At 40.3% G+C, this 1,005,636-nt stretch overlaps 2 protein-coding genes across 5 annotated transcripts; both read left to right on the top strand.

The window, feature by feature from the left end:
- Positions 1–21,702: 21,702 nt before the first annotated feature.
- Positions 21,703–48,312, top strand: ACTR3B (actin related protein 3B). The gene is made up of 12 exons (XM_033009728.2): positions 21,703–22,129; positions 29,633–29,688; positions 31,550–31,674; positions 32,666–32,776; positions 33,163–33,258; positions 33,414–33,521; positions 34,828–34,971; positions 35,587–35,760; positions 38,334–38,426; positions 46,106–46,231; positions 46,681–46,764; positions 47,364–48,312. Exons 1-12 carry the CDS (start codon positions 22,086–22,088, stop codon positions 47,457–47,459), a joined length of 1,257 nt encoding a protein of 418 aa, XP_032865619.1. The 5' UTR covers positions 21,703–22,085; the 3' UTR covers positions 47,460–48,312.
- A 371,205-nt stretch (positions 48,313–419,517) lies between these two features.
- DPP6 (dipeptidyl peptidase like 6) lies at positions 419,518–978,958 on the top strand. 4 transcript variants are annotated; one of them, XM_033009667.2, is made up of 26 exons: positions 419,518–419,800; positions 803,399–803,513; positions 811,836–811,934; positions 835,096–835,190; positions 838,079–838,153; positions 857,893–857,945; positions 874,621–874,702; positions 892,934–893,054; positions 922,243–922,397; positions 923,511–923,608; positions 928,457–928,580; positions 929,469–929,507; positions 935,456–935,563; positions 936,148–936,239; positions 937,827–937,874; positions 939,992–940,110; positions 960,872–960,919; positions 965,127–965,225; positions 967,545–967,614; positions 969,560–969,754; positions 970,496–970,550; positions 971,460–971,565; positions 972,421–972,479; positions 974,948–975,020; positions 975,120–975,193; positions 976,719–978,958. In XM_033009667.2, exons 1-26 carry the CDS (start codon positions 419,741–419,743, stop codon positions 976,863–976,865), a joined length of 2,409 nt encoding a protein of 802 aa, XP_032865558.1. In that variant the 5' UTR covers positions 419,518–419,740; the 3' UTR covers positions 976,866–978,958. The 4 variants fall into 4 exon arrangements, with proteins under 4 accessions (XP_032865558.1, XP_042657723.1, XP_032865557.1 ...); XM_042801789.1 differs by lacking the exon at positions 419,518–419,800 and adding an exon at positions 481,800–482,077; XM_033009666.2 differs by lacking the exon at positions 419,518–419,800 and adding an exon at positions 566,941–568,012.
- The last annotated feature ends 26,678 nt before the right edge of the window (positions 978,959–1,005,636 follow it).

Genomic DNA, 1,005,636 nt, shown 5'->3' with positions numbered 1-1,005,636 from the left:
AGGGCCTGTCTTTTTCTAGGATGGTGTTTTGGGTTTGTTTGCTTTTTCTACTCCTGGTGAAGTGGGGGCAGGTGGCTGGGTCGACATGACTCAAGGGATGCTCATCTGTGACACTGGGGTTGACGTGACTCAAGGGATGCTCATCTGTGCGGCCGTGATTAAACTCTTGACGCCTGCGAAATTGCCCTTTGCAAAAGCCAGCTATCAATTATGGCTTGGATTAAAAGACGTCTGGAATATTTTACATATTGTGCTTTGAACGAACCGGGCTTGTGTGGTGTGTGATGCCCCAGGGCAGGAGCCAACCACCCGGCGAGTCCCTCACGTGGGTGGCAGTGCGCCCGTGGCTGGCAGTGGGACCTGCCTCTCCCGACGACCACGGCCCATCATCTTGGCCGCCGCAGTTGTGTAACCCAAGGCAGCGAGAGGGACCAGCACAGGGAGAACACGGAAAACCTGTTTGTGTTTTTCATAAGCTAAATGCAAAACCAGCAGGATAAGAATAGCAACTCCCCATATCTGCATATCAAAGAGCAGTAATGATATCATCCCTTTGGGTTTAGCGAGGTTATCAGTATACTGCACCTTCTTACAGTTAGAAGGAGAAACTGGTGGTGGAGTTCCTTGTTTCTTCAAAGAAACCATGTTTGTCTATATTAAAAGAGTTTCTCCTACCTTGGTCCTGAATACACCACAAATCAGAAAAAATCTAACCTCAGATGTAAGGCCATGGCTTTGCTTATTCTTCCAACCCTCTTTCAGCCCCAAATATACTGTTCCCTCTGTTCCAAACACCCTGTTGTTGCCACCTGACTCTAACTCAAGGTTTTTATGGATGCCACCAGCTGCCACAAGGGCAGCCAGATTTAGCCCAACTCAAACCAGTACTTTTACTATCAAGTCCTAATGCTGTTCATTAAAGTACAGGAAGAGGATGGTCTCTTTGCACAGCCATAGTAGCCTTTCTTCTTCTCTGTGTATGGATACACATGCAAAATCATCACCATCGTGGAAGGTGGTTCTCTAGTGAGAAATACTTAGATGGCTGCGAGGGGGGGACACATACCACAAAAATGCAACTACAGTACTACTGGTTTAATTTTCCGGATGGAAGTTTCTTTCTGCCTTGCATTTTGGAAGATGTCAACATAAAGGACAGACAACCTTAAGAGCTGCATGTCTGACTATTGTTATATTACCTTAGAGGTCTGGGCCACGTTCCCTGGAAGAGTTCAAAAGACTTGCTAATTAGAAGTGATTGCCCTTGAAGCTGACAGATGATTGAACCTAGTCCAAGAGTAGAGTGTACTCGCTGTGACTTATGACAAAGACACTACTCACTGCATCGACCACATGATTTTTTTTTTTTAATTATATGTTCTTTATTGCTGTACTCCTCTAATTAAAGCCATTGCACTAATTTTTTAAAAGTGATTGCTACTTGAATTTGGAGACATAAAATATACAGGACACATAAATGCCAGTTGACTGAAACCCACTCCTGCCTCATCACTTACCACTGCCTGTATCCCACTAGGGTCCTATGGGAGCTCTTCTACTGCATGGGTGAACACAGTTGTGGTATTACAATCTAATGCAAGATGAAGTATCACAGTTCAGTGGAGATCAAGCAACAAAGATTCAAAAGAGAGAGGGTAAAAACATTGAATTCACCTGAGCAGTAAAAAAACCAGGCGTTTAATTGCTTGACATATTTAGTAGATAACAGACATATGTAAATCAAATACACTGGTTGCCTTGATAGGCAGATTGCCGTAACCACCTCTCATATGTTACCTTTGCATTCATTTGCTTCATAAAGTGTGGCTGGCATGATGAAGTTAGAAAGTCGATCCTTACATTGTCGACACACTGCCTTAATAAAGATTCACATTATGCTTTTTTCATTGTCAGTACTATTGTTTCTCTTCTTCGCAGATCAAAAGCGAGATTTTGGCAATGATGCATGCTTCAAACTTTTACCCCAAAGCAGCCTTACGTAGATCTTTGTCTATCTAAACCCCTGCCCTCTGCACTTCAGCAGTCAGCATCGCTTTCTTTCATACTTCTCTGCAGTGTTTTTGAGTGATAATGTGTGATCCAGGAGTACAGGATCCTACCCACTCCTTACTCTTCATTCCTAAATAGCAGAAACCTCCTTAATGCAGTATAGCTATAAGTAGCTCATAGTATCCAGGGACTCTATGCCCCAGCACTCCTGTTTCTACAGGAAGAAAATTAGTCTTCCTTTGTTTGGCATGTGGGGAGCCTGCGAGTGCCCCTCGAGCCGCAGGCACTGTTTATGTAGCCATTCCACAGCAAGAGCAATGACTATTCTAATAGCAGAAAGATCAGACTCTAGGGGTGTGCATCTCCATTTTTATGAAATGTGTATTGTGGAGAAAATTCCTCTTTCCCAATCTTGATTTTAAGCATCTTCCACACTGGGATGCTGTGTTTTCCACTGCACATGTTTAAGAACTTCATCGTAGGATGAGAAAATGACAGTGCAAGAAAGGAAGGTATTTTAAGTGGAGTTGCAGCCCTGAGCAAAATGATTTTTTATATTTTTTGGGGGGTATTTTCTCATTCATATGTTCATCATTGCTAATTTCAGCCAACAGAAGGAAACTGGGCTGGGTTCTGGGGAAGGAAGTACTAGCCCAGGTGCCCCGGGGCTGTAGAGAACCAAGTCTACAGTTTATAGAAACATTTAATTTCTTTTTAAGAAGCAAAGTCCTAACTTTAAACTGGCAGTTGGTCTGTAATACAGAGCCAGTCTAAAGAGTTAACATTTTATCCTGGAACGAGGCCTGAGGTACGAGCTTAAACAAAAGGGAAAAGCATGAAGAAAACTGATGTGGTAACAAAAAATTTAGATTGTGTGAAGATGTTTGCAAAAAATACATGAAACTTTTATATTTAATTAAGTAATAGCTAAATTAGAAACTGGAATGTAAATGTTTCCTCCTTTAAAAGTTTTTTTTCAGCCACAGAAATTTTGCTCCAACATAAGCTTCATCATTTTGAGCATATTGTCACTTAATGTTCCCTCACAAGATTTGTGTGGGTGACATTCCAGCACAAACCAGCTCCAAACAGATCTTCTACGTTGAAAACAGTTTGTCTCTGTTCGTATAGCTGAATTAAACTTTTTCAGTTAAGTCAACTTTTGTTTTTCTAATTAACCTCTAGACTCTTAAATACCTTCACTCCAAACATGACGAATTGACTATCCAAAAAGTCATTAAACAGAAGAATTACTCCAAGAAATAAAATAGAAAGGTCTTGTTTTCTAGTTCTGTCTTATCTACTCCTTTGTGTAGTAATGCTCAAAACCCAAAAGGCTTACCAGCTAAAGACCATATCAGAGTTGTAAACAGACCTCAGAAAGGATTAAAGAGAATAATAATAATAGTAAAAATTAACACTTAAGGGGGATGTTGAATCTGCATGTGGTAAAGCAAATTGTGAACTGCCCACTGGATTATTTACAGCCTCTCTGTTGTGTGACTCCTCCAGCTTCAAGTTGCTGACTTCAGCCCGACTGTTCCAAGTTTCTCTCAGCGAGTGAAGTGATCTGTCACTGTGTTTTATTAGATTTTTTTAGAGCAGATGGCTGATTCTTTTCACCTGGAGAGCTGCCACTTTCTTTAGATACATCTTAGGTTTTATGGTAGACTAATTTATCTGTTTACTTGAGAAATAAGTAACTTAAAGTACAAGGGTGTTATAATTTCACTGACCTCAGAAAAGGTGATAGATTTGCTGCACAACCCAGAAAAAAAAACACAAAGAGAAAATAATTTAATCCATTCTTAGATGGACTGCTATCCATGAAAAAAAAAAAAAAAAAACAGTTTGGGTCATTATTAAGTTCTGGCATCTGTGATAGAGTTTCATAGCTGGTTGCTGGATATTCTGCTTTACATTTCAGCTTGCAGATTTACATCAGGAATAAACTTGCTCTGTATAGCTATTCACATGTATTTATGTCTAGAATTCTTATTTCTGCAGGTTTCCTTTTACCAGCTTATATTATTGAGCTGGAATTCTCCTTGTTTGTTTGTACCAGGTTCTTTTTCTTCTGCTTCTTCTGCCTTATATGAATAATTCTGCACTGGCTCACTGTGAAGCTGCCAGATACTCCTTACTCAAATGTTAATCACAAAGATAATGACTGGTTTTGTACTGGTGACCTGGCCAGGGTTATTTTCTTGCTTATTTTTGGGGCATAGTTTAAGGTTAGCAATAAATAAATAAAGGCTTACAGAGTGGTTTGTAAAGACACCTTCATAGTCAGAGGTGACCATAGATGAAGTTTCATTTTAAGTCCTTGAGCTCTGACCTGAAGCCCACAGAGGGAGAGGTCTTGTGTTTGACCTCATGAACCTCCATCACTGCTCGTACCCCACTGATGGGAATAATGCAAATTTTGCCCCAGTCAGACATGCTTGTGAAAATGTTCTCTGCCTTCTACAGAGCTGTTCAATGAAGTATGAATGATCTTTCTAAATTCTACTCTTGCGAGTTCCTCTTTGCTTGACTCTTGATGCCCTTACAAACTCCATGTTTTACACGGAAGCCATGCCGGCAGTATGACCTTGCTGAAAAATAAGCACAAATCCTAAGCCTGTCAATAGGAATGAATCACTGTTTTAATTAATTAGCTATGTATGCCACGCTGGGTATGCTGATAAAAGATGCATTACAGGTAGTTGGCACCAAGTTTAAGCTGACCAGTATTCCTTGGTGAAAGCAAATTTGCCTCTGTGGTACAGAGAACTGATGGTACAGTTCAAGTGTGCATTTCTAACCATAAGATAAAGCCAAAGAAGAGGAACTGTATAATCCAGGCCTTTTTTTTTTTTTTTTTCTCTATTTTTTTTAAAGCTGACTAGGGAATCCCCATTTTATCCTTTTTTACACAAATTTAGCATTAAAGTTTCTGTATTCTGTAATCCCCACAGACCTCCTGTCAGCGTGGAATATACATCTATTTCTTTTCTTTTTGATCTTAACACTTGTACGTAATAAATAATTGATTGCCAAAGGAATTCTGGGAATATATTCAGCCTTAAATTGAGCACTAAACTATTTGCAAATGTGCTTAGGCACTAGCCTAAAAGATACATCAAAAGAATGTCAATTGGATATTGGGAAGTGAAGTGCCCTCATATGTTAGAATTAGGAAGCATAAAATATAAGTAGAAGGATAACAGCTGTCAGATCACTTACCAATAGTAATAGGAAAAGATACGTTTTTATAGAAGGCTATAAACTTTGGTTCAAGCTAGACCACACTTTCACTTCAGTAATGACACTCCAGACCCTATTCAGGGAATGTCTCATTTTTGACTGTTGTCTTGAAACTGTGGCTTGACAGTGTACTCACCCCGGAGATATCTACAACTTAAACTGAATGGTCTGTGAAATAAATCTATTAGAAAAAACTGAGGTATATTTACTGCAGTGACTGGACATCTCTGGTACTGAAGACAGATTTCCTATGGCAGTCTTATTTCACCATGGCTACAAGTCCCAACGTAAGCTTGGTCAGTAAAGCTATAGTCTGTTCTGCTGTGGGTAGACTGTTCGTAGGGTCTGAGCTAACCGGACTACGCCTTCACTGCTCTGCTTGCAACAATGTCATACCCCAATATCTGGGTATCTGTGAATAAATTTAAATGTCGTATGATGTTGGCCTTGCCACTGCAACTGACGCTCAAGTCTGCTCTTCACGGAGCACATCCTCTTGGAACCCATTTAGAAACACAGAGACGACAAGAAGGTAATGACAGGGAAGAGTGAGAATGGATTTATTTACCAATGGTAAATCATGCTTGACCAACCTTATTGCTTTTTATGGTGAAATGGCTGGCTAAAAAGATGAGAATGATGGATGTAATATATCTTCTCTTCAGTAAGGTTTTTAACACCATAGCATTCTTACCTGGAAGCTGAGGAACTATAGCTTGGATGAACAGACTGTTAGATCAGTTGAAAACCTCCTGGACCATGAGGTTTGAAGAACAATTATCAATGGCCTGACGCTCAGTAGTTGTGTACCCCGAGTTTGATACTGGGGCTGATATTGTTCAGCATTTTCATTGTGATCAGTGGGAATTCAAACTCAGAAAATGTGTTTGTGGTGATAAATTAAGGGAAAAGATTAGCACCCTCAACAACAGAGCTTCAGTCTAGAGGGATCTTGAAACACTTGTGGATTGGACCTTAAGAAATTCACTAAGGTGTGCAAAGCTTGGTACCTGGAGAAGAATAACCTCATGCAGCAATACAGACCGGGAACTTACTGTGAGAACTGGAAACTGAAGAAAAAATTTGAGGGCAAGGGCCACAGTCTGCATCTTTGGAGATTCAAACTGGACATTATCAAAATTTCTTTAGTAGAAGGACAGTACAGCACCGGAATACATTATTTGGAAGAGTTGTGGAATCTTGATCCTTGGAGGTTTTCAAGACTCAGCCAAATAAAGGCATGGCTGATTTGATTTAGAGTCAGTGATAGTCTGTCTTTGAGTGGAAGGCTGGTTCAGATGGCCTTCAGGAGCTTATTCTAGTTGCTCTGATTCTGTAATCTTTGTTTCCAAATAGCAGCTAGAAGAGTTGCAAGTGAGTCTGCTTGTGACCTCCCCAGATCTGTTAGGTTTTTCTTGCTTAGAAGTTTCTTGCATCTGTGCAAAATAGACATCTGTGAAGATGGGTGTAGATCAAAGATGGCTTTGCACGGCTTTGTCAGAAGCTGTTCTGTCTTCTGGTACTATGGAAAGCTGCATCATCCGTGATGTGTGTTACATCAGCCTCAGAGATTCTCTTGAGTAAGGCAACTTGCAGTAACATGAAGTTGCATACATGGAGTGTTGCAAAGAGAGCATGCTGCACCCATGTTCATCTGGCATGCCTGTGGTTCTTCTGTCATGATGATGGAAGATGGTCATGGGAGCAACATAGAACTGAGTCACTCAACAGTTTATTGATTGGCAGTTTTCCTATCAAAGAAAACAGACTGGCAGAAAACAAAACGTTCTTGTGGACTCTCTTTTGACTGAATGCAAATGGGTTGGATGGATTTCTTCAAAACTTCAGTGGGAGGTTTTTTGAAAGTTGTTGAGACATCATCAGTTAGCAATTTCAATGTGAAAACTGTCCCATGAAACAATTTTTCTGATAGATCTTAAAGTTAATTATACTAAGATATTTGAATGAAAAAGGGCCATAGTTGAAATTAAACATTTAAAGAATGTTCTTGTTGGCTCACTGGTGGATTAGAGTACAAGACTTCGCTCTTTCAGTTTTGAAATACTGCAACTACTCTAGGTTGGGAAACCTCTTCGTACTGTTTGTTAAAGAAAATAGCCATCTAATGTTATATTAGGTTAGGGTGGCACAACCATTGCTGTGGCTTGGGAATATCATCCTGTAGTTTGATTTCTATACTCAGAGCATCCTGGCACTAGTGCAAAAAGTCACTTTGGGATAAGTAGCATTTCTCTAATTTTTAAATGTATTCACTTTGCTTCTCTTCTGTTCATACCTATTTTAATGCTTGATTTTCTGCAAATGTTCTCACAATAAGGTGCTGATAGGAATGTTCACTGAAGCAGTGAATTTGTAAGTGAACATTCAAGTATATCTGTAAAAATTAATTCTCTCTCTCTATAAAAAAAATATATAAACCACCAGTTTTTTCATCATCTGTATGATCTGTGCACTCGCGTAAATAGTGATGGCCTGAATTTTCTGATTGTGCATGTTTATAACAAACTTGCTGAGGGATAGGTTACAAAAAAAGACTTCTTACAGAAAAGTTTGAAAAAAGGTTAGAAATAAGATTTGATAATGGTAGTCTCTGGAGAAAAAAGAATAACATTCTTTCTCTGCAAATGGGGTTTTCTGACATACTTTCTCAGATTATGTAGATCGTGAAAACATGGTCACCTTTTTCACCGCCATAATCTTTGATAAGCAGTGCAGCAGTGAATAGTACTGTATTGAAATATTAGCTGTGAAAATTAAGCACTTCACTAAACCAAATCTGAGTAATTTAAGATTTTGAGTGTGCAGGCTAAGGCTGCAATTGCCTGACTGCTTTAAAGCAACATAAATTCAAGCTGCTCTTGCAAGACTTGATCCCTCTCTGGTCTGTGCATTTGTGCTGCCTCCTTTGGGCTGTGCTGGTGGTCATGTACTGAGCCAGCTCAGCCTTGGGACCCACCTGGGAGCTGACAGAGGGGAGAGGAAGGTCTACCTGGTTTTCAGTGCTCAGTTCCCTGATGTGGAGATGGGAATGTGAAACCAGAGGTGAGAGAGAACAGGACTGGCTCATGCTGGCAGCTTGTGCTTAGGTTGGCCAACAGAGCCAGTTGCAGGGAGACCTCAAAGCACTGGTTAATCTCAAAGGTTAATTTCTTCTCTGTGAAATTTACGGTCTCAGAAACAAAGCCTGACATTTTGAAGCACAAAATGAAGCATCCAGAGGAAAACACCCTGTTGCTAGGCCATCTGGAGGTGATCCAAAATGGTTTTTGTGGCCGACCCAACACAGGGCAGTTTCTACCCTTGAATTTGTGAGGGAATTGCGATAGACCTGTAGGCTAAAATAATTCTGTTTAAGTCCTCTGACAGCAGCAGAGTTTCAACAAGAGTGATTTCACCCAACGTAGCAACTGCAGCAAGAAATGTGTTACAATGCTTCCCAAAGACCTGCACGCAAGCACAGCACTAGCTTGGTTTTATTAACTGAGTGGTCAGTAACAAAGATGATCTAAGACAACACAGAAAGTTGGGAAGCTGTAGCAGATTTGTGGGAGCTGCACAGACCATGACCATGGATTTCTGAGAACTCCACATCCACGTGGCATTTCAGAAGTTACCTGTAATATTAAAAATTACTGTAAGGATCCTATGCATCAGGACCAGGGTTTCTGACACATTATAGCCATCAACAAATGTCCCTGAATTTCCAAGAGATCGTTGCAGTTTCCAGCAAATCTTTCTGTTGCTTCTGGCCTCCTACAAGCTGGTTTGTGTCTCTGTTAACTGGAAAATTTGCTTTTTAGGAAGAGATGCAGTTGTGGGAGGAGAATGAAACATGGAAACACCTGCAAAATATGTGCATCACTTTGGTGGAACCACTGGTTTGACTGGTACTAAGGATGCTGAGAGCAAAGGACTAAGGAAAAACAGGACTGGTTTGCAAGAATAGGGGGAATTTGTCTGATATGGTTAGATGTCCAAGATTAACACCACAGCTTCTAATTGAACACAACAGCCACTAATATTGGTGATTTTTCTTCTGAATTTAAGGATAACATGGATTATTTAGAGAGTGGCAGAGTTATGGGGACCCAGAAAAGCTCCTCACCCTATAATCTGGTGTCTTCAGCTGATTGTTGTGTTTCCCTGCCCTTCTAAAGTGAACCTAATCGTTCCTTCAAAAATAGCTTTAAATAAAATATGCAGAATCTTTCTCTCCATTCCCGTTTCCCTCTTGCCATTGGAAAACAAAGCCCCAACAGACAAATGCCTTCACTACTGTAATCCCCAACCCCTAAAATTAACTTAGAAGGTAGGATGGAGGTAAAAAAAAAGGTGTGATTTGGGTGATTTTACCCATTATTATAGCCTGAGACTATATGAGCAAGTGTTCTTCACCTTCTCAAGAAATGAGGTGCTTCTAAGGAATTAAACAAAGTTAGACAGATGCAGAATCTCAGGAGCAGTGAAAGGGAACACAAATAGGTCAGCTTGTCTTGCTAATAATCTAATGCAGACATAAATCAGGGGCCTGAAGAAGGAAAGGGAAACAGTCCTGATAAGCGACAGCGGGACTATCTTTTGGAGGTAGAATTCAAACTTTATCTGCATCTTCAGTATTGTCCTCTTTCTCTTGGGATCCTGTCTTGGAAAAAGTATCACATTTCACAGTCCAATAGAATTAGCCAACAGCTATGATTTAAATCATTAGTTACAAGCATCTCTACTTAAATGCGACTATTCACTGACCTTTGTATGGCTAGATGAACTCCTATACGACTGCTGCTTTCTTGCATCATTTTATCACCTTTTATGATCAGTCTCTTTCATCCTTGTGGCTTGTTGTCTTGCTGTGCTTTGCCTGTGGGATATTTCAAGCCAGGTAGCAGCCGTGTGCTCCCCTCTTCACAGGCAGTTTTTTGACTTGTGGCCTTTCGCACTGCCATGCTCGGTGCTCAGTGGCAGCCATGACTTGGCACAGAAAATGATGGCTGGCAGGTTATCATAACACCGTCTTCACAGGGGCACCCAGGTGTTGACCACAGTGAGAAATAAATGTTGATTTTCTTTTTCTCAGGGTCATCCACTCCCTTTCAGTTAAAGAAGGGGTGAACCAGGCCCAGCCAGTGCTGAGATGTCTGCTGACGTTCTCCAGCTGTGCATTTATCATCTGCTTCCATTCTTTACTTTTTTCCTTCCTCCATTTTTCAGGATGAAAGTAATGACAATGTGGGATTCTAAATATATCTGAGCCGCTTGCAGGTTCTGTGATTGCGGTGTAGGCTGTGTGAAATCTGCAGGCAACAGTACGCCCGCTTGCAGTGTTGCTTTAGGTGAGAATCTGTTTAGTGCCCTAAGACAAAGTTAAGAGACATATAAAGTCCCAAAGGCTAACACACTGAAGATGTTGGCAGCGTTAGCCTGAAACCCTCTGTCAGTTAGCAGGTAATGTCCCTGCTAGAAAATAACGAGTGCATTCAGCGGTAGTTCTCCGTCACAGTGAATTAGACACTCACTAGCACACAAAGGTTCATCAAGTGAAGCATTTCAAGGAGAAAGCATATCCATCCTCACAAGGGCACCCTAGGAGGACTGGATCTCAGTGAGGTAGTTATTTTTTTAGGCTGGGGCCTCAGACCCACTGAAGCAGTCCCTTCTGCTCCCTCACCTCCTCCTACTCCCAGCCATTCCCTTACTCCTCCTTCTGCTATGTTGGCACAAGCATTTGGGCATGTGGTGAAGTGCAAAGGGAGAGCTAATCTGGCTGAAAAAATCCTGGCTGAAAAGGAAGGGGTGGAGGGGGTTAGCCAGCTCAGCTCTCTGCTCTGATTTATTTGTAGCAACCTAGGAGGTACAAGGAGGAATGATGTAGGACCAGGGACTCCTTAAGCAGACAAAGCTGCTGGAAAGAATGCTCATCAGGCTATGATAGGATTTCCTTTTTGTGATGACTTCTTCCTGCCACCTGTAAGAAGACAAGACAGCCCTGTTACAGTTTGCTTGGTGAGAATGGGGAAGAATTAACCTCCTCACAAGTGTTGGACTCCAAACTGGGTATCAAAGGAGAATTCAGAAGAAACTATCAGGTGATAGTCAAGATCTTTTATATTCTTGTTTGGCATATAGTTCAGTTTAAAAAACAGTTTTTAACTAGTGATGATCTTCATGGTTTGAACCCCATTACCTCCAGAGGAACTGCCACTTAGTTCAAAGCACTGATAAGAGAAACCAGTGGACCATTACAGAATCATCTATCTAAAGGGAAATGTCTCCTTGGTTTATATCAAGGAGTACCTCATTTGTACTCAGAAACTTAATGGTGTATGTAATTTGTAAGATATCTTTCTATGCTTTTTTATTGTGGTGTTAAATATTATCATTATGTTTATGTGCATATATATATATATTTCCTCTCCTCTTTTATTTTTCAATCCTGCCTACCTCTTGGCCTGAAGAGATAACTGGAGGCAGTAGATGGCATTTTCAATGGACCAGTTTGAAAGTTACTCTGGGGATCTGAGGTCACATAAGTGCTTTAGAAAACATGACTGAGGACTTGCATATACTCAGCAGCTTCAGGCACCAAGTTAAAGTGAAATAATGCTTCAAAGTTAAGTCCTGGCCATCAGACAGTGATTCCAAGCAACTCACCCAAGTCCTGTGGGTCTCCACATAGTAAGTGAAGACAGAGAGCTCAGAGGGCACATCAGTGTGCAGAGGCAATGCCTCTCCTTTTTGTGTATAATGAACCTATGGGATGATGAAGCCTGTGGGCTGAGGAAGAAGCTCCTGGACTAGCTGATGAGAAGCTATGGATGAAGATGTGTCTGAGACCAGGTGCCTGACTTGGGAGTGCCTAGGGGGTGTCTCTGTCCCTTACAAATCAAGAATACTGGGCTCTAGGAAGGTAGGTGGATGGATAAGTGGACTCTTAAATGGAAAAATACAAGCAGTTCCTGAGTGAAAACTGGATTCTTGCCTTCTGGAGATGTTAATCAGTAAGGAGTCAGATTCATGCTTGCTTTCTCACTGGCCCATTGAATGTTGTCTTCTTTGCAGCTCAGTGTGCTAGCTGCAGTATGAGATGTATGAGAGTGGGACTGAGCATTTTATATTCTGATGGTTGGAAGGTCTTGCTAGAGAAGTGGAACCTGTGGGAAAGAGGAGTCTGGGTGTTTAACATCTCAGGAGTTATGATACAAAAGGCTACCACTGTCATCTCCACCTGTGTTTTGCACTGAACTTCCATAAAAGACTCACTTGGAAATACTAAGATAAACTTTTTTTTTTTTTTTTTTTTTTTTTTTTTTTCCCAGGGAGTTTTGCAGAAAGCACAAAAACTTCACAGCAATTTTGAGGCAGCCTTTTAGGGGCTCAGCATGTTGAGATATATATATACATACATATGTATGTATACATTTAGTTCCTCTGGGAGCTATTTGGTACTGTAGTAAGCGGTCAGAATCACTATCTGAGAGCAAGTTCCCCCAGACTGGCTGATTTTCTGGTGACGTAGGTGGGGAAGATCTGGCCTTCTGGCTATTAAATCAGGCAGGCCTTTTTTTTTTTTTTTTTTTCTTTTTTGAAAACTGAATTGTGTTGGAGAAGTACAATATAGAACAAGCCCCTTGTGTTTCACTTTTTTCTCATTCCAGTGGCTGTGGGCAGGCGTGTGGTGCTGAGAGATGAGCCTAACTTTGTCATTACAAAGTAAGTAAAGGTTTACAAAGTGATGATGCAGTGACTGTGTTCCTGCGGTGTGCTGGGTATATTGTGACTGCTGGATAATCTTTAAACTATTGCCTCACTCTATGTAACTCTGAGCTCCTGAATTACATTAGAATCTCATATTTCATCCATAAAGCTGTGAAGCAGATACATTTTTCAAACAGTAAGAGACATTTTTCTTTCTTATTTTTTTCATACCAATTCCATACCTTTCCTGAAGGAGCTAGAATGCCTGGGTTAGGTGGGAAAGTAATAGTGGGTCTGCAATAAATACAGAAGGCAAAAAACTTGCTCTATTGTAAAGGGTGCAGCCGCTTAACTCCAACTGCTTATTTTGTCAGTGTGTGAGATACACTTTCTTGTTGTCAGGCTTTGAGAATATTAGTACTGAATCTTCACCTCATTGCTTGGATCTACTGATAGTCTTTCTTACTTTCAATCTCATGATGTGATAGTCTTAGCTACTGTAATGATAGCTGACTTTATGCAAAAAATCCCCCACAAACAACAAAACAAAAACAGCTAAGGAAAGGCATGGCACCCACACAAGTACCAGAGAAGTACTTCTTTAGTTGCTACAAACCTTAACATTTCTGAGAGTGGGAGTATAGGCAAGAAGAAATTTGGTATGCAAGGACTCACAGAAGAGTGGAGTGGCCATGCATGTCTGCCTCAGTTGGGGGTCTGCTTGTAGTGTGGGTAAATACATTCAATTTAGCTTTGATCTACTTTGCTTGGGCAACAAGCAGGGTGAAGAGATCAATGGAAGAGCCACCCACTTGGTTAATCACCCACAGCCCACTCCATGCTGCCGCGTCGTCACTGGTACCCATAGCTGAGATATATAGATTAGGAACAGTTTGTGTATGTTTACAGGTGCTGCAATTGTATTTTTTTTTTCCAGTTGCAGAACAGACCTGTTGTTCTGTGGTGTGTGTGAAGGTATTATGTGAAACCAGGTGTCCACAGACTTCAAAGTCTTTGTTTTCGCAAATGCTGATGCTATAATATAGGAGACTTGAAACGTGGGGGTATGCCTTTATAAGGTAGCAGTATCAAAACATTTTGTAATTCATGTGCAAAATTCTATACTTCATGGAAAAGACCTAGTTTGTCTGTTAGTTGATATATATTTCAGCCCCCACAAACAAGTGAAGCTGGATGCAGGGAGGTATTTGTGGAGACACAGGTGCTGAGGGGGGAAGAAGCAGCAAAGAGTATTTAAGAAAATTATCTTTTTCCACATAGTAGAAGATGAAAATACTAGTTTGGGAAGCTGGGTTTCCTTGGATATCTCATCTAGAGAAATAGTAAGTTTTTATGGTAACTGAGGTTGTATAACTTAGAGACGCTGAGGATGGCATAAACCTTTATGGTGCTTGAGGCTGAGAAGCAAAATAAGTGTAAATCAATTGACAGAAAAACAACTACCATAGGTCTGAGCACTCTGCAGTGGGTGACAGCTGTGAGATGTTGGACCTGTGAACTCAGAGTCAAAACAACACTCCATACTCAGCATTTTTACTGCGGAATGGATGAATACCTGCAGTGAGTTAAGTCCAACTAGAGATCTGAGGGATTCTTGATCAGTTTTAATATGCAAATGCCTACTAAAGCTCTATTTGCTTGTAGTTAGAAGTAAGGTCCAGCCCGTTTTTGTGAATCTTTTTATGGGAAGTCCTTAGAGAAGGAAACAGCCCATTCCCCTGCTGGCAGAAAGAATATGCCAGGATTTTTGTGTTACTGATGAGAATTAGCCCCTGGCCTCTGTGGAAGGCTGGGTTCCACCTCCAAGTACTGTGTGCCAGTACCAGCCTCAGAGCCCTTCTGGTGTGTGACTTGTTGCAACCTGAAAAATTCACAAGATTTTCCTCAAAAGCCTTTTTTAAAAGCAGTTCTGCTGCTTGAGAAAGTTAAACACAGACTTGGAAAGATATTTGGTATAAATAGCAGGGATTTAGGAGATGAGGAATGGCATGTTGCTTTTAGTGGTGCTTCAGACCAGCTAGTGCCCTACTCCTGTGGCAAGGCCTGGGCAGACCCCTTTTTGTGCCTCTGGGGTTGATCCTGTCACATGAAGTTTGGATGTCCATGATTCTGGACAGCTGTATTCAGCTACTCTAAATGTTTTCTTAAAGCCTGATTAGATCAAAATGATGCTTGTGGTGACTCGGAGAACCAAAGACTTCATCTCCATGAAGAGGCTTCTTGATATCTCTGGTTTGGCTGATTAACAAATGCATTTAGTAACTGGAAAAATATGTTGCTGCTTTGTTGATGTGTTGACTCATTTGATGTACTTTAAAAGAAAACAAACAACAAACTGATTTGCTTGTCCAAACGAGTCTAGCTGACAGATCTGCAGAGGTAGGCTGGGCTGGAGGATGTCAGGATCGTCTCTCATCAGGTTATTGTGATTTGTTGTTTGCTTCATGGTCCATATGAAGAAATCAGTTCTGTATTACCATCAACTCTTCCAGGTCTCAGATGAAGTTTCATATGGCATCGTTGTGACAAACAGATCTACGCTTTATGAACAGCATGTTATGGGAAACTTACCAAATCATTAAACTTGAGCATTCTTGATATTGATAAAAACTACATTGCATAAAAGTTATTTGAATGGTATTTTAATGACTTGGATAGTAATAGGAGAAAATACTCCATTCAGTGCACAGGAGACAAAATGTGCTGTTTTCAAGCTAGAGGGTGTTCAATCTGCAGGCAATTTTATTTAAGGATGGAAAGCATTGGATAGGAGGTTCTGCACATACATATGTGTGCAGTTGCTTTTGAATGACGCATTTCTCATAGTGGGGGTGGTTCTATATAGTGTGGAGCTGGGTTATTGTTTGCATCCTGAAGTACCCCTGGAGGAACTTAAATCTCTCTCATTTTCAGTGTGTCTAAACAGCCTGAATTGCCATTTTTGGAACTGGCTGTAATGCATCTGTTTCCAAGCAGATAAAGATTTGGGTGGCCATACGTGCTCCAATGATGACAAATTCATCGCTGTGTTGCTGCTGGCTTTCTGTAGCTGTTTTGGGCAAATTAAGCAAATAGTCTTTTAGACAGTGACACCTGGGAAGTTGCCTCTGCCATGTCAATTTGTTGTTATCCAATAATATAGCTGTGCTGATGCTGCAATCTCTCTGTGAGGGTGATACGGGCCTTTCTCTGTAAGCTTCTCGGCTATTTTCTTTACACAACTGCTGGGCATGTTGACATCTTTCAGGCCTCTACGCTTGAGTCAAGCTTGGATGAAGTTGACCAGTGAGTTCAAGTCAGAGGGAGCGAAGAAACTGTCAGCTAATACAAGTTTTTTTCCTAATAATGCCCAACTGAAAGCCCAAAGATGGAATTTGAAAGTGAATACTACAATTAGTATAAAAACTTGACAAAAACAGCTGACTTCATGCTATTTCCATGTTCAATATGGGCAGTCTTCTATTTTTTTTTACTTAAATTTACAATTCATAAGTGTATCACTGGTATTGTTTAGGAAGATAGGGATGAATGGAGTAGTTCAGACCTTCCCTAGGTACTAGCTAGACCTTCTGTTGTTTTCCAGATTTCTTCAGAAGTGCAGGGGTAGAATCCCCTGATGTAAAACGTAGCTTCTGATGTATTATTTTAAAAATTAGAGGTGAAAAGTTTGGAAAATTCCATGCTTATGCATCACAAAGTACACAGAAATGATTATATAGAACAAAATTTTGTGTTCTGTTTTAAAATCATGTAATGCAGTTATGTCATTGTATATATACATATACACATATATATGCAGGGTTTTACTGTATACTTAATAATAACCAGATATCAAGGTAGACAGGCATGTTAACATTATGTGAAAGTGAATATGAGAATTTACTGCAAGTCTTCTGGCTTTGCTTGAGTTTGAGGAACTGCTGAATTATGAACGTTCTATATCATAACATTTCTCTTTGAGTAAGAGAACTATCAAAATAAAAGTGTATTATTTACATAGGTGTCAGAGTTACTGCAGCTGATATTCTCAGATAAAACTGGGTCCCAAGTCGTGCTGGACTGTCTTCAAATTTCAGACTGTTATTTGCAAAGTGCAAAAGGGTAATTTCTCAGCTGGAATAAGATGAAGTTGTTAGAATTCAATTTTAAAGGCAAAGGATCAGAGTGGTTTAAAAAAAGCTTTGCATAGCCTCTACCTCAAAGATACTTTCTAAGGCATTCAGCTACCATGGTGATGAATGTGGTATAAATAGAAAATAGGTTAGATAGAATCCAAAATGTTTCCGAGTAAATCTAAATTCACGGTGGCCATTCAGGAAATAGAGGTAGGAAGTAACTGTGCAAAATTTAAGAAAATACACACCAATAGTAAATCTAGAGTGATTTACAGAAAGAGGAAGGTAGGAAGCAGTTGGTAATATCATGGCTGGTAATACAATACCAACAGGAGTATTGGATTCTGATTCTGTTCAACCCTAGCACAGAAAAAGCAGACACAGGAGATGGTTTAGAAACTTGAGAAGCACAGAAAGATTTTTACCTGGGAGACAAAAACCTCTTTTGAACCGACAGGTGCAAGAAATGGCAATGTTTCCCCATGTATCTATGAAGCAAATAAAGGATCCCACAACAGTGGGATACACAACTAGGAAAGACACTCAGAAATAAGTCACCTATTCTGCAAAAAATATGTCTGTCCCCTGTCAGTCAAGCCCTCTTTAACTTGTCTTGTAATGTAAGAGCCCAATATAATTTAAAGACAGCAAGTACTTTTTAGTCTGTTTGCATAAGTTTTCTGCCACAATATATTAAGGTCAACTGGTAGGAATTAAAGCTTGTTTAGGCCTCAATTCACAGACTTATTTAAAGGACATACAGGTTTAGGGACACAGATAATTCTGTTGTTTTCAGTGGAACTATTCATTTGCTTTAAATTGCAGGTGGACTGAAGTACCCTGCTGAAGAATGGTCTTAGAAATAGGCATGTACAGGTCTATGTAGACCTAAAAAAGATACAATAGGTTAATGTGTGCTCTACAGATATGTCTTTGCATTAATAGGTTGCACTCTGTTGCTGCTTTTTGGTTTTGCTTTATTTTGTCTGCAGCCAAGGGGAAAGCTTAACTTCTCCAGCAATTTACTTTCCAGTGATTAAGTAATACTCTGTGATTGCTAGTGTGTGAACACCATTACTTGGTGACCTTTCCTAGTGATTGTATGATGACAACTGTGTAACAGCTGCCCTTAAACTAGCCTCATGTTTGAGATGATCAAGGGATTAAAGACCTGTCTTTCGTGCTGCTACTTTTTGAGCTTCTGAATTGAGTCTTTTTTGTAATCATCATTTCTGCCAGTTAGAAAACAAGTCTTCAATCATGTATTTGTAACCAAGATGTAAGCAATGGTTTTGGCTAGTGGTAGGGTGTAGTTTATCTAACTCAAAAGGAATTCACTGAATATGATCCAATTACAATTCTCCACTACTTACCAAAAATCAAAATTTAATGGAAGAGTGCTCACCAGCCATTTATTTAGAGATTGAAATTTTATATTTGAAAGTAATTTTTAAAAATGCATAGGTGAAATTATTTTGGATGGATTATGATAGCTGGACAGAACAGAAACTTCAGGAGATGTGTGACAGTGCTCACTCACCCTCATGTTACTCTATTCAAGACACTGATGACTTCTCTGTGAGGAAGCAGAGGTGCAGAATGTTCTCACGGCCTCTATGAAGGTGTCCACTAAATAAAGAGTGATGGAATATACCCTTCTAACTATCCCATTAACTAAAATTCACCACGAACATGTGGCCTGCAGGTATGTTGTTTGGGCAACGTAAACCTAAATGCCAGCAGTACAGTTCTTCAACAGATCTTCAGTCTTACCAGTACCACTGAGATAGCCTTGTGCTTTTACAGATCGGCTCAGCAATGAAGAAAAGCCGACTGAAGCTGATCTCAAGCAGGGGAGAGGTTATGTAAACAAACCCTTTTCTGTAGTCTCATTTCTTTGAGGGTATGCAAACACAATTGGTTAACTTGCTAATTAATTTGGTGATGTCCCTGGACTCTGAGCTGTCACTAAACTTTTGCATGCATTTTGCTGAGGAACCCCTGTCTCCTCCTGGCAGATTATGTATGTAACCAAAGCTGGTTTTCCATTACCCCTTCTCTGAAATAGCAACGTGATATATCTGGGAATGACGTTATCAGCTTTGAAGATGCATGATCTAGAACACGATGTGCAGTTCATCTTAATGACACAAAGCTAGCATAAATGCATCAAAAGCACCCTCTTCTTGCACACTGGCTTCTAATAGCTAAGTGCAGGCTCACTTTTTCAAAGTTTTTTGAGTTTCTTGGGGGCTGCTCTGTTACTGTTGAATAAATTTTCATTGGAGTAAAGGGTTATCAAAACTACACCACCTTCTACTTCTTTAGATTACCTTCCTTATTGTAAACATACAGTAGCATCAACACTTTAAGATAAAAATCCTAAAATAAAAAGTAAAAAACCAATCCTCTCCTGCCTACACAGTTTTCCCTTTGAGACTGAAATGAAAGAATGGCAGATACTAGCCACATCAGTTAACACATTCCTGGAAGGCATTTGGATGCTGTGGTGAAAAGGGGTGTAGACAAACCAATGTAAAACAGCATAGCTTCAGTTGTGTAACTCATGGCAGGCTCTACAGACAGCTGCGGAGACCACATATGCTTCTTGGGTGTCCATTTCCCTTTTAGTGTATCTTAAATTTGGCTAACTGTTGTGGCCTATAATGGTGCTGAGAGCGGAAGGACGTAATAATCCCTGTGGGTTTAAAGCATGAAACAACAACAATGGTTGTGTTCTGAAGGAGAGGCCAGGATACCCTCCCAGTGCTGCATGGTAATGGTATTGTAAGAATCTATCATTCACTAAGCTGTATAGATCAGGTGACTATTCCTTCCTCTTCTACTCGAGGAACTAGTTATCATTATTGTCATTTAAATAATCATTAGATACTTGATTTCTGATATATCACCAGGATGAATGAATATTTTCACACTTCTCATTGCTGTAAAACCATCAGCTAATATATGTTACCATAACTTCACAGCACAATTTTTGTTCCAGGTCCTCCATGGACTTGTCTCTGTTACTTAGAGTACAGACAGATGTCCTCTCTAGATCCAGCTGGAACAGCTTAAGATGTTACTGGCCTTTACCCCTCCCCTCCCCTCGCTTCTGCTAACAAAGCAACTTGTTTGAGTACTCCCTAACCCACTTCAGGCACAATCCAATTTAAACTGTTTAAACTATCTCAGCTGATTCTGCTTGAAGTGGGTTAGGGAGCACTCACACAAACATCTGGGAGAGCTACAGGGGTAGTAATCAATGCCCAGGGGACCCTGATGAACAGCTTGAGAAGAGAAGGGCAGGGCACAAATGTTTCAAACCTCTGCAGCTGTTTGCAAATGGAATGCCTTTACAGAGCCTGTATGTGAGCTATGGTAATACCCCTGTTTCCAGATGAGGTGCTCTCAGCTGTAACAGCTAGTGATGTCTTAAAAAAAGAAAAAAAAAGAAAAAAAAAAGTTGTGAATTATAAATGATAAGAAAGTTTACAGTGATGTGCCCATATAGCATATGAGCAGATATTCTCTGAGCCCAGCACAGCATATTGTGCAACAGCATGGGAGAGGGGAAATTTTGGCCAGGAAAGTCAAAGCATATTCTTTATTTTATCTGTTGGATGCTAAAGCAGTGACTTTCATGTGCCATTTTGATTTGACTGGCCTGAAGAGCAGGGCAGACAATTTCTATCAAGCTTCAATCCCCTGTCCTGGAGCCTACTTATTAGAGTCTGAGTGTTAGTTGTTTCAACCCACAGATAAGGGAGCCCTTCCAACAAACAAATTGGGCTGCCTTCCACCACACTCTGTATCTTCCAGAATCTCTGAGGGGAACATAGTGAACAAATATGTTGATCGAGTGTGCTCAGTTTGTGGTAAATGACTGAACAACCCCCTCAGGACATATGCCCAGTCTATAGCCATCACACCAACGTTGGGGCTGAGGACCAGAGGATACATCTCGTTAATTTGCTTATACAGGCCCTTAGTCTGCATGAGCTTCTGGTGTAGTGATGCAGAGCTGGGAGAGGGTGATAGAAAACTACACCCTCATGGGAAACACTTTGTTCTCGCGGTTCATGCTTGGGCCGTCATCTGAAGGGTCTATTTCTGGCATTACCACGCACTCACAATCTGACCAGGGTTGAGTCACATATGAGACATCATTAGCCTGTATGTAAATTAGGTATCAACAACTTTGCAGGTGATGTTTGTTGCAGCCTATTTCCGCCCCCCAAGTGCTTTAAGCATAATAATGTGTTGTATTCTGGGCCTGTTTATGTCCAATCTGGAGCATTTGTGGGCTGCAACGTGGCCACCTGCACCCAGAGAAACACAGCTTTGTATTTTTTACAATTGACTGGTTTGATGTTGGTGCTTTTCCCTGGGGCAAACCCCACATTCACTGAAACACGAACTGTGAGGCAGGTCTTGCTCTGAAGGGCTACAGCACCTGCAGCACTTGCTGGGGGGTGCTGAACCCTTTCTTTCCTCCCCCCCCACCGTATCCTTTGTGGTCATACGTGGCCTGAAAGGAGCTTTTAAGCTGATATAAATCCATTTTGGCTAGTGTATTCCTGCTGGGGCCAGCCCTGGCTGACAGGCCTCAAGGCACCCGCCTGGATGAAGGCACTCCCTTCAGAAAGAAGGAAGGCACATACACCACCAAGCCCAAAACAAGATAACGACCCCGCTGCCACGCACGGCCTTCCGACCAGCTTCTCCACCCATCCCCAGAGCCCACGACAGCGGGCCGGGACCGCCCGCACCCACCCCGCGCTGCCCTGACTCAAGATGGCGGCTCGGGGGCGGGCGGGCGGCGCATGCGCCCCGGGGGCGGCGCTGACAGGCGGCTGCATGGTGCCCGCCGCCCCGCCGCCGCCGATGCGCTGAGGCCGCGCCGCGCCGGGCTGGGGGAGCCGGCGGCGGCCTGGGGGGTGGCGGCATTGGGCCCGCGTTGCCGGCTCCCCAGCTATGGCGAGCTACCTGCCCCCCTGCGTGATAGACGGAGGCACCGGGTGAGTGCGGGGAGGGTGGTGGGGGGGGTGCAGCGGCGGTGCCGGTCCCTCTTTCTGGGGAGTGTGTGTGTGGGGGGGTGTCGGGTGTCTCCGCCGTGCCGGCGCCCCTCAGCCGCTTCCCGCTGCCTCAGCGGGGAGTCCCTTCCCCTCTCACGGGTCCCGGCTCCTGCCGTGTGTGCCGGTCCCCTCACGGCCCTGGGGCACAGGGTGTCCTTCCCCTCCGGGCCTCTTGGCCGCTGGGGCGGCTGCTGCTGCCCATCGCCCTCCACCGAGTGTCCTCCTCCTCCTCCTCCCGCCCTTCCTTCTCGTTGGGAGCTCGGAGCAGGGTAGTCCTGCTGTGCCCCGGGCAGGCCGTGTGCCTCCGGAGATGGTGTGTTTCTACATGCCCTTTTCTCCTCTTGGATCCAATTTTTGTTCATCTTCTCTGACTTTATCGTATGATTAAAATGCTGAAATTGGGGATGGCTTGTTTCAAGTGACTGCCTGGAGAAAGGGGACATGTTTGCTTTGCCTGGGAGCTGTGAACTGGTACTGACTGGGGTCCAGAGAAAGGTGAGGTGTGTTTGCTGGGCTATGGTTTCCCCTTCATGCACAGTGCTGGGACCGCAGTGCAATCTGCCAGATTGCATCTGGCTGTGCCTCTAGACAGCATGTGCTACATCTTGAACCTTTCCAGGTATTACCTCCAGCCAGCAATGGGATGGGAGGTGGCTGTCTTGTACTAGTGGTATTTCTTGGTCCTTAGGTCATCCCTTCTTCGCTTTTGTCAAATCAGTGTGAGATTTATTCTACGTTTAGCCAAGCCACAAGTTCTGTAACTCAAGTCTTTTGAGGATTAAAACGAACCAAAATTGGAGAGGCTGTCCTCAGGAGGTGTTTCAGGAACAGGTCTTTCCTACCCGTCTGTGGCTAGAGAAGACCCATTCATCATCTGATAGACCAGTTCTGCTGTGCCTCAGGAGTGGAAGGTGTCAGAGCTGTAATAAAGATGATGATGAATATGTGGTGTGCTTTTACTAATATCTTTCCTTTGGCCCAAGTTATGGACAGCTCTGAGGAGGAGAGGAGACACTAGTCCATGTGCAACTATTCAGCCAGTAACTTTACTTGTCAGACTCTGCCTCAGTGTCATAGATTGCATGAATTTATTTCAATAATAGAATTTTCTTCTGTGGGGAGTTTGCAGCATTATTTTAATTTCTTTAATGCTTGAAATGTTACCTTTAAAATTTCTAAAACTGAGCCAACTGAAAAAAAACAAATACAAAACCAAACCAACCAAACAAGAAATCCAACCCCCTAGATAGCCAGAAGAAGCACTTTCCAAAGATGTGGTGTCACACTGCCTTCTCCTTAAAAAGTGTTTCATGTTTTGAAATTAGTCTGTATTAAACGGTCACAGAACTTTTAGAGGTCTCTTGTCCTGTTTCTGTTACTTTATCCTATGAGAAATCAGCTCTATCCCCTCAGTGGGTAATACTGGAGCCCACAGCTGGAAACTGGGAGTAGAATAGAGACTGGGTTCCATCTTGCATGGAATTCTGCCTGTGTATTACATGTTCTTTGGTAGTTTCCCAGGTGCCTTCTATTTATTTGCTCAAGATATTTTAAATATCTGTTCTCCCGAGAACTATTGGTGTTATAGGTATATTACTTGACAGTTTTGAAGAGTTTATCAAGGAGAGAAATGAGAACTCTAGGTGGATTCTTTAAAAAGGCTACAGTATGAACTACAAAATCCAGAAAATGCACTAAGTGCAATGTGTGTCCTTTGCAGAAGACCTCCTTTTTCTCTCAGTTTGTCGAGTGATTTGAGTGTTGCACCAGCAGTAGATATTGCTGACCAACAGTTGTACAAAATAAATAAGGATAGAAAACGTGTTCTTTCAGAGAAATAACAATTTAAGTAGAATTTCTAAAATCTATGCTCACATGGGAAAAACTGGTGAAGTTGGTGTGTGAGGTTGTGTATACCAGTTTGTTTCAGGAAGTATTCGGATAGTTCCCAAATGATGTGACTTTGCATTTCCATGCCTCCAAATGATCTTAATTAATATGAGACAATGTGGTGTCTCTGCTGATGGGTCTTTTGCTTGGCTTTGCTGCAGGGCACTGAAATGTGAAATACTTTTCAGCAATGAGACTATTGAATTTAAAATAAATTATTTTGCAGAATTCAAGAAGAATTAAGAGTCTGAACCAAAGCAGCCAGAAGTAGTTTGACTCATTGATGCGCAGTTTCTGGAATTTTCCTCTGTGTGGGCTGAAAACCTTCTTATTGTTAGAATAAATCTACTCTGGGTTACAAGCTTCAAACAATTCATTCAAATTATTCATGAAAGGGCTTTCAGATTAAAAACTTGGAAAAGCATAGGGGAAAGGAAAAGGTATATGCAGACATGCACTGTGGAACATTATGTATATAAAGGACTCTTTTTGACTTGCATCTCAGATACTGAGTGAAGTGCTTTGTCCAGGCACTAATCCTTCTTCTTTTCATGTAAGGGGACTTAAGAAGTTTGTGAAAAGACACTTTTTTTTTGTTGTTTTATGTGTAAGGAGCCTGGTTTAATTTACCGTTGTTTGCAGCCATAGGCCTTAGTCCTGGAAAACACTGGAATTTCTCAAAAAAAATGGAACTAGTCTATAGAAAATAGGTACAGACACTCAGCAGAAAACATACCAGGACATGATAACATTCTTCTTCTCTATTGGCTAGATGACTTGAACTTTTTTTGTCATAAACGGTTCACTCTTTATTCATAGATTTGGCAGAAAATGGCAATAATTTGCCATAATATTTTACATTACTATTTGAAAATGATATATTCTACTTCAGTTTTGAAGCACTACATCTTCATTTTCTTTTCATGAGGTTTTCCATGTGATCAGTTTACGCATTGCTATCGGTCTTTTTGTGGAGAAGGGCATTCTATTTTTAGTTTCCTAGGAGTACCAGGCCTTTTTGGTGTTGCTGTTTTAAGTAGCTTTAAACTTCATAACTGGTTTTATTAACTGGCATTTAGCTGTGGGACATCAAAAAGCTAGTAGGTGGGTGTGCGAAACAAAGATGTCTTAAAATATCTCTCTCTTCAGCGTGTGTATTTGCAGACACTGAGGAATACTTCTATTTTGGGTGTATTTTATTGAAGTCGCTCCATTTTCCTTTTAGTAAAGTAGAATTATTTCTGCAAAGTCTTACTGATGAGCTTAAATACTTGATTTCTGGGAGAAGTGAGCTGGACTTGTATTAAAACTTAGGGTGTTTCTTGTTGCTGATCTATTAAAGATAGCTGGAGCCTCAGTGTGCGCTATATTTTTTCCACCTCTTACTGTATGTCTGATGCTAAATGGATGGTTTTAGCCAGGTATTACCTATGCTCTTTACACGTGTGAATTGTGAACAGGCATTATTGTAGTTGCTGTTCTGGGTCTAAGGAGACTGGGCTAATTTAACTGTTGTTTATAATCACAGGCTTCAGTCCTGTAAAGTGCTACACTCTCAAAAAGAGCAATAGCTCTAAGGTACGCTTTATTCCTATAGTGGCTGCTGGTGTTCTTAGGTAAATTGGGCAGACGTAACAGTTTTTTTTTTTTTTGTTTGATATTTCTTCCTTCATCCTTTCTTTCTTCATTTCCATTCCTTCAATCACATCCTCTTTCATTTAAAATGTACCTTTCCACATCTTTATGAAGAACTTGTGTTGTGAGTTTCTCAGGCATATTTGTAATAATGATAATACAGTCTGTTTGTGGCAGCATGGCATCACAGGTGTTCTGGCAGTAATAACTTAGTTATTTAGCATCTTGGCTGTCAGAGTAAGTGTTCTCTTTCGAGAGGTTGTTTTTTGTTTGTTTACAGGACTTTCTTAAAGCATTTTGCTGTTTCCAGTCACTTCATATGTATCTTTTCAGAGCTTTTTTTGTGGATGTAAACACATTGTTTTAAACATCTGGACCAAAAAGCAATAGAAATTGAGGAAATGGCAAAATGTTCACACGTGAGCTTTGACCTTTTGAATACTTGTCAAGAGAAAAAGTTGGATGTCATGTATTTTGTGATGGATAAAGCAACTGCCTGAGTTTGTGATTTGTATATGCCTAAATTCTGTTGTACTCATGCTTTAGTAAGAATTTTCCAAAATACACCCCTGCTATTTAAAATAGTTGAGATTGCAGTATCTGCTTCCAAGTTCAGTCTATTTGTACATCTCTGCAGTAATTTTTCTACGTGGGATTTTCTGTTTTTTTCATGGTAGGACCTCAGAAAAGAAGGGGTTTAGGACTTACCACTCCTCAAGCAAAAGCTAGTGAAACTGATTTGTTTACTAATCACCTGGGGAAAACAGGATGTAGTAGGGAATTATCTTTATTTTTAGAAACTGCTGTTTCAACAATATATAATTTTCAGATGATTTTTTTTTTTTTAAATGAGTAGTCCTTTCAAATCCCCTTGCATAAAATAGCCTTAGTCTATTGGATCAGTTTTCTACTAATCTTTAATGCAGTCTCTAGTATCCTGTATTTTGGAGAGTTTCCAGTAGGTTCCTATCTCACTGGCAATAAATCTGTTACTTTTAATGAAATTAAGTTGGAATACTGATTATCTACATGTTCCCTACAGCTGTCTCTGTAATTTATAGATCACAAGACGTTGCATTACCATTAGCCTGCTAGGCTGTAACCCAGGAGAAAGAAAATAATGTTTTAGATGCTTAAATATTCATTGGAGAAGGGACCGGAGACCAGGTAACCTCTCTAACTGTTTAAGTCCAGAGCCTTTCAGGTCAATGAATATTTAAATATCTTGTGTAAAAGGGAACAGTCTCTATAGGAGGTCCTGGAAATGGCTCACCCAAACACTTTAATGTACTCTTGGGTACGGCTCTGGAAAGTGGCATGTCTTTGGGTCCTGGTGGGCAGAAAAAAAATCTGGGACCAAGACTGCCATGTCCAGAGTGAATAGGCTACTGGATAACAAAGGGCAGCACAGCTGCATCATCTTTTTCCTTCTCTTCCTCAGTGGTTTTGAGAGTAGTTTGAGTTTCCCTTCCATCTGTTTTTGTCAAAACACCTGAAATAATGTCTGCTTGTTCAGGTCTGTCTCTTGTTTGATCCTAAACAGATTATTTTTTTTTTGAATAGCATTTTTTTCCCCACTTCCTTGCTTCAACATTCAGCTAAGAATTTAGTTATTCTCATAGTTCTAGTATGGATTAACAGCATGCAAAAGCAATCTTTCCAGATGTTACCTTCTGTGAGATGTGTTCTATGAAGAGAACTATCTATCATTGATCCTGAGAAATAAGCTTATCCCGTAGTTTTAACTGGGGTTAATTCAGCTAGTGAAAAAATAAATCGGCAAAATATTTGACCTATAGACCTTTGGTAACTTCTTAAGTTATTCTAATAGGGAGATCTGATCCCTACTTGAGAGGTAGGGTAAAGCTATTGCAGACTGATAGTCCAGATTGACTTTTAAAGAGTGTTTTCTTTTTGATACTGTGAGTGGGTGTGAGTTTAGCATGTGTGTAGAGGGGGAAAAGATGGTAAACTGAATTTACCTCTCAGCCAGAGTTTAGTTTAAGAAATGAGTTCTGTTTATATCACAGGAACCTTTAAATTTTTTAATATATGTATATGCACACATATATATAAAAATGGCATACAAAAAATATATATACATATTTACATGCTTAGGTATAAGTGTATATATGTATGTATTGACCGTTTCTGCCTGATTGCCATTTCTAGTCTTAGAACTAGGTCCTTGCTATGTGCATTTGAGCAAAACCCATTTTAGAGAGAGAACCAAAGAGGAAGTATCTTGTAGTGCATCTTAAATCCAAGTGTAACACCTGTTGTTGCTTGTTATATTTTAACAAAATTACCCAAGTAGGCCTTATTCTAAAATGTGAGGAAACTATGCAATAATAATAATAAAAAGAATTCTTACTAGTGATGACCTTCTTTACAAATCAGTCTAATGCCCTGATTATATTTTTTGGCAGCCACAGAATGTATGCATAAACATTTTGGATTACACTGGAAGCATATGCCCATATAAAGATCATTAAAAATACAACAAACTCTTGCCCCCAAAACACAGGCCTTGTCTTTTTAGCCTAGGGGAAGAAGACTTTTTAAACTATTATTTGAAGTCTATTGGAGCTATGGCTTTGAAGAGATGATGAAAATATAGTGTTCAAATTCCAAGGTCATTGCTAATTCAGTTTTGATTTAATTCCTTTATCTAAGCAAACTGACTCTTAATGAGTGTTTTTCTACCAAACACTCCATAAAGGGAAACTTACTGTTTAAGCTGTTAATGAAGAAGCAACCCTCTGCTTTAGCAGTGGCATAATATTGTTTGCAAATATTGAGAGTAAGCTGTAGACAAAGATCCTAAATTCAGTTTAGGACATAGGTTATGATTGGTTCCATTTAAGAATGTCAAGGGCTTAGGTTTTCATGGTAAAAATGGATGTGAATAATGCTAATTTGCCTCAAATCATGCTATTGTACTTCTATTCCAGTCTAATGACAATATTAGAGGAAGACTTCAGTCTCTGCAACAGTTCAGTTAGTTTTGTTGGATTTTTTTTCTGTTTTTTTTTTTTTTTTTTTGGAAACTGTTTCTGAATTATTTAAATTTTCCTATAGGATTTAGAGCTGGTTTTCACAGTCTAGGATGTTAATTACTTCTAGTTGCTAAAGACCTGAACTAGCCAGTAACACTGCAGAGATTTTAGTTTTTGTGTGAAAATTCCTTTTATTTCCCTCCCTAAGTTACCAGTTCCTTTTTTCTCTTGATCATTTACTTGTTAAAATAGATATTATATGTATATTGGAAGAGATGGATGATGCTTCATACCATCTGCTGCCCATTTCTAAAGCATTTTATCAGTGTATGCTTACTTTAGCATAGTGTGTATATATTACCACACACAGATAGTATACCTGTGACAGAGTGCTTTGCTTAAAGCACGAATGGGTTTTGTATCAGGATTGCAACTAGAGTGCTGAACTGTGGTTTGTACTTAAGATATGTGATTTTTTTTTCATATGTGTGTTTGAAAATATTAAACAAATATGCAAAGTCTAATGACATCTTTGGTCATGGTAGCTTTCTGAAAGTACCATCTGCACAGCCCTTGTTTTACCAAAGGGTAGAATGTGGCACCTCTATCTTGTCATCATAGCTAGTCAACAAGATGGAGAAAGTAGGAGCCGAGTTTTCAGATTCCATAGTTCAGAAACAACACTACCAAAATTTGTAAGCTGAAGGTGTCTGAAAAATAAATAACACCTAAATTATTTACCACTTCTGAGTTTTCTTGTCAGCAGGATGATACTTGAAAGCATAACCCAGAAAATATAGATGTTGTATGCAATTGTTGGCCTTCACTTTAAAAAGTGTAGTGAATTGAAAATTTTTTTTTTTTTTTTTTTTTTTTTTACATCTAAGTGCATCTAATGACCTTGTGATCATTCTTTTTGTAGGTATACAAAACTTGGCTATGCAGGAAATACAGAACCTCAGTTCATTATCCCATCATGTGAGTAATTTTTTTGTCCATCCAAATTCTAATACGGCTATCACTGAGCAGTTTCATGAGTAAATGGCGTGCTTTCCAACTCCCAACTCAGCCTTCATAGTCTCTTGTCCATCTGGGAAGTGATAGTCATTGCGTTAGCATCTTTGGCTAGAGTGTAGCTAAACAGAACTCCTTGTTTGCAGTTAGCTGGGACTGTTGCTCATTAAATCAGCTCTAGGTTGCTATGACAAAGATGAAGAGAACTCCAGTCCAATTTCCTTTTTATCTCCATTATTTTTCTGCCAGGACTCTTGAGCAGACAGAATGCAATTTACCTCCTGTCTACCTGACACCATGGTTACTGCCTGGATAATCTGGGGAAGGCTTCCAATCGAATTAAGTACTAAAGTGCAGGTGGTGTCTGCCTGATTTACATTGTCTGGGACTGTAGACAATTTATTATTGAAAAAAGTTGTTCCTATTAGAAAATGTTCTTTTTGGGTGTGTGTTTACCAATTAAAATGGTTTTACCCATTTAACATGCTTTTGTTGAGCAGATTTATTCTTAGTTTTTTTTGTATGTTAAACTTGTTTAAAACATACCTTTCTGGTGTTCTTGTTTTTAATTGTTGTCTTAATAGTTTATCTCAAACGTGATATCTATTTATAAATAGTGTCACTGACTATGTATTTATGTCTGTAATGATAACCGTTATCTCATGGTTATTTCCGCTTATGTTAAAGATTGCCTTTTACTTTTTGTGGCCTTCATCAATTAATTACTTATTAATACATCTGGGCTGTCTTGTAGCTACTCACAGTGGAAGGTATAAAAATAAGGAAATAATAAAGGTAAGCAGGAGCCAAAGAGGTGGACACCCCCCGCCCTGAGGGGGACATGCTCTTTACCAGGTGTAGCTGCAGTACTGGTTATAGTCTTACTATTTTAAGTATTGTAAAAAATTCAAATCTAAACCACTGGTAAAGATTTAAATGTCTTATGTTAAAGAAGTGGGATAGCAGGAGTTTCCTGTGAATTTGTTATAAACCCTGTGTTATAAAACTATAAAGTTATTGGGGCTTAGGTGTGTTTCCAAAACAATTGTTTGCCTGTCAGTTTTTGGTGCTGATACTACTTGGCACATTTGTGGATGATGCATGGCTACTCTGCGTTTTCTACTGTATGTTGTTTAGATCCTGATTATGACCTATTAAAAGAAAACTGTATATAAATAAGGTTGTGTTTTAAGAGTACTTTATTCCATTTTTATTTATAGCTTGCCCCAGATTTGATTTTTTTGCTGTCTCATCTTCTTGCCTATAGCAGTCATCATCTAGTAATTTTAGTGATAGTTGCGGCCTGCTAATGGGAAGTGTGTCTCCAAAGATTCTGCTGTAGCACTGCAAATTGATTTCTCCCCTCCCCCTTCCTCCTCCTCACCACCTGGGATAATTACTCCAATAGTTATTTCAGAGGTAGATAGTTTATTTTCTTCTCTTCCTGTTCTCTCTCTCTTAATTCTAGAATTGAAACTCAGAAAATCATGTTTCTTACTGGCTTAAAGAGTATCTCCAGTGGAATGCTGCACTTGCATAGGTTTAGTGGCTGCTGTAGTCTGTAACAATACATTTTTAAGATTTCCTGTGAGTTATTATTTACATTAATGAGGGATGAGTGACCAAAATCCTGCGTGATGCAGTGAGAATGAACTCTGCTATATTGGCTTGCCAATAGATCGCCTATGTAATTTCTACTTTCTTGAAACTGTTTTCTGTATCCCAGTTTTTATTTCTGGAAAGGAATCCTTAAGGAAATAAATATTGATTACTTGGTATTTAACTGTTTTCATTTTGTTTTGATTTGTTTGGGTTTTATTTTAAGGTATTGCAATCCGAGAATCAGCGAAAGTAGGTGACCAGGCTCAGAGGAGGGTGATGAAAGGTGTTGATGATCTGGACTTTTTCATAGGAGATGAAGCCATAGATAAACCTACCTATGCTACAAAGGTAAGCATTGAGTATTTTTAAGAAGTGTTTCCAAAATTTCACATTTTTATTATATAATGTTCTAGGACTTTTTGACAGTCATTTAAAATACATTTGCTTTTTTGTGAAGTATTTTTGTTGCTGTTCACAAACTGCATGGTTTAGTTCCTGGCTTTATCTTTTTTTAAAAGTGTGTTTTATTAGTGCTGTCCGGCATGATTGGTGCTTGAACCCTTGAGTAAATATCCATTGATACAGTGCAGCTGTTCAGTTTTCAAAATTATTAGCTATTAAAATAATCATAAACACTGAATATTTAAATTCTTGCTAAAAGTGTATCATCTTAACATGGCATATGAACTGGGGAATGCATTGGATACTTTTGCTTCAGGGAATGTCACAATTGTTTTGTGGAGGGCTGTCTTCAATGCAGCTTTTCTGTGAATCATATTTTCCATACCCTAGTAAAGGACTGCTTGTACTTACAAAATGTTACTGGCTTATGAATTATGTGGAAAAAAATCATATTTTATACATCCTACTGTATTACTTAAATGTCAGCTGTGTTCTTAACATTGAACAAAATGTAAACATAATCCCTGCCAGAATTTTTGTTGAAAAATATATAGCCTATATGGTCTTTATTTCTTTTTATAGATTGGAAAGCATATTGAAGCCAAGTATGATTCTCAACTTTATAAATGATAAAATTTGTAGAAAGATTAAAACACAGTGCCACAATAGAGTAATAGCAGTATTAGGAATAGAATCTGGCTTCTGGCTTCTAGTCCTGAAAGATAGAATTATGTTTTGAAATACCTGGGAGCAGGAGATAACTTCAAATAGTGCCTTTAAATTAAAATTAGAATGGAGGATTTCATCACATAATCGTGAGATGAGATGTTTTCATTCTTGCAAAAGATGGAGGGGTTTGGGGACTTAAACTGTTCCTATTTCTGGGTTTGTTTATCCTTGGTATGGTCTAGAGTGTTCACAAGTTTTCTTGCTTCAGTGGCCTATACGACATGGTATTGTTGAAGACTGGGACCTCATGGAGAGATTCATGGAGCAGGTCATTTTTAAATACTTACGAGCTGAACCTGAAGATCACTATTTTTTAATGGTGAGTTAATGAGACTGGGTAAGAAAATATTTTTGTAAGAGGAAAACTAAGTAATGTTCCAAGCAAAAGTAGCTCTGTTGAAGGATTTTTCTCTCTATATGTCTTTTATTTCTTCAGCAACCACGGTGGGGGGTGGGAGGAGAGGGAAGAAGAAAGTAATTCATAAAGCTGCATTATAACTAAATTCTGTTCATTCTGTGATGCATGCTACTGCAGGTTGGATTTTGTTTTTTAAAAGCTTCAATCACTGTTTAAGTTCTGTTTGAAATTTTTTATTTTGAGTGCATTGAGGATTTTAAAAGTTTGTTTACCATACCAAGCTAATCAATGCATGAACTGTTAGGACTCTCTTGAGGTGCTTTTTCAAAACTCTTCTTTTTTTGCAGACAGAGCCTCCGTTGAACACACCCGAAAACAGAGAGTATCTTGCAGAAATCATGTTCGAATCTTTTAACATACCAGGACTCTACATTGCTGTTCAGGTGAACAAAGTGAATATATACTTCTAAAGTATAGTATAGCTGCAGTGTGTATAGTTGTCTTTATGCACATGTCTAAAATGTTTGAAATAGATTTTTCTGAGATTGTAAATTAGCACACTCTGCCTGCTTCTAAATGTAAACTCTTTCTCATGTAGGCAGTGTTGGCCTTAGCTGCCTCTTGGACATCACGGCAGGTTGGAGAACGTACTTTGACTGGAATTGTCATCGATAGTGGTGATGGAGTGACCCATGTAATTCCTGTGGTATGTAGCAGGATGCAATTTGAAGTTATCAGTGGTTTGGACAAGTACAGGATTTGTTTGCTATAGATTTAAAAAAGAAGTGTCAAATTAAACTTTATTTTAAAATTTGTAGTGCTGCTTGGTTATTTGGGATTTTTTCTTCCCTTATGATTGTTTAGAAAAGTATGTATTTTATTATGTGAACTTACTTATGAAATTAATTTAGCACACAGACTATAGTAAGGTCACAGTAAGGAATCGTCAGGCCATCTTTTAAAGGCTATTTCTATGTAAAACCTTGTCTTCCATTACTGTGATGCCTCAGTTCTGTTTAATGTTAACGCTTATCATGGTTTTAGATCTCCTGCATACCACCAATGTCTGACAAGAAATGCCCTGACTTTGATGTCTTGTGTTTTGATTGTTTAATGTAGCTGATAATGTGTGCTTTTTATATTATTGTATTGCATTTTTAAAGTTAGTGAACTCTGCTTGTGTGGAAACAACTACAAACTTGTGTAAATGCATGTTCATATAAATGATTGATCTCATACAGCTTAATTATGTTAGGATGTTAAAAATATAGAATTGTCTGGGCATGCTGACTTCTGTTGATGTCATTTCATATATTTCTGAAGCATATAGTATGCTTGAATGATCAGTTACTTTAGAAATGAAAATTATTCTCTTTAACTTCATCTTGCATTCTGGTATTAACCTGGTCTTCTCAGTATTTTCTTCATATGGAAAATGCTGGGAAAAAACAGCATTTACCATCTGAAATTCTGAAAAGCTTAAAAAAAGCAAGGGAAGAATGTAATGTTGGCTCAGTAATACCAGTGTTTTCAGTAAATACATCCTGAAAAAAATTCAGCAGAGAGATGTCTGCTTTTGTTGTTTATACTACTCTAATTTGATTTTTCTTGTCTGAGTATTTTAATAAATTTTATACTTTTTCCTATTATTTTTTCACTCTCAAACAGGACACGAGTGGTCTATTTATTTCACGCTTGCTTTTCAGATCATGCCTAAAAGGAACCATCTGATCAGATTGTGTCCTAATGTGTACAAGATTTTTTTGTCAATCACTTGTATATCTATTAGACAACCAATATCTGTTTGTGTGGTAATTGAGGTCTTTTAAATAAAAATAATATCCACTCTGCAGTGGATTGCACATTTTTATAGTAATTTTGCAGTTTCAAGATTTTACTTGAATTAAAAATCAGAACAATGTATTATAAAAATGAGTGTTAGTTTTGCTGTTAATTATTGATACACAGTAGGTTTTTGCTGAATATTTTTTTTTTCCTCTCCTCCTACATAGGCAGAAGGCTATGTAATTGGAAGTTGCATCAAACATATTCCTATTGCAGGTAGAGATATTACTTACTTCATTCAACAGCTCCTAAGGGAAAGGGAGGTGGGAATTCCTCCTGAACAATCTCTGGAGACAGCAAAAGCCATAAAGGTACACCCTTCTTTATATCTTCTTAAATACGTAAATAAAACTCTTTGAGCTGATTTTTTGGCTTTAGCAAGTTGCCAGTGGCTCTCTTAAAAATGCAAATGTAGGCAGTGTATTGTAATTACTCAAGCTTCTGGTGGTTTATCCAATCAAGTGCGGGGGAAGGAGAAAGAGGAAGAAAATCTTAATGCTAGACTGTTTGGAGTGACTATGTTCTGGAGATTAAATTAGCATTTTAAACTGCAGATTTGTTTAAAATTTGCTTTTTAATTTAATAAAAAATAAATGAATGCAATATCAGTACGGTGATTGTGGGGGTCTGATCTTGCAATGAAAGCTTGCCATTGAACTCTATCATCACAGACCTAATGGTTGTGATGTTTTCATTTTGAGAGGCACCAATCTATGTGCGTCAATGTGCAATCTTACTGAAACAAATAGGCCACGTGCATTGTCTTGTAGGGCTGAGTCTTCAGTAGTCGTTTCGGTGAGAACATCTATTGAACAGCCCCATATGTAAGAATGCTCACGTATTCTTGTTTTCTGATTGTGTTATACTGTAATTCAATGATGGAATAATAATTCTGGCAATTTTTAAAGCGTGGTATCTCTTAACAGGAGAAATACTGTTACATTTGCCCTGACATAGTGAAAGAATTTGCCAAGTACGATGGAGATCCTCGAAAATGGATCAAACAGTATACTGGCATCAATGCAATCAACAAAACCAAGTTTGTTATAGACGTTGGTTATGAAAGGTTCCTTGGACCTGAAATTTTCTTTCATCCTGAGGTAAGAATAGGGACTAGCGATATGGGAGTTACAGAAACTTTATTGGGTGGGGGGGGGTGGGGGAGGGAGGTACTGTCATCTTTGGTGCCAGTGCGCCATCACGTGGAAGGAAGATACCAGTAAGTTTCTGAACTGGAAGCCATGGACAGCCTCTAATAACCAGCACAGAAAAACGTGAGCACAGCAGATAAATATTTTTCTAGTGTCCCGTATAATGTTTAAAACATTTTATTCTGTTTCTTTAAAGACAATCTAAAATTGAGGAGGAATTGTTTGAACTTGCAGATTTTTATATAGTATTTTCCTTCGTTCCTTCAGCATTGGTTTAAACCAGTATGTCTTTATACTGTGTATTTGATTATGGTGCTAATCTCTCTGGGCACTACTCTGGTAGCATTGCATTGATAGAATTCTAAATATTGGACACTGACTCTTGATACTGAATCAATTTATAAAGCATAGATGCTAAATTTGTCTTTGAGGGAAGTCCATTGAAATCTCTGTTGGTGTGGTCATAAGTAACATGTACAATTCTGGGAAACATTACAATACCTAGTCTGTCTGGTTTTTGGTAGTTTAGTTTGAGTGAGCTTCAGGATATTGTGGGAGAGGAAAGGGTCAAGTTTTAATATGTTACAGCATAGCAGAGAAGGTCCCCTCCATTCCTACGCACTCCACTTTATTGCAGGCGCCCATAACCTGCAATGCTGTTAAAAAATTGAATCAAGATGCACATTAACACTGGTGAAGTTTCCCTTTGTTTATCCTCCTGCTACTGGAAGAATATTAAAAATCCTCATTCTCTCCTATGTTGTCTAAATTCCAACCTTAATCTCTTTGTGGTCAGTTTGTGGCCATCTGATCTTGTGCCAACATTAAACCTCTGGACTAGATAGTTTCTCCTCCCTGCTGTTTACCCATGTGATCTTACAGAGAGATGTTGAATTCCATGTCAGACATCATTTTAATAGCTCCTCTTTCCATAGTCCCTGCAAAGACTGTTAGGAACAGGATAAAGGACTAATTTCCATTTTCTTCATTTCTTGATAGTTTCTTGGCTCTGTATTGAAAAAAAAAAAAGTGAACTGACTTTCTAGACAAGAAAAACACACTAGATGATACGAACTGCATCCAAAGAGAATTTCTCGCTGGACTTCATTAACTCCTCACTTCAAAGTGTGTCAAGTTAGCTAGGTAAAAGCTGCCTTTGGTAAAGCTGTCTTGTAATCTTTTCCTCTTTTCAGTTTACAAAATTTATTCTGAAGTCTTTAATACTCTTGAAGTTAGGCTTTGGGGCTTGTAGTCATCCAGATTGTTTCTCTGCTTTGTCAATTAGGTATTTCACTTGCTGGTTTCCAACCATATGGTATTTGCTAGCAGACTGCAATTTCACATGTCACTTCTCTTGTCCCCATTCTGGGAGCATGTTATACTCTGCTTTGGATGCCATAACTCTCATTTCTACTTATTCCTTTTGCCCTGCTATTTTATCAATATCTTTCTGGAGAGCTCATGTGAAATTTTCAGACTGTAGTTTATTAAGATGAGAACTCTCCATGTTCAAGCAACACTGCTTCTTTCTTCTCTTTTAATTTATGTGGCTTCATGTTTTAACTTCTTGCATGATTAATTCTTATTATGGAAATTAGCTTGAATTCTTGGGGATTTTTCACATCATTCTTATGGCTCCTGATCTCCAAGCCAACTTCTTTTGCTAATTTCTCTTTCAATTCAATGTATACTTGTGTTTTGGCTTTTGTTATTCATACAGTTAGATACTTCATCTTGTTTAGGATGTAAACCCCAAATAGATTCTACACCTTTGGGAAAGTTTTAAAGTTGTATAATAATATATGTATAATATTATATTATTATGTATTGATAATTCATTTAATTTCTCAAAGTTTAATCTCTGAAAGGACAAAACCTAGGCTACAAACTGTTCTTTTTTTTAAAGCTCACATTAAGTTTTAAGTGGAAAATTGCCACTAGTCCAAGAATGTTTTCTAGCAATAGCAACCCTGACTTTTTAGTATTTGTAAATATGGACATTTGCACTGATGGGGACTTCCACTCAAGATCTTACAGTATTTATGCCTTTTAGAATATTAGAGATTTTGTGTGCTTGGAAAAAAATCTGACTTTTTGATGGGAATTTAACGTATTTTAGTAGGGTTGAAAATTTCTTACAGGAGAACATGCCTATTTGCATACTAATATTTTTGATTTCACTTGAAAGACAGGCCTACATTGCACAGGAACAGTATGTTTTTAATATTGCTGGAGAACTCAAACTCATGTCACATGCAATATTAGGTCCATAGTGCATAAACAGTGAATTTATGACCAAGAGAATCTGAATTTCTCAGCAGAAAAAGGACTTCTCGTTTCCCTTGTACAAAAGTGGGTTTGTTACAATGTAGAATAAGTGGTGAGCAGGATTAATATGACTTTGATTCCTACACACCCCCTTTAAAAGTGCTATTACAAAATCTCTCTACAGTCTCACTTCTGCTTTTTTGGTTGTCCGTTCCTGGGATGAAAAATCTAATGCCTGTTCTATATCATTTTAGTTTGCTAATCCTGATTTTATGGAATCCATTTCGGATGTAGTTGATGAAGTTATACAGAACTGTCCCATTGATGTCCGGCGTCCATTATATAAGGTATGGTCTTCCTGTTGTAAGACTAAATATCAGCATCAGTATCATGAAGCATATGGGTAGCTACTACTTCCCCCACTGTGAGAAACGTGAAATTTTGAATAAAGTTAAATTTGAACAAAATGCCACTTCTGAATGAAGAGTATTTGATATTTGCTGCTTTTTATTTTCAAAAGAAGGGTTATCTGTAACAGTGGCTTGATACATAGGTAAGTTTTTCCCCTGAGGAACTGAGGCAGAGGGATGTTATTTGTATCTGATGTTTGTAATGTGAATTCTTGTGCATGAAGGCCTTTGGCTTTTGCTCATTTTAAGGGTTATGTCATGGTTTCACCCCTCTCACACCCCTCTCCTGCCTGCTTTATCAAGCAGAGATTTCAAAACCATGTATTTTTTTCATAGTCCTGACTTGTATCTGCCCACAGTCTGAAGTTTTAACCAGGTATTGAACCCAGTTTTAAAGTACATGAACATGTAAAATCTTTCAGGAGACAATAATTAGGCCTGCTTAAAGCTTACCCAGGGTGTATTCCAGAGAGTACATTGTCACTGACTCTTTAAGAAAGAGAAAGGAAGGGACTGAAAGGCATAGCCTATGGATAGCTCTCTCTGTATTGGCAGCACATCCAATGCTTCCTGGTTGTTTTTTGCTTCTGCAGCAGCAGTGCCCTGTTGGAAATAACGACATAAAGTAATGGCATGGAATGGTTTACTTGCTCATGTAAAAGATGGTAGTTTTCCTCACCTATTAGAATGACCGTTAAGTTCCAACTAAGTTGTATCTCAGGGTAGTTTATAACTATTAAAATTTTTCAGTCTGTTTTACTTGTCTAGTAAATATACTCTGTAATCTAGAATGAGACATCCTGCTTCAGAGTAAATCTGTGGAGCAGGTTAAAATGGGAAATTAAACTACTCAACAAGCTCATATGGAGTGAATTTTGCAGTGGATGTCTTCAAAGGCTTCAAGTTCAGGTATGTCGCAGAAGATTTTAGGAAACTCTTAGTGTCAGGTTGTGATTTTTTTTTTTCCCTGAAAGACCAAAGCTGCCATAGAGCAATAGCTTCATTGCTTGGTAGGGTATGGATTAGTACTGATTTCCAGAAAGTGGTATTTAAAAATTGAGGTTAAGTTACTCTTTCATCACCATAATCAGTAGGCAATTATTTTTTCTTTGGCTTGCTACTGATTGAGACTTTGTTTTGAGTAAGTAAGTATAATGAAAAAACAATGTAACAAGGTTACACAATTACCTGATGAATGTAACAAGAGATGTCAGTAGTTCTGAATGCTAATAGTTGCTGTCTTGCAAGATCATTGCAAAGGGATGAACACTTCTCATTGTTTAAAACAGTGTATAGGTACAAAAATCCACTCATACTTTCTCTTTGGTTTTGTGGTTTATCAGTTTCACTTGCCCACAGTGCTGCATGGTGGCCAGCCAAAGCCTTGTTTTACAACTCATCTTTTGATGCCCAATGGTATTTGTCTTTTTTAGTTTTATTGCCAGTATCCCTGTTTCCCAGTTTGATCAACATGTCTCTTAGGAGGCCAGTTATCTTACCTTATGTTGATGTTAGGACCAGTAGGACTTCTTCAGCCAGATCCCATAGCCTGGAACTGTTCAATACCATGTACAAACATTCTTTCACACCTGGTGAAGCCTTTTTAATTATATAACAGTTGCCAGCAATGCACTCTTAATTTCCCCTGATTACACCATCTTAATGTGATTGTTTGGAAGAATTGATTTAAATTCTTATTTTGTGCCTCTCAACACTGAGTTGAGAGTTCTGGATTGCTTGGGATGAGCTGTTTTCTGCTAAAATGGAAGAAGATAGGTAGGCTTCTGGGTTTGAAATCATTGCATTGAAATTTGAAGAAATAACATGGATTTTTTTTTTTTTTTATTTTTTTTTTAAAAAACAAACTCAAATCTTCTGAAAGTGGAATTAAATTTAAAGTGGGTGCTCAGATGAAATGATAGAGGAGTAATTCTGGATTTTACCACATGCTTGAAATAATCTGGCACCCTTTCTATGTTGATCATGCCTCTGTGTTGAATTCCACTGAAAAATGACCCGTCATGCACGCAGCTAGAAATGCGATCATACTTTTGAGGGATCGGTGCAGCATTGCATCACTCTTGTCATTCTTTGGGAAGAATGGTGTGTAGTTTGTCTAGTTCTTTTTTTTTCTTTTTGAGAATTTGTCTTCCTTTTTTCTCAAAATATTGTTCTGCAACTTTTCCTTATACTTCTTATATTTATATATATATATATATATATATATATATATATATATATATATAGTATAGCTGATATCACACAAATGCAGAGAAATTAGAGGGAGAGAGCAGTAGCATGATGGGGACTATGCTCTGCAGAAGAATGTGGTCCTTCCCCTGGCTTTCAAGTTACTACGACCATACTACTAAATACAGTGTAAGTAATGCACACCCAGCTTGCATCAGTGGGGAACATCTGCTCTGTGGTGTAGCCACAACAGATGCTAGTGTTGGATGCTTTCAATACTAGCTGCTATTTTAAAATCTCTTTTCAACCTGGAAATGCTCTGAAACTTGTACTAACATTTTGTCAGTTAGGGCATGAGTTTTGACACTTAGTGTCAAAAAAGAGTAGCTGAATTTAACAGTGAATATGGTTATAATAATTTTAAAAGTGGACAGAGGGATTTCAGAATTTCTAAACGGTATTTTCTGTTGGTAACAGGTTCAGAAACTGTCCCTTTTACTCCACACTCTATTTCATCTTTCTTTTTCCCCATCTGGAGTCTCTCCCTAGATACTTCCAGAGTTTAGATGGTAAGAGATGAGAACAGTGCTGACAGCTCTGAGGTCTCTTCCTTCTCCCAGTAGAACAGATAGAAGTGTAGGGTCATTGACTGTCCCAAAAATTGACTTCTTTCAACTTTACTCTGCTGTGTCTTTGGCACAAATATATGGATGAAAGAATTTAAGATCAGTGACATCTGATACTGGGTAAATGCTGCCAGAAATATCTCTGAAAGATCCTAGCCAAGCATATTTAAATATTCATGCTTCAAATCATGATGGATCAAGTAGTAATATCCTTTACCTCAAACTTTTAAGCTAGCTTCCTGAGCTGAAAACTTTGCATGAGGTGGGGACTGTAGTGTATTGGCAAGTGTTGTGTTTTATTATAGATAAATCGTCCAGGTTTTCAATGGAGATGCAGGTGCATGGAGACAGAATTTTGACGTTATTGGCTCTTTTTTCCTTACGGAAGATGACTTTTTATCTGGGTGTGCAGCTGTTGTGCACAATAGTGAATTTGAGCTTGCTGATACAATTAAGATTCAGACTGCACTTTTATCAGTGTTCTCTTGGAAGGTTAAACTGTTGTCTCCCCAGCTCGTAATGAACCATCCTCAAAGCCTGGAGAGATGTGGGAGGCTCAAGGGGTGGTAAACATCCCCCTAACATCTCTTCTAACTTGAATTGCTGGTAAATTGTGTGAAAACAGCTTCCTGTGCGCTGCGTGGTGTGTAGATGGCGCTGTCAGACTGCTGTGCGGCGTCCAGCTGGGCATCTGCGAGCTGCGGAGACAAACACAGCCCATGGTGGTGCCCAGCTTATTTGCTGTATCAACCCCTATTCTTGCCTTTCCTCCCTGAAATCGTAGGTATCCTCAAGAAGAAGACTGGATAGGGTTCAACTGCCTTTTGCTTATCTGTGCTTCAGCATAATGACAACATTTGCTGTTGATTACTAAGCGCAGAGCGGGGAGGCTCTGTGGGTGAGGTAAGGCTGGAGAGGCTGCCAGGCCATGAGATCTGCATCATGTTGGCACTGATGATAAGACCTGGGAAAGGAAAGGTACTCCTGCTACCTCAAGTGGAAGCCCCAAGTAATTAACACTGTTAGTATAGCACAGCAGTACTGAGGAGAAGCCCTGTTTATTCCTGTCACAGCTGTAATTAAATTTATAGCCTTACCCATTCTGGCTGGTTTAACAGCAGCTCAATAGGTCTGCAGTATTTTGTGGTTACTTTTGTGTTTCAGTGCAGGCATACTTCTGTGGAACAGCTTGACCATAAGTCATGCTGAAATCTTTTGCTGTTACTCGAACTGTTAAATGAACTTTGAAAATCGATTTTAAAGAAGCAGAAATTGTTTCTTCATCATTAAAAGTTAAACTTATTTTTAAAAGGTGTTTCTCACAATGCATTCACTTTGTTGTAATGTATTTATTCTTTGATATGTATACTATTTCTCCTTATACTTTCCATGCAATGTTGGCAAATATTGCCCTTTTTTAACTAAATTAAGAGGCATGCAGATTAATTGATTAACTTGCTCATGGAGTGCTTGGCTTCAGCTTGTGAACCTTCCAGTTTTTACCCACAATAATTTTTACTGACAGTCCCGTATTGCTCTCATTACATCTCTGATGGTGTGGTTGTGTCATGTTAAACAACTTGAATTTAGGTTATCATTTGGAAGGAAGGGAAACTGGGATGCATTGTTGAAATTTGTATTTACCAGAAAAGCAGTGGATGCTTCTCAGTTTGGTGCTGCAAAGTCTGCAGTGTCCTGCTGAGAGTGTGCTGATACCATGTTACAAAGTGAGGTGTAAAGATGCACAAACCAGTTCAGCACCTGGTGTTTGGTAGCACTGAGTTCTGCAGAAGCTGATTTAACTTTTTGGAATTTTTATTTAAACTTTATTTAGATAGAGATTTCTGTTACAGTAGTTGGGTTGTTTTGTTAGACAGCTTCATATCTCTGCAGCATACACTGTGCAGGCATAATACAAGAAATGGTATGGGGAGAAACTCAATATCCTAGAGTTCATAAGAAGCAAGGGGTATGGATGAAAGTGAGAAATTTCATGCCAGCCCTCTGAGGTGATTGGTGTGCACACCCCACCTTCCTTCCAGAAATGGAAAAATACTTTCATTATTTATTTGTTGTGGTTAACTTTTTCAGGTGTGTGGAAGGTCTTCATCCTTCTCTTCTAAAGGAATGCATTCTTTTGAAACAACTTAAATTTTCAACTAGTTAGCTATAAAAGTAAAAATCAGCTGGAGCTTCTTTCAGGTGGTATGATGATCAGTGTTGGCTGTGAAATCTGTGGTCTGCTTAGAGCTGCTAAACCAGTGAAGTGAGTTTGAGCAGAGTAAGATCAGAGTAAGTCTTGTTTAAGAATCAGCTGGAAACGTACTTAAATCCTAAATTCCTTAATGTCTTTTTTTGGGAGGCCAGAGAATTCCCAAGCAGGCTGAAAACCCAAACATCACTAGTAAGTTTTCTGCACAGATGTATTTAGCATACTTCATTGTTATGTTTTTCATTAAGTAGTTACTGGAGTTATTGTGTTGTTTTACACTCAGTTATTTTAGATAAGGTATTTTCTGCGGGGTGTGTGTGGTTTCTTGGTTGTTTTTTGGTGTTTGTTTGTTTGGTTTTTTTTATTATTATTTTTTATCTGACCTTTTCCCATCTTCATTGGGTCCTTTGTAAGTGTTGGATGTGTTGGGGGGTGGGGAATGTGTATGGATTCTGCTTTCTTTGTGAATGAAGACTACCTGGCTTCTGACCTGCTGACTTGTGATAACTTACTGAAGCCCATACATGAGCAGTCTTCTGCTAAAGACTTAGCACAGATCTGGCCTAATGCTGACAAGAAGTGCAGGGAGCAGGGGAACTGGAACTGTATAATTAACCATCTTATAATTGCAGTTGGTGTCACCTAGTTACTTATCCAAAATTCTGCTTGGCCTGGCTTGTCCTGATAGGTGATAATGCGATGACTAAACTTTTCAATGAGTGTACTCTAGTGCTTCTGTTCCTCTTGACCAGTATTATTGTTAAACTTATTTCAGTGTATAGAAGTACTTTAATAATCATAATCTGAGGAAGGTGTGACCTCTTAGCTTCTAAGCCTGGAATGATAAAAGATCCTCCTAGTGTTACTTCTAACTCTGTAGTTGCATGAGTTGATCTCAGATGTATTTAAACAATTATTCTCAAGTGTGTTCTGAAATGCGTTTTTAGTGTTTGCATTGTCCACTTTATGGAGTATACTCGAAGTTTAATTTGCTTTGAATAGAATTACTGCTTGCACTGTCTTTGCCAACTTCATTCTCTCCCAGTAATATTTTCTGATGGCATCTTTTTAATTGCTCTTTCATCACTGAGGTTGGTGGTTATATATTAGCAATTTTTTTTTTTTCTCATGTGGAGTGCATGACTACCTTGAGGCAGGGGAAGAGATGTTCTTGTGTATGAGGGGAGCAGGAAGAATCTCCCTCCTACTTTAATTTTAGGACCAACTGTGTTTTCTGGCTCCTTCTTATACATCTGGCTCCTTTCCTCTTCTCTGTCCTCCTCTTTCTTTTGGGAAATGCTTCAGTAATGTTACGGGGCTACGTGCTTTTCTTTTAAGTACACCTGCCTTGTTATGCACTCTTTTATACTGTAGATATCTGAAGCTGTGAAGAAATGAGTTTTTCCTACTGTAATGGATTTAGTGTGCAGAGATTTTTTTTTGTTAATAAACCAACAGCTTTTTTCTCACTTTACAAGTTACAAACAAGATTTTCCTTGTTATCTGTTGCTTAAAATCCAAGCAGTTACTTCTGCACCCTGCAAGTGTGAACGCTTATTATGCAGGTCTTTGACTCTCCAGATCTGTGTGCAGGCTTCCTGACTGAAAACAGTGGTTCGGGGATTCTTTCATTACGTGCACAGTCTTGGTCTGCAGTGTCAAAAACCATTACTGAATGATAATCCTTTGACCTGTGTATACTGAACTCTTGATCTCGGTTGAGTTGCTTGTGGGCATGTGTCTAAGGCATATAAATGGTTTTAGTAGACACTAATTGGCACTTTGGTTTGCAGTTGCAGCAATATGCAAGGGCATGCCTGCAGTTTTGTCACATCGAGTTCATTTTTCTGATTATGAACTGTGTTTTTGCTGCCACCAATGTTATGTTCCAGGGTTCCTGTTTTGAATCCTCTCACCTTTAAAATGATTTCTGTGTTAGTCTATGACCCTGCAACATTATCATAATTAAGGATGTGACATGTTAAAACCCCTATTCAAAATCCAAGTACAAGTCTGAGCTAAGAGGCTTTTGGTTCTGCCTGAAAACTAAGGAATACCAGGCAAGCAGGTGTAGACAAGAGGAATGAAAGGCATTTTATCTTTCTCTGTACTGCAATCCTCTCTGGAGGTGTTGTACTTTTTTGAAGAATCATTGGACTTGCTGTTTTCTATGTTTAGAAGTTTAACTCTTAAAATTAAAAAAAATGAGTTCTAGATAACTTTAGAGCTTTTGCAGAGACACTAATAGTAACATGATGAGGCTGGAGCCTTATTTCATATGAAAGCTAAAACTGCTTACTGTGAGCATCCCTGGGAAACTTCTTGATGTAGTGTCTTATTTGTGCTCACCATTTTAACTGAATCCTGCTCTTCTGTAATAACATATTCTATATAACTCTCTTCTTTAAAGGGGGGGGGAAGAAAGTAGGGGACATGGACCTATGGAAATGAAGCAATGCTTAAGGTGTTCTGTGTAGCTTGTCAGCTTCCTGATGATGTTAAGTTCCAAACAGTCACCTCTGCAGTGTTGGCTTTTGGGAAACTTGCCTGAAGATGGATTTAAAGAATCTGTATTTAATTTCACACAGAATGTGGTCCTCTCAGGAGGATCCACGATGTTCAGGGACTTTGGACGACGACTGCAAAGGGATTTGAAGAGAGTAGTAGATGCGAGATTGCGACTTAGTGAGGAACTCAGTGGTGGTCGGATAAAAGTAAGTAAGCATTTCAAGTACATTAACTGCATGAGTAGTTAAAAAAATAAGGTTCAAGACTTTTACCTCACTAGTGAAAATGCAGTGTTGTAAAGTGAGTAGTATATATGTATGTGTTGTTAAATGTGGTGGTAGCCTTGTGATGTGTGACATGTCTTTACAGGAATCTTAAAGTGACTGTGAGCAGTCTCTAAGGGTAATTCTGGTTTCCTTTCTAGGAGATATGTGATCTTAGCAGTAGGCAAGAGGGTTTTAACTGTTGTGTCCTTCAGCATACTAATCATGAAGACTTTCATGACTTGGTTTCCTAGGGAACATGGCAGACTGTGTAATAAGTGTGAGAGAGCAATGTGAATGGAGGGGCAAAGATGTTTGGGTCTGAGCATGTTCAGTTTGTAAGGATCTTGCCAGAAAATATAGACCAACTAAATACGAACTGTTTTTCTTAGCCCAAGCCAGTTGAAGTTCAAGTGATAACACATCACATGCAGCGTTACGCAGTTTGGTTTGGTGGTTCCATGCTGGCTTCAACAGTAAGTCTTTATCAAAATTGTTCTTAACTTTTTTTATTGCATGTTGTTTTTTGGCTATATTTGATCTGAGTACTAAGTTTTAAACCTTTTCATTGTGACAGCCTAAACTGTGACACATTCTGAAATCCTTACCCAACTTTTATCTCAGTAAAATTTGTACAGGGCAAGTAGAAGCTTTACTTCAATAAGGATGTCATGATTTAACATAAATATGAAGTAGTTTTTATATGATAGTTACAATATAGTTCCTTTATTCTTTAAGTCAGCACTGGGGATTAGTTAGGACTTCAGGAATATAAGATCCAAATCTATGGTCTTAAACCTGAGAGAGAAGCACATACAGGAAAATGAGAGCAATTCCTGTTTCCAAAGTAGGATTTCTTATTGCCGTGTTTAAAAGCAGTCTTCTGTCCAGACAAACTTTTATTGATTAATTGTATTAATATCCTAATGTTTCTAGTTTTTGATCTATTTCAAAAATGTAATACAATATCATAAAGCTGCAACCTACAAAAATGTTAAGGCAGTAGTTTATTTGTCATTTTTTCTACTTGATATATTCTTACGCTTTTGAGGGCATTTGTTTTATATTTTTATAGCCAGAGTTTTTCCAAGTATGTCACACCAAGAAAGACTATGAAGAGTATGGCCCTAGTATTTGTCGTCATAATCCTGTTTTTGGAGTCATGTCATAATGCTCGTCTAACGGAAACAAGATCTCTGATACCTTGCTGGTGAAGAAACTCATGTAAAGCAGAGGAAGGCGGCAGATACTGTAAATACTGAAGCAAGATGTGGTTATCTCTTGGAAGCATTTGGATCACCACCGTGCACTAAAGCACAGCTTGCAGCCCCAGGTCATTTCAGTAAAAGCCATTTCTCTGCTGACTACTTTAAAGCCTATCCTTTCTTCCTAAATGTGGGGTAATTGAAAATAGGTAAGTCTTGGTTTAGGAGGTTGTGCAAATACTACTGAAACTGAATCTAGAAGAATAAGGCAGTGTTTTACTGCTTGTGGAAAGATTTAAACCTTTCCCACTTGTGCCCTGATTTTGCAATCAAATCTTTAGCAATGGAGCACTAAATACCACATTGCCTTCAGGGAAGTTGGAATGGATGCAGATACCTGCCCAAAAGGATTAGATTGCAGGATTGGGACCGTACTTTGTAAAGGTAGGTTTTTCATATCATTTTGTATTTTATGATATTGGTAGGGTGAATTGATGACTAGTTCTAAGCACGAACAGCTATCAATGTCATGGAGTGATGTTACGCATTTCCAGGTGTGAGGCATGTATTGGAGTTGTGCTGGTATTTTTTCTGGAAAAAAAAAAAAAAGCCATGTATGCTAGAAACTGATTTGTTCATGTTTGGATGACACAAACTAAGTGATTTACAGTATTGTATGGAGTTTATTATAGCCACTGTTACTTTGTTCTGAACTTTCTGAAAATGTTTTATAGAAGATGATGTTTTGTTTTGATGTTGGTGAGTGGTGGATGACACACGGGCCTTGCACCAGTGAAATAAAAGCTGTTAACATCTTTATGAATGTTTGCGGTAGTCCTGATTTACATACTCTTCCACTTCATCTCACAAGGTTAGCTTTCCATTTATATGTCAGAGAACGTGGAATCATAGTAACACTGAAGTTGGAAGGGACCTCTGGAGTTTTCTGGTCCAGACTCTTGCTTAGTGCAGGGCTCACTTCAAAGTCAGATCTAGTTGCTCAGGGCCAGTGCAATTTCAATTTTCTGTGAATGGGGGTTTGTGAACATCTGAGCAACCTGTTCCAGGGTTTAACTACCCTATTTTGAGTACATGTTCTTGTGTTACGGGCACAGTGTTTATTCTTCTATGGTTTAAATCTAAATAGAGTAGGAAATCCTAGTTATTCTGTCTGTGCTGATACTTATCTGATCTCTGTCAGCAGAGGTTTTATAACAGTTTGTGTAGCCCAATAAGAATTTTGTAAGACACTTCAAATTGGTTTTAACTGGAACGGAGCGATCGAGACCGAGCAATTATTTGTTCAGCATAAATTAGAAATTAAACAAAATGGGACTCCATGGCTCAAGCCTGGTTCTGAATGCTTTTGAACTTAAAGCTCAGTTCTCAGGAGAAACACACTGAAGCATACTTTGCTTAGTCCTTTCACTAGGAAAGAAATAGATAATCTAATACAATGGGTATTCTTTCAGCTCGTTCCAGTGTTACATCAACTTGTCTGTGTTAAAATCTATGTTTCCAGTTTGTCACTGCACTGCTCGCTACTTAGGCTTTTGGCCTGTACAGCAGAATCGGTAACAATGAGCACAACGTGGCTGGAGTCAGGCTTCAGAGGAAGATTTACTTGTTTAATGCACTGAGCAAGCGTGGACTCAAGTAGTGGCATGCTCACTTGGTGCTATAAAATAGGGTATGCTGGGGCTGTGGCATAGTTACATGTGGCCCGTAACCAGTTTTATCGAGGCATTGGGATATCTTAGAGTTAGCAGGAGGTGGTATTTTTGCTAACCACTTCTGACAAGGCATGGGCACCCTTTTTTGGGGGGGGTAAAAAAAACTTCTTTCAAACAGTAAACAAGACTTGTGTTGAAAACAGATAAGGAAAATGTGTTCATATTCTCTCTTAATAAAAAGCATTAATAGTAAGAATACTAATACAGGATGTTCAAATGTCCTGAAGCTGAGTCTCTCTGTTCTTCAGCTTTTTGGTAGGCTGACCTACTTACTACACTACAGACCCGTGTGAGTTTGAAAACTCGATTGGGTGGAAAAAAAATTCAAGGTGAGATGTCAGAGGGCAGATGCAAATGTGAGTTGTTAGCCCTTTTTCTTCTGTCTTGCTGGCTACTGTTGGGCTAATATAAGCTTGTTGGCAAGTAAGCTTGCCTTTTCACTGACATTTTGTGGATTCCTTGCAAACAGTTAATGAATAAGCACAAGGATCTGTGAACAGCAAGTTGAAGATTGATTCCCTAACCTGCTGTTGCAGGTGCTCACCTGAGAAGGAGCATATGCATTGGATTTGAATCCTCTTGGGCAGAGGAAGGAGTTGAACCCAAGGCTTAAAGCCAGAAGGGCCAGCAGGTATCTATTCTGCCTCCAGACACACACCAATATTTACTGGTGCACTTCTGCAAAGCCTGATTTCTTGAGGAGTACTCTCTCTAAACATAATGCGTCAGGGCAGATTTTTAGAGCCTGGTGAGGATAATAATTTGCTTCTCTAATTGCTTGCTATCGGTGAAGTGGTTGTGGTACTGCTTTGTCCCTGGAGCAGGCTCTGGTGATCACAGAACACTTCTGTGAGAATGACATGCTAATTTTGCAGAAAACTCTTCCTCACTTCTATTTTCCTGAATGCAGCAATCTGTTAGATTAGCTCACCATGCTTGGTGAAATTGCAAGTTTACTGAATAGAACAATGAACCCGGACCTAAACTGATCTTGGGTTTTGCTGCTGGTTGCTTAATGAGACTTGTGAAGTTGATTCCTATGGCTTGTTATTTTTTATTGGCTTGTAAAATGCCTTGAAAATTCATTGTAGAGCACTGTAAAGATCTAGGTCAACAGCACAGCTCCAGTAGTGGGACTGTATGCCAACAGAACACAGGTAAGCTAGACTGCAGCAAGAAGTTCAGTCGGATCTGCATAGTTATAATTGGGGCTTCTGACTTTGTTGAGGGTTTATGGTACCATATGCCCATTAGAAAAGGGGATTACCTGTCCCTACTAACCATGTGTTTTATCCTTGGTTAACTCGATTGAAAAAAGTGGAAGGTACTGTTTCCTGCTACCAATCCTCTGAGTCTTTTCCTTTTCTCAGTAATATTTAAAAGAACTTAAGGCTTTTATGAACCTGAAGAGTATTGCACGTATGTTCGGTGTGGTACTTTCAATTAGCTAAGACTAGTGAAGTCTTGACGTGAACTTCCTGTAAATAATTAATTCTTTATGATCACTGGGTTCTCTCTCATCTGGAAAAATTAATGTTGTGCCAAACAAGTGTTGGAGATGAAACAGGTGAAAAGCTTACTTAAAACCACCAGGGATACTGAGCAGAGGTACGCAGCCTCCTGCTTAATTGAAAAGTACATTGCATAATATTAAAAAGTGCTGCATGGTGGCTGTCAGATAATTACAGGGGATGAAAGCTCAGGTAAAACTATGGCAAAGGAATAGCCAGTTACTTCATTTTCATACGCCGGTCTTCAGCAAGAGCAATTTTGCAAAAGGTAAAAACCCAGAATGTAGCAAAGGGGAGTCTCCATATAATTTTTCAACTTCTTAGGTTTCTTTTCTGCAAGCTAATTGTATGTGATAGATGAAGGGCAGAATAGTATGTATTCACATCTTGCTTCTGTGGCCACTTCTGTTCTTGCTGTTTCACATCTGATGATTCTCCTGTAAACAGGGCCTGACCCAAAGTCATGGGAAAAGACTTCTCTTTGGCGTTATTGGTCCTGTCATGTTCTAGGTTCCTTTCCACTTCTTAGTGCCACCTACCATGTCAGTCTTGATCATACTGCATCTTTTTTGGCAAGCCACTTAATTTCTGTATGATTTTTCCTGGCCTTTTCCTAAGGACTGCCTCTTAGACAATACCTTAACATTTGTCTGTTCTGACATAACTGTCAAATCCTTAGGTGCAGGTATCTGATATAGTCACTTTGGCTTCAAAGAGAGTAGCAGAATTATATCTTGAGGACAGGTCATCTCATCCTAGGATATGCATCTAAAAAAGGATGATTGACTTATACTTTGGCGGTGCTTTCTCCATTCAGTTGACTGTAGAAAAATCTGTGCAGTCTAACACAGATGTTGCATCTGATTCTTAAAGGCTCAGTTAGAGGAAAAAAACCCTAACAAAACCCACCCTGATTTGTGGTCTCTGGGCTCTACAGGCGGTACACACTAAAGCAGTGTGGTTGAGGGAGCAGGCTCGCTGAGGAGGAAGGCTGATGCAGCTCACTGCACTGTACCCATGAAAAGCGGTGAAGGATGAGTGCTATGCTGCTTCACTCGGAGATTTTTTTACCTTAACGTTATTTAGGTTAACAAGCTATGTGGTCCTGCTTCTATGTTCACAACTGTAGTCTAACTGTGCCAACCTGTTACATGTTAGTTATACTTTCCACCTGTTTTTATGAGTGATTTAAGAGTAGATCCTGCAAACTGCAAGGTAAGGGTGTGCTAGCACAGCAGTTTTGGTGTGCCTCAGGAACCACGGAGCATCTCACAGCTGCCATGCTGCGTTCTCACAGCAATCAGCACCAAGCTGCTGTGGGGCAGTGGCTTCCTCATGTGCACCAGCACTTGTCACGTTGTTCAAGAAGGAAATTTTGTCCACTCTATGCGGTGCAGTTTCAGTGGATTCGTGTCTTGCAGCGCTCTCCTGCCAGGCCGATGAAAAGCTCTGGAGCCAGCTGAAGAATGTCTGCTGCCCTCATCTGTTGTTGAAGTAGAGGTCAAGCTAAATCAGGATGTCTGTATTATTTTTCAGCTTTCCCTCTCGTGGAGTTGGGAAGAAGGGGCACTTTGTAATTCTGTAGGGATTTAAATGAAACTCATTTTTTACTGATACATTACAATACAAGCTAGGTGTCATAGTGTGGAGAGGCATGGAGTTCATAAGTACCTGTAAATAATTAAAAAGACTCCCTGTCACCTCTTCTGTTTCTTTAATGCTATTTCCCTTCAAGGTCTCGAGTTCAGGTGATGAACTAGGTTATATTATTAGTCACTGCTTCTTACCTATATTTAGTTTGAAGTTTGGTGCTGCTTTGCTTGTGATCCCAGGAGCCTCTTACATCTTCCCAGTTACATCAGTTGTTCCAAAATTAAAGATTTTGACATTTCGCAACAAATACGGCATCTCATGTTATAAACGAATATATGGAAAATCATGAAGGAATTTTTTCCTCACTTTCAATTTACCTTCCTCTGTAGCTAGAGGAAAGAAGTGACAGGGCTACCAGTAATGGAAGGTGTTTAACACTTTGACTGCCTGGGAAACAATAGGCTGATGTGGATTTGAAAAGTCAGAAAATAGAGGGTATTTATAAGGAATGATGGCCACCACATGGAGTTTGCCCATGTGCATCTTGTATTTGTGATGCCTGTGCAATTATGTGCATCTACACTTTAAGAAGGGCTGCCCTATTATGTCTGTTGTACATCAGTAAATTAAGGAGCGGTGTAGTTTAACTGGGAGGCTGCATTCAACCCGAGCAATTTTCCAGCAGTTTGCTCTGCTATTGTTTTTCTGGCACCCTGTGGGGTAATAACGAGAGTTGCAGCCACTTTTACAAAGGGAAAATTGTTCGCTGCTCTTTGACAGGTGGTAGATACTGTATATGAAAGAGAGATATTTTTAATGCAAAGCTGTATTGCCTGTAATTCAATTTCTACTGGTAATCTGCAGTTTGGTACAGGAGACAGATGCTTTGGGTCAGTTCCAATAAGGGTGTAGTCAAAACAAAATAGAAGATACGTTGCTGAGGTGATGGGCATCTACCTGGCCCTCAGAGTAGCTCCGGAACTGGCATCTGGGTGATAAGGGTCCCCTGATCTGGACTAGGCACTTAGGGTGCTTGGAATAAGTTTATGGGCAGGGACACAACCAGCCCCTAGGAAATACTAGGCATAACTCTCTCCTAATCCTGGTCCTTGCTCTGGAGCATCAAAGTGCTTTAGGCACACTTTGGATCTGGAAACAGAATGCATTTTTTGGGGTGGGGGTGTATGTGTTTACATTACCCTTCTTCAGAGTTCACTGACTTGGCAGGGCTCAGCCTTTTAATGCAGCTGGTGATGCCTGGCTCTAAGGTACCAACCTGGTGGTGGGAACAGCTGCTGAGGAAACTTCTCATCAGGTTGAAGTGGTCTCTCCTACTTTTGAAGTCTCTTGCACCAGGAGAGGATGTGAGAGGCTGGATCTAGCATCCAGGAGTGGAGTTGGCAAGTTCTAGTTTCTACACGTAAACTGTTTAGGCTTTTGTAGTAGTAATCATTGGTTAAAAATACAAGTAACTCTTGGACTGGCAAAGAGATTCATGATCACTGCTTTACCTACCTGAGAATAATGGCCCGGTTCCAAATTATATTTCCCATTAAGCTTTTTCTTTCTGATCCCGTATGCTGTATATGCTCTTAAACCTTTTGTTTATCTACAGTCTAAGCAAACCCTTTCAGCTTCTTTTGACTCTCATTTTCCAAGGTAGAAACAAATTGTTGAAAATGTTAATGTGGAGAATATAAAGAAATGAGCAGAACAACAGGCCTCAGCAGCACTTGGCTGTATGGTCTCATTTCATTCCATTTTGAACTGGGTTAGCATCTATTGCAGTTTAAGTCCTCATAACGTCATTCCAAAGAAATGCTAAAAATCTATTTCTGCCCTTTGCTTGATAATTGATTGACATAAGTGGCAATTTATGACAGATTTCTTTCAGTAGTTTTAATTCGTGCATTCAGTAAGGTACTCTAGAAAACCAACTATTGGTGCAACAAATATACAAAGCAAGAGTAGAAATATTTTGTATGCTGTGTATTCTGATGCTTATTAATCGTGCTTCTTGTTTAATAGCCTGCATCACTGGCTATGCTATCGCTTTTACTGTGGCTGGCTTGCAGAATGTTTTAGTACGTTTATTCATCTAGTCATATGGTATGTCTATAATGCATTAGATGATATTGGCAATTAAAGGATTACAGCTAGGATATAATTATGGCCCTGTGGAATAAAGTTTTCAAATTATTCTGCTGCAGTCTATAATTATACTGTGTGTGCCCTGATGCCAAGGATTAATAGGGGGATTACAAACTGTTTTCCTGTAACATGCAGTTCACGGATATGTAGTTTACAATTCACTGGCTTTAAGGAGCTCGTGACCTCTCATGGGAAATGTTATTAAAGGATACTGTCCAGTGGGATGTTTTTGCGTTACTTGTTTTCTTCCCTCACCTTGAGTTTATCATGCACATAACTCATGTTAGGGTAGCTCAGATCCTGAGTAGACAACCCTTAAATTGGAGTAATAAGGAAGTGAAAAGAGCCGAGCTTCAGAAGACAGCCCTGCACTGTTAAACTTGCTCCTCTCTTGTGCTCTTCCTTCACATCAGAGACATCTCAGCTAGATGCTCTGGATTCTCCATCTCCGTGGAATTGGAGTCTTCATGATATATTATGTTACACAAGTAGTGGGATTTAAACATTTTATTTCTGTATATCTGAAAATTATTTACTCTAAGAACCTCTGCAATCAATGCTTCTCTGAAGAACTGCAGCTGTTTAGTTGTAATGAAAATAAACCCATGTTGATGCTATTTAAAATGGATGAGAATGTAACTAAGGATTGTCTTTGAAATAGCAAAATAGCACTGAACTGTTAGTTGAATCCCCAAATGGGAAACTTAAGCTTCTTTTTGACAAATTACAAGTGAACTAAATGCCATTTAATTATCTGTGAGCTTGGATGACTCTTTAAGGGTACTATCAAACCTTATATTAACTTTGAAATGCAACATCTTCCTTCCCTTGTCAGTTCTGAGTAGTTGTAGCAATGCTTGTGAACTAAACATGCTCAAACCCCTTCTCTGGCACTGAGACCCACTTGCATGAAACGGCCTGTTTTTACTAAACTCTTCTGACTTTGCCAGTAAAATGACCACATGTGGACTGCTTTTTGGGCTGGTCTCTAGACTGTTAATTCCCAAGCTGTGCTCTGCCATTAGTTGGCTCGGTGACAATTTGCTATGGCCAAAAATGATGCTATGGATCACGCTTACAATTTAACAGTGTAGTTAATGGCACTCCAGTGCCTGGGAGAGTTCCTTGGCACTGTTTAATTTAGCAGCATAAATTGAACCTGTGTATTTTCAGTGGCAGAGTGATGCCAAATATTTCAAGTAATGGGCTATTTTATTTTCTTAAGTCCCCAGATCTTTGTCATGCTGTTTTTTACATGATTTATATTTTAGGAGAATGCTTCTATAGTTGCTGAGGCAATGTGAACCTTGGGCTGTGATATAAGAATGTCAAATAAACTGTCCAGTTTGTTTTGAAAAGAAAAAAAAAAAACACCATTTTTAAGGCAGTGTTACAGTTCTTAATGTCAGAACAATATTTAAATGTATATGTTGTACATATGTAAGAGTACAGGTCAGCTTATGCTATTAATATTCTGTAGCATGGGGTAGTGGGTTTTGCAGTTTTTCATAGTTAACAGGGATTTTTCCTTAGTCTTTTCACTTCACTGTTTTGAATGAGTTACCACCATGTAACCTTAGTAAGGTGCTCATTACAGAGGTGTATCTAGCATCTGATTTCTCTTCGAGAATCTTTTCTCCTGGTGGGAGCATGTGAGAAGGTAAAAGAACCCAGCTTGACTTTTATATTTCTTTGGATGACTTTACGGAACTATAAATCGAACAATTTATTCTGGAGTATTGCCACAAATAAGGCTTGGCAGCTGGAACTAGCCTGCTATGTGCATTGCATGAACATAAAAGCTCCTGTGTCTTTCTCTTCAAGCAGAAAAGCTGCTTTGAAATTGTAGTCAAAATTCTTCTTTCAGCTTTCATGTCTGTATGGTGTTTTCCCTGTTGCCTCCTGCCCCAGTTTTCTTCTGTCTTGGACCTAAGAAGCTTGCATGCATGTTTTGATTAAATGATTAAGTTAACAAAAAAGATTGGCTTTGACAAAATGGCACATTTCAGTGGAAAGAGGAAGACTTTTTAGGCAACTCTGCTAAAATTTATTTCTTTGCATAGTCATTTTTCAGAACAAGGAATACAATTCCCAGTATTTGTCAAGGTGCAGTCTTTTGAACCTGTTCATTCCCAAATGGGTCAAAGTTAATGAAATTGTAAAGCAGAATTAAGTACTCTGCTAGATGCAGTTGCCATTGTAGTTTGCACAGCAGCAGAATAGCACTGAAAAATAAATTGTTAATATCAGCAGATGACAGGTTTAGTTGTGTCATTTTTTTCAAAGCCAAGCATTGCTTGCTTTTTCATAGGCTGGGCTGTACGTTCATAATAAAAGCCAAAGAAAGCATATCTGTCATAGAATAGTAATTTAAATCTATGCTATGAATTAGAGGCACTGGGTCATGAGCACTCCTAAGTCTTAATAACTGAAAGTAATGCTGAAATTAATTCCCCTTTCCTCTTCTGGGGCTAAATGTAATCAGGCAACAGATCAGTACTATCATCAGTTAAACTGCACACAGTTCTTTCCCCAGGGAAGGTCTGCTTGTTCCAGTCATGATTTGTGCCACAAGCTATTATAGCAGGACTGCAAAAATCTTATAAAAATTGTATTAAAGTAGGATCAGCCACCCTTAAGCATATTAGGCTTCCAGCTGTGAGCAAATTTGTCCCAGAAGCCCAGGAAGTTTTGTGTGAGGTTCCTAATTTTCTTAAAATCTTTCTTTAACAGTGTCTATTATTAAAGCTTTTTCTTCCTCCTGGGTGTGTACAGAGAAACAAGCAACTTGCGATTAAATGCATGCTGGGGTCCTGGCCATAGCACTTACTGATTCATGAGCCATTGTGTCTTCGGAAGCAGAAAGACAATTATGCTCCAGAGAGCACACTTTAATTGTTCAAATAGGTACATTAAACTTTTACACTTGAATAATAAATTATGTGGAAGTAGATCTGCCTCTTTGAAGCTACCTTTAATCTGTTCCAGCCACCACCAGACATCACCAGGCAGATCAGCAGCCCATGGAGATTGTTCCGGTAGCTTCTGACCATGTCCTGTGGGTTGGTGCTCACAGGTTGCCTTTTTCAGGATTGCATTTTGGCTTCTGCTGCCTTCAGAGGGATAACACTGTAGCTACTTGAAGTGAGATGCTTGAATTAAGTGTTAATGTTTTCTTTAAAATGCATTTAAGAAAAGAAAAGGGCTGGCTGGAGTGGAAAAAAATAGCAGTGAAAATGGCTTGACTACTGCATTTTATGATCAGGCAGAAGTGCAATAAGGCCCAGCGCTCATGGGGTGGAGAATGATCATAACAGGCAAGAGCACATGTACAGTGTGGACATCAAAGTAAAAGCTACCTTTCTTTACATGAGGCAAGTTTAAAATAAATGAGAATAATCCATTTTCCTCATTCACCCCATTCTGGGCTCTTCTGAAATTCCCCATAACGTATCCAAGCAGCATCAGCTATGAGGATGCTTTCTGGATTGGCACAACTGGGAGCTGAACTGGGATCAGATAGGTCATGGGAAAAGCACAGTCCTTGAGGAGAACCCCGGTAGCTTTGGCTGTCCCAAAGTAATATCAGTTCAGTGAACAAGTCTTAAGGATGATTCATGATGGACTGCGTGTCATTTTCTCAGCCAGATTAAGTTAGTCCAAAAAACATTTTTGATTAAGCACCTTTTCATGAAAGGAGTCTCTGTGTGTCAAAAATAAAGCATTTCAATCTCCAAATCCTTTTCCAAATGATTATTTTAAGTATTATAAATCAGGTACCACTGTTAAGCTGTACTTTTGCTATGATTTGCTCTAGTTGGGATTTACCCTTCCCTTGGGACTACAAGCAAGTGCTTCCAGGATTTCTCACTATTTTTTTTAACCCATCTTTTTGTGTTTGTTTTAGCTTTTTTTGAGAATAAGTTTTAATTTAATTTGAGAAATCTCAAAAGAGTGTGGTCAAAGTGCTCTTTTGGTTTTGTGAGCAAAACTCCAATAAACCTAATATTTTGGCCAGTATAATATATTGCCAGAGATGCACTTGGTGTGCTACCAGAACTTCGGAGCAATAATTAACAGCAGGTACTAATTTTCTTCAACCCAGATGATCTCTGATATTATCATGGGAATGGTGAGCACTGACTAGGAAGGCAAACATATAGCAGCCTGGCATGCCTTGTCAACACTAGCATCTCTTGCTCTACATCTCTTTTTTTTTTGTTTTGGTATTTTTTTGTTTTATTTTGTTTTGTCAACCATGGTGTGACAGTTTTTCAGTGCTCTGGACAGCTCTGTGAAGGGCAGCAGAGTGGAGCTAGATGTGAGCAAATCCACCTGAAATGGGAGGTATTATGAAAACTTGTTACTTTACAACCATTCCTTCTCCTGAAGGTGTCAGCTTTCACGTGAGGAAAACAGTCTTCATGTTTGATGTTGCGTGCTGAGAAAATGGGGTTATAATCCTAAAGTGAGGTGCTATTTTTTTGGACAGAATTCATCTGTTCTACTTTATGATTCTCAAAGATACCTGAATCCGAGCTCATCAGTTTTGGCTCTGTTTTATGATGCAAGGAGAGAAGTATGTGCCTGTGTGAGTGCAATTCACACAGGTCTAAAATAGATCAGATGAATGGCTTCGTAGCACTGCTGTTTGTTTGTTTGTTTGTTTGTTTGTTTGTTTTTTTTTTTTTCCATGAAGAATGGACTCCACTGATCAAAATATGTAGCTGAACTTAGTTGAGAAGAGTTTTCTTTCCAGAAACCCAAATCTGTGTCACAAGCTTAGGCTCAAATTTTTTGGTGATTTGCGTAGTCTCTGACAAGAATTGATGTTTCCTAATTCTTCTTCAGAAACATTGTTCTTTTTCCCTGAGTCTGTGAGCTATCAGGTTAAAACTAAAACCCCTGGAAGGCTGAGAAAACCTTCCTAGAAGCAAGGAAAGACCCTACATTTCTTAATGACATTTCTGGTAATCTTTTCACATTGTCCTGAATTTGAGTCAATTCAGACATCCATTTACCAATTACCAACTGATAGTAGCACTAAATTGAGTGTAACAATCACAATCAGATGAACTCCGAGTGTTTATTCTTTCCCTGCAACCTTTCTACATTATTCAATTATACTTTGTGATGCTGTATATTAACTGCCTGGTGTAATTTGTGTGAGTCTGAATGTTACATGTTTTCAAAGGTGCTGAGTTGGTATGCAGTGTTAGAGCTGTGAAGGTTCATTTCACATTGCTGCTGTTTCCGACTTGTGCTTAAAGATCTTCTTTTGATACCTCTGAAATCATCTGATTCCTGGACTGTAGCTGCTCTTGGGTTCTTCTTGTTTGTGTTTCATGATTCTGCTTTTGAAGTTATTTTGCTTCTTATCTTCACTGAACTATCAACATCTCTTCCTGTAATGAGCAATGCTGCAATGACTTGCTATATTGTGATTTATCGAGTGCTAAGGACATCAAATGAGGCATTTTTTATAGCTTTGTAGTTCAATAGTAGGGAGTTCAGATTCCAGGATTCTGTTTGATTGTCTTAAACGCTGTTTAAAAGCTTAAAACAGCTTAAAAGCTGTTAATTGATTAGAGATTGTAATTCCTGTTCCTGGGTCTGTATCTGTTGTCACTGAAGTCAAAGACCAAACTCCTAAATAGCTTTATGAATTAATTTTGTATCATTTGGGATTGCTTTAACCTTTTCCAAAACAAAAAACAGAGATTCTAAGAAAAAGCAGACAGAAGAGGGGAAGAGCAATGTGTTAGAGTGTACACTCAAACATGCACACTGAATAAAGATGGGGACTAGAAGCCTGAGCAACCGCGTGGAGGGAAGGAGGGCAACCAGCTCTCCAGTGGAGCCTGTTTATCAGTGTTTGTTTGCTAAGTAGATACTAAGATAGAAGGTGCCATAGGGTCGAAGGGGCACTGTTACTTTGAGCCTGATATTTTGTTTTTATTTTAGTCTTAATGTGAATTATTAGACCTGAGGCAGCCATGATGTGGCTTCACTGCATGTGGCCTTTTCAACAGCCCCTTGTACTTTTTGACGTCTTTGATTGCCGTTGGTATTGTTGATGGATGTGACTAGTATTGACAGGGCTTTGAATGACAGTGCTCAGCTCAGCAGTCCTTCTCATGTTCTTCCACAAAGCAGGTGATGTGATGTGTTCTGGTTCCTCTGGTGTCAGCTAAAGTGCCTGTGCGATCTGTTAGCTGTTGGTGTAGCATAAACAGAAGTAAAGAAGAACTTGGAAGTCCCAAGTATTCCCTTCATATAAATTTTAAACAAATAAATGACTAGGGACAAATGAATTGGCCAACGGTTCAAAAATCACTTTTGCCAGTCTGAAGCATCACCTGTGGTTAGCTTAGCACTTGCACTTCAGGGTGTTTGGACCAAGCTACAGCTTGGTCATGTTTTCATTGTTGCTATAAAACTGAATGCAGTGTTTCCACTCCCTGCTCTTAGCTGCCCTATGATGTTTGTTATTACACAGTGGCCATCTATCATTCAAGCTATTCAGCTGTGCAATATCCAGCTGTTTGTCTTGCATTGAAAATTACTGCCGAGCGCCCTGTTGTTTCAGCCATGTTTGCTTCTCGTAAGGTCGCTACCTGTCTGATCCACTTATGTTCTGTAGTGGACAACAGCAATTGCCGTTGACATCAGAGTGCTGTAAGTCAACCGACTCTGAATTTTGAGGTGCATCCCAAGTTCCTCATCACAACATGATTCAAATGGTGAAGGTAAGTTAACCCGTTAAGAATGACTTTGAAAAAAGTGGAAGGCACGTGCTGTTACCTGCATTTATTTGTACCATTATACCTGCTCTTCAGACCACATCATGAATTGTATGGTAAAAAAGGGTGTGCTCATAACAGAGAACAATATATTCCATGTCACAGGAATCGCACCTTCCACTTACATGCGGGTTTCCTTTTTGTAGGTCAAGAATTGTACAAGGTGGCTAAATATTTTTATGGCCTCTTCACAGGTGGAAGAACAAAGGCAGAAGACAGTGAATGTCTTGCTGTAGAGCATACAAAGGATCAGTGGCTGTGCTGAAGTATCATAGGCTCTTCTCTTGAGCCCAGACTGGAGCATTTCCCCTGCTTACACGCAAGGCTATTAATATTCTCTCGCTGTGGGCTGCCTTTGTACTAGGACATTACTCTGAGGATAAGCTTCTAATTAAATTGTTTACAGATGAGTGATTTTCTAGACTACCCACATGGTGTCTTAATAAAACTGGCTTTCCTGAAGGTGTGAGGTGTACAGTAAGAGAGATACTTCAGCTGCATTGATTGTGAGTGCTGACCACATCACGGGGCTTTTAGGTTCATCGCAGGAAAATTTCCCCTGTGAATACACCAGGGGAAGTGTGGCAGCTCAGCCTCTGCTTGCTCTTTCTGAATTACTGCCAGAAGCAACACAAGCAGCTCAAATGTTGATCCTTATAGTGTATATTGATGCTTTTCAGGATAGCACCATTTTCTTCAGCTGAACACCTGGAAATCCACTGCATGGATTTCCTTTGTGCTGAAATGGTGTCTTTTGAAAGCGTACCATAGCAACGGGATGGCAGTGGTTGTAGCAGGGCCAGTATGTCATGGGTGAACATTCCTGAATAATGTTCATCTATTTGGTTATTTGTTGGCAGCTTTAAAGCAGTTTGTGAGACACCAGCACGCACACAGGGGCAAATGTCTCCTACCTCCTTGGCTGAGAAGGATCTTGACAATGGAAGTTTCTGGCATCAAGGGAGAGCTCTGGGGTGCTTCAGGAGGAGTCACCTTTAACTACTGAATGTCACTATAAGGTCTCCCCAGAGCCTTCTCTTCTCTGGGCTGAACAACCCCAACTCTCTCAGCCTGCTTTTTCCAGACTAAAAATATAGGAGCAACATCAGTGGCTGCAAACAGGATCTCCCATCACTTGCTGGTACTGGGGAAGGTGTCTTCAGTTTATCCTCTTGCTTGGGAGCACAGTGCAATTCTGTTAGTCAAGCTGTTGTAATATTTCAGGCATAACTGTAAGAGCTTCCATAGGGAGTCAAAACTAGTGTTAATTCATTCAAATGGCTGCGTTGCTCTGGATTGTGTTGACGTTTGAACACAAAATGTTGTGGAGCACAGAGGGGTGGGGAGGAGAGTTCTGCTGACATTTAGTATAAAGCCTGTGGGCATCTGATACTATTTTCTCTGCATGCCTTTACTCCACAGGTACGTGTACCTGCTGGGTGAAATTCTGTATCCATCTTTTGGAGATTGCTAGGTTTATTCTAGCATTACATTTTGTCCTGCTGATTACTGCAGTACTTCTGGTAGTCCTAAGCAAGAACCTGAGTTGCTGTGCAGGTTCATAACATGGGAGAAGCTACACTGTTTTTTCCTATATGATCACTAGGGAAAGTATTTTTCTTGCTCTGTAATTTTATCTAGGGAAGCTGCTAAAAGTTCACATGCTTTTAAAAAGCAGATTTACATTTCCCTACTTGTTGTTGTCTTGCTTAACTTGAATAAGAATTTGAAAACATTTGTTTTTCTTAATGTTGATTAAAAAATTTTGTAGGAAAAAATTCCCAACCACCATCCACCACCACCGTGTTGAACAGTGCCCACTAACCTGTCAGTTCCTGCTTTCTAGTCCATTTTGGATCCTTCTTGTAGTGTTAAGATCCTGCCATTACACTTGATAATTAAAAAAAATTCAAGCCAGTTCATTGCATGGAGTTTTAACCGATGCAAAGCTTTTACTCTTCAGCTAACATTTGTATAAACAAACTAAATTGGACCACTGTGGTTAGCCTACAAGGTGCAAAGTCATAGCTATTAGGCAGCAAATTCCTTTAATACTCTGATTTTTCTGTAGGTAAAGTAATTCTGGTATATTGCCAACCATTTTTTTTTCAAGGTCACTTCTATTTAATTCATCGTACTGCTTAATTCTGCTATAGCTTTCCCTGAACTGAATTATGAATCCCTGTATCCTTTTGAAAGCATACCTTGGTTATACTTTTCACAATATTAAAATGGCCAGGTATTAATAGGGGTGCTTTTTCAAGGGTTTTGAAGATGGTAAAAAAAAATCTGTCATTCAGGTCTTTGTTGAAATTTAACTGGGGCACTGGACTGGGAGTGTGGAGGCAGCCTGGGTCTGGACTTGATTTACTTTTTCCATTTCAGAAGTGAGGGGGAGTCAGCAGAGGAGGTGCTTTCAGGCAATGTTGGTAATTGGGAATCTGATGAACAGATTTTGCCATTTTTATGTGCCCTTTATACAGTGAAAATGTCTCTCATCAGTCTTGGCAAATCCCCACCTCTCAGTAATAATTCTACCTAGGACCATCCAGTGCTTGGTGTCCCACTGGAGATCAAATACAGAATATAATGTTCAGCAGTGAGTTAAAATGGGTTTGGGAAGGCTACTTGTTCCTCATCATCTATTTTTGTCATCTGCAGAAGAGCACAGTTCAGGAGAGGTGGTGGGGTAGGAAGATTCAGTATCCAAGGGGATCTTGCAGCTTATTTGGGAGAGAGTGGTCTCAGTTCTCCTCTACTGTCTGTGCAGGATTCTGAACCTGGCAGGTGTAAACAGCAGCTTCTGGCCAGTGCAATCAGGAGAAACTAGAATACAATCCAGTGTTTGATGCACAGCTACAATTTACATCCCATTTAGGTTACATATACAGTAACACTTAAGCACAGAAATGCTACAGATCACATAGCCTATTGCACCTTTTCCCAATGACAGAAATGTCTGTGTAGCTATTAGCTCCTATAAATAACATTTATGTCTTTGGTTAAATCAATCTGGTAAGAAAACCCTTTGTTAAAATAGTTAGAGGTGGCAGGGTGGTGTGTTGTGCTTTTTGCAGGAAACTGTATTTAGAAAAATTCAAAATTCTGAAGCCAAGATGAGGAACTTTAGGGTGAGCAGCCCAAAAAAGCAGGGAGAAATAGCTCAATACCCCTGTAGAATAGCATGTTTTAGTTCTCCCTGCTTGTACTGACCAACAGCTCTTATTTGTACCTGCCTTAGAGTCTGCCAGTCTGTGCCACAGACAGAACACACTGCCCACTGTGTTTAACAGCATCTCTGTTGTTTTGTGCATGTATTCATCCTGTGCTACTTGTCAGCCCACAAACCACGCTCATCTAACACCTCATTAGCATCCAGGTGCCCAGGCTGAGGGATATTCTGTCCCAAGAAAGGTGTGATGGTCTCCATTACAATCAGAATTGTCCCTTCTAGGATTCCCTCTGTCTTTAAATAAAACCAGTTAACTTTGGGAAAGCTGCTGTGTGGCAGCAGAGATTTTCCATTTGCTTTGCTGGGCTGTGTAGAGAAAGAGTGGCAGGAGGGGAAAAACACAGTGGGTTTGTATATCCTAGTGTCTAATTTCTTGCTTTTTATATATTTGACTTTTTCATAGTTTGGTACTCAGGGATGACACATGATCATAGAATCATAGAATAGTGTGGGTTGGAAGGGACCCTTAAAGGTCATCTAGTCCAGCCTGGAGAAGAGAAGGCTCTGGGGAGAACTTACAGCGGCCTTCCAGTACTTCAAGGGGGCTACAGGAAAGATGGGGACAAGCTTTTTAGTAGGGCCTGTTGTGATAGGACAAAGATATCTGAACAGAGAGCTAGGTCTGGATCGCTATCAGAGCTGGACTGAGCTGTGATAAAGACTGAGGAGTGTTCTACATTAGGAGCAGATAGGTTCTTCCTCCTCCTGCATAATGGAGCACAGGCCATGATGGGGGGTGGTTGGGGGTCTGTAATACCATAAATCTACACCTAGACAGTGGCAGGTACTTCAGTCTCTGCCAGTTTTAACCCTTTGTTGAGTTTCCCCAAATACAGACACTTTCTTAGAAGTCACCATGGTTGTTCTTGATTTATGAGCCATGAAGAACTGATAAAGTAAATGGAAGTAGGGCTTAGAGTAAAACAGTGTCTTGAGACAGATCTGTGTCTGCCTCCTCCCAACCCGCCTCCAGACTTAATTCAGTGTTTCTCTTCATTAGGGCAACGCTTAACCAAGTAATTAGAATTACCGTAAAACTTTAGCTTATTCTTTATATAACTTTCCCTGAGATATAAATCCTACTTAAAGAGAAGAAAGCCAGGAAGGGAAAAGTTAAATCTATTAATCATCCCAAACTGCGTCCAGACACTTATTTTTAGTTAAAGCTCATCCTCTGTATGAGTGTGAGCAGTGCTCAGACTCAAGATTGCATGTTTCCTTGCCTCAGAACAAAATCCTGGTCAAATACCTGCTCCTAGTCACAGAGAGCTTTATGCACAGAATAGCAGTTGGACTTCAGAGAATAACTGCAAAGAAGTTTCCTTCATCTAAACTTAATTAATGTGCATCCTTATCAGGTTTTAGAAAATTGCTGAGAAATCACAAATACTGTACAGAAATGTTTCTAGAAGTATAAAGGTCTAGGATATCATTTCTGGTAGAAAATAAAAGATAAAAATTTGCGTTCTTATATACGCTCTAATAGTCTAATAAACTGCAACTATCTGATTTTCTATTAAAGGCCAAAAGGCAAGAATTCAAATAGGAATGTCTTCTATCACTACGTTCTGTGCATAAAGTAATGTATCGATGCAATAAGAAAGTTAATTGGTTTCATGTTGCTTGGAGTGCACATGGAAGAAAATTAAAAGAACTCAATTGCTATCTCTAATTAGAATTTCTGAGGAACAACATTGTAGAGATGGATTGTAAGCTTCCTCAGGCACTTCCTACTCATGCCAGTCAAATTTATGCACGCCCTTTCCAATTAGTACTTTTAATTCCCCTCTCATAACTAACAAACTAGTGCTGGCTGCTAGTTTATTTTAATTCAGAGAGTCACAGGGATGCTAACACCTATCTACCAAGGAGCAGCTGGCTGATTGGGTAGATCACTGCATTGCAGTGATGTTGAAACACTGCTACATGGTGTATTTCTATTATGAAATTAAACCCATTGTAATCATCACCTAGGAAGCCAGGGTACTTCTGGTTAGAGGAGAAGAGAAACGGGTGAAAGATACAAAAAATGTTTTGCAAACAATATGGATGTTGTAAAACATTCAAACACACGAGAAGGTTTCCATAAATACCTTTGCTTTACTCTTAGGGTCCTTTGGCAATTTGGGCGAGGTTTGGTTACAGTCTGCTTCTACTGCATTGAATCCAAACAGGAGGTTCTCAAGTCAGGCACAGCATAAGCTGGGCAGAAGGGACAGCTGCTGGGTGGGGTGGGATGATGTGACACCTCACCTCTGCCAGGCTGTAGTTCACATACGCGTTCCTGCCTGTCTTCAGTCAGATCAAAAATATAAGTTTCTTCATTATTCCATTATAAAGAAGCTTCAACTTTAAATTACCATCCAGCACCATTGCCAACCATATCCTGGGCTGCATCAAGAGCAGTGTGGGCAGTGGGTCGAGGGAGGGGATTCTCCCCCTCTACTCTGCTCTTGACAGACCCCCCCACAGTGCTGTGTCCAGCTCTGGGGACCCCAGTATAAGGAGGACACAAACCTGCTTGAGTGGGGCCAGAGGAAGCCACGAAGATGCTCGGGGGGCTGGAGCAGCTCCTGTGAGGCCAGGCTGAGAGAGTTGGGGGGGTTCAGCCTGGAGAAGACAAGGCTCTGGGGAGACTTTAGAGCAGCCTCCCAGTGCTTAAAGGGGGGACAGGAAAGGTGGGGATAAACTTTTTAGTAGGGCCTGTTGTGATAGGACAAAGAGTAATGGTTTTAAACTACGAGAGGGCAGATTTAGATTAGACATAAGGAAGAAATTCTTCCCTGTGAGGGTGGTGAGGCACTGGCCCAGGGTGCCCAGAGCAGCTGTGGCTGCCCCCTCCCTGGAAGGGTTCAAGGCCAGGCTGGACGGGGCCTTGAGCAACCTGGTCTGGTGGAAGGTGGCCCTACCCATGGCAGGGGGGTTGGAACTAGATGTTCTTTAAGGTGCTTTCCAACCCAAAACATTCTATGATTATTTGCAGCAGCGTGGTCCAACCTTTGCAAGTGCTAAATCTGGGGAGTGACCCAATCCCCAAGATCTTTCTCTCCAGGGATGTAACCTTCCTTGCTCTTCAGAAAATCAGCTGTTTTCATCTCCTCTCCCACGTTCCCCTGCCTCTCCAGCAGTGATTGCAACCATTCTCTGGTACCTATTTGTACCTGAGGATGGGGGGAGGAGCGTGGGTCAGAGTGGGATGGTTGCTGCTACCTAGCGCACAGTGCGGGGATGTTGCTGCTGGGCACATGGGTGTTTCAGAAGCAAACAAAGTCAGACCCGTGTTGAGTCCCTGCAGCCTCAGGAAGGGGTGTTAGGTCAGTCACACTGCTTTCAGACCTGTGCCCCATCTCTGCTGGGGACAAGGCAGCAGATCGGTCAGTAGGTTGGCTCATGGACCAGGACTCAACCCTGAATTTGTCAGCATTCAGAGGAATTTTGAATAGGTGGAATCAATTTTTCTGGGAATGCAAAATGACATTAATTAGCATGGCTGCAGTGAGTGTGGGCACTGCCCTCATTGGGTTCCCAGGAGTCTGTTTTGCTGAAGGAGTATTTGGCCTTTTCTCCTGGCCAGTAAGTAGCTGTGTATCGCAATTAATCTGTTTCCAGTGTGTTGGTTATTGGGGGAATGCTGAGTCTCCCCATTTGCTCTCTGAGAATGGAAATCATCCTTTGGCTAGTGCTGCCAGATGCATTTGAAGAGGTCCTGCCTTGCCTCACTAAAATGGCTGTGTTTCAGAGGTAATGGAACAATTTCTGCTTAGCCATCTCCTCCTGGTGAACCTGGAGAGAAAACGTTGGCCGCATTACACTGATTGACATAACAATATTGAGAGTTGTGATTTTTCATTTTTTTTGTTAAGATGCCAAGAGAGTTACAAGAAGTGGCAAAACCTCTTTTAAGCCAGATTGGATTTAACATTAAGGAAGTAACCTCGGAAGTGACATCTCAGGAAGCTGAACTTAATGGCTTGCTTGTTCATATTTATTGCTGTTCTCTAACCTATGGGGTGATGAGAAGTAGGCTTTCATACTGCATATACCCTATACTGCAATATTTTCTGTAAAGTACAACTTGTGTATGTGCAGTGTTGCTTTGCGGTGCAAGAAACAGTTTTGTGTTCCTGAACACTACTTGATTAGCTAGAGGGAGCTCTTTGTCTAAGATATATGCCATTTCAGCCCTGCTTTTTCTCTTCGTTAAGCAGTAATTTTAGTATCACCAACCTGTCACGACTGTTGTTTTTCCAAACTAATTTTTAAATGGTTTTCTGTATAAGAGTTTATTTGCCTGTCTGATCTTCAGAAAAAGTTTGGTTACCCTGATAGGAGAATTTTTCAGCTTCTCTTTCGATGAATTCATGCTACAGTGGAAAGGCAAATAATGCTATATCTGTTTTTAAAAATTCTCCTTTTTAATATCTGAAGTTGGTAGAGCTGTATGTAAGTAGTGTTTTCCAGTGAGAAGCACATTTGCTCACGGGATGCTCACGTGCTTGCTCCTTAACAGCCTGATCCAAAGCTCTTTGCTGTCTGTGGGATGACACTGATTGACTTCAACAGTTTGACCCCAGTTATTTCCTGCCGGAGTAGTGGCTTCATACAGGAAGGGTTCTGTGTCTGTTTTCTTTAAAGGTTTGTGAGGACTCTGTAAGTTTTCTCTTATAACAGCTTCTCCCTCCTCTCACATTTGGATTTGGAAAAAAGTTTTGATGCTTTCTGAATCTTGAATTAGCAGTTTTTCATATTCAGATCATCTTGCAACTATTAATGAAATAAACCCTACAGCATCCCATTAGCCCAGCAACGCTGGTGTTCCTGGTTTACAAGTGGAAGAACTGAGGTTGAGCATGAGCCGACAGCTTACATCAAGACACACAGGATTTCTGTGACAAACCCACTGAGCTCTCAAACCTTCCTGTTTTCCTGCCTTTACTGTGTGGCTTGGATTACAGGCTTGCAGGATTTTAGATGTTTGCACATATGTTAAGAGTGCAACTTGTGATCCTTTTCCTTTCTGGTCAAGACTTTTGCTGGTTAATTTCTGAATATCAGTACTTCCATGAAATTCAATGTGCCAGAGGCCAAACAAACTGCCTGACTGCCCCATACCTCAAAATCCAGTTTGTTGAACTAAAGCGATAGTGAAATGTCTCAGATGTGTGTGATGGATTCATATCTGTACATCTTTTACAGCAAGCTGGTAACTTGATCCAAAAATATAATGTCTTAAAACTGGACTATTGATATTTGTAGTTCCAGGCTGCAGGATATATTTTTGTGTGTGGAGATAATGGGTATCAAGTCTAAGACTCCTGCTCAAAAGCAGCACTAAAATCAAGTGGAGCATGGAGTACTTTTCGGTGCCGATGGGATCAACAACTCTTTCAGCTCCAGCTGCCACATGTAATGTCCCAGCCAGGTTTGTGCAGGATGATGCTGATGATGCTGGGAAGACTATCATAGGCAGAGGGTTAGGCCCAGTACCTGACTTTGAGGAGGATCAGGAAAAACTGCCTGTGTAACTCCACCGTTGCCATGAGCCTTCTTTCCCAGTGAACAATTTTTTGTCCTGGGCAGGACAAAATATAATTTCCATGTTTCCAGTTCAAAATAAATATATTCAGGTTGAAAGATACGTTTAGTGTAAACACAAACCAAAATCAAATAATTTAAAAATAACAGGATAATTTGGAGCCCTTGAAAACTACTTCATTTTTCCTCCTCAAAATTATTCAAATAAACTGATGCAAAATTTTAGTCCCACAGAGATTTCCGTTGTTAAGAAGGGAATTGTCTGGAAAATTTTGCCCAGCTCCAGGGTTCAATCTCTGCCCAGCATTACACAGTGCAGGTGCACACTGCCTAAGAATCATAGAATCATAGAATTTTTCTGGTTGGAAAAGATGTTTAAGATCATTGAGTCCAACTAAGCATTGCCAAGTCCACCACTAAACCACGTTCCTAAGCACCACATCTGCACATTTTTCAAATACTTCCACGAATGGTGACTCAACCACTTCTCTGGGCAGCCTGTTCCAATGCTTGACAACCCTTTCAGTGAGGGAATTTACAACCTCCTATCAGGTTACAGCCTCCTTTCATGTAGTTGTAGAGAGCGGTAAGGTCTCCCCTCAGCCTCCTTTTTTCCAGGCCAAATAATCCCAGTTCCCGCAGCTGCTCTTTATAAGACTTGTGCTCCAAGTCTTCCTTGTAGTGAGGGGCCTAAAACTGTCCCTTGTAAATGGGCATCACATTTGCTAACTTCTAGTCAATTGGGACCTCCCTGGTTAGCCAGGACTGTCGATAAATGACTGAAAGTGGTTCGGTGAGCATTTCTGCCAGTTCCCTCAGTACCTTTGTGTGGATCCTATCTGGCTCCATAGTTCTGTGTGTGTCTAAGTGGTGTAGCAGGTCACTAATCATTTCCCTTAGATTACAGGTGCTTCATTGTGAGCTCAGTCCCTGTCTTCAGGGGAGCTCCAGCTTGAAGGGGGAATGCTGCGCCTCAGCTGTGAAAATCAAAATCACAATTTGAAATACTTCTTCTGAACAACCTGGAAAGGTGAGGGGTGGTTTGGCCTTTCCTGTCCCTCAGGTGACTTTTGCAGGACTTGCTTTCTAGATGTTCTTTAGGAACATCAACCAGTCAGTTTGGTCTGTAGGGGACCACAGATGAAAACAAAATTTTCTTCCTCATCTGCAGTCAAAGATACTTCACTTGGCAGCTGTTGCTGAAGTCACTTCCAATCTCATCTTGCAGAAATACGCTGCCAGTTAATGTGCACTGGCTTTCACTTCTCCCCGTTATGGACACAGCTGCCAGGAGCTGGGGCTGGTCCCAGTGGGTAAACTGGCCACCGAGTCTGCAAGGTGATGTGTGTGTATAGAACAAGAGAGAGAGGATGAGGAGATTGAGGAATGCTTTTTTCCTATCGGTCTCACCCTGGACTGGGGATCCTGGACATGGCAGTGATTTTTTCTTTTGTTTGTTGGTGTTGAGTCTGTTTTGCCTGTAAGTACCTGCCCAGGGACTGCCTCTCACTGTGTGTTTGTGCAGGGCTCAGCATTTCTGTAGCATGAGAAATGAGAGCAGCAGTCTGGAGGCTGCTCAGGTTGTGTGGATAGAAGTACCCATATGAAACTCCTCTGTAGGAGAGGAAGACTGTGACAGCATTCATCACAGCTGCATCTGTGGATTGTACATATGAGAACAGATTTACAGGGGACAGGCTAAGAAAGGTACAGTCCACCTTGATCAGCACCAGATGCTGAAGCATGTTCCCCCATCACCTGATAAGGACACAGCTATGTAGCTGTGTGGTCCTCCTGCTTATATCATGATGCATATGGCCTTGTGGAAATGTCAGGAGGATTCCCAGGACTACTATAATTGCTTTCTGGCTGGTTTGGCATTGAAACTACTCCACAGCCTTAGATTTAATCTCTTTAAAATTCTCAGGCCTGGGACATCTGCCATTAAAAAATCCCTGGCTGAAAAGTTCCTGCCAGGTTAATGATTTCAGGCCAGCATAGGAGTCTTCTGAATTGTTTGTGGTGTAATATACACAACAAATATACAGTGTAAATAACTGCTTTTGGGGAAAACTTTTAGAATGCCATTGTTAAGAGTTATAAGCCAAGTGGTGTAGGCTGGAAATCTGGAGCTGCCCCAGAGGCTTGACTCCTGGTTCAGTGGAAAACAATGAAAATTATATGGGGATCGTTTGATATCTGGTTTAGATCTCAAGGATTTTGTGGCTACAGTGTAATCATCTGCAAGCAAAGCAGATGTCTAAGATCTCATAACTGATGAAAATGTAGGCAAAATAGTCAGTGGAGATGTCTGCTTTACACTGAATGGAATAATTTTCTGTACTCTGTTGATTGACTGTCAACCACATTGGGTTCTTAGACACCTGGCTTCCATGCATAGAGCTATAGGTAGTCAATTACATATAGGTTCTTTCATCTGGATCTGAATCCTACTGTAAATTAATACAAAATATAACCTAGAGAGATTGAGAACAACACAGTTACTTAGCCTAAATATGAAAAAACTGAAGAGAAGCAGTGCTAGTCTTCAAATACACAGAGGACTGCCACCCAGAATAACTTGTTTTCCAAATCCCTGGAGGATAAGATGAGAAATGATGGGTTTTGGTTGCAACAAGGAGGATTTAAGATTGACATCACAGAAAACTTGATAACGAAACACTGAGTAGATTTACTGAGAAGGATGTAGAGCTGTCAACATTTGAGGTATTTGTCAACAGATATAGCCAAGTATCTCTCAGAGGAGGTTGGTTTAGATTCCTTCCAGGTCAGCGACTGAAACATAAAATCACTTTGCTATTGCAATATAATTGAAAAACAATGTATAAAACATTACACAAATAATGTCTTCATTTACAGAGGCAGTTCCCCCCACCCTGGAATTGGGGAACTTATCAGACTGAGATGGTCCCCATGTGTAGGTTACTGACTGTGCTTACAGTTTCCTGAGGAGCTGCTGGTGTGACAGCTAGAAGAGATACATATTTCTGGAGCAATGCAAAGGCAGTTTGGTTTTCAAAGACTTAAGCTACTTACAGAACAAAGTCTAAGTCATCTTTAAAGACAAGTGGTATGAGCATTTCTGCTAGCATTTTGCCCATTAAAAGCATCCATTAAAAGCATCCAAAAAAATGATGGCCTGTTAAAAACCACCATTTCAAAACTGTAGGCCATCGTGTTCATGCAGAAGCAGCTTTTGAAGCAGCAAGAGTCCTAGCAAAACCTGTGTGATCTAGAGCACATTGCACCATTTGTGCTCTATCTTAAGGCTGAGAATTTGCAATATGCACATAAGAAGTGCTAGGATGCTGGATTTTCCTGGCAAAAATAGGGAAAAATGAAATCTTCAAAGACGTTTGACATGAAGCAGTTTAAGCCTTGTGAAATGCTGAAACAGCATGTTTGGGTAGGGCTATCTACTGTAGCTATTACAAATATCAAGCGATATATTACTGTGGCTATATTATCTCTGACAAGATTAAGTGCACTTCTGTCAGAGAGAATTTTCCAATAAAGATTTCATTGCCTGTTCCCCACATACAAAATGATAAGTGACCCTGATATTTCTCTTCTCCACTTTATCAATAAAAATTGTTCTGGTTGGATTATTTCTGTTTGTCTTGTAATGAAGTGACATTTTGTGATGTGTCAGTCAATCCTGGAACTGAGAAAGACATATCAATTTAAATCCACATCCTAAAAGTGGTAGATATGTACCACACTCTGAAATATGCTGTGCTGTGCTTCTAATCTGCTTTACTCATAAAAGTATAAATCACCCATTAAAAATAATTACTGAGGTGAGGGAATAGATTATTTGACGAACCAGATTGCTCACTGTGAATCATAGTAACACTTGCTGAAACAGACATATGATGGTATGGAACTGGAGACATCAGAACTGATTTAGGAAGAGACACTAGCAATGTTAAATCAAAGTTACTGCTTATAGAGCAGAAATATATGGTTTGCTGGGTAGAGATCCTGAGGACCGCATGGGGTCCCATGAATATTAAATATTCCATGCCACATGTGAAAATGCAACAGAAAGGTCTAAAATATGCACAGGGACCTGGATTGATGACAGTGGCTGCCGCATCAAAGTCTGCCATTGTGACCTTTTCGTCACTCACTCATTCTAATGCATCCATTTCCAGGGAAACTCAGCAATGCTGTGATGAACGCTCCACAGTCAATTGGGCCCAGCACAACAAAGGCAGTTGGGATTCCCACATTGGCACAGGTGAGTTTACCCAGAATAAAAGTTACCCCTTGGCATCTGTGTAGGTTGAAGAAGCTCCTGATGGCTGAAGCTAGTTTCCAGGGATTCTTCTGAAGTGTGAATCCCATTTTAAGAATATTTTTAGCAACTGACATGTCTTGGGACATGCTAGAAAGAGTCTGTGGTCGAAGTAGGAGCTTAGAATATCTGACCATTCTTGATTTGGAGTGTTAGGGAACTGCTGCAGGTGGTATCTGGTGGAGATTGCAACTAGAGTTACACCTCCACCAGGAACAGACAAAGGCATGTGTTAGTCCCCAGGCATGTGAAGAAGAATGTGGAAGAGCATTTAGGAAAGGCTGAGGCTGGTGAGATTGTCTCTGATTTAGAGTGTGGAATTTGATACCTAAACTGAGGCATGGAGCAAAGGAAAGCACCAAGAAAATGGAGCAGTGAGTTGTGACTAGAGAATTGACACCATGGCATGGATGAATGACTGATTCCTCCCTTCCAAACAAAGACCCATTGGTTCTTCTTAGACCACTGGCTGTTCTGATGGCCTCAGACTTCCTGAGTAGCAAGACCACAGACCAGGAAATTCGATGTGAGTCTGCAGCAGTTAGTGCCGCTAGTTCTAAATGATCTGCAGCTGTTTTCATAGGTGACATAGTTTTCATTGCCCATTATGATGTCAAGTGTGTTAAATTTATGATGCAATGTGTTTATTTTAATGAGCAATGTCTGCATTTCACCAGCCACATGTATTTCAGTCTTTAATGTAGCCATCTCATTGCATTATAACACTCTTGCATATATACTCACAGTCTCTCTGAATGGAAAATTGAGTAGTATCTCATGGCATTTTACTAATTAAATAGATTGTGTGTTTTGCTGGCAGTGTGTTGTGAACATTAACTTCTGAAAGCTTTTTCATTTGTCATTGTCTCATTCCTTGGCATTATGATTACTGCAATTTTATATGTGATAAGACTTTACAGCAAGTTAGACTGTGTGTCAGATATTCCTGCCCGCAGCAATCTGCTCTGTGAGATAGAAGTGTAATGGGATTCATAATGTTCACTCACACTCTCTCTTCATCAACATTTCCTCCCTCCTCTTGTCTGGGAGTTTTATTTGTGTCTCTCCCTGTTCCATTTGGACTGGGGAGGAGGGCAGTGCTTGTTTTTTATTTCCTGCTTTAACCTTGACTATGAAACACTCTTTCTTATCAGGAAGCTGCTAGGTGGTGTTTCAAAAAGGCCTGGATGCTGGAGTAGCATATGGCTGTGAATAGGATCTGTGCTTCCACAAGCGCTGTTGAAAAAACCCTGCCTCCCAAGGTGTGAAAGTAGCTACTCCATCCCTAAACCTCCAGCTCAGTGGTACTACTCTGGCAGGGTGTGAGGCATAAAACCACACAGCTAAGCACTTGCTTGCTCCTGGCTCTGAGTGAAGTTTACGTAGCGGTTTATAAATCCCCATGTTGGCTTTAGGGTTGGAGCTGCTGTTGCAGCACAGTGGTGTCAGTACCTGTTTGTGCCCATTTTCTACTGTAGAAAAGCCATGGCCATCAGTCTGAGTGGTTGCATCCCCTAATTTAGGATGTCTACATTGTAAAAATTTGCCTTAGCTATACTCCAATAAGGAAGGGAAAAAGGATTAATCTTTGGAAAAGAGATGTATTCTAGTCCTGATTTCAGAAACTGCTGGTGGGGTTTGTTTTGCCCTAAATTTAGGGCTGTTTAAATTCTGAGATCAAGGTGGCTGTGTGTGAGCCAGGTGCCTGAACTCCCATTTTAATCCATGAAGATCCAGTTGGTGGAGCCAGCAGAATTCAGAGAGCAGTTCAGCTCTGTATGGATGTAGGATGAGATGAATACTTTCTAGATTTCACTAACTGTATGGGCTGGCTCTCTATGAGATATAATGGGAGCTCACACATAAACATCTCCAGGTGTAGACACTGTCAAGATGTAGTGCCCTGAGGCGACGGTGCTGGATGTGGAAGATACTGTCCTGGCTGCAGACTGTGACCATGATATTGCTCCTGGGGAGATTTCAAATGGACACGAGAGGAAAATTTTTCACAACGGGAACAATCAGCCATTGACATAATCTCCCCAGGGAAGGAGCGGATTCCCCCAACACTGGACTCTTTTAAGATTCAGCTGGACAGAGTGCTGGGCCATCTGCTTTTGCCAGGAAAGATTGGACCAGATGATCCTTGACATCCCTTCCAACCTAGTATTCTATGATCTGTCCCTAGGGATGGCAGGGTCCTTGAAAATTGCCTTCTTCAGACACCTCATGTTTTCTCATCTGAAAAACAACCCTTCTAAAAATGCTGTCAAGGTGAACCCAAGCCTGGACATGCTTCTTTCTTCCTAGTTGATGTTTCCAAAGACCACAGGCTTTGTGTGTGGCAGACTGCTACTCACCTGATCAATGGACTGTACACAGGAGTGCACATGATGCACTGCTATTTCTGCATGATTATGGTACCTTGTTGCCTGTTCTCAGCTGCGTCTCCAGGAGCAATCAGTAACCTCCAATCTGATGAAGTACATCCTTCTTTCTCCCTCTCCCAGTGGCTTCATTGCCTGACAACATGCCTACTCGTGTACATATGTGTTTTGGAGCTCCTCTAAGCACTCTGATCTTTGACAATTTTTCATGCTTGTTAGGCCCTTCTATTTCTTTAAGATAGGGAGCTGCTCTTGTAAGTTATATTTTTTGAATTGATTTTTTCTCAGGCAAAATAAGATCAATCAAATCATATGGCTAATAAAATTGATAAAGAACCAATAAAAGCCCAGTGACACACCATCTGGCATGCTAAAGATGAACGACGAGAAAACCAAGCCACTGCTCAAATCTTAACCTTCCTTATCACATTAGAAGCTCATTCACACTTCATAATAGCCCAACATTTCATTTCAGCTACTGAGATTAATGCCAAAGAATACATAATCAGACAATAATTCTCTGTAACTTTCTATCCAGATGCATCGAGTGGAGTCATCAAAATAAACAGATCAGCCATTTATTCCCCCTCACCATATTCACTGTAACAGCAGCAACCAAAACAGAACCTCTGCAGGAACAGAGGATCCTGCTGTTAAACAAAAGCAGCTGGAAAGAGCAGATTTTCCAAAGCATCAAAATTATTTAGGAGAACCCCTGCTAAAGTCCACAAAATTTCAACTTGTAACTCATGGGGCGTCATGCTGTTGAGCCATCAATGGGCTTTTGAAATTTCCACCTGACCCTGCCAAGAAGGATGTTATCACAGAATATAAAGTTGAGTCTCAGGTGGAGATCTGAGGTTATAGCACCACATTGCAGTCAATGGAGTTGTATCTTGCCAAGGGCTGATTTTGGCTTTCAAACTTCAGAAAGAAATTGCAAGAGCCAAACAGGGGTTATTGGAAGTTGTAACACTGAACAACCACATTTATAATGTGAATGACCTTTTAGAAGCTCCATATGCATGTATCCTTAATATGGATTTTGACCCTGATGCACCCTGAAAATACGAAGTATTATAACAAATATTGACAATTTATCAGTATAATCATACCGGACAGGGCTGGAGATTTGACTGCATATTTAAAGTACAGATTGCTAACGGCTCCTCAGTTACACCTGTCCCAGTACTGACCATTCCTCTAGCAATGTAGGAGATCATGTACCTATCTGCTGAAGTATTGTGAGTTGTCCAAGTGATGGGTTTCAGTCATCCATCACTGCAAGTCCTAATCAGAGTGCCACTCTGCTTGTGATATGTTGGTGTAATACATCTGCACAGAGACACAGGTGAAGATTGCATACCCACACATCTGGCAAATACATATGCCCCGTGTGTTTATAGATGTGTGTAGAGGTATGTATGGCACATGCACATAGCTGTGCACTGTTGATATCTTTGGCTATAGATTAAAATTTTATTGATGTTTACAGCATAGCTCAGGCCTCCCAAAAGAGAGGGATATATATCTCTTGAGGTGTCTGTGGGCCAAAGTAATCCTTAGTGTATCTGCCCTGTGGGATGACATGAATTGTGACCAATGACTTTGGAGAGAGCATTAGAACAGCTCAGTGATATTAAATGACCATTAAACCATTTATAAAGCCTCACAATAAATGGCATATTAAAACATGCAAAATGTCCTAAAACACTGACTTACCAGGAGATCTCAATGCGTAGTTATACATAGGGTATAGCTCAGTGCAATGCATTTATTAATTAGATCTTTATTAGTGATTTAAAGGAAAAAGATGAGCTCATTACTAGCAAGGTTTGCAGTTTGGAGCAATAGCTGGCAGTGGTGAATAATGGTAAAAGAAGGGAAGTTATACATTGTTTTGTAATCTGGAGTGATTTAAATAACAAGTGCTTTTAATGTAATCAAATGCCAGCATATGCTTCTGGGAAGTGGAGATGTGCATAGAGCTTCCAGGATGTAGGGCTGCCTCCTGGAAGGCATTGACTTGGGGAGGGGATGGGAGGTCATGGTCAATAAACAGCATATGATAGTTGTCCAATACAATCATGTGGCTAAGAGAGCTAATGGGAGCCTCAGATGTATAGCCCCAGGAAAATGGAGTAGTAGGAGGAAAGAAATATTACTGCTGTTTGCTACAATAATATGCCCATTGATCAGAAATGATCCCGGGGTCTGAATAAAGTGCAATGCAGTAATTACTACTAGAATAACTCCAAATATTTTTTGAAAATTATCTGAGATTAGGAAAAAAGCTTGTAAGCAAGAGGAAGGTTACTCTGAAATAAAGATGCGCCTTACTCACAGACTATAAGCACCTATGCAGGAAAAAAATTACTGAAGGAAGAGGACTGGTGAAATGAGCACATAAAGACATAGTGAGAACCTGTGCCTGGAACTTCAAGTTGGACATATTCAGGGTAACGACATACAGGAAGATTTTATGGGGTAAGAGCTCTGGTAATACTACATCTAATGATTCAGTAGATTCTTCATCACTCCTGGATTTCTCTTGGTAAGCTTTACTCTGTTCAAGCAGAAGTAATGCAGGAATTACCAGGTGAAATGTTATGCCCTGTGTTATGGCACTGTCATACTCACTGATCATAATGTTCCCTGCTGGTATTACAAATCTATGAACCTAAGAAATGCAAGACTGAAGGACAGCTATGGTGCATCTACTGCATTCTTAAGTGGAGAAAGCTATCTGGGTCATATCTTGGGGAGAGAGACTGTGTTATTCTGAGGAGATGGGCAGAGGTGAGAACTGACCTTTGGCTTGTTCACAGTGACAGGAATTGCAAATACACTTTCTTTGCAAAAATACACCTTTTCCTGCTAGTCCTGGGAAACCTTGCTTCTGCAAAGGTCTGCTATAGACAGTACCTGACTTGCTCTGCACTAGACTTTGTGAGGGGGCACACAGGGGACAGGCATTTTTGTAGGGGAGCATACATAGGGGTTGTAGTAGAGGAAAATTATTTGGGAGGCCGCTGAGCGAACCGGATTGTTTCTACCCTATTCAAGCAACATTTCAGGCCTGTGTTACCCATATTTAGCATTGTGCCATCTCCTGCCGACAGTGTTTCTCATAATGCAGCCCAGGATACCATTTACCTTCTTAGCTACTGTTTTGCCAATTGACGGGATTAACACAAAGGACACAGACACCAAGCTAAAGAAATAGGCTTATTTTACTTTAGTTTAGAGCAGCAGAAAGAATAAGCAAGGTAATGCACGTAGTCATTACTACATAAAGTTAACTATAGTGATTAAGAAAGATCCATCACCAATTGCCCTCCTACTTTACCATCATCCGGATCTGTGCATGAGCTGGGGAGCCCCGTCACAGCGAAGGGTCGGAGAGCCTGTCCCGGCAGCTGGGAAGTCCCACGCAGGGCGTCTGCTCGTAGGTGAGGTCTCTGTCTTTGCTGTGAGGGGGCCCGGCTTTTGTACAGTTTAACAAACAAATCTATACAAAATGCACGGGAGATATCTGGTAGATTGACATGCCTCACTCAGGTGTGTCCGGATCTGACCAGAATCCGGGCACATCTGAGAAGCTTCTGTTTTTATTTACTTTTGGGATTTATAGTTACTTCCTGTTGTTTACTTGTAGTTTTCAGGGATTGTTCCCAGGGTTGCATTTCACGCTGATAAGATGCTGGTTGCTTCGTGCTGCTGGTGAGATGCTGGTTGCTGGTCAGGGGATTCACTCAGAAGTCAACTTTGGTTTGAGGCCTATTGTTTGGGCCTTTTTTGTTTCAGCTACAAGGGCACGTTGTCATTGAACTGGTTCATGTTCAACATGGTGTCCACCAGCACCTCCGGGGTCTTTTCTGCAAAGTTGCTTTCCAGTCAGTCGGCCCCCAGCATATACGGGTACATGGGGATGTTCCTCCCCAGGTGCAGGACTTTGCACTTGCCTTTGTTGACTTACATGAAGTTCCTGTTGGCCCATTTCTCCAGTCTATCGAAGTCCCATCTGGTTGGCAGCACAGCCCTCTGGTGAATCAAGCACTCCTCCCAGTTTTGTGTCGTCTTCAAACTTGCTTACCAGTTGATTAGCTTCAGTAGCCAAGCTGCTGGTGGACATTCTGCCACACGAAGCACATCTATCAAGTGTTTCATCAATGCAAGGAAGGCATCGTGCCCAGGTGTTGTGGTTTGGGCCTGATCAGCAACCAACCCCCGCAGCTAATCATCCTCCCTTCCCCCTCCCCACCTGGGAATGGGGGAGGGGATTAGAGGGGCGAAGGGACACTTGCAGGCTGAGATAGGAACAGTTTAATAATGGCAATAAAACGAGAACAATGATGATGATGGGGAAAAAAAGAAATATATAACCAGGCAATGTACAGCGTAATCGCTCACCACCCGCTAACCAATCCCCAGCCCGTTCCCGGCCAGCGACCCCGAGATACCAAGATCCCGCAATCGTAATCCTGGAAGCGAGAGAGAGAGCTCCTTCCCAACCACCCCTCCTTCATATAGTGAGCATGACGTTCCATGCTATGGAATATTCCACTGGCCAGTTAGGGTCAGGTGCTGTGGCCGTGCTCCCTCCCTGCTCCCTGTGCCCTTGCGCACGGGCAGGACATGGGGAGGTGGAGAGTCCTTGAAGTCTCGGTAGCAGCTGAAAACATCAGTGTGCTATCAGTGTTCTTCTCATACCAAACCCCATGCTGAATCCAAAACACAGCACTCATCTAGTCCCTGAAAAGGAATATTAACTCTATTTCAGCACAAACCAAGACACCAGGCAGCATGATCTCTCCAGGACTGTGAGCTGAATGCCACATTTGGGACACTTCTACAGAGCAGGTTTGTGTGACAGCAGCCCCCTTCTCTTACACTGGTAAGTGGCAATCAGTGGGCCAGGGACACAGGTATCTAGGAGAGGATTTACAGTTCCTGTGCTTCATTTTTGCCTGAGCTGTCAAAACTGGCCATGTCTCCTTAACCCCCTTGCACCTCTCCCTAGTGCAAAGCTACACTAGAAGACCATTGTTTGATCTATCTAGCCTTTAGTGATAGCTACACCTTGTAGCTGATTTCAGTGCAATCATCAGCAGGTTAATGTGGAGTTATCTGATGCAGACACGTGTCATGTGAGCTATTGAGTCATGCAGAGATACTAGCTCAGACCCTAAGAACAATTAATTGTGCTCTTAGCACAGTGATAAACCCAAGATGATAATCTCTGCCTTTTAGCAAAACTAATGTACTCAGAGGTAGGGTTGTGCTGTTCTGGAGCCTGGATGGTCAACATTTGTCCCGGCATTTTTACTCTGTTTGTCATGGTGTGATGCAGATGCACTCTTAGGTTCTTTTCAGACTCAATATATCATAGCAGTTCCCAGGAACTGAACAGGGAGTTGTGTTTTCAGCTCCCCGGAAAATTAGGGCTGTTATATTATCACATCAACAATTGGACAGGAATTTTTACAGGCAAATAATAACAGATCAGATGGGGAGATTGAAAGGTGCAACCAATAAAAAGAACAAAACAACAGGGATGGGAACTGTTGCAGTGCAGATTAATTGCAAAGCAGGTACAGATGTAAAGGACAAGGCAAACAAGTCAGGTAGGCAAAAGAGAGCCTGATAGATAAGGAATAAAATGCAAAGTACAGGAACAAATGCAATTTCAACAGGAAGTTTTATGAGGAATTAATGCCCTGAGGTAAAGAATCTGAGGCTGCAAGAAATAGCCAATAAAGCAGAAAGTAGTTTATTACTTGAAGAGGTTAAGGTTTAGGAGCAACATCTGTGACGGTCCTCTAACACCAGTGGAGATCTGAGTGACATTATTCCCCTGGGTAACCTTGAGACAGCTCTGGGGCTTCTCCAGCCTACAGAATGAGATGAACAGTAGCCTGCTCTGTTCATGAAATGATTGTGGATCCCTCTCCATAATTCAACAACAGAGGACAGTGAGGAACTCAGAGATAGAAAATGTGAACCTGAAGGCTGAATGAATTTAATGAATACTTAACTTGTGAAATGTGTTGCCCTGGACTGTCATGGAGCCCACCACATTGAGACAATTCATTGAAAAAATAGTAATAAAGAGAAAGGCTACATTATGCTGACAGGTTGTTGTTACAGGTGAGCCAGCCTGGCACGGGCAGTGTGTACCAGTTTTTTCAGCTACTAGGCATGTGATGACATTAATAGTTATAGAGAAACTTTCTTGGATGGACAATTCAAGGATGGAATTGGTGATTTTTGTCTTCCTCAGCTTGTCTCTCAATAAGGCTCAGCTCAAGCTTGATAATAGGCTTGTTTTGGGGTCCTCTTGGGGCAGCCAAGGTCAGTTGCCTTCAGCCATTGGCATAGTACTGATGTATTAATTTTCCTCATTGCTGCAAAGGGTTCCAGCACACAGTTAAAGGGGTTGTGTATGCAGGATTTGTGTTTGCAGGGAAAGATGAGTTTGATGTCATTCCCTCCTGGTGTCTAATGCAGAAGATTGAAACCTTTCACATATACTGATGCCTGATCCAAAACCCACTCAGCCAATAGCAGTCTTCTGATGAAAAGCATTTTATGGAAGGTGCTTGAAAACATCCTAAAGTTTACCAGTGTCTTGCAGACTTCATGCTGCCCTGTGCTAGATGAGGGTCCCTGGAGAACTTACCCAACAACTCTATCACTTCATAGGTAGATGCCTGCCTTATATACTGAAGAGCTATCCAAAAAAGAAAAAAGAAAAATACCCCATTTATATCTTTTTGTTTTGTTAACTTGTTAATATGAGGAAAACAGTGCTGACTATTAGTCTGAAGGGAGGTGAAATAGTTTCTACTACAAAATTTACTGAATGAACAATTCATAAGAACATGAGAATGACTGTACAAAGTCAGATCAAAAGTTCATCCAAGACTGTTTGGCACAGCCAATAGAGCTTGCATAGTGAAAATGTAGAACAAAAGAGCAAGCAGACAATATACCCTCTTTGCCACCAGCACTCTGTGTTTTCCTTATACATACACTTTTTTTTTTTTAGTGGTTTATTCTCTTACCTTCACAAACACAGATCACAGTGCTGAAATCAGTAGCTATACTCTAGCTTTATATAAAAATGTCTGCTGCTGTCATCAGGCTGGGGTCAGTAATGCAAGTCAGCCCCAGGCAGACCTGCCACATTGATAAAAAGTCCTTTTTGCAGGAAGAGTCCAGACCTGGAAGTATTCAGTGGTTAGAATTAGATACAGTTAATGACTAGATAGGTTTGACTGGCTCTCTGGGAATTGAGATACTTATTTGACATTCTGTAAGAGTAAAGATAGTCCTGTTTGACCTACCAGGGATTATATCTTACTAATAACTTAGCTTTGGTAGTGAATTCCCTCAAATAGCTGTCAAAGTTACACATTGGTGTCTCAGTAAAAATCAGAAACCTTGATGATATAACAAAGCTGATGTACTAAAGCAAATGAAATTTTTGCAGGTGAATGCTTGGGGTTTAGCTAATCAATTCTTTAAAGCCAAGAGCATTTATTCTTTTCATTACCGACTTTAGTCATATCATAACAGTAAATACAATAAAACTTGCTATAAATTGTGCTGGTCGTGTATGGCCAGATTATTTGTAGGAATGATTGCTACATGGACCAGAATTACATTACCTTAGGTTATTGGATTACATATCATGTCCTGTTGAATTTTAATATAATTTTGTTTAAATGCAAATGCTAAAATAAATGATAGCTTCTGCTTTAGGGCTGTGGATTAGTTATTCAAGATGATATTGCTATTAACTGTGCAGGAAAGATAAATTGGTTAAATGAAAAACTTGACATCTTATCAATTTTTTGTATATAGAGGCTTTAGTGGAAAAAAATGCTTGTTACAGCATTTTCCTTTAAGTTCCTTAATCATTTGTTAAGTAAGTATGTACTAGGAGTTTAATACAGAATTTTAAAGTGCTTTGACCTAATGAAACCATGCTGGACGTCGGCATTGTGGCAGCAGCAGGGCAAGGTGGCTTACAGTAGGAACAGCCCAAACAAGTCATGTCAGTGTTCCTCCTTCCCAAAACCGTATTTACCAAAGCATTTATGGTGCCTGATGGCACCAAATTTGGATGCCAGATATTCACAAGAGAGGCAGGTAAGTGCCGTGTCCTCCCAGGGAGGGAGTAACACACAGTTGTGCACCTGTCCCAGAAAACAGTGATATTTTACAACTCTACAAAACTTCTGAGACAGCAAATTGGGGAGATCAGAAAAGAGGACAAAAAAAAATGAAATGAGAGGCAGTTCAGAGAAGAAAAACCTGGCACAAAACCCAGATTCAATGGCAGTACCAAGTGCATATGGAGTAGTAGGAAGGGGGTGGGAGTGAGAGCATAGCTGTTGTGGCAGGGAGCCATGGGATGAGAAGGTATTGTCTCCATTCTGCCTGAGCTGGTGTGCCTTGAATTTTCTGGTCTCCCTGGTCAGGTCATAACCAGGACACACTGATGGACTGGATAGAATTCAAGTACAGACAATAATAAGGGCTGTACAGCAGGATTTATGAAGAAAAGTTAAGCACCAAATGTGCACAGTTTGTCGCTGTGACAGCCTGACATTAGAGCAGTGTAAATACAGATGAAAAGGAAGAGGTGTCATTTAACATAATAGAAGGATGCTGTGAGCAAGGGCTTTCCTCAGTTCTTACTTCAAGGAAGTCTGCACATTAACGAAGACTAAACTCAACCCCTTTTGCATGCTTGGCTGCTGCTGAGATTCCCCCCATCACAACTCCTCAGCCTGTGCCCTATCCTTCCTCCCTGGAGGGAATTCACTCTCAATCACATCCAGGTGGGATAAAGAGGGAGTCCCTCCCTCTCCTGGGAGTCAGCAAAAACTTCCTTCCCATTTCTCCAGAGGCTCAGTATAAATCCCCTTAGTCAACATTATGCTGTGTGCAATCCCTGCTCTCCTATAGCCTGTAGCTCAGGTTATGTTTCTGTTGTAACTATTGAGGTTGTTATCTCCAGTTACCTGAGAGCTCTAATCAAACACTGTTTGCTGGGTCAATGGCATGTAAACATCTGGGTACACTCGGACAGAGAAATAGGTCACAAAGTTACCAAACCTCAGGGAAAGCTTTGGAGACCATCAGGTAAAGAGAAAAACCTCTCCACAGGAGCTGTGCCTTCTCTCACTGTCTGCAGCTCTTTTTCGCCATTTCCTTGCTCAAGGGTAGCAGCTGTCTGAAAGCTCCTACAGCTCAGAACAAGGCAACTGGTGCTCAGCTATCAGGAAAACATCCAGAAGTAGTAATTTACCATTATTTCTTAGATTGCATTTTAATTATCGACAGGCAGACGGCCAGCATTGGATGGTGATGACTGCCGAGAGCCCAAAGGCATTCTGTAGTAGGGGGTTAAATTTTGTTAATGATCTGAGTTTCTGCCAAACTCGCTGCCGCATGTCATGAGTGACACTAACTAGACTTGGAGGCTATTTCAGTTAAGTGCTTGCACTTTATTTACATGAGCCATTTCATATACTGCCACTCAGAAAATACAGAAGAGCACAGAGAATAAATAAGGATGGGTGAGTACCTCTGGATGGCTGATCAATTTCCTTCCCCACATTGTGGAGTTATTTTTCTGCAGCTGGGGAAGAAATTAGCTCTTTCATTGTCATAGTAATTTAAGAAAGCTCCCTCTTTCTACTGATACCTTATCTTCTGCCTCCCACTCCAGGAAAGAGTTTTACTAAGTAGTTTGGAAATTTTTGTACAAGAGGAATGTTATGATTTTTGAATTCCTTTCTTAAATTCTAATGTGTCTGTTTTATTTTTACTTAGCGCTCCAGCCCAAATAGTCACACACACAGTTTAGATTCATTACTTCCCTCAACAAAGTCTCTTGTGACCTTCAACTTCCTTTCCCGTTTCCAAATCCATCTTCCACCACACCTATCCCTTATTTTCTTTAAGGTGCAGCTCAGCACACCTGTATTTCACTTTTGCCCTTACCCCTGGTGTATTAAATGCAGAGATCCAGCTACTCATTTCAAATTTATTTTCACCCTTCCTTTCTCCACTTCTGGGAAACCATCTTGCACTACTCAGGGGTTTACAGCAAACCCTTATGGTATCCACCATTACCAGAGCTCTTGGTAGTTTCTTGTGGGTTAGTTTCTTGTGGGTCTCACATCAAAGAGGACGGTTCTGGTCTCACCAATTTCTCGGCCCTGAGAAGGTTTTCCACTGGACTTCAGTTTTTCTCACCTCCTACATTTCAGAGGTCCAAAATAAATGAATATAGCCCTGACAGTGTGTTCAACAGGTGAACTGAATGCACGTGGTATTGCGACAGGAGATGATGATGACAGGATGGTAATTTCAGCTCATCATTCATGTGGCAAATATTGTTGGGACTGGTTGGCAGAGGGAATAGGGACTAAATTGTCAGCCAGTCCCATTCAGTGTCAGCCTTGCATCTGGAGAGCTTGCCTGAACCCGACTTCTTCCTTGAGCAGTGGACACCTTTGCAATACCTTGCAAAGTGATTTCTTGGAGATTGAAGAACATCTAAAATGCATGGTTACTGCCTATACCCCCACAGCTTGATTACAAACCCCAAATTCTTATGTGGGATTTAGGACTGAGAAGTGCGAGAAGTTGTGTGACTCCTTACTTTAAATCAAGAAAGCAATCATCTGTCAAGGCAATCTATTTTCCCTGTTTTATCTTCTGAGATGAAATGTATGGCTGATAAATTTATAGAAGTTAACATAAGCAGACAATTTTAAAGGAAATATTCACCACCCTCAGGAAATCCTTTCTTCTCAAGTTTGACTGGACATCAGATGTCTTGCAGAAGGACTAGTACTGACTGTTTTAATTGTCCCTCCAGTCCTCCACAGATACGCATTCTCAATCCCTCTCTTCAGATTAACCTCCACTTTATTCTGAAGGGTGCACAACTGGGGAGAGGAGCTACATTTGATCAGTACAAGAACAGGCAATCCACATATATACTAAATACTACAAAAGAAGAGGCAATGTATATCCTGTCAACTTGACTTAAGCATGATGGGAATAATGATGAATGTATGAATCATCATGGCCATTCATTCATTAATGTTTCTCTCCTCAGTACTTACTGTGCTTGCTCTATGGCTGATCTGCTTTATGGCTGATCTGCTATAAAGAATGAAATGGGGTTTCCTCTGCTGGCAGCCTCAGTGCTCCTGCATCTCGACGCTGTCCCTGGGTTTCTTTGGCATCTAGATCTCTGAGTGGCTGCACCACTTGTACTTACAGTCTCTTCATCTTCAGTAGTGTCTACCATGAAGCATATAGCCAGAATGGATCAGATGAACCATTAAGTATGCAAACACACCAGAGTGATAAACTCAGCTTTAAAGACCTTCACTGTAGATATCCAAAGTCTTGGTCCCTTGTAGCCCCACAAATATCGGGTCTGCACTTCTCACTTGGTCAGTCGCATCTGAAAGGGTGGTCTCCTCTTTCTCCCTGGGGGAGCTGTCCATGACCTATGAGAGAGTCCTACAGGGAATATAAATTTAATCTATACCTCTTGCTCAAGACAGCAGGAAAGAGGTGAAAACTGTCACTTTTCTGAGGTAAGCTGACATGCTGTACTCATGTGGCTACAATAGTCTCAATAAACCCAGCTATTAATGCTCTAACTCTGGTGGGGTTTGTTAATTTTCTTTTCTTTTTCCACTTCTTCTATAAATAAAAGCCTAAGTGCAATGCATCTCATTAGTGATCTTGTTTTATATTAGTTTAGGTAAACCAGGAGAGGACATTGTATAAAGCATTGTAATAGGCTTAGTACTAGCATACTGGGCAAATAGAAAAGGAAATTCCCATAAGGCTCAGTGCTTTGTGTATAGCTCACTACCTTACCTAGTTCCTTATCCTGGTAATAGACTCCCAGAAAAGTAAAATAATACTTAATAAAACTTACACTTGAAAAAGTAATTTGTTTGGGCTATTGATTTCATGACCTTGAGTCCATTTGTTTAAGCACTGTTTGTGTTTTAAATGCATAGCACAGAACTTACAGAATAATGCTCCTCACTGCAGGTGAGTACTGTATACCTTGCTGCAGTGAGGTAAGAAATTTTGGTGAAGAAATTTCCCTTTGCATGTGCCCTGTTGAAAATCTAAGAGTGGAGGCTAAAATAATCCACCAGTGGCCTTGGGACCCGCTTCAAGACTAGGTTGATGTCTGTCTACTGGAACACCTTTGCATGGTTGGTTTAATGGAACATGTAGTTCTAGTAGGGTGAGTTGGCAGCTTTACATCAACTCCCTCTCTTTTTTTCTTAAATTTACTCAGCTCTATTATTTTGTAATGCCAATATCACTTAATTAGCTATGAGTCACACTGTTCAATAGATCTGATGGAGTAAGTGTTCTTGAAAACCTCATCTGTGAAGGATCTCTGGGTGTGAGGTGGAAAGATCCTTCTGTTCTGCCATTTATAAAGCGGAATTGCACTTTCCTACTTGGTTTAGTGCTGGGAAACAGTCTTCAGGTGGAAAAAGCAGCAAGTAAAAGAAGGTAATTTTAGGAAACTTAACCCTTTAGTACAAGAATATATAGACAGGTTGCCTTGGCTCTATGGTTGATAATAAGGGATGAGAAAATGTCAGATATCTCATTTTCTCTGTATCTATTTTTAAGGCTGAGATGTGGAGAGTGCTACTTTCAGCAGTGGCATTCTTTGTTCCACTCACTCTGAGCTGGGAGTCAGTAGTGTTCTGTAGGAGTGTCTTTAAAAACTATAGAACTGATTAAAAATAATATTTCTGTAAGATTTCACTGGGCTAGTACAGAATAAAAGTTGTGGGAGAAGATTACAACTGCTTATTGAATTCTGTGCATCACTCTTGTGGGTATGAGAATAAAGAATTGCAATCACCCTAAATTACTAAACTTTCTTTGTACAGAGAGTAGAAATTAAAGAGTGTCTTCCTCTCTAAGCACTGCAGAACAAGGTATCACAACTCTGTCATCTGAGGACCCTGACAGGGTCCCAGAGTGTGGCTACATCACTTAATTTTTGCCTGGAAGGTACTTCAGCCCAAATTTCCATTCATGAAATTTGCCTAAATATAAAGGAGGGTTTACACTCAGATTTTGAGCAATAAAGGTGGTATGAGAACCTGAATAGGATGGAGTTTAAAAAAATAATGTTTTTATTCTGTTTCCTGTTTAATGAACCGTATTCTTAATGAAATTCTGTTGTGGTTTAAACCCAGCTGATAGCCAAACACCATACAGCTGCTTCCTCACCCTCCCCCATCTGGGGGATGAGGAAGGGAATTGGAGAGGTAAAGGGAGACTTGTAGGTTGAGATAAAAACAGTTTAATAATTGTAAAAAAATAAACCAATAACAATAATAGAAAGTACAAACAGGTAATGCACAATGCGACTGCTCACCACCTGCCAACTGATACACAGCCCATTCCTGGCTAGTGATCCTGAAATACCAAGATCTCGTAATTGCAATCCTGGAAGTGTGAGAGAGCCCCTTTCTTCTCAGACACCCCTCCTTTACGTAGTGAGCATGATGTTACATGATATGAAATATTCCATTGGCCAATTTGGGTATGGTGCTCTGACTCTGCTCCCCCCCAGCTTCTTGTGCACCTGCGCACGGGCAGGACAACAAGGAGTTGGAGAGTCCTTGATCTCTTAGCAACAACTGAAAACACCAGTGTATTGTCAGCATTATTCTCATACCAAACCCATACTGAATACAAAACACAGCACTATTCTAGCTACTAAGAAGAAAAATTAACTCTATCCCAACTGAAACCAGGGCAAACTCAGAAGGTGGTTTTGATTTTCTTCTTCTAGCATGATAAATTGTGAGTTTTGTCCTGATGTTTCATTTCCCTCCTCAGCTGCAGAGTTGTCATTTTATACCATTATTCATTATTGCTGAAAAGGGGAGAGGGATAAGAAACTGCCACAGAAATCCGGAAGACCCTTGATGTCTGTGTTTAGGTTCATGTAGCTAAGTGGACAGGTTTATGGCACAGCTAGTAACCTCTTCTCCTTTGACAGTCAAAGGAGATATACTCCATCAAATCAATGAAGTACATCTATCTAAACATTCTCATTAAGTTTTGCAGTGAGGGCTTCATCACATAAGTGGCTGATATTTCAATTCATTTGGAGAACTCTCAGCATCCTTGAGGGGCCTGATGCTTGCAGACTGCTGGCCTTCATGGTCAGTGATACTAATGCTCAGTCAGTTATGAACAGGTTAATGCCCAATTAGTTATAAGCAAGTTCATGATCTTAAAAAATGCTAATGTGTTTACTATCAGAGAAATTATTTCACAGTCAGCAAAGGTTTGGACAGGAAAAACTGTTGGTATTATTATTCTTCTTGATTTATATTCTCATGGATTTTGTAAGTGTTCTGATTAGTTTATATAACTCCCATTATTCAATATCTTTATGCCTAAGAAGAACTCAGAGCAAGAAGACACTGTGATTTATTATATCTATTTCCTAACATGAAAGATATGTCAGAAATTTTTAAGATTGCAGATCCAGATGTAAAGAACTTAGGAAATTCCAGCTATGTCTCTCCCTTCTTGTGTGTCAATTAATGAGACATACATGGAAAAAAATGTGTGAAGGTGCAGTTAAAGATTACATCATGATGCATTTCAGGGACAGACTGCTTGCCTTGTATGGAATTTCACAGGGCTTTTGTTTTAAAAAGCTGAGATCAAAATTTAACTCTATAACCACTAGCATGACATGCACTGGAGCTCAAGACAAGATCTGAACATTGGGAAATTGTTGCTTCCTCATGCGTATCACCCTGTCATCCTCTGGAGCTTTGAAACATGTTCTAATGGGTGCAGATATTCTGTTTTTCATAGAAACATAGCAGTATATAAGCTCTAATGTAAGAGCTGTTCAAGATGCAGTATAACGTTACAAACTCCCTCATCCATTCTATGTACTGCAAGCCACTCTGCTCCTCACCAGTTCAGCTGTGAAAGCACCATTCACAAAGTTACTGGCCGTTCTGGGTAGCATTTCTCTTGAAGCTGTACCAGGGGGGAAACAAAAAGAGAGCTGGGGGACTGTTGGGACCACATTGATTGTGTGCAAATCTTTCTAAGTGCTGTTGAGAATGAGAATAAAGAAAAGGAGCAACTTTTAAAGAATTAATAATGATATTAATTAAATAATATTAAAGCAAGTAAGTGCTAGTGTTGTTTTGGTTATTTATTAATTTATAAAAAGAGGTTATTATCTAGCCACGCAGAATTTTTACTGCCGTAATGAAAGGAATCATAAAATCTATAATGTGTCCCCTTCCACCCCATCACCTCCTTGTTGAGCTGTCTAGGACGTACTTGGTCAGCCGAGGCAGCATACTGATACTTTTAAATCCAGGCCATCCATCTTGTAATTGGTCAATCAATTGGGTCAAGAAAGCTTTGCACTATCAGCTTTTTTAGGCTCAATACATGTAAAAATATTAAAAGTCCATACTTCTGAGATGAAGAATTCATTCAGCAAATTCTTCATTTAATCACAATCAAGCCATATTTCTATTAAAACGCATTCAGCACTTGACTTCACATTATAAGAACCACAGTAAACAATGAGGTATTAGTTGTCTTTTTTCCTTTCTTTTTCCTATGACCCTTAAATCTCTACAATATCCATTGAGTGCAACTAACTACAATCCATGAATTTAATCTTAAAATGTAATTAAAACAAAGAAGTGTGAAATGAAAAGCAGTCAGACAGAAAATATGGACTCCAGTCAGACCACTTCTGTCTTTTGGGAATAGAAAATGGACTGATTGCGTAACTTGGATCAGTCTAATCAAAGTAGTACTGGAAACCCAAAACAGCTTTTGAAGGGAAAACCCAGATGCAATCCATAAATTTTCCACTGTATAGTGGACAAAAACCAGCCAACATTGCAAAAGTCTTCTCCGACACTGAGACAAGCTTGGACTATAGGGGAAGAGTCTGTGCTGGGGGTCCGTGGGAAGGCTCCGATTCTCACTTTGCAGGGGAGGCAGCAAGTGCCAGCCCTGGCAATTTGGTTATCACTGTAACTGCTGAGTCAGAAATTATAGCAGTGGGCATGTACTCTCAGCCAAATGAACAACAGCAATGTCTGTTTTGGTTTGGCATGTTTCTAAGGTCAGATCTTAGCCATATTCTCCTTTGGATTTCTATCTTATCTGATCTTCACTGAGGAGACTTTACAGCCATTAAACAAATAGTTTAATGCTTAATCTTTTCCGTGCCAGAGTTTCCAGTTTGCAAAATAGAAAAAGAAAAAAAAAGAGAAAATAATTCCTGGGTTTGGGAACTCTTTGGGCAAAGTTTGCATGCTCTCTATGTGTACAACTCCCAGCTTAGTGGGCGCTTCATCTCTCTTGACTACTTTCATGTTACTAGGATCCATATAATAAATGAACTGTTCATGAACATGTTGTTTTTATGCTATAGACCTGCCCATTTGACTCAAAGAATACGAACATCAGGTACTGGTACAGATAATAAAGCTCTCAATCATCATAGCTAGGAGTGCTTTATGAAGGTGGTCAGGTACAGCAGTAATTAGTCTGCAGACAAGGCAAATGTGTAATACTCAATGTTCTCTTTCTCAAAATAACAGAGACAGGGGTCCATTTGTTCTTATCTCCATCCTTATTGTGCATAGCTGGGTTATAAACTGTTCAAGTGACAAATTATTTTTTTTTTTAATCAGCGTTATCTACAGTCCCACAGTGGGAAGGCATCTTGCAATATTGCATAGATTGTTTTAAAACAAACCTACCGTGTTTCCTCTCAAGAAATTAAAATGAAAGGAAGTGTCTCCATCACCTTTGGCAGATTTTGTTCTGTTGGTAAATTCACTTCTGCATTTGGCATATATCCACCACCAGTCTTTGACAGAATTAGGATCAATTCCATTTGCTGCACCTCTTGAATGGACACTGCAGGGAAGTGTGTAAATATCCATGGAAAAATATCTTTCTCAAGGGCTATTTTTATCTTTATTTGAATCAGGATTATGAAAAATCTCACCACTGTGTTGTTCTTCCAGGCTGCAAATCTAATTAACATGAGCTCAAGAAGTTTGGGGATTAATCCTGCATTTGTCTATTGTTAGGTATAGAAGATAAAGTGTAGAGAGCTGTGAAGCAGCAGGGAAAAGGACATCCTCATCACCTTGTCCAGGCTGGTACAGCTTGAGTTCAGGGAGGATCCTGGGAGGGAAGAGCTGCTCCTTCTCAGCCAGCAGCAGAGCTCACTTAACTAGGGAACCCCACCTTGATGTAAGGACACAGAGTGCAGGGACTGGGAGACTTGCAATGAGGATGTAGAAGAGGAAATGACCAGGAAAATCTGAAAGGAGTCAGGGAACAGACCCACATTCAAGCCTTCAAGGGGAAGGAAGGAAGGAGACATTTCCTACAGACCCTGGGGGATGCAGAGTCTGTTGAGCACCAGAAGTTGCTGAAGATTGCTGGGCTGAGATCCAGCTGGGAGGAATGGACCCAGCATGTAAAGACTGGGACAGATCTGCTTACAACCCGTTTACTTTCTGGTCCTGGTCCATCACACCCATAAGACCCAAGTTTCACCTAAAAGTGACTTCCTTCTAGTGTGTGCTCTGACAAAGTGCAGAACTTGGGCTTTAAAGACCTCTGTGTGTTTTTGATGGGGAAGATGGAGGTAGAGCCCTCTCAAAGCCTGAAGCCTTCACACAGCACTGGAGAGCCCAGCCAGGCTTGCGTTGGGTGTCAAGCCATGCTGTCCAGCAGGGACTCCACCCTCAATCTCCCCAGCACCAGACACGAGGTGGTGGAGGAGAGGAGTTTTGCATCTTGTTTTCTGAGAATACCATGTGCCTGGGAAGGGCTGGGAAACATCTCGGTGCAGCCAAATTTCTAACCACAAAGCCAGACCTCCGCCAGTAGGATGGACTAGAGAAGAAAGAAATCCTGAAAAGTACCAGCAGTGCTTTCCAGCTGATAATTTCAGTCGTTTAACAGGAGGGATGACTCTATCTTTCATCAGGTAGTTTTAACATGCCTCATGGCTTCAGCACAAAGGGAGGAGAAAAACAGGTGAAATACAGTGTTGAATGGAGTGCTGCTCATTGGCAGGGTATGTGGGCCACTGACTAGAGGAGAGCTGCTGGGTTTGGTAAGGTCTCTGACTACCCACTTCTCCAGTCTGACAACTTGACAATGACACAAATTAATTGATGTTCCTCATTCTTCCCACTTCTGATTGCGCTCTTCTCCCCTTTCCTCTCTTCAGTTTTCCTGCTCTCTGATGCTCTTTTCAAACTTTAATTCTCTCATCATTTTCCTCCCTGCACTGCCAGCACTGTTTCCTAAATTCTCCTTTCATGGAAGCTCCCTCTTGTCTTCTTTTGAGACCAAATTACTTTTGTTTAGTACCGCCCAGTGTTCTCTCACCAGCTCTATTCCTCTTTACAACCCAAACTCTGTTTTCCCAGGAGGCCTGGCTCATCCCAGCTCTTTGGATTCAATTAATTGATCTTCATCAGCCAGATTGCCGTTGGCAAAGAAACCCAGCACTCTCCCTGCCTTTATGCTTTAACTTCTGTTTTATCCTCATTTAATTTGTGCCCTTTGCAGCTTACTGAGCCCTAATTACCTCTGCTACAACCTCACTGTATTCAATTATAGCCTTCATCTCACTGACCTGACATCTCTGTCCTCATCAAATCTCACCTCTCTGACTTTGCCCATTATTTTTGTACAAAGCCAGTACCCTCCCCAGGGACCTCAGTTCTTCCCATTTCACTGCATTTTCTTGACTACTCCCAAGCACAAAGGACATGCATGCTTTACGTTTCCCTGCCTTCACCTCTCCCAGCTATTGTGGGGTCCATGAGAGCACGGATGGACCAGTGGCACTCAGACGGTGCCTTCAACCACTGTACATTGGCCTGGCTTGAAGAAACTTGATCTATAGACCAGCACTTCATAGTAAAATTAAAACACCTCCCACACCCAACTGAGATAAACCCTCAGATGCCCATACAAGATTATTTAAATAAATTTTTCATAACACTCTTCTAGTGAAAGCTAGCCCACTGGTACCTGAGTACCTCCTTTTCTGCTCCTTTCATTCCTTTTCCTATTATTTCTTCTCCAGCCATCCCAATCCAGTGCTGTCAGGTCACAATCCCTAGTTATGTCTCTTTCAAATGGTCTAAATTTCCCACATCCTTCACTCCCTGACCTATATTTGTTCTGTTCCTTCTCCTTTCCTTCTTACAAGCTTGTCTATAGTGTGGAAGGGAGCTGCACAGTGGCACAGCAGTCTCTCACACCTTCTCTCACAGCTTTGCTCTTTCACCTCTCTCTTCATTCTGCTCTGTTTCTTTATGATTTTATTATTTTCTCTGGGAAGGCTGATGCTTTTCTTGTAGTTAACATCTTTTCCTTTCTTCCCTTTCTAATTTTTATCTTTATTTTCATAAGCCCTGGCTCCCATGATGGTGATTTCTGAGTGATTTCTGGGCTGTTGTTTGGAAGTGATAATGGTTCACCACTTGAAAGCCTGTTAGCCGCAACACAGAAATGCCCCTGAAGGTTTACTTGTTACTGAGTTGATCATTCAAAATGTCTGGGTTCAGCCATTTTCCTTCTCTCCATCCTTTCTTACCTCTTGCTCTGAAGTCCCTTCAAATGGCTGAATTGGGCTCTGGGTTATGCCCATGGCTCTGTCCTCTTTCAGCAGGTTTCTTGTCAGTGCTTGTATCTCTGTCAGTCCCCTGAAGCAAATTTTATCTACTGATGCCAGTATACCATGGTCCATGGTGCCTCTGTATCTGTTAATTGCACTCACCTCATTAGTGTTTCTTGAAAATAAGAAATTCTGTGACTGACAACTGCTGCCATAGTGCTCCATGTCAGGAATATTATGAGAGAAGATCTGGGCGTGAGGTCCTGCTGCAGGAGCCCAAACTTATTAAAAAATGCTCATTTGTGTAATTTCTTTCTGGTTTTGTAATCCACCTCAGAGGTGAGGAGGGCCCGGGCACTTACCCTTTCTAGGTTACATGAGTCCCAAACTCATTAATCAGGTTTCTGATTCCTCACAATGGTCTGAATCCCATTTTAGCTCATTTCTCAGATGTTGGGCACTATCACTGATCCCAGGAGCTCCACACCTCTGGTTTGGCTGAAGAGCAGCGATGGTTTCTCACAATGCTGATGGTGAGATGTGGCCATGAGGACATCTGCATACCACAGGTGTTGGTGTTGTACATAAAACTCACCTGCCTGGGTCTTTTGCAGTGCACAGGGAGCCAGGGGCCAATGTCCTGCAGCTGAGTCCCACCCCAGGGAAAGTCTCCAATAACTATTTTGAGCTTTTCTTTCCCACAGTGAGAGCTATTGCCCTGGGTGGGAGGGTGTCTACTGAAATCACATGTAAACTCACCGGTTGCTAGTGCAACCTCGGATGAATATTTGCCTGCAAGGGAATAGACTGTGAGATTTTCCCTGAGTTATTTTCTTGGGGCTTGCTCCAGAGGCAATGAGAGAGTTATTGCTCTATCTCTCACTTGCAAAGGAGTAAAACATGGCATGCCAGGTTCTTCTTCTGACCTTATGTTAGAAGAGAAAGTGCTTTTTAGTACCTTTTATTTTTGACATGAGTCTACTCCTTTGTCTCCTTCATATCCTTCCTGAACATTAAGCTCCTATTGCAATCACCTTGCTAACCACAAAAGTCCTTTTTCCCTCCTTCCCTTCACTCTGCTGTGCTATTAGAGAGATACATAAGAATAAAACAAAAGAAAGTGTAAATTTGGAAAATACTGAGCTGTTTTGATTATCTAGTTGCTTTTGTGCCTTCCTTGAAAATACTATTTCTGCGTAGGACATTGGGTTTTTTTAAATCAAAAGAAATTTCTGCTCTTGCTGTTCACTGAGATGTTTTGTGGTACACACAGGTACAATAATAAGACAGTAGAGCTTCAGGTATGCTCAGATTCCCATTTATCCCAAATCTTTTCTTGAAAGCAAAGTATTACAAAGTCATTGAGCGAGTCTCTTTCTAAGGCTCCCAGAGCAGACAGTCTGAACTCAATCCCTTCCCAGGGCACAATGAAATGAGATCTTCAACCCTATTGCAATATTTATCCCAAGGCATCAGAGGGGAACGGCAGAGCTTAATACTGTAAGGTATTACAGTAGCATTTTTTATCATGTCCAACTTATGTCTCAGCTTTTCTTTAATTTACTTATCTTTAAATTCAGTGTATTTATGATTCAAATGTGCACTGTGGCTATTTCTGCCTGGTAAAAAATAGATAATGTGTGTGCTTCCAGCTTGTCATAAATGTGTATAGAAATACATTATGAAGGTCATATTTTCAGCAGATACAAATCAACATTATTTCATTAATATGTTTGTAATATCAGCCAACTTCCATTGCTTAGAGCTATTTATAGCCATTTTCCCCTTTATGCAATGCATGGGTGTCAGGGCTGTAGTTACGAATAAAGCAGTGAAGAATTGGATCAGACTGGAACGTGTGCACCTACTGCAAGACAAATAAACTACTTAAAACCTGTGGTGGTGCTATAGGCTCCAGTCAACATATAAATTGGTGAGTGGTAAGTGTGTGGGCTTGGGACCTTGGTGTCTGGAAAGAGGGATTCGGAGTTTTACTGCCTGTTTCCTTATGGGCATGCTCTACGTGAAGCAGAATGATGCAGTGATGATGGCACTGGGTGGTTTACCCAAGGTGTTGTGCGATTTGGGGCACATCCTTCACCTAGATACAGACTCTGCTCATTGCGGTGAAATGAAGGTACTGATCTTCTCCTCTGTACTGAGGACCTTAGAGAAGAACAGCTTTTATTTTTTAACATAAAGCCCTCATTAAGAAAGACAGGTTGTATCTGTACTGATGCATTGCCTGTGAGGGTGAGCACCAGAGCTCTCCTGTTTTGACAATGAATCATAAGCATTCCTGCCAATTTTTGGGTACCCTAGGGGAACAGGTAGAGGAAAATCTCTATGACTTCCGTGAATACTAAGGTTTTTGTGAAATCTGCTCCCTTTCTAGCCTGGTTAAAGAAGGCTCTGCCTTGCTATCATGAAAGACACTTTTATGTGTAATGTGTTTTTGCCCCCCCTGCTCCTCCTGGCAATTTTCTTCCACAGCAATCTCAGAGCGGTAATTTGGGAAGTCATGCTTTAAGTTTCCAATTCCTCTGTTGACAGACCTCTTTCAGAGTCCAGGTCACTCCTTTAATGACGATTCACCTTTTGCTACCCTGAGCAATAGGTTTACTACTTCATAAATTTAAAGTAGGCTCAAAATGACCCCTTCTCTTCTGATGTGCCGGTAGAGCTACAGCAGTGAAATACAGCAGCAAACCCCAGCCTGTCTCTCATTTAGGAGATCTGCCATCCTCCAGAGTAGGCGAAGGGGTGTTTCTTACCTTTTGGGACAGCTTCTGCATTTTAGGCATCTGTGATGCCTTCAGACCACTGCTGCACTTTGTGACCTGTTTCCTTTTAGGGTGGATGCATGGGAGGGCAGTGCAGATGGTGAAGGGTGTGCTGAGCATGGGGTTTTACTGCTGGGCTTTAGCTGGGAGCATTAGTTGCATATTGCTCTGGAGCTCAGGCTGGAATGAAGAGGAGATGAGGAAAGTGGGCATTTGGAGATGCTAAGGATAAAATGGTGAGGAAGGGACACGATTATTAAGCAAGGGACATGGTTCTCCATGCAGAGTGTCTCCTGGAGAGCACTGCACAGGAAAAGGGATTGTAAGCAAAATGAGAAAAATATCTTTAATTTGAATGGAAGACCTTAAGGAAGCTAGGAAAGCCACTGATGAGTGAGAAAAAACAGTTCAGTCCATTTTTGATATCTATATTAATTACCTGTGCCTGACAATGTCTTGAGACCAGGCTTGCTTTTGTGCCTGGGGGGGTGCAAGGACCTGAGAGCCAAGACTCAAGATTTCTTGTGGCTGAAAGATAGCTTCATCCAAGCAGGCAAGACCTGGGACTTTCTTGAGTCTCTCATTGACTTTCCATGTCCTGTGTTCAGCTGATAGTGCTTTGGGTGGCATCACCATGTACACACAGCCGAGTTCCCAGTGACTACCCTGGTCTCCTTACCTGGCTCCTGTTTGCACATGACTTAGTATGAAGGGTTCATTAATTCAGTCTAGAGCTTGTTCATCTTTCTCCAGTGTTGCTGCCAATAATGTCTGAACAAACTTAAAGGCTAGCCTGCAATAAATGAGACTTGCTAAAGAATAATTCCCAAACTCCCCAGGATCATACCTCGCTGAGACTTTTCTTATCCTCAGGGAAAATGAAGACTTATGTGACTGGTGCTAGAACTGTATACAGGGTACAGTCTGTAGCTCCTCATCTTCCTGGGAGCTTTGTTCCAAGACTACGGGTAATTTCTCCAAGGGTGATGATGTTGAAAATTAATAATCCCCCACTTGAATTAATTAATGTATTTCAATTGTCTTAGTATTAGGAATGTAATGAAGAAAAAGTGGATGTGGGGGAGGTGAACCCAATTAAATTGTAATTGTTTCGTTCAATTCACAATCTTCCATTAGTGAATCTGTGAAAAGGAGCTTTTATAATTAAAAACAAAAGTAGGGTTGATGATGACCACCACTACATTGGGAGTCCATCTATATTACAACAAAAAGAAATTCAAGGCCTCCGTGTTTAGAAAGAGCACTTCTATGTACCACTCCTTTCTGACTTGCTAAGATTTTATTAATCATTTACATGTGAATAGAAAAAGACAGTCAAAGAAGAAAATATACAATGATCTTTTACTACCATTTCTAATACTGGAAATATGTAACACATCATGGTGGGGACCCTCCTCCAGCATGGTAAGGTTTATAATCTGGATGAAATGACTACCTACTAACTAAATTCCATCTGTTCAAAATTCTCCAGGAAGCACTGTATTGCACTAGATTTTGGCAAACTGTTATATGAGGTTCAGCCCCATATTAGCATTTTAATTGCTGGCTGATTGCTTTTATGTTGCAAAACTCCGTTCACAACAGTATGCAAATTGCAATTAGTTTTTACTGTGTGATTCATTAGTTCCTATAAAGCATGTCATGCTGCAACATTTAGAAAGTAATATGCTAGAAACATTAGCACTCACATTAGAAAGTGTGGAGTGGTGTTGAAAATGTGCTGGTCCTGCCTTTCACAAACATGTAAGCTCGCATTGGTTGGCAGGACACATTCTCTCAAATGAGATTTAGCTGACAGCTGCAGATAAAATTGTTTGCTACTGACAGGTTTTCCATGTAAACAGCATTTTGGTCCTGCAGTCTGCTCCGTATGGGTTTTCATCTGCCTGGGATTTGACCAGAATTGGTGAAATGGACACAGGTGTGAGAGTTTCCTTCATGAGAGTTTGGCTGCTGAGATCAGCCTGGTTTATGATATTCCTCTGGGGAAGTATCTGACATCTTTTTCATGCCTCAAGAATCAGCTACTTTTTTTGGAGATGCTGTCTTGTTCACTTTGCACGTTTAATTTCCATTAATCAGTTCTGCCTTGAGAAAGGGGGATAAATTAAACAGCATATTTAAAACCTTTCTACCTCTGCCATCCTGTATTCCTTAGTCAAAAGAGCGGATGTTTTGATTGGGTTAAAAATGAGCCAAGAATTATTGGCTTCATTCTGATAAGAACTGAGGTTCATGTTGCTTTGTTCCATCTCTTTTGGAAACTGTTGGGTCTGGCAGAAAATTTCAACAAATAATGCATGAGGCCATGATCAATGAATTTTCCATTGTTATGTGCATGGTGTGACAGCTTCTTGAGTATCCATGTCAGTCACGTTTATTTTTATCTTCCCTGACTGGATGAAACTACCCTGGAAAGATTATTCTGCATGTGGATGCTGGTAGTTCTGATTGTAAATCCAGGCTGTGAATGGTCTGTCTGGGTGGTGGTGCGTTGTCTGCTGTGCCACACTTCATTGCACTTCAGCACTCACTGTTAGTACCTCACTGAAGGTATAAAGCTCAAAATGTAACCTATGCTTTTGATAGGGTATTTGAAATTGTCAAGACTGATTAATAAAGAATGGATACAAAGAACAATAGTTGAAAAATCTCCCCTCTGGGCAATTTCCCATGGGATTTTCATAGAATCATAGAATGGTTTGGGTTGGCAGGGACCTTAAAGAACATCTAGTTCCAACACCCCTACCATGGGCAGGGACACCTTCCACCAGACCAGGTTGCTCAAAGCTCCGTCCAACCTGGCCTTGAACCCTTCCAGGGAGGGGGCAGCCACAGCTTCTCTGGGCACCCTGTGCCAGTGCCTCACCACCCTCACAGTAAAAAATGTCTTCCTTATGTCTAATCTGCATCTACCCTCTTTCAATTTAAAAGCATTATCCCTTGTTCTATCCCTACACTCCATGATAAAGAGTCCCTCCCCATCTTTCCTGTTGGCCCCCTTTAAGTGCTGGAAGGCCACTGTAAGGTCTCCCTGGAGCCGTCTCCTCTCCAGGTTGAACAATCTCATGTTCTCATTGGGGAGGTCCTCCAGTCCCCTGATCTTCTTCATGGCCTCCTCTGGACCTGCTCCAACAGGTTTATGTCCATCTTATGTTGGAGTTCCCAGAGCTGGACAAAACACTGCAGGGGTGTGGTCTCATGAGAGTGGAGTAGATGGGAAGAATCACCTCCCTCGATCTGCTGGCAACACTTCTCTTGATGCAGCCCAAGGTATGGTTGGCTTTCTGGGCTGTGAGCACACATTGCTGGCTCATAGTCAGTTCTCTATCCACTAATACACCCAAGTCTTTCTCTGCAGGGCTGCTTTCAATCCACTCATCACCCAGCCTGTATTTGTGCTTGGGATTGTCCCAACTCATGTGCAGGAGCTTGCTCTTGGCCTTTTTGAACTTCATGAGGTTTGCAGGGGCCCACCGCTCCAGCCTGTCCAGGTCCCTCTGAATGGCATCCCTTCCTTCCAGCGTGTTGACCACACCACACAGCTCAGTGCCACTGGGGAACGTGCTGAGGGTGCACTCGATCCCACTGTCCATATCACCAACAAAGATGTTAAACAGCACCTGTCCCAACACCGACCCCTGAGGAATGCCACTCGTCACTGCTCTGCACTTGGAAATTGAGCCGTTGACCACAACTCTTTGAGTGCAACCATCCAGCCAATTCCTTATCCATGAAGTGATCCATCTGTCAAGAATCCTTTTCTCTCCAATTTAGAGACAAGGATGTTGTGTGGGACAGTGTCAAAAGCTTTGCACAAGTCCGGGTAGATGACATCAGTTTCTCTTCCCTTATCCGCCAGTGCTGTAATCCCATTGTAGAAGGCCACCAAATTCATTGGGCTCAATTTACCCTTAGTGAAGCTGTGTTGGCTGTCACCAATCAGCTCCCTATTTTCCATGTGCCCTAACATAGTTTCCAAGAATGATCTCCATGATCTTGCTGAGCACAGAGGTGAGACTGACTCACCTGTAGTTTCCTGGGTGGTCTTTTTTCCCCCTTTTTAAAATGGGGGTTATGTTCCCCCTTTTCTAGTCAGCGGGAACTTGACCAGACTGCTGTGACTTCTCAAATTTTCTAAGTCTTCTTTCTCTGTTTTCACAAAAAAACTGAAGATTTTAAGTTAAACGTTTGTTCCAGTTGGCTGCCAGAAATTTTATATTGGGAGCATTTGCCCACTGAAGAAAAATACTACTTATTGCTGCAGAAATATACTTAAGTCAAACTGAACTGGTACATTTGTAATTACACAACAAATTAGATAAAATAGAAACCTTCAAGACTTCACCTCAGAGTGTATTGACTCACTCAGAATTCTAGCACATGCTTTACACCTGTAGGAGTCAAAAGCACCTGCAGCTATTCAGCCTTCCCCATTAATTTAGAATAATAGGCAGCTGCCTTCTAGCATAGATTTCGATCCCTGTTGTGTTAGGACAGAATGACTACTGAGTGTGAATGCAGTGGTCAGATGTACTGATGCAGCCAGTTGAAAAGCAGGTGCGGTAGGTAATTCTAAAGGTTATGTGTTAGGTGTGAGTCAGAAACTCAGGGTTTACATCTCTTTTCATCTTTGCTGCCTGGAAAGTGGAAACCATAGGAGCTGTACTGACATCAGCAGAGGTAACACCAAAGTGGGAAAGATGCAAATCTTTTCCTTGCTGCCTTTTCCTGTTTTTATAGTTTATGGTACATGGAGCCCAACCAGTCAAAACCTTCACTGGAGTCTTGGTGTGTAGTTACTGTTGGCCTTCTGTGTTAGCAGTCTCCATGAATAATTTCTGTTTGAGCTTTTGTGGAGTAAGAGCAGGTTGGTATTTCCTGAATATGGGTTTGCCTTGCTCAGCTTAGAGGACCAAGTCCCACTTGACCGGCATAAATCAGCTGCTCTGATTGCAGTGAAATATGAGTGACTTTCCTGTGTGGCTGCACTTGATGTATTTAAAGTCTTGCTCCAAATGTAAGAATATGTGAAGCAATGACCAGGGAAATCAGAAGTGCCATTTGCTCTGCTGATCTGCTCCCTGCTGCTAGCACGGTGGTGAACTGGTGAGGTTTTGTACAGGTTTATTCTTTCAGTGGGAAGGTGGAAATATATGGATAGTGAAGAGCAGGTAGTTTATATAGGGGAAAGGAAAGTGATGGGTAGGGATTTGAATGGTGCAAATGCATATTTGGTGGTTCCTGAGTCTACTGAACTGCTGGCTGGTCTGGTTGCCCTGGATTTAATCATGTAAGTGTTACCCAAACTCCTGGGGATGTTGGTTATTCAACATCGAACAGAACTGATCTGGAGTATGGTGAAGACTCTTGTGTATCATGAAAATGTAACTATGAGGATGTAACGCCCTTGTAGATCTTCCTCTGTTGTAGTGAAAATATTATTTTTTTCCAGTACCTCTTATACTGGTTAAAATGGCAAGCTAAGCTGGAAAAAAGGCCACGTTATGCTAGAGTAGGAGTGTCTATGGGGTATATAACTGTAAGTAACTGAGAATTACATGGTGCATTATAGTGATCAAACTTTACTGCAGAAGTAAATCCTTAAGCTGGAGTTAGTAATGTCTTTGTTGGACAGCATGGCAGGAAAGGAGATTTTTCCACAATAATTTTTAATGCATAATCTGCAAAGGAAAATGGTGACTTCTTTAATGTCATATAAACTTACATCCAAGAAAAAAACTGAGGAAAAAAAAAAAAAAAAGGAACAAAAGCTGATGATAACACGGGTGTTGGTACATACTTTAAAAAAAATATATGGCAGCCCAGTGCTGCTCAGATTTCCAGCTTGCTTCTCTTAGCCTTTGCAAGGACAAGCTGTAAGTGGGGGAAGTTAAATGGAGGTGGAAGAGGCATCTTATGAGAGTCTGTGCTCCTTTTAACATACCCCACACACCACTGGCAGCGTTAACCAGCCCTGCTGCTTCTGTGAGACTTCTGCTGAAAACTTTCTGGATGCTCAGATATTCTGGAGAGACAGACTTTCTATTTCAGTGTATCTTAGAGACTGTTTTTCAGATATTGTTTACTCTGGCGGACAAATGAAAAGCTTGATTTCTTTGTGACTCAATATTTAAATCATATGGCATTGTGAGGGGGGAAGAAGTATTCACGGTCCAGTTTTGCAAATGGAAAGTGGGTGCAAAATTCTGTATATGGGAGAAGAAAACTTATTTCTTGCTTGGATGCCGCTGTGGACTGGGAGAGAGGACATTGAGGCAAGCCTGGGGTCAGCTGGGCATGGGTGCAAGGGAGTGTGTTTGCTGTCTGCTTTGCTCTGCAAGACCATGCTAGGTGAATGGAGTAGACGCATCTTCAGTATTTCAGTGAAATTAAAAAATTCAGCGTAACAGACAGTTTAATAGGAGTTAGTAGGAAACTCCTGCTCTCCTGGAGGAAATGGGAGCAGAGGAAGTTGTACCTTTAAGGAGAGTCTTTATGTATAAACATCAGATCAAAGATGTCATAAAGCAAATGTGTAGGAAAAATCCCCACACTTCTAGCTGCGGAGTGAGATCAGCGGTGTGCCCCAAGATGCCATAGGAGTGCCTAGTGATGGCAAAAGCTTACGGTAAGACAAAAATAGACATGTAAAAGTCACTTTCAAATTAGCGAACTAGCTGATCTCAGTGCTACAGGAGATCAATTAATGGTTGATTTATTTATTCATGTATTTTTCTGGCACACTTGGCCACTGTTTCTGGAAAAGCAGAACATTTGTGTGTTTGCAGCATGTAGGTGTTGATTTGCCAGTGGAGCTGCTCAGGATGTTAGTTAAGTACAAAATAATTTTGTGTATTTTACTAAATGTAATTCATCAGCAGCTGTGCAGATTAACTGGGTAGAGCTACACTGAACACAATGGCATCTGCAGATAAAAAAATGACAAATGATGACACTACTCCTGCTCTGTGATTCATTGGGAAGAACTCAGAAGCCAAGCATTTCCTTCAAAGAAATTATTCAATGAAGACTGAACAGCGACTATAAAACAACAAAAACACCTTCTTTACAATGGTTTTAAATATTGTTGTACATAAAATCTAATTTATATGGTATTAAAGGCTTTTCTTTGGACTACAAATCATCTTTGGAAAATGCTGTCCTCTCAGTGCTTCATCAGACACATCTCAAATACTTTTATGATTATTAGTAAATGGAATTAGAGCACCTTGTAGTAGTTTTATTACATTTTGCACAGCTGTAATGGATTACAGAGAGGCTCACGCTGCTGCAGTTCAGGCTGCGTGTTAGCTTTTGAGTCAATACGTGTTTTTCATAGGCTCTTTGCTTTTTGGGAAGATACAGCACTTTGCTTTGAAATGATCCATGCCGGATCTCAGCTGAAAGTGGGAGCAGTGGAACTTAACTGCCTAGGTTCATTAAGAAAGCCCACTAGGTGTGTAAATGCCTGGCTTTTACCACCTGTTTTTTGTTTCTTGCTTTATCTGGCAATTAGAAGGAGATCTGTTGCACCCCATGGAGCCATTAACAAGGTAGAAGGGTTCACCTTGGGTAATGCTGGGTGTTGGTTGTGTAGGGTTCATGGGATCTCCCTCCCTGAGGTCCCATGGTATGCAGCTGTGCTAAGGGAGTGACTCCAGACCTGCACCCTTCCAGTGTGAGACTCCCGTGTCTATGGGACAGAATCTAGCCCTCTCTGCAGTTAAGCTAGTCAATGTAGGCCAGGCTGGAGAGAAATAAGTATGTTTAGGGCATGAGTCATCTCAGTTTAGATGTGTGCTTTGTGGTACATTAGTCTGCAACATGAATGTCTTCATGAGTTTTATAGAGAGACAGGTAGCTGGGATGGGCACGTGCATTTGGTACAGATGAAACCAATGTGTTTAATTTAAACTAGTTGTGTGGGCTTTTCAAATAACAACACAGAGTGATTCATCCTACCTTTATTGGAAAACTTTGGATGGGATGAATTGGTATCTAGAGATGTTCTCCTTTGACTGCAGAGATATCCTGGGTAACTTGTTTAGACAGCATAGCTTACCTATAGCCAGCGCAGGTCAAATGGGATGAATCCTAACTTACAGGGCTGAAGAAAGATTTCTGCTGCCTAGAGTTTGCAAGTTTTATCCAACTACACACCATGTAGTAAAGAGTAATATTTCCTCCAGAACGTGTGTATTTTTGTCTTAAATCACCATAGTTACAGTATCATGACTAAGTCACTCTAGAAACTGGTCTTGGCTTTTGACTTATAGATAAATTTGAAAAAATAAGCCATTACCCAAGTAATACAGTATCTCATCCCAGTAGTGCCTGGCTCAATAGCATTGATAGGACAGTTCTTATAACTCGCATGTTTTTCTGTATTCACAGAAGGACCTATGTGCATGCTAGGTATGTGTTGAAGTTAAGTGCACATGCATAAGTGCTTTGCTGAACAGGGATTGATTAAAATACATGCTGTGGGGCCTTAATTAATTATGTGTCAGGGACAGCGTACTTGGCACTATACTGAAGGCATCTAATAGTTTTCTTCTAAGAAATCTGTACATGTACAGCAGTCATAAACTATAATTTAGTATGATGACAGCTTCAAAGCCCATGGAAAAAGCAGGAAGATGTTTGAATCTCTGAGTCTTTGTGAACTGACTGATTTAGCGATTGCAGTCTCTAATCTGATAAAAAGCAGCTTCAGTGTATTTTACTATAGAAATAGCTTCTTTCTTGAGTAGAATCAAGGAGCCTCTGCACAGCTGGAAGGTGCTGAGCTTCTCCAGGTAAGAAAGTAAATTTTCAGCCACTAGCCAGTCATGCTGACAAATAGTGGCACAAGATAAATTCACTGCATAACTTAGATTATAATGTCTTAAATAAGTTTTAAATGGTAGTCCAGTGCCTGATGTGCAGAACATTCACTAAAGCTTGGGTACAGTAAAATACATTAAACTATTTCTGAGCCCTCTGTTCTGTATTTTCAAGGTCACTAGAAAACTACTACTCTAACAGCAGCTATAGAGCCTCACAAAAGGTGCATATTTAATAAGCACCTTTCCTTGAGACCCATTTTCTTCCCTTTTTTCTTGTAATACAGAAAAAGGCAAACTTTTGTGCTACCAGAGTGCAGGCATGTGTTGATGCCCCCACTGAATACAAGCAGAAAGAGAAATGAGAGAGACCATAGTGAAAGGTGCAAGCTGTGATCCAAAAGTTGTGTGGGTCAGCTCTCCAAATAAGAGTCCTGGCTGTAACTGCTGATTTGTCGTTCTTAGCTCCAGACGGGGTTTACAGCTTCTCTTCCCTGCTGCTGTCTGTCTTCTCTCAGTTATTCTGTAGGGCAGCTCTAATGTCTATATGCTGATGTGACCCTTGCTGAAGAAAGCCCAAAGACTTGTAAGATGTGTTGTGTTGGGGAGAAATGTGTTTGTCTTTGCAACTGAAAAGGCATTGATGCGTATGTCTGAATTTTCTTGTGTGGTTCTGGAGCTCAGTTTGTGTGGTACTGTGTAGTGCAGGGAAATAAGCCTGTGCAATATTAATACCCCTGTGGCAGGGGCTGCATGGGGGTGCAAGGTCCTCTTTACCTCTAAGAATCTGCAAGTAGACAGGTGAAGCAAGAAGTCATGAGATGTAAATTGCCAATTTTCTTGACAAATTTAAACAAGAAAAGCTTTTGGATATGCACCATAAGTGGGAAATGGTTGCTCTGAAGGATAACTTGCTACTTCCACCAGCCAGAGCTTCACAACTCATGGGAAAGAGGGGTCTGTCTGGCCTGAGCCCCATCGATTGATATTTGTCATGGGATTCATCCCACCAGCCCACATTCAGGGCCTTGTTAAGAATGTTTGGTGTGGTTTTTTTGTTTGTTTGTTTGTTTGTTTTTTCCCATTTGGGGAAATGATGACTTGATCATATATTTCTTTCCTGTTAATTTACAAGAAGCATTCAAAAACAAATCCTGCTCCCCTAAAGATTATAGATGTATGCAGTAGTGGAGGCTTTTACTACTAGCTGTTTCTTGTTCTGCAGCAGTCCATCCACGATATGGTCTCTTTCCTCACTCAAGCTTATAGGAAAAATATTTGGCCTATTTTCAATAAATCTGAAGGCCATTAAGTAGTGAGGGATTAGGTTTACATGGGAATCTATGTGTCGTCATAAAATGAGGGGAGAAGGAAAGTTTGTTTTGTGCACATCTAAGTCCTACAGTGAGAATACTTTTCTGTGGGAGCAGAGATTCAGAATCAGTGCTCCACTCTAAATCTGGCAGAAGGGATATTTCATCAGGTCTTCGCCTGTACAGGGAATGACCTTACCTGCTAAGCTGTCAGAACTGAAGGGTCACCTGGAATGCACCAAACACCCTTTCTTATGTTTCTACAATTAATACTCTTTTTGATCTTCCTGCTCCTTGCTCAGGCCTTCAGAAAGATCAGTGCTGTGCATGGTGGCAGTTTTGAACTTCAGGGCTCCATGCACGAACAATGTAATACCAAGGCCAGAGATACTGGAAGTCTGTATCTGTAATGAGAATTAGGAATGGTCTTCACATTAGAAACACTCACATTTGCCACCAACCACACCTTGTATGTTGGTAGTGATGTAGAAAGCATTATTTTTGTGTGTGGGAAACCAAAACAAAAAAACCCCAACATCATCATCTTGAAAATGGATATATTGCATTGCTAAGATTTAGTTATATCGCCTCCAGTCAAGATTGACCAGATGAGCCACTGCTTGATGTGACCTTACACTGTCACAACACAAGGAGATCTGTCCGCCAGGCCATTTATGGACAAAAGCATCCTTGGGTGTTCCTGCTTGCTTCTGAAGGCATGAGCACAGCCTTGGGTGAAGTTGAGACTTCCTGAGTGGTGACCTAGAAGACCTGAGAAGATTTGGACATGTTCATTGTCCAGTTAATAGGGCTGTTGTGTCCTCATAGCTGCTGCATGCTACATGTTGTGCAATGGGAAGGGGCAGTGCAGACCCATTCCACCTCCACGGGAACGTCTACAACTTAAAGGTCACCCTGGTCAAAAGGCACTTCGAAACTCCTGTGTAGGCTGCCACATAGCCAAAGTGCATGTACAGTCAAACATAGATTCCAAAGTTTAGAAGTGTGCATGGCTGTCTGTCTGAAGAGAATTTCCGGATGTGGACTGGCTCAGCTTGCCAGCAGCAAACTGGTGTGAGAAAAGTGGCAGGAGGCCTGTGGAGAGGGCAAATGGCACAGAACTGCTTATGGCTTTGTGTGTTAAAGGGAAAAGCTAGTTTAGCAAGAAAAAGCATTTGCCAAATTCTCCCATATTTGTTATATTTCTAAGCATTTAAGATACCGAATGTATGCTTTTCTTCTCTTTATTATGACTTCTGTTGTTTAGATGAAATCAATTTGTTTAGATAAAATTAATTTTCTGTGGTGTTTCCAGCACTCTTCTTGCAGTGTGTTTGTACATTAGTAGGACCAGCTTGTGCAAAAGGAGGTTAAATAGCTTTGCTTTTTTTATTAACGTACTGCTGACATAAATATTTTAATATCATTAAGTGGCTGTTCCTCTTCATGAGAGTGCTAAATATCATGCAAAAATGAAATAAATGTTATATCAGGGAACTCTAGGAAGCAGTAAGAAAAAATAGTTTTTAAAACAGGAGCAGAACAGTAATTTATGGTTTTACTTAATTCTGGTTCCCAGGAAATTACCCAGTTGTATAGTATAAAGAGAGTGATCTTGTCCAAAGGGGAGATATATTTTACTAAATGTTATGTAACCTTAAAATCAGGATTTACTGTTTCTTGAACAAGGTGGAACAGATGTTAGAACAGCATAAAAGAAAACAAAGCATCTTTGACAGTCCCCTAAAGTTCAGCAAATGGTAAGCAATTGTTAAATAGAAGGTAGGAAATAGGACATAATTTTCAAGTAGGGTTTCTTCAAAAAAGACCGCCCCCCACCCCCCCCCAATTTCAATAGGTTTGGGAAAATTGAAAGCTATAATACAAAGCACTGTAGTTGTCTTAACCAGAAACTGTTGTTTTGCAAGACAAAAAATAAGGTAGGCACAGATGCAGGCAGTGATCTCATCTTGTCCTTGCTTGTCAGAGCTGGTGCCTTCTCTAACTTAGGCAGCACACAGCCAGTTAAGGTAAGGTTTCTTTGCATGAAACTTTGGAGTCCCTCCGTGACCCCTTCATAGTCAGTAGAAATTCAGTACTTAATAATAGAGACTGGGTCACCATGATAGAGTAAGTATCTACAGCAAGCCAGAGAGACTGTGTTCTTAAGGTCCTTTCATAGGAAGATAGGAAAGAGAGGTATTTTGGGCTGATGGCTCAGCTACAGCAAGTTCCAGTGGGCCCAGCAGCTGTGGAGTGGGTGGAAAGCTTTGGGACCATGCTGTTCACTGTGTGCCATATCTCATACTTTGGTGCTGAGCTTTAGTGCCCAAGTGTGAGTGGTGCTTGAGAGAGTGGGAACTGCATGAAGGTGTGTGGGCAGGGTACAGGGATGTCTCCAGACCCTCCTCACCCCTCAGTGCTGCCCAGGCACTTTGTTCAAAGAAGTATCCCATCTATCAGTAAGAGCACATGAGATGAATGGCAGGCATCTAAATTTAATGAAGGGTGTACTGCAAACAAAGTAGGAGGAATATTAATTTAATGATAGTTAAGGAGCTAATAGAGAATCACAAAACTTCTGGGAATAGACAGCGATGAGGATTAGAGAGTTGTGAATTATTAACTTCTTTCCGTCAGATAATGAGAGGCATAGTGCAACTGATCCTCTCCACTGCTTCTTCTCTGTTATGTGTGACTTACATCCAACTTAGATTACAGAATCTGCCATAAAAATGAAATCTCGTTACTAAGAACATTTCAAGGGCAAAGACAAAATACTGAAGGATGCTCCCACCTCTGCAGATGCTGGTGCTCTGCAAATAGTGAGAATTCACTCAGCAGTTCAGATTTGCACCCCAGGGATTTCTGCTGCAGGTTGGTGACAATCTCACTGTTCCTTCAGCTCCTGCATCTCCTTTGCAGAAATGTCCCTTCTGACATACTCTTGCAAAGACAAACACTCTGTGTAATCGAGCATAGCTCTATCAGAGATGCACTCTTTTGTAGCCAGTCCAGGTGAGATATTCCCAGCTCCTTGGCAATCCTTTGGCTATGTGTCCCACTGAAATTGCTCCTCTTCAGGTACCTGCATGCTGCTCCCCTCTTCTTGCCAGCCAGATGGGATGCTTTTGTCCAGCTTTGCCATGAGAGGGGATCTAAGTGCTGTTAACAGATTAATCCCGTTAGCTGCATGTATCTGGAGGTACCAGAGACCAAGAACCCAGATCCCTCTCTTCCCTACATCCCAGCTACCTGCTGTGTTTGTCAGAAAGTGAGCTGAATCAACAAATAACATAAGACCCTTTATTTTCAGCCGATTTTTCAGCTGTCAATACACCCTGATGTAGCCTGAAAGAATGTCTTGAACTGCTACTGCCCAGCCTGGCACTGAGATGCCCGGACAGACAGTGCAACCCAACACTTGCTCATGAGGCATGATTTTGAGCTTGCATGACTTTGCCTCTCCGCTGCCTACCATGCAAAATCTTCTCCTTCGTGCTGTTGTTACCAAAAAGCAGAGTCAGGGATTATTCTTGCAGCAGATTTCGGGCTGATAACAGTCCCTTGACAAATGGTGCTAGGTAATACAGAGCTCATTTATGTTCTGCTTTGCTCAACTCTGCTATCAACTACCAGTTGGTTCTGGTTTCATTATTATCAGGCTGCTGCAGAGACCTTAGCGTGAGATGTAATGTAAATTAAAGACAAGGAGGTATACCCAATAATTCATTGCCTTTCTCACTTCTAATTTATCATCAAGAGAATATAACTTCCTAATAAAATAGTTGGTGCCTGGCCAAATACTAAATTTAGATATTCATTGTCCCCTGTTTACCATTTGCATGCAGAGATAAATATTGCTTGTTGAGTCACTGTTATTACCTTAGAAATAGTTCAGCTGCCCTTAAAACTTACTCTTTAATTGAAATGGGCAAAAGGTGTGTCAAGTACAGAAAGTAGAACAGCTAGAAGAGGTTATGCCATGCCCTTTCCTTGTATACAACTAGATTAATTCTTATTGTTTACTGCCTGGAAGGAAATGTTGTGCATCACTTCTAGGTAAATATTGTAGGGCATGACTTCATTTTTAATACTGGAGGCTATAACACTGCATTTATTATCACATTCTTAGCTATTGCAATTTGTTTTTCCTGACAGGCACAGATCCCAGTGTAGTTTATCTCACAAGGACATTGATAATGGGGAAATGTTTTTTTCAGGATAGGAACTTGTTGTGAGAAGATTAACAAAAGAGCTTCTCCTTACCACAGTTCCCTTCCTTTACCGACTCTGACAAATAAATAGCAGGGGTTGGCCACAGCTTGTGCGCAAGAATCTTCTCATCTGCAAAGTTGCAGGGAGGTGTGGGTCCAATGAGAGCCTATAGCTATGGGTATAACATAACCAGTGCATGGGGGTTTTATAGGAGACACAGGAAGATTTGTGTATGATGTTGCATTCCAGATATTTCCATGCAGAAACACATTGGCTATGGACATCTCTCTATGCTTTGTGACTAAGGATACAACATTTAAGTAGCGAGTAAATCATAGATTGCCCCAGCAAGTTAACACATTTGTGACTGTGGTTTACAGTGAGCAGCCGCTACCTGTCTTGCTGAATCATATCAGCTCATTTATACCTTGTACTCCTGCACCTGTACGTGTGGTGTCAGCTCCCACTCAGTGCAATGCTCAGAAAGGACTCCTGTACCCTGTTGCCAGGGCTCTGTTTTGGTTGTTTCCTTGGTTTTCCTTCAACATTTTTGCCTGCTTCTGGGTCCCACGGGAGCTGCCAGACATGCATTCCTCCAGCAAATAATGTGCAACTTTTCTCAGCACCCATATTCACAAGACTTTCCCCCTGACTGCCTGGTCAGAACTTGGGACTCTTGGCTCCTAGCACATCAGCTTCCTAATTCATCTGAAGGGAGGATGGTCACCTACTCGTTGGCCTTGGTGAACTGTCTCCAGTTTCCTGTATTTTTTTTTTAATATTTTTTTTATCTCTCCCCCCCACACACCTTTTTTTTTTTTTTTTTTTTCCTCCTTGTCTTTGGTATAAAGGTTATCTTTGCTCTGCATTTTAGCAGAGTCACCCACAAAGGAGGTTTGCTTCTCAACAGAGGCCATGGCTGCTCCTGCAAGAGGGTGACCCATGCGTGGTCCTTCCTGCCAGAGTAGGCATCAAAGCCACAAGCTGATGTAAGTAGACAGCTCAGGCTGTGGCTGTATCCCTGTCACTTATATTCTTAGCTGCTCTTGTGCAGAAACAATGCTATGAAGATGATATAGTGTTAAGGTATGGACTCAGTTTTGCAATGGTTTGTACTATCGAGCTATTCAGAAGCTGGAAAGTGAATTTTGCTTGCAAACCACGCCTGCCTCTTGCTTGCTCGTTCGGCTGGCAGGCGCAGGGAAGACACAGGCCACTTGTTCGCTTCCTAGTTTCTATGCAAGAGCATAATGACATCTATTCTGCTTGATGTTGTGCTGTGTGCAGGATGCTGAAACATGGATTTTATGACTCCTGCCTCTTTGAGAACTCCAGGAAAATTAGATATTTGTCTCATGATGTTCTTCTGGGGGGATAAAAATATTTAAATAAATGCACAAGATTAGAGTGATGCCCCTCTTTTCCCTGAAGACAAGAATGGTTTGGTTTGCTTTTGGCCCTTCACTTCTGCTGTGCATATATTTTGTCTCATACCCAGGCTGACAGTGATTACTGACAAAGAGAGAACAGGCTGATTTCCACAGTGCTTTGGGCAGTGTTTACAGCAGTGCTTATGTACCAGTTTTAACACCAAATAAAAGCAGTACATGGATATACTTAGGTTTATATGAGCATCACAGAGCAGTGAGAATGGCTCTTTCTGCATACACCTGTGCTACTATATATATGCCTGTTAATTATTGGCCTGAATGAGTTAAATTTAACAATAACTGGCTATGTCTGTGTTAGGAAAGACAACTCGGGAGCTGATGCTGAGCCTTCTTCTATGGTGACATATTATGATGGATTTTATTTCAGACTAAATTTAAGCCAGTGGAATGAACATTTCCACCTTATGTGTAGCTTGAAGCTGTCCAAAAGACCAGCCCTTGGTTTGGATTCCTACACCCCATTTGGGAGTGGGGTTTGGAGTGCATTTGGTGAACACCTGGGGAAGAGCTTCTGCTGCAGCCTCCTCCATAGGAAATTTGTTTCGCCCATGCCAATGTTGCAGACAAAATCAATGCGTTGGAAGTCAGGATCATTTGGGGACTCACTTCAAAACCTCCCTGCTGCTTTGAACTAAAATATCCACCCTAATGCAGACATGACATCCATGAATTAAACATGACTGGGAGTTTTTTCACATGTGCCCTATTCACATTAACTAGAACAAATCCACCTGCTCCCACCTTCCCTGTGTTTTGGCTGCAAATGGGAAAAAAGTAGATTAAAAAATGCTGTTGCAGTGGTACATAGGAATTGGAGGTGACTTATAAACCCTTTCTTTATGGCTGGGCTGGATGAGCTGTGGTCTTGAGCTGAGGAACCTTGAAGTTGTACGGGATTTGTTAGCTGCAGCCCAGCTGGGGTCTGGCCCAAGTACCAAGACACAAGAAACAGCACCAAAACCCACACATGAGACTGCTGAACCACATTAGATTAGAACCTGTCTTTTTGGGGCAGATTTTGTGATATTATCTGCCCTCCCCTCTGCCCCTTTGATTCACACTGGTTTAAGCTTTTCATTTAAAGTTTGAAATTATTCTAAGAGAACACTTGGAATGATCACAATTTCCCAGTATAAGGCCATTATTAAACATTTTTGATCAGCCCTGTTGATTGTTGAATTCTTAAATACTTCCTTTCAGCATGGTAATTCAGACTTTAAAAAAGAAATTTCTTGTAACCAACCACTGAGTCCTTTCATAAAAAAATGCAAACAGATGTGGTTAGCAATAAAATCGCACTATGATGTCTTTTAATTCCATATTAATACATAATTGTGTAATAAAGTAATAACCTAATATTTTACATGCTACAGTTCTACATACCCATAATTTAGTCTGTAAAGTTACCTGGCTTTCTTAATCTCATCACAGTATAAAATTGGAATTTTATTATTGGAATTAAATTCTATTTCTGCTACACTTTATGTCTGAGTCTGCCAGGCAGTACTGAAAACCTTCAGGACAATTTACTAGAAGCTAAAAATGTTGTTTATTTTTCAGCATAAGACCAAGATTAGACAAAATTACATCTTCCAGTAATGTGGATAATATACAAAAGCTGATCTCTATTAAGAAAAAAAGAGGGTTTTATAATTAAGAGTAAGATAATCACAAAGCCTATGAAGCTAGCATCCAGAGTAGATACTGAGATGTTTATGCCACAGATATTCTGTAGGTTTTTTAGGAATCTCTAATCTTTCAAAAAACATACAAAGCCTTGGAAGCTTTCTAGGAGAATTGCTTACCAACCTATTTTGAATGTAACAGAAACAGGTTTCAATTACAGTGATCTTTTGGTGAAGCTTCTCTGTTGCCTGTAGAATCAGTTCCTTCTGGCTCACTCTCATATCTAAACATTTCTATGTAGAACAATCTTCCTGGCTTGAATGATAAATAAATATATAATTGGGTGTATTCCTGTAAATCATGACCATTTCCATAGGATGGAAAGACCACATGCATGATTTGTTTGAAAGTGGTGTTAACACAGTGACTGCTGCTGCTTTGAGTGCTCTGCACACAAATTGTTTTTGGCTTTGGCAAGAAAATTAAATTAAACCAACAAAAATGAGACCATCAGATAATTTCAGGGCTCATTTGTTATCTCTAAACTGGGCTTTTTAGAGATGCCTTAGCTAGGTGCAACATTTCTAAACTGCAGAAGATTTTATCCATTTTCAACAGCACATTAAGAAAAAAATAGAGCAAATATTACATGAATATTTAATTAGTGGATCCAGAAAATTATAAATACTGCATTTAAAAGCAGAATTAGATTTGATTTTTAACAGGAGGTGGTGTTTTCTGAAAAACCTTGCTAAAAAACGAGGTTTTCCTCTGAAAACGCTTTTTCAGCAAAGCCATGTTGCCAAAAGCAAAGGCTTTGGGAAGCCCCTTGGGCTCTGGGTACAACACTGTAGGATGGAGCCTGGTCTAATGTGTCCTCTGAAATGCAGCCTGCGACTTTTAGGGACTAACTGACTTTTTAACATCAGATCAGTCATGGAGAGTAAGTCAGATCTAGGACAGAAACATGGAAAAGTGTAGAAAAAGGCCTTAATTTAGACAATTTTCCAGGAAAATAACATTTCTCTTGGTATACTGCATGTTTTTTTATCTCAAATGTATATTTCTATTGCCTTCAGATGTACTGTTGGTCATCACAAACCTCAATTTATTGGTGAAAATGCTACATGTTATCATTTTTCATATATTTTGATAAATTTTGTTTTCATAAGCCTACTGATAAAAATCCATACCTGTTCCACCGACAATTTTAATAGAAGTTCAGACTTAGCAGAATCTGTATTTGGCAAGCTGCTGCATCTGTCCAAATACACTTGCAGAGAAAAATATTCTTTCTGTTGCTGCATTAGAGATAGGAAAAGATGTAATAAATTCCACATGTTTTAAAAAGGTCGAGGAAACCAATGTCAAAGGTTCTGGAAGTTTGTGTGTACTCACTGTACTGTCACTAGGTACGAGGTATTTCTAACGCATAAAGTTCAGATTTAACCTTTTATTAAAGTTTGGCCCATCATTACTTGGGATAACCTTAAAAGTCAACATTTTTTTTCCACAGAGAAAATGACTGATTCAGGGTAAAATTATCTTATTTGCTGTGAAATTAGGTATCCAAAAGTCAACATATATCACTGAATTAAATTATTTTCCATAGTTTATTTTTTGCTCTGAGATGTTTTTATACGTTATACTTCTCACTAAATAATTTGTTCTGATTTTTTTTGTTATAACTTGCTCTTCAGTGAATGCTTTATGTCATAGACTTGAGTATAACCCAGATAAGACTATCCTACTTCTAAGACAGTGCCTTGAAATTTTTATCATACAATTTTAGCACATAATTAGTATTCAGTCATCAAAATTGTCTTTCCACTATCTTTGCCACTATGAAGAAAGGGTAATTCTTACCTTGTCTCTAAAGAAAGTGATCATTGTTGGAAAATATTTAAGATCGTTTCAATACACAATTATCTGCATAGGTGTGCCTCAACATTTTGCTGTGATGAAAGCTGACAAATGGATATCCTACAATTTTGAAATTCTCTTGGCAGATGAAGTGACCAAAAACTTATGTTACATAAACTTCCAGATCAAAGGATGACTTTCGGATCATGCTGTGCTGTGTTACACAGTATGGAAGTGAAGCACCTGGCTGGAAGCAAATATTTATTCTTGTTTTCCTTTGAATAGTAGACATATTAAAATTAGCAGCTCCAAATAAGGTTGCATTTTCAAAGTCCCAGCCGTTTATTTGATTGCAGTAACCTTTTTACATCTGCAACTATTCTAAATTAAGTTTCACTGCTGCCTGGCAGATAATCAGACAATGGATTGTTTCCCTTTGAAGCACAAAGAAACAAGCAGATTTTTGGAGACATTCTTCTGTATCCATGATGTCCAGTATTAGAAGCTGCAGAGAGAAAAAATAAGCTATTTTCAGCCATTTTATGTATTGGGTTTTTTTTTCAGTTGGAAAGATATTTCAGCTCTTCCTCCATATATGTTTATATATTTTTTTGGCCATGCACAAACCTACTGAGATGCATGCTGTTATCTCGAAGTTTTGTTTTCCAAGATTCACCCTTAGCTTTGCAGTTACTCTTGGGGTATCCATATGGATGATTGTGGGTAATGTTAAAGGACACTTCTATCCCTTCTGTAACCTTGACATTTTCTATCTCCTCTAAGCTTCTTGGCAACAAACTGTTTCAAGAGTTTTGCTTTTATTATGAATTTTATTATTATTTATTATGACCTGCTTCATTTGCACGCTTCCTTCTGATGATCTACCATGAGCAACTGAGAAACTCTGCCTGCATAAACTGCAATAAGCCTTGAGGCAATTATTGCTTTCCTCAGTGATCCCTGGAAAATCATATTTCTAATCATTTAAGAAAATGCAAAGCTTTTCCTTCTTTTAGGGTTTATGTCTTGCCTTGTTAATGGGATGATTACATCTCTGTCACTGTATTGGTCATAAACCCGTTAAGTCTCTAATGCAACCAACTGTAAATACATAAATAATCCACTGATTTGAGTTTAGCTCAAGTTCACTTAGTCTTCTTGCAATCCCTCTGTGTTGGCTCATTACTTCCCAGACACTGTGTCCAATCATGATTGATACTCACCACAAAGTCACTCCGTGGTTTAAATAATTTTTGGAAAGTAAAAGAGCATGTGCATATGGTAAACTTTATACATAAATTTTTTTTCTGGTGAGGTTGAGGTTATTCTAAGAAATTGTTTCATAGTTGATTTTTTTTTTTTTTTTTTTGCATGTCAGTAGTGGTTGAAATTTTGTCAGTTTGAAGATTCTAGTGATGTTTATGATCCATTGCCCTTAAAAGAGTTGCATGAATAAATGATTTTGTCTAGGATCAAAAGTAGTGGACATGTTACTGGTTGATAAAGTGTCTCAGGGGCATAATTCAGTCTTCCCTAAAGCCCATCTTTTTAATATGTGATATAATTGCCAGATGAATAATTTTTTTCAGGATAGTCACCTAGGCTGTGTCCTTTATTTTTTATACATCTAATATATTTGGTCTTATTTGAAAAGGTACCAGTAAACTTGCTGTGCTGCCTATAATGTAATTAATAATTTTAGATTAACATATATGTGTCATCTCAAAAGGTAGACACTGAAGAAGGAGTCAGTAGTGTTCCCGTCCTAACAGGGCAGAATTGTCACTTCAAGAATATTAACTGCCCATTTAGTGTCAACAATTGATGCAATCTGACTGGATATTCTTCTGAGCTTCCCGGATCCATAACCGCTTCCATCTCCAGGTGCCACCAAAGCTCTGTTAAAAAGTAAATACCACAGATTTGTTGAAGTGCTTTTCTGGTAAAACCACTTTTGAAAGGAATCAAAAAACCTGGGCTTTAGGATTCTAATGGGGGAAACCTCAAGGAAATCTGAGATGGGCTGCAAGTTGATCAACAACATAGAAGCTGGAGTACATCTCTCTGAAATAAAATGTGTACTTTAAAAGACAAAGCACTAATGAACTGTTGGGTAAGTGCAATACATTAGGTGATGATGGACAAGTGGAAAATAATTTGGCTAAGATGATGGATGGAAGGATTCCTGCAATTGCCCATATAAATACTGAAGAAGGTGCCTGTCCCAGTAGTTATTATCACTGTACATAAAATAAAGGACAACAAAACTGGACGTGTAGAATACTGTTAACAATAATATATACACTGTAATAGAAAATGTTTCACCCATCAGAAATTAACCTTTTCCTAATGGCTTTGTAACTCCAGATTTCACAGAAAGATGAGTTGAAACTTCACAGGTAAGAGACGACCTCGAAATAGAGGAGATGGTGTCCTTGTTTTGAAACATTGCAGTCAATCATATCTTTTCTTCTTGCAAAATTGAGAGACAAACAAAAGTAGTTCAGCAGCCAAAACAGAGGTAGTAATAAGTTATTTCAGTGATGCCTTATGTAAGTGAAGGTGGAAAAAAAAAAAAATCTACTGAGAGCATATTTTGCTTCTGTTTGCTCTGGTCATTAATATGGATTTTCTAAAAACAGTGGTACCATCATTCTCTTACTAAATTAATGAATCACCTGTACTCTTCTACAGGATTTATCCTTTGGAAGTTAGGATTTGTTTCAGAACAAGATGTTATATTTACAAGAAACATTAATCTTGTGTGTTTGCTACTCCAGCTTGGAGCAACATAAGTAGACCGGAGAAGTGAGTGAGTGTAGGTGTTTAATTCAGACTGAGTTGGATAACTGTGTTGATTGACTTTTTTTACCTGGCTGTAAATACTGGAAAGAGTAAACAGAGAAAAGTCAATACCACAACACAGTGGAAGAGTTTTAGATTAATGTTTTAGGACTTTTGCTTTACAGATACTAGAAGAAATTTCAAAAGCTGAGGGGGAGCAAAGAAGAATAATCTGCATGCTTATATATATCCCCAAATAATTCTATTTGCTGGCTATGGGTCTGTACAACTACTAGAGCAAATGTGGTTGAAACAATGAGTGGTGTTAACAAGACATTAACCAAATGGGATGTTTCTGATCATTAGAACTCTGTGAAGATGCAGAAAGTTGTAGAATTAATGTAGTGTTAGCATTTACAAGGAATTGTCAATTAAAGATGCTGAAAAATTAAACAGGGGATTAAACACAAACATTTATTTCAAGAACACAAGTGCAGGTTACAAAATCCAATCTATAGTCTCATCAGCAAGTCAAGCCTTCCCATGTTCTAGCTAGAAAAATGGGGATAAAAGAAAAAAAAAAAGGCTAGAAAGATGTGGTGTGCAAGTTGTCTATAGTACTTGTGAGCCCCTCTGATTCCAGTTAACTTAGAGCACTGAAAGGAAGGAGAACTTCTCCACCTGTCTCCTGAAGACTCGTGCTGCAGTGGTTTTCTGTATGCACTGCTTGCATCTGGTAATGGATACAGAGCAGTCAATCAGGGCTGAAGGAACAAGCAGCCTTGGGGGCTCTGCCTTGTGTTCAGCAATGGTAGTCACTGCCTGGTGTGTAAAAAGTTGTAAGAGACTTGGACGTGGTTTATTGACATTATTGAGTTAGCATTCTCTTTTGAAACTGTTGCATGAAAACCACTGTTTTTCCTGCTTGACTTTTCAGGGGCGTTCAATGAGTGGGATCTTATTATAGATCTTGCTGGTAAGAGAAAGCTGCTAAACTGAAAACTTTTGCAAAGACAGTGCCAGTGAATGCCTTTACTAACCCTCCTGTGCCAACAAGAATAAACGTGACAGTAATCACCCTATTCCTGCACGTGTGATGTGCAGACCATGAACAGGCAATTGGGACAGGCTCCTGACAGTGGGAATGTGATGGTTCCCAGCGACAACTACGCTGCTGATGCCAGTGGAGTTTGTTTAGGTAGGCCATAGTAACCAGATGTAAAGCTGCCTAAGAGACTATGAAATGCATCTGTCTCCATTTTTGACAAATCAGTGAGTGCAAGTGTGTTAGTAATGTACTTGAGTGTGCCGTGATGCACAAGGATTATCAATCAAAATGCTGATGCTGAAGAGGAAAAGAGAGTATTAGATCATTTCAATGGAGATAAGGAGGAGGAAGAGAATTACCATAGTGTTTGAAGTATATATCAAGTGCCTTGCCATATGTCTGATTTTCTTTTATCAGAAGAAAATACTGGGTTATATATGTCACTTTTAAAAAGGAATATATTATATATTTTTAGTTCATTGTATGTATATAATACCTCTCTTTTGAGTAGTAAATAGTAAGATTTAAGTCCAAAACTAATTTTATTACAAGATTAAAGGTTATCACTGTTCAGATTTCCATACTGCTTTTGAGCTATCCTTCAGGGAAGGGTGTCATACCTAAACCATGTCTGTGGTCATAGATATATTCAAACAGCATTCTCAGTATCTGCTTTAACATGTAAAGTCCTAGCAACAACTAATTTTTCTGAGGCTGGTTCGTTGGTGACTTCCAGAAGTGTTGCGTTTTGTTTTGTTTGTTTTTGTTTTGTTTTGTTTTTTTGTTTTTGTTGCGTGGCATTTGCTTACTGAATGCAGGAGTATATACTGGGAGTAAGTCACGTTTTCAGAAGCCTTAAATGGGAAGCTAAACCCTTATTTTTTTGTTTAGGTTGTCATTTCAGTGTAGAATTGGATAATTTTGTAGATAAAGAGCTTTCCATTTTTTTCTTCCCATCACTTTCTTTTGGAGTATTGGGTAGACAATCCCCTTTTCTACATCCCAGCCTCTGACCTAGCTGTACTCTTTGCTGGCTTGGACAGCAAACGCTGGGTTGTCATGCTGCACCTGTGGTATATGGACAATTCTCTCTTGGGAGCAGACCAGAAACTACATTGCTATAAGTAAGTGAATAACATCTTAACATGTTTATTGGATGTATGTCAACTGTTCAGTGGCCTCAGGTCTAACCTGACTTCTGTTTTCAAAGGACTACTGGGACCAATTACACAAGGCATATTGTAAATGTGTTGGAAATACCACGAAGCCATTTATCTCTCTCTTTTTTTTTTTTTTTTTTTTTTTTTTTCTTTTTTAAGCATTGCTGTACTTAAGAGCAAACTCCCAGATTTTGAAGGTCTGTTTCTGTCCCGTTGAAGATAATGGGTGTTCCGTTATTGATTTCCACAGAGGGAAGACTGAATTGTGCAGCGTGCAGCTTTGGTTGTGTTGCTTCATCTTCCCACTACTGGCAGAGGGACGATGTGGATGAGATTCTTTGTAGCATTTTTTTACCCTGCCCAATGTATTTGCTGGCTACTAAAAGATCATTTTTTTAGCATGTGGTGCTATCAGATACAACAAACTTTCATTTCATTGCACTTGTTCTGACAGCATCTTTTCCCAGCATACTTCTGTTATGTGTGGGGAATTCCACTTTAATTTGGCAAGAGTAAACAGCTGCAGAGCTATTTTAAGATGAGTTGATATTAGCACTTTCTCCCAGTCTCTTTAGGATTCTTGCTTAGTTCTGTTATCACTAAGAGAATATTAGTTTTTTGCCTTTAGATGGAAAACAGGAAGTTTAGGACAGAAATAATTAAATGTTCTTTGTAAATTATTATTATTTTTAGTTTATTTTTTTAACCGTAAATGTTGTTTTTTGTTGTCCATGGCACTGATAAAAATGAAAGATCAGCCATAGATCACAGAATATTATGATGTAATAGATAATGAATTAAATGCAACTGCATTTTCTTTTATTCCGAGTCAAGTTTAAATTAAATGTGACATTCAGATCAAAGAGATAATTTGATATTAAGTTTCCCATTATAACAATAAATACTGATGTAGGTATTCCTAGATAGTAACTCTCTCTAGAATGTAGTCTATCTGACTGTAGAATACTTTAGCTTTTAGTTCATAATAGCATTTAATATGTTTGTGTGTGTCTTGGTTTTGTCTGGGATAGAGCTAATTTTTTCTTAATAGCTAGAATAGTGCTGTGTTTTGGATTCAGTATGGGATTTGGTATGAGAAGAATGTTAATAATATACTGATGTTTTTAGTCGTTGCAAAGAAATCAAGGACTTTTCAACTTCCCATGTTCTGCTAGTGTGCAGGTGCACAAGAAGTTGGGAGGGAGCAGAGCCAGAGCACCAGACCCAAATTGGTTAATGGACTATTCCGTTCATACAGCATCATGCTCACTGTATGGATGAGGTTTGACCGGGAAGCTTGGTCTTCCTTCTTGGATTGTGGTTTTGGGATTCTTTCTTTTCTGGGATCTCTAGCCAGGAATGGGCTGGGCATCAGTTACTGAGTGCTGAGCAACTGCATTGTGCATTATTCGTTTGTATTTTCTATTATTACTAGTATTATTAACGTTATTGTTTTAATTTTATTTCTATGATTACTTTGGTTTTATCTCTACCTATGAGTCTCCTTACCTTCACCCCTCCAATTCCCTCTCCCTTTCCCAGGGTAGGTGAGAGTGAGTGAGCAGCTGCATGGTATTTGGCTGCCAGTTGGTTTAAATTATGACAGTGTGTTAACACAATATTTTAAGATGATTTGATCCACCCTTAGGGAAAAGCAAATGACAGTTGAAGATCTCTCCGTGAACTTGATTATCACTCCTACTTAGTCTCTACAAGTTTTTTTTTGTCCGAGAAGGTACTGAAATCGGTATGCAGTTAGACTTGCTAAATGAACAGCAGAAAACATGTAATTTAAGTGAGTCACAATAATGAAAAAAATAGACAGCATAATTAGACAATAAATAATAACATATTTAAACAGGAAAACAATGACACACCTTAATGCTTCCACACCTTGGTTCTCTTTACACACACAAGAGCAGGAGGAATCCCTCTTAAAGTGGAAGTGCTAAATGTGCAAGATTTGAGTGAATGTTGGGTGTTCTATCTACACCAGGGTTGACTAGGGCCTCAGAAGAAATTGGAGAACGTTGGGAGCTCAGTTAGTACCATCCAATTTGCTGCAGAGCAACAGCTGGGGATATAGGGCTTTCAATGAAAGAAGGTCTCCAAGGAAAGGAAGTCAGTATTTTTTTGAGTACTCCCAAGGCTGAGATTGTAGCCTACATAGGACCATCCCTGCAAGAGGTACACTGAAGGGAAATCATCTTTCTTCAGGACTAGGTGGCTAGAACAGGTCTTGAGGAGGGCTTCTGACAGGGTAAAGAAAATGCAACACACCAAATAGTAACAATGGGTTATCCTTTAACTTGTGTCTCTTCAAACCTTACTGGGTCCATTTCTTAGATGGTGTGAATTATTGTGTGTTCCTTTTTCCTTGGGGGAGTGTATTTTTTGGACTGTATCATGTTTTTACCTTCTAAATTCTAGGCAATTACAGTCTACCTTGGGGAGAGCACAGCAGTATCATTAGCCTAATAGACATGCAGTGCTATGGTATAAGAATTGGATGTGTAATTGTGGGGTGACACAGGCTCAGTGTATCTAGGACTCAGTAGAATCAGAGACCCACCACCCAACATAAACCTCTGCTGTGAGTCACTTCTGAGGTCTTTTAAATCAGACTCATGGACAACATTTAGTTGGTCATGTGTATTCTGTTGGGGTAATCCTCTTCTTGAAGTCCAAGTGAGAAAGCTATATTTGCTTGGGTCTAATCCTATTAAAAATCTTCTGAATGTTACAGCTATCCATTGCCTGCAAACTTCAAAGTCAGGCTGACTTCAAAGACAGAATGGATCTGAAGAAGTATCTGACCAGGACCCAGCCTCAAAAAGAAAATAGATGTGACTGCCTTGTGCCATGATCTCCTTTTCCCTGAGGTTCCTCTTGCAGTTCTTCCAGGGGTGACTCCTCTGTGTCACATATTGAACTCTGAAGGCAATATTAGTGACAGAAGTCAGAAGTCACATCCTGCTGAGTACAGTCTGGGAAGTCCATTCAACAGCAGCAGGAATTCCTCTACTTTAAAAAAAACTAAAGCTGAGGTTAGAGAGCACTTCAATTTTAACACCTTGTAAGACACAGATCAACAGATGCATTGTCTTAAAATGATTTCCCTCTACTCAGCTGTTTTCAGTATAGTGGAGGAACATGATTTAGACAGCATTCATGGTTACTACTGTGTTATCAGTAGACAAATGTAGTAAATAATATATAACAGCAATGCTATATATTATTTATATATCATATAAATATATTTATATATCTCAAATAATATAAATATACATATTTATATATCTCAGATCTGCTGCACCTAGTGCTGCTAAATGAGACATACCAAATTGTTTCACTTTTTGTATATTCTGACATTTTTAGATTTTTGATCACATTTTCTCCTTCCTAAGTGTCCGGTTTGTTTTCCCATTGAATAGAATATGAAACGAAACGAAGAAGGTTTGCTTTAGATTCACTTTGGGGTTTTTGGATGCAACACCAACAAAAACAAAGGTTGGGCAGCCTAAGCCTAATCTTGAGGTCTGTGGTATTCCCAGGTTTAGCCTAATGTTAACCCAATCCTCATTTGTTGAATGAGAAGGATGGTACTGAGTCAAACCAGTTAAACCCCTTAGGTATGAAGAGTTTTGTCTGTGAGTATTGTATCATGACAACTTGTTTAATCAACTAAAAAGAACATATGGGATACTTTGTTTATCATAGGCATGCACAAGACTGAGTATATGTATCCTCCACTGTTGCCTGTTACATCCATTAAGCACATAGCTAGTGTCACATCTCCCGTCCAAACTTTGCTAAATAAGTTAACATGCTCAAACCTTTGATTCCATTGTGTATTAAATGTGGCTAGCCTGATCTTAAACTCTTGTCACGTTTTGATTAAGGAGTGTATTAGACTGATCTTGTGGTGCAGCAAGAAGGAGTAATAGTATGAACAAGTGAGTTTCTGTCAAAATATGTAAAGCATGGCTTAAGTCTCATATCTGACTCTAAAACTTAAAGGTTTAAAGAAATATGTGCATATCTTTGGCTTATGATCAGTGGGCAAAACCTCAATTCCAGTTATATGTTTGGATCCAAAATAACTTCTCTTAAAACAATAAAGTAAGGACTTGACTTTGCTGAAGATATCCCAAATTTACCAGGGTCAAGTGAAGAACAGCATCTCTCCTAATGAAGGTATCTAAAGGACCAAAGTAAGCAGTCACTGGGACTTTGCTTGAGTAAGTGAAAGAAGAGTTTGACTGAAAAGCTAAGTACACACCAAGACATGTAGTTACAGAAGATGAGTTCATATTATTCATCTTTCCTTACTTTATTTCAGTTTACTTATAGCAGGGGAAGGAAGGGAAATTAAATCTTTTTTTTTTTTTTTTTTTTTTTTTTTTTTGAGAAAATAGAATTGTTCCTTCTGAAACTTTTCATTCTGTGGCACTATTATTTTTCTACTGGAACTAACATTTTGACTGACTGATCATTCCTCTGGCTGACAGTTTATACTGCAGCTCTGTATATTTGCTTTTAGTGAGAGCTTGGTGTATAGTGTTGTGGTCCTGTTTCCTCACTGAGTAGCTGTGAATGTGTCAACACTGACTTTAATCCACTGTGCTAACTCAATGGCCATCTTAATCCCCTTTGTACTCAAGTTGAGGCCAATGTATTCTGAAATGAAGAAATTGATAGACAACTGATGTCTTGGAGGAGATGAGAAATGAAACTTATGTTATGAAAAAGCATTACAAGATATACATAAATATGATGGTGAAAATGGCCTTAGGCAAAATAGCTTCAATGGATTTGCTACACCTTTCCCAGAGAACTGGTGATTGATGTGTGTTTGTCAGATCAAGCAGATTTTTCTGATAGGTTTGCACCATATCTTATACTTAATGTGATATTGCTCAGGTCACTGTCTTTGTCAGTTTGTCTTGGATCCTTTTCTCAATTTGATGTGTTTTAGTAGTTCTTTATCATTTGCCTGCTATTCAAAGACTGTACATTGTTCTGAGCCTGCCAATATCTACTCTTACCTCACAACTTTCTCTTTTTATCTTTCTCTTGCTTCTGGCATCCTTCTACCTTTCATGCAGTACTCCACAATTTTTGAATCGTTATCTTGTGTGCTAATTGCGATTCTAGTTCTTTAAATCTCATTTTCTAAAGCTCTAATAAAAATCCCCTAGGCTCTAACAAAACCTTTTGAAACTGGCTGGTGCTTCTTACATTGACATCAGCAGTCTCTGGATGAGTCTAAACTGCTTTTCCTTAATATCTTAATTCATTAAACTGCAAGATCCTGCTGGTGAATAGCTTTCTTGTGTTCTAGCCTGCAAACTCTAAATATTAGTAATGTTGGCTTATGAATGATTAAGCGTTAACTTGCCAATGCTGAGCCTGTGAGCATTGAGAAGAGCTGAAGAAGTGAGATCCAGGCAGGTTTAAAAATACAACAGTTTTCTCTGTGACCAAGGAAACTGAAATCTTAGTTTCCTGTTGCTTTATATTGTGTGGTTGGATTATCCTCCATCAAATTAAGTGCAGGGTCTGACTGAAACTTTTCCCGAATTTGTAACAGCATTTGCAACAGTCTGCACTCTGGGGGATTCTCTGATGTCTAACTCCATAATTAAACTCATGCTGAACTAATTTAAGTTTCTTTCCTCTGCATTGGAACCTCTTCACAAAACTTTTAGGCACTAAATGTATCTAAGACTTCAGTTCCTCTCCTCAAATTTTCTCTGAAACTGGCTGAGCAGTTCAGATGTTAAGAGGAAACATAAAGGCAGTATGATTGCCCAATCCTCTTCTGTCTCAAATCAACCTTAGAGAAATGATTGGAGCAGGACTTATGATCCAAATCTTTTGAAAATCGATGGCATTTTCCTAGTTATAGGAACGGAAGGAGGATTGCCTACAAAATTCTCTGCTTGTCTTTTAGTGTAAAGTGTCAGTAACACTAAACAGATATTCTCTGAATTACAAACATACTGTCAATAACTATCATCCATGAGCATGAATTAAAAAACATCTTGACGTGTCAGAAGATGTAGAGAACAAGGTTTATTCTTGTTTTACATATAACTTTTTAAGACAGTTTCATTCTAAGCAAACAATGGGAAATAGAACTTTGTAGCAATGCTAAAATATCTACCCTTTTAACAGAGACTTATTTGTAAAGTGTATTCCTGTAGAATTAGAAAACTTGGACAACTTAATACATAAACGATGTGAAAATCAAAAATGTAATTTGCTTTTTGGAAGTTCTTAGAAAGCAATACAGATTTTTAAGCAGCCAGAGGGAACTTGTATGCTTGGCTTTTGGAAGAGACTGTGTTTATGTGGGTAGCGTACATGTCTGTCTTTTATAGTTATTGGGCAGAACAGAGGGGCATGATCACTTTGATGTAGGTAATTGTACTATACCATCTTACTTTTTGCCCTCTCCTCTTGCCTGTTTATTTCACAGAAATTAACATTTTGAAGTAAGAAGCACATGTTTAAGGATAGAATATTCTTCCAAGAGATCTTGCTTTCCATTCTTCATTGCTTCCCAGCCAAGTCCCAAGAGCCGATGAAATAGCAATCACAGATGATTCAGAGAAAGCTAGTAGGCAACTAATTCGTATTCCTTGTGACTGCATTGTGTGATCCTTATTCTGGTATTATCAGGCAGCAGAGTTAAAATGGTTTTTCTACTCACCAAATATATGATTAAGCCATGGAACTTGTTGCAACAGAAAAATGTGAAAACCAAGTGGGATGGGACAATTTCATACAAAATTTCTCCACTTTTGGCTATTAAACACAATGATCAAGCTGCAACCCTCAATTCAGAAAATTGCTAGTCATCTTTTTGCTGGGAGTATGTCATGTCTTCCTGTGAAGGAGACTTCTGCAGAGTTGTCAAAGCCAGCTTAGTAGGCTTCAATAGCCTGCAGATAAGTTTCTACAGCACGTGGTTCCTGCTACTGTCAGCTTTTATCATCACTGCTAATGGCAGAGAGACACATCCCCACCAAAAGGTGTTGTGAGCTTCAGAGCTACAGAGATGAAAGGATTTCAAATGAAATCAAATGAGAAAAATGGGCTTGTAATGACTGCAAGACATTTGTTTCTCAGCGTTGCTTGAGTATCAAGAAGTCCCTGTGACCTCTGCTCTGTAGCAAGCAGTGTCTCTGTTGCTTCAGCCTATGCTGGGGATACATGGTTCAGAGAGAAATAACCAGAGGTCTACTTCTGGGTTCGGTCCCATCAGTCTTCCCTTTTTTAGCATCACTCCAGCACAGCACATTCCAAGAAGGGATTTCAGTAATGGGAACACTGTTCAGGGACCTATCAAGTTTCTTCCTCTCTCTGGGCAATAAGCAGATATACTTTCTCATTATGAAGCTTTGTTGTTGGCACACTAATCTGAAACCAGGAAGACCAACAAGTACTAAGGGTGTTATGGGATTTACCGATGTTTCACGAAGGCAGCTAGATTGCTGCAATACAGCTGGGAAATAGGAATATTAAAGTCTACTCTAAACTCTCTTTTACTGTAATGATTCATAAAATATTGGTTCTTTGCTTTAGGTGACTGTGGCTGTATACTGACTATGCATTTCTGGAGAAAGTATCTCTAAGCTGGGCACTAGAACTAACTTATCAAATTGAGAGGAAATGAGTGAAAGAGTTAGATTATTTATTTTTAAGACCAAATGTGATTTTCTGGCCCCAGATTTTTGAGTTAAAATTGAAGATAAATCTTAAGAAATGAAAAAATAGTCTATAAATGTAATAACTTGCTAGAGCAGTTTTATGAACCCTCAGTACAAACAATATTTCTTGTGATAGCTTTGAAGATGGAATTTGGGTCGTATTTCATGTGCTGATGCATATAACAGTAGCTGTAGTATGTGACAAACATAATTTTTTTTGGAGAAAACCTACATCCCATCAGTACAAAGATCTACCACCTAGAACTCATATTGCATTTTATCTTGTTCACTATAAATCTGCAAGTGTTTTGCTGAGGGGAAACAAAGAAAAACAAAAAGCTGGATTGTAATGTCTTTCATTTTAATTGATTCTTTTGTTGCACTTGTTGGACTCTAAGTTAAAGTGGACTCTAGAAGTGCTGTTTGAAATGAAACCATGTCAAAGAGCCAGGTCTTTAATTCATGAAAGTAATGATGCTCCACGGGTGCAGCTCCACAGAAGTCAGCAGAATTGCTTCAGATAACCCCAGCAGAGGTTCTGCTCCATCTGTTCAGTGTCAGAACAACTTAATGCAGGGTTGATAACATTCTTCCTAGGTTCAGTTACTGTACAGTTATTAAGGGTGACCTCATCCTGTTCAGCTCTAGATGTCTGTAATCTAGTCATTCGCAGCTGAACCCAGCTGGCCTGTGTTCCTTTTAGCCAATAGGTCAGGTGAATTGTACCTTAAAAGTGTCTGTTCCAAGGAGCTGGATGAAATATGAAATAGGGATTTAACCTTTGCAAAGGAGGCAGAATACAGATATCTTAAGTCTTTTGTAGATATTTATGAGCTTGTTTTGCTCTTGATCTGCATCTGAAAGCAATGTACCTGTGTTAGAGTGAATGTATTCTGCATTTGAGCAGGCTATACACCTGGGATATACACCAGGTACCCACAGCTGCTCGGATCTGAGTTTGAAGCAAGAGAAGAGTGAGCATATCTGCCAGTCCAGGGCCCCTGAGGCTGCACCCTAGCTATTGCCAACCCCAACCTGTGCAAAGACCCAGCACGATTTACGTGTGTTAATACAGCAAGCTGGGTGAGCAGCTGAGCCTGCACTACCCAGTGTGCCCCCGAGCTGTGTGAATCCACAGCTAGGTAGCATGGGACATGAGAAAAGCTGTTGCAAAAGTTCCTTCTGGTTATTTTTACATGTGGACCACTTTTGTGTTTCACAGACAGCATCTATCACATGTCAGTCATTTGAAGCAGGTATCCAAACAGGGGAAGAAAGATGCTCAGTGCAGAGCCCCTAGGACTAGCCTGCTGATAAGGAGAGAGTACACAGCTAGATATCACGGAAGTTCCCTTATTTAGCCTGCATGATTTCCTTTCTCTTGTTTTGCTGCTATGAAATTCCAGCTTAAGGAGGCTGCCCGTGTCTCCTGTTGCCGTAGAGCCTGCACCGGCCAGGCAGCAAAATTGGAGTTGGGTCAGAATAGCAATTTTTGGCCTCTTGTGATTACTACAGTCTAGTGAAAGGCTGAAGAAGCCTGAAATCTGTTGTAAATGTGAGGGTATTGTGAAGGAGGCCTGACAGTCATCTTTTCACATTCCCTTGTCATTTGTGCTATTTTATTTTGCTGCACCCCATAATCCAGCTCATAATAGCTGCTCAGTGAACATGCTCAAATACAGCTCAGAGCTCTCAAGTAAAGGGATGAATATCAAGACTGACTTTACATTGCAACAAGGGCCATGGTGCTGTGCTCCTTGCAATATTGTGGTGATGGGCAACATCAGTGCCCTTAAATTTGATTTTACCCTAGAAGAACATCCTGGACAACAGTTATTGCAGCAGGCTTTAAAGGGTATGGTAAGAGTGGCAGATACTCTGCTAGACAGTGATTTCTGCACAATTCACCCTTGGCACCTTCTCTGTTTTTCCTGGCACAGCTCGGAAAAAGCATGAGGGAGAAGAAGCAGCTGCCCCATGGGAACCTGCGTATTCCTGCCAGGGCTGTGAGCTGGGACAGTGGTTCCACTGCTGAAGGAGCAATGTGAGGATGCATTTGTAGGTACAGATGCCAGCAAATTGTAGCTGGTCCTGTCTGTTCCCTGAGCCACTCAGAGTCCTGAAGTTAGAAGCATAGTGCAGTGGTGCTGCTAACACAGCCTGTCTCCTGCCAGCTTCCACCCAATACGGACTGTTTTTCTGGAGTTAGTTACTTAGAGAAAAAAAAATGTTCTCTTAAAAAAAAATCTTTTAATCTGTGTCCAGAGATAGAACAATAGAATAGTGTACAAGTTAGTCTACCTCAGGAACTGGGCAACAATCTAAATCAGTCTGACATACAACAGCAAAATATTCAGTGAAAAAAACTGAAGAAATATTTTTTTCTAAGCAAAGACTCCAAGGTACTGATAACATTTAACCTTCTTTCCTCTTCTGTAAATATGTCCCCTGAGAACCCAGACAATGGTTTAAACCCAACTGTTTGGTCCAGCAGAGCTCCAGAGACATCCTGCTGCTCTAAAATGATGGCTGAAACAGGATGGCAATATGTTTTATTGTAAAAATGATGGCTGAAACAGGATGGCAATATGTTTTATTGTAAAAATTCCCTGTGCTACCATTTAGGAGTCAATTTAGTATGCAAGAAGTGTCTTGGAGCAGGATAGAGGCTCTTCCATTTTTCATTCTCCTCTGTGATATTGTCTGTGTGGGAGGCAGCTGTTGGAAAGCCTGCAGGAACTTGAGAATTTGACTGAAAGCCATAAAGTTGCACAAATCTATTCAAAAGCTTTGTACAGTTTCCATTGGAATCTGGGCTGCAAGTTTATGATGAAACCAGAAAACTGTCTGCCTATTTCTTTTTGATGTGAATGTTTTGATATGAATGTTTTGGAACATCTAATTTGAAATATTAAAATATATCTGGAATAAGGAAGAGGTGTAAATATTTTCCTGGAATCAATTCCCATGCAAGAAATTAATTACAGAAAGGAATTCTCTGCAACAGCTATCCGTACGTCTGTTTGGATCCAGGGCTGTTTTTTGTTGCCATCCAGAGGTAGTTTCAAAGTGTTTTGCACTATTGTGTTAATTAGGATGATGTTTTCATTAGTTTCAGTTCACATATTATTTTAATCTAGAGTTTGAATAAAGGGATTTTAGCAGATAGTGGAACGTGGGCAGGCACGGTGGAGGCTACAGGGAGCTCATTACCCTTTTCTCAATTCATTGTATTTTCATCAGTCATTAATTCCATTTTAAGCTTCCCTGTTGCTAGAATGTACATTGCGAGTGACTTTATTTTTCATATTCAACAATGTGCCACTTTCCATACATAATACAAAGGTAGAATGCAATTATTGGCAGCATTAGACTACTTCAAAAGGTTTAAAGATGTGGAAGAAGGCTCCCTGAGGAGGATGCGTTTGAGAGTGTTTGAGGTAGCAACACAAATAACTTTTTAAGTCTCAAGAAAAGGCAGAGAAGAAAAGGGATGATGTAGAACTTGCTCTCTCTTATCATAAAGTCATGGAGTGAGTGAGTGAGTTAGCTTGGAAGAGCCCTCTCTGGTCCAAGTCCCTGCTTAAAGCAGTGCTAACTTCAGTGTTAGGTTACTTTGCTCAGGGCCTTTTCCAATTGGGCTGTGAATATCTCCAGGGATGGAGATTCCCCAGCCTCTGAGGACACCGGTTCCATTGACTACCATCATGTTGATAAGCTTTTATTTATATCTAATAGGAATTTTCCTTGTGACAACTAGTATCCTATTGCAACTAGCAACCCCTTGTCCCATTGCTTTTCACCTCTGAGAAAAGTTTTGGTGTGTCTTCTCTCTGCAACCCTGCCATTAGTTAGTTAAAGATAGTAATAAGATCCTCCCTTGGATCCTCTCTCTTTTCCAGGCTGAAACAACCCAGTTTTTTCAGTTTCTCATGGTACTTTATGTGCTCCAGGCTCTGGAGCATCATGGTGGCCATCTGCTGTACTCACTCCAGTATGTCTGTGTCCCTCTCATATATGGGAGTCCCCAGTAAGATGCAATACTCCATATGCTGTCTTACAAGTGCTAGAGAGAGAGGAAAAATATCGCTTCCCTTGACTTGCTGTCTGTGCTTTTACCCAGCACATTGTTGGTTTTATTTGCTGCAGAGGTGCATTGCTCACTTGCGCTCAGTTTTCCACCAGGTCCTTACCTGTGGAGCAGCTTTCCAGCTGGTTGTCCTCTGGCCTGTGCCACCATGCGGTTTATTCCTTCCTGTGTACAGGGCTTTGCATTTGCTGAACTCTGGGAAATTTTTGCCAGCTCATTTCTCCAGTCTGTTAAGTCCCCTCAAATGGCAGTCCTCCAGCGTATTGACTTCTCTCTTGTTTGGTATCAACTGTGGAATTGCTGATTGGAGTCCATGCTTTTGCCCAAGATGTTAATATAAATGTTAAACACTGCCCCAATATCAACCCCTGAGTAATACCATGAGCAACAGGCTTCCAGTTGTACTTTTAATCTCTTACTACTACTCCCCGTGCCTAATAATTTGGACAGTCATCCACTCACCTTTTACACAACCCATATGGGACACCTTGCCAAAATCTTTGCTAAATCAACATCTGCTGCTCTTTCCTTGTCCTTTTATTGTAGAATGCAATCAAGTTTGTCAGGTATGATTTACTCCTGGCAAATCTGTGCTGACTGGTCTGGTACAACCAACCTTTTGTACTCTGGCTGGAACTTGCTTCAAGCAGGATAAGCTCTATAGCCTTTCCAGGACTGGGGTGAGACTGGCCTGTCATTTCCCAAGCTCCTTTTCTTGTCATCCTTGAAGATACATGTGATGTTTGCTTTTTTCAAGTCATCAGAAGCCTCCCCAGTCACCATGACTTTTCAAAGACTGAGAGGGCAGATTCTTAACGACATCAGTCAGTCCCCTTGGATGCATCCTGCCTGGTCTCATATACCTTGGTATAGGCTTATGTAGTCCTTGATTTGGTGATCTTCTAGCACAAGTAGTACTTCAGTGCCCTTGACTCTATAAGCACAGGGATGTGGGAGGGCTGAGAGAAGACCTTTCCAGTAAAGACTAAGGCAATGAAAGCACCAAAGAATTCAGATGTTTCTTTGTGGAGGATCAATGTCCATACCCACATAAATTTACACATATATGCTCGTATCTACGTTCCTCCCCCCACCTGATTCATACACAAGAACCAAAGGGTGCACACATACAAAACCTTAGTCCTGACATCCCTGTCTCCTTATAACCCTGCAAATGGACAGTGTATGTACTAAGGTACTCACCTAGGAGCTGGAAACAAGCTTCCCAAAATGGATTGAGCTGCTTAACAGATTTATGGCTGGGCTATGTTTTATTAATAAATTTACCACCCTCTTTTGGTTGCTTATGAGGTCTGACAGCTTGGTCAGAGCCAGAATTGAAGGGTTCCTTTCGGAGTGGCGGAGGAACGACACGCAGAGACGGACTCAATGTGGGTGATAGAGCATCGTTCTTCCTTTATTAGTCCAGGGTACATATATTTATACAGACAACGATAATTATTATGCCTACTAGTCACTAGCTGATTGGATTAAGCTCTAAAGGTCGTAGTCGCACGGTCCACCTACTTGCGGTTAGCTAACAGCACAAGCTTCTCATAACACTAAGTTTCTCATGCCACTATTTCTAATTCCTCTTAACTTGTTTTCGATACACAACGGTACCATAACACAAAGTTTCTCAGGCCAACGTTAACATAACACTAGGTTTCTCAGGCCACTATTTCTAATTTGAAGGCCAAAGCATCCTTGACATTCTTCATGTATCAGCAGCTGCAGGAAAACCCTAGTGAGGCCCAGCATCAGCCCCTAGAACAGGCTCTGATTGTACAACTGCTCAGTGGGCTCATGACCCTTGTCTCTGAGCCATTTTCCAACAGGTTCCCCTAGAAAAGTGACGTGTTGGCTGGTTATAAGACAGTTCTCAAGCAGTTGTATGCAAAGGTAGGACAGAGCTACCATGAGAAAAGCTAAAGTATAATCCTGGAACAGTCCTATAACTCACAGAGCATATTAGGCACTGAAATTCTTATTCCTCATTTTCTTGACAAATGATGCAACAAGAGCAGAAAATGGCTAATATGAATCTTGTCTCAAGACTATGATTGCAGCAGTAATAAGGAATGATGTAAACTTAACTCGTTCTTGTTACAGAGTACTGAAGAGAGTGAGTTGGACTACAGGAGCAGTGTGCAGCCAGTGTAGAATTTTGCTATGAAATACCTCTTTAATCACCCTTCTTCATAATTTTTGAATTCTGTTTAGCAAGAGCGGTTCTTGTGTAATACTTAAAGTAACAGAAAACAAATGTTTCTTGGCGGTACCTTTTGACCATCAAAGACAATTTTATTTAAAGGAAGGATATTTTCTCAGGACTGTAGAGTCAGAGAATCATAGAATGGTTTGGGTTGGAACTGACCTTGTCCTGGTTTGGGCTGGAATAGAGTTCATTTTCGTTTTAGTAGCTGGAGGAGAGCTGCAGCACCCTGAGACCCCAGGGGCTCCCCAGGTCCCAGTGCCCTCACCTGTGTGCGGGGGTGGGGGGAGCACAGCTGGAGGGCTGGGCCCCGATTGGCCGATGTTCCATGTCATGTGACCTTGTGCTCCCTATATAAAGGCAGGAGTGGGCCGGGAGGGGCTTTCACTTCCGGGAGTGTGGCTGTGGGGCCTTTGTGTTGGGGATCGCTGGCTGGGAGCAGGTGGGTGTCGGTCGGTGGGTGGTGAGCAGCTGTATTGTACGTTACCCACTGATACTGGTATCAGTGTACTATTCTGTTACTGTTATTAAACTGTTTTTATCTCAACCTGTGAGTCTCCCTTTGCCCCTCCGATTCCCTCCCCATTCCCAAGTGGGGGGAGGGTGGGTGAGCGACTGTGGGGCGTTTAGCTGCTGACCAGGCTCAAACGAGGACAGACCTTTAAAGGTCATATAGTCCAACCCCCCTTGCAATAAGTAGGGACATCTTCAACTAGATCAGGTTGATCAGAGATCCACTTGACCTGGACTTGAATGTTTCCAGGGATGAAGCATCTATAACCTCTCTGGGTGACCTGTTCCAGTGTTTCACTAAACATTATGGCAAAAAATTTCATAGTAAAAAAATTTCATAATAAAGAATTTCTTCTTTATATCTAGTCTGAATCTGCCCTCAAAAGCTGTGAAACACTTGTTCACAGGCAACATATTCTGGCCAGGCTCAGTGCTGGTTTGCTTTACTTGAACATGTAATCCTGCAGAAAACACAATATATGATATAGAAATCAGTGGAAAAGGAGGCTACTGTTCCTGGAGAACTCTCTTTACTGCTCTGACTATTGATCCCTTTCTATATTTTCTAAGTAAAATATTAATAAACTAGCAAGTTCTAATGAATCCAATAACTGACATCGCCCTTTAGTTTGCTTTCATGCAGCTTTAATGTGTCTTAGTGTCTTAGGAGGGGGCACAGCCTTTCTAAGCCACTGTTTTGCAGTCCTGTGGGGCAACACACTCCTGAGTTGTCAATGCAGGGATTATCAGGTGTCTGCCCCTTTCACTTGCTTCTGTCAAATTTTGAGGGCTCTCAGAAGCCTGATTCCCTTAAAGGTCTTGTCTTCATCTCTCATTAGTGACTGTGATTGAAATGATTCTTTCTGCAAGATGATAGCTTGGTTTAGTGCTGTCGATTTTGCCAAATTCTTGCCTTTTTTGAAAATATGTAGAAACACTTATTAATTTTTTTATTTAAATGTTTTGTTTTCAGCATCTCTGTTCTTTTGGTACATTAGTGTTTCTTTAATGCCTCCATTTATCTCTGGCCAAATGAGAAATACCTTGTTTTACTGGGATTTTCTGATTCTGATATTCATTCTGATATTTTCCTTTCCATCACTGTAGTAGTTGGCTTGTTCAGCTCTGAAAAGCACCTCAGACAACAGCGTTATTATTTTGATAGTAGAAGTAAGCACACAAACTGATTCTCTTCTATTTGCAATGTTTCTTCTTGAATGATTCTTTTCTGGTTCATCTTGCAGACTTGCAGATTCAATGCAAAACTTTTTATCGTATTTGCATGCAGGTTTACTGCTTGTTTCAGATCATTAGGTGCTCTTGAAAGTGTTTGTGCCATTACTAATGGCACTCAATCTGAACCTCAGTTGTGATGAAGTACTTCGATATTTGCAAAATCCTCTTTGGTGATACCTGTTAGAGTTTCTCTTTTGGATCTTGCAGACAGTGCTCATTGATTAGTTTCTGGTTTGAAACTTCAGCTCCGGAGGAAACTTGGAAATGTTATTCATAGATCCTCGCTTAGGTCAAAATAGCAAATGTACAATCTATTTCAGTTTGTGTACACATCTTCAAGTAGCTCTTATGCCTGTGGGTGTGTAAGAGGCTGCTAAACAACCTGTTTAAGATTCTGCAGCACTACTGCTCCCAGGCCTCCCTGCTCCTTCTGTGAAGAGAGTTTGATGTCTTTCAGTAGGTCAAAAGTTGGTGTTTGCTGCTGATGCCTAAAGGTGGTTCTTCTATTGGGCTCTTCCTGTGCTGTAGCATCAATGCCTGTTTGCTAATCTAGCATGGGTTCTGTGGACTTTGCAGGGAGCTTACATTTGCCCCTGTAATTTTTGAACCATTTTATCTTCCAGTCTTGGCACATGCAATATTACTGGAAAATGAGATTCATGAGACAAGGTTTTTTGCATCTGAGAATAAAGTGGCTCTTGCTTGAAAGTTAGGTTTAGTCTTTTATGGCTTAAGTCCCTTTGCTTCAGTCATTCTCACTGTTTGCTGCAGCTCAAATCACTAAGCCATCAGCATGCCCTTTTAAATTTCTCAGATGCACAATGTCCGGTTGTTGTCCAATGAAATTTCTTTGGAGACAAACATACTTACAGAATGCTTAAATTCTACTTTACAATAGTGAGGTGGGCACATATATAAATGCTTCAGCTCTGCTCATACATCTAGCATCCTGCTTTTTCAGTTTCCTCTCTCTCGTGGCACAGAAGTTGCAAAAGTGTAATTTTGGATTCTTTGCTGCATCCTGTGGCCTTGTCATGAGGGAAGGAGAATGCTTAGCTCCTTCTCTTATTAATCTTGATTCTTCCACATCATTTTGAACAGTTGCATGTCAGAAATAAAAATTGTGCAGTCCAAGATAATAGCCCAAAATTCTTCCAAGGTGAAGAAAATGGTGTCTACTGCAATAGCACATTTCCCTTGCACAATAACTTCTACAGGGCCATCTCCCTCTGATGGAGTTGTATAGGCACAGCCAGGCCATCTACATATGACACTTGTCTAACATGTTTTCTAAAACTCCTATATGAGGAAGATTCAGCAGCTTCACTGGTAAATGAAGAGAAATTGAATCTGTTGATTTGGCTCTTCTCTGAATGATATCTTCTGCTTTTGTATAGCAGATGCTGCAGGCTCCACATCTTTTCTGAACTGCTGTGATTTCACCACTATACTGTGTTTGGTCATATTTATATTCTGGGCTTTGTATAGGATACTCTTTTTGTGAAATTTAGCAGTTCCCAATGTGTTTAATTTGGTTACTTTCTTCAGCTCTACTTGTCCCTCTGTGTCCATCTTGTATGTGTTATGTGTGTTATTGGAATACTATTTAATTAACAAGATCTCTTGTGAACATTGCTTAAAAATCCCTTTATGTGTTTAAAACACACATCTCATTGACTTTTCGGTACACTGGAGCATAAATATTGCACAACAACACATCCTTTTTTCCATTGCCTGTGCTGTTGCTTGAATAGGGACATTTCCTGTAGTTGTGCTGATTGGTGTGTTACTGGCATTGCTTCCTGCTTTTCATCCTTTGCAAAATATATCAAATACATATCTGTTGCATTTGCTTCCCAATTTTGTTTACAAATGCTTACCAATATATCTTCTTGGCCTTTCTCTAGGGTTCTGTGTAACTGTTTTTTTTTTCTGCTTGATATATGCATGTCTGTATATGTCTTGACTTCAGTAGTGTCAAATCCATCCAAGTAGAGCTCAAGGACTTGTTTTTTAATAGTTATAACCTGTCTAGTTTTTAATAAGAAAATCTTTTATGACCCCATCTTCAGAGGAAAGAGGTCCTTAAATTTGCCTCTTCATTTCATCTCTACCTGATTGCAGTTTCTTAATAAGGAATGCACAGTACTATAGACTTGCTATGGATCTGTAAATGCATTTCCATCTTTACTGAGTTTTTGTATTAGTTTTCACACAATTCATTGCATTCACAGGATGAAGAAAAAAAAAAGTAAATAAGACTTTCTTCAAACAACTGGCAGAATCCTCATATTCACAAATCCTAGACCTCATGGTGGACGTAAGCCATTATGATACCTGCTGGGAAAGGTCATGCAGCAGGACACAAGCAGTCTGGCAGTTTTCTGGAGGGGGCTGATGACAGCTTTTTGACACAGGTGATTGAGAAGCTGATAAGTAGGGAGACACTCTGCTGACCCTTATGCTTACAAGCATGGAGATAGTGCTCATGGACGTGGAGTTTGGCGGAAACCTTGATGGCACTGACTGTGTGATGGTTAAAGTCACTATTATGAAAGGAGGGAAGAAGGCAAAAAGCAGGATCACAGCCCCAGAATTCAGTGGAACAGACTTTGGCCTCTTCAGGGACCAGTGGCTTGTCCTGTCCAGTTTGAAATTCTCCAAAGCTGGAGATTCTCTGAGCATCACTCTCCCTGTGAATGTCTTTTCCCTCTTCCATTGTCCTGTCTTCTGTCCTTTCATGGTGCAGCTGCTGGATCATCCTGTCTCTTTTCAGTAGCTAAACACTTTCATTGAATAGTTGAAGTCATTTAATCTGCTGTGGTCAGCTTTCAATTTCAGTGACCTGTTCAGGTTTCCTGTTTTGCGGGGATTTTATTCTCTCCAGTGAACATTTAAGTACTGCAGGTTGAAGTGGTCATAAGGCTGATGGGGACAGGCAAGGATGAGAGAAACAAGGTCACAGCTGGTGTTATTGTCAGCCAATTCAGTCTGGGGTCAGAGTACAGGGAGCAACAATATGCATCTTGGAAGTAAATGCATACCAGGAGGCCTTTTTTTTCCTCATTTAAGAATGATGTTTGACATGGTCATGGGCAAAAATAGAGACCAGTGAAGATCTCTGACTTGAAACTAATCAGTGCCAGAAGTAGCATAAACAATGATGACTTAGATGAATATGAAAGCCAGGCTGGGTTGTTCTTCATAAAGTCGTAGGACTGGATAGAAATCACTGTAATGCAAGAAGAATGAAGAATAAGCTGAAGGAGCTGTAAGTCTTAATGCAGGTTATTAATTACCCACGTATCTGTTGCAAAGAAAATGTATTTCAGAGAGAGTCTGTTTAGCAAGTTCTTTGAACATGCTTCTGATGGACTTTGATAAAGATGATTAAGATAACTAGCATAGGGTGAACTTTGATTAGATACTGACCAATAGGAAGAAACAGTTTGTTTGACAATGTCTAGACAAAGGCCAGGTTAGGCAATAATGATCATGAAATGATACATTTATGATTCATAGGACCTGAAGGAAGATAAGTAGCTATCTTCCTTCATAGAAGATAGGGAATTTAAGCAAGCTGGCAGTTCCTTAAAGAAGAATATTAATAAGGCACTTTCCTTGTGGAGGGGAGATAAGAAGTCAGTAAGAGATCAACTTGGCTAAATTATGAGACTTTCACTGACTTCAAACACAGGAGGAAAGGATACAGAAAGTAGAAACTAGGTCAGGCTACTAAGAAGGAGAATAAAGGCATTGTAAGAGCTCTCAGTGACCTAATCAGAAAGGTCAAGACATAAAGCGAGATGAAATAGCAAGGTGCATTAGTTATAAGAAGTCTAAATGTTGACACTTAATAGACAGAAGATTTGGAGAAGCCTAAAGCAATAAATGCTTTATTCTGTATTGATCTTCACTTGCCATCAAGTAGACAGCACTATTAATACCAGTGTGTCAAGGATTGAAATTCCAGCCTAGAGCAGGAGAGAAACACAGCAGAAGCAGATTTCAAAATGATTATGCAAAGTTTTTTTGTCAAAACAATTTTAGCAGCTCTTAGCATGGTTTTTTTATTTTTTTTTTGTTGTTGTTGTTCTGAGAGTGCATGGAGATAAATAAGTTATCCAGTGGATGTAGAATGTGAATGGACAGTAGTGAAATATGGTCTAGAGGAAATGACTGTAGACTGGTTAGTACTCTCAGAACAACATAGCACACAAGCATTTCATGTTGAAATGAAAGATATTGTCAGTGAAGTTCTTCAAGGGTCTTCTCTGAGTTTGACTGTGCCCAGTGTTTTTGTTAGTGACCTGCACAATGGAGAGCATACTGAGATGAGAATCCCTATCAATACACTGCAATACAGGCCATAATTCAAAATGATCTGACAGACTGGAGGTATGATCTGAAAAAATAGAATATTATTTAATAGGGAATGGCTGTATCTATGTAGGAATAATCAAGTATGTGAATGGCTATATCTATGTAGGACTAATCAAGTATGTGAATGTAGAACAAAAAGAAAAATATCTGGGCATTCAGAGATAGATGAAGAGGTTATAGAGGACTGCAAATTAGACATAGGTGAAGGATGGCAAGCTTTTGCAAACCCGTTAGTGTCACAAGGGCTGTATGAGCAGGAGCAGTCTGCAATATGATGATAATTCTACATAGCAAAAGGATGGCCTTAGATGGAGAATTGTGCTGTTTTCAGTGTTGCCCTTCAAGAAAGAGATGACCTATTCTCTAGCTGAGACCAGCTAGAAACATAACCTACAAAGAAATGTTAAAAGAATTGGACTTTTTCAAGCTAAACAAGGAATGCTGAAGAGAACATACTCTCTTCCTTATTTAATTTAATTTTCTTATTATTTTTTACTCCCTTTCCCCCTGACACGCCCCCCAGCCTTTCTCTAGTTAAAGGAAAAAGGAGAGTATCTTTAAATGCATTTTGAAAATGGAAAAAGGAAAGGATTGGACCTGCAGCATGGAAGATTCAAGTTGAGCTGTGGAGTCTCCATCATTAGAGCTGGTTTAAGAGTAGGTTTGACAAATATTCATCAGGAATGTCAGAAGGAATCCTGCTTTAGGCAGGGAGCTGGGTGGACCAGTTAATGCCTCTCCCAGCTTAATTTTCTATGGTGTGATGAAATGAGATTTTTATTTGCATGACTATTTGGAGTCAGTGACCCTTCTTACTAATGCCATGCTGACTTGTGAACAGAATGAAATGAGAATGAATAGGAATACTGCTGACAGTAAGAATTTGTTGTTGTCCTACCTTTAATTTGAGACACCTAATCACTGAAAAGAGGGATAATCTCACATGCCATAGCTAACTACTCACTTTATACAGACAGCTAGTTAAATTCATATATAAACCTTTGATTGAAAACTATTTAGCTCTGTGTGTAAAGTGTAAATACTACATTCTCACTTCCCAATTGATGAGTGAGCAGAAAAATAAATGTCTTTGTGATCATTTGTTCATAATACAGACAAATCTGTTCACAAGATGAAATGAAATCAGTTGTATTAGCTTCTGAGTTTTTTTTTTTTTTCAATATTTGTTATGCTTCAAAATAGAACAAATTTGAAAGAGCATCTTAAACAGGCAAAATATAATTGCTAAGGTGGTAGTTGGCCAGGGAGTTAGAACTAATTTGTCTATAATGTCATCTACCAGTTTTACAGGGGGCATAGATGGCTCTACTTAGACTCTGAGATGGTTTATGCTAAGACAAAATTTGATGTGTTCAGTGGCTTTAAAACTGTCCGTGAGGCAGTATGTTTCAGTCTTGTGTACTCTCAGTTCTCTAAAATACTTGTAGATAGAATTTCCTAGAAAGAAATGTGGCTGTGGGTCAGTTAATACATATGAACCCAAAGCTCCCAAAGATTGGCAAATAAGAAACTTCTAAGGAAACAAGGACAAGAGTGAGACTTTTCTTCTTAATAAATCTGTTCTCATGAGCTGTGAATACTTCTGATACTTGGGATGAATTTTTTGGGGAAAAAACCCATCATGTTTCAACATATGATATGGCTATACTTACTTGTCATTTGTTCCTGTATACAGAAAATAGCTGTATTCTGTTGATGAAGCTAGTTCGAGTACAATCAGAATGTGTAATAATTTTTTTTTTTAATATTTGTTATTACTTGTGGAAAGTTATGCATAATGCAACACGTGAGAATACCTTTTACACTGCTGCTAAAGAAAATAAATTTTTTAAAATCTTAGGATTTAATGAATGCAGGAATGTGTTATTCCTTGAAGTCATTATTTTGAAGATTATCCCAGGTTATTAGATTTGATTAAAGGATTTTACGCTTGGCTTGCTTGAGAGCTGAGGATTATGCAATAAGGAGCTTTCTCCTATGCTATCTTTGAGCTTATCATTTCAGTACTACAGGGCTCTGATTACTTACACATTTTTGTAAAACATATAGATTTTGTTCATTTACAACTTTTTAGATCAGTCAGAGCTATTAAGCCTGCTAGGTGATATCCTGGTTGACAAGTCCTATTACAGGCTAGATTTGCTTCCGTTGGTTTGACCAATATATGTCCTTTGTCACTACAGAACACTCAGCCCATGTGGCATCTACAGGGGCTTCAGAGACAGTGGGAATTGAATTCATTTCCCTGTTAGCAAATACACAGAAAATTTTGGGATCAGAAACTTTTTTGTTTAACTAATATGAAGGACTTGACATTCTTCATTTTTGTTAAGAGATAAGGACAGATACTAAGATGGTTTGGGGGGATGCCTGGCTGAATTGTTTGTCTACCTTACTGTAGAACTACTCCTGATCTGCCTTTGCACAAGACCAGACTTCATGTTGTGTTTGGAGGGAAAGGTGAGGAATCCAGATGCTTACTTCACTGTTACAGTGGTTTCCAGGCAAGAGAACAAATGTATCTCCCCTGTACGGAGGCTGGAGACAGAGAGTATAAGTGTATGTCTGTATGTCCCCTTTCTGAGGCAGTACAGAGATGGTCAGAAGTGCATGAACAGGGTCAGATCACTGTGAATTCCACTCCTGAGGAGGAAAAAACATCCTGCACATGGTTCTGCCTCTCATGTACGAGGACTTAGAGCTATAAAAGGTCTTATCCAGGCCAGTGGGTATGCCTGGCTGTTGTGATACATTTGCTCTCATCCACAGCAGTGTGTACACAGAGGGTGTTCGGGTGGGAATGTGATCACTCACATCCCTCTCAGATAAAGCTGTTGCAGTTTCAGCAGATGCTCTGTTGAAGGCATCTGTGCAGCTCAGTCTTCCCAGATACTCTGCCAAATATCAGGTCAAATTCAAGGATGGGGGTTTGTGTTTTGTGTTGATCTTCAACACCACTGGATATATCTCGTGTAAATATGGTCTTTGTCCATAGAAAATGACTTCCCTTGTCCCTAGACAGCTACCTCAAGGTTAGAGCTCGTGTTTCCCCAACAGTTTCTTGTGATGGTCCTTCAGCTCATTGCCAGTATGAGATGAAGGACCTTGGAGTTTAGAACAAAACAAACTATTGCTTCAACCTAACTTCCCACAGAGGGATTACCAATAGAAGTAACCAAGCAGGCTTCCCAGGCTGCTTTTTGATATTTCAAGACCCTGCATGGTTATAGATTCCTTGGATGTTCTTTTAAATATGTGGGTTGGTGGTCACTTTAGTGTTAAACTTAAGTGTACAGAAGCAGATAAATACAGTTGCTGAGCTTTCACAGTCACTAATGCGTCTAATTGTTACTGTCCCATCTGACTTGATGCTCCCACTTTGGTCTTTGACTTTGATTTTTTTTTTCCCAGATTTGACCTCTTTTCTATATCAAAGAGCTGAAAAACAGACACCATTCTTTTACTTTTTATTCCCTGAGGTCAGTTCATAACTTTATTCAGCCTATTAATTGTGTGTTGCATTGTGCTTGGCTTATCTTTCTTCAACTCATTTTCATAGTTGCTGTTCAATCTTGTTTCTAGAGTTCTGGTGCTAGTTCTCATTTAAAAAGACTTAAACCTAGTTTCAGCAGAAAACTGTGTCTATAGCTAATAACCCGTGGGAGTGCAGTGAAAGCTCTGGACTACCCAGCTAGAGTCAGCTTCTAATATGTAAGGTCGTGCAGGTGGTTATGGGGGCATAGGAGAAGTAAGTTATAGTAATGCCAGTGGAGAGGCATGAAAGGAAGCCAAGACATTTCTAATGTTGTTGATCATGTATATTCCTTTGCTTTTCTTCCTTGCCAGGACCCTCCTTATTCTTTACATATTATCCTTGGTAGAGGTATTTTGACAGGTTAGATGGCACAAGGGTGCACGTTTCAACATGAGCACAATGTTCTGTTCAGCTGCTTTCCTCTCAGTTGTGCCTTTGCAAGTTTGGGAGGGATGGACCTGGGTAACCTGAGGGAATGGTGAACAAATTACAGTGACTAATAATTCAGAAACCCTTCCTGGCTGAAACACATCATATTTGTTTTTATTTTGGTATTGTTTTAATCAGCCAATTAAACTTATTAAAATATGAACCATATTCACACATTAAATGCCTTTCACCTAAAACAACTTTAGATAGAACAATTTTATTAGTGTTCTTAGACCTCCAATGAAGTGTAATGATGCTAAATCATTAATATATAATCTGCCATTTAAAAAATTAAATCTGTGCCATGATGTGTTTTACTGTTTTATAGCTATTATATGAAGCCCCCTGGGATGTTCTCATAAAAGGTTCTCCATAAATTTTATATAGCCCTGTACTGCATTATATTTTATTGCAATATTCCAGCTTTTCAGAAAACCTCCAAGGTATAATTTTTTCTCCCGAAGGCCTCCATGGGAGAAAGAGATCAAAATTTGTGTTGGCAATTCTAGTGAAAACACCTACCATTTGCAATTGTCATCTCTGTTCTCAGTGACATATTGCCTTCTGTCATTTTCAATGGAAAAATGCTTAGGTGAAAAAGATACAAAGGGAGCTAGAGCTGCAAGAATAAGGACAATTTCTTTTGTATGTATTTCTACTGTTTCTGATTACACATCAACTGGTTTCTCTCTGCTTGTTTTGCCCTCCCACTGATCTGTAGCATGCTCTCCCACAGTTTAGCTACTTCTACAAAGTCAGAGAAAGCCACAATCTACAGGGGAGGAAAGAGGCAGCTGATGGGTGTGGTCCACAGGTTCCCAACTCCTAATCATTGCCCCTGGGGCAGCATCCAGTCTTGGGGATATTACCCCATAACTTCTCTTGGAGGGAACAGAGATGCTGATTTTGTCAAGTCTCTGAATGCTTGTAGACCCTACAGAGGAGAGGAAGAATGGTCTCACAGATGCTAGCCTGAAATCTAGTACATGAGCTTAGTTCCTATATATGCCACGATATACTGTCTGTATATTAGTGTAATATTAGAAGTGAGTAGGTTTTTATTGTTATTTTGGAGGCCTAAAGATGCAGATCCTCTGTGTGCTTTTAGTATGGGGATGCTGCAATATTCTGTGATGCTTAAATGATAAAAAATGGAGATAGGTGTGTGGAGGAGACTTTGCGACAGATATCATCTCACTCTGAGTGTGCAGTGACCAAGGCTGTGGTGCATGAAGGGAAGGGAGTCCTGCAGGAAAGCAGTACATCTGCAGTTCTCGCATTCCAGAAATGGCAGCTGCTCCAGCTCCAAACTCCGACAAGGAGGAATTGCAGAAACCCAGAGGCTCAAAATAGACTTTTGCAGACATTGGGGAATACAGAGGAACTTCCTCTACACTGTGAATACTCTTTGGCATCACATCAGTTGTATCTTAATGTGGAAATGAGTTTGCTGTTACCACTCTGCTTAAGGATTGAAATTAGTATGCTTAAATTACTTTGGGGCATGCAGGAAGGAGATACTTTCCAGGTCTTTCAACTTCTTCAAGAGCCATCAATGCTCTTCTTAAAGCCTCACTTGCAATATTTCTTAGTTATCAATTAAAATGTTTCCTTAGTTTCCATGTCAAGATCAGAAAACTTTACAAATCATAATTCTTAAAAGAAAAAATACTTTCAGAAGGGTCTCATGAGTTTTCAAGCTCCTGATGTTTCTGAGCACTTGTCAGTCTCCTCAGTTCTTTTTGGCAGAACCAGTGATGTGCCAGCTAACTCTGCCCATTGGCAGATCTCAGGCAGTACAGGACATATAAGAGTTGGTGCCTCTGAGTGAATTTCTTGAAAAGTAATATCTCTTTTGTTGCAGGTATCTTCTACCCCCTTTGACACCTGCTTCAGCTGTGATCTAATTCAAAGAGTGAACTAAAATCAGAAAAGGAAAGAAGGTTTCGAAACATGCTCACTTGTAATTTTGCCTCCTGAGTTTTTCCCTTCTGATCTGGTTTTGCTGTTGTATTAGGTGTGCTGCTGTTCCTAATGCTTCTGTAAGCCCATTTGCAGTCCCACTATCTGCTATGCTTGATTCTGTTCATCATTATTTTCCATCCTTGTCAGCAATTTTAATCACACTGATGAAACCAGATTAAAACTATTTAAATATGCTAATATGGTGACAGGCAATTGAATGGCTTCTTATAAATGATACAAAATCAAACATAGCTTCCTCTGCCTTGCACAGCTGCACCTTATTAGCTTTCATATTTCTGCTTGTCAAATACATTATATTGCCACTTACTTTCTTTGTGGTCTGACTTACCTTTTTGATTGCTCTCCATTTATTACATATTCTTCCAAAATTGCATTCCCGCATTTCTCTCATCACAAAGGTGGCTTTGTAAAACTGCATCACAAATTGCACCTAATTGTATTTCTTACACATACAGCCTACCAGAAAAACAGGTGATTGGCCATGAACAATCACTGAAGGGCTTAAAAGACTAAATCAGGAATTCTTGGCATCCATTTTGCAACTAGCAAAACTAGAGATTTAAATTCAAACTTTAGAAACCACTGACTAGCAAGATGTAGGAATACAATGGTAGCACAGAGTTGCCAAATCTCCTGGTGAGGAGTTTCGGCACTGTGTCAAGATAGTTACAGGGTTAATTCTATTGCCAAGCTTAATTTGGTCAGCTAGAACTATGACTTCATTTCATGCTCCTGACTAACCTAATTATTGTAGCAAAACATCGTGCATTAGCAGTCTCCAGTGTAACCCTAAATGAAAAAGGCAGCCCAGATCCCGACAAAGAATCTCGCCTGTTTTGTAATTCTGGCAGAGTTAGAGGGAGTGGGAATAGAAAAGCAGAGTGTCTGTTTTGTGATTGCAGCAGAAGTGCTTGTCCTAGGTGGCGTTATGTGGGGGATGCAGACTTCGGTAGAGACTGGGGCCTCTGGACAGCTTTCTTCAAGGAGATGATGTTTTCTTCAGTGTCTAAAATCCAAGCTAGTAAATAAACTGTTTGGCAATTCATAACAGAAAAAATGAAAATATTGGATATATTTGGGTCTAGATTGCAATGTTTAGAGAAAATTAATTTGTGAAATGCTAGAGGGGAAGTTTTTCCAGATATTAACATTTCAGAAAAACTAGGAAAGTGTAATTTTATGTATTACATTTTGGTGACATCTTCATGACCCCTGGTGTACTGTGCTGTGCTATTGTAAGCCCATATGTTAGGCTGGGAGATGTATATACAAATGCTTATTTGCAGGAGACTTTAAGTCCATGCACATTGTAGTCAGCAGTGGTTAGATCTTACCTGCAGTGATATATAAACGTATTGGTAAAACATTTAAAGAAAATGCTGAGCAGTTGTAGAGACTCTGGACAATGAACTCCAGAAGAGAAGTCCTAAAATATGTGACCTATCTTCAATTTGCTGAAAATAGGGAGTATGAATTTTGCAGTACCATGGGAATTGGACAAGGAGTAGTGAGCTTAACCCACAGAAAATGGTATTCACGTTAGAATTACATTCAGGTTAGGAAAAAGTCTTCTTGGAAGAACTTTGTGGGAGATGTACAATGTCCATTACTGGAGGTCTCTGAGAAGCACTCAGCTCAGCATTGCTTGGGATGATAAAAGCACTGCAAATCCTCAGCTGGGACATAGCCTATAGGTCTACTAGAGTCCCTTGTTTTCTAATTACTGAATCAAATGGGGTGATAAGGAAGTATAAAAACACAAAAAAGTCACAATAATTTATCATTTCAAATAAAATACTAACACAAAATTAAAATAATATCTGGAAGGCCAGAAACTCTTATTTCAAATGAATTCCCAATTCTAGACTCTGGATAAATGAATGGTAGATGAATTCTGTGAGTAATGTGGAAGGCACTGGGGAGATTAAATAACATGCATATCATTCTTTTATAAGCAGGATGCCATTTGCATGCTTTGTATCAAAACAAATATAAAACTTCAGTGGGTTGCAAAGTCTGCCTTCACTCAAGCAAAAAAGTCTCTTACTGACATTTACACCCAATATAGGCTCTTTGAAAGTGAGCTGGGAGAGAGTGAGTAACCTTCAGCAGAAGGATGTCATGTGTTGAGGATATCTTGGGATGCCTTGTCTTGTTACATCACCATTACGTGCAACTAAGAAAGTTTTTCAAGGGGTAACAAAAATAGAGCTCTTACAGGGATTTACAGTCCAACACGATGAATCACGTTTGCTGCCCAGGCATGAGAATAATCTTGGTGAAACTGCTACTACTCATAGAATCTGGAGCTTGCTTAATGTAGGAGCAGACATCAAAATTGGGCAAATAATTTTAGTAATTTTCTCCCCTGGTATGCATAAATATAGCAAATAAACCTACATAAGCAAAAGTACAAGATTTGCCTCTGAGTTTAAAAAGCTAATGGAAATAAGTCAGTGTATATAAAAATGAGTGAAATGTAATTAATGTCTCTTAGTGCACTCTTCTCCAAATAAGAAACCTCTGGCAGAAACTACACCTGCAAGCAACTGGGTAATGTAAAGTGTCACAGCCTTCGTTAATGGAGCTCTCAGTATCTAAAATGATGAGCTCCTAGACATAAGGTTTATTGAAGATGTTAAATAGTTCAAAGCACATGAACACAGGCTGAGCTGAACTTGCTGCTCAGCTTTGCCAGATGACCTGCAAAAGGAAGATTTAAATGGCACATGGCAGAAAACTTCTGCCCTGGATCCTATCACCTCCCCCAACCAGGGCAAGGATCTTTAGAGTACGTTTTCTAATGTCTGTCTATATATAATCTGTGATTGAAAGGGACAGATCTGAAGATAACAACACGTTTTAAACATAGCTTTTAATCAATATAAAATTAGTGTTGGGTGCTGATGTGCTGTTATTCCTTTGTTGAATTATGATAGTCTTGCTGAGTTAGACCAGACAGAAGATGTTTTTCTTTTTGTCACATTCTGCAGTATTCTGCGATTAGAGCAGGTGGCAAGCTGCATTTCAAAATCTGCCAGAAATCTTAATGTAAATGGACTTAAAAAACATCATTCTTTTTGTCATCTTTTCACTGACACCCCCCCTCCAAATTCTCAGGTTCAGCTTTGAATTTGTCTACTTAATTTTTACCTATTTGTATACTAACCTGTAGCCTCAATAACACAAAATAGTAATATTTTATGTCTTTCCTGTTCTTTCCATTTTGTATGTCCCAAAGCTTCAGGGCCCAGCTATGAAATGTGGCACCAATTTAAATTCAGTTCCCTGAAAAATATAATTTGATTGTGGTCTGTAGAAGATCTGCTTTCTTGAGTTTCTGTTTCATATGATGTAGTGTTGGAGGGGAACCTCTTTCATCTCTAGGAATGACTAGTACTAGGCATAACAGAATCTCAGTCTTGAACCCAGTCTTCAGGATTTTTTAAGTAAAAATAAATAATAATTTAAAAAGTGGTAAGAGGAACAATTACAGAGCTATTACTCAGCATCTGCAACCAAGTGCTTTCCCTGCCATCATTGTTAATAGTGTTCAGCTAATCCTTTGGAAGACTATTTACTGCTTATACTCAATTCAATTTGTTTTCCATTTTCATTTCTATTTATCTGTTTTTATGATAATGAAAGCTTGATCCACCATTTATCATTCCCGGACTTAGTATGATCTGTTTTTGAAAATTTTAATCTGATTATACCAGTGATGTAGCTCAGGGAATTAGCACAATAATGTGTGAGCAGCAGGACACTGACTGTCTTTTCTTTTGTGTGGGTAATTTTTTTCAGGTGGTATTTCTACTTTTTTAATGAAAGCAAATGAAATGACAATGCTAAAGGGGAATGTAGGAGAAAGAAGGATTAAGTACAAGGTTAAAAAAGGTTAATAACAGTCAGACACAGTAGTTGTGTGAGAGCTTATCAGCATCACTCCCCCTCCCTGGATGTACAAAGGAGCCTGAATTCTGTAACCATTCAGGCAGGGATGGCTCCCCAGTGCTCTGGTGATTTATTTTTACTGTCTCTATATAAAATCATAGAACTAGGAGAAAATTTAGAAAAGAAGATATTAGTAATGACCTCAAAAGTGACAAGCAAGAGAAGAAACCAGACCTGGTTTTGATGTTACATAGACAACCCGAAGCCAATGTCTCATTGACTTACAAGAAGAGTAAGACCTGAAGGTTGGTGGTTGTTGGCCAAGGTAGTTGTATTGATGAGTATTTGACTGGTAAAATGCTGGCAACTTATACTGGGGAAGAAAAGTTTCTGCTGCTACAGCTTATTCCTTTCTCTTGGGCAGCACAGTGGCAAAATTACATGTGCAACACAACCACACTGCAAAGCTTTTGTCAGCACAGCTGTTGGTCTCAAATCACAGTTTATCAAGTGGCTGGGTGAAATAAGTATTGTAGCAACAGCTGGTGACAAAGATCTCTACTAGAAGAAGTCTTGTCCCTCCAAAAAACCCCTCCTGCTTTAGCAATTCTGGCAATACAAGTAACCCAGACCTTGCTTCTCTTATGTCAGTGTAGATGTTATTAAAAGCTAATGTTAGTTAATTATAGACCTATTTTATTACAAAACTGTTCCTCTAGATTGTATTGGGAACTAGCTTACAAAGCTTGAGCTGAGACAAGGTTGAGGCAGTTCTTCATTTGGACACAGTTGGGTCACTTCCCACCAGAACTTTTTAAACCTTGCCAGAACCTTTCTTTGCTGTTCAGTCTTAATAGTTAGATGCTCTAGACCAAGCTATAGATGTTTATGAGAATAATGCATAATACAAAAACAATACAGGTTATTCATTACACAAATAATAATAATAATAATAATTAGTTGTTACACATGGAAACTAAAATAATGGCCATTTCCCTGTAAAGCATCTTGTAACTTCTGCTGCACAGCCATATCCTGGTCAGCTCAAATTGCCACTTTTCTCTGTGACACAATAAGTTTCATATGTGACAGACTGTTTCCATAAGACTGTTTTTTCCCTCTCATGTTTGCACTTATTACAGAGTACTTGTGTATTTGTGTGCCCATGCAGCAGACATCAGGGTCATTTTGCTGAAAATCCCCAAACTACCAGAGCAAGGTATGTGGCAAAGTCCATTGTGTAAAGCATATGCATCCATACAGGTTTACTATCACCAACTTCCCACCAGCTAAAATACATTAAAGACATTATTGAACAAGGCTTTAAGATTCTCTTTGCCTCAAGTCTTTTATGGTATCAAGCCTTCAAACTCCCTAATGATTTTTCACAGTCATTACCCCCAAGTCTACCTTAACAACCTCACCCTGTAACACAGGGATTTGGAAAACACACAATTTACCTGGGGAATGACAGTGACAACCCATCTCAAGGTCAGCTAACATGTTCCTAGCCTGGAAAAAAATGTGAGGGTAGAGTGATTTAGCTTCACTTCTGCCTCCACAGTTCAAATTATCTTGAATTGCAACACGTTTGTTGCAGGTTGTGAGTTGCCTATTCAGAGCTGGGAATTGAGGGAGCATGTCCATGTGTTCAAATCCTCCTGTCAAGACTAGAATAAAGATGAATTCAGATGTGGTAAAAGTGAAAATCTGGGTAAGCCCCACGTGAAGAAGATAAAGAATAGAGAAAAGAAAGGAGTAAGTTAACAGGCATATCCGTGAGAGTAAGAAGTTGCTCTGAACATCAGTGCAGGGAATCTGCTTCAGCAGGGTCAGCACAATGAAGCTGCAGATGCTAAATAGAAATCTTGGGGGGCACAAGTTGGGTGGAGTGTAGAGGCATGAGAGAAACAGCAGGAAAGGGATCGTATTGTAGGCAGATTTATGTAGGAACTTTAAAAAAAATGTGGGACGTCTGGACTTGATCTATTGGAAAAGAATACCTGGATTCCATTGGACAAACAGTAGAAAGGAGATTTATGGACCTCTCTGGACAATGTTCAAGACTGTGGCTTGTTGTATGTCACTTCAACTAGTCCTATTTCCCCTGACCATCATATACTGAACTTACTAGGAAGCTAATGGAGAGATGCCAGAGCACAGAGAAGTTGAAGGGCAGCTGGGGTAAGGCTAATGTAAGCGTGGTAAATGGAGGAGGCAAAAGCAGAGCTGCTGAGATCCTTGAGCCAGCTAATCAACATCTTTTTTGTAAAGCTAAAGGCTCTTAAAAACGGTCTCTATTTGATGGGCAAGTGGAAGAAACCCTGCAAACTGATTAATCTTTCCAAAAGAGGACTAAAACCTCATACAAAGGCAGAATTATGTCCCAGCTCTTCTGCCATGAGCCACTGAACTTACAGTGAAATATGAAAGTGCCATTTTTGGATAGATTGGAATAGTAAAACAACTGTAACTATCAGCAAAGCTTAAGGCAGTGTGAGATACAGTTATCCTATGGAAAATAATGTGCTGCAATATAAAATGTAGATTAATTTGACATTATTGATACCTAATGGCTTTGAAACTGCTTTTGTTAGAGCAGTGTGAGGGGCTTATGAATAGGAACAAAAATGCTTTTGTATATATTAACTGTGAAATGACTTAGAGATCATAAAGAAAAAATTTTACCTTGGTAGGAAGTTCTTTCTGTCTGTCTGTGTTGGCTTCTTCCTCCATTATCATGTTGTCATAAATATGATGAAAACTATATGTTAGGTGAATGGACAACTTGCATTCCAGCTCTGTCACATTTAATTTCTCAGGACAATGTTCCACCCAGGACATGACAAAGGACAGTGGTACCTCAACCCAAATTTTCAGAATAATTTTGTTCAAGTGGAAAAAGAAAGTTTTCTAAAATAACATTATTACAACCTCATATTGTTTCCATCAAGAGGGAACAAAGCAGTTTCATCCATGTCTTAGAGATGTGTAGCCAGCTCTGCCTCTGAATTTGCCACAGTGCACGGTTTGTTGGGTTAATGCCTGAAAAGCTGCCTTGGGCACATCAGGAGGCTGGGTCTGCCTGGAAAGATGTACAGGGAGTCACAGTAACAGCAGATATGGAAATGTGGTTATCAGGCCTGGCTTGGGGGCTGTCTGGCAGTTCCTCTACTGCGCATAACATTTCCATGGTTTCAAGTCCTGACCTACTGACTCCTTGAATTATTAAAGTAGTGTTTTTTTTTATCCTGCATTTATATTTCACATGCATGCTACTGTTCTTCATAAGCAAACTTCACAGTATGGACAAGGTAAAGAACCTGATTACTTTTCCTCTTGTTTCTGCTGTGTTTTGTGTCAGATTGTCCTCCTGCAAGGCTGTAATGTGCAACTGGGAGCACTGTAGTGGGATATTAATTGAATTGTAAAGACTTTCTACTGGATTAAAAAAGTAATGGAAACATTAGACTCAGGTTCTGCATAAAATTAAATTTCAATATAAATGTTAAATTTTAATAGATAGTATCTGTGGTGCTTGGGAAGAAAGAGTCTTCTGGACTATGAGTATATGGAAATATTAGCAGTTGCCTGTGCAGCTTCCTAGTCTGTGTCAATATATCACAATGGATCCCGAGATCAATACTTACTTGTTTTGTATACTTGCAAGGCTGAATGATTAATTTAGCAGACAAACACAACAGAATGACAATTCCCTACTGGAGACCGTTAGAAGAGCAGCATGATTCCCTTTTCAGTAGAGTTGGAGGCTCGTGTGTTTTGTTACATCTCGTTTCCAGATAGTTCTGCTTAAGTGCATGCATGACGGGTCAAACAAGAAGTGATGCATGAGGGACTCGCGGTGCTCACAGGTGAGGGATTGTGTGACCTCTCCCTTCTTTCCACTGGATGTGGAGGATGGAACCAGGGTTATCACCTCAGTACACTGCTTGCTGAATCCTTCTCTGAAGCAAATGATTTTTCTCAGAAATTCCTGTACCACCTTTATGTTTTCTGATGATTTTCTTTTATTGCACAACTTTCAGCATGTTACTCATTCATTGTTCAGCTGTATTTGAGATGGACAGTGCATCATTTTACTATGTTTCTGAGTCATTCAACATATGCTCCTTATTTATAGTCTCAGATTCATAGAATCATAGAATATTTGAAGGTTTGAAGGGACCTTTAGAGGTCATCTAGTCCACCCTCCCTTCAATGAGCAGGAACATCAACTAGATCAGGTTGATCAGAGCCCCGTCCAACCTGACTATGAATGTTTCTAGGGATGGGGCATCTACCATCTCTCTGGTTAACCTGTTTCAGGGTTTAACCACTCATTGTAAAAAGTTTCTTCCATATATCTAATCTAAATCTACCCTATTTTACTTTAAAACCATTACCTCTTGTCCTACCACAACAGGCCCTGCTAAAAAGTTTGTCCTCATCTTTCCTACAAACCCTCTTTAAGTACTGAAAGCCCACAATAAGCTCTCCCTGGAACCTTCTTTTCTCCAAGGTGAACAACCCCAACTCTCTCGGCCTTTCTTCATAGCAGAAGTGTTTCATCCCCCGGTCTTGTCCACGGTCCTCCTCTGGACATGCTCCAACAGGTCCGTGTCCTGCTTCATTCTGCCTTAAACATCTCCTTCTATGTTCATAAATCCTTTTTCTCTGTGGGACGTATGGCTGACACAGCCACTCTCTATGAACCAAACTAAAACCACACCAGAATCCTGAACTAATTAATTTAAGCTATCCACACAGAACTACTCCTCACAACCAGCTTTGTGTCTGCTGTTGAGCTTGTGTGTACAACACACCTTTGAGTGCTCAGCTCAAGTTGGTTCTCAGAGTTGGCCGCCTTGACTTTCTGTAGCTTTCAGTAGATGACAAGGTTTTCAGTAGGTGACAAGGTTGAGTCTTCCCCTAGAAACTCATTTAGAGTCCTTTTCCATTCTCAGTCTTTTACATGGGGCTTTGCTCCCCTGTAACATCACCTTCTTGGAGATGCTGTCCATGCCAGGCTAACAATGCTACTATTGCTCCTTTTCCACCACCTCTTCCCCTGGCTGCTTCTCAGCATCTCTGCTGTCAAACCCAGCTGCCCTGGACTCTATTACAGACTTTGAAGTATGGACTGAACAGTGTTATGCAGAGGCTGTTTGGCACTGAAGTACATAATGAAATGATGATAGGGAAGCTAGGTTTATTGTTGTTTTTATCCCCTGCTCAGGGTGACTGTAACCCTTAGAAAATGTATAGAAATGGGCACGTATAATGTTTTTATATATATAGGTGTATATATAATGTATAGAAATCGGTATAGAAAGAGTAAATACTTAAATGACATTCAGTTTCCAAGAGGAGAAATGAAAGTGGTGGTATCTGAGCCACTTGTTATGGTAAGTTCTGTACTCTTCATAAAAATGAGGACATCAGTGTCCACGCGTATGTATTCCTTCTGGAATCTGGGTGGAGGATGTCAGCTTGAACTTTGGCAGAAACAGGTTCAAATCCCAGCCTTGCCTACCTGACAACAGTGCTTTCCTGTTATTGTCATCCTGTATCTGGTAGAATGAGGGCTGAATTTATCTCTTCAGGCACCCAGCTCCACTAATAACTGTGTTTTCCACCCCCAGCCTCTGGTGTGAGTTGCAGGAAACTGCAGAACTCTTGCCAAATTTTATTTCTGATCAGTTCTGTACAGAGGAGATATTACAAACAGTTCATTTCCCAGACACATGGAGTAGTGGAAATAGTACTTTCTAATTAAAGATGGAATTGCCACTTAGGTAGCCAGACAGACATTAAGCCACCTTCTGAGCTGAAGTAAATGGCTCCATGTCAGAAAACAGGCATAAATCAGCTGGAAATATAAGCTTGAGGTGGTTTGCTGCGTTGAGAATATAAAGAACAACTCTTAGAGCTTTTCTAAATAGCCTGTATTTAGTTAAGAAATAACATGAAATACTGAAGGGATATGCTTTAGACAAGCACTAATTATTCAGCTTGATGTGGAACTATATCAATAAAGGCAAGAAATTCTGTGGTCAGGTGATATAGGAGATAAGAGCTGTTGTTATGATTTGTCTCATATAATGTTACAATCCATGAACGCTTCAGGGAGAGGGAGAAGACTGATACTAAATCTGCTTTGGCAGACATCTGAACCCATGAATGTCAAAACTTGAGGAAAACAATCGAAAGTTTAATTAAAAATGGGAAAAACATTTGCATTTAAGATATCTCAGGTATTTTTCTCACTCTCCAGTTAGCTGCCATAACATTATTGAAATATTAAGAAACACAAAAGATACTTACCATAGGTCACATCTCTATCACTTTGTTAGTAAAAGATTATTTCTTTCAGAAATGTCACTGTTGTGAACTACTGCTCCAGTGCTGTGCTCTGTGGATAAGTCCCAGTGAAATCACAATATATCAGTGGAGCAAGGTAAGAACAGTAATGGTGATGGAATTTGTCCCATATATCTGAGGTTTAAAGTAGATTGCTAATCAGATGGGTTATGTCACTCATGGCCTTAATTCCCTCACCGTTATTCATGGTACATATTGCCTCCTGCATGTGTCTTCCCAATGAACCCAAAGGCAGTTTGTTTTTGTTTTGTGTGTGTAGGCTTCGATTAGTGCAGTGTGGAGGACAACAGTGTCTAAGGGTTGAGAGAGCTTGTAGGCTCTTCTGTGAGTAGGCTGAGACAGAAAAGAGTTGCTCTGTGTTTTTCCTGTGCTCTACTGGCAGAAAATACCTTTTTGCAAGTTGTCTAGATCCATTAGCATTTCAATTGTATTACTATGCTTATTTCATGCATGTAATCACAGCCATTGCCACTGCTTCTCTTAGATTTAGTGAGAGGAAATAATTATCAAAGGGAGGAAGGAGACCTCAAGGTCATGTTTCTATCTGAGTGCTTTGTATTTCAGACACCAGCAGTGACACAAGCCCAGGGACCTCTCCCCCATGAACCTCACCAGCCTAAAAATAGGTGTCTTGGTGGTGGAGAGCAGCATATCCACACGTCCTTCATACAAGTAGAGTAGTTTAGACATCTGCCTTCACCTTGTCACTTCCAGATGGTTCCTTTGGGGTGGAATGAACCCTTATTTTACTGATTAAAAGGAATTTTCTCTGCTCTCCCCCAAAAATGTGGCTTTCAAAGGATTAGTGAGTTTGTTGTTAATGGGACTTCTCTATGCCCAGTACAAGTCAGTCAGACTAGAACTTGCAGTTTTATATATTTATATATTTAAAAGAAATTTACAGGTAGGTAAACCAGTATGACACTGGGCTAGATTTTTTTGTTTGGGGCTTTGCCTAATTTTTTCAATCTGTGGAAAGTGGGAACAAGCTTTGTTATTCTAAACTGCACTCAGTTCTCACCTTTCAACATGCAGACAAATGACATATAGAGCAGGGGAAAATTCAGTCCCTTAAAACTATTGTATGGACACAAAATAGTATCAGTTCCTTATATGATGGCATCTCATTAGCTGTGCTGCACAAAAGGGTGTGATGGCCCGTTTTCCTGACACCATTAAAACCTCCTCTTTTTTCTTTAATACTTCAAGCTGCATCTTCCCTGGGTGGTTGCCTGTCAACTGCTGTGTCCATTGGCTGGTAGTAAATATTTTTCTCTTTATACATCAATCAGAGGGGAGGGAATTTTCAGGAGAAACAAGTGCCAGATGGAATTTTTGGTAGCTTTTTGTGGACTCTTCTAAGCCCGTGTCTTTCTCCCTTCCCTTCATCTGAGAATCAGTGAAGGTTGTCTTGAAGATCTAGTGTTGTTTGTACTTACCCATGTGGAATAACAGGGCTCGAAAATTCACTGGTTTTACTATCATTGTGGTTTGAGATACGTGCTGTGAGTATAGGGACTCGACATAACATTTCTTTTCCTGTCATCTTTGATGATGCAGATGCACAAATGAGGTTCTAGCTGTTTACTTGCATGTTAATTTTAAGCTTAATTAGTAACACAAGGGGTGCAGGGAATTAGTGTTTGACAAATGGAAAAAGACATGTTTGATAGGAAAATGAAGCAATGTGTATTTTTAAGCTCCTAAGAGGCTGTTGCAAACTACGAAGAGAAAAGGAAAACAAAGTTCAGCTATAGGAAAAGTACTTGAGAGGGTGTCCTTTCAAGTACACCTTCCTCTAATTTAAAAGGATAATGATTGCAAATATAAGGAATGCAGTAATTTTTCCCTGTAATTCATTTGCTAGAGGAGCAAGAGCCAGTTTGAACCTGGCTGTTCTTTCCCCGGGGAAGACATGGGACTAAATTACAAGGAGGAAACATTGACTATAACTTATGCGCTGGTTACATCTTCCTCCTAAAAGCAGTGAATGTAGTTGTCTGGTCAAGTTGTTCAACTGCAAGAGAAAGTTTTACATTTAAAAGATTTTTAAAGGTTTTATACTTTTCCTAGAAGTTTCTTCAATTTTACTTTGAAAATCTTACCGCATCCATCAATGACATAGAATCACAGCGGAGCACCTGATGTGTTTTCTCTTAGGGCCTACATGTCTGGGTGCTCTTTCCTGTTTGTGACTGTGTCTTTGTCCCAGAGCTTTCTCATCTTCTTCTCTTGGTGTTGTCTAGGCATGCAAGGCTTCTGCAAGTTAAATGGATTTCATAAAATAAAATCGATGCTTAGGAGGTTAGTTTCACTTATAAAACCTGTAGCCCCAATGGACTGAATCTGCTTGTCCTACTTTTATTTTGCTTTCTCTTGCACTGACCTATTTGTTCCCTTCTGTTAACTGCATTCAACCCAAAGCCAGTCTTTGGGAATTAAGAAAAGTGGATTTCTACTGAAGGATGTGCTTGATCTCCCTGTGTCCAGCACGTAAGTCACAAGCTACAGGGAGGGACTGGTTGAGGATCCAAGCTTCCCTTTCACATGGCTAACAGCCATCCCACCCCACTGTCCTGTATGTACCAAGGGTGTAGAAATGTATCAGGGGAGCCTGAGAGCTGGAATAGCAAACGTTGGGCTGGGGTTTAAGTCAGAAATAATGCAAAAGGACATCCCATATCCACTGTCCCCTCCGTGATTCCCGTAGTCTATTAATGGCTTTATTCCAGCCTTGTGTTGGTTAAACAGTCAACAGAAGATGTTGTTTCCTTATCCCTATCTAGCCGCTGCTGAGGCACATGGAGAATGGCTTTAAAGACCCCTGCCAATCTGCTTTACCCCCAGTTTTTCCCCTTCATAACTGAAAAGCAGCTTTTGCAAAGAATCTCACCTGCTGTTATTTCTAAACTCTTAGACTGCAAAATCATGTCAAGGATCTTTTTAAAATTGATGGAGAGTCAAGACCTGGTCTGAGGGGTAAGATGTGTACAAGCACTAAGCAACTGCGTTAGGTGATAAGATTTAACACTGGCTCATATGGTTTTGTTGTTCCCAGTGTGTTTAGACACAATATCTTACCCTTTCCTACTGTACATGCCACTTGCTTACCTGCAAACACGGAGCAGCAAGATCAAAGCATGTGAAGCAGCTACATAGTGCTTGCAAAGTACTTTAAAGTTTTGCATCTCTGGTCTTGCAAAGACTGTAAGCTCTCAGTTGTACAACCTCAGCAAAACACGATGGCTTTGCTCCACAGCTTGCTTTTGATTTCTGAGAGATTCTAGAGGGCAAGCACTTGATTTGCCGTCTTTTCCTCCAACTCTAAAAGTTCAGTAGGAGCAGGTGAAGGGTGGGAATTACTGTGCAGCTCATGCGTGAAAGCCAAGAGGTCACGGTTCCTGTAGCATTTAAGCTTTGAATGATTATCTCTTCAGAACAGTACTTGCACAGGAAACTTGTCTCCGGTCCTCTCAGCAGCTGGAGATCCTTCTGGTTTTGATTTGCTTAAAATGTCATTCAACAGCTCTAATGAGCAAGGGCATTTGAAGAGGGCATACTCAGTCACCCATGCTGAAGGTCATGAGAAAAAGCTCAGAACTTCTCATCACCAGAAAGGGCTCCTTCTACCACTGGCCTGCAATAGGATTCTCTTTTTGTTGCATTTGTCCGGTTGTGGGAGCACCATGCAGAGTTGCCCTGCGAGGCCTGTTTTGATTTGTTTTGCCTGGTTTATTCCTGGGTGTTCCCCTCACCTGTGCTGATTCTACAGTGAGAGGGAAGTACAACAGCACCTTATGGTTTTGCTGGTCCCTGGGAGACCTCTTGTAGAGACATTAGGGACTTCTTTCATTTTTCCCACTCTACAGCTCTGTCATTGAAACTTCAATGGTGAATTGTTAAGATTTAGTATAAGCATTGGTGTTCAGCATATTTCTTCTTGCAAGTACAATAAGTTAAAGAGCGTGTCTCTGATAGGTATCTATTTCTGTATCAATCTGCAGATCAGATTTGAAGTCCATGTATGTTGATTTTTGAGCGAAGCACCTGGCCCTGCATAGATCTATCTTCATTGCCCTGTATGAACTGGTCTATACAATTTTAATTATGCTGCTTTACACCTGCCCTGAGAAAACATTTGCTTTTCCTTGAAATAACAAGGAGTGCAATGGAAATTGAATTGGTTCCCAAATGCCATAAGTTTTTTTCCTGGTTTTGGGATGGACTTTCAAAATAATTGACTAAACTAAAAACAGAGTTAAATAAACATTATACACCTACAAGCAATCCGCCTTTAATGTTTACACTATGTTAGCTATCTTTATTTCTCTTTTTTTCCAAATCTGCTACAATTTTTCTTATAGCCTCAAGCTGTTAGTGCATTCTGTAGTTATTTACGTATAAATGTAGTATATGGCATATGTGGGGAAATAGTAACCTTCAGCAGCTGCTGCTGAGTTGCTTAAAAGGAAAAAACCCTTTCTATGTTTTAAATGTACCAGCTTTAATAAAAATAAAAGGTATAAAGCAACTTCTCCTCCTCCTTCAGACTGATCTGAAGCCAAGTATTTTCTGTCTTCCATAAGGGACTAAGTGAAGGATGATCAGAGATTCCTCAGCAAGGTTTCCCAAATCACATGGGAGGGTATCATTATCATGAATTCAAAAGGCATCAGCGCAAATCCTAGTTCTCAAACCAGCACTCACCAATACTTTTCTCTCTTTATGAAGGCAACTCTACCTAGATCAAAGAGGGACTTTTCTAGATCTGAAAGGCATGTAAGGACACGCGTTCTGGTTATATTCTCTATGCATAGGTTACCTGATGTTGTTCCAAAATGTTTCAGGATGACTGTTGCTATATTTATATTGCTGTTTTTTATTTATCCATTTCTTAGCATTATTGACTTAGTTATTTCAATGAATTGTCAGGATGAAAATTCTAATCCTATTTTATTCTCCTGCAAATAGAATGGTAGGTTTTGAATTTTTTTTTTGTTTTATTTATTTTTTAAATTTATTTTAAATGTCAGGATATAATTGCTTTTTTGCTAGCAAAGCTTTGGGTCACAATCATCTTTTGAGTCCATGGCTATCATAACTGAGTCGAACGTGACAACTTTTTGTCAGTCTTCTGCAGCTGGATAATAATTCTATTGAGATTCATGTAACAGTTTAGTCCTACTGCATCTTCTTTTGCCAGTCACTCACGCTCAAGTAAATCTTATTAATAAGATATAATGTTAGAGACATCTGCTGACTTTGTTTCTGTTCTGCTTTAAGGATAACCCACACCCCTTTCCCTGTGATATCAGTTTCCTGGTTTTTGTGCTCCTACAGATAATATACTGTATGCTTTTCGTTTTTGCATTGGTCTTTTTGCTGTACTTTCTTTATGTATTGCTTTTGTTTATTTATCCTACCCACCTGATTAAGATTATTATTGCAAAACTTCTCTGCTTGTCTCTTTTCATTTTTATGAAAGTTCATATCGCTCCCCTCAAAGAGACTCTCATCTCCAATTTGCACAATAACTTTTCCATGCACTTAAATTTTTCCCATAGAAAAGTAATTTGTACCCTCTCTTAAGATATACATTAAGATTTTTGTCCTGTTCTATCCATTTTAATTATGAGAATGAGAAAAGATAATTCAACTTGATCCAGATGGAAAAAGACAAAGTGTTTCAAATCCAGAGGACATTTCTGTACAGCTTGTTACTGAAACCCATCCTTTTTAATGATATTCTACTATCTGGAAGACCATTTGGGGACTAAGTTACCCCTCATATTTTTTAACATATGTGGAAACAACTGTTAGTTTCCCTGCTGGAGAATGCAGTGTTATTTTTAATTTTGTGCATTCATGCCTTATCTTCATCATCTTTCTAGGTTATTTATGGAATAGGATTTCTACCTACTTTTATAAAAAGAAAAGTGATATTTTCTTATTTTTTCTTTCACCCTTGCTTGCTTCCTCCCTTGATGAAAACCTAGCTGTTTGCATTCTTTCTCTTCATGTAGGAATTTGCCTACTTACTCCAGTTCTTATTTTAAGAGAGATTTGCTGCTTCTGTGTTGTCTAACCCAATAGTTCAGGTGCCTCTTATTAGGCTGGTTGGCTGCATTCCAGTCTCCATATGTGATGTTACAGTGCTGCTTATCAAGATGGTAGATGAATATCCTGGCTCTGTGTGATCTGAACAAAACTAGTAATAAGTGGAAGGGAGGATTAATGAATAAAATTAATTTAATGAAATAACTTCTAGAATAATGATATTTCTTGGTATGCATTCTGTGTGATATTCCCTTAATAGAGAATATGTTATCCTTACATATTTCCCTGTTATCCAGATATCCAGCCTTTTCTTCCCACTGAGGTACTCTGTCTGGTTTCTGTGTGGCTCCACAGAGGAAATCCACATGGACCAGGAGCAAGAGCAGTGGATGATTCAGACTATATGAGGTTTTGCCTAGTAGAAGGCCATGATGCTCTCTGTGATGAGTGAGCTAAATTTATGTGATATTTTGGAGAGACAACGTGTGTGTGTGTGCGCTGTGAGAAAGGGCTGGCAATAGAGCAGGACAGCAAAGCCTTTTCTCCATAGACCAATGCTAGAGCTGCCTGGTCTTTCTAATTACACCTTCCTCCGAGCCACTACAACAGGCTCACCACCTTCTGACAGTACTTCTGGACCTACACAGTTCATAGATAATGGTCCTTTGTATGAGCTGAGCAAAGCCGTTTTATCCTTTGGTATCTTGTCTTCCCTGGGGCAAATCTAATTTGCATTTACTTTTGCTTTCCTATACTGCTGTCTTACCTTATCATGGAGGAGCCTTGATACATTTCCAGTGTCTCTTATCTAGGTGTGTTGAGGAGACCCAAACAACATTACTTCCTCCTAAATCTTCTGCTGTCACTGGTAGTACTCTAGAGGTACTGGAGTACCTCAGGCCTAAATGTAATCCTTCAATGGAGTAAATCAGGCCTGATGACTTTTCTTTCTCTGTTGTAATACACCTGACTCCATTAACTTCAGAACATGAGGCCCCATCTTTCAAAACACATCACTAGTTTGATGTAATCAGGGCCTGATGTGAAGAGGCTGGTGGTGAGGGAGGAAGAGTGCCACATCCCACCCAAACTTCACATACTGTTTCTTCCCTGAAAATGCTTGTGCTTACTGATGTTGATAATGAACATGGGGCAACTCCAAACAAGGAGCTCAGCGTGAGCTGGAAAACAGCAATTTTAAATGAGAGACAATTTCCAGCAGTCAGCAGCAGCTGTAACAAATACCTCAAGGAGGCACCTCTCTCTTCCTACACCATTAGCATCAAGTGCAGAGAGAGCCACAGCGCAAACAAAAGAGTCAAACTGTCTCTCCCATGGACTCTGCTCCTACCTTCCTAGAGGCACAAGTAGCCTCAAGCCCTGCCTTGCCTTCCAGTCTCTCAATGTGGACGAGGGCTCTTTCCTGCTTCTCCCCATTTTATATCCAGGACCAATCCCAAAAAGCTTGGGAGATGAACATAGGCCTCCTGGTTGAAAAGTTGCTACTGATTTTGCTGGACTGTTGTCCTTTGCTTGTCTTTTCTCCAGTTACTGGGCTTGACTTCTTTTTAGGATGCACTGAGTAAGCAAACATTAAAGAATGAAGAATGTGTAAGTGTCCTGATTTGTAGAGATAGAAAGAAATACTTTATCACAGTTCTTCTTTCCCCTGCTGTCCCACCTCTGCTTTTTGAGGAGATCGTTATAAGACAGTTCAGAGTCTGGCCCACACTTTGCAAAATGTAGATTGTCTTTCCCTGCAGTGTGAAATGGGTTTCTAGGAGGAATCTCTTGGATTCCCCTGGGATCTCTAATTTTAATCTTCCCACTCCTCAGCTCTTGTTAACATTACCTCTCAGCTTAGGGAAGGACTAAATGTCTGTAAGTCACTGGCTAACAGACTCTAAAGTCTTTAGAGAAACATCAGAAATCATATTCATCCCTCCAACATAAAAACCTGTTTGTATATCAATGCTTTCTCTCACTACCCATCTGGAATTGTGACACAAATAAATATTTTTATCCATTTGAGAATTTTAACTATAATTTACTGGTGCACACATAGTAGCAGTAGGGCATTTGTATCTGTGCCTCCTTCACTGTATTTCTGTACTTGAGCTACAGCAGCTGAAACAAGTAGTGATGTAACATAAATGGAGCAGCTTGATTAGGGCGTGCTGGAAGCACAGCTGTCCCCAGAGAAGCATGGAGCACTTGTGTGATGAGTTTGTTGTTCTGTGGTGTTGTACCAGGACTAGGAAGTGTCTGATAATACCCTAACTGCCTCTTGTGAACTAAAATGCCTCTGGTTTGTCCGCCTTGGAAGCAGCATCTCCAAGTTTGTCCAAACTCACTGAAGACAGAATTATCTCATTACAGAGAAGACTACCAGAAGCATGTCTCTAGCAATACTCTTGGCACTTATATCAGCAAAATGGTGGCAGTTTCACAATGTGAATTATTTCCTAGCTCAAAAAAATTAATAATAAAATGAGTGGGTAAGAATGAGAGCTTAAAAAAGTGAATCTCATAAAAGTAAATTGAGTTCAGTAAAGTCAAATGAGAAATGATGGTCTTTTATTTTTTGGCTCCCCCAAATCTTGTTAATTTTAGGTCCTGGTCACTGAAGTATTTTACATAATGAGATCACTAAAAATAATTAGGTATGTGTTGCTGATGTAAAGGAAATTCCACCAGCAATTGTATATAAACTGATAAAGAATTGATGCTGGTAGAGTTCTTGGAAACTGGCATTGGAATGAAGGTAATTATTGTAGAAATCTTGTTCATAGTAGTCAGCGGTTACATAAAACTGTCCTGATCTGTTAAAGAGAAACCAATTTCCACAGAAATAGGACAATATTTTCCCAACAAGGATATTGCTTGGCATTGCTGATGGCATTCACCTAACAATGCCATCCTTTCATAGAAGGAGAAATATAATGGGCTGTGTCTGTGCATATGGAGCTATAATTTGGATAGGACTCTGTTTCAGATGAGAAGACAAAAGACACCTAAATAATCAAAGCCGGACTCATGGTTTTGTGTAAATTCTTGTATTTTCCTGCAATTATCAATTATTATGAAAGGTGCATCTCACTTCATGCCATTTCTATCTACAAGATCACAAGGGGCTGGTAGCTTGCAATTATGACCAAAGATTTGGGGAACAGGGTGCAGAGGAGGTTGAGGGTACAAGTTTCATTACAGAAGCCTGTAGGGCCATGACCTACCTCTGGTACCAGCCATCACCTCCTGCAGGATTTGGAGGCTGAGCCAGAGCCATAGGAAACCCTAGGGCATGGCCCTTCATAGACCAAAGGCCAATTTTCTGTGGTGACCACCTTAGGGACAGCCACAGGGGCAAGTTCAAAAAACCCCAGAACTCAGACTAAGTTTTTCCTGCTATTTTTTTTTTCAAAACAGCTGTACCAGAGGGTGATTTGCCAATAGCCTACTTTTTTGGGAACCAAGGATGACCAACACTCTTGGGTCTGTGTTCCTCCTACGCAAAGGCTGATATCTGTCAGGTGAACATCTCAATTTCTCCTTGTGCAGAGGTTCCAGGAAGGCTTCAGTCTTGACGGTGTCCTGCCAAGATGCATAATGAACTGAGTAGTTTTGCTTTGATTTTTGATGGCATTTTGAAAGTAAGGCATAGTGGTTCTGTCTCTGCTGAGGAGTCAGGCAATAACAGCTCTGTGACGGAGGTATTTTGTTTTGATGTTTTTTTGCCAGAGGGAGGGAAGACTTGAGAATACTAGCACAAAATCCCCCCTACAAAGACAAGGTTCACAATGAAAACATGGAGATTCCATGGGGGCAAGAATATCCTTGTGGCAAATGCTGTCTGGTTGCAAGCAAATTCCAAATTCCTCCTCTTTGCACCTCTGATCTTGGCTGCTACTAACCACTGATCTTGGTGTGACCCAGTTAGTTCTCAGCCCTGAGAGCTGGACAAAGTGCTTTGAATCCTACTGTCTGCTGTACAACAACTGTTTTTTTTTTTTTTTTTTCTGTTAGCTTTCATACAGACTGATAACGGCTTGTTGTTTGGAATCAGAAATGCTCTATACCTTGGGAGCCTTAGGTTCACTTCTTGGCAGATAATTGAGTCTGAGTGTCACTGAACTCAGCTTCTTAAAATGTTTCAGTTTGATTCAGTGCTCTTCCATGAATTCAAAACTATTCTTTTGTTTGCTTCACCTTTCCTCTAAAAGCCTGCACACCTTCAAAAGCAAACTCCAGGTAAAATGCTATTGTTAGGAGTGCCAAAATGTTGTGTTCAGTGTGGGTGTTAAAAAGATACTGCAAGCAATTACACTAGAGCTAATAAGGGTAATTGGAATTGTTTGGCTTAGGGGGAGCCATGGTGGTTTTAAAAGCCTAAAAGCTACTGAGTTCTGCAAATAGAGAGATCATCCTCAACAGGGAATGATTTCATTTATTATACAGATGTGAACTCCTACCCTGGAGAATAAGTACTGAAAACAACAGGGTTAGAAATGCTTTGGCTTTTAGAATAATTGGCCTAATAATTTGAGTCATAGAAGCTATTTGACTTCCTAAATCCTAGTCTTCAGATAAGCTTTGTGTGAGTTCCACCATTTGAGAGACTTTAGAGCAATTTCTATTAAGAGGCCAGTTACACTGAGCTCATGCTTATAAGGAAAACAGAAGCATGAACTGAAATCCTCATTTCAGTAGTAATAAAACTTCTGTTTGCTTAGTGGGAGAAATTGCTTCTCTGACTTATGTTAGGAGAAGGGTGATGTGGTTTACAGTTACTGTAAAAAGTGATTTCTTGTGTAAAATTAAACCAAACTGTCAAAAACGCCCTCCTAAAAGTCAGTGAAAAGGCTGTTGAAAACCAGTCTAAACTTAAGTTCATAACTGAAGCATAAAATGTTACTCTGTCTATCTTGAAAGACAAGAACAAAATAGCAGAAATAACTGTATTGGGAGCACTCTAAGTCCTGGTAAATGTGATATAATGAGGCTTAAGCTTCTTCCACTGAGATGAAAATAACTTGTATTACACTGTACTTGCTGTGGGCAGCTGTGCCTGTGGATGGTTATCAAGGCTCAGCTAGCTGATGGTATGGTAGCTATGCTATTCCTCAGTAACCTGACTGTACATCTGAACTTCACAAAACAGAAAAAAAAAAAAAAAACAACAAAAAAACAAAGAAAGTTAAAAATGCTCTGAATGCTTCATAAAGTACCAGGGCTAGTGGGACTGGGATTTTATTTTATCATTATCTGGAAGATCAAAGCTGTTGGCTGTCTAGTTTGTCTTCCCCTCTCATAACATGGCAAGCATCCCATTTACCCCATAGGTATGTAACAGATGATCAAAAGCTTTTATGCTTTTTCTGACTATATCAGCTAGTCTAATAAAAATAGTCATCTTGCCCTGTGCACACTGCTTCCCTTGTATCCTTGAAAACCTACAGCGTAATCACTGCCATATCCTTAACACATACAAAATGTGAGGGGGAAACAAGAACAATGGAGAATTAACCCTGTATCATTCCTGCCTGATTGAGGATAACCCTGTAACATTCCTGCCCATTCAGTTAGGACAGTCCTCTAATGATACTTCATCTACTTTAGTGTTAATAGTATTCTTGTTTAATTGGGTAAAATATTGCCTTTTGATATTTCTTCTTTGGCCCTGATCTGATCCAATGATGTCTCTAAGCTTCTGTGTTGGCTTTATCAAGCTCCAGGTGAAAACCATTCAGTGGGTGGTAGAACCTGCTCAGAACCATCTGCAGTTCAGGTAGGAGATACTCTTGTCTGTAAATATTTACTTTCTCCTTTATACCCTGCTGTGGCTGTCATCTGTTGCTCTCTGTTCTCTTTTTAAAGCCCAATTACTAACATTGGGGAGCTCAACATAATCCTGACTCCTTTTATATTACTGAGCCAGTGACTCCTTTTGTAATATTGAGTTAGATAACCTCTGATCTATTAATATTAAACTATAAAATTCAATAGCTATGCTTTAAATAATTGAACACAGGCTAGCAGGGTAATTAGATATTATGAAATGGGGTTGAAGAAGATCTAATAATCTGGGGAGAGACAGAAATCCATAGAGAAAACATCTCTAGAGAATGAATCCTTTTTCATTTAGGGACTGCTAGGCATGCAATGTGTAATACATATGCCTGCAAACTAGTCTGTCAATACTGTGTAGGTTCAGGGGGAAAATACGTGTAATGACATGATCAATATGGAATATGTGCCAGAGTCCAAATAATTTGGATGAATATTTCTTAATTAGCTTAGGAAACATGTTGTAATTCAAATATATGAACACTCCTAAGCATCTTCATGATTTATTCATGGCTATTCCTAGCTACTATGGAATCAAACCATGCCATTCTACAAACCTCTTAACTTCCTGTTGATAATAAAACCAAATCCAGTGGTAATTAACTTCTTGTCAAGTTGTTAGTCCTGGTGTCCCAGAATATTTTTCTCAGGCAGCACTGCAGGGAAAAGGTCCAGATCTCAAATGTTCCCTTATGTCTGATGGGGTCAAAATACTTGGATCTTATAGGATCACTGCAGTTGGAGACCCCAAAATTTAGGGCAGGGAGATAAGGTCTCTTGGTAGTCACCAGAGAGCTCCTGTTGACACAACTGTTTAAAAATCAAGCTCTTGTTTTCATGAAAGCCACTGGTGCTTGGATCTGAACGTTTTCAGGGAAATTCTGAGAAGTTTGGCAAGTAATTCTCGCTATTCCCTCCTGACATTTGCTTGCAAGGGTTGAGTCAGTTTGCAGGTACTGTTGAAATTGCCTACAATTATCCACCAGTTCACATCAATTGTTCGAACTGTGTTAGAGAACAATATTTCAGTATGATTGAGACAGTGTCTTACTGGGCTAATGCATTTTGAACTCAATAGGACTGCTCACGTGGTTAGAATTAAGTGTCCATATCAGCTCCAAAAATAGTAGACATTGTCTAGACTTCACTATAATTTTATTCACCTCCTTTTTAAGGGCATGTAACCAGATATGCAGATTGTGCATCTCAAAAATGGTGACTATGAAGGGCACCCTCAAGTAGCTTTGAATCTCTGTCAGCACTTCATTTTAAAAAACTTGATTGGAAAAAGGGGTATTTACTGCTTGTGAAAAAAGCAATTAATCTTCTTGAGCACCCACTGTTCCTAAAGAGGAGAGAAAATCCTCCACAGATGAATTATTGATACCTATAGATGGACCTGTCATTTCATGCTCTTACCTTACTATCTGAACTGAGATGTGCTGAATCTCTCTGTGATTCAGCCTACTTTGCGTGTTTGAGTTGCTACATGAGCTCATTCATGTTGCCAGCTGTATCCAGGGAAGATACACTTGGACTGTTTGCAATGAGAAGCAAAGAAGAATTCAAGTTTATACCCTTTTCTGCTCTCCTTCAAACCTCTTTCTACCCAGGGTCCCAAATAAAAAATGGGGAACTCTTCATCTTCAGCAGAGAAAACACAGATGTAAGTGCCAGCATAGCAGCTATTCTTGTTCACATAGGCCATTTGGACAACTGTTCATATTCAATGTGTATTCATGACTGCCTAGTGACCTCAATAAAAATCCTGAGGCCCCTGGGTAGTACACAAGGCAGAAACTCTTGTCTAAAATTAAATCTATTTGAGGCTTCCTCTGGAGTCCCAAGTAAAATCAGAATGGGGTCAATGTCCCTGGAAAGCATGAAGAGACAGCTTTGGAGGTAAACTCAGCATCTCAGCTCAGCTTTGGCATTTATTCATTATGTGGTAATTCCCAGTGAGGCTCTTACAATGTTCTGCCGGAAATACACACAAATGGATATTCTCCAAAAGAGGGAACATGGATGCTGTTTATAGATTAAAAGTAGGTTATCAGGAAATTAAATTATTTTAGTAAAATTTTGGCTGAAAATCATCAAGGTCTCTTGGGCTGAGATAAAAAAAAAAAAAAGGAAAAAAATTGCACTGAATTATTTTTATCAGTAATTTCCGATGACTTCAGTCGTCTGTAGAATTATGCATTATGCCCTCAGTGTCAACAACAGTGTCATACAGATCCAAATGAAAAAATATTCCTTACTTTGCAGAGCAGACATAAATGCCATAAAAAGAGAAATAACACAAAGTGTAAAAGAAATTTCCCTCTCTCTTTTGTATCTATGCTACAAGCTTTGCTGCGAGACCCTTCATACTGATCATTTTATACCCTCCTTTCACAGCTTAAATAGAAAAATGAGTGATTCAGCTTTTGTGCCCACTCCAAATACAAATCTCATCTGCTTGTTTGTGAATCTTTTCTTTGCTCTCTCTTAATTGCATCCATGTGTATTAGCAACCACTAATGTCTCTAATAATGTGGCAAAACTTAAAAAGGATGAATGCCAAGAGTAGAAATACGGTAGTTTGAGTCTAATTGTGCTACCACTGTGTTCTTTTTTGTTATGTGGGGGTGGGATTTTGTTTTTGCAATGTGCTGCAGAAGTGGCATCCCTCAGGGATGAAGAGATTGCTTCTTGTAACCCTAGCCAAAAGAAGAAATAGAAGTAAACAATAAGGTTTTTCCTTTTTATTTATTTTTTTTTAATTCTTTCTAAGGTTGATTTTGTGTGAAATAAAAACTTGCCCTTGTAATTAGTGCTTTATGTTATATTTAAGCAGTAAGACGTGTCAGGCATCCAGTTTCGGGTGAAAATAGTGCACCTTAGGTGGCAATTTATTTATTCATTTATCCATGTGAACACTAACAGAGCACCTTTTCCTGGATCTAGATACCTACAAGATACTTAATAATTCAACAAAATTAAGACAAGAAAGAGCACTAGCAAACTAGGAGAAGCTTTTCTGGACACTAAAATAGCCATCTGCAAAAAACAGATTTTTCCTTCTCGTGTTTCCTTCAGATCATCTCAACCCTTATGTACAAACACACACCCTGGACCTCTGAAGCCCTGTAAAGACCATCTCCAATGGGATTTTCATGTGCCCTCAAGAACAACACACCTGTGGTCCTTTGGAAGCAAAGAAAATTAGGATTACCAGGTGCAACATTCTCAGAGAGCATATTCCAGTAGTAGCTTCATTTCTTATGTTCAAAGCAGGGTTGTGCACTTCTGTTGGTTTTATCTGTGGGAACATACATATGAAGAGAGAGTGCCTTGGCTTAGAAAGAAGCTGTGAAGTGAAAATAGACAGGTCCAAAGATGTAGAAGTGTTGCCAAATGCTGAAACAAAATACTTCAGACTGCATGGAATTATAAAACATGTGCCCAGACATTTTAAAAGGCAGTCTGGATATACTTAAAATTATTTCTTGTTACAAGAAACCATGCAGAACTCACACTCTACCTGTATGCATGCACATTTAAAGCTATTCAAGTAGCAAAATTGGTATCTCAAAAAGTTAAGAAGTGTCAGTATAAGAGAATCATGCTCGATCTTTTTTTTTTTTTTTTAGTCACTTTGTGCATACACTGTCATTCTATTGACTTTAGTAACTTGTAAGCATAGTTGATACTTTAATTTCCACAGAATTTCTATTTCTGTGTTTTAAGACCAACAGCTTTCCCATTTCTTTTTGTGCCCTTAGATGTCACCTGACTGCAGAAGGAACAATGAGAGGGAAAGTTTTGCTCAAGTCCTGCAATCTTGAGTTAGACCCTTCTCAGTACAAGCAGTATATTCAGAAATCAAAGTAGATGCACATACATGGCTGCACACCTGCATGTGTTGTAATCTCTAACCAGATCCAACCTCTAAATTCCCTTGATCATATGGGCTGGAGTAAGGTAAAGTGAATTTTGCTGTGAGGGGAGCCTGTGGGAAATGTACACCATAGATAGATATCCTAGGCTGACACCTGAATTTCCTCTCAGGATTATTTAGCAAAGAGGCAGGAGTGCGTCATGAGTATATTTTTAAGTATACAATGCCAAGTGGGGTCCTCTATGACTGTTTTATGAGGCACAGAAATATTTCCAATTCAGGTGTGATTGCTAGTCAGCAGAAAGTATAGTGAATACTTATAATGTCATGTATTTTACAGCTAATTTCTTTCTAACTGATTGCATGAACTATGTAATAATGGGTGTAGGCGTGTTCTTGTATGGTAAAATAATAGCTCTGTAGTCTTCATTTCACTAAAAGCAGGTACATTTTCTGAGCAGCTCATTAGTCACAGAGTGAGTGAGAAATAGGAATGTGACATGCAGCCTCATCTGATTTTGTTGTGAGAATGCTGGGCACAGTGGTGGCTGGCTGAGCAGCTAACTGTGTGGCAAGTGTGCAAAGAGCAACTTCAGGTTGCAATGAGCTAATCCCAGCAGAGCCTCACGTGAAGAGACACCTGAAGTGGCCCATAAGTTACAGACCTGCTGCTGTCAGCTGGTGGTACTATATGTGGGTTGCTCCTAGTGCTACCTGCAATATGCCAGAACTTTGCAGAGGGTCAAGACTGGACAGTTTCTGGGTTATGGACCTTAGATTACTCTTGGGTAACCAGTCACTGAAGCCAACAACCTTTGCACAGGAATTAAGAGGGAAATGGCTTTAAGGAGAACAAGCCCATGTGAAGAGCAGGGTCTGGCAATTGGAACAGGACATCAAGTGGAAGTAAGTCTGGATGGTACTGTACAAGTAGCTGGAAAATGGGCTGGGCTGGCAGCAATGTCAACGGGAATAATGTAATGAGAAACTCATAGAAGAAGGAGAAATAAGAATGACCATTTTATTTAACCTGAAATATTCTGAGTTATATGAATAGCAGACTGAGAAATCTTCCTCCTCACAGAACCCAAAGTACTTGGAGGACCCACTCTTCTTCAGTTGGCCCAGAAACAATGTGCATTAGAAAGTCCTAATCCAGTTTGGATTCATCTTCAACCTCTTGTTTAAAAAGTTGTCTGGTTTCCAATTCTGTGCCCTAATATAAACCAACAACATTCTTCCCGTTAAGATCAGCAATCAGATCAAGTAGCTGAAAGACTGTGACACCCATTAGAGACAGAGATGTGTCACTAAGACACCTCACATGAAGGCTATTTCCCTTTTCCTTGGCAGGAGTGGCTGGATGCTAATGATGCAAATGGCACCCTTAACTAGTCTGTGCAACAAAAGAGGTGAGTTTTTGTTGTTAGTTGCACCTATGAGAACCCAAGGAAAACTGCCCTGGATTTTCAGCATGACTCACAAGAGCAGAACTTGATCTACTCTTTGTTTTTGTTCTTGTTTGCATTTGTCTTTGTCCTACCTGCTTTCCTCCATGCTCCAAACCCACTTTCATCTTTTAGAGCATCTTGAAGCATTTCACAAAGGTAGGTTAATTAGCAGTTTCAGACCAGCCTTTAGAAATAAGCCAGAATCCTTTATCTAACACAAGAATGCTAAAGTGGTTTGCCCTGTTTGCTTTGAATCTGAAGGATGAAGACTGTCTACTGGACAAAATGTGTATGTGCTTATTAAGGCTGACACCATGAATTATTTATTTTTTTCCTCTCGTGCAGAATGAAGATTAGCCACCATGTTTTTAGAAACCTCTAATGATGACAGTCTACACCCCTCCTTGCTGTCTGTTCCAGCTCTTAAATATCCATACAGTAAGAGAGTTTTCCCAGCGTCTAAACATCCATTTGAGTAGCTTAAGCCTCTTAGTTCTCCTAGTTGTAACAGACATGAAGAACAGTTTATTTCTGTCTTTTTTGTATATATCTTTCATGTTGTTGATGTTTGTTTTCTCAGCTTCCTCTTTCCAAACTGAACTGACCCCATGCTCTAAGTCTTTCTTATAGGTCACATTTTCTAGAGCTCTTGCTGTTTTCCTCTACTGTCTCTGATCCATGTATTCCTTGAACTGCAATGCTCAAAGTAAAACATAGTGTTTTCTTAGCAATTTTGTTAGCTTTGAGTTGCAAAGAAGGAATTCTGTTTGTATTTCAAGAGTTATTTTATGGTTTGTTTTTTTGTTTCCTTTTTTACATTTTTACAGAGTTTACATTTACTTCTGTTTACTTTGTGATCCTCTAGAAACTCCAAATCCTTTTTGTAGAATAGCTGCATAACCAGCTGCTTCCCAGCTTTTATGTAGTTGATTATTGTATGGAGTTTGCACTTGTGCTCTGCAACTTGTTCCTTGCAGGATGCTTTTCCAAAGGGATAATTTTATTAATTCTTTACACTGAAGGACAAACATCCTATCCTTACTTTATAGATATTGGAACCATATGCAACGCACTTCTGATTGGTTTAGTGTTCAGGAAAAGCGTGCCTGTATCTGCAAGAAATTTTGAAAAAAGCATATAATTTTTCTTTACCTTGAGCATCTTTCATCTTATTCATGTATAATATATATATGCACCATTAAATACTGACACTGAGCCATTTCAGGACATAGCAAAGTTTCAGATCTGAAAGGATAAGGGGGAATGTAGTTCATTGGAGCCCTTTTTCTCATGGAGTTTTATTGAAATCTGTAGGAACATTCTGAAATTGATGTCCTGGTATTTCCTGAGGCTGTAGAATTTCCCACCAACTCTATATCAGAGCTGAATACAGAAGGGCTCTTTTCACATTCCAAGTTATATAGGAGATTTAGGAACTTCCTGCTGTCTCTTTGCATGATCATGAGGATGTGAACTACTGGTGATTAGTAACTAATGGAAATTAATACATGACTAATACAGGGAAATAACTGATGTCCTTCTGTAATGAACAACACTTGCACTTTCATGATTGCTATTATCACAGTGTGAGCCCTGATAGAATAAGAGAACTGGGGGTGTAGGTCAATTTGTAATAAAAAAAAAAAAAATCAGTCTTGAGGAAACCAATTCAGTGATTGAAGTATTGTAAACAATTTAATCAAAACGTGGTATTATTCACTCAATGACTAGGCTAAGTGTTGATGATGTATAAGCCATAGTATCACAGCTCTCATTCTCAACAACTTCCAGTAGGACAAAAGTACTACAAGTGAGGTTGGTCTTCTGCAAACTGCATGTTTGTCTGAATTTTCACCTGCTTGTGTAATCTTTCTTGGATGTAGTTTTGCGCTATTCTGTACTGCAGCTCCCCTGAGCTACTAGTTTCAGTGAATACAACACTTCTCTGAGCTCATAGGGTGTTCCATGTTGTCTGCTGGCTACATGTAGTGTCAAATCAAATTACTACAGCTCTCTCTCAGGCGCCAATTAAAAATGATCCTAAAATGTGTTGTGGTACATAGCCTGAGAAACCTGAGAGAAATCTGACAGCTGTGTTATGAAAAGTAGGAAGATTAGCCTTCTCCCATAATCATTAAGAAATCCCCAGTAGCACAGTATTTGTGAACAATGAATATAAAAAATATATGCTTTTCTTACACATATGTTTTAAAATATGCAAACTATTTGGGAGCTGGAATTAAGTCTCTAAAATCCCTGTGAACTCTGCTTCACTTCTTCCCATTTCAGTAACATAAATCTTACCTAGGGGAACTATTTGCAAACCCAAGCAGGGGATTTCAAGCCTATGTGAGCACCTCCTGCCCATCTCACAGTGGATCAATCAATACCACAGCAACACAATAATGCTCTGCATCAAAAATTCTGCAGAAACCTTATCAAGACCTACCAGGGAATGAAGCCATAAAGTGTTATTTTGAGTGCAAAGGCTGGCCACACATTTTGAGTGTGAGGTTGTTAATCTCAGAATTGTCAAAAAGTATGGTATCTGGGGAAGAAGTAAAAAATAATATCAGCTTGCTTTTGTTTTTATATATATGGCTGAGGAATGCAGTATTTCCTTTTCTTAATCCTGCTTCTACCTTCCTCAACAGATTTCCCACCATCATGGTGTAATAGGTCAAGTTAATAACTGATAGTGTCACTTGACTTGACTAGAGGAAGGCTTATGGGTTTTTTTCTCTTTCTTTCTGTGTACTTTTGCACATCTGTCCATCTGTAGTACTCATATTTCACAGATTACCCTGCAGGACTTGGTTCCTAAGGCAGAAGAAGAAAAACATTGTTATGGAATATTCAAATCAGTTATGCACATTTTGGAGATGACTCTCCAGCATCTCGTTGCAATGCAGCCACTTATCCCTGAAAACTAGCTATAAAGTGTCTACTGCAAATGCAAATAGCTGTAAAATCATGCAAGCCAATACACTATCTAGCACTGTCACTCTAAAGTTTTAAGAGGGAGGAAGTAAAATTGTGTTTTAACCTACAAATCATGGCTTGCTCTTTCTTCTGTTGGGGAAGTTATTGTCCTAATCTCTTCCAATAACACTCTTATTAGTCTCTTATAGTATTTATGTTAATTGGGGCCAAACAGCTGACTTAATGTGATTCATGTAGAAATCAAGACCATCCTGTATCTCTTATCACAACATCAGCATGATGAGTAATTAAAAGCTAATCAAGTGGTCTCTGAGCTTTTCTGGACCATAACTTGCCATTGTAGCCAGCATGATGGATTGAAACAGTAATTCTGCCTGATAAAATAGAATCCATGCTGGTTTTCCTTGTTTTAATTCAAATAGTAGAATTTCATCCTTTTGGTAAGATAGACAATGACTTTTCAGAATATTGTATATTTGTGGGTAGACTTAGCAGGGGAGGACCTGATAATAAGGCACTAGGAAAAAGAGAAAGAGGTTGTTGGTAGAACAATAAAATGTAGACAGCACTGCAAGGTGGGAAAAATAGCAATCTTAGGGCTCAATCCCTTTTGAACAAGCTGCAGTTTGGTACAGCTCAGCCTGTGCATCCTCACGGATGCTCTGAGAGCTTGTGTTGAATTTTTTTCTGACAGAAGGGTTCCAATACACCTTCTTTTTCCTCCCTCCTAATTTCCTACTTCCTATTTTGTACTTTTATACTTTAAGAGAGTCTTAATAAATTAGAAAACAAAAGTCTAAACCTCAGAACCTACAGACTAGTTAGTGTAAATCATCATAGTACCTCTAGAGACTTGTTAACTGTGAATCTGTTTTGTGATGTGTCTGTGAATAGTGAAACTGTTTAGATTGATGGGGATGGACATGAAAGTTTGCACTGATTATCCTATTGACTCAGTATTAACTTGGATTTGCCAACCCCAGCCGTTAGGTACCGTCGTCCATTCTCTAGTAACACAAATGGAAACACAGAGCTAAACCCTTGAGGCTGTTACATTCAAGAATCTTCTCCTTAAGTTAAGGTAAAAAACACACAGTGCAGACTAATCATGGGAAAAGTGAATTATTAAGAATCCAAGCCTCTTGAAGGCCTTAGTGAAGTTGTGTAAGATGTGTCATCCTACTAACATTAAAAACATACTATGTTAAATTAAAATATATAATGCTGATTGTTATTTAAAGTGAAATGCATACTTCAGAGAGGCTGATTTTCACTGAAACCAGGATAAGCAGGGCTGAAAAATGATAGGTTCACTTTCACGCTTCATCATGACTTCTCAAAGTTGTTAATGGCAATCTCTGACAAGAACATGCCTTTGCTATCTGTCCTCAAAGCAGTGTCTTTGGACTGCTTGCAGCAGGGAAGGAAAAAACACTCTCTTCTCCTCAGAAAACTGACTTGCCTGCTGTTGGTAAAAATAATGCACAACACTGAAATGTTCAGGATGGTATCAGTGCTTGTCTTCAGTGAATGATATGACCTTGAATTTGACTCCATGACATTTGTCATTAGTGATAATTAGACATGTGCTGCATCCTGTAGCTTACAACTTTTCTCTACCCAACATTTTCTCTTCATTCTCCTTCATTGCTTAATTTTCCAGAGTTCTTCCTAGAGCATGTTAGACCAGAAATACATGGTTATAATCAAGCTTTTACTTCTACTTGACGAAGAATATGAAGCACATGCTTAACTTAGATTAGACCTGAAAATCATAGAATCGTGGAATCATTTAGATTGGAAAAAACCTTTAAAATCATTGAGTCCAACCATAAACGATCAACTGCTAAGAAGTTTTTAGATTTTACTACTTGCAGTTAATGTAATTAATACCTTACTGTCTGGAAATACTTCAAACAGTACTCCTGGAGGGATGGTGCCCTAGCTGCCAACTGCCAAGTGTAAATAACAGGTTACATTTTTGTTCTCTAGTGTCCTCTTTCCTTATATACTTCTCCTACTAAACTGAGATACAGACTATTAATACATATCTTTCTTTTTAAGCAGTAATGCTAGTAGTGGATTTGAAAAGAGAGAATTGCTAGACTCCTTGAAAGAGCAGCTGCAGCACAGAAACTTAATGTTTCTATAAGTCAGAGCAGAAGTCCCTCTTGCTCACTACTGTCTCTGAGAGTGGGCAGTAGTAGATGACTTATAAGACCAAGCAATGTGGAGTGATATTTCCCACCATATTCTTCCAGCCTCTCATGGTACTTGGCTCAGCAAATTCCTTAACCAGAGGTGGTAGATCTTTGTCTTTAACATCCCTTTCTCCATTAATTTGTACTATTGCTTTGAAATGTATTTGTACTAAATGTCATGTAACAATTATTTCCACAAACTCCAGAGGCTAGACAGCTCCAGATAGCATCGGATGCTGACCTCTGTGACGTTTTACTCTGGGATGCAAAGCTCTCTTATATAGAGGGATGTAATCTGGGAATGAGGACATTGACTATGTTAGATTTTAGTATTATAGTGAGGGAGTTTGGGATAGGCATTGTCCTTCTCCACAGTAGGGAAGTGGCCCTTCTCCATTGTTTTGTTGGCTCTGGCCAGGCTTGTGTGGTGGCCCCCAGTGACTTCTCATGCTCCTCCTGTCATTCACCCACGTGAAGAAAGAACATTTTATGGTGAACCTCTGTATTGCTCCAACAAACTGCACTCATTTCTCAAGTAATTTATTTTAATATGGTTCAGTTCTGTGCTGATTTTCTGCCTTTCCGTAGCAATGACTGGTCTCTTAACAGGCAGTAATAAAACTTGACCTATAGCCCATTTTTCTCCCAAATAGTGATTATATTTTAATGTGGAAGGAAATATTCTTGTGGAAAACATTTCTCAAAAGGAGAAGGAATAAAACTAAATAAATAAAGAATGAGAGAAGAAGGAGTGGAAAGAAAATAGGACTTACTTTGCTTATTCTGCTCCCTATGACCTGACAATAATTTAAGTGTGGTACTAAGTAAAAGAAAAGTTGCCATAAAGTTGCATATTACCTCCCTCTTGAGGGAATAATAATTGTAAAATTGCAAAACCCAGATCCAGTTTACTGTTATAAATGGATTGTATATATGAATAGCTTTTGGAAGTAAGTGGTGAAACTGTTGCTTATGAAAGTCTTTATTTTAAATTGCTTTTGCATGCAGGGCAATCATTCTCCACTTGTTTGTGATTTTTATTAAATATGATGGCCACTCATATTTTATGAGAAATGTTTATGCAAAGTAATCTATTTGATTCAGCATCTCAATATTTACCTAATGAATATATATTGCATATGATTAATCTTCTTATATTTTACTGTTTCAGGCATTTAAAAAGAATATAACCAGAGTGGGCAGCTTCATGCTATGCAATAAACTGCAAATGAATAGAGGCTTTTAGCAAAGGTGTTTGAACTTACTGCTCATGGCTGGCTTGCAATGTTTTGCTTTCAGAGAAAATTACTTTTTTCAAAGAATTCTTTTTTCTTCCTCTTGTTCTGACCTAAACTGAACTGAAATGCCTGACTTGTAGCTGATATGATTTAAGCATTTGAACTGTGTAATTGGATGGGGTCTGCAATTTGATTTCATCCTGTGGTTGTGTTTGTCTCTTCTTGTTTCATCAGGTACTGCAGAGGGGAAAGCTAGTTTGCCCTCTTCATAGTGAAACAGAAAACATTGAAAATGTTTACAAGTTTGGGCCCCTCTTGCAAAGCCTTTTTATTCCCTAGTTTGTTCTTATAAATTAAAATGTAGTGGAAGTTAGTTTTTCTGTCTGTTACTGATAGCAGGGGAAAGGATGGACTTCCTTTAATACACATTGGCATTCTCTCTTAATCATTTTATCCCCAGAGGTGGAAGTTTCAGAAGCTTTGCAGACAAGTGGCCAAGGAATGATATATGACGTGTTACATGTCACCCTTTGTCTTGGAATCAAAGTTGTGTAATGGAGGTCTTGGTCTGTCACTTCGTCTCCTATAGGTTTTGGTGCATTTGGCCATTTTCACTCAAAACTGATGGAAAATTAAAGGTCTTAATGATCTTTTAAACTTAGGTAAATAAAGGACAAGAATGCCAAAGAAGGAACGTGATGAATCCCACTGAAAGAGGCATTTATAAGCTCATATATCCTGAGAAGAGCCACCTAGCCATCCTTCACTGGCCATGTCACATATGACCCAGATAGGTCTACGAGAAAGAGTGGGAAGTACTGGTTGAGGTGGATGGGAAAGAAGACAGAAAACCTGACTTGTAGGGCATAGAACACAAATCTGCGAGTAAACAGTAATTTTTAACTTTATCATTCATTAAACAGCTTGTTTATTTTGGGGATGGATTGAACTTCTGATATGGTTGAAGGCACACTGAGAATCTCTACTGACAAGCAAGATATGTTTTGTTGATGACTGAAGGTCCCTATATTGCTGTGTGAGATAACAGCTTTGAAGAATCAAGTCTGTGGCAAAATCAGAGTGCTGGGGAAGCAGAGATGCTGATTAAGATATGGATATTATCCCAATAAGGAGGAAATAAAGGGAAATAATTCTTTTTCCTATAGGCTGGCAATTTAAAAGGTAGAATATCCCATTTTTTTCACACTTCCTCTAGTTTTCATACAGATGTACAGCAATTTATTTTAGTGGCACTTTTTTTTTTTTTTTTTTCCCTTAAGTGGGTAAAAATAGTATTATTACAATATAAGAACCAGCTTTGTGGGCTAGACAAAAAACATGTAGTCTCCACCAATCCTCCACCAGTTCACATGGATGAGGATTAACAGGTCATGTATGAAGTTATCTTTATCTGGTATATCCTACCAGCTCCTGTCAGACAGCAGTTAAAAGAATTTCTGAGCCAGCATTAATATGCAATGACGTATTTTCTGTCAGTGAGTTTAAGCTCTTTTACGAACCAGATTTTGCTTTTGTCTCTACAGTTTCCTGTGGCAATGAGTTCCACAATTTAATTATAAAGTATATGAAAAAGTAATTTCCATTATTTGTTTTGTTTTTTTTTTTTTTTTTAAGCCTTCCTTCTGATCATTTTATTTCAGACAGCCTATTTCTTGGACATCATGAATAATTATTTTCATTTTTTTTGTCTGCATGTTTCCTAGCTATACGGACCTCTCCTATCCTTTTTTGCCTCTCCATAATTCCTGTAACCTATAATTTTGTATGTCTGGTTATGGGTTTTTTTCCCCCAAATGCATTACTTTGTATTCATCAGTATTGAAATTCAACTGCAATCTTATCACCCTGTCACTCAGCATTGTGAGATCCTTTTGTGAGTCTTTGAAATCAGCACAGAATTGACTATTCTGAATAATTTTATGTTATTTATTCCCCTTTCCAGGCCATTTATGAATATGCTGAGCTGAACAAACTCTGGGACAAATCCTTGAGGGACTTTCCTGGCAACTTTCCTTCACTCTGAAGTTCTCCTTTTCTTTCTTGTATTGCAAATTTATATTAAGCTATGAGGAGAAAGTTTGTTTTGTTGGTCTGTCCATGCCTGTGTTTGCACTACATTTCTTCCCATCTATATTCACATACTCCTGCTCCAGCTGAGTTTTTTTCACAAAGTGATACCTTCCCTGCTGATTACATGGGAGTGAACTGGGAGCAAGGCTAGTAGAGTTAGGAGCAGCTCAGCAAGCCTAGAAATCCCACTGATAAAGGAGGTCATGATGCTTTTCTCTTTCCTTCATCACCATCAGAAGAGAAGAACAATTACAACTACTGCAATAAATGCAGTAAGTGCAACAGTAAGATGAGGGGAGGGGAGAGCAGCAGACCTGGCTGGCTGTTAATTGAACCTGATAGGTGTTTACACAAGGTATCAGACTGGCAGTGGCCTAAACACACTGATTTATAAGGGTATTGATTAGCACTGACCCTGTAAGGAAGAGCAATGGCAAACTGCTGCTTCAACACTGCCCATAAGAGCAAAGTTCAGTGCAAACAGCCTATGTGTGTGTATTTATAGAAGTATCCATACACTCATTACCATACCAGACTTCTATTAACATATCCATACTTTACAACATCTATGCATTCACCAGACCAAACCCCCACTCTGTTATCCTTCATATTGATTAGGTTTTTACATACATATTGAGACAGATGTACTAGATGTACTTGTTTTTAACTGATACATATTTATGAAGACAGACAACTAAGTATGTACCTGTGGTCATGGTTTATCTTTTCCTGCCTTACTTTCCTAGGAATACAGCACAGCTCTCTTCAAGATTACTTCCCTTTTTATTGGTATTAAATCTTCCACACTGAAGCTGCTTCAGCCTCTGAAGCCCTTCAAATTATAAATACATCTTAGCACTCCCTGATGTAATGCATCATATGTATGCATGTCACACTCCAAGTATGAAATATTCACTTAGTCTACTTGGCTTACTGTACATGGAATATTTTAATATTGTACAAATCAACTTTTTTCAGGCAAATATTTTTTCATCATCTTAATATTGGAGGACTTTTTTCAAATGTATTAATAAATTCAGTGTTTTAAAATCCTTATATACTAATGCTTTTGAACATGAGATGCAAATACAATGTAAAAACAAGAGGTTCACCATTCGCTCTTTCTCTGATAGCACAGAGAAATATTCTATTTCAAGTCCAGTTTCAAGTCCAGTGAGCTGACTCAAATGCCTTCAGTTCTGATGAACTTCCATCTCCTGAGAGGACAGAAGGCTTTAAACAGAAGATTCCCAACCAGTTCTACTGACATGCTCTGTGTCTGAAGCACTGCAATTCTCTTTCTCCATCTGTGCTGTATCTATCTATTTACACATAGAATGATGAGAAATATCACGGATGCAGAACCCAAACATGTTGGAGCCCTAGGGAGCCTTCCTGATAATATCACCTCTCCTCATTTACACAGCTCATTCATATTGGTTGTTAATCATATTTATTATTTTCCTTCCTCTCTTTTCACAGCTTGGCAATGCTCAACAACCATGGGGATGATGGCTGGGGAAGCAGGAGTAGTCAGGGGGAACACTACAAAGTGTAATGCCCTTCTGCACATCCAGGCTTTCCCTGGCCATCCATCAGACAGGAACTTCTCCCAGTTTCCCACCACTAGGTGAAGGATTTTTTTCTTTCTTCTTCTCAGGTGAATCTAACTTGAGAGTACTGATTTCCATGTGCCATTGAGTTACTAAGTCTCTCTGGGAGAGACCTAGCTGCTGGCATGTGACTCTTGAGAGATGGTTGTTGGAAGTGGTGGTCTGAAATCACAAGATCTTCCTTTCAGAAGCAGCATTGTAGATACTAAAACCAGCCAGAGCCAGCAGCTAACACAGCAGGGTAATATCCAGTTCAGTATGGGCACACTGCTTCCTGGGCAGCTTTTGGAGTCACCATCAACATCTGGGACTAAAAGCAACTCAGATGTCAGCACACTGTCCCTACAGGGTAGATGCATTGTCATGAATCTTTGCTTGAGGCACACAGAGGGACCTGCCAGTTCAGTTCATTATGGCAGCTGGGAGCTTTGGGGATGGGTGCTGTAAAGTGCAAAATGAACAATGTCTTTAGTAAAGAGTTGAGAGTTTGAAGTAGGGCAGTCATCAGCAAAGAGAGGACACAGTACCGTGAATGCCATCTAGCAAAACAAGTGAAAGCTTAGGCCTCTTTGTTAAATAAATGAATAAATTAGAGCTTTTTACTGTCAGAGCTCTCATTTGTACAGAAACTGTGCTGACCATTAGTCTGAAGTTTCCCTTGGATGTTGCAGAAAGAAACAATTTAAAAGACAGAGCTGTGCAAATGGGCTTGAGAAGCTACATTATTTTGTATTTGTAAAGACTCATATTATAGCAATACTTTAATTGGTCTGGTCAGAGAGTCCATGAAACAAACCCACTTCTCTCTCTGTCCCCTCCATTCTGGCCTGTTGTTGCAGCTCTCACAGCTCCAGACATTAACATCCTATTAACTGTGTTAGTCCCCCATCATCACCTAGGTAAGGCTGATCTGTGAGTGGTTCCTGGGTCCACACCACTAACTATCTTCTTCTGGAGAACTAAGTGAGCTTTCTGGGAGACAGGAAGGAGTCAGATTTGCTCATCCATGAGCACAAGGACCTTTTCTAACTGTCTTTCACTCTTCTACTAGTTCTACAAATATCTTTGTAGGAAGTAGTGAGTTCTGCAACTCTATAAATTGTCCTGGCAAGAAATCAATAAAGACTAAAGCCTAATGAATGAGATTTCCACAACAGATTTCATTAGACTCTCCAGATCAGCCAGGTGTTTAGATAGGCTTACCTTTAAGCATCTGATCAGTCTTCTAGTCAGCTGTCCACTGTCTTAGCTCCAGGGGTGCAAGCAGTTCAAGTAAAGATGTCTTGTTGGAATAAGTTTATGTGCATGGTAAATCATGATAAATGAGATACATGCTTTGTACTTTCCTGAGCATTGACCTAAACAAAAAAAAAAATGGCAATTACTGGTTTGGTTTTGCTCTGAAAGACCTTTGTATAGTGATGTCTCCTATTAATTTGAGGTATGACTAAAATTCACTGGGCTGCATGAACAGAAAAATAACTTGAAGAATTTTCTAACACACATTAGCTTTAATGCTGGGGAAAGTTCAGAGACAGCAGTCTGGATCTTCAAGCATCTGTTCTAAATGCTGGTTTGAAGACTTATGAGCAAGGTTTGGATTGCACTTTTCTACCCCTCTGCTGCCTCTACAGCACGATAGGCTTGAGTGATGGACAGCCATAACTTTTGGTCTTGGAGGCTGTCTTACACTTAACACCCTTTCAACCTTTAATAATTCCTGAGAATTACTAATTATATTTCTTATTAGTGCCCTCTGAGAGCCACAATTTCTTTAACCGGGAAAGGGTGTTGGAGAGAGGCAGGATTTAAATGAACAGTGAGAATGGAGCTGGAATAGAGAAGCTATCCTAGTTTGCAAAGTACATTCAGCTGTGACAGTTGTTTTGCATATGTCATTCTTGGTTTGCAGATAAATAGCAGCACAAATGGATTCACATGTAAATTTGTCCCATGATGATGCTATGTAACAGAAAAGAACATGGCTCTCCAGGGCCCATCTGCTTCAGTTCAAGAGGTAGCAAGTTCCTCTGTAAAGCTGGCTGATGTGCTCAATGTTTGCAGCAGTGAGACCAGAGGAAAGAGTGAGAAATCACATAAATTCTTTTTTTCTACCAATTTTGTGAAATTGTGAGCTAGCCCCTCCATCAGATTAACAGGATACATCAATGTGTGTGGAATAAGGGGACATATTTCTGTTAGGAGAGCTGATTTCCTTCAGAGCATCTGCACTTCAGAACTAACAGTCCATATCACTGTTTAATTGCTGAGGCTCACCCCCCCCCCCGGGTGCAGAGGGCAGCCACTGCCTGTCTAAGGGGAGCCTGAGCATCTCAATGTTTTTAAAACAATACAGACCCAGCTCTCCTGGGCTGAGTGATGGCACACTTCTGTCTGCAGGAACATTTAGTCAACTCCTCCTGAAAATAAGCTGTTTGTAATGGAAATGCTGATATCTTATCTGCAGTGGCAATAATGGAGGAACCATGAAATATGTCTGGGGAGCCTCTTTATTGGTTTTAAAGTGAAAACGAAAGCACATTCACAACTTTAATCTACTCAGGACAGAAATTTGCTCCTTGTTATCTGTGAGTCCAAATTTAATGTGTTTTTAATTGCCTATTCAACGCACCTAGCAATTAAGGCAAAAAGATATCTCTTCTTTTGAAAAATGTATGAGCCTTACAATTAGAAGTAATTGTCCTTGATAATTGAAAGTGCAGCTTTATTTTCTGTTGATTGTATTTTATTATTTTTTTTTTTTAATCAAAAGATTCTAAAGGCTTTTGAAATCCCATTAAAGGGCAAATGCTACCATGTGCTTCCACTGTAGTCACAAAGGACAAACTAGGGGATCAGTTCAGCACTTCTGGGGCTCTTTAAGCTCTGTGAGTACTCAGCATAAAGTTAGTGGTGTTTAAATATACTAAGCTGTGCTGGAGTATAACTTTCACACTGGACATCTTTTTCTCACAGTAATCAGTAGTACTCAGACTCTTGTCTCTTGGGACACTATACATTACTACATTACGTATATGTGCTATTCCATGGAAAAGCAAACCCTTGTGTGCTGCTGGTTGATGAAGGAAGATTAAATATAACTGCACTGCATGCAGAAGAAGACTCTTGAGGAACACCAAGAATTTTGGAAGGCCTAGAATATTGGACACAGGGTCAGCAAATCTGTAACTGGATCAGGGAACCAGCCAAAATGGACCACACCACACAGGAACTGCAGCTGGTACTTCACATCAACGTTGCAGGAGATAGGTATGATCAAGATGCTTTTCAAATAAGCATCTCATTCAGTGTACAAGGGACAATTCCTATCTGTTACTCTCATATTGCATGCTGGGAATTGTCAAACTAAAGGAAGACAGGAAAAATGTTGAGCTCAGATGAAAATGTTGAAGAAAATACATTTTGGAAATGGAAACACCAGGGCAGTCCTTGTATGAACTGAATATCTGACTCCATATGCAATGATATATATATATAATTTAAGATGCATCATGATTTTGATAACAGCATCACACCTCCAGTGGAGGAATTAGGACATCTTCAACATCCAGGCTACCCTGCTTGTCAGTGAATGACAGAATTAAACCTCAGTGCATGAAATCAAGCCCCACTGCTGTGCAAAGATCCCACACAAGACCCTCAGAGTCCCTTTTCACCCTTCAGCAGAGAGCTGGAGCGTGCAGGGGTGCATTGACTTACATCCAAATTAATCTTTCAGCTGCTCTTGTTCATGCTTTTGCAAATGGGAGCAAATGGACATGGACAGATTTTCTTCTGAAAACTCTCTGCCTTATTCTGCATGTCACCTTTGAATTACTAGATGCTGTGTTTCACAGAGCAGCTCCAAAGAAAGACACAAGGCAACTGCTTCGTTTAACATTGCTTGACAAAGTGATCTCTGTGACCTCCGAGCAGAAACCTTCTCACTCATTTTAAGTACAATGTAATTGCTGGGTGTCTGACTCATCTCGCTGCCTTTCAAGTGCACTTCTATGCCTACATTTTTAGGCATGACTTTAAAATACTTTGATAAATGCTATCTGCTCATATTTCTATATTACTCTGGTGTTCTGGCTGGGATGTCTGTCACTCAAATGGATGCTTAACCTTTTCTTCCGAGGGGAGAAAATAATGTGGGATAGTATACATTGGTTTGTGAAAAATGAGTACTTGAATACTGCATGCCTCTGTGTACTTGTTTGAGTGTAATTAGATTTAATGGGACAATGTTTGGGTTGCTTCTCTCCAGACCCGGCAAAGAGCTCAACCATTTGATTTTTGACTTTTTCAGTCAGGGTCCATTTCAGCTTTTGAGTGGTTCCCTGCTGCTCTGACAAGGGATTGTGTATTCCCAGCAAAATACTGGAGAATCCAGACTCACTAGTAACAGGAAAAATGGAACTATGGTTGTACTCCACATTAAAGCACAAATATATTGTTTGTGCTACATTCATATCCGAGTCTCTCACCAAAATCATGATCCTATTGAAGGTGACAGGGAGTAAGCAGCATCCCCAGAAGGTAATTCATCCCGTCTTAACAGCAGTGTCTGAGTAAGGGGCATGTATTACTCTCAAGGGATGTCTCTCTTCCCTTTAATTACAGTGGAAAGATTGACAACTAGCCAAGCTAAATAGTAAGTATTAGCTGAAATGAGTTCTCATCATGCTCTTTTTGTAATCACAATGTGAATAATGTGTTGGAAAATACTCCATGTAGAAAACCTTATTTATTCTACAAAGGAAATTCATGCTGATTCATCTGATGTCTACGTTAAGTTGGGCTGAACAGTTCTGTCAAGGTGCCCTTCTCCCCATCATTTATTCAGTGAGCTCAAGAGTGGACTTCTAGGTAGCCAGAGTAGAGAGAACAACCCTAGTCTGGCTTGATGAGCCATGGTTGGCCACCTATTCCTTAGTTACACTCTTTATATATAGTTAATTTTTAAAGTTTTGGTGAATATATTTAGAAGTTTAAATATATTAATGGAACAAAGTAATATAATACAATTTTAAAACATTAGTAATATTTCCTTAAAATTATTTCAGGGCATTCCAGCTCATGCTACCATTTTGCATTAAAAATAGGTGTCTTTAAAATCCGTAGTTCTGTTGGGGAAACTGTGGATTTAATTTGGACCTTAAAGATCGATTCTTGGCTGCTTGTAAATGGGTACCTGATCCTCTGTCTTCAAGTTATGTCTTAATCTGGAGATAAAATGCTTTTCAACCCTGAGCACATGTAGTCCAGTGGCAGGACACTCGGAATTCTTTCCTTCTCATTGCTACTGGTCTGATGAGGCTAGTTGGATGCTGCAGTTTTCCATCTCACATTGCCTCCAGGTGAAATACATCTATCAAAGGCTTTGCTCCACAGGGTCCTGAGTGCTTTGTGGGAGCCACAGAAAGCAGACCTAACTTCAGTTGTCTCTCATAAGCACTGAGAGTGTTGAGTCCCTTCGAGAAGGGATCTTAAAGAGTAGGGCTTGCCTCCTTTCATTTGTCCTTGTTGATCTCATTTTCCCCAGCCTTCCCTCCTGGTGTAAATGAGACTTGATCCCTAAAACCAGAAGACAACTTTGCAAGAAAGTGATTATAAAAGGTGTTGTTTGCATTAAAAATTGTTAAAGTATGATGAGAATTTGGGGCGAAGAAATCTGGCTACCTGCTAAGGCTTGAATGGTACCTTAGATGAATTTACAGTAGCTCATTCCTATGTTCTATAATTCATATGTATTTTTAATTCTCCTTCAAGAAACACTGCCTACAGTGATGTGTATTTTTTACCTTATATGTTTGTCCTGCCATTCCCAAACTGATAAGTGAAGAGAAGGCATCTTTGAGGCATAGACTAGCAATTACCATGTCTATATGTAATTTAGCCATGAGCAGTAAGGTATGTCTGACTCAGTATAGACACTGCAATGCAGATGAACCAGTTGACTGAAGCCTCCCAAGGTAATAGTGTGTGCTGGTTTTGTCTGGGATAGAGTTAATTTTCTTCATAGTAGCTATTATGGGGCTATGTTTTGGATTTGTGCTGAAAACAGTGTTGATGATATAGGAATGCTTTAGTTACTGCTGAGCAGCACTTACACAGGGTCAAGACCTTTTCTGCTCCTTACACCACCCCACCAGTAAAAGTGGCTGGGGATACACGAGGAGTCGGGAGGGGACACAGACTGGACAGCTGACCCCAACTGACCGAAGGGATATCCCAGCTTTTGCTTTACCTATTAAACTGTATTTATCTCCACCCACCAGTTTTCTCACTTTTACTCTTCCAATTCTCTCACCTATCCCACCGGTGGGGCGGGGAGTGAGTGGACACCTGGGTGGTGCTTAGTTGCTGTCTGGGATTAAATGAGGACATGATGTCAACGTAGTACAGGATAAGATTTGTGTCCTCCTAAAGTAGGTACTTAAACTAAATCAGATACATCATGTCTCTTTCTCTCCATCTACTAGGAAGAGATCTAAGAAAGAGTCGTTCACCTTTACAGTGTCTGTACTACACTGTGTCTGAAGACTACAGTGTATGAAGTTGGATACAATAACACCCCTTATCCTCTATACTCCACTGTCAGGTCTCATGTGATAAGAGTTTACTGGGTTATGCGCAGTCATCATCTTGCCTCTTGTTAGGGTTCTGTGTCTCAAGATCATAATTTGGCAAAAGCAAATGGAAGTTTTGTAGTTCCAGAAACTACAATGCAGCTACTGATGGGAAAGAGTGAGTCAAAGTTTTTTATGTGGACATTCATTCTCCAACTTGCAAAGCCGAATAGAAGTCTAGAGTTTTCATTTGGTCTGTCCCCAGAAATTTCTATCTTTGGTCTTCTGTGAGGACTGGACTCTATTCCTAAGGAAAAGACTCTGAACTGCCATAGCTCATTTTCAGGGCACAAAATCACAGTTTATTGGGTCCAAGTTCAAATTTGCTAGGAGAGAAAAGTGTGTTGTAGAAATTAGTTGTCTTTATCACTGCAGGAATGTCCAGAGACAGCTTTGAGTTCTGAAGCATGGCTATGATCCCATCTCACACTGAGGATAGATGCCAGACATGGCTGGTATGGGTGACCTGGGAGTTTCAACACTCCAGTCTTTTTTTGCCTTGGCTTGGGATACAGCTGCTAATCTTGAAAAATCATCAAAAATCTTTCTTTTGCTTATTCATGGTCTAAAGGAGTTGTAGAGTTGTTAATTATGAATTATTTAACACTACAGTATATATAATACAATTCCAATGCCTTCAGAGAAACACTAAGCAGGATGGGGAGATGGCAGAAAGAGAACAGAAAGGGACTGTGTATCACCACTGGGGGAAAGCCTAAAGGGACAGTTGTCTGTGATCAGTTGTCGTCTAACAAGAAAGACCTGAACCATCACAGATCCATTCCCTCAGTCCATAGTGCAAAGGGCTGCAGAGGTCTATGAGGACTATTGCCTCTTCATCATGCACTGGTGGGAGCCAGGCATGAGGGTGATGGAAAGTGGTCTCTTAGGAGAAAGAATAATAACCCCTATCTAGGTTTGGCTTGCTGTGCCAAAAGATAGGTAAGGTAACCCTGAATGTGGGGAAAAAACATTGAAAAAATATGAAAATGTCAAAACTAAAGCTTAAAAGCCAGCATTTTACAATTCCCAAGTTTTCCTCTTGCAGCAGCTTCCCTTAGTTTTTTCTGTCCTTTTCCATTTTCTTGGCAGATAACTCTAATGTATCTTGCTCTCCTGTGATGTCTTCCCATACAGGAATGGATTTATTCTGATTTGTTTTTTTAATGATTTCTGAATATTTGAATGTAATGATCACAGCATGGTCTGAGGTGAGGAAGTGCATCTGAACTGAATGGTTGGTAATGTGGCTGATCATGATCTGAATCACATTGAGTGTTGTTTTCAGAAAATGTCAGCCTGGCTCCAGACAAAGATTTCTTATTGGTAGGAAGGAAAGAAATCGACTGTCTTGTTTCATTGATTTGAGACTACTCACTATGTGCAATAACGTAACAGCAAAATATAACAAAACAAATCATCCCCTGACAACTATTCCACTTTTCTGCCAATTGACAGTGTTGTAAGGCTTCCTAGCACCATACTGGAGTGAACTGATGTAAAGCTATTCCCTTTGCTTATGATGCTAAATTAGTGTTTTACTCATATTATGGTTATGTTGTCCATAGAGAACAGGGGAGGTGGTTCCAATTTTAGGATGTCATGATGGAGCTGGAGAAAATAACAGTTGAAAAACATCACCAGTGACATCATTTAGTTACAAATCTGGGGGTGATTTCTCACCAGAGGGCAGTTTTTTCATCAGATTGAAGGTTGCTGGGATGAAGATTGAAGGTGTCTGGGATAAATTTCATTGTGAAGGGGTGAAAAAAGAAGATAAACCAGTTTTACAAATTGAGATGGAAACATCCGTCTTCTTGGGCATTTTCTGGTAGGGTTGTGAGGACTAGGGGTAGCTCCATTTCTTTTTAAACTGTTTGTTAGACATAGTTTCTTCTTGCCTCAATTCTTGCTTATTCCCATTTTCTTTTACACTCTGAACTTCTTCCACTCCTCTGATATTTCCTTACTGTTTCTTTTCCCTGTGATACACATCTGTTATTCTGCCTCTTCCTATTTATTTCTTCTTCCTACCTTCTAAAATCACTTAAAATCCTTCCCTCTGCCCCTTTTCTCCTCTGTCAGCAACCCTCAGGCTTTCCATCTATTGCTCTGTTATCCTGCATTTTGTCTTCTATTATTTTGTTGTCTTAAGAGGGATGTTTAACTGTGCAGGGGACTTGTCATTTCAGCACTGACAAATCACAGGGCAGTTTAAATGTCATGGATATGCTTTTCAATAATAATCACCTATAATGTTTATATTTGCGTGGCAAAATAATAACTGGAGGCAAGTTGGAGGTGTAAATCCTGCAAATTGCAGAGGTTTCTAATTATGTGGCTATGACGATGACTTAATAACATCGATGTCAGTTCTGTTCTTTTTGTGTATGATGTGAGAAAACAGGTAGCAGAGAACTGTTATAGATATTGCCTTTTACCTTATTTCACCCTTACCAGCAGAAGCAATACCACCCAGTTCAGTATCTAGTTATTTTTATCACAAATTTCTGAGGTCAGAACTGTCCAGCATTTTACAAAGCATAAGTAGCTTTGTTATAGTACCATATGGCAGAATATCAATAAAAAAAGAGTGGAAGCAAGAATTTATTATTTTTTTTAATATACTCACCATGTAGTAAACCTAAGCTCTAAAGATTTTAAACCAGCCTTTTCTTTTATTACAAGCGCATGTTGACCAGCAATGGGCAGACCCCATACTCTCCAGAGTACAGGGAACTCTCACTGAGTCCTTTACAGCAGGTTGGCTACGTGATGTGTAAATGGTGGCACACCATCTCTACTGAGATTTTCAAATATGTCTCAGGAATAAATCCTTATGAAAAGCAGACTCTTAATCATTCAGCTTCTGCTAATATCAGGTCCAAATTAAGTTCCTGGGGACACTCTTGAAAGGAAAAGACATCAGAGTATAAGAATGTGGTTTTTATTGCCACTTGAGTACCTAAACAAAACATGGAGATATATATGTTAACAAACAGTTTCAGCACCCCAGCATAAAAAACACTGCTTACATAGATGCATGAGTGACACATGTGTATGCCCACACTGGCATGTGTACATAAACCCCCACACCTACATGGGAGGAGAGAGAGGGAGAGGATATTTTTGCATCGTTACTCTTAAAGATATTTTAGAGAAAATTCAGGGATAAGTTAAGCTTTGTCTGCCACATTAAGCTGATGTGTACTAAAGCTGCAATAAAGATGCAAAGACATCAGTGAGCACAACACCTAGTGCAGTCAGAACTGACAGGCTTAGTTCTTTGGAATATGTGACTTCCTCCCTTTCCCTTTAAAGCTTTTTTGAAAAGTAGCAGTGAGCATAATTTACTGTCCTAGCAAGATATGAATTGTTTTCTGAGAAAAACACTGGGCTTTCACTGACATATTTCATGAAACTGTGATTATAGAAAAATAGGTTTTAGGGAACTGGCCTCCTCTGATTGCATCCTTGTCATAAATACATTAATTTCCATTTCTTTGTTTTGTTACAACTGCAGAGACATTTTGTGGTTTTTATTTTATATCAATTAACGTTTATTTTTAAATCAAAACAAATCTGTCATAAGAAAGTAATTCCTTTTAAATGAGATTGCTTACCAAAGTTTTACCTATCTTTTAATCATTTGTTTTCTCTCTCAGCATTGAATCTTACCCCAGTACTCTCAGATCAAGATTAGCTGTCTTTATAGGGAGATTAACGAATCACCAGTACGGATGTTTTGGTTTTTTTTTTTTTTTTTTTGTTTTTTTTTTTTTAACAAAAGACAAGGCAGACTAGCTTGTGTCAGGAATGGCAAAGACCCTTCTGATTCTGTGTCTAAGGGTCTCTCCCAGTCTTATTTTCCATGATTCCGTGCTAAAACATCACTTCATCGAAGAAATACCTGGACTAGTGTTCTGGGAGTGAGAGGAAACGGGGAGTGATATATCAGAGATGTACTTTGCTCTGTCATGCTGTGTGTGAACCATGAAATTCTGAATGTTAAGAAAGCTTACAGGGGTGAGCCCTGACAACCTCATTCAAGAGAGTCTCTATTCAGAACAAGGTCTGGATAAGGACAACCTACTGATCATGCTCCACAGTGTCTTCCAGGTAAACAGTGTCCAGCCTCATTATGCTCTTGTAATATATTGCAAAGCCTGAGTACAAATACCAGATCCATAAAGACCCCAAAGCCTCTCAGAAGTATGCAAGAATTCAGGATTTCTCCTTGATCCCTGGTGGAGCAGACTGGAATGATAAGATCTATATACCTGCCAGTCAAACACGTGACAGAGTCCTCCCTGCTGTCACGTCTATTACAATGAATATTCAAAATACCAAAGTGATATAGTTCTTATTAAAAAAATAAGGTTTGGAGCAGTAACCATCTTACCCATCTGCTAACCTCACAGCCTTACTAGTCTTCCATCCTGAGGAAGCCCTCCTCAGAAGCAGAGCTGGTTGTCAACGTTGTAGGAGGACTTGTGGTGGGGATATATGTGTGTCTGCAATATACAGCAAGATGGTGGGTGCTGCTTCTGGAGCTTTAAGCTGAAATACATTTTCAGATATGGCCAGGTAAGGCTGTCTGAAGGCTTTGAGGGCTGCATGTACCTCTCTGAGGGTAAAATTAGGCCTTCCGTTATGTTCTGCACGGAGCCAAGACTAAAAGTGGTGTGTGTGGCAAGATGCACAGAGCTTCAGCACATGGAACACAGGATTTCAGGTCACAGTGTCAAGGATCATAAGCTTAGCTTACAGCCTGGACTTGCTGGATAAATTACTTCTCTCCTCTGTTCCATAACACTATTACAATAGCTGTTACTACAAGAGATGAAACACTGAAAAAGCCTGGCCACTCTTGCGTCTCAGGGTCAACCAGCATGTTCAGTTTTGTAACTCCCTGCATCTACAACTACTTCTTAGGCATGGATAAAACCATGCTCAAGCCCCTTTTTTATAACCAATAGGTCTGATGTTGCTATTTACCTATATTCACCATAATTATTGATACTTTTTATTACAATATGGTGTGCAATTTACATTTTGTTGCTAATTCTGAAGTTGAAAGGAAGACTTATCTTCTACTGAATTAATAACATTATCATAACAGTGCCCTTGGAAGGGTAATTTAGAGCTTAAAACGCACATAGGTCTGTCTCTTTTACTAATGGATTGAGTATTTAGTGACAGTACAAATTCAAGAAATCTTTCTTTTGAGGCAGCCAATGGGGAGGTCAAAGAGATACTTTTACTGATCCATAAACAATGGAAAACTTGGAGCCTTGGAAATAAATTCCTTCTAAAAGAACTATCTATGGCATGGAATCTAGATACTTTCTTAATCTGAGTGCTTAGTAAAATTTATATAATGCATTAATTGTGTACGGAGATGTTGAGAAAAAAACAAATCAAACTCTCACTGCAGACAACCACAAAACCATTCACAATTCACTCTGCCTGGACAAATTAAGTCATAAAATAAACTCCCTGCTTGCAAGAGCTTCCCCAGAGGCAAAACATCACCACAATAGCAATATGGCCTTTATTCAACAGTCTTGTATCCAGAGAAGTTATAAATATGGGTGTAACAGAGTCTTTTAGTTCCTCTCACAGTAAGAACAGAAGAAGGCTGTGTCTGTGCTAGGTAGGTAGATAAATAATTAACCATCGTTTGACACTTTATGAAAATTAAAACAAATTGAACTTGGGGTTTTTGGGATGTTCATAGCTACTTCTGGGTCTATTCATTTGAGAAATAACTATCTTTGAGCTCTTTAATGGGAAAAGACAAGTCCTTTGGTGGTAATGCTCCAGTCTCAAGTGTTTTGTTTGGATTTTCCTACATAACGAATAGCAGGGAGGAAGGCTGTGTTGAGAAAGATAGGAAGAAAATCATGTTCTGCTTAATTATGGTACTTAAATAATTTGCTTTTTTTTTTTTTTAAGCTGAAAATTTGATTCATCACAAATATAAAGAAAATGTAATTAGAGGGTGTAAGCTTCTGGCATCGTATTTTGTACAGTACGCAGCCATACCACAGGGAAATGTTGTAAGAAAGGTCTGTTTGTGTTCTACTTACTGGTTTTTCATCCTTGGAAAGATTCTTTGATGATAAATGTGTTTAAAAATCCATTACAACTGGTACATTGGGTTGTTTTCAATTGGAAAGGGGGAAAAAAGCAGCATAAACAATTTTATATTTCAAATGCAACTCATGCTGAAACATTCTGCTGCAGCATAATTTAAACTGCAGACAGATTGGAACAAATAATGCAGAACTGCTTTGTTTTAAAACCTTGGTATAGATAAAAAATGTATTATTCAAGGGAGCTCTTTGGACTAGTGCTGAAATAGCAAATAATATATGCAGATGGTCTTATATACATATGTGAGAAATTTGAAGAAGCAGTAGCACATGGGACCCAGCTGTGATCTCATCAGATGCTCTACAGAGATGCTGTCTAGCCTGTAAAGTCTATTTTTCCTTCTTCCTCTTCCAATTCCAAAGGCTCTGGTAAATATTTTGCATCTTTTGTCTTCTCTACCTACCTTATTTAATTTTCCCTTGACTCTTCCTTCCATATAAGAATATGATCATTGGTCAACTTGCTTGTACTTTGGTTTCTCCTGTTTAGTGTCACTGTTTTTGAGCTCTTCATCTGCAATCTGTCTTCAGTGACCACAACGGAGATAACTTCTCCGTTCTCTACTCTGACCACCTCTATGCCTTGTTAGAATGTTTTTTGGTCTGCTTGGAAGAAATCTAAGACAAAGGCTGCTCTGAGGCCTCTGCAACACACTCATGCTATTGCTTGATCTGGAAGGAGCCAGTGTACAGTTCTTCCTTGCAATATGGCGGACATTGTTTCTTACACAAAAGCTCTTCCTGCAGCCTCTCCATGAAGTTCTGTCATCAAGAATTTTAAACAATCTTGAACATCTTGTGTTTGTTCTCAGTGAACAGTCCTGTCCATCAAGCAGGTGGAGTACGTGGATGTTCTCCATTTTCAGAAAGCAATGGTGACATATACAGTTGTGAGAATAGCTCTGATAGCTGTAACAAGCTTCATAAGTGGAAACTTGACAGCAATGATACATTATATTTCTACCCTAGATGCTACTGGACCTGTTATATCCTGTTATTTTTAAAGCAGGGATCACCAACATTTTATTTTGCAGCATAAACACTTCAAGTGGAAAGCAACAAAGTGCAGTTTGTTCTTAGCACCCACTTATAGTAAATCTTTAGCTTGTAGCTCACAGAAAACGTGTGTTAGCTGTTGACGAGGACTGCATTGTGGTAGGTGTTGTATGATCTGAAAACAAAGAGACAGTGTGTCTGCGGGAGTTTGCAGTACTATCCTGCTTGAGGGCAATAAGGTGCCTGAGAGGTTTTCTGGCATTGCTTGCGGCCAGTGGAAATGGCAGCATCAGGGTTCAGGGCTGGCAGAGAACATGATGGTGACTGCAGTCTGCTGCTTCCTCCGTATGGCTGCCCTTGAGCCAGGAACAGCTGAGCCTTCATACCTAACACCTATCACCAAGCACATTTCCCTTTCCATTCCCTGCACATACACAGTATTGAGAAAGGAGCTGGGATTTATATTCTCCATCACAAGCATCAGAACCAGTGCTAGCAAACTCTCAGGGTTTATGCATGCTGGTGGCTCCCTGTAGACAAGACCTGGGGGTTGCAGGGGACCCCTGAGCCAGCAGGGCAGATCTGGGGGGAGCTGGAGACAGCCTCAACCCTGGGCATCAGGCACCTTCACAGAGTCAGGCTGAGGCCAACTGGCAATACTGCAACAAAAAAAAAGCTGCTTCAGACTTGCTCTGGGAGAGACGGAAGGCATCTGCCACAGGGCTGGCAGGTATTTTTTCAACCTTCTTCATGTCCGGCAGCTGTAGATAGGCAGAATTATCTCAAACTCTACAGCCTTTCTCTAACCTCAGACAACATATTTATCTATTCATGAGTCAGTTAGCAGGAGGATAGACTCCAGCAGGTGTCATCACTGCCCCTTGGGCAAAAGTTATAGTGACTTCCAAGGAAAGCATCAGATGTTGCCATCTGTGGTCGCCTGAGTTTTAACTTTTTCATCTCCTGTCAATAAATGGCAGCCAAAGCTTTCTGATCACTTGAGATGCTCAAGACTAAATAAATCCACTTGCCATTACAATCAATTTTGAGGCCAAAAATATAAGGCCAGTGCTTTAGCCAGGAAAGGTATGGAGCATGCCCTAGGCATGATTCACACCTATTGCCATGTACTGATATCAGATGAGGCTTAATTTATTCTGGACTGTTGTGAATGAGGGGTTAAAATTTTCAATATGCCTAAAAGGTATCTGTTGCAAGGGACTGCAAACCTTATAGGCAGGGAGGAGTCTCTGTCTCCAAAGTCAATATTGTCATATTTGTAGAAGTCTGAGAATCTTGTGCTAGTCCTTCTTTTGATGTGTGAGTAAGAGAATATGTGGACTCAAGTACTGGAGAAAAAAACTCAGTACACAACACCACAGAAGCCAGAGAGTATAGTTAATTTCTGCTCTTGAGAGAACTGGTGATGGGAATGACGTTTCAAAATAAAGACTGAAAAAGTTGTTATATTATTTCACCTCCCTGGTGTTATTTTCTGTACATGTTTCTTCTACCTTTTCAGCCAAAGAAACCGTACGTCAGGTGACATTTTTTATAAAAACAGATCTCAGTAAATAACCAGATAATGTTGAGGGACGTCTCTAATATCAGTGATGTATGTAAGTACCTTTAATAGGCATAGCACTAGTTGTAAAAGTGACTGCTCTCTATGAACACCTCAAATCGGCATATTCTGTAGGGTCCTTTTGATGTGTAGATATAATCCGTCTTTGAGCAGTAGTCATGCAGCTCACACAATGGTATTAACATGTAGACCATGTAGTTTGACTCTGCAAATGCATTCTGCTGCAGCAGATGGAGTAGCAGCTTGTTTTTGAAATTGAGCTAAAATGTGAAAAACTAGAGGCATTTATTTTTTTGGTGGGGGGTGGTGCTACTGACTGTAACTTCGGAACTTCTCAAGATAACAAGATCAAGCACCTGGACCCTTTTTAGCTAGAACTTTTATCACCATGAGATAAAAATGTTGACTCATTCTTCGCAATATCAGCATTTAGATTTTCAAAACCAACCAGTTATTTCTGGTGCCCCAGTTTCTTGTTTCCTAGTTTTATTCCACTATACAGAGACCTATTTTTGCGAAGAGACGCTTCAGAAATCAAGCCTCTTCAATGAGATTTAAATTGGACACACAAAGTCCCTAATTATTTGTGAATAATTCAGGCCTAGATAATTCTAATATAAATATCCATAATTTATTTGTATCAGAATCAGTTAATATCAGAAAAATGGTTTAAACTGATATCAATTCATTAACATTTTATGTGTATGTAAAAGGAAGGAATAAACTATTCATCATGTCTCTGTTGGACAGGACAGAAACTGATAGGATTGAATCCAGTGTTTTAGCTTAAATGTGAAGAGCATCTTCCTAACAGTAAGACTGTTAGCACTTGAACAGTTTATTGGGAAGCTGGGCAATTTCTGTTATTTGAGGTTTTTGTGAAAGTCTTAGATACCTGCCAAGGATGATCTGTTAGACCTGGTCCAGCTTTACAAAAGACTGACTAGGTGAGATCACAAGGTCTTTTTCAGCCTAATTTTCTATCATTGTATAGATATATATATATCATGCTATAAAATGTATAATCTGAACATCATGCATATGATTTAATAGATGTAACTGATTCTATTACCACATATATATACACATATACAAGGCTCACAGACTAATTTATATTAATAGTTTACACATGTGGCCTGATCAATGAGTAGTTTCATATTTGGATTTCTAATTTTTCACACTGTGGAATGAAAGGCTAATCAGGCTAATAATAATGAAGGCCACTGTATTTACCAGGTTGGCAAGAAGCGAGCAGATGCAGAGGTTTTGCTGAAGAACCCATTCTTCCTTTTCAGCTCCAAGAAAAGTCTACAGCGGGGCCACAAGGTGGCAGATGAGCTGCAAAGATTACAGATTAATAGCTACAAAATAAAAAATAGATTGCAAATTACAAGTTAAAAAAAATCCAACCAAGCGAGCATTAAGGATAGAGTCATTACTGTGCTTTTGGGCGCTTTCCTAATAAACCAGCAGTGGTTCCTATCCCATAACAAAGTAAATCAGATACCTCCATCCCCACTGCAACAGGTTTGGTTTCTAATTGTACTCAATCATAACTAAATCAACCATGGCCAATTTTTGGATAGGCTCCTTGTATTGGGGATTATTCAAAAAAATTTTACCGTGTAGGTCATTTCACCAATGTCCAAAGTGAATCAATTCAAGCATGAGTTAATTTTTATCTGATACTTTGGAACTGTAGTGAAGAAGAACAAGAGTTTCCTTGAGACTGCAGCATATACATTGTGTGTTTGTACTGGAGCCTACATGTGCTTGTTTAAATGCTTTTATATAACTGATGATTGTAGCAGAATAGTGATAAAAAATTGGCAGCACCTATTTTCAGCAGTTCAGAACTGATGGTCAGAAACAGTGACCAACAGTTCTGGTCTGAGTGATTTCTTCAGTGTCTAGTAGATTTATTCTCTTTCTGGTGGCTTGACAGTGTATTGTCCCTGAACTACAGAAAGTCTGTTCTGCACAACTTACAACCAAGCTCAAAAAAAATCCTCCTGAACTGCTATTGTTTTCCTTTTGGGACAGACTAAATTATAGCTACTGTCTGAACTATGCCCCACCTTAACAAACATGAAGCAGACAGGAAACATCCTAAGCAAGCTCTCATTCATTTCATCCTTTCTCAGACTACACAAGCTAAACCCCATCCTGCACCTTGAATGCATTCAAGGGAAATTAATAAGCTTCTAGGTTATTTATGACTGCTTTAAACTACTGCTACAATTTTCAGGTGCTATAAAACCCCATGGCCTTCACAGAGGGACCTGCTGTCAGCATGTGCCTGGTTGGTGTCCTCTGTCCCTGGCCATCGTGGGGATGAGACCAGGAGGCTCCTGCAGGCCACCATGTGTGTACTGTTATGAGGATGCTGAGGTGCTGAATCTTCAAAAGAGGTTGTTTTATTCCACCCATGGGGATTCAGCATCCTGGAGCTGCTGTGGGGGTGAACAGCCAGCATTGCTTTGGGCGTTTTGCCTGGGGTCTAGTCTGTGGCCAGATCAGATCAAACCAGCCTCTGACAGAGACGCAGACTGAAGTACCTGAGAACACTACAGATATCCTGGCTCCTTGACACCACCAGGTTGGTCATCTCCCCTCTTTGCTTTGCAAGTCCCGTTTCACTTGGTTGATTTAAAGAAGACTGAGTTCTCCTTCAGATTTTTCTCTGAGGCTGGCCTGACTCTGTTCTTGTAAGAGCCATTTGAAGCACGGAGTAGCTTTCAGGCAGTGACAGCCCCTCACTATCAGTAATAAACCTAATTGGAACAAAGACATGCTGCTTGTTAATGGAAATGTTAATAATGGTTCCATTGTTTTTGTAGTTTTAAATCCTTTTGTTGAATAAATAAACAGTAATTTATTATTTTTGTTTATAAAGCAGTCCCCTCTTTCTTCAGCTTGCTTTTATGTTATTGATTTTTCTGTGTTTGATCTTATGTTTGTTATAAGGAGAATATATACTGAAGTACTTGTAGAATCATCGAATCATAGAATCATAGAATGGTTTGGGTTGGGAGGGACCTTAAAGATTATCTAGTCCCAATTCTCTGCCAGGGGAAGGGACACCTTCCACTAGACCAGGCTGCTCAAACCCCCATCCAACCTGGCCTTGAACCCTTCCAGGGAGGGGGCAGCCACAGCTGCTCTGGGCAACCTGTTCCAATGTAATAGATAAATTAATTTTCTGCCTGTGGTCTTACGAAAGGCTTTGTAATTATATGAGTGAATCTTTTGTCATAAATAATTCAGTCAGTATTAATTAAAATTCTTGTTTAGTAATTGCTGGGTTCCATATCTTCTGTTTATTAGTTTTCCTTTTATTACAGTAGTCTCTCGTAAGTTATTGTCATTAAAGGAACTTTCCAAGTATATTCCAGAGGGGTTTGGTCACAGTCAGAATAAGTGGCTGAAAAAAATTCCTGTCAATTATTTTTTAAAGGTTCTTCCTGTTTCTGTTACTTTTCTTACCTCCTTATCCTAGGAGCAAGAATAGACAAATTTTCAGAGTGAAAAGGAGAAATCTGCACAGCACTTCTTGCTTTATGGTTGCTTATGGTGGTTAATCATAATAAAACAAGAATATTTAAAGATTAATCAGAATACGGCAAAATCAATAATGCTTTTACACTTTCTCTTTTTCAAAGGATAAGTATGAATTAGTAGCATACACCTATCAACAAATCCAGTTTATCGTAGTCGGAGAAAGAAAGAAAAAAGATGTCATGAGATACAGATTTCTGGAGTATGTAAGCTGAACAACAAGAATGGTAAATTCCTAGTTTTGTGGAGATGTATCTATAGGTTTGACTGGCTTGGGGGGGAGCCAAGGGCGTTCAGTGCATCTCAGGTGTGGGCACAAGTTCTGGAAGCATTAACAGAAGAGTCTAATGGCTCCTTGCTGGAACTGTCACGGCAGAGACTGAAGAGCTGATTTTCTCTAAGCTGCAGTACTTACACTAATAAGATAAAATAATTTGATTGAGGTAGTGTTTGTTCACTCTTCTTTGCATTTCCCGATTTATCTTGGTTAGTTATTTTTGTCCCTAAACAACGGTTCCAACAAAGCCTCATCACTGCAAAGGATGTGTTTTTCACATTTGTCACAAATCTTATAAAAATCAAGCGCTCTTTTAAAATTACCTTCTTTCTTCAAAAATGAACCCACTGGGATTTGCCATTCAGTGAATTATTTTCTTAGGGGAAAATGACATATATTATTAGCTTTATTGACCACATCACTTTGAGTACTTAAAAGTTTAAGCAGCAGGGAAATGTCAGTTATGAAATTAGGAGTGCACTGTTTGTTAAACCTTCTGGACATTCTTCATGATTCTCTTGAATCGTGTTTCAAATTTTGTCTGACGACCTGAATGAAGTCAATATTCTTTTGGAAAAGCTCAAACAGCAGGACCCTGAGTACAGGAGTTACTTGCATAGATGTCTACATCTGAACTCATCATCCTTGCCTTCCTTTACAGACACCAGAGTCAAAACATGGGACTCGTAAGGTGTTATTCTTCTTATCTTAAAATAATTTAAATTAATCACATCTTTGAAACATCTAATTCTTCCTGCTGACCATAAAGAGACACTGAGGTATTATTTTGGCAGCTGACATCTTCTCTGTGGATGTTTAAAGTGAGATGAAATCCCACCCACATAGACTTTGTGAGACAAAGCAGGAAGACTTTGTATAATATGGCACTGGGAGAACTTAAATGGTATAAAGCTAGATTAATTGTATGAGTCAGTGATGCTATTGTCAAGATTTGTAAAATAGCTAAATCAACATCATGATTACAGTATCAGACTTTTTGCATATTTATAGTTAAAATACTGTGATTAGCTATAATATTATGCCATAGTTACAATAGTAATATTATGATTATGAATTATTATGCTATGAAGTATTTCCTAGGTCAGAAAAATGAGGAGAAGCCACCACTAGAAGACTAAACAGAAATAATTACTGAATTTAAAATATATGTGCTTTTTTTTATGTATCAGGTCTAAACATAGTATTTATAATTTAAAATGGGCATTTATGAATTTTAGCTCAGAGTCCTATCTGGGGGATCTCAGGTGTTTCATATACTTGTTATAAAGTGCTAATGTGATACCCCACTTGAGGACTGAAGTGGAGAAGCTCTGGCCTGATAATAACCGTGGCTGAACATTATCTTCATTTTATAACCTACTGTGTGTTAGCTACACATTAAAGTAAATGGATATAAGAATTTGAAGGGAAGTTTATTTTGCCATTATAGGCCTGCAGTGCAAATAAAGACCTGCCTCGCTAATGGGCAGTGGAATGGAAACAATACCAGAAAATGGGGCGGACAGTCCTGTTTCTTGGCAATTTTGGTAGAAGACATCTTGAAAATTAGGTTATTGCTAAATCTAGGTAACATCTGCATTCTTACAACTGCCTACATAGAAATGAAAGCACAAATTCAGGAATCTGTGAAAGGAATGACATAGCCTTAGAAACTGCTACAAGTGAAACTTCGAAGAAGGCAAGGTGAAGGAAATGATGGATTGGGAATATGTTCCCACTTGTCCTCACAACCTGTTCATGTCGGAATCTATCATTACAGAGCATTTCTTGTCTCAAACTCCCGTTTATCTTTCCCGTAAGGAACCTGCGAGAGAATACTCATGGTATATTGTAGCAGATGAGAGATTGCCAAGGTTGATTAGCTGGAGTTAGCCTTCTCTATATAGTTTTTATCAGAGTCCTGAAATTAATTTTATGTCCTTTGGTATTGTTATTTCCAGTGACAGACAATACAAGAGAGGGGATTTTCACAGATATGGGGTATGTTGTTATGACCCACACTGACAGCCCAGAGAGTACAAAGGTTTCGTGATCTCCTTGGGTTAAACTAAGATGAAATGACACCAAGCAACCGATTAAAATATTTTGCTTGTGGCAAAACCAACTTAAATTTGGAAAAGGATAGGATAGTAAGCAATGTGGGCTCTTATTGATAAATCTATAAGAAAGAAAAGAAAGGAAGTAACAGAAAAGGAAGGGAGAGAAAGAGTCAATGAGTCCAGATCACCACCCCTAGTTCCAGCATTGTCTCAGGTCTGGTAATCTTGGGTTGTGTGTGCACACCCAGCAAAGCTTTCTGTGCCTTTTAAATTCTTCTTATTGACTGATTTGCATACTAGACAAAGACAGGCAGGTATTCCACAAACTCATTTCCATGAGAGATGAGGAGAAGGTGGAGCATGGATTCTGTGTGTGTGTTGAGGGCAGGTGGGGTGCATTAACCCTTTTGTCCAGCTGAGTCAGTGGTCATGATGTCCCCCTGCCACCTTCACCTTTTCATCATTTTTTGATTCTTGGGCAATTATCCAGCCTTTGGCTGTATCTGGTGCCAAGTTTCTCTCTTATCAACCTTTTAGTTCATCTTCAAGGATATGGTTGTAAATTAAAATGTAGACATTAACCTGAACATATAGTTTTACTCAGCCTACTCCGCCCTTTGAGGATTATCTAGGGAACTTGGCATTACAACCACAAGGCAGTGGAGCCATGCACCCTTTGATGCACTCTGCGCTTCCCTAAGCAGATAGTTCATTCCTTAGACTAACCACAAAGGCCACAACTTGTCCTTGAGGCTTTCCATGTTAATGAATGTTAGAAGCCTTAACTCCTTCAGTTCCTTACATATGTATACCTTTCCTTCCTTCTCTCTGGATAGATCCTTTTTGAAGTCAATAGTGTTTCATCCAGGTATGAGCTGGGAAAGCTCTACACAGTGACTCTATGAGTTGTACAACACTGACAAGACATTATCAACAGCTGAATCAGTAGCATATTGGCTTTTCTTTTCGCATCCTACCTACACTACAGACAAAGTTACATGTCAGTTGAAAACATGTCCATTTGGTGGAGAAGGTCTTATATAAATCTTTATTATTTGTGATTTTTTTTTGTTTGTTTGGGTTTTTTGTTGGTTTTGTTGTGTTTTTTTTTTTTTTTTTTTGTTGTTGTTGTTGTTGTTTGTTTGTTTTTTTTTTTTTTTTTTTTTTTTTCTTCTGTATTATTCTTTGGTCAAAACCTCCTCAGCCTAGTTTTTATAATACAGAAAACGTTGACCAGAAATTACAACATTCTTCACTCCAGGGTAGCTGGCCACTCTTCCAAATGTAATGATACCACCTGTAACTGACTTCTACAACAGGACTTTTCCTCTGGGACTGTTGCTGGACGAAGACATCAAGAGACAGATTTAGATCATTTGCCTGCAACTAGTCTAAGGAAATAAACTTGCCTGGGACTGGCACAGTGTTCAAGTGGCACAAAACAGCCCATGTCCATATTGCCAGATTCTCTTACCCTCCAAAGTAATCTGCAAGGAATGGCCAACTGTGCCCAGGAATCTTGTGAGATTCTGGGAGACTTTGGTCAAATGTGCCCTTGGAAGCACTCTGACAGTGTACCAGGATGGACAACATTTAAAAGTCTGGGAACGTTTCACATCATTCTGCAGTTTAGCAGTAGAGATACAGCTTTTGCAATAACCACAGTTACATATATTTTGATATCACAAATGACAGTATTCAAAAAGCTACCTCTATCAGCAAGGTATGAAGAGTTATGTGCCACTTACATATGCTGCCAGTAAAAAACCCTAGGTTTTATAGTGTCTGAGGCTTAGAGAAAGAATACGTTTCAAGAGTTCAGGAACTAAATCATTCTATTAGATAGTATCCCTTTTAGGCATATACCTCTAAAAGCCAGAGTTCACATTGTTCCTCAGCTGCTTCCACACACAGATACAGCTGCCTCCTTTCAGACATTGTGGCTATTAGTGGGAATTGAATCCATGACCTTCAATACCAAAAGAGTAAGATCTGAGCCAAAAAAGCAAGCCTTTTATCTGTAGGAAACCAGTGGACTATTGCAGACACTGGGGCTTGCTGTTAGATGAAGACATGATTATACACTAAACCAGCATATTATTACACTTTCATTTCCTCTGCTGAAAGGTCTATTATCCTCTCTGTGAGCATGATCTAATGTCTGTTGAAGTCAGTGTGAGCTTTTCATTGAGTTTAATTGGCTCTGAATCATGATCTAAATGTGTAAGCCTGTTCATACCAGCTAGCATTAAACAGAGTATAAGAAGTATGAAGAGGTGATCTTTAAATGTCTGTATATCTATCTCTATATCTACCTCTATCTATACATCTGTTTCTCATGTAAACACTCTTTTGATGTAATAAAATAACTATCTGAAGGTGATAACCCACTGTGTGAAGGAATCCAGGCTAAATTTAATCAAGGGATTGTAAGGGACAATTTGGGTAAAACTGGTAGAAAGAAAAAGGAGATTTGTGGGTGCAAGGAAAAGAGGAGTTGGGAGTTCTCAAGAGTAACCTTCCCAAAGAAGGGAAACAGGTGGTTTTCCTTATGTTGCTCTGAATAGCTTGACTGTCCTAGTTCTGATAAACACTTTATCTTTACAACAGTTTCTTATAATCAGCATATATTTGTTTGAGGTTTATTTTCTACTTTTTCTTTCTCTGTTACTGAAATGAATATTTTTTTTTTCCCTCTCTGAGTATTTTCTTCAGATATTTTAGCCACTGGTTTCATCACAATTCTAAAGAGAACATTAGAGGGGGGACTCATCTCAACTGACTTTAGCCATATAAAGTAAGTCATCTGTTCTAGGTGAGATATCTAAGCTCACCCTTTAATCAATGGAGAGTGGTATTGGCTCCACAGAAAAATGTATACCATACACCTTAAACACTTAAGATGAGATGAAACACTTTTTTTGGAAGATGTCTATCTGCTTGCAGAAGGTTCATGTGTCACTTATGCCTATGAGAGGTCACATGCTGGTTCTCTGCTTCTACAGCTGTGAGCTCACAGTCTTTCCTGTTCTACCCTTTAAATATCTAACTCATATCTAATTGAACAGCTCCTGCCTATGAGCCTACCTGAGCTGCCTCATCAGTGGGCTGGTTCGCATTTGCTGCTTTACCATGCACTGAGCTTCACCGTGAATGCCTTAAACACGAAAAACAGCGAGTGTGACAGTTGTCATTGAAGACTGGCTCTCTGAAAGTAGAATGGGTCTAATCCATAATCCATCAGCAATGAATCAGCACTCTGAGGCTGTTCAAATAATATGGAAATTTTTCCCATCTTTCTTATCCCAGACCATGTGAAATAGACTCCAGAGTCTGAATATTTAAGTGTTTGAGATTGTTGCCAGTGGACAGTGTTCTTATAAAGACAAAACTGGGGATTTAGGACAGTTTTGTATGGCAGGAAAAGTGCTGTCAGTCATCTTCAAGTACTTAACCTGAATCTGTTAGGTCTACTTATACTACTGTGTACAGGAATTGCCACATTAGTCAAACCAAAGGTTTGTCTAGCACTTCATTCTATGGCTGACATTCGATAGACACTGATACTCAGGAAACACTTAGAATATAAACATAAACTGTACATAGAGCTGTCCTGGAGTATGTATGTCTTAGATTCTGTTAGTCAACAGTTTAGGAAATTTCTGAGCTGTAGGTTTCATAAGTACTCATGTTTAACAGACAGTCTCAGTCCTCCCCTCTGGTGTTCTAGTTAAATTTTCCAGAAAAGTAGGGGATTTTCTAATGTATTTTTTCTTCTTAACAACTCCAGCTCATTTACATATATTCTCATGGAAATTCATTGGTGAGCAACTAAGTTAGACTGTAAAAGGACCTGTACATGCTACAGTTCTGCCTACACGTCGTATCTTGCCACTTTCACCCACTGGTATAACTGCACAATTACAAATCTTTATTGTAACAGCCAAAATTTCTATTTCCACCAGTGGAAATAACCCCTGCTGGGAAGCAGGTGAAGATATTATCCTGTAAATTGTGGTTGATTGCCATAAGGAGTCTATCCAAATGGAACTGCAGTTGTGCAGCTACAGCAATAGATGGATCAGTTTAAATCTATAGTATAGACAAGTATGGACTATAAATCAGTAAACATTCTCAGTAGACTAGCTATTTCAGCTACAATTATTTACTGTAGTGGAGATTAACATACATTTGATGTGTATATAAAAGGCAACAGAATATACCAACTGAGAGAACATTACATGGCATAGGGCTGTGGGTTGCATACTGCTGGGATCAGATTCTTCTTTGCATCAAACTTATAGAAATACTGACACAACTAAAATCTTCCATAGTTTGTCACTGCCAATAGAGAAATCATCTGGAGAGTGTTATACGCTCTGTATATAAAGGAAAACTATCATAAATCAACCATTCACTTTTTAAATAAAAAAATGTATCTTAGTAATAACACAGTGCTGACAACCTCAAGCTCTCTGAAGGACTCACAGAGACTTGCATCCAAAACCCTCTGCAGAGAGTAGAAATAACTTTCAAGGATTTGGGAACAGGCTTTCTGAATTTCCCTGTTTTCCCCTGCATCTCCCAGTCATCTGGCATCACATCAATTACTGTACATACTGCAGGAAACAGGACTGCTTTTCATACCATATTATTGGTCTATTAATAATATTTTGATTAACTGAACCTGGAAACTTAAAACAGATGCCAAACCGCTTGTTATGTAACAAGAACACCGGTGCAGAATGGGAAACACCGGTTTGCATCTTCTTTACTTTCTCCTACCAGAGTAAGGGAATGGCCATAGCACAAACCCAGAAACCATCTCCCTGAGGATGTGGTTCCATCCTGCAACTTCCCTCTTTCCCATGCTTCTCTTATCACATGACCCAATGTGGGTCCCTCTTCATCACTTGGTCCAAAGCCTAAGAGGCAGAGATGCAGAAAGTAGTGAGAGGAGACTGGAAAATGGATTGTCTGGAGGTCCAGTCCATGTTTGCATGGCACAAACTGTGTGCCATTTTGGCATCATGATCTATAAGATGTGTCTATTCTCTGTAGCATCTTCAGTTTGCCCGATATGCAGCTAGAATAGCTTGGATTGTGACATGATAACACCAAATTTGTGTATGAACACTGCTCTTTTGAGAACAGCATTAAGTTTCTGCTGTGGAGAACCAACTCATCAATTAAACTTTCTACGATAGCAATGTGGCATCCCTAGGGGGGTGGTTTAGACAGGAAATGCAGATAAAAGGAAAGAAAATGTAGGGCAACAGTCTTTTTTTTTTTTTTTTTTTTTTTTTTTGACATTACCATTTTGGTGTACTTAGTAGGAGTGGGCAGGCTGATCAAATTTACATTTGACTTAATGACCTTAGTCTGCCTTGATATCAGTGGAGACAAGTAGGCACTGCTAAGGCATGTCTCATCTCCTGAAAGTAGACATCTGAGTCAGATGAAGCCCCCAGAAATATCTATTTTTTTCATTGATGGTATGGGTCAGATATAAGTGCTCACATTACAGATATATAAAGTTGGGGGGTATGAAGCCCCCCATAAAGACACTAAGTACAGAAAAGTATTTTCAACCTGTCCATCTACCAAGTACAAAAGAGGTCAATCAATTGTATGGTTAAATCTTTCAGGCAGGAAATATCTTCCTGACATGCTGGTGCAGGTACAAGTCTTGGAATAGAAGTAAAGGTTCTCAGAAATATCAGAAGAGAAATAATAATCATTTATGTATCTTTGGGCTGATATGTCTTTGGGCTGATATCTGATTTCTGGTGAGATGTGGATGCTCAGCATTTTACAGTACGGAAACTCAACCTCTACACTGAGATATGTCACAGAATCTATGAAATGCAACTGACATTAAAAGAAATTTAAAATAAAGAAGGGTAATTTGGTAACCTCTTAACTATTCTGGGTGAAATTAGTTTTTATCAGTTTAGAGGATTATGTTTCCACATAAATTTTTATTGGCTGCACCATCTTTATTACTCAAATCAAATAGAGTCTGGTTTTCTGGATTTTATTTTGGTCTTGCAGAGATACTTAATTTTATTAGATTGTTTGATCTTGTCTAAGTGCAGCTGTTAATCAGTCCTTTTCTACATCCTCATTTCTTCCTCTGTCTTTTCTGGAAAATTATTTCTGTCACTAAGACCAAACTCTGATAGTCTTAGTAAAAATCATATTTTCCATTGTCATCATAGGAAAACTTTACATATCTTCCAGAGACCCAGATGCTTTCCATAGGACTCACATCTATCAGGTAGCTGAAGGAAGGTCTTGATGGTTTTGGGCAACCTTGTTATACTTGCCTCTGTGCATTGCTTTAGATTCACTGGTCATTAGCCCCACATATAATTTGCACAGATTTACTGAGGAATTAGACCTTGCTGCTTTAATTACATATATAAAATATCACACTATTATATATTTTTTTTTTTTTTTTGGTATATAACACTTAAGTATAGATGAGTGCTGTCAAAGGCGACAGTTGTGGGATAACTTCCATTTTGTGCTTCTGTTCATATACCGATTTTTTCAGAGTTTAACCTGCTCTCAATCTTTCTGAATCTTAAATATTTTCTAAATGTTTTTTTTCTGTCTTTGTTTATGCAAAAATAAAAATAACTTGCTGCAAAAAAGCAGGTATTTATTCTTTATAAATATAAAGTTAGTTTGTTGTTTTCTAGGTTGTTAGCTATCCACTGCTACGCAGTATATAAATATATTACCAATTTATGCAGGAAATCAAGGAACATGAATCAACAAAGAGGATGAAAAGAAAACTGATATTGGACTGATCTGTTTTTTCAGCATCTATAATTGGACATTACAAAAATCCTAATTTATTTTTACACCACCATGGGAATAACAAAACTAAAAATGGAGTTAAATTAGCCACTGTGTTTCTCTATAATACACTATGTGCATGTATAGTTTCTAAGAAAGCCGCAATGCTCAACATATAGAAAAGGATTGAAAGGTATAGCTGAGACTCTGATGTCCGGAATTGGATTAGATTCAAAGGAGATAATGAGATGATACGAAGGATGCTCTAAAATTGTTCATTTCCAATTTATTGTAGACCTTTAAGTACTCCCAGAGGGTGTTGTTAGTGGATAAGCAGTCAGTTCCCATCATCATCAGGTTATAATTTTGTCCTTTGAATCAGTGGACCTGCCTCAACAGGTTTATGTCCTTTCTATTTTGGAGGCTCCATGGTTGGACACAGGACTCCAGGTGAGGTCTCACAAGAGTGGAATAGATGGGGAGAATCCCCTCCCTCGACCTGCTGGCCACACTTCTCTTGATGCGTCCCAGGGTACTGTTGGCTTTCTGGGCTGTGAGCGCACATTGCTGGCTCACAGTCAGTTTTCCATCCACTAATACACCCAAGTCCTTCTGTGCAGGGCTGCTCTTAATCCACTCTTCACCCAGCCTATATTAGTGCTTGGGATTGCTCCAATCCATGTGCAGGACCTTGCCCCTGGCCTTGTTGAGCTTCATGAGATTTGCATGAACCCACTTCACAAGCCTGTCAAAGTCCCTCTGAATGGCATCCCTTCCCTCCAGTGTGTCAACCACACCACACAGCCTGGTGTCATCAGTGAACTTGCTGAGAGTGCACTCAATCCCACTGTCCATGTCACCAGCAAATATGTTAGACAGTGCCAGTCCCAACACCAACCCCTGAGGAATACCACTGCTCCCCATTTGGAAATTGAGCTGTTGACCACAACTCTTTGAATATGACCACCGAGCCAATTCCTTATCCACTAAGTGGTCCATCCATCAAACCGTCTCTCCAATTAAGAGACAAGGATGTTGTGCAGGACACTGTCAAAAGCTTTACACAAGTCCAGGTAGATGACATCAGTTTCTCTTCCCTTATCCACAGATGCTGTAGCCCTGTCATAGAAGGCAATCAAATTTATCAGGCACAATTTGCCCATGTTGGCTGTTACCAATCACCTCCTTATTTTCCATGTGCCCTAGCATAGTTTCCAGGAGGATCTACTCCATGATCCTGCTGGGCACAGAGGTGAGATTGACTAGCCTATAGTTCCCCAGGTCTTTTTTCCTCTCTTTTAAAAATGGAGGTTATGTTTCCCCTTTTCCAGTTAGAGTGAACTTCACTGGACTGCCGTGACTTATCAAATATGATGGATAGTGGCTTAGCTACTTCATCTGCCCATTCCTTCAGGACCCGTGGATGCATCTTCTCAGGTGCCATGGACTTATGCACCTCCAGGTTCCTTAAATGGTACTGTACTTGATCTTCTCCTATGGTGGGTGGTTATTCATTCTCCAAGTCCTCAGCTTTGCCTTCTGTGACTTGAACAGTGTGGCTGGAGCACTTGCCGGTTAGGACTGAGGCAAAAAACTTGAGGACCCACATTTTCCCTAGTCTTTCTTTTATCATGACATACCTATAGGAGCTTTTCCTGTTGCCCTTGACATCCCTGGCCAGATTTAATTCTATTGAAGCTTTGGCTTTCCTAACCTGATCCCTGGCTGCTTGGACAGTTTCTCTGTGCTCCTCCCAAGTTACCTGTCCTTGCTTTCACCCTCTGTAGGCTTCCTTTTTGTGTCTGAGCTTGTCCAGGAGCTCCTTGTTCATCTATGCAGGTCTCCCGGCACTCTTACCTGGAAGAAGTGATGCTCAGCTGCAGTGATCCAGCAGCGTGTGCTCCTCTGTCAGCACACTGGCAAACAAATAAACACATACTGTCTCTCCCTTTCAGGATATCTCCAAATGCTGATCATTAGACCATAGACTCTTGCAGCCCCTGTATCATATGGTTTGTGCACATAATAGGCTTTTTGCAGCTAAGAATTGGGTCTAAAAGGAGGAATTACTGCACCAGCTCAGTGGCATTGCTTCTTCTGTAGCTCTATTTCTCTTGTCCTTACCATTTCATTTCCCTCCAGAAGCTTAGCAGGCTGAGCAGGTCTGAGTTTGAAAATCTCAGTTGTGCAAAATGCAGTTTAACAAACTGTGAAACTCCCAACAGTACAGAAACAATATTAACAGTAGATGATGATTAGAGCTATTGGAGCCCAATTGTTAATTGGATTGTTACAAATGAAACACATGGACCATTAAAAGGACATCAAACATGGTGGCTTGAAGTAGGGACAACAGGCTTTGACAAAGACAGATTGTTCATTAAGGCAATATGATGACTATAAGTAGGAGTTGTTAACACCAAATTTCACTGCAATAGGATGCTCTTTGGTGCCTGGCTAATTTCCCTTCTTTTATTCTTGTGCTGCTTTAATGGGCTTTTTCTTTTCTTTTTTTTTTTTTTTTTTCTTTTCTTTTTGGTGTGATTTCTTTGGATTTGTCACTGTCAGCTGTACCCACTCTTGCCCTGACAGTCTCCTGACAGGTTTTCTGTTTGCCAGTTTGTTTGTGCAGCCATTTCTTAACTAAGTTACTGACATACACCAGGAGACACGTCAGTCCTTTTTAGCCCAGTGGGAACACTTCAGTGCACATGAAAGCCCCCTACTACTCTTTATTATCCCGTTTGTTTCTTTTTTCTCTTCCACTATGGCTATCTGCACAGCCACAGTGGCAGACCTAGAAATACCTGTTGTTCTGCACACAGACTGCTTCTTTTCTCATTTACCCTGCCCGTTTCTGAACCAATTCCACCAAAACAATAGAGTATAATACCAACATAAACAAAATCAGGAGCAAGGCCTCGGTAAAGGGATCCTCCACACATGCCACGGTGGTAAGTTAGTGCTCTAAGAGAGTTGGTTCTGGGGAAACATTTCAGCTTGCATTCCTTATGTGTTGTTGACTAATTTCAGGATGGACCTTTATTTTTATCATATTTAATTTCCAGAGGAGTTCTGCACTAAGCAGCATTTAGCACGAGGCAACTAGTGGCAGCATCTGAGCTGAGCACTGAGCACATCTCACCGTGTGCCCTGAGGTCTTGTCTCCCTGTTTCCCACATCAGTACCCTAGCTCCAGTGCCAGGTCTTGTCTGCAGCTTCTCGTGGAGGTGTTTTTTCCCTCAAAGGGGCAAGTAAGGTGCATGTTGGAAACTCAGGCTTTGTGTCAAGACCCTACACTCAATTTGGGATATAGCTATGATATGCACCCTTTTTTAAGGCCTTAGAAATCCCCAGAGTTTGACTGCTTTTTCCAAAGTATATTGGCCATATACTGACAGCAACAGCCAGTGACTACACTATCTCTTCTTCAGACCAACTCATACAGTTTTGCCTGGTCATGCAGCTCAGTGCAACACTAGATTTAGCACATTCCATTATTCAGAACATCCTGGTACACAGTTTTACTGCTGCTGAGAGGGTACATGGATGTATCCAAGTCCCTAAAACCCCAAGCTCAAAGTATTAGAAGTTCTTCTTTGTGTATATTTGACCAGTTGTTTGTATATTATGTAGTATTGGGAAAATCATCCCAATGGTTCTCATCAAGCATCTGTTGTGCCTGTTTTTATTGCTTAATTACTTTATACACATTCCTAGCACACACACTAGCTCCAGTCTTTAACAACATGAAGTATTTAATTCATACCATATATCTTTAAATGCTGTATTTGAACATTTTCCCAGTCTATTCATCCTTCTCCATACAAATACCACACGTGTCTTGTGCAGACCTTCATTAGTCCTCTGATGGACAACAGGCAGCCTGCTCATCAGTCCTGTATTTAATTAGTTATCTCTCACACTCTCAAGATTTCTATCCCTTGAGTTGCACAGTTACTTTTATTGACCTTCACCTTTTTTCAAGCCTTACCAGCATTTCTTTAGCCCTTGCTTGGACAGAGGAAGCCTCAAAACATTCTTAAGGTTATGGTGCTGGTCAAGGAATGAGTGAAGAGGGGAGGGATGCTCTATTCCAGCTTTGTCCCAAATAGGTGAGGGACTTATGGGTCTTTTGACAATGTACTCTGAGCTTGATTCAACCTTCTTTAGTAGCTTATGTTGTATTTTTATACCTAGCAGGATCTGCCTGTATGCAGTCCTGCCTGTGTGCAATCTTGTGCAGACCTAGTGCAGGTAGTTTTGTGAGTTGACCAAATGCTTATGTGCTTGTGCAATCTATGGGGAGAAAAATAACCATTTACTGCTCTGGGAGAAGGGCTTGTTGGTTTGGCATGTAGCTTTGCTTGAAAAATTAGGTTGAATAAATTCATACAGATGTTCTGTCAAAGAGCTGCTGCAGCTGTGTAGCTTTGAGGAGTTTGAGAGCCATTGGTGCCCTTCAGAGACAAGCCTACAGCAGACACATGGTGTGATAACAGCATCCATCTCCACACAGACCTTGCTTCTGCTGCTGATATTGTGAGCAGAAGCCTTTTCCCACGAGAAAACCCTCTGACATAAAGATTTTTCAGACAGGGCCATCTGCAGGCAGGTGGCAATATTTGTAACACGGTGGCCTGTGCTCTATAGGGCTAGATATGACTTTGATGACAGACTTACTTTCAGTAAAGTCTAAATGATGTTTCTCTCCTGTTGGTAAGATCATAACACCATAACATGGTAAAATCAGAAGTATTCTAAACACTGTCACTCAAGCTGACTGGCTTGAATTTTAGGTAATGGAAATGACATCTTTTCCTCCTTTCTGCTTACAGTACTCTTCAGTTGTTGAAGAAATAGCTTTTCATAGGAGACACCACACTTTGTAAAGCTTTAACCTTTGTAAACTCAGAAATCTGAGTTTATAATTGCTCCCAATTATTTCTTAGAGCAGGCCTTTCTAACCTTAAGAAGTTGTTGATGTAGTTGTTTTTGTTCCTTGTTAAGAAAATGATATCCTGTAAAGTATCTTGAGCAAAATTAATTGCTTCATCTTTTATTGATCTGTTTGGTTCATGCAATTGATTTAATTTTTATTACTGATTGGCTGATGATATTCACAATACAAGCCGATAGAGAAATACTTTTCTTGTTCAAAGTATCAAAAAAGAAAATGCCTACCAATATCTTTTTCTTTGCAATTGAAGTTTAACTGATACAGAAAGGAGATCTTTCACAATGAATAAAAATCAAAGGCAATTTTTGCAATAGGGAGAGATAATTCTTGAGAATTGAATATGACTTCTCTGCTCACAGGTAGACCATTCCCTATGAAAAGTACCCTTCTCCTTAAAATACCCTTCTCTTGTAAATTTAACTAATCATCAAGTTCACTAAACCAGTTGTGGAGAATGAATGATGGATAATGAATGCAGAATGGTACAGCATGTGAAGCTTTTCAATTTTATGTGAAATTACCTTGTGTAATGTCACTTCTTAAGGATATCCAAATTTATAGATAGTTGTAAATTACATCATTGTTGAAAGACACCACTTGAAGGTAAAGCCCTTTAGCTGCTCTATTGCCCTTAGTCAGTCTCTTCCAAGCCATTTGGTAAATGGGGTAAGGACTGAGTCCATCACCCAGGGTGTGTAAGGACAGCTCTTGTTTGACCTAAATATAGCATGTGCCAGAGTGTGATGTTATCAGTCTGCTACCTCCTGTAGCACTATACTCTGTTGTAGTGCATCATAAGTAAAAGAGGGTTTGGAGTCTAGTCTCTTGGTATTTAGTTCCAGTTGTGCTTGACTTGCAGCAGTTTGAAGGAGGAAGTGGGGGCTAGGGCTTCACAAACATACCTTGGTGGCTTTCAACCAGCATGTCACTGAGTCATAGGAACTACTCAGATGAGACACGGTCCATACACATGAATTGCCTTCTAAAAGATCCATGGATTGTGGCAAAGAGTGAGTTTACCTATGCTGTGTGTCCATCCGTGTATAGGAAATTTCTATTTCTATATCTAAGAAATATCTACGTCGATCCTTACTCCCACTAAAAGGAATCTACCAACCTGGAGAAGTAAGACAGTTTAAGAAGCTGGAAAACCACTCTGTCCTTCCATTTCCTTTTGTAATAATCTTCATAATCATCTTTTAAATGCAGAAGAGATCAAATGCATATAGATATGTACAAAATTTTTTTGAAAGCAAAAGGCTGAATAAAAAAAGCAAAGCCTGGAGTATCGTGCAACATGGATTCAGTTGTGAAATGTGCTTGGACCCACTGTCCTGTGCCAGTCCAGTGATGGGGGACAGAAAGAGGTTTGGTGACCATTGGCTTGTGAGCATTTTAACTCACTGCTCTAAAGTAGCAGGCTTGGAAAAGAAGTTGGTAACTTCTACCACTCCGAAACAAGAACAAAAGATGTTTGTGCTCAGTACTCAAACTGTTGGTAGTTTTCCCATCTGTAGAGCATCACAGGGAGCTAGAATTCAGGTGCTAAGTATTAGGTACCATTTACATGTGGTTTTAAGGGAGGTTTTGGAAAACAAGAGGGGGCTATGCTGTTCATAAAAACACAGCTTGAGAATCAGGACTCCAAACCAACCTGCTCATGCTGAGGTTAATAGTAATTTCTGCCTTCTTTTTTGCATGAGCAGGACACAAGAAAGCTGCTTCCACAGGAGTTACTGAAGGTAGGAAATGATGAGATAATCAGAATTGGTCCCTTTGATTATTTTATGCTACTCTCTTCTAACCTTTTAACCTGCTGCTTCTTTTCATCAGAAAATACAGAACAATATTAATTTGTCTTATGCAAACCACATGTTCTTATTAAACAGACTCCTACACCTGGACTGTTTCTCCTCTAAAGCTCCTTTGCGTATCCTGCTCTCTAATTTCCACTGACCTTTAAGTGTTTTGTGCAAAATGCTGAAGAATGACCAAGAGCAACGTTTTAATAACTTCACTAACATGTTAAAATATGGCAAAAAGCTACTTTATTGTGTGGAGCAGCTGGTACTCATTCCAATAGGATTTACTGAAAAACTTTTTTACTTCTGGCTTTAGGATGAGTCATAATTGATCCCAAGGGGAAAGCTCAACTAATCTCTGAATAAAACATAATTATGATAAGTATTTTGGAAAATTTAATTATTCTGCCCTGGGGAACCTGCAGCCTTTAGAAGAGATCATCTTCTTACCAAATTTATTTAGACTAGTGATTTGTAAGGGGACAAATAATGTTTAACTCCCATCATAAAACAATCTTAATTTTGGTCTCACTAAAAAAAAATAATTAATCAAGGCACATACTCTTTACTGCAAATGACACTGGTGTGTGGGCCAAGACCCAGGTTCTCAAAGGCATGCAATTATCCAGATAGGAATTAAATATCTAACACTCATTGATTTTGATGGAATTATTTACTGAACTTCCTTTGTGGGTCTGAGACTAAATCCTAGTGGGGATCGGGGCTTCCAAGAGACACTCACAAGCACCATTTGGCGTATGTGTTGCTGTGTAGATCCTGATGTTACACAGCAGTGGCTGAGATACCAAGAGAGAAGCTCTGACACAATTGTCTGTGGCTGATAAACATGGAAAATTAGTGGTTTGGGCAGCAGAGGCTGAAAACAGAGCAACGTCAATGCAGCCAGAGAAGGGTAGTGGTTTCACACAAGGGGAGCAAAGACTGTATTTTAACATTTTTAAGTATTAGAAGAAATTGGCCATAATTCATTATTGCTCAAGGATATTTCAAACATCTTCTGAATGGCATCTGTATTTTGTGGGTTCAGATGTCCTTTAGAGCATCTGACAAAAACATATTGCAGCGAAGATCAGAGCTGGAGAGGTTATGTATTAGAGTAATAGCAAATCTTGCTCAGTCAAGTAACATTTGGATTTTGGTTTCCAGAACTACTGCTGGAGGTGTGATCCCACAAAAAAGAAATAGTTCTTCCAGTGAAGGGTGACTGGAACAATATATTCCTGGTTTGTTTTAAGGGGGAGCTCTCAGTGTTAAATCTGGTTTTTGCTCCTAGGCTCCAGCAGAGACTGTGTAGAAATATTTTCAGGCAAAAAAAAAAAAAAAAAGTGTTTGCAAGGTACAAAGAACACCTTTGAAAAGGAAAAAAACAAAACCGAAAATCATCAACCAAAACACAAAACAAAGCAACAATAAGGAGAAAACAAAGATATTTTATACTGACTTCAAATGAGCATTCAGTCTTTCTGTCTGTGGTAAAATAGTCAAAATACTTGAAAGAATCTATCTTGATGTCCCACAAAAATGTCTCCTTTAGTTAAATGGTGTAAATATATTTTTGTTGCTAGGAAAGATTTTATTCTAACTCTAGGCTATTTTCTCAGCTCCCTGAGATAGTCTTAATAGGGGACCCTGAAGCTAAACAAGTGCTCACACTTATCAAATTAATTTTCACTACATACCTGACATAGTAATGCTTTAGAATGGAAAGAGGTTGGTGGGCATAAGTTTATTCAGTCTACTGTGGAGTGTGGATTTAAATGTTGTATCACTAATTTCCATCATACAAAAACTCAGGGGATTATATCAAGTGATAATGTTGACACCAAAAAAGCTATGGACTCGGACTCTGATTCATTCATAGCACTATTACTGTACAGAGTGGTGTGTGTGCACCATCAGTTGTCACCTGTTGGTGTTCTGATATAAAGAGTGCTGAAAGGAGGGATGTGTTTCTGCTGTAAGATAATGCCAGGTCCAGTTAGAAGCTGCAGAAATCGAAGGGACAATTTGGAGCCAGATATGGGAATCCAGTTGCTCTCTGTCATGTACACAAACTGCACCGGTGCTGCTAGAGATAACCTTTGTCATCATCTGGAGGGTGGAGATGGAAACATCCTTCCGAGAAACATGCAGCACTTCTGATTCTATTAAAGAGGGAGCCAAGCCTCATGGATTCAGTTACTTGGCCCCAGGTTTGGGGAAAGCAGCAGCTGTCTGCAGGTGAAAGGCCCTGCAATGTCTATGAGCTGCAGTGCTCATTGTGGAGAAGGTGTTTTGCACCCAAGGGGTTTTGTGCTGTGAATGTCACTGCTCAGAGCATTTTAAAGATTGTTAGCTAGTAAGATGTGTATGTATAATTGTGTATGCATGATTTTTCTTCAGTATGACTGTGCTTTAGTGGGGAGGGCTATAACTTTAAGAAGCTCCCATAAACACTGCTTGCTGTGTTGTAGAAAATATTCACATTATTATCACTCTGGAGAGCTGGAGAAAGTGGATTGCAAAATAGAAACGTACCAGTTGGTGTTTCATAGACCTCTCAGTGAATTTATTTGTCTTGCAAGTAAAAGATTCGTGCATTTATTTCTGCTAAATATCAAGTTCAAATTCAGACTTAAATCTGGAAACCAATCTCTAGACCCCTTCCTATTTATCATCACTAGTAACAGGAGTTCTTTGAGTCAAGCTGCCCCTGTACAAACCTATTAGCCTTCAGCTGGATTGTAGGATTTCTGTATCTGGGCTCAGTGAATAATTCAGAGACAATGGAGTTATACAATTAAAAATGTAGTGTACATACATGTCTGACTTCTGCTTTTGATCTACAAGATGATCTTTACTGGTGAGCCATCTTTTTCCCTTACATTTTTTCTTCCTCATTGTTTATAAGGATTTCAAACAGCTTGCTTTCTTTCTTCATCTTTTCTGGTTTTTGGTTTTTTTTTTTTTTTTTTTTTTTTTTTTTTTTTTTAAAAAAATGACACTATGTGTGGCTGTTGTTTAAATGAATAATTGTATGGATTCAGGGTTAAATATTGATTAACTGTTAAGGAGTCTGGGTTCAAAGCGGGCGGCTGTACAAAGGGCTGGTACATGAGAGGAGGGAAATGCCAGGAAGGAAAAGATCATATTTATTGGCTGATTTTATCATAAATTGCTACACAGCTTTAAAAAATAATGCTGCAAGATTTTCAGCTCCAGATCTGACCCTGTTGTAAAAAGAGAACATTATTTTCCCTGTTACACTGATACAAAGAAAGAATTATGTTACGTGATCATGTCTACATGCAGAGAGGCAAAGAGAATCCAGCTACCACATCCAGATATTCTTGTCACATGATCATGCTGCCTGATTGTACTTGAGGAATGGTTGGTATATGAAATCCAGATCGATTTCCCAAACTATATATTCCTCACCAGTAAGGCTCCAATGGCCCTGAATGTTCAAACTGTGGATGATTCCTAATATACATCTATATATGGAAGCTTGGAGTCTTTGAATTTACGATGCAGCTATGTGACTCTAATGGCAAATCCTTAGTTGAAACAAACAGTCCATGTCCTGTTTAAACCAGGAAAGTCACAGTGGTTTAGAATAGAATTCGAATAAATTTGTTTAGCAGAAGCAGTTAATGAAAGACAGAAATATCCTGTAGGATGTTTGCAGCCCAATGGATCACCAGTTTTAGGAAGCATAAAAATCAATCAATTGCAGATTTCCCGTCCTATCTCCTGCATTACCATTTCTTGCAAGAGAAGGTGACAACTGGTTGATAAGGGCAGTTACACCACTGAAATCAGTGGAGTTGGTTTAGATTTACTATGATAAAAGTAGGATCAGAATTTGTTTTCCTCTTTTTATACCTTAGGTATGTGTCAGTTCATGTGTTTGTTAAGTCTCTGCCTAGGTGGAGGTTGACCAGAAAGAACTAGGTTTAATAAACAGATAAACCCAATCCTAACAGTAAACAGGAGGGGAAAAAAAAAAGACAAGTCTTCCACTTGCTGATCCGTACAAAAAAGCCTATTTTTCTTTCATAACAAAACCAAGGAAGTGATTTTCATTCTGGAGGAAACTTCAGAAATGATGTGAAAAGTGCTTTTTCCAAGGATTTTTCTCCAAGGCAGATGCACCTCGCATTCCAATGATGACAGAGGGCTGGTGAGATGTGCAGTCTCTGTGTTCCAGAGGAGGGTGGTGTAGATTAGACCTGAATTACAAATGAACAAGCTATGTCCCCCTGCTACATTCAGCTCAGGGTGATCAGTCCGTCCATCAGTCTCAGCGACTGGTGCTGCTGCTCATTGTTATGATACGTTAGCACTTGCCATGCAAAATTCACTGGCAACAGCAGTTTCTGACTGTTCCATTATCATTCATTTCACTATCAGGCTGCAAACCCCATGTGGCTAAGAGACTTGGAGAGAGAATTAAAGGATCTCTGATGTAGTTATCTGTTTTGGTGTATCTAATATGCAAGCCTGGACATACTGCTTCTGGTCACATTAATTTATCAAATCAAGAGATGTGGAGTCACTACCAGAAGTTCTTTGCCTGTATGTGGAAAGTCAAAACAAGGAGAGGATTCTGATTTTGGATCTTTTTGTTACATATTTTTGTTGAAAGTGGTGATCTGAGGCAGGCATGAATTTTAAGGGGAAAAGTAAAATTGCAGAGGCCAGTGCTCTAGAGATTTCTGCTTCTCAGCACAGAGTAATACATTTCCACAAGCCAGCGCATTGGCTTCTAAGAGGGGGGAACAAATAGGACCATACAGATTAATTTTTCTTCCAGACAGCAGTGTTTGCTGTTTTGTGGGCAGGTTTGTAACCCTGTACAACAATTGTTTTTATTATTTATTTGTCTACTCTATGACTGGTATCGCTGCCTTCTTTGCTGTAGCTTGGCTTCTTGTGCTGTGAAAGATCTGCACTGCCAGGGTGAGAAACAGACATCAGGCTGGAAGAGACAGCTCCGAGGAAGGAAAATAACCATGAGGAGATGTTTAGTCTTTTCAACAGCTGAAGAAAGATCTTTGTGTTTGTACTTTCAGATAGTGACCCCATGCCTTGTGGTTTGATAAACCAATATCTTCAGAAACAATCTGGCCAGGTCTGGATATCAAACATGCCCAAACAGAAAACTGCTTCAGAGCTGTGCTGCATACCAGGGGTGAGTGGAGATGTCATTTATCTACATCTATACATTCAAGCAGAGCTGCCCTGTAGCACTGCTGAAACTCAGCACAAATAAACTCTCTACTGTCCAACTGAGAACTAAAAAGCTGCAGTAAAGATTGCCTGGTTTTAAAAGAAACAGAATTAAACTAGCACTAAGTGCTTTCTAAAACTTTAGCTTCCCTTGAGCCTTTTTGACAGTTTAGATCCTGCCTTTGATGTGCTTCTTGCAGAAATGCTTGTATCCAGTATTAGTTCGAAGAAACAGCACTTTTGCTCTCATGAATTAGAAAAAGTGTTAAAATGTAGGCTTGGATCTTTGCAAACAGCCAATGCAAGGTATCACAAGAGTGTAAGAACATAAGACGGGCCATACCAATTGAGATAAAAAGTCCATTAATCCCAACAGTGTATCCTGTTGTTGCTCTCCCAGCTTCTGTGCTCAGTTCCTGCAAAACCCTGAAGTGGAGGGACTGGCTCTAAAAAAACCTGTGGCATGGCTGTATCATGACCACTGGGTTTGAGGGGTTCAGCCAGTTGTGTTGTGTTTTTCAGCCCTTTGCTGCCATACAGACAGCAGCCACCAGTGCTGGTGAAATGGCTACAACAGCAGCAGCTTCTGGACTGACTACCCAACCAATGACTGAATATGAGAGGAGCCAAATCTGAAACAAATCACACTGAATTGAATATTGCTACTTGTGTTCCTTATTATAGCTTCTACAAACTTGCCTAGTGCAGCTAGCAGACTTTCAGGCTGTTAGTCATTCAAGTCCCTCTGTGATTCTTATATTTTCCACCCTCTACAGTTCCCAAGGAAGCTTTAAGTGAAAGGTTAAATGTTGCCATTGGTAATTCAGCTATTTCACTGCTGGGCTTACTTAGAAGGAGCAGATGCCATGGTCAGTTGCTGGTGTTCACTTTGCCTATTTGTACTGTCACCTCTTCTGTGATTACTTCAGTCTCAAACATACTTACAGGCTACCAAAGGATATACAAGACTCTTCCTGGTTTCTTCTATAGCAAACACCAGTACAAAGAATTTATTAACTGCTTGGCAATGGCCTTGTCTTCCCTGAGTGCTCCTTGTCTGCTGGAATTCTCAGTTAGCCCTACAGACTCTCTGGGCAGGTTTTTTGCTCCTGTGTAATGGAAGAAGAAATTACTATTTTTAATCTTTTAGTTGATTGCTTCTCAAACTGTTTTTTCATCTGTCTGATTTTATTTTTGTGTTTACTAAACAGAGTTGTTGGTACTTCACTATTATTATTATTATTATTGTTATTGTTATTATTATTATTAAGATTGGGTACAGTTTCAGTCTGTTGAATGATGTCTTAATTCTAATAACCCCTTTTTCTTTGCTGTGTCATCATGCTGGTTTCCTTTTATCCTTTTTTGAGACTTTCTTAATTGGTGGCATTCACTGGTGCTGTGCTCACCACTTCACATCCTTCAGTAATCTTCATACTGCCTGAAAGGTTTTAATTCCCCTAGCTGCTTCTTTTAACTTTTGAATGTGCTTCCTCATTTTTACTGAATTTGTCTATTGGAGTTTAGCTCTATTGTACTGGATTTTTGTTGCTTTTGTAAGGATATTGAATCTAAGTGCATTTTAGTCACTGCTAAAATGTAGGGCTTCCACTGTGCAAGTTTGAATCAGATCCAGTGCATTGCTGAGTATCAAGGCAAGGGTTGCTTTTCATCTCACCATCTGCTCCAATGAACTATTGCAGATAACTGAAATCCCTGATACATTAAAAATCTAATTTCTGTTTCAATGAGGTCATTGCAATCGCTATTTTAGAGGATCCACTCAGGCAAGCTGCAGGCATACAAAGTTCAAACCCATGCTCCTGAGATAATCCCATTTACAGCTAACTTTCATCAGTGGGGTGGAGAATAACTTGAGGAATGGGAGCTATTCTTCAATTTTGGAGCTTAATTTCTCCTTCCATGCATCTCAGTTCATCAGCAACCAGCAGTTGGTCTTTGCTGGGAGCGATAACGCTGCTCACTAATTCACCCCCACTGGGCTATTTGCCAGCCTTGCACAGGCATCCTGTACCCGCGAGGTGGCTGCAAGGTGAGAGAGGAGGAGATCTTAACAGTGACACAGAAGGAAAACCCCCTCCAACTGCAAGCCAGCTACAGCCTTTGGCGGTGTGTTTGTACCATATGGCACTGCACAGCTCTAAGAAACAAACCTGACAGAACAGGCTTATGCACACACAACCTAGTATGTTGTTTCTTGCTGTTATTTCACACTTCTTAGGCACAGCTCCAGGAAATCTTCAGCATATGCCAGCACAACCCAAATATGTATTCTGTCTTTTTTTTTTTTTTTTTTTTTTTTTTTTTTTCCTGGGGTCAGTAGTATTAGGAAGAAGCTTTAGTGTGAAGAACTAGCTGACATCAAATTTACCTTATTCTGCACTGAGTTAAAGTGATATTCTAATATCATTTACAAATGTTTACAAACGTTTATATCTTATTCTGTATGCACTAGTGTCTGTGCTAAGATTTTAAGTGCTTTTAGGAGGAGCAGGATTATGGGACAGGGCGGGAGTAGTTTTCGCACGAGGGAAAACCATGTTTCTGAATCATGAATGCAGGGAGTGAATCATCACAGACAGTGGCTCTTACCCTGTACTGTTAAACACTGCTATGAAACTGGCTCCAGATACAGCTGAGATGAAAGTAGACTGATGCCTGATGAACGTATGACATTTTTATTCTTGCACTGTGAGTATCTTCAGATGAGATGAAAACTTATCAAGGACTGAAGACGTAGGTACGCCACCCTGGCAAAACCCACAGCAAGAGGAAGGTATGTAGGTAAGAGGTGCTAAATGAGTGAAAACATTATTCTTCTCCTGAAAAGTCCTACGTTTTGTTTGAAAACAAAATAAAAAATCGAAGCCCCAAGAACAACAAAAACAATGCATCACAAGTATTTACCTCTCCCTCTTACTATGACTGAGCAAAGACAAGTCCCATCACTGAGTTTCACCCGTACTGGTTTTGGATACAGTTTAGCAATAGTGTCACACAATTGACAAGAACTTAAATGAACTTAGAAACCCATGGAGATACCTAATGACACATTATAATTTCTGAATGTGTTTGTCCAGTGGCTTGTGCATTCTTAACCATTTATTCCCCTGACCAGCTCTTGGCACTGACAGCTCCTGTTGTAGGGCTGGCCACTCAATGGAGCATAATGGAGTGCAGACATCCGAGAAACACAAGTAAAACACACACTGGGATTCCCACTGTATTTCTCTGGGCTGTCAGGTGACAAATATTTAATCAGTCCTAGATCAGTAAAGCACATATCCCACTTGCCAAGGTCTTTATTTGGAAACAAAGCCTTGAGAAGTAAGACCATTGCAATTCAACTCATGTTAAGAGTGAGTAGGACATGGCTGTTGTTGGCAGTCTTATTTGCAGCCTCCTGTAATTTCATTAGGATATGATTGTTTCTCGTAGACAATTTTATGAGGCTTTTTTGTTGTTGTTGCCATAGATTTTTAGAGAAGATAGCAATATTCTGTCAGGTGTTACAAGAAGTGCTCTTATGAACTCTGGATGCTATGTACACTATTGGAAGCTTTTCCCCTTTACAGTGAATTGCAAAGCTGAAATGGGAGAAACAAGTTTGCCCCCTTTATTACTTCTTTATGATGCATAAAGTCAGTCTCAGTGTCTATTCTGCCACTGGCCTTTCAAAACAAATATCAAGCTCTGAATACCTGTTTTTTGCTCATAAGCTCTGAGGAGAATAGGTTCAATGGAACAGAAATGTTCAAATGAATGTTCAACAACAGAAAGAAGCAGAACCTGCCTTTTATTCATCATTCAGCTCCTGAACTGCTGTGTGACTCCCAGACTCTATTTTCACTGTATTGGGGTCTACCACTTTGCCAAGATTGATTTCACCTAACTTTAGGTGTCACCCTTTTAAATCAAGGGAGAGAAACAGGTGTGTTTAGGGAGTGGCTAATCTGACCTATTTTAGATGTCCTCTTTAGCTTGAGAAGAATCACACCATTGATCCAGACGTGCTTTACCTTGTCATAAACAAGATGTCCAGAATAGGTCAGATGAATCACTTAAACTTATGGAAGAAAAATCACTGACAGGAGAACTTGATGCCACCTCAGCCTTATTTGACCATAAACTCTTCAACTTCTCAACAGAGAGAGTCACCAAGGCCACAGAGGCCTTCATCTGTTTCCCACAATCACATACTGAGCAGCACGATCTGATTCCCAGGGCACAGTTCTGCTTTATTTATGAGTCTAGTTATTTTAAGCCAGAAAAACATCAGAACTTCTTCTGAAGAAATCCTCCAGTTTTCCATCCAAGAGTAAGAAGCTGCTTGTAGATGAAGAAAAACATCATCTTGGGAGATGGAATACGACAGTACATAAACATAAGAAAAGCAATTCCAGATATTGTGTGGATAGAGATGGCTGATGGCACAAGACATGGTGAACTTAAGCCCTCACCTGAGCAGAGATAACGAAGACACTCTAGAAATAGATGGTGGGTCTCATATGCAACTTGTGTTTAATTCTATTTTGATTTCTACCAAATAAACCCCAGGCTAAAAAGATAAAAGCAAACTTGCTTATTCTTGGTAGATAACAGGAAAAATACTTTATTCTGACTAAAGGATTTGAAGGGGCATAGTGACAGGCATGTGAAAGACTGACCTAACAGCTGATCAAACACTTCCAGTATGTTAGAAAACATTCCTGCAGAACGCTGGTGCTGATACACCCTTGGGATATGTAACAAGGACCAGATGAATCTAAATGTATGCTGGAAAGGTTGTACTCTGAGCAGGGGAAACCTGTGCATCATGATTGCCTCTTGTGCAGATCACAGCAGCTGCTGGTGGCAATCTGCTGTAGATAACAATATATCCCCACACCACACTGTTATCCACACCTACATATCCACCAGTATTTTATATTCCCACATTACTTACACAGATGTATGGAAGAAGGACAGGGAAGTTAATGGATGGTTGTGTGTCATCTTTGTCAGATATCAAGTGGATGTCCAGTGTACAGTGGCTGGGTTAGGCTCCCAGTGGCTATTTTCTGTGGAGAATTGATTCAACCCACAGATATATCATGTCTGAATATGAAGGAAGCCTTGAAACTTGTTTAAATTAGACAGGTAGACTGGGATCAATTTGAGTACTTGAGTTCTTCCTCCCAAAGACAGAAACCATTTTATCTTACTTTATCTCCCTTTTCAGTCAATTAACAGAAAGGAGCAATTCAGAGGATGATGTATATGATTGCCTAGACATCTGCTTTAGGGTGAGATAAATCATAACGCAGATTCCCTTGACTGGGCATGAAGACAAATGTTGAGTCATGTCTAAGTGAATGTGAGCCAGACCTTACTGAATCTTTTCTGCCCCAGCTCTCCTTTTCTTTTCTTCCTGCTCTGAATGCATTTCTTCTTGCTGTTTCAAGGGCAGTAGTTAATGCAGTAGAGAGTGGTGTCAGTCTAGCCAACAAAAGCATCAAACCCAGCAGTACTAAGGCATCACCTTCTAATAAAAAATTGGCAGACAAGCCCGAGGAATGAGTGGGACTGTATGAAAGATACCTATCACACTGCATTTTGGAGGCAGCACTGGAGCATAGCTTCCTTAGAAAAATAAAATAAATGTACTTCAGATTTTAGCTTTGGGTTGAAAAGTCAACATATGTAGCTGCCTGGAACCAGTAGCTTCAGTTTGCTATGTTCACCTCTGGAAAATTGTTGCTCATCCAACTGTGAATATCTGAGAGAGAGCCAGACACCCCTGAGGGCACCACAGAAGCAGTTTCAGCGGATACTAGTATGTCATCGGCATACACACGCCAAGCAAAAGCGTGCTGGTGAGACGTATTCCCGAATGATGGCAAGTAAATCAGAAATATCATAGGCCAAAAGATTGCATCTCTGGAGGTTGTTGTGATGTAGTGAAATGGACAGAAGATGAAAGTGAATGGCCTTCAGATGTAAGGAAATTGAAGGCGGTATCTTGGCTTAATAAGGTAACTCCTGAATTGGAGAGGCAGGACTCCAAAGGGCCCATAGGGATTGGGATCTAGGTAGCACCAGCAGGCACCATGGAGATGGGATTGATGCGGTTGGAGGGGAATTAGATTAGCTTTTGTGGCTAGTGCATGAGAAGGGTGTCTCTGGACAGGGGTGAAACGAATGTCCTGCACCCTGCTAAGATAGTATATAGATCAAGTGAAAGAAGGCTAAAAACCACTTGCACCATGAACTGACTGCATTAACTGAAAATGGACCTGGGAACAGGGTGTTGGTTAGAGGTGCATCCAGAGACACCCATGCCCACCTCAGGGAGAATGTTTTTGTGCTTGCACAAAAAAAGGAGCATGGCTGGGAGGTGACTGAGTCTCAGGCTGACCCAGCTATCTGTGTGGTGTAGCCCACAGGGAATGATGGTTTTCTCTTGGTTCAGTGGGGCATTTCCCCCTCTTCATTCTTATCTAGCCCTTCAAGGCTTAACCCCCTTCAAGGGGCTAGCTAAAGGCTTGTTCTAGCAGGGAAAATCTGGAAAAGCCAGAGTATAATCCCAAAACCTAGAACTTGGTTTCCCATGCTAATGAAATATTAGTGAGTTTTACCTGACCCAGGCCAGCTAGTGTGGGGGGAGTGACAGAGGCTATCAGGCTTTAAGGAAAAGACTGTGTTTTTGGGGTGAATAACAGACTTTAGCTAGACTTAATCCAGTTAGAGTCAGGAGATATTTTATTTACCAGTACATGCACAGTACTTAGATCAGATGTAAGAGAAGGGAATACAGGGGAATTGTTAATGAGGTTAACTATCCTGTTGAGATGGTCTGAGAATACCAACAAAACATTTTTCTCTTCCAAATGTTTAGATTTAGCAAAATTCAGATGTTTCCATGGAGATCACAGACTTTACTGAAGCTCTAGAAAAACAGTGACCACCATGTACTTTTCTGAACCTTCTTGTGCCCTTTGTGCCCTGCCACAGACATGCACTTTCCTGGTCTGTGATTTTGTGACACAGCCAGCCTGATAAAATTAGTGTTGCCACTTTAACATTTACCTGGCCCTGCCTAGCTATTTCCATCCTCCCCCTTGCATTGCCACTGCTGTTCATCAGATCCTGAAAAGAGCTGTATCTTCCACTTGCTTTCATCATCATTTAAATATTAATTTTATTTTTTTGCAAGCAGATCATCAGTCCTCTCTTATAAATTGTCTCTCTGTGGCAGTCTCAGACAAGTTGTAAAGACCACCCTAAATTCTTACTCAGTTTTTATTGTCACTATTATGCTTCCAGTCTCATCCAGCAGACAAATGGTGCTGGAGGTACAGTTTGTAACTGGCACAGATTAGTTCTGGCATCTAGATATTAGGGAAGAGCAAGAGCAGGGCCATGCTGTGAGCAAAGGAGAGATGATTGTGAGAGCAGGGCTGGAAGGGGATGTGGATGGAGTCTGAAAACTTCTTGTACCTCTCTCTCAAACTTTGCTGATTTCAAAGAAACCTGATCCAAGATTACAGGTGGTATCACGTGGGAGCAGACCTTGAATGCAGGCAGCCAGACACCTCAGAGGGGAATGGCAGAAGAGGTGGCAGAGGAAGATTGCACAGAAAGATGGTTACAGGTTGCTCTGGGGAGTTAGAGCCTGTTGGTGCACGCAGGGCATGACTCTACATGTTTCTCTCACAGACTTTCTGAGTAGTTAAGTTCTTTTGGATCATATTTATTAGAAATATCTAAGTGTATCAGGAGCCTAACTTACAGTCAGAAAGGAGACCAAAGGCTCTTTATTTCAAAGTTTTTTGAATATTTGCTCTTAATACTTCTGTGTGCCTGTTCACTGGAGAACAGGGGCAGTTATGCTTCCTTACTCCATGGAGGTCTTGTTGAGTGGCTATATCAGGACTAATATGGGGAGCTATGGAGTTAAGTTTCCAGTATGACACAGCTTGCTTGCAGGAGGGTGTTTTGCAAGGAAAAAGGGCATGTTTGTATATTTTAAAGTAGAGTTATGTTTTATAGCATTCTGCATGACATCTCCCCCAGGCTAGTGCTGATGTGTTGTATCTGCTAGAATCACCTAAACAGAACTGTTTCTGTTGCTCAAGAGAGGGGGGAATTTGCATTATTTTGTACTTCAGTCAGAGTGAGGATCCCACTGTGAAGGTTTAGAGAGTCTCTGGGGGAAATGGATGGGGAGTTTAGTTATCACCATGTTCTGGCTGCAAATCTGATAGCAACTTCTGCATGAGGAACAGCTTTGAAGGATTCCACATTCCTGTTTATCTTCCTTTTCTGCACTGAAATCTTTCACAGTGAAATAATGTGCAATGTCTTATAAATGGAATTTATTTTAACCCTATTGCAGCAGCAGAAGTGATTAATGCTGTCCTATGATGTCTATGCATGTGAGTCGGGCAGGGTGCTTTCCATGCATCATCTAGACCCATCCTTTTGCTACCAATGAGTCCAAAGTAGTTGTTATTAATACCATTTGAGGCACGTGCCGTGATTAATTTACTCCAAAGCCAGACCGTGTCTTGCCACTGGGAGGGTATGTGAGAATAGATTGAAGTTTCCTACAGGACTTGCTCTTCAGTTTTAATAAATCCAGGGTATGAAGGATTTGGTATTGGGCCCTGTTTTCTGAAATCTGAACTCACTCAGTCATTTGAGAGCATTTCTGTTTCTGCAGCTGAAGCTCCCCAGGATCTGTCCCTGTTGCATCTGGTGGCTGTTGGAGAACCCCAGAGGTGATGCACTCTGCCCAGGGACTCCCACAGGACACAGTTTTCCTCCCCATGCCCTAAGCACAGCTCCTGCCACCACATCCCAGAATGGACACTGTGTCCCATTCCAGGGGAGCTGATGGATCGAGCTTCTCATCCCTCGTTAGTACTCTTGACTGCACATTAGATACCCAACTCTTCTCCAGTCTTCATCACAGCAGAGGCCTGGGGAACCACAACTGATCCCCTGCCTTTGTCACTCTCTGCCATACCTGAGCAAACTGATCCTTAGTGAAAAAACAACGAAAATCATTTATGTGTGAAGTGAATATCAAAGATCACCGTGGGCTGGAAAGCTCCACTGAAGAGCATGAGCATGAAGGAAGACAAGGCAGCAGGGCTGCCTTCATACAGATTCACCAGATATGCTGTAGCCCTTTGTGCCCACAATGAGTTGTGTTCAGTGAGTAAAACCAGATATCAAATTCATGTGAATCTAATAGGCTGAGCTATAAAATTGCTAATATGATATGGAGGTGTTACTCTGGTGTAATAGGCCATTTAGAAAAAAATGGATATAGATTTTCTGTCTTTTACCTGATCCATTTCCTTTCTCACAAAGAAAGAGCTAAGAAGGAAAATGCTGTGATCTTGTTTCATAACTGTTCCTCTGATGCTTATGGTGATGCTTTAATGGACATGCTTTTAATCATTTGCTTTAAATTGCTGTTACCTGTTATTTTCATATCCACTTTCCATTACAGTTAAGACAAGCAGCCGTTTAGTAATTCTTACCCAAGGCCATGATCAAACAATAGCAAGATATTTAGTGTTACTAAGAGGGTTCGGGAACTTAGTGTATGTGTCCATAAACTGTACAAATATTTCCGTGAACCAAATGAGTTTGCACACATGGCTGGGATTTGTGCTCAGAGTTATGGTGGTTAGTTGTGCAGGACTCTTGGCATCTGTGCTCCAGGAGGAGGTGATTTCAGTAATTTATTAGAAAATGCTGCATTGTAAAAGGTGTGAACACATATTTAACACAAAAGATCGAGTGTATGTAGCATATCCTCCTTCAAAACCTTATCTTCAGGGAGGTTAAGGTCACAGCAACCACAAGCAGAAGCAAATCCTTCAATGAACAGTAAAACTCATGGATGTGGCCCTGGAGATCCTTAATACTAATGTCAGAGCAGATGAATGATGGGGTTGCTTCCATAGTTGATTGAAATTTCCTATTATTATGACTTTCTGTCAAAAAAAAAATATGGTTTTACCCAAATACAGATATAAAAAAAATTAATCAGGAATCTATTACAAAACAGGAATCTGTCACTGAAACCTGTCACAAATGGGGTCCCCCAGAGATCAGTGTTAGTTCCAATGCCACTTGATATCTTCATAAATGATCTGGAAGATGGGATCAAGTATACCCTGATGAAGTTTGCTGATGATGCCAAACTGAGTGGGGAAGTGGACACTTTGGAAGGGAGAGCCACCTTGAAGGAAGACCTGGATAGGCTGGAAGAGTGGGCTAACAAGAACCATATGAAGTTCAACAACGACAAGTGTAAGGTCTTGTACCTGGGAAAACATAAAAAAAAAAAAAAAAAAAAAAAGAGTGCAGCACAGGCTGGGATCTACCCATCTGGGGAGCAGCTCTGTGGAAAGGCACCTGGGGATCCTGGTGGATAACAAGCTCAAAATGAGCAAACAGTGAGTTGCAGCAGCAAAGAAAGCCAATGGGATGCTGGGTTGCATCAAAAAGGGCATCACCAGTGAGATAAATAAGTCATTATCCCACTCTACTTAGTGCTTGTCAGGCCACACCTGGAATACTGTGATCAGTTTTGGTCTGCACTATACAAAAAAGATGTGGACAGGCTGGAGAGGATCTGGAGAAAGGCCACAAAGATGATCAAAGGACTGGGAAGCCTGCTATGTGAGGAAAGGCTGAGGGAATGGGTTTGTTCAGCCTTGAGAAGAGAAGTCTTAGGGGAGACCTTATCACCGTGTTCCAGTATTTAAAGGGGGGCTACAGAGAAGATGGAGACTTTTTTTTTTACAAGGATTCACATGGAAAAGATGAGGGGTAATGGGTACAAGTTACTTCTGGGAAGGTTCTGATTGGTCACAAGAGGAAAATATCTCACAATGGGAAGAATCAGCCACTGGAATAATCTCCCCAGGGAGTCAGTGTATTCCCCAACATTGGACACTTCTATGATTCAGATAGCCAGAGTGCTGGCCATTTTGTCTGGACTGTGCTTTTGCCATGGAAGATTGGACCAGATGATCCTTGAGGTCCCTTCCAAACTGGTATTCTATGTTTCTATGATTCTATTATTCTATCAGCTTCAACAACATGTAGCTCAAAACAAATGTTGAAGCAAAAGCTTCAAAGCAAAAGCAAAAAATGCTCTAAGATACCCTGTCTCTCCCTATCACACCTGGTCACTCCCTGCAAACCTAAGGAAAGAGTTTGAAGGCAGCAAAATGTTTTGCTTTTGACATTTTCTGAATGCATCATTTTTCACTGTGAAGTCATCTCATACTTTAGAATTTCCTGAACCTTTGAGACATATTAAAAAAACACAAACAAAAGCAAATAACAACAGCAGCAAAACAACACATACTTCACTGAATCCTTTAAATAAAATTGTTTTTCTCATTTTTTCTTACAGGTAATGAGTCCATTGAGTTGATTTGTTCTCCTCTGAGTGCTGAGGAATGTGGAAAGTTTGGGACTTGGGGGAAGAAATGGTTTGGTTGCAGATACCCCAAGCAATCCTTCACTCTTCAGCCTCTGGTAGAGGTGCCTTTAATTATTTAGTTCTTCAGACATGCCACCATGTGTATATAAATAGCATATCGGCACTTATCTACATCTTATAACCAAGGAGTGTTAGAAGTGGGATCCTGGGGAATAGTGGGAATCTACATCGTAGTATATTGTATAGCATAATGTACAAAGCAAGGGACAGGTTAACTGTCTTTCAGCCACTCTCAAGGCAAAATCTATCAGCTGTGTGCTGTGGAAATGACTAGGCTACATCCCCTGACAAAGTGGCTGTTTTATCTGTAGGTACCTCATCACTTATATTAAATTAGGTGCCAATTCCAGGCCTCTTTCTAAACTTAGAAAAGAATTAGTTGGATACAACCAAATGCAATTTGAGTAAGTCCAAGAAAATTAATGATTTGTCAAGTCTGTGTTTAGTAAACAACAAAGCAGAAATTAAGAGACTGTCAAAAAGATTTGCTTCATAAAGTAAGTAAAAAGGTTTCATTATAAAGTGTAAATCAAACCCTTTATGTTTTACTAATTCATACTGTCATGCTTAGTGTTTATTATGTATCCTGTGGTTTTCCCACTACCTTACTGTTAATTCAGTGAGACAAACTTAGTAGGTGACTGATTCAGTAGCAATGTAATTAAAACCCCATAAATCATATTGGCCCAGTGTTTAGCAGCGTTTGGCTTTCAGTCTTTTTTGAAAACTTGTTCCTGAAGCATTAGGACATGATTTAATGGAGATGAGGAATTAATCTTTCTTTACTGTTCGTTTTTACAAGACTATTTCAAAAAACATATAAAAAAAAGGTTGTCGGAGTCACATTATAGTGATAACACAAAAAAGCACAGAAGAAATTATTCTCAGCATAATTGTTGCTGAAACTCCAGTGCCTGGTCCCACCCTGTTTATTGTACAGTAAGAAAACTCTGCTGGAGTTGTGTGATACAAAATTCTAGTTCCCTTAGCTGTGCACAGTGGGGATCACAACATACTTGCTCCCTAATCACTCCTAAAGGATATAACGTGTTCATCAGTTTGATCCTTCAGCAATCCCTGAATTATACACCCTGGATTTCAGAGAGTCCTCAGACAGCTCCATTTCTGTCAAAATTTCACTCAGAATTGGGAAATGTGCCTTTCTCATGAGCAAGCTATAGATTGCTCCATATATCAAACTGAGCACAGATTTGTCCTATGCTAAGAAAGTCCCTTCCCCTGTAAGAGTCTGGTACCAGTGGCAGCTCTGGACTCCCATGGGACACCCTTGCTCCGTGGGCCTGTGATGGAGCATGTGCTGGGATGGCTGGTACTCAAGTCACTTGCTCTGAAGCGGGTCTCTCCCTTCCCTGCCTTTAAACTAAGCCCAGTTTGTTTGGAGGAGTCTTGTAGATACTATAGTAATGTTGCTAATCTTGCAGAACAAGCATGTTCTGTCCTTGCAACTCCTGAAATAACTCTAAAAGTTAAAGGATTGAAAAAAAAAACAGAGATAGATAATTTGAACCCAAGAATTTTAAGGGAACTGGCCAAGGTGCTATTCAATTCATTAAAACTGATGGTTAGCAAGGCCATGAAACTGCAAGAAAGTGAATACGCCGATGTTTTTAAAGGATAAATATAATTACTTGGGTAATTACAGTTCTTTCAGAATGACATTGATCCTGGTGAAGATAATGGAACATTCAATCTGGGATTTGACTGATAAAGGTTTAAAAGACAGTAGGATTATTAGAAATAGATCTTGTCAAACTGAAGTGGATAACTTTACTTGTTGTCTTTACAAACTGTGTTGATACGGGGAATAATAGCAGTTTGTGGACTTAGACTTTGCTAAAACATTTGCCTTTGTCCCACACAGAAAAATAAGAAATCAACACGGATGCATTAAATTGATTAAAAGCTGCTAATGGGAAGAACTCAAAACATTCCTGTAAATTGGGGATCGTTACTGGGCAGGTGAACTGCTAGTTAAAACTGCTATTTAACACTTCTGTCAATGATTTGAAAGAAAGCATAAAATCCTTCCTGATAAAGCATGGTGATGGCAGTCATATTGGGGGAGTGATAAATAATGAGAGGAGGGGTGACGGAAATGGAGTGGTCTGAATCGATTGGTAAACTGAGCTTGGCCAAGCAATGTGCCTTTTACAACAGCAATTATGAAGTCATATATCGAGCAAAGAACAAAGGCATTGATGCTGGATGGAGGCTGCTGCTCAGGAAGCTGATTCCCTGAGAAGTCTGGTCATGGTGGATAAAACCGACTCAGGGTGGCCTCCTGGCTTGGGGTCTCACCAGATGATCTGAAGGGTTCCTTAGATTATCAAATAGGGGACTGTCCAATCAGTACAATGAGATTTTAACAACCCACTTCCAACTAGGTTGTGCCTGAGGCCTGTTTGTTTTTTGTTTTTTTTTTTTTTAATTATATGCCTATACATAACTAAAACCTTTATTTTGCAAGATACATAGGGCCATGCTAAGTCCTTTCTTCCATTAAGCATATGCTTAAAGAGTTTGTTGAGCTGGGGACCTTCACCACAAGATACTCTTCCATTATCTTGTGGTTGTTTTTTTTTTCCTCTTCATTACATAAACTCATTTGGATGCAGTGGTTTTCTGTGGCTTAATTTACTTTCTCTGTGTTATTATTGTCTCCAAACTGTGTATATTTACAAAAGGAATTAAATGAGTACTATTTATTTTACAGCCTGTAATGGCCCTTTTGGAAGGAAGCCATTATGTAGATACTTATAACATACATCTTTTCCTATTAGAGAGCTCTCATGACATAAATACAGCAAAACAAATATTGGGCTCAGTCCTGTGAACAGTTTCTCGCAAAACAGGCTTTATTTCCAAGAACAGCTCTGTAAAAACACTGAAGTATTCATTCAGCTTAATAGAGTCTGGGAATGTCTCCTGATTTTATCCCATTAAAGCAGATGTTTGGTTATAGACGTCTGGGTAAAAGTGTCATTAAAAAATGAATGTGCTTGTGTGTGAGCAAGTGCATGCACAAAAATCTCAACCAATTTCAGTAGGACTGTTCCTGTAGCTCCCAGTTTCAGCTCAGTAAGAAAACTTAAGGTGATTTTAAAACCTTTTTGTGCTGCAGAGTCAGTACAGAAAACCTAAGCAGAAAACTGAATCTGGACCAATGTATTGAACTTTGCATTAAAATGGTGAGAAAGTATTTCTGTTAATTGAGGAGAATAGAAGGAGAGGGAGAGGGAAAAAAATGAAGAAATGACAGGAAAGAAGCTGTTTCCTTTCTGCCAAATAATCTGATAAATTTGTTCTGGTTAGAAAGCTGATAAAAATATCATTAGACACCTGCAAATATATTTTCCTCTTTGAACAAGTATTTTAAAATCTTGGAATAATACAGTCTCTAGCGCAATCTTCTGCTCAAAGCAAGTCATCTTTGAAGTCAGACCACGTCATTCAGGGATTTATCTAGTCAGGTCTTGAAAACTTCCAAGAATGGGAACTGCATAACCTCACTGGGCAACCTATCCCACTGCTTTACTGTTCTTACGGAGAAAAACGTCCCTCAGGATAGCAACCTTGCCCTCAAGTATATCATCTGGTCATTCTAGTTTTGTATCATATGTAAAATTTTGAGCAAGTACTCCATCACCTCCGCCGGGTCATTGATAAAGATATAAGGATGGGACATTTCCCAGGATACACTCCTGCAGTACCTCACTGACTACTGGCCTCCAGGTGGATTATGACAATGTTCTGAGGCTAATCATTCAACCAGCTTTTTCTCCAACTGGTTGTGTACCCATCTAGACAGTAACATCCTAACTTGGATACAATAATATTATATGAGATGGTGTTGAAAGCTTTGTAAAGTTGAGTTAAATGACATCCGTTGCTCTCCTCTTGTCCACAAATGCATTCGTTTTAGCATTTGGCATTTGGACAGATCAGGACCAAGATGGGCTCAACATTTGCCTTTCTCCAGTCATTGGTGACTTCCTGTGATTTCTGTGACCTTTCAAGAATTATAGAAAGTGGACTTTGTTATGAGATTGGCCAATTCTTTTGACACATTCAGATGATCCCTTGTACTTGTATGTGTTGAGTTTATAAAATCCATGGTCTGTGACATGGAGGCTTCTTTAAGAAGGCTTCATCCCCATCCACATCCAATCTTCTGGTTGGTATCATTCTCTCACCCCAATAGCATCCTCATAGACTTCTCTGATCCCAACCCCCAAGCTCTCACCTCCTATCAAGTTCCATACAAGAGCTCCATATATCTGAGCTGCTGCTTTACATAGAGGGTAATCCCCTCCTCATTTTCCATACATGTGCCTCCTGAAAAGTCTGTATCTATCCACTACACTACTCCAGTCATGTGAGCTATCCCACCACTTTTCAGTTATTCCAGAGGTGTTTTAATTTGCTGACAGATGGCAATAAAAGATATTAAACTGTTTATGATACGTCTCCTGGAAGCACTTATATCCTCTCAGTGTTAAGCCAGCATCCCAGAATGTAAGATGATGTACAAATGCAAAGCAAAAAGTACTCCCTGCCTTGAAAGCACAAGGCAGTCCCTACCCCTGGCTTGTTGGCAGCAGATTGATTGGGAGAATTTCACATGTTCCTCACAGTCACAGGAACCAATTTAACAGAGGGAGAGAAAAGTACTAAGTTGCCTGCAGTGGGTGCCTTTCTCCATTGCCTTATGTCAGGGGCAGTGATGACTGCTTTTTGAAATTTTGGCTGGAGGTGATATTAACCCCCTTTGTCAAAAATACATGTCTGCTTCAGTCTGGATGAAATTATGGTTTTTTTAAAAATGAGTGTACTGGGGAAGTATTATTGAGTGAGTATAATATCTTCTGCCTACAGTTTTGAAAATAATTGGTATAGGTTTAAATGCAATTGGTCTACCACAGAAGAAGCCAAGGGGCCTTATATTAAACATAAAAATTGTCTGAATATATTGACCTTAATGGAGCAACAATGATTTATCCCAACTGAGTATCTAGCTCTGCATGATTATTTATTTCCTTTGTTTTCCTTCTCTTCCTTACTGTTCCTATACTTTGCTTCTCTCATATCTCCCTGCTCCTTTTGCACACAGACATATGTATATAATAGACTTGTTTCTTATTCATGGATTTTTTATTTTGCTATCAAGCTTAAGGCTGATTTCTGAACAGGGACAGGAATACTTCAGATTTTAAGCTCAAGAAATTTTTCATGCTTTATGCTACTCAAACCCAACAATTTGTACGGCATAAAGGAAGGTAATGACTAGCCAGGCTCAAAGATTGTTTCTTCAAAACATTTTAATGCCAGAAATCTTGGTTGTTTTATTCCGGTCATTGCTTCTATATGGACACAGGAAGACGGTTTTATTCTTTTCGTATGATCTGGAAAATCAACCCTATTTTCTTTGAAAGCCTTTCTTGCCAGATTGTATCCCTTTGATGCAAAGCCTGATATGATGATATTATGCCTAACTCACAGCTGGGTACAAAAGACCTTGAATAATTTACTTCAGAACTCAGATGAAACATATTTATTACCTACTGAACAGATATTTCATGGAGAGCACTTTTTTTTTTTTTTTTTTTCTTTCATGATACCCTCCCAGTCTAATCCTGAAACTAGAGCAACTTTTCTTGTCACAGCCACATTGATCAGTTGAGACACTGGAGTCATCCATAGGACTAGTACTTTTAATAGTGATAAGTTGGCTAATTTTATTACTTTCTTCTGGCCACATCACATTGCTTCTTCAATCTTGGTGACTTTATTTATTATATATCAAATCTTTTAGACTCTGCACAGCTTCTTGTCTTATCCCATGCTCCAACTCAAACATTAGACTTTGCCCAGGTTGCGGCCTATTCCACTCAAGAAAGCAAAAGCGTATACAAAATTAGCTTAAGGAAAATAGGTAATGTGATATATTTCCAAAATGATTTCTTTGTAATGAAGAGTTCCAGAAAGGGATGAAAAGAATAGTGCTAGTATAAGTATTGCAAAGCATTTTGACCAAATTATTGCAAATATAACAAGTTACAATTAAATGAGCCTCTTTATATTTCCTCCCTCTTACATGTGTTGGATTGACTCTTACTTTCTCTTCTCAATGTTTTCAGGAGCTCCCCATCTGTTTTGATTTAGCTGTGCAGATCTTTGAGGTTCATTTCAAGGATCAGGTACCAAGAGCATTTTTTTGTTTCTGCCTTAGTTTGAAATTCACTCTGACAACACTGAAATCTGGTGGAAAGGGAACAGATGAAAGAGTCGAATTCCTTCAGTCCTTGGACACTAGCTCAGTTCAGCCAGGGGATCCAGACTGTTCTCTGACCCATGAGACAAAACCAAGCACTTGGCATAGGGACGTGAGGAGCAGAGGCAGATCAAGGCAGGTAGTGCCTCATTTAGTTCTGTGATATTTCCCATTCTAACTCCAAGTTTCATTTGCTGGCAAGTTTGTCAGACTTTAATTGTTCCAAGTGAGTTCTCCAAGCAAGATGCCACCTCAGGTTGATGTCTCTTTCCTTTTTTTTTTTTTTTTAAATTATCATTTTCGTTGTTGTTTTTTGGTTTTTCATTTCTATTTTCAACTAAAAATATTCAGAGAATGACTCTAGGGGGTAAAAATATCATGTTAGACTTCTTTACAGTAATGCTGTTGAGAAGCTGTAACCACTTCTGTTTTGAGCCAAAGACTGAAGTCTGCAGCTAGAAGGTCTGTATTTCAGATCTGTGCTTTTGCCCTTCCTCTTAAAAATCTGCCAATGTCAATCTTGGAAAAACTGCAGTTTGTACATGTTTCTCATCAAATAACAAGATCCAAGGCCAACAGCAGCAAAGAGAGTAGAGTGGAACAAGGACTATGGGCTGTGAAATGCAGGGGGGTAGGAGATCAGATATGGGTCTGGAGCAAGAGAGGTCTAGTGATGGGATATCTGAGATGATACTTTGTGGGGAACAGCAGAAGACAGCACCATAACCATTGCAGTGCACTTTGTTTGTAACCCAGCTTTCAGAGATCAATAATCTCTGGCTGATAGCAAACAATTATCAAATATAGTAGTGAAGTGTGTACCTTAACTGCATTAGATGTTGCTTCTGTATAGGTTGATGGCTGCTAATTCGGTTAATGCCACTATCTCATCTGAAAAGCTCTATATGGGGTGAAGGTTTCAGGTGAGATTTTACTTGAAGTCTAAATATTTTTCCCTTTGTAAGAAGAAAGGGAAAAAAAAAAGAGAACAAATTAGCCAGGAAACTGATGATTTCAGAGAGCACAACTAGGGGAAATTATTGCATAAAATTGAAAGAGAGGAAAAGATGATATAGCAGAAAGCAGTAGAAAAATTCTGGTGACCAAAACATTGAGTGAATACAGGGGAAGAGCCTTACTGTCACAGTGGCTAGAAAGCCAGAAGTCCTCATTGGGAGAAAGACAATAATATTTTAGTTGCTGCTCTCTATTATGAGGCTAGCAGGTATTTGCTGATCAGTTGGCAGAGCTTTGAAAATTCCTGTATGTTATGCACTGGATCCAAAAAATCCCTAAAGAGTTATTTTAATGGTGCCATTAATTCAAGACTTTGCTTCATACCCTTACAGAATGGGGAGAGCAGGCAGATTCAGACCTTGTAAAATCAAGAAATTTGTGGGCAAACTGTTGCCTTGGAGGCTGGAAAGAGATCAGAGAATCTAAAGGACTCAGTCTTAAAGGTTTTGCCTTCCTCCACCTGTTTGACCTTCATTTAAACACTTGTATAATGTAGAATTCCCTGTGTTTGTAGACATTGCTGGGTTTCATCTTTCTGCAAACAGCACTGACACCTCCAGCTTATAACAAAGGCTACTTTCATGGCAAACTGGCAGCCAGACTTGAATCTGAGTAGTGAAGAAAATTAGAAATTTAACAAGTTAACAGGGGAACTGATGGCTTTGCTGCCTCCTGCAGCCTTTAAAACAGGACTGGATGCCTTTATGGAACCCAGGCTTTAGCCAGCCAGTAATTATTTGACTTAACATAAGAGTAACTGGATGGAATGGGATGATTTCTGTTCTGCTGGAGTGTTAGGTGGCTCCTGCTGATGTTAAAATGTACAACTGTCTAACAAGCAGGCACAAAGAGACACTCAGGTGATGTGCTGCTGTCAGCCTGTTGCAAGTGTGGAGTGTTTGTGGAGAACAGGAACTTTCTTTGCTCTTCTAGATGGAAATTTCACTGTGGCTTTGGCAGAGCAGTTCAGCTGTGCTCCATTGTGCTTGTGCAGTTGGCTCATTGTCTTCTGTGAGGCCTGAAGCGGGACCACACAGGTACCATCATTGTCAGTGTGCTGATAACTGAAGCAGGACAATTTTAGTATCTTATTATAAGCTTAGCATTTCCTTCTTTCAGTTATTTACCTTGAATATTCCAGAAGGGCCCAAGGTATAAATAGGCAATCTTTCTTCAACATTTTTGGGGGCTATAGTAAACAGTATTAGTTACCTAACAAGTCATTTTAAAGGGGTTAAATTTAACCACCAACCATATTTTTGTAACTGCGATAGTAAGAGTTTTGTCCATACTGACATTCATGGAAATTTTGCGTTATTGACTTCAGTAGGATTTGTACAAGACCTGATGACCATCTGCTTCCATTCTTACAGTTAATAGTGATGTTTCATTGTCAATAGTGGGGACAGAAGGAAGCCATGAGGAAAGTTTACTTTTAAATTTATTGTCTTTAAATGAGTTCCACCCCAAAGCATACCAGGCTATAGAACCGCCTTAGAAAAATGGCTTAATGCTGCAATTAAATGGGTGCAACTTTTTTCCTTGTACAATACTCATCAGTCTCATTAATCTAAAGAAAATAAATGCTCTAAAGCATACTTTGTGGCTTCATGGACCGATCAATGGATTAGTCAATATAAAAGGGTTCAGGATCTCTCACAAACATTTCATTCAAGTAGCTGTTGATCACCTGCCTACGAAATGGTTACAAAATTCCCAGATGCATCTCCTGCATACATTTCACTCTGTTCTAAACAGTGAAGGAAGGCGTCTCTAGGATGTGGGGATTAGGCTGTGGATTTAACAGGTCAAGCAGAAGGAATGGCCAAATCTAAGGAGAAGGTTTGGCATGAACTTTGTTAAATTATCACCCTTTTTTTTTTTTTTTTTATGTGAAGTCCAAGCCCAGGGTATGGTTGATCTGTTGTGCTTTATAGGTTAAAAGATACCTGGCATTTATAAATGCTTGGCAGAAATTCAATAGCTACTGTTTATGTTCAAGGTCATGGGCCTGGGAAATTGGAAACAACCCACAGCCCTAAGTGTGCCCTCAACTGAGGTAGGTTGGAAAGCTTTCAAAGAGAGAATGGACTGCCTTTTATAACAGCTTCTGGAGAAGTACCTGATCTCTGAGCAATTGCAGAAATGCTTTTCTTGGTTTGTTTCTGTTTTATTTAATGCATGCATTGCAGATTACCACAGCCTTCAGATTTTTAGGGAAAAAAAGGCATTAAGAGGTAACCATTCCACATTTGTAGGATGGTTCATTGGCAGCATTTGCTCTAATTGATCCATTCAGGAGAGTTATGTTAGCAGTGTGAATATAATCGACCCACAGCAGATTATTATTTCTGTCACAGAGCTTCTCTGCAGATGTGATAGAAAGTAACTTTGGCAGGGGCTTACGGGCTTCGGAGAATCTCATCAGCCTTGAGCAGTACACATACTTGTACGCTACTGAGATAAACATGAAATACAACATTCATAAATACCAGACCCTCAGGCTCAGAACACCTAATGAATGTGGAATGGGTTTCTTGTATTTAAGTAGATGTGAGGGAATGCTACATACTAACTGAAAATAGAGTACTATTCATGAAACATCCTTTGTAAGAATGTGTATTTATGCTTATCCTTACTTAATACATTACAGTCACATCTGTTTATATTAATTTAGGAAAATTATTGTCTCACATACAAGTTATGTGAACAATTATAGTTCTCTGACTGACAGCTTTCTAGAAATGTTTACATTTTATGCTTGTATCATGACATGTCTGACAAATTGTATCTTACTAGACCATTAATATTCAGCAAAATATCAATAATGTCCTTGTTGAAAGAGATTTATTTATTTTTGTCATCCACCATACAGAAACCAAAACCAAAATTAAATGAGATTTGGCTCAGGTTACCATGAAAACATTGTACATATAAAGAACAAACTAACTGAAATGTATTAAAGAGATTAATTAAAGAATATGTCTTGCTGTTGGACTTAATACTTTAATCAAGTCCTTTCTGAACTCGTGGCATACATGCAATCCTGCATTTATGGTGATGACAGGGAAATACCTTCAGTGTTTCACTACAAGTAGATTTTACAGAATCTGTGATTTGGCAACAGCTCCTCAAATCCTGATTGTATTCTCTTCCTAGCTACCATCAGTACATTGCCAGAACTTTTTTGTATTTAAATTAAAAATGAAAATACATCATGTGCAAGTTGTGAAGCAAGCCAGTATATGAATCCTATAAACTGAAATGTATACCACTCCAGAAAGTGTTTTAGAGCACATTTCTGAAAAGAAAATTGTTTAAAAGTATGACACCTTCTTATCCATAGATTTGTGGCTTCCTATGTTTATTTCAAGAAGATTGACTAGTTTTGGTGACAAATGCATTTGAGCACTGTTGAAGCCAAGACAACTGCACAGCAAAGAGACAATGAACTGTGCATTCAATTCTTTGTGTGTGCTATGATCAGTCTCTTTCCTGCCTCCAAGAAGTTGTGCCTGTGCAAAGCCATTAAAAACAATGGCACTGAAAAAAAAATGTTTCTGGGAGGAGTTAAGGCTGAAAAACTTTTGTCTTTACTGCAAAATTAATTTAAAATTTCTGGCTCTCAGTTCAAGCCTTGCACACACCAAATAAACTGAGATGAAATGAGATGGTGCTTTTAAGTACACAGAGTAGACTAGTCATTATAGGTCACAGAAACCAGAGTCTAAGTTCATGCAACTCATCAGATTTTGCAAGGCAATCATTTTGTGGCTCCACACAAATCCTACAAGTCTGTCAATGTCTTGCTGAAATAATATCCCACTTTCTGTTCCACCTGACCAGAGAGGCAGAAAAACTTCCCTCAAAAGGAGGCATAGAAAGACAGTTTACAGCAACACCAAGAGTCTGACATTCTAGGTCTGGGACCAAAGACTATCTCTATATCATCAGATGACTTCAGGATCAGTCCCTGGCTCCATGTTAATCCACACCGTAGTGCTCATTCAGGCTGAACACCATCACATCCTGGCTGGCCGTCCTAGCAGGGTGATGGACTCTCAGCAGTATGCAAGGTCTGATAAGTTGTATGGCAGCCAAAGCGTCGACCAGTTTGGATCTGTATTAAATGTGGTCACTCTTTAGCCCTCCTTGGCACCCCAACAGGCTCTGCAACCTCCCATGTTCACCCGTGTACTCCATGCACTTTCCATCACAGACCCCATCTTGCTGACCTTTTGCTGTCAACTCCCTTCAGAAACACCACAGATGAGCACTGAAGTTGTGGAAACTCACGTCTTTGTGGCGACAGCATGGACACTCCTGAAATGTTGCCACTGGCAAAACCCTTAGGTGCCAAGCTTTGATGTGGGATGTGATCTGTGACATATCCTGGGAGAAAAGGGTGAAGAAAGGCAGGAAAGGGGAAAAGGGAGTAGGATAAATGCAAGCCAGAAAATTCTAAGCATGCATACCTGTATGGCTGAAAACTAGAGGCTGGAAGCTTTCATGTTTGCCTGTGTATGACATAAATATGATACTCCATAGCCTGTCTTGCCCCTTCTTAATCCTCCCCAAGCTCCAAGGGATCAACTGAATCCCTCCTGGGCCACGTGTGTTATAGACGGTTTGCAATGAGGATGTTTTACCATGAGAAATGAGCTCTTGGCAAGAGTACAGGGTGTGATGAAGACCTTGGTGAGTGCCAGATTTGCCCAGAGGCAGCCTCTGACACTTCTTGATCTGTGAAAGTCACCCAGGCCATGATCTTCAGGGTACTTTCATCTTCAAATGTGCATCCTAAGAAAGGAGATGTGTACTTTCTTGGGTGACACCTCTGCATACAAACTTAACTACATCCTAGATGAGTATGGATGAAGCCACAACATGGGAAAACTATCTTATATGTTGAGATGTTGGTCTTGGGGCCACCATAACCTCCAGCATTATTTCTGGAGGGCTCAATTTCTCTTGGAGTTTTTGTTTTGACTCTCCAGCCAGACTGATATTTCAATTTATCTGGGCTCCAGAATATTTTACTGGCTCATGGGAGGACTTTTTTAACTCTGTGGAGTCTGAGACTCCTGCGGGAGACTCTACAGAGAAGAAAAGCCTTAATTTGTCTTCAGAATGGTTTGTGGGTTCATCAGCTACACACTGCATGGTTTTTGCTTTTCATTTGTCTCCTTCAAGAGAGTGTGTTTGAGAGTAGCCTCATGTGAAAATGACTCAGTTCCTGAGTCCATTTAATTTGTAAACCACTGAGAAGCAATAAACACAGAATCTCACATTGGCATTAATGCAAAACCACCTTATAGAGCGGTTGACACTTCCACACTTCAGCTGATGCCTTTTATGAGCCACTGACAAGTGCTATTTGTGGAGATAATTCAGCATATTAACTGTGTAGGGAGAAAGAAACATGGTTGCCTTCTTTTTATCAGATTATTTAGCATAAAAACATCATTTTTGCTTCTCAAATGTTGACTTATTCCTCTTGCTGCTGCTTTACTCAAACAGATTAAGTCAAATTTGTATAGCATGCAATTTTGACTCGAATTCAGATAAAAGCTACCTTTAATCAAGTACCTCAAATTCTGTAGCTTCCCAGCCACTCTTTATCTCTTATTTGAGCACATTGCCTACTTATTTGACATTTTAATTTTGCATCAACAATTGCCAAGATCGGTTGTCACTCTCCTCCCTGACTAGCAGATACTTTATCAGAAATTATTTAGGTTGACCAGACTCTTTCAAAAATAAAAACCAAAGCTTTAGAAATATTTGTTAGTGTTTAAACTGGTCCTTAGAGCCTTTTGGCAAGTGAACAGAGTTCTGATTTTTAGATAAACTCTCAGTTTTTCAGTGCCTTCTCTATTTTCATGTGAGTTCAAAGACTTTCGCTGATAAAGTGACAGAATTCTGGAAATGTTTCTCTTTAGACAGATGTTTTTGGTCCATGTAACCCTGGAGAGAAGGAGAGGTTCCTCTGGGTGGCAGAGGGAATCTCCCAAGGAGGTACATGTCTGGGTTTTGAGCTACTGACTTTGCAGGGGACCTGAGCATTATGCCTCTCACATGTAAGCTTTCCAGTAAACAGAAATACCAGCAGGGCTTCTAAAGTAGACTGTAGGACTTTGCTCAAAAGGAGTATCTCTGGTTTATTTGGGATTTTTTTTTTTTTTGTTATGAACACCACTAAAACCTTTGTTAGCATTTGCCTTCATATTTCCCACTCTTGCACCAAGACAATTCAAATGACAGCAGTAGGAGACACAATGTTTGCAGAACTACTAACATCTAAGCCAGGTATTTGAAATGGAGTTGGTTACTTCAGGCTGCTCCTTATTTCAGAACCTAGACTGGGCTGTTTCAGAGAGAAATAATCTGATTTGATTCTCTGGATAGACTTATTATGTTTCAGGTTATGCAGTTGGTAAAAAAGGCCTTCAGAATCACCATCAACTTTAGAAATTGCGGAACAGTAGCTGAAAATAATTGTCACTGAAGGTCCCACTGCATATATCCCTATTGGATTTTCCCTCATTTTCATTGAGATATGGTGGGAAATGTGGGAAAGAGTGTGGTTAACAACGCAAGCAAACACAAATCTACCGTCCTCAACCAGTTAATGAGATATGATGACAACACAGATCTGCTTTATAGTTTTTGAGACTTAGTTTCTTTCCTCTTCTCAAAATATGTTGACAAATTAAGGCACAAAACAATCTGTCTGGGCTGTGATTTGGATTGCAATGTTTTGAGAGACATATTGCTGCAACCAGGACATTAGGAAGAGACTAGAATGCAGACACCTGTCAGTGGTAACTGGTCTCTTTCTAATAATACCCAAATATTTGCACTCTTGCCTTCTGAGAGTCCATTGGAGAACCAATTCTTTCAGAGAAAGGATCAGTCCGGGCACCAGATACTTCAAAAAAGAAAAAAAAAGAAGAGCAGTTTTGAACTACTAGATGTTGAAAGCAGATATTAATAAATGTAAAATTACCGATTTTGATGTAAAGTATTCAAACTCTCTGAGGCCAAACATGTTACTTTAAGAGTTTCTTTTGTTCTTGACCTGTTTGCAGTGCATCTGGAACAGTCTCTGAAAATGGGAGGGCATCATATAGATAGAGAGTTACACAAACAGTCTGGGCTGGAGAGATACAGAAAAATCTAAGCTTCACTATGGGCAAATCATGCCTGATGAATATGGTGGCCTTCTAGAATGGGGTTACAGTGTTGGTGGATAAGGGAAGAGCAACTGATGTCATCTACCTGGACTTGTACAAAGCTTTTCATGCTGTCCTGCACAACATTCTTGTCTCTGAATTGCAGAGACATGGATTTGACAGATGGATCACTTGGTGGATAAGGAATTGGCTCGATGTTCACACTCAAAGAGTTGCCGTCAACAGCTCAATGTCCAACTGCAGAGCAGTGACAAGTGGTGTTCCTTAGGGATTGATGTTGGGACTGGTGAAGTTTAACATCTTTGTTGGTGACATGGACAGTGGGATTGAGTGCACCCTCAGCAAGTTTGCTGACAACACCAAGATGTGTGGTGTGGTTGACATGCTGGAGGGAAGGGATGCCATCCAGAGGGACTTTGACAGGTTTGAGAGGTGGGCCCGTGCAAACCCCATGAAGTTCAACAAGGCCAAGAGCAAGCTCCTGTACATGGATTGGAGCAATCCCAAAAACTAATACAGGCTGGGTGAAAAGTGGGTTAAGAGCAGCCCTGCAGAGAAGGACTTGGGTGTATTAGTGGATGGAAAACTGACTACGAGCCAGCAATGTGTGCTCTCAGTCCAGAAAGCCAACAGTATCCTGGGCTGCATCAAGAGACATGTGACCAGCAAATTGGGGGAAATGATTCCCTCTCTACTCCACTGTCATGAGACCCCAACTGGAGTACTCTGTTCAGCTCTGGGGCCCCCAACACAAGAAGGACACGGACCTTTTGGGGCAAGTGCAGAGGAAGCCAGAAAGATGATCAGGGGGCCAGAACACCTCCCTTTGAAGACAGGCTGAGAGAATTGGGGTTGTTCAGCCTGGGGAAGAGAAGGCTCCAGGGAGACCTTATAGTGGCCTTCCAGTACTTAAAGGGGGCTACAGGAAAGCTGAGGAAGAACTCTTTATCGGGGAGTGTAGTGACAGGGCAAAGGGTAATGGTTTTAAACTGAAAGAGGGTAGATTCAGATTATCTTTAAGGAAGAAATTCTTTCCTGTGAGGGTGGTGAGGCACTGGCACAGGGTTCACAGAGAAGCTGTGGCTGCCCCCTCCCTGGAAGGGTTCATGGCCAGGTTGGATGGGGCTTTGAGAAACCTGGTCTGGTGGAAGTTGTCCCTGCCCATGGTCATGAACTAGGTGATCTTTAAGGTCCCTTCCAACCCAAACCATTATGTGATTCTATGATGTATGTGTTCTGATTTTCAGTCTATGATCTAAGGTCCCCTGGAAGGAGGATGAAGGCTGGGGGCTAAGAGGGTCTGTGCTTACTTCTTAGGCATCCTGAAGGAATAATTAGGAAAAATAAAACCCAACTACATACTAACTTCACTATTCAGGTGTTCTTGTCTCTGTGAGAAATATCTGAAGGTCTGCAAATTAGGAAAAAAAACACAAGTGCTGAAAACCTCTAAAATACACCAACATTGGAACAGCACAAAGTTTCCAAACTTTGTTACGAATTTACTCGCTTCCAGTGGATGCTGAGTGAATCGTGTGTAACAAATAATTTATTTGACCTGTTTGTTTTTTCTTCTTCTTCTTCTTTTATTCTGTCTGTATATTGATCACAGTTTTCAACTATGCCTCTGGGCTTGTTTGTAAAATGAAGGCCCTAATGCTCACCTATCACAGAAGGGTCCTATGAGCATAGCTGGGTGAACTCCACAGAGCCTGATGGTGCAGCCCAGTGCTGCAGGCTCTTTGAAGGTTCATGAACTTCAGTGTTGAAGAGGCCAGGTGGGATTTGCTTCATATATCTATGTAAACAGCCTTGCTCTAGGTCTGACAAGGCTTTTGAGAATGTTACACTGGGTTCTGTGAGTGTAGGTCTACCTTGTACAGATTCAAGGCTTTGTACAAATATTTAGAGCAGGCCTAGTTGCTAGACTTTGTTCATTCACTCTGTAAAGTCCTCTTGATTAAAGATATTACCGGAGTGCATGATAAATTATTAATTCATAATAAATGTACCTAATTTTAAGTGTACTCTGCACATAAAAAGGACATATCAAGTATAAAAAAAAAGAGGAAAAAAACAAAAAAAACCCTAGTACTTTGAAGAATGGTGCATGTGTAAGGACTGTATATTATTATCAAGTCACATAAAACATCCTGAGGCTTTCTTCTGTGTCTCATATAAATGGGAGTCCTGGGCTAATAGTATTCTCCCAACCCATGGGGTAATGATAACCATGGCTCACAAATCACCTGCAAGACTTATTGACAGCTTGATCATATGCTTATTTGAATAAGCAGAGCTCTTCCTGATGGGAAACATGTGGCAGGAGGTTTAAGTTCTGGATCTTAACAGTGGGTTAAGGAGGACATTCCCAGAGGTCTTTTTTTTCTGGGAGAGTTCATCACTGGATTACATCCTTCTCCATTGTGTACATCAGTGTAATGGTGAAAAAGATACAGTCTCATAGATAATGCCACTTACCTTTCAAATGCTTTCTTTTGGGAAAAAAAATCCAAAACCACAAACATGTAATTTTCTATTTATAACTAATTTTATGTAAAAGAGACTTCTATAGGATCAGTCCTCAAGAAACCACACCAGAAATTTCAGAGGCAGATCTTTTCTGAGATTTTTGATAAACTTTTAGTTTGACTAAGCATCATGACAACAATCTCTCTGAGAGTATTTTTTACTGTAATCACAGACAAATCAAAAGCTATAATTAAAAAAAGCATGAGAGTTCACAGTATTCTTGTTTCTGGCTTTATTCCACCAGTTGGATATAGGTCTATGTGGCTTTTTCTCTCTAATCTGAGTTGCTGACCATTATCAGTCAAAGACTGCACCCATCTGATGGATTTATTAAAAGAAATGACAGAGGTCTGCATTTTTGCTTGAATGTCTCAAGTTTAACTTCTCTTGACAATCACTCAATTTTGGTCTTAAAAAAATTTGAAGCAAATTTGCCCACAATTCCTAACTGCTGGCAAGCCAGCTCTAGTCAATATGTCTATCTCTTTGAGGAAAAATATTACAGTTTGTTGTCATGGTTTGAGCCTGGTCGGCAGCCAAACACCACACAACCATTCACCCACCCTGCTCGCCCCCACCTGGGAACGGGGGAGGAATTGCAGGGGTAAAGGGAGACTCACAGGTTGAGATAGAAACGGTTTAGTAATGGTAATAAAATGAAAACAATGACAGTAATAGAAAATATAAATGGGCAATGCACAATGCAATTGTTCACCACCTGCTGACCAATACCCAGCCTGTTTACGGTTAGCGATCCCAAAATACCAAGATCCTGCAATCGCAATCCCAGAAGCGAGCGAGAGAGAGCCCCTTCCCAACCACCGTTCCTCTATATAGTGAGCATGATGTTCCATGATATGGAATATTTCATTGGCCAATTTGGGTCTGGTTCTCTGGCCGTGCTCCCTCCCTGGTCCCTGTGCCCTTGTGCACAGGCAGGACATAGGGAGTCACAGAGGCCGTGAAATCTCAGCAGCAGCCGAAAACATCAGTGTGCTATCAGCATTCTTCTCATACCAAACCCCATGCTGAATCCAAAACACAGCACTATTCTAGTAACCAAAAAGAAACATTAACTCTATTCCAACCCAAAGCAGGACATTTGCTGTATGTAAAAGTCTTGGTATTATTTTCAATGAAAAAAAAAAAAAAAAAAAGGCCAGCATAAAATAACATAATGTATCTGGGAGAGATATGATGAGGATGTTACTTTTAATGATAGCTCAGCTAAAATAAAATGTGCAATGACTCTAGGAGGTTATAATTTGAGAATCAGAATCTCACCAAGACAGAAAAAGGGCAGCATGAAAAATTGATCATAGAGATACTTATCTCACACAGAGGACATTTTTCAAAGACGAACACCTTTCATGCATTCAAAGGAAGCCCTACCACTTGAAAAGACATTTATCAGAGATGGAAAACAAGAGTGTTGTGAAACTTGAAGCCTGAAACTGAAAACTGCAGAAACAGATTCTTAGTTTTGTTGCAAACTTGAAATTCTGGATATATTCAATGGAAGCTCTGGGTAAATTTGTACTAATCTTTGAGTGAATCTGGGCAGGTTTATGAGTGTCATTGAAGCCTAGTAGTTGCAGTAAGAGAACACTTTTGTTTTCCATATCTTGAAACATCCCTCCCAATATACAAATCTTCATAGAAGTCCTGGCCTTAGCCCTGATGTTTGGAAAGGGCCTGTGTGAGGTACCAAAAGTACTACCTCTTCTCTTACATGGGATACTAGGAAGTACCAAAGTGACCTTATTACTGTATGAAAGCAATGCCCATTAAAATCAGTAGAAGCAAAAAACCCTTAAGAACCTCAGAAAATCATATTTACATATTTTATTCCTACTTTTATTTTGATGCAATAAAAAAAGCTAAGATAAAACATGGACTATACCTCAGTCTGTTCCTTGATTTCATCTCAAAGCCAAACAAGTCTTCAAAATCAACTCAAATTGGCCAGGTCTTTTGGTCAAGCTCAAATTTTTAATCTTTAAAACCCATTTAGATTTTCCCCTCTGAGCACATTAACAGTTGTGACAGTCTGGGCCACAAAACTTCACAGATTTTGTAGCACTGCTGCTAGATCTGCTGTTAGGTCTCCTGGAGATGCTTCCAAAACCAGGATGTATCTGTGTGATATTTTAAAGGCTGTTATCAATACTGTTCTTGAGCTTTCTGTGAACAGTTTGCTCTCACACTTGTACACTCTCTGTTTTCCTTGTGTATTTGGTTTGGACTGGTATAACAACATTTGTGGATTATGGTGATTTTTGTGTCAGATGGAAGGTGCTGGAACTTGGGTGTATTTCATGAGTATCTGAGACTCTTTTTCATCACAAATCAACATTATCTCAGCAAAAATTCTAGGGATCTGTCTCTCTATGCAGAGAACAAGCATTTTGTTGAGCCAAGCTCACATTCTGACAACTAATGGAATTAATGTTTTTGCTATGCACACCATTGCCAGAGTAACTGATACAGCACACAACAGTGACCTATACCTTGTCCATTCATCAAAATCTGAACTGAACAGTTTCATGGTGTTTTGTATACAACTGCATAAATGGCTTGATCCAAACACCACTGAAATCATTGACAAGATTATATTAACTTGGCTGGGATTTAGGCTGAACCCACAGAGGTTAGGGATTTTTGGAGGGCAGATATTTTTGTATGGCCTTTTGAAATCTATCCTTTATGACAGCTATTCTACATAGAATGTGTGCTCAAGGTTAAACAGTACAAGTCATCACAACTTATTAGGGCCATCACATGGAGAGTGCTCATCAGAACTAGGTATTTTATAGTCTCTAGACTCTGAAAGTCCGTTCTTGTAGTTCACACTTGACTTCACAACCCAGGGATCCATGTTCAGCCCACACTGCTTACAGCCCACTGATGGATGTACTGTTAAAAGTCATAGTTCACTTGCTATCAGAGATGAAGTGATACCCTGAACATGTGCATTTTAAGGAATAAGTAAAACAGACCAATTGTTGGGCAATTTCTAACACCTGTACTGGATACTTAAAAATCCCGTGAAGCTAATTATATCCCATGCAGCCTGTGGCAGTCTGCATCCTGCCAAGAATACAAATGCCTTGTGGTAGTGCCTATGCCTCATGCTCATTGTCATGTCAGGAAGTGAATGCATATGGACTCTTATTTGTTGACTACCAACACCAAGTTTTTGACATAAATTGCAGTTTTGACATAAATTTGCTTTTGTATATCACTCCAAAGTCAGTGAATATTTACACAAGGCCAAATTCACTCTAAGGACAGTGCTGAACTGAACTTAGCACAGGTTCAGAGAAAACAGGAGCAGGAGCAAAGACACACCACTCCTCTTCCTTGTTTATGGTGTAAAGTCTGTAGACTAATTCAGATTTTCATACAAGCTACAGCATCTTCTTCAGAGTCTTTGAAATCCCAGAACTGCTCATATGAAAAGTTGGTGTCTTCTCTATTTGAAGTCCCATCCCAGCATTAGGGGAAAAAGCCCTCACTGGTAATGAGTAGCCAAGGGTGACCGCTCCCCTAACCAGCAGTAACATCCCTGAAGCCGTGAGAGCATGAACTGCTGAGAACCAAAGTCAGGAAAATCACTGAAGTTTTTTGACAAATGACCAGGCAGATGGCTAAGGAGCTGGGGCAAGGTGACAGGAAACCAGGTCTCCAAAGCCACAGGTCAGGTAGAGCTTGGCTGGCAGTCAACCTATGTTCTGTTGGAGCATCTTCAAAACTAACAAATCCTTGCAGAGCTTTTCCATTCCAACAAATCAATAAGGCCAAACAGCATAGTATCTATTAATACATATGGCATCGATCTCTCTCTGATCAGACATCAGTTTTCTTCTTCTCACAGTTCAACTGTGTCTCAGAGTAAGGTCAATTTTAATTGCAGTCTAATACTAGACTCATATCTTTCCTGGAGCAGAGCTTCAGACTGATGGAAAGTTGTTTTATTTCATAGATTATAAAAGGATTATATTTTTATTCCACCATCATTTACCTGTTTATTCTTCCAGACTCCATTAGTGCATTTGATATCATATTCATGTTTATGTGTTTTATTATAATCTGTAATGACTTCTTTGTCATGTGCATGACTTGCAGTAAGATTAATGTTTTAGTATTTTAAACTGTAGTGAAAGGTAGAGAAAAGCATAGAGAGAAGAAGACAGAAGTGTCTGGCTTACCTCAATGGCATTTAGTAAAAATCTGAGACAATCCTGGTTCATTTTTTGAAAGTGAGAGTTACACCCTTTAGACTTAGAGAACAACAATGCCATTAAACAAGAGCTATCTCTCTAGGCTTCTACCAGATGTAGATCCCTGTCATACTAAACTGGAGAAAGGAAGGAATAGTCCTAATCTTCTCTAGAGAAGAAAAATATTTTGTGCTTAAAAAAGTTACTTTCCAGATCTGAACTGAACAGAGATGTATAGGGTTAGTTACTCAGCATTTTTATTTTACAAATGAGGAGACAATGTATTCATTTCCCCAGGGTGAAAAACAAAATGCTTTCTTCTCCTTTTTTGTCCTTTGGAGAAAAGCTGCACGTGGATGTTGTAGGAAACTGTTGTTGCCTGTGAGTATAACAGAGGAGAAACCACAAGTGAGGAGAAAGAACTGTTTCAGCCACAGACCAGAATTGAAACAACACAAAATTACTATAAATTTTCCATGAATAAATTTAGACTGGATTTCTCTAATCAACAAACCTACATTTCAGTTAGTTTAATAAGGGCAAGGCAACTTGTTAACTCTTGAAGCAGAGCTCAGTAAGCTTGCAAGATAAACTACATAATGTGTCAACTGCAGTGGGAGCTCTGCAGCAGTGCCTGCAGTTGGAAGCAACTGCAGAGGTGCCCCTGGGAGGGACCTTCTGCCTGGCAGAGGACAGCCTGCAGCATGATGTGACTACTGGACACAGGTGGCCAAACTCCTTTCCTCGGGCACATGCACAGCCCCAAGCTGTTGCTGCTGCCACTGTCACCATGAAAGGTGGCATGGAGGCCTGGCTTGTTTGAAAATGTAATTCATTTTCTTTTTCTGCACATAGTGCAGGTCAGTTTAGTTGCAAGCACACCTGGGTCCAGTCTCCTGCCCAACTCGTATCACTGCAGGAGGAAAGTCTTCTGCAGATCTTTTGTCCTGCCTGCAAGACTCCTGTTCCACATGCTCAAGGGCATTTTACATCCTAAGTACACATATGTTTAGGAAAATAATTAAAACCCCACACAGAGGTCTGTCTGAATAAATCTAGATATCTACAATGCAGGCATTTGTATGAGCTAGTCAATATGTCCATTTACTACAGCATGACTAAATCTATTGAGATTTAGTCAGTATAAGTCACTGGGATCTATGGTGCAATTAATCTTGTCCTGAAGCAGATATCTAGAACTGGTCATATGACTCCCACTCTAGAAGTGCCAATTTTTCTCCATTGACTATAAAGGGAGCCCAGCATGAGGTGGTCTGATATAACCCTCCAATTTTCAGATGACAAAAGTTAAGTGAGCTCAATTTATTTCCTGGTGTACTGGTCATGTGTGAAACCTGATGAAGCTCCCCAGATCCAAGAGTTTCTGATTGGAAGAAGGAGAGGTACAGTTTTAGTAACTTATGAACCATTTTTGTCCAAGTGATAGGATCATCTCAGCCATCCACAGTGGTGGTAGGCAGATTAATGACTCACAGTGCCTAGCTCAGCTCAGGTGAACTCCCTGAGTCTGACTGCCAAAACAGCAACTGAAGCTGCCCACATAAACAACTATGGGTCAGCTTAGATATCAGAGTTGAAAAATTGATTTGTTAAGCTGTGCAAGTACATTATCCTGTCTCTTAATAACATTTGTGGTAGTTACGGTATTTAAACACTATGCCTTTTTTCTCCTTAATCCATCAGTGATTGTTTGCAACCCAGAGCAGCACAGCTCTGCAGATAGCACTGTTGCATGTTTCCCCCAATATGTATGAAGGCAGAATTAACTGATAGAAGCAATTATAAGACTACAAGATTCATAATCGACCTCCTTTGGAGTGACTATGTAAGAAAAATTAATATGATGTCACTAAACTACTCTCTGATTATCCTTTAAAATCACAAACACTCCTCCAGGTAACACTTGGGATGTTATGTAGGAACATGAATACAAAATTCATTGATGGCATATTGATTTTATACAGTGACTCAAAGCATTCATCTTAGCTCTACTTATTACTTATCTTAACTCCAAGGATGGCAGCAGAATCAGATTCTCACTAATGGAAAACATTTTTCAGGTTTCTCTGAAGAGAGATACAGATTGTTTGGACATAGTATTTTGCATAATCACCTGTTTAAATAATTACCAGCATCATCCTCCTGCTGATGTTCTATAATAAACATAATGATTTCTGAAAACATTGTATAACCTTCTCTAACTGGCCCAGACTTGTCAAGGTTTTCTGGTCTAGCAGTCAGCAAGGTGAAGAAATCGTGCTTAGCATTCTTAAGCCTTTTTCCTCCAGTGTCAAAGCCAAATGTTTTGCCAAACAGCTTGCTCATGTGTAGTGTTTTCACATATCCACCTGATAACTGCCCTGCATCACAGAGCATTTGGGTTGCTTCCTGGATCAAGAGAGAGAAAATATTTTTTGTCTTTGGGATTAGTGTAGTGATTAATCTTTTGAGTTTTCATTTTGATTTTTTTTTTTTTTCATATAGGGTAACTATGGTTATTTGATGCTGTTTGAATTTGTGATATTTATGTAGTCTTTTCCTGTTGGGTAAGAGGGAAATCGACTCCTCAGTACGGTTGAAAGTGTGCTTAAATCAACAGCAGTATAAAACGCAAAGCATGTTATGATTTTATTTTGTCATTGCTTTCAAAGTAAAAGGAGATCTGGAGAACGCGTTTCAGTGGAAAACTTACTTTGTTCTAATTATTGTAACATTTAATCTTAATAGAAGCAATGGATGGTGGCATGTAAGAATGTTAATAGATATGCAGATCTCTTCTGTTGATTCACAAGTATGTGGACCAGGTAGGTTCCTTCAGTGTCCCAGAGGCGCACGGTGTAGAAGGAACAGATGTTTGCCCTTGAAACGGTGAGACTGTCTGTCAGAAGGAGAGATGGTCCTCAGTGAAAACAGCCTGGAAAGAGTCAGTCTTAGCCTAGAGCAATGGTTGACATTTGCTTAATGTTTCAATCAACCCAGAAGAAACCTCCCAGAAAAGGTGGACACCATAATAACTCAAGGAGTTCCCAGTCCTCTAAGGGCAGATAGCTTGCTCCTACTCCTGCTCTGGAATACACCTCCTTCAGTTACACCTGCCAAGCTATACAATGGATCAAACAACAGATCTGGATAAAAATATCCCCCCCTTTTTTTTTTTTTTTTTTTTTTTCTTTTTTTGTAATTTTTAGCGTGACTCAGAAAGCCCCATCTCTATTTGTGACACCACCATTGAGAAAGTGGTGTTTTATATCAGGGTAGTGGAAACCAGCACTGCAATACCATCACTAGTGACTCCAATAACATCAAACCATGGTTCCAATCTTGACACGTCATGATGGCAGTGATACATTCCTTTTTAGGTCTTCTTGCTTGGTGGTTCATTTTACTGATACTTGTCCTTTAAACTGAACAAAGATGAGATATTTTAATTATCCTTCTCAGTTTAGTGGAATTGAGATCATTATTTAACTGTTTAATATTTTCTGTATCAGCTTCATCATTTTTTCTGATAAATGTCATTAACTTCTGTTGTGCTTTTAAAGTCCTGAGAAGATCACAGGTCCGCTGTAGGATGATACTTCAAATATACTGATGTTAAAACCTACAGATATAGATGAGCCAGGATTAATGCTTAAATCTCAAGGACTCCCAAATGTTAAAGACAACATGGGAATTGTGCAAGGACCTAATCTGAAAATTTCCAGGAAGACTGCCTGTTAACAAACACTGATTTTCACTTATTCCAAGCATTTCATTTAAAATCCTTCTCCTCAGAAATTAACACTTTAAAAACTTACATATTACTTCAGTTTCTGGGAGGATTTGTTACACCACTGAGTGGAATTATCATTCCAAATCTGTTGCAAAACAAAGTACTTAATGCTAAAAGCATCGGGGATGCTGGGTGTTTGAGAGTCCCTTTTAAAAGCACATTGTTCTGTATGTGCTGGAGTTAATGCAGTCTGTTTTCCTCTAGGTTATATCTTGTGGTTGGCTGTCTAGTGTCTAATGAAGTGTGTGTTCACATTGTTTCTTCCAGTACTTTACAAGCTTTCATTGGCAGCCAATTTTCATGAAACATCTTGGAGAGCTCTGCTCTTCTGTTGAACGTGGTTTTATTATAGCAGGACTGTCACACAGTTTCTCTTGCACACACACACATGCACACACATGCTTACAGAAAATAGCTGCTTAAATTCTGTATCCTTAGGCAAAGAGTTTAAGAAGTCATGGCTGCAAATAGTTAGGATAATTCTGAATTTGTTTGCTGGGTTTGCTTGTGTGCAAATCACCACTGCAATGCTCAACTTCTGTATTCACCGGTTGTTGCACATGTCCATGCCTCAACCTTCCAGTGATGTTCTTGCAGAACAATGTTGTCTTGGGATTGTTTGCATCAGGAAAGTGTGAAGGCTAAGAATGCTATTGAAAATAATTTACTGGTTTGGAGGGTTTTCTTTCTTCAAATTAATGCTAGGGGGTAACACTTTGTAGTTTGTACTTTAGCCTGCTGGTTGCAGTGAAATTACAGCTCGTGGCAGAAAAAGTTGATGGTTGTGTCTGAGATGCAGAGTCAGAATATTTGAGTGAGGTTTTAATAAGGCAGAATATTGTTACCCAGCCCTAGATCCAATAGCTTGTCATCTAGTTGTGAGCAGAATAATTACCAGTGATAAGGATTCATTAAAAATGTAACTTGCTCTTAAAAGGAACTGCTGTCTGAAGTTCAGCCTTTGGGCTATCAAGCCTCTGAGTTCCATGCAGGGGAAGGCAATGAGATGGCAGTCAGTGTGGGGCTTGGAGCATTGGGATGGAGAAGAATGATTTGTAATGTCACCCTCCATTTGCTAAAAAAGCACAATGGACAGAAATAAGAGGAATACCCAGTTGTAAAAACTGCAGTGGGACTTATCACTCCCAACCTTTTTAACTATAGAAGATATGAAGAGCTCAATAATATCTGGCTCCACAGATATGCACAGACTAAATAGCAGGGACAAAGGCAGCAAATTTGATCTGAAACGAGTCAGAGGGGAAAAGCATTTAGAACAACAATGACTCCAGGACCTTCAGATGTGAAGAGGCTTTTGGGGAGACAGGGAGAAAAAGGAAATCCTTTGTCCCTTTTAGGGATGATGTCTTCACAACTGCTTTTGCCCTTCAGGTTTGTGAAGGAGTGATTTGACTGACTGGCAGAATAGAGAGAGCTGTAGAAGTTGGCCTCTGTGCACTTAGGAGAAGGATCAACATCATTTTTTGCCATCTCACTGATCCACTTGGTGAGAAACTTATGGCTAAATACCTTGAGACGAACTCAGGACCAAGTATGCTTCTTTTGAGGTTGGGAATACATCTTCCTCCACTGCTGGATGGGACTGACTGGAGGAAGGGTACTGTCATTTGTGGAGAGAGCAGGTTCCCTTCCCTACAGCAGCCCGGGTAAGCAGCAAGTGGGTAATGTGAGAGTATGCTCATGTTCTCACAGCATGGTTGCTTACTGCAACTGGGCCATTCAGTTTGCAAAGTATTTCCATGTGCTCATGACAGGAGACAAGTGGGTGTGATTTCACCAGCACTTTGATGGCTGAGAGATGTGTAAGCAGCTCTCCCCACTCCAGTATGACACAAGTTGGTGCAGAGACAACAATTTGCCTTGCTTGCTTTCAAGGTTCAGTTTTCTGCCCTGGAACCACTGCCCTTCTGCCTTTGCAACACTGAGGCCTCAGTACATTGAAAAGGATATTACCTCAAGAGTCCCCCAGCTCAGGTTTTGGACATGATTTCCCCGACTCTGCTCAACCCACAATCCTGTTGGTTCAGACACCATTAAAAATGATCTGCTATGGGCTTTTTCTTCCTGTTCTGATCATTCTTTCCTGTTGAAAATCTCAACTCATGACACATTTTTCCTCTGGATGCTAGTATGTCTGTGGAAAGCATGGAGGCTAAATTGAGGAGATAGAGGAAAAGCTTTGGGGTTTTTAGACATGTTACTCCAAAATTTACCAAATTTCTTATTCTCACATTCACAATAGACATGGACAAAGACTCAAAAATAGGATAGTATTATTATATACTCCTTTTTTTTTTTTTTTTTTTTTTTTTTTGTACATTGATATAATTTTACTTTATTAGCAGGTTAAGTGTATGGATTTTTAGTAATTCTCTAGGGCAAAATTATTTTCTGAGCTCAGTGTAGTTATGTTATTTCCTTCTCTCTACACCTGGGAAAACTTTTGATGTAGGTAATTTAGGGAGGAAGGGGACGGCACACCCCTGCACTCTCTGCTCTTGGGGCTTTTCTGAATCCTTCCTCCTGGGGCCACAGGGTCTCTTCTGCTGTCTATTTGTTTACCACTTTTATAGCCCTTTCAATACTCTTCCAGTGAATGTGTTGTGAACCAGAGACCCACAGGAACAAGGCTGTCAGAATTTCATTTGCATTTCCTGAGACTGTTCAATGCATTTTGGTTCTGTTATTCCAAGTACTATTTTGCACTTAAGGTTGAGCAGTAAAGCTGAAACCCCTCTCCTTCTCTCTCTTTACTCTCGTGGCATTGTAAAGCACATTTTAAGGCATATTTTTGTGCTCTGCCTTAAGAATACAGCACTGACCAGGGGCGAATGGTCCCTGTGGCTCTATTAATGTTAAATGAGGCTTTTCATAAATCATGACTGAATTCCCTATATTACATTACTCCAGAATTTCTTATTTTAGTGCTCAGTGAAATTAAAGTAACAAACAAGGAATAATATTTAAGTTGCATATCTTCCTAAGATTCCATTAAAAAGCTGAAGATAAATAAACACATTAATTTATATTATTATCACTAAGTAGGAATACAGTATATTTTTAATGCTGAAAAATGTTTATCTGGCAGATTAATTAAATATTTAGAACAAACAGAAAGAACTGAGATCTAATTTTCAAATGCTACTTGGTCACAGTTGGAGAAAGGTAAATATACTTACATCTGTCTGCCTTTCCAAACAACAAAGTTGCTAGCTACAGGGGACCATTAGAAGATTTAGATGTCTCTTTTTGTCTTTCATCTACCTAAAACAAATAAAATTCATGCTGCAGCTATAATGATGGAAGTAATAAGGGAAATGGTAATTAAGCAGAATTTAACACTCTGCAACTGTCTAGAAATGAATTACTTTAAATGAATGTTTAAACTGTGTAATAATTTTATTGGAAGATTTGAAAGTAAGGACTTATCAGATGTTGCAGATAGACAGATGGCAAGCTAAGAGTCATCCTTTTCCATGAGTTCAGCCCTCACTGATGAAAATGGTCCTCCCACTGGCTGCTGTGACTTGCACACCTCATTCTGCAAAGCTCAATCCCTATTTAAATCTTTACACTTGAGACCTCACCATGCTCATAGCACTTTGAGACTGATCATCTGCACAGCCTTTTCCTCTTACTTCAAACACGAGGTTTACATTAATTGATGCAACTGTCCTACACTGTCTAGCTCTTGTCCTCCCTGGTCCCATCCTGTGTCTAGACCCTGGTCCTTCTGCTAAGGGAAGACAGCACACAGATGAGTGCTGGGACTATTTACAGTTTTTATTTGCTTGGCTGAGTTGAAAACATCTCCTAGGGCCAAATCTGGAGCATATCTGTGTGGCTGAATGAGTCAGAACCATTTGATTGAGGGGGAGAAAGGAGTGCCTTGATTCTCTTTTGCTCTTTACAGTCATTTGCACACTCATCAGTCAGTATGGGAGTACTTCACACCCATTCAGAGTGGGAAAAATCACAGCAGAAGATACTGGAGAATCCCAATTTGGAGCCCTTTATTGTCTTCAGATTGTAAATAGGGTAGGACAAGCCTTAACACTTAAGTGTGAGATGAATAGAAATATTCTGCAAAACTCTGGTGTCTCTGTACCCCCTGCTGTAACTCCCACTGTAGAAATTCATTTTACTGAAGGAGAGCAATGCAACTTCAGAAGAAAAAGAGTTATTACTAGTTGCAGTCAGCAAAAGTGGATCCAATACTGTGGGGCTGGTGGTGCACTCATCTGGTTGAAGCTGACACATAGTTGAAGCTTTTTTCCTTTCTTTATGTTGCCCTTTTCTGAGAGCACTGAAGAGCTTTCCTGACAGAAAATTCCTCATGAAAACATGGCTCATTTTGGCTGCCCTTTCCTCATGGTAGATACAAACATGGCCCGGGGAAAGATGCTAACTGGCAATATCCTGTTCCTGCCACATCCATGTGGATCTGCAAGACACAACTTGCAGCAGCAGTAGGGCTGCTCTAACTTATAGCTGATCCTGAGGGGGTACCTGTTGTCATCTGAGACATCTTTGCTCATTTAAGCCACATGCATGAGGCTGGCATATATTTTGTAAGACATAAGTAGGACCTCATTGTTCCATATGACAGCCTTCATATATGAACAGGCTGTAATAAAGCATGTGGTAATATTTTTCCGGAGTGTTGGCCCCAAAAGGGAGGTTCACCCATAGACTGGAGTCTGCAGACTGTGACAATGCACACCTGGCCATGCAGAGACGGTGTGTTTCTCTGTTTCAAAGCAGTAAATTACTGTTTGGAAAAGTTCAGTGGCCTTATAAAGAAATGTTTCAGCAAGGTGAAATCTCTCTGGCCCTCTGTTATTTTTGTACTTTCCAGCCTTCCCCATGGGTGAGTATTTCCTCCCCTCATTCAGAGGCTTAACAAAAGTCATTAAAATTGCCACAAAGCTGTCTGTTTTGAGCAATTCCTCTTTGTGAAAGAAAATAGATAGGAGGATGTTGGAAGAAATGTTTCGTTTTGAAAATCCCTTTTCATTCTGCCCATCTCCTGGTTCTCTTCAATCATGTGAAATAGAAACAAACATCTAACTAATAAGACATTTGTGTAAAATTACTTTTTTCTTGCTCTTGTTTTATATTATATGAATCCATCAACTTTTCCTGAATAAACAAACAAGATTAATAATTCTTGAATGTTTGAGAATATATCTACCTCTTATCATCAAACCCATTTAAGTGATTAAAAGGAATACTAAGATCAGTATTTCATGTTGAATAACATGCGTTTTATTTGGGCATTAATGCACTGTGGTCCTTCCCAACACCCTAAGCAACTAAATTCTCATGAGGTAGATTAGCCTTTGAGGGCTAATCAGAAACCCAGCAGAAGAAGATCTGAAGGGGCACATATTTCAGGAACTGGCAGAAGGATGGATGTTAAGAGGTAGTTTTGAATACAAGCTGCTCAGAGCATAAAGTGGTTTGTTGCCACCAGAAGTGAGTGTGAATCCATTTTCCCGTCTCATGAAAAATGTTGAAGCTTGTGCCAAACTCACGAGCATTAGTTACCTATCAAAATGTTTGTGTTTCCTTATTTATTTTTCCTGAGAAATGAGGAAGGGAGATTGAGGGACAGAGGAGACTTGGGAGAGCAAATAGCTTGGTAGTTAAGTCCCTCTCCTGTATCCCTTTTCTTGTTAGGAGGGAAGGGGCTCTTTCAACCTCCCCTCCATGTCTGATACCACTCTGAGTAAACAGCGTATATAATACATTAACACATATTTGAATAGAGTGGTTTGTATCTGCTTTCTCTACTCAGCTACTGATTGGTGATTTTGGTTTCTCATCTTCTCCAAGAAAAATGACCTGGTCTTGGGTGCAAAAAAAAAAAAAAAAAAAAAAATACACAAAGGCTCTTGTTGATTCATCATTTCCTAACAAGTAATATCTTTCTGAACAATTTCCGATCTGCTCTGTGACAGGAGTGATGGCACTGCTGTGATACAGAGTATAAAAAAGTACTGCTTTGCTTCTTGCAACATAGTGAGGAGAGACTGAGGCATGAGCGGCAGCATTTTGTAAGCTTGGGATGAGTCTTGAGCACTCACCTAGAGTCTTGAGAGAGCAAGAGGGAGGCAGAGGACAGACCCTTCAATCCTTCCAGAGCCAGACCCCATGAACTTAGTTTGAATCAGAACCATTTCTACTTAGGTGAAATACTCAGCTATACAAACAAGGGTAACAAGGCAAAAGGACAACCACCCTGTCAGCATCAGGAGGAAAGGCAGATAAGGTAGAGTCCCCTCTCCCCTCCCCACCCCATCCCTTGGCTCCACAGCTTGTAGGTATCAGTCCCTATCCAGAGGGTAAACCCTCTCGGCAGCAAATGCATCCTTTTGAGTCACAGCAGCTGTGACAGAAGGTGAAAGAAATTTGAGACATGGCTGAGTACTGAAATGCACTGAAGAGGACCAGAGTGACCATTTTGGAAGTGTACCATTAAATGGGCAAATTTCTACTGTTCAAGAGCATTCAGTGGGTGTACACCTAGTTTGAGACCATCACTCCAGCCAAGCAGGCACAGAAACACGGTGGTGTTTTTCTATTTCCACTTCTCTTCCTCCTTCCACCCCACTCTCCAAGTTCAGTGTTTTAATGCTTCTGGAAACCTGAATTGAAGAAATTATCAGTGGGTGCTGCTGACCTGGTATAAACCTGCAGTGGTCTAGTGGCCCTCTGCAGCCCACTCTGATATATTCAGAGCTTCAAACATCCTTGTCCTCTGTCATATTCTTATTGCACTTGGTCTAAGTCACAAAGTCCATTGTGCTCTCTCTTTTCTTTTTAATTATTTTCTCTCTCTCTTTTGGTCTATGAATATGGGAAATATTTTATGCTGGATTCATCTTCAGTTCAGCCTTCATTAATAAATACTATACAGGCCAAAATTTACCAAAGAAAACTTATTCTGTCGGCACAAACATTCATTCAAGTCAGACCTGCTCGGACAGGTGGATGAGGGGAGCACTGTGACTGACTTCAGAAGGGTTGCTCCGGCAAGTGTCACAGCTGCTTGAATTTAAAACATCAGAGACTTGCTCCAGTTATATGTCCTGCTGGGCACCAAAGCATGTTGAAAAACCCTAAAAGACAGCTGGAAAGGGAATACTGTAGCAAATGTCAGTGTGTTTTAACTGACTGGTTTGAGCAAGGAAGTCCACAAAATACTGAGAGGCCAAATACTTGCCCTCAGATAGTTGGCTTCAGGAGAACTTTCAGGTGCCTTCAAAGTGCATGTCATGCATCCCTGTTGTCTAAGAAGATAAGAGTCTAATGCAGGTGGTGAAGTTCAGCTTTGAGTTTGAGAGGTGTAGATCTGTGTTCAGCTCCACAGGTCAGGGGTTCAAACCTTGCTAATGACTCCTGAAGAAGCAAATCTCACACATCTGTGGCAGAAATCAGCCCCAGAAGTTTAACATCAGTGAGTTGTCAGTAATCTGTTGAAAAGTAATACCACGAAGAAGGGAATCTTTCTGCCTTTGAAAATGCAATCTCCACATCTTGCCGTATCTGAAAATGTACTTTAACAGTGGTGGAAATGTTGCCAGTGCTGAACCCATTGCATTGGACAAACCTGCTCAAAGCAGATAGGGATCATTTGACATAATTCAGTAATAGGTAGAGATTCTCAGCACTCAGTGCATATGAGGACTTTGGCTGAGCTAGACTTGAGACAACACATCAAGGAGGTCTGTTCCTATTTTCTGTAGTCATCTGTCTCTTCACACTTGTTCATTACTTTCTCCTAAGGAAAGTAGAGTCTGTGATGAGGTGGCTTACACTTCAGAGAGAAAGCAGTAGAGCTAATATATGTCTCAGATGTGAAGATGTGCTATTAGGGAGCTAAGGACACAGGCACAAGCAGGATGGCACAGGTCAACTCATCTTGACTTCCTTTTCAATCAGAGAACTATGAAAGCTTCTGGAAAAAAAAATCCCTCAGGTAACCCCTTCTGACTTGATGCTGCAATGCTTTTTATATGTAACTAGATAACAATAAGGCCAATGTGCAGTGATAACTTATTTCTCTCATTTCTCTCATGCTGAGTTTTTGCTCACTTCCACATATGGGAAAGAAAATAAAAAGTTCATTTGAGCTTTATTTCTAATAATACTTTTGTGAAAGACGTTCTAATATCTTACAGAGCAGCAATGGCTGATGGAGGATGGGCTAAATAGCTTAGATGCACCTTCCCCGCACCCAGGACGTGCAGCATGTCATGATGTTCATTGGCAAAGACAGACAATATGGGAGAGGGCAGCAGCAGCCAGGGAAATTTCATAGCAGGCAGAAGGAGCTTAAGTAATTTAGAAAGAAGATAGGAATACCTATGCCTTGTGAAAGTGAGAAAAACTACTGCAAATCCTCTAGCATGATGCAGAAAGAAATGAGTGCTGTACCTTGTGGCACAGCCCTTCAAACAGTGAAAAAGATACTCTTGCTTCCCTGAGGTTTACTTCAAATAAAGTTCTGGTTTTGACCTGTGAAGAAGTCAGCCACCTTGCTCCTTTGCAGCCCTGCTCCCATGTGTGTACATATGCTGTGTGCTGAGAGGAAAGCTCATACTCCCACGTGGTGCATCTGCCTGTGACAACGCTCAGGGCAGGAAGAGAATAGCTCAGCTTTCAACTGGGGGTGGAGGGTTAGAACAGAAACATAACCTGAGGGGGTTGGTATATTTTTTGTGTTGCAAAAAGCATCAGGCACTAAAAAGAAATTAAAGAAAAATCCACTTCTGTCCCCAGAGGTCCAGTAGTCTAAACAGACAAGTGAACAAAAGGGAGAAGAGGAAAGGGATGCCTAGAGAAGTGAAACGGTGGCCCAAAGCCACAGCACCAGGGCAGGGTTAGCAGAGGAGTTGAAGCTTTCCCAGTTACAGCCTATGTCTATTTGTTGGACGATCTTGACTTAAGATGCGATTTTCAAAGCTGAGTTAGCAACTATAATTGCACTCCAGTCATCTTTATTGCATTCTTATAGTTTACTCAGACAGCCTCAGGCACAGCACTTTATGGACCTCTAAAATGGCAGGTATCTGCTGCGAGGAGCTCAGTTTAGACTGCGCTTAGCACTGTAAAATAATGGTAGACAATAAACTAAAGAAGACAGATGGGAGGGCTGTAACATTGAATGTGCTGATATATGAAAGAAAAGGTAATGAAATCCTACATGATCAGATCATTCTTCATCCGTAAAACAGGACAGTTCACAGGAAGGGAGGATTACATTTGAATGCAACTCTGCCTTACTAACATTTCTTGGCCAGCTTCCCTTCTCCCGCCTGTGCTGCGCTGACCACTAAAGTTCCCCTTTGATCTCAAGCTGAATGAGTGAACAAGGAAAGAAGGAGATTTTTATAATCTTTAGGGGTAAACAAAATATAGGTCAAAACATAACTGTTTACCTAGCTTCAATTTTCAAAAAATTGGATGAGGCTGGACCTGGAAGTAAATGTGTTCTGGGCAGTGAAAATGCATGTATGGAAAGATGCATTGCTAAATGTGAGGGAATAGTGAACACAAAGAGATTAATGTCGTCCTCTTGGAGAGACTGAAGAATTACTGTCCTGCAATACCAAAAGCCAGAAGGGTGAAATTGCATTCCCAGTAGCAATTCTATAAGTGTATGCTACAACTGTTGGAGAATAGTGTTGTCATTAACAAAACAAACAAACAAAAAACAAAACCAAAAACAAACCCAAACAAAACAGGGAAGGTAGTAGAGACAACTAATAATCTGACTTTAATTGTACCAAATATTCTTGAATCAGTGTAAAATCAAGGAACAAAGAGCAGAGGAGGTGAGCAGAAAGCAAACTAAAATCCAATATAGGTTTATCAATGGGAGAGCATGACGTGCTGCTTGATACCTTCTTTTGATAAAGAAGTTTTATCCATGGGATTTCTTTTGTATAAAAAATCAAAAAACATTTGAGGCAGTGCCACATGGGAAGCTATCAGTAAAATCAGAAAACATGAGGGCCAGTGCAAGAACCTTATAGTGAATAAGGAAATGACCGAAAAGGAGGCTTTTGTAGTTGCACAGAAAGGAGCTTTATTAGTCTCAGGGAAGTTACTGACAATCTTTCTCAAGAATCCTTGCAAGACCCTACAATAGACAAAGGAGAAATGGTAAATAAAGAGAAATACCTTACTTCACAAGATGGCTATGAGCCACAGATGCAACATGGCTATGAAAAGTCAAATACCACGGTAGGCTGCACTGGGAGAAGCACATCCAGTAGAGGTAGGTAAGTAGTGACACCACTGTGTAAGGGGCACTGGTCAGGCAACAGTAATTGTAACATTTTTCTATAAAAAATGTAAAATTCTGGCAATCTACATTCAAGTGAGATTAATCACAAACTGACAGAAATGAGAAAGTGGAGTGGATAGGAGCAAGAGAGCATCTTTTACAAAAAGAGAGTGGAGGAGTATAACTCTCAGAGCCTAGAAAAAAGAAGGATGAGCAAGTGTATGACCACTGTCAGCAAATATGTGAGGATGAGCAAATGCACAGCATGGGGACCCAGCACCAGGGAAGAGAAGATTAGTGCAGGTGAAAGAACAGACACACACAGACCAGCTAGGGGTATTCTTGAGTTAGAAATGTCTAATCATCAGAGGAGCCAGGCTCTGGAACAGTTTCTGGATGGGGTCAGGATACAAGACTAAACTATTTTCAATATGGCACATAGTTTGGATGCCTGCAACAACAAGGTCTAGACACAATGATGTGAGGAATGTCTTCTTGCCCTGAGCTCCTCTACATTAAGGAGAAATGGACGATGTCATGAGGGAATATAGGGAAGTAATCTTCACATGAATTGTTATTCACTGCCCTCTGATGAGGATTTTATTTGGCTCTGTTGGCAGTGTTTGAACAGTGGCTTATTGAGTCTTGGACGTGATACCTTTTGGAGTAATCTGCACACCATTCTCCACAGATCTGAAAGCATGTCATCCAGCAGGGAGTACATCTCTGAGCATCCTGTCTTCAAAGGGTATGTCCAAAAGAGCTGGATGTCACTGGGAGAAGGCAATGAATCATTGAGGCATAAAGGCAGGTATGCAGTTGTAAGAGATGCTCTGTTTTATGTGTCTGCTGTGGGGAAGAGGTAGTGTGCAAAGTACAGAAAATAAACTGTGGATAGAGCACTGCTTTTACAATTACTAAGAGACTTCATACTCCATCAATTCTAAGAAGACCTCTGGTCTTTAATCCAACAGCTGAGGCTTACAAACAACCTGCTACCATAACTCACTAAATCTTCATGACTCTGTGGGTCAGAAATGCAGCCCTGGTTATTAGAATTCAATAGAACTCCACCTCTTTACACCATAATTAGGTCTGGCCCCACAGTCATCCTGGTGGCGTTTGGCTTAGACTATGTATTAATTTAGATACAACATTTATCTGTGTAGTTCAACAGAGTAAAGTTATAAGTTATCTGAATAATGTAATATGAAAGGGAAATACAATTTCATTTAGAGACCTGCAGGATTAATTTAGTGTTCCAAATAGCCTCTTGACAGATACCTGAAATTTAAAGGTTATTTTTTTCCTCCATGTAATAACAGAACCCTCCTAGATGCATCTATCTTAGTCAAAAAAAAAAAAAAAAAAATTAAATATCTAATTTAGCAACTCCCCTTACAGTACTGGAATATTTATAAGCAAGTAATATCTGAATTATTTTAGCTTTTAGTAAATCTATAAATATCACTTACAGATTACAGACACTGAGACTTCTTCTGTGAGATAGAATCAGTAGACTACAATTCAAATGCTCCTTGAACACCCTCCAGCAACTGGGCTTCAGATTTCTCGCTCCACAAGGAGCTACTAAATATGGTCAAAGCCAGATTAATGATTCTGATTTATATTAGTTGTATACAGTGTCTCAGAGCATATTTACAGACCTATCTCAAGATTTTCCTAGTTAAAAAGATTATCACCCTGTGGGAATAGGTCTGTCCCTTCTGCGACATATGGAGAAAAGCTGCCAGATCTGTCTGAATCCCATCCCAGGAGCAGGAGCTTTGCTCTTCCTAGCCCAGCCGATTTCATTATTCAGTGCCTAGTTCTCAGCCAGGCTATGGCAAAGACATGCTCTCCAGAGCTCTCCCTCTCAATTTTCTCCACAAGCATCTGGGGAGACAATGTGACTTCCTGAACGTGGCAATTGATCCAAACACTCTGAAGGCCGTGACTGTATCTGAACTTTTAATGGTCTGAGTTGCATTCTCATCTGGGAAGAAACACCCTGAAGCACAGACCAGCTGCGTGAAACCTAGACTCCTGACAAGTACTGTGTAAAGACTCTAATGCTACCTTGTTCCTTAATTGGGATCTTTGGATGGTGCCATAGTTGGAAAAACAACCAGGAATCTTTCATTTTGTAAAGCTCTGATATTAAGGGTACAGAGACTGAATTGGCCAAGCCTTATTTCCAGTGATTCTCTTAGATTGTGCTGCCAACAGTGGCACAACCTCAGTTTGGAAGGATATGAATGTGTCTTGGTGCTTATCTGGGGACAGCACTTAAAGAGAGAGGAGCATCACTTGAGAAACAGAAGGCAGCTGCTGGAAATGAGCAATCATTTCTTATCATGACATTGTACATTTATAAATTTTGTCCTTGATTTGACCTGCTGGCCTGAGAAGTTTGTACAAACAAAAGTAATTTGTATGGAAGTCTTGTAAGACTTCAAGAGGCCTTCTGAAACCTGTATCTGGATGTATTTCAATTAAAATGTGAATATGAGTAGTCAAAAGAAAAAAGACAGAGTTGCTTTGCCACTGATAATCATTACCCAAGAAAGATAAGATAACTTCTGAAATAAAGAGTTCTGTTCATTGACATCTAGGCTTTTACACAATAAATTTTTGCCAGCATAGTTACTTTGCTGGTCAATGAAATGAGACTGATTTTATCTTGAATTTGGTGTCTAGGCAAAGGACAGTTGTTCACCTGCAGTTTCACCACCATTCTGGTGGTACAGTTTATTTCAAGATGACTGAACTGTTGGAGGATAAGAACTGAGACCCAGATTCTTAAAGGATGCCACTCAACTTTTCTTCACCATCTTACTGAATGACAATATCAGTTTGTCCACTTCTTATGTTCAAGCAAAAAAAACTTTTCAGTGGCAGCATATAGAGCTCAGACAACATGCATCTCCTGATCAGTTATTCCCATCATACCTGTGCCTTCCCATACCTCTGAAAATTACTTGCTTCAGTGGCCTTCTTTAGTGTGCTGAGTGGAAGTATTTGATTTGTACTAGTATTTTGTATCTTTTTTGGCCCAGATGCAGAGGACTCCAAGCAAAGCAAAGGCAACAAGTAATTATCTTGTATCTTGAGCTTAGGGTATCTTTAAAATAACCTAACTAATTTCTAGAATCTGAATAGAAGGTCACAGAGATCTACATCTCAAGTAGGAGATGCTTGTTTTTCTCACCAGATAACCAATGTGTTTAAATAATAAATTCCTAGATTAATAACAAGCTCATTTATTATCACTTGTCTGAGTTACATGATTGGGACACTGCTCTCTGTAGGAAATTTTCCTCTCTCAGGAAAAAGAGGATGGAAACAGTGCTGCTTCCTGCCTGTGGCATTTCCTTTCCTCCCTGGGATGTAAACTCCTCTGGATCACTATCAAGCAACATTTCTGCAGTCTTTTGGTTCTCTGCTCAAAGCTGAGTTTCAGACCAGATCCCAGGAAACACTGAACATTTTAAATTCCTGTTGAAAAGGACACATACAGTGAGAGTCTTAACACCTACTCAGGTCAGGTACTTCTTTGATTCTGCTACAAAAGAAGGAAGCTGTGAGCTGCAGTTCCCACAGAGTTATTCAATGTTTATCTCCAAAGGGGTATGGCATTTGAAGCTTAGTAATGAGCACCTATCCTCCTAAGTAGACAAAGCTAAATGCAAATTTCATGGCAATGCAAATGTACAATTTCCATTTCATGCTTGGAAGAAGGGGGTGGATTTGTATGACCTGATCCAATTTCAGAGTCTTCCTGAACTAATAGATCTGATCTGATCCACACTAGCTGCTGCTGCCCTTGAGTGCCTGCAGTCTTTGATGTCTTCTTTCTGTTTCTGTATTTCTCTCCTGGAGTCTGATCCTCTGCCTTTCCTTGTCCCGCATCACTGACTGTATTTCTGTGCTTTGTGAAGTTCCTCCTTCTCTCCCATTGGGTTCATTTAGGAGCCCACATTACTGATCTAAACTCTTATCTTTGGCCATTCCAGGCCCACTCCAACCTCTTCAAATTCTCATGTCTCCCTGTATACAGCATTAACACCTCCATTGCCTATCCCATGTCAAAGCACTGAAAACACTTCCCATAGGGGACACTCCTGCTGGCTGGTAGCAATTGCATAGGTAGCAGGTTGTGGGAAAGATAACAGTCATTTAAGCTGGTTGAGTAATAAATTTTTAGTGTGGTACCACTTCTCTGTGTTCAGCACAAAGCCTTGCATGTGGCACCAAGAAGGAGCAGACTCACTTAGGAGCCACGAGCATCTTCCCTGCAGGGTTGCAAGGAGCAGTCAAGAGCTTAATATCAATTATGTGTCCTGAAATTAGGGAGTGAAGCTTTCCCAGCCCCTGTCTCAGTTTGTCCACATTTTCAGGAAAAGTGGAGGTGCAGAAACCTGCTCTAAGGCTGCGTCCTGTCAGCCAAAACATGGGCTAGAGATAAGGGAGAGTAGAGAAAGAGTCTCTTCTGCCCAGAGTAGCTCATGCAGAGCAGCAGGATACCCTCCCCATCTAGTGCACAGCACACTCTTCTAAAGCTCTCCTTTCACTTCAGCCAGGGCAATGTCACAGCCTTTAATCTAATTCCTCCCCTGAGCAGCCATGCATACAGTCTGGGTCCTTTCACTGCAGTGCTTTGTTCCCACTGAGTGTATGGTACCTGCGTAAAGCACTGTCTTGTTAACTATTCCTCTCTTAATAAATTATTGATAAAGCTTCTCCTTGACAGACTGTAAAGCTAGGGAGCCCTAGGCAATTCTGCTCCCCCCCTAAAATGTTCTAACACTTGTATTTATCTGAAGAACATATGCATGTTTTTCCCGATGACTTTGCAGCTTTTTTGAATTGTCTTCTTCAGGAATACAAATGCTTTTGGCTTCGTGCAGACAGGAAAACCACTTTCACCCTTCTACACTCAACTTCTCATATTGTTTTGGGGTTTAATAAGGAAATACTCTACTGGAGATGTGACCGGACTGCTCACTGACAGATCACAAAGTATTAACTCTAGACTGACAGTTGGCTTTGGTAAATGTTCAACAAAGAAGCAAGTCAACACACAAATATTATTTTACAATTGCATCTGACTTGTGTTGAACATTGCTCTCTGATCTTACTGGCAAGGGATGAAGGCAGTACTATCGCCAATAGGCTCCTTAAGGAAAGCCCTGTTGGACAACATGAATGAGCAGAAATCAGTGGGATGACTACAAAATATTTAAACTCCTTGGTTCTAATGCTGCTTTCCTCCTGTTTGTATGTGCTGACCATGTATATACTCAGTTGTCTACTCTGCAGATATATATACAACCTTCTAGCAAACCACAGAAATGATCCATTGGCTATGGCAATAGTTCAGGGGTCAGGATTATCAGGTTTTATTCAGGAAACCATCCTCACGCCTCTGTGTGATACAGGAAGCTCATAGAGCATTTTCTTGACCCAGCTAATCCATCTAAAACACCAAACAGCGTCCAATGACTTTTAAGTCTTAAAAGCATTAACAGATAATCTAATTAACAGATGTGTGAAGAATGTGTGGCAATTGTCAAAGGAGAGGCCAATGCCAGCAAGATTGACATTGTTACTGGTTTTATTATTACACCTGGTTCCCACTGGGACCACACAGTTTTTCACTGGGGTGGGACAGTATTTCTTGGGTTGTGTTTCTGTATAGCTGCATATCTGAAGAGCCAAAAAACTTGGGATCATTTAGGTTTTATAAACACAGGATGTTCTCAGGACAGTAGGAAAACATCATAGAGTTTTCCCAAATACAGGCTCAAATGACCACCTGGGAGCCAGCATGGCAGATACAAGTTGCTTGGCGATATGCCTGGGGGGTTGTCTGCCCCAAGTCATCCTTGTATACCTTAGACCATTAAAAACATGAGGCAGAGCCATATCTGTGCTGGAAACTGAGTTCCCCAGGCATGCTCTGATTACAGTAAGTTGCCTTGAAGGTCTGTTAGCAGCCAAAACGTGACATCTCTAGAAGCAGACAGAGTAATCTGCAAATGACAATGAAGATAATTTTTACTGTTAGTAAAGCCACATACAGCACTTGCTGTCACAGCCACAACCAAGGCTGAGCTAGATTCAGGGTACTCTTTGCAGTGCTTGAGCCAGACAGGCAGGCTCGGGGCAGGCAGCACTGCTGGAGCCATGTCAATGCATGGGTCATCTCATGTTTGCAGGGCCTTATTGGTTACTGAAAGTTGGTTTCTTGGAGTTTTTAAGAAGTGAGGTAACCATCAAACTTGACATTCTTTCCAATTTCCCTCAAATCATCTTTCTAAAATTCTGCATCCATTTACTATGCCAAAATATTTTTAAATATTCCCTTTTAAGTCAGTAAAATAACCTGCTATTTCCATATTTAACTCCGGTGTTATTTTTATCTACTCTGTTTTGTGCTTCTAGAGTCAGGTAGGACATTTGTTCTCTTTGAAAGCTGCAAATACTCCACTGCTGGTCTGGTTTTGTGCTGTCTCTAACCACTGGCTTCATGGAGAGGGTTCTTTCAAGTTCCCCAAGGAAGGAAGTGTAGAAAAGAGGAGGGATGGTAAAAAACAGATATAGGTTCTAAGATGGTCAACACTTATCAGCTGTTTCTGTGAGTGGCTACACATATATTCTCATTTGAAGAATTCAGAGCTGTCAATGACAGTCCTTGCATGGGAAGAACTTCCACCTTTAGGGTTTTCTTTTTTGAATTTGACATAACTTTTATCTCCATAGGTCATCAGATATCATACCCCAATGACCATTGTTTTCTCACATCAGAGAAAAATATAAGCTAGTTTTCCTTCAGTACTCCTGTTTTACAGGGCCAATCCTTGTTTCAGAATATGAAGTATCATAAACTTTATGTAAGACTGTAGTTTTCCCTGTATTTTTCACTATTACCAATATAAGCTTTCAAGCAAAAGCCACATATACTAACAAACCTTTTTTATTACGTCTTCTTCCAGACCGGGTGGTCTGGTTCAGTTCTTGGTTTGTGGATAAAACTTAAGGGTATTATCTATTAACCCCATTTTGATTTTACATATCTCCTTTGCTGCCTGGGACCTGCATTTAAAACTTTAATCCAGAGTGAATTGATAGAAAAAGCATTGACTGTTGACTAGAATGGGCATTTCTAATCCATCTTCATCAAAGGTATGCCTTCCTTAATCCTAAATTACAACCATTTTCTACACCTCTGGGAAAGACAGTTAATATTGAAAATAAATTAACTGGAGTGCCCCAGGGCAACATCTATGTTAGCAATTACCTTCCCAGTGAGGTAATCCCTCCGTTCAGCTTTTAAATGTTATAGTTTTCAGCGCCAGGATCTTTTAAAGTCTTCTGTCAGGATTATGAGTCTTCAGGGGTCTTGCACTCTAGTTGGGATCTCTTTATATAACTTTTTTTTCATTACCAGTGAATGTTTTCTAAGTCACTAATGAAATGATCATGCAAAAGACGCTGTCCAAAGTGGGAACTCAGATGCCCCTGACCTGTTAGAGATATTGCAAAGCACTGTCTCTAACTATCTCTAACTATGAACTCAGTTTCTGGGTCCTGATCTTGGAAACAAGGGGCTTATTTCTGCAGATAATTTTGTAAGATTAATCTAAATGAAATGCTCCAGTATGATCATCCCAAACCAAAATCTATTCTAATTTGACATGTTTTGGAGAAAAGTTTCTCAAACTTTTTGGACCCCAGAAAGGTCTCACAGTCCCAACTGCTCCTCATCCATTCGTACCCCTGGGACCATAACTGGTGGACCACTGGGACTGAGTCTCACTGGCATGTGCTGAACAAACTGAATAAAAGCAAATGCTGAATGACAGTCTTGGTCCCCAAGAATTTGCAACCCAGAACATAAGTACTTAATTCCAGGGACTTTTTCAAAACCGAAAGAGTGATTTCACTGCCAGTTTTGTGCCTCAATATCCTAAATTATGGCATGTCAAACTGCATGATAGAGTACAGGGAAAACAAGGACCAGCAGTGACCCACACTGTGAGAAGATGCTCGATGTGGTCTGGCAGCCATAAAGATGCTCAGGTCCTGCTGATCTGTCTTACATTTCCACAGGACTTATTAACTTATATGCTGACACTTCTACACCATTTCTATTTCTGGTACTACCTTGGTCATTGGTGGCTCGGGGCTTGTGGGGCCACTTGATGGACAGCATTATAGAAGCTGTTGAGGACAATGTCCTTGAAATTCATGCTCCTGTCTGGTAGGTATGGAGTGTTATTTTACAAGGATAACAGACAGGATTTCTAGAAACTTCTTAATTCAAACAAAACCAGTGCAAATATGTGTTTCATTTCCATACTAAGCTCTTGAAAAACTAGTTACCCTGCATCAGAAAATTTCAGTTTGTGGGACGTAAACATGTCACAGAGAAAGAGGGGATTTGTCCTAAAAAGCCACCATATAAAAATAATTTTTTTACATAATGTGTACACTAGAAGAGCATAAAAAATGTAGAAGCATAAGTCTTTCGCATTTCCTAGGGATCTTGCTTTGGATTATGTTGTATTGCAAAGCCATGTTTTATGTCTGTATAACAAAGCCATCAGCTATTCTATTCTACCCATGCCCAAGAAATCATGCAGTTTTGATGGTATAATGGTGCGCCAGAACCTCTGGTTACCACATTTGTGACAATCATAGAATCATAGAATAGTTTAGGTTTTTTGGGTTGAAAGGGATCTTTAAAGTTCATCCAGTCCAACCCCCCTGCCATGGGCAGGTACATCTTTCACTAGCTCAGCTTGCTTAAACCTCATCCAACCTGACTTTGAACACTTCCACTAATGGGGAATCTACAACTTCTCTGGGCAACCTGTTCCAGTGTCTCACCATCCTCATCATATGACAGTACAGGAGTCTGCCCATGTCTCTTGAGAACACAGCTGGGAGCAGACATCTGTAATGCAGACTGAAGCTTATCCATCCAGTCTACTCCCAGCACTGCTTCCTGTGCCTGAAATATCACAAAGGCAATGCACCCTAGAGCTAAAGGAGGAGTTGGCTGGGAACCTTCCCAGGGACCATATACTTTTCAAAGGTACCTGGATGACTACATTATTCTTGAAAGTTGGCCAAGGCAGTTGGCAGATCTGGTCATGAATAAGGGATAAAGGCGTGGCTGATTCTGCCCTGGGACATCAAATCCAGACACCTTTCAATACCAGTGACAACATTGTAAATCCTGTTCATAATCTGGCTGAGATCTATCTTGAAATCATCTAGATTTCCTTTCCCCCATTACTTTTATTACTGGGGCATTTAAAATCCTCAGTCTTCTAATAGAAACTGCCATATAATTCTCAGACCAAACTAACAGACTGTTAAATCCCTGTTCCAGCGCTTTTTAAATAGTCCTCCCTCTATAATTTATATTCAGCTCTTCATCTCACATTATACAGAATGATCACCTCTCTTACATTTGCTAAACCAAACAAGTTAAATATAAGATAAATGGCTTTAGATTAGAGGAGACCAGACTTGTTGTTTCACAGAATTGCATAGCAAATCTCAAGTACCTCTTCCAAACCATTCTTGTTGTTCTAGATCATGGGGGAGTGGAATTGTGCAGTGAAGTATTAAAGACAGGGATTTGCTGATTCCTATGGAAAAATACTTGTCCTGCTGTACCATTACTGGAAATAACTCATCTGAAAAGTCCCTGGCTCACAGTGACTATTTTCATGCTGAATTGCCTCCTCCCCCAGCCAAGCTATTTTCCAGTCATGTGGGACTATTCTCAATCCAGCAATCTTTTTATAGTACCTGCTATCAGGGTTGGATTTTATGCGTTGTTTTTTTCAGCATTCTAGGCTGGAGATTTTTCAGTCCCCTGAGTGTGCCGAGATCTCTGGACTTGATTTTTACCTGGGATACCACTGTACTCTTCTACATGTGCTCCATTCTCCCGATCATCCACGTTTTACAAGCAATCCTATATCTTCCTCCTTATTAAAACAAGAAACAATGCTCATTTCATGTTTTGTCTAGGGATTTAGTCTGCTCCCAATCCAGCCTGGCCCTGCCTCTTTTTGTCTTCTTCCTTTTAATAGTTAGACACCTTTCACTACCACATATTTATTTCTTTTGCCAAAAATAACTCAGCTTGACTCTTGGCATTTCTCATCCTGTTGACAGCAATAACAGATTGAATATTTTGCTAATGCTTCTGAGAGGATGGTCCCAATTTACCTTTCTTATTCAGGTTGGATTATAGTAGTCATTTGCTAAAAGCTAATAAACAAGAACCCTTTACTTGTAAACAGAAATCAATTGGTAATGGAATAATTTAGAGATAACGTCATGGTGCCCTTCTGGCATGAGAGGCACCATCACTTGCATGCTCACTGATCCCATTTAATTTAGATGGCACACAGGCTGCAGCTTCCATCAGACCTCTGGAGCCCACCATAGCAAGGTCACTATATTTGACACATGCATTTAATTTACCATCCCTCACAAGCAACTGACCCTTGATTTCCCATTTCCCTGTCTCCCACCTCAGGTGACGTGCAAGTTCTGCTGGTCAGGTGCAACTCATCTGTTTGGTGTGTGGACAGCATCCAGACCAGGAGGAATGTACCTCACCACAGGACTCTTAGATGTTGCCATAGTGAGAAAAATAGTGATGCTTTGGTCCAGTTTAATCATGTCTCTCAGTTTTGTGAACATTAAACCCATCCAAAGTATTTCTATGTAAGTCTAGCTGACAGCTTTTTTTTTTTTTTTTTTTTTTTTTTTGTGAATAATGAAAAGAAGTAGGGTGAAATTAAGTACCTCTAAAATGTTTTGTCAGTTTTCCCTCTGTGTTCCAACTCTGCTTTGAACTGACAGACAAATAAGATGCATATGAATGTAAAATCACCAATAAATAACGCATTTCTTCTGGAGAGCATGTAAAGTCAGGAAGATTGTCTTTACCATTTATGAGTTTAAAGTATGAGTAATTTAGCAACATACTGTCACACTAAATATATATTTGTGGTACTGCTCTGAGCAGAAGAGATTTTAAAAGCACTGAAAACAAACTTTAATTTGACCATAAAGATATAAATAGGAGATTTACAGACTGACTTAAGAGGTTTAGGAACATGAACTTCAGTTGTAATAGGATTTCTGCTACTAAATCCCTGGGTTTCTTCTGGTACTGTCCTCTAACATCCTGTGTGGTTCCTAGATACTTACATTGGTTTGTCTTGATGTGCCTTCTACTTCTGGCACTTTTTGAACACAGTATGTGCTGATACTCTGGAATCAATTATAAATACATTTCATGCAGTTAAAAACTAAATCTGTCATCCTTGACTAGCTTTTCTGAAATTGGGCTAACAATCTGAGCACTTGTTTTGCCGTGTGCAAAGCAAACTGCGATCGGCCCTCTCTGGAATAAGCCTCTGGAGGGAAGATGGGGGTGGAAAAAGAGGATAGTGGAGTCTATTTGCTGTAAATAGAGAGGAAGGAACATGGTGATGTATTTGCTACCATGAGGTTTTCAAAGATGAAAAGCAAACACCTAAAACCCCTCAGGCAATTTAGTGTCTTTACTTTCTCTCTCTGTTCTCAGATGTCACCATTTGAAATGGTACTTAGGTTCCTAAATCTCTGAGTTACCTTTCTGTATCAGTTTACAGCAGTTTACACCATGATTTTAAGAAGGAGCTGACTGCATGTAATTTTAGCTGGAGACAAACAACACAGGTAAAGCTGTAAAGAGAGATCGTATTTTAAATGGAGAAGTACAAGATGCCAGAGCTATGACTGAGCATCCATGTTTGCTGTCTGAGTCATATTAGGAGCATCTTTTCAAGAAGCTTTCTTCATATTGTTCATTTTGCATCTCCCTTTTTTTAACAATCTGATCATATTGTTTTCCTCTGCAAAGTGGTACAATGAACACCACATTTTCAAGCTAGTAAATGAGCTGCCTGCATTCCACAATGTTACATTTAAAATCAGTTACTGTCAAATCTGCCATGTGAGAAAAGTACCTCATGAGCCTAATAGTTTGTCCATAGCAGAGTCTGAGAAACCCAGGCTCCAAATGCAGTTAGTCCCAGGACAGCTGCAAAAAAATTAAAATGTTTGGGAAAACCATGAGATGGCTTTCTGAAAGAAGTGTCCTAGTTAAAAGTTAGGGCATGCATACAGAAAACATTAGATGGCATTCTCTACCCTGTGTTATAGCAGATGGTTGGAGTCAGACTAGGTAATAACAATGGTCCTTTGTGGCTGTGTAAGCCATAAATGGCATGAAGATAGCAATGTATATTTATGTTAAACCCATAAAAACTGTTTGAAACCATCGCTAGGATTGAAAAATCAGGCACACAATGATTAGGGAAAGCCAGAATTAAGGGAAGACTGTTAATTTATGCACAGCCACTATGTCTGCCTTTTCATTTCATAATCAATTATGCACATTGCTTTGTGATGTGAGGTTTCAGAAGGAAAAAAATCTCTCTTCCAACTTCTCCAGACCAAGCCAGCATGACAAGACCTGTGTAATGGTCTGCTGGGAACACCTGCCTTTGGGTTTGGGAAACCTGGGAGCAGGGATGTGGGCCTGGGGTTCCCCTTTCGCACTGCCCAGAGCAGGGGTGTAAGGGTCTGAACCCCTGCAGCATCAGGAGGGGATTGAACTTGGGCTTTTTTCTTGAATGAGTGCTCCAGCTGGCATGACTCTGAGCTTCACCCCTGCAGACAGGCTTATGGTGATATTTAACCCTGCAATGCCCCACTCGATCAGTGGACTAGACCTCAACCTTAAGGTCTTGGCTGAAAAACAGAGGCAAGGGCGTTTCTCTGGTGCACAGGAATGCTGCAAGGGCAGAGAAGTCCATTACAGACAGATTGCAACATGCTCAGATAGCAGCAGTTAAATAAATGGAAAATGTCTCACACAAACCTGTCAGCTCCTCCACTGATCTTCAGAGCAAAGGCTGTTAATTATAGCCCTGTACATTAAATTAAATGGTGGGTTTGTCCAAGAAAGTGTAAGTTAATTAATTTTTACTTGTTCTCTGTAAGATTTCAACTGAACTCATTTGTGTTCAAAGGACAATGCCTTAACCCACTGCCTTAAGTGCTTTCTACTCTCACTGTCTTGGATTAGCTACAACTCAAATCACATCATTGTGAAGCTTGTACCATTCACTGGCTAAATGCGTAAAAGCTGATTTTTTTCTTTTCCCCACTTTGCCTGGTGGTAGGTGACTGCGTATCTGAAATTACAATCATGGTCTTTGTTTACTATTCTGAGTATAAATTTTGCCTGCTTGAATTCCCTCTTTATTCCTGACATGGTTTCAGGCTCTTTAATTATTCGACACAATGAATATTTTCATCTTCACTTCATAACTCCATATATTTTAATTTCTTCTCCCCTTCTAAAAAAAAAAAATTATAATTTGTTTTTCCATTTTGAATAAGCAGTCTTCTGGGGGCTTGAGAGAGAGTTCATCTTTCATCTGTAGGTGAAAACAAGCGGCTGCCATGAGCTAGTCAGTGGCACATGCTAACGCCAGCAGTGTTCACAGTGGGACAGCTTTCCATCTTCTGCCTCTGAATCCTCTTTAACTTCTTGCACAGTCATCTCTTCAGTTTGATGAGCTAAAGGCACTTTCCTCAGCATAGCACTGCATTCGCTGGGTGATGCTTACAGATTTTCTTGGCAAGGGATACTGCGGTACATACCGGTGTGGGAAGGTGGTCACAGTCCATGCACTTTCACACACACCAGTGCTTTGGGCAGCCAGGCCTGTGGTAGCTTCTGAAGGAGTGAGTGACAATTACTGCTGGGGAGGAGGAGTGTTGTCCACCTCCACCGCGAACAGCACATAGAGCTTGCTAGGACTCTCCTCCCATTTCCACTTGTGACTTTTCTTTGTCCCTGCCCTGTGGCAGCAGGAGTCTGGCCCAAGCCTGGCACCTCTGTGTGGGTGGGGTAGCAAATGCATCCCAGAAGAGCCAAGAATCTGTGCTCCCCCTCTGCCTGCTCAACACACACTGTTTTCTGCCCTATAGACAGACATTGCCGAAAAGTCCAGTCCCAAGCTACTGGTGATTTTACTTTTGTATCTGTGTTTTCCAAGCTCCAGGTCTCGCAGGTAGGCTCAGAAATGACCCTCTTGAGGGAAGTACTTCTATTTCGTCAGAGTCTGGATCTGGCTGTAGAATATGTCCTCAGCAACAGAGGCATCTAAAAGCTTGGTTACCTAAGTATGCATTTAGAAGTCAGGCTCAACAACTCATTCTCCTGGTGAAAAATAATTTCCTTTGAGAAAGACTTAATTTTCTTCATTTTGGGTATATCGATCTTTCTTAAGGACCACCTGGATTTTATAGTATGGCTGACTGCAAATGTATAGAAAATTAATATATACAGAACTCAATGAAGGTCCAGTCAAGAATATTTGAAAGTGAACTTAAACAACAGGAAATGAACTCCTGAGCCACAGTTTGCAATTACTTAAATAAATGTATAGAGTAATTTTTGCCTTAGTTTACATTATCAAAAACTGTATTGCAAATGATTTATCTACATCAGCGTAACTCTTTTTCTGTGGACGAAGAGAAGTGGTTAATAAGCAGCTTTTTATGGCTTTCTGGATATAAAAGACAAGGAGAATGTTCCAAACTTTTTAGTGAAAGAAGAACCAATGACAAAGATGTAAGAGAAACCCACAGCCCACAAGTGCCTTTCATCAAATACTGCCTAATCAATACAACACTAAACAAAATTTAGACCACTGGGGTAAAAATAACACATTCAAGATCACTTTGGAAATTGGACTAAAAGTAAAGATTAGGTTTTGCTTTGGGATTAGATGGTTTAATCTTTCTTTCTTCTGTATTTTTTATTAAATTACATAGAGGTTTGTTTAGCTGGGGTCCTTTGTGGGAGGGACATGTTTAAAAAAAAAAAAAAAAGTGTTAATATCAGGGGACCACATAGGGAAAAATAGAAAATGTAAGGAGAGGCAGTTCCCAGCCCTGCCGCCCTCCCCAGCCTACCTGCAACAGAGCCTTGCTTAAGGCAATAGGATCAAGCTTTTGGAAGGAGCTGGAGTATTGAGCTTTCCGGATGTGACGTCTGTTTGGTTTTGTGAAAATTATAACTTTTTGGCAGTGTTCAAAAAGCCAAAATACATCTGGCAGTTTAGTCACCATCTAAAACAGTTGCTGGGGGGGGGTTGGTGGGAGCAAGGGGGTGGATAAACTTGGCTCACTACTCCCTCTGTCATGGTCATGCAGATTATCTCCTACTGGATGAACTCATCAGAAGGAATTAGAGCATCAAAAGTGCACTGGCTCTGGCACTTTTCAGCCAGCCCCTGTTTGGTTGCCTCCCAAGCCTGCCTTGGGATGGAGATGGCTTGGAAGTCACTGTTGATGTAAATGGTTTTACAACATGTGTCTTCAAAAAGAATGACAGCCAGCTGAGCAGGGAAGATCTGCAGAAGTGATGAAAAATACCTATTTTAAAATAAGTTAGAAAGGAGGCACCATACATGACATATATATGGTGGGGTCTTACCTGGAATACTGCATCCAACTTTGGGACCCCCAGCACAAGAACACATGGACCTGTTAAAGCAGGTCCAGTGGAGGGCCACGAAGTTGATCAGATGTCTGGAACACCTCTCCTATGATGCCAGGCTGAAAGAGTTGGGGTTGTTCAGCCTGGAGAAGAGAAGGCTCCAGGCAGACCTTATTCAGGACTTTCAAGACTTAAAGGGGGCCTATATCAAAGATGGGGAAAGGCTTTTTACAAGGGCCTGCAGTGTTAGGACAAAGAGTAATGGTTTTAAACTAAAAGAGGGCAGATTTAGATTAGATGAAAGGAAATTTTTTACTATGAGGGTGGTGAGATGCTAGAACACATTGCGAGAGAAGTTCTGAATGTCTCATCACGGGAAAAGTTCTAGGTCAGGTTGGATGGGGCATTGAGTAACAACCTAGTGAAAGATGTTCCTGCTCATGGGGGAGCTGGAGTTAGATGATCTTTAAAGATCCCTTCTGACTCAATTCATTCTGTGGTTTTATATATGCAGTAACTTAACAACAAAAAGCAGAAAAATAATAGGGATAATAAGAGGGGAGCTGCTGTGAGAATGCATAGGAGGCAAGTGTTCTGATGAAGTAAGGCTACTACCTCGCTGTGGGACTGCAGAGAAAAAAACAGATTGAATTTCTGTCCATGATGTTACCATTAGAAATAGATTTTAACAGTAAAGCACTAATTAAAGAGTGATCTATCTCACGGTGAGCTGGGAGAGGAGGGAAATGTTTGATCTGCCTTTGAGTAGCCGAAGTGAGACTTTTCCTTGATTTTATAATAAGAATTTCTTCATTAAAAGAATTGATACACAACTAGAAAAGTAGTGACCTTAGTGAGATGATGAACAATTTTTTAGTATCAAAGGAGATTCTACAGAAACATGAAAGCCAATCTGCTGCTGTTATAAACATCTGTGTCATACAACCAAATGTGTATTGTAAACATAAAGATTTTATATTTTGGCATAATTATATTCCTTCTTACTATTGAATATCCTCAAGGCATTTTTTTACTATTTTTTGCTTACTTTGTTTTAAAAAAATGTAAAATGTGAAGTTTTTATACCTCTTAGACATAATTTTTATTGCTTGTTATATATTCATGGAAAACAGGAGCTGTGCGTGAAAAGGAATGATAAAATAATCTAACATAGGACCTTATTCAGTTCTACCACAACCTCATAGCATTTGGAGACTTTATTAAAGCTACAGCAAGGTTAAATTCAGTCTACTTACTTAAATCTAGAGTGGACTGCTTAAACCTTCCAGTGTATGCAAATGCATTATTGAGTTAAGTAGTTATAGATATAATCTGCCAGATAGCACACATACTAATACAAATTTCGGCTACTAAAATATCTTCTATCTGGTACAGCCTGTACTCTATTCTTTTCCATTTGACCAACTTGCTGATATAAGACTGTAATATTTTAAACATAGACTTCAGTATTCTTTTAAACTTTTTTAGCTCTTACCACTGCCCACTTGCTTATCAGTCTCTTATTGCAACACTACGCATACACACTTGTGTACTAAAATGGGATCTATTAGCTAAATCTGATTCTCTTTCACTCCTGTAAATATAGAGATCCTGTGAGTTGCAATAGATTGTCATGATTTAAAGGGAGCAGAATTTGATCATTTGTATGTGGCTCCTAATTTTCTGTGGATAAATGCTAAAGAAAGTTAGCTCTTCTCCAAAAGATTCATATCCTTCCAACCCACATCCACTAATTGATTCTCCTCTATAAATTGTTGTAATATTTGAGATAGCTTTACTACCTACTGAGGTTTCTGATTCACTGCTTTATTTGAAGTATTACTTTCTATTTCAAGATACTCTGATTCAAGCATTTCTGAACTTCTTGTATGAAAAAGGTTATTTTGATCATCATTGCCTTCATGGAAGTCAGAGTGCTAAGAAGACACTTCACAAGTTGGGTTTGTGCTGCTGCCTCTCATTGCCTGGACCATGTTCAAACAATCTGAGTTGACAAATGTTTCAGAAGTTCAGTGTCCAAATGGCCCTTGTTCACTGCAGTTTCTGGAAGAAAAGTTATCTTTCTTTACATGTGGAGGTAGAGACAGGACCTCAGTGGCTTCTGGCTTCTGCCATTAGAATAGAGATGAAGGTACTTGTCTGGAAATACAATGTTTGGGTAGTAGAAGATAATGGTCCAGCTGCAGGGAGAAACAACATCTCTCCAGTGAAAAGTAGGCAATGGCTAAGCTGAGGATAGACCCTGAAGAACATGGAAAGACAAATGAAGAGGCTTATATCTGGTGGGGTACAGAACAGAAATTGATAGAAAAACACATAGAGTTAAGAAAGACAAAGTGGTGGGGAAAAGCATATTGTCAAGATCATGAGGGGCTATTACTGGGCAGAATTACATTTGCCTAGAACAAAGCAAAGGGTGTTAGAAGGACCATATGATGAGAAGTAGATATCTCTCTTCCCTCTAATCGGTTCTGTTTATTTATTTATTTTTTTTTTGTAATGTTACAACCAAATGTTTCTTGCAGTTAAACTCCTCCTTCTCTGATGATAAATTATAATGGAATAGTTGTGACATGATTATGAAATGTGATGATACTGAGAAGAACAAAGAAGAGGTTAACTGTTATTAGAAATTACATTATGGTGGTGAATAAGGTTTCTCAGCAGTAGTGATGTTAAAGGCACTGTGCAAATTGCATGCTGCAGTTTTATGGTGACTGTGGAGTGAAAGGAAGACATATGACTTACAATTTCCTGCAAGAAAATTGAGTGGTAAGGTCTGTCCTAAACTCCTGGGAGGAGTAGCTGAGAAAAGTCATCTGATTTCTCAAATTCATAGTATCATAGTGTTGGAAAGGACCTCCAAAGGTCAGCCAGTACATCCACTGCCCAAGGCAGTGCCACCTTTATCTATGTTAGTCCTGTCAGATTTCTTCTGGCAGATGTCCAGTGCTAAAGAGTCATATGTTCTCCAGACAACCCATTCTTTTACACCCTGACCTACACCGTTTTATAAAAAAACGTCTAGAAATCTTTTTTTCCAGATTTACACTCTCTTGGTTATTAGCAAAATATTTTGACCTCCTGTTTTGAAGGTCACTTTGTGAAGTCGGTGAGATGGACTTGTCAGGACCACAATGCAGACCCCTAACTCCCGTTGCAATACATTGCCACAGAGGGTTTACTGGTTTAGCAGATGTACCCATGGCACAGAATTATGGTGGCATCACACTATAACGTATGTTGTGCATACTGCAGTTTGGGAGCTCAGTAACAACATCTGTCCTGTAGCTCTGATGATACAAATACCTGACTTTTTTTTTTTTTTTTTTTTCCTGAGAAAAACAAATCTGGAGGCCCTGACCCTGCTCTTTTAATCCAGAAAATAGGGAATCAAATGTGGTTTTGCTTGGGTTGCTCTCTGGTTCCCAGAACCTGCAACACTTCTCAAATAGTCACAGAGTGAGTAGTCTGGATGATAACTGCAGTCTGAGTCATGTAAAGAGTGAGAAAGATTGTTTCAAAATTTTGTTGTGTATCCTTGTGAGATTAGAGTTGATTCAGTCCCCATGCTTCTTTCTTTTTTATTATATAAGCACTACTGTAACAGGTCTGTAATTTTTATTTATTTTGTTATTTATGCAGAAACAACACATTGAATTCAACAGATTTAATAGATCCAGATACTGCAAAATGGCATTCTCAACATAGAAAGAAATGCGGGAGTTAATCCCTTTATATTTGTGCAGATATAAGGAGAAATTACTTATCTACTTCAAGAAAATGGGAAAGCAAACAGGGGATAAATATTAGGTTTAACATTTCATGTAAGGTGTGAGCCCCTTATGTCAAGAACTCTGACTAAGTGCTTGTCTCTAAAGCACCTCATGAAGTGTAGCACAGCTTTAGATGTTTTCTTCTGACTATTGTATTAATATCTAATAGGAATAATAAACTATCTTTGTATCTCTCTGCCATGATCCAGGGCAGGCACAGCAAAGCCAAAGTACCAGCACTATATACATATTTAATAGACAGTTACTGTTTCTAACCAGTGAAATGTCTTTCTGAAGCATGAAGAACTTAGCATTCATTTCAAACAAAACTGTTCACAGTTGTGGAGAACAACTGCATCCCACATATTTGCCTTAGAAATCTGAAATCAGTGGAAATGCTGAAATAGCAAGTACTGCAGGATTGCATGCTGGGTGAATTTTGTGTCAAGAAATGGTACAGGGACTCGAGGTAACAGTCTAAGACTCTTATGCATGTGCTGATATAATTGCAGCTTGCTTTTCTTCCTTCCACCCCTAATACACACTGTTATCAACACTTGAGAGTTTGTGTCTAGTTTCTGCTCTTCCTCTGTCTTCCCATGGTTACTTGGGCAAGTCATAGCCTTTCTTTCTTCGTATCACAACTGTCTTTAAAGTAGGCAGCAACTGCTCATGGGTGAAAGAAAGGTACTGTAGTAGGTGAAACATTTATTGGGGAGATCTAGTTTCCTTTCTTGGGTATGGCCTATTTGGTGTCCTTGGATAAGTGTCATCAGCTCTCCATGTCTCATTTTCCCCAAGAGTAAACAGAGATAGTAATTCTTATCTTTCTTTTTGCAAATCATTTTGTTGCTTGCCAATGAAGGATATACACAACAGCTAGTCATTGTTATTATCAGTGTTAATACTAAAGATTTCATACGTATTTCAGGGAGGACAAAAATAAATGTACACTCCCTAAAAAAACCCAAACCCTGTTTTTAGAAGATGGATTGTTTTGAACTGGAGGATGTGCAGCTATCTGAATCTGGTCCCCGTATCCTCCTGGATGGAGCTACATGTCTTGTGCTCTCCTCCAGGCCATTGACTTCTGTCTTCCGTCTGTGGCTAGGACAAAGTTCCTCTTTCAAATGTCCGCTGAGCACTACCAGGATATTTCAGAAGTGTATTGAGACAGTTCATCCAGGAAAATGTGATTTCACAGTTAGTAAAACATTAGACATGGTGATAAAAGACTTAATATGTGTTGTTTGTTTTTCTGGCAACAGTGATTTTTTTTTTATTGCACGTTTGAAGCTGAGCAAAATGAAGTCTCTATAAGATTTTCTGAGTGATTTGGTTTTGATTTTTATCTGGAAGATTATTGTTTCCTCACAGACAATTAAAAAAAAGAAACCCCACAATACAACTGTTTCTCTGGGTTTTTGACAATAACATATGCAAGCCTTAGACACACCAGCCTTGGAACTTGTCTGAAAAACACATCCCAGGTAAACAACCTCTTCAGACATAAAGGGGTGCTCTGGTGTCTCTTTGTGTTGGCCTATAAAACTATCAGATGAAGAATGTAGTTTAATAGCTGGCTGAAGTCCGCACTTCTTTCTGCCCCAGCAGCCCGCCATGACCTCAAATCATCCCTCCCAGCACAGCAGGGACTGCCGCAGGAGCCTGATCCAGCACGACGCTGATGCAGCCAAAGAAATGCGGCTCCATCCAGACTGGCTCCCTGGGACCACACAGCCCGGGGCAGGGGGAGGGATGGGACCAGCACTTTTGACAGCAATATCAAACTGTGTAACCATATTTTCAGGTTTTCAGGCAATTAAGCCAGGACAGCTGAAGCCCAGGGAATTAATATAAACGGTAGCTGGTGGTGATTTACATTAATCCAGGGGCTGTGAATTGTAGCAGTTCAGGAGTAGCTATAAAGTCAGTTTGGATACCACTGTGAGGAGGGAGGCAGAGAGCCTAAACTTCAGCCACCCTTAAATTGACTGTGAAATGTGAGTCAGAGCCTTGATTTAATTCTTTATTATGGCAGAGAGGTTCAAAGCGATGCATTACATTTTACCTCCAAGCTCTTAGCACCAAAGGCAACAAGTCGGGAACAGCAAGTCAAGCACAAGGCAGGGGGATTTGAGTGTGTGCATTGTGTTTGGAATGAAACATTTTGCTCACCTGTGGAGTGTCAGTTATCTTCTAAGATGCTTCCTATGTTTGCCAGTGTCTCATTATTTTCCCTGAAAATGGATGTCCAGAACTAAGAAGAGTTTTATGCATTGAAATTGTCTGTCGGTACCATGTCTCTGTGGAGGCAGGACTGAGCCAGCAGAAGTGACTGCAGGCAGAACGATCTGTCAGGAGCTGCTTAACACTACTGGTTTAATGCATAACGTTTGGGATCAAATCAGTGTCAGCTGAAATGGGGTGGACCAAAACCAAAAACAGCAAGTGAGGAATGAAGTGGCCACAGAAGCAGAGCTGGGCTGACAACCTGCTTCTTTAAAAGCATTTCTGCTCTTCCTGCATTTATACCTGGACATGTGGGCCCTCTACATGCAACTCCAAGAGCTTCCCAAAAGTGAGAAGGGAGAAAATCTCTTTGGACCCACTGGAAACCAAAAACATGAGAGAAAAAAAATATCTTGATCAAGGGCATCAAAGACAGAACACATTTAAAGGAATGGGAACAGATGTGTGACTGCAATCTATCATCAGGAAGATGCTCTAGGCTGTGGCTCTTGGAAATGTCGTTTCATGAGAACAAGCTGAAGTCTCACCTGTCCAGCAAATTTCAGGAAAAAACAAGAGGTCCTGGAATTGTGAAGGATTTAACCTTTTAACCTTAAACACATTCTAACCTTTGTTTAATACCCACCAGTAGACATGTCCATTAATATGGTTTATGACTAATATGGTTTTCAATCCATTTATTCTTCTGGTTTGTATGATATATCACAGCAATGAGTTCCACAATTTAAGTGTGGCATAATATTTTGCAGACTACTTATTCTTGTGGCCTACTTATCATACTGTGAGAAATCGTCAACACCTTAGCCTTTAAGTGCAATAAGACTTTCTAGCTCCTCTTTTACCTACCACCTTAGGGCAAAGACAACTCCTGTAGGATAGGAACAGTGGGGCAGTTGGGATCCTTCACCAGCATTTTCTATTTCTTTGAGATTTTTCATATCCTTCACTTCCCTTTTATTTCTTTTGTTGCCATGCACTGCCTTCAGATACAATCTATGTTTCTAGTGGGTCTTAACACATTTCAGTACTCCAGACTGTCCTTTAGAGTTTTGCTTTGGTTCTCATGTTGTTCATGAGACATCCCTGTTGTAGAAGCTCACAAAGTGAATTCAGGCTGGTCATAATTTTTTAACAGGACCCTTTACTCTATGTAAGCAGTTCCAGATGGCTTGGTGCACAGTCCCTTAAAAGTCCTAAAGCCAGACATAATTTTCAGTGGACATGACAAAATGTGGATTATTTCATTAATTAGCTGCTTGTACATTATCAGCTTCAGATGTCTTACCAGTATATAACTTTGTCAGTCCATTTATCTTACCAGTTACTGCATATAGTGGTGTCTCTTTAACATTCCCACCACTGCAGAAGATATTTATCTGTATCTTTGCAGAAAATGTCTTTCTCTGGCATCTCATTTTTTAAACCATTGCAAGCCAGTAGATTCTTGAGTCTTATGAGAAACATGCTAGCAATATACATAAAATCAAAATTTTTGTTCAAGGAGATAAATCTAATGCAAACAAAGGAAGCAAAGATGTTTCTCTTGGTAACAGGTTTGATTTCTAAGGTGACAGACCCTAATTCAAATCAGGCTGCTACAAGTGGATACGAACCTTCTTGGGCAGTAAGGATACTCAAACGCTATCCAAATGAAGGTATTAGTTATGAACGTAACAAAATACTTCTCTGAATGATGGAAAAATCACTTATTGTGTATTGATAGAGAGGTTGTTAGATTATTTAGAAAACATACAATGCAAGAATAAGTGGCAGTATGCTGATCAAGGCTCAGGTCTATTGGTTTACGACAGCTATAAAAATTGAAATGTTATTTACTGTTCACAATAATGCTTTCTGAACAAGTGCTACTGCAAATTATAATAAAATGTGTATCTCCTAATCAGATATACTTCTCATGTATATACTTCTTATGTAGCTTATACTTCTTATGTGGCTTATTTACAGTCCTCTAACTACCAAAGAAAATGCAATAACTTTGAGCTGGAATGAGCTGCGTTATTATTTCTTGTATCCTAACTTGGGAAGGCCAAACAGGCAGAGTAAGGGGAGTCAGACCTATGCTGCTTCTTGCATATGTACCCTCATTGTATGCACAGATGGCTAAATAAGCAGATCTCTGACAGAGCTGTTGAGTGTACCATCATGGTAGCTGATGGTACAAGCTAAAGTTGCAGATGTGAATGTATACCTGCTTTAACTGACAGATCTGTCCCACAGACGATGCTTCTGAATAAACATTGTTTTAGCAGTGAAGTGGGGAAACTGAACTAGGTTAACATTTTTATGAAGAAGTCTTGGCTCAGTGTCTGTTGAATTCAATAGAAGCTTAGTGCCTTAACTTATTTTTCAGTTGTTACTATGTTAGCTGTGAAAACCTGAAATTAGATGTTCACCCAAATAGTCAAGGTTCTGCAGTCCTGCAGCCTTTCCAGCCCTGGTATCAAAGTGGGGTAAAAAACCCATCCCAACAGAAATTTAGTCCTTGTGAAAATGGTGATGATGAAATTGAATGAGCTTAGAACACCACCTTGGAAACATGCTTCAAGTTATTGCAGGGAGAAAAATAGTTTAGTCTGGCCCACTGGTACAATAATTACAGTGTGATAGCTCTGATGTGCCTGTCCTTCCAAATGTTTAGCAATGGAAAGCTTTTGACATATGAATGCACTACTGGGGAATAGTAAGTCACTCTGTGTCAGCTGCTTCATGATCATTACTCAGGTACATGCACTTCTCTTAGAGGACCTGACAGTAAATGTCAGGGATTTGGGCCTAACACACTTAATGAAAAAGGGGTGTGATAACTGATATTCACTGGGGACCGAAAGCATGAATACAGGTTAGCTGCTGTAAAGTAACTGGTGTACACTGACTTTTTAGCCTATGAAAGGGATTCATATTTCTATATAGGTGCTTTTAAAACCCGTTTCTGAGAATCAGGGTCCCCTCTGTCTGAGAGGACCAGTACTCTGCAGTATATAATAATGCACATCTCCATTTTATGATTATATAGTTTTTTTTCCCTAATGACCAAACAAAGTCTCATTTTTGTCTTGCTTTCTGGCTGAAATTTCAGAAGGGAAATTGTTAATATTTGTATTGAAGTGTTTACGGGGTTTATATGTGTCTGGCTTTATGGTTACTGTGACAAAGTTGTTTGATGATTGTTATCTGGATGCCCAACTGTAAAAGCCTCACAGGCACCTCATCTGCATGGTTTCTTGAAAAAAACAGTCCAGTGAAGCATTTGGGGCTGATTGCCAAAGTTGTTAGAAAATGGTGGTCTCTGTATGTAGTGGACATAATTTCAGAAAGTTGATAATACAAGTGTGGACATGTCAGGGAAGATTGTGTCTAAATTAGACACATAGAGCTGTCACGTGCTTAAATGCCCATTTCTTGCCATCATCAAGGGAATATCAGAGAAGATGCTTTACACTCAGGGTGGAGGACTGTGTGTCTACCTCGTGTCTCCTTCCTGGTTGGGGAATGGATCATCAGTGGGGAAAAGGAGAAGGCAACAGTATTGAGAGAGCTCACACTGTCCAAACCCTGCTAGAGAGAGGTATCTCAGGCAAAATAGTTGCAGTAAATCAGGTTTGACCTGGGAATAGCAGGCAGTTAATCAAGTCTTGGCTTACTGAATATGTTCACTGTGATTTCCAAATGAGAAGAGGTAGCTTTTAGTACTACTCAGTGCAAAGTGCTCATTTATGCCATAAGATAAGGGAGGCAGACATGAATTGGAGCAGTTTTTTTCCTTTCTTCCTTTCATGTTACATCTGCACCGTTTTCTCAAAACCCATTTTTATACCACTGGGCCTTTTGCCGCCTTTCACCATGCCCAGCCTGATAACCCTTTGGTTTACTTCCTAGTGTAATATAAGCCTTAAATGTAAAAAGCTTTAAGTACTCAGATCTAACTGCTCTGCCTGTGCTTTTATGTGTTTCCCTTTTCTCAGCATCTCTAGGCTGAAGTGTTTTCATTAAGGGCATAATATCTGCTCTTTTCAAATGTATGCATCAAATTCATTAGCAACATCTTCAAATGAGGTTAAGGACCTAGATCATGAAGTCTTGATCCAAAGATCACAGGGAAAATCCCCATCTTCTCTCTTTTTCTCTCTATCTTTCTAGCTATACAGCAAAAGGAAAAAGGAAAATCCAAGGCAGAGATGCTGAAGGATGATGAAACAAAATGTGTTGAAACTTTCCCTTTGGAGATATGAATTCTAAGCATGGAAAGGGTTGAGACGCTTTGACCTACACAAAGTCTCCAGACACTCAAAAGCATTTCCTTGGCTGCTTGCAATAGGTGTCTTTCGAAAATATTGCCCCATTTAGAGTTTCTGAGCATCAAGAGTTTCTGAACATTGAGCTCAGTGGAAATGAAGACAAAACATCACACAGCTTAGTGCTTACAAGGAGGCAAACTTCCAAACAGATCCCATTGCCAGATGCTGCCTATCTTGCTTCTTTTATCAGCTATCACCTGATTTCATAGACTCAGTGATTAATGTAGGCCATCTCCAATCCTCAGGCAGAAGTTGTTGCAACTAGATTAATATTAAATACTTCTGGTTTATTAGCATAATAATTTTTGGCTTGCCCAATTAAGATCTGTAAGAGATTATATATAGTTTTCTCCTCTCTGTATGGCAGCCTTAAGAGCTCGATAGTTGTTGATCAGCCTTTTACCACGAATCCTAATGAAACCACAAGAGCATGTGATACAGCTCTGATCTGTCCCCGCTTTGCTAATGAATACACTTCAAGCAAATGAGATTAGCTTCAGCTTTATGTAGCTCATATAGAAGCTTTGAAGAGATACGAAATAAGAGTCCTCCTGATAATTTTGATGTTATTAGAAGTAAGAGTCTTATCATGACCTGGGGTAACATCCTAATTATTTTTGAAAGCTGTCAGTGTAAACCTGTGTCTCTCTTCTGAGTTAGCACACCATGTTTGTTTTGTTCTGCAGCAGGAGAGATCATCAAGAGATACTATAATACCATCACAGCTCTGGGGGATGGGGCAATGGAAATAACAGCAAATGATGATCAAAACATCTGTATTAAAGCTCGGTCCTGTAAGAGTTTGTATCATCTGTTCAATTTCTTCCTTTGTAAAATAAAACACTGTCCACTTCAAAAGGTTCTCATGAAGCTCAGAAAAGTGACACATTTTGTTCTGCTTCTGGGTGGAGGGGCAAGATTAGAAATCGTGGCTTGACATCTGTTAGCAGAAAAGGAAAGAAGAAAAGGGGACCTTTGCAACTAGTCTTTCTAAGACCCTGCAGGAGAACTTCTGGAGTGATAGATACTCAAAAGGAGCCTTTAATTATGTTTCCTATTTGATTGTGATGAGATCAAGTCCAGCCACTCTGCAGACAGAGTATGGAAGGCCAAAGAAGCAAAGTTTGTCTCTAGATGGTTGGGAGGAGGCTTCTTGGGATCCGTTCCTCTGACAACTAAACCAGCTGTCTCATGTCCAGTTCTGAATATTGAAGTTTGATAAACATTTCTGACAATGATGTCTGAGTCGACCTCTAGTGTGGTGGCAGTTCATAATCCTCTTGAGATTGTACATGATCTCAGCTCCTGTGTTGAGAGCTTGCATTGTATATGCACATTTTCTTCAACCATCAGCAACTCAAGTCTTTATATTTTACACTACTACATCTCTAGAGTGGTACAAGGCCAAAAAATCCTTAATGATTGTCAGATCTTCCCATACTATGGCAATAAAGCCATATTAGTTGGCAGAAAAAGTGTTGGCAATTGACTGGGGTGATGCAGCATGAATTGGATGATAGTTTATTTTTAGGTAAGGTGTTTTCATCCATTTTAGCAACATTTCACACTTGTTCTCAGAACCCTGAAACTCTAACAAGGACCATTTTAGAAATTAAAAATGTATGGCATGAGGCTATTTGATGCTACCATTAAGGCACTTCACTGATGTATTCCTGGATCATCATGGGAGGAGGAGGAGGGGTGCCCTTCAAATTAACAGCAGGCTGCACATTGCATAGCTGGATGGAGGAAGCCTGAGTGCCTTTTACTTGGGGAAAAAAAAGGTAGTGGTGGTCAGAAAGAACTGCCTTGTATAACAGAAATGGCAAACAGCCACTGGGTGTGCAATCAAGAGGGAGAAAAGCATCTGGATATGACATGTCAAAACACAGGCTATTTTGCCACTGGATCCTAGTCACTAGAGAGCCCAATGGCAGCGAAGACATCTTCCCGCATATGTGTTATTTGTTTTATGTGTTTATCCTTTCTTTCAGGAGGATATCATGCTTTGCCTTTCAGTCACACACGTTTGGATGTGTCCTGATATTATAAAACCTCTAATTAGTTTGCAGATAGCTTTTCTGTGATTTCTGTGTCATGATTGAAGAATAGAGTAGGAAAAGTCAAGGTCTGAGTTAATAATATGCTGCTGTTATGCAGGTGTGCTCAGCACTTCCTTTACATTCTTTTTGGAAAAAGTGTTCAAAGCCAGGTGGCTGAAACTGATCTGCTAACTCCACATTTAAATACCTAAATGTAAATGGCTTGACTTGTGAGAAATGAAGGATACCCACAGAAATTTCCCATCCTTCTCTGAACACATTTGGGCAATTCTCATAAAATGACTACAATATTCATTCCCACTTCTTCCAGCTGGTTAACCCCGAGGGCTTGATTAATGCTGACTGAGCTCTGTGGCTCCTTTGTTGGGTACACATATTTATCATAGGTGAGCTGGAACGTGGGGCAAGAGGAGGTCAGGACAAAATTCATGCCCTGAATTACTAGCAGAACTGGAAGGAAAACACAGCTGTAATCATTCTGTTTCTTGCTCTAACTCTCCTTGTGGTAAAGCCTGGCTGATTATGGATTTTTGGTGTTCCTTATTGCTATTATTTTATTCTCTCTACTTCTGCAAGAGGTACCACAATCACTCCTAGCCTGACTGTCTAAAGGAAGGGAGATCAGAGATCCCAGTGTAAGACAGGGTAAATAACCTTTACTTGTCTGTGGGTGCTGGATCACCTTCTGGAGAAATGTGCAGCTCTAAGCCTATGTCCCACCTGATGGCAATGGACCAGATTCACTCAGGTTTTTATAAATGTTCCTCAAGACTGCATCCAGGGAAATTAAGCTTTGTCAAGTACTTCTTACTGTTAACATCACATTCTGGTACCAGGGACATTCACAAATTAGCATCCTGGGGTTTGACTGAAACTGTCTTGAATGTCCATTTCCAAGAACAGCTTTAAGTGAAAGTAGATGAAGTTTGTCATCTTAAAAAGGGACACTAGTAGTCAAGAAAAAGATCTCTGCTGTAGACTTCAGTAGGAAGATTCTGATTTGTAGAAGATAACAAATATTTCAACTTTAAAAACTGACTTACATTCATGTTTATATGAAGAATAGCTCACCAGGATGTGATAAGAAGAGCATCTCTTCCCAACTCAGTGTTGCCATATGATGTTTCATCCAAAGCTCCTTAAAGGCTCATAGTGGTATCACCTGGTGCCCATTTTTGCACCCCCTGCTTGGGATGGCTTAACTCCACAAGAAACTCTTCTCATGTTTTAATTTGGCCCTGAGATTTTAAGCTGAAACAGTTTCGGTGCATTCCCTCTGCAGTGGTAGGACATAGAAGCTGCATTTACTATGAAAGTTGTGATATAGTAATTAGTCCAGACATGAAGCACTAAATCATGGGAAGGCAACAGGAAGGGTTGCACTGTGACTGCAAAGTTGTTAGCACTGCTGTGACAAACAGGTCATACTTAGTTAAGCAACCTCTTTGTTTCCAATCTTCCTGAGCAAGAGGTCAAGAGAAGTTCAGTGTAATTAACAGTTAAGAGATACATGGGATGGAAAAGTATGAGGCAGTGTTTATTTAACGAGCTATAAAACCAGCAAAAAAAATAATTTTCCTACCAGAGAGGGAGCTATTAGAATCAGCTTTCATTAGGAATGTTTCTGTAATAAAGTGTTGTGACTCCATAAAAGAGTGTAAAACTGTCTGAATAAAACCCAAGGAACAGATTTCTGCAGCCCAGGAGTCACAAGGGACAGGAGCACCAAGAATTGCTTATAGCTCTTTTACCTGGGGCTCATGTGCATGTGGGATGTTACGTTCCTGCAGATGCCCACTGCATAATGATCTGCTATTGTCCAGTGGCTGAAACAGAAATTTAGAAGTCCCAGTGGGGAGCTACCCCTTCTGCAGCACCTGTGTGAGAAATGCTGGACTACCTTTATAGTACATGTAATGTAGCACAGCGCATTGCTCTGCATTAGTTCGTTCTGGCGGCAGCTGTAACCTATGGTAATAATGTTAATAACTGTGATGCCATGACTGATAATGGCCCTTGGAAGGTGTTTCCCAAGATGCAAACTTTTTTTGTACCCTGAGACTGTCCACTGTTACGGGCTGTTCCTTCCCCTCCTCTCCTGGAGCAATCTGATGGGAGAGGAATGATAAGTGTCAGAGCCACAAAACTCAGAGCAGCTGGGATGAGCCAACACTGCAACCAAAATGGGTATGGGGGGCATGCACAGAGCCTCAGGGCATGTGGGAGTGCTACCAGTGCCTCCCCCGTGGATCTGTCGAGAAGGGCAGCAAGCATACTAGAAAGGACAGCACAGGACACTGACCCAAAAACTATCTAGCTAGTACAGTTCCAGCAGTAGCACAGCTGTGTTTAACTAATTTGGGGCCATTTGTTTTTATTTTAATTCAGAGCCAAAATAAAAAATATTTGAACAAAGGTGGGGTTTTTTTTGAGGGATGCTCTTAAACACCTTTCATGTTCTTGAGGTCTCCCAAAATGCTGGTGTTTACTGGTGATCACAGCCCTATTATTCTGGTTGGGAGTTGGTTTAATGTTTAATTCCTGATAGATCTCATTTTTAAATTATTTCTCTTCCCTCCCATACATTATCAATCATCTCCTAAGGTAGCTTTCTTACTCTAAAGCATCAGAAAACAAAAATAATATTTAAAAATTACTCAGTTGAAATTAGGATAGGAGTAATGTATTGGGTTTGAGTGGCAAGGTTTTGGTAGCTGGGCAGGCTATTGGGGTGGCTTCTGTGAGAAGCTGTTAGAAGCTTCCCCTGTGTCCTATAGAGCCAGTGCCAGCTGGCTCCAAGATGGACCCACCGCTGGCCAAGTCTGAGCCCATCAGCGATGGTGGTAGCGCCTCTCAGATAACATATTTAAGAAGGGGAAGAAAAAACCTGCACAACTGCAGCCAGAGAAAGAAGTGAGAATATGTGAGAGAAACAACTCTGCAGACACCAAGGTCAGTGAAGAAGGAACAGGGATGTGTTTAAATATGTGATTCATAGAGGTGAGGTGTTGACTGTCAGTTCATCTTATGTTGTCTTTGAGACTCCTTCCTCCTCAGGGGGAGGCGTCCTCAGACTGCGCCTCCCCATCCTGCTCCAGCATGGGGTCACTCCTGTGCAAGACAGTCCTCCATGAACTTCAATATGAGTCCTTCCCATGGGCTGCAGCTCTTTACGAACTGCTCCAACGTGGGTCCCTCCCACGAGGTTCATCTTTCAGGAGCAGACTGCTCCAGTATGTTTCCTCCATGGGGTCACAGGTCCTGCCAGGAGCCTGCTCCAGCATGGGCTTCCCACAGGGTCACAGCCTCCTTCAGGCTCATCTACTTGCTCCTGCGTGGGGTCCTCCACAGGCTGCAGGTGGGTATCTGCTCCACTGTGGACCTCCATGGACTTCAAGGGACAGCCTGCCTCACCATGGTCCTCACCATAGGCTGCAGGGGAATCTCTGGTCCAGCTGCCAAAACCTTGCCACCCAAACCCAATACAAGAAAACATATTTCAAACTTAACAAAGGTTGAATAATAGCCTGACATCATTTAAGGTGGGCATTAGCTCCTATCCATGGATCAAATTATCTTCTTAGTTAAACTATTTGTTCTGATTTTGCTCCTTTTCAAGCACTGAACACACTTCTTGGTGCTGTAAAAATAAATAATAATAACTATCCCAATCAAATGTCACCAAATGTAGGAAATATGTCTTATCTGAAAATGGACTTTTAAGACTGTAGGTTTTGGCTCACCGTCAAGAAACTTTTTCTATTTTCTATTTCATTATATGAGCTTTTGGATTTGTAAGGAGAGTACAGATTCTAAAATAAAACCCCTTATCTCTAAAAGCTTAGATTTCATACAGAGTGCTTTGCCATTATTGCTTAGTGGGATAAATCTCTAGCTAAAACTTACACAGCGTTTTATAAACCTCATAAGATGTTTTCTATGTCCCAAAGTCCCCTGATCTTAGGAAAAAAAGGCAAATCATGTAGTTCAGGGAATATAGGAACCCTGCCACCTGAAAACAGACCTGAAATCCACCTTGTCTAGTACCCTGTTTCTGACACCGACCCATAGGAAGTAGTTCAGACTGAAGCCAAAGAGCTTGGCAGGATACAGACAGGATTATTTACTTCCCCATACTGGCCTCTAATCACAGGAGATTGGCTTAAATCCTGATGGGTGAGGTTTCAAAATTATTGAGCAGGAAGCACTCTCAGGACAGAAGAGGTGGATGGCAAGGAAGGGATGAAGTTACGAAGCTCACGGGAGTCCTGTGTAGGGGAACAGACCTCCATGTAGGGAAGTTGCTAAGGAAACAGATGGGGTACAGACATCAATATTTTCCATAGATTACATGTGGACACTGGAGGAGAACCATAAATGAATCAGTTCAGGTGACACTGGGAGTCTTTTGTCGGCCTGCAGAAGACCTTCTGGGGTCCACCTCAGGACTTGTCCTCTATACAAGACAGTCATTTCCACCCAGATATCAAACTGAATCAAAGTCATATACTGGAGTTGGTATTAATAGTGAAAACATTCTCATCTCACAGTCTGTGTCCAGCTGGATGTACTGATCAGGTTCAGATCACCTTTTATTTGTTTCAAAGCTATTTTGATTTCATATATTTCAGGAATACTGAACTGGCAGACAAGTCACAGTTTCAAAAAAAAAAAAAAACAGGATAAATCCAGACACTGAATGAATATCTTTCATTTGAAGAAATTAATATGAAGAATTAATTAAGAAGGAGTCGATGTTCAAAGTATATGAAATCATTCTCTGAAACTGTGTTTGAAGGATAATTCATATATTCTTTATTTTCTCCTCCCTTTCTTTTTTAGTAACTCAGCAACCTCTAGACCTGAAGATACTGTGAATAGCAGTATGGACAGGTTTAAGAGCTGTTCCCTGGAAAGCATTCATATTCACTCCTACCCTTGGAAAATACGATGCTGTTGAACCCTGTTCAGTGGGGTCTGAGGTCATGACCGCTCCTTCACCATGAGTACATGGCTACATGGTGGCCTGTATGACTACACAACAACATCTCACCCTCCCCTCTGTGTTTGTTCTCACTGCACAGTAAATGTTGAATAATTTGAGGTACTTTCTGCTCTACGGATGAGCAGACATATGAGCACACTGCCGGCAGAGAGATGGAGAGAAAGAACCATGTATGGGTGTAACCAGTGTGCAGTGCTGATGGTCTTGGTGTTCACCTGGGCACCACCCATGCTGGGTACAGGAAGGAAACAAGGCACAGTATGATCTTCCTGAAGTTTACAGACTTCTAGAGGGAATTGATCCACAGTCCCTGGGATAAGACCTGCCAGTGCAAAAAAGATGTTAAAAGGCAGAAGAGAGTCCTGTAGTGGGGCCTTAAAGTAAGTCAGGGCCAAAAGTATGAAGACTAAGCTTATAAGGGGCAATGCACTGGAGCAGGGACTCAGAAAGGTTTCAGACTCTCCATCCTTGGAGATATTCAAAACCTACCTGGACAAGACTTTAAGGAACCGCATATAACTTTGAAGGAGACTCCCTTTGTGCAGAGGATTCGACCAGATAAACTTGCAGAGATCCTTTCCAAATCTGAACTTTCCTATAGACCTCTCTTCTAGACCCTAACAGTCAAATTAAGGATATCTTGGATTATAAATTGCCAAGAGATGTAGAAAGGATCACAGAGGACTTGGAGGTATACAGTATTGTCTAAACCACCCAAATGTCTTTGGGGTGCAAATTCTTGATACTTCCAATAGGAGATTGCCAAGGCAAAATAGCTGCCTGGAAAAATGTATCCCTTAGCTCATTAATCTCAGGGCAGTAACTTGGAAAGAAATTAAGGCCCAGCGTAGCTTGGGACTTTGCTTTGATAGGTGCTCAGCACTTGATCTTGATCTCAGAATCACTTCAGCCTGAGCCTTAGTTGGGAAGTATGATTACTGCCATGTTTGAAGTTATGCATATGTTTATGTGCTTTGTCAGATGAGAGTGACAGTGCTCAGCACCAGCCAGAATTTAGCCATTGCATAAGCTTACTTTTGTGGCAGGGATTTCTTAAGCTAAAAAACCAAAGTCTCTCAAAGACAGAGTTACTTAGATTTATTTACACTGTGGGAGTATTTACAGAGGTATGTCATGGGGAATCAGAGAGTCCTGAGTTTTTTTTGTGTGTGTGTCTTGTATCTTAAAAAGAAACAGAATTTGCCTTTGAAAATAACTTTTGAGAGTGTTCACATCAAATTAACCTCCCTTTGAGGTGCCATATGAATGGTTGTCACGTACGGGTGCAACAGATTTGACACAACTGTGTAAGAGGAAATATTAAGTGAACATTTTTTTGAAAAAAAAAAATGTTTTATTTTATTTGTTTCTTCTACTGGGTTTTATCATGAACAGCCATGACAGGAACAAAAGTTTTCTGTAGCTGAGTTCACATTTCCATTTGTATTTGCAAGGGTAGAAGAAGAAGGGACAGAAATGTTTTAAACCAGAACTATTCGGAGAAGGGAAATTCCATACTGAAGGAGATGTCAATGTACTAATATCTGCTTGCACCTCAAAATCAACCAAGCTTGTGTTTCAGAAATGCACAATTTCTGAAAAATGTTGATTCAAAAATTCTGGAAAGGATTTTTTTCACAGTTTCTATGAAAATAAACATGCTGTTTGGAAGTGTCAGTATTACAAAATATAGATTCACAAGGAAGTACTTTGTTCTGAAGTCCCCATCAGAAAATATAAATTAATCTTGTATTCCCTAGGAAGAACTCTCCTATTCCATTAATTCCTCTGCAGCCTTCCTCTTCCTCCTTTTCCTCACTCATTATGAGGAGCCATTGTGTCATTGAAGAAATAAAGAAATAAAGAATTAAAGTTATTTGGAAATTAATGGCCAGCTCCACTATTACAGTTCACACACAGCAAGTCACTGCAACAAAACCAAAGAGCAGATGTGTTGGGGGATGTGTCCCTCTTGTATGCTTCTGGGCTCCCTACAGCTACCATCTCTTGACAACACAGACAACTTCCATCCCAACAGCCCCAATAATAGCTTCGTGGATGATAGGCACGTTAAACTTGAGCTCTTATTTACCTTTTATTTTGTTTGCAGTGAGCCAGTAAGAGTCTTGCTTTGGATATAAGTGAGAGTGATTCCAGGTCCTGGAAGCACAGTCATCTATGAATTCTTCTTTTTGCAAATGTGTTGAATTTTCATGGCAGGCTGGAGATTATTCTTTGTTATTTGCCAGCAGCCTGCTCAGACTGGGAAGCAGGACAGCTGTACAGCATGGATTGCAACAAGTGAAGGTTAAAATGGGGTCATCTGTTAACCTGGTTTTAACTCCAGATCTTAGTTTGACCACATCACTGCTAACCAGGTACGTTCCTGGGCCAGAATTTTATTACAGTGGCTCATTATTTCTTTCATTTTAAAATAAATAAGAGGACATTTTCCCCCCACTTAGGATACTGTTGTGGGATCCTACATACAAGAAATAGCTTCTGTGGCTCTACTCATAGACAGAATAATTGATATTTATGTAGTTCTCAGAAGAATGTGCAGTTATTCCTCTATGGCATAAAGAACTCTATTTTGGTCACTATAAAGCACACTGAATTTGTGCTTTCTCTAGGAATCATAGCTGTTGTAGAACATCTGAATCACTGTTGCAGTGGGTGTTGCACTGGTGACAACTTAAATCTGAGAGTGATTGATCCACAAACAATTTATTAAAAATGAATTTGATGCCTTGCGTAATGTTGGCTTCAGTTCTGCTTTCTCTGAAGTCCTGCATCCTTTGAAGTTTTGTCACTGCCTTTTTCAATATCAAGATCAGATACTTTTACATAAGTGTTGCCATTCAGGACAGTGCTGTGTATGACCTGTTTCCCTGATCAAGATCTTCTGTTGACCTCTGCAATCAATTTGTATCTGTTATCCTGCTGAACATCTATAGCTCAGCCACACAGCCTGGAAGAGTTTCATGTTTTGTTTGTTTGTTTGCCATTTTGAGAATGTGGCATTTGTTTTGCTTTTTCAACGTCCTGAAATGGTTAGAGATACTATAGTTGATAATCTGAATGTAGTTAGAAAGGATTTTATGCTTCACATCCTTTATTCTTATACTATGCTATCATGACCTCCCAAGAAAATCCCCAAGTATCTTGATGTCAGTTGACAAAACATACATCATTTTGATTTATTAGACCCGTCCAAATGGAATAAGAATTAGAAGTCTGATTTTCTTTGTATCTTTCTCTCTTAGTCACAGAGAACAAATTCATATTTATCAAACACGCCCCGCCCCAAGTGACCAGTGTTGCTTTGCTGTTTTGCAATTTCATCAGTTTATGGCAGAACACTTACATTAGCGTGATTGTTTCCTTCTTCCAACTTTCCTTGTTCTGAAAGTATTCCTCCTTTGGATACTTCTGCTTATTATTGTTATTATTATTATTTAGATTGCTCTCCTGAGGCATAACAAGGCATACAAGTGTGTGTGTATGTGTGTAATAATTTTTGAAACATTGCCCGGTTTCAGTCAAATTAGTGAGAAATGACAAAGTAGCAAGAATAATAAAATTCCAAAAGGTTTTGTGGAAACTGGCACCAAGATGAAGTCTGTAATTGCCCCATACAAGTTAAAGTCTGCAGCCTCAAGTCCCATGGTATTGAGTATCAGAGATCACAAACTGAAGAAGTGCCAAACTGAGAGGAAAGTGAGGGGAAGAGACCTTTTCTGTACTCCAACCATAAGAATTTCTGAGTCAGGGTTTGCACTTTCTTTAAGACCAAGCGAGGCACACACAAGACAAGATGGGAAATGAGACTCCAGTCCTCACAGAATTGTGTTGCTGCACAGTTAGTGCATAGAGTAATACACAGATGTCGCGGTTTAGGCCTGGTTGGCAGCCAACCACAATGCAGCAGCTCTCTCTCCCTTCCCCTCCGGCAATGAGAAGGGACAGAGAGCCAGGCTTGGGGTTCAAGATAGGACTGGGATGGGGAAAAATCCCCACTTTTATGATCACGAGCAAAAGGCAGACTCGTTAGGGGAAGAAAAAAAGAACATACATTTATTACAGACACTAACAACACATAACAGAGAAGGACAGTGAGAAGCATTGCCACATCTTGAGAACACCTTCCCCCCACCCCTCCCTTCTTCCCGGGCTCAGCTCTGCTCCCGATATCTCTACCTCCTCCCCCAGTGGCGCAGGGGCAGGGAATAGGGGGTGCAGTCAACGCTGCCACTTTCTCCATCTTCAGTGAGGAGAGTGTCCGAAACTTGTTCCTCCTGCTCCATCGTGGTCCCCCTCTCACAGGAGACAGTCCTCCACAAACTTTCTCCGACATGAGTTCCTCCCATGGGCCGCAGCGTTCCCCACACTGCTCCGTCATGGGTCACTAACTTCCTCCGACTGGATTCCCTCCCACGGCTGCAGCCCTTCCTGAGCTGCTCCAGCGTGGGACTCCCCCGCATGCTGCAATCCTCCCAGCGCTGAATTACAGCAGCGGAGCTGCCTTTTCCCATGAGACCCCGGCCTTCTTTGGGCACAGAACCTTGATTATCGAGCAGGAGCAACAGGCCATAAATCAATGTCTGCTCCACCGTAGATCTTCATGGGTGGCAGGGGGGGCCGCCCTGCCGTCTCACCACAGGATACAGGAGGGTCTCTGCTCCGGCACACCTCCCCCCTCCTTTCTTCCTCCGTTCCTCCACTGACCTTGGTGTTCATGCAGCTGCCACAACTACTCCTCACAAGTCCCACTGCCCATCACCACGTCTCTTCTTAAATACGTTATCGCAGAGGTGCAGCTGATTGGCTCAATTTCCCAAACAGAAGTGGAGCTGACGTGGAGCTGGGGGAGCTTCGAGAAGCTTCTCACAGGGGGCCGCCCTGATAGCCCCCTCCCCTGCCACCAAAAATCTCCACCACTCACTCAACCCAGGACAACAGAGCAGGACCACCACCTCATTTCATTTGTCCCTGTTCAATCACCTGCTCTGATGAGGGGACCTCATTGTACAAGTAGATATTACAGATATAGAAGATAGAGCTATAGGTGGTAGTATGAACAAGGAGATTAAATGTGACAATTCTGCAAATTGTCTAAGTCTAGGAACTTATATTCTCTAACTTTTGTTGATGTATTTTTGAAACTAATTTATCTATTTCACTCCACTGATTTAAGGTCTGCAAGGATCTGAATGTTGGAAAACTTTATCCCAGGTACTTAATCCAAGGTCACATGTAAAGACTCTATGTAAGAGCTGGGACCAAATATCCTGAGACCTGATTAGCTACAGGACTATGCACCTTTTTGTTTATTCTCTCTCCTGTGGTCAGTGCAGCATCACACAGTCTTCTCAGTTATATTTGGCTACTGGAAAATTTATCATCTAATACACTGAGGATATTGCTTTGTCTCTCATATTTCAAACATCCCAAACTACAAAGCTAAAGAGAAAAATGTCTTCAGCTCAGCATTTATCATTTCTGCTCTCACAGGATCTGTCAATGGAGAATTTGTCTTCAAAGTGAGTTAAGGGAAAAATCCCTCCTGATTGCTAAACTTTTCTGGTTCTTATTAGTTGCAATTAAACATATGCATTACTTAGATGTCTGTAGTTTATAAAAGATTGTCATAAAGCATCTTTTTAAAGCACTTCAATTTTTAGTGATACCTTTTCCTTTTTAAGGATAATGTGATGACAACATAAGAGGAACTTGCCAAAAATGCTTTCGGGGAGGGTAATAAATCGATGTGGCAAACATCAGCTCAAGTAATATTGAAGGCTAAAATCTCTATGAAGATTTGCAATAAGTAGGTGTGTTCTCATCCTCATGGATGTTTTGTTTCTACAGCTACCATATTTCACTTCCAGCATGTTATAATCTGAATCCTTTTGAGACAATAAAAACAACAGTCACGCTCATTGCTTCCAAATAGTTCACAAATTGTTCAGTCCATTTTGCCATTTCCTTGGAAAATCAATTCCATGTCTCTATTTTAGCACTGGTGAGCACAAAGACAACCATTTGGAAAAGTGCTGGTGTGCCAGGATATTCTGTGGCCAAATACGATCAGCACCTGTCAAAACCACGGTGTCTTTCCATCCTTAATCTTTATATATGAACACACCTAGCAAAGAAATGCAAGAATTTATTTGTCTTCAAGGAGAAAAGCATTATGAAAACAAAATGTGGTTACTAGCTTGCAAGTCTATGGATAAAACAGAAAGCAAGAAATGCACCTTTGTGGTGTGGGTTTTTTTTTGTTTGTTTGGGTTTTTTTGTTTGTTTGGGTTTTGTTTTTTTTTTTTAATTTCCTCTGGGTTAGCATATAGTGATTCGTGTCAGTTCCTACAGCAATGGCACACAGTAAATTACACAACTAGCACTTGACATCTTTTTGTGACCTGAAGAATCAGGTTACAGATTATTTGGCTGGATTGGTTTTGGCATAATCCTTTATAAATATGCAAACATATTTTTTTATCTTCCACAAGACATTTAATTTGCTTGCCAAAGTTTTAAGGCAAATAAAGAAGAAAAAGGGAATTTTCAGAAATGCTTTCCTCATCCTTGGGAATGGTGAAATCTCTACAAATGTTAGGCAGGTTTCAAAACTTTATACAACATCTTAGATATGAACTGGTTATCACTAGATGTGGGCAGTTTAGCTCCTGTGCTTTCACACTGAAAACTTTCTCTATCCAAGTACAGCTTCTGCTAGGATTTCCAGCTGAAGAAAGAGTAATTTGTTTCCTACCAACTAAAATCTGATATCAGCTTTTTAAAATTTTATTTAAGTAATCTGGCTACACAAAGCAAGGAGTAAGGCCCACATACCAGACTAAATGTTCCAACAAATAGTTAGCAACCAGTGACCCTCTGCTCCAGTCATACCTTGAGGTATGGCCAGAACTCAAAACAGTAAACTATGACCCACAGTTAAATTCCAGCCACAACAGGAGCAGTATTTTCTCTATGGATTTGGGATTGAAAGAACAAAATGGTTAGACAACGTAAAATAAAGTTGCAACATGGTACCATGTTAAAAACTGCAAAGCCACAGCAGGAGTAGGAAGAGTTGCAGAGGACCTTGAGTTTCACTGTGAAATGTCAGTATTTCTGTCCAGGAGAAGACAGCAGCTCACAATGTTACAGGCTGTGTTGTGTGGTGTGCAGCAAGATCATGGGCACAGGCTGAGATTTAATGGAGCAGAAGCTGGAGATGGACAAGTAGAAGTATAAGATGGACCAGATTTAGTTTCATTCTCACAGCTCCACTGTCCTGGGCATCACCTCAGACACACAGCGAAGGCTGTAGGTCTTGGCAGACCTCTTTCATGGCGATGGAGTCTGTTTTTTTGAACAGCTCTTTACACTGTAGTCATAATACTTGTTTTGAAATGTTTGGCTGGACCGTAAAAGCGTTCTGGTTTTCCTCTGTTCTTCAAATTTAGATCTGTTTTTGAATGGAAAATATGGGTTCCAAAAAGGTAACTCAAGAGCTTAATTTTGAAAGCTGTTAAAATGAAATGCTCCATCAAGTTAAAAAGGAAATAATTTATTTGTGAAACTTGGAAACAAAACTTCAATATTTGTAAAATCCTTCATTTTTTTTTCAACAGAAACAAACAAAAATGCTCTAGAAATTAGATATGAATCTGCAGAGAGTTTCATTCAAATAAAGTTGCATTTCACTGAAGCTCATTTCTTCTTTCAATTTGGTTGCTAAAAGGAAAAAAAAATACCGTCCTCTCCCTGTTTAATGAAACAGACAGAAGGGAATGACAGCAATGTCACTTTCAGGCTGGGCCAGGGACTTAGGAGGTGCCAACATTTTCAGTCTTTTTCCATTTCTCATGGGACTTTGACAATGGGATTTTAGCCAGTGGGTTGAAGATGTCAGAGATATCCTTGAAATAAAAGCAACCTGATTTTCAGAAATACCCAATGCCTGGTACTTCTACTGACTTCTGTGAAACTTCATTAAACTGAAAGAAGGAACATTTTTATGTAGGTGCTTGGCCCACTAACACTCAAGTTACTTTATTCATTGGATGTCAGCTATAAGGCATAATTTATGTTACTAATACCTAGTATATTATCTATAAACAATCATGCAAATGTATTTTGGAAAAGTGGGTAGTCTCTCAGAAAAAAATATGACATTTTCACTGATGTTGAAAAAATACTACATTGTTGCATGTGTGCAGCTCCTATTGGACTCAGGACTAGCAAAGCAAATACTTGTGGAAATTTGACACCAAGGCAGTTGTGTTAGAATGTTCTTTTTAAAGCCAGATTTAACAGTTATCTCTTGTTTTTCTTAATTTGTATTAGTCAATTGCTTTTCAAATCAAAATGAATAGAGGCAGAGCTCCTCTGAGACTCTGGGAGTGTGCTGGGAGCACGTTGTTTTACATCTGCTCACTTCATTTTGAATTGCATCAGATTTTGGAGTGTAACAGACTGTTAATGGGTGCTATCACACACAGTTTGACGTAATCATATCTCTCCATTCTGAATTCAGGCCTGATCTTGCCCCCACTGGAGCCATGAGAAGAGTTTTAGTCCTCTACAAGGGGCTTCTTTTAAATCAATGTCTATGAATTTTGCAAGCGCTTTCTGAGGCTGCACTACTGCATAGCTGTCATTGGACAAGTTTTATTTTTTTCATCATCATAGGCCTGTACCAAAGCTGTCAAAGCCAACAGTCTATGAATCCATTCCTTTCACAACTGCAGATCCCTGAGTGCTAGTGAAGGAGCCAATTTGCATCACTGAATTCAAAGAGAATATCACCAATAAACAGCATAACAACGTATATGATCACAGTGTGTAGGAACAACCAAAAGAATTCATGAGAGGCAAGAGGCTTTAAAAGAAATCTCAACAGAGAGAAGGGTTAGAACAAAGAGTGTGAAATAAAACTGAGGAAGAAAGAGGAATAGTTGTGTGCATAGGGTTGGATCAAACATATAAGTGACATAAGGTAAAGTTCAGTCTATTCCACAGTAAAAAAGAGAAAGCAGATGGTTTACAGCAGTTGCAGATACTGCAACTGTTCCTGCAAGTAGAAGTCACTTTAGCAAAGTTGCCTCCAAGATCTCAGGAGAGGAACATTGGAAAGAGGAGGAAGATGTCAGGAAAGCATCATAGGACTCTTTAGTCCCCCAAGTAAGGAAAGATCTCCTCTGCCTCTAACACTGTTAATTGTTGATGCTACCACTCCCCTTTCCAGTGACTCAAGAGATCTTTGCTCTTTGAAGATGTGCATGGGTAAAAAAGAATCCAGGCTGAAAACTGGACCCCTAAATTATATTTTAAAAATGAATGAACTACTTTAAAGAGGTGAAAGCTATCACTGGATCAGTCCATTCTGGAGAACACTGACCTAGATACTTATACAGTGAACCAAATTCTTGTCTTCAGCAACATTGATTTCAGACTGAAGTTAGCCAGTGGAGTTGCTCTGAACTACAGTTAATGGAAATGAGAGGCAAATCTGATCTAGAATCTCATGTAGAAACTGGCAATATAGATTGATTGAGACATTATTTTAGAAATATTTCATGGTCAATACCATGACTTCAAAGTTCAATGTCATCTCAAGTCTCCCTTCTGGCATGGATACATGACATTTATTAATAGAGGTGCTGAAGGACTGGCATCCAGTTGATGTCATCAAACAAATTACTTCTCCATTACTTATTGATTACTGTTCTGCCTGGCAAAGAGTATGTGCTTACTTTTCATACCAATGGGAAATAGAAAAATTCAATAGCTGACCACTTTAGGTAATTATCCAGTTCTTGAAATGCTTCATCTATGGCCAGATAGGAACTGCAGCTTTTCCAGCACCCAGTAATCTGTCTTCTCAGCAGAAGAGTCCCATAGATCTTATTGATCTTGGGTCCTTCATATTTTCCTGGATCTTTTCCATTATATAATAGGTTTAATTCATGTTCCTGTCCTTATTTTGCATAGGTGGGGCACAGTTAATCAAAGTATGATTTTGTTATATCTGACCCACAAGAGAGAATCATTAGTAAGGCTTATGAAAAAGTTTAGATCTATCAGGTTTCCATAAAAAAATCTTGATTATTTAAATAGAAATGCTTGTAAGAATGTGTCATTTTTCACATAATGTGACAGGGAAAAAACAGTGATTTTTTTGTCCTCGTTTTGCTTTGATAAGAGAAAAATGCTTTGTTCAGACTATATTGTCCAGATTCGTTTTGTCTAGACAGCTCTATCACATGCCAATATATATTTTTTACAGTGTTTCAAAGACATCACGTAAGATATTACCTTATCTCTGCAAAACATTTTGGCACTGTCGAAATTAAATGCTTCTGTAGTCTTGAAATCAAACAGTAGATTGCCATGTCTGAAAAGTCTTTTTGTTTCATTTTGTTTTCCCACTTTTCATTAAACCACCTAATATGACCGCAGATGTTACAGTATGTTCTGGTGACAGAATAGTATAATCTATTTCCTAGTCACAGTTGAGAGTATAGTTAGAAGATCCAGACTGATTCCTGTTCTCAAAGAGCTGATCCTTTCATATGGAAAAAAAACAGCACAACCCTCCTTCCCATGAAATAAGCTTGCTGTCATTCCTTCTGTGTAGAGGTGATGTGGAGGTGACTATTTATAGACCTTTTAATTAAACCTGTGATAGGGTAGGCACAGCACTGAAATAGGAATGCTAAAGGACAGCTCATCAAGATGGGTACGTCTTCAGGGTGCAACCCATTGAAGAAAGGATGGAGAATGACCAAGTGTCCTTAGAATGGTGATGAAGGAAACACTGTTTCTCTACTAGCATAGACAAAAAAGGGATTTGACTTTTCCAGAGTCTTGTGAGTCACTGCTAAAGATGCAAGAAAATTCACTAGGCGACTGTGACTAAACTCAGAGCTTCTATCCCTCTGTGAAGACCAAAGACGGTGAACTAGGATGGACAGTGGCACTGGGGTGGAAAGAGAAAACTGAAATTCATGGGAAACATGAGGACAGCCAGCCTCTTGGTGCCAGATTTCAGCAGTGGCCCAGGAGATCGTTATTAACATATTAGTGTTTCCAAATATCTCCTTAAGAGGAAGAATGTAAAGAGGCATTTCTACTGGAGCTAAGGAACAGCTACACAAGAAAACACAGAAACTACTCTCCCCACCTCAACAGTGCTGCAAGCACCCATGGGTGTGCTCTGCAGGTCTGTGAAAGAGCAAGCAAGCTGTTCACTTAAGACCTCTAAAAATTACGTGGAAAGGACTTTGAAGAACCCTGCCCTGATTTATACCTTTCACAACTCCAAAATTTCATCCAACTTCCACAGGGAGTAAAATAGAAAAGGATTTGTCCTTACTGATTATTTAATTAGTCTGCAGCTGCTTAGTAGATCTCTAGATTGTCATACAGTGTCTAGGGAGCTGCAGGAGCCATCTTGACTTCTTGCAGAGCATGAGGTAATTAAAACCAACTCTTTCTTTAATCTACATTCTCAAGGGCAAACTGGTGACCTGCTGGAAAAATGGTCAGTGATCTGGATTTCATCAATTCGAAAAATGCTGCTCACAGTGTTTGTTTTCAAGACTTCTTGTAACTACAGCTCCAGGAAGTTTGCAATCTTACACTAGTCTGTATGACATCTCAAATAAATAAATAAACAGAATGATTAAAGAAAAAAAAATTATTTAGATCTATGGTTAATGTTTACTTCACAGAGAAGACCTCAGTATCTCTAGTTGTCCCACAGCATTCCCCTTCCTCAGGCAACAGTGAATCCGTGGCCAACTCCTGCTTTCCTGCTTCCCAAACAAGAAAGAAGAAACACCCCACTGGCATGCAGTGAATATCTTGGTTATTTTGTAGTCTCTGTTTGGAAAATTTCAGATAGTTTCTTGACATCACATGATTATCTGAACACTGTGATTATTTAATATTATGGATGGGAAAATAGGATCACCCATAAAAAGCTGAATGAACTCTGAATAGGGTGATACTTTCTCCATTCATGAGTAGGATCAGCCTGATTTTGCTCTATTGACTCCAGCCCTTTTGACCAGGGTGACTTTTCCTCAGCAGGACTGAAGTCCTGGTCCTTTCCCATTTGCACAATGAGTCCTGTTGCTTCTATTACAGTCACATACATTTATCAGTAATAAGAAATAATATATGTATTTGTCTATATCTGTACTTGAGAGTTACTCATACCTCCCAGTGCTGAGTGAGCTAGCACTCAGGCCATCTTTCAGAAGATAAATAAATGAAGAGACATTAGCTTTTTATTACTTCTGCGATGTATGTAAGTGCTTTTGGTAACTGACTACTCCAGATTTAACAGCTGAAAGTTGAGCAACCTTAAAAGAGAGTACAGTTTTGTGTTCGCTGAAGTAGAAAGGATAACTTTTCTGGCATGATGGAGATTTCTGAATGTTATTACATGCCCTGTGAGCAAGTGGGGTTTTGAGATTACAGTTGCAGAACTGAAACCTATTGAGTGATACATCAGGGACTTGAGACTGAAACATAAGCCATGAGTAGGTCTTTTGTCAAGGATATGGATGTATGGCATATAATTAGCATCCAAAATATGTAAGCATGTGTCTTGAAAGGAAGTTTGCTGCAAGTTCTAATAGAAGTGGTGGAGATATGTTAGTGTTTCCAGAGAACTTCCCTTCGTGAAAAACTGAGAGCATACTAAAACTACATGAATCAGGCATGCATCTCTTCCTCCTGTGGCCACCACCCTTCCCTGGTCTCCTCGCATGGGCAAGCAGGCAGAAAGAGGAGACTGAAATTCTGTTTCTGCAGGCTGTGGCAAAGCTTCTACCAGCCTCAGCATGATCAATTTCACTCAGTTACTGCACCTTTTAGGAACAAGAGGCTGCACTAACTGCCTCCTTGCCTAGCATGAGAAGCTATGTATCCAAAAAGGCCATGGCATGAGGTATTTGGAGGAGGCTTGTTGTTATGTGCCTGTGCAAATTACAGAAACTAGTAACTGGAAAATGAACCCTAAGGGTGGGACTCACTTCACTTAATCTAAGCATGTTAAGTAAATAATGCAAAGTTCCTTCTACATTCAGTGCATAGAGAAGGATACCTCCAAAGTACAATTCAGCATATCCATTTTAGTATGGAAAAAATCCACTGCATTGGGGTGGCATTGGATGGGAGGCACCATGTGGCATCTTGGGGAAGAAGTAGATGTTGTTTATCTTGACTTTAGCAAGAGTTTTGACACGATCTCCCATAACATCCTCATAGACAAATCGATTAAATATGGACTAGATAAGTGGACAGTGAGGTAGATTGAAAACTGACTGAACTGCCAGGCTAAAAGGGTTGTGATCAGTGTCATGAAGTCTGACTGGAGGCCAGTCACCCGTGATATGCCCTAAGGGTTGTTATGGAGACAAATATTTTATAACATCTTTGTTAATGACCTGGACACAGTACACTCTCAGCAACTTTGCAGATGATAAAAAAACAGGAGGAGTGGTTGATATGGCAGATGATTGTACTGCCATTCAGATGGAATTCAACAGACTGGAAAAATGGGCAAACAAGCACTTCATGAAGCTAATCAAAGGCTATGCTTCAGGAGCTTCCACCAGAGAAAGATTATTCTTCCTCAGTCGACAAATTCTGGACCTGGGGGTAATAACACCACACAGAAATGAAGGTTGGTGGGCCAACCCACTGGAAAGCAGTTTTCAAAAAGGGCCCCCGTTCATTCTGGTGAAAAACTTTACCGTGAGCTAGCAATGTGTCCTTGCAACAAAGAAAGTCAACAGTCACCTGGGCTGCACTAGTAGGAATGTTGCCAGCCAGCTGAGGGAGATAAACCTTTCCCTCTGCTCAACACTCAAGTTCTGGGTCTGGTTCTGAGCTCCCCAGGACAAAAGAGGGATGAACATACTGGAGTGAGTCCAGTGCAGGACCACAAAGATGATTAAGAGACTGGAGTAGCAGACATGAGGAAAGGTTGTGAGAACTGGGACTGCTCAGCCTGGAGAAAAGGAGACCCGGTGGGATTTTATCAGTGTTTACTAATACCTGAAGGATGGGAGTAAAGAAGATGGATCCTGGATCTTCTCAGTGGTGCTCATGGACAGTTCAAGAGGCAATGGACACAAACTGAAATATAGAAAATTCCATTTAAACATATGAAAACACTTTTTTTCCATGAGAGTGGTCAAACAGTGGAGCAGTTGCCCTGAGTTACGGAGTCTCCATCCTTGGAGCTATTAAAAGCCTGAGAGGACTTGGCTCCTATCAATTCACTCTGCCTGGCTCTGCTCTGAGCAGCGGGGTTGGATTAGACAGTCTCCAGGGGTGCCTTCCAGTCTCAGCCAGCCTGTGACTGCATGGGCGCTTGTCTCTTTGTACTTTGGATTGCTAATGTGAGGTGAGAGAATATGCATACATACACTCACCCTTGCCTAACAGCACGATTACTCTGTGAAATCAAACAATGTGCAGAAATTGCTGAACAAGCCCTGATTAGCTTGGCCAGAAACAGGAGCACATTGGTTCTGTCACTGTGGTGTCATGCCCAGATGTTGCCCTATGTATTACTTCTCACTCTGCAGACAGGAGAGTGCACTGGTGCAAGACTGCTGGCTAACGAGCAGAAAAACCTCCTCTTCATTTTTGCAGAAGGACTCGTGGTGTTTTGGCTGACTTCATCTTTATTGTTCAGAGCTCAAAGTAGAAATAATATAAAGGTTTCAAAATGGTGGATAAGCAGACAAAGCAACATAGTCCATGACTTCCCAGTGCTGTTAGCTTCATCAGTGTGATGATTTCCACAGACTGATGATTCCCAGTTTTCACTGTACCTCTTTGGGTAGGGTAAATTGCATAGACATTCCTGTTCCTGTTTAATAGCACATTCTGCAAATTGCTTCCTTGAATTAACATCTTGCCTTTGTTTAACTGTCAAAAATAATTCTTGCAACAGTGCAAAACATATCTGAGGCAAATAATAGCACAATCATGAATAAAAAACATGTAGCATTGCACTGCAGGTGAAAGAAATGGAGAAGGAGATGAAAGAATTACTAACAACAAGTACTGGATATGGATTATTTTCTTAAAGATAAACACAGAGTGATAAATATCAACCTAAAAAGAAAAAAGTGTATGCAGCCTGGAAACAAGGTGTAGAGAAGCAGAACACAGTCATCCCTTAAAGCAGCAGAAAAATAATTAGAAAATGTCTGGCAAGAGAAACTAAGTTATCTTTAAAGAGTGTCAACAAATAATACATAATTCATTTGACTTCATGCTTTGCTCTTTGCATACCCAGATCTTTTGGTAGTATCAGAGGGAGATCTGGCAAAGTCAAAGGAGTGAAGTGATGCCCTGAACAGGAATACAACACAAATTCTGCATCACTTACATCATTCCCTGCCCTACATAGGCTTATAGGGTTTTATAGCATTGCTCATCACCGTAACATCTGAAAGCTGATCTCAGCAGGACTGATCTACATAATATTACATCTGAGTTTATTTATCTGGAGCAACACTGCGAGTTTGGTTGAGACTTTTGATTTTTGTTTGTTTGTTTGTTTAATGTACAATTACATTAAGTATATGAAGTGTTCACTTTGAAAAAAAAAGAGAAGCAGAAGATTTATCAAACTCCAAGAAACAGAATTTCACAAGATGAATTTATGCGAGTCCTTAAATTCCTCACTGTTTAAAGCACAACTTAAGCTTGTGCATGATGCAAAGTATGTTTTTTCAGCCCATTGACAACAAGGTCAAGTAGATGTATTTGCCTAGGAATTTTTCCTGGTGGTACAAAAGCATATTTTATTAGAAAGGTTCCTACTTAATATAATATCCATTTTTTCTGAATAAAATGTTAATACAAGGCAGAAGTGGGAGTAAAGGTCCCTTCACAGTGAGATGCCCTCAGGGTGCATACAAGGGAGAGATCTCCCAGGTGGTAGTCATGCTCCAGAACAAAATTCTCCTAGTCCATATCAGCAAAGGACTGGGGAGAGATAGCTCAGACCATGATACACTGTTTTCTAGCAGTAGATAGGCACCCTGACCTTTGCAGTCACACTGGTGACTGGTGGTAGTGGTTAGGGCAAACATGAGAAGGGCAGCTCTCATTAGCCTGGTGAAAATCAATTACTTTTTTTCTTAATTTTAGTAGTGCAAAAAATTTCATTTTCCAAAGGAGGTGATCCATTTTGTTTTCAGAGGAATTTTTAACCATTACATTTTAGAGGAATAGAGGTAGTTTTGATTCAAGAGCTCCACTTGGAAAAACAAACCAAAAACCTGATTTTTTTGCTGTCCATGGACATTATGCTTATGCCATATTAATCACTTGCTTTGGGACTCCTCCTGGCCATCTCAGGAGCCAGAAATATTTTGTTACCCCATTTTTAAGCCATAGCTTGACTGCTGAGAGTGAAAAAAAAAAAAAAAGAAGAAGAAAAGAAGAATGATTATGGGTAGAAACATGTGATAAGGAGGATGCATTGGATGTTCCCAGTGTCATCAGTCTTTATAGCCCCTATTATTGTGTTTTGTCTGCACTGATTTTCCAGAAGGGATTTCTCTCTTAGGTTTGTTTGTGAGAGAGTAGGAAAGTGGATTGATTTCCCTTGTAGCATGTGTTGCAGTTGCTTTCCTAGGGTACTTGGGGAAAAGTACACCACAAAGGATAAAAGGTACTTAGCAAGTCCTGTGCTAGAGGAGACATCCAAAGCAGAGAGGCAGCAGCCACGCTCCACTGCGCATTATGATGTGGCAAATTACTTGTGTGCATTTTGGTTTCCCATTCTATGTCTTTGGCCAACACAGGGTGTTAAGAAGAATGTCTGCAGTGTGAGGACAAGTGTTCTCTCAGCCAGCTAAGAAAAAAATCAGAATGTGTCATTTAGAGTATGTGGCAGTGAAAAGATTGGCATTTGCCTTTTTTTCCCCCACCTTTTTTCTTTTGACAAATTTGACCTGAACTTGCAGATAAGGGTGGGGAAGATCAAAACGTTGAGCCCCTTTCTGAAAGGCAAGTGTTGTACTCAAGTTCATTTGTCTCTTCCTGACCTACAGAGCTGTTCAGAAACAAGAAACTGCCTCTTTTTGGAAGCAGAAGAAATAATTTTCCACTAAACTGTGCCTTTCTCGTTTAGAAAAATTACATGTTTTGTCTATGTCTAAGACAAAATGCAGGCTGGGTATTAAAACGCATTTTTGTGTATTGGTATTGAATGGGGTTTGCAAAGCACCTTGATGACTACTTTTCTTTCATTTCAATGAGTGCCAGGTGATTTAGAAAATGCTGATAAGTACCTCTCTTCTTCTTCTATAAATATCTTAAAATATCTGACCTGCATGACCCAGATAAAAGCAGACAACACAGTTGCAATTTGGATGTCTTGTGGATGGTAAATGATCCACACTGATTGTCTGGCTCCTTTCCACACTAGAGTGTCTCCTCCCACGGTGGCCCTGAGAAGGACAGGACTTTCTGAAGTTAATCAAATCTATATGCATGAGTAAGGGAGTGGAACTGTTCAAAGAGGGAGGACAACCTCATCTGAAAGACAGGAAGATCCTCCTAACATTGTAGAGGTAACTTTGGGAAATGTTCCTTCAGGGGACAGATCTTTACATCATATGAGTCATTTAAACCAAGACTGGAAATAATGAAGTCTAATCTAAACTCTTCTGGAAGAGAAAACACTGTGGGAGTTGCTGTGTTTCCCAGGCTGCCCTATTCTTGCCTCAGACACACCTTGAAAATTCAGGACCTGTATTTATTTGCATATGCATTTGACAAGGTGTCAAATGGATTCTAATACATCATTTGAAGATGTTCAGATGATCTAGAGGTTCTCACCATGATGTTCTCACATCCTGCCATGGAGGGGTAGGAAAGACTTTGTGTGCTTCTTCCATGTTCAATTCTGTTCTACTTTTTGACAAAGTCTTATAAAAAAAAGTTTGGGATTGCTTTGGCTTTTTGGAATTGAGGAATTTCAGAACTCAGATTAAAAAATCCTCCTTGAATTCTTTAAGCCTGGGGGATTCTTTCCTTTGCTATCAGATGTTTTGGGGAACAATGATAGGAAATATACTTTGCTCTATCAAAAGATAGGAAATATTTTGTGGAGGACTGAAAAGGAAGTTTCATTTAGAGAACATTTTTGAGAAGCATACATCTCCAGTGAAGAGGCCTCACTTAATTTCACTTAAAATCCATCTCTTAAACTCTCTCACCTTTTTTCTTTTTACCAAAATATAGCACTCAGCGACTACCGCCAGCTGGTCTGTCAGGAGATTGGTGCCAGGCGCTATTAACATTTACATGTCCTTGAATGTGGTAGGGAGTGTTTCCTTGATATTGTGGTGGGTTTTTTTTTCTTGTTTGATGATCTAGCTTGTAAAACTGATGATAGCAGACTGGAAGAGAGTGAATGTTTCAATTCCTTTTAAATTCTTATCACTTGTTGTCAGAAGCCATAATGTGTCAAGCTAAATGCCACAATACTGAAGTGGAGATATTTTACTTCTACAAGCTCTTTTTATTCTTCTGCATTGCCAGATCATGAATTGGTGTTTGATAGTTGTGCCCTTCATCTTGACTTTTTACAGATCCTCTTTAATTGTGGTTAAGACTTTTCAAAGAATGCCACAAAACTTTCACTGAACATGCACCAAACACTATACATCAGTATAAAATTGTTCCTACTATTCTAGACGTTTTGGAGAGAATAATTAAAACCAACCAACCAACCAAACAACAACAAAACAAACAAACAAACAAAAAACAAACAAACAAACAAAACAAACAAAACAAACAAACAAACAAAAAACAAAACAAAACAAAACAAAACAAAAAACAAAACAGGGTGAAGAAAAAGAAAAGAAAGATAAGATTGTTCCTAACTCCTGGCAAAACTTTCAGAGACCCCCTGACTTTCTGTCCATAGACATTCTGGTTATTAAAGCAAAAGTTATGAGTGCTAATTGTGACTTGTACAGCATCAGCATGGAAACAATGAAGCAAAATGCAAGTAAGCTGGAGAATTAGGAAGCTTTGTGGAAAAGTGCACCATGGGTCAAAATTTTGAATTCAGTGAACTTTTGGCCATGCATTTCTGAAAGGAGACTACCACTGAGTTATCCAGGTAGAACCAAGGCCTCCAGAGCACAGAGTCCACTACAAGGTCTAACCTAAGTCAGACTTAAGGATTGCTCCTTCTCAGAAATGGCACGAGGCCCCCAGCTGTGCAAGACAAATTCTATCTGGCAACAACACAAGAGCAGGATGTGGAAGGAAGGGCAAGACAGCAAAGACACTCACATGTGGGGAATATAGAGCCAGAAACAGGCAAGTGGAGAGACCCAAGGAGCTCCTCCCATCTTTGCTACAGTTGGGGCTGGCCAAGTGATGGTGCACTGGGAGTGGACCCTGACGGTGTTGTCACTGTGAGAAATATTCTCCCAATGAGAGCAGTAGACGCTCCACCACCTGAACTCTTCTACACAGCCTGGATTAACCGGTGGAGCTATTAGCCCATGATCTCAGAGGCTTATCCACACAGTAGCCATGCCAGAGCACATGCTCTGGACCTGAAGCCAGCTGGTGCAGTGCTGCTTGTGTCCATACAACCATTTTCCTCAAGAGAGTGGCTTTTTCCATACTGCCTTTTGAGACCAGTCACTGACATATATGATCTCCCAAGAGACTAATACTCCTGCTATACTGCCCTGTGGAAGTAGGCTGGGAGATTTCCCAAGTGAAAACTGTTCTAGGATTCCACCATCAGTGGCAAGCATGGATCTGTGCCCAAGCCTTGCTTAGTTTAGCTGCAGTTTGAAGGGTTATGGTCCTGTAGGCTTAGGAACTGATGGAATGTAACAAAAGTACAGTCTTGTTCCAGAGACTTCATAGCACTTTCAGAAGTATTCTAAAGATCGGTAAGAGATGAATGAGAGAAGCATACAAGAAAATAGGACTGATACAACAAGTAAAGATATATGTTCCACAAGACAGTCATAACCCTAATTATTAGACACCTGGCCCTCTCCACCACCTAGGGATAATCTCTTCATTTGTTTGCATTAATAAACTTCAGTAAATTCTCTGCTAACTCTGGCATGGCACTGGGGTACAGCAGCTAGAGAAAAGACTGCATAGCGCTGCTGCTTTGAGCTCAGGATAATTCAGGCAAATTTGCATCATTCTCCTTGAGCAGAAGGAAATGTGTAGAGAGCTTCAGGATAGGACTTGGTTTGGGGGGAGAAAGGACACGGAGGACATGTCTTCTTCCTCCTCTCCAAGATTTGTCAGGCCTGAACTGACTGAGGCAGAGCTGGTTTGAAGGTGAACCACACCAGTTTATCCACTGGTAAGGAACAGCTGTGAGCAAATTAATTTTTGCTTGGGATTCTCTATACAGCCCTCCAAAGTGTAGATTTTCATAGGCTCATGGGTACTAATGCCAGCAGATAAGCACCTTACTGTTCCTCACGCATGGGAAAACCAGTTCTTCTGCCTGTGGATTCTTGGATGAATTTGCATTTACTTGTGATAGAGTTGTCAGTGGAGCAGTGCTTTTAGTTTAGTGCTGTAATAAAATATATGACAATAAACTCTTATGTATTTATCAGTGCTCTGTTTCCATCAGAAACTCCCAATATACCTGACTTGAAAAGATAAGGTTCTTTACCTGGTAGACTAGGTCAGTTATGTCTTGACAGTAAATACTGCATCTAATATCACATCTATTTTTACTGGAGGCAAAATTATTGTTTTAACGCATTTCTGGTTGGTGTTTTTGACCTGAATATGTCACATTAAAGTGTATCATTTAGCATCCAGGTGTCGCAAAAAACATAGATGCAAAGAAGCATGTCACCTGCAAAAATCAAAACAAATGAACAGAGCCAGGTGCTTGCTGATTGTCTCACAGGCAATGTCCTAGCGAAGAGCTACATCCTGTCCTTGGTGTCACCAGTGTACCTTGTAACAGGAACATTGGCAATGAGCATTTCCGTTATATTTTGGTTTAAAGCAGGACAGTGAATGTGGTACTTGGGAAGAACTTTGTGCTTGAGTATGTGTCCTGGGTTGAGTGAGTGGTGGGGTATTTTTGGTGGCAGGGGAGGGGGCTATAGGGGCAGCCCCCCTGTGAGAAGCTTCTTGAAGCTCCCTCAGCTCTGAGTCAGCTCCACTTCTGTGTGGAAACTGAGCCAATCAGCTGTGCCTCTGCGATAATGTATTTAAGAAGTGATGTGGTGTTGAGCAGTGGGACTTGTGAGGAGGAGTTGCTGCAGCTGTGTGAACACTAAGGTCAGTGGTTAAATGGAGGAAGAAAGGAGGGGGGAGGTGTGCCAGAGCAGAGACCCCCCTGTATCCTGTGATGAGACAGCAGGGCGGTCCCCCCCTGCCACCCATGAAGATCTACGGTGGAGCAGACATTGATTTATGGCCTGTGGCTTCCGCATGGATAATCAAGGTGCTGTGCCCAAAGAAGGCCGGGGTCTCATGGGAAAAGGCAGCCCCACTGCTGTAATTCAGCACTGGGAGGATTGCAGCATGCGGGGGAGTCCCACGCCGGAGAAGCTCGGGAAGGGCTGCAGCCGTGGGAGAGAATCCAGTCGGAGGAAGTTAGTGACCCATGACGGAGCAGTGTGGGGAATGCTGCGGCCCATGGGAGGAATTCATGATGGCGAGAGGTTGTGGAGGACTGTCTCCTGTGAGAGGGGGACCACAATGGAGCAGGGGGAACAAGTTCCAGAAGATCCCCCCACTGAAAATGGAAAAAGTGGCAGCACTGACTGCACCCCCCCCATTCCCTGCCCCTGCGCAGCTGTGGGGAGGAGGTAGAGATATTGGGAGCAGAACTGAGCCCAGGAAGAAGGGAGGGGTGGGTGGAAGGTGTTCTCAAGATGTGGCAGTGTTTCTCACTGTCCTACTCTGTTACGTGTTATTAGTGTCTGTAAAAAAAATATGTTCTTTTTTTTCTTCCCCTAACGAGTCTGCTTTTTGCTCGTGCCCATAAAGGGTGATTTTTTCCCCATCCCAGTCCTATCTCGAACCACAAGCCTGGCTCTCTGTCCCTTCTTATTGCCGGAAGAGAAGGGAGAGAGACTGGCTGCGTGGTGGTTGGCTGCCGACAAGGCTCAAACCATGACAGTATGGGAACCCAGTGTATGGAGCAAAGTGCTAACTGAATCAGTGAGAAATGTGGATGGCAAAGGTATAATGTGGTTTCTCACTTGGCTTAAATACAGGATGCCATTGAAACAGAGAGTGTCTCCTCATCTCTACTGCTCTCATCTGTGTGGTTCCTCTCCTTCTCTTCATGGTTCATGCAGTTTTACTGGGTGAGTGAAATTTTTGGCCAGATCTGTGGACATGTGTTGTGATGCTTAATTTGTAATTTCCAGTCAAGTAGACTAGGGAACTTCTCAGCTTCCAGGTCCAGATATGTGCCTTCATCACATCATGACACAGCCCAGGAGAAGATGCAGATACTCAGTGGCCTCTTCTGCCTCATACTGATTTCCATGGGAAAGAAACCTAGATTTGTATCTAGGTAACTCTCTGTGGTTGACCCCCATCTGGACATCAGGGCCACAAAACCCTGGGGTAGTGAAAGCATTTACTCCTCAGATAAGGAAACACAGAAAGAAATGCATGGATTTGTAAAATGCCGTAAGTGAACTCTGCTGCAGAGCTGGAGATAAATCTCTTAAATACCAGTCAACAGTCTCAGTCACATGGTCTTGAGAAGTCTTCAGCATTTACCACTGAACAGAGCTCTGTCTGAACTGGGCGGGATTGATATGACTGATGACTTCTACACCAGCAAGCCAGCCAGCTTGGCTTGAGATCAAACTAGCCAAAGGAATATCACTGTCAATAAGTTATGGTTTCCAGAAGCCAATGTCTTTTAACTATTCCACCACAAGAGTGCTACTGGGACGTGTTTTCTATTATCTGATTTGGTGAAGCCCATCTTATTTAACATTATTTTGAAGTTTAATATAGTTTGTCTCTTTTTAGGTCACAAGACCCACAAATCAATATGTATTGAGTTAGCCAACCGCAATGAGATAGTTAATTCTCATCCACCACACTTTGAGTACTACCTGCATCGACTAGAGAAGGCAGAACTGACTTCTTACACTGAAAAGCAAGGAAAGAAACCTACTAATGACATTGCCAAGAACTGACATCAAGTTAAGTTGGAATTTTCACTGAATTAAACTATCATTTCTTGCACATTGAGCAATGACTTTTTCAAATAAGCTCATAGGCATGCATTTGAAGTTTCTAGCTGTACTGCATGGTTTATACTCAATGGCCACTTTCAAATACATTAAAGGCAAGAATGATACAATCTGACTTATACAGACACTCAGGTTTTCTCTGTTGTATGAATTGCATTTTTTTGCATTTCAGTAAGAAGTTTCTATACAAACCTTGGTACCAAGGGTCAAAATAAATTTACTGCAGGGTGTTTGGCAACTAGACAACATCATAAGCCCATCTACAAAGCTTATTTTTACACGTAAGCTTTACCAGCTAGTAGCAGGTGGTTATCCTACCTGTAACAGTGTGAAAGGGTTTAGCTCTAGAAAGCACTAGTTGTCATACACTCAGCATTTCCCTTCAAATGCTAGTGTTTAGGTCTGTGTGATCATGCACAGCTCTTCTCTCCCTCTGATTAAAAGCAAATACATTAATAGTTTTATGATTAATGAGAAAAGCTTTATTCACAACTTAAAACTCAGAAGATAAACAGTAATAATCCCAATGCATTTGACTTAAAATTAACAGAGTAATATGCAAATAAGTATAAGTTGAAAAAACATAAACAAAAAAACATTTTCAGACTGTCAATTGCGTGGAAAGGCAATTTATGGTTCACTAAGAGGGTGGCGGGACGTATTCTTCTTAGACTCACCATGGCTGGATCCCAAACCCAGTCAATGATTACTTAGCATTACTACAACACACATAGATAACATAATTTTTCTAAGTGCAGCATTCGGAGTCTTAGCATTGTTTAGTAACGCTGAATAGAAGATAATGACTAAAGCAGCTTTCAATCTCTGGGGGATTAAATGGACTACTGCCCAAATCCCTATCAAATTATTACTTTGAGGACACCTACCACACAGTGAGAGACTAGAATGAAGTCATGCCCGGCCTTGGTGTAACATCCTACAACACCACAGGCAGAGCAGTGCCACGGTGTGACTCGCATAGCAATGATGGCACCCAAACCTTGGCGTGGTCATTCATGACCTGGCACAGATCCAGGAGCTGCTTTCCCTGTTTGTGGAACCAGACCCCACAACCACCACTGATGAAGGAATCTGAAAAAAGATGAGGGGGGGGCTTTTGTTTATGCAGAACTGGGAGTACAGCCATTTTAAAACTCCTTCATCAGTTCTTTACAACCTTTTCAATCCAAATTTTCCATGTTCTGTTTTGCTTCAAGCTGCATTTATGGAATGCTTTTGGTTAAAGTAGTTCTGCTCTTTCAGAAAACAGAGATGAGGAATTATCTCAGACAGTGTCTATTGAGACATCTCAATATTTTTAAGTACTTGGCTTTGCTATCTGAATTTTTTACTGCATCTTTGTTCGACAGTCTACAATGAGGCAAAGACCATGTACAAAGAGAAATGCAAGTTCCTTGCATTTGTCAGTTGTCTGGATTTGAGTGAATTTTTTTCCACCCTCATTTATGAACAAAAAAGCAATGAAAATCATGATGATTCAGTGACATGAAACTTATCCCTAGGAACCAGCATTTGTAATGGAATCAAGGCAAAACCATTGCTAAGTTGTTTTTGTTTTTTTTTTTTTCCTAACATTTCTCAAGTAAGGGAAGAACATAAACTTGCTGCTTATTTTTTCCAGCATTCCCCTATGTCACTGTCTTTCTGTCTTTCTCCATGATTATTGTAATTCCTATTGAACTTTTTCTGTCTCTTATATAAGACTACAGAGCAGTTTTCTGGAAATTTTCTTGTCTTTCCCTTGTATCAAACTCTATGAAGAAGAAGGTACTACACTCACATATATTCAACTGTCTTCCTAGAGAAAGATAGCAGAGAAGACAGCAAATAAAACCTTGGTAACACTTTAAATAAATGTCTTTTAAGGGAATAAGTTGCAGACAACTTGTTGATATGGGTAGTTAGGTTACAGTGATGGCATCAACACCATGTGGCTATGACTATGTATAAATCTCTTCATCACAACTTAATTTTTCCCACTTGCAACATGAATTAGTATCAAGTGCAGATGGTACTGTTGAGAATTAACTTTTAGTTACTTTTCTGTGCAGTAATCCAAATATGTGCAAAGACCTGTACTAACCTTACATGTCATTAAATATTCCTAACACACTACCTTATGTTAACTGTCAATACCTGCAGAGAGACCTTTTCAAGCAGAAGGTTCTCACTTCCTTTTAACGTTATCAAAGCGGTTCTAAAAGTTTTCTCTCTTCCTTTGGATCTTGTACCTCACTTAATACCTAAGCTTTTTTCTTTTTTTTTTTTTTTTTTTTTTTTCCCAAGCTGCAGTTAAATAAAATTTAAAGGGACCAGCAAACTCAAAGATTTAATGTTTCATGCATGTGTCATTTCCTGAATGGATTAGACCCTCTCTCAAAATCTTTGTACAATTTTGTAATCAAGTCCTCAGAGTTTAAGGGTGAGGTTATAGAAGGTCTGTCTTGCATTTCTTCTACTTTCAACAGACAGTTGTTCTCTTACATGGTTTCTGGTTTTGGTTCCATATAAGATTGTGAATTTTGGTTAAAAGTGATGAAGACTCTTGCAGTGATCTTTATCACTCTGCATCTTCAAAATTTGGACACAAATGCAGTTTTATCTAATCGGTCTCTTTTATTATGCCCTGTTATCTTCAGTGTCAAATATGTACTCTTCCAGTGAGACCTAAAAAGGGAGGGTCCACTCGTCCTTGTTCACAAAGAACAGCTGAGGTGGAAGAAAAATTATCATTAAAGTATTTTCCTGGAGATCTTCCAGGGAAAGCCCCAGGACTGAGTGGATGAGAAAGGCAATCTTCATCAGTTACACCTGACTGTTTGGAGAATTAAGCTTATAATAGGAATGATAACAAATGCATTTTCTGTCAGTGGGAGGATTGCTGGCAAGGACAGAGCCAGAGGAGGAACATTAGGCTGTACCAAAACTACTAAATGCTAAGTTTAGTGATACAGTTAATACCTGCTGCAGCTTGTTTTGAGCTGTCATTCATGTTTCCTTGCTGGTGCTGGCAGTGGTGTGGTGCACTCTCCTCTACCCACCAAAATAGGCTAGTGATGTTTCCAGGAGCCATGCTGATGTTATGAAGCCCAACCATCAGTTTTGGTTATGTCACTGATCACCTGAATAATGCAAACTAAGGAATTCTGCCTAAATGGGACAAGAATCATTAAGACACAGTCTTGCCCACACCAGGGAGAAGAAAGGGGCAAGTATGTTGCACAAAGGACTATAAAAAGAGTTAGGAAAGTAAATTTGTACCTGAATAGCATACAATGATTGCAACCTCTAGTGCCATTGTAATACAGTTTAATCACAAAAATATTTGAGCATAGCATAAGCCAAGAGGAGGGAGGTTGAACCTTAGTAGAACCTCTGGTCCCACTACCACTTCTGTCGTCAAATAAGCAGAACTCTAAATGGATGAAATCAGAAACAAGAGCACCAGAGATGGAATTTTTCCCATTTTTCTGGTACTTCCCACAACTCCCTGCAATACTGTTTATGTCTTGTATCTCCCTGCTATGTGGGTCACAGACAGACTCGCTTGCTCCTAAAAAGTCATTACATTCTTTTATCTGCCATCAGGACCAGTCACTCTGATGCATATCTACCTGCCCCCTACCTTTCTGTGGATCACAATCATTAATTTCTCCAACTCATGAGATGAGGAAGAAACTGCATTTAGGTAGCGGGGTAGTCATCATAGGAAGAGTGATCAGATTTGTCTGCAGCAGAATATTAATTTATCTGCCTGCCCCTGGGCAGCAGAGACCTCTCTCTGCTCAACATCTCCTTGGCAGCACCAGCTCAGGTCTGTTCACCTGCTTTGCTCCCACTGGGAAAATTGTCTTTTTTTTTTTTTTTTTTTTTTTTTTTTTTTTTCCAATCCTCTATTAGAAAGGGAGAGAGTGTGGCATCTGCACTTCTTAAGGGGTGGACACCAGAAAAGGGTGAACACGGGTGCTTCCAACACGTGTACAGATTACAGTAAGGATCAAGGCTACCAGAAATACCTGCAATGCTGTTTATTAAATTATTAAATCAGTGCTCTCCACTTTTCAAAATACTTTTCAGAATAGGCTGTGAGCTGATTAGATGTATTGCAATTGCTTCCATGTATTCCTCCAGGCAGACACACAGGTTTTATTTATTGTAATGCATCAACACTGGCCAGCTGATGGTTGTACACAAGAGGATGGGAACAGGGGGGATTTCCCTGCCTGGCTGGCTGGTTCTTTTGCAGAAGCTGATTTCTGTTTTCAGTCTGGTTCCCTCCAAGCAGGGGAGAACATTGGCTAAAGACTTATGCATTGACCTCCAGCTGGTCTAGGTCAGAACACAGAGGACGTAGAAGTTTGCCAAGAAAAGAGAAGGAAGGGCATTGCAGCCTTTCAAATGTTGTTCATGACTCCAGGGTGGATCAAAGAGTCTGAGAAGTTGTTCAGGCATGTCACTAACAAACAGGCATTCAGTCAATCATGTTGCATTTGAGGTCCTTTGCCTAAATGGCGAGAAAGAGCTAAGAGAAAAATGAGCAGTCGGCAGAATGCATCCCTCGGTGTGTGAACTCAGCCATTCCTGCCCTTGGTGCATCAGCTGTCTGTCTCGCCTGCTGAAGGACAGAGCTGCAAGACATTCTCACTTTGCATGATCTGTTAAATCCTTCAGCCGAGCTCTTCATCATTAGTAACTATTACTAGCTAACATTTACCCAAAGGCATGGATTTGGCAATGACATGCAAAGTGAGAAAAGATCAACAGCCTTGAGTGATCCCTTCTGTGTCCAACTATCTCCCCAGTAATGTGTGTTTAAGAATAATTTCAGCAGAAATTCTACACTTTGGAAACTCCTCTTTGATCCTCTTTTTACATGAGCCACCTTTTAAGCACAGCCCGTCAGTGGCCTCTGGAGCTGTGCAGAGCCATTTCTGTGGATATCGAACTTCTTTTTCTAGTGCTGTTCACTTTTTTCTTTCAGCTTGTACACAGGCAGTAAACATATTTGAATCTGCAGGATATTTTTGGAAAATTAAAAAGAAAAACATTGTGTTTATTTTGAGAAAACAAAGAAGGTGGCACATGTTCTGTAATGGAGCCAAGGTGGCAGTTTAAAATATTGATACTGATACAGAAGGCCTGTTGACAGAATGATAGCTCAGCTTTACCTGTACTTGTCTTTCCCTTTGTTCTCCAATGAGACAAGTATGTTTTTTATGCCAGGAGCAGATTGCATTGTCCAGATAAAGGCACTAAGAATGAATAAGGAACACACTGGACAGGTGAGGAACACGCAATAGCTCTCCTCACTGGAGACTGATGACTTTAATTTAACATGGGTGGGAGGGAAGAGCTGTCTCTTGAGCTCTGCCATCCTCAGCTGCTTGGGGTGGATTAGCTTGAGATATCTATAGCATCATCCTGGGCTTCCCTTACAATAAGTAAGAGAAATGGACATCTACACCTGTTTTATAGATGCCTGCTTTCAGAGGATGTGACTCCCCCCAGACACTGCTCACTCTCTTGTCTGGATCTCTGCTGACTCTGAAGGGAGCCTTGGGGGACTAGTGTGGATGGCGATATTTAAGTGCAGGTAGCTACATTTAACCAACTGAATGCATCCTTGGTGTGCAGAAGGGCTTTTTTTCTTTTATCTACTAGAAGCTCTCTTTGCTGTAAATGCATATATTCCAACTTTTTATCTGCAACTATTCCTTGGAGGGGAGGATGAATGTGTAGCAAGTTTAAGCCTACTGAAAATAAGCTTGTTTTTCTTATTTACCTTTCTCTGACACTGTAGTCCTCTCGCTTGCCAGGCTCCATGGACGACAGAGTATAAACCACTGAGTTTTAGAAAGTGTATTGTGAATGAAGCTATGAAAATAACCTTAGTGACACTGCTAGTGGCTTGTGGTTTATGAGACAGTGAGGCACCTCCAGAGAAGGTAATAAAAAATTATGGAGGATGAAGAAATAAGAAACAAAATTCTGCTCTCTCTACACTGATAGAAGTGTGGAAAATGCTTACCTGGCAGTGCTCATGGCAGGTTTCATGGAAGCAGTTGGTGCAGGCCTAATTCTCCTCCCCAATAAGCCAGGTTTTGACCTTCATGACAACAGTTAAGGCAGACTAAATGTCTACTACTTTTCTCCATCACTAAGATAAATGCCTCTGGCACCAAAAGGGTTACAAGGATCCCAGTCCATGTGAACAATTTTGCTGCCCCTAGACACAGATTGGTTTTATATTTGGGAAATATTTTTTCTCCAGTTACACCCTGTAATGGTGGAAAAGAGACATCACAGGTGCTTTTCATAATGCCTTTCCTTGTTTTGTACCTATAGTGTTCAGGAGGACTGCCTTGACTGAAAAGTACATATTTTTTTCCAGGAAATTCAGAAACCACTCCATTGCCTGCTGGAGATGAAGAATAACTGTCCATCTGTTTTGCAAAGAGACAGAAGCATTCTGCTGTTGCCCCATTAAAATAATGACTGGCATAGAGGAAAGATTTTGAAAAATCAAGCAGGGGGAGTGAGAGTGCATGTGAGTGTGTGTGCATGTTGCATAAAAGGCTGAGTGAAGATTAATAATGTATTAGAAATTCAACAACTCTGAATCACTGCAGTTTTCATTTAATGTTTCACCAAATGACTATAACCTTAAAAGTCAAATACATGACAGATGCAGTTAATTACCTCACTGTAAGAAAAATAATGCTTAGGACCGTTAAATAGAAGAAATGAAACATGACTAAGCTGGCATTTGTTACAGTGCCTAGTTTTAGACTTTTCCAAGCCATTTGATGGTAAGGCAAGTCTGTAAGCAGTAGGTAGTTACTAATGCCTTTTCACGTTCAGGGCGATGACAGTCATGGTCAAAGTAACACTTTCTGTGCCACTCTCCATGCCAGGCATGGGGTGGGCTAGGTCCTCACCAGGATGCTTGTTCCAGAAGAAAGGGAGAACTGGGATGAAGTGAAACGTAGAGCCTGAGAGCACCAGTCTGTCCTCGTCACTGTCACAGCTGGAACTGGGAGAACCATCCTCTCCAGACCAACACACAGTGTGAGGTGACCAAGAAATCAATAACTTTGTGAGATTTAAACTAAACAAAGAACAATTACTATTTTAAAAATGATTTATTATGGTAAAATGCAGTACCCAGTGCCTCACATGCATGGTTCAACATTCAAGTTGCACCAGCAAACATAGCGTGTAGTTTTTGTGAGCAAACATAGCTGAGCGTCTAATGTAGAGAACATTACCAGAAGGGGGAAATGTTGTTTGACATAACTTCTATTCATCTTTATCTGTTAAGAATCATCTCAATTTCGCAAAAAACCTTGACACTAATTGTAAATCTAGCCATAGGCTGCAAAAATATATCTTGTGAATGCCTTTGTCTACTCCATCAGAACACAAGGCTTCTGATTAGAGTACTTTTTAATGTAATGTTTCTTTCTTCTTCTCCTTCTCCTTCTTCTTCTTTACTCAAATTTTTATTCAATATGAAGTCAAAAACTGTTGAGCTGAAAAATGATCACGTTTAAATTTCTTTTTTGTTAAACATGTCATTGAAGCAGCAAAGTGCTTTTTGTATTTCTCCATTGCCGAAGGCATTTCTTAAAGCCTTTTCTCGTGAGCTACTTTTACCCAAATGCCTGGGAAAAGAAAAAAAATTCTTCTGAATGAATTGATTTATGAATACAGCTATTGGTTTTTAGCACATGCTTCATTTTTTGTCTTTCTCTCCTAGATGAAAGATACTTAGTCTATGAATATTATTGGTTCTAAAACCCCTCTCTCATATATCTCATATAATCACTGAGATTGGAGATAGAGAAGACTTATTGGGTCATTTAATACATCCCTTTACCATTACAGCACTGTAGTCCAGAGTATATACAGTACTTTGTTTTGTCCAAATCAAAATAATTTGGTAGATGTGAGCTCTGAAAATTCCTAGAAAATAATTCTGGTGTCTCATCATCTGACCAGGATCAGTTGAGATAGCTCGCCTTGACTAACACAGTCACAGCACGCCTGCTTTTGTGTACAGTCACAAAGATCCAGTGATGCCACTGCCACCACATGTGGCTGCTGCCCCAGCCCAACCATTTCTACATGGCTCAAGTTGGTGCAATTTTTGATGTGAGTCTACAGCAGTGCTCATACTTGCACCTTTGTATTCTTCCATCTCTACCAGCTTGTAGGCTGGGAACAGGAGGGAGTGTGGTAAAGCTTTCATGTCCTGATTTTTAAGGATACTCTGCATACCAGCTTGCTCCAACAATCCTGCTTAGAAATTTCAGATATACCTTTCTGGATGGTGTATATATAGCTACCTTCTTCTAGGTAGGTAGATACTGTGATTTTCATTTCTGGAGACTGCACCTTTAAATCCCATGGAGCAGAGTGCGGCAGCAATTTGCTTGTAGCAGATGGAAGATGCACACCAAGTACTCTCTGTATACCAAGGACTTTGCCTCAGTGTCTTGCTTGTTCTCAGAATGTCCTAGGTTAAAACTGCTCTTTGCTGGTTGTATCCTGACTGTAATTGGATATTGGCATTCTCCTTACCATGAGCTGTTTTTTAGGAGCAGCTGAGATCTGAGTTGAAACATCTAATTGTTCTATTGAATGTGAGTGCCTTTGGCATATTCAGATACATTTATTTTTTAATCAGAAATTCGTATAATATCCTTCAAGGGCTGAGTAAGCAATTTGTATTTGGTCCTGACAAAATGTTTTGTTTCTGAGTGGAAAACATAATATTGTCCAAGCAACATAAATGTTAGCTAGGGTCAGTATCTTTTCAACAATATTTTCTTTTGAGGTTTCTGTCATTATTACAGTTTTCGAATGAAAAAAAAACTCAGAGATAAACATTGACTGCCCTATTTCCTTGAAGGGACTGGAGCCAGATTCATTTGCAAACTCCATCACTGGCCTGAGTTTCCTGTTATGCATGGGGCTGGGGCACAGGTCCTCTGCAGAGCTGCCACAGTTGTGTTTGCAGCTGAGAAGAGGGCTCTCATGCTACAGTGTGTGACACAGCACAGTGGTTACACTGAGCCTACACCAAGCAAGGCCACTTGTTCAAATACCAACTAATTTTTAACATTTGAAATATCCAAGAATGAGGATTGAGGAAAAAAAGAGCAGAAACAAAGCCTTTCCAACAAGAGGTCCTTCGGGCAATATTGTATTGAGGGTAATGAATGGAGTGCTCAGATTTTCCAACTTTACTGTTTGTTTTTGTTTGCTTGTTTGTCAATATGAACCAATAGAGCAGCTTCCACATATCTCAACCAATTCCAGGGGGGTGCTTTTAGGCAGTAAAGTACCTGTTCCTATTTTTCAGCTGAAGTCTTTCATATCCTTTAGTGGTTATTGTAGTAATCAATTTAAGAGTCTATGGTGAATACTTTTTTAACTTAAACTCCTAAATGCATATCCAGGAACCAAAGTAAGTGCCTGGATTTCCACGTGCCAATGCCCAGGAGCTCACATGGACACAAAGGACTGAGAAAAAAAAAAAAAAAAAAACAAACAAAAAAAACAACAAAACAAGGACTTTATAAAGGTACCTAGTTTCATATAGTTAATTTGGGGAAAATAATGGTCTAGGAACATCAATACTTACCTACACACACTCAGGCACACTTTTAAAGCTCAGACTCACCTATAGCACTGACATGTGCATACTGGATAGGTGCCATTCACTGTGGGTCCAGAGAGATCTCAGAAAAAGGGTCCCTCAAAGATAGATCCACCTTAAAATTTTGATGTCCTTAGAGAGTGCAGATGACTGTGCAAATGCAAAGCTGTCTTGCTGGTTCAAGGTGCTCTGCATTGCAAATGGCCACATCAGTTTAGTCCATCCAGATTGCCATTCTTCTGACAGCCTGGATCTATCATCCTTTCCTAATCCCTCTAGTGCTGCACCCTCCAAAGGCTGGCTCCTGCCTGTCAGCTCCATGCACCAGTCTTGGGAATCACCCCAGCTTGGCTCTTTCCAGCTTTGGTGGTGGCTGCTGTAAGGTGAACACAGCGTGTTTCCAGGATGCTCCTCATGATCCCTCCAGAATTCTGGCCTCTGCAATAGACTTTGCAGCTTTCTGCACTCTTTTGTGTGAATCTTCTACCTACTAGATCACACAATGGGGCTTTCATATCACTTTAAAAGAAGCTTTTCTTGTTCACCAGCTCATATGATAAAAATGTGATGTATGCCAGTGATATGGCTGGGGCCAAGATTTGAAGCAATACATGTAGGTTTCTAGCTAAAGGGAGTTTCTCTGAAGACAAAGCCTTGCCATTCTTGCCTGCAACACAGCACTATGGCTTCTCTGCTGACTAGGACCTCACATATCAGCTGTATCTGACAAGGGACATCCTGAAATGGGAAAGACCCTGCTGACCTTCACCTAGTGCCTTCCAGATTGGGCTGTTTGGCAGAGGAGCATGGGGTGAAGACCTTGTTCCAGTACAAAGGTTGTGGTGAGATTCAGGAGAAGATGATGGGCCATCTCTTCCCATGGAGTTACTCTGGCCGGGCTCCAGAAAGAGGAACTTTCAGAAGGAATAAGAAATTATATATTATAAGTCCTGCAGACATGTCTTTCCTATGTACGTTCTCATCCTCCCCATATCTAAATTCAACCACTCTTCTTTGAATATTCCATAAATTAGGAGAACTTCCTGCTTGGAAGTTCTTCCTCAAGCTATCTTCTTCTTCACCTTAATTTCTGCTCTCTGCTCTGTGTTCTGCTGCCTTTGGTTCTGATGCAGGAGTGAACACTGAACTGGTGCATGTCTATGGGAGAGACAAGAAGCCAGTGATGATTTTGTGAGCTACTGTGGTGCCAGTAGGAAAGTCCAAAGCTCTGCACTTGACCCCTCTGTTCATGTGCCATGCAGATGGTGATGGAGGGACAAACAATTTGGATAGTTTCATTCATATTGTAATTGAAAGAACAACAGTAGAAGAGACAGAAAATACTAACATTAAAAAATCCAACTGAAAAAAACAGAAAGCTTAACTTTCTGATGAGCAAAAGTATTTTGTTTATTAGGATGTTAACTGGTAGAAGAACTAGGAAAACTGGTTCACAGCTGGAGACTATTCTTCTGCAGAGCAACGCTCCACTGAATACCTTTTTTATAACTTGCTCATTACACAGATTATGAAAAGTGGAGGCTGAGAAGAAGTGATCCAAGCAAAAATTCTAAACCTATTATTTAAATAGTTACTTCTCTTAATCATGTGAAATAAAAAGCTTTGGGTTCCAAAGGCTCATGTTGGGAAAATTGGAGTGTGAATACTTCTGATATATTTCTTTAGACTTGCTGGGGCTTGGTCTTCTTTCAGTATGGATTTTCACCTGTAGCCATCTATCTGACATTGCCACTGTCAGGGGAGTTTTTGAGGGTAAATAAGATGAGAATCTGGCTGTCAGTATTATAAAAACCTAGTATTAAATTCATCTGGCTAAATTTTGTCCTTGGCCCAATTACAAGATTCTGCCCAATAGCAAGGGTAGATAGAGAAGAATGAGGGAGCAATTGACATTTCCTCATATCTGTTCTTCACTAAGGCACCACTGAACTCTGACACAGACATTTCTCCATGATTGTGTAGCAACACAGTTGCCCAATTTTTATTAATGTTAGTGAACAACTCTTCACTACCCTTGATGCTTACTGTTTTGACATTTGGGGGCTATATCCATACCACTTATTTAATTTTTGGCCTAGGAGACAGTAAATGACTGGTAGGTCTCAGCACAATCTGTGTCAAAGCATAGGGTGTCTGACTGTGCTTGTGCTAAATGTTATTAAAGGAACAACTGCCAGCACATGCTGGCTAAAGATATGGCTTGCTTTACTTTTAAACAGCCTGCAAGGTACAACACCCACTCATCCTACTCCAGTAAATCATGTCTGCTTAATGATAATCAAATATCTGTGAATAAATTAATTCAAACCTACACTTCTATCTGGATTAATACTTGCACTGCTGTACCACTTGGAAGCCGCAGTCATAAATCCAGGCTCTCTATGTGCTAGGTACTGCACAATGGCAGGAAAAGGAATTTTGGGGTGTTGCTAATGTTTGCTTGGGTCTGCAGTGTCCTTCATCCATGTTCACCCATCTGTCAGGTAATCTCAGAACATTCCTAAGCAATTTCTGTTATTTCTTGGGAGGGTAGACTTGGTTACAATCCACTCTTGCTGCTTTAGACAGTATATTAAAATATTAGTAGTCTAACAGTATGTGGAGACAGATGATCCTTGGTATTGCCCTAAAAATACTGTAATATTTGGCCAGCCTTATCTAAATAAGGATGGAGCAGAAGGTCACCAAGTAGAAAATCAAAAACAAAATACACAGTAAGCAAGAATAATAAGAAGAATGATTGGAATAACAACTAAGCAATACAAAGTTAATGGGCTCTCCTGTTAAAAGAGGATGTGCAATACAGGTTTTTCTACTAATCTTCATTATTTCCTATGAAGTGTCAAAGAAACTGAGGAAGGAGGAAATACTGGAAAAGCAGTGCTCCCAGTCCTGTTTGAGGGACAGCTTAAAATTCTGCTTCCTTCATCCATCTGCTCATTAGTGCAGCATGGGACTCCAAAACCATGTCTGTAATTCAGCCTCTTCAACTTGATTCTAAGCAGGGTGCTGACAATATCTGGGTAATTGCAGATTACTTGCAGCTATTCCCCTGTTCTCCGCTTAAGGTCTCTCACAAAACCAGAAACAACAATAAAATCGCTTAGCTTGTTACTTCAGAAACACTCAGAAATCACTGGTCTGCTTTCCAAGATGCTCCCCTGAAGCACAATATTACCACTGTTTGTGTGGAAGCACAATTAAAAGCAACAGTAAGTGTTGTGACATACATCTGTAGTGGAGAAGTTTTGAAGGGGGTATGGAACATGGTTACAAAAAAGAGAGACAGAATAAATGTTTTCTGTAGCTCTTTGTTGCTGTTGTGAATAGCATCACAATATCTCTTAATGAAGCAGATGTTCAGATGAACAATTTGAAGCTACAAATGCTAAAAAGTAGAAGCTTCCACAGGCCTTGAGTTCCATCTCTGTTTCCCTTGTTAATCCGTTGTCATGCTTTGCTTGACACACCGCAAGGACAAAGGCATCTAGGGGCTGGAGAATATTTTAGAAACAGTGCCACTACAGTTTCTTAAGCACATCTTGCTGTGGTCTCCATCATCTTGGATGAAAACTTAGGTTTTCAGACTTGTGATCCCAATTGTTTTTTCTCCTTTCCTTCTCATGTGGTGAATCATGGCCCTAATATACTGCTGTTGTAAAATTGGGAAATAAGTTTATGTAAAACAGATGAGTTTTGATTTAATTGCTTTTTACTCTAATTATGTGTCAGCACTTGCTAGCTGGGACTGTGTCAGATAATCTCCAAAGCCTTATGAAAAAATTGTTATGTTAACATCCACATTTGGTAATACTCTAAAACAATTACTTTTGGGAGTCTTGCTCATTTTTGGATATATAGACAACAAAATGGTAAGGTGAAGGGGAGAAGATCTTTTGGAGAAGAGGTCTGGTTTGTACATTAAGTATGGGGTAAGAAGGTCACACCTTACTTTGTAGAAACCTGGATCACCTGTGAGTCTCACCATTCCCAAAGTGAAAAACAAGATATGGCTTTGGAGACTACTTCAGAGCACACAGAAGCTGCTAAAAAGCCTTGATGAACCTAGAATTAGGTTCAGGGCAAAGACAAAAAGAGCACTGGGTCAAAACCAGCATTTGCACTGGGAACATATGCTCTAGGTTTGAATCAAAACTTTTGTGACCTTCTGCAAGCCAGAGACTTGGGCATAAAGTCCAAGCAGCCACCTGAGGACTGTCTATCAGGGGATGTCAACCAGAGGTATGGGCAAAGGAACAAATCGACCCTGCACACGTTGCTTAGAAATATGCACTTATTTTTAAGCTGCCATGGTTAATTTTGAAGTGGCCTGCCTGGCTCATAGACAAGCAGCAATTTGGCAACTGGAAGCATAAAACTGGCTAACAGGGAAAGGTGCGGAAATCTCTGCAAAAGCAATAGCTGCTCTGTGAAATCCAGAGGCAAAGCAAAAACTATCATGTGCACTGAGGTATAAAATGAACCAAATAAAAAGAAAAATAGGACTGTAAAGGGCAGCAACAGTGACTATAGTGTAACTGTGCTGCTTATGGCTTCCCACAGCCCATGTTAGACAGCACAGATGCTGTAATCACTCCTCCCATGATTTTGACTGGGGAGCCAAGTATTTTCCTTGTGGTGTGGACGAGCTGTGTTATGTGGTGGTCAAGACTGTTTGCCAGGACCTGCACAACTGCCTTCATCCAGCACACAGTGAGATAGTGCATGTCCTTGTGAAAGTGATATAGAAAGACACAAATCCCATGGCTGCCCTAACTTAAATTATAAAGTAATAAGGTCTTGAGTTACAAGAGCCCTGCAGTGAAACCTCTGTGGAGACAGCTGGAAACAGAGTAATTCTACTACAATAACAAGGAGTGGGAGTGAAAATTAAAGCTTCTGAATACAGCAGTGTTTGTGCAGACTGCATGAATATGTATGTGCTAAACTCGACGTGCCCCAGAATCTGCAGCTGAGTGTGGGTTTCTGTCCACAATGTGGCTCCTGGGCAAGGCAGGTGCAGGAATGGCATCTATCCTACAGGACCTGGAATGGTAAGTAATTAGGCAAACAAAACTCAATTTAGCAAAGACGGAAAGGATCATGAAAGCATAAGATGTTATAAAGTGTAGAAGTCATGTGGAGTATGCCAAACTTTGAAAAGCTGGTGTTAGGTTTTCATGCTTACTAATACATATGGATGCTTGGAGATCCTATGAAGACAGACTGTATGCTGGGATTCACTATGGACAGGTTTCGTTCCACAGCCACAAGGACATAGTTGTCTAGAATCCACAAATACAGGAAAGGGGTTTGTATGGCCAGAAAGCAAAATTTTGTCCTATGGCTCCTGCATCTTCAGGCCTTTGCCTCTAAAGACCACATACTACTCCTGGGCTAAACTAACACACCTTGGGGAGATGGCTTTCCTATGTGACTCTCTGTCAGGAACTGCAGCACCATATACCCTTTTTAAATTATTTTTGTTAGTGGCTTGAGATGACTCCAGAAAAAGAGGGTATATGAGTAAAAGGACTTTGTAAGACCTAAGTACAATCACAAAGGAATTGAAATAACTTTCCCCCTTCAGGCTTATCAGGAAGATCTGCCTCTATGGGACTCTTTGTTGTCAATGGAGAGGAAAAAGTGGTTGAAGAGTGGAGGTCATCTGACCTATTTTAGATGTGTCTTTCAGTACAATGATTTTCCCCCACCTCTGTCCCCATTCACTGGATCTCCATTGACTTTAAAGGTTCCTACAGTAACTAGCTCAGCTACAGATATCTCCATTTAGTCAGCTAAATCCACAGGCTGATACAAAGAATCTGGTTCAGAAATGTCAAGTGCAAAACTAATAAAGAAATGAACATATTCATCAAACTCTTCTACTAGATGAAAATCTGGTGCACTAGCAGCAGTACACATCTATTTCTTCCCTTTTATTAAAATGTGCTTAACTTGGATTGCTATTCAGTTAAAGATCCTCCTTCACATTTCACCTTTTCTCTTAGAATTAGTCTTGGGACTCACAGCATTTTCTCTGAACATCATGATCTCAACCTGTACTAAGAGCAGGTTATTTTTTACCAAGATTTCTCTTGCCTAAACAATGTTGTATATTAACCAAAATTAGGTCAAGACACTAATTCAGTTTCCTTATTTGGGAAGGGCATTTGGGATGTTTAAATGATGTTGCAAACCTAATTAAACAAATCCAAAGGACTCTGAGTTTTCCCAGTTAAGAATATTTCCTGTGCTTCTTCCACTGATGCTGATGGTCCTCTCAGTCACCTCTGCATTCCCCAGGAGGTGTGAAGCTTTGCAGAATGAGCCGTTTTCATAGGAAAATTAAATGTACTCGGTGCTCACGGAAGTCTCCTAATTGATAATATACCCAATGCACAGCACATGAACTGCTTTCTCTTCTTTGGCTGGGTGCTGGGTACCAAGCACTGTATGGAAGTCTACAGACAGTGATTAATCTGGATGTCTCCCCACAGTTGTGGGGGTGATGAAAGGAAGCTGTTGGAGTCTAAGTTGGGAGCGCAAGTGCGGGTACTCCAACACTAATAACAGACCACTCTATTTCTGTCAGTGAAGACTGTCTGGCAGTGCAAGTTAAGATCTTTTCAAGTCATTTATGAGGAGCACAGGAGCCAACAACATGAAGAGAGCTGTCAGGGAAAATCCTTAATAGCATGAAACACAATGCTTAGCCAACAGCCTATAATTTCAGTTCCTCCCAGCCCCGGCACAATGTGACATGACTTCTGTACTTCATTTTTGTCCAAGTGCTGCAGTTTTCTGAAGGCCAGAAACAGCTTGAGAGGCCAGGTGAAGCATGCCAGTCACAGGCACAACTGACTGCAGTCTTGGACTAAGTCTGTGAGGAGTAGAGTATCCCGCTCAGCTCCTGTTGACCTCTGAGGAGCATCAGCAATCCTGATTGCTGATGCTCCTCAGAGGTGTGCTCCATGCTTTATGGAGGAGAGCATCTGAGAGGCAACCTGTCTGTAGCCAGAGGTTCTGTAAATCCGTTTGCTGCCTGGTCTCTGGATTTTAGGTGATGGGGCCCTGGCATGCAAGGCTGATGGCAGCAAAAATGGCTTTAGGAGTTCCTCAGTTTCCAACCTGAATACCTGTCCATTATCAGTCCTGTGTGAGACCTCACTGCAGTAGTTTTAATATAACCTGTAATCCCTATGAACATGCAGGGTTTAGGCATGTGCCCCTTCTTGCTGCTGTGTGCCAGAAATTTTTTCTGGGTATCACTTCCCACCATAAGTAATTTCTTCATCCCTTGAGTCTCTCCATACCACTCACAAGCAGTCTCGTGCAGCTCCCTTGGAAGGTCTTACCATGATACTGCCTGCATGTGGGCAGTTGGGGAGCTGGGAATTTTCATAAGTTATTGACAGGATATATTTGATAAGATAGCATCCCAATGTTAAGATTTTCTACTCTTTTTGTAATGAAAGCCCTTTGTGTCATATTAGCTCAGTAGTAGTTTTGTTCAAGGTGTAACAACAGAAATACTGTTTACTTTAAAAAATATACATTTGTAGTTTTGGAACCAAGTTACAGAAGAAGGTTAAACTGCAAAATAAATCACTGATACCCTTCTTGGCTATGTCATCATCTCACCTCTCTCCCTCTAACTTATCTACTTAGTCTCTTTGACTAAAAGGGCTCGTTTTGTTTCTGTGCTTCTCTTAAGAGTCCCAAGGGAGAGTTTACAGCTCTTTCTTACTCCCTGATAAAGAAAGTTAAAGCCTTCTTTGCGGTGTCACTGCAAGATTTTGTGAGTACAACCCACTGTCTTGTTTACCTTCCTTCCTCCTGCTCATCCATGTTCTGTTGTAATGTTGTAATGTTTCTGTTGTAAAATTTATTTGGTACTTTTCTAATCTCAGATAATTCAGCCTCTCATCTGCAAACTGGATATAATCTTCTGAAGATATTTTGGTAAGACCTTAAACCTCACATTATAAGATTTAAAGGCTCTTCATTTTCCCTGGCTTCACACCAGTTTTGCTTTGCAGATATCATTGATTAAACATTATGCTCCAAATAACAAAATTGGTATGTGGTACTTCGGTTCAGTAGCAATCTCAAATCCTTTGAAATCATTGGTTGTATGTGATCTCTGCTCACCAGAGAGTGTCAGTCTGAGCAAGAAAAAAATAAACAAATAACTTACCCAATAGTCCAGTGGTTGTGCCAGACTTGGACCTAACTAATGTGGCATGCAGACCATAGTTTGCTGCACTGCACCACATTTTTCTTTTCAGTGGCACTTACTCACTACTGACTGACCTGTGAATTTACCAAACTGTTGCTTCTCCTGCTGATCAGCTTAGGTTCCTTCTGCTTGTCCATAAATCATAAAGTTGCCCTGAATATTTCTACAGTGCATATCACAGATGGAGCTGTGACCCATGCCTGAGGTCATTAAGACTCTTATAATGCCAGCAGTAATAATAACAAGCTTGAAAGAAATCTGTGCCTTCCTAGAGGTGCAGGGAAAGACATCTGCTGTAAGCGATTCTTTCATACCAGTTACAAAGAAATACTGTGAAAGCTGTGCTTCTGATTTTTCACTGATTTCTGTGCCATCGTTACCCTTTCTCTAACCCAAATATTTTCATCTTCAGTTGTTCCCATATTGTTAATCCCTTTATTGTCATTGTTGTTTTCATGGATGCAATTTCTCCTTATAAGTGACTTTTCATTGTTACAAGCATTGTTTCATCACCATATTGTGTTGTACAGCTGCTATTTTTCCTAAAATTGCATTCTTTGTCTGTACTTTCCCACTTAGTACTTAGCACAAATCCCTATTGTCCTTGCCTATAATTTTTGCTTTTTTCCCTCCTCAGTCCAGTTTTGCTCTTGTCTGTGATTCAGCCTCCACAGACGTGTTTCCTCTAGTATCCTTTTCCCTCTCTATAATCTGTATCTTTTACAATATTCAGTGTGTTCCTTTCCCATTTCAAAGGCAAGTTGAAGCACTGTGTTAATCAGATTCTCTGTTTTCCTACATGCCATTCTGTTCCACATTCAGCAATCCTTCCTTTTTCCCCCCATTTCCACTATCATATTACCAGGGAGCTTCTTTCTTCTTTATTATAATGCATTATTTTCTGTGATTTTTATTCTATTACTTTCTGCCTGCGCCTTTTTAATCTGTGGTGTGTTTTTCTACTTGCAAGTTTTTGTTCTCTTTACAGTACCACATTCTTGATTTACTTCTGTTTTACCCACTCTCAAAAATAATTTCTGATACTGTAATGCTATTACAACTCCAGGCTCACACCATTTTTATGTGCTGGTCTGCTCTGCAGTTCAGCAGGTTCTGGTGGCCATGTGCTGAGTGAGACCAGTGTGAATCCAGTGCTCAAGGACAGACTCTGAGCCCACATCTGTCGGTGGGTGAAACAGCACCACTGCCAGCAGCAGGACTGGGCTTTTGATGCCCACCTGGATGCTTCAGACCAGCTGCTGTTGAGCTCTGAGGGCTAATGGGGCTGGTGCAGGAGGGTGACTTTAGGCATTGGAGGGCTTTCCCCGGCTGTGGGCAAGTGGTGCAAGTGAGTTTAGGCCTCCCCGAGGCAGTCAGCAAAGCTGTGGAGGTTTGCATGGGGAAGGACCTGGCTGTGTTTGCAAACTGGTGTTCTCCCAGCCCGCTGCATGCCGTAGGGCTCCCTGTGGGCATGGCATTTAATGGTGGGCGGGAGATACAAATCTGCACTGCTCCCTTCCTGCCAGAGCATCACCTGCATGAGACTCCTGCATTTCCCAAATACATCAGATCACTCTCTCCTTTCCCACAGAAACCTGATGACTGAGCACTGCCTCTCACCTACCCCCTTATTGCCCCCCATCAGCCTGGTTTTCCCTTTCTTTGCCTCTCCTGCCTGCCCCTTGCATCTCTCTCATTGAGCTACTATGTGTCTGTCTAAGCACTCTGAATAGCAGGGTCTAAATAATTATTTTGCTGTCAAATGTTCCATTTTCTTCTCCTTCTCCGGTCTATAATTCTTCTGTGAACAGTGACCGCATAGTTAATCGCAATTCATTACATGGTTGTCGGAAATCCAAGCCCTCACTTCTCTTGATATATTCAATCAGTGTCCTTGGCTTGTGTGCAGTAATGTGTAGTGGGCTTTAGATTAAATTGTTATTGTTTTTTAACAGCTTATACATCTTCCAATGCAGTCGTTGCAAGACCTTGGGGGCGCTTGGATGGAGAGACAGATAGAGTGAGCAGCAGGAGAAACAACTGCTCCTGAGTGTGATCAGAGATGTAACACCAGTGGTGGCTGAACCAGGGCTGGTGGGAAGAGGCTACTGCCTGGTAGCTGTCTCTTACATTATGTGGCCAGGTGGGGATCAGGGATCTTGGTCCAGGTTGCAGCTGAAGCAGATGGCACTCTTTTGAAAAGTCATGGAAAAATTTAGTAAGCTTTGAAGTGTGATGAGCCAAGGGTGTAAGTGAAGCAAGTTTTATGGAGAGAGGTAAACCGGTTTTCTGGATTGATTGTCAGCACTGGCCAAAATATGGAAACTTCTAGGTTTTTTAGCCCTTCTTCCAGCCCAAAGAAAAAGCTCTCGCCCTCAAAACTAAATTGATGGTACAGTTTGAACTACCTTGCTGCTACTGCCTCAGTCATGAAGGGTGTACACTAGTATTGCACCCTTGGTGGCAGCCTGTCCTGTGTGCCTACAGCCTGTACTAAGGACCTGACAGAATAAGGCCAGCCTATAGGCTGGCTTAGATATAGTGCCAAGTTCATCTTTTTAATAGCCCTTGCCAGCACTGTTCCTCCAGAGTGTATGAACAGAAGTAGCCACCAAGGTGGCTCCACACTATAACAACTTTATCTCTCAATGCTTAACAGGTTTAAACAACCATAGTTTGTAGCCAACTTTAATCAGCATTTTACCTGAGAAACACAGATGGTACCTTTATTGTCTGAGCTGAAAGCTTGGATTCCCCCACTGGTTTCTACAATAAATTTAGTACACTTCAGTCCTCCATCAAACTGTCTCTTGAACACTGTTCTAGCAGTATCGAAGTCCAGCAAGCCATGGTCAGCATAAAAATGGTAACCAAAAAAATATGTTATATAAAAATGTGCAAGCAAGCACACCCACCTACGCAAACCCAGCACTCATCCAAAACATATCAAAAAATATATAATAGACTGTCAGGTTTTCAACACCACTACATCTGCTTTAAGGTGAACCATATCCCCTTTGACAGCCTAAAGAGGCTGCTTACCCAGCAAATATTTTCAACAAAGACAGCAAAATATGATGCAACTTTTACATTTTCTCAAAAACCCACTTCCTGAACCTTAAGCCACACTACAGATCACTAATCTCAACATTAAATGTAATGTACCACAGAATAACGTGTACCAAGTAGAATCAGATTATTCCTTGAATAACATGTATGAAAATTGTCAATATATGTCCAATCTTAAAAATACCCCTGAATCCTATGCCTGTTCCTCCCAAAACATAATATACTTCACCCACTACACGATGTCCTTATAGATATTTTATGGATGAAACAATCCCCATGAATCAGAAAAAAACTTGCACAGGCAAAACAAAAGGGTAAAACCAACCAATTATTAGTAGAAAACAAACTTTTACAACACAGCCAGTTGTCACTCTCTCAGTCTTGATCCTGAAAAGAAAGCTACAAAACTATTTCCGAAGGTGACAATCAAAAAACATTACTCGTGATAAGAAAAAGTCACAGCATCAGCAGAGACAAACATTTATGGCACTTTATAATTCTTCCCTTTCACCACCACTCCAACTCACTTCCCAGCAAAACCATCCAGGAGCCATGAGTTATAAATTCTCACTCCCTCATTTCTCTCACTCTGTGTATCTCTTTCCAGTAGGAGATAACTGCCATCTCACCTTTCACTTTGTAATATCCTTTCTTCTATACCACAGGTACCAACATTTTTTTTTCCCCTAACTGATCAAGAGAACCTAGTTAAATTCCATCCTTTGTTCTCAGCTCATACTCACCTTTGAAGTTTGGTGAACCTATTCCTGGCTCAGCAAAGAGTTTTGAGTCTAAAACCTGTCTGTTGTTTCAAAGTAAATCAGTTAGTGTAACAAAAGATGCTACCTTCTCCCTACAAACTTTGCCTAGCTTAATAAATAACTTAGATCTGTGCTAAAAAAATAACACCCCAAATCTATTTTGTTGCATAAATATTATTTAGACTTGATTTTCATGGCTCAACTTGTAATTCAATTTTTTTTTTTCTGTATTTTTTTTTAACTGGGTGGGAACTCCAGTGGGATAATACTGTCTGTCTTATTAGGAATTATATGAACTGACTTACTTAATCTTTAAAAGGTGTGTGCAGATTTATGTGTATAAAATCACCTCTGTATTGACCTGGATGGTTTGCTGTAGCAACACAAGACTTAATTTCTGTTCTTTTTGTAATGCATTAGAGGTCATGTTTAACCACCTCAGCACCTTTATGTGAAGTATCAGGCTTTTAAAGCAATATGTCTGTATTAAGCTATAAGTTCTGTGTTTGTGTATCATCTACCACAATGAGAATGATTCATCATTTGGTCCCCTAGGTACTGCCACCAAGGAAACTCCATGCAAGGTCTAATCTTGCCATTCACATGGAGTGGTGGCTTGAAATTAAAATTGACGAGGTGCTAGATATGCTGCTCAGCATGAGGATTGCAGATAGAACTGGGCAAAAGATCTTTCTGAAGCATGAATACATGAATCAGAGGAGTGCTGGGTTCCTCTTAGCAGCTGGTCATAGATGGAAAGCCCTCAAGTGATTTGCATAGTCTGGTACATCATGGTGAGCAGCATCTTTGAAATTGAGATGGTTTTGCTCTTTCTCCCATTGAGCACGGCATGTGATGTCAGTGCAGAAACATGCCTACTGCTGTTCAAGAGAGTGAAATGGTTTGATAATAAAGCAGCCAACAGGCATGAACATTTGAATTCAGGCATGTAATTTATGCTACCTTTGAAATTTAAACTGGCTAAGTGACTCCTCCTGAATTGCTGCTGTCATTCCACAATTATTATTTTTAGTTCCATTTTTTATTTTTAAAATATATTTTATATTAAAAAAAAAAAAAAATTTGTTTCAGTCTGTTCTGGTTCAAGCTGGAATAGAGTTCCTGTTCGTTTTGGCAGCGGGAGGAGTGTTGCAGCACAGAGACCCCAGGGGCTTCCCAGGTCCCAGTGCCCTCACCTGTGTGCGGGGGGAGCACAGCTGGAGGGCTGGGCCCCGATTGGCCGATAGTCCATGTCACGTGACATCGCGCTCACTATATAAAGGCAGGAGAGGGGTGGGAGGGGCTCTCACTTCTGGGAGTGTGGCCGTGGGGCCTGTGTGTTGGGGATTGCCAACTGGGAGCAGGTGGGTGTCAGTTGGCGGGAGGTGAGCAGCTGTGTTGTACATTACCCGTTGATACTGCTGTCACCGTATTATTCAGTTACTGTTACTAAACTGTTTTTATCTCAACCTGTGAGTCTCCCTTTGCCCCTCTGATTCTCTCCCCATTCCCCAGTGGGGGGAGGGTGGGTGAGTGACTGCAGGGCGTTTAGCTGCCAACCAGGCTCAAATGACGACACAGTCAGTAAAAGCCCATCAGACTATAAATCTCTTCTGTACTCCTTGTGTCTTTAAAAATGACATATTATCTCCTAATCTTTATGTACAGCAATGTGCTAGAGAAACTCTCAGGGACTGAAATTCCAGGGAAACCATTCTCCAGGTGAAGTGAAGCAGATGGGATGGAAACTTTTACTGAAACATCTACCATGAGTGACGTTTTATTTCAGGATAATATGTACCCAGGCCTCTTAGGTGTAAGCTACCTGCATTGCAAATCTGACTAATAACATATTCAGTCCTGCTTTCTTCTATATTAAATTAATCCACCACAGATTTCATATGTGTGACTCTGTGGCATAGTCAAAGTCATCTGAATGCTCCCAAGCTACAGAAAACACCTGGGGGAAATATAAGTTCTCAAGAATTGATGGTGCTTTGAAATTGGTAAATTTCTAATGTCATTTTGACACATAATAGCACCAAAAAAAGAAAAATCCTAAAAACTCCAAATGTGTATTTGTCCATTGTTTATGGTAGGACTTGCTCCTATATGAAATACAAAAAGGATGCTATTGGAGATTATTTATTTATAAAAATATGTTAGATGCAGTAGCTCAGTAAAGACAAGTGCCTTGTTCCAGTTGGGTAGAGGGAATAAACTGCACAAAAACCACTATATAGGGAGTGCTGGAGTGCATAACAGTGCTGCAGAAAAGATTTTGGAGATATGAGTAGGTGCTATGGCAAATGTGTCAATGGGGTCATAGAATTAGGCATCATGCTGGCATGTTTAAAGATGGTGTCATGGGTGACCTTCCATTCCCTGCTGGAAAACTACAGATTCAGCTCCACCGCTGCATTCAGTCCAGAGCACTCCAGTAATAATGTGGACCACCTGTGGAAGATTTGATGAGTTAACTGGAGTTGTTCAAAGAAAGATGAGGGTGATGCAAAAAATTATTATAAAAAGCAAGGGATAAGCTAGTCACCCTGTTCCTTGTGGGTAGAAGGGGAAGAAACAGCATTAGACTGCAGCAATGGAGAGTCTTGTTAAGCATTAGGAAAAACCTTTTAAGGTTGCTGAAGCACAAGGAGGGACCAGCATCTCCTCCTGTGCAGGTCATTACAAAGAAGCTGTGCAGACACCTTTCAGCAATGATATGTTGATGATTCTGAGCACAATTGACCTCTGAAGGTCTCATCTGCTATGAGTGGGAAGCCAGTGGTTTGTGTAGTGCCCATACATAATTTAGGAAGCTTGCAGCTGCTGCCTATGGGTTTCCAAAACCAGCAATGCTCAAAAGTCCTTGGCAGCACTTTGCTGTCTTTCTCAGTGGCACCCAGGGGTGTATGTGAAGGGAATTCATTTTTTTCGGTCTGAATATCATAGTCCTCCATTCACTTATCCTTGTCAAACCTTATGTGTTCATTGGTGATGTAAAAGACAATAGTTGCATTTTGGAAAGCTAGATCACTTGCTTTGCTCCAAATACTGGCTTGGTAAAACCGGATTTTTATTCAAACATTGGTCAAACCTAAAAAGAAATGTCCAGGAGTCATTAAAAAACCCCAACATCTAAAAAAAGGTTTCAGCCCATTAATTGACTTGACAGTTTTTCAACAAGACATTTTATTTTATCCTGGTGATCACGGCTTTCCATTTTTTTTTCATCAAGTTCTGTATTTTAAAACAAAATATTTATGGAAAAAAAATAATTTTATCAAGTCATTTTTCCTATGGATGCCCAACATTTTTTGAAGTTGTCTGGACACAAGACGAGTCCATGCCTTATTTTCACTTACCTCCACTTCGACTACTTTAAGGTGCAGATAAACATCTGAAAATCCCATTCAGAGCCTTCTCCACAAGTTCAAGTTTATGATTGTCTTAGAAAGTTAATTTCTTGTTGATTTTCCCACACAGAAAGTAACCAGTAAAGCAGGGTGCTCAGGCCAGGTGCTGAATCACTCTTCCTATAAAGAAATTACAGGATTTAGATTTGATTAGAGAAATGCTTTATTCCACTTTACTGCTGGTTCTAGCAGTCTCATAATATCTTAATCCATCTTTAACTTGACACCACTGGTCTGATGAGCTTGACCATACTTAGAGAACAGACAAAACAATGCTACAGGACAAGACATGCAACACTTTCCTCTCTGGTGAAGGGCTATGAAAAAAGCTGGTAAAAGATACCTCTAACAAAACACATTTCTAGAGCCATTAGTGCTACCTGAAGAGGATGATGTCCTTGTAAAATTACAGATTCCTTTCTTAGTCCAGTATGTTCAACATTTACAAGTTCATCAAGAAGTTGTTAAATAATGTATTCAGTTCCTAATTATTCTTGCAAATGAGAACAGCTATATCACAGCCACCATGTAGTCCAGCTCTGCTTTTCCTATAAGCATTGATATTTGCTTAGCGGGTTTCCCAACTGAATGCTACATTTTCCTTGTTGTGTTTACAATGAGCATGAACCTGGAAGGTCTTATGATCCTTTTGCAAACCAACAGCTTCTGTGCATCCTGACTCATTTCTGGAAAGCAGAGAGGACTGAGCCCCTCCCAGGGCCAGATTTGCACACAAGTGGAATAATTTAGCATGAAAAATACTGTTGTAGTCAGCAAAATATTTCCCTCTAGGATTAGTGAATGTAAGTAACAGGAAAGCAAAGGAAGCTAATGTTTGCCAAAAGGGAAATGAGAAAGCTCCCTAGTATGAGGCTCAATTGAGCAATCAATCTTGACTGTGCAACCCAGCACGCCCAGAGCCAAACACCCTACTCCTTCTCCCCAGCAGGAATTTTTTTAATTTGAGACACTTTCCATAGCTTTCTCTCCATAGTCTATTTTCATATCTTAGAAGTGTTCCTGGAGGGCAGGCACTCTAAAAGTGTGATTTGATTAATTGTTATATTGCTCCTTGAGAAAAGCAAGTGAGGAGCCACATGCGCCCCTTCCTCTAACCAGGATGGCTGATCCACAGTAGCATGTATTTTCATCTGAAGAGGAATGTGGCACCTATATGCTTTTGGTGGAGGTGCCACCCGTGGCTCTGAGGATGGTGTTGCCTCCAGGAGTTTGCCCCAGGGACACTGCTGAGTGTGGTTGTGGGTTTTTGACCTACAGCCAAGGAGAACCTGAACCAGCACTGCTGGCTGAGTGCAAATTTTGAGACTGATTCTCCCTCATTGTCCTGGGCATCTACTGTAGGCCTTTCAGGAAATATCTTAATAGTTCAGGGCAGCACAGCAGAGATAGCGATTATTTTTATACAGTAATAACTGCTTTATTTAGGATCTCTTTCACTTGTGATCAAGGGAACTGATCACCTCTGTCTCTGCTGTGCTGTGATTGCAGATGATGAGACTTGCATTCATCTCACTGACCCTTGGGCTGGTTTCAGGGGTGGGATCACCTTTCTTAGCTTGGGATTTCTGCAGAATGAAAGTTTCCATCTGAACCAGTCACCTTTATAGTCAGAGGGGATGGGTAGGCACAGGCAGGATATAATTCACCTAGTCTCAGTTAGACTTTTCTTTTAGATGACTCACTCCAAAAGCACCTACTTCACCAATGATTATAATGGATGTCATGGTCTCTCCATGACTCCAGACACCTGCATTTGGTCAGAATCAACCCTGTCTGTGGAATTGTGCCACATGTGGATAGTCTCTGGGGACAGGACAATGTTTCTGTCCATTATACAATGCCTGACAGTGTAAGGAACCGTATTCCTTACTGAGACCACCGGTTCTGACACCAACCTAGTCCAAAGGTTCAATAATTAACATGCCGCTGCTACAAACTGGTGGTCAGTAATAAACGTGCTATTTCTATCAACTTTGTTTCAATTTGTTTTCTGAAGAAGGATTCCCAAGGCGGTAGCAAACTGACCAGAGGCCGGATCAGAGACATTGTTGTCCTCCGTTTGCTGCTGCCACCTCTAAATCTTAAACACCCATTACAAAAGAGACCGTGACATCGTTTCAAACAGCCACTACTTAGTTTGAATGATGCTGTTATTTTTAAACCTGTTTGTAATGAATGCTCTCAGCCTGACAAATCTTTATTTTGTGGACTTGGTTAAAGATTTTGAAAAACATTTTTCAGGAGAGGATTGCTTTGATGATATACTTTGCACATAATACTTGAACAATCGCTATCTGAAAGCTGTGTTGTTAAGATATCATTTTACTTCTGATGGAAGCAGGGAAATGCTGATGGATTGTCTATAAGATGCATGAGTAGAGGAGGCAAATTAAACAGTGGGGTCTGGATGAATAATTACTTTGTGTGCTTACCAGAAGAAATTGATTATCAGACATTCATGATCAATTCATTTTCCCTACATCTGCTTTTTTCACAAGAATGAATATATTTCATCATATTAAAATTTCATGGTCTAGGGGAGCTTTTAATACTGTGAACTAATAATGCCAATAAACTGTTAATATGAACTGTCCAGCCTAGTAGTGATGTGCAGAATCTTCAAATGTGGAAGTAAAACATTTGGAAAAGACAGGGAAAGCAGAAACAGCTAAATAAAAAGAAAGGTTTAGTGAGTGGTAAACTTCTTTGCATCTACCTCCTTGTGTTGTTCCTTGATTAGAGTGTTCTGGTTATATCTCTGTTTGGAGCTGTCTCCTTGCTCTCTAAAGCATTGTGCACACATAAGGTGAAGAAGAAATTCTCTATCAGGAATGTCACAATGATTTTTGATACCGTCTTTGCAAAATTAACCACATCTACCCAGTGTTGTTACCAAAACTCTGGGCTGTGAAATTTGTAGCTTAGTGCCTGGAGCCCACAGAAAGCAGCAATACAGTGAGTCATTAGCTCAGATATTTGTAGAGGGGACAGGAGACATGCACCTTGGCCTGTTCAATGCAGTCAAGAATCCTGAGCTCTTCCATCTACCCAGATGCCATGGCTTGCTCCATCTGGAGTGGTGACATGACTCTGCATGAACCTGCAGGATTGACTCACCCTCTCACTTTATTCCTGGCCCTTCTTGTTATCTTGCCAGCTGTGAAAAGGTCCATAGTTTCTACTTGGACACTGACATCTTTCGCCCTTGTGTTTGTCAGCATTACCAGAAGCAGACAGAAATCTGGCCCCAGAGATGATCTTTCACTCCTGCTTAGAAACTACTGGTGGTGTGAAAGGATTTTCTGAGTAACTATTTAATGCTTGTAGCTGATTTGAGATACTACTGAATGTTAAGCAGGCATAATGTCTACTCTGACTTCAATTCTTTTTATTACAGGGTTTGTTTTGGTTCAGCTGTGTCACCATCCAGAATGGGAACAGGAGCCAGAGTTTGCAACCTGGAAGAATGCCTTACTGTGATGTACCTGATAACTACTGTGTGCCTGCTTCTGCAGGATCTGCTGTCCTAAGTGGGGAGAGACCATTCATGGGCAAGGAAGGAATTGAAACCTGGATTTACCCAGTCTAGATTTAGTATCCACTCAGAGCACCCAAGTTGGAAGCAAACTTAGTACCTACTCATTGGAAAGAAGTGGCACTACTAAATAGTGTCTTGGATCCTAGTGTATCATTTTGGTTTGTTCACCGGTCAGGAGGCCCAGGCAGACACTGGCGGTTGAGTGAGAACTATGGAAGTCAATCAATTTGACTTGTAGCAATAGCTGTGGTGCAGCAGGCAACCAGGGCTGCGCCTGTGTGCACACCCCATGCAATTATGTTATGAATTCCTTGCATGGTCAGGGTCTCCCCAGCAGCACAGATAAGACAGTGGTTAAAGTTCAAGCATTGGATCAATCTGAAATAAGGGGACCAACTTCATTTCTTGTCACCTTTCAACACAAAACATTTCATTATTCAGCATTGCTCTCCAGGTGAGATTTTTGGACTGTCCCAAAGACTTCTCCGGTGTCCTGGGTTGAGTGAGTGGTGGAGATTTTTGGTGGCAGGGGAGGGGGCTATCGGGGCGGCCCCCTGTGAGAAGCTTCTCGAAGCTCCCCCAGCTCTACGTCAGCTCCACTTCTGTTTGGGAAATTGAGCCAATCAGCTGCACCTCTGCGATAACGTATTTAAGAAGGGACGTGGTGACGTGCAGTGGGACTTGTGAGGAGGAGTTGCTACAGCTGCATGAACACCAAGGTCAGTGGAGGAACGAAGGAAGAAAGGAGGGGGGAGGTGTGCCGGAGCAGAGACCCTCCTGTATCCTGTGGTGAGATGGCAGGGCGGCCCCCCCTGCCACCCATGAAGATCAATGGTGGAGCAGACATTGATTTATGGCCTGTTGCTCCTGCTCGATAATCAAGGTTCTGTGTCTGAAGAAGGCCAGGGTCTCATGGGAAAAGGCAGCCCCGCTGCTGTAATTCAGTGCTGGGAGGATTGCAGCATGCGAGGGAGTCCCACGCCGGAGCAGCTCAGGAAGGGCTGCAGCCGTGGGAGAGAATCCAGTCGGAGGAAGTTAGTGACCCATGACGGAGCAGTATGGGGAGCGTTGCGGCCCATGGGAGGAACTCATGTCGGAGAAAGTTTGTGGAGGACTGTCTCCTGTGAGAGGGGGACCACGATGGAGCAGGAGGAACAAGTTTCGGACACTCCCCTCACCGAAGATGAAGGAAGTGGCAGCGCTGACTGCACCCCCCATTCCCTGACCCTGCGCCACTGGGGGAGGAGGTAGAGATATCGGGAGCAGAGCTGAGCCCGGGAAGAAGGGAGGGGTGGGGGGAAGGTGTTCTCAAGATGTGGCAATGTTTCTCACTGTCCTACTCTGTTATGTGTTGTTAGTGTCTGTAATAAATGTATGTTCTTTTTTTTTTCCCCTAATGAGCCTGCCTTTTGCTCGTGATCATAAAAGGGGGATTTTTCCCCATCCCAGTCCTATCTTGAACCCCAAGCCTGGCTCTCTGTCCCTTCTCATTGCCGGAGGGGAAGGGAGAGAGAGCTGCTGCATTGTGGTTGGCTGCCAACCAGGCCTAAACCACGACATCCGGGCAGTGCCTGCTGTGGCTAGGCCGATTTTTATGTTTCGGAGCAATCTGTACATTTTGACATGTTAATACTCTGGTTGCAGAACCGGGACTCTATGAGGTAGTTCTCACTATAAAATCAATCAAATTGTACCTAGATAAGAAAATAGACCATAGAAACTTCTCTGGCACATACAGAGAGGATCACAACGGACAGGTTTTTGTTTCTCTGGCCTGTTGTACATTTTTGCTAAGAGATGTTTGTCCGTACTTTAAGATAACAAGAGCTGGGATATTTCGTCACCACTAATAAAAAAAGTGAAAGTGATGAGACAGTGTGTATGGAAAATTAAGTCTCTGGGACAAAACAAGCTGGTTAGCTAGAATGGGAGCCAAGCAACCCGGAGACAGTGACACTGCGATCATAAAATATCCCCATTTTTGGCTAGCAGGTTCTTAGTAAATGCTCCCTTTGCTTCAGTGTTTTGTTCTCCACCTTCTGTCTATTCATTTTTTTTACCCTGGAATAAAGCTTTCCACTTCATTTCTGCGCTTCAGTTTTGAATTCCAGCTTTCTTAGAATTACTCTGTCTTGTGATGTGCTATCTGTAGCTGCCAAAAATCTCCAATGAAGTATTGCATAAATTTAGAAATGGCAATAAATTTCTCTTTCAGGTGTTTCCCTAGTAATCAGCACAAAGGCGCTTTGGTCCATGATAGAGCTCCTAGGTCTTTCTGCAGACAGGTCCTGTCTCTTCTAACCATCAGCCTAATTTATTATAAGATCTTGACTCTAACAGAGTAAGAACTTCCAAATGTTGGTAGCCAACATTGAAAATGTAGAAACAAACTACCATTAATGAGAAAAGCCATCTTAATCATGAGGACAGTGTTCAATCTAGAGTTGTTGGTCCAATATTTGTTCTCCCTCCTTGAAGACCACATTCAGGAAGGGGAAGGAAAGCCCTTCAAACTTAATTTTATGAAGTCTGGCTTAACACTGGCAAGCAGATTCTTAGATCTGAGAAACTCTTTGTATTGGTTTTGTGTGGCAAGGTTTTGGTAGCAGCGGAGCTATTGGGATAGCTTCTGTGAGAAGCTGCTAGAAGCATCCTGTGTCTGATAGAGACAATGCCAGCAGGCTCCAAGATGGACCTGCTGCTGGCCAAGGCTGAGCCCATCAGTGACAGTGGTCAGGCCTGTGAGATAACATATTTAAGAAGGGGAAAAAAAATGTGGGCATTAGCAACTGCAGCCGGAGAAAGAAGTGAGAATATGTGAGACAAATAACTCTGCAGACACCAAGGTCAGTGAAGGAGGAGGGGAGGAGGTGCTCCAGGTGCCGAAGCAGAGATTCCCCTGCAGCCCATGGTGAAGACCATGGCGAGGCAGGCTGTCCCTCTGCAGTCCATGAAGGTTAATGGTGGAGCAGAAACACACCTGCAGTCTGCGGAGGACCCCACGCTGGAGTGAGTGGATGCACCCAAAGGAGGCTGTGGCCTCGTGGGAAGCTCACGCCAGAACAGGCTCCTGGCAGGACCTGTGGAGAGAGGAGCCCACATGGGAGCAGGTTCGCTGGTAGGATTTGTGACCCCATGGGGGACCCACGTTGGAGCAGTTCATGAAGAGCTGCAGCCTGTGGGAAGGACTCACAATGAGGTTTGTGGAGGACTGTCTCCTGTATGAGGGACACCATGCTGGAACAGGGGAAGAGTGTGAGGAGTCCTCCCCCTGAGGAGGAAGGAGTGTCAGAGGCAACATGTGACGAACTGACTGCAACTCCCAGTTCCCGTGCTAGAGCGGCTCTGCTGAGCACCTGGTGTCCAACCAGGGTCAACCCATCACACTCCTCCAAAGTAGGCTGGTGCAGCAGTCCTTCAGTCAACATGATTTATTGGAAGTCCTGTGCTACACAACATGCACATATGTAATCATAGGCCAAAACCTTCCAGGATGACTGCACATCAACCAGACCTCATCTTCTGAGCATCCAACTAGCATTGCAAGGACTGTGACTGTCACAAGATACTATTTCTAAAAACAAAACATTCACAAATAGGTTGAAGACTGGTTGCTGCTGAATGCTTATGGTTATAATTATTTTTAATTATAGAGCTTGTCATGGTGAAATATTTATGAGGCTCCCAGCTTTCACTGTCAAATGGAACAGGAGAGCTTACTCCTTTTATGCCACTGGAAAAACTGGCACAGTATGCACTCATCAAGTGGAAACAAGGAATTAAGCATCAGTGGTTTGCCAGGGCTTTGGTGACAGCCTTCTCCTCCCTCTTTTCATTGCCATGCTAACAGCCAATAGATGCAGAAGAAAAAGCAAAAAGAATCCCTTCAACAGGAAACAAAAAAGAATCACTTTAGAATAAACATAATTCCTCAGCCATGAAGGGCAATTAAACTTATTTTACTAGTGAAAAGGGGAGCTTAATAAAGTTATGAGTGTTTTAAAACTCATAAAAGCAATTTTTACATTCCCCCTTCACAGATGAGCTCTCACAAGTCACAAGTTTGTGATCTCATTATCAGCTGCCATTCAGGGAGCAGCAGGCTGTTAAAGTGCTTTGTCAACTCTCTTGGTTTCCAAGCTTTTCAGCATTAATTCAGGAGTGCTTTTTTTTCCTTCCATCCAAGGAATTCAAACCTAATAACTATTATGATTAAAACAAGACAAATAATTCATTCAGATGCCCACCTCTGCTCTTTATCAAGCTCTGTAAAATGATCAGCCAAATAATTGGTAGATTTTCTGGTTTTTGTTCCTCCCCCCCCCCCAGTAGCTGTTGAAAAATAGGTGAAAATATGTTACTTAGGCTCTGAACACATGATGGAAGAAGCAAAGCTCAAAGTAATGCGATGCAGAAAATCCTGAAATACAAGAGTGATAAGGAAATAAGCAGGTTAAAGATAGCCATTTGAAAGCCTGGAAGGTTTAACACTGGTTCACCCGTGAGCATAATTGCCACTGTCTGAGCAGATCTACATCACTTTGAATGTTTACATCATGTCTGGGGTTTTCTGCATTATTTGGATTTTCTTCCTAATCTGGATAACTTGACTTGCCACAGATTGATTTATTTTAGTGGCTCTGGCCTAAAATTAATTCGGATTTACAGACTGAAATTGCCTTCTTTTTCGGTGCATATACAATCACACTTATACCATTGCACGTACAATGGGGGGGAGGAGTGAGCTGGGAGGAGAGTTCTTGATTCATTTCTGGTTCCTAGGAGCTCCCATACAATAGAAATGTACCTTATCTGTGACCTGCTGCATTAACTCCTGAATCTGTGAATGCTTCACATAACTAATGCAATTCCTACTATCTCAGTGAGTGAAAGCTGTATGCGAAAGTCCTGTCTTTTAAAAGCAGCTATCTTGTGCCTAGCAATATAAAATAAATAGTAATCTGTGATGCAGTGCTTCAGTCATACCTCCCCTTTCTGCGGTGAAACATGTGAAAGGTACCGTCTCAGATGAAAATTTCAGACACCTAAAACAATAGCACAAAATAGACATACCCCAGGTGGTATTTCCAGAGGGGTGAGCATACAAGCAGTTGCAAGGAAACTGCTAAAAGCTGAGCTTTCATTCAGGCTCCTCCATAAGTGGCCACCTCTTAAAAGCAAGCTGCTTTGTTCCTGTGTATAAAGTGTTGAAAATGTCAAAGCTTTCAGACGTTACTTATCAAGACAACAACATGGCAGAAAAATCACACTGCCTACAAAGTGCCCTCCTGACCTTTTGTTCAATTCCACTGTCTTGCAGTTCTTAATGCATTATTTTAAATGCACTGTAATGAAAGGTCAATTAGGCTTCTGCAGTGGTAGTGGTGCAGTTGCCTACAGTTGCTTCTGGAGGATGATTCAGCAATGCTTTTGCTGGACCATGTACCATCAGATTTATTCTCTGAACATCCTCATCAAAAGTCCCCAGAATTTGGGCACTGGACAAGCACACATGTGTGCACATGTATATTTTAGAAAGCAATTCCTCTTTGAACCCTCAGGTGTCCGGATTATGGGTATCACTTTTGTTCTCCAGGACAAGTATATTGTGTGCTTGTGTCTTGCTTATTAAGCCAGAGGTCATATCAGCAAACCTACTGGAGATATTCCCAATGTTAATATAATTTGTTTTTAAACCATACCACAGGAAACAATTTTTGAAAGAAGGTGAATTAAAAAAAAAAAAAAAAAAAGCTATCAATTATATATTTTTACAACCTTAGCTCTGCTGCAAGAATAAATTTGCATCTAAGCCTACCCACACCAATATCCTCTGCAAGTTCCATGGGTCAAGGTAGAATCAAATCTCAATATTCAGCCATCTGCACGGTCATTGCAGAGTAATACATGTATCAGCATCACTTATAGCACCAAAGTCAGAAAGGATACGCTAGCACCAACTGCACATTAGCAGAATAAACTTCTGAGAATTATACATATTTTTCCCACTTGCAATGGTCATGTTTTTAACAAATGTCCCCTACAGACACAAATTCAATAAGCCTTTGATATTCTGTGTGGTGCCTAAATATAATATCGTTATGTGATACACACCATTTTACTGTTTTCTAATATAACAAGTCTCAAGTGTGAAATACTGTTAATGATCAGCATAAAATACCGATCATTTTAGTACAGTTGTAAATCAAAATTTATTTTGTACCTGGGCTGCCATGAGGGTGTGATTAACTTTTATAAAATGGGCAGGATTTTGGGAGCCATTTGATTGGTCAATATTAGCTCTAAGCCACAGGTATAAATCTTTATGACTAAACAGGTCGAAATTCATTAGCCCCGTGCCCCTCCTTCATATCACATTGCTGTAAAATGGCAAGGAAAAAAGTGCCAGTGGAAAAAACAAAATCTTTGCGTTCATTCCTTGATTTATTTTCTCACAGAAGAATATAAATATACTGCGGGTTTTGGGTCCACACTTGCTGCATGATGATTTTAAAGGTCTGTTACATCCACAGGTTGGCTGTCTTTGGACAATACTGTGAAGGTTGCGCAGCTTGGAGGGGCTTGCAAGAGTCAGCATCCTGCAAAAGGTGCTCGCCCCTCTCAGCCAGTGCCCAAAGCCATCACTGCTCCTTTCCTGTGACCAAGGCCAAGACTGAGCAACACGAAGCCACCTGGTGCTGCTTGGAGAGCCAAAATGAGGAGAAAAACTTGGCATAGATTGAACAGAAGTCCCTGATGTTATCATGCCTCAGTCATTGCATTGTCCATGGCCTGGGGAAACGTCAGGGCAGCTTCTATTTAAATTAGAGGCTCTTAATTTTGCACTATGTGTTCCTTTTGTGATTTTAGTTTTCCTCCCTGTTGTCGTTTGGGCTGAAATAGAGTTAATATTCCTTTTCAGGGACTAGATGAGTGCTGTGTTTTGGATTTAGCTTTGGGTTTGGTATGAGAAGAATGCTGATAGCACACTGATGTTTTCAGCTGCTACTAAGACTTCAAGGACTCTCCGACTCCTCATGTTCTGCCCGTGCACAAGGGCACAGAGAGCAGAGAGGGAGCACGGCCACAGCACCTGACCCTAACTGGCCAGTGAAATATTCCATATCATGGAACGTCATGCTCACTATATAGAGGAGCAGTGGTTGGGAAGGGGCTCTCTCTCGCTTCCAGGATTGCGACTGCGGGATCTTGGTATCTCGGGGTCGCTGGCCGGGAATGGGCTGGGGATTGGTTAGTGGGTGGTGAGCGATTACATTGTGCGTTGCCTGTTGTCCTGGTTTGGGCTGGAATAGAGTTCATTTTCGTTTTAGTAGCTGGAGGAGAGCTGCAGCACCCTGAGACCCCAGGGGCTCCCCAGGTCCCAGTGCCCTCACCTGTGTGCGGGGGCGGGGGGAGCACAGCTGGAGGGCTGGGCCCGGATTGGCTGATATTCCATGTCATGTGATGTTATGCTCACCATATAAAGGCAGGAGTGGGCCAGGAGGGGCTCTCGCTTCTGGGAGTGTGGCTGTGGGGCCTTTGTGTTGGGGATCACCAGGTGGGTGTTGGTCGGCGGGAGGTGAGCAGCTGTATTGTACCTTACCTGTTGATACTGCTGTCACCATATTATTCTGTTACTGTTATTAAACTGTTTTTATCTCAACCCGTGAGTCTCCCTTTGCCCCTCTGATTCCCTCCCCATTCCCAAGTTGGGGGAGGGTGGGTGAGTGACTGTGTGGTGTTTATCTGCTGAGTAGGCTCAAATGATGACATCTGTTTATATATTACTTTTTTTTTTCCTATCATCATCATTGTTCTCATTTTATTTCCATTATTAAACTGTTCCTATCTCAGCCTTTGAGTCTCCCTTTACCCCTGTAATTCCCTCCCCCATTCCCAGGTGGGGAGGGGGAAGGGAGGGTGACCAGCTGTGGGGGTTGGTTGCCAACCAGGCTCAAACCGTGACACTCCCTAGTGCACAGACATCAAAGTCTGAGGGAGACAGAGGATTTCAGGTCTATAGCATTCACATGCAGGTACTGCTGCCCAGAGCCATCTACACCAACATGGCTGTGCTGGAAGGAAAAAAAGGGTCTGCTTCTTGCTTGCTTTTTGATTTTCTATCTCCCTGGCCAGGCAGGTGTGGATGATGAGCTACTTGGTGGATTGTAATAAAAAGGTCCTGAGGACAACTCAGCCCCTAACCAGGGTGGTGAGGCGCCTGCCTGTACCAGCCACTGCATTTGTCAGAGGTGCTCATGGAGCTGGGAAGTATTTCACTTCTTTCTCTCCCTTTGTGGAGGCATAGAGAATATCTCAATGCTTCAATTGAGACATTTTCTTTCCTGCATAAAAAACTAATTAAGAAACAAGAAGCCTTACTACCAAGAGTGGGCACCTCCAGAGGTTTAACCCTCCTGATGCTGCTAGGTAACTATCCACCAGCTATCAAACTATTGAAGAGACCACAGGTGGAGCAGCATCACAGGAATGTGTCCCCAAGAAGCTAATTCCCACACCTTCAGCAGTGTATGGGCACTGACCACTGCTTCAGAGCAGCAGCCATCAGCTGCCTTAGCACCCCCACGGAGCTCACCTCCAAATGATGGTGATAAGGCCACACGGAGAGGCTGTATCACAACAGGAGCCTGACCAGGACCTTTGTCACTCCTGTGTGTCACCTGTCTGGCAGTAAAACTGTAATAATTGTCTCAAGACAGTTAATGATGTGTTTATGTACCAGAGTTTCTAACACTCCATAAAAGATTATCATCCCTTTAGACATCTTTCTTCAGCCATTTTAAACTGCTGTTCCCATAAGAACTATAAATGAATATTATTCATCAGTGAACAATGTTAGTGAAGGAATCCAAACAGAATCTGTTGCTTTATATTTGAGAATTAGGTGGCTTTATTATGGAAACTCTTCTGAAACTTTAATTACAGTGAGTGTTACTTTTGACTGTACATATTAAAAAAAAATATTTATCTCTTTTAAATGCTAAAATATTGGCTCCAAAAATTAGTCCAAGAAAACAACAGAAAATATCTAGTGAAATATTTGTTATTTTGTTTTCTTAAAGCAGTCAGGGCATGACTAGTGCAGAGTTAGGATTAGGATAATAGTAAAACCCCTATTAGATGGGAAATAGCTTCCTTTGCTCAAAGGAAACCTAAAGAGATTTCCCCCTCTAACCAATGAATTTAAATGAAAGCTTAATCAAAACTGGAAGGAGCATGCATGCAAAACTTATTAAGCAAAGAGGACTCATTTCTCATCTGAGTGGTCAGAGATTTACCCTGTCTGTGAAGTAAATATCCTCTGCAGAAGATTTTAGCACCTTCCTGAACTGATGGCCAAAAAGCACAGCTGAGCAGGTGAAAACTTGCTCACCACTTCCCAGACACTCACTGCTTCTTGTTTAGATAAGAAATTAGTCATCTGCAATTTTAACAGGAGGCATTGCTGGCCTCATTGCACAGATTTTTTTTAACTTCAGAGGGTACTTCCCTGCCTCAGGCTTTTCCTTCCATGGGAGGGTGTGATGGAGCAGCATCAAGCACAGCACTGTGCTTTGACAGATCGTGGATTCTTCAGAGTGATTTACTCTGGTTTGAATTGATTGCTTATAAAAGAAAACAGACAAACAGCTATGTTAAGTAAAAGATGTTTCCCTTACAGACTACTATTTTGGGAACAGGAGAGCCTCTTCTTTCCGAGCAGCACAGATGGGACACATTTAGCTTCCCAGATCCAAGGGGCAGCCCCCTTAACTGGGACTCATACAACAGCACCATTAAGAATTACCTAATCCCCAGTACTATTTCCGAATGGTGTCTCTTCTCCATTAACACAGATGGCTGAGTGCAGGCTGGGCAGACCTTTAAATGTTCTTGTTTGACTTGTGCCCTCCCCATCCAGTGTTGATTCAGAGTCTTTAGTGCCTTCTCATGGCCATCTGTTCTCCTGGCTGGCTGCCCAGGGACAGCTTGCTCCTACCCTCACCCTCGGATATGTGGCATCAGTGCTGAGCGAGGGCAGCCCCTGTGGCAGGGCAAGAGGTGGTGAGGGCGGGTAGTTGGGAAATTCAGGGAAATTCTCCTTGACATTCCTCTCCATTCTCAGTCACTGCTATGGCAGGGAAAGGGGGAAAGCCAGGCTGAAAAAAAGCTAGAGACAGGGAGCCTGAAGGTCTCCAGGGTCCCTGGTTGCTCTGGCTGCTCCCAGGCAGAGGGGACCCAAGGTAGGTGACCTCCTTGGAGCAATTTACCCTGAGCTTCATTGTCAATCTACAGAGCTTTTTGAGTTATCAGCCATCTGACTTGCTTCAGACTGTGTTCAGGTGAACACACCCAGCTGGGAAGGGAGATGGGGAGGGCTGGTTCCCGTTAGACACCCTGCCTGCTGACATCTACCTGTGGGCAGGTAAGAGCCCCCGCTTCCTATAGGCTTCACCCAGTAACAGCTACCACCAGATGCTGTGGGGAAAAGACATTCTGGAGGGAAGCACAGCCCTAAGGCACCCACCTTTAAGGCTGGATTTGCATTTTGCACAGTTGGGTGGATGTCATTTTAAGTTCTGGATAGCACAGCATCAAAAACACCGCTCCAGTTCTTCTGAGTGCAACCTGTGGAAAGATGACATTCCCCAAAACCACCTTCCCTTTAAGAGCAACTGCCAAAAAACATCTCCCTGAGAGATTTATTTGCGTACAGGCTGGCAGAAGGCAGCAGGTCACTCTCACTGCATGACACACGGACAGGGATAATGAGCTCCAGGCTTTCATGCTTAGGGATGATTAGAGCAATAGAGCTCTTTGAAGGGAGGAGATATTCCTAATGGGGTAGGAGGCAGCAGGTCCAAATCAACAGGGAATTAAGTCAGTACTTCTTCTAGAAGATAGTCGATTTAACATGATTTGTCATGTGTATAATTCAACAATTAGTGTGCAGTTCTGTTCATTCAGTAGTGCCTTCTAATGGTTTTTGGAAGGATTTATTTACAAAGGCTTGTTGTGGTATCTTATTAATTTTATTTCAACATTTTATTATGGACAACAAAAGCTGAAAAAATACTCTGAAATATTGTTACCACGTATTATGTTCATAAATGACCCTTGACTAGAGAGTGAAGTACTAGCTGTTATACAAAAAAGTGAAAGCAAATCCTTGCTTCATGGTTCACTAAAGATTTGGAAGATTCCTATACCCAAACCATACTTTAAAGCTGTAAAGTTGGAAAAAGTGACTCAAAATAAAGCACCCATAATGTAGATTTAGGAGTGAGTTTATAGATTAAACAGGCCCAAATTGTTATAACCAGATGATAGTAACTCAAGCATTCAAATAGTATTCAAATATGAAATTGAGGAATCACTAAGTATTGTTCAACTGAGCCTTCCTCTCTGAGTAACGCAGGGCAATAAATACAATCTCAGTGGCAAATATATTACTACTCTTTAAAATAGCTTTAGGAGTAGTCTAAGGATCCAGAGATTAGTGATTCTGTCTTTTGCACCAGACAGAAAGGTATAAGATACAATGAAGAAAAAAATTAGAAAAAGCTGGTATGAAAACCTGATATATTACAAAGAATTAATGGGACTTTTGTAAAAAAGCAATGATGTCTTGCAAATCTCTTAGGATTACTTGCAATGAGCCAATGAGCATGAGGATAAATACTGTTTTGTCAGTGCAAAGAAGCTGGAATTTCAAAAAACTTAGTCTCACCAAAGTGTTAAAGAAACTAAGTTCTCATGGGATAAGAAGGAAAGTTCTGCTCCAGATTAATTACTGAAAGCAATTAACTAGGAATTGCTTAATTAATTAAGCAATAATTAATTAATTAAGCAATAGGGTAGGAATGAACAATTTGTTTTCACACTAGAGCGCAAGAAAAAGTGGGGTACTACATTAAGGATATCTATTAATGTCTGTGTTGTTTGTGTATTCACAAATGACCCAGGAAAAGGGGAAGATACTTAACCAAATCAATGCCTGACTGATGAACTGTGGAAGAGTCTTGTGTCATTCTGCAATTTCAAGATAAAAAGACATACTTAATTAATTTCATACTCCTTTCCCAGCTCTTACTAGCAGGCATGTGATGTGGAAATCTCAGACACACCTTATCCTTTCTGTGAGTGGTACAAGGGAGGTCTGATGGCTGAGGTGTCTTTACTACAGAAGTACTATATGGCACATGGATGCCTCCTGAAGCCATAGGAGATATTTCTTTGGAAAATCCTGTCCTTCAACACCAGACCTCTGGCCAATGTGTGATGTGTATGCACATGGTGCATGTCCTGTGCCAGAGCAGTGACAGAGGCAGTGGGAAGGAGAAGTAGAGGAAAACATTTGGGGTCACGAGTGGGATGCCCACATACCCCAAAACAGTCATAGGACCATGGGCTTTGTGCACATGCAGGAACCCAGCATAGACAATGAAAACACCCTTCAAAAGAAATTCACTGAACTTTAATTTTATCTTGCAGTGATCACTTAGCTCCACATATAAATACAAACTAATAAACAGAGGCAGACAACTCATCACTAATAAAATAAGTCAAACTAGATGGAAAAGGTAAAGCAATATCACTGCAGCAAACGTGAAGTCCAATAAACCAAGATAGCAGTGATATGAATATATTGGAAAGAATAATTATGAAAGTTGATACTGTAAGTCCTTTTAAATCTATCTCAGTTCTTGGCAAAATGGAAACCTGCCCTTTCTGTGGCTCATTGTCCTGGCGCCGCACATAAATTCTCCTAGGCAAAAAAATGATGCTGAAATTTTCTAGGCTTTTAAAATTTCTTTAGTCTTAAACAAAACACAAGTGTCTCCCCATGCTCAATCTGTAGGCAACCAGTTTTCAGATTATGAGCTGGAAATTGAACCGCTTGACAGCACACACCACATAAAGCCCAAACAGAGGAACTTTCATTCCACATGAAGGGAAGGAGGAGGCATCTTCAGTACAGTCCTTCACCATCTCATGTTCAATCAATTTTCCCACAGTGCTGAACCAGTTCTTTTTCTCTATTTCCTGTTTTTCCCTTATGTAGGGTGAATCAGTCCCATCCAGTATTTATGACAGCCCTTATTTCATTATTGATTACTTTTAGCTCTCAGTATTCAGCAGCAGCAGAACTCTCTGTTGAACTTCAATGTGAAATCTAACTAGAACAACACTCCTGTGATAATTATTTTATGAATTAATTACAGGTAAGTGGCTGTGCATAAGGGCAATTGTAATTATCTATATCATATAGTGAACTCCTGCAAACTGTCATGCACTTGGGCATGTATACTTTTCCCTTTCCTTTTAAGAATAAACCCATCGAAGCTAACAGAACTCCTTGCACCAAAAATTGGCTCACAGGCTGTGTTTATTGAATGCAATATTTCTTAGGCTTGTGGGGTTTCCCATGAAGATCCTATTAGCAGCTTTTTCTTCGTTTCTGTAGCTTTATTCAGTTTCTATGTGATGCAAGTTTCAAGATCAGGAGATATCAACATAGGCCTTCATTCCAACATCCTTTATTTGGGTAACAATCTCATCAAAATGAATCAGGAAGGAGTGTGGAAGCATCTTTCTAATAGTGCTTGCTTGTTTTGGGAATTTGGCTGAGCCCTGATTAGTCATATGGTATCTCATGTCTTCTCCTCTGGTCCATCTTCTGAACATTTTTAAAGAGAGTGTTAAGACTGGAGCTAAACAATCATGAAATAATAAAGGCAATAAACTCAGAGCTTATGCACATCTCCCCTCACACATGTTCAATTGTGGTTTCATGTCTCAGAAACCTTTACTGTTTGCAAAGGTCAAGAGCAGAAGAACCGGGTGTCGCTGGTGCGTCCCAGCAGGGAGAGGTTATTTTTCCCATATCTCCATAGGGCCAGCGTTAAAGCCTGAGCAGGATCTCCTCTGCAGTAGCTGAGCCAAAGGTGTCTCTCATCCCTGCCTGCTCTGCCTGTGGGCTCACATCAAACATGGAAAATGTTTTAACTATTTCTCATTGGCACAGGTGCTTGCCATCCCTGATCATTGCTCCCCACATTCCTTGTCCTTCTTCAGCCAGTGTTCTTCTGGGCAGGGCTACATATGCACAGATTTAGATACTTCATTCCAGTGTGGAGCGGGGAGATTTAGGCATCATTACAGATCTGGGTTGAAGGAAACCATCCTTCCCCCAGTTGGCTTGTCTGTGAACATCTGTAGGAGGGACATTCAAGCTTGTCCAACATAAACTGGGGCAGAACCTGCAAAGGCAGGTCAGGGTTTAATGAGGCACTCACAGGTATGCAGAAACTATCAATATCTTGCACAACTAGTATGGAGTGTGTGTAGGGATACCGAAAAATTTTTGCTAATTGGGTAGGTACACCTGGGAGATGGGCAAGATCATAGCTCAGCCCTTATCTGATGGCTGGAGGATCCATTTGCTCTCCTCATCTCTCATGGGGATATCTGCACACATTCTGTTTAGCCCCCTAAGATCAGCTCCAGAAGGAAAACTAGTTTTTTAAATCAGAGAAGATGATTTGTGTAGGAAGAAGAAAAGATCAAAGACGAATTTACTTAGTTCTTAGGAAATGAACCACAGTCCAAGCAAGAAAGAAACTAGGAAAATAAGAGAGATCTCAGACTGCAGAATTCAGATCTGTAGAGCTGAAGTACTCTGCACAGTCTGCAGTGAGATCAAGAGGTCTTGTAACATTTCAATAACAAATGTGAGATAGGGTAAAATGGAAACACTTTTCCACAAAACTGGTTACAAAACAGTCAAGGAAAGCTAAAGAAATGTATAACCTCTGCTAAGCACTGTCTCAAATGTGCAATTTCTTTCAAATAGAAAAATCAATGTAAATTATGAGGAATAGAAATCATTGCCCCAAAAAGTAACTTTGAGAACATTTTGGTTACAATGCTGGAAGGCACTGCATGTTAACTCCTCTTCAGCCCTTATTCAAGAAGTTCTGTGTTTAAAAAAAAAAAAAACAAAAAAACCAGTGAAATTTAGGAGAGCTGTAGCATTCTAAACAGCTGCAAAAATCAATCTTTCAATGTTTCCATCTTCTGGCCATTGTAAAACATTTTAATAAAATTTCTGAACATCCACATGGCAAGTAGCTAGTGTCCTCTTAACAGAAGAAAACCAGTTTGTTGGACTTTGATTCCCCCCAGACCCCCCGATCAGAGCTAAAGAAGAGAACCTGGACTAGTAAGATGCATGGGAAATGGTTAAACAGAGAAAAGGCTGAAACCTGGATCTGAAACTTCTATTGACTTCCATGAGTGCAGAACAACACATCTGCTCAAGAGCATGAGTTTAATTTTTTAATAGGATTAACACAGCTGCTTTGAAGGAGGCTCATTTAGTCCTAACTGTTTTCAACTTTCTGGCAGTCTTTCAGACCTCATTTTTGATGTTGAAGTGGCTAGGAAAGGGCCAAAAATCCAGCTGAACTTTGGATCCCACCCTCAATGGGGTGATGAACCTGCATTTCTAAGAGCAAAATTAGGAGCTGCATTTGCCAAGACAAGACTCAGAGGGCAGAGCCTTTCCCATCCATTTTGCAGGATGCTCCTGCCTGGAATGTGTTTATCGAGGGGAAAGTGTCCTGGAAGTATGAAGCTGATATTTTGCATAAGCCCTCACAGTCACAGTCTTATGATCTTGTCAAGTCACAGAGTTTGGGGGAGTTAACACCACAGGTAGGCTAAACACACAGCAAAACCCAAAAACCTCAAACTTGCTTCACAGGCCTCTGACGTTTAACCAAGTTGAGTGTTTAGGTCTTCTGAAAATCAGACAATGAAGCTGAAATTCATCTGTAGTGTAGACATCAATATCTGAGCAAGTTGATGGAGACCACAGAGGGTAGGGGAACAGCTAAGCAGCCTGAGGTGGAGATTGTGAATAGAGGTGATAAATCATGCCCCAAAAGTGCCTATGGTCTCTCCAGTGACCATGAAGAGTGATTAGCATGGTTCATAAGCTAGGTGAGATGAATCACAGCCCTAGTTAGCTAGAAAAGTGTACAATGCATGAAGTAAAAAGCTCTGAGACTTTTCTGGTTTGGTTGTCAACAAAGATATGAATTCCCGGACTGTCTCCTATAATTGCTGTAGACTCAGAACAACTACTGAGCCCAGTAAGGTTGCAGTTCTGCCCTCACCCTCTAAAGATCTGAACTGCCCTACAAGTACTGATGAATGGTGGTTTCCTGAAAAAGGTAAGACAGAAACATAGTGACATCAGGAAATCTTGCAATAGTCAGGGAATAAACGGTAGCTGCCCTTGCTCTTCTTCATTTCTGTCTCATGGCTGCCCATTAAACCATTTTTTCTACTTTCTGAAATAAGCGGCAGGACACAGCCTCCAGAAATGTATTTCAGACTGCTTGCATGATAAATCACCTTTCGTTGTGAAGGGTGGAGAACTGACAACCTGGTGTCTATGTTTCTTAGCCACATCCTTTAGAAAGAAAATTGCCTCCGTTCATTTTGAACTGTTTGTTTAAATACTGGAAATAAGAAAGATCTATTTACATGGAAGTAAATTTCTTTTCCATCCCTAGACACATCCATAATCTTGTCTTCTACTGTGGTTGAAGTGAAGTTCAAAAGTGATGTGTAGCCAAAGACAGGTTTATGATTATTTCCTTAGAATTACCTATTTATTTATGAGCTAGGTTAGCCTGGCTTAAGTAATGTATTTGGCAGTCCTGGATCTTTTGTCAGGAATATAAAATACCATGAGTGTTTGACTATTTGATTCTTATTAATTCTCAACCCTTTCAAAAGTCAGTTTTACTGCTGTCCTTTCAAGTATTCCTCTCTAAGACCAGGTCTGACTACAGCAGCTCTCCTTGGGAAGTTATCAAAGCCACTGAAAGAGAATACTTTACAGGAGTCAGCCTGAGAGAAGGCACGAATTACAGTCAGGCTAACTCAGCTGCTTAGAGATAGACAAAGTGATATCTGCCTCTTCCATCTCCTTATAATCTCAGGTTTGAGTGGCTCCCATATCTTAGTTTAGATCACCCCTTTCCTCAAGGCAGAAATGTGGGGTTCTGGTTAGTGTCCCAGCATGACCTTGGAGAAGCCATCTAGACATTTATGTCTATAAAATAATCTGTAAAGCTGAATTCTGCAGAGACTAATCAGTATAAGCTGTGGGATCAGGGGAGGCAGAATACATATCAAATGTGGGTCTTTCAAAGATTTTACACCCTCCTGTTAAGTAAATCATTTTACACACCAGAGCTTCTTTGCAGAGTTGTAAAATGTAATGTTTTTCCAAGTTGCCAGTTTCTGTTCTGCTATTTCACCTTGCTCTCCACACAGGTGAGCCCTGGGGGCTAAAGAATCAATTCTCATCTTCAAAGATGTTAAAGCAGCTAATAAGATTGATAGAGTTACCTTCATCTCCAGATAAAGCTGGCCAACTTTTACTCACTGCTCTGTATGACAAAAATTTATACACCTCCTTTAAAAAAGAAAACTAAAAGCTAAAATTTATTCTTGACCCATATCCTATAAACATCTCAAAGTTGGCTGAATAACAATTGCTTCAAGGATTAATTCAGGTGAGGATCCTGCTCCAGCCGGGGTATGCAAGCTCTCACTAATGGGATTCAGAAAACGGAGAATGAAAAGCAGTGGAAACAGTCTCATCTTGCAAACATTTGTTCAGAGAAGCAGTTCCACTGAACAGCCATGTCAATAAAAAAAGAGATGGCAATAGCAGCCATTGCCAGGACTTTCATGCTTTGCTTAAGCTTCACCTTCAGTCCTGCACAAAATCCCTAAAGCTACCTGACAACGATACCCTACCTCCTGTGAATGGAGCTGTTTTAAAGGAGAGATCTGTTTCTAAAGGACACAAAATGCATGATACAGACTCTACTTCGGAAACCCCATGTGGTTTCATAAAAACAGGGTTATGCTTCACTAGCTTGTTAGAACATGTTGAGTTTTACTGTCAGTGTAAAGGCCTCTGTAATGAAACTGATCACTACACTGGGTAGGATATTCATAAAGCTTTTAACCCAATTCCTTGGTTTCCAATTAAAATAACATCTAAGAGGCAAAGTTATAAAGCCATGAGATAATAGTGCAGTGCTTAAAATTAGGCTTAATTCTAGAAACCATCTCTTTAGAAAAAAAAAATTAATGACCATGAGAGACTCTGCGGAAGCCAGCTGTGGGATGTGAGCTTTGTTATTTTTTATATTAACACTGGGTATAATGACACTGAAATCAAGGTTTTCTGGTTTGTAAATTATGCTAAAGACCAACAAATGATAATGGGCTTTGAAATTAGACTCTGAAGTAATATCAAATAGTGAATGTGATTAACTATAGATAAACAGAGAACAATCAGTCACAGAACAAGGAACCAAAAAAGCAATTGTGAAAATGGAAATTTACTGCTGCAAACTGCCAAGAAAAGAGGTTTCTCAAAGAAAGAGAAAATGTATCAGAAGATGTCCTGAGTTCAGACAGCAGCTTCACTAATGAATGCAAAAAGGACTTTGTCTGTACTGCCAGGGAATATAATAATTTGTAAATCAAAAGGAGTAGTAGTACAGTGTTTCTGTACAGCGTACTAGTTAAAGACCATCTATAGTAACTGTCATTATGCTTTTGAAAGAATTTGATTTCTCTTAATGGGGAAAAATAGAGATGAAGCCTAATATGATACACTTCAAAGATTTGAATGATGAAGAAATGTAATAAAAATTAGACTTCTTCCGCACTTCCTGATAAAAAAAGTCCATATACATAAACATTCTCACATTGAATTGATAACATTGCTCCTAAGAAAAAATACACATGGGTAGGTGTAAGAGAGAAGAAATATAATCACCTCCAGTAACTTTTATGCAAATGCTCTCCATCCCATGCCCTGCCCTTGCCAAACAAGGACAGCACTGGGTGCTGGGGAAGTTGGCAGTGAAATATTCAGAAGGCACGTGCTGGTGAAGGTTCCCCTCTGTGATGTGTCCTCGGTGCAGCTGTGGAGGTGCCAGAAATGTCCTGAGGACACAGCAACTACTGTTACACACCATTTGCAAAGAAATGTGCTCTGCTCTAGAGAGCTTTCAATGCCCATAGGGGTAACACAACCAGGGAAAACGAGACGTTTATAGTGACTTAGATGGGTGGTAGGAGTAGAAACATCATCCCCACACACCACAGTTTTGTGGGTTTAGAAATACACCACTGTGTTTAGGAGGTGTAGAACCTATGTGCCGCGAAGATTAATTCTGTTCAAAGCTTTCCCATGGACTTTTTCAGCAACCGTGCTTCTTTTCATTTCTGACCCTCAATTTCCAGATCTGCTGTGTGCCCCTTTCTTTTATTGGTGCTGCTGTAAAGCTGAGCTCTCTAATGCATTTAATATATCCATCCTGTACAGCACAAGCTGTTCAGCATGAATGTATTGCACTTTGCTTGTCTCCCTTGTGTTCCCATGACATTGTTGTTGACAGGTTTTGAACATGTCACAGATAAAGAGGAGGGGAGCAAGAAATGAATCAAACTAAAATCCCAGGCAGTGAGCTTTCTTGCTTCTGAAACCTCTTTTTGCTTTATGTTTGATGAGAGAGTTCATTTATTATCCTGTTTTTAAGTGAGTTGCCTATTCTACCTTCAGGATCCTAATTGCTTTTCAGATTGTGTATATCATTAATACTGTATATCTTCATTTTCTAGCCTAGGTAATAATCAAGCATTCAGTCATTGTTATACTCACCATTCTGCCAACATTTATTAAAACTAAGCAATTAACTATTGTCTTAAATGGAGTTTAGAGGTAAGGATCATTAGTTTTAGACCCATCACAATTAAGTGGGATGATAAATGTAAAATTATTTTATCCCAGCTTTGTACAGGAACCTTGTTTGATTATGCAGTGCCAATGTTCACTTTGTGCGGCGCTTTTGCAGTTCCTCTGGCCCCATTTTATGAAAACACTACATGGACACTTTTAGAACTGAGAAATCTCAGTCCATTCATAGACCCTGTGTTTGACATTGGAGCTGTCCTGACTCACAGTCAGTAGAAGGCAACACTGCCTGGTGAGAGATCTGCCGCCTTCTGAAAGCAGCCAGACCTTCCAGTCCCAGGAGTCATTTCCTTCTCTATCTTGGCCCCTTGGTGTCTGATTTTTCCCTTCACTACTTATGAGTACAGCAGCTAAAAAGGGCCCATGAATTAACACGAGGAGGTTGATATTCCTCCATTCCCATGGTGAGTCTCTCCATGGTACTGTGAGTAAGTGCTGCTCTCTCTCTGGGTTTGCTGGTTGCGGTATACAATATCCTACTCTCCAAGCTATGGCCCTCAAAGCATGTTGAAAAAGATTATACACAATAAGAATTTGGCAAGACACTAATGCACTCCTATGGCTGGTAGACAGAAAGCAGCACCCTGTTTTCTGGAGGACAAGACCTCCAAATCCAGATATCTGAAGCTAAGGTCTGTCACACAGAGTGACCTGATTTCAGAGACTGATTTCCCCCCTGCACGCAGCTTAGCTACGAACCTTTCAGATGAAGTTCTTTTCTAATTAAGGTCCTTAGTGCAGATGAACCTAATGATGTAGCTACATGTTCAAGAACAAGGTCAGAGAGATGAGGACTCATGATGAGGTCCAGGAGTACACAGGGGCATAATGTTAAGGCACATGATTAAGTACGTTGTTGAATGAAGACCTCAAGACCTAAATGTACTCAGCCAGGCTCCTCAGAGGCCCCATACCACATCAACTCAGACCTGAAGATGATAAAGCTGCTTCACTCCTTGAAGTTTCTCCTTTAACACATAACTTCTAGGGTAGTATTTAACCATATTTCCCAGTTTGGCTTGTTCTTTCTCTAATGACACAGGGGGAAAGAATATTATTAATAGGTGAGCTAAGCAAATCTGGGGAAAAAATAAACAATAATCATAGACACAAAATACTCCCTTAGGGCATAAGTCTAAACAGTATAGCTTTTCTGTACTTCTGGCTAGCAGCTGAATGGAACACTTTGAAAGTGTTTGCAGTTCTCAGAGATGGGGTATTCTTGTCCAGATATCCAAGTATAATCACCCTTGCAAGACATACTTTCTGATGCAGCTTTCATGTCACTCAAGGTAAATTGCATCACCACTTTGCTTATATTAATTTTAGAAGATGGAGGAAAGACATCAAAATAGGGAAGGATATGGATCTGCCTGGCTCCGCACATCACTAGCTTCCTCCCCTATCTCCACAAAGAGATAAAAGCGGCACAGTTGGTAAATGCCTCTTTGAAACCTGCCAGACTTTCCTCTTGGTTCATGACAGCTTTGAGAATCCCTGGGCTGGCTGCAAAATTGCTGCTATTGTAGTCCTTGCTCCTATCTGCTCGTGGTTGTGAAGCTGCACTGCTAAAACCAAGGGGAGTCTGGCTTCTACCTTCAGGGAGGTCATGATCAAATACCTAAGAAATGCCTAAGAAAATTGCACTGAGTCACAAATAATCTTGATCATCACAGAAATACCACTTGCAGACAAGGAGGACTTTGTTCACTCACAAATCCATCAGTGAGTCCCCAGGATGGACAGGGGAGCTGTATCAGGTCCTCAGAGGATGCCCAGGCTGTGGATATGTGCTCTGGGGTGTCCGATTAGTCAAGTCAGCTTCTGGAGAAAAGGAACTGTGTGAGTTTCCAGAAATAAACCTCATTTTGGAGTGTCTTCTGGATTCACAGTTGCTTGTTAGCATAACTGTGCAAAGACCTGTTTTTTCAGTTCATTAGGCAAAATGAAAAACAGGGCAGAGAGCAGCGGGAAAGAGGAAAGCATTTATCTTAGTTGAAAGTCAAAACCTTTGCAAATGGGAAAGTAACAAATAATTCATGTCACATTGGATAAAATCTTGTACTTGGTCCAAAACAAAATGCTTATGTGAGGAGTCTTTTTAATGTTTGAATGTTTAATAAAAACAGTTAAATTAAATCTGACTTTGAATTAAGGCTTCTTCTTTTTAAAATTGTCAGAGTAAGGGGTGAGAAGGCAAGCCAGAATTCTGCAAAGTACCAACAAAATCACAGAAAGGACAAAAGCCCAGAAAGGACTTCTGGAAGTCTTTGGTCTAGTCCTCATCTCAGGGCAGGGCCAGCTCAGATCTGCTTGCTTGAGGCCATGTTCAGTTGAGTTTTGAATGTCTCCAAGGATGGAGATTTCACTGTGTGTCGAGACAACAAGTAAGACAGTCATGGAGTACCACTCGACAGGCTTCTACAGGAGGGGAAGTCAGGAATGCAGACACATGATGCACCATCCACCCGGCACTGCTCAGCAGCAGGACAACAGTCATACTGTCCAGCATCCAGCCTATTTAACATTGTCTGGGCTGCTCTATAAATGAAGAATATAAACAGGTTTTTTCAGATGCTCAGAGAAAATCAGTCTTCTAACCTGGCCACCACTCACACATTTTGCTAGTGAGTAAGGCTGAACCTGTATTGTGCACAGGTCACATCACTGTAATAACCTTGGCACCACACCAGCTAATGGTGCTGATTCTCAGCATATGAATTTCATGAGGAAGGCTGGTGCCTTTGGAAACCTGCAGAAGGATTCACTAGTGTTTCACTAGATCTGAAAACAGAGCTTATAAAATGCTAAATGTGATCCAAAGTGAGGCCAAAAAGGCTAGTTTGGGGCTGTCCAGAAACTCAAATACCATTTAAGTATTTGGAGATGATATAAAACTTACATTATCACTTTGGTTTGTAAAATCCTTTCCTTGAGATCCTATCACCTTAACCAGTTTTCAGTCATAATTTTTTCTATAAAGTCAAAGGCTTCACTTTGGTCAGTGGTTTGACCAACTAATTGTAATATGTAATACAACATATAATTTAAAATAGCAAAATAAAAACAAACAACTGCTGATTAAACACAATTACCTGAGGACACAATTACCACAATTTTAAGGAGAAAAAAAAAAAAAAAAAAAAAAACCAACACAAACCATGAACAAATAACACTGAGCTTGTGTTTTCATCATGGTATCAGATTAAATTTCAAATCTGAGAATGCTTCTTGAGTCAGAAATTTTGATTTTCAGCTTGTTCTCACTTCCTGGGAGAGTTGGTGAGGTAGCAAGGCAGACTGCAGAGAATCCACAGCTACTCAAACAACCTGTAAGTAATATTCCAGGAAAGGTCCTTTGCGGTTTTGTTTTGTGCGGTAACACTTTGATGTAATCAAGAAGAGATTTTTTGCCTTTCTGGGGAGCTTTCACAGAATCAGTCGCTGTCATTCTTCAGCATCAAATCCGCAGGAGCCAGCAGATTCATACTTTCAGCAAATAAATAAGATCAACACTGAATTATTGGCTTCAGCAGTAAACTTCCAGGCAGCAAGTCTCATTCCTCTTGTTTGGAAAGGGAATTTAAATGAATGAAATTCAAAGCATCTGACTTACAGTGCCACCCTGAAAATGACCTATAACTCTTGTAAGTCACTTTCAATTTCCAGCTTACTGGAGAGTTTCTGCTCATGATACATGCACTCTGATATAAAAAACTCTGCTAGCTTCACGTGTAGGAAGCCCAGGTCACCTGCCTTCACCCACATGTCCTGTGTTTACCCAGAGAATAATGGTCATGGGTGCACTGATTTACCAGATTAGACAAGACCCTGCTTCATATCTCGCTCAGAACAGAGTGCCTGTGATTAGTAGCTATCTGTGAAATGTTCAAAGTGTATTGAGATTTAGCAGTCTCATCTGACTCCCTAATGGTCTATAATCCCTCTGCATGGGGGTTGAGATGAGTCGATGTGACGTAATTTGTAATTAGGCAGTTTGAATAGCAGAGAGCCTTCAGCTAGCTGGGTAAATCCTGCTTTCTCCAGGGAGTGTGTTTTACACAGCATAAGGAAAAAAAAGCAGCAAAGCAACCACATGGCTTCCAACAAAGCCAAGAAACAGCCGCTCACACTGCCCATGGCTCCTTGCTTTGCTTTCCCCTTTCCTGCTGCAAATAGTCTCTTTCCTAGGAGGTTTCCTATGCTTGATAATGTGGCTTGTTTCCAGAAACTGGTTGCTTCCTGTATCAGTGATGTGAATATCCCAATCGTGGCTCTAAAGAAAAGGAAAACAAGACTACATTCATTCAGATCCTCATTTCATGCCTATTTAGACTGCCACTGACTACAGTAACCCTGAAATAATTCTATTCTTGTTTGTAGCAGATTTAATGGTTGGTTGTCACTCTATTTTAAACATTAATAGCACAACTTCTATAAATGGAAGACCCAGGTGTTTTCTCAGGATTAAAAAGGCCTTTTTCATGTTTTTTTTTTCTCTTTAATTTCCTGCTAAAATTCAGGAAGAGCTGGATCCTACGGCTCCTGACTCAATCCTTGCTAGAGTACTGGGGGTCTGTGCTGGGGCTCCTGGGGATCTGAGCCTTGCTCTAGAGAGAACAGTTTCATATTGCAAGTTCATTTTAAGTCACTCCATTGCATTTTCACTGTTCAGTCTCCAAGATTATCTTCGCCCATCTGTTATTTATCCTAGTGACTAGATGACCTGTGGATCACTCGGCTTTTCTTTTAATATCTCATTCTGTTTATGTCCATTCGTTACTTGCTGATTTTTTGTCAAAAAAATTGCCAGGATGCAGTTTTACCTGAAGCAGTAGTAGGATGCATAATGTACAACAGAAACACTCGTGCACACATCTGAGGCTATGTTTGTTACTGTCGCCTCAGCTCCCTGCCCTGCCGAGTGTGATCTCTGTGTTACACAGGGACAACAGAAGTCAGGAGGAGCACACAAGTATCTGCTGCAGCCCCTGAGGAAGTCCAGATGGCCATGACTTGAGATTTTGCATGTGCAATGTTTCTTGAAGAAACGCATACCCATCAGTGTGAGCTGAAAATTGATATTAGAGATTTACACTGATTGTTTTTTCACTGGCCTCTGTAATTTGCACTCACAATCACCTAATGCTGCCTGCACATGAGCACACAGCCTTGCAACAGTAGTCTTTGGTAACCAGTTGACTTAGGGAGCAGTTTTACCATCGTTCCTGAATTGTTGTACTTCTGCCTTTCTGGGTTGCAAAAGGCTTTTGACTATGCCTATTCTAGCTGAGACATATGGTGGATGTTCTAGTACTAAAATGCAACCTTTCACCAAAAAAAAAAATCCCTCCCTCTGCAAATATTTCTAATCCAGCTACAGCTGTTGCACCTGAAACATGAATTAATACAAAGCTGTACCCTGGACTCACGTTACACAGAGTTCTAACAAGTTGTTCGCAAAAAGTCCCATCTGACTTTAAAGACATTCTTCCTGTCTTTTTCCATACTAAATAATTTCTCAGGAGGGAGACTGAAAATGTGATATTGCTGTTACTGATATGCACTTTGCATCACATTGGATCTTTAAAGCTTTACCCAGGGCTGTGTCCCATTCTGTTGGGAACTGTAAAAGCAGAAGGAAAGTCACTGTTGACCTCAGGGAAATCAGCTGTTAATTTAATAGCATAAAACAAGTAGCTGTGAAAACTTGGGGTTGGCAAGGCCTGGGAGCATGGTGTACAAATAAATGGGAAGGCTAATAGGAGTATTTCAGACAGGTGGGGAATATATGAAAAGTTAAACCCTGATTTTTTCCGTTCTAACTCCTCTCCACTACAGGCCCTTGTTTAGGCAGCTGTAAAAGCAGAATTAGTCCCAACTGTTTTGTTTCCATTCCTAGGTAAAATATAAAATGTTTATTAGGGTTTAAATGTTTTGCATTCTTTAAATTCTTTGTTCTTGTAAAATTGTTGATATTACCTGGTGCTGTAGCCATCCTTTTGGTCAGGATCTGGATATACCAGACTAGTGACTTACTTTTTGCAGAGGGCTACTGCAACCAGGACTCGGAGCAGTCTCTTACACCCAGACCCAGCATGGTAACCACCAGCTGTACTCTCTGTTGCTGCCCTTTTCATGTGTGTGTACAAGTTTTTGCTACCTAGACAGCAACTAATGTTAACCCTGGGGAAAACACTGAGGTGCCTGGCATCAGCTTTGCCCCTCAGTGGAAAAGGATTGATGGATAGGGGAAGAAAAAATAGGAAATGGTGCTAGGATAAATTACTTGTGTTACGGATAGGCTCTAATTGCTGAGCTCCTGGGAATGTCTTTCTCTGTTGCACATGAGGCCAGACATCCTCTTCCAGGCTGGGGAAGGAAACAGGAGGCCAAGACAGGCTGATGGTTTCCTCCAGGCTTGATTCCCTCCATCTCTTCAGTCATGTAGTATTGTCCTAAATGGCTGAAAACTGGTAGTCTAACCAAGTTTTAATGGGCCACCCATGGAAAAGAAAGTGCTATTGGATTTACCTGTTACATGACACACAGAGAACAAAGACACATTTCTCTTCTAAGAAACCTTAGCTTACTACTGTCAGAAAAAGAGAAGTCATGATGTCAGTCTCACAGCTGCAGGAGGATCCAGAGCAAGTGACTGTCTTCATGTTCCCTAAACCCTTATTCTCAGAGATCCTCAAAATATTTACTGTTGCTTGTGGAAAGGAAAGGGAGCCCCCATGTCTCCTTGCCCCATTACTGCCTGTGCCTGTGCAGAGGCAGATGGATTCTGGTAGCCATGTGCAAAGACACGTCGGAGTGGAAGAAAAATAGCTTTTCCACAACACCAAACTAAAGGCAACTTCTTTTTTCTTTTTTTTTTCCTAAGCAGAATTTACAAGCCATTACCCATCACATCCAGAGTATTACCCAGGCTGTCAAGAGAAAGGAATCAGTGTAGAAACATCATTCCACTGAGAAATGTAAAATGGCAACAAGTTGGTCCCTCTACAATATGTCCAACGCTTAATATAAAATGATGTACAACTAACTTGCAATGAGTTCTGTGCAGGAACTCTCTTCTGGGATGCTTGTTTGTAATTTTCTTGCTTGTTCAGAAAAATAGCTTCTTAAAAAAAAAAATCCTTTTTTTGACCTTCTTTTTTTCAGTACAGACTAATGACGGTGAGTGATTCAGCTGCTAATGTGATCACGGAGGGGGATATGTTTCGTCATTTATGATGATTCTATGGTGATTATAACTCCCTCTCAGTTATTTTCCATGCCACGCTCTCTACAACATGAGTAACAAGTGACTTCATGCACTTATTTTCTGGGGAGGATGAGGTGTTGGTTCAGTGACCAAGCCTTCTCCTCTCCGATCTGCTCTGTGTCCTTAATGCTTTGTGCCCTTCTCTCTTCCATTTGCTTTCCCCTCATATACTCAATCTCTTCCCAAAATTTCATTTTAAATTCCGGCTTTGATTAACCTGTGGAGGTGCATGGTTAATGCACCCAGTGAGGGCTCAGAGACACTGGAAAAATTTATTGAAAACATTTTGCCCTGTGCTCCTTCAGCTATGACTTCAGGTCCCAGATTGAATCCTACCCTAGCAAACCATGGAAAAGTGGCTAACAGCTGCAGCCTCCCCCATCTTTCCTTCTGCATGATCTTCTTGTCTTTTTTTCCTTCATTCTCCCTTACTTTTCCCACTCTGAGGTCTCTTGATTATTTCTATTCCCATTTCTTTTCTCCCTTGATAAATCCTGCATTCCCAGCAATTGGCTGCCTTTATTTCTTTCATAGCTTCCTTTTCTGAAGTGGTCTACTCCTTCAATACTCAAATAGTTCTGAGGGAAAAAAGCAGTGTTTGTAATGCTTCACTACCTTAGCTAACTTTACAAGCCACTACCCATCACACCCAGCACATTACCAGGGCTGTACTCACCTGTTTCCCTAATAACCTTATCACCTCCCTGGTTTTTGTCTCTGCTTAGCTTTCTGGGAATGCTGATGACAATGAAGACTTCAAGTTTATGTTGCCACAGCCATTTTTCTGGATTGCTCTTTACCCAACTTTATCTTGTCCCACAACACTCATTGACAACTTACTTTCTGGCTGTGTCTCTAGGCCTCTGTTCCCTCCCCATCCTCCCAGATGCTTAAGCTTTTTCCAATGTTATTTCTCACTCTTTTTCAACAATTTATGGCCTATACTCTCCTACAGTAGCAACTCTCTTCTAACTATGCTTGTATTCATGTCTTTTTCTTCTGCTTTTTATATAGGTCTTAGTCTGATCACTTCTGTTCTGTAAGTGGTGTCAACTCCATTCCTCCCTTTACAGTCCCAGGAGTCACCCACATGTTCAGTTTTCAATCAGCTTTCTCTGTCACCTCTCCATCATGTTTCTTGGCACCCATGATGTGTCATGGTCATCTTGATTCTTTATACACAAAAAACAAACAGGATGGTGGCTGAGGAACAGCTTTCCATGGGAGAGCTTTGGTGTTGAGCAGCTTTCTGTGCATTCTGCACTTCCATGTAAATTCAGATGAGTTATCTGTAAATAAATATTGCCAAAAAGGCATTTTATGGGTGATCCAAACATTTGTAAAAGTTAGGTCATAGGCAAACACATCTTTACACTACAGCAGAAGTTTTACAACAGGAATTTTCCAGGGCCTGCTAGACACTATGTCCTATTAAGATGATCTGTTGTAACCACTGTTCCTCCCTTAGGACACAGTAAAGAGTCATTCCTTATATATTATTTACACTGAGCTCTGGCCTGGGTAAATATATATGGTAATGCTGAGTGTGTCATTTTGTACCTTGCTGTATTCATGTTACTTTACTTGCTGTGGTAATACACTTGCTTGCAGTGACTGTTTCATCAGCATATCCTTCAGCTGGGCTAGTATCACCTCTCAAGCTGTGGTGTATACATTTTTTGAGAGATAGAGGGAAAATTGAAATAGAAGAGATTATTTTTTTAAATTCCAACATGTTTGTCACTTAGGCTGTAAATCAGCTGTGCATTATACAGATACATTACTGCTTTTTAAAGTGTTTGTATTTGAAAATCAACTATGGAGGAAGATGTAAACTCCCTCTGGATTTCCTGACATTAGATTATTTTAATCATGTGGCAGCTTCCTCCTCATTTTGAATACAAAGGGTCTGATTTACATTAATGTTAGAGACCCCAAGATACTTTCTAGCCAGAGCAGAGACATGTTTCCAGGAGGAGCTCCTCACCCTTGTTCCCACCAATCTGCCAGCTTTCATATGGCTGGGGAGAAAGGGACAGCTCTGGTGACCCCAATAGGCAATGCCAGACCAGATGCTGAACTTCAGCGATGTTGTAGGTGGAAGGTGTGGCTGGAAGCTCCTGGGAGCACAACCCTTCAGAGGGCTGTGGGGTCCCCATGGGTGGGAGCAGCCCATGGTGACAGTGCCTTTGCGTGCACCTCTGAGGGCTCAGAGAGGGCGGTAGGCTGTGGTGTGGGTTTTTGCACACAGAAGAAGGTGGCATGGGACTGAGCCTCTGCTCTGGTTTTGCTGAGGTGTGCAAGTCATCTTTTTTACTGAGCTTTATTAGTAAAACTCTCTCCTTAAACTAGACAGTAACTGCACAACCTCCCCTCATTTTGGGGTGGTATGAGGAACAAATTGTGCCCTGGTCAGTGTCTTTTTTCCTTTCCAAGACATACAGAAAAATATATTTGATGCCATTCTTGAGTGCTGCACTCACACAACTAGAGAGGAGAATGTGAACAGGCAATGAAGCTGCCCCACTGCACTTGCCCAGCCTCCCACTGTGCCTGGTCCGGGGAACCCTGAGGACTGGTTTGGTACCTCTGTGCAACAGCATTTCATAGATTCAGTCATCTCTTTAAGTCTATACAGACTTTTAGCATTTACAACACTTGTACCTCTGACAAAACTATCACAGCTTAAATATTAAGTGTGCAAAAAGTACCCACTCTGTTGGTTGTTTTAAACCTGCCACCTCACATCATCTTCTGGTGATCTCTAATTCCTGTGTTATGAGGACCATGTGCAGTCATCACCTTGCCACCTCCACCATGACATTTGCAACTTGTATCTCTGCTCAGTGGTTCCACTCAGTCTAGTCACATGTATGGAAATAATTTCGTACCTCTGTTCACTTTTGCAACCTTTTCTGAGCATTCTCCAGCTGTCTGTATTTTTTTCAAGAGGAGGGATTAAAATTGCAAACATTACTTCAGACGTGGGATCATTTAATGGATTCATAAAATGGCATAAAGATGTTTTCTGTTCTATTTTCTATTCTTTTGTTTTTTATCTTCTGATTGCCAGTGAGTATCCAGCTAATAGGTGTATGAAAGTGACTTTTCTAACCTCAGGATGTTTTTCTTGAGTGGTAATAGCTAGCTCAGAGCCCATCATCATGTATGCAAAGTTAAGATTGTGATTTTAAACAAAGTGTATTGCTTCACACTTAGGTGTTAAATTTAATCTGGCATTTTATCATGTAGTCACATAATACTGTAATTCTGTAATTCTTTGCACTTAGCTTGTCTTTTACTACTCTGCATAATAAAATATCAGCAAGCTTCCCCATTTTATTGATAAGACTCTTCCCCACATCCTCTATGTATAATTTGAAAAGTGCATGTGCTGAAAACAACTGCAGGAGAGCATTGGTGACACTCACACGCATTCCTGTCCTTTTATTGCTACCTTTTAGCTAGTTGCTCATCCATGCAAAGACCTTCTCATTCATATATGAAAACAATCAAATTTTTTAAGAATTTCTGGTAAAACAGTTTCTCAAAAGCCTTTAGGAAATATGAGGAAGTCTATCACGTGACTAGAGTTCTTTGTCCACAGACAAGATTCTTTCAGAGTACCCTAAGAGACTTGTGCAGCAAGATCTTTTTTCTACAGAAGTCTTGACTTTTCCTAATATATCCCTGTTTTCGTCCATGTGTCTGATACTTTTATTCTACACTACAGCTTCTACTAGTTTATCCAGTATGAATGACATCCTTCCCCAAAGGTAAAATTCCTTGATTCTTCTGACACCATCTTTTAAATCAGCATCATATTTGGCCATCATTTGGCCATTTACTCCTCTGGTATTAAGACAGTTTTAAACAAAAGACTAGTAGCTCACCTCTTTTATACTTCAGTAGCTTCAGGTTTTGGTGAATACCATCTGGTCTATGCCTTTTGTTTTACTTCACTAGGTCAGTGCTCTTATTTGGCCTTATTTTTTCTAAGAACTTTAGTTGTGCCTTGATCATCTTTTGGCACTCCAGGCTTCTTGCAAATGATGCATCTGGAAAGGTTATTAAAAAAAATTAAACAAAAAGAATATTAAGTTATTATTCAGTATGGGTTTTGGTTTGCATTCTGCTTGTGCATTTAGTCTGACAGACATATGTTGTTTGTTTTTCTTTTAGGCGCAACCTCAGCTTGCTAAAAAGTGCTTTTTTTTTTTTTTTTTTTTCTAAAAGCTTTCTTTACCTTGTTCTCTAACCAAGCTGGCATTACTTCTGTTTTTTTGTTTTTTTTTTTTTTTTAAATATTTTGATAAATAATATGCATTTTATCTGTATTTGAGTATGTTATATTTAAACAATTTAAACATTCTCTAAGATGTGTGACAGCTTTTTATCTTTTCAGATGAAACTAAAAGCTAAAAGAGTAAAATGCTGTAGGCAGGTTGGGGATAGAGTGCTCAGTCTCTCAGACAGGGGATTGATCAGCTACTTCTCTAAGCACAGTGACTTTACAAGGATTGCATAATCTAGACAGGTTATACATTCAGTTTAACAGAATGTACTAAGCTGTCAACTGAATTCAAAGATCTCTGAAACGTTTCATTGATATGAAACTGTTGAGTGGTTCACCCCTCTGTCTTTACAATCTGTGCTCAAATCTCCACTCCATCCTAGCCCTCCTGGATATAAGGTGATCCACTGCAATGTATAGATGTTCTGCTCAAGTGGAATGGCAACAAGGGTGCCTTCTCTCTCATGGGCCGCTGTATGTGGACTGAAAACCAGGTGTTACTCTGTGAAAAGTAATATTGGTGAAAAATCCACACATATGTGGAGTCTGCAACTTGATTCAGAAGAGCAAGAAAGTAACAGATGAACAGGTAAAGCCAAATTATGGTTCAGGTGACGGTTAATTTGTTCTTCAGAGAGATCCAGGTGGTGCTTCTGAAATACCTGGAAGGAAATTGTGCATCTTGAGTGCCAGAAAGCTTTAAAATAGGGGATCAGAGAACAGAAATACAGGTGAGCAGGTTGATGGTCTACCTGTCTTCTGTAGAGCAGCTGCTCTGTTTTCAGGATTTGACCAAGGCAGCGACGGATTCCTGGGGTCTAATGCATTGTGATTTCCAATAATGTCATTCAGTTGGTTAACAAAAGCACACTGATCAGAAAGCTGCAGGGAGTTCACACTTCTTGAGTGGGGACCAGGGAGATGAAGGTGTATATGAAACAATTATGCTGGTTTTACATCTGTAGGTTTCCTTATCTGCAGATCTTGTTTCAAATCCTAACTCTAAATACGTTGGTTATACGCATCTTGTATTTAAAAGGCAGCAAAACAGGTTAGATGGTTTATCAGAGCCTGCTCTTGCAGCTGAATTCCAGCTGATTCAATAGTATTTCACAACTGAGTTAGTTTATTCTCTTTTGATGTTTTTTTTTTTTTTTTTTCCCTTCGGAAAAAGTATAAGCTTGAGATCTGCAGGAGTGATGTTTTTGGGAGAAGTAGGCAAGAAATACTATTATATGACCTCAAACTTTCACTAGCTCACTGGTCCATTTAGTAATTTTCCTTTGCACTGCAAAATCCATGTATTAGAAATAAAGGGTGTGCACAGCTAAACGCTGCTGAACCAAAAAATTACTGTCTCCTTAAACAGTTGCACCCCAATAAGATAAACAGTCAAGTGTTTCATAACACGTAAATTATCATCTGAAAAATATAGCCTTTGATTATTAAATCTTGGGAAGATGTGGAAGATCTGTGGGTAATAGCTCAGGGAAAGTAATGAATGACAGGAAAACTTTACTGTATGATCTCCTTGTACATACACAGGCTGCTTAGCAGGTCTTATTGAATGAACTTTCATTATTTAGTATACAGCCTTTATAATAAGGCTACACATAAAGGTCTCCACTGGTGCAGGGTCACACTGTGCTGAGGATTCTGAATAGAAAACCCCTGTAACAATGGAGCAGCAGGAATTAGTAAGCTTATAAAATCAGTTATGAAGTACTTATCTTAAACCTTCTGTGAAGTCAGAAGGATTTTTAATGCAACAGTCCCTTGAGTTGAAGTACAGTCCTTTCAAGACATACTACTTGCTTCTGAAAGTTGCTACAGACTATTGGATCAGATAGTCTTATTTCTTACATAACAAACACAAAAGGCTTTAATTTAGCTGCTCATGTGGCATCTCTACAGGGAGCCTAAATTTTAGATAATCTTTAAACACCTATGCAGGAGCAGTGTCTTTCTCCTCTGATGCCGTTGCTGAAGTTCTTGTGTGTAGAGTACTTGTAGGCCATAATCAAAACTTGCAGCATCAAGTTTCAATCTCTTCCTTTTCAGTTAACTCAGTAAAACTCTTCCTCTGGTGAAGAAGCTGAGGGAATAAACTTTGAATTTCCAGAAAGCTAGAATTGAAAACAGTGAGTTCAACTTCTTTCCAGTAGCAAGGATGACTTAATCTAAACTGCAAAGGGATAAGCCGTATTGACTCACAAGTTACCACAGGGAACCATCTTGTGCATTAAGAGTCAGTGATACTGTCAACACAACTTTGCCAAGACTTTGTCTTCACTTCATCTCCATTTACTTGAACAAGATGATACACTGAAATAAGATGCACCCTGGAAATGTAGGAACTTACTATTTAATACTTTGAATATTGTCCATTCCTCAAAAAGCATTTTCTGATTTTCTAAAAGAAAAAAGCATATCTCCCAGAAATCAAACAACTTGAGAGGCAATAAAGAGCACCACTGTTATTTTTTGCATTTTTAGTTCTACTAGAAAATCAAAGTGGAATTGTTACAAGCTGTTCTCAGATCCTCTAATATGTTTATTAATAAAATGTTGTCTAGCTTTTTTCCAGTGGGTTGTAATAGAAAAAAAAAATCACAATCTAACATCAAGAGGGAAACTTGGCCCAAATTCAACATTGTCTAAACATCTGCTTATGATACATTTGCTGAAAAATTATGTATATTCTTAAATGTGTAGTTGAATCAGGACTTTTCCATGTTCTAAGATATGTTGCATTCAGCCTTTTTTCTCAACCACAACCAGAGTTTGAAACAAAAGGATAGGTAGGCTCATATTTAACCCTTCCCTCCATTCAGAATAATTAACTAACATGCCTAAGAGTAGCTGGCTCAGCCACTGGTGGAAATACCTCACTCCTCTGGACATGGGCAGCGTAGGGCTACAAATCTCCATACACCATCCCCCCCCCCACTGTCTCAGGCCCTTGGGTCTGTAACCGCCTGTTTTCCAGCACTGGGAGAGAGAGGTATGAGCCACACTGGGATCAGCTTCCCCAGCACCAGTGAGACCACCCATCCATGAAGACCAGCAAATACATACGATGCTGCTGACCCAAGGGGAGGGTGCAAAGAGCTGCTGCTCTTCCTAGCACTGTTTTTGCCAAGCCGGCACTGCAAACCCTGCCTCCTCCCAAAGGCCGTGTCCTTGGAAACCACTTATCCCAGCGTTATCCCTTATCATCCTGTCTTACTAAGGAAGTTGCTATTTTGCCTGTCTTTTGTTAGGAAGATATGTGATGATAAAACTAAGGTTTCCATGTTCTTACCTCTCCATCTATCACTACTAGATTAACAAAGATACAAAAGCTTAATGCGGGGAAATAAAGATTATTGAAATTAATAGCAACTGAGCCTTCTCTATCTGATTTTACCTTGCTCTGTCTCCCTCCTCTTTTCCCTGTTTACTCTTGAGAGTGGAGCCCTGTCAATTATCAGGCATCAACTGAATCAGAAAGAAATCATCGAGGTATGTCTATCTGCAGCTTTCTTTGTATTGCTTGTTCTCTCCCCTCTCTGTGCAAACCACTGGCAATTTTTTTGCAGCTCTTGTCTGTCACTGTCTATTTTGTTTTCACCAGATTCACATCTTCACATGACATCTGAAATTTGTTTTCACCAGCTTCACATGGCATCTGAAAGCCATGCAGGATATTTCAGATACCACACAGAGAGCAGCAAGCTCTCAAAAGTGAAGGTAGCAAACACACAGTGCAGGAAAAAAATAACAAAATATGATTCCTTCAGTGGCAAGCTTTGCCCACAGTGTGAAACAGACTCATTTCTTCAGCTTTGGATAAAATATTTCATGCTTAGAATGTCCCCACAGCTCTTTTCTGCCTGGTTCAAAATGTAGATTATGGACATTTTGCTCCTGTGGTCTGCAGTTTCCATTTATATCACGTCACTTAACTTCCCTTCATTAATTGTATTTTGAGTTGGTCACACTGGAACTGCAACTCTAGGGCTCACTCCATGATCAGTACCGGTGAAGGGATGATCTGCGTACAAGTGACATCTCACCCTGGTGTCCCTAATTCCAGAGACCAGGAATTAATTTCCCATGGGAAGAGAAACAGGGGAATCCATTCCTCTCCCCCTCTCATCATCATCAACTTCATAGGAGGAGGGAGGAGAAGGGATTCCACCATTTCCCTTTTCTTCTTTTATCCCCTTGGGAAGGACATTCTCCCTGCTACCAGCCGGGAGAAATGCTGCCCGGCTGCCTATGGGTGTGGACAGGGGCCATGTGCCTGCAGGAAGGACACAGCACACAAATCCACGTACCAGCTGCTGAAGGGGGGACTGAGAGGTGTTCTGCCCTGTCTGCACCTTGTTCTGAATTAATCTTATCTAATTTGGGCATTTAGATATGCTGGGAGTCCAGTCATTTCCACAGTTGGTGCAGGACACATTACATGTTATTGCTCTACTCAGCACAGCAGGATCTTTGGCCTATTAGTTTTATAGCTTAGGGTTTTTTAGGTAAGTATTTTAATCTGGGGAGAGGGAAAAGTGAGGACTCTGGCCCTTCGTTCCTGAAGAGAAAGATTTGATTTTTTTTCTGTGAGGGAAGTGGGCAATATTACTTTAAGACTTAAGTGAGGGAAACTGCCTAAGAAATATTCCTTTAACTTCCTCCTCTAACCTATATATGATAAGGGGAATAAAGTGTGAATACAGACCATACTCCATGTAAGAGTATAGAGTAAATAAATTTCTTCTAAGAAAGTCTGAGAGTAGATATGTACTGAAGAAGCTTGGCTAATATTGCTGCTGTAAAACGTAGAAGTGGATGGGTCATAAATCAACTTCATTGGAGCCGTAGGAAAACTGCCTGGAAAAACAGATTCTGATGCAACTTCATGATGGCAAAATTGCATGAGAAACCTCAGGCAGCTCAGCTGTAACTTCATAAGAAAATTAGATATCTGTTTTCCCTAGACCTCGCCTTTTGTCCAAACCAGAAGTCACTCAAATTATTCTCTTCAACATCTCTTGCATACATTAAGTGGATACACACATTTTGACATAGACTAAACAAGGATGATTTACCTCAGTGATGCTGATATGCAGGTGAGGATATGTTACTGAAGACATTTTTAGTAGAAAATTAATTAATACACTGTATTTGCAATCAACTTCTCTCTGTGATGTACCTCACTGTAGTAAAGTGGTTCTAGCAAAATGTATCTAGAAAAATGCAGTAGACAAAAATACCATTGCAAATTTGCTTTTAGAGCCTTTTAGATGTATTAATTTTCCTGAACAGCTTAATCTAGGAGGTAAAGAGAGTAAAATGGGTGATACATTTATCAGAAAAAGCAAATTTCTAATCCTCCATCAGATTTACATATAGCTTACTACTGTACTATCTATTACATGAATTGCTAAGAGTGAGGTTGAAGAAGCATCTAGTTATTACTCAGCCTATACTTATAATTAACAGTGCAGATTTGTGTGATTAGAACTATTACACCTCATTAGCTGGAGTGTGACTATGACCCCATAGCCACCACTCCATCATCCGAGTCATTGGTTTGTTGGAATACTCTGGGTAACAGCAAATCACAGGTCCACCAGTACCCTGGGATGGATGGGGTCATTCAAGCTTATTAGTTTTGTTCCCTACTGACCCCAGGCCCAGGAAGGCTGCTGTGTATTTTTTGCTGCACTGTGCTCTTCACACTCTGTGTTCCCAGAGGAATCACTTAAGAGCCAAATTACGGTGCAAATACATGGGACCAATCTAAATGTGGCCTCGTAACTAAGCTAACAAGGCAGAGCCTATCTGGATTCAGAAGGACTTTCTGATCCAAACCCATCAGTTTGGGACCCAAGCCCACTTCTGTAGAGATGCTGGGGTTATGCCTGTACCAAGGGATTCAGGAGAACTTTCCCAGTCTCAGTCCCACATCCTGACTGGATGGCACCACCTGGCAAAAGGCATCCTTCTCTCCTGTCCCTCATTTCCCTGGTCACAGGGGTCAGTGCGCTCCAACCAATCTCCAGATGACAGCCTGGCTTTCCTAAGACCACTCATAGCCTCGTTGTCTTGCACAGTTGTCTTGAAGTTGATTCTGACAGAGGGTTTGTTATCTTGGTTGTGATTCCTAGCAGGAACTAGGAAGATGCATTTGTCTTGATCCATCATGGTTGGAACCAATGATCCAAGCTCAATCTGAGCCAATTGAATGTGGAAGCATAGGGTGGGGTCCATGCGCAGGAGGGGCACTTGTGCCAGTTCTAGATAGAGTGATTTTTATTTCAACCAGGTTTTTAATTCAAGTTGGCACAGCCCAAAAATAAATGGCCTGATTTCTGGCCCTGGAAATAATACAGCTGTATCTCTATGTGCTTCGTCAAACAGCACAGTTAGAGCTGAGCCAGCTCTGAAGCTCTGGCATGGATAACCCACAGCCCAGGTAGTTGAGACTCAACTGCACTCAGCAGTGCATTATCCTACACATGCATTTTTCAGGAGGGCAGGAAATCGGTTAAGTTTTGGCATTGTAGACTTCAGTAGAACAACACCTTTGATGTCAGCTAAGTAGCTAACCAAATGATATCCTCTGGGAGAGCAGTTAAAAGGAACAAAGACATTATGTGAAACCCAGAACAGTGTCCTGGGTTGAGTGAGTGGTGGAGTTTTTTGGTGGCAGGGGAGGGGGCTATCGGGGCGGCCCCCTGTGAGAAGCTTCTCGAAGCTCCCCCAGCTCCACGTCAGCTCCACTTCTGTTTGGGAAATTGAGCCAATCGGCTGCGCCTCTGCGATAACGTATTTAAGAAGGGACGTGGTGACGGGCAGTGGGACTTGTGAGGAGGAGTTGCTGCAGCTGCGTGAACACCAAGGTCAGTGGAGGAACGGAGGAAGAAAGGAGGGGGGAGGTGTGCCGGAGCAGAGACCCTCCTGTATCCTGTGGTGAGACGGCAGGGCGGCCCCCCCCTGCCACCCATGAAGATCTACGGTGGAGCAGACATTGATTTACAGCCTGTCATTCCTGCTTGGCTGATCAAGGTTCTGTGCCCGAAGAAGGCCGGGGTCTCATGGAAAAAGGTAGCCCCGCTGCTGTAATTCAGTGCTGGGAGGATTGCAGCATGCGGGGGAGTCCCACGCCGGAGCAGCTCGGGAAGGGCTGCAGCCGTGGGAGAGAATCTAGTCGGAGGAAGTTAGTGACCCATGACGGAGCAGTGTGGGGAACGCTGCGGCCCATGGGAGGAATTCAAGTCAGAGAAAGTTTGTGGAGGACTGTCTCCTGTGAGAGGGGGACCACGATGGAGCAGGGGGTAATAAGTTTTGGACACTCCCCTCACCGAAGATGAAGGAAGTGGCAGCGCTGACTGCACCCCCCCATTCCCTGCCCCTACGCCACTGGGGGAGGAGGTAGAGATATCGGGAGCAGAACTGAGCCCGGGAAGAAGGGAGGGGTGGGGGGAAGGTGTTCTCAAGATGTGGCAATGCTTCTCACTGTCCTACTCTGGTATGTGTTGTTAGTGTCTGTAATAAATGTATGTTCTTTTTTTTCTTCCCCTAACGAGTCTGCCTTTTGCTCATGATCATAAAAGGGGGATTTTCCCCCATCCCAGTCCTATCTTGGACCCCAAGCCTGGCTCTCTGTCCCTTCTCATTGCCGGAGGGGAAGGGAGAGAGAGGTGCTGCATTGTGGTTGGCTGTCAATCAGGCCTAAACCACGACAAACAGTAACCCTCACATTAGCAATACAGATATTGAACAGGTACAGCTTTTCAGGTCCCCATAATACAACTCCCACTGACATCACTGCATGAATGTTTGCACAAAGGTGGTGGGATCAAGGCTGTGGTGATCTGAGAATCTGTAAGTGGGAGCTGACTGGCTTTTTTTAAAGAAAAATGATAGTGCACAAGTCACGTACCATAGTTTAAAATGTTCAGCCTCACAGAATACCAGGAAAAAAAAAGGATTTTTCATCAGAAAATGGCTAGTCAAAACCATGTCTCCTGTACAGAAAGGTTGACTCTCAGACAAAATGAATAAAAAATATAACTATGTTTGGAGCATCCAATATCCCAATGGTCAAAGCTTCTTCATGGCCAGAGAAGAAACCAAGGGAGAATGGTAGTTTAACTCAGGTGGGAAGATGGATCACCAATGTCTCAGGTTTTGAGCTATTATGAAGTTTCTCTGTTGAATTTTTCTATATAAGATCTCATTTTTTATTCTGATCCCAAACAAAACATTCAAAACCTCTTTCTGTGTGTGTAAAGTACACTGGTTTGTTTTTCTGGCCAGGCAAGGCTGTCAGTTCCTTTGAGGAGCGGAAAGAGGGAACCCACACAGCATATGGTAATATTTGGCTGCATTGCTGTTCCCAAAGAAAGCTGTCTGGCTCTCCTAAAATACGGAGAGCCAAAGCATGGGAGGAGAAGTACTGTGGATTGGCACTGATATGCTGTGTTATCTCAGACACCACATTTTTTTTTTCTCAGAATAAGGCATAAAGACTCAACAGGACAAGATACTTAAACATATACTTAAACTAGTAAGTATTCCTGTGTGAATCACTGAAATTATGCAGTCTAGTAACCTCCCATATTAAGTATGCTTATATTGGTATGCTGAATTGGGTATGACTATATTGGTATGCTAAAATGAAAGTCTACCTATGGCCTCTCAGAGTTCACAGACACAGTTAAATATAAGGTTCAAAGAATGGGTGCAAGAAATGCAACTCTGAATTTCCACTCCACTTGGTCATTAGCTGGCTCCTTAGCTCTGCCATGGGCCTCCCTAACTTTCTCTCTCTGACACAAAATTTGGCATGATTCTAGGGCTGTACTCTCCAGAGATGGTGCACTGGAAGCTGCATGGACAAGGCTCCCTTGTTTGCTCTCTTCCTCAGAAATGGTCTTCCAATAAGCCCCGAGCCAGGTGGTGGATGTAGGTTTTCTCTAACAGGAGCTAACCCCAAGCAGAGTGCACACAACCTGATCTGTGCTGCAGGGACTAGGGATCAGAGGTTACTGCCTGACCTGCTGTTATTATATATGCTAAATTATACATTTATAGTAGATATGCTGGTACATTCATAGCCCCAAGGCACATGCTAAACGGATATCATAACCCTCAGTCTGAGTCCTAATCTGGTTCCTGTTCATGAACCACCTTGAGTAGTGTCTCACCTAGTCTCTAAAACTCTCTGCCTCTTTAGGATCACTGCAAGGAGAGAACTTGCATCAGATTTATATGCAGTGTAAATGTACTTGAACATGATTGCCTCAGGCAATCTCGTTCAGCTATGCTCCTTTAAAGGTAGTGCTGAGCTGTGCTGATTACAAATGCTCCCTGTCAAGTGTATTTACCAGTAGCACTTGTTCCCAGACTTGCTGGTGGTCAAATACCTGCTGAAACACCAAGAAACCAAGAGCTTTGCAGTTTTAATTCAAATGCTAGTGTCACTGAAAATTATCAGCAGCCTCCCTACCCCTGGTTATCAAAAGGCCCTGGGAATAAATACTTTAGTGATAGCCAACAAAAGCTATCTGAAATGCCCTGCTCCCTGCCCTTTGCCTTTGTCATGACTCACCTGGTGACCACTGACCCTCTGATTTAAGTGTGCAAGTTGTCAATGCTGCAATTAGTCAAAGAGTTTAGAGCAGGGCAGGGATTTTGCCTAACAGCATGGATAAGGAGCTGGAGGATTTTGTTAATCATTTAAGTGGATTAACTACGTGCCTGGTTTTCTTGGTTCTCAGGCAATCTTAGCTGCAAGTACAGTTTTAGATAAGTTGAGGGGAAATACAGGTTTTCAGAGATGATTCATCCGATATATTTTAGATGTCTATTCTACAGTGAGATTATCATGTTTTAAAGTCCATTGAGTGATAGATGAGACCGACACTGACTAGAAAGTGAGCCCTTCGTGTAACTCAGAGGTAGACAACTCCACTGTAACTGCTTACTGCTAGGCAGATGAGTCCCATACTAAATACCTGTGCCAGCAAATTCAGTGAGTGTGAACCCCAGGATTTTTGACTCAAGCCACATGTGAAAGGTGAATGTGTCTTAAACCAACAGTTTGGGGTCCCTTTGCTTACATTTCAGTAATATTGCTGTCAACAGAAGAATGGTTGTTTCATTTCATTAAGCAATTGAGTACCTGTTCTGCAGATCTCATTTTGGGGAGAAAACAGTTGGGTATCAAAGCACTATAAATCAGTTTAATCACTCTACTTATCTTGCTATATGGAATGGCTACAAAAAAGAATTTAGCTGACCATCTTTCTTCGGCTGTCAGCTACTCTGGAGCAGTGGAGAGATTTCTATCCTTTAGAAAAAGCTCTGCAGCTGCCAAATGTCTAAAACAATTCAGGCACCTGTCTATAGGCTTTCCCTGTGGCATCCGTGAGTGAAGCCTCACTACAGAGGGGAAGGAAGTGAACATACTGTTGCTCTTTTAGTATGGATGTAATCAGCATCATTACCCAAGGGAATTGAGCTGTAAATCTAATGTCAGCTTCAAGGTTAGCATCATGCAGAGGACTTCCTAGGGAGAGACGGGTTCACTGTGATGAAGTATTTTGACTTACTGCTGTTGTGTTGCCTTTGATTATGTAGCCCTGCAACTACACAAGCTGTTACTTCTGTGACCATTTCCTACCTGTGTCCCCTTATGAAGGTGATTTTGAAGTCTAAGACAGTGTGCAATGAAAATCCACTCATCAGAGAAGGGGTTGAAGTGTAGTGTTGGGGGCCAGTGTTAAACTGCAGCAATCCTAAATCCAAAGGAGAGGGTGGGTTTCCTGTGACAGAAATTTCAGGATGAATTTCAGTCCTGGCCTTTCCTTCCCCTGCGATACCACCTTCCACTCGCCTGCACAGCCTGTGCACAGGGCCTTTCTGCATTAGCAACGGGCCTCCATTTACACATTCTTGTGATGAGATTTAACCAGCATCATCCAGACCTGTGGCCAACGTCAGAGTAATGTGAGCCAGTGAAATCCTTCATTCTGTCTCCTTTGCTCTGCCAACTCTTCTGGAGAACAACCTTTTCCTCCTGGTGCTCCTTCAAGTTTCTTGGGGAATTCTGAGGACACATACATGCCTCTCTTCCTTTTCCAGATGTCTGTCCATGAGTGGGTGTGTGTCTTTCCCTCTAGTTTTCCTTATCTTTTCCTGCAGTTCTTCAGGAAAAGTTGTGGTCCCTTAGCAACCTCAGAGCTCCAACAGTCTGTCAACACCACCACAGCCAAGAAGGCTTCTCCAGAAGACCTTGTGCTTACTGATGTCATGGGAGCTCTTGTAGAAAGAGTATGGGGATTATTTACAAATCAGAATAAACAAAAAATAATCACAGACCCTTAAAGATTTTAATCCTGGCCTCACACTTTCTCATAGCTCCATGCAGTGTTATGACCATATGGAGTTATGTGGCCACAATACCCAGATGCACATGACTTAATCCTATAGGGTAGAGTCTTTCACATTTTAGAATGCCTTCAGCTATCCTCTTCCTTCTCTGAATTATCTCCTGCTTCCCAGCATGGTGGGCTGATGACAGATGTCTTGAGCTGACTTTTCCTCAAACAGTCTTTAAGATGGGCTCACATGTGGCCAAAAAAGGATTTGACTCTTGTCAAAACCTTTAAATACAAGCTTAATGATGACAGATAGATAGGAGTATAAAGACTTGTTAAAACTAAGTTAAAACACACAGTTCCTTGTTATATGATATCTGGTCATGAATTCTATCGGAATGGTAGTATTTCTGAAAGAAGCCAGAGAGGTTTCTTCAGCATTGCTATTTCTAAAAGCTGCATTCATTTTCTTATGAGCCCAAAGCTACACCTTTCTAAATGTCATTCTGGTGAAGGTAAGAATTTTAACACACAGAGGTGTTACAGTCAGTGGCCTGATATTTATCGTAACAAACACAGGCACTCCATTGAGCACAGGCTGCAAGTGGCTATAACTGTAGGTAATACAGGACGCTGGTAGGACCCTCCCATGGAACATAGTTTTAAAATACAGATCAAAACACAAGGCTGAGCAAAATAATCACAGCATAATCAATGGTGCTGTTAACTAGCAAAATCCCATGAAAGAGACATGTGGGGATTTTGTTCTTTTTCTGAAGACTGCTGAATGTGCTTCCTCTTTAAGAATAAAACCTGGTTTATTTTACTAACACATCTCAACCCTAAATTGGCAAAAAGGCTCCAAATGTTCTTTCCCATTCCTATCCCCTTCCCCACACGTTTCCTTTCCCTTCTATTTTCTTCTCCCTATCTGAATAACTTGAAAGAGAATACTCATATTTAATCACCTATGATCGAATATTTTTCCGTCCTAACTCAAATTAACCTGTCCCCAGTACATGACTTTATAAACTGCCTTCAAATCTGAATACTTGCTGATGTTGGGTGGACATTACAAAATCCTCTGTCGAATTTGAACTGCAATTTCTAAATTCTCAAAATAAATTATCACAGCAATTCCTTGCAATATGACTGTAATGTTATCAATTCCCCCAGTAAGAACATTCTAAGAGGACAAATTTTCCTCTTGTTTTATTCCTGTGTAAACCCACAGTCAAAATTTCAGTCAAAATACTTCAAAACAACATCTGGGTAACAAAAGTTTTAAATTTTTCAGAGCTCAGTAAGACCTTGCAGGATCAGATTTCTCTAATCTGAAGCCTGACCCTAATGTATATGTATGTACATGGAAGCTCACCACTGTGCAGCCAAATCATGTAAACTTCTGTTTCTATATGATAGGATTTATACACGTAAGGGCTATAGTTGTTCTTGTAAATAAACAGCTTATGAAGGCACTTGCAATTATGTGCAGGGATAGTAGGTACCTTTTCAAGCCTGCTGGTTTTTGCTACCAAATTTGGGTGAGAAATAGACTTCAGCATGGCTTTTTATAACCCTTTTTATCATAACTGCATGACTTCTTCCACTGTCTTCAACTGAGATGCTGATTGTGCACCTCAAGATTTTGGACTATTAGCTCTGCTCTCTGTAAAGGAAGTTTAACATCCTACAGCTAGGCTGAAAAATGGGTGGCATGCATGTTTCACTGTACCCTCCTAAGTTCAATTTCTGCTATATAATTTCAATTTCTGCTATGTAATGCAAACTAATAAGACTAGAAACTGCTTTTGCAGAAAACCAGATAATAGCTTCTCCCTATAATGCATCTTGGCATAATAACTTTATTTGGTGGCATCTCATCACAAGACTGATGAGGCCATGCCTCTTTGTGCAGAATGGATAATGAAGCACTGCAAAAAGGCACTGCCACAGTTTAATTAGCAATAAAATACATTATATGTTAACTTGTAACATATGGGACAGGGAAGAGATTTGCAATGTAACACAGTTCCCCATTTCTTTCCTGTTACTTTTTTAGTATATGCACTAATAACCTGTAACACATAATTATAATAATTAGAATTGTAGTGTGTAACAGGCATGAATGTAATTTAAACCAATCAGAGCTGCACAGTGACAGAAAGAAGTCTTAATTTTCATGATGAAGTATAGTTGTAACAATCACCATGCACATGTTTGTGTGAGTCCTAAGGAAGGTTTAAGGTTACATATTACTGGAGTCAGCTCTATCCTGATAACGTTCTGTACATTTGTAATAATTATTGATGATATAGTGCTAAACAAATGAGGCCCTATCTTGATGTATCTCTCACCAAAATCATTGTATTGGGAAAGTGCCTACTGCCTCCTACACTGATGCCTTTCACAGGTCTAGTGGGGACAGTGCTGACCCATTTTCTTGCTTTGCCAAGGATGTCTTGAGAGGTGGGAGCAGCCTTTCCATCTCCCTGGCCCACTAGGCCCATGAAGGATTTGAATACTTGATCCTTGGACTTCTAATTGGCCTGGAATCATCTCGCTGTCCCATGCAACACCTGGGGAAAGCAAGAGCCTCAGAAGGGAGTTCACAACCCAAGTAGGAAGGTGCTTGAACCACATGACAAGAGATGCAGTAGACAGATGTGTTTCTTAAGTCCTGCTCTCTCCAAAGCTCACGCACTTAATGCATCACTTTCCTCCACTCAGGATTAATTCTTGATCTCTATTCTTTCCTTGAGCAATACAGCAAAAATCAATACTGTCTTACAAAGGATAGACAGCAGTAGTGACAAGGCTTATGTATCACACATACTTCATGTTGGATAATTCAGTAGCCATAAGGCACCAACATCACCTTCAAGCATATTAAAGCCTTTAGTACCCACTGTCTATAGAGTAGTGAGCAAGCCAGTGGCCTCCTACTTCTCCTCAGCTACTGCAAGTGAGTGCCTAAACCAACAGCCACTTGAGCTGTGCTTTTGGGTCTGGATGATCTTTACTCAGAATGCAACGAAGAAGCTGCAACAAGAGCAAATGAGAGTGACTTTCTTGCTTCCCAGCCCTCTGTCCCCAAGAAGGAAAGCCATACACATTCCAGGTTCACCTTTAGTCTCAAGGTAGGAGATGTACCCATAATACGATAATTCTATGATAAAAGAAAGCTGAACCCAGGTCCCCCAAATCCTGGTGGAATGTCTTAAGAAGCTGGTTATTTCTGAAGAATGGAGACTACACACCCAACTCAAGTCAGGTTTTGAAGAAATGTGACAAGTGATGCTTGTTTTTTTGCAGGCTAGCCTCAGCAAGATGCCCATTCAGCCCAGGATGTGAGAGGCAGATGGACAAACACAACTTTCTCCATGTTCTTCAGGCAATTCTCCTAAGTGTACCCCCATGGAGAATTGGAGACATGTTGGGAATTTTAACATTCAAATTAGAGATGTTCAGTCTTTCACTACCTTCGGGGTGAGGTAAGAGGGCAGCAGTGAGTGATGAGGTTTTCTTTGGATATAGTCCTGGGTGTCTCCCTCTCTAACAGGGGAAAAAAAGTATTTTTGAAGGTAAATATGCTGAAAATTACAAGGATTATTTAGATGCAGTGGTAATTGAAGCACTGTCTCAGTTGAGCAGAATCAGATTCGGGCAAACCTGTCTGCCAGAGAAAATCTGAAGAGAAAACCAAATCAAAACCATGAAGAAAACAGAATTAGAGCGGAGAAAAATCTAGTCTGCCACTTCCCAGACCTTATAAAAAGAACACGTCAATTCAATACTCTACTGAAATGGTATTAATTTCTTATCAAACTGAAATAGAATGTAAAGCCTATGCTTTTATATATACGCCCTGGGTTTGAGTGAGTCATGGGGGGTTTTGCTGTCAGGGGAGGGAGCTACAGTGGTGGCCCCCTGCGGGAAGCTTCTCAAAGCTCCCCCAGCTCCAAGTTGGACCCACCTCTGCACCATGGCCGAGCCAATTAGCCATGCCTCTGTGATAACGTATTCAAGAAGGGAACCTGGGAGGAGGAGTTGGAGTTGTGAGGAGGAGTTGTGATATCTACATGAACACCAAGGTCAGTGGAGGAACAGAGGAGGAAAGGGGGGGGAGAGGTGTGCCGGAGCAGACACCTCCCTGTATCCTGTGATGAGACAGCAGGGAGGCCCGCCCCTGCCACCCATAGAGGTCTATGGTGGAGCAGACACTACTGTCTGTGGAGGGCCCCACATGAACAATTAAGGTGTCTGTGCCAAAAGGAGGCCAGGAACTTGTGAGAAGAAGCAGCCATCACTGTTTTAGTTCAGCGCTGGGAGGATTGCAGCATGTGGGGGTGTCCCACGCCGGAGCAGCTCAGGAACAGCTGCATCCCATGGGAGAGACTCAAGTCAGAGAAAGTTTGTGGAGAACCCTCTCCTGTAAAAGGGAGACCATGCTGGATCAGGGGGAAAAAGTTCCAGAAGTTCCACCACCATGCCCACCCCTCCAAAGATGGAAAAAGTGGCAGCACTGACTGCACCCTCATTCCCTACCCCTGCGCCACTGGGGGAGGAGGTAGAGATATCGGGAGCAGAGCTGAGCCCGGGAAGAAGGGAGGGGTGGGGGGGAAGGTGTTCTCAAGATGTGGCAATGCTTCTCACTGTCCTACTCTGTCTGTTAAGTGTTGTTGTTGTTAGTGTCTGTATTGAATTTATGTTCTTTTCTTCTTCCACTAGTGAGTCTGTCTTTTGCTTGTGACTGTAATGGGTAATTTATCCCTCCTTGTCCTCATCTCAAATCCCAAGCCTGTGTTTATTTTCTCCTCAGCACTGGTGGGGAAGGGGAGAATGAGCAACTGTGTGGTGCTCAGTTGCCTTCTGAGCTCAAACCACAACAACATAGAAACTCTATTTGTACCTTTTTTTTTTTTTAAAAAAAAAAAAAAGCGTGCAAGTCCAGCAAGAAAAATATGTTGAATTTCACTTTTTTGCTGGAACAAATAAAAGGAGTGACTGAATCCCTATAATCTCTACTATTTTTTATTTATTTTTCTATTCAGACACCCTTTAAAGTCAAAAATTCTGACCACATAAGTTCACCTAAAATCAGATTGTTACATAAATTTAACTTTCTTTTGCTGCACCCTAATAAACATTTACAGTATAAAGAACTTCCTGTTCAGTTCACAGCTTCTGCCCTAGTCAGTCAAGTTTACTGAGTTCACAGAAATGTTGGACATCGCACTAAAGCTGTCACAGTTGACAGCTAAAAACTGCTTAGCTTTAAAATCTGAATTTAAAATAACTTTTTTATACGAAATTTGAAAACTAGCCAAAGATGAACTGCAGTTTAAATTCCCTACCCACTCCACAACTCCAAAGGTAAGACTCAGTAAGAATAAAGGCTTTGATTACCCTCCAGAGGTCAAAATAGGTTGGACTTTGTCATGCAGAGATCAAGTAGCTCAGTAACAACTTAATAGGCTGAAATTAAGATCACCCACTGCAAGACTCACAATAAATCTATATCATCATTACCCATCAGAAATTAGCAACTTGAGAAGAAATGAGATAGACACTGGCAGCCACATGGTTGATCCTTCAACTCAGTTTGTTAAATATATAGATATAGATAAATATAGATATAGATATGATCATACTGTGCATGTCTGGGTGCACGTCTCTGTTTATACATATACATTGGTCTGTTCATCCATAAAACCTTTTGCAGGAACTGGCCATTTTTGAGCAGGTTGGATGGAAAATGAAGAGTCTCAGAGTTATTATGAAACTTATGTAAATATTTATCCTGAGAGAAGAGGGATTGAGACTGTAGGAATTCATCACCCAGGAAAGGGCTGCAACATGAAGCTAACTCATACTAGAGAGCTCAAATTGAGGAGAGCTGTGGTGAACATCCCAGCTGGAACAAATTCTTCAGCTGATCTACATGCCCTATTTTGGAGACCAGAAAGCTCCCTTCCTAAAATTGTCATCTTCATTTCCTTAATGTTTGCGTGCCACTGTCTCCCCTGATGTCCCCCATGTTCTTCCATTAGTAAACTTTCTGTCTTGGTTGTGCTGCATGTTATGAGAGAAATACAAAGATTTTTAATTATCTTGGAAGAGGAGAAATGTAACACTATTGAAGGATCAAAATGAACTATGAGGAGAAAAAGAAGTTAAAAAAAAAAAAACAAAAACAAAACAAAAACATTCTGAAGGTAGATTCAAGTGGTGGGTTGTTTTTTTCAGGGAGTTTCACTTCCCTTTTCTGTTTCAGCATGTTTCTTTTTCATAGTGGTATTTTTTTCTGATCTCTAATGTTTAATTTAGGATCTGTTTTCAAGAACTTGGTGTGGCCCTCAATGTCAAATGGGTGTTTTAATTTATTGCAGTCAACATTTTGGAACAAATAGTAAGAACAGTTGTGTTGCTGATTGTAACACTAAAGAAACATGTGCGGACTCACTCTTGACAGTCCTTGACCATAAAACTTAGGTTAGCCGTGCACACTACTGATATTCTTTGGATCACATATCTGCATTGGACACAACATATATAGAAATCCTGATCCCCTCCTTTACTTTCTTTCACTACCCCATAGATGCATCCTGACATGGCCTAACCAGAAGCCTTTCCTAGAAAGAATGTAAGACCTGGCCCAATGACTTTAAAACAACAACTGGAATCTACTTCTCTTGCACCAAATAAGCATGCACTTGCAATGATTGCTAATTCTGAGTGCTGTTTCTGTCTAACTTTTAATGAAGAAAATTAGTTTTATATTTGCAACAAACAACTATTTTAATAACATACCTCCCAATCAGTCCTGCACTGATTAATTCTAAATGTAACCTGTCAGCAAGAGCACACCAGTGCCTTAATTTATTTGTCAAATTAAGAGTATGCATGCGTTGCTATAGAACCACCCATGTGTAGTGCGAGGTTAATGTGTAGGGCTTGACTATAACGCTTCAGTCCATTGTTTTTATTTTTTTCATTTTGAATAATTCATCACTAAAAGGATCAACTTAATTTCCCCCTCCCCTTCCCAGACAGACTGTAATTAACAGAGACCACATTCCTTATGAGGTTTTACAACTTTAAGTACATAAGCTACACTGTGTTTTTGGCTTAAAAGACAGCACAGCATTGCTTTAATATTAATTAGAATTAGGTAGTGTCTGCTTGTATTGCAAGCTTTTTCTTCTTATTGATGAATTCTTTTGTGTTTCTATAAAGCATAATAGTACAAATTATTCCTCATTGATCTCTTATATGGAGGTGGGGGGAGAGCCTAGACAGAGTCTATGTTTCAAAGTGACTGGCTGTTAAATATTGATCTATTTAAGTTAACAAGAGCTTTCTTGTCAAGTTTTCTTGTCAAGCTTCTATATGATTTGCACTTTTATTTAGGAGTCCGTATAAAATAACTTACTTCTGTACATGGTTTGATAAAGACACCAGAAATAGCATGCAAGAGAAAAAAAATATGTAAGAAAAGGCACCTACACCTGCACAGCAACACAGTATTAATTCTGCTGGTAACTGCTATAGCAATGATTGCTTCATTTGCTGCCCTTGATGCAGGGAGAATCTGTCATCTCTAATTTTTTTTCTTTCTGTCTATGAATTCTCCTGAATGTGCCTGCTGTGGGACACCACACTTGTCTTCCCAGGCAACTAAAAGCTGTTCCCATGCAGCAATGCCACAGGTAACTACCCCTGGAGAGGTAATATAGCCTGCTTTAAGACAAAAAAACCCAAAAAACTAAACCCAAAACAAACAAAAAGTAAGCCCCACCTAAACCATAACAGATGTAGAGGCTGAAATGCCCTGTTAAATATATTATAGTGTGTATTTTCAGGGTTTGCACTATAAGGGTATGTTCAGCTATAATAGTTTTTGTAGATATCTGACAGCCCTTGGCAACAGGCTTTGTAGACGCTATTAACTTGGAGTTAATTATGGGGTGCCTGAAAATGCCACCTTATTGCGTTGCTGAAAGGGCTGACCTAAGGCACATGGAATCTAAGGGCTGATTGCAGCCTCAGGTTTTTTTGGAGCAATAGACCTGACCCAATCACCAGGCCCTTCCCTGAAGCTGGCTGGGTTGGACGTCCTGTTGTAACTGCCTGCTCCCAGGTAGGAAGCACTGGGGTGAGGTGGGGATTGCAGCTGAAGAGCAGAGGAAGGAAGGGACCCAGGTAGATAGTCAGGCTGGGTGAGTCTGAGGGATGGGCTCTGAGGATGAGATGAAGGAGAACGTGCTCAGAGCTGCACTTAATCCAAGTTCAGACCATAACAAATATGGAGCTAAAACCAGGCTTCAGTAGGAAAATATGGATCGTAAGATACACGAGAGTGCCTTGTCTGGTTGATGAACAGCTAAATCTTGCTACCACAAGCTGTGCTTGAACTCTTCTGAGGCCAGCCTTGAAACTCTAGAGCTGCAGAAGGTCTTGTGAGAAAAGAACCATATAGTGCAAAAAGATTTTGGCTGCGGTGAAACGTGGCTCATCTCCAGCTGCCTTTCAGGGTCTACCTTTGAGGTCAAATTCAGCATTCCAACAGAGAGCAGGAGCTGCAGTCCTGTGTTGGAGGCTCCCTGATCCCATCTACTTGTGCAGCAGAGACGTACGTCCTGCTCTTCCAGATGCTTCCTCTCTGTGCAGGAGTTAAGTGAAACTTGCCCCAGTGTATTTAAGGCTAAATCCTGCCCTCTGGTGCACTGCTGCTGAAGGGGGAATGAAGGCTTGATAAAGCTTTATCTTTCTGCATAAAATTGATGCACCTCATTTAATCCTGATTTTTCTGTCCATCAGGTTGCAGCAGTCATCACTAACTTTCAGCAGATAAACATGTTTTGTAAAGCAGAACATTGGTATTAGGGAGGTCTGTAGTATTTCAGTTATGGTTGCCAATGTGTATCTCTATCTTCGAGCTCTTCCTGTGTTTGGGGTTTTGCTGTGTTTGGTTTTTTTTAAAGTCTCGGTAAGCATTAACTTTTTTTGTTGTTGCTTTACAGATACTGTGTATGTGTATTCAACATTTCTTGTGATAATTACAAGGCAAATTACATCCAAGTCAATGATACTTATACTGAAAGTGCAAGGTAAAATGCTTAAGAAATGGTAGATGGAAGATAGAGTGGATTCCTGGGCAATCACTCCAAGCATTATGTGACAATTTGATAATTTCAGTGCTGTGTAGCTTTGTGTGCCTGCTATAGTGTTCACTAGAAAGGTGTTTTAAGGCTCTTTGACTTCTTCAGAGCTTGTGGTGGCTGTGATGGGAACAGGACACTAACGCAGGGTCCCAGTCCAAGGCTTAGACCACTGATTTGGGTGGTTTCACAGTGTTGAAATGAGGCGTAATGGATATTCCACCCCAGCTCGCCTCACATCAGCCACAGCTGTAACAAACAGACCTAATCAACCCTCCATCACTAGAGACATACCACAAAAAGGGAATGCAGATTAAATGCTTCTGTGCAATTCTTACTGGTTAATGTCAAATTCAGCAGCTTTTTTGTTTCTGTACACCTGGTGGTGGTTTTCAAATACTGGAGTTTAAATCAACTTCAAATTGCCTTTTTTTTTTTTTTTTTTTTGGCTTGTAAAGTTGGAGGGTTGAACATCAGGTCTTGGAAGACAACAGGCAGTTTTTACATGGAATTAACAGGGGTTTTATCACTGACTAACAAATGGGCAAACAGACATGGTGATATTGTATTCATTTAGTCAAAAGAGAGTACTTTACAGAAATTGTATGGGTTTAGAGTCTGGGGATGAAAAAGGTTTTGATTCACTTAATTTTTTAACTTTCTGACAAGAACAGGAGGGCAAAAGGAGGGTACATTCCCTTCAAACCAGAAGGGACCACCCAAACAGAGGTGTGAGGGTCTGACTGTCTGCTGAGGGACTATGGTACAGGCCACTGCAAACTGGAGGGACCTGCTGCAAGCTGGTGGTTCGTATCCTCTACTTTGATTTCCACTGCAAGTTGACAAAACAAATAGTTAAAAATGCAATTCAGAATTCAGAAGCTGCTATCCAGTTCCTTCAGAGCCTAATGCGAGTCTCCTTAAAAACACCTGATTTTAGGCAGTGAAAGCTCATGGCTCAGCACTTTGTGAAAAAGAGGAAGGTCTTCAGGCTGGTTGGTCCAATAACTGGAGCATTCGGAATAACTTATCTGGTTTCAAGTATCTTGGCTTAAAACATCTTTTTTTGTTATTCCTTTTTCATCTAAGCAACTGCTTTAGTTGCCTCGGGGATACTGTGTGTCTGTGTTGCACATCCTTCATGCTAAAAAGTAGTTCACACAGAACTAAAATGAAAACTAAGGCTGCTTGGGAATTTTCCATCAAAATTGACCATTGAAAACTTCCTCATCTTGTCAAAGAAAAAAAATCTTTTTTATTAAGGGTGTGAAGAAATAATTTAGTATTTTTTGCTGGAAATTTTTAATGTTCTGATTTCAAAATATTATTATCCCTTATAAGAATTCTAATTTGGTGGATCCAAGTCCCTTTATTCTTCTCTGATGTTCAGGATCCACAGAGGGACTGCAGACCCCATGCTGGGTTTCTGGCTGCTATTCCAAAAGACAACTATTCTGCAACATGGCAGATGAAGAGCAACTGAAAATTCCAGAGAAATAGACTTGAATTACTGCTTCTGTGAGCAACTCTGCAACTGTCTTTCCAACTACTTTTCTTTCTTTTTTTTTTCTGACATATTGTGGATCTTGAACTTTTAATGATTTTTTTTTCTGAAAAATTTGATTTGTTTTTCTATTTTTATTTTTATCTTTCAAAAACCTTCTTCTCTAAGCAAAAAATCTCCCTTTCGTTTGCTCTAAAGAGAAACTTTCTCTAAAGTATCTAGTAAAGATTTTTTTATTATTATTTTTTTTATTAGTATGGATTTTGTACACTGTTTGACGGCTGTCAAAAGTGATCTGAAGTTTTAAAACATCTAGGCGGTGACCAGTACAAGGGTCAGTGATGCTCTTTGAACTTGTCACCCAACTCATCCATGGCCAAAATGTTGCACCATCTGGTGGTCAGCAGTATTATGGCATCACTGCAGAAATCCCTCTCACCCGTATGAAGGTAGTACTAGAGCTTTAGCTAGCTAGATATGCTGAATTTCCAATACAGATATATCAATCTTTTATCTGCTTCAAACAGCTTTTTTCTTCTGCAAATGTAAGATTTGAATAAAATTGTTTCTCATTAATTTATTAAATTAAAAGGCCTCATGTAGCCTTAATCTAGCCTCAAGAACATTTGATGGCAGAGTTTATTGGATGATTCTTCTTATGTTTATAATCTATATAAATTATGCAATATTTTTGTAACATGTCATATATCATGATGTGATTTAATATCCCATATATATTCTTGTGCCTGAAAGTAATGTGGAGAGATGTCTTTGAAAGGCCATTAAGTATAAATAAATTAGAGTGAGAGCTAGAGTGGTACTGATGAATAACATTCCTTGATAAGGAGACCTCGTAGACTAAATGGGATGAGTAAATTATTACTTAATAATGCCATGCTTAAAACATTCCTAATAGTTAGGGCATTCACCTGGGAGTGTTCATGCATCTGACCAAAGGACTGCTTATCCAGCAGCTGCATAATGTTAAATAGAATGCAGTTCCAGAATCATATGAGCCAGCACAAACCCCATAAATACTAAGAAAAAGCCTTTATCACCAGACTGTAGATGATATTCACTCTGTACAAGTGCTCTCTAGCCTTATAAACCCTGATTTCTCTGCTGGGCAAGTTCACAGCTTTCGAGGGATGGAGGTTGAGTGCCTCAGCTGGGGCCTTCTGGGCATCCCTGGTTCCCAGGGAATTTAAGAGCCTGTGGGACCTACAAAATACAAAAGTGAAGCTGGCTGTTTTCTAAGTTGGGTGTTTCACTTCCACTAAAGTCCTTTACCAAATCTAGCGTATTGCCTGTGCTCTAAGGGTCTTGGAGCAGCTACTTGGCTGACTTGTAGCTGGAAGAAAATGTGGATAATCCAAGGAGCTGAAAGGACTCCGTGGATCAGCAGCTGAGCCGAAAGCAAAGCTTGGACCCTAAATCCCATGCTTGTGCTCAAGTGTTTGAGCTACTAATTCCTCCTGAATTATAATAGTGGCATGAGATAAGTAGGCAGGGAAAGGCAGAGGGAGTATTGTGGGCAAGCAGAGAGGTCCAGCATCTGTGGAATTAATCGTTGGTTGCTTTTTAAGCTCCCTTTTGACATCATGTCTTGGGGGAACAACAGGTCAGGCAAAAGAAATGTTGGAAATTGTGACTGAGGAGATAGGATGGGCTCAGTCAAAGTGGGAGCTGCTATGAGTACATTAGGAGAACGATACCAGGAAAGTGTGGAGTTTTTTCACTCTCGCCCACTTCTCAAATTTTCACTGGGTCAACTTCTTTCAGGAATGGCTTTGCCACCACTCAGCACTGCAGTCTGCAGGGGACTGCAGAGATGCTGTGAGCTAGCTCTAAATGCACTCACTTCAGTACTGAAATTCATTCTTTCTGGGGGGAAGATATTGGACCAAGCTGGGCTCTGTGCTGACAGCAACAGCTTGGGTATTCACCCTAAGCTACAGTCAGCATGGATATGTCCTGATAGAGTCTGCTGAGCAAAGATTCTTCTTCATGATCAAGGTTTTGGGAACTCAAAACACCTCTTTTTCCCTGCCTGTTCACAAAGCCTGGAAGTCCATAGAGATGGCTCTGTTCTGGGGGGGCTTAATGTTCGCATCAGTGTTAGTCTACGCTGGCATTTTCCCCATCATTACATTAGCTTTGATTAACCTCCACTGCTGGTAGCAATAAAAGGAAAGTGAGAGTGGAGACTGGCTCCCTGCAATTTCACTGCAGATCCACCAAACACAACATGGACAGAACCAGACCAAGCGCTGTTGGGCTTATTCCTGATTTCCAGCATTTTTCTGAGTCCACATCAGTGGTCCCAGAAGCACAGCTACAACAGGAGATGCTCAGCCCTGTCTGCAGGTGTCATCTTTCTGTAGTGTGAGAGACCCCTATGTGTTCTAGTGGGTTTTTACCTATATTGCTGTAACAGAGACTAAAAGGTACTGTGAACCTCCTCTGTTGTTGCTGTGATGAGAACTGCAACGATCAAGCCAAACTCTGCATTAACTGTGTCTACTTGAGTGGATTCAAAAAGCTCAGTCAGGCTCCTGGCTATGACTAAATCATCTAATTATAGCCTTCCCATGCTGTGCTTTTTGCATTCGTTCCTGATCCATCATTGCATTGATTTTTAGAACTGTGTTCTTCAGCACTCTGTGGTCTCAATTTTCATATCCTCCTTGTCTCCTGTGCTCTCAACTTCTCCACACTAGCTGCATGTTGACTACTCATCTTTCTAAGCGTTTTCCTTACACCAGGCTTTTAATCACATTTCTTTTCCGAGGTGGAGAGCAAGGTGAACCTTGATGTTTTTTGCAACACTTTGACCTTTGTACGAATGCAAGTTCACATTAGACTTTCTGTGACCCCCGTACTGTGGCTTTTGACCTGTACAAAATGGATGTACCTTTCTGGCTAAGTCACGAGTGATGTCAAAAATTGCAGAGTGGAAAAGTGTTAGACTATCTCAGTCAGCTTTCTACTGAAAATATCGGTGAAGGAAATCAGGTGTTGTATCTTTGCCATATCATTGTGAAAACCTGAAAACCTCTGGAGTTCACAGAGCCATGATACCATGCCCCAGACAGCTCAAACTTAGATCAAAACAGGCTCCCAGGAAGAACTTATAAACATGGGGAGATATTTCAAAGGTCTTCATCTAAGTCTAAGCTGTAACTTGAAACTATCTGAATTTAACAGTGTTGGCAGTCCTGCTGTTTTATCTTTGAGTTTTGTGACACTGGATGTTTCTCCAAAAGCCTCAACTTTTGGAGTCAGAATAAATATGTAAAGCTCTTGATTCTGATTTTCTTTCAATTTTACAGAGCTCATCTGTGAAGTATGAATTTGAAGAACTCAAAAAAGCACTCGACACATTATTAAATTTTATGACATAATTTTGGCTCTAAAATTTTGTTTTGTTTTTAAATCTATGTCATGATTGCATGAATTCCTTGCATCCGTTTTGCATAGCTTTATCTCAGCTCCAAAAACAGATTAGCTCTCTTACTAAATGTTCCAAAAAAGTATGACTGAGATTCCTTTTTAATACTGTTCTCAGCTGAGCTTATGTATAATCCTTTTCAAAGTGTAAAATGCCAAGGGATGTTTATATGCTACAGCTTATATGACAGTATATTGTTGCTCCTTCACACTTTACTGAACAGTCTACGAATACTAATCTATAAATCATTCACTTTTCTCATAGGCACTTGAAAACTTTGTGCCGTTTGTGGCATTGTCTCTTCTTTTCTAGTTATATAAACCAGTTCGGCTTAAAGAACAACAGACTGTAATGATTTCACATTTGGTTTTCTGCAGTGGTTGGGAGTCCTCACCAAAACAAGGGCCAAATTATGCTGGACTCTGTAGGACTGCACGGGTATGTCGTGCTTTAGGGAAGTTGTGAGTGGATGGGCAGAGGTGGGATCTTCCTCAGTGCAAGAGGGGCACTTAAGGGCAAAGGAGGATGGTGGTGGGTTTTCCCCCAGGATCATGTAGAGAGGCCTGGGCAGAGTCTGGAATTTAATCAATTCCTCCTAGATTTCAAAGGTTGCACTTCTGCTATGCATTCAGCAACCTCCTTTCAAGGGTTAGTAAACATCCACATGCTTACTCATATTTTTGAAAGCAAAAGCCTTCTCCTCTGAACTCTTCCCACTATCCCCGTTGGAAGCTGCCCTTTTCTATACAGAAGGGAGGTCCAAAGACATACAGCTTGTCTTGGTTTTAGGGGAGAAAGGAGATTCCCATGAGTGAGGCAGGCATTAAGTGGAAAAAATGAGAGGAAGGAGACTTTCCCTGGCCTTTCTTGTCAGGGCATAAGACAAAATATGCCCTACAGTGAAAATAGACTCCCTGCCTGCTCTAATAGACTGGCTGCAGAATGAAGAAGAAGCTGCTCCTCAGAAAGGGTAGTGGAGTGGCGTCTTTCATATCCTGCTTTGCTTCAGGACAAAACTGTGATAAACCAGCATGGGGCAACAGTCTCACAATCAGTCTGTGTAATGAGAAGAGTTTGTTGTATGAGAAGGAATGTATAGGCAGGAATACTTTTTTTTTTTTTTTTTTTTTTCTCCTGAAGAGTTTGCCTTTAGAGGTGGGACAAGAATACAAATTTGTCACCTACTCTATGTAGTGGCCAGAAGCGTTTGTCATGGATTTAAAATCTCTTTGGGCAATTTTGCTTGTATATCTCTTTTTTTTTCAAAAATTGTTCTGCATGTTTGTACAACTGCAAATAATTGCAGGGACTTCTGCATGTCTCAGTGCAACATACTATTCTGAGAGAATAATACAATGCAGACAAGGCCTATCAAATATGCAACTCAAAGTCTATAACTGGATTTATTAGCAGATATTTTGCTTGGGAAGATATGAAAACCAAACTATTGAACAGAGCAGTCAGAGCAGTAAACTTCAAATCTTAACCAGTACAAAAAAGTAAAAGCCATCAGAGGGCTGTAGCAGGCAATAGTAATAATGTGGTATTAGGGGCTGAGCATGCTTGATAACTCATGGAGGTTTGTGGCACACTCGTCCCTGAGGGGGACTTACTGGCTGCACTTCTGAGCTAAACATCTTGTTTTAGCAAAGCAAAGGGAGCAGACACTGCAAGATTAAGGAAAAGTGTGGGGTCATTACAATACTTGAGCTCCTCAGAGAGGGAAGACTGACCCTGAAAAGATGGTCTCTTCCCTGCGGGACCAGTTTTTCTTACCAAACCAGTCCTTAGGTATCCACTCTTCTCTCAGCATCGTTGTGCTCTGCTGACCTGACAGGGCGGGATGATTGACAACACACTGTGGCTTTGGGATGCCTCTTCTGCCTCAGAGCTGAAAGGCCAGTGTCTCTGGGTTTAGCTTTTAACTATGCTTTCTTCCACTATCTGCCTCTGTGGTGGTCTCTCGAAATCCATTTTAGACACAGAGCTGGAAGGTGCAGCCAGTTAAGCACATAATGGGATATGTACCCTTCAGAAATGAAGGAGCTGGGATTCTCCAAAGCAGTGTTGGTTCTGGTGCATGATGAGCGACCAGAGCATTTCTGTTCTTCTTACTTGAAAAAGGAGCCACATCCCGAAAGGATTTTATTTATTTAAAGGTTTTCAAGTATGCTGTAGAAACATAACAAAATACTCAAAACAATCCATTCTGATAGATTAATCCTTAAGAAAAATAAAAAAGATTTTATAAGATGAAGCACGTATGCTTTTAGCCTTGGCTATCCAGATCATCTTACTCAGACATAAAGTGGGTTGTTTTGGGGGTTTTTCTTTGTGGTTTTTTTTTTTTTTTTGGTGCTTTTTTTTTTTTTTTTTGGTGGGGGGTGGGGGTGTATTTGTTTTGTGTAGGTTTTTGTTTGTTTTGGGTTTTTTTTTCTTCCCTTTTGCTACTCTGGGAACTGAATTTCACAAAGTTCTTGTTGCAAAACAGAGGCAGCAACATCTGGCCTCATGGGCTGAAGTGGAAGGGTGGAACAGGAATAGGAGAAAATACTTGGATAATGACTCATGACATGGATTTTGTCTGTTTGTTTTAAAAAAACAAACTTAAACACCAAATTTTTACCAGCAAAGCAGAGTCAGTTGTACAACCAAAAGAAAACACCCCAATCCTGGACTCTAGCACACCTGGAAGAGAAATTATGCAAAAAAGTAAGACCCAAATCCTGCAGCTTGTTAAGTAAACACCTGTCAATCAAATCACAACCAAGCATTTATTTCAGTGGAAACAGCTGGATTCACTACCCCAAGCACCAGCGGGTCAAAACCCCACCCCGGTGGAAACCCGGAGAGTTTTCAACGCGATTTCCCATAGCCCGCGTCGCGGGAGGGGGGGGGGATTAAGACAAAATAATGCCGGAGAAGTGAGAGCTCCCGAGGCAAGCGGGGTGGGGGGCGAGACCGAGCCGGGCTCCGGGGCCACCGCGGCGTGGGACGGAGCGCGCGGGACTGCGCGTCCCGCGGAGCGGCGCGGACCCTCCCCACTGCCGCGGGGGGCGGGCGGGACCGGGCTCGCCTCGCCTCCGCTTTGGAGGGCGGGGGAGGAAAGCCGTGCCGGGGAGGGTGTGTGTGGGGGGGTGGTGTGTGTGTAGAGGGGAGGGGGTGTTTCGGGGTTTGTTTTGGAGCCGGGAGCGCCACCAAGGCGCAGACCCCGGCGGACGGGGGTAAAGTCCCGGTGCGGGGGCAGCCCGCCCTCTCCTTCCTTCCTTCCTTCCCTCCCTCCCTTCTTCCTTCTCTCCTTCCTTCCTTCCCTTCTTCCTTCTCTCCTTCCTTCCCTCCCTCCTTGCCCTCCTCCGCCGGCCAGGCTGCGCGGGGTGCCGCGCCCGGAGCCCAACTTTCCCGCCCGCCCTCCGGCCCCAGCATGAACCAGACGGCCGGGGTGTCCAACAACGTTCGCTGCTCCGGTGGCAAAGGGCCCAAGGTAAGAGCGGCCGCGGAAGCTCCGCGGGGCGCGCAGCCCGCTGGCAGCGGGGTTCGGCGGGGCTGCCCGGCTCCCCCCGCTACCGAAACCTGGGTGTCCGTCCCCCCCCCCCTTCGCCCCGGGCAGCACCCCCGAGCTCCCCGCCAGCCCATCGCTTCGCGAAGTTCAGCGTTTCGGCTCCCCGGGATGTGGAGCCTCCCCCCCCCCCCCCCGCAACCCGCGCAGCGGTGCCCGGGGGGGGCAGGTATCGCTCTCCGCGCCCCTCCGCGCAGGGCTGAGCGTCCAGGCTGCGGCTCGGGGAGGGGTTGAACCGGGGGCTTGGGGACGGGGGATGTGCTGGCCCGCTCCGAACTCGCGCTCCTGCTTCAAACGGGTTAAATGATTCGAAGGTAAAGATTTGTGCTGGTGTCTGATGTGGGGTCAGGTATGTCCGTATCTGCCGCTCTTGCTTCTTGCCTCGTTGTGTTTGCATAGCCAGCATTAAAACAAACAAAAAAAAAAAACCCAAAACTGGGATAAAACACCTTATTGTGCACTCTGCTGAATTCAGCAGAAATGTAATTGCGTGCTCGCACCTGATCTAGATCAAATTTGCATTAACCTTTTTCTGATACTAATGAACCTTGCATTAGCCTTTACAACACTGATACACTGGAATATAAACTAGAGTTGGGTAGGCGTATGTGCCCTCTTGTAGCCAATTCTGTTGATGCTCCTTCTACAACTCTTTGAAGTGTTTTTTGGTGTTTGTTTTATGGCGGATTCCCCCCCCCCCCCCCCCCCCAAAGATTTCAAATATATTTTTGAAGCTAGCATTTTGTAAAGTGACGTGCATAAAGAAATGCAAAATTTACATTTCACCAGAAATGGTGCAGTGCTAACTTCTTTTTTCTTACTTCTTAATATTGACTTCATGTTCCATCTTCTAGATCTGATGTCATGTTCTTGTTTGAAATGCTGGTGCTGCTGATCACCTGGTTGGGTACTTCATGTCTAGTCAGTGCAGACCTGATTCTGCAAACTCTTAGGCACACAGATTTGCCTCATACCTCTACTGTAAAGTGAATACAGTTATTCCTCCTTTTCTCGTATGATCTTTTCAGCATTAAACCTGCTAATCATAAGGCTGGCTATGTGAGTATTAAAAGATTCAACATGATGAGGGCTGTGGAAGTACACAAACAGATTAGATGAGTCTGCTGAAATTATTTACTTAGCTTCATGACTAATCATATATTTGAAGTTAAACCCATGCATAAGTTCTTTGCATAATTTGAGGGCCTTAAATTGAAGGTCCTCCATGGATCTTGCCTGTGATTTCAATCTTGGGCCTCTGTTCTTTGCACTTCCTTGTTTTCTTTGAGTTTTGGGTTGAACAGCTAAGGTTATTACATATCAGTAATAATTTATTGTATCAAGCTGCTGACCTAACACTTGAATGCATGAGGAGGAGATGAGGTTTGAATGTGTATATTCTTAGCACATGATAATTGATACATTTGTGTTTGTCTTGAAGTCATCTTCATCTTATTTTCAAATGCTGTAGGGTGAGGATATTTTTTTCCATTGGAAATAAATATATTTTTTAAAGTCAGAAGATTGACATGATTGATGGTTTCAGGTTATTAATTAAAACACAAAAAGCTCCATGCATGACTGATTCAGTTGCAAGGAAACCTTGCAGAGTTCAGAAATGAGAGTGTATCAAACAGGGCTGAAAAAACAACTGATCTGTAAGAGGTCTGTGATGAAGTAGACAGGACACAGAATAGCCAAGTTTGTTGTGATACTGACTTCTAAAGCACAGAAATGCTTGTGAGATGTTTAATATCTGCCTTTTTTTTTTTTTTTTTTTCTCTGAAAAACAGCCAACCCCCCCAACCAAAAGTAAAACAACAAAACCACAAACAGGACTTGTCTGACTTTCCTAATTTCCTAACTTCTGAACTCACTGGCCAATTTTAACCAAAATTGATGGAACGAGAAGTGTTGCAAATGTCAACTTTCTACAAGTGTCATGGAAATCAGTCACTTCATAGAGAACAAGGGGTTATTTATTGCCTGAGTAGAGGGAGAAATCTGCCCATACCTCCTTTACTTGCCCTGTCCCAGCAACCCAGTCAGCACATGGCTGTAGCTACATCACAGAGTGTCCTATGCCCGTTACAGGCTGTGTAAAGACTGGGAGGGAACAGGAGAAAGATAGGAGAAAGGAAGGAGGTATAGAAGGAACTTCCATACGAATTGGAAGTTTATGGTGGAAAAGAGGCAGCCATGGGTGAGGGCTGGGGTATTTTCAAGAGGGAGTAGGTTGAGCAAATAATTCCGAGCAAAAATCCATCATAAATCAAATACTGTTGTTTCCACTGCTCAAGAAACAACTTGTTAGGTTTTTTCACCCAAAGAGCTGAGAAGGTCACTCTTCTTCCTGGCTTTGCTGAGTTTTCCTCTTGCTAGGCAATGAGCACTCAGACTTAAAATCTTTGCAAGATTTGCAGCTTTGCACAGTTGTGATGAGCAAGGGAGAAAATGTTTTGAAGGAGGGATACAATTAAAGCCCTTAATTAGATAGCTTGATTGTAATTCCAAACTCTATTGTAATCCCAAACTCTAGTAATGTATGCCCACTAAAACATATATATATTTTTGACATTTCTATATAACTCTTTTTTAGCCATTTCTAACCAAAATCTAGTTCTAAGCCACTTGAGTGCTGTTGAAAGGCTGTGATTTATTGGCTACAGAAAACTGTTTTTGAGAAATAGTTTGTGTACATTCAGCTTCTAATGCTCATTTTTGCTGCCTGTGACTAATCCTATTGCCTTTCCTAAGACAATTTGTGGGAGGAAGGTGAGAGGATTCACCTCAGATACAATGCTGTAATGATAAAGCTTCATTGTAGGAACATTTCTGACATGTTCAGGTGGTTGGGGTGGTGAGCCCTACAGCCGCTGAGAGTCTGTACAAAACCAACCACCTCTCTTGTGTGGGCTGGGAGCAGGCTTCAACTCTGATTAAGAAAGTGCACATTCATAGAATCATAGGATTGTTTGGATTGGAAGGGACTTTAAAGATCATCTAGCTCTAACCCCCCTGCCATGGGCAGGGACAACTTCCAACAGCTCAGGTTTCTCAAAGCCCCATCCAACCTGGCCTTGAACCCTTCCAGGGAGGGGGCAGCCACAGCTGCTCTGGGCACCCTGGGCCAGTGCCTCACCATCCCCACAGGAAAGAATTTATTTTTTCTACCTAATGTAAATCCACCCTCTTTCAGTTTAAACCTGTTGCCCCTCATCATATCCTTACACTCCCTGATAAAGAGTCCCTCCCCATCTTTCCTGTAGCCCCCTTGAAGTACTGGAAGGCCCCTGTAAGGTCTCCCCAGAGCCTTCTCTTCTCCAGGCTGAACAACCCCAACTCGCTCAACCTGTCCTCACAGAGGTCATGCTTCAGCCCCCTGATCATCTTCATGGCCCACATTATTGGAAGGTTATTCAGATTCTGGCATAAGAATTTGGGGTTCAGTTTTGAACTGTCACATTTCAACAGATTTCTTGAAGGAATTAATGAGGGCTAACTCCATATGGGGACTCAGACTTTTCAGCACTGCATGTTGCAGCTCCTGGCTTTTGGCTTTTATTCAGCAGTCCATAGCCCAATGCAAGGCGCAGAAATTGTGTCTTAAATTTAACTTCTTTTCTTAGATTAGTACCAAGGAAGATGCTGTGAGAAGGCAATTTGTTTTGTTTTGGGACTCCCAATTTCATCTATCTTGAGGGAGGAACATCTACAGAAAACATTGGGAGTAATTTATTTCTTTAGAAAATGCTCTGTTTGGGGTCCTCTATCTGAGGACAGTGAGCAAGGAGGTACCCCAGGGAGCAGGATTTGTGGGTCTTGTGTCCTTCTATGTGTTGATGAGGATTCAGACACCTACCAGCTCCCATCCTTCCGTGGACTGGTGTATCCACAGCAGGACCTCTTCTGCCTTTCCTTTTGGAGAGGGGCCAGTGCAGAGCACAGGGCTGTTCTTTGGAGTGGGGAAGGTAGAAAGCCACAGTGTCTCCTGGGGAGAGAGGGGATGCACTGTCTCTTCATTTTAGACGAAAACCCATTTAGCCAAACCATTGTCTGGCATGCACAAGCTGGAGGGTACAGTCTAAACCCCCAGATTTGTACAACAGCCTCAGCTGTACATTAGTACATACTGGTTGGCACAACACTGCTGCTGATTCAGTCTCTTTTGACCTCTCTGACCAACGTTTCGAATTACTGTAGCTGTTTTAGCTGTTTTGTGTGAAGCTCAATCGTGGACATGGTCAGTGGGTTCTGGGTTGGGTCTCCTAACTCAGAGATCTGTTGTCCTGTGGGATGTCAGTACAGCTCCTTTGACATACACTCATATGCAGCTTGTAGCCCCAGTAGCACATCACTGATGACTACCCAAATAGCTTATGTGTGTTTTGAGGGTAATGCAGTCATTTTACTACCTAAATTGCACTGATTTTTTTATTAGACATTTAAATCTTTTTGTGAATCCAGAATTTAACCTCTTCCTGATTCTGATCCTCATGTGTGGGTAGGAGACAAGTGTTTTCCTGTCCCAACAAGAGTGATGGAGTCACTCAGGCTGTATGGTAAAATAAAACAATGCTGAGTTAAATCTGAGCAAATGATGAGTGTTTCCATCATAAATTTCCTTAATGTGGCTTACAGGATGCATTTTGGGCTATAGCAGATACCAAACAACCACCCTTCCTCTCTCAGATTTAAGTATATAAGCATTAAGAAAAGCTTGATTAATCAAAGTCATGAGGTTAGTACATCTGCCTGAATAACTGTAACCTGATTTTTAATCAGCAGTAATGAATACTCGAGGATAACAGCAAATCATTTGGACAGATCATTTGTTTTTCTTTTAAAGGAGAGACAATTGTACTAATTAACAATATTGGTATGTAAGAAAGTGGGTGTGAAAACAACTTAATGAAGTAATTTTAAGTCTTTGTTAAAGTAAAGTACACTCAATTAAGCTGAACTGGAAATACAGTTTTGATTGTACCCTTGGTTGCTCTCCCATTGTTTGGAAAGAACAAAATTAGCCTATAAGAAAAGCAAACTGCTGATGTGGGATGTTCTCACAGAATTGAATCTTTGTAGGGAGTTGCCTTGATCTAAAGGGGCAGTGCTGTGTTTGTGGTGCCGTGGTCAGCAGGTCAGTAGTGTTCTTCTAACAGGATATGAGAGAGACTGTTTTTTATAGAGGCTTATTCTATAAACGATTAATAAGAGATTAGTGAATCTACAGTGTGTGAATCCAATTTTCTTCTCTTTTACATGAACTATTCCCCTCATGTGATTTCCACTGATTTCAGTTGAATTACTACTTATTTATGTTGGTTTAATTGCAAAGAGATTCAATACCTCTAAAGTTATGGAAGCAATAGAGCCACATCATTTCTAGCACTCTTAGATGCAGAAAATTAAAATAAGGAAGCTATGGTAGCTCCTCTGTACTATTGCTGAAGCAGAAACAAGTTCAGTTTTACTTGCACACTGCATTTTACTGTGTGTGGTAAGGTACCATGTACGGGCACAGCTAAGCAGTATATTTTCGAGTTGTCCAATTTTAAAACTCTAGTGGGAATGCAAGGTTGACTTCCACACCTAATAAGTATTAAAGTAGGACTTGATGTAGCTGCCAGGGCTTTAAAACATGATCATAGAGCTATCTTCAACATCCACCCTCTCTCAGAGGGCAGTCCCTTAGAAATTACACTTCCATCCCAAAATGTTAGCCTTTCAGAGTACCCTAATACAGCATTGCATGAGACCCCCAGCCAAGATCAAGGCCCAGTCCTGCTGGATGCTGTAACCCCATAGAGACAGAAATGGCTTTGCCTTCCTTGTGTTTACAATTTCAGTTGATAATAGGAAACAAAAAGCTGGGAGAAGGGGAGAATTACTCTGGTTTTGCAGGTTGGTTTTGCAAGGAAGATGTAAGCCACCAGCCCTACCAAGCTGGACTGAATAATAATGACCTCAAATTATGTGAAAATTGCAGGCGAGGTAGATAGACTGGTAGACTGAAGTTGAGCTTGTCTGCCATGGAAAATGAAGGCAATACTAGCCATTGTCCATTTAAGAGCCAGCTGGCTCATAAGCATGTGCTCCATACATCCCACCAGCATATCCCTCTCTATGAAGCATGTTAGCCCTTGGCCCGTGTAGGGGTCTCTAGACTTGGGTCCTCTGTCCTTTAAGGAAGCCAGGTGTTTGTTTGGCTCCTTATGGAACAAGGTTTTGTTTTGCATGTGGGATGGAACTGTGTGATGTTGATTTAACTCTTTCCCCTATACCTGTTTGTACAGATCCTCTATCTTCTCTGTCCTTTGTGGGGAATTTTTCACAAAGCTGCAGAGGCAAAATCTGTCAAGACTAGGAATAGTAAACAATAAATCCAAGAAAAAATTCCAGGGAATTTAAGGGGAAGTATTTGAAACTGACTTTTATCACATTCTCTGTCTTTCTTGTAAACTGTAAGTTTTCAGTTGACATTATCTGGTACAGGTTCTGAATTAGTGAGAGAAGTTTTGCTTCTATTGATGTAAATGGAAAGAAGATTTTAGAAACTTCAAAGACCTTAAGCAACCCAGCCTTAAGGATTTTAGGAGTAATGGCTGTGGGAAGTTCTTGAGCAGATCTTGTATGATTTCAAACAGTCAAATCTGCTTTCTCTATAGTTCTACCTGTAAACCTGATGTTTTTTGTCAGTTAATTCCAGCTGTGTTCTCTTGAGTGCTTCCTGGGACTGAGTGCCAGCTGTTCTGTAAAGTTCCCATTAACAGGAAATTTTGCAAGGAGGATGATGGCGGGTTCAAGACTAGAAATTATAGTGGAAGGCTCAAATGCCCCTTTGAAGGATGGGAAGATAAAGGGAGCTCTTGGGGATTGGCAATGCCAGAGCCATCCTGCTCCCTGTTTATTTGTGGGTGCTGCTCTCTGCTGCTGTTTTTCATCTTTAATGAGAGCTGAACACACCATAAAATTTTATTGGGTGTTTATGCTAACAAAATTAACTAACAGTTGGTGCTTTAAAAATGCAGCCGGAGCTCTGAGCACTATAACTGCAGTCTGCAATGGCTTTTTAACTGGTGTAGGACAGAGCAAATGTATGAGCACCAATGTCTTTTAACAGTAAACCATTTTATATTAACTTTTTATTGGCCGGAACTGATTAATTGAAATAATAGGAAAAAAAATTTAGCACAATATGTGCTTAAACAAAATCATGTTTTCAGGCATTAGATAGCTAGAAGCTCTGTCAAAATTGTGCGGTTAATTTATAATACCAAGACCAATGGGCTGATAATCAAAACAAATTAGCTTTGCCATTTCAGGACTTTAATGCTTAAATCAAATAATGTGAAGGAGATTTATTTTAGCATTTTGATTATTGTGTTTTGCAATAAAATGGAAATAATATCATGCTGTGAATGCTGTATGGATCACTTGAGGCCATGACTTCAATGAGAGTACAAAGGACATATAGGCTACAAAAAAAAAAAAAGCAAAGGAATTAACTTCAGACTTAATTTCTTGTTCATTAGAACACATTTGGCTTATTTCTATATTGGTGCTGTTAAGTAAACATAGGAAAGTAATTTTCGTTCATTTATTTTCAAGCAGTTTGCTCACACCTAGTCTGGATAGAGTTTGATATTTATGATCTTTACATTATGCTGGGGATTTTTATGCTGGTTTTAAAACAAGATAACCATATTGACATGCTAGGACATTTTTTTTGGTGAATAAAATAGTTTGATTATCAGTTAGCATTGATTTACCACATATTACTTAGGTATAGGTAGGGCTGATTTGCATTTCATGGCATTGACAGAAATACAGTCTGGCTAAAAGACTTGTGCTAGCACTTGAGGAGAAAGATTTGATTCCTGGATTAAGCTCTGAGTTACACTGGGACACTGGCCATGTGGTTTAGGCTTTACATTTTCGCATTGTCACTTTAACATAGATATCAGCTGATTTTCCAGGCCAGACACTGCTGCCATATAGAAAACCTTCTCCAACCTGCTTTTAACCTCCCAGTGTAAGCATGGTCTTGGGGATCCAATGTGAGCTCGTAGCAGTCAACAGTAGTTGCACCATACTGAGACTGGGGCAAATATTCTGCCCATGCTTTAGTTTTTTCTTTTGGTAAAAATAAGGAGGAGCACTTCCCTTGCATGGTCTGTGAGCTCTTTGGTGGAGGATAATACCCTGGTAACCCACCAAATGGGGTTCCCATCCTTACAGTTTTCCTTATGTTATTGTGCTTAAAATCTGAGAATTTAGCAAACTTTAATGTCATGAAGAACATATTCTCCTTTGGAATGAAGTAAAAAAAGATGTAGGAGGGACAGAGATACAAGAGGTGGCACAGTCCCTATACCATGACATGCAAACCATGGTCCAGAAGGTGACCTTGGTGGGATGTGTAGCCAAAGGAGCGAGTTGTGTTGCAAGCACAGAGCACATGGAGAAGAGGGAAGAACATCAGTGTTTCAGCTCACTTGGAGAAGGGAGGTTATTAAAATTATAAAACCTTGGGAAATTTAAAAAGAAAGCATGTACAGCACTCCCTGATGTCGTGCCTTCAAGGAGGCAGAATGAAGTATGCTGCAGCAAAGCCAAGGCTTGTCCTCAGTGAGAGTCCCAGGGAGAGGAGAGGGTTGGGGGCTGGCAGAGATGGTGGGTGCTGGGCTCCTCTCAGAAATTCTGGCAAGTTGAAAAGGGGCAGGACATCAGCATTTTGAGGTCAGCTAACTTGCTTATTTGCAGATGGCAATTAAAATTGGAATGCTAGAAAGAGGCTGAGATTACGGCAGACAGATATGTGCTGCTGGTGATTTACTGCTACTCAGGGCAGTGGATACAACATATGTGTGGTTTTTTTTTTCTTTTATATATATATTTTACTTTGTGCTTCTAGGCTTTTGAATTTTCTTGCACTTCCCCTTAGCATCGCAGCATCCTGGTGTTTGCAGGGTTTCAGTGCAGTTTTTTTATTCAAGTCAGATTTCACTGGATAATGACCTCACAGAGAGCCTTTGCCACTGCTTTAACTCTGTTCTCCAAAGTGAAGGATCAGATAGTTTTTCATAAGTAACAAGTCCAGGAAAGGTCCAGCAGCAGGGACTCACATCAGTGTTTTTTCTATTGAAGTACTCTGTAGGAATGCTAGTTGCATATTGGAATTCAATTGAACAAGAGGCTCTCTAGCCAGAGAGCATAATACTGCTTCCTACATCAGAGAACTTACATTTTAAATTTGTTCACTAGTTTATGGTCATCCCTCAAACTAAGGATTTTATTCTTCACTTTATATTCTCGCTGCTTAGCATTGATTTTTGTGTGCGATCCCATTGATTGTCATGGGGCTTCTCTTACACTGCTTAATGTGAATCACGGTTGCATCTGGGGCCCAATGAAAGCCCACAATATAATACATACACAGTATAATAAATTTTCCTTGACACGCTGCATTGCCTCACTGCCAGTCCTCTTCTCTGACCACGTGTTGCACAATTAATCTGCCAGCAGAGAGGCCACCAAAGTTTTTCAGTCACTTACTCCAAATTTAGCCACTCTTTATTGTTACAGATCTCTTCTCCAGCAAATCAGGACTATTCTTAAATTTCCCAGGTCCTGCTCTCTTCATGCTCTGTACCTCCATATTTTCTGATTTGTTCCAACTTTAGTCACTTGAGTTATCTTAATATTGCTAAAATTCTCTAAGGCTGCAGCTGTATTACAGACTGTATCTGCACCTTGCCTGTGTCTTTCATGCCCTCATTTAGGATCCATTCCTGCTTCCCTCCTGTACTGTTTTGTTTTGGTTTGTTTTTTTATGGCAGGGGAGGACACTGAATATTCTACTTTTCAGAGAAGTTTATTTACTTCTGGTGAATAAAACCAGCTGTTTTACCCTTACTTTAAGTAGCAAGGGAAATTTGCTTGTGCTTTTTGTTCATCTGTGAGAATTGTTGCCCATAAAGGGCGTTTATAGCATAAAAATATAAACTGCCTTGCTGGCTTATCCAACTCAGGGACACTGAAGGACTGATTTGCATTGAAACAGATATCTTTACCTAAGACACTGAAAAGGTAGTGATGGCTCTTGGTCGCTGCAGCTTTGGCTTTTACGAAAATATTTCAAGCTGCCACTCAGAAACTACACCTAAAATTTCCAGCCATATATGATTATAAAGGAGGTGATGAAGATACTAGTCAAGGCTGAAGGGATGAAATAAATTTTTTATGGACCCCCAAACTATTTATGGCAGTAATCCAAGTGTTTGGGTTTTTTGGTCTCTTTTGTCCCCTTTTCTTTTCTTTTCAGAACAGTAGAAAACTTCAGTGCTTTTTTATGACTTTAATGGAAAGTAATCAATGCTGTGCACCATCACAGTATTATGATAAAAATACCTCAGTTAAAACTATCTTTAACAGCAAAATATTGTAAGTGACCTCCAATAGTTAGCCTTCCTCAAGTACTTTCCTGCTGTAGCTTCACTATATTTTATATCATATATTTCGCACCAGAGAAATTTTGACTGGCAGCCAATATGGAGAAGCTGAAAGAGAGGGAGATTATTCTGTCTGGGTTTTTTTTGTTTTGTTTTGTTTTTTTTTTAAGCACAAGAGGGATGTCCACGTCTAACTTCCAGTAATGTCAGTAGAAGTATGTCGTGGTTTACTTAAATTTCATCTGCTGATGGAAGAATTGCCTCTAAAGATTTTCAGTGTAAAGCATAAAGTTTATTGAAGAACTCAGTAATGAAGAACTATGGTTCCTGGTGCTTAAAATTTTAGTGATTGTACAAAAATGAGGTCTCCTGCACTTTAAATTATAGTTTGTAGAGACATTACCACAAATGACTTATTCTTTCTTGAAAGCTCTTGTCTTACTTCCTTGTAAGCATTTGTTAAATTTGGATTTTGATATGGAGATCATCCAGAAGAAAAAAAATAATCAATATTTTATTCAATAGAAGCTGTCACTTAAATACTCTCATGCTTTGGAAATAGAAATTGAAAAGAGTCAGGAGAAAGCTAGCAAATTACAACGTGGTCCTAACATTGTTATTCCCAGATTTAGCAACTTAACTAATATAACTCTGTTAGTATGAATGATGACTGTATTCAGCTTAGAAATAGCTGATTTTTGCAGAGACTGAAGCACACAGATGCACCCAAATACTAAAATGAGATGATAAAATGTAGGTGTTATCAAAGTAAAGGTGTATATTTACACTGTTGTAGAAAGGGTATCTGCTTTCCCATGAGCTGCTGGAAAGCCAGTATGCATGATCTTGTCAGCAGCACCAGAGTCCAAGTGATGGTGTTTGCCAAAAAAGGGATTGTTTTGGTGAGTGGGAAGGGTATGCTGGAGCATTACCGAAGAGGCGCCTTTTTTCTGATGTGTAAATGTGAATGAGTCTTCACATTATGGCTACATGTTTGTGTATGCTGTAACAACACTCCCAAGCACCACTATAACAGCATTCCTGAGCATGAAATTTCATGTATTTTCCAAGATTTCCAATTTCTTGTAATAAAACAAAAAAGAAAAGCAAAAAACCCTCAAGTTTATAGCCAGTATTGCTGCAGAGGTGGAAAAATACCATCAAAATGATGCAGAGGTGTTGACGAGCCCTCAGATAGTCTGAAACTCTCTCTCTGCATTAACTGGGTAATCAGTGTAAGGTGATCCTTGAAGAATAGGACTCAGTTTAAGGATTACAGCAACAATATTTAGGCATCTAATTTGTGTTCACATATAACCTAGGGGCAGGATTTTTCTTCATTAGTGCTGTGTGAGATGTGCCAGGTATCCTTTCAGCTGCTGTACAATGGGGATATGAATTTCTTCCAGGTCGTGAGTTGTGTCTGCCAGCACCAGCAGTATGCCTTGGAGATGCTGGGACATTTCAAATGATGCTGGATATCTTCATTTAGGCACTGGAATTGGACAGGCAATACCTAAGCTCCCATTGTAGTCAATGGGACACAGCAGAGTTTAGAGAGCGATGAAGCTCACTAAGGTTGCTGTGGGCTGGCTGCTCCTTGACTTGCTTCTTACAATCCATTGACTTTTTTAACCAGATCCCTGTTGACTATAATAGTTTAGACACCTGGCACTCATATAAGCACCTGAACGTGGGCATCCTAATCTGAAATTGCATCCCTCTTGTAGTGTCAGCCTTGTATATTGTGTTACTAGTTGTCAGTGTAGGTAAGAAAAGCTGAGAAGAATTATGGTATTAAATTCTTGCCTGCCATTTCCCAAGACTCAGGACATTTCTTGTGGGTCAGGATGGATGGCTGAATACTTGAGTGTAATCAGCATACCTCAGATTGATTTATCTATAATAATACAAGGCACAGCAGTCAGAGCTTGGGGGAAAATGACTGGTTTTATTTTCCTAAAATTCAGGTTTCAGAAAAGCTTGCGTTATTCTGATCAGGGTAGTTGTGGCAGCAGATTTAGGTTGGTGTCTGCATTTCAATCTTGATGAATCCTTAGAGAGGCAGCCTGTTGTCTGGACCAAGAGAAAAAGGATGCTTATGTGAATTGGGAGATATATTTTTTCCTTTTTTTTTTTTTTTCTTTATTTATTTTCAAAAGATTAGACCAGCCAAGCCAATCCTTTTGAATGGCTGAATAAGGGTTGCAAAAATGCTGATATCAGTGCACAGAAGATTTATGAATCTCTATGTGGAGTGGAAGGCAGATGTAGATAAAGCAGGCAAGGCTAAATCATGCTTTGCCTGTAATTGTGAGTGTGATATCAACGTCGGTGTCTTTGACTGCAAGGTCCTTTGGGAACCCTGTAGGGCATGGTACAAACATTAGCTGGTCAGCTACTACTCAGGCTGTGCCTTATTTCATAAATGTTGCTCTAAATAAATTTAATCAATAATGAGAACATGTATTGAGAAATACACTGCTTTTTGTTGATACCATATATTTTTTGGCGTAGCTGATTCCCCTTCCTTTACCGCTGTAAGAACTAAAGATGGAGTGTTTACCTCAGTGTTCAAAATAAGGGCCAAAGCTCATTCTCCACTTCCTTAATGTGGGTTTAATGCCAGAATGGTGACATTTCCCTTAGTCCTGTTTTAATAACCTCAGTGGACTTAATCCAACATGTGGTTGATGGTAAAGAAAATCAGGCTATGTCACTATTGCTAACAGCTCTTGTTAACAGTCTTAGCATCCTACCCTGCTTCTTTCATATTTACGAAGTCAAAACTAAATTATTTAGACCTTTGAGATGAGCAAATGTTTGGAAGGTTATTTTTTGGGAAATATAGCTAGATTTAATCTCTTTTTCTGGTAGGTGGTTTTGGCTAGTTACATTTAGAGTTTTTTTTTATTTTAGTTGTGCTTTTTAAAGAATATATATTTTTCCATTTAGAAATAACTCTATGGCTAATTGACAGAACAATTTGTAAAAATCAGTGGGGAAAACATCAACTCCTGGGGGAAAACATGGACACATTAGAAAGTTATTTTCAAAACTCTGCCAAAATTTAGTAAACCATGTTTTAGAGGTATCATCCTCAGATGGGAGGAGATTAGGAGTGAAGGAAGAGGCAGTCATCAGCTAGGATATTTCTGTGAACGCCATTGCTGTAGTGTTTCAGCTCCTCAAAACCTCTAACAAGGTAACTACTGATTGCTGTTAGATTGGATCAGATTACATTAGATTAATGTTACTCTGGTTTTACAGACAGTGGAACTGAGACATGAGGAGATCAGGGACCAGATTTTGAAAGATATTTAGTCACTTATGTATTAAAACATGATGTTTGGTGATCTCTGCACAAGTGTCTGCCATTACATGGGAGGTGGGAGGTCTTTGTAGAGTTTTTTGTGTTGTTGTTGGTTTTGATTGTTTATTTCTTTTTTTGAGCATCACGGTGGTGTCTTCCTGGAATTTAGGCCATGTAATTTTGAATTTTTTTTGCTGAATGCTACTTGGCACCTATTCACAGAGGAGCTGTTCCCCAGCTCTGTTTATGGGTGGAGAAGCAGAGATACCTGTCTTAAACTCTGAGGTCTCCTCATTCAAGCCCAGGTTTTTGTTCACTTGGACTCATATACACTATGCTAATCACTAGATTGCTCTGACACTCCTTAAAATATTATGATAATGATGTTTTGGCAATTTTTTCTCTTTGTAACATCCTGTTTTCCAATTTCCTTCATTATATGAAGGAAAAAAGGCAGTGAAAGTTTTTGTAAGACATGCATGCTTTATTTTCTGCCTTGCTGTGGCTTGAATTTTAGATTTTTAGAGCAGTGATACACATCATTAGAGTCTTGCTGTCTGACCAGGCACAGTTCTTCTGCAAAGCTGCCTCTTCCTTCAAATAAAGATCTGAAAAATAGCAGACTGAGAAAACAATGCTGTTTAAGAACTAGTAGCATGTTTTATTGAACCAGAACAAGGGGGCTGCAATGATGTACTATTGGTGTGCATCATCTTCACTTGTGCATTGGTTGCACTCATGGATTGATAGCTGGCAAAAGTTGGCCAAGATCACAGCCATGCCCTGTGCTTGAAGACAAAGTTTCAGGAGAAAATGTGAGTGTTGTATCAGCAGTTACAGCATATTTTGACCTTGGTCTTTGGGTATAGCCAAATATCACAAAGGAAATTTGGGAAAGTACAGGGAACAGAGATGGCTCTAAGTCTGCACAAGCAGGCACTAGCTTCCAGCATCCCAAGAAACTACTGCAACATCCAAAGATCAGCAGTAAGGGACCAGTTGAGTCTCAACACTCTCATGATGCTGGAATGTTTAAGTTGGGACACTGGGTACCTAACTGTGCCAGGCCATTCCCAGCAGAAAGCTACCCTTTCTCCTCCCCTCTGAGGAAGGAGAAACCTCCCCTTTGTGTGTGAAGCCTTGAGGCCAAAGAGGAGTGGCAGCACTGTACTTTTGCAGCTAACACAGCTCTTCTCAGCGGGGCCCTTCTTGTTCCCTGGGTGGCTGCTAGACACTGCAACCCCCTCCTGCCACAGTGTATCATGCAATGCATGTCCACGCATTTCCAGCTTAGCAAAATCCCAGTGCTCCGGGTGCTTCACAGCAGCCCGGTGATGGAGATTCTGATCTCTAGGGGGTCAAGTCAAGAAGTCTTCACGTGCCAGCGGCAAGTAGAGGCTGTTGCATGACGTGCAATATTTAGCACTCCATCCACCTCCTGTGCTACTTTTAAGACTCCTTCTTTCCACCTGCTCTGAGCAGGTGGTCTCAAGCCTGGCTGAGGGTCAGGACTGTTCTATCTAATTTGGTTTTATCTTTTGGCAGAGGCAAATTAACTCTTTTCTAATAAAACCCGGATATAATAGTAGGTTGCATACCAAATTCTGCGTCTTTCTCTTCTTTAACTTTATTTTTTGTTCTGTTATGGAAAAGCTACATGATTTTTTTTCTCTAAGGAAAAAAAAACATTGTTGGTCCTATTTCATTTTTGCCAGCCCCTTGATTTGTAGGCTGTGCTGTAGTTTCAGTTAAGTTTGTGCTGATACGTTTAGCACTTGTGGTGGGTTTGCATTTTTCATTCATTCTCTTCAGTTTTTCAACTCAGATCATGGCCTTTCTTTGGTAGGTTGAATGGCCAATATTTGCATGCGTTGACTGCTGTCTTGGCATCTGAGGAGTTTGGGTTCCCAGCCTGAGATTCCTCCTGTGAGGGGACTGTTTCCAGAAGGGCTTTAGCCTCCCACAGGAGAAGAAAGAGGTCATTTATTCAGCAAAATTAGGTAGCTGCATATCACTTTTTAAAAATCCTACAGAAAGTACATATACATTTTTTTTTTTTCCATTGTGGAATTCATCTATTTAGATATTTTTTTAAAACAGCTCCCTTTCATAAGAGGAAAACATTTACTGTGACATCCATTTCATCCTGCCCCTTTCCATCTGAAAAGGCTTGAGCTGCAACCTGTTTGGTTTTCATTTACTTCTGTAATTCTCTTTTAAAGTTCCTCTCACGGTGCACTGCAGAAGGAAAGAGAAGAGGACACAGATTTTATATGCTAAGGAGGCCACTTCAGACAGAGGCAATTAACTGGCGTTGTACAGCTCATACAAGAAAATCGAGAGATGTGAACTGAAGAGTGGTCTTTGAAAATGTGGTTAACAGTCAGACCTTGAAAGACTCCTGCTGCAGCAGACCAGGCTGAGGGCAGAGTGATTTGATCCTGAGTCCTAAGTAGTTTCCTTACTGCAAACTGAGACAAGGAACTTGGTTCCTTCTGTCCTCAGATTCACAGGTATTGGGGTAATTTTGCTCCATGCTGGATGGAGGCAGACCAGAAGTTTCTTACATAAAGGTAGCCTGTGATGATTTTTTTCTTTTATTTTCTTTTTTCTTTTTTTTTTTTTTCCATACGAGTACCTACTGAATTATTTTTTGGGTATTTATCAAAAAAAAAGAATGCAAATACTTCCCATCATAATGAAACAAGTTCTCTAAGCTACGTTGAAGGTCCCTGACTTTTTAAATTCATTACTGCTGTGCAAAGCTGATGAGAAATGCTGCCAAACAGAAATTCTTCACTGCCTGGGAGCATCCTGTTTGAGAGGAATGAGTGACTTCCCGCAGGTGCATGGCTACTGAAATCAGCCCTATGCTTCTACTGACCACAAGCTTAGGATTGATTCAGCTCACTGGCTGGTAACTCAAACATAAAGAATAGTACCCATTTGTATCATCATTATTTGTTTGTGCAAGAATCACATGTGACCAAATTCTTTGCTGGTGTTAATGCTGCTGGGATCAGTGGAAATGTGCTCGTTCACACTAGCAAAAATTTTGGCGTAGCTTCATCGTAAACAGTCAGATACTCTCAAAGAGGACTGCTGAGAGCTGCAACTGCTCAGCACCAAGAGGAAAAATGTCTGTGGGGGTGGAGGACTGGTTGGACCTACCCCAAAGTCCAGTCATCTAACAAATGAAATGATAAGATGGAGAAAAACAGCTACTAATGCCTCTGTGGATTAAAATACTGGGAAAAGGTCCTACCCCAGGAGTAGCAAAAGTATACAGATCAACTTCACTATGATTTAGGGGCCTAAATTATTTTTAAGCATCTGAGCAGCAGTCCAGTAAAGGCCAGATTAGTGCTCTACATAACAGATTTTCCCTGGTTCATCCTGAAATATTGCATTTCTGGGGCATATTTTATGCATAGGAAAAATTGCTAGGAAAGCCAAGATGGAAAATTCACAGTTACCTTCTCAGACAGGAGATGGGAGATCTCTGTCTACATGTGATTTTTCTAACATATTTTTTTTCCAGACTCAGAAAACCAAGCATAAACCCAAAAGCTTAAGGTTGTCATGTAAATTTGTGACACCTTGCAGACTGGTGGGTCTATAAGGCAAGAGGTGATTCACTTTCTTTCATCAGTGCAGTTTTTCACTGTGAGAGCAATTATGTGTCCTTTGTTTCATACATAGAGTAGTTCAGCCTGCTACAGTTAAAAATTAGGGATTAGCTCAGGCTGTAAAATTCCTTTAAACTGAAGGACTCGGGTGATGCAAAGTGGCAACACTCACACCATTGCAACCAACTGGGAAATAAGCCAGGCCAACCAGAGCTGCGACAAATGTTCCTTAGCTGCCTCCCAAGATGAGAACCAGAAGACCAACCACCTCAAATGTATGTATACCACTGCACACAGACCGGAGAACAAACAGGTGGAACTGGAGCTCTACACCCAGTCAGAAAGTTATGCTATCATAAGAATAACTGAAACATGGTGGGACAACTCACATGAGTGGAGGATAGTGATAGATGGCTGTTTCTTAAAGACAATCAGGGAAGAAGAGGAGGGGGAATCGTGCTCTATGTTAAGGAGAACTTGAATGTATAGAAGTCAACTATGGCAATTGTGGAAGCCCTATTGAAGGCCTGTGGGTCAAGATCAGAGGGGTTGTCTCCAAGGGGAATCTTACAGTACGCATGTTCTACCAACCTCCAAACCAAGATGACAAGACCAACAAATCAATATTTGGGCTGCTTAAACAAGTTTTGGGCCAAAAGAACCTGGTTCTTATGGATGACCTCAACTACCCAGACATTTGTTGGAAGAACAATACAGCAGTTCACATGTCATCTATCAGGTTCCTGGAATGCAGAGTACTGCTTCCTCATACAAATGTTAGCTGTGCCAACCCGGAATGAGGCATTGATGAACTTGCTGACTACAAACCAAGAAAACCTGCTTTGTAATACCTCGATTAGTGATAGCCTTGGCTGCAGTGATCACAGTATTGTGGAGTTTGGGATCCTGCTGAGCATGCTGAAAGTTAGTACTAAGACAAAGGTCTTAGATTTTAGAAGAACAAACTTCAGCTCGCTCAGAGCTCAATTGGGACGGATTCCGTGGAAAGCTTCCATGAAGGATATAGGAACCAGAGAGTGCTGGGAGTTTTTCAAGAACGTTCTTCTAGAAGCACAAAAACAGTTCATCCCCTTTAAAGGTAAGGGAAGTAGGTGGAGCAATAGACCTCCCTGGCTTAACTGCAAGCTTCTGAGTCTGCTCAAAACCAAAAGACAAGCATACCGGGGATGGAAAAGCAGACAAACACTTGTTGAGAACTACAAGGGAGTTGTCAGAGTGTGCAGAGATACAGTTAGAAAAGCAAGAGCTCAGCTCAAATTGAAAATGGTCAGAGATGTAAAAAACTACAAGAAAGAGTTATTCAGGTACATAAACAACAAGCAGAAACAGAAGGAAAATACTGGCTGGCTGTTAAACAGGAGAGGTGAATTAGTCACCAACAATGCTGAAAAGACAGAGGTTCTCAACACTTTCTTCACCTCTGTCTTTGCCAGCACTGTTGATCCCCACACATTGGGAACAAAAGTCCAGGTCGATGCAAACACAGACCCGCCATCAGTTGTTGAGTTGGTGTGCAAACTCTTACAGGAGCTTGACCTCTACAAACTGATGGACCCTGACAGTAGGCACCCAAGGGTGTTAAGAGACCTAGCTGATGTTGTTGCGAGGCAACTCTTCATAATCTTTGAGAAGTTGTGGAGATCAGGGGACATCCCAGAAGACTGGAAGACGGCTAATGTCACCCCCATCTACAAGAAAGGCTTAAAGGAGGATCCAGGAAATTATAAATCCATCAGTTTTACTACAATCCCTGGGATAATTCTGGAATTAACCTCCTGGTGGCTATCACAAGTCAAATGAAGCATGTGATTGGGAAAAGCCATCACAGATTCACTAAGGGCAAATCGTGCTTGACAAACCTGATCACCTTCTACAACAAAATAACCTGCTTGGTTGATATCAGGGGAGTGGTGGATGTTGTCTATCTGGATTTCTCCAAGGCTTTTCTCCCACAGCCTCCTCCCAGAGAAACTGATGCATTATGGTCTAGGCAAGTGGTCTATGCAGGGGGTAGGGAACTGGCTAACAGGCTTCACCCAGAGGATGGTGGGAAATAGCTCCTTTTCAAATTGTCAGTCCATCACAAGTGGGGTCCCCCAGGGGTATGTATTAGTCCCAACGTTGTTTAATATCTTCATAAGTGATCTGGATGATGGGCTCAAGTGTACCCTGTCGGAGTTTGCTGATGATACCAAGCTGAGTGGAGAAGTAGATGCTTTGGAAGGGAGAGCCACCCTGCAGGAAGACCTGGATAGTCAGGAAGAGCTAGTAAGAACATCATAAAGTTCAACAAGGACAAGTGTAAGGTCTTGCACCTGGGAAAACATAATCCAGGAGTGCAGCACAGGCTGGGATCTACCCGTCTCAGGAGCAGCTCTGTGGAAAGGGACCTGGGGATCCTGGTGGACAACAAACTCAATATAAGTGAGCAGTGTGCTGCAGCAGCAGACAAAGCCAATGGGATGCTGGGTTGCATCAACAAGGGCATCATGAGCAGATAAAGAAGTCATTATCCCACTCGACTTGCATTTGTCAGGCCACACCTGGAATGTTGTGTTCAGTTTTTGTCCCTGCTATACAAAAAAGATGTGGACAGGCTGAAAAGGATCCAGAGGAGGGCCACAAGGATGATCAAAGACTGGGAAGCCTGTCATGTGAGGGAAGGCTGAGAGAATTGAGATCGTACAGCCTTGATGAGAGAAGGCTTAGGGGAGACCTTATCACCATGTTCCAGTATTTAAAGGGTGGCTATAAAGAAGATGGAGACTCCCTTTTTACAAGGAGTCACTTGGAAAGGATGAGGGGTGATGGGTAAAAGTTGATTCTGGGAGAGGAGCACAAGACAATTGGAAGACAATTCCAACTGGACACACGAGGAAGATTTTTTACAATAAGAACACTCAGCCACTGGAACAATCTCCCTGGGGAAGCAGTGGATTCATCAACTTTGGACCCTTTTCAAGATTCAGCTGCACAGGGTGCTGGGCTGTCTTGTCCAGGCTGTGCTTCTGGCAGAAAGGTTGGATCAGGTGATCCTTGAGCTCCCTTACAACATGGTATTCTGTGATTCATCTTTTCATTCTTAGGTTTTGCTACCTGATGTTTTACAGGGGCTAATGATACCCATGGAGCTGGCAGGGCTCAAGCACTGCCTGGTTCAAGTACTGATGAGCTATCAGAGGACATTGTCCCCTTTATCTTGCCTCAGAGACGTTTTGGGCTTCTCTGTCATTTGTCCTGGAATGTACCCTCTCTTGAAAATAAATATCTGGTGTTCTAAAAACTCTCTCTTTTCAATTTTCTAATTAGTATGGTTTTTCAGGTTAATTACAGAGATTTGTGGTGGTTAATTATGCAGGTTACTTGCTCAGGAGTTGTTGAGCTGGAAACATTACTTCATTGGTAGAGTCTGAGTCTTTTTAGGTTGTTGTGTTTGTTTTTTTTTTTTTTTTTAGCAGCTCCCTCTCAACATTTAATCTGCACTGTATTAAGTGTGGATTGCTGACAGGTTCAGGTCTGGTGATTTTAAGGGCTACTTCTGTTAACTGAACTTGTCCTCTTTGTTTCTATAGATGGGGCTTGTGCTTTGGGAACAAAAGGCTGCAGGTTCAGTGCCACCTTTTATAGGAGCTTCTCTAATTTCTAGTGTGTTTTATTCAGGGATTTAGATAGATGCCACTCATAACAGAAACATTTCAGTACTTTTTTGAAGGCTGCAGAATAAAGTCAGGCATTGTCACATTTGAACCTGTAATACAGGCTGTCCATGCATTAACATAGCTAATGGAATACAAGAGACTCTGCATCTCTCAGAAGGCAAGTGCACTGCATTGTTGTGATTCAGTGTTGACTAAACTGGCACAGTTTTGCTTGAATTATTTGAAGACAGAGCTCTGTTGACCAGTCCTGAAGTTTGTCTTGCAGCACTGCTCTTGCTCTAAGCACACCAATACACATGGAAGCAACCCATACCCCTGCCATGCACATAAATCTAACATATTAGTAACATAGAGATTTTTTGTTGCCCTCATAATATTGAGAGAGACCCACTTCAAGTCTCATACCAGCAGACTGCAGATGTGATTAATGGTGTAATTGGATCCAGCCCTTTTTTCTGCTCATTCAAGCTTTTTACACAAGGAGCCAGAATACGTAAAAATCTATAAAGGATGAGGTTTCATTTCTGCACTTTTTTTTACATGCATGAGTCGACTGCTGAGACTGGAGCTGATTAAAAATCAGAATTTACCTTGCCTCCAAAATTTTGTCAAAATTGGTATGATTGTGTAAACAGAGCTAGTTTTTTCAATCTGGCTTTTCCTGATGGAAATCTGTTCCAGTGGAAATCTTCTGCCAGATTTTGTTGAAGAACATATTGATCCTAAAACTTCAGTGGCTGGGAATGAGGCATGTGTCTGCTTGTGCATTTAAGAAAAGAATATATATTAAAAAAAGTCCAAAACAACAACAAGAGGAACTGCTGTTTTGTGTCTTATCATCTCTCTATTCATCTCCAGTTTTAGCACTCGGTCTGAGCAGGATTCCTGAGCACTGATCTTTATTTCTAGGAAAACAGTTTTAGCACATGTGTAGCCATGTACATCTCTCTGGAGCAAACAAAGCATTACACAAAACTAGATTCAATAAAAATTAAAATTAAATAAAATAAATACATTTACTGCCTGTGATGGAGAGCTGTAGGTGTATGAGAGGCATATTCAAACTCAAGAAGCAAAGCCTGCTATCAGGCAGCTGAATGTGCTGCCAGATGAACAAAAAACACTGTTGAAGGCAGCACATTCATAGTAAACATTGAGAGAGATAATATATTCCAGATAAAAGATAAGCATCCTAATATATATCCTTCAATTGCATGCACCAAATTAAATCACAGAAGTATACTTTCTTACGATGAATATATGTATTTTCTTAACAGCAATGCTCAGTTTGGCTTATTGATTCAGTTCCATTCTTTTTACTTGTTCATGTGAATAGTATTTCTAACACAGTTAATTAAGCAGGTTAGAGTTTATGGGGTTTTGCCAGCTTCTGTAGCACATGTCCCAGCACAAGTGGTCACTGACTAAAAATCCTCCAGGGAACATCAAGTGTTGGCAGGAAGAAGTCGCAGCTCCTGCAGGGGCTTGGCTGGGGCCTCGACTTAAAATGGAAATGTCACTGGTTTGCTGCAGTAAAAAAGCAAAGATGCTTCCTTCCCATCACTGACATGCCAGATGTGCTTCCCACATTATTTGAAATTCATGGAAATTTAGATATTTATAGCACCACTTTCATTAATTCAAATAGAAATGGAGTCCCAAATATAAGAAATGTTTTCATCTGTCATGTGCTCCGTTGCATCAGCCTATTCTTAGTTTATTCATTCCAGGTTGTGATCAAACTGGATTAAGACGTGCATTCATACGTAGTGACAAGTTTGATGCAGTGTCTTGAAAGGTAGAAGGATGGTTAACTGATTTCCACAGCTATCAAAGTATTTGCTTGTAATTAGCAACCAGAAGCATGAAAAGATTTTGTTGCAGCGGGGATAAATCTTTAAATAATGCTGTATATTTCCTGAAGTTTGCCTTATTCTGGCCTCTGGAATAGAATTAGAGATGAACCAAAGGTAAAAGTGGCACTGGGGAGAAAGGAGCAAAAATCAAGTATTTTTTGAGATGTCTATCACAGAATTGCTTTGCATTTGAATCTCAGCGAGCCTTTTATTAGAGATATGTGCTTGTTGCTTTTTAAACTGCTGTAAGAGAACATCCCTACTGTTCATCATCCCCCCAAATAAGCAACAAATAACATGTGAAACATGGAATTAGAGAAGCAAAGTGTTTTGCTCACTATCTCATTGCAGGTCAGTGTCAGAAGGTGGAAGGAGGCTTGCAGATCCCCAATTCCCACTGCTTTAGACATTACTGGATCTTCTTGGTAGCTGCTGTTTGGAAGGGGACAGTGGAGACCCAGCTGGCTTTCCTGGGGTGTTTTTGACCCTGAAACCTCTTGCTGATGGATGGCAGGGATGACTCAGGTTCCTCTGGCTACTGCTGAGCTCAGAATGGCAGGAAGATGCAGCTTGGAGCATTCAAACAGTCTGTGTTTTGGGGGATGCATGTGTGCTTTGTGCCCCGGAGTACCAGCTTGTTATGGGAGGTCTTATACAGCTGACTGCTAATTGTGGTAGGAGGTTTTTCTGTGCCAGGAGAGGACTGTGTCCAGCTGACCATAAACTGCAGGGGAAAAAGTCCACTTGAGTGCGCAGAACAGATTTCAGCTGAGCTCTGGAGAAACATGGGTGTTGCTCTCAGCCCTGGTGCAACTGAGGGCTCTGGCATGGACCAGGAAAGCGGAGGCCCCTGCTTTAAGACACCAGTATGTTAGGCAAGATGATGACCATCACTTTAAATGAGATCTGATCTCTTCTGGGCCAAATCTATTGGTTTTCTCTCAACAGAAGACTGAATTATCTGGTATGGCCTAAAATCTGGGTGCCAGCTGCTGGCTGGAAGTCCTGTGCCACTGTAATATGACTCGTCCCTTTCTCTGCTGCACTCCTCACATTAGAGCACTCTTCAGATTGCTATCCTGTAATCTGCCAGCAACAGCTTTGTGGATCCACTGTTAGTGGGACTGAATTAATTGTCTCTGGTATCCCCAGGCATAGTGCTCCCTTCTCTGCCACTGCTTCCCTACGTGGTCTCTTCTGTAATGCCTGGTCCTTATGGAGAGGCGGCAGGAAAAGGGTACGTGATGTCCTTGTGCAGAACAGCCTGCACATTTCTGCTTCCTCAGACTGATGAGCTGCCTCGACTCCAGTAGATTAAGTGTGCCTGGGACAGTTCTCAGATGCTGAAGCCATCTGGCATAAACTGCTTGCATCTCTATGGCTAACCTCTTGGAGCCTCCCAAAAAGGATGCCGATTGCTTTTCAGCAATGGGTCAGCACCTGTGTTAATTCCCAAACTGCACCCAGGAGATGCCTGGGGGGCACTAGGTGGCAAGATCCAAAACCATGCCTGTGACTGTGTTAACAATTTAACTTTATAAAGACCTCGGTACTAGTGCCCACAAAGGGTTTTTGACACTGGTTTATTAGCACAGAGACACATGGCCCTTTCCCTTTTTTCTTTCAGGAGACCAGTCTCCCAGTCATGCCCAGTGCTCCTGGGTGCACAAGGGGCAGGAAGGTGCCAACATCGTGAGGCCTTAGTGAAAACAACAATCTTTTCTTAAAATCATGCAATTTCCCGATTTCTCTACATGGCTCCAAGCTAAGACTAAAATAGGGAAGAAAACTTCTCCTGAAGTGCTTCACTTACTCTCACAAGTCAGTAAGTAGTTTCATGGCAACTTTAGAGAATAGCAAAATGAAAGGACTGAAAATGAACACTGGCATCCCAACGGCACGTTGGCTTATTTTCAGTGTCTTTTCAAGGTAGCAATTCTGTTCCTTAGATATTGGAGACGCTTGGGCAGAGCTTCTTCTTTAAAGACCCATGAATGGATAGACTATGTGTCAAAATGTAATTTAAAAATAAAAAAGGCACATAATAAAAACAATATCATTCCATAACTCTTAGTACCATTAAACCAGTCAGCAGGGGATGTAGAAGTCACCCAGGAAAGAAAATGCATGATAATTTTTTAGAAGAACATAGGCTGCTAAATTACTTTTCAGCTTCCAACCATCTGGGGAGAAAAATAAAGTACGCACATCCCTGCCTGAACTGATGAATTGAAACTGCAGAAAAGGCTGAGTTTTTGTATTGTTGGTCTGCATGTTAATTCAGAGCCTGGACCTGGTGGATTCTGCATTGACTGAGCATAGTTAGCACAGCGTGCGTATTAATAACTTGCCTCTGTGATACAATCTGAATAATTTCATTCTGGTGGAAATGGTTGCTCAATGGCATGTACAGAGAGTAAGATTTTTAGTCTGGTTTCCTGGGGAAATGAGGTGTTATGTGATCACAATGTGTGTGTGAATTCAGACTTGCTTCTCCTTCTCCTCCCCAGTAGTTTTTTGATTTAACTGGCCAATATCAACCAGATCTGATGAAAGGCCCAACAATCTTTGTGAAAATCAGTGGCTTCATAGAGGAAAGAGAACCTTTTTGTGCCTCCACCATATAAAAGTCTGCAGTATGGATTTGCTCACTTGGACACTGGAGACATTGTACAAAGCAGGATTAATAGCAATGCTCCAGCCACAGGAGAAGTATCAGTGGAAGTCGGTACCTTGTTAGACATCAGAGAATCTAGCTATGAGCCACAGAGCCATGGAAGAGCAGACTTCGGTAGCTTCATTGCCCAGGGAGCTAATTTTTTCCCCCCTTGTTTTTCTTTCTCTCTGCTCTTCCAGCCAGCAATATAATTCTATTTTAAGGCCTTTGGGTCACTAAAAAGTAAAGAAGATATGTCATCCTGTTTAAGTCTTCTGGAAAGCATCCCAGCAAAGAAATAACTAGCAAAGAAACTGCTATCTAGAGCATGCTGCCTTCCTGAGGCAAAAATGTAATGGTGAAGCATAAGATCTCTACATCTGACTTTGAACTCATGGGCATTCCTGCTGTAAGAAAGGTTGGGCCCTTTGTGGATGAGAAGCAGCTATTGTGGTGAGGATTGGCTGTGACATGACAGGGCTATGGACCTTTGGTAGCACAGCCTGTGACTTGTGTCCTCAGGACCAGCAGATAAAAGGGAAGTGCGTAGTCTTTAACAGGTCTTGCTCATTTTTGGAGTGAGCAGGTTATTTGTAATGTCTAATGAATTGCTATCAGGGGTGGGATTCCTTGGGTGAATGACCCCTGTACAAAGCCCCAGGTCTATGGGGCTCATGGTGACCCAGGGGAGACTGAGCCAACACCCACTAATGACTCCAGTGACAGCACAAGTGCAAATGGAAGGGAGGCAGTTTCTATAGGAGCAGTTGGGCAGAAAAAAGGTATCTGTGTCCAGACATAGCATCCTCTGGTGCCTATCAATAGCATGGTTATGTGTGCAAGAATTAAAAGAGAAGAAGGAATGAAAACAGCTGATGAGCAGTTTGAGCTACACTCACAAGTTGTGATTATACATGTGAGCGCCATTTACCTGGATACATCTTCAAATCAGGACTTCCACACTTTGTTCCTTTGAATGAGAGGAGCTCTGTGTAAGCATTTATGAAACTATCCCACTGTCATCATTTATTATCCTTCAAATTACTGCTCCTTATCATCCTTCATTCCGTTGCCTGTTTCTCTCCTCTCTGTCTATATCTGTGTGCTGTCTCCTCTCTGGAATTTGGCTTGAGATTTTTAGTGCACAAGCTCTCTTTCTGTTCTGATTTATATAGCATGTTGCACCACTGGTCAGAGCCCATACCTGATGAAAATATGTTATTACATTTATAATAGTTGTACTTTACACACATGGTTATTTACTCTTTTTTGGAAATGAAAAGAGAAACGTGTACTCTCTGGAATTTTGGTAAAGAATTTTTGAGGTAGGTTTCATTCTGGGTTTTTGTTTTATTTTGTGGGCTTTTCTTCCTCAACTACAGAGGATGCTTATCTAGGATTTTAGTGTTTCTCTTTTAACTTGGGCCTGGTTGGAGTTTGGCTAGTGCTTGAACAAGTCCTCAGTTCTGTTCCTGCATTATTTATTGAATCTTTTTTAGCATTCGTATCATTTTTGGTAGTCACCTGACTAATTCCACCCCCACTGTATCCATACAGCACATTCCTCTCCTGCTTTCAACAGGTAGCTTGGATAACAGCAGCAGCGTTTTACTCCTGATGCACAGACCTGATTCTTTTTGCCACAGGGAGTTATGTGCTTGGGTTCATCCATACTTACTGACAAATTGAGGTGAGAAGGCTGGTCCCCCGCAGGCTGTCTTTGTAGTCAGTGGGGTTTGATGGACATGCCCAAAAGTAATTTTTCCCACCTGATATATGAAACATTCTCCACAGGCATCTGTCCCAGAGCTTCCAGCCTTGGCCTAGGCAGTCTCAGTGTTTGGCCATTGCATTTCTTGTGCTGAAAAAGGTTGCAGAACACTCATACCTTAGGAAAATAGAGTAGTGACATTACTGCTCTTTTGATTTCTATTATAATAAGAGAGAAGGCATTTAGCAATGAGGTTTTCTAATGTATTGATTGTGTTTTATGACTACATTGCTGCAGTTCATGTGGCTAACTGTGTATTTAACAATCTTGAAAACAAGTCAATAGATCAACAAATAGATCATTAATGGGGATACATCAGTTACAAATGAAGAAGCACAAACCCAGATCTTTAGAGTCACCTGAATTGCAGTGAAAATGAGGTGTGTGAAAGCCGATCACCCAGGGCAGAGACTGGCTAGCTGGCACAAGGTGCTGATGATGGAGTAGGGTGATTATGGTGTTGGATTGAAACTCTACCTTGGCAGATGGGCTGTAGTTTGAGCTCTTTTGGAGAGGCCGTAGCTGAACTCGCTGAGGGAAACCATTCCTGGGCATAGACTGTAGTTAGAGGTAGCTGCACTCCCAACTTAGTCCCTTGAGTCCAGAGCCAAAAGTCACGTGGGATGACTCTGGATCATTCTTTATCTTGATGTACACACGAGAAAACTAAGATCCACGTCCTATGATTTTTGCATAAGGCATCCATTCCATATTTTGCATCCCATATTTCTAAAACCTATCAAAGTACATCTGGGTTGAAAAGGGAGAAGCTGCCAATTTGTCAAGAGAAGTAATGTTTCATTTAAGTTACTCTGTTGCTGTTTAATGCATTCATTTTCACGTTACTTCTGGAAAGTGAGGAAGTCCTCCTTGCCCTTTCTGCAACTGGAAACTGTGGCATGAATTTCCTTGTCCAAAGAATTTCGGGAGGCCTCTGCTGGAAGCAGGCTTGGATTGAGGTCCAAGGCTCACTTCTGAATCTATATAAGATGAGATCTCACTTGGGATCTTTACTGATGGGTTGGGACTGGCTACAAAGGTGGGTTACTTTTGACCAGGACAGATTCAGGACTTAGAAACAGCTTGTATTGTAACTTAAGAAAGATGGTGGACACTGGGATGGTTAGGAGCTGTTTGTGGAGTTCATTGATTTCAAGAAAATGCAGGAATTTAATAATCAAACTTTGAGGCTGACAGGCCTCAATAGATTTTTTTTTTTTTTTTGATGTGAGTTTTCATACTCACATATGTCAGTTTTTGTCTTGGGCTGTTTGTGAGTTTCTCATCCAAACTCTTTTTGCAGCTAATAATTTAAATTTTGCAGGCTTGCTGTTCACTTTGTTTAGGTCTGCACTGCATTCTTTGAAAAAGCATGGGAGCTTTCCTCGATATGATAACCAAGACCAGGTATAATATACCCAAAGAAGTCTTATCACTTCCTTACAGTATATAGCAATTATAGCAGCACTTTTGATTTATATTATATCCCCCCTAGCAACCACATATTTTCTTTGCCATCTTCATTTCAGCTGCATATTGGACTAACAGCTTTGGGATTTTTTTCTCACAGAAAAAGTCTTTAATCTCTTAAAGAGCTCCAAAACATTTTCCTGGTCAGTGTGCTAAAACTTCTAATTTTTATCATGTTTTTTCCTTTATTATTATTACTGCCTTTTTTTTTTTTTTTTTCCCACCAACACCTGTTTTTCATTTTTGAATAAACTTTAAGCTCTGCCACCTTATTGATTTAATACCTGGCTGTACATTTTTTCATATTTGAGAGGCTGATATAGGTACTCTGTGTCTACTCCAAGCTGGTATTTGCACACTTACCAACCCTATCCAAGTCTTTTGTGTGGTGTGAGTGCTGGCACACAGGAAACATTTACTCCATCCACAATACTTCCACTGTTTGTGCTGCTGTTGAATTTCTGCTGTGAATGCCTTCAAGGGAAAATAGCATTTTCTCCCTCCCACTATCCACTGGGAAGAGAAGAACCACGCGGAAGAGTTAATTTCTGTTGGGTGGGTGTTAATTTATTATGGTGTTCTAAATTTATGTATAAACAAATGTTAATTTGAGAGCAGGCGGCTTTTATAGTGACAGCCATCTGTAGGGGACTGATTCTAATTTCATTTCTTTATTTCTGTTTCTATTTCTAGAACATAGCTATCAGTCAGTGCATCATCAGTGCAAAGGGGGGGTGGGGTGTGTGCAGCCACAGGCAGGACCCAGCAGGTGTTGAGATGCAGCCTGGCTGCAGCTAGCAGGGAGCAGTTTTCACACGTGAATTGCTCCAAAGGCATTTCTCCCAGTCCTGAACTCTCCTTGCCATAGTTAATGTCCATAGGCTCAGACCCTAAAGCTCCATCGTGACAATATTTTGGCAGGTGCTAGTCCTGCAGAGACATTGGGAGAGTAACAAGAGCAAATGTCAGTGTGTGAGTTAAACCTGAACTTCGTTTTCCCACCTCCTTTAATGATCTAATCCCATGCGGTGGAAAGGCCAGCCCAGGATCCTCTCATAAACATATACTAATCATGAACTCAGGGCTTACTCCTTTCTCTTGTTTATCCAGTGGGAGCTGGACTCTTTGAGCCTATTTCAGCATCAGAGCAAGCAGCAAGCTTGGATCGGGCAGCAGGTTGGAGCAGCAGTGGTGCTGAGCAAGGCGTGTGTGTATGAGGGGTGTTTGGAAAGTGGAGATAATAGGAAATTACCTTTAATTTTGTGATTCGTGCAAAACTATTGTGATTGTATTGTCTTGGGAAGATTACAAGCAAATACGAAATCAACACTTTTTGAAAATCCATGTTAAATGTGAAAAGCAGCAGGGAATGAAGCATTTGGGTAGAACTGGGTATTTTAGAACAGTTTTCAATCCAGGAACCTGCGTCCCTCAAGCAGAGGTCTTTGAGAAGTTTTCTTGCTCTGCGGGGCTTTCAAGGAGTGGGTTTTATCCCTTTACAGTGCCATTTGTAAGGGCATGCCCCTTGGGCTTTTTTTTTAAGAACATCAAAAATAAAACTTTGGTAACTTTAGCACAAGATTTAGGAGTATGTTCTCTTACTCTGCATGTTTCAGACTGTGACTATTCTGATTTTTGCAAGTGCTTCGGATGGATTAAAATACAGGATGCAAGAAAACAAGGAAATCAACAGGTAAAATGTAATGTTAAAGCCATAGTAGGAAAACACAAAAAAAAGTCTATGCAGTGTAAGAAAACCAATAGTTTCTGGACTGTACCACCACATGGGCATGTGACATGACGGCTATAAACAGGCTAGGCAGACTTATCCCATTTCCCTCTCTTTGACTGTGTCTGGAAACAAATAATTTCCTTTTCATACTGCTCATTTGTGTTTATAATTGGTGGCATTTACACTATCAGGAACAAGAGAAGTTTTGCAATAACTTTGCTGAATTTCAATTAAAATTAAGTCTACATTACACTAAATACAAAATATCAACACTTACCTTTATTGTTCATGAGAATACATTTTTTCCTGTGACCTTGTCATCTCAGATAGTGCCCCAGGACATTTTTCTCTCATCATCTTGGTTCAAGCAAGATGATTATGGGGAGAATTTTCTGATTTATATAATAAGAAAGGAAAATGAAACCTGTATAAAAACTTTGGGCAATCTCGGACTTAATAATAAATTACTGCTTGATGTAAAATATATTACCAGAGAACATATTTGTGAAAGATGGGCATGTGAGAGATTTCACCCCAGTGATGGTGACATGGATCCCAGCTAAAAAGTTACAGAAGAAATCTCAGATGCATGGGAAATTTATTTGGCAATGTTTCCTGTGCTTCTGTCCAGAATAATCTTTGAAATCATGTTATAGAAAACACCTCTGGATGAGGTGCTACAAATTTTGAAGTAATCATCATCAGCAAGGTCTTTAAGAGACAGTGCAACAACCTGACACAGTGAATGGTCCTGAAAATCTCACAACTTTAATTTGTAGATAATTTCCTTGGAGCGATCCCCTTTCCGATGAGTGTTTCTGTGTATTGCAGGAACTCAAGCTTGACTTCTTCCTGCTGGCTGATGACTGGCTTCTTTCAGCCCAAAATTTCAGCATAGATGTGGAGTAAGACCTAGTATTGCTTCAATACCAGTGGACTCCTGACCAAATATCTATCCCACTATCTTGGTTGTTTCCAACTAACTACCGACCCTGAAATTCACAGCTCAGATTAGACAGATTAAAAACCAAGATGAAGAAGACCATCAGATGCTCAGGTGCAAAGATGCTTTTCCACCTTTCACCCATTTCTGCTGCCCTTTTCTTCAGTCAGCAGGAAAAAATATGGAATTGTAAAGCATTTAGTTGTATTAATCTCCTGGGTAATTGCATATGTTTCAAGGCCCAGAAGTTCTCAGGGCTTTTTAACTCATGCAGTGTCCTGGTACAATGGAAGTATGATGATTCAAGGTGACATATTTATGAGGCAGTGACTACTAGTTAAGTGAAGTGAGTTTGCCTTTGGCAAGAGCCAGGTCACATCAATGGTACTTTTGAAAATCCCACCCTTGCTCTGTACCAGACATAGCCTTCAAATAACTATCACAAGCAGACAAAAAAATCCTGAACATTATAAACCACTGATAATCTATGGTAACATTAGCTTTTTTATCTTTATAATTTTGATATTTGGATGGTTTCATTGAATTTGAAGTGTTTGTGAGAGTTGTGCTTGGTGACTGGAACTGCAGAGTTTCAAGCATATACTTGAAGAAAACTTGGATTTGGCCACATTGGCTTTATAAATACCGCAGTCTGACTTCAAGCCAGGAGGCAGACTGGAAAGAGCAGTGATGGATGCACCCTTGCTACTTCTCTGGAAAGGAGCAGACTCTTATTCCCAGTTCTGGACCTTCTGCAACATACAGCATAGCTGACAGTGCTGTTCTGCTGTCCTACCAAAGGATGGTGGCAGCACTCCAGGAAAATATTTTGTAATGATTGATGCTTTTCTTTGAGGACTGTGCACACAGTCCCCCAGCCCTCTCTGGATTTCCACAGTGCTGTAATCTGTCTTCCTCTCCACTTCCCATAGGAGAAGCCACCTTACCACCCTGAACTCTGCAATACATCCCATTCTGCTTCCCAGGTGCACACTGCCTTTTCTCTCAGATGGTCTAACTGATTAAGATACTTTGTTAAATTCTGAACAGCTGTTCTTAGCTTAGATTTGTTTTTGAAGATCAGCGTTTCTGTGTCAGACCTGGAGAAGGTCTTTATGTGTCCAAAAACTTGACAGTTTTTCCAACTTTATCTGTTGGTCTACTAAAAATATCCTCCCTTGCAGAGAGGCAGAAAGGAAAAATCAATGGGAGGTGGTCTTCTGCCTATGGCAAACTGTCAACAGAGTCTGAAATTCTAAGTTTTCCTTCCTTAACACCCTCTTTCTCTTACTTACTTATTTACTTACTTTCCCATCTCTGGGGAGCTATGTGCCATCTTTGCTGGAAATAATGCAGGCTTGATGGCTTGACTGTACACTAAACGCCTTCAGTACCTACCACCTCTATTATTGCAGCATACTTTATCTGACCTTCAAAAGAATTATGTTTTTATGCCCAGGAAAAAAAAAAATCATCTAGTTCAGAATGGAGCTGTAAGCTTCCTCAGAAACATGGATTACTGAAATCACATCACCTCTGTGCTCTGCTCACTCCACTGACTGCCTATATAGAGCAGCAAAAGGATTATGCAACTCTCTAATAGATTTGCTGTCATAACAAGACCCAAAATCAGGTGAGTTTGGTCTAAATTTGGGTTGTTGTGAATACTTTTCGGATAGTTCCCTGTATACAAATCCAGATCTCTCAGTCTGAGGAAAATGGAGATTCATTAAAACTCAACATCAAGATTTCTGATCTGTTTTTAATAGCTATATTATATATAATTACATTTAGACTTGAAATCCCTAGTAGTCTCTCTTTTATAGTTTGTCTTAATTAGCATTGATCTGGACATGCTGAGCAAAAGCTGAAATTTTAGCTTTGCCTTGTTCCGTTTTTCCCTTTACTAGCGTAGTTTAAAGGATCAACTTGTCAAAAAGAATAAAAGACTCTCTCATGTTGAGAGTTCTCATAAAAGGCCCTAAGAGCTTCTATAGAGCCATTACTGTCTATTGTGCACAGCAGCTCTGTAAAATACTGACATGGGGCTATATTTAATGCACTGAACTCTGTTAACATGATTGGAAATCAGCATGTTTTCCTGTGGAATTGGGCATCTTTAGCCCCTGTCTCCAAGAAAGCCCACTAATGTGTACTTTCCATTACTTACTTTATTGCTTTGAAACTGTGCGTTTTGCGGAGGAAGAAAAAATGTAAAAATATGGGGGAAGACAGGAGACACTGGCATTACAAGTATGAGTAAGCTTTGTGCCATGACAGTATACATATTAAAAAGACAGGTTAAGGAAAATTCATTTCTATTAAGAGTGAAAGACCTGAATGAGATGCATAAAATTGCAAGAGATGGAGGAAATAGTGGGTGTCACAAAACTGCATCAGTCTGAAAAAAAAAATGCACGGAAGGGAATACTGAAATTTTGAAGGAAGATTGATGTGACAAACTTCAGGTAAATACTGAGGAGAAAAAAAGTCACTTCTACACAAAGTACTGCAACCCTTGACTTTTAAATCAGTTTACAATGGCAGGCATGCATAAGGGAAAAAAAGAGGATTTGTGTAAAGCTAATTAAGATAATTAATAATGATTTTTTGGTAGCCTTGATCACTGAAAACTTTGAATTTATAGGAGAAGTTTATACTTTGGTATTATTTTTGCAATACCCAGACTACCTCAAGAAAGACGGGACAAGGCCATCTTGTACACTGTCAAATCTTGGCAGTTTTTTCAAACAGCTCCCCCAGCAACCAACCCTATAACTGCAAAAAGAAAAAGGAAATCGATGCCTTATTAAAAGAAATTAAAATTCCTGCATCAGAAAGACATTTTGTCAGCAAAGAGAGAAGTGGTTAAAAAGCCACAGAGTCCGTTAAGAATTTTGCTATTATTGCCAATTTTTTTAAGTAATGCTCCAATACTGTGTGGACCTAAGAAATGCTAGAATAGCTAAGTGGAACTAGTCAAGCTTAAAATGAAGATTAGCTTTTTATGTGGCTAATGAGAATACCCACTGTTAATACATGAAACACTACACGCATCTTGGTTTTTTCAATTTCTTTTCTTGTTTGGGGTGCAATTTATTTCTCCTAACTGAGGGCCATGAGAGTTCATTTCTGTTGGTGAACTAGTCACTGAAGGGGTGATACTCAGGAAGAAAGACACCTCTCAAGGATTGCTTATCACCAGCTGAGACATTTAGATGAAAACTGCTGGAAATGCCCATTGCTATCCATTGACAATATCCGACATTGATGCCTGAGGTTAGGGTGTCAGAGGAAATGAGATGAATGCCAACATCAGCCTTCGTACTTAATCTTAGCCATCATGATGTTATAATTATGGGCTTTCAGGCTGTAGTTTATGCTGCTGGTGCAGGTTTGTTTCAGGCTGTGGTTTATGCTGAACGGTGTCCAGAAGCAGGCATAGAATAGGGGAAGAGACTATAGCATGGCCCTAATGAAAAAAAAACCAGATTCTTTCATAAATTTTTTTGCCCAAAAGGGAGGTTCAGTATTGTGACCATAGAACTCCTCCTTTGAATTGTATTTCAGGACATTACCTTCCCACTGTGCTCCAGGAAAAAAAAAAAAAAAAAAATGTTTTGTGACTTTTTTTCTGTGAATAATCAGAATTATAACAGGGAAATATCTAACTGTCATCCACCAAAACAAAACATTGAAGATTGTCTAAGCACTTAGATCAAAAAGAACTTTTAATTTCTTTGGTTTTGACCTTAAAATTCCTATAATTGGTTTCTGATTTTTTTTTTTTTCTAGTTCCTATCTAAATTTCCATCTTCAGTATTGCTGTCTTTTGTCTCCCAGTATTGTTAAAGTTGTAAATCAGGTGATAGTTCCTAGTGTAACAACTCAGCTTCATTCATTTCATGCACCAGTCACTGTGTTAGTTGAAAATAAATGGAAAAACAGCTTATGCTTTTTGCATTATCTAAATGTAGCTGTTTCAGAATGTATTCACCTACAGCATCAAGAATTTGTTCCTAATGCCTTTTTTACTGTTTGAACAATTTATGTGTGTATAGTTGAAGTGGTTGCTGCCCTGTTCAGAAAACTTGGTCTCTCTAGTTCATTTGTCCATCTCAGAAGTTGTGTCCTTGGTATAACTTGTCCTCACCTTACAGTGAGAGAGTAGAACCATATCAGTATTTTTATATTTCAATAGCTTATGGTCTGTTCCCATGCAGATTCAGCAGCTTAATCTATATGCAGAACATATTACATACAGTGCTACCTCACTAATTCATCTGGGGGAGGTCTGAATATACCGAAATTACATGTTTTTTCATGGATAGGCTATTGCTAATTCTTCTCTCTGGAATAATCCTGTTTTCTGAGTGTCCTTTGTGCTACAGAAATTTGAATTCATCCAAGCCTGCTTTCAGATTTTTTAGGCATCGCCGCTGTCACAACAGTGTAGCCGAAGTAACCTGAATTAATTTAGGTCTACTGGCTTTAGGAGAAATCTGCAGTAATTGATGATCTGTCCTTTATGGTTAATGATTTTTATATGTGCCTATTTAACTTGCTGCATTAGCCTGGCACCCAAATTGAAACAGGAAGAGTTACATAATTTTGTAAAACTTTGCCTCATACATACTGGTCATTTGACAAAATACTAGATTTGATCTGATCATCCTGCCATTTACCTTGCTAAATACAGTTTCTTTCAGTACTTCCTAGCCTGACTACAGCTAAATAACTTCCTCTCACTTGCAAAAGTTGTCACTTCCAAGAATATATTCCCAAATCTGTAAACAGAGATCTTAGGAAAAACCTCTTCCTATCCTCACTATGCTGAAAAGTGCCATGTATTCTTACTGTTTTATTTTTAACCAGTTTCTAATCCACACAAGCCCACTGAAGTTGTTGTGAATCTCTTTCCATTGTCCTCGGAGGGTTTTGGATTAAAACCAACATTTTCCCCATAGTATCTTCTGAGGGATTTTCTAAAAAAAAAAAAGCTATGATATCATTGTTAGTCTTACCTGTTCTGTTACGAAAGCACTGTGTGACTCCAGAGGTCTCACTTCTTCCTTCCAAAACGCCTGATGTATTGAGCGCATCTGTGCTAGTGGCCTGGCAGCCGCTCGCCTTGTCCATACTGTTAGCATGTTAGCAGAGCTGCTGGCACAGGTTGCATCTGTCGCTATCCCCAGAAGTGTTTGGGCACAGCTCCAGCCGCAGCAGAGGCTAAAGACCTTTCCCAGTGGGCTGTCAGCATATGCTCCCTGTTTTGGAGGAGCGAGACACTTCAGCTGTATGGATGGGACTATACTGTTTGGCCTGTGGACAGGAGACCATTCAGTGGGTTGTTTTATCTTTTTGCATAGACATAGCTATGCAAACTGGTAACAAAACAAGCAGTTCTAAAGAGTGTATTTTGCAAAGCTTTGTGTATCACTGTGGGTTGATGCAGAAGACAATGTTATGCTTGATGCATGAACAGGATGCCAGGGAGTTGAGTGTCTGCAGAAAGGTTGGCAGGATTGCCATGGACTACTAGATACTAAGAGGCACAGAAGGAAATGGGAATGAGTTTTGATGTCCTGTGCTTCAGTCTTTGTCTCCAGACTGCCCTCCTACTTGTAGCTCAGTAGGCACAAAATGTCCTGGGCTGAGATTATGATGGGATCATCCTCCAGATGATCTACAAAGGATGTTCAGTGGTGCTTTTAAAACTGATGGTTGCCTTTTTATTTAGTTGGACATTATGTGTAGGCGGTTGGCCGAGAGGAAGATGGTATCCTTTACATGTATCCTTTAAGGGAAGAACTTGTTATTTCAGAATTTAACCGCAGTGAAGTTCACTGTCAAGTGATCCGCATATAAAAGCCCCCACAGCCCCAAGCAAAACCACTATATAAAAACTTCAGACAAAAACCACAATATTACAGGGAGTTTTCAATTATACAATTTCACTTTTCAGAGACAAAAGTTAAATACCAGAGTGACATTTAGACAAGAGACCATCCTTGCCCCAGAATAAGTCTGTTTATTAAGTGCAATTGTCTTCTGTCCTTAAATGCTACATCTGTTGAAAATATTTTTGGTAATCCCTTAAATCACACAAGGTGCATTTTTAATTCCCTCTGAGAAGGAATTAAAAAAAACCCAACCAACCAAACAAAAAAACCCCATTAAAAACAAAAGCACAACAAAAAATCCCCAACTTCCTCCCCCAAACCCTGAAAAAAGAGAGGCTGCACCCTGAAGGAAGGTCTGCCTTGGGCATTTCAGAGCATGTGAAAGAGCAGAGTCCTTTTCTCCAAGACTTCTCAGCAAACCTGCCCACCTCCTACAGTGCTTTGCTTTGGAAGATGGTCTGAGGAAATAAGACATTTCAGTTCACCAGACTCACATTTTTGTAAAGTAGTCACTGATGTGGCCAAAACAAGTTTCCATTCATCAAAACAAAACAAAAAAATTACAAGAAACTCTATTAATAGGTGGGATGAGAAGTTCATGGAATAGATGTAACTGTGCTCTTCTATGTACACCTCCACAAAGGCATCAGCACTTATCAAGGCGTAGGCCAGTGCAGCCAGGGTGTATGACTGGGTACCCAGAAAAGATCTCACCAAAGTGGGAGGTAGGAGGAGAGCTGCCTTCTCATGTAGCTGGAAGTGATGAACAGCCAGAAATGAGTAATCAAGAACAGCTCCTGTCCTCCAGAATGCCACTTATCTCCATCTCCTTTACTCAGGAATTTATCAGCCAGATTACTTCACAATTTTGCTTAAATCTCATGGAAACACTCAACACTTGGTATACAAAAATATGAAATAAGAAGAAAATGTTAAGAGTTGTAAGGAAGTGACATGGTTTGCTTCCCTTAAAAAAGGCCATGCACTTCCACAAGGATGGTGCTCTTGCCTTGGCTTACCTTTGTCTTTCACCTCCATTTCTTATACTGTAAGCATTTTAGCACCATACCACTTCACTTCTGCTAATGATCTGTTGTGTGTGTCTTAAAATATAACTCCTGTATGCAGGGACCTTTTCTTGGTGTTTGGAAAATAACATGCACATCAATGACACTGCATAATGGAATCCCTCAGGAAAAAAAAAAAAAAAAAAAAAGAAAAGAAAAATCATTTTGGATTTAGAAGCCATCGTGATATACCTTTCAATAGGAAACTGAATTAACACCTCAAATTACTTAAGAATATGGGGTTGTAAAGGACATCTGGGGCTGAGGCCAGCCCCCTGCCATAGCCAACCTCTGTCAGATAAACCCTTTCATAAACTAATTAACTGATCCATCTTAGAACAAATTAGGTCATTTGCTACCATTACTCCCACTGGGAAATTGTTCAAGAGCCTCACTTCTCTGTTGCTTTGAAACATTCTTCTAATTTTCAGCCTCAATTTATTCATGGCCAGTTTATATCCATTTGTTCTTGTGCCAATGTTGTCCTTTAGCTTAAATAGCTCTCCTTCCTCTCTTGTATTCCTTGATGTATTTATAGACAACATTCATATCCCCTCTGAGCTTTTGTTTTACTAGGCTGAACAAGACAAGCTTCTCTTTTCTCATAGCACATGCTCTGGGTTGGCATGATCATCCGCATCGTTCTCCTCAGCACCTGGTCTTATTTGGATTTGTTTCACCTCTATGTATATGGTGGCAAATACAAATAATTGATAATAAGAGCAGGCATGTACATCCAAGGTTCAATACAGAAGAAATAATCTGCATAAAAAATGGGAAATGATACCAGCAGTAGGTGAGGTGGCAGTATTTCTTATTTTTGGTAGCATTTATAAAATTCTGAGCTTATTTCAAACACAAAAGAAAACCCATTCCACGCCCTAGAAAGTTTACATATTGCTTTCTCCCACTATCTGTATCTAATAGTATGGGGGTTTTGCCACTTATAGCTGATGTTTTCTCCTCTCAGGCACTTTTTCAGGCCATTGGTTTCTTTTTAGTGTCTGGGGTTGACTCAACTGGGGGAGTGGGAGAACTTGTGCATCTATATGGCCATGTCTCTTCAGTGGACTTTGAAAGGACATTTCCTCTTTCTACCCCTTCTTCAAGTGCAATTGTATGCCATAGAAGGAGCTGCTCTGTAGTTTTGCAGCACACTGACTCGTTACAGCTAACACCATCGATTTCCTCCTGTCCTGGCGCACAGGTTGGTGGCCTGAGCACTGCCCTCTGCTCAGAAAGGGGGAAAAAGATGTGTCATGCGACCCGAGACATGTGGCATGCCCTCACATGGAGCACGGAGGCCACTTCGGTCCCTTGAGTAAATCCAAGCCTGTAGACTGGCTTCATCTTTTGTTAAACAGATATAGTTCTGTTTCATGCTTTCACATACTCCCAAAAGCATGTCCTGAAAGCTTCACTATTTATTATTGTAGTTATCACATCGTGTTTGTTTTAGGATAAGAACCAGAGATGTTGACAGCAGTGTATGAGATACATATGAAAATAATTTCAGGGAGTTTACATTCTGATGCTTCAGTACTGCATAGATTTAGGTATCTATTTCACTTTAAAAAATATATGTCTTCTAAAAATACGTGTAACATTTAGAAATATATGTTCATCTGTTTCAGGTTAAGCAACTGTGAAAGCCTTTGAAGAGTCAGAGCCTAAAAAATGCACACAGCCAAGGTGCTCTGGGAGATGCAGAAAAGGTGTTAACACATTTATTAATGCAGTTACACAAACTCTCCACATGCTCTTCTCTTTATACTAAGAAATGTGACATTTATGTGCCTCGCTGGTGAAGTAGAACTCTGGAAGGGACTTAAAACCTGGTGCTTCAGGTGTGGGAGGTCATTTAATGTGTAGGAGCTAGTGAGAATGCATATACAATATTTCATACAAATTTCTGAAATCGTGTGTTATTCCTTTCTCTCTTCATATTCCTGACACATGCCATCATCAGATGGCCATTTCACATACCCAGCATCCAGTCACATCTCTGTTTCTCATCTAAAGTACTTTCTGTTTTGAGCAGTTTCTAGACTTTAAGAGTTCTCTCAATTAGAGATGATCAAAACCATTTCAAATTTAACAACCATCAGGAAATGCAGTTTAATCGAAATAGACACATTTTGCAGGAACAAATTGGTTTCACTTTTGATAGAATTTTAAATGGAGAATGAATGTAAATGAATCGTGTCAGCTTTGTTTCATTTAAATATACAAAATATTTAATTTTTACTTTACTGTTTTGGTTGACTTTGTTTCAGCTGTCATACTGTCAGTCAAAACACTGTTCATATTGCTGTTTATTGTGTATCTATTTCTATTTAATATTTCATGAAAATGCTTTGGACTTGGAACTTTCCTGTATTGTGATGGGCTTTTTTTTCCTTTAGAGTTTTGTGTTGGTGAGAAATTTAGATGGTCAATTTTTCCTTCAAATGCAGAAATTCCTACTTCCAGCAATAAACTTGCAGTGAGCCTCTTCTCCGTATTTCTTACACTGCGCTGCGAATACAGCTTCCCCACATTTTGATTTCATTACCAAATGATCCAGATCAGTCCTGCTCAGACAGCATTTGGCACCAGCGGGTTCATCCAGATGTCACTGAGTACCAAAAACTGGCTTGGCAGTTACAGATCTGCATTTCTCCAGGAGATGATTCACTGTGTGGAGGACAGCAGAGGGTTTTGGAAAAGGCAGTTCAAAGGGTGTCTCTAAGAAGCAAGGGTACAAAGACTGAGGAAAGGCATGCTGAAGGAGCTTAGATGAGTCACGGGCTATCAGACAGTGCATTTAACAAAATAATAATAATAAAAAAAAAAGTGAATTATTGTGACATACAAGTTTTGTAGCTAAGACCACAGCATGGAAGGCTGGAACAGCACTACCCAGGTCTGGGTACTTTTAATGGGGATTTAGCTGTCTTTGCCATCCAGTGCCCTGTGAGCAGTTTATTATCTGGAAAGTTTGAGAGCTCTGTATTTCACTGATAGTTATGCATCAAGTGTTGCCTTGGTTCCCAGGCTGTGCTCAGACATCTTTCAAAATTATGGTAAATATTGATTTAGTGCCCTGCTTAAACATGCATCTCTGGTGCAGACTCTTCAGCAAGTGTGCCTGTGTCAAACCGAAGAATTAAATTCACAGCCAGAGTTCACTGTAACAGCTGTCTTATTCATCTTGTGCTTGCCTTCTTGGAAAGCATCATGTTGTCATGTGTGTCTCTGAAGTACATAAATGAAATAAATGTATTAAAATGTTAAGATCTTTGACAGTGAATTATCCCCAGCCCCTTAATGCTGGAAAAAGCACCTTTGAAAAGTGACTGTAAAAATGGTGTGTTAGGACTATATGTCTTGGCTCCTAAGGGAGAGGCTCCCATCATACCTTCCTCCATTCTCAAGTCATACTTTCCTTAGTTTCTAGTATAGTACTTTCAGCTGGCAAGGTCGGTACTGTAATGACCATTTAATCTCGCCCAGTATCAGAAGTAAAACAGACATCTCTAGAAGTAACAGTGCTCTTGGGTTCTGCAGTGACACCACGGTGTCCAGAGGAGATGCAATGGAGCAGTTCGATATTCTTTGGTGTGTGGTGCCTGATATGGAGTCCTCTTCACCAGCGATGGGCCAAGTTAACATCTGTGGGTAGGTAAGCTTTTCTGCTGAGATTAACAGAAAAGTCAGCAGTGATTTATGTGACTAGTGGTCATGGAGAGCTTCTATATGACTCCCTGAGAAGCACTCTGATGTTACTAAATGGTAATCTTTGCTAACTCAGTCTAATATTAAAATGAGTTTCCAATTCCTCAGTATTAGCTCTCTTGACCATAGTTTTTACAACAACAAAAATTACTTATGTATGTAAAATAATACAGAAAAATAGAGGAGGGTTGAGATGGTTGTCTGGAATGGTTTGAGGCACAAGAAGGATTAAGCAGACTCAATTTAAGAAAAAAAAAAAAAAAGCTAACTTCTGCTTCATAAGAAACTATGTTAAGTTGTGCAAATCCCATCTAAGTTTGTTTTTTTTTTTTAGTGCATATATGAAGCCAACAATATTATTCTCTTTGATGTTGCATAAAGCCTAGCCACTAGCAGTAATTACTAGAGGAATTAAATTTTCTTTATGAAAAACATACCTATGTAATATTACATATTATATACTGTTGACTGTACTGGATATGACCATCAGTTTCTGGCTATCAGGGTGTTTGCTGCTGACCAATTTTGCCTCTGCTATTAACTGATGAGGATCAGCAACATCCTGCAGGAATGGCACAGCCCTCAGCAGACCCATGAGGACATTTGCCTGATAGTGGCTGCTGCTCTGCTTCCACAGGACCTTTTGTTAGTCCTTTCCTTTTATGATGCCACCCATGACCTGCATTCACCAGTGGCTTTAGTGCTCAATACAGCATCCCTCCTAGAGCCACATCTTTTGTAATCTGCCTACACGCAGTGAAATAAGAGCAAAGCCTTACTACTTTTTATTTCTGTGCATAAAAGGTGTAAAAATATGAGGTTTTGAAGTCCTTCATTCTGCAGAAAGCTCACGCATGGTGAAAGGAGATACTGGAAAATCCAAAATGCAGGGAAGCATCTGTGATTATAAGAGGAGCAGGCAGCAGAGGCCAAACTTGAGGCCTTTTTGTGGAAAAGTGGATTGTAACCTTAACTTGTGTATCAACAGAGGGTGTAAGAAGTGGTAGGTATAACTGTGAGAATAAAACTGAAACCTGGAGTACCTTGCTGTTACTGTGTAGCTACTGCTTTTCTGCAGCATTTGTTCTGGGATGGAGAGTTTTGACACCATTATACACATTCTCAAAACAGAGAGCAGATATTGGCCCATGTCTGCTTGTAGGTTAACTTTCTCATTAGACATTACTTCTCGGCTAGACTTCACACTGAAAGGACAAAACAAGAAAACTGGGCTGATTCTGAGCCCTGCAAGCAGCCTTCTTCTTCTCTGAAAGAGGAAACACAGACCTAGATCAGCACAATATTTGTGCTGGTTACATTTCTTTGTCTGCCTTTCTTCTTTTTAATGCCTACACCAGCCATCTTCAGAGGAAAGCACCTGTTTTGTGGGAGACATCAGGCTAGGCAGCTGCTGATGGCTCTGGGGAAGGAAGAGGACGTAACTCTTAGTGGTACCGGTTTGCGGTGCTGATGGGTTGGATGGCAGATTCGGATAGACAGGTTGGTGTCCTCAACAAGGTCAGTGATGTGAGAGGTTAATTAATAGCACATGGCTCATTTAGATTAGGAGGGGCATCAGCTGGGCAGACTGTGAGATGGATTTACTGCAAGAGCATCACAGCTGAAACTGGCTGTGTTGGGTTTGTTCTTGCAGAAATGAGCTCTTCGGGTGGACTTTCCTACACCAGCCTCATTGCCTGTGCCCTAGGAGGATTTGCTTCACTGTAAATAGTGCATTTGTGTGTGTGTTTGTATGTGTGTGTGTTTGTATGTGTGTGTATCCCATTGTTGGCTCCCTAAAAGTCTTAGAGAAGCTAAGGGTCCTCTGAGAGAGGATATCATTGATGGTTTCTAAAGAGCCAACAGAAATCTGAATCCTATGGAGCACACTGGCTCCAGTCCAGGAGGGTGTTTAATAATGTGCTGAACTTTTAGAATGGGAATAGTCACTGTAGGTCAAAGTACATGCATAAATGCTTGACTGGTCCGAGTCAGGTTGCTCAGCTTTTTGCAAGATGGAGACTGTAATGAGCAAGACCGCTCACAGTAATAGCATTATTTCCCAGAATTCAGACATGATCGTGCTTTTCATCTAAGTACTTTATACAGGCTGTCATTTTGCCTCATTTTAGTAATGGAGAAGGTCAGGCCAGTAGCAGATTTGCAAGTAAAAGTCAAGTCTCTTGAGCCATGGGCCTGTTTCTGGAGTAAGTTCAGCTGAGCCTCCCTGAGGAGCCACTATCTCATATGGACAGTACTTACTGCAGCACAGCTCTGGTTCCTTCGGCTCTATCATCATAAAAAGTCACTGTGTAAGGAATTATTAGTTGCCACTTGGCCTCCATATCTCATACTAGTAAGTGTATTGGGTGATGGCAAGAGTGAGCAGCACCCCTTCTTTCTTCAGTCACTGCGAGTGATGATGTCCCCTATACCTTTTCCTGTGGGGATAAGGTTGTTGCGGGGCTGTGAGGAAGAGGTGTCACTCATCAGTCTCCTTCAGATTTCCAGCAGGAATAAGCACCACCACTGGGTACTAATTTTGCTGCTCATCCTATAGAAAGAGAGTTGTTTGAGCTGGATTTTAACTTCTTGCACTTTCACCTGTTTGCTGTGGGCCATTAGTTCTGTAAGAAAAATAGGGCACACGTGTCTTTTAGAAGCAAATAATGGTCTGTTCAATTCATCTGGCCAGGACCATGTAAGGTACTGCTGGGAAGGATGTGCCTACTGTGCATGACCAACAATAGCAGCGTGATTTTGTGCTAGAGGCAAGAGGTTCTTCAAGAAAAAGTTCTCAAAAAATGCTTTTGTTCCTTCATATAACCCAGAACCCCACATTTCAAACAGATGCTTTAATTTTAGATGGCAGCTACGTGAAAACCAAACTGCTTGAAGCAGGTATGCTGATACGTATTATTCAGAGTAGAGAGGTGAGTTCTTCATTTCTCTGTCATATATGTGGGCAACCTCCAGAGAATAGGTGTGTAATTACTGATTAATAAAATATTGGAATTAATGGGATAAAACAGTACATTAATGGAAAATATTCAAAATTTATATTGTTCCTTATCAGTCTGTTGATTTTTTTTAATAAACATTGATTTGGTTGAAGAGCCACTGAATGATAGATATTATTGATGCTGTTTTATCTTATAAGTTCTGGTGCTGTAGGTTGCTACATATCTTTATAGGTCATCAAATGAAAGATAAACATGTCTGAACATCTGTGGTGACTGTCTTAGGAACACTGAGAATATATAGGATAAGTTTGCCCTCTACTGGATTGCAGAATTACATCACTGACTTTATGATCAGCTAGAGATGTTATGTTCTTGTTATTCCCAAGGAAGTTTTCCATTACATGATATAACACATACATACTTCATCCTCAAGACTATGTAATTCTTTGTGTCATCTATCCAGTCACCTTTGCTGTGTGAACTGTTCCCTGAATTATTTTAAGTGTTGTTCCTTTTAAAAAGGACTATAGAGTGATACTTTTGAGTAGGGGTGTAGAGGTGTTTTATTTTGTTGGTTTTGGGGGGTTGTTTGTTTTTTTTTTTTTTTTTTTTTTTTGTTTGTTTGTTTGTTTTTTGTTTGGTTGGGTTTTTTCCTCTGGATCAAAAGTTTCTGCAGTGGGAGGAATTCTGAACATCAGAAATAAACTAACAACGGATTGACAGGAGCCATCTGCACAAACCGACCTGCTCTTTTCTCTCTGACAGCTTGTTTCTAGCACAGCCTGGGGTCTCCAGCAAGCTGTATTCACAGCCAGGGAATAGCCCCCGAGGGGCTGCAGCTCCTGCTCTTGCTCTGCCAGTCAGGCTGCCTGCCACGGGTTTACTGAATGCTTTTAGTATGGATGCAGCTACTTGCAGTCAAGGCATGAAATGATGCTGCCTCCTCTTTCTAAGTATGTGCTGGGATTTTAAGGCTCATTTGTTTTTTTTGCTTTTAATAATAGTAACAACCATATACATCTATGAGAGATTGTATTTTGACACAGCTCTACAAGAGTGATCCCAGAGTTATGAGGTCATACCAATGAAAACTAATTCTGCTGTAATGAATCATAAGGTGTATGAGGCCAGATGCTCATCTAATGTAAATCAGTGTAAGTTCTCTGACCTGAAAGGAGTTGTGTTGACTTGTGCTGGCTGAAGATTTGTCTCATTTTTAATGTGATTTCTCATTTGTTATTTTTCTCTGTTGGATGGGCTTATAATGAAGGTTTTTTGGCCTCATCATGCCACTTCAAATTTCTGTCCTTGTTCATCATTTTTTGGTCTGCTAGGTTCTGTTTTACTACCAGAAATGCTATGTCAAACATATATTAGTTCCAAAAAGAAAATCAATGCTGACTGGACAATGCTCAGTAGATCATTGTTCTGACCATGTCCAGATTTTATTGGTACTGAAAAAGCACCGTACAGCACAGTGGGGCGCTATTGTCACTGCCTGTGACAGTGCCAATAACATGTTATGAGCAGCTAATGACAATTTGTAGGGCTCCTTTTACAGCTCTCCTGTAGTCTTCCTTGGAGCCCCCAGCAGCAGTGTGAACAAGAAGGCCATGCAGAGAGCTGTTGTGCTGACAAAGCTCGGGTATTTTTGCTATGAAGTTGTGTATCCACAACCCGATGTGCTAGAAGGTTATGGTGAAAAGCCCTGAAACTAAAAAAAGCTCTTTCCAATAGCACTATAGTTTTTCCAGAGCCAGCAGGTTGCTTTTTTGTCATGATAGTTTTATATATGGATAACCTGAAAGAGGCATGGAGATTGAATATTTTCTGAGCTGCCCACCAGTCAAGACTAAATTTGGAGGTGAGGAGGAAGCCAGCATACCTTAGAGCATCATGTAATAGAAAGGGAGATATTTCTGGCTGGCTGATTTATTTGTCTATTTATTTCACCATCAATTTTGGAGTTAAAGTAAGTCCCTGGGAAAATGGGGTAGGCAACAAATGATCAATGGTGAAAGTTGTATGATGAATTAATGTTTCCATGACTCTGCAGTTCATCGCAGGGGCAGCACCTCCAAAGCAGTCAGAGGAGAGTCAGCTGCTTGAGTTTGGGAAGAAATTTTAAAAATTAACAAAGAAGAAAAAAAGCATTTGGATATTTGAATGCTGGGTGGGTGGAAAAGGAGGACCATTGCACCAGTGCAGAGCCCACTAATTGCTCTGACCAGATAGGCTGCTCTCCAAGTCTAGAGGGGCTCAACCTTATCAGCCATTGATTTCTGAATATCCTTAGGATAAGTCAAAGTTTGGCATTTGTCCCAGTAATTCATGGCTTTGTAGGTGCCAGCCACTCTCTCAGTCTCTGTGGGAACTTTGTGCTGTGGTTTCTTAGGCTGGACAAATTCTGGTTGCACTGGGGAATGTGTCTGAAGGCAGAAACCAGCCCAAACTCCTCAAATCAGGAGGTATAACTGCACAGAGAATAGCTCTGCTAAGGAGTTTTGGTGATTTAGGGGTTGGGGTTTTTTTCAATTGTTCCCAACCAGCCTCTCTGTGCTGAAGTAGAACTGCATGGAGGTCCCATCTTGGATGTCTTGAATCCCATGTTTCCTGAAATTTGAGATTTCAGGACAATTTGGGTGGCACAGAACTCCTTCACAGGGAAGATGTTACAGCTCTGCTTTTGAAACTTCATGAGCAAGGCTGTTTATGGAAGGCAGCACACAGGGTATTTGCCCACTGCATGGACCCTGCTCAGTGCCTGGAAGAGCTGTATGGGCTTTGCTGGGTGCAAGCAGGCCTGCAAATTCTGCCATTCAATGTAAATGTTTTCCTCTTCATTAGTGAACATTCAAGAACAGAGTATGCAGGTAAGATCTGAATGGTTGCATTACCGCTGGGCAAGCTCTTCTTGACAGTAATTACTTTACTTTTGGCCTCTAAGTGATATTATTAGGACAAATCCTGAACACCAGTACCTTTTTTTCTAAGGATAAGCCTGGAACAGAGCTAGTAGTGTCCTAATTTTCCATGTAGGCTGATGCACAGAGAAGCTAAGATCTGGGTCCTCAAAGGTTTTTGGCACTTAACATCACGATTGTGAGTGCACTAACAGGCCTGAACTGACCTGACCAACCTCATCTTGGACCTCTGTCCACACTCAGATGTTCAAGACTTGCTTGAAGTATGTTGTAGGTGTCCCTGAGCCTAGCCCTGTCTCCTGCTGTCTTGGCACTGACTGTCCTCTCTGGATGCAACACAAACCTACAGTGTTCGTAGCTTGTCTTCAGACTGGTCTCCTGATGGAACTCACTAAATAGTCCTGGACCTGACCCACCATTACACCGTGTGGATGGACCTGTTACCACCACGGCCCTGCTCAGATGCCATGAGATGGTGGCCTGGCAGTGAGGGCTTGCTGTGTGCCACCCTCGGCTCCTGGCTCATTCTCCCTCGTGGAGCAGCCCTGCTTTTGCTGATCCCTGGCACTCAGCCCGGTTGAAGTCAGTGGGCCATTTCAAGAACTAGCCCATGTCTTGTCTGAGGTCATAGAGCAATATCAGCAGACATGAGAAGTCTTCACTGAACCATCTTTCTTTTGTGCTGCATCGATCCTTGGTGATTAATAAGATTTTAAAACTTACTTTCATTACTTAATTGCTTCTGTATTCATAAGAATATCACAACATTTTAGTTCTTTTTACATTTGGAGGCTAGAACTATGCAATCTGTGGGGTAACAGGCAGATTTCCATTTTGCTATAACATAAACCTGGTGGGTAAAAATATGAAGGTCTTTGTTGGTAGCTCAGACCTAAGAATTGACCAGTGTAGACCACAGGCTATTTTAATGAAAACATACTTTTGATAGAGAATACTGAGACAAGCAGTGGAGAATAACTTGGGAAAATGAAAGAAAATCTGAAGGGTAGGTTGATAATTTTCAAAGATAAGTCATTTAAAAGGGTTTGGGAGTAGGTGGGGAGAGAGAGAATAGAAAAGAGACCTGGATCATGAGCACATTGCACAGAAATGGTCAGAGGGTTGTGCAGCACCTCTCATACAGGACTCAGAAGCACTCCATTTTTCTGTAATGCACATCAAAGGAGAAGAAACAACAGTTTAGTTGTGCAGGAGCCTGGCTCTGAATTCAGTTCTCTGTATCGCAGAGCTATTGTGTTAACTCAACCGGTAGTCTTCCATTTTGATTTTTTAAAACAATAGCTATGGCATTAGAATGAATCTGTGGGAGTTATAAAGGAAAGAAAATAATTTTTCTTAGGTTCCATCATCTCAGCTCACATCTACTTTATTCACATGGTAGATGCATAAATTCACACAGAAGTCAGACTCAGCTGAAAACAGAGTAGATGGAGTATTTATTGCATAGGCAAGAGCAGCTCGAGGAACATCAGGAAAAAGAGAACACCAAAATACATATTCTGAACTGTCTTATAAGCACATTTGATTTCAAATTCTCGTACAGAGAGGGAAATAGTATCAGAACAACTGCTTTAACAGGCTTTATGTTACAGCTGACTGGGGAACAGTTTCCTGTCTTGTACCAAAAAGTGCCTACTTTATTTAATTAAAAAAAATGGCAGTGATTTTAAGAGGGAGTAAGGCATAATAACTGTAACGGCCAATCTTATGCAGCATTTGGAGTTACATCAAATTACTCTACCCTGACTTTGGTCCATATTTGCAAGACCTATTTTCATTTCAGAAGTTACTTTCTTTTCATTCTGTAAAAACACTGAACACTTCAATTTCAAGGAGGTAGCAAGCATTTGTGTGGAAGTGAATAGGAGACAGAAGAGAGAGTGAGTGGCTGACTAAGGTTGGGAACTCAATCCACTTCTAACTACAGTAGAAGATATAGGAAGATAAATTTTGTACCTTAGTAAAATTTTGAGAAAATAATGTCATTTTCTCCCTAAAAACTTCTTTCAAGCTCTCCTTCTCAGTTCTTCAAGGTATCTGCACGTGTCTTATAGCTATTGGCCCTAGAGGACTTTGGGACTCAGCTCTTTGCTTGTGGGAAGGGCTGAGGAGAGGACACCTTGACCCAGAGCTGTAGAGTGGTTGCTGGATGTCGGTATGCAGGTAAGCTTTGGAGCACCATGGCTACTCAAAACCAGGACTCTTGTGTGTAGGAGCCCAGGTGTATACGAGCCCAAGACAACTTTGCAGGTCACAAACCCCAGTGCTAATGGAGCTGAAGAGATATCAGTGAGGTGAGGGCTGAGCAGTAATTGTTAAGATTTCAGCTTTAGACCAAAAAGTCTAAATTCCACTTATGTTCTGCTTTAGGCTCCAAGTCTTCCACTGGCTCTGATTCCTTTTGCTCCATGTGTTTCCCTTGAAGAACTACTGTGCTAATGTTTTCTTGACTGCTCATTCTGCTATGTGCTTGATCTCTGAGTCCTTTTACAGCATGGTTTTGTTAAAATGTGCTGTTTACATTTCAAGTTTGCTGCTATTTGATCCTTGGAATCAATGATTCCACTTGTATAATGCATTTTGTTTGACTTTATAAATGATAATTGGGATGGGTTCACTTGTAAAACATCTTTCCGATAGCTATCACAGAAGTCAGTAGCTTTTCTTATATAAAATATGCAAGTGTTGGTTACAAAAATCTTTCCTTTTAAATATATATTTTAGCTTAGTTTGTGAGAAATAGCCTGATTTTTTTCAGCAGGCTGTACAGTTGTACTCAACGCAACAGTTACTGGGGGCTTACAGGACTCAGCTTCTCTGGAAATTAGTGGCTTAATAAACAATCAAATATTTTCAAACTAAACAATTTTGAGATGCAAGTTTTTGTGGACAGAATTGCCACAGAAACATTTGTGTTTTCTTTTTGCTTGTGTATTTGGTTGTATTTGGAGGAGGGAAGGGAGAAGTTTTTGCTGTCTTATAACCATGCTTTGGTTTTTCACGCTCTTGTTGTTTCTGGTTAAGATTCCTTGTGAAAGTCACATTGTCTGTATCCAGAATGTGTATAATACACCTGGTAAAGAATACAGTAGTTGAAAGCAAATGTCATTTAACCAAAGATACAGGCCCATAGAAAGAGTTAGTGGCATATGAAATTCCATGATACAAACCAGTCACATTTCAAAAGCAAGTTACTTATGCAGAATCATTTTTTCTTTAAAAATTTCAGCATAAAATATATTCTTGTCTGTAAGAGAAGGTTTTAATCAGCTGTACTTTAAAATGTTTTCTCTTGCTGTATTCCAAACACTGAACTTCATTGTTTCACTCGTACTGATACTTAATAAATTGGTTTTGTTTTTCAGCCATGACAAGGCAAGATGAATTTTGTGGAAAAGGACTGCCTAATGGAGATGTGGTGTATAATTTGGATGATGGATTATTGGAGAGCCAGAGTAGTCTGTGTTGTGGTCATTTTATTGTTCAGTTCAGTAATGGAGTTAAGTTATATTTACATTTTCTAATTATATTTTGTTTTGCAAAAAAAAATTATACGTAAATATCCTCTTGCCAAACCAACCACTGAATTCTATTCCTCTCTCAGAAAAAAAGAAAAGAAAGAGAACAATTAAGACTGAAATAGAAAGCAAAATAGATAATGAAAGCCCACTGAAATCACAAAGAGGCTCCACACTGCATTTCAGACAAGCATCCTGCTTTTCATCACAGTCATGGCCTTCGCTTGTCCACTGAGTCCACAGCTCAAAGTCTTGTCCTGCGAACAGCCTTGGCCAGGATCCATCGTTACTGCTGCTTTGGGAAACACATCTTTAAATCCCCTTGATTTTTGGATCAGCCAGGGAATGTGCTTGCTGGAGGTGGTAGCACCCAAAAGGCTGTTTGAAATTATGCTCCCGTGCCACATGCAAAGGACCTATAAAGGCAGAACAGGGATCAGGTCACAGCATATACCATCCTTTCCCCACATACTCCAGGCACAAAGTCTTCTGCTCCGAAGGGGCAGCTCAAGCTTTGGTGCTCCTCCGTGCGAGGTGGTCGCTCAAGAGCCAGGTGGGCTACCTGGGCTGCTACCCCTCTGGGGGAATTACAGAGAGGGAGGGACCAAGTTTTGAGCAAGTGGGATTTTTTTCTCATATCTTTCTATAGAATGCCTCAGCAAGATACTCTCTGCATCACTGTATAGGAGCAAAAGAGTGGTGGTGTTATTTGTTTAAACACAGCGTATCTGCCTAAGTTAACTGAAAGTCTACAAGGTCCAACTCACCTCCACATAATGAGTGCCAATAGCTGAATTTCCTAAAATCCATTACAGTCAGTGGATTTGGTTTTTCTGTTTTGTGCCTCTAAGTGAAGGATGGCATAATCCTTACTTTTTGGATGGGACTTCTAGAGCTTGTTCTTTGCTGCTTTCCAGGCATTTGTTGCAATGAACACCATTTTTCTTATTAGCTGTTTCCCCACATTTAAATGACTGTGTCTAAATTAGACACAATAGGATGCATTAGAAAGCAAATTAAGAAGATATATTAATTTACAATTCCAAGTAAAATAGAGCTTATGACCATATCTTTTAATGAAATAAAGTCTGTGGCAGGTTTAAACTTTGATTATTCTACCCCAAAGCTGGCAACGTGACCTGATATCTAGAAAAAATAACTATAACTTACTCAAAGCTCCTTTTGCTTCCACCAGGAAAAGTGCTGGCCCCATATTAGGCAGCACCGAGTCCTTAATTGAGGGCTAAATGATGATGTACATTATCATTTGCATTCTAAATGCCTCAATTTAGAGCTGAAACATGAGAAAAGCAATTAGATTCTTGACTATTCTTCCTAAATGTCTTAGGCATTTAGAGACAAACTCTTGGTCTAGACCCATCTTGCTAACACTGGAAAACAACTATTCTAGTGTAATATTTTATCTTGTTGGATAGAAGTCAGGGCCCTGTTTGCTCCAGCATTTTATAAATGTGGTAAAAAGTAGGCCCTGCTCCAGAGAGTTCATACTTTCATAAACTCAAATAATGACAGTTAAGTGATTGGGACACAGATTGATTAAATCCTTGACTTTGGTGAGCATCATAACACCATCCTAACAAATGGTTCACACCAATAGACAATACAAATTAATTGGAAGCACGATATCCACTTCTTCAAATGGACTTTAGGTACCTAATCTCTAATTGAGAATTTGAGTTTAATTTACTACATAAACCTAGGAAGAATAAATTGTGTGTTACAATGCCTATGTTGCAGGATTTGGTCATTCACTGTAATGAAATTCCACTGAAAGTCCACTGAAAAGTAGAGCAAAAAAAATCTGCAGGTGTAATAGGAACATCATCCAACAGCAAGAAACATTAGCATTGGCCTCAAGGTGGAGAAGAACTCAATGCGAATTGACAGGCTTATATCAACCCCTCATCATAAAGAAAAAAAGGAGTAATGCAATTAAATGTAGTCTTATTTTGTTGAAATATTTTTTTCAGGCACAGGATGTTCTGAGGTGATACCGATAATTAGCAGAGAAATTTAATCATCCGTAACACAATGAAAGAAAAAAAAATTGGCTCTTTAATAAAAACATAGACCCACCTGATCTGAAATAGAACGTTTCAGTATGTCTTCCAGGCTAGAAAGTCTAGTTAAAGATTAATGGAAGTTGGCAAGCATTAAATTATCTACCTAAAAGATCCTATACAATGTCATGAATTAAATATAAATACATTGATATTCACAAAATAAGTTATCTGCAAGTCTGCTGCATTGAAATACTGAAATAACATATACCAAAGGCAGAAAGCCTTCTGAATAATTTGCCATCACTAGGGCATCTATTAAAAAGAAGATGCATTTGTGGGGCCAGATTTTCTACTTGGCTGAAGTGGGAACTGTACTGTTCTATACCAATAGCAAGCTTGACTCATGGTGGTGTTTTACCTTGAAGGAACGTTTATGGCTAGCCCCTGGCTGTTGCTGTGGGATTCAATGGTAGGACTTCTGTTGATTTCAGTGGGATGAGCTTTCTTGGCTCTTAATGCTTGACGTTTTCTTGGCAACATGTGAGATTCTTCTTGGTTCTATGACTTGTGGTTTGATATCTTTCCAACTTTGCTGGAATCACTGTCAGGAGTGAACACTTGAGTGAAGGGGACTTTGATGCTTTTTCCCTTCTCAACATAATTGTCATTAAAAAATATAGCTGTCAGAATGGTATTGAAATATAATTGTTTTGGAGGATAAAATCTGTTGCATAACAAACTTTCAAATGTTTAACACAAGTCTATATATTTTCAATTCAGTGTTAATGAAAAAAAACTTAGCACATATGTTGCTTTTAGCTTACCATGTTTTAGTTATGCTTCTGTGTATTTTTATGTGTTTGTTTTTTAAAACTCTGCAGTACCCACTTCTACAGGGAGAAGTTGGGTAGCACAGGATACTCTTAATTTAGTAAAGACAATGTGATGTATTGGTTAGGCACTGGAATTGGTGAAGTCCAGCTGGAAATCCAAAGTACATTTAAGGGTGAGGATACTTGCTAGAAGTGATTAATGAGTTGTATGTCATTTCTACTACAGAACCTGCAGTTTTTAAAGAAAAAAAAATAATACTAGCTCTGATTAACCAGAAGTGGTACCTGCCTGAAAAGCAAGCTCTTGTAATGCTTCCTCTTAGCATCTTCCTGTTCCCATTAGTGAGTCTAATGATTCTGCCCAGATTTTCCTAGTATTGCCATGTATTTAAATTTCATATGCCCAACCATTACACAGAAAGTATATTCTGAATGCTTTTCCTCCTACTCTGAATCACTTAGCAATTTCAACAATTTCATTCATGGCAAAGTAATTATTTCAATTCAGTATATTTTTAGCTTTTATTAATGGAGTTTAGAAGCTGAAAATGTGAAAAAAACGGCAGCTTTAAGGGGGAATCTGTACTAGGAGAGTCTTCCAGATTTTGCCCTCCTGTCCTAGCCTGCAGCCATCAACATTGCCTCATGCCCAGGCTGTGCTATGGTGTATATCTGCTGCCTGGCTTAGGAAAAAAACCCATGTGCCCAGTATGGACAGGGACTCATCTGAGTCCCAGAATTTGAAATATATGCTTGGTGCTTCTACCTAACAAGGTAAAAATAGAGCATGTCCAATAGTGCTATGGATCTTAGTATGAGACCTCCCATCTGATCTGCTTTTATGAGAACACAGTGGAAATTTCTGTCTAGGCTAGTTGAGGTGTCATCATAACAACATGCAGGCAGTGCCCCATGTGAACCTGTAATTTCTTGGGTTTATTATGGACCGTATGAAAACAAGCTGGGGATCTCTGTACCCATCTTATGGTCCATTTGCAGCTGAATAATTCACTTGTGGATAATGGGGAGTTGACTGCATTCCAGGTAGCTGTCCAGAGGTGATGTGTCTCAAGCCAAATCCCTGATGAATCTAATAAATTACCATGTTTTCTAAGAACTAAATGTCAAAGCACATATATGGGCATTTAGTGTCTAAGTAGTGTCAGAAGAAACCAGATGTGTTGAGCTGCCCACTGTTTTCCCCAAGATGGAGTTGGTACATGACAAATAAACTCTCCAATTATACCTTTGGGAAAATACGTTCCAATTGGTGTAACAGGGGGTTACACCAATACGAATTTGTGTATTTTACAATAGGTTACTATTGGTGTAAAATACATTCCTATTGGTGTAACAGGAGGTAACTCTTTTCTCAAAGGCAACAGTTTTCAGCTATGCCATTGCAAATTTCCTGAGCATGCAAAGTTTTCAAGTCCTATATTTCACTGGGAGGGATGAGAAGTGTATGGCCATGCTTGCAAAGAAATAAGATGGAGAACATGGGGAGAGGAGAAGAATGTCACCACACAGTGACGATGTTGGCAGTAACCCACCAAAATGCAGCTAAGGGTTTTTTAAAAAAAGTTAATGGTACAGAGACAAATCATTCTAAAATTCAGTGGTCCCTATCATATTCCTTTTTTCCTCGGAAAACAGAATAAATAGAGGATCTTTTCTGAGATAATATTATTTCCCTTTTTCAGACTCTTCTCTCCCATTTAGGTTAACAAACATGGCTTAAGTACCCTCATGCAGTAAGAGCTAGCAAATATTAACTTTTTAACAGCAGCTGCTCTGTCATTATTCTAATTTCATGAAGAATTAGCGATCCTCAGAAGTAATTTTAAAATTTATTTAACAGTATATTTACTTTATCTGTCTCTCCAATTTCTTCTCTAGAAGATAAGCCTAGACTTCTCTAGAAGACAAGACTAGAAGGAGAAATCACTATGGTTGTAAATATATAGGCAAAGTTCTAGCATAGTAGGAGTGAAGATTTTTCAGAATAGATATTTAGCATGGCTTGAGTAACAGAATTCTCAAAATTGATCCACTTAGGAACAAAAAAAGGTTGCTTGTTGCAACTGTCTTTTTTTTTTCTGTATTGTACTACTCAACACCATTATGGAATATCTTTACTGTTACTAAAGCTCTGTTTCTGACTTCCATTAGGCTTGCCCAATATAACAACCATTTCATCTGGGATATCAGCAATCCTATTCCTCTTGAATGTTGTAATAGCAAAGGAAATACTACAGATGATCTCTCCCTCAGCAGTTATCCCCTTTTCTTGGCACTCATTAGACCACATCTGTAGTTCAGTTCTGGGCCCCCAGTACAAGACTGATACAAATTGGAGCAAGTTCAGCAGAAAGCCACCAGGATAACCAGGGGCTGGAACACTTACCCCTTGCAGAGAGGCTGGGGGAGCTGGACTTGTTCAGCCTGGAGAAGAGATGGGTTTGGAGGGGACCTGACAGCAGCTTTCTAGTTTCTTTGGATGTTAACAAGGAGATGGAGCCAAGATCTTCACAGTGAGGTATGGCAGGAGGTTGAGAGGCAATGGGCCTAAGTTAAAACAAGAGTTAAGACTGAATATAAGGAAAATCTTTTTCCCTTTGAGAACAGTCAGCTATCAGAACAAGTTGCCTAGTGAGGCTGTGTGGTCCCTATTCCTGGAGGATTTCAAGACTCATGACTTGACAAAGCTTTGAGCAACCTGGTCTGACAACAGAGCTGACCCTGCTTGAGCAGGAGGTTGGGCCAAAGACCTTCTGAGGTCCTTCCAGTCTGAATGATCTCATCTCAAGCATTTGGGTTGGGTTCCTCCTCAGCATTTCTACTGAAAAGCACCAGCTTTCCTGATTGCTTGACAGAAAATGCAAATCAGACTCCCCCTGATGCTCAGTTCGACCTACTGGCCCAGTGAAGGGAAGATGATGTGGGTTGCATGACAAAACAATGTGCTGTGGACCCTGTGTGAGGGATGGGGAGATTTCAGGGCGAAGGTGTAGTATGGTGGCCTGATCTTAAAGAGCACAGTATTGAAATTAGGCTAGAGAGAAGCCTGAGCACAGGCTTTTGGATCAGGCTGACAGGAAGAAAATGGGATCCTCACAAAAGTGTCCAACTGAGAAGAAAAAGCCATATCTTACATTTTGAAAACACAAATTCTTCTACTGAATAGAATAAAAAGTAAGCTTAAATTAAGGAGAGAATGTGAAATCCTGATACTCTTAGAACTGGCTTTTAATACAACAGCTGTTGTATTTGTCTGTGGTCTTACATCCTTAAAATATTTTTCTTTAAAAGTACCGAATAAATAAAAGTCTGTGCTGTGCAGCCAACTAATACTGTGTGAACTTAATTCTTTCCTTCTATTCAGAAGGACTGTTCCCAGGCTTGTTTGGCTAGTGAGAAGGAGAGCCAGCATCAAACGCACTGAATGGGTTTTATTTGATAAAATAAATTCTCCCACTCTCTTATCATCATAGCTTTAAATAAAGTACTGTGAATAGGATGTAAGCATTGTAGCCTGTGTTCCTTTTCAGATAAAGAAAGTCAGCCTCAGAGTACTGAAACCCACAAATAATAGAATATCTCTAAGACTTTCTTTTCCTTTTTCTTTTTTTCTTTTTTTTTTTTTTTTTTATATATATATCTCATTCTGTGAGGGATGTGAGAAAAGCACATTTCCTCAAAATGGCCTATAAAAATGTTTGTGGATGAAGATGCCATTTTGGTTTTGTCATAGTACCCGAGATATGGAGAATATCTCTATATCAGATATAAAACAAGACCTGTCTGAGTTCCCAGGGATTTCCTCATAGTATGCACCTTGGATAGAAATGGACAGATTGCAGAAAAACCCCTCCTTATACAGGAGTTTCACTTAAGATCTTACTGTTAAGTCTAGGCTTAACTTTACCATGTTTATAGCAGAAGTAACTCTGCTGACAAAGGAGGTGTACTGAGACTAACGTAATGAATGCAAAAGTCAGGAATGTTGACAATTTTCCTCTGATAAAAAGCCTGATATGATGAAGAAACATTTTTATGTTTTACTGAGGTTTTCTGGAACAGATCTTTGGCCTTAAATACAGAATAACCACCAGCAAGCTTTTTAGCTACTTAAATCATACTACTTTCTTGGGTCTCAAGGAGATTGGCTAGCCTTCCACATCATTCAAATAAAGTAAAAAATGTTCCCTACAAAAATGTGGAAGAAATTTCACATCATCTTTCTGAATTCACCATTTTACTTCCTAAGCACAACAAAGTTGGTTCCTTGTTCAGTAAGAGTAAGTTATTTATTGCAGCTCTCATGAATTTCCATTAAAATGACATGAAAAACATCCATCAAGAAGAAAAGCTCAATTTGTTTGAATGTTAGATGAAAATGAGTCCAGTGGGGTTAATGTACTTGAGGGAGTAATGTGGTAATATCACTTGTAGCTGTCTTAAATGTGCCAAACCTGAAGGACAGTTTCATTGACTATTTGCAATGGAATCACCGCTGTACCCCAAGTACAAGAAGCACAGCTCGGGCTACGAATCTGCAGCACAAGTTAGCCTCACACTTCAAGATCCGGGAGCAAGTCTTAGGTGTTCCATCTTCCAAACGAAAGTGGTTCAGACATGAAAAATATCAGCCAAAAGTCATAATCAGAACCCATAATCTTTGGGAACATGAGGGATGCAGTTCTGGAATCATTTTAGTTTGAAATGACACAACAGTAATTTCTTAAATAGACATTTTAATCTGTAACAAATAAGGTCACTGGGTTTGGAGTGCTGTGTTCTTATGGGTCATAGGATAATGGACGCTGGAAGAGATCTCAGGAGGTCTCTGGCCCAACCTCCTCCTCAGAGCAGGGTCAGCTCTGAGATCAGACCAGGTTGATCAGAGCTTTATCCATTTGGCTTTTGGAAACCTCCGAAGGTGGACTCTGGTCATAAAACTTTCAGAGAGAAGACACTCACTGTGTCTTTTCTCAAAGTGTCAAGTGAGTCAAAAAAAAAAAAAAAAAGAACTAAAAGCTGTAAATCAGGAATTTCTCTCTCATAGTGGGATATTTTTGCCCCAACATTACCAATGTTGTCATTTCGCACAGCATTGCAAAAGACTGACTTTTGTTTCCTATCTCTCATGAGATCTTTGGATTATGATGATGGGAGCATGGGGTTCATGGGAGGAGTGGAAACACAGTAATGTACAAATGCGGGCCAAATGCACCCGGGTTGGTGTTTAATAAGAAAAACCCCAATTCAACAGCTAGATACTGTCAAAGGTGAAACTAAGAATTTTGCCAGTAGTCTCAACTTTAAACAAAGCTGTTTTAATCAAAGCAATTGCTACGGTTATGCCAATAGCACATAAATTAAATATTAAATAAAAATAAGCAGACAAACCCAGTAACTGCACTATGACAAAGCTGAGGGAAAAATATCCAAAGACCCACTATTGCCAGAGTTCAGTATATGGTAAGTAATTCTACTGGTGTGTAAAGTAATGCAGGAGGCGAGTGGGACTACTAACTGTGAAGTAGATAACAAATATTTTGCGTTCATACATAATTAAAACACCTGAGGGTAAAATATTGAGATGCAACAGGAACTGCTTGATAAAACATCAAAATTGAAGTAAAGAAAGCAAAAGAGACGAGAGTTTGAGGAACACAGTGAAGAGCTTCTTACTCAAGATGCACCTTGTATGAGGTGTAAGCAGTTCCCAAATAAAGAGAAGGGGGAAAATAGTCAAGATTGCAAGTAAAGGGTGACATACCAGCATCATCTGCTGTTGGCATTTCCCATGAATGTCCTGGGGGTCTCACTTCCCCATTGCCATCATTTTTAAGACACAGACTTAACATCGTAGATGAGAGGTTTTGCATCTGAATATATTTCAGCAGCTGGGTGGCTTAAAGAAAAATACAGAGTGAGCAATACTATGGGATTGCACATGTTGTGTCCTATTTCTAGTGAACAGCCATTGCCTGGGAAATGAAGATTCTGCAAGCTGTGAAGGACCAGGGTTCAAGGTGCTACAGATGGGCATACCTAAAGGACCCAGGGAAGGGTCTGCAGTTCCCCCACTGAAAAAAGAGAGCTTTTGCTCTAGCCGTTGGATTGGTTATACCTTGGATGTCAAGAGTTTCTGGTTTTACTTCTTGGTTTCCCTTCTCAGTTATTAAGCAAATCACTTTCTTCCCAGAGTTTCTTCTCTCCTTTTGAGTGGGCAATATCTGAAGCAGCCCTGTTCATGCCGAATGAAACCGATGGGCACCTAAGTCTCCTGGAGCTGGCTGTAATTACTTCTGGCACATCAGGGAGAGGCAAAAGAGACCGCTCCCTGCAAAGAATTTCTGCCATGTGTGCAGGCTGAGGTGTAAACCTTTGGGATGGGCAGATGGCTGGGAAGCTGCACCAAGGCGGGGAGGGCAGCGGGAGGGAGAGGGACCATCTCCAGCCACCTGTGGGGCAGCTGAGCTGGGGGCGGCAGCTCGCAGCGGTGGGCGACCTCACAGAAAAAAAAAAAAAAAGGAGCGAAGGGTATGGCCGGGGTTCGGCTGCAGACACGGGCTGTGCCCTTGCCTCGGCACTTCCCCGTAGCGGGGGCGGGGGGGGGACGAGCTCCGGCAAGCCCCTGCCCCTTCCTTGGGGTGTGCGGCGGGGTTCCCCCCCCCGCATCTCAAATCCTGGAGGTCCCTGGGAGCGGCCCCCGAGAGCGCCCTGCGCATCCCTGGAGCGGGGGGGCTGCGGGGGGGGGGGGGGGGGGAGGGAAGGGGGGGCTGAGTAGCTGGGGGGTGGGCTGAGGGGCCGGGGCGCAGCCGTGGAAACGCGGCGTGCGGCCCCCGCTCCCCCGCGGCAGCGGTATTTCCATTTCCCACCCTCCCTGCATCAGACGGGGCCTGGCTGGGGCCGCGCCGGCTCCAGCCGGTGAACAGTTAACGCCGGGAGAGGCGGCTCCTCTTCCCCCCCCCCCCCCCCCCCGGCCCCCTCCCCGGTTCCTGTTTGTAAAAAGCGTGTGCACCCCCCCGGGAGAGCAGCGAGCCGGGCACAGCCAGGGGAGGCGGGGGCAGTCGCCCCTCCGCCTTCTCCAGCTTCCTCTTTTTATTTATTGTGTGTGTCCCCCGTCCCCGTTCCGTCCGTTGTCGTACCCCATCTCCCACACGCACCCCCCCCGTCCTCCCCCGCCTTTTTCTGCCACCGCTCTCCCGGGGTGGCCTCGGCTCGGCGGCCCCGGGGCGGGCATGGCCGGGGCGGGGGGCGTGTGTGCGGCTCCCTCCTGCCCACCCCACCCTGCAGGGCAAAAATCCGGGTGGTGACTGAGCCCGGCTGCCCCCCGCCGCCGCTCCTCCCTCACCTCCCCTTTGACAGGGGCTGTTTGATTTTATTTCCTTTTTTTTTTTTTTTTTTTTTTTTTTTTTTTGGTGGGCAAAAGGAAAAATATATATTGAAAGGGTGGGGAAGGGAAAAGAAAAAAAAAAAAGAAAAGAAAAAAAAAAAAAAAAAGAAGAAAGCAGGCATCCTTCCCCCTCTGCTGCTCGTAGTCCCCTCCACTCCACACCAAAAAGAGCCATCGCCAAGTGCACGCCAGTTCTTCACTAAAGTGATCCAGCCGCTGGATTAAGTAACTCTGGGAGAACAGCACACGCACGCACACACACGGCAAAAATGAAGGAAAAGGCAATGTTTCAAACGGCTAAAATGCAAGGAAACATGATGGTAAGTGGCTGCTGCTGGCGCCTCCGGTGACTGGAAGTAAGTGGCGGGGCTGGGGTTGCCCGGAGCCCGCACGGTCGGTGCGGATCCTCCGCTGCCGCGGCTGCATCTTCCCTTGGTGTCCGTCCTCCCCCTCGAGAGGAGGGTCGCTGGGGATGCGGGGGGCTGCTGGGGCGTCCCCCCTTTCTAGAAGGGGGGCTGGGGGGCGCCGGGGCCGGGGCTGGGCAGTGCTGGGGCGGGCTGAGCGCCCGGCGGGCTCCGGGCACGGCCAACTTCGCCAAGTTGATGCCCACGGTGTCTGTGTGAGCTGGGGTGGGGTGGGGGTTACCTTGCCTTTCCTCCGGCTTTACTAGTGAAAACATTTGTCTTGTTGCCATTATTTTTTTTTTTTTTTTTTTGAAAAAAAAAAAAAACCAAACAAATCCTTTCGGGATGCCTTTTAAATCATCTCTCCCCCTCCACCCCTTAAGGAAAAAAAAAAATAAAAAATAAAGCAGCCAGCTGCTCTCCCGGAAGAAATGCTGGTTGCCATCTTGTGCTGATGGAAATACAGTTGTGTGTTTTGCCTGCTGGCTTGCCCCCCAGGGGCGGTGGGGCTGCCGGGGGGGTGGGGGGATACCCCCCATGCGGGCGTCCCCGGGGACAGCGCGCTGCTGGGGGGGGGGGGGGGGGGGATGCGGGTGGGCACCCCGCGGTGCGGAACGTGGTGGCTTCAGGGCTCTTTGCTTTATAAACAACTTATTTCAGATAATCTGGAGCTTTCAAAGGGTACCTGTTGGTCTGCCGTCCCCTCCCTCCTCTCGAGGGAAGTGCTCGTATCTGTTTCTTGCCTCCCCTGTGAGGGGAAATTCTAATATTTAAGGCAAAGTTAGTATATGTGTCTCTCATGCCTTGTGTTGACGTGTTCAAGAAGCAGCCAAAGTATTCTCTATCCTTTAATTAAGTTCCATAATAAAATGCTTCGCTGGCTTTTTAAGAAAATGCTTCCTTTTCCACCTCCAATAATACTGCCTTTTTCCGGCAGTAGTTTTTAAGAGGAAGGTGCAATGCTATGTGACCTGTGAATTCAACTAAGGGAACTGAATGGGAACTTCTGCAAACATTTTTCCATGAGAATTTCACAGCCTGTGTGGTTGCATTGCACTCCTTTCATAATGGCTTTTAAATGCATGGGAAATATCTGGTGCTGGAACTTTTTTAACGTGGGGAAATTGAGATTATTATTTGCTTAAGCTACTGATCCTAGAGGTCATTATAGTCTTTGATTAGGATGTTATCTATCAATAAGAAAAAATAATTAACCACCTGAGATGACACTGTTCAATTAAAGTACAGTATTAACCTCATTTACATACACAATGTCACAGAATTAATAAATATCTCTTGCACATTTTCCTTTCTGGTCTGTGAAGTCAGGGAATGATGAGCGGGCAGGGATTCCCCCATGGCCACTCAGCAAAGGGCTGGAGCTTCTGCTGGGATTTTTGGCTAGCGCTTCTGAGCGTGGCAAAATGGATCCGCATTTCCACACCTCTGCGAGATGAGCAAAGGCTGGAGCGATCGATCTGCACACGGAGCTGAGTAGCAGGGGCTGTCCACAATTCAAAACCTTCTGCCAGAGACAGTAGTTTTTGCCTGGGATTCAAACAGGAGCAGGATCTGGCCCCCCAGGCTGCTAAATCACTGGTATTTCTTACTGTCACTCGGCCCAGTCTCCCTGGACCTGAATGCAAGGTTTTGCTTTGAAGAACTAATTTTTGAGACACTGTTGGTGAAATTTCAACGCAAGGAAACTGTTACACTGACACAGATGATTTCTTTAATTAATGCCTGTGTTTTTATGCGCCATCTAAACCACACACACCTGGTTTCTGTGTTAATCTGGTCGATGGTTGCAACTGGACCTGCTGTTTATTTGAGCAAGAATTACATTTAGGTGAATATTTGAGCTTTAAGATGTCTGGACAGATTTTATATTACTTCAAGATAATAATTATTGGACCTATTCCTGAAATCTCATATATCCTTTCGATGGAAGTTCTAGCACATTAAGTCTACTACTTCTTTACTTTAAGCTGTTGTTTAAAAAAATACTGGTTTTACTCATTTATCACTTTGGCTGCAATTAAAATTAGAATCCTGCACTAGTCATGTCAAAACCTAATGCTGTGAGTGTATTCTCTCACATACCTGGCAGTGATTGAGAATATGGGGTTGGGTGTGTGTGGAGTCCAGGAGGTGCATTACAGTGTGCACTGCATTAATTGCCTAGCAGAATTTGAAAAGTCATTTAAACTTCAAAGCCCACCATGCTTTTCTTCTGTTTTGTTTGTTTTCTGGCAGTTTTGCTGTTGCTTAGAATCCTGACAAGCTTCTAACTATGTATTGATTTTTCTTCTCTTTAAAAATCTTTCTTAAATTGAGCTATTTCATTCTTAAAATGATGTGACAGCAAGTGATAATACTGGCACAGTGGTCCCTGGCCGTGCAGTGGGCCCTTTTTAAGTGCAGTGATAGCTCATGGAGTCACTACACCTGTGACTTCTTTATGACCTAATTAGACCAGTAAGAATGAAGCCATTCTTCTGACACTGAGATAAATGTTTTTATCCCTGTGACAGTATTTCACTAGGGCTTTGTTTTGGCTTTTTTAAACAACAACATTTACCTGGAAAGGTGCCTATTTTTAATTTTACTGCTCTATTTCCCATTCATCATTTGAGCCAGGGGAATTTAACTTATAGAAATAGTTCAAGCTCTTACAATGGGATTTCTCTTAATTGTACATAAATACTGTAGGGAGTGATTAATACACAGTGGTTTCTTCTAGTAAGAACTGACATACCCCATGAGTTTTCCACAGTCTTTTTCAAGTTAAAATGCAACAGTAGGGTGTGGAGATAAATGTTTATTGCCTTTGGAGATAAATTTAATGCACTTACATTTGATCCTAACCTTAGGTACAGCTGTATAATTTATTTCATTAAAATATTCCTGTCTTTTCTCTTACACTTCAGTTGTCAGGTCAAGGACAATAATACCAACTACACTTCTTTTATTCTACTTTTACCTGTGTCTTCCCAGGGAATGATCTATCATATATGTGTTTGGGGTTTTTTTGTTTGTTTTTTTTGTTTGTTTTTTTTTTTTTAAATGGATTTGCAAGCAAATACATCAGAAAGAGCTGCTTTGAAGAGGACCTTTGGAGCAGTGCCAGATTATTCTCTTATGTACACCCATGCAAATCCTGAGAACTCAATTTGGTAGAGGTATTGGTGCAGTTGAGATAGAAAGGAGCTTCTACCTTCTGATGTAGGCAATTAGGTGGACTTAGTGAGCGTGCATAGGGGTATTGAAGGCAAAATTTAATGTGCTGTATGTGAGCATGCTGTTATTTTGGCACATTTAGTTGTCAGTGAAAGGAGCGAGCACTCTGCTGTAGCTGGCTATCTCTGTTAGATGGATGTGGTTGTGAAACTCTTGTTCTGAATTTCAGTCTAGCCAGGAGCTGCTCTGATGTTTGGAAACTACTAAGAGAAACTGTGATGGATGTGTCACTTTTCTGCTTTAATCCGGTGATAATTTATGAATCGGGCAAAAGAGGCAGTTCTGGTTCATTGAGAGGACTTGTACAACAGTCTGGAGATTTAGATGTATAGTTTAACCATTTAAATCCCAACTCAGCAGCAGTTTGGTTGTACACATAGAAAACAAATAAAAATAAACCCAGCGTCAAGTGGTATCCCCTAGCAAGTCTGCTGGCACCTCTGAGGCCTCGGAGACCTCAAGGGTACAAATGGCATGAAGAGTAAGTTACTTTTGTCCTTGGAGTGCTCGTGCTCTTCCTGGAGACACACTGGTGTAGCCGAGTTGAAAATCCAGCTTTGCTCCTGCCCATTTGGTATTTCTGGTGCCTCCTATGAGCAGTAAATTAATATTAAAAACATAAATAAAAGACATTGATGTTCCATTGTAATTTCCCTTATTTGCCATATTTTACTGACAGGTTTATTGCTTGCAGTGATCAATCACTTTGCACTGAAACATGGCGTAATGCTTCCCAGCCAAGAATACAGCTGTTCTACCATGGGGTAAAGAAGCTGCATAGAGATTAATTTTTCTTGAAACTCCCACGCTGAAGTAGGTAGTGGAGTTTCTGATCCAGTGCAGACTTCCTGCTACTTTATCCTTCCCTCTGTCTCAGATTCCACTTGACATAGAAGCCAAATGCAGTCCAGATTTTGTGTACTATTCATTAGCTGTCTGCTACCTCAGCTGGGGCACAGAGACCTCCAGAGCTGAAAGCAAGGGAGCTGTGGTATCGTCCAGAGGTGAAAGCAGGAGAAGATGAGCTATCATGACTCCAACTGAAGTTTAAAGCCAGGCAGAAATTAATTTGCCAAACTACAGCAAGAATTGCAGCAAAAGATCTTTGGGCTGCTGCGGCTTAGTGAGAGGAAAAGTTGCATTTTAAGGACTGTAAAAGTCTGGTATTCAGGCATAAAGAGGAACAAGCATTCACCTTTGTTAGGATAATATATGCAGTAGGGGGTACACAATCCATAGGAGGTACTGGAATTGCTGCATTGTGGCCCAGTGGAAACACTGTACCATGTGCTAGGCCAGTTCTAATGTCATGTTGCTAGTGATAGGAATTAAGTCTTTGCACATTTAAGGTGGGATGGCAAAGAGCTCCACAAGGAAATATCCAGTAGGATCTCAGCATTGTCCACTTGATGTACCTAGAGATACCCTACATTCTTTCGTAGGGGACAGAAGTGCAGAGTCTGCCCATGGACCCAGGAAGCAGAGAGGGAGCACGGCCAGAGCACCAGACCCAAATTGGCCAGTGAAATATTCCATATCATGGAACGTCATGCTCACTGTACAGAGGAGGGGTGGTTGGGAAGGAGCTCTCTCTCTCTCACTTCCAGGATTGCGATTGCGGGATCTTGGTATCTCGGGGTCGCTGGCTGGGAACAGGCTGGGTATTGGTTAGTGGGTGGTGAGCAATTACATTGTGCGTTGCCTGTTTATATATTTACTCTTTTTTTTCCTATTATCATCATTGTTCTCGTTTTATTGTCATTATTAAACTGTTCCTATCTCAGCCTGCGAGTCTCCCTTCACCCCTCTAATTCCCTCCCCCATTCCCAGGTGGGGAGGGGGAAGGGAGGGTGACCACCTCCGGGGGTTGGTTGCCGACCAGGCTCAAACCACGACAATGATGTATTGGAAAATGATAAGGGTTCCACTGAAGTTGCAAGTTCCGTGAGAAATACGTGGGGCCAGGCTGTGTTAGAATAACTTTGGCAGTCATGTGAAGTAATCCACATTGCTAGCTCACTATTTAGCAATGTGAGAATGAAGGGGGGGCTTGTGGTCTAACTTTAATTCTCATAATTGGGAAGGTTCAAAATCTTGACTCTGTTGGTGGTTCCCCACCTGCATCTCTCTCTTCAGTATTAGCCAGCAGCTCCTCTGATTCCTCTTGCTTGCAAGGGAAGTAGGAACACTTATGTGTTCATTTTTTCCTCCCTCCTCTGAGTCGTCTCACTGTTCACAGGATAGTCTATCCCCTCTCCTCTCTTTCTGAGTCTCTTCACTGCTTTCCCCAAACAGTAAGAGAACAGAAATTGAAGGGAATGTTATGATTTTACTGCTACCCACTCAGCTGTCATTCAGTAGAGCCCTGAGAAGCAACGGAGCCACAGAGCTGTCTGCAATCGGGAAGACAGCTTTGCAGTCATCTGTATTTGAGAGGTTACTTTTGTTCATTAATTTGCTTGTTCTTTCTAAAGATAAATAGGTAAAATGTAAGTTTTGGAGATGTTGATGGCCTGAGTCTTTATTTGATGAGGAGAGTTTCCCTCTCTGCACTTTGGAATGAGTCTTTCAACTGCTGGAAGATATTTCATAGCTTGTTCCTTTGCACCAAGTATTACTCCTGTATATCTCGGATAGGTCCCATTTCTTGGCAGAGCTTTGCACTCACTTAGTATTGGTCTAACTGACTGTATAAAGGGAAAGGCAATAGAGAATCATGCCTAAGAACACTTCTGGTTGGTACAAAACCTCTAGTAACAACAGGCTCTTTAATGTAGCCAACAAAGACAGAACAAGATTCAAAGCTGGAAGTTGGAGTCAGAGCATTTTGGACTAGAAGATGAAGTAGCCAGTTTTTACAGTGAAGGTGATGAGCTGCTGGAACAGTCTGTAGGAGTGAGGTAGTTTCTCTAGCTTTTGAAGTTCTTCATTAGAATGAGATGGAGATGGGATTGCCCTGACTAAACATTGGCTTTTTTAATGTAGGCATCTAAGTTATTCAGCCTGGGCTCTCTTTATGATTTAGTCAGTGGAGTCTTGGGCATGATTCATCCCATCTTTTCATGTACATGCGTAAAATGGGTCAGAGAACCTGTGCTCTTAAATGCCGATTTCTCTCCATTGACTTAAGGAAATATGGGGCACTAGCTGAACCATAAACATTTACCCTGCAGATATCTAAATCTTGAGTCTGTTGCTTAAACACAGTCATAGATATTCCAGAGCATCTCAGATGACACTAAGCACCCTGTTAGGCCTCTGCCATTACGTGAGACAAGTACTACTCTGCACATCTTTCCAGTTTTTGTCAACTGCATCTGCAGTGGGATGTGGGAATACATGGGATGCATGTTTGGAGCTTTAATCTTTCCAGGTCCCAACATATTTCTGCAGAAGCTGGTTGGGTCTCACAGCACTACAGTCCAGCTGCAGCAGGAGAGGAACTTCATCTCAGTCAGATGCCATCTTGCTGCAGAAACTGCTTGGTCTGTGATTTGCATGTCTACAGAGCTGCCCTAGAACATTATAGTGCACCTCTGGCTTTAAAACGACTCAATCAAAATGGTTTAAAGTAATCATAAGTGCAATACATGCATTTATTCTTCTAGGTCTGTGTGTTTTCATATGTGTTGTCTGTACAGTATTGTACTAAACACTGACTCACATGAGATTAACAAGCAAAGTCTATTTATTAAATTGTTTTGTGTACTATAAATCTTGTGTAATCCACTAATGCATAATGCTGTCACTGAGGAAGCTTGGCATTCCTTCCCAATGGATCATCACATTTAGCAGGTTCCCATAGTGTTCACTTTGAAAAGGCTGCAATTGAGAATAAAATTTAAAAAAATAAATCTAATTTACAGAATATATCTAAACCTTTAGAGCCCGAATGCTTACAATACATTGATAACTGTGTCCCAGCTGTAGCACACATTCACCTGTAGATGCTGTGGATTTTCTGTCATTTTAAGGACAATGTAGCAGACAAAGTTTGCATTTGTAGTGTCCTGGTTGCCCTTGAAGTGGATTATCAACGTTATGTTAAAACTCTGCTTTCGCAAACAGTAGCTTTGTGCATCAGTGGTGATATTAGTAAGGTCCTGAGAATTCCTGGAGCCACTGTGTTGTAAAGCTTATGCTGTGCACTGGGAAGAAGAGTGTGCCTTGCATGGTTTCCGAGCACAAAATGTTCCCTATGGGATCTGTATGGCCAGTAATATCCCATTACTATAGAAGTAAAGGGTGGGAACAGGAGCAGTGGAATTGCCTACGGTATTTTGACTAGGGGGGAGAATTGTTGCATGTGTAGCTGAATCTGAGTTCAACCCTCGACTGTAAATAGATGGTTCTCAATCTGTATGCTTACAAGGCACAGTAGAAGAATTGCAAAGTCAGTGCACATCCAGCAACCAGTACAGGATTTTGTTTGTGATAAGGCCTCTTCCATGGTGTGACTGAATGTTTATTGACTTTACCAACTATGAAGTATTTCCACCATCTCATCCCTAATTACTGTGAAATAATGACCTTAGAGGTTACCCTGAGATGCACCCAGATGTCCAGCCAAAGCAAGTATGAGAAAACCAACTACTCAAGACAGTGCAATTAGCTGCAGTGGTGAATGTTGCATGCCTGAGTGAAGCACTGGATGGTAAACAGAGTGATCAATGCTGTGAAAAATCCCTCTCAAGCTATGGGGAATACTAGCCAGAAGATTTTGTCAACTCAGGCATGTGTAGAGACAGTTAGACTTGGCATGAATTCCAGTCACACATTAGATGGCCTCATTCTGTTGTCATTATTCAGCACTTACTCAAGCAAAAGTTTTGCTGCATTGAATGGGTTTACTACTCCACTGAAATGAGTAAGAAGTTTGTCTGAGGCTCAGGTGCCTTCAGACCTGAGACTCAACACAAAACCCCACCAAGTTCTGTGTCGCTACGGATATTCAGAATTTTTTTAATGGTAGCAAACAGTGAAATGTACTGGAGTTGATGAAAAAAAAAAAAAAAAAGGTGAAGGGCAAGCTAAGAAAGCATGCAGAAGAAAAGCAGAGTGAGGTGGTTATCCCAGAGGATGCTGCAGGATAAGAAAAGCACTCTGGAGTTTTTACTTCATCTCATTTATAAGTTGTCCCCCATGGAGAACCTCATCAGCTCCTCTCCATCAGATGTTTCACAGAGCATGCTGCATGCCTTGCACTTTCGCTTATGTTTGTTTTCACTGATGATGGTAAACTGGAAAACATGCTGGAAATGAAACATTTTTATTTGTTCATCATTTGGGACTGAAGTTATTAAAAACGTGGAGAAAAATTGAAATGATAGCTTGGCATGTTTTCTGTAAATATGGAATAGTTCTTCTGCAGTGTATGATATAACCAAAGTAACCTAGAAATAAGCTTGTATTGCTCTTTTCTTGTGCCTAATTATGAGGATGTGAAAAATATGCTCATATTAATGCCTTCTCATCCTGCTGTGAGGGGGCTGAAAGTACCTCTTATGAAGATCTAGTTTGTAAAGGGAATGATTGTAATGCAGGAATATTACTATTCATGAGCTCTGATTTTATTGACTTTGTTAAAAAACGGATCTGTGGTCCACATGAAAGGTATGTAAAATGCTGTGCGTAGACCAATAATTCAGAAATTAATTGTAGTTCATATCAGCATGACTGATCCTTTCTTGACCTCACTGTTTGAGAGTTTTTATCAGGGAAGGGAAGTTCATGCTATATTCCCTCTTGCTTTTATGTTATTCTCTGTGCATTTTATTTTGTTTGGATTAACCATGTATGTTTACATTTATAATTTGTTGAAAACTTCAGTAAGGAAGCTACTATTCAGTTGGATTTGGACATTCTTATAGGAATCAAAATCTATAAAAGATTCCAGAAATTTTTAAAATAAAATTTACTTATCTCCTTTTTTGTTCTGGTAACTTGGGTTTTATGGATACATGGTTTTTATAAAGAGAGAATCTCTCATAATTTTCTTATTCAGATTTTATCAGAACTGCAGTCTTGGTAGGGAAAGGAGGCTGTTGGTAATATCTAAGGGCAACAAATAAATAAAATCTGTATGTATGCAACAGCAATTAAAGCAAAAATCACGTACTCCAGAGGCGTGTTCCTTGTTACGTTCCCTGTTCAGCAGTGTACTTAAGCACCTGTTTAACATTAATTCTAAGCATATGCTTAAATGTTTCTGCTGACTTGGGAGTTATGAGAAGTCTGCCTTGCACACACAATAGTTGAACAGCCCGTTTTCCATCTGTGTGTGAGCCCAGAGCACGGTGCTAGCTGAGCATTTTCCAGGTTAATTAGATTGGCATAACAAGATCCCTAGCGCACCCTGTGCAGTCAGCAGCTCTTCTGCGCTCTCTGGCTATCAGGAGCTCTGCTTGAAGTTGTGTATCTTTTGCTAGTAACTGAAACAGAATATTGCACTGTATTTCACCAGTGTGTTCAAGTGGAAACAGAATTGAATGGATTGTGAGTACACCATAAATATCAATTTGGCTCTATATTGCTACCGTGAATATGGTGCATCCTTCAAATGCACAGTGTCTACCAAGGACTATTTATTCTATAGAACTACCAATAATGGCTGTGCTTTCATGAATTATGCATGTGTTTGTCCCTAAACTTCACCTGACCGTGATTTGGAGTGTTTAAGATTTGAAGCTGGCTGCAAGTATAAATGCAGATATTTTTCATAAAATATAATGTCCTTACATGTTTCTTTGCAATATTAGTCAGAGTCCATCATGTCTATATCCACAATAAAAAAACAACAACAACAACAAAAAAAACCACAACAAAAAAAACAAACCAAAACCCAAACCACATTGGAATCAAAAGAATTCTAATTCGGTACAGGGAAAAAAAAAGCGTGATGCTCTGAAGTCTTCCAAGAAAAGGCAAAATTACATGAAGTCGAAGGTGATCTATCCATCTATTCACTAAAGCAAGTGAAATGAGATGGAGTCCCATTGTAGAAATAAGAGGGTGGTTATTTACCTAATGAAGAAAGGAAAATGTCCCCACAGTATGCCCAGAAGCCACTGGCCAAGGTGTAAAAGTGTAGCAGTGAGAATCATACTAGCCATTCAAGCCTTTTGATGGGTTAAAATGAGGAGAAAAAGCATCCACTTTTAGGGAGAGATTAAATAGATGAGGAGGAGCATGATCATTTTAGCTGAATTCAGTGGCACAAAATTTAGCTTTCTAGTATTTTCAGGGAAAGGCTGCCTTCGTTTCCTCTGAAGATTCCCTGTTCTTCCTTGTTTATACAGTTCTATCACATTTGAAGCTCTGGTTTCTAGAAAGTTCCCAAGTATTTAATTTTCATGTTCAGGTTTGTTGGGTTTTTTTAACCTAACCTCTTAAGTTTTTAAGGAGTTATATACTTGTGAAGCATTGCAGATTAACAGTGACATCATGGAAAACATTGAGACAAAGTGGGCTAATCCACAGGACAGTGACAAATGGCTGTAGTGCTATCCTGAGCTCTCTGCTTCCTGCTATATTAAAGAAAACATGTTATGAATAGATGCAACTAAAGAAGGGTAGAGCAATGGAAAGACTGGAAGGCTTTGGGCAATTTGCATTTGGTTATGGGGAAGCTTTCAATCTTCAGTCACAATCTGAATCTATCCTAGATTGATGATTATTGATGGTTGCTAGCATCCATTGCTTGCTTGATGATCTTTGTGTGCTGTAGAAGGAGGGGAGCCCCAGCTGCATGAGTAATTGCTGTGAACCAGCCTGTGGCCACGCTGCTCAGGCACTCTCTGGAGGTGACTGATGGAGTCCACGTTGCATATCACTTGGCAGGAACCTCCCCTCTCCCTAACTGGCCTCGTTGTTACTGGAATTAAAATAATTTGCGTGTGTGTTTTCAATTCAAAGGGCAGGATTCAGTCCTTCCGAATGATGTTTTTGTTCTGTGACATGTAAACGTATGTGTGTGGCATGCAGGGGTTGGAAATGCAAGGCCCACTGAGACAAGCTACAAGAGAGCTGCAGGAAGAGGAGATGTGACCTAAGTGTGCCCCGTGTCTGTGGGGCAGGCTCTGGAGTGGACTGTGTTTGTGAAATGTGCCTTTTGCAGGGAGCTGACAGCATTGATTGGAAAGCAGCTTAGAGGTGAATTGCCATATATGAAGCACGGACGCTCAAGTCCTGGTTCCTGGAGTGAAATAAGGAGTGAGATAAATCTGTAGTCAGGACACACGCAGTCTCCACTTATGGGTAGACTCCATATGTCAAAGAATGCTGCAGTTGGTGAATTCATGCACAGGCACATCAAGAACTTGCAATGCATAGGAAGTGTTGGATTGGAGGATACAGAGTCTAGTTCCCAGCTATCTAAAGTAATCATAGCGTACTGTCTTTGTCACTGGTGCACATAGGAGAAATTGTGCTTCAGGCTAGAAGAGTCTATTGGATCACATAAGCTGAGCCCAGTAAATACATTTACTATCTGAAAAGTTAATTCAATTATTTCTCTTGTGCCTTGTAAATGTGTCAGGCTGGCACATTCACTCTGCTAGATTCAGTATCTTGTGCTTTCTCCTTTTGGAGAGTCTCATAGTAAGCCACTTTTCCTCTCACATAACTTAACATGTAGAGAATTGTAACAGAAATATTAAGATCAGTATGAATGAAATATAGATGCAAATCTGTTTCTGTAAACACTGGCAAAAATAGCAAAATATGTGTGAGAAAAATGTCATGTACTGATAATAAAGAACATTGTTGCCAGCAATAAAACTGAGGAACATGCTGTGCTGTGAAGTCCGGAAGGCCTGGGCTCTGATAAATGTCACAGTACAGGCATCTCTCTGGCACAAGACCCTACTTTCTAAAGACACTAAAAGGCCACAAGATACTAGCACATCATGCACACTAGCACAATTCCTTCTCCTGTTAGGCCAACAAGGAGCTGCACTGTAGCCAAACAGTTGTGTATTTTTTCAGACATACCCCATACAAGTAGAGCCAGATAATGAGCTGCAACCTTGCTAATACCCATGAATGCCTAAGTAGACAAGATTCTGAAGCAAAGGACCATCCCTTCTCAACTGTTGGCTCATAAAAGGTATAAAAGACCTGCCAAAAACCTTTGCTTGTCATTGCCAGTCAAGAAAAAACAAGTATTGCTACTAGAACTTAAAGGTTGATATCCTTTGTCCACTGTGGCACATATGGATCATCTCATCCAGACCACCTGAACGCACACATCTTGGTGCATGTGAACGTGGGATGAATGAACTCGAAGAGAGAATGAGTGTGAGTGGATAAAGCCAGCCTATTCAGATTTTGTTACTAAACGCCATTTTCTTCCATAAGGTCTTGCACTGGGGCTTGTTACACTAATTTCACACGTACTCAGGAATTTATGTCTTTCATTCACTGTATGCTAATAGCAAGGATCTGTATGTTGTGATGGGTCACACATGATGTGAGAATGGGGGAAGGTCACCTCCTGACCTCCCCAACCATGTGATGGCAACTGTGCCAGTGAAAGATGTGACTGGAAAAGATGGTAGCAGGGGGGCTGGGTACTGTCAGAGTCCAATGATGGAATGTGTTCAAATAATGAAGCCATGTGCATTTCCAAATGTCTAAGTCTATTATGCCTACACCATTACCTTTATCAATCAAATCTGTAATGTCGTCAGGAAATTAAGTCAGGTTTGTTTGACAAGACCAATTTCCAGAGACCTGTATAGACTAATATTTATTATACTCCTATCCTTTAGTTCTGTATTAATTGACTCCCATGTCAGCTTTACTACTTTCCCATTCTTAGAAGGAATCCTTCTAAAGGGAAACTAGCCAGGCTGTATAATTTCTGTGGGTAAATAGGGCATTAGTTTTGAAAAGGCTGGTTGTAGTTGCTTGAAGTCATGAGAGTAAAATTATCAAGGGTGGAGAGGAGATGCAGGGAGTGACTTTGTGATACAAGGTGAGACAAAGCACCATCGTCAAGAAGTTCCATCCGAGATTCTGCAGCATCAGTAAAATGATAGAGTGTGTGCATCCATAAGAGAACAGGAGAGTGTGAGGCAGAGCAAATTGATGGTAGTCAAAGTCCTAAAGTGGTGGCATTGTTTGTTACACATTTTATTTTATTTTTATTTGCGAGCAGTAGGAAAGTACGTTGAAGGTGTGAGGAGAGGCAAAAATGATATTGATGATTCTGTAGAGAAACAACTTGATGATGAGAAGAAAGGCACTAGCAATTCTCAGCTATAACGAGGACAGACTGGGGTGAGAAGCAAAAGAATACTGATGCAGTTCTGTTTGCTGTGCTGGAGTGGAAGTGTGTCACGCGATCTGACTGAAAAGTCTGTGCCACATTGCTATGATATGTAGCAACTTAAGAAGTTGTTAATGCAAATGTGTCCTGCCATGGGGAGAAAAGCAAGTCTAGAGATTTGACTATAAAAGAAAGGAAGGACTAAGCTATGGTAATGAAATGCAAAGTGTCTGATCAAAATTCAGCATGTTAATCTGAATAGTAAATCTTTTATATGAATGTGTCACTTGAGCCCCATAGTCTACAAGGTTTTCTTCTTACAGTGTATGTTGCCCTTGATGTCCATTTTGATTGCAGAGTGTGGTAACATGTCACTGTTGCCACTTCATTTGCCTGCCCGAGTTGCATGGAGTCAAATGGCTTTAAAGGTTCCCTGAGTACTGGAGGCTCCAGGATGTGTAAGACAGCTGTCATTTGTTGAAATGGAAAGTGTACGGCCTTTGTGCGTGATCGAGAGAGTGTGATATTTAGCCAGTGGACATTGCATCTGATCTACTAATAAAAAAGAATGAAATTTAAAACAAAACCCATATTTAAATGCCAGTAAGTATAATGCTCACAGGAACCCATGCTGAGTAGTGATCGTTGTGGTATCCTCAGCTTATCACCTTCATGCAGTCTTTGACATGCCATATGGTTTCTGAGGAGAAACACTGTCTTGCGGTGAATATGCTCGGATTGGCATCCAACAAATTGGAATTTAGAGGGAATATGATAATGATTTCCTGTGTGACCTTGAACAAATCTCATACTACCACCATTCATAGGATAGCTGGGTCAGTACAGGGCAGCTCTGCCACCTCCTGCATTACCCGCACCCTGCATGGAGCTTCTCACTGGGCTTTAACTCTGTTCCCCATTTGTAAAATACGGATGATCATTTATTCCATTCCCTTTCTTTCTATGATTTTGCTGTTGTTTTTTAAGCTGCCATACTATCCATCTGTATTTGTTTAGTACATAAACTGTGTCTTATTGTGCTTGTGCTAAATTCAAGTACTTGTCTATAATTAGCATTATATTAAATCATACAAATGTCATTGATCTATTGAAAGTTTGTCATTCAGTAAGAGATAATAGGAACATGTAAATCTGTACAATAGCAGTTGAGCTACACTTGTAGAACAGGTTTATTTTAAATTACATAGAAAACTGAGGTTAATGTCTTCTATTCATGTCCATGTCTGTGTCTGAATCAGGGTTTTATTATGCATCTAAGCAGTGCTTGTCACAGATAGTGCACAGCAATTAACTTTTTTTTTTACTGGATCAGACAATATCGTATGTATTAATAAATTTGTAATATTTCAGTTGATGAAAAATTCTGACAGTGAAATCTAGTATAAAATTTTCAGATCAAATATTTATTTCTGTACTTGCACCATTAACCTCATATAAGAACATAATGGTTTTGGTACTGCTTTGTTTAGAAAAAGAGGAATTCAAGTACTCTGCCAAAGTCTGACATCTGGAAAAAACTTTTGAAATGTAATCCTTGATGGTTATTTGCTTTTATGTTATATAAATAATATGTGGAAAATTATTTTGGTTTTAATAAAATTAGACATTTTGATTGATGGGAACTGAAATTTTGTTTACTGGGAAGTTTCAACGGTCCTTGTTTTCATCTTGCTTGGGAAGGAAAACAAATATTGAAATAATTTTTCTGCTAAATGGAGATTTAATTTTCTTTCCTCACCTTGGTTTTGCATTTTAGCACATAATTTTCCGATCTGTCTACAGCCTATCAATACCATTAAAAATGTATTGCAAATTGAACTGACTGAAGAAAGCATTTTTAGAGGGAAGTTATTAGTCAGTACTCAATTCATCCTTTGCTCATGCAAGACCACAATCTCCATGCACAACTCCTTTAATATCCAGCATGGTATTTCAAGCATGAATTGACTCCTTTCAGGTTGTTTGTATAAATGAAGTGAGAAGGATTGGGTCCAGAACTGTCTAAAAAATGGAAGCATGTTGTATTGAGGGATATCTTGTTTCTCTGTCCTCATCAGAAAGACAGGCATCTTCTGTTTGAGATCCGTAATGAGTGTGTATACCTTGCTTTGTCTTGATGCCCCGTTGGATGTGAGGCGATTCCGGAGGAGTCATTACAGCTTTTACAATAAGAATGCAATAGCTCCTTTGCAGCCATGAATATTCCTGTAAAAATGTTCTTTCCCAGTCGCTCATTACCGAGAGTGCACTGAGTACTGAAGGCATCCTTAAAGTCCTTGGCATACACCATGGATTGGCTTCAAGCAGACTGTTCTAAGATCTCCAAATAGACAAAACTTTCAAATGTGCCTAGCTGAATATAGCATCCATACCCCACATTGGGTATTCACTCCGGTTTCAGTGCCTCCCATTTAGATCTTGGTTCTCCATGCATATCATAGGCAGTTGTGCCTTTCAAGAGGAGCACAGTAGAAAGAAATGATACCCAGGATGAAACCACAACATATAAAGACACTCTTCATCCTGTTTTCAAGTAGTCAGACACTGACAGGGACTCTGGGTCAGGCAGCTGCTCTGAGCACCGTGTTCCCATGACTAGTCTAATATCATCCCAGACCTGCTTGTACAGATATATCAGAGCTGCTGTTACACCCCGACTGCATTTAAACTTGCCCTTGATCACAATCTCCACTCTGTTCATTTTTTTCTAAGTACAGTTTATTCTGTCCTTGTTTGCCTTGCCAAATTTGCTGAGATTTGTGAGTTGGCTTTAGACAAATAGCTCCTAAAGAGATGTTATCACTTAAGGTAATCCTTATTACATAGCAGGTTTGCATGGCTGGTAGAGTGTGGGGTGTATTCTCAGGAGTGTGAGTTTGTGGTGAGAGATCTCAGTGTCCCAGGGTAGCTGGCAGCTATCTCCAAAATGGTGCCCGCTGACTCAGAAAAGTTATGGACAAAAACTGTCCGAGTGGTTTGCTGTTTTTTCATAAAGCAGACGCCTCAAAGTTTACACTATAAGTCATGTGAGCTTTTTTAGAAGGAAGTAAAAGGAAAGTGCTGAAGCATAGCACTCAATGATTTCTTTGGAGCTAATCTGCAAAGGATTATTCATTTAAATACTGTTTCAGTTCTTACAGCGTTGTTACTCCTTGTGTGGACTGCATGTTTCTGGATCATTGTCTAAAATAACTCTGTGAAAGCATCAGTAACAGTTTTTAACTGCAGTCCTAACCTGGTTGATTTTCTCCCCAGCGTGGAAGATCTAGCTTCCACCTTCTCCTTCCTTCAGGCCATACCTGTGGTCACAAGTGTACTGCGAGATGAAAGTCATGCCCTTCTCATGTTTTATCTCTCTGTACCTTTACAGGGTTATGGTGTATATCTAGGTCATGGTCTTTATCTTGCTGTGATGTACAGGAGAGGAAGACAGTCTTTGAACTTCACCAGGAGAGAATTTGGATGTTACACTGCAGTGTTCCTATTTCTTACTATTTTTTCACTCACCAATGTGGCAAGCAGCACTTATATATATATTTTTGCAAAGTGTAACTGATAAATATTGTATCCAAAGCGCTGGATTTAGCCGCTAGGAAGGTAGTTGCATATATCTGTACACAAAAGCTGTCATGGAGTTTGGGTGCCAACTGCTATTGAGAATGAAGTGATGTGGCTTTTTTAAAGCAAAACCAATACTTCATCTCAAAGCTGCAGTGCATAAGGACTGTGTCTTTCTAGCCATGCTATCTGTAGTATTCTCTGATGTAATGACAAAAATTCATGGCTAATAGCAAATTGACCCAAATAGACTGAAGGATGTTTGTGTTTCCTTTGTACTTCAGCTACCCCAGCACTGCACAGCAGAGACTTGTGAAGCTGTGAGTAGGATGGAGTGATCCTATAAATGACCCTGATTATCACTTTCATAAATGACTCTGCATTTTCTAACCAAGTGACCAATGAAGCAAAAGACATTGAACAAGATTTTTAATTATAACAAATGGAATCTGTGCTTTCTAATCAGATTGTTGTATAGGTAGCTCTTAATCATTGCTAAAATTTAAAGCAATTAAACTCCAAGCAGTCACTGGGCAGATTATATCAAAGAATTACTTCATTTGGGGGTTTAGGTGGGTTTGTTTTGGTTTGTTTTGTCTTTTGTTTATTTACTATCTCTAGTGGAAACTCACAGTATATTGATCTTTCAAATCTGTCTAAAGGTGAAGTATTAATACTGGTGCCAAAACATCTGCTGTAGGTGTTACTGTTAGAGATGTGCAAACCTGAACAAATGTAATATTGGGTCCCCATTTTGGGAGACAGCAAAGGGAGTAGATGGTAATTTAGTTTTTTGTGTTTTGTTTTGGTTTGGTTTGGTTTTGTTTTTCCCTTAGCATGTCTTTCTTTATCTGCATTTTCTATCTATCTATGAGCTGACTTTATTAGCTTCTTTTTCCTTTTCTTTTCACATATATCAAAGCTGAATGCTTGCCTGTCAGACAAGTGCAGAGGGGGTATCTGTTTTGGCTCTTTTGGAGAGCAGGGTATTCTGGAGCAACACTGAGAGTGGACATGATCCCTCAGTTCAGTATGCAGCTTGTTGCTGATGCAGTATGATCCTGTTTTGAAGAATAAGGCATACTGCTCCTTTGTAACACATTGGTGCCAAGGATTTGCACAGATGCAACAAGTTTGGTGCAAAAAATCACTATTTCAGCACACTCTAATTAGCTGCATTGTATCTGTATTTACCCATTTGTAAAGTGGGCGACCTAATGTTTGTCTATCACATGGGAGTATTGTAAGGCTTGCTGAAGAGCAGCTTTTAGCATTTGGAGATCCTTGGTTGACAGACACTATAGAAAAGCATTGATTCTGTGAACTATTTTACTGCTCTTCTTTTCCATATCAAGTCCAGGTCAGCACTTACACCAAAATGTCTGTACAAAAGCAGGTTTGCTTACTGTTTTTTATTGAGAAGTGGTATTTGTATTCCCCATGCATGCACACACAGTGCCTTTAGAAATTAGAGTAAAGCCAACTAGTTCCAAATAGATTTAACTCACAGCAGGGCACACCAGGAAGGTGCTTCCACATCCAGGCTAAATGTTGTCAGAATTCCTCAGAAGGCTTTAGTTACAGAAGCGAGGAAGAAAACCAGGTCTGTAGTTTGATTGCTCTTTCCTTCAGGCCTGGTCATTTGGAATCACAGAATTAACTACTTGCTTAAGTGAGCTTTGAGTGGTGTTATGAGCATCCTTCTTAAAGGATAAAAGTTGCTGCTTAGTCGGATGTTTTCCAAAAGCCTTGATGAGATTTGAATGCCTGGCTTTCGGGAGACAGAATAATCCTCCGAGTGGCCTGGAAAAGCCCAGCCTCAACGCTGCGCCTTCAGAATGACCTGTGCTTTGTTCGCTTACCCTCGGGGTCTCGACTCAAAGGCATTTCGTTGGGCGGGCCCTTTGCAAGGCTTAAAATATCGCGACAGAGGGAGCAGGGTGGTGGTGGGGGTTGGGCAGCTGTCCGTGGTGCTGAACGCTGCCGCGGGGCAGAGTTGGGGCTGAGGACTGTCCAGCTCAGTGCAGCGATGGATGAGAGCCCGCCCTCCTCCCGGGTCTCAGCCCTCTTCTTGCCAGGCAGCACACGGAGCTTCATCTGAAACGAGCAAGTGATTGTCGTAGAATCCCGCGTGCAAAGAGTCTTGCTCCAGGGGTGCCACGAGAATGGCGGCTTCTTAAAATAGGGTCACAACCAGCCAGGCTGAAAACGCGGCACTACTACTCTCTGCCTTGTCCCGTATCAGTGTGTAGCATACAGGGGAGAACATTTATATACCACCAGCTGCCTCATCTTATTTCTGTTCGGACACTGTCAGAGCTCATCGACTTGGGGGTCCTCAGCAAGGTTTGCCTGAATTAGCTAAATAGTTGTCAATTGGCTATTTAAGCCACACAGAACTCTCATTTAAAATTAAAATAGCCTTCATTTAATTTTATTTATTTTACTCGTGGAGTGAATTAAGCTAAATTAAATTAAAGCTATTTTAATTCCATATGGGACTATCCTCTCAGGTATTTAATGTGGCATAACTCATCCATTCACAAAGCAAATTTGCATGTATCTTCCTGAGAATCTCAGTGTAAACAAGTCCTTAGTCCTTATCAAGAAAACCTTTATTGACTGTTAAACAGTGTACTTTGGAAGTGTTTAAAGTTATAATGAACAAGAGCACCAAGTGTTCACCTGGGGAATTGGCATGGATCAGAAAATGGACTATAAATACACATCCTAGTTTATTTGAAGTACTTTTCCCTCTGTATTGACAAAGCAGGTTCTGTTGAGGTTTATAAGCATTTTTCTGTGGAATTTATGACCCTAGTTTCTGCTTAGAAACATGGTAATCACAGATTCATAAAGTGAAGTTGGGATCTCAGTCCTGATTCAGCAGGGAACACTATGCACATGATTAGCTTTAAATATAGTGGTAGTTTGATTGACTGGTTATGAATTGTGCTGAATCAGAGCCAAAGTGCTGTGGCTTTTTGTGACATTTATATGGATTCACGTTATGGATCTTCACTGAAAACTTCAGTGACATTCTTCCTTAATAATTCAGAAGTCCCAATTTTTTTTTCAGAATTAACATCAGTCTGGGTGATACAATCATTCTGCAAATTTGAGTCCTGGCTGTATAAGGACTTGTTTGTAGAAAGTAGCTTACCAATTACAGCTTTATTACAGACAGCAGGAGCATTGGGCTGTAACCCCTTTTTTAAACTAAAGTTGTTTCTCATTTATTAAGGCTATTTTTAAACTATTTTTTATTTTCATGGGAAAGCAGTGGTATGCTTTACAGCAATTTTAATTTAGTTACATCCATATATGTGCAGCTTTTACTACAGGAAGTCTGTCTTCATCATTAGGAAGTGAAAAACATTAATAGCAGCACTATCGTGAAGTAATGCAAAGCTGTTGATGTGCTTTAGTGCAGGCACGGATTAATATTTCCCGGGGTAATAATAATACAAAAGGAATCACTGGGGAAGGATATCATGCAGTACCTTATAATTGCTATGAAATACACACATTTTTGCCACTGTAAAGAAATCCTGCATTACCAATCCTCTTTTTAGTTTTAAAACTAAAAATTAACATTTTTAAATTAAAAATAACATCTTTTAAAATGAAAAATAATTAAATTAATAACTAAGAATTTCCCTAGGCAGTTGAAAATTTCTAATATGAGTGACTGCTTCTCAGTCATTGAAATAGCACAGAAAACATCTGGTTTGTGGCCCTAGCATTCATGGAAAATACTGCAAAGCAGTTGCAAAGAACACAGTTACTTAAGATACATGTCACTGGGCCTCTAGGAAACATGAAGTATACTTCAAGAAGGAGGAATTTTGTTTAATGGATGTATATTATTCGCTACTGATGCATACATTATTTTTTTCAAGTGTGTGGACTGAGGTTACAGATATATTTGAATATGCTGAAAAACCTTAAATATCCTGAAGTTAATAACCTAAAATAAACTTATGTTAGTATCTCAGTAAACGGGGGGAAAAAACAAATCACAAACCCAAATGTATTTTTGTAGGAGTTTGAAAAGAATAAAATTATTTCCATGTAAAAAGTTACCTCTTGGTTGTAGTTGCAAACTTGCAATGAGTTTCTGCATAGATGTATAAAGAAAATTTCAGAAAGGAGAAATGAATTATATATAAAACAAAATCTATTTCGTAAGAAAGAATTTGCTTACTGAAAAGTTAAATATGCAGTTGAAACCTTTTGGCCCTGACCAGATATAATTTTCATCATCTGAGGCCGAGGCAAAAGTCAAGGCTTTGAATCTGTAAATGCTTAAGTGCATGAGCAACTTTGTGTCTGCGTTTCGTACTCGGAACTCACTGGAGAGTGTGTCATGGGCAGATGCTCACGTGGGTGAGCATTTGGAGGCCACCAGAGCAGGTCTTACACAACCGTGATGCAGCGCATGTTTGGAGCTGCACTGGTCTAACCCCTCCTTTTGCCGCTCCAGGGATTGTGGCTCTGCCACAACTGTGTGTGTTCAAGCTCTTACTCCAAAGCACGTATCAAATAATTTTTGATTGCTTGTAACCCTGTAAAAGAGGAGCTAGTGACTTCACTTATGCATGCCAAGAGGCAGGAAACAAGGCAGTAGAGATGGAGGTAAGACAGGACCTCAAGGAGGGGCAGAGGCAAATTTGGGATTAATATAGAGCTGTGCCTCTAAATCTTACTTAAGGCCCTGTATTGTGTAAGGTCAACCCTACCTTACAACCTGTTCCAATATTTAATTGTTAAGTAAATTGATGTAAAATTCATGTCCTTCCTATAAAGAAGATTCTACCATGGGAACTATTACAGCTTTTTCCTTTAACTACTTTTCTTCTGTGTTTAGTACAGGACTATTTTAAATTAATTATCCTCTAATTTGTAGTTGAGGCACTCAGTGGCTGTAAGTGATAACATCTCCACAGTGCAGTTAATGTTATGCTTCTTTGTGTATATAAATACTTCACAAATGCATTTTTCTGTGATATAAATTGAATTTTAATATGTAAAACACGATCATTTCTGTATAGTGATTAACAATGCATTCCACAGGTGTTTGAAAACAATTTTAGAAAGGGTGAAAGAATTCCTACATATCATTCATATTGTAGAATTTCTGTCAGTTTCCTCACTAGACCTAATATTCAGTTAGTAGGAAACATCAAAATGTTTTTGAGATGAATTTAGATATTTGGGTGCAAAGACAGTGAAGTAATTTGGATTTTCTGGATTTTTGATTGAGCTTTTTAGTGCAGGCTCACTTGAGAAATTCTGATGAAAAGCATATTCAGAGGTTAAAAAAAAAGTAAGGCATGATTCCTTTTATGTTTTGATATACAACTTTTTTACTACAGCGGTGTGAAAGCAAGAATTACAGGAGTGATTTCTGTAGGAGGCTTTTGTTTTTCCAGTGTAGAGGACATTTTAAAGGTTCTTGATGGAGGATCTCTGCACTTCTGGGAAATAAGGCCCAGTAAGGGGTGGGTTGCACTGGAGAAAAATTTATGAGCTGTCTTGGAAATCTTGGTCTTTAGAATTACAATCTTCCATTTAAAAAAAAATGGCAAAAGACCTAGCATGTACTGGGGTTCAAAAGAGCTGTGTGATAATGAATACTAGAGAGTACACTTTGTATTTGTGCTGTTAATACATTGTTTATCTTATTAATCCATCCAGAAGGAAAAAAAAAAGCACAACAAAATACATGGTTACTAGATGGGTTTTTGCTCTTTTAGATAAAGCTCTAAACTTTTAAAGTACTCTCTGAGACATTTTTATGCATGTCTTGATTGTTATCCCTCCATCATTTATGCTATAATGCATTACTAGAAGATCTGGAGTAAATTTAATTTCCTTACCAGCTGCAGTCTTTTCCTTTTGGGCACAGAGTGATTATGTTTGGCTGTGTTTAGAATGAGAATAGAAAAGGCTTTTCACAGGCTTCTCAGCTCTGTGGTGTTGTACTAAGAATTGAAGTAGGAACTTGTCATGGTGGACACCCTGCAAGATGGGAAATGAGACATTCTGCTAGAGCAGCAGAGTTCCTGTTCTTCAGTGACATTGCAAGAACTCGGAAGGAAAAAGCCAATATTCAGAATATAAACCTTATTAATACTGCAGGCAATATCACTGAAACTTTAAAAGTGAGAGAACAATGTGTGATATTTTTTATCAATCCTTCATCCAGGGTGATGTAGTTAAAAGACAGCAAAAAGCTCGATCAGCAGTTCAGCATTACAGATGTGATTATCAAAAATGTCAGGCGTAGCAGTGCTCTTGTTGAAGTCAGCGGACACTTCTCAATGACATTATGGGTTTGGAGAACTTGTATGTTTTAAATAAGCAGTTTGCAAATGCATGTCCCATGAGTGCATTTCAGAGTCTCAATGCAAGAGCTTCACCATCTTGCCCTTCTCATATTTTCTTTTGACTATACCGTTCTAATGTTGTCTGTTCTGATATGTGGGGTAGGTATACTCCAGTATCGCTACTAAGTTTGTTACTGGTAAGCATTTATTTAAGTCCCCAGTATGACCGCATCTTCAGGAATGGCTTTGCATCAAGAATGTTCCCCTGACCTTTATGCACTGTAAAAATCCCTTAGAAAACAGAGGAAAAGATAAATGCAGCATAACAGCAACAACTCAGCAAGCTTTCAGTCTTTCCTAAATGCAAATCAGCGCAAGCTTAGACTAATTAAATTCTGCATTTAATGACAGACTATACAAGCCTGATTTAGCAGATCCTCTAATGAGACCCATGGGACTTGGAAAGCATAAGCATACTGCCCTCCGAGATTGTTAAGGCATAGCATCACCCTCACCTAAAATTATGGAGTTGCTACCATGAGTGGGAGGCCAGGGCACTCAAGATAGCCAACCCAGGTTTCCTAGAGCAAATGAGATCTAAAAGAAAGAGTAGAAGGGAAACACAGCACCTTGTCATGGCTCCCCTAGTTATTGTCAGCTTACTCTGAGAGAAGAAAGTTCTCCAAGGAAGATAAAGCAGAGTTTGGGCCGCTTGCAGTATGTTATGCAACAAAAGATTATTGCTTTTGCCTGTAATCAGAAGGCTTATAAGAAATGTGATTCCACTTGTGGTTTTCAGCTTTGAACATTAGTTGTGCACTGTTCAGAGAAAGATGCCTTTTGATTTATTTTATTTGAGCATAACAGAATTTGGTGTGATTTGTCAGAGATCTGCAACCAGTGCCATTTTTTGGCACTGTACTTTGAAGTGTGTTGCCAAAGATGTTAAATGTGGTAAAAGAACTAGTGCCCTTTTTTGCATGTTAGAGAGAGTCCAGTGCACAGGTAAGCAAGGGCCTTGAACTTTCACTCTGAAGTCAGAGTTGGCACTACTATCTGCAAGCTGTGAAATAGCTGTGACATGGAAAAGCATTCTAGGGATTTACATGCAAATAAGTCTGTGGTTTGCTTCCAAATTCCCACACTCAGTACTCCTACAATAGACTTTTGAAAGTGGAGCAGAGTTTGCCCACAGGATAGGTTTATAAAATCATCACAGAAGCTTATCCACCACTGTTAGGTTTTATCACTCTGATGCACTGATTTGACTTCCATGCTAGGGTCTAAATTCTCTTTCAGCACAGCTCCAATTTCACAGCAAAGCAACATCAGAGGCCTGGGAATTGAAGTGTAAGGTTTGGGCAAACAAGGTAGCTGGTTTTGTTAGAGTGAGCTGGTTTTGTTAGTTGTGTGTACTTAGAAAGATAAAACCAAAAACCCCCTCAAACTTGACAATTGGTTAATTTGCTTCTAAGCAAAGAAAGCATCTTCTGAATGCATGACAGACTACCATGTCATACGGTCTCTTCATGAATCTGCACTGACAGCTTAAAAAGTTTTTCTGCCAAGTTTCTGTAATCTGAATCTGAGAGGAAATATAATAGTCATATACTGTGATATTCCATTGCTTGACTAGTCAAAGTGAGTAGTTGTTCATATAGGCAGTTGTTTACTAGTTTGTCAATGGTTTGTAGAGAATCTGGCACAGTAGGGCAGAGACCTAAGTCAGACCCTCAGATGTCCCAAGCCAACAGAGGCTGCCATAACCTTCTTCCTGCTGCCACATCTTGAGAGAGAAAGAAGATGCTAAGCTGAAGTACGTATTCACACATTCACAGTAGTTGGAAAATACACTTCATTTTCAAAGAATAACAAGTTAAAGAACAAAACATTGAGGGTGGAGGAAAAAACAGGAATTTCAGTGTTACTCAACATAAATTTTCACCAAGCTTTTTAAATTCAGAACTAGATTTGATGGAAACAAAGTGAAGTTGGTGTAAATTTACATTTTGGCAATTTCTCTTTGAGTGAAGGTTTTTCCAGGAGAGAGGAGTAGGTATAAGGAGAGGCACTCAAAGATGTTTAAGGATTAAGATCAGGAAAGGGTTCCTAGTGGATGGAGAATTAATCTGTCCTTGTCTGATTTATCCTAAGAACCACATACTACTTCTATTACAACAAAAGCAAACCTGGCTCTAATTCTTGTCTGGGAAGAAGTATGGGACTGGATGGTACAAATGAATTTCTTATCCTTCTCAAGCCCAATTCCCTGTGAATTGTTATTCCCTTGATGGCTGCCCACGAGAATTCCTTGGTCTCTTTCCTCCAGTCTGTCCCCAGTGTTATGGATAAAGGTCTTGAGTCCATCTAGTTCCTCACTTGCCCCTTTTGTATTTTGATTGTGGGATTTCTTCCATTCTTCAACCACAAGTCCTTACTCATCTCCACTGCTTGTTCTTGAGGGATTGGGATGTTGTCTTCGTTTTGGCTGGGATAGAGTTAATTTTCTTCCTAGTAGCTCATATATTAATGTGTTTTGGATTTAGTATGAGCATAGTGTTGATAACACACAGATGATTTTAGTTGTTGCTAAGTAGCGTTTATACTGAGTCAAGGATTTTTCAGCTTTTCATGCCCTCCAGAAAGAAAGGTGGAGGGTCACAAGACATTGGGAGAGGACACAGTCATCACAGCTGACCCAGACTGCCCAAAGGAATATTCCATACCATACAATGTCATGCCCAGTATATAAACTGGAGGGGGTCGGCTGGGAGGGACAGATCACTGCTTGGGGACTGGCTGAGCATCGGTCAGCTGGTGGTAAGCAGCGGCATTGGGCATCACTGGTCTTTCTCAGATTTTGTTTCACTCTCTTTTTGTTATCTTCCTTTTCATGACTATTATTATTTTTATTGTTACTATTATTGTTATTATTATATTTTATTTTTATTTCAATTATTAAACTGTTCTCATCTCAACCCACGAGTTCTACTTGTTTTCAATTTTCCTTCTCATCCCAGTGGGGCAGAGGGGGGAGGAGAGAGCAAGTGGCTGCGTGGTGCTTAGTTGCTGGCTAGGGTTAAATCATGACACGTGTTCTCCAGCATGGTGGTGAGAGGTTGGTTCCACCACACAGCACAGGGTGCCAGGGACTGCAGGGTCCTGAGGAGCTGCCGACTGTGTTGGACACTGCTGGGAGAGCTCGTTTTGAGCTCAGTAAAATTCTCTTAACCAATGAGCTTGACTGAACAGCTAAAACAAAGTTGTTGTGAGATGTGGGACACGATATAATCATTGCCTTTGATTATGAATTACTGTGTATGACTTTAGTGCCTGTGATGCCTGAGGTACAGACCAGGACTCCCATGGCACTCAGAGCAGAATAAAAGCATGGTAACTGCCCCCAAAACCTCATAATTTAAGATTTACAATCCAACTGGTAGCAAAAATTAGGCTCCAAACTGACTATGGTGTCAGAAAAAGAATTCACAAGGAAATGGGAAATCATCACTCTGAAGAGAGATGGGAGCTGAACGAATTCAGATGTAACAAGAAATCTACCAGTTTGAAAGTAGTCATCTGTATGTAAAATATTTTTTTTAAATGTGTTTTGTTAATAGTGGTTGATTAAATACTCCCTGTGTCTGGTCTTAGTTTGTTGAAAATGCTATTTTTTCTTTTAAAAAATTATTTTCCAAGGTTAAAATTAGTCAAAAGATCTTGCAAGTTTAAAAAAATAACCATGTCGTTTCAACTGTTATCAAAATCAGTGATACTTACTTATTTCCAGCATTTTAGTATCTAGATCTACTTTCATAAATAGAAAATGTTGAGAATTACTTCCTCTTCTCTTGAAAAGCTTAAATATTGGTTGCTAAGCGTATATATATAGATAGATATATGTGTAAATCTATACATGTATTTTTTAAGTCCATTGAAAAGATCTCAAAACAAAGCTATTTCAGCATTTGAAAACCAGATTTTAATTTCTCAGCTGACTGATGAGATTAACTTAAATCTGATGTACATACAATGCTAAAGAAATACATCATTTCTCTACCACAGCATTAATGTCTAATTTTCAAGTGACAGTTGAATTTTTTTTTTTTTTTTTATCCTGTACAATATCTTTGTCTTAGTTTGGGCTGAAATAGAGTTAATATTCCTTTTCAGGGACTAGATGAGTGCTGTGTTTTGGATTTAGCTTTGGGTTTGGTATGAGAAGAATGCTGATAGCACACTGATGTTTCAGCTGCTACCGAGACTTCAAGGACTCTCCGACTCTCCATGTCCTGCCCGTGCGCAAGGGCACAGGGAGCAGGGAGGGAGCACGGCCAGAGCACCAGACCCAAATTGGCCAATGAAATATTCCATATCATTGCACGTCATGCTCACTGTACAGAGGAGGGGTGGTTGGGAAGGGGCTCTCTCTCTCTCTCTCGCTTCCAGGATTGCGATTGCGGGATCTTGGTATCTCAGGGTCGCTGGCCGGGAACGGGCTGGGTATTGGTTAGAGGGTGGTGAGCGATTACGCTGTACATTGCCTGTTTATATATTTCTTTTTGTTTTCCCCCCATCATCGTTATTGTTTTCGTTTTATTGCCATTATTAAACTGTTCCTATCTCAGCCTGCGAGTCTCCCTTCACCCCTCTAATTCCCTCCCCCATTCCCAGGTGGGGAGGGGGAAGGGAGGGTGATTAACTACGGGGGTTGGTCGCCAATCAGGCCCAAACCACAACAATCTTTTACAAAGTTGGGCCTCCTGCTGGGGAGTAGAGTGCTGTATCACTGAAGGTAGATGTCAAAGCAAAGTGCATTTTTTTTTTTTTTTTTACCTTCTTTCCTGATAGGGTATAAAGCATCCTTAAGGGCCTAACCTCCACTGGGAAATCTAAAAGTATCCCACTCCTTCATCTACAAATAGTGAACTATCAGCTGGCACTAGTGTTTTAATTCACAATCCTGAGTAACCCTGCTGAGAGTGGGTCTAATCAGCACAGCAGTAATGGCCCAGAGGTGATGGAATTTCCCAGGTGTAGTCACAACTAAAGGTTAAGTGGTGTTCTCTCATTGTGTTTTTTAGGACGACCAGAGCTTTAGTTTTTCTTTCTTTGGGCTCAAGGGCTTTGTTTATAGTTTAGGTATTAGCTTTATTCAGTGCTGTAATCTAGGTCCTGCAAAGATGCTTGCAGCCTTATCAAGCAAAAAGAGGGGAGGATGAGGATCTGATTGTTCCGGCGTAATACATTCCAGCAAACCAGCACTAGCTTTGAAGATGTCTCTGCTAGTTAGGAAATGTCAGCATTATTTTTTCATAACTTACTGAAATTCTAAATTGATGTGAGGTAACTCATGAAGGAGTTTGATTTAAAGGAGACACCTAGAACAAAATAACCAATTCTGAAGCCCTGAAGGACTAATTTCTTGGGCCCAGTTTTGGTATACCTTAGGTGTGTAGGCAATGCTGAGGATTGGCAATGAAGGAGAAAACACAGAGCTTGTTTACGAAGAGGAGTTACTGCGGAGTTGCTACAAGGTAGATAAAAAGCTTGGTTATATTGTGCAGTAATCCTCTGTGTGGCCAGTCCTATTCCATAATCAAAATGTCATTGTCTGGGTTTTTGAAATTAGTGCCATGGCCCTCTGGACCTAGTAAGGGATGATGTTTCAGTATGGCAAGAGAGGTTGGGATGGATTTGAGTGAACAAATACTAGCAAATTCATAAGAACTATTTAGAGAGGGCTTGTTAGAAGCAGGACAGTCTGCTGCTTTGAGCTGGAATTAGCTAAACTGATGGGAATTTAAGACTAAACGAGAATAAATGTGAGTAAGACTCAGGAATTTTTTTACCACTTTCCTCTTTTGCTCTATGTACTTTGTTCTTTTTGGAGGTCTGATTAAATAATGCTCTGTGCTGAAGTCCTGGAGTCATTTTAATCAACTCACTGTTTGGATATCCCTTGAGTGAAGGAGCTTAGAGATGTCAAATGCAGTTACTCCTGTTGTGTTAACAGTGCTGGAAGATGGAGGAGCACGGAGAGACGGTAGCTGATCCCAGTGTGGTTGAAGCAGGTGGTTCTGCTCAGTGTGGTGCAGAAATCCCAGACTGTCATCTCAAATATAAATTAGAGAAAGATTCCTGGGGCTCTCTGGCACAGGTCTCCTGGGGCATGACACTGTCTTTGCCTAATAAAAGCCTGTCCCCAGAAGGGTGAGTGACAACTTATTTCCTTATATTTTACGAACTAGACTCCTCAAGCCTGGTACCCTTGTTCATTAAAAGCTGCAGAATTTAGGGGAGAAATGTAAATCTGAGTTTTATTTTTACATCAGAAATGACTAAAAGGTCATCAGACTTCCCTTTGTGATTTCAGCAATTCAGATGCGTTTCTGAACTTTGCTCCTTTTTAACAGGAGTTGCCTGGTTCTTACAGTAGGCTGATTACATGTTAGAAACAACTTTGAAATGTGCTGTGGGCAAAAGGTCACCAGACTACCAATTTATGAAAATGATTTAAATCATTCCTGTGAGGAATTCAGTTTAGATTTCAATAAATTAATTTCTTTTAACTAGATGCAATTAATTTTAGCTTATATAGTAGAACAGAAAAGATAATTTCTTAAAACCATTTAACTTCTGTGATATTTCTTGTCCACAGAGATAAAACTGCTTTTCAAAGGAGAATAAACAACTTAATTCCAGTTACTCAACAGGGGAACTAAGTCACCGAAGAGGTGACCTGAGCAAGTCACATACCAACAAGTCATCAACAGTGTGATTGTCTCCATTTGTGTTAGTTATTCTGGGCTTCCTTTATAGTCAGTGGAGAGAAATTGGCATATTTAGGGTACAATTCATCTGACCTATTTTAGATATCTACATTAGGAAGAGCGGAATCCTGCCTTACAGGATATTGGCTGTCAATGAAGCTGCGGATGGCCAGCTCGGAAGTCTACAGTATCTAAATTTGATCAGATAATTCCCATCCTTAATAAGTCTTTCATTCTCTGGAGTGATTTGTTGCAGTGTCTTAGTTTTCCTTTATGAATAGTGAGTGCTTAGCCAAGACTCATTGAAATCTTATGTGGAGGAAGGCTGAAAATAAAATTTGGTAAATAGATATCTGCCAAGTATCTCTAAATTGGGGAATGGTTCACCTGCCTCTTTTTGTAACCCTCTGCTTTTCAAGGCCCAGAGGTGAAACTGTGATACAGCTTATCACTACATGAACCTCACGTGCCTCTTCACCAGGAGGTCCGTACTAGGAGTGTTAGACAGTAGCTGGTTTATTGATTATCAATTTCCCATGTAGTCATCCCTTATCCTTTTCATACTCTTAAGAGGTTCCCACTCCCTGCAGAAGAACCTGACCATCTTTGTTTCAGATCTCTGCTTGAAGTTTTGATTCAGTGTTTGGCACAGCATGAAATGGTGGGAGGAACAGAGATGGGGATAGTGACTGTTTGGTCAGCTGCATTCTCCATTTATGGCACATCCAAGTATCTTCTTTCCCTGTCACTTTTTCTCTTCATTATCCCACATGTGAAGTTTTTGATTCCTGAGGAGTAGTTTGAATGGCTGCACTCTCCACATGGTGTTTTGCAGTCCAAGGCAGTCTAAAGCTAACTCCTGTGCTATCCCTCTCTGGCATGGTACTTTGCTTTCCCTTGCTCAGCAGTAGCACTCATGTCCAGTGAGATCAGCTCACCAATCCAGCTGAAACTGAACCTTATTTTCTTTTGCTGGGTCTGTATGGCTAAATGAGCCGATCCGAGTCACGACATCTGGGCCAACAAGGAGCACGCAGCAAAGAGGCTGGAGAAAGAGCCTCTCTGTTTAGCATTGGTATGGTGTTAGATGAGCTTAAACACGACTTAAAAAAAGGAGAGGGGAACCTTCTGGGTCTAAAGGCGATACTTTTTTTGTTTTGGTTTGTTTAAGTGTGCTTTTACTTGATTAATGAACTACCAGTTGTGCTTGCAAGGCAAAATTAGACAAAACCAGCTCACTTCACGGTAGCCCACACGGTATATATGGTGCAGAATAGTGCAGTGTGGCAGCAGCCTGGATAGCTGTGTGTGCACAACCTATTTCCTGCGTATTTCTCAGATAAAGGGTGTTCCATAGAAGAAGAAAAAATAAGGCGAACCTGCCAAATTAGTGAGCACTGTGGCTGCCTTGGAGCCAACCAGAGTGAGTGCTGACACCTGCATTAGTGGTTAGTTGATGTCACGTCCCACCTGTGGGGAGCCGGGAGGAGTAACTCAGGTTTGCATATCCCCTGCGCTGTGGACTAAGGTGAAATAACACTCAAAGTCCGTACACAAACATCAGCTTTATTGAGCTGTACATGTTGGCACGCGGTGGAGACACCAGTCAATCAAGAGAAATGACACCAGCCCCTTCCACGTGGCTTACTAAGGTCCCACCTGGGAGGGTGTTGCCCAGGCTCATGGTACAGTCTCTTGGGGCTCGTCCCTTACAGCTGGTCACTGCAGCAGTGCAGGGTAATAATCAATGCTGCAAGAACTTTCATTTTCTGCAAATGAAAAGCAATATAAATATCAAAGATTAATTATACTTCTGTTGCTGCATAGGCCTTTATTTCAGAATAAATATGATTTCATAATAAAAATTATTTTATTCTGGATTAGAGTGCATGCACTGGAACAATATTAATTTATCTGTAGCTATGTATTTTTTTTCTGCTTTGTAGCCACGGTATTTAATGTCCGCGTGTAGCTGAATACTGAAATGAGTTGGCTTTGAAGCTCAAATGCAGCTGTAAGTGAGATGTGATACAGTGTGAAAATTGATCTGAATGTCACAGCTTGTAATGTATAGGACACAGGTACCTGTTAGTACCTGTAATGTCCTACTCCTCAGCCTCGGGCATGATGGAGTAATCACTTTTAAAATTATCCAGAGTAGAGGGCCATCTCAGACAATTTGCTGAAAATCAGTTCCTGTGTAGGTGTTCCTGCTAAGCAAGTACCTCATTTAAGCTTCATGCTGATTAAGGAGGTCTTTCTATATACAAGGATATTAAAATGAGGTTGTTCATTTTTTCCTAGTAGATTTAACAGATATTTTGTCTCTGGGGAAGAACTTTATTATAACCAGTTTCATTTGTTAGCAAGTAATAAAGTTGCATTTATTACCAAGTAACCAAGGAGAGTGCCCTGCTATCTCAGACACTGTAGGCACAGAGAATAGGCAGCTCTTACCCTAAAAATGTGTGCTCTGTGTGAGACAGATTTGTGGGGAATAGGTCAGGAGTCCACATTTTAGTCTTCATAGAGGTACTAAGACAGTCTTACGTGCACAGAACAGTGCACTTTCATATTAGCTTCTGGGGCATTTAACAGTGTTTTTTCTTATTCAGCTGGGACTCAGCTAAAAGCAAAGCAGTGGAGCAGGCGTGAAGTGAAGCCTGGGGGCAGAAGATGTGAGAGGCAGAGGTGGGGAGAGCTTGAGCACATAGCGTATTAGTACACAACGGAGAAAGCACAGGCAGCACTTCTAGTGTTTCTGTGAACAGTCAAAGGCTCCTTGTGTGTTTGCTTCCACAATTATTTCTATTTTCTGGGATGTCTGGAAGACTCTCTGCTGCTTTTCCTGGTGCTCTTTGCTGGAGAGGAGACACCAAGAGGACTGCGCAGTGGATAAACCATCCTCTGCTCAGTTTCTAGATGGGAGAGAAGTTGTCCTCAGTGGATGGCATGTTACTGTCCCTATCTTTCTCTGATCCACTTCCCCATCTGATAATAAAAAAAATCTGAAGTAGCATTTCCACTGGCTTACTGGTAAAACGGGTTTGATTCTTGTTTACTACAGCAGTATTTCTATCATTTCAGCTTTCACTAGTTGTTGCACATATTTTATGGAATGTAAAGTTGTTGGTAATGTTGACAACGTTAGTTCTATGTAATTTCATGGGTAGCATCCTCTTCATAGGGATAGTGTTGCAATTACCTTAATAAAATAGTTTGAATCCTAGAATATTATTTCGATTTTAGTTTAAAATATGACTTTGTTTTAAAATTGAGTTATAGCAGCTATGACAATATAAGATATGTTGAGGTGCTTAGGAACAGGTAACTAGTATGGTGTTTGTCTTAATCACTATAGGATTCGTTACGGACTCTGAATCAAAACAATGGGTACTGGTTATGGATCTTGAGTCAAAACAATAGGTACCAGAAGAGACTGGTTTTGGTTTGGAAAATCAGCCAAAGATGAAATGAGCATGCGCAAGGATGGAGTTCAATCAGCGGACACAGTGATGAAGACTGTCGACGACCACCAGAGGACCCCTGTCCTACATAACCACGCATGCGTTAGAGACATTTGCATATAATAATGATTTCCAGGAAATAACAAGAATATGCTAATCATTACCTTCCCCCCATTCTATTTAAATCAGTCAGTAAAGATGACCAATGATTTCTGTAGAATAGGTAAGGTGAGGTAGTTGAAAGCCAATCATTATCAAATAAACTTTATGAATTTTGTTGATCTTCTGTAACCATGACTATGTAACCATGACTCTGCTGAAAAAGTGTATAAATATATCATGCTTTGTATCTGTTGGGGAACACGTCTTTGGCGGAGTTATCCCTCGTGTTCCCCAGTGCTGGACTAAAGAAGTGCCTGCTTATCTGCTTTGTGTAGGTAAGTTCTATTGGCGATTGAGACCGCTAACAATAGTAGACAAAAGGAGGAGGTTGTAAAATAGACCTGTAGGTATTAAGTGAAATCAAGGCAATCACTAAGGTGTCCCAATCAAAAATGACAGCATTCTTCTTTTTTAAATTCAGACTGACATGATACCTTCTGTAGCCTGGCTGACAACATGTGCCACAAAACGTGCAGCAGGATCAGGGCTGATTCTAGGATTGCAAAACAAGAAACACCAAGCCTGAATCCCAGTTCTGACAGCTATTCCCAGTGACCTGCCACATTTGCTTCATTCTAGGACAGTGTGTGACTCTCAACAGCTACACACTACCCCACCCCCCTGCATGCATCATAGCACCTACTGCTGAGCTCTACATAATAAGCTCACATACTGCAAGGGAGGGGTCTTAAGCATGACATTTAGCCACCTGAAAAGGTTGGCTGGTCCACCCCAATTTAAATCATCCCTTCAGGAAAAAAACAAGACATCATCATTAACCTCTATATCCCTGTTCCCACACAATGGCAGAGGAATAAAAATGGAGGTTATTAGACAGGCCTGTAGCAGTAGTATTTATTGCCTCAGGACTTCACATCAATGAAGATAATAAAATGCATATCGATATTGGCCCACATACAGCTGTGCATAAGAATATTCTGGGAGAAGGGACAGTTTCTCATTCTTTTCTATAAAACGTCAATGAAATTATGAGCTTGGTGAGACCTATAGGTATGGCTGTGGTAAAAATTATAAATGCTAACAATTAGGGCTGTATTTCATGGAGCAGGGATTCCCTGGTAGCTTAAATGCAAAGTTGTTTCATGCCAGTGACTGTCACCACAAAGGATCCATCTTGTTTGGTGATACTGTTTTGGAATGATGGATCCCTTAGCAATAAAGAAAACTGCAAATATCACTTTCAATCTTTGAAATGTGAGACAAACCTTAACTGATGTGAGCTTTCATTCTCCCTCCGTATTGCAACCCAGGGAACAAGTTGTTAATATCACTACTTACGTGTCACCTGACTGTTAAAAGCAGCTTCTGATAGGCATTTAGCAGAAGGCTTTTTTAATCTCTGTTGTAAATGCTATAGAAGAGAAACTCTGTGTTACTCTCTACAGATGCTTTTCTGGAGTGTGTTGGTCTGGGGTTGGATTTCAACATTTCTGTATGAGAAATAATATCTGAAAAAAATGCAGTGGTCATATATTTAGTCTTTTAATGACATGGAACTCTTGGTGATAAACCTCTTTGCTATTTATGAAGGATATCTTTTAGAAGAGTATATTGAGAAAGAAGCAGACATTTGATTAGCACTGTCTTACACCACTACCTTGAAATCTCTTATCAAACTATATCATTTCTCAAGGCAAATTAAGGGGTGATATACATGCAAATTTATTGTTAATTATGGAGTTTAGGGTTTGGATAAACATTAGGTGGTAATTGCAAGGGATTGTAACTGAATATGTAAATTACTTTTACATCTGTATTTTACTCCACAAGCATGCTTAAATAGTCTGTGCTGAGGAGGCTGCACAAGGAGTGATTCTTCATTTTTAGTGGTGATTTTTTTTTTAATTCGTACATATTGGCCAAATTACGACTGTTTTGGTTTTACCTCTACAACTATAAAATAATTGTGCCAGTGATAAAGCAGTTTTGACTCTTGACTCCATGAATTTTCTTAGGCAAGCTGGGAAAAGGAGCTATCTACATACCCCCAGATTAGAACTTCTACAAAGAAATATTAATTTATCTGCTTCCTGATGTAAGCAGATCATTGGCTATAGCCAACAAGTTAAAATAGTGCAAAGGTTCCTGTAACAGAGTGCAATGTTTATTAGCACACAGATGTACTGGCACGCCTGGGGTATTATAACAGAAATGGTTTGAACTTCGAGAACTCAACAGTTGTACCTTGTCCTGTCCCTTTGAGTTACATGTGCTGAATGGAATAATTAGGTCAGTAATCAAGAGCTGAAACTTTGCTAATGGATAATAATCCACTTTCTGGTAATGGTTGACCCCTGTGAAGAGTCAGCGGGAGTTGCATTGCTTAACAGGATGAGAAACTGCAGCTTGATAGGAACTCACACTTACTAATGTAAAACAATAGACTTATTGTAAGTTGAATGGACTAACAAATGAGACAGCAGGAATAAACTGATGCTTCCGCACTTTGAGATCTCTTGATGGAAACCCTTCCATAGCATGAACAATAAGCTACGCGTCCTCACTTTTAACTTTCTAGAAGTGAGAGCAAAAGAGACCAGTATGGCAGAGAAAAAGCAATGGATGTTGAAGAGATGGTTGTTCATGGTACACATTGGTACCTAAATTATTACTCTACATAAATAATCTATGGTAAAGATCATGAGTGGTGACAGAAGACATAAATAATGTGTTTACTAAACAACTGACCTCCTAGGAGCAGATAAGAAAACCAATAATCTATAGCCAGTAAAATCATATATATGTTTAGCTTATGAAAAGTATATCCAGGACCTTCTCTGAGTAAAGTCAGAGAAGCGCCATGCTAGGCTTTACGCTTCCACTGTTCTCAGAGGTATGCAACATATCTGTTACTGTACATTGTAACTATAAGCAAAAAACTGCCAGGAAGTTTGGAACAGATTTAAAGCTGTGAGGTCACTTCCTTGAACCTTGTGTGTCACTCAGTTTTTCCCAGGTGGGACTGGGATGACATCCCTGTGTAGATTAAATGCCAGAGGGAGCAAGATCACAACACCTTGATAGTCTGTGCTAGAGAGAGTGTTCTTTGGTATGGACTGTGGGGTAGGAACCTCATATTTGTAATGAATTTTAGAAAGAAAAAAAAAAAGATATATTTGATGGAGTTTTTACAGGCTCCATTTCTTGACTCTCATAGTAAAGGAAATATCTGAGGAGAAAAAAAGAATTAAATACTGATTAAGGAAAAAAATAGACACATTACCCAACCTTGTACTGCTTTATAATTGGGACAAACCAGTATCAGGAAGGAAACTTGTATTATAAAAGGAAACCAACAGAACAACAGCAGCAATTACAAATGAAAGCAAACAGGAATAAAAAAAATGTTGCAGAAAAATCCCCAGCCAAGCAAAACATTTGCATTCATGATACGAATTTCCTGCTGACTTTAGGGAAAGATGGCTAGGAGCAAAGGTGCAGTTTGACAAAAGATGTTACTTAAACAGTCAAGACAATTCTGTTGAGCCTGTTGACGCTGAGTGGATACCTAATCTCACATGTGATGTCAGGGCCATAAATTTGAGATAATTTATTCATGGAGAATTAATCTGCTAGTGTCAAATGTTTATTCTGAGAGCTCCTTTACTGATATATGGCCTTAGTACAAAACACAGAAATCTACTCAGTGAAAATATTTTAACACATTTTGGCAGTAAGTGCTGATGTTCAATCATAACCATAAAAGCATCCTCATGGTCCTGTTGCAAATGCTTACTACTGATCAGTGATGCTTCTTCAGAGAAATGAAATCTAGATTCAGTGAGGGTGACCATTCTTGATACTTCCATGTCCTATGGAAATCTGTTCCTGAAAGGTTCTTGTAACACCTTGATCCTGTGCACAATGAGCTGCCACCGGCACGTGGAGCAACACAAAGACTGAAGGACTTTTGTGATACATAATCATGCCATATACTGTGTTGTGTTTTAGACGGGATGAAATTGTTCAAGTGGTGAGCTTATGCAACGGTGTATTTTCAGGTCAGCCAAAAGTTGTGCATAAATTTGCTCTGAATTTGGCAAATCACTCTGAACCCCAGAAAGGGGAAAGGAAGACTTACGAGTCAAAACACTTTCCTTTAGCATTTGCCAACAGCCAGCTTTTTGCCTAAAGCCTTCACCTCCACGCTCTCCACTTCTCTCTTATCAGTCACTAGCAAAAATTTAGGGATTCATACAACTTGGGTTTTATTCTTCATGGCCCCTCCTCTTCCCACTGAAGTCAGTGGAAAACATTTCAGGGAAACAGTAAAACAGGGTTGGATACTGTTTGTGTCTGCCTTAGAAAGGTAGCTATTAGCTGTCTTGAGTTCATCAGAACTTCTGGTTCCTTTCAAAGGTGGCTGGGCTAACCACAATTTCAGATTCAATTTTACCTTCTTAGAGGAGGGAGAAATTGTAATAGCAACAAACTGTTGCTCTTAATACGGTTATGAGTTCATGTTGGTGATTCCTGAAACTTGAAAGACTTGTAGGTTTCTGGGAAGCTTAAAGGGATGAGCTTCATTCAGAGAGTTCTCTTAATGTGCCGAAAACTTGTATGCGTTCAATGGCTTTTGCAGGTGGAGGTGAGAGAAACTTAAGGTGATGAAATGGCTAAATGCATTTCCCAAACTCTCAAAGCATGATTCTTCTTGTCAATAATGATGTGGTTTACTTTGTTTAAATAAAATCTCATGTTCACTTGAAATGTTGAATGAAGAACAAAATATAAACAAAATGAAGGAAAATCACTTCCTCATTAGGAAGCTGTCTTTTTTTGTTTTCTTTTAAAAACATTTTAGTATCAGATCTCTCATCTCTCTGACTTTGGGTGTACTTTTCCTTGTCCACATTAATTTTGTATGTTCTTGTCTAATCTATAACACTCTGATTTAACCTCTTCTTAAGAGGCTGTAGAGGATATGTGCACTTCTTATGCTTTGGGGAGATGGCCTTTAATTTGGACATCACCACCATCACCGGTCTATCATAAAAAACACCAGAGCAGTATTGCTTTGTCAGTCATGTAATTCTGCAGAATGCTGATGCTTGTGATATGATTTACTATGCAGCACAAAAATAAAGGGGCCTGATTCTATACTGTTCCTTCAGGCAAAGATCCTGCTATAATCACAGCTGGCTCCAGGATCTAGCCAGGGAGTGCTATTGCCCAGAGTTATTTCTGTTGCTTTGCAACAGCTAAATCCTTATTTTATTGTATAGCATTCACTGGTATTTCAAACCAACTTGTTCATTACTCCAAAGAAGAAGTGAAATGTGATCTGACACATGGTAGATGTCTTTTAAATTCTTCTGTGTCTCTTGGGTATGCATAAACTAGTATGATAATCTTTACTTTCAATAATCAATAACTATCAATTTACTACAATTCCAATAGATAATGTTAGAGTTTAGAAAATGGAGCATCTTAAATCAATTTTTTATTCCTAAATCAGACATGTAAATTAAAATTTGATCAAAAATCACCTATACCATTCTTCTCCCCTTCTATTTGATTAATTTTAACACACTGCAAGAATTAATTTGATCTGTAATAGTAATTGTTTTGCAGAGATAAGGATCGTGGGCAGTCTGTTCAGATGAGTTTTATTCAGTCTCATGAGCATCTTTTCCTCCTGCTCCTCCAAATTTGCTTTGGGAGCAAAGCTAAACATTTTCTGGGTTTCTCCTCCCCACACACATCTCCTATGTAGTATTGATTTGTTGTCCCATTTAAATACAGAGTTCAATATTCAGGTGTAGAAGTGCGACATAAATAAAATAGCATACTCCGCTGAGCCAAAAGAGCTGTTTTCCTGGGAGCTGCTGTAATTTACGGTAGGCTTGGCACCAGCATAAATATCGTTGGTTCGTTATCACAACCAAACGGTAAACCACTTTGGGTTCGTGGAAGTTGGGTGGTCTTGAAGAACGGGGAGAATAAAAGAGCTGAAAGTTGTTGCTGTACTGGTTGGGATGAAGTTTTGACACAGCCATGCCTTGGCGTGGCTGTGACTGTGACTGTGACTGTGACTGTGACTGGACCAGCACTGCCCACCACCACACACAGCTGGGGAAAGGAGGATGGTTTCCTTGAGTGGGGGAAATGGTGATTTTTATTTTGGTGATTGATTGGAACCTAAGGCAGCTGGAAGCTAATGAGAAAATTTATAAGACTCCGGGGGAGCAGGAGTGAGATCCACCTGAGCCTTCAGCTGGAGAAGGGGCCTCGAGCAGGGCGAGCCTTGACCTGCCTGGGAAGGGGAGTTTTCCTTCCCTCTCCCGCCGTCTTTGCCACAGTGTCTGTCGGTGATGGTTTCAGTTCAGCAGAGGTTGACCACCACCTCCTCCTCCTCCTTCTCAGCCTCCACTCCTCTCAGCAAGCTGGTAGGTGTCCTGCTCTCACACCCCAAACATGACCCTCCCTGCCTGCTTACCCCGGGTCCCCGCAGCCCTCCCGGGGCAGGGTGTGCGGGGCCGGTCTCGAATTTGCCCACTCGGGAGAAAAAAAAAAAAAAACACAAACTCCCCGGGGTTTGCGTATGGAGCAGCTTTTCCTCCTTCGGCTCCACCTCACTGCCCGGGGGAGCCGAGGCCGCTCGGCCCCGCGGTGCGGAGGCGCCTCAGAGGCGCTGTGGGGAGAGGGGTGAGTTATGCTGACGGGAGCCGCTTTTACAGCCGCTGAGAGCGCGCGTCGTAAAACGGAGGGATAAATTAATCTCCGCGAGGCAGTTTCACTGTTTCAGCGACTTACAAAATTACTATGGAAATTGTATTTCTCGGCTCCCTCCCCGTCCCGGCTCTCCGCGGGAGGGAAGGCGGTGTCAGCGGGAAGCGGCGGGCGGGCGGGGTTTACGCTGCCCGTTCGAAGTGTGGGGAGCGGCGGAGGGCGGGAAAAGAGGGAGAGAAAAACCTGCCGAGCAGGGCGAGTCCCTTTCGGTGTCCGTGGGTCCGCCCTGTGTCCCCGAGCGCTGAGGGGCCGGTACCTGTTCATGGCCGCGGCGAGGCGGGAAGCGGCCGCCGAGCTGAGGGCACCCGGGCCCCTCGGCTCGCCTGGCCGGCAGCGTGTGGGGCTGCGCCGAGGGTGAAAAAAAGGCTTAAATCTTGATCAGCGTACTCCTCTAAACCCCGGGGAGGAGGGGAGGCAGTTTTATTTCCAGGGACCTGGAGCTGTGCGCAGCGCCAAACTGGGCGATGTAAGATCAGCTGGTTATTTTTTGGCTTAATGGGTCCTCCTCTGGGATCGCACCCCCTTTCGCCCTTCCGATACTGTTGCCAGATTTTGGCTTAGCGCATTGCAATTAGTGTATGTACATGGGGGTTTATTAGCCAAGGAAGAAATAGGCAGCATCCCTCATGCTTCTTGCTGACGCTATTCCCTGAGAGATGTGAAGACCACTGAACCAAAAGTTAGTCCTAAGATTTAATATATCACCTGCATACCTGTAAGATCGATCACCAGAATGCCCTTAAGAGAAAGGCAAATATTTTTTGAGGAATAAGCTGCAAGTAGCAGGGGGAAACCGTTCCCCAGGATAATGTTTCAGTAATGCTTCACTCGGGTTAAAATGCTCATGTTTTTCATCCCTTAAGCACTTGGCTAATAGAAAGTAATAATTGGGTTGATTATAATGTTTAGTTTGTTTTGTTGGTTTATTGTTTCCCACTGTGAGAAATATGTTTAAGATGGCTTTAGACCGTTTCATTTTGTGGTTTGAAATCAAAATTAATCATAAGGGTTTTTTTTCTTTCTAATATAATGAAGTGTTTCTAGTTGTAAGATTCAGCTTGCATTGTACACCATCTCATACAAGCTGCATGCTTCATGGAGTTAAATAACAGAGTCAGGGCTTTTAATCATAAGTAATGGCAAAGGCAGAAGCAAATTGAGAGCTGCAGGCAAGAGCAGAATAATGTGTCCTGGTGAGATTTGAGAATTAATGGTTTATGTGATTATTTATACTTCAGGAGCACCTGTGGGATTCCCTTCTGGAAGAAGGGCCAGGTGTGGTAGACACAGGTTGTACAGGATGTTCCTGATGAACAACAAGAGGCAAAAGGTGAATGAAATACACAGATGGAGCAGAGGATGATGCAACAGAAATATGTTCAGTTATGTTTTTAGGAGAGTAGCTGTGAGCACAATATAGCTCTGTGGATGTTATGGACATTTGGCACGGCAGGAGTGGAAGAGGTCGAGTCATGGCTCCTTTGGGGGAGTTTGGTTAGTGTGTAGAAGCACGAAGAGATAGCGATGCACACAAAATGGTTCCAGGGCACAAGAGCTGCAGAGGAAAAGGTGTTTAAATTCGCAGTTCCTGGGTAATATGAAGAGATGGCAAGTAATTTAGTTCTAGGCAAGAAAATATCATCATGGATGTGATGTCATACTTTAAGTTGTATTAAAAAAAAAAATGAAGCTTTTAGTAATTTGCAGGAAATGCCAGCTCTTGCCTGGGAACTGAGCACAGTTACAAAACGCTGAGAAGAATCTTGACAGCTGAAACTTGCTGATATTTTCAGATTTCTGGAAAATCAATGCATGCAAAATGAATTGATAGAATTTCAAATCTTAAGAATTTATATTAATATTTATTAATGTACATATCTATCAAAATATGCTAATTCAGTGCAGTTGGATCATCATAGTATTTAATATGTTTGGCTGATCACTTAACTCATTATCATTTCCAGCTTGCCTCTCCAATGCTTTGTGCTTGAGGCAGTCATTAACAGCCTGGGCAAGGAGGAATAACCCTCTGCCACAACTGAATTGTTGTGATTTACTTTCACTTTGCATGAGTGGAAATCATTTCACATGCTGGGAAATAACCTGAGAGGACTTGGGAGTCCTGGAAGTAAACAACCGCAGGTTAAGGGAACTTTTTTACCCTGATATGGCAATTTTGATTGATACTCAGTCTATAGATGGACAGACTAAATTTCTGCTACTCTTCTAAAATTTTCCTGCTGCTACCTGTGCACCACCCTGCAAGTCCCATGCAGTGTCCTATGTAATTCTTGCCTCGCATGGCAGCATTCAGGATATATGGTTGCTAGTTTGGAGTACATTTTTGGATGTGGCTGTTAATAGCAAACCCTTTGGATTACCTACACCTTGTGCTCTGGTAAACACTAATCAGACTTTTCCTGTTCTTATTGGTTGTTGTAGAGAGCATCGTTGCTGGCTGACACTGTAGTGATCCTTAAGCTTGAGTTCTGCCCCTTAAACATAAAGCAAGCAGAAGTTTCCCTTTGCTTGTCCTGATGACCCCTTTTGGTCCATTTCTCTGCATTTACTCCATAGTTACCTTCTCCACTGCTTTCCCCACATCCTGCTTCCCTGAGCCCATAGATGTCTAGTACGATGTGTTTTCTACTGCATTTGAGCTTGTTTCCTTTTTGTGGCTGTTTCAGAGCTGGAAGCTGCCCAGATAGTCTGTTTGCAATGGCTTTAGGTTCTTGGCTTCTTTGCTTCAGTAGGATGCTTCCCTGGTTTGGACTTCTTTTAGCTGCCTTCTTGGCTGGATGGTCATTTTCCTGCTAGGCTGCAATTGTGTGTTCTGAAGGGACCATGCAGAATCCTGACTCCATCCTCTGGAAGGAGATAATTGAAGTGTCTCAACATTCTTGAGTAGGGAGTCCATATTTTCCCCCTTGCCTCTGCTGTTTAGTCTCTTGTTTTTCTCTACTGCTGCTTCTGCCTTCCTCCATGGATAAACGGGAAGAACTGGCACCACAATGCTTGTGTGTCTCAGCACAACAGATGTGATACCTGTGGCAAACTTTCTTTTTGTTTCAACAGTCCATGCTTGAACACTTCCAGAACTCTAAGCTTAGAGAAACTGGAACAGTAATCTGTGAGCAGACACTTCCCCATTAAGTGCTATAGAAGGTGGATTCAAGTCAAAGACAGTCCTCAGTGTTCATAAATTTGTGTTGTTTTTTGTTTTTTTTTTTTTTTTGCCATTGATCATCAGCTCTATGGTCATTTCAGTGGGTGCAGAAATGCTCTTAATTCCATGATCTTTTTCAATAACTCAAATTAATTTCACTAGCTTCCTGGGCTATATGGGATGGTTGTTTCTAGCTCTAGCTAGCTGTGTTCTAGTTCCTTACTTCAAAATATGTTTTTTGATTGTAATATAATTCAGCATAAAGCCTATGGTGACAGTTCTCCCTCCTGTGTCACATTAAGATTTCCTGATGTTGTATTGCGATTAAATCCATAGCTTGTGCTTCCCAGCAGTGGCTGGTTCTCCTGCGTGACAGCTGCTATGAGCTTTATGCATTACTCACCCCTGTTCTTGTGGATCTCTTATTGACATCCTGCATTTGCCCATTGGTCTCAACATGTCTTTATTGTCTATCATCAGCTCTTGCTCACAAGTATTACAGTCTGCTGTTACTTCCTTATCAGTGTTGCAGGGATAATATTGTGGCTGGCTATTCAATCCTGCTGGAACAGAATTGGTCATTGACCTAACAGCATAGCTGCCAATGTGGTGATCAAATTGTTGGCAGTTTTTTCCTATAGGGTGTACACATTGATAGCCCTTGGATTTCCTGAAGTCACATTGTGTAGCTTTGTTTAATTAGAAATCTCCACAACTTCAATCAGTGCATACATTGCCTTATTTCTCTGAATAGTTGTGGGTTTTAAAACTGAGGTAGTGATTTTCAGCACATCACGTGCCTTTTGCCTTCTCTACCCTCCACTCTCTCCATGTATCCTGGACCCAAATGCCTGTATATGGGTTCTGCTTCTTGTTTTCCTTTTTACCTTGGGCTTCAGTACTTGTTCTGACTGTTACTGTTTTAACCTTTTCCCTGTCAGATCACTTACCTTTGCTGTTTGCCACCATTTCTCTAAGGTCAGGTGCAATTCAAGCCTCTCTGCTATGGAATCAAATGTCCCAAACATTTGATTAGGAATCTGATGCCTAAAGAGTTACATGCTGATTGCAGAAAGGTCCAACTTACTATAAGACATGACCCCACAGCATTACATTGCTCAGCAATGCTTGGTCAGCAACAACCAACCACTGTATTCCGTTTCTTAGTTCTGACTATATGAAGAAAGGTATTTCTCTCCAAGTTGTGGTGTGGTTTTTTTTTTTTTGTTGTTGTTTTGTTTTGTTTTTCCTCCCTTTCTTTTTTCTTTTCCCCTTGAATGTCAGTACTTAGTAAACACTCTTATTAGCTGTTACTGGATTTGAGGCAGTATTCTTGGCAAGTCTGTCTCATAGGCTTTCATTTTTTCCACAATTACATTGTAAAAGTTCTCATCTTTATTCCTGATAGCTTTAGTACAGAATGTTCTTTCTTTCGCTGTCTCCATGTTTGTGCAAAGGTTTTGTGTAGAAAACGGTTTTCATTCAGTTGCCAACCCCAAATCTGAATCCCCACCTGTCTGCCTTAGTTTCTAGTAAATGATATTCTGTCCAGTTACCCTCACTCTGTTCTTTGCTACATTTCTGTGTTTTTATATCAATTGCTAGGTCATAAGAATTCCCATTTTTAAAACTGGACTCACTTTTTATTCAGAGAAATACTTGCAAAAATATTGTATGTAATAAGCAATGTGAAAATATGTTGATCGTCTTGCCTTCACCAAACTTTTTACAAGATCTGTTTTATTCTCTTCTGTTTTCATGGTGTTTGACCAATGTGGTAGACAAATGATTTGGCAATACGTGAGACAATGGAAAACTATTTAATTTCTGGAGTGAAAACTAATTCATTAAGGTTGTTATCCACCATTACATGTCTGTGTTTTCTGGGTATTCATCTTTCTAGTCTCTTGCTATTGGCTGTCTCACAAGTTTTCATGTCTTTATTGTTTTATCTTCACACATGGCTTGAGTAGTAATTTCATAGTAATCTGGACATCTGATTCTCCTCAGTCTACATCAGTCTTATTTTTTTTTGCACGGATTATGGGTAAAATTGTGATACAGACATGTTTATTGTAGGCAATGAGAACTTAATTCAAAAACAGGATTCAGCTGATTAAAGCTGAAGCTGTTAAGAATTTAGGCATCTAAACCTAGAATTACAGTCCTGGGAACCTTGGCTCAGTTACAGCCTAAAACTCAGGACACCTACATGACTTCTATATCTTACTTTTTAATCTTAGGCTGCCAAGTGTCTGGACAGCCTCTCTTTGTAATGCTGAGGTTTGTCTCTGTTTTCCAAAGTGGAACAGCCTTTGGCCTGTGCCATGGCAGGAGGAAGTGTCCAAGTCTCATCAAGGCTGTTCTAATAGGTGCTGCCACTGTGTACTTCCCAGACAGTCATCAAATATTTCTGAAAAAAACCCACTTACAGCTGCTGCTTCAGATAGGTGGGTGGAGGAGTATAGAGGAGGGTGAATTTATCTTTTTTTCTGTAGGACCTTGCGGTTGGAGTTTACACCTGTATAAGGCATGAGACCCTTCCTCTGTCTGAGTGGACTCAAGCCTTCGTGTCCCTCCCTGGATGTAGAAGAGAATTTTCCCTTTATCCTTTAAAATGCTAGCATGCATGCAATTTGGGATTCATGGGACAGGGGACACCACAAGACCCACTGGCCAGCTGATTAGAGTGCTTATCTTTGAATGGGGAGTCTTGGGTTCTCATTCTTGCTTCTAGTCCTGTTGATGTATTTTGAATTAAACAGTTACTAGTTATAGCTCTTAGTCCTTCAAGTTGACATTGGATGGCTTGTTTCACTGTGTTTTTAAATAGCATACCTGTCCTAAGGAGCCAGGTGATAAACTGTGTCTGTCAAATCAAAAACTAAATAAATGTAAATATCCCTTAGGCCAGGGAGATTCTTGGTTTAGCTTGCTATTTCTGCAGTAATAAAAACACTTGAAAAAATCAGCACCTCAACTGCAAGAGTAGTTTTATACAGGAGAAAAATGAATAGAGGAGAAATGTGTGCAAAAGCAATTTACTCCTTTCAGTGGCTCTCTAAAATCCCCCTTTCTTTAACCTTTACCCACAACATAGATCAGGTGTGTAGAGAATGCTTTTTAAATATAACTAAGAATCCTTAATCAGATCTTTGTCATATAAGTCTGTTGCAAATAGGAATTGGTGAGAAATCACAAATTCAGCATTTTATAAACACAGCAAATAACCTCTGGTGAGGTGCTTTGTTTTGACTGCAGTGGCACTGAGCTTTGTGACTTTGAGCAAATCTTGGAGGCTTTGTGTATCTCTTCCTACTTGTAAAGCAGTAAGAACCCACTTTGTAAAGGGTGTTGGGAGGGACAGAGTAACATACTGAAATACTTCACTCTTCTGCAGTTATTAATTTTGTTACATAGTCCCATATAGTTCTGAAAAGCAATCCAGGCTCAGTACCATGCCTGAACTGAAACTGGAGCATGTAATAAATCTGCCTGTTAACAGGCGTTGCCCCTCCTTTTGCTTTTTAGGAACGCCAGGAAGTCATCACGTAACTGCACCAAACTTCGGTCTGACCACCACCTGTGTGTAGGCATTGTTAACTTTTCTCTCTGGGATCCTGAAATCCAGTGAATACCTTTTGTAGCCATTGGTTTAGGCATTAGTTGATGATTAGTGGGACTTCTTCCAGAAATACATGAGGATTGGCCTGTAACCAGACTTAGGAAGGACCCTCACAAGACCAGCTGTGCTTAGGCTCTGTATTTTGCAAGAAACCGCTCAGCTTGGCATTACAGTACAGACATGCTTCCTCCTCAATGCTTAGACATCAATCCCTTGCACTTAAGGGAGAAACATCCATTACTAAGCACTCTTGTTTGTTTATTATCTGTATACACGCAGGTACAAGCATTAACAAGTAGAAATTTAATGGAAAGGCCAGAGCATAATACTGATGAACTGGGTGCTCCACCACTGCGTGTGCACTGTCCCAGTCAGTTTGGGCAGACTGACTTAGATTGTTTTCCAGGACACTTCTGCATTAATTAAATTTATTGGGAGGTAAAAGAAGTTCTATGTTCTTACTGACATTTTATATTAATATGTTGCAAAAACACTAGACTAAGCTACTTCTGTGGTTTATGCAGAGATGTCCACATTCTGGATTGAGAAGTAATTAATATTTATTTAAAAGCAAATGTATTTTCTGTTTATGCTATGGTCTTGTTATTGCCTTATGTTCCTCTCCTATCTTTGTTATATTTGGCTATTGTACTTTCATGTACATTAAGGCAGTAATAGCCTTTGTATTACCGGTTTATGTTTTTGAGAGCATGCCAGCATTGCTTAACATTTTATAGTGAAGTTTCTCCCATCTTACTGTCACAATCTTTCAGTCATGTGCTTATTGGAAAATCTAATATTCAATTACAGTATTTTTAAAAGCAGCTTCTGTCCATAATGTTTATGAAGGAGCTTGCGAATAGAAATTTTAGTTACTTGAAAAGCAAATGGCAAATAAAAGCACTGTGAGTAAATAATGTTTAGACCTCATGAGTTTTAGGCTAGTTGCAGTATTTGGGGAAGTCTAGCACTGGAATTAATTCATACCTGTTCAAAACTTGCAGAGCTGACTTTCTAGTATATGTTTTTATCATATATTCAGTGATAGCTCTGGGTACTACTTGGAAATATAATGAATAACAAAAACTTAATAAATTGGACAAAGTATAAAGAATATACAGGCATGCACACACAGAGAGAAGAATACACACTTCTATATTTTTCTCAGTTTTCTCCTCCAGTAAGAAAATCTCCATATTAAAAACACACTTTATAGAGATATAATAAATCTTCAGTAGAGTTCTAAAACTTAACTGCAGTAGGTGCTACCAAAAAAGACAATAGATCCTCAAATATCTTCTCATTAATTCCAGACTATTGTATATGGCACTAGACACATGGCACAGAATTTTAAACAGTACAGTTAGGCAGAAAGTGATAGTTTATCTACATTTTCCCTTATTTACAAGGAGATGGTCACCCAGCTTAAAAAGATATAAATTCAGGTTGAGTAGCACTTATGAGCCCCCTTCACAAAACCAGAAGTGTGACTTTGTCTGGTGCTATGCAAACACTGCACAAAGTCCTAATCCAGGTGCTTGGAATTAGAGGTATGTACGGTGATTTCCTTCTCTGCTAGGATAACCACAGGTAGAGGAGAATCTATACAGTGAAATAGGTTCTTTTGTGCAGGAATGAGCCTTGTTGGAGATGCTGAAGATACTGAGGGACCACCTTTAACAAGTGTGCTTTTTCTCTCATGTCTCCCTGGTTGTCAAATGCCAACTGATATTTGACTTTAACATCTTAAAATACATTCTCAACTCCAGTTCATATTAAAAGCCACCACTGTCATAAATAATAGTATTTCAAAGTACTTCATAATGGGTGGAGTACCTGGCAGTCTGCTTGTATTAGTGCGATGTAGTGTTTTTTCCAGTATCCAGCTCATTGTAAGACTGGGGATCAATTTTAGTTTTAGTTAACTTCCAAGGCCCAAATAGTGCAGAAGTTGCGTGTTATGTAATTTCAGACATCAAACCCCCTTAAAATAAAGAGCTATAAACGCTCCTCAGTCTTCTGCTTTTGAAAATAGTGGAGGAAAACACAATCCTGCTAATAAATCACGTCAGGTTAAAGACATTTCTATTACAACACAGTGGTCTGAATGTGGCTGTTGTATACTGTGTGTTTCCGTGTCTTCTGTTGATGACTGAGTTATTAAATAGTTTATTATGTTTTTGTTTTACGTAATTTATTTCCCCTCGGAAAATGAGTACAGCCAACCACCATTTAGTGCTATGCATCACTGAGGAGACAGAAATACTTGAAGTGTGACTGATAACTTTATGACCTGCTTCAGACAGTGGAGAGCTTGGTTCAAGTCTGTATTTAACCACAGTGATTTTTTAAAAACTCTCTATATTTAATGGACTTTCAGAGCATCTTGCAGAAGTGAACAGAATTGTTCCAAGCCACGTCTTATCGGTGTCTTGGCAATGGAGAAGATCTGTTTGGCCTGCCTTCCAGAAGAGGCCTGCTATTAGACTGCATGCAGCCATATATATTTTGCACCAGTATTTTTTTGTATGTACTGCCAAGAAGCAATGTGATTTTTCAATAGCAAAACTCATCATTCTTACGAAGTTAGCATGTGCAGAAGAACAGGTTTTTTGCTTCATTAGAAAATCAGTCTCTCAAGACTTTTTGCAGGTAGTACCCTCACCAGAAACAGTTGTTTTGTGTCTGTACTCCTATAATTTTTAGACCCACAGCAACAGAAAACTAACCAAGAGCTCAGCCATTTTGAAAGCTTCTGGAATGGTAAGGTGGATATTATTTCTGCCTTTGCTCTTTTGATTTGCCTTTCTGAGCTTCTGTTGGAATTGCTGTGAATTGCCCAGAATTGCTGAAACACCGTAAACAAAGATGGTTTTGCTATTCTGCAGTGTCGTGCTCCAGACTTCCTCTTGTCCTGTACCGTTGATGTTGAAGCTCTTCAAACTATATTAAAGCTTGATGGCAATACAGATCAGTGGGAATAGACAGGCCTATCTGTGTTCCCTAGAGAAGACAGAAGCTACGGCTTCAAAACCATTTGTACTCATCTGTGGACTACAGATCACCCAGCAAGATGAACTGGATCTAATTTGGGTTTTGGCACGTGCCCAGATTTCTGTTGGCTTCCCTAGCATGCTTGCTGGCTTTCAGGGCTGCTGTGGAAGACAAGACTGTACCTGATCTCACCAAAAGCCTGCTGGTACAACCTCAACTTCTCTGTGCTTCTGTAATTAATTCAGACCAGCAGAATGAGTTTCCATTGAGCAATGTTTTGTGTCATACAGCTAGAAGATTTTTGATCTGATTCTGTGAACCTTATGGCCAGGTTTGCTATATTGCTGAGTTATGGTCTGAGCAAGGCAATGTGAGGTTTAGAAATTCTTTGCTTCTTAGCTCTGCTTGTAAATAGTTAGAGGACAAGGACATACATGCTTTTTCTTGCAACAGGAATTTTAATAAAAACTATTTTAATAAAATTTAGTAAAAACTAGGTTTATTTAAAAACTTGTATGAAAATGGATTTTCATTAATAAAACTAGTTTATACTTTTCATAAAATAAGTTATATGCAAGACTTTTATAGCTTCCTGCAGTTGCCAATGGGAAGTGGACCCCTGAAAGCAGTACACTCCCTAATCCCACTGCTCAGACTGTCAGTATTGTCTTCACACGTCAGAAATTGGTAAGATTTCACTTACTGTTTTTTCTAGGAGATTGATCAGAGTGTGTAAAGAACCTGTACAGAAGATAAAGTTATTTTCTTAAGGCTTTGAGATCTACCCAGTGTTTGACTTTGACAAAGCATTTCACCTGATTGTAATAGTTTAGGTCAGGCCTCTTGCTAAAGTCTTTTTTTTTTTAATATGTGTGTGGGATAAGAACCAAGACTTACAGTAATATCCTGGGTTGACGCTGCTTGTCAAAGTAGCAGAGACTAATATATGCTAAGAACGATGCCCTTCAGCCTGACAACCTGAGTAGGTTTTTGAAACTGGGTAACTGAGTGGGTAGTAAACCCTGTCTTAGTTCTGCTGGTCTGTACTTGAATAAAGGATCCATGTAGTAGACATCTGATTGTTGAAAATCTGCTATATCACTAGACAAGATTTAATAATAAAAAATAAAACAAATGTGTAGTAAAGAAATAAAAAAGCAAGAGATACCAGACCAAAACATGTCCCTAGCATTATGCTTAGCAACAGATATTTTCATTATCTGTTCCAAGTCAGTCAGGTAATTAACTTCTACAACCCATCATACCTGATGTGCCCTGGAGACTTCTTACAGCTACATCTTCTCCTTTCTTTCTGTTTTTAAAAAGCAAGCTGCTTTCTTTTCAGTGTAAGATAGAATGATCTAGCCTTGATAGATTATCCCTTTACAAGACCTCACTTCTTTGTTACTTATGATTTGGCACTGGGGTGTCACAGGTAGTATGACAGTATTAGATAATATCTTTTCCCTTGTCCATCCTAAGGTTTCTTAATTAACACTTTTATGGCATGTCTTGATTGGATTATATTCCTGGCTTTAAGTTGCTTTCCCGGTTTTACAGCCTTTTTAAAATATGGTGATATAACTTTAGAAAATATGAGAAATATTAGCAGCATACAGTAATCTTAAAATTTGTAATATGTAGCTTACCACAGGCTTTTGTCAGGTTATATATTTGTATATATGCAGGTAAAAATCAGTCTTTTAGTGAATGTGTAAGGCTAGGAAAGGAAAACTGCCTAACCCTTCACTTCCTTTCACTTACATTTTTTTAAGTTTGAAGGGATTTGGCAGACTTTCCTTTGCAGGACTCTAGTGCTATACTTTATGCTCTGAGACTTATTTTAAGAAATTCTAGACTATTTTCTGACACAATACCTGACTTCAAATGCAGTAGCTGTGCATCTGCTGCCTTTTGTTGGCTGTATCCATCATACCAATTGCTATTGCTTAGAAGAGGTACAATTTTAAGGAGATATTCCTGGTTTGGCTACCATGTGGCTTTAGAACTGATGTCTCTGTCAGGTGAGGTCAAAAAACTGTGTTCTTTGGTCTGTCAATAAAAAAAAAAAGAAACATAAATATATACATCTTAAAAGATCTCCCCCCTAAATTTTGGAAGCTGTGCTGAGCGGTAAAAGAAGTCTTTTCATGTTCGTTCTCACCTTCATTTGTCTTTCAGACTCCAAAAGAACTAAATTAGACCTTTCCAGGACACTGCAAATTTCTAGCAGGTAGGATGGACTTCCAAAGAATTGGTGAAAATACTCAGAAGTACTGATGTGGGACAGGAAGAAAGCTTGATTCTTGGTGTCTATGTTTTCCAGTCTTGTTCTTTTATGTGGAAAAATCTCAAAAAAAAAAAAACCTCTTTGAAGTCTCAGGTTGGAAAATTGTTGTGTATTAAACCATTTTAAATGCTCTAATTGTTTTGCAAAGCATTTTTTTCTCTAATGTAAACATCAGTGAGAGAGTTGAGCGTGTCGGCTGAGAAATAATCTGACTGAGGCATTTTCCACTCTGATGCCCAGTGTGGTCGAGGAGCTCTAGATACCAGTTCAGAATTAAAAGCTCATTACGCACTAGTCTTACATGTCTCTGGTTATGTATTTTTGGGCAAGACACTCAAGAGAATGTGTGGAAATTTTTTTTTTATTTACTAGATAATTCAGTTAGCCAAAGGGATCCAGAGGAACATGGGATATTTTGTAAACCAAGGTTGGTTTTAGTGGCTTGTTTTCAAGTAGTTCCTGCTGCCTGCTGAAACCCTTGGCGTGTTGGCCTTCGTGCTTCTGCAGGCGAAGAGCTGGTAGGGCTGGGGGCTACCGCTGTGGGAGGCTAGGAGAGGGACCTGGGTGCTCTGCCAGTGAAGTGTGCTGGGAGTAGGTTGTCAGACTGTGACTAGATGCCTGATTTTTTTACTGCTCCTTGTGTACTGATGAGAAGGGAAGGGATCTCTAGCTGCTCGTTTTTCCACTGGTATATGTTTGGTTTTCAGTAGGTGGTTTTTCTGACTTCTTTCTTGATGGGTGCTTTGACCAAAAAGACAGCAGCATGCAGGGCCTCGCCCTCATTTCACTTCCAAGCTTGATGTGGTGAATCAGAAGAGATTATCTCAGATGTTTGTCCATGGTAGGGTCCTTATAGATGAATGTGTACATTTAGGATTTCTAAGAATAAGACTGAGATTGAGATATAATATATATATGATATATATTTTTATAAATATATTAAGATATGTTTGTATATATAATTTTAATATAATATATAAAATTATATAGTAATATATAATAAATATATAGATGCATGTATTGTATATATCCAATATATATTTATATATAAATAAATATATACTTAAATTACCTGATAACAGGGATGCGTCAGGGAAAGCTGGTGTCTTGCCAGCTGTGATGTCTACTGATTTGTTTCCAAAGCAGACTTTCTAGTTCTTTGAAAAGCTATTGAAAAAATCTACTTCTGTGTAGGAGGTTAAGGTTGGTCCTGTTGATATATCCTAAGAGTTTTTTCCTTGGATTCATTAATAAAAGCAGTAAGATTTTTGAGTGCAGCTGTGAGCTAATGGCAATTAGGCCATAGAGACTTACCAGGAATTCAGAGGACTCTTGTTTGACTAACAAATAGACTTGATACTTTCCCTGAGTTCTGCAAATACTACAGTCTGTTACCGATGCAGTAGATACACATAAGGACTCTTAGGAATTTATTTTAATGCTCAGAGTATTGATCAAGTAGTAATCTGAGTTCCTCTAATGTTGACATCAGTTTACAAAATTATCTCTGATAATGTGCTAGTTCAGATTCTGGAAAGAATCATAGATTTTGTGGCCTGAAAGGGATCATTATGATAACCTAATCACAGCTTCTGAGCAGCACAAGTCCGCAGGGGACCTGGTAGAGCTTCTGTGCTATTTTGGCTGTCAGGCTTTACTTGCAGAGTATATTGTCTCTTACCTTACATAAGACTTGGAATGCTTTCTGCTCTATACTTGTACTGTGCCTTGATACATGACAGGCTTCTGGTCCACGCTAGTGGCTCCAAAAATCTCATGAGGAAGGAGAAATATGGAAGGTTTTTTCCTTTTATTTTTGCATGATCTTGTGCCTGTTTGCTTATTATACTGGAGACTTGTTTTTACCTCCTACAAGAAGTCAAGTCGATAACCCTAGAGAACCCTAAGACAGAAAACCAACACAGGTAAATATTTTGAAATTTTATCAAATTCCCGAGTGGATAAAACTTTAAGCAAGGGCCTGGAGTCTGAACCGAGGTTCCTCACTTAAGAAACTTTAAAAAAGTAATTTGGAAATAGTAGAAAGGACAGTCTTGATAGAGGGGGGGAAAGAAAAACAGGTGGAATCCTTGGGTTATGTAATTGGGGCACTTGGAAGAAGACATTGGGTTCTCTTAAAAGCTCGGTCAGAACGAATGCATACAATCTTTCTTGTGTGATATAGCCCATAGTTTCCTTAAGTACCTCACTTCACAGATACTGCCTAGAGTTACTGTGTCTTTCTGTGGATTTCAAAATAAAATACTTGTCCAAAACTTAAATGCAATAAGGCCTGCTTAGGAAGCACAGAAAGTTCAGAGAATCATAGAATGGTTTGGGTTGGAAGAAACCTTCAAAGATCACCTAGTCCAAACCCCCTTCCATGGGCAGGGACATCTTTCACTAGATCAGGTTGCTCAAAGCCCCATCCAACTTGACCTTGTACACTTCCAGTGAGAGGGGATCTACAGTTGTTCTGGGCAACCTGTGACAGTGTCTCACCACTCTCATCATAAAAAATTTCTTATGTCCAATCTAAACCTATGATTTTTCAGTTTGAAATTGTTGCCTCTTGTCCTGTCACTACAGACCTTGGTAAAAAGTCTCCCTATTTCTTATAAGCCCTCTTTCTTTAAGTATTGAAAGGCCTCAATAACATCTCCCTGGAGCCTCCTCTTCTCCAGGTTGAACAACCCCAACTCTTTCAGAGATATTCCAGCCTGCTGACCATTTTTGTAGCCGCCTTCTGGACCTGCTCTGACAGGGCTATGCCTGTCTTGTACTGGGGACCCCAGAGCTGGACACAGCACTGCAGGTGAGGACTCATGAGAGCAGAGTAGAGGGGGAGAATCCCCTCCCTTGACCTGCTGGCAGTGCTTCTTGTGATACCACCCAGGATACAGTTGGCTTTCTTATCTGCAAGTGTGTATTCCTGGCTTATGTCCATTTTTTTCATCCACCAATGTCCCCATGTCCTTCTCTGCAGGGCTGCTCTCAATCCATTCATCCCTCAGCCTGTATTGATACTGGGGGTTGCCCCAACCCAGATGTAGGACCTTGCACTTGGCCTTGTTGAGCTTCATGAGGTTTGCACAAGCCCATTCCTCAAGCCTGTCATGGTCCTTGTGGATGACATCAGAGTTACTAAAGGTTATGTGAGAAAGAGCCAGTTAAAAAGCTGTATGAATTGTAACCTTTCATCTTAAAATAAGAGCAAACTCCAGGTCTGCTGTTTGGAAAGTTCTGAGTGTACCCTGATCCCTTCACTCAGGTCACAGTTTTATTAGTGCTAGTAAATGGTGAACACCTACCTAAAGCAAAGCATACACTGATATTAATGGGAAGTCTAGTTCCCAGACATAGCCAATGGGCAATTTTATTTTGTCAGTTGATTTCTCCAAATTTCAGTTCTGTGCAGTTTTTCCCAATTTTCCATGCAGTGGAAGGGCTATGAACTTCTGATCGATGCTACCAGAACTGGTTTTTACACTATTTTCTGAATAGCTTCTTGCAGCTCCAACTTTGAAATAGTTTCAAAGATGTAGTTTCGCTGTACACACAGATCCACTTATACTGCTTAAGGCAACATACCATTCTTGCATACCCAAACAGCTTTACTTAGCTACCATTTGTCAACAGCACTTCTCTTGCTCTAGGCTATTTTGGGTAGGCTATGTCATTCAAAACCAGGTCATTCTAGCTATGTGATTATGTGAATATCTTCAGTCATGCATGCACAGCACCTCCCCATTAATTAGGTACTTGTTCCTCCAAGGTGATTAACAAACTAATTTATTCTCCTAATTGCCAGAGGATTTGACCCCTGAACTGGAGAATTATCATAGATTTGAGACAGGACAGTGCTCAAGATTTCTCTGTGACTACCTGATTAGAGATCCTCTCAGCTGTTGACAGTCTGCACAATCAGGGGAACAGTTCTCTCTTGAAATGGCTTCCCATCAATGGTGCACTATGTGAGGAACAGCAGGAACTCTTTTATATGGAGGAGAGGTGAAGCATTTCCAGTGGAGTGCTTATCTTGATTGATGAACCACAGAAGTGTTCATGATGTCCTCAGTTTAACCCGAGCTCTGGAGCCGGTTTCCAAATGCTGGGGTTTAGAGGCTTGCTTCCATTTTAGGCACTCCCTTTTTACTTCTTGTCTAGTATTCCAAGATCGTCCTCTTATATTGTGTGCAGAAATCAGAAATTCTCATTTACAAAAGTCACCATAATGACTCTTACAAAAAAGGTGCTAGAGGTGTGGTTAGGCTGGCAGAATTCCTCTGCTGTGAAAGTAATGAAACTCTTTTCCACCTGAAGAACACTTCTACCTTATCTATTTATACTTTCAAGGGAAGATAATCTTGATGATTATCAGCAGTGTGAATTTCCTCAGGTTCAACCTTCATGAAAGAGTTTAGCAATCAGAAAAGGGTCATGACTTGATGTCTCCTAGCTCTCTAAAAATAATAGTTTGTCAATGGCAGTTATCTGCCAGTGTGAAACAATATTTTGAAAGGGGACCTAAACTAGCTTTTATTTGATTGAGAATTAGACCCTTTACACTTTTAATTCTGTAAAAGACAACTGTGTTTAGAGAAGAACAAACTAAAAGTAATCTACTGTGACTTTTTGAGAGCCTTTAGAGGTGGACTATCTTCTTGGATGTCAGGACTATTTACTCTTGGAGGGGCTCTAAGAAGGACAGTCTCAGCAATGTTGTCTTTGGCAGTCCAGTGTTCTTGATATTGAACAAGTATGCCCCTGTTTTGGGTGTAGGCTTCTTCAGAGAGTTCTATGAGATATACAGAGGCAAGATCTCATTCATGAGTTTTTTGTTCAAATCTTACAATTTCCAGTTTAGCATTCTGAAGCTGGAGAAGCTTTATATCTGAAAAAGTGAAATTTGTGTGTGGAAGATGCCCACTTAGGCAATGATGTGGAACTGCAGGGTTTTCCTAGTATTTTAATATTGAATGTAATTTTAGAGCATTTAGTAGAATGTAGTTTCAGAGTATTTTGAGGTTAGTTTAACTTGTAGGTTGTTAATCTTGTTGTTGGGGTAATTCTTCAAGTGTTTCCTCAAATCCAGCCTGTGAGTAAAATGTTGAAGGTCACTAAGGTTTTTGTCTAGAGTGGATTGAGGTCTAAAAAGAGTCCCAGATTCTCAGTATTCCTTCGTGCTGCTGCATTCATGAACTCAAAAGTGCAACTCACCAGGGAATGCAGTCACAGCAAACTAACTGGAAAACTCAGCCTTTTGAGGAATTTTGTCTTATTCTGTGAGCATTTTGTTACAATGAGATGAACATACCCAGTCACTTCTATTGTTTTTAAACAGTCTGCTGCATTCAGCAGCTTGCTGAAGAGCTTTTCATGTTATCTGTATTTAAGAACTGCTGGATTGAGTTACAGATCAATGTAGCCCCAGCTGCAGGGTTCTGCAGGGGTTCATCTGTCTTTCTGTGCTTACAGAAGCAAGCGGTGTCTTAAATAAATACATTCATGCCACTGCCATCAGAGGGACAATTTATAGGCATAAATGAAACCTGGAGGACAGTAGTAAATTGCAAAAAAGCCCCAGAACATTAAGCGCTTGTAAAATGGATTTGGGATTACTAATTTAGGGCTGGGTCTAGTCTTATTTAGTGTAGTGTAAAACCAGGAAGAATAACGCCATTGAAGTCAGCAGGAGTGATGCTGCTAAAGTGAGAATAGAATCAGAATATAATCAAGTGCGATGTGTCGTATAATGGAAATTATCTTAAAAATACCTACTCTGACACATGATGGTTTGAAAGCTCTGAAGGTTTTTTTGTGGAATTATATAATTTCAGTTGTGCTCAGTTTCCACAGAATAGAAAGAATTTTTTTTCCATACGTTTAAACCCTGCAGTCTCCCATGAGGACCTGAAAGTCAGACTGTAGACGTTCTATCTTGTTCATCCACAGGTAAAACAAAGCAAACAAGAAACAAAGCTCACCACCACCAAAAAAAATAAATACAGGGCTAAAAGGGAACATTAGGTTTTACTTAGTTTGTTGCCCAGCTGCAAGCCAGGATCAGCTCTGCCTTAGCCGCTCTTGGGATGTGTCTGTTTAGCACTTTGAAAATTATAATGTGTTAGGTTTCACAGTCTTCTTGGGTGATACTACAGCATCCTCAGAAAGGTTTTCCCTCTCTTACTTTTCTAACTTGTACTATCTGTTCTCTTCACCACAGTTAAAAAGCTGTTGTTTTGGGTTTTTTTTTACCCCTCTCAGCTAAACAGTTACTTCTCATTCTGTGTAAGTGTTTCTCCTTGTTTTCCTCCATGCTTTCACCATTTTGTGTTGCAAACTGTGGACAAAACGCCAAATGCTGAGTCAAGTAAAAATCCTACTGGCAGCATATTAAAAGCTTGCCTCTCCTTCGCTGGTCCCAGTACAGTATTTGCACTTCCCAAAAGCATGATGTTATTGTTTCATGCTGAGTTTAAGATTTGTTTTAATACATGATCCTTTCCCTCTGAACTTCCATTTATCTAGAAATTCCCCAATCCGTATTTGTACACTTAATTTTTCTCACTGAAATGTAGCGAGATCAAGTTGTCCTTGTTGAAACAAGTTGTACTTGTTGCATTTGTGGGTGTTTTGTTTTGTTTTTTTCCTCCGGTTTAAAATCTGTCTTGAGTTTTGATACTCTGGTATTGGCTAATATGGCAGTGTGTTGGTCAGCTTATTCCAAAATAACACATACCTGTGCACTGTAATGAGCTGGAAAGATACATGTTACAGGGGATGTACTCTCATTTGTTGACTTTGCAGTGGGTGGGAGGAGAACAGCTTTACTCTTGTCATGACAAAGTAGATGCTGGTTTCATGAGGACTGTAGATCTGTCCAATCTGTGATGTTAACATCACCTCTTCAAGTCAAACCTTAGCTGTCCATTAATGTAAACTGCAGAGTAAGACAAGCAATCTGCTCAGCTTCTGCTATAAAGGTATTAAATTCTTTGCAGAATTATACCCAGTTATATTTTCTAAATAATGAGATACTACAGCATTTTCCAAACATCTATTAATAACCAGGAGATACGAGTGCTAGTGATAAAAATCACTGCAGCATTACCAGTTTCTTCACAGAGAGAATGTTGTTGTCATTCTCAAGCTGAAGGGAAAGCAGAAGAAATGTATTTTTTCTGTAATGCTTTTACCCTCCAAAGAAATCAAGGTGAAATTAAACCCATCATAGCTATACTGAAAAATAAAATTTACACGAGGAGAATATGAATGCAGTTTGTGGGCAGACTCTGTTTTCTGCCTCTAGGAAATACAATGAAAATACAAACCTGCTGGCTGAGTATTGGTTTTTGTGAGTGTTTTTATAAGGCTGTAGGCCGGCCTGACAGGTCTCACACATAAACTGTAAGATCACACAATTGGCTTCCACCTCACACTCCCAAGCCCCTTGGCTTGTGCATCTTGTGGTTGAAGTACACATGGTTTCTCCCCTGTGCTGTGACCCCGTAGGATGCGTGCTCTCCAGCAGCAGCCTGGCTTCATGGTTCTTTTCTTTCATCGGACTGTGATGCATGGGGACATACTCGCATCTGACAGAAGAGACTCCACGTATGAATATCTCTATAGATTTAATCTTGGCTTCTCCATGCACTTGATTCTGAGTATAGCACACACTGCCAAACTGTTTTTTTTTTTTAGTGGCCTGCCAGTGGGAGTTTAAGTACCTTGATGTTTGCCTGTGCATGGAGCAGTTTTGGGGTAGCTATACAGACACTGTTCCTCATTGCCCTTTCCATATTAGCCGAATCCACTGTGAAAGAGGATTAAATTAGAAGACAGTATTCTTCCTGTGAAATAAGTTGATTGTGGCATTACCCAACCCTCTCCATTATTTCTGTGGCTGGGACCAGCTCTGTTTTTCCTTTTGCATTCTCTGGTGAATGACTTCACATGTAGGTAAAGTCACAGGTTTTCTTTAATGATCCTTGCAGTTTTCACCACCCTCGAGTCAACTGGCCTCTGCATTACAGTTTCAAAAGTGAGGTAATGGTTAAAAATCAAAGGCATTTGTGCTCTTGTCAGATATGGAACTGAGGCCAGGCATCCTAGGTTTTGCAGACATTTAAAATGAGCATTTGTTCATGTTCTTCTGTGTTTGCAGTGCCTTTATTTATGGTATTTACATATATACTACAGAAGTGTTTATGCGCGCAATTAAGAAACCATACTTGGTTTATTTTGCTGTTGGCATATTTGAAAATGATTTAATACGCATAGGAATGTTGCACAGAGTGCTGGCTAGACTTAATTCAGGTTAGACCCCAAGCATACCCATTGTTTAACAGCTGTGGTGTCTCCTTTGCTGTGTCCTAATTCTGGAAAGCTCCCCTTATTTACCTAAATTCTCCCCAAGGTGGTGTCAGAATATATGTTTATTGAGGGCCACGCAATCTCAGCTCTGCCTTGTCCTTCTGTGGCCACACTGCTATAATAGCCATATGTAATAGTCTTTAATACTTTTTTATTCACAGTAATTTTATGAGAGGATGTGTTATGGTCCACTTAGGAGATTGACAGACACAGAGTATGATTAATTCATGATTCAGGATTCCTGATTAAATGTAGACATATGCAGGGTATACACGTTACATCTGAGCTGGTCATCCCAGTTTCCTACTGAAATTTGTGGGGATCAAGTGAGGGTACTTACTGAGGCTTGCACAGAACTCATCTCTGGATGAAGTAGGTGCTGAAATAGATCAAATGACTCCTCACTTGAAGTGGTTATTATAAAGGGAGCTTAGGTAACTACAGCTTAGCTGTAAATATTTAAATTGTAGATGCTTAAAGGTGTGGAAGAAAGCTCACCTCGTGCAGTGAGGGTATAACATGGCCAATAGCTCAGGTGATAGGAAAACCAAGTTAATTGTGGACTCCATACTTGTTTTCTAGGGAAAATATGACAGTTTTGGCTTGAGATCCTTCTCCACCATTGTTGGATTTTTCTTGTGTGACCTTGCAGATATAGCTGCTGATGCAGGTTGAAAGTGGGCAACTGTGGTGCTTTGGAGCTTCCTAACTGTGCGTTCATCTAAATATCACAAAAGAGAAGTTTTACCATGCAGGAGCAAATCCATAGAAGTGAATGCATGTCTAACATACTTTACACTGGCCTATTTATCCTGTTTCCACAACAGAGAACAATCTAGACAGGGGAAATTTGTCCTGTTGTATTGAAATGCAGGAATTTTGTGCCTGCTGAATGGTTTATTGCATGCTGTTAGTGAAGTTATATGAAGAAGGAAGACTTACCGTGTTTCTATCTGGAAACTCTGAGGCTGGTACTCAGTATTGATTTAGTCATTGTCCACAAGAACACTAAGAATTATGCCTTCTGTGGTTGTTATGCTTTCATCGTAAAGCCTTTATTGAGCAGCCTTGGCCAGTAATACTAATGGATGGAGCACTATTAAGCTCCCTGCTCTTGTAGGTCAAATGAAGTCTCAGAATTTAGTGGATGGTCAGTGTGTCCTTTCTTTGTCAGTGGTTTTGCTCACAGTTTTCCTGGAGCATGTTGCAACAACTAAATTGTGTGAAAAATCTTGTTCTTCAAATAATGTGGCTTCAAAGTCTCTAAACACATGAGGAATCTGAACTGACAGTTACTGGAGGCATTAGGATCTCTCACGTACACTGAGACAGGATCTGAACCTCTCCTCCTAACCCTGAGAAGACACCTATATTCCAGCCCGGGATACAACCGAAGTAGAGACTTGAGCAGAGTTTCAGATATCAGCACTGTGTTATCAGCTACTCTATTGTAAATACTGTTTTTCATCAAAGTTTTCAGAATGTGGGAAAACCACTTGCTAGTGGCTGTAAACTGCAAAACTAATGGGCCAGATAATTGTATAACTGTGTCATCGGGTATTATTAACAAGTGTTTTTAAGAGCTAAAAATTTCCTGTGGATCTAATGAAAACTCCAGGTCAGCGGACCCTGTGCTACTGTAGTTGCCTTTGATTTCATTAGAATCAGATCTCAGCATAGCTAGATACCTAATGCATCTTGTAAACTTCATTGATTTATTTGCACATAAAAGCTTTCTTGCTTTGAATGTTTTGTTCTCCGTTTTGTCAAAAGTAAAGAAGCATTGATAAAGAGTGCCCAGAAAGCAGAGCTGCTTTTAGTTGAAAAATGTATCAGCCTGAGGGAGTGGATAGGTGCAGAGGCGTGTAGATGGTATTTCTGGTGATGGTAGAGCCCATGGACTTGTAGTTAATTCCTAGGAAAGGCATTGGATCTTAACAATTGTTGATCCTTAGGGAGGCTAGTGGGCAAGTGAAAATTTGAGTTAGGAACATCTTAACAGATTCTTAATGTGTTCTTTTCTCTGTTAACTTTCTAAGAAAATCCTCCTATTCCACATAATTTTATTTCTTATATACCGAAAAGACTCTGCTTGTTTCAGAGAACTTTGGAATATGGCATTAGAGAATTAATTTCTTAAGGATATACACTATTAGTCTGTTGTCAGAAGCATTTTCCATAAGATTGAAATGTCAGCATTACAGTATATTTATTTAAATGGATACTTGTGAATCGTGGTCTTTCCTGACTCTGTGTTTATCTGCATATGGGAGTATGTATATTCTGTCTGGTACATTCATAAATAATCCTGGAATTATAGCATCAGCCTCCCCCTCTTGATAAAATAGTTACAAGCTTTTCCTTCGCTACAGGCAGCTTGAGTGCAAGCAACCCTGCTTTACTCTGTGGGTTTTTCCAATCTTGCCTTTTCTTATGTGGAGAAATCTCCTGAGAACAAGCATCTGTTGTGAATAACATCATTTTTTTGGTGGTGTGAACTGAGACCTCTGGAGTTAGTACAAACAGAAATCAGTAAAAATAGATGCAAAATAAGAGTACTGAAGGAAAAAAAAAAAAAGTGTCTTATTTTATTCTTCAAAGACTTGGTATTTTAGGCATGTGCAGGGTTTAAATTTGTCAACTTCACTTGTTGGGGATTTTAATTTCTCAAGAACAACTTATTAGTATGTAATTAGGCATCATATGTGAATAATCATTGTGACTGAGAGCAGTTTAAGAGGTTAGCAAAGGGCAGTCTATCATGATGCTTGTATATAATAAATGTAATACAAATGTGTACCAAGGAACAGAGAGGTCTGAGACAGAGAGGTAAAAAACCCCGTTAATGGCTTTAAGCCTAGCGAATTAAAATTCTCAAATGAAATTAGTCTCTGACCTTTTACCACCTTTGGACCATGCTCAAATGTTTCAGTGGACAGCTTGAAGGCAAGAGTTCTTCTGTCTTCACTGTAGGTTTCATCCTGCCTGTGTTTGAGAGATGCCACAGAAGCATAACAAAGGCATTTGTCTATTCTTGGAAGTTGATGATGAACCTTGTAGTCATTCCCATACTTCTTTCAGTGGAGAAGATCATGCACACAGAGATGAATAAATCTCCTTTATGCTTTCATAGTCTTACGGCTTCATACTTCAGGAGATGAGGTGACCTACTTAGGAAAAAAAAAGATGGTAAAAGATGGTAAAAGAGAAGTAAAGGACAAAGGAGCAATAACGTAGTGTGGATTCATGAAGAGTTATAGCAGAATAAACTGATCATTTTGGCTTCTGGAGGTGTGATTCAGCTTGCTTTCTTCTTGGGGCTTCTCATAGCTTAGCTTGCAGAGATTTTATGGAAAGTGAATGCGTTCAAGATGTCAAACTGTGTGGATTAGCAGGCAGTATGACAGACTGGACAGAGGAGAGGCTTTGGTATTTGGCGGGAGATGAAGTTTTACTCTTATCTTTGTGACTGATTTTGCTGTGTGTATGTTAGTTCTCTCTGTTTCTTTTCTCACCTTCTGTCTGTCTTGCCTCTGAAGACTGTAAGCTCTTCAGAGCCAAAATTGGCTTCCACTCTATGTTTATATGTTGTCTGGCACACTGAGAATCAGATCACAGTTGGGGTTTCTACATGCTGCTGGAATATAAATAATAAACCTCCTTTTTCTTTCACTAATTCTAACTCTGCATCTCTTCATATTTCCCTAGTTGCGCTCAGTTATTTGACAAGATTGCTGAGACATTTCAGGAAATCCATGCAGTCCTTGCCTACCAGTTATCCTGCCAATGTCAGAACAGAGCCCCAGTGATTGCAGCTGAGCTTGGGATGGAGCATTACCAGAAATAAAGTTGAAGATGTGGTCCCAAATGGCCTTCCAGTAGTGACAGGTGCAGGAATGGTGATGACTTTTCTGTCCATGTGTTGCAGTTTGTTTTGTTTTGTGCATGTTGAACTGATGTAAGAAGCAATTATTTTGGCCAGATGCAGCATCCTTCTTTTGCTGAAACAGTACTTATATCACACCTCAATATTCACAAATATCCCAGAGGATTTGTCGTACCTATGCCGGAACAGTTTCACAAAAGCTCCATAACTGAAATCTTGCCACTCCTTTGTTTTGTGCCACCTGTGCTTCAGCATAAATCAGTTGCTTCTTTCCCTAGAAGACCTTCAGAATGAGCTTTGCCACATAGTGCTTGTGGGGCTGCTCATAGACTGCCTAATATCCAGAGACCATTAAAACTCGACAGTCGCGTGTCAAAGGGAACTCGTGGGCTCCATGGAGGGGAATGTTTTGGTGAATCCACTAGATCCACAGAACTTTTTCTCTCCAAAATTGCCAACTTAAGGTATATTCGTTCTAGGCATTCAGTTCGGGTGCCTTAAGGAAAAACCTGGGCTCTCTGGGGTCAGTGGAGAGGAGGATACCTTTCCCGAGTGTGATTTCAGAGTTTGTAAAGTTTAAGCATGCTTAATTCCATTGACTGAAGACCCCAACTGTAGATAGTAGGTATACTTTTCTAATACTCTCTTGGGGTGTTTTTACAGTTTCCAAAGAAGGTGAGACATTCACAGTCATGCTTGAGCGCTTCTGTCTTATTTTCCCTATTTCAGTAATTTTATAACCAACTCTGGCAAAACTATGTCAGGGTTGAAGTCTATATTGACACAATTTTCTTTGAAATAGGTAGTCTGGTAAAAAAGGACACAATTCATAGGCCCTTGAAGGGAGACTGCAGTGTAATTTTTGGTCTTATCAAGCACTGGAAGCCTTATAAAGAAAGAGCTGTTATGAAATGCCCCACTTGCAGGACAAATTTCCACTGGACCTGATACCTCATTAGACATTAGAGAATCTAACCATTAGCTATGTCTTGATAGAAAAGTTTGTTTCACTAGTACTGCTGCTCCACACAAATACATGTTGGATTGTTATCTCCTGCTTTTAGGCCAGTTGTTTGTTATGGGACTGGCAAATCCAAGTACTGCAGTCTGAGAGCAGCAGTGCAAGATACCATCTGCTGTGAATGACTCTCATTGCTGTGTACCCATCAGAACATCACCAAAGACATATGTTAAGATACAGTGCAAGGCTTCAGGAGACAGAAATGCAACTGAAGCAACATTTTGCTCCATGCATGATGCCAGTAGGATTGTCTGGAGTTTAAATTAGCATATAGCCTGACCTCAGCTATTTAACATTAAGCAGTAGGGACAAATCTATTTCCATTAATCATGGCAGTGGTGGATGTGAAACATCTGCATTAAGTCATTGTGCTAATCTAAGAAAGCAAAGGTTGCTAATCTGATTTGAAACAGTAATAAATAGGAAGGAAATCTGCAGTAAGGAAATGGGCAAAGTGAGTGGTATCAAAAATTGCTTTCGTGCAACCTTTTTTGTGCTGCGTTAGTTTTTTGCATTGCTTTGCTAAAAGAAAACCAGTGTAATTCCAGCTGGAAAAGAGCAGTGCCCACTTAATACAAGTTTGTGCCATTGATATTATATGAATAGGCCACTAAACTTAAGGAATTTTCTGCCCTTTTGACATATATAGGAGGTTATTGCTTTTCCTGTGCATGTTTGATTTTCAAATACTAGGAAGAAATTTGGTTATTGCAGGTGGTCAGTGCATTCAGACTCATAGCATTTCTTAGCCTATAACATAGGAGCTTGGGCAGGACAGCTACGCAATGAAATAGTATTCTGAACTTCTCCTTTTATGGGCCATCAACAGGAAGCAGGTTTTGGAAGGATGAAAATGTATTTTGTAGTTGCAATATGCCATATATTCTACTGCATTTTAGTACACTAGTGAAATGTCTGGTGGTGCTTTGAAATGTCTGTGGTACTCATTTGTGCCAGTTATGAAAGATGTGTACAGACAAGGGCATCACAAGTAAAATTCAGAGTGCAGGAACAAAGTGAAATATTGCCCCATTGTATAAATAGAAATGCTTACTGAAGTAGCAAAAAAATGCTCATTTAAGCAGCGTGCTGTGGCTGTACTTCCTGTACAAGCAAGAAACCGGATTCCTCACATATAAAGAATCCCAGAGATGAACATAGTATCTCACACATGTTCTGCTGCCCTAGCAAGTACCTTTCTGGGTTTAATTTGCCAGTCTTGGGTGAAATTCAATTATTTTTTCACTACATAGAGGCCTAATGTCTGGAGACTGTGCAAAGACTGCCGTTGTCTTTAGTGGACTTTGGATCAAGACTGGATTCCAGCTTTAGACTGTCAAGAGTTTGGAAGTCCTGCATGTCTCCTGTCTGGACTGAGGTTCCAAACTTTGCCATTCCAGTTCATTGTGTGTGTGTGTCCACAAATGTGTATGTCAGCACTGACACACTTGCTAGCATTTCCAGAAGTGAATCTGGAGTGCTGGCAGTTAGCTTCTCTCTCCAGTCATGTCTGGGTATGGATGAAGGTGAGCTGCCTGTACTTCATCTGCAGCAATACAAAGGTCTTGAGAATAGGATGAGAAAGCAAGTACTATCTGTGCCTTAGAAAGAAGGAATTCCATCTAATTCCCTTTGGATAATGCCTGCTGACCTTTTGTTTCAGCTCCCTTGTCCATGCTTGGTCATCTATGGCCAGATTATTGTCACACTGTCACAGGCCAGCTATGGGGATGCACAGATTTTCCTTCTGAGGGAAACATTTTGCTTGGCGTGGCCAGCCCAGGATCTCCCCTGGCTTATTTTTAGGTCATGGGTGGTATGTGAGATGCCAGTTAAGATTTATTGTGCCTGGAGTGTGCCCAGCACAGGGATCATGCTTGCATCATCGAGCTGAGATCAGAAGGGTGCCTGACCCTTATGCCCACTGAAGGCTAAGGCAATTAGCAGAATGTTTCCAAGACTCTGGAATGTGGTTCTAATCACAGATCTGAAATAGCCCATCTTTAATGAATTAGAGTACGTTGCACATGGCAGAGAGGACTTTGGTTTTCTTCCTCCTGCACTGAACCAAGTGATAGCTGTGAAGGTGGCTGGCTGACTGGGTTTCTGTAAAACTGATTACTTTAAAGCTGTTAAAATTTTATTGAGTGGTTAATGATATTAGGGCACTGAGATTCATGGAGAGACAAATTTGCTAATCAATTTAAATCTAAATAAATAAGTTGTCATAGCACATACAGCATTTCCATTCTGTTCTTTATAAATTACCTTTTCTTCCAGAACACCCCCTTTGCTCAGTGCTACAGATGGAAAGCATCTCATTGATTTGGTCTGATGATTTTAAGAAATGAATGTGAATCACTCCATACTTCCTCAGCTCACCAGTAATCCTAGAAACAGGAAAGTAGCTGGGTGTAGAAACACTGCTTCTATATTCCTGCCTTCCCATGCTATGCTGCTCTGGATTGTGGAGCCCTCTGGCCACCCTGTGTGGAGAGACAGTCTGGAAGCAAGAGAATAAGGTGCTGCTTGTAGGAGAAAAGCAAGAGGGGTGCATTGCATGCTGTTAGCCACATAACCTGCTCATCTGCTGCCTGAAGACCCAGGGTCCTTGAGAGAAGAAAGGGGCAGCCTACCTCTCCTCTGTCCTTGTATTGACACATGGTAAATCAAAATTGTTGTGTGTAAGGGTGAAGTACATGTATCTTCCTTTGCTATGCCCTGACGCTTGGCAGAGCTCTGGAAGAGATCTGTAAATGGCAGACAATGATGGGCAGTGCTTTATTTATACACAGCATCATCAGTATGTAGCTCATTGCCCAGCAAACAACCTTCTCTGACATACCCAAACACAAGCTCAAAAACGAAATGTTTCAAAGCAGAACATGAATAAGCATTTGTGTCTAAACAGGGCAGCCCAGAGAAAAGCCCTCCAGAGCATGGAAAGATATCTTCTAAAGAGAAATGAGGTAGGGCACTACTTGAGACAGCAAGAAATGAAGGATGGTTTAGTTTTAGCTGTTCTTTTCTAGGGGTTCTGAATTAAAACCCAGGGTTGTTGATAAGTCTTAATTCTGCTTTGCATGTTTTTCACTCCTCCTGAGGAGCAGAAGTTGTTACTAAATATTGAGTAGTCAAGCTTTACCCTTAATAGAATGGTGGAGCTGGAGAAAGCAAGGAGTGAAAGAAGGATTGTAGTTCTTCTCAGAGTAGAGGTGAGGGTGCTGGTTCGTGAGGTGATTGTCCACAGGGTTACTGCCATAATATAAAGCTGCAGCCCTGCTCTTCCAAGGATTTCTGTGCAGACTGACCAACATTTCTTACAGGACTGTGCCATGTGATCACCTTATTAAGATCACCTGTTTCAAAGGATGAACATTTCCAACTTCAGGTGCAATTCTGCTATCACTGAACTCAGTGGAGAGCTTTGCAGGTACTTAGCTGATGCAGGATAGGTGCTTGAGTAAAGGATATAATGCATGAACACGCATGTTTTCCTGCAAAAATTGGACAGCAGATTGCAGTTCTGGAGTATGTTCTAGCTTTGTGCTTCCCCTCCCCTCCAGCTGTTAATTATTCTAATGGTTTAGATCTTAAGGGAGGAATTATTTATCTTTTGCTATTTGTGTTTCAGTGAAACATTAACAATCTCTTACTAATTGCCTGTGCTAATTATCACAACAGTAGCAGTATTCCTGCTCATCTAGTGAAGCCATGAAGGAAGAATGTGAAGCAGAAATAATGAATTCACTTTGTTGTCCCCTTTCTATGCATGCTGCATAGGAGTAAAAGCATGGTAGATCCTGACCCTGCTAGGCACAAAATGCTGTGCTCAAAACCTGCCTGTAGGAGGGCAGATGTTATAAAGTGCTTCTATGGAGAAGTTTGGGGTGTTTTGCAATATGCCATAATTCAGTGTTTACACAGCTGTCACTCTTTCCTGTGTACTTTGACACAAAGCAACCACATGCTTCTTTAAATGAAATATTTCAGCCCAAAGATTTGAGTGTTTTAAAAATGTTTGTGCATAGCAAACCACAGTGGTTTAATATGAGTAACAAGCATTCCTCATTTGTAATGAGTGCTTACAGGCATCTGCTATGATACCAGTTATTTACAGAAGGAAAATTAGAAATGTTACCCAGAATGTTAGTGGTATAATTAAACTGAATGAAATATAAGGTAGGAATGTGCAATAAATAATAAAACTATTGGAAAGATTAAGTGCTGCTAACACTTATCTAATACAAAAGATTTTGCAATGGAAGACTTAATGAATATGCCTCTTCTGTAGTGCTGTTTTCCAGAAAACATAAATTCTTTTTGTTAAATAGGGTGACCAAAGAAAGCACAGAGTTATGGAAATACATGACTGATGAAGAGACGGTGATAGGAGTTATTCTAATGTAAAAGGCTGTCTCACATCTCTAATGCTGACCTTTTCCCAGTGAAATACATTTACAGTGTTACATGTTACTTGTTAATAATTTCAACTATCCTTGTCTTTGAGTTCACAACTTTTAGCTTGAATATGTATTTTAAAGTAACTGTGACCATTTTCTAAGAGACAAAAGAGGCTGATCATTTTTCATATGTAGACGTAACTAGGACAAATGTCTGTCCTTGGCAGCCAGGTACTTTCCTACCATTAATCTTCACAGCCCCCCCTGGGGTAGGTGGAGGTTATTATGTACGCATTTTATTGCTGGGGTAACTTAAACAGAATCAGAGCAGCTTGCACAAAATTGTAATCCTGGTTTGACTAAAGTTAATAGGAGGTAAATACATCACTCTGCTGGAAGCGTTATTTCCCACATAGTAAATATGCAAGTCAATGATGAGTTCCTGTCTGTGTATCCAACAGCTGCATCACTTGGCTGTGGCCTCTTTGCTGACTCTTCCTATATGTGTAATCCAAGCTGAAGCTTCATGTAAACCTGTGTGAGATTGACTCATGTTCTGACTGAAGCCAAGATGGTATTCTACCTTCTTCTGCTATTCTTATATTTTAAAAAAGTCCTCACAGCAGTTCAGAACCTGAAAGTTACAACCTTTCAGAAGCTTGTAAAAATTATACATATCTTTTATTTTGCTCACTGGAAATGTTCATCTGGTATTTGTGACCTTGGTATAGGGAAGTGGGTAGGTCTTGTGCTAATGTTAATCATGTGTAAAGGTATTTATAAAGGTATTTAAAAGGTTACCATTGTCAGGAATAATCAGAGCACTGTCTGCAAAGTAATGAAAATTTAAAAATAACTAGTTGGACAATGTAACGTAGAAATGAATAGGCTGTAGAAAAATTCACATAATGTCAAGATTGTCTGCCTATTTCTAACACACTTTTTGTAAAGAAAAGGAATATTGATATGTTGGCTCTAATTTCAGATACCTTAGTAAAACAGTGTCTTGCTACATAGGCTCAGGGTTTACTCCTGTCTTTGTAAAGTGTCTATAGTAGCTTTTGCTCTCTTTTGCTGATTTTGAGTATTGCAATATAGGGGCCAAGTGACTCCAGTCTGTTAGAGGGCTAAGGCCAAAGAAGAAGTGTGTAGCTAATCATATAATTTGCAGCATGAATTTTTGGCTCTTGCACACCTCTCTCTGATACCTTCACCCCTATCTCATTGCTTTCTCTTTTGCTAGGAAAGTGAGATGCAAGCATTTGTTGAGCACTGCATATGTACTGCGTAAAGATGTTCATTGGGGTTAAATCAATCCTCTTTTAAATCTGAGTCATTTCCTTATCTATGTGAGTATAGCCCTGGGAAATGCATGTTGTGGATCATGGGTGGTATCAACTTCAGCAGCAGCATGTTGTTGAACAGTCATCTAAAGGAGAGGCCATGGAAGGAGGGTGAGCACTCCACCTCTTATTGCAAAGGACTACTTGTTATACTTACCTCTTCATAGATTATATTCACCCTTGCACCAGAGCAGTCTTATTCTTCTGGCTGATTGCAGTACTTTGACTTCAAGACCAAGGTCCAGGTAATCATCATCTTTTTCAACAGTTTTATAAAGCCTTTCAACCTACCATGTTCTAGTGGGCATCCAGCAAAGAGATTAGAGCTGAGAAGGACTTAGGTTGGTCAACTTAAATTATTTATTTTAATTTCGGACTTTTAATTTTTTTTTTCCATTGGGATTTCAAAATCATATCATTTTTAGAACTAAATTTGTGTTATTTTCAGTCTGAAAATGGTCCAATTATATCTTTTAACTTTAAACAATAAATCCCCTTCCACAAATGTCTCTGAACTGGGATTTTTTTTTTTTTTTAAATCAGCCCTTTTTTCACCAGCAGTTTTAACTTTGATGGATCAGCATTTTCTGTGAGTATCATCAAATAGTTCCCGACCAGCTCTCTTGAGTGTCTGATAAGAGTCAGATAAAAGAACCTAATTGGACATGCTTTCCAAATGAGAGCTCATTTTATGTGCAGTCACTGTGCTTTCACATATATAGTGATTTCACAAGTTTCTTTTAACTTCGTTATTGTCTATTCTTTTTTTCATGTTTTTATATTCTCATGAGCAAATAATGTGTTTTATGATAAAAGGGAGGTTCTACAAAATTGGAGAATCCTAGAAAAAGTTTGACTCAAACTCTCCATTTAGGTTGCTGTGGCTTTTTTGAACTAATTTCTATTGTATTTTGGTATTGCTTTATGTTTTACTGACTATTCAATATATTTCCCACAGAGACTAGTTCTGTGTGTTTGCTGTAGTGAAGATTATTCAGATGCACTATAATCCTGTAATAGTTTATAGCAAAATCAATTTGATATGCCTTGGAAAACATTCGCTTGTATTACAGTCAAAGGAAATGTGTGTGCAGAGCTGAGAATTTATACTTGTAATGATTTTTTTGAAGTTGGAAATGCATTTGCTTGCATAATTGAGGGTCCTCTTTTGTCCTACTTAATTTTTCCTTTTTCCATCTCTTCTTAAGGAGAATCCTATTTTATCACCTCAGTTAGCTGGGTAGATGTTAGCATTTAAACCTCTATTTCAGAACAAGATCTCCTCTTCAGCTGTATTTTGTGAGAATTTAGTTCCAAGTGTTCTGAGTGCCTCCATGGAAGTAATTACGTGAATTATTGCCATGTAGCTCTGTGTACAGTACCTGCCTGGTAGCACATCTTTGAGTTAATATTTAAGAACTACTGCAGCACCCTCAAGTGGTGATGCTGATCTGTATTTACAGTTTTTTGGTTTTTTTTCAAATGTTTATTTCTAGGATTATGAATCATTTTAATGTTTTGGGCTGACCTTCTCAGATATTAACAGACCCTGCAGTCCTTACTCAAATAAAGCTCCCACTGAATACAATTAATCACATCTGGATTCTGAACAACAGACTCAGGAAAGTTTTCCTTGGATTGTCAAATGATTTTATGGAGGGCATAAAACATTCTCTGTGCCCGCAGTAACTCTGGCTTTTCTGTCAGTTGGACTGGAATAAATAACCTGAGAACCCTACAGATACAGAATCCAGCACATTAAGGTTTTTCTCAGGACTGCAGTTGCAGAAGTAGAACAACTATGGCATAAGAAACACAATTGCTTGAGCTCACACACACAGAGTGACATCTGTAGTAATGACTTAGGAATAATGCTGTTTCTCAGGGAAGTTGTACAGTCTTTGTGGTGTGGTTCTATGACTTCAGCTCTTTTTCCATTAGCTGCCTATTTTAAGCAAGCAGCTGTGTACCGGACAAGATGAGTGGCCCTGGTTTGGGACCCATTGCTTCCAAAATTAGCAAGTGGCATCTGTCCTGATGCTCCACCTCCTTCTAATTTTGCTGAGCTTTCCCTGTGCTTGGCGCAAAGAGAGTCATTACCCCATAGAATAAATGGCCATAGGATGAAGTCTGTGCACTCTTCTGTCCCCAGTACAGACTTGCATGAGCAAATCACTTAGCTCTGCTGGTCTCGTCTGTAAAACACCGACAAGGAGTTTTATTTCAGAAGTTTACTGTAAGTCTTAATGGATGTTGTCTCCACTTTAAGGGCCTTAAGTGAAAACAGATATGAAAATGCTTACTCTCATGTCACTTATAATAGTGTGTGCTGGGCAGAGGGCACAGACTGGCGGGAGTGGAAGTGCTCCCTCGCCACCAGCGCTGCTTTGTGCCGTGTGTGCTAATGCTGCAGGTTAGCAGAACGGCACAGCTGCTTGTTTACCACTGCAACTTCTAGCAGGTCTGGCTTGTTTTCTGTATCAAAGTCAGTGAATAGGCTTGACAAGTACTTTAAACAAAACAATTTTATTTCTGAAGGGTAGAAGGCAATCCAGAGTCTTATTTATAAAATTGTATTGATCCCAGTGAATTATCTTCAGATTATTATTAAGAATTAATCAGTAATTAGTAAGAAAATGTGAAGGTTGTTTTTGCCCGCTCTCCCAGTTATTTGATATAGGAAATAGGAATCGCTAGCATTTTAGTCTTTGTCCTCATGTCATTTTTTTTTTTTTGGCTCCCTTTCCATAAAAGACTCATCTAATTTAAAGTGTGCCATCTAGGTTGTCATGTATGTAACAGGCTGCATTGTGTTCGCAAGAGAAATGTATCAGTAGAGGGCAGGGTCCTGCAGCAGTGAGTTTTCAAAGGGATATGATAAAGAAATGACAACTATTTTCTAGTATGAACTAGATAATAGACAAAAATTATGTGTGATGGAGCATATTTAATATAATGTCTGTGCTCTCATCTTAAAGGCCTGCTGTCAGTTTAGTAATCACACTGTGAACATATCAGGAATTTTTTTTTTCTTTTTTTTCTCCCTATAGAAAGGCACTACCGGTAACACAAAAGAGAGAGAGATACTACTTTGGAAATTTGCCTTAGGCTGCTCCCAAAATAAGCAGAAAGGTGCAGTCAGGACTCTCCCACCATGGCTGCAGTACTAAGATGGGATATGCTGACAGCCCACACTGCAGCTGACCCACAAACCTACTTTAAGACATTTTGGGGCACATGTGGGGCTTGCAAGGTGGCAGGACGTGCAGCTTTTGCCATCTCTTAAACTAGATGGCCTGGCTAGAGAATTACCTGTGGCAGAGAGGGGAGCTAAAGCTCAGCATGAGAATCCCAGTCAAGAGTCAGCCATGAGAACAGGGAACCCCTCAGCCCTGGATCATAAACTCAACGCACAAATACTTACAGATAAAGCAGTGTTTCTCTACAGCTCCCTGGAGAAAGCAGGCCAAAGATTAAATCATTGCCAGTGTATTTATTTAGAAATAGGCCTTGGTGAGTGTTCTGAAAGTAACGTTATTTTGGGCTTAAGAGACCAGCAAATTTTAAAGGTTTGAGCCCCTTGCAAGTATTTTCTTTACTTTTTCATAGAATCATAGAATCATTTAGCTTGGAAGAGACCTTTAGGATCAAGTCCAACCATAAACCTAACACTGCCAAGTCCACCACTAAACCATGTCCCTAGGTGCCACATCTACACATCTTTTAAATACCTCCAGTGATGATGACTCAACCACTTCCCTGGGCAGCCTGTTCCAATGCTTGACAACCCTTTCAGTGAGGAAAGTTTTCCTAATATCCAATCTAAGCCTCCCCTGGTGCAATTTGAGGCCATTTCCTCTTGTCTTATTGCTTGAACTTGGGAGCAGAGACTGACCCCCACCTCGCTACTCCTTTCAGGTAGTTGTAGAGAGTGATAAGGTCTCCCCTCAACCTCCTTTCCTCCAGACTAAACAACCCTAGTTCCCTCACCTGCTTCTCCTAAAACTTGTGTTTTAGGCCCTTCACCAGCCTTGTTGCTCTTCTCTGGACATGCTCCAGCACCTCAATGTCTTTCTTGGAGCGAGGGGCCCAAAACCGAACCCAGTATTTGAGGTGCAGCCTTGCCAGTGCTGAGTACAGGGGGACAATCCTGCCCTAGTCCTCCTGGCCGCACTATTTCTAATGTAAGCCAGGTTGCAATACTTTTTTGCAAATTCCAACACAAAGAAAGTTCTGTGTGTTTCAAGATGAGGCAGATGCCTTTGGTAGGAAAATCTCAGGTCATTTAAATTCTTACAAATCCAACGTGACATCTCAAATTCTAGCCAAAACACAGTTTTCCCCCTCTTTGGGGTGACTGTCCCACTTTCTGGTTATGTTAACTCTCTTATCCAGCAAATGTTTTCACCTTTGACAGGTTGTTGCCTGCATTTGTCATAATGTGCTGCAAATGTCAGTACTCCATGTGCTTTATCTTGAAGGACCCGTATGTTTCTAGATGACACAACTAGGCCATGCTAATTGGTTTTGAGGTGTCATCTACTTCCAAAAATACCAAGCAATACCAAGGCAAGGATATGTTCCTTTGAATGGGGAGACTCTTTTTGCAGAAAATAATATTTTAAAGAAATTTATTATCCCCAGAATCAGTAGTGAATTCTGTTTTACTGAGTTACTGGATAGGCAGAGACAAATATAAATTGGTGAATAATGGCTAGAATAAACAGTTCCCACAGAGAAATGGTAAACTTTGCTCAGTCTTATGAAATTGAAGAAGGTTTTAGTGTGGTTGTTTATATGAACTCATTGAAGATGTAGTGTTGAGAAACAATTTAGTGATTATCAAGAACCTTAAATTCCAGATAAATGGTGATGCTGTTTCTATCTGCTCGCTGCTGACAGTGTTCCTGGAGGGGGGGCATCAGCTAGCGTAGCAAGTGGTGTTTCATCAGAAATTGTTACTGCCTTAAGTCATGGTGGCTTCATTTTTTCAGCAATTGTTTCTAGTGTTGGTGTGTTTACAAAATGCAGCTCTGGCTGTGTTGCTGAAGTCTTGCTGATGTCATCATTGCAGAAACTGATGGACTCAAAGGGTTGGTTCCTGGAGCCCTGTTGTGACATTTTTAGCTGCCTAGTTGCTGCTTGCCTGCTTTGTGGAGAGGAACAAGAGGATCTGAATACTGCTGTGTACTTGTATAACTTGGAGGGAATTAGATTATTTTTCTCTGGAAGAGCAAATCAGACTTCTTTCAGAGGTTTGAAATTATCAGTTGCAGTCAAAATTTCACAGGATTGCCTTTGTCATAGTCGTATTCAGATCATGATGAAGCAGCTTGTATTTTCTTGCTTACCAGAGTCCTGGATTGCTTTTATCTTTGTGGCAAAATTACTGAATACCCCTAAAGTTAATTTTCACACTTTCTTCAGTTTGGTTCTCTTGGCATGCTTTTATGATTCCTTGGCATATGCAAATAAATATACGTATGTGTCTACCTCTAAGTCAGGAGGGACTAGAAATATGCATGTCTTGTTTCACAAAGCTTTGGGTTTATTTACTTTTTTAAGATATTACTTAGTAAGCCAATAATATCTATACTGGCTTAACTAGAAACTAGAAATCAAATGCCCCTAAATTTAGGTACATACATTGAGTATGTCAAGATGCATGTGAATATCCAGTGGAATTTTCCAAAGCAGCAGCTCATATTGATTATGTCATCACTGATCTGATTTTGATAGTTCCAGTGTGTATTCCAGCACCTCACATAGCTAAATACCTTCACAGAGCTGACCTTAGTGCCTCTGTCATACTTCAAAAGAGTGTGGTAAAGTTAAAAGGAACCACCTATGCTGATGAGTTAAATCAAGGCACAACCTCAGAGGTATTTGTGAAAATCTCTCTTTGGTTGGTTTCTTTATTGATTCTAAATAACTGTGCTCATAAGCCTCTGTTAAATTGGTAAGAACATAATTTATTAATCTCCTATCAGTACTCCATTCTTGTCCTTGTGTCTCCCACCTCTTGAAAAATGAATACACTGTTTGGGCAGCCATTTATAATCCTGTATATTTACTGTTACATAATGGCAGTTGACCGAAAGCATTAACAAAGCTTTAAAATAGTTTCCAAGACCCTCAGTCATTTCAGACTCTGTGTTACTAAGACAGGTGAATTGGACGAATGGGGTAATTTGTACTTAGAAAACTATAAGTGAACTGGTAAGCTTTTTTCCTGATCAATTTATGAAGACAAATGGGCAGGAAAGAACAAGCACCAGCACTAATAGTGAAGTAGTACAAACATCCACCAACTCAAATTAGTGCCAAATCCAAAAAGGAATTATTTACCTTTAAGTGATTTCAGGGGACTTCAGACAGCTAATCTAGAATGGTGTTCCATCAAGTCCCTGCTTACAGCCCACTTAACTCCAGATGACTGGAACTCATTAGATGCTTTTCTGTTCAGAGAACTTTCTGAAGTGGTAGTTCTGTACATTTCAAACTGCCCTGAGAAGACATCTCAAGACAGCTCCTTGCCTGTCTGTAATCCTGATGAGAGGCAGAAACTGGACTGAATTCTACTTACAGCCTTCAAGACTCCCTGACCCAGTATTTATTCCTAGAGAATAGCCAACATGCTCTCTCACAGGGTGGGTTTTTTTACAAACCTCCATCATTGCTCCTTTCTTTGTAAAAGTCTGCATGAGAAGAATATTTGAACATGCTGAAACTGTGCCAAACTGGAGGAAGAAATGTATGTCTGGCAAGGCCAGAATGCGAACAAGGGAGTAGGAGGATATTTTTTTAGCCTAATGGTATCTAGCCTTTTTGAGATGTCCATCTCTATATGCTTTTTCTCTGCATATTCATATTTCTCTCTAGGGTTTTCCTTCAGCTGTGGGGTTCCAAAACCTAAAATTGTGTCATTACATCCCCTGGGTCTTTTATTAAATCTGAGTTTTAGTTCTCTTCCAAGAAATGAGAAAGCTGTCAATTTAGTGACAGCTAGTCCAAGGAGCCACAGATCTGTTTAAAGAAAATCTCTGTATTATAAAGAAGGCTTTAAATGAAAGTATTTTGTCGTGTCTGCTCCTTTTGAAATCTGTGGCATGCATTTGAAATGCTGACTGGTTAAATCCCTTCTGTTTCTCCAAGATTCTGCATGCACAAGTTCTTTTCGGCAAGTAGAAATTCAGAACTTCTCCAAGGTATGCTGCTTTTGTGTGCTACCAATTTTATAGAGCTGAATTAGGGAGGAATTACATCAGCTTCAGCCAACATGGGCAATTGAGGATATGCAGATGTGGCTTATGCACTTAAGATGGAGCAGGAACCTTGTGCATCTCTTTCAGATATGGAACTGAGCATAATCTGTTGCTTCCAGAGTCCATCTGAAGTAGCTGACTGAAGTGCCAGTGGATACTTTTGCAAGATGGTTGCTTTTTTGGTAGACCTACAACAGCCTACTTTGCCTTTCTGAAGAAAAATGTATTTCCTTTCCTTATTTATAATCCCCATGAGAGATCATATTAATCAGTCAAACTAGTTGTTGTCATGACATATCTAACTTGAGCATCAAATACTGGCAAGTTACAAAGCAGAGTCAATTATTCATAGTGGAGACCAGTACAGCAACATTAGTCGAGTCTTGCGTGGCTGACAACTGCTCTTGGCATCCAAAGTGAAATGTATGTATCTGTAAGTTAGCTTAATTGTAATCTGTATCTGTAAGTAAGCTTAACTTCATGGCTTATCTTGAAGACATGGAATTGGGATCTTGTCCTAACTTCTCTCAGATAAAGCTTTGAAAGACAGAATATTAATTAAGGCAAGAAAGACAGTCTTCAGAGCAAATTCCTATTTGCATGTATGGCAATGCTAGGTACAGTGGTAGGCCAGGATCCCAGCGTGGCGGATGGCTGTACAAACACATGTGCATCTGTACCTTCTTTTACTTAGTCTTTGCAGTTACCTTTTCTAGCAGCAAGCTTGCACAACTGTTGTTCCTGAGTGCTATCTTCTGAGGCTTTTTTTTTTCTGCCTTTCATCACCCCTGCACCAGTTGCAAAATCATAAAAAATCATATGGGAAAGAGCTTCTCGGCCATGTGGTCTACCCTTTTACCAGTTGGCAGGATTATGCCTTACAGCACAACAGGCTATTTATAAATGTCCTCAGCATTAGGACTTTTACCCATTTCCTTTGGAAACAGTCCTGCTCACACCATCAGGAAGCACTTGCTGATATTCAGCTATGTGTTCTTGATTTCACTGAATTAGGCCTAGGTGTGTATCAAGACTCTTGGTGGATAAAATCACCTGTCTGCTAACCACTGAGCGAACATTTATGCACCAGGTGCCAGAAGTGCCCTCCAGAGCAGCTGATCTCCCTGGCATTGAAAATCCTCCCATTGTGTGGCTCCAATTAACCTCATACCTCTCCAGCCTGGCTCCTGACACTCCAGGCGTGCTGGTGCTTTCCATCTCTGCCAGCTTTGGTCTGTTTGTTTTCTGCCTCTTTGACCTCACTTGCCTTCGTCTCCTTTCTCTCTCAACCCTCCTGGTACTCCGTGGTGTCCCTGCCTCTTCTATGTGCTTCTGTTTTTCTTTCTTCAGTGCTCCCTCTGGGTCCATCTCTTCCCGCAAAGAGCTTTTTCTTCCAGCCTGCTTTCTTTTTTCCCCAAAACCTTGTATCCTGTACAAACATCTTTGCCTACTGTTCCCAGTACTTGAGTATCAGTGTTTTCTTTTCCCCACAAAAAGCCTTAATTCAACCACTTGTGGAAGATTTAATTATTCTTGCAGTGCCCAGAAAACTAAATTTTCCAGTGCTTCTCTTAGTCAAGCCTGGAAAGGTAGCTTATTTGTTTGTTTAAGGGTTTGGGTTTCTTTAGGTTTTCTTGAATCGTTGTAAGGCCTGAAAAAATATTTTTTTAAATAATACGTGTGATGCCAAAGAGAAATATGCCTCTCTGTGTCCCAAGCTCACTCACTGTCCAGTGCTGCATTTCTACAGAATTTTCTCCTCAATCCTACTCTCACAAATAATGACATAAGAAGGTGAACAGATCAGCATATTAATTCCACAGTATATAATAGTCCTCGGTCTTCGGCAGCCCCAGTGTCACATATCTTGACACAGTGGAATGCTCCCCCCAGCACACACGTTAGATCAAAATGAATGATCAGATGTATCCTCTGGGACTACTGAATTGGTGGATTTGACAAAGGAAAGAGAATTTCTGTTCTGTTTTGGTTTGTTTGGGTTTTTAGATGACACTAGACAGCAGATGTATAGATGGCATAAGCCTGGGGCCATTAGAGATTTGCAAGTTGGATGTTTTTATCTTGGCTGACAATAGTAATAGGAGTTAAAATAGCATATCTTTGTTTCGGTAGTGCCTGGAGAGTTGCTATTATAAAAAATCAGAGGGATTATAATAACATATACAGTAATTTTAAGAACAACTATGAATTTGAGGTTTGAGTTGTATGAAAAGATAACCAGGAAATTCTAAAATCCCTTTAAAAGTTCATTGGAAAAGTAAAATACAATAATAGAAATTGTACTTGAACTGTTGAAAAATTATTTTTTGTTAAAAATTCATTAATCAGCTGTTTATAACTATCACCAAATGAAAACTAGAAACATGTTTAGCTCTGCAACAAACTGTATTATTTAGATGACAAGTTCAAAGTTTATGCAAACATAACTTGCTTAGTCAGAACAGAAGACTGGAACATGCATGACAATGCTTGAATTCCTTGACAGACAGAAGTAATATTTAAAAAAAAAATATCCAAGCGAAGTATTACTGGATTGTTTCTTTGCCAGTATTATTCTGAGAAGGCTTGTCCAAAAAGAAATCTTTTATGTGCAGTTTTAAAGGCAGTAGGGCTTGGGTTTGACCTGCTTTTGATAGCGTTACATTAATAGTGCTGAAATGTGGTGATGCTGTTTATTTACACAACATGGAAAAACCAAGTGTCATTTTTATCTGTGTGCTTTAAAAATGTCAGTAAAACATAATTACTTTGCTGCTGCAGGGAAAATATCTTAAGCTAACACACTTTATTTTGATGGAAATGTCACTAGTTAGGAATCAAACCTTGCAAAACTTTGGATACTGAATTAAATATACAACTAAGAGATGCTTGAGGACACTGTTTTGAAATGCCTAGATTTTTATCTCGGGGTCTGTTTGCAGGATTTAGGGAAAGGATCTTTTTTGCATATAAGATGTGTGTTTAAAAACAATCTTATATTTGTACTTCTGAAATATTTTGCCTCTTTAAACTTATTTCACAATGCAAGTTGCTTTCTCCTGGAATCTCATCACAGGCTGAGAAGTTCTTTTGCTGTAATGAAACCTCTGTGATTGATATGATGTGTGTTTGTTGCCATTTTAATATCATGTCTCAGTGATTCCTGTGTTTCTTTTTTTGGGCTCCTTCCTGTTTTCTGTGCCCTGTTGGTGTGCACACTGTATGGCAGTATCTGGTCGTAGAACCGGGACACTGTAGAGGACTCTGGGCTCCGTGTCACGCACAGGTGAACAGCAAATTAACCGTGGAATTGCGAGTGGAGGACTTCCAGCACTGAGCTGTGACTCAGGAGCACTGGGTTGCGTCCCTGCGAGGCGGACAGGACTACCGTAAGACCCACTTGTAGGGAACAAGCTACATCCTGAGATAACTTGTGCACAGGCAGACTGAAGTGCTCTCCAGAGTCCCTAATGAAATCATCTGGGTCCCCTATGACTCAGAGAAAGCCTCCTGCTTTCAATAATGGCATCGACAGACTGATTCTGGTGAATCTTATTGCAGGTGGTTATTCAGGGTTTTTCTGCCTCCAGCTGCCTGCTCAGCCCTTCTACACAAGGTCACTCTCGCTGTAGCAGGGCTACGGAGACGTGTCTTGCAGTTCCCAACCAGTGCAAACCGCCTTCCTTCACCCACCACAACACCCAGAGCATGACGTGACTTTGCTTCTGCTGTCCCTGGTCTGTCATGGAGTAGAGAACTGGAATAAGGAAGGCCTTTAAATAGATGTAATTATTTATTTCAGGACAAATGAATCACAGCCCAAAGCTGCATGATCAGGATTTTTTGGTGGATGAGGACCATTTGGCTGGTTGTTTTTCACTGAGCTTTTAAAGTATTTGATGTTGCAATTTTATGTTCACTTAATATAATTTTTCCATGACTTGTGTACACACATACATGCACAATGTGTGTGTGCATGACTGGACAAACTTGATTATGTGAAATCTCAATTCTTAAGAATTAAAACCACAAACTGTATTTAGAACTGAATTGGTCCTTAGTGGCTTTTTGAGTTTGGAACTGATGTGTGAGGCAGAATGTATTCTTTTTTTCTGTACTTTCTTTGAGACATTTTAATTCAGACATTTAATCTTTGGTGTTTTTTTCTGCCTGGTGGTTTCGTCTTGCCTTATTTTTTTTGCTTTCTTTGATTATTTCCTTGTGTCCTAGTTTTCCTTAGAAGTTAAAAATGTATTATTTCTTTTAATTTGGTTCCCTCGTTCCTTTATTTTTTTTCAGAGCTAGTTGTCACCAATTTTGAATAGTAGTAAAATCACTCTTAATGCGGTTCAAGATAGAATTTAGCTGAGCTAACTGTGCAGATTTTTGGTAGTATGTAGCCAATTTGTGTCTGAAACATAACTTACGAGGGGTACAAGTGGCTTCTGGAAAGCTACCTCTGTTATGATGGATGTCGCTATGACTTAGAAGCTAGACCTTTGCTTCAGAGCATTGTGTGATCATCTTGTTTTTTAATTAAATGTCAGGATCTCAGTTGTGAAGATCAAAATGATTCTTTCTTTCAGGTTCTGTCAGGAAGGAGGCAGAGTGTTTGTTTTTGTTTTCTCACTTGATGAGATAAGGTTCCCTTTTCATCTAAATGTTAAGACTTTTCATCCCTGACTTTGAAGACACAAATAAAAAGCAGTGGGTGAAACTATTCAGATGTAAAGAGATTTTTGATCAGGCAGTTGTTGAAATGATAGAAGGGGGGATGGTTGCACTTTAGAGTATTGGATACATGATCTAATGAGGTGGTTTTTTTTTTAAGACTGATGAAATTACATATATCAAAGATGGTGTTTTCTTAACAGCTAAAACTTTAAGTAAGAACTGCGTTTAGAAACATCTCAGCCCATCAAATCCACTTGCTAAAGTATAATCAAGTTTGTGAGCTCTCCAGCAGCAAGTCCCTCGATGGGAATGGGCAAACTCTGGTTTACGCTTTGTGTGTTCCTCGCAAAAGGATGCCCGGTGATCCCGGTATCTCTGGCAAACTTAGAGGTGCGAGAGGATGAGGATTTCAGAGAGGAAAGGGGACAGCAACTCTGCCTTTTTCCTTTAAACCTAAGCATCTGTTGCTATGGAAACCCCGGAGCTTGATGCTGAAGCAACAGGAATTGTTCCCCTCTGGCCCGATGCGGCTGTGCCGTGCCCCCGCTGTTCCCCCCCCCCCCCCCCGTGTCTCCCTCAGCACTTGCCCATTCCCTCCCCCGGGAGCGGAGCGCTCAGGAAGCGCCCGCGGGGCCCCGCGCCCCCGCGCAAGGGCCGCTCAGCGGCGGCGCAAGGGCCGCGGCGGCGGGCGGTCCTCGGGGGCGGTCCCGCTCCGGATTCGGATTAGGATCCGGATTCGGATTCAACCCCAGACCGGCGGCCCCCGGAGCCGGACCCGCGCTTGTTTATCCTCAGCTGGTGGTGCCGGAGCCACTTCGGGCGGGTTCCCACTGAGGGGCGCTGGAGCACGTTTTAATGCAGCAAAAATGAATTAATACAAAAATAGTAAGAGACACGATTTACCGGATTCTTTACAAAACAAAACAAAAAAGAGACAACAACCACCACCTCCAAAAACCCACAACACCCCCCACACCCCCTTCCTCTCCCCAGCCGTGGGGAGGCGGGGGAAGGTGGTGACCGGCCACTTGCCAGCTCGCCCGCTCGCCGCGGCGGTCCCAGGCAGAACGAGCCGCTCCCCCCGCTTGCCCCTTCCCCGGGGCACCCCGGCCGCCCCCAGCTGCCGGTCCCGCCTCCCTCCTCTCCGCCTCGCCTTCCCTCTCCCCACCGCTCTTTCTCTCTCACGGCTGGCGATCAGGTGTCTGTTGCTCTTTTTTTTTTTTTTTTTTTTTTTAAGTTGTTTCCCCGGGAAAAAAAAAAAAAAATTGGGAAGAAGAAAAAGAAGGTGCCGAAAAGGAGGTGATTGTAGAAGAGCCCTCCCTCCCCAGAACAGCAACGTGCTTTGAATGAGGCTTCCCAGCCTCTTCCACTCCGTCTCACACTCTGTCACTCTGCCTCTGCCTTGTGCACACTGTTGGTATGCGACCTCGGAGCCGACTGCTCCGCCACCTCTGCCTGGGGAGCCGCTGACAGCGATTGAGCCAGCCCCCCTTCCATTTTTTTTTTTTTTTTCTCTCCCCCCCCGCTTTTGCAAACACACACGCACACCCCCAAAGCACATTTAATGCTGATCCACTCAGGCGCCATTATCGGGGGTACGTCTTCGTGGAGTGTTTTGGTGTTTTTTTTTGTTTTTTTTTTTTTTTTTTTTTTTTCCCCCGACACTGGATGGTGCAGCATTCCCGGGGCCTGTGGTGTTACGGCTCGATTGCGCTTTATTATTTATTTATCTATCTTCTCTCCTCTCCCCCCATCACTCCCCTCCTCTCTGCCTTCTCGATCCCCCCCCCCACCCCCCCCGCGCTTCTCTCCGGGTGCCGGTGCAGAGGACCGGGGAGCAGGATCCCTCCTCTCTCCCTTCCACTGAAGTGGGACTGAGCCTTGCCCCCGTGTAGCATGCTGTAGCCAAAAAAGAAGAAAGGAGGGGGGAGATAAAAAAAAAAAAAAAAAAAAAAAAAAAAAAAAGAGAGAGAAAGCGGGAGAAGCATCTCTCTTTCCCTCCCTCCCCCTCGTTTCCCGCGGATTGACTTCATGGCTTCACTGTACCAGCGGTTCAGCGGGAAGATCAACACCTCCCGCTCCTTCCCCGTCCCCCCCGAGGCGAGTCGCCTCCTGGGCGCCCCGAGCAGCGAGGAGGACGGTGCTGCCGGCAAACCCGCGCCTCCAGCGCACCAGGAAAGCAGCCGGCCCCGCTTCCAGTACCAGCCGCGAAGTGACTGCGAGGAGGAGGATGTAAGCGCCGGGGTCGGTCGGGTCGGGTTGGGTTGGGGTTTGGGTGCCCGGACTCCCCGCCCCCCCCCCTCTCCCCCCCCCCCCTCCCCACCGCCCTGCTGGACCTGCCTGGGTGCCCCTCGAGGCTGGCGGTTATTTCTTGTCCGTTCTTCCAAGCGGGTCTTTGCGCCCCCTCTTCTCTTCCCCCGAAGTGACGGAGATAGTCCGGGACGGAGCCCGCGCAGCCCCCGCACCCTTCCCCGTTATCTGGCTCCTTGCGCGGCTCCCCGCTACCGCGGAGCAGGGCGGAGGGGGGGCGGGGGGGGCGCGGGGTCAGCACGTTTGGAAACGGCCAGTGCAAGCTCAGGCCGTCTACCTCCGAGCGAGGCGACAAGGCTCCCACCCCCTTTTTTTTTTTTTTTTCTTCTTTAATTGTTATTCCACGTTTTACCCTTTAACACTCCCCCGGGGCACAAGTCTTCACCTTGTCCCTCCCTCCTTGCTTTCCCGTTAGCCTCCTTCCAACCTGGCAGCGGGGAAACTTTTTAACCCCTGAGCAGCCGTTTTTGGGGCTCTGTCCCTCCTCGCCGCCCCCGGGCGAGCCCCCGCGGGGAAGCCGCAAACTTCGGCCGCGCACCTTCCGCTCCCGCGCTGCCTCCGAGAGTAGCGACTTCACAGGGTGTATCTGCATATCGCCTTAGTAACGAGTGACTCATCCAGGCCGCCGGCTCGCTGCTCTTCCTCATGGAGTTAAACTTGCTTAGGTCGTTCGCGCCTTGTTCTTTCGGGGGGGGGGCGGAAAGGGGGATTTGGGAAGTGGGGAGAGGAAGAAGGGCCGGCCATAGCTGAAACCGGGTGGCTCCGCATCACTGGGTGATGGGAGGTTTGCAGAGGGATTTGAGTGTGGTTTGCCTCTGTAGAAGCGCGCACAAGGGGAAGCAAATGGCTGCGGTTGGGAATAATGTTTGTGTCTGTTAAAAATGCTTCTTGCCCGGGTGGGACACGTGAGCTTTGCGACAGGGCTGAGCTCCGGCTCCGGGAGCCCTCGGGGGAAAGGCACCGCTTCCAGCCGAGCCAGCCGGCTTGGAGAGAGAGTTGTGTTCGCAGGGAAACTTCCTCGGCTTGTCTTTTAATTTCCTGTCCGTTTTCCAGTCCCTTCGCAAAGACTTTGGCGGTCCGTAGAGCAAACGCGCCTTTGCCAGCGCCGAGGCAAACCGACCCAAACCTCCCCGCGGCGGTTCCCACGAGGGTGGCCCCACGAACCGGCGGTGACAGGACCTTGGGTTAACTCGTCCCTGTGACCCGCCCGCCACCAGCGATCCTGACGCTGCTGCTCCTTGGCCTTGGCCAACTGCGGGAAGGGACCCGTCCTGGTGCCTGGCTGGCCGCAGCCACGCGTGACCCTTCCGCGGCGTGGCCGTGGGCGCGGGGCCCTTCCCGCCGTGCTGGGCTGTAGGTGTCGCTGTGAGCCAGCGGAGTGCCGCCGCCGGGGCCCGGCTCCCACACGTTTTCCTCATATTTGACTGTTTTAATTTTACTTGCCTGGATTTGGAGATGGCAGATGTCTGGAGCCGCTTCTCTGATCACCAGAAGCGCTGAGCCTGGAAGCAAAGGACGCAGTTTAGCATGTGCGAGTGATTTGTGCTGACAGGCTCCAAAATAATATTAATAAGAATAATACTAAACTACTAAAAGAAGATTGGGTGTGTGTGTGTGTTTCTCTCTTTCTCTCTCTCCCTCTCTCTTTCTCTCTCTCCCTCTCTCTTTCTCTCTCTCCCTCTTTCTTTCTCTCTCTCCCTCTTTCTTTCTCTCTCTCCCTCTTTCTTTCTCTCTCTCCCTCTTTCTTTCTCTCTCTCCCTCTTTCTTTCTCTCTCTCCCTCTTTCTTTCTCTCTCTCCCTCTTTCTTTCTCTCTCTCCCTCTTTCTTTCTCTCTCTCCCTCTTTCTTTCTCTCTCTCCCTCTTTCTTTCTCTCTCTCCCTCTTTCTTTCTCTCTCTCCCTCTTTCTTTCTCTCTCTCCCTCTTTCTTTCTCTCTCTCCCTCTTTCTTTCTCTCTCTCCCTCTTTCTTTCTCTCTCTCCCTCTTTCTTTCTCTCTCTCCCTCTTTCTTTCTCTCTCTCCCTCTTTCTTTCTCTCTCTCCCTCTTTCTTTCTCTCTCTCCCTCTTTCTTTCTCTCTCTCCCTCTTTCTTTTTCTTTTCTCCCCTCGGGGTTTGGGTGTGGGTGGAGAGCATTTTTAGGTGATACCGTCTGTAGAGGGAAAGGTGTCAACCAAGGTGTCTCTTGCCATGAAATACAAAAAGCAGGGCCAGAAACAGGGATTTGGGCTGACTTCTATATGCATGTGGGCTCTCTGGATGAATTATTTTTCAAAGGGAGGGCAACCTGTTTGAGAAAGTGCAGTGGACCGAGTCGGACAGTTCAGAGGCTTTCCCGTCCGGCAGAGACCATGCAGCCTGCGCTGGGGGTCTGTGGTGGAGCGATGTTGAGGTGGGAAGGATGAGGCCGTGAGGGAGCCAGTGGGAAGGGCCTTCGGGGTGGGGGGGGTGGGGGTGTGTCCTGCCGTGGGGAGCGGAGGGACGGAGCTGTCGGCGGTGCTGAGCCCCACGGACCGGAGCTGTCCGCGGTGCTGAGCCCACGGGGCTGGCAGTTGGAGCTGTCCGCGGTGCTGAGCCCACGGGGCGGGCAGGAGGAGCTGTCCGCGGTGCCGAAACGCGGCTGTCCCGGCGCACGGGGAGCTGTCCGTCGTGCTGAACCCGCCCCAGACCGGCGTCGAGGCGAACTGGCCCTTGGCCGTGGTGAGATCCCGGCGGACAGGGGGTGTTTCTCTCCTGCCCCCCGTGGCAACAGGCAGGCCTGCCCAAGACAAGTGAACGCAGCCCCGGACATGAAATCCCCAAGGCAAAGGGAAAAGTGAGACAGGCAGTGGGCAAGGACTGTGGGAGAAGTGCAAGAAGGGCGGTTTGTGCAGGGTTTCAGAACCATGCGCTGTTGCTTATCATGGGGAAGGACGTAACACAACAGCATTGGCAACCTCTTCCTAAGATGATTAGACATCTGTTTTCTGTTTTACAGAAATACTATAGCAGAGCATTTGCATTTTCTTTCATCCTTCAATATCAATCTAGTAAGATAAAACCAGAGCTTAAACATACAGAAAGAAAGTTTTGTTGCCTGGCCATACTTGGAAATACCAAAATGAACCTGAGAATGAGACTGCTCTGTTCCTAAGTTTGTCATGTGATTAAAAATCAGAAGAAAACTGAGGTTGTTTTATACATTACTGATGATGACTTTCCCTATTGAAATATGTGCTGCATTCAGTACTATATTTTTAAGCACCAGTACAGACTTCAATGCAGTGTAAAACAGAGGGAAACACAGGATCTTGCCTTTGAAGGTCACAGTATTGTCAGTAAGCATTTTGTCTGCTGTAAGTACTGCTGATGGAAAAATACTAGATGAAACCTAGATAAAGCCTATATGAAGCCAAAGAGGAAATAGTAACTTTGTGATAAACAAACTTTAAAACCAAGATAATCATGACTTAATGGGATACTTGCTTGCTTCGTTTTACAGTCATCATTGAGATGGACTTGAGAACATTGGTTTTGTAACATGAAAATATAGCAAAGCAGAAGTCACAACATTCTTTAGTGTTTGAACAAGTTTTTACTGTGTTTCAAGTCATGGTAGGTATATGAGAAAATATATATAGTAGGCCTAACTTGTGAACAAAAACTGGGTTAAATATTGCAATTTTTTAATGTTAATTATTAGCCTGAGGAGACAGTCATGTTATTTATGGGAGGAGTAATGAAGAAACTAGATCCTGCATAAATGATCCCAGAAAACCGCTTCTTAAATGACTCCATGGCAGTACTGATATAGGAGTTAATTATTGCAACAGATATAACCAAAATTCCAATGACGTTTTTGCTTTGTTATATGTTTACCTTTTCACTACATTCATTTAGATATGAAGAAATATCTGTGAAGACTCTTAGTAAAATCTAGTGTGGCGGTATAGCAGATTATGAAGAATTTTGGTGACACAATTACCCTTTTTAGATTGATGAGGTTAATGTTTTCCATATTGTACTGTGGTAAAGATTTTCTCCTGGATGTTGACTTGAGATTTTTTTTTTCCCCATAAAATAAAGCTTCTTCACCTTTTCCAAGCTTTTTATTTGTTGACATCTCAGTGATTAATGAGTTTAATTTTTGCAGGCAACTGCCAGAAGGTGCTGAATAAGATGTATCATGCTGATTGTGTATAACCCTGTTCCTTTTAATTACTGCGATGATAACAATGCATTAATCAGGTGCGTAAGAAATTCAGCACTTTTCTGTAACACAAATATTGATCAATTTTTGTAAGGCACTGACTATAAAATGATGATCACAGAAGTCCTTTTTAAATTAAATTTTGTATGATAAGTTATGTGTTAAAAATATTGAACCCTCCACTGAAACATCATAGGACTTTCCTATATAAAGAATGATACACTGCATTCTTACAGGTTCATTACTTAGCCAAAAATCCTATTGTCTTTAATAGGAGAGTTAACCATATAAAGATGGCCAGACCCAAAGTACCAAAGCTTTCGTTACGGTGAATATTCTTTCTATAACTGAATGCAGACTATTTCTTTCTTTCCTGCATTTTCTTAAAACTACATTTGGCCATATATTATACTTCACTAGTTTTGCAATTGATTATTCAGACTGATTTACATTTTGAGAAGTTTTTCATTCAGATATAAATAATGATAATTTCAAAATGCTTCAGTAAAACTGTGTTTCCTGCTTGAATAAATTAAGGATCAAGTAAATCAAATATCATTTGTTAATAGAGTGAGTCTGAGAAAGCGAGAATCAAAACCATTAGTGTAAAAAACCTCTAATTTGGTATGTCAGACTTGCTGTTGCATATAATTGAAAGTGTTAATTCTCAGTTCATTATTTGCCTAATGGGAAGAGGTATTATCTCCTAAAAATGTATGTCAAGGAGAGTGTTTCAGAAATGTTGAGGCATGAGCTGCAGATAACAGGCATTTCAGAAGTGGTGTGGTCTTTTCCCAGAGAGATAAGTGATTTGATTTTACAGAAGGGTTCATAGGACTACAGGAATTGTAGCATTACTGTAAGTTATAATAATTTGAATTGTAACCAGAAGTTTATCTACGTATCTGAACTGCTGTGCTTATTGACAGAAACCAGTGTTCAAGTCTGTAAGAATCTCCTCTTCTGGGTGAGTTCTTGGATGCGTGACTCAGTTATACTACAGCCATTAAGATGTAGAGAACTGGGACTAGTTACTTCAATTAAAATAGTTAGGCTCTACTGACATTCTGTAAGCTCATTTTTTTGAAATTAATAAAAATTACAGCTTTCTTCCTTCAAAAGAAATAGTTATAGACCTTATAAAAATCATAGGGTTTTTTTACTTGGATGCCCCTCATGTTTTGTGATTACTGAATAATAGACACTCTGATCCGGAGGTGATGTTTTTTATGCTTTGCTTTATAACTATATTTAGATTTAAACCACCTTCTGATATTTGCTGCCAGTTTCAAATCAGCCTCTGTCTCTGAAATCTTTACTCACAATGATGATGATGCATGCACTAAAAAAAATCTGCCAGAGAGGATGTATTTTTAAGTATTCAGGAACAACCATGTGAAGAGGCTCAATCATATCTAATAGTAGTGAACTGTGCAATAAGTTGGGATACCTCATGTTGAGTACGCAGCTCACATTATTTCTCTTGAGCTAGTAGCTAGGAGCTCGAGTGCAGGAGGAAGACACTGAGCCCAGGGTCAGAGCAGCTTGTGTTGGTTTCCAAGGGGCTTTCAAAGATACGAGGGGTGGGGAAAAAAAAAAAAAAAAATCTATGCGTACATGTTGCTCTCCATTCTTCTGTATATTTTTGTTTCAGAAAAGGCCAGAAAGGAGACAGTTCTTAGGGTGCCCATCTCAGCTTTGATAATGCTCTTTGGGAGTCAGAAGATTTTGTCCCTTGAAATAAAAACCTTTTCATTAATTTGGGCTAATATATTTATGCTTGTGATGGTCCAGCAAAATCTCGTTATTAAAGTTCCTTAACTGCAAATTGACTTTACTGGGATTTTTGCCTGATGTGCTGGATGATTCCCGGCGTGTTGCTGTGATGTAGGTGCATTTTCATCCTGTGCCAAGGGGTGGCAGCGTGTCTTGATTACACAGTTCCTATAGAGCGCTTGGCATTTCATTGCTTTTATAGTAAAGCACTAACCAACCATTTGTTTACATACTCATACTTACACGTGAGGGTTATATTAAATTCCTTATTGCTTTCTCTAGGTTTGACTGACTTGATGGCAGTTTTGTAACTCTTTTTTCACCATCAGAGAGAAATATTTGTTTTCAAAGCTCATCAAAAAATGGTTCAACAACAGTTTTAAATGGTCCTATATTCAAGCATGGGGGAAGGAGGGGAGAAACAAATCTTTCTTCTATGGGAAAGCTTTTCTCTTTTCTTCAAAAGGAAAATGAAAAACCAGTCTTTTCCCAAAAACCTCTTGCACTTGTACTGGTTTGTGATACAGTGTCAATTTTCAAAAGTACGCATAGATAATTTAGATTTGTAAATTCAGGGTTTTTTTGAAATGGGATTTGTGGTCAAATCCAAAAATATGTATTGGAATCTATTTCCTAATTAGATGCATAAATACTCATTTTGGATCCGGTTCTTACTCACTTATGCACTTTTGAAAAATGTTATCTGCATTCATTAAATTGTGGGTGATAATTGATAATGATGAGATTCAGTGTGGGTGAGTTAACTGAGTTAAAACATATTTTGAGTCTGCATTAGTCTATGTGGAGAGGTCTAGTCTGCCACGGTCTTTACTGCCAATATGTAACTAAAAAAAGAGTCAAACATGGGCACTGGGTACATGTGTGTTTTGCAGCACAGAGCAATGTAGAAGGGAGCAGAGGGAGAGTGTAGTGGTACAGTCCAGTAAGGTGTTCTGAAGTGTGAATGGGCTGTGGATTTTGTGTAGTGGAAACACAAAGACTTCACAACTTTTCAACCTGTAGAGTGTTTGTGAACCTTCATTTTCCACATTCAACCAGAGTTTTAGTTGCTTCTCAGCTTTTTTGCATTTTAGAGATCTTTCATACTTTGTTTTGTTAAAATAGCACTTGAATGTCTTCCAAAGATTACAGCAAAGATTAGCACAATTTTTAAGCCTCAGGGAATTTGCAGTGTTGAACCAGTGAAAGAGGAAGAGAGAGGGGTCTGGTACTCATTCACATTGAAAGCAGTAAGTTTACGTAAAGCTAATGGAGTGTGTGAGGTAACATGAAAAAGGCCAATATTGTGAATCTCTGCTGATGAAATCTTATCAGATTTCCATTGAGCATACTTTTTAATTGCTTATCACTTGCATAGTGTAAATTACTTTCTTCTAAATAAGATACTTGTTAGTAGAGTTCTGCTATTACATAAATTCTTCCACGAGTTGCACTCTTTGTGCCTTTTAAAAATGTATTTAACATTATTATCTTCACTTTGCAGGTGGAAAATTGGAGGGTGAGTTGACACATTGTCTCATAGACAGTGCAACTCAGCTCTACAGCAGTGACAGTTTGCTGTGGCTCAGCTCAGTGAGCTATTGCAGTTTCTGGTTCTGGGCCAAAGGGTCTTTAAGAGTAAAAATTATTCCAGTTATTTGCAAAGATATTCTTACAGGTGTAAAACTAATTGTGAAGTCTGGCACATTTAAGTCTTTGCTGTATCTAGCACTCATTAGTGACAGTTTTCATGTGACATTTCAAATCTCTGATGTTCTCCTCTAGCTGTTCAAGAGTTTGGTGCTTGCTTTAAGAGAAGGGAGATTTAAAGCATCCAAAAGGAAGGACAGGAGTATATTAATACTTTCATTATATAATATTTTTGGGGGGGGTGGGGTGTTGTGTTTTTTGTTTTTGTTTTTATTTTTTCTTTTCTGTATTTGTCAATAGCATCTTCTCCAGCATTTCAAATAGTTTTCACTCTAGGAAGACCTCAAAAGCAAATGCAGATTTCTCCCCAGGCTCGCTATCTTCGACGTACAGCGCTATATGAAATGGAAAAGCAACAGTGGGAAGTGCCTGGTAACCTCAGCTCTAGTTATACCACAGTCATTAATTTTACAGTGTGTATGACAAAAGTATGTGGGTGTTCCTTATTTTCCATTAAAATGAACTCCATCTCTGTGTAAAAGAAAGTAACTGTGGTATTTTGGTCAGAGGAGAAATGAAACCCATGGAGGCTGAGCAATTACGGATATTACTGCAGTCTCCAAGCTGTAGATTGGAAGACACTTGGTGAGCACAGCCAGCAGAAGGTTTACACAGGAGCCCCGTGCCTGCTGCTTTCCTCCCATTCTGGCAGAGGGAGAATAATGTCCAGCATCTGGGCAGCAGCAGGAGGCTGGTTACTGCCTGTTATTCCTTCTCAAGGGTATAAGCAATGGTTTGCAGAGCTCAGTCAGGTAGAGTTTGTATCTGTAAAGATGAACTCAAGTGTCCTGCCAGTGCCTCTTGCTAAGGTGGACCGAAAAAATACTTTTATTTATAAGGCCAGCTTTTGGCAAAAGAATGAACTGCTGACAGTAGCAAAACAGACATTTATGCTTGTGCCAGGGTCATAGAAGAGCAATCTGGTGGCAACTTCTGCTGCTGGCAGGTACGGTGATTTGGGAGGTGGCTCTGGGGTGGATGGGTCTTCCTGTTCACTCCCAAGACCTCCCAGTCACTTAAGAGCTATAGAGGCTGCAAGCACAGCTCAGCTTTCTCTCTCTCCATTTCCCCAGCCTTAGCTCATGGGAGAAAAACTCAGTTTTGTTTGCACTGCCAAGAAGCCATGAGTCAGTTCTTCCTCCCTATCTAACAGGTGGCTGCTAGCAACCTTATCTCTCCCTGCCCTGGCGCTCAAGGATGGATGTCCCAGCAGAAACCTCAGATGGCTCCTCTCCAGATTCTTCAGTGACATGCCCTCTGGCATTGTGAAATGCAAGTTTCAGCTGCTGCCTGTCTCTCCTGCTCTCCTCTCAGGACAGGCAGGTCGGGTTATCTTGTATTCCAGAGGAACACAAGGAGCCTTGAGCAGAATGGGAAGAGGATGTTGGGATCTGCTTTAAGTAGCACTTGACCTCTTGCATAGGAGACTGATTGTTCCAAGATAAGTTTATTGCATACACAGCTCTCAGATTTGCACACATTGCCCATGGGATTGTTTCATGTGACTGTAGAATCCTATCTTTATTTGCTTGTCATTTATTGCTAAATCCCTCCTCATGTTTTTGAATGATCTATATTAAATATGGTTTGTCTTTGTTTTCATTTTTCCTATTTTCTTTAGGTGCCAGAAATGAAAGGTAATATTTAAAAGACCAAACATCTATTACACACTGTCGATAGGGAAGCTGTAGAAATCAGCGACGATGTTGCCATAGAGACATAAATGGTTTATAGTGAACCAAAGATTTCCACTTTTACTAGTCTTCCTGCTAGGCATACTGAATGCAAGCACTTTATTGATACAGTTCCTATGTCAGTTATTATATAACTTTTTTTTTTTTTTTTAATTTGTGTGTTTGTAATCCCAGATAGAAGAGGAGGCACCTGGAGAAAACACTAAAGGTATTATAGTGCTTCTCAATGCTGTCTGTAATAAAGTGAGTGCTGTTGAAGCAGCTTCTTCGTTCTACTGTGAACTGCAGCACAAACAACGCTTGTCAAAACACATACAGTGGTTCATTGCAAACAAGAGTAATTAATAAAGACTGATGTAGCCCAGGTTTAGGATGTCAGTAACCTGATCTGTATTAATTGCCTTGTTTATACCCTATGTCTGAGTTCAGTGTGCTTGGAAGAGGCTTCTTCAAGGAATGGGTAGTTCTCACTGATTTCTGGGCACATATCTATACTTTGAAGTGGCATGGATCTGTCATAGAGCGTTGGAGTGACAATTAGGGAATTCCTGCCATTCCTGGGTCTACCACTGACCTGCTGCATGACCTTCAGCTAGTTATTTATTGCAGTGGGGCAGGACCTTCGTCTGTTGGGTACCATAAAGGAATCAAGGCTGTGACTTAATTTGTGGCTTTGCTGTGGCGGTGCAGAATTAAGTAACTTCTGCTTTGGGGCTAAAAAGAGCCCACAGAAACATGAGATTATTAATAATTAGCAGTGTGGTCATTAATTCTGACAGTGGCAACATTTGTGGGAGCGTTGCTAATAACCAAAACAGGGCTGATTGTGCTTGTTTATGGTGGGCTAAAGGTCTCTCTCATTACAATGTTTCACAGGCAGTGCCAGGAGCTGATAATCACTATAATGCACATTTTTCTTTTAGCTAAGAAAAGCTAATAAGCATCTGTAGTTTTGAAAATGTCAGACTGAGCCAAAGTGCACACAATTAGATAAGGATAATGTAGCAGATAATAAGAAGATACATGATGCTGGATGAGCAGTTATTGGACTGTTGTGCTTTGCCTGCTAAAGTGCTATGTGTCATGTAAAAGGAAGTGGTTGTTGGTTGAGGGAAAACATGCCGCAAGTTGTCAGAGATGGAAACGTGAGCTAATGTGGTAAAGTGACAAGGTTAGTCCTGGGGGAGTATAAACATGCATGTCAGGTTCTTGATAGATGGAAGCGTTGGCTGGGTTAAAAGTCATGTACTTGGGAAGGTGGGGAAAGCCACTGAGAAGAAAAAAAGGAAGCAGATGTGGAAAGGAATATGGGCAGAAGAGTAATTTGTGGTTGCTGTCTCAGAGTTTTCTTTTTTTTCTGTTTTCAAAGACTCTCTGTCTTGTGTGTGTGATATCTGAGCTATTTTGGCTGCTTTACTGTGTTAAAACCTTTCTGAGACAACTTCTTTGCCCAAGAGAAGATACGGCTGTGATGCACTGATTAAGGGGCTGGATGTAAATTTTCAAGCAGTGTCCTCCATTTAATTTGCCACTGGGGGAAAAAATGAGGCATACTCCAAAAGCAAGAGAAAACAGCAAGGGGATAAAAGCCAGACAAGGGACAATGAAGGGAAAGAAGAAAGAGGAAAGCTGTGATGCACAGAACTGGATGCCGGGTCTGATACTGGAAGCCAAGGAATTTTGCTTCTAAAATATTTTTTGCTATAGGACAAAATGTTTCTTGTGGCTGAGACAGAATATTCCACATTTGCCTTTACTTCCTATTTAGCCTAATCCAGGAACTAGCTCTGGGAAGGACATGTTCTCCCTAATCTGGGAGAAGGTGATTTTTTTTGTTCCATATTTTTTTCCTGAAATGTCTTTCCCATCCTTATCCCATCTCTGTTGAAGTGTTCTGGTATCCCCAGAGGGCAGAGGTTGGAAGCCATTTTCCCCATATTTTGGTTCTATGATAACTTTTAGCATTTTTTTTTATCTCTTTAGAATGCACCAAGTATTTCATATCTTTATAAAATACCTGACAGTAAAGATGCTTGTGTATAGTTCTAATCCTCTCCTCTTCTGTAATATCTTTAGGAAGATATTCTAGAAATTCTTAATTAGTGACCAATTATGTAGTATTACAGCTGCAATCCCAGAAAAAAAAATATATTTTCCTTATGAAATGTTTGCATTGTGGAGAACAAATTCAAGGTATATTTTGGCACTTAACAAAACATTGTCCCTTTCCCTTTCAATTTACACCATAATATATCTGTTTTTGGTGTAACTTCAGCCTAGATTAACAGTGTTTGTATTACAGGGTTGTACAGAAGCAGGTGTTTCATACGTGTGTTTGGAGTGATCTCAGGGAGGATCTCCTTATATTCTAAGGCCTTCACTTAAAGATGGGAGCTGAGAGTTTCCCACACTATCACCATCCTCTGCAGTCAGCATTCCTATGTAGCATGACATGATTGTAGTTATGTGGCTTTTCAGGCCAAGGCTTTGTCTTTCCTGACGCTTCACCATTATGCGTGGCTGCTCAGCTAGGAGATCTGTAACTGAAAAGCACATTTTCTATGCCCCTTTCTTGTTGCAGTCAGTCATTCTGGGAGACTTTTGTCCAGGTCTGTCAGTGTGGGTTTGCAAGAATGGAGTTCATGGCATGGGCTTGGGTTGGGTTTCTGGTAAGAAAGTTTTCAGAAAGCATCACTGAAACATTCACCTGTCTGTCAGCATTTAAGTTCAGGATAGGTTGAAATTCTATTACAGTGAATGTTCAGGGAAGGTTACTTAGCACATTCCCAGGATGCAAATTCAGACCATGTGTAAACATGGCCAAAAGGATTACTTTTGTGGTTGGGTTTGGTTTTTGTGTTTTTTTTTGTTTGTTTGTTTGTTTTCTTTTGTTTCTTTGTTTGTTTTGCTTTTTTTTTTTTTTTACAGTTCAGTCAATAGCAAATTATATGCTCCTCAATAAACTGTTCTCCAGGCATCAGCTGTCTTCTCTCATGTTGGGTCATAAGGGAATACTGTCTGTCTCTCCCAGATACAAGGATGCTCACAGAAATGACACAGCTCTGTAGTGGCTCTCTCCTCTTTGGACAAGCTAGAAAGAAGTGCCTCATGGCACCAGAGAGACAAGGTGGAGGTTAAAAGCAAAGTTAAAGCCAGTTTAATCCCACTCTTCAAATATGCATGTGAAATCCCTCAAATTACAACCATGTTCCTTCACTGTTTCTTCCTGCCCATGCTAAACTGAAGCTCTTCTGGAAATGGGCTTTTGACAGATAGCACAATGCTATTGGGCTGGAAAGATACGTGAGAATGCCATAGTCAGCTTTTTAATTGTGCAATTTAGTATAAAATGTAGGGAGCAGCAAAGTGAATCAGAGGATTGAATTTGCTCTGAAAGTTCCACAAAAGGCTCCTGTTTTGCTAAAGACAGATTGTGCCAGTCCAACCTGAAAAACTGTAATTTAATTTGAAAGCACTGTTCTGCATTCCTTTCACCTGATCTCGATTGGTGATGAGCCATAAAATTTCTCTGTGGTCCGCTGGAGTTCAATAGATGAGAATTTCCTAACTTCATAAAATGATTAAAAGCACTCCAAATGTATATTATTATAAAGGCTTCTGTGAGACAACTCAATCAGTAGGCTTCAGGTGCCTTTATGAAAGGTTTGGTGGGCATTGTTTGAATGGCAGATTGCTGAGATAGATATTAATTGAGGGGAAGACTAATAAAACGCAAGGCCTTATGCTTAAAGTAACTTAAAGAACAAATGATAGCGCATGTGCGTGACAGGTTTTTCCGGTTTGACACAATGCCGCGTAGATGAATTGTACAAGGATCAATGTGTGTAACAACAATAAGTGAGATCGGTGTGGCTGATTTTGGCAGCATCCCACTCCTGTGTTTTTCTTTAACCCAGTATCTTGCACAGCACTGGAAAGCAGAAAGAAGTAGATTGGTTTTATGTGTACTGCCTGTATCTCATCTAGAAAACTCATCTCCTCCAGCATGCTGTATCATAAACCAAAAACCGAATCCACTTTCATCAAATGTTTGTGAGTGATGAACCATTTCAGAACTGTTCTGTTCTGTTGAAGGCATTTCTACAAACAGAAGAAGAATGATTGATCGACTCATTGCAAAATACATATTGGGCATTAGGGACTGTCTTTCCTTTCTCCCTCTCCCTGCCTTTCATACAGGCTGGCTGTGACTTTCCAAACAGACAAGACAACATGACTATTTCTATCTTATTATTCTGTTCCATTTTTTTTCATGAATACCAGGCAGAGGCTTGTTAAGGGATGAATAGGCAACCAGATACCTGGAAACTGAGCCTCTTAACATCAGTTTGGATACCCGGAATTTCTAAGATCAGGTGAAGAAATCTGGTGGCTGCTCTTAGTTAAATGGGTTATTTGAGTTTGTCTGTTGACATTTCTAAACTTCCTGATGAAAACTTAGAATAGACATCTGTGATAGTGCTTACTTTTCTTTTCCTGGAGCTCAGAGCACTTCAGCAAGGTACAGAGTCAAAATCTGTTCTATACTTCACAGCGATGTAATCTTCACTTCCTAAATGTAAATTTATGTGCTCGCTAAGAGGCAAAGAGGATTTTTATACTTAATGGCACTTACATCTTACCAAAGCAGGAGATCAGAATTTTCTATGGCTTGGTCTCCTTTGCTGGTAACAATGGAGATGGAGAATCTCTCCATCCTCAGGATATCTATCTGCTTCATTGTCAGACACAGGCATTCCCATCATATTTCTTGGTCAGATTCAATAATCACTGCTTGTCATCTTTTCAAGTCAATGGGCCCTTCTCCAGGGGCCAGTAAAGTTTTTTAAAATGAGGGATATTGTTGGAATATGAATAGATGGCTGTAATATGGCCATAAATTGATTTAGGCTGGAAATTACAAGATTTCTAAGATCTTGAGCATTGAAGTATTAGAAGAGTCTTCCAATAAGAGTGGGCAAAGATAAAAGTCATATCTAGCTTTAAGATAGATCTCAGTAACTCTATTTTTATGGGTTTATATATCTGCCCTTGGAAGCAGAGAAAACATAAGGTCCCCTTTTAAAACTAAATCTGTTGAAATTTTGCATGCAGCTAGTGAAGAGGTCTCTGCTTCCAGCTAGGTAACAGGAAATCAAGTTATAATTATGCAGGCTAAACATCTTCTTGAAGAATCTGCTAAAGGGGTAAAGGTTATTACACTCAGTGTTTATATATATATATATATATATATATATATATATATAAAGTATTAAAATGGGTTGTACAGGGCTGAACCCATCCTTTTCACATATTTTTAAGATTGTTCAGTCATGTTTGTTCAAGAGTCCCTGGATTGCTGCATTTTAAACAAATTATGTCAGGTGTATCAGGTAAATGATACTTCTCTAAGGATTTCTAGCTACCTCCCCTGTAGGCCAAACACTTTTCTATTTCAAGAGGCAAGATGTTAAGAGGTCTGTCACTACAAGAGCAGCATCATTATAGGCACTTAAGCTGCAAATGGTCTGTGTGGGCAAATCTAATTCAGAGCAGTTATTTTTCCCTTATTGTTGTAGAATTGTATGTTCTTGTTTCACCAAAGTGCTTTGCTCTAGCATTTATACAGAGTCCTAAAGTCCTTTACAGACTGTACCTTTGCCTATCTCCATAACAAAGACATTGCGAAGGAAAACCTATGGCTGAGAAGCTACTGGAAGAGTATCAGACAGTTTGTTTTGTGTTCTACGACCACTATAGTGTAATCTGAATGAAGATTACCTCCAGATTATGTGAGTTGCAGATTTGGGTATGCAAAGAGAATTTAGTAATTCAATATATCCAAAAGATCGAGAAAACTAGCTCAGAGTTTGAGTAACGTTGCTGGATATTTCCCATTTTTAGTATAAATGATCCCTAGGCCATCAGAGCAGTGCTGTTTGTGTGACAGCACCCAAGTCCAGCAGAGTCTCTCTGTGAATCAGAAACAGGCAGAGCAAGAGTTCACTTCATCTAGCAACACACCTGGTGCCCTTCGATGGCTCATTGCATTATGTGGGTTCAGAGTGGGTTTACCATGCATTGGAAGGTTTGAGTCCATTATAAAACACCAGTTATTTTAGAAACTCTGCCTGGAAGAGGTAAAACTGCCAACTTTGCTACATGATGCTTTAGCAGCTGTGACATTCATCCAGTGAGAAATCTGGCTTTGGTTTTCAGCCTTGTTCAAAACCCCATCTCCCAGACGGAGCTCTTGGCTGTTGTTGCAGACTCAGAAGGGCTTACCTCTTTCTTGTCCTTTCTGAACACAGGAGAGATGGGTGAGTTGAAAAGGGAACTGAGGGAAAGTGCGTGTGGCTGTGTGGTGGTGGGAAGAGCTCTGAGATGTAGGGCTCTGCTCCTCAGCAGATGATGAGTGTAGGAAATGTCCAAGAAGAGGTTCCACACATGCCAGGCAATTCCTGTTAGCTGTTTCCCCTCAGTACCCCTAATGCTGATTTTCCAAGCTCACAGTGGTCTCAAAATGTTGACAATGTAGGAATGGCAGTGCCTGGCTTGTAAGCAGCTATGTCCTTTATTGCATCTGGCCCTGAGTACTTTAGAAAAATGACCGGTGGCACAGACTTGTTCAAAAGTAATGCAGCCAATTCTTCAAATAAAGCGATGAGAGGCATATGTGTGAAGATATTTAATGTAGCAAGACCACTCTAAGGCAGCAAATTTCTTACCAATTATTCCAACTTTGGCACAGTAGAAGAGCCCCCTCCCTTTTTGGACAATGCAGGAGCCGAACAGCAGAAGTGGTACTTTCTGAAATGCGTGCCGAGGGAGAGGTGGTGATGCTATATTAGTGAGGTTAGAGGCAGGGGATGCAGATGACAGCTTCTCACAAGTGTGGAGAAGTGGTTTGGGTGTACAGAAGGTATGTTGATGTGGTTGGGATTGCCAAAGAAATCTCCAGTTATCTCATCCCAGCAGCAGAGGGAAAGCATGCTGTGCGTGAGCAGTAAGACAGCAAACACCATGGCTGTAGCATGTGACTTGAAGTTAGAAAGCTGGCTGCTGTTCCTCTATGCCATTTAATTTTTCAGGATCTTTTAAATCCCTGTGTGGTATTGGGCAGATTTTCCAAAAGATTTTGGTTATGCATAAAAGCCATCTGATATTGTTTCTACACTGCTGTTAAGATGAAGCATTCTTATTATAGCCTATAATCTTACTCGTGCTTTTTATTCTTGATGATTCTTCTAAGCCCGGGGCTAAGAGGCATTGTGATAGAAACGATTCACCCAACCAAAGGTCCACACTGTGAAGCACTAAAACTCCTGGCTTTTTTTTCTACTTCTCAAGATGGCAGAGATCAAGTGGTATGCTTTTACTGCTTGAAAGTGCTAATATATGTTGAAGACTCCGGATTTTCATGGCTGTTTGAGCAGCAATTTCACATGCCCCCAAACACACAGTTGATCAAAATCAGTGTGTCCCCAGGGCCATGCCTGCCTAAGGGACGAGCTCCCCTGGCGCCAAGGCTATATGCGCATGGCCCAACGCAGCACTCTTGTGGAAGGGCTGAGGGTACTGCCAGCTGTGGTGCGCTGATGCAGTGCCAGCTTTCAGGTGCTGCTTGCTCATGTTAGTCAGAACTAATTTTTCTAGTGATTACTCACATGGCTGTAAACTTTGAGTCGCTGATAGAGGTTGTTCAGTGCTCCTTTAAATATCTCTGCATGGTATGACAATATACATCAGAGAAATCATCACCATGTCAGGCACTCAAAAAATATAAACAGTGCTGGACTTAAAGTTGCCAGTGATTCCCTTCATTCAGCTTTTTCTTTTATTCATTACTGTAGTTTCCTTGTGTGCCTTATGTTAGTTTTTAATTAAATGATTGCGTGTTGTTGTGTTTTTTTTTTTTTTTTTTTGCACAGGACCCCTCTTCCCATGCTCACAGTGATTTAATGAAAAGCTCTTAAACGTTTAATTTTCCCCCTGTTGTTTAATGTATGGCCCTAGGCCTTTAATCTGCACTCTCTTCAAATGCTGTTTAATTTTCTCATGGGCTCTTCTCTAGTGTTTACTGCCACAGTATTTGAATACATCTTAAAACCTAGTGAATTTGTTTTCACAGGACTGCTGCTGAGTATGAAGAAGGGTTTATTCCCATTCCATAGGTAGAGAATTGAGGAACAATTCTTAATGTATTGAGAATACCTTGATGTGGGGACTATTTTTATCAGAGTCCAAAACACAAGTCTCTGACCTCAGTGAAAATGCTGACCCTCAGCATTTCTACAAATAGTATCAGAAGTTCCAGAGGTGAATGTCTGTGAAGTAAATAACACTGCAGTGCTCACTTAGCAGAATTCAGCTTAAATGTTTTGCTCAGCATCACAGAATCTGGTTGTACGAGACACAGCGAAATCATCTGTGTCTTCAGGGTGTCAGTCTACTTGCTTAGTCATGAAACTGTCCTTCCTCTTTCTTTCCAGCTCAGTACTTCATTTACTGCATGCTGTTTCTTTTCAGCCATGCATGTCACCATGGGTCCTACTAATTCCCTCATAAGGCAATGGCCTGTGGTCTTGAAGACAAGACTAAATTAAGGTTACATTAGACTGCATAAGTTCTATATAGACCCCTGATATTGTGCCACACTTAGTTTTAAATCAAGACTTGTAGGGAGAAGTAATCTTTTATTAAGTTAACTGGTCTTATTGATGGACAAACTTTCAAGCCCTTCAGATTTGAAGCCCCTCCTCTTACATCAGTTGTCTTAATGGCACTTCCTCCTACAAAGCCCATCTCTCAAGTTCTCAGACCACTGAGTCTGCATAATCACCTTCACCTTAAAAAAACAAGCAGGAAATCAAGAGATGACTTTACATGACAGCAAATGGAGTCCCTAGTGATTCATCAGTAGGTTAGAAGCAGGAGAGTGTGACCATTGAGTTAGAGTAACTGAGAATAGTTTTGTTCTTCCCATCCTTTAAGAATCAACTGTTGCAGGGGAAATAGGTCCATATTTTCTCTGCAGTTTCATAGCTGTCAGGACTCTGGAAATACGTAGTGATTTGGGAATGTTGAATTCTTTTCTGATAGCAAAGGGCATATTTTGGTAATTTCTACCCGACTCATTAAGGAATTAGATCAACTGTTCTGACACATTTCCACTATCTGTTCCCCTTTTGTATCCATCTGTCTGTCTTTTGTACCATGCTTTAACAATAAATTATTATTGGCAGAACTTACCTTTCTGTTGGTAATATACAGTTCCTGGCACAGAGAGGATGTGGTTTGTGCTGGGGTAGTTAGGTAAACTTAGCTGAGCTATTTTTCAAATGAACTGTAATTTTTCTCCAAACTATAATTTTATTTTTCATGAAACTGGCAAGGTTGTCCTGACTTTATGGACAGTTTTGGCAATATGAATTTAATCTAGTCTAAATTTAAAAAGGAGAAGAGAGTTATAGCAATCTGTCCGGATGGGTGAAATCATTTTTCATAAAGTTTCCTAGTCACTAAGACACAGGATTTTATGGGTCTGCCTTATAGAAGCCATACCACCTTGTAGAGATAATTAAACGTTCCCAGGAACAAAGTTTTAAACCCAGGTATCCAGTTTCCCAAGAGAGTGTGTTAGACCCCGTGATAGAGAATTGTTATTGTTCTCTAACCTACATAATAATTTAACTATTTCATGCAAAGTGGATCAGCTCACACAGAAAAGAATCATCGTATCCTCTCCCAGCATATTTCAAAAATCTTTAGCCTGGGATGTACAAGGGTGAAATTCCAGGGGGTCCAGCAGTAGAACAAAAACAACTAAGCTGAAAGAAGCAGTTGTCTGCAAAAACATAAAGTACAACTATTTTTCATGATCCTTTTTGTTCTCATGCATGTTCTTCTGGAATTTCGTATTATTCTAGTTGTTACTGAAGACCGTTTATTTCTACTGAAGCATTTCAAGAGACATTTTATATCTTCAGTGTTTTTATTTCTGACAGAGACTAATTGAAATCTGTCTTCCATTCATCTTCCTGCTCTGTGGGATATCACGTCTGAGTTAAGTTTAGGCAGAACTTCAGAGCTGCTGTAACATACCTAGAGGATTTTCCTACTTTTAATAAAACAGAGCATCCTTAGGGTTTTAGAACAGTTCCTGGAGTCAACAGAAAGAAACGTTCATCATTGCTTAATGTAAAACAGTAGTCATCCTGCTAAGAGAGAAATGCAGCACCACAGGATTATTTTTTTTTTATTGCTTTATGTGACAGAAGATCTGCTTCCAAATTCTCTGAGGCTGGAAAAAAATCATATACCTGGAAAACAGAAGTTTTCCAGTGTCTTGAGTAGCTCAAAGGACTAAATTTGAGGAGGAAAATTAAAAGAAAGAAATGCAAGTTTATGAATGAATGCAGAAGAAATTATTCCTTTGTGTGCTCTGAGGACATAAATGTCTTTTGGGAAGAAGATTTGCATAGAGTTGGCCACAAATAGGAAAACAAGTGCAGAGTGTGGTCTGTTTGGAAGAAAGCTTAGTAAGGGTGAAATTTCTGAGACTGTTAAGAAATCTTTCTGAAAAGAAAGTTCAATTTCAGTTTGTGGCCTCTAAATATTTAGTAGTTTCTGTTCAGGAACAATCAGTTATGGATTTAAGATCAAACAGAGCAGTATTTGGTGCTATGTCCTATGCTAGAAGGAGTAGTTCTGAACTACCTGGAGAAATAAAGTAGAACTATTCACTGTTTTACATAATTGTGTTCAGTTTATCTGATCCTTAGGTCACAAGATTCTGCTGCATTAGAACTGTGGTTTTGGGTGCATTTACCAAACCAGCAAAGAACTTGTATATCTGAGAACACCAAACAATATTCAATATTCCCCAATCACCCTGAGCTCCTCTCTTGGAAAGAACAGGAGTGTTCCGGAAAAGTGATGGCATATTTAATGTAGACAAGGGCAGCTTTCATGCCTGATGTGTGCAATGAGCTTGCACCTACCTGATAAAGAAGAAATCAGAGAGTTTAGGCACATGAGCTGTTCAGTGGCAGCTCTCAGGCAGTAAGTGCCCTGTAAAGGCTAAACTAATCCAAATTACTTTGTATTTGCCATGGGCTAAGAGTATGCACAGAGAAAGTTATTACAAATCAGCTGCCAAGTGATAGTTATACTACTAGCTGTAGCTTGCCTGTTTGCACCTGAGCCCCAGGGAACAATCCATCCTTTGGAGACAGCCTGTTTGTGCCTTGCCTGGTGGAGTCTTGATCTGTGAGTGGCACTATGACAATATAGTGATGGACTGATCAGCGTGGGTAAGAGCTACCTGCTGTGCTGCTTCAAATCTCAGACTAAACTTGTGATCTTCACTTGAATTTTAAGTGTATAAAGCATCAGTATCCCTGTCCCTATCCTATCCATCTCATTACATGCTTCCTAACTATTGATGAAGTATTGTTTTAATATCCCACTAATTTGGAAGCTGTTTCTCATTTTCCCTGAGACTGGTAGGAGTCTCTCATCTCTGCAGATAACCAGCTCATACTCTTTCTGCGCCTTCCCAGAACAAATGTCTAGATATGCCTGTGCTGATTATATCTGGAATATTTCTCCTTCAACCAAATCTCATAAAGATGCTTTACTGGCATGGCAATCCATCGTGTCAATCTAGACTGGACTGTAATAAGTTAAGAAATGCTGCACTTGGCACAGATGTGTTTGTCTACTAGAAGATTAAATTCGTTGCAGTCGTCTAGTCTGTTGTGGTCCTTCTGGTAGCTCACGGGTCAGATGTGGTCCATGGGATACTTCCATCCATCTCTTTTAGCCTAGTGAAAACAATAGGAAGGTGTTTGCTCAGGAAATGCTGCACTTTGCTTATGGAATAAGGGGAGCTACTTCGGCCAGGGCTGTGTGGCAGATGTTGATGGAGCCAGAGCCATGTCTTATCCTGTCCAGGCATGGTCCAGCAATGCGTGGAGTTTGGTGCTGGTTATGGCTGAAAGGCATCTTCAAAACTGCAAAGTGTTACATGAGGTTGAATTGCTCTGAAGTTGTCTGACTGACACCTTCCTTCTGCAGGTGATGAGCTTCCATGAATTATGCCTGCTTTGAGCTGAGGAACTGTTTGAGATAGAGTGTAATCAGAGAAAAGTATCTGGTTTGATCTGAGCATGCCCCAGTGACAGAGAATCCATCATGATGTTTAAGTCATGCAGTCGTTAATCACTTTGCTCTTAACTGTGTGCCTCATTTTTCACCTGAGTTTTCCTGGCTTCAGATTTCAAGCAATCATCTTTGCTTGGAGGCTGAAAAACTTTCTATCATTCAAAATAGATGGTAGGGGAAGGAACTAGTTCTTGGTATGTATGGGTCTGTGCTAATGTCACTTCCTTTTTTTCACTTTTCCTCCCTTTGACATTTAATGTCAGAAAAAAACCCTTGACTTGCTTCTGCAAAGGCTTGGAATGGAATTACTGAAACTGTGGAGGTAGAACTGCAACTCCTGTAGGTGCAGCCATGTCTGATAAAAGGCTGTTTTGACTGGGTGTCACTAGGGCTTTAGTCCTGGTAGCGCAAACCTCACTATGGGCTCCTTATGGCTCCAGAGACAAGAAGCTTGTGTTTTCATGGCTGACCTTGCTGAACTTGCTGCTGGGACTTAAATGCTCCAGGGACCTGAACTTGCTAGAAAAAAGCAAGTGTAGGCTTCAGGCTCCTATCACTGGGTAGGAAGATATACTGTGCTTCTTAATTTATTTCTTCCTGATCCGTATCTATTGTCATGAAATTCAAATTAATTCTTACCACTTAAGAGTCAGCAAATTGCCTGTTTATTGTCTATGGGACTGATCAGAATGGAAATTCTGTGGAATGATATTACTGAAATTTGAATAAAGTTCACTTCTGGTATTCTCTGTCTGTCATAGTTTTAACAGAAGGCAAAGGTTTACAAAGCACTGCTTTTAAAAATCATGATACAAATGTTACAAATAATAAGAATAATTTGCTTGAACATCAGTCTAGTTATGTGAAAAAACTGAGCTCTGCAGGGCTTTGGCATTTAAGTATCTCTGTGGAGCTGACCTAGAATCCTGTGCCTTGGGCACCAAAATTATGCATTCGTGGCTTCTGTGTGCAGACTCCAAATGAAATTGAAGGATAAAAGAAAGAAAAGGGGGGAGAAGAATGGATAAGGGGGGGAATGGCCAGTTTTTGCCCAAAATATGCTATAGGTGTATAATGAAACATAACAGCCTATTGAGAGAAAAAGCAGAAACAAAAATACAATAATGGTGGCAAAAGGACTAAAAGGATATTCTGGGAATATGTGCAGAAGAAAATTTGACAGGAGTCACTCCTGATGCAGAAGGAGAGATTGATTTCTCTTTCCTGTTGAGAGGGTATATGGGTAGATGGTAAACCAAACTGGATAACTTTGGGTGTAGTTAAATTGAAATTAATAGCTGCTGGAGAAGCTGATTTGCAGAGATCTGATGCTTCACCGGATACTTCTGCAGGTCCACAGCACTGCAGCTAATGCTGGTTTTCCTGGTGTGCTTAGGTCTGCTTTTTAAACAGATGCTTCACAGGATGGCTCTAATGTTACTCCACTGGGCAAAACATTTTCCAGTTTAAGTTCTTAACACAGCTGAAGTGATGAGGAGAAAGGTGAGACCAAGGAAGTTATCTCCTGTCCTTCCAGAGCAGGCTTTTCTCCATAATACATCCTTGTGTTTGTCCAGTTTGACTTTAAATTATTCAGATTATGGGCGTCCCTGAAGTAGCCTGTTTTGTAAGTAGAATCTCAATGAGCCCCTCAGTTCACAGAACAAATCCTGCTGCATGCATCCAAGAGCTGTGTGTGCTGATTGGGGATGGGCTATGGACCATCGAATATGAATTGTTCATGGCCAGCCGCAGGGGTTGAGCATGACCTTGTGATCTAAGCTGTAAATCGCAGTTTAAAACAAACAGGCTGACCATGTGTGCATTAATCTCTCTCTGTAGGCATTTTGAAGCACCATTCTGTGCGGGCCATAGCAGGGATTGGTTGCGCTGGAGCCTTGGTTATAGCTGCTGTACACCATTAATGGGATTATGCATGGTCTGTGATTTAGCATTACTCTGCCGTTCATCTCAACGGCCAGTTTCCAGATCAATATGCAGAGTTCTGAAATCCTTCCTTTTAAGGAGCTAAGTCAGTGGAAATCCCCAAAGAAGACTTGGACTCCACATTGATCAGTAGGTGGTAGTAGGTCAGCAAGGCTTGTTTTGGAGCTTCCACTGTGAATGTCTGTTTTGCCATCTGGTAACAGTCCTTCACATCTTGCTTTCCCTTCTGGTAGTGAACATCGGATGTCGCTGAACTTTGCCAAATCTTTACTTTTCTGCTTTCATGTTGCTGCTGGGAAGGTGCACAGGATATGGAGGCACTGGGAAGACTCACATCGTGATCCCTGTCACATCACAAGACCAGGTAGTGTGCCATGTGGCAGGACATGCACGTGCCATTCTATTATACATATCACAAACATGTAGGCTGAGAAAAGCATCCAGAGCACAGCCTGTTATTGCTGCCTCCCAGATTCTTCCTAGCACAGGACAGCAGGAGAAAACATCTTTGAGTTGAGCAATGCACTGTCATGGAGAAATGGAGCAGGTAAGTACTGAAACAGAAGAAGTGCAGCATCAGTACTGCTGATTCCCATCATCTGTAAACTTGAACCTCCACAACTTGAGGTTTGCTGAAGATAATCAGGAGATTAAACAATTCTAAGTCACCTTAAGTTCTTTTACAAGCTGCTTCTATGATTTCAGGCATTGAGGTTCTAAAAGAAAGATGAAGTCACCAAGTAAATTCCAGTACTAAAACACAGCAGAGTGCATACTGGATCACACCAAAGGTCAAAATTTTTTTATTTTTTCATCTCTTTGACAATTGTCAATAGCAGTTGCCTAGAGAAAGAGTATTAGACTTGTGTAAGCAGACTGTGTAGCTCCTCTGGCATGTCCTCCCAGCAGCCTGTGTCTGAGGATGTTTCTGTGCCCAAGGTTGTGTCACTGGATTTTTCATACAATCACATACAAACATCTGGTATACACGGTGTCCTGGAGCAATGAGCTTCACAGTTTACCTATATACTATTGGGAAGGTAAAAGAGAAATAAAGAGATCTTTTGAGAGAAGGGAAGAAAACAATAGTAGCATTGCTGTTCCTGTATGCCTGAGCCCTGATATCCCTCTTCACTGCTTGCCCTGCCCCTGCAGTGAAGCCATCAGTTCTGTATTTCTACATATGAACTGGTCAGCCCCTATCGCCCTTTTTTCTGAGACATCAGTGGAGTAATCCCTTTTTTGGGACACAGTGGAATAATTTCCCTTATAGCCTATCTCAGTGTATCAAGGAACAGGGCTCCGCTCTGCAGTCTAAATTACTGCTTAGCAAAGTGAGACAACCTGGGACTGACAAAGGCTGACCTTGTGTCCAGTCAGAGCAATCCGTGGGCACAACACAATAAATTTACTGAACTACTCTAGGCGAGAAACATATTATTATTTACCATTGAGGTGAAGAACTTGGCCGGTTTCCCCAGGTGAGGGGTGAGCAGCAAAGGTCTGGATGTTCTGGAAGTCTCTGGACTGCATTGGCAGTATGCTTGAAATACATGGAGTGGAGAATAGAGATGGGGAGGGCAGGTGAGATTACTGTGAAGTTAATGTGCTGCTTCCTGAGAAGGTGTGTGTGAGCCCAGCTTTGCTGCCTGTCTTGCCCTCATGCTGGGAGGTTGTGCTGGAGCAGAGAGGGAAAGCACCAGTCTCTCCTAAGCAGTGTCACACAGACTTGAATTTGATTTTTAGCTCCCAGGTGAGAATTGTGTAAAACTTGCGTGAGTTTCAGGCTGCTATAGAAGTTCTCCAAATTTCCAGAAAAAGAGAGGAAGATAAAAGAAAGGGAAGATAGACTGATAAAGAGATAGTAAGGGACAATGCATATAAAAAGGAGGAATTAATAGATGTGCGTCATTGCTTTTCATCCCAGTGGCTTTGCCAACAGGCTGGCATGCTTGTGCACTGTAATGCATTTTTCAAGCTATATGGTGATTTGAAACCATGTCTAGTATCAGAGACTGGAATGAAAGTAAAATGCTGTCTGCTTTCTGCCCTGAAATTCACTCCTTGCCTTGGCTGTAAGCCACTAAACCACAATTAAAATAGCGTGAACAGGATGTCTCACTGAAATGAAGATCACAGTGTTCCCTCAGACCCTCAGGTTGTGCCCTCCAGAGACCCTGCAACAGAAGGTAAGCCCCGTGTATGGCTTGCATCCCTTGGGTGCTGACGTGCAGGTAAAAGGCCTTACAAGCACAGCCAGAAATCTATGACAGGAACAGACGAGGAGACAAAAACAAGAATATAAAGCGACAGAACTGAAGACAAGACAATTACAAGTAAACTGTCTCTTCTTTTTTATCCCTCCTTTTTAGTACTAAGAACAGGACGCAGCATTGTCAGGGGTAAAGAAATGTTCTCTGTGTCTCCAAGCCATTCAGCATGTCTTCAGAAAATCAGCACTTTGACAATCACTGCAGCAGCAGCAACCCTCCTTTGCATTGGCACTGCTGTCTGCAGTAGTGGATTTCATGAGCTGATGAAGCCATGCTGCATGTATTCTGACTGCAAATTCAGGGCCTAAGCTACTGTCTCCATTGCCTGTTTTGGCTCTTTTGCTGTACAATTTCAGCTCTAATTGTTAGGAGCCTGGTGACACACATAAAAGATTTTAGACCATTATTTTTTGAGTTGCCTCCTGATGTTTCATCATCCTCAAGGCATTTGACAGGGACAGAGCCCATCTCCCTGGCTAGTAAAATGATTCCTTCTCCTGCTAGGGGATATTTCTGTAGAAAACTGTGCTGAACTCAATTGCCCAAGCTTATAATGGCTGCTTAGATGGCAGGGTGCTCTGGCTTCATCCACTGCTCCAAGTGCTAATTGTGTCCCACATTTGCTAGTTCCCTGACACCTATTAACTTCAGCTCCATAGCATTTCTGAGCTTCTCTAGTGTGACACTGACTTAATTTGAGTCTGTTCCTTTGTTTACCTTCAGCATGCATCAGTCGTGCCCACATCTACCTTCAGCATGCATCAATGCATCATCCGTGCCCAGAGACCCACCTGACCCCGTGTGCTCCATGTGCAGCTGCTGGAAGTCAGCTTGCACATGCTGCCTCCCGGACTTGGGGGCAGGAGCTCTGCTCATTCTTCACGGGGCTCTTGGCTCAGCAGAAGACCTGTGTTCTCACAACATACTGGTTTGAGCATGTGCTTAAAACAGAGTACATGTAAGAGCTTTGCTGAGTCAGGGTAAGCAAGAGCAAACTGCTGCGCCATAAATAGCAATGAACACCAGAAAACATTTTTAAGGAAACCATCAACTTGAAAATCACACTCTGCCTGAAAATTGTATCTGTTCTAATTAACAGCTGACCCCTGACTGAGAGGAAGTAGCAGGTCATGAAAAGTCTCTCCTCTTGGGTTGATAATTGTTCTCTTGATTGTGCTTTGAGCTGTTGTTCTTACTGCTGTATTTGTTTTTTCGTGCCTGCTTTGTCTTTGCCTCGTGCATTAGCAAGATGGCCTTGCTCTTGCCTGTGGCACACTCCTTGCCTCAGGCTGTGCAGAAGGGCACATCCCCGGAGCAGCAGCAGGACTCCTCACACTGCTCTTGGGGAGCTGGGTCTCTGCAGGTGTCTCGTTTTCCAGTGAATCCTCTGAGGGCAGAGGAGCAGCCTTGATGAGTTGTATGATAGGCCTGAGGAGCGAGCAGACAGCTTTCATTGTTGAGCAATAGCACCTTTCTTTCCTTAGCCCATCCGTTGGTTTTGGAGGCTCTCTCATGGCAATGACGGGGAACAGAAATTAATAGAGTTAACTGAGCTCTGGTGCTGGGTTGGGAGCAGAGGGTGAGTTCTGGGGCAGGGTAAAACTTGTCTTTCATCCCTTTGCTAGGGCTATTTCTAGCTTCCCCAGTGTGTGTCATCATGTGGCCCCACAGACATTTGTGTCACTGGCAGAGGATGGAGAAGGCAGGACATCTTCTGGCTGTCGTATCAGCTTAATAAATTCTCAAGCCATCTTTGTAGTTACAGAGGTAGCGCCGTGGAGCAAATGGGTTCTGCTGTAATAAGAGCAATAGAAATGCAGTTAACCAGTTTTCCCAGCTGTTTCCAGTCTCTCAGCTATTGTTCAGTCCTAGAAAAGTGCTCTGTGGGTCACTTGGAACCTGTTTTCAAGACTTGTCTGCAACTTGGCACCTGAATTTTCCTCCAAGGTGCAGTTCAGAGCCTGGGATGGGCAGGTTGTGGTGTGGAGCCATTGGGCAGGGAAGAAGTTGTGATTTATGGGTCCCTTGCCCACCTTTTTACCTTCCCATCCAGATGTATCTCAGCATGACGAGCTTTGAGCCAGGCCTTTCTGCTGCCTAGCAATCTGCCGGGAAAAAAACCAACCACTGAAAATACTGATAACTCCCCAGTTTTGAAAGAGAAACACAGTGTGGGCACCTAGCAGCTCTCAGCAGTGATGCCAGTGCCTCAGTAAACTCTGGCCATGGCTCTAAAAATCCAGTGACCTGCTGATCTCTGACCCTCAAGTGCTATTTTGGTTTTGATGACTGGTTGGATTTTGGTTTATAGCAATCATAAAAGTATATATGCTACAACCATGTAAATTTTTGCAAAACGGGAGGGAGGCATACATTGTTTGTATGGTTCAGATAGAAGCATATTTTTGTGCTAACCTAATGCCTGTTTGGAAAAATAATTTAACAAATGTCTTTAAATATAGCTGTTGGATCTAAAAGAAGGCTTTTTCCAAAGATCATACCTAGATTTCACAATTTTCCTATTGTATGTGAAAGGCTTTCATTTCTGATTGTAGAAATGTTATAAATTTAGGACCCTGATTATGCCAATCATTTATTATCTCCACATTTTTTTTTGCCAGTATTGCCTGGTGTTGAGCTATCAAAGTAGCAATGCTCAGTGTGTGAAATGTGTGTCTCAGCTTTGCCCGTGTGGGGTCATAGTTGCCCTCAAGGATGCTCTTCTATACAGCAGCCTAAGTGGCTGAGACATTTGCTCTTTCAGTGGCAGAAGGATAAGGCTGGACAATAATTTTGTAGTATTTTGTGATCAATCTGGAAAGAGTGGTTGTTTCTATAGAAGTGAAGAGGGGTCAATATGACATGATTTGTTTATGTATGTAATGCACAGTGGTCCTTAGGGTAGGTAACATGAGCATTTCTCTGAAACAGAAGTAAAAAAAAATAGTATTTTTTATGATGACCTTAAGAGGGAATAAATAAATCCAAAGTATGCCACTGAATGATTTCTTGCTTGCATTTTTCATTGCAATCTGTGTGCAAATAAGCAAGAAACCAAATGTGCATATAGATATGGCACTAATGGCATTTAGTCAGCAGAGGGCAGGGTTTGCTGAGTAGAAATTCTTTCTGCTAAGAGAAATAAGGATCAGTAAATTGCTACAGAGCCCCAGAAGGAGGAATTTTGAAGATGTCAGTGAATCAATACTTATACTGCCACCATTCTGTCTGTCCATTCCGTCCGTGTGTTGTCGTCGTGTCCCTGCCCTCCCCCACCATTCTTGTTCTCAGTTTCAGCTTTGGCTTTCTTCCATCTGCTTGCAAAAAACCTGTAATTCTTTCTGGGTTTCCACCTACAACATACCACTAACACTTTGGTTCAGTTAAGCTATTTAGGATATATTTATTTATATGTTCAGGGACTATGTTTTAATTTTCATAAATATAGTTTTGAAAATCATTGCTGGCCATATTCTCTCTTTTGGGAAATGTTAAAAAAGGGGCAGAGTTCAACAAAGTAAAATTGTAATACGGAGAGAGTCACGGGGAATTTTTTCTGAGCTGAGGTCAGGAAGAAGCCAAAAACTCTTGCAGGAAGGAGTTTCAATTACATTGAACAAGAATAAATTCTAGACTTTCTTGTCCTAGTATGGTAATAAGTACCAGACAAAAAGGTTGAGGAGAATATTAAGTATGTTGGCAGTCTTTTACCTGAATTGGTGATAAAGACATTTGAGGCTTTAGACCTTCCAGACTGTGCGTGGCAAATTATTGAGCTGATTGTGTTATCTGATATTGATGTGTAATATCTGTGAACAGTGTGCTAGTAGGAAAGTTTGTTGAACTACATAAAAACTCCGATGCTTTCCCTTCTTTGTTAAAATTAGAATAAAAGGCACAGTGCGAGGACTCATAGGCAATGAGTAAGAAAACTGCTTCCTTTAAAAAAACCCTGAAGGAAAAGCTGATTATATATAGGAAGACTTAGATACGGACCTGCTAGCTTTTAAAGTTTCCCTTTAGCTGCTCTCATACGTGGCTGAATTTTGATCATTTACATGTGATTGCACATATGAAATGTGTGCAAGGTTATTTAGAGGAAAATACGACTGAAAAGTAAGGAATCACAGTGTAAACCATGAAAATGTTATTTGCGGCCTCTGAAATACTTGAGATAGTTTATTTTTGTGTTAGCCTAATTCTGCTTTCATTAAACTGTAAAGTTCCAGTGCATATTATTAGATGAGTTTTGCCATTTGTTGAGGCAGTTAAATTCTGCAGTAATCTAAGGAAGTGCTACCGATGCTTCAGACATGTTTAATACAGAAGGGATGAGAGAATTAGCTCTTTTAATTTTATTTCTTGTTCTGATGAGTGCTGCTCCACTGAGAATCCACTGCTCTGCTTCAAATAAATATTAAGAAATGTGGGAATAGTCAGATCTTTGGAGGGGAATGAATATTTTGGAATAGTCACATCCTGAGTGGGGAATGAATGTTTTGTCTGGGAGAGGCTAGTCATTTTGAGGAGCCTCTTTTAGGCATCAGCTGATGTTCTGAAATTGGGACCTTCAACCAACAACATTCTCTCACTTAACCCAATAATATAGAAGGATTTGGGTAAGGAGAAGTTAATTGGTTCATCATTAATAGTTACTTCATTGTTTCTTTAAAAAAAAAGGAGGGACAGTATGATGTCTAAGCAGAGAAGCGGTAAGATGTATTGCCATGGAGTACTGGAAAGTCCCATGACTCCCACCCGCCGACTGCGCTGATGCGGTTTGTTTCCTTAATGTTTGAGGTGATCATTGATGAATTTAGTCTGTTGGACAGGGAGGGCTCCAAATACCATTTTATAGGTGGTGAACTGAGGGAAGAAGCAATGGAGAGCAGCATTGCCTGTGCTGGCCGGGAAGCCTGTGGCAGTGGAAGGAATTAACCCTAGAGTCCATGATAGCACTTCTGACCATAATCCATCCTCCCTTCCTGCAGCTTTTACCATTTATTATTGATAAAGGATTTTTTTTTTTTTTCTCCATGTCTGGCTCTCTAAGCAGTGAGACTCTTGCAGAGGTCTGCTCTTGGCTTTGCTGTTCATACTTACAGTCTTTCAGAGAAATATAAGCAGGTAAAACCTGAGTTAAAAATTTTTTTTTAGGACCAAACTTTGCTGGAAAGTTGATTTCAGAAGTAAGTTGTGGATTTGTTAGACATGTTCAGATTAATGTGCACTGCAGTGCAGTGAATATTAAAGGAACTGTCAAGAAGGGAAGTCTGTGTATCGGATAAATTAGGACTCTCTAGGGATTAAAAAGATGTAGGATTTTTTTTAAGTAGCTAGCCTACTATTGAAAAATAATGAGTAGTTTCCATAGCAACCTCACTTTCACATGGCGCACACATACCGTAGCAACATAAAAAAGAACAGTATCAAAGAAGGAATAAAACTGAGCTGTGCTATTTGGATTTTAAAAAATAGTCCTCTCTCCTAAACTCCATGTTTACAATGTAAACATCAGTAAATCGCAGAGGATTTTTTTCAGATAAAGTAATTATTATAACTTTAATTCAAATACTTGGAAAAAAGAAACAAAGCAAGAAATATTGCTGAAAAGACGGGAAAGGATTATGGTTCTTTCCTGTCTATACTGTAGCTTGAACAAAGCCAAGAGTATTTCAAGTTACTAGCATCTTCTCGTGGCCTTGTGTGCCTAGTTGAGTTTAGTATGATAGGGAGAGTACTGCTGTTATTTCCTGAATGCACGTCTGGGTGTCAGACAATGTGTGATACACATATGTTGCTCATCATTTGACCTATGCAGAATATTTGTGAGAAAAGCCAAGGGAAAGTCAAACTCTCCTGGCTATAGATTCTCAAAATTAAGGTTATGTTCTTCTGAAAGTTGACTAAGAGTTGTTGTGATTTCTCAAGCAAGGCTGGATTCCTTTATAGTTTTGCAGAGAAATCAAGTAGAAATGACATAATCTCAAAAGAGAAAGTCCAACCAACAGCTGACAACTTTGACAGAGGTTTGCTGAGATTTTTACGTGTAAGTTTGAATCCTGAATTTGCAGCAACTGCTGAAGGCCATGGACTTCAGGGAACTGAAGCTCAGGAAAGCTTCAGTCACCCTAACTTTGACAAGAAGCTCTCTGATGGTGCGTTCTGCTCAGGAGAGTCCTCTAAATGACCTGACCCTGCAGGCTAGAAAGAAAAACGCTATTTTTCTTTTCTAACCTATGTGTTTTAGAGAAAAAATAAGAGGAGATTTTTAAATGCAAATAGGGAAGGGATTATAAATATAAAAATACTAAATCAGAATGGGAGCAAAGAAAAAAATATTATTAGTAATCGTTATAATAACTTAGATGCTTGAGTTTCTAGACCTTTGGTAAAGGAAGACAAAGATGATAACATCCTAGAGGTTAGGTCTCATCAGGTATAATCTTTTTTCCCCCAAGAACAATCTTAGCTGTGTAACGGATGTAACATTGGAGAGTTCACTGGCTCTGTACCACAGCCCCACACAGCACTCAAGAAACTACAAGCACACTAGTTCAACATGTGCAGCTGGGTTAGACTATCATCTGGCCAATGACTGTATCACAGTATAATTATACATGGAGAATCATCACAGAGCAAATATGTTTCTCAGTCCTTCAAGGGTCGGTTCTTGATCCACCATCTCAAACCTTGTGTAAATCACCCATAAGAATGCATGAAGCAATGTCAGATAAAGCTTTCTGATTACATTATACTGATCTTTGTGTCAGTACTAAAGACAATGGGACAGATCCAGGACAGCTGGGATCTGTTGGTAAGCCGAAAGATCACAAAACCCATCTATTTCAAGAAAGCCACATATGACAACAAAAATATCGGTCATATTTGAAGGGTGATGGAAGCAGTGTCTATGAAGAAAAGACTTAGTATCACTGTGGAATATCAAGTAAAGAACAAGCTCCCTGTGCATTAATGTGTCCAAAAATCTTTATGTGTACTTGACCTTCAATAAGAAGGAAATTACAGTAGATCTTTGACTGATGCTGATGGGATCCTTAATTAAAAATTACACAAGTGACTAGTGTCCATGTTTCAAAAAGAGTGTTGAATACAGTGAAGAGGATCCAGAGAAGACGTGATGTTGAATAAAAGAAAATAAAATATACCTTACTGAGTTGAATGAATTTGAAATGTTTAGTTTGTCAAAGTTAAGGGTTCTATTGCATCTCTCTGGTCGGCTTGAAAAAGAGGTAAACAGCATAGAAAAGGAAACTGAAGGTAGGAAATGGTTTCAAAATGAGGCAGGTATATGCACCCTGGCAGTTGAAAAACTTACCAAGAGTTATGTATAATGAACTTAATCTCAGGAAATTTTTTAGTCAAGACTAATGAATAATTCAAACAGAATTCAAATTCAGAGAAGACCTGCAGCCATCAGGATTTCTGGATAAATGACTATAAATGCACTTTATAGTTGATGAATATATTAATCTCTCTGATTTGTGAAAGCTTTGCCCTGTGAACCTGTTATTGCACTACAGGAATTACTTCAGGACAGGTGCTTCAGGATTACTGATATACATCTGTCTCACTCCACCATCAAGTCCTTGAGGTAGCTTGTCCCCCTTTAACTCAAGGTGTATTGTTCAGTCAGTCCAGGCTTGATTAACTCAGTTTACCTTACATTTAGTTCTGAGTGCCAGGTCATAAAAGTGGATATGTGCATAGTTATTGCAGAGAAACTGATGGCTACTAATTTCTTATGCTCAAGTCCTTTAGAAATGACAGCAGGCAGGATACTATAAACTGTGTTCTTTTTTTCTGCTCCTAGTTTTCAAAAATAGAAAGGAAATATTTACTAATTTCAAACAAGTGAAAAAAGCCATAAAGATAATGAGATTTTGCTTTTGTAGCATAAACTTACAGACAGTAAAATGTGGCAATGTCTTCCCTTTAAAATGTAGAGAGCAGCTTAGTTTCTGAAGCATCAAGTGTGTTACCAGAAGGCTTGTATCCTTGAAATTAAGAATTTGCTTATGTGATTCCCTGAACCCGGGCTATTTATTTACAGGGAAAAGTGCCATTTTCAAGTCAGAATGTTACAAGTAATTGTTTTTCTTGCTGATAATTTCCATCTGTTTTTCTTCTTCCTTGTACAGAACTTTTCATATAGCTTTAATTTCATTTGTATTAAAACAAAATTTGACAATAAACCAAAGGTTCTGATTTTAACTCTACAAAGACAAATTAATGGCAAGACCAACAGTAACCTTAAACTTTTAATTAATACTATCCAACAATTCTAGTTGTGCTACTTAGAGCTATAGTAGCTTTCTTGATAAAATACTTCTTAATGTCAAATGCTAATTACTCTTGGAAATATGCTTTTCTGTAGCCCAAGGTTGTTGCACAAAATGACAGCTTTTGATATTACTAAATAAAATAATATATTGTTTCTCCTGTGGCATTTTAATGTGTACCACGTTTAATGAAATGTAGATTTTTAAGGTCATTTCATTAGTAATGAATCCAATAGGGTTCTTTTCAGGTGTCTTATTGTAATGTAGTAGTTTTAAAAACAAGTTTCAGAGTAATTTTATTTTTTCTGTAGAGTTCATTGGAGTTTCTTGAACTTTGAAAATCTATTTTCTCTACTTATATCAGAAAAAAAAAATCTTATATGATTACTAGGAAGAAAGCTGTGATGTGAAAAGCTGAAAAAGTTTCCAACTCATTTTGTTTCTGTGAAGATCTGAAGTGCATTTCCCCTTCATCAGTTATATGACTCTCCATCCCACATCACTTACTTTTCAATTAATAATTTTTTTCAAATTCCGTGCTCTTTGGGGAACGTATTTTTATTACTTCATGAATCCTCTGCTGCTTTTTACAACTATTCGAGTTATTTTAAATACTTTCCTAGTAAATTATGAAAGCCTCTAGCTGCTATGGCAAGACATGGTGTTCACCAGAGGGTTGTTTTAACCCATGCCTGCAGGCCTGATCCTGACCTGGATGAATCAGTCGGGAATTTTGCTGGTAATGCTATGGAGATGTGTCGCAGCCTGCTGTGTTTTTTGCAGATGAAGACAAGGCAGTGCCTAAGCTGTTTCCTGGTAGGAATTTCTTACCTTTGGAGTCACTCAAAGCCACTGATCTGTGTGGGGCCACAAGTCGTGGCACAAGATCAGCCTTTGTAAAGCCTGTCCCCATTCAGTGTACCTTTTCAGAATGCCTCTCTTGCTTTTCCCATCTGCCATTGCTCCAAAGGGACATTTGCACTTCCAATAATTCTTCTAAACCCCACGGTAACACTGAAATGGTTAAATAACTGTCCTTTTTTAGGTGCCACTACTGATAAAAAGCACCTTCTGGTTTTGTTTTAGCTTCATGCCAAGGCACGTCGCTAGCTGCTGGTGGTGTGTCTTCTTCAAAGGATGGCTGCCATCCTTGCTTACTTCTCTGCAGAGAGCAAAAAGCCTTTGAAAGTACCTTCTGCCTCATCGGAGTAATGAGCGTTTAAAAAAAAAAAAAAAAAAAAATCACCAACCCGAGAGTCAGCTCAGTGGTTCAGAATTTTGCTGGATTCTGTGTAATTAATTAAGATTTTTTTAAAACGTTGGTTGCTCTGCCAGTCTGTGTATCTAGGTTGTGCCAGTTTCCAGGATTCCCCTCCACCCCCATCCCCGCCCCTCGCCCCGGTTCCTTGCACAGACGTGAGCAGCTGCAGCAATGGAAGACTTCTTTGTAGAGGAGGCAGCTCCAGTGGAACAGGTAGGCGGGCTGGGGTGGGCGCCCAGCACCCTGAGCGTGCTGCGATGGCTGGCAATATTTAGAGCCAACGGACCTAGGCTCCAACCAGCTTCCAAGCTCTTGCTGCCTTTGAAGGAGCAGGGATGATAGGATCTCTGAGACACGTCAGGTGTGGCTGAGAGCCGCCTGTAACACTGGATGAAGATGCCCTAGTGTCTGCCAGGAGAAGGTTAAAAACTTCCCCAGGTGACCAGAAACCTCTGTGTTTTTCTCACGGGGTGGGTGTTGCTGTAAGCAGAGCTCTCTCTTCCAGGGAAAAGGGAATTCAGCAGGAATGATTCTGAGCAGAGAAGCTCTGAAGTCTTGCAGGAGCGGGGAAGGAGAGGAGCGGGCTGGAGGTTTCCTATGCGGGCCTGGGCGCAACGGGTGTTTCACTGATCTCTGCTCGAGTGGGTCTGTCGGCACCTTTATTACTTCTCTGACTTTTCCATTTCACGTTGTGTTGGAGCTGGATAACTGAGGACATCATTGCAGTACAGGTTACATCAGATTTGCCCATTCTGCCTTGTATTGACATGCGACGTTTTCTTCCTATGTGATTTCTTTTTTCTTTTATTTTTTCATTTTCATTTTCATTTTCTTTTTTTTTTTTGTTTTGCATGTTGGTTACTCTTTCGATATTTACACCTCTGCTAACCCTCTTGCTCAGCCATGCCCTAGATAGGCATATTTCCAGGCAAGCAGTACCCTTGGACAAAATGATTTATAGTGATCGTTGCGTGGGGAAGAATTTGAAGCTGGTTAATGCAATAAGGTTTGACCAAAAGGTTGCAGTGCAGCAGGTGACTTGCAAATTTTGCAGGTCCTTTAGGCCAAACTTGATTTGCTGGGCATTTTCTTCGTTAGGAGGAATGACAGCTGCAGCAGTTACCTGTTACACTTCTCTGTTTCCACCATAGTGACGTTATAGTGTTTGAAAAATTGTACATTAGTGTTGATCTAGGTTGTTGCCTAAGATGCAGCTGTACAAAGTGATTTTCAAGGTGGAAAATAATGTTAAATAAATACTAATTGTTTGAACTGGCTTTTTAACTGATGGGCATATTTTGAAATGAGCTATTCTCTTTGACCACATTGGGAATGTGGGCTGAGTTTTGCTGCTGTTTGAATAACTTCTAAAAACATCTGCTGCATTAGCAGTATCAGAACCTGCTGCACTCTTCCAGTGATCCTAATCCAGAGATAGCGTGCGGGAAATAAAAGCTGAGAGCACACAATATCCTATGCTGACAGATAAACCTGTGAGTGCAGGAGAAATCTGTACAGTGAGTGGGAGTTAATGGATCTGATGTTGCTGGTGCATGCCATGTTGATGTAAGGACTGGTTGCCAAAGCAGGACATTGTGTTCGAGTGATGGTTCACCCAAAAACACATTTCTCAGCTGGCTTCTGGTCAGACTCAGAATGCACCAATTTAGGGACTCACTATCCTGAGCAGTTATTAATTTGTTGGGCTTTCAGTCCTTCACTTGAAAGGGGGATAATAGCATTGCTTTACCTCCTGGGGATGTGATGAGGGTAAATACTTCATGAGTCTCCCAGATACTGTGGGACTGCAGCTACATAAGAGGGCCTAAAATGGGTAGATTATGTTCACTTCATGCCTGAAATGGTGTTCTGAACCTCATGAGGAGATCTGTGTCTCTGATTAGAGAAGCTGAATAATTCGAGCCTGCTCAGTAGCTTCAGAAGAGATGTTCAGGACATTCATCTGATGATAATATTTTGAAGTGGAAGATTAATGTTTTTCAAAGTCATGTCATGTTTCCTGACTTTTCTTTGAAGTAAAAACCCATTGTTTCTAAACTAATTTGGCAAGTAAAGTTACATTGAGCTTGGCAATTTTTCTTTATGGATAGATGACAGTATCTGTGAGAAGAGTGAGAAGTTATATTCCTGTCTTAAATAATGAAGTAAGCACATCAGTAATAGGCTACCACTTCTTTAAGCAGATTTATTTGAGTGGTTTAGATATAATCTCATAATTCAGTCTATATGGGAAATTTTCTTGTGCTGGATAGCTTGTTTTCATCTGCATTGATGCAGATGTTTGGTTGCCAAGCAGAACAGGACTCTGGTTTAATGTTATTGTCAATATGGAATTTATGACTTTGAAAGTGCCCTGTTTAATTCCCTGTTTCCACTCGGAGTGGTGTGTCAGCATGTAAAGAGCACTATAGGACCCCTACAGAGGGTTACGTTCGGCTGTTTCCTTTGCAAGTACTCCTGGAAGGAGATACTGGGGAAGAGTATCTTTGAATTGGTCTAATTCTGAACTGACATATTTTTTTGGTGTTTCTTTTAACGGAAAGGCCTTACTTAAATGATTATATCTTACTATAAATTTCCACGTGCTTGCACTCTTTTTATAAAGGCTGCTTTTTTAATATGAGGAGAGAGTGCACTATAGCTACGTATTTGTTCTGTAAGCATCTTGGATAATGGAATCAGGAATACAATTAAAGTTTGCAAAATTGGTAATTGTAAGCACTCTCAAAGAGGACAGGTGTAGAATTTCAGATGATCATGATAAATTTGAGTGACAGTGGGAAATCACTAAGATAAAAGTCAATAAAAACAAATGCTAAGTATTGTAGTTAGGATGGAAAGTCATATGACAGCAGGACGAAATGGGGAATGCAGAAAAGGGGTTTTGTGGCTTATATATATAGTGGATGACAAGTTAAATATAGATCCAAAATGTGTGCAATTGCAGAGGTGGTAATGCTTTTTCCAGGGTATATTGACAGATATGTTGTATTTAAGTTATGGGAAGTAATTATTCAGCTCTGTTTGCTACTGGAGAACTCTGAAATTGAATATTGGGTGTACATGCTTGGAGGAAAATAAGGGAAACTGGAAGGAGTCCAGACGAACTCCAAAGGGTTGAGAAACATGACAGAAGTTTGAAAAAATGTATTTATTTAGTTTTAAAAAAGAGAAAACTGAAACAATTTTAGCAGTCTTAGCTATGCAAAGACATTTTTTTTTGTAATAAAGGTTTCTTCTGGGAAATCTTAATTTGCAACAGTGAGATTTTGGTTAGATTTTAGGAGAAACTATATAATAATACATAGCTTTAGAAAAGTTAATGGAGTACTTTTTTTGTGAAGAAAATGATTCAGAACAGAGAAGACAAACATCTGTTAGTAGTAGCTGGGAAACTATCTGTGCTGGAAGTGACTGGAAATTCTCCTGGGCTTTCTTCAACAGTGTCTTTCTGTAGAATTTACTGCTGTGTGAAGTACATGCTATGTGCTATGAAAAAAAAATACATTTTTTTTTGTTGTGTGCTTCAGAGGAGTTAGTGGTGGCATAGAAGAGGTATACAGAATGAAGACCTATGTATGTGCTAGCAATAAGGTCCCGTGGAGTCAGACGCAATGCATAGCATCCTTCCTTAGCTGTTGTGATTATTTCTCATGAACAGAAAAGTGCTGCTGTTACTCTCATTTGGGTTAAGTGCCAAGGAAGCATTCCTATAACTCCTGCAGATGAACAGCTTACTAACAAAACATGAGTTTATAAATGTTCATTTTGGAAGAATTCTGGTTTTTCAAATGATACAAGTGATTGATCCTATATTGCTCGACAACATTCACTATCATCAAATAACAACCTATCCGTACTGTAAAATTACCTGCTGAGACATTTGCTTGCAGAGCTGATCATTATTTTAGAGCTTTCCCAGATTTTGACTAAAAGGAGGGAGTTTGACTCTGTTTTATGTTGAGGTGGGGGACACATGAATAAGAGTGAGCCAGAGAAAGCTTTGGGGGTAGCTGCTGTGATTACTTTGCTGGAAAAGGTTCCATTTTACTGCTGGCTAGCAGGGGAAAAGCTAAACAGAAAATGTTTTCCTGATGGGTTCCAGTAAACAAAATCAGAAATTGAGAGTTGTCATCTGCTCAGCCTATTCTAGAAGAAGATCTGTAGCTCTTGTGCAGCAGGCAAAGGATTTTTCTGGTGAGTCAGTATTTAGCAAAATCCTTAAATGAAAGTAAGTAAATGAGGTTGCTGCTGGTAGCTTGATATTTTTGGATTTCTAAGTCTGTTGATATTTACCAAGGTTATAATGCAAAACATGAACAACTCTTAATTCTCTCTGCTGAGAAGGGAGGTTGTTACAGCTTAAGCATGATTTAACAGAGCAAACTGATGTTTTAAGAAGCACACTAATGTGTCATGCATGTTTTGATCACTTTGATGGAGTTCTCCTGGATTATCCATTGCTGTGACATTCCAAAACTCTAGTACAAAGCATGAAAAGGGCCAAATCCATTAGAATATAACTAGCAAACATTTTTTTTTTTCCTGAAGAAAAAAAACCACAGCCTTGCCAACAACCAATTTCCTTTATGATCAAGACAGTACATCAGACTGTTTGAGTTTCCACAATAAAGAAGGAGGAAATAGAGAAAGCTGTACTATGGTATCACTAGAGCTGGATCAATGAGCAATTAAAATAAATTTATCCAATTAATTTGTCCCTTTCATCTATTCTCAAGCTGTTTGCAGATCAGCCTTGTCTCCTGTGTATTTCTCTTTTCTGTTTAAGTACAAAACACATTTCAGCATCTAGATCCTCTGCAAATTATGATCACAGAGTTTATCCTGTTCTGTGGCTGAATAACTAATGAATTTTAAAAAGGATACTGTAAAACCAACATGGTCTTTTCTGGTTTAGTTGTTTAGATTACTAAACATCTTGTTATTTGTAGATTTTCAGGATTCAGGAAAGTACTCTTAGATATTTTCAAGAACATATTTGTATCTTCCAGCAATTTCATGAGCCAGAGCTTTCCATGCATGTAGCAGTCCTAAATGAATTTTTCTTCTATGAATTTGTCCAATACTTTTTGAATCCATGTAACCTTTTAGGCCATTTTATGTGATGTTGCATAGTTGTTATATTGAAAGATAGAATAAACAAGCATTCCCTGCCCACCGTCTCCATTCCACACCTCCTTATACAGACCCCTATCCTCTTGCCTCTAGGCTGAAGGGACTGAGTTCATATAGCTGTTCCTCATATGGAAGCGAGCCTCTGTCCCATCACCCCTTGTGCCCTTGTCTGTATGTTGTTGATTTCTACATCCTTTTAGGGTCAGGGAGCAGCATGGGAGTTGCACACTAACTTCAGGGTGAGAGTGTCCCATAGATTTATACAGTGGTATGTTTTTTTCCGTTTCGTTCCCTATCTCTTTCCTAATAATTCTCAGCATTTGATTTGCATCCTTGACTGCTCCTTATCACTAAACTGACATTTTCACAGGTCTATTATAACCCAAGCTGTCTATGTAAACTTTAAGATTGTTTCTCCTTTGTGCATCACTTTACATGTATTTACATTGGGCTCTTGTAGGTCATTTCATCGTTCAGTCACCCATGAGGGCTTGGTCTCAAGATACGTGACAGTCACTTGAACAAATCTCAGTCATTCGTTTCCTATCTGAATTACTGTTTGTGACACATTGGCTCTTCTGTCTTTAGTTGTTACTGGAGCCAGTTATTGGCATTACTCCTACTGAAGGTGGTGGATACATTCATGGGGCATCAGTGGGAGATATGTGTGACCTGCACATGCCATGTTAAATTCCCTTTCCACATGATCTCTAACCTGTTGGTTTGATTTAGTAGTTGATAGTATTCATTTTCTTTCTGGCAGCATGATCAGAGAGGCAGTCATTTTGTTCAGCAAGATAATAATTTTGTTACAAGTTATATAATAAATCATAAACTAAACTGGCATTTTGGGGTTCTTCTTATGATTCTTGCAGTTTTGCCACTAGACCTTGGGAGATCATGCTATCTGAAAAATTTAGTCAGTCTATGGAGATAATTTGTCAGTGGTTTGAAAATTGGACATGCTAGATTTATGGTTCTGGAAAACTAATGATCTCTTTTTTCAGTGCTTTGTCAAAGCCTGGTATGCTGCCCATAAGCCAGTCTAAGCCTTGGTGTCTGTAAGGGAATGTGTTTTGGTGATTAACAAGGTGTTATTTTAATCATATATTTATTACAGTGAGTCTTATCAGAACAATTCTGATCCAGCACATTTATTAGATTGTATCTCTTCATGCCATTGATGCCACTGTGATAGTTTTCTGTGTCTGGTTGTAATAACATTTAAAAAGAAAACCAACTAACCCAAAGAGCAATGTATATATTTGCATAGATTGCTGGAAAAGGTGTCAGGTAAAATATTGCTGTATTTTTATGTCTTGAATTGCAGCCTTCCGCCAGCTGATAAATTCCCTAGGCCAGGGATGGTTGAATGAGTTTTTACCTTGGAAAGTCAAAATAAAGATGTGTGAGTTGTTGCTTGAAGAATTCAGAAGGTGAAAGGAATATGAAAGTTAATGGCTTTAGGAAGTGTGATGAAGGTGGGAGAGTGCATGTGCTTTCAAAGCCTGGAACCGTTCATACTTGTTTAGGTTGCATCTGTGATGTGAACGTAGATTTGTTTCTTGATAAGAAGAAACCAAGAAAACTCTCTTTCTTTTAACAGTAACTCAGTAACTTCAGGGAATATCTGTGTCCCCTGTGTCCTCTGCATCTGTATTTGATGTGAGTTACATTAACACTATTGCTCACTAAATCTTTCTGTTAATAAATACTGTAACCATGTAGACTGCCTTGCTATGATTTAAAAATACATTAAGGGACATTTTTCAGAAGCGCAGCAGGAATTCAGGTGCCTAATGCTCTTTGAAAGTCAACAGAAACAGTAGTAATTTTTGCCCCATATGATTTCCAGACCAAAAAAGCTCAATGTGCTGTGCCTGTTTCTGGGTTTGCACCACTGTGCTTTGGGATTAGCACAGTATCACTCTACAGCAACACGTGAAACCAAATTCCTTCTGGCTTCAAAGGAAAGGTTCATTTCCTCCTTTGAGCATTAGTGCCCCATATTGTGCTTTATCTGCTAGGACATTGATATGTAAGCAGGTGAGCCTACTTCTTTCTAAGTTAGTAGGATAGTATTGTAGTGGGTAAGAAGCCACAATGTAATAAGGCTACAGATAGGGAAGGGAGCATGTTGTTAGTGGCTAGGGGATGTTTGTTTATTTATTTTTTTTTTAAGTTTAGTTTAGTTTTGCTGTAGGCAGGAGTTGGAGCTGCTAAAAATTACTGTTAATTTTCTCCCCAAATAAAGTGGTTTACAATTTGTGCTTTAAATACTTTACAAAGCATCTTTCCTGAAATACACTCTATCTATTAGTGTCAGTAAAAATGGTTTAAAAAAATCTAGTTAATATATGCATTTTTTGATCATATCTTGATCACGTTTTTTGCTAGGTAGATTTTCTTGCCATTTTTCGGAGCATCTGATAAATGTGTTTCATGTGTTTTTGTCGTTTTGGGGTCTTGGGTTACTTTCAGGCTGCAGGTTTATTTAGCAATTAAACAATGTCACGACATCCACTTGTTAATCAGGGTGTGAAAAACATGGCAGGTCTTTCCTGAGCCCTTATTAACAAAGAACAGAGAAACACAGACTGTGTGAAAGGACGTTGTTTTCTCTGGCATCTTAGAGCACATCCATTCTAGAAGGGCTTTATAACAAAGGTCTCCTGGAAGAGCCCTCTAGCATAAGATGCAGCTTAAAAAGCAGAAGGAGCTTTTTTCCAGTGTAGCTAGCTGGCCTTTCCACTAGCAGAGGATACACTGAGTCCTTACAGAAGGCACGTGGACCTGCTGCTGTAGGTGTGTCAGCAGGAGGGGTGAGGAAGTCAGCGTGGGGGGAAAGGTGTCAGCTCCCTCATCTTACCTTGCTGTGCAACCAGCCTTTCCCACTGTACACCTTTGCCTTGGCAGAGGATTGCAGTGTGACCTCTGGTGCACAAGGCGCAGGTGTGACTGTGTCATTTATTAAAAGCTTTCTTCCATGCATGTGAATGCTGGTGGAAATGTGGGCAGCTGCAGGAGGATGTGTCTCAGCGAGGGCATGTGCATCCCCTTTAATCAAATTCAGACACCTAATGTCAGTTCTCCCAGCTAGTTCATGCTGTCCATGCCGTGACACCCCTTCCCTTTCAAGTCTCAATGTAATCCTAGGAACTGGTGCTTATTGCTATTTCTTAAGCCAAAGGTTTCCTTTGAAGAGACTTTTCCTTAAAGAGTTGTGAAGACTAATGCAATCTTCAAATCTTTCTCCTGCAATCAGCTTCTCTCCAGTGACCTCTCCTGTCTGTTCTTTTGAGGAAAGGCTTTGTGCCTTCCATCAGCCTTGCACAGGCTCTGCAGCACATGGCCCGGCTGTATCCTGTATCCATTGTGTGCAGGGGTTCAGCTGGGTGTTGGGTGCCTGGAGCTGTTAACAGTCAGGAAAAAGAGTAGGAACGATTTGAGAGGTGTTTCAGGAGACAACATATACTGCCTAGGCAGCTTGAGGAGGAGTGATTCATGTGATCAAGGGTCATATGGGAAGAAGGTAAACAGGAGTTTTAGGTACACAGCAAATACTATCCTGTTGTCTGTACTTATGGTATGTTACTCAGTCATTAGATGCTTATGTTGCATTTCAGATAATGACCGTTCCTTATGCAACAGCAGAGACCAAACAGGAACTCAAGCTGGGTAGGTGACACTTTATGTAGGATTCACACCTCTTGCCTATAGAAGAGGCTCCGTGTTTGAGTAAGGGTTGTGGCTGTACCTATCAGGACACACTTTGTATGTAGTTTTAAAAGCACAGCTACATCTACTTACTCATTCAGCCTTGCAAAACTGTCAGGGAAATTTATCAGCTCAGCCACAAAGACTAATCTTCCAGCTTTAGCAGGATGGAAATACTAATGACATTTTACTCGTCCATCAAAAATAATTACTCGTCCCAGCTGAGTGGGCAAGTAGACTTTGCAAGACTCAATTAAATACCTACATTTAGGAGAGTTTATATGATGTTCTTGTTGTAAAGCACTTTGATTCTTACCAGAGCTGTATAAATTAACCACTTCAGTGCTTTCCAAGAAACCTCCTATGGGTCAGAACTCAGATTCATTGTCACCTTTTGTGCTGTTAAGAGTGGCTTACACTGAGAAGCAGTTAATAGAAAATGTCTGTAGTAGCAAAGTAATTGCCACTGAATGCACTAGTGGTAAATACATAATATTAAATGATACAGAATAGTAAATGAAGTGACACTGTATAAGAAGGACCAGTATTTTCTCAAATCTTTTTATGATATTTTAGTGCTCACTTAGTCAATTAGGAGCCACACATTGAACTGAGACCCACTGAAGCAAAGCCCATCAATGAGGACTGGTGTGGCACCAGTCCAGAGATGGTTGTGGAGAAAGTAATTTCATGGAGAAACTGGGCTTCCCACATTTCGCAGCTGTGCCTCTGGTGTGCATGTCCTGGTCATCCCTGCTGTCCTCCAGAGGCCAGCCTTGGGGAAGATGGTGACAGTCCCTTTGCTTTCTGCTCTTCCTTGGGGAGAGTTGAAGAAGAGGCACTATGCTGTCCTGAGCACTGCAGCAAGGAGATGCAGCTGGACTCTAGGGCACCTTTTACCTTAACAGTGTGATCTTCTCATCATCAGGGTTGTGATGAGAGAAGTCCCTGAATTACAAAAAGCCAATGTTTCTGATGAATAAAGCACACGTTTATCCATGTGCCATGAGCATTCCTTATAGCTACTGTGAGTCAGCTAGAGATGTTCCTGAGAAACAGGGGCCCAGTGGTCATCACCTGCAGGGACACTGCATCAGACATATTTGTGCCTGCCTTTTTGAAGGAGAACAATTCCTTGAGCTGTTTGCGAGGACCTTCCCCGTACCTTAGCAGCTGAAAGATTTCTTCCAAGTAGCTGGTTTCTACTGCTGCAAAGGCAAATATTCTCCAGGTAGGTAGTTCTGGGTCTAATTTTTGACAAAGAGGAGATTAGTTCAGGATTTATGTAATGAACTCCTGGATGTAGGATAAATTGAATAGCTTCATTTGTTCTGACATAAATCACAAAGCACCTGCAGTCTGAGTGACTGTCCCTTAAATGTCACAGGGACATGGGTCATTGTGGGAATATTACAGGTTTGAGTCACACACTTAAATAGAAACATGAAAATCGGAAATCAAAGAGGGCTGTCAACTCGTGAAGCTCATCACCTCACTTGTACAGAATACGCCCTAGGACCCAGCTGGAGCAGTGTCTCTTGGCTAGACTGATACTCCACCATCAAATCAGCTCAGTGCAAATCTTGGAAGATACCAATTAGATATAAATGTTAAAGGCACTGATGACATAAATGCATTCAAAAATAGTTTTTGTAAGTATGCCTGGCTAGGGCTTTGGGTGGAATATTTCCGAAGAATGTAAGAAAATAAAATCACTGTTAACAAAAAGGACCAAGACAGGAAGATTTCTCTGTGTGTTCTGACATGTTTTATAGCCAATACTGAAACAGTATGTAAAGAAAAAAAAGGCAAATAATCAAACATTTTCATCTTAAAACCCCAAAAAGCTTCCATTTGTATTAAAACCTATAGACTACCCTCCAGTTAATTAAGCCTAAAGCAACATAATAACCATTCAGGAGTATTAAACAGTGGGAATTAAGCAACAAATTTGCTCAGCCAGCCAGTGCTGTTAAATAGCCATGCGTACATAACCTCAACTAGTCAATGAATCAAAGCTACACAAAATCATTACTCCCTTGCATATCTTTTCTTCCCTGAGATTTCTGCTTCCTTTCCAACAATTATGCACATTAAAGGCTTTTGCGGGGTGGCTGTTGGAAGGGCATCCAGTTGAGATGGACAAAGAGAGGGAACAAGCGCCAAGCCTTGAAGAAACAGTCTGCTCAGGACTTCTTCCTACAAGAAGGGACTTACAGCTGAAATGCCTCTCCTTTGTGCAAATGAATAGAAGTACTCCTGGAGACTAGGCAACTACTAGTTAAATCTGTTATGAGTAGATTAGTCCTTGTGCTGAATTTCATAATTTTTACTGACAGTTGGTCAATGCACTTAGTTTCTCAGTGCCTTGGTTCTCACCCTTTAAAGATTAAATAATATCAGTTCCTTCCATCACTGAGAGAATAAATGTGTTGCAAACAGTGAGACAGTCAAACACCAGAGAACTGGAGCCAAATAACTACCTTAAATTATAGGACGTACTAGATCATGACTGATGTGTTACAGTCAACCCAAAGGCCACTCCGCAGGGACCCTCAGCTCATCTGTCATGTTTTCCATGAAATGCTTGATATTTATTGCATCACCCATGAGCAGGTACAAGGTGAAGCCTCCTGGAGAGTGCATCACTTTGAGCTCATCTTACAGTTGCATGGTTTTCTGTGACTTAAAGTCTAGAGGTTGCCCAGTGTTGTCACAAGTTATATAATGTAAACTTCTCTTGTTTGAGCATGTCTGGGTCATCCCATCAGACTGAGCAGTGAAGTTCCTCGCATGGAAAATTGGGTTACTAGTCAGATAGCTACTGGGAGACAATCTGTGACCTGAAGGATTGTCCTTGCCACCAGGTTTTTCATTCTTCTTAAACCAGACATTTATTCCTAAGCCTTCCCTTGAGCAGATGTCACTGGAGGTTGTATGTCAATATGTGAAGTGCAGGGTGACAATGTATTAGAATTTTCTTAGAAAAAAATGTTTAAAAATTTCCAAACAGGTCTGTTGAAACTCTGAATTAAACTTCTACCTCTTCTGATGCTTTCTATGTGACTCTAAGATGGGAAGAAATACAAAGAGCTCAGTTGTAAAGGTTGCGTCTGAAAAATGAAGGCAATAAAGAAGTACAGACAAGACAGAAATGCAGGTAAGGACCAAGCCAGTGGGCAAGAGGAAGGATGAAAGAGCTGTAAAAACCAGATAGAACATTATCTATTTGTAGCAGACAGGAAAACTAACATGAAGCGTAGAAATATTTAGAGATAAACTATGAATATTGATCCATGTTATTCACAGTTTCCAAAAATGTGCTGGGAAAAATGAAGAGTCCTCTTCTTGTAAAATGCACTATTCAAAGGGCTGAAGAAAAGTTCTTGCTGTATATACAGTTGTGTTTCCTGTATTCTATTATGGAAACTACTCTCAAATTAATTCTTCCCCTTACAATTACCAGTTTGTAATCATGGTGTCTTTTGGTTTAGAGAAGCGTGGCATTTAATGAAGAAGAATGCAAATACAAAATCAGGTAGAACCAAGGACTCCAGAAACCCAGAATTTATGATTATTGTAAACTCTATATGGCAGTTCCTGCAAATTAGTCAAAATGTAACAGTGCAAGATTGCCAGTTTATCAGGTCAAACAAAAAGTGCATCACTCACCCAAGATCCATCCAGCACCTGCTGGATTTGAGTCTGTGGCAAATCTGTTTAGACAGTAGTGACATCTGTACAAAACCCCAGCTGATCAGGTTTGCAGCATGAACCCAAAATGAGTTTGTCACTCTTTTAAATTCCCATATACGCCGGTGGAAAATTGCTGGAAAATGAAATGAAGAAATGGCAGAAACAGTTTAGTTTCCTGTCAGCTAGAAGGTGCAGCCAGCCTTACACAAGTATGATACACAAGCAAGCTCTCGTCAGCGAAATCTGAGTAGGCATGCTAGTATAAAAGAGAAGGTGCTAAGATATTAATGGTCCATGTCTGGAATTCTGTTCCTGGGTCTCTGTGGTCTCATCATAGCAGTGGACATCTCCATTGGCTTTTTTATCCGTTGCTTCTCAGGTAGGCTGAGCTCAAGCTGCTCATCCTACAGCTGGTCATGCACATATGAAAACACTGGGAATCTGCCAGGCGACTCGAGGTTGCAGTTGAGAGGTTGCAATCCTGGAGCTCCAAGTTTCTTATGACACACAGTAGCTGGTAAATCTAATTTAGTTTAAATGTGGGCCCAGCACAACCTGGCTGTGATTTTTGCTGGGCCTGAGGGCATAATCTAAGTTCTGTTTATGGATTAAAAAACAAAAAAATAAGAGATGGGTTGAAACCAGTGAGTTCTTTTTTCTGCTTATTATAAGGTTAAGTGGTGCTGTTCACTTTCAAAGAACCTCACTTTGAGATACGCTTTATGTGTATAAGACTGTGCACATGGTGAGTTACTTGGAATAGATTTTCTGGAACAGCCATTTCTGGATTAATTTCTGTTTTAAACAAGCTCTTTAAACAAGCTATTACTTGACGGTTGTCATTCTGCCAAGCCCAAATTTACCTTTTTTCTAGCCTCCTTCTAGAAGCCAGTTACAATTGGAGACGTTGCAAAGGATGTAGAGTCCAATAGACTAGCACTGCAAATACTCAGTGTTAATGCTAAGCTTGTCTCCAGCTGATCTCTCTCAGATCTGTGCCCAGGTCTTGGGTACTGGAGAAAGAGGGGAGCAGAAAGTGTACGTTGTGTATTTGTGCGTCAGAGGATTTCTCCTGAGAAGTGCTGAGTATTTTATTATTCATTATTTAATTCCAGGGGATATATCGAGAGTCAATGATGCAAAGTCTCTCAAATGATCAGGCCCTTAATAAATAGTAACAACCCCAGGGTGACGCACAAACTGGAACGGTGTGTGGGGTCAAGCCTCTTGAATGGCAGCAAGTGACTTACATAAGGAAACCCATGTGATTACAAACAGGTGTCACATCATTTTTTCTATTAAAGTGATCAGATGGGTTGAAACCCCCAGGGACTCTTTTATTGAGGTTTGTGCTTGGGGCTGCGTAGCCCAATTGCCTGCAGTCTCAGGGGAGGGTGAGCTTTGCATGGGAAATGAACTCTGGTTGGCTGAATTTTCTTTAATAATTGCCTCAAAGTCTATTATGTGTGCACCACATCAAATAATTACAGGTCCCCCTCTTTCTTTTTAACCTGTTACAGAGGTCTGTTTGGCTTGGAAAATTAAACTTAGTTATTTTCTTCTCGAACTGTTTCTTCCTCTACCTTTACTGTGTTCAGGATTTTATCACTGAGCAGAGTAAAACCCCATGAAGGAATAGTAGTCTTCAAAGTATAGTGATATGTGAATTGGCCAAACAAAGTAAAGAGCACTGAAGTGAGGCTGTTGTTCCTTGCAGTGTTACTGATAAATGGAATAAACCAATTTTTGGCATTCATAAGTTTTACAAACGGTTCCTTTGAGCTATTTTCAGGTTCATCTTTCATTTTGCATAGGGCAAAGCTGTTTATTGAAAACAAAGCATTTTATTTCACAGTGATGAATTGTCAGTGCATTATTCCTGTGAATCCAGGGGATGTTTGTAATCTCTGGGAACCCTCGTTTTGTGCAGCTCCCCCAGACTTCTTAATGAATAGCCTTTCATCTCCCTTTTTGTGAATTAGGATCCAGGTTATATGGTTACCTTTTCTTCTTATTGTTCTAAACTAATTGAATCCAGGAGCAGTTTTAAAGGGAGGAGATGCCTTTCTCCCTGCAAGATGCCAGTGCCCTTGACTGACCACACCAGGTTGTTTGAGAGCCCCGCTAAAAAGCAAATATGTACCCTTGAAAGCAATCCTACGTGACAGCTTATATTAAGCTGCGAGTGGTAAATTAGGCACTGATGCACAGCACTTCTTGGTGCTATTTCTCTGATACCAAAGGGTGGGAAATAACACACAAGCACAGGATTTTCCCTTGCAATCAAACACTTTCTGACTCTGATGGATATGTGCAGGTGCAGTGAAGTACACAGATGCTTGGAGGGAGTTTTGAATTTGAATTTCTGTTTCAGGCTGGGATTTTTGGTTGCAGTGTATGGGTGTGATACAGTAAAAACCACCACCACGTTAAGCAGTCAAAATTATTTCTTTGCATTTGAAGTAACATCACTCATCTTTTCATATCAGATAACTTCCCAACTTCCCATGAATGCTCAGTCCCAATTCCCTTGTAATTAAGTTGTTCCACTTCAGACAGAAATATGGTCAAAATATGGTATTTTGTAGCACTGCAGCCGTTGGACTGCAGTCCTTCTGCAGGTGTGCTGCAGTAAGCCATGGAAATGCAGCTGCCACGAAAGCGTCTGGGAGAGCAGGGCCCAAATTACTCCAGCTGCATAGCAATCAGGCTAAATTGCTGTCGGTTTGATTGAAAGGACAAATAGGTTGACAATAATACATGACCGTATTGACAGACAGCCTTTTGCAACAGCTATATAAACTGAATAGAAGAAAGGTAGAACAGGACTTCACTGCATAACCTAACAATTAGATTGCCCGTTTCTGTTTTATTTCTCCACTAAATGCTATTACACTTGACATTTATGTGTGTTCACTGCTATAATTTTAAATTGTATTATTGAAATAAAGAATGGTATATGAAAGCCACAAATGATAGCTCATTTGGTGCTTTCCTTGTGGCTTTGGCTCATCATGTTTTTTGACTTACAAAAGACTTGGCAATTGCACAAGTGAACACACTGGGGAAAAAAAAAAAAGCACACATTTTGGACCAGATTTTTAACTAAGTTGAATCTTCTTTGCAGTGGTTGTGTGTGGTCTGGTAGGGCAGATTCACAGATGGGGCATTTTTGTGGTCATAACTGTGTGACATAATAGTTTCTGATATTTTCTAGTGTAGGCAACAAGTTACATAAGGTTCAGCTTTCGGAGGTCAGACTGTTTCAAAAGGCAACTTAGAAAGCCAGACATGCAGGAATAACACAAGAATTTGGAAAGAGTGGAAACTGAACTGAGGCACAGAATAACCTTCAGCAAACAAGTCACCTAAAAGACAAGAAAAGGTACTGTAAATACGTTAGGAAGATGTTAAAGTCAAAAGAAAGTGAGACACTTAATGTGGAAAGAAAACAAAACAAGATGACTGAGGAAACGCTGACATTTTTATTGTCCTTTGTTTCATTCTTGTAAAATAAATTTGTGACCCTATAATTAAAGCGATTAATTTTAACAAGGAGACAGGTGACCAGGTGAAAACAGGGGAGGAGAAAAGTCTACAAAATATGTAGATAAGTCAAACACATTTAGTTCAGGAGTGCCTGACTAAAATTGCCTGTGAGTACTTGGGGAATGAACCACAAGGTGGGAAAGGAAGCCTGAGAGAATGGTCAGCCAGTCAACCTGACTCCTATATCCCAAAGGAGAATAGATCTATCCAATAATAAGCCTGTAGAGCATAATAAGGAGACAAAAATAGACCACGTGGATTTGTCAAGTATAAATTGTGTCACCCTTGTAAATGGATAAGAACCGCCAAGTGGTTAAAAAGTAAGTGGTAGATGTGATATATTGTGAATTTAGTAAGGCTTTCGATGCCATTCCAAATTAGATTTCCCAAGCGGTGTAGAGGAATATGCATTAGGGTACAGTTGTCTTGAAGTGGGTGTAGAGCTGCTTGAAAAGCAGTAGAGTGATCTACCAGTGGTTTGCTGTTGGGCTGGGAGAGCATTTCACTGGAATTTACCCAGGCATCTAGTGCTGGGCCTTGTTGTCAATAATTTCAGTGTTTCAGATGATGGAGGATAATCTACCTTTCTAACATTTCCTGTTGATGCCAGTCTGGGATGGGTTACAGACACTTCAAAGTACAGGATTAGAATACAGAGTGACATGGATATGCTTACCAGATAGCCTGAAAACAATGAAGTTAAATAAACACAAATACTAACTACAAGACTGAAAGAAGAGAAATCAAGTGCAGAGATATAAAATAGGGAATATTTCACTGGGCAGCAGCAGTGCATGTAGAGACCTGCTGTTAGAGTGTATCATAAACTAGATAGTCATTGCTGAAGCTGTTGTAAAGATGTAAGGGAATTTCATGTGGGGATGTATTAATAGGAGTAGCATAAGCAGGGTGTGGGAAATAGTTATTCTGCTATATATAATTTTTGTGCTTTGAACCACACTTTAAGAATGATATGCACAAATCCAAGAGAATCCAGAGAAAAGCAAGAAGAATAACAAGATGTAAAAAATAAAATAAAATAAAATAACCCTGTTGGGAGGCGGAGTTTGATTTAAAATGGGGGGATTTCAAGACATCTCCAATGCAGAAACGCTTCTTAGAAAATGGAGAGCAGTAAGTCAGAAACAGAGTAAGAGTGAATGGACTTAATTTTGAGTAAGAAAGATTTAAGTGTAGTAGCAGGAAAAAACTTCTTGATTCTAAGAATAATTAAGCATTGGAACAAGCTTGAAATGGCTGATAGCAGAAATAGGAAATATGACCTTGTCTAATTAAGGATCTTATTATGATATTATGGTGATGCTTTTTAATAGCACTGGAGAAATTTAGTAGTTGTTTTACTATGTACCACTCGGGAATTCTTGCAGTCATCGGGGCTGTGATGTAACAGCAAGTCATTGACCAAGGCAGCTTCGATTTTTCTCTGACTCACTCTTCGCCCACCCTCAAATCTAGGGCAATATTGCAATTCATCAGGTGCATCCTTGCAAAAAGGTCAGGTTCCTCCTTACTCTTCTGGCTATTCCCATTCAGTGTCTCAGATTCAACATCTAGCAAATGTACAATTGTTGTTTCAAGATGCTCAATGATTGTTTAATGACAGATAATTAAACAAAATTCAAACCACAGTGAAACTATATATATTATATTGCATATAATATTTATATATACTACTATAGCATAACACAAAATATTACACCCAACACTAAACTTGACTTGAAATAAGTTAATGAGGACAGTTTGCACTGCAATTTTCCAGATATATAATTATCTCTGTTCAGTGTCATTTGCCTGTGAGCATTAGGGTGAATATGCATGAGTAGAACTTTGTGGTGCCAGAGATGGTGAATGAAATCCTGGTCCTGCCGATATCAGTGATCATAGTCCTGGTGCCTACTATGAAGGGAAAATTGTACCAAATGGGGTAAAGAGAAGAAATGAAATGTAGCCAGTTTGAAACTTAGAAATAAGAGTAAGTCACAACAGCTATGCCTGACGTCCCCAAAACAGACACCCAATCTAAGCACCCATTTTTATTAAGCTTGGGGATGCAGGGATGTATTGTGCTGAGACAATACAGATTTTTTTTCTCAGTCACTGACAGGAGAAGTTAACTGTCCTTCCTAGTAGGACACGTGAAGGGTGCTGGAGAATGATCAGCATTTGTAGTCTTTGCCTACTGAAATGTGTAGAGGTCAAAGGCAGTATTTCAGTGAAGCTAAAGATCTAACCTTGCACTCCCACACAGGGACAGAATTATTTCTTTCCCTGCCGCCCCTATATACACCAGGAAGGCATGAGGCTAAATTTAAAGAACTTTATAGTATGTTTATTCTCTCAGTAGGTAATATATGATGGATAATTATCAGCGATAAATATCTTTTGCATCTTACAGAGGGAGGTTTTCTGGGAAAGGTGTCCCTGGTGAGTTCAGCGTATACTGAAACAGATACATTGTTTCTGGGGGAAAAAAAAAAAGAAAACTGTTCTGATCCAAAATTGTTCTGGATAAAAATATTATCAGTAAATGAAAAAAAAGAAAATAATCAGTTCTGTCATTTTGGTCCTAGCTGCAGGCTACAATGTTTACTAAACTTTGAGAAAGTGAGGGGGTTTTGTGACATTTTAAAGAAGGAAAACAAATTCCATTTGTAGAATGTCCCTTTTTTAACATTCCTGTTTATGAGACAACAAATGCATAATGCAACATAGGTCTCTGTATGGTGCAAATTCTATTTGAAATAGAAATGCATTCCATTTCAGAAACTGTATGCTATTCTGAAAAGTTAAATATGAGCTTGAAAACATGGAAATAAATGAGGTCTTATCATTTCTCTCACTAGTAAACTTTAACAAATAAAATTTAATACCCTTGAAGGACAAATGATTCAGAGCACTGAAAGCAGAAAGCCTCTATGGATTTGGGTCGTGCACTCAATCATTTCTTCTAAACTTAAGCATAGCTATGAGAAACACCCTTGCTTCTTTACACATTAAAGCCTGGATCTAACTCCATACTTTTGTCACAATTTGATACTGAGATATAAATCACTAAACAGAAATCTCCATAAAGCCTCATTACAGAAGAGGCTTCTGTTAGTATCATTGATTGATTTGCCGATTTATTACATGCTCGTCATTGATCAGATGAAGTTTTCAGCCTGCTAGATATATTTCACATACATCAAGTGAAGTTGGTATTTATGAAATCAAATACATTGAAACTCAAACAGTTGTGCCTTTCCCAAACATAGTTGGGGCTTGGTGCATCATGAAATGGTAACATACATTTGTAATCATAACCCCAATTAAGGAAATTACTTATTTCTGAAAATGGACTTCCATCCCATTGAAATCCACATATTTATGCTTATGCCTAATTCTGTTAAGCTTCTGATTTAATTTTCCTGAATGTGAGCTGTAGTTTAATATGTATGGTTTTGTATCTATGTTTGAGAACTTTGGTGTTCAATGTGCACAGTAAAACTTTTAGATTCCTATTTCTTAAAAAAAAAAAACCAACCAAACAAAAAATTCCAAAACTTTTAATTTTGATGCGTGTATGCTACTACTACTACCACCACTACGACAACTACTACTACTACTACTACCACCACCACCTACAACTTTGGGTCCTGACAGATACTTAATCACAAAGTCTGCTTGATACATTAAAATACATGTGGTCTGAAGTATCCAAAACAGACTCTGAGATACAGAGGTCACAATCTCCTTCGGTTGAACAAGTAATAAAGAACATTATTTCATGGCTTCTTCACAGAAGAAAGTGATTCCTCTTTTATTATATTTTCTTCATTCAAGGGCATGCTCAGATTAAATAAGGATTTTATAAAGTTTTTCTGTGCTATCGATCCAAATAAATGCAGGTGTTGGCATTTTTTCCACATCTGCAACTAGTCAGAAAAATATACCCATCAAAGTGGAAGCACTTTGGTCACAGTGATGTATTTATTTCTACTCAGGTTTGACTGCTATATCTCACATCTTTTAGCAGAAACAAAGTGGAGAAAGCTTAAGAAAATGCAAAGGAGGAGAAATATTTTCTTTAGTCAGACTTGGTAGTCCTCACTTCCAACACAAAGTTCTTACTGAGGTTTGGACAAGATGAGTAGTTTGTGCCTCCTCTAAAATAGGAGGGGATTTCTTTTTTGTTTCTGTTTGTAATCTCTTTTGTCACTTAAAGTTTGTCACTCTTGTAGAGGACATTCTTAGACCATTTTTGTATAACACTTAAAGGTCAAGGCACAGAAATGGTTGCAGCATTAATATAAACGAGTGCATGTGACTTTTGATGTTTGCATTCATAGTATGAGCTCAATAAAAAAATCAAAAGTAACTAAAACCAAAGATTATGGCAGGTACTTAATTTGGAGAGCCATACTTCATGTCTCATAGCTTCATGATGAGGAAATATTTTTCGTAAGAATCTTAGTGTAGTCTTACTCCAGCAAGAACAGAGAATTCCTTTTGGAAGAACAACAAAACTGAGAAAAACACAAAAAAACCACAGCAGGTTCCACTTCAGAGAAGCAGGCATTCAGAAAAGCTTCTAAAACTCATACAGCAGGCACTTATATGGGTAAAATGTGATGAAAACACTGTGACAGGCTCATCTTCATGCACTACACACCTATCAGGTCAGTTACCCTCCCTCTGTCTGATGAAATAATACGGCATTTTAAGCCTGACATTGCTGATGGCTTATTATTTTGTCCACTTCAACCTAAAAAGGTGCAAAGAATGTGAAACTAGAATGCACAAACCCCTGGTCCCACTGGCAGAAAGTCTGACTTACCAGATTTCCTCTAACAGCACAACTGGAATATCTGAAGAGGAAGAACAAATGTGTCTTGGAAGCAAAAAATGGAAACCTGATTTTGTCCTGTGCAGACAGCTCATTTGAAGCATAGAGTGTTTTTTTCTGTGTGCGCCAGAGGAACCAGGGCTGTCCCTGGACCCCTCTTGCTCCATACCTTGTCTTCTGACAGATTTGCCGAATACTGGACTTTTCAACATTTGTATCTGCTTTACCTAGGCAGTTCTGCTGTCTTGAAGCATGACATACAGAGCTCTGCAGTACACCCTTTGCACTGCACGGGCAAAGTTCAGTTGTCTTAAGTTGACTTGTCTACCAGACATTTGAATTAGCTGGCCATTTCTGTAAGACTTGTTTGTCCTTAAAACTGTAAATCCATTTTAAGAAGTAAGTTTCATGAGAGCACTCTGTATCTTTCAGCATAATTATACTGTCTATTCCAAGAGTTGTGGTGAGACTACTTCACCCTTACAACTTCTGCTAAGGTGTTTTTAATCCATGTTGCACTGTTGGTCAATACATTTTCCACTTTGTGACTTCTAAAGCCCTGGAGATACTTGATCATATTCAAAACAACATCAAAGTTGGCCATTTACAACAAGTAGGATGAACTCTCCCTTATTTGGAGATTTAAATTATATTCCAACTCTAATACAGTGTCCATGATTTTTAATGTCTTTGAATGCATTAAGTGATGGTTAGCGTCTGTCTCTGTGGGAGGAGAATGAGATAAATTTTACAGCATTTTTGGCAGTTGCATGCTAAAGACCAATGGGTCTTAAATTCTGTTTGGGACAGAGGGAGGTTTCTTCCTTCCTTCCTTCTTCCTTTGGTAATAAACATGTCCCTTATGCCACAGGGCACAAGTGGGAATGGCACTGAGAAAGTCTGCCTTTAGTGAAGGGGATGTTCAAGAAACAAAACCTTCAGTCCCAGTTCTGTGTAAATTTTCTGAGTGAAGTCATCAAAGAAGCTGGCAGCTCGATAAAGGCATCTAAGACTATACAGCCCTTTAGTTTTTCTTCTATGGTTCATAGATGTCAGATCTTGTTTCTTTGATTATTTTCTTCTAGTTGTCTCCATCTCTGGTAATAACAGCTGAGAAGGATGAAATCTGCAGTTTGTTCATGGTCAAGCAAGGTACTTAGGCAGTGGCAGTTTATTTAGAATTAGAAAAGACAATAAAACCATTGTGCTTTGGGTTGTATTATTATAGAGCATTAAAGTCCCAATAAATGGTAAAATTGGTTAAATGCAGATGTTTCCAGAACAGAAAAATCTTTTCTGCCAGAGTCATTAGGCCATGGGCATGCTAACTTAATAAAGCAGGCAAAGTCATTGTTTACCTATCTATATTCCCAAAATACAGCCTCTAAATTCACTTCAACTAAAAAGCCAATGTTATTTTTAAAAGTTTTTTAACAAAGACCCCAATGGCCTTGGTTCTGTACAAATACAGAGCAGACAGATGTTCCCTGCCCTGGACAGTTGGACTCTGAGACCTTGCATTTCTCCTGCTGACGTTCTGTGTTTCCTCTGATTTGGACATAAGCACTGGCAGGCCAGAAGACCTTGTTAGCCACTCCTTCCCTTAACTTCTTTCATACATATGCAACATTCATCAGAGATTTGGACTTTCGATTCTTTTTTCTGTTCTTTCACTACCCAGTATTACTTCATAAACTCCTTCAGAGTCTGAATGGTGCCAAGTCAATGCAATCCTTCCTTGTTATTGCATCCCCTAAAGGCTCTATCAATCTGGTAATTGGTGCATTACTCCTCATCTGCAAGCAAACTGGCCTTCTGAATGGAGGCAGAAGCATTCAATACCTAATCCACTATAGAAAATTACTCTTTGATGTCAAGTAAATAGTAGGATCTACAATTGTACTGCTTCACATTAATAAAACAAAGTTATAATATTAGCAGAGCTGCTATCTTTTATTAATAAATTAAACTTTATTTTTGTCTCAAAAGAGAATAATAGTTCATACAGGTTGGAAACATATAGTGACTTGCATTTTGTTGTGGAGAAGGAATTTGCTCTCTTTCCTTCTCTTTCCTATCCTTTTTACTTGATTTGGCCATAAAGTTTTATGCCTTTCAAAAACTCCGACAGCATTTTTGTTCCCTGTTCTAGTCTTTCCTTTCTCTGTGATGTCACCTCTCTAGAGGTGAGAAAAAAAGGATGGGTTTGTGCCTTTTTCCTTTCTTTCAGATTTACTGGAAAAGAAGGAAGGAGAGGAAATTTTCTAGTGGATTTTTTTTTCTTTTCAGAGCTCTATTTTTTTTTTCCTTCTTTTTTTCTTTCTATTTTTCTTTTTATCTGTTTAGGTGTTCCGAGATTAGTCTAATAAGTCTCTTTCCAGCAGACACCACTGTGAGTCCTAATTCTCTACTCAGTCTTATCTGGCTGTAGAGTACCAAACTGCAGAAGGCACTTTCCATATTCACGTATGTGTGTCTGAATTAAATGTTGTTTGTCATTTCATTGGGACAGAGGCTACATCATTTGTATGTTTGTACCACTCCCAACATGGTGGGATTCCTTAAAGACGTGATCATGCCTGTTGGGATTTTTCATTTATCAGCTTGTTTCTCTTCTTAACTTCTGTATCTCCTCTATCTTTCCCTATTTTCTCTCAATTTCTCCCACACTTCCCAGTTTTCTGAGTTCTTCATCTTCCTCTGTGCCTGCTGCACTATTCTGATCTCCTTATGTCCACTGCCTCCTTTGGTTCATCTATCCCTAGAACCAAGTTCCTTCCCTGCTTCACCTTCCTATCATTCCTTCCAGCCTGTCCAAGTCATTGATCTCCCTGTGCAGTGGTGGCTTCCCCAGGCAGCAGCATGATGCATGGTTGTGGTGGTCAAAGTCAACAGCACTTGTACATACCGATAATTAAAGGGTTAGTAAAATAATGCAGTGTTAAGTGTAAAGGATGTCAGATTAAAGGTTATGCAATGAATTCAATTAAACTGACAGTAGAGAGCTGGGAAGGCAGGGGTTCAATTTCTTATCCCAACTGGCAGTTATTTTGTCTCCCTAGCTATCACTAAAGAGGAAAAAAAGCTAAACCCTAGAGACACCCCTAACTTCCAGTGCAAATATTCTCATAAAGGTACAATAAAATCCTTAACGTGTAGATAGGACTTATACCTTCCAAGCAATATACTTGACAGTCCTTAATCCTGTTGATTTAAGGCATCCTCTGAATATTCTTTTTACATTTCTGTAAGAATGTCTGAAAAGTGAGACAGGAGATTTTCTGTCAAAAATTGTACGTAAGCATCAAATCCATTTTGCAGCTTACAGATGTAGATTGTCCTGGAAGTAAATGGAAGGTATTTTGAAGATAAGAGAATACACCGTAGATCCAATTACATGTAAGAGAAGTAACCGCAAAGTCAACTGGTTTTGTAAGTCCCAAACAGTATGGCAACTTTTGGCCTCCCCATGTTCTAGCTGACTGAAGGAGTCAGCATGAATATAACCGCATTTATAGATGTCAAGGTCAGAAAGGACTATCCCATCTAAATTCCTGCATGTAGAGGTCCTTAAATTTTCCCCTGACATCCTGGTATTCACCCCAATGACTTTCAGTAAAGACAGGGATTTGAGAACATACTGGGGACAGCAAAAGCAAGCAATTAAAATACAGATGCACTATAGCTCCTTTGTTGTACTAAGTGCTAATGTTTTAGAGAAAGAAATGCTAAGTAGAAAATTCTGGTTTGTAATTGGACTAAATATGTTCATGTATCCTTTCCATGTGATGGTGTGGATGGAAAAGAAATATACTGTCTTTTTATATAGAGGTATTTTAAAAAGGCTTATTTTCTATTTTCTTACAGAATTTTAACAAGAATTGGGAAATAGGGTATTTCTCTAGTCATTGCAGCCTTCCTGGCTGCCTGCTCTGAACAGCCACTGTATGCCGTGTGCATGTCAGCCCATTCAGTAGTGTTACAGAGTGCTGGAGGTGGCTTAAATTCACAGACTGAGACACCTAAATATCAGTGTCTGCATGACTGTCTAAATTAAATGCATGACTGTCATGCAGTCTGTGTGACTGTCCCATTACATCCTATGCAAACCGAGCCAATACAGCCAATAGTGACTAGAGAATTAAAGATGATCTTCAGGCTAATATAGGCCCTTAATTTTAGCTACTTAATTTTAGGTACAATTTTCAAGTTGAATCCTATCTCTAGTATCCCACCGCCATCTGGTGACAGCCCCAATAACCAGGCACAGATTTGATGGAGGAGCTGTGGGATTTTTAGCTTTGTTTCCACCCCGCTGTACCCACATGTGGCTCTGGGCACTTACCTTGTCTGTGTGAGGTGAGACATTTAGGGAGCTACTGGGAAGCTATGGCTCTGGGAACAGCTTCCCAATCACAGCAGGGTTGAGGAATTTGAAGCTCTGAATCACGTAAGACCTACCTTTATCAGCAATGGAGTCATTTCCACCTCTGATATTACAGGTCATTAATTATCTCTGTTCTCAGTAGTGAGTCTGGACACCTCCAGCCTGTTCCCCTTTAGGAGTGTACTATTATTAAAAGACACTTTGCTCCCCATCCCAGAAGAGGTACAGCAGCACAAGTAACATTGCCAGGAGATCAAGGACAACATTGTATTAGTAACAAAACAACTCCCTGTTCACAGAGGGGAAGAAAGGAAATGAAGAAACATACTGTCCTTGCAGCAATTTCAATGTTACTTTCTAGCTCCCCAGAGTGAGCCAGGCATCTTCCAGATGTGAAATACTCAGTTTTTACTTTCAGTAGCTTCCCACATAGTCCTAACTAAATATTATTGCAGCACATAGTTTGGCAGATCAGAGAACGTTTCCTTGTGGTTGAAGACCAGGGAATCGGCTTGTCCTGGTTGTGTCACAGCCACTGGTCCTCAGCCTGGTCCTCAGCCAGCCTGCCTGCCCACAGTCATCTTGAAAGCCAGAAAGGGCTTTTGACATCACCATTCATCAGTGTCCAGGTTGGAGGAAAGTAATTGTTATTTCAGCTGCTTACTCGAAGGAGTTACCACCTCAGTTGAACCCGTAGGGAAAAATAATCACCTACTAAGCTTTTTTATTTGTATTTAGTATATTTTGATTCAGTTGGTTTTAGGCTGGTAGACCCTTGGCTTTATTCTTTTCTCATGTGAATTGTGTTTTCTTTATAGAAAGAGTGCCGACATTGCTGTTATTTTAGAAGTATTTTACATATCAGAGAGGTTCATTAAAAATCAGTATAGTTTAACAATCACTCTTTCTAATATAAAAACCAATATATTTCACATACCATCTGGAATTAGGCAGTGATTTCTTTCAATTATGCTAGGCATATAATTAAACTAAATGGAAATAATAGTTTTATATTTTGGTGATAGTTCTGTCACTTTACTAAGCATAAAAATTTATGAAAAAGTCAAAGTTATTTATAAGATTTTCATCTGCTTTCAAGTGATGCCTTTCTTCTTGATGGGCTCTTGATGGGCTTTTTTGTTAGGATATAGGAAAGTGTCACTCTCAAAGTGATGGCTATGTTCTGATACTTCTTTTTTTGACTCCTGTAGCACCTTCCTCTAGTTTCTTTTTCAAAATGATGACTCTGAAACAAACTTAAATGGGAGCTATACTCTTTGCACTGCGGTAGGTGGAATATGTTTCTGTGACATTCCCATATACAGATACTGATTTATGAGATACCAACATCTTCTATAGTCCTAATGCAATGGAATAATGCAGAACTCACTGAAGTTAATCTGGACCCTACCAGTTACCAACGGTGTGAGTTTGCTGCCTGCTTCCACACAGGTGGTACCTTCAGAAGAAGTAAGGTACTACAAAAGTAAGGCACTGCTCAGGAGAAGAAAATAATGTACAGTCAGCAACCTTTGACAGTAGGACTGTAAACACAAATCAACCCATTAGTTGGAAAATTTACATTTTCTTTCAGTTTCTCCAGAAGTTCACTTTTTCTTCCTGTGTTATTAGAAAAAGGAGATGCGTCTTTCCATTCATTAGTGTACTCGATCTCAACACCTCGATTAAGTTAACAAATGAAGGCACAGAGTCACTTGTTCTGTGGCAAGGCAAGAACAAGCAGCTTTTAAAATAACCTCTGATACCGAGGCCTGATGGGAGATACTGAAGGTAATTTTTTTCAGAAGTAACAAGCTCAACTGAAGCCACTGGACACCCAATAAAAGGTGCTGTTTTTTAAAAAACATAGGTAGTGACTATGCTGTTTCTTTCAGGAGTCTTTATTGGCTGATTATACTATTGTGAAGGATAAGTTTCAGGACACTGGAGTTTATGTCACCATATATCATTGCAAATGATGTAGTGATATTTCCTGGGCACATCTCCAGACACAGTAGAGAGACAGAGAGCGGCAATGTCATTTCAACCAAATAAAAAGTGTTTTATCTACAGATGCTTCAAGAACAACCACATCTGTGAGAGCATCACCTAGAGCATTACCAGAGTATTACCTAGAGAATCCAGTTAAAACAATAAAAATCAGAATAAACTCACCTTTCTGTGGGTAGATACTATTTCCTGATGATAGGTCTTTTGATGAACATGTCTTTTTTTAAGGTGCACAATCAGTGAACTTTTATTCCATGAATTTTCCTTGACCACTGAGGTTACCATAGTACCTAACTCTTTCTTGATACAGAGCAGTATTTATAGAAACCCAGATCTTTAAGAAAGCCCAGTTCTCATCCTCAGTTGCTGGGCAAACATTACAAGGAGTTCTGTTTTGTTTGCTTTTCTATAAGGACTAAGAAGGACCATCAGCTTCCAAAGTCAGGGATCACTGACAAACCATACCTCTCTAACAGATCCCTATCAACAACCTTTAAACTGACAGATTCACAGATTTTATGGTGAACCACGTAGCATTACCTGTCAAACCACTTGTGTGTTTCAGATGATAATTTGAGAGTCACACATAGCATTTTATGTAATATATAGTAGTTCTGCAACTCATACAAAGCAAACAATACAGCCGATATGCAAAAGGCAAGCGGTACAACTCAATATACAAATACAAAAATGGTGCAAGACAAAATAATGCTAAGACACACCTTTGTTGGTGTCTTGGTCAGTGAATCCTGCCATTGACCTCCCCTGGAATTGCCTTGTGCTTCACAGAAAAGCTAGACTGAAAATTTGAGGGCAGAAGTTTTGGGTTTACTCCTCCCAGTGGAGAACATTTGGCTACAGCTCCAAGACTCCTGTAAAAGGTTGTCTTTTTTTTTTTTTATTAATTATCAAACAGATGAGTTTGATGCTAATGTACCAGGAATGTCCTAGGATATTTAAACAGTGTAAGTGAATAGAAAAGGCCACCTTCAGAAAAACAAGCCCTTCACAGGAGACAAGCTGGAGCTCTGCTGGTACCTTATGGTTTGTTGGATGGCACCATCACCTGTGTTTAGGCGACTGAAACAAACCCGAAGGATGGGATCTAAACTGTAGGCATCTAAATGCGAACCAGCCCACTAAGTTCCCATGATAGTGGAGGTTTGGTGGAGTGAGAAAAATTCAGATGACCCTAAGACAAAAATCTACATCTCATCAACTGAACTGTGCCTGAAACTCTGTTAACTGCATTGACTGGATCTCCGTGGTCTGTAGTGGGAACTCAGAGATGTGGCTTGCATGGTTACACTCAGGCATCAATTTGCAAGCCCAGTTCTACCCTAAATGCTATGTAGTGCTCTTTTTTTTTTTTTTTTTTTTTTTTAGCATTGTGTGAGACTCTGCATATGCTGTTCATTATAGCCTTGTGGAGGGTGTCATAGTGGAAGTGGCAAGTTTTAAGACAAAATAAATAGGGCATTTGGACCAAAGAACACCTGGGAGAGATTTAGATACTGTATGATAATTATGCTTGCTGTTTTCATGTAAAAATCATCAAAAGGGAAACAGTTAATGAAGTGATTGTCCCAGTTCAGTGTTTGTTTAAAGTTCATGGTTGAGAATCTATTGAGGGGACCAGAACATATACTGCTTTCCCCATCTCCGCTCTCTGTTGTTTCACAGCCATCTATCTATTGAGAAGGAATTCAGTACTTTTGCTTAGCTCACACATTTTAGGGTTTCTTCATAGCCCTTGCGGCTAGAAACAGCACTTCCAAATGAGAGATGCAGTGCTATTTCATGTTAATGAAATGAATGTGACAGCAACCTGAAAATGTTGCTAATCACAACTCTGCCTAGGGATATGAGACAGAAAGCATTATTCCTGCCCTGTTTGGTAGAGTATTAAATACTGATTAGACTCCAGTGAAAGTAACAGGTATAAGAGAGAAAATGAGCTATCCCTGTTTCAAGCACTGCTTCCTTTTGTCACAGTGGGTAGTTTAACCTGTTTAGGATCTATTTTTCTAGCTATAAAAATGTCTGCAGATGACTGAGAATTACTGACTCTGCATCACGACTCAACAGTTTTGTGTCTCAGCCTCTGTTAGTCACAGTTCTGCTCCTCCTCAGAAACCCCACTTCTTCATGCTTTTTTTCCCCATTTACAAGGAAGCGGGCACTGCCATCCCGCTGCTCGATGCACTGCATCGTTACAGCTGCCTCTCAGACTCTTCATTGTGAACCTTGGAGGGCTTTTGGAGAGTGAGGAAATTTCTGTTCATCCTTAAATTACCCTGGTAAGTGGCAATTGGCTTTTGCTGTGTCCTAAATTGTCCACTACCTCTCCTGCGAGCTCAGTTCAGCCTGAACAGTAAGTGAATGAGGAACTCAGAGGTGTTGCAAGATGTTTTTCAAGCCATGCTTAATTAAAATGTGTAAAACCAGGAAAGAATGAACCTTTCTGTCTTTCTCAGATCCTTTATAAGAAGCCCCTGTTTAAGTTTAATCTCGTTGAAGCCCAGTCCCGCCCTCTCATTTTTACTGACACTTAGGCAATCCATTAACACTACATCTAGTGACAATTAGGGAAAGTTCAGTAGGAACAGATTGTGCTCTGGGCATCTCAAGAGTTACCAATAATGATTTTAGAATGAAAGAACTGCTCAAAATCCAGAAGGTGTATTTACATAGGGTACAAGGAAAGGCTGCAGTGAAGATAAAGGTTTGGGTTGCAGGAGGCATATGCCCTGCAACTATCCTTGGGAAGTCACTGCATTCAGTGTTCCTTTGTTCTTCTCTAGTCCTCTGTATGGATTTATTTTTTTTTAATGGTAGTAATTAATGACAAGGAGTGCCTCCTGGTAGATGTTTACATGACAACTAGTCCACAGGCTCTAATTTCAGAAAGGGCTGTGGGCAAAATTATAAGGATCATTAATTATCTCTTCTGTAAGTAATTGAATTTTTTTTGGATGAGTAGCTTGTTTGCAGAACTATCAGTCTGCTAAATAATAGCACCTTTGCATATTAAAAAATTTAAAGAACAAGAAAAGTCTCTGCTCTGGAGCATATGAAGGATACAGTAGGTAATGCAGGGCCCTACTAGTTCTTCTGTTTTACTATTTCACTTTTTTTTAATGCACTGTTGATTCAATAAATACAACAACCTGTCCTGAACTCAGTTCAGTTTAAAACCAGCAGCTTTTTCTGTGATACTCATGGTGATACTGATCCCCCTCATCCCAAATTCATCGTAACCCTCCAATGAAGTGGACAGTGAGTCCAGAGAGATGTAAGGATTTCAGGGACTCTGAGATGACTCTAAACACTTTTTTAATATTTACCACTCAGGGAACTTGAAATGTAATGGCCAAAATGCTTAAGTAAATGTAGGCATCACTATGAGTATCAAAGACTTCTGATTTGCACGTGACCACTATGAAAAAGAGTTTGATTTTATACTTTATAGGTTCTTTGTTGTTCAACTGTTTGGTCTGCTTTCAGGGCTGATTGTTCTTTTCAGCCTTTGAGTATTGAGGTCAGCGAGGGACCAAGCTGTTTCTAGTTGTCCTTGAAATGCAGGCAAGAGGAGATTTTGCGATGTCACATTGGAATGCTCTGGCATCTATTGTTTCTTTTGAAAGGGGAAATAAAGCAAAATGTTCAGTTTAAATACAATGTTTAAACCTGTGGGATTGTTTTCTTTGAATTTGAGGTAGGCAGGTGAATTTCTAAAGCCTCTCAGGTAGTTTTGAAGGCAGGAAACAAATGTAAGTGGTTTTATGGCAGACTACCATGTGGCATTTATGTAAATGGCCATTTGAATTGCTAGGTTCTTGGGAATTCTAGAAATGTACTTTTGAGGTACAGAAGCTATTTTTATACCTGTTAGATAATTTCTGAATCCATCCTGAAGTGGTGCATCCCTTGTTTTAAGCAGGGGGTGGGTGGCTGTGGGAGCCTGCTAGAGATGGTATGTTGGGGAGGAGACAGTGGGTCTTCTCAGAAAGGGAAGGTGGGCCAGGAGCCAAGGAGCCAACAGGACTGGCAAGGCAGGGCAGAGCAAGGCAAACAGAACTGGTCCAGGGATGGTAGCCAGGGCTTGCCAACAGGCCAGGTCTCCAGACATGTCTATAAGATGAGCTAGGTCCACAGTCAAGCCAGAATTCAAATCAGCAGGTCAAGACCAGTGGGGCACATGTCCAGGCTCGGATGTAGCCGCGGCATCGCTCAGGCAAGGCCCCCGGGGCGAGGGCTGGAGCAAAGGCAGCTCCCAAGTGAGGGGTCAGGCCCCGGCGGGGATTCTCCCAGCGCGTCTCGCACAGCTCCTTCCCCAGCAGCCTGCTCCCTGGTTGCAGCCACGCCGCGTCCGAGCTGGGCTGGAGCACGGGCAGCCAAACCCTCAGAGGGGGGACGAGGTTTTGCAGAGGCCGTCGGTGCACCCAAGGGCTGGATCCACTGGCATCTGGTACCAACTGTCCCAGCCCACGAGGGAACTCGGGAAGGGAACCTGCCTTTCCCTTTCTGCATTTCCCCTGGATGCCTCCCAGTTACCTGCAGAACTGCCTTTGTGTGACGTCTCTACTGCACAATGTTGAATTTTACAGATTCTCCTGAAGCACCTGCAGTGAGTGCCCCTCGCCATGTCCTTTCTCAGCTATGACATTTGGGTGTAGCATAAAAATGATGTCTTGGCCACTGCGGCTACATCCCCAGCCTGTTAAACAGAAGTAGAGATGATCCCTACTCTTTCCTCATCATGTTTCGGTGTGGAGAATTTAGGTAGAGACACATGAATCACTCATGTACTTTCTATGCAGAAGGTGACCTCTTTGGTATCGTCATCCTGCTGCTGTAATGAATGAGTCAGAGATGATAACGTGTCCTTCTTTGTGGTCAAGCTGGCCACATGATTTTGTTGAAGGATGCTTTCTTACATGGAGAGCAAGCATTAACTCAAGGGAAGTTTCCAGGTCTCAGGTTCTGCAGTTCCGTCTCTGCTGTCAGTCTGAATGGCCTTTGCTTTCTTATATGATGTGCTGAACTCCCATTTAACTGAGAGTTAAACTGGTGCTTGTATCGTGCTACTCTGGAAACGCAACCTTGTGCTCCAAATCAAACACTTGGTACAAGAAGAAAAAAAAACAACTATAAAATATAAGATATGAAATATGCTACTTATTTTTATTAGACACTACACAATGCTATTTGTGTATGGATCAAAAATATTCAGAACTGAGTTTTACTCCCAGCTTCTGCAAAACCACTGTGCAGTTATGAAGGAAAGGTGACGCTGTACTACTCCAGTATCTTTGAATGCATTTCTATATCTTCATGAGGCACTGAGGAGAACAGATGGCACAAAATACCATATAGCATCCTTATTCCGATGTAGCAGTGATACAGATCTGATCTCTCCCTCCAGGGCTACTCTGTGTCTCATGAGAGCTGAACGGATGGGCTCACAGCGAGACATGATGTGTCATGATTGCCACTGCTGTGATTTTAGAAATATTCTGCAGAGTCTGTCAACACCATCTGAGATTATTTGATATTCCACGTTCTTCAGCAAATCAGACTAATCAGTTTCTACTTATATGAGAATACAGAAAGTTCAATAACTCCATCCCTATTTGTTTTATTCATTGAGAGTGAGCTGTGGAAAGCAGGCTGCATTATCGTATGGAGGATTCCAGGGTCTAAAGTTACTGAAGGATCACGTATCTAGGGGTGAAAAGGAACATGGAGATTTATGTAGGTAAGTTGAAGAACAGTGTCCCAACACATTTGCACCTCTGTATGCAGAATGCATGTTCACAACCACATTACATGGTGTAGACATGCAGTGGCGTGTCACGGATGCAGCCAGCTTAGAGGGATGGAGAGGTCAGACTTTCCCCATTACTCAAGTAAGGGACTTTAGGAAATCAAGGATATGCAGTACAAAACTATGCTAGGAATGCAGACTCATTTTCTGATGAGCCTATTATAAAAACATATTTTGTTCACTGCAAAATCAAAACCTTTTCTTCTTTGCTTTGATAGGGAGAAAAGGGAGATAACATTAAACGAAGGTTATTCTTAAGAACTTCAATAGAAACTCCTTCCTTGAAGTTCCCAGTGTTGCATTTGGCAAGAGGGACTGAAGTTGAAATATATGGCCCTTTTTTGAAATGTTTTTAAATTCATAGAGACCCTGTGCTGGTCTTTCTTATTCAAAACAAAACATTATATCTGGAGGGGAGAAAAGAAAATGCAAGTGGTTAAACACTCAAGGAAATTTCTAAGCTTCTAAGTAAGCTGCTGAAAATGAGAATGAATAGCAGCAGGAACTATGTTTCTTGTAACATTGATAAGAAAGAGGATAAACCTGGTGCTACAGTGTTTGTGTATGGAGCTGGCAGAACTCCCCTCTTCACTTTGGGAAACTGGAGCTTGCAAGAAGTTAGAAATGAACATGAATGCGGTCTCAAACTTTTTAGGACAATGCTACCTGCAGGAAGAGGCAGAGATTGCACGGGGAAAGGCAAAGAGAGCACTGCACAAACTCTGCATCAGGCTTCAGAATGGTAGGAAAATCAAAAATCATTGAACTTCTGTTAATAAATGAAGAGATCATACCGTGCTATAATGGCAAAACAATTCCAATCCATTACATTGCCCCGTGATTTTAAGAACTTAAATTTGGATTCTGATAGTGTGATAGTAAGTAGCCTAATGAGGCAGGTACCAGACAAGGCAAGCTGGCTGGCCAGGAGGTGTCAGGTTTATGATCAAACGTTGGAGTCTTGTCACTGTGTCTGCAACATGTCACCCTGGAATAGGATCAGTTACATTGTAAACCTCATTGCAAAAAACCATTGTGAGTATTTCATTTGTATGTTATTAGCAGTTCACTGTTTGTTCTTATTTTGTATGTGTAGTGCTTTTCAAGTTTCTGTTTTTTATAGAATTTAAATCCGCAAAAAAACAGGTGATTTTTTTCTTTTTTTTTTTTTTCTTTTTTTTTTTTTTAAATTCTACCTATCTCTGGGTTAAATCCTGCAATTTGTGCAATTTGTCATCCAGGAAGACATTCTGTCTTGACTGGATGTTTAAACACCGGAGAATTTTCCCACTCTCTTGTCAGTGATGTACACCTGGTTGTAAAATCAGAATCCCTGATATCTCTGATTTGACATGCAAGACATTTTGTTTGGCTGAAGGGAAATATCTCAGTGTCCTTAAACCAGGTTTTTTTTTTAGATGCTTAAGTGAATTATGGTGGGTACGCTAATTTCATTCAAACGTGTTATTGAACACGCTTTTCAGAGGCCATGTGCTCCATCCTGTGCCCAGGCATGTCCTTGGTGCATAGGGGACACGTGCATGGGTGTTGTCTAGGTGGGTGTTGTGCTCCTATCGACCACAGCCAAGACTGTGAAACCTGAGAACCAGGTCTGTAATGAAAACAGGGCTACCAGGTATCTCAGCTATGACAAACAGAGCATTCTAGCAGTTCAGGATGAGGACAGACCCAAGTGTAGTTAACCCAGATGAAGATGTTTGAGTTCATTTTGACAAACCAAAATGTTGTATTTCAGTAGTGCAGATATGAAAAACTGAAATTTGTGAGCAGAAGTCTTTTGTGGAAAATGCTGATTTTTCTGGAAACAGTGTTTCCCACTGCAAAGAAAAAGTTATTTGAGTGGTATATTCCCAACCCACTCTAACACAGAGTCTGTCTGAATCTTAGTATTGCCATCTGGCACCCAGTTGGAGAACCACAACAGCATATGCTTCTTTTATGTTACTATTTGATATTTATGAGTAAGACAACTTGATAATATATTTAGCTAATTACTTTTTAAAATTCCATGTCCAGAAAATTCATGGGAAATATGCTGCAAAACTTTGTTGAACACAAGTGAGCAGGAAATTGTTTTCAGCCTGAAATAAAGAGGAAATCTAAAGCAAAGATACAGCACACAGGAACACTGCAAAGGAAAGCTCTTCTCTGCAACGTGCTGGGTTGATCATGGAAGATTTCAGTTCTCAGGTGGGAAGTGGTGAGCAATCAGGTAGTCAAAATCTTGGGCTCCCAAATCAGAAACATTTATGATAATGTTCTAGCTGAAAATCATTGCTTTTAAATGTAATGAGTATTGCCATCCTTGGGTTGGTCCTCTCTCTTCCATGCCCCTGAAAAATATGTCTGCTTTCTAAAGGACATCCAAATATGAAATTTTGATTGAAAACCACCTTGGGTGGGTAAGAGTCGTGGAGTAGTAGGGAGGCAAAGCCAGATGATCCCTACACCTTGTGGGACAGAGGGGCACACTCTTAACAAGGCAGCCCCCTCCTCCTGCTTCTCGCCCCAGTGAGGTAACAGCTTTTGCCCTGGTCCCTTTTTGTCCCTCCTCTAAGGACAATGTTCCATAAATTTTCCATCTCTCCTATCAGTAACTGAAACAGAGCATCCAAGTTTGTGATGGGCCTGCAGAGCCCCATGAGAGCTGGTGGAGGACAGCAATTATGAAGGGGGAAAAACACATTTGGCCCTTTACATTGTGCAAGAAGCTCTTCTGGGTGTTGCATGAACTCATAGTGGTTTGAGAGTGTAATGTTGGGGAACAAGTGCTCAGTACATGTTGGGGGACTTCACAGTCCATTGGTTTGGACCTCTGTGCTCTCCTTAACGGTTGGAGTACATCACATACACATCTGGAGTGGGTCTGCCAGTTTGGTTTTGTTCAAAAGAAATCTATTCATTGTGCTAGACCCACTTCCTAACCTGCACTAATGTTTGGTGAGGACTACCAAGGGATCCACCTCAGAGGTGCCCTACTGCTCCGAACTGAATGCTGAGGTCAGCCAGAATTTCTGATGACCTCTCTGCTTGAAGAGCCAAGGCCATGAGAAGTTGTTGCTGTTGTATGTCGTGGAGTAATCCAAAACATCTGGGATGGGAGGCACCTGAACAACAAATCTCCATTGGCCCCTTAGCAGCACTGCCAAGTATAACTATTTTGTATTCCCCTTAAGTCATTTACTGCTGAGCTATTCAGTAATACAAGGAAAAAGATGGGCATTTATATTTTTGCTACACAAAGTTGCCACCTTTTGTGAAATATTTACTAAAATAACTGTATTCTGTTTGAAAATCAGTTCTGATCATCCCTAACATAATTTTGTTTAAAATATAATCTTGAATATAGATGCTTTTTTTTTGACTGAAAAAAGCCTGTGATTCTCTTAAATGCAGCAGAACAAAGAGCTGTGGAGGGTGTTACAGTGCCATGTGGAAACTCCAATAGATATCACTAGGCTGTTACTGGAATCCTGTTATTTGTTGCCATTACTTAACAACTGCAGATTTTTTTTTTTTTAATTTTTTTTTTTTTTATTGGTAGCAGTCTTAGAAGTAAAAATATAAAAATCTTTTTCTTTAGATCTTAAACTGAATCCATAGGTGTTATGGAAATGACAGCCACCAACTTTGCTGGAAGTTGGCTCAGATTCTGAGAGACTTCATGAAACTATATATTACTTTAATAGAGTCACATTTCACAATGCAATGCAATTTAACAGATTTAAATTGTACAACAAAGAATGTACTATTTTGTAAGAGCAGTATAAAAACTAAAGCTACCTTTGGTAGAGTGTGTGCAGAGAAAATGAGACAGGAGCAGATGGAGAAGCATTTACATAGGAGATGGCAGGCAATTTTATTTTTTCTATTGGCATGCTAATTAATGATATTTCCAAAGAAGAAATGCTATATAAATCTCCTAAAGGAAGGATAATAGCAAGATCGGAAGGATAATAGGAAGATCAGATGTATCTTCTAAACTATGCAGGAATTTGAATGCACAAGTATCGCAAAATCCTGTGTCAGATTAATAACCTGTTCTAAAGAAAAATTTGAAATACTTGGTAAATACAATTTGAAATGAAGATACAAGATAGAGGGTGATGCATTGGAATTTCAAGTTGCAAAACTTGAACTCTTGAGCTGCCCTGGATCCTTCGATTTGTTTAAATATATTGCACAGGGTGAATGTTGAAAAGCAGAAGAGGAACTCATATCTGTCATTTTCTCCCCTTTCCCCAGTTCATGGATGTCTTTGAAGGTCTGCATAGTTTAGCTGAGAAATAGGGATTCAAGGACTTCAAAGCATTTGGTTTAACTGAAATAAACATTTGAAATAGGGGAGGCTTTTCTATATCTTAGAATAATAGTTATAATATTTGCAGTACTAGATGTAACAAAAAGCTATGTAATGCTACTAGCTCTGTAGTGCTAGTAAGTTCTAATTATTCTGTCTGGTCCAGCGGTACAGATCACAGCTACCAGGTATTCCAGATTGCAGTGTCTGGAGTGTGGCTCAAGTATGGAATGCCACAGTGTCTTATGCACACCAAACACATGGCAGTGTAGGATTTTTCCCTTTTTCATAAAACAAATGGTAAAATAGTCTAAGATCACCCCGACGGGCTATGCCAGAGGACAGTAACCCAGGACTCGCCATCCCCAGCTTTGTCTGTAAGACTGCATTGCCTGGGTGTGTTTCTGCAGTCTCTCCAGCCTAATCTCTCTCCTTATCTTATAGTCTCTGACATTTTTGGCTCTTTCCCTCTATAATCTCTGATGATTTTCTGTCCCTGCAGCCAAGTCCCTGAGAATTCAGGTTTTTGGCGTCTCCGGCTGTGCTGAATTATGCTTTTTAGCACATGGAGATTATAAACCTAAAATACACTGTGACTGGAGACCACTTAGAAAACATTTTGAATAGGATGACTGTGAGGAGAGTTAAAAGATGCGTTTCAGAGGAAAGACCACAGGGTCATGCTCTGTGTAGCAAGTTGGCTCAGGACTGCAATTTTGGGAAAAGTTTGATCCGTAATGTCTGCAGGAAATCTCCGTGCTCGCTCAGCGCCCAAACTGCTGGCTGTTAAACTGAGCGAGAAACTGCTTGTTCAGAGCAGGTATTTGATCAGTTCCACTTGTAAATAGCTCTGGGCTGAATTCACGATGAAGACTGAGATAAGCTCCAAAGTCCAAATTGAAGATCAAGAACAGCCCCCTGACAGCCTCCTTGGAAGCCCGGCTGCTGGGCTTGAGCAGAGCGATGGGCGCCCTGGCAGTGGAGCCACGTGGTTTATGGATCTCACATTGTAGGACTCGGGCTTCATCCACTCCACTCCTTTTCTTGGTATTTCCCAAACTAGCCGAGGCTCTTCTGTACAGGGAATTTTTAATGACTTTTCATCAGCCATTAGTGGGAAGCTGCGGATGTGAATTTCATATCCACAAATTACTTTTGCAGCAGTAGGGCAAAACTCCATGTACGTCTGCAAGTAAACCTTTGGGAAACAAAGAGAAAATAAGGTACAGAGTTGAAAGTCAAGACTTTGAACTATAGTAGCACAAATGTGATTGTCAGAAGTAGCAGTTGACAAAATAATACCGTAAGGTCTACTAATGAGTATACACACCTCATCAGTTGGAAGTCAGTCCCCATCCCAATATTTAAAAGGAAGGAGTTTAGGTTGAATAGATTAGCATCGTGATTTTGTTTCAGTAATAGATGGGATTTGTTAACAAAATGTGACTTAGAGGACTTCACAAGCAAGTAGGCTTCAGACAAGTATACCTACACTGAAAAAATTAATGAATACAACTAGAAATACATGGCAAGCATTGAAAATTAATCTTAACCTTGAGACTGCCGAAAATGTTTGGTATTATATGTTGGTTTATTTGTGTGAAAAGGTGCAATTTCTAAGTGTTGCATGAGCAAAAGAGGCTAAAATTTCCAGCAATAAAGCTTCTGAAAGATTTTTTGAAAAAAAATTTAGAGGTAATGGTGGGTGTTGACTCGGCCGGGTTAGCATCTAACTTAATAGAAGATGAGGCACTGGCAATAAAATAAATAATGCTGTTTAATTACAGTCATGACCTTTAGTAATTGCTGCATTATTGCTTTGTATTAGTAAGAGATTTATTGTATTTACTGAAGCAATTGGTTTTTTCCTCTGCCAAAACCATCAAGCATTGGAATTGGAAAATATCTATTTGATTATCTGGTTTGTGTATCCCCTGCTGTGCAATGTCTTGTCCGGTTCTGCTGTAAATATCTTCAAGTGTTGTTTTGTGTGAAACTCACTGGAAGGCTATTCTACATCCTGAAATACTGGTTATTCTTACCATGGAAACATTTTTGCCTCTGATGAGTTGAAATGCAGGATTACTTCCATCTCATTTCTGCTGGTTGGATTTTTTTTTTGGTGCTTCTCTTAATTTACAATGGTTTTGTTAACCCATTCTTCTTCACTGACTTCACTCTTTTCTAAGAGTTAAACCCATATCAAAAGGGAATAGTTTTTATCGACTCAAATGACTGCTTCTCTGATATTGAAGAAAATATGGGAATGTGCATTTTTTCATTAAATCCATACAACATTTGTGCAATTATTAATGCAAAAAAGGAAAATAATGAGCACAGTAGAGCTGGTGTACTTTGAAGCTGCAAACTCAAAGAGATTCCCTGCTGACCCTAATTTCACAGCATCCTAATGACAATGAAAGAAATTCCTAGGGCAAAAGGTAGTCATTTAAAAGCAAAAAAATCAAACAAACGAAAACCAGACCCCCTAGCATCTTTTGCCTGTCCAGGCTTAGTGAATAATATTGGAAAGGCTTTATAAAAGCTGCACTACAAGGGAGGAAAATAAACACGGGGGACTATAGCTAATATTTAAGATATATAACCAGTTGATGATTGCCTGGCATGTGTAATGAGCTCTCAAATTATTACCTCAGATCAAAATTTAAAGACTTATCAGAAAGCTGCAATAATCCATTATTGTTCCAACCAATTTATAACATTTGGCTTTATTGAATGGTCAGGTGAAATATATAACTGATTATATGGGACTCCTGAGTATATGTGCAAAGGTTGATAGGGGATGCATGTATATACATCCAAAAGTAGATTTAAAAAGTCACTTACTAAATGCATCTGACTCATGCATCATCCATACACAGGAAATTAATAACTGAACCTCAGGAAAAAAGAAAAAAAAAAAAAGAGAAAGAATAAATCAACAACCTTAGAATAAATAAGTGTGTTGAAAGAGTCAGTGTTGAAAGGACACCAAATGGTTATTACATACACCCTGCTGTCACTCCTCTGCAGTCCCCGGTGCCTCAGTTTCCCTTCAGCACTGCCTTCTGACTGCTTTCTTTCTGAGGCAGGTATGAATGAGTGAAGACAAGGGTCATTTGTATGGCAGAAGGCAAATCCCAACCTTGCTGGAAGCTGAACACCATGAAGGGACTTGAAATTAAGTAATTTTCCCATATGAATAAAACATCAAACATTATTTTTAGAAGCTTGACTGTTCTGACAGACCCAGTAATTTTTCAGCTAATCTCACCACTGGTCCTCCTGAGCCAAGGGCTATCCCTCATTCTCCAGAATTCAAAAATAACAACATTAATGATAATACTATGATTTTGAATGGAATTTGCTACCTTTTAGCCAAGTACATTCCACTGGGGCCTGGAGGCTCATTTCAGAGGCAGTCTCCCTTAGATAGGCTACCTTGGCCAAACTTTCAAAAAATCATTCAAATTATTTAACTGAACCTCTCGCTCTCACAAGGAGATACTGCTTATATTCAAAGACTTAATAAGTCTCCTGGTCTAGATGGTTCCCTCTCTGATCATTACAAGAGGCAGGGCCATTAATATCAGCTTATCAAGCTTTGCTGCCCTGTCATATTTTCTCTTCTTTTAATTTTACTGAAAGTGTTATATTAGCACAGTGCTTCTGAAGAAACGTGAATTGATTTGGCCTGATTTTCCTCCTGACTGTCCATATTTTCAAGATAGGCTATTTTGTTCATCAGTTCACTGTAGCAACAAGCCTTCTATTTCCTTCTCAATGGATGGGAAACACACTTCAGCAGTGATGGCTGCCAAGGGGGTCCTCACGGGGGGCTGACAGATGCAGCCAGACCTAGAAATTCTTCTGACTCCACATTTGTCAAATCCAGACCTTACATTGCCTCCTGCCACTGCACTGGGCACAGCTTGGGAGATGACAGCACCACATCTACAGGCTTCATAAGGTCAGATTGCTACAAGACAAATGGCTGTATCTCAGCTGTCTGAAAATCTCTGGTGTTGAGCCCTTCTCGGTAGTGAGTCACTCAGTTTATCTGGTTAACATTGCTATCTGATGATACCACCAGAGGTCAGAGTTTCTGCAGGTAGAAAAGCTATTTGGTGAAGCCCATGTCCACTTTCTCCTGCTAGGCTCTAGAATTTACCTAACAGAATCCAATCTGAGCACATATTTGCTTGTCCACTGGTTGGTACAGAGTATAAACTTGGGGTTTAAATAGAGCATAGATTTCCCATGGCTTTCTGAGCCAATCTCCAACTCATCACTTATGGGGGAAAAGCAGTTGGGCTATAGTTTCCAATGACAAAACTGATCTCTCTTAGGATCCTCTTTCTCACTGAAAGTTGCCTGCATCGGTTATACCACTTCAACTTTATCTCTGATAAACACACAAGAGGCTCCCAAAATCTTGTACTAGTTCACTAAATTCTAGTGGTAGCAGAAGAGTGGCAGCTTCAAAGAAACAAACTGGCCAAGAGATCCAACAAGGAATCTTTTTTTAATCATCCCACTTATGTACTGAATAGATTGCATCCATCTTTTGACACTTGTAAAAATCAACAGAAGTGGTAAAAATTGCCCAGTAATGCTTCTGATACATTTTAAGAAAAATGAAATCTATATCCTTTCAGAGAACTCAGCAGGATGTTGCCTGTTCTTTGTTCCCCTTATTGTTCATTGTATTCAGGATGGAATTAATGATTTTCTCAGAGGCTTATTCCTTTCAGAAATCAGTTCAGAAAAATCATCTGTCTTGGCAAAACAGCCAGAACTCTTCCAAAACAGGCCTTTCTAACTAATGGATTGCTCCTTGAACTTCGATGACCTTCACAAGCGCTTCAGCTCAGAGGAGGTAGCTTTCATCCCACAGAAATGTTCGCCTCAGTGTGCAGGTAAAGACAATGTTACAAATGTGCATTACCCCACATACAAATGATGAACTTTTCCATGTGAATATCAGCATAGTCTTGAACTTGTTTAATGTGACTTCAAACAGTTGAAGTTTTTGATTGAGGCAGCAGGAGGAAGAAAGGAAAAAATGTGGAAGTTGTTAAAACATGTCTATAGATAGGAATCGCCATTTCCTACTCTAAATAGGGGAGAAGATTATGTTCTATTTTGGGAGCTACCCTGTCCCAGATAACAACATTTCTTCTGTCTCTCCTCACTTTGTCAGGACCGGGTATCTTTCCTCTTGGCACCTCTCTTCGCCTTTCAGCAACCTCCTCCTCCCATAACCTTCGCTTATTCATATCCTTCTCACCAGGCTGCTTTATCACTGTTTCCTTGAGATTCTATATTTCTTTCTTCCCTGGCCTTCAGTCTCCTCAGATGTGCTCTAAGAGGATCTTTCTCATCCCATATCTTTCAGCTCCAGGCTTGCCTTCCTCATGAATTCCTTCTCTCTTGGCCTCCTCTCCCTCCCAGCTCTGTGGGAGGGCTCAGGTAGAGTCAGACGTATGGTGTACGGTCCTGTGCCTCCAGAGGGTAGCCAGCACACCTTAACCTGGACATTTATGGCCCCAGGAGCAGCACTCCTGGCAGGTTACCTCCTGCCCTGGGGCACAGCTGCCCTGAGCTGCTACCCAGGTTGTCCTTCCTTTTGTCCTGGCAATTTGCTGCTGCTGAAAAGGTGGTTTTGGTGAAGTATCGGGTAGCATGACGAGGCAATCAGAAACTTCATGCTGCATTTTGCAGAAAGTCCTAGAACTGAATTTTCCATACTCCTCAATATGAATGTTTCTTTTTGCCAAATACAGGCTCTGTGTGTGTGTGTGCATCCTCTGCCCCTTCCCCATCCCCAGGCACTTCCATTGCTGGAACAGGTGATCTGGGGGTTTGCTATGGAATGTGTGAACCTACTGTATGAGACTGTATTTGTTCAGGCCTTTATCTCAAGCTACTTTAATTCTTTATGTGAAAAAATGTGGTCAAAATATTCAATTCAGTGCAAATCAGACACTTGGCTATTCAGGTATCAAAAAAATTCTCCAAGTGACATTTCTGAGATAAACAGTCTCTTGGATGCCATTCCCCTGCTCAGGACTGCTGGTGCAGATGCACTCTCACAAGACTGGGTTTAGTCCAACTGGTTTCTATTGTGAAGCAGAAAAACAATTCTGGCAAATGCTTGTTCTGGAAGAGAGGCCACACAGATGTGAGTGGAGAGCTAAAAAAGAGGCATTTCAGCAAGATAATATGCTCTGTCTGAGCTCTCTGAGCAATGTGTCCCTCTTTCATAAGATGTACAGAAATAGCAGGACCCTCTTGTCCCTAAATCTTGGCTTCTCCAGACTCTGGGTGCCAGGTACAAGCGTAGCATTTGCCTCTGGTTGCTCCAGAGTGCTCTGCTGTACCTCTGCAGCATCAAATGGGAAGGAGGGCTGCATGTCTGATGTCACCAGTAGCGACGCAGCTTTGCATCCTCTCTGCTCAATGCGATGCCTTATTGGTACAACCAGCCCCAGAGTAAGTTCATGCAGCAAAGTGCATTTAATCAGTGATTAGTATGTCATTGCTGGTGCAGCCCTGTGAAACTCACTGGCAAAGTCACCACTTTGACGTTTCATCATGGTGACTTAAGGGAACAAAAAGTGGCCAAAAAAGGACATACAAATTTTCCTATCAACCTCTGAGTGCAACCATAATATATATTTTAAAAGGCCATACAGCAACAAGGAATCCTTCATGAACTCAACTGGAAAACAACAAATCTTTTTCTACTGGGTGTTTTCAGGCCTTACTCAGTTTATAAAAATTAATGGGTGAAAATTATCTACTTTCCTATGCTATTTTAAAAAACAACAAAACAAAAAACCTCATTCAATTTCTCAACTTGTACCAGCGTGTTCTAATAGAAACTGAGGCAGTTTGCCAAAGGCTAGGGATTCAATTTTATATTTAGAGGATCTAATCCAGATATTTAGAGGAACTAATAATTTGTTGCATTGCTAATCTCTAAAATGCCTGCAAGGACTCACAGTTAACTACACTACTTTAGTCATGACATTTTTTTGTTCCTATTTTTGTTCGATGTTGTTTGGAATTAATATGTTAATCTAAAAACAGAACAATGGCAAGATTATATGACCCATATAATTTTTCACAGCTTGGCATCATAAGGGTGTATAAGCAAAAACAATGTAATGGAGAAGTACCTAGATAGAAGCTGGAGGTTTAATTAGAGAAAATTATGTGGCTATAAAATTGTCAGTATTATACATAGCTGACCTTGATCAATCAAACTGTCCTTAAGTGGGGGCACAGCTTAACCTTCTGACTGTTTCTGCAGTTTAGAGAAGACTTTGGTACTGCAGTGTTATTTCAACGATGGCTGATAGCTTGGGATGCTTTTATTCTTAAGCGTAACGTGGAAAGAAGTCTGATATTCAGAAATGTAGTGAAGACCAGTTCCCTTCATGATCTTTTGTGCTGGACCTTTTGGACTCTGATATGCTCAGTATTACTGATCATTTCTAAAAATACAGCCTATTGCATGTTGTAATATATTCTTTTTTTCTTCTGTACCCCTCTAAGCACCAGCCAACACAATGGGTTCGTAAGGGAACTTTCAGGCATCTGTACTATGCCTACTGTAATGCTACGAAACACTGCATTTACTGGTACATATGATGCGGTACTTAAGCTCATAAAAAGTTTAAAAGACATCTGCTGAATCTGCAGATAGCAACTGTGAAAAATGTTCCACTTTTCATTATGTGTCTGAAGTAGCAGTGGCAGCCCAGCTCTCGACTCCTGAAATCTGCAATGCCTCTTTCTTCTCTCCAGGTACTGTGATGTAAAAATCTCCACCAAAAAAAAAAGAAATTCTTCTCAACAGGAAGGGACCAGGGGGGAAAGTCTTTTCCAATAATAAAATTGACTCAGTCTGGGCTCTGTGGCCAATGACCATCTAAATTGTTGTAAAAATTAACATAGGAATTACCAGATCAGAATGTCACAGACTAATGCTCCATCTGGTCCAGTGTTCTGTTTCCAGAAGTGACTTACACCAGATGCTTCAAGGGAGGAATAAAATATTAAACATCTAGAGAGTGCTATAAGTGCCCTAACCAACCTCTAACATGGTCATTGGGCAGCTGCTAGGAAATCTAGTGGCAGAAGGAGCCTGCCAGCATTTCTGCTTTTCTAATAAATAGAGCAAAGAAATGCACTTCCCTGTGGGATATCAGTATCTGCTGTATCCAGCCCTGTGTGCATTTATCATTCCTCTTGACCTCACGTGCACATGTGCATCCAGATGCACACACAAATCCTGTTCTCTAAGTGAAAAAAATGCACAAGGGTTGCAATGCAATGGATTTTACCAGAGGTGAAAAGTTGCTCAGGAGACTCACAGGGCAGAATTTGTTTTAATCAAGCTAAGACATTTCCGTCTGATCTGGTCACTTTAGCCTCCCTTTATAATCAAAAGAGCAGTACCAGCACTTCCAGGTCATGGCTCTTCTGACCGGGTTTAGATGTCTGCTTTAGGAGACAGTAACTCCACTGACTTGAGCTCCCTCGGCTGCAAAAAGAGTCCAGGATGGCAACTCAGATGGAGACCTCTACATAGGGCAGATGTCTGTGTTTTGCCAAATGAGTCCCACCTTTGGTGGCAAAGCTAATATTTTTAGAACGATAAGGGGGTTTAAAGAATTAAGATCCAAAATAGCTAAGGCACCTGGGGATATATTTCAGTCTGCCCCTCTCCTTAGTCTCCCTTATCGCCTGACAGTAATTACATCTAACAGAGTCTAGATGATTATGGGAATGGGATAAGGGGTTTTCTACTTTTAACTAGCAGCTCAGAATGATCCGTCTTCATAATGCCCAAAATGTATTAGCAGTAGATGGCCATGAATGGGTTGATTGCATTGCTAATGGTTGATCACACAAAATGCCCTCTGGATTAACATTACTTAGTCACCTTGGTGGAGACCAGATGAAAAATCTGTCTGAACAGAAACAGTGATTTGGCTTCTGTTTCCCTTGTAGAGTTTGTCCTTTGAAGGAAGTAGAAAACCCCTGAGGGCATGATTGCACAACCACTAGATGTACAGTTACCCGCCTTCTCCAAGTATGGTGTCTTCCAGAGCTTGGTGTCCGTGTCTGTCCTAACTGCTTTATATTTCATGTTGTTTGTAATTCAGTATTGGTTATTTAAAATACTGGTTATATTCTCAGCGGTAGAAACTAGCTTGCTGTGTATTTTCTTTAAGTCAATTTTGTTGATCTTTCATTTTATAAATTTTTGCCTCCCACCACTGGGGACTAGCTGACTGTAGGTGGCTGAACAACTCTAATGGAAATAATATCAGGGCTGGAAACCCATTACTGTTCCTAACAACCTAGGTCTACACAGGATATATAAACAAAAGCAGGAAACTACAAGGCACAGTGTTGTATCACCAATCAATGTCAGAGACCAACACAATACGAAAAGATGAAATACACACCCCAAAGAGCAACACATAGTTAAATACTATGTAGAAATCTTTATCGGTACCCAGTAAGGGAGAGAAACTAAAACTGTCCCTCCTAAAGAACATATGAGGTATGAGAATGAATATTACACCATGGATGGAAAATTAATTTGTAAAGTATAAAACTAGATATTGTTTAGTACCTTCCCCCACAAGGAGACAAAGTGAGTTTTTATTTATCCCTAGGCCTTGTGTAGGCATGGCATAGAATAACGAGTTTGAAAAATTAGCTTTCTAGATGTAGAGGCTGAGATAGATTGTCTACAAAGGCTGTCAGGTCTCCATCAGAGGAAGTTTCTAAACTAGGGTTGGACAAATATCTGTCAGGAAGGGATTAACTCTCTACTCCTACTTTGTAAGGTGCTTTTTTTTTTTTTGAAATTTTATTTCAGAGAATCAGGACTTTCTTACAACAAGGTGGAATGTAATTCACTGTCTTTTGTTATATGTAGAACAGGTATACAGTGCCATGGTTTCTGAGCTCAAACTACAGGAATTCAGTGCAGTATAGCCCTGGAGCTGCTTGTCCTGAAAGTTACTGCTCATCTGGGCAGCCCCAATTGCAGGGTACCTGGGAAGCTGAGATGCTCAGAGAGATCTGGTAACTCAGACAAGTGGATCTTCACATGGACCCCAGATCTCTTGTCTATGCGTATTTGACAATTTGTAATAAATTAGCCTTTTAATATATTTTCAAGATAGTTGAGGTTTGCACTGTCTTTTGTACTTCTGTCTAACCAGTTCTCTCTTTCCTACTCACTTCCTTAGTCCTCTTGCTCCGGGTTCACCCCTGTCTCTCTTAAAGTGGACAGTAGACCCCACAGTCCTCAGGAGTTGCTGCTCCCAGTCCTGTCTGCAGTCCCAAAGTTCAAGACATTGGGGTCCTGAATGCAACAGCATGTCACGTAATGCTGGTGCTGCTGGTGGAGGAGCTGGGACTTCCTTCCCAGTGAGCCCAGTGGCACAATCAGGAGTACCCGTTGCTGTAAAACTGCCACATGGGTGAGAATGAGAATTTTCAGGCAGTTGATTTAGAAAACAAAATAAAAAATCTGATTAATTACTGACTGTATATACCCTAAATATAAGTAAGAAGGCTTTGCTTCTTGGGACTGAATTTCATGTAGGCACTGAGTATCTTGGATACCATGGTCTAAACACACTGGTGGAGAAGTGAGAATGTTGTTTCTTTTTATTGTCTGAGTTCAACAGCTTTTATATATGCCGAGACACAGAACATATGCAATGCAGGGAAAGAGACCTTATTAAATGCCTCATACTGGAACCCTACAATCTGTGTAGCTGAGTCTGATGAAGACACTGCTTGCAAAAAGTATAAAATCTATTACAAATGGGGCATTTTGTGACAGACAGTGGTGATGGCAGGCTGTCTCAGAGTATTTTGTTCCACCCAGAGCACATGCTGATTTCAAGGCTTCTCTCCCACATCTCCTGCAGTCTGGAAATCAGCCACTGAGTGTGGCTTTGAATAACTAAGCAATAGGTGCTACTTTTTGCAAAGGCTCCATGCCTGGAAGTGTGCACACTCATATATGAGGAAGGACTTTTTTTTTTCCTTTCATATTTCTCTAGCACAGTGCATGGATGTGGCTGAAGTATTCATTTGAGTTAATATACATGCAAATAGTAGAGACCATTAAATATACATTATCTCCTCCTGCTAATGATCTTCAATACTTTCACACTGCTGTACTGTGACTTCTTCCCAGGGCTTCTTGCTTGCAAATGGCTGATTCTCACCCTGAGAAGCTTTGTGTTTCCAAGGAGCAGGGGGCAGGTTCAGAAGTTTGCTGCAACTCCCAGCATGTGGGGCTGGAAGGTAATGCCAGCAAAGGTTGTTGCTTGTCCTCAGCTTGCCAACAGAACTACTTGCACAGCCATGCTGTGAGCCAGATCACTGTGCCAAGAATTGAACTGACCTGCTTTGAAAATAACCTGGTAAAAAAGATGAATTTTCTGACCCACCTCACATCATGAACCAACAAGCAGTTGCACTGGCACAACCGAGGGGGCTGCACACTGCAGTGTGGTTCACCTTTCAGGGAATAACGTCATTAAAAGTATCTCCTGGTTTTCTCTGTTAATGTTACTGAAGTAAAGTGAACAGGATTTCATGTTCAGCCATCTTTGTAGCTCATGTGGGCACAATGTGACAGGGTGATGTGGGGTAGGCAATGAGCGTGTTGTTCATTAGTCTCCTGATAGTGGCAGTCAGCAGGAAAATACTATTTGGAGGTGACATCTCACTGCTGCAAACAGGCAAATGTTGCCATGCAAAGTCCTGCCTCTAAGCATGCAACAGAGTCAGTCCTGTCAGTGGCAAACTGAGTACGGCCAGTCCTGGTGGCAAGGAAAGAATGGAACACTTCAGTTTTCTGGGTTTTGGCCAAAAGCTGATGTCATCTTTGGGGACAACAATCAGCTCAGGATGGAGAGATAGGGGAAAGGTCTAGGTGTGAAATTTTTTTCTTTCCAGGCTTCTGACCGTGAACCACAACTGTCTGTGAGCAGAGCTGGGTTCAGCATCTACCTGTCACTGTAGCATCGGGTGTTTGCACCCATTTCCATCACAGTGCTCAACTATATTAACGCATGTCCAAGCCTCAGCCATTGTAAGATCTTCATGACATAAGATGGAGAATTGTTTCAGTTTCCTTTCTTTTACTTCTGGCACGTGCTGCTTTTGTTGCAGTAATACATTATACTTTTCTCTGGTTTTCTCCATGAGTTCAGCTTCTCGCTTTTCCTGTTCCTTGGTTTGGGCTGTGGCTCTACATACCATTCCCATTTCCGGAGTCAGTTAATGAGCAATGATAGGAGACAGTGTGTGATTCTGCTCTTCTTGCTTATGGGAACTTCATGAGCAAACAGGACTGCAGATTGCCATCTTTTCCTCTCTGTAGCTTTTCTTTGTTGTTTTTTTGTGTGCATGTTTGCTTTGGTTTGTTTTGGTTTGGTTGTTTGTTTGTTTTTGTTTCTGTTTGTTTGTTTTTTCATATTTTCTTTACTTTGCTTGTCGGATAATTCTACATCCCTACCTTGTGTGTCACCATGGTCTTGTGCAGATACTGGTTCTATTAGCTGTTAGAGAAATCATGTCCTCCAAATTCCTCCTGTTAATAATGATTGGATATGTTCAAACAACTAAGTAGCTGCTCCTTCCTGTGCAGTTAGGAATCCGGGAGAAGATTTAAAGACTGATAAAGGCTGTTAAAATAGGAGTGTTCATATAACAATAAATCCTAGGCTAAGGATGACACATCTGGACTTGATAATGGACAAGCTTTGAGTGTTGTCTCATCTGTGAACCAAGTGGGTCCTGTGCCTTCTTTATCTTGGGAGCCAACCAGCCGATACGTGAACTGAGTTAGGTTTAAATGCAAAGGTTCAAATTCAGATGTGATTTGCAATGTGAATGCACCATGCGCATCTAATTTGCTTGCAAGGAGATGTCTGGTTCTGGTGCAGGGTAAGGCTTCAGCTGTTCTGTTCTTTAGTATGTTCCCAAAATTGGGCAGCTCTGAATTTGAACTTGGCTGTTGTGACTGATCCCCAGTGCGGAGGTATGATCAGATCATGACCTGATGAGCGTGTAATGCTCTGGTGGCGTGTGGACCCATGGGCTTACATAGGTAGATGGTGAAAGTTAGAGCAGTCCTAAGGCCACTTCATGGGGCAGTGTATGCTTGCCGGGAGAAGAGGGTCATAGCTGGTACTCACAGTGCAGGTGAGCAGCAGGTTCAGTCTGCAAAGGTGTTTAGTTCTGTCACAAGAGCGCTGTGAGCAATAGGAAATTGTTCATAGATTCTCAGAGTGGTTTGCTCCTCATACGACAGGCACTCTGTTGTCCTGCCCTACTCATAAACTACATGACTGTGATCTTAGAACTGTGTAACATTTTTGCCTTTTTGTTCTTATTAGAAAGGTACTCTAGAGTTAGATGGTTCCAAACCGTTTTTTGATTTTTAGCTTACGTTTGTCCTTTCTTGTTCATATACATCTGTCCTGTGTTGGTGTTGACCTTGGGTTTAAATAGCTCTTCTTCCCCATTTATGCTTCCTTTCCCGGTGTATTTATAGATGGCAGTCATATGCCCTCTTAGCCCTACTTTAATTAGGATTCTGTAGTTTCTCTCACATGATAGGTTCTCCATTGCCCCAATCATCTGCCAGCCATTATTTGCATCTGTTCCAGTTTTGATTTAATTTCTCGTGAATATGAATGACCAAAATTGAACCCACTATCCAAATGAGGTGTCAGCAGTGCTCTCTGACTTCCTACTAACGTTTTGCTGGAAAGTAAAAACTTTCTCAGTAGTCCTTGCATTGCAGATTTCTTTTTCACTGCCTTCCACACTGGTGGTTTATAATCCTGTGATCGATTAGTACATTCAAATCTTCTTCCTCTTCTGTTAATTTGAGAGCTGCTATAGGAACCTGATTATACTTACAGGAACACACACAGCGCTATTGCTCTCAGTAAATGCAGCTGAGGTAAGATTTTGAGCTTGCAGTAAATATTCTGAGATGATTTCACTCCATTATGTTTAACTAAATTACTGAGTAGAAGCTGAGCATCTCACCTTACTGGAAGCAAAGCAGCAAAGCCCACAGAAGCAGTTACTGCTGGATGGCACAAAGATCATATTAATGTGTAACTCACTAAAGCAACCAAATGGAGAAAGTTAATATTGAAGTATGATCTGTAAGAACTTGAGGAGATTTTCATAGTTTTCATGTCCAAAGTGTTCCGCTGCTTTTTTTTACAGAACATCAATATGACTTTTTTGTACCTGTGTTTGTCTCCTTTTCTTCATCTAACTGTTTCTTACAAAGTGCTGGTCATGTAGGACAAGTTCTACAGTTTAATGAAGAAAGGACAGGAATTAGACTGATGCCTTATACTTGCTCTAAGGAGGTTTATTTTGAGGACAGAGTTTATGGAAAGGAATTGTGGGACATGAGAGAGTGATTTGGTCATTAATAGCTGGGCTCTACTCCAACCTCCTCCAGCTCCCTCACCTTGTTAGTGACACCTTGGAAATGCCAGTGCTTTCACATCTGTGGGTTTCAGACTTCTTAAAGCTAGGGAGAAGCTGTTTTCCTGAAGTGCACCTGTCAGTGTTATGAGTGTAGTGAATGAATTACACCAGTATATTTATGAATTAGGATGTTATCCTGAAGCCATGATAAAAGTGTGCTGGAAGACACTTTTCAGCACGTTACAATGTCAAAAGCCCTTAAATTGGTGAAAGCATTCTGATTCATTCTGAGGTGGGTTTAATTCAGAAGAAATATGTTTCTTGGCTTCTAACGATAATATTCAAACCACAAAGAAGAAAGCTACAAGGTAGAATCACGTTTGACTTGACCTTGGCCTGAACATGCAGTGTTATTTTTAAGCCCTGATCATACCAAGCGAAATTAATGTCCTGGACAATCTCACTTATTGTAGTATGTAAGGCCAGAAGCTCATGTCCATGTTTTGAGGACAAAGAGATACAAAGCAGATTCCTGTACAACTTAGAGTAACCATTCCAAGGAATGACTCCATTTAATTTTGTGTATCACTGGAGTGTAGGAAGATGCACGTTCAACTGTAGGTGTCTAGCGGTGCATAAACAAAGATAGGAAAGAGAAGAATAGCACTGCAATACCAATCCAGGTCTTACTGGGCAGGCACATGTTAGCATAAAGCTGTCAGAGGCATGGTTAGATGCAGAAGTCATACAACTGCACCTTAACTGCACCTACAGTTACTGCATTTGCTCCCGTATCTGCAATTGTTTGCATTTAGCTTAACTGCAAGTGCTTGGTGCCTCAGCACTAATTCAAAAGATCATCAAGAAGGGTTTCTAGACATTCTCTTACATTTAAACTAATCTAACTAACTATAAACACTAAGAAATTTGAAATATTCTTATCTGTCTTTCTGATGGCAGGCAGATTAAGAGCGCATTGTCATAATGACTGAAAATTAAGTCTGAAAAAATTAAAGTTTGGAATACTATTGTTAGATAATTGAGAAGCTGATTACTTAGAGGGGATGAAGTGCTTACAGAAAATCTAATGAGGTATATATAGCTAGTCCTTTTAGATAAAAATGAGACATGAGTCACTTTTATTCTTTATTAAACAAAGGTCAGATTCTACTGCAGTTAAAATAAATGGGAATGTGCCTAGTGGAACAACATTATAACTTAGACATCAAATGTGAGAATAAAATGATCAAATAGATCCCTAGGATCAGTCTGTCACTTCTGAAAATAGTGCATAACAACTCTTGATGTCAACTAAACTTGGTATCCACATTTGAAATGGAGCTTTACATTTGGTGAAACATCTCATGACCATTAGAAAGCGTGGGTCAAGTCCTGAATTACTGGTCAATGCACATCCCCATAAGGGTTTTTCTATACCACGTAAGTAATGACACATTGCACAAGTAGAACCTTGCTGCTTCAGATCCACAACACTTCTGTCTAGACTTTTACTTGCAGAGAAAGAGAGGGCAAGTTTCAGTATTGACTGTTAATATCAAATGTGGCTTTATATGCAGTGTAATCTGATCAAGTGCACACTGCATAGTATTTTAAGATGAGAAGAGAAGGTTTCAGTGATGCCATAACACCAAGGTAGGTATCTGGGGTAGCACAATGTGGCAAAGAAGGTAGTATCATTCACATGAGAAGGTGGTGGTCACCCCTTTATTCCTTGTGGAGAGAGCCACTTGGTATACCAGATATTCGAAGTAAAGCCCTTTTATGTATCTCTGCTGTATGACTTCCTTCCAGCCACCTGGGTTGCTATACTAGCAGGCGTCCAATTAGAGCTGACAATTAAAGAGAGTGTCCTCTATGTAGTCACATCCGTAAAGATGGCTCGTTGCGCACCGCAGCACCACAGGAGATCAGCTTTGAAGCTGTAGTTACCTGTAATAAATCATAGTGTTTGTCAAACAAACTTATTTTCTTATTCCTGAAATGGACTTGAAATATGGTGGAGTTTTTTATGTTTTGCCAGAGAGATATATTTCACACACCTTCTGTTTTCTTTTCCATTTCCTGAACTTATAAAAGGGAAAATAAGAAGCCCAGATGTATAAACAGGAAAACCAAATGGCTCTTTTAAATTTTTTCCTGGTTGGGACTTTTGATGGGATCTCCCTCCTGGATAGGTTCTCTCACTGCCACCTTTCCCTTAAAATAAGGATCAGTACAATTTCCTGAGTCATTCATTGATTTTCAGGAAACTTAAAAATTAGCATCTTTGAGGCTTCTACTTTATATGATTTTTGATTTTTTATTTAAAAAGGGACAAAGGGTTAAAAATCATTTGGGAGGGATGACAAGGTATACACACTCCCACCTCCAAATAAACCTCACATCCTTAGGAAACCACAAAAATAAAGTATAAAACACTACATGAGGTATTTTTCAGCATCATTCAATTGCAGCACATTGCAGACATTTTTGTAATATCATGTGATTTCCATACTTCTTAAGTAGCTTTCATTTTTTTTTTTTTAATATAAGATTAAAACGATCCCTTTGCAAAGACTCATCGTGACAGTGCTTTAAAGTGCCATGACTGTCAGCTCACAAGTCTTCCTAAAGTTGGATGGCTGACATAATAGCATCTTTTTTTTTTTTTTTTTCACTGACCTAAATCAAGTATTGGATGGATCAAGACTTCTCCCTCTATGATCTCAAAGGAGGGATTTTGTATTTTTTTCTTTAATGTCATGTTCGGCTATTGGTTACTTTATGCTGAGCTGTGAACTGTGTGGTTATTGGAAGCGGCATTAAAAGCTGGGGAGTGCCTCTGTTTTCAAGAATATCTATCACTAGGCACCCGACTCATTGTAGAATATATTTACAGCCATATAGGATACATATTTGACCTACAGACATCAGAGATGAATAAATCCAAATTGACCAGAGTGAAGAGATTAAAAAAATTATGGAGGGTGAGTGAAAACTATGCATTAGTCTATTAGAAAGATTGCAATGGTAACAAATAAATTACAAGCAGATAATTTTGATGTTTGCAGGCAAGCTGTCCTGCTGCATGCATGTTATTTGATTGGACTTTTTGTTGCAGGGTTTGATTGTATGTTTATTGTTTTGCAGATCAGCTGCATCTTTTCAAATTTCTAGAGACATTAGGCATTCAAGTTAGTTTGACTTTTGAGAAAAGTTTTAGAGATTTTGAAACAACAACAACATTTGTACAGTAAAAACCCTTGAGGAAACTAAGCTAAACCGATTTCCTCTGTGGCCTTTAAAAATGCCATTTAAGGGTGGATGAATATAAAAATGATGTTACAAAAAAACCCTCTTTTCCCCTCAGGCTGTATTTCAGAGCTGAGATATATTGTGGAGCTGAACTATATGGAACGTGCTTAGAGCCTATGTAGCACTGGAATCTTGAATGATGGTCAGATGAGTTAAATAATAATAGAAGGGCATATTTACTTTATAAAAAATTGCATGTCTTAGAGGTTGGAAATAAGACCATAGAGAAATTGAACAGATAATGCTTTACCAAACATGAAGTTAATTTGGTGCAACAAGTGAAATGGGCATCTCTCTGATGTCTCATAAACTCTTTTTAATGGGTTTTCCTGAGAAGTTTGGTGTCAGTTTTTGCCATTGTTAAATATGACATGAACAGTAGTTATTTTATAAGTAATTTTAAAGTCATTAAATAAATTTGTTTGGATGCTTTCAGAAAGTGGGACTCGGATACCAGTTAATTAAGTTACATAAGTTGTCTTGCATTATTAGTTAAATAACATGTATTTTGCCTGATCTGAAAATCTGTTGACTTGCTTCCTGTTAATATTGATTTGAGTATTTAAAAATAGCTTTGATTTGAAATTCTATCAATGATGAGAAATGATTGATTTCTGTAATATACAGCAATTTATAGTCAGGACATTGAGTAGCAGAGGATTTCTACATTTTTAAATCTGTCTTCAAATAGAAGTAATGTCGCTATTTATGGTTTTGTTTGTTGAAAAGTGTTATTGCCTGACTGAAAATTATATTTTTATCATTGTACAAGTTTCATTTGTGCAAACAGGCACAGTTTCATTTGAAATTAAAACATATCCATTAAGCAAAAGTAGGTATTATATCATATTAAGTGACATGAGATAATTACCATAGTCAAAGCATGGTACTTAAATGGGCTCAGGGAGCGGTTTAGTTTTAACAGGCAAAATGTCCTTCTTGGATAGAAACATTTTATTTGCATATAGCTGCGTATGTTGTTGTGCAGCTGAACACTTTGTCCTTTACCTCCTATTTGTAAGAGCTATTAAACTGCAGGCTATTAAGCATCCTTTAATTGATGCATTTTCTGCTCTTCTCCCTAAAGAAATTGTCCCTATTCCATCATTGTGGTACCTGATATTTCAGGGTAATATAGCTCAAAATTAAATTTCTGCAGAAGCAAATGTCAGTTTTAAATGCTACTGTTGCTTTCTTCCTATTTTAAATTATTTTGGATAGAAGTGTTTCAAAATCACAAAGAGGGATTTTATGGTTGAGACTAAAACAAAAGGGGTAGACCTTTTATTGTGCAGAGTGTGCATTTGTGCATTTATAATAAGCCATAATATATTTATGCAAGGGATTATATGTCTATGATATGGCGCACACTCCCTTCCTCCACTTAACTCTTGGCATTAACTTGCTCAGTATTTATGGATATATCAAAATTATGATTTACACTGTACTTATTAACATCCCTTTCAATAGCTCTCCATAGTTCTTGCCATCCTTCAGAACCCAGTCATAAAATGAAGAGATTAACAGATAATTAAATTTAATCCTTAATTATTTGGGGATGATGAATTCACTCTGTGATTCCAGAAAGGTATAGAGAGCCTTTTTCACAAGCTGTATAAATTGAAACCAATGGAGCTATGATGATTTATGCCTGTTTGACGATCTGGCTCATACTGTTAATTATCTACTCCTCTTTTAAAAACATATTAATAAAAATTGGATGTAGGAACTGTTTATTAAAATATGAAGCTTTCAAGATATTTTTGAAATATTATATATACTCAAAGATAGCATCGCTTGAAAAGTATTGGTCATTTTCCACACCAAATAGAATGTCCTTCAGTAAAAGGCAGGGAAACTTCACTTTTGTTTGTCCAGCAATTTCTGACATCCATGGGAAACCTCTTTATTTTTTTCTTGATCTGGCCCGTATTCCATGCAGATCTCCAAAGTTTTGGCATATATCACTGACAGTTAAATAATCCAAAGTGTTCAGCAACTATCGACTCCTGTTGGTGAAGTGGCTGGTAACTAAACATTCTTGAAGATACATCCAATTCGGCTAATTAAGGACAGAAAGCCAAACTTATTGGAAAAAACAGGAAAATTAATGATGGGGTCTGCACAAGCAGCAACAATAAGCAATCAGTCTTTCTGTGCTCAATTGTGACTACATTTGCTGAAAAAAAATCTCTGTATAGTCATTATAAAGAAGATTACAGATTACAATATTTAATGGGCATGCTGGGCTATCATGAGGACTGAAGGTTATAATATTTAACTTACATACTGAACTGTCTTGAGAGCCCATTAGTAATGGTTGTTAATGATGTGGAGATACTTGGTTAACACTTGCAGCAGGCTTGGAAGGAACACTGTGCCAAGTTTTGTTAGTAATAAAAAAGTAAAGCAATTGTCATGGAAACATGAAAATTGATATGAAGTATATAATGGCTACTTCAAAGCCACTGAGCCTCTTGTGTAAACCTTTATTTAGAAAATGTTTAGAGTACACATTATTTACTCAATAGTACACCCCATGGTGATCCATCATACCTATAAGTATATAAGTTCTATTTTTTTTAATGGATTTTTGACCCAATAGACTATGATGGCTATAAGACCCTATTATGGTCTTTCACGCCAAGTATTTGAAGGGATATTTGGAGTAAATATGCCTTTTTTAAAAATCTCTGGAATGTGCTGATGGTGGTGGGCTGAAGCAGTTTGTTCTCTTCAGGAACAGCTCCTGAAACTGTCACTGATTCCATCAGGAAGCTGTACCTTCCTACTTAATAATTTGTGTATTTTAGGCTGTAAATTGATATAAAAGCACTGATTCCGGAGCAATTTCTCCGTCTTGCTGCTTCTTAAAAGCATATCTTGATAAATACTATTTTAGGTGGCTTGTATGCATAAGGGCTGAGATAAAAAAGGAATGTCTTATTTAAGTGCTTTTAAAATGCATTAACACTGTAAAGAATTATAGCCTGACCCCCCAGCCCCAAAAGCAACAAGGCTGAAATGCTTAACCTGTCAATGGAATGCATAACAAGTCTTGTAAACCTCACATTTAGATAAAAAGGCTTTTGCCCTCACTAAAGTAGCAGTGACCTGGAGTTTCACTGCTGAGGCATAGGGTATGAGTGCAGGTTCCAGTTAGTCTGGCCTCGTACATTCTGTTTGCTCTCCGTAACGCATCCATCAGGCATCAATAAAGTGTAGCTTTAAACCTTTTTGTAGAATGCCATTTCTTCCTTGCAGTGTGCAAGACAGCTACTTCTGGGTCGTGCTGTGCTATGGCAACCTGCAGGGCTCTGCCTCTTCTGCCCAAGAAAGTGTATGGACGTAGTAAAAGCTGATGGCACAAGATTTGAACAATCAAAGATGTTTTTAGGAAGGGAGCATGCATCTCAGGAAGTTGCTTGATGACGTCTTTTCTGCCTCTCAATCTAGTAGCTTTTAACAGGAGACTAATGGGTGCAAAAGTCCATCAATTACCACTCCCCCTGCTCTGCTTTCCATTTTCAAGGGTGCCTTGCTCATCCTCTGAGCTCCACTAATGGGAGAAGGACAACTGGGAGAAGAGTGGGAAAGAGGGAGGAGACATCTGAAACTCTTCAGATGACCCTCAGTGCAGGCAGGCAGGGAAGGGCTTGGGCAGGCTCTGGCCTTTGCCTGAGTACCTCCTCCCTTCCTGCAGCAGAGAATGAGCCTGCAGCACCCATGGGTGCCTGCCCAGGCAGAGCTGGAGCAGCCCTCCTGCAGCATGAGCAGCGGGGACCTGCCCGATGCCGATCTGGTTAGTGCTGGCAGGTAGGAATGGGGGTCTGAGAGGCACAAGGATGACAGAGACCCCCCCGAATCCGAGGTGCAGGGGTGGGAGGTGGGTTGAGGGAATTGCTTACTGAGTTGGGAAAGGGCAGCAGATGGGTCAGGATTTCTCGTTTTGTGGTCCTCCCTCTGCTTTCTCCTCTCCTCCCCTTCGGTGGCTTTGTGATCAGCTGGTAGAGTAAAGGAGGAGGAAGGAGGGTTCTGGATGCAGCAGCTCACACCACCACTGCTTCTGCTGCGACCAGCTCCCGGCCCTCAGAGTCCTTTGTCCCCAGGTAAGGAGCAAAAGTGACTTATGTGGCTTGTAGTCCCCATGTTTGGGGAAGGATTCAGTCATGTCCCCTTCAAGTCCCCTACTTTCAAGGGCTTCTCCTCTCCAAACATGTGGGGTTTGCCCTGGCTCAGGGCTCAGCTGTGCTGAAAGGACTTGCTTGGAAAATGCTCAGGCAAGTGGACCAGGAAAACTAATAAACAGCAACCAATTGCACATAAATGCAAATCAATCACTTATTACTTTCTGTTTATGAAACTGAAAATGTCCAGATGTTCATCCTGGGGACGCCACTTGGCTCTGCTGCTCTGAGTGTGATGCATTTCGCTGCTGAGGGTGGCTGAAAACAAACTGCATTGATTTAAAATAATAATTGAAAACATTTTAATATGTTCTTGAGCAAGGCAATTAGTGCTACAGAGGTCTTCCCTGCAAAGATAGGTTTGCTTGAACTGGTCTTAGTTAGTCGGGGCCTGTCCTTTGTGTTGTGAAACTACTGAAACTATAAATCAATAGAAATGTAGATTACAGATATTGCTGTGTATTACTCCTTGCATAACTCTTATAATGTTTCTAATTACGCTTAACTATTAATATCTGATGTATTGATTCAAAATGGGAACTACTTAATTCACTACATATGTAAGTTGTAGATCTATCACTGCTCATTCCCCAAGGTCAGTAAGGGACTCCCAAGTATGGTAAAGCTGTTAAGTGTAAACTGGATTAGAGAATTTACACATGCTTACAAATCTCAGTGACCAGGCTTTAAATTACTTGATCTAATTTTTAAAATGGCCTTTGTAAAGCAATCTACAAATATATCCTATTGCAACTTTAGATTAAAATGTAGAATGAGTGAAATTGCACATGCTGTTTTAAAATGCTGCTTTTGCCTTCTATCTGAATTTTGCAATCCCCTGTGATTAAAAAACAATATTGAAACTTAAAACACTGATCCTGCAAACCCTTATGCGCATAAGTGATTTCACTCATGACAACAGTTCTTTTAGTTTCTGTGGGGACTGCCCATAAAATTAAACTTATCTATAAATGTTTATTGCACCATCAGATAAAATTAATGAATTGCATTGTTAAAAAATTAATGAAGTTAGGTGTTCACTATCCTGGCAAAGTTGTGAGGTTTTTGTATAGAGTTGATTGTAATGTAGCTAAACCATAGCCACACAGCTCAGAAACCTAAGGGTGGTCTGGTGGACTGTGTATTCACCTCCCTCACCTGTGGGATGTACAACCCTGGCAATAAACAGCCAAGGAGACCTCCCTGGGGGGAAAGGGTCCCTCCCCACATTTTGGCTGTCTTAGCAAGTTCTTTTAATTTGGAGGTTATTTTCTCTGAGGATATAGGGGAGGCTGCTTGCTTATTAAGTTTGTTTCAGTTTGAGTTACAGTCATACCAGGGATGACATTAGAATCTCTTTAGCACAGGGGCAGCATTTTAAACAAAATTTTACAGAAGAAATAATGTTCTCAAAATATCATACTGCAGTTCAGGCACTTCAGCAACGTAAAGCTAAAATGGAAAAATCAGCAAGCAAGTGAAAATATGCATTTAAAACTTTCTTCAAAGGGTTGACTTTTTTTGTAAATAATTTTTCACCTGTGATCCTCATTTCATGATACAACTTGCTAAGAAGTTGACTGCACATTTATTTGGAGGTCAGTCTTGCTGATGCTGTACTAATGGCTGTCTGTAATCACTACTAGCAGTGACAGCATGTGGTACAAAATTTAATTTAGCATTTCTAGTCAGCCATTTCACTGTGAATGATGAGATATGAAGTTTCTGGAGTAAAATCTTGGCCCACTTGAAGTCATTGGAAGACCTCCATCAGCTTTGATAGGTCAAGAATTAGATGCTGAGGGTCTTCTGGGTGAATTAATCTAATTTAACAAGCCATGTGTCACAGGGCCTTTGCTTCATTGTTTGCACAGTTCAGTAGCTCTAAATATTCTACTCTTATTTAAATGAGATGCAACATATTCCTAATTGATTTAATTTATTTTTAAATTATAAAGAGAGGGAAAGAGAAAAGCAGCACTGGAATTCAGCTCTCCAAAGCATGGACAGCATGAGCAGCTTCTCTGATTCTGCATTATTTACCTCCAAGGTGGAGGGACCTCTTACCGCCTCAGCTCCGTCTCCTTTTGCTCTTTTCTGAAAGTGCCCACATGGACTGCATCAGCATGTGTTTAGCTCCCATGAAACGAGCTTCTCGGGACTAACAGAATAATGATGGGGAGCTGGTACTTGGCCTTTGATTCATTTTATATAACCACAATGATCTTCTTGGTAGAGCCTTTATTAAAATAAAGGGTCTGTATGCCACTCTTGGATATAGGAGCTTGAGTCTAGTCCTCCTAATTTAAGTTACTAAACACCATCTAGCTTTTTCCGTCTCTTTCCAAGCAGGAAAAACAGGAAAGCTGTGAACAGTTTTGTCTTTCCAAAAGTGCTACTGGGGGAGATGCTGAAATGTAGTATATTTACATCCAGCAAAAATAGCTTTTTATGCAAAAAAAAAAAAAAAAAAAAAAAAGACTTTTTATTGCCCATATTTAAAGGACTGACAAAATACTAATGTAAAACAGAAGCTCCCATCTCTCACATTTTTAGTACCACAAATCACTTCCTCACTAGCAGGATTCAGGGGTTTCTCTGCCTGAGAACAGAGCTCTGGTGGGTTGTCACTCTTGACTGGCAGTTTCGTGGTCCTTTGAGGGCCTGTCAAGACTTATGGGTTGTCCCGCACAGCCCTGTGTTATGGTCCCAGGATGAAGGCAATTCTTTGGGACATGCTACCTCCCCATCAACTGGCACAGTGAGAGGTCCCTGGGGTCTGAAGGGACTGTGAGAGCTGGGCTGTGTTGTGACAGAGCTTGTCGGTACCACAGCTGGTGACATTGGTCCCCTCTCCAGTACAAAATGCTGAGCAGGGACCATCCTTTTCCCTTTTGCTGGCATCTCTATTGGGAAATGCCTTTCTTACACAACACAGTTACAGTTTGCCTCCTTCAAGTGGAGGGCAAGTGTTTATTAACCCAAGGGTTCATACATCTTTGGTACAAGGAATGGCTTACGTAAGCAAGGCAATGCATGAGCCTGGTCCAAGCTGGCACCTGAGGAGCACCACTGCTGGTTAATCTTGCATGTGCCCTGTGCTAAATTGAATATTTAATCTGAAAATTTTATAGGTTATGCTCATGCAAACTAATGTGGAGAATTTAATGGCAATTAACACAGTCAGTGAAGGCCTACTTAAAATCATATATTATTGCTTTTTGCTTGTTGGGGTTTGTTGTGCTTTTTTTTTTGCTTTTTTTTTTTTAAAGAACTGATGAGGTTGCACTGGGACTCCTCTTGACCCTGTCTCCTTAGAGGGTAATGATGACTTCTCCTCCTTTGCCCAGCAACAGCACTGGAGGGTGACAAGGTGAAAGTATCCTTGAAGTGTGGCGCAGAATATCTGTTTGGTAGATAATTGCTGCATTTAGAGAGGGTACAGAATTAATGGTGTGGTGTCCTTCTGGCAAAAAAATTGCGCGCAATAAAAAAACAGTGCTAATAGCTCAGAATGCCTCTGCAAATGCAGAACTTTGCATAATTACACAAATTTGGTGAGTGTAAAAGCCATGTAAAAGTAATGAATTCTGATGGCAGCAAACAAAATGGCAAGTCTTTCAGTTCATGAAGAATTTGTTTATGAAAACTCTGGAGTTTACTGAACTCTAATGACTCGCTCCCTTTACTTTTAAGTGTTTTACTAGGTGCTCTGAGACAAGAAGGTTTTTTGCCTGCAGTTATCAGTTCATATCTTCAGGCAGGTTGATCAGCTTTTGCCCACACTTCAAATCATATGGTGAAAATCACAGTGGTCTCCAGCTTAGGCTGAAGACATCCTAAGATAGATGATTGGTCAGGAAGGTGGTTACCTTCTTCCTCTCCAGTGAATTTTCGACAGCTTTACCAGAGGTTAATAAACAGAAGAATTTTCCTTTCCATGTCCCTACCAGAGCACCTCCCAGATCCCCTTTGTCCTTGCTTCAGATATACTACTGTTCTCCCATTATGATTTCCTTTATTACTAATGGCTTCCAAATAACTCATGAGTGAGGCAAGGGAGAAGAGTATTTCTGTGTTCTCCTCTAACACCTACAAGGGGGAAGAAGGGGATCTCTTGCACCTTTCTGACATCAGTCTTAATTTTGTCATTCTTGCTCATTGGTGAAAAGGAAATGCCCTTTCCGTTTTCTGCACAAAGGATAACAGCTGGAGCAGAGTGATGTCAGCAGTCACCCTCATATTGGTGGAAAGCCCAAGAGGGCATGTTTAACCAGGAGGGTGGATGGAAACCTGCTAGGGTACATTTGAGAGCGTGTAGCTTAATTCTGTCAGCCTCAGAGACTGAGAAGGGGAGAAAAAAGGTCATTCTTAATATGTTGACTGTTAGTCTCAACCATCTGGAAAAGCCATTTTTGTTATCAAAAGCTCTCGATCATTCAAAGTACTCATTTGTTTTGAACGTCTCTGTTGTGTTAATGTATTAGAGTAGCTGAGCTGCATTAAGAGTAGTAAAGCTGCATCCTGCGGATGTTCTCGGAGAATAAAGAGGTACAGTGATTAGGAGGAGGGTACACTGATTTACCCCAAGATGATATTCACATCTGGACTTTGGACTTGTAAAAAGCTGAGCCCTTGCAAGCAGGGAGGCCTTAGAGTCAACCTGGCTGGCCCTTTGGGAATATGGCCAGACTCCTAACTGGAAAGTCAATAGTATGATATAATTCATCATCATTTGGTTTGAAGCTGGGATCTGATCCGTACAGAGTGTGAAAGGATTTCTAGTGGGCATTTCTTGCCATTCCTTCTCTTGTCCTGTTGTTGCTCCCCATAAAGCTTGGAGCAAGCACTTGCTGGACCACATGAATGAAACAGGTTTATGGCTCCTTCCTAAATTTCACTGCTTTTATTGCTTCTGGGGAGCTGTTCCTGAGAAGTAAGTATCTCTCAAATAGTAACTTGATTGACAATAAGTGGATGGAATATTACTCTCCTCAACGTCTGCTACAGTTTCAGGCTATGTATAGCAATTGATAGGGCAAAAAGTCCTCTTGCAGAAGGACACATCATCCTGCTGTCTTTCTTTTGTTGAAGAGCAATCCTTCCTGGAGCTGTATCAAGGTTGATAGATAGCTGCAACTAAAAGCCACACTAGAGTGGACTGAAGTTTTTTAGCACTTTGTACTTCACAGAGGTACTGCAAAGAGATGTGACACAGAGACTTCCAGCTCTCAGCTTCAGTTATGGTCCCTGTCAGCTCTGCCAGAATAATTTGTTTGCTCAGAAAATGAAGCAGCAATTGCATATATTACTCTAGAATAAATTCAGTTTATTTTAAAAGCAATAAAATAATAAAGTGAAACTGAGATCTTTTTTGAAAGACACATGAACGTCTCCCCAGAAATCATGGGATTTGTGGTGACTCACAAATGTTTTATGGATTCTTCTTCAACAACTTTTTGCCTTTTAAATATGAACTAGCTTTTGTTGGTTTATAACTAATTGGTTTAGTCATCTCGATACTACAAAAGCTGATATATGAAAACTGTAGATATTAAGTACAGGAAAGGCCTCTGCTTTCCCAGTCCATCCCCCTAAGGCTTGATGATTGCCTCAGAATTTGCATCTTAGGTATGTACGCACATTAATTTTGACCATTGGAGATTACAGACTTGATTTTGCAGTGGGGTTGCATTCAGTGCATCCACTGAGCACATCTGTGATGCTCTCCAGGTTCAAAGTCTGTGCAGTTTGTTCTAGTTGTCCTGTGCATGGATCTCCTCTGGATGACAACCTAAATTAGACCCTGGTGTCTGAATGCTAGGTACAACTCTGGCAGAAGCTATGTCCTGCTGATAGAGCTACCTAAAAAGCAGGGATCACGATCCTTTTGGCAGGATTCAGCCCACTGTTCAGGCCAGCTATTAGTTTCTGTGGTAAGTTCTCCTCCTGTAGTCATTTTTCTCCTCTACTTCTAATCATGCCTCTGTATAAACTGATCATATTTTTAATATTTCTGCTAATACGCACTCCAAAACCACTGGTTTGTTCCAAGGACCATGTCTGAGTAGCCAGACACAGCTCGTGGAGGTTTTGCAGAGAAAGTGAGCCCTATGCAATTCGTTATTAAAAACTCCCAGTCTCTTTCTTTCACCACTGGGTCTGCTCCTGACAGTGAGTCTGCTCCTGCTTCCCGTGACTGAGCACTCAGGGACCCACGGGAGTCCCCTGAGGAGTTTTCTCCTCGTCACGGGGTGCAGCAGGTCTGGGTGCAACCTCGTGCCCAGGGCTCTCTGCCTTGCAGGGGATGCAGGTGAGCGTGTTGCTACTGGTACCCTTCGGATATGTGTAAGCTGTGCCTATTTTCCTTCCTCATTCTCTCCTCACCTAAAGTCTTATCTGCCTGTTGTACACGAGGACACTGTAAAGAGGACTCTACCTCCTGATTTGTGATAAAAGTATTTCTAAGAATATCTTGAAGAGATCCCGTTGGCCTCTCTTCCTACCATATCAAATACAGAAATCATATGTCCCTTACCCTTGTTTTGCTTTCTGCTATGCATTCGTCTCCTTCAGCACTCTTTCATAGGATTACACATGGAGTAAGAGGAAATGATCAAAGGATTGGAAAAATTAGTGTATGAAAGAACATTAAAATATGTATAAAATGCTTTGATTTAATGATGAATAATGTGGAGACAGGTTTATAACAGTCTACATATTTATGAAAGATGTAAACATGAGGAAAATAAGAAAATATTTGTCATAACAAGTTGGGGTTTAATTTACATTTAAGGAATTAAACTTTAAATGGAATAATGTATGCTGAATATAAAGCAAAGCTTCCTGCCTGTAACATCTCTTCAGCTATGGAATAGTTCCCAGGGGATGCAGCTATTTGCCATTATATGAAAATCTTCAACTGACCTAGAAGAAACACTTAAATATTGATTTAGGAGAATAGTCTTGCATCAGTAAAGAGGTGGTCTGAATGATCTAATGGTTGAGGTTGTTTTCCATCACTAATTCCCAGGATCCAATGGTCTTTGAATTTGGCAAGATCTGCAGAGGGTAAGCAATCTCAGAGATGTTGTTTCTAGATTTTGTGCTATGCAGTGAGGATAAACAGCAACTGCTGCAATGAATTCAGGCCTTCATGAGGCTATGATGGTATTGCATCTAATTGCTTTGCAGACTATATTATATTTCAGCCTGATGCCGTTTAGGGAAAAATAAAAAGTTTCTTATTTCCTTTTTGCACCAGCAGTGCTTTAATTGAGAAGTGCTAATATTCTAGTATAAATGGTATCTGTGTGGTGTGGGTGATAGGGGTCCAGAGAAAACAATTTTTTAGACTACCTCTAGCAAAATTTATTCCTCAGCCCTTCCATAATATTTAGAAATTTCACAGGGCAATTTCACAGAAATTACACAAGCAGTAATTAATTCTCAAGCAGCCCTCTGAAGCAAGCAAGCACCAATATCCTCATTTTACAGGCTAGGATCTTCAGAAAGATGTTCAATCTCTCCCAGAGTTAGAGACATGATGTGAATATCCACTGCTCCATGTGCTGGAGTTACTCAGCACCTTTCAAAACCAGCTTACTTGTGAGTGTCTGCAAATGGGTTTAGATGCCTAGCATTAGTCTTCTAGGTTAGAAAACTGCATCTTTACATACCAGCCCAAAGGAACTGATGGCAAATTTAGCATTATAATGTAAAGTACTAGCTTTTTCCTCTAGTTCAACTTTTGTGCCTGTTTGCTTTGAAACAGGCATCCCCTGTTCGAGTGCTAGTGGGTTCTTCAAAGGTTTTTCAGCAGTGTCTGCCTGTCTCACTGCCCGGGTGAAGCTCTCCCTGCTGAATATGCACTGGGCAGCTGAGGGAGATGGGCCCAGACTGTGGGTCAGTGGGCTATGGTGCTTCCCAGGCTTGCACGGGTCAAAACACTGACATCCTCCGTGGCCCGGCCGTTACCCACACGATGCAGAGCTCCTGCAACTTCATCACACAGCTGGGAGCTGGCACGACAGCTACTGAAAACCTAAGTATGTCCTTCCCCAGAGGTCCAGCACTGAGAATAGTCTGGGGCAACATTTCACCTGATGCAGAGTTGTGCCATAATGGAAGTTAAAAAGATGTAATACCCGTGCAAAGCTTTCAGAACCTAATCATGTTTTGCATTTTCAAAGTACACATACCACTCAAGATAACACACTAGTATGCAGTTTGCTGTGTAGACTGCAGATGTGAGTTGGGAACCATGAGTTTCAAAGGAAGAGCATTTTCCAAAGAAGTGGAGCTCTTACATTACTAAATACAAATAATTTTGCTTTGAATTTTACATACTTAGTAAAAGGTGATGCAGAGATGAAGTGACAGGTTTATGCATTACAGTCACACAAAATATATGAAGGTGTGATTATGTGGACAGGAATTGATAAAGAAAATAAATGTAAAAAAGAAGATAATTTGTTAAAATCAAAACAGGAAAAGAACAGTAACAGGCAGGTAACCTAATCGGGAAGAAAAATCTTCCCTGACTTACCTCAGGTCAGAGGTATATGTTAAGATTCAGGAGAGGTTTCAGACCATCTGCTAATGTAAAGCAGGTTCAGTGCCAAGGAACACCATCTTGGTACAAAACCAATCTGCTTTTTATTATCCTATAACTTGTATGAAGTTAGTTTAATTTCTCTAAGGCAACTAAATATGGTATTATTAAATTATCTTAATACAAGCATGGTAAACAAATATCCATACTGCTAATATGAAATTATTTTACTCTGCAAGGTAATGAATATATTTATTCACTGATTTGGAACTCAGCTGGCTTTCTGACTTCTGCCTATGGAAAGCTCCAGGCCACTTGTTTTGAATCTCTTTAATGCTAATGTTTTCTGGAAATTTTTATTTTCTATTAGCATAACTAAACAGAACAGATGAAGCCTACAGTTATTACTTGTCTGTGCTAAGCTCCTTCGTGTATTGGTACATTATTTTGGATATCTTCTTATTGTTCCTTGTATTATCTTTTGCTAAGTAATACATATAGAACTACAGAAAGATTTAAGATTAAATGATAGGACTGCACTTAACTCAGTCTTTCTGCCATTCTTCAGCATTACTTGGGATTTTGATCAATCATCTAAGGATTCATCTCCTAACTAGCAGATGATAGGTTTTCTTTGAATCATTAGGTCTCACAGGTCTGTTCTTCCCACATCTCTGAAGTGGTTGATGAGAGGCTCTTTCATTTCTAAGCTCCTGGCATGCTCAGATAACTTTCTTACATGGCTCGACACAGTATCAAAGTCCATTATTTACTTCCCAACCATAATCCTTCCTCTGGCCTCCTTGCAGTGGAATACAGCTGAAGCATCAGCCTGTCTGCGACTCAGCTGATCCCTGGCTGAGGGATGCTTCATGCAGAAGAGCTTTTCATAAATGACAAAATCCCCTCATTTGCAAGCCCAATGCTAGGGGCAAGAATTCCTCTTATCATCACAACCTCAGTGCAGGGCGGGGGGAAATAGGAAAAAGGCAAAGAAATTACATACTTAAAATAACAGTTTGATGTAGATATGGAGTTCTTGGTATCAAATGTGATTCAGAAGAGTTCAGAAGCAGATTCCCTAAATGATTATATTCTGTTTTTACCTATATACATAAGGATATTTAATTATACATGCTACATGCAAACTCCATGTATGCCATAGTCACATTACACATGGCTGTGGATGTGCATGTATGGCAGTCATTCTCAGGGAGAAGGGCTATATTGCTTCACCAAAAAGTGTTTAGAGAGGTCTTTGAACACTGTAGTGGTAAAGCCATTCCAGCAGTACAAACTTGGGGAAGATGAACCTCTCTTAACTTAAATGAACTCTGTGTAGGTTGAAAAACCTCTTTTCAACAGTGCCAAATCTTTGAAGTGGAAATCTGCACGTTGTGAGGGAATGATTGAAGTGTGAAAACCACCTGCCCATGAGAAGCCTATAAAGGATACCCACCAGCACCGATCAGTGTGACTGTATAATATGAGCTGTTGCTGTACGCTGGTCTCTCTTTATACTGTGTATTTCTCTAGCCCCAATGTCAGTATACAGCTAATGCCGTAGCACTATGGGGTTGCCTATGAAATGCAATGTCACAAGGCCACCCTGACAATGTAAAGGGCCATGGGACACAGAACTGGGGCAGCCGGCATAAGAGGATAAAAAGCTTCATAACCCAGGAACACAAAGAAAAGTCTTGCAACGAGCAGAGATTAGATATCTGAGTGGTGCTGTTTGGGTTGCATGAACATGGCAAAATTCATAGGGAACTTAATTGGGAAGAGAACTTGACCCAGGTGAAGGTTTCCTCTGTTTTTTGCTTAAGGGAGAAAAACCCTCTTGTTCTGGTATTACAAAATTCCTTGCAATATAACCAGGCCCTTGCAATCCCTTTGGCCAAGGGATCAGCACCTTCCTCCTCCCACCTCCATAGGCACAAGGCACACACAGGACTCCCATTCCAAAGCACCAAGACTGTGCTTGAGACCTGGGGCTACATTTCTCAGGGATATGCAAGTCCAGTCATGTGGTTGGGGTTTGTCTCGGTCTTTATCGGCTGTTCTCCATTGCAGTCACAAGCCAGATTTCAGAAAAGTCTAATCAAGGTGAAAGGATGGTGGCGGGCTGCCTGGGTTATGTGATGCCCAAGCAGACAGTAAAATAACACTTGGGTAAAGGTACTATTAAGCACTTGTGGTAGATAAAGATTTTTTCTGCAGGGAGAAAATAACCCTTTATTATTTCCTTTTTTTTTTTTTTTCTTTAATGGTACCATTGTGCTTCAACTGTTACCATAAAGCAACCACTGCATATATATAAAATGGAAGGCACACTATGATGGCTGTTCAGAGAGTTTGACAGTGTGATTGGTTGAATGTCCTATAACTTGTGAATTGTGAATGGCCTATAAATATTTTAAAACTCCTGCTTGAGCTACAGCCTCACTGAAATCCATACTGAGGCTTCATTTTCCTGACAGCTGCCTTCAGAGTTGCAATTCTGTCTGGTCTTGCTGTGCAAAACTTAATCGAGAAAAACAGGTCATTGCTGGTTCAAGCCTATTCTCAAAGTATTTGGTTTAAGTTTGTATTACAGTCGTCACCACCTTCTTGCATAGTCTTGTAATCGCAGACTGTTTCCCCAGACCAAAGGGCTATAGGTCGCTTTGCAAATCTTTACAATATTGTCAGGTATTAGTTACACCAAACATTTATTCTGAGGCTATGGGGGATGGGTACCTAGAGTTTACAGCCCTCTGGTAAAAATGGTGGCTCCTCTATCCCCTTGTTTCTCTTGGGATATTTTATGTACATTGTTCTCCATGCCTCAAACCTAAGGTCCCATGAGAAGTGTGTGAGGACAGTCCCCTGGACAGGGCATGACTGGAGAGCCAGGCACAGTTCCCTCTTAGTCATGGGTGCTTTGACAAGTACTTGCTTTACCTTGCAAATTGATTATCCCTATTAAAAAAAAAAAAAATGGTTATAATAACATTTACATACTGTACAAGCATGCTGGGAATATCCACTGAGGAGGGAGGAGTGTTCAGACACAGCAGTGATTAGGATTGGATTTGTGCATAGATCAATGACAGTGAAACAACCTTGAATAATCTCTGCCTCAAAGCAAAATTTAACTTGACTAATGATCTCATTTTGTCTTGTTGGGTGACTAAAAGGTTATGATAATCTCAAGGGATCCTGTAGTTCCTCTGCTGAATGACTATGTGCAGTAGGGCTACTTTTTCTACACAAACATGAAAGAAATCAGTTTCAGGGATTGGTGGCTGGAGGAATTTCCGTAACGGTTAGGAGTACAAAAGGAATATAGCATCTGCCCCACTGTCATTTCCACAAGGGTCACTGACAGGTTGGTGTAAATTAACTCCAGCCTATATGTACCAAGTCAATAATAGCAGGGCTAACAAAAAGTGTAGAAATGTAGCTTTTAAAAAAACATACCCTCTAGGATTCATCCTGATTTTCTGATTGGTTTACATATGGTATTCATACCTACCAATACCTACCAATTATCTATAAATACACACTAGAAAGCTCCTAGATTGACCAATGATTTAAAAATATATTTTATTATTAACTAATATCCTGTAATGCGTACATGGCTTTTACTTTTTCAGACCTACAGTCTTCCACCATCTCCCAAGTCCTGCACTTTTCAAAAAAACAAAAACCCTCAGCTGACTATCTCACTGAAATATTTAAGAGAGCCGCTCCAGTTGTGTCTTGTTTTCTGTACTCTATAAGTACCAAGCAATTACTCTGTGGTTATGTAATTTGTAAAATTGATCTGCTAACTAAAAGTCTGATTCACTGACAAAGAAAAAGTAAAGGCAAGTGAAATGTCTTCTGTAAAGGTTAAGTGCATATTTTATTTGCAAGAGAGGATTATGGTTCTTCCCAGCAAAGTTTTTTGTATGTGAGCAAACTTGCAAAAATTAATTTTCTGGATCTGAAAGCTGTAGTCCTGTAGTTAGTGCATTTTCTGATTCCTGAGTACTGTGGATGGTCTCTGGGATAGATTCTGCAGTGCCTGCTAATGTGACTGTGTTCATCATCTATCACTTCAATCCATGTGGATGTTAACACTCATCTGTCTTCTCTATGAGGCTGCACATTTCCAGAAAACTTCTGGGACCTTTAATATATATGTTGAACTTTGCCAAATTTTGTTGAGTAGCCACAAGTCCAAAAGTGAGCAGGGCAGACACACTTACAGCATGGTCACATCATTTGTCTCCTTAGAAAACCAGGTTTAAAAAAAAAAAAAAAAAAAAAAAAAAAACAGATTAAAAATAAGCAGCCAATTAAGAGTTCTGTGAATCCATTTCCAGTGTTTCTGAGGACATGCTGATGCTCTGCAAGGTCTCAGCAGAGTTGGCATCCACAGTCAGAAAAAAAGAGCAGTGAGAGGGGATTTAGGTAACAATTCATAATTCAGGATCCTCTGCAGCAGATTCTCTGCAAAGAGATTGGGAGATACAGAAAAGAAAAAAAAAAAAGTAGAGCAAAACTTGTCTGAGCAACGTAATGTAAAGCTGGAGATGGCACAAAGTGTTTACCCTCTCACTCTGTGCCTTCTGCTTTCTGGGCATCCCATGAAGAGAAGGCATGCAAAGCTTTTCTTCCCTGTACTTACTTTGCTGGTTACAGAGCTGCTTCCCTAAGTTACGAATCTGTTGCCTCTAAGAGCAAATGGGACAAAATTAGTTCATATTGTGCTCTACTCGGTAAAGCACAGCAAAATTATATCCTGAAAATGACCCAGACTTGATTGTTGCATATAGCAAATCTTGATTGACTGTTTAGTGAGAAAATCATTTGTGTAACTTCTATATGTGGTGTCTTAGTTTTGCAGTCTGTTACACCCATTCTGGAGCACAAATACCCCTCCCAAAAGACCATAGGATGGAAGAGGAGACATAAATCTCTAATCTTTGCAGTCAAAAGAAAACGTGCTCCCTATTATGTAAGATTCAACTAAATAGAGAGATGGGTCCTGGTTTGAGCACCCTTCAACCTGTGATCCAACCTGTAAACCAATGGCACTAAATTAAGCATCACACAACCTTTTCCAGAGCAAGATAAAATGATGTTTAAGCACCTTGCCAGTTAATGGGTGATTAGTGTATGCCTCTGCTCATTACTCCATCAAGAAACTTGCTCTCAGTCAAACAACAAGCAATGAGAAATGCTTTAATTGTTCTTAAATAATTTTGCAGTAATTAGTAAGCTGCGATCATAAGGAAGAGAATAAGTTAACGGTAGTATTTCCTGAAGAAATATTTGTACCCATAGTGATTACCTAAAAGCATGTTAATGCTTTGCAGCCATGTATGTGTCTGGGAGGATGTGTGCCTATACCAGAGTCCTCAGTCTTTGCTGTATGCTGTCCGAGTACTTACCAGCAGAGCGTAAGTGCCAAAATTGTGCCCCTTTTCACATCTTAGGTCATGCTTCACAGTTTGTCCAAGACTTAATAACTACAAAAAACATAAATAGGGGAACTTTCTATATTTAGGCTGTGTGACCTCCATTGCAAGGTTAAATCATGTAATCACAGTTGTCCACCCCATTGCCCTCCATTTACAGTGATGACTTGATATGTCTGTCATTAGTCAGTTGTTAACTGTTGCAGCACGGCTCTTGCTTGAAGTTTCTTGGCAAAATTTGAAACCCACAGAAACAATGCTGTGAATTGTGGCTGCTGCATCTTAGTCTATCTAGTGGTAATGCAGGGATGTGTTTCAGTGTGGAAAAGAAAACCACCTCTAAAATTGAATGTGTACAGCTAATTTTGTGAATGCGTGAAACTTTTTGTGCTTGTGCATTTGCAGACTGGTACACATAGTTTGATGTCATTTTATTAATGATAATGAACCAAAAGAAGGTAAAAGTATAACTCAACAAATTGTTTAGAATCAGATTACTCCATAATTTCCTTGATAACTTTTATATTTCTGGGCATGCAATGTAATTTCTTCTGTAATCATAATTTTGGGATACTCCCAAAATCTTCCATGTTAACCTACTAAACGTGTGTTTACTTTCTCTAGTGATAAATACTATGTGAGTCAAAAGTTTGGTGTTTTTTTTGTTTGTTTGTCAGTTGGTTTGTTTTTTGTTGTGTGGTTTTGTTTTGTTTTGTTTTTTTCCCAAGTACAGTTACCAATAAAACAGTGTCTATTCTGGACAGGTAATTGAACAGCTGGCACTAGTCATGTTCGTGAGTACAAAAGGTACCGCTAAAGGTACCCCAGCAGCTTTTCTTCTGTAGTTGCAACTTGCACAGTGCATCCTGCATTTTTTCCCTCTGTCTAAATCAGGCAACTGTACAGCAATTACTGTCAGCATAAATTGAGCAAGCTTGCAAATTGTCTTCAAAGTCATCCAAGAAAGCAACTTTATCCTTCAAAGTAACTGAAATATTATGTTGATGGTATGTACAATTATTCAGATAATTTATAAGTTTTCTTTGGAACAAGTTAAGTGCACTTTATGTGTTTTATCTGGATGACTCCTAATGCATGGAAGTGTGAATTATTCATAAGTTGCCTTTTGGTTCTAAGTCTTTATATAGCTTTTGTTTGCTAATGCATTTGATAGGCTATTTTGTGCACTAACACATTATATAGATAATGCTGGCAATAAAATAAATGCTAAATTATACATTCTATAGTTCTGCATTAAAAGCTAGTACAGTGTGCTTCATCATTTTTTCTCTGTTCTACTTCACAAATCTAAAGATAATTGATACTGTGAAACTATCATCTAACTCACTGAAAATACACTGCGGCTGAACTATTGCTGTATATGTTGATGTAGAACTGGTGTTGTTGACCGATTTGTTAAAGCAGTGAAAACCCAAATATCTAACCTGGAAGCTTCAATATAATACCCAGAGTCCATTTGGGGCTTCTTAAATTTGTAATATGAACAAATAGAATTTGTAGTTCTCATCCAAACAAAATAAGTGATAATAATCTTCAGTGTTTGTGTATGAATGTTGGCCTGTAGCTAAACTGATGACATAACTTCCCCTTCCACAAAGAAAAAAAAAAAAAAAAAAAAACAACAACAAAAAACAAAACAAAACAAACAAAAAAACAGGAAAAAAGAGAAAAAGAGGAGAGAGCAACATCCTTGAATTTTCACCCCAAAAGACATAAGATCTAAAGGACTACAAACATTTTTTGCATCTTTTTGTATCACAAAGGGCTTCTTATGGATGAAAACATTGCCAAGGCAACATCCATTAAAGTCTTCCACTGCAAAATGATGAATCTTTCCAGGGAACCTACTTAATTTGGTCAATATGGTGCCTTGAAGCTGCTGGGTGGACCAGAGCTTCATTTTACTAGTGTCTGTTAGGAACACAAAAGGTGGTTCCTGCTGAGAAGCACCTGCCCGTTGCTTTCCTGACATGTTCATGGTACGAATGAGCCAAGGTGATTTAGGGAGGACTCTGCAAACACCGAGTCCTACGTGATGTGAAGGTGGCACAATAGCTGGCTCCAGCTACCTCCTGCCAGATCCTCTGAGGTAGCAGCTCCCTCACACCTTTCCCCCATCAAGCATTGCCGTGATATTAATTAACAAGCAGCTTTAACACAATACGGAGTTTCAAATGCTTATCATCAATTAGTAACTGAGTTAACAGTATTCACTTATGCTCTGGGGCACTTTGCACTGTTGGATTTCCTCAGAGACATCAGCAACATGACTGTTCAGCAGGGCTAAGCCTGTTGCTTTGGGTTGTTCACACTGTCCTTGGAAACAATTCTCAACAAGTTAGCATTGCTTATGGTCATTTTTCATAAGCAGTATCTTCTTAATAGACTTCTGCAGTCTCTCGAAGTCTTTATTAAGATTTGTATCTCATCTTTACTGGCCATCTTGGTGTAGGATTGCTCTTGAACTCTGGGTTTGCACAGCTAGATTAGGTGTATCTTTCCCCTCAAAGGTCAGCATTCAAAGGAACTGTTGAATGATTTAAACCCTACTGCAGTCTTCCTATAACACTTGGCAGTGCTAACTCTGCCTCAGATATATAAAGTGGACCCTTGTGGATTTGAACACTTTGGGACCACAGCATCATTCGTCTTAGTGAAAGTAACTATTATCAAAATGTGGCTGCTGTGGCAGATATGTATCCCTTAGGTACGCTGAGGAGATTTTTCACTGGAAATAGGTATTTCAGGAGAGACGGCAAAAGAAACAGTAACCCTGGAGAGCAAATACCAGCCACAAAAATACCTGAATTAACAGCAAAGGCAGGAGCAAGAACCATCTTCTAACTTAGTGAGATTACCTTTTGTGTGGAATTTATAATTATGACTTTAGCCTAGTGTCTTGCACATTTCCATAGCTGTTTGGATACTTAGGTCACACTCTTCTCTACCATGTGTAAGATACATTTCCTCAAAGCTACCTGAGCACCTTTTGGTGCTAGCACTGTATGCTACCTTTACACTATTGTTGAGAGGCAATGGAGGAGATGGATGTCCTGTTGCATATCTAGTAATTGAATTGCAGGGGAAAACAGTCACCATTTCCAATTTTGCACAGGTTGTGTTCAGCTTGAACCTGGCACAAAATCCATGTTCCAGGACCAGCCTGAGTCCTGCTTAGTGTCTGGTTTGCTAGTTCCTGTCAAAAAGGTGTTAATCTATCAGGTTGGTAGCTTGCCTCTGGCAATGTTCAATACATAATGTTTCAGAAAAGGGACTAAAGGGGAAAAACATAATGCACTAAGCCAGTTGTGCTCCACTATCAATGCATTCTCAGTGCACTATAAGCGTTTTTGTGAATTCTCCACCCTAAGCTGAGTCTGACTCTGGACTCAGGTTGCATAAATAAAAAATAATTACTGCTAAAGAACATTTTTAACATCTGGATTCAAACTAGCCTATCTTAATTAACTGAGAGCTGTTTTTTCTTAGTTTTTGAAAAAAGGAGCAATCTGAAGTAGAACTAAACACCAAAGAGGATTTGCAGTGCACATTTTCCCAATTCATACAGACTACCAGAATTCTTATTCCATTGGCACCATTCAGGTTCATTTAATAAAGTTTTCCCATTCCTCTTGTATTCACATACCTCCCACTCTGATATAAACGTAATGGATCCCATTAATAGCATTATACCTTTCTTAAGGATCCCTGGTTATCCCTGCCTGTGAATTAAGCTTTTAGGTAGTTGAAAAACTGTATGTTAACATTTCATGAGTTAGATTAACAGTTATTACTGGAAAACAATCTTCCATTGATTTTTTTTAATTTGTTAATGGTTTCTCAATGATATGCTGAAAAAGTTCTCCTTTTCCCCTGCATTATCTTTCCTTTCATTATGGATTTGTATTCCTTCTGACAACTTAGTTGATAGTCATTTGAGCATATTTGTTCCGGGGAGTTATACTTACCAGAAAAAGTTGCAAGAGATAATTTCTACTTTTGAAAAAATAATAAAAATGGTGTTTTGCTTTTTTCTTTTTCTTAAAGATTGTTTAATTTTTATCTTAGAATTTCACAGCTTTTCTGAATTTCCAGGGGAACCATTGGTTAAAAGTCATGAGGGTGTAGTTATTAAACTCTCCTGAATTAAGAGCGTGGATGAATGAGCAACTTTGGAGGGGATCCAAATCTTCATAAACTTTGTGAATTAGGATATAAGCACTTATTAAAACATATAATTATTTAATTAATCCTTAATATAAGGAGCCTTGTTTCTATATTACTTAATCTTTATGCTTATTAGTCTACTGCTTATTTCCATGCACGGTAGACTACACTAATAAGGATTAGTGCTTAAACTCCAGTTTAGGAACCTGTTTCTCCATTGCCACGTGACTCAAGTGGTCTTTTCACACCAGGGAATGTTTAAGATTAAATATTCCTAAATTAGAATTCTCCATTCACATCACTTGCAGTCTGATGTTACTCTGTACTTTTTTCATGGAGATGTAGTTATATGGCAAGAGCTGCAGGCTCACGTGTTGCACAGCTCCCTGGGGTTGAGAGGAGTGTGGAGATACTGAGCTTGAGAGGACAAAGCCTCAAAGACATAATGTGGTTCAGGACCACAATATAACCACAGTGTGAGTCCTATTGCAGATTTATCATATGTTCCTAATGGAGAAGGGTCAGCTTGGTGTCTCATTGAGAAGCTTTGCCCCTTCGGTTCCCTTTTTGCCCCTGTAGAGGAAGTTATAGCTCAGAATGTAACAATAGAAGAGGAGAAGGGAGCTCATTAAGCTTCTCTTGGAGCATTAGGACTGTCGGTGTACACAGATCTGCTGCAAAGGCACAGATTTGATAGAAAATTTCATTTATCCGGTCATACTATGTTAGCTGCCATCTTCGTATGGAAATGACTGCTATGGACTAGTCCTAATCACATAATAGGTTTGAAAAGTCATTTTTCATGGAACAGGATATGGAATGGGATGCAGAACACTTTGGAGATCATCTGGTTTAGATTTTTGCTTGGCTTGATTCCAGATTAAATAGGCTCATCCAAAAGAAGAGACATAATAGCAGTTGCAACTGTTCATCCACTTTCAGAAGTAAAATTTCAGGTAGGTCAACTGTAGAATGACAGCAGAAGGACAAATAATGGAGAGAGCCGTGCAGCTCTGAAAAGTCAGAACCAGTAAGCAATGTGTGGTTAGGAAAGCTGTTTCCCAGATGTTCCTATTGCTTCAGGAAGTAAGGGGACTGTGTACTTGCCACTGTCTCTTTTAGTGTGCCACACACTTATCCACATTGAAACCAACATGAATTTGTTTGTTTGTTTGTTTTTTTTTCCATTTGCTGCTTCTTTCTTCTCTGCTTTCCTTGTTGGGAAAACAATTTACAGAAGTCAAGAGTTGTGGATTTCAACTCACTAATTTATTTTAAATATAACACACCAGCCAGACTTTTTAAAGAGAGCAAATCTCATGTCTTCAGAAGTTCTTTCCTGTCAAGATGTAAAATACGGAATCTCCCAAATATAGTGTATAGAATCATTGTTAAGGAGATTAGGCCAATTTGTGCAATTGGTTCTAGAATCCCCTAATTTAATAAAAACCATGAAGTAAGTGTTGTCATCCTGAGGAGAAGAGAGAATATTAATGAGGCAATCATAAGATTTGGTCTCCAAAAATAATTCGATTATTTTTTGTTTTAACAGGGTAATCAGAAAAAGATTATTCACATTTTACTGATTTCATTTCCTATGGTCTGTATAAAGACATAAAAATTATTAATAAAATACCTATGTGGAATACTGATTTAGGTATCTCTTCTTACATTCCCTACTTAAATTTTGTGTTCATCATTATTCTTCATGTATTGCAGTACTTTACAGCTGAGATTTCTGAGATATACACTTCCCACTGACATTAATGGGAATGGTACATCAAAATCTACCTGGTGGCTTTGAAAATTTCAGATATATTTTCAGTGTGCTGTGGAAATACTGCTGAATTTATCCTTACACCACCCCTCAGAGACAGGTAAATATCCTTTAAATATATTTTATTGAAGTTGAACTGTGCAGAACAGAGATGTGAGAGACATAATGGGTCTAATCCTATTGACTTAATCTGGCATTGGAGGCGTAATCATGAGCCAAAACCATTAAGCATTCATCAGAAAAACTAGCCTGATACCATATTTGCCTAATACTATTTTAAAAGGTGAGTTAGAAAAAAAATCTGTGGCACTGATTTTTTTCTTTGATGTGTGGAGGGTGGAGAGTGCATTTTCATATATTTTGAAGTGAAAACCAAAATATGTATTTATAATTGGCACCGTAATGCTTCATGGGAGACATAGCTCTTGAGCTCTATATTCCATTCCCCTCATTGGGAGAACTACATATTGTTTTTTGTCTTGGACTCAAGAGCACCTCTGGTTATGTCCATCACAAATTAAATCACTTGGTTACTGTGGGTAGTCTGGGTCGCCCATAAATAAGGTGGTGAATCCTCCATTAGTCAAACCAGCATTTTTTTTATTACAGTCATTTAGTATTAACATTTACTGCAAAAAGGATAAACCTGTTAAGAACATTTTCATTGTGTTGAAACCAGTTTCTCATCAAAACAATGTTGACCAGCTGATTATTTATCTAACAGACTCTTCCAGCTAGGCCATTTCTCCCATTGCCTTTAATTTCTGTACAATTACTCTGCACTTTATAACTCGCCTTTCCCCTCTGTCCACCACTTGTGAGACCTCATATGGGGTACTGTGTCCAGTTTTGCGATCCCTGGAGAAAGAAGGACATTGATAAACTGGAGTGAGTCCAGGGGAGTCCACCAAGATGGTCACGGGCTGGTGAGGGGGCTGTGTGAAGAGAGGCTGAGGGAGATGGCTTTGTCCAGGCTGGAGAAGAGCCAGACTCAACACCTCTTGGAGAGGTGCACAGATGAAAGGATCACAGGGCAGGGTCACAGGTTACAGCAGAAGAAATTAATGAGTTGGTGTAGAATTCCATTTAAGTCATTGTGCAGTATGTCTTCACATGAGAAATAACAATACAGTAAGGAGACCTCAATTAAAAGTATTACAAATCATGGGTTTGTTGTGATTATTACAAGAAATTATGGGCTTCACTAATGTGTGATTGACATCAGACATTAGGAGATAATGGTAGCATTAAGCAAAGGGGGCATAGGATCAGCTTTCAGTAGTGTCGAATCCCCATTACTGGAGGTGTTTCAGGACATCCCAGATGAACATCTTTCAGGATTAGCCTAGGGGGAGTTACTTTTTTTGGAAGAACAGTTAGACAAAACAGCCTCTCCCAGGTTCTTCCACACCTGTTTTCTATGTTTTTAGAATAAAAGTGTAGGGCAAAACTTGGGGTAGGTGCCTTGGCTCAGATTCAGTCTTCTTATCTGACCTTGGGTACATCAATTAATTTGAGCTGTATCTCAACTCTCCATCTCCAAAATGGAGATTATTAGTAGTGTTTACCATGAGAGGTGCAGTGAAGGTATAATCCATTAATGCTTTTAAAGTGCTGGCATATTACATTAATGATAAAGATAAAGAAATGTCCTGGCCCTGCAGAATTTATAATCTAAAAAGGTCAGACAAAGAATGTGAGAGGAAACATCAATATCCTTGCCTTACGGATGAACAACAGAGCCACAAGGAGAAGTCATTTGTCAAATACGGTAAAGCAGGACTGATACAAAACACCTAGATTTGTCGCGTATTCCTTAAAGACAAGACTGTGCTTCCTCTCTTAGCGTAAGCAATGACAAATATTGTAAGTGATTTCCTTTCTTTAAGCTCATCTGTTGGTGTTTCTTCACAGAATTAATTTTTCCTGCCAGCCTGCAGCCATTCAATTTGACTTTACTTTAAAATGGCAGCAAGTATTTCAAAATCAACAGGACTAACCCACTGGTGTAGCACATCCTCCCATCTTCTGCCCAGCCATTACCTTGTTCACACTGACATCTTTCTCAAAGGGTGGCTTGTTTTACACTGTGAGGGCACTGCTATTAATAATCCATCTGTTACTCATTTTTTGTGGCTTCCTGCTATTGCCTGGCATCCCTTTGTGCTTTTTGACTTCAAGATCTTTGGACCAGAAATTCTGCCAGTCAGTTTGATCCAACACTCACTCATGCTCAGAGTAGTTGTCCTCCAGGCTGCCATGATCACTGCACCAGTACTGCTCATTTTCCATAAGTAAAGATGATCTCTCCAGCTTTGCTCAGTTTTGTAGGATTTACTGAGGCCTGAGGGAAACCACATTAAATAACTTATTTTAAAAAATAAATTAATCTGAGAAAACACATGAAAGGGCTGGAGAGTGCTTCACCTTTGGGTGAGAGCTGTTTTCTCTACACCGAGTGAAAGCACACACAACTAGTGACTCATAAAATTACTGTGCTGTTGGAACAGCCTGTCATAGGCTGATGCATGATGTCACAGCAGGACACTGTCTCCTAGCAACTGCCCAGAGCTGCTGTCTTTACATTTAACCCTTCCAAATTTCCATGCATGCCAGAATGCCACCAGGATGTGTTTGCACAGCAGCTTCTCCTGCAATTTAATCAATACTTCTCTTCCACAGTTCTTTGAACAGTGCAGGGCAGGCCAGAGGGCTCCAGCAAATTGACTTGGCTAAATGGGACGGATCAATCTGCAATGCCAACGTGACAGCATGAAATTTGTTCCCCTTCTTTTACCTTGCCATTTCTTTTCTCTGTGTTTTTCAGAGGTGGGATTGTTTCTGCTTTATCATGTGTCCAATAACTCCTATTTTTTCACTGAAGTCTACCTTAAAACATGCTTCTCTGCAAGGCTCTGAATTCATGATATCCAAAAGGAATATTTTAAAATGATCAACTGGTTTAAATAAGGTGAGGGAAGATCCAGCAGCATTCTGAACTTTAAGACTTTCGCTTTGTTATAGACTGGTAGGTAGATGATGCGTCTCCATGATGCAGCAGCTCCTCTCCTGTTTCCAGTTCCTACCACACACAATAGATGTGCAATGTGACAGCGGGAGAGATGTTTCCATGCAGAGAAGAAAATTGGTAACAAAACTCTCTGCAAAGTCTTTCGCTACACTTTTCTGAAAAAAAGGATATAAGTGGATTTTATTCAGTCTCAGCAAGCAAAGGAAATCATAGTGTCATTGATTTAAAGGTAGATAAGTGTTAGCAAGGTGAAATAAGGTACTTATTAGTTGTGTAACGATAAAGGGATGGCTTGTGCCCAAGTCACTGTGTTTAGTAAACTGACTTTTGTCTCAGATCGTGGCAGAGATGAGCCTGGGTCTTTGTTCAACTCTTCTTGTTTGTCTGTGCATTAGTGTTCAAGAGCCATTATCTGAAGGAAAACTCTTCATATTTTGCCTTGGATCTAATTTTTGAATCGTTTAGGCATTCATTTAAATAGCATTAGGGAAGTTGGCTCAGTGCAGTTGATGTTGGAATTGGTGCTGTTCGTACCAGTTGGCTGTATGAACTGACATTATCCCTGTGATTTGGCCTTAAGAGTTCACATGCTTGTTTGCTGTCCCATCTCAAACCACACATGGAATTTAGACCTTTTTGTACCCAAAGCCAGTGGGAGCTGAGCAATTGGCACATGCTGAGCACATACAACTTGGAAAATTAATTTGAGATTTGAAAATTAAGACCAAATGGAGTCCTCACCCCTCATGGTGTTTCTCCGTTCCCAGATTGAGTTGTGAATCAGAGAGGGGTGGCAAGTATGCAGAGACAGGGTGCACACACTGCATGTCTTCCCAACATACATAACCTCACAAAGGTCCCGCAGTCAAAGGTCCTTCATTTATCTCTACTTACCAGCACTAAAATCCCTGTTGTAAATCACTTCGATAGTAGCTGTCATTAATTTATTTTTGTGATTCACCTCATTGCAACAGCGCGACTGCTGAATGGCAGTGCTTTGTTGTAGCACAATCTGTGTTCATTAAAGAAAAAAGTTTCAGTCACCACAGGTTTGTGTAATATTGCAAATCTTTCAACATCTATTAGACCCGAAGCTTGGGGCTTGAATGCTAATAGTACTGAAACTTAACACTGAGGTGATCTGACAAAGTCGCCTAAGGAGGTTTTCATAAACCTTTTGTACAATATCTCTGCTTCTTTGCCAGTGAAAATTAACCTCTACTTGCACAAAAACAAAACTTCACCTAACTCATTTAGAAATAGCAGAGGGAAAGAGAAAATCAATCCATAATGAACAGTATCACATTAAGAAAATCTAATTAGAAATGGCTTTTCTTTTATTGCACTGATAATGGTAAGCTTTAAGAATGACATCATTACAAAATCCAATAGCTTGTAACTGAGTGAATTTTTTAAAAAGTGTTTAAACTGCCAGATCAATAACTTCACACACCACATAATTAAATTGTACAGAAATTCTCAATAAACACTAATGTTAGAAACGTGATACTCTATTTTAAAATAAATTATATGTTATGTTGTGCTGCATGTACTTCTAAAAGTTGCCCTGATGTTTCTGAAGAGTGAGAATTTCTCTTCACACATTACACTGAGGACAAAGTCATCTCTATTCAGTCCTACTTATTTGTCTTCATCTGGAGATGGATGGAATAATTTTCCAGCTTTATGCACCAATTTCTCCCTGGAAATGTTACTTGAATTTGCATGGGTTTTTTTTAAGACTGAGACTTGAAGAAATAGTAGAAAAGTTCAAAGCTCTTCAATATAGCTTCCCATATTTTCTTTTCAAATTATTATCTTAATTCCTTCAGAAATAAACAAAACTAAGAACACTTCTACTAACTGGAAACAGGCCCTAACTGTAAAATTTTACCTAAGGTTCCCTCTGTTCCACAGTCGCCAAGCAAACTTCAGTTTTACAAAAATAAAACACCCACTAATGAGTTTTTACTCAGACACTGCATGATTTAATACTTCAGAAAATCCATCAAGGTTTGGATGCAGCTAAAATACAATAGTGTGCTACATACCCATTATATCCAACGGCCTAAGGTATAATTTACCAGTGGCAAAATTATTTTTTCTAAATGTGCACAGATAATCCGCACTCACATATTGTGCCCACTGAGGGAGCAGCATATCTAATGTGTAATCTTTTTGTAATGAGCCTATTACTCTGGTTTCTAGGTAGATTTCCACCAGGCATATCTGTGGGCAGTTTTGTTCATACTCTCATTAAAAAACATCTTAGTAAGATAAGCTGCTGTTTGGCAATTTGCATGGCTAGATATATTTGTTTATAATAAGCGCAAGAGATAATTAATACACTTTATACAGAAAGCTTCAGCCATGAAAATAAAGATGAACAAGATAAAATCAGTTCTGTTTTCTTTTTAACCAGTCAAGTGTTGCAGGAGTTTCAAAAAGTGTAGGAAAAGGATTCAAGGTTACACAACAAAAGAATTTCTCTAACATGGAAGTTGCAGATAAGAAACAATGTGCTGCACATAATACTTCTGAGATTTGAGTTAAAACTGCCAGGGATATTGGCAGTGGAGATGAGCACTGTAATGCACTGTTCTGCAGAAGGGGTTCATCACTGGTAACAGAATTTGAATTATGCTTTACTAGATTTCCTGCATATGTCAAAAATAAGTAATTGCCAATTATCCTGCTCAAAAGAGCTGGCAGGATACAATCATTTCACTTAAGCATAAGTGCAGAGCTGCAGAGCACTGAGGAAAAAAGCTCTGTGGAGGGAAGGCTTCAAGAAGTAGCTGCTGATAAATTGAGATAACTTCAACTAAAGCAAAGGCTAATTTTAACTTGGTCCTAGCATGTAGATGTTCAATAGTACTTAATAATCTGCAGCAATACACTGACTAAAGCAGTGGGTTAATTCCAACAATACGCTTGCTCAATAAGACAGTACCATTAACTTTATTGCTCAGGAAAGAAACAGCCACAGAGACTGTGTCTTGCTCGGAATAATTGTGGAAGGCCAAGAATGAACCTAGATCTCTTAAACTCACCACCCTGTGCACTGGAGTCTGCTTTCTCTGGGTGACCAGAAGAGAACTAATGAGAAAATACAGTTCCTTATATAGTAGGCTTTTCTTCTTTTTCTTTCTTTCTGCAAAGTTTATTGAATCCATATAGGAGCCAGAATATTTAATGGTTAGATCAGAGTTCAGAGCCAGAGCTCCAGATTTCTATTCCAGGTTCTTCTGCTACTTCATTTTAGGCAGGTCACTTGTTAGCTTCCTGAGTGGCTGAAATGGAAATAATTATATGGAGTATATAGTGGTGCTGTGAGACATACTTGTTTTAGATTGCTTTGGGAACTTTGTAAGAAAGATTATAAAGAAATGTCAAGTGTTGAAATATTGCAATCTTTTCAATGTCTGAAAAGGTATACCTAGAAACTGTGCACACAGTAAAAAAAGAAAAAAAAAGGATAGAATGAAAAAAAATATATAACTATATCATAATTGTATAGGTTTGCCTATAAATATACTCACTTTATACAATGCTTCATATGACTAAACTCCCTCTGGCACCAGTAGAACTGAGTTCAATTCCAAATGTCAAGCAGTTCTAGGTTTTGCATATTTTTGGGCTTCCGTATATGTTTGTGTGATAAATGTATGGGATTAAGAGGAGATTTTGTAAATAGATTTCTGTGAGTCAGGCTTGATTGCAGTTTAGAAGTGTTGGGAATTCTCTAAAATGTATCCCCCTGGTCCTTAGTACCTACACATAAATTCTCAATACCTGAGGCTTGCAAATGGGACCCATAATAACTGTGTGGGAGACAGCCAGAGAATTCCCCAGGAGAAAAGCAAGCAGCCAGATAGTCTCCTACATTAGCAAAGCAAGTGCTCTCAGCTGCGCTTAACAGGAAAAAATACCACCTAAACCTCCTCAACCCCAGTCTGCTGTGGGGATGATATAATTGAATTATATGTAATTAAATACTGTAACTAGCACACCTGTGCAGCAGACCAGGCAGATCTGCCCCAGGTGATCCTCTTTGACATCTCAGGATCCTGGGGTAGCTCTTCCTCTCTGGGTGCAGAAGGACATCTGTCAGCAGGTTATGCTGGTGCTTCCAGGCTCACAAAATATTGCAGTGGGACCCTGTGGAAATCTATCAGGGTCCTGTAGCTTCTGGGATGTGCTCAGCACAGAGTGCTTTGGGGACTGGAGTTGGAGGACTAAAAGCGCTGAGAGGTACTTATGCAGGTTGCACGTTCTGGAGTCCTAGCTGAGCATTTGGTCTTGGTGGTTCCCTGGGTCTAGGCTCGGGTTCCTGAAAAGAGGGACTGAAATTGCTAAGAGCAGCACAGCAAGTGGTGAACTTCACCCCTAAGGTTAATTGGGTTTTGGATTACCATTTAAATTAATCTGTGAGTTTTGGCCTAACCCCTTCCAACTGTTTTCCTGACCCGACAGATCTGACAGCTAGCAACCAAGGGCGTGCAAGGGTTGACTGCTCAGAAATTAGGAGAGAAGCTATGTAAGGCAGTTGTTTCTAAAAAATCGTAATAGCTTCTTAGTTTGTCTGAATCCTAAATTTAGAGAAAGAGAAGTGAGGGGGAAGAGACTGGTAAATTTAGATGTCTGTGAAACTCTAGCAGGACCTGAGCTGGATGCTGTCATCCACTTTGGGGCTTTATAGTATAGAACATGGCTTGCGGTCAGCAGGGTGATCCAGTGCCTGGAACATGTTGCTGGGGTTGTGTGGTTTCCTCTGCCAGCTCCAAACCCACATCAGCTCATTGCATGCAGTAAGATCACTGCAACATCTATTCTTTTGAGAGGATTATGTCCATCTTAAGAAAATAGGTTCAGGAAAAGGTGATCTTTTAGGTGAAAGTAAGAGTAAATCAGGTTTGTTTTTTTTTTTTTGTTTTTTTTTTGTTTGTTTGTTTGTTTTGTTTTTTTTTTTTTTAATGCAGATAAATAATATGCATATTACTAATCAATCATCTTGTCTGGAGGCTTGATAATTCCTGAGCTAGGTTGACCTCTGTAAGAGAATCCATTCCCTTCCCCTTCCATGGGAGACTGTGGGCTCAGCAGGATTGAGCTGTGGAGTGAAAATCCAGCCATTTTCACAGTACTGCCTTCCACAGAGAAACAGCTACTGCATTTTAATGTCTGTCTGGAGAGAAAAGTAGGTTAGAAGGTTTTGGTGTCCCCCCCCTGGAGTTTCATCCCTGGCTGAGCGGATAATAGCTCTCTAGGAAAGCACTCCAGCGGTCTGGTGTTTTCAATCCTCCTTCCCTGCAAAACCTGCTTGCTGCTCTTCCATAAGGAGGGTGAACCTCTGCAATTAACAGCTCATCCTGCGCTGAGGAGCTCAAGGAGATTTGGTTCGCATTTCAGGTATGGGGTGCCTTTGAAACAACTGGTCCATAATCTTCACTTGACGTCCCTCAATACTACAGAGCAGATAATGTGCTTCAGGCAGGACCCTGTTTTGCTGTGAATCTGGTCTGTAACGTTGGTGTGTTCTGTACAGGTTTAATACATATTTGCAGTGGGTAAAAAACAAGAACGGGACCTTAAAGGCAATGATGTCAGGCTGTATGGGATATCTCTCTCTGAAGTATAAATACTAGAAAAACTTATATCTGGGTATGTATTTGACCTAGTCACTCCAGGCTCTCTTTATAGTCATAGAAGAGAAAATGGCACATTAAGAGTGTGGTTCTGACTTGGGTTCCCTCAGGCTTCCCAAGGAATAGATTGGCAGATAGCTGTTGACTAGAAAGCCACGGGTTGCATGGAGGCATCAGGTGTGGGTATCTTCCTTTAGTCAGATGAAGCCCATGCCCAGGAGCTGGGGCAGCCAGGTTTTAGGACTCTTTGCCATTATCCTGCAATGTGCCAAGAACAAACGCACATCTAACATTATGTTTTCTTTCCTAAAATGTGACAGAAGTCTGTTCTCCCCCATCCCTGGGTTATTACCTGGATATCATCCTGAGGACAGTCTGTTTGGAAGGTCTTTTTGGAATTCCACTGTTATTCTTTAGCTTTTTTGTTATGTCTGTTCTGAGAAAGAGTAACACGCTTAGTGGCTTGACCCCAGCTTCCCCTTCTCATCTTATTTGGCTCAATTGCTCTGGCAATACTACAGTGGTTTGCGGGTTTAGCCATATATGCTCATTCTTTATAATAAGCACTGAATTGCTTTTTCCCATCCTTTTCTTTCTCATTCAATGTCCCCTCTGCCCTTCCTTGTTACTGAGTTAAGCCTGTGTCATGCGTAGCTCCTAGCCCTCTCTCACCCTCTAGCATCCTTTTTAATAGACAGACATTGCTTTGGCCACCCCCTCCCACTTTGAAGCTGTGATTCAAATAGTTTAATACTAAAATATACATTTACATTAGAAGAAATGAAGGTGAGTGACTACACTCTTGGAGTGATACCAACCAGCATGAGTGATTTATTGCATTTTAATTTATTGAACTGTTCTTTCGCCTCTTTTCTCAATACATCTGCCTTTGCAGGTGCCTCGGCTTCATTACATGTCAAGTGTCACCTTGGGATGAATATTTCCCCTTCACCTTCTGAAGAGAAATGAAAAGAAATCCATTTAGCTTTTCCGCTCTCAGACTGAATCATTTACCTTCTCATTCTCTTTGATCACCACTTTTACACCACAGTGGTGCTGCTAACAAAGTTGCCTGTGGGCTTCCTGCTGCTGGCGAACTGGGAACTGGGTTATTGCTCTCCTTCATAGTTTTGGTCAATTCATCTTCATCTCTCTACCAGCTCCTCTTTAGGAGGAAGTTTGCAGTAGACCCAGAAAGTAAAAGTGTGCACATGTGTGGGTGACTTTATTACTTGCCTCTCTTTGCCTGAATGTTTTTCTGGCCTTATCTCATGCATCCTGCTGGTTAATTGTATTTGGGGAAAGCAGAAGAGCTCTCTAGTAGTCTTGCTTGTTTGATTTTTGTGGACTTTCCTGGATTCTTACAAGTTGGGCATTGTTAAACTGCATACAGATTTTGTCATTTTTTTCCAAGGGTGTCTAGGGGGTCATAAAAAAATAAAAAGGATTTAAAATAGTTTACTGTGACTTTGTTATTTAGAAAGTCCCTAAAAGGAATATTTATGAGGGTAACAAGAAGTGTCTTAAATCAGCATGGCAGTAGGTAAGGAACACCTTGCTGGAGTTCCTGGAGGGTTGTCAAGTCAGTAAACAGAAGCAGACGTTGTGCATATGAAGAAATGGCCCATCCCCTAAGTCTGTGGTTTTAAACCACTCTAAGAGGAAGGGAATTACTGCTGGTACTGCAGGGCTTTCTGTCTCCTAGGCAGTGGGTGAAGGGCTCCAATATTTCCCACCTGTCTGCTCTGGGATTATTTTGTTTCCCCCTATTTACCTAAACATAACAAAGGATTATATCAATAGCACTATTGCTGCTGCTTCTAGCAGAATCTAGCTTCAAGGTTAATCTGTATAAAATGGGGCTGCTTTGACTTGTTGACTAAGTCACCTCTAATTACAGAGTAAGTGCTTGTATAATACTGGAATTTATGTAAATTCCTCATTTTTCCTTTACTGATTTTATTTATTCTGATTCTACTTTCTATTCTTAGCAAAAATCTCAGATCTTTCTTTTTTTTTTTTTTTTTTTTTTTTTCTTTCAGTTCTGCAAAAGTGGAAATTTATAGACATGGAGCAGTTTCTGATTTAAATTAGACATCAAATTTGTTCCGAGATTTAGACATCAGGATCAACTACATTGTATTTAGCAGCACCAGGGTTAACTTTTCCTATCAGGTTCCTGGATTTGTTCTTGTTGGACTACAGTTTCTTAGCCCTGCCTACCAACATCTAAAACACACATCTGATCCCTATAAATACATAGTTCTGCTCCTTTTAGGATTAATCATCTGACATGATTCTTCCCAAGCACCTTTTGGCTTCTTTTCCCCACTTACCAAATCTCTTCTACCAGTTGCTCAGATATTACTTATTTTTATTACCAACAACATGCATAATTTTTTGTCTGGTGTGTAAATCAAGCCTTCTTAATAGGCTCCATCCTCAAAAAGTTCCCTGCTGCCTGTTTAAGTTAACCATTAACCACCATTCTTCCACCTTGTCATGTCCTTAACACGTGGAGACAATGCAATTATGGTTTGGGTGGGGTTTTTGGGTATTTTTTTTCTTTAGCTATATCCAGTTTAAACCTCTCTAAAACACAACAGTTGGCAGTTTACTCTGCCACTGGAGCAACTGGAATGCAGCACTTTGCTTTTCAATTACAAAACAAGTTTGCAGCCTGGGCCTAGCATCAGCTAAAAGTCACGTTAAAACAGAGTCAGACTTTGTCCTTCACATTAGATGGAATTAGTTCTTACTGACCAGCACCATTTTATATCCTGGGTTATCTAGAGAAGTTTACCATTCTTTTATACCCCAATTTTTTAATAGAGTTCCTGATTCTGACATGATGTATTTAGCAGCTTCAATGTGGTCCTCTGTTGTAATCTTTTATATCCCATATAATGACTATATACTTTATACTGAACTTTTTACTTCAATTTTGTGAGATTTTATTATTTCTTAGATTTTGTTGTATTAGAAGTGCACTTTAGATTACATTCTCCTAAAAAAATCTGCATTCATTAGGACTAACACCTTTTCCTTTATTAGTCCAGAGACTGCAATTCCTGTCTTACAGGAAAAGACCAGAAGCGATTGCCAGCATTCACTGTCCAGTTTCCAAGACTTAAAAACATCTCCATCTAATTCCTTCTGTGGGAAAACCAGGGAAACTACTGTCAGCAACCATCCTTGAACTTCTGTGTCATTACCCAAACCTGTCCAGGCACTACTGAAGGAGCACAGAAACCCATAGAAACTCTTTTTCAAAGAATCCAACATTTGAATGAGTGGATTCACTGTGGAGAGAAACTTGCAGTAGCTGGCATATGTCCTGTAGATAGTAAATTAAATTGTCCAGTTTTGTTGGCTTTGTCATCCAAAAGGTTCCTCTTTGGTCAAGATGCTCACTTTGCCACCACACATAGGCACCTGACAAGTGTTCTTGTATTGTTTGTGTGACTTAATAGAAATTCAACATCAAGACTCTGGCCCTGGCCAAAACCAGAAGTTGTTTAATTTTACCATTAGGATCATTGCTAATACAACGCTCCTCATGTTGAGGCTGTCTGTTTAATCTGGGGCTGGTGCATACAGTTTAGGGGTGGTGTGACCCCATCAGCAGGAAAACCCCTCTGGTTAGCAGAAGCACATGGAGGCTCTGCCCCATAGCAATAGCAACAGAAGTTGGGCAGTGTAGATGGGGCTACAAAGCAAGGGCAGGAAAAAATCTTTTTACTTGCTAATGCAAATGTTGAAAGCTCTGCATTGAGTTTGCTCTGCTTTACTTTAAAGACTTGTCATCAGAAGATTCTTGCAAAAGATAAACCGTTTTCAATAGGTAGATTTTTGGTTTTCTCCTACTGGATATGTCTTCCTTTTCCAGACAATTCTCATTAAGAAAAAAAGAAAAAAGCATTTCTGAATCACCTAGATGTCCAGAATTCTTTGGAAGTGAAAAGAACATAATGAACAGAACTTTCTTGAGAAAAGTTACCACTTTAAAAGAGTATGAGAAAGGAAATTTCAGGCCTAGGTTTACCCAGAAAAATCTTCTGAAAAGCTGTGATTAATAAAAAAAAAAAAAAAAATCCTGATTCAACATCCAATGCCACCTCTTCTGTTAAGTACTAGTATCTAAATGAGCAGATAAATAAATAACTAGAGCAAAGCCAATTGTTGCAATTCTGAAAAATTCACAACAGAAAATTAAACACTAGAGATGGGGATGAGGGGAGGTAATTAAAACAAATTGGAAATCTTAATAGGTAGAAATAAAAACGGAGAATTTCTATCAATGAGTAATCTCAATGGCTAAAGTATTTGCAGGCGGCTTTCAGCCTAGAGGATTTCAGCTGGGAGGATATTCAGCAGTACAATGAGCTCTGTGAGTGCTGACCCGTAGTTAGTATCTAAACTAATCTTCATTTAAAATACCTGGGGAGTGAGGAAACAACTGACTCTTACCCAAGCTTTTCTCAGGTGCATTTTGCAAAAAGCTCCCAGCAGACAGAATGGAGCTGCTCACAAAGAAATCAGTAATCTTCCCAACCTCATCTGTTTTTGTACAGATTTTGTATTAAAAATGAAAGAACCCTGGTGAAATTAATGCAAAATACAGTTTGGAACATAATGAAAACTCTTTTCTGACAGTCTTTAGACTGCTGCAAGCATCCCTCACTTCTCTTGTTTCAAAAAGGATATAATAGTCCTTTTTAGGGTTTTGTTATATTTGAAAGGGGAACACGTAAGTGTTTTCTATTTTTTTTTACCATTTTTTAGTAACCTAAAATGCAAATTGGATGAGGACAACATATAATGTCCTCGCTTATGATTTTTCTTTTTTTCCCTGCAGAAAAGATATGTTCAGTATTTTAATAGCACCATCTGTCACAGTAGCAAGTGCCAAGCTGCAATATTGATCTTGTCACTTTGGGGAATGGTATGATATTTAGGATTATAAATAACATTTTTCTTTGCTCTGTTCATGTATTTAGTTTTTATATAGAAACCAAACTCGAGAAACTATTCTTATCACCTAATAAGACAAGTACTTTCTTAGAATGCACAGCAAAAGTACCATTAGGACCTGAAGCAGTATTTGTATTATTAACTGTCACACCTCTAGTAATGTGAATAACCTAATTGGTCTATGCAAGTTATATAGTGACAACTACAGTCACAACTAAGCAAAGATAATTAGTTCTAGTGACCATGTCATCACTGGGCACTAGTGTTTTTTTCCCATTAAAAGAGAGATGATTATGCTGATGAGGTTTTAAATGAATAGCATTCATACTGAGGTTACAAAGGAAGCAAGTACTGCATTTTTCACTATTTCATATATTGAACCACAGTTTTGGGGTGTTTAAAGGCTCTGTTCCCTTTGTATCACTCGGATGTTTTAAATTTTCATTTAGTCTGCCTCGGAAAAGAGGAGATGAAGTATGTAGCTTGTTTTTATCTCTAAACAGACTCTCTGGAGAGGCCAGAATGGTAGGATCAGGCTGAGGTTATCACAGAATCATAGAGTGGCTTGGGTTGGAAGGGGCCTTAAAGATCACCTAGTTCCATCCCCCCCGCCATGGGCAGGGCCCCCTTCCCCCAGCCCAGGGTGCTCCCAGCCCCGTCCAACCTGGCCTGGAACCCTTCCAGGGAGGGGGCAGCCACAGCTTCCCTGGGCCAGTGCCTCACTGTAAAGAAGTTTTTCCTTATAGCTAATCTGAATCTACTCTCTTTCAGTTTAAAACCATTACCCCTTGTCCTGTCACTACACCCCATGATAAAGAGTCCCTCTCCATCTTTCCTGCTGGCCCCCTTTAAGCACTGGAAGGCTGTTATAATGTCTATTCCTGAACCTTCTCTTCTCCTGAACCTTCTCTTCTCCAGGCTGAACACCCCCAACTCTCTCAGCCTGTCCTCGCAGGGGAGGTGCTCCAGTCCCCTGAGCATCTTCGTGGCCTGCTATGGACCCACTCAAGCAGGTTTGTGTCCTCCCTATACTGGGGTCCCCAGAGCTGGACACAGCACTGTGGGGGGGTCTTATGAGAGCAGAGCAGAGGGGGAGAATCCCCTCCCTCGACCTGCTGCCCACACTGCTCTTGATGCAGCCCAGGGTACTGTTGGCTTTCTGGGCTGCAAGCGTACATTGCTGGCTCGTAGTCAGTTTTCCATCCACTAATATCATAAACCTGGAAAGGTTTCAGTTTGTTGAGCTGCTTGATTCAGAAAGAGACTTCCTGGCACGATGCTGGTGAGGAGGAGGCAGTTCTGTTAATGTAAAATCTTGTGGGTGTTTCCGTCCCCATTTGCATTTCTGGATGTAGATGTATTTTTCCGTGCACTGGGCAAAACTCTGATGATCATAGATGATTGAAGACAAAGATGCTGGACAGATGTAAGGGGTAATGAAATTTTCTGAGTGATAATGATATTTTCCAGGATTTACAGGGATGAATACTTTTGTCTGTAGCACTCTGTTGGACCTGATTAACATTTTCATAATATGCCAGCATTTTTGTCCTGCTCCACAAACAACTTCTTTTGGGTTGGATATTACATGAGTTTTATGCCTGCTATAGTAAGATTTTACCTGGTATTTGTAGTATTAGAGTGCTAGAATATAAATACTTTAATACTGTTGCTTCTGTTAGTAGTTCTCCTACTGCTGAATATATATATACATATATATATTTATCCTCTGCATGCAATTTCACTCACAACTTCAAGGCAACACATAGTGCTTATAAGTACTTCATTTTATAGATTTTCAGCAGTTGTCATTAAACATCCCTCTTGGAAAAAAAAAAAGAATACCAATAACATTTACACAAAACATCAAAAGTTTGTACTAAAATAATCCATTATAATCCCATTCTTCATTTCTCACATTCTATGAAAATTATTTTCATCTAAGATACTGCCCAACTATAATTCCCAACTATGTTGGGATTGGTTGTTTTATCTGTTTCATTTCCTTTAACTTAAAGAGATGTACAAAATGCAGTGTTTTTATTGGGGAAATATAAAATCTAGTAAATAGTTTTCTGGATGCTGGATGGTGGGATACGAATAATCTGTTCTCTAACTCATTGCTTGGTTTTGCTGCCTGATTACTCAAACACTTGTTCAGCTGTTTCTGAGTATTAGCATTTCATTAAAGTAATACCTGGTGTAGAGGACAGCCCGGCTGTAGCTGTGGATGCAGTAGAAATATATACAGATGGCACATTGAGCTGCTTAGAGAGGCTGTTGTATGTAGCTTTACAAGCAGTCTGTAGTAGAAATCAACCAACCACAGCAGAAAATTTCACATATAAGTGTGTGTGTATGTATATATAGTATGGGATAAGGGCAGTTCCCAAGTCTCCAAAGTGGTCCTAGCATTGCCTTTTGATACCACATGTAACTCCTTTCCTAGTGTTTCCTTTGGATACCAAATATGAGTCCTGGTTAGCTTTTAAACATTGTGTGAGGCTCCGTTGGGGGCTGATCAGCAGCTTTTGAGGCCATAGAAAGTCTGGTCAGGCAGTGTCCAACCTGTGATTTGTGGAAACTCATCCTGCTCTCCATGGACCTTTACATCGTGGCAGATGGGCAGCACCATGGTGTGGCAGGGTTCAGGGTCCCTGCTTCTCCAGAAGGAAATAATGGATTACAATAGGAATGGGCATTTAGTTACATATTGTTGGGTGGAAAAAAAGCAGGGAGATTTTTTTTTTGTTTTCAAGTAAAAGGGGATATCTACCTTGCCTTCTCCTTGCTTTCTAGCAAAACTGGCACAGAGTACTCCTGCATCCATTGCCTTTGCCTGTAATTGTTCAATGCTAGTGTTTTCTTATATGTGGGTTGCTGCTTACAGGTGCTAATTGCTAATCTAACCTCCTTTACTGATGCCCCACTAGCTCTCAGAGCCAGTAATGCCTGGCTACAGGTGGGAAAAGAGACAAGAAACACTGCTCTGTTTGAGACTTGACACTGTCAGCTTTTGCATATATACTCTCATCTGTCTTTTGGTGGTGAAGGGGAGCTATACATGCATTATCATCCAGCAGGATATTGTAGGGGATGCATTTTTACAATAAATTCAACTCCCCTGGTGCCTTATGTGTCTGTCTGCCTTCCCAGGTGCAGAGAGTGGAGGAAGCGCTGTGCTGTCTGGGTCAGCAGGAACTGAGCTGTTGAGGAGAAAGGTGAACTGGAAATAGTTTCCCCTTTTTCTTGGAAATGTGGTGTGACCTGCCTGGTCTGGGTACACCAGGGGGGTGAGGTTCTGCAGAGAGCCAGGGCAGGAGGAGAGCTGCAAGGAGCCAAAGGGGATGGGGTGAGAGCATGTTTTGTAGGTAAATGAGCAGAGGGAATGGATGGGGAAAGGATTACGTGGATCTCTGTGGTCAAATAAAAGATTTTGTGTGCTTGCTTCACCAAGAGTTGCATCCCTCTCTAAGCTGGATTACACAACTAGCTCTCAAACAGAGATTTCTAAAGCAAACACAGGTAATTTTTCCCTTTCAACGATCGACCAGGAGAGATACATGAAACTCCCTAAAGCGTCTGATTAACAACAAATATCCCCCCTTCCAAACGCCTATGCTAACAACTGTTTCTAAAGATGGTAAGTTTTGCCCAGCCTGTATGCAGCCTGTACAGACAAGACTATACCTGAGAAAAAGGAGCAAGTAATATCTCCAGGGAAGCAGAGAGGGGGGAGGTGAGTGCAGCAGGGAGCCCAAAGCAAAGCAGAAGCATTGCTCCAAGGAAAGGAGAGACAGGTACTCTGAATGCAAATTAATTAAGCAGAAGATTTAATCTGAGGTTTATGGGTATGACTATGAAAGAAAACGTCAGACTTATTACAGTTAAAGTATTTATTTCTGTAAATAGATTGTACAAATTCACAAATCCAAGAGAGCATAAAGCGTGGCTGTTCTGGAGATGTGGACAGATGTAGGAAGGTAGACACTCCTTCATCAGCATGCTGGGAGTGGCTATGAAGGGTTTGTGGGGACTAGTACCCAATGTGATAGCTAAGGAGGGATGAGTGGAGAATGATGCATGGCCTTGTTTGTTAAGGAAAAGAAAAAAGAGGGAAAACGTTTGTCTCTAAGTATTAGCAGAAATAAAGAGTAGAGGCAAGTGCTTTGAGGCAAGTGATCTCTGGTAATAAATTGTGCTGAGTATCATGACAACTCTTCATTAGAGAGGCCAAGAGGATGGTTAGAAGTATAAAAAATGCCAATAATGTAACTGCATCAGGAGCTGAGGAATGTCCTGCTTCAGTGAAGGGCAGAGTGAATCACGTAACAGACAGCAATGCTGCAAGTAACTTCCCTGTCCTTAGTGGGCTACTGAAATCGCCTTTCCAGAAGTGATTTACTGGCTGTTCAGTGTCTCAGTGGAGCATCCAGAACTGAGATGCTCTCTGGTGCCCAGTGGGAGGACTTGCACCTTGGCCCCGGCATCCTGAGGTGCACTAGTTCTAGCACTTGCCCTTATTATGGCACTTACTGAATTTCCTGCCCTTGAAATGTAGATTTGGCAGGGGACTGAGCATCCACTGTCTCAGCCATGGGTTCCGAGGAGGGATGCAACTCCAGAGCAGCCGTGGATGCATTTTGGGTCTAAAATGAGAGGCTCAGGGCTGCAGGGGTTCTGGCTGTGATGGCTGCTTTCTGTAAGAGAAGTTTGGGCAGGCAACCTACACAATCAAAGCATCAGAGAAAATAGGAATGGAAAGGATCTCTAAAGGTCATCTAGTTCACCCTTTTGTCCGAAGGCAAGTTTAATTATACCCAAGCTGTTCCTGAGAGATGTTACATCTCCTCGGCCTCTGCCTCTCTAAATTACACCATTTGAATTCTTTCAAGTTTATTCTCAGATATGATGTATTTTTGGAAATCTATGAGCCTCTTTTGGACTCTCTCCAATTGATTTGTGTCCTTCAACATCCCAGGGCTGAGTGCAGCTGGTACCCTATACATGACCTCTCCGACTCTGGAGAGAACTGAGGATCACCAGTTTTGTTTCATGCTGTTGATTACTCTATAGATTCATCTTTTCTTACTGACTCAGAGGGAGCATCTGCAGAGATCAGTTTAACATCTTGAAGAACTCTTGGGTTTGTGTTATGGGCCTTTTTTACTAACTTCTGTCAGTGTAAAAAATGGGCCAAGTCTAAATTTGAAAACTTGTAGAAGTTGCTTCAATGTAAACAACTTTAAGTGGACTGAAAATTAGTACAAAGTTTTTGATAAATGGCAAAGACTCTATTTACAAGGAAATGCTTATTGCAGCTGTCTTTGTTAGGTCAGGTCTCATTTAGCATCTTCATTTAATGATCCTGAAGAGGGAGTAAACAGCCTATTAATGAATTTGTGTGTGATGCTATATAGGGAGGAACTGTGAGTAATAGGCAGAAAAGAAAAAGACTACAAAGAGACATAGAGATGATAAACACTCACAGATAATGGTGTTAATTTTATCTTTGCGTAACACAAATTAATGTGTTTGGTTGGAGTGGAGGAAGAGAATATGCTTAAAAAAAATGGCCTAGCTGTAAGCCTTTCATGAGGAAAGTGGACTTATATTTGCCACATGGTATTACTGTCCAAGGAATCGGTGTCACACATGTGGGACATGGGAATCTCTCCTCTCTGACTGTTCCAGGTCTGTGTGCTTTACAACCAAGGAGATGTTTGAATATACACAAAAAATGGTAGTGAAGATGAAGGGGGAACTGGTTAATGAGACTGCATTAAAAGAACTTGGATTGGCTGATAAACCCAAAGGACAGAGCAGCCTATGATGCAGGTTTCATCAGACAAAACAGAGGTAACATTATGGCAAAATAGAAGACATATGAGAAAATGCATTTAAGAATGGGAAAACAGGCACCAGCAGTAAGGCTTTTGAACTTGACGTGTGTGATGGATAGTTTAGCCTGGTGCTTAGAAAAGTCTGTGTAGTATATGGGGAGAAAAAAAAAAGTAGAGAAAAACTGAATTGCTGGGAAAGACGGGATAGAAGACAAGGGGTGTCATCCTCATTCTCATTTTTAACTACCCTTCTCATTGTTCTGACAAGAGTAGCACAGGAGGAAGCTTAATGTAAATGAAAATCTGGCCCTAAGAGTCTCTGCTGAGAACAGGTTCCCTCCAGTGTTTCAGCCTTTCAGTCCCTTCTGCAGAGACAAATACAGGGATCAGACATATCAGAAACTCAAAGATTTGGATGTAAAGACTCACAGATTTTTATTTCAAATTATTTCCTCTCTTCCCCTTGTTAGCGTCCCAGTGTGCTGGAGGTTTGAATAAAGAAAATTACCTATCTAAACTAGAACACATCCAAAACCAACTCCCAAATGAATGTGTGTGTGCACATATATAAAGAGAATGAGGGAATGTTTAATTATGGCTTTCCTTTTAAAAAAAAAAAAATAGGGCCTTTGTATAATGCAGCTGTTAGTCTCATCACATCACTGTTGTGAGAAAAACTTTAATAATAATAATAAAAAATATCTGCATAGAAAAAAACCAAAGGCATCCAAATATTAAACTGGGCCAGTTAGACAGTAACTGGATTATAGATAAACAGCAGTAATGTCCTTAAATATCACAGAAACAATGTAGCAATGCAGAGGTCAGCAAGGGCATTAAGACACATGAAGTAGGGAGTGACAGATGAGGTTGTCATCGCAAAGAGCCTCTGCGAGTTCTTTGCCATTAGTATTAACAGAAAAAGCTGAAGGTCATATCAGAGACTAGAATACATTTCCTGGGGGCAATATGAAATGCTAAAAGGTTTTATGATTATGCCAGAGCAGATAGTTAGGCAATTAGGGCTGTTAAAAGTTGACAAGGCACTGGGTCCTGATGAGTTACATCTGAGAACTGAGATAGAAATCAAAAGCTTTGGCAGATATTTTTTGATCCATCTCCAAGGATGGGTGATTCAAGAGGATTAGGCAGAGGGGCTAATGCAGTTGCTGTATATAAGCAATGATCATGAAAAAATCCAGTGTCCATTCTATTCTTTGGTAAGAATATAACTGATAAAAGAGAAATATGTTTCATTTCTGCAAGCACATGATAGAAGATTGTTTGCTTGTACTTGGGAAAGGGAAGGTATTAGCTTATAAATGTACTTAAGTTTCTGAAACACATTGTAGCACCAGAAGACGAATGTCAAGCAAAGTCTATAATTTATCTGACTTTCCTGAAAGCATAGCATGCAAAATATTGATAGACTTAATAAATGCACATTATCTCCTGAAAATGATTAAAAATTAGCTCAGGAAGAGCAAATAGTGTCAGTAACAATGCAGAGGGATAACAGAGAGCTGGAAAGCAAGCATGCATTGTGCGCTATCTACTAGCATTAAGTGGGCTCTTACAACATCCTTGGGCAACATTTGCATTGTTTTGAGCATTAGACTTGAAATACTGTGGAGGAAAAAGTTGGAAATCTTGTCCTTCCTTGCGCCACAGTTCAGGTTCAGTAAGGGCCGGGACCATGACAAGCCATTCAAGGCTGTGCATGATAACTTTTAGTCTGTGTAAAATCTTATGTCCGACGCTGGCAGAGACTGCCCTTCAGGCACAGTTCCTTATTTGAAGGAGCTCAGCTCTGTCAGGGGTGATGATTGGCCTCATAAGTAGTAATGAAGGCAAACTAGATTGTTTCAAGCACAACTGAATGTGATGTCAGGAGCTATTTAACAGAAGATAAAGAATGCAGCATGATGGTTTCAACATTTCTCTCTGCGCTGGGCTCCTTCCCAGGGAAGACTCCCCCACTTGTTTGGAGACAGGAGTCTCCAGAAGCCACAACAATGGGCAGCTGTCCATCCCCATCCTGTGTGTGATGTTCTGCTTGTCTCCTTACATTTCCAAGTGATAGAGGTCAGCGTTACATCGACTCTGCAGTGTCCTGGGGCAGTAGATGTGGACTGGAGGAGCAACCTGTTTTTCCCCCCACTCTTGGCTATGTGCATTTCTTTCTCAGGGGTTTTTGTCTTCTTTTGCAGATGGAAAAATCTGTAACAGGTTGCTTGCAGGTGAGATTTTTATTTGAAGCAGATGGAACTATAGTCAGACCATGACACTGTGGGACAGATCCCACGGTGTAAAGGGAGCATGCTTTTCATGCATGACTTCACTGCAATTCTCTGTCTTGCACTCTACCATGCCAGAACAGCCCTCTTGCACTGACCCAGCAGGCATGCAGATAGGAATTGTTACTACTCAGCACCTTCAGGGATCTAGCATTGTGGTAATCTCCTCTAGCATAATCTTCATAGCTGAACCAGTGTTAATGTGTTTGCTATTCATCTGTTCAAGCATTTAAATAGGAATTATTAGTGGCATATTCTTTTGGGTGATCAGCCCAAAGCTGCACTGGAATAGTGTGACCTTGAGTTTTTCTACAGACAATGGAAATTAGTTGATAATGGACAACAGTAATTGCTTGGATGACAGTGCACCTCTGGAGCTACATCACCACAATACATCACTGAGGCCAGGAGCTTAGCAGGATTCAGAAAAAAAAAGGAATTAACAAAATGCAAACAAAATGTTGAAATGCATAAAAAATGGGATGGAGGATAATACAGAGAGTAATTATAATGTAATTATAAAAATATAATTATATAAGTAAGCACTGTAGCTTCACTGGGAACACCGCATGCAGGGCTGGACTCAGAGATGGCTGATGAGTATGTTTTGAGGCTTGAGCAAGTCTAACACATAGGGAAATTGTTAAATATTGGTCTTATTTAATTTTGGAAAGGAGATCTCAAAGAGGACATCAAACGGCTACACAGGGCTCTCCAGGTGTCAACCTGGGGGCCAGATCTAGCCCATGAAAGACAAGCGTCCTGCCAGGAATCAGCATGCCCAATTTTACCCCATGCATGAGGAGAATGAAAAGTGATGAACGAGGAGCTGAGGGCCCTCAGAGGGAGATGAGTCATACCACTGCTTGTCCTTAGGGTGATGAGGAAACCTGGGGCACAGAGGGTGGTTGTAGAAGAGGGATGAAGTAAATGGGCCTGTGTGAAGGCAGGGAGATAAGAAGGTCCTGGGATGGGGGTTTTGGATGAGTGAGAGATGCTGAGGTCTAAAGGACTTGGGCAGAAATGAGTAGTGTCCTGTAGAAGGAGGTAGCAGGTTGTTAAAACTAAACAGTCAGTCAGCAGTTGGACAATAAGAGGTGTATTTCTGAGTGGGGATGTACAATATAACCTTAGGGTAGGAGGGGGAAGGGATGTGTGTAGAGCGTATGGCCAAGGCACCTGGAAGTTTGGAGCCCTTTTCTCTCACAGTAGAAGAGGATGAAGGACAGGGATGGAACTGAACAGATTGCCAGGACACCTTTTCCCCTTCTTCGCATGCAGATGGACAAATGGCCGTGGTCATTGTTTAACACAAGAAGCTACTGGGAGGAAGAAACCAGGGTAGCAGAAACCAGAGCAATGTGATTTCTTACCGACTCCTGTTAAATAGTTTTCCTTCTCACCCACTTCCCCCATGTATTTCACTGTATCACAGGAAGTTCTGCTGTAAGGCATGATCCAGAGAAGGGAAACCAAAAGCTGCTGAACAAGTGGAAAGCCTGACATTTCCAATGTTTGAATTCAAATTGAGCACAAGAACATTATTTTCACACATGGAGCTTGTTGCCACAAGAAGGTGTCAAGAGAAGAATTCTTCCAGGTTTGGGAAGAATATGGGAACTTGTATCAAAACTAAGAATACTGCTCTTGTTCTGATTAGCAATAGCACACTTCAGGAAGGATAGTCAAACTGTATAACTTAAGTCAAATTTTAAGTGTTAGGGATGAAGATAAAAGCTGAGCTGGAAGAACAGCGTCCTTCCAGGTTGTTACACTTTCTGGAATTAATTATGCTTTTTACATAATTAGCTCACCCACTTGTACTTTCTAGTCAGGTGTTCTCTGTGCTCCTGTGCTTATGTGATCTAAAACCACTCAGAATTGTAAGCATAAAGATTAGAAAGAGTTTTGGAAGGAATATTAATATCTCTTAACAACAGAAATTTTGTGCCTTTAAGCATATTTGTGGCAGTCTTTTTGCACTTTACTCTGGCTGATTTACTCTGGCAGTCATACTATGAGCTGTGCTAAACTGATCGTCACTTTGATCCAATGTAATGTGTTTTGTGTTTTTTATCTTGCATGCTGATGCAAACATATCCTTCATTCAGAAATGGCCTCACCTGTAATGTGTTTGTACTTATAGGCTCCAATTTTATTACAATATTTGAGAGATTGATGCATTCATTCAATTTAGTATTGCTATATCACAGATAACAATAGCAAAACTAACTACAAAACCAGAAAAAGTCTTTAAATTTAACATATTGAAAACTGGTTTAAATTAATTTTTGACTGGGTGGCCTTCTTCAAGCTGAGGAGGAGACGTGTAATTTCATTACCTTATGTTAAACTGTTATTTTTTCTTTTAGAGTTTCTCCAGTGAAAACAGCATGACAAAAATCTTGTTCACTTTTGATTGTTTTTTTCATGAAACTTGAAAATGGGTAATATTTCTGTGATTTTTCCATTCCATGGTTTTATTGCTGGGACAATATTGTTACTGTTACGGCTTGCGAGCAGTACTTTGTATCTGTTCTTAAACAGATCTGATGCATGAAATGATGATGTTCCTGTGCTTTCTCAGGCTTTGAAGTTATTAGAGCTAAGTACTGTCAAGTTGGCTAAATGTTTGGGTAGACAAGCTGCTGTACTGTCAGACCTGAATGTTCAAGAAGTAATAATCCATACTAAAAAGAAAAGGAGTATCAGCATTTAAAATAAAGAAGGGTTTTGGCATTTTAAAAAGGAATGAATTTTCAGGCCTCTTTATCTCTCTTCTGGGTTTTGCACTTTTTGTTTTAATGAAGTCAAGCTTTTCCTTTTCTCCAGGAAGGCCAGAAATTGATTGTTTTCTTCTTCTTAATAAAATTTGGGCTTCTCACATGCCTCACTGAGTGAGGAGTTTAAGGCAATCTCTATACATCGTTCTTTTCTGAATATTTAATTGCACCTTCTAGCAACCTCTCCAAACCTGCCTGTATGCAATATCCTTTATCATAAATACTTTCCCTCTTTGAAAATGTAGTTTGGCCCTGAGTAGAAGGTTGATAATTCAAGGAGATCCCAGGAAAAAACTGGCCGGTGATATTTCTTAGTTGCTGACTAACTTGTCATTAGGGGTTGCTGTGATTTGGGAAGAGCTGCCGCTCTTCATCCCAGCACTGACTGTGTTTCTGTCGTGGGTAAAGCAATTATTGTCAGTTTGCCTTGTAAATGTTGAAAGGCATCTGCTGTTCCTCTGAGTTGAATGGTGAAATGGAAATTGATGCTGATAATAAACATAATTATAAAGAAGACTGCTGGAAAGACTCCTGATCTGTAAGGGAAAAGCGACATTTTAAGAGCTGTGCTGTGGATCTAATGAGAACTAGTATTGCCTTTTAAACCATCGTACTGAGACTGGAATGATATGTCTGATAAAGTCACACCCATTATGTGACAGTATATTGCAGAAAGTTCTTGTTACATCAAATGTCCATGATGGCACTGTGGATTAGGTTGGAAATTCTTTCTCCCTGTATCTCATTTTCAAACCTCTGGGTTTGGGCTTTCATTGGGGTTTGAGTTGGTTGGTTTTTTAATACAGAAGGGAAAGCAGTCAAAGGCATTCCCTTTGAATCATTTCCTGAGTTCAGTAAGGCCTAGACTGGCCAATCCAGACCATCATCAGGGACCTGTAGGGTTGCAAGATACAAAGAAATACAAATGTCTTGGTTTGGTAAAAAGCGTCTGGCTTGACACGCCTGCAGAATTTAGTCTTGAAATTTTAATGTCAAAGAGGAAGAGGTTGAGAACACATTATTCTAGAAGATTCATGCTACCTGGTAGTTTATGTGCCAGGTGTCTAAACTGAGATCACAGAATATCAGCCTTTAAATTAGAGACAGCTTTGTGCAAATGTCAGTGGTAAAAGAGTCAAGTTGAAAATAACATTAAATAATTACTGTGAAATTAAAGGACTATTTTGAAGTTGTAATCGGGTTTGATGCGTCATGATTATGTTATTGGTAGCAGTTCATGGCTCATCCAATGTTATTATTGTAGAATCAATGTTTTCATTTAATGTTTTCTGGATCATTTTAATCTTCTGTGGTACTTAATTGAATAAAATGCGAGGTTCACTTGGAATAGATGCAGATACAAAGTATTAAATTTCTCAGAGGAAGAATGTTTTCACTTTGTTTAACCCAAAGCATTAGTTTATTTACAAATGTAATTGATACTGGCTTGAAGAGCATTCCTAGAGTACATTAAATGGTATAGCCATAACAACAGTATTAGATTTATAGCAGATGAGTGTAAATAGTGCAATATTAACTGTAATGGATTCTGGACTGTAAATATGCCATTGTGTCCCACTATATATGGATCAGGAGTCTTGTTCATGAATGACTCTTTAGATGTTCACTGTACGAAAGGAAAAAAGCCTTGTACTTTGAATTACCTCCTTATACTAAACATAAAGCTGTACGTTTCTGTAATGCTGAGCTGCAGGGCAGACCTGGGTCCCAGCAAGGCTGCGGTCTCAGTGTCCAAGCCCAGCACAGCAAGTAGAAACACAGCGTTGAGTTCAGTGGAGGGTGCATCAAACCTCAACTGCCAGTGGAGGACTGACAGAGGCTGGAAGCCTGTGCAAGGAACTGTACCTTTTAAATCCTTGCTCAACCCAAATGGAGATGTGACACTGACAAAAGCTATTGAATGATGTAAACCATTCAAGCTTTTTGTATCTAGGAAGGGTACTTTGAAAAAGTCTGTGAAAGGATGGGGAGAGATGCAGCACTGCACACACAGAGTCTTAGCAGGGTGCCTCAGAAGCGAGTACTGGAAAAAGAAATGCCTGTCCTATGTAGCCAGAGAAACTCACTAATAGTAAAAATGGTCTCTTTAGGAATAGGCAGCAGTGTGCTGGCCAGATGGCAGGTAGAATATTCTTCTCGGACTGTATGTTATTTTCAGCAGGGTCTGTTGTTCTGTTAGAAACATCTCTAGCCCAAAGCAGTGGGAACCCCGGGCAGTGCAGCTCCTGGGTGTTGCTGTAATACAAATAATTTAAAGAAAGAAGTTTATTTTTCATTTAGTTTTATTACAGTGAATTCCTAATATGTTGACTGTATTGATTGCATACAACTATACTACAGCACTACTTTATGAATAGATGCTTTTTGGTTTTGACTTCAGCACACAAAAATGTATTTTTATTTATACTGTGTCTGCATTGCACTTCTTTGGCTGTGTAAGGAGGCTTTAAAATTGATGTGCATTGCACTTAAAGCCACTTATAGCCACTTTACAGAGCCAGAGTAATGTCAAGGAGCTTTAGTGCCTGAGAAGAAGATGCATAGGATTTTGCCAGGTTGGAAGCTCTATCAGCCTTTTAAAGAAATCAAGTATCTTTGATTATAGAAATTTAAGCCTCATTTACAGTGCAAAATCTGATGAATATACTCAAGTTTCTGTCTCCTGAAAAAGGATTTATCCCAGGTAAATTAACTACCCCTTTTTCCTCATGGAAGGAAAGTCAAAGTGAAGTGGCATTCTGGTACCATGCTCCATAACACAGTGAGGGCTCTACTACTTCAGCAAAGGTCTACATGTATTATAAGAGTTTATTCTACCATCTATGTTAGTGTTAACTTCTGTTAACAGGCCATATTCTTACTGGGGAGAAAATTAAATCTTTAAAAAAGGTTTCTTTAAAGGAACTGCTTGAATGCTCTGTGTTGCTAAGGAATGTATCTGTACCAAAGAAAATGATACTGCAGAGTTTATTTAGCAATGAGATACAAAAGTTTGTTTTTATTACAATTTGTGACATCCTAATGAACCAGTTGATAAGAAACCATTAAAATGTAATGCTGGGTGAACTATAAATGAATATTTATTTGCCTTCTACAAATACCACATAGGTAGACCAACAATCTAAGGCTAGTACCTAACTGGTAAGATGAACTGTTGAATGAAGTGTATGTTATTCTATTGCCAAAACTATCTGAAATGAAATCAGTCTGAATAATATATCAAATGAAAACATACTTTCAAGACTATAACTGACTATTCTGCTATTTTTGTAACTTTCAACCACATGCAACCTGTCTCTGACATCTATGAAGGGGAAAAAAAGTTGAAAATAGATTAATCTGTTTTGAAAAGCTTGTCTCTTGACTTCATTTCTGGATGTAATTAAAAGCCAGATCTGTTGGTTAGAATTTTCCCATTTACTTTGACTTTTCTTTGACTACTGGAAGGGGCAAAGTACTGCTGAAGAATCATGTCCATTAAAGCTTTGTACAATAGTTTCCCTTTCATGCTGAGCTCAGATTTACTAGCAAGCATGTATGTGCATACTTTTCCCATCATTCTGTTAAGCTTTCTATTATGCTTTTTCCTCTTATTAATCCTTTCAGAGTAGCTGTTGCTTGTTCTGATATCACCAAACGACAACACGAGGTGAAAAGTAGTTAACCAACTATTCAGTACTCTGGATTGCTTTATAAGGCAGATGGAATTGATCCCTGCCCCCCCGGCCCCGCTGGCCAACTTCTATATCCACTATTCCAGGCTCTTGCAGCTTAAGCCTCTGAATGTCCCATTCTGCAGCCACTTCCCACACCAGCAAAAGTCTTGATCTAGAGAGAATAGTAGAAATTAAAAGTCTGCTTATTCCATGAATAAATATAATCCCTAATTTGTCTTATTATCCCTGGAAAATACGTTCAAAAGACTGTCTTTGGGTGATATTTGTAATAAAAGGCTGATAATATTCTCAAGTGTGATGAAATCTGCCCCTTCTTGTTTTAAAAGGTCTGATTTGCTCAACAGAGCATGCAGTGATGGGTGTTGCAACTTTTTCCAGTGTGAGTTCATGTATGAAGGTGAGACTTTGTAAGATTTCCAAATGCAACACATTGCAGTTACAGATATTTCACAGGTAGGGTTGGGCAATAACCCAGGGCTTTCAGAGCACATTGTGTACAGCAAAGCCTGATCTGAGCACACGGTATCGATCTGCTATTGCCTCCTACTGCTGACATTTAGCCGATGGATTTTAAGTCCTTCTGCATCTCATCTTGTAACTAGGCCATAGGGTGGGATAACAGAAGGCTTAGCTGACAACTGGAATCAGGAGTAGGCTCAGCTTTTGTCTCTTTGTGGACATTGTTGTTGTACTACAGCATGTGTAGGCAATCACATGTGCCACTTGTATCTGTGATGTACACATGATCTGATTTTTTAATATGTTAAATTATATATTACATATACATATGTGTAATTACATGCAATTTGAGAGGTACATGAATGAGACAAGCATTAGTTATTTGTGACAAGGATATGGTTCTGTCTGGTACACTTTATCACACTAAAGTTCAAATGTAATACTTGCATGGTTTCCTAAGGGATATAAGTTCAGGGAGAAAAATACACATTCTTGCATAACATTTTTTTAGCTCTTAGGATTTGTAGGAGTTGTGTAGCAATGTTATGGAACTTGCCATTAGTCTCCAGATATCTCAAATTCCCATCCTTGTGAGAATAGTTATATATATATTATTTTTGGTATGGAATAATTCAGACGTGATAATTTATTCAGCTGTAGGTGACTTAAATGCTTGTCATTATTTCTTCTATACTGTCTTCAGAATACAGTAAAATGGAAAGGTCACAGATACCATATGAAACAATAATATAGTGAAAACTGTGTTTTTGGAGACAAACTTACCTGTGAGTGCTGTAGAAAGGATGCATTTGTTGATTTGGGTTGTGTGGGGGAAGGTGTGATTCACTACATCACAGTAAGAATCTGTGTAATGTTTTGTGGAGGCTGTAATGTATTTTATTCATATTCACAAAGAATACTGAAGCTCTGCAAACTGTAGTGGGACAATCTCAAAGTCATATTGAGTCACTGTGTGTGTAACACACTGTGTGAAGCAGAGGTCTTTAGTCCCATAATGAGTGCTGCTCACCACTCCCGGGGCCCTATGGCAGTACTTAGGCATCCAGAGCAATTACACGTACCCATACTCTTACTGCTTCACCCTTCCTCTGCCTGACTGTTGGATCTCAAAGGACCAAACATTTCAGATGGGAAGACACAGGGAGTAGTCTTGAACCCTGGCAAGAGACTTTTTATGCTGCCTGTACGTTTTGGACATCCCACCTCTGCTGCTGCTGCTCTTGTGCCACTGACAGTTTTAGCCTGTTCTTGCTTCCAGTAGGGACGGGTGGGAGCAAAGTTGAGGCCCTCTTTGCCATTTCAAGTAGAGATGTGAGGGCTTTCACACCTCCTCTGCTTGCAGCACACCAGGCACAGTGCAAACTGCCCTCGCTCCAGCTCTGCCTGAGTGCCTGAGGTAGCATTGCTGAATACCTGCTATGTCTCTGTAATTAATGAACATTATCAATGTTAAGTATGTTTTATCCCCTTTTAGAGGTCTTATGCTGTGCTCGGAGCCCTACTGTTCTTCAGAAGATCTCAGTAAGATGTATAGAATACATAAATCTTATGCACCCCTTCTGCATCAATGCTCTTGTGTTACAAGCAGATCAGATAAATGAGTGGGAACAGGACTTTGCTGCTACATTACTTGAATTACTTATGCTGTTTAAGTTTGCATTCAGGCAGTTATGTATTTTATGTGTTTGCATATCACACAGTAAGATTTCCACTTTCTTTACTGTGTCATCTGGTTTCAGGTGAGTTGAGAATCTGGTTTTGTGCGGTATTCTCAGACTTGAAGAGTACCCCACTGAGGTAGCTAAACCAAAGACATAGTGCTAGCACACTTTCGAAAAGCACCTCTTTTCTGCTGAAAATGAAACCTCTCAAAGGTGCGCCAAGTAGCACATCAAAACTGCTGGTCAATTTTTTAAAATTAGAACAAGTCATTTTTCTGCTTTCTCTTTGCTTCATCACAAGGAAAGCAGACTATTGAGGCTGTACCAGTAATAAGTCAACTCTGTTTATCCCCATCTTTCTCTTTATCTCTTTACTCCTGTGTTAGGGGTGCTGGGTAGGCTTTTTCAGTTGGCCCATTTTCCATAAATAGCATTTCCATTACAGGGCATTCAAAATACTGGTAACAGTTTTTAGCTGTCCTCTGCTTTAGTACATGTAGTGTGCAAGACCTGCAATTCAGAAAGGTGAATGCTGGGGAGGTACTGAAGCACAGAGCGGGAATGTGAGTGAAGTGACATGAATCTGTGGACTATTTGTTTCGTCCACCCAGTTATGGCCAAGTGTTGTTTCCTGCCTCTTTACACCTTCAAAGACTTGAGTACAGGAATCTGAAAATATCGTGGGTTTGCCTTCTCCAAAAATAAAGACATGAAGCGGACAAGAAGGGCCTTGGACCCCTTTGTGCCTCTTTTAGAGGAAACAAGAGTCTGCAGTGTTTTCGTTGTTCAGACTCTTGAAAAGGCTATTTTGGTCTGGTGGAAAAGCTTATCTACCATAGAGCTAGGTAGGAATGCAGCAACATATGTTTACCATAACAAATTTAATCCCAAGAGATCTTGAAACACTTGAGAAAAAGCACACTAGTATACAAACACTTGCAGCCACCACAGCCCCCACCAGTAATTGAGGGCAGTGACTACCACAAGCCGTCCAGCTCCAGTGAGCATTCTGGGGAGGCAGTAAACACCAGTGAAAATGCTAGTGGAGGTGACAGAGATGACATCTTTACCCCTCTTGGTACTGTTTGGGAACACTTGTGAGAAGCTATCATGAGGCTACCGTGATGTTCAATGGGTGACTGCTCATCAGGGTCCAACGGTCGCACCCTTTGCTACAGGTGGTAGCAGTCCCAAGGAGATCCTCTCCACTTGTGTAAAGCTGAGCTCAGCCTTGCCCAGCATACAGGATCCAAGGCAGCCACCTGTTGTAGGTTTTATGTTCAGAAACTGAGGACATTTGGTCCTTATGCCTACATTGCTTGTGAGACCTCATCAGTTGTGGTGGTATAACCTCCAACTAAATACGACACCTTTAAGATGAATGTATGTTATATGCATCTATCTGCTTGAACAGTGTCAGTATTTTGCATAACCTCACTATTGTGAGCGTATAGATTGTGTTGTAAGTTCAAGTATTTTTATTTTTTTCGGTTAAAGCTGATATAAAAGTAAATGAAAAATAACAACCATTGCAATGAAAAGTGTACTTCATAAAACAAATACTTAAAAAGCCACTTGCTCCAGCTGTGGCTTTTATGTATGAAGATCTCTCAGGCAATTGTATGTGCTTACATAAGAAGTCTTTCACAACATTTACATTTAAACCAGTCATCATCTTATATGCAGATCATTTATTCATCCTATAAATCACTGCTACAGCTAAAAATGAAGATGAGGCTCTCCCTTTTCAAAGCAGTGGGCTGCTAAATAGCCTAGTATGTTTGCAGCTGTTTTGAAGATGGGGATTCTCTGTTTGACAGTAATTTTGGGGGGTTATTTTGTTATCTCTGTTTTCTCATCACTGGTGGTCTCTTTTAAATTTTTTGACCTGGATATTTGAGTTGCAAAATATATACTGTGGCTATTCTGTAAAACTTATGGTTAAATAAAGTAGAGAGTGAAGAAATAAATCCTTCCACTCCTAAACCAACAGTCAAAAAGATCCCATACTGAATCAGTGAAGAAGGGATTCAGCTGCTCCCCAGAAAGAAAGGGGGGGAGGGGGGTGGCACGGAAATGTCAATGAAGATAGATCCCTAAGATCACGGGGAGCAGAAATACTAAGCCAGACTGTGAGGAGGCAAACTTTGAAAAACCAATTTGGAGATGATTCACAGCTGGCAGTGAAGTTGGGGCCTCAGAAGTCTCTCTCACACAGATAAACAAGCGAGAAAGAGGCATCTGTTGCGTTACAGCTGCCAAGGTCACACCAGCAGGAACAGGCAGAGAGGAAGAAAAAAAATCCAGTGGTACAGTCCGTATTCCTTGCAGGGATAATACAGTGCCAAAGAACTGTGGCACTGCTAATTATGTGCCTTTGAGGCTGGAATGATGTATTAAAATGTATACGCTGACTCAAAAAATAACCTCACAGTGGATCAAAAGTAATGTTTTTGAAAAATATAATCGACTTAAATAAGAAAGTCTGACTGTCAGTGCACGTACTTGATCTTTAATGTAAGCAAACCAAAGTGGATACATAATCCAGAAGTGAGAAAGGCACAAGTACCTGCTGTGTCCCCAGAGTCACGCTCCAATTTAGGCAGGAAAGTGCTATGCAGACTAGCTCTAGCTGCACATGAGCAATCAGACTTCTTCACAGCTTGCATCCCAGTGTTGTCTTATTTGTTTACCACAAACTGTGGTGTCCTGGAACTTGGAGCACCAGCAAGAAACAGGAAGCAGCAGAATACAGTGCTTCAACTAAAACTATTACAATCACTTTAATCCACCATCTCAAGTTTTCTTAGAAAAAGCAACTTAGTGAGGTTTTGGTAATGCACAAATAGTAGCAAACCCTTGGGACTGTTACGTAGAGCCACAAGTCATTCTTGCAATGCCCATTGTCTCTGTCATCCGCTCCAGGTACCTGCTGTCTCAGATAGGAGTTCTCAAGCTTGTAGGAACATTTTGAAGTGTATCCCCTGCAGGAGCAGATATTCATGCAAATAACTAATGAATGGCATTGACTAAATAAACTGGATTTGATCTGTTAAATGAAAATACCACACCAGATTGCTTTCTTAATGATCTTGGTCATGGGCAGTGGAAATATGATATATTTTTATCTGCAACTATATTCATAATCTATTATTGCCTCTAGCATGTTCACAGAAAATCATGAAATCTGGAAAATCATCTGAATGGATTGCCAAACCACAGAGGTCCTCAGTGGAGCTTCTGAAAATTCATCTGGGCATAGAGACTCCACTGTGACTAACCTTTGGCAGGGCAAACATGTTAGAGACAACCAGAGAGGAGCAACACTAGCAGGGCTGGTGCAAGATAAAGCTAATTAATACATAACCTTAAAGGCCAAAGCTTTTTCACCCATTATAATAAAACTATTTTGGGGATGCCCTTTGACATGCTGAGAAGCCTTGCCAAAGACAGGGATTAATTTGGAATGAGATTAAGTGGTTTTGTGATTGCCTAATAAGAACAATGTTGAGAAGCAGTGCTGGGGATGGTGTGTAAGCAATAGGGATGCTCTGCAGACTTTGCAGGAGTAGGGCTGATGTCAGTTGATCTACCATCTAAGCATTTCCAATTCCCAATTCTGACTGGGGACGTTGCTGTACAATAATGTGATATTACTGTTGTCACATTCTTGGAGAGGGGCAGGGCACAAACTGTGCTTTCAGAACAAAACAAAATTAAATTCTCCCTCTCCAAAGCTTATTCAGATGATAACAGAACAGAGATCTCCAGAATGATCAGCCAGGATGTCTGGCTGCTTTTGCAGCATCTAAAAGCATAAACTCCTTTAAAGAGAGTTTTTAACCATGCAGCCCTCGTTGTTTTACAGCTCACTCTTCTGCTCTGGCATTCCCTATATGTGGAATGCCTGATCTCCAAAAGGTTCTGCAGTGGAGGAGCACAGATACCTCTGGCTCATTGCACCTGGGCCACAGAGGTTCAGAATGAAGAGGGGCTGTGCCATTGCTTTTTGTGTGGATGGAGTGTTGGTACTGGGACTGAGGAGAATTAATTGGTCACCAGCATGCCTTGGCACATCTGCAGGACTGTGATGATGCTGTGGACAGCCTGCTTTGTACAGACTTTACCCTCTTGTTCCTCTTTGAAATTCTCTAGGAAAGCTGGAATGTTGGGGCAATAAGGCAGCTGCAAATGAATTAAATTGACTTGGAGATTAAATGGATTTACTTTTTGGGACTATGCCACTGGTCTTAGAAGAGCATGGGTCAAGTAAGACCTTCTTCTCAGATAGTTGCTGCTGGAGCTACCAGGAGCTGTCAGCCTTGTGTCCCACCCTGCCATCTCCCCTGCCGGAAAGCAGCACCAATGCACCCTGTGGGCCTGTTTTGATCCAAGCTACATCAGTAACCTTTTAAATGATTGAATGCTAAAATATATGGCTGCATTTTTACAGGCTCATCTCACCTTTCTTACAGTGGGTGTCTGTGCTGGCAGACTGTCTCTCTTCCTGAGTTATCTTACTAACATCTACTACCTCCATAACACTGTATCCTAAAAACCTGTAGCCCTTAGGACTTCCCCTTTGTAACCCACCTGTGAGAAGGTGTTTATGTTGTCATAGCTTGACAGAGTGTGTGCTTTCCTGGGCCATGTGTCCTCCTTGAACTCACAACAAGCCAACCAAACCAATGGGAACTGGTAGTGAGTGTGAAGCTCACAAAGACTGTACAAAAGCAAATGGTGTGGTGTGTTCTGCTGGAAGCAACACATTACCACACCCCAGGCACTAATGGTTTAGGCCCACTAAAAATTTTAGATACGTAGCTCTCCATGGGATCTGGTCTTTATCTGGACAGGGGAGAACATTAGCAGACTGTTCAAAGTATAGTTAATCAAGTAGAATTCATTTCTGCCCACTGGCTTCAACTTCTTTGATGTGGTAATGAAGGGGGAATAAATAGTCCAGTGTGGTACCGCCAGAACCCCAGGTTTCAAAGGAGCAGAAGGGTTCTGCATCCAATAACTGTACTCACTGCTGCTGCAGGCTCACTGCTGCCCTTGCTTAGTCTATACTCCTTGGAACAGTCGCGTGCAGCTGGAGGGCTCCCTGTGAGCACAGGCTGCTGCTGGACCTGGCCCCAGTAGCTTGCAGGGGATGGGAATGCTCTGCACTGACTCTTGAAAGCCCATTGCTGCTTCCCATGAAGGGGCTGCTCTGCATCCATGGGCAGCAGAGACCTCTACCTACATGGAGGGGCGGAATCAAGGATGGTCTTAGTAAACTGATCTGCTTAAAAATGGTTGGGAGCAATAACAAATTGCTTCTTTCCCTACCATGCGTTATTGTAATGCATGGTCATAAACAACAGTTATTGTGCTTTAGCTCCTAAGAGTTTATAGGTCTTCATGGAGATGGCTTTTTAAGGTTTTAGTCCATCTTGTCTTCCAGAGCCATTGCAGCATTATTTCCCATTTGCAGTGTGCAAGGTTTGCAGCAGCCTTTGAGCATGAGGGAGCTTTATGGTGGTGGTAGAGATGGTCTCCAAGAACTCCAAGGAGTGTTTTGAGAATAAACCCAGACCACAGTCCTGTTCCTGCCAATCTCAAGAGAATGAAACACTTCCCTTCTAAAAGGAAAGTCTTTAGGATACGTATGTTTAATTTGTTAAAAGGTAGTTAAAAATTATCTGTCTTACTGCAGCACTGCATGATTTTGTTGAAACAAGCACTGTGGGTGAAGATGAGTTGAGAAGCTGGGAATGTTTCCTTTCACCTGTCACTGGTTTCTCTCCTTATTGGAGGGAAATGGCTGTCTGTCCTGCCATGGTGCTGGAGGAGCTGTCATGTGGGGATGCCATTCACATGGCTGTAGTTGGCGTTTTGAATATGTGTCTTAGTTAATAAGGAAAGGTGTCTGTGCTGACAGCGGTGCTCCTGAGCTGTCCCAGTGGTGGCATGGTTTGGACCACATGGATTAATGGAGGATGCTCGTGATGGGAATAGAGCTTGTGTGGCCAGGAGCAAGCCTGGAGATAGACCTTGCACATAGCCCAGGCAACCAGTGGAGACAAACGTGGTGCAAATGATGGGGGGTAGGGGGATGAACAGCCTGATGCATCTTAAAACCTGGCAGGGAGGAGCATTGTGCAGACTGTATCCCTGTGATCAGCTGGGATGCTGTGGGGTGGGATGGATTGGAAGGTCATATTCCCAGGGTCCTTGTCTGCCAGTGCCTCCTCCAATGCCCTGAATGGGACTGTATAAATCCTTCTGCCTGGGCAGCTGCTGGGGTTGGCAGATACTGATTCTTGTCATGTGATAGGGATGTATTAATCTTTCATAGGTGATGACTCAGCCAAGCAGTAAAGTTGGTACCTTAACATAGCACATGGGTCAGGAAGGATGGTCTCAGCCCTGCTAGTATGTGAGCAGCTTATTCTGTGCCTGTTAGTAATGAGTATTTCTGAATGGCAATGTCCACTGCTTCTGCCTCTAGCATCTCCCTGGGAGGTGTTTGGCAACGTCTGAATCCCTTAGATCAAGGAAGGATGGTGGCAGAGAGCTGGAGGATGTGACTGTCCTCTGCTTCCACGTTCCTCCTGGCAGAGAGCTGCAGCTCGTGGCCATCTGAGGGGATGGAAGTCCCCCCACAAGTCAGGGGTGACAGAGAGGTACCACCAGGCAGAGAGATCAAGTCATTTCAATAACACCGGGGTAGCTGTGCCAAAACATTGGGAGGTGCAGTGAGAACAATCAGCATCGTAATGCACCTATGTAATGAGGCTAAGCCATATGTATTTGCATAGCTAACTGCTGGACTAATTAACACAATTAACTTCTTATGTGTCCAACAACAAGCTTAGTGGAAAAAATCTACATTGTAAGGAAGAGTGGCCATTTCCAGAAAACTAGTGAAAACTGTGTGACCTAAATTGTTGACTGTGCAAGAACTGAATATACATGGGGAGGGCATGCAGGGGTAAATAGACAGGTACAAATATAGTTATTTCTGTAACAATGCAGTTAAGTTCAGTGATTGCCAGTGTAACTACTGAGGGTTCAGGGACACAGTGAATAGTCTATGTTTTGAAAGGGATCTGCTTTGCAGAAATTTCCAGGATATAATGTAAGGAAGTAAAAAAAAAAACAAAACAAAACAAAACAAAACCAAAACTAAATACAGTTTTGTTTCATTTGAATTCCCCTTGGAAAGAAAAATAGCAAAAGTGTCGAGTAAATTAAGCCTTCATTACTACCCACAACAGGTAGAAAAATAGACCAAGCCAATTGGAAAATTCAAACTGATCCACTTATATAAGACCTTGAAAGCTATTCTGTTCTGATGTCTGGGGAAAAATGTATGAGCAAGAATAACCTCACTATAAACATATACAAAATATTGTGACTAAAAGTGTTGGGACTAAAGAGATGAAATTGCAATGCTAACTGGGACTGTGTCGCAGTGTAACCTAGCAAGAGGTTGACACAGGCTGTTAGATTTCAATGTACATTATTGCTTCTTGTTAGAAAGGTGCTATTCACTTTTTTTTAATGAGCTGTTGACTGGATCCTGGCACCTGGGTCCAGGCAAGGTTGTCCAGTTTCCTACCAGCACAATTCTGCTTTGCAGATCTTTTATGTTGTAGTTTCTATGAACTGATGTGATATATAATGGTGAAAATGCAGAAATGCTTAGGAGGTCTGAGTGGTGGCTAGTAGATAGATAATCTCTAGAAAAATTTGGCCTGTGATTGATCTGTCCCTGAACCAAGGATCAACTTTATCCCGGGTGTAAGGAGATGTTGCCTCTAGCAGAGTTGTGTTCTGGGTGAATGTGACCTTGTATAATAGATCTGTGTTGTAAAATTGAGAATCAAATGGGGCATAATCACTTCCTTGTCAGATAAATATTCTGATGTTCCCTTTCCTTAGCTGGTTATCTGCAGACTCAGCAGAGATCCCAGTATCACATGAGTGAGAAAACATTTAGCTTTTACAGTGCCACAGCACAGAGGTGAGCTCTGGGCTTGTCCCAGCCCAGTCCAGTCTGTTGGGTGTGCCGGGAAAGAGGTGAGGAGGGGAAAAACATCAACAGGGCAGTTTCATGTCACCTGATGTTGAGGTGAGCAAGGGCTTGCATCAGAGCCGAGCAAATATTGAACAACCTTCATGCTGCTCCAGGTTTTGTCCCACTACGTAAGGTCCCCTGAGGGTTAGTGGAGAGTGGGACATGCTTTATGCCTCATGCTCAGGCACACCCCATGTCACCCCACGCTGACAGCAAGGTGGGAGAGCTGGCTAGGAAGGCTTGTTTGACAGCTCTGCCGTGTTGGAGAGATCTCTGCTATGGCAAGGAGTCTGCAGGGAGCGAGCTACGGCAGCGTGGAGCGGAGCAGGCAGCACACGCTGGTGTGTCACCCTGCAATGTGACCTACATGGCAGCCACACTGTCAGAAATTCAGAGTGGCCCCTGTCGCATCAGGGACACGGAGAGGGCCGGGGGGAGGCGGGGGGCATGTTTTTCCCTGGTGAAGGTGCCGCTGAGGCAATCAGCAACCCGGGGAGCATTGGTGCTCTTAGCGTCCCATCAGTGGGAACCTGCTTCCCTGGGAGTGCACGCTGCATCCTCCAAAACTGCCCCGGCAGTGGGGCAGAGGCTGCCCTCGGCACAGCTTGGGTTTCACAGCCGGGGGATGCCCGGTCACTGAAACCTCCGCAAGTTGGGAGAAGACGAGAGCGCGTCTATCCAGAAACTCCGCATCCGCGGGACTCCCGTCGCCCGTGGCGCCGGGGAATGAGGGATTTCGTTCGTGAGCGCCTGCGGCCCCTCTCCCCAGGCTGTGGGAGGGGGCTGACGGCCGAGCTCTGGCTCTGCACATCGCCGGCGAGCGGCACATTGTGCTGCGAGGCAGCGGGTGCATGCGCAACGCGCGGGCTGCCGCCGGGGAGGTGGGGAGCGAGGACCACATCGCTGCCTCCCGGCTCCGAGCTGCCAGTTGCTGGTTGCCAAGCAGTTATCATTGTTTCTGTGACGATTGCAGAGGCTGTTGCTAATTGAAGAAGCCCCCACAGCATCCTTCTCTCTGCTCCTGCTTCTGCTTTTATTTTAGAGGCTCAAGGGGGAAGACAGCTAGACTAGTGTTTTTTTACATTGCATTTTTATTTATTTCTTTTTGTGGGGGTGGGAAATTTCTCAGCTGGTGATTAAGTGATGGACTAGTTACTCATCCTTATCCCTTTAGTCTTTGTGTGTGTGTGTGTGTGTGCGTGTATGTCTGAACACACACAGACAAGCTTACACACACACACACACACACTGTAAAATCCTGTTTGCCACTGCAGTGGGCACAAATAGGTGAGCATGACTACAGCCAAGGAGCAAAATGCATCAGGGAAACAAGCCCAACAACAAGAACAGGTAATGCTTATTTTCCTCAATTTCAAACAAATACATATTTGCATTGTATAGCTCTGTGTTTCTTGTATCATTATTATTTTATTTTTTTAATCTTTTTGGTGTGCATTCCTAAAATTGTCAACTGAGTCACCAGTCAGTAGAAGGAAAGTACTGTGTAGCTGGGTTCAAGGTCTGCTTTCTCCGTGTGTGTGGAGGCTGGGGGGGGAAGCTGAAATTGTGCTATTTTTAACAGCCTGTACCTCTTGCTGAAGGCTATAGAGGTTTGTCCTGTAACTTGTTCCTTACGTACAGGGTGGGGGGGGCAGGGTGGGGGGGCAGGCTGCTGGGACAGAGGCCCCTTCTCACTGGGGGAAGGGGATAGGGATCTTTAACAGCCCCTCTGCAGAGGGATATAACATTGCAAAAGTGGGTTTCAGCTTCTTACTTTGTCATGCACTTTCAGGGATTTTTTTTTCTCTGACATTTTCTTGGAGGGACACTTCAGAGTACAGCGTGTGCTCAGGCTGTGCGTGTGCAAGCAGTGATGGCGGGGGGGGAGCAAAAAACATCTCTAAGTGGGTATAACTCCTGTTGACTTTGGGGAAAATTGCAGTGCTCACACCATGTCTGAACTTGATTAATTTATTTCTCTTGGTAGGTGCTTTATGTATTTCTGTAGAGGTAGAAAGTTAAGGACTTGATTTTCTCTGTCATGCCTGGTTTTTAGAAGGTATTCCTATCTGCCTACACTTACCAGGACAGAATGAAGTCAAAACTTTCCCTGTCAAAAGCAGCGGGTGGTAGAAAAAAAGGACATACCCTCAGCTATAAAGGATAGGCATAATTAAAAAGTGGTGGCATAAGGGACAGTCTGGTTGCGATCCCTCAGCTCCTGCTGAGAGCACGAGCTCCTGGAGCACGAGCAGATCAGCAGCTCCATCCTCCCCGCACTCAGCCCCATGACTTGGGGGGACCATGGAGGAGCCTGTACGCTCCAGTTCTTCAATTTTTGTCTTCTTAAGACATTGGAAGTTCACTGCTTTAATCTTCGGTTAGGACAGCATGGAAGGATAATTTAAACAGATCTCTCAGGACACAAATTAATTCTTAAAATAGTTCTTACTGGCTTGATAGGCTGAGAGCCTCGCACATTGGTTTTTCTTTTTTTTTTTTTTTTTTTTTTCTTGGAGCTTTATTTTATGGAATTGGGGAAGGGAAAAGCATGGTAAGGCACTAGACACCACAAGTAGTATCATATAATCTGCATTTTCAGGGTGACATTTTACTAATGGCCAAAACAGGCTCAATGGTTCAGTGAAAATGAAGAAAACAACTTTGATACTGAGGTTAAAGAAACTGTGCCTTCATCTGACCTTACATCTGTCAGGCTTCTCTGCTTCTCTGTCTATTGCTTTTTAAAATACGTATTTTTGCCACTGTTTGCTACAGACTAAAATTAGTCTAGCTGTGTTTCTGGGAGGCAGGGGTGTATAAGTGCCTTTTCTGAACAAAGAGATCTGTGGGGCTGTCCCCTCCTTCTTCTTGAAGCTGTGTAAAAGTGTCAGGCTTTGTAAGTCAAGGAGTGCAAGCCTTTTATAAAGGAGCACTGTTTCCGTTTTAAGTAGTATTACCTGCCTATTGCCATTTTGCTATTGGCATGCCATGTCTTTGCTACTTTGCTTTTCCCATATGAAGTATAAAATGCTCAGAATAGGTTTTTAGTATTATGTAGACTCTTGATTGAATATATTCTATAGCTGATTGAGTTGCAATTATACCCATATGGTACACTTAAATATTCTGAAAGTAATGCTCTCTCAGATCTGCCCTAGTGTGAACATGAAATAGAAATATTAAGCATATATAAATGTCGTTGATATTGATGAATATTAATGTTTGAGTCTGTAAGCAACTTTGCTCACTCTCATGATTGTTTTTGTTTTCACAATACATTATTAGTAAAATGGCTTGACAGTGGGGAGTCGAATCCAATCTGTGTCCATTGATTTGAGTGCATTTTTATGTTCCAACACCAAAAGCAAATTTAAACCCTTGTTTTATTTAAAACAGTTCATAACTGAAAAAAGGCTCTATCTAAATTATATTTCCAGCTGAAATTCTATTTCAGGCTTGTGCATATCAAGAATTGCTGAGACTTTTTCTTGCTTAAAACTGATCAAGAAACTGAAAATTGTAGCTGGGAGAAAATTGAAAGCAAAGTACTAGTTTGTCTATAGAGGACCGAGTCTTTCTCAGAAGCAGCTGCTGCTTTCCTGAGAGATTGTGACTGTCCCCTTTCTGTATTCCTTACTGTGACATCCCCTGGATCCAGAGGCAGGCAACTGACACAAGTGACTGTGTCACTTAAGTCTATTCTGTGTCCTACCATGCTAACCTGAATAGAAGTTGAGCACAAAAAGACACTGCAGGAACAGGGTGGGGAAAGTTTGAAAACATCTGCAGAAGCTTTGCGAGCATAAATTCAAAAATATAATTCAGACACATGTATCTATATGCAAATGAAGGCATATTCTGTCTTGAGATTTACAAAAATTATAATAATTAGAAAATTATTGGAATGTAGAGATAAGCAATGCACTGCCTTACCTGCTTGAAGACATGCAATAAGTATCCCTTTCTTCTCTTTGTTAATTAAAAATGTTTCTATACAGTTTTGTTCTGATAAGAGATGTTGCTAACCTCCATGCCAGTTAAACTATTCAGAATTTTAATCATTTATCTTGTTGCTTGTCTGTTTTGTGAGTCTGAACTTTAAGTCTTTTGGGCATCAATTACGGAAAACATCCTGTAAGTGATGTGTAATACTGTCTGTTACTGTCAAGTTGTGATTGCTTGATTGAGATGTAAGTTGAATGCGGTTGCCTCTGTATACTTAGATACTTTTGACATAGCTATGGTTTCTTGTTCAAATGGCTGGAGTTGGATGCCGTGCAGTGTACAATGATTACAGTTGGCTTTCTTATAGACACAATGATCAGAAGTCCTTATAAAAGCCTGCAGACCCTAATATACTTGGGATCTGGCTTGTTCTCTGTCTTGGGGGTTGTTAGCTGGATGTTTGGATATACCATTAAAACCACTTTTCCATTAAAAAATTAAAAAATAGCAACAACAGGTGAAGTACGGGGTCAATGTGCTTTAGTAATTTACACTGGCTGAAGATCTTTGTGTTTTAACATAAGCCTGTAAATTTGTTATCTTAATTTAACCCAAGTCTTTGTATGTTTGTATTTGTATGTAAATATCTCTAGAATCATACATAAAAATAAGTATTGTTTTTTAATGAAAATGTAGCAATAGGCATAATGCTAATATGAGAGTTTTAAGTATTTTAAAAAATGAGTCAGCATATCAAGCATAACAGGATCACAGATTCTCAAAGAACACATCTTATAAAACGTATTTGAAATGTTGGTTGGTTAACTGGGTACTTGAACACTCAGAATAAATGATTGTTCCTGTTTGTTTTACTGTATAGAGAACTGTCCTGGACTTACAGAGAGAAAGATCCTACTCCTAAATGTTCACATGTCTTAGACAAGGTTGTTAATGATTGTTTGCATGCAGCTCCATGTAAAAGACCAAAAATTAAGTAAGGAGGGAAATAGCTTGAGGGCTGACTTTTTATTGAAGTGGGCTCTGTGGAGAAGTGAAGTCAGATCAATAGAACAGTTCTGCCTATTAGCTGTCATTAAGGTAATCAATTTTGAATTTTACAGAACAGATGGAATTCCGAATAATAGGTGTCTTCAAGTGGAAAAAGAACTTGTATAACTTGGAAAACCTAGGCCAGACTCAGGAATAAAATGATGGAAAGATTAATATTTTATGCTCGTAATGTTCCCCTGCCACTCTACTTCACTGAAATAGACTGTAGTATATTGAAGAGTGAGTACAGTTGGAGTATCTAATATAATATGCTGAAATGTGCCTCTATTTGAGTAAATTTATCCAAATAAGAAAAAAAGGGTGCACTTTAGGATCATTATGGAGGTTTCTCCCCTACATAATTGTAATTCAAGTAGTTCTGGGATTCTGATAGCAGAGCGTGTTGATCCCTGTTTGCCCTGCTGTCTTCCTTCAAGGTCATAAATACCCTCAACTATTTTGAGCTGAGTCCAATGCTATTACTTCATTCCCAGAGCAGATTAAAAAATATGGGGGTGATTACATTGGGAAGTACTGTGGACCGAACCTATGAGAGTGAAAGAGATGGTATTGAGGTCCCAAACACACATTTTGGACAGGAGGCTATTTCAGACTAGTTCCAGACCAGTGTGAATGTCCAATAGTGATTGAACAGCATCTTCTCACTTAGCTTGATCCAAAAAGGAAGGCAGTTTGTGTGGTCTGAGGCTACTGTAAAATATGTTAGAGCATGGTAGATGGATACAACTGAGAGATTTGCTCAGTGGTGCAGTTCTGAATTGAATAAAAGTACTAGATGCACCCCACATGTCTTTAGTAGGGATGGGAAGATGCAGTTAAATAAACGTAAGTTGATGTGAGCTGTGATCCTGTATCTGGAGATATTCTTAAATGTTTGGGTTTTGATTGGTTGGGTTTTTTTCCCTGTGAGGTGTATCTTAAAAACATTCCAGATCTGCTCTGCTTACCCGAGTGTTGTCTAGAAAACCATTGTTCCTGGGTGCCAAATGTCTTCGTTGTTTCAACATGCTTTACCTGAAAGACTGTAACTATCCTGATTCTCTGTGACACTAAAGTCTCCATAAATAATGTGAGCAATACAATTGGCTCCAAAGAGTGCAGGATCCCTTCATGTTTTAGACAGGCTATAGTGTACAGCAGGTTGAGGCACATATTGTAAGTTGTGTATTTTATCTGTTGAAACAGGGAAGGGACTTTGGACTTTTATTTGTCAGTACCATCACCTGTATATGCTAGACTACAAAGAATCACTACTGAATCCTCCACGTCTTCTTAGCAAGGTTCAAGACTGTGCATTGTAGCTTTATGTTTGGAAGCAGATTGCACTGTGAATGCATTACAAGAGAGCCCTGATTTATGGTTCCATTAGCTGGCACAGTCAGACTTCCCACTGCAGCATCCCAGTGGCATAAAATCCACGCAGAGGAGTTGAAGAGCACCGTGACATACTTCTGCAGTACCCAGATTCAACAGTGGGCTGAAAGGAGCTTGGCCTGGAGCTGTTGAACAGGTGGGAGTGAGTCTCCCAGGAGATGAACTAATTTAGCGTATTATCTCAGTGACTTGTGATAGCAGAGCTCCTACGTTCTTGGCTGGAGTTGAAAACTGTCATATCCCAAAGGTGAGTCCCTGCTTGTGAGAATCCCTCATTCTCGCTGTCTTGCTGCAGTATTCTGGTGCTGGTTATTACAGCTGTGCAGAAATCAGGAGTGATGTCAACTTTTGGAAGGTGTCTGCCAAAAAGAAGGGAAAGAAGATAAACCTGACCCTACCTTGTATAGAAAACAAAGGTGTTTTTTGTGGTTGTAATGGGACTGTTTAGTGTTAGTTTAAGTGCATAATAAAATTGTGCAATAAGACAATGCTCTTGTTCTTGGTAACAACTCTGCAAATTGCATACCTTATTGTAGACCCAACACAGACTTTATTCAGGAAGTCATAGTGAACATTTGTGCTTCATTCTGTTAATGGTATCTGATCTATTTCTCAAGAGATTAAATTTCTGTAATAGTGCTCCTGACAGCACTGTATTAAAGAACATGAAATTGCATCAAACTGGCAGTTTTTTCAAGCTGTTAATTTGCCATGAGGAATGCGGGCAGCTAAGCAATGGGGAGGGAGGGACAGGGATGGAAAGGAGCATGTTTGACATAAAACTAGAGTCTCAAAAGGAGAAGGCTGTAGAAAAGCTTTTTTGGTGTTCAGTACTGAAATGGAAGTGCTTCTGGAAGGCCTCAGATGTGTCAAGACTGCATTATGGTTGGCGATCTTCTAAGAACACAGCTTCTAAGGGTCGTATACTTCCATAAGATGCTGCTGGAGATTGTGTATGCTTTACTCTCTGGCTATACCTTGACAAGTCAAGTGGGAGGTGCTCTTCCTCTTGTCCTTGGGACAGTGCTGGTTGACTGCTGCTCCTTCCATTCCTAGCAGAGGTACCTTGCACTGCAGTCCTTCTCATTAAGTCTTTCTTTTGCTGTAGGATCAAGACAGAATAATTTGTCTCTGAACTTTGTCAGTTATCTAGGGGTCATCAGAGTATGTTTGAACTCCACAAGAAAAAAAAAAATCTTCTTAGGTTGTATTTTTTTTTTAAGTGCTTATCTTTGAGCATCTGATGCTTCATTCCAGTTGTGGTCCATTAGCAGTGCTATGCATTGCTACATTCATTTTGTGAACAATGGTTTCACCTGCTTTCAGTTCTTATGCCTTGAATGCTGCTTCTTTGTGATCTTTATTAAGCATTAAGTTGAGGTGAATCATGGTCACTTTGGATGATATGAGATAAGGTAGCACTTTTAAAATGATGTAGAGTACAGTAATATTTATTATTTATGTAGTTTATTTTGTATGTTTTGCATTCAAGTCTTCTGCTCTTTTGCCCTTTCTTTTTTCCTTCCTTTCCTCCTTGTTTTTGTCCTTTCATCCTTCCTTCTCTGACTCTTAAGCGGGCTTTAAGTAAGTAAAATAGATTCAGAGAAAGGAGAGTGATGGCAGCAATAGCACAGGACAGCTGAGAACACACCTCCTCCAAAAGGCTACTGCAGACATGGAGAAGAACTGATTACAGAAGTGAGAGGAGTACATTGATCAAGGTTGCAAAACCTTTGTTAAACAGAAATTTAGAGAGGAACCTATATTTGAAATCAATGGAGGTGATCAAGAATGGAAAGGTGAGTTAGTATTCATTTCTGATTTAAGAGCAAATCTTGAGTGGGATTATCAGGTGGCTTTGAGTGATAGTTCAGTGGTTAGAGCATGGAACTTAGTGCTTCTTGTGCTGCAGACTTCCATTGTGGCTTTGAGCAAGAGTGTTAGACTTGGGTCCTCAGTGGCAGTCAGCAGCTGTTCTTCTGCTGAGATAGTCCATTGTTGCCTTAAATTGGGAAAAAAAAAAAAAAAAAAAAAGACCTGGGGGTCTCCTGAGGATAAGTACATGAAATATGAAGTTCTGAGATACTGTAGTAACTAAGGTTCACAAATACCTGAGATATCAGAGAGATGTACTCTTTGACATTTAGAGAAGGTAGGGAAGAAGTCATAGGAGAAAACCTGAAAGTTAAAATTCATTCTGAAGCCTTAGATATGAATAAGAATTTCGTCAGGAAAAGATCAAGATAAAGGTAAATTCTGGCAGGACTTCAGATAGTTATAAGCAAACTTGCAAATGAGAAAGAGATAATGCATAGAATTTTGGGATCGTATCTGATTCTAAGTTTTTTGGAAGTTGAAGCAATTTTATAGTTTGAGGTAAGATAGAGATGCACCTTTCAGATCTCTGCTGCATAATGCAAATAGACCTTTTTTGGGAAGCAGTAATTCAGGTTTGGGTTTGTTTTTTTTTTTTTAATAGGAAAACTGTGGTGTAATTAGAAGCCATAGAGATGAAATGAAAAATGAAATGGGGGGATGACAACCCAGGGATATGTGTGGTCAAGGGTAAAAACAAAACCGTTCAGAAGTGGAAGCCAGATGCTGAAGTTAAGGGCTCAGGAGGTTGATAGAGAGCATCTTCCTGAAAGTCAGAATGAGTCTAGAGCCAAAGCTGAAGCCCAGAGCCTGGTACATGTCTACTTCCCACCACCATTGGTGAAAATCCTTCACAAATCAAGGAAAATGAGGGGAGAAGAGTGGGGTAGAGGGTATCTATCAACTATCTGGAGGAGTTATGGAAATTACAGCAGAAGTATGATTGGATTTGGTGGTGAGAGATGCTTGTAGAGAAAGAAGCTGCAGATAGACATCAGGGAGCACATGGCGGCATGCTTCCCTGTCCCATAGGGAGGTGGCAGCAGGAGAAATGAGGCAGGAGAAGGAGGAAAATCAACTCTCTCCATGTTGTACAGAGTTAGGGTTAGGGTAATAGTCCCCCGTACAACAGCCAAGTTGTACAGAGCAGCAATGACGCTGGTCATTCCCAGCAATGCATTTCATGGAAGATCTCAACCAGCTTCGCAGCTTTCATAAAGGCTCACAGTGAGGGACAGTGGCTGCTCTCCATGCAGCGTGTGGATGAAGTTGTGACACCAACAGAGGAATGAGGTGCAAGGTGAGGACTAGCTGCAAGCCCCGTGTGACAGAGGGAGTTCAGAGCACTGCCTCTCTTGCCTTTGCTGGGCATTCATGCGGTGACGTTGGGTGGTGCTTTGTCTCAGTATCTCCAACATATAACTCACTGGTAACTGTTTACCTGCCTGCCTTGAGGGAAGCAGTGAAAACAGCTATATTTTTGCCAGCTCTCAGGTACCCTGTGTCTCCTCAGAAACACCCTGCCTTCAAAATAAGTACTTAAATATCACATTAAATAAAGACACTGACTTCTATTCTGTCACATGGTGGGTGCAGTGGGGAAAAAGCAGCAGCTGTCTTTGCCAGGAGAGAAGATTCTCAGAAGAACAAGAGGAAGAAAAGGGTTAAGGTCCTCTTCTTGCCCAGGGAAAGGGCTCTGCTTCCCTCATTGTCCCTGGTATTACCCATCCCTGGTTGTCTTGCCCTTGCTGTTGCTGGAGTAAAGCTTTTTTTTCTTTTGAGAGACAACCTGTGTGCTGTAGGCATGATGTATGGTAACTGGCAAGCAACGTATGGCTATTACTATTATGAGATATTATTTTGTGATGGAAATTGCAGGTGAAAAGTGCAGATAGACCATAATTTCTCAGAGTGGGATTTGTCCCAATCTGCTGGACAACATCTGGTCACAGAGGCATAACAGGGACTCTGTTTTGGGATCTTGTCTTGTTAAATAGCCCTGCAGTGTCAGCATCATGGCTGAGCAGCCTTGATGGAAGAGATTGACAAAAGGATGGGGCAATCTCCTTGCATCCATGCGAGTGAGGAGTGCTGTTGGAAGGCATTTCCCTGTCTCCATGTCCACCTTAAAAAAGCCGAATTGCAGATGATCATGTGCAGGAAGAGTGAAATAGTAAAAACAAGCAAATCTGAAGGCTGAACTGTTGAGTGGGGTTTTTTTTTTTAACCCTTCTGCTTACATTCTTACTTTTGTCAGTGAAAACAAATGGCTGTTGTTTTTATTGTTTATAAAAACTGAGATAAAAATAAAAGTAAATTTTATATAAAGATTCAAAATGCCTTGATTAAAGTAGTTTATATTCCTGCTTAACTGCTGCAGAGCTTGAAATTGGAGAGATAATAAGCCTTCATCTGAAGCAATTAGTCTGCAGTTTTTGACTCCATTACCTTCGCTTATGTCTGTAGCCGAATAGTTACATGCAGATATTTAAGGCTTCGTTGTAGTGTATTATTGTGAAAAGTGAAATCACAACTTAGACTTTAATTTATTGTTAATTTAGCTTGTCAGAGATACTATAATAAACATGGAATTGACTGGGGGTGAATGTATACAGTATCATAGTATGTGGAATGCATTTTGGGTCTTTAATTTAGCTTAGTCACACACTGTGACCAACCTCTCAACTCTTTTTGTGTAGGGTTTAAAGGGGTCTGATACTTAATCTTAATATGGTTGTAGGAATTAATGAATGGTACATTAAGTTGTAACCATCCTTAAGTATGCTGACAGCCTTACACTTTTATCTTTCCGCTTTCATGGCCAGGAGCAAGCAGGTTATTTTCAAATGCATATGCATCATTTTGTGACTACTTGAGAGAAGCTCAAGGATGGACAGGGAAAACATATTGCAACTTAGCCCATATTAAAATGAGAGGGAGAAGAGGCATGAAGTCATGGAATTTTAATTATACAAAACAGTCTATGGCAAAGCAGCTGATACAACTTGAAGGATGTAATAAGCAAAAACTTCAGGCTCTTCATTATTCTGAGATATTGTGGTACTAGATAAAAAGAAGGTATTGCTTAAGTTAGGGAAAGATAATGAAGCTTCGTTTTTTCTTTATTACCTAAATTTCAGATTCTGTAGATGCCATTGCACCATGTGTAATACTAGTCCTAGCAGCAGGAAATTTGTGTCTAAACTTTTTTTCTTTTACTTAAGAAAACCTGGCACCTCACAGTTTAGTAGACTCTAATAATTCTAGCAGCCTTCTTTTTTTTTATGATTTTAATGTCCCAACATCTTTGATGTAAAAGTTAATTTACAAACATTGCTGAGAATGCTGATCCATTGAATCTAATGAGTATTTGAGATTAATCTTTGTGAGCTTAATCATTGGAGGCTTCAGTTGCATTAAATTGAATTATTTTCCATCGTCTTGTCCTCATAAGGTATAATACATAGTTTTACATGGATTACATTGATGCTTGACTTTACTGTTGCAAGTGATGCTATAATTAGAAGTTTTATTCCAACAATCCAAGTTAAACCAGCCAGATAAAACAAAGAGCAGTTATGAATGTATGGGACAGCAAAATCCAAGGAGCAATTGATTGAAATAGCACTGGAAAGTACTTAACCCATAAGGTTTGTCCATTAGTAAAATGTATATTGATTAGGAAATGTTTTAACTTTCCTTGCTGAAGGCTTTTCACTTTTCTCTTGTTAAAATAGGTATCTGTCTCTTAAGAGGTAGTACTAGCTGACCTCAGCTACTAGTAATCTACTAGAGAAATGTTACCTTCCTACCCATAACATCTTTAAGGTTGATAGTAAGTAAATAGATGATGTCTTCATTTGCTTTTGTTCCTTGTTTACAATTTGGGCTTTCCAATGCCCAGATTAGGAGACTGTCTTGTTATCTACTAGACATTTTTTGATCAAATGTGTTAAGGAATTCAGAGTTGATACTGGGCTGCATGTTAACAGAATATCCCTGTATAAAACAGAGAACTTTAAGGAATTCTGGAAAGTGTATGTATCTGAAATGTGATGAAGAAGAGATGTTGGGAGCGAGTAGTCAAATTGAGAATAAATCTATTGACTTCATCAAGCCTTGAGCTGGCCCTTAAACTGTTTTTCACTAGTCTGAAAACTCTTATGTAGGAAATAGAGGCTTTGAATCTACAAGAGCAACAAACCTGTAACTTATTGCAACTGACCCATTCTGTTTTCACGTGGCTTTTGTGATAGAAAAATCTGCTATTGTAAGTGGCTCTTCTTTGTACTGGTCTGTCATGATGGGGAGAAATACTTCTTTCAGAAGTCAAATTTCTCTTAAGTCCTCAGATGTGTGAAGTCTGATGGATCTCTGTCTGAGGATGGACTTCAGGATTAGGACCACAATATAAATGAGGCCATGTTTACATGCTGGAATAAGGCTGCAGGCATGGTTTCCTCATCATTTGTTTCAGAAGATTTATTTTAGCACCAATTGCCTCCTATCCTTTTGTGAGAAAATACTGTTCATGCTGGTCTTCTCCTGACCTTGAGGTGGGAGGTGACTAGAATGCACTCGGGGACCAAGTAGGTCCACTGCCAAACCTCCATGCTAGATAGTGTTCTTCCCATAAATTCCTGTAGATTCCTATAAATTCCCGTAAGTTCCTATAAATTTTAGAACTTCTCCAGTCAGTTATAATGCTTTTAGTACCTGGGTGGGTCAGTAAATAAATTGACATCCTGTATGTTTTGCTTGAAGGGAGTGATTTTTTTTTTCTCTTCAGCATCCTGGTGTAAATTCCAGAAAGACTACAGTGATCAATAGCACATAGCCACTGTCACAGGCTAAACCCAGATTTTAAGTCTTTAGTGTTCAGCCTGCTGTAAATTGGAGATGTTTGAAACTATGATGTATAGTTTTTTTTTTTTTTTTCTAAAAAATACAGTTCATTCATGTAGGGATACTGCCACTAAATCATCCAACACAAAATATTTTGGGGAGACCTTTCAGATCTCCTTGTTGAACATGTTTGGACCATAAACCTAGTTTTACTTAAGAATTTATAGGCATCTACATTAAAATGGAAAACCAAAATAGATTGAAATTGAGATTTGATCAGATGGTGAATTACCAAACTAAAAAATTCTCATTTTTCTAAAAATTGTTTCTGCTGGCAAAATATGTGATAAGCTTCTGGTTTTATTCTTGAGGGTTTAAAATATCTGCAAACTGAAATTTTTCGTCCCAATTTGTGATACAGCTGGAGTTAATTACACCGCCCAATTAAAAAAAAGTTCTTCCCCATCTTACTCTAGAAAGGAAAAGAGTGCTTGGCTGGTTGCTACTTCTGTAATAAAACATTCTGGAAATACAGTTTTATGTACACAAAGATCTGAAGTAATTGAGCTCAACAGGCCATGTAAGATACACATGAGAAATAACATATGTACTTGAGGCTAAAAATATAAGCCTAAATGAATCCTAGTGGGATGCTTGGGTTCATGCTACTTCTAGTCCTCTCACTGAAACTAGAGCTTATTTCTCTTTATTTTCTCATTTTTCCTTGACCTCTACGAAAAAGTTTGAGCAAGACTCAATTCTTTCTTCAGCTAAATTGCTGCGGCACAGCCTACTGTAATACACAAGTTGTGCATAATCCTACAAAGAAGAATAGATGTGGCAGAGGTTTGGGGAAGGAGTTAATGAGAGATTATAACAAATCCATGAGTGTGCTCTTTGGGAAGTCACTGATATACATTTTTCAAACCATGTTCCAGATTATGTTTCATTCTGTTCTATTGAGGCTCTTGTATTTTTTGTCACAAATGCCTATGGGTTGCAGGAAACACGGCCTTCAATATCCACTGAAACTGTGTTTTGTCTTTCCTTGGCCCATTTCTTGAGTAAACACTTTCTGTCAGTCAAAGAGAAACTGGTTTGTGAGGAAAAAGGAATTAACTTGTGCAAGCTATTCACCAAATGGTTTGTACTTTCATGTGTGGTTGGCTGCTGATCAGTTGTAATGCATAACTTTTGTTTATTTTTATTGCTGAAACTGCTTATAAAACGAGATGACAGTTGCTCTAAAGAGACTGAATTTAGGTGACACTCAGATGTTTATACTTCATTACTTTTAATTTTCTTGACAGTTTCCATAGAGTTTCATTCTATCATATAAGCTTTCAATTACCAAATGAAGATTATTTCATGGCCCCAAGCCAAAAACCTGTTGAATGGCATGTTTTTGTATTATTCATCAACATGGATAATATAACTAACTCAAGAATAGATCAACTTCAGTTAAGAGATTCTTCAAGACTGGTTGTGTTGGCAGTGTGCAGAACTGAAGACCTAAGTCTGCCTGAAAAAGGTGTGGCATTCACTTGTCCATTTGTGCTAATTGTCCTTGCAAATGTTAACTACCACTACCTTTCCATTTTTCTTTCATATCCTGGGAGGGATGAGAGTAAACACAAAAAATGTGTATTAAGCCAGATTATTAGTTTAAGCAAACAGACCAGTAAAATCATTGATGTTTGCTTTGTGAAATTCCAGTGAGCAAGAGAAGACTAGAAGCTTTCTTTAAATAAAATAAAATAAAATAAAATAAAATAAAATAAAATAAAATAAAATAAAATAAAATAAAATAAAATAAATAAAATAAAATAACAGAATGAAAATCCATCTGTGACTCTTGCCTGCAGGAATTATGGATTTACAGGAAGAAAGATTTTTGCAGAAGAAGCTGCTGCTGTTGCTAATCTCTCTGATTCCCTCCTCCCCATCTGGGAGGTGGTTTGTAAAGGGGTCTGGAGATGGGATGCTGTCGCTTCCCACTGCCTGGATGTGGCATCTGTCCTCCCGGTGCCTGGGTTGCAGCACTCTCTGACACCGGAGCAGAGGCAGATGGCTGAGGGTGACACTGAAGGTTCCCATCTGTTTTTTAGCAGCAGATTTCAGTATTTGCTAGCCATTTACACTTTTTGGCAGTTGGGCAATGCTTCAAACTTTGGCCACATATTCAGCTTTTAAAAAGCTGGGGTAGCTCCTGATTTGTTTTTTTAGAGCATTTGGGACATATATCCTCCTGAGTTTTGTCTCAGTAATGCCACTGAAAGATGCAATCCTGTTTGTTATGAAATGCACTCTGCATGCATGAAACGCAGCTATAACTGCTGAACAAGCTGCAGAGTCTTATTTAGATATCTGGGATTTGGCAGGAGATGACCAGTTAACACAAAAAGCCAGGAAGAAAAACAAATAGTTGTTGGAGATGTTGAAAGTAATAGATGAGAAGAGGTTGCTTGCAGAATTTTGATTCTACACAATGAATTTTTGCTGGCAAATTGAACTGCTGCCTACTTTTCAGTGATATTAGAGATCTGGAAATAATACATATTTTGGCCGGGCAGTCATCTACTGTCTTTTATTGACAGGCAAGTAAAACCTGAATGGTTGAAAAAGACTAATTAATCATTACTATATGTAACCTTTACCGGCATGATACAGTTTTGACATTTGAGTCCTAGTGTGCAGCGTTCATTTAAATTAAGTCTAGTTTTTTTGGCTGTAAGATCCAGGAATAAAATGTGGAAATACTTAGGGGTGTTTTAGGGGAGCCTAGTAGAGTTAGGTGTCCAGGTACAATCAAAAACAACAGTCTCAAATGTTTTAGCTTTCTGTACACCACATAGTTGTTAAATAATGCCCAGGGGGAAAATTGTTGAGTCGTGATAAATTGTTGAGCATCCAAAAGCTATTGTTTGTCTCACTGGGGACCACTGAAAGCTCAGTGCTCTTGAAAATCCAGCTAATTATGTAGGTGCTTATGCATGGGCTTTGAAAGCTCACTTTTCTTGTATTAAAAAGGATGTTTTTTAAAAGCTTTCTGCTGTTCCTGGACATTTTTTTTTCCCTCTGTTTTCTTTTGAAAACACTTGAAAGGGGAGCCCACTTGAAACAAGCGCATTTGAACTGATGTGTAGTCAAATTATGGCATTTAATTCCAGGAAACTGAGGGTGGTGTCTTCATCAATATTAGGAAAGAAAAGGTATCAATTTCTCAGATTTTAGAGCATTAGATAATCCTGTTGAGTTTTGTCTTTTTCTTTGCATTCAAGAGATAATAATGGAACTGAATTGCCATTTTAGTGATAGAATATAGTTTGTTTTCTTTTTTAATCAGAATGTAACAGACTCTGAAAGACCTCAGGACAGGAGATGCTCTAAAATAACTATTTGTACTATTAATGATAATGAAATGTAATTATAGGGTTATGTTATTTAAATATAGCCTCCTTACAGAAAGGTGTGTGTTGCTAAAATGGCGCTTTCCACATGTAATAATAATACCTAACTCAATCTTCATGCTTTATGTTTTCAAACTGCTTTTAAAAATATTCTTTCTGACAACTCAGTGATGTAGGTATTGCCCACACTTGGCAGAAAGGGAAGCTTAATAGGAGAATGAAGTGACTTGCCCAGAGCTAAATTGCTCCTGTGTTTCATCCTCTGAGCCCGTGCAATGCTGTGGGGATGATCAGTTTGGGTCAGCCCTGGCTTCAGGCAGTTTGTTGCAAGGTGTAGATGTGTCCTACATTGCTTAAGCATTTTGAAAATGTTAACAATGATTTACTCATTCATTCATTCGATTACTCAGGTTTAAGTTCTTCTAAATAAGATCAGACACCCTTGGGTCTATGGATCTTTATGGACACCTCTTGAGATTTGACAGCCATTTAAAGAAACTCCTCCTAAACCAGACTCTAACAAGTAACTGTGGATATTAAGACTCCATCAGGAGAACTTGTGCACATTATGATTATCTATATAATGGCAGTATCTCTACCCTTTGAGTGGCAACATTTTCCAGCTCCCACTGGATTTCTACTGGCCTAAGTAATAACTGACTTGGGAAAGAGAAAGAAGACTGGTACACCACTCTCAAAAAAATGTCTCATCTCTAGAGTAAAGAATAGTGCCGTTCCCCTGCAGATGGTTTTAAATTTGAAGTGGCTTGTTATTTGTTCCTGAAGGAAGAAGAATTTCATGATATCTGCTGGTTTGTGTCCAAAAAAATCCAGGTGCCGTGGGTGACTGCTTTTCAGTGACAGGAGAAAATGAGCCCCAGAACTGCCTGACGGATGCACTGATATAACCTTCTCCTGTAGCTGAGTGCCTCACAGCTGTTAATGAATTCAACCCCAGCAGTAGGGATGCTGGCATACCTTATGAAGCTTGAAAAGACCATTTTGGTTACCTGCTTAGTCTTCCTAACTATCACAGGCTGCACACTTTTATTCATGCTTCTCCTTTTACAGGAGAGTATAGAGACACAAAGAGATGATCCAACTCTGTGTCAGACCTGGTGCTTAACCCTTGCCTCCCAAGTCTTCAATGCTTTCACCACCAAACTAGCCTTTCTCCTAGAAAATTCAGTATCTCCTGTCCTCACCCAGCAGTGACGAGTATTTTATAACCTGCAAAGTGTTTTCTTCCCTTGAGGGGCAGAATATATGTCATTCCTTAGAGGGCAAATAGGAATGGCATGAGGGATGTGTGAACAGTGCTGCTTTCAGCTCTCCTACTAGACAGATAGTTCTGTGGCCATGGGTCTCTGGCATGGGAAAAAGAAATACAATGAGGTTTCCAGTAAAATCCCTGAAATTTCTCTCTTTCTGGTTTTCATAGCATGGCAAAGCAACTGTATTTTCAGTAGGCTACAACTAATGAGGACAAGGAGGTCCTAAAGGAAGTATGGAGGTTGGAGGAAAGGAAGCCTTCCCTTGAAAATAGATGTAGTACTGTGTTAAAAATATATATCTGTGGGGAAGAGAAAAAAACACTAGAAAAATAAATCATCACCACTCTCTGTTTCTTGTTCTTTACGGCAGTTCTGCATCTGAAACTACAGTTTCTGTCCTGAAATACTCCAAGTGGGTTTTCCCCTTCACTGTGGCTCTAGCAGTGTTAGTGGCATAGAGCTGGCTGGAAAGTCCTGCATTTTCCAAAAGACAAAGATTCTGGAATACCTTATGAACCTTGATTGACTGCAATAAGTGCTGTTTTCAATAAATATTTTCCAATTAAGTAAGATAGCCCTTTGCTGCTAATGATTTCAAATGACTCTCCTTCCTTGGCTTAATCATTCAGTTTTAAATGTGTCTATAATACATATGGTTTTGGTTGTTTGACTAACTTTGAATCCTTTGTAAAGATTCATAATACGGAAAACTACCCAAAATATTCCTTTTATTTTTATTACATTCATGTATTATCAAGCAATACATACAAACATGCACACGTAAATGGACATATCCACCCACTCAAAACCAACCTCTCCTGTCCAAAGGAGCAACCAAATAACACTTGATCCAAATGTTAGGAAGCTTGAAAAAAAGCCAAGATGTATAATTTAAGGGCTTTCAGACAAGCAGTTTTGGATATTGAGGATGATTTTTTTGGAGTGTAATACTGATGAATTTACTATCTAGGACTTCAGGTTCAGTTGTAGGTATCAGATCGGGTGTAGGGACCAAGACAGATGGTATGATGGCTGAGGAGGTTAGATGCTATCATGGGGCCCCTCACACCCTTGTGCCATAGTTTCTGTATGATACTGACTGATCCCATTAGCCCAATTTTTCACAGGTTTCATAGTTCCCATTTGTCCCATTTTTTTCCAATGCTCAGCTGGATCTGGTTGCTCAGTAAGACTCTGGATTCTAAACCAACTTTTTTTTTTTTTTTTTTCCTCTGACTTTCAGAAGTGCTAGACATTTCTAGCTACAATTGAACTAGATAGGAGCTATACTTAACTATATAAAGTTATGATAATTACACTCAAAAAAATCTGATCTCAGGAATCTAAAATTGAACACCCTAAATTAGCAAAATGTTTGACCTTAATGATTCTCTGACTCAGCTCCCCATCTGTGCAATGGGATAATATCTTCTCTTCACCACGGAGAGGTGCTATGGAAAGAAAGTGATGAATTTTGAAGCACTCACATATTGTAGTGATGAGCTCCAGAGAAACCGCTATGAGAAAATTGATAACTCTGCCTTTAAAGTAGGTTGGGATTGTGTGCTGCATATAAGGTTGCACACAGAACAGTGAGGATCAAATGAAATATTGAAGAGGCCTCATTACGTGTGAGCACCAGCCACTTGGTGCAATGGCTGAGGCAGTTGAAAGTGCGTAGGGTATGTGATTAGAGTCTAGCACAATACGTATGCACAAGGGGCTGAATTACAGCTTGTGGACCTTGAGGCTTAAACCTGACATTTCCGAATTTACTGCCTGTGTGTGAACCTTAACCTTAAGGTAGATTTTGTCTGTTATTGCTGAATACAGGTGAGATTTTCAAAAGCATTTGGCTCTGTTCTGTCTCTGTTGCCAGTAAAGATAACAGGACTTTATGGATGACTTCAGCGGGAGCAGAGTTAGACCAGTGTTGAGTACTTTTAAATCACAAACCATGATTTATATTCCAGATTTTCTGAAAAATAGACTAGGAAAAAATTCAGTACTTAATGCTTGAACTCAGTGAAGCTCTTGTCATTCCTAAGGGCTGTTAGCTTTCTCTACTAAGAACAATCTTATATGTGAGATGCTAAAATTAGGTATTAGCAGTGTTTATTGTTGTTTGCTAGTGCATAAGATGAGTATGCACAATTTCTCATATTAACCTTGAATGCAGAATTTCATTGACCTGATTCTGAACATCAGAAACCTTGAGGTAACCTACAGAGGTTTTTATCTGACATGTACTGAGTGGTATTTAAATGACCCAGAGTCATGTTTTGCTATTATTTATATTATGACAAGCATCAGAGATCAAAACCCCATTGTGTCAGATTCTTATCAAACACGGCCATGAAGATCTGGCAGTATAAATTGACAACTGGAGTTTTCTTATTCCTGTTTTACACACAGAGGAGGCAGAATCTGGCCTGCCAGGAGCAGAACTTGTTTTACACTTACTGAAGAGGATGAGCAACTTCCTCAAAGTCAGGCACAAAATCTCTAGCAGAATCCAGAGCTGTTGGGTCAGAACTGTAATTTAAGCAGCATTAATTTATTCTCTGCAGATACAGTCTTCCAGCCTGCAGGTTGAGATTTTGCTTTTTATTTTCCCTCCACACTTTTAAGACTCTTTCTATCCCTTTTATGTATGCAATGTCTTATGTTAGTAGCAAATAATTGTCTTCCTCTGCAAAAGAGAAATTTTTTCATCACAACTTTACTCATGGAACCTACCATGTCTCTTTTGGACTTTAGAAATTACAGTGTACTGAATTCAATGCTACAGTGCATTCTTCCCACCCCCAGCATAATTTCCTACTGCACCCTTGGCATAGACTCTTTGATCCTGCACATTTTCTTAGCAATAAAGAAGAAACATTTTAACAGCTAAAATTTATGGGACCTCATAGAGAAAACATTATTTCCTTAGAAGCTGCAGAAGCAAATAGAAGTATTCCTCACAGTGAGACTTCAAGTGAGCTAGCACTTGAATTGAAATGCCTGTCTTAACTCCAGGAAACTGTCCACTTTCACAAACTAAGGGAGTGCTTTGGATAACATCTGTTAGCTCTCTCCCCCATGGAAGCCCACTGGTCTATCACACTATCTTTTTTCTATTGTTTCATGGGTTCCACCTGCCATGGTGAGTTGTGGTATCAAATAGCAATAATAATCTTTCAGTAGCACAGATACAGCCAGGTACAAACGGAGATGTACATCATGGAAGAATGTTTCTTTACCATGCTGGACAGGGTCTTTCATGCTGAATTCTGTTTTGGAGATGACCACATCTAGAGGTGGCTAGACTAGATGAGGAAGCTATCATTTTGGGGAAATAATTCTCTAAATGTTTGCCTACGTTTTTCTAATTTGATTGACTTTCTAACACCCTTTATTCATTCTTAGCCACCAAATCTAACTCCTATTTTTCGGTTATCATGTATTTATTCATGTTGTGATAATATCTAGTAGTTCTGGTCATTATGATGGTCTCTATATCCAAAGAAATGAAGATCTAAGTGTAAAGTAAGAAATCATGTTGTTGATGAGCACAAACAGTGAAACAGAAATAAATAGGAAAATAGACAGTTCCCTTTCTTCCTAGGATTTCGTAAGGATCCTAAAGTAAAGGGTTATATATTGAGCACATCATAATACCTAGGATCAATGAACGGAAATGAATGATGTGCTCATCCCAAGAGTGTGACTTTTTTAAAGTCAGTGTATTCTTCAGTGGGACTTTGAAAGGGAGGAAGAGTCCACTTGGAAGTGGAATCCATTCTCCCATTGTTGTATTCAGGAGGGAAGCTGAACCTGCAGATCAACAAGCCCTGCTGGATGGTGGCACAAAAGAAAGACTCTGCATTGTTTATTGCCTGCAGTGGTTCTGGCAACCCAATTCAGAGGGGAATTCGAACAAAGTGATATCATTATTCCTTCACTCCTGCTATCTCATCTCTTTTGTTTTATGAGTACTGAACTCTGTGTTTTAAATTTGTTTTAAATTGCATTTCTGTATTGTTTCATTTTTTTATTGTGTTTATTATTGCAAAAAAAAAAGTTCTAACAACCCTAATGAGCAGTCCATATGATGATGAGATTTTAAATGTTAGATAGAAATTAGTCTTAGGAATAACAAGGTTTCATTCTCTCACACAACAGGAATGTATCACTATATCTCTAATATTATGTGTTAAATGTGTTTTTTAGCCCAGTGGGGATTTCACATGGTGTGCACTCACGTAAGCCCATCTGTAAGAGATGAGTCAACTTCTGGAAGTCTGTTGTTTTGTACCTTGAAATCTCACTCCTCTATCACACTTCAAGATTTATTCTTACAATGATCAAGATTATATTGGTGAAAGACTGAGACCAAACTCCATGTGCTAGTGCACATCTACGTTTTTTGTGGGCATCTGTGAGATTGCTCTCTATTCCTCTGAAGGAAAAAAAAAATCAGTCACTTTTTCCAACTTAGCTGATTTAGCAAGAGAGTAAAAACTTTGATTACAGTAAATTTCTATAAGATAAAGAAAACATATGAAAATGAGATTTCACCAGAAATTTAATTGTGGTGTGCACTACAAATCTCCATTGAATATTGAAGTTAATGAGTAATGTATTTTCATATTCTGTTATTCTGTTTCCTCTGAGACTTCAGCTGTTTTTCTAGAGCTGGCTGGAGAAGCTATTCCTCAGTTGAATAGGAACAGCATTCATCATTACTGTGGCAGGACAACTCCTGGGAGAAGTTTATAGGAAACAGCTTTCGTCAGCTCCTAGAAGGCTTCTGCAGCTCCTGAGCTGTTCCATTTCTGCAGGTCAGTCCATTGAAGGACCTGGACCATCCCACTCTTTGCAGAGTACATGTTCATCTGCATGAGCCATTGCAAATGGGACCATCACTGGAATCATTTTGTTAAACTGAACAAGATACAGTCTGCCATATCTATAGAAATCGGTATAACTACTCCAGTTGCAACCTTCTCCAAATCATAACAAGAAACACGATGAAGCCATTTAAACAAACCAACAAACAAATCCGATTTTTAATTCTGGGAACTATGATTACTATTTAGAAAGAGAATGTAGTGTAACCAGTAACTGCACATCAGGCTTCCTGAAATAGTAGGCTTATTTGAAAAGTACCTACAAGGCAAGTGATATTTGGAGGCACTAAACCCTACTACTTGAAACACTGTTATCCTTTTAGTTATATTGATTTCTTTTGTGACTCTTGGTTTCTTTCCCAGGAAATTACAACACTTGCTAAAAGCTCATGTTATTTATCTTCCATGAACTCTTGCAGATCTGTGATATTTCAGCAAAATTCTATTCCTTAGCAATCTGCTGTAGATGACATATTTTTTTCCAGAATTTAGCCACAGGCCATATTTTTCTCATCTGATATCCAAATTATTCAAAGACATGACGTCTGAGAAATACTGTGAGCAATAAAGGGGAAGGTTTATGGAAGTCCTGGGTGCAGAGCTACTTGAAATCAGGATTTTTGTCAGTATCTCTCTGAACCATCTTTCAGCACAGCTCTGATTTAACATTATTTTATGTTTTCAGCCCTCCTTGCTCCTCTCTTGAGCTCAGGATGCCAGTCATATCAGTGTGGGAAAATGTCTAGAATCTACTTATGAATGTCTACTAGAGAAGAATTCTGGGCTCAATATTGCTTGAAGTATGCCCAAATTATAGGAGCTATTCAATAAGTCTTAAATTACACATTTACTACTACTGCTCTACTACTGTATGGCCTGTTGGTAACTGCATTGCCTTCATGTAGTTTCCTCAAACATCTTTTTGATGGTGAATTTGGATGAGACATCCTCTCTGTGTCTGCTAGGGCAATGTCTGCTCTTGAGAAAAAGGAAATAAACTGTTGGTGTCTGCAGTTTGCATGTCTGCAGTTATTGTACGTATTTCTCTACTGGCAAATGTGCAGGACTGAGGGCATTGGAATCATTTTCCCTCATGTACACATTATGAGCCTTTCCCTGTGTAGTTCTGAGAAAATATTTCTTAGTGTCCTGCTTTTAGCTTAGATACATCAAAGATGTTATTGATGTCTCTTGATAAGCAGACTTCTAGTTATGCTTAGTATCTGCCTTTTATTATGATGATATTTTGCAACTTTCTGTGTGAAAGACTTAGGAATAGTTCACTGCATTTCAATGAGCTATTTGTGTCTGTTCAGTTTTATTACTAATATTAGAAAACATGTGGTATTTAATATTGTTATTTGATACCTGTAAGGAGAAAAATGGCTGCTCAGCACTACGTGAACCTTGATAGATATTTTTGGCTTAACATTCTGCACAGGAGAAGCCATTGTTACACAAAGCATGAATTTGCTTGAATTAACAATAGGACATTGAAAGTTCCTGTAGGAATAGTCTCTGCAGTGACTTCGGCATATTCTTTGAAGTGCTATGTTGGAAGAAATTCTCTATTTGTGATAAAGGTGTTCTATTTGAAATGGTGTGAAATAATCATTACTCACTTCAACCCCTTTGGCCAATGAACCTGAAAACATCCTCAAGCATTAAACTTGCATTCTTCTTAACACCCCTACTGTACCAAGACAAGGATAATATTGAGAAATGTCATTGCTGATTATAAGCAGGGATATCATTAGTCATCAGAGTCATTATTAAGTTATATGATCTGTTTAATGGACCTATAGTATATTTAAATTGCAGAAAAATCAATTACCTTTTTTTCTACATTTGGAATTAGAAGAGAGGGCCTACAAGCACACATAAATAGAAATTTATGTGAGATTGTTCTAGTAGGAACTAGACTGGAGACTGAATTGCTGTGATAATTACTAATTGCATAAATTCTTTCTTATTTCTAAGAGCTTGAGCTTGGTCCCATTGAAAGATAGCATTTATGTTAAACATATTTATACCTTGGCCTTAAGTCAAAGCTTGAAGTTAGGCAAAAACGACATTGCTCACAGTTATTCATTGTGTCTGCAACTGATTTCAGATATGATTTTGTTGTTTTTTTTTTTTCTAGCATTAAGAATGGAATTAATTTATTTAAACATAAATGCCTAGTGCCATTTTCATACCCTTAGTTGTCCAAGACATTTGCACAGGTTTGACATCTGCCATATACAGAGAACTTAAGACCTGCATCTTTCTGGAGTGGCAGAGTGAAGCCAACCAGGATGCCCCATGACATCTAAAATAGTATGTGACATCTATGATTAGAGAATAGAATCCCACTGTTATTCTTTTAGTTATATTCATTTTTTTTAGTGACCTTTCATTTCTTTCTGGTTTCCTGCAATGGTCTCTATCAGCTGGTGTTGTTTTCTTTCCATGCAATCCTCCAGATCCACAAGACTTCAGCATCCTTTAGTTTCTTAGGAGACTGTTCCAGCTAATGCTCTTTTTAAAGTTTTTACATAAGTTGTCTTTCCTGTAGTGTCTTTTGCATCCCATATCTGTAGTTTCATATTAAGGTCTGCATATCTCATATCAGATAATAATTATATACATTTACGAATGACTTAAAGATAACAAATGTCTTTACAAAATATATACAGATATGGTTAATACTTCCATTGAAATAAAATAAAGCTGCTTGGCATTTACAGAATATTTCTTGTCTAATTGAAAGACAGTGAGGATTACCTCTGTGTTCAAGTTTCTAGCATGCAAAAGTGATTTTACCTTTTTTATTTATCATGAGCTAAGCGTTGCATATATGAATGACAGTATCTGACATCTGTTGGTTCAAGAGAATGTTGGCAGAATAGACTAAATGATTATGAACTAAGTTAAAAATACTATTTATGCAGTCCTCTAGAAAGTAGAATTTTTGCATTTTTCAAGAATGATTGGATAAATTTTGTATGGCTCAGCAAAGGATAGTAATAATTGCCAAAAGATTATGTACCTACTTGCTGTAATTTATATAGAAGAAATTTCTCATTTGCTTACACTGGAACAAGATGAAGACATCGTGCCACCAGAGAGGATCATAAAGGTAATTCTGGTGTAACTTTAAAGCCCAAAATTCCAAAACTACTTTTTATTCATAAATGCAGCAGGAAGTACAGAAAACGGTACAGGGGCTGCTGAAGAATGAGAAGAAGTAGACCAGAGTAATTCATATAGACAGTTTGGAATGTAATAAAAAATGGAATAAAGTTATTTGCAAGATTGTTTTGTACCTACAACTATACATTCTGGTAGGACAAAATCTTTCTATATTGATACCAAAAACTTGTAATTGAAAAAACACCTCTAGGCTTGATTTGGAAAGATAAGTACGATCATGCTCTTTGTGCCTTCACCTTTCTGTTCATCTCTGCCAGTAACTGTGGAATCCAGCAGCTGATTTCAGCTAAATGTGACAGAGCAGGCAGTGATCACAAAAGTATTAAGTCCAAATATGAAAATTAAGGGCTGCATAGGAATAAAGAAACTCATATTAATGGTGCCACATGGGGAAAGGATGGAGGATGAGCTAAACAGTTGCATGGTCTGGCTGTCCTGCCAGCTGGCTGATCAGCACATGGAGTAGTTTCCTTTTCCATGGCAAATTTTCTGATCTGGGCTGTAGCTTGGTCCGGATCACAGCTGTAAAGTTCCCTGACCTTTTTTGTGTGGATTGGAAGAGATTTGAAACTCCCTTTTTCAGCAACATGAACTTTCAAGGGAACAAGATAACCAGAATTCATAAACTGTAACATTGAATTAATGTTGAAAAAATGTCTAGAAGGTAGAAGTTTGAGCAAGAAAATGTTGGAAGTTGTTCAGTTTGGCTTCAGTCCTCAGGATTCCTGTAGATTTTGGCACTTGTCCCACAAGTTTGCCTCAAGCAAAGAAATTCAGATTTTATAGTGGTTAGTGACAGGAGTATTGCAGCTTAGGAAGTGAGCTCTAAATCCGGAGTGGCTGTAGTAATTCCCAAGGGAATAGCGTATGTCACCAGAAATGACATGTGAAGCTGAAAGCTTTTCTATCTCAGATACATCATAGAGAAAACTCATGCAGTAAGGACTCATCAGCTTTGTAAATCTCCACCTGAAAGAATACAGTTTGCTTGAAGGACTCCAGGCAGACTAATGGCTTCCAGCTGGAATTGCATGTATGTGCGGTTTTCGTATGTTGGATGTTATATTAACATAAGTAATGGGTTTCTTTCCTGTGAAGGCCTGAATAGGGAAACAGTTTTAAACTCTGGTAAATCAAGAATCCCCAGACAGAATGTAGCCACTTGAGATTTATAGTTGTAATGTTATGTTTCCTTAATTTCCATAATTTCCTTTGTTTCTTCTCCATCAGTCTGCACATCTCCCCGCATTCTTGTAACAGAGATGCACTGGCTTTCTTAAGATGTTATTTTCCACCATCATAAACTCCTCAATGCAGTTTGATTCAGCTTGTTTTCTTTTTTAATAAATTACAGTTTGTCGTTGTTGTTGTTTTAGGTATCAGCTTTGCTTGTATCATCCAGACAAATTACAACATGTGTCTGAGCTTTCTAGCCAAAATGAGGAAGACTAATATTGGCCTTCAAATGAGCGTGCAAACGTCAGTGTGCCATTCTATTTGCTCCTTAAAATTCAGGACTTCCCTGTTGCCCAGATCCAGCGAGTCGATAATCACTCATCAGAAGAGTTCATGGCCCCAAACCTTTTTCCTGTAGTTACCTGTGCCAGACTGGATGTTTGTGCACACACAGCACCATGTGGTCTTCACTAGGGCTCTGGATGGAGGAAAACGTGCCTCTGAGCAAAAACTATTACAAATGGCACTAATCCTCCTCTATGAATCATGTATACCCACAGAATGTACTCATAGAGACAAGGCTGCCAAACTACAATTGGAAGTCATGTGCAGTTCAGGGGAGGATCTATATTTCTGTTGATTTCTGCAAAGCATCCAGGATACACCCATCCTACACAGATGTTTTATTGTTATATATTAATATGCATATTGAAATACCACCTGAAGCCAGGAACAATTTATCTGTATTGTACCGGTCATAAATAAGTATAACAGTAAGCAACAGTCATGGCCCCCAAAGGGCTGTTGTCTGAAAGACAACATGGACCATATGGAAGAGATGGGCAGCAGTAGGAGGTACTGAGAGGGAAGAGAAGCAAGTAACTACTAATGAGATAGATACAAGACAGTAAAGACTAATATAACGTGGAATAATTCCAGTTAAAGATAGACTTTATTCAGTAACAAATATTTTTATCTTAATGAGCTGCTATCTCCAAGAAGACAATCATGGTAGAGTGAGGATATCTGTTTTCCTGTGCATTATTGTGATTCCATATGCGTGGCAATACTTCTGATTTCTTCCAAATGCAGTTGAGATAAAGAACTTACAGCTACTTCAGAGCCAGATAAAAGTGTCGCCAGAAAGCCTAATTTTTCAAGATGTGTTAAGAATATCCATGATTTAAGTTGTAGACCAATGTATTTATTAAAAAGAAAGCTGCTCTGTGCCCCCTTTTTCACCCGCATCTTTTGTATTTCTTTCTATTTCTAATTACATAAACTTATTAATTATGCATCTATAATGAATAAAGTATAAGTTGTTATTGCAGTTACTGCTTTCTCAAACCTTTGTATTACTGGATGTGTCATATTTATGGGAAAATCCTGCACACCTGACTCATGTAAGTAGATCCATTAAGTTTAGAGGAGGTATCTTTTAATTAAAACTAGTTCATATAGTAATGACAAATCAAAGTGACATTCAGCTGAGAATTTTTCTGTCAATATTCCCTCAATTTTAGAAGTACCCATGAAAACAAATTTTGTTTTCTCTGACTCTCCTCCCTGTATGAAGTGTTGAAGAGAAAACCATAAAATTCTCAGTAGGGGGGCTTTAAATCCTGCATCACTATCAGGATATCATGGTCTGCATTCTTTTGTACAAGGTTTCCCTGCTGTCTGCAACCCAAGGGAAACAATCCACTGCAGGAAAAGCAAACCTTATTTTAAATGGTCATATAAACTCAGCTTAAAGGACTGTTTATTTTATGCACAGATATATCTATACTTGCATTTTCTGCATTAAAAAAAAAATGTTTGAAACATCAAGAATTCTAGGGTTTGATTTCTTATTTTGAAGGACTATAGAAAGTCAATTGTGCTGTCTCTTAGTTTATTAAAAGGCAGTCCAGGCTATTGGATCTATCTCAAAATCCTTTACTGAAAATTGTAGGTAGACATTGAAAGACATTATAATGCACATAGCTATATAGAGCATAATATTTTCATGGCCTGTCTATTTATCATAGTCACCATGAAATAAATAGAAGCACCTGTATCAAGTGGAGGATGTCGGGTAATGGAATAGGAAGCAACCATTTAAAATCTTTGTTTTCCAGAAAGAAGCATAACTAAAGTCTGGATGTAAAATGCCTTGGTATGTGAAAGGGTTCAGGGTCATGTATGTGACTATGTATGTGTGTGCATGTATATACAGTTATGAATATGTTTTGCATGCAGCATTATAGAAATATTAGCTCTATTTTCCTATTTCCTCTGTATTATACACAATATTTTTTTCATGCACAGAGAATTTTCAGTCTTATTAATGTAGATTATTATTTAAATTTGTTCTCAGTACTTTGCTATATTCTTGGCACGTCTTTTTTAATTACTCTACTGGTTATTTACTGCTTGTTTAATAGTTTTGTCCAGCTCTAAGGCTCCTTTACAAGCTGTATTTTGATTCAAGAGGGAGACTCTTACTATGGTAGCCTGGGTTTCTTTCACAGAGGCAGCAGGTGTTGGCCTCAGGACACTCATTGAGCTGGCAGCAGCGAACAGGTTGTGATTAGGTGCATGTGAGAATGATATTTTGCATCTGTGTGTGCAGAATTTAGTTGGAGATTATTTATTTCCCTCCAGCATATTTTGGATGAGACCCTTTTTTTTTTTTTTTTCTTTTCTTTTCTCTGTAGTAATGCTCTCAGTTTTACCTGCTGGCATTTTATTCTTCCCTTCTGCAAAATAGTTATGACTATTCTATGTCATCTCTTAGTAAATATTTTTTTTTTTTTGGTTTCACTATCAGTTGCTGAATTATCTCTTGATCAAGCAAATCAGCATTATGAAGGATGAAATTTTATCCCAGTTTACTAAGAGCAAACAAGGGGACACCTCATAACCTTAAATAACAGTACTGTTAACCTTAATACACAAAGATAAATACACATAACCACCCTTTCCAGCAATCAGATTAATAAGGACATGTCTCTGACCTGAGATTAGTCTTTAACTTCCATCATGAAATGAGAAATTAAATGAGGGAGATGGCCTAAGAACCTAAATATACTAAAATGTTCCTTTGGTGAGCCTGCAGTATCTAGTTTTTATTGAAGTAAATAATGTTACTAAATTATTTGAAGTATTCACTCAGTTTGGGAGTTTTAAACTAGTCCGTACAGGGCCAGGATTTCTGCTTATCTAATCCTGCCTGCTCTCTAAGGCATAGCTCTTTATACTGAAATGTGCTGTTATCAAAGAGTCCTACTTGTTCTGGGTTTCTTGTAGTTGTCTGTGGAGCATATATGCATCTCTCTGAGCTTAAAAGTGTTAGTGACACTTGGAAATAGGGTACCCGCTCAGCTAGAGAATCATTCTGATCCTCAATATAGAATCTAAGTTCACTTTGTGTTTTTTTTCAGTTTGATTTTACTTGACTGGAGTTTGAAAGTTCTGGGGGAATTTTATCAGTGTCCTATTTCAAGGAAATCTTATTAATCACTTTCAGTCATGCTACATAGTTTCCTGCTGTGTATTGTTGCTGAAAAAGGAAATTCCAGCCTGATATTTTTATTAATGATTGCAGAAAGTTGGACTGGCACTACTCACAAATGTTGAGCCAAGAGAGGTTATATGAAGACTTTTCATAATGTGAACTACATCGTAAGAGAAAAGTTGTACCATGGTCATATTCTGTCTCTATTAAGGATTATACTACATGAAAGCAGCAGCTAAAGCAGTTACCTGCAGAGAATAGTAGCTTTAAGAAAGCACTGTAGGTGTTTCTAGCTACCTCTTAATATGCTGGAACCTTGAAAAAATACAGGGAGTCAAGCTCTCAATGAGTTCTTGTAAAGTTTTTTTTTTTTAAATGCAGGTTAATGAATGATAACCAGAGGTACACCAACACTGTGTGAGCATCTGCTTCTGTCAATGCTCTGCATTTTCGTAGACCAATAGCTTCATCCTTTCTTATTCAAGGATTACATACTCTTAAAAAAAGAATTCCAAACCTTCTTGTCCAGAGTTGCACAGGAAAATAAAGTTTACTCTAAACTTTATATTTTCATTTGTTGTTGGTATTTCTCTCTGTTTTATTTGCGTTCTTGTTTGCCCATGAGGTAATTTGTGTTACCTTTTGGGGGGCTATTTTGTGAACTGCCTGCTGGTGAGATGTGGACCAGCAGTAGCCCAAAGACTGTTGATTGAGATACATTGACAGGCACCATAAGTTGGGGATCCATGAGCCAAGCTATTATCTAACAAGTCATACCTCATGAAATGCTTGTTCTTAGAGGATGAGACCCCTCAAACTCTTATGAAAATGTAGTTCAAAATTAGATGCCTCCCATTACTTAGGATAGCAAACTTGCTCTCCTACTCATCTAGTTTACATGAAGGATCAGCATTTTGCTTCTAATTCTGTAGTTATGTATTTGCAGACTCCTGATTCATTACTTATATTGATATATGACATGAGTTGGTTATTGAAATGTATTTCAAATCCCATTATATTTGGAACATACTCTAAGTATAGAGTATACGTATGCAGTGTTTCATAGTGGTTCAGAATAGACACAGGTGACTCAGAATCAGGGAGAAGTGACTAAATTATTTTGTCTGATCTTGAAGGCATTTCTGTCAAAGGAGATACTGGGAAAGTATACGAATATTGCATTAGAAGGGTACAAATTAAGTCAGAGAAAGAAAATGGAGTGCAGCAATGGAGAGTATTGTTCTGGATTGGATGGAAGATAAGAAGCCTGTAGAACAGATAAAAGCGAGTGTTGGCATGCTTCAACATGCTATTTGGAGAAATATAATCTATAGCCACTGAGATTTTAGAGAATAAAGAATTCATAGAGCAGTACTTATGGAATAATATTGAAAAGGAAAAGAATTAAAAGTTTCTCTGTGAGTAACTCATATAAATTCTTGCTGATTTTGAAGTTTATATAGTACGTATTAAGAACTTGTTTGATGTAAATTAGGTTATGTATCCTTGCTTGGCATTTGGAGTGTTGCATAAACTGCCACAATACTTTTAAATACTTCATCATATATAAGTACTGAAAGTTGTCTCATTTTTTTTATTTCCTCTTGATAAATGATTTGCTTAGCTTGTTGAAGAAGGACTTTTTATTGAATTCTGGTGGAAATCTCCGTGAATTATGTATAAGGTCTCACTTAATTGGTCTTTTGGTCTTTCCATTGTCTGCTGAACTCACTTTACTTCCTGACTGAGTTTAATGAACTTGCTGTCTGTAGGGAACATTGATATTAACACTGTGGTAGTGCTAAAAGGCCCTGAGCAGGACTGGTACACAGTGCTGTGCCAAACACACAAATGTGATCACAAGCCCTAATTTCATTTTGCCAAACTCGTTACTTTAATTCCACACATGCAGCAACTTCAGGTAAACATTGTTTCCTTTCGAAATACATCGTGGTATCATAACCACTGCTCAGCAACAAGGGCAGCCCCTCAAACCCTGCACAGGAGGATTCAAGGGACTGAATGTCTGGGACCATTAAAAACATTATGTCGGGTCTGTCCATGTCCTCAAGTGGGAACTGTACAGGAATAAGGTCAGTAGGTCCTTCTGCATTGGCCCTGGGAGCTCAGCTTTCTTGAGTGGGGATGGTAGGTCTAGTTTTTCTGCAGCACCTGGTTCACTCCGTTATAACTGCATGGATCACCATGTTATGTGGTGAAGGGGACAGGAAAAACATCCTCCTAATATTAAGCAGATACTAAGGTCTTGCTAAAGATCTCATTCTCCAGTTTAATAAAAGAGTAGTGTGAAACACAGAAGTGCTGGAAAGGAGAAGTCCTTCCTCTACACACATCTACTTTATGAGAGAAATTTTACAGAGTGATGGACACAGAGCTGTGAAACTAGTCCTGTGCACACACCAACTGGGCATGTCTGATCTAGCCTTGTGGTACCCCACCACCTTGCATGGTAGCACAGTGCTGGGACACTCTCAGACCTTGCAGTCAGATGGTTATTGCAGAGACCAGTGCAGACCTGGACAACTGCTCTGGTGCCAGACAGTGACAATGATATTCTGTCTTTAGTTCTCTAGTTATACGATCAGTAAACAAAAGAGCTTGCAGGCTCTAACTAGGAAAATGTAAAGATGGAATTGATGTGCAGGCAGAATTAATTTTCATTAATTTAAATTAATTTTTTTAATTTTACATTAATTCATTTTAATAGAATTTTTTCTATTAGGAGATCTGACTGCTACAGACAGTCATTGTGATCACCTCTGCAACACAGTTGCAGAGAGAGAAGGACTTTTCCAAGATTAATGTATGAAAATTGGACTGTCAGTGTTCCTATTCCTGTTTCCAATTTTATCACTGATTATGAGAGTAGCTTTGGTAAAATCACTTATTCACCCTGGATCTACTTTCACTTTTTTCCTCTAAAAGAACTCTGTAAAAGTACCTCTTAGTTCACACGGGTAACGTAGGTTAAGCTTTGCCAAGTATTGTAAAGTGTTTTGAAATTACCAGATGAAAACAAGTTATCAGTGCAGGGTATTGTTAAATTATTTGGCTGCCAAATGACTCATCCTGAGAAGTTAAAAATAGGGTGCCAATGGGTTTTGTTTTTCAATTGTGTCGTGACTCTAGAATTACATTATCGCAGTTGCACGATCAACTCAAAGGCCATGCCGCCCTATGGTAAGAAAGATTTGATCAGCATCCTCCTGCTCTGATGGTCTGCAGGCATTTGAGTTGTTTGTATCTGGGGCAGATGTTTACAAGAGACTTCCCACTTGAACAGTGAGGAATTGATATGACAGAAAAGACTTTTCCACACTGCTGTGAGGGAAACCCTACAATTCCTCAGACTTTGGTCTTACACTTGGAAATGCATTTTGTGATTTTTGTAACTGCAGCTGAAAGGTTTGCAGAAAGTACACCTTACCTGTATTTCTGTTTTCCTGCCTCAAGTGAATTTGGTGAAATACTCCCAGTTATTCACCTCTCAATCAGATTTATTTCCTCATCCAGGCTAAGCAGTTTCAGTATGCTCCACAGTTGGATACGTTCAACAGTCATGGCAAAGTTATATCCACTTCTTCATTTTCAGCTCATATACATCTGGTTGTTTCTTATTTTTGTTTTGTTGAGGTAGATGAAAAGAGGGCAATGGGAAAACAAAAGAGGAAAATGCATGTGTGACTTCTCACAGTGATTTCTGTCGATTTGGTTTTGCTTATCTGAGGTCAGACTACTGACATTTAAACCTTTTTGGTTTAGAGAGGAATATTAAAACCCATCAATGAGTGTTTTCTCACTTGACACCAGCACAAAGTTAGTACAAGTTGCATGTGATGGAAGGACAGATCAGTTCAACATTTCCCTGCCCCATCTCTTCAGTCTGACTGACACTGAGTCCCCTGATTCGCACAGTCTTGGTGTCACCCACATCCTGGAGTTTTCCATGCCTATAAAAGCCTAGGGGCAGCCAAAAAAGAAGCACTATGTGTTGGGATCTGAATGAGATCAAGCCTGTGTGAAACTGGGGCAGTGGTGCTCCTCAGAGGGATCTGCCCTTTTACAGAAATTTCTTACCAGTGAATTTTGCTCAGGGCCAACCTTTTAAATTGCTCAGAGGCGGTATGACTCTCCTGGGAACTGGTTATTGATGCTTTCTGTCCTTCAGCTTCTGTCTTTTATTTAATAGAGCTTTTCTCAGTTCTGAGAAGGTGAGGTATACCCAAAATACTGTTTTCAAATATCCTGCTCCCAGGAAGTGGGATGTTTAGAGTTAAGCCCTGATGACTTCTGAGATGCTGGAGCCCATGATCTTTGTGTTAGACCTTTACAGCTCACTTTCTGAATGGGTTTTCAGAAGGTGTGATTTCCTATGCTTTCTGGTTTCAGTAGCAGCTCTGATTGCTGACTATTCATGATGAGACCTAAAAACTCATTTCCTTTACTCTCCATTTTCACATTCCTGAATGGTGACAGGTCAGGGGGTGCTTTGGGTCTGTACAGAATAACATCTGTAATGGGAGCTCAATTATTTGATGCGGTACGGCATGAAGTAAGATGGAGACTTTATACATCTCTGTAAAGTGGCCTGAAAGGGGATGAATATTGGTGGCTCTATTAATTTGAGAGTGAGCTTTGCTGATTCAGGTTGATTCAGCCAGGGAGGACTAGCCCTTCAGTCAGTGAGTCTCCTGTATGAGACTTCTGAGGAGCTACAGCACATGGATTGCAGTAGGAGAGAGGAAAGCAAACCAGAACAATAGACTTGTCTAAGTAGGAAACCAGGCAAGAGCATCCTGGTATGGTGCAACCTGGTTCCATGTCAAGAGTTATAGCCTTCTCAAGGTCTTGCCTTGCATTTTTGCAAAGGAATTATGCTTTGAGCCTTCTACGATCTTTCCCAGGGCCAGATTTGGCCATAAATCTACAGGTTTGCTTTGTTATTCTGATGTCTCTGTAAGATCCCCAGTCTGCCCTGGAGGCATTTCCTGGGGAATATCCCCAGGCTTGCCTGGAACACGTCCCTTTTCTCCATGGTGTGAGATACGTTGGGTTCATGAGGTTGCTTGACTGGAAGGACTGTGATACTAAGATACAGCTAGAAAGCCCACCAGGTAGGTGAGCTCCTCTGAAGCTGTGGCAGATCCTATCCTCACAGTGTAGTACAGTTCGTCAGTGGCTGAAGGACTCAGCAGCGGCTGTATCTGGCACTGGGGGAAGGAGTGTGAGAGAGGCTGCAGAACTGCTTAGATCTAACTGCGTGGAAGCAAGGGGTGGGATACAAAAGTGTGGTCTCACACCGAATGTACTGAACTTAACAGGTCTAATAAGCCTTTTGACAGTAGCTGGATAATGCAGAAGTCTGGTTGGGTGGAACATCTTGCAACTTTATAGGAGTTTTGGGTGGCTTGCTGGAGATCTTATATGCCTTTTTGGAGACCCAACAGGTATCTCATGCAAAAGCGTATTTCTAACACAAGTAAGAAGTGGGTGGTGAGTAAAAACATGTCTGTGTAACCTTGATATGTCTATGTAAGAATTAGCTTTTACATCTGTCAAATAAAATACTGTGTAAACTTTCTGTGACCAAAAGGTGACATTAACACAAAATGAATTGTAATTAATCTTAGTTGACTGCTAATTACTTGTAAAATCTGATTAAAGAGAAAACTAAATTTGCCTGCAGTTATTAGTGTTTCGATATGAAGTCTATGTCCATGTAAATATGTCTAGTTCCCTGTGCTAATTTATCACCACTGTTATTTGTGAGCTTTTTTTTTCTTTCTTCAAAGGTTACAGAGAATGAAGGTCAAAATTAGAATAATGAGTCTTTGTTTATTAACAAAGCAAAAGAACAACCATTGTATAGACATTTTATAGACTCCAACATTTCGATATTGTCAGAGAAACATAGTGTTTCAAACATATTAGCATAGAAATAGGTTTGTTTCATATTACTTCAAATAGTTCTGCTTGCACTGGTTTGTCATTCAGCTGTCAGTAGAAAGACAACAAATATTCCGTGTGAATTGACCCCCAAGAAAGGACTGGCGATTCTGCTATTCATTGACAAATGGATTTTGAAATATTCACATAATGAAATCCCCAGAGAAAATGGACTTTAATAGCTGATAGGATTTTGTAAAGTAACATAAAATCACAGCTGGACATCCAGAGTGAATTTTCAGTAGGGATAGCAGGCAAGTATATACCCACTTACTAATGTGATTGAAAGGAGTAGGCCGTGTAATTCTCCAGCCTGACAGGTAGTAAGTCTTTTCTCTGTCTTTTTAGCACAAATTCGTTAACTACCTTGTCCTCCATCAAATTGTCTTAAGAATATTCCTGTAACAAGAAAACATTGTAGGTATCATGTTCGACAGCAGAAATAGCAATCTGGAAGGTATTCTTCATAGAAAACTCATAACCCCACACTCTTACTGCTACACAGCAAGCCATTATTCAAAACAGACCCCATGCTCATGATGCAGTTAGACATTGCTGCATCTGCACTGAGGGGAAAATGCACATAGCCCATCTAAGTACAACTTTCATGCAGCAAGATATTTTTTCTATGGAAAGAATTACATCTTTGAATAAAACACCTGAACAACACACTTAAGCACACTACTAGAAAATATCTTGGGGCTTTATGCTACTACCCCATGTGGGATACAGAGAATCACTCCCTGATTACCTCCTGCATTGGAAAAATAATGTTTGCTGATTCTCTCCCTTCTATCCTTTGAACAGTTCTCCCAGACCTCACCAAAATGATTATCAGAAGCTTTATAGAATCAGACTGTGTGAGAACAAATACAAAAGCTGCCAAAATATCTCCAAAGCCACCACAAAAGAATTGTCCTTGACAACCAAATCACCAGTGAGCTCTACACATGGAAACTTTAGAGTGTGATGTACTTTCTGTAATACACCAAATACCCTCCTGGAGTTATGTGAGTGAAACAGTGATTTTGCACCAAAATACTTCTGCGCCAATAATTGGAAAAGGACAGACAAGCCAGTACTCAGAGAAGAATATTTCTTGCAAACTACTTTATCTCTGACTTGCTGAGCCTGGCTCTCAAGGGAGATATATAAAATACCTTTGAGGGAGACGATTTGGGATAAAATGTATAACTTTGCTGGATATTAGAAATAAAGACACAACAGATTCATTTTTATTTTGAATTTCAATTTTTTCTAAGCCTTCCTTTTTGATAAACCCTTTCTGTTCCACCTTCTGTCCAACCGATAAGGAAATGAGCCTTATCACCTCTCCCCTTGATTACCCTTCATGACGTTCTTCTCTCAAGTTGTTTAGCTGATTAACATAACTAAACGAAGCTCCGAACAGTGTGTCCCACTTTGTACTGAGATTGAAGTTTGCTGTCTCTCTTTCAGCCAAAACTGTATTGTTCTATAAAAGATACCCAGCTCTTCAAATCTTGCCAGTCTTATACAGATAAAACATGGTATTTAGATGTTTACAACAAGGCTACTGGTAGCTCTCTCCTAAATTGCTCTCCCATGATAACAAGGGAGCAAAAGTTGAGGTAGGTTTTGTCATTCAAATAGGAACTGGAAAGATATCAAAGCAGCTCCCTGAATGTGATCCCTTTCTCTGTTTCTCCCTGAAGTAAAGGTAAATGGATGTTCTCATAGTAGATACATATCACCATGCTCTGCTTATACAAAGTTAAATAAGAAAACTGTAAATGTTCTCAGCAAGATCTCAACAAAATGCAGTTCTGATTTAGGCCCTTAACACTGCCTTAATGTGCCCAAAGATTATAGTATTAGTGGTTAATTACTAAATAATCTAATGACACAAGCTCTTACACTATCTGTGTATGCCTCTCTGAAAATTTGTACTGCCACATAAATCAAGGTAGAGCAGAATTTGTTCCTGTACAGAGAAATTGATAAAACATTTTTGTAATGCAAGCTTGATGATATCCTTGATTATTTCTATGCTATCTCATAATTTTAAAAGTCAATATTTGTTACAGAGAGCAAAATTTACTCAGAAATGCAAATATACAGTATATACAAAAATACCCACAAAAAATAGTTTGGTAATTTCTGTGGCCTATACTTTCTAACATTTAATCTATATTCCACTGTTGTAAATTTAACTGGACAATCCACGGTGACCAGACTCTTGCCTGATGACTGTTCAGTGGTTTGCATAGTTCTTAACTGGGCCAGTGTCCTCAAGAAAACTTCACGTCTCTGAAAAAACTGTGCTGTTTGTCACCCTGGGAACTGTTTCACCAGAGGTGTCAGAGATCACAACTATGAAGCCTGAGCTGCCCAGTTAGTCTTTGAGTGGACATTTCCATGTTCAGAGCTGAACACCAGTTAGGTAGGTGAGACTGTATTTAGATAAATCCTTATGGGTTTTCTGTCCATTAATGTTAGTTTAGCCAAAAAGAAGGGCTACTCTTACAAACTAATGACTTGACTACTTGATTCTGTAATAAAATTGACACTGAATTTGAAGATAGTGAGGTTGTACATCTGTGGGACTGTGTTGTTCCATTCCTGTACCTTTGTTCTTTCTTTCTTTCTTTCTTTCTTTCTTTTCCATATAAAGTCATTTCATGCAGTTCAAATAAAACTCTATTTGTCTTTAAGCTGGGGTCATGCATCAATTTCAATGCCTGAAAGTGTGAAAGCAGTTTAGACTAGAGCTTTTTGCGATAGAAATAATGATGCACTGGAAACCTGTCTGATATGTACAAAACGTTGAAAGGGCATTGTAATGGATCCTTTGTGGCAGTTTTTCAGGCTACAGTGTTTGTTCTCATTTTGGTATGAGAAAGCATCTCTCATTCATTTTATTGTGGGGAGCAGGAGGTGAGCTCAACATCCTTTAAGGAAATGTTTTGTTTTGTTTTGTTTTCCCCAGCTGTATTCCTCTGCAGTGGTTTCCTTTGATTTTTGATCATATTTAGAATTCATCCATTTGGTTGTATTTTTCAGAAACTGTTAGATCAGTTGCTTATATTCAGCAGATAGAAGCCCAAATTGCTTTGGTCATTAGGTACCAAAGAAAATCTTATGTCTACTCTTTCCTAACACTTACTTGCATCTTACACAGAAACAGTTTTAAAATTGCATCTTTGCCTTATCTTCTCTACAGATAGTTATTGGCATAATTATGAGAGGCTGAAATACTGATGCTTCATTTGGCATTTCAGCCCAGCAGAAAAGCCTACAGAGGTTTTTGCCTGTTTAGAGGGCAGGGAGTGTGTCCACATTTCATTCCTGCAACACATCTCAGTTTCTCTCTAGAAACCCATGAAGAAGAATACATGAATCAGTGCTCTCATGCCAGCTTGATTTTGTCCCAATACTGCTAGTACTATAACCTAGATTCTCTGTAAATAGGACTGGAGTTATACAGTAGTAGCATACTACTTTGGCAAGTTGCAACCACTAGGAATTGTTTGTCACTGATTATTCTTGTAAATGTAGTGAAATCTGTGTAGTGGATCCAAACTTGTTCCAGCCAAAATTGTTTAGAAACCTGAGACCAAGAAAAACGGTAAAAAATCCATTACTTGCATAACACCTTTTTCTTGCTCAGTGTTGCAAAGCTTTTAATATTTTTGACCTCAAACCTTCCAGTCTTCCAGGTGAGTTCATCTGGTAGTCAACCATTATGTCCTGCAGTAACAAATACTTACTTTCTCAGAAGGCATAATTCCAGCAGACCCGAGTCGATGTGAGACAGGAAATTGCCTGTCTGTTGTGCTACAGTCCTGAGCTGGACCACTGGCTTGCTGCAGTCTTTCATGCCTGGCCTTGCTTCCTATTAGCTTGAATTTCAACTGATTCTCTTGTTATGACAACTGAGATGTTATAAACACTTTAAAGTCTCCCAGAACAAGAGAGGAACTTAGAGCATCTTCATGAATAGCAATAACATGCCTTGCCAGGAATGACTGAGCTTTTAACTTCTGGAAGGAAGTCATCATCATAGAATACCATGTTAGAAGGGACCTCAAGGATCATCTGGTGCAACTTTCTTGGCAAAAGCACAGTCTAGACAGGACAGCCCCAAACCCTGTTCAGCTGAATCTTACAAGTGTCCAGTGTTGGAGAATCTACCACTTCCCTGGAGAGATTATTCCAGTGGCTGCTTGTTCTCATTGTGAAAAACTTTCCTCTTGTGTCCAGTTGGAATGTCCCCAGGAGAAACTTGTATCTGTTACCCCTTGTCTTTTCCATGTGACCCCTTGTAAAAAGGGAGTCTCCGTCTGCTTTATAGCCACCCCTTAAATACTGGAACATGGTGGTAAGGTCTCCCCTAAGCCGACTGACTCTTCTCAAGGCTGAACAAACCCAGTTCTCTCATCCTTTCCTCACATGGCAGGCTTCCCACTGTTTTGATCATCCTGTGGCTGGCCCTCCTCTGGACCCTCTCCACCCTGTCAACATATTTTTTTTATAGTGGGGACCACTGATAACATTGCCCCTTTGACTAACACTGAGCTGTAACCATTATTTTTTTGAAACTGGCTGCTTTCATTTATCTTCTTTTCGTGAATGCTGTGTGTAGCAATGATTTCAGAAATTAGTGTCCCACGCTTCAGAGAATACTGACCTTCATTAAGAAAGAGACATCCCAGTGATCAGATGGTGCTTTCTCTCCAGCACTGGGCTGGGGTTCCTGTCCTTTCCTGTGCCCTGTTGCTGAACTTAGGAGTGTTGTAATAGGATGATACTTAGAAATGTATTTGAGAAATAAGGTCATGAACCTTTCTCTGCTACAGAGTATTTTGCAGCAGGATGATACATGCAAATGGACACACCTGTTTGTCATGTGGAAGTGTGTCTCATAATGCTGATGTAATTGAAATGCAGCAGAACTGTTGTTAATAGGTAAAACTTTTAATCTGAGTGTGGAAAAGGATGGATTTGAGAGCAAGGCAAACCTGCAGTTTTTTAATAACTTACAGTAATCAGAAAAGGGAGTTTATAGGATCAGATGAAAAAATGTCCTTTGTCTCATGGGAGAATCTGTACCTGAACATTTTTAGATGGTAAAAGGTAGAGAATGCAAAATGACTGAAACTACCAGGTGAATTTTTTCTATGGACAATTTAGGGACAATCCCATGATAATATAATAGGGTCAAGTATGCCTTTCTTCTGATGATCATTATCAAAGAGCTGGTAAAATATCTAACCAGATTAATAGATCTTTGGTTATTAGGCATTGGCTAGAGGGATTTTAACAGTGCTCTCTTTATTCAGGGGGCATGTGTGTTTTTTGGCATCAGGAAGTAGAGTGGTCTTTTTTTTTTTCCTCCTAGTGTTGAGATTTAGCTCTGATTACTGAGGCTGATTCTTCTTTCATGTAAGAGACAAAAGCAGCCAATGATTCAGTCTATTAAAGCTGAACTGTATCGAAATGACTGGTGATTCTGTACTGAAAATCAAAAATGGGCTACTGCTTGTGTTAGAATAAAAACCAATCCTGATAACATCATTGATTCAAGACTATCCTTAAAATTACATCTTAAAATTCATACAAAAAACAAAAGGAAACTTAACTGCTGAATTAATCAGAGGCTGAACTTCTCTCCAGCAAACATATTCTCTTTGAAAGAAAAAATAATAAAAATAATTAAGAAAGAAAATTAAAAAAAAAAATATGAGCAAGCAGATAAGAAAGATGTATGACAGGAGTGTAAAATTGAAGCTACAAAAAACAACAGACCCTGAGCAAGCTTTACACGCTTCTGATTCAAGAAGTTAGGTAAGATTAAATCCCTCAGCTTCTTAAGAAAAGAGTAGAACGATCTCCTCCTGGCTATTGAAACAGAAGAAGGAGGGTAAGGGTCTGAGACAAGCTTGCATATATTCCAGTGATCATTTCCAGGTGCCTTGTTTGCTCCTAATTCCTCTAGGCTTCTAATTTGCCTGTTACTTTGACTCAGATAACCTGGAGGCTAATCATGTGCTTGAACCATCGGTTAGAAAATAAAGGGCACAGCAGGACAACCTAGCAAGCTCTGCTGAATGAATGCAGAAGGCAGAAATGATATGCATCTTCACAAATCCTAAGGAGAAGGTAGGTGATAGCAAGTAGCCCTTGCAGTAACAGTGCTTCCCTAGTCTGTGCCAGCTGGTTCTCTTCCTCCTCCCACTCCCTGCAGGAGTCAGAGCCCTGAACGGACTGATGCTGGGTTTTGCCACTGGACGTTTCTGGAAGTCTGTTCAGCATAAACTGTTCCTCTCAGCTGTTTTAAGTCTCTAAAAGAGGTGTGATCAATGACAAGTCGGGGTGAATGACAGGTGTCCTAATTCAGATCATGTCTCGTAGTGGATTTTGTACAACCAGGCTACTGCATATAAACTGCATGGTCTGACCTAGATTTTCCTTTCCTTTAAAATATAGATAATGGTAAAAAATGAACATTTTAAACTGAAGTTAATAATATTGGACCAGAATCTCAATGGGTACAAATAGCTCTGACTTCTGTGGAGATGCTGAGCTACCCCAGCTGAGAGCCAGAAGGGGCAGCAGTTTTCTTGATGTGCTGTCTCCTTCTTCTAGTCTAGCTGGGATTATCACATTGCCTAGGGGAATTAGGCAACTTCAAAAGTAGCCTAATTTCCTTTTGGTGTTTTGAAAATAGCACATTAGTGTTTTTTCTTCCACTGTGAACTGCGTGCTCTTTTCTTTCCCCATGCTGTCCAGATTCATCTGCAGGGTGTGGGAAGGCCACAGGACCATGGATCTGCCCCTGCTCCTTTCCATTCCCCATACTGTCACATCCACAGTGCAGTGCAAAGGAACATTTTTTTCTTTCTACAGCAGTTCCAAAGCAAAAATGAAAAATGGTTCTTCCCAAAGGGCTGAGAAAAAGTTAATAGCTTTGAACCAAATTAAAAATATTGTTGCCTGTCTTGGTTTGTAGCTAGTATACCTTTGAAAAGAGACAAGAGCAGACTCATTTTGGAAACATCAGAAGGAAAAAGAAATCAACTTTCTATTAATCAAATGTTTTGTCAGAAACTCTTTTTTTGTTGTTGCTGTCATTAATACAGTGTTCTGCCCCTCAAGTTTTTGCTGGCTCTAGGTCCGCTTTACTCCTGCCTGTCTGGAATCGAGTCGTGGTCCATGCAAGTAAATGTCAAGGCTGCTTTGCAGTTTCAGTGCTTCACTGAGGCCACACAAGTGTTTTTCTGTGCCTGCACCACATAAAAGTGCAGGAAAAGCTGACTTATTTATTGTTCTATCACAGCCTACAATTAAAAGGTATTTAGGATGTCTTTTGTTAGCAAGGATGTCCTGCAGTCTTCCATATCATTATTCCAGCTGCAGCTTTGTAAACTGATGTTCTAGGTTAGAAAAAGAATTTATTGCAGAGTCAGGTATCTGAGATTAAAGCTAAAATGCTGTTTGAATGCTTTTGTGTGGTGTCATGAATGTAGATCAGTTGAAACACTACATCTATGTATTTGTCTAATCATATACCTACTGCTTGAATCAATAAAGTTAAGCAGATGGAGATCTATTTGAAATACAAATCCAGAGAACAGACACTTACTTTCTTTAATCTTGGACTGATACTTGTATGGAGGCTGTTTCATTAATATATTATCTCTGAAAGGTAACTGGGTTTGTCGGAGTTGAAATAAGATTAAATGAGTCAGCTATTGTAGTTCATCTGTTAAACCACAGCACTTTGCTCTCAGTTTGTAAAATAATCTCCAGACTAATGAAGTAGGGTCAATCACATGCATTTTTTCTGGAACCAAATTGCCATTGTGTCACAGCTATGGATAGGTCAATAAGTGTTGCCATTGTACATTGACTATTGCAGTGCCAGAAGATAAGACATTTTTTCATTACGTGGTACAGATTTAGACTCTGCACAGATCAGTGTCTAATTTCTGCAGTGTAAAAGCTCCCCACATAGCTCACATTTCTTGCAGAAATACCACTGTTTACTTCATCTGAAAGTGCCCCATTGCTGAAACGGCTGATTTAGCAATGTGCAGCTGGTATTTAGCAGTGGTAGATTCAGGAATCATTCAACTCCCACAGTTCCCTTTGTAACTTCAGTATATCAAACAACTTCTGAAAGTCATATATTATCCACACCTGTGCCATTTTGGCTTGTGGTTCATTGGCAGATGAGAATGGCAGGAAGAACATTTGTGATAAGTAATGCATGCAATGTGTTGACTAGCTACTGCAGTGATTTCATCAGGGCACATATTTTTTATTAGCAAATTAAATACTCAATAACCAGGAATGGAAGGGAGGGAGGGAGGACTGTGTTAGCTGGTAGTATCACACCTCCTGGTTGATGTTTCAAGGGATATCAGACAACATAGGGCCATCTGCTTTGATGTGCACCTCTGACACTCTGCAGAAGAGGTTTAACCAGGCTGATAAAACACAGACAATGAAAGTGACCTTGAGCAGTGTTTCAAAAGGGCAGGTGAGAGGAAGTGAAAAGGAGAGGAGAAAACAGCTGCCCCAACTCAAAGGGTATGGGGTAGGAGTGACTTCCATACAAGGCTTAGGTAAGCTGGAATTCCTAATGGATTCTTCTCTTTTTATTAAAACTTTCATTTTTTCATTCAGTCTTTATGCTTGTTTAATTTCTTAAGAGTTGATAATCTTTGACCAATCTGATTACTTCTTCTAACCTTGGGTTGCAGTCTTTGGAGCGAAAAGTGTGTTGGTGCCAAACCAAGTTGGGTCTGGGTGTAAATGCTACTGATGCAGACCCTGCTGTGAGATGTCTTCAAAAGGGAGGGAATAACTAGATCTTTTCCTGAAAAGCAGAAATGGGGAGAGTCTCACCAACTCAGACTGTCCATAGACAGACCAAAGTTGAACTACACATTTTATTTGTGTTTATGTGTGTGGAGAAATATTTCCGTCTAACAAAAATGCTCAGTTTTGTGGTTTGTTTGAGGTTTTTTGGTTTTGGGTTTTTTTTTTTTAAGATATGCTCTTTTTTTTTCCTGTTTTGTAGGGGTGAAAACACAAGAACTGAGTAAGTTCTTGCTAAAAAAAACAGCTTAGAAGAGCAAACTGCAGAGGAATGAGGGTATTTGCCATTCTCCCACCTCTCCAAGGAATGTGCTAACCATTCAGCAGTTAGCTGCTCTGGGCTGGTTTTCTTTCCATCTTTCTTGTTGCAGCTGCATAAACAATTAAATATTAATTGGGCTAGAAAAACAGATTGGCCATGTGGAGAAAAAAGCCACTCACTTGGGACATGAGTGGCCAAGTTCACCTCTCAGCTCTGAAACTCGTAAATTTTTCTGACTTACTTCTGAGTTGTCAGTCACCAGATTATATTTTATCTTCTTATTGTTATTGCCCAAGGTCTCTCCCATGTTAAGGCCATTCTAAACATAAAACACCTTTTCTAATCATTTAATCAAAATTAGCACATTCCCAGCAGAAGTGTTGGTTTCAGCGACTAAATCATGTCAGGTTCAACACCCTTTTTTCCAAAATTTTTGATTAGCACCAAAGTGTTAGAAATATTTCTTAAATGGACCTTCTGCCACAGTGGTTTTTTCCCTAGATGAGTTTTGGAAGCTAAAGCATGAAAATATATGCCTGTTAACTTACTCTGCCCTTTTTAATGGGAGGATGAATATTATGTTACCTTTTGCAAGTTGCTAGATGCTTTCTTATCACAAGACATAGCATATGCTATTTCTCTGTCCAGATACATTATAGTTGCTCCTGGGTATACAAATACTGAGTTTGTTGCCTCAGAGGAGCTCACAAGCCCCTATATTTTATCAGCACACGTAGTGCAGAAGGGCCAAAGAGAAGAATCTGGTGTGACAAGAATGTCATACCTAATTCAAAAAGCGAACAAGAAGGACCAGATGTCCAAAAATGACCCCAGGGAGGTTTGCATGGTTATACATTAGGAAGGAACAAGGCTCTGGTTTTTGCACTTTGAGCATAGAAATTTTTCATATACCAAATCACTATTATGACATAACTTATGTATATTCAGGCTTACCTCTACTTGACATTCCTACTAACATGGAAACTAAATTAAGAATATTGCTCAAAGAGGAGTATTGACTAATATTCTTATCTTTCAGTTGGTTTTAGCTTTGAATTCGATCCCTTTTGGTCTCAGAAAGGTTAATAATCAAATGTGATATTTGGGATGCCGTTCTGTCCCCAGTTTGCTTATCATAATTATCTCAGGATTTCTGTATCTGAGGTTATAAATTAGTTACTGGATAAAATTTAGCAGTGATGCTCTGTATTGAGATGGCATATTTTGAAAACTGGGCTTAATTGTTCTTTGTTTCCTGTGCATCTTCTTTGAAGTTAGTAGGGCTGGCGTGGGAAGAACAGCATTTGACTACTGCTTTTGCTGCCTGCTGCAGCTCATCTTAAAATTTTAAACTGGAAAAGGCACAGGGCAATTTCTCTGGGGATCTCAGCTGTGAAAAGGGCATAAGATTGCCAGTAATCCTCAGAGAAGAGCTTGGGTTCTTGTTGTCATTGTTTTTAACACAGTTATAACAAGTGTGCTCTGTATTTGTCAGTATTGCAACAACTTAGTACGCTGTTAAATTCAGCTGGGTAGCAGCATTTGCCAAAAATTGTTATCCAGTGAGGCAGATAAACAAAGTATCGGGTTTTTTGTTTTGGTTTGGTTTTCTTTCTTGTTAAAATAAATGATTAAAAGCGAAGTCACATAGACTCTTCTTTGAGCTATTTTAATCAGTAAACCTGCAGGAGCAAATGTGTTACAGGGGCATCTGTTATGGGAGGATGGAAATTATTACAAAGGGGTTTGAGCCACACAAGTACGAATTTCAGGGAAAGGGGCAGTTTGTTTCTTAATATAGTCTGAGATCAGAGTCACTCCCCAATGCCAGCCCTGCATTTGGCTGTTGTCACTGGAGATACAGTAAAGGGCAATGAGGCAAACTGTATTAATCATGAATCTGTTGTGATTTTGTTACCCATGCTGGTCTTTTTAAGAGAGTGTGACTTTGCCAGGAGCACAACGTTAAGGACGAAGCCTCTGAAATCTGCAAGTCATTCAGATGCATGCTTGTTTTTTCGCTTGCCCTACTTGCGCTTACGGGCAGCGCATTACAATTTCCAGAGGGCCCCTGGGAAGTCCGGCTGCTGGGTCGGCAAGCAGAGCAGGGATCAGAGAGCCTCATAGTGAGAGATGGGTTGAACATTGTCCCTTGCACCACATTCAGCACACTGGTGGATTACAGTAACGCTGCTGGGAACTGATATTGTTGCATGCAAGGTTTCTTTTTAATATATTTTTTTGCCCCAATGAAGAAAGTCCAGCTGCCGGGGCACCATTCACTGGTAGATGCCTTCAGGTACCAATACATATTTACTGTGCTGCTCAGCTAAAGCAACAAAGGGGTTTTAATCATTGCAGAGATGTTGACCTCAGGGGTTTATAAGTCATGATTTGAGTTCTCAAGAAATTAATGATTGCCCTAGAAAACAGGAAAATTAAACTGTTATGTTGTTTGAATTATCTTTTGGTTTTCTGAATCTCTAAGGGATCATTGAAATCACGTTAACAAACTTCCCCTGAACCATAAAAGCTTTTTTTTTTTTTTTTTTCTATAAAGAAGATTTTTTTATTAATCACATGGCACTAGGGAAGTATCAAGAGTTTGCCAATACTGGTGACTAATCTGCATGCTCACAGCTCTTATTAAACTAAATAAGAGTCATGGGAATTGGAAGACTCTGGAAAGGAAGTTTTAAATCGTTAAATCCTTCTGATATCTCCATGGGGGCATATGTTTTCTAACTATTTTATTTACAGCCTTCTGGCTCCTTTACTCGTCACTGATCTACACTTACAACGTTGCCTGGCACTGCACCAAACCAAGGGACCCGGCTGAGCACCAGACGATCCAACACTGCTCTCAGGGTAGAAGTAGAAAACAGACTTCTCCAGCCTGTCCCAATTCCCATTTCACAGCACAAGTCCCATGGGATAGGAACGCTATTCTGATAAGAGAGAGACAGACAGCAGAAATGCTTCTTTGGAAAGGTTTTAAAAAATAATGATCTGTAGCATGTTTGGATTGGACATTATAAGGAATTGAAGTTTTGCAGAGTATCCCTCCGCTGCAGGAGAGAGAATTAACCTCTGCAGCAGTTGGTCTTTTTGCAATGTGGGCTGTGTTTGGGAGCTGTTGGCCACAGCTACTCTGGTCATATGTCTGGTTGACCGGTAATTAGGAAAACCTATTAAGTGTGAGCATGATTCCTGATGATCCTTCAGCTTTTGGGTCATTAGCAGACAAGAGAGTGACAGGGTTGGTGACAACCTTCTTTTTTAGTAGGCTTGTTGCCCTTGCTGGCATGTAAAATATGCACTGTATTATAAATCCGAGAGGTTTTTTTCTCTGTAAGGGTGAGGGAGGCTGTGTCTGGTGGTTGTAACACTAACTGGAGACCCAGAAGCTGTACTGGGTGGCACTAGAGGAGTGTGGCAAGTTGGACTCTTCCTTCATTGCAGCCAATGGGACTGTTATTTTTTTCCTTTGTCTCAGTACCTTGAGCCTCCTTCAAGCAAAGTGAGCCCAGGAGTACTTCAGCATTTCACAGGAACTCAAGGAGGACAAGCACTTATGATTTACCTAAAGTGAAGCTAGTGTGGTTCGGCCTGACTAATGATTTAAAAATCAAATAAGATGCTAGATCTTATGAATGAAGTTGTGAAACTTTTTTTCTTTTGGCATGAGTTGCTTTTATGAAGCATTCCTAAAAGCAAGGAAGCCTTCTGCTGATTAATCTTACTTATCAGGGGGAAGCAGGAATACAACCCCAGTGTTTCAAACAGTCCTACAAGGCTGAACTGATACGAGTTGTTTTGTTCCACTGCTTCAAAAGACAGATGAAGTAGAGAATTAATTATAATATTGATTCCAAATTAACCAAGTTAGATTAAATGGTTTGGTCAATACCAGGTGATTTTAAAAATGTATTAAACAGTGCATTATTTACAATCTCCACTTAAACAAGAGGATCCAAATATTTTATGTAATTAAAGAAATGGATTCTGAGGTGTAACTCTACAGGCTAAATGAGTCGGCTAGGTGCACTTCTGGAGATTTTTGGTCTACAAAAAACCATACGAATGACCTTAGGAGTGCAAACAGAGGATCCATCTAATCTAGTGCCTTGTTTCAGAGAGTGGTCAGTAGCAGATAGCTGTAGGAGAGCATAAAAAGGGGCAAATGCACAGGTGTATTTTTTCAAAACGCTTTTCCTGTTTCCAGATATATGTGGAGAAGGCTTGCACCACCAAATACAGATTTCTCTAGATGTAACAACATATTATGTCACTGAAATCAGTGACATATTGTAATAGTTTTACACTGCTGAAACAAGTGTAAGGTCTAGCTTTTAGCTTCCCACCAGGAGAATGCCACTGAGTCCTTTACTGACTCCAGAAGAAATAAATGGGAAAAGGTGATTTTATTGCATTATATCTCAACAAGACCAAATGGACACCTTTAACAGGAATCAGACTTCAGTAAAAGCCAGGAGTACAGTAGTATGTCAGTGATAAAAATCACACATCAAGATTATGAAGATGAATTATACAGTGTTTGCTGTTTCTTTGAGTCTGAAAATTTCCCTAGAGAATTTGAGGTTTAGATATGAAATATTTCTGGCTGATAGAGCTGCTCATATTGTAGCCATATCTTGCTGATGTTTTCCCCTGAATTGATATATTTAAATAACATCTAAGGTTTGTGTCCTGCAGTCCTATCAGTGCTGACACTCCTTAAGTGACAAAATGAAAGGAGATGAGTATCATCTCTGAGCTGAAGAAACTGGTTTTGACTTTAAAATTTCCAGGGGTAGGCAATATCTCAGGATTGTCACTGTAACTGTGCTCAGTACATGGATCTCATGATCCTAAATTTTGTCTTTGGCACTGATGAGTCAACAGCCCAGTTCATTGCTAGGCAGAGATGTGTTCATGAAGATGGAAAAACAGTAAAAGGTGGTATTCTCACCAGTCCCCATGCGGCCTCTTTCTCATCAAATCCCTGTTGTTTGTGTTCCTGACCCATCTCATTAAAATCCTGGCCACACAGAGCTACTACAAATACTACAGCCTTTTCTCCCACTATCAAGGATGCTCTATAGCCACCAGTGTCTCTGCAGGTTTCAAGTGAGATTTGGAGAGCAGCAGATGTGGGTCTTACCTGGCTTCCTCTGGCAAAACCTGGGTGGATGGGGAGGCTTAGCTGGGTTGTAAACTACAGTTTTTATCACAGTTCTCACAATATTTGGCATTTCTCTTACTGTCCCTACATCAGAGGTAAATGGCTACATGCAGACCTCAACTTAAAGCAATCAAATAAGCAAACAAAAAAGCCCTTGAAATGAATGTGTCGGAAAGATCAAATCCAGAAAGCTAATGATACAATTTAGGTTTTCTGTTTGAAAATATTCATGGCTTTTCAAATAATCTCATAATTTGGTGTATGTATGAGTCTGACTCATGGTCTTTGATTACTGAAGTGTTAGCAATGCTCAGTTATCAAAAAAAAAAAAAAAAAAAAAAGGTGCAGAATGATGTTCTCTGTCTTTTTTGGCCATGGTATCCACATGTTTGAGTCTCCTGTGCAGAGCAGAGGAGCAGTGTATGAGATTTGTGAAGAGCAGCCTTTTCTTGCAGCATATTTTCCTTGAGTCTGGGAAAACTTCCTAATGGAAAAGTGTGAGAAGCATGCTTTAGGGAGGGTTTATGTGCAGCAAGGCAGGGAAAATAGCTGCAGTCATATGAGGTAGCTCTGTTACGAAGGGATAGTGGAATCCTGGAGCAGAGCAGAGCTTCTCCCATACCTGCATTTTGCTATTTTCTTAGCTGTTTACTGGATAAAATCCCAGCCAAGTCTCTTCTCTGTGGTGGTGAATCAGTGCGAATGCCCTGTGCATACTCATTAGATTTCAAAATCCCCATGCATAAAGAAGGGCTCACAGTCAGAGCAAGTGACGATGTTCAACCAACTGCATTTTTACTGAATTTCTATTATGGCCCGTGCTGAGAAATGTTGCACTTGAAATTGTAGTTTGTTTTGATTTTTTTGTTTTCTCTTAACATGTTTTCCCACATGGGGAATATTGTCCTGTTTGATAGATGTTAAGCAATTAATAAAATGGCATATTTTGCATCCTATTATGTGGACAGAATGACAGAGTTCTTTTGTGTACAGATAAAGGCAGCAACAATAAATTCCCACTGTACTATGAAAACATGTCTGTTCTGTGCTAGACTTGCACTGTGCTGCTGTAATTGGGTTGGTTTTCTTTAATGTTACATATGCTAGAATATCTTACATTGTATGCTATTTTAAAGGAATTTTTTATTTCATTAGTCAATGCTGGCAGCAAAGGATTTTTACATAATTTCCCTTAGCCTTCTTTACAGTATTTGAAATCCTATATGGAGAGTCAGTTTTGCCATTGCCTTGGGACACAGAAGATGTAAATTCTTCTTCTGCCAGATATATCCTATGTGTCTTTGGGTTTGTAGTAGCCTTTTGCTATAAACAGGTCAGAGGCAAGCAAAGATTGTTGACAAGCCTTTGACTTGTGACGCATATAACACCTTGATTATCATACAGAATTTGTTTGAAATGTATGTGGCAATTTATTTAGAGAACTTTGGAAAAAAACAAAACAAATAAACAAAACAAAACAAAAAAAAAAAAAACAACAAAAAACCAACAAACCTATTTCTGTAGTCATTAATTTAGGGACACAACAACAACACTCTGTACAGAACTGCTATCAGGTCTGGATTGAGAGCATCTATGTGGGTCTCAGTAGGAAGCATGGTCAGATCCTCTCTTGAAATCATCTGCCCGGGACTTCTGCTGTGCAGTATACCAATAATCAGGGAACCATATGCTGCATTTGATAGTTAAACTGAAATAGCCTTAATTTCCACTGATAAGAGTAGTAGGAATAATGTCATATTTTGCATTTAATTAGGAAAAATGAGTAGAGAGAGTGTGTCATTTTCTTTTATACGACAATTAGAAATGTGCCAAAAATTTCAGTCTGAAATTTATGTGCAGCTATCCTTTGCAATTAGTCATCTTATTTACTGCCAAATAAATGCATTTTTAGCAGAATTTCTGTGAAACTGCAATTACATCTAGGGAATGAGTAGATTAATCCCATCTGCATGGGCTGTATGGATCTTTCCACAGATACTCTGCACCCCATCCCCAAATGCTGTATTCATGGGTGACTTTCTGAACCTGATAAGACTGGGAGAAGGTAATTCTCTGCTCTCTTCAAATGAAAAACTGAAGCAATACAATTTAACCTTGTTTATCAAAGAAATATTACATTTCCCTATGCCACCTACTATCATGGCAATTCTGAGCAGGCAGAATGCATTGTTTTGCTTTGAGGAGAATACTGGTTGGAGGTCAGGACCTAATCCTGCAGCCCTTCCTTCTTTTGTTAAAAACAGGCCAATTTAGAAGAGAAAGGACTACAGGATCAGGCCACAACACAAAGAACAACTGAAATATTGCATGAGAGGAAGGGGATAATAAATCATGTCAGGATTAACTTTTTGTTTTTCTCTTTCAGAGACAGCATGTGTTTCCAGAAACTCCCATCCTTTAAAATTACTATGATACAGAGGTCCTGTTTTGAGAACTAATTGGGATTATTTGTTGTGAGAGTTGTTAGGTGATAAATTCAGATAATGCTTTGAGAATGCCACGAATCACATTTTGTACTTGTATACAATACATGAAACCTTGTTACATATAAGATTATGCACTGCAGAAGTCTATGTTTGTATTGTAAGGCAGCAAAATGTGTCTCCCAGGCATATTTGAAAGCCTACATGTTGCAGCACATACATGAATATATGAGTTGACCACAGGGCTGGAGAGAGGCCTGAGCACTGGCCTTACTGCTCCCATTAGTTGCTCCTCGGCACTTCTTTGTCTCACGGCAGTCAGTGCTCTCCCAGGAACACCAGAGGAGCAGTTTGGGGAACCAGGTGGTCCATGACCCCTGCAAACATGACCACCCTGCTTTGAGGAGCAGTTGTGGTGTTTAGCCTCTGAAGCAGAGAATGAACTCTGGCCTTTTCCATTTAACAAGATGTAGCTTTTCAACATTGTTTACTGACACATATCTTGGTCTTGTGTTTTACATACCCTGGAAGATATTCCAACTGTGTCAAAAAAGAGTTGTTTCAAATTAGGAATCATGGAGTCTGAGCTTGACAAATTTATTATTACTAATGGTAAATCAGTTAACTGTGGTCATGTTTAAGTTTTTTTGTTAAACTACTTTTTGGAAGTGAAGACTATCTGAAGGAAACATCCTCTGAAATTTTACTGACATATTTCACTGAACCTATCCAACCAGAAGGTCCCATTCACATCTGCAGGTTGGTTTTCCTGAAAATATTGCTGTTTTAACATGTCTTAGGAGTTAAACTGTATGATGATTACAGCCATTCGCTAGACCATCTATCTGTCTTTCAGGACTATCAGAAAGTCTACATGGATGATACTATAATTTGGAACTAGGTATTTCATTCCCTGGAATTTACTTATGTCAGATAGAATATTGCTTACTACTATTTCCAGTAATGATGATCTAATTGCCTGAGCCAAACTGTGACATCTCAAGGGGAATATACATTTGTGTGATGCTTACTCGGTCATGAGGAGACCTAGATGGGATTGTAAATAAATAACCTATCATATATGAGTATGATTGTACAGATGGTATCTTTAAAATTATGTGGATCAGGAATGTGCTCCATTTATTTCCTTCTCATTTGGAACAATGAGCATGTCCATGGTGCAATGGGAGAAGTCTCTACACCACACTACACAGCATAAGCTGTGTGGAGACATCACAGAAGGACAGTCACAGAAAGGCTTAGGTTGGAGATACTGCTGCAGTAGGCTTGCTCAGGCCTGCTCCAAGCAGGGCTAGACTGCAGTTGCATCAGGTTGCTCAGGGCCTCTTGCAGACCAGCTTTGAAAGTCTTCAAGGGTGGGGATGACAGACTCTCTAGCCCTTGTTCCAATGCTTTGCCACTCCCATTATGATTTTTTTTAATGTCTAATCAGAATTCCCCATGTTGTAACTTGTGACCATTACACTTGCACTTTGCTGTGCATGCAAGAGCTACCAAGAAATCTTCCTCTGTTCACCAAAGGTCTATAAAAAACCCCAGAAGAATCAGGAGCATGAGAGACACTCCCGTTCATTAACAGTGTTCACTTAGAAATTGCATGTAGATTGACCAGCAGAGTCAGGCTGCATATGTCAGTCTCTTGCATATATAGGTATCCTTACACAGTCTTTACCCCAGGTGTTTTTCTCACTGCACCTTCGATCCTATTCAGTCTCCAGGCTTGATGACTTCAGAGATTAAGCTGAGGTTGTGCAGTGAAATAAGTTGTTGTCTTCAAGACTGGTTGCAGAAGTTGAGACAGACATAGTGAATATCACATTAGGCATCTCAAATCAGAAGTAAATTTGGGCATTCATCTGTCTAGGCATTGATTCTACATTTGTCAAAAGTGGATAATAATTCTCACTTTCTTGAAAGTGTTAGGAAGAAAAGTTCCTTAAGTGAATAAAGCTTGAGGGTTTTAGACTGATGAATAGCACAGACTATGCCCATACTGCTAGTTGAAAAGCAGGCTCACAGCTTTTCTATTCACGCTTAGGTCCACAACCGATATGTGACCTGTCAACATTGACACCTATAGTAGAATCTTAACAACTGCAAGTCTCAGAGGAAGTGGTGTCCAGATATTTATTAGCGGGCTGGGGTACAGTACAGTCTGACACAGACATGCCCAGTCCATCCAGACAGCAATGAGAGCTTGAAGCAATACTAAAGTGCTGAGTTCTGTCCCAGAGTCTGTCTACTGCAGAATATGTGCTTACAAATCCACCACGTGCAGTGGGAGAATCTAGACTTTGCAGAGTGCTCAGACCTCATCTGAGGGTGTAGAAATCCTAATGGAAAACTCTTAAGAGAGTTAATAATCTTTAAATGTAACGAGGTTTGAGTGGTGAGTAGTAAAAAGGTGAGAGATGCAAACAGAATAAAAATAATTAGTGAAAGAGTTGCATTGAGCATACCCACAGTGTGAAATAAACTTTATGAAATAAATGAGATGCAGTCTTAGGCAAGGATACTCTATGACCAGGGCATGGTGTTGCATCCAAATGCTTACAGCATGAAGAGGCAACCTAAGTCTTGTCTTTTTCTAATTCCTGAGGAATGACTTCGCAACCCAGGTCACTTAGTGTATATTCTTTTAAGCATTTCATGTTATTAGTATTAAAGCATTCAAAACCGGGCCATTATTTTTAGAGGCCGAATACATTAGCACTCATCTATAACAAACATGTTGCATATTCAGATTATTCATATGGTGCTTTGGAGAATCAGCTGGTAATGGGTATTTTGCTGGACATGTGGAGATTTGTGATTTGTGGTGAAGGACAGACTAGCAATGGTTTTGAGCAGATGGTGGTCATTACTTGTGCCAACATGTGACTGCATTTAATTATAACAGAAGTGCTGAGGCAGATTATTTTGCTGAGCTCTTTACATATATCTTCATAGCAAAGCAAGTAAGTATTCAAGGAAGCATTGCATATAAAGGATCATAACTGCAACAGATTCATTTTAATCACTGCTATATGACACAGTGTCCAATATTTGGAAATTCATGGTCTCACATATGTTTCCAGGTAGATCTTTCGTTTGAGAGCAATAGACTGTTCTTCTCAATGTGCAGTGACCACTTAATGCAATCCAATTTGATGGAAACTACATTTTTCCTTGAATTCATGAAGCAATAGAGTAAACTGACTGCACATAATAAATATGTCTGTGCACCTTAAAATACAAATACAGCTTGCCATTTTAAACCACATTATGTGGAATTATCTGTAATGCAGTATGATTCCATCTTGGAGACCACACTGTTTTATGTTTATACGCTCTCAATGGGTCATATTTCCAATTTTTATGGGTTATTTTATGATTGTTTTGCTAATGACACTCAAGCTTCTTTCTTTCTCCCTCATAATACATCTTCAGTGACAGATAGTGTGGTCTCTTGGCCATGAGTTTGTGGTTGTGGAAAAACTTTTAGCAATTAAGCGCTTTATTGATTAAACTGTTCCTTCTGCTCCATGATTCATATCATTAGAGAGCGCATGGGCAACAAAAAAACAGCTGCAAAGAGAAGAAAGTGCAGAGAAGGAGGGCTGTGTAGGATTCTTCCTCACCGACCCCGGATTTTACAGCTAACTTTCAGCCTCAACAACATCTTGCAGCCAACATCCGTGCTGAAATGCTGTAGTAGAAAACCACATACCACCTGCAGAAGTAGCGCATAAAATGAGTGCTGCTGGAAGCAGTACTGATACTTCCTATGTGCTTTGAGGTATACACTGGAAAAGTGGCAAAGAGCTGGTTGCAGGCTTAGCAGCCTGTGGTATTGTATTGTCTGCCCTGCCTTGTGTGGCTTGGGAATAGCCTTGCAGAAGCACTTATGGCTGGGATTCAGCGTACTCCTTTTATACTTAGAGAAAGGCCTGTCTAGCTTTTTCAGAGATTTCATCTCTCTGCGTATATTCTAGATCCCATACAGTCTGCATTATGTCCTATGGCTTGAATTTCCCTGGGACAGCTTGTACTTTTAATGTCAGAGGAATTATGGTGAAACCAGCTGAAAGTATTTGCACATGTTCCTTTATGAATGCAAAAAGCAGTGAAAATAAAGTTCTTCCTTCAGTAATATAATCTTATGTTTGTTGCCATATGGCTCATTTTGCTGCCCATGGTTGCTGGACCATCTCTTAAACCCAACCCTTGTCTGCCTGCCAGGGTCACTGGTGCCTACTGATGATGTAGGTACCATTCTGTGCTTGTCAACTGTTTCCATATATCTTTTGATGTGCTTCTGAATCAGTAATTCTAAGCTGGTTTATATCAATACCTTATTTGTCACTGTATATTTGTTAATATTCTAGTAGTAGGGGCTTCTGCTTCATCCAGTGCATGATGCAAAGGCCTTTTGAGGTCGCTTCCTGGACATCCTCAATTGGTGCTGTTCCTTTGTTTAGGGAATTTTAGTTTGAAATTTGGGACTCAAACACTTTTAAGGTATGTGGGGTGGACACAGAGTAAGGAATTTCAGTACTCGGTAGGTCTCAGTTTGTAGCTAGGTGTAGGTATCTGGGGAATAGAAGCAGACCAGGCATCTCTGGGAGTCCCTGGCTCTCTCTGGCAAGGGAGAGCAGGGTGAGATGTCTGGGGGCACAACCGGGGCTAGTTCAGGGGTGGAGGGAGCCATGCTTTCCTGCTGAGGCAGAGCTAGGCGCAAAACAAAATCTTGCAATTTATTCTTTGAAGCTTTGTATGCAACTGACCTTCACTTAAGCATTTTGTACTATATAAATATTTCAAGTGAGCTATGAATCAAGATTAATGCATTAGGTGACTACCAAATCATTAGCAGTGCAGGATGTAATAAAGTTGATGCCAGGGCTTTATTAAACAGGGCGTGTTAGTCATTAAGATAAAATAATGGTGTAGTGTAAATGTGAGCATAGAACCCCATTTCCTCTGAGTGTCTCATCTGAAACAGGTAGTAATGTTAGGAATGGCAAGTAGCAAGGTAGGAAGTCAGACATGGTTTAAATCGTTATGGTGACTGAATTCTGATTAATTAGTTTCCTGCATCTCCTCACAAGGAGGATGATGCTATACTTTATTTTCTATTTGGCCTCAAAACTATAATCTGGATAGTGCTAAGAGAGATGATTTGTCAGAGTCAGAAACAAATACTGAAAAGAATATAGAGCCAGGGAGCAAAGCAAAACTCATAGTTTACAGCAAGTACACAAATGTCTAATCTTCTCCCTTTTTTTTCATAGTCACTGAATAAGAAGATGCAATAAAACATTTTTAATCCATTGTCAAAGCAGACTTTTCAAGAATAAATAGGAAAAGCTCAGAATCCACAAATTCCATTTACACTTGAAAATTCCCTAGTTTCACTGATCATCATCCATTTAGTTTATTCATTTTGTTTGAACCCCCACATGGTTTGAGTTTGTGCTATATGAATTAGATCAAAAAAACACTTGTAAAGAGTTTTTTGGCCAATAGCTGAAAAAAATCACTATGCTGGCATCTTTCTTTGTGTCCATTCCTGTGAATTCCCAATGAGGAGAACATCAGCCCATTTAATAAATGCAAACCAAGATTTGTATTGAAACAGGAATTCTTGCACTTGCACCTGTGTTCACACATGGAGGGCTGAGCACTCCTTCCCCATCTCTTGGTGGGCTGTGGTTAGTCCCCCAGAGACCAGGTCATACAATGACCTTCAGTGACACTCACTTGTTATCTCTGCTGCCAGCAGCTTCCTTTCCCCTTCACTTGCTGTAACTCAGGTTTCTGTAAATTTTAGGCCATTAGTGTTGATTTCATCAGGTGGTCATTTTTTTTTTGTTTGTTTGTTTGGGGTTTTTTTTTGTTTGTTTGTTTTTGGTTTTGTTTTGGTTTTTTGTTTTTTTTTTTTTTTTACTCTTTGTAACTTAATCTCTCAAGGTACTGGTGCTGATTGTCCTGCTTATTTCCATTTTTAGTCTTGTTCTGTCTTGTTCACTTCTATGTCAAGTAGCAACTTTACCACTCCTACCCTCATGGTTTCTGGTGAAAATGCTGCTTTTATCATCTTTACATCCCCTTTAGCATTTAATTAATCACTGGCTTTTCTCACCGCCTTATACCAATGTGTTTTAGGGATCCATCCAAACAATGGATTCATCCTAACAGTAGCCACGCAACCTTGGCTGCCATGATTATCTAGCCAGAACAGGAGTCCTTTTATATTTTTTTTTCTCTTTCATCTCAAAACAAATTTTGGAGATTTAAGATATTGATCTGCTCTTTGCTAGTGCAATGTGTTTTTTTTTCACAGGTTTCTCACCCTCAGCTTTCATCCTGAAATATCATTCATCATCTTCAGACAGTTTCCTTAGCTGTCAGGGAGTCTTTATAAGTATAGTAGTTACAGGATAAAATACCAACATAACATTTTCCAGTGGCCAAATCCTGCAAAGCAGTCATCTGCTATTATATAGTTTTTGGGAAAAAAAAAAAAAAAAAACACATGGTGACTTTAAAAACTGATAGGTGGGACTAAGGTGTGTTACTGAGGAATTTAAACTTTATGTAGATACGTGCTTTAGCTGATGGTTCTGCCTTGTAAACCGTCCTGTCTTATACATTAGTTAAAGTAAACATGTTTTTTGCATTTCTTATTTTCATAAGCAGTAACTAACGTGATTTAAATGATCAATTTATAACTATCCGAGGTTTATACCTTATCTTATGGTGATTTATTTTTGTGTAGGATGTGCTTTTACTACAAGTGACATTTCAATAGTGTATTTCAGTCTCTGGAGTCCTTGAACTCTTTCCAAACAGTGAGCCTGCTGGGGTTTAAGCCAGTTTGGAGATCTGTCTGTTGTGTTGATGGATTATAGTCCATGTAGTGAGCACTCAGCCTCCACAAGGTTCATGGCATCTTCACCTTTAAGTATCTAATTTATGTAGAAATGCCAATAAATTATTTAGAAGGGCATGCTTGCTGATATCAGCAGTTCTGAAGCAAGTAAAAATGGTATGACTTTGAAAATCATTGGAAATGTTGGCAGATCTTCAACAATTCTTTATACGTTGTGGCTATTAAATATTTGAGAAGAAAAATGCTTGTTTTTCTTCTTTTCCTTGAGATTTTCTTGCCAGTTCTTTGGGAATTTATCAGATTGTTCTTGGAATAAAGTCCATATTGAATTAGGAAAAGGGTTCATCCCGGAAGTGTATGAGAGGACAGCAAATGTTTAATACAACATAATTATAAAAGAGCTTCTTCCTTTCTTCCTGGCTCATTAAGGATTTGTTCCTGAGTTGCAGAAACCTTACATCTATGTCAATAAACTCAACACTGCAACAGCCCACTCAGTGACAGCAGGACATGCTCTGACACCTCCACACTGTTCAGCTCTTTTATGCTGCAGATCAAGTTGGCCACTTGGTGCTCCTGGGCTGAACTCAAAACTTTCCTCTGAGACTTATTTTTTCTTTGCTTGTGGTATGGAGATGGAGTTGCTATGATATGGACAACTGAGTCCCACTGCCTGGGCCAGGCCATGTTTAATTCCCTAGTATAGGCATATCTATAGAGGCAAGGCAGGGATCCAGGTTAGCACAACATGCAGCGCATTTGACAATGTACAAGTTTGCCCTGAAAGCTTAAGTAATCCTTCTGTAGAACTGCAAATGTTGACTCTTCAGGTTAAATACCTAAATCTGTCTGAAGGTGTCTATCTAAATGGCAGTGTTTTTGCAAGTGCTGAACACCAAAGTTCTCTATTAAATCAAGAGGAATTTGAAAATCACCTTGTAAACACAGTGGGATAAAATTAACATTTATTAATGTACAGGCTGAAGAGAATCTGCTTTAGGACGGAGAGCAAAACCCAGCTGTGCCATTTCTACACTTGGGGTTTGTAAAATACCACCAGTCAGAGGAACATTTGCAAACCCTAATGCTCTCTCCTTCCCCAGAATTTCCTCTCTGCCCATGCCCTGAGGTATCCCTGAAAGCAAAAAGAACCAGGGAAAGCAATGACAGCAAGTGAAACAATAGCTTGACTAATTTTTAATTGATTGCAAATGAAAATTGTTGTTGCACTGCTGTGTTAGATGTCTAGTAAAAGGCAGGTGCCGCTGTGCTGCCTCCCCTTTGGGAGGGTGTTCAGACCCAGGGTTCTGCCTCTTCCGCCACTCCAAAAAGTCAGGTCATTACTTGGCCACCTATTGTAAAAAGAAACATGCTTGTATGGAAGGTGAATAATTTTTACTATTTTTTATTTAATGTTTCATCATAATAGCAGTCACTGAGAATCAGGCTTAAATTTTAACTTCATGCACAAATGAGAAAACAAGCTATACTGCAGATAATATTTTACTGGAATATGACACAGTATATTGATTTTCTTTAATCTTGAAATTCACTGGAGTAGTGGTGCAGCTTATTCTTAGCTTAGATCTGTTTATCTAAAACTTTAATGACTAATTATTTTTTTTTTGCAAAGCCTAATTGAATTTTACAAACAGGATTAGATCTTTAAACTCTGAAGAATAGCTGGGAATGATCATGGAAAACCAAACTAAAGCAGTTTTCTGTTATTTGCAGTGACAGCATGGCAAGCTGCTTTCTAAGGGCATCATGTGCAAACAGCTGTTATCTTAGCATGGATCTGGCTTATGACTTTAAAGCAATTTGGAAAGCTAGCGGGTTTTCACCCACTTTCAGCTTTGGGCCACAAATCCTGATTTCTGTGTGTGAACACACGCTGCAAAGCTGGGGAGCAGTGTGCATCGCTCGCTACAGCAGCTAGTGCCGCCTGCCTGGACTTTGGTGCTGTATTGGCTGCTACTGACTTCTGCGTCGTGTGGTAGCTCATTGCTTATTTGAAAGGAGAGAGCCATCACATCTATGCAAGAACCTTATTTCAACCAGTAAACATATGGTGAATGTAGTTGCTTTTTACGATGGCCAGAATACTGCAATTCTAGGTGTGAATCTGCTTCAGGGCATTGTCTTGAGACAGAATTCGGTCGTGGAAGATGGAGCTTCTTGAAATAGATCCTAAATCACATGAATTTGATTCATATTAACAGACTAACTCTCTGACATTGTGTCAATATGTAGAGGTACAAGGAGACTCCGAAAGCACTTTTTTACGGAGAGGGTTGGGAGGGAGCACCTTCACCATTTCAGAGAACATCATGGTTTTTGGCTGCTGGCTGTCTCAGAGGTACGCTAATGATGTGAAAACATTTCAGGTTGTCAACAGTGATTTGCTTAACAGAGTCTATAGGGTCAACACTGCTTCTTTTAATTAAGCACTTTACATGTAATGTTAGGACAATTTCTGACACAGGGAGGTCATAGTTTTGATGGGAACTTTTAGCATCCACTGTCAAGACTGCTGAGAATTTGAAAATCTGGTTATTAGCAGAATGATAGTCACTACTGGTAAATTCTCTTTTATTTGTTGTGTATATATGAGTATGTCTACTGCCTGCACCTCACCCTCTCCGTGCAATGCCAACCTAAACATCGCCATCTTCTTTAGCTGCTGCAGCATTTCTTTTGGTAATTGTCAATTTATCCAATCATCCCATTACCGCACTGGGAGGCTGGATGAATTTAGAGAGGTCTATAAATGAATGATTAATCTGAGGAGCAATAATATCTGAGAAAGGAGTAAAGGAGCAGTATTAGTATAGGAAATTTTCTTTTTGAATAGTTATGTTTCTATTGTGGTCAACTGTGGTCATTACATTTTGTTCTCCCATATGTTTCTTGGCTGCTGCAGGAATGCTTTTAGTTTTGCATTTATTTCCAAGCATTTTTCAAATTATTTGATGTGTGCTGGGCTTTATCTTTTAGCTCTATCTGGAGACCTTCCTCAAAGACAAGTAAGGACTTGTCTGGCTATCTCAGGGACTGTATCTCTGATAGCTGCTTTGATAAGTAAGTAACCACCTGTCTTGCAGTAGCTGGAGTTCATGTAGGGAGAGAGACATTTCAGAGCTACGAACCAAAATAACACTAATGGCTGAATCCTACAATAAGTTACAGCATTGTCCAGAAGACCCTTGTTAGTTAAATTGAATAAGCTGCCTCTTCAAATGCTGAAACCTCTCAGAGAACTCCCAGTCTAAACAGAGGAAAGAATAGAGGATGTTATCCCCCCTGAATAAGCATACATTAGGAAGGCTGCAGGTATATAAAACTATAGGTATATAATGTGGTTTTGAAATAAGAAAAATACAGTATGAAACCTGATTAAAAAGGCAGTCAGGATGAAGATGGAAGTGTGAGATCTATATTTCAGGTTTAATTTTTAATCACTATCAAGTCCATTAGAGAAGTGAAAATAGAGTATGATCAATTGATATAAAAGTATTTTTTCCAAAAATGTTAATGTCTTTATTATGAAGTACCACCTGCTACTGCATCGAAAGTTATTAGATTGTATGTGCATGAAGTAATAGCCATAGAAGAAGTTAGATGAACAACCCATAATAAATCATATACCACAAGGGTATGCAGTTAATATCAAGATTAATTATATGCTGATTTGTAAGTCGTTATATCATAGATATGAATGTTGAGGTTTAATTTTTCTCTAAAAACTGATGAATTCTGATACAGCTGTTTAACTATTTATAAGCACCCTTGAGATGCAGGCCAAAGCAAGACAAGGAAACATACCATGGTTTCATTGGTTTGCTTTGTATAATAGAGTGGTTAAATCTACAGTATCAATCATATAAAAACTTAATTAGAGTTTGTTTTCTTAGCCAACCTTGTAAACACCTCATCATGTTTTGTCTTCCGAGGTGTGTGGTAACAGGCTGTTTACCTTATTTTTACACTCCTGATAATCTTCTCTGGCAATGGTAAAATTGTGGTATCGTTTTTATCTGAATTATTGAAATTTTTAAAAAGCTGGAAAACACAGGATATATTCTGCCATGTTGATGAAGTTTTATGAGATATTTAATATGTTGTGTCAAATATGATTTATGTCCTTGAGTCATTAGTATGCGGAACACCACAGAATTTAATTCCCTTTCCTGATTAAGGGCCAGATCCACTTAGAGACAGACACCCGTGAGTTGGGCTCAGCTCCCCACACTGTGCACAATGAGGGCTGGGTGCTGTGGCAGGGGTTTGTGCACAGGCAGGCATCCTCCTGTCAGGGAAAGGATACCCCTGCTATAGACACCTACGTTATATCGTGGGTCTTTCTCTGCAAAACAAGTATTTCTGTTGGTAAATCATATACTGAAATATTCAGAAAGTGCCTAAGCACTCCTATGTGCATCCCACTGAAGTCCATGGGACTTGAGCACAAATTTAAGTGGTTTCCCTACTACAAAAAGGCATCCCATTAAATACTTTGCTGAGTTCATCTACAGCTGAGCCTATGGCGCGTGTGGGGCCAAAGGAAACCATTGCCCTTTCCTGTCAGTGTCTTCCCTGTGGACGGAGGAGAGCATCCTATCGGAAAGGAGGCAGAAAAGCCATAGTGCAGTATGATTCATGAACTGACAGCAGCATTTCTTAATTGGTACCAGAAGGATTTAGTAAAGTATTAAATACAGTTACTGATTTTAGAAGCTGCACATAATATGTAGTGTTAAATTTATATTTAGATGAAGAAATCAACAATACTCCAAGGCACACTGTGCAGTTACTTAATAAAACATAGACAGACAACCAAACCTAAGTATAACAGTCATGTTTTACTTTTTGGGAAGTTATATATTTTCCATTCCTTTGCTTAATTTTCCACATTTCCCTTAAAAAAAAAAAAAAAAAAAAAATTATAAATGCCTACATGCACACATGAATGACACAATTTGGAAGAACTGCACACATCATCCCTGTACACCACACACTGTCCCTTTAAGCTCAGAGCTTAAATGATGCACAGAGGGTGATGGATGCCATCTGGACAGGTAGATGTCATCCCTATTGGACATGGGAAGCATTTTTCTGGAGGCTGATTCCAAGTGCAGCCCCATTATCAGGCAGGCCAAACATCCCCACCTCTTGCTGATCCTGTGTCCTCCCATGGCAGTGGTCTTTGCTGAACCAGACTCCGTGAAAGATGCTCAGGCAGTTTGCTGTGGCTGCTGCAATCATCCCAGCAGCAGCAGAGGGAAACGTGATTCTTCTTCCCTCTGCAACAAATGTTTTAATAATTGATAATTAAAGTGGTAAGCTGGAACTGTATGTGGTATCCATTCATGCAGTGTAACAGGAGCTAATAAAATACACGGAGTGCATCTACCTGTGCAGAACAGCAGATAACAGACAGCATGCCCGATGGTATACTTCAAGCCGAGTTCAAATGCTCCTGTCCTGACAAGGCGATGAAGACAGTTGATTAGCTGTAACCACCTATTCCTTTTACTTGAAATGATACCCTTACCCTCCCCACTTGCTGCTCACACCACAGATGAGCTGCCTGTGGGCACGGATACAAGACCAGCTGCAGCGCAGGACCCTGTGTTTTTGCTGTCTGGCCACAGCTTCACAGGAGACATCGCTGGCACGTGAGAGCAGAGCGGGGAGGCTGGTGTGCCGCGGGTGAGCTTGACCTCTCGTGCTGAGCAAAAATAAGGGGAGCTGCACCCTTGCTCTGTGCCCTGGCCAGCAAACCTCTCGTGTTAGGCTGACCTTCAAAGGCTACTCCTCTACCTCAAAACCCTTGCGGGAGGTCATGTTTTTTGCTGTATGTGAGCAGGAAACCAGTAGGAATATGGCTCTTAAAAGGTACTGTTGCAAATGGAGAGGTGCTTAGGAATCGGGGCATCAATTTTTACAGATGTTTGGGAAACTGAGAGCAATCAGGCATCTAAATGGCTTTTAACAACATAGTCCTGCTTTTGATGTAATTACCCAAATATCTTGTATAGATGACCTAGTAAACCCTCCATTTTTCCCACAAATCTATTTTCCTAGAATGAGGGTGTCCCATCTCCTCACACTATGAAATGGAAAACTATGGAGAAAACTGGCAGCAAAAGCTACAAATCAGTGAGGAAGTAGGAAGATGCAGATAAGGGAGTTAGCATCACTACTAAGTGAGGTTAACAAATTGTCCATTACTGGATCAAGAACTGAATCCGTACTGTGGGCTCCCACCATGCATGATTAGTCACTTCTTCCATGGAGTGATTGACTGATGGGGAGAGGAATTTGTCCAAAATCAGAAAATTGAACTAGTGCAAGCATGAAAAGGTCTATGCAAATGAAACTTTTTTCAGCCATTTTTCTCATTTGGGATTTTCCACATATTTTTTTCTGCAAAAGATTCACTTGCTGGTTTAGGAATTTAAACTCTTAATATAAGGCTTAATGTAAGTGAGAAATTAGTTGAGTTGTAACTAAGAGCAATGTACAATGTGGATGGTACAGAATACAGGAGCCTCTTGGGAAGTCCATGTTCAGCATGAACCCAAGCATGGGCGTTTTGTAGATTCGTATTTTGAGGGTGTCTGAGTTGCGAAGTCTTGTTGTCAAACGATCAGGATTATATCAAGACATCTTTCATTCCCATGGGGGATAATGACTTCCTGCCTGGATGACAAATGTTCTCATTTTCTATGAAAAGTTATAGGACAAAGGTTAAGTACCTCCTGTAATTTCAAAAAGAAATTTTGTACAAGCCTCTAGCTGTCTTTTCTATCTGTGCCAGACATTTTTTGTTGTTCTAGAAGGTGACTGCATGGTACATCCTGTAACACAGGGGCTTGTTAGGACCTTGGAAGATTGATTATTTTACACTTCATGTCTTCAGCCTGCAAAGGGGATGTGCTGTGTGACTCTGTAACTCGTGCTGAGAGTACCTCCTCATGTGGCACTTGCATCTTGACTCTTGGCATTGCTGGAACCATGTTATCAGACTCCAGGGAAAAAAGTAGAACCGGGCTTATTCCCTGCAAAAGAGTTTCTTTGTTAATATATATATTTTTTTTTTACAGAAGCACAACAGGAGAAAATTCCAGCTCTTTGTCCTATTACCCAGAAGAGTTTTTCTCTCTCTCAGGAGGGGAAAAAATACTGAAGTCACAAATAAATAGTGATGAAGCCATTAAACAAAATGGAAATTAAGGGAAAAGTAGGAATGAGATACTGTTGATGTGAATTTTAAGTCTTTCCCAAAGTGTTATGTAAGAGAATGAACTAGATTCTGATTTTTTTTTTTTTTTGTTAAATTCATGCCAAGAAAATGAAAAAAAGAACAATCTGGGGTTTGTAGTGCCCCATTAATTTGCTATGAGGTTTCCTGAAAATAATATGTCTTTTTCATTTTACATTATCAGTCTATGATAGCAAGATTTTACGAAGGCAAAATGCTGTGTACAAAAAAAGCAATGCTTTTCCTTTTCTATTTCAAGACCACAAAAAAGTGTTGAGCACTAAGACACAGCCTTATCATATTTCTTTCTAACAGGAAGAGGTCATAAAACATAATTTTTCCTCCTCCATCCTCCTACTACTAAAAAGTAAATGAGAGAACGCCTGCTTTGCAGTCACTGTCCCAAGTCCTAGCTTTAAGATAGCTCGCTGGGGTCCCAAGAGCATGTGGCTGCAAGAGCTTAGCCCAGGCTGACTGCCCCAGCACTTATCCCAGCTCCTCAGGCAGGTGTTGCAGCACTGAGATCCATGTTTCAAAGACAGCACAGTTCAAGGTGCCCTAGTGAGCTACTGGAGACAGAGGGCAGATGTATCACACCAACAACCATCGTACTGTCAGAAGCACATGTGGCAATGGGGTGTGCTTTCAGATTTAAAGGTGTCTTTTTCCCCATGAGACCAAAAAAGCTCGTGAAAAAAAATAAAGAAAAGGAAAAAAACCAACCGACCAACCAAAAAAAAAAAAACAACCAAAAAAAAAAAATGACCCAAACCATAAAACCACTTTTACTTCTGCAATTCCTCAGATTCTTTTGAACTTCTGATCAGACATATTTTTCATTAATTATTCACTACCTGTGATAGTCCCGCACCATATGGGGAGGGGATTAGCTGAAACAATAAACCTCTGCTGCAGTTTGCTGTTGTTGCTTGGTCCTACCCAACAGGGAAGGGGCTGCAGCTATTGACTTGTGAGGTGTTTCCTTAGAGGAGCCAAGGTCCATCTCCACTTTGCTGACAAAAGGACAGTTTGATTCACCTTTCAAAGGAGGTGAAAATTAATGTGTAAAAAAGAAATTACTTCTCATACAGACCTAAGTAGGTGTGTGTGTAGAGGGTGAGTCTGTTTTCCCATGCCAAGATGTGGAAAGAAAAAAAGAGAAGTTTGTGTATACGTATAATAGAAGTACATATATATATATATACTTCTCTGCTGCAGTAATGTAATGCAGTGAATGAATCTGTGCAAGTCTAATTATTTTAATTTCTTTTTTTTTTTTTTTTTTTTTTTTTTAATCCTGCCTCCCTCGTTGGTCTTGTCTAAATGAAGATGACAAAAAGGACTGCAAATATTTTAGTACCATGGCTTGCTTGTCGGTTTGTTTTCAATTTTTAGGTAAAGTGGTGGGCTTTGCCATTGTGTTTTATTCTGGCAAGTGAAAGAATAACACTTGACACCGTTCCCTTCATTGATAGCTCAAACCATCTATAAGAGGAGGGAATAAATGGTCTAAAAAGACTATAGTAATATATAATCACGTACTATTGACTTTGCCAACAGGTGAAGAATTTATGGAGAGAGGTAGAAAATCCCACAATACTGTGAAGGGACAGGCAGTGCAGTGTGGAGCATGATCAGCAATGTGGGGGACAGTGCAGGAGAGTAAAATGCCAAGAGCAGATGAGCTTTGACCTCTCTTCTTCAAGGCTTTCTCAAAGCAACATTTGGCAATGGTTGAAGATTTATCTGTCATCATTAAATAACAGATTCTTTACATTGACAATTAACTGCTCTGTATAGAGGAAGGTTTCAGTGATGGACCAGATGAAAGGATGCTGAATACACAAGGGGAATGACACAGGTATTTATGTCAATGAAGTGTGAAGTGGAAGGAAAATAACACAGCTGATTTATCTGGAGTAGCTCATATGACCTTTCTGTCCCTTCATTGTGCTGCTGATATCTTTTGGCAACCATCACAGAAGCCAATGTATGAGCACAGATCAGTTGTGTCATATTCTTTCTTCACTTCATTGACACAGAACATGTCATAAAATCTTGCTGTCCTCAGCGCCACCTTTCAATTCCTGAGTTTGGTGACAGCAAATGTCACTTGAGAAAAGCACAAGGGCTATGACTGGTGATAGTTTTGGGAAACATCATGTGGAGCTCTGTCACCTCGAGGACATGTTCTTATTGTAGCTTTGAGTGTGAATGTCACTGTACTACTGGGTGTCCTCTTCAGGTAAAGAAGATACCCTATGTATAGTTGTTATGAAGAGGAAAGGAGTCCATAGTTTGCAACACATATAATGGGGAATTGAGAGCCTGTGACAATGCTGTGAAGTTATGGGAGCTGTTTTAGCCACCTTGAAAAAGCAGGATTTCAGCTGAGGTTTGCTTTCCTGTAACTTAAGATTAGTGGAAATCTGAAAACTTTGGTTCAGGTCTTCTATACAGGTACCATGAGTCCAACAGCATAATCATTTCTGCCCTTAAATTTCTTCATGTTCTCAGCTGCAGAAGGGCCAGTGTAAGAGCTTGCTGAATGGGAAGTCTTGAGTTGAGAAGCCAAACCCTGATTTTTCTCAGTATACAGAAGTGACTGGAGGTAGAGGGGTCGCAATCTGGTGAACGTGAGGAGCGCTGACAACTGGGATTTCTAACCAAAATAACTTTATATTGCATTACAGAAAATGTTAAGCTGTGCAGACTGGTAAGAGGGAGCATCCTGCTTCTAATTATGATTCAACATTATCTTTCACTGATAACAGCCTTTTTGTAATCAAAGAATGTAAAAATGAAATGCTTGTTACTGATTTTTGTGTGTGCACCAATGAACAATGCAATAACAAAGTACCTTTAAATTAAATTCTTTTGTTCCTTTTTTTTTAATTTGAGTTTGATGGTTTTCCCTGGTGCCAGAGCCTAATTTATAGCAGAGAAAATTCCCTTAAATTGATTTTTAAAAAAGCACTTACACACACTACATTAACCTTTTCATTCCCTTGTGGCGTGTGTCAAAGAAAAATGATCCTGTAACTCTGTTTATTGGAGAGACACATCTGTAGAGTATATTAATTGGTAGAGTTCCCATTCTGCTCTGGACAGATTTTTCACATGGTAAATGAAATCCTGGCTGTGCTAATGCTCTTCTCTTTAAAAATACCGGTGCTCTAGCCCCCATCATTTTCCTTCTCTCACTGCTGCATATCTGATCACTCCTGAACTCTTTTATTGGTTACGGAAGAGACTTATCTTTGAATTTAGACGGGGAGAAGAGAGGCACCAAAGCCGAGGTCCTCAGGAGTGTTTCTGTGCCTGACTCCTGGTGAATCCACAGGCAATTAAGGATCTGAACACCTCTGAGAACATTGGCCTGGGCATGGTACAATGCGATGTTTGCAGCACCACGAGAGGGCTGGATGGGATACTTGGCAGGGAATTCTATACTGAAAGGTTCATTGCAGCATCACATGAGTTTAGGATGTCTTCAAGTCTTGCAAAGTGAGTGAGATGGACAGGGAGATGAAGATTGAGGACTTTTTTAGGTGTATTTAGAGAAGGAATTGGTCTGAAGCTCCACTAAGCACTGTACAGAAATGTGGGCATGGCTCTCTCTGCCTGCTGGGTCTGCTGAGACCCCTTATTTTCAGAAGCCAAATCCTGCTTCTTGAGAGAATAACAGGTTGGTGAGGTACGGAGAAGAAACTCCTTTCTTGGACACTTGCCTTTTTCCTTCCCATCTCTGGTGCATTTTTTCACGGGATCCAATGAAACTACCACACACAAGTCACCGTGTCTGCTTGGGTCATTCTTCCCTTTTCAAATCCTACAGCATGTTTAAATCAATATGATATCTCTACATTTAACTTCAGTTTCAAATACAAAAAGGACCTTTCTAACCCATAGTCTCACACTTTTGACATCAGAAATAAGATTGTCACAAAATTAAAGGAAGAATTTTGATTACAGCAGAAACTTTACAGCTTGAAGCCAGTCAAAAGCAGACAGATAAACCAGCAGCATGATTCAGAAGAGGTGCTTTTGTCAGTGCTGTTAAGATGCTAACATGAATTGTGCAGGGAGATTAAAAATGACCATAATAATGCAGTGGCTTTGCTGCTGGGTGGCAGTGACCCTTATGAAATAGATCTGTGAGAAAAAAAACCTGCAATTTGTGTGTCAGCCAGTTTTGCTTTTTTTTTTTTTTTTTTTTTTTGGAATGGGAATGTGGATGTTTCAGTTCCATTCTGTAATTCACTTTCTGAGTCTCAGTGTTGTATTGAATTAAGGATATTTCTTTCAAATTAAAAATGAACAAGAAAAGTGTTCTTTTGATACAAGGAGTCATGCTCTTGTGATGCTGTGATACAGTTAACACAGCTCAGTATGGGAAAGAAAGTTGGCATCTTGCTTTCCCTAGGAAAAATTACTTACTGTTTGTTGGTTGTGTTTACTGCCACCCAGAAACTTTTGAAAATTAAAATAAACGACTTTGCAAAGCTCTTTGTAATGTGCTGTGAGAACCCTAGTAAAAATAGAAATCAATTAAAACAGACCAAGCATGAGACTCGTAAACCTTTGGAGACCTTGGAGTCACTTTGCCTGACAGCAGCACTCGGTGCTGAGCCAGCCTCCTGGCATTTCACACCAAAAGCCCGAACACCCTTCAAAGAGCTGTAATTCTTCAAACTACAGTTTTCCTAAGCTAGAGCTGGACAAGGTCCAGGGGGAATTAAGACTTTTTTTTTTTTTTTTCTTTTTAATTTCATAAACACCAAATCGGGATATCCATGAAGTGGTTTCTGGTTTAAGAGTATCTTAGGAAAGCTCAAGCAAATTGCATTAGGAGAACTGAGATGTCTCCCAGCTATTTTGAGGACAGTCTTGCAGCCCGTGGAGTCTGGTCCCTGCCTCATCATCCAGGCAATGCTCTCAGAAGTCAGCACAGGTTGCTGCTAGCCTGAAAGAAATAGTTAACATTATAAAAATGGAAAAGACAGCCCTCCTTTTGCTGTTGTGTCCCTTGCTCCTTACTTCTGCCTGAGTAACGGTACAAGCTCATGGAAGTTATTTTCCTTAAGAATAAGAATTGTAGAACTGGGGGTGAGTTGGGGACTTTAGATTTCAGATTTGGGATTCAGGTGAAGTTTAGGGCTGCCTTTATATGGTGAAGTAACCTGGAGGGGTGCAGGGGACCAAGCACAGGTGATCGCTGGTGTAGTTTGTTAGCATGCTCCCAAGCACAGTTTTGGCCCATTACTAGCAGGACTGCCCCAGGAATTCTGCAGCAAAGCCTGCGGTTCAGAACGGGCCAGGGACTGTTTCGGTAAAAAAGTTGTGATATGGTCATGCTGCACTGCAGTGTAAGAGGGTTTGGCTGTTGTGGGTGAGAGGTGTGCTCCGCCACTTGCCTCTGGGACAAGAGAACAGGTTTTGTTGTGATTTATTTACTGATTCATATTTACTTATGAAACCAGGAATGAAAGATTCAGGAGATGAGAAGAAAGGGAGAGAGACTAAGCAAAAAGATCTCGGCTCTGCAGTCTGGGGAAAGGGGACTTAGCTGGGAGAGAAGAGCTTTCACACTGCCTCCTACTCCAAGAACAGCTAATGTCTTTTCATTTAAAAGCATTGTGTAAAATACAGCCCACAATTACACATTGTTTTTTCATTGCTCAACATTGCTAACATTTGTATCAGAGAAGAATATTCCTTCTATAATTTTCATTAAAATCTTGGCGACATACTACGGATATATAAAGCATTAGAGACCCACACATCAAATAGAACTTGATCCTAGAAACAACAGAAAATTAAGATTGTCTTAAAAGTAAAATTGTAAGATAGGTAGCATCTTAATATAAATATTGCTACAGTGATGAATAATGCAATTGTGTTGTCTTTGAAACACCCATATACCAAACAATTTGTACTTTTCAAAACAGTAGCTGACTGGTGCTTGAAATAAAATTTGTGGAAAAGACGCATAAAAGTTATCTGTGAATTTTAGTATCCAGAATAACTCTGGAGTTTACATTTTACACACCTCCTACACTGTACTTTGATTTTAATAGGATACTTAGATGCTTGAGAAATCTGGCACCATTATCTGATTAATTATGATATGTGGAAGATATTAAAGAACTCAGGAGTACTACCAAAAATGTTGTTATTGACCTCAATAAGGGAAGGTTCTGACTTGAAATGGGGAGGAACTTTTCTTTCTTAAGAGATCCTACTGGCTTATTTGAGGAATTTATTTTTTTCTGCTGAACTCAACTTTTATGTAAAGCATGTGTCGTTCAAATTCCACAGACACAGAAATATGTGATTTTTACTGGTACTTTACTAAATTCAGTAAGTCTTTTAGTGAGCATACAAACCAGATTTTATCATCACATGCTTGTTAGCTTGGAAATTTTTCCTTGTTCAGTACATAAAAGAATTTTATGTTGCATCTTGTCATGGAGGTTCAGGTAATTTTCATTACTTTTGAAATCCCGTTATTATGGACCCTGATCTAATGTTCTCTGCCCCTAAAAGCTCTGAATTGTCAGTGCAGCCCCCTTCTCCCCACAGTGCCATCCCACGCCATCCTCCTGCCCCTTGGTCTGTCTGTCCCTCACCTCCCCATGTAACTCCAGGACCCGGGGGTCAATCCCATCCCTGACCTGGTTTGCCCAACTGCTCCCAAGGCCGTGGGACCTTCAGGAGCTGTCACCTTACAGCCCTCACGCCAGCCAGGGACATCATCTGAAATCCTTAATCCTCCACCATCCTGTAAGAAGTGATAATGAGAGAAATGTATTTTGAACAAAAAGCAGCTGATGTATTTCAAATAGTAACGATAGATGGTGGTTGGCATGGTAGATTGTACTGAGGCTGCTTCTCTTTTTCTTTCTGTTTTTTTATTTCCCCATACATGCATGAAGCTTTGATGCATGGTAATGAGAGTTACATATGTCGATCAGCAGAGGAGCCATCCTCCCCTAGCCCCAGCTGCTTTAATTCACGCATGAATTCATATAATAATTACTGTATCACAGAAGTGTTTGCAAGTAACCTGGCAAGTTAATTTTTACTTCCTTAGCACACAGTGCAATTTCTGCATCCTGAGTTTGATGGACACCTCAGAAAAGTGCAAAATGAAATTGATAAACTTGTCTTCTCCCCCCTGCTATACACTTGGTTTTCGTTTTCCTCTTCCCACTGTCTCTGCAGTGCAGTGGCCTCAGAGCTTGGCTGTCTTCACAGCTCTTTCTTATGTTGTTCCCAAACAAATTACTTAGGAATTAAATTTTGTTCACCTTGTGTTTTCCTTCGTGTACCATTCAGAAGCAAATTATTTACAAACTCAATTACAGGAAAAAAAATGCCTAGGAGTTAGTAAAATATAATATTAAACAGAATTTCTAATGCTGTCTTTCTACCCAGGGAGGTTAAACACCTCACTACTTCCCTTATCACAAATTCTTCCTTGGTGTTCAGAGTCATAAATTGAATGATATTTTCTTTTTTTCTGAATATAGTTTCAGTAAAAAATGTAGTAGCCTGTTTATAAATGTATGCAGAATGGCATTTTGTTGGAATTAGGAGAGATGACAAAGCTGAGAGGTCGTTTTGCCAAACTCTCAAATATTGCAGAAAAGCATCTTTTCCCATTTCTTGAGATCATAATTCTTCAAGAAATAGAGTAGGGAGATGTCATCCTGGCATGCCTTGGCAGCATCACCTTTTGCAGATGCTTTCTGTGTGGGTATGAACTGTTTCAAGGCTCATGTGTGCGTTGCAGCTCAGTTTGGAGGGAGCCAAGCTGTCAGAGCATTATAATGGAAAAACTGGAGCTAAGCAAGTACTGTGGCATACAGCGGTCCTGGGATCAGTGATATAATCTGTGGCATTTGGGCTTGCCAAGCCTTTTCACAGATCTGATGATAACACAGACTCTTATGGAATAAAATTCTAAGCATCAAACCAAGTTTTACTGGTGCCATGACATATACTTCACCCGAGGAGATGATTTGGTTCTATTTTAGTGGATAAGTGTGTGTGCTTTTATCAAACACTGAAATAAAATCAAAGAAATTCTGTTGATTTTATGGGCTCTGTCACTATTGGGAATGGATCTTTAATTATGACTTGAAATACAGTAGCAGCAAAGGGCTCCTGTGAGGATTCACAGTCCCACTGCGCCAGGTGCTATAAAAACATCTAGGTTACAGCAGATGAATGAACCAAACTGCTGGTGGGAAAGGGAAGAAGATTAACATGACATTAAATCAAGACTATCACAATTATTGGCTAAAAGTATCTCTAATCACATGGGTACAACGTTGCCATCTTCTTTCTCCTGGGCATCAGTCAGAAGATGGCCATGCCCTTGGCTGGAGCCATGCTTACTGCAACAGGTCCAGCTGGTGTTCACAGCTTGAATTTTTCTCACCTTGAGAATAGGCTTCTGGCAGGATGTCACGGTCCATGTTACTTACTTCTACGTTATTTTGGAAATTCCATGTAGTCATTTTGTCCTTAAACACTAGGAATAATTTGGGAATGCTTCAAACGGCAATACTGCTTATTTATATCTTGTAAGGGGGGTAGGAGGATGTTGCAGTGTGGTTACTATACTTGAGTACAAAAGTCATGTGAGATGCCAGTTCAAAATGTAGAGATGCTAAATTAATCTTTTAGTGCTGCTACGTATGGAGGGGATCCAAAACTGTTTCATCATAATGCTCATAAAAATGATGGGATGTTATTAAATATCCATTTCTGCAATACAGTACAGCTAGGAATCCCAGATATTACTGCATTTAGAACTTTTTACAGATTTTTTTTCTAATTTAGAAGTCACACTGGGTTTCATTTGTAGCTGACAGACTGGCTTTACTCCAGTGGAGCCAGTGATCTGTGTCAGTCAATGGTAGCTGAGGATCTGGTGCCTTCTGCTCTAAAACTGTGGAAGACCCATCATCTGTTAAAACTAACAGTTAGGTGTAAGGTGCAGGTGGCATTCATTTTCTCCTATTCACTTTGTAATAGAAACATATAAGACTGAAAGCTCCGTCAAAGCATAAAACATGCTAAGTTTATTTTTGCAAAGAGCTGAGCGTTACAGCTACAGCCTTTTCCTTGCTCACTCTCAAACACTCCATTAATGCCCAACCCCAAAGCAATTGCATATGTGCACTTTGCAGAAAATTGTGAGAGGAGGTGGAGCCACAGGGCCAAAAAGAGTGACGTTAGGGCATTCATAAAAGAGCCTCCCAGAAATGTAGGGCAGAACAGTGTGTTGCACTGTGTGCCAAGTAAAAGATTTTTCTCACGATGCTGGGGAGTAGACAGCAAAGATAGTAACTGTTATTAAGTCATTGCTCCCTGTTAGTAAAAGCATTTATTACCAATAGAAGATGAAGAAAAACATAATGTAGTTGTCTTTCATCACCGCAGCAGGCATGATGGTTTTATCCCTCTGAATTTTTCTGTTGGGGTTTTGCAGGAAAGCTCATGTACATGCCATGCCTCATTTGTAAAAATAAACCAAGTTTTTATTCCTCTCACTCTAAAATTTCACCTTTAGCATCTGAACAACTGAGTTTACTGTAGCTTCAGGCATAGGCTGTCTATCTGCAAACCAATTGATATTCAGCATCACACTTCAACTGGAGCACAGCTCAGGGTGCTCTGCAGCAGCAGGAGGGGAGGGAGGCAAGTGGGGAGGAGAAGGAAAGGAAATAAAATTAAAAACAAAACAAAAGTAACTCAGCTTGAATTCAGAGATGAGAAGGATGCAGTTAGATGCTTATTATTGTTTATCCATACTACGATACTGCCTAAGTTCTCTAGCGATTGAGGTTTCCACTGTGCCAGGCAGGATACCAAAAATTATTCCTGCCCTCGAAGAAACTCCATCCTAAATTTAAGGCAGGAGAGCAGCAGAGGATCCAGACAGGCAGAGGAGTGCCATGAGACAGTAAGGCAGTATCGATCAGCAATATAACCAGAGGTCTCAGCAAACCTCCTCCTGCAACCTCTGCAATGCATCTAGTTTACCGCCATTATCATTGCAATTAATATTTCTTTTTTTGCAACACAAGGTTAATTATCTAACCATATGGGTTACCTACTCTTCATCTCATTTGTTGTGCTGTTTAGCAGTAAAAATCTGCAGCAATTTTGTATTATAAAGAAACAATTAACAGCAAAATTTTTTTCCACTAAACTTCATAGGAGTTTTTGCCAGGGACAACAGTGCCTCCATACCTTAATTCCTCAGCAAAGTTTCTATTCTAGGCCATGTTCTGAAACTGGTGAGCTGACTTGGCATTGCACACACTGTTATGTCATCAAGCAAAGGTTCTGATTCAGAACAAGAAGTGAAGGTAGAATATGTATTCCTTGCTTAACTGTGTGTTGACAAGCTTGCTAGAAGATTTTTCATTTACTATGTTTGTGAGTGTATAGTATTTAAGGTAATTTAGTTAAAACTTAGAAGTAAATCCAAAAAAGCAAGAAACAGAGCTTTGGAGAATGGCAGGTATGGAAACCATACAAACCCTTGCTATAAACCCCATGCTACCACCTCTGAAGCCAGTAAGGGAGATTGCACCTGCTTTTGTTTCATACCATTCATTTCTTGTTATAACACACCTAGGTTTTGTTGTTATTGCCCAAAAGTGGCAACTCCATGTTGAAAAGGACTAAGAGGCCTACCATGACTATCCCACTATTGATCCTTCAGAGAATTTGGTCCAGGATGTATAGCTTTTATTAAATAATATAAATACTTAACAAGTGAAGTCTATATTGTCCTTTCATTTTGCAATATAGATATTACTATTTAAAAAAATGACAAACCTGTGCCTGATGAGTTTTTGTTTTAAGGAGCTATTCTATTATTCTAATATGGCCACCATGCTGGCAGACTTTTGGCAGGTTTCAAATAAACATGCCAGAAATAATTTTGTTGACAGCATCTTGTATTGGAACACATCCAACCTTCATTCATAACATGTTAGCACAGTGATTCTTTCACAGGCAGGAAAACATGTCATCACAGATCTGTATTTTAGAGTCTTAAAATAATGTAGGTGTCTGAATTTATGGCTTCAAAGTCAACTTCACAGGTGGGTAACGTTATTTTTCAATCATAAATGAAGATGGAAGTGATAACATTTACAGTTTTTAATATGCAGCATCAGTGAAGTGTGCTTGTGTTAAAACCTGTGGTAACATCTGTTTTACTTTCCTAATCCAAAATCAATTAAGGTTTTATGTAAGAGGAAGAAGGGGATGGAAACCAAACAGCAAAGGAAAAAAGGAGAAAAGACAGGCTGAAGGGCTTTAGCTTGCTTGCAGAGGTCATACAGGCATTGTGCTAGTTCTTCATGAGAAGCAGAGTAGGTGACTCCTACCAGTGAGTGACTTTATTTTAATGTTTTCCTTTTATACTGTTTCCAGTAGAATCATTTCACCAGAGCAGAAATTGTGCATGCTTGGTTTATTTCCATTTATGTAATATGTGCAGATTTCAGTATTAAAATCAAAGTGGTATCTTTAGGATTAGCAGCCATGGTTCACGAGGGGTATCTGCTTGCTGGTTGGTTTAGATCTCTGTGATTACATCTGCAAGCCGGGATCTTTCAGGAATGGGCAAATTACAGCTTTGTGCTGTGCATTGGAAACAAACCCTTTGAGGTGCCACTTCAAGAACATTATTTGTGTGCTTGGATCTGTACCTGCCTAGGGCTTAATTAAACACCTTCCTGGCTTCGGTCCCAAGCAGAGAGGCTTTCCTGAGCAGTGTGAAAAGGCAGCTGATGTCCCCTTGTGGGAGCTCCTGTGGAAGGGTGGGAGTTTTCTGCCAAGGGCATGGGGTATCATGGACCGGTGGTGAAGCTGTAACCTCCTGGAAGTAAAATCTTGTCACAGTGACACAGCAACGTCTCTCTGGAATTAACAGAAATACAGATAGGAAAGATCTAAGGCAGTGGTGCTATCATTTATATGGTACGATGTGTGTGCAGCAGTTTTACTGTGAGTGATTCCATCAAAAGAAACTTCAAATGACTGAGAAGAACAAAAAAGCTGCTTTCCAAACCTGTGCTGAATAAAGCTTACCTTTCTTTGAAATATCATTTATGTCTTCTTGCTTTTTATCAGGGAAACTTTCCTGATGGAATTTGAAAATAAAGTGACATTTTTCCTTTCTGCTTCCTTGCAGTGTATTAAACCCTGGAGTTTTATTTATGAATAGTTTTCATCCTCCTGATACACTAAAAATTCCCAGTCTTTTTTGATGTGATTTTGCTCAAATATTGATTGGATGACTAAAAAATTAATGGGATTATGATGTGATAATGGATTCAGTGGAAGTATTGATATCCTGAAACCTTAAGCACATGTGTGGATTTCTATCACACTGGGACTCGTGGATAGGGAAACCTCACTTAATGCAAGGTTTTATTAAGCTTTTGAACTACATCTGGGTTAGTAGATCTAATTCAAGTCTGCAAACTATTTTTTTCATTTTTAAAGATTTTGACCATTTGGTGGGGAGAGGGTTGTTAGATCATTTTCAGGAATGTGACGGTTGCCACCAGTCCTGTACTGCTGCCTGCATTTTACCTCTGTCCTTACACATTGTTAGGGCTTAGATGGTTTCTCAGCTGCTTCTCACCAGTTCTCCTGTCATCACTCTAGGTCCCACTGTGCCCTGCCGTGAAGAATATTTCTGTCACTTACTAAGAAACCCTGGATTCTTTTCATGGCTTTATTTCTCAATTTGTATGTGGCCCTGGGAAAGTCACAGGCTCTCTTTTGAGCCTATTTGCATCACCTGAAAAATGGGGACCATAACTATTTCATAAAAAAGGTGTTAGAAGACTAAATTAATTAATATTTTTATTTGTGCTTAGGGTAAAGATGCTATAAAAATACAACTGTTTATATTCTTTCTGTTTGCTTGTTGGCAAAATTGCATTTCTCAGGGTTCCTGACCTACTTTTCAGATTTTTCTCCAGTAATAATAAACTATAAATTTGTTCCTCCAATTGTTTTTCATTTTAAATAGAAAACTAAGTGTAAATGAAGGGAGGGCAAGGAGGGGAGCGGGTGCTAACCTCTACCCCTCTTTGCCAGAAGAAAGAGAACCATCATGTCTTTTCCAGAACTAGATTAAACACTGAAATACAGATGCTACCTCAGATATTTAATGCCTCAAACCTGGCTTTCCATTTCAGATTTATAACCTTTGTAATGGGCAGATGCCCAAATGTATAGGAAGAGAGTCTCAACATTATCTTTTTCTGTGAAATGGATTCTTAATACGGAAAAAGTCAAAGAATATTTTCCAGTGTTTTCTGAAGTTCAAAACTGTGAGGTTTGCCTGTCCTCCCTGTTCAGGTCATGTTGCTATGTATAAGAAAAGTTACAGTAAGTGAAATTCCCTGAATTGCAGAAAGACTTAGTCTATTATAAAGCTTTTTTTTTTTTTTTTCTGAAAAAAATAATAAAAAAATAGTATTTTAAAGAAGTACCAGCAGGTCTATGTTATACACACCATGCCTCATAATAAAGGAAATGAGGCAAAAATTCTAAACTGGTGAGGTCAATAAGGAAGAGGAGCATCCAGAGTTGCTCTGGCTGTGAGGCCAGATCCCTTGGGCAAATTCAGTCTTCCAGGAAAGTGGAGTGCACTGATATTTCATACAATTCCTGTGGATGTTTCAATGTGAGCATGAAATCACATTTAATGCACAGTGCTAAGGGGAATCCAGCAAAAAGCATTAAAGAGATAAAGTGCAATAAATATTGACGATCTTGTGAATTTAGACACAGCACTTCATAAAACCCTCAGTCTCAAGAGCAGGGGTGCCTTATACGTTGTAGACAGAACATATGGTACAACCACAGTGAAGTCAAAGCTAATCGGGGAATAGTGATGGAGCTTTTATTTTAAAGTTTTAAGGATGTGATTAAATTTAATGTATATGTTAGAGGTGGATCTTGTCTTCATGTCCTTTGTCCTACCAACCTAGAAATGCATGCAAGGTGGCCTGAGGGGATGTAATGTTTTCTGGGAAGGCAGAAAAGTTCACCATGGGGATATCCTTATTGATTTCTATCTCCATACATGCCCCTGTGAATTATTTATCTTCCCGTATTCTTCTCTGACATCTTATTATAAAGTCTCTTGAAAGTTACTGTAAAGCTCTTTATTCCCAGACTTAATGAGGGTTGGTAGGAAATGGGCTTTTGATAGGTGAGTTTGGATGAGTTGGTGCTGGCGGCTGGTGCCTGTGTGCAAGAGGGTGGTGGGAAGTGTGGGTTACACCACCGAGCATCCTATGGGTGCATTGCATTTATTCACTGTGTAATATGAGCTGGGGTGGATTCAATTAGTACCATGAGTCTTATTTGGCTTACAGCCTTCACCCACCCTGGACGCAGGGTGCACGGTGTAGTTCTGCAGGCATATGTTGCTGTTTGGATTTTGCTGCTTGTTTCCTTGACTAAGTACCTTTTCTAAATGTTCACTTTCCTTTGATGTTTCTAGGAGCTGGTGGGGAGTAACCCTCCTCAAAGAAACTGGAAAGGAATTGCAATTGCCTTACTTGTTATTCTCGTTATCTGCTCCCTGATTGTCACCTCTGTTATACTCCTGACACCAGGTATTTATAACTTTTAACTCACTTCCATTCTGTTTTAATTCTATAATTTTACACTTCCAAGGGCAAAAGGATTGCAAATTGACTGCAAAGTCAACATCAAAGGAATCATCCTTCCTATTCTTTATCTTGATGTGATGCTGAGTTCAAGGCCTTTCTTAGGTAGACTGTTTTAGAGTTTTTATTTCAAAGATCAGGGCTGTTGAGCTGAAGGTATGTGAATCTTGGTTGCCTAAACATACATAGGGAGTGTCATTTTATATGAGAGACATCTACATAGGGTGCTCAGTTAGGACACAGGACTTCCTGAAGTTTATGCCGACATGGAAGAGCAGCCGCCAGTTGGGTGGCATATCCTAGACCATCTAAAATGGCGTTAGATGCCTATGCTTAGGCACCTAAATCCCATCCCGTTCAGCTGGATTGATTTTTAGATTAGACCATAGTGTTTCAGCTTTACAAAGCAATTGCAGATAACTATGTGCCAGGTAACACTTAACCACAGCAAGTAATTAGTAACTTCCCAATAAGGGATTCTTTAAGTTAATCCCTTTACCAAGTTTCAGCAAAGTTCTGTGCACGTAGCCTCTGTAAATTACTTTTCTTACAGTAGCTGCTGAGGTTGTAGGCTTGAATTTTAATGTGGTATCATTATGATTATTGATTATTACATATTTATACAGCCCTGTAAATTTCCATGCCTACTTACAGACTAGAAATAATGTGCTTTTGCAGCTCTGGGAAGATTGTGGTCTGAATACTAAAAGACAAACAAATGAGACAAGACATAGAAAAGAGAATTCAGAATCAGAAAGGGTGAGGAGCTACCAAACACAGGAGAAGGCATACAGTCCCCTGCAGAAGGACATAGAGAAGAAAGGGGCTTCTTCTTAGATGAGTACATGTGAGTGATTCTAGGGGACAGCAGGACAGAGAGCACTTGAGCTGAGGAGCGGAATGGAGGCAAGGGAGAAATGAAACCATCAGAAATGGAAAGTCACGGGATGGTGAAGTAGAAAAAGAAGGTGGAAGTTGTGTGGCAGAAGTTTCTAGCTCTGTGTGTGAACTGACATGCAGTTCAGCAGATCTGAGTCATCTTCCCTGACACCATTCTTAACCCACAGTTCTGCTGTATGGTAGACTGGAGACAGTGATAAATCAAGATTTACTGGACTGCACTGGTTTAATTTGGAAATGAGTAAAGCAATCGCTGCGTTATCCTTTTGGTTATTTATCGTCATGCTATATTCAGTTTATTTCATGAAGTTTTCAGTGTGCATGTAAGTAGCACAGGGTCATGACAGAGTAATTAAGTAATTAAATTAATTTAGGCTAAACTTAATTAAGGATCATTTTTTAAATTACTTTTGCTAGGGTTCAGATTTAACACCTTTGGACAGTGCAGTTCATCTGAGATGTTTTGGGGCACGGTCTGTGGATTTTACTCACATCAGGCACCACTTATTTGCAGTGAAAAATATCATCCCTTACCCATTAGGTATGGAAACTTCACCTTCTATTTTACAGAAGTAGAGTCCCAGACTTTTCAAAAATACATGCTGAAGCCTAGATTCCTAAGCCTATACCTGTGAACATCAGAAAGCTGTCAGTTGCTCGCACTGCATAGATGAGACCATGGGTGCCACTTCCATCGAAGACCAGGATTCCATATAGAAGGATACATGGGGAGAAGCATAAGCATACCTGTACAGTCCTAAATACAGCCAAAGTCACAAGTCTTTCCTTTCAATGGACCACATGTAATAGTGATTTCTTTATAAGGATGGTGAGAATGATACCTGGTGGGGATTTAGCAGCTCTGGTTTCAATTCTGGGCTTCACTATAGCCCTCATTTAGGACTTCTCCTAAACCCTACTCCCACTTCTCCATGGAGAAAATCACACGTAAAATCCTCTAATGACTATTATGACTATAGATCCTGCAGTGCTGTTGTCCAGGTAAGTGCCTAGACAGAAAAGGTATACTGAGTACTGAGACCCTGTAGTTAATGTTCTCTAATTTAGGAAGACACAGGTAAATATGGGTTATTATGATGACCTTCTATTTTGCATAGTATGAAGTGGGAATGTGAAACACCCACATTCAATTATAAATAAAACTCACAAGTGTATTTGTGTGTTTATATTTGTAAATGCATACACAAAACCATTATCTGTTTGGGATATGTATGCACACACATGTATACATAAAAATCACAGTTTTTAGTATGTACTTAGCAACAACTCCAAATAGCACCACTGAGAGAGTCTCTGTGCTTAAAACTTACAAATATGCAAAGTCAGTTTCTATGCTAAAGTTTCCATTAATTTTTTATGAGATTTTTAATTGCTTGATTTGCTGGTAAACTGGGGTTGGGTTGTTTTTCTCCCATGCTGGTGTTTCAGAACTGTGTCCTACATGCAACCACAAAAACTCTGAGCTCAGCACTGCCTCTGTTTTTATTATGGATCCAGACAGCTTCATGGCGAGACTCTGCCAAGGGTAAAAAAGGTAGCTTAGGTTGCTGCTGTGGCTTGACAGCAGCCAAGTTCGGTCTTCTTTTGGGCCACTGGCCCTGGAGCTTGTTACGAGGACGCACTGTGGCAGAGGGTAACAGGAGGCTCATTTCACAGACATTTCCCACCAGCTGGTGCTGAGACAGACATTGAGCCTGGTTTGACAAACATAAAAAATATTGCATTGCTAATCCTGACTGAGGATAGCACATCCTAACAAGATAGGACTGGGGAAGATGGAGGAGCCTGTCCAAAAGGAGAAGCAGAGTCTGCATTTCCCTGCCATAAAATAGATCACTGGAAGAAGAAATGTTTATCATTTGGTAGCCAAACGGAAAAATAAATGATAGATATTTGAAAAAGAGGCCAGGAAAGGACAGGAGGACACCAAAACAAGGAGTTGAAGTAGTTTTGTGGATGTTCATGGGGAGCTGCTGCCAAGTCTGAGAGTAATATCAGAAAAAAAAAAAAAAAAAACAAAAACAAAACAAACAAACAAAGAAAACTCCTCCTCACTGGAAATTTCCCAGGTGGGGTGATGCAGTCTGGCATGAGCAGAGCACAATGCTGGAGAATACTTCAAATATTTTTAAATGTTCCTTCTGATGATAGTGTTGGAATCCAACCTGACACTGTCATACTAGTACAAATAACCTTTTGCATTTTACCTCTGAATTCCTTACTTTTTCCTGTCTATCTTGGCCATCTCCCTGACTGGGAAACCTTTCTTCTCTAAGTATTTTGCTGTTGGTTCAAAGGCCTGTTTTGCAGTGCAATACCAAGGCATGCAATGCAGTGATACTCTAAACCCAGTGCTGAACATTATGCAATGCCTACAGGGAGAAACTTGGGACTTACATGAGATAGAGTGCAGCATGCAGTCTTGTAGTCTGTGTTCAGACAAAAGAAGTAGTTAACTGGGCCCATAATTTGCATCATGATGGTGGTATTTCCCAATACTGTGAAAGCTGGTGTAGTCTCCTGCAAAACCAAAAGTAAGTGGTAGAGTGGGGAACAGGGAACGTTTGCTTAGCAGAACAGATAATGATTAAGGTATTTAATAGTTGAGGAAAAAGGGGAATTATATATCTCTTTGAGATTCTTTTGCAAAAAGAAAGAAGGTTTTAACTCTGGATTCAGCTGCAGAAAGTCTGAAATCTCTACTGGTCTGGGTTTCTCAGAGGCAAGTCACTCACCCTACTTTAAGATTAGCTCATAAACTGGGAACAGTGCTCTTTGCATTCAGCAGATATTGTAATTACAATAGCAGTGTTTTATTGCTAGCTAACACTTAGGTCTTATTTATAAAATCCTAATAAAATTTCAACATTTCTGTGATGTGATTTGTATATCCTTTGGTATTCTAGAACAACATTCTCAAAAGAAGCAGTAACTGCTGAAAGCCTGCATTTAATTACACTATAGTACACCTCATGCACACAACTACCTACGCTGAGGGACTCTTATTTCGTGTGTGTGTGAATTCTGCCATCCCACCCACCTTTGAAAAATGTGAAGCTATTTATACAAATGATAAAAGTGTGGGACTGAGCCTTTCCTAATTGATGGTTGCTCACTTGTCACAGCATATGGCACCTATTTGAATCTCATCCTAGCAGTGTTGTTTGCATATTTACATAGATATGCAAAAATTTATAGATATGCATGTATGCTCATGCACACACGCATATCAAAGCTGAAGAGAGGACCCAATCCTACAGAACTTTTGATTAAAAAACCTTCCCCAAATTCAATTAGACATTTTGCCTAGGAAGAGTCTGCTTTCTTGTCCCCTCTGTTTGGAAATGGAGGCAAACAGGGACTTTTTGCACATCTGCTCCTAATATTTAAAGCTTTCTGGAGATATATATCAAGTTTTCTCCTTTCAAATCTGACCATTAGCTGAAAAAAAGAAAGTACACCCAACTCCATATCAAAATTTTTACAAAATTCATAGGAAACATTTTTCAGAGATGGTACTAAGGTAGTCATTGCATAACATTAATGCACAGCATGCTGTCAGAGAGCCAAATGCATTTCCTAGAAAGCTTTGTAAGGCTTTTGCTAGTGAGGAAGAGCAAGGAAATACCCTGTGACCAGCTGTGCAGGAATGACATTTGTTTGTTTAGAGTTGTTATATAGAAATGTGTATTATATGCCATTAAAAAAAAAAAAAAAAAGTGGGATCTTACAGAAGAGAGAAAGGTTGCCTGTTTGCCTTGTCTGGTCACTGCCTTTTGGGTACAGAGAGGTCATCTGGGAGAAAAGAGGGATTAGGTCTGCCCAGGGATTGAGCAGGTATGCTGAGGTGGGAAGGGAGCTCCTGGCGTGCTGTCCACCGAGAGGTGGGCATCCATGGGCACACACTCACCCATGTGCTTGCAATGCATAATAGCCCAGAGTGTGTGAGAAAGGCATCTGGCACTGACTTGTAGCTCAGCCCTAAGGATGACGGAAAGAAAGGTGGGTACCCAAAGGTGACTGAAATCTTCTGAGCCGTGAAGCAGCCTCTGAGTATTGATGGAGTTGAGAGGAAGCTTGAAAGAAAGGATTGGTACTGGAGAGGCAAAACAGGGAGGAGGGCCAGCTCATAGCCCTTTTCTGTTTGAGTTTTCTGGGTTTCTCGAGGATCTTTGTTCTGCTTGTGTTCTGGAGAGGAAGGTTTTATCAGTTCAGCCCATTTCCCTTTGGGTGCACTGACTTCAAGGATGAGGTGCAGACAGATGAACCCGATAGGTCTGACCAACACATGGCTCCTGTCATGCCTTTAACGTTGAATCAAAAACAAAATGGACATGGTTTTCACTTGGTTCTCTCAGCATGTAATTTTGCTCTTTGGATGGTGGGTTTCTGATGTGGCACTCAAATCATAAGTCCTTGTGCCACCTGCACTACTGCCATGCTGCTGTGCTGTCAGGCCCCGGTTGGCAGCTGCCATCTGGGTCTGCTGGGGGGGGGCGACATGACTGCAAAAAAGGTGGTGACACATGCTTGATCCTCTCCTTCCATAAAGCCAAGGAGGCCTCAAGGTTTCTGCAGTTGGTTGTGGACACAGCTTGTGTCTACCAGCTCGCTCAGATGCTCTGAGGCAATGCTCAGAGACTGCTGCTCTGGGCAGGGTGGACAACCTGAGATCCCATTTCTTCTTCCATAAATGTCTCCACTGGGGCCAGAGAAATGGACTAGGCATTCCTAATGAGTGCTCTGACTTACTTATGTCTTAAATGAGAGGTCAGTAAATCTGATTTTTTTACAAAAGTATCACTGATGGGTTAATTAGTTATTTTTTTTTCTCCCTAGCTCTATGGCTGAGATTAATGTTGTCCATGGTTCATTATGGGACCTACTGCAGCTATTAGACCCCACTGTGGGAGACAGTAAGGGAGTCCCAACAACATGCCTTAGGGAGGCTTGTGGGTGTGCATGCTTCAGTTGCTACCTCTCCTTGCTGTCCCATATGAGGAGTTTGAAGTGCTGTGAAGGCACAGAGGTGAGGCAGCTCCCAGACTGTCTCCATCCTGCACAGAAAGAGGGAATGAGAAGGGCTTCCCACCCAGCCCCTTCCTAAATCTCCAGCACAGAGGTTTGCCTGTGCCTGCCCTTATGGTGGGGAAGAGGGTGTCCGAGTTCCCCAGGGTGACGTTTGGGAAGCGGTGCCTGAAACAACTGTAAGCCCAGGGCTGTATGTGGGCTCCGACCTCCTGCTTTGCACCGCCTCATCGCCCTGGGTATCCTGTGCTGGGGCCTTGCGCCATGGTGGGAACTAACTGGAACAGTTTCCTGGAGTTCCTCTGATCTATATTTTCCATTTTAATAAAGAAAATTATGCAGAAGAACTTGGCACAATGCTGTCACATAAAGAGATTTGGCTGAGAAGTTGTATTAATGTGTCTTAGTATTTGAAAGCCACATTGAGCAGTGTGCTTGAAACCTCAGACTTGGAAAAAATATGAAAATTGAAGTATATTATTTAATTTGGTAAAAATGATAGTTTGTATTGAAACACCTTTTAGTGGAACAAAACACTGTTCATACGTAATTTCCAGTGGTCACAGGTAGCTCAGGAGCTTCAATTTAGTGTAGTAAAGACATTTTACCTCTAATAAATGGCTTCAGAGAGGCTGATTCCACTGCTTCAAATCATGAGTGTGTTCAGTGTAAAAAGTTTAGTACTAAACAGTGTTAAAGACAGCTATGGCTGCATGATACCAATAAACCTCAGGCATGAGGGTGCTGTAGTGCTGAGAGATGCTGAAGCACACAACCCTGCTGTGTAAATACTCAGTGTGGTCTCATGTGTTCCTTTAAAGAGCAAATGTGTTTAAAGCTGACTGAAACATTTCTAGGAAAATATTTTTTCAGCAAAAAATTGAATGTTGGCAACAAATTATTCATGGAAGGTGACTGCTTGTCATAACACAAAAAAATACTGTTGGGAAAAAAAAAAAAAGAAAAGAAGGAATATATTAATCAAAATTGTTGGGTTTAGTTTTTCTTTTAAAATTTCAGCTTTGAGAACATGAAAATCCATCTTCATATTAACTAAGTACCCACAATAGAGTTCTGTTATGTAATATATATACTCTTCATCTGTAAGGTGCAAGAATCCATTGATTCAACATAAACACTTCAGTTATAGGCCCAGGAGCCTCTGTGTTGTGCTTATGAGAATTGTTACATAGAGGAGAGGTGGTGATAGAAATAAGAAGGTATAATTTTGGCAGAGAAGATGCTAGCTGCGGCAAGTTCAAGTGGTTAAATTTATGCCTTGGTTTTATTTAGTTGGACTCATGCATGTTTAGTCTTGGTGGCATCGTAGATGAGACAGATTTCCTTGTAACAATATTATACATGCAGAAAGAAATCAGTTGTGGATTTTCTTCAGATTGTGCTTTGCATCAGAAATCTGTTGACGATCTCTGACTGAATCATGGGAAGTGTGTAGAGGACTGTATGGAAGACAGCAGAGGAAGAAATACAGCGAGTATTTCTTTGTGGGGAAAGTGGAGTACTACAGAGCAGAGTTAAGAAGAATGAACTAAATGAAGGACACTGTTTATTACAAGCTGATCTTACAACATCTTAAACTAGCAGTCTGGTTCTTCAATGTAAATACTGTCCAGATTTCCATGTTTGAAAATGAAACTTTATATCCTTTCACTAAAAATGAAAATTAGTACGGGCCAGCTATGCAACATCTAAGGATTTAGGGTTATGTCTCAGATTTTTCAAAAACAGTTCTGCAGCCAAGTTTCTGATGCCCATGGAAAATTTTTTGTGAATTTCTGAAGTAGTCTGTATGAGCCCTTATAAGGCTAAATACCTTTTCAACTGTGGTTCTGTGTGACAGTTTTTAAGGAAATAAAAATATAAGCTATAAAAACTTGTTTACTTTTAATTACTTTTTAAAAATATAGCTAATTATTTCAGAATAGTCTTAGTGTTATATTGCTTTAACATTCTTCAGAATAGTAAGCATTATATAGCACTATGACATCTATAAATGTTTTTTTTTATAACTTTTAAAATATTTTTTATCAGGCTATGTCCGAAACAGTATGTTTTGGACCATATCTTGGTCTTTTTGTAGTTGATGAGTCCAGGCATAAATAACCAGGAAGTTTCTGTTTGTGAACCAGTAAATGGTTCCTCTATAACACTGACAATGGGAAGGGACTTACATGTGACAGAAAGCTTAATGTGGACTGTTTCCAAATGAGATATGACATAGCACTATTCACAGTTGCTGTATGTTCAGATACCTTTCAAAGTTGAAGTAATGGCAGTTTGTTTTCAAATGTTTTACAGTTGAAGATAACAGCTTGTCTCAGAAGAAGAAGATAACAGTGGAAGATCTCTTCGGTGATGATTTCAAAATTCATGACCCAGAGGCTAAATGGATAACTGGTGAGTGAGGCATGAATGTGTTGCAGTGTCTTTTCTTTGCTTCCTTGCTCTCTGGGCATCTCTTTTTTATTTCCTTCTTTATTTTTCCCATTCTTTATTTTGCTCCTGAAATTACAGAGTCAGAGTGGGTGGGGTTGGAAAGGACCTCAGGAGATCATCTTGTCCAACTTCTGCTCAAGCGAGGAGCACTAGAGCTGGTTGCCCAGAACCATGCCCAAAAATTCAATCCTCAAATTCCTATTCCAGCTTTTCTCCTGATAAATATGCAAACATCACTGCTCTGTCATTATAATTTTTTTATTTAGGGCTCTCCAGTGGGCTCCGCTATGCATTGAAAACTACAGCCTTTGGCCCAAATAGCTTCCAGCATTCTGTAGGTTATGTGGCGCATGGTTGGAGGAAGTGGTTGGAGCACTATCAGTCATTAATTTAATACAAAATAAAATAAAAAAAAATGTTTAAAAACTTCAGGATTATATTACCTTATCAAAACTTTTTTTTTTTTTTTTCCCAGCAGAGATGTGAAGCGTTGCTAAGCAACAGGCAAACAGTGGTCCAGCAGCAGCTGGGCTGCTCCTTGCACACAGGCCATGTGCTCTTTTTATCCTCTGCTGCCTTCTATTTTCTAGTCAGGGGAAAACCAAATAATACTTGAATTAATGCATGTAGTATTTGCTAGAATAGAGCTGTTTTGGGGCATGTAGATTCCAGCTTTCACTGGAAATTGCTGCAGTCTGAACAAGCTTTGGCAAAAATAAAATGATTTGTGTTATACCATTCATGTAGGTTCCAGTCCAGCTCCTGTTACCACTGAAGTTATTAGTTTTTCTTTTTAATTTAATGGGGAACTGGATTGCATTCTTCCTTGTGTTTGGCTTTCCTTGTCTGTTATGCCCATTGGGAATAATTTTAATACCTGTAATGAAAAGGGTAGTTCTGAATTAACATGTTCCCCAGCCACCCTCAGCACAGCTGCCTCCGACTTCTCCCACCATCTCAACTACAGGGAAAAGCAATTGTGGATGATAAGCACCTTCACAAGCACACCTGCCGATGGGCAGGTCCTCTCTTTCAGGTTGTATAATCTGCGACAATGGTGCTCCCCATAACCACTTTCTAGGAGTAATGATAATGGAAATATTAGCTGCACTGCAGTTCAGAATTATTTGTCTAGTATCCTTTTTTTTTAACACTGATATGCCTAATGAAGGAAGAGGTGTTTTATTGAAACCATTACTGCTATTTTTTTTATTTGCTAGAGTACAAGGGAATGATAATGAATTAAATAAACCTTTGCAGGAACAAAGAATGATTTCCACGGAGCTATGTATAACAAGCCCCCTCTGATGAGTATAGCTTTACAGGGATATAAGGCATATTTTCCACAAAACTTTAGTCTTCTATGAAAGAACAGTATTTCTCATGCTTTTCCCATTGTGATCACATACTGATGCTTTATACACTCTTATTAAGACTCCAATCTTGACATATTTTAAACTCCATCTCCCTACTCTATGTACTTTCACTGACTCCAGCACAATTTAACGTCAGTCTTACCTTATCTGAAACTGCTAAAATTTTGTTTCTGTACAGGACAAAGCACAAAGTAGTATTGTGCAAACATGCATAGATATTTTAGAAGGACTTGTTCTGTTACTGTGCTACTAATATCACTGATATTGGTTTTAATATGTCTAGAGTAATTTTATGAAGCCAATAGATATTCTGTAGATTTACCCAAGGTTGACTTCACATTTAAGGGTAAGATGCTAATCTTCAATGTCATTCATCCAAGGACGCAAAGCCATTTTACAACATGAATTACTTTTCTGCATTATAGTTGCTTTTCACAGCTTTCTCTAGCTGACTAAGTGGTTAAATCTTGATTAAGGTCCCTGATAAGCAAGATGAAAGACCAGTAGCCTGATATCCCAAGCACACATTCCTATTGGTCTCTTAGCCTCAGATTTTAAAATGCAAATTAAAGACTCTGAAAATGGCTAAGCCAAACTAATAAAACTTAGTATAACAAGAGTGATGGAATGCCTTAGCAGAAACATTACATATTTTAAAGTTGCATGTTTAACATTGTGTATCGACTCACCAAATGAGTTGATGTTTTGTAGAGAATTTGCACATTATTAAAATAGAGGTAGCTGCTGTGTATCCCTCTTCCCCTTCTTCTGCAATTAATTATATAGCAAAATATCATGGTCATTCAGAGATCTGCAAAAATCAGTCCTCTCAACTCTTCAAAGCTCTGTTTCCTTCCTTTCCCTATTGTTATTGCAGAAGATGGGAGTTTGGTAGGCTCACCAAATGAAGCGTGTTGCATGTTTAGGTGTATATGAATCATGTGAGGGATTTGCTTCCGAAATAGTTCAGTCAGTAAAATATCTGTGTTCTTCCCAGTAAGGGAGGGGCTGATTCAAACTCTCTGAAGGAGCAAGGTCTTTCCTTTGATTTAATTAAGTCTTAGAACAAATGTTAAAATAAAAATTTTAAAAGTATTTATATTCAGAATTGCACTTAAAACTATGATGAAAGCTCACTGAAATTGATGGAACGAGCTGATGTTTAAGAATTTTCTTGATTTGCAGTGGGCAAGTGGAAAAAATAATGTATTTATGATGAATAGCTCTGTCATTTCATTGACTTCAAAGGAGCTAGGGTAAAAGGGGAAAAAAAAAAAAAAAAACAACAGAGAGAACCAGTCTCAAAAGCTGACATAACTACATTTCCAGTACAAAGACTACAAGCTTTTCTAAGTTTTCACTCACAACTTGTGGCTGGTTTGTGGATATGCCTGCATCTTTTTTTATAGGAATTGCAATTAATTTTACTTAAGTGAAAGATGTGTCAAAGATTGAACTTTGAACCTCTTGGAATTTCTGTGATGCCACCTGTAATTTCAAATTCCAGTTTGCATTTTTATCTAGCAGTTTAGGGAGAGGAAAGAATATTTTGTTTAATTAACTGCTGCTTTCAGTGTCTTCTGCTGCCCCAACTTTTATTGATTCAGTTAAGAGCACTCTAGGGGGGAGTGACACATTCATAGACCATAACTGACTGCTCCAGAACTTATTTCTAGTTCCACTTCCAGGAACTGCTATTGCTTACTTTTGTCCTGTAGCATAAATAAGCACTGGATTTATTGTGAAGTTTTCACTCTTCAGGACAACGTAGTATATAGAAGTATAGTATAGTATAGTAGGAATATAGCAATATAGTATAGGAAATTTTAGATTGTGATGGTGATCAAATGACATCCCCCTACCCTGCAGTTCAAGTGCAAAGAATCTGAATTGCGTCCCTGTTGCAGCCCCATCCATCCCGTGCCTCCTCCTGCGCTTGGCTGCTCATCGCTCCGCGCATCGCACCCCACGTCGCTCTGTTACCATCCTCTGTTGTGAACTTACCTTTCCTCTACAACTATAATTATGTTGTCCATATGCTAAGCATGCATATGAGCTCCAATTAGCAGCTCATTTCATACTGTGTATCTTAAATGTTGTATTTGGACATTTCCTCATTTGCATATCCTCCTCCATACACCATCAGCAGTGTCCTGTGCCGTCCTTTTGTTAGTCCTCTCGCAGATGACAGATGGCCCACTCGTTAGTCAAGTCTCTAACTGCTTAACAGGTCTGCTCTCAAGCTCCACATTACTTTGTAATTAGGCTTCACAGTTACTGGGCTTTTCCTGTAATTCCTCTCACACAGGATTTTAGCTCAGGTTTCTGAAAAGCTCATCAGGATGCTGCAATGTTCTCGTAATGGTAGGCAAAACCCAGGATAAAGAAAGGTACTGGCATTTCATGCTGAAGACAGCTCAGTCATCTGATTTCTCCTGAAAACAATAATTTGTAGTCATTACCTGGACCTGGCCGGAGAAGCCGGTCGGGTTTTGAGTGCTGTCTTTGTGGCCCTGTGGAGCTGCAGTGATTCCCATCAGCTGTGAATCTGAGCCCCAATATCTCAAGAGCACTCCTCATTTTTCACAGGGAGGCAGCATCGTGCCCAACGTCAAAGTATGGAGTAGAGACTGAATCATATACCCCAGTTGCAGAGACTTATGCTTATCTTCTGTCTTTCTACTTAATGGCAAATCCATTTTGCCCACATTAAAAGTACTTGGCTGCTGTTGTAATTAGAAAAACATAATAGCAGCCTATAATGTACGGCCCATGCTTATTGTGATTGATTGGATGCAACGTGCCATCATTAGTTACTTCTTGGAGGATGTTTTTCCAGCCTTGCTGTTGGCATCTTGCAAGACAGAGTGTATGTAGCAGTGGCTGCTGCCAGGCTTTTTGGCTGTGTGTTAGTGACTGGAGGCTCCAACTAGGAGTGCATCTTCTTTGTGCTAGACACTGGCCAGACACAGCGAGACAGTCCTTGCGGAGAGGTTGTAGCCAAATGAGAAGAATAAAGGTTGAAAGGAAGAGCACAATATATTCAAGCAGCGAGGGGCACTGAGGCACAGGATACCAAAGGACGCGTTTTGAGGTCATAGGAAGTTGACTTTAAAAAATTCTAAAATCAAGTCCTGCTCTCCAAGGTCCCTGCCCACTTGCTTTACCTGCAACACTGGCAAAATAGTATTTATTCTTGTCTGAAGAGGAATAGTGGGTAAATTAGCAAAAGGCTCTGAATGACATTTTCTGAAATTGCTCAGTTATTTGGAAACCTGCCACTCAGTGAGAGCTAGAATCACCGTGTGCCTAGATCACATCTGAGAATGGCAGCCAGGCTTTTATCTCAAAAGTCCTTCTGAAAAATGCACTCATAACTAAATCTAAATATAATAGAGTAATTCTTTTATCTTTAATACTGAAGCACATATGTTTTGTTGTATGTTTTACTAATAGCATCATAGAATCTCTAGGCTCTTTTAAAGTCTAATATTGAATTTAATGACCTAGAACTAATAAGTTTTATTTACCATGCTGAAAAAAATCATCCTGTAGTAACTGAGGTAATTTATTTCAGTTTACCTTTAGTAATAACGCTCAGATCAACAACACTTGGATAGCCCAAATGCCCCCAAGTCTATTCTGTGCAGTGTAAATCTATTGCACTGTATTGATAAAAGCATTGATGCATTTCAAATGATGCAGATGCTTGTAGAGTAAATGAATTATTTATAGTTTGCTTTGCATAGATATTAAGAACTTTGTAAATGCTAATATTTTTCATCATGAAAATGGTTTGCATTCAGGTGCTGCTTTGACAGCCCTTAAGACTAAGATTGAACTGCTAGACAGCTATAACACAGTTTGCTGGAGTCCAGGCTTCTCTGGGCTGCTTCCCTGGGCCAAAAGATTGTCTGCTTCCAAGTGACTGCCCGAATTGTAAGGCAGGAGGAGACTTTCCCTTGGCAAGGTTGGGCTGTTGACATGAAAGAAAAACATCCTTCTGTTTGTCATCGGAGGAACAAAGTTGTCTTCCAGTTCAGTTTGCAGTGTTGTGTGTGTTAGGGATCTGCTTTAGGAAGGAGCTACGCCTCTGTGCAGGCACCCTTGAACCCAGGCGGTGCCAGATGAGGGCCACCCCAACGTGGATGTTTTGTTGGGAATGGCCTTCAGAAACCATCTGTTGTGAGTCATGAAGACATGGATGCTAGTGAAATAAGCACCCAGTGAACTTTGAGGTAGTGTTGGTGTTAGTGGAATGTCTATCTGCTTTGGAGATGGTTGATTACTATTCTTAATCTAAATGCCTTCATGAAGTAATATCCTGTGTTGCCAAAGCAGAATAGATAAGGACTCATACTCTGTCATGGTTGCCACAGTAAGAAAGAAGAGAGGAAAATGAACCATTTGAACTGTACTTTTGATTTTAGACCCTACTCTGGATCGTCTTCAGAGATTTCTACATTTTCATGTGCAGAGATATCTGTACTCTGAGAGCATTGAAGAGAAGTTGCCCTGCTCCTGCCTTACAGCTGCTGAGCAATTGCCGAAGTTCAGTACTGACAGTAACCTATTCATTAAAGACAGAAAACCTGGGAATTAATGGTGTTTAAACATACTGTCATAGGCCATGGAGGAGAGCATTTCTGCCTTGTAGCTGTTTTGTTCATTACTGTTAGGGAGTATGAAATGAGAAATCAATTTGGCTCTTTTAAAAATTAATATAGTCTGCAGGGGCAAGCTGGGGAGGAGCTCTGTACCTTGGCTTTAGCAGCACCTCAGTGCCCAGCTTCTCTGCAGAACTGGGGTGCTGTTGGGGCACATGGGTTGCTGTCAGACTGAGAAAATCATCCTTTGGCATGTACAGCAACTGCTGAATTTGGAGGCAGAAATATACTGGAAAAAGTCCTGTTTGTGAAAAATATCACACTCTAGAAAAGCAGAAGTAATGTTGTAATGGTCAAATAGGGGTTTTCGTTTGTAGGTTTTTTAAGTAGCTTGATGTCATGAGGAGGTCAAGATTTTCATAACTGCCTAACCCTATATTTAGGAGCCCCCCATAAGTAACCTAATCTCTTCAAAGCCTTCTGAACTGAAACCATTCCCCTGCATGTCACCAACTGCTGTTGAACCTGTGAGTCAGATGTCCTCCTGCAGTACCTAATAAGTATCCTCAGACTTTCAATGCAATAGCTTTGTATTTGTTACATCCCTGCACCATGCCAGGTTGAGTGAAGAGTCCAGCCCACAGACGGGGCTGGTGGGATGAAGTTCGCCTGGGAGAAGCAAGATGAAAGGCAAGAGTGATGGTGAGGGCACTGACAGTGTGATGCTGCGTGGGGAGGACAGGCTGCAGAGTTGCTCAGAGGAGCAAGGCAAGCGGGGAGGATCCTGGTGGTGTGCAAGGAGGAGCAGGAGCTGGAGTTGTGCAAAAGGTAAAAATGAGCCTGGAAGTCAGTATTGTGATGTTGCCTGAGAAATGGCTTAATAGCCTAAGATGAAGAGCTGGAAAATACATTGAATTGCTAGGGTAATATCAAAGGGAACAATTATCAAATTAAAGATGCCTGGAAGAGGCAGGTTATGTCCTTGGACTTCTTTTATCCTTCTTATCTGGGTTCTACTAACATCAAGTTCCCATAACTGTCTAATTCTGTTCCCACTGATTTTTGAAACAAAGCAGGAAAAATAGGTTCCCCCTGACTGGCAGCGTGATGGTCACACTCTCACACGTTGGACCAGCAAGCTGGTTTCCTATACTTTTTATAGCCATTAGCAAAAACAGATTGCCCATTTCCCTTTCAAGCCTGGCTCCACTAAAATTAGTGCTTTTCTCTCAAAGTAACTCAGAAGCAAGTCAGTGCCTCCTGCCGTGACCACGTCTGCTAGCAAGGAGCAGCTTTCGGGAATAATTTGAAGCTGTAACAGGTGTGTGAAATCTAGGACTGCTTGGGCTCCTTTGTGTGTTATATTTGTTTGCAGATTTAAAGTAAAAATCCATGGGAACTAGGTAGAAGCTGCCCTCTTTTCTCCTCCTCATCATCACGCTTTATGTCGCACCATGGTGCACAGCAGCATTTCTGTGCTCTGTATTGCTGGTGGTGAATGCAAAGCTGCTAAATTCAGTGCTGGGTCCTTTTACCCTGCCAGCCAGGCAGACATACTGCAACTGCACCCAGTTCACAGGGGGTAGCCTTCTGATTAAAAAAAAAAGGACACCAGCAGGAATGGAAGCGGGAAGGAAACAGCACGCTGCCACAGGGAGCGGCTACATCCACGGGGGACTTTTGAAGATGTGACTCACATCAACAGTGTATCTGCTGCTGGAATAAAAGAAACGCACACAGCAGTTCTGCCTACGTGCTTAACAGTTTGAATCCAGTTAAAAAAGGATCAGTTTTTTTTTTTTCATCTAGTTCAGAGTGCTTTGAAATCAAAACCTACTGCTCTCAGAGCCGTAGGAAAGGCACTGGTTTTACGGGGGCTTAACTGGGAAAGAGATTAGGTGTTCTCTCAGTGGGTGCTGGTTAAAAATCCAGGTGAACAACTAGAGGTGCATTGTGACACTGATAGATGCAGTTGACACCTGTGAAGCAGGTAACGGTGAGCTCCCAGCTGTCCCCAGCCTCTGGGGAAGGGGAAACTGCTGTGACAAAAATTGCTTTCGATAAGCCTTTAAAAGGATGGTCGTAATTGCAGTGTGGCAGGTTGAATTTGTACTAAAATAAATTTGGTATTTTATTTCTTTGGCCTCTTCAGAGAAGTATAACACAGGAAAGAGGAGGGAGAGAAAAAAGGAGAGCCATACTCCTGGGTGATGGAGCAAGCTGGATGCAGCAGAGGGGGATGGTCTCCCTTTCCCAAGAGGTTGGCAGTGTCTCACCATGAGGAGTGTTGCTTTGGGGGGGAGTAAGAAATATATTTCATTTAGATCCAGCACTGCTGAGAAAATCTGGGCAGACAGGTGGGGAACTGTAGGTAAGGAAGATCAAGAATGAGGGGTTGCATGAACTTGCTGAAGGTTTTCCTAAAAATCAGGCTAGTGGAAGGGTGGAAAAGTTGTGGGAAAGGGAGAGCTAGGAGATGAACACCTAGGAAAAAGCAGAGGGAAGAAATGAGGTGCATAATTGCAGGATATGCTGGACAAGAAGCACATTTAAGGGAGGACTGTAAAGGGATGATGGAGAAAGGAGAGCTCTGCAGGCTGTTTGAGCCTCTTGTTAAGCAGCTGATGCCCATTACTACATACTGCTATACCTTAATAGTGATTTCCAGAAAGGTTTATGTCTTTTGATACAGTCCATTTTTAGGTGGCACATATTCTGTAGGAGGCAACTTGTTTTTTTTTTTTTTTCCCTTCCAACCAAGTCAGTTTTCCATTTTTCACACTGCCCTGCCCAACTCTGATTCCTTCTTGAAAATTTTTACTTGGTGCAAAGCACATTTGCCTAGCTCAGTATCTCTCCCTGAGCTTCTTCCATTGCTCTTGGACACTTGTTGAACATGGAGTGCTTACCAAGGATTAATTAGAGCACTGTGTATTCTCCCATTTCTTCATTTTAATGAACATTAAATAAATATATGTGGGCATACCATAATTTCATAATTTGGAGATGGGAAATACTGTAGATCAGATATTTGTAGATGAAAAGTCTATCAGGCAAAGATTTACTTATCTAAGAAGGAAAGTCCCTGGTGACTTTGGATCTCCTGACTGTATTAAGCTGTTGAACATATAAGAAGCAGTACTTTTTTTCTTTTTCTTACAAGGAATAGTACCAGATGCATATAATTCATTAAAAGAAATTTAGAATGAGGTAATTATCACTGATCAAGGGAATATAATTATACTTTAAAATGTAAATATACAAATCTTACCTCAGTGAAAATTCAATTAAGAACAGAAGAGACCAAAGGTTTGCCGAGCCCCAAAACCTGTTTCCATGAGCGGCAATAAGTGTGTGCACAAGGACAAGTGAGAGGGCAGTGAACTTCATGCACTTTTTAGGTTGGGGAATTACTAGATCCTCTTGTATTTTTTCCATTCAGTAACATCAAATGTTTTTTTCTTTGAAGTCACTTGACAAGTGTCCTCCAGAGCCTCTTTCATCCACCATGTCCTTTGTCATCTAGTTTCACTGGCCTAAGACCTGTTGGCAAGAGGAACTGCTTCCTTTTGCTTACTTGGGAGCTTGCTCCTATTTGCTTTGCCTGATGGGCCATAGATCAGTACCTTGGACCCTCCTTGTCATTTCTTGAATGTTTTCCATCTCTAAAACATCATTTTAGAGAGCATGAGATGGGAAATACGCACAAGGATTACACGGGAGTATAAGGGTTGGCTTCTCAAATGTGTTTGAATTATCTGAGTTTCATGGCACTTTAAGGCTAGTGCATGCATGTAACATAATTTATTTGATGCCAAAGAAAAGCCAGAAGATTTTGCACTGTGTGAAGAGTTAAAATCTATAGGTGCCGATACCAAATTATACCACAGTGAGTGATCACAATGCCATAAAGTCATGTGTTGTAGGTCTCCAGCAAGACTTTCACACCTTTCTGTGAAACCAGCGCTGGGTTTATATGCATGCTCCTAAGTTTTAAAACTGATTACTTTGCTGACATCTCTTTCCATTGCCAGTAATGAGGAATAATCTCTGAGAGAAAATAAGGTGATCCTGTAAATGATCCCGAGACAGAAGTGGCTGTGCATGCTGAGAAACAATCCCTGATTATCAGGGTATAACACCTCTTAAAAGCCCCTTCTAGTCTCATGCTTATCAGGAAAAGAACTCAAGGTAAAACAAGAAGTATGAATAGATTAAAGAAGGAAAACAAAATGCAATGGAAAATTGAGTGGGAAAAAACTCCCTAGAACATCTGATTGATGGAGAGGGAGAGATGAACACCTAAACAGGTTTGTGTATGGCTGTGCAGGAAGTTTGCCTTCACAACAATTCCAGCTGGGTATGATGCCAAAGTTTCCCTTTGCTACTTGACTTAAAGTCCCAGCTGACGGGGATAGGTGACTGACTTACAAAAGTACTTACTTTGGTTCAAAAAGAGAATGAAATAAATCTTACAATTTTTAGTGCTCAAAGACATTACTACGATTGTATCTAAATGGCCCTGTAAGAGCTAAACATATTTGGAAGGTAAATGAAAAGAATCCAATGTTTAATTTCATTAGAAAAGATAATTTTAAAGTTTCAGGTTCTTTTGAAGCCTTATGCCTGATTTGTCAATGCTTAAGTTTTGCAATAATTCACAAAATCTGGATTACCAGCTTCAAAGCATTTTCACTTTCCAGGGAAGGCAGATTACAATGTCATGGAGGGGAAAAAAAGTAAACAAAGTTCAGTAAAAAGGCAGTGGGAAATTTCAAAGCTCAAGCCAAGAAAAGAAATAAAAGCTTCAGCTCAGAAGCAATTTCCCTATAAAAGGCAAAATTTTAAATCCACTGGATAAATGATGGTTATTTTTGCATGCATTGGACCTTGTGAAAAATCTACTGTACATTGCAGGGGTGGTAAATCCAACAGTTCAGAGAGACTTTGGGCTCATTGCAGTTATGTTCAGTGAGGTCATTTATGTAGAGTAAGTCAGTCCAGGTGCTGCTTGGAAGTGTTGGCCTTGCCACACACACACTGTGGTAATATCTGAATACTGTGGTACCTTCAGGTGAGCTAAGAAGAACCAACAAGACTTGGACAAACATATAAATTCGTCCAATTCTGTCTGGACAAAGCGTCCAGAAATTTTTCCAATAGTCTAATTTATTATCACCCTAATAAACACTTACTTTCTGCTCAGCAGCTGATTTTCTTGTTTCCTGGTGGACTAGAGCCTGTACCCAAGCCCTCCTGCTGCAGCTGGTGCTGGTGCTCAGCTGGCTGGCAGCATCATCAGGGAACAGAGCTGGCGAGGGCTGAGCTGGCCCACCTGCACCATAATGGGGTTAATGAACATATGCTGGGCCACGTGACGCTGTTTTCACTGCTGTTTATTATTGTTTTAGTTGAAGGACTGACTCATTTTACAAGACATATTTCCTGGAAGACTTGTGCGTAAGCCAGGACCCTTATTAAAAGTTTGGAGGTATCTTTTACTTCCTTATTCTCCTTCCCAGTAGGAGTGCAGGCCGTGAACTGTGACATAAAAAAAGTCTTCAACCTTTTTTTAAAATAACACCACGAGTATATGTGTACGTATAGACATTTATTCCATGTGTTCTGTATTTTCCTTCTTCCAGTTTTCAATTTCAGGGGCAGCATTTGTGAGAGTTTACTATTATCTTTACTCTTGAAGCATTTAGCTGATACCAAACTCGGTAGCATTCATATGACCTTAAAACAAACTAACCTTTAACATTTCTTCTTTATTTCTTTTCTATTTTTAATGTCTCACAGAAGAAGATAATTTTATAAGTAGAATTATGTATCAGTAATTGTTATATTCCTGATTTTTGTTCCTAATGGACACAAAATGGATACTATGGCTGAATTATCATGCCAGAATAGTGTGAGTATGAAAAACAAGACATGGTTTATTAGAATTCCATATTTTATATTTTTATTCCTTCTCCTAGGGCAGGAAACTGGGAACATACAATCAATTTTCTGTTGCAATCAACTCTTGTAGGGAAAACAATATTGAACTATATTCATGAGAGAACAATACTGGAAATAACATGTTTTTATCCAGTTTCAGGGACATTGTTACCTTGATCACTACAGTGAGTTTGTGTTTTTCCATCCAGAAATGTAGATTGTAGTGGGAATAGACATGGTCCAGGGAAGAATAAAGACCATGACAGAAGCATGGAAATGAACAATAAAAAGAATTGTGATGAGTAACAAAGAAATTATGTAAGAATATAAAATAAAGAAAAATATGAAGAAGTCAAGTTCTTTTCATTGAATAAGGGCATTCTTTGGTTTTAATGCCACCTGCTGAAAGTTTTTAACCCATTGACAAGATATTTTTGGACAAAAGATTGACTAGGATTCAAGAAAGGAGCAGTCATTCTTTTGGTGTAACCATTTTTCATCCATTGCACTTAAACCAGATGTGCATATCAGCTCAACAACACTCAAGTCATTAAATGGTGCATGATGTAGGTTCCTCGGTGGAGAGAGGAATAGGAAGAAGAACAAGTAAAATAAAGAATATGGGGATCATTTCTGGGTTTGCCATGGGGCTCCCTGATTGAGCTGGCACAGTCACTGCAGGCAAACTGATTTGAGATGTTAAGGGAAAGTTATTTACTAAGCTGACACTAGTTTTGTCATTCCCTTATGAATTAGTTTAAAAACAATGGGATTGTATGTATAATTGCAAACTGCTCCTCCAATAGCAGTTCCCTTGCAGTTGGTGCAGGGAGCCTCTGTTCTCCTCCAGGTGCTGATCCTGGCCCGGTCTGCAGCCCAGCATCTCATCCAATTATTTATTAGTGGTGCTCTGCAAGTGTTGAAAGTGTTTCCATTGACTCTGTAATATGGTGCCCTCTTGTGACCATCCAAAACCAGTAATTAACGCACCGGTAACTAAAATGTGTAGGACTTTGGATGTCATGTCTTATCTGTCTTGACTTTCAAAAGCCTGAAGTCAGGGTGATGGCCATGGCTTTGCCAGACTCCTTTTACAGTTAGACTTCAGCACAGTCATACTTTGCCAAATGTGTCTGAAGTGATAGAGTAGCATAAAAGGGATTGTGAAATATTGCACACAAAGTAATTAAAACTTTATCCAGAGTTGTACACACAGCAGAATCACTTGTTAATATACAATGATCTCATTGTGTCTGTACTGAAATTTTAGTACTCTGCCCACAATAATAATAATGAAAAGGAAAAAAATCCACTTTATAAGTTTCTTCTCTCCATCATGGCCACTAACAAGTGTAATTTTCTTGGAGGCAAAGAGAAGGAAGCAAGGAAATGCACAGAGGAATTAAGAAAGCAAGCTGTGGGGCCCCATTTTAATGAAAATTTAATCACAGATCCCTTTTTTTTCCTCAGTGTCGAATGGATTATTACATTTACATGTAACACTTTGGGTTATGCACTCCCCTGTGTGAAGCCAAACTATATGAGGCAGGTAAGACCAGTGCGTTTGGCAGAGAAAGAGGGAGGTCGCTGAGCGATGCTGCACTGGCCTGGGGCACAACCAGGGAGTGCTTGGAGCAAGTGCACCTGCACGGAGCAGGAGAGGTGGGGACAACAAAGCAGGAATGGTAGCTTGGGCTCTCATGTGAGCTGGCAACTACTATGGCAAAAGCCCTGGAGGTCTTATACTCCCAGTAAAATCTGTGCCACTATGTATTTGTGCTGCGCCACCCACGCTGGCCACATTGCAGAGCTGGGATAAGCTGATACATGCTGCCCGTTGTCTGCACTCTGTTTTTCTGTTCAGATGCATGGTGAGACCATGAAAAATATGAGGGGTGTGGATAAAGGCATCAGAGACCATTTCCTGGGAAATTAGTTATTTGGGGTTAAATTGCTTTTGGCCTGTGCTGAATGTGGGAAGTTTCTGGCAGGGAATCAAAGGGATGAGTGTAATCTGGTATCTCCAGCTGTCTGGTCATGGTGTAACCTAGGGGTCATCGGCACTTTTCCTGCTATAACATGTAGGGTTTGAAAAGCACATGGCATGAGCGCAATTGAACAGGAAAAGAAGATGTCAGAGAATTTTTGAGGCAGATTTCTCAGATCTGGAATATGCCAAAGTCATCTCAGTGTGCTGTGAAGTCCCCATGCTGCTGTCAGTCATTACAGAGAGATAAACTGAGAGCAGCAAGCAACAAGATGTATGTTTTTACTGTTGTTAGGATTTTGCAGCAGTTTTGTAATTGGGATGATTTGCCCTGTATGGAGTCAAAATGGATTTACTCCAGAGGATTTCATATTTTTTTCCTAATTGTAGTGTCTCCCTTTTTTCCCCCCCATGCATTATAATAGCAGGTAGAAGCAGGGAAGAGGAGTTATTTGAAGTTGAAATGAGTTCTCTGTTTCTCACACGAACTTCAGCTTTTCATGCCTATGCCACTAAGCCGTGATCTGAACCTACAGAGTTCCCAGAGTGGGGCTCTTTGAAGCAGAGTTCAGTCTCGCAAATGAGAGGCAGCAGCAGAATTGTACCTAGTTTCAAATTTGGGACTGAAATTTCAAAGGTGTGCTCTGCCCGGATTTCAGGCTTGGTGATGAGGTCTTCTCTGAATGAGACTGAATAAGCTTTTTTTTTTAGTTTAGATCTTGAAAGATTTGGGATTAGACAAAAAGTAGAAAGAGACTGGCATTACTGATTTTTATAGTTTTAAGTTTTCCCAGGACTCAGCCTTCTTCGAGCTTTTGACACATTAATTTACAAGCCTGCTAGAGATGCACGTTGATATGGGAATTTTCCTGAGCTATAATTGTGTTTTATTTTATTGGTACTACTGTAAAAGCGCTATATTGGTGCACCAAGTGCAACTGCATTGGTGTGATGAGCAATTAAAACCACTTATTGCATAATAAAGTACATTCTATCATGTTGCACTTACTTAATGTACCAATGCAATGTGTTCTACAGCATTTAGCTAAATTACAGTAAATCACCTATTTAAAGAAGTTTTCCTTTCAGCCTCTCATGTGAAAAAAAAAAAAAATGCTGTAGACAGTAAAAGGATAATGACCCATAATGCCAGAAAGATAAAAATGGGATTTCAGTTGTCTCCTGGAATTAAAGGCTGTAGCAATGTTGTTAAAGGCAAGCTGTTCTCAGTCCCCTGTTGCTCCCTTGCATCAGCATCACGAAGTATAACAGACTTACTTATTTCTGCATTGCAGAGTAGCAAGGCTGAAGAAAAGAGAGTTGCTGGTGGGGGCAGGTGGATTGAAGACAAAAGGCAGGGTGGTGGCAGGGTGCTGTGATGAATAACAAGCGCCAAGGTCTACAGGGACTGTCCTTAAGGACCAGCTCTCGCTGAGGGTGGGGTGAAGCTGTGGGTATGGAAATGGGGTTTGTTGCCGTTCTCCACTCGTGATCATTGCCTCTCTCTCTCTCTGTTATCCCAGAGGCAGCTTACTGCAGCACCAGGGGACAGGGGATGGGAAGCCTTCCCTGCATTTTCTCTCTGGGAAGCAGTTCAGTATCAAAACAAGCTTGGCTTCTGCTTTGGGGAGGGGATTTCAGATTCAGATACATGCTATAAATATCAAATAGATGCACTGCAGTATGTCTTGAAAGAACAACAGATCGTAGTATTAAATGCATCATAACAACGGTCTTCTTTTCCAGCTGAATTTGGAATTGCATCTGTTTGGACACCTGAAAAGACTTCCATCGGGGACTGACTGTGCTTCTATTTTGCATTATATTCTATGTGGTTGCGTTTCACATCAGTTAGTGAGCAGGCACAGGCCTAGCGTTTGTTGAACATCCTTTCCCTGTGCTTTTCTGAGGAGTAAACCATACCTGCCCCAGGGAGTACAGGTCCTGGGGATCACTCTCCTTGTCATGCAAAGGTATGTGACTCCAGTTAGGCAGATATTGTCCTAAGTAGGTCAATAATCCCGCAAGCCTACTAAATAAGATACAATTTCCCCTTTCGTGAAAGCAAAACAAAGTAAGTATTTCTCTAAGCCTGTCTCCTTGCTCATATCATGCTCAACCTTCTTTCTCTTCTTTGGTGCTTCTTGTTAATGTTTGCTGTTTTTTTCCGACCGTTTTTATTTCCTCTGTGAATTTATCCTGTTCTGTCATTTTGCTCTCTGCTTCCATTACCCAAAGCCTTAGGCTCTCTCTCTCAAAACCAGTCTCTAAAGATAGCAGGTCTGTGCTTCTGCTGCATCTGGCAGGATTAAGGGTTTTTTCAAGGTCTTGGCCCCAAGGCAGTAGCCTCTTAACCTCAGCTTGTCCTATTTCCTCCCCTGTTTTGCTCAGAAAGCAGGTTTTTTTTACAGGAAATCCTAAGTCGCCCCCAGTTTCCTTTCCGTGCGAGATGCTCACGTGAGCTGCGTGGATGGCTGTACTGAACGTGGAGATGCTCATGTGAGCTGTGTGGATGGCTGTATTTACTGTGTACGCCTGGTGCTTTGCCTGGCTCTGACGGGCTGCTCTCTCCCCTCGGGGCTCTGCTTTGCGTGGGCTGGCTTGCGGGGGTGAGTGCCGATAGTCACAGCGGCGAACACTCCCTGCTGCCGAGCCCACAGCCTGCCTGGGTACCCGGTTCAGTTGTGACACCGTTTCCACAGAGACATATTGTATTTCAGTGTAAACTGGCAGCCTCCCCCAATCCTGCAAATGTGGGTAATCACTGCAAGCCGTATTTTTTTTTCCTGTCTGCCACAGGTTTGCTTTCTCCAGCCAGACCCTTCTCTTTGGCCACAGTGTGTGTGTGCTGGGAGTGAGGGCTGTGACATGCCCAAGCCCACCTGAGCGGCACAGCTGCTCCTTTTCCCACCTCTGGTCTCCATCCACTGTGCTGGGGCTCATTTGGCCCTTCAGAAAACTTGTTGGGATTCTAAACAAGCAGAAGACTTTTTATTTTAATTCCACTCCTTCACCGTCATGTATTTTTCCAAATGAATATGATTGTAGTACATGCTGTTGCCAGTCTAAAAATACCAGCTCTATCTGAAAAAACATCTGTCCTTCTGTTGCAACCTTCCTGCCCATTATCTTGTTAGATGGTAAGTGCTAACCAGTTGTGTCTGATCAATACTTGCCTGGGAGGACTCCAAGAAACCCTCAGCTGGTTCAGGCGCTGCCATGGCATTAGCAAAGGGTTCTGAGCCTGGCTGAGTGCTGAGTGATGCCCTGCACCGCGGCAGGCAGTGCTGCAGGGCTGGTAAAAGACCCGTCCTTCAGATGTAAGATAAAATTCTAAAATTCTGACCGCTTTGGGTCATTAAAAACCCCACAACAACTTTTCTTTTTCAGAAGAGAGCGAGTGATAACATCAGGCTCTTGACTTGTTTCCAGCTACAGTAATTGGCTTCATTGGGTTGAACAGGATGCAGTGTTTTCACTTCTGGAAATCTCAGAGGACTCTTCCAGGGTTTCTAACCCCACTGTAAAGCCCATCAGACACACGCTGCCTGCCAGCTGCTGTGGGTCATGCCCGGGGTCAGGTCTAGCAAGGACCATCCTACAGCAGCAGGGATGAGAACTAAGAGAAGAGTGCCAGTCCTCTCTTGGTGGCCCCGTGACATCCGCTGTGCCAGCACAGAGCTCCATCCCAGCAGCACACCTGGCCTGGTGCAATGTGACCTCGGTCCCCGGGGAGCGATGCGGGCTCTCACGGGCTGTGCTGCCGTCTGATCTCTTGACATGGCATAATTTGTTTGCCAGCCTTGCTGGTCATGCTAGTATCTGGAGGCTCATTTATCTGAAATGGTTCAGAACAACTTCAGGACTTAAATTTCTTTTATTCACCAATCTCCCTTAATCTTAAGGATTGAGAACGATAATTCCCCCGATGCTGACTTTCATCAGACTGAGACTCATTCAATTATCTTTCACATCTGCTGATCTGAAACTACAGTACTTGAGAAGTTGCCTTTTCCTCTGGGTCTGTGGATCTAAATGACTAGAGCTGTCCTAACAGTCCTGATCCTACCTTCTGCCTTTCACTAACTCTTACTGTTGACTTGCTGCATGCGAATTTTATAACTTTTTTCCTCTGTTTTTAATTCATCAGTTGTTAAACTGATAGAAAATTACAATTTAATTAAAAATTATTTTTTACAGATGGATTTATTCTTTCCCATCTTTTATCACATAGTTCTTCTTTCTGCTTTCCTTAATCTCTGACAAATAATGAAAATTCTCCTCAAAAGCATGCAGGCCCTGCTGTTATCCTATAAACCAGTCTCTCTGATAGTGTGTACTTACTTAGTCTCATCAGAGGAGCTGTAGAGCAGTAAATTCATGAGCAGTGGTGCTAATGCAAATCTGTGTTCCTATAGCTGGCTGTAATTCCTTCAGCTTCTTTGCAGTGCCAGCACTCAAACTTAGTCCTTCTAGAGGCAAAATTGTCCCAGACTTTCTTGTCCACTGTGATGAGTTATTTAGCCTGGTGCCCAGTCTGACACATAGCAATGTAAAAAAGAAGTCGTGTTGGCTCAGAGAAGAGCCCAGTGTTGGCTCTCTATCCACGGCAATAGCTGAAGTTATGTTGAACTTGAGCCTAGCCCCTTTTAGAGGTCCACAGTGAGGCAGCCCTGCATTAGGGATGATAGATGGTATATCCTGCCTATTTCCTTTAATATCTCAGTTTATCAGTTGTCCATGAACTTTTGTGCTTCCTTGTTGTATATCATGGCAAATGAACCATGCTGTCTTGCCCTCTTGATGGTGTCCAGGCTGTTTAGGCTGCCTCTGCATATTGAACTGATGATTCAGAGTCCCCAGATGATACCAGTGACAGCCTCATGATCTTTCTTCTTTGTTTCAACTGCCAGTTCCAGGTTCAGCATCACAGCAGCACCAGTGGGCAAGTTTCCATAGGCCTCGTGCCTTTTCTGGTGGCAAACCCTTGGAAAGGGCTGGCCAGGTAGCGTGTCTGAAAACGCAAAATCTGCATCAGGGCCATAGTGAGTAATACATTATTATCTTAAGAAAAATCCCATCATTTTCTCTTGTTTCACCCTAAACAAGAAGCCAGCGGGCAGAGCTGCCAGGCTAAGCAAACTTACATGTGTGCTGTTCCTGGTGAGGGCTCAGTGACTGCAAGGGGCCCGAGCTCCCTGTCGTTAGATCTGTTTTCTCTGCATGTGTATTTCCTGACTGAATTTAAGAAAGATGTGTACAGAGAAGCTGGGAAACTCTGACACTGAAAATATATCATTGGTCTTGGGTTTTCTGATTTCACCTGTTCTGCTTAACAGGTTTTTAAAAATTTCTTCCAAGGCTCCTCTATTCCTTTACGCTTACTCTGTACAGCACCAAGGCTGCTCCATTATTTCTAGTAATCACTGCTTTTTGTAATCAGTCACTTTTGTAAGTGTGACTACATATCTGTGTCTACACTCAGAGACATGTAATATATTCTACCAACCAGACAATTTCCTGGAAGTTGAAAGAGGGGGAGGAGTTGGCGGAGTGAACTCTGCTGTTGAAGAAATGGAATAAATGGCTTTATGCCTGAAAGTTACAATTTTCAGCATCATTTACACTGAACAGCAGCCCCAAAGAAAGGCAAGTATAAAAAATGAGATGCAGTGATGACCTTTATCAGCTGTGGTGACAACTATAAATCAGGCTGCAAATTCTCATCAGCTCCTTGGACAGAATTCATTACAGACAGAGGTTGCTACACTGCTTTTTGTCTTTGATTGAGGTATGTCCCATTTAAATAAATGCTTTTGCACTGGAACAAATCACACATTTCAAAACAGAAGTCCAGGAATATTATTCATTGATTGTTTTGAGGACTAAGATAATATGACTTACAGACCAGCTAAACCTCACAGTGTTCTGCTTGGAGTATAATGCAGATCAATTTGTTCTTCTCTTAAGCAGACCAATTTTCTGTTCATTAATTCAGATGCTGTGTTGATGGCTTGTATTGAATATAATAGCAAGATTTACAGCCCTAACAAATCAGCACTGCTTCATTTATTCTTCCTTATGCATACCAGAAGTACATGCGGCAAATTAGCACCTGATTTTGAACTTGTTACACTTTAACAAATAATGGGAAAGTCTTTCATCTCCTACTTCCAACTGTGGAGCAACTTTTACGTAATCATCTTGAAATTTCACAGTTTATTAGAATGTTATGTTTTTTTGGAGCATAGGGAGCAATAAAAGTTTACTAGCAATGTCATTATGGGCAGTAATGTATAGCTTCCATCACGTCATGCAATGCTCAAGAAACAGCTACCAAATATTAACAGCCCCACAGACTCATTAGATTAATAAGATACTTTACCTGTGTACTGAACTTTGAGCTGAGTTTCATTGCTATTTTTTTCTGTAACTGGGAAATCCTGAGAGGCTTACAATTATCCAAATGATTTGCTGGCTGTATTCAAAAAGTGATTTTTCTGTCTAGATCCTAGCATGCAACTGGAAACCATTATGTGTTGTTGACATAGGGTGATTATTAAAGCAGTAATCTTTTTCAGAATATCTGATAATTAGGTAATATTCTGTCTCTCGGTTTAGATATTCCTGTTATTTCTGTTATACCTGAAAATAAAAATTCGGACTGTATACTTGCCTCATATAACAAATAATGCTTCAGCCTTAATGGCCTAAGGATATAAAGGCAAGGTGTGTAGGAAGCATTAATAACTTTTATTGTATCATTTTCTAAATTGTTTGCATAAAGGCATTTCTTAAGGATCTGGACACAGAAACTGGAAGTTAAAATTGTAAATAAGTTGGTGCTGGATCAGACCCCAGAGATCATCTGATGTCTGGCCTGGGACAAGAGCAAATGCTTAGGGGGAGTGTTAAAGAAGCAGGTGAAATTCTCAAGATGATAACTCAGGGCATGCTTCTAGTCTCTCACAATCACAGGTTCAAGAGCTGTCTGAAAAGTGTTTCCCCTCAAGACTCACAGTCTTTGATGGATTTTTCTTCCATTTGTCTAATTCTTGTTTGGACCCACATGCACTCCTGGCACCTGCTTTACTCTGGAACGGTGATTTCTACAGCTTGTTTACCTTCTGTGTGAAGAAATAATCCCTTTTATTTGTGTTGAACTTGTCACTGGCTGGTGTCATTTAATGCCTCCCAATATTTATTTTTGGAAAAGGCAGGTGTCCTGGGTTTGAGCATTCACTATTTATCTTCTCCATGCTGCTTCTGACTTTTTTGACTTCTTTCCTAGTTATGTTCAATCAGTTCTTTCCCAGGTTTTAGAATCTTAGTTTGTTCAGTCATAAACTGTATGAAGCGATATTTTAAAGTCCTGAATATAATCAGACACGCTTATGAAAATGCCATGCCCTTGGACAACACTCCAAAACTAATGACAAAATGTTAATACTGTCAAATCCAAACAGGAACTCTATTCATTATTTTGGTCTCAAATGCAAGCTTTAATCTATTTCAGATCCTGCATTTTTTATTCAGAACCAAAGGTGTTGATAAAATTAATTCCATAATTTAAAGAAATAGATGTTTTGAGAAATTTGCCTATGAGTCTGAAAGGCTGATGCTGTGATTTGGACACTGACAATCTTGTCTCTAAAATCTTGTTTGGAAAGAATCATCTGTATTGCAGCAACAGTTTGGCCTCACAAAATCTGATTCATCCCAATCTCAGAAAAATTTTTTTCTTCCTATGCTTCCATGTAAAACTGTGATATATAGGGAATGGCTTTTTATTTATAGTAATAAGTAGAGTGTAGAAGCTTTTTGTCTGCACTCTCAGAGCATTTTACAGAGATGGTTAATGACTGTGATGAGGATTGTCATCACCAGCTTAGAAATAAAAGAAGACTGAAACATGGGTAAGGAAGAGTATACTAGATATGTACACCAGAATTTTGAAAGAACTCAGTCTCTGGACCCAGTACTGTCGTCAGCGGGTTACCCTGAGCCGGTCAGTGCACATCTGTTTGTGGCTACAATGAGCTGGATCTGTCCTTGTATGAATCCTGTAGGATTTAAACTCACCTTTGACTCATCCCAGGAAAACAGATGGATAATGTTTAACCATTCACATGTCCCTAACTTTTGTGGGATGCATCATGGTAGTCACGCTGGGGTAGTCATAGTGAAGATAGGCAATGAGGAATTATTTTCCTAACAGAATCTGGAGGCAGAAGTTTGGTAGCATCCATCAGTTCTCAATCTTAGTTTAGCCAGTTTGGAAAAAAACAGTAACCCTACTCCTGTGTCGAGAAAGGCTGCTGAATCTTTTAATGGCAGTGTGCTTGGGATGTATGCTTTATGCTTTATCTGTGAGGCAGTGCATGTAAGCACTGATCAGACTTGAACTTCAGTTTATGACATTTGACACGATGACAACCCTTTATTTTTATAATGTTTTTTCATCCTGAACTTTTGACCTGCCTCTCAACCCTCATTTGGAGTTTCTTTCATATGTCTTCCCCAGCCTTTCTGTCAAGTAGGTTTTGAGCTTTGAGAGCTGGAGACTGTCTCCCACCTGTGCAGCAGCTACCGGACGGGAGTCTTGGCCTCGTCCAGATATTCTGAGTGCTGGAGTAGTCCTAAAGTGCAATAGGGACAAGCTGATTTATCTTGTTCTATGTGAAAATGGCAATTTCTTTCCATGCATCTCCTTCTGGTATGTTTGTAGGACAAATGACAGAGTTGGAAGATTTGCACAATCACAGGTTCCAGAGTCTGCTTTGTTAGAGGGTGATTTGCCTTTAATTTTCAGAGACTTTCTAAGCATTGGGCTTATTAAACTCCTACAGAGACTGAGGATCTTGGAAACCTTTAAGCATAAGGAATGGTTTCCGACTTTCTTTTTTTCTACACTAACAATATAGTAAGCTGTGTATGTACATTCAAAACAGGCCACCCTCTTGCATTCAGCTCTGGGAAAGTGTGGCAGAATAAACATGTGACAAACACTAACCATGTTGTTTAATGACTAGCCTGGAAGCCACTTTAACATCACAGCAATGACTGCATCAAAAATAAATAAGTGAATAAATAATATATGTGTTCTTTAGAGGGAAGTTCCCAGCAGTACTTTTGGTTGAAGTCCATAATTAGGTTCTACACAAACAATTTTGTATTTCCTTCATGTTCTTTTCTTTTCTTTCTTGCAGATAATGAATTCATTTATAGAAACCAGAATGGCACAGTGATTCTGAGGAATGTCGAAACTAACAATTCAACAGTATTAATAGAAAACAAAAAAATTGTAAGTATTTTCTATAACAAGTAGAAGAATTTCACAGTTCTCTTGCAGTTGGATCAGTAAAGCAGAAAATGACATAGATTTCAACTTTGTGTATTGTCAAGGAAAAGCAATACACCAGTAATACTATAGGCTATGCAATGACTGATAATGTGAAATTGAACTCCAGGTTTTGTTATTATTCTGCAAGCTCAGTTTCTTTCATACTACAAGAAAGTATCATATAGATATTTGAAGCTAGTCTTGCATATCATATATAATTGAAAGATGCATAGTTCTCATCTTTGTGTGCTTCGTAGAAAAGACAATTGATATAATTTACTGTCTGTTGGTAACATTCTCTGCATTCCTTCATGCAAATACTTATTTTTTAATCTGTGGATTTGCTGATTTTTCTTGCCTAATGGTTGCAATGTAATTTCAGTGTTGTTAATGAATAGTGTTGATGAATGGAAGTGGAGTTGCATATGAGAGAAACCCTAAGAAATTATTGGGAAAATAAGCTAGTAAATGGTTATTAAAATGAATGACAAGAAAATAAATTCACAGCTGATACAGAGTATTATTTATAATGATGAGAGTGTTTTCTACCATTGGTTTTTGAAGTAGATGAAGCCAGCATTGTGGCAGAAGTTAGTACATTGTATGTCAGAGTGTTTTCAATATTTCCTGTAAGAAGTTAATTTCTGAAGTAAAATACATTTATGTTTACTCCAACAATGAGATATGAATCACATCGTCCTGGTAAAATTGTCACTTATGCAGTACTTGCCTAAGGGTTTGACTAACTAACTTGAGGTGTTTTTGTTGTACTATATCATTGCAAAGCTACAAAAGCAGAGGATGGCTATCAGAGACTTAATGACTCAAGATCTGCAGAAAACAGCTTTAGAAACTCAAAAGCTAAAAGTAAATCTACAATAAAACTATAAGACCACATTCCAGATTGATTTTGTTTTGCACTATATGACTTATACAAAGCTCAAGTACAGCATTATTTTTTTTTTAATGAGACAAAGAATTTATCACTGAATTATTATTGCAGGACCCAACCTTAAACTTCACATGCTGCCATTTCACCTTCAACCTTTGACATACAGAATCACAGAATCATATAGAATCACAGAATGGATTGGGCTGGGAGGGACCTTAAAGATCACGTAGCTCCAGCCCCCCTGCCATGAGCAGGGACATCTCCCACCAGCCCAGGGTGCTCCCAGCCCCGTCCAACCTGGCCTTGAACCCTTCCAGGGAGGGGGCAGCCACAGCTGCTCTGGGCACCCTGGGCCAGTGCCTCACCACCCTCACAGGGAACAATTCCTTCCTTCTATCTAATCTAATCAAAACCTACCCTCCTTCATTTTAAAACCACTTGTCCTATCCCTAAATCCCTCCCCATCTTTCCCGTGGCCTCCTTTAGGTACTGGGAGGTCACTATAAGGTCTCATAAGGAAGGTGCTCCAGTCCTCTGATCATCTTTGCATCACATAAACAATCCTCTTTTACTATAGCATAACCCTTTCTTTACAATTCTGCTAAGGGTAAAGGAATGGGCTGGCTTCCTTTAGTGCTGAAGTCTGATGAAGTCAAACTGCTTCCATTTGGCATCTGTTTATTCCCCTGTTTTTTAATTTTTGCTATTTTTAAGAAAAGCACAGTGTTACAAGCTAATCCTATTTTTTCATGCTGTGGCCTCCCTACTGCCTGTCCTACCCTTGCTCCTCTGCCCTCTCAGTAAATAAATCTGAAGAACATCACCTCCACATTAATCCAAAGTCCTGATACAAGAACCACTGTTACACCTCATCCAGGCACACAGTTTTTGTCCTCTTCCTTCCCAGCCCTGGGTCAGAAAAACTTTTGCTACCTTGGCATGTTTTCGTTTCTCCGTTTTATTAATACAACAGTAAATAAAATCTGTCTTCATGCTGACACTGCTGGCTCTCACTCTCCCCTGGTGCCCCCACTCCTGATCCAGCTGGCCCATCAGCCCAGTACGTTGCCCAGAGAGGTGGTGGATGCCCCATCCCTGGAAACATTTGAAGTCAGGTTAGGCTGTGCTCTGATCAATCTGGTCTAGCTGAAGATGTGAAGATGTCCCTGCTAATTGCAGGAGGGGTCGGACTAGATGACCTTTAAAGGTCCCTTCCAACCCAAACTATTCTATGATCACTCCCCTCTGCCTTTGCCTGTCCCCTGGGTTCCCCGCGCTGCCTCCAGCCTCTCTGGCCTTGGGGAGGACTCTTCCTAATGGGATGCTGTGCATTTCCCTGCAGCCCAAATTCCCCCTTCCATTTTGCTCCATGGGAATCACTCAGGGACTTGCATCTAATTTGTTAGGTGAGAGGGTGAGATTTAAAAGGCAGCGGATGAGTGGCATGTTAGTGGCACCTCTCTTTGACCTTGGCTCCAAGTGTGCCAGCAATGTATTATACTGAAGCACACTGGAAAGGAGAATTGTCTGCACTGTACAAATTGTATGTGGAACAGGGAAAAGGTAATTCCTGACAAGACTTAAGATATTTTGGCATCTCTTCTTGTTGATAAGACTTGCAGGGCAGCTTTTTGCAGAACCCAGATCAGAGTGCACCTGGAAAGTTGTATCACCACAGCATCCCAAATAATTTTTTAAGTGGGGAAAATAGGATAATTTTCCTCAGTGTTGTCTTAATTGGGAGAGCTGTCTGCTCTGAATCAGAATGCTTATGGGAGCATGTATGTGCCCACATAACATTTCTGGGTTTCAAAAAGAGATGTGATGTATTATCTTTCAAGATACTTATTCTGGCAGTATTCTTTATTGTTAGGAAGATAGTAATAATAATTAGTTCTCAGTGTCATAGGCTTGAAAATGGAAAAATATTTATTTCAATGTTTGATTTATTTTCTAGGTCTCCTTAAAAGCTATTCGATATGAAGTATCACCTGACCGGGAATATGCACTTTTTGCCTTTAATGTTGAACCAGTAAGTAAATAGATTTGATTTCAAAATACACAGCCAGTGGTGAGCTTCTTTTTTTTTTCTTTTTTTTTTTTTTTTTTTTACACTTCTATGCCAGTAAGATGATATTTTAAATTAATTGCTTCCTATGAAACAAAGAAAGAAAACCCCTCGGATATTCTGAAAGCATGTCATACTGCCATCTAGTAGAGGAGAAAGGTATAAATTACACCACAGAGGAAACACTGTCATTTGCCAGGATTTTATAGTCTTTGGGAGGGTGATTGTAAGGACATGTCTTTGATACAAGGATTTCTATTCTCTTCTGTGAAATTTTTTTCCATGGTGCCTTTTTCACTCACACTATAAATTTCTTCCCCAGAACAAAAAGCAACTGTCACTGTCTCCCACAACTGAAATAATACATTAATTATGGTGTCACCGTTCCCGGTGCTGCAGTTAGGGCTGAGCTATCACTTTCATTATAAATCCTTTTCTTCAGAGGGCTAGGTATAAATCATTCGTAAGAAATCACCATTGGGTTACTACTAAGTTTTAGATTAGGGTGGATTTTCTACCAAACTTCAAAAGAGAAGAGCGTAATGAGTCATTTTTAAATGATGACTATAGAATCAAACACATGGGAAGCAGTTCTTTGGCATGAATTATATTTATTTTCTTTTTAAATTCTGCTGGTATAAGACATGAGATGTTTGAATGATAGCTATGCTGTACTACTTGGATAAACTATAAGCCCTATACATTTTCTTTCCATAATCTAGAATTGCACCAATTCCTCAAAAAGAAAATAATTCATTCACCAGCAACTGTAATTCTTCTTCCATAAATTAAATCTAGTTTCAGCTGCTAACCAAAGGAAATTTGTTGGTCCTTGAGGTAGTAGAGGTTGTGGCTCTGTTGCTCATCTGATTTCTCTGCTGTCATCTTTGGAGTTATTCCTGACTCACAGTGGCATAAAAGCCAGGGGAACCATGTCTGGTGCTAGAAAAAGTTCAAATAAAAATGTATCAGAAACTTTAGGGGTAATTTCTAAAGACTTTTTTGCTGGGAAATCATTTCTGGTGCAACTTCATTTATCTGAAGCTTAGCAGAATTCTAGACAGAGGTGGATATGGAATGTTAAGTTAAATCTAAATATGGGGAAAACAGCTTAATGGCCACTGAGCAAGCAAAGCCTCCGCCTAAAATCTCCCCTGCCTTGTGTGCTAGAGGTGTTTTGTAAAATTCAGTTCCTTTAGTGGACATAAGCCTTTGGCTGTGGAAGCCCTTTGCCAACACTGCTCAGATGCATTGGGCAAGCTGGAAGAGCACTGAGGAGAAAGGGCTTCCTCAGTTCCTCTGAGAATGAGAGGAAAATGTTTTTAAAGACAAAATTATAATGAGAGAAAAAAAATAATTCCTAAAAAGCAGTAGTAAGAAATTCACATTTTATTCCCAAACTTTATCCACTGAAAGGACTGTACGCTCAGAAGATCTGCAAGAAGCAAAGTTATGGGGGGGGTTGCAGGCCAGGCTTTGTGTTCAGCCTGAGGAGGAATGCTTCATGTAGGCAGTGGAGGAGGAGGAGGATAGGGATGGAGAGGGATGGGCTGGTTGTGCTTCCTCTGCATCCTCCTCTCTGCACGTCCCTGCCTGCAGATCGGTGGGCTTGAGGTACAGGCAAAACACTGAGTTTGTGGTGCTTAAGATGCCAGGCTGGAGAAGAGAGAGAGCAGCACACAGCCAGGTGCTCCCTTCCTCACACCATGTCTTCTTCCAAAAAGCAAAACCCAAGGTGTCAAGCTGGAAACATGACCTTTGGAAAGATTTCAGGTTACGAAATATGTTTGGTGTAAGACAGCATTGCAAATTGTTCAAGTATTCATATATGAGTTTATAATAGCAAGAGTTCCTGAAATAGTCTTCTGAAACTAAACTAAACTAAACCTCCTCTGTTTTCCTTTAAGATCTATACTCATAAAGGATAAAAAGAAACATTTTTTGAAGAAGGATAGTAATGGAGGACTAGTAAGATTCACTCTTGAATATTGAATCATTAAGCCATAATGGGTGGCTCTTTGTTTATTAAAGTTGCAATAACTGTTAAATTACTTATCCAGCTTTTTTCTCACTTGGTATGCAGACTGTGGCTACAAATAATTGCATATTGGTTAGCTTTTCACATTCTCTCCATTTCAAACTGGATTCTTGGATAAAATTCAAATTATACTGTTTTCTGCAACACAAGAAATTGATTAGCAAAGCCTTGGGCAGTTGTCCTTGTTGCAAAGTCAAAAGGAATTTTCAGGAAATGTATTGGCAAAGGAAGTTTGTTTAAAGTTTAATTCTACAAATACTTTCAAACAAGAAACTTCTTGAAACTACTGTGTACTTATTTTACAGGTGTCAGAAAGTTTTGCTTTGTTTTTTGCCATTTAAAAATGTGACATGCTGCCTTTTAATTTTTTGAGTACAGGTGTTTTAATCTTTTTTACACTATAGAGTTGTGCTGCATTTACATATATGTATCTCAATATGCATCACATGAATTGATCATTTATCTGAATTCTAATATGAATTGATTCAGCCTCTATTTTTAATACCAGGTAGGAATAAAATCAAAATAAAAAAGCATACTGTGTCACTCCAATTAAGTGAAATATTTTTAAGAAAAATGCTACAAAGTCATTTCCTACCAGTAATAGCTTTCTTCTTAGGTTTTTCTTTTTATTTACACAGAAGCATCTGCTCTCTGTTGGTCTGGGTAACAGCACTGACCACCCACACTGGAATAACACATCCCTGAACTGGCAGACAACTATTTTGCAAAGATATTGATGCAACTAATGTGTGTTTTCCTGTTGTATCACTTCATCATTTTAGGGGATGACGAATTAAAGCATGATCCTTAAAATGTATTTCTCCCAAGAAGCTTGGCAGGCAGTTGTGAGACTGGTGTGAGTACATTGTGGCTAGTCAGGCTGTCAGGTTTCATTCTAAATGCTTTTTTGAAGTGCTTATATTTACAGAAGTTTAATCTTTCAGGCAGCAATATTCTCGGTAAGCCTTGTGCTAATAAGGAGCTTTTCTAACCTTGAACACAGAAGATTTGTTCTTTTTCTGGAAAGGTCATAGGGAAGGTGCCAGGCTTCTTTGTCTTTAAAATACTCTTGCAATTTTTCTGTTGTTTGTTTGTTTTTTGTTTCTTTACACGAGAGCAAGGTCAAACCTGAGGCTGAAACCACACAGCGAAGTTTTGGGAAAACATTGGGGAATAAATGCACCCATCGAGAAACTGATTTCAAATCATTCTTCACCAAAACAAGTGTGTGGGGCTCTGGCTGTAGAGTTCAGTAAACCCAAAATGCATAAGCAAATTGAGGATTAGCCACAGCACCTCAGCAGAAAGGGTGCAGAGAGTCACGGGTGTCTCTGGTGCTGTCAGGTCAAAGCCACCCTTGCCCGGCACACGGCTCCACCAGTGTTGCTGGACGAGCTCCGTGCTCCCTGCACGCACCCCAGGGGGGCACGGACGTCTCTGTGGTGTTTGGGCTGGAATCACGTTTGTGGGACTCTGTGGTCTCCAAAAGCGTTTTCCTAAATAGACAAGTGACAAACCATCTCTTAAATTCTGTACCATTTCTGCGACTGTGAAAGTGATGGGGTAAGAATAATGATGAGTAACCGAACCCCACAGGCTTGTGTAGCTTTCTGTGGTAGTCAGAGTTAACCGGTGGAGTTTGTGTAATGGGGATAAAAGAAACAGAGGAGAGTTAATGAGAAGAAAAGTGATTTTCTTGAGTGACATGGTGAGACATTAAATAGAGAATATTTAATTGCCTTTATTATGAATAGCTGTCGTCGCAATGCAAGAGTGGAAATAAAGTGGCCAAGATTCTTCTTAAAGCTATTTGTTCTTCATTTCCAATTTACCAGTCTATTACTGTGTTTGAGCTAGTTAAGAGCAATTACTCACAGGAAATCCTGGCTGATTAATACAGACCAAACTGCTAAGTCTTCTGAACAACAATTAGGGCTTAGAGACTTTTATAGCTGATACAACAGACGCTATTACCTATTTTGCAGTTAAAGGAATGAATTTTTATAATGCTGAAAGCTGCAAAGAATTAATCATCGTTGTAATTAGAATAGGCCCAACTTTTTTTTTTTTTTTTTTTTGCGTACTTTATGTATTTCATGTATCTTTCCTCCCTGCCTGTTGCCATAGATCTCATGGGAGTGGTGGGACCAAAGAAACCTCAAAAAGACACAGTCCAAACCCTGGACTTTGTATTTAGACTATGAATGAAGCAAAAAAGCATTATTTCTAGGAAGTAGCATATTATTGTTGTTCTTGTTACTATTTTTTACTCTTTGTCGAAGTCTGATTGTTATATGGAACTAACAGGTTTTATGCTTATGGCTCCAATTACAACCTCAGACTGCTTTAATTAGTCATGTAAAAATTAAAATAATATAACTCTTGTTATTTCGAAAACACTAATGGGTATAAATATTAATGAATCCTCACAACTTCCTTTTCAGTTAGGTGAGAACTATTATTATGATAAATATGTCTCTGAAAATTAGAGACTGTCACTAATACTGCTAATATTGTAGCTATGATATTTATTACTTAATCGAAATGGATTTACCAGTTCTAGAAATAGGTTTGCATAAACTGTTTTCTTTCTGAGGCAGTAAATATATTTCAAATTTACTTTTTTCATTCCCACCCAATGTTGTTTTCAGGATCAATGAAAATGTATAGTGATTACACTATGTAAAGTGAGCACGGTTAGAACATTTGTACCACAAAATAATGCTACCAGGATTAGTGATTTAACTCTTGGTGTTTGTTGTAAATCAGTAGAATTTTTGACTGGAGCATTTTGAGAGAAAAAGCTTATGTTTTTAGTTTTCATATCCTTTTTTTCATATGAATGCAGTTTTCAATCTTTGTTGCTCATAAACCAGAAGGACTACTTCTCTATTGTAAAGCTGCACAATGTAAGGGCAGTGTTGACTGTTATCAAAGGCTAGTGTCTAAAACTATTTTCCCAACATGTTCAAGCCTAAAGAACTGTAATGTTGTTTGGTTTTAAGTTACCTGTTATTAGGATAAACAACTGTAGTTTCATTTCCTACAAAAAAAAAAAAAAAAAAAAAGAAAAAAAATCAGTCCTAATAATGTAACTTTATATTAGTTAAACTGTTTTTCTGTTATTACATGTGTGTGTGTTTATCTTCAAGCAAAACATCTTCTATTTTCTCAATTAATGAGAGGACTGTAGTTGTTTGGTGCTTCTGTAATGAGCAGAAGTCAAGTTATTAATGAATTAGTGGAACCACATAGACCAGCCACTCATCAAACCTGATGATTTGCTAAATCTTGGGTCTTCTTCACGAAAACATCTTCAGTTGCTTTCCATAGAATAAGTATTACAAATACCATTCAACTAATATTTAATATTTCAGTGAAATGCTCACAACTTCTGAAAACTGCACCATTTTTATGAACATGACTGGGTGGGGTTTTAGTGAGGTGATTCTGGGGCTCCAAGGCTGAAAGTGGGGGCGACCTTTTTGCTCCTTCTTACATATTCTTGTGTCCTGTTTTGAGGCATATTATTTCAACAGCCAAGATCAGTAGGGTAACTTTCCTTGTTTAATGATGTGCTTTTTATCCTATTTGTAGTGATAAGGAGAACATAAGTGCTTCAGCTACATTTGCATAACAAAAGCTAAGGTCTGTGTGTTGCATTAACAATAAAATACTGAGAATACATAGGAGGTTCATTTTGTGGGTGATAGTTTACTCTGGATTTGAAGCTGAAACAGCAGTTATTATTCGACAAAATTTAGAGGCAATCATTTATTTTAAAAGGAGACTGTTGTGGTTTTTTTTTTTTAATTATGAATCTGGTCTACTTAAAATATTCTTTGTGAAAAACTGCCTATCGTTTCTCATCTCAAAACCACCATGAATAAATCCCCCAATCTACCATTTTCATTGCGGGCTGAACAGCAACAAGATAGACAAAAGAGGATTTTCAAAGGCATCAGAGAAGGTTGATTCAAAAACATTTCTACACTTGCATTTGCTTTTCTGTCAGACCTGGAGGTGTGCAGCTCACCCAGGACACCAGGACTTTGTGGTCACCTTGCATTAAATAAACCAAAGCTGCTAATAAACGAAGTGTGGGCAACTGGGAGATTTTCCTAGCGATGAATCTCAGTGCAGGCAGAAGTAGCAATATCTTTGTCAGACATACCAATGTGCCGAGTTTTTCTGTCGCGTGTTGGTATCAGTAATTGGTTCAGCGTAATTAATATTTGATATCTGCAGTGGTACAGAGAGAGAGGGAAGTTTGCCACATAACTCTAGAGGGATTTGTGGGTTTTCAAAACTCTATTACAGCATTGTGCAAACACTGTCTTCTCAGGTGTCCTCAGTTGTGCCTTCGACAGCAGAGCCCTTTCAATGCCAAATATTTTTCTGCTGCACGTGCTTACAAAATTAAAAATTCTTACTATGAGAGGGTGGATACCCATTTTAATTGAGTAAACATGTTATCACGTGGTGGGAATATTTGTTCTTACTGCGCAGCCATCACCACTCTGTCCAATTTCTGTCACATTGTGTGTTTAGAATAGAAATTTTTGGATACAGGCACAGAATGGTGGAGGAATAATTAGTGACAAATTTAATCCTAGAGCTCCCTTTGAAGGAGAAAGTACAGAAACTAATCTCATGTTGGTACCTTTCAGGACCAGTTTTGGACTAACACAGGGAAAGAAAAGAGGTCAACCCTATTCTTTGTTTAATTTGTTTTGGAGGAGCCTCATGGTTTATTTCAAATCCCTACAAAGCTCCAGCAGAAAAATGCATTCCTTTATGTGGCCTGAATGGTTCTTTTCTCTCAGCAGCAATCCTTCTGCTTTGGCACAGCTCGGTTTAATTACAGAAAAAATTCCAGCTTAAGCAAGGAGTTAGAGTGGGGTTAGGCTCTCAAGTGCATGAACTGCAGGGATGTTTTGGTAGTTAAGTCCCTTGGGTCATGCAGTAAGGGGTTCCTAGTTAAAATTGTAACTGTCGTTGTAACTCTGGATAGAAGCAGTAACAAAAAAAAAGTGGAGTGAAATGACATATCCAAAATCTGCATACCTTTTCTTTATTTTCCATTCTTAATAAAGGGAAAATGATAGGCACTGAATCTCAGCAAAGAGGAATGGATGAGTAGAGCTTTCTTGTGTTTATTATCCATGGAAAATGTGTTTGCACCCCTTAAATGCAAGAAATGGGTGTTCACCCCAGCATCACATCCTCAGCAGGTACCCTAGGAGTGGGGTCATCTCAATGTTGAAGTAACTGGTGGAGGCCCTGACTTTACCATGGGTAGCCAGCCATGGTTGCTTGTGGCCTGCAGCTCTTTCCTGGAGCAAGCAATAAAACCACATTGGGATCCCAGGTTTTTAGCTCTGTTGCTCCCTGTTATTGGGGGATGTTTTCAGCAGGAAGCTTATGCTTCTGAAATATCGAGCTAGATGCATTCATAAAACACAATACAATGTGTTTGCCCAACCTGGGAAGCAAAGCTCTGTCCAGTCAGACTTCCTGCAGTCCTCAGTGTCCACATTCCAGTTTTGCTAACGCATGCTCCCTCTATATCAATGGTTTCAGTAAAACTGCACCAAATCTCAGTTTTTTACCGAGTCTCCATTCCAGGGAGTGTTGTTTACTGTGATTATTGCAAAAAAAATACTAACCGTGTGAAATGGAGCACATTAAAAACTGACTATGCTGACTTCAGCTGCTGTGCCACCTCTGAGCTTTAAATATTTTCTATTAAAAACAAAGGATTAAAATCTTGCTGTTCTAATAATTTAGATAAATGGAGTTAGAACTAAACTTTAAGCCTTCTGATTTGAGCTGGGAGACTTCAACACAAATTGCACAGACATGACTGAGTGCAAAGTAATATTTCAAACCAAGTTGGACAGCCTTATTCATGTAGCAGAGGCCAACAAACTGTATCCTACATTTATTCACAGGCACCAATATACATCAGTAAACTGAAAAGCAAATCCACAGTTCCAGGGAAGACTAGAGTAATATCAAAAGTCAGAAATAATTAGCCTGTCATGCAAGAGTACATAGGTAGATTATGTATTAGTATCAGCTATCAGCAGTCTTTCTCTGTAAATATTTTCTTTAGCAAATGAGATTTTCATCAAACAGAGTAGGGAAAATAAAAAGGCTCAAGGCAAAACACTGTGATACAAAAATAACCAATTTTTCTTTGCTTGGATAAGATTAGATTTTGCATTCTACTTTTCTGAGTGTATAGATGAGCTAACTTGAACAAACAGACTGGTATAGATTCTTATTCTAACAAAATTCACAAAATATCTTAAAAATAAACTGTAATTTATTTTTTAATAAAACATAGGTAACGTAATTTTACAAGGTTTCCTAGATAGTCAAAATCAGATAGACAGCCAGCAGTAAAATCATTGCAGTTTTCTTTCTTGCACTTGTATGAATCCACCTTAGTGAAACACAGGGGAACTTTGCTTTAAGAGCAATTAAATAAATGTAGCTATATAAAAATTGTTGAAAGAAAAATTAGAACTTAATAGAGAACTAGGTTCCTTGCAACATACAGAGGCTCCAGAATTACATAGAGGTGAGTTCCTTTTTTTAGTATAATTTTGCTTCCTAACTTTTTAGGGACAATAAAAATCCCATTTTGTACTGGACTGTGGTAAATATAGATATTATTTTAAAATGTTAAGGAAAGAAATATATTAAGAATAGGATGCAAACTGGGAAAACAACAGTGATTTAAAATGCATTAGAAGGCAAAATCAAAAAGAATTTAATTCTGGTGTCTATGCAGAAACATAGGAAGCAGTCCCAGCCTGCAGGAGTTTATAATCTAATTCTTCTGATTTCCAATTTCTTTTATTTATTTATTTTGAATAACTGAAATAGGAAAAAATATATTTAGTGCCCTCTTCTGGAAAACCAGATCTTACTATGCAAAGCACCCCAATGAAATTGCTGTATTCAGAAAAGCAAATCTGCTGGTGCAAATGTTCTCCTCTTTAGCTGAGTTACATGCTTAAATCTAAGGAGTGTGCAGCTCTCTTTTTACCCTGAACAAGTACCTTTTACCTCTTTAACTGCCTGCAGAACTCTGTTTTTATCAAGGCTATGTTAAAACCAATAATTAACATTCCTCCTTGGGCAGCTAATGACCCAGATTTGAAAATGGAATCTTCTATTCTCTTCTATTCTCTGCTCAGAAAAGCTCTTTCTTGAAAAGGGAAACAAATCATAGGGCTTTACTCATGTCTTTACAGAAATGAGTCCTCAGATTTTTGTGTGCAATAGTGGAAGAATACCCGTACAGCAATTCTGTTGATGGTGGTGCTGTGAAGGGTGGTGCAGCAGGCAAGGAATGAGGGATGTTCTGTGCTTCTTCCTGCCCTGCTTGCTGTCCCCCCGCTTTCTGAAGAGATGCCCATCATCACCACAGTCCTGCTGTCTCATATGTGACTTCAGTTTATTTTTCCTTATGTCAGAAAATAAAAATGTCACCTCCAGTGAATTAGATCCATGTGTGCATCGAGATAGTGCTCAGAGTCTCCTGATCTCATATGGAACTGGAAAATGAATCTTTCACTGAACAGAGAGAGGATTTTGGACCAAGGTCCCTGGCATGTATCTGAATACTTTCATTCTCCTTTCTCATCTACTTCAGTGCTCTTTAACTGCTGCTCTCTAAGGCTTTTTGAAGGTTTCATTTTTCTTGTCTTGGGTTCCTTTCTTTGAGTCTTCTAAGAGTGCCCTGAGCCTATGACCATCATAAAAGATTTCAGTGACAGTGCTAACTTCTTTGTGGTATTCACGTTCTCAACTGCTATAGTAGAAAAAGCAATTTTGATATGCTAAGAGTAAATTTTAATAGAAAGAACATATGCTGTGGTTCTGTAGTTGCTAATTTCTGCTGCTAAAGTGAATTATTTAAAAGTGAATAAATTAATTAGATATACTAAGCATTCATCTCATTTTCATGGTTTGGTTCTTACATAATTGCTACAAAGCTGCACCACTTTCATTGTAAACTTCACAAAAAAGAGGGTTTTAGAGTCTTTCCACATTCAGTCTGCTCAGCTCAAGAAATGTTTCATTTAAGGGAGGCATTATCTAATATTTCATTAAAATCTGTGATTATTAAGCATTAATTTCTCATGCTGTCCTTCAGCCCTCAGACTTGTAACTCCAAAGTCAATGAAGGTGAGCATCAGTCAAGTGAATATAGATGTGAACAATGTAAACTCCCCATCTACATCAGCTACCCTGGGCTGCCTTTATAACCAGTGAACTACAGGGTGTTAGTCTAAGGCTAAAATAGACACCAAAGACTGGTCAGAGGAATCATATCCCATACAGGCTTCTGGCACCATTGTCTGGGAAGGGGGTATTGCTGCATGAGGTTGTAGATGCAAAAAGGGTAAATGCTTGTAAAAAATGACTGGAGAGGCCAATGGCAGGGACATCCCTCAAGTCAGACAGCTACAAAGAGAGTGGCTCCAAGCTGCAAACCGTGAGAGCCTGGGAAAGTATTTTGGGGAAGGATGACTATAAATAAGCTAATTCTAGTTTTCCTTCTGAATCAGCTTTGAGCTACTGTCCGAGCCAGGATAGTGAACTGGATAGACTTTGTGTCTGACCCAACACAGATATTATTATGACCACAGATATTACAAGAGAATCACGGTTGTATGTTTTGTGTGTGTTTGTATGGATCTGAAGGTTTTATATGTTTCCTGGGTTTGGGATAATTGTTGTGTCCTTCTAAAACTTTTATTTGGCCCTAGGATACTTTTGTACTCTTATTCTTATTATATAATAATGTTGGGGGTTTTCTCTTCTACATCTTTTCCTTAGATATATTGTTTGGTATGTTAGAATCACAACGTTAACTGTGTATGAGATAATTTAATTCTCATTTCCAAGTTTCTGAACAGGACTATAAAATGGGCAAGTGCAGTGCTTGGAGAATTTCCATCCGGTCTTACACTATGCCTGCTGCAGAGTGGGAGGGGAACCTGGGAGTTTATACCATGTGATATGAATACCAATAAAAGTTTAAAATCAAGATCAACAACAAAACAAGCTCATTATTCATAACCCTCACTCATAATTCTTCATAACTTGATGGCAGATGCTTCCCAATAACCTGAGCAACAAGTGCACAAAGGCTGGTGCAAAAATCCTACCGAGTGTTTTGTAGCTGCCGTTTTATTTACCAGTTAAAAATGGAGCGGTCGTCCTTTAAGCCAGTGACTGCAAGTGCTTGCTGGTGCCAGTGGAGCGCTGTGAGGGACAGGTGGCTCAGGAGCAAAAGGAGGCTTTTGTAATTGCTTGGCAGGGCAGAGCTGTATTAGAGTGCAGCAGCAGTTGGCAGATTGGATTAACGCTCTCCTAGGGGTGAGATCTGGCACACGAGCTGTATGTTAATACCAGTAGCCTAAGTTGGTTCTGGAGCTGCATTTGTAGCAAAAAGAGCATCCACTTTACCTCCACCATGTCACAGAGTCATAAATCCTAAAGCCAGCCTTGAAATTCCTTTTCAGCACTGTCAGCAGTATAAGGTTCTCAGAACTGTAATTTGGAAACAAATCTTTTAATAAAGAATTATTATCATGAAACAACAGAAATAGATAATCAGTTTGTGGAACATGAAGTAACAGCATTATCTTACCACACTGCAATCCATCTATTACTGTAGTCATCACACTTTATTTATGGTTATTTTGCAAACTAGAGATGACACTATTTGTGAAGGAGTAACTCCTTGGCTTTGCTGGTTCAGAGACCTTTGATTTGGTGGTTGGAAAATCAGCTTCTAATCCCAGCACTCCCCCTGTATGCTTGTGGGAGAGACTTACATGTTACCTATGCGTGTTGCCTGCAGTGCATGACCCTATTACAATTGGCTTGAGTTTGAGTTACAAAAGCTTCTAACATGCAAGTCCTTGTGGCATGAATGTGCTGTCCCTTCCTAATGTCACCTTGATGAGAGAATGTTGTTGCTCTGAGGAAGCCTTTCCAGTGTGAGTGACAGGGCATTCGCAGCACTACATGACTGCAGAGCTGTTCTGGTTGTCCTCTATGCACCAAGGACAAGCTTATAGAGGAAGGCTCCTTCAGGCTCATATTACAATGATTTAATTTTAAGTCTTAAGATTAAATTGTTAAAAGATTTGAAAAACAGAGCCATGCAAAGGCTCTTCCTGATGATCCACTGGCTCCTTGTGTTCTTCCACTCTCCATCCCTTGTACATAGCATTCTATTCTCTTCTTCCAATTCAGTTGCTAAAATTTCTTCCTGGTTCTGGAGATACCAATCACTGATCCATGATTTCCTATGACATTGGGTAGCAGTGGAGCAGCTCCTTATTCACACTGGTGTGGCTGAGATAAGGTGCTGACCCACTGGGTCTGTCTGAGACATTGACCACTTAGAGTTGGCAATGTCGTTTCATCCGGGCACAGTTATGCTGCTGGGTCAGGATCCTCCCTTCCTCTCTCCAAGAAAAATGGTTTCCTTGCATAACTAATCTGTAATATGTGCATTCCCCAGGTATATATCTTGCTCCTTTTGCCCAAACATTAATTTAAGTTAGTTCCTCTGGAATACAGAGACAATTATAGCAAAGGCAAGCAGTTGTCATGTGCTCTGTATGTCAGTTAATCCAGAGACCCCTTCTTCTTATCACCTTTCCTTCTCAAACCTATTTCCCCTGTCTCTGCCCTTCCTTGAGCTCCCCAGACCATCCCAGAGTGGCACAGTGCTCTCAGTGTGCACTTTCCATGGCTGTGACCATGTTACACATGTGGCTGATCAGCTGAATACAGTGCAGTGGGTAAGATCATCCCAAATCAGGTGTTTGATAGCAGCTGTGGGTTATTTGGCTACCAGCTGAACTAAGGCACAGGAAATGATTGTTGATAGCATTTCATTATGGTTTTCCTAATTTATTAGAGGCACAAAGAGAAATGGGCAATGTTCCTTGGAGGGCTGCAGAAACAGGTTGGCACACGGCATGAGACTGTATTAGAGGTACATTACATGGGAAATGATAAAGTATAAAGGGATAATTCAATGTAGAGACAAAAGAGAATTTACTGTCTCAAAAGAAAACAAAATAGGTCAGTATCACAATGAATTTGAAAGGTGAGAATATTGAAAAGAACTCAAATTACATGGCTTTATTGATTTGTTTGGTTCTTGCAAGCAATCGAGCTTCACTGAGTGTAGGGTACAAAATACCAGTATGGATTTTGGTGTGTTTTTTTTATTACAGTGACACAGAAGGAATAGATAGCATGTGGTTTTTCAGAGAATCTAATTCCAGGCTGGTTTCTATGGAGTGCGTATTAGCAATAAAATGGTGGTAATACTTTGCTAAAATAGCTGGGCTGGGGAGAATATTGCTGACCAATCTGTCTCCAGTGATAGGAAAAAATGAAAAGATCATTACCTAACTGCCCACAAACCATGCCTCAGCCAGAAGTATCCCCTTGTGCTCTAAATCACAAATACATGGGAGATTGAACAAAACGTTACCAAGAAGTTGGTGGTCAGTTACAGGAATAGATTCTTCATCCCTTTGGGGGTCCAGTTCAACATGTAATGGGAAAAGAATTTCTTCTCAACAGAACAGAAGGGTTCAAGTTATTAATCGATTTTCAGGTTGTCAGCCCCAATGAAACCAATGTATTCATAAAGACTTCTGATGAAGGAAAATGTTGTTGACTCATTAAGTGAAAATTTAGTCTTTGATGTTGACTTTCATCAAAAATACAGAAAATTGTACAAACAAATGCTGTGACCTGCTTTAGTTCTCCACAGAATATCATTAAGAAGTATGGCAGTAAGGTATTTTTAGTCAGACAATTTTCCTTTTCTCTACTGGAAGATTTATACGAATGACATAGTTACCCTGTAAAGATAACACAGTATTTGCTTGTTGGTGACTGACCAATAGAAGAATCAGTGTGACAGTGTGGTAGTGACTTGGGTCATCCTTTTCTATGCATGGTATGTTTGTGTAGTAGAAGGAAACACAAACTCTGGCTAACGTTTGCTTGTGATTTTCTGTCTGAACTTGTTTTTCCCTCCCTTTCATGCCGTCGTTAGATAACAGGGTACCAGATACGTGAGCTGTTTGCCAATGCAGAGCAGCAGCCTTCCTGCATTCTACTTTATTCTCTTTTCCCTCTTAATTTGTCAACTTCAGAGCCTGGTTAAATATCACAGACTTTAAAGGCTAAATGGCAAATCATCTTTTACCTGTATATTTTGCATCACAGCATGAGTTACCATTTAAGGGTGCCAGCACCATTTTGAAAGGTGGAATATGTAATTATGTCAAATGTTTGTGATTATTCAATCAGTTTGACATTCATATGTGCATTTGGGGATTTGTCTGCTCACAGCACAAGTAGGAAAATGGGCTATATAAGATCTACTTCCAGCAAATGTCTTTTTAGAGACTCTTTATGGGAAACCTTTTTAAAGGATCTGGCAGTTCTTGTTCCACCAGCCACTTGTGCTGTATTTTTACTGTCTTACCACAGAGTATAAAAGGGAATAGATTATAGAGACAATTAGGGTCTGTTAAGAATCCTGAGGGGATCTACTAGAGATATATTTTATTGTTACAGAATAAAAAGTGATTCCTTTTACCCAGATAACTACTGAGTGCTTTATGATTAATTACATCAAATTCTTGCTATTTTCAGACTTTAGACAACCATTGTACAGTTTTATTTCTGTTGACTTTTTAGAGTGCTCATTTTTATTTGAGGGTACTAGGATGACTTTTTGGAAGAAATGTGTGATTCCTGAAAAAGACACTAAGTACTAGAAGTTTTGTATTAAGCCTTGCAAACTGCTTTATAACACAACTTGCACTTCTACTATGCCCTGTATCTGTTCCCTGTCAAACTCTTAAGTTTTATGGGATTTTTTTCAGTTTTCTAGATAATTTTTTAATGTAAATAACACTACTGCACGAATGACCAGATGGCTCTATGGAGTCATTTAGAAAGTGGACGCAAAGCACATTTTATTCCTGTGTTTATCAAGTAATAATCATGAGATCGTGACAGCCAGTCCACCTGGGTTTAATTTCATATCTATGAACTGCTTAATATGCTGAGTGGTAAGACCCTAAATTATCTGGTTTGACAGAACGACTTGTTGGAAGATGAGAGGATTGGGCTGATTTGAGGAGTCTTCTTCTGAGGGTTTTTTTCCCATTTATTTGATTGTAAACCTCCTTGACAGAAAGTCTGCATGTGCCTCCTGTTTGTATTGATTCAGTACCTTTTTTTATGAACATAAAAGAAAGCCTTTCAATAAATGACTACTGCCGGTGCTAGCATGGTATCAACCCACAAAGTGTGACAGAAACCAGCACAGAAGATGGAAGTGTAAACTAAACTCTTCCTTTTTTTCTGATGTTAGTAATAAATCCTTAGCAGGTAGTGTAATCTTTCATACCAGCCAAATATGCTGAAAACACATTTCACAATCTCCTTCTAAAAATTCCCTAATTTCCATATAAAACCTTCTCTTAATCCTTTGTGAGTTGCATCGGCAGTGCCAAATTGAAAAGAACAGTGACAATTTTAAACTTTTAACAAGAAATTATTGAAGGCAAACACTCTATGTGTCCAACTTGTGTCTGTGTGACAAACCAGGGGAGATGTAGAGAGGTAACCAGGATCCTGATAGTCTTTTTGCCCTTATGTCAAGTATTTGTGAAGTTGCTTTGAGTCAAAAATGAGAGCTATGGATTCTCTTTTAAAGTATATTAAAAGTCACAGTGAATAAAAGCGCCCAAATCCATTCTATTCTTAAATAACATATATTTTCTATTTAAGTAAGCCCTCCTGGACTAGGACCTGTATCTCTGGAGATGAAGCAAGTGCTTTCAAGGAGACGTTACTCTATCATTCACACCATACTTTGCTCTGTAGTAATGTGGCACAGAAATTGCTTCTTCCATTTTGTTTCTATAGCTTGTAGGAACCACAATTTATTTGTTATTTTGGAATTTGGTGTCAGGGGAGAGTCAGATGCTCTTCTCTCCTGCTATATGTGCTTCAGCATTTGTACTTCTGCTGTCATTTGGTCAGGTCCAGGTTTCTTTTGTTGATTACATAAAATTAGGTAAGTGGCTTCACAACAAAGTGTTGTCCTGTATTTTTTCTGAATTTTAGAGAGATAATTGCCTTTCCAAGAATTAAGTAGAAACAGATAGATCTGTCTCTTAGACCCTTTATGATTTCAATGTAAACATGCACATGTTGCAGAGCATAATGTAGATTGAAAGTAAGCAAGATCTGTTGCTGGGACCTGGAATGAGAATCCCAGTGGGAGAATGTTTCTGGCACAGTGGTTTTAGTATAATGACTTTTACGGCACTCATTGGTCAGAGCTGTCATGGGAGCTTTTGTGACTCGATTTTGGTAATTCCTAGAACCCTTCAGAGCAGTCTCAAACCTGTTTTAACTTACTTTGGCAGGATGACTTGGCACACAGGGTCTACAGAGCAAAATGGTTGCCAAAAACTCTGCTACCTTCTGATATGCCTCTCTACTGAGAGGAGCTGTGGGATTCTGGGATCCAGCCAAAAATCAGGGCTAAGAGCATCAAATCAGTCCAATGGCTTTTACCACACCCCTTGGATAGAGAAGGGTAACACGGAGAGTTAATACAGTTATTTTTGTTGGCTAAGACTCAGAAACAGAGAGGTTACATGAAATGAATACTAACTTTTAAGCACTGTCCAGTCTCTGAGGCTTAGCTTTGGATTTCAAAAGAATTCTCATCTCTTTCCTGTACTTTTCCCTGGTTTGGGGTTTTCCTACTGGTAAGTGAATAGCCTAACTCAGCTTGTCCCCAGCAGAAATTTTAGTTGAGATATTAAATAGACATAGTCACACTCTCAAAAAGCTAAAATAGCTTAATTTGGTTTTCATATCTAAGAGGAAATCAGCCATTTAATTCCTCAGAAGATGTTAAGTGATGTTTCTCTTGGATTCCTGCCTGCTTAGGAGTGTTGCTCACAGTGTGTTTTCTGAACACACGGTTTGAAATAGTTGGGATGAGAAGGACTTTTATGTTGAATATCCTGTTGTCCTTAAGGACTATAGTAATAATAAATGTCTGGTGCTGAAATCTTTGCTCATACAAGTAGTTGTTTACATGAGCAAACCTACTGATTTTAAAGATTTATTTGAGGAAGTATTGCTCCTGTGAGTGAACTCTGCCAGCTGCAAGTCTTTGAAGACTACATGCTACAGGCACAGCCAAAGTGAGACATTTTGAATCTGTACAAAGACCCATGAGGATGACAAATGATATTTGGAAAATAAAGTTCTTAGAGAATCCCGCAACTTTTGTTTTCCCCACTCCTAAGCTCTCTTGTCAAAGAAAATGTCTTACCTCAGTCTCCATTAATGGCTCTAAGACAGCTCTAAACTCTCTAGCATGGCTGTGGGGACTCTGTACCACAAGCAGGGACATCAGCAGATGTCCTGCTCAAAACTTCACTGGATGTTTCTTTTCCCTCCAGCCTGCCACATTTCTCTATTTTCCCCTGAAGGTGTCTGTTCATACTCATTTTTGGGGCTGGCTTCTGCCTCTGCCGCTGATGCCTGGACCACACATCGTGGCGTGTTACCCTAAACACCAGTCCTTGCCTCAGATCACAACATATGTATCTACATCACTTTCTACATCCTACTGCCAGGATATTTGAAGACAAAAGTTGCTCAGTATTTAATGGCAATGTATTATTAGCTTTTTCAGCTCTGTAGGCAAATTTAGTCTTCCAGTGCATTTTCTTTAAGGAATTTTAGCAGTTTTAGAACTTCACCAAAGTTGAAATAAAATGTAAGGCCACATGTATCAGCCAGGTCTCCAATACCAGCGTTATAAGATGAAATAGCTCTTTGGTATGATTGGATGTAGATGAGATAATGGTAATTTATTTGACATTATCTGAAACAGATGGATCTAAAAGGGACACCTGTACTAAAATAAATGCTAGCTTGCAGTGAATTCACTTGTGTTCCTAGAATTTCTCTAATATCAATATACCAGAGATTCACCTTGCTGGAGGAGTCTTCATGTATCTGAATGCCTAAAAGGAGATATGATTTGGGGATGTAACCTGATGATGTCTTTGTAATGAAGGAAGTGAACTGCACAGGAGAGGAAGGGAATCCCATCAATCTGGCATCAGTCTCTGCATTTCATAGGCAGAAATCCAGTGCTCTCCCCTCTATAAGGTAGTGGTATTTTTTTTTCAGGGGGTTCATAGAGTAGTGTAAGCATTTAGGGTGTGGATTCAAATGGTAACAGAGAAGTTTGTTTTAATAGCTGCAGGATGATGTTCCTTGTGTTTATCTGACTCTCTACTGAGTGCCCAAAAGATGTAAGCCTGTTACAAAGGCCACTATACAGGCTTGCCCTTGAGAGTGACATGTCATAAATCATGCTTACTTGTCTGTGATGCTAATGATGTGCTTGGGATTGCCACTGCTGGGGCTGGCAGCACCATCCCGAACATCTCATGGTTTCTTGGCATAAATAAAATAAAAGAATTGTGCAAAAAACAGAGGTACCTAGGAAAAACAATTTTAATCAGACAAACTTGGTTGGTGAAGCAAGTATTCAAGAAGTTCTTCCTTTGTCCTCTGGGACAGGATGCTTTATGAGTGCTACTGGAGACCAAGTGGCTTAAAGATTTAAATAGAAGTCAAATGAACTGATTGTTATGAGACTTCGTTGTTTATTTATTTCGTAATATACAATAACAGGACAGAACTGCAAAAGTGAGTGCCTGTATAAATGTGTATGAAGTCATTCATACTTAGACCTTTCACACTAGTGCTCTGACTCTTGTGTTGCTCAGCATTGCTTACCTTGGGCAACCACAGATCACTATTAGGGATTGCATTGTCACTAGAGGAAAATCACCAACTCTTAAATCACTGACCTTGACCCTGGTATTATTATTTACTACTTAGAAAATAAGTAATAAACTCTCCCTTCTGAGATGACCTGCCATGCAAGCTGACAAACTCCTTCCCAAGGGCCAAAGAATGCAAATTGATATGAAGATGCAGCTTAGAAGGTCAAACAAACATGAGGTCACCTTTACGCCCTGAGTCAATAAGGTTTTATTTGCTGACTGACAGGGGTCTTACAACCCACTCTGAGATCACATATCATCACTCCCCATTTTATTTATGTGGGAATAAAGCAAAAAAAATGTGCATTATATCCCTGTTTTGTCTAGTTATAATGATAGAGAATGTCTCCAGCTGACCAAGGTGTCCTCATTAATGATTGTTCTATATTTAGCCCTTGCAGAGACCGTGTGCCCCCAGTTTAATCAAAGACCTGGTAGTCATGGTAACGACACAGAGCATCTGGATGTATACGATTTGGCAAACACTGTAATAAAGTGCAAGATGAAAAGAACACAACAGCATTAGGTGAATTAATGTATTGCTCTTTTTTACTACAGATTTTGAGGTGTTTATAAGAGCTCCCTAGCCATAAATACTCAATTGTTTTTGCAGAAAATGAGCCCTATTAATACAGGTGACAATTACTAATCTCTTTTTTTGTTTTGTTTTGTTTCTTAATTTCATTTTGCAGGTATATCAGCACTCATATACGGCATATTATGTCCTCAGCAAAATACCTCATGGGTAAGCAATTTTTCAATGTCTTCATTTTAAAACTCAGATGTTAAGAATTCTGCAAAATAATGTATATCGTGACAAATGGTTTCCTGTGACAGTTGAGCTGTGCGTTGCACAGAAGATGACATAGTCTGGAAACAGAAATACTCAGCTTCCCCAGAGAGTCAGACTACATGAATTTCATATTCCAGTCTTCAAGCTTTTGGCTAGAATATAGATGTGTTGGCATCTGGCTAAGAGCTGCAGTTGGCCACTCACCAGAGCACTGCCAGAGGATCTATCCAAGGGTGTTTAGTCCCTTATATTTAGTCAGAATTGAGGCATCGCCCTTCCATTTTGCATCTCTTGGCAGATTCCTTTGATACAAATGCTCTCTCTAGCATCCCATCTGAAGGCAGATAGACTAGTAGTCTGTTCCCAGGATCCTGATGCTGCTTAGATACACGCACTCACAATTATACTGAAGCTACGAGCCTTCGGGTTTATAGTTTATCTTTTCAGAGAGTGTGAGGTAAGTGAAGACAAATAAGAGTGCCACATAGGTTCTACACTGCATTTCTAAGCTTAATGAAAGCATATTGCCTTACCTAAAGCACGTAGCATGAATGGTTATGTATCATTACAAGTAACAAACTTACATCACACAATGCATCTTCCTTTAGGTCCCCTATCCACTGGAGGTCCTGAGGTAGGCTCAGTGTTTATCACAGGCATCAATTATCTTGAGGGGATCCTTCTTTAGCTTTGATTAGTTGCAATTTTCTAAATCCCCCTTACTCAGCTTTGTCTTTGTGGCTCTGCAGGTTACCTGCAGCTCCAACTCCATCACTCTTCAGCTCACCTCACCTGTCTGGTTTCTCTGGTTTCTACCTGTAGTTTCTACCTGTAGTTTCTACCTGTAGTTTCTACCTGTAGTTTCTACCTGCTTTTCCCTTAAAAGATACCTTTTTTTTTTTTTTTTTATATACTTTAAGGACTCGCCCAACTGGTCAGGAATGGGATGCCGTCATACCAGTAACACACATGTAGGCATATGATGATACATGATGTTTCAGAGTGACATTTCCAAATCACTAATGGAAATGCATAAGTTGCGCAGCAAAACTCCTTAAATCATTATCAGTAAAAACAAAGCTAAAAGCCAGGAAGCTGATGCTGGGTTGTGTGTTTAAGATATGATATTGGTGATAACTGTGTGGAAATGGTAGAAAGGGACAATATAGTTGTGCTCTGCCATTTCTGTAGAACATCGCACATCATTCTTGTTTGAGCACATGATTCTCCCTCACCCATACCACCCTATTAAATGGATTACTGTGTCTCTGACTTAGGAAGACAGTGGAGCAGGTCCTAAAGTCCAGTGCATTTCTGCATCCATGGGCCAGGTGCCTGTCCCTGAGCAAAGGCAGGATCCTGGCCATGCCTGTGTGCTCAGTATTTCCTTCTGCTTTTTTAGGCAACTCCCACTATGGCTCTGCACAGTGGATCAGCAGCCTTCCCACTGGGAGGTCCTTAGGGCACCTCACTGTTTAACACAGGAATGATGTGTTAAGGGCAAAAGTCCTAGAAGTCAGACATTGCAAGACGTACATTTTTGAGACCCATGATCTCTTTCCAATCCAATTTCTTTGGCACTTTAACCAGTGGTTTTAACAATAGAGAAGTGCAGATTTAATGGCAAGATAAAAGCACATCTCTCGGTGTTTTTTCCCTATAAAAATACTAGTTATATTCAGGTTTTCCTCAAGGATTTGTCTCAGCACACTTGTCCACACACACACAAAAAACAAAACAAAACAGCAGGTTAAAAAACAAAACAAAACAAAACAGCAGGTTAAAAAACAAAACAGCAGGTTAAAAAACAAAACAAAACAAAAAGCTGAAGTAACTTTCTTTGGCTTCTACCCAGCAACAGAGAAACAATACTTTGTACAAGAAAATCTGTACTAGAATCATACATGATTTAAAATCTGTGAGCCCTGGAGCTTGTGAAGCCTGCTTCCCTACAGCTTGTATCTTGCGATTGACTCACCAAAAAAATTATGACCTTGAGTTTAAGTCGTTTCCACGTACAGTTGGAACATGGGAATCAGCAGATTTCTCACCACCATCCATGTCAAAGCTCTGGTGTCCCAGTGTGACATGCTCCAGACTTTTTCAGTCTCCTTCCCTGCCTCAATCTGGTCTTCAGTTTTTCATTGTTTTTTTTTCTTTACTTTTTTTATGTTGTCAGGGTTTTTTGTTTGTTTGTCTGTGGGTTTTGTTTTGTTTTGTTGGTTGGTTGGTTGGTTGTTTTTTTTCCCCCAGGACCTTACTGGATTTACTTAGCTTTTGAAAACTGCATCTTTCTGGCAATATATCTGAAATCAGCTTGTGGGCTGAAATGGTGTTGAGCAACAGGATGAACACACAGCTTGAGCATGTAAGCTTTTTCTCTGCAGTAAACTCAGCTAACAGCAAAATCATTTGACTGACAGCATAGTTCTATTCCAGACAAAACAGAGGTGGAAAAAGTAGAAGTATCATGTGTTAGAAATGCTGAAAATTAGCAATACAGTGGTCCAGTCAGTTTGCTACTACTACATGATCTTTCTTTGTCTCTGACAACCAGTTTCTTGTTCCCTCCAGCTTTAACTGTATTGCACACTCAGCTGTGTTTCACCTTGCTCTCCGTGTTTGGTTGAGCAGTGGTGCAGGCAGTTGGAGGGTTGGATGCGTCAGAGGAGAAATACCCAGTATAAGGGGAAAAGTTGGAAAGTGAGAGGGTGCCAGAAGGCACAGAGTTGTTTCAGACATTAGTGTCCCAACAACATGATACAGTGGTGGATCAGGCAACCCCGTAGCAGGAGGAGGGCTGGTAGGATTGCTGCATTTTGTGTTGCTGCAGGTATGGTTTACAAAGTGGTTTAGGCTGTAGGTACATCTGTAGGCATTATAAACCATATTGCACGGTAACAACTGCGCTGATCTTTCAGGAGATCATAGTGCATGTGAGTGTTGGAAAGGGTGGCACATTACCGTTTCGCTGGAACATGGGTATTTATTGTTCCTTTGGAGTTCTGTGTATATTTTAAGGTGGTGCATGAAGAGAGAGAACAAGTATAGCAGGTGAACGTGATGTAACAGATGATGAAATACATCAACTGAAAGTAGAGCCTCTGTTGGATGAAGGGGTAAAAATCTGTTCATCACATATTTCATATTTAACACAGGAATATTGCTCTGATAGATGTGTGTGGATGAGGGTTGTTGAGGGCAGGACTGAGCACACTGACACAGCACAAGATACGGTTCAGTTTGACGTTCCAGGTCCTATTGTGACAACAAAGTTTGCAACCCACAGGCAGCATCCTTGCCCTCCACCTGACGATAACATGAGTGAGAAAAGCCTTTGGTACCAAACAAGAACCGCTTTGCCATTTCTACAGCTGTTCATGCATTAGTCCTCTTCTGCAACTAGGCACCAGCTTTACCCCCTGTCGGTGTGCGCCAGGGGCACCTCAGCATACCTCCAAATCAGCAGCTGAGGCAGTGACTGCCAGAAAACGAACTCATTTCCCCTCTGCAATATCCCTCCTGCTCATTAGACACTCACTCCTGGAAACAGGCTGTAACAGTGTGACATTCCCTGTGCTCTCTCTACCTTGTTCCTCATCCTTGTCTATGATCTGCCTCATCAGAAAGGCCAGACAGTTTAGGCTTTGTATTCACTCATGCCCTTGCTACACCCCTGCTGAGGCTAACTAATAAGGAAGCCAATTGATCTAATCTGTGGTATCACTTTTTAAATAATGTGACGTTAATCTGCCAGTATAAATTGCTTTTAAAAGGGAAATTTCTAATAATTTTTGCTGTGTTCTGCAGACTCTCCAGATTCAGGCTGTGTCTGAAGTCAAAAGGGGCTTGTACTAGCATTTTACAGATTCCATTCCAAGCTTCCCATAAGTTTGACAAGTCAATTTGAGCACGTCCTTAGAACATATGTTCATAAATGGTATTTTATACAGGATGTAGGACTACAACATTTTTCCATCAGAGCTGCTGTAGAATTAAACTCCCCGCTTAAGGAGTAGCAGCACAATTTGGTTTTCTATAGGACAACTAGTATATGCCAATGACATAGACTCAAAGGATCTTATTTAAAAGTGAAAATATGCCTGAAGTAGTAGAAAGAGTATATATCCCTGCAGGGATACTGCACAGATTTAATTTCATCTTCTTTTGTTATTTCAGCCTCCTCACAGCCTCTTGGTAAACTTGGGGTAGAAACCTGCACTGTTTTTGCCACATTTGCCTTCTGTTTTCAATGACCCGTGTTTTTTAGTTTTCACAGGGGGAGCCTACTAAGAACGGCACATCTTATTTTCCTGGGCCGAGTTGTGTAGGGAAGTTATGCTCAGTTCAGCTTTCCTGCACGTCACCCATTTTTCTCCTACTGTTCACTCAAAAATGAGATGCTGGTGCCGTGTGCCATCTAGTGGAACAAGCCGCTGAGCTGGCTGCTCATGGTCCCTGGTACGAACATCTTCTGTACCGTCCCATCTGCTTTCCTCTAAACAGTGCTGCTCTTCAGAGGTACCTGCCAATAACTGCTTACAGCTGTCTGCATTATAAATATTTTTACAGATCTCCTCTCGTAACCCCACAGTTGCACTTGCTGCATTGCAATTGCCAGCTAGTTGTAATTTAATAGGTACTGCGATAGTATCTACAGGTCTAGATGTGGAACAGGGAGCTCTTGTGCTGGGAAAAAGGGGAACACAAATACCATATACAGTTATTTCACAATGTTATTTTTCCTAACTTTGTCAAATAAAAATTTAGCAGTACAATTTAAGCAACAACCTACTTATGAAATCCAGCCACTGAAAATGGCTTTATTCCTTTGTGGGTTTTAATAATGTTGCTCCTGCTGAGTCCAATATGGATGGTCTGTCATGTACATCCTTCACTGAAATAAGGGAAAAAGCTTGGTTTGTTCAGAGTTTTCATGGTTAGGCCATGACTGACCAGAGTGTTCCCCTAACTTTGTTGCAGGATTTTCCTCACCAGTGTTAAGGTCATTTCACACCAGCATGTGCTGCTGGACCATTGGTTTGATCTGGCACTGCAGGTCCTGAGCAAGAGCTGATTTTGAATTGATATCCAAGGGGATGCCTCTACCTTTAACTGTGGTCAGCAGAAACATTAGTGGTTTTTTTGCATTCCCCAAAATAAAGCCCAGCATAAAACATACATTCCCTTAGACCTCCTAGTGCTCATCCAGTTCTGCATGAACCATTTCCCTCTCAGCAGAGCTAAGTGTCAGGGATCAGTACTGACCCCATCATATGATCTCTGAGCATGGTGTTAGCACAACCAGCTGGGGCACGTCGACGGGAGCTTCCAAATATGCTTATAGGGATCAGTGAGAAAATCAGCAGTTATTCCTACTCCTCATTGATTTTGTGTATGGGAAGGAGGGAGTTGTACACAGTTACTCCTAAGCAGAATCCATATTTCTTCCAAAATTTATATGGCGTAGTCAGAGGAACATGGTGAGTAGATCACAGGAGCAATTGTGGAGCTGAGTTCAGTTCTTCCTGCCTACACATAACAGGAGGAGGAACTGAGCCCGTGCTTCACTGTGAGTAAATTTTCAAAGTGATGTCTGTAAATCTCTCTGCATAGCTCTCGCTAATGTTCCTGTCGCCTCCTTTTATACAAGCTACTGGCAGGAAAGAAGTTAAAGTTAATTAAAGAAAACTTAATCAGATTTGTACATACCCTGTTGTAGAATATTTTGCAAGACAACAAGGTTTTCCTTGCACATGTTCCCATTTCCATGTTCACAGTAAAAGGAAAATGTGTTTCATTATTTAAAATCATGGTTAAAAAAACTTCAGGGAACTGGTTCTGCTGCAGATATCTGTCTGTTTGACCAAGACTGTTTTATTTTGTTCCGGCCTGTTATGTCCCTTCTCTGTAACATCAAAGAAACTTATTGTGCCTCAGTTTCCCTGACTGCAAAGCAAGGAAAGAAATAGTACTTCCCTGACAGAGGTGATATGTTATAATTACTGTAGGGAATGCTGTACAATTGCACTTTTTAATATTTATAAACTCATACTAGAGCCCACATTTTATTTTAAAGGGAAAAAGTACTACTGTAATTAATAGTCTGTTTTCAGCTAATTAGACTTTACTTATAGGAGCTGAATATTTTCCCCCAACAATGATATATAGAGGTTGAAATAAACCTTATAAAATGTTATATAAAACCAAATAACAATGTGAATTTATTAAATAGGTAGAAAAAAGTATTCTGTAGTTCGCAAAGAATCTGCTATTGCTACATCTTCTCTCTCTTCCCTTTTTACCAGTTACGATTCCATAGGTTTTAACATCTTTTTGAGATAGTTTTTACAGTTAATTAAGGCACCTCTGCTGCATAGTGTGGTGGCTTTTATGTCAGGCTATAAATAACAACATCCTCATGATGAGATATGCTTTTTCAGTTGTATTTTGACGACAGAAGGCTGGCCCTTGCAATACTTAAACTTGATGGCTTTATTGTGGAGCCTGACCTTAGATCCTCCGAAGTGGATAGGAATCTTTCAGTTGAGTTTACTGGCATTTGGCTCAAGCCCTGTTGGAGCTGTTGGGCTTCTTGCATTTTATAATCATCTGAATTAAACACTGTAAATCACTGGGACAGTGGTTAAATCACATACTGGCTTATTGCTTGTGAACATATTTTGTACTTCTTTAAAAAGAAAGAGCCAGCATTTTATCAAACAAAGCCGTTATTTGAGCATCACTCACTTCCAAGCAGTGGCATGTTAAAAGCAGCTCAGCGTTGGAAGACAGTTCAAGCAGGACTCTGCTGTGCTGGTGGGAAGAAATCCACTTCAGCAGCTCAACACCGTATCATTTACCAAGGGGATTTGCCGTTTGTTCGCCCATGTTGGTCACTGCATATCATTTTTTATGTGAAATGTTCCTTTTCTGTGTAGGCAAAGCAATTCTTATCACATGCTTCTCTCTTCCAGAATCAGTTGTGATGTGGGTGGACACCTTAGAAACCATGTACAGCAATAATAATAATGAATAGTCCCCTGATGGGAGGTTTTGATACTAAGAATTAGAGTAATGACTGCTGAGACTGAAAAAAAAGATCTTGAGTAATTAATGGTTAGATGCAGATGTTAGCAGTTCAGCAGAGAAAAGCCCAGCAACCACCTCCTTATGTTACAGAAAAGGTCAATATCTTATGGCTCATTAGGAAAAAAAAAAAGGAAAGAAGAAAGGTTTGAAGCAAACTCTCCCTTAGTGTTTGTCTGAGGCAGCACCCCCTGAAATGGAGGCAGGGCTCCCATTACATTCTATTCTTGAATAAAATGTTCTTTGCTGGTGAGGGACTTCTCTGGATTTGGAAAAGTTTGCATGTGTCAGTGAGAATGAACCTCCTCTGGTCCCCAGGCTGTGGTCAGCCCCCAAACCGTAGGCACTGCTTCAGGGCACACGTACATCCCAGTGCTGACCACCACCAAAACTTGGCATGTTGGAATGGGTTTTCCTCCTTAACTGTACTCAACAAGGTTGAGTTAGTGCATAGAGTTTTGACAGAAAAGGGAAATAAAGGTGGATGAAAGAGAATGTATAAAATGATGGTGCATAGTGCTGAATAGGCAACTAACCACAGCCCATACAATTGCTGTTTCCATGCATCACCTTCCCAGAAATTGAATTGTTCTGTAAGTAGATTTTCATAGTGGGGATTGGGATGTTTTGCTTTGTATTTTTGTCCTAATGTTCAAGGATCTGGTGGGAGTTTCACTAAAATAGGAACAAGAAACATGCATTTCCCCAGGAGGCTGTTTCTGCTCCACTGCTGTCAGGCCATAGAGACACCCTGCACCTTCGACCTTGATTATTTGTTGCTGTGGCTGGGTGATAAACTCTTTCAGCCTACTGAAACTTTCAGTGCATTGTTGTTTGATTACCCAGGACAAAATGTGCACTGCATTGTGCAAAACACAGACTCATTCTTTTGTGGGCACCTGAAAAAAATCCCATTTTTGAAGACCCAAACCTGAAAGATTATGGGCATTTACTCGCTGTTGTGGGGTTTAATGGGGCCTGGGCTCAGGCTATAGAGTGAGGGCTATGTATGGACCTGTGCCCAGTCCTCAAAGACTATGTAGTGATCTGTGCCCCACCTCTGAGCAATATATAGTGATCTGTGTCATTCATCCTTGCTACCTGATTCTGTGACCACTTCACAGGCAGGGACCAACCAAATTTAATAGGATGAAAATCTCTTGTTATCCCAAAATACGTCATCCTGCCCCCTGGGGAGCTCAGAACATATGGGGAAGAAGGGAATGGGGAAATTGAGGAAATGTGAGAAAAGGCTTTTGGGTAGAGAAAGGATGCTACAGCCAGGGATTTTCTTGATACAGTAACCACTGAGAAAGTCTATTTATAGCAAAGGTGATATAAACCCAGACCAATAGCCCTGATGTCTCTTCACCCCTTATCCTAACCCTCCATTTATTGAATGCACCACTACAAATTTAAGGAGATAATACAGGAATAGAAAACTGCTTTCCCATGTCACACATGAGAAGGAGATACAGGAAAGAAAGGATCGTCCATATGCAGAGCTGTGAAGACAAAAGTTACACCCCATTTCAAACATAAGCATTTCCTCTTGACTGCGTACTTGAGGTTTATACATCTATGTTATGAAGCAGAACCGTAGGGCTGGAGTGATATTTTAGTCTTTTAAGTAAGGAGAATATTTTACAATCCACTTTTAAACTGTATCTTAAATGAGGCTAATTGTGGTATTGCTTAAAAGTGATCATATCACTGTTGATAAGAAATTGAAATAATGGCTGTACTAAGTGTATGCTTTATTTATTTTAACTGATGAGGACATGATCTGTGTGGAGAGAGGCTGTTTAGAAGAGTATTGTGTTTCAACATTCCTGAGAACCTATGCAGAAAATTCCAAGATCTCCTTATCCTGAGAATGACATGAGAATAAACAAGATATTCTGAGAGACTCTTAGTTTTCAAAAAGATACAGAGAATACTGTAATTCTGGTTTTGCCTGAGACTCAGTAACACGAACTGTTAGATTAGTTTAGAGCACAAGCCCAAAAATCAATCTCTTGCCCCAATTAAAAGTGTGACCTAGCATCCAGTGAAATCATATTGTAACAAGGCACTTCTTCTGGCTCTGGTAGTAGGAGATCACAGCTGTATCTCATCTTATGTACTAATAATCCCATATTGCTCTCTGCAGGTATCACATCATGGTGCTATATTTTTATTAGGGTTTGGAAGTCAGACAAGGTCAGCTGGATGGAAAATGCTAAAGTTTCATCAAAAACATACTTTACTGGAGAATGGCAGAGTTGCTCTGAAGAACCATGTGCATTCATCCCAGGCTCATTATTGTTGAGATCTTCCCAGTTCATTCTTAAATATCTCAGTGCTTACTGGGCTGTTTTACTTCAACCTGTAGTTTTTTGTCTATATTTTGGATAGCTGATCTTTGTCTAGCTGTAATTCTGACTAGCATTCTTGACAGCATTCTAATATTTAGATTTTTGGTTTTCCATGCCTCTTATAGGTAAATAGACTTGACATCCTGATAAATCCAGTGCCTTGAGTATCAATGAGATCAGAGCTGGCTGATAAACCTCTATAGAGTAAGGGAAAATTACTTTTAAATGGTTGTTTATCACCTGAATACTGTCACCTCTCATTGTCTCTTTAGGGGACAAAATATGACTCCAGGAATAAAAATTCTTTAAAAAAATATAGTAAATATTCACTCTGTCATCTATGATTTAGAGGGGTCACATGAGAAACATGATAATGTTATCATTTTAAAAGTAATGCTACCAGTATCTAAGGTCCATTTCTACTCTTTGCTTACTCAGAGAAACCCAGAGATTTTGATTAACAGCTTGAAGTCCTCCAGTTTACTGTTCATTACTATGACTCCTAGCCATGGACCAGTCTTCAACACATTTTTAAATCAGTTTTTGTAGACCTTCGCTAGAAAAGCAAGCCCATGCCATCATTTTACATAATTCCCATCTGGAAGCTGGTGGCTCCTTTTCTGACAAGTGCTTGATTTTAAAGTGGTATTAGTATTTCACAAGATTTTGCAGGCCAAGTACCAAATATTACATGGATGGATGTTCTACAGACACATGCAGACTTTAATCAAAAAGACCTCTGAGCTCATATTGTTGGCTTGAATCTGACTGCATTGTCAAATTATGGACAAATGTTTTATATTCCCTTGCTTTTTGTCTTTATTGCTCTAAATCCATAGAATTTACACATCTTGGACAAAATGGTTGGTGAGCTCAGTTGTTTTTAAGAACAGCTGAATGATGTGATGTGTATCTGTAGTTGAAACTAATAAGTTTAAATTGCTTTCATTATCTTCTACTTTTGTTCACTGAAAAGTGCTGTAAGGAAAACATGCGTATGTGTGCGTATGTGCATTAAATATTTAATAGTGGATGAGCCTAGATGAATGGAAGAGCCTTCCCCATCTATTTAAGCACTTTTATTAGAATTCCAGGAGGATTTTTTTAGTTTCATCTTCTGACAGTCTGATTTCTTGATTATCTGTTCTGGAAAGTCTTTGATTCCCATTTGTATTATATTTTATTCTATCTCACTGCAAGTCTCTGCAGGGTTGTGTATCTCCTGGGAAGCAATTTTCTTAATGGCACATGTCTCCCCTTCTCCTTGGTGAATACTGAAGTAAACAAGTCATTTAATTGTTTAAGAATGCATTTTTTCTTCTCAAGAAATGGCATTCCTGCATTATGGAAATCTTTCCCTCTTCTCTGAGTCCTTATCTGTGGTTCTTTGTACATTTATGAACATATATTTTGCATGCTTTTATTTCTTTTATCAAATTTTTTCCGGTGCACTTTTTTTCATCATGCATCAAAACCTCTTAAATATTATAAAGCTTCCAGTTCTTTATAACCCTTCCAGATTTCTTCTCTACATGGTGGTTTATGTCTTTTTTTTCTTTTGTTCTTTCTAAGGAAGAAGAAATCTGTGTAAGCCGCTGTCTATTTTTATGCTATTAGAAGTAGATGTGAAGACACCAAGTTCTGCTGCTGAGGCAGATAGTTTAGATAGATAGATAGATAGATAGATAGATAGATAGATAGATAGATAGATAGATAGATAGATAGATAGATAGATAGATAGATAGATAGATAGATAGATAGATAGATAGATAGATAGATGGATAGATGGATAGATAGATAGATAGTTTTTTATAGTTAACCACACACAAAAAAAAAAAGGCTTAAAGAACTGTGAGCTGATGTGCTTAGGGCTGTTGTCTTTCAAAATATTCAGTGCTAGCTTGATGCAAATAACAAGAGGGGATATTTCTGCCTTCCCTACACTTTTTTTAACTGCATATCTTCAACCTCTTTACATATGCTACAGAAATCTTAATATACTTTCTATGTTTTCCAAAATTAGGGCATAGTTAAGCAAGGGGGTTCAATGTTTTTCTTAAGAACTCACTCTAGATCATATATATAGTTTTGGTTATTTGTTTAGAGGATGGACATGTCAGAGCAGCCTTTGGTGCAAATTATTGCATTTTTGATCACATTGGCAGCATGTGCAAAGAATTTTTGTACAAAACCTATTGTTCTGTATTTAAAATTAAAATTAAAAGTCATTAAAACAGACCTTAGAAGAACAGACTATACCATAACCCAGAATTTAACTGCTATTTTTCAGTTTCAGGTGTTTCCAGTCTAGCATTGTAACATATTTTTTTTTTTTTTGAAGGAAAAGGAGCATCTCCCTCAATTGCAGTGGAATACTTCTGTTGGTTTTTAAGTTGCTTTTGAATAACTTAATATAGAACAGTTTGTCACGTTTGTGCTCAGGGGGAGACTCAGTGCCATAAGGGAAATTGGTCTTCCCTAGAATAGGAGAAAATGTCAGAAGAGGGAACACATAGATGTAAAAATTTCAGCAAAACCAATACAATCTCTTTAAAGCTAGTTCCTCATTAATCATGGTATTTTTTAAGGTCAAAACCAGGCAACATTATATCATTGATTAGTTTATTTTATTCTACATATATGTTCTGAGCTAAATTACAACTAAAAATTATTTGACAGACAGCATGCTAAATGCACTCAGGAATTTTCCTTATTTGGAAATTTCAAGGGGAGACTTTTTGGCACAAGGCTTCATCTAAATGAACAAATTTCACAATTTACTACTTCAGTAATGTTTTTTGAACATTGTGCTGAAATCATGCCTGTGTCTGGAGAAGTTTAACAGCCTCTGGTCTAGACAATGTCATCTTAATGTAGAAGAGTTTATACAGCATCTACTCCATCTTCTGTCTGGCCTAAAGCAACATTATTATTCCTTTTTTTTCCCAGGCTTTAAAATCAATCATTTTAAGAGATGAAAGAAATAACGGCAACCCTTTAATAAGGCCTTGCCATTTCTTTGGCTGGAAATGAAAATTAAGGTTCTTTTCCATAAGGAAAAAGTGAAAAAGGTATGAGGATGTGGTCAATCTCGTTCTTCATGCAAACCAATACCAGGAAATACAGACTGACTTCAGAATAGCCCATTTCCAAGCCAGCATCCTGCACAAATGAGCTCACAAGGGAAGGCTCAAATCCAAACAATCCCTAATTATGAGGGTCTGTGAGAAGGATCACTGGCTCTTTGGAGAGGCTGAGATGACCCATAATATTGACTGAATCAAGAAAAAATACAGAGGAATTTTAAGGAGACTGGTTTTGGAGGAGATGCAAGGGTATAGCTATGGAGGACTAGAGTTTATCAGCAAGAACATACCTCCCAGAAGGAGTTGACTGGCATGAGGTCCCATTTACGCAGCACTTGGAAAATGGATGTGTGCTCCTAAGATATAGGTGTGCATTTGGTCTGACTCCCTTAAGGAGAGCTACCAAGGAGAGCTAAAGGTCCAGAATAGTATGGGATAATCGGAAATGTGTTTGATAGCTGGATTTTTCAGTTTGAGGATCACCAGGAGCTTTCCTGGAGAGAACAGTAGAGAGTTTTGGTCATCCTGACTGGAGCGGCTATGTAGACAACTCTTCCTCCTCTCTATAGGTGATATAACAGGTTTGTAAAGGGGTTGCTTGGGGCTGCCAGAGAGGGAGTCCACACGTATTCCATCACAGAGCATGCACCTAACATAGCCCGAGTAAATGTGTGGGAATCTGGTCTTTCATGGTAAGGTTCACAAGTAGGTGAACTCCGTTTTCATGCCACCTTCAGGCTCACTGACAGCCCAGTCTCCACTCTTGATACAGCCCATCTCCAGATCATTTCTGCAGTTTCTCTGAAGCCTGCTAGATCATACTTGGCAAGGAGGAATGTTTTCTCAATCCCCTTGCACATGAATGCTGAAGTTTCCTGCAGGTGAGGGAGTGAATGGTGCTATTCTAGGGAAGAGGATTTTCTTCAGAAGATATGAGGAACAAGCCAAAATCTACCAGGAGGAAAATGTCTGTCTCTCATGAGTGTTTATGTGGTGAAACTAGGATCTTAGACCACTTTCATGGTAGAGAAGAAGAACTCACGGCATGAGGACGGATGCCTGGCTACCACCTACTTTCAGTGGTCTACATCACAACCTGGACTTGCATGCTGTTACATGCTGAATATAGAGGCAGTTTATGGTAATTAGGTTTGTAAATCAGGCACCTCCAGACAATATGCAATTCCATCAGTCAGCCTTTCTATCTGCATGTTTATCAAAAGGTTTCAAGGCAAACAAACAAGATTTTTCTACAAAAGAATTTTCTCAGCCATTCTGAACATTCTAAGAAGGAGTTCATGAGACGCAATTCTGTTTTTCCTCAGCCATACCAGAGAAAGGGAAGATGACTTTGCTTTTTTGTCTTCAGCAGAGGTCTTTGCTGGTAGATTGGATGGAGTGGTTTTCCTTCTGCCAAAGATGGTTTATGCAGCATTTCTCATTGCATTAGAGTTTTCTTCTTCTAAAAGATGATGCAGTGAGCAGAACTGACAGTACTTGTCCAGGATCTGGTCTGAATCATTGGCTCTAATTGGTATCTTTGTCCCTTAGCTCCACCTGTATTATCTGAAGCATTACAGGTTTGAATTCTTACAGTTTGTATAATCTGTCTATTTAGGGGTTATATTTCCCCCTCTATTTGTAATATCATAGAATCACAGAATGGTTTGGGTTGGGAGGGACCTTAAAGATCATGTAGCTCCAACCCCCCTGCCATGGGCAGGGACACCTTCCCCCAGCCCAGGGTGCTCCCAGCCCCGTCCAACCTGGCCTTGAACTCTTCCAGGGAGGGGGCAGCCACAGCTGCTCTGGGCACCCCGGGCCAGCGCCTCACCACCCTTGCAGGGAAGAATTTCTTCCTTATGTCTAATATAAATCTACCCTCTCTCAGTTTAAAACCATTACCCCTCATCCTATCCCTACACCCCCTGATAAAGAGTCCCTCCCCACCTTTCCTGTAGCCCCTTTAAGTTCCCTGGGTGGCGGCTATAAGGTCTCCCTCCCTGGAACCTTCTCTTCTCCAGGCTGAACACCCCCAACTCTCTCAGCCTGTCTTGCTCCTCTTCTCACCATGGGTGAAGAAACCCAAGAACTAGATAGCTGGTTTGACAAGTAGTGAAGTATGTTTTTATTCTCCCATAAGAGGATTTGATTTACTATTTTTCTCTTTTCCTCCTGTACTCTGAGATTACTCTCTGTTCAGATAATCAAGATAGCTAACCAAGGACACTGAGTCTTAACAGGAAGAGCTGGCTTGAAACTGAAGTAGCTAGTGCATACAGGCTTGAACAGATCCAGGCGAAGTTGTATAGCTATTCTTTTTACTGGAATGGGAATTTTGTGGCTGCTATTGGTAGAAGTTCAGTATGAGAGTTCTGTGTTCTCTTATCCATATCTTAAAAAAATTACTTTAGGGTACCCACAAAGACATCCTCTGGTTAAAAACCCTAAGAAAAGATACGATTTTACTCCACCAGAAGCAGTTGTGGATGTGACTTTGCCTATAGAGCCAAAAGCTATCAGGCACCCTGCAGTATGATCAGGCTTGAAGGGTCAGTGCCTCAACAAACCACTCTTGCCCCAACTCATTCCTAATGGATCCTGTTTGCATCAAACACGTCGTCTTGAACACTTTAATTTTAATTGGCTCCACAGACCTCTTCCAAGGGGCCTTGCAGACTTTTTGGGTTATGATTCATAATCACTGATACAAACCTTTTAGCTGGAGAACAGAAGTTGCTGTTCCAACTACAGGAGTTATGGAAGGGTGAAACTGTAGGCATTGGTGTCCTCATCTAGGGTCTGCCCTGATTCTAGCTTTGCCCAGGAGTTTACAGGAAAAGCTGTTTTTTCACCTTGGATAGATGGCACAAAATCAATTTCTGAACATTCATCTTGCTGCTGTCTTTGGACTTCCTGCAACAGCCCCAGTGCAGCGGGAATGTGCAGGCAAGGGAGTTCTTGCCTGAAGGGGCAGACCTGGAGTGTAACTGTGATACAGCACCAGGTCACAAAACAGGCAATGAAGAGAATTCAGTTAGTGTCTAATTATTGCATTCAGTTTTGCTCTGTTTGGAAAATATGGTCTGGAAAACATTGCCTTTAATGAAGAAATAAACTCTGTACAAGAAGAGGAGGCTTTTTCGTTAAGGGCTAGGCAGGCTTTGGCTCTTTTCTCTGGTTTTGGGTCATGTTAGCCTCAAATTGCCTTGTTATCCCTATCTGTAGACCAGTGATGATAATACCCTTACTTTTTAAAGCAGTGTGAGATCTGCTTATGAGGCATACTGTATACAGGCTTTACTAGTGTTCTTGTTTGTAGAATATTACTATACACAGAGTTTTAGCAATGTGACTTCAGAATATGTAATGTAATTATTTGTGCTGAGTATAAATACAGTCAAGGCAATGATGTCTGTCTCTGCTGTGATAAAATGACATTATGCTGCTCTGACATTTACCAAAAAAGGCCTCCTTTTTCTATATTGCATTTGCTATGTCACACTGGTGTTCTGCTACAAAATGAAGGTAATGGATGAAAGAACAAGAAAATCATTTTTATTTTATTTTCTAAAAAAATAATATATTTGGTATTAATAGAAGCTTTTCCCTTCAAATCCAGGCTGCATAGCAGTTGTTATACAATTACTAAACTTTTTGCCATCATGTTCAAAGGAAAATTATTAGGCAGAAAAGCCATGGGGTGAAGAAGATGAAATTATATTTTTTTATGGCAGTATGATTCAAAAATATAATTATTGTTTATCCTTTGTGGACACCATCAGTGTTGATAAATACAATTACTTTGTTTGCCATCCCTTGACTAATTCCTAAAGCTTAGGCAAGTCAGCAGTGGAACTAATGTGTTTAACTTCATATCAATAAGAAACAGAAATTGTCACTTAAATATTTGATCTCACCAATGCTTGCTAGCGGTATAGTGCTTATCTTATGTTAAAAAAAATCTACTGAAATCTAGCACTAAATATTAGATGATTCCAGCTAAAAGACACCTTAGGAGGTCATGGTGGATTTCCAGAGCAGCTTAAATAAGGACATTTCTGAAGCTGAAATCTTATTTTTCTCTTTTTGCAGGGATCCCCAGAATTTGTATCCCCCTGAGGTCAGCAATGCAAAGCTTCAGTATGCTGGTTGGGGTCCAAAAGGGCAACAGCTGGTAAGAGAAAGAACAAGTGTGCAAATTAATTTAGAGACCATGCTGCTATTATTTGGAACAAAAGAAAGAATAGTTCTTTATTGACTAGTTTCTTGGAACCTGTGTGGTAGCTTCTAGAACCTTTATGGGGATCGTTTTATCATGTAATTTATTGATAGAATTCCCAAATATACACATTTGATACAAAGTAATTGTGTCTAAAATTTCAGAGAAAAAACACTTTATGGAAGATCTCTGAGAGGATGCATGTGCTTCTCCCAGTGTTGGACACAGGACAGATCATAGACATATTAGTATGATTTAGTTATCATATCACTGCTTCACAAGGGGTGTCTACAGACTTGCAAACTTGGCACTAGGGATATTTTAATATTAGCAGCTCTGTTTGAAGAATGCATCTCTCTAGAACAGAGTTGCCCTGAATTTTCCCTGTAGTTCTTTGCAAAATAGACAAAAATAGAAGTGTATTCTGGAAAATTTTCAGAGCTGGCTTTTAAAAAAACCCACTTGTCAGGTATTCATTGTATTTCATGGAGCCTTTCATACTGCAACAATCCTGAAATCTTCAGTGTTTTGTCCCTCAACCACTGCCATCTTGGATTTGCCCATTTTTTTGAGCACATATTTCCTAGCCAAGTCCCCTGGCTTCGTTTCCTGGTGCAAATCCAATATTAAGGTTTTGCATATTCCAAAAACTCTCTACCATAACAAGAAAAGAAAAACTAGCAACTTCTTTTTTTTGATATAGAAATTTTATACCAATAAATAAGCTTTAAAAGCTCGTTATCTGATAAAATCTGGCATATGTCGCCTGTTCCCAGTCCTCTCTTGGGGAATTTTTGTCTCTGTTCTTAACTAGATTGTTTTCAAATTTTGTGATTTAAAAAACAGCAATAGGAGACATTATAATTGCCAGTCTGCAAATCAGGTTGGAAACATAACAGATACAGGAACAGGAAAAGTGTGTCCTGTGCTCTACTGGGAAAATCAGGTTTGAGAGAGTCATCAACCTCAAACCTGATAGAAGTGGAGATGCAGGAGCCTTTTCCTCTATGCAAAATGACTTCTGAGGAGCTAATTTTTTTCATTGCACATATGTACATGCTCCGCTTTTAACCTCTAACATGTGCCATTTCAAATTCCTTAATCTGCTGCCCAACAGATGACTGCTGAGCAGTTTGTGCTGATTCACGGGGACTGAGGTCTGATCATGACTAAACTCTTTCTTTCATATTAATTGGTGAGCACCAATGTGATCTCATCATCAGCTTCTGGCCAACTGATGATAATGCACAATCAGTTGATAACACACTACATTCAAAACTAGAGACTACCTTTAGGACATGGCAAAGAAAGCAAAAACAGACCAATTATTTTTCATCCACTGTTCACTAGCTTAATTCCTGTACTTAACTTCCACCTTGGAAAGAAGATTTAAAATTTTTCATACCAAAGTCAAGATAACCAATTTACTTACTCCATTGCCATCTCTGCCAAAGTAACATAAATGTACAGAAAGGAAAAATATTCATATCAAAATGGACAAATTATATATAAAACAGGATGTATATACAGTCCAGGAGAAGAAAAGTCTTCTTTATTCCATTCCTTAAATGATGGAATAATTGATACCACTTTCCACCGATTTCTATTAAGAAATACACAGTGAAAACTTAATTCCCTAAGATATCAAGTTTAATATATGTCCCTTCTGTGGGACTCATGGCAGATTTTTTTTAAGTAACTTCAAATATTCCTCTTATGATTGAATTCCATGTGGATCTTGGACCTTGGAAATATCTTGCAATGGTGGATTTGTTCTGTGTGTTTCTTTTTTTTTTTTTTTTTTTTGGCTTCCAAATATGTAAATTTGTAAATCTGTTGGCCTGTAATTCGACTGTATTCCCTGTTCTTGCATTTGGAATCAGGGTAGGTGACAAGAACCTCACTGGTAGATTAAATGTTATCTTGCATGCTTCTAACATATGTGCCTTTTTGCTCTTTGTCTTTCCAGTCATTTACCTTAAAATAAAATTATAGCTGTGGTTTATAAAATAAGCAGGATTTTACATACATCAATGTAACTTATTTATAGCTAATGATCAGCAGAGAATTGCCAGAGAAAAAAGAAGCTTTTTTAAAAAAAGATCTGTAAGCAGTATAAATAAGATAGAGAAAATATACAGTGCTCACTGTTCTGTACTTAGGGACTAATTGAGTTACTCAGAATATAATTGACAGTGAAATTCATGTCTCCTTCTGTGGGGACAACATCGAGTGCAAAGGCAGAGAAAAATTAAAGCCTATTTAAACTTCCTAGTGTGAATGTGCTTGCTAAATGTAGGCTGGGTTGTGTTGCAGGAGGAGGAAAAAAATGTCAAGTGGGATGAAAAGAAGTAATGTGCTAGGAACTACATGTCAGTTCCACTGGTTCTAGGTGGCTACAGGGCCAAACACATGTTGGAGTATTTGAGAGTGTCCTATCAGTGCACTGAGGTACCCGAGCGTGGGCCAGCTCTGGTGGTGCTCACAGCAGCACCCCTCTGTGCATAGCCAGCAGCCCGACTGCATGCTGCATCTCCCAGGAAAGGTGGGAGCAAAGGGTGGGTGGGTTTTACATCACCTTAGAGATACCCCAACTTCCAGGAAATAGAGAGTTTTCCCCTTGAAATCTCCTGGTTTGTTCTTTGGCAACACAAAGGAGTGGCAGGGAAGGAGATTAGGTTTTGGTTAGAAATTTTTTATTCCTTTTGTAGCTTCTATTTCATCCTTCCATAGTGAACTCTTGGTCTCTGTGTCTGACCTCTTTCTCTCTTGCATGTCTAATCATTCAAAAAAGAAACAGATCTGAAACAGAAGCAGCCTGAATGGTCTGCATTCTTTGTGATTAAAAATAAACAATGGAATTTTGCCAGAAGCAATTTTCTATTTATCTTGTATTCTTCTGTCCTTACTCATTAAATTATATGCCAGTTTTTAGATGATGAACTCCTCAGAGCATGGTTCTTGACTTCTTACTAGTCTGCAGAATGCCACAGATGCCAACAGAGCTGTATAAATAATGTCTGATATTGGATCTGAGAAAATCTATGTCAGAAGATCAGAATGCAAAAAAGCCCTCACTTCTGGCACCTCGGAAAAATGTTTCAGCCTTTCTCATATCTCAGCCAAAGTCTTAACAAATTAAGTCATACAAATCTGTTGGAACAATTAGGCCCTTACCAGTATGAGCTCATGAGTCAATAAAAAGAGAGCCACCAGCTTCAGTGCAAGAGGAAACACATTTCTTAAATGTGACTGTTATTAAAAGCCTCATTCCTCTCATTTGTCCTACGACATGAGCCATTATTTATGCCTTTGTAGAATGAGTGAAAAACACTGTTAAATTGGAATAGCAGTGTGATATAGTCACTTTTTGTGGATGTAAATGACTATGCAAAATATCTACGAAAAAAATCCATCCTTTCCATGGTGCACCTGACAGCCCAAAGTCGACTTTCGTATTCAGTGGCTTCAGCCTTCAGCATGGTGCTTGGTGGTTTTCAGTGATAGGCTATATTATCCTCAGTTTCTGTGATACTGTCTAGCAATACAAGGATGTTGGTGGCATGATAGGACTGCAAAAAAGTGTTAGCCTGCACCTTTGCCCCGATCTGTGTGTGTTTATCTTTGTAAAAATCTTCACTCCTTAGATTTCTTCTCTTTTTCTGTTCTTGCCATTTATGACTCAACAGCTGCCCACTTTTGGAGTTTCAATTCTGCCCCAAAAAACTTCTGTTAACTGATCTTATGGGAATATTTTACCAGTTTCATCATGTTACATCTTTTAGAGCAAGGTTCTGCTCACGTGCAGAGGGCTCACGTGAATTTTCTGTGGTACATTTGCCCCAGTAGCATCTGTGCAAACATTAATAGTTACTATGACCCTGAACTCAGTTTTCATAAAACTTGTATGGCTGACAGGCTTGGACCCCTCTATTTATCAGAGAAAAAAAAAAAAAAAAAAAAAAAAAAGGTACAGTGTGAAGAGGTTTCCTTTGCTGGTTTGCTTGGCAGCATGGCTGAAGTCAGGGAGTGCTTCAGGGATGGGAGACTGTATAATGCATATCTGTAGCTGAAGTGCTCAAGGAATCCAAAAACCCCAAAGTTTTCAGGAGGCTTTTATCTAAGTTATCCCAAAATTAGCACATTCAGGTTCAAAATATTTGCTTTAAGGACAAGCTAGTTATATACATGGGCCCTATTATCAAAAGGAAAGAGCAAGCAGGACTGCTCTAATAATGTGTGGTGAATATTTGCCTGCATTGTCAAGGCTAAAATACAGTTCACAGGAGTTGTTAAGCTGCAATTTCAAAAGAAGAACTTCTGCTGTGCTGCTATTTTCCTTTTTTTTTTTTTTTTAAATCAGAATCTATAACAGCTCTGACAGATACTAATGATAAAGGTGACACATCAGATGCTGGGAGAAGCAGTTCTGCACAACTTCAGAGGCAGCAGTTATAATTCAAAAATATCTCTCTCATAGATCATAATATTTATTCTTCAGCAAAGAGAAACATTTTTTTGAGATTCTCCTAGCCAGTCAGTCTTTTACTGTTTCCACTGTTTCTTTAAAGTACCAAAAACATACAGAAAGAGGATTATAGTTTCTGAAAGTTTTGTATGCCCTTGCACTTACTGCAACTCCACAGAATGGTCAAAATGGGCTCCTATGTTTATAATCAATAAACCTTTTCCAGCGTCAACTCTTTTGGAGCAGGAACTAACTTTTATTCCTGTAGATTATGCAGCAATCAAGTGTATAATTGGGTCTAAAGTAATAGAAGTTATATTTTACAGCAGGTGCAGAAGTTGCATTAAGAAATATCTATTTCAGTGAAATGCAAATACCAGGAAAAAAAGGAGGAGCAAGTCTTTCAGCCCCTACCATGTTAGGGGTTTGCAGGTGCCCTCAAACAGTTAATGCTAATGCTGTTAAACAGCTAACTTATTATCATATATATTACTGTTTTAAAAAAATGCAATACAATAAAGAGAAATATTGGATTTCTTTCATATATAAAATATTTGAATGATAGATCCTCCTGCACAGGGCCAGAACATATCCATCTCATTTGTCATTATCAAATTTTTTTAAACTATAGCACGATGTCTTGCCAGCTAGGATATCTAGATGCAAAAAAGCTGGTTAAGTGATGACACCTGGAACTAAACTGGAGTGACTCCTCTAATTAGCAGGTTTTTCCTTGCCTGAATTTGTGCCTGTGATGCCAGCTTAGTTCCAGGTAGAAGGGCTGCATACATATCAAGTGAGGAGGACCATTTTCACAGAAGGTACTGAATCATCTGCTGTTGTTCCTAATTCAGCAGAACTTTTGAACTGCTGTGTGTATAATTGCTGTAGGTCTGTTTGTTTCCACCATTATTTCATAGATTTTTACATCATTATTTTCAAGCTGCTGTTCTCTCACCTTTTCATTTTTGCAATGACATCTGAATCAATATTTAGCTGTGATCTGCTGTATGCAATTACTCTAGCTTGGTTATCTTGCTAGTTGCAAGGAAGAAAAGGACCCCTTTCCTAATGTCTATATAAGCCCTATTTAAGCATGGTGAGAGTTAGTCAGACAGCTTTTTATGTTGTCCCTGCTTTCTGGGAAAACAAGAGTTTTGGAATAATGATGTGCTGTCTCCCCCTCGTCCCCTTTTCTAGTGTCAGACTATGATTTTTTTTTTTTTTTTTTTCAGGGAAACCCCAGTAAGATATATTACATGTACACTGAATACCTTGACGGGTTACTCTGGTCAGGGATTCCTCTTCCTCTCTCCCCCCATTTTATTCAAATAATTCCACTGGAAAAGCATTGTGTTTCGTTTTGGTTTGGTTTTTTTCCTTTGATGATCTTATCTTTGGTTACAGTGGCAATAACATTCTATTTTTATTTTTGCACATCCTTGTAATTTCCTTTGGCATAAATGGGCTTGAAGTGTTTGGTCCTCATTCACCAAAAGGAAGCTTTGACCAGTGTTACGAGCTCTGCTGAGAACGGTTGTGTCCCTTCCTATCTCAGTGTTCTTGGTACTGCATTTTCATCAGTGGCAAATGAGCAAAATATTTAAGATAATTGAAGATGCTACAATAAATGTTATTGAAAGAAGATATAGATGATTTTATTGTAAATAAGCTGTTGTTCTTTCTGGGGGTGTGAAAGATTTCAGAGGAAAAAATGAAATTGATTATTTGCCATAAAAGTTTCACCAATAAATCAGGAAAAAAGTAACTGCTTTTACATTCAAATATAAGACATAGGATGATGTAGTGTTTAGGGCATTGTCCCTGGAGGTGAGACGCTGCCATAGCCTTTCTCTGTGACTTCATATATGTCACCTTGTTTTCTGATTAAGTTACATCATGAAGGTGGCAATATATTCCTACCTTACACTGGACTTACAGAATTAATATATTAAATGTTGTGGACATTTACATTCTACATTAAGGAAATTGAGTATATACCTACACAAAATGCATGTATCGGTGGACTTGCTATCTTAGAGCAAGCAATTTGCTATCTTTTTGCATTATAGGGCAAGTACTGAATTCTCTTACTTTATGTGTTACCACATTTTTTTGTATGCTACTGCAGTTGTATAAAGTGCAAGATTCCTAACAGTGCAACTCTAACATAGGGTTAGTTCCATGGGAAATAATTCCCTCCTATTACAGAGATCTAAAATGTTGATGTTCCTTTAATTTCAATTGTGCTTTATGGATATTGAACATGTATCTTTTGTTAAGGGCATTTTTCATTTTAGAGATCTAACAGAAGTATCTATTTTAGGTTTCTGCATAAGGGTTTTTGGCATCTTACAAAATGGTGGTTGGTAGATGATGTGCTTATGAAAAGTGTTGTCCTTGGAAAGCTGCTATTTTGTGCAAATTTTGGGAAAACAGTTACCATTTACTTTAGATAGAAACAGTCATTGGTGAGAGTATGATTCCATGACAGAGGTTAAGATACCACAAGCAGCACTAAGCAATGCCATCTCAGGGACTGTGGAGTAGCTCACCTTCGTTGGTGGTCATGGTTTCTCCTTCTCCAGAAACTGCCAGTTGTCAGAGCCATGAGAAAGCTTCAGGAACAATTCTGTTAGCTCTGCTCTTCAGCTGCTGGAATAGATGTTAATCGTTTCTATTACTAAACATCATATTAAAGAGGAATATTACAGTGACTAGCTTACTGTTCAAGGTCAGATGTGTACCTGGAGGAACCCTGAATCCCAGCTGCAAGTTTCTTTATGCTGACAAGTAATGTCTGTGCTCCTCTTAGCCAGATATTCATTCTATAACACAATAAAATATTTAAAATGAAACACTGTATCATCTCACATTAAATAATCTAATTTATAGTGATGCCCTACATAACCATCAGCAATATTAGGTTACAGAATACAAGATAATCCATCAAGCAGAACTTAAAAGCAGAATCAGAGTTCCATACTAAATGGTACATCTACTGATACATTCTGTAATATAACAAGTCAGTTATAAATTAAAATAACCCCATTAGAATCCAGGGCAAGGAAATCCAAGAAGACATGGTTCTCTTTGTTGAGGTAACATAAACCCTCTTTTCTTCCCTGAAGAACAGAAAATAGGACAGCGTATTTTTCTTTAAGTATATATTTTTAAATCTCCAGAATCATGATAATTGCTTATTTGGCTGGACTCTGGCAGATTCTAGGTGCAATCTGTACATGTTGTGGATTAGCCTGCTCACAGAATACAAATGGGAATGCAAAGCATTTGTAATGATGCAATATCAAAAATGTAGAGAAACTTGTAGAAAACTGAGAAGAATATTAATGCACTTAAGTCCTTAAGCTGGGAGAAGCAAGACAAAAAAAAATCTATTCTATAGCCAATTTAAAAGGAAAAATATTTGGGAATGTGCCTCTAGATCATAGAATTCAGTCATTACTCCTATAGTCCATTATATGGGACTATCTTGAGTATTGGTTTTGCCAGTTGTAGATTGTCTCTAAAGACCTTAAACATCCCAGGATCTTACAAACTCTTTTGCTTTCCAAAGGGAGCTTTAACATTTCTTGGAGAAAAGGTCTCCAGACTTTACTGAATACTGTGGACACACCACAAACATGATTTAGTAACAATAATAACCTTAAAAAAAACTTAACTTTTCCTAAAAAGGAATTGCAATATATAGCTGTTACAGAACATGCTTAATAGCTATATTACTTACTGCAGATCTGTATTTTCCCTAGACTTTCTTTCACTGATGACGTACCTGTAGAATCCATTCTTATTGCCCTTCACGTCCCTCACTGGATTCAGTTCCAGGTGAGCTTTGATTTTCCTCACCCCAGTGAGGTCCAGTGACCATCTCCCTTCATCAGCTCCTTGATCACCTGTGTCGGGATGTTGTCACCAATGCCCTCCACATATCTGCTGGGCTGCTTGTGCCCAAGTTGTCCTTACAGCAGATAATGGTTAAAGTCTCCCCATGAGAACCAGGGCTTTTGAATGTGAGGCGTCTTCCAGTTATATGAAGAAGGCCTCATCTACTTCTTCGTGACCGGTCAGTCGGTAGCAGATGCTCAGCACAACTTTACCCACATTGGTCTGCCTGCTAATTCTGATCTGTAGGCTCTCATGTGACTCTTCAAGCATCACCAGGCAGGCCTCTGTGCGTCTCTTCTGCTCTCTCATGTAAAAGGAGACTCTTCCTCCTCAGTGTCTTGGCCTGTCCTTCATAAAGAGCCTGCATCCACCAGCACAGCACTACAGCCACATGAGCTGTCCCACCGCATCTCTATGGTCCTATTGAGACTGTAGCTCTACAACTGCATGCAAACCTTAATTCCTCCTGTTTATTCCCCATGCTGCATCCATTAGTGTACAGGCACATAGAGGCACCCAGCTGTGATGCTTTCCCAGGAAAAGTATGAAAGCTTTCCCCATGGAGTTGTATGTTCAGCTTCCCCTTAGTTTTGTGCATTGAGGTGGGCCTTCTTCAGCCTTGTTCACCATAGTCCCCTTTGTCCACACCTCCCTTTTCTTGCCAGCCTGCTCTACCACTTCCTTGCCTGACTGTGGGCCATCATCTCCCTCCCCTGTTGTTCTGGGTTTAAAGCTCTCCTCCCCAGTCAGGACAGAGCTCCCAGCCCCAGAACTGGGGCCCTGAACCTGGTCTGTGGCTGCAGATCTGTCAGCAGAGCAGGACCCTTCCTCATGGTGCCTGAGGTCTCCAGCCTTCACCTTCACAGGAGTCTCCATTTACCATCCCAATCATCTCAGACTGCCTGCCCCTCCTTTGGTGCAGGGTCTCAGAGAATATCCTTCAACATCTTTTTTGACACCTCTGATGTTGCAGTCTTCTGACCTCCTACTGCTCCTTTACTTACTCCACCCATCTCCATCTCCTGTAGGCAACCTGATCATCTTCCCTAGTCCCTGACAGAAGTCAACCCAGACCTGGAGAGCTACATCCTCTCTTGGAAGCTCTTAAATGGGGCCAGGACACTGTTCACAGAAGTAAAAAATACTTATTTATTTGAAGACATGAAGCAATGCTTTTCCATTCTCTCTGAGTTCCTAGTCTCTTTGCTGGTCATGTGCGATGAAATCAAAATTAAGTTCTTAACATTTATTTTACGAGGGATAATAGCAATTTCCAAGATATTTGGCTAAAATTAAGATTTACACAATTTACAAGTGGTGACTCTTTTGCCCCTCCTTTCCTAGATACATAATCAAAGCCACTGGAGGCAGCAGATTTTTCATTTGTCTTTTACAGTAACTCTGACAGTTTTCCTTTGCAGAACCAATTACATTTCCTTTTGTTGCATTGATTTCCATGCAGTTAATCTCTTACACTATTGATAGCAGATGTGTACAAGCCTTCGATCTCCAATGAGAAGTCATGAATACTGTTTTTGATGTGTTTATGGATCAGCACAATTCTTACATGAATCAGTCTGTACTACTGTCTTCTCTGGTTTTAGTGGTCCCCTGGGGTGTCTTTGGCTTCTCTGTCCTGAAAACCTTCCTGCAGAATCATTTTAAAACTGGGTAGTCCTCACTTTGGTCTAAACACCGCCTTTGCCCAGGCTAAAGTTGAATTAAAGTAAGACCTATCTATTTGTTGCGTACCTTCAGAAGCTGCTGTGTCTTCTAAATCCTTGGCTTGGTAAGGAGATAGCTTATTTGAATTAAAGCAAAGATAAACCCTGCTATGAAAAACTGCAACTGTAGTCTTTTCTGTCACGAATTTATCAAGATGTGATTCTCTGCAATGTGTTGATTGTGTGGAAAAGTTTTATTGGTTCATCACCACTTGTAATAATGACATTTTGGTTTTGTAAAGAAAAAAGTTGATTAAAAATTCTGTATCTCACTCCTCCATCATAATTGTTATCTGTCTTTTTTTCCTAAATTGTGAGCATGAACCATTTAATAGAATGAAAATATTTTAAAGTTTTTTGTCTTACATCTTTTTTCCCACCTGCTATCAAGCTGTATTTAAACGGCAACAAGAAAAGCCTAATTAAAATACTAGCTCTCACTATATAAGATGGTGAGGAGCAGTTTATGGTTTTATTACCCTTTATAAAGAACTGATAAGAGTTGGCATAATCATGCCATATGCATTAAGAACAACACTCATGACAGAATCCATTAATGGAAGCTATCTGAACATCAAAGTTTGCATTTTACAGGGTTCAAAAAAAGAAATTGGCAGAATATTCATTAAATAATGCATAGTCAATCAGCAACAAGCTTTAGTGATTTTTAATTGATCACACGTTTTTCCACTGCAGATGATGTAAGAATGATAACTGCAAAATGCCAAGACCTTTCCAGTACAACGCTCGTCAAATTTCCTTGATGTCTCAAAGTGAAAACACAATTATCATATCTGCTTAAAGATATTGCATGGACAAGGATGGGCATGCTAATTCTGTGTAGTAAGGAAAAGTTTTAACTTGGACAAAACAGCAGGAATCTTTGTCTTTTTGCAGTTTTTCATTCTCACAGTCATTATCATCCAGTTTTCATATAACAGTGGAAAAACAAAACTGGTTTGATAAGGGCTATCTCCAAAATATTTGGATGGAATTAGAGAGCACCAGCAATGGAGGGGAGAAAGGAAAGGTCTTTCTGTGTGTCCATTTTCAGGAAGAGCATGATCATGCTCAAAACTATTTGTGTTCATGATATGAAATTTCCAAACCTCATTTACATGCTGTGACTGTTACAGACCTCAACCAGTTACTTAGCATATAAATAAAGAGGTAATACTTTTCTACTTCCTGGACTTATTGGGAAGCTAGATGTGTATATTTTCCTGAGGCTTTCAGACCAATGTGATGTGTAACCCCTTATAAATATGTAGATAGTTAATATACAGTTCAACCCCAAAAATTCCTATTGTTGACACCCAAAAAAAAAAAAAATAGAAGTTTAAAAATTTTAAGGGAGTATCTTACACTGAAAAGTTAAAAAAAAATGTCCTTGATTAAACTCTGGGACTGTAGTGATGGGTTGACCTTGGTTGGCTACCAGATGCCCACCAAGCCACTCTGTCACTCCCCCTTCTTACTGACACTGGGGGACAAAAGACTATGAAAACCTCATGGGTCAAGATAAGGACAGGGAGATCACTTAACGATTACTGTCATGGGAAAACCAGACTTGACTTGGAGAAATTAATTTAATTTATTGCCAGCTAATTATAACAGGCTGAGATAGTGAGAAATGAAACAAAACTAACACCAGCTTCCCTTCCCCCCACCCCTCCCTGATTTTCAGGCTCAACTTCACTCCTGAATTCTCTACCTGCTCCCTGTGAACAGGGCAGGGGGACAGGGGAAGGGGGTTGTAGTCAGTTCACAACATGTCATCTCTGCTCCACCTTCCTCCTCACACTCTTCCCCTGCTCCAGCGTGGGATCCCTCCCACAGGATTAACTTAACTTGCCCACATATATTCTGATAGGGTTTGTGTGGTGAAATGGGTGATTGTTGCTTAAGAGATATGTTGTGATTGGGATTTAGGTAGAAGAGCCCAAGGACTTGGACGTGTTTAGGACTATGAACAACAGCAGTGATGCAATAGCCATTGAGCATATGCTACAGTCCTTTTGGGGCTGTGCTGCCCTGCAGCAGGATACTTTCAGAGACTTTGAAAGATGTGCATGAGGAATGTAGAGTCTGGCTTATCAGTAGGAGTGGAAGGGAGGATGGTCTCTTCTTCAAGATTGTGTTCGTCATGCATTTTATTTTCTTATTCCCATATTAATCTAGTGATGGTCTATTCTGAATGCATGCTTGTGCTGTCATTACTCTCAAAGAGCTAGTGGACCAGAGCCTGAGTGTCTGAAGGCATCTGACATTGAATGGTTGTTGGCTGTTTGTACTCGGTGGAAGTAGTAGATACCTAATTTGCATGAACTGCACTGATTGACCTTATCTGTACCTGGGAGGATCCAGTACACCATAAAAGCTGCTGGAGACTAATCCCTGAAGTTAGGAAGACTTTATCTTCCTTTAGGTCTTCACTGGTCCCTGCATTAGTCTGCTGAGTCTACTTGGCATCTGTCTAAGGCAGACTACATCAAGGCCACAGAAAGTCCTGCACAAGATCAGGCAATATTGAATCCTACCAACGTATTTTGGCAATGTACAATGTCAGATGTACAGAGCAAGGTACATACAAGAACTATTTTTCTTTATTATTCAGTAACAGGGATTTTACAGTAGCCATAGATTTGCATTTCCAGAAGGAAGTACGAGTTTAAGTAAGTATCACATTAAAGATGACCATGACTCTGCCAATAACTGATCAGTTAGATATGCAATTCGTCGCAGGACAATGCACATTTTGGATCTCTTCTCTCCCAATCTTCACAAGCTTATAATAGTCTACCTGATGTGAAAAAATTACAGTAAGGATGATTTTATGGTTAAGGCATTGAAATAGAGCTCAAGCTACCCAAGTCTGACTTGCGGTTTTGCCAGTCTTCCTGTGTGGCATTTAAAATAGGATGTGCCTGCTTAAACACAGGTTCCTAGAGCACGTCAGCAGGTAACATCCAAAGTTTGTGGCCTGTAGGTGCTACCCTGTGAGAGCAGAGGTTTCCCATATTTCCTATGTCATATCTGCCAGATGTTTTAGATGCATGAAGGGTCTTAAAATGGCTCTAGATACCTATGTTTGGGCAACTGAATCCTGTCTGCAGTCTCTCATTTTTCACATGTTGAATGGGGATAATAATACTTCTCTGCCTGTTAAAATGATGTGCTGTTGTAGGGACTGTCTTTTCTGAGCATCTGTTCAACATCTACAACAGTGAAGTCCATGAATAATTACCTTTACAGAGGTATTTTTTACTGATTCTGCAAAATAAATATAAACATTTCTGAGAGATGCCCAGAATTATAAAATGAATCTGTTATTTATTCTGCAGAATATGCCCTCAGGTAAACTGGTTTGCCAGCAGAAGAGCAGACTTCTAGATGGGCAGAAAAAATAAAAGAAGACTTTAACATTAAAAACAGGAGACAATGAAATACATTATGTTGGACAAGGAAAGAGTAGCGTGTTGATTTGTAGTTCTATTTCCACACTCACCGAGTCTTTCATTTTGTGACTTTTTTCAGCCTCCAAGGCAGGTTGGACTGACTTGGAATTTAAAAAGTGTCAAGGCAAGACTTTGTTCCTGTCTATACATGAAGGCCAGTCCTTGCTGGTCAAATTTTTCATGTTAAATGGCTGACCTTTCCACATTAACTACTCTCTCAAAGTTAAATCCTGTGGGCTGGCCTTGCAGTATGGAAGGCTGCCTTCTAATGTGTAGGAATCATTGGCACTTCTGCAATGTGCTAATAATTTAAAGTAATAAGCATCCAGGTATTAACTTTATGCTTGGAGTCGCTCATTCAGTTGACAAGTTATACATGTTAGAAATGATGGGGTAAAGAGAACATAAACTTAAAATGCTACACTACAGTTCAAAAATAAGTAGAAGCAGTAAAAATTCAGATTAATGTGTATGAATTCGTTTTCTCTTGGTCTTTGAATAAATAAGAACTTCACTTACCTCTTTGGCAGGAAGGTACAATGAACAGCTGTAAAAGAATGTGTGTGTGGTATTCATCTGCTCAAAATAGTTGATCACTGTGACTTTTGTAGTTGTCTTAAAAAGATTATTTTTGTTAGATTCCTGAAAAGGACCATAAATTAATGCATTTAAAAGAAGCCGTATTTTAATTACTGTAGCATAATTACTTAATACTACTCTTGGTCAGTTTGTTAGAACATTACTTCAGAAGACTTTAAGCAGTTGCAAAAACATTTTAAATGAATCCTCCTTAAATCAATCAGTGTTGTTAAGGATCTTGTATATTTTAAGTGAATTAAGTTTATTTTGTTGTTAGTTTAAATATTTGCCTTACTGTATATATTTATCTTACTGGATAAATGCTTAATCTTTGACTTAAAGTTCTCTCCCTGTCTCAGGCTTGTGGTCCAGCCAATCTAGTATTTTTTCTCCAATATTAGATGTGTCACACAAGGATGTCAAATGGTTTGAAGTAATCAGTTCTAATATAAGTTGCAAACAGGCAGAGATTCCTTCCCAGCCCACAAGTTAGTGGTGTGTTGATACCTGAAGATAAAAGGGTTACATCCTATGCTGAAAGTTTCAGGTGACATCCTAAGCAACATAAAGCCAACAGCAAAATCCCCATTGATTTTTGTTATTCTGGGTTTAAGTGAATGCATTTTAAAAAACAAACAAACAAACAATTTCATTTTAGTCCCCCTGGATGTTCCGGTTATTTTTAAGTATTTCATCTTTTGAGCATCTATTATAACATCCAGCAGGAAGAGAATGAAGTTCTTGTCTTCTGTTACATCTAGTGGCAAGGAGTTCCATGCATTATTTCTGAATTAATTAGTAAAAATATTTTTATCCACTTTCAAACAGCTTTATTCTAAGCTTCATTGGTTTCCCTGTTGTTTTGGAAAAATGAAAGGGTGAAAACATCCTTTTCCTTTTTTCTGTTTCCTCTCCATTATCTTGTAGAGCTTATGTCTTCCTTGTTTAATAGACTTAGCAATTTCAGTTTCTTCAATCTATATATGGATGTTTCCATCCTCCTTACTTGTTTAAGAATATCTTCTCATTCCTCTGCACTGAATGTGTCAAGATGAAAACAGACATGGTATTCAATGTGGGGATATCTTCCTGACATAGCACAGGTTTATTTTCCATGCTATTAGTTGTGTTCAGTGTTGGACTGTGTGCTGTCCATGACAAAAGGCATATATGTTGCAAGAATGTTGGGGGTAAAGTCTTGCTAAAGTATGTACACCAAAAGAGAAGACACAGAAAATTTAGATCTGGTCCTTGTCACCTGTACAGAGAGGCATAAAACTGAGCTTGACCCCTTGTGTTGTCATTTTACATTAGTCTAGAACTAAAGCATAAAATAATGTGGAAGTGATGTCCATACATTTTTTTAATTATTATTTTTCTTTACCAAAATTTCTTATCCTCTAATTATCTGAAAGGATTGTGATCATTTGATAGAAAGCACTGCTTTGATGTCATAAAACCAAAATAGTAAAAAGTATTATATAGGTATTTCATAATATCATCTATTATATTTCTAACCCAGAATGTGAAGTAATCCAAAGACATTTCATTTTGATGAATAACGGAAGTTCAAAAGCTTTTCCTTAATTTATAAGATACATTACACAGAAATCTTCCTTCTGCTGCTTCAGTTATCTTTTATCTTGATTATGGTTGACGTTTTTAGGGTACAAGGCACTGTAGTTAGGAGGATAATTTTAAATTCTCTATGAGGTGCTGCAGTTTGGCTCTGAGTTATATGGGAGACAATTTGAAGTCAGAGCACTATATTATTTTTCCATTGCAGCTACTGGATAACTCATGCAGCCTGATTAGTGCAATGAAGCTTTGAAAGACAAAACAGTGAAGGCAGAAAGCATTGCAATGCTTTACAAAGCGAAGGCCAGGAACAGGTTGTCAATCCACCTTCTTTATTTTTTCCTGTAAATTCATTTAAAATTTAACACAGTACAAAATATTGCAAAACCCTCATTTGCTGGAAGAATCTGGGCAAGGGAAGGGTTGCATCAGTTGAATAATTCCACTTGATTGTGTGCTTGTCACAGAATAGCCCCCGCACAGGCACTCCCAGCATGTTTACCTCTTAGACACAGAGATTTGGATTTGTCTGGGCCCAAAGTATCTTATTCTGTTTAGTCTTCCTGATTTTTATGTACATTTAAGCTTCAGCGACCCTTCCATATGCAGACTAACTAACATAAAATTCTTTACTTGGCATCCCTCATCCGGCTCCTCTACTTACTGAAAATCAAGGTAGGAAAGAGAAAGTATTATCTTCCACAACATGTTTTTACTTTCAAAAAATAATAATTGTACGCAGCCTTTTTTAGTTTAAAAGAAATGAAAGCAAACTACAGTTTCAGTCATACTTTTTACTGTTAGGAAAACTCACTGTAACTGCTGCCAAAATTCAATTAGGATCTATACTTCCTTCTGGATTCTCTCCAGCTCATCTTTAGGTGAAACATGCACTGTAATAGGATGTGAAACAGAAGCTGAAAGCAAGTATTTTCCCAGTTCTGTCATTTCATGAGTGTAACATGAGAAATTGCATTCTACTATCGTGGTAAAGATACTTAATATTTATTCCAGTATCTTCCAAGTGCATAAAAACCCATCTGTGAATGTCTACTCAATTATATTATCAGTTTGTCTTTCATTCTAAATGTCTTTCTGATACCCTGTTCACTACTTCTTTGCAGTCTTAATGGAGTTTAAAAATATTTTAAAAACAAGAGTGCTACTTTGAGCAGGATGCAGTTCACTTTGGGGTGAGGAGAGGACAGGATCTGTGTCACTGATGACAGCAAAACACAGAACAAAGCATTTAAACAGATGATAGAGACTAATGCCATGGAACAATATTTTTGTCTCATGGCTGGCTAAAATTTTGCTTGCTGATCAGCACTTAAACACCTAAATAAACAGCCTGATTCCCAAAAGCATTCTCATAGCAGTAGATCTAACAATTCATGTGAAATTAGCTTTTAAAAAAAAAAAAAAGGGAGGCTTATTTGGAAGACTTATGTTAGGCTCCTTTCCTGACAATCTTGAATTTAAATTTTTATGATTGATAAGAATTTTATATTTATAAATTCTTCTCCAAGATGGACTTGCTTTCCCACAGACAGCACCAGATGTGTGAGCAGGCGTTTGCAGATGGGCTCAGGTACCCGCCGGCGATCCCTGGTGGGGGTCTGCCCTTGCCCTCCCCAGGAGCTGCAAGGTCCTGGGATGTTCTGATCATGTCATCTTTCAGCAACCTGAATCCACTAGATTTTTGCTGCAGGAGGGGAAAGGTTTCCAAAGATGGGCTGCGGGTTATGGCAGCTGCATCCTTGCTGGCAGGGAGGTGAGACCCCACGGGTGCCTTTCTCCCGTCCACCCTGGATCCTGTAGGAAGGTGACTTGGGGATGGGGGCAGGATGGGAGGTCTCGCACATCCCCTTGGATCCCTGAAGCGTGAGCAGCTGCTTCCCAGCTGAAGCACAGACCTCCTCATGCTTTGTTGGCCAACATGCCACAGTCACATAGACTGCCCACCATTCAATAGCAGAGGTTATCTTGTCAGATCTGCATAAAAAACTGGATTCAGTTTTATTTAACAGGTTTCCAACTGTGTTTTAAAGAAGCAGGAGCAACTGGAAACAAGCAAGAAGCCGTTTCCAGTAGTTAGTTCAGTCACCACATAGCATCGGCATCAGCTCTGCAAACTGCTACTGTGTCCTAGACCACTTTTTCAAAATACTGAGCGATGGCATTTTTCATTTCATGCCCTCTAACTGCACTGTTCAATTTCTGAAATGAAGGCAGGAGCAAGAAAAATAAAGCTTGTATCAAAGGACCAAGGCTTCAGTTTGTTGTAAATTATCATCTTTCTATTAGTTGATGGCATTGGAAGAAAGCTGTGGAAATCCTTTTTTGACTAAAGACACTATAAAAATGTGATATGTGATTTTGTACTGCCAATTATTGTAAAAGCAAAATGTAACATTTTATAATGGAGCCACTGCTTAATGCTGTTCTCTTTTTCTTTTTCCCTTCAAATCAGATATTTATCTTTGAGAATAACATCTATTACTGTGCTCATGTGGGGAAACAAGCCATCCGAGTGGTCTCCACAGGAAAGGAAGGTGTTATTTTCAATGGGCTCAGCGACTGGCTGTATGAAGGTAGGACACAACATTTAGGGCAGCAGTTAACTATGAATTAAAGTTATACTCTAGATTTACAGAACTGGCTGGAGTTAGATGTTCAGCATTACGTTTCTGGGGACTAGTGGACCACAGAGCTGCAAGTCTGCTATTCTAACAGTTGTCTGAAGTGCTGGACTGGAAATAATGTGAAATGATGTAAGAATTCTGTTTTCAGGCTGTTTTTCTTTCCCTTTGTCCAAAGGTAATAAATCACCAAGCTTTAATGAACAGAACTGCTTCATTATTTAATGGCACCTGCAATCACTCATAGACGTGCCAGTTTCCAAATCACAGAAAAGGACAGAAATGGGGAGAGAAAGGGGTTTTATTTTAAAGGAAGAAGCAAGGAAGCAATTTTACTTGATTGGTTGTTTTCCACAGCACTAGGTGGGCCCTGGAATCTGCCCAGATCTTGCTACCTAAAATTTTTATAAAAGCAGAAAGGTCCTCACGGTAATTGGCTCCTTTCCCTTGAAAATGGGCCTGATAGGGTAGAGGGTCATTGATGGAGCACTGCTTTATTTTGGGCCTTTCAGCTGGTAAATGGTCCTTTAGGTGTCTGTCAGCAGCTGCTTGCAAAATAGTCTCACCTGATCACTAGCTTAGGAAAGGATCCCAGCCATCCCCAGTTCTTTTGGGGGACTTTATAGGCTTTTAAGCTAATACTTTCTCTCTCTGTTGCTGGATAATGCTCCCGGCTGTTCCTTTTCACAAGGATTCTGCTTTTGGGACCTGTCAGTGTCTCTTTCCTGTGGCAGTTTCCCTCTAAAGTCACACTTTCTCCTGCAAGTCCCAGCACAGTCCCAAGCTTTTCTTACCTCTGGAGAAAGGAATGTCCAAATACATCTATTATCTCAGCTTCCAGTTTCTTTGAGGCTTAATGGAAGAAAATATGTTGCAAAATGCCATTCACCACCATTAATTGGTGTAAAAATATGAATCACTCCTTAAATTACTCTGATCACAGCTAAGCTGGGGCCATTGGACTCAAAAATGAGGGAATTAAAATAAATTATTTTGTTTGCTACTCCCAGAGAAGCTGGTCCCATAAATCAGTGTACAAATTCATCAAACACATCAGCAGAAAAATATTTTAGATTTTTTTTTTTATATTTAAATGTGTGTTTACACTGTACCACAGAATATTTGCAAGTCCATGTCCTCCTTGTGAGGCATTTTGTAACCAAAGGAGTGGCTAAGAAGATATAAAATGCTAATTTTCTTTAATTTTAATTTATTTATTAATTTGTTGCTGAAGTTGTGGCCAAGCCTGTTTGACGCCGTAGGTCAAATGTGCATATTAGTACCCGTATTTTGCTGATAAACATCATTTAGTACATAAGGTCTTCCTGTAGAGTCTCACACACTGCACCATGCTGAGAGGAGTTTGTCAAGCCAGTGAACTCCAAGCATGCCGGCAAGCCCGTGATGACACTTGTTTTGCTGACGCATATTTTTATTCAATTACGGGATTGCTCAGGCAATTTCTTGGCTGACATTGACTTTCAGGTTTGTCCTTTATAATGAACTTTCTTGTTAACTTTATGTTAATGTACTGGGATAAGAAATGAATGTATGATCAAATACAAACCAGGTTCTGTAACCTCTCAGCAGCATGTACAGAGTAGAACCACTGAACCTGCTATTCACTGGGAGTATGTTTTGCAGAAATAAGGATATAGCATCCCTTTGGAATTGTCACTTTGTGTCCAAGTATGGATTATACAGAAATAAAAACTTCCCTTACTTCACAAGCAAGGTGTAGAAGGACCCACAGGAAAACCCAAGTTATAAACATTCCCAAGTGATGGGGTGCAGAATCAAAAATAAAATCCAGAGCTGGACTGTGTGAGCTGAGCTCTTTCTCTTGCAGTCCTTGTGGAGGTAAACCTGGGACCGGAATCAGGACTGAGATTTCATGACAGATGCACAAACAAGCTGTGGGGCCACGGGATCGGATGGGTCTGCAGTGTTTGGATGTCAGCTCTCTTCACGCATGGATGGATGGAGCAGGATCCAAGAAGAAATTGAGTATTGCATAGTGGATGACATCTCTCCACTGGAGTCCATGGGAATTCCATTATTGTTGTCAGTGAGACCAAAGTTTTACCCTATCAGCAGCTGGGATGCTCTGCTGACACAGTGTTACTGGTGCCTTTATTTTTCCAAATTCTCTCTTTTTTTGAGTGCCTCCTTTTCGGTTGGATAAACAGAAACAACATTTAAAATCCAAACTGACCTGACTGGCGTTGCTTGGCATCTGGGCAAGGATCGAAATTTACCACCTCAAGGGTATTTTTCCTCTTCCCCCATTCCTGCTGACGTTTATAGACGTGTCTTCTCCACCTCCCTAACAGAGCTGGGTGGGATGCTCAGACCCATGTTTGTTTGCACTGTCGCTGTCTCAGCGAGCTACCGAGATGAATGCTGAGCATATGTAGAAATCTCATTCCATCTGTGCAGCCATTTCCAGCAGATAGTCTGCAAAGGAGCTGCGAGAAATGCTGAAACGGGATCACTGAGAGTTCAGCACACTCCTCGTCGCTCATGTGCTCTTTTCGTTGCTGAAGTTCACCACCTCCAGCAGCAGCAGCCGAGCCTCCCCGCTGCGCCCGCCGGGTTACTGTGACAGTTCGTGACCTGCTTCTCACTTTCCCTAAACACAGCGCAAAACAAACCCACAAAACTTGGTGTTTTCTGTTTGAGGAAGCCAATTTTTAAGGTCTTTTATTGTAATCGGCAAGAGCACGTCAACAAAAAAATCCCTCCCCCTGCTTTCCAAGAGCTGTTTGCACAGGGTGCCATGCAGATGGCAGTCCCAGCAGTGCCACCATTTGGGGTAAATCCTGACACTCCATATGAACAGTAGATCCAGAGGGAACACTTTTTTTCATAACGTGATTGCTTTTGTCATGACAGAATAGATGCGCTGTACTATTAATCACAGGTTTTTACTAAGTCCGGAAGCAGAGCAGATCTAGAATAGACTTGACAGGCTTTTTGCCCTGGAAAAATGCAGAAGTTCATTTCAATTCAAGTTAAGCTCTGCTTTTGTAAATCTGCCAAAGGGCAAAAAATTTCTTTGAGGTATTTATGCTGATCTGTAGACTTTTGGTAATATAGTGAAAAACATTTCAAATCAATCAGAGCTTAATCTACTTAGTGCATTTAGCTGGAAGGTTATAGATCGCTACATAGATTACTGTAACATGAAAGCATAGATTAAACATGGCTTTTATTACTAAAATAAGCACTGACAGTGTTTTCATAGTCTGACTTAACATTTTCAGAGCTGTGCCTGATAGATGCTTATACTAAAATGGAGTAATATGCTATAAAAGAGAGTTTAAAGTTCTGCAGCTGAAACCAACTAAGCATTTGAATGCACAGCAGCAGCAGTGGTTTATATTTCAGTTTGCTGTATGATTGTTGTTGGTTTGTGAATATGTTTTAGCAACAATGAGTCTTTAAAGATAACTTTAAAGCAAGAGGTAATATAGCACCAAGTACTTTCAAAGCGATAGGATAAGAGTATTTATATGTTATATATATATATAGTACTTTAATAGAAGTAATGTACATTTTAGAAAGTAAAATGCAGGTAAAATTTACTTAATTTAAATACTTTGTTAGAGCACTCTTCAACAGCAATTATTTCTGTCATGGTGTAATTAAAGCATCTCCAGTTGCTACCAGGCGCTTGGAGAGACTGTCCAGATGTGAGAAAGGGTGGCAGTGAGGGGCTCTGCCAGAGGTGATCCTGCTCAGTGACAGAGAGAAGGTTGTGGTGTCCCTGTGTTCCAGTTCGGAAACTCATTGAGTTTGGGATTGTGTGGTGCTAAATGCTGGGGAGTGGGGCTCTGCTGAGTATGACAGGGACCTTTTCTGGGGTGCATTTCTATAAAATCCTGGTGTGACCTCCTTTGAGCAAGTCTGCGTTTGCAGATAGACGTAGACAACTTCTGGAGTTATGCTCTGCTGCTAAGTGAGAACTTGGAAATCACGGGGGAGCGGGATGCAACACGGTGATGTGCGCTCCTGTCACCAGTGGGAGGGAAGGAGGGATTTTCACCTACAGATGGGCCATCCATAGAGTGTGAAACAGGGTTTTCCTTGTGTTTTGCTGCATGTGTCCTCAGATGTAAGAGTAGTCCCCTAGAATCTATTTTGCGACTTGGTCTGTGGGACACATTTTTGACTTTTAGGAGCTTTTGTTGCAAAAGGAAGAATTTTAATTACTCCCTCATGTCACTATCAGAGTGATCAGAAATGTTTGTCCTGTAAGTCTCTAAAGATCATCTCAAAGTGAGCATCCCATTCCAGACTGAGCCCTGACACCGTGGCTGTGACGTCTCATCTGGATGTCTCCTCATCCTCACGTCAGCAAGAACCCCATCTGGCAGCCAGGCACCAGCGCCGGCTCACATGGCATGCGTTTAAAACTCTTATGCAACATCAGCTATACGTATCCATCATTTAAAATTAATACTCTGCTCTGTTGAGCTTAATGCACAGCAGTGCTGCTATGCTTTATTTTTGGCTAGGGAGCAAGAGGAGGAGTGAAAAGAGACTCTTTCAGCAATGACTTGTATGCCTTATTAATCTCCATTCTGCCTGCATTACGTTATCACTAACAGATCCTCTTATGTGACTTCGCAGTGACATCTGGTGGGAGAGGCCAGGATGTCAGCGTCATTAAGACAGTGAAACTGCAGAATTTTTTGCTGCAAGATCTAGTAAAGGCTCCCAATTTCCCCTCACATGCATTTCCTTGAAACTCTCCCGGAGCTTATGGGAACTACACATTCAAAGCTCCTGACTGATTCATGCTAACAGTGGTTCTGTTCCTTTTCTAGACTTTATAAAGAGAGGAAAGAGAACACAGTAATAAAGAAAAATCTTTTCCATAATTTAATCAGCATCTCACAAAAATCAGAGGGTATATTTAGAACATGTATGGCTGATCTCAGAGGTGGAGTGCTTGGTAGCAGCTGCCAAATCAAATAGTAGTTATTTTGAGCAGTATCTTTTGTCCGTATAGTATTTCAAGCAAGTGATGTAGACACATTTCTTAAGTTTAGAAATACTAATCCTGTGACTCTGGAAGTGGTCTTAATACTGGGAAAATGATAGATAAGTCTATGGAAATGGTGTCTTACCTGATTTGTCTGTGTGCTCAATTTTTTATTGTATAATATGAGAATACTGAGCTTCTGCTTGGAAACAGGAACTCTGATGATCAAATTATACCTGAAATTTAAAAGGGACATTCATAATTAGGCTGAAAGCAAGTAATTCCTAAAATTCCTGTTCAGTGTCACCAGAGAAGGAAATCAGATAACCTAATATTTCACAGTGTAGGGATAACCTTTCCCAGTAATTAGTAGCTCCAAGACATGGTGGGAGAGGATGAGATGATGAATTAGATTGAGTCATCACTGAATTTTTGAAGATACTCTGGATAAATAAATCTCTTGCCAAAAGAATGCTAAAGCCAGGGCTCCAGATGGTAAAAGGGGCCAGCACAAATTATTCCTTTTGGACAAGATATGTGAAGAATCGTTGGGACAGTGAATATCGATTTTAATTTGTTTTTTAAGAACTGTCACGTTTTCAGTCACAAAGAAATATTTCATGGACATGGATAAATTTGCAGTTCTACACATCTGCTATGGAATAAAGAGGGGAAGGGGAGCACTTGGAACTAGGAAATGGTGTCAGATAGTGCCACAAATGCACCCCAGGTCTAAAAATCACTATTTTGTCCTCAAGTACGTGCTGATGTTATTCAGGACTTTTGAGGATGCTGTATGGAATTTGTTCCCTCATTTCTGTGCTTGTTCAGGTGAATTAGAAAAGCCAGTGTGGTGCTTCAGTGACGTTGTCACCATATTAAAGTAGCTAGTTTTCCCCTCTTTTGCATATTGGACATCATTCGGTGTTGCCCATTCAGTACATGTAGCTGTTGTGTAGCACTTAGGAGCGTGCAGTTCCCGGTGAGCCATTATTTAGCTACATGAAAACGTAGGTGACTATTTTTTGGTGCGCCTTTATCTACATGCACATTTATAGCAAACGTGCATAAAATCTGGCCATTTCAGTTGCTGTCAAAATAAGAATGAAGTGCAGCTCTTGGCCTCAGACCTGTGTTTGACGTGGATATTTCCACTGTACATAGTTCTGTTTCAGGGAAGGTGGACTAGATGCAACCTAATTTTGCCTTATTCGTGTTAAAGCAGAGGAAAAGAGCCATAAACTTCACCAGATCATGTCATGAAAGGATTGGTAGAAGCTCCTTCACTTTCTTGCTTTGGCAGAGGTTCCCTTGTAGTAGGGAAGCTCATGTTATAGATTGCATCACCAGGAGCAGACTTCTGGCCCTTCTCAGTTGGCTAAGGTCAGGGAAGATTGAACCATTTACAATGCACATTGTGAATGTCTGCCTAGAAATCAGCAAGCTCCTGAAAACTTTAAAATGTGCTGTTACCTGGACTGGCTTCAAAATCCTGCACTGCACCACGATAAACCTTGCCATCTCTAGCCCAGTCTTTAACCTTTCCTTTCTGCAGAAGGTTGTTTGGAACAGGGCTGCCAGCCAAATGCAACACCTGTCATCCTCTAAATTTTGGATTGCCATCATTCAGGCTTCAGGATGGCTTTTGGAAGGAAAACAGAATATTATTTACTGTGTTCAGTGATCTCCTTGGGGTGGTGGAAGGAAGCCAGATGTCCATCCTGATGTCACTGGTCAGCCAGCAGCTGCCGGTACTCTAAGTCAAGAGGTGTTCAGAGAGTGAAGTTGTGTTTGCCCTGAAAGCTCTTCTTTCACAGAGGTCCTATTTAAAAGTGCATTTCTTCAGGAAGAGCTCTGAGCCTTGATGCTTCTCTTGGCAGCATGCTTGGAGGCTAGCTCAGCTCAGGCCGATAGGGGAAGAGGAAATTCTCCTTTCTAGAATTAGGTACTGTGCTTCCAGATATAATGCCAGCCTGGTCACAGCCAGAGGGAAGGCTTTAACTAAGTCTGAACTGGTTTTATAATGTTTTAGGTAGTTTCTTATAGTTCCATGCAGTCTCTTGCAATTCATTCATTGCTGGATGAAATTGTTTCTTTGTTGGATGGAATCATCCAATCATCATTGGATGATTTCTATATACTTGCAGTAATAGTAAAAATAAAAATGTCATACTCTGCTGTTGCCAGTATTTTTATCTTTTAAAATAAGGCAACACTCATCTGCATTGCAACAAAATGTGAGTGACTTGTTCAGGTCTGCTTCGCTATGTGATTAAAGAGATTATTGAAATTTATATGAAGCTTTTCCTGGAAATAGATTTGCAGTCTGTATAGCAAACATGAGAGCACAAACTGTGTTCAGTTACAGCACTTTAAATCCAGAGTAAGTCTTTTGATCTCTGCAATTTAGTTGAGATGTGCAGCTTCCCACAAAATTTAACCAGCTGCTGTGGTAGAATCTCTTCTTTTTTCCATTGTTATTTCACTGCCACTGCTTTGTCAGGGATACAGTTGCCTCTTCAATTACCTTATGTGAGAAAAGAGCTGCCCAGTTTGCAACCAAATTAGACCAAATTAGTTAGCTACTGTTCTGCTTAAGCAAGAGGACAAGAATAAAAATGAAAAGCAAAATATGTAGATCAGAGTATGAAAGTAGCACCTGGTAAGTATCTGAAAATAGATAGTGTATCACCAAATCGAATATTTTTTTTTTTAATGGTGTATTAAAAGTATATAAAAGAGCTATTAGGGTTTTCTGCTTCTATGTGAGTTCTATTTCTCTGCACCAAAGTCATTTACAGTAGCCTTGGGTTAAAAACTGTCTTGGAGATCTGTGCCCCCATTTTCTGATTATGCTGGTATTTTTAATAACTGATTAGTATACCAGCACATTAAATATTGCAGAATAGATTTTGACCTATGACATGCTAATCTGAAGTCTGGAATAACTCCACAGAAGCTAATAGTGGTGCTCTGGATCTGTACCAGAGTGCTGAATGCAAGGGTCTTGCTGTAATATTTGTGCTTTATGTCCACTACATGGGTTGCAAAGGAAATATCTTAAACTGACATTCTCAGAAAAAAAGAGTGTGAATGTGAGAGAATATTTGCAAATTCTCTCAAACTTGAAAGTTATGCTTTTCCTCCATAAAACCATATTTGTGGTTTGATATGATAAAACACAGAGAATACATTTAGATGATGAAGTTCACTGCAGATAAAACAAAAATGCATCATTCCTGTGTCGTTAGAATTGTGCTTGGGGGCTGTGACACATATAAGAGTCTTCCAGGCTGTAGAATGTTGTAGAAGATTAAAAGAATTGGGTTAATTTGTATGAAAACTATGTGCATTAATATTAGGGGAAAATATATCTGGTAGCACATGTTGCCCACAGATACCACATGGATCTCTGTGCTGGGGGATTTTTAAGAGTGAATTAGACAGATTTTTGTCATAGGTTGTTGAGATAAACACCAATCCTATTTCAGTGCAAGGGGAGGATTAGAAGATTTATTTGGGCTTCTTCTAGACCTACAATTATATGATTTTATGTATAGTTTTGATGGCTTTTTCTGATCTCTTTGCAGTTAGACATGTAGGCTCTGAGATTACAAAGTCACTGCAAGAGTTTTGGAATATTCCTTCAGAGTTTACGGAGTACCTGTTTTTATATACAACAGGGTAAATACACAGAAACTGTTTGTACAATATAAATGTAGGGAATGGAGCCCTCTATCATGATAAATTTACATTTGCCTTGTTATTCCCCTGAGGGAAAATTGGTGGTTTTCTTCTTCTGAGGGTGTCCATGAACTTCTTGTTGAAAAACGTGTTTTAAAGAAAAAACCCCAAGCTTAATACTTTTAAAGTGCTGTAATCAAGAAACAATTAATAGGACAGAAAGAACAACCAAATTGAAAGATAGCCATAGAAATTGTATGCTAGTGAATAATTTCATCAATTTGACCTGAAAAGTAAATTTCAGTAGTTTTTTTTCTTGACATACCTGTTCTTCATTGCTGCAGCCTTGCTTAAAGAAATTCAGCGGCCAGTGCAAAAACTACAGGCTGCTTAAATAGCTGTCCTCTTTGTCTTGCTGCTCCTTGGCCTGCATAAAGAGTATTTGCCATAAGAGATTAAAAAAAAGGCAAAAATAAATATAGGCTGTCCAAATTAGAATGAGTGAAAGCTACATGAAAGGGATGAAAATTCTGCTGAGATATGTGATCCTCACTAGAGAGTTGGCCTACCCATTGTTGTATAATACCAGGAAAATCAAAAGTATGTAAGATCTCCTAGTGTATGTAAGATCTCCTAGTTAAAAAAAAAAAAAAAAAAAAAAAAAGACAACCAAACTGAAATGAGGTTAAATAAATACAACTCCAAATCTTAATACCAGCTGGAAAAATCAGACTGAAAGAGCAGAGGAGGGAATAACCTGTGAAATGCAAAGGATGAGTTACTGCCGAGGTCCGCTGGGGACGAGGGATGCCCCCACAGAGCTGAAGTCCAGTGTTTCCTCCAGCAGAAAAAGCAAGAGGTTAAGTGTTGGTCTGTGAAAACCTTCAATATTCGTATCTGCTGCATGTGCCTGATGTTGCGTGAGGAACGATAACCAACATACTCAGATCCTGGTACTGGGAGAACAAAACCGGTGTTCTGCAGCAGCATTTCAAGACACCAGCTCTTCACTGGACCTCAGACCTTTAGCACATGAGGGTTGTGGGTGTTATACTACAAGGTGCTTTTCAAACTGGGGCAAAGAAGCCCAGTGGTGACTGCCATGTTGATACCTACCAAGACATGGAGGTGACTCTGCCTGGATTTTGCTCTGGATCAGGAGAACTGAAGAACTAGGGGAGATCTTTAAAGCGATCAGATTGACATACCGGCAGTTTCTAAAAGATAAAGCATCCAGGGATTATATCACACTCAACACTCAATTAGTTTATGTTGCTATAAGTAACTAGCATATGGCATAGCTTCTGCACCAACTGTTTTCCAGTCTTCAATGGATACAGGTCTACAGGGGAAATTATGCAACAGTAATTAGAAAAGTGGAGGTAAACAGCATATTTTAAAGATGATCTTAAAACTTTCAGATGGGTAAGTAGTAAAATATAAGTGGCCAGGGATGCATTGGCTGTTGTGTGCCAGTCTGGGGCTACCAGGTGCCTGCAAATGCCACATGTCTGCAACAGGGTGGGTTGCAGAGCTAACAGCTGCTCCTGGTTTTCAGTGGTGCAAAGCAGCCAGCGTGGGACCACAGGAACCAGACCCGGGTGGATGGCAGAACCCTTTGATCACGTCCTGGTATCCTGAGATGGGGGCTGAGGACTGCAGGGACCGAGCAACGCTTGTAACTAGTAGTAGATGTCTTCCTTCAAATCCATGGCAAACAACAGCAGGCGTTGCTCTGACCTGCACCCCACTCCTGCAGCCCTCACCCACATCCACTGGGATTTCTTGGGGTCTGGAAGTGGAGTGATATGTCACAAACCAGGTTGCATTGCCCATCAGGGCAGAGCCAGACCATAGCTACCGTGCCGGGGAGAAGACTGAGGAATAAACACGTGTTTCTACATCTGCTCAGGTCTGTAGCCTCCAGCAAGAACAGCACCAACTGCTTATGTTTTTCCCAGTCTTTTGCCTGCTTTCCACTCTTCCCACTGCAAACTGGGTTTCCTACTCTGAGAAATATTTCCACAGCACAGCCAGGCCATGTAGAGCTGGATTTGACGCCATTCTTCCCAGTTCTTTTCTTCTAAAGGCATCACGGCCATTTCCGTGTTCACCTGTGTCATCTTGGTGCTGAATTTCAGCCAGCTTCTGCTACTGGCTTGACAAGCTATTGTTTGCATACCAGAAAATTATTATTATTAGACTTTTTTTTTTTTTTTTTTTTTTCTGGATAATGACTGAAAAATTGCTGTGCCCTAACATCCAACCATGAGAAGTTTTAAGGTTATGAAAGTTTTTGCATGTCACTCTGCACTGGAAAATTTTAGTCTATTGTTTTGAGTCACATCAAACAGCACAGCAACATAAAATGCTGTTAAGAGACAAATACTGTAATATATTTGTAATTATTTTTAATGCTTCTTATTAATAAATTCCTTAATTGTGGAATTTGAAGGAATCTCTTACCACTTTTAAGGGATTTTTGAGATTTTCATGGGAATGGGAGCAACATATAGTACCAAAGCAAGCTATCAAGTGCTCTGTGTTTTTATCCATAAAATTTCCTGTGATGTAGCTAGGTCTCCTAGACGGTTTTGCAACTGTAGTCGCCATATGGATGTAAGCTACACAAAGGAAACATTTACTCTTTTTCTCACCTGGTACTGATTATACAGCAAAGGGCAACCACTGCAGTCTGTTGGGCAGAGTATTTGAATTCCAATCTATTAGCAGAAAAATATTTCCCATAATTCACAGAAAAGTTCCAGAAAAGGAGATGTAAAATTCACAAATACAATCTCACTTAGTATGTACTATTTATATGTTAGATCTGGAGGAAAATTATACAGTTAAGCACAAGTCGATACCTCTAACAAATGTATATGCTCCTTATACTCAGCTTCAAGATGTTTTTTTTTCTTTTGAGTGTTTCCACTGACTTACATAGTGCTGTATTCTTGCATATAACCAATTAGGCCTTAAATCTGTGGTGCTTTGGTTGGGGATGAGAGAATAATACCTTTCTACTGAGACCTGGTAATAGTTGCATTCCAATCTGAGAAGTATCAACACTTCTTCAAAAATGCAGAAAAAAGTTTTACATCGTACTTTAGATCTAGACTATCTCTACATAGCAATTTTAAAATTAAATAGTAACAAATAGATGGTGGTGGGTTTTTTCTCATTTTCTCAGTAACACGGGAATTTAAAATGAAGACTACAAGTTTAGTCCTTAGTGTGGTTTACAGAGATGTCATCTCTCATGGATCACCTTTTCTTATGCATCTGTAATGCCTTTCCAGGCTGAATCTTTTACTGTTTTATTTTGTTGTGGTTGTTATGTACATATTCCTAATTTTTCTTTTTTGTGTTTCATGTATTCTTTTTTAAACTGATTTTAAATCATTTGAGACTTTTTTTTTTTTTTCCCAATTCCAATGAGGCAACAAAAGCAACATGACTAAAGGAGAGAGGTGCTCTCTTGGACAGAAAGAGTTAATACAGAAGGGCATATGAATGCTTGTTGGCAAAAAGGAATAGTTCCAGAATGATCTTCAAAACTTCATTAGAGGTCTGAGAAACATGCAATGTTGTATTAGCTGAAAGAAAAACTCTTATATAACCGGGTTTAATGTCCTTGGAAATGTTGCAGGGTTTATTTGAAAAATAAACCCAACAATACTCTATTAAATTTATAGAGGAAATAGAAAGCAGAAACTCAGAAGACTGTAATTGCCACCTACAAATATAATCATTAGAGTGAGTAAGAACTAATGAAGGAGGAAATCAGAGGCAACTCACCTCCTTAGCAGGAAGGTGGAAGTTACATTGCCACCATGTGGTAAGAGTATGGAGGGCTAGGAGCAGCTGCCTTCACCATCAGGATTTGATAGAAGTGCTGCAAACAGTCAGAAATCTGCATGATTTGCTGGAAAAATATAGTATGCAAATAGCATCCTGATGAGAAGGAAGCGATGCAAGATGAAATCCCATTTTCCTTTTGATTAGTGTGTATGGTTGGTTCATTGGTAGTTGTGTTTGTGGGGGGTTTTTTGACTTTAATTTTGATTCAAAACTTACACAAAATATTCAGTGGAAAAGAAAAATGAGCAGAGTGCAGAAAATAATTTTTAAAAAGTTTTCTTTTTAAAATGAGGTCATTTACAAGCTTTTATGAGTACAAAAATCCATTATTCTGTTGCATGTCTTCTTGAAATCATCTCCAAAGTTCCTGCATTAATTTTGCTTTTTCTCAAATTCTTCTGATAATCCTGGGATACTTCCCAGTTCTATCACATTTAGAAATATAAGCCATAGTGTTTTACAAAGAACTTTTTAGAGCACACTATATAGAAACAGAAGTATTTTTCAAATGGGAAGTCTTCCAGTTCTGCCTACAGCAGGATTTGGGATTCACAAAAGTGTGTCAGCTTGTTCTTTCCCCCCCCCCAACTTTAGATCATAATTCTCTGTGGCGTGACAACTGGTTGCTGTAGAAATTATTAGGATTCAGGAGCATGATTTCACAGCCTGAGTCGGATGAGATTTTCACAATCCCCTTTTTGATCAGATTAACACTGGCCCCTGAGCTGACCCACAGCCAAGGAGAGCCAGGCGAGCCTCTCCTCCCAGACCAGGGATTGCTGATGGCCTCACTCGCTTTCCCTTCGGAGAGGCTTGTCCTGCTCCACTGCAAGGTCCAATTCTTGTCTTCACTGTAGTGTGAGCCTTCCTCTTGTCTCTGATGTGTGTAACATCACTTGCATGGGGGTTGTTCAGGTGTCAGTGCAACAAAATGCTTAAACTTCATGCTAAATAAAGCGGTCGCCTTTGTAAGAACAGCTCTCCTCCTTAGCACCCACACACTTGTAGCTGAAATACAAGAATGGCATTAAATGAGCATCACAGATGACACAGCTATATCTCTTGGTACATGTCTAATTAGGACCTTCGCTGAGGAAATTATTCTGTCTTGATATTAATGCTTTTTGCAACTGTCAATTAATAAAAGTTCACGTAATGTCCTGGTAGAATAGGAACTATTACCATCTTTTTAGAAACAGGCAAACTGAGGCACAATTATTGACCTGGTTTTAGATGAGATTAGAGAAATTGGGACACAAAACTGAGGTGACATTCTCACCTTGGGCCCTAGACACCAAATAAAATGCAGAGCATCACACAAACCCCCGAGATCTGGCTGTTCTCAACACGTACCTGGGATCACTGACAGCACAGACCCCTGGCAGGTCCCCTTCAGGTTTGATCACGGGGTACAAGGGATGCACGACTGGAGAGGTGTGTCTGCGTGATTCACTGTGCAGGAAGGCTGGGCTGGTCCCAAGTGATTTCAACAAGAGCAGGAGCCTTTACAGCCCATGGGACACCCTAGGAGCAGAAGGCAAATGTCTGCTGTTAAAGTTGCCCTAGTTCTGCCAGGCTATTACTTCTAGTTCACATTGTGGAGGGGCTGATGGACTCTTACCTGACTTGAAAATTCCAGAAAAATAAGAGCAAATCACTTCTGTTTTTACACATATGACTCACAAGCATTTGCCTCCTACATTAGTTTTGTTTTTCCTCAAAGTTGAGTCATTGTCTTGTATTTGATTTAACAATAGCAGGAGGGAGAAAAAAAAAAAAAAAAAAGAAAGAAAAGGAATCAGCATTGGTTGCTACTGTGTAAGAAAAAGCAGTTCTTTAAAGGAGGCTTTCAAGATTAAAGATTTGAGAAACTGGTAAGAAATAGAACCAAAGAAAAACAGCTCCTAAAAGCAAAACATTATGTTTTCATGCTATTGTGCTTTTAAAATTGAAGGCAACAGTCTGAAAACAGACATCAAAATAAATCTTACTTGATGGGAATTATCTGAAGATCATTGTATTTATTGCATTTGTTTTGATTTTCCAGTCTCTACCTCAGACTGTAGGCACAGAGATGACTTGAAAGATCCGATATCTCATTTTAAAAATTAAACTTCACTTGATTATTGAACTGACCCCTAGTAACCCAGAGACTATTATGTATTATTTTGGAGTATCACCAACAGGCTAGAAATCGTGAGAACAGGCCGGGAGGGAAGAGCTGTGTCCCCAGTAGTTTAACGGTTTCAGGTGTGATAACCGAGGCTGTGCTGCCCCTCGGAGGCACGGCACAAAGTTGCAGTACATGAGGAAGGAAAGGATTAATTATGGTGCTTTAAAAATATCTTGGGTTTTTTTTCTCTTCTTCCTCCCTACCCTTCTCCCCCAACACTCTGTGTGTTGCCCGAAGGTCTATATGTGTGGAGGCTCTTGGTAAAGGTCTAAAAGCCCTGTGATTTAGCGCTTCTTGCCCAGATTGTGTTATGTGTGATGATACCCTGGAAAAATAATTTTCCAGCCAGATGTATGTATTTTAGGAACCTTTCTTGCTTCTCAGCTCCTTTCTCTAATACTTGACATCTGCTACAACTGTGGAGGTCTCATCAGCTATTGAGGGTAAAAGAAAAACTGGTGGGATGGGAGGGTTGCCCATTTTAGCCGGGTCTGTCAGTGAAGCTCCTGCTCCGGCTCATGGGCACTACTGATAAACACCAGACCTGGACCAGCGGTAGGAGAAGTTGACATCCTTCTGCTTGTACAGCTCGAGTGACAACACATTGATTTTGAACAAGAAGTTCACTTCTGCCCACTCATGAACTCAGGGTTCTTTTAAAACCGCCTTTCTTGGAATTGTTGAACACAGTTAAAATGTTACTTTGTTTGAATAAGACCACCACGAGCCTGCATATGAGGCATCTCTTGGTAAGAGCCTACCTATGAATTTTGGGCATCTGATTTTGGCCTTACTAATGAGAAGAATTTGAACTGGATGCTGACCTGTCAAATAGTGAACCAGGAAAGCATGGCATGCATCAGAAATGTTTCAGTGCTTTTGTGAGATTAAAACTATGCAAGACAAAATAATAACCCCAAAAAGAAGAAACAATAACTTTAACGGACTTGTTTCTGGCTCCATTAGCAGATAACAGATGAGAGGTGGGAGTAGTAAGGCAGAAATGCAGACGTAACAACAATTTTCTTCTAGTGTGAGCTGCCATTCGGAAGTGTTGTAGTACATGATCTACTCATTACTGAGGCCCAAGATTATCTTTAATGAGCAGATGAAGCAGCACAGCACTGCTGAATGGCACCTCATCCTGAAGAGATGTTGCAGGGAGAGTGGAGAAGCCAAGAGGTATGTTTTCCTCCATCCCACTGAGCCTTCAAAAAGGCCACTGCAGAATCCAGTCCTGGCACAGCTCCTTTTCCTGGGAGAGGAAGAAAGCAGCAACATGAGGGATGTAGCCACGTTGCTCAAAGCCCAAGCACTGTCCCTGACTAAGCATATTAGGATTAAAAGAGCCAACCTTTCTGGTCCCTTCCCAGAACTGATGTTCAGCTGCATGAATTGTTTGCTTGGACTGTGTAGAAATTACAAATACAAGTCCACCAAGTGCTTGGTAATAGACAGCAGATCACAAAGCATTTGGCTTTGGTTCCAGCAAAATAACATTCCCGGGACATCCAGAGACTGTCCCTGATCAGCACTGTCCATGTTTGACCTATTCTTCTCCCCCAGGAAAAAGTATACATTTGAAAGCACAGGTTAGAGATGATTTAGAGGAGAAACTAGCCCTCTGCCTTCAATGCAGCAGGTAAAATGTGCCTGAAGATCAAGTCTCACTTCTGCTGTCCGACTTTACTTCATTTTAAGCTTGTAGTTTAGATTAGTGGAAACAGAGTACACTTTGCTGACCACTTGAAAAGGGAAAGAAAGCATAAAACAGTTGCTTGGGTTCACAGTTTTCTGGAGTAAATGTCTATTTTTGATTTCAAGTGGAAACTAATTAATCATGTAGTGCATTCACAGGTATGAAAGTAGTAGATTTGGCTCCTTCAAACACTAAGTCCTTAGTGGACAAACATAACTGTTACATTTCTTTATATTACACTGAAAACCAAGAATTGGATCCTTAGTATAGATCACTAGATACATTATTTATACTAGATATGGATTTGAACTTAAAACTGCACTAAGCTCTGAGTACACAAAGGCACAGGGAGATGATTTACAGGCAATTAGTCAACCAGGTGGTTGTGTTTATAGCAGTATATCATGGTCCCTTTTTCAGTTCCTGAACATAGATCTTCAAAACAGAAACCAGACATCCTGTTAGCATTCCTTAAAGAAATGATTTTCAAACTGAAAAATAGTAAAAAACTATGTAATCACAATGTAACCATGCTTTCAGTATTTTCACATACTAGTGGAGTCCTACTAAGCCTCATGAGTATGAGGCCTCACACCTAACACGCCAAGAACATAATTGGGATTTATAGCCACAGACTGGAGCCCACGATCTTCAGGGGTTGGAGGGAATGAGAGAGAAATATCACTCTGAAGAAGCCCAAAGAGTAAATCACAGTCTCCCTCTATGGTGGACGTCCCCACACATGGGTCTCTGTCCCCATGGGAGCAGGGCAGAGTACCCACCTCAGGGACTGCTGCAGCCGTGCATCAGTGGGAAGGAATGTCCAACCAGCCCAGAGCTGCTGTGTGTTCCAGGGGGAAAGTTACCAGGAAAAGATGAAAGGCATCCAAGGAAGCCTTAGAAAGAAAGGACAATATATATTAAAATTGGCATCACCAAGTGTAACCCACATCCAAATAGTCCAGGAAAAACATGACTTAGAAAATTACTTTAGTGATAAACAATAAAAGGCAAGGAGTTCAGCTGGGCAGTTTTGGTCCTACTCAGCAAGGACGGTGGTATTTTCTTTGCAATTTGATAACATTTGCCATCGAAACATTTTGAGGCATTTCAAAGCACGTATTTCACAGTCTGGTGGTGGGTAGGTACTTGCCAGCTTGGTATATCCTAGTGCGCCTAGTGTTAAGCAAACACCCCACAAAACCAGGGAATAATGAGATATCAGTCAGCTGTGATCTCAACACAGCAGCACTGCTAATGTCATGGATGTCATGGTAAAAATATACCAGTGGAAAAAGAAGCTGTTCTAATGAGGGTTTTTTTATGTGGGAATTGTCCTCAATACTAAATAGGAAGTGTTTAAGCATAGAGCAGGCTATGAGGGCCTTGGAAATGAAGATTAGTCTGTGTTAGATGCTGTGAGCTGTTAGGTAGATAAAAATGGAGCCATCTCCATCCTACCCGTAAATGCAACAGATAAAGAAGAGAAAGGGGGAGGGTATTTTTTTCCAAAGCCGCCCTTAATCAGCAAAAAACAGCAGACAAAATTATCTTTGGTAGATGGGGATTTGTGGAGTATGGGTTACATTTATTATCTGATAGGTTATAATCTTTATTATAATTTCCGGTATTTGCCTGCTACATCCTAAGGAACAATACGAGCTGGATCTAGTGTGCGTCATTTATAACTCTGTGCATGTCATTTATATGGTAATGGGGGAGTTTCCCCTCATCCCCAGTGATTTCTGCAAAATTCTACATGCTGATTCTCAGTATATTTAGCTTACTCCAGAGTAAATTAAAATGCACATTCATGATCTCTGAACAAAGCAGGCAAGGATAATTAGTAATTTGATACTGTTCTGTACAACACAATTCAAAGTAATACTTATAATTTGAAGTTAATTAATCAGGGTTTTTTTTTCCTTAAAATTCTTAATTGCCTTTCTATTATATTCATTTTTAATAAGTTTTTCTCCTAGCAGTTTTAGATCCAATTATGTAGACAATTTCTTTTAGCTGTTATTGCATGACTGTGTGTGTGTGTTTATATGTACCTTTCTATGCATTCTGGTTTTTTTTTTTTCAGAAATTTTTATGTGCTGGTTTATGGATGAGGTTTTTGTCAGCTGAAATTAAAAAGCTGAAAATAATGGAATCGGTGTACAACTATGAGAAACAAGATACAACAGGGAATAGAAAACTCAAATCAATACAACAGAATTAAAAAAAAAAATCTAAATCTCTGGAATTACACTGCCAGTATGAATAGTTAACCTCATCTGGTATTTAATTCACTATCCAATTAAAACTCTCATTAGACGACTCTAATTGTTGTAGCTTTAAAGTAAAACCAGCAGTCGTTAGAGACACAAACTTTGGACTCTCCAAGGAAATTAAAATGGTCATAAATTCAAAACTAAAAATGTTAGTGAATGTAGACCTATGTGGAGGTTGTGCCTGTGATGAGGAACATGTCGCGGACTGGACCCTTTCTGGGCAAGGTTCTGAGAGCTTGGTGCCCCACAAACCCCAGAAGCTCCCCTCTCATGAGCAAGAGCTGGGCGGCACCACCTTGCTCACCCCACTGCTGCCCCTTTGAAGGCCCTCAAACCCTTCATGCTCTGCAAATGTGAATGGAAACACTCCCAATAGCTTCCTTTCCACCTCCCTCCACTCCACTAGAAGAGAAGGCGTTTGGGCAAGTGCTTAGTGCCTTAATGTAAAGGGCTTTTAAGTGGCGGTTGCAGAAATGTTGTTCACTGCAAACTGATTTATGCTTTGCCAGCATTTCCCTATCGGGCATTCTGCATCCACAAAAATGAGGTTTATTAACTATCTCACTTACTTACGGGAGTTCCTGGGCTGTGGATGTTGATCAGAGTCACACAGACTTGGTGCCCTTGCCCTAGGTGCGGGGTACCATGTGGCTCTCCCTCTTGTCATAGTGCAGCAGGAGACATCATCTGTACCCAAAGCATCTGTAACTATCTTCTGAGCATTAATAGGGTTTAGTTTGAGGTCTGCAGCTCCCTGGAGAGAGGTGGGGTAATTCCACGTGGTCCAAGGAAGGTGACTATGCAACCTTTTCCCAGTAGATTTAGAATTACTACACAGTAGTCCGTAGCTCAAAAAATATTGAAAAAAAGTAAGTATTTCCTGATAGTAGAGGTAAAAGAGATTTTGATGGGTGGACATTATCCTACAGGTATGTTTGTCTTTTCTGTGTGCTTACCTGAATCCATACTGGACGTCCTTTAAGACTTGCATGTGGAAAGAGCAGAATTTCTGTTCAACATGCAAGTGCCACCACTTTGATAAATACAGTCAAACAACACCGATCCATCAGAGCCATAGCCTTATTATATGCCATTACTTTCATTAATAATAAATGTTTCTGTTATTTAATAAGAGTATTTTTTCCTGAAATACTACTGTAAGCTAATTTGAATTCTGTTTTTATCCTGCTCTCTTTTTTATTATTCCTGGGTAACTCTATTGATCTCAGAGGTTCCTCTGATTGTTCAGTACTGTAAAATCAGATTCAGCCTCTGAGTCATTACTGAGCTAAATCTCTCAGTTAGCCAGATCCTGAATCACTGTTCAGGTTGAAACCTCTGGGAATGTTGCCATAGAAGGGCAATACAAACTCTACGTTGTTTTTTAATGGCTGTTCAATGACTGTAGCAGTTTAAACTGGGTAAAAAAAGTTGGAGCTAAGCTAAATTCAGTCAGTGTGCTACAATTCCCATTTTATAAAGCAGGACTGTATTTTGCAATATTAACTAATGTTTATTAGCTCTCATGCTAGGTGAGTAGCAGGAGCTGCTCAGGGTGAATAAATCATACAAATAATTCATGTGAAAGACAGCTTGCGCAAGTGCTGATAAAAGTCCATAGGGTTGAAGAATCAAGTTCTTTAATAGCAATGTCAGGCTGTTCAGTCTTCTTATCTCTCATATTTCTTTATGAAACATTAGAAGAGAATGCTTTTGGGCACTTGTGTTCTTGAACTATTGCAATCATCTAATGAATTTTTGATAGTCAAATTCAGAGTGTTTTGTGATCACTAACTTTATTGATATGCCCGTAGCTATTGAAATGGATCCCCTGTGTCAAGGCTGGCTGTTCATCTTCTTCCTATCATAAAACCCATAGATTAGTTGGGAAGAACCTGTAACTTTTAATTTAAAGGAAAGGTGAAGTGGAAGCTACTTGAGCAGGTTTGAATAGAGTAATATTCAGAATATAATGAAAGCCTTGATTTGTCTCACTGCATTGCACAGATAAGCAAATTGTATTTCCAGCCATAGCAACCTGTTAAGTGGCAGAGGAAAAAAAAAAAAAAAAAAAAAAAACACCAAAAAAAAAAAAAACCCCAAAAAAAAAAACTTGACTGTAAGGAGTCCTACTGAATCCAGTCAATTGGGCAACATGAATTCTGTCTTGTCTAGGTCCTTAGCAATTGAAAAGGTACGATATGACCTTGCAATGAACATTTACCCACAACAATGAGCTGCAGTACAAATTACTCAGAAGGCTTTTGCTGGGAGAAGTTTCTACAGATTTAGTGCCTAGCTAACAGGCTTTCAGGGAGAGCTGACAACAGGCTGTGGGTCTATGTTTATGCCAGGTGATGGAAAAATATGTTCTTACTATGCATTAGTGGCATACAGCAGCGTGCCACTGCAGACAGGTTCTCTAGATGTATTTATTCTTTGGAGTGAGCATTAGAAGCAGGAATATCTGACTATATGATCTCTAAGTAGTATTCTACTTTCATAATTCAGTCCCCATTTTCATTATTACATCTGGACATCCTGACAGATCACAGACTTGCCTGTGTTGATGAAATGTCTTCATGTCCACCTAGCCAGGATGGTCCAAGAGGTTTTTACTGTGGCTGAGACTGACTCACACCACCAAAGGATGAAAATTGGTAATTGCTAGGAGCTATTGTGCGCATTAATCATTAATCCTTTTGAAAGCAAACAACTAAGGATTGCTAAGGATGGTGCACAGGGGAGAAAAATCCAGAAGCACAGACAAGGAAACTTCTGAAAAGAGCAGAAGGAGGATGTGGAGGCAACTTAGTGTTGTTCTGCTGTGTTTGTCCAAAGAGGAGAGTGTTTATTGCAAAACAGGCCCCAAAATACTGATGTGCCCTCAGGATAGTATGGCATGGTGTATAAGAGATGGGAGCCCTCCTGCTGTGGTTGCTCTGGAGGGGATGCCAGCAGCTGCTTGTTGCTCCTGATGAAGACACAGAGTCCATGTGGGATGCAAGGGACAGCTCCTCTCCATGGCCTTTTGCGCCTCAAGTGGGATTTGTACAGCTGAGTGTACCCAGTGTGCCAGGATGTGAAGGTGGCCTGGAGGATCCCCCCAGCCCGTCTTGCCATTTCTGAATAGCAGAATTCTTCTCTTACCTGTGAGAATCTGCTTGCACTTCTCAGATGACATCACACACTTGTATGCATCTGTTTTGTTAGGGTGTGGGGGTTTTTGACAAATCCGTTTGTATGAATGAGAGAGATATTAAACATTTGTGATTTATTAGTTATTACAGCCTGAGCCCGGCCTTCTGTGTGTATTCTGGTAGGAGGTGCAGAGCTGTACCTGAGGACAGGATCAGTCTGGTAGTCAATACTACCAGCATTTTGAAGCCCCCAAGCACTCAGAGAGCAAAAAAGGTCTGGCAGCTACTTGTCAATAACCTTGTAAACAACACCCCAATGCCCTGACTCATATAACAACTATAGAATCCTTTAGTGTTGGAAACACAACAAATTAGGAGAATCGATGGGCATGGGGAAAAAAAAAAAAAAAAAAAAAAAAAAAAAAGAAAGGCAGTAAACCAGCAGTTTTGATGTGAGCAAGATGAGTAGCCTCAGAATGTCTCTTCTGTCTGTCAGCAGCTTGATGCTATCCTAACATGATCTCAGTCCTGTTTCTTGAGGAGAGGTGTCCTACAGACCATCCTCAGAAAAACAGTGGTGGGTATTGCTGGTCGTTGGGACTATGGATAAGGAGCCCAGGTTGGAGTGTTCAGGATTTGGTGAGGCTGGCTGGCAGTGTTGCCTTTGGTGTGCACGCCCTGGCTCTGCTGGATGCTGTTTGCTCTTCATCCCTACGTCATTCCCTCAGGGTTCCTTGCCAGGTATCAGAGAGCATCCAGTGGTGACATGTCTTCTGCTGGAGCAAGACAGCTTGTTGCTACATTGAACCACCTTCATCTCACAGAAGCAAAAGTGGACCACAGACCATTTGCCTTCAGATTTCAAGGGCTTTGTCTGTTTGCTGAGCTTGGGTTTGGCGTAAGCCACGCAGCAGCTCTGAGGCCTACATGAGAGATGTGGAGGTAAGACATGACTTTGCTGATCCCACAGAACACGTGAAGAGGCCCATGGGGTTGTCCTCAGTGCCCAGCGTGAAGCACCCACTGAAATGAGCTTCTCTCCAGGACCTCAGCATCTGGGCACAGGGAGGCAGAAAGCACTGGCCAAATGCTTGCCTGCTCTCTCAACACAATGTTTTGCAGGAGCAAGGGGCTGCAAGGCTGCATGAGTGGAAAACAACATATGTTCAAGCATTTAAACCTCATGACTAAGGGGAAATTAATGACATTTGCAGCCCACACCTTCCTTGTGCTTGAGGAGCTGCAAATCTCCTGGCTGGGCTTCTTTCCCTGAGATGAGGGGCTGCCACCTTCTCACGGCTGCCGAGCACATGGGAGCTCCTTGCCTGTGTCTGTTCAGCTCCACAGCTGTATAATGCTGCTGCTATCAGGCGGTGAGATTTTTGGATCAAGGATTTGATGTTTAAAATGTGCTCTCTAAAGCATGTTCTCAAAAACACCATGAAAGCAAGTAATATTTTATTCTTCATAAGTCTGTCAGTGGCAGAGGAAGCTTTGTGTTTTGAGTAGGAATAAAGGGTGTCTTGAGTGAGCATTACAGCTTAGGTTTTCTTAAGGATCTCTTGGATGATGGCACAAATGCCTTGAGAATGGTTGTTGTCTGCATACAGGGACAGGAGTTTGGGCTCAGCCAAAAAAAATTTTTTTTTTTTTTCTACAAAAGGTTGTTGGATTGTTTAGCGGCCCTGCAAAATTACTTTTTTTCCACCTGACTCAATTAGACAACTGTGAAAGAGGATTAATTGCACTGAAATCAATACTGCTGCAGGGCTGTTGCTGACATCAGCACAAAATAGTGTCAACACAGGAAAATGTAGATAGAATATAGTAATATAAAAGAGTTTTATACTATTTGCATATACATAACTACTTTCACATCCATTTTATTCCTATTACAATGACTTAATGGAAATCAGTGTAGATCGACACTACAGCAACCAAAAGAAAAAATTGCTTGCATATATATGAAAGATGGCACAGCGGTCTTCTAAAGCCATCCCCGAAACACATGTCAGTGAAGGCTGATACAAACAATGTGCTTTCCCTAACTGGGTAAAAATACTTGCTTTCAAACTATGCAATAGTAATCGATTTGGACGTGTGATTGGTGCTTTGAGATGATCTAATAATTGATTTTAAAACAGATGGCAGTTGTCAAATAAGCTTTTGTATTTATTTGATGTTTCTATGAGAACCCTTGGGGTTTTACTATCTCAGAAGTCTTTGTTTTCTCCTTTCCTAGACCCTCTTTCTGTTCTCTGATCTCTATTCTTCTTATGTTCTTTTGATGCTTTCTACTGACAAATTCTTTTGAGATTTCTTTCCTAATGTAAGTCATGGACTTTATGTTAGGCTTTAATTTAATTTTCTTTAAAATTCCTTTTTATTAACAGTTTTAATAAAACAGGAAAATTTCTTCAGCACACCAAATACTTAATGATATGAGCATCAGCTAGAGTACAACACACAAACTAAACCATTGATTATGATCCCTGGAATTGCAGCACTTTACCACATCAGCAATAAATAACATAGAAGAGGAAGTTCCCTCTATCAGACAAAATCTTGCATAATACTTTATGTACAAATTAAAATATTATTAAATTAATGGATCTGTTGACAGAAAACTAGCTATGTGTGTGTGTGTGTGTGTGTGCATGTATCTATATCTACTCAGAGGAGAATCAAGCTATTAATTATCTGTCTTTGTCTTCTGTGGGCATAACAGTAATAATATTGTTTTGATTTCCTACTGAAGAAAAAAATGCAATGTCTGGAACAAGAAGAGAATTTTAATTGTATAAAAGAAATTGATTTATTTAATAAGTAAAATCTCATAATTGCCTCTACCCTTTGCACCCTTATTTTGACCTCTTGAGATGATGCGGAAAGGCTCTACTTTTCTAGATGCAGTTAAAAAACCCTTTCTGCTCAGTCTCCAAGGATACCTCATCAGCTGTTATAAAAGGAAGTTACTTTTCTGAAGTTAATGACACTGCAGTTTTTAACTGCAGCTCATCTGTATAGCTTCACCAAGGGTGGACACACCATTCAGATCTCTTGTTAAGCTGCATGTGTCATTTATGTGTCATTTTTTCTTGGAAGAGAAAAGGTTAGTTTCTTTGCATTCATTGTAATATTTTTCCTGGGCATTCTTAGTAGTAGATGTTAGCAGTTAAATGTTGAAAAGCTCTTAGGACCAGTTGTTCACGGACTTGCTCACTCCTGTAGAAGGGCTTTGTGTGCCCCCACCAGTGGGGCTGTGTTGGTTTGATTACCACTGCACTCCCAATGAGGGGTGGCAACATGGACACATGGGCATGGGCACATCTGGAGGATGGCTGTGGAGTGGTGGGATCCTGCCTTGCACAGAGCAGAAGCATGTGGGTGGCCAAAGGAAAGTGGCTGATCAGAGTGGTGTCTCTAGCTGTTTTCGTTGTACATGAGAACTGGGGAATTGATGCTTGTAAATTAATAGCCTCTGTGGGTAAATTATACAGCTAATACAGCTACATGCCTCTGTTGACTGTGATGACAGAAAAACAAATACTTTTCTTCATTTGAAATTAATTCTTTATTCCTTTTTCTTAGTTTTTCCTCCTGACATCATATTCATTCTTCTTTTTTTGGAAGTGATAGAAAGGGATTGCGATGGTACCTGTCAGAGGACTGGTCTGTCCAAGCATCCTTGTCTTGTGAAGTCTCTGTTTCTGTTAACTCACAATTGCAAATTACAAATTATTTGTGGTGACTTCAAAAGCTGAAAGAAACTGCTAAGCTACCAAGGGATTTCCCAGTCAGTCATTAGTGAAGGCTTTCATATCATATCATCATATCTTATCATATCATTCGTTGAGAAGTTTGTTACCCAAAGTAGGATACAAGTCCCCATTTCATTGCTCTTGCAAGTATTGCTGGCATGAACTCAAAGTTTGAAACAAGCAGACACTTCCTTTACTTTTATACACATGCTGAGCTAGTTTGGGATAACACACCTAGTAGAAATGTCCATCCAATCTCTGATCAACTGTGCAGTCCACCCAGGGATTCCCTTTATGGTATCACAGCCAAATGCTACATCCAAACCCATGTTCATCACATCTTGTCACTTGACAGCTGAGATCCACAGCAAGGGATTTCTCCTTTCTGCTTCCTGATGATGAGCAGGAAAGCATCTATCAGGAAACATGTTCTTTTGAGGAGATGACATTCCTGCTGAGGGCACCCTGATTCACTCTGGATGTTGTTCAGGTCTTGATACTAAAGACTACCGCCTATGTAAGGCACTGAATGCAGCAACCTTTAATTTAACTGAGGGAGGATTCCTCTCATCACACCTGTGTTATTGCCTCCGGTTTCTGTTCTCATCCAGTGATACTAAAGTCTCTAAATGGATATATACCCAATTGTCACTAAGTATACCCCAACCTAGGAATTCAAATGCTCCTCCTGATGGTCTGTTAACTTAGAAGACTCTTTGTTTCACAAAGCTTTGAAATGATCATTCAAGTCTTATTCAGCTAGAATAGGGATTAAAATACACACACTGTAACACTTTTTGAGCTTCAACATTTCATTGGATTACCAGCTGGCTAATATGTGTTCTTACCAAAGAGTCACTCCTTATAAGCAAGGTCTTCCAGCGGTTTCAGAGTGGTTCGATATTGGATGTGTTAATGTGAAATAAGCCATTGGCTTGCTGCGGGCACTGTGCTTGCACACAGTCCCCAAGTCTGAACAGTCCTTGTTCAGTTAAGGCAACTTCACAGTTCATTCTTGCTGGTTTTAGGGTTTGCACACCCCAGTGTGATGGCTAGCAAGCAAAGCTGTGGAGAAGGAAGAGGCACAGAGCCACCAGCAACTGACTGTGAGGAATCTCTGCAGCTCACTTACAGCATCCCTACATCTTGTAGCACCCAGCGACTGCAAGCTTTGAGGAAGAAAGCAAAAGTTTTGATCAGTTATCACTTTACACTCTTAGCTAGGAGGCCATTAGGTATATGTGGAAGGGGGCTTTGGTCTTTAAAGGAGAACCTGGTTTCTTATATATATGAAGTGGGTTCTGAACTGACTTTAGAAAGACCCAGGAGTACTGATTTTCTGAGCATGTGGTAAATGCAAGCACAAAGAATGGTATCCTCAAGAACAATTTTTCTGCAAATTGTGTTGTACTTTCAGCTGAAACTTTCTGGTATTAATGCCTTTTATATTGTATAAGAATGTTATTTGGTTTGCTGAAACTAACTGATCTCTCTAATAATGGCAAGGTCCTGGCTTTGTTTCAAGGCAAAGGTTCACACAATTAAATTTCATTAACAGAGGAGCACAAAACCTGCACTAAAACCTTTCTTGGCATGTGACCTTCAGCAGAACTGCTTCATTAAGTCTGAGATCCTGAAGAAAATGTTTGCTGAATAAAGTCATTCCTAATTAATGTTAAAATGTCAAGGATTCATCTGCCAACCGGTTTTTACTCATTTTCCTTTATACTCTTAATTATCTCTTTAAAGAGCAATGAATATAAAAGTCAAAAGCAGCGTCTTTTAAATGTGCACACAACAGGTGGGACAATGCAGCAAAGTAAATTTGCCAGAGATGTGCTTTCCCATGCAATATTTGCAACTTTCTAGACACCTTTCCAAAACCTCACTTAGATGTTGCCATGAAGTATTCATTTTTTATTTGTAGCAGGCATAACTATAGAGGGTGATTTTTCCTTGCACCCTTTCTAATGTTACCTTGAGTTTTATCTCACGCCATATGCATGTCTGGAGTAACAAAGGTGTTCATTTGATCTATGATGAAGATAATTGTCTGTCTATTCTCTAAGGATCACCCATCCAAAATAGTTTTAAAAAGAAATAAAAGTCTTTGGTGAATTTCTACTCTTCAGACCAGAAGGACATTCTGGTTGAATCAAGGGATAGTATATAAACATGGTGGGTCTGAACTCTGAAAATTCTCACTCATTTTTGCAATGACCAGTGATAACAGCAGATGTTGGAGCTGTTTGGACTTGTGCAGCAGGACTTCAGTAGTGAAGGCTTAGGAACACTCTGCAGCCTCTTTAATTCTTATTCTCACATTAAAGTAATGGGACCTGTCTTTCTGCCCATCAATCTGTACAGCATATGCAAGCCCTTCTGCTATGGCTTAAATAGGAATGACTCATATGATATTAAGCATCTTAATGAAAATGGATTACATTATTGCCTTTCATAAAATGGGAGGTTTAAAAAGCCAAGTTAGTGTCTTCCAAATGTCAGTAACTGGAGACACTTTGGACAAAGAGTGAATTTTATAGCTTCTCTGGATATCTATAAGCTGAAGTCATCTTTGCAATGAATGATATTAAAAGATAAGAAAAAGTATTATAAATTAAAAGTTCTTTGAATTTGTGTTTAATGAGAATTAGATTCTGCCAGTCTTCAAAATAATCTCTTACAATGGCAATCTTGTTTTCTCCTTACATACTTGCACTCTGACAGGTTTGTATTGGCATCTTTCTGAGTACGTTTTCAATAGCAACTGCATTATTCAAATCACCAACAGATCTGGTAACCCCAAATTCAGTGGTAAAAAGAATCAATCTCTGACCCTGGCTATTTATGAAATATTGCTTTGCAAAAGTAAGTTAAAAAATGAAATGGGGATAATAGTCAAGATGGTATCCAGGCCACAGACTCTAAAGGCTGGTTTCTTTTAAAGTGTCACAAAGTTCCAGAACTGCGTAACTTATAGAAAATTGCTATTTTTGTGTATTCCTAACTGGCAGCAGTGCTTGGGAAGATTTAAATTGTAGCTAAAGCACTTGCATCTAAGTATAAATGATGTTTGAATTGACTGTTATCTGTCTAGTATGACTCTGTGAACTCTATAGAGGAGAACTAAACCTCTCCGTTAGCCCCAAGGAAGGCTCGGTTGTGTTACCATCGGGCAGGCAGGAACCCAAGCTCTGCCAACACATGCACCTATATATGTTCACATATTCATGTACAAGACACATAGTAGGAGCAGCAAGGCCTTTTATGCTGTCGTGAATATGTGTACTAATATGAATAATTTGATGTTTCTTGAGCAAGATAATTATGCTTAATAACCTATATATTTAGAGTAATTGTTATCAATTGTGTTCATTTGTGTATATGGCATAATTTAATGAGTATTTTTAATTGATATTCCTGTGGCATCTTCCCTGTGCTGTGATTAGACTGGGATTTTCGTATCTTCGCTGTTTCATTTATTGCTAACTAGTAATTTATGTCTAATAGCCCTTTTTTTCTGTTCTTTTTTTTTTTTTTTTTTAATTAGAAGAGATCTTGAAGACTCATATTGCTCACTGGTGGTCTCCTGATGGCACCAGGTTAGCATATGCAACAATTAATGCCTCCAGAGTTCCTACCATGGAGATACCGGTATACACTGGCAGCCTTTACCCTACTGTTAAAACATATCATTATCCAAAGGTAAGGGAAAATAAAACAAACAGTCCTGCTGTTCTATCAAAAAAAAAAAAAATTTCTTTTTCCAGTAGGCTCAGGCAGGAGACTGTGTAATAGTGCACATTCATAAGCAATGAAAGTAAACAGATCTAAGGGAAGATCAGCTGTTCACCAGTGAATGTGGTCTTCATTACTCTGTAGTTGCATTTGTAAAATTGCAGTTTTCTGATTTGAGTATTTGTCATTCTAAATATAATTAAAATAAAATTTTAAAGTTCTTGCTTTTACCCACACAAAAACAGTTGTATTTCCATGCTAGATAGGTGTCTGAGAGTTTGGAAGCCAGCATTTCTACATTTAGATACATTTTCTTTTACATAGAAGCAGTAGTGTTTGGGATTCCTTAGAATATCCAAGGTGGCCTAATGTCTAGAAGAAGTAGTCTGGTTTTGGAGATACGTTGTGCCTGACATTACAAAGAACACAGTGACAGACAGAGAAGACCAAAGAGCCAATCTCTCCCTGTTGCAGGGCCTGTACATCAGTCCTGCAGTGGCTGCACAGCACTGACACAGCTCTCTACAGTAGTGATACACTGCTGCTGTTATTGCCGTAATTTTCTATTATAAGACAATATAAGACTGTACCATGCTGCAGTCATTTCTTCTGCGTGTCTCACTTTATGCATTGATTAGCTAAGAACTTGTATGTTGGTCCAAATTTAACAGGAGAGATATCCACATATATGCAGGTTTTGTGGAAAGTAACAATAATTCAGCAGGGGATGCCCTTTCCTACAATACAAAATGAATCAATATTTTACTCTATCATCATCCTGTTAAACAACCTTTTATCAAAAGATATATAAAATAGCAATATTTCTAGTTGCCAAGAAAATAGCATTTTCTACCAAGGCTGGAGGTGTCCTAAGTAAAATTACCCCTTGCTTGTGCCTACAGACTTTTCCACACCTCTGTGCCACATCGCTACAGTCACAGTTTCCCTGTGAACAACTGCAGCAGTCCAGGCCATAACGCTATACAATGGGAATGCATTTTATAATCCATAGGGATGTAATAAACCAAACCCATTCTGTGTTGTATAGATACAATCATTTATTCTCATTTAAAAATCTAGGCTGGAATGGAAAACCCAACTATATCTCTGCATGTGATTGGTCTTAACGGACCCACCCATGACCTGGAAATGACTCCTCCAGACGATCAGAGAATGAGGTAGGTGCTTTCTCACCCTCGGATGCTGGACCCCAATTCTCTTGGGGTTTTAAATCAAACTCTGACTTTTTTCAAGATCATATTACAGTACCTTTCTCTACCACTATCAAAGAGTTTCATTTTGTGTAAATCTCCTCTAAAATTTTTCAAATTATTTTTCTTTTTACATGTATTTTACAGGGCATTATCTTTTTTTACTTGAAATTGCTGTGACACAGACTGACTTCAGAGAAGGGTTACTTTTAGAGAACTTGGCAGAATGTTCCCAAATTGTAGAAGGGATATTGTCTGCAGCCTGTATGAAAAACCATGAAGCAGAAACAGGACAGCTCTATACCGCAGCAAACACGAGCTCACTGCTTTGTGGTGGGAACATAGGAATGTAACCAGGTAGACATTCTGCAAATACATTGCCCAATCTTCATTAAAAGTGAAAAGGAAAGATCTCTGATGTTTTTAGGGCAAGTGTAATTTAGAAGTTGGCCTGCAATTCAGCCAACTACTTAGACACCCATTTCTAATTAAGAAAGTGCTTAAGTCTGCGTTCAGCAAGACTAAAAGTTTGGTGTCGACTTCAGCATGTGGTCAACACTTCAGTTAATATTTATGCATCTGTGAGCACTTGAAAGAAAGATCACGTTCATGAGAGAAGCAGCTTTAGGTAAAGCATGGCATTCCTCCTTGCAAAGCTCAGAATCCAAATTCAGATTTCAGTAACTTTGATTTAAACTTTAATTATCTTTATAGCAGGCCAGGAGAAATCAGACTGCTTCTACATCCAGAGGACCCATAGTGACCCCTCCAAATGTGATGCTGCAAGATAATCCTTCCAGCATATCACTTTTTCTTGTCGGAGCATCCAACAACCAACATGCGTGCTCACCTTTTTTTTTTTACCAATTGCTAAATTAGATTGTTGGATCTGTAATTCCAGTGCAAATAAAGATAGCGGTAGAGCACAGAGCTAATGAAACAGGGCTGCTTGGAGGGCAGGGGAGGGTTCAGGGGTGCTCTTCATTATACATGGTAAATATATAAGGCCTGTGGATAGGCTCTGTAGTCATCTGATGAGGGGATACTAACCAGTGGAGTTATTTATGGTGGGAGTTGCCTTCCTCTGCTAGGAAAGCTGGTGTCAGCCTCAGAACATGTTTTCACTGAATAACTCTGAAATACTCTAAATCCATTTATGCAGCAAAAGATGTATGACCTGTGACCAAACCAGATGGGCATAACTGCACGTGCCTTTCAAAAAAAAACAACTTCAGATATGTTTACAGCAGGAAGCAATTCAGGATCACAGTATCCCCACCACAATATCCCAATCACAGTGTCAGAACTGCGGCTCCTGGACAATATCATTTTTCTGTTGCTAGCGTACTCTGTAAACAGAGACACTCAAAAACGTTTTAATTATAGTAATAACTTCAGACTGCAGGATCCAAGTGTTGTTAATAAATTTGTCCTATGTGGTTATGGGTGGCTGTAATTTATTTGGTTGCAATCAATATTGTAAAATGATGCAAAATATATCATAATTAATTAGTCTCTCTTTATTTCATCAAAACCATACCAATTTCGATCCCTAGGGCACAATATAAGTAGTGCTGCTAGAGCAATAGGGGTGCATTTTCATTATGCATATGTTTTCTGAAATAAGAGGATTAGTGTGATAACATTTCATTAAAATAGACAAGAGGGATGTACCGTATAGTTAGTTACAGAAGGGAGTTTCGAAGAAGCAGGGGAAGCTGGTGATAAGGATCTTCAAGCAGAGCAGGCCTATCTGAAGCATTTCAGTGTGCTCAATCTGTTCACGCAGATGATATATGGGCAGAGCGGTACTTCTTGGTGTTCTTTTTATCTGGAACAAAGTGGTTTAGTACAATTAATAAAGCTGAGAATAAAGTGGAGATATGCCAGAGTCTTTTTTCTTTCAGAATTAGAGGAAGTCAGAAATTTTCCACAGAATTTCTCATTAAAAAAAAAAAAAAAAAGCTAAATCTGATGATGGAAAAAATATTTTGGGGAAAAACATACAATTTTGTTATTTTTTTCCTTTTAAAAAATCTGTCTTTCAGAGCATTTTTGCCAAATTTTCTCCAATGCCTTGCTTTTCTGTGAGAAAAAGAAAGTGAAGAGAAGGGCTGGAAATTGCAGGGAAAAAAAAATATTATAACACTTAATGCCTAACAAACATCTTTTATTTTGGTGAAAACCATTGGACCCGAAGAGTTATATCAGCAGGTGGTCAGAATTGGACCATGATTCAACTTATTTCTCTTATCATATCTGCCTCCCAGGTGGCAAATTAAAGAAAGATGTTGTCTCCCCTAAGTGCAGAAACAGTCACTGGCCCTTGCATAGGTCATAAACAAATAAATAATGGAGAAACTCAGACAACTCAAATCTGGATCAGAGGCAGGATCCAGCTGTGCCCCAGGGACCATGGGCTGGGCTGCTCCCTGTCACTTGGCCACATAATATATTATTGTCTGTTCTTCGTGGTGTTTATGGCTTTATTACTGTCGTTATACAACAATATAGGTACTCATATTTTAGATTCATTCCTCCAGAAAAGAGACAGGTAAAGTTAGGGTATGAATAAGGATGCTGCACAATAACCAGTCTCAGATGATTACAAACCCAACCACCAATGTCTTACTGGGGTGGGGAAATACATCACAAAGCTCCGCATAACTGCACCCTTCCCGAAGGGGCACAGGCAAGTTACTCCTTTCCTTTGGGAGGGTGTAACCTGCTCTGATGCAGGTGTCTACAAATGAAGTGGTTGGGTACCTGCTGCTTGAGATTTTGGTCTATGAGGAGAAATAGGTTCTCCTTAAATCAGCTCTGTATAAAATCTGGGACAGATCAGGGAAAGAGTGCTTGGAAAATGCACTGACTCCCTGTTTCTCTCCACTGGCTGCTCAACCAGTGCAGCTGCTGGAGCTGCAGATGTTTAAAATTAACTGAGATGAATCACACCTTATTGTCTCATTTTCCTGTGCGAAATGGGAAGCATAAAACTTGGTTGCCCTACAGAAGAGATGTGAAGTGAAGTAAATTAAAGACTCCACGCTACTCATAAACTAGAATAATAGCTATACAAGTATGTGCAGTTGGCTGCTAGCTGGGGTATCTGTGGGCTTTATGGCTGAGAGAGGCTTCAGTGAGAAATTGAGATTCCATGCCCATCTCTGGAGTGGCAAGGAAGATAATGTTTGACCTAAAATAATAATTAAAAGTTCCTGAGAAAAAACTGTGGCTCCCGTGTTCAAACAGTGAGAGGGATGTAAAAACTGAATATATGTCCTTCAAACTTTAAATTGAATTTATGGAAAGAATGCTCCAAGCCACAATATATACTAAATTCACATTCCTTTTCTGGGGAAACTGAATCTGCTTAGCCAATTTTGGAGAGAAAGAAGAGATTATTATACAGTTTAATTTTGCTTTGTTGGTTTTTTCCTTTTAGGGCCTATGATGTTGCTGATAAAGTGTAAAATTATGATTTTATTTCAGGCACTGAATTTTCTGACTGCTGTTGTCTCACCTGGAAGTATCTTTCCCTCCAGTGCAGTGGATACAATCATTGAGGTCTTTTGTTATTTCTCCCCAGCCAAATTCAAGCACTAAATATTACTGAAAACTACAAAATCAATTTCCAACTTGTTATTTTGCGAGACAAACGGGCCTTTGTTGCTTTTACCCTTTCTCTTCAGTATATGCAGGAGCACTTGCCAGAACACAAAGTACTCTCCAGTGACACAGCACATTAATTCCAATGAGAGCAACAATTCCTTATACATATTTTATAGCAAACAAATGAACTAATAAATTTTTTATACACCATATGCTGTGAGAAGTCATATTATAATTTAAGGATGTCTTTGGCCCACATAGCCCAGCAGTATATTATAACATCACCAGCTTTGTCATCTCAGCCAGAGTTTTACCCTACAGACAAAGTGGTGAAGCCCTGAATTGCTGCAGAGGTGGACGTGTGTGAGTACTGCTGCAGACTGGCTCTGAGAAGGCGACCATTGGTGTATTCATTTGTGCCCCTTTGTATTTTCCAGCCCAGCCTAGGTGGTTCCATTGCTCACTATGGCACAGGGCTTTTTCTATGTTTTCTAGGGCACAATATTGATTACAGGACTGTGCAGCCCACACTGGTGATTTACTCCAAGTATTATCACAGCCTGAATATGTCCAGCAATAAAGGATGGTACAGGGAGTATGGGATGGTGGTTTTGCTGATGTAAACTGTCACATCTCTGCTGATGTCTTTATGGGAACAAGCTGCAACTGCTTTGCAGAAACCCTGTGTCTCTCTAAACTCTAACCTTCTTGCTATTTTCCTTTTAATGCAACACTCATGGATATTTTGGTGTGTAGTAGGCATATTTAGAGGCCATTAACTCTTCATAAGCATAAAGAATCCAACCATTGGCAGTGGTGGGTCTGAGTCAGCTGGTTAGTGTGCTCAGAATGGAAATTGTTTTCAATTTCTTTTCCACCTGTGCATAAATTTGTAGCTCCAGGCATGTCAGTCCTTCTTGGAAGACTGAATAGCTCAAAAAATTCTTTATCTATGCATTTGTCTCTTCTTTGAAAATGACTTTCAGAAGTGGCAGATAAAGCACCTGCACAGTCCTAAAAATGTCATTTTTACGGGTTGAAATCTGTATGTAAGGAAGCCTAGAGTCATCAAGACGCAGCGTTCTAATATCCAGAGATCTCTCCTGGACCGTTTGCCTGCAGCAGCCTCAGACTGCTCTGCCATGTGGCAATTCATGAGAATGTCAGTGTTGTGGTTTGTTTTATGTATGTCTGTGTTTGCAGGGACTACTACATAACCATGGTGAAATGGGCAACCAGCACCAAGGTGGCCGTGAACTGGCTGAACAGGGCCCAGAACGTGTCTATCCTGACGCTCTGCGATGCCACCACAGGAGTCTGCACAAAGGTAGGAGAGATGAGCCAAATGGTTGTGCGCCATCAGTTTCCATAATCCATGCAAGCAGAAAATACTTCAGTTATCTTACCAGTCAGCTGGCACTCATTTATTTAGGCAGACACAGAATATAGGCAATGTTTGAAATATTTACTTTTTTTTTTTTTTTTTTTTACACCTTCTAAAAAGCCAGGAACAGTATATCCCTGCACACACTCTGTGTGTGAGCATGTGTGTGTGAGAGAGTGGCTACTTGTCTTGAATTTACTGTATACGTGCACAAGCACGCACACATCAATTTGTAAGCTGAATATCTTTGCAACATTCTAGTTTCATAACATTATATTTATTTTGTGGCATTAAAAATGGCTCATGCTTATGCTTGTCTACCTACAATTTTATTTTAGTTAATGAATATCTTCTATAGACGTACTAATGTAAAGGGCATACTGATATAACCTGTGTAAGTATTAGCAGATACCATCTTTTAGACTGATATAGGTGTTTCCACAGTAGAAAAGTGTTCTGATGTATCTATCCCTTGAAAAAAATAATGTAATAGAATGCATAGAGCACAGTGCAGAGTCTTTTCTTAACAACTTTTATTTCAACCTTTATTTGCTTCTTAACAAGCTTTATTTCTTCGGGGAATAATGTATCTTGTGGATTTATGTGTTGATTCTGTATGAATAAAATTATTTCCTGAATGAGTGCATGCTTATTTATCAGAGAGAAAAGACAAGGAGAGCAGTCACTGGATTATACTCCTGAAGCACATATTTAAGCAGTTTCTTTGTGCTTCTGCACAACTTTTCAGATTAAATCCAACTGCTTCCTGCACTGATAAGTAAAATGTAACACGCACAAAGTATGGTATCTAATGATCTTGTTTTGTTTTAGAAACATGAAGATGAAAGTGAAGGCTGGCTGCACAGACAGGTAACAATGATCTTCTCTTTGCAGTCAAGTTGTTGGTACATTTTTTTCTTTATTTGTTCTTCCCCCAAAGAGAAAAACTGATTTCCAGACCTGAGAATGATACTTGGAAGATGACATGGTTTCTATTATAGAAAACAGTTTCCCAATAATAAACAAGTTCTTATTGAAGATACCATCTTCTCTGGTAGGTCCCACAGTTCATTGCCTGCAATTTGTTTGGATTTAAAAGAGGCGAAAAGCTGATGCTGGTGGAAATTCACCCACTGATAGTATCTGTGTGAGACTTGCCAGCCTCAGGGGTAGTCCTTCACGCCACATGTTGAGACTCACGATGATTTTAAGCAGTATGGTGGTTTTTTTCTGGTGTTCTAGACAGGAAGGAAGTCCACTTTGAAAACAGAAAATCAAAGGTCGTTTTATTAAAAGTGCCTATGTCCATTTAGAGACAAAATCATGCAGATAGGACTTTTAAGTCATTTAAGCTAAATTTGACAAAATTATCTATGTTACTCTGCAGCTGTTTTCATATGTAAGAAAGGTAAAAAATAAAGTGTTGATGGGGCAATTAAAACAATGAGATCTTACATGAAACACAGAATGCTGAGAAACTACCTGATGCAGTTTAATACCCTGTTTTAACAGACAATTGAGTCACATAACTCTTCTGACACCATAACTTGTGCATAGTACTATTACATTGTATGGCTATGTGCTCCCATCCCCCAAATGAAATAAAACAAAGATGAAAACAAACCCTGAAAAAAAAATAGAATAAAATAGAAAATAGAATAGAAAATTTAAACACCCAGGAAGTTTTAATTTATGGGATTTTCCTTTTTTTTTTTTTTTTTTTTTTCAGGAAACGTTTTTTTTTTTCAACATATGTCTATATAAAACCTCTAGATTTCCAGCATGTAAATCTCTGGAAGATCATTTATAATACTTCTTTCCCAGCAGTCAGTTTGTGAAGTGACCTCAGATTTGATTAAGCTGTTCTTTAGAGAGAAGCTGCTGATATCAATTCAGCCACAACACTGAACTGTTTTTCACAGGATATGAGAACACCAGACAGGGAGCAGCATGTCAGATAAAGATCTTGTACTATATTTTTCTAAGTCTAGATTTAAAGCATTTCACATTTTTGTCACAGCTTGTTCAAAGGATCCAAGAACCTGTAGAAACTGCAGTACATCAGTTCACAGCAAGAACAATGATCTCCTGTGTTCCAGTGGCTGTTCTACAGCAATGGGCTAGTCTGATCCAGATAAAAAATGATTTTACAGAAGAAATAGATTTTATGCTCTGAGCATTTCAAATAATCTTTTGCTGGTATACTCAGGTATAGAGTGAAAATGCTGTTGAATTATTCCTTACGTTCATAAGGACAGTGTTGGCTTGAGTAGAAAACAAAAGCCTCAAAGACAAGCCAAGGCAAGAGGAAATTAAATTGCCCATATTCTGTATCTTAAATTGCCCATAAAAGTACTTCACAGGATTCACTTATTTTATAAATCCAAAAATAGTTTTAATCCTTTCACTGCTATTTACTGGGACCTCTGTTAACATAGTAGAGTAGAACTTGTGTTTTTACACTGCTGCTGTTCTTTCGCCATTTACCTACTGCATGGACAGGCATTAAAAGATGGTGCTTTGTCCAGAGTAACTGCAGTAAATGATCTGTCAGTCTAACAGGCCTCCTTCAGGGAAATATAGTTTGTTTTACTGCATCATATATTTAGTTTGAGATTAGACAAAGATGCTCTTTACAGCCAAATGAGTCAGATATCTCAGTACTAAACTAAGATAGCATTTGCTGTGAACTTTGGAGACATTTGATAGTACTCTTCAAAAGCGTTTGTAAGCTTCTGAAGAATTACAGAGCTCTTTTGCCTATATTTCTGACAACAAAATTACTTAAAATTATAGTTTTGATTGAATATATGATTACTAGAATAATTGTATTTTCTATATTTACCTTTTGCTCTATGACACATTAATCTAGATAACTGGAAAGTTATTTCAATGGTATGTGTGTCTGACTATGAGAATGATGTGAAAATGTTAAATGCTAGTGCAAGTCCCCTGACCTCTTTAAGGAGGAGATGAATTGCCCATTAGGCAGCTACTGAAGGAGCTCAGAAGTGTGACTCAGCTCAGGATGAAGACTCCTTGGTTGAGACATTTTAATGTAAGTATATGCCAGGTGCCCACTTCCCCTCTGGAGACAGCCAGTATGGTCACACGGTCAATGGACCTTGAGCATGATTCAGCCCACCTTGAAGAAGACACCCACCGCCTGATTGACCAACTTGTTCTTTATGCTCCATTGACCAGAACTCCTTTTGAGAAGTACCCCAATTTTAAATCAGTAGGACCAAGGAATCTAACTGCTTGCCTCATTCTTTAAAATAATTCTTCGAAGTACTCCAGGCACCTGGTTTGAAAATCATACAGGAGCTTTACCTTTTTCTTGGGCATTTAAGTGCATCTGGTCTTTCTGAAATAGGGGCAAATTTTACAGTAGGCTGGGAGCAGGAGATGAGGAGAGAAAAACATCAATATCAGAAGATACTCACCAGGGACATGAGGGAGTCTCCAAGGATGACAGGGTTGGCTTTTTTTCATCTGCCTAAACTACTGAAAGTTCTGAGATAGGGCATGTGACCCATGAATTTGAATTTTGTTGCTATAGTAGTTTGGTAACTCAGTGACATTTAATAGTCTGTGTATGGAAGGTCATAGTAAATGATGTCCCTTCTGAGACTAAGTTCATGAAAGAATTTTATTCAAGTGTGATATCATGGAGAGCCTCTCTCCAACATAGGCAATGATAAATATTGCTGTGACTGTGTAGCTGAAAAATAGGATAAATTACTCAAAGTATAATGAGAAATATACAATATTTACACAGGTTTTGCTAGAAAGTATCTGTCACTCCTTGTCAGATGATATGGCCAGTGTTTTCAAACCTTTTGCACAAATAAAAACAGGCACATGTTCACCAGAATTTCCTAGGGACCTTGGAAGTTTATACTGCTTTTATTTATATACTTGTTTGTGCAGTTCTGAGCATAAGAGCCAGACTGAACTTTATTCATACTTTTGCTTAAATATACAGATTATTTGAAACAGTAAACAATTTTGTAAACATTTTCATTTCAATTTTTGTGAAGAAGCTATTTTCCATAGTGTCAGTAATGGTCATACACAGACAATGAGTCAGCAAGGGAGAAATAAGACAATTTCTGAGCAGCTGCTGAAGATAAACTTTACTGGCATTTTAATTGGTTTATTTATTTAATTGTGAGTGTGGCCTGAACAAATTGAATTATAAAAGAGGGTACAATTCCAACTCCACCAAAAGCCATAGGCTTTGACATTGACATTGGCAGGACCAGGAGATTACTACAAAATTGTTTAGGGACATAAAACCTCCAGAACTGCCTGCATGGGCTGGCTGGCCTCCTCTTATAGCAGTTCCTTTGGGCTGCATTTTTCTTTTCAGTCCTCCTATTTCCCTAGTGTTTCAGATCACCTCAGTCTGGATCTAAAGACTTTTTCTCTGTCTAAAGGTTGAGATGTTGAAAACCTCACACCATTTTGCTTTTACGGCTGTCTTACCTTAATCCTGACAGCATGATAACCCAGTAATGATTCTTACATGTAGGTGATATGAAATGAGATTTTAAAAATAAAAACAGAGTTCAGAGAACCTTACGAATAAGACTGGCTTTTTCACCCTGTAAAGCCCTTTTGTCATGTAACAACCCATAACTGACCTAATGTTACTCTAAAGATAAAGGATGCAGCAGAAATAGGACACAGAGTCCCATAATTCAGATACTCAAATTCATCTGCCAGTGCTAACAAAGCAGGTTTTGGCTACAGTGTCTTTCATGCTTAAATGAAGAGTCCAGGAGGATCTGCTCCATGATCTTTCCAGACACAGAGGTGAGACTGACTCACCTGTAGTTTACTGGGTCTTCCTTTTTTCCTTTTTTAAAAGTGGTGGTTATGTCTCCACTTTTCCAGTCAGTGAGAACTTCACTGGACTGCCACTGATAATAGTCAACAAAAGGCTCAAACTGTTTGTATCACATGCAGAATATTTTAATTACATGCCCAGTGTAGCTCCCTACAGTATAAAATCCTGTTCCAAAGGCCTTTCAGCCTGACGTCCCCCCACATTTGCCATCCAGAATAAATCACCATCTCTGTGAAGATCTTAAACAAAGTTCTGGTTTTATTAATGCGCTGTCTTTCCAGCAACAGGAGCATACAGGATGTCTCATAACATCAGCCGAGTGCTAAAACCTCACATCTGTTGTCTGTGCCATGTACCTCCTTCCCCTATAACTCTGACTGAACCTCAAACTAATCTTCACAATGTCTGCTGTCACTGTCAAAGAAATAATCCTGGAATATATAATGAAGTAGGCATAGATATAGAAATGTAGAGTGAACTCATTGCTGTTTACCTCAGTAAAGGAAAACCTGTTGAGCAGAAGGTTTGCCCAAGTTCTCGCACTTGTTTTTCAATGAGGTTTCTCCTGCCATGAAAGATATTTGAAAATAATAAAGAGTTTTATGTTTCAGGTTCCAGAACAATGCCAGAAACAAACCATTATTCCACAGAGCTGCAACAAGCTGTAAATGGGCATATTTTAAAATATACTGAAAACCTAATCAGAGGAAAATAAAAGGAAAAACAAACAGTTTGATCACCTAATACAGTGTTGATAAATCTGATAAATAGTGGAAAAGAATTAATCAGTAAAGAACCGGGAGTAAAGGAGAATACTGTAAGAATAATGTGTTAGCTTATGAGAAACAAAAATATTTATTTCTTTGTTGTAGGTGCTGGCATTAACCATAAGTCTCCCTGTGCAATCAAGTTCTTGCTGGTTCAGTGTGTTATCTTGACACGTGCCAAGCAGAAAGCCAGAGTATTTGATTAACGCTGAACCAAAGGAGGACCCAGAAGAGTCTGAGCAACAGTTTCCCTGTTGACTGCCCTTGAAGAAGAAGGATCTGTGGAGCTAGGCCAGGGAAAGCAGGGCTCAGCCAGTCCCCAGAAAAGCCTGAGAGGTCCAGTAGAGGTTCATCTCTTGTTTTAGACCCAACTATTCAAGATTCAGAGTAGAGGAGCTTCATCTAGTCAGTTCCCTTGGCACAGTGCTACTGTGTCACACCATATGGACAATCCTTCTGCTTTCTCTTGTAATCTGCTGTTCAACCATCTCCTGCAGTGGAGACTTCCCATGTGCCTCAGGGTTCCTGTACAAAATGAAGACAAAGACCCTTCCAGGAAATGCTTGCTTGCCATATGTGGTGTTTGGTTTCCTTCTGCTGAGTCTCTTCTATCTCTGGTTGAAAGTTCTAGTAACCCAATAGAAGTCAATCAACATGTTCACCTGGGAGCTCTGTGTCAAAGACAGTTTTGCAAGATATTCTCCTCTTCATAAATAATTCAGTGAAATAAGCATTCGTAAGAGAGTAGTAAAAGGCAGCAGTTAGATGATGTTAGTTGTGTTTCCTCAAGGAGAGGAATGGATCAGTTCTTCCAGCAGAGTAGACAGGGTTTGTCATACTTGTGCCAGCAACATTCAAACCATTTCTGAAGGCTTTATTCCAACTGCCCTGAGCAGTCAGCTGTATATGTGTACTTTTTGCTTTGCAAATGGGAACTGACTTATAGCCAAGGAACTTTCTTTGCTGCCTGTCTCCCTGTCTTCCCACAGCTGAAAGGTGTCTGCTTTCCTGAGAGCAAGAAGCAATAATCTTCAAAACTTTCTTCAGTTTTCAGTGGGTTTTTTGTTTGCCTCAGGTTGATGTTGAAAAGTACTCTGTATTTTGCTGTGAATTAATTTCACAGGGCTTTGCAGTTCTGAGCAATTTTAAATACAGTAAATTAACAGTAATACAACTCTTAAATTTGCTGCTTACAGAATGAAGAACCGATTTTTTCCAAGGACGGTCGGAAGTTTTTCTTTGTCCGAGCCATTCCCCAGGGAGGACGTGGGAAGTTCTACCACATCGCTATGTCGTCATCACAGGTGACTCACTGCTGCTGCTTTGGGTCTCACCTGAGGCAGAAAGCAATAAAAAGTAGTACCTGTGCTCGTACCAGTGAGAATAGAAGGTGCAAATGCAGAATGTGGATCTTGTGCATAAAAGAAAAACTTCAGTGATGTTTTATTGAGTATAAGATAACATAAATTTCCAAATGAGAGAAGAAAACGGCCAACCAACTGCCTCTTTCCAGACAATTTCATTACTTTGTTTTGTTTTTTTAATGCCGCCTTAGTTGTATGTAAATAAGTAAATCCTTGCACTGCCATAAAGGATTAATCAGAAGCTTGTGGGTACGTTGGATTAGAGGAAGGGGCTTAAAGCTATTCTGTGCTGAATTCATCCCATTATCTTCAGTGGAGTTATGGTTAAGATGATTCTAACTGTCTATTATTTCTATGCCTGCAGATTCACAGAAATATCAGGGGGAGGGGTGAAAATTGAAGATGCATGGTTTATTTTTAATAGGCAATGGAGTCAAAAGAGCTCCATTTTTCAGAAAAAAAAGCTTTGCTCATATATTGTCTTTTAAGAATCAAGACATTTAATTCTCTTTTCTTTCTGGCAGCCCAACAGTAGCAGCGACAATTTACAGTCTATTACATCTGGTGATTGGGATGTGACAAAGATATTGGCATATGATGAAAAGAGGCATAAAATGTAAGTAAACTTTGGTCTGACAAATCAGTTTTCCTTTGTTTAGCCCTGGACTGTGGGGTTAGTTACAATGGTATGTATGCATCCGAGATGTATGAGCATAAGGAGATGGAGATAAGTCAGCAGGAGAAGCTGTCTCCATTTTGGCTTAACCTCTTACACCATTACATATATTTTGTTTTATTTTGATTTTCTCTGTATAGTTCAACCTCTTTCTGTGACTATTAAATACATTTGTGCAGAGGAATGATTTCTCCTGCTGCAACTTCTGATATTAACCACTGGAATAAAAGCCTATTTTCATTGACTACCTAGATAGTCAGGTTTAGAAAGAATCCTTTATTGACCTGCAAAAATATCAATGCATTAGAAAAAAAAGTATTTAATTAGAATACAAAAAAAAAAAAACCTTCTTCACACTTGCCCTTTATGCTTGTAAAACAACCTATGTAAATGTTTACTTTTTAAAATACATTTCAAGAAATTACACGAGAAAATGTTTGGAAGTCTTTCTGGAATCAAATACCATATAGATTCCTTTCCAGGCAAAGTTCCAGGTGGATACATGGCCCTCACCTATCAGTTTCTTAAGGTCATTGAACAGCTGAGCAAAAAGCCTCTGGAATATGGTAAACTTTGAATGATCATTAACAGCACGAGGCTCCTTCAGGGTTTTAAATGCCTTCAATTACCAATAACTTCAGTAAGTTATAAAGGTCTTTAGCACTTGGCAGAGTTAAGTAGCAAACTAGCACCGAGATCTTATTTGCCTTCTAGCTGGCCAGTCAAGCAAAAAATACCATGTACAATTTGTGCAATCAAAATGTACATCTAGGCAAGGGCAGCTTGTTGGAAACAGATTGGCAGGGCTGAATATCCTGCTTGACGTTGTTCACCCCATGGATGTTATGTTTGCTCTTGTGTTCTGTCATTATTCTCATGAAATGCATCTGGGGGATCAATCTGGACCCTGGACTTTGGACTGAGGTTGGCCTCCTCCAGCAACACCTCTCTGTTACCTTCAGAAGCCCTCACCGCACAACAGGGCTTTCGCTGTTCAGCCAGAAAAGGAGTTCACCAGTCTCAGCACAAAACAAGGGCAATGAAGTATTCTTCAGCTTCATTGTCTGTCATCGCTGGAAGTCCAATTCCCTTTTTCAAAGAGGATGTTTCAGTGGGTTTTGCAACAGACCTTGGTTAGCTGTCTCTCCGGGCAAAGAATAAAAAGTGGTCAGAGAAGTAAAAACTGGTTCTAGAGAAAAAAAAGGTGTTTAAAGGAAATTCTGAACTATAAATCCTGAGGTAAAAATGTGAAGGTCTTTCAATTAATCACTTGATCTTTTTTCTTTGCTGACATGAGCAGTCTAGGACCCAAACATTTCCATGCTTGTTTTAACTGCAGTGCAGCCTACAACATTCTTGCTTTAGCCTCTGCAGTGATCTGTCCCTCTGTAATTTTTTCTAATTCAGTTTAAATTTTCATTGCCTTTACAAGATCAGGAATATGATGATGTGAATGAAGATGTTCTATGAGATACTCATAAACACCCTTCTAATGATTCAATTGGCTTTTGATTTTTTTTTTCTCAGTTATTTCCACAGCACAGAAGATTTGCCAAGAAGGCGACATTTATACAGGTATGTGTTTTACTAACTTCACATACAGAATTTCCCATTTTTTCAGTCTTACACGAATTATTGCATAAGCAATTGCAATACAAACAGGTTCTTCTGTGTTTGTGTTTAATGGCAAATGTGTCACTGGAAGAGGCAGAACAGCATAAAAATAATGAACAAAATGTTTGACATTTGGAAATGTTTTACATTTACCAATTTTCCCACTTGCAAATTTTAAATTGGTCGCAAGATTTATAAACTGTCACAAAACTTTCAGCAGAACTGCTTAACACTTGAAATAATTCTGAGTTACATAAATTAATGGTATAAACTCTTTTTATACTTCTAGATAGCTATTTTCACGGAAATTTGATAGTACCTCATCTCTTCACAAAATTGAAAAGAAATAACAATATGTTATGTTTGCAAATGTTTTTCTGCAATTCCAGGTGACTTTACTATATCCTCTAACTGTATGATGAGTAAAAGGCTAGTTTATAGTAAGCGATTGGTAGTGTAGCTATTACAAAGTATTGTGGGAACAAATTGCAAAGGGGAGGAAACCCAAACTTTTAAACAATCATTTTAGAATCGTTATTCCATTTGTCCTGTTTTCTTCTCGATCACCTTGCTGTCATCTCAGCATCTGCAACAAAGGGCAGAGCCGGTGATAATATCAGTTGATAAGGGACAGTCAGTATGTTTTCCTTCTCTCGCATGATGTCGTACCTTTTTTCCCTCAGTGGGAAGGAAACTAGAGCAAACTAAATTACGTGTAATTCAGTAATTTTTTTCCTTTCACTGCATCCCACAGTTTTTTTGAGAGTAGCTCAGCTCAGTGTTTATTTTCTTGAAGAAAAAAAAAAAAAATCAAAATCACATTGACCATTCATTTCTATTGAAATGGGAAGAAAATCTCATTTTAAAAGCCGAGTCCAGGCACAGCTGCTCAAGAGCTGCTGGCATGAGTCAAAGTGCTTCCTACCCCTCACTCATCTTGGCATGCAGCTCACCCTGGTGCTTCATCAACCTCACTTCCCCACATAGGCAACAGGGAAAGAGATGCCCAAAATGTCAACGTCCTTGACCTTACTTTGATTGCACAGTGATTTTGGCCTCACATCAGGTATTTGATTTCCTGCACTGGGTAGTTTGACTGTCTCTCGACCCAGCCCAAGGGTGTCAGCTCAACAGCAACCTTGGCATATGTTCATTGACAGGGCTCCACTGGAGCTCTGACAGCTTATATCAGATGAAGATCTGTTTGTATTTTTTTTTTCCTTTTTGTGTCTGATTTAGCAGCTTTAAACACGATTTAAGAAAGAGACATGATCTGAGCCTGAACAAGAACCCAAGAACTAATCAGTTCAGTCAGTGGCCCTAAACAGGTTGCTCAGTCTCATCTCTTTCTACCTTTAAATGGTAGCAAAAAACACTCATCTGCTTTGCAGTAATACTGGAAAGATCTACTAGTTAATATTACCTATAAATAATAATAAATGCTATAGCAGTGCAAAATGTTATTCATTAATATTTGCTAATAATCTATAATCCGTTCTTCAACATATAGTAGATTCTTACAAAGCACTTCTGAGCATATGGACAGGCCATGTTACCTTCTTCAAAACCAGATCCCTAAATACAATCTTTCCTTTCTACCTGGATGTTATAAGACCAACTATTCAACCCCCCAAAAAAGGCTTTGGTCTCTGAGGCAGCTGCTAGGAAATCAGACCAGTGAGGCAACTAGTAAGAAACTTAAAGAAAACAATTCCAGCTCTTTATTCTGTAAGTAGGTGTAGAAATCCTGCTCCAATTTTTCATGCCTTCATTCACCAAATTAGGATTTCCTCTTGTGGAATTGCAACCACAATTTTCTTCTAAAAACTATACATTCCTTCATAACCACCTGACCTTGCAAAAAAAGACATCAGTATCCTGTTATATATTCTCCATTCAGGCAAAAAAAAAGCCATTACTGCTATTCAAACCCAACCAGATGGAAATGCTCTGTCTCTTAATAATGTTGGACACATTATATTTACGTTCTTGTTGTACATTACAGTAAAGTTCAAGTAATGTTGCTTCCAGATAACATTTGCTCAGTGACCTTCATGGACTTGTATTAACTTTTTCAGCGCAAGCACAAATGGAAACTTCAACAGACGGTGTCTGTCTTGTGATCTGATTGAAAACTGTACTTATTTCAGTGCATCCTTCAGTCACAATCTGGAATACTTCCTACTGACATGTGAAGGTATGTTGGGTTTTGTTATTGCACTTGTTGTGCCTAGGGATGGGAATTAGAGCCAGCACTGATATCTTTAGATATCCTGTGTACCTGTGGGCAGCTTTGAGAGACTGGCCATAGGTATCTGGGTCACTTTGCTTTTAAAGCTTTACTCTTTACATTTTTTTTTCTTCTGTATATTTTTATTTTTAACTAGAAAGCAGATGTGTGCAAGCTTTTTCTGTGCATATCTGACTATTGAAGATAGAGGTACATTCCTCTAGCCACTCCAAGCATCCCTAAGTTAAAGTAACAGCAAAACCTAGAAGCCATAAAACATCAGAAAGTTTGTGAGGGAGAAGCCAGCGAGGTGGGATTAACCGTGGGTGACTGGGACTGAGTTCCAAATGCATCAACTTGTAGCAGTACTGTGAACAAGGGAATTCAAAGTAAGTTACAAGGAAGAGACAGTTTGGGAAGAAAAGGCAGTTTGAAGAACGCTACCTAATGGACAATGTGAATGCAGAATATCTAGTGTTTCACTGCTTGATCATCATAAATTTACCTTAATTTGGAGTAATATAGAAGTCCAACAGAGATTTCACTGAAAATGCCTTAGAGTATCCAAAAGGGTGAGGATAGAAAACGTTTCAGGAGAAGAGTTGTAAAAGTCAGCTTTCTCCAGATCTGCTAAGAATAAATGCAGAACTCCATAACATTTAATCTTATGTAATTTAATTCTGCTTAATTATCCTAAATTGCACGCACAGTGCATGCACACCAATTGTCCGCTGCTATGATTGAAGCTGCTCTAATGGCTGCATGCCCTCTAAAACAAGTATTGCAAAGCAGCAAGCCAGCAAGAAATGCCTCATTTTCAACAGCTCAGGAGAAAACAAACGTGTATAACATAAAGAAAAGTGTATGCTGTCATAAGCAGCTACGTACTCTCCGGGCTGAATATCAGCAGTCTGTTTGGCACGTATTCATTGGTGCCAGTAACTGTGGTGAATGCCAAGGATAAAGAAGAAGTGTCTGAGATGGCAAACTGGGAAATAATGATAATCATAAAGATAAAGTGGTGAAGTAGAATGGTTAATATATTACCAAACAAAACATCTGGACATGGACATCTGTAAAAACATGTTCTGCCCCAAGGAGGAAACATGGACTGTATTCTGGGGACATTTATAGATATTCTAAAAAACACCTGGAAATACAGTACAGAGAAGTAGCATTAACAGCACAGTGGACTAATTAACTTAACGGACTACCTGTAAATCTCTGAATCTATAGTTACGGCAGACATAGGAGGAGAAGTGTCATTTCCCAATAAACATTCAATTCTGTAGTGTCATTATGTTTATGAAGTTTGTCCCTTTAAAAGAAAAACACTGTATGTTTTTCCTCGTTTGCATTTCACAAAAAGCTGTCAGTAGTTACTAGAGACAGTGTCCATTTCCTTTGCACTTCTTTTTTGTTGCTTTACCATAATTAAAAGTGTTTGGGAATAACAAGATTAAGGTTTCTAAAGGGTCTTATCAACAGTTATGAGGTGATATGTTTGGATTACATTATATTTCATTACCAAAAACCTGCAGTGATACCTGAAGACATTAATGAGTTCTATTAGTGTGTACATTAATCCAAGTACACAAGACAGTGATTTTGCACAACAAACTGTGGGCCAGATTCTCAGCTGCTGTAAAGAATACCTCCATTGTAAGGTCATTAGAGTTAGATTTGTTTATATCTGTGGAATATATCTTTGTTTGAATTTTCTTTATACAGGACTAAATTCTTAAACTGTAATCTCAGAGTAGCACAAATACAGCACAGCTTGAACTATGGGGCTAATGTCAATGTCCCCACGCAGACACCTCTGGAAAGTATGTATGCATCAGAAAATACAGAGATCTTGGTAGGATTTCTATTTTCAATGATTTTATAAAAATATCAGTCCATTACATTTGATGGAGTTATTCCCTATTTACATAACTGAAAGTGGGAAGTCTTTCAATTTACTTGCTTTCAAGCAGTTTACAGGAACAACATTCCTTTTTAGCACCTTTCATGTAGGATCCATCTAATGTCAGATATCTGCTATGAATACATTTACAGCAGAAACAACTCCTTTTGGTTCCTGTTATAGCTGATGTGGGTCAGGTCAGCAGAGACATCTGTTCTGGCAGAAATGCAGGCTTCTGCTTAAAAGCAATCATCCCATCAGACTATGGTCATACAACTAGGGGAGAGCTGTTGTGGTTTGTTGGAGAATCACTTGGATCTACTAATAGGACACTTCATTTTCCACAGCTTCTCAGGCTGCTTAGCTAGAGCTTGGTCTTGCCTTATTTTCTCAGGGTATTATTTTATTGCTCATAAGCAATCATACTCTAATATCCTTTTGATTAGCAGAAAATCCTATTTCATATCCACATATAACTCATAGATGGAAAATCTGCTTGTATGAGGATATATCAAGGAGCCCTGCTTACTCTGCAGTTAATCAAGGAGGTAAAGCAGCAGCAGGCCACTGGAGTGGACAAGTGTTAGTCTTACAATATCTGCTACCCAAGGGCTTCTGCCAGGAGTTCCCACCTCTGTTTTCCCCAGAAAATCACAATTGGAGTCAATGTTAATGACCAGACAGCAGCAGACAGTACCTATCGCCGTTTGGTGCTTTCTTCTCCATCTACAATTTATGAAAGCACCCAGAGCTCAGGTCTCGCTGTATATTCTGTGACTACCTACAAAAGGACATATGCATGGGCAAGTATTTGTGGTTTAAAAACAATTTCTGTACTGATACTTAGAGACTAACCTCCACCATACCTGTTTCACTCTATCCTTTTTATTAACTTGCTTTGTGATCTTCAGTTGCAAACATCTCTGAGTTTAGAGACACAGACATGACTGTGGCTCAGCTTAACTACCCTAAAATGGATGACAAGGTTTAGAAGATTTGGTTAAGCAACTGATGCATGCAAAGTACTCTGTAATACTTAAGTGAAAGGCAATGGAAAGCGAAAACATATCGTAAAAAAAAAAAAAAAAAAAAAAAAAAAAAAGAAAGAAAGAAAGAAAGGTCAGGCATTGCTCATTTGCTCCCAAAGGTTGAGAGTTGGAAGTTTTCTACTCACTGTTTTGGTACCTTAGAGACAGTATATAATTGTCTTAAAGGATTTTTTGCTGTTCTGCAGACTGTGCTTAACAGCAGTGCTACCTGGCACAGACTGAAATGAGAGAAGTATTCTGTAATAAAAGGTAACCTCTCTTTCAAGAGGACAATGTAATGCTTACTGTCAAGAGACAACATTTATTGCAATTGCTCAGTCCCAGAAGGCTAGTTACCTTATTTTTCATCTAATTTTATATGCTTATGATTGAATTACCGTAGCTGGATCTAAGGAAACATGATGCTTATGATGCTTTGCAGACTGCTGTTATGTTATCTATCTCCTCTAGCCACTGTCAAAAAAGCAGTATGTGCTGGAGCAAGGTCACTCCTACTGTCATCTTCATCATAAGATATGGGCTTACACTTCTGTCTCCCCTCATAAACCAGAACAGGCACTACCAGTGATTCCCTCTAAGATAAATGGAAGTAAGATCTGGATGGAAGGGGTTTGCTACTTTTTAGATAAATTTAATTGAGGATAGAGTTTTCTCATCTGGATAAAATTCAATTGCATAGAGAAAATGGTAAAATATTACAAGTTTTGTCTGCAGAAAGCAATTTATTCCTGTTTCTCTAGTGGGGCTTAGACAAGTATGGTGCAAGGCTGAATGACATTGATCTAGTAAAACACTGAAGTACATTTTCAGGTGATAGCTCCTTCTTCTCTGAAGCCTTATCAACAGCTACCACTGTAGTCAGCTGTGTAGTGCTTTAGTATTTCCATTTTAAATAGATGCACCTTGTCTTCAATGACTCCTTCCCTTTCTCCCCAGTTTAACCTGCCAGCACTCTTAAAACTTGTGTTCTAGTGAGGTTGTTGATGGGGGAAGAAAGGACGTGCAACCATTTCTGCTACAGGCTAACTTGTGCTTTGGTACTCTGAGTAGCAGGGTTGGTTATAGTGTCACAACTCTCCTAAAAAATCTGTGAAGTCTCTGAGACTTCTGCTTGAACAAACAGAACTGGCAAAGATATTCTGGATCCTGGGATTCAAGTCCCTGCTCTTGCAGACAGCGGCAACGTCACATCCTTTATATTAGATGGTCAGTCTCCATCAACTGACCTCAGCCATAAACTGATCCTGGATGGCTCAATGCACCTTGGGAGATGTGAGGTTCCCCACAAAGGGTTAATGCCTTTTGGCTCTAAGACAAGAGGAATTGTGAGGAAGACCTCTATCACATGCATACATTACTGCAATTAATGTAATTTAATACAAGATGAAAATGATAGGGGGGGTGTTGTTCATAGAATGCCTACCAGCCTGCTAATTAAAGTTCTCCATAATCATGCATTATCAGGAAAGGATTAATCATTTTTAGGGATGACACAAAGAAAATTGGTAGTTACACAGAGGGGAGAGGACTGTAATGAAGGCTAAGAGAAAGCTATTGTCTCATGCTTGGCATGGTTGCTGGTGATAGAGAAGTGCCATTGCCACTGCACTGTGTATTATGTTTTCATTCATTGACCAATTTGGGAAAAATCAGCTTTCACTTTGAGAAGAGACAACAGTGTAACAGAACAGGGAACACTATCTTCTTCTATAGGTCTCAAATCCTTCCTCCTTTTCAAGAAACAGTAGGATTGTTTTGATTCAAGATGCCATAAAATCACTGTAGTTTATCCTAGCTCTTTGAAGATTATCTCTGCTGGAACCTGTGTTTGTAGCTTACTGGTAGTCTTTACTGTCAGTATTGTGGAGGTCAAATGACTTTAAAGTTGTCTTTCTCTTTGGAGAAAGGAAAATAGACTCTTCTAACAAAAATGTTGAAGTATTATCACCTGATTTGAATGTCCTCTCTGGCACTGTGTTTATCAGTAGCTTAGCCTTGTTGTGGTTTAGGCCTGATTGACAGCCAACCACAATGCAGCACCTCTCTCTCCCTTCCCCTCCGGCAATGAGAAGGGACAGAGAGCCAGGCTTGGCGTTCAAGATAGGACTGGGATGGGGGAAAATCCCCCTTTTATGATCACGAGCAAAAGGCAGACTCGTTAGGGGAAGAAAAAAAAGACATACATTTATTACAGACACTAACAACACATAACAGAGTAGGACAGTGAGAAGCATTGCCACATCTTGAGAAAAACCTTCCCCCCACCCCCCTCCCTTCTTCCTGGGCTCAGCTCTGCTCCCGATATCTCTACCTCCTCCCCCAGTGGCGCAGGGGCAGGGAATGGGGGGTGCAGTCAGTGCTGCCACTTCCTTCATCTTCGGTGAGGGGAGTGTCCAAAACTTGTTCCCCCCTGCTCCATCGTGGTCCCCCTCTCACAGGAGACAGTCCTCCACAAACTTTCTCTGACTTGAATTCCTCCCACGGGCCGCAGCGTTCCCCACACTGCTCCGTCATGGGTCACTAACTCCCTCCGACTGGATTCCCTCCCACGGCTGCAGCCCTTCCCGAGCTGCTCCGGCGTGGGACTCCCCCGCATGCTGCAATCCTCCCAGCGCTGAATTACAGCAGCGGGGCTGCCTTTTCCCATGAGACCCCGGCCTTCTTCGGGCACAGAACCTTGATTATCCGAGCAGGAGCAACAGGCCATAAATCAATGTCTGCTCCACTGTAGATCTTCATGGGTGGCAGGGGGGGGGCGCCCTGCCATCTCACCACAGGATACAGGGGGGTCTCTGCTCCGGCACACCTCCCCCCTCCTTTCTTCCTCCGTTCCTCCACTGACCTTGGTGTTCATGCAGCTGCAGCAACTCCTCCTCACAAGTCCCACTGCCCGTCACCACGTCCCCTCTTAAATACGTTATCGCAGAGGCGCAGCCGATTGGCTCAATTTCCCAAACAGAAGTGGAGCTGACGTGGAGCTGGGGGAGCTTCGAGAAGCTTCTCACAGGGGGCCACCCCGATAGCCCCCTCCCCTGCCACCAAAAAACTCCACCACTCACTCAACCCAGGACAGCCTAGATGCTGTAGATCATTAATCACAGGTAACAAGAATGAAGTCATTTCTGCCTTTATTAGCAGGCAATTTTGTATATGTAGAGCAAAAATGATATGTTTTAACTTAGCTGTGCTTGATAAAATACCTAAAGAACCAACAGGAAAGGGATTTATCTGGGTATATGTCTGCTTTTCCCCCGGTATGTCCTCTGAGCCAGCAGCCACGATGACAACATCCCTGTAACTACACTCCTGGACCTACAGTACTGAAAGATGTCTATAGGCCTGGGAAATCTTTATAAATAGGATTTATAGTTCTTGGGTCCTGCCAGATAAAATCCTGGTTCAGTCCCATAAACAGAAAACAAGTGGTGCAAAATCACAGAGTAGGAAAACTTTGGAATTTCGGGATCTCCTTTGAGAATGATTCATACTAATGAAGAAGAAACACAACCAAATTAGAGATAATCTGACTCAAGTTACTCATGCCATTGTACATATAATTAATTCTATCTATGTATTTATGAGTTTTAAAGACAAGTGCTGCAAGTATACTCTTTATAGAGGCAGCAGATATCTATAAACATCTCAGCTCGTTAGACTGTTTCTTGAGAATTTAGTTATCTTCTTTTCTCCCTCTTGGTGGAATATGGAAACACCATCTGGACATGGGAACACTTAAGAGCATTACTTCCTGCTTCCACTTATTAAGTTTATTCTGAGCATTAAAAAGTCCTTTTATAATTCTACATTTCTTTTATTTTTGAGATTTTTATTGGAGTCAGTAAAGACTTTCACTACCAAGTTTCCTCAAATCATATGGCTCTGCTTTGTGGCAGGTTGTCTTGACCTCATTTTTAATCACATTTTAACACTGTAGAGTCCAGGGTACGATTTAGCAAGGCCCAGTATGGAGAGGTCTAAAACCACATTTTGGAATCATTTTACAGTTATAAATTTTTCCCCTCTGATGTGGTCGCAACACAGGATCCTGCCCACACAGATGATACATGTCTGAAATGTATGCTTTCACTTCTGGAGGATACCATATATACAGAAATTCTTAGTATAGGTGAGTCTAAGTTACAAAAGACATTAAGTTAAATCATTAATTTATAGTGAAGGCTGCTTTAAGAGAATACAGCAGCTCAGAATTTATGTTTATTGGGACCAGGATTCAAAATGGGGCTCATGTCCTTGATCAATCTTTCTAAACCCAGTTAGCACCTCTCCTTTCTTCTAATAACATGGCAAGGGCTTTTTACTAAAAGCCGCTATCCAGCCCTCCTGTGCAAAAGTACTTTTAAGAAGGGCTGCGGGTGGTCAGAAAAGTGGGAAAACAGGGTCATTAATGCTGCCTTATGTGTTCCATAGCCTGGTGCTGTACGGTGTGAGACAAGCAGCCAACAGCCGGGTGGGTGGGAACATCCTTTGGAACTCCAACATCCAGCACCATTACCATTGGCATAGTTCAGCTCAAGGATTTAAAACCCTTTTTTTTTTTTTTTTTTTTTTTTTTTATGTAAGTAAATGTAAAATTCTGGGCACTGTTTCTATTATTGTGACTATACTGAGATGCCATTACTGCATAAAGACTTTGTCTTTTTTGAGGAGATAGATATTTTGGAAAATGTCCTAGTATTTTATTTCTCATGGGATTCTGATATGGATAGGCTTGAATGCCTTTCAAAGAAACGCTGAATTAAAACCAATGAAGTGCTTGGATCTGTTGATGAATTTCACTGTACAAAGTAACATTTTAATTTGCCCATCTTCTCATGGATTCAATCTGTTTCATCTGCACTTTCTATAATTCTGAGTTTGGGGAATTTTTTTCACTGAAAATCCCATAAAATACTAGATGTATGAGTTTTAATCAACAAATATCTTCACAAAAATGTACTAGCTCTAGCATATCACTCATGAGAAATTTTTGTCTGTAATATTCACCACAAAAAAAACAGGGATTTTCACTGCTAGGGGTATACTTTCTGAATAGAAGTGTCTGAATCCTTTCTGCCTCAGTAAAGAAGGTCATGACATTCGTCTTTCATAGATAGATTTGTGAATCAAATCATATTTTGCTTCAGTTTCTCCATTAATACGAGGGGGCCATGGGATCATCACAGGGATAGTCTTGGCAGTAGTGTGTACATCTATGTCTCTTTGAACGGGAAGAGCTTAATATTACTTAATATCTCAGGATAATTCTATATTGAGATTTATCAGGATACAGGGAAGAGGGAGTAGAAGTTTTATTGATGGTAAAATAAATACTGCACTAGGTGTTTAAGATGAGTTATGGAAATATGTGTAAAGCCCTTTGCAACCTTCGCCCAGATGATCATTTCATGCTTTTACAAAGTAGGGAGCAGAGGTACAGCAAGAATTAGCGGTTCGCCTATGGCCACATCTTGAGTCAAGTATCATGACCTTCATTTCCTTCCTCATATTGCAAGACAGCACTCCAAGGAAAACCACCACTGTCTACTGGAACAGACCAGAAATGTGTCTAGCTCTGTAGCCTGCCTCTATCAGTGGATAGTGCGTAATTATCCTCTTCAGGATTTTTGCAATAATGTACCCATCAGGGACATGTCTGCCCAGCTCCTGCAATAAGAGGTTGGCTCATGCCTCCAGGCAGGAAAATAATGAACCTCTTTCTACATCTTTCTCCATTCCTTCATTTAATCAGACCTTTTAACCTGTGCCATTTGGGCCAGACCTACCATCCCTGGAAAGCTGTGGAAAATCTGGAAACAAGGATTTTTAGCCTAACTATGGACAAGCAGATGCCAGGAGCCATAAAGCAATGGGAGATGTCTACCATTCATAAAGCACAAGTTCATAAAGCAACGTTTTGTCCACAAAACCTAACTACATTGTTCATGTATTGCCCTACATATCACATAGAAATCTTGCATATCACAGTCTCATCAATAGTGTTCCCAGAACCAGATTGTTCTTAATAGTTGTTATGCTCACGTAAACATCAGTGCAAACAATAATGAAAGTACACAGCTCTTCCTTGGATATATTTTGCTATTTATGGACTATAAAACAACTCAATATTTAGGCAAATATACCTGCAAAATGTAGGTGCGTTGCTTTATTTTTTCCCTTTCTCTAACAAAATAATCATGTTATTTCTATAGTACTGTTTCATTCTCTAAATCCTGAGTTGAATGTGGACACCTATGATACATATACTTACAAACAGGTGGTTTTTATATTAGTTGTTTTAATTTGTTGGCCTGTATGTAGACATGGACAGTTTAAAGACACATTTGGTAACAGTGGTCCAAGAAGTCCTAACTAGATGCAAAATGCTAGTTAGGACACATGGGTTTGATTTTCTCTGTCACAGTCTCCTTTAGACAACTCAAGCAGGTCTTGTAATTCCAGCTTCCTAGAGGTGTTGTGAAAATAAAATCCATTACTGCCTGCAATGCTCAGATGTGCAGTGACAATAAGGGGCATAGAGGCTCCTGGATGGATAAATTACCAAAGTGGTTTTGAAAGATTCAGTGAATCTTCAATCTATTCACTGCAGAGAAACCTTCCTAGCAGAGACCGTTCTATTAGTATGCAGGAGAGCATTCCCACAACAAAACCAGCATGTAAAATGATTAAATCATACTGGAGTGAAGAGTTAACAAGGCATGGCTGCACACGTTTGCTGTTAGCTCACAGCACTGCACGATGTTTCGTCTCAATAGCAATTCAATAACTAGTCTGTAATTACATTGCAGGCCTTAATAAGTGTGGGGCCAGTTCTCCCAGGTGCTGAATGCTCTTAACTCCACCAGCCGCAGCGGGAGCTGGAGGTACCCGGAGCAGCAGAGGAGCTTCTTGGCATGTCGGGACGGGACTCCAGCAAGACCAGCCTCCCGTGCCACCGTAGCGTTGCTCCGTGCCTTTAGAGATAGGCAACAATCTCTTGAACGAGGGACTGAGTTTTGAGTTATAGCAGCAGTAAAGCAGTTATGAAAAATATAATAACCCATTTTGGCTTAAAGCATGTCATTATGTATTATATGTTTTTACAGCACTGTGAGTATGTCAGGAACCGGGAGAGCCAGTGCAGCTGTGAGGGGAAATTTCATCCTGCGTTTTTTTTGTTTTGGAGGGTCCTTAGATGTGTACGTGTGTGCAATTTGCTACTTGTGGGTGATACAGAAGTATTGATCTTCTGAGAAGGATTTGAACAGTGTAAAAAAAGTGTTTGCTTGTCAAAGACTGCAGGGACAGTGTTTCATTAAGAGTGTTTTCTGTCGATAACACCCAGGTTAAAATGGTAGAAACTCTTTCTCATGCTTTTGGGAGATGAAGGAGCTGAAGTTGCTATTTAACCTCTCCTGGTAACCACTCCACGTGGCTTGGGGCATCTCTGGCAGATGACTGGGGAAAGCTTGCTGCTGTGGGTATAAATATCTCACTCCAGGGCCTGAAACTAACATTAAATGCACAGAGGGGAAATACCTACATTTAATCTCTACTTAAACTTAGTTATATAGAAAGCCTGCTGCCTGGAAATATTTCTGAAGCATGTGTGTTTAGTGTCATCTAATAATATCGTAAAACTACCCATCATGGTAATGGCAAAGCATCTTAGAGGGTCTCTGAAGCACTTCTTACTGAAATTCAAATGAATGCTCTCTAAGTGCAGCTGGTCCTGCTAAGAGGGCCAAAGCTTGACAATTCAGGTGACCTTTGGCGAGGATCATAATAAATGACTTCGTTGAGGTAGTCTAAAGAAGCTTAATTAGATGCTGAAATAACTACTAGCACAGTAAAGGAGTTTTATTAACTGAGTCAAGAGCCTACAAACAGAGAAGCGCAGTAGGAGCACCCTGCTTTAAATAAATGTGAAAGGTTCCTGCCCAGATTTTACTACTGGGATACACACCAGCTGCCACCACATTTCAGTATAGTCATGTCAATAGCTCTGAAGACCCAGCCAAGGATAGGAGCCAACTTTAGATACTTTCCTTACTGCAGGCACCATAAGCAATAGCTCCAAGGTGGTGAGCGGGAGGAGGGGGCTCAGGGAAGGTGGTTCCTACCTGTGGTCCCGACTGGCTGTGCCTCTCTGTGCCCCACCTCGCCTTGCTGTGAAACGCAACAACCACCTATAAAGCACCTTATAGTATTTTTCATCAATACATCTTGGAGGACCACAGCGCTGTATGTCCGTGAGGACTGGAAGACATATTAGGTCACTGGGTGACTGTTATCTGTTGTGACCAGAAAGGTTTCCTATACATGGATGATTACAACAACACTTGAGTTTTGTATACCCAGTAGCAAGAGGCTGTAATTAGCGCTTCCAGGCAAACTGTGACCTTTTGGAACTTTTCCTGAGGCTTATGAAGCTTAAATTAGTTTCTGCTGTTTGAAAGCATTCACAGACTTAATCTCTGGGTCCTATTTATATTATAATTACTATATAATTCACATTTGCATTCACTTGACTCCCTTTCTTACTCAACAGCCGAGGTTGGCTCTTGCATCTGAACTTCTTTGTGTGTAGTTCATGGGTCAGAAATCCCATGAGTGAAGGCAGGATGGGGTGGGGAGAGCTCATTCTCACTCCCTCACGTGCTCGTACAGCTTCAAAATAGCAGACTGATATGAAAAATCCTTTTTGCACAAACAGAAGATACCACAAGAGCTTTTTCTCCAGGAAAAGAGAGGATGCTATTAGTGATTTGGAATTTGAAAGAGATCTTCTTTTCTGTCAGCTGTTAACAACATTGTTAGTAAAGTAGGCTGAGATTAATTAAAATGGTGGCTTTTGTGGGTGTTCCAGTTACCTTTTGTCTTCCTTTAAGAAGACAATTAATTTGTGTTATAAAATATTTCACTGTATTGTTATCCATCTTTCATGCAGTGTAAAGTACCCATAAATACTCAGTGACATAGAACAAGTGGAAAAAATATACATTAATATTTAATAATAAAATTAATAGAAAACACCTGTAATTCTCAGTGCATGGGGTAAAAAAAAGATTGTGGAATGAAAGTAAAAGTCCTGTCCCCTTTAAAATTACCTCACTCTGCATAGCACTATGTGTTCCTTGCTTTTACATGCTTTGATCCTGTTTTCTTTCAGACTCTTGCTTGTAAATATGAGCTGTCTGGCATTGCCCAGAGGACGGTGATCTATCATCTGCTTGCAGCCAGGGTTCTTGTCATTCGGTCATTCTGCACATATAAAATTTTATCTGAATTCCACTCATAGGAGATAAATGACCATGACAACAGGCTTCCTCCAATGCTTCAAATAATGAAGCTTCACAAATCAGGCAGTGGCCTCCTGCATGTTGAGACTTGGGTGCATGTGCGTTATTTCCAGCTATATGAGCGACCTTGGTTGAACTCATTATGCTGCAGTGGATAGTACAGATGTTACCATCCCACAAGATTTAAAGCTTCCTCTAAGGAAAACTGCTTCTTTCACCTTGTTTGCCAGCTGGACCAGCTGTAAGGTTTATTGCTGGCTTTTGTTTTCTGTTTGCATGATATTTGTTTAGTCCTTTATTAATTCAGTCAGTACATTAAGGATATATTAAAACCTGAGAACTCATGAGAGGAAAACAGCTTAATAACTAGACAATGTGAAGCAATGTTATTTACATGGCAGTTTTTTGTTAAAGTTAGTACTCAGCATCAGTTAGTTAACTATCTAGGATACCATTACTTTCTTGCAAGTGAATTTTACTTATGGAAAATAATATATTAAGATTATCTAAATCAATTTATACTAGGCTTTTAATGGAATAAACACAAAATATACAGTGGAGTTTTATTCTGTCAGTGTTAATGAGTTGTAAATGGCACTGAGAAGAGAATATTTTCTTTCATGCTATGTTTACAAGGAAATACCATTTTCCCTTGAATATACCAACAGTAGGTTTATTAGAGGAGCTGGGAGGAGTAACAGGGACTGCAACACTCCGCCTCCCCTTCCACAGCTCTACCAGGACATGGCTACACAGTCTCTCCATCATGACAGCACTGCCATTTGTGATACTTTTTAATCATGGAATCACAAAATCCTAGAAGAATTCAGGTTGGAAGGAACTTTAGGGGGTCTCTAGTACGACCTCCTGATCCAAACAGTGTCAGAGAAGAGATCAGACCAGGTTGTTCAGGGTTGTGTCTAGATTTGTCTTCAGAGCCTCCAAGAATGGAGAGTGCACAACCTCCCTGGGCATCCTGAGTTATCCAGAGACATTCCAAGGCAGGCAAAGAATACAGAAAATGTCAGGCATGTTCCTCCACATACGGTATTTCTCTTAGGTTTAGCATATACTTACCCAGCAAGAAACTTACATTTTAAAAATAGAGATAAATGTTAAACTTTTGCTTTCATCTCTTTTCAAAGTTTGCTGAAAGCCTGGATTAAAATTGAATTGAAAGAGTTTAAATTAATGAAGGATTCAATTAGAAATAGCAGAAAATAGAACAGAAATTGAAAAAAGAGAGAGTTGGGTATGGGGATTTCTCTGTTCAGATTCATTCTTCCAACCATAGATGTGAACCAGCGTACTAGAACAAAATACCTTAGCCTTTTGGGAAGTCAGTGATCTCCATCCAGTGAGCTGGAGTGGTTCCCTCCTACCTCTGGTGTTTACGTCTCTGGGTATACAGTCATGGTGCTCTGTCAGGTTCAGGAGCTCTGCAAGCTACTTCTCCTAACATACCTCCTTTTCACAGATGATCTTATCACTGTAATGGATGAATCTACCTGCAACTTTTCTTGGAGACTGTAGGTTTTACACGTTCCTCTTTGGAACCATCCATGTATATTATTGCATTACAGCTTTTGAAAACCTTAGCCAAAACCTCATGAAAGGAAGGAAATGCTTTCACTCAGCCCACTCAATGTGATACCTCATTGGAGATATTAATTAAGAGGGAGAGGATGGGGATTAGTGAAGGAATTGTAAGGGAAGGTTAAGTACCAGCTAAATGAAAGAAGGCAGTAAATTATAATGAAGCGAAATACAAGGCTAATTGGAGATCAGCAGCAGGGTTCATTGGGAGCTGGTCTTGGGAACGACCTTACTTGGACTGTTCCCTGGCAGCCTGGGAACCCAAAGCTGGATGCAGCAAATGGAGTTTGTTAAGGCCACAAAGCTGATAAGTATCATCAGAAGGCAGAGATAAATACCAGAGAAGCTGGCTGTCTTACAGGGCTGGAGTGGGAGAAATTGATAACATAAAGAGCAAAATTAAGCACATGGTGACTGAAGGCAAGAATTTGTGTTGTATGCTTGAAGCTCAAAAATTACAAATGCCTCAGAAGATCATGTTGGTGCCTGGGCATGCAATGCTGATCACTGAGTGGCTGTCAACTGCCTACCAGTTGTGGTCATGGAAAAGGCAAACGCTCTTTTAGGGTGGATCAGGCAATTTTCCACAGAACTGGGCAAGTAGCAGTTTCACTGTATAACGACCACATAAGACGTCCTCTGCAGCAGGGGTAGAATCCTGGTCATTTCTGTTCAGGAAGGAGGAATTGAATGTAAAGCACTCTTGCATTAAAGAATAAGAGGAAAAGAAACTATCTTACAAAAGGGAGCTAAAATGATCTAGTTTATCCTACTGAATGAGAGCTTTGGTGACACATGACTGCTCTAACTATAATGGGAATGGGAATACTCATGATTAGTAGAAAACAGCTTGTTGGAACAAACCCAAAAAGGTGTAAATTGGAGTGACAGCCAGTGTAGCTTCAAGTTAGAAGGCAGCTCCTGCCAGAAGAGCGAGACATCAGTAGGAATTACATCAGCGAAAACAGAGTTATATTTAGAGGGTATTTGTCAATATATTTATAATACACAATTACCCGAATAAGCAAGGGAGATTCTTCCTAGACCCAGAGGTCACATGTCCTGTGTTTCAGTGACCATAGGACAGGCAGTGAGATGGAGCCAGTTATCGTCAGCCCAGCTTCCCACACCACTGTTTGCAGGCGCCTCTCAAAACCCCATGGAATGGACAGAGGACCTAACCAGGCTTATTCACTCAGTCAACCTTTTGAAGAACTCATCAGACCTATTTTGTGTAGTATAATTAAGAACAAATCTCTTGCTCATTTGCCTTCTAGACACTGCTAGCTGAAGCTGCCTCAGAACAACCAGATTCATTTCTGCTCTATGTAAAATAAACATGAAATTTATGACTAGTATCAGACAGGACAGAAACAAGCAGTACCGTTGGTGTGGTTTGTGCAATCCTGAGTGTTGCCCGAGAACAAGACAGTATTGATTATTTTACAAGACAAGCTACATTTGAGAAAGTAAAGATTAGATTAAAAAATTAAATGCCTTGGGGAGGGTGAATAGCACCACAAATCTGTTTGATGTTTGTGTCAACAAGGTTGCCAAAGCAAACAGCACGAACATCTGTCTGCAGCAGAGACTGGAAAATACTGTAAATGGGAAAATATTTTAATTGTAAGAAGTGGCTCATGGAACTCCCCATGTCTTTATTTATTAGGCTGATAATATCACCCCAACATATGAACTTTATTCAGCATGTATAAATAATTCATGGATTAGCAAATAAAGAGATCTGGAATCTGTACACAGAGATGGCTGTTGCCAATTATCTCACTTGTGCAGAGCCAGACCTCTCAGCTTCCATTGCTTGCAGCTGCTCTTTTAAATCATTCATCAGCGCTTAAGAGATATGCTGGTGGCGCTGGCAGAGAGTATTTGAATTTTCATTGTTTACACACTGTGAATTTAGCTTCTGGTCTCAAATTATCTGCCACATTGAAGCCTTTGAGAATATGGATGATAAGAATAAGACAATTCCTCTTTTTTTTTTTTTTTCCTTTTATATATATATATATATATATAAAATCTTCGATTGCCTTTTTTGCAATTTTACTTCATATTCTTTTTTTACTACTTTAATTTTAAAGTTCTGATATAATTCCCTATGCTGTTTAGATCATGAAAACATCAGGCATACTGTTGAATATTCTCTTAAAAGTATTACAAAGCAAAAGTCGGGTAAATGTTTTGCTCAAAGTTGTATGATTATCTGGTTTTATTCTGGAAATCTATAACTTACCAACCTAAATATCTGCAGTTGCTTCTTTCTGATAGTGTTTAAGCAGAACCCTCTTGGAAATAATAATAATGAAAGCTGCTTAAAAAATTGATGATGAGCCACAACCAATGTTTTTTCCTGTCAATTTACTGAGGCACTGAGTTTCAGTGCACCTTCAGATCACAGCAGGTAGTACTTATTTGATGATAAATTTGCCTGTGTCATTATAGTGATGTGGCTTAATTTACTTCTAGCATGTATAATGACAGTAACATTTTTAAAGTCAAAGGCCTTATGATAAAGCCAGACTTTTAGCTGTATTAATTGAAAATCTCATTTCTGTAACTAGAGATTTATACATCATTATTAACGATGCGTATATCTGGGAATGTTTAGAGTATGTCTGTACACACAGAAGTTCTTCTGTCACTCATTTTGGTCCTTTCTCTTAAGCTATAAATAAAGCAGCAGCATTAAAACTGCTGTCAAGTTACTGGAGTTAGCTGGTGCAGTGCTGGAGCCGAGGAGAGGGGAGTGGAACCTGCAAGCCAGTTCTGGCTGATAGCACTGTCCTGCTCCTGCCAGAGGGATGCAGAGAGGGGTAACAGGGTTACAGAACCTGTACAGTGACACCTGGCATCCTCAAAATTTTGGGGGTGGTGGCAGGGAGAGGCGGTGCCAGGTCCCACACCTTGGAGTGTATCACATCCCTGCTTGGAACTACCCCTCCACATCCAAGGCCAGGGGAAAAAATCCAACAGCATCATCATCCCCTGGTCATGCAGGAAACTGGCCTGCCTGTGATTTTGGGAACAGTCACCCAGGTTATGGGGTATGTGCTGGGTCTCTCTGACCTTTTCACATTGGGGGCAAAGCAGCCTGGTATCTGTTTTACTTCGTTAAAGTGCACCACTTTGTGTTTTATTCTGCAAGGAGCACAAGCAAATGCTTAAATCCAATGCGCACCTGACACTCATATGTGCTCAGGACCTCTGTAAGCAAGTGGCAGAGCGTTTGCAAAGTTTCCAAGGGGGACGGGGAGACGCAGGCGCTCATCAGCGCTGATTAAACAACAGAAGCAGCAGAATGTGCCAGGGCTCGGGAGTCCCAATCAAAGCCCATTTAGAAGGGCTCTGGAGAGAGGAGACACGGAGCAGAGGATGTCCTCGCTCTGCTTCTGTCAGCTCCCAGCAGTTCATTGAACAAATTAGGTTTCACTCTCAGATCTGCAAATGACAGTGGATGGCATTTACCAGATGGCATGTGTACTGGGGCTGTCACACCGTTATAGGTTTAAAAATAAAGTATGGGAAGAAGATAATGAATATACACTTCCTAATTTCAAGAATTTTGTTCTATCCCTGTCAGGCATTAGGCACTTGACTTGTGAGTGTTGAAAGACTTTCAATGTGTGCGTACTAAAGGACATAGCCTAGCATGTAACTAGGTTGTTTTACTTTAAAAATTGGCATTGAAATAAGCAATTTACATAATTCCTTAAAAAAGTGTTTTTTCTTCTTAATGACTTTCAACCCACTGACAAGTGAAATGCATTGTTTAACTGGAATGTCATCATTGGGAATATTTAATATCAAGAGTAATCTTTCTCACAAACCTGATGATTCTACTCTGAAGATTTCCGTCTTTACCATTTTTCCTCATTTGTTGAAAAATAAAAATTGAGCAACTCATGTCTTACTTTTTCGAGGATACTGATGTATATTTTAAAATATTTTTATTTTATTTTATCTCAAAACTGAATTACTTTGTATGGGATCTTACTTTAAAATACTGATTTGGGGAGATGACAGTAAGGTATTGAGAGACCAAGGAAACACAGTATGTAATACATGGAATTTTCTAAACAAAATACTGGGCTTTTTTCCTTATTTATTAGTTTCTCACAGTTTTTCCAGTGCCAACACAAAAATGAAATATAGATTAGAAAATAAAATGATTATATGCATCGTATTTCTCACTTTTTCCCTTTCTTTTTGTTAGGTATTTTTGTGTTAATTAAAGGACTGCTTTAGCTCCGATTGAAGTCATTTGGGAGGATTCTTTTATTTTCAGTGATGATTTTATCAGGCCAATGATGAATTGCTTATTAGGTTTGTTGCTTTTGCAGCATACTAGCTTCTGGGACTGCAGGGAAAAAGCAGGGCAGATTTATAAATAAATGTGGTCAGCATATCAATGTATATTGGTAGCAGAAAGGTAAGTTCAGCTAAATCCTGGTGAGCAAAACATGTTTTTCCTCTGTGCATTATACTCACTTATCTGTGTTCTAAGAAAATGGTGCAAACAAAGGGATCAGATTGTTAGTGAAGAGAATTCTCAATTACTAGGAAACAAAAGTCAGGCTGCCATATCAGCCAGCCTAATTGTAAATAAAACCTTTTTCTGCCTCTGTATGGGTAAGGTCTGCATTAAACACTCTTGATAATATGCAATGGGATGTGGTTTATTGGCAGCATGGGGAAAACCATTGACAGTTATACTTCCCAAAGTCTTTCTTGCTCTCAGGGACATTCTTCACTTACTGACCAAGTATGGATGGATCACAGTAACCTGTTTCTATTTCCATTTGCGTGCACAGTCAGTTACAGAATTCCAGGATTTCTTTTTCAGCCAGCTCTACGCAAGTTTCTGGTGCACATGACTGGTGTTCACACAGGGTTTGCTTGTAGGTTGAAGAACTCAAGACATCTTGAAGGGCCTTAAATTTCAATGAATATCAACCCTCTTTAAGCTGTCTTAGTTTTGAAGCTTAAAAAACGTTGGCTTTTTGATATTCAATGTAGTTCAATGGTAGGTTTCCCCTGCATGACAGCAGTGTGCCACCAGACTTCCGGAGCCCGAGAAAGTAGGAAACAGTTTCTAACACTTTCTTGGGTCTTTTGTACAGATGGTTCCAAATTTTGCCATCACCACCTGGAAATACAGTATATACAAAAGAGAAGTCCTGCCACAAGGGGTGGTGAGATCGCACCTCGAATACTGGGTTCAGTTTTGGGCCTCTCACTCCAAGAAAGATGTTGAAGTGATGGAGCATGTCCAAAGAACAACAAGGCTGGTGAAGGGTCTAGAGCACAGGTCTTATAAGGAGCAGCTGAGGGAACTGGGTTTGTTTAGCCTGGAGGAAAGGAGGCTTAGGGGAGACCTTATCATTCTCTACAGTTACCTGAAAGGAGGTTGTAGTGAGGTGGGGGTCAGTCTCTTCTCCCATTGAACAAGTAATAGGACAAGAGGAATGGCCTCAGGTTGTGCCAGGGCAGGTTTAGATTGGATATTAGGAAAAATTTCTTCACTGAAAGGGTTGTCAAGCATTGGAACAGGCTGCCTAGGGAAGTGGTTGAGTCATCATCCCTGGAGGTATTTAATAGACGTGTAGATGTGGCACTTAGGAACATGGTTTAGTGGTGGACTTGGCAGTGTTAGGTTTATGGTTGAACTCAATGATCTTGAGGGTCTTTGCCAACCTAAAAGACTCTATGACTCTGTTTCTGTGATCTATGATCTTAACCTCTCACAGAGCATGGGAGCTCTCTGGCCCTGCTGTTGGGATCTTTGCTGGGCACACAGATGATCTTTCCTCAGCTGCTCACACTTGCTGTGCTGCATCATATTACATTATGGGGAAAGGGAAGTAAAGTAAAAAAAACACTATCTCTGAGGTTAATAATTAACCATTTCATAATTGCGGTGCTTCTTCCACCTTCCTGAGCAGTATTGTCAAACTCAGTGGAAAAACTAGGAACAGGTATGGTAGTAACATATGAGTGGTTGTACTGGGTCAGGCTGAAGCTCATCTTGGCCCAGTGTCCTGTCTCCAGGATCAATCAGCAGATTATAATGGAAAAACAGAAAGAAAGAAGCTGACAACTACAAATTGAACCTGGTCTCATATACCATCCCATTTTTCTATCAATCAGCCACTTGGTGACTTTCTGAACAAGAAGTTGAATCCAGACCACTCTGCTAAGGACTATAGCATCCTACAGCATCCTGTGCTGAAGACTATAGCATCCTGTGGTAAAGAATGTAGCATCCTAAAGACTGTAACATCCTAAAGACTATAGCATCCTACAGCAATGAATTCTGTGGTTCACTCATGTGCATTGCATAGTAATGATAGTCCTCTTTGTATAATACTGACTGATTTCAGTATCCAAATGGTGCATTTTATGACAGCATATGTAGTCTTTTTTAGTGTGAGTGCCAAACTGGTGTTTAATTCATTTAAAAAAAAATAAAACTCAAAACATTTGCAAAACAGCAACAGTTATTCATAGCATACAAAATGTAAATGCTTTGTGCTGTGATGTTTGGGTGTCATTAGAATAATTTTAAAAGCAAGTGATTTAATTGTGTTTGTGCTAATTTTAATGTTTACAAATTAGAGAAAGATGCATTTAGTGGTCCATTGGGAAAGGGCTTTGAAACCTCGCATGTCTTCCAGTCTACAGTACTGTCATTTATTCATACTCTTTCTAATACCAGAGTGATTTGCTTTTTAGATTACTCTTGCATGGAAAGCAAGTCTCAGGAGTCCTCAGCTCCATGGAATTCAAAACCAGGTTCACGTGCATCTGTGTGTGCTTCGATAGATATTTAACCAACTTCTTTTCTTCTTCTTTTCAAGGTCCCCGAGTCCCGATGGTGACTGTTCACAACACAACCGATGCACAGAGTAAGAATGGGCTTGAGCCTTCCAATTCTTCAGAGAAAAGTAGCCAGGCAGGACACTGAGATGATGTAGCTGCTCTTTGGTAAACTGACTCTAGCAGGGAGCCCAGACTCTGCCTAAATGCAAGCTTTCTGCAAGTCAGAGGGACTTGCAGAGCTGTTGTGCTGCCATCTCAAAAGCTTTCTGTTTGGGGTATGAAGACAGTGGTTTGGGCATGATGTTTGTTATCAACTTACTTAAAAACTGCACAGTCCGGATCTCTCTCTTTCTTTTTGTTAGTCTTTCGCAAACATTGATTTACATCCTACTCAAAAATAAGAAACGTTTAGCTTTATCCACGATTTTCAAAAAAAAAAATCACTCTATATGGATTACCAGGTTGAAAGAGATACTGCAGAGGAGTGAACTCCACAAGTTGTACCCCTGCCTGGTTTCCTGATCTGTTCACGGGCATTGTAGAACTTATTGTTTGGTAGGGCTTTTTCACGCTAATGATTCACATCTATGCCAGTGTGAAGCTGGAATTATTCCAAATAGAGGGAGTTCTCCCTCAAAATCTTTGGTACTGGCTGTAGCCATTGCCAGACTAATTAGGACTCCCTGTAGAGCCCAGTGAGCCATGAGGTTTATGGGGTTCCTCCTTCACACCTGTAGTAATACAAATTATTTTTTTCCCCAAGCCAGGGTGGCAGGAAGCCTCAGATAGACAGCCTTTCTCTGTCCCTTCTCTACAGGGGTCAAAAACCAAGGTGCCCCCTTCTGTCTTTCAACAGTCTCAGGAGACCTCATGGCAGGGTGTGGGACTGAATCTTATGTGAAACCAAGATTTATCTGTTCCTGTCAGTTTGATGGTAGACTCTTATCTTTCATTTTAATGTAAAATTTATCCCAGCCTTAGCCTGAAGTTAGTGAGTTCAGGCATTGCTAGGAACCAAATAATAAGCAACACCATTACTATGGCTGCTCTATACGTGGCCAGTTTATCTGGTATCAGTTTAGCTTAACTGGATTTACAGCTCACTGCTGTTGGCTGCAAAGGAGCAAACCAGGGAATTTGGCTCTCAAACTAAAGGTTTTCTTTGAAATATGAGCTGCTTCATTTCCCACTGAAGATAGTAAGTGTCAAAGGAAAAACTCCTGTGGCACCAGGACATGTAAGAAAAAGTACAGGATCCATCTTGCTTTATACAGTTTGTGTGTGTTCCCTGTTTTATTCCCTGTTTTCTCAATTTCTGTTGGCAAGATGCATTTCAAGCCTTTACCCCACCTAGAAAAGTTTTGCTTGTAAGCAGGATGTGTAGAGTGCAATCCCAAATTATGATTTAATTTTTTAAAATCAAATTTAAAATCTGATTTGTGGCATATTGTATCCTTTGCCATTAAAATGGAAATACTCAGCAGTGTTCCATTTAGTGTCAACAGTGTCCAATATTGTTAATGAGATGTATTGTACACTTAACTGTAATTTATCCTTCCATCATTTTCCATAAATTTTTTTCCAATTAAAATGTTCCTTTGCAGAAAAAGACATGCATAAAATTTAGCAGCATGCTGGAGCAAGTTAGATTAAAGCAATATACTGCTTCATGACTGTCCTGTAAGAGCAGCAAGAAAGATCTTTGCTGCCAAAGCAAAGAAGCACAATTTACCCTGGATGATGGCTTAGACCATCTGCCATCATCTTGCTTACAGGGTGACCATGAGATAAATATCTCATTTCCTCGTGACTCAGTTTCCCCACTGGTCTATAATTTCTGGATAGAAGTGCCATGATGGAGCTGACTGATTTTGCTGTCCAGAGGAGGGCTCTTACTGTGGAGCCAGGGTTATTGCTGCTGGCAGTAGCAGGCGAGGGGTATAGCTCCATGTGCTGGTCTGGTCCCTTGTGAAACTATTTCTGCTTTAAATGAGCAAAAGTTGGCACTTGTAGCTGCTCTGGCAATAATACAGGAATTGCTTTATTTAAGTACTACTGAAAGCAAATGGCAAGACCCTAGCTTTTCAATCTTTCTGCACCAGTGACCACTCATATCTCAGTCTGTGCACAAGGATGTATCAACTCTTCTTCTTCCCAGCAGAGACCTGGGCTCAGCAGTGTCCTGGCAGATCACAACCTCAGAGCAGCCCTGGATATGCCTGCAAGGCTCTTCAGCACACAGAGCATTTTGCCACGGGGCCAGGAGAGTTATCTCTGACCTACAGCTCCACAGTGGCTTTCTTTTTTCCCCCCTTAAACACAATACCTTAAGTTTACCATAGGCATGGAGATGGCTGACTGGTTATAACAGCATGTACAGGATAGTGTACAGGATATATCATGAGCTGTGATACAACCTCCTGTATAGCTTTTATAAAATGCTTTCAGGTGAATAGAATAAGAGATACTATAAAGCGGAAACAGCAAATGAAGCGCTTGAAAAAGTAACATAAAACACACCAAAACTAGTTGAATTTTGACATATATATATGTGTAGCATTTATTACATAGGAAACTCGATCTAGTCTTGCACAAAACACATCCCCTACTGAAATTCATGATTTTCTGCATATGATTAGCATTTCCCCTGGTTCCTTTTTTTTCCCCTCATTCTTTTGCTTTTGAATAAAGGGCAACTGACAGTTGCATGTTACTGAATTTACTTATTTAATATGAGCCCATTACTCTATAAAGGGAGTTTGCCTCTGTATTCTGCAATAATCTGATAATAGTGAGTTGCACTGAATATTATAGCGTGCTTACATTTAATTAAGCAATGACCATTTGTACTCCACAGACACAAGCTCCCTGTGGTCCTAAAGCAGAAAAGAAAGTCCTTTAGGAGATATGCCAATCTTTTTTATTTCGTCCACAGTCTTCCTGGCTTTCTGTGAATGCAATTATATGAACAAATAAAACGGCTTGACTAAATTCCCCTACGTGGCAAGCCCCTTTCTGCTGATAAAGCTACTTGTGTGTGCCATAATTAAATGAGAATCTTAATATTTAACTAAACCTAATAGGCTGTTGTTTTGGCACTTTTGTGGGGGGTTGTAGTTTCAATAGAGATGAACCAGGCTTTTCAGAAGCAGTGTGAATAGTCATTGAACCAATATAATATTACTGAAAGATCTGTGAAATATATTAACTGGGAAGGGTGTGTTTTTGTGCTGTGCCTGCCTATTAAGCAGAGAGGCAATGAAAGCATGATAATCGGGCGCCATAAGTATTATTTGAGCAGCTGGGGTTACACATCTATTTATCAGCATGCCTCGAAAGGGAAGTTACAGTCAGTAAAACACATAATTTGGTGTAAACCTCAAAACCTCCTTGGGTTCACATGTCAGAGGTGATGCCCTGGATTCCCCTGGTTCAAACCCAATCCGATGCCATGAAGATGAGCAATGCAACGGGCTTCCCAGGCCAGGATTCACTGCCAACACAGTGGGATTCCCCCAGCCCTTGAATCCCTTCCCCATGGAGCTCAGAAGCCTCACCATCACCAGAAGACATTTCCCACCAACTAGGACATACAACCTGAAACGTCTCCTAAAGATGGGCCCTTTCCTTACCAGCTGGGAAGGACCTGTTTTTTTCTGAGGTTGTAGGTTAGAGCACATAGGCAGGATATGGGGAACAAATGTTAAATCCTGAGAAGGAGGAAGGAAACCTCTATTTCAGCCCCAGAGAGTCCCTGTATAAGACACACAAGCAAAATGAACAATTCTCAAAACACTCTGAAAGTCAAAACTGCTCCAAAACCTGACGCTGCAGGTCTGTATGATCTTCATCCACTCTTCTCTCCCCAGGGCTTTCCTTCTCATGGATTTTCTCTCATGTAGCAGCACAACCTTGTTCTGAAGCCCTCCACAGTCTCCTCCCTTTCCCCACTTATTATGTATAACTTGGGCACGTACTTAGTATCATTTGATACCTAGCTTTGCGTGGCAGATATATGTCTGACTGGGACCCAGCTGCCTCAACACAGAAGGTCACATTCCCATTTGCTGTAAATCAGCTGAATGTCACTGTTTTCAGGAATGTAGCTTTTTGCCAATGCAGAACCTGAAAGATGTTTCAAAGACTTAACTGAATTAGACATCTGTGAGGACTAGAAGGAAATTCTTTCATAAGGAAACTTGTGTTACAAATACTAAGGTGGCTATAAAATGTTCAAATGCTTTTTCACAAACAAAGCCAAAAGTTTTTGTGATCTTGTCCTTCTTCTTTCAGAAATCTTTGAGCTGGAGGTAAATGAAAATGTGCAGCTGACTGTAAATGACAGGCAAATGCCTAAGGTAGAATACATGGAAATCAAGATAGACGATTATAGTAAGTAGCATCTTTCCTCTCTCTTATTTTTCTTTTTCGCTGCTATTGCTGTGAAACGTTACAGTCATCTTGGCTAGACTGGCAGGAGGAAAAATGACTTTGGCTCTCAATAAACTCACACTTTGCAAAGCACTCTCTTAGGATGTGCTACATAAGGAGGTTATTACAGAGACAGGATTTGATGAGAATGCAGCTGAAGAAAGGCAAAAATTATAGGGTTGGGGGTTTCTTTCCTTTTAACATTTTCTTTGTAGAGAAAAAGCCACTCCAGGAAATGACACGGTGTGGTGCCCCCATTGTTCAGGGTATTTTCCCTAGTAGGACTGGTGTATTATTTGAGATGGGTTTGAAGTGGGATACTGTATGTGCTTGCTGAGTACAGCTGTGGCTGCCTTTCAGTATACAATACTGAACTGCAGTGGATGAAGATGACTCGAAAATGACTGCCCATCGGAGTCATTCAGGATTCTTTGAGAAAGCCATATCATTTGATAGGGTTGAAAAAAAAACAGCTTTATGAGAAAAGCCAAAAGAGATTTGACATGGAGACAAGAAGGCAGAAGCTTGGAGCAGTTTATATCTGCAGCTGGTACATTATTTGTACCACTTGTATAATCATTCCCCACATATCTATATGCCAAAGAGGCAGGCAGAAAAGCCCAGTGGCAAACAGACAAGCATTTTCTGCCTGTGTCTGTGGTTGTACATGAAACAACCCAAAAAGCATCTCCTCTGGCTGTAAGCAGATATCTTACCTATATGTGGAAAATCCACATACTCAGAGTTGTGCAATGTCTTCCAAAAATCCCAGTTTGAGTGTATGGTGCCAACTCTAAAAAAAAAAAAAAAACCAAAGAACCTGGGTTCAAAGTATGACCCATAATATTTTCCATGCAAGAAAGGAGTGTACCTCCTAGATTGGATGCAGTGAAATGAAAGCAGTGAGGTGTGATGGATGGCAGGTTACTAATTTCAACCATTACCAGGTGTTATAAAATGTGAAGCAAAGGCTGAGAGACAGTTACTATTTGAAAAGGATAATAATGGCCCTAAAATGTTCTGCTTGCCACATGGGCATTAGGAACATAAACCAGTGCATGAAATAACAAGAACAGATGTTCATTTCCAGGCCTTATGGGCAGGAAAAGATGGGAAAGAGCCTGTCATAAAGATCACATCTATCCCCACCATGAGCCAGTTCGCAGTGGCACTGGCAGCTTATTAAGAATAACTCAGCTTGATGCTAAATTTCTTAACTGCAGGTATCACTGAAATGTGATTCTGGTCATTTAGCCTACAAAATATATGTGCGTGTATAATAAATACAAGCTGGCTGCAGCCATGTGGCTGTTATTCTGTGCCCTCCCTGTATTTTCAAAGCTTTGGGTTTAACAGCCTTGCAAACACTGCACGTAGTACTTAGTTATATTTAAAGTCAAGCGATGGACTTTTTGGCTGTCCCTGGGCCATTGATCCAATTTGCAGCTATTAGCATTCAGATGGAATAACTAATTAGGCGGAGTGTCAGACAATAATTGTAAAGCAAACCACTTAAACCGCGTGGTTAATCTGTGTATTAATCTACTGAAAATGCTCCTAATACTGATTTAATTGTCAGGCCTTTGCTAATCTGGATTGTAGTTAACATTTTAAAAATATGTGTGTTCTCGTTAATGTGGAAAGCATTTGTATGGCAGCATTTTTGGCTATCGATACAAAGCCCTAGGAAGCAGTTAAATGAAGTTTTGGTGAGCATGTCCCTCACTTACATTAGTTCAGTACCAGTATAACGATGTGGAGTTCAGCACAGTTACCTCCTGTTTTACAGCAAAATTGAGCCCTCTGGAAGTTAGGATTAAAATACATGTTTCTCTATCTGTCTTCATACCATTATAGCAAAATAATCCTATTCTCTCCCCCAGTCACCACACTTAATTGGGTTTTAAATTATAATTTTCATCACCGATTTTCCTTCTCCTCTGCTGCCCTGAAATATTGATTTCTGGCTGCATCACTCATCCAGCTGCCAAAAAGGAAAATTATAGCTATTGCCAGATGTTAATTGGATGCTGTAAAAGTGATGCATGACTGAACAGCTCATGCTGTACTCCCGATTTACATTTCTTGTCACCTCGGCTATCACAATATGGGTCTTTTCTTTGATAACATCTGTGTTTCTAAGGTGTTATTTACCAGTGCCTCTGATGAAATGCCATTTTGGTCCTGCTTGTAAGTGGCTAAAGCACCAGAAAAATCTATTAGAATTATGTCGGCATTCCCACACTGAAGACATGTTGTTATTTGTGGTGTTTTTCCTAGAACTGCCAATGCAGATCTTAAAGCCAGCAACTTTTTCGGACACTGCGCACTACCCCTTGCTTTTGGTTGTGTAAGTTATTGCTTGTCCTTTCTTTCTGTTCACATTATTAGTGTAGAAACCTTGGACGTGATCAGGGCCTTTTAAGATATGTTTTTTACAATGAATGACAGACTACTTTAGCACCTAAATCCAGCACGTTGGTCCCTACCCTCTGTCTCACCTTGGAGCTGGGAGAGGCTAGATATACGTACCCTCTCTCCCGTGTCTGAGCCAAGAGTTTCAGCTCCCAAGAGGGTACCCTAGTGAAATCCTGCAGAGTAAATTCTAGGATTTTGTAGTTGCCCCACATACACTTGCAAGTCAATAATTTTAGTGGCAAAAACAGGAGAAGGAGGAATAAAAGATGGATGTTGACTTTCTGTCCCAGTGCTTAGGGCACTCACCCTGTGCGTAACAGGTAATTTTAGAATGAGGTGCAGTCAGCCCTACTACAGCTTAAATTTTAGATGCCCTCATGCAGCAATCCTTCCCATGTACATGCTGATGTTCCCTGAAGTGACAGTAAAGAGAGAGCTAGAAACCTTTGAAGATCTCCACGACGTTAGCATTTATATTAGGTAGGTATGATTTCCTCCTGGCAGGCATAGCAGATGGGTTTTTCTTTATGCAACATTTAGTAATAATAATACACATTACTGAGTCTTTTTCTGGCAATTTGGAAAGAAGCTGGGGAAGGGAAGGCACTGACCTTGGAAGAACCTGCTTGGCCCTGCTGCTTCCCACTGCATCGCTTGATCTCTGCCAGGGAGCACCCCACGAGAGAGAAGCCTCTTGCAGGAGTGATGGATGCCTGACGAATGCCTGAACACCATCCTGCACATCCCTCCATGAAGGACAAAAACACTGCAATAAGCATGTCGTTACATCACAAAATTACTGCAGAGAAAATGTACTTCATTATACAAGTGCTTGAGGAAGATTGGTACTCATCAAGCTAACAGCACTTGATTAGGCTGCCTCTGAAGCTGGATGTGCTCGAATAAATGCAAATGACTGAAGTCACATGCACATTAAAATCCTGCAGTGAGTTGCCTGATGTCTCCGAGAACCCCAAAAAGGACAAGAAGTAGATGGAAGTACCAGTGTCTCTACAGTAATCCCAGTCCTAAAATACTCCTTATAATCATCATCATCATCTCATGATTTTTCCTAGATGTCTGTTGAAGTGGGGTCAACATTTCTCAAGACAGTTTCTCTGTGCAGGACTGGGCCTGAAGAAGAAGGGTGAAGAGGGAGACTTGCCCACTCCTTACCCTTACCCACCAATTTTGGGCCAACCTGAGCATTTTTAAGATGTCAGTTTTATCACTTTAAAAGTGCTCTTTCCCTCTATACTTGTGTGAAGAAGTGGTGACAGAAGTGATTGGCAGCTCCATCTACAACCACTTGTGAGAAGCCCACTGGAGAGGGAAGGCTCGGACTGGGTGAAGGGGGGCAGTAAATGAAACCCCAGTAAAGGAAAGGGACTGATGTCTGCAGGCTTCATCCAACATATTTAGGCAGTTCCAGCACTCCCCAAAGCCAGACTCCTCACAGAAACCCCTCCACCAGAAAAATCCCTGTAGAAAATATCTATAGATTAGAGCAGGCATAAATGGGGAAAAGTCCACTGACCTCTGCACTGCTGCCCGGGTTTACTCACAGCAGAAATCCTGCCCGGTTAGTGATGTGCTTGCTAGGATTGTTCAAAGCTCAGCTTAGCGCAGCAATAGTTGCTGTGCAAGGAGGGAGGCAGAAACCAGCCTGCAGCCTCCACCCCAGCCTCAAAAACCATCCCGCACAACCAGCCTTCTGCAGGTCATTGCTGCAGAGACTGGGTCCCCCCTTCTTGAAATCAGCACTGCCTTACAGTGCATGTGGGTCCTCACTGCCACGCCAAGCTCATGGGCCTGGGGAGGGCGTTTGGCCCATGCTTGGTGGTGTTGCCTTTGCTTGATACCTGTTTCTGTTTCAGAGACGGGACGCCTGGCAGCCAGATTGTAACGGAGAGATTTGAGGTGACGTGGGAAAGCGTCATGGTCAGCTCTCACAACGCCATCGTGCTGAAGTTCGACGGCCGCGGGAGTGGCTTCCAAGGCACTAAGCTATTGCACGAGGTTAAGAGAAGGCTGGGCCTTTTGGAAGAGAAGGATCAGTTGGAAGCTGTCCGGTGAATGACACTGTTATTGAAGAAATTAATTCACTGATGATAATTAACCCAAGACTGTCATAGGTCCTGGTTGCTTTCGTGGTGAAAGCAACAGGGTAGAGCAAGGAGATGGGAGGGAAGGACAGTGTAGTCATACAGCTGTGACCGAGTGGTGGCTGGTGAGAGAGAGCTCATGCCAGCCAGTACAGAGGGAGAAAAACACGCCTTAAACAGAGCTAAATTAGAGCACTGTATCACATGTTCAAAGCAAATCCTATTTATTTTTAGCTCTGTACAGTCATACAGCTACAAACAAGTAAGCTTGAATATCAGCTCTTACATTATTTTTTTGCTAGCCTGGTAGTTGGAAAAAAATCTATCTTTAAACCCTTAAACTTTTTAAAACAGAAAAAACAGTGCAAAAACCTAAATGTCAAATCCTGTCTTCATGTTAGATTTATACTTCACATAATCATGATAAAAACACTATCAGAGGAGTGCAATAGCATCAGCTTTATTATGACTTTCAGAGGTAGTGCAGGTTATTTGTTGCCATTGCTTGGTCAATTCCAAAACAACAGGTTGCAAGATTAAATCAAACAGAGACTCATGTGAAAGCGGAGTGTAGCAGTGTGACTTTAGTTTGTCTACATCATTCTTCTGTGGCCACCCCAAATTCAAGCTTATAAAAATCACACTATGTTCACTATATCTAAGGGAAAAATATTTTTAACCCATTGTTTCTCCTCTCTCATGTTCTAGGACAATGCTGAAGGAGCATTACATTGATAAAATGCGAGTCGGTGTATTTGGGAAGGTAACGTTCTCCCGTTGTTTCTCTGTGCTGTTCTAGTTGGCTGATGTGGCTAAGCGACTGAGCTAAATCCTGATTTATTGAATATGTCAGTGGTGACTTTTTTATTATTATTTATTTTTGAGATAGACTGCTTCTTGCTCAGAGATGCTAAAGATGAAAGCTTTCATTTTATCAATGTATTCATCAATTTTTTTTTAAATTAACTTCCAAGTGCAGAAAGTGACTATTTGTCAGAAAAACACTGTCAGATAATTAATTATTTTTGCCCTTGCAAACTATCATTTTGTTTTCACCTTGTCTCTTAAGGCCTATGGGAATGTGGGTAGATCTAGCTCATGTCGTACAAATGTACAACAACAATATTGATTTCTGAGGCTGATTCACACCGCAACGTGCATTCAGCTGGGAAACAGCAATTGCAAAGTACACACATTTTGAAATGAGAATGGGACTGCAAGTAGAAATTGTTTATTGTGGGAGATACAGGCTTAGAGTGGGTGAAGAGAAATGTACATGCAGCAGCATCTCTGCAAGGAATTGTTAACAGACTGACGGCAGATGCTGAAATTGTGATATCCATTTTAAATAACAAAAGGCTAGGGTAATATTTTGGAGAGGTAACATATCTGATTAGACCTACAGCCATAAATTGGGATGCAAAGAAGCAAGTTCTTGAGCACACAACCCTCCTGCCTTCAGGAGAGTTCAACAAGTATAGAGCTCATCTTCAGCCACATCTGCTGAGACCAGGGAGATGTCCCTTACTTCATGTTTTCTCAGGGCAAGGTATTAAGAGCTCTATAATGACTGAGGGTTTGCTGCAAGGTCTCAGCTGCCCTGTTCCTGTACCCAAAAGCAGCAGCACCTCATGGCAGGACCACTGATGCCCCCGCCCCATTTGTGTTCCAGGATTATGGTGGCTACCTGAGCACTTACATGCTTCCAGCTGGTGAAGAGAACCAGGTGTTCGCCTGTGGAGCTGCTCTTTCCCCACTGACAGACTTCAAACTATATGGTAAACCCCATCCCAGAGCCCACAGACCTGACCACAAATGATGTGTCTGCCCTAGACTTTCCCACTTATCTTCTCTTTCTTCTCCAAGATCCTGCCTGTTTTGCATTGTGTGACTTCTTAGGACTAGCTATAAACCCTTTTTTGTCTCTGAAGAGCAGTTTTGCTTGCACCAGCGGGACCAACCATGGTGGTCAGAGTAATAAAGCAACTTTTATTACTCACTCCTTTTAAATAAAGGAGAATTGGCTCTAAACCCCTCTAACCTCTGACATCAACCTGCACCACTGCCTTGAATGAGCTTCTTTTTTGCCTGAACCATCCATCCATGGGAGCTGTGGTCCACCCTGCCTGCCTCGTCCTCTCTCTGATGACAATACTCCACTGCACATGATGGTCCTTTCTCTTGGGGACACCAGTTCCCTTTGCATTTAGTGCCAGCGAAAATCAGGGGGCTGCCAGGAAAGTCACTGGGGTTAAGCCAGCCTTAAGGTCCCATACAGTTAACCCCGAGACCAACGGAAGCTTACAGTAGTCTGTTGATGGAAATGGTCGCGTGTGAAAGGAGAAATGAACGCAACACGATAGTGCTCTTCTCCTCTCATACCTGGGTTGCATTAAGGGTAAAAAAAGGCTCTTTTGTAACTTATTTAGATACCCTAAGTACACATTGGTAATGAAAGACTGTAGTATCATACATATTCTTACTGAATTTTCAAAAACTTCTAGAAATATGTCCTGAGTAACTAAGGCAATTTTAGAAAAGAAGGCCTTCTTTAGCATTTGCAATATTTGTCTCGGAAGCACCAATGTACTCACTTATGACTGAAAGAGATATTTTCTTTTTTTCTTTTCAAGCTTCTGCCTTTTCTGAAAGATACTTGGGCTTGCATGGGATTGATAACAGAGCATACGAGGTAAGTGCATGGACACTGCATTTCCCCGATAAAATGTGAACAGGGTTTTAACTCTCCTCAATGTATTCTCTTTTGGGGACAAAAAAGGGATATGCAAGATGGACTAGTAAAACGCTATGTTTAAAAGACAGCAAGGTGTATTTCAGCCTGTACACTGCTTTTGTTGTCTTAATAGTAATGATGGATATGTTTCTTATTGATTAGCCTTCATGTCTGCCTCTCTAAATTGGGTAAATACAGTTATTCCAGTTTTACAGATTGAAAGAGCTGACACTGAGTGACTCTCATGTGCCCAAGTGGACACAATGTCACGACCTCCTTTAGAGTTCATCCCAATGGTCTCACTAATTTGATTGTCTCTGAAGTATGTTTGACCTAAAGTCAAGTGAAGCTCAGCCTCCCTTGGCTTTTTCAGTGCAAGCACAGATGTGATAATTCCGGTAGCCAGAACTCTGTGCCAGAGTTGAGCAGGACATGGAAAAAGAGACATGGCAGCAATTAATGAAGTTATTGTTTAATATGTGTGATGGGATCAGTTGGTTCATATCTTCTTTCGATTACTTGGAAGAAAAGCCTAATAAAGAATAGTCACACAAACAAAAATTGTTATACAGAAAACTTTGTTAAGCCTACTAAGCCTTGTCTTCAGCTAGAAGACATGAAGGCATCAAAGGTTTGAAACTATTTTTACAGAGAAGGCAGGAAGCACCCTGTGCCCCTGCAGTGGAAGCTTTTCCCAGCCATTTAAGTACTGAGTTCATTGTCTCTCAGATTTTGCACTCATGATCTCTAGATCACTGCCAGATCTTTTAGTCCATTTAGAAATGTGAAGGCACGTCAGTAGAGGTAAATGCTCCAGAATGAGAGCTTTGTGTTGCCACACGCTCTGCGCATTGAAAAGCTGGCCTAAACAAATAGTCATAGTTTTGGTTGGTTTGGGATTAACTGCTAGGAAGAGCACCTGAACCCTCTGCTGAGCATGGCTCTGCCTGGATGCAGACCCTAACTGATACACATCTCCTACACACCACAGTTGAACCGTGAGTTGCTTAAGAAAAAGAACTGTTCGTAACCCATGGACCAGACACAAACTTTATGAAGGTCACATACTTCAAGATTAGATGTAGACTCCAAAAAAGCTGTATTGTCATGTGTTAGGTTACAACTGGGGGAGCAGAAAGGAAGGAGCCATATAGGGGAGAACAGAGTGCAAGATATGTGAGTACACAATATCAAGACTTAAGAGTTGCAGCCAGTAATCTGAGGATGAGAGAACTCATTAATTAAGTCCAGCAATAAAGGGAAGATCAGAGGGCACCCTTGCAAAATTTGCAAACACTTTCTAAGCCCATACAGAGTGTGGAGCTGCAAGAAAGCCAGAAGAGGCCTGCATCCATCAAAATTTCCAAAAACTTGACTCTAGCACCAAGGAAGTATGCAGGGCCACTTCTAATGTTCAGTGTTGCTTTATCTTTTAAACGAGGAGAGATATACATAATCTGTAGTATGAAATGACAGTGACCATAACTTAATAATACATGCCAATGTTTTTAGCGGGCTAATTTGACCTCCATAGCCAAGCATGGAAGTTCCTGTTGCTGTTGGAGATGCACTTGTCTATCTTCTGTGGAAAACATGTAAGACAGTGGGAAGGTGAAAACAGGTAAAAGATAGGATTAGTACAAGGTTGTCTTAACTAAAAAATACATTAACTCCTGTAAGTGAATGAGAGCTAGAGCACATGCATTTAAACAGTGAAGGAAACATGAATTTGAGACAGCTATTCTTCCCTGCCCCCTTTAAAGCAGTAATATCTGTGTTTTGAGATGTACATTCCTTTTGCCACTCAAGAGTATTCTGGAGTCTTTCGGAGACTCCTTAAGACTCATATTCTTCTGAACAATGCAGCAAAAAGAGGAGAAGTCCTTAATTTCTCTTACCCAGTACCATATGCCATCACTCAGATTTGTATTTCCCCTGTGCATCTGAAAGACAGTCGGGGGCAAAGGCACTCTCAGCAGTGGACACTTGAATTTAGTATCAGAACATCCCCCGGCCTTTCAGAGCTCATTGAGGTTGGCTTTTGAGCCACGCCAAAGTCACTCCAGCTCTGTGAAGAGTTCTTAGGCATAAGCACCTGGCACACTTTTCATCGTTGTTTTGTATTCACTGGAAATTCACATTAACATTTTCCATGTGTTCTGCAGCTCAGGCTCTTGGTGAACATTATCAGAACAGACGAGAGTCTCTGACCTCTTCCTGCTGCTGATACTGAGCCTGGAAGGACAGAGTGGGGATCTATTTTACCTCCAGACTGACTCAAGTAGCCAAGAGAATATGCTGTGCTGGTGTCTGGTTGTTATCCTTGTGATGAAGTATCAAATGGAATTGAGTGTTTCTATTTTCTCCATATAAATTGCTAATTTTTAGCAAGACTTTTAATCTTATTGCTACCTTTACCTTCACAGATCACCAAATTAGCACACAGAGTCTCATTACTGAAGGAACAGACATTTTTGATCATTCATGCTACTGCTGATGGTAAGTTAGCCTATCATTTGAGCTCATTATATGTTTGGGCTGGCTTTGATTTTTCTTAATTAAATTTGCCTCTTTAATGATTGTAATCTGTTTTTACAGAAAAAATCCATTTTCAGCATACTGCGGACCTCATCACACACCTAATTAGGGCAAAGGCTAATTACAGCTTGCAGGTACAGTATGTGTTTCCTTTCTTCATATTTGAACAGTTAGTTCCCACTTTGAACTCAAACTGCTGTTATAAAGTAAGCTTTGAAAAGCCAGTTGCAAGCACAGCCTGGTAGTAGAAATAGCACCAGCACATAATGTGTTCCTATATACTTGTTTTTATTTGATACCACTATTTTGGTTTAGGCAGTTGTAGAACAGTTATTAAATTACAGTAAATTAGATTTGAAGAGACATGTCTCTAAAGAATTGATGCGTGTTGACTTTCTTTGAGAACAACAGTCCAAATTCAGGATGAATTACAGGGAAACAGGGATCTATATTAAATCAGCCAGAAAAGTTAAGGAGAGAAATGTCACTTAAATTTGACATCATGCTGCAAACGACATACTCTGGTCTAGAAAGCTCCTTTCCACTGAATTACATCTCGGATTTGCTGAATGGCCCATCTACAAGCCATTAAAACTTCCAAAATGACCCCATCCACCAGCCGTGGGCATGGTCCCTACCCTCTGCTACATCCCAAGCTGCAGCCAGGAGAGCGCAACTAACCCAGGCTCAACCTATGCCAAGGGCCGTGCTACAGCTCACAGTATAGATGGTTGTGTTGCAGTGCCCAAGTTCTACTAGTGCTTGATTTACTGAATACCAGCTCCCTCTGGCTGCATTTCTGCAGAGCTTCATGCAATGGGTATGCTCACTCCATCACGCTCCAAAGGCAGATAGGATGGAGCACAGACACAGGAGCTAAGGAGTGAGCCTGGCACGGATTTGGTCAGCGCTACAATGACTGAGGTGCCCTGTACATTCCCCAGTGCAGGAGTGTTAGTACGTCAGAGCCTGAAGGCACTAATGGGCTTGATGTACATCAAAGGTTAGCTGAGGACTGAATGGAAGCCTGAGGGAACAAGTTACTCAGAGCAGCAGTGACACACCTCAGTCCTGCCTGCAAGCAGCCAGCCCTAGAAACTCTTTTTTTCCCCATCAATATCCCAGTCTAGACAACCTATTATGATTCTCTTGCTTTACTTCAACATGTGCAGAAGTTACGTGTTGTATTTAAACTATTTAATTTCTAGCTTCCTACATTTTTTCTATTTAATTACTTCTCCATCAAGCTTTATTTCAATTTTTTTAATTAATGACATTTTTTCTTTAAAGCCTTTAATTTAGTCAGTAAAACCTAATGCCATTTCTCTTGCAGGCTTGCACTGGGGTTTTTTTCAGTTTTCACAAGGAGCAAGTGCTGTTATTTTTAAGTGTGGTCTGGTTCTGCTTAGCCTGAAATTGTTCAGAATGGAATTAAATAGAAAACTCTTCCCCAGAAAAATTCTTTTTGAAGGAAGATGCAAGTCTGCACTCAGACTGCTTTGGTGCCTGAATTACCCCAGACTTCATGTGGATCCATGGAAAGACGTGCAGTGCCAAAGAGGAGCAATGGGTTTGCAGGCCAGCTCGAGTTGCAGATACAGGTAGTCAGTCCTGAGACTTGAAGCTCCTCATGTTGTGTATTTCCTTGTTTCTTTGCAGATTTACCCTGATGAAAGCCATTACTTTAGCAATGCAGCATTGGAGCAGCATTTGTACAACTCCATCGTCAACTTCTTTGTAGCGTGTTTCCAGGTTCAGGACAAACTCCCAGTAGCCCCACTGAAAGAGGAGGAGGACGACGATTAACCCTATTTGTCCGTGCTAAGCACAAGGCAGATCTCTCTAACAATATGCAACTGGATCATTTTCCTGAAGAAAGAGATGTTACGTTGTTAGCATGTATTTAAAGAAAACTGAAAGCAGTTCATCTGCTTTACTTGACAGCAACTCCTTCCTAAATGGAAGAACATTAAGCATGGTGAACTCAGCAGAAACTGCTGTCTGAAATTAGTCCATCACAACCAACATCTTCTTTTTCTTTCTTGTTTTTTTTTCCCGCCCCCCCTTTATTTTCTTTTGTTTTTGTTTGCCACAAAGTGACTTTTAGCATGACAGTGCCAAGACATTGAACTTGAAGGAACACCCCAAGAAACCACTCTGAGGACCAGAAGATTTAATGTCTCTTTGCATTCAAGCAATCAAGCAGTAGCAGTGAAATCTGTCATCCATATTTAGGTTACTATAGTTAGCATCACACTGTGTCAGAAAAAGATCTAACCTAATACATGGAAAAGATTATAGCACAATTATTTTAAGAGATACTGATTCATACATATTTGCCTGCTCTTTCCCATGTTCAGAAGGTTTCTCATTGCTACAGGACACACAAATTCAATTGTACAAAATATCACTATAGTTACACCAATCTTTACCTTCCTGTAGTTGTTTCTTAATTTTGCATAGCTTTTACTTCTGTTTTCATTGGGTCTCATGCTTACCTTATTAGCTTCTCAACTTGTTCTGGATGGGGAAAAAACACACTGAATTAACCAACTCACTTTAGACCTTGGGAGTCTAAAGAGACCATGAGGGTCGAGGTACCCAGACATTAAAAAAATCTATTAGACTAAAGCAAAGGAAATCTCACTCTCATGTTCCCGGCACAGCCTTTGCCTGCAAGATTGAGTATTTTCTTTGTAAGCCTTGAAAAATATGCACATAAATAAGCTAAATCAGCTTAACATTGAGATATTTTTATTGTACTTCAGAAAAATATGCGACAGTCACAATTATTTTTTTTTTCATTTAGTGTTGGAACAATTGGTTGGCAGCCTGTTGGAAAAAGGCTAGATGAGGCTATGGTAGCAGGAATTTGTACCAGATACTTCACAGATCATCTCATAAAGCCATTTAAACAGAACCAATGTGCAGAGACTTATTGCACATGCTGTCTGTGGCTTAGTTTTATTCCAGGTCAATGATTAGCGCATTCCAAACATGTTTAATTATCTCTTCTGCTCACACTGGTTTTGCCAAGCATAAAAGAAAGAAAAAAAAAAAATGGGAGCATTTTTGCTTTAAAATGTCTAACATTTCATTACAGCAGTGCAAAGCAACTTTTAAAACTTCTCGTGAAAACATTCAACTCCCAGAAAGAAATCTAACCTTCATTCACTTCCACTTACCGCATCATAAGAATTTTGACTAGTGTCGCTCCTTGTAAAATATTCTGACCAAATGTACAGCCAGTATTAATACTGTATATTTCATTTTGTTGTATATAAAGGAATGTAAGTCAGTTATTCGTCAGGTCCCCGATCCAATATTAGTCTTGTGTTCGGCATGCATGCGATAACAGTTCTTTGCTGATCAGGACTCTTTAGAAGTACTCGCTTGGAATTATAACAATTAATGTAATTTCTTTTCTTGTTTTGACAGCTTGGATGTCAATACCGGTTTCTACTTTTTACATAGTACTGTGGGTAAACTCACATCCTGACAGCAATGACGATGTTTCCATTGTGTTCTTTAGTGTGTCCTTTTTATTATCTTTATTTTAAGCTTTGAATGTTGGTTGTACTTTGACCATCATGAAAAATATATTGATAAACCACAGAGATTACCTAGTTTGGTTTTGATTACCTTCTTTAATTTACAGTGCATCGACTTTGTGTGAACAAGAACTACGGTATAAATCTGCTTTATCCGGCAAAATGCCAAATAGACAATGAGAATGCTGCGTGTCCAGATTTTGCTACATCAAACAGGCTCAAAAGCCTGAAATGAACTTGACCTGAGAAATGTAAAAATCTGCTCTGTCCACAATCTTTTGTAGAAAGAACTTTAGGATGTGGCATGGTAGTGTTTGTTCATTCATGGAATAAAACATTATTTTACCACTCTGGTTGCTACTGCTGTTATTTAGTGTTAAGTACTTAAATAAGCATCATGTTGCTGGAAGTGCTATTTCTGCTGAACTGAGCCCAAACTCCAGGGTGCAGATCAGAAAAATTGAAACAAATCTTTATAAATAAATATACATCGCCATTTAGTCTGCCTCTAACTTTGGTAAATGGTGTTACTGTGGTAAGTGGTGACTGCTTTTGAGAAAAACATGAAGTAGCACAAAATGGGTTCAATCCCAAAGTAGCAGTTCATGAGAATACCCCTGTGACCCCTAGTCTTTGGTAAAAATGCACCTTTCCTCCCTTTCTGCCTGCTGACGTGTCATACGGGCTTCCTGAAGGCATCAGTCAGGTACAACAGCTTGACCAAAGGGATTTTTGCCATTTCATCCATTGTGCCTTTCCCCAAAAGGCGCTTGGGGGTTATGAAGTGGGAACAAAACACCAAAACTTACTGAGTCTGCCATAGCAGATTTTTCTACAAATGATTCTCCATCAGGAAAGGAAGCAAGAGGAGGCAATCATCCCACCCAAATTCAGATATTTGTTGCCCTTCAGGACAAGAGGAGAGCCGTATTACCTGCCAGTGCCATCTTCAGACACCTCCCTCGAACAAGCAGCAGCTTTTCCGTGTGCCCATTTTTCTTTGTTGGCTGTGGGGTCAGGGGAGACTATCCCAGACTGAAAGAGCTAGGGGACAAATTAGGGCCATCCTTAGCTGTCCCCTGTAACAGTACTTTGTGGACTGCAAGATCAGCTGGATGTTCCTACACCTTCTTTACACCTGGAAATGAAATCCTTTCATTTCATAGATTTCCTGGGAAAATGGAGATTTTTTCCTCAAATTAGAAATCTTGGATATGACTCTACCCTACAATACACTGTCTTCTTCATCTCAAGCAATAACTTCAGGAAGGATTTAAATCGTACAAACCCCCATGTCTCTAGGCCTAATAAAGACATTAAAGACCTTTTAACCGTAAAAGACTAAAACATGTATCCAGGCTGTGAAGCTAAGCAGCCGTCTGGAGGTACAAGGATGCTTTCCAGTGGCACCTGCTGACTTGCTGCACCTCGTCACTGTTCAGGGTGATGTCTCATCATCAGATACCAACTCACCTGAACCAGATTCACAGGAATAGAAATTTAATATTTCACAACAGAATGAGAAATTATTATGGACACTTACTCTAATCTTCTTTGCTAGCAAATCAGGAAGCAAGAAGCTTGAGCACTGGTAACAGGGCAGGTAGATTGCACTAGTGCAAAATAGCTTTGTTGTTATTTTGCTTAATTACCTAAATGTAACTAATATTTTTTTTTATTGTCCAAACAAATCAAGCTTATACTTTCAACTAACTGGCATTTCTTGATGCCATAATGTTCAACTGTGGCATCCCAAAGCAGAAGAGAACTAATGAACAGTGCTCTACTAATTCAGAAGAAAACCACTAGAGGGAAAAATGAGGCATTGCTGGTAGCTAATTAACAAAGCCAGGCAGCCAGCCATGTTTGTAATTGTCTATAGGTTTGGGCACGGAGCATATAAACCCATCCAAGCTCTGCCCATGAGCTCAGGCCAAATAAATGCTGCATCTCTGAAGGGTAGGAAGGAAAAAAAAATGAGTGAAGGAGAAAGGATATGTCAGATACTCACAACACCTTTCCCATGGGAAGACCAGTGGAGAGTGCTGTTAATGGGGAAAAATGGGTGTCTAGTGGGGCAGACAAAAGGAACGGGGCCTGTGCCGGTACCCTCATGGAACTGTGCTGGTACCTGGAGAGGTGCTTTTCCTCTCATGCTCATGTTGTGTCTCCAAAGCTCGCTCAGGTTGGCAGTGGTAAGGCACTGGATGTTTAACGTTGCATATCGGGTTGTAGGGCACAGCTGCCCCAGTCCTTCCTGGGGCTGCCGTAAAGCTTCCAGACATGCCTCTGTGAGGGCTCGGCTGAGGACACCTTCGTCCTTTGCCTGGGTAAGTGCTGGCTCCACTCAGTGCTCATTCTTCCCTGGACTTCTTACCTGCTTTCCATTTGCAGAAGAAGAGGAAAAGGCAAAAATTGAAAAGGTAACAGAAAAACCTCAAGATCTCAGTTGCCAGTTCCTTAATCATGGCCTCTTACTGAACCAGCTGTTTGCTTATTTCTACTTTGCTCCCCTAACTTAAGCTCCTGGCTGGAGGCTCAGAGCAGAGATAAGGGCACTTGCTAAGACCTGTTTCCTCTTCTCACCTCATCTTTCTGTCTTCTTCCCATTCAGCATGGCTAAAGTCTGAAAGCAAGCCCAGCACTCCCTTGGAAACTAGAAAGAGACAAATATAAAAGCAGTGTCGTGAGCCCTCCCAATAAGCCATAACCAAAATGAATTCTTTATTCTAATAGCAAATTCATGCTTGTCCAGTGTCCTTTGCTTGGTGCTTATTCTTTTGCTGTGAGGGAATGAGAAAGAGAAGATTCCCAAAGATGAATTATTTATCCCTCTACTGCATGAGGCGACCTGCTATGAAGATACCTGCTGATCTGTCTCTCCCCGCTCCCACCATCCAGCCAGCTTTCTTGCAGCCTCAGCCTTTCCAAACCTGTGGTGAGTGCAGAGCCGTGCAGCTCACAGAGGGAAGGGCGGGGTATTTGGGAAGGATAGGAGACCATGTCATGATATTCAGGTTTTGACATAGGACAAGATGAGGATAGAGAGGCCTGTAGCCAACCACCATGTCCAGTTGTGGCGTTTCAAGTTGTGAAGGGTCCCACATTGCCCTCCCCTGCCCACTGCATCTGCTGCAGACAGATGGGACACTAAAACCCAGGGGGGCTCATGCCTCTCCTGTTGGAAGAGTCCACCAGTTTAATATAACCCTGAGCAGGACATCACCCATCACCTGTGGCAGATGCCAGAAGCTTTGGTCTTCCCTCATTTTTGGCACCCTCTACCTAATTCGGCTGCAGAGCCGAGGGGAAAGGAGAACACATGTAGTATGTATGACAGGAGAACTGGGTAAGCAATGATCCCGCTCTCCAGAAGCGGCTGCCAGAGTCTTTGCTAAACATTAACAGAGGCAAATCTTCAACTGTCTCAATGTCACGACACCAGTGTGACCCTGTGTCTCTTTTAGAAACATCCCAGTGTGGGACTCAGGTGCTCAGATGTTTATATAAGAACTGGAGTTTTCATTTCCAAAACAAGCCCCAAAAGCCAACTGTTGTCTGCAACTTTTTCTGTGTGGTTGTAACACTCTGAAAACACCATCTAGCTTTTCCACTACAGCTCAAGAAATGGAGGGCCGAGGACACACATTTACTGAGTCCCCTCAGCGTGATTCACCTTGGCTGACCATCTCCAATGGGGACAGAGGGAAAGCAGAGGGACCTCTTGGGACATGGACCAGTGGGAGAGGAGAAACCACCCTTCCTGCCACTTTCAGGCTGGTGTGAGGCAGCTGGGGACAGGTCTCTAATGCCCCAGTGTTGGACCTGCTCCAGGATGTGGGAACCAGCTTCTCCCCATCCCACAGCTGAACGCAAGACCACCCTCCCAGAGAGGTCTTGCGTCCTTTATTTGGACACAATAATCAATGTCCTTTGTAAGCAACAATTTCTGCTACAGCAGTTGTGTTGCCAGCAGCTGTGAAAGGGAAGATTCAGAAATACTTTGTAAAATGGATTTTTTTCTTCTTTTTTTTTTTTTTTTTGCTTCAAGACATTCATTAAAAGCCTCATATTAAATGAAGCTACATTCTGCCTCCTCACTGGGATAACAGCTTTAATCAAAATGTCCATTTCTATGATCGAGAGAGAAGAAGAGTAAAAAGCAAATATAGATGGAACAAGGCCCCAGGAATGCACAGAAGTAAATAGTGCTTACGTATTCCCGTGGAATAGCAAGGTTCACTCATGGGTTTTTTCCCTTCCTTCATAATAAATGTACCTTTTCAGTTATTTTAAAGCAACAAACTTTGTTTTGAGCTGATGTGAATGCTCTCATCCTTGCTGGTGAAGGTATCTGAGCCTTACATGGTTTTTGCAACCCTGATGTCCTGAAATGTTGATTGTGCTGAGCATTTCCAGTAACTCGAACTGACACGTAATTTTTAGTGAGCATTGGTAACCAGCCTGCACAAGCTCCCAAGTACCTGCTCCCCACTGCCCTGTCTTGGAGCACCTCGAAGTGGGGTAAATCCTTCACCTGGAAAACCAAACCCGGAGCAAAACATGAACAAGGCAAATCCCCTGCTCCATGTTCTGCTCTGAAACACCACAGGAAAAGAGTGTGGAGACTCAGGAGCCCATCAGGGCAGTCCTCTGTGATAGTTTCTGGCTGATTTGTCCCCTGTAAATTCACATTTGGATGCACAGAAAACAGGAAATTCAGGATGTTGTTTTACCTGTACTCAGCTCCTTCTTCATCAAATCAATGTAGCCATCACATGAGGCATGGTACACGAGGAAATATAGCCATCACGAGTCTGGCATGTACCCTTAAGTTTGCCACCTATTAAAAAATGTTTCAGAGAAAGGAGGAAAGACAAAGAAGAGCCCGGAGATGAGATGGTCCATCCTGAGATGGAGTCCCTCCCCTGATATGGTTAGGGTTATGCCCATGAAAAAAAAGAGACCCTCCACCCCAGATATTTTCAGTGTGTCCACTAAGAGAGGTCCATGAAAGTCAGATGAGAAAAGCAAGCCTAACATCAAAAAGCTTCAATTTACTAGCTAGCAAGCCTCAGCAGGAAATCTTAAGGAGTCTAGAAATCAAAGTGAGTTGAAAACAGTTGAGATGTGGCTCCCAGCTGTTCCCCCAAGGCAGAGGCTCTGAGCTGCTCATCACAGCCTGCACACTCGGAGCTGCCAGGAGCAAGAAGCTCTGCACCCATGATGATGCTGAGAGTGCTGGAGAGGAACAGAAAGGGAGACATTGTCACCCAAAAGCTGCCAGCCATGCCAGCAATTTTATCCTGAATCTTGAGTTCATGAAAGTTAATGGTCACTGAGGAAATCAGCGGTGGCAATGTGAGCAGTAACCACATGTCAGTTCTGCAAAGAATTGCACTGAAAGACGGAGAGTGTCTGGTTCAATAACAGAAGCAGAAATTGCTGCTTCCTGGTTATCAATACCAGAGCTGGCAATAAGGCTTTTGTCAGCTGCTGTAGGTGATGGTGTTGCAGGGGAAAGGAGCAAACAATATCCCAGCTTTGAGCTGAAACCAAAGCCAGTGTTACATCAGCATTTATCATCCTTATCGACTGCATGATGAGCTGCAGTCCTTCTTGAAGAGGCATTTATTGAAGGTAGAAGCCCTGGAAACATTAAATTCAAACCTCATTAACTGCACAGGATTTATCTGTGATCCAGTAGACTTTTGTTTTGGCTGTGATGATTCTTATATAATTTTTGAGGAAATTGGGATGGGATAAACTTTTCTCACTTGACTCCAGTGGCAGACTGTAAACAATTTAGCATGCCACACAGCAACGGCAGCCAGAAATTCAACCCAAACTTCCTTGAAAAAATCAGCAACTCTGGATCAACAAATAACAGTTGGAAATGCACTGCCCTTTCCTACGTCAGGATTTTAAAGAAAAAATATCCTTCATTCCCTCCTTCAGCACCTTCAGAAAAGAAAGTAAAGAAGAGGAAGAAATCCCTGTCTGAAGCATTTCACTGGATGCAAAGGCTTGCTTTGCCTGCAGAGCTTCTGGGTTACCTGTTCTGGGAACTTCTGTACCAAGATACTTTTAGGAAAAATTTTTTCTGGACAAGTGTCAGCTGTTTTCATGGAGTGAAATGTAGATATTTACATTGAATATCTCTGCAACTTAGACATCTGATCTAGGCTCTCTTTATACCTTTTTTTACTAAAGACTACTAAGCACTTTAGGGAACAAGTTATCCAGCCAGCTCCAGATGTCCACTTCGGGAGGACCTGTGCTGCATGGCCAGCATGAACCAGCAGATCTGGGTGATCAGATCAGCTACAGATATCTCTTTTCACCCGAGGAGACAGGGAAAGCAAAGAAGGTATTAGATTTGTAAAGGAATGACTTTTAAGAAATGAGCAAACCCCTCAGTTCTCTACCAAATTGCTTACTGCAGCTATAAGCAGAGCACAGACACTTGCTGTTATATATTTATTATACTTTACAGCACCGGGGAAGCTTTTGAGTGGTAGGATGCCATCTGCTGCTCCGAACGGTTATTTCCTCCCTTCCTATCCCTTCCCAGCAGGCAGTTTGTGCTGGTGGGGGGAAATTTGGAATATGTTTGCATCATTTGCAAAGTGAATATTTTTTCACCCATGAAACAAAATATGCACAGATAATAGAAAGCAGAGTGAAGAGTTTAATCTCACAAGTGCTGGCTCAGTTTTGAAGAAAAGTTTGTACAATGAATGAGGCATCCCAGAGAAGACATACGATATTTACCCACAGACCAGCTTGCAAAGAAGATTGGATTTTGTATAAATTCCAGTTTATTGCCAAGTCTTGCTGATAATTCTGCTAGCGCCCATCTCCACTACTGCAGAAACAATCATCTCCACATCTGTGAGTCAGTGCGATGCCCTGTGACCCTGAAATATAGTCTCAGCATGTCTTTCTAAAATCTGTGGAGTGAAGAACAAATTAAAACACACTGTCGGCTCTCGGGGACTGGAACTTAAACCTGCAAGCAAGCTCTATTAAGTCCAGTAATAGACACCAGTCATACTCAGCCACACAATGGAAGTAAAACGGGATGAATAGCACATCATCAGCTCCGGCACTCCAGCAGCAATAAGCATCACGCTGGGCTCACTGCACTGACTAATCCATAATTTATTGGGCTTCATAAATATCAAAACATACCACAGCTGTTAGTACTTCAGTGCAAAACCCGCAAATATTGCTTCAATTATTCAGGAGCTCGTAGCAGGAACCAGTCAACTGCTTCGAAGGTGCAATTTTAGAAGGTATCAATTACTCAGGATTTTCAGCAGTGCAGTTGCCGGCTGGGCCCCCAGGGCAGCTGGTACAGAGAGCACTGGGAGCACCAACAACAAGAAGAAAAATTGCCTCTCCCTCAAAAATAGCCTAAAGCCTTGAGCCCCACACAGAGAGGGATGCAGGCAGCTTGGTGGCAGCACTCAGAGCAGCTATGTGCAGTCCCCTACAACCCTTGGAGGAGCCTCTGCTTCAGCATCTCGCCCTGAGAATCTGCCATAATGATCTTTAAATCAACAATTCCAGAAGCATGCACTCCTAAATTTACCCTCCATGCAGGATACAAGCTCAACTTGCTTAGGTGACAAAGCTCAGAAGTTTGAGTCACCTCTCCAGCAAGGAACCACCATTTGAAGCTATCCTGGGCTTTCCCTCTTGAAGACACTTCTCTCTCCCAATGGCATTTGGGTGCCGAAGGCAAGATCAGAGACTAGGGCCAGCTGCTTGGTGGGTTGAGGTCAGGGTTGCAATTACCAGATGGCACGGTGGCTAATGCACAAGCATCAGGTCCCACTCACATCAGCCCTGCTCGTGCTCACACTGCAGATCCCCCCTCCTCTGGGGTTCATATATCACATCCCCTCTGTTTAAAGCCAGGCTTCCAGGCTGGACTGAGTCAATCACAATGGCCATGAGCTAGTTTTCTATTTGTGTTTTATGGGACAATGGATTTTTCCACTGGGGGGGAAAAAAAAACAGTTTAATTCTAACTTCTCTCTTGTTCCATCCTCCTGCAAAGAACTGGAAACAGGAAAATAAGGTGCTTAAAGGAGCAGATGGCATACCACCAGTGCTCCCCCATAATAAGGTATAAATCCAGTGGTCATTTGCTACTGGAAAAGGAGAATCTCAAGGTTAATCAGGTATTTGCAAACTTCAGGAAAACAGGCATCCAGCAGGAGATGATGATGATGATGAGATTCCCTATCAAGAGGAAAGAATGAGCTGAACTATATGAGACAACAGAGAAACCACATGGAAAAGCTTGATGGCAAAACACAATGAAAAGGAAATCAGGTCTCACTGATTGGGCTTTATGGGGAGTTTTCTTTAGTATGAGATGCATCATGTGAACCCCAGGTACAGGTCAGCCTGACCCAGCTCTGTCCTCATGAGAGAAGGGACAGGAGAAAGCATGGAGCACCCTGAGGAGGGACACAGTGTCTGAGAGGTGGAAAGGGACCTCTGGAAATGAGAGCAGGGAAGCAATGTCTCAAATGAGCAGGGCTCCAGGAGCAAGGGAGGAAATCAAGCTTCAAAACATTGAAATAGATAAATAGATTCAAAACATTGAAATAGATAAATAGATAAAAATCTAGGATTTTAGGATGCAGGACTGGTCACCCCTGAAACGTTACAGAAAAAATGTATTCCTGCTGAAGAAGAACGCCTGCTGCTGCTGAAGGAAATTTCGGGGGCTGTTTTGGATACATGCAGGTGCAGCTCCTCCACGTCAGGCTGGTTTTTGTGGCAGGGAGCACCTGTGGGAATCATCCACAACCCACTGCCCAGCTGGTGGTGTGACCAAAGACAGAGGCACAGTCTCACAGGATTATGGCCATTGCTATCATGTAATGATGTAAAAACCCCCTCCCTCCTCATTACCACCTCTCCCCTTGTCTCAGTGCAGAAGCACAGCCTGACCCAGTGTATCCGAAGTGTCCTTGTGCTCTGAGAGAGTCGTGCCACAGTCTGGGAGGACCACCACAGCAGTGTCACCATTCACCAAACCCACAGGAGAACCATGGAAGGGTCCAGCTTCACAGGAGGCATCACTGGGAGCAAAAGAGGAGGCCAATTCCTCTATCCAAAGGGTCTAGAGACAAGTCAGATGTCTGCTTACCTCTGGGAAATCCTGAATGTAGATTTTGAGTTATCTACAAGCATGCCTATGGATAGACATCTCAGTGCAACTGTCCCCTTGGCTTCTCTGTGACCAGTGAAGATCTTGTACCTATAGCTATACCTCGCTTTCCTTTCCAGGGCAGCCAGGGTGTGGGGGTAAAGGGAAGTTCCAGGGGCCAGCAACAATCACAGGCTCAGCCCAGCATGAAGCAGCATAGAGCATGGATGCATGCATGGGTTTGAGGTCCCCACGTCATTCACGAAACAAAACAAAGAATATTATCTGGAATAGATGTTAGTGTACCCCATGAAAGGGCTTTAGCCTGGCCAATGCCTGCAGTACCTTTAGTCAAGCAGGCAGGACAAAGTCAGATAAAATGCAAGCATGATCAGACCTTCAACGAATCCCATTTGAGGATTTGAAGCCAAACTTTGTAAATTTAACTAAAATTTATTTTCATGTCCAGACACTACAGACCTGCTGACTCAGCTTGGTCCACTCCATTGCTCCAGAATGGGGAAGCTGTTTTCCTGCATCTCCAAAGTCTGTAGGAGGCTTTCTCTATCTTTAGTGGGATGAGAGAAAACTCCTGGTGTTTCAACATGGCCAGAGCTGTCAAAAGCCCCTCTCGTGTCTCCAAAGTCCAGCTATTTTTTAAATAGACAACAGCTTCCTGTCCCCATGACTTTTGTAAAACAAACAAACAAACAAAACAAAAAAAAAAAAAATCCCAACATTTGCATTTTATATTTCTATTAAAGAGTTTGCTGAAGCAAAGCGGAGCCATTTCCTGCAGTAAGGGAAAGGGCAGCTCGGCATGGAAGGGCACCCACTGCTGGGAAGGGCTCCTGCAAGCAAACAGTATGAAATTTTCATGCAAATTTCCCACCAGGGCCTCTCGAATAAAGCTTCAGATTTCCCCGCCCTTAATGAATAAATCACTCAGCCTCATTAGTGGAGTCTTTGGCATGAGGGCAGCAAGCATCACCTTTGCTGCTGAATTGACCAAAGAATTGATGAGACCAGAGATAAATACTACTCTTAAACTTGTGCTGAAGAAGACATGAAAAACATGTTAGCTCATAATTACACACGCAGCAATACAAAATGGGGATAATTGAGATATAAGTACCAACTTATCAGGATATTAGGTATCACCTTTAGAAAGATTTTTTTTGCCCTTAATACGCTAACAAACCATGTCCAAAGCAGTGAAGCTCTTTAATGTTGTTGATTTTTTTCTTTTTTTCCCAGTATAAGTGATGCCCAAGTCTTTTGGGAAGTGGCATTTTCTTCTAGGATAGAATGTGCCTCTGGGGGAGTGGCTTTTGCACAGCATCAAAAACAAAGGGGCTCTGAAAAGGGCCTTTTGATATAGCTCTGATGAATCTAATACCATGGAGCTGTGTGCTCTATGTTTGCACAGCCCAGGGAGCAGTCCAGATCAGCCCCACATGTTTCCAAAGACTGCAGCAATGGTATTGCAGGCCTTCCCCACCTTCCATGAAACCAGGTGAGCACGGTGTGTCCTGCTCCGTGCCCCATGTCCCCTGGTCTGGGTGGCCTTGACCCAAGCACAGAGACACCACCAGCAGCTGATGGGGTGATGCCCGCTGCCTGGCGAGCTGCAGGAGGGGCATCTCATTCAGTGCCTGTGCACAGATGTATCCTGGGGGGTTGTGCAAGGCCAGTAGCTCAAACATTTCCCAATACACACATCCCATGGCTGTTGTACAGCCCAGTCCCACAGGAGCCTTTCTGAGTCAGGGCTGTGCTTCATGAAGCTCCAAAAACAGGGCCAGTGATGCTGCACAGGAGCAAGAGCACATTGTAGAAAGAGGGGTTGTCACATCCACTCTGATGCCCGTTAGTGGTGCCCAAGAGGCACAGCTTCCCAGATACACCATCTGGCTCTCCCCTCAGCTCTGCCTTCTCCTTCTTTTCTCATGAATGAAATTAAAAGGAAATAGAAAATAAGTTTTCTAGAGCTGACTCACATTTCAGAGCAGCTGAAGGTCTCATTTTCCTAATCAAGCACTTAGGCTGTGGCAGCAAAAAGTCCAGCTCCAAATCCAGCCTTGGCTCTGTGTGTATCAAGTGAGCTCAGTCCTTGCATGGGGCTTGTAGGGAAAGGGAGGAACAGTATCAGTAGTGATAGTTCAAGAGCAGAGATCTCATGGTCCTGGATGTATATGTGACTGGTACTCCTGAAGAAGGGGAAGATATTTAGGGTGTGCAAGAGATTATCCGATGCGTGTCCGTGCAAAAAATAAAATGAAATGTCAGCACTGAAGTGAAAGGTTTCTTGTGCAACCTCCCATCCCCACATACCCCGGTGAATAGGCAGGTCAGCGCTCCAACATTTCATTTAGACAGGACACTCTCCTGCTTTAAGGCATGGGCATTGCCTGCAAAATCCTTGCTGGATTTTCAAATCCTCCAAATGAAGGTTTCTGTCACTCAGAGGCCAACTTTAAATTTTCTCATATTTTGTACATACGACTGTTGCCCTTTCTCCAAGCGCCGTCATATCCTGGCGTGGACATTGCTTGTCTGCTGAGCACTCCCAGCCTACAAGGCTTATGGGTTGGTTTCCATATACAGAAGCCACAAAGAAGAGTGTTGGTATATTTGTGTTGTAACTTATTTAATTTATAAGTAATAATGTTCTTGAAAGAGAGATGGAAAACATGGAAAAACAAACCTGCCTGCCATGTGCCTCCCCAGCACTGACCACTTGCTCACACTTTATGAAGTACATTGGTATCTGCAATATTCAGTCTCTATCACACACTTCAAACCTCACAGTTTTGAGCCAGGGATTCTCAGCACCTTCTTTACTGAAAAAGCTCAGTAAATCCAATGCATATACATTGAGTCTAGCTGCTGAGTCTAGGAAAACATAAATATGGAATGCCTACTACAAGAAATGTAGACTAGCAATTCCCAGGCTTTCAGTCAGCACATGAACATATGGAGCTTGTCTGCTTTTAAACTTCATAACTGTAGAGTACTATAAACAGCCACTTTTCTACGTACACCTCTGACAGCTTTAACTTCAATAGTATATAGGGGGAGAGAGGTGAACACCTCTGCTGTCCCCAGCCAAACACCTCATTGTGCACAGTCAGCTGGAGCAGATAAACACTTTGCTCTTTAAAAGCATCACAAAAAAACATCTGCAACTGCTGGATTACAGTTGTTTAACAGTTCAGTTCATCTGGGTTATCTGAGAAGTGTCTCTGCTGCTGGGACAAGCCGTGTTCAGCACTTCCAGTCTCACAGGTCTGCTGCCGTATGCATTGATAATGCCCTGTTTCCCAATGCAAATATTTTCTTCAAGATAGGAACATTTGGAGTAATGAAGTAAAAAATCAATCAAACAAACAAAGAAACAAACAAAGAATCCAACCCAGATTCAGGTACCATTCTTGGTTTTGGAAAAGCACCAGGCTAAGATCCACACTAACTTACCCCATTGTGCCGTGGTGCAGGTCATGATTCAGACTCTGAAACAAGTTGAGTCATATGAGTACAAAACCTCTCAAAAGGCCAATGGAGCCCTCAATAACTGCTGAAGAGGAACATTGAGTATTTTTATGGATATTGAATTTATTAGGAAGACAAAGGAATGACAGACCTCAGCTCTGCCTGCTCTCATGTTGTTTCACCTCTGGAATTACTCCCTCTGCTCCTTAATCCCTGAGCAGCTTGTGCCTGCATCCCTACGGATGGTAGGCCCCCAAAATGTTTCACAGGGAGATCTGGCTCTAGCAGGAGGAAAAGGGATGCTGTAGTTGTCTTCTGCTTGTTTCACCCTGTCCTGGTTGGGGCTGGACTAGAGCTCCCGTTGGTCTGGCAGCGGGAGGAGCTGCAGCACAGAGACCCCAGGGGCTCCCCAGGTCCCAGTGCCCTCACCTGTGTGCGGGGGCGGGGGGAGCACAGCTGGAGGGCTGGGCCCCGATTGGCCGATGTTCCATGTCATGTGATGTTATGCTCACCATATAAAGGCAGGAGTGGGGCAGGAGGGGCTCTCACTTCAGGGAGTGTGGCTGCGGGGCCTTTGTGTTGGGGATCGCTGGCCGGGAGCAGGTGGGTGTCGGTCGGTGGGTGGTGAGCAGCTGTATTGTACATTACCTGTTGATACTGCTGTCACCATATTATTCTGTTACTGTTATTAAACTGTTTTTATCTCAACCCGCGAGTCTCCCTTTGCCCCTCTGATTCCCTCCCCATTCCCAAGTGGGGGGAGGGTGGGTGAGTGACTGTGTGGTGTTTAGCTGCTGAGTAGGCTCAAACCACAGCACACCCAAACTTCGACCCCTCTGCACCTCCACCAGCCTGCAGAGGTGGAACACAGAGATTCGACCCATGAGGTCTTGGGGACAGAAATCACAGCAAAACCAGCTTAGTTTGAAGCGGGAGCTGGTGCTCTGACTTTAAGCCATCCTCCCCTCCAAGCAAAACAACTTCATCTTGGTTTCCATGAGAGAGATTGAGACGTTCATCCAGAAGCTAAGCAACATTTTACAGCTGTGAATCATGATTGTGTGAGACCCACAACTTGGCAATTAGAACAAGTGTCAAAAAGACACTATATCTAGAAATGAGGGTGAGGAAGGGAGGATGGGAAAGTTCTTGCAGGTTTTTTTCTCTAGAGGTTTTTCAAATAACAATGATGCAGGAGTAAGAAGCTGGAGATAAGAGAAGGGAGGGAGGAGACAGATGAGACATTGAGCTGTGGGCTGTAAGTTGTCCTGGGCAAGGCATACAAGAATTAGTAGTTGCTCCTATGAATTTAAGAAGGGATTTCCTGGAGCATTGATTTCACTCATCAAAATCATCATCATCAAAAATCTACAGAGAACACCAATTATGCATTATTTGGGCTTTGGGGCCATTAAGTGTCTTTTTGCAACTTTAACATTTTGATCCTGTGGTAAGCCAACACCACCGTTGAGAGCACAGTCCTGCCTCCAGGCATCTCCCTGCGGAGCCGCGTTTCCTATCAGGCTGCAACAGCCTGTTCTTCTTCTGGGGGATAAAATTTGCTTTGCCTGCCTGGGGTTTTTGAATCTCTCATGTCTTGTACATGGCTGACCAAAATGTGGTCTTATCAGAATTGGATAAAACTGATCACAGAGTCATTTATGGCCTGCTTTTTCCAGGTTGTTAATTTGCTCATTCATACAAGAGCTTCAAGGTGAACTTTGGCTTGGAACAAACCTCAGTCTGCCACACCAGGACAGAAGTTAGTTTCATAAACTGGGTCTTTTCTTTGCAACACCACAAGGATTTAATGTTATATTTGCAAGTGGCATGGGGCATGTTTCACACATGTGCCTCAACACCCCTCTTTGAGAACCATTGTGGTAATGTGAGACAATGAGGATTATGGTTTCCAAAGCATATTCCTGATCTGGACTAAGAGGTGAATGGAGATGCACCCTGTCAATTTTCTTCACCCTTCTGATTCACTTCCAGCTTTTTATGGCTGTCCTGGTTGCTCATGCCCTGCATTTTCCGCCAGTGCCAGCAGCATTTCCCATGCTCAGGCACATGCTGGTGCTGCAGCTGTGGCTTCATGCCAGCGGTGTCCCTGCGGCAGAGCCCTGGCTGTCCCCAGCAATGACCACCATACGTGGGTGGATGTGGCTATAGCTGGATATGGCGGGGTGTGCTGGTGGAGACGTCAGAGGAGTCCCCCTGGAAACAACAAGAAACAAGTCCTCCTTCCCTTATGAAGGAGCCAATGTCTTGGGCGCACCAACCAAGAGAAGGTACATTTGCAGGGCTAGAGAACTCGTGAAGCTTAACACAGCAAACACCACACAGCCAGCTCTTCGACTGCTCTAGCAGTCAGCCTGCCAGAAGCCACTCTGCTTCTTGTCACAAGGACCAGATCTGGTACCCATATGGAGAAGGGACTGTGGCTTTCCAAACCGGGACTTTGACAGATGCTCAAAAATTGCCCCACCATTCTGTCTGGGGACTGGATTTGTATGATTTCTTATCTAGAAGACTATATCCAGATATGTGGAGCAAAAGTTGATTTTGCTTTTTGGGGGTAGGATTTAGGTAACTGAATGGAGCTTATAGTTGTGGGAATCCTTGACCACTTGCTGGCTTGTCCAGGTACTGTTCCCCACAGATGTGGAAAGTGGTACGGATTCTCCTTGTCAAAGCCCATCAGGTAAAACCACTTTGGCCCAGGTAGACATTCCTTTCTTCTTGTAGCAACAGTACAGGAAGGCTCAAATTGCTGACTCCAACACTCAAGGCTTTTTTCAGGATTTATCTCTGCCTCACACACTGGGCTCTTCAACCTCCCATCTCCCAGTGCAGAATAACAGGCACCTTCCCTGCCTTCGTGCCCTGCACCACATCCCCACTTGTGCCTGCCCCCCCCCCTCCTCCTGCCTCCCCTGCTGCCTTGGCCTGTTAAACCAGCCTTCCCCAGTTCTTCGTACTGCTTTCAATGGAAGGAGAAAAAGGCAACTTTTAAGTGCAAAAGGGCTGTTCTGATTTCCACTGGCTCTGTTGGGTTCTTCCCTGGAAAAATCCCTGATGTTTGGGAAGGGGCTGGCTGCAGCCTTTGTGTCCCTGCAGCACATCCCTGCTGATGGGATCGTGGCGAAAAGTGCTATGGTGCTCATCTGTCCTGCTGCCACACCAGCCTCCAGGCTGAGCTGAAATAATCCCTTCTTAACCCAGCAGGCAGCTAGAAAACCATTATGAAGATTCACTTCCCACTTTCTGTGTATGCCAGCAGAGTGAAGTGGACACACAGGGCAGCTCTTACTCCTCTCTCCCCCTGTGCCTGCTCTCCAGCCCCTCCTGCAACTGCTGTTGTTTTCTATTTTACCTTCCCTCCCTTGCGTTTGTTTTATATTTTACCTCCACTCTATGGCATTTACCACAGCCAAAACTCACTTTTAACTTTGACTTAAAAAAATTCCTCAGTACGTTTTGGTGTGTGCTTGTCAGCATTTCAGGGGCACAGCATCTTCTAAGCAAATCTGTCCATCCCTTTCTTCCCTTCACACGTTCCTGTCCAAATCTCACAATATAGCACTAAACACTGCCCCCTGTTCAATATATGCCCTTTTATTGTTATTGCTATATATGAGTGCCAGCCATGTCTCAGTTTCCTATGGGATTCCTTGCCACAATCAGGTTTTGAAATGAGGTTACGCTTTCTCAGGTGCCCACTGACACATTTCGTTAAGTGGCTGAGATACCTGTACTGCAAAGATTTTAAAAAGTAACCTTACCTATTCAAATTAAATGTGTAACAACATTAAAAATACATATATTAAAAAAACAAACAAAAAAAAAGTGGATGAAATTTCGACCTTATTGAAGCAAATGGGAGTTCTGTCACTGACGTCAGTCAAGCTAGGGCTTCACCCAGAATTTGAGTGAGGAAACTCAGATGGGCCAATAATAGAAACAAGCCAGCTGTCAAAGCTGGATCTGCAATCTCAGCCTGAACTCCCCTGCCCCGCAAAGATTACAGCATGGCTCTGCCTCTAATTGCTGTAAGAATAGCTGTCTTATTGTCTACATCTTCTGCAATTCCATTACTGAATGAAGGACACTTCTGATACAAATGAAAGAAAAAAAATAAAACAAAACAAAACAACAACACCAAAACCCACGTGTATTATCCTGACTAATGCACTTATGAAATTAGAAGGTTATTACAGCGGTGAGGAATTAAGCTACAATGCTGATGCTCTGTCTCGCTGAGGGTTTACAGAGTGGTAATTAAGAGAAGCACTTTCTGCATAAGAGAGCTCTTCTGCTGCAGAGGAAGAAAAAACATTTCTGCTCATTTTAATCAGTCATTGATGGATGGCGTTAATCAGCTACGATAACATGTCTGCATCTCCCTCATTCTATGGCTCCGCAGATCTCCTGTAGCTGCCAAATAACCCCAGTGCATTTCAGCCTGGACCACAGCCCCCACCACTGGGGAAACACACAGTGGCTTCAGCAGGCTCTGCATGCAGCCCTTTTCAGATCTATTAGGACAGGGAAATGCCAACCTGGCTATTGATTTATTTAAACACTTCCAGCATGGCTTTGAACCCCCTGCTGCTTTGCAGACACTAAACCCCAACATCTCTCTGCACACATGAATGAAAGCAAGCCCCTTTATCCCAGACGAGGTTGCGTCTCCCCGTGGGCACAAATCACTGGAGCAAATGTCAAAGCAAGTCACACAACTTAGACACATATCTGCAGCAGAGATGGACTTGAAGGACTTTATATGGTGAGTGTGTCTTTCCCAAACGGTCCTCATGCACCTCCAAGAGCAGTTTGGCTTCGGGAGGCTGCAGAGAGTACATCAGGAACAGCATGGTGCTTTGGAGGTCTCTCTGCACCCACACACATGGCAGCACTGGGAGCATTTCATCCCCTGGAGGCTGGGGACGCCCCTCACGTAAGGAACTGAAGGAATTAATGCCTCAAACATTCATCGACACAGAAAACTTTGACAAGCTGTGGCCTTTGTGATTAGTCTAAGGAATGCCACCCAAGGAAGCGCGAGTGTATCGAAGGATGCACAGCTTCACTCCCTTGCAGTTGTAATGCCAGACCCCTTAGATAAACCTCAAAGGAGGGAAACATGGACTGCGTAAAACCATATGTTCAGGTTAAAGGACTGATAAGAGAGATAAATAAACAGCACCAGATGGACCTAATCAAAAACTGAAGAAAATATAAGGGGCGGGGGAGAAAAGGGGGGTGGGAAGAGGGGGGCAAGCACGACCACCGACTCAATTGACAAGGGATGGTGCACCCCATTCCCCCTCAGTGCATATGCAGAACCCATGATCCACCTTTTCCTCATCTCTCATGGAATTGAGTTTGTCGAATACCTGCCTCTTTTGGTCTAGTATGCTAATCAGCTGATAAAGGTAAACTGAAAAGGCAACAGAAAATTTTACTCTGTGTGCACCCACCATCCAAGACTTCTGGGCCTGCAACAACGCTGGTCCACTTCCCCTCCCCCCTCCCCCCTCCCCCCCTTGCCTTGCCTTTCCATTTTTCGATAAGGGACCACATCACTTACTATCCTTTTCCAAGTTTAAGTTGTTTCTACCACAAGCAAAACATTTAACCAGTCATTTAGGTGTTGTTTCACCTTAATTTAACCCAAGGGGATCACTGAACCTTTACAACTCCCTGGGATCCCAGTCTGAGTCGTCGTAACACCTTGTCTCCACGTTACAGGGAGGGAAGCAGAACACGGCAAGGATGAAGTGCTCTGCACCACAGTCAAAGCCAGCAATACCAGTTGCACCTATTGGGTACATCACCAGCGGGGTGCAAACCCACATGCCCAGTGGTCCCTCCCGTCAGCCCTTGTCCTGCAGGTGCCAGAGCTCAGAGCCACAGCTGCAAGGGAGCAAAATACAGAATAAAATGATGTTTCTTTGTGTGAAAAATAGTTTTCCAAGGAGACAGTTGTTGTTTTGAAGAGTGGGGCAGGAAAAAACACAGGGGTCTTGCTTTAGTGTGCTGCTCATTGCCAAAGGCACCATCCATAGGAAGAAAAAGGACCATTGGCAAGCACAGGCTGGGCAGCCCAGGCTCCAGGTGAGTGCCAGGAGCAGTTCTGCAATGCTGCTGAAGGCAAGGCAAGGTTTTTGGAAAGGACTGGGATTCTGGAAAGTATTATCCTTCCCACTGCTCCATGTCCAACCAGCTTCAGCAGCAGGCAGGGAGAATGAAATGATTTGTTGAAGGTGGACTCGAGGTGGCTGGGTCGTGCCCTGGTGCAGGTGCTGGGAACATGAGATGCTCCTGGCAGTGCTCACACGGACACACAGTTGGTTTGGAGCAATATCTGCCTGGCCCTTCTGGCTGCTGGGTGACAGGCCCATGCACCCTGCTCCAAAACAGGGCGCCAAGGGAGCTTAAATACTGCAGTGACATGTTTGGACGTAAAGAAAGGTAGACTAGATTGACAAAAGGAGAGAAGCATCATCTGGACATGCCAAATTGCAAAGCTCTTAATCATGTATTAAGGAAGTACATAAATGCCTGGGCAGCACATAGAGCAGCCCATATGCCTATTCCTGCAGATACAGTGCCCAGCTGTAGGTCCACAATGTCACTTTGGAGATTTTGGAAGCAAGATTTGGGACCAAGACCCTGGTACTGAGCCCACCATGGGGTTCCTATCCCATCAGGCGGCAGGGAAGGTGGTGGACAGAGGCATCACCTCAATCTCTCTGAGCAGAATCAGGCACCTCCAGCACATGGTTACAGCCATGACCTCATCAGCATCATGACTGTCACTGGGACAGGAAAAATGCAGAGCTGGTGAGTCAGAAGGGATGGATTTGTGACTGCTTGGTTAAAGTTTCTAAGCAGAAGTAAAGCAGATAGACACAAAGGTAAGAGAAGAAGAAACAGTAGAAAAAAATACCAGTGCTCATGCAGGTTGAATTTTGCTTGGTTCAGATCTGGCTTTTATGGGACAGCTTCTACATTCCATAAAGGAAAAAAAAAAGTCACAAGCCCCAGTGTGGTTTTGACTTTTAACCAGCTCTTAAGGAAACCATGGGTCTCACCTTTGTCATGTTGACTTGTACAAGACCACAAGGACTGCAAATGGTTTCCTCCACTGGCCTCCCAGGCAGCAGGTGGTGCAGGTCCTGCCTTTTCCCCTAGACTGGGACAGAAGATCATCCAAAGCTCTGGGGTAGAGAAGACCGATGCTAAATACATCCACAAAGACTTTCTGTCCAGTTTCTGTTGTGTGCTTGGGGGGGGGGCGGGGGGTGATGAAGGAGCCAGCATGCTGTCCCCAGCCTGCAGCTACACAGCAAAATGCATCTTGTTGGAAGGTAACTGAATTATCAGTACTAAGCAATAATGCTGCACATGTGTCCTTCCCAGGGACAAGGGACAAAAGAGGAAGAGGGACTCACATTTGCTAGATTTTTAATAGTCTGCTGCAGAGTGCTTCAATGCAAGAGCTATAGAGACTACAACCTTGAAGCATGGCAATAATTGAGAACAACCTCTCCTTTTAAGTAAAGTGTAAACAAACAAACAAACAAACAAACAAAAGCTTTAAAAAGAGCAGCATCAAACAAGTCCAAAGTTACTGACCAATATATGTGATTTCAAAGGCAGAATTTCTGCCTCTTTCTTTTTTTTAAATCAAGATTGACTCTCTCTCAGAGTTATTGTTTAGATTACAGGCTTGCCCTGGAAGAGGATATTTCTACCTCTCTGTGCCAGCAACGAAAAATGTTGCTATTCACATCTCATTGGAGGCGCTAGGAGAAAGTAAGCACCACCTGTAAATAAGCTGCCTCAATAATTAATTGCCCGTACAGACAGCACAATAGAAAAGCTCCAGGAATAAGTTATTGCAAATACAATTTCAAACTAGCAGTGCACGAATAGCCTCCAAAAAGCAGACCCTGAGTTTCAGAGAGATGTAAAACACCACCATTCAACTTGTCTCTGCTTTCTGATTGAGAAGTCTCAGCCTATTTCACTTCAGGTGAGGCAGCACATAGCCCAGAAATGAGCCTTCACCAGCAGCCTCTGGTTGGCAAAGAAAAAAAAAGGGTTCAAAGTAGCAGGGATGAGTGAGCAGTGGCATGGTCACAGGGAGAAGAAAAGAGGAGGGAGGAAGAAATGGGATGGATGGATGGATGGATGGATGGATGGATGGATGGATGGATGGATGGATGGATGGATCGATGGATGAATATGGTCCGTGAACATGGTCAGTGAGAAATGTCATCATACAGAGAGAGCAGCCACATGGAAACCACCAGCATCCCCTGTCCAGGGAAGTTTCACTCAGCAACAATGGGAAGAAGAGGAGGGTGAGGAGGACAGGACCTCTTTAGCATCTGTCAGGGAGCACAGACATATCCACACCCTCCCCTGAAAAGTGCAAAGTATGAGGCATATGGAGAAGACAAGTTTTAACGAGGCTGGGATGCCACACACTTGGCCTCCCCAGAGGAACATCCCAACAGTCTGTCTATGCCTCAAACCACACAACCACAGATACATCCCAAGCTGTCGGGAGAGCAGACAGGCAAGGGCTGGGGATATCCTTTGGCCCAGACTTTATGCAGGGCAAGGAACTGGCATGGTTACATACACGGCTGTGTACATGTACATCCAAAAGCCAGACTCTTCAAAAAGAGGTAGAAAAGGGAAGAATATGAGGTGGTCAATGCCCCAAGCCTGTCAGTGTTTAAGAAGCATTTGGACAGTGCCTTTAATAACATGTTTTAACTTTTGGTCAGCCCTGAAGTCATCAGGCAGTTGGACTATATGATTGTTGCAGGTCCCTTCCAACTAAACATTCTATTCCTATTCTATTCTATTCTATTCTATTCTATTCTATTCTATTCTATTCTATTCTATTCTATTCTATTCTATTCTATTCTATTCTATGATTTAGGACAATTCAGAGCTCACTTCAAGATATCATTAACAGGTGGGGGAAGGATGGCAGTGAAATGAAGCAGGGAGGAGAAATCATAAATAGAAATGGAAGAAAAAAATATACATCCAAGTGAAATGTATAATTCCCATATAAATGAAAGAGAGGTAATGATGCACGTCAAACTAATGAAATTATCCTGCAGACTGACTACTAGCTAATGAAATTGCTTACTTAGCAATTAACTGAGCTGCAACCGGCACTTCACTGCACTCGCATTAGCCAAAACTCTTCCCATCAGCAGCAAGAAAAATGCCACAGGGGTAGAGCAAGACAAGCTTTATTTTGCACTATACCCACCATGAAGTGCAGCCAGAATCAGAGGACAGCCAAGGCACAGGGTCAGCGGCACATGAGGCTGAGGCTCAGCTCTGAGCGATCTCTGTGTGGGGATCACGGCCCCGGCACACTGCTGCAGGAACAAGCCCCCTCATGTATAGCCCTCAGACACAAGGCTGCTCTCTTCACATGATATGGTGGGTGTGTGGGGGTCATATTTATGGGTTTGTAGTAGCTGCAGATCAGGTGCGCACTGATTGTGAACCGAGGAAAATGTTCTTTTGATCTGACAACCCCGCTCATGAAACCTGGAGCACAGAAGTCAAATCAAATTTCTTCTGGTTCAAAGGTAACCAAGCAGGACTATTTTGTGGCTGGACATCCACTATTTTAGCAATTTTGCTGAAGACAGTTAAGCTCTATTGGGATACAGCTCTCCACGGCTATATGCTAATAGCTCTAGGACAATAGGTCACACACGCCCCCACACAAACCCAGGGTGTCTTTCTTTCTTACCCTTAAAGTGTGATGCACTCCCAACAAGAAAATAAAGTACTTCACTTTTTAAACAATTGTAAGTGTGGGTTGTTTTTTCTTTTTTTTTTTTTCCTAGAAACACAAAGGCAGAGGTTGGCATCACCTGCAGAGCCCACAAAAGACCTCCTAGTAGTTTGAGCCAGGAACAGGAGTGGACAGCAGCCAAACATGTTGGGAAGCCCAAGAATTAGATGGGCAAACTGTCCTGTTGCTCATCCCATTTTACATCCTGCTAGTGCAGGTCTGCTCTCCCATGTCACTATGGTAAGGTTAAAAAAACCTGTGCTGATTGGAGCCACATCTGTGTTTTCACCTTTCTATGGTATTTCACAGTCTGTCACTCAGCATATACATGGGCACAACCAAATAGCACCAACCACAGCTTGACACCATTCAGAGGGGCAGAAGGGTCTTCAGAAGACCTCCAGAGAGCAACCTCCCTAATGGCAATTACTGCTTTAAAGAAAAGGATTAGAAGTTAATGGTAGAAAAATACCCACGCAGGAGCTGAAGGCTGCTGTTATGGAAAACTATCCCTCCTGGTTTGCCTCAGTTCAGTTTTAAGGAGCCTTTGGGAGCATGATGCTGTCACAATGCTGAAGTTCAGCCGTAGAGAAGTGCTGAATCACAGCAAACATTTCACTTAAAAGTGAACCTCATTCTAGATTTAAGAGACAGATGGGATTAAATATTTTTTTCTGAATATTAGTCAGATAATATACACATTCCCTTACTAAATGATGGAATTCTTAATCAATACTTGAAGCTTTAAAGTATGTAAATTTGTTGTAAATTTTTTGGCATTTCTTTCTATTCTAAATTGTAAACAATCAGAAAACTTGACTGAAAAGCTCTCCGTCATACATTTTTGTCCCTCTGCATTAGGATTCAAGGAAAAACATTCAGAAAAGTCCATCTGGGTCTGCAACCCAATGAAAAAAGTCAGGCACGCTGGAAATCCTGATCCCACTACACACCTCCCCCCAAAAGTGTAGATATTTTGCAGGGAGGAATCATCACATCAGAGCCCAGAACAGACAAGAGAACAGCCCCCACAATGAACAACAGGAAGGGTGATCCCAGTTTCCCAGTCATGTTCTTATGTCTGTCTGTATGCGCTGCCTAAAATGACATTCTCTAATGTCAAAATGATAGCTTCTGTGTTACCCAATCACTGCTGAATAATAATCCTGAACTTACTACATTTTCCCAGTGGTTGAAACAGTTCCCATCCATAAAAACCATAAAAGGTCTTTGGAACAAGAACTCAAAGGCATGAAACTGAAAGGCCCATGACTCAAAGCTCTGCTCCAATGATTAGCTGAAGCATTGCAAAGCAAGAGAAATGGTCTCCACTTCCTACGGACCAATGTTTCTTCAATCCCGACCCTTCAAGGTCGGTTAAAGTTTTCAAAAGGTACTTGACAAAAGTTGTGCAGCTTTAGCAAGCGGACGCCTCTCCAGGGCCCTGGCTCATCTGAATAGTGTGCCGTAACCTTCAGCCTGTCTTGATGTCTGATTCCCTGCTTGGATCCTATTATCATTACTCACTGGGGAGACCAGGTATGTTTGAAGGAAGCCAAGTCTTCCAGCTTGTCAGCTCTGAAATATGTTGCCTGAGGCTGCTCAGGCTCTTGTTATTCCTTATTCAGTACGTGAGCTAAGGCTACCTGCATCTTTCACCCTCTTTGCTGTGCAGATGGATTTATCTTTTGACCATTGCCGTTTAAAAAGAGGGGAGAACTGTCTGCAATGCTGGACATGTACAGCCTTTAGCCTTACAAAACACAGAGTTATTCAGAATTGCAGTGCCTCAAAGTGACAGAGGGAGCATTGCCCAGTGAAACCTTGCAGTAAAGTCAGCTCAGGCTCACTGCTGGTCTGCAGCTGGACATGCCTCTCTAATTCATCTCAACACGTTTCCTTTTCATTTTTGGTCATCCATTTGTCACTCCCTCCTTATCTCTTCTCACGGTGCATCTCTAAGAAAAGAAGAGTTGCTGTCAAATGAAAGCGTCACCACCCACAGCCTCACCCCAGGCCAGCACGTGTTCTCCTGATGGTGGGGCACCGGCTCTGGGATTCTGCAGCCTCGTGTCTGCATCTCTGCAACAGACCGCTTCTGAGATGCACGAGCACCCAGCACTGCAGCTCTTGAAACATATGCAGGCACCGCAGGACGCCTCTACGCGTGGGCGTGTCAGGACTTCAGCGCACAGGCCGATATGCGGCTAACAGCAGGGTTGGGAGACACGGGGGGGGCAGGCTCTCCCAGATTGCCCCCAGCACACGGCAGTTTTGCTGACATCTTCCTCCAGAGCCGCTGGCATTGGCCACTCCAGGAGGGACAATGAGCGAGATGGACCCCAGGGGGGACCCAGCCTGGCACCCCTGACCCGCAGCGTGGGACCACGCAGGTCAGAGCCGCGTGAGGCCATTGTGCTCTGGCAAATGCACGTGTGTGTTTGTTGGGTGGAAGTGAAGCCGGGAAGGGAAGTTGTGCTTGATCCAGGCAAGCAGAGCCCCGAGCACCGGCCCTGGGAGCACGGCTGATCTCCCTCATCCAGGTAAATGACTTGCCTATGGCCAGGCGTCACGCTGGAGGGAGATGTGGGTGGCGTCACCATCTCCAGCCCAGTATGGACTCAAGGAGAAGCAGCATTTGGACACCTGAGGTCCAGGCTGTCATGCCCAGCCCCTGCTTGCCACGTGGCTCAGGCTTCCCCAGGCTGCCTCTGCAGGAGGCGGGTGCAACTGGGTGAAATCGGTTCTTGCTGCAACTTGGGTGAACTTAGACCCTCAAGCTGAAGTGAGAGCTTTCAGCTGGTCAACAAGAGGCTCTCATGAACATCTAGATGCTGAAAGCCAAGCCAGACCCAAGGAGGCACTGTGAGCTTGTCCAGAGTGTTGACTGTGAGGATGGTCGCAGGAGCCGTGCACCAGGGTGGGGAGAGAGAGAGGGGGACCCACACGTTGCTGTCTCTGAGGAGAGTGATCGGGCTTAGGGTCATAGTACATGGATGTCAACATCCTGTGACACAGGGCCACCAGTGCTGCTGGCTACTCCTCCCACAACAGGGGCTACCAGGAGGCCACTTCATTCCAGGCTGTAGGAGAAAAGCTGCATTTCCCCACAAGGAAACAGAGCTCTTCCTCACAAATCTCAGCTGAGAAACTTTCCTTTTCTAAAGAAGTCTTTGCAAAAGGAAAACCTTTTATGTTCAATAGCTGTTTTCCTTGCAGTTGCTTCAAAACCACATCCAAGCTGCTTTTCCCCGGCTTTGCTGAGCATTCAGACGCCGCTCCATCTAGTGGAAGTCTGCTGCAAAGTGTCACCTCCGGGAACACAAGGACCCCTGCAAGACCCGAGCTGTGAAACACGAGGGGTGTGACACAGAGAGGGCTCCAGGCCAGCCATCCTGCAGCCTTCACCTTGCTGCCGGGGCCAAAGGACGCAGGCAGCCAAGATCCAGATTTCACTTCTGCTGCAACACCCTCAGATGCTCTGGGTAGGTGGGGGAGGATGCTCACGAGAGCTGGCAAAAGCAAAGCAGGAGTTAAGGTCTTACTAGTCACGTAGCCAGGAATGTCGTCATAAAATGACAGAGCTTGAGGAGCGTGTGCTCCTCAATGCAGGCAAACCTTGCTTGAGTTCAGACAAGGATTTCAGCAGCAAATTCTCCACCTTCCATGAGCGTGCTCCAGTGAGCCAGTCGCTGCCTTCTGCTTCCTTCCCCTCCCACTTTGGGGATACACCTCCCTATTAAGTTTAGCACTTAATTTTCAAATTTTCTTTGATTTTGTTTAAAATACCTGAAACAAACAAACAAACAAACAAACATATAATCAGATCAGAAAGAAAGTCTTTAAGCCCACGGTAAAACTAGGATATTTACAACTCACTGGCTGTTCTATAACATCCCTCACCACACTAACAGCCCAACAAACAGGTTAAAGACTGCTTCAGCCACACAATCAGAATTTTTTTCTATTCCACTAAAAATAAAAGAAGTAATGAAAGAAATCATGCAAGAAAGAGAGGGAAACCAGGATGTGGGGTTACTGACATTTTTAGAAAGGCAATTCTTATGGAATTGTTCTTTACAGGTGCACGTGTTGATTTTTCTTGTCTGTCCTTCTCCCTTCCCCAGCCCTGATGGCTCTCTGACCCGCTGCTCAGTGTTAGAGGAGATAACGGTCCCAAAGATACTGAGCTATGAGTTATGGGAAAACAGATGCTTGCATTGAATGATAGGCATAAATGTCCTCACTGCAGATCTGTGAAGTTACGCCCAAGAAAGCCCCTGGAAAGCAGGTGGTGTTTGTTCTGCTGTTCTAGAAAGTATTTCTTTATTATGGAGTGACAAGATTAGCTTTTATCTGGCTAAGTAACATCACTGTAGTTTTAAATACGAAGGGAGAAGTAAGACAAGGACCAAAGTCATGGACACTCTTACACGTTGGTATAGGACGGACATTGTAGGTTTGGTTCATAAACTCCCTCTGCCCATGTCCCAAGCCTTGCACAGATCTCATGGT

Source organism: Tyto alba, unplaced genomic scaffold, assembly GCF_018691265.1.
Source record: "Tyto alba isolate M040663 unplaced genomic scaffold, T.alba_DEE_v4.0 Super-Scaffold_38, whole genome shotgun sequence".
Classification (NCBI taxonomy): domain Eukaryota; kingdom Metazoa; phylum Chordata; class Aves; order Strigiformes; family Tytonidae; genus Tyto; species Tyto alba.
The sequence above is the reverse complement of the archived record's forward strand: the minus strand, read 5'-3'. Positions and strand labels throughout refer to the sequence as shown.

Excerpts from the sequence above, each read along its gene's own strand:
- ACTR3B (XM_033009728.2), top strand. The coding sequence starts at position 22,086 with ATGGCGAGCTACCTGCCCCCCTGCGTGATAGACGGAGGCACCGG. Across the intron at positions 31,675-32,665 it reads AACCTACCTATGCTACAAAG|TGGCCTATACGACATGGTAT; the intron begins GTAAGCATTGAG and ends TTCTTGCTTCAG. Across the intron at positions 38,427-46,105 it reads TCCGGCGTCCATTATATAAG|AATGTGGTCCTCTCAGGAGG; the intron begins GTATGGTCTTCC and ends AATTTCACACAG.
- DPP6 (XM_033009666.2), top strand. The coding sequence starts at position 567,812 with ATGGCTTCACTGTACCAGCGGTTCAGCGGGAAGATCAACACCTCCCGC. Across the intron at positions 835,191-838,078 it reads TAATAGAAAACAAAAAAATT|GTCTCCTTAAAAGCTATTCG; the intron begins GTAAGTATTTTC and ends TTTATTTTCTAG. Across the intron at positions 940,111-960,871 it reads CTTCCTACTGACATGTGAAG|GTCCCCGAGTCCCGATGGTG; the intron begins GTATGTTGGGTT and ends CTTCTTTTCAAG.